We start from the raw sequence: 1,044,722 nt of genomic DNA, 5'->3' as shown, positions 1-1,044,722 counted from the left end.
TTCCTTCCTTCCTTCCTTCCTTCCTTCCTTCCTTCCTTCCTTCCTTTCCTTCCTTCCTTCCTTCCTTCCTTCCTTCCTTCCTTCCTTCCTTCCTTCCTTCCTTCCTTCCTTCCTTCCTTCCTTCCTTCCTTCCTTCCTTCCTTCCTCCTTCCTTCCTTCCTTCCCTTCCTTCCTTCCTTCCTTCCTTCCTTCCTTCCTTCCTTCCTTCCTTCCTTCCTTCCTTCCTTCCTTCCTTCCTTCCTTCCTTCCTTCCTTCCTTCCTTCCTTCCTTCCTTCCTTCTTTCCTTTTCTTTCTTTTTTCCTTCTCTTCCTTTCTCCCTCCTTTTTCTTTTCCTCCCTCCCTCCCTCCCTGTTTTTTTTTTTTTTTTAATGGGAATCAGGATCGCTTTAGTGCCTTTTTTTCATAGGCTTAGTTTGAGACTTCTGAGATCCCTGAGTTCTAGATATATGACTAATAATCCTAAGTGATTTGCAAACTTTAAAGAACTCTGTTCATTGTCTCTTATTCGAGGCAGAGTACTCTCATAGGGCGAGGGTGGATATTTTTCTTTCTGGAACCAACCTATACAGTCAAGAACCAAACGTAGGTCATATACTCGAGCAGCAGTCCTCCCCAGTTTAGGAATAAAAACTCGGGAGTCCTTTTCCAAGGTCAGCTCTTTGTAGAAGAAACCACTGAGACAACTTAATTGTTGAATACAGCCAGTGCTACGTTCCCAGCCCCATGTGACTGAAGACAACCCTGTGCCTGAAGTAATTACTACCTTGTAAATTAAACAGGATCCAGCACCTGGGTATAATTGCTAGAGCAGGTGTAGCGCCCGTCAGCTGCAGGGCACTTGGTCTCTGGAGCCACGCTACCCTGGGCTGCCGAGGACCCCAATGTGAAGATGTGCCATCTTTCTGCTTGTCTATGCAGTAATCAGACGGGGAAAATGAGCCGGCATCCATCCGCCCCAGCCGGGCGTTTGCTCTGCAGGCTCCCTCTCCACCCTGAGGGAAGGGGGAGGGAGTGATGGAGGGAGTTTGCACTGATGGAGGACATTAGGACGGACCCATCCATCTTCATTCTGAATCTCTAGGGACTCCAGGCTGACATGTGTGCCCTCTTACCTGAAAAGATCTTGGTGAAACCATTGTGGCGAGCAGTTTTCTAAAGGAAATCGAATGAACTCTTTGTATTTCAATAACCCCTCTGTGGGACTTAAATAGACCCAAACCCACCAGCTATTTAGGGAATTGGTTAAGTCTCCTCTGCTGCCCTTGAGAGCTCCAAGAATCAAGAGGAGAGTTTTTAATATGCTCTCTCAGCAAGGCCTTTGTTTCTGCTCACAAGGCAGTGTTGGAGGTGGGGGAGGAGGGGGAAAGAAGTGGAGGACAGATCTGCGTGTGCCCCAAACCCCAAATCATTCAAAAACTTGGGAAGTGAGTCAAGAAAGTTCCATTTTTATTTTTTAATTGGCTAAATTAAAGGGATAGGGACTGGACCTATGATTTAATTGGCATAGGGAACTTCCAGGTGAGATTTGTCTCTTTATCAGTTCAGGTGGGCATCTGCCCTACAATTTAGAGTGTCTGAAAGCACTGAGAGACCAAGGGATTTGCCTATAGCCATATACCCAATTTGCATCAGAAACAAGATTTTAACCCAGATTTTCCTGACTTATTTTATATACCATGTTGTCTCTCAGAGAGAATTAAAAAAAAACAACAAACCAACAACTATAATTATTGTACCTTGTTCCTTCAGGGATATATAATTAAGTCAAATGGCTTCTTGAACTACTCCAAAGAGATAGAAAGAAATAAGCAACTCGGTTGGCTCTTAAAGACTACTTTTAGTTAACACAAGAAAGTACCTTATTCCTGTTTACCACCTTTGGGGTATTGGACCAGTCTGAGTGATGAAACATCCCTCACCTTGTAACTAATATTAGCCCTGTTGGCTGATTGTGCTTTAGGCAATAACTTCATCCAAATAAGGAAGATAGGTGGAATGGCTGCAAAGATCAGTCTGTGAGCATTTATTAAGTGCTTAGTATGTACCTTGGAAAACCTGGATTCAAATCCTGACTTGCACATACTAACTGTGAGTTGCTGAGCTTTTTGGTTCTCTAGGACTGACACAACACTCCTTATAGGGATCAACTAGACAGTTCTCTAAAACCATGAGTTACAGAGAATGGGCCCACCCATGTTGATACAGAGATTTTTCTTCATCACTAAAATTCCCTGTACCAGGATCATGGGTCCAGTTCCTACCTCTCGAAGTCAGCCAGCTAAGAGATGGAGCTAATGGCAATAACTACAAAGTCTTTGAATTTAGAGTTTATTTTTAAAGTGAACAGCACTTTAAACAGCACTGTCCTAGACATTAGATGAAGTAGTATTGGAATCAACAATTAAAAGGCATATATTAAGCCACTGTGCTAAGTTCAGGTAAACACCATCCCCTCCCTAAAAGAGCTCACATTCTAATGGGAGAAACAACATATATAATTGGGATATATAGGCTAAATGCAGAATAAATGGAAGGTAATTTTGGAGGAGATAGCAGTAGTAGCCAGAAGGACCAAGAAAGGCCTCTTAGAGGTGACACTTTAGCTGATTTTGAAAGGAAATCAAAGATTCTAAAAGTTGGAGATTAAAAAGTAGAGCATTCTAATGCAAAAGCATGGAGATGGGAGACAGAGTCCATACACAAAATGGGTCAGGATGACTGGATTGTAGCCTACATGGTTCAGAGAGGACTATAAGAAAATTGTAAATATAAGATGGGGCCAGATTGTAAAGAGTTTTCAATGACAAAAAGGCCTTTATATTTCATCCTGGAGGTAATGAGAAGCCACCAGAGTTTATTGAAGGGGAGAGGTGCATGACATAGAAATCCCTACATTTTCAGAATATCCCTTTGTGGAAAATGGATAGAGAGGGGAGAGACAAAGTAGGGAAGTTAATACAATAGTTTAAACCTGAGGGGATGAGGACATATATGAGAGTAGCATTTGAGTAAGTAGAGAGAAAGAGATGTATAAGAGAGACCACATAGAGAAAGAAATTACTAGATTTGGTAATATTCCAATTAGAGAGTAGATATCAATAAATAAATATTGATTAAGTATCTACTCTGTTCCAGACACTGTGTTAAGTGATGGAATGAGTAAGACCCACAGGAGGTAAGGATGACAACAAGAGCACAAAACGGGATAAATGAAAGAATGTTGATTCCCTCAACTAGGGAAGTTCAAAGAGAAGAAGAGTTTTGGAGAAAAGATAACAAACTCTATTTTATACGTGTTTGAGTTTGATATACCTAGAGGTAATTGATGATGCACAACAAGGTTCAGGAGAAAAACTAGGACTAAAAAGCATATTTGGGAATCAGTCAATAAACGCATATAAAGTATCTATTATGTACTAAGCAATGGGGAAACAAATAAAGCAAAAATTATCTCTGAATTCAAGGAAGTCAGTCTAATGGGGAGACAACATGCAAATAACTATGTACTAATATGACATATGTAGAATAAATTGGAAATGATTAACAGATGGAAGGCACTAGAATTAATGGGGATTGGGAAAGTTAATCAGGGAAACCAGGAAATGAAGATAAGGATGGAGAATCTACCAAGTATGTGGATAGCCATTGAAGGTACACATAGTCCGGAAATGGAGCATTTTACAGGAGAAAAAATGACTCTGTCACAGAATCACAAAGTACATTGGGAGTTAGGGGAGGGGAAGTATGATGTGTAAAAAGACTGGAAAAGCAGGGGGTATGCTCTATATACAGTAAAGGACTTCGAACGACTTTAGAACTTTGATCAACACAATGGACCATGCTACCCATTTCCTGAAAGAGAGGTAATGGACTCAGAATGCAGATTAAGAATTTTTTGGATATGACCATTGGGGTATATTAGTTTTGCTTGACTATATAAGTTTGTAACAGGTTTTTTTTTTCTTTCTTTGTCAAATAGGGGACAAGAGTTGGATGAGGTAGCAGAGAAAGAAGGTGAGTTTTCATAATAAAAATCTAGTTAAAAATAAAGAAAAATCATAGCTAAAACTATAATAGTGGGAGATCTCAACCTTGCACTCTCAGATTTAGACAAATCAAACCACAAAACAAACAAGAAAGAAATTAAAAAAGTAAATAGAACATTAGAAAAACTAGGTATGATAGACCTTTGGAGAAAACTGAATGGCAATAGGAAGGAATATACTTTCTTCTCAGCAGTTCATGGATCCTATACAAAAATAGACCATATATTAGGACATAAAGATCTCAAAATTAAATGTAGGAAGGCAGAAATAATAAATGCCTTCTTCTCAGATCACAATGCAATAAAAGCTACATTCAGTAAAAAGTTAGGGGTAAATAGACCAAAAAGTAATTGGAAACTGAATAATCTCATCTTAAAGAATGACTGGGTGAAAGAGCAAATTATAGAAACAATTAATAATTTCACCCAAGATAATGACAATGATGAGACATCATACCAAAATCTTTGGGATGCAGCTAAAGCAGTAATAAGGGGAAATTTTATATCTTTAGAGGCTTATTTGAAGAAAATAGAGAAAGAGAAGATTAACGAATTGGGCTTACAACTTAAAAGGCTAGAAAAAGTCCAAATTATAAACCCCCAACCAAAAATTAAACTTGAAATACAAAAATTAAAAGGAGAAATCAATAATATTGAAAGTAAAAAAACTATTGAATTAATAAATAAAACCAAGAGTTGGTTTTATGAAAAAGCCAATAAAATAGATAAACCTTTGGTAAATTTGATCAGAAAAAAGAAAGAGGAAAATCAAATTGTTAGTCTTACAAATGAAAAGGGGGATCTTTCCACCAATGAAGAGGAAATTAGAGAAATAATAAGGAGTTACTTTGCCCAACTTTATGCCAATAAATTTGATAACTTAAGTGAAATGGATGACTTCCTCCAAAAATATAGGCTCCCTAGATTAACAGAGGAGGAGATAAATTGCTTAAATAGTCCCATTGCAGAAAAAGAAATAGAACAAGCTATTAATCAACTCCCCAGGAAAAAATCCCCAGGGCCAGATGGATTTACATGTGAATTTTACCAAACATTTAAAGAACAATTAGCCCCAATATTATATAAATTATTTGAAAAAATAGGGGATGAAGGAGTCCTACCAAACTCCTTTTATGACACAGACATGGTACTGATACCTAAACCAGGTAGATAGAAAACTGAGAAAGAAAACTATAGACCAATTTCCTTAATGAATATTGATGCTAAAATCTTAAATAAGATATTAGCAAAAAGACTTCAGAAAATCATCTCCAGGATAATACACTATGATCAAGTAGGATTTATTCCAGGAATGCAGGGCTGGTTTAATATTAGGAAAACTATTAATATAATTGACCATATTAATAATCAAATTAATAAGAACCATATGATCATCTCAATAGATGCAGAAAAAGCATTTGACAAAATCCAACATCCATTCCTACTAAAAACTCTTGAGAGTATAGGAACAACTCTGAGATACCACTACACACCTGTCAGATTGGCTAAGATGACAGGAACAAATAATGATGATTGTTGGAGGGGATGTGGGGAAACTGGGACACTAATGCATTGTTGGTGGAGTTGTGAAAGAATCCAGCCATTCTGGAGAGCAATTTGGAACTATGCCCAAAAAACTATCAAACTGTGCATACCCTTTGACCCAGCAGTGCTACTACTGGGCTTATATCCCAAAGAAATACTAAAGAGTGGAGAGACATATATGTGCCAAAATGTTTGTGGCAGCTCTTTTTGTTGTAGCTAGAAACTGGAAGATGAATGGATGTCCATCAGTTGTAGAATGGTTGGGTAAATTATGGTATATGAAGGTTATGGAATATTATTGTTCTGTAAGAAATGACCAGCAGGAGGAATACAGAGAGGCTTGGAGAGACTTACATCAACTGATGCTGAGTGAAATGAGCAGAACCAGAAGATCACTGTACACTTCAACAACAATACTGTATGAGGATGTATTCTGATGGAAGTGGAAATCTTCAACATAAAGAAGATCCAACTCACTTCCAGTTGATCAATGATGGACAGAGGTAGCTACACCCAGAGAAGAAACACTGGGAAGTGAATGTAAATTGTTAGCACTAATATCTGTCTGCCCAGGTTACATGTACCTTCGGAATCTAATGCTTATTATGCAACAAGAAAATGATATTCACACACATGTATTGTATCTAGGTTATATTGTAACACATGTAAAATGTATGGGATTGCCTGTCATCGGGGGGAGGGAATAGAGGGAGGGGGGGGATAATTTGGAAAAATGAATACAAGGGATAATATTATAAATATATATATATAATAAAAAAAGAAAAATCATAGCTATGAAAGAAAAAAATTGGAAGGAGAATTAATAGCTTACCAAAAGAAATAATCAGAGATACAAAATATTATTCAAACAGGGTCCTTGAAAATTAGAAGGGAGTTAATAGAAATGAATACTTCTATGGGGCCAAAAAAGAAATTAAAAATTACTTCTGGGAACCAGGATGGCAGAGGAAATAATAAATCACTGTATTTCTCTTATATTTGCCTTCAAATAATCATAAAATAGTTCCCCCAAACAAAATCTGGAACAGCAGAACCAGCAAAAGGAATGAGTAAGACAATCTTTTAGCCCAAGAAATTTAGCAGATCAGCAGGAAAGGTCTCTCTCATTCAAGTAAAAGGAAAATGCAATTCAGGACATGAAGCACCCCAGAAAGATCCACTTCAGCAAGCCATGAGTAGATCCTGAGCTCCAATGTGTTGGAGGAGGCAAATGCCAATAGTAGGACCCCCCACATGCCTCAACTTAGTCAAGGAAATAATCAAACTCTAGCTCCAAGAACTACAAAATAATCCAAAGGAGGACCTGAACAGCATCTTTTAAGAAATTATCAAGGAAAACTGCCCTGATATTGTGGAATCAGGGAGCATAATAGGTTTTGAAAGAATCTACTGATCACCACAGGAAAAAGATTCCCCCCCAAAAAAAAACAACTACAAGGACATTACAGAACTCAAATTATAGTAAAAAAAAAATATTGGAAATGGCCAGAAAGAAGCAAATCAAATATCAGGGAACTGCAATCAGGATTACAGAGGACTTAGTAGCTACAACATCAAAGGAACATAAATCATGAAACATGATATTCCAGAAAGCAAAAAAAACAACAACATAGGATTAAAAGCAAGAATCATCTATTAGGTGAAATTAAACATAATACAGCCAGGGGAAAACTGTTCATTCAATGAAATAGAAGGATTTCAAGCTTTCATAAGAAGATAAGCATTGTACAAAATTTTTTTAATTATTAAATTTATTTGTTTTTATTACACATTGCTTTATGAATCATGTTGGGAGAGAAAAATCAGAGCAAAATGGAAAAAAAAAACATGGGAAATTTAAAAAAAAAAAACAGAAAAAAGAAGTGAATATAGCATGTGTTGATTTACATTGGGTCTTCATAGTTCTTTCTTTTTCTGGAAGGAGATGGCATTTCTTGTCCAAAATGTATTGGGATTGCTTTGGTTCACTGAGTTATTGAGAAGAACCAACTCTTTCATAGTTGATCATTGCACATTCTTGCTGTTATTTTATACAATATATTCCTGGTATTGCTTCTTTCATTCAGCATCAGTTCATGTAAATCTTTCCAGGTCTTTCTAAAATCAGCTTGTTCATCATTTTTATAGAACAATAATATTCCATTATCTTCCTATACCACAACTTGTTCAGCCATTACCCAATTGATGAGCATCTACTCATTTTCCAATTCTTTGCTACCACAAAAAGAGCTGCTACAAACATTTTTGCACATGTGGGTCCTTTTCCTTCCTTTAGGATTTCCTTGGAATACAAACCCAGTAATGGCACTGCTGGGACAAAGGGTATGCACAGTTTTATAGCCCTTTGGTCATAGTTCCTGATTGTTCTCCAGAACAGTTGGGGATTATTTCACAACTCCACCAACAATGCTGAACAAAAATTTTGATAGTCAATATCAAGACCCAAGTATAACCTAAAAAGGGAAAAAGGGAAAAGATAACATCAGGGATTCAATGGAACTAAATTATTTACATCCATACATAGGAAGAAATACACAGATAGTAATCATAACTGTAAATGTAAATGGAATGAACTCACCCATAAAACAGAAGCAAATAGCAGAGTGGATCAAAAATCCTACAATATGTTGTTTACAAGAAGCATATTTGAAGAGAGAAATACACATAGAGTAAAGGTTAGGGACTGAAGCATAATTTATTGTGTTTTATTTGAAGTAATTATATATGTATATATATATATATATATATATATATATATATATATACATATATATACATACACACACACACACACACACACACACACACACACACACACACACACACACCAAGTCATATAGGCATCCAAATTCTTAAAAAGTTATGTGAATTGTGGGTTTATGGCCAAACAAGAGATAGGAAGCATTATGAAATGTAAAATAGATAATTTTGATTATATTAAATATTTTTGCACAAACAAAAGCATTGTAAACAAAATTAGAAGTAAAGCAGAAAACTAAGAATCTTTATAGCAAATATCTCTGATAAAGACCTTATTTCTCAAATATAATACTTCAAATAATAATAATAATAATAATACTTCAAAAAAAATAGAACCAGCTATTAATCAACTCCCTAAGAAAAAATCCCCAGAGCCAAATGGATTTACATGTGAATTATACCAAAGATTTAAAGAACAATTAACTCCAATACTATATAAACTATTTGAAAAAATAGGGAATGAAGGACCAAATTCCTTTTATGACACAGATATGTTACTGATACCTAAACCAGGTAGGTTGAAAACAAAGAAAGAAAATTATAGACTAATCTCCCTAATGAATATTGATGCAAAAATCTTAAATAAAATATTAGCAAAGAGATTATAGAAAATCATCCCCAGGATAATATACCATGACAAAGTCGGATTTATACCAGGAATGCAGGGCTGGTTCAATATTAAGAAAACTATTAGCATAATTGACTATATCAATAACCAAATGAACAAAAATCATATAATTATCTCAATAGAAACAGAAAAAAACATTTGATAAAATCCAACAGCTATTCCTAATAAAAACACTTGAGAATATAGGAATAAATGGACTTTTCCTTAAAACAGTCAGTAGCATCTATTTAAAACCATTAGCAAGCATCATATGTAATGGGGATATACTGGAACCATTCCCAATAAGATCAGGGGAGAAACAAGGTTGTCCACTATCATCATTACTATTCAATATTGTATTAGAAATGCTAGCTTTGGCAATAAGAAAAATAGATTAAAGGAATTAGATTAGGCAATAAGGAAATCAAATTATCACTCTTTGCAGATGAAGTGCTCTTGGATAGACCGAGTAAATATAATAAAGATGATAATACTACCTAAACTAATCTATTTATTTAGTTCAATACCAATGAAACTCCCAAGAAATTATTTTACTGAACTAGAAAAAATTATAGCAAAATTTATCTGGAAGAACAAAAGGTCAAGAATTTCAAAGGAATTAATGAAGAGAAAAGCAAATGAAGGTGGACTAGCTGTGCCAGATCTAAAACTATATTATAAAGCAGCAGCCATCAAAACCATTTAGTACTGGCTAAGAAATAGAGAAGTTAATCAGTAGAATAGGTGAGGTTCAGTAATAGAGACCACTTGTTTATTCTCTTTCCCCTTAATTTTTCTCATTCCTAAAAAAAAATAAAATAAAACTTTTTTCTCATTCCTTCTTGAGGATCATCAACACAATTTCCATATTTAGATGCTAGTAATGGAGGATATAGAAGAAATTTAGAATACAAGTGAAAAAAAGGATATGAGTGTTTATCTTTGAGTTCAGAAAGGTCTAGGGGAAAACTGAGTAACTCCTAAACTGGAGAAACTGCTTAATTCAGCTAAAAAAACATCAGAGATCTTTTATTGAGAAGGCTAACTAAGAATCATTACAATTTCTTGAGTAGTGTTAGCTATAAGGAGCTTTAAGATTGAGCAATAATAAATGCAGGTTGAATAGCCCAGGGACATGCTGGCCAGCATGATCTCATTCCAAAGAGAAATAACACTTCTCTGAAAAAGTTGTAATGACACATTGGTGAATAATAAGCAATGAAGCAGAAGGCAGAGAGCTTTAGTAGATGATAACTACTGAAGTAGTAGTGATAAGGGGATTTCATGATCATTCTAAGGCATGGTAGTAAGTAGAGGCAACAATAGCAATGAAATACATCTGGGTGTCAGAAGACAGTTAGTAGAGAGAAGAGGGCTTTTTAAAAATTAGTGGGATTTGTTTTTGTTTTTGTTTTTTTCCTCCTAGCTGTGCACACGGCAGATAGCATTCAAGTCCTTTCTTAGCTCAGAGCTTAAATTTTCTGGGCACTTTTAAAAATCTTTCCCCTCAGAGTATTGTATCAATAGAATATTGTATTCATTTGTGAAGAGGAGCTGAAAATGGCGCTGCTTTATGATTTTTTCCCCAGAGATTTCTTTTTCTATTCAGTTCTAATTAAATACTCTGTATTTGGCATATGGTTTTTGACTGATGTATTAGGAAAGCAGACACAGGATGAAGACTTGAACTATATGGTTCTTCCATATGGAAGCCACATAATTCTAGCAATGAGTAAGTTAGCTGTCACATTTCTATACTTATACTCCATGAATAGGGTGCATTAGACCTATGCTATATTCTAGAACATTTTTTTAAATTTAATTGTATTTTATTTTTCCAAATACATTCAATATTCATCTTTGTAAAACCTTGCGGTCCAAAATTTTATATCTCTTCCCCTCTAGGTCCCCTTCCCAATATAGCAATCTGATATAGGTTAAACATGTGCAATTCTTCTAAATGTATTTCCATATTCATCATGTAAATGTATTTCCATATTCATCATTCATCAACCCTAACCCAAAAAATTAGATCAAAAGGAAAAAAAAATTGAGAAAGAAAGAAAAAAGAAGTAAACAAACAACAAGAAGATAAAAATTCTATGCTTTAATCCATATTAAATGTCCATAGTTCTCTCTCTGATACAGATGACTCTTTTCAACACGCCTTTTATTCCAGAATACTTTAAAGCTATATTGTTGAGACACATTACTTAATGTATCCATACATTTCTTCCACTGGGGGCAATAGAGCATTTGTAGTCCTAAAGGATTGATCATCATCTCAAAATTATCTTTCATTCAACAAATAATTATATAATTCTATACTTGAGTAGATCGATCATTTTATCATTCTGGGCTTTAGTTTGTTCATTTGCAAAACGAAAGGTTTAAACCAGAGAGGTGATTTCTAAATTCCTTTCCACGTTTATAATTTTATAAAGACAAATATGGCTCCACACTACTCTAAGTAGTTCTATGATTCTATTATTCAATTCTCAGGGATTCAGTTTGTATATTCAGTCCTTTGATGCTGTATTAGACCTTTCTGGGAAGAATTTCTATGCTAGCAATCCCTTATGTCATCTCCATCAGCTGCCAGTAATTATTTAATTAAGTATAATCTTGGTTTTTAGACCATAATGATAAAATATACTTTCACATTCTTCTATGAAAGTCATGATGATCAGCTTGTTTTTCTTCAGAACCTTATTACTTTGCTTTGGCAGCCTGTGGAGGAAACAGACTACTGTACTACTCATCAGCCTTGTCAGTATTGGGAATTAAGCCTTTTGGATCTGACTGTAGTCTTGGCCCCTTTCACTCTCATGACAGCTCCAGTACAAAAAATAAGTGAGTGTCTATTGATGGAAAATTGTCATCAATTGTCCTATCAGAGGGACGGGGGGCTTATTTTCTCTGATAGCCCCAGTCTGGCTGGGTTTTCTGCAGCTGTGTTGGCTCTCACCTCTTGGCACACAAGGAGATTGCTGGTATTTTCTACCCCTTCTCCTTCACACAGAATGCCGATTGATATGGCAGGATCCTGAGAGTTGATTAATCAACAGTTTTAGTACAGAGACCTCAAGAAATAAATTAAATTTCATCACACCAAAACATTATTTTCATAGGAGAATCCCTTTTTAAAAGTTCTGCCATAATATGAAGATTCTCCTCCGATGGATATTTGCGTCATTTAGCTCACTTTATGGTTTGGGGGATTTCATAAGCATATAAGAAATTCTAAATGATTATTAACCCACTTCCCATTTATTCATCAAATTTTTAAAATCTAAATTCTATTACAACTTCCATTGACAATGGAATTGAAATAGTTATTTAAATATGAATGAGAACAAAAGAAAATTAGCAAAGTAAGCAAGCTGAGAAAATAACAATAAAAGACCATGTGATTATGAATGTGTCTGACTGCTATATTTTCTGATGACTAACTTCCCCCATTCCTGTAAGACACAGTGTGGAGTTGTGGATAAAGGGGTTTATGTAAGCTGGAAAGGCTTAGATTCAAGAACTACCACATGCTGCCAATGTGGGCAAGACACTTAACCTCTCACTGCTACAAGCAGTTCTCTAACACTATAAGTTATAAATGAGTTGTACATAAGTGTAAATTTATATGAATATATATATAATATATATGTATATATGTGTGTGTGTGTGTGCCGGTATACTTCCATATGTATGTCTATCTATATCTACATTTATTTATCTATATCAAAGGAAAAGGGATTTCCACACTGGAAGTTCTATATACCACTGAAATTATGATCTCAACCAAGATAATACTACATATCTTCCACAAGATGTCTGTTTTTTGGCTTTAACACAATATTATCTACACTTTCCTTGCTTTCCTGTTCTTATTGACTTTTAAAATACTCTGTATGTATGTTTGTATGTACATACATATATGTGTATATATACATGTGTGTACTTTACATAAATGTGAATTTTTTGCTTTAATTTATTAACATACTATATATATATATATTATTCATTTAGTTCTTCTTTCATTACTACAACAAATCACAGGACTCTTCCCAGGTTTCTTTAAGTTCTTTATATTTATTGTTTCTTAAAGATATTTGTATACCATCATTTGTTTAGTCATTCCCTATTTAATTGAAATCTAATTTATTTCTAGTTTTATTTTATTAATAGTTCTGCTACAAATATTTTTGCCAAGATAGGCCTTTATTCCTTTTACATTCTCTATGGTGATAATAGCTCCAGAGTGGGATATAGTTCTGTAGTGAGACCACTAGTTTATCTATTGTTTCTATGATTTGTTTCACTTATTACTTTTTTTCTTTTAAACTGGGTCGCCCTGTCTCATTCAGGCTAAAAGTTCGGTGTCCATTCATGGTCCTACTCACAATATTGGGTCAGAATAGAAACTTTTAACTTGCTCATTTTTCTAACCTGGCTTACTTACCCTTCCTTAAGCAGCCTACTGTATTTCTTCTCCTAAGACCTCATAATACAATTCTGGACTTAGTGCAGATATCAAATTTGTTTTACCCTGTTGCAGCTCAGAATTCTCATATCCAAGTTATCTATCAGACTCAGTCTTTCCAATAGCAGGGACTACATCATTCACCACCATACTTAGTTCACAAAATCTTTAGAATTATTTAGTTTATAATTTTAAATTATTTCCTGAAGGCTTTTTATTATTAATAATTTTTATTTCATTGTGATCAGAAATAAGGGCTTATTTTGTGAAGGCATTCATGAAATTCTTATAATGTATGTTCTATGTTGTCAGTTTTTGTAATGGATCCTTGTACAATTGAGAATTATATATGCTTCTTTGTATTTGCATTCAGCAATCTATTATACCTAGCTTTTCTAAAATTTTATTCTTGTTTTTACCTTTTTTTCTTCTTGACCTTTTTATTAGATTAATTATATATAGACCTAAAAGAAGAATATTGAGATTTCTGACTAAAATTCTGCCATCTATTTCTTTCTGTATGTTCCTTGTGAGTAGAGACAGTTTCATTCTTTGAATTTGTATCCCAAATGCCTACCACAGTGCCTCGATCAGAGTAGAAGATTCAAAAATACCTATAGATTGATTGATTAACTTTTCCATTGAGGATGTAAATGCTCTGCCATTTATTACATCCACATGCATATATATGTGTGTGTGTGAGAGAGAGAGACAGACAAACTTAGATATATCTCTGTGAGTCTATAAAAGACTCCTGATGTTTAGCTTTATTAATGTTTTTATTGCTCCTCTTTCATTTTCTATATAATATTTTCTGAATTATTTAAACTTTTTATCAATGTGTATTCCTTTAATTTCTTGCTGTCAAGGCTAGTGTTTCTATGACAAATAATAGTGAGTGTGGAAGCCTTATTAATTTCAACTGTAAATGGACATGGCTTTAAAGTTTCATTGCATACTCTAGATATTTTACTACATTTCATACAGACATTCTATTAAATACAATGCTTCCTTTTTGGTTAAATTAAATAATTTATATTATGCAAATATCTATTAAACACCTATTTTAAATGTCTGTTATATCTTATTTCTGTCCCTGGGCGGGTTCTAACCATTAAACTTTCAGTTAATAGCCTAATGCTGGCTATGCCTATAATTATAATAATAATAGCTTAGAGTTGTATAGGGCTTTTAATTCATTTTCAAACACTTTCATAGCTATTATGTCATTTGATCTTTGGAATATCCCTGCAAGGTATGCAGATAGGACACACACATATTTACACAATACACATATACTAAAGAATTTCATGGGTTAGAACAAAATTAAACAAATGGAGATTATATATAAGTCTCTGTGTGTATTTATATACATTATCTATGTATATACATATATTTGACAGATAAGGAGACTGAGGTTCATAAAATTTGAATTGCCTAAAGTAACAGTGATTCAATGACAGAGCAGGCAATAGAACTTAGATCTCCCCACTTTTTGTCCAAAGCTATTCCTTAAAACCCATATTACCCTATGTTTTTCCCTGGCCATATAAACTGTAGGGTAACAGGAAAAATCAATTATTTCAGAGATAACTACAAAATTAGGTTATTTTAGTTTCCACTGAAATAACCCATCATTCTTTGTTCAGGAGGATTTAGAGGAAGTTATTTTATTATCCATTAAGTCATAGCTCTATGGTAGTCTTTCATAGGATTTTCCCATGAGATTCTTCCATAGTTAGAGTCTTTCCTTTACTTACTGTACTGCTGCCTCAGGGGCACTAGTTGTGTGGGTGGGTGAGCCATGCTAGGCTTTCCTTTACCCCTTCCACCACCTTGAATTACAATCATCCCTGTTAATTACAACCTTAATCACTGCCTCCTTCTCCAGCTTTTATAATTGAACTTGTTTGACAAAAGGAAGAATCCATACTTTTTCCACACTTGTCTGAGTGAACACAATGAGCAGGAATGCATTAACCTAAACTTAGAATTTCTTTGAGTGTCTTGATTAAATCTCAGCCATCTTGGTTGGCTAAGTCTTTGAAAGAAATTTCCATTTGTGGATTTCTGCTGAGGACTATTGAGCTCTTTCTATGGTGGTAGAATTCTGTGGAAATATAAAGAAAGGAAGAAATGATCATTGTTAAAGAGATGAACTTCAGAAATAATGGCATAGGATGAGAAGAAAAATTAGCTAGAGTTTGGCAATTCAAGAGCATCGATTGCCATTCTGGAGAATGAACGGGGCAGCCACATACCTTCCCCTTCTGCCTCCTCAACTCATTCTTGGAAACAAGGGGGATTTAGGATCCCAACATTTCAAAGCTCAGAAGCTCAGGGTCATAATAGTGCCCACCGTGCTCCAGTGAAATGGGTAACTACGTTTTATGATGAGTGTGAGAGAAAGTAGGGAGACACTTCTCTGAGTGGTGGGGCTCTGAAAATTAAGTCCCATTCTGCCTGCTCAACTGTGAAGTTGATTTTGATCCAGATGAGACAAAGGCAACCAAAGCCAAAGCTGAGTCAGTGAACTAAGAGCAAAGCTCAAGAGCTTTCAAGTTCTTCAACTCAGTCATACTTATTTAACAAAGTCAAGCCAACAAACAGTTTTTTTAATTAAAGTTTTTTATTTCCAAATCATATACATGGATAATTCTTCAACGTTGACCCTTGCAAAACCTTGTGTTCCAAATGCCCCCTTTTCTCTTCTCCCTCTCCCCTGGATGTCAAGTAATCCGATATATTTTAAATATGGTAAAATATATGTTAAATCCAATATGTGCATTCATATTTATACAATTATCTTGCTGCACAAGAAAAATCAGATCAAAAAGGGGAAAAATGAGAAAGGTAATAAAATGCAAGCAGACAATAATAAAGAGTGAGAATGTTATGTTGTGATCTACCTTCAGTTCTCACGGTCCTCTCTCTGACTGTAGATTATTCTCTTCTTCACAAGATCATTGGAAATGACCTCAATCATCTCATTATTCCATCAGAATTGATCATCATATAATCTTGCTCTTGCCATGTACAGTTATCTCCTGATTCTGCTCATTTCACTCAGCATCAGTTCATGTAAGTCTCTCCAGGCCTTTCTGAAATTATTCTGTTTGTCATTTCTTACAGAACAATAATATTTCATAACATTCATATAACATAACTTATTCAGCCATTCTCCTTCTGATGGTCATCCTCTAAGTTTCCAGTTTCTTGTTACTACAAAAGGGCTGCCACAAACATTTTTTTGCACAGGTGGGTCCTTTTCCCTCCTTTATGAATCTACTATTTTTAAAACTTAAAATATAATGTAAATGTATACTATTATTTATTTTTGTCAGCTTAGAGAATTCCCAGTAAGGAATCCTTTTTTCCCACAATAATTAAGTGCTCTAATAAGTGCTTTACAATTATTATCTCATTTGCTCTCACAACAACTCTGGTACATGCTTTTAGTATCTCAATTTTACAGTTGAGGAAACTAAGGCAAACTAAGGTTAATGATCACATAGCAAGTAAGTGCTGAGGCTGGATTTGAACTTAGATTTTCCTTACTGCAGGACCAGCTCTCTATCTCCTATATTTATTAGCTGCAAGTTTATAACTGATCTACAATTTATTAGAGTTTGCTATAGCACTGAAGGATTATGTGACTTTTTTTAAAATTACAAATGCTTGCATCAGAAATTATCTTGAGCCCAGGTCTTTCTGAAGAAGGCTAACTCTCTATCCTTCAATACATGATCTCTTTCTCAGGAGTTAGTTGTTGTTATTATTGGCTATGAGAGCTAATTATCAGTGCCTCAGACATCTCTTCCTATGACTAAGTAATAACATAGGTTCCCATCTACATAAGAGTAGAGAGAATTTTCTCACCATAAGTTTCCAATACTATTGAAATCACAGGTATGATTTTCTTCTATATCTCCTCAAAAAAAGTTGTAGAGAACTTGAATTTTTTTGTTTTGATTTTAGCCCAAAAATTCTGCCTGAAAATACTTTTGCATCACAGGAAAAACTATTCTCTTACAAAGGCTCATTAATCAAATCCAGTCCAGACCAACTCATCATACAATTAATTACACATTGGGGAAAAATAGTTCTGATTTCACAAAATTGGGAGGTTAACAATAATAATACTAAATTTTTTTAAAAAGGTCAATAGAATCATTTTAAAAATATGAATGAGGGCATAAAGAAGTTTAGAAGGAAGTACAAACAAGATATTTTTGAAAAGTGATGTGTAGAATTGAATGTATTCTTTAAAAAAAAATAGCAAGCAGTATGAAAAACAGATTCAGGATGTGTGTTCTGCTATGTAAATTTAAAATGTTCTCTTTTTTGATGTTTAAATTCAAAATATGAAAAAACAAACTGATTTTTAAAGTCAAAATTAAAAAAAAACACACAAAATCTCAGTGTTCTGATATTTGTACTCCCAGTACTTTTGTGAGTCAGCAGAACAACCATATAAATATAGGGAAGGATTCTTCTCACTGGCACATTTTAAAATATATGAATGAAGGTAAAAGGAAGCAAGACAGTTTTGAAAAATAATGTATATATCTGAATGTATTCTTTTTAAAAAATAGAAAGCATAGATTTAATTTAATTAAGTAAAATAATAAAATTTAATTTAAAATATAATTATTTTGTGCATGTTCTGCTATGTAAATTTAAAAAGTTCTTTTCTTGTGTTTAAGTTCAAAATATGAAAACAACAAATTGATTTTAATATATATTTTATATATATGATTTATTTTAAAAAATTAAAAAAAAAAAACAAGCTCAGTGCCCTGATATCAGTGCTCCAGGTACTTTCATGAATCATCAGAAGAACCCAGAGTATGTAAATACAAGGAGGACTTCTCCCTGGCTTTATAGGAAAGAGAATTAGAGAAATCTAGAAGATAGTGTGTATAGAGCAGTGGATCTGGAGTCAAGAACACTTGAGTTCAAATTTAACAGACACCAGCTGTGTATTCATGGATGAGTAGTTACCCTCGGTTTGCCTTATTTCACAGAGAAAAGAAATGATACTTGATTCTTTTCTAAGAAAACCTCATGGATAGTATGGACCACAGGATCACGGAGAGTCAGATACTGACATGAGGAAGAGGGAAGGAGTGAATAGTAAGTGATATCTCCCTTGTGTTGAGCACAAGACTCAGAAGGAGGGATGTTTCCTTCACAAATTCTCCATCACCAGCCTTCTCTCTGGGTGCCTCATTCCCAAACTCAGGTATAAGCAGTTTGATCAGAAATACCTTGACACAGGTATCAGTAAGGGAGGAGGGTCCATATGAGGATCCACAGGGGAGCTCAAAGAGAGGAAGGGAAGGACATCACGCCTGATGGAACAAAGCTGCTTAGCAACATTAGTGTCGGCTCCAAAAGACAGCTTTACAGCAGCCTGACAGTTTCTCCCAGATTAATTTTTTGAAACTAAAGTCTTGGCTTCCAGTTCCCATCTGACCTAGCTACAGCCCCCTTTTGGAATGAGGTCAGCTTGCAAGTTTGCTCTGCCAAACAACTTCCTGGGTAAAGAATTCAATAATAATAAATCCTCCTCTTCCCACCACATCAGGGCTCGGCCGGCTTTTATTTATACAGGTTTAAGTACTTGACAAGCCTTATCTCACTTGAGGCTTGCAATAACATAGGGGGCTAGGTACTAATGGGAAATCAGGGACAAGACAGGCTAAGTGAGTTCATTGGCTTGGAGACAACCTGATCCAAGCTTGGCATTTACAAAGGACCTGAGCGATAAGGTGATTTTTCCTTGCTTACAAGGGAGTAGTCATCAGAACAAAGAGTTAAACTTGGGTTTTCTGATTCTTGATTTCCATTACAACGTAGGATTGAATTGTCCAAAAAACCTCAAAATTGGGGAATTTAAGTCACTTTCCCTCACTCATAAATTCTTTTGAAGGAAAAAAAAAATCTCTATGAATTTTTCAGGTAGGAATGGAGAACCTTTGCAGGTTCTGAGCCTAGAAGGCAGTTGACTTATGTCAGGGACTAAGCGTAGGCAGAGACAGCTCCTGCTTCCCCCCTGTAGAATTCAGCACATGGGAGGATTCCATCCATACTTGAACTGCATTGGGTGATGGGCGTGGGAGTGGGGAGCAAGCTTTGGGCTCAAGGTTCCTCTGCTAGCACAATCAGCTTTCCAGCTTCTTTTGAAGGATAAGAAGGAAATAATGACTAAAAAAAAAAAAAAATGAAAGAAGGGCAAAAAAGCTTTTGTCACATCCCCACTCACCCTGCCAAAGTTTAGTTGTTTCAGCTTCCAAGGCTGCAGGGGCAAACATACTGAGCCAGTCACAGGGAGCCATGACCTATAAAAGAAAGCCATCAATAAAAGCTTTGTAAGAAGCCAGCAAATTCACTGAGAGAGAAGGAAGGTGGGAGGTTCTGGGTTTTTAACTGCGAGTTTGTAACTGTTAGGAAGAATTTACCCCTCCCTGTGCCATTTACATCTGGTAGCAGTTCTATCTAGTGTTTGCAAAGTGACATAATATCAATTCAGTTGCTTTTTTTTTACTTGAATCCCATAAACTCTTGTGATTGTTCCTTTGTACTATAGTAATCTTACATTTATATGATGATGATCTCTTATTATCATATGTTATTAAAGCATTTTTATATAATGCTTTAAGATTTGCAAATATTCTCTTATTTGACCCTCATGACAATCCTGAAAGGTAGCTGCTATGATTATCCCCATCTTACAGATAAGGAAATTGAGGCAGAAATTAATTGAGGTCCACAGTCACACAGTTAGTAAATGGTTGATTTTTTCATGGATCTCGGTGACTGTACTCAAGATGTCTAGTGAGAGAAAACACCTCCATGAAAGGGCCTAAGTCCACAGCCCCTTCATTGTTCTTTGAACTTTGTGAATTTTAAGGGGTCCAGAGGGTAACTCTGCATCCTAGCATTCTGGAGAGTGTAAACCGCATAGTGTTGATGCCATGAGAAGCAGGAAATAACCATGGAGTGACATTTAAGACCCTGACTACTAGTAGGAACTATGGACTGATCCAGTTATGTGTTTATGGACTCGAACTTGTGGGACCAGTCTTATGCAGGAACTGAACTAAGCTGAGCTTTCTCTCCCAGAGACTGAGATGATATATAAAGGAGAAGCCCCTATAATGGTGGAGTAAAAATATTTGAACTTTGTAATTGCTATACCTTTGAAGACAATATTAATTTATTTTAAAAAGTTTAATAGCTGTTATTTTTCTCTAATTACATACCAAAACAATTTTAACACTTATAAATAAATTTTTGAGCTCTGAATTATATCCCTGCCTCTTCCCCTTCTCAGTAAGAGACAGTAAGTAATCAGATTTAGGTTATATATGTTCAATCATATAAAACGTTTCCATATAAGTCAGAAAATATTTATGAAAGTGACCTACTATTATATAATCAAATAAAAAATGAAGTGCTGTTCATTGAGCCCCTGACAATGGGAGAAACCCAGCAAATATGGACTATGAATGTACTGCTCATATACAAAAATATCTTCAATACAAGTCACTAATTTGTTCTCTGGGTGGGTCTCAATTTCCGCAACTTTGAAAAAGAAATTGAGCCAGATGGCCTCTTAGATTTCTTCCATCTCTAACAATTAATTATCCTATAATGATAGATACCATATGGTTAGTGCAACAAAGTACTATAGGAGTTCAGGGGAGGGAGCAAGGGATCACTTTTGGCCTTTGGTGGTCAGGAAAGAATTATAGAGGGAGAGAGCATTTTGGTCACTGGACCCTGCTATACGACTACATATAAATTAGAGTCATTGAAGCAGTTGGAAAGAAGACTCCTTTGCCTGTCTGGGAAGGTTTTGCTTTTTGCTTTATGTTTGTTTGTTTAGTGTAGAAAGGATCACTTTCTCTCATTCCTTTCAATTCCTACATTTGGTGGCAAATGCCTCTCCAAATAAAACAATTGTGGTAACTCATCATCTGTCCTCTTGCAAAGAAAAGGAAGAAAAGTGTTTGCAAGACTTATATGCCTCAAAAGACATTTAATTAGAGAATATTCTTTAAAAGTGTTTGGAGATGATGGTAGGAAACAAGCCACACAAATCTGCATCCAAATTGGGATAATGAATGGTATTATTGATCTTGATGGTGAAAAAAATTGGAAGAAAGTCTCCAGGAGGTTGGATAGGTATTGTGTAAAAATTTTTAAAAGAAATTTTATTTATTTAAACTAAATACAAAATAAGGAAAAAAATAGAAAAAGACAGAAAAGAAAAATAAAAACAAAAAACCCACAAAATATTGTCATATGCCCAACTAGAACATCAGGAAGGATTCAAAATATATAATGATAAATTTTCATTTCAAGAAATCATTGCTTCTTTGTAGGTTTTGTAGGGGTTTTTTGTAGCTTTTGTTCTCTGCTGTGTGCTTTTACTTTATTCTTTTTTCCCCCTTTCATCCTCTTTACTTCCCCCAAGCAAAGGACAGTAATTTATTCCCACACACACACATACACACACACACACACACACACACACACACACACACACACACACACACATAGCCAAATGCATATATTTATATATTCAATTATATATCCATGCATACAAAGGCCCATACATATATAATATACATTATATCTATGCAGACATTCATCTAAACAATATTAATATGGCTGACATGTAATGTAGATTTCTTTTTTGATGAAATTTTTAAGTTTGACTTTGTCTGGGATCAATGATTACTAATGCAACTTTTTTTTCCCTAATAAATTCTACGCCTGATCCTTCTTGTAGTGTTTCTAGATGTTTATCTATTCTGGTTAAATTTTCTCTTTTAATTCTACTCCTTTACTTGCTTCATTATTACTTAATCTCCTTCCCACTCATGGATCCCTCCCTTATCTTCTCCTGCCATTTTTTCTTTCCCTCTTTACCCCTTTAATATAATCTACACACTTTGTCCCATTGCCATAAATCTACATAGCCTGCTATACCTCACCCTTCCTTATTTATTCCCTCCCTCCTTATTTATAGATATATGAAGAATGTTATACCCTGTATAGTATATGTACATATCGTTCCCTATTAAGCCTCTTCCCAAAGTGGTTTTCAGAACTTCCTGAAGTTGTCAGGATCACCAGCCCCTTTTCTCCCATTTTTGTAGCATAATTGCTACTTTTACCTTTCCCTAGACAATGTTTCTTCTTAGAGTCAGATTATATTCATTTCTGCCCTAGTCCTTCTTTTAAACTATCTAACTACTGATGACATGTACCTAATTTTTAGCAGAAATGGACAATATAGGTACCATGAAAAGGTTGTCAACAGAGGGTCCTTTGACATGGGTTGCATGACTATCTTTTCTGAGGAACCAGATCCATATCTTCCATATCTATGTTTTGAGATCTTTGAGAACAGTAATTAATTGAGGGGTATAAGTGTATGGGGCCAAAATTCTTCCTTATTGGTTCAAGATTGGATAACAGATGGGATGTGGTTGATCCTAAGATTCCAAGTGTTTGGGGGATATTTGGAACCATACGAGCTTTTAATTTTGTAGGAAACAGGGGGCGATCTTTTAATCTTTTTTAGACGTGAAAGCAAAATAATAAGCAAGCAAAACTTTGTAGGTATATAGAAGAATAGCCAATTAATATAGATATGGGTAGTGATGCATTGGTATCCTGTTGTACACAAAAAATTAGATCAAAAAGGTAAAAAATGAGAAAGAAAACAAAATGAAAATATAACAAAAATGTGAAAATATTAATTTGCGATCTATATTCAATTCCCACAATTCTCTCTCTGGATGCAGATGGCTCTCTCCATCACAAGACCGTTGGAACTGGCTTGAATCATCCATCTCATTGTTGAAAAAAGTCACATCCATCAGAATTGATAATCATATAATCTTGATGTTGCTATGTACAATGTTCTCCTGATTCTACTCAGCATGTTCATGTAAGTTTCTGCAGGCCTTTATTGACATCATCCTGTTGATCATTTCTTATAGAATAATAATATTCTATAATATTTATATACTATAACTTATTCAGCTATTCTTCAACTTCATTTTCAATGTCATTGCTATTCCTTTGCCAGTACAATAATGCAGTTATGTTACTGGTTAAATAAACTTTTGTGGACTAGCCTGGAAATACTACCATATTTTATGACATTGTTTATATGAGAAAAATCATTCTAAGTTCCAGATAGATTTAAAATCAAATTTTTGGAATCCAATCTCTTTGTAATTTATGGGCTAATGATATACTTCATATGTTCTTTTATCTTTCTTATAAAAACTTTTTCTTATGTAGTCCAGGGCTGGACTGCCCTAGAAAATAACCAGAATTTATCATTCCTATGATACTCCACCTAATGTTTTCTACTTCCCTAATGAGAAGAGTTCACCACTTCTCTCTAGTTCTGATTGATTAAAAAAAAATAATATTCCAGGGCAATTGGAGATTGTCGAGATGCCCCCTCCTTCAAACATAGGTATCCAATCCAGTCCTATCCAGTCCAATCAATCTAATCCAATCCAATCCAAGAAGCAATCAATACCACGATAAGTGCTGGAGATACAAAGATTAACAAAAAGACATACCTACCTTTATTTTTTGCTTTGTTTGCTTATATTTAATTTTTTTGGAAAGTTCCTCAATTGTACTTTAATGCACAGATAGATAGATACAGGAACTTCCTAATTCTAATCTTGATTCTGCTACTGGCTAACTGAGTACCCTTGAATAAATTATAGATTCCTTGTTTTAAAAAATTAGAAGTTTAGACTACAAGATCTAAGTCAACATATATATATATATATATATATATATATATATATATATATATATATATATCTTCATCTGAAGATTCAATTGCTTTCTGATTTCAGAATAAAGTATCTCATCTCTAGGAAGTGACATCCAGGCCAATCAGAGCTTGGGCTCACTCTGATTGACTCTTTAAACTCTATGCTTAGGGTGGTTTAGGACATTTTGCCAAACAGATTTCAGAGACAAGCACATTTTGTCCATGCCTTGAAATGATGATATCACCAGTGCTCAACAGTGGAGCTATTCTGCATGGTTATATAACTGCAAAGACAGGGAAGCCATTAAATGAAAAATGAAAAGTCAGCCATCTACATTGTGGGAGAAATAGATCACAGTATAAACTGGCAAAAAACTATTTCTTAGGGTCACCACCACTACTAAATTCTCATTTCCTAATCCATGTTTCACTCTTCTATTGCTCTGTTGCAAGAATTACCAATCGCTACACCCATCAGGAGCCTACAATTTCCTGACCAAGTTGTAGTACAAAACAGACTCTTTGCAAGTCTTTTTAAATCTTATTTTTGGTAGTTTTTGCTATTATATCATCTTCGTTTCTGAACCTATTTCTACTCTTTTTCCTGACTAGTAAACCATCCTTATAACAAAGATTTTAAAAGACAGAAGGGAAGAAAACAATTTAGTAAAACCAACCAACATAATAATTGTGGCTGACAATATAGACAACATTCAACATCTTCACAAAAAGGGAGGAGAAGTGTGCTTTTTAAATTCTTTTCTGAATTAAATTGTTTGGTTTCTTTATTTTGTTCTTCTAATTTACATTGTTATAATTACTGTATTCATTGTTTTCCTGATTTTTTTTATTTTGCTTTGTATCAGTTCATAAAATTTCCCATGAATCCAAATTTTCATGTTTTTCATTTCTTCCAGTTCAATAATATTCTTTTACATTTATGTACTACATTTCCCAATCAATGATCATCCATTTCATTTTCAGTTCTTTACTACTGCATCAGTTGTTATCATAAATCTTTTTATGCGAGGGAGATCTTTCTTTTTAATCTTTAATCTCCTTGGATATATTCTGGATATATCCAGAAGTTTCCTGGATCCAAAAGTATGAATAATTTGCTCCTCTTCTCTTCTTGGTCCAAAATATATTTTGCTCCTCTCCTCTTCTCTCCCATCCTGTTTCTGCTTTTTTTTTTAAAGCATAATTCCAAATTGCTTCCCAGAAAGCATAGAGTCATATCTCTACCAACATAGTGACAACGATGTATGAACTATATACCAGTTTGTCCCCTTAGCCAGTGCTTAGAGTTTTGTCAAATATCCAAGATGTCAAGGTCATCCACTGCATCCAGTCATTTCCAGTCCATCTTTCCATTGGACTTTAATGATTCAGAGAGTGAGGCTGACAACTTTTTGCAACTTTTTCTCTCTTGAGCCCAAATCATTCATAAGTCAATACATCACCCTCATGGTGTTATTGATCCTCTTTGAAAATGAAGGACAAACAACAACACAATAAAAGTTTAAGACCTTTTAGTAGCATCCTGATTATCGGGGAAAAGAGAGTTGTTCATCAGGGAAGCTGTTAACACTAAAGAGAATCAAGTCAAAGATAACATAAAAATGTTCATTTGGGCTAGCTATAAATTAGTAAGAAGAGAGGGGAAAAAAAAGTCTGGTAACATGATCTACTAAATTTAGCACCACAAGGTTGGGAAAGCAATGGTTTGGACCTTTTCAGTCTTCATTTGGGACTGATAAAGTGGGAGATAGCATGAATTAGAAGAGAGTCCAGTCTCTAAGATCAACTAATTGTGTAACTTTAGGCTAATCATTCACTCTCTTTGAGTTTCAGAGGATAAAAATATTGTCTTCCTTTAATTCCAAGCTAAAATTCCACCTTCTTCATGGAACCTTTCCCAACCTCTCTTAATTCTATTACCTTCCCTCTCTTAATAATTTTCTGTTTATCCTTTATACAGCTTGTTTTATGTATTTATTTACTCATGTCCCCTATTAGATTCTGTCTTTTGTCTTTCTTTGGATTACTAGGGCTTAGCACATAGTAGGTACATAATAAATGTTTAATAACTGCCCTGTCTCTCTTAGCTTTGAGAGTCTGTAATTAGATTTGCCTGCCACAGGATACATGGGAAACATCTATGCTTAACAATACTTTTGATTATGATGATACTTTAAGGTTTTCAAAGGTCTTTGCATGCTTTATATCATTTGAATTTCACAACAAAACTGGGATATAGATACAACAAATTCCTTTATCCTGATTTTACAAATAAGGAAACTAAGGCTTTAAGAGAAAAAAAAATGTCCTACAGATAGTTACACAATTCATTAATGTTGAAGATGGAATTTGGAACAAGGTCTTCTCTCTGACTTCAAAATTAGTACCATACTGCTTATTAGGGAAGTAAAGGGATGGAAAAGAAGAAAATTCTCTGTCTCAGTATTTCCTTTCACAACAGGACTTGCCTAAGAGGAGAGTTAACACTGGTGATATCTCATTCTAGGGGAAATATTTGTTCCTTCTAACATCCACATTGCTCAGCATTTGTACCACCCTTCTTAGTGTCGAGCTAGGAATTCCTGCACAAATGTCCTTTGGGCCTATTTACTCTTTATGTATTCCACTTCATCCCTAGCGCAGGTCTGCCATGGTTCAGAGCAGATGATCAGGGAACAAATGCATACATACTTACATATATATATATATATCTATATCTATATATATATATGATATCATTTGCCATTAATTAATGGGATAATGCATGAAGCTCTGATAATTTTCTTAGACTGTGTTCTAATTACAGACTCATCTGATGGTAACTTTGGCAGATCAGCCATGTACATATTGGGCCAGACAGACCTGTTGATCCACCCCAAACCATTAATCCTGGTTTATTTATCATGTGCAGGGAGATTATAGCAACCCAGCTAAGTTGTGAAACTGTAGCCCTTATAAAAGACAGCAAAGATAAAATGATAGTGCTCCAAAATACCTGTTTCTTAAAATTTTCAGCATTTTGTATTTTGATTGTCAAGCCTCCATGGTTGCAATAGTATACCAATTTATACTTTTGATAAAAGTATTAATAGGACATTTTTAGCTTAGGGGCATCTAGATAACAGTCACTTTTTGTCATTCCAATTAGTAGCACTAAAAAGTTGAAGGATGAAAACTTTGGATCTCAATCGTTTTCTTTCTTCCTATGGCCTATAGTAGTAGCTGGTCACTTCTTATATATATAGTAACATTAAAGCTTTTCCATCAAGTGCTCAAATTTATACAGTAAATTAAGGGCAACTAAGTTTTGGCTCTTTTTATTTAATATTTGCATAAATCACTTGGATAAAGTTATAAATTAATCATTTAATATTATATGATTATAAGTTATATAGATTATATAATTACAAATAATAATAAATCAAGAATTTATTAAGAACTCATTATATTCAGGAGTTTTCCTCAATGAGATTACACTTAGTACAGGAAGATATAGTCACAAAATATAAAAAGCTAGGATAATTAACTAATACACAAGAGGTGGAATTTGAAAAGTTCTTACTACATTAGACCATTGGACTGCATAAAATAAAATGGAATTTAATAGGGACAAATATAATCTTTCATTTTGATTTTTTAAAAATTCACTTCAAAAATATAAGATAAGGTATAATTAGATAACTGTTTGGAAAAATATCTGGGGTTTTAGTGTAATTATGTTATTGAGCCAATAAATCAATAAACATTAGGGAGGACTAAAACCTTTATAGTGACAGGTTTTTGAGTCTTTTTCAGAGCTCTTCAGACCTCTTTGCTGTCCAACTGTTCCCCAATCCTTACTTGTAACTCTAAGAAGCTGAAGTATGTGGAGTGACCACATATCAAGTAAAACCATAACTATTGGTACGTTAGTCTAGTCCAAGCATGTGAAGACTTTCCCTGGAGGAACGGATAAATGAGAAAAATTTGTGCCAGTGGACACAAAGATGACTGAAACTGGAACCCTTAGACTTTGGTCAGATACCAAAGAACCAACGTCATCTCTTGTATACCGAACCATCATGAATTGTCCTGACTTTGTTTTGCCACTGGACTTCTGTAACTGTTGCAGAGAGAGGCTGACAACTTTGTGTACCTTTGCCTCCTTTAAATCCACTTAAGTCAAGATGTCATTGGTTGTTTGAAAGACAAACAACATTAAGCATCTACTATGTTTTAGTCATTCTTTTAGGCATTGTAGATACAAATTCAAAATTGAAATGGTCTCTGACCTCAAGAAACTTCTTTTTTACTGAGGGGATTTTCTTAAATAAATAAAGGCAAAATAGACACAAAACAAATTTCAAATGATTTCAGGGGAGTGGCAGTAGGAACTGGAAAATTGATCCAATAAAAATATGAAAATATTGAAAATATGAAAAATATGATCCTGATGGAATAAGAAATGAGTGGGCAGATTTCAGAAAAAACCTAGAAAACTTGAACAAATGCACAGTGAAGTAAACAGAACAATAGAACAATGTATATAGTAACAACATATTATATGATAAAGAACTGTGCAACTTACCTATTCTCAACAATACAACAATCTAAGACAATTCCAAAAATCTCATGATAGAAAATGCCATCTGCTTCCAGTCAAAGAACTGGTAAAATATGAATGTAGATTGATACATACTATTTTCATTTTCTTTATTGTTCATGCTTTTTTCTTCCTTTTGTTTTATTTCTTCTTTCACAACATGACTAATAAGGAGATATGTTTCACATGATTGCCCATTCTATTTTAATCTATTTTAATTTGCCTACCTCTAAGGAAGGGGGAAAAGGGAGGAAGAGAAAAAATTTGGAACTCAAAATTTTATTTTAAAATAAATATTAGAGATTTTCTTTACATGTAACTGGAAAAAAATAAAATATTATTTAAAAGGAAGGGAATGAAAATGGAAAACCAATGAAATTTCTTGGTAAGGGTAGTGCTTTAAGAATATCAATTTGGAGATGGGAAGGAGCCTGGAAAAGTCCTCCTGAATAATATGAGATTTAATCTGAATTTTGAAGGAAGCCAAGGAACCTAGGATGCAGAGGTAAGAAAGGAGAAAATTCTAGGTATGAGGATAGTGAGTGAAAAGACAGAAACTGGGGAGATGAAGGAATAAAGCAAAGCCCACTGTAGTTGAAGAAGTGTAAGGTATGAAACTGGAGAAGATTAGAAAAGTAGGAAGGTTGTGAAGGGCTTTTAATGACCAAGAGAAGATTTTGTATCAGATATTAGAGGTCATAGGAAGCCATTAGAGTTTATTGAGGAAGAGAGTGATATGGTCATACCTGCCATTAGGAAAATCACTTTGATGGTTGAATGGAAGATTAATTAGGGTGGGGAGAAACTTGAGAGTGGAAGACCAGTTAGAAGACTATAATAGTAGTTCAGGCAAGAGGATAATGACTGTGTGAGTGGAAAGAAAGGGAGAAATGTAAGAGATGAGGAGGATGGAAAATTGATAGAACTTAGGAATTGATTAGATGCAGAGAATAAATGCCAATGAAGCATCAAAAATAACCTCTAGGTTGTAGATTTGGCTAACTAAAAGAATGGAGGGAATCTAAACTGAAATAGGAGCAGTTGAAACAGGGATATATATATATATATATATATATATATATATATATATATATATATATATATATATATATATATATATATATATATATATATATACACATATATATATATGTATATTAAGAAAGATAATGAGTTTGCATTTGAGATGCCCATGGGATATCTAGTTGGAAATATCTAAAAGATAGTTGGAGATGTGGGATTACAGTTTAGGACAAAGATAAGGAAGATAGGATATGAAGATTTGAAAATAATGGAAATAAGAAAGATAATTAAAGCCATTGTGCTGATAAGAACTCCAGGAGAAGGTATAAAGTAGATATTCTTCATCTGGGATCCATGGACTTTTAAGAGTCTGTGGATAAACCTCAGGGAGAATGTAAACTCGGCTGGGGAAGAAAGAAACCATATATCTTTATTTTCACTAACCTCTAACTGAAATTTAGCATTTTTTATTGTGAATGGAACTATAATGCATTGAAGGCATTGTTCCCAATGCTAGTAGTGATGTTGACTTGATTATTATACTATGAATGAAAGGTGAAAAGTGGGGATGAGGGGGGAGGTCTGTGAGTAGAGCAAATGGGAAGATGTTAAAGGCTATGGGATTTTGTCTTTTGATGTAACTTTCAAGTTTTGATGATAGAATAATAGCTTCATATATGAGAATTTTAGTTAGAAGTTGAATTCATAAGGGATTCCATCTGCTCCTATTAGTAGTAGAAGGCTACATTTTCTTTAGGATCCAATCTGACCACTTTATAATTGGGTGATTTAAGACTTTCCCATAACTATACCTCCTCTAAATTAGAGCATCCTCATCTAAAAAATGGACATAATAAATCTTGTAGTATGGACCATATGGTATTGTTCTCAATAAGGTTCAAATTAGATAATATACAGGGTGTACCAAAAGTCTTAATGTAGATTTAAGCCAAATAAGTATATATAAATCACTTTGTAAACTTTTAAGCAGCATACACATCTATCATCATCATCATCATAATATTGTACAGTTAAAAGAATGTCTCTAAAGTCAAACTGAGTTCAAATCCTGATTTTGCTACCTATTAGTTATTTGACTTTGTATGAGTGGTCCTGCAAAATGAGGGGATTAGATACCATTTTAGGCTACTTCTTGATACAGAGTTATGGTCCCATGTTCATCATGATCATTTCTATAAAAATCATAGCCAATTAGAGGTCCTTGGTTTATGTGCTCACTCTACCACTTTCTAGCGATATTAACTTAAGCAAGTCACTTTTCCCTTCTAGATCTTTCTGTTTCATTATTTGTGGAATAAGGATGGTAATGCTTGTGTTGTCTGATTTGTGATATTGTGAGAAAAAGATCTTGATGGATTGTAATATACTTTATAAATGTGAAATATTAAGAATAATAATATTGATAAGAATATGATAAATGAGTAATGAAAAAAATGAGCAGATTAAATAAGCCATTTTGGACATTTTACTATCACCTATCACCCAAACTTCTATCTTTTAGGAAAAATTGGAAGCATGTGTAAGGAAAAGATCAGAAGAAACAATATTAAGAAAAATTGAAAGATTAATTTAGGGCAAGGAAGGGAAACCATTTTCCTGCCAAGGGACATTTGGATCTTTATAACATCATTCCTGGACCATATAAAATTATCAATTTAAAAATTAACCTGCCACATTTGGTCAAACATTTAATTAACTCATCTTAATGTGCCGACTGTAACGGCTTCTCTTTGGGGAGGCATGTAATGTTAACTAGTATTGATGTTGTTGCTACTCACAACTGATTTTTCAGGTTTGCATTGGTCAGTCTGGAGTACAAGCGACTTTTGAAGTGTTAAGTTTTGAAAAGAACTGCTCTCAGCAATAAGTTGTTCCAAACACAGATGCATATTTCAATGCATGTCTCCCAAAGTGGGAAATTCATTATTACTTATGTAACATTTATAAAACTCAAGCAATGGGAGGTTGTTGTATTTAGCTTTCAGCTCATCATTGCTTTGCAGCTGAATGATTTCATTTTGTAGGTTATCAGGCATATCAGCTACTTCCACATTGAACAGTGTAGCAAAGATGTTCAATTCCATTTGTTTACTTTCCATGTCCTTGATTTTTTCATTAAATGCTTCAATTAGGTTTTGCAATTCATCAGAAAATTCAAGTGTTGTAGAAAGGTTTTGTCTTCCAGAGTGGGGAAATGCACTATTTTATTCCTTTTGAGCTGCACTTTCCACAACTTTAATTTAGCTTCAAATGATTTCATGTTTGAAATCAGGGAGCCGGGAAGCTGCAGTTGATGTCCAGCTCTGTTAGGATTACCAGGTGAGAATTCAGGTTGTCTGGACAGTGACAAGGTGAGAACTCAGGTTGTCTGGACAGTGACAAGGTTGAGGGGTTGTCTTTAGCTAACATCTGCCCCATTTGAGCTATAAGAGATTGCTGGTTTAGCCCTTAACAAGTTAAGTTCCTTATTTGTCTATTAGAACACTCACTTAATCTTTAACAAAGTTTCCTTGTTACTCACGGTTATTTCTGTGTCAGAAATTTTCCACTGGAATCTGAATCGGAGGTTTTTCCACTGGAATCAGGATCGTGTCTGTCCCTGTTCGGGCGCCAAATTGCGATGGTCCAGTCTAGCTCCTCTGAAGGGCTCAGAATAAGTCCTTAAATGTGAAGGTCTGGGCTAGCTCCTCTGAAGGGCTCAGAATAAGTCCTTGTCAAGATAAGCAAAAGTCCTTGCCCCACGCTGTGGACGTCAATATGTAATGTTCTTGAATTGTGAGGGTCCGGTCATCTGCTCAATTATAATCCTTCTCTGGGAGGAGATCTGTAAAATCTTTTCCTTCTGTGTGCAGGTTTCTTGGGAGCTCTGAATCTCCTCCTGCTCTTGTCCTTTCAGCCCAGAGTCAATTCTCTCAGACCCAATGCTACCCTTCTTTTATCCTCCCAGAGAATGGGCATGGGATAATGCAAGGGCTTCTGGGAAACATTACTTCAACCAATGAACTTGCTTATCTTAGAATTCCTAAGGTGTAAACTCCCTTTAAAGGCCCGAACCAAAGGTCTGAGCCAGAGAACTGTCAAGTCAACCTGAGTTCTCACCTTGTAATTGTCCAGACAACCTGAATTCTCACCTTGTCACTGTCCAGAAAATCTGAGTTCTCACCTTGTCACTGTCCAGACAACCTGAATTCTCACCTTGTCACTGTCCAGACAATCTGCGTTCTCACCTTGTCACTGTCCAGACAACCTGAATTCTCACCTTGTCACTGTCCAGACAATCTGCGTTCTCACCTTGTCACTGTCCAGACAACCTGAATTCTCACCTTGTCACTGTCCAGAAAATCTGAGTTCTCACCTTGTCACTGTCCAGACAACCTGAATTCTCACCTTGTCACTGTCCAGACAATCTGCGTTCTCACCTTGTCACTGTCCAGACAACCTGAATTCTCACCTTGTCACTGTCCAGACAATCTGCGTTCTCACCTTGTCACTGTCCAGACAACCTGAATTCTCACCTTGTCACTGTCCAGACAATCTGCGTTCTCACCTTGTCACTGTCCAGACAACCTGAATTCTCACCTTGTCACTCTCCAGACAATCTGAGTTCTCACCTTGTCACTGTCCAGACAACCTGAATTCTCACCTTGTCACTGTCCAGACAATCTGCGTTCTCACCTTGTCACTGTCCAGACAACCTGAATTCTCACCTGGTAATCCTAACACAGCTCTGAGAGGTAATGTCCACCATGCATGTTAGATCATATAGCCACTTGCTATCACTGAGTTCCCCGATGGGTTTTCCCTTCACCTTCATGAATTTCTTCTGCAGTTCATAGAACGTCAAGAGCATGTTCCCACTATTGAGCTACTGCACTTCCCAATGATAATGATCATTATACTCAGAGTCAATATCATTCTGTAACTCCTTAAACTGGTGACTGTCAAATCCCCTGCTTTTGACAAAATTTATGCTAGAACTACTATTGACATAACATTGATGAGCTGTAACAATTGTGCACAAAGGCTTTCTTGGTGTATGATGCAATGACATATAATTAAATTACTTGGATAGAGACTGAGACAATTGAACTCCTCATCTCATCATCATTGGATTAGTATAGTTTTGCCACAGTGTGTGAATACTTTTGCAACATACACTGGCAATATCTTCTGAGTCACCACAATACAAGCATCTGGCATGAAACATACGCGTCTTTCCTGTCAGGTACTCATCTTGCCCTGTTTATCCTATAATGGACATTCCTTATTTGTTCCTCAAAACATATTATTGTTATGATTATCTTAATATAAATTTATATTGCTATGAAAAAAGCTCTCAGATTTATTGAATGTTGAGTCCTGCTTATGTTGCATTGACTTAGCCAGACCAAATAATTCTCTGAGTCTTATAAGGTTCACAGATTGGACATTCCTCACTCCCAATTTAGGAGATGAGGGAAGCTCCAAAGTACCTTAGCAGGATTTAATTTTCTTTCCCTTATCTTCAAGTCCCTTTTTAGAGTTTCACATGTGTGTTCTGCTTTGCATAACCAATCTAGCTAGAGAAAAACACAATCAACACTCTATTCAGCCTTCCATCAAGCACTCTATTGTTGGCCATCTCCTTATGTACACCATCAAACACACAGTTTGATTTTTAGATGCTAGGGCAAGCTTGCTGTGCTAACAGTCAGAATATAACCTGTAAATTAGATACATTTAGTATGGAAGTCACTGTGAGATGTGATAGAGAGACAGAGACAGGCAATAGAGAGCAAGAAAGAGAGAGAAGGAGAGATAAAGAGAGAGACAGAGAGAGAAAGACTGAGAAAGACAGAAATAGACTCAGAGAGATAGAGACAGGTTCCCTCCAATTACTAGACTGACATTTAGTCTATATTTGGGAGGGTCTTACCATAGATGAAAGCAGGTGAAGTTATCCAGAGATGCCATAATATCAGACCGTCGGCATATATATATATATACACGTGTGTACATACACACACATATATACACATGTTTATATCTACCACAATAGATATCATAAATAGAGTTAGTTAGAAAATGGAAAGAATAGCGATAGAGAGATCTGTTACTTCACAAAACAATATGGAAAAAAAGAATATGACAAAAAGACAACTTTAGATGTCTCTACCCAAGTGGATGTTGTATAGGAGATGTATATAGTAAGCTAGAGAACATAATGCAAGGAGGCAAATTAGATCTTATGGAGATGACTCCTACATGCATTATGGCTTTGTAAGGGTACACTTTATTAAAATGGGGCAAAATAGTGGATAAGAAGCATGTATATGTTAAAATATGATTGTATATACTTCATTGAGAAAATGCTATTTAAGGAAATCTAGGAATCAACAGACAAAGCATTTGGATGAAGTTCAACATAAAAAAGCAGATAACACTATCATTGTGAGAATTTTACTATAGACTTCTAGTTCTAAAGAAAGAGATGGGGAGACTGGAAAATACATGTATCACAGAGGCACGATACCATAGCTATGTGCTACTTCAATTAGCTGAAGTTTTTCTCTGCCAAAAAATAGAAAAGTTAATAATATCTTCATCTGAGTTTCAAAGTCATGTTATGTTTGTTTTGAGGTTATAGCACTCATATATTTGCATTGTTACCATCTTTGTTTCTTTTCTTAGATTTATTGATTCAATTATATATTTGTTAGCACTGAGAAGCAATGATGTACTGTGTTGGAATGGAAAAAAAATATTAACTTGTATTCAGGAAAGACCTATGTTTAAACATCTTACCCTTGACATCATTTAATAGCCATGTGACTATGGAGAGGTCATTGGATCTATTGAGCCTTAATGTTTTCTTCTATAAAATGTGCATAATAATACCTGTAGTGTTCAATTTATCTTGCTGGTGGTAAGAACAAATGAGATGTATATAAAAGTACTCTGTAAACCTTAAAGCATTATATAAGTGTCTAAGATGATAATAATAATCATAATACTTTGAGATAGAAATGCAAATGGCTTTAATTTGGAATCTTTATAATAAAATAATAATAATCCAAATAATAATTCATATTTATGGAGCCATAAAGATTTTCAAAATGGCTTCCCATTCTAATCCTCTAGGTTATACATCTATGTTTTTTAACCACATGCTCATATATTGTTATAATACATTATAAGTTTCTTGAGTGACAGGGCTATTATTTTGTCATTTCTATATTTTTAATCACTACAATGTACATACAGGGTTGGTGATTGGATCTGGAATCTCATTAGTTTTGGTTACTAATGGGTGAAAAAACTCTGTCAATGCTGGTCAGTAACATAAACTTAGAGGGTTGTTAGGGCTCTGAGATGAAATGTTTTGCTCAGGGTTATATAGGCAGTATAAGTCAGAAATGAGCCTTAAACTGGAGTCATGATAGTTTTGAGATCAGTTGTGTTTTCACCAGAGATGACTCTAGCTTGTATATATGTATATATGCATGTGTGTATGTATGTGTATGTATATGCATACATACTATATATGTATGTGTGTATGTTTTCCATATCTCTCTATATATATGCACACATACATATATGGACATTCAGTGCATATTTGTTGAACTGTTGTTTTGTATGAATTGGATTGTGCCTTTGTACTTTCTCTCCCCCCCCCCCCATTTAATGGCAAAATCCTTGAATCCAGGGACCAAACTTTATCTTCCTTTTTCCTATTTACACAATCCTTTAGTACAGTGATTCACACATAGAGATGACTCAATAAATATTGTTCGTTGATTTTTATCTTTTTGAGGGTGATCAGATGGTGGATGGTTGGCCAGACCCATAAACATTTCTAGGAACTTCAATTAAGGATGTGATCTTTACCTGTTAGAGGTGTTGCTTATGCCAGCTGGTGGACCTCATGGACACTGATAAATCTCTGCTGCCTTAAGTTGCTGAGTTTAGTACATTTTTCTAATAGAGAAAAAGCTGCTAAGTATCTGACCCTCCTATGGCCTTTGCTTTCTCCTAGAACAGCTCAAAGAGGACACTATTTATCTCCTAGAAAAAGGCTAGTAAACTATTCCATAAGATAATAAATTATAGAATCAGGTGGCTTCATTGGAATAGACCACATCCAAACACGTGATCAAATTGTTATCTCCCAATTACCCTTTATTCCACAAACCCAAATTCAGCTCTGAACTCTTAATTGAAATTTGGCTTCAGATAGACGTGATTTCATAATAATTGCTGTTGTTGAAAATAAAGGATTCTGGACTTTGTTAACATTTGAATGCTATTGATAAAGTACCAAGAGATGTGGTGCACACAGCCAGAAAATAAGGTTTCCATTGTAATATATAAGAATAGCCCCTACCTCTGAAGGTAGTAAATCTGAGACTTGGAGAACTCTCAAAAGCTGATAGGGTTCTCTGTATTTCCATAGCTTTTTTTTTTTTTTAATTTGTTTCTCCTTTGTGTTTTACTATTAAGAATTGCTTGTGAGTTACATAAATGCATTATGTAAATTTGGACAAAATGCAAAATGAGCTGATAAAATTTTGGAAGCCCTAAGAAGTTCTTTTCTTTGCCACAGTAGGAGGCAATGCTCTAAAGCAAAGAAAAACTTGAGTTCTAGGGGGTCTGTGGCACCTTTGTTCTATGTCACTGAGCCAAGTCAGTGCAGGTTCATATAAACCAGTCACAAAGTTTAGAATAAGACTGAAATTCTTTCAATTCTCCTTGTGATGCTCCTTATCACCCAGGTGAAGACCAGGGTGCTAGTGGAACTGAGGAGACTTTCTTTTAACATCCCTTGGGCAAATGAATAAAAATGGTATGGGGCAGACCTGGGGTAATTCTTGTTAATTTTCCCCTAGGTGAATTGATCTGGAACCTAATTGTCTCCTTTAGTCAAAAAAAATATAAAAGTGGTTTTTAAGACTTTAGCAAGATGCTCTTGAGACCTCTGGGAACCTCTTTGCCAAGTGTGTTTAATCTTCCTTCTGGTGACCCTCATCTATTTTTATGTTTGTGAATTATTATATTAACTGACTTGGGAATTATTTTTAACTAGGAGGATTGGATCTGAATACAAGGTAATGAGGCATCCTGTTACAATAAAAAGAACTCTGAATTCTGATGTTGTGATTTAACACTTGTATTACCTTGGCCAAATGATTTTTAACCTCTCAACTTTAGTTTCCTCATTTGTAAGATGAGAAATTGAATGAGATGGCTTCTTATACCATAAATCTATGATCTTGTGATTTGTCACAAGAGAAAGAACAATCTATCTAAATCATACAGGGTCTGCTTGATCTTCCCCAAGTTGAGAGAAAGTTGTCCAAAACTGGGGACACTGACCTATGTGTACCAAAGGATTTCTGTTTGAATTGTTAAATAAAGCAAGGGGTTAACTAGAGGGGAAATGAGGGACAAAGTATTTAGTTGAATCCAAAGTCAATCTGAGTCAATGAGGACATAAAATAAACAAATGGGATTTGGTGTGGCACCTATTGGTGGCCCATTAGAATCAGATTGGTTTTGTTTTAAAACCTGCTCCTTAAAAAAGAAATCTAGCCAGTAAATCCCAAAATATCTTGGGAGGGTTCAGCAAAAGACAAAAAATGCTTTTAAGAGCATCTCTAGATAATAATTCTGAGGCCAGATTTTAATTCAGAAAGATGAATCTTCCTGACTCCAAGTTTGATACTCTGTGCACTATAGCATCACTTAGCTACCCACCTGCCCACTATGTCTGACATATAGTAGACACTTAATATTTGTTGATTTAGTTTGACAGGCCTATTATCCAAAACACAAGTGGAAAGGGAGTTCTGTAACTGAATGTTAACTTCTTGAAGGTAGAGGAATGTTATTTTTTTTGTCTTTGTATTCCCCGTGCTTAACAAAAGATCTCAGCTCATAGTGGATATCTCTTCCACTTCACAACTTTTGCTATCATGATTTTGATTTATCATGGGTTAGCATAAGAAAATGTTTTTTATTGTTCAGGGTATATTTCTCCTCCCCAAATGATGACTCCATAATTAAACAAATATTATATACACAGCATGGGAAGAAGGGGCACAAGCTCAGATTACAATAGACATGAGGTATATGTAAAGAAAACATATGGCCATGGCAAGTATTGTCTCCAGTAGTGGAGGGGATTAATGTCCTTTATATTGTGTCATATTTATGTAGCTACCACCTCAAAACAGAATCTCTAATAGGCAAGTTGCTGAAATGGTCTGGGAAGAAGCATCCCAAAATATTTTTCTTAACCACAAGCCTATTTGTCTTTTAAATTCTAAGTTGGCTTTCCTCTTCTGATAAAAATTTTTATCCTTGGATTTATTTCTTGCCCTCATTTTTTAATTTATTTAGGTATAAAAATTAAATGGGAATTTTGTGGAAGCCACAGAAGATGCAAGAAGGCCTGTAGATGACAAGAAAAAGTTTAGAAACTCAGAAATTCATAAGAGACATATATATATATATATATACACACACACATAGCATTGTATAATATCAATATATTTTATCTTTTAATACCATAATACCATATTAATTCATACTTCTTCTCTGGTACCAAGGTAAGACCAAGAAATTTTACATGGATTTTCCACATTGCAAAGAGTGCTGTGCTCCTAACCCCCAAAATGTGGAAGGGATAATTGTAGGCTCCTTATGAAAACTTGTCAAATGAGTGACTGTCCCAATGATTTCTACTTTGCAACCAACTACCTGCCAGCACATTGCCATTTTGCTCTGATGTGATATAATCCTAAAAGGAAACACTTTTGAGAGGCAATAAAGCAGGAAAGACATGGCATAACAAACAGTGCCCTTTTCTCCTCTCTCAGGGTATGTGTACAAAGCCTCCCCTATCCATACATCTTGTACAAAAACATAAGTCCATCCAGGATCACCCAAAGATCACCTGGAATTTCTTCAGCCACAAACAGTTTGCTGCTGAAGAAAAGATAGAAAATGATGAGAGACAGTAGATAACAAAACCTGCCGAAGTGGAAATAAAAGCTTCCATATCATTTCCATCTGATAAATCCCTGCATTGAGGTATATGGGCATGGAACAGAAAAAAAAAGAAGGAAACCCCCCCTCCCATATATTTAATATTCTTACCAGTGTGCAACAATTCCAAAGCTAACATCTTTGCACAAAGCTTGAGCCAAATGACTTTATTTATTTTTTCTTTTTATTCCTTTCTTGAAACCTGGGAAAGACACTGTTCTTCGGGCATTTGGTGGGTATTTCCCACCCCACAAGGGTTCTTGTTTAACATGCAGGAAAGATGCCAGATTCCAAGGTGGACAGATCTGGAGTGTGTGACAAATGGAGTAATCTAACGCTATTATTAACAGCAGGCATGTTGCTTCTAGGCCATTTTGTGGCTTGTTTTCAATTCGCCATCACCACCCAAAGTAGGGAAATTGTATTTCTCATGTCTAGAGCAATTACATTGGTCTACAATGAACAGGCTTCTTCTGACAAAGCAATCAACTTTTCGTGGTTGGCAGATGAGTAAATTGGGTTTTACTGGAAGTTATTAAAAAATGGTTTTTGACTGATTTACTACCTGCTGGGTTTCCATGGAAGTTGAGTGTATAAATACAGCAAGCCAAAGGCATTAATCTTTCACTCTTAATTCATTATGATTTCCAACAGCCCAGGCATGGAGCTGCATGGTCTATCAGATAAGGAAACTAAGTGTCTATATCTACTTTGTTAAGGTTGACAAGAATAAGTGGCTATTAGCATATTTATTCATTCATTCCTTTATTCAACAAGAATTCATTAACTACCTACCTACTATGTGTCTGGGAATACAAAGATAGAAATCTTCATGGGGAAGTCATTGGATTGGTAACTAAGAACAACTCCACACACAGTTCAATATCCTCATCTGTAAAACAAAGATTAGGGCTAAATCCAAGGATCCTAGATTTGGAACTTGGAGGGACATTTTCATACGCAAAAATAAAAGTGTGGAATAAAATATAGATTTAAGTCCATCTTAATTTATAGATGAAGAAGCTGAGGGTCCAAGGTGGAAATGTGACTTATTCAAGACCACACAGTTAATAAGTGGAAACAGAGATGGGTTTCAACTTCAGCTCCTGTGACTCTGAACCCAGAGCTATATATCATTCTCATCTCTAAGATCCCTTCAGTCCTAATGTTCTACAGTTCTGCAATTCCCAGGGTCCTCATTGAGGCTCATCTAGCTTCAGGTTTAGCATCTGCAAGCAATTGCTATTGAAGATGATGGCTCATTAATATGAATAGGCTGTTCCCAAGAGGCAAGACTCTTTCTAGGTCTGTAATCTGGGTGAAATGATCTTACACAACTTTCACAGACAGGATTATTTCTTTCTTTAGTATTTCAGATTACCAAGAAATGTTAACTTGATGATTGCAAGTTTCTGAAAGCCAGATTTCTGGTTCTTGGTCATTGGTGTGTGAATAGCCTTGGTAGCAAGAGGAAAGGTCATTTGGAGTGAAATAAGCCTGACAAAAAAATTAAAGGAAATCTTGAAAAGCAAGAGACTTATGGAAGGGAGGTAAGTTCTAACTGGGAGAAAGGGAGAAAGAGAAAAGTCTAGAACTAGTCTCTAAATTACCACGCAGTTTTTGTTTTTATTTTGACTTACAATGTCCCCCTTTAATCCCATTCCTGGCTTTGGAAACTTAATTCTTCATTCCATGGCTCCATACTTAGTGCACAAAATTAGCATTTGGCCCCAAATAGGAATGGAGTGGCAAGGTTTTGAAATGATTCATTTAATGTCATTCGTACCTGGTTAACTTCCTGAGGCTTTGGTATCCCTGTCTTGACTAAAAAAAAAATGTAGGGAATCATAAATCCCTAAGCCTTTTTTTGGGTTGGACAGTCTTTTCTCTTAAGTTCTTCCGGCGCCTGGAATGTCTGCTTGAGCCTTTCCATAGAAAGGCTGCCAAAGGCTTTGATTTTCTCCATATCTCAGGCTATGCTGTCCCCACCCAAGCTATCATGTCCACTTCTTTCCCACTGGGAAATGCTTCTGTGTCCTGAAGCACCAAGCTTTGATAGCCCATTTTGGGGTCTCGCTGAGTTACAGAGCTCCTTAGCACTTTCTGGACATCTTTAGTCATATCATGGGGCATAGCTTCCCCACCCCTTTCAACTTCCTTCATTAGCTATCTTTTCCTATTGAATGTGAGTTTTTTTTAAGGACAGAGACTATCTTGCTTGCTTTTATTTATACTCCCAGTGATTATAGATCCTTGCACATACTAAATGCTTATTAAAAGATTCCTCCCTAGCATTTGCAGATTGTTATGGAGTTTAAGGTTGACAAGATCCCTAGAAACCAATGGTTCTCAACTAGAAATAGTGATGTGGTAATCTTACTAATGAATAACCAGGTAGCATGGGCCTGGAGTTAGGAAGAACTACACAAGCTACTTGGTTTGCCTCAGTTTCCTTATCTGTAAAATGAACTGGAGATGGAAATGGCAAACACTCCAGTTATCTTTGGCCAGAAAACTCCAAATGGGATCAAGAAGACAAGACTGAAACCACTCAACAATAACAACCTCACTAAATTAGACCAATAAGGATAAGGAGCAAAAAGCATGAACTTCACATTTCTTTCTCTCTTCTTCCCTTTCTTTCTTCTTTCCTTTCCTTCTCTCTCTCTCTTTTTTTTTTTTTTTTTTTTTTTTTTTTTTTTTTTTTTTGTGAGGCAAGTGGGGCTAAGTGACTTGCTCAGGATCATTTTACAGCTAGTAAAGGTTATATGTCTGTGATCAGATTTGAATTCACATTCTCCTGACTCCAGGGCTCCCTCTTCCATAGAGCTGCCCCGAGGTCATTTATTCTTGGTGGTGGTCAGTTATTTCAGTTGGATTTGACTGAAATGACAAAACAACAACAAAGATCTTTAGGAGAAGTACTTCAAGTAGCAAGTAAGGATAATTGGTTATTAGACTGTCAGCTGTTTATACTTGGGAACAAGCATTTCTCTCAAGCATTTTAACCTTCTGTCCTTCCTTCCCCCTCCTTTATCTTATTAACCCTACTGATCTGCATTCACTATGAAGATAGAACTTACTAAGAAAAAGCAAATTCACATCTATGTCTAGTAACTAAGTGTTGTGCTTGCATTTTGCAACGAAATAAATTCTGCACTTGAAGGAAGAAGAGCTGGATTCCACCAGTGGGTAACCACAAGTACTTCTCTGGTCCAAGGTCCATTAAAACTCCCAAATTCTTTAACTGTGTAATAAAAAAATCTAAATTTGTGTTCCAGTTGTCCTGAGAAAATCAGATTATTTCCCTATGTCTAGAATAATCGGAACATGGCCCAGTGTAACTAATTGGACACTCTCCCTGGCTGATCCTTTGGGTTTGGGGAGCCTAGCTTTTGACAATCACTTTAAGCATCACACCCTTTAGTCCAACCTAAGCACTTTGTAAAATGATAAGAAATCAGTCTGGGAAAGAATGGAAGGCTTTATTCCCCAGGTAGAGAAACAAGTTATTGTCTTCAGGAGTGAAAACACAGTAATCACTCTTCTCCAGCCCAGGCTATTCAGACCCTCATCAAACTCATTTTGTTGAAGAGGAACTGACAGTGATTACTCAGGAGGCAATGCTGCAGCTTACAATTAGACAGCCTTCCTACCTCCAAGCTACATACAAGTAGAGAGAAAATGATACCTTTGACAGGAAGTTACTCTTATCATTTCCCTCCCTAAGTGTCCTGCACAAAATAAAAGGTCTAGCATGACTTCAGACAGAAGACTGACCATGAGAGACACTGTGATATAGTGAGGGGAAAAAACCAGAAGACAGAGCCAGGAAATCCTTAATTCCTATCCTGATGTGAACACTTAGTATTTATGTGACTTTGAGCCTCTGTCAAGTCTTCTGTAAAATGGGCTTAATGGTGACTCAGCCTTACCTCACAGAGATGCTCAGATTAAATATGCATTTGTTTATGCAAGGAATTTGAAGGATATTCTCATGGGTGCTGCACTAGCTACCTTTAAAACCTCACCATTATGTACCAGGATGATGACTAGATAAATTAAATATTTATTAAGTGCTTCCTATGATAGATCATGTAGAAGGAATCCTAGAAGTTATCTAGTCTAATAATTTTACACATGAAGAAACTGAGAGATTAAATGATTTGTTTCAGGCCACACATGTAGTAAATAGCAGAGAGAAGATTTAAATTCAGGTCCTTTGATTCTAGAATCAGTGCTTTTCTTATTATACTGTGCTAGCTCCCTAACATGAGTTATTATCATGATAGCTCCAAATGTATCAGAAGTATTGATGCTGGCCATCTGTCTTCTGACTCCCAACATTCTCTAGAAGATTACACAGAGCTATTTCAGAGAACTAGAACAAGGTGATTGGGATTTTGGTCTACAGCACTAAAATGTAAGTGGCTCAGTGGATAGAGCACCGGGCCAGGGGTCAAGAAGACCTACATTCAATCTGGGCTCAAACACTTGCTAACTAGGTGATTCTGGGCAAGTCATTTAACTTCTCTTTGCCTCAATCCTCTGGACAAAGAAAGGACAAACTATTCCATAACCATTTAAAATAAAATTCCAATTACATGTAAAAGTCATTTCTAACATTTATTTTTTCAAAAGAATTAGAGTTCTAAAATATTTCTCCCTCCTTTTCTCCCCATCCCCCTCATTGAGAAGACAAGTAATTTGATTTATGTTATACATGTGCAATCATATGAAACATGCCTCCATGTTAGTCATAGAAAATATACCTCCCCCCAAAAAAAACACAAAAAAACAAAAACCAAGCCCTAAGAAAAATAAAGTAAATGCCCAAAAGAATATCAAACTGTGGATACCCTTTGACGCAGCAGTATTTCTACTGGATCTGTATCCCAAAGAGATCGTAAAAAAGGAAAAAGAATCCACATGAACCAAAACGTTTATAGCAGCTCTTTTTGTGGCAAGGAACTGGAAACTGAGTGGATGTGCATCAGTTAGAGAATAATTGAATGTATTATGGTATATGGATGTTATAGAGCATTATTGTTATATCAGAAATGATGAGCAGGATGGTTTCAGAGAGGCTTGGAGAAAGTTACAGGAACTGATGCTAAGTGAAGTCAGTAGAAGCAAGATAACATTGTATACAGAAACAGCAATGTTTTGTAACAGTAAACTAAGAGGGACTTGACTTCAATAGTGAGGTGTTTCAGGCCAATTTCTATAGACTTGTGATGGAGAGACCCATCTGCTATGGGGATTGAATGTGGATCACAACACAGTATTTCCACATTTTGTTGTTGTTTGCTTGCTTTTTTTCCCTTTCTCATTTTCCCTCTTTTGATCTGATTTTTCTTATACAGCATGATGAATGTGGGAATATGTTTAGAAGAATTGCACATGTTTAACCTATATTGGATTACTTGTTGTCTAGGGAAGGTGAGGAGAGAGGGAGAGAACCAAAAATAGAACACAAAATTTTGCAAGGATGAATGTTCAAAACTATCTTTGCATGTATTTTGAAAAACAAAAAGTTGTTATTATAAAAAACTTAAAAATATGACCATTAGTTTCTTTAACTGGAAGTAAATAGTAATTTTCATCATAAATCCTTCAGAATTGCCTTGGATCACTGAGTTGCTGAGAACAGCTTAGTCACTCACAGATGATCATGCTACAGTATTGCTGTTACCATGTACAATGTTCTCCTGCTTATTTCATCCACCATCAGTTTTTGTAAATATAGGTTTTTCTGAAAGCATCCTATTTATCATTTCTTATAGCACAATAGTACTTCCTCACAGTAATAACTAAAACCTTTTTTCAGTCATTCCCCAGTTGATGTACATTCCCTCAATTTCCATTCTTTGCCACAACAAAGAGTTGCTATAAATATTTTTGTGCATATAGATTCTTTTTCTTTTCTTTTTCCTTTTATAAAACATCTCTGGGATATAGACCTAGAAGTAATATTGCTGGGTCAAAGGATAGTCATGGTTTTATAGCCCTTGGGCATAGTTCTAAATTGCTCTTCAAAATGGTTGGATCAATTCACAACTCCAATAGATTTTTAGTGTTCCAGTTTTCTCATATCCCCTTCAGCATATGTCATTTTTCCTTTTTATCATATTACTTAATCTGATAGGTATGATGTGGTATCTCAGAGTTGCTATAATTTGTATATCTCCAATCAGTAGTGATTTAGAACATTTAAAAATAATTATTGATAGCCTTGATTTCTTTGTGTGAATATTGCCTATTTATATCCTTTGATCATTTGTCAATTGAGGAATGACCTGAATTTTTATAAAGTTGATTCTCTATATGTTTTCAAAATGAGACCTTTATCAAAGTAACCTCCTTTTCATGCTTTTCTTTGACAATTTAATTTTCTATTTAGTTCTGGAGTCTTTTCATCAGGAATACTTGAAAGTCCTCTATTTCATTAAATATCCATCCCCCCACAACTACTCCTCTGAAGGATTATACTTAGTTTTGCTGAGTAGATGATTCTTGGTTATAATATTAAATCTTTTGCCCTATGGCTGCTTGCAAAATTTTCTCCTTGACTTGGGAACTCTGGAATTTGATTATAATATTCCTGGGAGTTTCCATTTAGGGTCTCTTTCTCACTGAATTCTTTCCATTTTTATTTTACCCTCTGGCTTTAGGATATCTGAGAAGTCTTCCTTAATAATTTCATGAAATAAAAAATGCTTTTTTGGCTGGTTTTCAGGTAATTTAATAATTGTTATCTCTACTTGATCTGTTTTCCAGGTGACTTGTTTTTTCAATGAGATATTTTGAATTTTCTCTTTTTTTTTCCTTCTTGATTTTGTTTATTATTTTTATTTGATGTCCTATGGAGTCATTAGCTTCCACTTGCCCAATTCTAATTTTGAGGAATGATTTTCTTTAGTGAGCTTTTGTATATGCTTTTCATTTTCATTTCAACCTTTCAATGAGCCCTTCGCTTCAGGAATTTTTGTGCCTCTTTTTACCATTTGGCCTAATTTTAAATTTCTTTTGTGCTTCTTTTACCAAACTATTGACTCTTTTTCTTGCATCACTTTTTTTCTTTTCCCAGTTTTCTCCCACTTATATTCTTTGATTTAAAAAAAATTCTTTTTTGAGCTCTTTGAAGAATTCTTTTTTGGGGATCTGAGACCAATTCCTATTTTTTAATTTAAAGCTGTTTTTTCATGTAGCTCTCTGGACATTGTTGTCTTCTTCTAAGTTTGTGTTTTGATCTTTTTTGTCAACATAGTAACTTTCTATTATCAGGCTTTTTCTCTCTCTCTCACTTCCTTAACCTATTTCTTGACTTTTAAGTTTATGTTAAAGTTGGATTCTGCTTTCATGGTTTAACAGGCACTGTCTGAATCTTCGTGTTTTTGTGCTGCTATTTTTGGAGCAAGTTCTGGGAATGTGTTAGTTTTAAATTGTTCTGAGGGGTTATGATCTAAGGAGAGGTGTAGTAGTTGCTCTTCCAGCACATGCTCTAGACTTTAAGTGACCACAAATATTCTTTTCTACTTTGGGATTATGACTAGGATCTCAACTCCTGTTCATTCTGGGACTGTAACCTTAATGTATAGGCAATGTAACTTAGCTCTGTACCTAGTGCCAACAAAGGGTTCCCTGTAATATTCTGACCATTTGTCTGACCCCTTTATCATCTATGGGTTAAAAGCTCCAAAAGCTATGGCTGCCAATTCACTTTCCAACATGGTCTGATGCAAGCTTGCTGAAACTTGGCTTATGCTGGATTACACTCTACTTTCACCCCTGTAAGACAAACCTTTCTCTCCAACATTCTAAGTTGTCCTGGTCTGGAAAATTCTTTCACCCCAGCATTTTGTTTGTTCTGCCACCTCAAAATTCATCTTGAGTTATTATCTTAAAACTGTTTGGAGGGGACTTTTCTAGTTGAATACCCTCTTTCCTATATCATTTAGCATTTTTTGAGGATGGAAGAAAACATTCATATGCTCCTTCAGTTGCCTTTCTGTCTGCCAGCATCATTCCAGAATTAGATTCTCAGGGCCTTTTTGTACATATTACCCTGAGTCTTAGAGAAACATTAAGAAAGTCCTGGAAGTACCCAAATGTAAGAGGTAGAACAGGACTCTATCTTGCTAAAATACCTCAGTTTTCATTTCCATATTACACTGTACTACTTGAGGCAAGAATGAGGGCCAGAACAAGAATAATCCAGAAGGAACTGAGAGAAGAGGATAGATGTTACGTTTGTGTTGTACATCTTTGATCTTAAGCTCTTGCGTGGCAAAAACTAGTTAACTCTATAGAGTTGTGGCATAAAAGTATATGCAAATGCAGGCTTAATCCGAGGGGTAGACTACATGCTGAGATATATGGGTGCCAAATTTTGTGGAACAAATCTCTGGCTGTGTTGACTTGGCTAAAATGGCTACATATCCCTGAGTCTTAGCTTCTAAAGCTGTTTATAAGATGATTTTTTTAACATCTCTTTTACTTTTAGCACAAAAACCTCCAAGACAAGCACAGTGACTGGCATATCATTGTCATTTAATGAATAACTGTTGATTGACTAGGAGATATCTATATTTATTCTTTTTTTTGATATCTATATTTCTAAGAGGAACAGAAGTTAAGATTTGTACTTAGAGGAAATACTTCTAGGAAAAACCAAAAGAGCCACATGATCACAAGAGTTGAATGACAATTACATCCCAGAGTTGGCAAGCATAGACTTGAATCTTTTTTCTTAGAAATGGCCACACAAGGGAGAAAATGTGTTTACAAATTGAATTACATTCCAAAGACAATTATCAATCTGTACTTTTGAAAGATATCCATTGTCCATAGATCAAAGGTACGCCTGAAAAACTTGTTTAGTGGTATTCAAAGTCAAGTACTGGACAATTTCAGTGCAAATGAGTTCTAATTGCTATGGAGAAGCTTCTTTTAGGAATGTCACAAAGCTTGACAGAAGCTTCTATTAACGCCTTGATATCTTTTCCCAGCATCTCCTCTACTCTCCTTCCCACAGGAACATTCTTTTCAAGATATCCCACTAGTGTCAGATTTGACCTTACAGTAGACTCTCTCATTTATTTTATTTTATTTAGGTCTTGACCTTGACAGTGCTGTGGTGTCAAAGTCAAATAGAAATGGAGGCCACCTAACCTACATAAGGATCTCTGTAACTCATATTGACTGGGGAAAACATAATAATATTATCCATGCTTTATTATTGTATTTTATTAAATATTTTCTAATTACATTTTAATCTAGTTTCAGCAGCACTCAGGAGTATTGCTGGATGCCTTCTCTCCAAGTCTGAGACCTCTAATATAAAGAACTCCCAGTGAGGAAATTGCTTTCCATTAATGAGTTACCCTTTTCCATTTCTAATTCCTTTTTATGTGTAGCGTCCCCCCATTAGGATGTAATCTACTTTAGAGCAGAGGACTGTCTTACTTTTGTTTATATAGGCATATGTGCCTATACATACAAAAATATGTATATACCTATAGAGATTGATAGGAGAGGTAGATGTATGTTATAGATATAGAAATCAATATAGATAGCATCTAGGTGGCACAGTGGATGGGTCTGAAGTCAGGACAACTCATCATCCTGAGTTCAGATCTGGCCTCAGACTTTTACTAGCTGTTTGACTCTGGGCAAGTCACGTCACTTTATTTTCTTAGTTTCCTCATCTATTAAATGAACCAAAGAAGGAAATGGAGAACCACTCTAGTATCTTTGCTAAGAAAAGCCCAAATAGGATCCTAAAGAGTGAACATGACTGGAGTGACTGAACAACAATAAGGAACATAGAACATTGATTATATCATTTATGTTTTTTTTTTACTCCTTTGTGTGTCTGTGTGTGTGCATTTTCTTTTTAAAATAATCATCTCATAAATTGTAATGGACTTGACTTTTTCAACTATGTGGTGATTCAAGGAAATTTCAATAGACTTATGATGAAAGTGCTATCCACATCCAGAAAGAGAACGGGGGAGACTGAGTATGCATCAAAACATAGTATTTTTACTTTAACAATAAATAAACAAATAAATGAATAATTAAATCATAGCATTTATATATAGCTCTCATTTCATCTTCACAACTATTCTGAGTTATTATGATTATTTTATAGATAAATAAATGAAGGCTGAGGAAAATTAAATAAATACCCAAGTATATATTTAGAATCTTGAAGAAAATTCTTTTTTTCTTCCATTTTACTTTATTTTCAGCTTCAAATTCTCTTCCTCACCCTTCCATTGTGGAGGCAAGAAATGCCCTACCTAATGTATATGTGAAGTCATGTAAAACTATTTCTAAATTAGTCTTGTTCAGAGGTGGAAGGGAAAGAAGGAAAGAAGGGAATAAAAAAAAGAGAGAAAAAATTCTTAAATCCATACTGTGAATACAACAGTCCTATATCTGGAGGGGATAATATGTTTTATCATGAGTCTATTGGAAATGTTGTGAGTCATTGTGTTGATCAGAGTTATTAAGTTGTTCACAATTGATTATATTTACATTTTTTTACTGTTTCTATGTAAATTTCTCTAATTCTGCTCACTTATTTTGTAACAGTTCAATATCTCTCTAAGATTTTCTAAAACCATTCCCTTCATTATTTCTTACCAAATAAGAATATACCACCATATTCCCATACCTTAATTTGTGCAGCCAAATGATTGTCATTCCCTCAGTTTCTATTTTTTGCTATTACAAAAAGTGCTGCTATAAATATTTTGGTAGATATGTGTCCTTTGATATTTAATCTCTTAGGTATATAGAATTGTATACCACTAAAAGGTGTGTATAACTTTATAGCTTTTTGGTGATGTTTCAAGTTGCTTTCCATAGTGATCAGACTAACAGTGATTTAATAATGCCTCTAACATTTGTCATTTCCTTTTCTGTCATATTTAACCAATCTGATGGGTATGAATTTAAATTAGCATTTTTCTAATTATTAGTGATTTAGAGCATTTTTTGATATTATTATAGTTAGCTTTCACTTTTTCCTCTGAAAATCGCCTGTACATATCCCTTGAACATTTATATGTGTTTTTTGATATTCTATCATTGTCCTAGACTATGAATGCCTTTAGATGAGGTGTCACATCCCATTTATCAGGGTATTCCCTTTAGTGCCTAGCACAGTCTTGAGCACAGTAGGCAGGTAAGACACTTCTGAAATGAATTAAATTGAACAACTGACCTTCCTGAGCTTCTGTCCTGTATCTGGCTTAAGTCTCAAAGAGAGGGCTGACTAGGATTTTCTCTTTCATTTCTCACTTTACTTCAGAGAGAATCATATTCTGGGAGGAATAGCTTATATTATGATCCACAATTTTGTAGATGGTCCAAAGCAATGGAACAGATCTCTGACAGAAGTAGAGTGAGTAGAGTAGATAGAGAAAGGTTGTCAGCTCTTGCTTCTGGCAATGAGAAAGAGACCTCTCTGTGTGCCCCTTGGTGGGGGCCTTCCTACTTCTTGGCAATGTTAGCACAATTTTCTTACTCCATGTCCATCAATATCTCTCCATTCCGCCATTTTTACTTTAGCCATTTCATGATCATTTCCTCCCTCAATCATTGCTGGCTCCTATTCTCTGGGAAACTCCTTTCTTAACATCCATATGTCTTTCACATTTCTTGATGATCAATAAGCACTAGGTAAGCCAGTGGGCCTTCTCCAGCCAGCGCCTTTTTTTTGGCCAGGAGGGAGGGATTAAGCCATGTGGCAGCTGTCTAAGTTTTTCAGGCAGCTGCTTCAGTCCAATTCCTGGGAAGCAGGTTTCAATGTCATTGCCACCTCCTCTCTGGCTGGCACAAACTAGATCCCCTGTTGCTTCCTTTGGCAGAAAATATAAGAATGAAATAGGCAAAATGATATGGATAACTGCAAAGCAATTTGGGGGAGAAAACATAATGTAAAGCATCATGAAAGAAAAACAAATATCCTTAAATTCCCTCATAGGTAGAGCCATCTTGATTTTGATATTAAACCTATTAATCATTTATGCTCAGCTGGAGTTTCCTTAATATTTTCCTGTCCTATGCCTTATTTATGAATGACCTTTTTATAGGCATAAGAAATGACCAACACAATACTGTAAAGTCTGTAACTTTGCTGTTTCTGGCTTTCGAAATTAAATACTCAGTACTCATACCTTTTTTTAGATTTTCAATAATGTAAGGTTAAGCACTGGGGAATTTCAAGGGCAAAGAGGTGGGGAGTGATGGCAGGAGAATAAAAGATTTGGAGTTGACAAGTATATCCTGGACTCTTCTCTCAGAGCCACAGTGCCTCAGAGAACCATTTTCAGGTTTGAGCTCAGAGAAGGACACATCCAGGGTAATCAAAGTATATTATTTTCCACCCATTGAAAAAGAAACACAAAAATTGTCTTGTTAGAAATTAAGGTTAGTTCATGGAACACACTTTGGAAGTTAGAAGATATTTTGTTATTCTATTTCTTTGCAGAAGTGAGGAACATATCATCCTGATTTTTCCACTTTTAAACCATTTATTTTGCACTTGGGAGATATGAAACAATAGAGAAATAGAAACCATCATTTCAGGAATGCCTATGTTAAATGAACGCACCTTTGGATCCAAAGTTGCTAGGTTGTGTGTGTATTTCACTGAGGTTATTTTCTCATCAAATACTCCATATTACAACCAAATTTGACTCTTTCTGTTTCTTCATTTTCTTTTCTTCTTTTTCAGTGCCTTTTTGAGTCAATACCATGCATGGGAAAGTTATTTCTCATGCTCACTTAGTCCATCCTTGCTTGTACACAACTCAGCCAAAAGTCTCCTCAACTTACCTTGAACGTCTCCTTAATGCTTCTCACACTTCAGATTCCTCTCTTAGAGGATAAAGATTACAATATTATCTACCCACCTCATAGGGAAGCAACTGAAACAACGAGTTGATAGCATATTATCTAATATTAATAGTAATGATGGGCAGTTAGGTAGTATTATAGGGCCCAGAGTGCTAGGGCAAGAATCTGGAAAACTCATCCCCCTTAGTCCTAATCTGCCCTCAGACACCTAACAATTGGTTGTTCCTAGGGAAAGTCTTTAATTTTACTGATCTCAGTTTCCTCATCTGTAAAATGGGCTGGAGAAGGAAATGGCAAACCGCTCCAGTATCTTTGCCAAGAAAACTCCAAATGGAGCCATGGAGAGTCAGACATGACTCAAATGACTGAATATCGATAACCTCACAGGATTGTTGTGAAGATCAAATGCAATAATATCTTAAGTGTTCATCAGTGTTTGCTATTTTATTATAGTTACTTGTGTCCTAGTCTTTTTATATTCTCCCTATTAATTGGAAAGTTTCCTGAATGAAAGAACTGTGATTTTTTTCCATTTTTGTCTCCCCAGTGTTTCTCAAGGCATCTGGATATAGGATTATAGATTTATAGCTGGAAGAAAGGATGTGAGCTGTCATTTATCTAGTTCAAACTCCCCATATTTTGTAGATGACAGAATGAAAGAATCGAGAGGTTAAGTGACTTCTCTCACATGGCTACTGAAAAAAATATATATATAGGACTTAAATCCATGTCCTCTGACTCCAGAGGCAGTCTTTTTTTCCACTATAGCATGCTACCTTGCTAAATAGGTACTTAATAAATGTTTATTGAATTTAATCAATTTCCCTCTAAAATTTGTTTAGTTGTTAAGGGCAACGGGATGATAGATTTAGATTTAGAGCTGGAAAGGGAACTCAGAGGATTTCTAGTCAAACCATTGCATTTTATAGATGGGGAAACCAAGAAAGTATAGTCCTAAAGATGCTAGTAGAAATACCAGAAAAAGGATGGCAGTTTTCTCTCTAGTTCTGCTCAAGAGAGAACATTAAAACGTGGTCAAATTATAATTTAAAAATGCAAAAAACATTTTCAGTTTCAGCATATAGGGTAGATAGACCCCTCAATCTGTAGAAAGAATTGGATGCTAATTTGTATCAGTCGGCTTGCTCAGGAGAGAACAAATAATGCAAGGGTCCTCAGATCTGAGACTCTCTGTCCCATGTTACAGCTGGCCCAGATTCATAAGGATCCACCCCTTTTGGATTTGTAGCTGATCTTTCTTTCCCTTGGTTCTTTTTTTCTGCACAGAAATGCAGAGAAAAGGACAAGTAAGGCTGGAACTCATCCAATGTGGAGACAGTGGGGAGAAGAGGAATTATAAAAAGCAGACCTATTCCCTTAGCATGGCTTCCATATCAGCCTCATTTGCACCATGTTTTGCCACTGGTGCTTGGTTTCCAGTTCATCAGCACTACCGCAGATGGTGTTATCCACTGGGACTTCAGTTGGTTTAATAACCAGTGCCACTGTTCTCATCAGGGGAAGCATTTGAGCTAATTTGGACTTTCAATGAGACGTCCACCATTCACTAAATATATCCTCCATGGCACTTCTCCCTTCCTAGTTCTGAAGGAAGTAGGCATCTCCCCCAACTCAAAATATCCCAAACTAATGCTTCCCCTTCTGCTAGAAGTTCTGGACCTTGGAAAAGTAAACTGTGCTATTTCAAAGGCTCAGCAGGGGCTTGTCTATGGAGTGGAGAAGGAGGCAGCTGGCTCTGCTTTTCTGATGCTTTCTCCTTCCTGGCTCCTCCCACCTGTTCCCTTCTCACTCCCCATACTCAATGAGGAGCAGCTATATGTCAGTGGTGGTGTTATAGCTCAGCTCTACTGTCATACACAATATAACATTAATTAAACTCAACTGCCTTGGGATTGGCAGCTGTGAGTGAGGAGGTAGGCAGTCTAAGCCTGCAGACAAGTGGCCCATCACAAAGAACCCTACCTGTCCTTGGTATCCTTCTCCCTCCCTCCCTCCTTTCTCAAAGAGACTGACAAAAATACAGAGAGCAGGCCGCCTCCTTGATTCCTGGCACTCAATGTCATATGAATTAGGACCTTTGTAACAGATAATTGTAAAGCTCTAATAAAGATTTTCTTTCCTTAAAATATATTTAGGTGAAACAAACATTGTCTTCTCCCCCCCAAAAAAAAACCCAAAGTGGGTATAACAAAGATAGATTTCAGGCAAAATAATAAAAAGTTATATTTATACAGTACTTAATGTTAGCAAAATTCTTTTTATACATCATCACAAGTCTCAAAAACTCAGGGAGATAGGTATTATAAATATCCCCATTTTACAGAGAATGAGAAAACTGAATTCACAGAAGTGTTGACTTGCTCATAGATCATGGGATCATACATTTAAAAGGACCTAGGAAGGATCTTAGTTTCAAAGTTACACATATACACTCACATCTATGTGAGTACACACACATACATTTTATTCACTTGTATTTAAATCACATACAACTCTTTGTAATGCCATTTGGGATTTTCTTGGCAAAGATACGGGAGTGGTTTGCCATTTCCTTCTCCAATTCATTTTACACATAAGGAACTAAGGCTTCCAGGGTTAAGTGACTTGCCTAGGGTCGTACAGCTGTTAAGGGTCTGAGGTCAAATTTGAATTCAGGAAAATGAATTTTCCTGTTTCTAGTCTTGGTACTTTAACTGCCACACACATGCTAATGTGTATGCATGTGTGTGTGTTTGTATAGATAGATATGTATACATGTACGTATATATATACAGATACATGTATACATGAGTATATATGTGTACATATATGTATATAGAGGTATGTGCCTTTATGTATATATTCATATAGATAGATATAAATATATATTTAGATAGGTAAATAGATAAATTATCCCTCACAGTAGACATATGAGAGGGATTGTAATATATTATTATCCTAGTTTACAGGTGAAGAAACAGAGTCACATAGATAATAAGAATCAGAGGCCAGACTCAAACCAGAATCTTCTTTATCTACCACACAACCTTGCCTCTCAAGGTTCACATTCAATTGTTGCTTACATGACTTGAATTCTACCTCTAACTGTACCTCTTGTTAATTGTGTGACCTTCTCTGACATTCACTTTTGTGCTCTGTAACAGGAAGGTGGTTTTTAATAAAGCCCAAAGTTGCTTTCATCTTAATTCTATGATCCTATGACTGGAGGATCTCTATGATCTACTAAATTCTGTCTTCTCAACAAATCCTTCCTAAACAATTTGAGTGCAGTGATGTCACCATATACTGACTCTAGCATTAATTATTTGTAACACTTGTTTTGACATCTTGGAGCATAAGCTCACAGGTTCAAGTCTTGGAAGAACCTCAGAGCTCATCTACTTCAAGACTTTTATTGTGTGGGTAGGGGAAACTAAAGCCAGAGAAGAAAGGGAAAATGTATTTATTAAGCACCTACTAAGGCATTGCATAAGCACTTTATAAATATTACCTCATCTGAGTCTCACAATAACCCTTGGAAGAAGGTGCTATTATTTATCCTCATTTTACAAATGAGGAAACTGGAACAATCCAAGATTAATTGACTTTTTTTTTTTTTTTGTCACAAAGATATGTAAGGATGTGAGGCTGTATTTGAATCTAGATCTTCCTGACTCAGTATACTATCCTCAGTGTCACCTAGCTACCTAGGTGAGAAATATAATAACTAACCTAAGATCATATGATAATGCATGCAGAGCATAAGTTTGAACCAAAGATATCATCCCCAAATACAAAGCAATATGATGTGTGATCTAGAGTTGGGGTCTAGGTGATGGGTAGGAGGCAGAAGAAAACATTGAGAATGAGGATGAATAGAATTTTTTCTGTTTTTCTCTTTTTTGGACTGGACCCATGATTTCACTAGCATGAGAAATTACCATGAAGAAACTCCAAACCAATGCAGGATGGTACTTTTTCTTCAACTCATAGAGTTGCTTGAGTTACTAAGAGGTTAAATGACTTGCCTGGTGTCATATAATCAGTATATCAGGATAGGACTAGAACATAGGGATTCCTGACTCTGAAAAAGACACTATTTCTACTATACTAGACTGCCACTGGGCAAAGTAAGAGATGCTGTCTCTCTTTGCCTGCCAATTGGTCTGTCTCCATTCACACTCCTTGACTGCTGCAAGAAGCATTTATTCTAGCAGCACATGGAATAAGGGACAAAGTCAGAACCCATAACAAAACATTCTCGTTTGATTTTATATCTTTCTTCAAATCCCTTTCTTTGGGACCTTGTCTTTTGCAAGATGGTCCTTTATCTCTATAGGAAGAAGAATGTTAATACTGTAAAGACATTTGAATTTGGCTGGAAAACACTACTGAAGGACAGAGCAAGTAACCTAATCCAAAATGTTTTGCAAAAAGAGGAGGAAAGGTTTATTCTGGCAGAGTGAAAAAAATAATTTAAAAATTAAATTGCTATAGAATACAACTGTCATAGCCCTAAGGCATTTTGGATGTTAAAAAATTGTTTTTTAAGTATTCCAATGATTATTCCTCCTCCTTCTCACAACATCTGTCCCATTGACTGCTTAGCATCTGGCACATAGCTCTTGATGCCAAGCTGGCCTTGATCTCTCATTCAGGCAGTTAGGGTAGCTTGGGGACTAGCCATATTCATGAAGGAGACTTTTGCCAAGGGAGCTCTTTTAATTGAACAGGTCATTTCTTTGACTCTTTGTAGATAATCCTACTATTACCAAGTACTAATGAAAGCCACTGAGTACTCAAGATGCTTTCTAGTTAAAAGCCGTCTTCACCTACCATATGGTACACTTCCATAAGCTCAGACCTGTTATACATAATCTGTACACAGCAGAATCTCTGTCTCCAGAGCAGGAGAAAAAGAAGATAATCATATATGTTTTATAACTGGAGAAATAAGAGAGTTGGATGCCTCATCCCAGAGGTTGAAGACTATTGGGAGAAAGGGGGAAGAAGAAGAAATTATATCATTTCAGGGACTGATGAAAAGAAAGATGGAGCTTCTTGTCTCATCCTTGTTCCCCAAATTCAAACACTAAAAAAAAGTAACTTTGAAAATACATGATGGATTTGTAATAGCTTCTATCTATGGAATTTATTATTACGTGAAAAGTCCTTTGCTTTAATAGCATCTTCTTGATAGGAAGAAAAAATCAGGAAGGCCCTAGCAAATAGTGCTTCTCAGCTTTGGTAAATGTAAACTGATAGTATTTTTAGTTATTCTTTCACATATTGTGAGTTTCTCCATTATGGTTTTGACATACTATGTGCCAGCATAAGAAATTAAATGAGAATTTTGTTGGGGAAGTTTTGTAATTGCCACAAATGACACAGAAAAACCTTAGAAACTCAGTATCGTATAATATTAATCCAAATTTTATAATAAGATATTGTAAACATCACATAAAAGAAAAACAAAAGCCATGTAGGCTTAAAACTTCATGAAGACTTTTGGGACACATTGCATAAATATGCTGTGATAAGTAATGCTTATCATGCATAGTTTACCTTTGTAAAGCACTTTATAGTCGTCAGTCTGTATTCTCATGCACTATGCTGTTGAACAACCCCATGAAACGGGTAGGGAGGGCAGTAGTATAATTAACAATTACAGTTTAAAAAATGAAGATGAGAAACGGAGTGATGCATTGTGTCCAGTCCAACAGCTAGTAGTGGAAGAATCCAAGACTTGAATCCAGATTTTAGTATTTTGATTACTGCTTTGTAAGTACTGGAAGGCTGAATTTATCCTCAGTTCTTTGGCTAATTTGTTTTATTTTGTTTTGTTTGGAAGGAGACATTTGTTAAGTGCCTACTATGTGCCAGCACTGTGTATTTCTCATTTGATCTTCATGATAACTTAATATAATCCTATTATTATCCCCATTTTATATTTGAGGAAACTGAGGCAGAGAGGTAAAGTGACTTGCCTATGGCAACAAAGTTAATAGATGTTTGAGGTCAGATTTGAATGCAGATTTTTCTGACTCCAGGCTCAGTGATCTATCTGCTTATATTGTTTTAGCCACATTTGACTTTTTGTGACTCTATTTGGAGTTTTCTGGGCTGAGATACCAGAGAGGTTTTCCATGTCCTTCTCCAGCTCATTTTACAGATACGGAAGCTGAGGCAAACAGGGTTAAATGACTTGCCCAGAATTATAGAGCCCATACGTGTCTGAGGCAGGATTTTAAGTCAGATCTTCCTGACTCAAGACAAGGTACTCTATCCTGTGCCAATCTATCTGCCAAATCACCTAAATCCATCTCTCTGAGTTTAAAAAATTTCTGATCACAAACTCTGCATTACATAAAAATACACTGTATACATGTTTTTTTTCTAAGTAACTCATAGAACCTCATGTATCTCCTAGGATGTCCTTGAAAAGTAGGTAGTAAGCAGTTATATTAAAGTATACTTTATAGTTGAAGATACCTTATTTAGAAGGCTTAAGTGACTGGTTAAAATTCACAGAAGAAATTAATGACAAGAAGAGAATCTGAATCTCTCCTCCCTTTATTTTGTATAATCCTCTTGACCAAGGCTTGATTAGCTTCCTCCCATGAAATTCATAGAATTCTATCAGATATATCTTGGGATTTCCTTGAAAACAGATAAATTTTGTTGAGTTTAAAAAATAAGTGCCTGAAGTCTTTCTCAAAGTCCCTTTTTTTTGGTAAGAATGTTGGGAGATGCTTATGTGTGTATGGGAGCCATTCAATAAAATAGTGAGTAAAAGCTTATGCTAGATGTGGATCTTGCTTCCACAATTGAAATATTCTAAAAGGTCCAATTCTCTCTTCCCCCCTTCCTCCTTTAGGCAATCTGGGTTAAGTGACTTCCATGGGGCATACAACTAGTAAATTGTCTGAGGTAATATTTGAGCTCAAGTCTTCCTAATTCCAAGACTGGTATTTTATCACCTAGCTACCCCTAAAAGATTCAATTCTACAGACATCTATTAAATATATGTATGTATGCATGTATGTATGTGTATCTGTCTATCTATCTAATCTATCTTTCTACCTACCTACTTATCTATCCATCCATCCATCTATCTAACATCTATCTCTCTATCTCTCTGATCTATTTATCTTTAAATCTCCAAGAGTCCCCTTTAATACCCTTTAATTCTCCTTTTGAGAATTCTTCTCCTTTTGAGGAATTCAGGGACCCTTTAAATACCCTTTAAAAAATTAAACAATTCCTTTGATTTCTAGTCTTTTGTTTTTGTGTCTTACGGAGGGGAAAAGCAATGAATAGAGAGTAGCATCAGACTCAAAGGGACCTGGGTTCAAGTCCCACTTTTGACACAATTTGGCAGTGTGACTGTGGACAAGTCACTTAATTCCTTTGTGCCAACCCAGGAAACTTTCTAAGATTGTAAATGTCTGATCAGCTGAGTTGAATCAGAAGAAGACATTGCTTCAATACAAAATCCCTTGAAATCAAAGGTTAGGGGAAAAAAAATAAAGCAAGGTGAACAGCACAGTCCTTGCTCTCAAGAAAATGACTGTTTTTGTTTTACTTTTTGGTGGAGTGTGTATGGAGCAAGAGTGGACAAAATCATGTGCTTATCCTTAAAAATATAGAATATCTAGCATAAACAAAGACAGAAAAAGGATCTGAGGATTTAGGCAGAAAAGATCACTCTCTGCTGGACAAATTAGAGAAGACTTCCTATAAGAGGTGGTCCCTGAATTCCTCAAAAGGAGAAGAATTCTCCTAAAGAGAAATGCAAAAGAACTTGCAGGGAAGTCTTAATGAGACCAATCAATCAGTATGAGCTTTTATGAATGTCTACTATGTGCCAGCACTCTCACTGGCATTAGGGAAACAAAGATAAACATAAGACTTGGGTATAGTTTAGTTGAAATGGATACCCATTATCTATTTGAAGCTAGCTTAAGAAGCAATTATTAAATTTTCAGTGTGAATACTTATACTGTCCAAATTAGCAAAAAGAACAAAGTTGGCTTGTTTTATTTTTTTTATTAATTGTCTATACTTTAAAAAGTGATGGGGAAAATATTAATAATGTAAATTAAATAAAAATGTGTCATATATACTTTTTTGAGGGGGGAGAAAGTCTTTTAATCATTAAAAACCTTGGGGGAAAAGATTATGTAAAAGGAAATAGAATAAAATAAAGTTTGAAAGATAGGTTGGAACTGTGTTAAATGCTAGACTGAGGAATTTTTGTTCTTTATCCTAAAAGCACTACTGAGTAAATGAGGGTCTTTTCCCTCTACCCCCTAGATAATTAGGAATATTATTTTGGCAGTGTGTGGAAAAGGATAGTTTGGAAAGCAGAGAGATTAGAGAAGCAGGGAGACCAGTTAGGAGACTAGGTGATCAGAATCTAAACTAGGGTGTGAATATAAGGAGAAAATAGAAGCTTGAGATAATTTTGGAGAAGCAATTAATGGAATTAAGCAGTAGACTGGGTGTTGATGGGGACAGGAAAGGGAAAATCCAAGAAAACTGGGACTGGGGGGATTAGGAGAATGGTATTCCATCAAGATGAATTTTCTTAAAGTTAAAGAAAAAAACTACAAAGCTCTCTATAATGTAGTTCTTTATGGAATATCAGAGTCACATTTGACCATCCCTGTCTTTGATGGCCAGTTTTTTGTCCCCTACAATGTCTATAGTCAGCAAAGTATAAGAGAAGAAATGGTATCATCCACAGTTCAGGACACAGTAATTCTTGCTGTGTGCTTCTCAATAGGATATCATCTAGCTAGCTGGAGGCTTGAGTTCAGTTTTATTATTTCCCCCCTTCTTCCTAATATCAACATGGTTGACATAGAGATGATGCCTTTTAAGTTATAACAGTAGGAGGCAGAGTGAGAGAAGGAACCTTTTATCTTTAGCCTACTTGGGTCTATGCCTAATAGTAGCATCGCTGGATCTAAAGGAATATATATTTAAACAGCCTTTTGCCACTTTGTTTGAAGAATGGTTAGACTATTTTCTTGATCTTTTTTTAAAAAATTAATGTTTGTATTCATTGGTGACTATTAATTTGATAATAAAAAGAACATTAAAAAAAGAAATAGCTAAAAATCCTAGTTTTAAATTCCAGTTCTCTATTTTCTACTGTGTGATATTAGGTAAATCATTTAATACCTTGAAACCTCAGTTTACTCATATTTGTGTGTGTGTATATATACCCACATATGTGTATATACATATACACATATGTGTGTATATATCTGCACATCCATATATACATACATACACATATAGTTTTACTTCTGACCTACCAGAGTAAGCAAGTACAATGTAAACTGTTAAGCACTATATAAACATGATTTTATTATTATTAGATGTTTATGTTCATGTTCATGACCATGTCAGATGTGATTCATTAAGCAGCTCAGGAAGTTGGACTCCCTGGGTGATGTCTGTCTTGCCCGACTTAAATGAGAAATGTCCCCTTCTTTCACCCCCATCAAGAGATAAGCATTCAGACAGCTGTAAACACAAGGCCTTCCAAATGTTAACTTGCCAGTTTTTTTTCTTTGAAATAGAAATTGTAATACCCCCAATTATTTAATCTGAGCTCTATGTGGTCATTTTGTAAAATGAGAGATACACGTACGATGAGATTCATCATCCAAATTTCTTTCTTATGTTTTCTATAATTATTCCTACCAGAGTTATGGGTGAGGTTGCTTGGCCTGCTGAATATTCCTGAATCCAGACACACTGATGTAATGGGAGCCAGGCCAATGAGTCTTGGGAGCATGGGAAGTTTGGTAAAGTTTCTTTATAGAAGTGACTGATGAAGTGGATTGAAGGGTCTGGATTTCTCCACTTCAGAGCATGAGTAGGAGTACTATGATTGTTTCCAGATCTATTTCTGCCTGCCTTTCTGATGTGTTGCTGAGCCAAAACTTGTTGTATGTATAGAAGACTCCCTGGACTACTGAGTCTTCTTAATTGCCTGGGTGCACATAACCCTACTGTTTTCAGTCAACTAGCATTTATCAAGAGCCTACTATGTGCCAAGCATTGTACTAAGTTCTGGGAATTTAAAGAAAAGCAAAGGACAATTAAGTCCTTCTCTCAAGGAGTTTCAAGGAATCTATCCTTCCTTTCTTGCCTTAAGAAAAGGATTATTAGACATAAAATAGACTAGGTGATCTAATGAGATCTCAAAGGTCCAGAGACTGGAGTCGGAATCTGTTTGCCTCCAGAAGACCCCTGAAGAATCAGACCTTTGGAATCCAGCCCCAGCAGTAAATCTGGCTTAAAGGTCTAGTGTTCCGCCAAATAGGGGTTGGACAGCTGGAACAGAACCAGAACTCAGTTCCATTCAATTCAGGCCAAGTCAATTCATTGAGTATTTATCAAGCACTTACCCTTGTCCAGGCACTGCATCAGACCCTGAGGATAGAGAAAACAAGTCCTTGTTCTCAAGGGAATTAATGTTCTACTGAGGGAATCAAGTCCCATGACAAAGCATTGGTTTGTTATGATCATTAATTTTCACACTGGATCTGTTATTTCTTTCTTTCTTTTCCTCCCTCCTTCCCTCCCTCCCTCTCTCCTTCCCTCCCCCCCTCCCTCCTTCCCTCCCTCCCTCCCTCCTTGCCTCCCTCCTTCCCTCCCTCCCTCCCTCCTTCCCTCCCTCCCTCCTTCCTTCCCTCCCTCCCTCCCCTCCTTCCCTCCCTCCCTCCCTCCTTCCCTCCCTCTGTCCTTCCTTCCCTCCCTCCCTCCCTCCTTCCCTCCTTCCTTCCCTCCCTCCTTCCTTCCTTCCCTCCCTCCCTCCTACCTTCCCTCCTTCCCTCCCTCCTTCCTTTCTTCCTTCCTTTCTTCCCTTCCTTCCTTCCCTCCCTCCCTCCTACCTTCCCTCCTTCCCTCCCTCCTTCCTTTCTTCCTTCCTTTCTTCCCTTCCTTCCTTCCTTCCCTCCTTCCTTCCCTCCCTCTTTCCTCATCCTTCCCTCCCTCCCTCCCTCCTTCCCTCCTTCCTTCCCTCCTCCTTCCCTTCCTTCCCTCCCTCCCTCCTTCCTTCCTCCCCTCCCTCCTACACTTCCCTCCTTCCCTCCCTCCCTTCCTTCTTCCTTCCTTTCTCCCTTCCTTCCTTCCCTCCTTCCTTCCCCTCCCTCTTTCCTCCTTCCCTCCCTCCCTCCTTCCTTCCCTCCCTCCCTCCCTCCTTCCCTCCTTCCTTCCCTCCCTCCTTCCTTCCCTTCCCTCCCTCCCTCCTACCTTCCCTCCTTCCCCTCCTCCTTCCTTTCTTCCTTCCTTTCTTCCCTTCCTTCCTTCCTTCCCTCCTTCCTCTCTTCCTTCCCTCCTTCCCTCCTTCCTCTCTTCCTTCCTTCCTTCCCTCCTTCCTCTCTTCCTTCCCTCCTCCCTCCTTCCTTCCCTCCCTCCCTCCCTCCTTCCTTCCTTCCCTCCTTCCTTCCCTCCCTCCTTCCTCTCTTCCTTCCTTCCTTCCCTCCCTCCTTCCCTCTTCCTTCCCTCCTTCCCTCTTTCCTTCCTTCCTTCCTTCCTTCCCTCCTTCCTTCCCTTCCTTCCTTCCTTCCTCCTTCCTCTCTCCTTCCTTCCTTCCCTCCCTCCTTCCCTCCTTCCTTCCCTCCTTCCTTCCCTCCCTCCTTCCTCCTTCCTTCCCTTCCCTCCCTTCCTTCTCCTTCTTCCTTCCTTCCTTCCTTCCTCCTTCCTTCCTTCCTTCCTTCCTTCCCTTCCTTCCTTCCTTCCCTCCTTCCTCTCTTCCTTCCTTCCTTCCTCCTTCCTCTCTTCCTTCCTTCCTTCCCTCTTCCTCTCTTCCTTCCTTCCTTCCTCTCTTCCTTCCTTCCTTCCCCTCCTTCCTCTCTTCCTTCCTTCCTTCCTCCTTCCTCTCTTCCTTCTTCCTTCCCTCCTTCCTCTCTTCCTTCCTTCCTTCCTTCCTTCCTCTCTTCCTTCCTTCCTTCCCTCCCTCCTACCTTCCCTCCTTCCCTCCCTCCTTCCTTTCTTCCTTCCTTTCTTCCCTTCCTTCCTTCCTTCCCTCCCTCCTCCTACCTTCCCTCCTTCCCTCCCTCCTTCCTTTCTTCCTTCCTTTCTTCCCTTCCTTCCTTCCTTCCCTCCTTCCTTCCCTCCCTCTTTCCCTCCTTCCCTCCTCCCTCCCTTCCTTCCTCCCTCCTCCCTCCCTCCTTCCCTCCTTCCTTCCCTCCCTCCTTCCTTCCTTCCCTCCCTCCCTCCTACCTTCCCTCCTTCCCTCCCTCCTTCCTTTCTTCTTCCTTTCTTCCTTCCTTCCTTCCTTCCCTCCTTCCTCTCTTCCTTCCTTCCTTCCCTCCCTCCTTCCTCCTTCTTTCCCTCCTTCCTTCCCTCCCTCCCTTCCCTCCTTCCTTCCCTCCCTCCCTTCCTTTCTTCCTTCCTTCCTTCCTTCCTTCCTTCCTTCCTTCCTTCCTTCCTTCTTCCTTCCTTCCTTCCTTCCTTCCTTCCTTCCTTCCCTTCCTTCCTTCCTTCCCTCCTTCCTCTCTTCCTTCCTTCCTTCCCTCCTTCCTCTCTTCCTTCCCTCCTTCCCTCCTTCCTCTCTTCCTTCCTTCCTTCCCTCCTTCCTCTCTTCCTTCCCTCCCTCCCTCCTTCCTTCCCTCCCTCCCTCCCTCCTTCCTTCCTTCCCTCCTTCCTTCCCTCCCTCCTTCCTCTCTTCCTTCCTTCCTTCCCTCCCTCCTTCCCTTCTTCCTTCCCTCCTTCCCTCTTTCCTTCCTTCCTTCCTTCCTTCCTTCCTTCCTTCCTTCCTTCCTTCCCTCTTTCCTTCCTTCCTTCCTTCCTTCCCTTCCTTCCTTCCTTCCCTCCTTCCTCTCTTCCTTCCTTCCTTCCCTCCCTCCTTCCCTCCTTCCTTCCCTCCTTCCTTCCCTCCCTCCCTTCCTTCCTTCCTCCCTTCCCTCCCTCCCTTCCTTCCTTCCTTCCTTCCTTCCTTCCTTCCTTCCCTTCCTTCCTTCCTTCCCTCCTTCCTCTCTTCCTTCCTTCCTTCCCTCCTTCCTCTCTTCCTTCCTTCCTTCCCTCCTTCCTCTCTTCCTTCCTTCCTTCCTTCCTTCCTTCCTCTCTTCCTTCCTTCCTTCCCTCCTTCCTCTCTTCCTTCCTTCCTTCCCTCCTTCCTCTCTTCCTTCCTTCCTTCCCTCCTTCCTCTCTTCCTTCCCTTCCTCCCTCCTTCCTTCCCTCCCTCCCTCCCTCCTTCCTTCCTTCCCTCCTTCCTTCCCTCCCTCCTTCCTCTCTTCCTTCCTTCCTTCCCTCCCTCCTTCCCTTCTTCCTTCCCTCCTTCCCTCTTTCCTTCCTTCCTTCCTTCCTTCCTCTCTTCCTTCCTTCCTTCCCTCCTTCCTCTCTTCCTTCCTTCCTTCCCTCCCTCCTTCCCTCCTTCCTTCCCTCCTTCCTTCCCTCTCTCCCTTCCCTCCTTCCTTCCCTCCCTCCCTTCCTTCCTTCCTTCCTTCCTTCCTTCCTTCCTTCCTTCCTTCCTTCCCTCCCTCCTTCCCTCCTTCCTTCCCTCCTTCCTTCCCTCTCTCCCTTCCCTCCTTCCTTCCCTCCCTCCCTTCCTTCCTTCCTTCCTTCCTTCCTTCCTTCCTTCCTTCCTTCCTTCCCTCCTTCCTCTCTTCCTTCCTTCCCTCCTTCCTCTCTTCCTTCCTTCCTTCCCTCCTTCCTCTCTTCCTTCCTTCCTTCCTTTCTTCCTTCCTTCCTTCCTTCCTTCCTTCCTTCCTTCCTTCCTTCCTTCCTTCCTTCCTTCCTTCCTTCCTTCCTTCCTTCCTTCCTTCCTTCCTTCCCTCTTTCCTTCCTTCCTTCCTTCCATCCTTCCTTCCTTCCTCTTTTTCTCTCCTTCCTTCTTTCATTTCTTTCTCTCTAGAAAAGTTCTGATGAAGAAGTTCCCTCTACCACTAAAGACTTAAACTTATGTAACAAAAATCTTAAAGAATGGTGTAGGAGGGACACTGAAAGGGAAAATATTTGTCCTGGCTCACAAAGTCAGTATGTTTAAGGGACCAAGCCTGAGCTCAAGCCTTACTGACTCTTCCTGTATTTTCATGTCATACTCATTTTCATGGATTTTTTTACAGATTAAAAAAATGCTTCAATTGCAACCAACCCTATGTAAAAACCAATGCCATGTACACCTGAAAAAAATGTTTTAAAATTATAGCATGTCTGACAGTAATTTTTAAAACTAACAATGCTAACTCATAGGAATATGATTTAAATTCAGGAAATATAGGCTTCTAAAAATCAAATAATATTAACTTCCTAGACAAAGTTTTAGGAATGAGACAAAACAACATTACCATAATTACACATACACACACACAAACTCCACACATACACACTCATACATATATTTAATTTACAGATTATAATAGCTAACATTTATCTAGCATTTATTATGAACCAGGAACTGTTTAGTGTTTTTGTAATTATTATCTTATTTGGTTTTCACAACAACCTCAGGAAGTAGATATTATTAATATCTCCATTTTACAGATGAGTAAACTGAGATGAACATGTTAAATGACTTTCCCAGAGTCACACAGTTAGAAAGTATCTGAAGTTGGAGGTGAATGCAATTTTTCCTGACTGTAGACACAGAATTCTATGCCTTTAGCTTTCATGACATCTCACATTAGTGTGCATGGCTCAAACTGTTGTTTTGTTTTATTTTTACATATGTGGTTTTTTTATGTGGTTCAGTGTCTTATTTCAGATTTAGATAACTACCATCCTGGAATCTGTAATTCAGAAGGACAAGCCCCCCCTCAGAGCTACAAGTCCCAAGAAACAAGTCAATTCTCAAATTCTTTAGGGATTTCAAATATAATTTCTGTTATATCCCAATAAATGCTTTTGATAGAGATGAGCTGAGTTTGTAGGCAAGACCACCTCTGATAAAGGATGGGCGACACCCAAATGTGCCCTCAGAAAGTATACTAAAAAACAAAAAGACCCAAATCTTAAATGTGAATAACTTGGTTTGTTACAAATCTATGTAATATACAGATAGATAGATAGATATAGATATAGATAGATATAGATATATATTAAAAGATGTTTTGGGGCATCTTGGTGGACAAAGGGGATAGAGTAAAGGGAATGGAGTCAGAAGGAATCATCTTCTTGAGTTTAAATCTGGCCTCAGACCCAGGCAAAAATTTAACCCTGTTTGCCTCAGTTTCTTCATCTATAAAATGAGCTGGAGAAGGAAATGGCCAAACATTCCCAGTATCTTTGCCAAGAAAACCCCAAGGAGAGTCACAAAGAGCCTGACATGACTGAAATGACTGAACAACAAGAAAGAGATATTTTGGCTGTGGCTTATCTTCTGCCATCTTGGGATAAAAACTCCAATACTTAAAAAATGTTAGAAAATAGAGTAGCTAGATAGCACAGTAGATGGAATTCTGGGATCTGGTGTTAATAAGAATTGAATTCAAACCTAACTTTAGAACCTTACTAGCTTTGTGACCTTGGACAAGTCCTTTTGTCTCAGTTTCTCATCTTTATAATTATCTAGAGAAGGAATGGCAAATCAATTTAGCATTTTTGTCAAGAAAACCCCAAATTTCATCATGAAGGATGGTACATAACACAAACATCTAAATAACAACTCTCTATTTATAGTGAATCAAAATTGCCTCCTAGAGCCCCCCAATTCTACCTTTCCCCAACTTCTTTTTTTCTTCTGATTTTGCCTATAGAATTCTACTTTGATCATAAACAAACTTTCTCTCATATTTAATTTCTTTTCCCTTATTTCCCCCACATTCTTTCTATCTGAGCTCAGAGAAAGCTGCCTTTTCCTAGTGACACTGCAGCCTTATCCACCCTCCCCAGTCTCAGTCCCAGGTTGCTCATTCTTTTCTGGTCACTGATATGGCATGCTGGAAGAAATGGCCATACTTTTTGTTTCCTAATGCCACTTTCTAGCCTTCATTCTGATAACATCATTCAAGAGCCTCTTTTCCTCTTCGGTTCTCTTGTTTATATTATCCAGTCCAGATTCTGGTGGTTATGAACCAGCTTTTGAATCATCTTCTTTTCTTAAGGAATTCAGTACTTAATCTCCAGTTTTTCTTTTCAATTTATCCCTAGCATAATTCGAAACATCAGTAAATGTTGATCTTTCCTTAAACATGTAAATGCCCCATTCAAGTTTACTCACCTCCTTAGTTTCCCCTCTGACAGCCATCCATAGTGACCCATAGTGGTGAGATTTAAAATCCCCATAGCTCTGTTGCCTCTATAAGATGTAGAGGTAGAAGGAACCTTGGAGATCACATAGCCTAGCCCCTTCATTTTTGACAAACAGAAGCATGAGGTAAATTACACAATGTCATAGAGGAAAATGGAAGAGGAAATATTTGAATGCAACTCTTTTAACTCAAATTCAGCATTCTTTACACACAGTGTCACTCAATATTTCTTATTTGTGTACATTTTTGCATATATAGTAGAATGTAACTGCCTTGAGGGCAGGGATTTTTTTCTTTGTATCTTTGTTTCCAATACCCAGCACAATATCTTGTACATAGGACATGCCTAATGTTTGTTGAATTGAATTGGAATAATCCTTATTTTCAAAAGGTTTCACAAGTCCTCCTAATGGCAAATATTACTTTAGGATCTCAGGTTCTGGGAGAGATTTTGACCTTCTCCAAGGTCACAAATACACCAGGAGAATAGTTTTAGAGCAGAAGTATAAACTAGAAGAACAAACACTGATCTACTAGGCAAGAACCTTGGGTTTTAGTCTTGGCTTTGCCACCATATGATCTTGAAAAAATGACTTCAGCTATTGGAACCTTTCCTGCCTCATCTGTAAAATAAATATGTTGGACTAATAGATCACTGAGGTTCTTCAAACTCTACCAGTCTAAGATTTATCCTTTCATTCCTATCAAAAAAGGATGCAATTAACAGATGTCAAGACAAGATGCTAAATTTGAGAGCAGGGATCATTTAATTTTGGTCTTTGCATCCCACCACTTAGTACAATTCATGATGTATAGTAGGTGTTTAATAAAGGCTTGTTGAACCACATTTGGTTTTCCTAGCTGAACTGAAAACTCCCAGAAAGTAAAAGCATAATTCTCCTTCTAGCTATGCATAGCTATGTGACCAAGGGCAAGTGAATACATGTCTGTTAATGACTTATTTCTCCTCACCTAAATCTCTCTGTATAGAAACAATTACAGACTACCTCTCTGGCCTTGTATAAGTTGATATTTGAGCGATCTGCCCAAAGAAAATGCTGACTTCTTCTTTATATTGACCAAATGTTCTCCTATTCCTGATAGCCTTTTCAGGTAGAGGTATCAGAATTGTAACATATACAAATAAGGCAGAACAAAGCCTTCTAGGCAAAAATCAATTCCAGGATATATTTTTCTTAGATCTACCAAATTCCTACAACAATTAAGAGCTATTGGAAACTCACTGACAACTTATACCTTGTGATAGAATAGGAACAAGACTGAACTCCATTTCTGATTCAGATCACTTGTAGGATCTAGAATATTAGGTTTTAGAACTGAAAAGGGCCTTAATGATAACCTAATAAACTTTTTTTTTGATAAATACATTTCAATAAACTTGGTTTCCTTTGCAATCTTATGTATTTTATTTTTGTACATTTAAAATAATGTAATTCTGAAAAGAAATTCATAGGCTTTACTAGACTAGCAATGAAGTCCAGGACAGAAAAAAAATGAAGAACCCTGCTCTAGTCTAATCACATTGTTGTAGAGGTAAAGAAACTGAGATATAGAGGGCATGATGGGAGGAGGGATAGTGACTTGATAAATATCATTAAATAATGATAATTAAGATTTAAACCCAAACCCCTGAGACTCTCTAATATCCTAAATGCCAATTTACCAGAAGAAAATTTCTTTCTTATTTATAGTTTGGATTTCCACTACATAAAAATAGGAATATCCTCTTTCCTAGGGAAGATGTGAGGAATGATTAAGGCTAACTAGACCAGATGTCTCAAGATCTGAAGCTTATGACATTTCTTCACTTGAGAAGTCAGATGATGGTCCCAGCTTTGGGAATGATTAAATGAATTTGGCACCAAACCAAGAGGCACCATATAAACAAGAATGAACTGCACTCAGATTATTCATCTAAGAACCTCAGGTGTTGCCAGCCCTGTGTTTATGTTTCCATTGAGAAAGCCACATGTGTTTCAGAAACAGTGTCCTTCATTGACCAGTTCAAGGACAGAGTCAAAGTTATAATGTCATCTTTACTTTGAGATGTGAAACTCTAAAATATAGCTCTTGCTGCTCAGACACTTGGGGATAGATCTAAAGAATCCTGTGACTGTGCACTAGCCCAATGCCATCTCCTCTGTGAAGCTGGATCCCTTCCTCTCACCTCCTATCAGAAGGGTTTTCCCTCCTTTTTTTTTTTTTTTTTTTTTTTTTAAAGGGCTCTGGCTCTTTGCAGCTAAATGCTGGAGTGCATAAACCAATGGTCTCAGTCAGGAAGATTTGAATTAAAATCCAACCTCAAGCACTTGATAATTATTTGATTCTGGGCAAATCTTTACTGTATCAACTGCAAAATAGGATAGTAATAGTACCTACCTCCTAGGATTATTGGGAGGAACAAATGAGATACAATTTTAAATCCTTAAGACAGGGCCTGGAATACAGAAGATTCTGCAAAAAGCATAAAGACTACTTCCCTTCTTATTAGTCATTTTTTTTCACTCATGTCTGACTCTTGGTGGCCCCTTTTGGAGTATTCTGGGCAAAGACACTGGAGTGGTTTGCCATTTCCTTAGCCTTTAGAATCAACCTGGATCCATCCCTAGGATGAGAGAATCTTGAAAAGGACCTCCTTATTGTTGTTAAGTTGTTTTCAGGGTTTTTTTTTTTTTTTTTTTTTTCTCTGACTCTGTGGTCCCATTTGGAGTTTCTTGGCAAAGATACAGGAAAGGTTTGCCATTCCTCCTCCAGTTCATTTTAAAGATGGAAAAAATTGAGGGAAATAGGGTTAAGTGACTTGTCCAGTATCTCATAGCTAGTAAATACCTGGGGCTGGATTTAAACTGAGGAAGAGGAGTTTTTCTGACTCTAGACCTTTCCCTTATTGCATTTTTATTTTCTGATTTGGAAGCTTCACAAGGATAGGGCCTATGTCTTATTCTTCTTTACATCTCCCTGTAATTCTGAGGATGGTGCTCTGAACATAGAAGGCACTCAACAAATATTTAGGAAATTGAAATAAGATAAAGGCAACTTGGTGTAGGAAAAAAAATGCTTATTATCTATTTGACTTTGTCCCTTAATGTGACTAGGTGGTACAATGGTTACAGCACTGGGCTTGGAATCAGGAAGACTAATTTTCCTGAGGTTAAATCTGGCCTTAGGCACTCTAGTATCTTTGCTATAAAAAATCCCCAAATGAACCCAAATGAAGAGTTCAATACAAGTGAAATGCCTAAAGAATAAGAAGTCCCTTAATCTCATCAATGGGTCTTTATTTCCTAATTAGAAAATGAAGCGTTGTGCTTCCATTGACAAACTATAAGCTCTTTATTTCCCAAAGCATAGGTGACTTTGGAATTGGATGATCCTGAGGTCTCTTAAAACTCTCCATTTTGTGATTCTGTGACTTTATGGAAAGGACAAAGTGAATGAGGTTCTCCTGGAGGAATGTTGAAGCTGGGAACAGAGAAAATAGAGCATGCTTCCTGGGAATATGTTTCTGCAACTTCCACTATTAGAAAATAGCTCCAGAACTGCAGGCAAGTAGAAAAGAAAAGGAGAGGACGAGTAATAGAAAATAAATTGAAAAAGAAAAAGAATGAGAGAGAAAGGATTGGAACAGGGCTCAGTGAGAAAGAAACCATATTCCATTTCTGAGGACGTACTAGATGAAACAAGTAATCAACATTTTAAACCCTCCTATCTACAGAAGGTTATCTAGTTCTTTTATCTGCTTACTTTATCACTCATTTTTTTTTTTTTTCTTCTATGCAGGATATGGATTCAATCCAATTCCCCTCAGAGAAAGGAAAAGGTTCTTGAATCAAATCTCACTTTCCTGTCTTGGTGGAATACAGGCAATCTTTGTTCTATAATCCCTTCCTATTGTCAGAAAGCTCACATAAAAGACCTGTTTTTCACCATGGCCAACAAATTGTGAATCAAAATCACATTCTTAATTTTTTTTTTTTTTTTTTACTCTGCCCTTTTCTGGTCATAACTGACTGATGGATGATTGTGGTTCAATTCTAGAAGAGTTTTAATACCAAACTGTCACTGTACATTAAATATGTAACACCTCCTCTGTAATTTGCATTTTAATGTTCCAAGCTAACAATCATGTAGCCTTGTGTGAAAATGCAAAATAAAGCAGGATTTGGAGAAATTTGGGCTAATTCTAAACCTTTCTGAATGATACCTAACTATAGCAGCTTAGTGATGAGGATGAGGGCCTCTTCAGTGATTTTACTGCTTGTGAAAGGTTCCAGATGGATCCCACATTAGAGATGGATGGTTTTTCGAAATGTAGCCATTGAGGCAAAAGAATATACTGAGTAGTTCAATTTGATTCAAGTCGATTCAACAAACATTTATTAAACATATGTCATGTGCAAAGCACAATGACAAGGTATTGGGACATGAAGACAAAAAACAAAGCAGCTTTTGCCCTCAAAGATATTCCACTTGGGGGAAGAAGGAGGAAGATTGGACAGAGGATGCCACATGTATATAAGTAAGTATATTGCATGTGTTGTTGGTTAGTTTTACTGAATTACATTTTTTTCCTCTTTTTTTATCATTTATCTACAGGGGATGGGAGGAGGCTCTTTCTATGTGCCAGGCATTGTACTAAGTGCTTTACAAATATTATCTCATTTGATCTGCACAATAATTCTGGGGGACAAGGACTATTATCATCTTTATTATATTGAGTTAACTGAGGCAGACAGTAGTTGTAATGTATCCAAGGTAATATAGTAAGTATCTGAAGCCAGATTTGAAATCAAATCTTCTTGATTTCAGGTTCAGGTTTTTATCTTCTGAATTACCAAGTTTCCTACCTGGCCATCCATCCCCAGGTAAAGAAGAGAAGAGGGATGTCATGATGATAATGATGATGATGATGATGATGGCATTGATGATTTATAAGTTGTTTTAAGTCTTGCATAGTGCTTTATAAATATTAGCTCATTTGCTAGTGAAAATATTGAAAATTGAAAGATATTGATAATTAAAAATAAAGTAAAGCATTAATTTCAAAAGAAAGAGAGAATATTAAGATCATTGGGATAAGGAAAGGCCTTAACTGTGCTTTTAAGGAACATAAGGATTCTAAGCAAGGAGGGAACCCGCAAATTGTATGTGTAAATGTAGTTGTAGGATAGTTTTTCATGTTTTTTTGGTGTGAAGATTAGTAACAGCCCTGAATTGGAGATCATTTGAGATCTGTTTATCTTAGGGAGAGTGGTATGTAATCTTACTTCCTGAAGCACAGTGTCAGTCCTGCCTGATCACCCAAGCCAGACACTAAATGTTCCAAAGTGAGAGCTAGCACAATGGCTTGAGAGGAGGTATCTGGTGTTTGTATTAATAGTGGTAGCTTCTGGGATGCAGACTTGGTTTCCCCCGTTCTAGGAAACCTTATAGGTACTGCTGGCTATAAATTACTCTGGCTACCCGGATTATTTCGGGTGAAGGTATGTGTGCTGTTAGTTGTTACAGACACCACTGCCGTTGGTAACAAATGTTGGGGAGCTTGTCCCAGAGCAGATGAACTTGGATACAAGCAGAGACCCTTGAATGGAGAACCTTGTAGAGGGAGAAGCTTCTCTGAGGAGCATATAATGGGGCTGCTCCTTCACCAGCTCAAGAGGCCCCTGGACTTGCCAAATGGAGCATATGGATTGCTTTTCCCAAGGGCTATTGATCTTACCTTTTCAGGTAAGGGTGCAAGGAACAATGCTTAAAGTGTATCTTTGTATCTTAGTAAAATTAACTATCTAATTCAAAACCTGTGGCCTTGAGTCTTCCATGTGAGCTAAATCAGAATGAACTAAGACACACACTAGCAAAAAGAACATGAAGTGCTTCCAAATTGAAGCTTCCAGATGGGAGCTATTTCTTTGTTTTGTTTTATACATTGCATCTAGCACAATGCCTTGAATCTGGTAGGCACTTAATATATGTTTATTAAACTGAATTAAATGACTACTTCATAGAATGGTGTGAAGAGATATTACTTATTATGTAATCTCTCCTAAAGACAAATATGAAGCCATGCCATGAATTTGCCCTCCCTACACAAGCCATGCTTTATGCCTATTGTGGAATTAGAAAAATTTAGGGAAATAATAATGGTTTTTTCAATTTGGGATTAGAAAATCTACTTTTATTGTAATTTTCCCTGTGACATTTTATCCTTCCCACAAAATAAACTGCATTAGTCTTTGGTGAGTCTTCCTCCAAAAGCAATCTTTTTTGAGATTGGCCATAGATTGATTTGATTTGTTCTCCCTCAGGATCATCATTGTAAAATTGTCCACTGTGACTCTCATGAGGAAAAGAGATGAGACATTAACTTTACTGAATTCTAATCTGCAAGTCTGAGCTATTGCAGCTAAGTGTGAAATATCCAAGTCTGCTGGATGATCAACCCGTTTGAGTACATCAGGTTAGGACTCTCTCCTGCCTGTAAACTTTTGGCTGAGAAAGAGAGAGCTGTTACATCTCCAGGCTAAACTTCCTCCAGAGTCAGGTTGTGATTAGGCTTCCATCATCAACTGGTATGAAATCTTCCAAAGGAAACAACTCAGTGGGGGAAGGGATTGAATCTGGAGCTCCCCTTACAAAGAGAGACACCTGGCTTGGAATACAAATCACCAGTACACACCCTCCAACACGAAACTGCCCACACAAATCTGCAATGTACACAGATGGATTCATTTGGCAGACACCACTTGCAAATGGAAGTTGATTATTTATCCAGGAGCACATCAACAAGGAAGATTCAACTTAAGATAATTTTTTTTTAACTACATACTTCCATGGCTTGCATTTCAAGAAAAGGAAAAAAAGGGGGGAAAAGGGGGGGGCTAGATTTTCAATTTAACTTGATTAATGCTTTTCCATAGTCCTCTTTTAATATATCTTTGGAACTTGGAGGCAACCCTCAGTCTTGAAGATGATACCAATGGAATACAATTTCTGGCAGGTCCTACAAAGATGCAGCTGATCAAAGATTCATTTGAGTAAACAACCAGACTGGCAGAGGACATTGGAAGCCATGTCATATTGGTAACATTGAAGTAGCAGGATATATTAAACATGGAGAAACTCGCTGGTGATCTGTATCTGTAATTTAATGATTAACCTGTTCAAGTTTGAAGAGACCATCACCAACAGATGACCAACAGTTAATGTTATTTGGCCAGGGGAATTTCAGAATAAATCATGGAAAAGTGGTTATCTGTGTTGTCACCCATATTAACAAGTCCTGCATCTATAAAGTAAATCTATGCTATTATGGAATTCTCCAGACCTTGCCTCTTGGAGTTCCTCTGGTCCCTTTCTCCCCAGAAAAATAGGTCGTTCACCTATGTTTTGGCAACCATAAGTATTACAAGCATGATTGATTCAATTTCAAGCATTGATTGCATATTAAAGGATCATAAAAACACAGATTTAAAGCTGGGAAGGACCTTAGCAATTATATAATCTAATTCCTTCATTTTATAGCTGACAAAACTGAGACACAGAAAAACCAGTTTGTGCAAAGTTATAAATGAGACATTTATGACATGACATAAATGTGTCAAAATTTGAACCCAAGTTTTCTTATTTCAGCTCTTTCTATAGCATCATACTTCCTTATATTACAAGAGATTTTGAAAAATGGGCATAGAATGTCCTGGTTAGGCAGTGTATTCTGTATTTGTAATAAGCTAAGCCTTGGTATTTGGGAATCAGCCACTCCTTCCAAAATAGCTCCAAGGATTTTCAGGTCAGTCTATGTATTGGCTTCCTGAAGACAGAAGAATCCACTTAAGGGACCCTTTTGTAATAAAGCAGAGAGCTATTGAGCTTGTTAGTTTGTGTGGCAAATGGGATATACTCTCAGATCTAAGAAGCAGTTACTAGCCACATGTCTATTTGAAACCAAAGAGAAGGTCATCTCCCCTGGGAACAGGGAGGAGAGACCATCTTCTCAGTCCTTTAGCATGGAGTCTGGGAAAGGTCTACTAATCTAGGAATGGGGCTTTGGTTCACACAGACTAGAAACATTCCCTTCATTTGATTGACTGTGCTGACATTTAAAAGCCCCAGAGTGAGCCTTAACAACCTTATCACATTCAGGGCCTAATGATTTATATTTAAAAAAAAAAATCATCTTGTGAGCTCTGACTGCGTATTTGCAGACAGAGGATAATTAAGTGAGAAAAGGGGGGGAAGAAAAGCTGCTTGAATGGCTTCTCCATTTATCATGGGTTACATGTGGTCACTCCTCAGGCTGTTTACTGGAGAAGTTTAGGGTCTGCTTCTTTACTGAGGACTTCTAGGGAGGGTGGGCTTGAAAATTATTAACTGATATCATCTGCTGGATGGGGCCAAAGGGACCTAGCTTACCAGGTACACTTACATACAGCAGAAAGTTCGGGACTTGCTTAATGAAGCGGTCAGACCTCTTAGCCCTGGGCTCCCTTGATAAAGCCACGTACAAAAAAAGTCAGCTCCCTTCCATTTAGTGCTCAGGAGGAACATCTCTCTGATAAGTCCTTTAATGCATATTTACAACGTGACTCCAAGATGAAAGGAGCCCATAGATGTGGGTCACCAAGAGCCCATTAGCCTCTTGCTGACCACAAAGTAACCATTGGTCTCTTAAGTCATGTCAATACACCTGATACTACCTTTTGCAGAGCATCTAATTTCCATTTAGTTGACAAAGATGATTTTTTTTATAGTCTTGTCTAAAAGGCTTAGGAATTCTAATTGTTTCTAAGCTTAACAAGACGGTCAATAATGAATAATGAATAGAAAATTGGTCTTATTTCAGAGAGACCTGGAGAGACTTACATGAACTGATGCTAAATAAAATGAGCAGAACCAGGAGATGATTATACACAGGAAAAGCAAGAATATACAATAACCAATTCCTATGGACGTGGATCTCATCAAAATGAGGTGATTCAGGCCAGTTCCAATGGGGTTGTGATGAAGAAAGCTATCTGCACCCAGTGAGAGGACAGTGGGACCTGAATGTGGACCACTAGATATATTTTCATTCTTTTTTTTTGTTGTTGTTGCTTGCTTGCATTTTGTTTTTTTCTTATTTTTTATCTGATTTTTCTTGTGCAGCATGATATTTATGGAAATATGTATAGAGGAATTGCATATGTTTAACATATATTGGATCACTTGCCACTATGAGAGGGAATGGGGGGAAGACAGGGAAAAAATTAGAATGCAGGGTTTTGTAGCGGTGAATGTTGAAAATTATTCATGTATATATTTTGCAAATAAAAAAGCTTTAATTAAAAAAAATAAAAACGACCAAAAAGAAAAAAAAGAAAATTGATCTTAAAGTTAAGAGGTTTGGTTCAAGCTTTGCCTCTGACTTATACTTTCTGTGTAAACCTGGGTAAGTCACAACTTCTCATTGTCCCCAGACAATTCCCCAAAACTTTCTTATAGATCAACACATAACACAATCTTGGCACACAATAGGTGCTTGTCAAATGATGATTGATTGATTTTGAACTGTCTGTAGAGGGGTGTTCTATAGGGAGTTCCCTAAAGGATGAAAACATAGGTCTAAACCCTCCCCGAAAAATCCATAGATAAAAAGTGTGTCAATGTAATGAGGAAGATGTCAGTTCCCCTGCAAGATCATTTTCCATTCAGCTGGACTACATAATAGGAAATACTATGGAAATACCATGGATAGCAGTTTAGACCATATCCAGCCATGGGGCAAGGAAACCCTGTCAATGGGGTAACATTGAAGCAATAAGAGATAGTAAGCATGAAAGACAGTAGAATAATACTTTTTTTTTTTTTTTAACATATTTGAAATTTCAATAAGTTGAAATTTATCCAACTGGTCCTGGTTATATGGAAGAGGGACATTATTTACTCTGCCTTGATCCAGAAATCAGAACCAAGACCTCTAAATGAAAGTTTTGGGGAAGCAGGTTTGAGGACAATTTAAGGGAAAGCACCAAGTAGGTGTACAAAAATGAAATGGGTTGCTTCATGAAGGAGGGAGCTCCTCATTTCTAGAGCTATTCAATTAGATAAGGGACGATTTCAGCAGTGTTGTAGAGGAATTCAGAGGAATTGGAATAGTCGGTATCTGAAGTTCCTTCCTTAGGGCAGTTGGGTAGTGCTACAAAGCACCAGGTCTGGAGTTAGAATGACTCCTCTTCCTGAGTCAAATTTGGCTTCAGATACTTATTGTGTGACCCTGGACAAGTTAGTTAATCCTAACTGCCCCAGTTTCCTCATTTGTAAAACATGCTGGAAAAAATTGGCAAACCATTCTGACATTTTTGCCAAGAAAATCGCAAATGAAATCACATAGAGTTGAATACAAAAATAAAATAAAATAAAATAATAAAATAAAATCCTTTCCAAGATTCTGTGTTTCTAGAGATCAATTCAAGTTTATTCTAAAGGGTAAGCATGTTAAAATATAGCTGCCATTATTTTTCATTAAGTGTATTTATTATCAAGGAAAGGAAGATGGGAATAGTTGAGCTGATCTGGAAACCCAAAGCTACTCCCAATACGTCTGATGAGGGCATTAGCCTCTCTCACTTTTAGGAGGTGAATATTATCAGCTCATAATAGGCTGCAAACACAAGCTTCCTCAAATGGTATTTTAGCCCCAGAAGATGGCCATAGCTAGTGTCTGTGAGCATCAAGAGCTTATAATGCTAGGAATGTCTATTCCAACCAAAAGAACTAGTTGTCTTATTGATTTTTTGTGTCTAGTATTTCTCTTTTCTAAACTAAACTAACTAAAAGGAGAATTTTTCTTTTCTAAAAGATGAAACTCAGCTGTTTTCTCTTAGTGGGCTATTACTGTCTTAATGGGCTCTTCAACCAAATGTGTGACTTTTGGTGAGTTACTTCAGTCATCTGGATCTTCTTTTCCTCATCTGTAAAAGAATCAGGTGTATTTTCTAAGGTCCTTTCTATCCATAAACTATAATTTTGCTCACAGATTAGGATGTGAGGTTTTAGTAACATAAAAGACTAGCCCCCTTTGTGTCTGTGTCAAAGAGAAGGCATTAGTACCAACTCTATCATCATCATTCTCTTGTTCCTATAGGTCTTCTTGCTTTCTAAGTATACAAGACCACAAAAATAAAACTTGATTGAGACATTCCTGGTTCAGGATTTATCCAACTGGTCCTAGAACTTCCAACTAGTTACTGAAAGAAAATTAATGTGTACTTATAATTTAAGTATACATGCTCAGCAGCTATAGAATCTAGAGGCTACCTCTCACCTCCTAATGATTCTATGATCTGGTCTCCATTTGCTCATACTTTCTTTTTGGAGTACCGCTGCCAAAAGACCTTCGGCATAAGAGATTGCAAGTTTCAACAGGACTTTTCCAAGCTTGTTCTTAGATGAGCTCAGATCTCCACCTTAACTCAGTGGTTCTTGAAAGATTTTGCCAAGTGATGCTGTCATAATACAGATGGCTATTTATCCATAAAATGTCAACCCCTGAATGAAAAAAAAAAAAAAAAGATTTGCTGGAAATTGGACCTCCCTAGCTTTTTTTCTCCTTTTGGCCTCTAGGTTTAGTTGTGGCTCATTCATTTTCCCCATGTCCAATGGCTTACATTCCTCACTTTCAACTTTAAAGTGCAAAAAACTCATTAAAAAATCACACTGGTAATTAGCTCATCTGATCGGTCCAGCCTGACCTGAAGTACAAGTTTTCTCATACTCACAAATTATACCAGTGGTAGCCCATGCCCCGGAAGTCTGAAGGGCAAGGAGGACAGTCTGAATGGAAAAGAAACTGAGAGCTTCCTTCTCTCAGTGCTTATGGTTAAATGGCTATGTGAGCAGAATTGCTGATAGCTTCTGGAATAATCTGCTCCTATTGTCTCTGGGGGCCAGACTAAATTCTTAAAGTAGTGCCAGTTTCAGTTATACCTGGGTTTTGGGACAAGTATGCAACCCTTTGTATAAGAAACATTCAAGGGGATAGAAGTCAGGAGTAGACACACAATAACTCCTTAAGATCTTGAGATTGGTTTGTTGCAAATCCTGGTTAGGGGAAGGCCATTACATCCCATGCAATGGTGGTTGAAGTTAAAACTGTTGATCCTGGAACACTCATAAGAGCCTTTGCAATTATCAAAGATTAAATTAAAATCAGGATTCCTTTAGTGGTAAAGCGATTTTATTATATTCTAATTCTTTGAAAATCAGTCATGTCTATTTGGTAACTGCCTGTTAGCTGAAATATTTAATTAACTGCAACACTCTGGATCTAAATAAAAGAGACATTTTTGGTATTATGAAAGTGAAAGCTTAGCCAAATGGAATAATAGCCAAAACTTTAGGTAGAAGCCCAGCTTTCCTGTTTGTGATTCTGGAAAAAGAATTTGATAGATGGGATCTCAACTACCTGTACTGCCAATAAGTCAGCCTTTCATACAACATGCCCTAAGCTCTGTCTATTCACTGCTAATCCTTAGAATGCCTAGCTTTTTTCAAAGCTCATCTCAAATATTACCTTCTACCAGATACCTATCCTTATCTCTTCAACTCCACCCATTCCCACAACTGGATATGTTTTTAATTACTTATATGTGTCCATGCTGATTTCCCATAAAATTGTAAGCTCCTTAAGGGCAGGGACTACCCCCTTCCTTCCTTCCTTCCTTCCTTCCTTCCTTCCTTCCTTCCTTCCTTCCTTCCTTCCTTCCTTCCTTCCTTCCTTCCTTCCTTCCTTCCTTCCTTCCTTCCTTCCTTCCTTCCCTCCTTCCTTCCTTCCCTCCTTCCCTCCCTCCTTCCTTCCTTCCTTCCCTCCTTCCCTCCTTCCTTCCTTCCCTCCTTCCCTCCTTCCTTCCTTCCCTCCTTCCCTCCTTCCTTCCCTCCTTCCTTCCTTCCTTCCTTCCCTCCTTCCTTCCCTCCCTCCTTCCTTCCCTCCCTCCTTCCTTCCTTCCTTCCTTCCTTCCTTCCTTCCTTCCTTCCTTCCTTCCTTCCTTCCTTCCTTCCTTCCTTCCTTCCCTCCTTCCCTCCCTCCTTCCTTCCTTCCTTCCCTCCTTCCCTCCTTCCTTCCTTCCCTCCTTCCCTCCTTCCTTCCCTCCTTCCTTCCTTCTTTCCTTCCCTCCTTCCTTCCTTCCTTCCCTCCTTCCTTCCCTCCTTCCTTCCTTCCTTCCTTCCTTCCTTCCTTCCTTCCTTCCTTCCTTCCTTCCTTCCTTCCTTCCTTCCTTCCTTCCTTCCTTCCTTCCTTCCTTCCTTCCTTCCTTCCTATCTCTTTCTCCTTCTCCATCTCCCTTTTCCCTTTTTTATCTTTCTTTTTCTACCTCTTCTTTCCTTTCTTTGTTTTCCTTTGTTTCTTCTTTCTTCCTTTTCCTCCCTCCCTCCCTCCTTCCTTCCTTTTTTAAATTTTATTTTGGCACAGTCATTTGTCACATTACAGTTGCTTAATAAATGCCTGTAGGCTGATTGATACAGCAGATAATTGATAGACATAGATGTAGAAGAGTAGGGGAGGTAAGAACAAACTTGGAGAATTATCCATCTCTTTTCCTGGTCAGTCATTTAGAAGGGCAGCCCCCAAAATATTGGTATAATAAGACATAGTGAAGCTATCTCCCTTCTTCATTTGCTTCTCTATCTTGACTTCAGTTTGTAGATCAGATCTTAATCTGCCTTGCCCTAATCCAACCTAGATGTTTGTGACTGTTTTGAAAAATATTGACATTAGTCCTACAAGAGCAAACCTCTTAGCTTCAGTCCTGTAAGTCATTTTGCACTGTCCCCACCCTTGCCACAATATTCTCTGCATTCACTTAGTGATCCTAGCCATTCTCTCACTTAAACAGGATCAACTCTTCCCTTTCAGCTCCTGTTCTTAGATCTGAATATGCTGCAGAATATATCCAGTTTTCACAAAAGATAAACCATGTCATAGTTTAAAAATTGGTCATCTGATTAACAAATTAAAATAGTCCTCCAAAGTTTAGGATTCATTAACTCTTCTTAGGGAAAGATTTCCTTCAAAATCACCCACTGATTGAGAATAATCTCATGAGAATCACTTCTACACAATCTTTGGAGGGTCACAAATTCTGGACTCAAGCCAACTTCACAGAATCATAAAAATTGAGATGCATATAATGAGTCCTGATCTCTGAGATTAATATAGGCCAGTAGGTCCCCAAAGAAGCTATAGAGAAAGAGTTCTAATCTAGGATCTATTCCTATTCCTCAGAAAAACATGGTAAACCATCATTTGAGGGAATGTGTATTTCAGAATACACCTTTGGAAAAGAGATAATTATAATGCATGATGTCATTCTGTAGACAGCTGTCAATAGTTCCAGTGTTCTGTTTCAGTCTCTGGGACCAATTCAGGCTCACACTATTAGGTAGGGTATTTGGACAGAAACTTGAGCTTGCATAGCACAGGGTCCATTTCCCTTAGATGTCCTTCTTAGGGTTTAGTGTATAATTCAGTGCCTCCTTAATGAGACCATTCAGTCAATGTAGGATCATAAGTTTATCTAAGGCCAAAAAGTGAGCATTTTATTACTTTGCAATTTGGAAAGGACACCTCTTGTCAAAGCCCCAGGCATTTGTAAGTAATACAACAACCCATTAAATTTATAATGGAATTGGTTGTGACAAAATTGCCCCTAGGCCCAAAGTCTGACCAAAAAACAAAACAAAGCAAAACAAAATGGGGAGGGGGGAGAGTAGGTTTTTTTTTTATTGTGTTTTGAAATTTAGTTTAGTCAGGCTGCTAATACCATTAGAAATAGGGGATATGAAGACAAAGACAATACCCTGCTTTGGACTCTTACTAAGGCTGTCCCTTTTGCAATCAACTTTTCTTTCCCATATTGCTCAGGGCCAGATTTCAATGTAGAGCTTTACATTGGGGGGGAGGGCATTCAGATCCTTTTGATCCTATACCCTTTGTCCTTTGTAGCATCTTATCCCCTTTAGCTCTAATCTTATTCCCCATGAGATGGAGGTGGAGGAGGAGTAGAGATCCAATGACCCATCCTTTCTGTAAATGTCATCTTTAAAAGCAATCTCCATTTTGAATCCCCAGATGGCCTTTGTGGCCAGCCCACCCATGTATTTCTGCCTTGGTGTTTTTAATAAAATCATTTTCAATTTTTTTTTCTGAGTTTTTCCTCTTTAATCAGTTAGAAGGCCTGAATATAGAATTTCCCTTTTAATACTGCCATTCAATTATCCTCCATCCTCCATATTGTAGGAAATATCAAAATTCTGGTAATAAAACAGATATAACACTTCATAATAAGTAGAAGGTGTTGGGAATGATCAGTTGGTGCCAGTAATTTTCTGTCATCATTCTGATATTCTGCTGAGGGCAATTCTCCCTAGGTCTGCTAGTCCCTTCAACTTATTCCAAACATTACTGTTTGTCTATCATTTGTCACTAATAATGCTGGTAGAATTTAATTTATTTAATCTTCGAATATGTATCACACAAGCCCTTCAACAAGCCTGAAGCTCTTGCACCAAAAGTTTTCTTATGTCTGCCATGTGCTGTCTAATGAGACAAAGACAGAGTGGATAGTGGGGTATGTGTGTGTGTGTGTGTGTGTGTGTGTGTGTGTGTGTGTGTGTGTGTGAAATCTGTAGAATCACAGCAGTCATTGTTGAACATATTTATTCACTAATAATTCAGAGCACACGGAGGGAGCAATTGAGCTGGAAGAACAGATTAGGCTTTAATAAGTAAGTTTGAGGATGAAGGGAAGGAAGGTTCCATCTCTTTTTTTACACAAGAGTTCAACATTCATTTCCTTAATTTTTTTCTTTCCATTAACTTGGGAAAGGTCCCGCCCAAAAGGTAGAGGTGCTGTTAGATTCAATTGAGGGTGGGTTTTCCACCAGGAATATGCCATTTTCTTGATGGATTTGCAAAAGGCAACATCTTTATTTTCTAGCAAATTGCCATTATGAATAATTTACCAATGCAAATGAGCAGGCTGTGTGACCTGATTCATTCGAAAATCATAGTCCAAAGTATGATAGGGCAAAAGAGACCAATATTCTATTCCAATAAAAATGCTGGCATAATGCATTGTCTACTAAGATGCCAAAGCATTTAGATTGAACATTTTACTCTTGTCATTTGTTGTCACAGTAATCATAAGATCCTAGTATAAGATACGTGCTACCCATGTTAGTTGTATAAATCCACATGGATTGTTTAAATATGTTTAATGGAGGCAGTGGTAAGTACAATCTGAGGTCTGGACCAACTGTGAGGAAATGAGAATCAGCATAATAGCTGAGTTTGGGAGAGGAGGTAAAGAGGGGGAGCAATGGTTTACAACTCCTGGGGGAGGAATACTATTAGTCTGGTTCCTATCCCCAAGAGGTTATTGAACTGGAATAATATCTATATGCTCCTTTAAATATAGCTAGTATAGAAGAACAAATTTTAGGCTCAAAACAAAGTCACTAGTTTCCCTAGTCACCATCCCTTAAAAGGAAGAAAATAAATCTTAGCTTACATTTACCAGTTTGACTCCTTACAAAATGCTCCTTTTTAGAAGACCATCACACATAAGAAATAGTGAGTAAACTCATTTCTTCCAACTAGATAACATAAAGAAATTGGGATAGTTATTCAGATTAGTATATACTAGAAAATATAAAAGAGTGGATGAATTCTTAAGATGGGAGAGAGATGAGATCTCCCTCAACTAAGAGATAAGTCCTTATCTCACTCAAGGGGACATTCCCTAAAATATTTAAGGAGTCAAATTGTAAATCAGCAACATGTTGGTTGAGGAGCTAACTTCCCCTACATGTTTACTGCATTTAAAGTCTATATGTCTCTCTACCTGTCTATAGTCAGTTCAGGATAGTTTGAAATCACACCAGTCCTTTCACAAAACTCTTACACTAATTCCTCTTCTTTCATTCTGCATAATTTCACCTTTCTTAGCTAGGCTGTCAGTGAAAGCTTTTTGTCACTGGCTTGAAAGCTCCTTTTTGTCACACTCTTTTCCCTCTCCCCTTCCCCACCAAGATATTTCCTTTCTAGTGGTACAGATCCATTCTTTTGACTCACTGCCTCTTTTTCCTTTATTTTTTTCCCCTAGCTTCTCTCTCCTAATACTTGGTAGATCCAACAACCCCTCTGATAGTTGTAGATTTTACTATTCTGTTGTAGCCTACCTCCCACTCTACATTTCAGGCCATCATGGTTTTCCATTATTTCTTAGAGCAACTGCAACTGCTACTGAGTCCTTAAGCTTTATAGACTTTCTAGATAAGTTACTCACTTAACACTACTAAGTATGACCAGAATATTCTTTCTCTCTTCTTTGTCATGTGGTAAATGAAAAGCCCTGAGAAATTTATTTGATCAATTTATAAATTAGACTATTTAATAATCAATAAATTGATGGTCAATGATTTCGCTCAGTTACAAAAGACAAAAACATGGAGATGCTGAGAGTGCTAAATATTTTTTTGAAAGGGAATTTCTCTGATGAGTGAAAATCAGTCCTGGTTGGTGAACATTTAATGAGGAAATGGGCTAATTAAGATTCAGGTGCCTCCAGCAATCTGGACAGGATAATCTATCTGTATGCAAACTTCTCTGATTGGTTTTCTCCTTCATGAGCGGTATCACCCTAAACTTTAATGGAGTAGTCCTGCTTGGGTAAGAAATCACCTAGATAGTATTCTGTTTACATGCGAAACAAAAACAAGGTTTTCTATTTTGATTGGGTCCTGCCCAAGATTGAAGAGATGTATATTTTTTTTAACACTTTCTTTTTTTTTTGAAGAGATGTATCTTGTGGGCTAGAAAAGTTTCATCAATCAGTTATGTCCTTCAGAAACTGACTTCTAGGAACTGGACCTTAAATTCACATTTGGTTATTAATATAATAATAAAATATTTTTTCTTAGTCTGTTGAGGTCCAATGCACCATCATAAAGTCCAAATGAAATGGCATCTCTTACTGTTTTGTAATCATCATCCCCTACGCTTCACAAAGTATTTTTTCTATAACTTATTAACGCATTTATCATGTTGGGATTTTATCCTCCCACCAGATTGAAAGAAAGTTGAAGGCAAGGACTGTATCTTATGTAAATTTTGTTTCTCCCTAACACCTAGCACAATGTTCTATGTGTGGTAGACATTTAAAAGTTATTTATTGCTGTTATTGGTTCCAGTAACATTACCTTTATGGATCAAGTATATACTCACTCAAGATGACCACTAGTTTATACATTACAAAACCATAAATGTATAAATGTAGTGGTTTTTGTCATTCCCCACCAGTCCTTTATATGGATTGTTTATTGCTTCCCTTGAATATTCTGAAAGGTTGCTTTAAATCTGATTTCTTCAAATTCTAATTCAGTGATTTTCATCACCTTGTGTTTTGATAATTCCTTTCAAAAATATCATCAATTTGTTGTGAATTCCCAAGATAATTTAATGTAGTACTAATAATTGTCTTTAAAATGTATTCATCAATATGCTTATAGTAACTACAATGATAACTTTTGCCCCCAAAACTATCCATTAAAATTTATAGTATAAAATTTAATCTATCTGTAATTATTAAAATATATATATATATATATATATATACATATATATATAATTATAAAACTCTAGTTAATACATAATTATGAACATTCTGTATAGGACATTCTATGAGAATTAAAAATAATTTAAGATATCCTATATTTACTATTATCTATTCATAATATAATTATTTGCTTTCCAAGAATAATTAAACAAGTTTCCTCACAAACCACTTAGATCCTGGTGGTGAACTCATAAGGAGTTCTTCAAGTGCTAAATAGAAACCACTGTTCTAATCCAACCATATTTAACACTTGATTCTCTGTAGTGACTTCACACCCTATTTACTGGAAATACAGAGATTATCCAAATTAGTTACCACTCCCCATGCCCACCCAGGTGTTATTCAGGAGGCCTGGAGTGGTTGGAGCTGCTCCTCTTTCAGCAGATTAGGAAAGTGGATTTACTCTCCTACAGTATGCTCAAAGGGATGAAAGGGAGCTCTCCCTCATCCAGTATTTTAATTGAGAACTTTTTGATGAAGCTCAGATCTTTCCTTTGCCTGTTTATAGTTTTGCTGCCCCTAGCTTTGGCCTTAGAATATTGATTCTCCATGTTCATTGGGATTCCAGTGAATCACAAAATTACCAAATTGCAAAGTTGGAAGGGATATTAGAGGCATTTAAGTTCAATCCATACTTGAGCAAGAATCTTCTCCACAACATGCCTGCTAAGTAATCATATAGCCGTTGCTTAAATATCTTAATTAAGGAGGAACTCTCTATCTCTTGACACCAATTCCTTTTTCTCATGAGCCCTCATGGAATCACACTAATTCACAAGGATATTTGTTCCCCTTTGTTGTTGTCCCATCATTTCAGTCAAGTTCAGCAAAGATATTGGAGTAGTATGTCACTTCCTTCTTCCTCATTTTACAAATGAGGAAACTAAGACAAACACTTAAGTGATTTTCATAGGGACACAGAGCTGGTAAATGTTTGAGACCAGATTTTTTGAACTTGAGTCTTCTTGAATCCAGTCCCAGCACTATATCTACTGTGCTACCTAGCTATATTCCATTATTCCCCTTGGATTACTAATTATCAGTAAGTTTTCCTTGTATCAATCCAAAACCAGACTCTTTGCAACATCTACCAATTGCTCCTGATTTTGTCCTCTGGGGTTAGATAGAACAAGTGGAATCTTTCTTCCCCAGGCTAGCTCCTCCCACAGTTGTAGACTCTGTATTGCCTTTTTGCTTCTGGCTCTTCCCAGACTTTTACCACCTCATCTTAAATCTCATCTAGTTAGTGGAAAGTGTTGATCAAGGGAGTTCCCTGATTTGATGAGCTTACCAGACCGCATCTTTGGGGTGGGACTTTTGATGGTATTTATGAATGTAGGATATAAATCATGCATGTATTTACATATATAGGGCTTCCAGAGGTTCTGGATAGATTTCTTAATGACTCCTAAAAGATGAATGTTATTAATAATGTGGGGACTGGGGAGGTGAGAAGTAGTTTTGAGTTTGATTGGTTGGCTCTGTGCTTTTGTATAAGCTGTTCACCTTGTCTAGAATGCACTCTCTCCTTATTGTTAAGTAATGGAATCCCAAATTTCCTTCAGAGCTCAGGTCAGATATTTCCTCCTACATAATGCCTTATTCTGCCATCCATTAGTATCTCTTCCACACTAAATTACTTTGTGCTTATTTTGTATAGGAGAAGGAGGGGAAGAGGGAGGAAGGGAGAGAGGGAGGGAGGGAGAGGATGAGGGAGAGGAAGGGAAGGAGCAGGACAAGGGAGGGGGGAGGGAGGGGAAATGGAGGGAAGTGGAAGGGGAGGAAAGGGGAAGGAAGGGGAGGGAGAGAGATGGGAAGGAAGAGGGAGAGATAGGGAAAAGGGAAGAGGGAGGGAAGGGAGAAAGAGGGAGAGATAGGAAAAGGGAAGAGGGAGGGAAGGGAGTAAGAGGGAGAGGGAGAGATGGAGAAGGAGAAGGAGAGGAAGGGAGAGATTGGTCCAAACCAATGATTTTAGTTATTAAGTGCCATTATGGAAAATTTCTCGATGCAGATACATCTCTTTGTCATATATAGCTTTAGAAAGCTACCCAAGACATTGAAAAATTAAACAACTTTCCACAACCAGCTAAGACAGTATATGTCAGAGATATGACTTGAACCCAGGTATTCCTAACTTCAAGGTTGTTCCTGTATCCATTATTTAATTCTGCTTATCACATAGAAGATGCTTCACAAATGCTTTTTAGATTACATTTAATCAAAATGAATTGTTCCAGTTCACTTTATGTTCTGTATAAATCATTTTGGTATGATAGGAACTTGAGAACATTGAATAATAATAGATTTATAGCTAGAAGAGACTCTGGAGAACATCTACCAAACCTACTCATGATTATAGGGGAGGAAACTGAATACCAGAGAGGTTAGATGGACATACCCATGGTCATGGAGACAGTCAATGGTAGAACAAAGATTTGAACTCAATGCTTCTGATTCCATTATATCCTTTCAATTGCCTTTCAATTGTCTTGTTCACCTAGACTATATAGCCAAGCCCCTGCTTTTTTAAAGAGGGGAAACCAAGACCCAAAGGTGAAATAACTTGCTCAAAGTCACTCAGTTGACAAATTTTCAGATCCAGTAGAAGGAAAATTTTAAAGAGTGTTTTCCTCATCCATCATTTTGTTTTGTCTTGAATACTTCTTTGTGTTGTCATTTTATTTCAGGAGCCAGTGTGGAAAGAACATTGGATCCCAAATTATAGTTATATATTATTAATATGTGAAATGCATTGCCTCAAAAATCTTGCCTCAGTGAAGTTTAAAGCTTTTATAACTTCTGATGTATAAATGCTATAAACTTACAGAAAGCCAAATTAATTAAAATTTTGAAATACTGACATGCTTCTTATTAAAATTCCACCTAGTCACCATTTTGTGCTTTCCATCATTCTAGTCAACTTTCAGACTTGGTAAAAACTTCTATCAATGGTTACTAGTAACCAAAGAGATTACGTGGGTTATTCTAATTTTAAGAGAACCAAAGAACAAGGTTTCGGTGTGTACATGATAGTCTTGTTATCACAAGAAAAATCTAATGGAGATAGTTCATGTGACTGAACTGTTCATGCCAAAGGACCTTTTCTATTAGTCCAGTGGGTCTGTGAAAGTGTTATCCAGAAATTGTTACCCAAGCAATGTGTAATAACAGAATGTTCTGTTTTGTTTGTTCGTGTACTTTAAAATTAAAATTTCATTCTTTTTTTGCCTTTGTATTCAAGTTCAAAATAAATAAAAATTAAGAAATTAAATTTTTATCATTAAATATTCATAAAGTTAAAATATAAAAGAAATTAAATAAAATTTCAAATGATGTTATTTATACATTTCTATTATTTACACTTTTGGTGTTACTAAAACTTAAAATTGCTCTAAGATTTTTGGAATACCTTATATATGTGTAATTATGCAGATATGTATGTGTATATTATATATATATATATATATATATATATATATATATATATATCATGCATATTTTATACTTTGTGCTTTGTAAACTCTAAAGCCATTTTTATTGTCATATTTTCCCAGTTATAAAATCAGTTCATGTGTTTAAAGTTTATTTTTATATCCCTTGCCTTATCTTAAATTTTTAAGATAATATTTTATTTTTCCAAATACAAGTAAATTTAGTTTTCAACATTCATTTTCTAAGACTTTGTATTCCAAATTTTTCTACTTCCTTTCCTTGCCTTCCCCCAAGACAGAAAGTAATCTGATGCATTTTAAAAATATGCAATTCTTTTAAACATATTTCCATATTTGTCATGTAGTACAAGAAAAATCAGCTGAAAAAAGAAAAACAAAACACAAGAAAGAAAGAAACAAACAAAAAATGCTATGCTTTTCTCTCATTCATTCTCTATAGTTCTTTCTGGATGTGAATCCTTGCCCTATCTTTTATTGCTATGTGTTGGAACATGTTATTTATTATAAGTGCTTAATAAATATTTGCGAAATCATTAGTAAGCCAAAGACATTTATAAAAACAAGGGTGATGCTGACTCACATTTATATGTACATTAAGATTTGCAAATCACATATCTTGACCTTAACAACCACCCTATGAAGTATTTGTTGTATTTGTTTTTTATAAGTGAGATTGGGTGACTGGTAGCAAAACTAAAGTCATGTAGCCATTTTGTATCTGAGGTAAGATACAAATGCAGATCTTTCTGACTCCACACCCATAGGTTTATTTGCTCTGCTGTATTGCCTTTCATAGCTGTTAGACAAACTTCATTAAATGTCTTCATATTTTTCTTTCTTAAAGGAGTAAATAATTTCAAACTCCATAAGATCATAGAGCTAGAGCTCAAAGAAGTCACAAATTCTATAAATGCCTTTATTTTTCAGATGAGCAAAGATCAAAGAGATTGACTGGTTCAAGGTCACAAGGCAGTGCCAGGAAGAAAATTTGAACTCAAGACCCCTGACTACAGAGCCAGTATTCTTTCTATTTTGTGGCTCATTTTCTTATTATATTAAGACTTTGGGAGAGTGGTTCTCAAATTTTTCAATTTGAAGACTCCATCAGCTCAAGCGATTATACATGATAAGGACTTTACCCCTGCAAATTGATGTTTTTCAGTTGAGTGCAAAGAATGTGATTTTGCTGTTGATTAAATGTCAGTGATGTAATGTCTGATTCTTTACTAAAAGCTAAAAGCAAATTTTGTATCCCTTCATAGAAACAAAAGTAAGACAGTGTCATGAAAACAGTATCATGACAAAGATAACTGCTAATAGATGATGAGTGATCTCTAGATCATACTTTGAGGACTTCTGCTTAGAAGACCACCATAAGCCTGTAAAAGGACCTGAAATTATATAGCCTGGGGGAAAGAAGTCCTTGAAGAAGTCTCATAGAAATATCAATCCACATAAGTTTAAATCCATTCCTTCAAAGATGGTACACTGCCCACTAATTGATGCTACACTTGAGGCAACAATATGAAAAACATTTCATGTAACAGTGATATTAATAGCAACAAAATAATAACAAAAACCATATCTCAAATTTGCTTAACACCTTTCATTATTTTTTAATTTTCTAAAGGTTTCCCATGAGTAATTTAATTTTTATTATCACCATAATCTTTTGACAAGGGTTAAGCAGGGGTTAGTATCTACATTTCACAGATGGAACTAAAACAAAGAATAACTGAATCCCAGCTCAAATGAAGTTTTCCTAACTGAAAACGAACAATTCTTTCTTGATTATCGGAGGATTTTGTTTATACATCCATGCATTCATAACATTCTTTGTTGGTCTTCCTGATTTGTCTTCCTGACTATACTGCAAACACTCTGAGGGTAGGGGCTCTTAATTATTTTTATACTTTCTTCATTGCTGACTTGCCTTATACTTGATAACAGTTTATTGAAGACTGTTGAATGGTGGAGCAGTACAGAATATTGAAATTAAGGTTTCTGAGAGAGGCCTTGGATTCTCCTTTACTAATTGCATTTTACATTAGAACAGATGCCCATCCATGTGGGATAGCTTAGTTGCAATTCTGCCAAGAGGTAGGATGTTGGCTCACAACCTCTACATGATCCTTGGGTTACCCTTCCATTCCTATGATTTCTAAACCAGAACTTAAAATCCCCAGATTTTCTGGAAGCTAATTCAGAATATTATGTCTGTTCTCTTCCATGGACTATTTGTTTAAAACACTGGGACAAGTCTATTAGCAGGAAGTTTCTGGAATTCTGGACAATGGGTTTAGTCACTTGATGCTTAATGATTGTTAAGATGGCCTCAAATACCCTGGTGGCTGACTTGGTCACTGTTTGCAGGAACAGCCAGGATTCCTAACAAGGAGCCCTTGTTCCTGAACAAAGAGCTATTGTATTTGAAAAAACTGGGAGAGAGCTAATTCTGAATCCAGATTTTCTAGGTACTTATTTTGTTTATCATTAAGTGACTCTTGTAAATCATTTCTTAGCTCCTCTCTCTATTTTATTTATTTATGGTTTGTAAATAACTATTTCCAAATAGTATTTTAAATGAAAAGCTTCTCTCTGGATTATACTATGAAGTTGTGTTCTTAGCCATTACCATGGCTAAAGGTCTTATACAAAGTGATAGGAATTTAGGGAAAAATCAAAAGAATCTCAGATGAGACCAGGTGTGAATTTAAGAGCTATGAATAGAGCCAGAGCCAGGAGGGGAATAAAGCATGGCTAGCCTGAGCCTCTCCTCTAAATGAAAGGCTCGAGGAATAGATCAACAGGAGAAAAGAGCTAGAGGACTAAGGAAAGGCTTCAGAGTAAAAAGGCCACAAGCATTGATTACAGAGTAAAAAGGCATCTGTGCCTTGTCTTTCAAATGTATCATTAAATGCAATGGTAGAATTTGACGACCTAAAGTTCTAAAGAGGAATTATCTGCCATAGATGAGTCTCTATGACTTCTATATCACCTTCATGAGCTTCCCGAATCTTAACATTTTTCTCTCCTGAAAGGTAGATGTGCCCCTCCGAAGTTTTCTAGATTTAGTGCTATAAATCAATTAGGTAATTCCCTTGCAACTCTGATGGTTGGTTAACAAAAATCATTCTCTGTTCCAAGCAGAAAAAAACTAATTTAGCCCTGCTTTGTGATGTATATGACATTTTGGGTTCTAGCAGCAATTGATGTTTTGGAATGGAGACTTCTGAAACAAAGATACTGGAAAAATAAGGAGTAAAGAGACAGGGTTCATATATTCAACTTCTGAACTGTATTTTGGCACCATGTCAGGAAGTTCCTATGCTCAGGCTTGTCTACCTCCACTCTTCTCCACCCTCAGTTCTTTTCTTCAAAGAGTTTAGGAACTAAGAGATAGGAAACTCTTCAAAGAGTTTCCGTAGCAACTTGTTGAATTGCTGTTGTGAAGATGGGGTCAAGATTGGGATTGAGATCAGGGTGGTCATTTAGGGTTGTTATGGTATTCTAGGATAATGGTACATGGCTGTGATGAATATGACAAGATCAGTGAGATTTCTTTCAGAGACATTCTCTTTTTTCTAGGTTGTGTTAATTTTCCTCTCTCTGAAACCTAATCAACAAAAGTCAATTCTTACCTGCATAGTCAGTAATACTGACTATTTTCTGATATATAAACTACTTTTCCCCTCCACTTAAAATTGTTTATTACCACTGATTTATATGTATATGCATATATACCTATATATGTATTTATATATTCAAATTTATATAAATTTATCTATATCTACATATTTATTTATATTCATATATACATATTCAAATACACTTGTGTATATACATCATTATACATACATATAAATATACATAAATATGGCAAGTAGTACAGTGAATAGAGGACCAACCCTGGAATCAGAAGGACCTGATTGCAAATCTGGTCTCAGACACTTGTTAGCTGTGTATCCCTGGATAAATCAATCTTACTTGCCTCAGTTTCTACATCTGTAAAATGAGCTGGAGAAGGAATGACAAACCACTCCAGTATCTTTGCCAAGAAAACCCCAAACAGGGTCACAAAGAGTCAGACATTACTGAAATGACTCAACAACCAAATCAATTATGAGGTATATACATATACATATTTATGTGTATGTGTATACAAACCAAAGTTCATGATCAAATAATATTATATCTATATTTAATTATATGGATATTAGTGGCTACTATCTTTGTTTTTTGTGCTTGATGCTACTTGTATCAAAAGTTAGGAAAAATTATAATTTGAGAAATTGGTAGATGTTTCTATTTCCTGTATCACCCTCCTCTTCCTCAAGAATGAAGAAACAGCTGAATAATTGTGCCTTTGCATGGGAAATCACTAACACAATGATGCTGCCTATAATAGTTTTCCTTAGCTAGCCTAAAGTGATAAGTAGGAGAATTTTTTTTCTTAAATAGCAAGAGATTGAGAAATTGATAAGAATGACATAAATTTCTTTTAGACTAGTAAAGGAGATATTTTGAGAGAGATATGCCCTTGGGGAATCCCTTAGTGGCACATTTCTGGATTCCTTCACTCAATATTGCTTCCTCTATCTTATTTTATGTAACATTTTAAAAAATTAAATTTAGTGACTATTGATTACATACATGGATGAATTATTATTACACTAGTAACATCTCAATTTGCCTTAATGATATTTTCATTCTTATAAAGGGGGAAGAACTGATTTGCTGAAGATTTGGAGTATTTTGGGTTTGATTTTTGTTAATAAGGATAAATTATTTTTGGAAGTAGAAATGATGGAAACCTTGGCAAAAAAAAGTTACTCTTCCATCTTAGAATTTGTAATAGAGAAGAAGAGAGAAGCTGAGCACAATCTGACATGTACCCTAGAATTTAGGCTTCAAAAAAAATTCAGAAAGAGAACAGGTAGCATCTCATGAAATTTTGGAGGGGAAGTTAACCCAGAAGAAATTAATAGCTTTTAAAAATGAATAGAAAACAGATTGGAAGAATTTTAACGCTGAGGAAATGGAGCTATTTAAAGATACCATTTCCTGTGCACAAAGACCTCAATCAAGTCAGACTTTAGAAGATATGGATGGAAGAGAGAAGTAAGAGCAGGGAATGAAGGACTAATACAAAAGAATAATCTTTTCCAAATAGTAATTAGTATTCATATAGAACTTTAAATATTCAATATAAAAATTTAAATATTCATATAGAACTTGCAAATCATTTTGCAAATATTATATAATTTTATTCTCACAACTCTGGGAAGTAGATATTATTATTATAGCCCCTTCACAGATGAGAAAAACTAAAGCAGAAAGAAGTTAAGTGACTGGCCGAGATGTCACATGGGTAGTAAGTTGGATTTGAACTCATGTCCTCCTCACTGTCCAGTGTTCTATCCACTTCAAACAATTTAGACAATACAAAGGCTGTGTGTGTATGATTTTGTGTGTGTGTGTTTATGTGGGTGTGAAACATAAGAAGAAGATATTTTATGAAAAAAGGAGAATATCAAACAACTTCTGCTTATGTCAGATGAGACAAATATAATGAATAATAGAAAGAAACAGATACTTAAATATAAATTTAGTTCCATTTCTTCTGTCACCAGGAATATTCTTTAGGCTGCATAGGATAGAGGTAGCTAAAGTGGAGTAGAAACCCAACATAAATAAGGAGATAGTTAAAAATCACTTGGAAATCTAACTGATTACAAATCTCCAAAGTAAATAAACTAAGAACTAGTAAGCTAAGGCACAATGGATGGAGAGCTAGGCTTAGAGTCAGGAAGACCTGAGTTCAAATGTGACCTCAGCTACTTACTAGCTGTGTGACTGTGGATAAGTTACTTAACTCAGCCTCAGTTTTCACATCTGTAAAATAAACTAAAAAGGGAAATGGGAAACCACTCCAGTATCTTTGCCAGGAAAGTCCCAATGGGGTCATGAAGAGTCAGACATGTTTGGAATAACTGAACAACAGTAGGAGTAAGCTGACAAATGTTTTGATTAGTGTACCAGTGACCTCTGAAAAAGTGGAGAATAAGATAGTTACTGCAACATGGGAGAAGGTCAGAATTTTTATATCAGGATGAGAAGAGAGCCAACTCTCAGCCAATGAGCTGTACTTTGATTCCTGGCAAGATTCTGGAACTTACAATGAAAGAAAATAGTGAACATTTAGGAAAAAACAAAATCAAAACAAAACAGAAGTTGTGATCACAAAGTATCAGAATTATTTCATTAAAAAAAAAACCTGATCATGTCAGACTAATCTCATTTTTTAAAAATAGAGTTTCTATGCTGGAGACTTTCTGAATCAGGAGAATGATATAGATAACTGAGATATTAGCAAAGCATTTGACAAATGTTCTCACTCTTCTGTTATGTAGAAAATGAAGAGAAGTAGAACAAACATTACCATTAGATAAGTTCAAAAATATTTGAATGACCACACCAAAGAAGTGGTCATTAATGCTTGGCCTTGTATTGTTAAAATTTTTCTTAATGACTTGGATAAAGCACAGAGTGGAATGCTATTCAAATTTTCAATTGACAAGATGCTGAGAGGTACAGCTAACATCCTGGATGACAGAATCAGGATTCAAAAACCTTGACAGACTAGAACAATCATCTGAATATGATTAAATATAATAGAGATATATGTTATGGAGGGTTTTTGCCATGAGTCCAATGTTGAATTCCCAAGTATAGGATAGAGATAGCTAAATGGTAGTGTATTTGAAAAGTATTTGGCAGATTTAATACTAATAGCTAGCATGTATATATTTTTAAGATTCATAAAGTACTTTATATATGTTAAGTGTGACAATAAAGGTGTAGAAAGGTATAGTTTAGGAAAAGTGGAGAAACTTTCATCACCTATTCCACCCTATGCTTGGTATCCCTGATGTTACTGTTACTGTTACTGTTTGTCCTTCATTCTCAAAAAGCACCATGACATTAGGGAGGTGATAGGATGATATGCAAGTGAATTGGATTTAATGGGGCTGCGTACCTGCTTCATTTTCCCCTCCAGAGTTATTTGGGTTTAGTGGCCAGTTATAGATCAGGATGACTGGAGATGGTTCTGAATGTAGAGGGAGATCATAGCCTTTTTTAAGATAAAGTCTTCAACAGGTCTCAATATGACTGAGGTTGCACCCATTTAAGTGATTAAGGCTGGGTAGCAATTGAGTTAAAGAATCTCCTTTTTCACCTAGTCAAAAAAAAAAAAAAAAAAGCAATTAAGTGATGTGTCTTTCCAATAGGATCTTCACAGGAACCCTGTAAGAAATAATGTTATTATCTTCATTTTATAAATGAGAAAATTGAAGTTAAGTGATTTGAGTTAAGTGATTTGCTTAGAGTCATATAGTTGAGGGAGTATCTGAGGTCTTCCTTCTTCCAAATGCGACATTCTATCCACTACATTATCTAGTTCCCTAAAGCTTTAGTATACATCAAGTTCAATTTGAGTCAATTAATGATAAATGACAACCAAGAAAGCAATGAGACTTTAGGCAATGTTAACAGAAGCCTAGTAATCCCCCAAACCCATTACTTCTATGTGTCCATTCATATTTTCCCTACTTCATTTATGAATTCTATATTCTTATCAAACTCAATGATCAGTTTCCCAAACTTTATATCTGATCTCCCTTTTCTTTTATAAATACATCTTTTTTTTTTACCTATTTAGTATTTTATTTTATCCAGTTACATGTAAAAACAATTTTTAATATTAAGTTTTAAAACTTTGAGTACCGAATTCTCTGCCTTCATCCCATCCCCATTGAGAATGCAAACAATTTAATATAGGTTACACATGTGTAGTCATGCAAGACATTTCCATAATAATCATTTTACGAAAGAAAATAGATCCCAAAAAACCCATCAAGAAAAATAAAAGAAAAGTATGCTTCAATCTACATTCAGACACCATCAGTTCTTTCTCTGGATATGGATAGCATTTTTCATTAGAACACCTTCATAACTGTCTTGGATCATTGTACTTTTGAGATTAGTTGTGTCATTCACAAGTAATCATCTCACAGTATTGCTGTATAACTTTGTACACAATACATTTTACTTTGGTCAACTCATTGAAGTTTAAGTTTTTCTGAGAGCACCATGGTGTTCATTATCGTTTTTATAGCAGAACAGTATTCCATCATAATCACATATCATGGCTTATTTAGCCACTCCACAATTAATGGGCATCCCCTCATTTTCTAATTATTTGTCCCCAGCAGAAATGCTATGAATATTTTTGTACTTATAGACCCTTTTTCTTTTTAAAAAAGGATTGCATACCTTTATATTTTTGGTGATTTCTCAATTCTATGTGAATTTTTAGAATCTTTTCTAAGTGTTCCCTCCTCATCTCTGCACCTAGATTCTAGGGCTTTATTCAACCTTATTTTTTTGTATTATAATTAATTGTATGTATGTTCTGTCTCTCCAGGAACTATAAAATCCTAAAAGATTGTGCTTTTTTTTCTCTGTATCCCCAGAAGCTATCACTATATTTTACTCAAAGTAGGAACTCAATAAATGTTGATTGAATTTTAATTTGTACTCTGCTGTAATTAGAGCACTATTATAATAACAATAATAATAGTAATATAGGATGGGAGGGAAACTCTACTGTGTCAGACTTTTTTTAGGAATTAAAAACAATAACAAATAACAAATACAGCACTTGAAGGTTTGCAAAATACAAATATCTCATTTAACTTTTTTATTTAAAAAAAGTTTATTTAAAAAAATAATTTCATGATTCTTAGATTCTGCAACAATGCTGCTCTGATCCTGAACCAGGGTTGGAAGTCAACAGAGAGGGTACTGATTGGGATATATTCTAGATCACAAAGCTCTATATAACTTATAGTATATTGATGCAAACTACTCCTGAAGTCTTTGAAGAACACAATGCTATTATTCAGATCAGGACCAAAGAAGGTCTCTCTACAAAGTCTCAATGTAGGAAGCAAAGCTGGAAAAATGTGAAACAGAATAAGAATCAAATGTTAAAAGAAATATTATGAAACTAGGGGACACTCAAGACAAAGACTCAGAGAAAGGGAATAACTCCACACCCCCCTCCAAGCAAAGCTTTAAAGAAAATCATAAATTTGACACAAAGCTCTACTGGAATTCTAGAAAGAAATGTGATTATAGTTTAAAACTTAAAAATGAAATGAGAGTTCTAAAGGGAAAAATGGAAAAAGAATAGAGAAAGAAGTAGAGATGGTATACAACTTCATTGAAATAAAGACTTAAAAATTCACTGACATCACTGACTTCTTCAGACAACAATAAATATAAGAAAAAAGTTGAAAGAAATATAAAATGTGAAAAATTGTTTTCCAAAAAGTTGGTCTTCAGTGAGTTGAAGTCATTCGACCTAGATTTAACTGTAATATAGACTCATAGATAAACTAGTATATATGGTTATGTAGCCATTCTTGGAAATATTTAAAAATCATTAACAGGTGAGGTAACGCAATAATTTTTAAAGGAAGAAGGTACAGTCTGCAGAGTATACATTGATTAACTTGACTTTGATATTTGACATTAACCTAAAAAATATACGTACATATTTAACATATTTGAATGCTTATAAATAGAGCTGGGGATCACTAAGAATCAACCTTGTTTCACTTGGAAGACCTTCCAATCTGATAAACACAATGACCAATCATGACTCCAGAGGACTTAGGATGAAACATGCTCCCCACCCTCAGACAAGTGATGGACTAAAAGTGCCGATTGATTCTTTTATTTTTTTTTCCAAAATGACCAATGTCAGTTGTTTAATTTTTTTTAATTGTTTGATTCTACATACTTGTAGCAGAACTTTGCTTTTTCTTGCTTTCTCAATGATAAAGGGAGAAGAGATGGGAGAAGAGAAGATAGATCTTCATTTTTTTTTAAAAAAAGGGACCAAATCATTACTTTTGATGATTATAATTGCTCATGCTTCCTCATAGACAAGAGAGAATTTTATAATCAAACTACTATACTAAACACTTTTTTATTATAGCTTTTTATTGACAAAACATATGCATGAGTAATTTTTCAATATTGACACTTGCAAAAACTTCTGTTCCAACTTTTCCCCTCCTTCCCTCCACCCTCTCCCCTAGATATCAGGTAGTCCCATACATGTTAAATATGTTAAAGTATATGTTAAATACAATATATGTATACATATTTATACAGTTAGCTTGTTGCACAAGAAAAACCGGATTTATAAAGAAGGTAAAAATAACCTGGGAAGAAAAACAAAAATTCAAGCAAACAATAATAGAAAGAGTGTAAATGTTATGTTGTGGTCCACACTCATTTCCCAGTGTTCTTTTGCTGGGTGTATAGCTGGTTCTGTTCATTACTGATCAATTGAAACTGATTTGGATCCTCTCATTGTTGAAAAGAGCCACTTATATCAGAATTGATCCTCATATAGTTGAAGTGTTGAAGTGTATAATGATCTCCTGGTTCTGTTCATTTAACTTTGCATTAGTTCATGTACGTCTCTCCAAGCCTCTCTGTATTCATCCTGCTGGTCATTTCTTACAGAATAATAATATTCCATAACATTCATATATTTCATGTAACATATTTACTCAGCCATTCTCCAATTGATGGACATCCATTCAATTTCCAGTTTCTAGCCACTACAAAAAGGGCTGCCACAAACATTTTGGCACATACAGGTCCCTTTCTCTTCTTTAGTATCTCTTTGTTTTATAAGCCCAGTAGTAGCACTGTTGGATCAAAGGGTATGCACAGTTTGATAACTTTTTGGGCATAATTCCAAATTGCTCTCCAAAATAGTTGGATTCATTCACAGTTCCACCAACAATGCATCAGTGTCCCAGTTTTCTTGCATCCCTTCCAACATCATCATTATCTTTTCCTGTCATCTTAGCCAATCTGAGAGGTGTGTAGTGGTATCTCAGAGTGGTCTTAATTTTCATTTCTCTGATCAATAATATTTTGGAGCATCTTTTCATATGACTAGAAATAATTTCAATTTCTTCATCTGAAAATTGTCTGTTCATATCCTTTGACTATCAATTGGAGAATGGCTTGATTTCTTTTAAAGTAGAGTCAATTCTCTATATATTTTGGAACTGAGGCCTTTATCAGAACCTTTAACTGTAAAAACATTTTCCCATTTATTACTTCCCTACTAATCTTGTCTGCATTAGTTTCATTTGTATAAACACTTTTATACTTAGATGGATATAATATTATTTGAATGCTTCCAACCAAAGTAGAGTCATAAATACATCAGATCATGCTGGAAGAAAGTCTTTAGTTTAGTGCCCCAGTGTACTGTCCTCAGACTGATTCTATTCAATATGTATCTATTTTTAAAATCAAGGGTATAGATGGAGAAGTAGACATCATGATTTTGAGGTTTGCAGATGTTATAAAGATGGAAGGCATGGAGAGTTGGAATCGACAGAGTTTTATCAGTGTGGAAAGGTGAGTCAAATCTAAAATTTAAAAGAGACAAATTTTAAATTTTACAAATGGGCTCAAAAATCAACTGTATAAGTTTAAGATAGTGGAGGAATAGGAAACTGTTATAATGGAAATATCTGGAGACATTAATAGACTGCAACTTTAATAGTTAAAATATCTAATTTAATCACAGAATATATTAGGTGAATCATGGTATTCAATGAAAATTTTCCAGCGGTATTATGGAGAACAGAATGTAACAAACTTTGAAGAATTAAAATTGAAGGTTACCCAAAAAACAATGGAGAGGTTCATAGTAGTATGAGTAGATTTTAACATATTACCTACATTTAATTATATAAGAGAACTGGTTTAAAAGATAACATGAGAGAGATATGTATGACCAGAGAAGAAAATGTGCCAGCAATGGTACAAGACTGAAAGACAGCTTATGGATAACTCACAATGTCAAAAGATAAAGAAATGCTTCCAGAATATTGAGGTTCATCATGTTGAAGATTTATAAAGATCCACATGACCAAATGTTGAGTAAAGTAAGGGATATGGATAGGTTGTGATTAGCTTGGTTTGAAAAAGTACACATATTAGTGAATGAACACAGATACAATTAACTACTAAAGTTATGTAAATACTCAACATAAAAGAGGTGACAAAACTATCATATTCTGCCTGGTCAGATATTTGCTGTATAAACCCTAGTTACAATAAAACATTGAGTGTATGTGCTTAGTTTTGGGCACCTGATATTAGAAATGAAATGACAACCTGTATCATATTTAGAAGAAGGCAACCAGGATAGTGATGTTACTATAGATATTTCCATAGGATTATCACTTGAAAGCACTGGAGGTATATAGGGGTGGGTGGGGAAATATTTAACCTTGCAAAGAGAAGACTTATGTGAGAAGGTAATTGATGGTATATTATATATATACACACAAGTACATATACATGCACATATGTGTATATAAGTATATGTGCACATACATAAAGACACATGTGTATATGTATACATTATAAACACACACATTAGGCTAGAGTCTTATATTCCATAGGCTATATATACATATATATGTACACACATATGTGTGTATGTATGTATATATGTATATGTGTGTATATATACACACATAATTTAAAATGGGCCATTTCAGAAGATAACAGGTTCTCTAGCATTGGAGGTCTTTTCAGGCTAAATATCCACTAATAAGGGATATTGTCGTATTAGTCTTCCTTTTCATGGAAGGAGGTTCTTGGATGATCTCTGAGGTCCTTTTCAATTCTGAATTCCTGTGACTCTTCGAGTGTTTTTGCCTAGACAAGTGGAGACGTGATGGTTATCTAAATGTCTGTGAAAAGCAGTTGTGCAGAAGAGAAACTATGTGATTTATTTCACTTTATTATATAGGACAGGGCTCAAAACAATGGTAGTAGCCATAAAGAGCCTAATTTTGGCTTGAGATAAAAATGATATTCTTATATAGAACTACCCTAAAGTAGAACAGGCTGCTTAGGTGCTTAATATGTTCCCCATCTTTGAAGGTCTTCTAGTAGACTCTGGATGAATATGTGTTGGGGATTAAACAGATGTGGTTTCTGCCCCACTGAGGGATGACTAGAAGACCCCTGTGGTCTTCTGTAACAGAGGTTCTGTGGTTCTTTGATTCAATGAACTAAGGAGATGGGGAGTTGTCAAGTTCCTCCATCAAATTTCATTGAAATAAGCTCCCAGTATGAAATTACTAAGGAGGAACATATGTGACAGAAAGAATGATTTCACAATCCTTTGTTCACAGATTTAAAGTACTTTCAATAGTGTCAAAAGCTTCTAAAAGTAGAAAGATTAAAGACACAGCTTACAAAGATTTAGAGCCAAACAAATGGTGAATGTGGTTAATAACAGATATATAGGCCCTGAATGATATTAACATAAATAAAAATTCATCATGAAAAATAATTAAATTCACCATTGTGACCCAAACTCCAATTCACTTGGGTATTGAAAAATAATGGGAAGGTTAACACATTTCTCACATTTCTAAGCATGTAATTAATTCTTGCTTATACAAAAATTACATAAAAGCAATCATTTGGAATCTGGGTATAGATGGCACATTGGATGCCAGCCTCACTGAAATAGAAAAGCAATCTGGCATTGCTGACAATGTTGTCACAAAAATATTGCATTTTTTAGGAAGGGAAATTTCTCAGAATTCAATAACCACATGTTTAACAACTAAATCATTTGTTTGCATATTGTGGGAAATCAAAAATACAATCACTTCATTTTTGCTGGCTAAAAGAGTCTCTTAGGACTGACTGCATGGAAACCTGTTTCCTATACTTTCCCCCATTTCTCTCTCTTTTCCTGTCTTCTTCCTTCCTTTGTCCCTTTTCTCCTTTTCTGCTCTATCATAGATGTCTGCATTTGGCTTTTTCTTTGTTTGTTATTCTTCCCCCAACTCTTTTTCTTTCTGTTTTTTACTTGCTAAAAGCTACTTTAGAGTCTAAAGACTCTTTCCAAGTTTTGGCAGAAAAATCAGGTTATCACTCAGTATTACATTAAAGAATTATGGTTCCTACAATCTGTCTTTAATGGTGTTTTCACAGGTTGTCTTCACAGTTAAAAGAGAACTACAGCAGTTATAACATGGTATTCAATAATTCAGAAGAAAAGTGTAAGTTTGGTATTTGTAATTTGAATACAGTGGCTAGAGGTGATAGGAAATATATATATAGTCGAGAATTACTTTATGATTTCCATAATGGATTCCAGACAATGGAATTCCATGGTTATTCATGATAAATGTTCCATTACTCAATGATTTCCATGTAATTGGAGTTCTATTGTATATTCCATTCATTTTTTGGTTTAGATAAGAAAAAAAATCACACAGCAAAGTCATATAGCTGCAAATCATAGAATACTACAATTTCAAAAAAATGCACATAAGCCACAGAGAATGGTGGGTGTTGGTAGGTTTCAGCCTATTGTCAACAGTGACTTATGATCACAGGAACATAGAGTGAAAATTAGAAGAGACCTTAAAGTCAATCTAAAAGCATTTATTAAGTGTCTGCTATATATTGGGCACTCTGCTAAGTACTGAACTACAAATAAAGGCAAAAATACAGCCTACAAAGCCTTTAAGGAATTCACAGTCCTGTGGAAAAGCTAACATACAAATTGTGAATATTTACAAACAAATTATACATGATATAATTTTGAAGCAATCAGAGATTGAAGGCACCGACATTAAAGGGGATTGAGAATCACCTCTTTTGGAAGTAGTAGGGATTTTACCTGGGATTTGATGGAAGCCAGGTATGAAAGTCTTACAACTACTACCTTATCTGATCTGTACTACAACCATGTGAGCTAAGTGTTATTATTATTCCCATTTTACAATTGAGGAGACACCTAGTAAGTATCTGAGGCAAGATTTAGAGATGACCAGAGGGAAGCATGTGAGATAGATGGCATATTCTTTGCAGTATTTATGGAAAGATATGGATAATATTTGCACAGAAAGAGAAAGCATGGAGGATTGTTGTCCTGAAAGATGGCATATTTTCTCCTTTAGGAGCCATCTAAATGTCTAAGTAAGTTTTTTATCTATATCATGTTACATTTAGGTAGCAAGAGCCTATTCTTGAATTTAAATGAAAGTAAACACACTTTTAAATCAATAAACATTGTATTTTTAAAAATCATCCATGTAGTATCATGCCCTGGAGGAAGGAATATCTGAATTTATAGGATCCATCCAAATCTCCAAATAAGTCTTATATCTGTAGATTATGTTACAATCAGATAAGAAATGCCTCCTCATATTTCAATGAAAATAAACATATTTTAAAATCAATAAATACTATTTTAGAAAATTATCCTCAAACACTATAAAAGACAAGACTTAATGGAAACTATACAGACTTCATCTACTCTCAGAATAATTCTCACCTGTCTACATGTGACTTCCATAGCTATACCTCTAAACTTACTTACCTGACATTTTTATGAGCCTCAGTGTTGCATTTCTGATAATTGTTGGACTTAGATTATAATTTTTTTTTTCAGTAACTTTCAATCGTGTCTAACTCTTTGTGTTCCATTTAGGGTATATGTATGCATGGCTTTATTGGTGGACTAAGTAAAAGAAGAGATCCTTTGCCTCAGTTACTAACTAGTCTTTATCCCTTAATGGTACAGCCTCAGTCAAACTGAGACCTGTTGAAGACCTTAGCCTAAAAAGGGCAAAATCTCCCACTGCATCCAGGATCATCTCCAGTTGTCTTGATCTATTTCTGGCTACTGGACCCAGATGGCTCTGGAGGTGATCTTGCACAGCCCTCTCTCACTTTAATTCAATTCACTTGCAAGTCATGGCATCCCCTCCCTGATATCATAGTCTTCTTTGAAAATAAAACACAAACAACAATCTCTGTGACTCTGTCCAAATAACTGAACTTTATTTGCCTCCGTTTCCTCATCTGTAAAATGATTTACAAAAGGGAATGACAAACCATTTCAGTATTTTTCCTAAGAAAACACCAGATAGGGTCATGAAGAGTTGGACATAACTGAAAAAACAACTGAATAAAATGTAATTTGCTTTACTAGCATTACATCACTTTTATAAATGGCAGTGAATATCATTACTTAATTTGTATTGTCCCCCAACTCACACAGTAGTATCAGATCCCTTCAATTCCAGCATCTAAATATACCTGAAAATAACAAGGATATATAGTATCATTTGTTTTTATTGACATTTGAATTATTTAAAATATTTGGGTTATAAAGGACAGGGTTTACTAAATAAGTCAGGAAAGTAATAATGCACTAACATAAATGGATATTTTAAAATACAACCACTAGCATAATGGTGATGGAAAGCTTGGTAAGGTATTTTACTGCATATATCGGTAAATATGATGTACCAGTACTAAAATGAAAAGCCAGTTTTAAAACATCTTATATTTTATATATAGCTACATTATATTAGCAGTGAAAATAAATTAGAAACCATAGCATAAATGTGTAGTATATTCACCCTCTTTTTTTATCTCTTTGTGTTTGATCCTCTTAAAAATGTATTTCTGTGGAAGAAGAGAGTGTATTTATTGTGGGCAGATGCTTGAATTCTCCTTGTCTAGCAACATAGAAATATCAATGAAAGAAATGGAGGCTAGCTAGCTGAGGGAAGAAGTGGCCTCTCTAATTGGTTTAAGTGTGTTTTTTCTCTTCTTCACAAAGCTGTAACCTCTTTACACCATCCTTGTATTTCCTAAAATACGTACATCTTTCTGGGGAATCTACTTTGTAAGCTCACAGAAAATGAGGGCCATGCCTTTTACTTTTTTTGAAGGCATCAATTTTTTAGAATGATTCTCAAACTTTTTTTGAGTGATAGAATCAGTCCTTAGAATCAGAACTTAGATGTTCAAAAGTCAAGCCAACAAGCATTTGTTAAGCGCTTACTATATGCCAGATACTGTTTATTGATGGCTTTTGTCTGTACATAAATTATTTCCCATCCAGCTCCCAGTTAACATGTTTCCTATGACAAAGAAGAAAAAAAAATATTGTGACAAAGAACAAACAAGAACATTTTACTTAACAATGTATATAATATTCTGTTTTGATATTCCCCCTCTTCTCTGTTATGAGGGGAAAAAACAAAGAATGAGGTGATAGACTGACAACTGATATTACATGCCTTTTACTAAGACAAACTGACAGTCAACCTATTTTTCATTCACTACTTCTAAATCTATGAGACTATTTTGGGTCATGGGATAAAAGTATTTTAGGGCAGTTAGTTACGGGACCTGGAGTAAAGAAGACACAGCTTCCCAAGTTTGAATTTTGTCTCAGATACTTGACCCTGCAAAGTAACCTGGAAAGTCACTTAATCCTCTTTGCCTCCATATCCTCATTTGTAAAATGAGCTGGAGAAGGAAATGTGGCAAACTACTCTAAAACTTTGCCTAGAAAACCCCCAAAGAAGGCCATGATAATTTGGATATGTTTGAAAGGAACAAACTACCAGATTGAGCTAGTTACTTTATCTATAAAATGAAAGTTTTGGATTAAATGATCTTTGAGATCCCTTCCAATTGTCAATTCTGTGATCCGATAATTCTATGGTTTCTAGCATTCTCTGATAATTTTCTGAGTTAGCTGTGTACCCAGAGTGCTTGTTACCAATATGAATAATGCAAACAGGTTTTCTGTGTGTGCTTGTATATAATGACATTACTTTTTTTTTTTTTACATTACAACATTAATTTTTTTTTCTTCATCACACCTGAGGCTTGCATGGAACAGCTTGAGAAATGTTGCTCTATTATTTTGAGAAACATAGAATCAATGTAGTGGGGGTAGAGAACTCTTTTTTCCTTCCTTTTGGGACAAACAAAAAAAAAAGTAGTATGAAGGGATAGAGAATAGCACATACATTTCACATTGCACATGTTTATAGCACCTGAGAAATGGATGAAAATTTAGATATCATATCTTCCTATTCCTGCCTAATACATTTTTTCTTGTCTATCTTTTATGCTCCATCAATGTTTTCTGCTCCTCTTTGGGATTATTCCATTTTTCTCACCAGGACTAAAGCTAGAAAACATCAAGTACCTGTCAAAGTTTAAGAAGAGGGACCTTTAAGATATGAAATGGCAGATAGGAATGGAGTAAGAAGACATTTGGCATCCTTTGGTCTTTGAGGTTGAGAACAAGGTTCTCTGGAAACCATTGTATTCAGCCTGAAATTTGCATAAATATAAAGACATGGCAAAGTTTCAGGGCAGATTCATGTGAATTATTTCCATGCAGGAAAGGTGTTTGGCCTCATTTGTTATTCATTTCTCAAGGAAAAAAATATAAATTAGGCTCAATGAAGAGGAATGTCTCCACTTCTCTGAAATGGTGCAAAAATGTGTGGGCTGACAGCCAACTCTTGATTTTTCCAAGGAGGATTATCTTTTTTGTGGATTGGTGGCAAACCTAGCTTTCAGGTTCTATTGACATAATTAAGCAGACAAAAAGTTATAAAGTTATTTGTTGACACAATTAACTATCTCTTATTTACTTGTACTTTCACCTTCACCCTGGCATCCATCAGGAAGTCTTTTATGTCAAAACACACAATTAATTCCAACCCAGGAAGGGTGTGAAGAACAAGAACAACAAAACAATAAGTCAGATTACCAACAGCTCATTTTAGTCTGGTGTTTAGTCTGGATGAAGCCCTAGTGTATTTTTGAAAGGTGGAGAAAGGGGAGTACTGAGCAGAACTTTTTTTTTTTTTTTTTTTTTTTTTTAGTAACTCCTACCTTTACAGTATGGATCTGGTATCTCATTTTATGTGTTATAAAATCATAGGCCTTTGAAGACATATTTAAACTTAAGTAGAGAGGGGGAAAATCCCACAACCACTGTAATTGTTATGTATGCGTATATACATTGTAATCAGTAATTTGATATTTTGTTGTAGCCATGATTTCACTAGTGTAGGCACTTTCTCTACCAATACAATAATCTCTTTGTGTCTCTCTATTCTGTATAGATCTTTTTATACTTAATAAAATAATAATAGGTAGCATTTATGTAGTACCTTTCTATTCTGTATAGTTCTTTTTATATTCAGTAAAATAATAATAGCTAGAATTTATATAGTACTTTTAAGGTTTGCAAAGGTTATTACAAATATTATCTCATTTGATTCATACAACAACCCTGGGAGGTGGACATTTTTATTATTCCTAGTTTACAGATGTGGAAACTGAGGTAGATAATGATTGATGACTTGGTCAGAGTCACAGAGCCAGATTCTTTAAAAGGCTAAAATTTAACTCAGTTTTTTTTTTTTTTCTGACTAGGGATCTAGCTCTCTATTCACTGTTTCCACCTAGCTGCCCATTTTCCCATAAGTCCCTCAGAAAGACTCACTCAACACTGAAAGATTATAGCTTTAGAATGATTATTGACTTCGAAGGTAATCTTTCTTCTTTATTTCATGTATGAAGTAACTGCGATCTAAAAGAAGTTACACAGGCAATAAAGCAACAAACCATGCTTTCTGACTAGCGTTCTTTCTGCTTTATTTATTATGTTGTCATCTAAGAATTATAGATTTAGAGTTGGAAGAGCCATCTAGTCCAATTCCTCTCATTCTACCAATGAGAAAATTGGGACCAGGAGATGTTAGACCCAAGATTCCACAGGTTGCAAGTGACAGAAAAAGAATTTGAACCCATCTCTTTGGTCTTCAAAGCCATCACCTCACTCCCTTTAATTTTTCCCAACAAACTTCTGACACAGAGTTGCTATTATTATTCCCACATTACAGATCAGGAAACTGAGTCTCATATAGTCTTGTCTAGGCTCACATACTTATAAAATGTCTCAAGTAGAAAATGAAGCCACATCTTTCTGACCAAAAATCTAGTGTTCTATCCAACCTGTCACACTATTTCTTGGTAATTACAACTTTCAGCTCTTGAAGATCTTCCCTTCCTTCAGGGAGTGACTCAGATCTCTTCCATAAACTCTTCTCTATCCCCCAAGCTAGCTCTTTACCCTTTCTCTGTCTCCTGATTGCAAATGTTCCCCAAGAAATTGTCCCCTGGAAACTCAACTTTCTGTCTCTACAATCTCTTTATAAGTGTTCTATTCTATTCCCATGAGTTTAATACTTACGTCAATGTAGATGACTCATACATACACATACATGTGTACATCTATCACACACAAACTTATACACATATATGTGAATGCATATCTCTCTGTGTGCATCTCCTACCCTAATCTTTACTTGGAAGTCATTTCCATTTAGATTTCCCATCAGCACCTCTGATATGTGCCTCAAATTAAACTTATCATTAGTCCTCCCATCTTCTCTCAGTTTCCTTATTTCTGTCAATTTCAATAGCAACGTTTGTATCCCTCAGATTAAAAATCTTTTATTCATCTTCAAATCTTTGTTCTCTCACACTACTTACTTCTAAGCAATTATCAAGTCCTGTTGCTTGTATCAGCTATAACTTCCCCCTCCCCATTTATTTGGCTTTCTCTATTCACATTATCACTATTACTTCTGATGTGGATTGTTGAAATAGCTTCCTAACTAATCTCTGCCTCAGTCTTCTTCTCTACTGTTTGCTTTATTCTTCACACAGCTGCCAAATGTAATGTAAAAATTTTTTGTACGAGTTTGATCATGGAAAACACCTATTCTAAAATCTCCCTATTCTCTTGAGGATAAAATACATACTCCATAGTCTATCTCTTCACAATTTGTCTCAACCCTATCCATCAATCCTGATTTCATTTCATTATTTTTTATATACTCTAAAGTAAAATCAAATTGAACTTTCTTTCTTGAACTTGCATTTCTTCTCCTACTTCTGTGAATTTCCCCTGGTTAGCCTCCACACCTGGTATCTACTCTTTACTTTGACATTTCAAAATTTTCTCTGTCCAGTTCAAATACTATCTCCTCTTTGAAGTCTCCAAATTACCCTCAACTGAGATCAACTTTTATCTTTCTTTACTCAAATTTTCCTGGAAGAGAATGGCATAATAAATAGAAAGGTACCCTTAAAGAAGGAATTTTGGCTTCCTCTGTCTGTGACTCACAGCAAATCACTTTAACTTCTAAATATTCTGGACAACATTCCACAACTAACTTAGTGGCTTGAGCTAGTAGAGGAATATCTTATGACAGTAAAATCACAAAAGCAGTTCCTATGTTTAATTTACCTGGATCTCTACATTCTCCTCATGATTCCTCATCATGTTGTGTATTCCTTCATGTTCTTGCCACATCTTCCCCAGTAAGATTTATGCCCCATGATGACAGGGATAATATTTTTTTCAAAAATAATTTGAATGTAATACATTCAAATACAATGTATTTCAAATTATACATGTTGAAAAAAGTTTGTTGGATAAAATAATGTTTATTATTTTATTTTATTTTATTTTATTACCCATAAAACTTTGTCTGGACCTATCTTTTGTATTTAAAAAGATATTTATATTATATTACCATATTATGTTATATTATTCTTACTTGAGCACAAATCTTACAGAAGCATTAGAACTAGAGGGGACCTCAGCACTCATTTTGTCCATCTCATACCTAAAAAACAATCCTTTTTAAAACATACCTGAAGAGTGGTCATCCAGACTTTGCTTCAAGGACTCCAATGAGAGGCAGTCTGTTCTACTTCTAGATAATTGTAACAATTAGCAAGTTGTTTTTTTTTTTCTCACACCAGTCCTAAATCGGTTTTTCAAGTCTCTTTTCCATATTGCTCCCAGTTATTCCCTCTGTAAGCAATCAAAATAAGACTAATTCTTCTTCCTCATGACAACCTTTCAAGTACTTGAAGACAACTACCATATCCTTTTTTTTTTTTTTTTTTGAATTTTCTAGGCTAAGCATCCCTACTTCTTTCAACTTTTTATCATCTGGCATGGATTTAAGGTCCTTCATTCATCTTTTTGCTCTATTTGGAACACTTTCCAGCTTATCAGTGTCATTTCTACAATATGGTGCACAGAACAGAACACAGTATTTTGCATAGCCTGTTCAAGGCAGAATTCATTTGCTTTATAATCTTTTAAGTTCCAGGAGCTATGTCTCTTAATCCAAGGCAGCTGGGTGGCATAGTGGATGGATTGCCAGGCCTGAAGTCAGGAGTACTCATTTTGCTGAGTTCAAATCCTGGCTTAGGCACTTGATAGTTATGCTTGCCTCATTTTTTTTTTAATCTATAAAATAAAGTAGAGAAGGAAATTGCAAACCACTCCAGTATCTTTGCAAAGAAAAGCCCAAATGGGGTCATGAAGTGAGATGAAGGAATAACAACAAGAAAAATGCCTCTCAATTCAGCATAAGATTTCATTAGCTTTTGGGATTATAATTTCAAACTATTGACTCAATATGTGTGAAATGATCTATGTGACTCTGGGTAAGTCACTTAACCTTGTTTGCTTCAGTTTCCTTATTTTAAAAATGAGTTAGAGAAGGAAATAAAAATCAATCCAGTATCTTTTCTAATAAAACCTTAAAAGGATTATGAAGTGAGATAACAAAATTTAAAAAAAATGTCTCAATTCAACATAGGATTTATTAGCTTTTTAGGATTATCATATCACACTATTGACTCACATTGACCTAAAAGTACTCTGAAATTTCATATATTTTAGTTTTTTGAGAGCAAGAACTATCTTTTTCCTCTTTTTGCATTCCCAGCACTTAGCACAATGTCTGGAACATAGTAGGCATTTAAAAATGTTTATTGATTAATCTTTCTAGTCATGCTTCATCCATCTTCTATTTGTGAGGGCAGTATCTTAAAACAAAATGAAAGCCTTTATATTTTCCTGAATTAAATTTTACCTTATTTGATTTAGCCCAATTTTCTAGGTGGTCAATATGTTTGGATCTTGACTAATATCCAGTGTATCATCTGGCCTTCTAATCTTTGTGTCATCTCCAAATTTGATATATATGCCTTTTCTACTTTTATCTAAATTATTGACTTAAAAAAGGCTAACTAAATAGCATAGGACCCTCACAGATCCCTGTAGTACTTGTCTGAATCATCTTTCCAAATTAATTTGAAGCAACTAATCATTACTCTTGAGTTTTATGATTCAACTAGTCTTAACCAATCTAAATTGTGCTGTTACCTATATCCCATTTCTCCATTTTTTCTCTCAAGAATTTGATGAAATAGTTTAATGCTTTTCTAATGTCTATTAGATTGTGCTACCTTAACCAGAAAGAGCAAAAACAGAGAAAGAAAAACTATAGACCAATTTTCCTAATGAATATTGATGTAAAAATTTTAAATAAAACGCAAGCAAGGAGATTACAGTAATATATCACAAAGATCATACACTACAATCAGTTGGGATTTATAGTAGGAATGCAAGACTGGTTCAAATTTAGAAAACTATCAGTATAATTGATTATATCAATAATAAAACCACAGAAATAATATGATTATCACAATAGATGCAGAAAAAGCTTTATACAAAATACAAGACCAATTCCTTAAAAAATAGAGAATAGATTAATAAATGAAGCTTTTTAAAAAAATGATGAATAGGATCCATGTAAAACCATCAGCAAGCATTATCAGTAATGAGGATAAGCTAGAAGACTTCCCAGTTAGATCAGGCACAAACAGGGATACCCATTATCATTATTCTACCAAAAATATTAACTATAGCAATAGGAGAAAAAAAAAACTGAAGGATTTGAAGGAGTTGTGCTCTCCCCTTTCCACTACACATTTATGGGAGACTGTCAGTGAAAACTAAAGCAATAAGATTGAAATATCAGAGACAGCAGAAGTGCCCCCAAAGGCATATTTGAACAGTGGTTGAAGAAGTATTTGTGGTACAAGCCAATGAGGAACTGGAAGCATATGGGTCATCAGCAGTGTTGGGAGCTAAAATGGCAGCTAAAAGTGGTGGTTAAAGAAATGTGAGGAGAGGTTAAAGATTCTTCCCTATGAGTTGAGGACTTGAAACTCCTTTCCTACATCCTGTATATAATTTCAATAATGGAAATGAAATATCTGATACTAAAAGGTGTCATGGAATCACATGTTTTCGATGAATTGAAGAATACCTATATTATTGAGCACAACCCTGTTTTATAAAATCTTATATCACATTGATTAGCTCTCTAGTAATTGACTCTGGGTACACAGTCACATAAAATAGATACATGAACCAAACATTTATTGATAATAAATAATAATTTTGCAACCCCCACATTCAGTTACAAGATGCAACTCAGTTTAAGAAGCTTTGCCTAAAGATACCTCAGGAGCATATCCTATGAATTATTCTTGTTCTCCATGGAGAGGGGGGAAAGATAAAGAAAAATTACTACTACTACATTTTTTAAAATTTAGAAATATGAAACATGTACCAATATTTACAGATCAGAATTATTAGAAATCCCATAGAGTGTGCATCTTTGCTCATGTCTGCTCAGAAAATGGGAACCAGTTTAGATTTTCAGGTACTTTAAAGGAACCAATCAGGAGGTAGAAAATGCTAAGATTTCAGAGACAATAAGCTTTCTTTTTTTTTTTTATTATTATTTTTTTATTATATATATATATATATTTTATAATATTATCCCTTGTATTCATTTTTCCAAATTACCCCCCCTCCCTCTATTCCCTCCCCCCGACGACAGGCAATACCATACATTTTACATGTGTTACAATATAGTCTAAGTACAATACATGTGTGTGAATATCATTTTCTTGTTGCACAATAAACATTAGAATCCGAAGGTACATGCAACCTGGGCAGACAGATTGTAGTGCTAACAATTTACATTCCCCTCCCAGTGTTTCTTCTCTGGGTGTATCTACCTCTGTCCATCATTGATCAACTGGAAGTGAGTTGGATCTTCTTTATGTTGAAGATTTCCACTTCCATCAGAATACATCCTCATACAGTATTGTTGTTGAAGTATACAGTGATCTTCTGGTTCTGCTCATTTCACTCAGCATCAGTTGATTTAAGTCTCTCCAATCCTCTCTGTATTCCTCCTGCTGGTCATTTCTTACCGAGCAATAATATTCCATAACTTTCATATACCACAATTTACCCAACCATTCTCCAACTGATGGACATCCATTCATCTTCCAGTTTCTAGCTACAACAAAAAGAGCTGCCACAAACATTTTGGCACATATATGTCTCTTTCCGCTCTTTAGTATTTCTTTGGGATATAATCCCAGTAGTAGCGCTGCTGGGTCAAAGGGTATGCACAGTTTGATAACTTTTTGGGCATAATTCCAGATTGCTCTCCAGAATGGCTGGATTCTTTCACAACTCCACCAGCAATGTATGTGTCCCAATTTCCCCACATCCCCTCCAACATTTGTCATTATTTGTTCCTGTCATCTTAGCCAATCTGACAGGTGTGTAGTGGTATCTCAGAGTGGTCTTAATTTGCATTTCTCTGATCAGTAGTGATTTGGAACACTCTTTCATGTGAGTGGATATAGTTTCAATTTCTTCCTCTGAGAATTGTCTGTTCATATCCTTTGACCATTTATCAATTGGAGAATGGTTCGGTTTCTTATAAATTATGGTCAGTTCTCTATATATTTTGGAAATGAGACCTTTGTCAGAACCTTTGTTTTTAAAAATATTTTCCCAATTTGTTACTTCCCTTCTAATCTTGTTTGCATTAGTATTATTTGTACAGAAACTTTTTAGTTTGATGTAATCAAAATCTTCTATTTTGTGATCAATAATGATCTCTAGTTCTCCTCTGGTCATAAATTCCTTCCTCCTCCACAAGTCTGAGAGGTAGATTATCCTCTGTTCCTCCAATCTATTTATTATCTCCCTCTTTATGCCTAAATCATGGACCCATTTTGATCTTATCTTGGTATATGGTGTTAAGTGTGGATCCATATCTAATTTCTGCCATACTAATTTCCAGTTTTCCCAACAGTTTTTTCCGAATAATGAATTTTTATCCCTAATGTTGGAATCTTTGGGTTTGTCAAAGATTAGATTGCTATAGATGTACCCTTTTTTGTCCTTTGTATCTAATCTGTTCCACTGATCTACCGGTCTATTTCTTAGCCAATACCAAATGGTTTTGGTGACTGCTGCTATATAATATAGCTTTAGATCAGGTACACTTAGACCACCTTCCTCTGAGTTTTTTTTCATTAGTTCCCTTGCAATTCTTGACCTTTTATTCTTCCATATGAATTTTGTTGTTATTTTTTCTAGGTCATTAAAATAGTTTCTTGGGAGTCTGATTGGTATAGCACTAAATAAATAGATTAGTTTGGGGAGTATTGTCATCTTTATTATATTTGCTCGGCCTATCCAAGAGCACTGAATGTCTTTCCAATTATTTAAATCTGATTTTATTTTTGTGGCAAGTGTTTTGTAATTTTTTTCATATAATTCCTGACTTTTCTTTGGTAGATGGATTCCCAAATATTTTATACTCTCAACATTTGTTTGGAATGGAATTTCTCTTTGTATCTCTTGCTGTTGCATTTTGTTAGTGATATATAAAAATGCCGAGGATTTATGTGGATTTATTTTGTATCCTGCCACTTTGCTGAAATTTTGAATTATTTCTAGTAGCTTTTTAGCAGAGTCTTTGGGGTTCTCTAAGTATACCATCATGTCATCTGCAAAAAGTGATAGTTTAATTTCCTCATTTCCTACTCTAATTCCTTGAATCTCTTTCTCGGCTCTTATTGCCGAGGCTAGCGTTTCTAGTACTATATTGAATAGTAATGGTGATAGTGGGCAACCTTGTTTCACTCCTGATCTTACTGGGAAAGGTTGCAGTTTATTTCTATTGCATATTATGCTTACTGACGGTCTTAAATATATACTCCTGATTATTCTAAGGAATAATCCATTTATTCCTATACTCTCAAGAGTTTTTAGTAGGAATGGATGTTGGATTTTGTCAAATGCTTTTTCTGCATCTATTGAGATGATCATATGGTTCTTATTAATTTGATTATTAATATGGTCAATTATATTAATAGTTTTCCTAATATTAAACCAGCCCTGCATTCCTGGAATAAATCCTACTTGATCATAGTGTATTATCTTGGAGATGATTTTCTGAAGTCTTTTTGCTAATATCTTATTTAAGATTTTAGCATCAATATTCATTAAGGAGATTGGTCTATAATTTTCTTTCTCAGTTTTCGATCTACCAGGTTTAGGTATCAGTACCATGTCTGTGTCATAAAAGGAATTTGGTAGGACTCCTTCATCCCCTATTTTTTCAAATAATTTATATAACATTGGGGCTAATTGTTCTTTAAATGTTTGGTAGAATTCACATGTGAATCCATCTGGCCCTGGGGATTTTTTCCTGGGGAGTTGATTAATAGCTTGTTCTATTTCTTTTTCTGAAATGGGACTATTTAAGCAATTTATCTCCTCCTCTGTTAATCTAGGGAGCCTATATTTTTGGAGGAAGTCATCCATTTCATTTAAGTTATCAAATTTATTGGCATAAAGTTGGGCAAAGTAACTCCTTATTATTTCTCTAATTTCCTCTTCATTGGTGGAAAGATCCCCCTTTTCATTTGTAAGACTATCAATTTGATTTTCCTCTTTCTTTTTTTTGATCAAATTTACCAAAGGTTTATCTATTTTATTGGCTTTTTCATAAAACCAACTCTTGGTTTTATTTATTAATTCAATAGTTTTTTTACTTTCAATTTTATTGATTTCTCCTTTTAATTTTTGTATTTTGAGTTTAATTTTTGGTTGGGGGTTTATAATTTGGTCTTTTTCTAGCCTTTTAAGTTGTAAGCCCAATTCGTTAATCTTCTCTTTCTCAATTTTCTTCAAATAAGCCTCTAAAGATATAAAATTTCCCCTTATTACTGCTTTAGCTGCATCCCAAAGATTTTGATATGATGTCTCATCATTATCATTATCTTGGGTGAAATTGTTAATTGTTTCTATAATTTGCTCTTTCACCCAGTCATTCTTTAAGATGAGATTATTCAGTTTCCAATTACTTTTTGGTCTATTTACCCCTAACTTTTTACTGAATGTAGCTTTTATTGCATTGTGATCTGAGAAGAAGGCATTTATTATTTCTGCCTTCCTACATTTAATTTTGAGATCTTTATGTCCTAGTATATGGTCAATTTTTGTATAGGATCCATGAACTGCTGAGAAGAAAGTATATTCCTTCCTATTGCCATTCAGTTTTCTCCAAAGGTCTATCATACCTAGTTTTTCTAATGTTCTATTTACTTTTTTAATTTCTTTCTTGTTTGTTTTGTGGTTTGATTTGTCTAAATCTGAGAGTGCAAGGTTGAGATCTCCCACTATTATAGTTTTACTGTCTATTTCTTCTTGCAGTTCTCTTAACTTTTCCTTTAGAAAGTTAGATGCTATACCACTTGGTGCATATATGTTTAGTATTGATATGGCTTCATTATTTATGCTACCTTTCAGCAGGATATAGTTTCCTTCCTTATCTTTTTTAACGAGATCTACTTCTGCTTTTGCTTGATCTGAGATAAGGATAGCTACCCCTGCTTTTTTGGCTTTACCTGAAGCATAATAGGCTCTGTTCCAACCTTTTACCTTTACTCTGTATGTATCTCCCTGCTTTAAGTGTGTTTCCTGTAGGCAACATATTGTAGGGTTCTGCTTTTTGATCCAATCTACTATCCGTCTCCGTTTGATGGGATCGTTCATCCCATTTACATTTACAGTTAAAATTACTAATTCTGTATTTCCTGCCATCGTATTATCCCCAGATTATGCTTTTTTCCCTTGACCCCCCTGATCCCCCTCCCCGATATTTAATTTACAGACCCCCCTTGTGACGCGCAACCCTCCCTCTTTTTTTTTTTTTTTTTTTAGGATCCCTCCCCCCTCCCTCCAAGTCCCTTCACTTATTCTCCTTTTCCTTTTCCCTTTTCCTCTCCCCCCTTTTAATGAGGCGAGAGAAAATTCTCTGAAAAACAAATATGTTAATTATTTACTCTTTGAGCCTCTTCTGATGAGAGTAAGATTCACACAATGATTCTCCCCCTCACTAAGTTCCCTCAGATATGGTGTATTTTCTATGTCTCTTCCTGGGATGTAGTTTCCCTCTTTTTATCACTCCTTCCCTTTACTACACCCCCCCTTTTTTTCTTTTATATCAGTAAAATCAAATTATCCTTGAGTATTTTTTATATACCCACAACAGAGTTACAGTTCTCAAGGGTTCTGTGTACCTTTTTCTGTTTCTCTTCAGTCTTGTGGATGTAGATCAAATTTTTTGTTTAAGTCTGGTTTTTTTCTTAGAAACATATAGAATTCCTCTGTTTCATTGAATGACCATCTTCTTCCATGGAAAAAGATGCTAAACTTAGCTGGGTAGTTCATTCTTGGTTGCAGTCCTTGATCTTTTGCCTTACGGAATATCAGGTTCCAGGCCCTTCTATCTTTTAATGTGGAGGCAGCCAGATCTTGGGTGACCCTTATTGTGGCACCTTGGTATTTAAATTGTTTTTTTCTAGCTGCTTGCAGGATTTTCTCCTTTGTGTGGTAATTCTGCAGCTTAGCCACAATATTCCGTGGTGTTCTTTTTTTAGGGTCTATTTCAGAAGGAGTTCGATGAATTCTTTCCACATCTACTTTCCCTTCTGTTTCTATTATCTCTGGACAGTTCTCTTTGATAATTTCCTGTAAAATAGAATCTAGGCTCTTTTTTTGGTCATAGTTTTCTGGAAGTCCAATAATCCGCAGATTATCTCTCCTAGATCTATTTTCCAGGTCTATAGATTTTCCCAGTAAGTATTTGACGTTGTTCTCCAGCTTCTCATTTTTTTTGTTTTGTTTGACTGATTCTTGGGTTCTCTGTGAATCATTCATTTCTATTTGTTCCATCCTGACTTTTAAGGAGTTATTTTCTTCTTTCACAGTTTTTAGTTCTTTTTGTAAACGCCCAATTTCGTTTTTAAATGAATTATTTTGCTCTATTGAATTTTTTTCCATTTCCCTAATTTTTTTTTTTGAGAATTATTTTCTTTTTCCAATTCAGAAATTCTATTTTCTTGAGACTTTTTTATCTTTTCCAATTCAGAAATCCTACTTTCCTGTGTTTTTTTAACCTTTTCTAATTCACTAATTTTGTTTCCCTGCATCTCCTGTGAACTCTTTATTTTTCCAACTCCAATTTCAGGACGTTGTTATTCTCTGTCATAACTTCCCTTTCTTTTGCCCATTTTTCTTCAATCTCCCTCAATTTTTTAAGAGCTTCTTCTAGGAGAGAGTTATGTGATGGGGGGCAGGAATCGTTCCCCTTTAGGTTGTTATCTTCTGAATCTTTGCTGTTAACTTCCTCGGGGTTGGATACCCGCTCTTTCTCTGTATAGAAGGAATCTATAGTTTTTCTAGCTTTTTTGCTCATACTTAAAAAATGTTTTGGGGTCTGTCCCTGGGGTAGGAAATTATTTACTTCTTTACCAGCTTCCTCCCAGACTGGATGGATGCAGCAGCCCCTGCGCCTGAGCTAAGAGAGAGCTCTGGGAGAGAGTTCCCCACCCCCTCCCTGGAAGTGCCTCAGAGGTGATTAGCACTGCTGTGCTTCGAGGGCGTAGAATAGTGAAGACTGCAGGAAGCCCAGCCTATGTGTCCGGGTGGGGAGTGAATGTCTGCAGCAGGTGACGTGAGAAGCCCCTGCGCTCAAACTGGAAGTGTTTGCCAGAAACCGCGGTCCCTAGTTCAAAGGTTCCGCTTCTCTGGGACTTCCTGGAGCTGAGTTCCACTCCCTCCAGCTAAGCTAGGCAGTGTGTGTTGCCTTGGGCCGTATCCACCCACTTGTCAGTCTCTTAACTATTCTCAGGAGGTAGCTGTGGCCACACCCCCTGGTGCCAAGAGATTTGCTGAGTCACCCCCCAGGATCGGGGAAAATCTAATCTGAGTTTTAAAATATTTTGGCTTTCTCTTCTGAACTGCTAAATAATTAGCAGAGAAGAGCTAATAGCCTGTGCCAGATTCCTTTACCTCAGTGGCTTCTCTGATCCCAGAGCCCTTCCCAGCGCAATGGGCGCAGTGTGCCCCTACCCCACCGTCTGTGCTGGTCTTTCTTATTCCTCCCCTGAGAACTGACCTTTCCTGTTGAAACTCCAGATTCTCTTCAGCTGGTAAGTCGTGCTTCCAGTCCTTGTGGTATCTATCAGTCCTGAGCTAATTTTGAGACTTAATTTATCTAATTGGTTGTGAGGGAGTGAGGACGTTCACTGAGTCGTGTGTTTCTTCTCCGCCATCTTGGCTCCGCCCAATAAGCTTTCTTTTTGAAAATGATCCAGATTGAGAACCAGAGCCAGATGATGATGATGATGATGATAACAACTTTATATAGTGTTTCTATGTGCCAGGTACTGTGCTAAATGCTTTACAATTATCTCTTATGATCCTCATGACAACCCCGGGAAGTAAATCGCATTATTATTTCCTTTCTACAGTTAAAGTAACTGAAGCAAATAAAGCCAGTAACTGTCTGGGGCTGAATCTGAACTTTTGTTGTTCTGACCTCAGACCTGGTGTTCCACCTACTGTGGTACCTAGTTAGGCCATGACATCATTGACTCTTAGTAAATGCTTGTGGAATGAATGAATAACTGGGTAGACAAAATCTGATGTAAAAAAAGAAATTCCAAGAATCCTATGAGTTCTCAAGAACAAAGAGCTTTTAGCTCATAGAAAAAAAATCCCAACCAAAGTCCATTAAAAGTTAAAATAGGAGCATCACTGATCTCCTAGTCAAAACATTTCATTAGATTTTTGTGACCACCCACTAAGATCTACCATATCTCCCTTGAGAGTGAAAAGTTACATCATCTTTAAGGTATGGGGAAACTAATTTACTAAAGATAATATTATTGAAAAATCTATCAAAGAGAAACTAATGACTCATTTATTTGTTCTTTCCCCCTAAATATCTTCACCCATGAATGCAGCAGACAAGCTTGACAACAAACCTCTCCATATGAGAAGTTGTAGATTATGCACACTCTTAGAGAGAGCTGGTGAAGGCTCAAAATGATAAATCATGTCAAGATAAGGAAATCATTTGATTCTTTAAAGTTGAAAGGAAAATGTGATTAAATATGTCATCCTTTGGATAAATGAGCAGGTTTCCTATAATCAGTGGCCCAAAATAAACCATATTATTCAGTGGGGGTTTGCAGGGAGAAAAGCTAACAGATGTTTAAGACAATGAAGGAAGGCTGAAAATATCTCCAAAGATCTAAATGGCTTTTTTAATGTCTATTGATCTGGAGAAGAGGGGAGTGAGAGGCTCATGTTTATTTTGCAAAATAATGTCCTGATCAAATCCCAATGCTCCTATGGGACAGATGAGTCCTATGACATGAATATATTAGTACTGGGAATCTTTATGTAGCCTGTCCTGGAAGAGAAAATATGAGCTATAAACATAAAATGTTCAGGACTTTGATCTAAAAAGAGTAGAAGGGAATTTCATTACATAGCTTTGCAATAAGAGACTGAAAATCCCAGAGAAACCAAAGACAAGAAAATTGAAGAGATTGAGCACATTTGGATTCCAAGCATATTCTCTAGCCATTCACTTTGGGATATTAGATGGAAGGTTCTGTTAGGGATGGAAGCAGTTAACTTTTCCATCTTCAACTGTTTCCCTGTTGGAATAACTTTTCTTTCATATTTGCTGAAGGACTTTTAGTTTCTAACTATCTCTTTTGTACTCTGCTTGGAGCCTGGAAGGAGCTCACACTCATACTGATATGCACATGCTCTCAATCCATCTCTTCTCCTCCACCCTAGAGTAAATCCAAATGCAGAGCCTATGGGTGAGAAATTCAGTGATCTCCCTTTTAGTAGCAATTGGGAAGGAGAGTGACTAAAGGGCTAGAGGAGCTGAACAAATGGTAACACCGCAAGTAGTCATGGTAAAATAATATGACAGGATCTAGGACCCCGCAGACAGGAATTCAGAATTACTCTCTCATACATCTATCATTCTGAAGACTGGAGATAGAAATGGACATTTGAGTCATGACTTGGAAATCACAGCTGAGCCCTCTGATGCCTGTGCCCTCTGTTGGATCCTATTCACTGCCATAAGTTCTATGAACTCTGTCCTTTGGGCAGATTTTATAAGGATTCCTTTCTGTTCCTTTCTTCTGAACCAAGCTGAGAGAGATTGATGGAGAGAAGTTTTTGCAGAAACACAAAAGAGGGGCTTCTTCTTCCTGCTCTAGATGGGCTTTCTCCAAACAATTTCCAACATTGAAGAAAGAGATAAGGCTTTGAAAGAAACTGCAATTCCTCCAAGTGAGAGGCAAACTTTGCAGCTTCCCTGGGAGGTATCTCATGATGTTCTCAATGTCAAGCCTGGGGACCTTTCTTTGTAAGAAGGGAGATCACAGAATGGGAGCTAGAGAGAAACGATTGAATTCTTTCATTAGCTTTAGTTCTGTTCCCCTATTTCTACTCAAATTTACACTGCTCTTGAGGGTCTTAGTTACCTTATCCTCTTCCTTTAGACAGCTGAGTGAGTGGTTAGTGTGGAGTAGTTAAAATGTTGACTTAGAATCCTAGCCTAGTCACTTACTAGCTGTGTGACCCGAGGTAGGTCACATAGTCCTGTTTTATTCAATTCCTCATCTGTAAAATAAGCTGGAGAAGGAAATGGAAAACTATTCCAGCATCCTGCCAAGAAAATTCCATATAGAATCACAAAGAATAGGATATGATTGAAACAACTGGACAATAAGAAAACAACAGTGTGCCAGGCATTGTGCTAAACACTGAGGATACAAAAGGAGATTTAAAAAATAACACATCCCTTCCCTCAAGGTGCTCCCAATCTACTAAAAAAATAAGATATAAACAAACAAATTTATACAAACAAGCTGTATGCAGAAGAAATAGAAAATAATCACAGAAGGGAAGGCACTAGGGTTGAGAGTCTGGGCAAGGCTTCCTATACAAGATGAAATTTTAGTCGATACTTAAGGGAAGACTGGTAAGTCAGTAGCAGAGTTGATGGGGGAGAACATAAAAGCATAAGAGATGACCAGATAAATTGCCCAGAGACAAAGATGGAGTGTCTTGTTTGTGAAATAGCCAGGAGAATAGTTTTCCTGAATCTAAGAGAATGTGCTAGAGAACAAGCTATAAAAAGCCTGGAAATGTAGATGGATGCTAGATTATGAAAAAAAAATTGAGTGTCAAAGAGTAGATTTTTATAGGGATCCACTGAAATTTGTCAAATATGGGGATGAATGATTAGGATTGTTTAAAATGTGTTGGGCCTTAAATTCTTCATCGCCTTCACTCTTGGGCCCCCATGGTTTCATCTATATAGTTAATGACATCACCACCAAATAGAGTTATATCTCTTCTCATTTCATCCTCCTGGTTCCACTACACTATTTCAAGTCTCAGTTAAAGTCTCATTTTCTGTAGGAATCGTTTCCCATTCTTTTTTGACTTTCTTGATTTGCCTTCCCTTTTGAGATTGGAGCTGGTAAGTGCTTAATATGCTTGATGACTCATTAAATGACCTCCATTAAATTTCTTAGTCCTTAATATCCCTCATATTGAGTGTTTAACTGATCAACTTGTGGCCCAATAATTGTTCATCAAACATCTTCCTAGAAAAATAATTGAACATAGAATCTGATGGGGTCCTTCAGTCATTTAGATAATGGTTGATTATTGTCTTTTGTGCTTGAAAAGAATCAGAATGACATCACTATGTTGGGGTCAAGGTACAGTGTGTCTGAATGTGTCTGTTCAATTCAAACAAGCTTGGAAAGTTCTACCACAACTCAAGCACAAATAGTGTACATGAATATTTGGTGTAGATAAGTCTTAAAATTTGTTAATATTTCATATTTCTTTTGAGCTATTATAATTATTCTTTGTTCAAAGAATACAGAGCCTTTTTTGATGAGGGTATCATGCTGAACAGTCTTGTGCAGTGTCTTTCATCTTTCACAATAAATCCCAAAATTCATCAGAGAGATGGTGAGAGTATCCCTCTTTGGGTCTGACTTCCATATGAGTGCTTGCCACATCTCCATAAAAATATCTTTTTGATAAATGTACATTTGACATTCAGACAAGACGGCTAGCATATTGGAGTTGTATTTATTTTTTGTGCACATCCTTTGACCCAGCCATACTACTACTGGGCTTATAACCCAAGGAAATACTAACGAAGGGAAGGGGACCTGTATGTGCCAAAATGTTTGTGGCAGCTCTTTTTGTAGTGGCTAGAAACTGGAAAATGAATGGATGTCCATCAATTGGAGAATGGTTGGGTAAATTATGGTATATGAAGGTTATGGAATATTATTATTCTGTAAGAAATGACCAGCAGGAGGAATACAGAGAGGCCTGGAGAGACTTAAATCAACTGATGCTGAGTGAAATGAGCAGAACCAGAAGATCACTGTACACTTCAACAACAATACTGTATGAGGATGTATTCTGATGGAAGTGGATATCTTCAACATAGAGAAGAGCTAATCCAATTCCAATTGATCAATGATGGACAGAATCAGCTACACCCAGAAAAGGAACATTGGGAAATGGGTGTAAACTGAGAGCATTTTTTGTTTTTCTCCCCAGATTATTTTTACCTTCCAAATACAATCTTCCTTTGCAACAACAACAACAACAAAATTCGGTTCTGCACATATATATATATATATATATATATATATATATATATATATATATATATATATATATATATATTGTACCTAGGATATACTATAAGATATTTAATATATATGGGAATGCCTACCATCTAGGGGAGAGGGTGGAGGGAAGGAGGAAAAAATTTGGAACAGAAGGGAGTACAAGGGATAATGTTGTAAAAAAAAATTACCTATGCATATGTACTGTCAAAAAATGTTATAATTATAAAATTAATTAAAAAATAACATCCCTATACACAAAAAAATTTAAAAAAATTTTTAAAAAAGAATTAAATAATCAAATGAAATTGAAAATCATTAAAAAAAGTTATGAACCAACTTTCCCTCTACTTTCATCTTGGCTTGTAGACTTTCAAGTAAAATAATTAACTATCAGTGTAGTAGCTGACCTTGGTTTTTATTTCCTTGAGTGTGTCCAACAACATTGCTAAAAACATCATGCTAAAAAGCAAAGGAGCAAGATTACAACCCTGCATTGATGACTGAGAAAGTATAAGAGAATTATCTATTATTCAGAACCCATACAAGCATACCATCAAAAAATTAATGTACAATACTCATGAACTTCTACAGGTAACCAAATTCTGCAATTTTCTTTCATGAGATCTCATGACTGGCAGTATCAAAGGTCTTGTTTAAATCAATGAGCATTGTGTACAGACCTGTGTTCTGCTCCTGGTATTTCTCCTAGAGTTGTTGGGCAGCCAATAGCACATCAAACAATCCTCAACCCTTCCTGAAGCTTCATTGGCTTTTGTATAGATGACCATCTTCCAGGTGAAGAATCAGCTTATTAAGGAAGATTTTGGCAAGATTTTTGATGATTAATGACTAAGAGAGACACCCCCTCCCCCCACACAAACACACACTGCCCTTGTAATTGTTATATGACAACTTATGTCCCCTTAATATATAGAAATGGTTAATGGAGGCAACCTTGGATTCCTGGGAAATGACCAGCTCTTGCTATATTACCCTGAAATATTTCAGGCAGCTTTTGTATTACAAAGGACCCTTCATCTTATAAATACAAATATAAATATAAAAATATAAGAATCAGCATCAGGTGCACATGAGAAGAGCCTGATGATAGTCAAAATTTCCTCTTTGGTTGGAAGTTTAGCTTCAACCTAACCTTCAGCCTTTCTGTGTCTTAAAAGTCTTCTTACTTCCCTCCAATTTATCTTGAATATACTTTGTTTCTACATATTGTTTGTATATTTTCTCTATTGGACTATGAGCTACTAGAGAGCAAGGACAGCTCCTCCTTTGTATTTCTAATGCTACATTGGATGTTTAATAAATGCTAACCAGCCACCACTGTTGCTCATTCCCTAAAGATCTGAATTAAATTGTCCAGGAAAACCAAATTATAGCCAAAGAATGAATCCTTCTAAAAGCTATTAGCATTAGAAGTACATTGTTTGCTGTAAAATTATCCATGCATATATCTGGTAAATAAAAACTATAATTAATAAAAAAAAGATGTACATTGTTTAAAAAGTGGCAGGTAGAGCTCAGAACATCTTTGGACTAGGGAAAGTGGTCATATGAGTATATTCGTTCCACAAGAACGAACTCCTATCTCTAACCAATAGATTTATCTGCCTGTGTACTATACCAAAGCCTACCAAATATAGTTGTAACTGAAGGCAGTCCCAAGGATGCATTTAATAGTATAACTTTCATGATGACTGAGGGATGTATACTCCAAGGCTAGAAAGGGTTCTTTAAATAAATTCAAGGATCTGTATAATGTTGACAAAGTTTCAAAAAGTAGAGACAAAAGAGATCTATGTTCTGAACTGAAGGATTAAGATTGCTTAAAATGTGCTGGAAAAAGGGGGTAACCTAAATTTCTTAAAAAACAATTTAAGAAGTTCCTAGTGAATGGAATGAAGACTCGGTCTTAAGGAAGGTAGGAAGAGAAGCATCTGAATTCTTAGATATCTCAACAATAGTTACTCTAGTCTGGTGTGGGCTAAAGAGTTTTCATTCTCATATTCATAAAAAGTTAAACAATTGTTTTACATACTAGTGACAGAGACAAAACCCATGCATTCCAGTGAAGGACAAAACATTTGGCAGTTTGGTAGTACAGATGTCTGGTCTCTGATCCTCTCCCCATTTCTCCTTTATTTTCCGGATGCTTGGATACCCAGTCAGGCTTTGTCTGAAAAGGGTTTTATACTCCAACATCCTTTCCAAAGAATATGCTTTATGAAAAAATTACTGGAGTTACAAATTGACCAGTTATGAATCTTGCAGGTGTTGATTATAAGGGACTGAGAAAATGAACAGAGATCATTCAGTGAGCCAATAAGCACTTTTTAAAAAGCACTTACTATATATCAGGTATTCTGCTAAACTTTGGTGATAAAAAGAAAGTTAAAAACATGATTTCCATGTACATTTTTATGGAGAAGACTCTATGTAATTAAATATATATAAATAAGATATATATGCAATAGATGGAAGGTAATATAAATCTAAACTAATTTATTCTAGAGGGTTATTTAAAGGCAGAAAGCATTAGCAACTGGGAGTACCTAGGAGATTGAGCAGAAGATAGGCTTTAAGCTGAGACATGAATGTAAAAAAATATATTTTGAGTAGTGAAGAAAGCCACATATAGCAAGAGTAATTACAAGGTATAGTTGTTGTGGTATACATTGGATGAAATGTCAAATAAAATAGAGACATAATAAATTTCTAGGAGCACTTATACTTTATAAGAAATAAAGTATTTGTCTTGACATCAGGAAGAAGTTAGTTTGAAAACTATCTCTGACACTCACTAGTTATGAGATGTTGTGGAAGCCATTTAACTTCGGTCTCAAATATTACCCTACAAGGTATTTTTAGCTAAGATCTGCCTCATTGAAGGGAAATGAGACATTTGGGAGGGAATTTCCTAACCCTGAGGAAATCAAAGATCCCCAACCTATATTTTCGAACTCCAGCATCAAACACTTAAACTATGTGACCTCGAGAAGTTACTTAACCTCTGCCTCAGTTTCCCCATCTACAAAATGGATATAACAATGGCAGCTACCTACTTGGATTATTGTGAAAACAAAATCAGATATTAATAAAGTACTTGTCAAAATTTCAAGTGAAATATAAATATTAGTTATCATTATTTCCCATTTATCATCTTTGAATTATTGGCTATCTTTCATGCTTGGGATACTCTTCTTCCTCCCTTCTATCTCTTAAAATCTCTGGTCTCCAATTCACAACTCAAGAACCATCTAGTGCCTAAAGCTTTTTGTAGTTACTCCAGTTGCTAGGCTTTTTCCCACCAGGGTTACCTTGAATTTGCTTTGTATGTGTTATAAATGATGCATATGATTACATTGAAGCAGCCTGGCAAAGCAAAGAACAAACTGACTTTAAAGTCAGGAGAATCTGGTGGCAAGTTCATTCCTTGACATCTTCTCAGTAACCTAAACAGAAGCCCCACTGCTCTGGGAAACTTTTTAAGTGCTGACCTGCACTGTTCAAAGGATCTCCCAATGCCAGTGAAATCCTAGCTTCAATCTCTACATAGATCATACCTGCACATACATTCATATGTATCTTATATTGGGTGTATATATAGGCATGCATGTCTACATATGTGCAAGTATATATATATATATATATATACTTATATATATATATATATATATAGTTGTATTTATATGTTACTGCATATATATGTGTCTACAGTCAAATATTGGGCTGTATATGTATTACATACATACATATATATAATTGCATCGTGCCCTATGCAATATGTTTCTATGCATTTTCATGTTTTATTGCATATATATGTAAGTATATCCATAAATCCCTATACATATATGTAGATTTATATATGGGACCATGTACATATATATATATATATATATATATATATATATTTATACATGTTGTCTCTCCCATTTAAATCTATGTTTTTGAGGAGAAAGACTCTTTTACTTTTGTCTTCATTCCCCCAAGGCACCTAGCACAGTGCCTGTGTTCAATAAATGCTTGCTTGCCCAGTGGATTGGTTGACCTTTGTGCATTACATTTCTGTTTTGAATTCCTTTATAATTGAATTGAAGCTATGCAATAATGCATTTCTTTACGCCTTTTCCATTGACCAACTAAATGCACTTGATGTGAAGTCTAATAGAAACCAGCTTGAAGATCCCACACAATTAAAACCATGTTTCCACTCATTGTCTTGTCCTTTTCTGGTTGGCAGAAATAGGAGTTCTGCCTTACTGGAGGGAGAATCAGAGTCAGAATGAAGAGTCAGCAGCATGAAATAGTCTATGTTGTATCTTAATCTGTATTCCAGTGAAGACTGTGGTTGTGCTGGGGAAAACAGAAATAAAACAAAAGTAATCTAAATATAGGATTTATAACTTGAATGGACCTTAGAGCTCATCTATTATAGCTGCCTCATTTTACAGAGAAGGAAACTGAGACTCAGAGAAATTAAATGACTGTCCTATGGTCAGCACACCAGCACCCCCACAACTCAATTGTATTTTGTACTTTACAATTTATAAAATACTCTCCTTGTGACAAGCCTACAAGCATTCCTCTTATTTTACAAATGAAAGCAGTGAAGTTCTGAAGGAGTCTAAGGTCTCACAATTCATGACAGCCCAGAACCAGGCAGGGGTTTTAAGGTCAGAGATAAAAGGGACCTGTCTTCAGGTTAGAGGGACACTGGGACCACTTTCTAGGATTTTCTTTTATCTTTGTCTTAAGGTAGGACGTTAGAGACCATTTAATTCAAACCTTCCTTTTTATAGAGTTTGAAAGCTACACTTAAAATAATGTAGGGTCAAGGCAAAGCTGATCTCCTCAACAGAATCATCAGCCTGGAGGTTCCAGCTCCCTGAATTTACTTCTGCACATCGTCACCAGAAGTGCCTTTTCCTAAAAAGATGAAAATTACAAATGGGCTTGTAGGAAATAATAAAATAAATACTTTTTAAAAATATTTTCATTATACAAAGGAAAATATTTTCTCTTAAAAATAGGGAAAAATAAGAGGACAGATGTGATTACTTGAAATGAGTCAATATGAAAAACAAAGATATTATAACTATTAATTTTATGATTATTATTAATTTGTCATATCAATGGGACTAAGAAAGTTTTTCTCCAAATGATGGACTAAACCAAAAAAATATTTTCTCTTAAAAATAGGGAAAAAAGAAGAGGACAGATGTGACTACTTGACATGAGTCAAGATGGAAAGCTCAATATGCAAAAACAATATTGTTATTATTAATTATATTATTTTTATCATCATTAATTCATCATATCAATGGGACCACAAAGGTTTTTCTCCAAAAGATGGACTAAACCTTTTGCATTTTTACACTAGACCTTTCCATATGCTATTCTGAGACACACACAATTCATGTTCTAACTTTTGTCCTGGAGAGCAAGAATGACCTTTGAAATGCTATTGAAATGTTGTTGTTGTGTCTTCATCGAAAGAACTGTAACCCAGCAGTCCGGCAGCTTCAATCTCATGAACATTTTCTCCATGAAGAAAAACTCAAGAGGACATTGACAAAGAGAATAAAAGAGAATAAAAGAGAAACCTAGTGATCTCAGTAATATTTATTGACTTGGATGGATTTAGAATTAAGAAACCTTTGTCTTCCATTATAACGGAAACTAGATGCAAATCCTTCCATAATATGTTGTCTATGCACTGTATATAACGAGAAATTCACTAGTTTTGGGTATTCACGCTCATTAGTCATTAATCTAACATTAGGAGGCTCCATGATGATATATAATTTGTGCCTCCCATGATGAGAAAGTAAGACTCCACCATACATATTTCATCCAATGGCAGATAAGCCCCAGGTGACTTCATCAGTTTTAGGTGGAGACACTAGAGATCCATGAAAAGCATCTAGTACAACTTTTCCATGTTGAACGTGTCACCTCTGATGGCTCAAAGTCCTTATTTCCATAGCACTAGACTTAGTGCTCTCCCAGGTCATTTTTTTTTTACATTGGGTCAAGCCTATTATGATACAAGTAGCCATAGTGCCCATGAGGTGCCCTATCAAGGTTAATTCTCCCAGCCAACACCTGCTTTGGAACAAGCAAACTTTCCCTCTTATGTAACCTATTTCCTTTTTTCTGCTCAGCTACTGTTTTCTAAACTAATCTGATAAAGATATTTAGTGCTAATCTTTAGTGGGCACTAATGACTTTATGGCTCATCTCTCCCAGATAATGTATTTGGAAATTTAATGAGGGTCTCTGGAGAAATTGCCTTTACTTCAAAGAATAACACAAATGCTGGGAATTTTAGACACTGAGCTGGCTGTTGAAGGAGATATTTTAGGGCAGGCAGGCCTTTGGGTATCCTTCAAATTAATCAATCAACCAATGAGGATATATTAGTTAAAATCCCACTCCACAGGTGGTCAACCATTCAATTTACTAACAGGGCCAAATATGATCAGTGGGGATTGACGGAAATTTTTAGCTCATGTAGATGACAGTCAATCTAATTCATTCCAAAAACATTTATTAAGAAACTGCTATGTGTTAGATGCTTGGGGTGAGGAAAAGTTTGTAAAGATGTGAAAGAGTGAGGAACAGCCAAAAACATTAGATGGTACAGTTAGGAAACAAAAAATGCCCTAATAATTATAATGACAAATCCAAGCTAGCAAGGTAAAATTTATTAGGATGAATCTAAAGTTTTACATGTCTACTTAGAACAATCTGAGGATGGGAAAGATCTTAAGATGTTACTCTTGTGTGAAATGAGGCAGAAATCTTGGTGCATTTTCCCCAGGATGCCACAAGGCCATTTTAAAAGAAGCTACCATGAAATGGGAGGAGCAATACCAGTAAATTACAAAAAAATCCCACTTTAGCGTGCAGCCTCAGCAAGAGAGGATGTAAATCACCTGGTAACTCCTAATATGATTTAAATAGTGTTTCTGGCTTGATGCTAAACTTAATCCTTTCTATACTGCAGGAAGAATACAAGGCTTTCAGTACCCTTTAAATTTTGGCACCCTGCTGCAAAACTCCAATCATCCCACCCAAGGTTTAATTCTAAATTTAGTTCACTATAAGTTCAATATGATGTGCTGACCAAAAAGAGAGAGAGAGAGAGAGAGAGAGAGAGAGAGAGAGAGAGAGAGAGAGAGAGAGAGAGAGAGAGAGAGAGAGAGAGAATTCCATTTTAAACTTTACTGTTATATATTTACTAGCCAGAATAAGACAAGTTAAAAAGATTGACTCTTTAGGTATGAATAATAATAGATAACATTTATATAGCTCTTCAAAGTTTACTAAACATTTTATTTCTGTCATTTGATCTTCACCATAATTGCTGTTACTTTCTATCTTTTATTGATGATGAAACTAAGCCTGGGAGAGGTTTCAGTCACACTGCAAGTAAATGGCTGTGTTAGGATTTGAAACTCTGACTCCAAATATATAACACTCTATCAGTTTCATAAATATTGGAATTATTGATTCAAATTACCTTCCATGTATTTAGAGAGAGAGTCATGCAAGTTAGTATAAAAATGTAAAAGAAAGTTTCCTTTTTGTAAGCAGAGTAATTCTATTTTGAGTCATCCATTTATATGACTCACAGAATAGATGACTTCTAATTCTTTTTGGCTTTTGTATACAAATATCCTCCAAGAGACATCTATACCCACTAACTATTATCTCATATCTCTCCTCCCTTTTGTGGTTAAACTCCTTGAAAAGGTCACCTATAATTGACGCTTCAGCTATTTTTCCTCTCACTATCTTCTAGATATTTTGAAATTTGGTTTCTAATATCACTATTTAACCAAAACTACCATTTCTAATTTTACTGATAACCCCTTAAATGGACAGATCCAAAGAACTTTTATCAGACTTCATCCTTCTCAACTTCCCTGCTTTTGACATCATTGATCACTCTCTTCTCCTTAATATCCTCTTATCTTGGGTTTCTGATTCATTTACTTATCTAACTACTTCTCAGTCTCCTTTGGAGAGCTTTATTCAGGTCATTTCCATTAGGAGTCACCTAGATCTCAGTCCTGAGCATTATACTTTCTAATCCATTTCACTTAGTGATTTCACTAGTTCCCACAGATTCATTTCTATACTCATGATTCCTTCAGACTTACTTTTCTTAACTTCTCCTATTTTAACCTCAAAAATCCCTTATTCCATTGACAAACAATTCAATCTAGATGTCCTACAGACATCTTAAATTCAGTTTACCCAAAACTGTATCCATTATTTTTTACTCTAAACCACCCCCTTTCTGAACTTCCATATTATTGTGGAAACCTTCCAGTCATCTGGGAGGATTACAACATCCTGGACTCCTTACTCTCTTTCACCCCCCACATGCAATCTACTGCCAAGACATATTGATTTTATTTTTGTCATGCCTTTTCAGTTTGACCCATATGCCCCATTATCTTTTCTGACACCATAACACCTTAGTGGAGACCCTCATCACCTCATGTCCAAACTATTGCAACAATCTGATGGTCTATCCTTCTCCTATAAATCTCTCTTCATTCTATTCATTTATCAAACTAGTTTTCTTAAAATGCAGCTCTGACTATGTAAATCCTATTCAATAAAATAAAAATTCTTCCCTATTGACTCTAGGGTCAAATATAAAATTATCTGGTGTTTAAAGACTTCATCCCCTATTGTGTTCCCCCTTTTTCCTTTACAATATTCTTAGACTCTACATCCTTCTGTGTATACTGAGATCCAGTGACACTGGCCTCTATGCCATTCCTCACACAAGACTCTAATTATTTTCACTGGATGTTCCTCATTCCTGGACTTCTCTCCTTCATCATTTTCATTCCTGGCTTCTTTGACCTTCAAATCCCAGGTAAAATATACACTTTAATCCTAGTCCATTCTCTGTTGAATTTTTTTTATATTTATCCTATACATAGCTTATTGGTCGTTAGTTAATTCCTATGTTGTTTGCACCTTTAGATTGTGAATTCTTTGAAAGAAGAGATCATATTTCTTCCTTTTTTGTATCCTTGATGCTTAGCACACCAGCCACTTAATGTTATTGAGTGATAGATCACATATCCTTTTTCATATTTATGACCCTATTTGGGTCTTTCTTGGCAAAGACACTGGCATAGTTTGTCATTTCCTTTTCCAGCTCATTTTACAAATGAAGAAACTGAGGCAAAAAGGATTAAGTCATACAATGTCTGAGGCCTGATTTGAACTTGATGAGATGAGTTTTCCTGACTTCAGCTTGACACTATCTTGGGTACAACCCAGTTACCCCTAATAGATTATAACTCCTCTTTGTCCAATTTTTCTGTCTTCTTTTTGCTTTTAATTATTGGGATCTAAGTGTGGCTAGACTGTGGATACTCGTGTCAGTATGATCCAATGAGATTCAGAAAAGGTTTCAACATAAAAATCCATCTACAAATTTATAGCTATAAATAAACACATGAATTAATTTTTAGATTTTAGTATTAAAAAGTAAAATCTTCTCAAATAACAAAACTGTTTGGCTAGAATTGCAGAAGTTCTGGCAGGTCCTACTTAGGGTAGTTTAATGATTCAAGGCTGAGATTGGAACAAAGTAAAGTACTTACAGATCAGGAAACTCAGTAAAAATAAATTTCCATACAATAAGAGATTAAAACATATGCAATTCATAATTAAAATAGACACTGCTATCCTCTACTACTAGATTTATTAAGGCAGCAGCTGTAGGTCTGGGAGAAGTCCTACAGGCTAGCAGGAATTTCATCAAACCTCAAGAGCAGTAGCTCTCCATTAGGCTAAGCTTTTTATGCCTCAGTTAATAAGGAAGTAATGTCTTAGTTCCCTAGACCAACCAAATCTCAAGAATATACTCTTTGCTGCCTTATAGAGAAATCAACCAAGGCTACTTAAAACAGATGCTCTGACCACTGCATATCTGTGTTGTATTTCAGTTTCATTTGTACATTAGCTACATACCTTCAGAAGAAGACTTATTTATCTGCATAAAATACACCAATATGAAGTGGTTTGCAGTGATTTGCATTTCTTTTAAAGCAATATATTGTTCACATCACCACCGTTTCTAAATATATCCTTCTTTATTTCCCTTCAAAGAGCCTTTCCTTGTAACAAAGAAAAAAAAAAGAATTAGAAAAAGGCAGTACAGTAAAATTAAAAGATCAGTTGAATCTCAAGGTATACCAATTCTCCATGTCCTTAGTCTCCCATCTTTATAAAAAAAGAGAGGGAAAAATATTCACAATGAATATAACAATGTAATTGGAAAGAATAGTAGCTCCCAAAATAATGAAGTAAACATTGCAAAAATTAAAAAGAACAAGTTTTATTTTAAAAAAGAAATGGACATTTTCTCCTTTCTTCTCAATATCTTCTGTTTTTCTTTTTAAATAAAGAATCAAAAGGTAAACAGAGATTTACTTTTTAAAATTCTAGTTTTATTGATGTCCAACTGGGATTGAAAACACAAATATGATGCTGTTAAAAATAGCACCACTAAGTTGTTTTCTTAGAATAAATGAGCTATAAGCTATTCTCCATAGCCAGCTATAGTCATGGATTGACTTAAAAATGAAGTCATATTTTGCCAACTTTAGGCTTCTTGGTGAGCTTCTGTGACTATAAAGTAGAAAGAAATTGCTGTTTTACTCTTTTAAGGATTTTATAGTTTAGCTTGAAGAAGGCAGGATGACATGCTCAAAGAAACTGCTTAATATTAAAGTACTTCAGTAACTAATTCATAGTTTCTTGATTTCTTTCATAGCAATCTCATCTGTAAAAGGGTTTGAGCAAAAATGACCTTCTAACTTTTATTCTGTAATCCTATGAATCTTTGGCTTTTCATTCTGCTACAATCTTGATCCTGTTTCATTGTTTTTTCTTCTTAGACTCTTTGGAAGCTCTCTTGTCCAATGGGAAAGGAGCCATTTTCTTCCTCATATCTCCTGAGGGGCAATGAGCTCCTCCCAGAAACTAATCATTACATAATAGGCTCCAGCAAAATATGGGGAGACTATCATAAGCTTTTGTATAAGGTAAGGAGATAAGGACAGCCCAATCCTGGCCCTTTCCCAGTGTAGCAACTTGGATTTCAGATAAAGCCTCATACTTACTATAAAAGGGTAAGTTAACTATCTAATGAGACAACTTTTGGAATCCCCTTATTTTATTAAGAAAAATGTCTTATTCTCAATCACAAAATCCAAATAGTAGCATTTGAATACCTATATTATAAAACAAAGACAGGATTCTATAAGAAACTGCAAATCTCCAGTTCACATTGTTGATTTACACACACACACACACACACACACACACACACACACACACACACACACACATATACATATCATTTGAATTTATTTTATTCTTTTCTTTTATTTTCTTCCATGCATCTTAAAACATGTTAGAATAGTGTCCCCTGCTTTTTGCCATCATTGCAAGAACTTCCTCATCAACACCATCATTCCCCTAAACTCATTAATTAAGAAAAAGTACTTTAAACAAATAAACATAGTAATCAAACAAAATATAGCTTCACAGTGACCATGCCCCCAAAATTGTGTTCCTATGCCTTGTGTTCATTACCTCTCTGTTAGGAGGTAGGTAACATGCTTTATTTTAGATCGTCAAAGGACACGACTGATTTATCAGAATCCTTCAGTCTTTAAAAAGTGTTTTTCTTTATAATTGTAACCCTAATTCACTGTGTCATGTTTATTGATAAGGCAATTTTAAAGTGATCCAATTTCATAATTTTTTTGCCCTTAGAAGTTTAGTTATAAAATTGTTGTTGTTCAGTCATATCCAACTCTTCATAACCCATTGAGGGTTTTTTTTTTTTTTTTTTTTTTTTTTTTTGGCAAAGATACTGAAGTAGTTTGACATTTCATTTTCTGGCTCATTTTGCAGATGAAAAAACTGAGGAAAACAGATTTAAGTCAATTGTTCAGGGCCACATATCTAGTAAGTTTCTGAGACTTTTCTAAAATGATCTAGAGTTGAGATTCCATTCCTACTCTAGGAAAGTCACTCTTTATTATGTCTTTCAGAGCTATCTCACATCCTCAATTTAGGAACAAAAATTTTACAACTTGGAAAAGTAAAGACAGTGTATTTATGACAAATTAGACCTGAATAAAAAAAGGGCACAATCATTAACGGGTTTAAATTATACCTAGATAAAATAAAGCAAGAGATGAGGTAAAGACCATTAGTTCTTTTTGCTCTTAGCATTTCAACTGAGTACCTGAGTAGCAGGAATATATATGTTAAACACACACACCTCCACACCCCACCCCCACACTAATTATGTACCCCTGCATTATTTGTTTAGAGGGTACCTCTGCTGGTATTTTCTGGAGTTTTGGGTTGGAAGAAGGTGACTATAAGTATTGTTTCCATGAGTCACCAAGGTCACTCTGGTGTTCCATGTTTCTTATTGGGAGGAGGAAGATGGGAGAAGTACTCCATTAATTCCCTCTTTTCTCTTATTCTCTCTCTTCTCCTCCTGAGACACTTAAAATTAATACTGCACAGGAACATAAACTATACCATCCTCTCCTTATTTTGGGTTAGCTTTCTTCACAATCTGGGCAGAAATACAATTCACAGGGTCCTTGAAGGTTAGCCTATGACTTGCAGAAGCACTGTTATATAATGTCATTGCCCTTATATCAATTATGCCCAATGTCTCCGTTGCTTCTTACTGCTCACTCCATATCAGCTCGTAATACCTAGAATTCTCTGAAATTGTCTGATGCATCATGGCTTATGACATGAAAATATTCCATCATATTCACATATCACAGTTTGTTCAATCTTTCTTTAATAGTCTAAGAAGCAATCTAAGACATCCTTTTGTTCTAATCCTCCTATTCCTAATCATCTTTTCAAAATTAGGAAATATTTTTTGGCTTGTGAGTATTCCTTCTCCAATAACGTGTTTTATCACCTCCCTCCAGTCACCACCTGTTTGTTAGTTGAGTTTCATCTGTTTCTACACCAAAATATGCATATATTTGTGTGTGTATGTGTGTGTGTGTGTTTAGTACTCCTTTGTTAATTTTAGATAGGAGCAAGGTTTATCTGATGCATACTTGACCTACCCCTTCCTTCATATTTATATATCTTCTCATGTATCTCGATTATGAGGAAATCAAGTTTCCTCTCTATCTTTCTTCTTTTTATATTAGTATGTTCATTCTTTCATATACCCTTTTATTTCCTCCTCTAAAAATTTCAGAGCATAACCAAGCCATTCCCAATTGTTCCTATGCAATAAGCATTTACCCCGATATATATACCCCAATTATATCTCCTTCAAGTTCCTCAAATAAAAATCTGTCTAGATTTCTCTGAACTCTTTGTTTCTATTTTTAAAATTCCTACTCTATTATGTTTCCTTAGACAGAATTACTTAATTCTTAAAGGCCTTTATTTCATCAAAGATTCATTTTTTCCCCATGGTAAATTATTTTTGTTTGTAAGATTATAATTTTTGCCTTTTAGAAAATTGTATTTTAAGTTCTCCAGTTTTTAGTAGAAGTTTCAAGCTTTGTGTGCTCCTAACTAAACCTAACTCTATAGTATGTTAATTGCTTTTTTTTTCTGGATACTTCTAGTATCTTTTCTTTGACGTGTTAACTCTAGCTTTTGGCTATCCTTCCAGGTACTTTTCCTTTTGGAATTGCTTTTAAAAGATCTTAACTTTGCCTTCTAAGAGATCTGGGTAGTTATCACATGTTATTTTTTGAACTATATTGTCCAAGCTATTTTAGTTATATTTCTATATCTATATAGCTTTTAGGAAATCCAATTATTTTCTTCTTCTTCTTCTTCTTCTTCTTCTTCTTCTTCTTCTTCTTCTTCTTCTTCTTCTTCTTCTTCTTCTTCTTCTTCTTCTTCTTCTTCTTCCTTTCTTTCTTCTTCTTCTTTTTCTTTCTTTCTTTCTTTCTTTCTTTCTTTCTTTCTTTCTTTCTTTCTTTCTTTCTTTCTTTCTTTCTTCTTCTTCTTCTTCTTCTTCTTCTTCTTCTTCTTCTTCTTCTTCTTCTTCTTCTTCTTCTTCTTCTTCTTCTTCTTCTTCTTCTTCTTCTTCTTCTTCTTCTTCTTCTTCTTCTTCCTTCTTTTTTCTTTTTTTTTCCTGAGGCAATTGGGGTTAATTGTCTGAAACCACATTTGAACTCTGGTCCTCCTGATTTCAGGTCTGGTGCTCTATTCACTGCATCACCTAGCTGCCCTCAATTATTTTATTCTTAAATTATCTTTCTTTTAGCTATTTTCTAGACTTACCATTTTTGATTTCTGATATCTTAAGGCTCTATATTATTACCATATTTATTTAATTTATATGAATGATATATAATGTGAAATGTCAGGCTAGATGACTCAAGTACTGGAATTAAAGTTGGCAGGAGAAACATCAACAATATCAGATATGCAGATGATACTACCCTGATAACAGATAATAAAGAAGCTTCTTGATGAGGATGAAATAGGAGAATATAAAAGCTGTCTTGAAGCTTAACATTAAAAAAGCAAAACAAAAACACAATAAAAGCATAGCAACTAGTTCTATATTTCCTGGCAAATAAATAGAGAAGAAATGGAAGCAGTGTCAGATTGTATATTGTTGGTCTCAGAGATCACTGGAGTTGGTGACTGTTGACATGAGATTAAACATCTCTTTCTCCTTGGAAGGAAAACTATATCAAATCTGGAAATGTACTAAATAGCAGATATATCCTACTTTCAATAAATGTCCATATAGTCAAAATCATGTGTTTTTTCCCTCCAGTAGCAATGTAAAGCTATGAGCTTTGGACTATATGGAAAACTGAGTGCCACATAATCAATGCTTTTGAATTGTGGTGTTGAAGAAGACTTTGAAAGTCCCTTAATCAGCAAGGCAATCAAATCAATCAATAAGTATTCAAAATAATTATTGAAAAGACAAAAACTGAAATTGACACAAACACTTTGGCCACATAATGAGAAAATTCATTGGAAAAACCCTTGATATTGGGAAAGATTGAAGGCAAAATCAGAAGAGAGTTGGAAAGAATAAGATGAGTAGATAGTATCCTGGAAGCAATGAACATGAGGTTGAACAGACTAATAGAGGAGGATAGAAAGCCCTGGTGTGCTGAGGTCCAGAGAGTCACAAACAATCAGATATGACTGAAGGATTAATCTTATATTTTGTTTACATTTTGGTCTCATGCTGTTATTGATTTGCTTGGTTTATTTTAATTTTAAGTTATTCTGCTACAAACATAAGGTTTACTTCTTTGTTTTCTAAGCTTCCATAATTTCAATCCTCTCCTCAAAAACATTTTCCCTTTTTTTTTTTTTCATTCATATCTTCTAGGTATTCATGAACTTTCCAAGAAAATATTTTTTCTTCAAGTCTTTGCTTTCTTTTTTATGGATTTAGACTTGTTTTTTTTTATATTTGGATATTTTCTTTGATATACTCATCTCTGTGGCTTTAGTTTCAGTGCCATGGCTAACCTCTGCTCCTCAGATTCTGTTTGATGTTCTCAAGGGTCTCTTGTATACTTGAGTTGACCTCTTTACCTTCTGGGGTTAGCCCCATTTCAATGGATTTTTGAATTTCAGGATCCTGGACTTCAGGCACTTTTTTACTACTTCAGGACAGAATATTAAGATCTTAGAGTTTCTGGATCTGGACTGTCATAGGGTGAGAAGCACCTTACTTCCTGATGTTTCTTCTTGCCCCTTAAGCCTTAAGTCTCTGGGACTTTCTGACTTTTCTTGAGGTTTCTCTGAGGAGCTCTTCTCTCTTACTTCCACTAGACAGAACTTTGTATTACCTCCGTAATCCAATGGATAGAAAATTAAATCTAGCATCAGGAAGACCTGAGATGGAGTGCTGGGGCTGGAGTCAGGAAGACACACTTTGTTGAATTCCAATACAGCTTCACACATTTTATAGCTATTTGGTAACTCAGGGCCAGTCACTTAACTTCTACCTACCATAATTTTCCAGGCTTTAGAATAATAGCACAATAGGATCAAATGAGATATTATTTGTAAAATGCTTAGCATAGTATATGACAAATAACAGGTACTTCATAATTCTTTGTTCCTTTTCCCCTTTTCCCCACAGATATTCTGGTGAATCTGGCATTCTCTGGTGTACCTAGAAGGCTATTCTGTCCTGACACTAACTTGGTTTGAAGTCAGGGAAGGAGAGAAGTAGTTAACTTTTTGTGAAGTTCTGGGGTGAAATAATTTACCTCCTGTGCTTTCTTGTTGGATTTCTTGATTATTATTTGGTAAACTTCAGGGTCTTGCTTGAGCAGATATATGGAATTGGGAAATCTGTCCTGGTTCCGGTGATCATTTGATATTGATTACAGTGTTGGATGTTGAGTGTGATATTTATGAAACATCATGGATAAGAATCACTCAGGATGAGAAACCATAGAGGGAATATGATTTTCAATCATGAGAAGAGTAAGCCTATTGAGTAAATCACAAATTCATCACAGTATTTAATTTTGTACCTAGCATCATGTCTAGTATATAGTAGGTACATGATAAATACTGGTTGGTTGATTGGTCTTCAATTAGACGTAATATTTATTATGCAATATTTTCATATATTGATATATCTACATGCAAATATTAGGTGTATATGTACAGATTAAATATATATATACATATATATGTATATACATACTTTTATATTTAATGTATTAAGGAGCAAGGAAGAGAAGGAAGAAAAACCTATTAAAGAATTCTATTTTAAGTTACCCTAGATGCCAGAGCTTGTAAAACTAGCTCCAAAATAAAAGTTGATTTATAACTTAATAACCTGAGGATATAATGAGTTTCCTAATATCTATTTTATTGTTTTTTCCCCCATAAAACAAGCTTTTGTTTTATTTATTCAACTTTTTTTCTTTTAAATTCATTGATCTCTCTTTTGATTTTCAGGATTTCTAATTTTGTGGGAATTTTAGACATGTCTAACTATCATGTAATTCTATTCATATCCTTAAATTATTTCCTGTTTAGTTTATGGTTAGCTTTATGTAGGACTTAAATGGGTAAATCATGTTCTTAACTTAATAGTTTTATTGTCTAATAAAATATTGTCCATTTCCTCCTGTAATTCATTTAACTTTTTAACTTTTCTTTCGATAATTTGGATTTCATGACAATTGGTGCTATGTTCCATATTTGATATTGCTTTATTGGCTATATCACCTTTCAGTAAAATGTGCTTTTCCTGAATATCTCTTTTAATTAGATACTTTTTGCTTTTGCTTTGTCTCAGATCATGACTGTAACTCCTGATATTTTTACTTCATCTGGAGCATAATAGATTTACCTCCTGATTCTTATTTTAACTCTGTGTGTTTGTTTCAAGAATATCAACATATTGTTGGATTCTGGGTTCTAATCCACTTTGCTATCTACTTCCATTTTGTGAATGACCTAATCCCATTTATATTCAAAGATACAATTGCTAACTGTGTTTTTTACTCCATTCCATTCTCTTTTTATTCCTCAAAAATCTATTTAGCTTTTAATCCCTGCCTTGCTTAATTTATCCTTACAATTCACTCTTACCATCTCTGTGTTTTTGTTAGCCCCTTCTCCTCCCACTTCTTTGTGGGTAAGATGAATTTCTCTATTCAACTGTATGTGTGTTTATGAATATAGATATTCATATATATGTTTATGTATGTAAGACGATTAATTTTATCCTCTTTGAACCTGTTCAAATGAAAGTAAGATTCAAACATTACCCACTCTTCCTTTCCTCCAAAATTGTTAAAACTTTTCCTTGTGTACCTATTTTATGTAAAATAAAATTTTCTTCTTCCTTTTTCCAAAACTCTCTTCATTCTCAAACTTCCATTCTTTTGAGATCATCTCAATATAACAGACTTACAGCCATGTCTTCTGACTATAGTCTTCTAACTGCTATGAAATTGAAATAAAAAGTTTTTAGGAGTTAAATATATCATCTTCTCATATAGGAATATACAATTTAAGCTAATTTAATCCTTTATCATTTCTTTTTTATGTTTACTTTTCTATGATTCTCGAGTCTGGTGTTTGAATATCAATTTTTTTTTAACTCTGGGCTTTTCATCAGAAATAATTGAAAGTTTACTCTTTCATTAAATATGCATTATTTCATCTTATATAGGATTATATTGTTATACTAAGTAGGAAATAATCCTTTGCTTTCTGGAATACTATATATCCTAAGTTCTCTGTTCTTTTTCTATGATAATGGCTAAATCTTGTATGGTTTTGATAAATCACACAAGCATCAGGGTCAGATTTGAACTCAGATCTTCCTGACCCTGACCCAGAACTCATCTATTGAGACTCTTATCTTCCTCTAGGCATGAGACTGTTAGGATTACTAGGTGAGAACTCAGGTTGTCTGGACAATTACAAGGTGAGAACTCAGGTTGACTTGACAGTTCTCTGGCTCAGACCTGTAAAGGGAGTTTACACCTTAGAAATCCTAGAAGGAGCAAGCTCATTGGCTGAAGTGGTTCTTCCCAGAAGCCCTTGCATTATCCCATGCCCATTCTCTGGGAGGATAAAAAGAGGCAACATTGAGCTTGGAAAGCATTCTGGACTGGGGAAGAAGAAGGGCTGAAGGACAGCACTCCAGGAAGAGGAGAAGTCTCTGCATTACATCAGGCCTGACGGGGCTCTCTGCAGGAAGGGAAGTCACTTCTCTGGACAAGAGTTAACGGCAACTGCCTGGAGACAACGGTTCTCTACAGGAAGAAGAATCTGTCCGAGAGATTTGAATAGACACAGCAGATCTCTTCCCAGAGAGCGATCTGGCAGCTTCTGGAGACGACAGCTCGCTACATGAGACTAAAGTTCTTTGATCAGTTGTGAATGGCTATGAGCACAGCATAGCAGAAGTGGCATTGGTTATGGACCTGGAGGCAGCAGCAGTGATACCAGGAACATTTGGTACCCAAAGGGCAGTAAAAGGACTGAACATCTGATCAGAAATATATTACTTGGGACTCCTGTACTAGTAGAGGGCACAGACTCCAGTACTATTTGGCAGCACCTTTGCTCTTTATGGAGTCTTAGATTTTGGTTTCAAGGTGGAGAGACACATTATAGTACATGATTATAATATAGCACAGTCCCTACCCAAGTAGGACCCAGAATATATCCAGAAATAGTGATCAGAACCTACTAGATTACAACAACTTAGAAGCACCCCAAACTGCAGATCCCTAGATCTAGCCACAGAAATCCAGGTCAGTCATCCCCCAACTCCCAGAAGTGAGCAAAATCCAATTCTAACATAAACTCCAAAATCAAGTAATAAGCTGAAAAATGAACAAACAAGAAAAAACAAAGACTCATTGAAAGACTTGATTCAATTTCCTTATCAGACAGGACAAGAGGGATGATATACATTTCACCCTCCTCTCACTTGCTTTTAGTTCCTTATCTAGTTGTTTATATTTTGGAAGTATTTCATTTCATATAACTTGAAAATAGTGAGTATTTAGAAATTTATTTAAATGTTGATTTTATGAAACAATGACTCAACAATTTGTTGACTGATTTCTCCAAAATATTTTGAACTCTCTATTTGTAGTATGGGGATTTGTTGTCTCTAAGTCCATGAAAAGTAGTACACGTTTGATAGTCAATTCTAATTTTGAGGTTAGGCTTTTAATGGGTGTTATTTTTTTCAGTAAACTGTTGAATGGTTTTCATTATTTCCTTGTGAAGACTCCTTTTGAGTCACCAGAAAGCTTAATGTAGATTTGTGTTGGCTTTTTCCTTGTCTTTTGATTAAAGCCTAGGACAATATGCTTCCTGGATTCATATCTGCCTTTCCCCTCTACTATTTCAGGGAACTAGTTGTGGAGAATATTCATGGAATTCAATAACCCATGAGCCCCCAGACTAGGGAAGAAGTCTTTTTATTTTCCTAACCATTAAGCAAAGATTGGGCCTTCTATCCTACAATACACAATGAAAAATATCTACACCGGTCATTGTTTCTCTGTTTTACCCATTGCTGTATAGCATACACTTCCTCGGAATCCTGTAAAAGTCAGCATATTTTATCTGAAGACAAAACCTATTGTGAAAGTGCAGACAGCAAATAAACAAGACTTAAGAGAACAGGAAACTCCAAAAAAGTCATGCTAGTTCACAAGGCAGTGTGATAAGGTAGAAGGAAGTAGGGAAGGAAAGTGGATATTTTCATGTCCTAGAAGTAATTCCAGGTAGTTGGTGAAGTCAGCCAATCTGTGATTTCTTTCCTAAGTGGTCATTCCCTATGCACTTCGGCAAGCTAGACAGGAATTCAGGTGCTCACAATTCTAGTCTGTTGGATTGGTATTACTCATTTTCTTGTGATTAAAAGCCACTGCTAATGCCTATAAGTCTAGTCCCAGCTACAGTGAGACCAGCTGTTCTACCCTACCGAATTGTAAATGTTGTTGCTGCTGTGTGGTGAAACAGTTAAATAAGCAAGCAAACAGATAGATAGATGATGGGGAGGGAGACAGATAGATAGATAGTAAATAATAATATAGACAAAGACAGAAAGAAGGACAGAGAGAGACACATAGGGAGAAACACACGGAGAGCGACAGAGCAGAGAGACAAACATAGAGAGAGAGAGAAAATCAAAGAAAGAGAGAGAGAGAGAGAGAGAGAGAGAGAGAGAGAGAGAGAGAGAGAGAGAGAGAGAGAGAGAGAGAGAATCTGGCAAACAAATAAAATTTTGAAAATAGGCATTCTACTGATACTGATTCTACTTAATAAGCCAGTTCTTCCCTTCAGGATACCATGTGCCCATGGCCTCACTTCAGGGGCTCTCCAAATCCCCCTCTTATTTAGAACACCCACAATGTCTAGCTAGAGTCCAAACTCTTTGACCTGTGAAGTCAGCAATGTGTCCCTCATGCCCCATAAAGTGGGGGGTACCATGTCTATAATCTATGTTGACTGCTAAATCTGAGCTATCCAAGTATAACCCTTCTGAAGTTTTTGATATACTCTTGAATTTCCATCATAAGTCCTTTCAATTCTTCACTTATCTGTTGTTTGAAACCTCTTTGTTGGCTTTTTATATCTGAATTTGGAAGGGCCTTTTTATTCTACTTCTTTTGTTGTTATTGTTCAGTTGTTTTAGACAGTGTCTGACTCTTCATGACACCATTTGGGGTCTTCTTGGCAATTACTAGTTTGCCTTTTCTTCTTCCAGCTCATTTTACAGATGAAGAAACTGAGTCAAACAGGATGAAGTGAGTTGCCTAAGGTAAGATAGCCATCAAGTGTCCTAGATAGGATTTGAACTCAGGAAGATCCATCTTCTGACTTCATCACCACCTAACCTCCCAGAAGTCCTGTGTAGGAAAGAAAAATAATGGAAAAAGATTTCCTCAATTTCCTCACTTGAAAATGAGGACAGCTCCCTTGTATTTCATTTACCTCAAAGGGATCCTGGAAAGATTTACTATAATATATGTGGAATAGATGTAGCTTCCTAGCATAAAATCTTTATAAGCTGAACTTATTACAAGGAATTAAAAGAAGGTATAATCACTCAGAGAGAAATCACACTTATCTAATGGTTAGTTGAGCAGGATGAATTAAAGCAAGAAGCTGGCATTAGGAAGATTTAAAATTGGATCTTTTATTTTATTTCAAAATATGTGTTTTGATGTACATTTCCTGTTTTGTTTAACACTGAAATGGAGGGGGGAGTGAAAAAAATTAAGCCTTTGGCAAAGATCATGTGAGATATGCTCATAAATTATTAAAATCATATTTATTTTCTTAGTGCTTGGTGACGTCTTTGATACCAGAGGTATTATCCACTGTGTCCAGAAAATCCAGGGATAAGTGAGCATTGCAGATAGACTGGGCAGCTGGAATTTTATGAGTTTGTTTTTACAGTACCAGAGGCACTTGTTCACATTACTGACTAATGGCTTGCATAACATCTCAGTTTTTCCAGTCCTAATTCTCTCACAACCCTTAGTGGGGGAAAGGTCATTACCCTCTCCATTGGAGGGGAAAGGGACCTGCAGGTGCATCCATTGGATGCCTGCTGCTTTCTACCTGATTTAGTTCTTCTTTTATTATGGAAGAAAGACTGGAGAAACTGTGGAACATCGCCAAAGCTGTCATTTAGGAATGTGACTATCATAGTACTGATAGGAGGTGACAGTGGGTTAGTTGGTGCTAGTGATATTCGCTACTCAAGTGGAATGATCAGGCTATCCATGAAAATAAATGACCCACCCAGAGTACTGCTTGATGATGAACATGGCTCTTATAAAAAAGGAATAAATATTAATTAAGGGAAGAAAAGACTCCAGAATTTTACTGTATCCTCGCACTTAACTAGCAAGGAAAGCTCTACAGTCAGAACCATATGAAGGTATTTGATAATAATACAAAGAAGGAAGGAAGGAAGGAAGGAAAGAAGGAAGGAAAGAAGGAAGGAAGGAAGGAAGGAAGGAAGGAAGGAAGGAAGGAAGGAAGGAAGGAAGGAAGGAAGGAAGGAAGGAAGGAAGGAAGGAAGGAAGGAAGGAAGGAAGGAAGGAAGGAAGGAAGGAAGGAAGGAAAAAAGAGAAGGAGAGAGGGAGGGAAGAAACAAGGCTTTATTAAGCACTTGCTATATGCTAGGTACTATATGCTAGGTGCTAAGTCCTTTATGATATTTCCTCATTTGATCTTCTCAACAGCCCTGAGAAGCAAGTACCATTAACCCCTTAGAACTGAGAAAACTAAGGTTAAGTCACTTGCTCAGGATCACATACCTAGTAATCGTCAAATTTGAACTCAAGTCTCCCTGACTCAAGGCCCAGCATCCTATCTATTGTATCCAATACCCTGTGCTGTCATTTAGCTTCTGATTTTTCTTGCACAGCATAAAGAATATGGCAATATGTTTAGGAGAACTGAACTTATTTAACCATTATTGGATTGCTTTCTGCTTTCAAGAGGGAAGAGGGGAGGAATGAGGAATTTGGAATGCAAGGATTTGCAAAGATGAATGTTGAAAACAATCTTTGCATATATTTGGAAAAATAAAACAAAAGAAACAAAATTGAAATAACTTTAGTGATTAAAGGGACAAAGAAATGTTCAGCTGAAGTCATTGTTGAAGACAACCAATTCCCCTTATTCTGATGGAGTTAAGATTTTGCTGTTAATCAGAATTCTTTGGCATTTATGATCGCTATTCATTCTTGGTTCTTTCAAGAACTGTTCTTATGTGTTTATAGCAGGAGTCTAATCTGACATTGACTCTTTTGGAGCTACTTTTCTGTGATTCTGTGGTGAGGTGGCTCTCACTCTCCTGATTTAGCTTAACTTAGAGCTTCTAGTCCAGGTTTTTTTTTTTTTTTAATCTAGGATTAAGCTTTTATCTTGGAGTAACTCCCATTTAATAATTAGCCTCCAAGACCCCTCAGTGGTACTTGGTGTTTGAAATGTTGGCCACCTAAATTAAAAGAAAATTATTTGTCCTTGATTTCTATCTTATATGAAATCCTTACCTAGTTTCTTGGTCCATAGACTGACAATGTAGACCTCAGAAACCAGTACCTAAAATAACTTGGATTTACTGCCACAAATGTAAAGTTTAGAACCTGTCAATTTCCACTGAAGTCCCTATTTGATCTTGATCTATGTGGATGGAGAATTGATTATGGTCACACATGCAAGACACAAGTAACAACAATAACACAAATAATTGTTTTAGCATGTAAAAAATATTGGTAAATTTCATAAAATTACCGAGATGGAAAAGGCCTTAGAAATTGTACAGTTTGTATGCAGGAACAGCAATATTGTACTATGATCAACTGTGAATGACTTAAGTTATACTCAGCACTACAAAGACCCAAGACAGTTTCTAAGGATTTATGAAGAAAAATGCTGTCTACTTTCAGAGAAAGAACTGTTGGAGTCTAAATGCAGATCTAAGCATATTATTTTTACTTCGTTTTTTTCATTTTTTTTTGGGGTTGAAAATTTTTTCACAGCACCACTAATTTAGAAATATGTTTTGCATGAGTGCACATATATTACCTAGATCAAATTGCTTGCCTTCTCAGTGAGAGGGGAGAGAAAAGGAGGGAGAAAGAAACTTATTGAAATTTAAAAAATAAATATTTAAAATTGTTTTATATGTAATTGGAAAATAGAACATTTAATGACCTAAAAAAAATTGTACATTCCATTCCACTATTTTCATCTTACATTTAAGGAGAGTAAGACTTATGGAAATGATTTGAGTACAAGGTAACACTGCTATTACATAGCAGAGCAAAGACCAAAATTTAGGTATTTGTATTCATTCAATCAATAAGCATTAATTAAGCTCCTATTGTTCCATTAAGATTCAAAGACCAGTGTTCTTCTTGGATAGCTACTTTATTTTGCTTACGACTAACTCATAATAAAAAGATGAAAAGAAGATTTCACATCATGCTTATTTAATTCTGTTATTGATAAAACCTGATCAGACTAGACCCTTGCCATAGAGGGAAGAAGAAGGAATGGGGAGCCCTCATTGATTGAGAGAGAATGTTCCTAAATGCATGACCTGAATATCAAAGGAAAACTATTAATATATCTGGATTCCTTTTCCAACTTGCTCTTGTGCTAGCTCCCCAGAGGGCAGCTTCTACTCTTCTCATAGTTTGAGAGATAACAATGAAAGGTCAGGGTTTTTAACGCTATACCTACTGAGTTCCCATCTGATATGCTCACTATTATCAACAAACCAAAAGAATTTTATTAAATTTTTAGAAAAAAGATTTCTGAAAAATCACAGCACAAGGACAATAGTTATAAAACAGCCCCTCTAAACTAAGGGCATGGTGTCCCCTTGAACATGTAAAATCCCTAGGAAAATAAAATAAAAATGCAAAGGCAGTAAAGGTCATAGGTATATGACAAGGGTTATATCCCAACTTTTGGACTTGGAAATCCTTTTCTTCCTTTTCCTGGCGTTTCCATTAGTGTTAGTTCTCTGCTAGACTTTGAATCTATGCATTTTATAGGGCGCATAGCCATCACTTGATATGTCACAGAATACTCGGGCACTGGGGTAAAGGTGGGAGGAGATTTTACTACCTATAAAAAACCACTGCCATCCTCAAGTATCTCTCTCTCTGTAACCATCTTTAGGTAATTCTCTCCTTCTCTCTGTCCCTCTCCCTCTCTCTTTCTCCCCCTCTCTTTCTGTCTCTCTCTGTTTCTGTCTTTCTCTGTCTCTATCTCTCTCTCTCTGCCTCTTCCTTCCTCTCTCTCTCTTTCCCTCCCTCCTTTCTCCCTGTCTTCCTCCCTCCTTCTCTTTGTCTCTGTCCCTCTTTCTCTTTGTCTCTCTCTGTCTCTCTGTCTGTCTCAGTCTCTCTCTTTCTCTCTCTGTCTTTGTCTCTCTGTCTCTCTGTCTCTGTCTCTCTGTGTTTCTGTCTCTCTCTGTCTCTCTCTCTGTCTCTCTCTCTCTATCTCTATGAGCTTCTAGTGGGAACCTCTGATGACACCTTTGACTATTCAGAGTTCAGAAGATCTAAGTCAAGTCGATTCCTTTTTTGTTTACCTAGTTGGGTAAGATTAGAGAATAACAAACACAGAAGTAATAGAGGTACTATGTACTATGTGCAGTCATATGGTGCCTGAATAAGAGAATGAAGCTTGCTGCCACTGTCCCCTCCAGCAACTCATAGTAGCCCTTGTTTCACTTTCTTCAGGAAGGCAAAGACTAAAAGCTTGACACAGGTAATAGATCACTTTTTTGGCATCACATTCTGTTCCAGCTCAGCAGTTCATGCATATATACATATATAAAAATATTTACAAAGAAACAAGGTAATTTTAGTTTCGAGAGAGGAAAGAGGCACTAGCATCCAGAAATATCAGGGAAAGTCACATGTAGGTGGTATCTGAATTAATCTTTGAAGGAAGCGAGGGATTCTAAGAGGCAGATGTGACAGTATTCCTGCTCTCACTGGGCCTCAAATATCTAATAGGAGTAAGTGATACACATTTATACCAAAGAAAGATTGAGATTCAGGGAGAAGGTGAAGTGATGAGTTTTTTATCCTTTTTTTGTTCATGAATGTATCATTAGATGCTTCTCATTCATTAAACCTAATAATTAGCAGAGGAGTGTGGAAAAATATTTCTTTCTTGAGAGTCTACCCTGGATAGCCCCAATCTTCTGATTGTAAGCTCTTCTGAGCTCTGTGTTTGTGTGACTTTCATCAAATTACTTCCTGATTCTTTTAGTTTGTATTCTCCTGGGTAGAAGTAGAGAACTGGTAATATTAAAGATGCTAACACTGAGTTGAGAATTAAGTGATTTCAAAGTCACACAAAGCACTCTACCAATATAAAGTGCTGTTGAAACAGGTAATATTGGTCAATTAAAATAAAATCAGCTAAGCAAAGAACCTGTTCCTCATATTTCAAAGAGTCATTGAAATTAGGTTTAAAAAAGCATTTCATTATCTCCTCCTTGTCAATTTACCTACCTTAACCTAACATAATTTCATTGACTCTAGGGAGAAATTCTCACTACTTCTCTCTGGAGGTCATTTCACAGACTAATAGGCCTTACTCTTTAAATATTTTTCCTCCACTAAGTAGCCTATATTTTTCTACTGACCAGAGTAATAATAATCTAATAATAGAGATAAGCTTGTCTGTGAAATCTTACCATAATGGCTTATGATGGGAGACCCCATCTTCTGTAGCATCAGCAACAAAAACCATATTTTATCTGGAGCTTGGGGATTAGTTCTGGGCTCATCAAAGTTTTCTGGTAAAGTCAGCTTGTGATAACAATATCTTATATTTATACAGGACTTGATGTCTATCATGTGCTTATCAGCTATTTAGAACTAGAAAAGATCTTAAAGGCTACGTAATCCATCCCATCTTTTTACAGGTGGGGGAAACCAGGTCCAGCCAAGTTATTTAACTCTTACCAAATGGCTCCAAGAAGCTGTAGCATGTACAGTGGTCACACCTCGTAAAATCTGACAAGACAGATTAAACCAGATTGAGAGTACCTGACGAGCCTTTAAACCATTGGAAAGCACATGAAGAATTTCTCAGGTGCAATGGGTAGATGAGAACAATTTGCTTCAAAGGTCATGAAGGGAACATGAAACAAGCTTGGTCAGTCATGAAAGACTGACCTGCATCCTGGGCCATCACCTGTCATTCTGACTTCTGTCCTGTCACTGGACTTACTCAATTCTGCCTCACCTAAATCCAATTCATGGGCAAGTCAGCTCATCAACCTATAATGTTGTTGAACTTCTTGAAAATGAAAGAGAAACAACAATGATACCAGGAGTAAATTGTAAATCCAAATGAGATTATATCTTCCTTCTACTTTTAAATCCAGCATCCTTTCCATCCACTGTGCCTCAATAGGAAAGTATAAAGAGAAATAAAGCAACTTAAGTTTGGAGATCAAATAACTTGTCCAATATTATACATTTAGTAAGTAAATTTTGGTATTCTGATTACAAATGTAGTGGGTTTTTTTTTTCTTTATTCACCATTCAGAATTTTGTTGTCTTGAGATACCAAGCAAATGGAATGCTTAATGCTATAAACCAAGAAGAACCCCGAGAGATCATTTGATCTAAATCTTTTAGCTTAAAGATGAGGAAACTGTGTCCCAAGTTGTGGAGAAACTTAATCATTAAGCTGCAATTGAATGAAATCATAAGTTTTTTGTTTGAGATAATATGACACAAAGACACAAACATTGGCTTGGGAATCAGAGGATCTGAATTCATTTAGTTTATACAATGATTTTACATATGTGTGTATACACATACACACATACATACATATTTGTGTCTAATGGAAGCCATCTCTAAGGCAGAGTTGGGACAGGGGAGAAAAAATAAATAAATTTACATAGTAACTTTATTATATATTTACTACAATAGCAATTGCACATGATACATTTTCAGTTTCATGTAATCATCTTTATTATTATACTGTTATGAAAATACTTGTTTTATTCCATCAATGAAAAAATTCCACCTTTGATACTTTCTTCTTTTTGACCTTGGCAAATCACTTTATTTCCCTTGTCCTTAGTAACCTCATATGTAAATTAAGATGATTGGACCTGATCATCTCAGAACCCCTTTCCAACTTTAAATCTTTGATCCTGAAAGTTTTATTTTTATATTACCTTTTTATGGGCAGCAGGGGATCCCTTTTATTTCCCCCTGCATTGACATCTTTTTAAATATAGACCCTGGGAATTGTGCCATGCTATTTTACCTTTTGCTTTTAAGATTACATTAGCTGGTTTCTAAAAGTCCTGCTAAGATACTTTTCTAAGAGTCAGCTTTACTGTGTGCTCTATTTTTGAAGAATTACTAAGACTGGTAGAGGGAAGCAATACATTATGTAAACATGACCAAATAATTTTTTTTGGTCAGAAATTATGCTATCAATTCTTTTTCCTCCCCATGGGAATGAGGAGAGGAGTTGCATGATGTAAGTACCTCCTTTGAAGGTCAATTTGTGTAGTGCCAGAATCTGTTCAATGATGAGAGTATCAACCATTTCTTATAGTCACAAAAGTAATAATACACATTCATCATTATTATTGACAAATGTCATACCTTATTCTCTCTGCTTCAACTAATGTGGATATAAATGACAAAGTTAAAAACCCTTTGCTGCAAAGAATGGCCAGATTAGGTATGGGGACTATGGTAAGAAGTTTATTGTAGTGGTTAGAATGTTTTCCCTAGATTCAGAAAAATTGGAGTTGGAACACTGCTTCATATTGAGACATTGAGACAATTATTAATGATGGAACCCTAGGCAAATCAGAAGATCCAAAGGAGAACATGAACATTAATTGTACAAGATAAAAAAGTATCAATGAGTTGCAAACTAGAGCAATGAGGGAAGTATCCACACTTTAGAGCTCTGAGTCCTCTCTCACTTAAAACTGGATTATTTTTTCCCTCCATATTTAAATAAGTGGTTTTTCTATTTCTTTTTTTAAATTAAACCTTTTCATTTACAAAGCATATACATGGGTAATTTTTCCAACATTGACCCTTGCAATGATTTTTGTTCCAAATTTTCCCTCCGTACCCTCCCCCCCTCCCCAGCTGGCAGGTAGTCCAATACATGCTAAATACATTGAAATACATGTTAGATCCAATATATGTATACATTTTTATATAGCTATCTTGTTACACAAGAAAAATCAGATAAAGAAGGAAGAAAAAAACTGAGAAAGAAAACAAAATGCAAGCACACAACAATAGAGAGAGCGTGCTATGTTGTGGCTCACACTTCCTTGCCACGGTCCTCTCTCGGGGTGTAGATGGCTCTCTTCATCACTGAACAACTGGAACTGCTTTGAATCATCTCCTTGTTGAAGAGAGCCAAGTCGGTCAGAATTAACTGTCTTATAGTCTTCTTGTTTCCTTGTATACTGATCTCTAGGTGCTGCTCATTTCACTCAGCATTAGTTCTTGTCAGTCTCTCCAGGCCTCTCTGGAATCATCCTGCTGGTCGTTTCTTACATAACAATAATATTCTGTAACATTCATAGACCATAATGTATTCAGCCATTCTCCAATTGATGGGCAACTCCTCAGTTTCCAGTTTCTTGCCACTATAAAGAGGGCTACCACGAACATTTTTGCACAGGTGGGTCTCTTTCCTTCCTTTAAGATCTCTTTGGGATATCAGGCCAATTGAAACATTACTAGGTCAAAGAGTATGCTCAGTTGGATAACTTTTGGAGCATAGGTAGTTCCAAGTTGCTCTCCAGAATGGTGGGATCCATTCACAGTTCCACCTACAATGTCTCAGTGTCCCAGTTTTCCCACATCCCCTCCAACATTAGTCATTATCTTTTCCTCTCAGCCAATCTGAGAGGTGTGTAGTGGTATCTCAGAGTTGTCTTAATTTGCATTTCTCTGATCAATAGTGATTTGCTAAAACTGGATTCTTACAGTATTATTTTATCATTGCTTTATTTATAGGAATAAAAATATTATTGATTATCAAAAAACAAGGAAAATACAAGGTTCTTCTTTATTTCAAAAGCATATAAAGAGGTCATTCTCAACTTTGTAAAAAGAGAGCCAGAAAATAGTAAACAAACACAGAGAACAAAAGAAATGTTTTGCAGGGAGTGCTAATTGAGGAAGAATTTACTTAGGAGGATTATGTAAGGGTTATATCACAGGGGAGAAGGAGGGCTAGAGACACTGTTAAAGAAAACACTCTTGTTTGGCTAAATATAGCATCAATTGATAGACTGTGTGTTTATTTCCTTCTAAAAGTATCTCTGGAGATGAGGTCCCTAAGGGAGAAAAATATGATTTGGGGGGACTTTATGCAGTGAAAAGCAGAGCAGGATCCACTGCAAATTTAAGATGAGTCAATGAAGGAGCTGAGAGAAGGGAATCTATGCATCCTGGAGCCTCAGTTTCAAGAGACAAATTGACCTAGGAGGAAGTGGATTTAGTCAGAGATGTATAATGTTCCTTAGAGAGGACCACGTGTAAAGCAAAGAGCTTGTTTGCCTCTTTTCAAGACTCAGCTCTGAATTCTGGAGAATATGATGTGGGGGCAATCCTATAAGTCTGGGCATCTCATCTTGAATGATACACATACATATGCACATATACAGACATATATATATATATATATATGTTTGTACACACACATATACAGATCTACATATAGATATATCTGTATATAGAGCAGAGAGAGACAGATGGAAAAAGATATGGAAACAAAGACAGAGTGACAGAGAGACAGTAACACAGAGAGACTTAAAAAAATATATATATATATACTGCCATTGTTTCAGAGAAAATGATCTCCAGCTTCATAAAATTGCCCCCTTCCCAACTACATTCTCTTAGATTGTTGCTGAGTGCTAGAAAAAGATGAAAAACTTCCTTGCTCCATCCAAACAACATTTTACACTTAAAAAAATGATAAATTCACTTCTTCCCAGTTGCCAGTTTGATTTGTCTTATTGAAATTAGAGGTAAAAGTTTGGGATAGGATTTTTTGGCAATCCTCCCCCCAAAGAATTAATATGAAAAATGAGACTAAGGAAGAAGGGAAAGGGAAAAATGTCACCTGTTCTTTTCCCCCTTTTACCTAGAGACTTCCTTTCAACAGAGCTTCAGCTAAGAATTCTAGTTGCTGGGTCACATTAATTTAAAGAGGATGAGAGTGGCTAAGGTAAGACATAAATCTGAGCTTATCACTTCCGTGTTCAAAAGAGTACTTACTGTCCTCTGGGCTAAAAACACAAACTCAGCTTAACATTTAAGGCCTTCCACAATTCTTCCTTTTTTAATTTTATTTTCTATGACTATCCTTTGTGTACTGCAAGTTTCAGCTAAACTTCACTCAATTTACTAGCTCCTAGGAATCCTGTGACCATTTCTTGCTGTTGTGCTTTTCGCTATTCTTGGAATGCACATGATCTTATCTTTTTCTTTCAGAACTCTTCTCTTCCATTATGGCTTGGTTTAGGTGCCATCTCTTCCTTGAAGTCTTTCCTTGATTTTTCTTTCAAGTAGCTACAACTTTTCCCCTTTTAAAATTACTTTATGTTGGCTTATCTGTGCATTTGCTGTGTGCCCCTAGAAGAATATAAGCACCATTCTGTCAGCTTCTAGAACTTTTTCCCTTACCTGAGCTGCTTAAAGCCCTGAGAGGATTCTACCCTGAAACCAAAACTTTATTGAAAAATAAAAAAAAAGAAACTATTTGAATTCATTCATTAATGAGTTCATCAAACTCCCCCTGGTCATACTTTCCCTATCTTAGTGATTCTGAACCTCCAACTTAAAGTTATTCTCTGCTTCCCTCTTTTATTCCCTTTTCCACAACATTAAACCTGTTCATTTTTCCCATTGTGCCCTCTGGAATACTGACTCTGTAGATAACTTCCTTTCTTCTTAAGTCTTTTCCTTTCCCACTCCTTTGATCTGTTTCCTCTCACTAAATTCTGACTTTCTTGGAATGATAGATAGCTTCTCTATTTTCCTTTTCCAGCATTGGTTGCATTTTCCCTAATTCACCCCCTGCTCCCAATATATTGGTTCAGGTGGAGGAGTTATAATATTTCTTGCTCCTCATTGCCACATCCAGGTTCTCTTTCCATCATTGACTTTGGCTCTTTTGAGAGTCATTCAATCCAGGTTAATTACCCAGTCAAAATTCTGGTAGTTATTGTTTACTAACCTCCAGGATGTTTTTTCAGTGAATTTAGTGCTTGCTTAATTTTCTCTTCCTTTTGCTCTTGCCTTCATACAAGGAAGCTTCAACATATTCTCTCAAAGACCCTAATTGTACTTTAACTTACTCATTTCATACGACCAATTCAATTGTTAAATTAATCTTCCTGAAGTTTCAAGTGACCATGTCCTTCTATTATCACCCCCATATCCCTAACTCAGTAAACTGCTATGATCATATCCAACAACAAATATAAAATTCTCTGCCATTCAAAGCCCTTCACAACCTGATACCCCTCTAAATTTTCCAGTCTTCTAACCCTATCCCACCTCCACTCCAAATCCTTTCCCTAACAAAATTTGTGACATGTTTCCTTCCTCTTCCTATCACAAATATTTTCTTTCTCAACTGTGTATCTTCACTGACTATCCTTCATGCTAAGAATATTCTCCATATTCATCTCTTTCTCTTGATTTCTTTTATATATACCAGATGATGTTCTCCCTTCTATAATGTTTTTTTTTTTTTTTTTTTATTTCCCTTGATGCTAATGGATTCCCTCTAACGATTATTTCTGATTTATATGTATTTTCTTTGGACATACTTCTTTTCATGTGGTATCCCTTATTACACTGTGAGCTCCTGGGAGACAGGGGCTTTTTTCTTTCTTTGTATCCCTATCTTTATATATTGCTTGACACATAGTAAGTGCTTCATGTATGCTTATTGGTTGACCAAGGAGGACATTGTTTCATTTTTGTTTTTGTAATTTAGTGGCCTGCATTTAGGTATTTGTTATGTACTGAATAATAATCAAGCATTGAATTTATAATTAGATAAAAGATGTATTAAATATTAATTTATTGTTTGTCAGGCTCTGTGCCAAGCAACCAAGACAATTTCTATCTTAATGAAGCTTATATTCTAAAAGGAGAAGATACATATTAAGGGTCGAGGTAGGGCAGGACTAGGCTAATAGTGAGGAGACAGAATAATATGGAGAATGGTTGTACTGAGAGCGATTCCCCCATAACTCTATAGTCAGTAATAAGGGATTACTAGTTTTACTTTTTACAGATAAAAAAGGCTCAGGGAGATCAGACAATTTTGTCCAAGAACAAAGCTAAGTAATTTGACTAGGACAAAATTTCAGGTTTTCTAAATTGCCGTGTTTTTTCATAATCCTACCTTCTAAATAATTGGGAAGTGAGTGTGGGAATAAATGACCGAACCATGAATTAGCCGTTTTTAGTTTAAAGAGACAGGAAAAAGCAGATTACCCTACAGATGGGCCAAGTGAGAGACAGCAGATGGCTGCCACCTGAAGATAAAAGTATTTATTTGATAGTGTAGTATATCCTTTCATTTTGTGTTTAGTAATGATTTTGATTTAAATATCCAAGAGGGAAGGGAATTTGGTATCTACTAGTTCATCAAAATTTTTCTCATGACCATCACAAATTTGTTTTAACTGTACAGTTACAATAAATGAATTTAACAACATATTGTGAAATTGGTAGAATTGTTTTGAGATTATTGTTGATGGGAATGAGGTGAGGAGGCATTGGGGGGGGGGAAATAAACTGGAAGCCTAGATTTAGCTCAACATAACAATATTATTTTAATTCCAACATTGCTATTAATAGCTTTATCTTGGTATCACTGACACATAATCTTTATCTTTACTTGAATATGAATATATAGAGTTGAAAATTAACCCCCAAGAAGAGGTGTGATTTTGTGGCCCAAAATAGATGGGTAGGTAGATAGAAAGATTAGATGGATGGATAGGTAAATAGATAGATGGATAGATAGATGGATGCTATAGTATTTATCAGATGCTTATTGTATGTGTCAGGCACTAGGTTAATCTTTAAGGATAGAAATATAAAGAAACAAGGCAGTCCTGGCTCTCAAGGTTCTTACCTTCTAATGAGGGAAACTTCGGGGGATCTAAATGGTTCAATGATAGTATTGGGCCTGCAGTCAAGAAGACTCATCTCCCTGAGTTCAAATCTGTCCTCAGACACTTAATGGTTGTGTGACCCTGTGCCAGTCACTTCATTATCATTTGTAAAATGAGCTGGAGAAGGAAACCATTTCAGTATCTTTGTCATGAAAACCCTAAATGAGCTCACTTAAACTCAGGCACAACTTAAATGATTGAACCAGCCCAAAAACACTTCTGACCCAAAGCCAGTGTTTTCCACTTGCAGCATGCTGTCTCAAAAGCAGTGGTACCCTTTTTAATCTTGACATTTACAATAACTAGGGGTAATGGATATACAGCACAAATGTCAAAGAATGAACATAGTCTGAAAAGCCTGAGGGACTGCCATCTCTCTCTCCCCACTTCTTTTTAAACATCCAGACTCAACAGCCAGCTCATGATCTGAAGTCTCTTTTCCACTTTGAAGACTTAGGAGTCAAAACACTAACAAACCCTTCTTCCTTGTTCCCCCACCTTGCTCATTAAGTATAGCTAGACAGGCATTGGCATATGTGCTGCCTGCATGGGGAACACACACACACACACACACACACACACACACACCTCATCCTAGAGGGAAGAAAAAGACAGAATATTGACATCATTTTTGAAGGAATATGAATTCCTAACCCAGATATGCCATCAGATATTCAGAGCTGTCTCCAATTGGTAGGCAGGTGAATTGAGTCAAGAAAATATTACAGATATTGCAAAGACATCAGCTTATCCATTGTTTTCAAAAGTGCTATTCTGTTGCTGAAACATTGATCTAATCTGTTCCTTTCCTCCATGGCAACAGTGAAATTTGAACACAGACACACAAACAGGTTGGACTGTCTTAACAAGTTGAATTATGTCATTTCTACTGACTTGGCAATTCATCTTGGATTGTCTTACAGCACCTTTTTTTAAACCTAGTCTTAAATTGCTATTTAAATCTTATACATTGGTTATTTCTGTCTGTCTCCCTATAGAGATTTTAAGTTCTTATAAAGTGGGGACTGAATTTGATGTTTACTTATATCCCACACAAGGTTAACACAATAACTTGCATATGGTAGATGTTGAATAAATGCCCAATTATCAATTGATTATTTATCCAAACATTGAGGAATTCTAAATAGGTCCTGTCCCCCCCTCCCCAAATAAACAAACAAATAAATACAATTCACACAGATGTGGAGGAGAAATCCTGACCTCTATTTCCTTTTCTTTTTCTTCTAGGTTAAATGTCCAATTTTTCTAAATATGTTTCCATATTCATCATGCTACACAAGAAAAATCAGATCAAAAGGGAAAAACATCATAAAGAAAAAAATGAAAGAGGTAAACAAACAGATAAAATAAAAATGAAAATACTATACTTCAATCCATATTCATTCCTCATAGTTCTCTCTGCATGAAGATGTGACTTTCCATCACAAGTCTATTAGAATATTGCCTTGAATTATCTCATTATTGAAGAGTTAAGTCCATCACAGTTGATCATCACATAATTTTCTTGTTACTGTGTACAATGTTCTCTTGGTTCTACTCACTTCACTTAGCATCAGTTCATGTATGTCTTTCCAGGTTTTTCTGAAATCATTCTGCTGGTCATTTATAATATAATAAATAACATCGGATACCACAACTTATTCAGTCATTCCCCAACTGATGGTTATCCAGTCAATTATTAGTTCCTTATCACTACTAAAAGGGCTGCTACAAATATTTTTGCATATGTTGGTTCTTTCCCCTACAGACCCAGTAGAGACACTGCTGGATCAAAAGAAATACATAGTTTTATAGCCCTTTGGTCATAATTCCAAATTTCTCTCCATTATAATTGGATCATTTCACAACTCAACCAACAATGTATTAGTGTCCCAGTTTTCTCACATCCCCTTTCACTTTTATCATTATTTTTTCCTGTCACTTAGCCAAACGGAGAGGTGTAAAATGTTGACCTCTGTTTCTCACAATGCTTAAGATCTAAAGACACTCTCTCAGTAAAGAATATTCTCTAGACTACATATCCCAGACGACCATGTATGAATCCAATATTGTATATGATAGTATTTCCTAGTGTGTAGTCTAATGGGATAAAGAGAATCTGCGGCATGGGTGATTGAAAGACAATATTTAGAGTATAGTGAACTAAATTATTATTGAAATGGAAGTGTTAGGAAAGGACACACAGAGACATGTAGACATTGCTGTCACATTTTGAAAACCTGATTTTCTATTAGGTTTCTGAGGACTGATTTCACTGCTAAGTAAGATAATTCACTAAACTGTTGCCCTGAAATTAAGAGGGAGTGATTAAGTGATTAAGCAGAGGAGCTTTGAACTCTAACCTTCAAGCAGTGCCATGAACAATCTGTGTGACCTATTTCTGCCATGTTAAGAGTAATGGTGAGCCAGCAGTTTCAGTTGGGTGGTTAATTAGTGTTTCCCTGGAAATATAAGAGTTGGTAGCTCTTTGGTATAAGTGCTAAGGACATTTTCTGCCTGATCCAATTCTGTGTTATTATTTCTCTTGCTATCCTATTTCACTAAATGACTTTTGTGCTGAATTCATGTGGCACCTTGCATGGTCTAGAATATATAAGGATTGGTGAGAGCTTGAAAGTGTGGATTTGAATAATGACAGAATGACAGAAACAATATTTTGTACTTGGGTGTAGCTAAAAGGGATACTGTACATATAAGTAGGTATTTGATTTTCTGACCTTTTTTGCCCGTTTGTTCTCTTTTTCTTTAGTTACCAGCATCTGTTCCCCTCTGATATCTGTAACTTCTTTAGTATTTCCCTAGGGCCAGACTGGTGTCTCCTCCCCACTACTCCTTCTTCCCATCCTCACCCATTAACTTTTTAAAATATCTGGGAGATAAGTCCTGTTTTCATATTTTTCAGTAGTAGCAATCCCTGAACAATTTCCCAATCTCTTTAGACTTTGCTGTGCTTGGAGACCACATGACTATGTTAGAGTCAAGTTGATGAATATCTCACTGTGGTAGATGGAACAATATTAGCTCAGATTATCCTGCCACAGGTCCTACACAAATAGTTTTTATGAACATTTGGGCTAGCTTCTCTAACTTTGCACATATTGTGTTTCTTCTGAACAAATTCAATTCTGCTTTGTTCATAAAGCACCTTCTCTGAGGAATGTGTGCCATGTTGGATGGCTTTGTACCAGCATCTCCTATATCATATAGCAAATTTTAAAGTTCTTAAGAGAGACCTTGAGGGTGTCCTTGTATTATTTTTTTCTAACCACCTTGTGAGCTTTTTGCACTGGATGTGTTCTTGATAAAATAGCCTTTTTGGCAAGTGTACATTTGACAGTGTGGTCAGCCCAATGAAATTATGTTGTCTGCAGCAGTCTGACTTTTTTACAGATGGAGAAACTGAGAAAAGTTAAATGATTTGCTCAAGATCACATTTCTAGAAAGTATTTGTGGCCAGATTTAAACTCAGGTCTTCTTAACTCGAATTCTACTACCCCACTTATTTGCATTGTTGTGTGGCGAGACCTAAGTAGTCTCAGAAAGTTCCTAAGGAATCAAGGAAATGAACTGGGTTGGAAACTGATTTATTATGTTACAAGAGCAGGATAGGAAACACATTTTGTGTGTAAGAGATAGGAAGAAAATAGTTGGAGGTATTGAGGTTAATGGGTCTTCTTCCAAATAGATTCTATCTAGGCAAGTCTGACAGTTATTTCTAGGCTCACTCCAACTTGGAATTAGATGGTTTAATCAAGGGCAGTTGGTTGTGCCCTGGAAGTTTTTAAGAAAGATGGTATAAATGAGTTTTCTCCACATTATAAGTATTCGTCTGTCTGATGTCTCATTATCCTTGTAGAAATCATAAAATTAACACAGGAGACAAGCACCTACATTAGCAATATTTAAGAGGGCGATTAGATATAATTTTATTCTAATACACCTGCCAGATAAGAACAGAGTGGCCAGACATTTCTTACTATCTTGAAGTCTGAATCACAATTTCTCTTCGAGAGGGATAGACAAGATTCCAGAAGTATTTATATAATGTCCTTCTTTACCACCTGTCTATGTATTTAGACATGTGAATATATACAAATTATATTGACATCTTACAAACATTCCATAGAGCACAAAGCCCTCTAAAATATGGAGATTGATGTTACATTGTGGTTAGGGCAAGGGAAGTCAGAAGACTTCCGTTCAAATACTGGCTCTATTTTTTTTTTCATCACTTGTGTTATCTTGAACAAGTCATTTAACCTTTGGGTGCTCTATAAAGTGAAGAGATAGAGCAAATGCTTTATAAAGCTCTTTCCAATTCTCTGACCCTGTGAATCCTTACCTTTATCACTCACTAGCTATGCAACATTAGACATATGACTAAGATAGAAAGTAGGTTTCTACAACTGTAAAATGGGGATAATCTTGTGCAGCACCACCAACTTCACAGAGCTATTGAGAAGAACTGATGTAATGGAATTTGGGAAGTGTTTTTGAAATAAAAATGTGCTTTATAATGTAAACTAAATGAAATAATATATATTAATATATATTAATTTCTTTACAAGCTTTACACTGCTATATAAGTGCCAGCTATTATTATTAATGAGAATAGTATTATAAGACTTCATTAAGAGTAAAGTGAATATGTTGTCCTGAACAAGGAAGGAATGCAATATTTGTACAATTGGTCAGGTCACATCTGGAATATTTTGTCCATTCCTGGACAGATATTTTAAAAGGGAAATTGATAAGCTGAAACATGCCTATAACAGGGCAACTAGAATGGTGAAAGGAATGCCATATGTGCAAAATTTGCAGGAAGTAGAAATGTTTAGCTTATAGACTACTTGAATCAATTAACTCTGTAAGAGATCAATTACACAGTAATGGGAATGGATTTAGGGGGTCATAAGTCTGTCTGGGAAGCCTGCTGCCATTGCCTAGGAAGGGAACAACACCTAAATACTGGATATTTTAAGGCAACTTCCATATCTTTGGGGTAACATTGCAAGGTGGTTGCTCTTATTCTCGTAATTTTCCTTCCATGTGATACACATCCATTCCTCTATATTTTGCAACCTGCCTCACACTGATGGATTGAAAAAACAGTAACTGCTAGCTCACTCAAGTCATGAAGTACTCTACCTCCCACTTCTTTGATGCTCCCTTGGATCTAAAGGAGATCCATAAAAATTTTAAGATGAAGAAGTGTCTTTTGGGCCAGAGACACATCATTTAGTACTCCAGGGTAGCTTTTTTTTTGGTCAACTACTCATGTCTAACTTTTCATTACCCTATTTTTATTTTTTTGCAAAGATACTAGAATGGTTTGTCATTTCCTTCTCCAGCTCATTTTATAGATGAGGAAGCTGAGGCAAACAGGGTTAAGTTACTTGCCTAGTATTACACAGCCACTAAATGTCTGAGACTAGATTTGAAATCAAGTTTGACTCCAGGGCTATTGAGCCATCAAGACTTCTAGGTGCCTCAGCATATATGTGTGTGTATATATACACATATGCTGTATATGTATATATATGTATGTATGTGTGTATGTGTATGTTTAATCTTTTCTGATGACACTCACTGATACCAACTAAGTCCTTCATAAACACTGTTTAGGTCCATTTCTCATCATACTTTGATGAGCTACCTATTAATTAATTTTGCTTAGAACTTAAAAGAACCACAGTCATCTATGATATTTATACTATGTTCCATGGAGAGTTCAAGGATAAAAGAGAAATATCCAGGTTCCATTAAGATTTGTTCTAATGATAATTTTCAATTCCAGGAAACTTTGAACAATGTACAAAACAAGGGTGCTGTTACTACCTAAAATGACTGGAAAGAGTTCCAAAATAACAGATAAACAGGTAGAAGATATGCCTGTCCTTTTAATTGTTAAATATTTCTCATAGAAAGACCCTAAGCATTCTTGAACTTTCCAAATACCATCACCACACCGTCTTCTCCCACAAGGAGTAGAATAGAAGAATATTATCAGGAAACCCTTCTTAGCAAAGCATGCTGGGAGGGGGAGGAGTGTTGCAAGGAGAATTATATTGTAAGGTAATGGACTTGCATTTCTGTCCATTCCAAGTTCCACTGGTCCAGCATATTTAAGAACAGAAAATAATCATGACATTACTGGAAGACTTGGACTAGTCATTCTGTGAGTGCAGGAAATTTTACTGAGAAGCGAAGGCTAGAAAGCATTTAATATTATAATCAAATTATAGTATTCATGCTCCTTCAGTATACATCCCATTTTGTATCCTTTGTGTATGTCTGTGTGTGTGTATACACATATGCACATCCTACTGATATATTGAACATCACAGTAAGGCAAAGTGGGAGGGCAGAAAGTATATATTTCCCCCAAGGTTTCATTTATACTATGGCTATACATTGTCCCATATCCTGTGACATATTAATTTAGAATAACCCTGTTTGGTAAAAGTGGAACATCTCATAAATCTTGGCACAGAGTCAACTGAAGTTATGTACAATAGGAGCTAAGGGTATGATAAAGTCTTAATTATAGGGCTAAATTCTTGGGCATAAGGTAACAAACTCATAACCACTGACTATTAATTTTTCCTACATAGCTGTATAATACATGGTCTAAAACTGTACTAAAGTCTTTGGGTTATCTTATTTTTTTAGATTTGTTTTTAATCTTTATTCTCTATTTCTGTTCTATCTTTCTCTCTAACACATGTTGTTCTATGTTGCCTCTGACCTGAACTAAGCAAAACAAATTTAAAACCACTTCATAAATATTTTGCATGACATACAGGCTTTGACATACAAATTTTGAGAAATCACTGAGTTTCAAAGGTAAGAGGAATGCATCTAAAAATAATTGCTGTTTATAAAAGAATTTGTTTATTCAACTTTGCCTTTCCTTAAATTAGAGATAAAAGTATTTGTAACACAAGTCCCCTTTTCAAAGTATGTGGTTTTGAATGATTCCAAGTTGATCTCTTTCTCTATCACATTCTTTCCTCATCAAAACTTTCAATTTAAGCAAAATAGGACTTCTTGGTCCTTCAGGGGGTTGAGTGATTATGAATTTGTTAATCAATGCCTCCCTGATTTTCCTTTTCCTTTTCCTTTCCCCTCCTATTTCTTCTGCCCCATAAAATAATAGAGACTGGAAAAAAGGTATCATAGCAAAGATCTTATTTTTTATTTTTCATCAGACAACTTGGTTAATTTTCATTATTTATTTAATCATTGAATTAAGATGATTATTTGAAAAATAAATTTGTTGGATGTGTAGTGCTAAAATGGCAGAAAAAAAGCCAGTAACTTGCTTGAGCTCTTTCCAGTTTTCTTCTGAAATAACATTAAGTGTAGCCCCCAAATGGATTTTGGAGCAATGGAATCTACAAAAAGAGAGGATGAAACAATTTTCCAGCTTAAGACAATTTAGAAGGACTTCAGAAAAGTCTTGTCTTTCTTGGGTAAAAGATGAGCATAACACTGTGCAGACACTGGTCAGGCATGGTAGCAGAACAATACAGATCAGCAATTGAGACCCTTTGATCCTTAATCAGTAGGTCAATGGCAACAGCAGGCCAGCTATGAGGTCTCTAGTCTCAACACACAAGGCAAATTGCCAGTCTTAGAAGCCAGGGCAATATAGGCTCAATTAAGCTGGGCCACTTCAATGCAATAAGTAAACCACCAATACCTGAGATGCTGCCAAAAGTCAATGATTCCATCAGGTCTTTATCCCCTTGCAAAAGAAGCTTGGGATAGTGCCCCTGTGCCTCAGGAGCAGAGCTCAACTTTAAAAATTACAAAATAGGCTAAAAATAACTAGAATAGAATAAATAGAATAAAAACACTAGAAAAGAGCCCTGACTACAGAAAGTTACGGTGGTGGCAGGGAAAATCAAAATATAAACTAAGAAGGAAATAACAATTTTAAAATCCCTATATGCAAAGCCTTAAAGAATAACATGGATTAGTCTCAAGCCCCCAAAGCTTTTTTTTTTTTTTTTAACTCAAAATGGATTTTAAAAATCAAATAAAAGTTAGAAGAAAAGTTGTGGAAAGAAATGAGACATGTATGAGTGAGTTAACAGTTTGGGAAAACAAGGAATTGACTACAGAATATAATTCCTTAAAATATACAAATGGCCAAATGGAAAACAAAAACAAAAACAATTCCTTAAAAATAGACTTGGCCAAGTAGAAAGAGGGGCAAAAGTTAATTGAAAAAAAATAATTCCTTAAAAATTAGAATTAAACAAGTGGAAGCTAATGACTCTATGAGACATCAAAAATCAATCTAACAAAATCAAAAATGAAAAAAAATAGAAGAAAATATAAAATTCCTTATTGGAAAAAGAAGTGACCTGGAAAATAAATAACAGGAAAATAATTTAAGAAATTGTTCATATACCTCAAAGTCATCATTAACAACTGTAATGTTCTGTTGTCTTCAGAGACTGCAGATTGCTTTCTGGGAGGAGATCTGCTGTCTCAACTCAATCTCTGGCCAGACTCTGACCTAGAGTTGATTTTTCTCCCTTGCTCAATGTTGCTTCTTTTATCCTCCCAGAGAATAGGCATGGAATAACTCAGGGGCTTCTGGGAAAAAAATACTTCAACCAATGAACTTGATCCTCTTAAACATGTAAGCTCCTCCCTAGAAGTTCAAAGGGGTAAAACTCCCCTTGAAGGCCAGAACTAGAGAATTGTTAAGTACCGATTTAGCCCTTAGTAAGAACCTAACCTAAGATAATCTCATTATCTCATTAGCACTTAGTAAGAACTTAACAAACAACAAAAGATCCTGGACAGCATCCTTCAAGAAATTATCAAGGAAAGCTGTCCTGGTATCCTAGAACCAGAGGGTGAAATAGTCATTGAAACAATCCACCGATTAATTTCACAAGATATCACAAAATGAAAACTCCAAGAAATATTGTACCCAATTCCAGTATTATAAGGTCATGGAGAAAGTACTGCAAACAGCCAGAATGAAACAATTGAAATATTGAGGTGCTACTGTCAGGATTACACAAGACTTAGTAGCTTCTGCATTAAAAGACAGAAAGTTTGAAATATGATATTTCAGAAGGCAAAGGAGTTTGGATTGCAATCAAGAATCAAATAACCAGCAAAACTGAGCATAATCTTTCAAAGGAAAAGATGATTATTCAATGAAATAGGGGACTTTCAAACTTTCCTGATGAAAATACCATAGCTAACCAGAAAATTGATCTTTAAATACAAGACTCAAATGAAGCATAAAAAGGTAAACAATAAAGAAAAGAAATGCTATTCAATAAGATTAAACTGTTTACAACTCTACATTTCAATTGTATCTGCATCTTTATTGTAGCAATTAGAAGGAATATACATAAACAGAGAGTTTGAGTACTAAATGATTTTGAAATGATGATATAGAAATTAATATGTTAAAAAAAGTATTGTTCTGGGAGAAGGAGAAAAGGGGAGGCAGAATGGAATAAATTACACAACACAGGAAAAGGCACAAAAGACCTATTATATAGTAAAGCAAAAGAAGGAAAGTGTTGAGCAATATCTGAATGTTATTCTCATTTGATTTGACTCAAAGAGAGAATAACATACATGCTAAGTTGGGTAGAGAATATTTCTCACCCTTTAAGGAATTAAGTAAGAAGGGAAAGGGAAAGAAAAAGGAGAAGGGTGAAGCTGATAAACAGGGAGGGAAGAGAAGTAGGAGGGGAAAAGAGAAAGGGGAAAGAAAAAAGAGGGCTATTATTAGAGAGGAGGTAGAGGGAAAGGGTAGTCAGAAGCAAAACATTGATGAGAAACTAAAGGGTGAATACAGAGAGAAAAACAAAATGGGGAAAATAGGATAGAGGGAAATACATAGTAAGTAATCATAATTGTATTGTAAATGGAATAAACTCATCCATAAAATGGAAGTTGGTAGCAGAATGGATTAAAAAACAGAATCTTACAACATATTTACAAAAAACCCATTTGAAGCAAAGAGATATATAGTAAAGCTAAAAGGCTCAGGTGAAATATATTATGCTTCAGTTGAAGCAAAAAAAAAAAAAAAAAAAAAAAAAAAAGCAGAGGCATCAATCCTTATCTCAGACAAAGCAATAGCTTTGAGTTAAAAGAGATAAAGAAGGAAACTTTATATTGCCATAAGATAAAATAAACAACGAAGTAATCTCAATACTAAACATATATGCACCAAATAGTACATCCAGATTCTTAGAGGTGAAATTAAGTGAATTTCAGGAAGAAAAAAATAACAAATCTACACTAGTGGGGTATCTCAATTTCTCTCTCTCAAAACTAAATAAATCTAAACAGATACTAAACAAGAAAGAAGTTAATGAGGTGAATAAAATATTAGAATAGTTAGATATGATAAACCTCTGGAGAAAACTGAATAGGGATAGAGTGGAATATATTTTCCTTTTTCAGTGATACATAGAATATAGACAAAATTGTTTATTAGATCATAAAAACCTTACAATTAAAAGCTGAAAGGCAGAAATATTAAATACATCCTTTTCAGATCATGATGCAATAAAAATTATATGCAATAAAGGACCATTGAAGGAAAGATGGAAGCTAAATAATCTAATCCTAAAGAATGAGTGGGTCAAAGAATGAATTATTTAAATATAATTTCATTAAAGATAATGACAATAATGAGATAATATATTAAAATTTATGGAATACAGCCAGAGAGTGATTGGAGAAATTTAGAAGAAATTTTCTATCACTAACTCAGGGAAAAATTTCTATCTCTAAATATACACATTAGTAAAATAGAAAAAGAGGAAACCAATGAATTGGACATGGAACTAAAAATTTAGAAAAAAAAGAGAAATTAAAACCCCCTAACTAAATTCCAAATTAGAAATTTTGAAAATCAAAGGGAAAATTAATAAATTGAAAATAAGAAAATTATTGAATTAATAAAATTAATAGCTGGTTTTGTGTAAAAACCCAAATAATAGATAAACCTTTGGTTAATTTGATTTAAAATGATATAGAAGAAAATCAAATTACCAATATTATAAAGGGAAAGGGTGATTTTTCCACCTCTTCCTTAAAGAGGAAATTAAAACAATAATTAGAAGCTATCTGGCCCAACAGTATGCCCATAAATCTGTCAATATAAGTGAAATGGATGAATGTTTAAAATATGAATTGCTCAGATTAAGAGAAGAGGAAATAAAATGCTTAAATAATTCCATTTTAGAAAAAGAAATTGAATAAGCCATCAATGAACTCCTGAAGAAAATAATCTTCAGGGCTACATGGATTTATAGAGGAATTCTACCAAACATTTAAAGAACAAATAATTCTAATACTATTAAAAATATTTGGAAAATAGGAGAAAAAGGAGTCCTACCAAATTCCTTTTATGATACAAACATAGTATTAATATTTAAACCAAAATAAAAGAGACCAATTTCCCTGATAAATGTTGATGCAATATTTTAAAATTAAATATTAGCAAAGAGATTACAATTTATCTTTTTTTTAAGTTTTTTTATTAATTTTTATAATTATAACATTTTTTTTGACAGTACATATGCATAGGTAATTTTTTTTTTTACAACATTATCCCTTGTACTCCCTTCTGTTCCGAATTTTTCCCCTCCTTCCCTCCACCCCCTCCCCTAGATGGCAGGCATTCCCATACATATTAAATATCTTATAGTATATCCTAGGTACAATATATATGTGCAGAACCGAATTTTGTTGTTACAACAATTTATCTTGAGAATAATACCCTACCTATGACCAGGTAGGATTTATATCCAGAATACAGAGCTGTTTCAATATTATAAAAACTATCATCAGCTTCTATAGTTTCCAATCTATTATGGCATGCATACTTTTATCATAATTCTTATTATCTGCATTCATATAGTCACTATTTCCTGAAATATTGAAATTTCTAGGGCAGTTTTATTGATTTAACAAAATGACAATCCAGGATATTTGACTTTAGGAACATCCCAGAAAATCTAGGCTATATAGTTCCCATAGTTATTAAAATGTTTACATAAATAAATAATGCAATATATCTATATAACAATAATATAAACCAAGAGAACTAACAATTCTTTTATCTATAATACTTAAAGATTTACAAAATGTTTTCCTTACAATAATGATGCCCACTTTTTGGATTGGATTAAAGTTTAGTAGCACAAGTAGGAAGCACAGTGAATTGATTGACCTAGAATAACAAAGGCTTGAGTTTTAATCCCATTATATATACCGGCTGTGACACTATCCAACTCCCTTGGTTTCTTTGCTTTCATTTCTTCAAGCTTAAGCTTGAATGCTGAAGCTTAAAATGTGGATAATAACAGCACCTACTTCTCATATTTTTAGAATTCAATGTTGTGTTTAGCACTTAACAGAAACTGTGTAATTGCTTCTTACTTTTTCTTCCCCACCCCCAATTTCCAGATGGGAAAATGGAAGTTGAGAGAGTTTAAAGGACTTGCCCATTGTACCATGGCTAGAATATCATAGTATATTGTAAGACTCAAATCCAGATTCCCCTACATCAAACTAAGAATTATTTGTACTGCACCACATTGTGAAACGGTGTTGTTATTATGACAAGAGTAAATGACATAGAAACAAAGCATGTGATATTGGAGTTAATCTAGTCCAAACTTTCCATTTTTTAAGAGAAGGATATTGACTCCCAGGAAGTACCCTTGGACAAACATCTACTATTAGTTAAGACTAGAAGTTCAGTCTCTTTATCCTTTGACCCATTGTTCTTCTGTTATGCCTGGAAATCTATAATAATTCTGGCTAAAACTAAGTTGTAAGGCCTTCTGTACTTCGAGCCTAGAATATTGATTTGTGGAGATGAGTTATTACAGCACAATGTTTGCATCTTGATACAGTCCAGAGATAAGAAGAATTCACAGGGATCTGTGTGATTATAGCAGAAGCAAGCAAAGAAGATTGAAATGGAAATGAGGAATGCTTGAATCTCAGAAAGCTGGTATGGAGAGGAAAAAAAAGCTTTTTTTTTTTTTTTTTTTTTTTTAATCAGTCTTAAAAGAAACACTAATAATAACAACAAAAAGACAGGGATAATCTTGGGAACTTGTACAATTAAATATTTTCTGAAAAAAAAAATTAGACTGTATCAGCAGGCTGACTCAAAATCCTCTTGAAAGATGATGAGAGAAAATCCCTGGAAACAAAAGCAACGGCTCCCCAAAAGGAATGACAAATGGCAACAATAGAAGATGACACAGGGAAACCCAAAGTCTTACAGGAACACAAACAAAATTAATATCAAAGGATCCATAGTACCTAGAAAGCCAAAGAAAAGAAGGGTGGCTTCCCAGCTCCCACAGAAGCCCATCTATGACAAAGTGCATACTAATGAGCTCTCTCCAAATGCCATCTTGGTTTTCCTATCCATTATTCATGGTTTCAGTTAAAAGACCATAATTTGGAGAGAAATGATATCTGGAGTCTGGATCCTGGAGGATTTTTTGTTTTTCTTAATGGATGCATTCAATACTTTTCCATTCATATAGCAAATATTCACTAAGTGCCTACTATCTATATCTATGCAAATATCGATATAGATATCTATATCGATATTTGCATAGATATAGATATAGATATATGGGAGACAGTTACCTAGTGAGATCTTAGACCCTTAGAAGTCAGCTAGGTACATGTTCCAGAAAAATAAGAAACAGATAGGAAACTTCTGGAGGATTTCTAGCAGAGATGAATTTTAAATTGGAGAAAAAAGTAGTAACAGAAGTGATGGTCTTGATGAAACTAATTTACATTTGTATGTTCATAAAGCAATTAGAAGAGCATTGTCTCAGGAGTCAAAGGAACAGAATTTAAATTTCCCCTTTGAAGCTTAATATTCTTGTGACCTTGGACAAATTCCCTGGCCTCCATTTCATGATATACAATGACAATGTTTGCTTGTTGGCTTCTGAGGTCCCATCAAATAGTAGAATATAATTCTATGATCTTTGAATCCTAGAGTTGTAGAACTGAAAGTTCATAGAACTCATCCAATTAATTTCTGTATGATGAGCAAATCTCCTCAGAAGATTACTAGTTATTGGCTATGTTAACTGCAATCCTATGAGATTATTTATCTTTGTTTTCAAATAAATTAAGTTCAGGTTTGACCTCAAAATTTTCCATGCTGAGACTGGTAAATAAGTAAAAAAGATACAGGGGAAAACATATATGATAGGAAACATGGTATGAATGCTCTATGAGGAATAGGAAATTATATCAGTCAATACACATTTATTAAGTGTCTTCTAAGTTCCAGGAACTTTGCGGAACACCAGGGATATATAGAAAGGCAAAAGATAGTCCCTGCTCTCAAACACTCCCCAATCTAATGAGAGAGACAACATGCAAATACTATGAAGAGCAAGCTATACATATGGGATATATTGGAATTATTCAATGAAGGGAGGCAACAAAAGTAAGAGATCAGGAAAGGCTTCCTGTAAAATATGATGGAAGCAATGGAAACCAAGCCATAAGATGAGGAAGGAGAGAATTTTTAAGTAGGGGAAAATTCCTGGAGTTAGCATACAGAAGGTTTTGATTGAGGTACAGCTAGGAAGTCAGTGTCATAGGATCTCAGAATACATGGTTTGGAGGAGGTATAAGGTGTAAGACTCAAAAGGTATATGTATAAGTGAGTTATAAAGGACTCAGGACACCAAGAAGAAAATTTTATATTTTATCCCAGAGATGATGGAGAGTCACTAAATTTAGTTAACAAAATGATGTTGATAAGGTCAAACATATGCTTGGATAGCTGAGTGGAGGATAGATAGGAGTGAGGAGAGACTTGTGGCAGGAAGACTAATAAGAAGGCTATTGTAATAGTTAAGCTATAAAGTGCTAAGGGCCTGCACCAAGGTTGTGGCAGAAGAGACAAGGGGACATATGTGAAAGATGTTCCAAAAGGTAAAACTGCTTTGGCAACAGATAATAGATTACATATGTGGGATAGTGTAGTGAGAGTTAGGAGTTGTCTGTGATACCTGCTTTGAGCCTGAATTACTGGGAGGATATGGGTACCCTCAAAAGTAATAGGAAAGTTTGGAAAGGGGGAGGGTTTGGGGGGAAGTATTATGACTTCAGTTTTGCACATATTTAATTTAGTATGTCTATCAGAAATCTATGTCCAATATGCAGTTGGAGATATGAGACTGTAGGTTAGGGCTGAATAAATAAATCTAAGACTCATCAACATAGAGATTAAAATTGATTATATGGGACCTAATGAGATCATCAATGAAAAAATTATATATAATTTTTGGAACTTGATTGACCCTTACTTAAAATCTGATCCAAGCTACTAATTTTATAAATGAATATTAGGGTTGGAATCATGGAATCAACCAATCACTCCACTGCACTTAAATAAACTAACTAAATACTGAAGTTCTGATACATATTTTAGAAGAGAACATCCCAATTAAACTGAGGTATGAACTTTGTATAAACAGGTCCTAGATGCCTCCACTATACCAATCAACCAAGGACATTAGAACATTTGTGAAACATACTTCATCACTGTGGAAAGAGAGAAAACCTGGAAAAAAAGAACCTATATTTGGACTGGCTGAAGAAACATCATCACTTTTTATGGTTTTCATACAAAATAGAATAGTTTGGATCCTAAGATTCTGGTTGTGTAGAGGAGAGAGGAGTTTTAGCCAAGTCTATGACAGTGAATCACATGAAGAGAGGGAGGAATCTTCTGCCTTTTGACCTGAGGATAGATTTGTAAACTTTAAGAGGTTGTTGGATTCAGGCACCTTTTCAGTATCCTGATCTGGTACCTGGAACACCAGTGGCTGACAAGTATCTACATCAAGACATGAGGATAAACTATTTACTGTGAGGAAAGTGTGTCTCTTCAAGATACTTTAAAAAAAATTTCATTTACATGATAAAATTTTTTTAACATTTTTTTTTTTAAATTTTGAGTTTCAAATTTTCTTCTTCATTTTTCTCCCCATTTCTTGAGAAAGCAAGCAACCTGATATAGATTATTCATGTGCAGTCATGCAAAACATTTCCATATTACCTATGTTGCCTATGTACCTAAAACTCAAAATTAATTAAATAAAAGAGAAAAGTATGTTTCAATCTTCATTCATATGCCATCAATTATTTCTTTGGTGATATATAGCATTTTCCCTCTTAAGTGCTTTGAAATTGTTGTTCATCATATGATGTTGCTATTACTTTGTACAATGTTTTCCTCATTTTGCTCATTTCACTTTGTATCAGTTCATGTAAGTCTTTGAAAATTTTTCTGAGAGCATCCTATCTGTCATTTCTTATAACAATAATATCCCATCACAATTACATACAACTTGTTCAACCATTCTCTCTTTGATAGATATTTCCTCAATTTCTAATTTTTTTGCCACCACCGAAGGGCTACTTAGAGAGATAGTACACAGATAGATAGATGATAGGCAAATAAAGAGAGAGAGAGAGACAGACAGAAAGACAGACAGACTGATAGATAGATAGATGGATAGATAGATAGACAGCCAGCCAGATAGATAGATAGATAAGATAAGATAAGATACTACATATGGCTCTTTCCCTCTTTTTGATTTCTTTAGGATATAGCAATTTGGCATTACTAGGTGAAAGGTATATTCCATAAATAATAGGATGGATGTTATAAATACTTTAGTATTTCAAGACATATATTGGCTTTTCAAAAATAAATCAGCAGAAAGTTATACCTTGCCTGAGGAGAATTTCATGAAAACCCCATAAATTGGGGGAAAAAAAACTTCCATCAACTAGAAGATATATTAACCTCTTTACCTCATGTACTTTCTAAGCTTTAGTCCACTTTCCTCTGGACTTTATATGTTCTTGCATGATATATAGTATTATCAGTTTAGAAGGAATAAAAATTTTATACCAAGTGTTCTTACTATTGTTGCTATTGGTCAGTTGTTTCCAACTCTTTGTGACCCCATTTAGAATTTTATTAGCAAAGATACTAGAATAATTTGTTATTTCCTGCTTCACTCATTTTATAGAGGAGGAACTAAGGCAAACAGGTTAAATGACTTGCCTGGGGTCACACAACTACTAATGTTTGAGACTAGATTTGAAGATGTCTTCTTGATTCTAATCATTGCACTGCTTAATTGCTGGTTCTTGCTATACCACCTTCATAAATATGCCAAGCCATTTTAGTAAATACTCCTTTCTATAATCTAATCAAGTCTGGATGATTATTTGATGTGAACTGATAAAAATAGGAATGGGGGAAGTACATGGTGGGGGATCATGCTCTTTAGCATTGGAAAACCACTTAGAACTCCTCAAACTAGCTCTAATATTCTGACAAGTAGTAGTTGCCCTCTGGGGACCCAGTATGCCAGCATGAACCCGGGGTGAGGGTTAAAGTAGGATGGTTTAGAAAATAACCACAGAGCATATATTTTAGAAAACTGGGATTCAGATGTGTTGGTTAATTTATCTTAGTGTCCCTTCCTCTTTAAAAATTCTTTGTTAAAAGGCTTTCTGAAATATAGGCAGTATTTTGGGTAAAATGGGTGATATAAAAAAACAAAAAATAATAATTTTTTATAAAGGAAATGGAAAAGCATTAGTTAATTTCTTTCTCTGTTTGACTTCTTAATTGTCTAGGGTGCTAACAAGATAATTCTGATCATAAAAAACTGACAGAGACTCAAGGAAAAAATGCAAAGGAAATGACAAATTAGCAAAGGACTCTTTTGAGAAATCTAAAAGAATTTATTTATTTTATAATTTATAATGAAAAAACTTACTCTATAAGATGCTTGGCTATGCTATCAAAATTCCCATGTAAATCGAGATCTTTAAATACCCTGTTAATTTTAATTCCTCACCTCAACCAATTTTTAATTGGAATTGTAAATAGGTAATAACTCACCTATTTTCCTTTCCCAGATCAAAAAACAACCTAACAGAATCCTCAACCTTTCCTGATATGTCTAATTTTCCAACCTTTCCATCATTTTCATTGCCTTCTCTCTTGCATTTTCCCACAATGACTTGGCATGTGACACTGTTCTGTATTCCCATTACTTTGGGAAGAGTTGGGCAGTGTCTGGCTGCTCCTAATTTTGTCTTAGCTGGCTAGAATGTAAACAGCTGGAACCTGCTCCAGTGAATGGGCCAATCCTGTAGCATGTGAGAGGGTGCAGCCTCCATCCCTGGGGGTTACCACACTGACCACAAAATTGTGGGCTCCGCTTTCCACTCTCCAAATGAACACAGATGTTTCTTGTAATCCCTTTGCCTGTTTTACATAGAAATAGCATTGGAATTATAGTCTCCCAGATCAATTCCTTCTACCAGTCATGTCTCCTAAAATGATTAGCATTTGAGCACTAACAATTGTATGTGATGAAATATACAGCCAGTAAGGTGGAGTAGAATCCATTTGCTTATCTGTATTCAAGATAAACCAATATTAGTAATCTCCTAACAAGGATGCCCACACAGAATATATGCACTCAGTTCTGTAGCTGGGCAGATAAGCATATATTTGTCATATAGCTGCAATGTTATACACAATCATCTTGAAGTTTGCTGGTATTTAACTCTAACTTCCTTCAAAGCTCAGCTAAAATGTCATTTCATACATGAGGTGACATTTCACCATCAATCAGAGAGCATTTATCAGGTTACTACTATATGCCAGATATTGTTCTTTCCCAAATGCTCAAAAAACACCCAAATTGCCTCTTATATACTTTGCTTATTTATTTATTTATTTATTATTATTTTTTTTTTCACATTGTCTTCTCTGATGGAATTTAAGATTCTTAAAAACAAGGCATTTTGTTTTGTCTTTCTATGCCCAAAACCTAGTTTAGTTCCTGGTGCATAGAAGTCACTTGAATGATACTGATTGATTGGTGTTGGAGAAGGACAACATCTATATTGTAAATGGTGTCATAGTTACACTCTATTTCAGAGGACATGAGGCAATGTGAGAACAGTGAAAAAATTCTGGCTTGGATTTGGAGGATCTGGAATTAAACTCTGCCATTTATCGCTTATGTGACCTTGTCAATGAATATTTGTTAACCTCAGTTTTCACATATATAAAATAAAGGAACTGAAATAGAAGACTCATGATGTATATTTTTGATCTAAATCTGTGATCCTATGATGTATCCAGGATGCGTCTAAATTTATATAATCTGGAAAAATTTTAAATAAGTTTTTGTTGTTGTTTTTCAGGCATGTCTGATTCTTTGCAACCCTATTTGGGGTTTTCTTGGTAAAAATACTGTAGTGGTTTGCCATTTTTTGGTCCAGTTTATTTTACATATGGGGAAACTGAGGCAAACGGTGTAAGTAACTTCCTTAGGGCTGCATAGGTAGTAAATTTCTGAGGCCAGATTTTAAACTCAGATCCTTCTGACTCCAGGCCCAGCATCCTATTCATTGGACCATTTAGTTGCTCACATAAGTTCTAGTAAATTAAAAATGATGCTAACAATTGAAATATTTTAGCAATGATATTTTAATTTTATCATTGATCACATTAAGTCCTCTCCCCTCTTTTGTCTTTTCTTGTTCTCTATTTTCTTTTCTTTTTCTTTTTCTCCCTTTCCCTCACTGTCTCAAGGGAGAAAGAAAAGAGAAAGATCTTGGTTCAGTCACATCAGCTCACTAAGATTCAGTTTCATCATCTGTAAAATAATGAAGTTGGATCAAGATCCTTTCTAGCACAAAATTCTAAAATCCTGTGATATGAATAACAAGTAAATATATATTAGAAGAATGATAAAAGAAGTCTGTAAACTTCTGTTTTACAGAGGTTTTACTTTGTGATTACAGAAGTCTGTAAAAAAAAGTCTGGGCCTGCCTCAGGCATTTGTCCAAAATATATGGAATAATAGTAATAGCAAATATTTTAATAAATCTGTAAGGTTTGCAAAACACTTGACATATTTTCTCATTTGAAACTTATAGTTCTGTGAATTTGGTACTGTTATTTCACAAATAAGGAACCTCAAATAAGGACTGAGAGCAGTCCTGTGACATATCCAAAAATCACATAGCTAGTAAATATCTGAAATAAGTTTTGAACTCTGGTCCTTGTTACTCTAGATCCTTCACCCTCATACCACCTATGTGTCAACATACCAATGGATTTGCTCAATGGAGTATCAATTCAATTGTATATCATATTAGTCTAGAAATAGATACTTTTCTTCTTCTTGATTTTTCCTCTGTATATCGTTAGCTGTATATTGTTTCTGAAATTATCACAGATTTTGTTGTGAAGATCTTGTAATTAATGTGATAGTTTAATGGAGTCAGATCTGTGCCACCTGAAAACAGGAACACCTGTTTTAACTCACAAACAAAGAATCCCTCTTCCTTCTGAATTGTGACAGTATTCAACTCAATTCTTCCTTCAGATCCTGGTTGCCTTTCTTCCAAGATTTAACCTGCTTCATTACTGTTTAAATTAGGAACACATGGAATTCTGTAGATGCTGTTCTGTAACTGGCTTATGGCCACTCTCTTAACAAATCCTCACAAGTTTGAGCATCATGGCAGAAATACAAGCACAGGTGTCTATTGTAGCTTCTGTTGGGTCTTTACAATTATAAAGAGCTTCCCAATCCAGTTGCTTATTCTTTAGAATACTCATTATTTCATCTTCGTTCCATAGTTTTCTATTTATTCTATATATTCAGGCTTAAAAACAACAAAGCATATGGCTCTTCACATACCAAAGCATATTTCTCTCACTCTACAAGGTGTATAGTTGTCCAGATAAGTTCACCAGTAAAGGAAGACAATTTCATAATGGCATGCTTGCCTGGAATTGGGACAATGAATGATGCTCTTGAGTTTTCCCAGTCTTCAGTGGAATAAAACAAAGCTATGTGTTTGCTCCCATACATTTTAGCATGATGTTTTCATTTATGTCCTCAAAAGCTTTCTGTGGTTACAAAAATGGCACTAAAGTCAGCCACTGCACTGATGATAAATTCCTTGACTTTGAAAAGGCTACAAGTCAAAACTAAAATGGAGGGAGTATCAGTGTATTATTTTTTTTCTGTTTGCACATGACTGTGTATTCATTGCAGCCTCTGAAGCTGAGGTACAACAAAATATGAATCAATTCTCTGATGTTTAAACTAATTTTGGGCTACCAATTAGGACCAAGAAAACCCAAGTACTCCATCAACCAGCAAAGCACCATTTATATGTGGAACCATCATTTATAACAAATGGAGAAATTTTGAAAGCTGTGGATAAGTTCACTTACCTTGGCAATGTACTTTTCAGTGATGTCCATATAGATAATGAAATTAGCACATGAATTGCCAGAGCTAGTTCAGTGTTTGGGAAGCTGTAAAGAAAAGTGTGGGAAAGGAGAGATATTGCACTGACTACCAAACTAAAGTCTACAGAACTGTTGTGCAAATGTCATTGTTGTATGCTTGAGAAACCTGATAGTATATCCGTACCATGTCAGGACACTGAATTGCTTTCATTTGAATTGTCTTAAGAAGATTCTGAAGATCACCTGGAAGGATAAAATACCAGACACTGAAGTCCTATCTTGAGCTAAACTGCCAGGCATTCAAACTATATTGCAGAAGATGTAACGCTATTAGACTGGCCACATTGTCTGAATGCCAAATGTATACTTGCCAAAAAAGATTATTTTAAGGAAAACTCATACAGGGAAAGCACTCATAAGGTGATCAGAAAAACAGACTCTCAAGAGGAAGGAGATTCTCAAAGTCTCTCTTAAGAACTTTAGAACTGATTGTATGACATGGGAGACACTGGCATAGGACCACCCACATGGCATGCCCTCATCAGAGAAGATTCTGTGCTCTTTGAGCAAAGCAAATTGAATTAGCTGAAAAGAAATGAGACGTGAAAAGTTAGAGATTCAGCCCCAAGTATTCATATGGACTATTTTTTTCTGACCCGTGGCAAAGTGTTCTGAGCTCACTTTGGTTTGATCAGCCATAGTCAGACATACCAACTTGATTCAACATAGTGATGTCATTTTGGTCCTCTGAGAACAAAGGACAACAATCCATGTCTGGCAGAAACTGATGCATTCATTTCCATATGTGTATTCACTGCTTCAGAAGAAACATCCACATAAACAACATCCCATCTCTGTCCTTGATGTACTTACCTAAAGACTCACAACCACACATTACCCAAACTTGAAGAGACCCTTTGAAAAATTGTTGGAATTTATGCCATTTAAGGACAGATACCTGGTTTAAATATAGCTTTAAACCTAATTAATCTCATATGTTTCCAAGTTTTTCTAAAATTTATATTCAAAATACACATTATAAGCAGCTCTCAATTATCCATGCATTAATTTATCAATTTAGGGATTATCTGTGGCTAATCGTTTTGATTCTAAATCAGCTTCCCAGCCACCCAGGACATTCCCAGTTGTTTTCATCCCCTACTAAAGCTACTTTGTGCTCTAGAATGTAAAGTAATTTTAATATTATCAGCAGCACAATATCATTAGAAAGTTAAGTGCTCTACTTATTTATCATTCCATAATCTTCTACATTAAAAAAACTACCTTTCATCTTTCTACAGAGAAATTATGAGACATATAGACATAGAGGAAGGAGAGAAAGACAATTAAGCAGAGAAAGAAAAATAGAGAGATGAGACAAAACAAAGTGACACAGAGAGAATAAGGGATGTATACATATACATATATTTTTTCATATCTATATCTATATTCTCTTAATAAAAATCTGTCCTCTGACACATATTGGCTGTGTGACTCTAAGCAAATCACCTATACTGGTGAAATCATGGACTTACACACTGTCTCTGCCTCTCTATTAGCAGAGAGGCTGAGAAGATAGGACAGAAACCAAAAATATCTTTCTCAATCTAAACAATTCCATCACAGAATTTTTCTTAACCTATAATCTTTCCCCCACAATTTGCTCCTTTTTGACAGTTGACCTTTGGAAGTGCCCTTCCTCAGCCTAATAAGCTCATCTAAGATGGTAACTTAAAATTGCATTTGTCCTTTGAGAAAGTCCTATAACCAACCTTTAATAATGTAATATAACAGGCTTAGGGGAATCCCATATAACACCTGAGCTGCAGTACAGATGTTTTATGCTAAATGGATCGATAATATTACCTATTTCAAGGTTCCATGATGTTCTTCCATTTGGAATAAAATCTGTCTTATTAAATCTCTCCATTCCCTGGATGAGTTAAGAGTGGAGCAAGGCTACATTTTTATTTTCAGCAGACATTGATTTGGACAAGTGGAAAGGTAGTATTAGAAACTTTTCTGCCAACAGTAAGTGTTTTGTAAACAGGAAGTTTTCATTCCCAAGATTTAGGCATAGCTAATAATAGCAAGAGTAATACTAATATGTTTGTATTGTGCTTTATTCTTTGAAAAATGTCATCTTTGGTTGTTACATTACCTTGTTTTTCAAATATACTCCTCCTCCTTCACAAGCCATTTATTTTGCTAAAAAAAAGGGAGGGATAGTTTTTTTTCTTTTTGCAAAAATAACCAATAAATTGAGTTTGACACAAAATGCAATATTCCATATGCATAGGTCCTCAACTCTGCAAGAAGGGAAAGAGTTTATCTTCTCATTTCTTAGAGACTCAGTATGAATCATTATAACTTCAAGCAGCTGACATTGTTGTAACCATCATATGTCATCTCCTCATGTTTTGCTTTATCCTTCTTATTCATAATTTTTTAAAAAGCTCAACAATACTGTTTTCCATTTATGTCTACATACCACAATTGTTTCATGTTAGGAATTTGTTTGTTTTCAGTTCTTTGCTATTACAAAACTACTCGATATTTTCCAGAATGCTTTCATATAACATTACTAATTTGAACCTCACAAAACCTTTGGAAGTAAGGAAGGTCCTTCCTCCAGCTGTTGAATTCTTTCCCAGAGCATCCATTTATAGAAGTATCCAGGATCAGCATATTCAATTCTAACCTCATTCTTTACCTGATTTTATGGATTTGTAATATCTTGCTTCTTCATGTGTATCTTCCCAACTCCTCTTCTGCTATGAGTTGTGTTCCTCTATTATAATACAAACTCCTTGAAGTTAGGGATTGCCACTTAGCTTGTATTTGTATTCCAAAGATTTAGCACAGACTTAATAAAAGATTAATCTAATACAATTTAAGATCTGTCTTTTAGATGCAGAAACAGAACCGTGAAGGGATTCGGTTAATTGTAAATATCACACAAGCAAGGTTAGAAGAGAATAGAAGAGAAGGTAGAGTCCAGGTCTTGTGACTATTCATTCTAGCCTTATTGTCTCTTAAGCTCCCAAGGTTTTCTCCCAAGACATAAGAGGGAACATGGCAGAAGGAATGTTTTCTCTTCTCTGAGGCTGAGAAGACTAACACTTTTTGGTGCAGAAGGTAAAAACAGTGCCTAAACATTATTTTATATTTCCCCAAAAGTGCTTAGGATGACTTCTGGTAACATTTGCATCACCTCTTGAGCTTTCTAGAGGAAATATTAATAATTGGTTGAAATTATGCATACATGTCTTAGAACTTCAGAGGACTTTGTGATTAGTTTATATATCCAAATTCCGCAATATCTCCATGAGGAAAGTATAAAAAAAGAACTGGTTCTCCATTTTATAGATGAGGAAACTGAGGTTTGGAAGCATAAGCCCAATTACTCAAAACAGCAGAGCAAGACAATAGCAGAGCCAGAAAAAGTGTAGATAGCCTGTCTACTAGCCTCATGTTCCCTCCTAGGATCTATGCTTGGCTATGCATACTATATATTGCAAACTGCTTTCTGTTATTGTCCATTGTATGTTGGAGAGAATGAACCCAGCAGAGAGGACATGTATTAAATTCTGTACAAGTAGGAAGGAATAAAATAATTCATTCAACATAGTAAACCATTTTGGACAACTGTTCTTAGGTCGACGTGTGTTTACAGGAATTGCAGAGAGGCATTAGAGATGGTGCAATGATGAAAGAGAGAGCAGTGTGAGCTTGATGAAAGAGTCCTAGGAAGTCTTAAAGCTAATTTTGAAAAATGACTTGGAAAAGCTTATATAATTATAGTAGTCAGTATCTCCATAGTGTGTGAGAGAATGAGAGAATTGTTTATATGTTATAGCCTTTCCAAATAAAGCCATAGTGTATGAGGCACAGAAGGTGGGCTCTTTAAAGACTGATTTCTCTATCTAGTTGATCTTAGGAAATTCCTGAACAAAAATGGCTCTTTTTACAGAATCCCGGGACCTGAGAGATGGAGTAGATCTCAACCACTTAATGTTAACCATCTAGTTTATTTTTACCTAAAAGAAAACCCGACTATAATATAATCAAAAAGAACCCAAATAACTTCTATTTGAAGGAATCTAAGGTGGGGGAACCCATCACCTCCCAAAGTAGGTTATTTCACATTCAGACAGCTCTCATTATTAGGAAGTTTGTTTTTTTCCTCTTCTGACTTTAATGCTAAAATTGCCCCTTTGGAGCTTCAACTCGTTACTCCTAGTTTGGACCTTTGGGTCAAACTGAAGAAGAATAATCCATTTTATATATAATAAATCTTCAAATAATTATAAAGTTGTCTGCTGCCCACAAGTTTTCTCCAGAATCTTCAACTCAACTCATATAACAAGGTGTTAAGGACCTTCACTATTCTGAGTTCCCTCCTCTGGACATCCTCAAACATATAATGATCTTAAATTGTGCGCATTATTCCACATAAAGGCCTATGACCTAGAAACATGACTTCATTAGCTTTTCCCCCTCTTTCTTCTTCTCTTTTCCCTTTATTTCCAAATATGGATTATGAAAAAATAACTTCAAGTTGGAAAAGCAACCAATTGTTTTTGAACATAGGAACCAAGGCTCACTTTCATTTTCATGGCGTTAACTCTATGTAAAATTAGAGACTAGAGTCTAAAAGGAAAGTTTAAATCTTGATAGGTGATTATATCCTAACACATTTGTTCTGTGTTATCAGTTTAGTCCTTAGCAAAGATTGGAGTGATTTGCCATTTCTTTCTCCAGCTTATCTTCAGAATGAGGAATTGAGGAAGAGTTAAATGATTAGCTCAGGGTCACTCAGCTAGCAAATTTCTGAAGCCAGATTTGAACTCAGGAAAATTAGTCTTCATCATTCCAGGTTCTTCTTTCTATCTACTGTGCCCTTTAGTTACCTCTAATATATTTTGCCTGGAAGAAAAATGATATAGCCTTTAGTATTTTCTATGCATTATCTTATTTTCTTTTAACAAAAATCCTGTGAATAAAAGCAGTTGATTTTGCAAAAGAAGAGGCTCTGAGAATGGAAACTATTTTCATAAAGTACATAAGTATTCAGTTGCAGGGATTCAAATCCAATTTTATGTTTTTTTTTTTTTTTTTGTAGTACTATCAGTGCCACATAATTTTATACTTGTTACATTGTTTTGTGTCATTCCATGTAGCAAAGAAGTATAGTGGTTAGGTCTGGCCCTCAAATCAAAAAGACCTAGGTTCAAATTCTGCTTCTTGTTTTTTTTTTTTTTTTTTTTTTTTAACTCTCTGCAATTCACATTAAACTTCTTAGTACTCTAGGCAATTCTCTAAGACTAAAAATTGAAGCAAAGGTGCCAGGGCTGACCTTCATTGATAGGAAGAATTTCTTCTTTAATTGCCTATAACAATTAAAACACAAATCCAGGTTAAAAATTCATTTTATGCATATTATTTTTATCTCTTCAACTAGAATGGAAGCTCCCTTAGTGCTTTATCACTTAGAACAGCTAGTAAAATGTTGACCCTAGGGACAGCTAGGTGGCACAGTGGATAGAGCACTAGCCCTGAAGTCAGGAGGACCTAAGTCACTTAATACGTCCTAGCTGTGTGACCCTGGGCAAGTCACTTAACCCCAAATTGCCTCAGAAATAAATAAATAAAATGTTGATTCCATTCAATATTCGAGATGAATCCTAATAGATTGAGATAACCATCTAGAAAGATTAAGATGTGCCAAGTTTTGTGAATCTTTCTTTCTATTGGCACAACCAATCAATCAACAAACATTTAACAGCCTCCTATGTAGCAGAGAGATGAAATAACTTGTCAAAATCATTTGGTTATGCCTGGTAACTCAGCTCCTATTTGTGAAAATGGGAAGCAAAACCCCCAGGCAACCGAGAGTAAAGCAAAAGACTAGGAAACATCATTTGCTAATGAAGTTTTAAAAAACCAGTCAGTGCCAATCTCAGTTATATCCTTTGTGTTTCTAGCTATTGACTCTTCTGCAAGTTCTTTGGAGTCTTGTGAAAGCAAAATAGAATGAGGGTGAGCAATATCTTTGTTGAATACTTTCCCGGAAGAAGGTTGTATAAACTTAAATTCCTAAACAAAGATGTTGAGAACTGGAAGATTATTTCACCAAAGACCATTGTCATTGTAAATATTTTTCTCGGTTTTGAATTGATTTAAAAATCACTGCCACAAGGTACTTTGGACTTAAAAGGCATTACAAATTTGTACTTATCACAAGGTGAGCAAATATAACCTCCATTTGATCAGAAAATAAAACCAATTAGAGACTAAGGAGTTGCGTTTTTTTGTTTTTTTTCAAGTTGCATTCTTTACAGAAATGTAATGAGAGTTCATGTCTTTGGACTTTCAATTAGTTATTCTTTCCATTAAGTTATGTTTTTGAATTGAAGTTTCCAATGTATTATAGAATATACAACTAATATATTTAGTTGACATCCTTTCCTTTAAAAATATTTGTTATCTAATTATCTTAGGCATTCTTTTCTTTTTAAATCTAAAACTTTTAAATTCTTTTTAAAATTTAAATTTAATTTTTAAAAATCACATCTTTCTCTATCCATTGAGAAGGCTAGCAATGTGATATCAGTTATACATATGAAATTATGCAAAATATATTTCCATATTAGTCATAATTTTTAAAAATAAGAAATTATATCTCACTTTGCACTCAGCATTCATCAGTTTTCTCTCTGGAAGTGGATGGTATTTTTTCATTATGAATTCATTGAAATTGTCTTAGATTAATGTATTGATCAAAGGAACCGTGAGTTTCTTTTTTTATTATTAATTTTTATAATTATAACATTTTTTCTGACAGTACATATGCATAGGTAATTTTTTTTTTTTTACAACATTATCCCTTGTACTCCCTTCTGTTTGGAATTTTTCTCCTCCTTCCCTCCATCCCCTCCCCTAGATGGCAGGCATTCCCATACATATTAAATATCTTATAGTATATCCTAGGTACAATATATATGTGCAGAAATGAATTTTGTTGTTGTTGTTGCAAAGGAAGAATTGTATTCAGAAGGTAAAAATAATCTGGGAAGAAAAACAAAAAAAAAACAATGATCACAGTTTACACTCATTTCCCAGTGTTCCTTTTCTGGATGTAGCTGATTCTGTCCATCATTGATCAATTGGAACTGAATTAGCTCTTCTCTATGTTGAAGATATCCACTTCCATCAGAATACATCCTCATACAGTATCATTGTTGAAGTGTATAATGATCCCCGAGTTCTACTCGCTTCACTCAGCATCAGTTGATATAAGTCTCTCCAAGCCTCTCTGTATTCCTCCTGTTGGTCATTTCTTACAGAACAATAATATTCCATAACATTCACATACCACAATTTGCCCAACCATTCTCCAACTGATGGACATCCATTCATTTTCCAGTTTCTAGCCACTACAAAAAGGGCTGCCACAAACATTTTGGGAGCCATGACTTTCAAAGTTGATCATCGTTACAACATTGCTCTTGATATTATTTCACCATCTACAGTGCCTTTTAGTATAATGTAGTTCTGTCTGAGATCATATGACTTTTTTTTTTGCTTCAGCTAAAGCATATTAAATTCTGCTCCAGCCCTTTTATTTTAATTCTGTGTCTTTTTTGTTTGTTTTTTTTTAAACGATGTATTATAAGATTTTTATTTCTAATGTGCTCTACTGTTTTCTTCTGTTTTGTAGGTGAACTCATTCCATTCATGTTCATAGTTATGATTACTATGTATTTTCCTCTATTCCATTTTCTTCTATTTCTTCTCCTCTCTCTTTATCCTGGCTCTCCTCAAAAATGTGCGTTGTTTCCAACTACTGCCTCTCTTAACTTATACTCCCTCTATCATCTTCTCTCTTTCTTTTATCCTTTTTTTCCTTCTATCTTCCTTTGGAGTAAATTGAATTTCTATATAGAACTGAATGTGTTTTTTCTTCTTTGAATTTTGAATGAAGTTCAAGCATTGCTCACTATTCTCTTGTCCCAGTTTCCTTTCCATTGTAATAACCCTGTTTTGTATGCTTCTTTTATGGGAAACTCTGGAATTTGACATTAATATTTCTGGAAATTTTCATTTTGGGATCTCTCTCAAGAGGAGATTGGTAAATTGTTTTAAAGTCTATTTGATCCTCTGGATCTAAGATGTCCAGGCAGTTTTCCTTGATGATTTCTTGAAATATGTTCTTCAGGCTCTTTCTTTGGTCATGACTTTCAGGTGGTATAAGAATTATGAAATTATTTTTCCTCAATCTATTTTAGATCAATTATTTTTCCAATTATATATTTCACATTTTATTTCATTTTTTATATTCATTTAAATTTAAGTTATTATTTCTTGATGTCTTCTATTTGCCCAATTCTAATTTTTAAGGAATTATTTTCTTCAGTGAGTTTTTGTACCTCTTTCTATTTGGTCAGTTCTGCTTTTTAAGGATTTCTTTTTGTGAATGATTTCTGTGTCTTTATTTTTTTCTATTTAGCCAGTTTTGTTTTATAAGGTCTTATTTTCTTCAGTACTTTTTTGTGCCTTAAAAAAAACAAACTATTAATTCTCTCTTCAAATTTTTTTCATCACTGTCATTTCTTTTCCCAATTTTTCTACTACATTTATCTCTTTCTCTTTTTCTTATTTTCCTCAATAATATTTTATTTTCCCAATACGTGTAAAGATAGTTTTCAACATTTATTTTTGTAAGACTTTGTGTTCCAAATTTTTCTCCTTCCCTTCCTTAGCTCCTCCCCCCAAAAAACCAGCAAGCAATCTGATATAGTTTAATATGTGCAATCATTTTAAACACATTCCATATTTGTCATCAACATCATTTGAGTAATATTTTGAGTTCCAAATTTTTCTCCTTCTTTTCCTTCTTTCTTCCCTCCTCAAGACACCAAGCAATCTGATATAGCTCATACATGTACAATCATGTTAAAACATATTTCCATATTGGTCATGTTGTGAAAGAAGAATAAGAGCAACAGGAAAAAAACTATGAGAAAGAAAATTCTAAAAAAGTGAAAACAGTATGCTTCAATCTATATTCAGACTTTATAATTCTTTCTCTTGATGTCAATGGCATTTCTTTCACAAATCTTTTGGAATTGTTTTGGATCACTACATTACTGAAAAGAAGTAAGCCTATCATAGTTGATCACAATGCTGTTATTACTGCAAATAATGGTCTTCTGGCTCAACTCACTTCATTCAACATCAGTTCATGTGAGTCCAGGTTTTTCTGAAATCCACTTGTGCATCATTTCTTATAGAACAATAGTAGTCCATTTATATTCACATACCACCACTTGCCCACCCATTCCCAAATTATTGGGTATCCCTTCACTATCAAATTTTTTATTGCTTGTGGCTATGTTTTGAGGATGGACGATGGTAGCACATCCTCTTGCCAGATTGCTCAGCTAGCTTTTCAGTGCTGACCAACTTAGAACATTAGAGTTGCCATCTTTACCTTCAGGATGAGGCATTTTATTTAAAGTATATACATCAAAGTCTATCTACAAAAGTCTTATTCTGGTCTCTCACTGTAGCAGAAGTTCTCAAAAACTATGATCATCAAGTCAAGTCAAGAAGCATTTAAGAGGTTATTATGTGCCAGGAACTTTGCTAAATGCTGGGAATGCAAAGAAGGATAAAAGATAGTTCCTTCTCTCAAGGTGCTCACAGACTAATGAGGGAGACATTATGAAAAGAGATATATACAAATAAGATGTATGGGTGTGTATAACATAGATAAAATAAATTGGAACTATTTTCTGAGCTTAAGGAGGAACACAAAAAGCTTCTTTCAGAAGGTGGGAAAATTTAGGAAGATTCTACCAATTTGGAAAAGTTCTAATACTGGCAGCTCTGATCTGCTTTCAGAGGACTGGCTTAGAGGCTCATTCCTACTGAACTGGTCATTTGGTGCTTTCTTTAACTTTTCCAGAAATTCTTGTTGGGTTTGAATTCAGTTGGCATTTTTACTTGATGCTTTTTTGATAGCTGTTTTCACATTGTTATCTTCTTCTGAGTTTATGTTTTGGTCTTCCCTTCCCTGCAGCCAGAGCAACATTTTTGGTCAGTTCTTCTTTGTTGTTTTGTTTTTGTTTGCTCATTTTCCTAGCCTATTTCTTGATTTAGAATTCTATGTTAAAGTTGGTCTCTGTTCACCTAGGTTTGGTGAAACACAGTTCCTAGCTTCAGACTTTTTTATGCTAGTGCTTTCAGAGGTAGTTCTGAGTGTCTACAAGTTTTCAGTTTCCTCAAGATGGCGTTATCCTAGAAGAAGTGTGGCCATTGTTCTTATCTCTATTTTGGTCCTTACCAAGGAAGGACCTCTGGACTCCTGCAGTTGCATATGGTATTGTTTTTCTCTGCTTAAATACTCTGACAAGGGTCCTTGTTCCCTTGAGACTGACCACTAGAACTGCTCTTCATCCTGGAACAGTTTCCCAGAAGTGTGTTTGGGCAATAGAATTCCTATCAGCATCAGCTGCATGCTCTGCCAGCAAAGGATGCTTTGTATATGTTTAAACAATGCTTTTAAAGTATTTAAGTTCTATTCTTTGAACAAGGCTCACACTAAAGTCATCTCCTCCATTAACTGATCCCTGTCCAACTCCCTATCTCACTTTCTCTTGAATTACTATAGAACTTATTATCTATATTCTTTATTAGGTATTTGTATGCTACTTTTAAAATTATTATTTTATATATTTTACTCTGGATAGATTTTCAACTTTTTGAAAGCACAGGCTGTTGTTTTCTTTCTATTAAAAACTGTCCTATTGAGGAAACACTCAATAATGTTATTTCTTTTCCTTCGATATAACTTTCTACCTAAGTCACAGTCAATTAGATCAAGGTATAGTTTTGTCTTGGAAAATCCATTTTCCTTCACACTATGTTCTGGTTAAATTAGCCTACTTGCTATTCACTACTTATGAGATTCTATTTTTCATTTCTGTGCATTTGTCCATGCTGACAATGTTCTCACTCATCACTGCTCTCTTGGAATGTTTAGGTCCCTTCAAGGACTAATTCAGGTGTCACATCTTACACAAAGTCTTTTCTGATCCAGAAAGTCATTAGAACTCTCTCCACCCTGAAATTGTTTTTATTTACCTTGGATATATTAGCTCTTTCTTTATCTGTAAACAAGCTGTAATGACTCAGTCTATTGTGTTTTGTCTGTGTCTACAATGCCTAGAATATTGGCTGGCATGGAATATGTATTTAATAAATGCTTATTGAATTGCATATTGAGTTGACTGGATTTTTTTTTAAAGTTTCTGTTATTGCAATCCTGAGAACAAACAGTTTCTTTCTTTCCTTTTCTTCTAAGTTAGAACAATTGCTTTATATTCCAATGGACTTGTAATAGAAAGTTCCATTTATATCCAGAGAGAGAACTGTGGAGACTGAATGTGGATCAAAGTACAGTATTTTAACCTGTTTTGTTGTGATTGTTGTTTGTTTGCTTGATTTTTTTCATCATGTTTTCCCCCTTTTGATCTTATTTTTCTTGTGCAACATGATAAAAATGAATTAGAAGAATTGCACATGTTTAATCTAATTGAATTGCTTGCTATTTTGGGGGGGGGAAGAAGAGGCAGAGAGAAAAAAAATTGGATCACAGAGTTTTGCAAAGTTGAATATAGAAAACTATTTTATATGTATTTGGAAAAGTAAAATACTATTAAAAAGAAGAAGAAGAACTGTCTTAAGAAGTCTGGCCAAACAGAGCAACAGCTTATAGACCTTATGTATTTCACAGAGCTTGGTTTTTGCTGATTCCTTAGGGGAAAAAAATAAAAGGACAGTGTCAAGCATGAAAGCGAAAATATCTTTCCTGCTTCCCTTTTTATTTTCTCAGCCTTGAGCTTCTGAAGGGAGTCAGACATGCAGTATATGCTCCCGTGAGAGACTGACCACATAACATGGGAAAAGCTAAAAAGGCATGTGCTCATCAGGGGTTAAGGGGTGAGAAAGTAAGAAGTCAACCTAGATTCCTTTACATTCTCACAATTAAAGCCTGTATTAGAAGGCATCTGTCACATATCCTTTATCTGGCAGGTGATAGGGAGAGTTCAGGATTTTCTTTGGGGGCTCTAGGGACAGGTGGGACATGGGAATGATTGTCCCTTTGGCTTTGTTTTAAACTTTTCATGCTTCAACTCTTGTTTGAAAAAAAAAAAGGACAATAGTTTTGTGAGGCTACATTTCAAGTGTTTTTGTTTGTTTGTTTGTTTTTTAAGAGAAACTGGTTTTGGAATGAGAGGGTTTGGATTCAAATTCCAGTTTTGTGCTCATTGTATCAGAAGATTTTGCCAAATCACTAGATTTCCACGGACCTCAATTTCTCCCCTTATAAAGTGAAGTGGTTAGAATAGATATCTTTGGAGATCCATTCTAGTTCTTTATCCATAAGCTTATGATTGTATTTTTATGGTGAAGAATCCATTCCTCAAAGCATGCACAATATTCCCTTCCTGTTTCCAACAAGCATGGAGAATGTGGAAACTGATTCTGTGCATGAACAACAGAGAAGCTTCCCCGTTTACATAATGGAACATGGAAGGATTCTTTTGGTTCTTTCCTGAGGCTTATAACATGGTGATGAAAATTCTTTTAATTGGATGTTATCTAGAACTGAGTGTGCATATATAAGATTTAAGTGGATAATCTCTCCTTTCTCTTCTATGTTAGATTTTTGAGGAAGAAAAAAATGACAACTGAGCTTCTGGAGAGCGATTTTAGGGGTTGAGAGGGTCACTAGCTTTCACTGCATTTGTGTTTTATCTGCTTTCCATGTGCCAGTGGATACATTGTGCTTCTGTTTTTTACTGTATTTTTATTTCTGAATCTTAGGTATATGATTATCCTCAGATTGAAATAACCCAGGTGACTAGTGAGCCTGGGAGATCAATCAGAGTCATTCAAGATCCTTTTGATAACAGATTACTGGAGTTTGTGGCAGCAGCAAAAGGAATCCAGTGATGAAACATTAGTATCCCTGAGGAACAACCTACTTGATCCAATCCAGCAAGAACCAAGCCTAGCTAAGCAAAGGGATGCATATTCCTATGCATCCATATGCATTACAACAACCATTTTAAGTATGAGAACATTAGTGGGCAAGGTACTTATTTTGTTAGTTACATAGCATCTATATAGTCCCTCACTTCCTAAGAAGGGAATAGTTATGTAGAAGGGGTGAATGTTCTTCCAGTTTTTTGGGGGGGGATTTTATTGTCCTTCACTGTTATTCTTTCTAAGTAAATATCCCTTTGTAAAATTAGGTGCAGCTGCATGGCACAGTGAATAGAACACTAATCCTGAAGTCAGGAGGACTTGTGTGTGACCCTGGCCAAGTCACTTAACCCCAATTGCCTCAGCCAAAAATAAAAGTTAATTATTATTAATTTGTAATTTATATCAGGGAGATATTACCTGACTAAGTAACATCATAGAGAGAGATATGAGTCCATGAGCTTTTTAGAGGCTATAACCCATCAGGGTTAACATACAACTCTGGGGGAAACAAGCCAATTAGCACCTACAAACTGGCCCTACTTGTACTTGTGAGAATTGGGATAAGATTGAGAATAACGGATAAGAGCCAGAGCTAACTATAAATCTGTAATTTCACTGGTTTCTAGCATCCACCACAGCAGATAGGTATTTGTTCTACAACTTATAATCTTAGATACTAAGAACTTCATCAGAGTTATGATATAGATTCTCTATCTCTGATGCTACATTTTCTATGATTTTCTGCCCAATACAAGTTGACAATTTATGTGTTAGGTGGAAGAGAAGACACTCTTTCCTCTCCTATTTAACAAAACAGCAGAAGATTATTGTTAACATCAAAATATACCATAAGATGTGTTAAGTTATTAATTTCCTGGATTTCCAATAGGACTATGGTTCCATTTCTGCCAACTTCTACAATTAAGACATGTTTCTTCAAATCACTCCTTGAGGAAGTTTACGGGAAAGTTTAAGGAAGGCAGATCCCAAAGGAAACGACCATACAACATACAAGTTTCTGTGAGTGCCCACATTGAATTCCCCAAATCCTCAGCCTTGAATATTTCCTGTAAAAGTTGCCTGGAGGATTTGTCCCAAGATGAAACGGGGCATTGATTACCTTTTTAGGAGGACTTAATAACATGCATAATACAATTTTTACCTGTTCTTGAATGCCCATGGGCAAACGAGCATTTAGCAAGCATGTGTACATATGTTTAGTACCAGGCCCTTCTAGTTGTGGGCGCCCCAGGAAGCAGAAGACAGTGCCAATTATCAAGCCTGGGACATGTTCTGAGCATTGTCAGTTCCCATTTGATGAGAGCTTGTGATGGGCTTGGCACAAATATGAAGCAGATATACTCCCAAGGCGATCAGGAGCATTCTCCTTAGAACAGCAAGGTAGACACATGAAAGGAAAAGTGTGGGAGAGAGAGAAGCCAGAAATATGAAAGAGCAAAGTGATAGCCAAATGTCAGAATAAATTATCTTCTTATCATTTAATTTTGATGGCAGGCTAAATGTGTATTAGGCACTGCTCTAAATGTATACACATTCATCACATATATCAACATTTGTATATATTCATATATTATGTAAATATTATGCATTATAACATATAATACATAATATATAGTATAACAATAGTAGTTAATAATATAATATATTGTATATTATTAACATAATATATTAATAGTATATATAATACATAATATATAGTATAATAATACATACTTTTATAACATTTTTATAATATATTATACAGTATAATAATAGTAAGATGCATTTATCTTTTGTGGGAAATTGGTTTGAAACTTGGTGTGTGTTCTAAAATGCAGTCTTCTTTTCATAAATGCTTCATGTCTTTGAGGTGGCTGTCTAAATAGCAAGATTTGATTACTACAACACATGGTTATCTAATGTAGTCAGGTCCTCTTTGCTGGATCTCCTCCACCCCAAGCTCCCAGGCTCATGGATTGAAAAAAAAAAAAAAAAAAAAGCTCTTGGGAGAAGTAGGAGTCTCTTTGAACTGTAGCTTTATGGCTGGAGAGGACTTTAGAGGTCATTTAATTGAAAAACCTGAGAGCTAGAAAGAAGACATTATTTGACCAAAATCACAGAAATAATAAGCCTCCAAAATGGAATTTGAACTCAGTCCTTTGTCTTTTCCATTGTACCACACAATGGAGTTTTTTCATGTTTTCACTTCAAATCTTAGTACATCTGTTTTGAGTGCTTTCTAGACTGATACTTATATTCGTGGTTGTTGCCCCATCTGAAGATAAATGTTAGTGGTTGTTAACAACTTTTTTTTTTCATGTAAATGCCTTATATTATTGAGATGTGAAAAGCAATTTTTCTTAAACTATGTTCTAGTCCTTAGTGAAATTGGGAAATATGCTGACTGTCTTTCCCTTTCATTCCAGAAATTCTTTCCCTCCCTTCTCATGTATCTCTTAGTTTCATGTGACTCTTCTTATTAAAGTCTGATCTCAAGAAAGGATCTGATCTTCATTCTTATTAAGATGGAGATGACCAACACCAGCTGAAAGTTTTTATATCATAGAGCAGAGGACAGTCCTGTGTGTTCATGTGAATATTTCTCTCTGCCATTGAGTCTGTGAGTCTGGTGCTCTTTGCAGCCTTGTCTTCTGGACTGGACAAAAGCTTTTTATCAAGTCAAATCACTTTCTTCTTTGTTGTTTCTAGGGCCATCTGTTGCAACTGCTTTTGTTTCCCAGCATCTCACACATGCTGCTGATTAGAGAATGGACAATGGCTCCATCAGGAGAGAGAAGTTGAGGTTGTTTAGCTTCAAGAAAAGAAATTTAAGGGCTACTTCATAGTAATTGATTTTAAGTATTTGAAAGGTTCCTTCTAATAAGGAGGATGTTTGATTGTTCCCCTACTTCTATGGAGTCCCACAAATGAAAAAATATGGAAATAAGTTTTAGGAAGAGAGAGTTTGATAATACTACAGGGAAAATACCTCAACTGTAAGGGTGATTTCACAGGGAAACTGAGTCTCCCAGGGCAGATCAGACAATCTCTTTCCCTGGGGTCTTTTAGTCATGGAAAAGACAATCATTTCTCTTTGAATGCTTTATTTTTGATCCACTTGGAAATAGAGATTAGGCCAGATGACTTCCTGTGATTACTCCAGTTTCTCCAGATCTTTGATTATAAATGGACAATATGCTAAAACAGTTCTGAATAACAACATATTCTAAAGGACTAAAAGACATAAGTACAGACATAAAGCATAAAGACAGACTGAGAGCCTATATAAAATTTATTTTAGTCTGCATATCTTGTTTTTATATTCATGGTATGTTGTAAAGTAGACTTGAATTGGTCGGCCAATCAATATATGTTAAGCACTTACAAGCTAACACTGTGCTAAGTTCTGGTGATACAAAAGAAAAAAAAATGACAAAAGACAGTCCCTGGATAACTATGGGTAAGTCATTTAATTTCTCAGTGTTTTTTGCAACTTTCTAAGTTTCAAGGCATGTTGGTTGTGAAAATTTGCTCATCTTAGAATTTCCTATGCCAGGTCTTGTTCCCTTTGTTACCTTTGCTACTTTCTTTTTCCTTGCTTCTCTTTTGTGATTAGTTACAAAATACTGTTAATTCTACCTTTGCAATATCTCTTAATTATGTCTCCTGTTTTCTAATACAATGGCTACCTTCTTAAGACAGTCTTTTTACTACCAGCCTGAATTATAATAATAGTCATAGGATTATAGGATCAGGTTTAGAGCAGGAATGGACTTCAGACATCATCTCCTAAATATTTTTTTAAAAAAATCTTTGCTATCAGCCAGAAAGAAATAATTCAAATACCAAGGAGCCACAATAAGGATTACTTAGGTCTTAGCTGCTTCCACTTTAAAGGACTGAAAGGCCTGGAATCTGATATTCTGAAAGGTGAAGGAACTTGGAATGCAGCCAAGAATAAATTACCCTGCTAAACTGAGCATTTTCTTTCAGGGAAGAAGATGGACATTCAATGAAACTGGTGAATTCCATTTATTTTTGATGAAAACACTAGAACTAAATTTAAAAAAAAATGACCTCCAAATATAAAATTCAAGAGAAGCATAAAAAATGTAAAAAGAAAAAATAACTCTTGAGAATTGTATTTCTGTTATGGGTATACATGGGTACATGTATAATCTGATTTTACTGTTATAATATAAAAAAGAAAGTAGAGATGGCAAGGGGAACAGAAAAAAAGGGAAAGTGGAGGCAAAATGAGGGAAATTACAACTGAGGAATAGGCAAAGAAAACACATTATAATTGAGGGAAAGAAAGGAGGGTAATGAATATTGTGTGAATCTTACTCTCATCAGATTAGGCCCAAAGAAAGAATAGTAGAAGTATTTGGCTTCACTAAGACACATCTCTCATCTTATAGAAAAGTGGGAGGGGAGAGGAGAAAAGGGAAGGGGTAGACTAAATAGAAGGGAAAAGAGAAATAGTAGGGAAAGGTATGAGAAAGGGGGAGGATTTCTAAAGAGGGAGGACTGCTTCAGGCAAGTAGTGTTCATAAGTAAAATACTGGAGAGGTAGAAAATGGGAAAAGGAAAGAGAAAAGTATAATTTTGGGTTAATAAAATGGCAGGAAATGCAGAATTAGAAGTTTTAACTGTAAATGTGAATGGGGTGAACTCTCCCATAAAATGTAAGCAGATAACAGACTGGATTAAAAGTCAGAATCCTACAATATGTTATTTATAAGAAACACATTTAAAGCAAAGTGATACATATAGGGTAAAGGTAAAAGGCTAGAGCAGAATCAATTATGCTTCAGGTGAAGTAAAAAAAGCAGGGGTAGACATCCTGATTTCAGATCAAGCAATAGCAAAAATTAATCTAATTAAAAGAGATAAGGAAGGAAACTATATCTTGCTAAAGGGTACCATAGATAATGAAGCAATATCAATACTAAACATATATGCACAAAGTGGTGTAGCATCTAAACTCCTTTTTTTAATTATTATTTTTTATTAATTTTATAATTATACATTTTTGACAGTATATATGCATGAGTAATTTTTTTTATAAAATTATCCCTTGTATTCATTTTTTTTCAGATTTTCCCCTCTCTCCCTCTACTCCCTCCCCTAGATGACAGGCAATCTCATACATTTTTACATGGGTTACAGTATAACCTAGATATAATATATGTGTGTAAATCCAATTTTCTTGTTGCATGTTAAGTATTGGATTCTGAAGGTATAAGTAACCTGGGTAGATAGACAGTTGTGTTAATATTTTACATTCAATTCCCAGTGTTCCTTCTCTGGGTATAGTTGTTTCTGTCCATCATTGATCAGCTGGAAGTGAGTTGGATCTTCTTTATGTTGAAGATATCCACTTCCATCAGAATACATCTTCATACAGTATTGTTGTTGAAGTGCATAGTGATCTTCTGGTTCTGCTCATTTCATTCAGCATCAGTTCATGCAAGTCTCTCCAAGCCTTTCTGAATTCATTCTGCTGGTCATTTCTTACAGAGCAATAGTATTCCATAACCTTCATATACCATAATTTACCCAACCATTCTCCAATTGATGGACAACATTCATCTTCCAGTTTCTAGTCACTACGAAAAGAGCTGCTACAAACATTTTGGCACACACAGGTCCCTTTCCCCTCTGCTGGATCAAAGGGTATGCACAGTTTGATAACTTTTTGGGCATAATTCCAGATTGCTCTCCAAAATGGCCGAATTCTTTCACAACTGCACCAACAATGTATTAGTGTCCCAGTTTTCCCACATCCCCTCCAACATTCATCATAATTTGTTCCTGTCTATCTTAGCCAATCTGACAAGTATGTAATGACATCTCAGAGTTGTCTTAATTTGCATTTCTCTGATAAGTAGTGATTTGGAACACTCTTTCATATGAGTGGATATAGTTTCAATTTCATTATCTGAGAATTGTCTGTTCATATCCTTTGACCATTTATCAATTGAAGAATGGTTTGATTTCTTATAAATTAGGATCAATTCTCTATATATTTTGGAAATGAGACCTTTATCAGAACCTTTAATTATAAAAATATTTTCCCAATTTGTTACTTCCCTTCTAATCATGTTTGAATTAGTATTGTTGTAGCATCTAAATTCCTAAAGAAATTAATAGAGTTGCAAGAAGAAATAGACAGCAAAACTATAATAGTGGGAGATCTTAACCTTGCTTTCTCAGACCTAGATAAATCAAACTAGATAAATCAAACCACAAAATAAATAAGAAACAAGTTAAAGAGGTAAATAGAATACTATAAAAGTTAGATATGATAGATTTTTGGAGAAAATTAAATGGAGACAGAAATGAATACACTTTTTTCTTGGCAGTTCATAGAACCTATACAAAAATTGACCTTATATTAGGACATAAAGTCATAAAGGCAGAAATAGTAAATTTTTTTTCAGATCACAATGCAATAAAAATTACATTCAATAAAGGGCCAGGGGAAAACTAGACTAAAAATAAATTAGAAACTAAATAATCTCATCCTAATGAATGAATGGATGAAATAGCAAATCATAGAAACAATCAATAATTTCATCCTACTAAAGAAGGGAAAGCGACCTGTATGTGCCAAAATGTTTGTGGCAGTCCTTTTTTGTAGTGGCTAGAAACTGGAAAATGAATGGATGCCCATCAATTGGAGAATGACTGGGTAAATTATGGTATATGAATGTTATGGAATATTACTGTTCTGTAAGAAATGACCAGCAGGATCAATACAGAGAGGCTTGGAGAGAATTACAACAACTGATGCTGAGTGAAATGAGCAGAACTAGGAGATCATTATACACTTCAACAATACTATATAAGGATGTATTCTGATGGAAGTGGATATCTCCAACATAGAGAAGATCTAATCCAGTTCCAATTGATCAATGATGGACAGAATCAATTATACCCAGAGAAGGAACACTGGGAAATGAGTATAAACTTTTTGCATTTTTTTGTTTTTCTTCCCAGGTTATTTTTACCTTCTGAATCCAATTCTTCCTTTGCAACAACCACAACAACAACAAAATTCAGTTCTGTACATATATATATATTGTATCTAGGATATACTATAACATATTTAATATGTATGGCAATGCCTGCATCTAGGGGAGAGGGAGGAGAGAAGGAAGGGAAAATTCAGAACAGAAGGGAGTACAAGGGATAATGTTGTAAAAAATTACCTATGCATATGTACTGTCAAAATGTTATAATTATAAAATTAATAAAAAAAGATTAAATAAAAAAATAATTTCATCCAAGAGAATGACAACAATGAGATAATATACCAAAATTTGTGGGATGCAGCCAAATTGGTAATAAAGGGAAATTTTATATCTCTATATGCTTATTTGCATAAAATAGAGAAAGCAAAGATCAATAAATTGGGCTTGCAACTAAAAAAGTTAGAAGGACAAATTAAAACCCCCTAATCAAATACCAAATTTGAAATTCTAAAAATAAAAGGAGAGATCAATAAAATTGAAACTAAAAAAACTATTGAATTAATAAATAAATATAAAAGTTGGTTTTATAAAAAAAAAACCAATGAAATAGATAAACTTTTAGGTAATTTGATTAGAAAGAGGTAAGAGGAAAATCAAGTTGTTAAATCTCAAAAATGAAAAGGAAGAACTATTCACCCATGAAGAGGAAAGTAGAGCAAATATCAGGAGTTACTTTACCCAACTTTATGCCAGTAAATTTGACAACTAAGTGAAATGGAGGAATACCTACAAAAATACAGATTGCCCAGATTAACAGAAGAGGAAATAAATTACTTAAATAGTCTCATTTCAGAAAAATAAATAGAACAAGCTATTAATCAACTCCCTAAGAAAAAAATCCCCAGAGCCAGATGGATTTTCATGTGAATTCTACCAAACATTTAAAGAACAATTAACTCTAATACTATGTAAACTATTGGAAAAAATAGGGAATGAAGTAGTCCTACCAAATTCCTTTTATGACATAGATATGGTACTGATACCTAAACCAGGTAGGATGAAAACAGAGAAAGAAAATTATAGACCAATCTCCCTAATAAATATTGATGCAAAAATGTTAAATGAAATATTAGCAAAAACATTACAGATAATTATCCCCAGGATAATTCACTATGGCCAGGAATGCAGGGCTGGTTCAATATTAGGAAAACTATTAGCATAATTGACTATATCAATAACCAAGTTAACAAAAACATATGATTATCTCCATAGATGCAGAAAAAACATTTAATAAAACCCAACACCCATTCCTATTAAAATACTAGAGAGTATAGGAAAAAATGGACTTTTCCTTAAAATAGTCAGTAGCATCTATTTAAAACCATCAGCAAGCATCATATGTAATGGAGATAAACTAGAACCATTTACAAATAATATCAAGGGCGAAACAAGGTTGGCCACTATCATTATTGCTATTCAGAATTGTATTAGAAATGCTAGCCTTGGCAATAAGAGAAGAAAAAGAGGTTAATGGAATTAGAGTGGGTAATAAGGAAACCAAATCATCACTCTTTGCAGATGATACAATGGTATACTTAGAGAACCCCAGAGAATCAACTAAAAAGCTATTAGAAATAATCCACAACTTTAGCAAAATTGTAGGATACAAAATAAATCCACATAATTCATCAGCATTCTTATACATCACTCTTATCACAGTAAGAGATACAAAGAGAAATTATATTTAAAATAACTATTGATAATATAAAATATTTGGGAATTTATCTGACAAAGGAAAGTCAGGAAGTGCATAAGCAAAACTACAAAATACTTTCCACACAAATAAAGTCAGATCTAAGCAATTGGAAAAATATCAAGTGCTTTTGGATAGGTTGAGTGAATATAACAAAGATGACAATATTCCCTAAACTAATCTATTTATTTAGTGCTATACCAATCAAATTCCCAAGAAACTATTTTACTGACCTAGAAAAAATAACAACAAAATCCATCTGGAAGAACAAAAGGTCAAGAATTTCAAAGGAATTTATGAAGAGAAAAGCAAATGAAGGTGGCTTAGCTATATTAGATCTATAACTATATTATAAAGCAACGATCATCAACAGCATTTAATATTGGCTAAGAATTCACTATTTGACAAAAACTGCTGGGAAAATTGGAAACTGGTATGGCAGAAGGTAGGCATAGACCCACACCTCACACTGTATACCAAGACAAGGTCTAAATAGGTTCACAATCTAGACATTAAGAATGATATTATAAACAATTTAGAAGAACATATGATAGTTTACCTCTCAGATTTGTGGAGGAGGAAGGAATTTGTGACTAAAGAAGAACTAGAGATTATTATTAATAATAAAATAGACAATTTCGATTATGTTAAATTAAAAAGTTTTTGAACAAACAAAATGAATATAGGCAAGATTAGAAGGGGAAGCAATGAACTGGGAAAACATTTTTATATCCAAAGAATCTGATAAAGGCCTCATTTCTAAAATATATAGAGAATTTATTCAAATTTATAATAGTTCAAGTCATTCTCCAATTGATAAACGGTCAAAGGATATGAACAGACAATTTTCACCTGAAGACATTCAAACTATTTGTAGCCACATGGGAAGATGCTCCAAATCACTAATGCTCAGAGAAATACAAATTAAGACAACTCTGAGTTACCACTACACACCTCTGACATTGGCTAAGATGACAAGAAAAGATAACAACAAATGTTGGAGGGGATGTGGAACAACTGGGACACTGAGACATTGTAGGTGGAACTGTGAATGGATCCAACCATTCTGGAGAGCAATTTGGAACTATGCTCAAAAAGCTGCCAAACTGTGCATACCTTTTGATCCAGCATTGCTTCTACTGGGATTATATCCCAAAGAAATACTAAAGGAGGAGAAGGGACCTACATGTGCAAAAGTGTTTGTGGCAGCCCTTCTTGTAGTGGCAAAAAACTGGAAACTGAGTGGATGCCCATCATTTGGAGAATGGCTGAATAAATTATGGTATATGAATGTTATGGAATATTATTGTTTTGTAAGAAATGACCAGCAGGATGATTTTAGAGAGGCCTGGAGAGTCCTATATGAACTGATGCTAAATAAAATGAGAAGCACCAGGAGATCATTGTACACAATTACAACAAGACTATATGATGGTGAATTCTGATGGACGTGGCTCTCTCCAACATTGAAATGATTCAAACCAGTTCCACTTGTACAGTGATGAAGAGAGCCATCTATACCCAGAGAGAGGATTGTGGGAACTGAGTGTAGAACAAAACATAGCATTTTCACTCTCTCTGTTGTTATTTGCTTGCATTTTGTTTTCTTTCTTCTCAGTTTTTCTTTTTCTTCCTTCCTGATCTGATTTTTCTTGTGCAACAAGATAACTGTATAAATATGTATACGCATATTAGATCTAACATGTATTTCAACATATTTAACATGTATTCAATTCCTTGCCAGCTAGGGGAGGAAGGGACGGAAGGAGAGGAAAGGTTATGTAAGGGTGAATGTTGGAAAAATTACCCATGCATATGCTTTGTAAATAAAATCTTTAATAAAAAAATCTTTTACTGTCTTCTCTCTAAGTCACTCTTCCTCTGCTGTCTGAACAGTTTTCCTAATGCAGAGATTTGGTCAGGTCAATCAATACTTTTCTGTTGCCTACTGAGTACATTTCAGCCCAATATTCAAGGTCTGGAATCACCTTATTTTTCAGCCTCTTATAGAATTCAAGTTCCTAAATTTTAGAATTTAGCCATACTTGAGCACGCTGACCCCTGTGTCTTGCTTACACTCTTCCCTCTCCCTACAATGTTCCCTTTCCCTTTTTCATGTGACTTGTTGAATTCTTGTCTATTAAAAACAAAACAAAACAAAACAAAACAAAACAAAAGCCCCTCAAAATAAGCTTTTCTCTGAAGTTTTCCCTTATCCTCATGGTTATAGTCAATATTGTTTTTCCCCCCCGGGACCTTATACATTTAATCAATTTGGGTTTTCCTGATTTCAAGCTTAATGCTCTAGCCATTGTGTTGCCCAGCTGTCCTACTCAACACGTAATAGGTGTTTATAAGAAATATTTGATAGGCTAAGCCTAGAATCAAATACTAGCTATGAGAACCTGGACAAGTTATTTAATCTCTGTCTCCCTCAATATCTTCTTTTGTAAAATTAGAATATTAATACCTACTTCCCAGGACAGTTTTCAGAATCAAATTAAATCGAATCAAATGAAATAATAATTGTAAATTGCTTAACACAGTAAATAAAAAAATTGAGCACATAGTAAATGCTATATAAATTTTACTTATATTTTTATTAATTGATTGATTAAACTGCTAAGGGAGTATTTTACTCAGGTCCTGGGACTCCAGTGCTAGTGTTCTTTCATACTGTCATGCTTCCAGATGACTCTGGTATGATATTCAGGAAACAGAACAACAGTACTGTTTATAAATCTTCGAGTCTACTAATTTTGGAGGCTTGGCTTCTCTCTACAGATGCACTACTGAAAGCATGTGAAGTAGGAAACATTGGATATTCCATAAGGAAAATCTCAGAAATACAGAAATCAAGGCCTTTTATGACTTTCCCTTCTGTTCTTTGATGTTAAAACCTCCTGTTCTTAACCATCTGTACTAGAGTTCATCTGAAATGCCTTTCCTAGCAATACTTAGAGGATCTTAATTTCTATTCAAGTTGCACATGAATTAAAAAACACAACAAAACAACAATATCTATAGATATTTATTTTGATACTCTCAGAAAGGTTAGCTTGACCCTTGAGATATGTTGGTATTGCTGAACTTATACCAAAACCTCTGGCCTGGAATAAGTGAAAGACAGACAGAATAAAATCTTCCTTAAGAAGAAAAACCCTCAATAAGGTAAGGTCTGACGAAGGTCCCAGGGAAAGATTGCCTCTTTCAAGCATACCAGTAGGATCCTAAGGTCTTGAAACAATTCATTCACTTCAGTTGGGTTTATACTTGTTCCATGAAAGAAAATTATACTGGGTCAGAACAATTGGATGTGCTATTTTGAGAAGCAAAATATTTGTATTTGTGATTGCCACTATTTTTCTGTGTGACAGAGTTCCAGGCAGGTTTTATTACAGTTTATCTTTAAAAGAAAATAGTGATGGGATATCTATGGGAAAATCAGGTTGCTCTAGAGAGAGTATCTCAAATTTTGCCTTGAAAATGTAGATATCTGAAGAACAAGTTGTTTGGACAGACTTTTGCCTTCTTTTCCAAATAGGAATAACATTCCATAAATAAATGTTCCTTAACCCACACGATTATCTAGGTAGAGATTTCTGGCAGCTGTTTGTAGGGACTTTCTGTTAATGCCAACTTGACAATATATTTTTTTCAAATTTTTAGGTTGTGCATTGTTGATTTAGAGGAAACAAAAGGGGCAGGAAGGGAAGTCCTTGAAAGATTTGGGGCATATGTATAATTTTGAAATTTCTGTCTCTGTCATGTTTACAGTCAATAATTCAATTATCTACTTGTTTTCTTGTTTTTTAGGTATAATGAATTGACCTGTGGTCAGATCCTACTTTTTCTATTTATTAGCTGTTTCCACTCTGAGCAAATTATCTAATTTTTCTAGGACTTATTTTCCTTATAGGCAAAAGAAAAGGATTAAACTAGATGATCTCTAAAATCCCTTTTATATATAAATCTATTATAATGCGATCATTGTATGTTGTGGACATGTATCATCTGTAGGCTACAAATGGTGGGAAAAAATAGAAACAATTTCTCCTTCCCTCATAAGAACCAAAGGCATGCAACCAATCTTTTCTGGTACTTATTATAAAAGGTCACATGTCTAACATTCTCAAGAGACCCCATCTATGTCAAAGGATTATAGTTGGAAGGGAAAACTAGTGTACTTCTTGAGTAATGACAGTGTCCTGCCAAGTATATTCAGGTTGATTTGACAGCATATATGTTTTCTTCTAGCTGCTTTCCTTCAGGCCCTATTTCCCCCTATTCATATTTCACCCTTTCCTTCTGTCTTACAATTCCTTCTCCTGTATTGTCTTTTTAGCCCAGGGCCTCTTAAGCCCATAAGGATGTAAGAGCCACCTGGTTACTGGAGCAATAAGTGAGCACCGGTTCATTAGTACCTTTAACCTCCCACTCATCTCTTCCAGAAGCAAAAATAATTTTCTGTTTTGTAAAATGCACAAGGGTCAAAATAATAAGCACTCTATCAATAATAAATGGAATGGAAAATAGGAGCAAACAAATCAAAAGAAAATGAGGTGAAACACAAGCAAGTCAATTTTCATTTAATTGCTCTCATATTTGTAAATGTCAAAGGAGCATAACCCTGGAAATTTCATATTTAAAGAGTAAGAAAAAAAGACCGTATCGGGAGAATCTCTAATAAAACTAAGCCTGCTTATGCCATTCAAAGAATAAAAGACTCCTTGTTATTGACATAAGTTCACATCACTAGGGTCATGTTTATATAAAGATCAGTTTGAAAGCACTTGGCAACCCACTTAAATTCAATCAAACTGTAGAATGTAAGCTCCTTGAGATCAGGTACTGTATTACCCCCCCTCCTCCCAAAAAATTAGTATAATGCTTGACATAGATTATATGATTAACAAATATTTGCTCAATTAATCTAGGAAAAACAACTTTTGGATTTACATGAGCTGATGCTAAGTGAAGTGAGCAGATCTAGGAGAATATTTTATACAGTAACAGCAAAATTATGTAGTAGTCAACTATGATGGACTTAACTTTTCTCAGCAATACCATGATCCAATAGATGTGGGATGGAAAATGTGATTTACATCCAGAGAGAGAACTACAGAAACTGAATGTGGAATAGCATACTATTTTCACCTTTTTTTTTGTTTGTTTGCTTTTTCTTTTTTGCATTTTTTCATTTTTATTATGATTTTTCTTTTATGGCAATGGATTAATATGAAAATTTGTCAAAAATATACATGTACTTGTGTAATCTAGCTAAAGGAGGGAAGGAGAAAAATTTGAAATTCAAAATCTTACAAAAATGAATGTAGAGAACTATCTTTACATGTAATTAATTGGGAAGGTAAAATACTATTGAGAAAAAACAAACAAACAAACAAACAAAAAAACAACTTTTGCACAAAACTTGAATTTAGGCAAACTGGTTTGAACCAGTTATGAAAATTATTCATCAAAACTAGTTTTTAAATTAATCTATCATCTGGATAACCATGACCTTTTCGTTTCCTTCCTTCCTTCCTTTCTTCTGTCTTCTTCCTTCCTTCTCTTCTCTCTGCCTCTTTACTCTCTCTTCTCTGTCTCTGTCTCTGTTTCTGTCTCTTATTCTCTCTGTCTCTATCTTTGTCTCTCTCTCTCTCTCTCTCTCTCTCTCTCTCTCTCTCTCTCTCTCTCTCTCTCTCTCTCTTTCTCTGTGTGTCTGTTTCTGTGTCTGTCTTTCTCCTTTCTCTCTGTTCTTCCCTATTTTGTCTCTGTGTCTCCCCTTAGGGGATATAAGGGAGAAAAAAAAAGTCTGATAAATTCACCTATTTGTACCAAGTTCCTCTTGGCTCGTTGATAGAATAATAATTTCAGGAGTGCAGCATTGTTAAATGGGGCAAACACTGTACTGATTGATGGCTGTGGATGACTTCCAGATTCATCTCTGCCATTGATTCACTTTATGGACGAAGACACATTGTCTTACTATAAAATAAATAGTTGAATAAAATTATCTCTAAGGTTCCTTCTGTTAATCTATATTTCTAAGCAGTGTTGATCTTGAATTTATTATTAAATGGGTTTTTTTTCCAGTGAATTTTTGTACCTTTTTTCTGCTTGAGCAATTATGCTTTTTAAGGAGTTCTCTTCAGTAAATTTTTGATTATCCTTTTCCATTTGGCCAATTCTCCTTTTCAAGGCATTTTTCTCCTTATTGGATTTTGGTACTTTTTTTTTTTAACCATTTGGCCTATCCTTCTTTTTAAAGTGTAAATATTATTATTATCTTCAGTGGTTTTTGTGCCTGCTTTTGATTATTTTTTTCATGTTTTTATTGCTCTCTCATTTTTTTGCAATCATTTTTCTTCTCAATTTTTCGTCTACTTCTCTTACTTGATTTTTAAAAGGGTTTTTGAGCTCTTGCATAGCATGAGACCAATGCATATTTTTCTTGGAGGCTTTAGATGTAGGAATTTTTCCTACTCTTCTGAGCATGTTTTGATTTTCCTTGTCACCACAGTAACTTTCTATGACCAGAATATTTTCCTGTTGTTTGCTTATTTCCCCAGCCTATTTCTTGACTTTTAATTCTTTGTTAAAGGGTAGAGGGTAAACTATTCCAAGCTTCAAGGGTACTTGAAGATTTTAGAGATATTTCTAAGGACATGTAAGTTTTCAGTTCTTCCAAAGTGATATGTTTTAAAGAGAGATATGGTTACTACTCCTGACCTGTGCACTGGTTCTTGAGCAACAGTAGAATTCTTTCCTACCCTGGAAGTATGATGAGGGCACTGCAGCCACAACTTCTGATATGCCAGTACTCCTCCTTGTCCTTGGATTGCCACCAATTGCAACCTAAATAGGAGTATGACCAAAGTCACAATTCTGTCCCCAGTGCCAGCAAAGAGACCCCTGTAATCTCCTTTTGACAAGTTGTTCAATCATTTTGCCTTTTTTTGTATTGAGAGCTCCAAAACAGCTATTACAGTTGCTGATCCATTCACTCTCAAGGACTGCTCCTGGTTTGGGGATCCTGGTCTACACTGCCTGTAGTGGACTGTATTCCACTTTTACCCCAGTGCAATATAGTTTTCCTGCCAAACTTTTAAGTTGTCTTGGACAGGAAAATTATTTCATTCTGTACTTTTGTGGGTTCTGCTACTCCAGGATTTATTCTAAGGCAGTATTTAAAAGTTTTTTGTGGGATTTTGGGGAAAGCTCAGGTAAATCTCTGCCTTCTCTCAGCTATTATGGTTCTTTCCTCTCCCCCCTACCTGTTAGTTTATTTTTGAACTTCAAGTTGAATTGAACTGGATTATAACCTAAATAAATCTACTGTTAGAATAATGCATTTTTTTTCTACCCCATGTCTCTATCCCTTGGGCTATAAAAATAATCAATTCTGACATTTGTATTATGGGTTTCTGAGAAATATGTAATATCATTTTCATTTTTTCCAATTTCTATGTATCAATTGGTCATAGTTTTGAAAGCACTGTATATCTTTTAATTCTTTATTATAATTTGATCTACTGCTCACTATGAGTCATGTTTCTTTATAACATAATCAGTATGTGGTTGAAAATCTCTACCCTAAATCAAAGGCAAAAGTCTAGTGCTATTGTTTTTAAGAATTTCACTGATATGCACATATAAACATGTAGAATATTAAAATTATTTATCTTAGTAATATTTCAGATGAATGTGCAGTGTTATAATTGCCAGGTTATACTATTGACAGAATGCTGGATCTGGAATCAGGAAGATGAGTTCAAATCTACTTTTAGACATTTATTACCTGCAGAACAAGTCACTTAATCTTTATCTGCCTCAGTTTCTCTATCTGTAAAAGTGGGATAATTATGGCACTCACTCCTCCTCAGGGCTGTTGCCAGGATCAAATAAGTTAATATTTGTAAAGTGCTTAAAAATCTTAAAGCGCTATATCAATTTTTATGGCAATGATGATAATGATTGTAATTGTGATAGATGATGATGATGATGATGATGATGATGATGAAACATGATTGATGATGATGAAGGTTAAAGTGTAAGTTTGAAATTCATGGTCTGATAGTAGTAGAAAGAATAAAGGACTGGGACCCAAACATCCAGGTTCATCTTGGCTCTGTCATTAGTTAACTATTTCAGTTTTTAACTTTTTTCTTTTTCTTTCTTTCTTTCTTTCTTTCTTTCTTTCTTTCTTTCTTTCTTTCTTTCTTTCTTTCTTTCTTTCTTTCTTTCTTTCTTTCTTTCTTTCTTTCTTTCTTTCTTTCTTTCTTTCTTTCTTTCTTTCTTTCTTTCTTTCTTTCTCTTTCTTTCCTTTTTTTTTTTTCTGAATCATTTGGGGTTAAGTGACTTGTCCAGGATCACACAACTAGGAAGTGATAAGTGTCTGAGACCAAATTTAAACTCAGATTCTTTTGACTCCAGGGCTGGTGCTCTGTCCACTGTACCATCTAGCTGTCCTGAATTTTATTTTCTTATCTGTAAAATGCTGAGATTGAACTGGAGGATCATAAAGATGTTACCCAGATCCAAGATTCAATGTTTACTTTAAGGGATGCTATGATAACATTTTGCAATTTTTAATTCATTGTGAATTTTTTGTTTCCTGTTTTGCTTTTTGGATCAGTTTCTATATTATGTAATAATTTTAGAGTGGTGCTTTCCCAGAGCTTCTACACTAATAAAGAATTGTCATTGTTACAGGTCTATTTCACTGAACCATCATACCATCTTTTCAACTTATAAAGGTAGAATTTTTTTTTCCTAACTTCTACTCTTAAGCATGAGTTTCAGTGGGGCAAATTAGTGGGAAGAGAAACAGAAGGATGGTAAAAAAAATAAAGAGCAGAAAAAAAAATTAGGGATTAATCTCCACTGCTATGGATCTCAGGCAGATTGGTGACATAATAGGTAGAGTGCTGGGCCTGGACTCAAGAAGACTCATCTTCCTGAGTTCAGAGCTATTTGGGACATAATGAGACAAAGATTTAACCTTATTTATCTCAGTTTCCTTATCTATAAAATGAGCTGGAGAAAGTAATGGCAAACCACTCCAGTATTTTTGCCAACAAAACCCTAAATGGGGTCAATTTAATGCAATTGAAAACAACAATTATAGTTATCTAAATAATAAAACTTAAGTTATATTTTAGAAGCCTTTACCTTCTCTCCCTCTGCCCCCCCATTAATTCCCACTAGACAGTTATTATTCACATACTTTTATCTCTAATCCATTATATTTCCAACTATTGCTTTGTTTTTGGAATATTTGTAGAATAAACATCAGGAAACCTTTGTTGAATGGAATGAATTGATGTGGTCATATAAAAAAGGGACATTAGAAATTTTCTGTACTCTCATTTATCTACCTAAAAATTAAAAATATTATAGGGCTTCCTAATTTTTAAAAAATTTAATCCTTAGTTGATCCTATAATCAGGAAATAGTAAAAATATTACACTAATTGACAAGAGTATGTATTAAAACAAGGCAATGCTCGCATTAAAAGTTTTTCTCTAATTTATAAAACATGGTGATAAACTTACTGGTAAAAACTTTGGAGTCATTATAAAAATCAAATATGAATGAAGTGGCAACATCACATAATTATTTATATATGTTTAACTATCCATAGGTGAATCCTATGGCTTCTAAAAATGACAGTTGTCTTCATGTCCCTATTTCTCATCTATCTATTGATACTTTGAAGCTTCCAAACACTATCTTGATGCTTAGATTGATAGATTTGTAGTTTCATGGACTTAAAGTCTAAAGGGAAAGACAACATGCTTTGGTTGTTGATATAAGTTCATCCTGAAACTCAAGTATATACATTAAGAGCCTTGAAGAACATGACCTATGACATTGGTCCTATTCACTACTGCTGGCATTAAAAAGGAATTCTACTTGAAAAAGAACTGATACCATCTGAGAACAGACTAAAGTCTGCTACTTTTCACTTTTTTTCTTTCATTCTTTTTTAAAATTTAAATCTTCTTGTACAACATGATTAATCTGGAAATGTGTTACATGATTGCATGGGTATAAACTATATCAGATTGTTTATATTTCAAAGAAAGGGGAGAGGATTAAAAAAGGTATAGAATATGGAACTCAAAATTTCAAAAAACATTAAAACTTGGCTTATAATAATTGAGGAGAAAATGAAACACATTTAAAATTTTTTAAATCCAAAAATATTGGAGAGTCAAAGAATAACAATTTTTATTATTATTATTATTAGTAGTAGTAGTGGGAATTCTACTGTACTGAATAATATTTGCTGATTAAATTTTTACTTTTTGAATGCAGTTTGAAGTATCACCTACACATTTCACCTGAGGAAGTTCCTAAAGGTCAGATAAGATATTCCTTTTTCCCTCTTTCTCTCTGAAAGAAAAAGTAGGATTAGAGATATTTTAGTCATCTATTCCAACTTCAGGATAAATCATCATACACATCCCAGTGTGTGTTAACATGTGAGAATAACTGAATAAAAAAACTAACCTATTGCTTGCTTTGAGAGTTACATTATTAAGTAGTACCCCCAACAATGTGTTTTTGCTAAAAAGTAATAATTCAGCATTAGGGGGCTGCCCAGGGGTATTAAGCTGCCATGGAAACCATCTTGTAATAAAAGGAAATCTTTCATTTTTCCCTCTAAGGTGACTTTCCTGCGGCTATTTTCCACCATTTGGATGGAAAAAAAGAAAAAAAATAGAACAAGCCATTTATTTAATATATTATCCATACTCGATAAATTGCCAGTTACTCAAGTGCAAGTGCAGCTCTTAAGGCAGCTTCTGGCTTCCATCTCTCCATGATGACAGACTCATCATCAGGCACACCACCACAGGCTCGATTAGAATGATAAGACTGACTCCACACCCAGGAAACCAACAGATGCGGGTTTTCCCGGACTTAAAAAGGAAAAGGAATTCCAAAGCTGTGGGCTCCACCCTGACCTCCAGCTCTCTGGAATTCTTCTTCAAGAACCTGGGATTTCAGGGTAAAGCTCAGCTGTTACTGAGCCTGAGGTCGGGAGAGGTGATTTAGGAAATAAATAGGCTCCACTCAGACCTGAAGCATGTGCATTTGTATAGAATTAAGGAGAGAGGGAAGGAGAGAAGGTGTTAAAAGTGTTTCCAAAAAGGGATCAAAACTCAACTAAAAAAGGATCATATGGACCAAGGGAGTGAGACCTGAGATAGGGGTTTCTGTTTCTAAACAACTAATATGGAAATAGAATGATAAGCTTGAATCAAAATGTCTGTATTTTTATTTATTAATTCCCAAGACCAAATTTCATCCTAGAAACACAGACCTTCTAGTATTTCAGAAAAAAGATTGCATAATAAACTTTTCAGAACTGAGGTGTAAAGAATTAGTAGAAAGAGCACAGATTTGAGAACTAAGAGACCAGACTCAAATTAACAAGCATTTATTAAGCACCTGGCACTGTGCTAAATATTGGAGAGTCAGAGAATAGTAAATCATGTTAGTAGTGCTACTTACTAATTGGTAGTACTAATAGTACTAGTCACTACTTTTAAGGAGCTCACAGTCTACTAAATCATAGGACAGGAATGTCTGATTGTGTTGTTAGTTTCTTACCTACCAAATAAGCATGTTGATACCTGTCCTACAGACCAGAAGGTTTCTGTGAATATTAAATGAAAATACTTTGGAAAGTAAATAACACTATACAAATGAAAAATGTCCCATTATTTCTCAATTTTGAATTGTGAGATTGTGAATATAAGGTAGTTGTTCAGCTTTAAAACTGACTACTTCAGTACCAGCTATTATTATTATTATTATTACTATTTTTTTTTTTTTTTTAGTAAATATGTCATTGCATAGAGAGGATTTAACCTCCTAGGTCTCAGTTTTCTCTTCTGTGAAATGAAGGTGTTAACAGGGCATGGTATTTTGGTGAATAGAGCACTGGACTAAGGGTCAGGAAGACCTGGGACCAAAACCCACCTTGGGCACTTATTAGTTGTGAAATATAGGACAAGTAATTAATCTCTTTGTGATTTGGTTTCCTCATCTATTCTATTAAGACTCTAAGGCTTCTGACTTTCCTTCAGTCATGAAATCTGTTATCTTAGCATTCTATGACTTTCAGTTTTAGATATATGAACAACTCAAGTGTGTAAAAAAGTCGGATCAGGTGCATAGAGAGTTTTCACATTTTCCTCATCACCAATTTTCATACCAATAAAATCCCAAGTCTAGTTCCATTGCCTAAACCAAAAATTATTATTGTTTTTTCTTAGTTGTTTTGAAAGTTTCATAATTTTGCCATAATTATCCTCATTGCCATATTAAAGCTTTCATTCCTTCTCCACAAATTAGATCCAAAAGAAGATATGCTAGCCTCTTAAAAGAATATGACCTATCTTCCTTGCAAAAGTCAACTAACAGAAACTTTTGGAAGTGTTAATGATAAGAAGTAGGCTGATATAACTTACAAAATTCTAGTATATTCCTTAGTTGACTAACACTGGAAGAAGCCATTCTTGCTCTACACTGGCTCTCTCCCACGCTTGAAATGCTCTCTTATCTCACCTATGTTTCATGGGATTTCTGGTTCTCATCAAGATTCCCATCAGGTGATACTTCATGCTAGAGCCATATCTGAATCTCTCAAATCCTTCTTCAAATAATCCTATCACAAAATCACAAAATCTGAGAGTTGAAATAGAACTTGGTAACATAATCAGTACATAAAAGGAATCCTCACTCTAAGATTTGTCCAGACTCTGTTCAATCTATTCCACATTTCCTAGAAGAGACTGCTTTGTTTTTGCCCTTGGATTGATCTTCCACACCTAACATAGGCTCTTCAATAATGCTTTTTGTATAACTCTATCTTCTTCAATCATACCTGAAATGACTGAATACAAAGGATAGAAGTTCACAATGAAAACATAAAAGCAGCATTAAAAAATCCCTGTGGAATAAAGGAATGATTTTGTTAATTAAGATGCCAATCAATGATATCATAATAACTGACTTTTTCTAGTTCTTAAGGCTACACATATCTCATTTGAGTCTCACAACAACATTGCAACATGGAACCAATAGGTATTATTATCCCTATTTTGCAGATGAGAAAACTGAGCCTCAATGAGATTAAGCAACTCACCCATAAGCTATTAAATTTCAAAAGAAGGATGTGAATCCAGATCTTCTTGACTAGAGAGTTCAGCACTCTAGTTTGGAAACCATAATGTCCCTGTGTCATACTGTACTGATAATATACTCATGGATTATATGTTGAAGAAAATGAAATGCAAAAAAGGACTCCACTCCCTTCTTTTTCCTACCTTCCTCTCATTAAATCTTCCCTTCAAATACTCACACCATAATTTGTTTAGAATTTGGCTCAGAGCTAAATGTTAAATATTTTATTAAGCGCTTTGCATTGAGTAACAATCCACCAACTGCACATGTTGAACAACTATTTACATAAAATTAATTAATTCCATCATATTAATTATTGTTAACATTTTTTCAGTCACTTTCTCTAAATCCTAATGAGGATTCTTGATCTTTTTGTTCACATTCATATATATATATATATGGTCATGTTAGTATGTTCTCCCTTTTTCAGAATCAACTTTTTTCCTTTTATAATTCATATTTTAAAGTCATTTCCAGATTTCCCTGTATCTCTCATATTTGTCAAACTGAATTATTTTATAATGGTTCATCATATTCTGGGTTTTAGTGTTTTCATCTATAAAATGACATGATTTCTATTTTTTTCAGTTTTAGTATCTTCAGCTAATAAAATAGGCATCCTTTCCAGTGCTAGCATTCTTAATTCAAACATGATGAAGTTAGTGGGCATTGTTAAATTACTTCAGGAGATCCCCAACAAAATCCACTAATGAGTTAATTGCTCTTTGGGGTGGAGGGAGTGCTAGGCTCTCACAGGGAAAAATCTGATCTCACTTGTCAGCACCAAGAGCTGGCCACAGAAGCTACTTTGAAACTCCTTCATTACCATAGCACCCAATTGGGGCCACTCTCTTGGTCACCCTAATTGCTATGCCATCCTTCAATCTTTCTGGATGTCATGTTATCTATAAATTATTCAATGTCAACACCTTTATCCGTAAATGGCCCTTAAAAGAATAGTTTCAATAGGACTGGAGTAATGAAGGGAACAACACTGAACACCTTCATTGTGTAGATTATAAAAGCATCACACCTCGGCCTTTTTAGCATTTTTAAAAAACACTACACCCAGCAATTACACACTTTTGTGATCCATATGTACTTCTTAATTAAGCAAGTATATCAAACCTAAAAAGGCACTAGGTCAAAAACAGACAAACCATATGAGCCTTCTTGGGATAGAAATGGTTTTAATTGTTGCAATTTGCAGCCATTTAAATGTTTCATATTTGGTTATTAACACTGCAGGAAGGGATCCTGTGTTTCAAGCTGACATGCTGGCTTGAAAGCAACTGCTGGGTTGGAGTTTTTTGTTTGTTTGTTTGGTTTTTGTTGTTGTTGTTGTTGTTGTTGTTTGTTTTTTTTTTTTTTTTTTTTTTTTTTTTTTCATGCTTAGGTTAAATTTGCCCTGGAGTTTGCAAAAATTTGTTTGGGTCCAGGGTCACCACGAAAGACAAAGTTCTTAAGCACTGATATTTTGTTTTCAAATTTATTCTTTAAAAGAGCAGTAATTAGAAAAAAAAACAACAGTAGATTGGGGGAGAAAGACAATTGAGAGGTATGGTTTCAGACACAAGGGAAAATCAGAGTTCTGTTAGCAAAATGAGTCCTTTTTAATATTATTTTAAAAATGTTTTCTCTCAGGGCATTATATAGTATGGGACTTGCATTTCATAATTAGAAAATATGTACTAAATCAATTCTTCAATTAGAATGTCCTAGCCAGCAGAGAAAGAGAGACTAGCTTGGGCAAAGTATTTTCTAATTCTATTTTCTAGTCTCCAGCCACTATTGTGTTTCTTGGAGTTTTTTTTTTTTTTTCTTTTCTTTTCTTTCTTTCTTTCTTTTTCTTTTTTCTTTTCTTTTTTTTTCTTTCTTTCTTTTTTTTTTTAATCTGCATCAGTCTAGATTTTGCCTTTGGGGTTTGAGAGTGAAATGCAAGATGTTATGCAGCGTGGCACAGGGCATACAGAATTGATTATTCAACTGTTCAGATCCCCTAAGGACAGAAAGAGAGAAAATCAGTCAGAATTACAGTTGGGGAGATTCAGGTTGGATATGAGAATGAACTTCCAAACAGCAAAAGTGATTAGTCACTAGCTATCATTCTCAGAAGAAACTTTGAGACTTTATGATACTGATCTCTCCCCAGTGATCTGCATGAATTAATCCTGCCCAAAATGGGAGGGTGGATTAAATCACTATGAAACACTTCCTTCTCTAGTCTTGAAGTTCATTTTTGAAAATTATTAGACAGCAATTATTTATGTAATTAGGAAATATTGGTATTGGAAGGCTCATAGGGTGATGGGCTTACAGATAACCAACCTCCTTATTTTACAGATAGGGAGACTGAGGCACAGAGACGTTAAGTGATTTGCTGAGGGTCACACAGCTAGTAAGTATTTGAGGAAGGATTCAAACACAGATCTTCCTGACTCAAAGTCTCACACTTTGCTTACATGGCTACCTACGTATATCACAGGATCTTACAGGTCTAATCTCATAATTACAAGAAGTCTCTGTTATAGAGAGACTCTCTTTAACATACCTAATCAAGGACTATCTACCTTCTGCGTAGATACTTCCAGAGAGGGGGAGTTCATTTCATAAGGAAAAGTCCTTTCCTCTAGTTCAATACATAGTCAATAGACATTTATTAAGCACCTACTATGTATAACAGGAATCCCACTCACCTACAGAATCATACTACTACTAAAGTTCACTGTACGATCTCATATTCATCTCAAGCCTCCATTTGATGAACTTGATCTACCACCCTTAAAACATTGGAATATTTCCCTGTTTGCTCTTATTTCTTCTAATGGGTCATTTCCTTCCAAAATCTCCATTTTAAAGAAAGTGCCAAGAGAGCTACTCTCTCTCTGCTATTCTTCTCTGGGTTCTAATTCTAACTCTCTTGACTTATTTTTCCACCAAAATCTGGCAGCCTGCTTATTCTGGAAGATCATCATCTTCTTGGAGTTCATTCTTCTGACTGGTTGGTTCCTTTTGGAACTTCCATTTTAAGGAAAATGTTACCCCTGATTTTCCAGACATTCTCTCCTACCCTTCACCACTCCACCACTTGCTTTTCTCTTCCTTTTATGTGTGTTCTTCCCTCATAAGAATGTAATCTCTTTGAGGATTTGGATTACCATTTTTTTTTGTTTGTATTTATATTGCTAGTACTTAGCACAATGCCTGTCATGTGGGTTAAATTAGTTAATAGTGATTAATAAATTCATGTTGACTTGGACTGGTTGGCTTTAAACTAATAGTCCAGGTACCAAAAAAAAGGAAACACTGGATTAATTCATAGTAACAAAGTAAACAAAACAAAACAAACAAAACAAAAACACAAATTCAAGGAATAGAATCATTGTCATTCCTTCTCATACCCTGTCCCCTCTTCACAAATGAGCACAATCTCCTCCATATTCCTACTCCAAAGGGGAAAGAAACATTTCCAGGAAACCCATACTATTAGGTGAGAAAATATTACATAATGGCTGGAACACCCCTCTGGCTAGTATTCTCATAACTCTGTCTCTTTCCATAGTCATTTTTCTATTTTATAGATTGGCTATTCAATTCTTCTCTGAGGTAGAGTTAGATAATTGAACTAGAATTGTGTGTGTGTGTGTGTGTGTGTGTGTGTGTGTGTGTGTATTGTATTTATTTATCTCTCTATCTACATACATTTACGTATATATAGATATACACACATTCATGTGCGCACACACACACCCACACATATCTTCCCTACTCTAAGCATTTCTTGCCTATGGCATGATTTTCATGTTCAGAAGCTTTAGATTTCCTGGTCACTATTCCTTAAGGAAAAATGGTTTAATAATAATAATAGTAATAATAATAGCTAGTATATATCAATATAGTACTTTAAACTTTGCAAAGTGCTTTACAAGTAGTTTCTCAATCCTTATAATCAAGGTAGGTGTTATTATTTACATTTTACAAATGTAGAAAACAGGCTGAGTAATTGAGTTAGTCTGTGCTGAAGGGCTAGCACATATCTGAAGAAAGATTCAGGTTTTCCTAATTTCATGTCACACACAAACTACTAAGGTACCAAGTTATCTGTAGTTATAAGAATTCCCAAGTTTTAATAGGTTTCAATAGGTTTAATTTCTTCCCAACAAATAGTAGTTAAACCAGAGACTATCACAAGTAGTAAATATTGAGTAAAAAGCAGTTATACAAATCAATGACAACTAGAAATTTGGAAACTTCTATAGTTTGGAGTATACCAGAAATTTCATAAGAGTAAATTGGTTCTTTAGTTTGGAACAATTTCAGTCAAAAGAAAACTTTCTGAAGCTCTAGAAAGGCCAATTAGAAATCAAGGACACATTGAGGAACTGACTTTCCCTTATATGTTTACAAAAAACTTTCTCTTTCTTCTCCTTGGAGTGCTGAAAAGAGTTTGAAACCACTAGTATAACTTCTTAAAGCAGGAATGAAGAAAGGGTTTCCTTTCTAAAAGTCTGACAGCCTATTCCTCATACTTACATGCAGTATTGAGTTATCACTCTCTCCACAGATAAAGAGTATCTTATGTAAACTGCTCCAACGTTGTCTGGAAACGCAGGTTGAGAAAGAAATTTTGTTCCTTTTAAGTATTCCATGCTTTAGTCTAAATATCCCCAATGTCTTCAACTCTTCCTCAAAAGGTAGTTTTGAATTCTTTTGCCATCGTGTCTACTTCTTCTGTATGTTCTCTGGTACAGTTTTGTGGCACAAGAATTAAAAATATGCTGTGGTCAGGTTGTGGGACCGGATGATCAGATAGGTAAATTCATGATGGAGCATCTCTATAAAAATGTTGACTAGGATGGTGATAAAGTCTATCTTGCCATGAGAGAAATCCCTTTATTCCTCCACTTAATTATATTTTTATTTAAGATGCATTTGTTCATTTCATAATAAAGTTATGGATGATTGACATATATTAGGTGCTTAAAATGGTTCTTGACTGACTGATTTAGTCCAAATCTTTGTTGAAAGTCATATAAACCATATCAGTTCCATTCCTATTATCTATAATTCAAAAAAGGAAATGAAATTAATTTGGAATGACTTGATTTTAGTGAATCATTCTAGCTCTTGGTCTCTTGAACCTCCAAAAATTTTTTACCACACCACTTCTAATATTTACCTTTCCCTATGATCTATTATCCTTCATATCACTATGCTTAATGAACTATTTTTCCACAAACATATTTTCATAAAATTATTCACACAGAAAATAAAGAAAAGAAGCAGAGGGTATTACATTTTTCATTAGGCCCTGGGCATGTAGATCAGAGATTTAGTTTCTGGTTTCGTTAAGAGTTAGATGCAGAATTTTGGATTTCCTTCACAGGCTAATTGTACACTATTTCAAAGTCCAATTCTTTTTATACAGCAAAACAACTGTTTGGACATGTATACATATATTGCATTTAATTTATACTCTAACATATTTAGCATATATTGGTCAACTTGCCATCTGGGGGGAAAAGGAGGGGAAAATTAGAACAAAAGGTTTGGCAATTGTTCATGTTGTAAAATTACCTATGCATATATCTGGTAAATAAAAACAATTAAAATTTTAAAAAATTTTAAAAAAAGAGTTAGATGCAGAATGCTTAACATCTAGTAACTGTTAACAATGGGTCATCTGGAACAAAAGGCAATTCCCTGTTCCATAAGGCTTTTGTTTCTATTCCATCTTTAGGAGTCTCAGTGGACTCCAATTTCCTCCATTTAATGGGTATTAATTGGCTGCTTGGACTCTCATAGAAAACTATATTCTCAGCTGGTACTCTTTTGTAGAATTCAACAGTTAAAGACTTCAGGGGACAAATCAAAAAAGGACACTTGGGTTTTATTGCTTCCCAGCTAAGAAGGAAAGTTATTTCTTGAGTGAATAAGAAAACAGTGCTCTGGGGCATAGGAAGATAGCTTCTTTCCTCACACTGCCCTTTGAATCCATGGAGAAAGCAGCCCAACTCTTCTGTGAGTTCTTCATGCCCAGCTTTTTCAAATAGTTTATAACCTGGGGTCACTCTTGCATTAACTTCTAGTCTCTCTACAGGATTTAGCTCCAATTTCCCCAGTATAAATGTTATGCTATGCGTCAGACTCAGGGCAGACCCTTTGGGAAGCAAACTACATGCACGGAATACCTAGAATCTTTCCCTTTATAGCTGTGACATGGTCCAGCTCCTCAATCTGGTAACTAGAGGCTTGCTTCTGCGGCTTGTGCTAAATCATTTGCTCAATTTTTATTTCTTCTGATGATTTTAATAAACACTTGAAGGCAGGTGTTGGCTTTGTTGTTTTTGCTTTTTTGTCTTTTTTAATTAAGGCACTGAGAAATAGGTTGTGAGTTTGTTTGTTTTAAAACTGCCTAATTTCCACCTTGTCATAGATAAGATTTTTTTTCATTTTTTTTTTCCGTTTCCATTGAGGGAGCATAAAAGAAACTGAAATGTTTGGGGAAGTGGGATTTGTTTGGACTATTTTTGGACTATGGTTTGGACTATAAAGGTTTGAACTATTTTTTTAGCACTTGCTGAATAGAATCCTAAGCATACTGTTGGATGCTCTGTTAAAAGTTTGGTCCAAATATACAAAGTGTGATAATCAGAGAACACCTGGAGCTGAGTAGTCATAATTCATTCCAGCAAAGGTTGTAGATATTTAGAAGCATTTTTTTCACTGGGTTACTTAGAATTCGAGTACAAAATTCTATGCTTTTCAGGTTCTGAAGTGATAAGAACTACTTCTTCAGGAAAAAGGAGAGGAGATGATTGAAAAAGGAGAATGAATTCCTTGTAAAAACAAAGATTATATGTGTCTGTTATTGAGAATGTACTTCAAAGGCTGTACTCTCTCTGGACACCCATTAAAAGGTTGTTTGTCAGCCAAAGAAATGTATTGCTCATAGAGTATGGATCTGCTGAGAGATCTAGCCTTTCCTGTTTGCTTTAAGCAATAATTGCTCTAAGTGACCACCAACTGAACTCTAGAAAGCTAGGAGAAAGGATGGTCAAAGACAGAGGTGTCAAAGATATGCTGGCAGCAGACCCACCACCCTCCCAAGTGAAGCTTGAACCAGAACAAAGTAAAATTGCATTATATTTAACAAATAAAAATACAATAAAACATAGATAACACTAATATATGTTTGTGTAAGACAATATGCATCCATAGGGAACTTTATATATGGTTTAGTGGACACTATTTCGATTTGAGTTTGACACGACTGATCTAGGGCAATGTTTCCATAACTAGGAGCTAAAAGCTTTTTCTAGTTGGCTGCTGACTTAGAGTTTACCCTCCTCATTGAATTTAACTCAATTCAATTCAGTGAGTATTATTTGAGTAACTACTTTGGGCACTGTGCAGGGATTTAAGGGAAGAAAAGGCTGAATTTTTGACTTCCCTGGTATCTGATGGGTTCATGGTACATGAGGAAACATTTAAAGGTCATTGTTAAGGTACATTAATTTAGGCTCTTAGTATTAAGAGTCATTTCATTTTGCAATTGAAAAAAAAATCAAGGCCCAGAGAAATTACTGACTGACTCTTAAATTGAGTTCTCTTTCCAGTGCATCATGGAACTTTTTCTTGATCAAAATACTATGGAGTCTCTATTAGGCAGTAACTTAAACTAGATAAATGGTACTTTATTGTAAGGTGTGAAAATAGGGAGATCTTCTGTGAGGTACAGCTTTCCTCTCCTGTAGTGTACCCCATATCCAAAGTCCCTTAAATGAAGTGAAGGTCTAATTACCTCCAGATTTAACTTCTCCAGATTTGACTGTGACCATGGACAGGGTGGATTTTATGTCTTTGCTCCTCCATCCTAATTTCTACCAACAGTAATTTTGACCCTAAGAGAAAATATTCCTAGTTAAACCTCTGCTACAACTCTATTCTGAAAGATTTGAAACTTTTGTGACTTGGACTTCCTTCCTGTTCAGCATTTAATAGCAAATTAGGAAGATCTAATGGGTGAGAAGATAATTAGTTGGTCTGCAACCAATATTTGGGGGTGGGGAGAAGCATTATGATTCAAGTCTAGACAACATCAGAAGAGTCAAGTAGAAAACTAGACACACACCCACACCCACACACACACCCACACACACACACACTATTACTGAAGTAACCAGTGAATGAAAGCAGAGCAACTAAAACCTGAATTATTAATTTTTTAAATTTTGTTTTGGCCAGTATTGACCAATTTCTTTTAAATATCCATATCTGGGAAGTAGGAATAACATTTTTCCATTTTTTTCTTCTCTAAATTTAGTATTAGAAATTTAGAACTGTAAGTAATTTTAGAAACTCTGAGAGGCCAGGATTTTCCTGATTAGGTGAAGCTAATTCTTCCCCAGCTGGGCATCCAGGTGGTGCAGTAGATAGAGTGTTAGGCCTGGAGTCGGGAAGACTCATCTTCCTGAGTTAAAAATCTGACTTCAAAAACTTTCTAGTTGTGTGACCCTGAGTAAATCACTTAATCCTGTTTGCCTCAGTTTTCCCATGTGTAAAATGAACTAGATATAGACAAGGCAAATCATTCCAGTATCTTTACCAAATGGATCACAAAGAGTTGGACCTTATTGAACATTTCCCCCCAAAATCCAAGAAAGTTATCCCCAGGACATCAGTGACCCAGACTCAAGCCGCCAAGCTGTTGACACAGTAGCTAATTGCCTCAGATCATGTTTAAGTGGTTTCCTGTTCACCTAAAGGCATAAAAGGGCTACCCACAGGAAATCAAGGATCCTCAGACTTGGAGGGTAATACTGAGACCTCATGCACCACATTAGGGCCTTTGGCTTATCCTTGTTTCCATATGGAGACAAGGAGGACTGGGTCCATTTAAGCTGAGAACTATACCTTTATTGAATATCCTTTTTATATTATAGCTAAGAAAATGTTTTGTTAACTGTTGGTTGCTGTACATTTCATTCTAATTCTAACTTAACTACCAGGGGATCAGCAAGAGTCAGGCCCAGCCTACCAATGGCACAGCTGGTAATTGGAACATTATTGCATTGTAGTCTTTGAAACAAAAGAAGGTCGTGCAAAGAGAGAAGATAGGATGATCAGATGGCCAGCTATGACTATGTGCATGTTGTGAAGAGGGCCTTTCTGTTAGTATATGGAGCCCTCTCAATGAAACAGAGAGTAAGTCCTCAATGAAGTGGAATGATTAGCTTAGTGTGGGACTAATGGATGGTGACAGAGGAAAGCAAAGCAAAGACCAGCTCCAGAATTTCCTGGCTGTTTGCCGTTCTCTCCAGGTTGAACACCTGACTCTCCTCAGGACATTTTCTAATGTGTCATTGGAACCTCTTCACTATGGAAGCCCACTCCATTTCTAGACTACTTTTATCATAGGAGGTACTTTCTACTCTTACCTCCTCTCCCTTTGATTAATGGATCCCTCTAGAATCTCCATTTTAAGGAGGAGACCCAGACTCATCTCCAGACTATACTTCTGACTCCCCCAGGATTTTCTCTATTATATTCTAATGTTGAGAAACTTCTCCTTCCCTGTTCCTCCTTTTCAGTGCCTTTTTGTGTACTGTCTTCCTTACATTACCAGCGGTTTTAATATATCTCTGGAATATCAGAGCCATAAAGAATGGTCGAGATTTGGAATCCTCCCTGTTGGTTTTAACCTTGTCTTATTTAATATGAATCAACTCAATTTCACAGAGTTTAAGCCAGGATGCAGGAATTCTGGGTGCTTCCAAGTGCAGGAATGTTATTCAGATTGATAATATATGATCTGGCAATCTGAAGGAGACTGGTTTTCACCTTAGAATATAAGAATTGTCACAACCAGGTTGCAATGTCTAGAGTGTCAGACCTATAGTCAGGAAGTCTCATTTTTATAAGTTTGAATTTGCTCTCAGATACTTACTAGTTTGTGAGTTAGCTTTCTCCTGCCCAGACTAATGTCCTAATAAGTGTTACACAAAAGTCAGTTACAGTTAGTTAGCAAACAGCTTTTTAATTCTCTTAAATCAACAGGAATACATGTTAATATATGACCTAAGACTTTCAGGAAGCTATATCAATAATTAAGCAATTTGACCCTTGGCACAATACCAATCAAGTCTTGGATATAACTTTCTTGGACATTAGGAAAAGAACTAGCTTACTTAGCCTTTATAATGATGGGACAGTAGAAAACTGGGATAAGGGATAACATCCATTCTTTTACTTTAAGGTTAATACTGGACACTAATTGCTTCCTTTTAGTGTTCCCTAGCCCACCGGCCAGGATATGCTCTTCCATGAGAACTCTATCAAGGAAAGAATATTTTAAAAATCTGACATTTTAAGGACTTTGCAAAAAAGTTGTAGCATTCTTTCTCAGCAGTTCGATAAAGACTCACCAGTAGTTTCATCCAAGAATTAAACATTTACTACCAAAACAGTTAGATAATCACCTTTCTTTCATGGGATTATCACCATCAATCAATCATCAATCAATCAAAATGTGTCTTTGTTTGCAGCACCTGCTCCTCTAAAGATTTTTTACATTTCCAATGAGATCAATCTTTCCTTGGTTGAGCTGAAATTGTATTTCAATTCTAAGTCAAAGTTTCATTTCCTGTTATGTATACTATTGTCTATACCACAATTTTAATTTTACTATTTGCATGGTTAAATATGTTTGCTATTGTTGTTATTGCTGGACCATTTTCAGTCATATCTGACTTTTTGTAACCCCATTTGGGATTTTCTTGGAGAAGATGCTGAAGTGGTTTTTGCATTTCTCTCTCCAACTTATTTTTATAGATGAGAAAATTAAGGCAAACGCAGTTAAGTGACTGGCCTAGTGTCACATTAACTAGTAAATATCTGAAGTCAGATTTGAACCCAGGACCAGCACTATAGGACCAGTGCTCAATGTTTTCCCCATCTAGCTGTATTTTCATCTCAAATATCCACAAACATCACAAATCTGTACTTGATATTTGCTTTGTGGATTGTCTAAGTTTAAAGTGATAGAGAAAATGTTATTAACACAGATTAAACCTAAAAGTATTCTGTTTCCTTTTCTCTTTTGAGATCTGGTCATTAAGCACTTAACAACACTAGACTGTAAACTGGACTGGAAAATTGACTGGACTCAAGGCCAAGACTAACACAACTTCTTGAAAAAGGAGATATATGACTTGGGGCAGACCTTGAAAGAGTTATGATTTAGATCAAAGCTTCTCAAACTGTGGGTCACAACCCTGTATGGGGTCTTGTAACTGAATGTGGGAGGTTGCAAAATTACGATTTATTATCAGTAAATGTTTGGTTTATATACATATTTTATATATCTATATATCTAGGGTCATGTAAAAACTTTTTTTTCAGATGGAAAGGTAATTATGAGTGGAAAAACGTTTAAGAAGCCTTGATTTAGCTAGGTAGAGAAAGGAGAGAATACCCAGAAGCCCAGGATAGCTGGAGAAGCTACAAACTATAGGGTGAATACAAGTCATTGCAAGAGCATTTCAGTCAAGAAGACTCTGGTGAATAGAAGTTAATTTTAACTAAGAATAAGCCTGAAGTTATATTATATGCACTCGGAATAATTTATTCATTCTATGAACTGTTAGGGAGGAAACCAATCCTTTGGAGACCTATGAGAGCGTAGACTGGGGCATCCAAGCCCTTGCATGTGGAATTCTGTAGCAGAGAGATTATAAGTGCTATTGTATCCATTTAAGAGGCAGAGATTCAGGAATGTGGCCTGAAGACATGGTGAAAAACTGATCAAAATAATGTGATACTTCCATTTTAATTATAATTTTACAGTAACTAACTTCTAAGTGGTTCCTTGATCCCTCTCTATATAATGGAGGGGTTGAAAGAGAATGCTTTAATTAAGATAAAGATTCTATACAGCAGGCTTCTAGAAGGTAGTTAGTGCACATGAGACCTAACTTAGTTGCCAGCATTTACACACATCTTGAAGTACCAGAGGTCCCAATAGGAAGGGGTCCAATTAGTCTACCCCAGAAAACCTAAATAATAAAAAAAATTGCTTAGAAACTAGAAGAATGAAGGAATGAAAAGAAAAGCAGTGAGAGAGAGGTATTTGTGACCCAGAAAGCAAGATAATCCAATGGGAACAAGTTCAAGATTTGAAAGTCATGGCTTTGATTTAGGTTTACATTTGCTAAGTAGATCTGGACAATAACTTACCCTGCACTGGGTAGATTGCTTAACTCTGAAAAGCTTCCATCTTTTGTACTTATTAGTCATGTTACTCTGGGTCAGTTACTTAAGTCTCCCTGAGCCTTAGTTCTCTCATCTTTAAAATGAAGATAATAATACTACAGCACCAACTTCCCAGGGCTATTTTGTAATTCAAATGAGAACATGCACATAAAACATTTTCACAAACTTTAGATAATTATATTAATGCCTATGATTATTATCTATCTAGTATAAAACAGCATTAGGGTTCATAGCGGACATGGCAGAGTGCTATCAATATACTTTTCAGTAAAGCCTTTTTATAAATTAATAAAACCATGGAAAAAATTTATCTTCTTCCCACCCCTCTTATTCAATACTTTGAGCATTGCTTATGGTGATATAATTCAATTCAACATGTTATTTCGTACCTACTCTATAGAAAGCACTATGCCAAGTTCTGGAAGACAAAACCTGAAATGGTCCTGACTTGAAGAAGTTTGCATCTTGGGGGACTGAATGGGGTAGGGGAATCAACATGTATATAAGTAAGCATAAGGGGAATGTAATATGTTGTAATAAAGGGAGAGAGAGAGAGAGAGAGAGAGAGAGAGAGAGAGAGAGAGAGAGAGAGAGAGAGAGAGAGGAGAGACAGAGACAAAGGAGGGACAGAGACAGAAACAGAGAGACAGAGAGAGGAGAGAGAGACAGAGACAGAGAGATAGAGAGATTATAAAGGTATAGAGGTCAATGGGTCAAATAGAGCCAAATTATAAAGTGATTTAAATATTAGGCTGAGGGATTTTATATCTTAGAATCAATAAGAAGTTATTGAACATTTTTGAATAGGATATGACAGGGTCATATATATATTTTAAAATGTCAATTTGGCAGCTATACAGAGCAGAATGCCAAACTCAAATAGAAACAGATCTCTGCAGAAGGAGTTAGAAAAATAAAAATTAACATTTAACACAAATTAATAATATAACATCATCCATGTTGTATTACATTTTATTTGTTTTGTTAAAATTTCCCCAATTATATTTTAATCTTGTTCAAGCCCACTTGGAGCATTTGACACCTCTGTTATGGAGGACAGAAAGAAGAGATGAGAAAGACTAGAGTTAGAGAGAATAATTAGGAAGTTATTAAGAAGATCAAATAAGATAATGCATAATGGACGTACTCTTCCAAAGTTAAAAGAGAACAATGCAAAAAATCAACTATTGGAGGATGTTTGAATGAGAGAGAGTTCGATTCAGTAGCTTGTAAACCCCTTGGATGCTCACAATGTTGATTAGGGAGTTTGTCCTAAAAATTTTAATGGCACCTTAAGCGGTAAATAATTGGCCAAATATGTTGCAAATATATTTTGCCCTATGACAAATGTTTGAAGCATTGTATGTTTGAAACTGTTATAATCATATGCAAAACAACTTTGACATTCATTCAGTTATTACATCAAATATCTAAGGGCAAAAATCTGAATTACTGGAATCCAAGCATCAAATTGTTTCCAAACTGCACAAAAGGTTCAACATCAAGTGCAAATTGATTCCCAGGGGATAGCTTGATTATTGTACATGCCCTCATTTGTATTTTATACATAGCACTACAGTAACTCCCTAGTTCTCTAATTACCCTGTAGTTGTACCTCATTAATTCATGTAAGTATCTCCAGACCTCTCTAAAATCATCCTGCTGATCATTTCTTATAGAACAATAATATTCCATCACGTTCATATACTATAACTTATGCAGCATTCCCCAACTGATGGGCATCCACTCAATTTCCACGTTCTTGACACTATGAAAAGTGCTACCACAAACATTTTTGCATGTGGATCATTTCCCTCTTTTAAGATCTCTTTGGGATCCAGTAGAAAATTACTAGATCCAAAGGTATGCACAGTTTGAGCATAGTTCCAAATTGCTCTCCAGAATGGTTGGATTTGTTAACAGTTCCACTAATATATTAGTTCCCAGTTTTACCATATTCCCTCCAACATTCATCATTATCTTTTCCTGTCATCTTAGCCAATCTGAGAGGTATGTAGTGATATCTCAGAGTTGTCTTAATTTGCAGTCCATTGATCAATAGTGATCTAGTGATTTAGAGTACCTTTTCATATCATTAGAAATATATACTTACATGAACCTAAATTTTCTGTTCATATCTTTTGACCATTTATCAATATATACAAAAAGGGCTGCCACAAACATTTTTGCACATGTAGATCCCTTTCCCTCATTTAGGATTTTTTTGGGATATAAGTCCAGTAGAAACACTGCTGGGTCAAAGAGTATGCACAGTTTGATAACTTTTTGAGCATAGTTCCAAATTGTTCTCCATTGGATCCATTCACAGTTCCACCAACAATATATTAGTGTCCCCTCCAACATTCATTATCTTTTCCTGTTATCTTAGCCAATCTGGCAGGTGTGTAGTGGTATCTCAGAGTTGTCTTAATTTGCATTCCTCTGATCAAGGGTGATTTGGAGCATCTTTTTATGTGACTACAAATAGTTTCAATTTCTCCATTTGAAAATTGTATGTCCATATCCTTTGACCATTTATCAATTGGAGAATGGCTTGAACTATTATAAATTTGAGTCAATTCTGTATATATTTTAGAAATGGGGCCTTTATAAGATCCTTTGGATATAAAAATGCTTTCTCAGTTTATTGCTTCCCTTCTAATCTTGTCTGCATTAATTTTGTTTGTACAAAAACTTTTTAATATAATCAAAATCACCTATTTTATGATCAGTAATGATCTCTAGTTCTTCTTTGGTCACAAATTCCTTCTTCCTCCACAAATCTGAGAGGTAAACGATCCTATGGCTTTCTAATTTGTTTATAATATCATTCTTTATGCCTAGATCATGAACACATTTTGACCTTATCTTGATATACAGTGTTAGGTGTGGATCTATGCCTACTTTCTAGTTTCCAATACTATTTCCAATTTTCCCAGCAGTTTTTGTTAAATAGTGAATTATTATCCCAAAAGCTGGGGCCTTTGAGTTTGTCAAATACTAGATTTTTATAGTTATTGAGTCTTTTGTTCTGTGAACCTAACCTATTCCACTGATTAACTTCTCTATTTCTTAGCCAGTACCAAATGGTTTTAATGACTGCTGATTTATAGTATAGTTTTAGGTCTGGTACAGCTATAGCCATTCATTTTCAAAGATTGATTAATTTGTTAAAGTTTAAAAATGAATTTCCATCTTAGTAAGAAAATGTAAAATTTTTACCATTTCCTGCCACATATTTGCTCGAGTAAACAGTTTCACTTTAAATCAAAATGTAGAAATAAATTTGATAGCATTGATAGAAAGAAATAGGACTGAATTTTACAACATTAGAACTAAAATATATTTGATAGAAATAGAAATGACAGAGTAGAATCAATAGAAGCCCTATGTCTAAGCCCTTACTTGGGATCATAAATCTGAATCTAAATTTAAATCTTTATTTAATTTAAATTTAAATCTAGATTAAATCTTAAACTAGATTTAAGATGGTGCTTGTCTGGCATTGAGCCAAATATTGCAGTCTTTTGTTCAAATAAAAAAGTCAAACATTAAAATTGTTTTATATACTATTATAGTATATTATACACCTTCCATGTTTTAAGTTATTTCATTTCAAATGTTATTTATAAAATAAAGAAATTTAATATAAAGTTTTATAGATAATCAAATAAGATTTTTTAGTATTTTATTTATTTTTTACAGAATAATCCACACAAAAATTTGAAATTATGTTATGCATTGTTTTATATTATTATATTTGGAGTTTTCATAATTATAGTTAGAATCAAAATTTATATTTTATAATTATATAAGCATATATGTATGTGTATATAAACTTTAATTTGGGGTTATTCAGGTAAAACTTGTAATTATTGGAAGTAATGAATATATTTAAAAGATAATTGTGATTAGTATATTACATCAAATCTAAAAGTAAATTATAAGCATATATTTAATTTCTATGGGGAGTTTACCACACTTTTTCTTGTTGGGAAAATGTGCATATGCCAAAAACTCTGGGAAACACTATTCTAAGTAACCCTGTTTTCTCCACCTCTTAATAGTATAGATAAGAAGTGATAAGAGCCTGAACTTTGGAAGAGGCTGTGTGAATAGAGTAATGGACAAATTTTCCTTAAGTTTGGATTTGACTATGTCATTCTCCTAGTCAATAAACTCCAGTGATTTCCTACTATATGTAGAATTAAACCCCCCTCTTTAGCTTTTTAGAGGCTTCACAATCCAGCTCATTATCCATTTTTTCCAACCTACTTTTAACTATTCTTTATCTTCAGCACAGTCAAACTGACCTTTCTGGTTCTGTGATTGCGGTGAAATATTCTAAGTAACTAGTTGTCTTACTAGTCTAAATTGTAGAGAAAAGTACTAACTTGCACAAAGCCTTCCCTTTTTTCTTTTAAGTCCTAGAGTTCTTTCTTAACTACTTTATACATGACTGAATTATATGCATTTATATTTATTTTGTATATGCATACATATAAGTACATTGTACGTATGTCTACATGTGTATATATCTGTATTTTGTGTGTGCTTGTACACGTGTGTACACACAATATGTGTATTTGTACATATGTGAACATATGCATATGTGTATATGTGTTCTATGTGTATTTATGCATGTTTTCTTTCATGTTTGAATTTATGGTCCGTGAGAGAAGGAATCATTTCATTCTTTACACATACAAACACAAAAACACATCTATATATACATATATCTATGTATCTTTATGTATATGTATATGTAAGCATGTGCTTATGTCTATACACAGACATACACAAGGGATAGAACAGGGTCTAATATATAATAGGTGCTTATTATATATATATATGTTGATTGAATGCTATATGCAAAATATATCATTAGGGTAAAATTGATAGGAATCCAATCTCTTGGGTTCTATCTGGAATTTTGATTATAGTGGTGCTTGCTTTGGCAGCACATATACTAAAATCAGAGATGTACAAGGATGACACCTAAATTTGTGAAGCATTCAATATTTTTAAGAGCTAAAAGGAGAGTAATAGGTTCGGAAAATCAGGAGAAAACAAAAAGAAAGTTTCTGACCATTGAATATGGTCCTGCTTCTATGACTCAGCTTTGTCCCTCCTCAATTGTTTCATTTTTTTCTGTCTTCACATCAACATTTTTCTGTCCTATGTCCCAACCCCTTAATACTTTGCTATCTGCAATGTGATAGAAACGAAAATGTATTTCTATGCTTCTGTGGACATCCAAGACTAAAGAAAGTCACATTACTGTGCCAACTGAATCAATGACCACTTCCTATTTTTAAATTATAGCCATGTTCTCCTGGCTACTTGACAGGCCTTTTAGTTGTCCTTAGTTGATGGCCTATGCCCTCAACCCCATATAACAGTCCCAAACCCTTTACCTTCTTTCTGAGTGTGTAGCTCATCCTATTCAAGCTTCATCAGATGCCTCTTCTTCACATTTTGCTGAAAAGCAACCTTTACAAAAATTTTCCTCCTTTTCAATGATAAAAACTGCAATTATCTTAAAATGTCTTTGTAGATTCACTTCCATATCACCTGCATATAATATGCATTTAATTTTTCACTCAAATTAGGCATCATTGAGGAAATTACTTTTCATATTCCTTTATTTTCTATAATGATACTTAAAACTGTCATTCCTCTTTGAAACATTATTCCTTGTCTTCTGTGATATTATCTTGTCCTCTTTTCCCTTCTCTCTTTTGAAACATTCCTTCTATCTTTTAGCTTTCTATTTTCTTCTCTGGTTCTATTTCCTTCTGCCCAAAAATAAAGGAGTAATTCAAGGCTCACTTCTGAGTTTCCTTTCTCTAATTCCTTCAGAGATCTCACAAACTCTAATTTCAGCTATTATTTTTCCTCATCTACATTGATGCTATTAACACTGACCTCTCTTCTGAGTTTCAGTCCCAAATACATGTTTCTGACAATTTGGGGACCTTTCTAATATTGTCACAAAAGGCAGATGTCTATGCTTACAGTACCTAGGTTTGGTCTTGATGTTGGGAATGAGGGAATAGGTGGGAAAGGAACAGGAAGTGTGATTTAAGCAAAACAGGGGAAATCCAGACAAGAGAATTCCTTCTCCCACAGCAGGTCAGTATCTTTTCTGCAACAAGATTCTTAGAACATTTGTTCAGTCATAGAGCCAGTATGTTTTAGAGGCAGGATCTGAACCCAGGTTTTGCTTCCTCTGAGGCTAGTTCTTGATCCACTATTGGATTTTGTGTCTGGAATCTGGAGAGGATGAGAGTCGCTCAGATTTCTTTTGCCCTCTTCTCCCTTAAAGTATAGAATAGTAATATTTGTTAACTTGCTGAGAGGATTAAAGTAATAACAATTACTGAATGTTTTGACCCCCCCCCCAAATAAAAGAGAAAAGAAAAGAAAAGAAAAAAAGAAGGTATTATTGAAGTAGAAACAGTGTCCAATTAATCCCTCTCTCCAGTGGCTGTATACATTCCACAGCACAATGTGGAACTCAGCTTTTATAAACACTCATATAGTGAGTTTATTGTGACACCTGGAGTATCATAAAGGCAGGTCTTATTAGACTTTGAATGCTGAGAATTAAGCTCATGTCTTGCATGGATGGAACCATGCGGCCCTAGTGAATGCAGGCTTATAAATTTTACAACATTCATGAAATCATGCTTTTGCAACAGAAACATTACTAAAATGATTAAACCAGATCCCCTCCCCCTAAATCCCTTGAGGGAGATTCTGATGCCCATTTATCTTAGAGTCAGGCACTATTTACAGCTGTAGTAGCTATCTATATGCAGGTGTATTCCTACATAAATTCAAGCAGCATGAAACACACAGCTTATTTAGAAACAATTAAGCAGACTCTACCTATGGTTATATGTTCCTAGGAGAGAGGAGCCAGTTTACTCATTAGGAAAACATCACTTTCCTCAAAAAATGGTTCTCTCCAGAATAATTGTTACTTTCTTAAATTTGCAAAGAATATTTTTTAAAAGCAATTGCAAATTCCCTAGGGCTGAAAATAACTGATTCTATAACATGCTAGGAAGTCAACACATCATGATGGCTAAGACAAATGCCTTCACTTCCTTTTTTGTGCCTGAAGATATAGTCCAATAGAACTCATCTCTCTAGCACCTAAGGGAGTTTATATATGACAGTTCAATGTAAAATAAAATGTTACGGTGTATATTCTACCTCATTTAGATTTTCTTTTCCTTATAAAAGTTTATTGACCCCTTCAGGGTCTGATAAATGTTGCAAATTCTCACACTCCCTTTCCTGTAATGGAAACATGTTTCTACAATTTAAAGTTTCTATTCTTTTGATTGTTGTCTCAGTCTTCTCTGTTTAATTGGGGGCATTTTCTGTTTTCATAAAAGTTAAATTCCAGCAGTATTTTAAAATTTGTTTTGAGAATCAGACGTGGTATTGTACATAGGAGATACTCAATAAATATTTCTCAAAAGATGAATAGTATTTTATATTTTCTCTTCTATTCCTCAAATCAAAGTAGTGGAAAGACAAAAGGACTTAGATTAAGAAATCTGAACTGAGATCCCAGCTCTCGTATTTACTGACTTTGTGACTATAAGTCATTTTATTTCTCCAAGCCTCAATTTATTCATTTGTGAAATGGTAATAATATGTATAGCAACTACTTCATATGACTGAGAGAAAAGTGTTTTGTTAAATTTCAGTTAGTAAATAAAAATGTTTAAAGGACCTATATGTGTCAGACACAGTGCTAAGCCAGGGCTTTTTAATTTTCTTCTACTCATGACCCCTTTTTTGTCTGAGAAATTTTTACATGACCTGGGTATACAGATATATAAAATAGATAAATATACAAATCAAATATTTACTGCTAATGAAGCATAATTTTGCTAACCTCCTCCCCCCATATAGGGTTACAAACCACAATTTAAGAAGCTGGGTGCTAAGCACTGGGGATACAAATAAAAAAAAATGGAATCTATCCTCAAGGAGATTAATAAAGGAAGACAATCCACAAAAGGCCAAAGAAGGCTGAAAAGGGGTACTAGGTTTTGGGAAGCAACTCAAGGCAGAAACATCATAGAAAAGTCAAAGAAATCCCAGAACACTGCAGTCAGGTGAGAAATGATATGTTCTGCGATAAACTCCTTTCTAAAATTCATTCAATGAATAATAAGTAAATGAAAAATCTGTGTTCAGAGGCAGATCTTTAAGCTCCTAATTCTAGGAGGATTAGTTTTGATTTTTGGTTTTACCAGTTAAGAGTTGGTAGTGTGCTACAATGGTAAAGGTCAGGAGAAACAGAAGACAAGCATTCAATTTCTTCTGTCACTCATTACCTGTGTGGTACATATGTGTAAATCACTGAACCCCTCCAGACCTCAGATTCTTTATCATTAAAATGATAGTTAGGTTGCTAGATGATCTCTATGGACCCTCCAGCTTGAAATCCATGATTCTATTATTACTTGTTTCTCTCTCATCCAATGTTAATTAGAATGAAATTATGATGCAAACATTCTTCAGCTTCTGTTCCAGATGTGAATATTAAAATGTTTATACAGCAGCAAAAACAATTACTTAAAATAACATTAGGTTTAAGGTTTGGAAAATGTTTTATGTATATTATCTCATTTGATAAAGAAACCCTTTGAAGTAGGTGCTATTGTACACAATGAGACTCAGAACTTAAGTGATTTGATCAGTCACACATTAAGTGACAGAAATACTGTTGAAACCCAGGTCTTCCTGATTTCATGTTCAATGCTCTAAGGGACACCAGCTTAAAGCAGAAGGAAATGTTCCAACTTGCTTCAGTTAGTCTATTGTACATATTTTAAATCTGTTAGTGAGTAAAATGATTTCCTCCTCTCAGAAGACTATGGAAAGTTTCTCTTTGCCCCATTTTAAGAACATTGACAATTCCTTAATTAGAAGATTTAACTTGCTGACTAGTTGACCTTACACACACATTCTCTCTCTCTCTCTCTCTCTCTCTCTCTCTCTCTCTCTCTCTCTCTCTCTCTCTCTCTCTATCGTCTCTCTATCTCTCTGTCTCTCCTGAAGTAATTGGGTTAAATGACTTACCTAGAATCACATAGCTAGGAAGTATTAAGTATCTGAAGTCAAATTTGAACTCAGATCCTCCTGACTTCAGGACTGGTACTCTATCACTGCATCATCTAGCTACCCTAGAACTTTGTCTTTTGATCCATTTTTGGTGTTTAGGCATAGGCAACCTTTTTTGACATTACATACATAAGCCATTATCCCTACCCCTCCATATATGAACAGCCCACTTTTTAAGTCCTTGAGTCTTTCAAAATTGTTTATTTTTATAATATTGTTATAGTACAAATTGTACTCTTGGTCTGTTCATTTTGTTCTATTTTAGTTCAGAGTGGTATTCAAGTGAAGCTCACTTTCACCTCCCCCTCTTAGTTTGTACAGACTTCTCCTTGTGCCAGGATTGTGTAAGATAAATCCTTACCCTCCCATTTCCTTCCTTTTGTTTTCCCTTACTTTCCATTCTCTTTTTAAAATAATCAAGGCATAATAAAAATCACTCCCAGATCCATTATTATGGATCTTGACTTGGACATCATAGTTCTTATGGGACACTTGTATCATCTTCTTACATCTGCATTAGAATGAAAGCACCTTGTCCTTATAAAGGATGATTACTCATTCATATTTAATTTAATTTGATTTAATTTTTTTTTTTTTTGGTGAGGCAATTGAGGTTAAGTGACTTGCTCAGGGTCATACATCTAAGAAATGCTAAATGTTTGAGACTAGAATTGAAGTCAAGTTCTCCTGATTCTACGGCCAGAGTTATCCATATATTATCTTTACTTTCTCTTTACTCCTATATTTGCACTCCAAAGTTTTTGCTAAAAAGTCCAATCCTTCTTTTTGGAATATTTATCATTTCTCTCTCTCATTAAAGATTTACTTTCTCCTTGTAGAATAATGCTGATTTTTGCTGGCTAAGTTTTTCTTGATTTTAAAACTGCATCTTTTGCCTTTTGAAATAGCATTTCCCCTCCTCTCCAACCTTTCAAAGTGACAGCTCCAAAATCTTGTGTAATCATGACCATCTTTCCTAGGGTTAACTTCCTCACTTAACTTCTGTCTTTTTGGCAATATGCAGTATTTTTTATTTTGACTAGGAAGTATTGGATTTTGACCATGATGTTCTTAGGATTTTTCATTTGGGAATTTGACACAGGAAATGACAGTGGATTCTTTTGATTTTTTTTTTTTCATTTTGCTCTTTGATTCAAAGAAATATGGAAAGTTTTCCATTATGATTTCTTGAAATATTACATATATCCAGGCTCTTTGGAATGGGGGTGGAGGGTAGAGAATATAGGTCATGGTTTTCAATTAATTTTATGAGTCTTAAGCTATCTCTCCTTTATCTATTTTCCAGATCAGTTCTTTATGATGTGAAATTTGTTTTTAATATGTCTTGTTTTTTTCAGGGAGCCTTTAGTTTCTATTCGGTTCATCCTAATTTTCAGGGAGTCTGTTACTTCAGTAAGGTTTTATACTTCTTGTGTCAAGCTATCAATTCTCTTTCCAAGCTGTTAATTCTCCCCTATATCTGTCATTTTTCCTAATTCTTTCCTCTAGCATTCTCATTTCATTTGTACTATAGTTAATTTTTGCATAATTTAATAAAAATAAGAAATAGCTAATACTAGCTAGCATTTACTTTTTGCTAGGAAGTGTATTAAGTGCTTTATAATAATTATCTCATTTGATTCTCACAATAATCCTAAAGGTAGGTGCTATTCTCATTGTACAGACAAGGAAACCAATGAAAAAAAGAGATTAAATGACTTTCCCAGAGTCATACAGTTAATAAGTAAATGACAGCCTGAATTTAAAACTGTCTTCCTGACTCTAGGCTTAGCTCTCTATCCATTGCGCCACCTAGCTGCTTCGAAGAAAGAAATGATTTATTCTAAGAATATGGATTTATACTTCTCTTCTGGGCTTATGTTTTGGGTATCTCTGGTCTCATAATGACTCTTTACTCTCTGTCTCAGTTTCTGTTTCTGTCTCTGTCTCTCTATCTCTGATTCTGTATGTCTTTATCTCTGCTTCTGTGTCTATCTGTCTCTGCCTGTCTGTTTGGCTGTCTGTCTCTTGTCATTCTTTAATAATGTGAGCAGCCTGGCAATCCTGAATTCTTTGAGGGCTGAGTCTGTAACCCTATCCCTTGTGGGATATTCCCCTGAACTGCCTTCCTGGTCATGGGACAGAGTTTAAGATCTGCCCTTCAGGTTTTGAGAGCTTCCTAGCCCCTTTAAATTATTTTCCCTTTTAGCATCTCAGGCAATGAGATCATACCCATACTTCCTTTTAACAAAAATCAAATAAAAACCAAATGCAGCCTTTGTTTTCAAAGGGAGTTTGAGACACAAGCACTACATTTCAAACTGTGTCCCTAAGTCTGCTTGAGTAGTGACATATGAACATTTAAGATGATAGATGGTATACTTGGCAAATTTGCAAATGACACACAGCTGAGGGAATAGGTTGTGGGAGTAGGGACAGCTAATACACTGAAATATGACAAGTAAAGCTGCAAAATAAAATCTTGACAGGGTCAAAAAGTGGGCTGAATTTAAAAAGAGAAGCAAATCTTTAATTGTATGGTTGGATTTAAAAAAATCTTCATAAATATAATATATATGAGATATGACTAGACAACAGTTTGTGTTAAAGAGATTTGGGAGTTTAGTAATTACAAATTTAACATGTATCAACACTAGAAAACAGAATCCAAAAATAGTTAAATTTTTTTCAGGATGAATTAAGAGAAGCATAATGTCAAATGTACAAGAAGTGACAATTGTGTTGCATTTTGTCCTGGGAAAGACAGCTAGGTGGTGCAATGTATAGAGCACTGGTATTGGAATCAGGAACTCTCATCTTTATGAATTTAAATTTAACCTCAGACACTTACTAGCTATGTGATTCTGAATAAGTCACTTCACTCTGTTTGCCTTAGTTTTCTCATATGTAAAAGGAGCTGGAGAAAAAAAATGGCAAACCACTCCAGTATTTTTGCCCTCAAATGGGGTCACAGGTTGTACAAAACTGAACAACAATTATCCTGGTCAGACCATATCTAGAATAACTGTGCTCTGTTCTTGATACTCATTTTAGGAGGGGGCATTGATCCCCTCCCCAAAAAAGAGTGTATTCAGAAGAGGAGATTTAGAACATATCATACAAGAAGCAGATGAAAGAACTGAAGATGTTTAGCCTGGAAAAGAGAAACTAGTGGTGTAAGAGAGTAGGACATGATAGCTGTTCAAATATCAAGAGGTATTAAACTTGGTTTTTATGGGCTTTCTTCTAAGTCCTAGTGGTAGGACTTACAAAAAAGGGATTTTCAGCTTGATGTAATTAAAATAATCCTAAGAATTAAAGATATTTCAAAATAATGTCAACTGCCTTGGAGATGGTGAGGTTCCTAGTTACTAGAGTTCCTCAAGTAGGAGTACATTCATCAAGGTTATAGAGAAGATTCTCTTATGTATGATTTATCCTGCTTGGTTTCTTTCATCCATTCCAACACTGAAACTCTGAGGAATTCATGATTCTGTAATTCACAATGAACAAAATCTCTCAGTTTTGTAAATAAAACCCATAATTCCACAAGCAAACCTAGAGTCATAAGTAAGCTATCTATTTTAAGGAATAGATTCTCATAATAGTTTGAAAATTTTTTTAGTCTATATGTATTGGTACTATGGTTATTGTTGTACTTACTTCTCAAAAGGGACCAAAAATGACATGCATGTTAAAATCAAGTTACAGTGTATCTAACTCCAAAAATTTCTTTTAAATGACACTTCAAAAATAGAAAATTATAAGTCAACTGGTGCCCAAATTTGCATCACAGGAATTTTTAAATAGTATGATTTTTAGATTTTTGTTTTTATAAAAAAATTGTTTTATTCAAGTAAATTTGTATTGTTTCTTTTTGTAACACAGGCTTGCCCAATTCACCTGATGTGGAGACATCTTGAGGGTCCTTGGAACATGTCTGTCCAGACTTCCTAACATGGAGATCTCTGTGTCTCCCGCCACCTGAATGTATATAGGCTCCTTTAATTGGCTACTTTTTTAAACTGGCAAGATTAAGCCATTCACTTTTTTGCTGTCCTCTTTTCTTCCACTTTCTTTTTGGCCACCTTTACAGACTCTGTCCACAGAGTAGTGATGACTGAGAATGAGAAAGGAAGGACTTCCTTCTCCTTCTCTACTCTCAGAAGAAGTAGATGCTGGAAAGTCTATTTTTGTTCTGTATTGTTTGTCCTCCTCAGTTTCAGATGCCAGACATGATCCCCATGGGGCTAGGGAGTTTGATCTATGATGATTTGGAATTCAGAATTCTCCATAGTATAATGCAGTGAACTTGTCTGGCATGGAAGCCTAAGAAAGCAGTGTACCTAGAACTTGAGCCTAATAAGAATTTTTGACTTGGAACTGGAATTTTATAGGAACCAAGCTAGGGTAAACTATGAAGTTAACCCCCTTTCTGAGAGACTGAGGTAGTGCAAAGGTGGGAGGGGAGAGGAGGATTTATAATTGTTATGTATTGGGCAAGTTTGTATATTTGTGGTAATAGCTTTTGAAGCTATAACTAACAATCATATTGTTAGTAAATAAATAGAACTAAGGAATAGGGGACTATATCCTATACTCTGTGTGTGTGTGTGTGTATGTATATGTATATATATATATATATATATATATATAATATTAACTGAGGCTGGAACCATTTGCAGACAGCCTAGATAACAGCACATCCCCTACTCCAGTGTCCTTAAGGATGCCAGAGAATCCTGGGGGAATGGTGAAATGAAACATATGTGGCCTTTAGACAGTTGGGGCCATGATCAGCAGTTGCAATTGTCTGTTTAAATATCAGGTTCAGCAATTCTCTTCTCCATCACATCTTTTATATTTTGATCTGAATGTAAGAACACTTGTAAATTGAAATTATTTGGATCACGGTTACATGTTGGCTTTCTTTGTTCCTCTCCTCTCATAAGCTAACAAGAGGCTTTTCAGAAAAGGAATTAGGAGAAAGAAAACTAAGCTCTGAATTTTAGTATATAGGAAAAGAGCTTATTAAAAACACAGTATTATGGATCTGGGACCAAAGCCTGCTCCCCTCACAGCAAAGAGATTAATCTCTCCCTTTGAGGGTTCTTAAGAATCATTTGCAGAAGAGGCATTTGAAATGCTTCAGAAATCAGGAGAAATTTCATCCAACAATGCATTGGCCCAGGAGCTCCAATTAGGCATATATTTCATCTGTACCCACTGATGTAAATTCCAATCTGACAGGCTGGTATCAGGCCACTGAGTTGTAAGCACTCTTAATCTAATGAAGAACTCACTGGTTTTTTTTTCCAAGATACTAGAATTCCATCATTTATATTAATCTCATTCTTAGACTGAAAGCTCCTTGAGGACAATTTTTAGGATTTCTATTATATACCCTATGAATTGTAGAAGCTAAGTATTCAAGTAACTTAATAGCTGCATTAACAATGGGTCTGTCCAATCTGGTTGAAGATTTTTAATTTGGTTTGAAATTATACCAATTTTATTTAATTAGCATCCCAGGATACCCACCAGTGGCAGAGAAAATATTGTAGCTTAAACCTCTTAGCAAAGCAGTAAAAGTTGAATATAGAAACCCTATTCAAAGAATTCAGATGAAAATGTTTGATCCTGCTTGCCTATTTTTTGGAATTATACTGATAATCACCTCAATTCCTTTCTTCTATTTACTGACTTAGATCTTCCCTCATATTCAGGATCCTGAAGACTTCATCCTTAAAGGCATATGCAGGCCTGATTATTTTTTAAAATTATGTTGAAGAGGAAGAAGTATGGATGTGTATGTGTGCAGTGGTGGAGATGGTGTGGATTAGGTAACCACTCATTGGACAGCATCCATCAGGAAATCAAAGTGATATTTGGGTTCACTGATTTAGATGGGAGCCAAAGCTCTCAAACTTGGCTCTCTCATAAAGAGGAGCTGAAGGAAGGGTGAAGAGGGGAACCTGCCCACTTCTGAGGCTCTCTTCCTTCTACCACATAATTTACAGAAAGCCAGCTAACCCTGACCAGCACTGCCATAGTGGTTCCCAGGCTGCTGCTTAAAAAACATGCCTTAGTGCACAGATGTGTGATAGCTTTTGAAATTGGTGCAGTCTCTTCCCACCTGCTGTGCTTCATTTCGGAATCTGTGCTTTCATTTAAAAGACAAAGCCTGATTAGCTTTTCATCTGTGAACCTTATTGCATCAATTGCCACCCAGAATTGCAAGTGTTTTGGATTAGATGGGGAGTGGGAGGCATAGAGAGACAAGAGGGAAAAAAAGCTTCCTGCTTTTCCTAGAAGGCCTTCTCTTTTAGCTGTGTTCAGTGATGATGGCCAGTGGGGAAGCACTGGGTAGCCAAGCCCACCCTCCAGCTTTGTTAAACTCTCTCAACCCAAATAACCCCAGCAAACAAGTCTCTGATGGAAAGCCCAGAGGATTCAACAACAAAGACTGTGTTATGGCCATGAGACAAATGACTGGGGAGGAAATTCAAGGCTATCAAGAATTCAGCAGGGTTTAAATGGATATTCAATGAGGTGGTTGGAAGGAATATACACACATGCAGAAGAGAATACTGAACAGTTTTTAAAATGAAAAAGTCAAGCAGATCAGGAGGCAAAAATGCTAATAGGATCATGTCACTACCTTGGAAGTAGCCAGATGCTGTAAAGCCTGAGGAGTTAGGACTGCAAAGGAAGGCAACCTCTTCCAGACTAAAAAATCCAAGCACCATCCAAAAATGAGGGCTAAACAAATCAAATACTGCACCACTGCTTCTGTCTACTATTGCTCAAAGCTATATTGGAGGGGGAATGAGGCAGGGAATATTAGATTGGGATTACCAGAGAGAGGATGCATATATAAAGTAACTAGGTCAAGCAAAGAATGGTCCTAAAAATTCAAAACAGAATTAAGGAGACTAGGAACAAGATCCAAAAGTCCAGGAGAAGATGTGGAGGGCATGTTAAAGATTAGGATAATAGATTTAGTACTGGAAAGGATTTTACATATTTTCTGATCCAACTTCTTTTTACTGGTAAGGAAATTGAGACCAAGAAGGGCTACTATGTTAACTCCCCAATATTCCATAGGTAGCAAGTAAAATAACTTGTATTCAAACTCCAATACTCTAATTTAAAAATCTATTTCATTTGCAACTAGACAATAGTTAGCTCCCCTTCTTGGTTACTTGTAAATAGATAGCTATGGCTAAAATAGGCCTTGAGTTTTTTCAGGACTAGGCTTATAATTATGCTAGTTGCTATTAGGTAGAGGGTGTTACAATTAAATTAAGGATACATGGCATAGAGTCATGACATCATCAAATACTCATTACACAATATGGGATTAAGTAAAAATGGGTGTTGATAATATTTCAGTGTTGTATACATCCTCTGTTTTGCTTTGTTCTATTCTGAATGGTGAAGACTCCTCAGTTTAGTCTGCCTCAGTCAAGAGTCTGTGGGCTCAGCTTCATTACAGTGCACCAGCACCTGAGTGGTGTGGTACTACAGTACCTAGATCATGGCACAAAGACCAGCCAACCCTGATAATATAGAGTGTACTCCCTTTTCTAGGAAACATGAATAAGACAAACTTATTCTGATTTAGCTGAAGCTCCTGGCCATAGGGAGGACATAGAAACCCACAAGGGATGAAGAATAAGGATAGGCTGTCAACCACTGCAAGGATGCTGTCAGGTAAGTTATTTTAGCTCTTGAGGCCTTAGGTTCACCATCTGTTGAATTAGATGGATTCTAAGGTCCCTTTTCTGACTTTAATCTATAACTCTATTGTTCTCTATAGAACTATCCAGTTTTGGTTCTTATGCAACGGAAACTCTCAGTGAACTGCAGTCCAGAAATGCAAGGATGAGAGCCAGCAGAGGAAGAATCACAGTGCTTGCTGTCATGAGTGGGCAGCCTCCATTCTCCCTCTCCCTGTTGATAGCCAAAGATAACCTACCAAGGCAAGAAGCATATTCTGCTTCTTTGTGTAGCTGCTGGAACCATCTATTCATTCATAAATTCATTCAATTACTCATATTCTTGCTACATGGGTGGTCTCTTGTTCCTAGATAAGCATATAGGATCATAAAAGTCTCTCTCTCTCTCTCTTTTTTTTCTCTCCCACTCCTCCTCTTCTTCCCCTTCTCCCATGGCTTGTACCAATATGAATCTGCCAAATTTGCTTGACCTGCAACAACTAGTAATAACACAAGAGAAAGAAAAGTTCCAAAAATATTATAAGAAGTACTAAGCAAAGAAAAGGACAAGAAAGGGAAAGGAAAACAAATTAAACTCCTAAGGAATTTGAAAGCTTAAAATTTTAGTCATTTTCTTTCTTCATTCTTGATTTAATAAAAAGAAAGATTATTTTTCCCACTTTAGAGTCTTAGAGACACTGACAGCTATAGTATACTTATACTTTAAGTACTCTTAAAGATTTTAAACAGCAGAATCATAGAATCTGATAAATAAAAGGTACCTTTAATCATTGTATTTCAAAGCCCTCTTTTACAAAAGATGAAACATGCTAAGAGAGGCTGATTTATGAAACAGCTGGGTGGCCCAGGGGATAGAGCACAGACCCTGGAGTTAGAAGGACCTGACTTCAAATCCATCTCAGACACCTAATACTTACCAGCTTTGTGACTCTGGACAAGTCACTTAACCCCAATTTCCTCACCAAAAATAAAAATAAAAAAGGAGAAGTCGATGTATGCAAGGTCACACAACTTATGTTAAAGAAACTAAAGGACAGACCCAGTAAGAGACTCCAGGTACTGGTATTCTGCTGGCTTCATTCATTCATTCCTCAAATATCTATCAAGTACCTATTCTGAACAAGGCATTTATTCCTTTGCCTGTGTGGCTCCTTTACTCCAGGCTAACATTTGGCAGGTGGCTGGTGCCTGCTGCTCATTCCTATGTCCTTTCCAGTGACTGGCATCTTTCTCTCCCTTCTTGGCAGCTTTGTTTCTCCCTGGCTGACTCTGCCTGCTGTCTGCCTTGTGTGGCTAGTTGAGGTCATGACTGAAAAGCTTTGGGTAGTAGCTTCTGGGATGGTTATGTTGGCTGACTCTTCCATGAAATCTGACAGTCCCAATCTCATAACTATCTTCACACAGGAGTCATGGTCACCTCATAAGTCATAATCATCAGTAAAACATGCTCTGGCTTAACCAGAAACAAATTCTTGAATCATCATTCACTTTTACTGTAATATTTTTATTCTAAAGATTTCTCATTGGTCTTTCATGGTATAACAGAAAGAACAGTGTGCTGAAGAAAAAAGGGAAAGAAAGGGAAAGGAAGGAAAGAGAAGAGAAAGAAAGAGAAGGAATAAAAGGGGAAAGGGAAGAAATAAAGGGGAAAGGAGAAAGGAGAAAGGAAAGGACAGGAAATGGAAGGGAAGGGAAGTGACTGGCATGTCTGCACATATCAGTTTCTTAGTAAATCATTGTGTATTAATTTGGGGGGGGCTGGGACTATTTTTCTCTGATATAGGGAATTCTTTCTGATGAAAAAGACTCCCTCAATGAACACATGTGAGAAATACTGTACAACCTATCTTAGAATATTACCTGATGGCACTGAGATGTCTACTAACACAGTTAGTATGTGTTCGAGGTAAGATTTAGACCCAAGACTTAACTGTCTTAAAGTCTTACTCTCTATTCACTTCTACAGACTGTCTCTCAGTTCAGTGGTAGTTGGGATATTATGTATTATTCTTCCAAGTTGATTTTTACTCTGTGGAAGTTTAGATGATACTCTTTTGAGTAATCACAGAACTCATTTAGAAGACTCTGAAATACTCCAGACATAGTTAAAACTTCTAGATCTAGTCTATCAGTACATATGTCCTAAGTAGAGATATTGCATGGATGGGCAATGATAGCTAATATTTGGGAACTGGCATAGTGCTTTTAATGGGCTTAAGCTTCTCCTTGAAACTATAGTCTATTTTTTTTAAATCATCATTCTTCCAGTTGTGTCATGAGGCTATGAATAATAGACAATCTTCAAAGATTTAGAATTTTAAGACAATCAAAAGGCAGAGAAGAGTCATGTGGTGGGCAGGAATAGGCAATAATATATTATCAAGAAATTATTGTTGTGGAGAAATACAGTGATTTGCATATCAATATTTTAAATGAATTGGATATAATCAAATAGAAAATGACAGTGAAAAACTTTAAATATAAATAAAAAGGTAAAACAAAGATAATAAGGAGTCAACTTGGTTAGAGGAGACTTTGTGAAGCAGTATTTTGAGCTGAATATTGAAGAATAAAGAACCAATTTTCTATGTTTTGAGGCAGACTTTGTTGTGTCATGGACTCCTTTGGGCAGTTTGGTCTAAATAATTATTTTAGGGACAAGTTTGAAGTATTTCAGACATGTATCCTACTTATACCTGGTTGTCCATCTGTTATTATTTAGACATTTCAGTCATAATCAACTTTGCATGATCTCATTTGGAGTTTTCTTGGCAGAGATACTGGAACATTTTACCATTTTCTTCTTCAGCTCAATAAACAAAGAAACAGAGGCAAACAGGATGAAGTGACTTGCCCAGGATCACACAGTCAGGAAGTGTCTGAGGCTGCATTTGACTCCAGGCGTGGCACTCTATCCACTGTGCCTTCTAGCTGTACCTTCTCCATCTATAAGGAGATACTAAGACTTGATCCCTGGCTCCCTCATCAAGATATGATGAAATAAGCATGAAACACAAAACCTTTTCTAAAATGAGTTTTATGGATAGGATGATACCTCCATAAGCAGGCAGGATAAAATCCTATGCAAGTGACTGCTGTTATCCTCAGTCCACTTGTACTTAGTGTTTATAAAATTATTCCTATTGTTTTGTTACAATGGAAAGAACACTGACTTAGAAGTCAAAGGACTGTGTTAAAATATTGCTCGTACTTTTTCTATCCATGTGACTTTAGGCAAACCATTATCTTCTTAGATCTCAATTTCATCAATGGCACAAAGAGAATGACTTAGGTAGTCTCTGGTGTCCTTTCCAGTTATATATTTATGATTCTAAGCAACTGAATAAATTTCCAATTGGAGTATAGCGCAATTCTGCCTAGGGAGGTGTTAAAATCAGGATGTTCACACATTTCTGATTTCTTTCTTTTTTCTTATTAGGACCAATTAGAGACTCTAGTAGAAGAAATGATTCTTTCTTTTGAATATTTGCATAATATCTACACCTTGTTAGCAATCACACATAAAAGAATGACATAATAGAAGGATAAATGAAAGTAACTATACTATAGGTAAAGTAACATTCTATAAGTGAAAGTTTAAAAATAAAACCTTTTGTTACAAACTGAATACTAATCTCAAAAAATAATAAAATAAGAATTAAAAATAAAAATAATAGTCTTACCTAAAATGATAAATAACAAATATTTTACAATTTGATAAAGAAATAAGTATATATATATGTATATGTATATAGGCATATATAATGTGTGTGTGTGTGTGTATACACACATACGCAAATTTAAATAACATCTTATTTCCTTGGTGTACCATTTTGAACTCTTTTCCATCTGTATGTTTTTTGAAAATTATTTTCAATGTTTATACTGTTTTTGCAAACCTGAAAGTGATACATAAATGTGAGCAATTGTTGCTCTGTTGTATATTCTTGACTCTGTATTAATAGATCATATTGTGGTAATCTGTAGTGTTCTACAATTAGAGAGCATTCTGAGGGGTCATTTGGTCCAGTCCAAACTTCTAAGGTAACTGGAACAGATGACTGCCTATCAATAAAACAATCAGAGGTTTTCAAGTTCTTTTGGATGAAAATTGTATTTAGCATAAAGCACAACAATCCCACATATAAGGAAAAGGATGTAGATATCACCATGCAACCACCAATTCCTATCTTCCTACAGGCGAGAATTCCAACATGGAGAACCATTAGTTAGAACCTTTGAAATTCAAGATGGCAACAAAATCTAAGATACATAAAGAATTGACACAAATTTGTAAGACTAGTAACCAATACCAATAATAAATGGCCAAAGGATATTAATAGGAAAAAGTCCAAACTATCAAGTAGCATATTTTTAAAAATTCTGTAAATCACTAATAATTAGAGAGATGAAAATTTGAGGTTTTTATCTCACACCCATCTGAGAAACAAAAAAAGCAAAGAAGAATGAAGTGGAAAATGAGATATACTAGTATGCTGTGGATGGAGTTCTGAATTAGTGTAGTCCTTTTGGTAAGCAATTTGGTAAGCAAATCTATGCTCCAAAATTCACTAAGTTATGGTCTTGTTGTATCACTACTAGGTCTAATTCCCCAAAGAGATCAAAGAAAAATGAAAAGGGGATATATATATATATATTTTTTTTTTTTTTCACAGTAGCAAAAAAAAGCTGGAATCCAAGGTCCTGTCCTCCTGTTGGCGAATAGATAAACAAATTTTGGTATCTGAATGTATAGTGTTATAAGAAAATTTGAAATAAACAATTTCAGAGGAAATAGAAAACTTCTAGGAACTGATGGCAAGAGAAATAAATGAACAAAAAATATGAGATCAATTTATACAATGACAACAATATTATGTAAAAGGAAAATTTACAATAGCCATATAATGAACTGTAATTAAATATTTGGAGTTGTAGACACCAGGATTTCTTAAGGTCTAACCCTGAACATAAATGTATCTCAAAAAAAACACAAGTGCACCTCCATCTAGTAGTAACCAAGATAGTGCTTAATTTTAGTTTTACATTTGCAAAGGAAGAATTGAATAAACAGATCCATTAAGAAGGACAGTTTCCCCCACACAAGTGAAAAGACAATGTTGTTCAAGTCTCCCCCATCTGAGGTATTACCAGATAAATCTCGAGGTCCTGACAAGTACATGCTCCTTCTGAATGAGCTCTAGTGAATGACTACCTCCCAACAATGTTAGACCTTGCATGTAAAGCAGCATGGTGGAGTGAAACTGCCGATGGAAGCAGATTTGCTCAAATTTTCAGCAGCAGAATTTCTTAAGGTTTGCCGGCTCAGAATATGAGGGATGCATGCAAAATATTTCACTTGTGTCAGCAACCCTAGCCATGTCTCATTGCAGAAGCAATTAATGGACTGTGCCTTTAACCCTTCTCTTTCCCATGGCTGAGTAAGCTGTCTTTTGTCCACTTGTATACACACATTATATGTACATACATGTGTACATATATGTTTTTAAAACTTATTTTATGTATATGGAGTATTTATCCTAGGAACATATGAACATAGCCTTTACAGTCTTATCTCCTCACTTTCAGTAATTTGCTTAGTAATCCTTTTGAAAAACATTGCAAGTGGGTTTTGCTGTTACTAAATGCACCTCAGGATACTTGTAATCACCATGACCCAGAATTTTTGTTTATGTTTATATGTTTAAAAAAACAATAGTTAAAATTGGCCTGGATTTATCCTCTAACCCAGAAGCTTTTTATATTCATCTCCAAGCCTATGATTATTCCTCATCAGGTTTGCCTGTATAGAAAAAACATAAACTACACTGCCATTAATAGATTATCATAACAGATTTCCATTACAAATATGCTCTGAAGGAGAATGATGCAATATTCTGCTCTTTATCAATTCAGACAAATCGAAGTTTTTATAATTTTTTCATATTTTTTTGTTTCTTATACCTTAATAATATTCCATTAAATTTGTATGTTCTAAATAATCTAGTTATTACCATATCCATTGGGCACTAACTTTATTTCCATTTTTTAAATCTAATAGTAGATTATGTTGGTATATGTGAAATCCTTTCTTCTGTCTTTGAAATAGGTATTATAAAGCAGTGGAATTTCTGGGTCAAAGAGTATCAGTGCTTTATTTATTTTTTTCACATAACTTCCATATTACGATCCAAAATGGTTGAACAAATTCACAGCTTCACCAAAGTATATTGTTATGCTAGATGTCTGTCTAGCATTGACCATTTTCCTATTTTTTTATCCTTGACAATTTGCTGGGTTCAGCAGTGTGTTAAAACTCAACTGATTGTTATATTTTTGGTGTAAACAATGATTCATTAGAAATTAGTAAATGCTACAAATAATTGGTAGTGTTTTTATTGATTATCTAGAAAAGAAAATCTTTATAATACAAGTTAAAAGTTTGGTATGTGACTTTTCCTTCAAAGAGCCAGTTAAGCATTAACCAGCACAACTGTAGATGGGGTCATTAGTTGAGTCCTTAAAGTTTTAAAATACTTTATGTAACATTTGGTGATTTGGAGCAATATTTCATATGATTGCAATCTTTCTTTTGAAAACTTAGGGAAAGGTTATGTTTTTTTCCTCTCAGTAAATTTTGTTTATCTATCTGTATAAATCTTTGGTAGTTTAGCAGAGCACTAAATTTGTAAATTAATTTAAATACTATCATCCTTTTTTATTACATTACTGTTGTTTAAATATGAACAATAATCATTTCTCCAATTATTTGATCTACTTTATTTTTGTGAAGACTATTTCAGAATGGTATTTCTTTATTTTATATTTATGTTAGTAGATAGAATCTCAGATTTTTTTTTTTTTTTTTTTTTTTGCATCAGATGGGATAGAGCAACAACCTGAAATCATGAAGACCTGTGTTTAAATCTGCTCTTAGACACTTACAAGTTACGCCTGGGCAAGTCATTTTAATCTCTATTTGCCTCAGTTTCCTCATCTGTAAAATAGGGAAAATAACAGTGCCTACCTCTCAGGGTTGTCATGACCTATTTATCTTTTCATCATTTCTTCTTTTGTTGTTGTTATTATCATATATAACATGCTATTGATTTATGCATTTATTTTGTATTCTGGTCTTTACCAAAATCTATTTATTTTCTCAATTATTTTATTTGCTTAATTCTTGTATGAGCTCCATTTTTCTGGCAATGTTGGTCCAACATAGTGTTATGTTCTAAAAACAAATTGTCTATTGAGTCAGAGGATACATTTTTCAAATGTCTTAGTCATTGGGAATCATGGACTGGAAGGGCTTTAGAAATCACTTAAGCCAATCACTTCATTTTAAAAATGAAGACACTTATCCCTGTAGAGGTCAACTGATTTGAAAGGATTTAGACTGTATATCCAGTCTAAATACTCAGCCATCACTTTCTTTTAAAAAAAAGCCCTTATTTTTCTGAATCTATTTGCTAATTTTGGCCATAGTCTACATCTTTCATATTATTCTAGAAGCTAATTAGAGACCTTGTTCCCTTTTCTCAACATCCTCAAAATTCATTTCACAAATCTTAATCAACTTAAAATTGATTTATGATACCTATTGACTCCAAATAGCACCATAGTGATGGAGATAAGAAATCTGGTTGTATGATACTGGACCACTTTTCTCAGTAGCATTTTCCTCATCTGTAAAATAAGAATAATAATAACATTTTCTCACAAGATTGTGACAATAAAAGTGTAAATCACTCTGCAAATCTTAAAGTCTTACATAAATAAATTCCTATTTAAATGTTAGCAATTATAATTAGCTAATATAATGATAGGTTAATGGATAATGTTGGTGTTCTTTTTGTTTGTGGTTGGTTTTCTTTAAATTCATATTGGTAGTTTAAAAAGATTAAAACATGTAAAGTATTGTTCCTATGTTCATTTAACTACTCATAAATTACCTTTTTGTGAAGAGGCCTTGGATCTTACAGCCATTTCCTTGGTCTGAAACATCTTATGGATCTTCTTCAGCCTGGCAATATTGAATAATATATCACAGTGAGCTCATATCCAAAAAATGACCCATACAAAAATGTTCTCACTTATCAGCATGGTAGTTTGAAATATGACCATTAAGTGCCATGACTGGGAGACTTACTTTTTTCTCAGATACCTCTTTCTCAAAAGGGAAATGCCTTGGAACTTTCAGAGCTGTTTATCATTTGGAATGGATTGTATTGATTAATATTTATAATATAACAAACTTCCCTAGCCTCAGTTTCCTCATCTGTAAATTGGAATTGTTAGTCTTTCAGTTCAGGCTGCTCCATATTCATAAGGAAGGTATTATTGCTAATTAGGTATAAACCAAAACTAACCTTTTTGTACCTATATAAGTCACAAATGTATATATCCTAAACTGGCTTATTCTTTATAGCTAGAAAGTATTACTTCAAGGCATTAATTAATGGTGAAATTAATAGTTGTCCTAGACTGGAGGTTAAGGATTATTGATCACACCTACCACATATCTCTTCAGATCCAAATTTTAATGATAAAATTCTTTCAGAATAATTAGTCTCTAAGAAATATTTCCCATTGTCCAAGTTCATAATTCAATTTGAGAACAAATGTTAAAGAATATCTATCTATTTATAAATAAATACAGATAAAATATATCCAAACAACCAATATTTGAGATAAATTGGTGATAATCGATAGAAGAAGATAACAGCATTAAGAGGAAAGGTTTCCTATAGAAGATATGATTTTAATAGGAACTTGAAGGAACCCAGGAGACATAGAAGGCAGATATGAGGAAGGAGAACATTGAATATATTGAGAATAGTCAGTAAAAATGCCTGAAGTGTTTTGTTTGAGAAATATTAAGGTAACAAATGTCACTTACATAGTACATGATGGCGAGTAAGATGTAAAAAAGTAGAGAAGGTAAGGGTTAGCTTATACAGTGCTGCAAATGCTGGAGGATTTTATATCTGGACCTGGTGCTTTGGAAAATAACTTTGACAATTAAGTGGAGGATGGCCTGTGGTAGGGAGAGACTTGAGGCGGGGTGACTAACTACCAGGCTACTGCAACAGTCCATGCATGAAATGATGAGGTTAACATTGTTAACATTGGCTTAGTTTTTAAATAAGCCTTGTTCAAAGTTTGGGATATGATTCATTCCCCAATGAAGGTACCATTGTAATTTTACTATTTATTTAAGGCAATGTTTCCAGGAAAAACCTGAAATTCATAATCATAAAACAGTTATCAAGCATGGTGGACTGATAAGCTCACTACAAATCTCATCTAATCAGGAGTTCTCAGTGAGGAGTGACAAAGGGAAACAAGAGTGGGAAGTCAGATGTAATTAAGTTGCTTCTTTTGCTGGTCCTCTGTGTTTTCCTGGGAGATTTCAAAACCTTTTTCTCTTCATCTGGTTATGATAGGGTGTGGTAATCAATACTCTAAACAAAATCAAAGGGAAGAAAAAGAAAATCCAGGATAGGGGAGATCAACAATCAATCTAAAATTTAGAGAAATAAAAATAAATGATCAGAGTGTAAATATCATAAAATCACAGAATCTGAGAGTTGAAAGGGACAAGGGCCACGAAGTCCAACTCATATATAGAATGAATCCCCACTATAATGAACCTGACAAATGGTCATCTAGTCTTTACTTGTAGATGTCCAAGGTAAGGGCATTTTATCATTTCTTAAAGCAGCACTTTCGAACATCTCTGTATATACATTGTTACGTCTTCTACAGAAACTTCATAAGCAAGCACTTGTCTCTTTACATTGTGTCTACATTAGACCATACTAAAAGTAGCAGTTAAAGTGGCTTTGGGCCAATTGTAATTTATTGAACACTTTTGTCCTCCCTGAATCATCTGACTCACCGTAGTGTCCACTCTCTTAGTTTTGTTTTGTTTTGTTTTGTTTTGTTTTTGAGAAGAAACTCAACCCTAACTCCTTAGTTTCCCAAGAGACTGAAAGAAAAGGGGAAAATAGTCTTTGCTTTTTGTCTTCCATTTCTAATAGATTTTGGGCAGCAACATGAAAAGACATATGCTTTCACATGCTTTTCATTTTCAGTGCTTCTTCTTTGCCCTTCTATGTCTTCCTTCAACCTGTTTTGTACCTTGTCCAGAACTCTTTATGTATAGAGTTTTCAATATCTTCCCTCCATTCACTCCAAACCAGTGATTGTGAGTAGAATGGCAGATGTCCACCCTGGATTGATAGTAAAGAAGTGGGTGGAGAATAATGATTCCTGAGCATGAGCGTGCATGTGTGTGGGGGCATGTTTATTTCACAGTGAGTTACAATTTTCTTTTGAAGGAGGAATGAGGTGTATAAATTAGGTACTCCAGGGAACTTTGCCTGGGATAGTAGTCCTCATAAAGTGCCATAAATTATGGAAGCTTGATCCATAAAGCATGTGTAACTAAGTAACTAAGTACTTATTATAAGATTAGTAACTAAGTACTTATAACAACTCACTTCACAATGCCTTCCTTGTAATCCCATTAGCTCTATGGTATGTTTTATTATTATTTTGGAATGAACCAGGTTAAAAAGATTCCCCTTCCCCAGAGATAATTGTTAAACATTTACCAGAAAACCTATCTTTCTTCAAAATCACTGACTAAGGTCAAATAGTTTGCTATTTTTCATTAACTTATCACTGAACCAAAGAAATTCAGCTCCCACAGGACCCACTCAAAAGAATTTGGGATGTGGAAAGAACCACTTATCCAACCAGTGAATCACTCCAACTAGTTAGGATTAGGATGGAAAGAAAATAAAAAATGAACAGATGATTCAAAGGAAGAATTTGTGTGCAAGATTTTGCCAAATTGGGAAAGGAGTACATAGTTGTTACCTTCTAAGACTGAAGTGTTTTAATAAAGACTGCATGGGAGAAATTAAAAAAGAAAAAAAAAAGCCTTGATATTTTTTAATAAATCAGTCAACAAGTACCTACTATATGCCAGGCACTCTGTTAAGTATTTTGATAGGGACTTTGATAAATACAAGGGACAAAACAATTCCCTACTCATAGGGAGCCTACATTCTATTTAATTAAATTAATTAATTAATTAATTTTTTGTTGAGGCAATTGGGGTTAAGTGACTGCCCAGGGTCACACAGCCAGGAAGTGTTAAGTGTCTGAGTCCAGATTTGAACTCAGGTATTTCTGACTTCAGAGCTGGTGCTCTATCTAGTGTGCCACCTAAGTGCCCCCAGGGAGGAAACATAGAAGGTAAGAAAGGTTTTCTCTTTCTCTGTCACCAATTAGTGTATCAGATCATAAAGCCTTTTGTTCTCTTATACCAAGTGATCTCTAATTATACTAGCAAAAAGGGAATAAAAAATGGTATTTTCATTACTAAAAACTGCTCTGCTAACATTTCTCAACCCTTTATATTTCTTCTCTCTTTTGCATGTGTCAGAACTCTTATTGGATTGAAGGAACTTGCTTTTGTCCTTTTCTGCTTATTCCCTCTATTTGCTTCTTCCTAGTTTTTGGTCTTTCTTTACTGCTCTGTCAGAACTAGGCCATCAGGATTTATGAGTAGTTGGGGCATGACATGCAAATGCTATTTGCCTGCCTTCCTATAGATATACCTATGAAAGGATTTTTAACATGTTCTTTAATAAAATTTCCCATGATTGTACAGATTTAGGTATAAACTGACATCCCCTGAAAATGAACAATTACTTAATGACTACTACAATATGCAAATCCTGTCTTCCAATTCCTGTCTCATGAAAGGCTTCCCTTGCCTTTCCATTGAGTCATCATAATGACCAAAACACAGGTCCATTTTAGTTCTTTCTATTTAAATTTTAGATCTTATCATTTCTTCCTTACTGAACTTTATAAAATTGGGGGAAAGGAAGATTGACTACTGTCTTTTAGAGTGTGATAGAAGTGTCAACTATCTCCCCACCCAAAATCTGTGCCTGGCATTTGATAGTCTCTTAGTATGAAGGTGTTGAACTCATAATGAGTTCATTCATAATGAATCTAATTGGCTTGTCCAAGGACAGAGAAGTACAGTGGGAATAAAATACCCCTCTCAGAACCCAAACTTTGCATTTAAGGACATAATCCCACTATTAGGATTTATAGCAGTATTTCTAAAGCAAGATGATTGGACCAGGGGAGGGAATTTGGTGGCCTGCCTTGTTTCAAAACAAGGAAGCCTTAATGAACACCATGGCAGGGATTATGCTGAGGTAGAAGTGTTTCTATCTTCCTAATTGGAATAAAGCTGCTGCTATTAGCAGATTTTCTCCTCCACGGTTAAGAGATTATTTACTTATGAGGGAGAGACAGAGCTGCAGGTCTTTCTTAATAACACCATTTACTTCCCCAGGCCCAGTAAGGAAAAAGAAAGAGAGATGAAAGCTAAAGACCTCCGTGACCTCTTCAAACTATATGACAATCTCAAGAATGATCACACAGCCTTAAGGACTGGAGGGAGATAGAGAGGTCATGTAGTCTCCTCTCTTACAGAGCAGGTGAGAATGAGTTCTTCCCTGACAGCTCTGCAGACAAGGAAATTCATCTACTCATTCCAAGATGGAGATCAAAAGTAAGATGCTATATTCGTTTCAAAGGAATAGATGATGGGGAATACTCACTAGAATAAGAATTGATCTTTGGAGAAGTCAACTGGTCTGGAACTCTAAGAGAAAAAGTAAATGAGGATGGAAGAATATATCCAGAAAAGCTTTTCCTCACTCTGAGAAGAATATTGTTTATCCCCATTAAAAAGGGCCACAGTGGTACAGTGGAAAATATTCTGAATCTTCAATTAGGGGACTTTTGTTCAAATCTGGCTTCTGGCATTTATTGGATCTATGACTTTGGAGAACTCACCATTTTTAGGCTTTAATTACCTCATCTATAAAATGGGGATGAGGTGGTGTAAAGGGCTGAAACTCTGAGTTGATGCACTGAGGTCAGACAACTGAGCACTTAAGGCTAATTATTGATTAACAATATTCTATTATCATAAGCTTGGAAAATGGATCTTCCCACTATTTTGTGTTGGTTCAATCTTTTGGTGTATACAGAGAATTGTGGGAAGTATTAGGGGGTGGAGTAAAACCAGACAGAATCACCTTGGGTGGTGAAAGAGAGGAGAGGTAATGAAGATCCTGCATCCATCCAATTTCACTTCTACCTCTAAGACCAAGAATAAAGACCAAGGATTTTTGCTTATCCTGATTCTGGCTGATTCTAAGGTATCCAGGGTGCTAACTCGGTCTTCACAAGGTGGGATGGTAAATTTGACATGATCTAATATCCTTGGAACTCTAAATTTATGAATCAATGAATAAAGGAAATCCTTTCTGTGAAAAGCATCCAACAGGGAAAATAAAGACTCTCAGTAGATTTCTCACAAAAATCTTATGATAAATGTTTTCTTGTTCTGGGGATTAATCTAATTAGAAGGCTCACCTAACCATTGATTTCACATCTGTATATTATAACTCATAAGTAGTGCCTTAGAAAAGCCTGAAAAATCAAAAAACAAACTCAGATTCTTAAAAAGGATATTTCATTATCCACTTAAGGCAGAAAGATAAGAAATATCCACATGAAACCAACTATCCTGTCCACTAGTTTCCTTTCATCCTTCTGCATTCGTTGTTCCCCATTTTTTCTTTTTCTTGAAATAGCTAGTAAATTTATGCATTTACTTATGATAATAGAGTCACATTTGATAAAGTTCTCAAGAAGTCATCTAGTCCAAATTCCCTATATAGATGAGGAAATTGGATTCCAGAAACATTAAGCGATTTATCCAAAGTTACAATTGATCAATCAACAAACAATTATTAAACACCTATTATGTACCAGGCATTGTGCTCAGTCATGGTATACAAAGACAAAAAATTAAATAACCCTTTTTTGATTTTAAAGAATTTGCCAAAATAACAAGGGACACAGAAGAAATATGAACTCAACCCCTATGCCTCCAAATCTAGCACACCTTCTATACTGTTTTATATAAAGAGATATTTATAGGATTGCAGCTCAAAGCTCTAAGGTAAATTTGGGACCTTAGGGTCCAACTGTCTAATATTATAGATTAAAAAAAAATGAAACACAGATAGGTTCAATAATTTATCCATGGTGACATAACTAATAAGATTGCAAAGCAGATTTTGAATCCAGGTTATCCTGATTATAAGTCCATTACTCTATCCAGTCTACAATGCTGCTATTCATTTGTTCCCACTGAAATAGGAAATAGGTAGTTAGGGCTCTTATTTTTAAGATATTGTTTAAATTCAGAAGATAAAGTTAAATCAAGTTTTAAATTTCACATAAAGGATATGACCACTTCTGAATAGTTTACAATATAAATTTACCATATTCTTTCAAAAAAACAAAACAAAATAAAAACAACTTTATAGGATGTAACCCACAAGGACAGTCCATAACTAAATAAACTTGTCAGAAATTCAAATATAAACCCTTCACTTCTACCCTTCAGCATATTATAGCAATGAGTCATTTTCATAGTTTAACTACATTATTTGTTTATATATATGTATGTAATACACACACACACACACACACACACACACATATATATATATATATATATATATATATATATATATGTATATATATATATTTCAATTTAATTCAATTCATTGGATTAGACCTGGACTGAATCAGTTTTAGATCTAGAAGGAATTTTGAGGACTGGGTAGAATCCCGTATTTTACAGAGGCACTTTAATTTTCAGAGAGAAAATATGTTTTGTCAAAAGTTATAAAAAGAAGTGTGTCAGGGTCAAGATTTGAACCCTTATCCTACTCCAAAACAAGCACCTTTTCAATTTAATTCAAAGATGAAAATCACTAAGTACCCACTATCAGCAAAGCAGCATAGGATGCTGGTTAGAGATCTGACCTCAGAATTAGACCAACCCTAGGTTCATGTCTCACCTCTGATAAATAGAGGCTATATAACCTGTCAGTGTCCCTAAAACTGTAAGGTGTAGAGCTGTCACTGATCTATATTAGGAGAGGAAGTTTCTTTATCCATCGTTTTCTATATAAATGAAATTAAAGTTAGGGAGGCAACTAGATGGTGCATTGGATAGAGCACTATCCTGTAATCAGGTGTACTTACTTGCCTTCAAATTTGACCTCAGATATTTAACACTTACTAACTGTGTGACCCTTCCCTCAAAAAAAAAAAAAAAAAAAAAAAAAAAAAAAAACCACACACACCAGCAAGTCATTTAACCCTGATTTCTTTGCAAAAAAAAAAAAAATAATAATAATAAAGTTTAGGAATGCTCAAAGAACAATAAATGTACAAGGCAATATGTTGGCTACTAGGGAATCAAATACAAACAATACACTTCCCTAGAACCTAAATGGGGATAATGTAGTGGTTGTTAAAAAATGGATATAGCATGACTACAAATAGATGATACAAGTTACAATTATCCAGTTGAAACCAACCTTTCCTCTTCCTCACAATTACCATTTCATCTCCCTGTACAGAGGAATACATGTCTGGAATATACTCTCTTCTCACTTCTGCCTCATTTCTTACTTGAAGATACAGTTTAAATACCACTTTCTACATAAAGTCTTCCAGATTTACTTCCTTTCCCCAAGTGTTAGTGACCTCCAACTCTATTTATTTGAATTTTATTCATTCTCTCTATATTTATATGTGTACCTAATGTCTTTCAATAGAATGGGAGCTCCAAGAAGGCAGGGACATTTTCATTTTTAAGTGAACCAGATCTGTTAAAAGGGTATTATTTATTTTGGGCATATCAGGCATATCAGGAGAGATTCCTGAATCCACAATGCAATGTAAGATCATTGGAAGAGTTGGCACCTAGAATATTTAGTGGCTAAAGCACTTAATTTGGTTTTACTGCTGAGACACTTAGCAGAGATATGATCTTGGAATAGTCACTTGATGTTTCTTGGTTTCCTGGACTATGAAATAAGGATAATAATAATATCATCAGTTTAACAAGTTATTGTGAAGACCAAATGAAATAATATTTGGGTTCTGAAAACTGTATTTATGGCCTGAAAATTGTCAGTTCTCCTTTAAAACATCATTTGCCTTCCTAAAAAGATCATTGCAGTTTGCAAAATCTTGAAGTAAAAATGACTGGCCTTATGCGGAAAATGGAGTTTGGGACAAAAATCTTAAAAATTTTATTGGTGACATGTAAGAAAAGATAGGAACTTAATAAAAATAGTAGCATTCCCATACATGTTACATGATTAAGAGATACAAAAATACTACAATTAATAGAGATGTCTGTTCATTGCAAGTGGCAAAAGGGTAATGGCAAGAGAGCAGTGGCAGTGGCCATGGAAGAAGGGAGAGTATGGGTAGATTGCTTTTGAAATACAAAACAGCTCTTCTCAAACTTCCTACTACTATACCAGAAGAAGTACAATAAATATGGTACTTTGCCTTGAAAAAAAAAGACCTGAAGTTTGACTGTGAAAGTCAGGGTTGTGTGTTGTTGTGTTACTATGAAATGGTATGTTTTCTTTTTTCTTTCTTGTGATTTTGCTAGGGCAAAATCTTCAATAACCAAAGTTTAAACTTGATTTATGTTCAAATTATTCTCTAAGATAATAAACATTTTGGAGCAAAGTCTCATTTTCAAAAATAGTGTTATAGCAGAACTGACTGCATAAATGTTAACTATTTGTATTATATTATTGCTTAAAAAGATACTTTGAAATTCAAACAAGGATGCTCAGTTAAATTCGAATCAAATCAAAAGCCAATAATTAAGTCCCTATAATGTGCCAAGCATTGTTCTAAGTGCTGGGGAGAGAAAGAAAACAAATAAGGAACTCAAAATATAATGGGAAAGAGGGGAGACAACATGCAAACAACTATATACAAGCAAGATATATTCAGAATAAATTGGGGATAATCAAAAGAGGTAAAGTATTAGAATTAAAGAGGATCATTAAAGGTATCCTGTAGAAAATAGGGGTTTTCCTGAGAGTTAGTTGCTAAAAGGAACAGTTTTGATCATCAACAATGCAATGTAATTTCCTAAATGTATCCCCTTTTGCTCTTCCTTTTCAGTGGGGGTCCAACTTACTGTCAGTCAGCTGAAGTTATCCTAGATGAACATTTTTCATCTTGCCACTGGATCCAGATGACTCTGGAGGGAAAAGTGAGGCACAAGTGCACAACCCTCTCTCACTCAAATTCAGTTCATTTGCATATCATGGCAACATCTCCTTAATGTCATGGTCATCTTGAAGAATGAAGGACAAAGAATAACAACAACATATTAATAGAGTAACTAAATGAGCTGCTGATCCAAATGCTTGTGATAATCTAAGCAATATGCATTTGGCATTCATTTGGTTTTATTCATATAAATATTGTACAATATAAACATTGTATTTGAAATGTTAGCTTTAGCAATAAGAGAAGAAAAAGAAAGTAAAGGAATTAGAGTAGGTAATGAGGTAACAAAATTATCACTCTTTGAAGATGACATGATAGTATATTTAGAGCATCCTAGGGAATCAATTAAAGAATTACTAGAAACAATTAGAGCTGCAGAATACAAAATAAACCCACAGAAATTATCAGCATTTCTATATGTTACCAACAAAGCCCAACAGCAAGAGATACAAAGAGAAATTTCATTTAAAATTACTGTAGATAATATAAAGAATTTGGAAGTCTTCCTGCGAGGCAAAGTCAGGAATTATATGAATATTATTACAATACACTTTCCTCACAAATAAAGTCAGATCTAATGAACTGGAAATGTATCATGTGCTCATGGGTAGGCAAGGCTAATATAATAAAAAAAATTAATCTACTAATTAATTAATCTACTTATTCAGTGCCAAACTAATCAAACTTACAAGAAATTTTACAGGGTTAAATAATAATAATAAAGTTCATCTGGAAGAATAAATGATCTAGAATTTCTTTTTTTAATTTAATTTTTATTTTATTTTATAATTATAACTTTTTTTGACAGTACATATGCATGGGTAATTTTTTACAACATTATCCCTTGCACTTACTTCTATTCAGATTTTTTCCCTTCCTCCTCCAATCCCCTCCCCCAGATGGCAGGCAGTTTTATACATGTTAAATATATTACAGTATGTTCTAGATACAATATATGTGTGTAGAACCGAATTTCTTGTAGCACAGGAAGAACTGGATTCAGAAGGTAAAAATAACAGTTTACACTCATTTCCCAGTATTCCTTTTCTGGATGTAGCTGATTCTGTCCATCATTAATCAATTGGAATTGGATTAGCTCTTCCCTATGTTGAAGATATCCACTTCCATCAGAATACATCCTCATACAGTATCATTGTTGAAGTGTATAATGATCTTCTGGTTCTGCTTGTTTCACTTAGCATCAATTGATGTAAGTCTCTCCAAGCCTCTCTGTATTGTTCTTGTTGGTCATTTCTTACAGAACAATAATATTCCATAACCTTCATATACCATAATTTACCCAACCATTCTCCAATTGATGGACATCCATTCATCTTCCAGCTTCTAGCCACTATGAAAAGGGCTGCCACAAACATTTTGGCACATACAGGTCCCTTTCCCTTCTTTAGTATTTCCTTGGGATATAAGCCCAGTAGTAGTATGGCTGGGTCAAAGGGTATGCACATTTTGATAACTTTTTGGGCATGATTCCAGATTGCTCTCCAGAATGGTTGAATTCTTTCACAACTCCACCAACAATGCATCAGTGTCCCAGTTTTCCCACAGCCCCTCCAACATTCATCGTTATTTGTTCCTGTCATCTTAGCCAATCTGACAGGTATGTAATGATATCTCAGAGTTGTCTTAATTTGCATTTCTCTGATCAATAGTGATTTGGAACACTCTTTCATATGAGTGGAAATAGTTTTAATTTCATCATCTGAAAATTGTCTGTTCATATCCTTTGACCATTTGTCAATTGGAGAATGGCTTGATTTCTTATAAATTAAAGTCAATTCTCTGTATATTTTGGAGATGAGGCCTTTATCAGAACTTTTAACTGTAAAAATGTTTTCCCAATTTGTTACTTCCCTTCTAATCTTGTTTGCATTAGTTTTGTTTGTGCAGAAACTTTTTAATTTGGTGTAATCAAAATGTTCTATTTTGTGATCACTAATGGTCTCTAGTTCTCCCTTGGACACAAACTCCTTCCTCCTCCACAAGTCTGAGAGGTAAACCATCCCATGTTCCTCCAATTTATTTATGATTTCGTTCTTTATGCCTAAATCTTGGACCCATTTTGATCTAATCTTACTATGTGGTGTTAAATGTGGGTCCATGCCTAGTTTCTGCCATACTAATTTCCAGTTTTCCCAGCAGTTTTTGTCAAATAATGATTTCTTATCCAAAAAGTTGGGATCTTTGGGTTTGTCAAACACTAGATTGCTATTTTTATTCACTATCTTGCCCTGTGAACCTAACCTATGCCACTGATCAACTAGTCTATTTCTTAGCCAATACCAAATGGTTTGGGTGACTGTTGCTTTATAATATAGTTTTAGATCAGGTACAGCTAGACCACCTTCACTCAATTTTTTTTTCATTACTTCCCTTGAAATTCTCGACCTTTTGTTGTTCCATATGAATTCTGTTGTTATTTTTTCTAGGTTATTTAAATAGTTTCTTGGAAGTCTGATTGGTATAGCACTAAATAAATAGATTAGTTTAGGGAGTATTGTCATCTTAATTATATTCGCTCGGCCTATCCAAGAGCACTGAATGTCTTTCCAATTATTTAAATCTGACTTTATTTTTGTGGCAAGTGTTTCATAATTTTGCTCATATAATTCCTGACTCTCCTTTGGTAGATATATTCCCAAATATTTTATACTATCGACCGTTATTTTGAATGGAATTTCTCTTTGTATCTCTTGCTGTTGGATTGTGTTGTTAATGTATAAAAATGCTGAGGATTTATGTGGATTTATTTTGTATCCTGCAACTTTTCTAAAATTCTGAATTATTTCTAATAGAAATAATTAGCAGAGTCTTTGGGGTTCTCTAAGTATACCATCATGTCATCTGTGAAAAGTGATAATTTGCTTTCCTCATTTCCTACTCTAATTCCTTGAATCTCTTTCTCGGCTCTTATTGCCGAGGCTAGAGTTTCTAGTACTATATTGAAAAGTAATGGTGATAGTGGGCAACCTTGTTTCACTCCTGATCTTATAGGGAAAGGTTCTAGTTTATCGCCATTACATATGATGTTTACTGAAGGTTTTAAATATATGCTCCTGATTATTTTAAAGAATAGTCCATTTATTCCTATACTCTCAAGCGTTTTTAATAGGAATGGATGTTGGATTTTATCAAATGCTTTTTCTGCATCTATTGAGATGATCATATGGTTTTTATTAATTTGATTATTAATATGGTCAATTATACTAGTAGTTTTCCTAATATTAAGCCAGCCCTGCATTCCTGGTATAAATCCCACTTGGTCATAGTGTATTATCCTGGGGATGATTTTCTGAAGTCTATTTGCTAATATCTTATTTAAAATTTTAGCATCAATATTCATTAAGGAAATTGGTCTATAGTTTTCAATCTATCTGGTTTAGGTATCAGTACCATGTCTGTGTCATAGAAGGAATTTGGTAGGACTCCTTCAATCCCTATTTTTTCAAATATTTACATAGCATTGGAGTTAGTTGTTCTTTAAATGTTTGGTAGAATTCACATGTATATCCATCTGGTCCTGGGGACTTTTTCTTAGGAAGTTGGTTAATAGCTTGGTCTATTTCTTTTTCTGAGATGGGACTATTTAGACTACTTACTTCTTCCTCTGTTAATCTGGGCAAGCTATATTTTTGAAGGTATTCTTCCATTTCATTTAAGTTATCGAATTTATCGGCATAAAATTGAGCAAAGTAGCTCTTAACTATTGTTCTAATTTCCTCTTCATTAGTGGTGAGTTCACCCTTTTCATTTTCAAGACTAACAATTTGCTTTTTCTCTTTCCTTTTTTAAATCAGGTGTACTAAGGGTTTGTCTATTTTCTTGGTTTTTTCATAGAACCAACTCTTAGTTTTATTAATTAATTCAATAGTTTTTTTACTTTCAATTTTATTAATCTCACTTTTTATTTTTTGAATTTCAAGTTTTATGTTTGTTGGGGGTTTTTAATTTGTTCCTTTTCTAGCAATTTTAGTTGTAAGCCCAATTCGTTGCCTTTTCTTTCTCTATTTTATGCAAGTAGGCCTGTAGAGATATAAAGCTTCCCCTTATTCCTGCTTTGGCTGTATCCCACACATTTTGGTATGATGTCTCATTATTGTCATTTTCTTGGGTGAAGTTATTAATTATGTCTATGATTTGCTGTTTTACCCAATCATTCTTTAGTATAAGATTATTTAGTTTCAAATTATTTTTTGGTCTATTTTCCCCTGGCTTTTTATTAAATGTGATTTTGATTGCATTATGGTCTGAAAAGGATGCATTTACTATTTCTGCCTTACTGCATTTGATTTTGAGGTTTTTATGCCCTAGTATATGATCACTTTTTGTATAGGTTCCATGAACTGCTGAGAAGAAAGTATATTCCTTTCTGTCTCCATTTAGCTTTCGCCAAAGATCTATCATATCAAACTTTTCTAGTATTCTATTTACCTCTTTTACTTCTTTCTTATTTATTTTGTGGTTTGATTTATCTAATTCTGAGAGTGCAAGGTTGGGATCTCCCGCTATTATAGTTTTGTTATCTATTTCCTCTTGCAGCTCTCTTAATTTCTCTTTTAAGAATTTAGATGCTGCACCACTTGGTGCATATATGTTTAATATTGATCATATATGTTTAATATTGATACTGCTTCATTATTGATGCTGCCTTTTAGTAGGATATAATGCCCTTCCTTATCTCTTTTAATTAGATCAATTTTTGTTTTTGTTTGATCTGAGATGAGGATGGCTACTCCAGCTTTTTTGGTTTTGCCTGAAGCATAATAGATTCTGCTCCACCCTTTTACTTTCTGTTTGAATGTCTCACCCTGTTTCAGGTGTGTTTCCTGTAAACAACATATAGTAGGATTTTGACTTTTAATCCAGTCTGCTAACTGCTTCTTCTTTATGAGGCAGTTTGCCCCATTCACATTTATGGTTAGAAGGACTAATTCTATATTGCTTGCCATCCTATTAACCCCTGCTTATGCTTTTCCCCTTTCCTTCCCTCTTACCCCCCTACCCAGTATTAAACTGGTGAACACCACTTGCTTTTCACAGCCCTCCCTCCCTTTTTAGGATCCCTCCCCCACCTTAAAGATCCTCCCCTTATTTTACCCCTTTTCCTCGAAATTACTGTATTCCCTTCCCCTTAGCTTACTCCTTCCCTTTCACTTTTCAATGAAGTGGAAGAAGTTTCACCATAAATCGAATATGTCTATTGATACACACTATGTTCATCTCCCTCCTTTCTTTCTCTCAGATATAATAGGTTACCTTTGCCTCTTCATGAGATGTAGTACCATCACTTTACACTTTTTTATGATATAATTTCCTTTCCACCCCTAGTTTCTAAGACAAATTGTACATATGTTCTTTACATATTTTTTTGGCAGAAGTATAGTTCTCAAGATTTCTTTTTACCTTTTTAGAAATCTCTCGAGTTCTGTATTTGAAGATCAAACCTTTTATGTAGGTCTGGTTTTTTCATCAAACATAGATGAAATTCATTTATTTCATTAAATGTCCATCTTCTTCCCTGGAAAACGATGCTCATTCTTGCTGGGGTAAGTTATTCTTGGCTGCACACCAAGTCCCTTAGCTTTTCGGAATATCATGTTCCAGGCCCTTCGTTCTTTTAATGTGGACGCTGCTAGATCCTGGGTTATCCTTATTGTGGATCCTCCATATCTCAATTGCTTTTTTCTAGCAGCTTCTAATATCTTTTCCTTTGTCTGATGGTTCTTGAACTTGGCCACTATATTTCTTGGCGTTTTGATTTTAGGGTCCCTTTCAGTAGGTGATCGATGAATTTTTTCAATGTCTATTTTACCCTCTGTTTCCAGAACGTCTGGGCAGTTCTCTTTGATAATTTCCTTGAAAATGGTGTCCAAGCTCTTTTTTTCCTCACATTTTTCAGGGAGTCCGATTATTCTCAAATTGTCTCTCCTGGATCTCTTTTCCACGAGTGTTGTCTTTCTTTTTTTTTTTTTTTTTTTTTTTTTTTTTTTTTTTTTTAATTTATTTTTATTTTATTTTATAATTATAACATTTTTTGACAGTACATATGCATGGGTAATTTTTTACAACATTATCCCTTGCACTTACTTCTATTCAGATTTTTTCCCTTCCTCCCCCAAACCCCTCCCCCAGATGGCAAGCAGTCTTATATATGTTAAATATATTACAGTATAATTTAGATACAATATATGTGTGTAGAACCGAATTTTTTGTTGCACAGGAAGAATTGGATTCAGAAGGTACAAATAACAGTTTACATTCATTTCCCATTGTTCCTTTTCTGGATGTAGCTGGTTCTTTCCATCATTAATCAATTGGAATTGGATTAGCTCTTCTCTATGTTGAAGAAATCCACTTCCATCAGCATACATCCTCGTACAGTATCATTGTTGAAGTGTATAATGATCTTCTGGTTCTGCTCGTTTCACTTAGCATCAGTTGATGTAAGTCTCTCCAAGCCTCTCTATATTTCTCCTGTTGGTCATTTCTTATAGAACAATAATATTCCATAACATTCATATACCATAGTTTACCCAACCATTCTCCAATTGATGGACATCCATTCATCTTCCAGCTTCTAGCCACTATGAAAAGGGCTGCCACAAACATTTTGGCACATACAGGACCCTTTCCCTTCTCTAGTAGTTCCTTGGGGTATAAGCCCAGTAGTAGTATGGCTGGGTCAAAGGATATGCACATTTTGATAGCTTTTTGGGCATAATTCCAGATTGCTCTCCAGAATGGTTGGATTCTTTCACAACTCCACCAACAATGCATCAGTGTCCCAGTTTTCCCACAGCCCCTCCAACATTCATCGTTATTTGTTCCTGTCATCTTAGCCAATCTGACAGGTGTGTAATGATACCTCAGAGTTGTCTTAATTTGCATTTCTCTGATCAATAGTGATTTGGAACACTCTTTCATATGAGTGGAAATAGTTTTAATTTCATCATCTGAAAAATGTCTGTTCATATCCTTTGACCATTTATCAATTGGAGAATGGCTTGATTTCTTATAGATTAAAGTCAATTCTCTGTATATTTTGGAGATGAGGCCTTTATCAGAACCTTTAACTGTAAAAATTTTTTCCCAATTTGTTACTTCCCTTCTAATCTTGTTTGCATTAGTTTTGTTTGTGCAGAAACTTTTTAATTTGGTGTAATCAAAATGTTCTATTTTGTGATCACTAATGGTCTCTAGTTCTCCCTTGGACACAAACTCCTTCCTCCTCCACAAGTCTGAGAGGTAAACCATCCCATGTTCCTCCAATTTATTTATGATTTCGTTCTTTATGCCTAAATCTTGGACCCATTTTGATCTAATCTTAGTATGTGGTGTTAAATGTGGGTCCATGCCTAGTTTCTGCCATACTAATTTCCAGTTTTCCCAGCAGTTTTTGTCAAATAATGAATTCTTATCCCAAAATTTGGGATCTTTGGGTTTGTCAAAGATTAGATTGCTATTTTTATTCACTATCTTGTCCTGTGAACCTAACCTATGCCACTGATCAACTAGTCTATTTCTTAGCCAATACCAAATGGTTTTGGTGACTGTTGCTTTATAATATAGCTTTAAATCAGGTACACTTAGACCACCTTCCTCTGACTTTTTTTTCATTAGTTCCCTTGCAATTCTCGACCTTTTATTCTTCCATATGAATTTTGTTGTTATTTTTTCTAGGTCATTAAAATAGTTTCTTGGGAGTCTGATTGGTATAGCACTAAATAAATAGATTAGTTTGGGGAGTATTGTCATCTTTATTATATTCGCTCGGCCTATCCAAGAACATTGAATGTCTTTCCAATTATTTAAATCTGACTTTATTTTTGTGGCAAGTGTTTTGTAATTTTGCTCATATAATTCCTGACTCTCCTTTGGTAGATATATTCCCAAATATTTGATACTATCGACTGTTATTTTGAATGGAATTTCTCTTTGTATCTCTTGCTGTTGGATTGTGTTGGTAATGTATAAAAATCCTGAGGATTTATGTGGATTTATTTTGTATCCTGCGACTTTGCTAAAATTCTGAATTATTTCTAATAGCTTTTTAGCAGAGTCTTTGGGGTTCTCTAAGTATACCATCATGTCATCTGCGAAAAGTGACAATTTGATTTCTTCATTTCCTACTCTAATTCCTTGGATCTCTTTCTCGGCTCTTATTGCCAAGGCTAGAGTTTCTAGTACTATATTGAATAGTAATGGTGATAGTGGGCAACCTTGTTTCACTCCTGATCTAACAGGGAAAGGTTCTAGTTTATCACCATTACATATGATGTTTACTGAAGGTTTTAAATATATGCTCCTTATTATTTTAAGGAATAGTCCATTTATTCCTATACTCTCAAGCGTTTTTAGTAGGAATGGATGTTGGATTTTATCAAATGCCTTTTCTGCATCTATTGAGATGATCATATGGTTTTTATTAATTTGATTATTAATATGGTCAATTATACTAATAGTTTTCCTAATATTAAACCAGCCCTGCATTCCTGGTATAAATCCCACTTGGTCATAGTGTATTATCCTGGGGATGATTTTCTGAAGTCTATTTGCTAATATCTTATTTAAGATTTTAGCATCAATATTCATTAAGGAAATTGGTCTATAGTTTTCTTTCTCAGTTTTCGATCTACCTGGTTTAGGTATCAGTACCATGTCTGTGTCATAGAAGGAATTTGGTAGGACTCCTTCAATCCCTATTTTTTCAAATAGTTTACATAGCATTGGAGTTAGTTGTTCTTTAAATGTTTGGTAGAATTCACCTGTAAATCCATCTGGTCCTGGGGACTTTTTCTTAGGAAGTTGGTTAATAGCTTGGTCTATTTCTTTTTCTGAGATGGGACTATTTAGACTACTTACTTCTTCCTCTGTTAATCTGGGCAAGCTATATTTTTGAAGGTATTCTTCCATTTCATTTAAGTTATCAAATTTATCGGCATAAAGTTGAGCAAAGTAGCTCTTAACTATTGTTCTAATTTCCTCTTCATTAGTGGTGAGTTCACCCTTTTCATTTTCAAGACTATCAATTTGCTTTTTCTCTTTCCTTTTTTTAATCAGGTTTACTAAGGGTTTGTCTATTTTGTTGGTTTTTTCATAAAACCAACTCTTAGTTTTATTAATTAATTCAATAGTTTTTTTACTTTCAATTTTATCAATCTCACCTTTTATTTTTTGAATTTCAAGTTTTGTGTTTGTCTGGGGGTTTTTAATTTGTTCCTTTTCTAGCAATTTTAGTTGTAAACCCAATTCGTTGGCCCTCTCTTTCTCTATTTTATGCAAGTAGGCCTGTAGAGATATAAAACTTCCCCTAATTACTGCTTTGGCTGTATCCCACACATTTTGGTATGATGTCTCATTATTGTCATTTTCTTGGGTGAAGTTATTAATTATGTCTATGATTTGCTGTTTTACCCAATCATTCTTTAGTATAAGATTATTTAGTTTCAAATTATTTTTTGGTCTATTTTCCCCTGGCTTTTTATTAAATGTTATTTTGATTGCATTATGGTCTGAAAAGGATGCATTTACTATTTCTGCCTTACTGCATTTGATTTTGAGGTTTTTATGCCCTAGTATATGATCAATTTTTGTATAGGTTCCATGAACTGCTGAGAAGAAAGTATATTCCTTTCTGTCTCCATTTAGCTTTCGCCAAAGATCTATCATATCAAACTTTTCTAGTATTCTATTTACCTCTTTGACTTCTTTCTTATTTATTTTGTGGTTTGATTTATCTAATTCTGATAGTGCAAGGTTGAGATCTCCCGCTATTATAGTTTTGCTATCTATTTCCTCTTGCAGCTCTCTTAATTTCTCTTTTAAGAATTTAGATGCTGCACCACTTGGTGCATACATGTTTAATATTGATACGGCTTCACTATTGATGCTTCCCTTTAGCAGGATATAATGCCCTTCCTTATCTCTTTTAATTAGATCAATTTTTGTTTTTGCTTGATCTGAGATGAGGATGGCTACTCCTGCTTTTTTGGTTTTGCCTGAAGCATAATAGATTCTGCTCCACCCTTTTACTTTTAGTTTGAATGTCTCATCCTGTTTCAGGTGTGTTTCCTGTAAACAACATATAGTAGGATTCTGACTTTTAATCCAGTCTGCTAACTGCTTCCTCTTTATGAGGCAGTTTGCCCCATTCACATTTATGGTTAGAAGGACTAATTCTATATTGCTTGCCATCCTATTAACCCCTGCTTATGCTTTTCCCCTTTCCTTCCCTTTTACCCTCCTATCCAGTATTAAACTGGTAAACACCACTTGCTTTTCACAGCCCTCCCTTTTTAGGATCCCTCCCCCACCTTAAAGATCCTCCCCTTATTTTATCCCTTTTCCTCGAAATTACTGTATTCCCTTCCCCTTAGCTTACTCCTTCCCTTTCACTTTTCAATGAAGTGGAAGAAGTTTCACCATAAATCGAATATGTCTATTGATACACGCTATGTTCATCTCCCTCCTTTCTTTCTCTCAGATATAATAGGTTACCTTTGCCTCTTCATGAGATGTAGTACCACCACTTTATACTTTTTTATGATATAATCTCCTTTCCACCTCTAGTTTCTAAGACAAATTGTACATATGTTCTTTACATATTTTTTTGACAGAAGTATAGTTCTCAAGATTTCTTTTTACCTTTTTTAGAAGTCTCTTGAGTTCTGTATTTGAAGATCAAACCTTTTATGTAGGTCTGGTTTTTTCATCAAAAATAGATGGAATTCATTTATTTCGTTAAATGTCCATCTTCTTCCCTGGAAAATGATGCTCATTCTTGCTGGGTAAGTTATTCTTGGCTGCATACCAAGTTCCTTAGCCTTTCGGAATATCATGTTCCAGGCCCTGCGTTCTTTTAATGTGGACGCTGCTAGATCCTGTGTTATCCTTATTGTGGATCCTCCATATCTGAATTGTTTTTTTCTAGCAGCTTCCAATATCTTTTCCTTTGTCTGATGGTTCTTGAACTTGGCCACTATATTTCTTGGCGTTTTGATTTTAGGGTCCCTTTCAGTAGGTGATCGATGAATTTTCTCAATGTCTATTTTACCCTCTGTTTCCAAAACGTCTGGGCAGTTCTCTTTGATAATTTCCTCGAAAATGGTGTCCAAGCTCTTTTTTTCCTCCCATTTTTCAGGGAGTCCGATTATTCTCAAATTGTCTCTCCTGGATCTGTTTTCCAGGTCTGTTGTCTTTCTGGTAAGGTACTTGACAGTCTTTTCAATTGTCTCATTTCTCTGGTTTTGCTTGACTCCCTCTTGGTTTCTCCTTGAGTCATTCATTTCTACTTGTTCCAGTCTAATTTTCAATGATGTATTTTCTTCACTCACTTTTTTTATATCTCTTTGTAATTGTCCAATTGAGTTTTTATCTTCTATGGAATTTTTTTCCATTGTATTTTTTAGAGAGCTGATTTCTTTTTCCAGCTCTCTAATCCTGTTTTCCTTGGAGTTGTTTACCTTTTCCAGCTCACTAATCTTGTTTCTCAATGATTTGATTTCTTTATCCATTCTGTCTTTGAATGCATGGGATGACTTCTCCAGGCTCTCTTGCCAAGCTTCCCTTTCCTTTTCCCATTTCTCTTCCAGCTCTCTTGTGAGAGCCTTTTTGATTTCCTCTATGAGGTTCTTTTGTATTGAGGAGCAGCTTATATCCCTCCCAGGGGATACATCTGGGGACATTCTGTTCCTAGTCTCCTCAGCATTTGAAGTCTGCTCCCTCTCCACACAGAAGCTGTCAATGGTTAGAGTCCTTTTGAATTTTTTGTTCATCTTGTCAGAGTAGGAATCAAAGAAAACAAACTGACAAGAGAAACAATTGGTCTGTTTTGCGGGGGATAGGGCTGGATGGTATTAATGGGCTTCCTCTACAGACTGGGGGTAGGGCAGCAGAGAGCCACTAACAGAACAGCAATGACTGTACTGAGTCTGCGCTCTGAGGCTCCGAGAACGCACCGAGTCAGTCCAGGTGGGGGTTGGGGGTGGCCGGGCTCTGAGAGACGCTGGCTTTCTGGGGTTTTAATCTTCACCTCCAGTGTTTACACCCTCTCCACCGCTCCTGGCTTGCTGCCAAGACGGAGCATCCACACTGGGGCAAAAGCCCTTTCACAGAAACGACAGAGATCACACCCCTCCCCCTCCGGTCTGAGCTGTGTGAGCTGCCTGTCTTGCTCTGGCTGTCTGCCCTCAGTCTGCGCCCAGTCTGATTGACCCTCCCCCGAACAAACACAGACCTTTTCTGGCGACTTTCAAGGATGTCTTCTCTTGGTGATAATTTGTGGATTTCTTTCTGGGTCAAGCATTAAGTCAGAGGCTTGTCATGAAGTAAGTTCTGAGAGAAAACGAGGAGCTCAAGCAGCTGTCTGCCTCCACGTCGCCATCTTGGCCGGAAGTCAAGTGTTGTCTTTCTAATAAGGTACTTGACATTCTTTTCAATTGTTTCATTTCTCTGGTTTTGCTTGACTACCTCTTGGTTTCTCCTTGAGTCATTCATTTCTACTTGTTCCAGTCTAATTTTCAATGATGTATTTTCTTCACTCACTTTTTTTATATCTCTTTGTAATTGTCCAATTGAGTTTTTATCTTCTATGGAATTTTTTTTCCATTTTATCCATTTTATTTTTTAGAGAGCTGTTTTCTTTTTCCAGCTCACTAATCCTGTTTTCCTTGGAGTTGTTTACCTTTTCCAGCTCACTAATCTTGTTTCTCAATGATTTGATTTCTTTATCCACTCTGTCTTTGAATGCATGGGATGACTTCTCCAGGCTCTCTTGCCAAGCTTCCCTTTCCTTTTCCCATTTCTCTTCCAGTTCTCTTGTGAGAGCCTTTTTGATTTCCTCTAGGAGATTATTTTGTATTGAGGAGCAGCTCATATCCCTCTTAGGGGATTCATCTGGAAACAGTCTGTTTTTAGTCTCCTCAGTGTTTGAAGTCTGCTCTCTCTCCATTCAAAAGCTGTCAATGGTTAGAGCCCTTTTGAATTTTTTGTTCATTTAGTCAGAGTAGGAATCAAAGAAAACAAACTGACAAGAGAAACAATTGGTCTGTTTTGTGGGGGATGGGGATGGATGGTATTAATGGGCTTCCTCTACAGACTGGGGGTAGGGCAGCAGAGAGGCACTAACAGGACAGCGATGACTGTACTGAGTCTGTGCTCTGAGCCTCTGAGAACGCACTGAGTCAGTCCAGGTGGGGGTTGGGGATGGCCGGGTTCTGAGAGATGCTGGCTTTCTGGGGTTTTAATCTTCACCTCCGGTGTTTACACCCTCTCTGATGCTCCTGGCTTGCTGCCAAGACAGAGCATCCACACTGGGGAAAAAGTCTTTTCGCAGAAACGGCAGAGATCGTACCCCTCCCCCTCCAATCTGAGCTGTGTGAGCTGCCTGTCTCGCTCTGGCTTGCCTGCCCTCAGTCTGCGCCCAGTCTGATTGACCCTCCCCCGAGCAAACACAGACCTTTTCTGGCGACTTTCAAGGATGTCTTCTCTTGGTGATTATCTGTGGATTTCTTTCTGGGTCAAGCATTAAGTCTGAGGCTTGTCATGAAGTAAGTTCTGAGAGAAAACGAGGAGCTCAAGCAGCTGTCTGCCTCCAGGCAGCCATCTTGGCCGGAAGTCTGCAAATGATCTAGAATTTCAAGGGAATTAATGAAAAAATGCAATTGAAGGTAGCCTTGCTGTACCAGATCTAAAATTATATTATAAAGCATCAGTCATCAAAATCATTTGGTACTGGGTAAGAAATATAGTAGTTGATCAGTGGAATAGGTTAGGTACATGACTACAGTAATCTAATGTTTGATAACTGGGTAAGAAATATAGTAGTTGATCAGTGGAATAGGTTAGGTACATGACTACAGTAATCTAATGTTTGATAAATCCAGAACACACTATTTGACAAAAATTGCTTGGAAAATTGGAAAATCAGAAATTAGGTATTGACTAATACCAACACCAACACTCAATATGAGTTCATGATTTAAATATAAAGAGTGATTATATAAGCAAGTTAGTAGAACAAAGGATAGTTTGCCTCTCAAATCTGTGAAGAGGAAAGGGATTTAAGTCAAAGGAGAACCAGAGTAAATTATGAAATACAAAATGGATAATTCTGATTATATTAAATTCAAAAGTTTTTGTACAAAAACAATGTGGACAAGATTAGAAGAGAAGCAGAAAAGTGGGAAAAATTTTATATCCAAGAGTTCTGATAAAAGTCTCCTTTCTAAATATATAGAGTATCAGCTCAAATGTAAAAGAATACAAATTATTCTCCAACTGAAAAATGATAAAAGGATATAAACATACAATTTTTATACAAAGAAATTATCATCTCTAGTTATATGAAAAAATGCTCTAAATCATTACTGATTAGAGAAGTAAAAATTAAAACAACTCTGAAGTACCACTACACATCTCTCAGATTGGCTAAGATGAGAGGAAAAATAAATAATAAATATTAAAGAGGATGTGGAAAAACTGGAAAACTAGTACATTGTTGGTGGAGTTGTGGACTGAACTAACCATCCTAGAGAGCAATTTGGAACTATGCCCAAAGAGCTATCAAACTGTGAATACTATTTGATCAGCAGTGTCTCTACTAGGTCTGTATCTCAGAGAGATCATAGAAAAGGAAAAGGACCCACATATGCAAAAAATCTTTGTAGCAGCCCTTTTTCAAGCGGCAATGAATGGATGTTCATCACTTGGGTAATAGCTGAATAAGTTATGGTATATTAATGTTATGGGATATTATTTATTGTTCTATAAGAAATGATCAACAGGTTGATTTCAGAAAGGCCTGGAGAGACTTTCTCTCTCCAATAGAGAACTGATGCTAAGTGAAGTGAGTAGAACTAAAAGAACATTGTACACAATAACAACAAGATGATTCAATGATCATTTAAATGGACTTGGCTCTTTTCAACAATGAGGTGATTCAGCTCAATTTTAATAAACTTGTGATGAAGAGAGCCATCTGCATTCAAAAGAGATCTGTGGAGATTGAATGTGGACACAATATAGTTTTGTTTTGTTTGCTTGTTTTTTTCTTATTTTTTTCTTTTTGTTCTGATTTTTCTTGTGCAGCATGATAAATATGGAAATATGTGTAGAAGAACTGGACACATCTAACATGTATTAAATTACTTGCTGTGTAGTGGTGGAGATATGGGTAAGGGAGAGAAAAATATGGACTACAAGGTTTTGTAAGGTGAATTGTGAAACTATCTTTGAATATTTTGAAAATAAAAGTCTATTAGAGAAGGAAGGAAGAAGAAAGAAAGAAAGAAAGAAAGAAAGAAAGAAAGAAAGAAAGAAAGAAAGAAAGAAAGAAAGAAAGAAGAAAGAAAGAAAGAAAGAAAGAAAGAAAAGAAAGAAAGAAAGAAAGAAAGAAAGAAAGAAAGAAAGAAAGAAGGAAGGAAGGAAGGAAGGAAGGAAGGAAGGAAGGAAGGAAGGAAGGAAGGAAGGAAGGAAGGAAGGAAGGAAGGAAGGAAGGAAGGAAGGAAGGAAGGAAAGAAAGAAAGAAAGAAAGAAAGAAGAAAGAAAGAAAGAAAGAAAGAAAGGAAGGAAGGAAGGAAGGAAGGAAGGAAGGAAGAGGAAGGAAGGAAGGAAGGAAGGAAGGGAGGGAGGGAGGGAGGGAGGAGGGAGGAAGGAAGGAAGGAAGGAAGGAAGGAAGGAAGGAAGGAAGGAAGGAAGGAAGGAAGGAAGGAAGAAAGGAAAAGAAAGGAAGGAAGGAAGGAAGGAAGGAAGGAAGGAAGGAAGGAAGGAAGGAAGGAAGGAAGGAAGGAAGGAAGGAAGGAAGGAAGGAAGGAAGGAAGGAAGGAAAGGAGGGAGGGAGAGAGGGAGGGAGGGAAGGAGGGAGGGAGGGAAGGAGGGGAGGGAGGGAGGAGAGGAGGAAGGAAGGAAGGAAGGAAGGAAGGAAGGAAGGAGGAAGGAAGGAAGGAAGGAAGGAAAAGATGAAAGAAGGCAAGGAAGAAAAAAAAGATGATTTTTTTAGCCAATATTTGAAGGTCAAGAGACAAAGAGAGCCTTCTAAACATGAGGAATGGAAGTTTTATGACTTCTGTAGAAGTGTTTCTAACTTTAAAATCTTCTATTTTGTTTGGGAAAAAGAGACATAACATCAAAGATTTAGAGCATTATCTGGTCCACCCTTTTCTTTGTACAGATGAGTAAATAAGACCCACAAAGGTGAAAAAAAACAACAACCTGCCCAAGGTCAGGCAGAGTTATGTGTTATAAATGGCATTTACATTTCTCACTGAAGCATGAGCTCTGCTATTCATCCATTAAAGGAAAGTCACACTGTTAGCATTCTTTCAGGATCAAACCCAGGCTGACTCCAAGTTCAGGGCTTTTTCCACAACACTGCTTAAATACAAGATGTGCTTGCCATAAGCACGGTCATAGCTTACATTTCAGTTATATAAGCCTTCCCCAGCTAAATTAGTTTACCTATAGATTACAGAACTGGTATAAAACTGCTCATGTACTAGAAAATGGACACAGAGGCCTCAGAACAGCATCACCAACAAGTGCTGGTTCTTATCTGGGGTTGATATTTTGCATTTCAATTTCTGATTTAGCTGATGGGTTTCAGCAATCTCCTAGAGCAGCCAGAGCTATCCCTACAAATTTGCATCTGCGGAAGTTCAGGACAGCAAATTCTTCTAGCTTAGGTTGTCATAAGTGGAGCTCAAATATTTCCTTCACATCCACCTGTTTCAGAGAGAAACATAAATAAATGCTATTGTTGTTACTTCCACCCACTTCAGTTCACATTCCCTTTCGGGGATTTGCTGTCACAGAGTGGAAGACATGCACATTATCACTGGAGCACGAACACTGTTGTTCACCCAATAAAAGAAAGCCACAAGGCTTGTTTGCATTCTTTAGTAATCTAAGTGAATAAATGTGAGAAAAGAATAAGTGCACACATCTGAGGTGAGCAAAGTGGAGGAGAATGTGATGTGAACAGAAGAAGAATGAGGAAAGGGTATGTCCTAAGCAAAAGTTGAAATAGGTTGTTATCTTTATAATGTAAGGCAGTTTCAGAGGAAAAAAAAACAAAAACAAGGAGAGATAAAGAAATCTGGGAGAGGCAGGAACAGTTATGAAGAAATGCTTCATGAAGGCTGATTTATTCTAGTAATAATAATGATTAAAATACTAATAGCTAGCATTTATGCAGCATTTTAAACTGTGAAACTATTTACATACTTGAAAATTAAAGGGGTAAAATTTTTATTAATCCTAAATTATCATCTAATTGGCTAACTAGAATTTTTCTGATTCCAAAGTCAAATTATTTAATAGTTTACCAGTTCATCTTAATGGCCTCCAAGATTTTGGAAGCACACCAATAACAAAATATTACCTTCTAAGTGTAATTGAGCTCATTGGTATAAAAATGCTGAATTTTGAAAGCTGATGGAGGCTTTTTGAATCCTTTTGATATTTTGAGCTAGTTATTGTTTATAATTTGTAATATACTATTTGTAAGATACTCTATCTATTGATTTTTCTGAGTTAGACAAATTTAACTTATGCTAAGAAAAAAATAAGAGTAAATTGGTTCCCTCTTGCATTTCCATACCAAACTTCTCCAACATGGTAGGACTTGGCAAAGATAGCCTTTGAGAATTTAGGGTTACTTCCACATCATGATGTTGCATCAATACAAACCCTTCATGTAGAGAAGATTTATTATATATGAACTTTTAAATAATGCACAATATATTTTCTGTAAAAAAGGTGTGAGGGGAAAAAAGGAAAGCTGTAGTAAACATTTTATGGCAGTGATTGGGCAGAAAGAGGACCCAAAGCTTCCTAAAATAAACTTCACCTCCTTCAGCATTGTGTCTAAAACTGACCCTGAAGGTGGGAGATGTATTTATTAGTGCATAAGCCTATGCATATCTACATAAAGGAGTAAAATGCTTTCTTTCTGACCGTAAGAAGTATATATTCTAATAGAGACAACATACAAATAACTAAATATATTTAAAACATATATGGGGAAGATAAAAGGTAATATGAAAGTAGAAGGCATTCTTTATTGGAGAAATTAGGAATAGCTTCCTGCAGAAAGTGAGCTTTGAGCTGAGGCTTCTACAAGGGTAGAAAAGAGGTAGAGGTGAGAAAACATCAAATGTGAAGCATGAGAGACAGTGAGTGTAAGGGGCCTCCAAATGGGAAATGGAGTGTTCAGTCTCAGTAATCACAAGTAGTTAAAAATAAGGGGAAAATAAGAAGATTGGGAAGATTGAAAGCATGAAGTTAGGAAGAATTTAAAAAGCCAAGCAGAGGATTTTGCATTTGGTCATTTGAGTCATTCTCAACTACTGTTAGCTTTGACTTTCATTTCTTTTTTTTAGGATATAGCAGTCCATGGAGATATGAATCTGATTCTGCTGTTATTACTTGCTTATTTATTTCATTGTGGTGAATCATATTGAGTATTTCAGATTTCATGTATTAACATTTATTTTTTTAAAAACCATTAGTATTCTGCCATGATAATATATACATTTTAGTATATGTACATACAAATTTATATCTTATTTAGTTTTGGAAAGTGTGATTTCATTCATTTGTATGACAAATTCCTATTATACAAAATTCCTTCAACAATGCCAAATGCTACCTATGGTCTGAGAGATTGGCCTGGTGCATTGGAAGATTAAGTGAGTTTTTAAAGTTGTATTGAAATGTTTTATTTTTACATTTTAAGCATTTATAGATCTCACACATTTAATGAGAAGTGGCTTGCATCAAAGTAAAATAATTTGCTACAACTAACAATACAAAGACCTCATCTTAAAGAGCATATAACATCAATATTGTAACATTACCTCCAAATTCTTTGTTTTAATTTTTTCAACTACGGGAAATCTATTTTTATTTCTCTACATGACCCCATTAAGAAAAAATAAGAAAGGAAAAAAATTCCTTGTAATATATATATTTATATATATAACTAAAAAACCATAAGGTTTTATATATACATGCACACATACATACACACATACATACCCATATTAGCATTCCAAATCTATGACCTGTCAGGAAGTGGACAGTATGTTTCATCATGGATTGACCAACCTTCACATATTTCAAAAGCTGTTATTCTTTATAATGTTGTGGCACAAATCTTTTTTCCTACTGCTCATTTCATTCATTAGTATAATTAAGTATTTAAAGATTTTTTATAATGTTGAAGTTTACTTAAACTGTTTATTTTATTCTGTATCAGTTTATGGAAATTTTTTCTATGTTTCTTTGAAACCATCATCTATTTCCTCATTTCTTATAGCACAATAGCATTCTATCAATTGATGGGCCTCCCTTTGCTTTCCAGTTTTTGTTCATTGGTACCAAGCTAATATGTGTCATGGGCAGGACTTGAGCCTCTTTATTCCTGATTCCTCAAGATACTATGTCAGACTGCCTCTGAAAAAGCATGCATTAAATGCATTAGTGTAATGTAATACATTAATATAATACATCCAGCCATTCTCCAGTTGTTCTGCCTCCACTTTTGGTATGCAATCAAGTATAGTTTTCCTCATTTAAGGGTGATAAAATAACACATAACTGTGTCCAGTGGTTTCTCTAATTTGTTTCAATTATGAATTAAAACACACCATGTGAGCATTACAGTATGAAAATTGAACATATGAGAAGGGAGAATAATCATAACCCAATGAAATTGCCACAAAACTAATCTAACAAAAGCTTAATGAGATGCAAAACTGTATTGCATTTCTTGGTAATTGGGCATAACTGGTAAACAGTTCATGTAAATAATATAACTTGTTTTACCTTTACATAGAAAAATCAGACATCTGATTGGGGCAGGATTAAGTGGAGGAGAGGAGAAATGTGGTAGAGCAGAAAGCTGCTTTAAGACCCCTCTGGAGACAGCTGGATCATCAAACCATGGATGCCCATAATCCAGTTGCTATCATCATACGGGATATAAAAGGGGTTCCAAAAGTCTTAATGCAGTTTAAGCTTTTATAGCTTAGAATTGCATACAAAATTTAAACCATTCTATATATGGAAACTGGCACAAGAAGTAAACCAAGATCCCCAATGATACTTAGATTAAAACAAGGCATGCTGATTTGAGGAAGCTGGGATCCATATATTTTTCTTTTCTTCCCTTGCTGTCTTCCAAACCTCTCACTTTTAAGACCGGCCTTACATAGATGATGTGATTTAAGTAAGAGAAGGCTCTTTCTCCCTTGTCATCTCCATCTTTCTTCTCCTTCCCCTATTTTCCCACCCAACCAAATGCTAGTAAAGGGAACTTTTCACCCACTAACAAGCAAAAAACCATTGCTAGAATTATGGCATGTAAGGTCCGGGAGAGATCGGAAAGGTGTTAATCAGTCTAGTTGGGTCAATCCTACAGGGAATTAAAGAGTACAATAAACTCATATCCCTCCTCTAGCTCTTCCTAAGTCCTATGCAGGCAAATTCAGGTTAGAATGAATATTTTGAAGGGGAAAAAGATACCTTACAAGGGTAAGTTAAAAAGAATATGGAAAAGAAAAGAGATTCAAAATCTAGCCTTAATAATAGGTTGAAAGAGAAAATAGGCAACAGATAGAGCCTGAAGTCAGTAAGATCTGAATTCAAATATTACCTCAGACATTCACTAGCTATGTGACCCCAGCCAAATCATTCCATCCTGTTTGCCTCAGTTTCCTAATCTATAAAATGACCTGGAAAAGGAAATGCCAAACTACTCCAATATCTTTGCCAAGAAAACCTCAAATGGGGTTCCAAAGAATCAGACATGACTGAAATTATTGAACAATAAAAATAATAAGTGTTGGGATAAAAAGATAAAAATGATTCTCCTTGCCACAGAGAAGCTTCTATTCAATGAAGTGACCTGCCAGAGGTAGTGTGGTGCTGTAACTCATGAACTATACACGAAGTCAGAAGAATTGGTTTTCAGTCTTGCTGTTTCTACTTACTAATTGTGTTCTATTGGTCATGTAGGTTTTTTTCCCTCTTTGATCTTTAGCTTCCTCATTTAGAAAATGGGCAATGATATTGACATCATGAGGCTGCCATAGGGATATAATATTCTGTATGTAATATTCTTTTCAAACCTTAAAAAGCTATATAAGAATTATAACAGGAAGTTCCTCTCTAACATCCCTAGAATAGGACATTCAGTTGTTACTGAAGGGCTTCCAATAAGAGGTATATCCTGATATTTCAGTGCTATTTATTTCACTTTGTAATAGTTCTTACTCTTAAGAAGTTTTCCTTTGTTGTTGCTGTTGTTCAGTCATTACAGCCTTGACCCCAACCTGCCCCAGTCCCAGTCCAGTCTTGGCTTGACCCCAGCATCAGTGAGGTGAGTGCTCTAAATCAGGAGAAGTGATAGAGGCTCTCGACCTCTCAGCCTAGGAAAACCAGGGAGGACTCAGAAGGTTAGTGGAGAGGTCTATTGCAACAGGGTGGAAGTCTGGCGTGCAGTCCCAGTTCAGGGCCCTCAGTTCCAGGGCCCAAGCTTCAACAAATCAGAACTCTGATGATTCAGCACACTAGATCTTATAGCTACAATGAGGCAGAGACATTCCTAACAGCTCCACTGGATGCACTAGAAACCGACCCCTACTTTAACAAAGAGATAAAAGCCATGTAATAAATTAGAAAAATGAATAGACAACAAAAACGTTTCTGGCCATTAAAAATTATTTTGGTGAGAAGGAAGATCAAATCACACATTCAGAATATAACGGAATTAAAGCTGCTACATCCAAAGCTTTCAAGAAAAATAAAAAATGGACTTAGACCATGAATGAGTTTAAAAGGGATTTTGAAAATCAAAAAAAGAGAGATAGAGGAAACAATTAGGGGAAAAAATGAGAGAGGAGCACAAGGAAATGCAAAAAGCTAATGAGGAGAAGAATAATTAAAAAACAAAATTGGCTGATTCGGAAAGGAGGAAAACAATTCCTTAAAAAATAGAATTGAAAAAATGGAAGCTAATGACTTTATGAGAAATCAAGATACGATAAAGACAAACTAAAGAAAGCAAGTGAAATACCTCATTGGATAAACAACTTACCTGATAAATAGCTCCAGGAGAAAGAATTTAAAAATTATTGGTCTGCCTGAAAGTTATGATAAAAAAAAGAACCTGATGCCCACAGGCTATCAAACTGTGTATACCCTTTGATCCAGCAGTGTTTCTACTGGGCTTGGATCCTAAAGAGATCATAAAGAGGGGAATGGGACCCACATATGCAAAAATGTTTGTGGCAGCCCTTTTTGTAGTGACAAGAAACTGGAAACTGAATGGATGCCCATCAGTTGGAGAATGGCTGAATAAGTTATGAATTGTTATTGAATGTTATTGAATATTATTGCAACAGGAGGATGATTCCAGAGAGGCCTGAAGACCAAGAACTGATAAGTGCAATAAGCAGAACCAGGAGATCATGACAATTGTAATATTATGTATGCATATATTGAATTTAACATATATTTTTACCATGTTTAACATATATTGGATTACTTGCCACTTAGGGGGAGGGTGGGGGAAAAGGAGGGAAAAATTTGGAATACAAGGTTTTGCAAAGGTCAATGTTTTTTATTACAGATTTTTATTTTCAGAATATATACATGGATAATTTTCAACATCCACCCCTAAAAAACCTTGCGTTCTAATTTTTCCATCCTTTTTTTCCCAATCCCTCCCCTAATTGGTGAGTAATCCAATATATGTTAAACATGTGCAATCCCTCTATACATATTTTCAAAATATCATGCTATACAATAAAAATCAGATCAAAAAGAAATAAAACAAAATGCAAGCAAACAACAATAAAAAGAATGAAAATCCTATGTTGTGGTCCACATTCAATTTCTCTGTCTTCTATCTGGGTGCAGAAGACTTTCATCATCTCAAGACCATTGGTACTGGTTTGAATCATCTCATTGTTGACAAAAGCCATATCCATCAGAATTGATCATGGTATAATATTGATGTTGCCATCTATACTGATCTCCTGGTTCTGCTCACTTCACTCAGCATCAGTCTCTCCAAGCCTTTCTGAAATCATCCTGCTAATCATTTCTTATAGAACAATAATAGTCCATGACGTTCATATACCATAACTTGTTCAACCATTCTCCAATTGATGGGTATCCACAGTTTCTTGCCTCTACAAAAAGGGCTGCCACAAACATGTTTGCACATGTGGGTTCCTTTCCTTCCTTTAAGATCTCTTTAGGATTCAAGCCCAGTAGAAATACTACTGGCTTTGCACCATTTGATAGCTCACTAGGTAAAGTTCCCAATTACTTTCCAGAATGGTTGGATCCATTCACAACTCCACCAACAATGTATGTGTCCCACTTTTTCCACATCCCCTCCAATATTTGTTATTATCTTTTCCTGTCATTTTAGCCAATCTGAGAGGTATATAGTGGTATCTCAGAATTGTCTTAATTTGCATTTCTCTGATCAATATTATAAGGGGCAATGTAAGGATCAGTTATCCATGCATATGTTTTGAAAATAAAAAAAAACTTTAATAAACCAAATTTGTAACAGAACCTAGATATCAGCTTTCAAGAAATTATCCTGATAATCTAAAACCAGAGGTAAAATAAAATTGAAAGAATCCACCAATCACCTTCTGAAAGAGATACCAACATGAAAACTCCCAGGAATATCATAGCCTAGGTCAAGGAGAAAATATTGCAAGCATCCAGAAAGAAAAAAATCAAGCATAGTGGAGCCACAGTCAGTATAACACAAGATTTAGTTCCTTCTACATTAAAGGACCAGAGGGTTTGGAATATGATATTCCGGAGAACAAAGTTGCTATTATTATAACCATGAATGACCTATGCAGCAAAACTGAGAATAATCCTTCAGAGGAAAATGTAATCATTCAATGAAATAGAGGAATTTTAAATAGTTGTGATGAAAAGACTACAGCTGATTTGAAAATCTTATTTTCAAATAAAGGACATAAGGAGATAATCTGGAAAGTTATATCATAAGGAACTTAATAAGGTTTATCTGTTTATATCCCTACTTGGGAAGATAATACTTGTAACTCATTAGAACTTTCTCATCATTATGGCAGTTGGAAGCAGTATATATAGACAGAGGGCACAGGTGTAAGTTGAATATGAAAGTATAATATTTTTTATAAGAGAGGAATGTACTGGGAGAAAAGGAAAAGAATAAGTGGAATGGTGCAAATTATCTGCCATAAAAAAGGCAAAAGAAATTTTTACACTGGAGTGGTAGAGGGGGAAGAGATGGTGAGAAAGTGAGCCTTGCTCTCATAAGAATTGGCTCAAAGAGGAAATAACATGCATACTCAATAGAGTATAGAATTATTTCTATATCTTATCCTACAGGAAAATAGGAGGGGAATGGGATATAGGAAGGGGGAGGTAGGATGATAAAAGAGAGGGCATATTTGGGGAGGGAGTGATCAGTATCAAAACACTTTTGAGGAGAGACAGGGTGAAAGGATAAAATAAATGTGGAGAAATGCAGTCAGAAACAGTCATTGTAAAAATAATTTAGAAGCAAGTTTCTCTAATCAGGCCTCATTTTTCAATATAGAGGAAGTCAATTTTATAAAAAAAAAAAAAGCCATGCCCCAAATGATAATCAAAAGATGTGATCTGTGCCCAAAGGGCTATAAATTCATGCATATTTTTTGACCTAACTACACAACTACTTGGCATGAATACCAAAAGAGATTTGGACAAAAAAAAGGAAAATGGCTTATATATACAAAAAATATTAATGGTAGCTCTCTTCTCAGGGCAAAAACAATTGGAGATTGAGTGGGTTCTCATCGATTGGAGATGGTTCAATAAACTGTGGTGTGTGTTTATGATGGGATATTATTATTCTATGGGAAATGATAAGCATGATTTTCTCAGGAGGAAAAAAAACACATGCAAAGTCCTCCATAAACTCAAGCAAAGTGAATTGTACTGCATACAAAGTAATAGCATTGTTCTGGGATGACTAATCCTGGATGACTACTTTGCTATTTTCAGTAGTAGAATCATCCGCAAGTACTCTGAAAGACTTATGATGAAAAATCCTCTCCATAACCAGAGAAAGAATTGATTGTATCTGAATACAGACTGAAACATTCTCTCTTTCTCTTTCTTTTATTCCTGCAGAGTACATTGAACAGACACAGTATATCACAGAGTCTCAACACCAGTAAGACAGATTCAAACATGACTTCTGATACATATTGGCTGTTGAAAATTGGACAATCTAAGTTTAATCACTCTATGCTGTAGCCCTAGATTGAAGAATTCCAAGAAGATGTTAATAATCTGCTTTAGTAGAAGGAATGTCTTCATCTGGGAGTTCCCTATAGTCAAATAAATTCAAGAAGCATTAATTAAACATTATGTGCCAGGTATTGTGGTAAGTCATATGCTAAATTCATATTAATAAATCACTGATCCTGTACTATCCCTAGATTATTTAAGACTTTGGATGCAAAAATCCCTGAGCTCCTTTCCAGGCTTGAGATTTTCTGATATCTATTCAGTCTAAGCTGCTTATTTCACATCTTTGCTTTAGGAAGTCACATATTCTCTAGGGTAAATGGCTCCAATTCCTTTAATGGGTCTTCTTAGGGACTGATTTTAAGTTCCTTCCCTATCCTTGTTTCCCTTTTCTGCATAATGTCTGGCTTATTAATATCCTCAGACATTCTGTGTGTTTAGAACTGGGCACAAAATTTCCAGATTGGTCCAACTTTGGAAGAATATAGGACTTTCACTTCCTTCGATTTACTTCTCTTAATGAAACCAAAGATAAAATTTGCTTTCATAGCTATTATATCACATTGTTGATTCATATTGAATTTTTCTGTCCTACAAAATCTCCATATCATTTTCAGCTAGACTGCTATCTAGACACATCTTCTTCATTTTGTATTTGTATACCTTAATCTGTCTTCACACTTTTTTCTATTAAATTTAATGAAAAATTCTTCTCCATAGAATTGTTTTTTTTAAACTCTCAAGAGTTTCACATCCCTCATGGGTTAACCTACCCTATCAAATAGGGATTTTAGTATACACTATAAAACTAAGGATCTTTTACTGTGTCTGTGTATGTATGTGTGTATATATGTGTATGTTTATGTGTAAGAGAGACAGACAGAAACAGAGAAACAGAGGCAAAGTGAGATAGAAATAGACAGAGACAGATTCAGAGAGACAAAAGTGCCAAAGATACCTTTGGCAATTTGATAAAGTGTAAGGAGTCCCTTCTCAGAATAATGTTTTTAAATGCATATAACATATAGGATTACAAAGGATACAAATTATTTGAAATAAAAATGTATTATTTTTCCTGTTCATGTTTGTGAATCAAAGTCCTAGGACTTGAGTACTTAATTAACACTAAGGAAACTAGGCAAATCAATTAAGTAAAAATATGCTTGGTCCTTAGAGGTATTCTTGAAATCTAGACCTTTTAGAACCCCTATTTTAGAATTTTGGGGATGAGATACTGCCTATCCTTTTTCTGAATTCTCAGAAATTTGCTATTCTAAAAACTAATGGTATTTGTCAGATGATGTCTGGCTTTCTTAACCTCTTTCATCATATTTAAAATAGTGTAGAAATTTCCCACTATACTTTTCCTTATTTCTACCCTAACAACAACTCCTTTTTGGTAGGGGTCAAATTCAAACCCAAACCTCTTGATTATGAGACAATTTAAAAGATGAAAAATTATTTTCCAGGCAAAGGTAAAAAAGGATTGTTATTTGTTTTGTTTTTGTTCAAGAACTCTCTAGTAAATGTCAAGATAATTGATTATTTTAGGGACATAGATTATCTTTGGGGGCAGCCTATGTTCAAATCCATACAATATTTAAATTCTGGGCTGTTCAAAAGGAATGGCTATCCTCAGGGATAATATTTTTCAAAGGAGATTATAATTCTGCTAAAACTTAAACAAGCTGAAAACATTCAGTGTCATCTTATGAAAGATTTCATGAAGATTTGCTAATAAAGAAATATATTTAGAAATGAGAGGAAGGAAAAGGCTATAGCACAGAAATGGACTAAATTAGTTAAAGCTCATAGTGAAGGAGCTAGGATGCAACGAGCACAAAGAGATAAAGCCAGCAAAAGGGGTTAAGGAGAATAAGCAGGGCTTTTTACTAATGTATCAGGGGAAAGGAGATATTGGAGAGAAAATAAGCCCACTAATAAATCAGGACGGGCATGAAATTAATGGTGACTCTGGAATAGCCAAGATATTGAACTCGTTCTTCAAACCCGTCTTTCACAATAGAGATGGAAAAAAAGAGAGAGAGAGAAATACAGACAATGAGGAAGTAATGAAGACCTTGTAAAAAGTAGCTATTGACAAAAAAAAATAAAATAAAAAAATAAAAAAGAGCAAAGACGCTCTGGCATCTCTGAGCATGCAGCTAAGAGTGAGTAGGGTCAGTGGACATCTGAGTGACTGCTGGGTGAGGATAAAATAGTTGATGGAAAGATTGAAACACTCAGGATTGTCTTTTAAATAGGAAGAAGCTGGAAGAATGACAGAGAGGTCAGCAGAAATACAAGACATCTGGCTGGGTGGATAAAAGAAGAAAAAAGGAAAGGTGAAGAGGCAGAAAGAAAGGAAAATAAGAGGGAAATGGTCCTGATTAAGTTCCATGTTAAATATTAGTCAAAATGATGGAATATATAATGGGATAAATCCAAGCAACAAAAAGATAAAGTAAGCAATATGTTTATGAAAATCAAATTATACCAGAAATGAGCTTTTATTACCCAGTAAAACTGCCAAACTATTGTTGCAAGACATTGATCATGTCTCTTTGGATTTATAATATGTATTTATGGCAAAACACTGAAAGGACATATTAGTTCATTAGTTTTAAAAGTTTCTAATTTCTCACATCTGTCTTTTGAGGTATAGAATATTTTGTATTAGCTCTACTTTAAAGGAGGACATAAAATTTTATTTACTCAGATCTTGAAGTAGCTAAGGTCATATTTTGAGGTAGACCTTTCCTAGCCTTTATTCAGTTCAATTCAGCAATTTTATTAGGGGCCTAATGTTTACAAGGCACTAAATGCAGGCTATACAAGGCTATCACTTGAAGCAACCTGCACTTACATGTAGGTCTCTTAGGAAAACTACTAGAGATTCAGGGTGTTTTAAATTTCCATATCCATTCAAAATTGTAGATTAGGAGCCCCCATTGGTATATTCACCCTTATCAGATAGCCAGAGTACAAAACTGATTCAAATGGCAAACCTTTAATGAAATAATATTATAAGAAAAATAACAAAGCAACACCCTCCCTAGCAAATCTGGAACACACATCAATATATAAAAGAAACCTACAAAGAGAACTTGTAAGAAGGCATACATCCAGTCAGTTAATATGCATTTATTAAATACTTACAGTGGACCAGGAACATGTATGAAGGGGCAAATTCTCTAAATATTTTCCTTTTCCAACCCTCAGATAAACAAGACTTGCAAGATCTCCCCAGGAACTTTCACTTTCCTATACTGTTTACAAGAAGGATATTGTGAATAATAAGGGAGCAACATCTCTGTAGGATGTGGTCTCAAGTATGTTTATTAGTTCAGTTTTCAAAATCATTGCTTTTAAAGAGTACACAAATAATACTTTCACATATTTTGTCTCAGCAAAATTATAGTAGCTAAGCTACAAATCGCCAGTGCTAATGTATTGTTAGTGATGCTTTATAGTCTTTATTATTATTTCTCCTGCAGGTAAAATGGTGAAAAACATCTCCTCATGTCTATGTCCTCTTCCCTTCATTGAAAGTCCCCATATTAATTCAAGGGTGTGTGCTTGGTCCTGTCTCCAGAGGCAATTAAAGGATATATTTTAGGGTATATAAGCTTTTGCATTTTCCATAAGTCACACCTTGGAGGCAGCTCTCTTTGAGAAGTCATCCTTCAAGGTTGTAAAGAATTATTACCTAACACAGTATTAATAGCAAAGAGTGGCTATATCATATTTGTATTATAACCTTGTTTAAGTAAATTAGATTTTATATCCTGTTGGAGAAAATTTTGGTGATAGAAGAATTTCACCTGTTTTTTTAATTGATAGAAAGATTAGAAGTTGAAAGAGTTAATAAATGTAGTACTTTTTTGACTATAACCTTTATTAGATTTGTTGCAGCACATAAATGAAATTGGGCATATGTTCATTATTTATCTCAACAACCATTTATTAAACACTATGTCTTAGTCACTGGGAATACAAAGACAAAAAAGAACCTTGCCTAAAAGGAAATTACATTTTTTCCAGCAATAAATTTATCTTCTGTTTTTTCTTAATCTAACTAGTCCTAAATTTAAAAAGTTTCTCAGAATCATAACTAAGAATTCTTACATGTGAGACAAATTTATCTGAGTGTCAAGACAGCATTGCCACACAGAGTAATTCTGATTGTGAAATTTGGAAAAGTAGGAAGTAAAGTAGGGCCTAAGAGAAGGAGCCCAGCCCAGAGCTCTCAGAAGACTTTAAGGCAAAGCTTGAGGACAATGGTTGCTGCCCACCCTTCACCTCATCATTTCATATTAGTTATGCTCCAACCCAAGGGCAATGTAGATTACTCATTAACTCTGAATGTAAAGCTTTATGTGGGATTTGTGCCAATATGTACTCCTATTAAAAGATATCCCTTGCAACTTGCATAGATTATCATTATAAGGTATTAATATTTTCTGGGTACAAAATCTGTACCCAACCCAAAATCCCAATACAGGAAACCTCACCTGGCCTGGACACAGAAAGGATTGACAGATTGATAGCTCTTTCTCGATTCTCTTCTCTTGATCCCTTCTCCTGTATGAAAATTGCTTGCTTCATTTTGCTTGTATTTATGTCTAGAATCAGGAGAAACACTAAACTACCAACCTCTGAGATCTATATTTATTTCAGTTAAACTAAGCAAGGTGAGGACTGATAATCTCACAGATTTAGCTATTTCTTGCCCTGCATCCTAACAGTATCCTTTAGAGTCTTCCTTTGACCCAACTGATCTATAATTCAATAACAACGGAGAATTCTGACATTTCATCATATTTGCCATTTTTAAATCTACTTATTGATTCTTCTGTAATGCACACTCCTCATATTTTGTGGGCAGCTCTAATTATATACAAGCATTTGCCCATAAACACAGGTACAAGAGCATAAATAATATATCTTGTTTTTCAATAGGTACTCTCTCAAAGAGACACTAGGGAGCATATATTAAAATGGAAGACAATAGCAGATGAATCATAGAGATAGAGAATCCCAAAAAAGGGAGAGGAAGAGATGGAGAATGGCATTATTAAAATGAATAATCATATTTCATAGTAAACTACCACATTATCCTTCTGTGAAATTAAAATTCATAATATAACTGGACTTTATTAATTCAAGAATATATGATTTTGGTCAAGATGGTTTAGTCTTTCTCTTACAGACTATCAGTATCTCTTCTCTACTGCAGATTACAACATCTTTAGGAACTGGGCCATCTTTGAGAGTTGTGACCAAAAATTTCATCCCATAAAAGAAGGCTTAGTTGACAGAGTTCTGGATCTATTGTCAGAAAGACCTGAGTTTAAATCTGCCCTTATAAAATGATCTCTGCCTCAGTTTCCTCAAATGTAAAATAAAAAGAATTATAGAACTACCTCCCACAGTTGTTGTGAGGATTAAATGAGATGATATTTGTAAAGTGCTCATCACAGTTCTTGAAACATAGTAAGTGCTTAATGTTTCCTTTCTTTTTTCCTCTCGACTATCTAATAAAACTTTTCCAAATTAAGTGAGACTAATCTCTGGGTGACAGACATTTAGTTTATTCCCCATTTCAGACTTAGAGTCTGTCTAGCTTTTCAGAGTTACCAGAGCTTATGTTCCTTTGACATAAACCTTTGTCACCTAGGGTCATCTTCACAGTATCCCATCACATTGTAAATACTTAATAAATGCTTGTTGATTGACTGGTGCTACTATATCATCAGTAATGTATGTACTATGAGCTGTTTTGATGAGGGGTAATAGCTTTGCATTAATCTACTTATCCAGTCCCTTTACCAAGGCTTCACATTGTTTAAACAATACAGGGAAAGCAACTGATCCTTATAAGAGAAGGAACCCCAGACTCCGCTTTCATCAACTAGCTAATCTAAAGTTTTTCAAAATATTTGGGCATTTAAGAATCTGTGTTTCAGTTAGAAATGTTAATTCTTCTCTATCTTGGTGTGAACTGCCCCTTTCTGCTCTAAAAATCTGTTCTAAACTATTTGCTGTCTGAGCTTTTTTAGCCAATAAATTCTCTTCTTTCTCAACTAGATCTTTCTCCTCAGTATGGCAGTATGCAAACCAATTCCTAGATGCAGCTTCCTACTTTTGCTGGATTTGAATAATTCTATAGCTCAAATGAGTGGTCTCCCTAGCTCGATTTTGCTATGACATGTTTTGCAATCTCATAATTATTTTACTCATTCTTTTATTATCCTTATGGGGTCTTTATTTTTATTCTCTAGATCTTCTCATAAAATTAAGAGACCTTCCCCCCATGTGTTTTGAATTGAAAAACATCACAATGTTTTTCAAGCAATTTATACTCTTCTCTGGTCAATAGATTGATACATAATGGCTATATTCTACAAACCCATAATAGAGATGTAAAGTGGACATGCAATATTATAACACGATTAATATAAGAAGCAGATGCTCTAAGTAAGTGGCACTTAGCAAATAAGAGTAAAGCAATTATGCAAATTAGCAGTGATGACAGCATTCCATTTGCACACCAACAGACAACTAAATAATGTTTAATGTTGTAATTGGCATCATGAAACTTATGCTTTCATATGTAAATTCAGCATAGGAAAGTAAAGATGCAATGGACTTAACCACAAGGAGACTAAAAAATTAAATACAAAATGAAAATAAAAACTAAACTAAAACCAAAAAGAGAAGTAGAATTCACAACAAAAATTGAACACTTCAGTGAAAGAGAAAAGAAAATAATATAAAAGAAAACAAAATTATACTTCCAAAAAATTTAATTTTGCATCCAGATTTTAAAATCAAAAAAGAAATGAACCAAAATTATATAAGATTCAACAAATGAGAAAAACCTTCCCACTATTAGCAGAAGTGATGGGGTGTTTAGTTGGAAAAAATGTTGAAAGAAATTATTCCTAAAGGACAAGCTTCTATTTTTAGCAGCGGCAATGGATAGATAGATTGCTGAGCTAGTTAGGAAGGTGAATTCCAATCTGGCCTCAGACTGTCTGCGTGATTCCAGACAAGTCACTTTATTTCTGGCTGCCTCAGTTTTCTTATGTGTAAAATAGTATCTACCTCCCAAAGTTGTCGTGAAGTTCAATCGAGATAATTATTGTAAAGAACTTAGCACAGTGTCTGGCATAATATAGTAGGTATTATATATGTGTTAGCTGTTATTATTGAATGACATAATTTCTGTAAAATAAGTTCTCAACTTAAAAGAAGCTATCTAAAAGTTAGCTAATATTCAGTTCTAAAACCAAACCATTAAATGGGAAAATGAAATAGCATAAAGAGCATGTGAAATGAAAATTCTAAAGAAAAAAAATCTAATATATATATATATGGAAACATATATATATATATATATATATATATATATATATATATATATATATATATATATATATATATATATATATATATATATATATATATATATATATAATGTAGTAAATTTTTAATTTCCATAGCAATAATTATGGGAAATTCTCCTTAAAAGAAAGAATTGAAGTAGTATATAAATTCTCAAGCAAAGCAAAAAAAAAGTTTGGGAAAAAATGTTGAAAAAAATTATTCCTAAAGGACAAGCTTCTATTTTTAACCGTGGCTGGGATAGGAGTTGTTTGGCTATAAAATAGTAACTACTCCTTTTGTCTGGCCTTGACCCTCAGTATAGATACAGCTATTCTTTCCCAGAAACTCCCTTTGGGAATTTCCTTGAGTGTGACATTCTCTTTCTTATCTTCTTTTTTCTCTCATTTCTGGAAAATTGGGTGGATGGGCTCTTTAACCAGATAGTATATGAGGAGGAGGGAATGGGATTATATCAGGAGGCCACTGTCTCAGGTTGCTTCCCTCAGTTTCTAATTTGTCAAGCCTCCTCCCCTCAGAATAAAGCTTACTTTTTGTGAGTACAGGGGAATCCAATATAGTCCAGAAATTTATTCTCTGCTGTTGTAGAACTATTATATAATAATGTGTAGCAATTAAATTTCTGGTTCATCTAGAATCTATTGTGTATTTTGGTGGGACCAGTTTTACTCAAACAGGCAAACAATGAGCAATATCTTAGTCTAGCTTCTTAAAATGTAGTTTAAAAACACTTATGGGATCTTATAACTGAATGTGGAGGTGCCAAATTATCATTTGTTACCAGTAGTTTATAACTATTTTATATACCAATATACCTGAGGTCACATAGAAACTTCTCAATAAAAAGGGGTCATGAATGGAAAAAGATTAAGAAATCCTGCCTTAGAGAAAATTATTTCTTTCAAGTACATATTGTGGTTTAGAAAGGAAGAAATTTTTGGATGGTAAATAAAAATAAAACAGAAGTTCTCACTCTTGAATATATTGATTAGTAAACTGAAAGGAAACAGAGAAATAGAATAAAGATTAGCTATTAAATTTTCAGTTGCCAAATCGGTATATTTCTATGCATCAGGTCTGTCTGCTTCCTTTCTCCTTAACATTGCATGATATTTTAAATAATATTTGTTCAATTGTTAATATTTTATCAGGATGATATTTGTTATATCACTGTATCTCAGCATTCTAATTATGTCATTCCATGTCTTCCAAACCTATAATAAGCTTCTAGAGCCCACAGAAAGAAAGGTCAAACTGCTTAGGACAGTACCTAAAGTCCTTCATACTCTAGCCCTGACCTATCTTTTTTTTTTCTTCATTAGTTCCTTTTATTTCTTTTTGAACATAGTATATTTTAATCAATCAGGATAACATTTCATCTCCCAAATATATTCTGTGGTTTTCTACTGCTAATATTTTGGTCACACTCTTATATTCACCTGGAATGTCTTTACCTTTATCTCTGCTGAAAGCTTAATCAACATTTAGTCCCACCTCAAACAGAATTTACTCTATAAAGACTACCCCGATTCTTTTTTCTTTTCGATCTCCCCATCCCTAAACAATGGGAAATTTCTTTCCCCCTTCTTGTAGGTCCCCTTATTGGTTTCATGATATCTATTTTAAACCATCCTGCTTAATTTTTTTCTTCATTGTTTTCTCTCTTCTGCTATAGTAGAATCCTTTCAGGATGCAGTAGAATACCTAGATCTCTGAATTTCACATAATGCTTCACACATACTAAGAACTGAATTAATATTTATTGTATTAAAATTGAGTCAATCAAGAGGATTCAAACTAAAAAAGATCTAGAATCCTAAACAAATCATTTCAGTGTTATGTTTACCAATTGCCCTTCCTTTTCCTCTTTGATTTTCTCTCACCATAGCCAATTGTGATTATTGTCAATCTTCCTTAATTTTACATTACCCCAGTGCTGCTGTGAATAAAAATAAGCAACATTTTTTTGGCCTCAAGAACTAAATAATAAATTATAGTTAAGAGACCTTTGTGTTTTTTCCCCTTATCATCATAAAAGCATTGGACAGATTTAGTTACCTAGTACATTGTTCCGAGCAATGGTATAGTTAATACAGTCAAAATTAGTAGTCAGGAATCTGCTCTGTCACTGATCTATTGTACAACCTTGAGGAACCTATGAGCCTCTATGAGATTGGATTTCTTTCTCTGTAAAATGGGGCTAATAATGTCTATCTTTTCTAAATCTCAGGTTGGTTGTAAGGATCAAATATGATTCTTGAAATAAAAGTTCTTCAAATATGTATGCACACACATACATATGTCTGTAATATAGTACAGATTTGATAATAACATTTTGATAGTATTAAAATACCTCTTTAAATCAGATTAGTATTGGAACAATACCACAAATACTATCAGTTTGTCCTATGGGGAAAAGGGAGGATTAGCATAATAAAGGCACAGGCTATGACTAAATTCATTCCTTTACTATTGACTAATGGTATTCTTGTGATGTGCTTATATTTTTCTATATGGGAATTGCATCACTCTGTGGGTGATAGGGGATGACCTCTACCTAAACTTAGACATCCAAAAATAGAGTAAAATAATAACAATTTACATTTACATGGCACTTTCTCTATATATTATTCCATTTAAACCTCATCACAAAACCTGTGAAATAATCAGGACCAGTTGTCATTTCTATTTTACAGATAAACACTTTTAGGTTAATGACTTACCCATAGTCACACAGGTAATAAGCATCACTGAAATATACCTTGGACAATCACATGATAGAAAGAGCCTCAGACTTCAATTCAAGAGACCTGGATTATGAGTACTGGATTTAGAATCTAGAGACTGGTTTTAATTCTCATCTCTGTTTTTGTTACTTACTGTTTGACATTGGATTAAATTACTTCATCTCAATGGATCCCCATTTCCTCTTCTATAAAATAAGGCAATTGAGTGAAATAATATATATATTTCTAATTCTAAAAGCTCTGATTAATTTGTGTCTTGTATGAATATGTGCCATCGTGGTGCTATCTTGGACATTTAAGTAGACAGTGTGAATTCAAGTTTGAGGTTTGGGAAAGTATTATTGCTATAGATTTCTATATATTACTTCCCTGTGGTACATAGGTAGATTGGACTATATGTATTCTTCTTTGGACCATGTATAAATATATGATCTGCTTGGTTCTAGTATATACAATCTAATAGAGATTTGAAAAAAAAAACTAGTTTCCAGTGTTACTGATATATGATTTCTGTGTGATAAGGAAAAATTCTAAATGGCTGTGGAGCCAGAAGAACTCATATAGGTTACGGAACCAAAGCCTAGTATAAATACAAAAGGGGTATTAATCTTTGTTCATTCCACTAATGATTTGAGTGAGACAGGATGATTTGAGGTGCTTCAAGAAAATTAGGACTGTGAACTGGTGATGTCTGTATTTTAGTTGAACAATTATACCATAAGAAAAGTGTTTAGGTGAGTTCAGAAAAGCCAGAATTTCCATTAGGGTTGGATTTGAAATACATTAATTTCAATAGACACTGGAGGAAGAAGCCAATATCAATATAATTAAAATAGATTCAGAAAGATAGTGACAGTAATTTTTTAGGAATTGTGACCTCTAATGATGTAAGAAATTCCATCTATGGATTCAAGAGAGGCACCGATCTTTGGAGCCCATGTCTCCAAGTAATTATTTGATCTGGAACCAATATTTGGACTAATCCCTGTGGGTTACCCCATTTATATTACGCCTCATTTTCTGATGACAAAAAGGCAGCTTGAGATACAGGGTTTTGCATCTGCATTTTTCCTTCTTCAATATTTCTTGCATTCTGTGGTAATGCTTTGTCTAGTTATCTGTGGCTAAAGAGTTAAGTTTACAGCAGAGGATGAGCCTGTGATGATAAGAACAATCTGAGAAAAGCTGGACTACATCTATGATAAAACTATTATTGTCTGAAACTTTGTCTCAACATGCCAAGGGCATGTTTGAAAAGTCTTCTATATAATGACAGATGGGTGATGAGAGGTCCAATCTTCTTATTCCCGATTCTGCGTTTGTGCCCCTATATAATATTGCTTCTCTTCAAAGAATAATTATCAGAAGTCGTATCTGGAAAAAAAGAAAATAATAAAAGGATTTGAAAACATGAGTATAAATCTCCTTTTTTCTTTTGCTCTCATCAGGCAAGGTGAGATTATGCTGGAAACTATGTACCAGGTTGTCTTTTCACTCACCATTTAGTTTCGGTTAGACCCAGTTCAACATCTCAATCACAAGTCATCTTGCAGCCACTTAGTGTTGCTGGTAGATTAGATGGTTTGCCTTGTGGGGAAAGCCCCCAAATAATTTCCTTCAGAAGGACTCTGAAGATTGTTAACAGACTGCACTTCTAGCCTGGTTTTGAATGAATCCGTGAAGACTGGTGTTATCCCCCCACAGCTGCTTCCATTTCAGAATGATCAGAATTGACTTGTGGGTTATTTGGTTGCCTAAAATCCACCCACCATTAACACAGGATAAAAACCAGATTGGCTGCCCCATCCACTACTGACACATGCTATTTAAGTGAAAGATGTTGTCAATTCATACTATTGGGTTTCTGCTATTGCTTCTGTGGCTCAAGGGTTCCTCCATCAAACCCCCTTTCCCATCCATGAAGTAGAATATAACTAGTGGTTGATAACAATAAGAAAAAAGGTCCATGCAGGCTTTTTTTTATATCATTCCCTGTTCATTGCATTCATGATAGACTCTAGAATTCTGTACCTTGAGTTCCAAGTCCTTCTTTCCAGACTTATGGCCTACTATTCTCTAATAATGAATCTTTCACTTCAGTTCAAGGTGATTTATTCATGGCTTCATGTAAAAACCTAGTTTTTTCCCATCTCTTTAACTGTGCTCATATTGTTTTTTTCTTGCCTGAGATACTATCTTCCCTCTTCTTTACCTATCCAAATCTTCCCCAGACTTCAAGCCTCAGCTCACCTCTGGACTCTTCCTGGAGACCTTCAGATCCAAGTCCTGTTTCCTTGCTATGAAATAGCATAGTCCTTCTCATTTATTATTACTCTTGTCTAATGGATGTTTGCTAAATCAAAACAATTAACTTTAACCTTAATATATACTGCTTTATATGATTTATTAGTTATCTTTTCATGTTTTTCTGTCTTCTTTTTTCATTTAAGCAATGTATTCTTAAGGGGCAGGGACCACATCAGTGTTCTTACATCCCCCAAAGTATAGCACAGTGACTCACAAATGATTAGCACTCAAAAAAGTCTTATGCTCCATTCTTGAGGTCATGAACTGTCTTTTGCCTCTTTTTGCATCCACAGTGCTTAGCATAGTGCCTAATACATAAGATGAGCTTAATATGTTTGTTATTTGATTGATTGATGTATACACATAATTGAATTGTTAGGCAAATATATGTATCTCAACCATTGTTATCTATGCATGCATAAGGATATATAATGCATACTCACATAACAATAGTTGGGATACATGTATGTTCATATACATACCTATATATAAATATTTATACATATTGACATGTATATTTGTATATCAATAGTTGACATACACACATATACAAACATGTATATGATTAACATAGCAATGGTTGATTGGTTACCAACTTTTTTTAGTGCTATTTATGAATTACTGTGCTATACTATGGGAGATGTAAGAATATAAATGTGTTTCATAATCTTTGGAACATACTATCTAATTGTCAAGATTATATATGTGTATTATTAGGTGTATACACACACACACACACATATATATATATATATATATACCAAAAAGATGTGTGTAATATGTCTTATACTGTGTATTATCAACACCCACCACCATATAACAGTGCTTGCAAATTCAGTTCAATAAATATCTAGTAAGTATTTACTATATGTGAGGCACTAGTTTAAAGTATTGGGGGTACAACTAATGAGCCAAATAAATAAAAAGAAAGACAATACCTGCTTTCGAGGAACTTAAAATCTAATGGGAAATGTCAAAAGATTAAATGAAGTTGACAGGAGGTTAGCTGATATATTGGCCTAATTATCCAGTGACTAGAAGCTAAGCAGAGCTGATGATGGACAATGGAGAGTTACCTACAAATTTCTAAGATTTTAGGAGGAGTTTATTTCTTTACCTTTTAACCTTCTATCAGAAGTGAGAGGCATCTCAGGTCATTTAGAAGGTATTATACCCTGGATTCACTTTCTCAGAATAAGATTGGCTATTTCCTTCAGGGTTCTATGGATGAACACTCTGAAGAGTGTGTATATATGTATGTCTCTGTGTGTAGGGTTTTATATATCCTCATGCTATTACCTACAATTTCCATTGCACTGTGTCTTTCTTACATTTAACCATTAGTGATTAATAGTTTCTCCCAGTTTCACCTGTCCAATTAACATTAATAAGAAATTATTATTATTTTAACAATAATAGCATTTTTTTCACATGGACTATTTTTATAATAGCACTTTATTTTTCAAAATACATGGATAGTTTTCATTATTCATTCTTGCAAAATCTTATGTTCAAAATCTTCTTCCCTCTCTCCCTATCTTCCTTCTGCCCTAGTAACAAGCAATCCAATAGAGGTTGCAACATGTGCAATTCTTCTACATATATTTCCAAATCTATCATGCTGCACAAGAAAAATCAGATGAAAAAGAGAGAAAAAACATCACAAAGGTGAAAACACTATGTTTTAATCCACATTCAGTCCTCATAGTCCTCTCTTGGGATGCTGAGGGCTCTCTCCATCACAAATCCAAAGGAATTGACCCCAATCATCTCATTGTTGAAAAAAGTAACACATTACAGTTGCTCATTCCATAATCTTCTTGTTGCTGTGTACAGTGTTTTCTTGGTTCCACTCTTAGCAACAGTTTATGTAAGTCTCTTCAGGCCTTTCTGAAATTATCCTGCTGATCACATCCTCTAGAACAACAATATTCCATTACATTTATATACCATTACTTATTTGGACATTCTGCAACTGATGAGCATCCACTTGAGTTCCAGTTCCTTACCACTACAAAAAGGGTTGACACAAACATTTTTTTTGCATGTGTGGGTCCTTTTCCTTTTTTTGAATGATTTCTTTGGAATATAGACTCAGTAGAAATATTTGGAATGCAGACTCAGTAGAAACATTTGAATGAAATAGTATGCATAGTTATAGCTCTTTGGTCATAGTTCCAAATTGCTCTCACCAATATTGTATTAGTATATGAGTTTTTCCACATCCGTTCCAGTATTTATCACTACCTTTCCTGTCATGTTATCCAATCTGAGAGGTGTGTAGTATGAACCTTAGAGTTGTCTTAATTTTTATTTTTCTAGTCAATTGTGATTTAATGCATTTTTCATGTGACTAGAAATAGCTTTAATTTCATCATCTGAAAATTGTCTGTTCATGTCTTTTGACCACTGGTCTTTATCAGAACCCTTGGATGCAAAAATTTCCCCAGTTTTCTGTTTACCTTCTAATCTTGCTACTTTGGTTTTGTTTGTACAAAAACTTTTTAAAATCAAAATTACTCATTTTGCATTTCATAATGTATGTCTTCTTTGGCTATAAATTCCTTCCTTCTTCACAGAGCTGAGAAGTAAACTATCTCTTATATTCCTAATTTGTTTGTAGAATCACCCTTTATGATTAAATCATGACCATGTTTCATCCTTATTTTGGTATAGGCTATTAGGTGTTGGTCAAAGCCTAGTTTCTGCCATACTGTTTTACAATTTTCCCAGAAATTTCTGTCAAATAGTGAATCTTTATCCTAGAAGCTGGGGTCTTTGGGTTTATCAAAAACAGTAGATTACCATAGTCATTGACTATTGTATCTTGTGAACCTAACCTATTCTACTGATCCATTACTCTATTTCTTAGCCAGTATCAGATAGTTTTGATGACCCCTGCTTTATAATATAATTTTAGGACTGGTAAAGCTTGTCACTTTCATTTGCATTTTTAATTTCCTCTTAATTGGTGGAAAGTTCACCCTTTTCATTTTTTGATACTGGCAATTTGACTTTCTTATTTCCTTTTTCTAATCAAATGAACTAAAGGTTTATCTATTTTGTTGGTTTTTTCATAAAACCAACTCTTAGTTTTGTATATTAATTCAATAACTTTCTTACTTATAATTTTATTAATCTCTCCTTTTATTTTCAGAATTTCAAATTTGGTGTTTAATTAGGGATTTTTTTCCCCAGCATTAGTTGTATATCCAGAGAGTTGAGTTTATCTTTTTCCATTTTATTCAAGCAAATATCTAGAGATATAAAATTTCCCCTAAGAATTGTTTTGGCTGCATCCCATATATTTTGGTGTTTTGTCTCATTATTGTCATTCTCTTTTTCTATGATTTTTTTTTTTTGTTTCACCCATTCATTGTTTAGAATTAGATTAATTTAATTTGCAATTAATTTTTATCCTATTCTCTCCTGGTTCATTATTACATGTAATTTTTGTTGCATCTGAAAATAGGATCTGGAAAGATTGCATAATTTCTATTTCTGCTTTTCTGCATTTAATTGTGAGACTTTTATGCCCTAATACATGGTCAGTTTTTTTGTGTAGGTTCCATGTATTGCCAAGAAAAAAATGTATATTCCTTTCTGTTCCCATTCAATTTTCTACAAAGATGTATCATACCTAACTTTTCTAAAATTCTATTTACCTCCTTAACTTCTTTCTTGTTTATTTTGTGGTTTAACTTACCTATCTCTGATAGAGGGAGGTTGAGATCCCCCAATAGTATAGTTTTGCTATTTATTTCTTCTTGCAACTCTCAGCCTGAAATTACAATTATCATGCTTATCAGTAAGAAAACTATTCAGTCTCTGCCATGAATTTTGCTCATTTATATTCCTCCCCAATTCTTCACACATTAAAAAACTGTCCCTTCCTCTGCAAATTAACTGGAATATATTTTGACTGTATTATCCATGTTTCCAACATAGAGCTCTTCTTAGGAGCTTCTGGGAGTCATAAGCATTGTACTTTCACTTGTTTCCAATAGATTATAAACTTTTGAAGACAAGGGCTGTCTTTTGCCTCTTTTAAATCTCCTGTCTTTAGCTAAGGCCTGATACTTTTAAAAGCACTTAATAAATGTTGATTGATTGTATCCCCAGTAACATAAAGGAAAGAGTCTTAAAACAGTCAAGTGACAATTATATTTGTCTCCAAATTCAAAGATTATGCAGATTAAACAAAGTAACATTTTACAAAGATCCCTAAAGATTATTGCTTGTTTGGTATTTACTAAGTACTTATCTTGATCTCAAAATGATCCAACTATTCAAAGACAATAAAGAGGAAAGCATCTATCTTAAAAGGAAATTTTGTTGCTTTGGATCTTTCCAGATAATATGGAAATCTTCCCATGGGATCAGAAACTTGAGATTGACTGGAAATTATTCTTCAACCTCAGATGAGAAACCAAACTATCTTGAGTGACAACACCACTCTCATACTAACCTCAGCACATATGACCACTGGCGGATGTCTGGACAAAAATCTTTATATGTCCCCTTCTATATTGGGTGCAACAAAATGTTTACAATACTTCCTAAACCACAAGTCATACATATCTCTTGAAGTCCAGTCAAATTTCCTCTGGATCCTTATACCAAACTGCACCTGAAATTTACCCCGAATTCATTCTGTTATTGCAAGAGGGTACTATTATTAGAATTTCAGACCGGTAGGTTCAGTCAGAGACAATAGATGACCAGTTCAAATGAGTCCCAAACAAAAGTGAGTCTCCTAAAAAAAGAGATTCAGATTGATGCTTGGAGTTTCTGGGCTAATAAGAAAATCTTACCCTACATGTTAGCATAGTGTATGACTTCAAAATAAGGAAAAGCATAAATGTTAAAAAAAAAAAAAAAAAAAGAACATTACTCAACTAGGCACCAGTATTTTAGTGATATGCAGTTCATATTTCTCTTACTAGTTTCAAATCAATACTGTTTTTTACAAGATTAATACAGCACATGTTTTTTCTCAAAAATTGATGAATCAAAAATTGCAAAGCCAATCTCAAAAGGAGCTGATGACTTGGAAAATCATGCAGGAAAAAGATGATTGCACAATTAAAACCTAAAACAAAGGGAATTAAAAAATATATTTTTGTAGTGATTCCCCCAAATCAGAATATCTAATAATCACAGTATTAGGAGGAAATATTTCTCCAGAATCTCATCAAGAATTCAAAGGGCCCAATTATATCCCAGATGACATTCTGTGTTTAGCAATAAACTGGTCTCATTCTCTCAGAGCAATGCTGGACAAATCGACTAGCTCAATAATCCTAGCAAAATTATTTAATATTCTTAATAATCATTTTTCTTCATTGTAAAATGAAGATTAGATTAGAAAGGTTTTGAATTCCCTACTATTTAGATATTATAAAAGTTTCCCCCCCCCCCTATCTGATGTAAGATCCTTAAGGAAATGCACTGTTTCACTTTTTTTTTTTAATTTTTTATTTTATTTTATAATTATAACATTTTTTGACAGTACATATGCATGGGTAATTTTTTACAACATTATCCCTTGCACTTACTTCTATTCAGATTTTTTCCCTTCCTCCACCAACCCCCTCCCCCAGATGGCAAGCCGTCTTATATATGTTAAATATATTACAGTATAATTTAGATACAATATATGTGTGTAGAACCGAATTTTTTGTTGCACAGGAAGAATTGGATTCAGAAGGCAAAAATAACAGTTTACATTCATTTCCCAGTGTTCCTTTTCTGGATGTAGCTGGTTCTGTCCATCATTAATCAATTGGAATTGGATTAGTTCTTCTCTATGTTGAAGAAATCCACTTCCATCAGCATACATCCTCATACAGTATCATTGTTGAAGTGTATAATGATCTTCTGGTTCTGCTCGTTTCACTCAGCATCAGTTGATGTAAGTCTCTCCAAGCCTCTCTGTATTTCTCCTGTTGGTCATTTCTTATAGAACAATAATATTCCATAACATTCATATACCATAGTTTACCCAACCATTCTCCAATTGATGGACATCCATTCATCTTCCAGCTTCTAGCCACTATGAAAAGGGCTGCCACAAACATTTTGGCACATACAGGACCCTTTCCCTTCTCTAGTAGTTCCTTGGGGTATAAGCCCAGTAGTAGTATGGCTGGGTCAAAGGATATGCACATTTTGATAGCTTTTTGGGCATAATTCCAGATTGCTCTCCAGAATGGTTGGATTCTTTCACAACTCCACCAACAATGCATCAGTGTCCCAGTTTTCCCACAGCCCCTCCAACATTCATCGTTATTTGTTCCTGTCATCTTAGCCAATCTGACAGGTGTGTAATGATACCTCAGAGTTGTCTTAATTTGCATTTCTCTGATCAATAGTGATTTGGAACACTCTTTCATATGAGTGGAAATAGTTTTAATTTCATCATCTGAAAATTGTCTGTTCATATCCTTTGACCATTTATCAATTGGAGAATGGCTTGATTTCTTATAAATTAAAGTCAATTCTCTGTATATTTTGGAGATGAGGCCTTTATCAGAACCTTTAACTGTAAAAATTTTTTCCCAATTTGTTCCTTCCCTTCTAATCTTGTTTGCATTACTTTTGTTTGTGCAGAAACTTTTTAATTTGGTGTAATCAAAATGTTCTATTTTATGATCAATAATGGTCTCTAGTTCTCCCTTGGACACAAACTCCTTCCTCCTCCACAAGTCTGAGAGGTAAACCATCCCATGTTCCTCCAATTTATTTATGATTTCGTTCTTTATGCCTAAATCTTGGACCCATTTTGATCTAATCTTAGTATGTGGTGTTAAATGTGGGTCCATGCCTAGTTTCTGCCATACTAATTTCCAGTTTTCCCAGCAGTTTTTGTCAAATAATGAATTCTTATCCCAAAATTTGGGATCTTTGGGTTTGTCAAACACTAGATTGCTATTTTTATTCACTATCTTGTCCTGTGAACCTAACCTATGCTACTGATCAACTAGTCTATTTCTTAGCCAATACCAAATGGTTTTGGTGACTGTTGCTTTATAATATAGTTTTAAATCAGGTACACTTAGACCACCTTCCTCTGACTTTTTTTTTCATTAGTTCCCTTGCAATTCTCGACCTTTTATTCTTCCATATGAATTTTGTTGTTATTTTTTCTAGGTCATTAAAATAGTTTCTTGGGAGTCTGATTGGTATAGCACTAAATAAATAGATTAGTTTGGGGAGTATTGTCATCTTTATTATATTCACTCGGCCTATCCAAGAACATTGAATGTCTTTCCAATTATTTAAATCTGACTTTATTTTTGTGGCAAGTGTTTTGTAATTTTGCTCATATAATTCCTGACTCTCCTTTGGTAGATATATTCCCAAATATTTGATACTATCGACTGTTATTTTGAATGGAATTTCTCTTTGTATCTCTTGCTGTTGGATTGTGTTGGTAATGTATAAAAATCCTGAGGATTTATGTGGATTTATTTTGTATCCTGCGACTTTTCTAAAATTCTGAATTATTTCTAATAGCTTTTTAGCAGAGTCTTTGGGGTTGTCTAAGTATACCATCATGTCATCTGCGAAAAGTGACAATTTGATTTCTTCATTTCCTACTCTAATTCCTTGGATCTCTTTCTCGGCTCTTATTGCCAAGGCTAGAGTTTCTAGTACTATATTGAATAGTAATGGTGATAGTGGGCAACCTTGTTTCACTCCTGAATGGCTTGATTTCTTATAAATTAAAGTCAATTCTCTGTATATTTTGGAGATGAGGCCTTTATCAGAACCTATAACTGTAAAAATGTTTTCCCAATTTGTTACTTCCCTTCTAATCTTGTTTGCATTAGTTTTGTTTGTGCAGAAACTTTTTAATTTGGTGTAATCAAAATGTTCTATTTTGTGATCAATAATGGTCTCTAGTTCTCCCTTGGACACAAACTCCTTCCTCCTCCACAAGTCTGAGAGGTAAGCCATCCCATGTTCCTCCAATTTATTTATGATTTCGTTCTTTATGCCTAAATCTTGGACCCATTTTGATCTAATCTTACTATGTGGTGTTAAATGTGGGTCCATGCCTAGTTTCTGCCATACTAATTTCCAGTTTTCCCAGCAGTTTTTGTCAAATAATGAATTCTTATCCCAAAATTTGGGATCTTTGGGTTTGTCAAAGATTAGATTGCTATTTTTATTCACTATCTTGTCCTGTGAACCTAACCTATGCCACTGATCAACTAGTCTATTTCTTAGCCAATACCAAATGGTTTTGGTGACTGTTGCTTTATAATATAGCTTTAAATCAGGTACACTTAGACCACCTTCCTCTGACTTTTTTTTCATTAGTTCCCTTGCAATTCTCGACCTTTTATTCTTCCATATGAATTCTGTTGTTATTTTTTCTAGGTCATTAAAATAGTTTCTTGGGAGTCTGATTGGTATAGCACTAAATAAATAGATTAGTTTGGGGAGTATTGTCATCTTTATTATATTCGCTCGGCCTATCCAAGAACATTGAATGTCTTTCCAATTATTTAAATCTGACTTTATTTTTGTGGCAAGTGTTTTGTAATTTTGCTCATATAATTCCTGACTCTCCTTTGGTAGATATATTCCCAAATATTTGATAATATCGACTGTTATTTTGAATGGAATTTCTCTTTGTATCTCTTGCTGTTGGATTGTGTTGGTAATGTATAAAAATCCTGAGGATTTATGTGGATTTATTTTGTATCCTGCGACTTTTCTAAAATTCTGAATTATTTCTAATAGCTTTTTAGCAGAGTCTTTGGGGTTCTCTAAGTATACCATCATGTCATATGCAAAAAGTGACAATTTGATTTCTTCATTTCCTACTCTAATTCCTTGGATCTCTTTCTCGGCTCTTATTGCCAAGGCTAGAGTTTCTAGTACTATATTGAATAGTAATGGTGATAGTGGGCAACCTTGTTTCACTCCTGATCTTACAGGGAAAGATTCTAGTTTATCACCATTACATATGATGTTTACTGAAGGTTTTAAATATATGCTCCTTATTATTTTAAGGAATAGTCCATTTATTCCTATACTCTCAAGCGTTTTTAGTAGGAATGGATGTTGGATTTTATCAAATGCCTTTTCTGCATCTATTGAGATGATCATATGGTTTTTATTAATTTGATTATTAATATGGTCAATTATACTAATAGTTTTCCTAATATTAAACCAGCCCTGCATTCCTGGTATAAATCCCACTTGGTCATAGTGTATTATCCTGGGGATGATTTTCTGAAGTCTATTTGCTAATATCTTATTTAAGATTTTAGCATCAATATTCATTAAGGAAATTGGTTTATAGTTTTCTTTCTCAGTTTTCGATCTACCTGGTTTAGGTATCAGTACCATGTCTGTGTCATAGAAGGAATTTGGTAGGACTCCTTCAATCCCTATTTTTTCAAATAGTTTACATAGCATTGGAGTTAGTTGTTCTTTAAATGTTTGGTAGAATTCACCTGTAACACTGTTTCACTTTTACTTTTGTATCACCAGTGCTTGAAACATAGTAGGTGCTTCATAAATACTTCTTGATTGCTTGATTTAATGAAGTTCTTTTTAAAATATTTTATTTTTAATTTATGGAATAAAACAAAAATTTCCAAAACATATTATGACAAAAAGGAGATAGTATATGAAACTGAAAATCTATTATTTACAACTTGCTATTCCATTTAACAGTTTTTATTGTTTTTTTCTTCCCCCCCTTGAATTTGGAAATAGTATCAAATTTCAATCTGAGTAATGAAAAACAATGGCTTTATTGGCAACATGAACAAGAAAGAAGAAAAAAAGAGAAATTTCATTTAAATCAACTATAAACAATGTATAAACTACCTGTTTAAACAAATTAAGGAATCAAATGATTCCTTACACTTACAAAATATTTTTCACACAAATAAAGATAGAACTAAACAATTGTAGAAATATTGACTTCTCATAGGAAGGCCAAGGAAAATAATAAAAACATGAAAATTATATCTGTTAATTTACTTATTTAGTTTTATACCAGTTAAAATGCAAAAATTATTTTTAGATCATTATTATTTTAGGTCATTATTATTTAGAACATTATGTTTTTCCTTTGATCCAGCAATGCCACTATTTGATCTGTATTCCAAAGAGAACAAAGAAAAGGAGAAAAGATCTATATATTGAAAAATATTTATGGAACCTTTTTTGTGGTGGCAAAGAATTGGAAATTGAAGGGCTATCTATTAATTGGGAAATGGCTAAAGAAGTTGTGGTATATGATTGTAATGTAATGCTATTGTGCTATAAGAAATAATGAAAAAATGATTTTAGAAAAACCTGGAAAGACTTTATGAACTCACAAAAAGTGAAGTGAACCGAATCAGGAGAACACTGTGTAAAATAATAGCAAAAGTTTAAGGAATGTCAATTTGTAATGCACTTTCATCAAGAAAACAATCCAAGAAAATTTCATAAAATTTATAATGAAAAATGTTTTTCAAATTCAAAGAGAGAACTGATACATTCTGAATGCAGATTGAAGCATATTTTAAAAATATTGATCTTTATTGTTTATTTTGCTTGTTTTCTTTTACAACGTGACTAACATGGAAATATGTTTTTCATAACTTCTCACATATAATCAAAATAGAATTCCATGTCTTCTCAAGGAAGGGGGAAGGATGGGAAAGAATTTGGAATTTTATAATTTTAAAAAATGATTGGTCACTTCTGGCCAAGATGGCGGCGTGGAGGCAGACAGCTGCTTGAGCTCTTCGTTTTCTCTCAGGTCTTACTTCATGACAAGCCTCAGAGTTAATGCTTGAGCGTAAAAGAAACCCACAAATAATCACTAAGAGACGACATCCTTGAAATTCACCAGAGAAGGTCTGTGTTTGCTCGGGGGAGGGTCTAACAGACTGGGCTCAGACTGAGGGCAGGCAGCCAGAGCAAGACAGGCAGCTCACACAGCTAGAACTGGAGGGGGGAGGGGTACGATATCTGCCATTTCTGCAAAAAGACTTTTACCCCAGTGTGGATGTTCCATCTTGGCAGCAAGCCAGGAACAGTGGAGAGGGTACACAGGAGGTGAAGAATAAAATCCGGGAAAGCTATCTATCTGAACCCAGCCACCCCCACCCCCACCCAGAATGACTCAGCACGTTCTCAGAGCCTCAGAGCACAAATGCAGCACAGCCATCGCTGTCCTGTTAGTGCCTCTTACTGATTCCCTCAGTCTAGAGGAAGCTCAGTAACAACATCGAGCCCCATGCCCCAAAAAAACAGACCAATTGTTTTTCTTGTCAATTTGTTTTCTTCAATTCACACTCTGACAAAATGTACAAAAAATTCAAAAGGGCTCTAACCATTGACAGCTTCTGTATGGAGAGAGAGCAGACTTCAAATACTGAGGAGACCAAAAGCAGATTGTCTCCAGAGGAATCCCCTAAGAGGGATATGAGCTGCTCCTCAATACCTAAGACTCTCATAGAGAGTCAAAAAGGCTCTCACAAGAGAGCTAGAAGAGAAATGGGAAAAGCAAAGGGAAGCTTGGAAAGAGAGCCTGGAGAAGTCATCCAGAGTGGATAAAGAGATCAAATAATTGAGAAATAAAATTAGTGAGCTGGATAAAGAAAAACAGCTCTCTAAAAAATAAAATGCATGAAATGGAAAAAAATTCCATAGAAGAAAAAACTCACTTAAAAACTCAATTGGACAATTGTAAAAAGATATAAAAAAAGTGAGTGAAGAAAATACATCATTGAAAATTAGACTCGAACAAGTAGAAATGAATGACTCAAGGAGAAACCAAGACGTAGTCAAGCAAAAAAAGAAAAATGAAACAATTGAAAACAATGTCAAGTACCTTATTGGAAAGACAACAGACCTGGAAAACAGATCCAGGAGAAACAATGTGAGAATAATCTGACTCCCTGAAAAATGTGAGGAAAAAAAGAGCCTGGATGTTATTTTCTTTCTTTCTTTCTTTCTTTCTTTCTTTCTTTCTTTCTTTCTTTCTTTCTTTCTTTCTTTCTTTCTTTCTTTCTTTCTTTCTTTCTTTTGAGTTTTGGATCTGCACTTTATTAGGTTTGTGTTATCTTGTGCAAGTCATTTCACTTTTTTGAGATTTATTTTTTTTAAATTTTATTTATAATTTTTTGACAGTATATATGCATGAGTAATTTTTTTTTTATAACATTATCCCTTGTATTCATTTTTCCAAATTATCCCCTCCTTTCCTCTACTCCCTCCCCTTGATGACAGGCAATCCCATACATTTTACATCTGTTACAATATAACCTAAATACAATATATGTGTGTAAATACCATTTTCTTGTTGCACATTAAGCATTAGATTCCAAAGGTAAAAGTAACCTGGGTAGATAGACAGTAATGCTAACAATTTACATTCACTTCCCAGTGTTCCTTCTCTGGGTATAGTTGTTTCTGTCCATCATTGATCAACTGGAAGTGAGTTGGATCTTCTTTATGTTGAAGATATCCACTCTGGACGTTATTTTCCAGGAAATTATCAAAGAGAACTGTCCAAATATTTTGGAAACAGAGGGTAAAATAGACATTGAAAAAATTAATCAATCACCTACTGGAAGGGACCCTAAAATTAAAACGCCAAGAAATATATTGGCCAAGTTCAAGAACCATCAGACAAAGGAAAAAATACTGGAAGCTGCAAGAAAAAAGCAATTCAGATATGGAGGATCCACAATAAGGATAACCCAGGATCTAGCAGCGTCCACATTAAAAGAACGAAGGGCCTGGAACATGATATTCCAAAAGGCTAAGGAACTTGGTATGCAGCCAAGAATAACTTACCCAGCAAAAATGAGCATCATTTTCCAGGGAAGAAGATGGACATTTAATGAAATAAATGAATTCCATCTATTCTTGATGAAAAAAATAGACCTACACAAAATATTTGATCTTCAAATACAGAACTCAAGAGATTTCTAAAAAGGTAAAAAGAAATCTTGAGAATTATATTTCTACCATAAAGATATGTAAAGAACACGTGTATAATTTGTCCTAGAAACTAGAGATGGAAAGGAAATTATATCATAAAAAAAGGGTAAAGTGGTGTTACTACATCTCATGAAGAGGCAAAGGTAACCTATTACATCTGAGAGAAAGAAAGGAGGGAGATGAACATAGTATGTATCAATAGACATATTTGATTTATGGTGAAACTTCTTAGACTTCATTGAAAAGTGAGAGGGAAGGAGTAAGCTAAGGGGAAGGCAATACAGAAATTGTGAGAAAAAGGGGTAAAATAGGGGGAGGAACTTTAAGGTGGGGGAGGGATACTAAAAAGGGAGGGCTGTGAAAAGCAAGTGGTGTTCACAAATTTAATACTGGGTTGGGGGGTAAGAGGGAAGGAAAGGAGAAAAGCATAAGCAGGGGTTAACAGGATGGCAAACAATATAGAATTAGTCATTGTAACCATAAATGTGAATGGGGTAAACTCCCTCATAAAGAGGAAGCAGTTAGCAGACTGGATTAAAAGTCAGAATCCTACTATATGTTGTTTACAGGAAACACACCTGAAATGGGGTGATACATTCAAACTAAAAGTAAAAGGGTGGAGCAGAATCTATTATGCTTCAGGTGAAGCCAAAAAGGCAGGGGTAGCCATCCTCATCTCAGATAAAGCAAAAACAAAAATTGATCTAATTAAAAGAGATAAGGAAGGGCATTATATCCTGCTAAAGAGTAGCATAGATAATGAAGCAGTGTCAATATTAAACATATATACAACAAGTGGTGCAGCATCTAAATTCTTAAAAGAGAAATTAAGAGAGCTGCAAAAAGAAATAGACAGCAAAACTATAATACTGGGAGATCTCAACCTTGTATTCTCAGAATTAGATAAATCAAACCACAAAATAAATAAGAAAGAAGTAAAAGAGGTAAATAGAATACTAGAAAAGTTTGATATGATAGATCTTTGGCAAAAGCTAAATGGAGACAGACAGGAGTACACTTTCTTCTCAGTAGTTCATGGAACCTATACAAAAATTGATCATATACTAGGGCATAAAAACCTCAAAATCAAATGCAGTAAGGCAGAAATAGTAAATGCATCCTTTTCAGACCACAATGTAATTAAAATTACATTTAATAAAAAGCCAGGGGAAAAGGCCAAAAATAATTGGAAACTAAATAATCTTATACTAAAGAATGATTGGGTGAAACAGCAAATCATAGACATAATTAAAAACTTTACCCAAGAAAATGACAATAATGAGATATCATACCAAAATGTGTGGGATACAGCCAAAGCAGTAATAAGGGGAAGTTTTATATCTCTACAAGCCTACTTGCATAAAATAGAGAAAGAGAGGGTCAATGAATTGGGCTTACAACTCAAATTGCTAGAAAAGGAAAAAAGTAAAAACCCCCAGACAAACACGAAACTTGAAATTCTAAAAATAAAAGGTGAAATTAATAAAATTGAAAATAAAAAACTATTGAATTAATTAATAAAACTAAGAGATGGTTTTATGAAAATACCAACAAAATAGACAAACCCTTAGTAAATCTGATTATAAAAGGAAAGAGAAAAAGCAAATTGTTAGTCTTGAAAGTAAAAAAAACTACCACTAATGAAGAGGAAATTAGAAGAATAGTTAGGAGCTACTTTGCTCAACTTTATGCTGATAAATTCGATAACTTAAATGAAATGGAAGAATACATTCAAAAATATAGCTTGCCCAGATTAAGAGAGGAAAAAGTAAGTAGCCTAAATAGTCCCATCTCAGAAAAAGAAATAGAACAAGCTATTAACCAACTCCCTAAGAAAAAATCCCCAGGACCAGATGGATTTACATGTGAATTCTACCAAACATTTAAAGAACAACTAACTCCAGTGCTATATAAACTATTTGAAAAAATAGGGATTGAAGGAATCCTTCCAAACTCCTTTTATGACACAGACATGATACTGATACCTAAACCAGGTAGATTGAAAACTGAGAAAGAAAACTATAGATCAATCTCCTTAATGAATATTGATGCTAAAATCTTAAAGAAGATATTAGCAAAAAGACTTCAGAAAATCATCCCCAGGACAATACACTATGATCAAGTAGGATTTATTCCAGGAATGGAGGGCTGGTTTAATATTAGGAAAACTGTTAGTATAATTGACCATATTAATAATCAAATTAATAAAAACCATATGATCATCTCAATAGATGCAGAAAAAGCATTTGACAAAATCCAACATCCATTCCTACTAAAAACACTTGAGAGTATAGGAATAAATGGACTATTCCTTAAAATAATAAGGAGCATATATTTAAAACTGTCAGTAAACATCATATGTAATGGCGATAAACTGGAACCTTTCCCTCTAACATCAGGAGTGAAACAAGGTTGCCCACTATCACCATTACTATTCAATATAATACTAGAAACACTAGCCTCAGCAATAAGAGCCAAGAAAGAGATTCAAGGAATTAGAGTAGGAAATGAGGAAATCAAACTATCACTCTTTGCAGATGACATGATGGTATACTTAGAGAACCCCAAAGACTCTGCTAAAAAGCTATTAGAAATAATTCAGAACTTTAGCAAAGTTTCAGGATACAAAATAAATCCACATAAATCCTCAGCATTTTTATACATTACCAACATAATCCAAGAGCAAGAGATACAAAGAGAAATTCCATTCAAAATAACTGTCGATAGTATAAAATATTTGGGAATATATCTACCAAAGGAAAGTCAGGGAATTATATGAGCAAAATTATGAAACACTCGCCACAAAAATAAAGTCAGATTTAAATAATTGGAAAGACATTGAGTGTTCTTGGATAGGCTGAGCGAATATAATTAAGATGACAGTACTCCCCAAACTAATCTATTTATTTAGTGCTATACCAATCAGACTCCCAAGAAATTATTTTAATGACCTAGAAAAAATAACAACAGAATTCATATAGAACAACAAAAGGTCAAGAATTTCAAAGGAATTAATGAAAAAAAATTAAATGAAGGTGGTCTAGCTGTACCTGATCTAGAACTATATTATAAAGCAACAGTCACCCAAACCATTTGGTATTGGCTAAGAAATAGACTGTTTGATCAGTGGAATAGGTTAGGTTCACAGGGCAAGATAGTGAATAAAAATAGCAATCTAGTGTTTAACAAACTCAAACATCCCAACTTTTGGGATAAGAATTCATTATTTGACAAAAACTTCTGGGAAAACTGGAATTTAGTATGGAAGAAACTAGGCATGGAGCCACATTTAACACCACATAGTAAGATTAGATCAAAATGGGTCCAAGATTTAGGCATAAAGAACGAAATCATAAATAAATTGGAGGAACATGGGATGGTTTACCTCTCAGACTTGTGGAGGAGGAAGGAGTTTGTGTCCAAGGGAGAACTAGAGAACATTATTGATCACAAAATAGAAAATTTTGATTACATCAAATTAAAAAGCTTTTGTACTAACAAAACTAATGTAAACAAGATTAGAAGGGAAGTAACAAATTGGGAAAACATTTTTACAGTTAAAAGTTCTGATAAAGGCCTCATCTCCAAAATATACAGAGAATTGACTTTAATTTATAAGAAATCAAGCCATTCTCCAATTGATAAATGGTCAAAGGATATGAACAGACCATTTTCAGATATTGAAATTAAAACTATTTCCACTCATATGAAAGAGTGTTCTAAATCACTATTGATCAGACAAATGCAAAGTAAGACAACTCTAAGATACCACTACACACCTGTCAGATTGGCTAAGATGACAGGAACAAATAATGATGAATGTTGGAGGGGCTGTGGGAAAACTGGGACACTGATGCATTGTTGGTGGAATTGTGAAAGAATCCAACCATTCTGGAGATCAATTTGGAACTATGCCCAAAAAGTTATCAAACTGTACATACCCTTTGATCTAGCAGTGCTACTACTGGGCCTATATCCCAAAGAAATACTAAAGAAGGGAAAGGGATCTGTATGTGCCAATATGTTTATGGCAGCCCTTTTTGTAGTGGCTAGAAACTGGAAAATGAATGGATGTCTATCAATTGGAAAATGGTTGGGTAAATTATGGTATATGAATGCTATGGAATATTATTGTTGTGTAAGAAATGACCAACAGGAGGAATACAGAGAGGCTTGGAGACACATCAACTGATGCTGAGTGAAATGAGCAGAACCAGGAGATCATTATACACTTCAACAATGATACTGTATGAGGATGTATTCTGATGGAAGTGGATATCTTCAACATAGATGAGAACTAATCCAATTCCAATTGAACAATGATGGACAGAATCATCTACACCCAGAAAAGGAACACTGGGAAATGAGTGTAAACTTTGAGCATTTTTTTTCTTTTTCTCCCCAGATTATTTTTGCCTTCTGAATACAATTCTTCCTTTGCAACAACAATAACAACAAAATTCGGTTCTGCACATATATATTGTACCTAGGGTATACTATAAGATATTTAATATGTATGGGATTGCCTACCATCTAGGGGAGAGGGTGGAGGGAAGGAGGGGAAAAATTTGGAACAGAAGGGAGTACAAGGGATAATGTAAAAAAATTACCTATGCATATATACTGTCAAAAACTGTTATAATTATAAAATTAATAAAAAAGTGGAAAAAAAAAAGAAATAGGAGAAAAACTTCTTGGGATAAATTTCACAGTGTATTTTTTCCCACACATATACAGCTTCAATGCAGAGAGAAACTCAAACATGACTTTATTTCTCTGTGACTGTGTGTTTATAATAAAAATAATAAAAATTATGTATAATCTTTTTAAAATAAAAGATTGGTAAAAAGTTTTACATGTAATTTATAAATATTTAACAATATAAAAATAAAAACATTGGTTATCTCTATTTCTATTTTTTACATGCTATATAAGGAACCTTCTCCATACTTTAGCTTTCAACCAGAATGGGGGGGGTTGTACATTTTCTAAAGCTACTGCAGTATATTAATATATACGTTCTTCATAAATATTTTCTGAATGTATGAATTCCATGAATTTTCTTATAGCAGAATTGCATGGAAATATATTGTCCTTGGGGAAAAATGCCTTAAAATAGAATGAATCCTGATTTACCCCACCAGTCGACCAGAATGGAATGAATTACACCTCTGTTTTGCCTGGGCTAGTAGTAATTTCATAGACAAGATAACAAGAAGATATACTCCTGCCACTGCTTTTTTTTTTCCCCAGAAGCTCGTAATTATTTGCCAGATTTATTAAACTCACCTCAAAGCAATTCGGAAAGCAAAAACTACCTGCTTGCAGGTGGCCATGCAGCATCTTTGCAGAAAAATCAGGCTGGCATAGTTAATTTTCTTTCCTTTCTGTAAAATAAACATTAATGTCCTTGCTATTTATGTTTGTATAAATGGGTGCCACATTATATCACATGAACTATAAAACAAATGCATTTACCTGTAATAAAGCATTTGTTTAATTTAGGTGCTAAATACAAAGTAAATTATAGTACAAACATGGAACAGAATTATGAAAATGAATACTTAATTTCTTGCAATTGTTCAAGAAGGGAAACATAGGAAAATATTAATGCCTTTTATAATAGCCACTTCTCTTGAGATAATTTAAAAAAATGTATTTCCTCTCATGAAAACATTTCCTCCCCAAATCTACTTAAGGAATTCAATTAAAGACAATTGTGATCATCCTCTTACAACATCACCACTCAGATTTATGGCACATAGACAATGTTTCTCAACTGTCACAAAAATAGAGTCATTGACTTTTAGAGTTGGGTGGGTTTACTCTCATATTTAAACCCTTCATCCTCCTGAAGGACCAGAAACAAAGAGTTGAAAGTAAGGAAATAAACATTTTTAAAAAGGTAAAAAGTACTAGCACACACACACATGTATATATCAGACACAAAAAAATTTAATTAAAGAACTAGGGGAAAAGTTGATAATCAAAAGAAAAAATACAAAACCAAAAAGAAATATCAGTAGCCAGACATCTAAATGACCATAAAGGTGTATAAATAAATATTCTAGGAAAAGAGAAATTTAAACAACCCCTTAAGAAGACACAGAAGATCCAAGGATTCAAGAGAGCATGGAACTTCAGGGAGATGTTCCTAAATGGTACAAAAGAGAAATCAGAATCTTGAAAGAAACTAAAAGGAAATAAAAGGTAGAAATTGTGGCTTATACAAAATAAATATTTAGAACAGGAAAACCTGAATACAAAGCAACAAGTTTGTCCAAACAATTAAAAGAGAAAAAGATTGGGAATACAAATATTATGACATGAAGGATAATCTGAAAGAAGAAAAACAAAATTAAATAATATTTTCAAAACATATGATCTTTGTACATAGAAAACATATTGATCTCTAAGACAGGATATCTTGGACAATATAGGATTATAGGCCTCCCAGGAGAACATGACAAGTAAAAAAAAAAAACCTGAACATTATATTGAAAAACTAAACAAGAAAATAAAACAAAAGAATGTTTTTTTAAAGGGCAAATAAACAGCATAATTAAGTGAATAAACTTCTGCATATGCATAAATTTATAAAAGAAGAAAATTACATACAATTTCTGAATACCAAAAATAAAGCACGCATTACAAGAATTTATAGGTTGCCTCCAGAAACACAAAAGCAAAAACCACAAAAATCCCTGTCATAAACTCCAAGACACATAGTTAATGACTAAAATTACAGTTCCAATAACAAACAATGCATTGTTAGTGATGAGAAAAAAGATCTTCAAATCTAAAGAAAAGCAAATTCAAGTAATACTTACCTAATAGTGACATCTATATGATGCTGTGGGTAGCATGCTGAATGTAAAGCCAGCAAGATATTTTCCTGAGTTCAAAACTAGCTTCAGAAATTTACTAGCTGTGTTGCCATATTTGTTTAGTTTCCTCCTCTCTAAAATGAGTTGATTAAAGAAATGGTGAGTCATTTTGCCAAGAAAACTCTCCTTTCCCTATGAGTTAGACAAGACTGAAATGATTAACAATAAATCCTGCACTATTAAAATATTTCAGAACAAAGAAGCTCAAGATGGAACCCAAAATAGTGTACCTTGGAAATCTGTACCTAATCATGAATGAAAAAAGGTCATTTAATAAAACAATTGCATTTGAAACATTGCTAAATGAGCTGCCAATTTGTGAGCATATTATTCATATTGTAAATACATCAAATAGAAGAATAATGAGAATTAAATAAATACAGCTACCAAGTAACAAAATAAATTTCCTCATCTGTAGAAATAGTTTAAAAAAAGAAATCAAAGAAAAAGCAACACATATATTCGGTTAAAAATAAACAGATTTATTAACCAATTTCTTTCTCAAAGTGCACAAGGGAACAAAGATAATATCCTAATTTAAAGAAAGAAAAGAAATGTTTATGAAGGAGCTCTCAGATGCACTCTAGATTAAACCTCATGATTCTTCTATTCCCACCTCCCTGAAAAGGGGATAAATTTGTGGAACTAAACTACAGAAAGAGAAGAAGCATCAAAAAGAGAAAGGTAAAAATATAGAGGAAAATATATGATATAACTTATCCAAGAAATGGCAAAAAATGAAGAGAAACAACCTCTAAGGTAGTAGTGAGAGTACTGTAGTTTGCATTTACTTCGAAGTTTACAAATATTATCCCATCTGATCCTCACAACAATCCCTTTTTATAGTTGAGGAAACTGAGGCAGAGGTAAAGTGTCTTGCCAAGATTTACTTATCTAGTAACTGTGTGAAACAGAATTTTAACTCAGGTTTTACAAACTGCTGATCAAGCACTCTATTCACTGAGCCATGCAATTTTCTAAACGTAAGATGGGAAAGGGAGGGATTGAAAGAGAGGAAAATAAAAGGGAAGTTTCAATTTAATGGTAAGAAAAGGTCCCAAGAACACTTCTATGGAGCAAGAAATATATTCTGTTTTGGGAAATGAAAATTTAACAATGGATTTAATCTGCAGGGATGTGATGATTAAAGACCACTACTTCTGAAATAAAGGTGTGCCTCATTGGACAAAGTCCTTGGGAGCAACAACCATCCAGAAGAATGGGAGAGTATGGATGCAAAAAGATTCCAAGGCAAATGGGAAAGGAAATTATCATTTTCTGTATATTTGACCAGGAAATGATCAAATATACAGGATTGATCATTGTATAATCTTATTGTTGCTGCATTCATTGTTCTCCTGGACAACCTGATTTTTAAAAAAAAGATAGAAAAATCATCAACAAAATAGTAAATGAACATGGTGAAATCAAAATAAAACTAATAGTAATAAAAATAATCATCACAGCCTTCTATGTGTAGTTATGTGCTAACAAAATTGAAAGTACAAAAGAAATATATTATCTTAAAAAATCCAAACTAACAAAAATTAAGAGATCACAGCTAACCCAATTTCCAGTCTTAAAAAAGGATTTAATTATTTCTATCAAGGAATTACCATAAGAATGGGCAAAGGGAAAACTATTTTGCTCCTGTTAAATGCACAGGAAAATTCAATTAAATTTTTTGACTAACAGTTAATACCAATAATGTAGAAATTATTCTCAAAAACTAAGAGAAAAAGCACTCTACTAATAATATTTGCATGAGAAAAATATAGTTTTAATGCCTATAACAGGAAAGAATAAATTGAAAAACCATGAGCCAATATTATCAATAAAATTAATGTTAAATATTAATCAAAATAGAATAAAAAGCTAAAGAAATTCATTAAAAATAATTTGCTATAACAAAGTTAGATGTGATTTTCTAGGGATACAATAGTGTTTCAATAGATGATTATCCCAATAGATAAAGAAAAAAAAATTTTTAATAAACCACACAACTTTTGTGCCAAAATTTTAAAGATCACAAATATCTTCCTATAATCAAAGCAAGTATCCTATGCATATTAGAAGCTTTGCTGATCAAAATTAAATAAAACAAGAATACCCACTCTCTTTGCAATTATATTTTTATCTTAGAAATGTTAGCAATATAAATAAAATTTCTATCCTAAAAAATCTAGTAATATAAAAGGAGAAAAATTAATGGATGAAAATAGATAAATAAGATGAAAATTATCTCCACTCACTAATGAAATCTTGCTTTACTTTTAAAAAACTTTAGTGAACCCACAAAATTACAAATTGAGAGACAATGAGTAACTTCAGCAGAGTCATGGACTACAAAAATAAGTTCAAATCTCAAAATACAATCAGACAAAAAAAAAATTCCAGGAGAAGTTATAAAAAAGAAAATCCCATTTTAAGGAACTATAAAAATGCATAAAATATTTGGAAATCAATTCTTGAGTAAATTTGATTATAAAGTCCTCCTTAGAACCATGAAGGACACCTTTAATAGGTGAAGGAATATTCAATACTATTGGCTTGAGCATGCCAATGTAGTTGTAAGATTGTTTACACTTTAAATGCTGTTAGTCAATAAACATTTAATAAGTACCTCCTGTGCCTCAGGCACTACATAATAAAAGTATCAAAGGGATACTTTATTGAATTTAATAAAATAATAATTCCTTTGAAGGAATAGAATACTAGAATACCTAAAGAAATAATACAAGAAGTATAAATAAAAAAGATGGTAGGATTTCTAAACCTCAAATTATATAATAAGGCAGAAGCCATCAAAACCATTTCGTATTAGCTAAAATAGTAGAACATTAGAGCAGTGGAAGAGAATGAATGAAGTATATAGAGTCAAGAAATATAATATATGCAACTACTAAATGCAAATTGCAATTAGTAAATGCAAAGGAAAAGAACAACCATGAAATTATTAAAGGTGTTATGAAATGATGATGAATGATCATGGAATGAAAAGTGAGATATCAGAAGACATTTCTACTTTGACTTTGAAATATTGCATATACTTTGAGATATTTTAAATGTATCATTTGTTTTTACTGATTATTTTTCTCTTCACTATGTTGACTTTGAAATAGTGCATATATTTTTAGATACTTTAAATTATACATTAAAAAAAATTGTTTTGAACGCAAACAGGTTTAAGTGACTTGCCCAGAGTTACACAGCTAGCAAATGTTTGAGGCCGGATTTGAATTTCAATTTTCCTGACTCCAAGGCTGGTACTCTATCCACTATGTCACCTACTTGCCCTATTTTATTAGTTTTTGCTGATTATTTTTACATTCTTCATTTTTAAAGTGATTTTATTTTTGTGAGCAAGAATGGCAATGGAAAGAGCACACATGTGAAATATAAAAGCAAATTTAGTGATATATAAACAAAAATATCAATAAAATATATTTAAGCAAAGAACATATCAAATAGTTATGTTCTATAATGGTGAGAAGAAAAATCATCCTTGCTTAACCACACACACACACACACACACACACACTTACTCTCACTATCACATATATTGATGTCGTCAGTTTAATCAGAGAGTTAAGAACCCTCCTATAGCCAAATTTTTCATTAGTATTTTGTTTTTCCAAGTACTTGTGAAGACAATTTTTGACATTCACTTTTGCAAAATCTTGTGGTTCAATTTTTTTTCTCTTCCCCAAGATAGCAAGCAATTCAATATAGGTTAAATATGTGCAGTTTTATAAATATATTTGCATATTAGTCTTGTATTAAAAAATCAGATCAAAATGAAAAATAAAACATGAGAAAAATTAGCAAACAAACCACAAAAAGGTGAAAATACTCAACTCTGATCCACATTCAATTTCCATATTCCTGTCTCTGAATGCAGATGGAACTTTCCATCCTAAGTCTATTGGAATTGTATGGCTATATTTTAAGGGTTTTTCAAATATATGAGTGCTATTTTTTGTCAAAGGTCTTTTCTGAATCTATTCCTATAATCTTATAGGCTTTTGTATTTTCATTATGTTAATTATTTTCCTGATATTGGACGATCTTCACATTTCTTTATAAATTCATAGTAAGGTGTGTGTGTGTGTATGCATTGTTAGAGTTCTTTGTTAAGATACATTATAGATTGTTCCATGAATAATAATTAGCTTTTTCTGAGTTGCTTCCCTTTTAATTTTAGTTTTATTAGATTTACTTATGCAAAGCCTTTTAAATTGTATTTAATAAAAATTATTCATTTTATCTTCTGTGATTGTCTTTATTCCTTTTTTGGAATTTTCTCCGACCCATAGATATGACAGGTAATTTTTTCATGTTTATATAATTTATTTATAATGTAATCTTTTAGATCAAAATCACATAACTACATTGAGCTTATCTTTTACAAACTGTGAGGTGTTCATCTAAATCTAATTTCTTTCATGCTGCTTTCCAATTTTCCCAGCAGTTTTTCTCAAATAGTGAGTTCTTATCCCAGTTGTTGGAATTTGTATTTATAAAAAGCCAGGGTATTAAATACAATTTATTCTGCATGTTTCATACCCTGATCAGTTCCACTGATTGATTTCTAATTTCTAATTGGCACCAAGTTATTTTAATTTAACAAATAAAAGCAGTATTATAATTTTTATTATATTGTCTTATTCTATCCATAAGCAAATATATATATCCATAAGCAATACTATTTTTTTCCTATTTGGGTCTGTATTTACATAAATAGGAGTTCATGTTTGTATTGTGCAATTAGGTAGCATAGTAAATAGAGCACCAGGTCTGGAGTCAGGAAGACCTGAGTTCAAATATGACCTCAGCTAGCTAGCTCTGTGATCTTGGACAAGTCAGCTAAGCCTATTTGCCTCATTTCCTCATCTGAAAAGTGAACTGAAAAAAGAAATAGCAACCCCCTGCAGTATATTTGCCAGGAAAACTCCAATTCAGATTACAAAGAGTCAGACATGACTGAAGAACACCATTTTGTATTCATATGATTTTTCCATGTACTTAAAATGTATGTTCCCAAAGATTGTATATATTTTGTAGAAATTTTAAATGTTATTGCTCTATGTCTTCCTGCTAAGTTTTTTTTGCTATTATATTGAAATACTGATGGTTTTTCTTGTTTTAATTTATATCCTTAAAGTTTCACTGAACGTATTAGTTATTTGAAATATTTTATGTGATTCTATAGATTTCTCTACTATATTAACTTTGCATCAGATTTCTCTGATAAAATTCTTATTTCCACATTATATAAAAAAATAAGTGAAATGTATACATAAAAAAGGTATCCTTCAATTGATAATTGGTATAGAGACATACATGAATAGTCAATTTTCAAGGAAAGAGCCCAAAGCAATTTTATAGTCATATGGATAAAAGTTCCAAATTATTACTAATTAGAGAAATGCAAATTAAAGCAATTCTGAGATTTCATCTCATACCCATCAGAGTAACAATGTTGACAAAAATAAAGGAGAATGATAAATGTTGGAGGGGCTATGGGGGGAAAAGGCATACTGATGTATTATTAGTCAACCTGAAGGATTTAGGGTTCAAAATGAAACATACATGCATTTTTATATAACCAATGAGGGTATTTGTTTTATTTGATTATGAATTATTTGTTTTTTCTTTACTGTTTTTAAAACATTTCCAATGGATTGCTGCAGCAGGTGTGGAGGGGATTAGGATAGAGAAAAATACATTTTTAAAACGTTTTTTTTTTTAAATTGGTGCTATAGGAGTGCTCTGAAATGCACCTTCAGAGAGAGGCATTGTTTTTCTAATTTAACTTCCGGTGCTTTTCTTTTTAGAAGAGAACCTTCATGAAAAGGGTAATCTGTAAATGTTTATAATATAAAAACAAAACATAACAATTAAACTTACAAACAATATTAATTAGAGAAATTAACTATAGTTCTTTTTCTCTCCCATATTCCTCCATGGCTTGGATACAAGACCATTTTTTTTTTTTTTGTCTCATAAAAGCTATTTAATAGAATACCTTCTTTTTCAATTATTGAGAATAATTTTCTTGGAAAGATACTAATTGCTCATTAAATATTTAATAGAATTCCCTTGAAAACCTATCAGGACTATCTTTTCTTTAGTACTTCATTAATGACTTTCTTAATTTTTCTTTCTGAGCTGGGATTGCTTACTGTCTTTTTTCTTTTTTAAATTAATTTGTATATTTTTGTATTCTGTAGATAATCTATTTTTAATCTGTTTTTCTTTATATAGTTTTATTTATTATTTTCTGATTACTCTTTTAAATGCCTTTCTCTTCACTGTGAATTCACCTTATAAAGTTTTGATGTGGATAATTTTGTTTTCTTGACCATTTTTAATGAAATTAGCTAATAGTCTATTGATTTTGATAGCCTTTTAAAAATTGTTACTTATTTTTTTTGTTCTTATATTACCTCCCCTTAAAAATGTACTGCTTATCCAGTACAAAGTATCTCTTGTAACAAAGAATTAAAAAGAAAAAAATGTAGTTAAGCAAAATCAGTCAGCATATTAATTGAGTCTGATAATATGACATTCCACTTGCATGGGTTCCTCAACTCTACAAAGATAAGAAGGCAATGCATTGATTTAGCTCTTTTCCAGGACAGATTTTCTTGGTCATTATAATTATTTGACATTAAATTGAATTTTGATCAAGGAGTGTGATGTTTTATTCCATTTACACTGCTATAATTATGTATATCTTATATTGTTTTCTGCTTACTTCATTCTGCATAAATTCTTCTAATTCTTCCTAAGCTTCTTTAAATTCTTTACTTTCATTCATGTAAAATAATCTTTTTTGATATATATTAATCTTTTTCCTCTCCTCTTCGTAATAAAGAACAAGAAAATGGGAGATGGGGCAGATAAAGCAGTTCAGCAAAATAACCAATATATTAACCTAATATAAGGTTCTTCTGCTCCACATCCATAGTTCGCTAACTGCAAAGAATGGAGAAAGGTCTATTTTGTCAAATTTTCTCTAAAGTTAGCTTGACTATAGTCATTACACAGAGGTGATGGTGATGATGATGATGATGATAGATGATGATGATGATGATGATGATGATGATAGAAATTATGGTGATTGCAGCTAATTACACAGAGCTTAATTATTTCATCCTCTCTATTTATATTTTGGTAGTCATGTGCAAAGTTCTGTCATCTCTCAGTTGTAATCCTTCTCTGGGAGGAGGATTCTTTTCTCTGGGAAAAGCCAGAGCGAAGGTAAAATCTTGAATCCTCCTTCCTGAATCCTCACTCTGAATCTCCAATACATACTGCCATCCCAACTCAATGTCCCAGTCTAGACTGCTCTTCAGACTCAATGTTGCCTTCTTTTAACCTCACAGAGAATGGGCTTGTGAGAACTCCTGCAGCCATGGTGTAAACTCATTTTCAGAAGTCTAAAGGTATAAACTCCTTTTAAAGGTTTTAATTAAAGGTGTGAATTCTTAGCTAGAGAATTGTTTAGACAACCTGAGTTAGCACCTTGTAATCCTAACAGTCATGTACAATGCTTTCCTGATTCTTCTAATTTCACTACAGAGAACTCATCTATTCCTTGTATTGGTTTAAATTTATAGTTTCTTATGGCATGATAAAAGTACCATTCCACCTATGTACTGTAAAATTCTCTTTTTTTCTTTTTTCTTTCTTTATTTTTATTGAAAGCTTTTTATTTTCAAAACATATGCATAGATAATTTGCCAACATTGATCCTTGCATAGCCTTGTGTTCCAAATTTTCCCCCTTTTCCCCCCAAGCCATCCCCTAAATGGCAAGTAATTCAATATATGTTATCCATGTTAAAATATATGTTAAATCCAATATATGTAAACATATTTATACAATTATCTTGCTGCGGGGGCGGAGCCAAGATGGCGGAGAGGATACATGCAATTCTGTGAGCTCCCTTCTTCCCTCAATACCAATTAGTTAAATCAGCCTCAAAAATAGCGCTGGACTGATAGGAACCACAAGGACTGGAAGCACGACTTACCAGCTGAAGAGAATCTGGAGTTTCAACAGAAAAGGTCAGTTCCAAGGGGAGGAAGAAGAAAGGCCAGCACAGACGATTGGGTGGTGGCACACTGCGCCAATCGTGCTGGGGAGGTCTCTGGGATCAGAGAAGCCACTGAGATAGAAGAATCTGGCACAGGCTGTTAGCTCTTCTCTGCATATAAAACAGCAGATCAGAAGGAAAATCAAGCCACTTTAAAATATAAACCAGATACTAGAACCACCCCAATCTGAAAGTGACTCAACAGATCTCGGCACTGTGGGTGTGGCCGACTTAGGCTGTCTGGGCTTTCACCTGGGGTTAGTTAAGAGATTGAAAAGTGGGGGGACACGGCCCAAGGTAACACACAGTGCCTTGCTCGGCTGGAGGCTGTGGAACTCAGCCCCGGAAGTCCCAGGGAAGTGGAACCTTTGAACTAGGGACTGCGGTTTCTGGGCAGACACTTCCAGTTTGAGCGCAGGGGCTTTTCACTTCAGCTGCTGACATCCACGTCCCACTGGGACGCATTGGCTGGGCTTTGTGTCGCCTTTACTGTTCTGTCTCAAACCTCAGGAAAGTCACTAGGATACACAGCGCCCTCAAAGCGCAGCCCTGCTAATCACCTCTGAGGCACTTCCAGGGAGGGGGTGGGGAACTCTCTCCCAGAGCTCTCTCTCAGCTCAGATGCAGGAGCCGCTGCATCCATCTGGTGTGGGAGGAAGCTGGCAAAGAAATAAATAAATAATTTCCTACCCCAGGGACAGACCCCAAAAGATTTTTTAAATATGAGCAAAAAGCCAAGAAAAATGATTGAGTCTTTCTACACAGAGAAAGAGCGGGTATCCAACCCCGAGGAAGTTAACAGCAGAGAGTCAGCAGATAACAGCCTAAATGGGAACAATTCCTGCCCCCCATCACATAACTCTCTCATAGAAGAAACTATTAAAAAATTAAGAGAGTTTGAAGAAAAATGGGGAAAGGAAAGAGAAGCTATGATAGAGAATAACAATGTTCTGAAATTGAAGTTGGAAAAAATAAAGAATTCACAGGAGATTCAGGGAAACAAAATTTGTGAATTAGAAAAGGTTAAAAACCACAGGAGAGTAGGATTTCTGAACTGGAAAAGATAAAAAAGTCTCAAGATAATAGGATTTCTGAATTGGAAAAAGAAAATAATTCTCTAAAAAAATTAGGGAAATGAAAAAAAATTCAATAGAGCAAAATAATTCATTTAAAAACGAAATTGGGCATTTATAAAAAGAACTAAAAACTGTGAATGAAGAAAATAACTCCTTAAAATTCAGGATGGAACAAATACAAATGAATGATTCATTGAGAACCCAAGAATCAGTCAAACAAAACAAAAAAAAAAAAAAAAAAAAATGAAAAGCTGAAGAATAAGGTCAAATACTTACTAGGAAAATCTACAGACCTGGAAAATAGATCTAGGAGAGATAATCTGCAGATCATTGGACTTCCCGAAAACTATGACCAAAAAAAGACCCTAGATTCTATTTTACAGGAAATCATCAAAGAGAACTGTCCAGGGATAATAGAAACAGAAGGGAAAATAGGCGTCAAAAGAATTCATCGAACTCCTTCTGAAATAGACCCTAAAAAAAGAACACCATGGAATATTGTGGCTAAGCTGAAGAATTACCACACAAAGGAGAAAATCTTGCAAGCAGCTAGAAAAAAACAATTTAAATACCAAGGTGCCACAATAAGGGTCACACAAGATCTGGCTGCCTCCACATTAAAAGATAGAAGGGCCTGGAACCTGATATTCTGAAAGGCAAAAGATCAAGGATTGCAACCAAGAATAAACTACCCAGCTAAGTTTAGCATTTTTTTCCATGGAAGAAGATGGTCATTCAATGAAATAGAGGAATTCCATATGTTTCTAAGAAAAAAACCAGACTTAAACAAAAAATTTGATCTACATCCACAAGACTGAAGAGAAACAGAAAAAGGTACACAGAACCCTTGAGAACTGTATCTCTGTTGTGGATATATAGAAAGTACGCATGGATAATTTTATTTTATTGATATAAAAAAGGGAGGTGTAGTAAAGGGAAGGGGGTAGTATCAGAAAAAGGGGAAGGAGTGAAAAAAAGAAGGAAGCTACATCCCAGGAAGAGGCATAGAAAATACACCATATCTGAGGTAATTTAGAGTGGCAGAAACATTGTGTGAATCTTACTCTCATCAGAAGAGGCTCAAAGAGTAAATAATTGACATATTTGTTTTTCAGAGAATTCTCTCTCACCTCATTAAAAGGGAGGAGGGGAAAAGGGAAAAGGAAAAGGAGAATAAGGGAAGGGACTTGGAGGGAGGGGGGAGGGATACTAAAAAACGGGAGGGCTGCACATCATAAGTGGGGTCTATAAATTAAATATCAGGGAAGGGGTTCGGGGGGTCAAGGGGAAAAGCATAATCTGGGGATAATATGATGGCAGGAAATACAGAATTAGTAATTTTAACTGTAAATGTGAATGGGATGAATGATCCCATCAAATGGAGATGGATAGCAGACTGGATCAAAAATCAGAACCCTACAATATGTTGTTTACAGGAAACACACTTGAAACAGGGAGATACATACAGAGTAAAGGTAAAAGGTTGGAGCAGAATCTATTATGCTTCAGGTAAAGCCAAAAAAGCAGGAGTAACTATCCTTATCTCAGATCAAGCAAAAGCAGAAGTTGATCTAGTTAAAAGAGATAAGGAAGGAAACTATATCCTGCTGAAAGGTAGAATAAATAATGAAGCCATATCAATACTAAACATATATGCACCAAGTGGTATAGCATCTAACTTTCTAAAGGAAAAGTTAGGAGAATTGCAAGAAGAAATAGACAGTAAAACTATAATAGTGGGAGATCTCAACCTTGCATTCTCAGATTTAGACAAATCAAACCACAAAACAAATAAGAAAGAAATTAAAAAAGTAAATAGAACATTAGAAAAACTAGGCATGATAGACCTTTGGAGAAAACTGAATGGCAATAGAAAGGAATATACTTTCTTCTCAGCAGTTCATGGATCCTATACAAAAATAGACCATATATTAGGACATAAAGATTTCAAAATTAAATGTAGGAAGGCAGAAATAATAAATGCCTTCTTCTCAGGTCACAATGCAATAAAAGTTACATTCAGTAAAAAGTTAGGGGTAAATAGACCAAAAAGTAATTGGAAAATGAACAATCTCATCTTAAAGAATGACTGGGTAAAACAGCAAATTATAGAAACAATTAATAATTTCACCCAAGATAATGACAATGATGAGACATCATATCAAAATCTGTGGGATACAGTTAAAGCAGTAATAAGGGGAAGTTTTATATCTTTAGAGGCTTATTTGAACAAAATAGAGAAAGAGAAGATTAACGAATTGGGCCTGCAACTTAAAAAGCTAGAAAAAGACCAAATTAAAAACCCCCAACCAAAAATTAAACTTGAAATACAAAAATTAAAAGGAGAAATCAATAATACTGAAAGTAAAAAAACTATTGAATTAATAAATAAAACGAAGAGTTGGTTTTATGAAAAAGCCAATAAAATAGATAAACCTTTGGCAAATCTGATCAGAAAAAAGAAAGAGTAAAATCAAATTGTTAGTCTTATAAATGAAAAGGGGGATCTTTCCACCAATGAAGAGGAAATTAGAGAAATAATAAGGAGTTACTTTGCCCAACTTTATGCCAATAAATTTGATAACTTAAGTGAAATGGATGACTTCCTCCAAAAATATAGGCTTCCTAGATTAACAGAGGAGGAGATAAATTACTTAAATAGTCCCATTTCAGAAAAAGAAATAGAACAAGCTATTAATCAACTCCCCAGGAAAAAATCCCCAGGACCAGATGGATTTACATGTGAATTCTACCAAACATTTAAAGAACAACTAACTCCAGTGCTATATAAACTATTTGAAAAAAATAGGGGATGAAGGAGTCCTACCAAACTCCTTTTATGACACAGACATGGTACTGATACCTGAACCAGGTAGAGCAAAAACTGAGAAAGAAAATTATAGACCAATTTCCTTAATGAATATTGATGCTAAAATCTTAAATAAGATATTAGCAAAAAGACTTCAAAAAATCATCTCCAGGATAATACACTATGATCAAGTAGGATTTATACCAGGAATGCAGGGCTGGTTTAATATTAGGAAAACTATTAGTATAATTGACCATATTAATAATCAAATTAATAAAAACCATATGATCACCTCAATAGATGCAGAAAAAGCATTTGACAAAATCCAACATCCATTCCTACTAAAAACTCTTGAGAGTATAGGAATAAACGGACTATTCCTTAGAATAAACAGGAGCATATATTCAAAATTGTCAGTAAGCATAATATGCAATAGTGATAAACTGCAACCTTTCCCAGTAAGATCTGGAGTGAAAAAGGTTGCCCACTATCACCATTACTATTCAATATAGTACTAAAAACACTAGCCTCGGCAATAAGAGCCGAGAAAGAGATTCAAGGAATTAGAGTAGGAAATGAGGAAATCAAACTATCACTCTTTGCAGATGACATGATGGTATACTTAGAGAACCCCAAAGACTCTGCTAAAAAGCTATTAGAAATAATTCAGAATTTTAGCAATGTGGCAGGATACAAAATAAATCCACATAAATCCTCAGCATTTTTATATATCACCAACAAAATGCAATAGCAAGAGATACAAAGAGAAATTCCATTCCAAACAAATGTTGAGAGTATAAAGTATTTGGGAATCCATCTACCAAAGAAGAGTCAGGAATGATATGAGAAAAATTACAAAACACTTGCCACAAAAATAAAGTCAGATTTAAATAATTGGAAAGACATTCAGTGCTCTTGGATAGGCCAAGCGAATATAATAAAGATGACAATACTCCCCAAACTAATCTATTTATTTAGTGCTATACCAATCAGCCTGCCAAGAAACTATTTTAATGACCTAGAAAAAATAACAACAAAATTCATATGGAAGAATAAAAGGTCGAGAATTGCAAGGGAACTAATGAAAAAAAAAAAAAAGCCAGAGGAAGGTGGTCTAAGTGTACCTGATCTAAAGCTATATTATACAGCAGCAGTCACCAAAACCATTTGGTATTGGCTAAAAAATAGACCGGTAGATCAGTGGAACAGATTAGATACAAAGGATAAAAAAGGGTACATCTATAGCAATCTACAAACCCAAAGATACCAACATTAGGGATAAAAATTCATTATTTGGAAAAAAACTGTTGGGAAAACTGGAAATTAGTATGGCAAAAATTAGATATGGATCCACACTTAACACCATATACCAAGATAAGATCAAAATGCATCCATGATTTAGGCATAAAGAATGAGATAATAAATAGATTAGAGAAACAGAAAATAGTCTACCTCTCAGATCTGTGGAGGAGGAAGGTATTTATGACCAGAGGAGAACTAGAGATCATTATTGATCACAAAATAGAAGATTTTGATTACATCAAACTAAAAAGTTTCTGTATAAACAATACTAATGCAAACAAGATTAGAAGGGAAGTAACAAATTGGGAAAATATTTTTAAAGTTAAAGGTTTTGACAAAGGTCTCATTTCCAAAATATATAGAGAACTGACCCTAATTTATAAGAAATCAAACCATTCTCCAATTGATAAATGGTCAAAAGATATGAACAGACAATTTTCAGATAATGAAATTGAAACTATATCTACTCATATGAAAGTGTGTTCCAAATCACTACTGATCAGAGAAATGCAAATTAAGACAACTCTGAGATACCACTACACACTGGTCAGATTGGCTAAGATGACAGGAACAAATAATGATGAGTGTTGGAGGGGATGTGGGAAAACTGGGACACTGATACATTGTTGGTGGAGTTGTAAAAGAATCCAGCCATTCTGGAGAGCAATTTGGAACTATGCCCAAAAAGTTATCAAACTGTGCATACCCTTTGATCCAGCAGTGCTGCTATTGGGCTTATATCCCAAAGAAATACTAAAGAGTGGAAAGGGATCTGTATGTGCCAAAATGTTTGTGGCAGCTCTTTTTGTTGTAGCTAGAAACTGGAAGTTGAATGGATGTCCATCAATTGGAGAATGGTTGGGTAAATTGTGGTATATGAAGGTTATGGAATATTATTGCTCTGTAAGAAATGACCAGCAGGAGGAATACAGAGAGGCTTGGAGAGACTTACATCAACTGATGCTGAGTGAAATGAAGAGAACCAGAAGATCGCTGTACACTTCAATGCTGTATGAAGATGTATTCTGATAGAAGTGGATATCTTCAATATAAAGAAGATCCAACTCACTTCCAGTTGATCAGTGATGGACAGAAATAACTACACCCAGAGAAGGAACACTGGGAAGTGAATGTAAATTGTTAGCACTACTGTCTATCTACCCAGGTTACTTATACCTTTGGAATCTAATACTTAATGTGCAACAAGAAAATGGTATTTACACACATATATTGTATCTAGGTTATATTGTAACACATGTAAAATGTGTGGGATTGCCTGTCATCGGGGGGAGGGAGTGGAGGGAGGAGGGGGATAATTTGGAAAAATGAATACAAGGGATAATATTATAAAAATTACTCATGCATATATACTGTGGAAAAAATTCTAAATAAAAAAAACAAAACAATTATCTTGCTGCACAAGAAAGATCAGAACAAAAAAGGAAAGAAAATGAATAAGAAAACAAAATGCAAATGAACAACAAAAAGAGTGAGAATGTTATGTTGTGATCCACACTTGATTCCCATAGTCCTCTCTCTGGATGTAGTTGGCTCTTTTCATCATGAAATCATTGAAACTGGACTAAGTCATCTCATTTTTGGAAGGAGTCACATTCATCAGAATTGATTATTGCATAGTATTGTTGCTACACATAAGGATTTCTTGGTTCTGCTCTATTCACTTAAAAATCAATTCATGTAAGTTTCCCCAGACTTCTCTAAAATCATCCTTATCATTTCTAATGGAACAATAATATCCCATAACATTCATATACCATAATTTATTCAGCCATTCTCCAATTGATGGGTATCCACTCAGTTTCTAGTTTCTAGCCACTACAAAAAGGACTGCCAAAAACATTTTTTATACATGTGGGTCCCTTTCCCTCCTTTAAGATTTCTTTGGGATATAAGCCCAGGAGAAACACTGTTGGATCAAAGGGTATACACAGTTTGAAAATCTTTTGAGCGTAGTTCCAAAATACTCTCCAGAATGGTGGGATCCATTCACAGTTTCACCAAAAATGTATCAGTGTTCCAGTTTTCCCACATCTCCTCCAACATTCATCATTATCTTTTCCTGTCATTTTAGCCAATCTGAGAGGTGTGTACTGGTATCTCAGAGTTGTCTTAATTCTCTGATCAATAGTGATTTAGAGCACCTTTTTATATGACTAGAAATGCTTTTAATTTCTTCATCTGAGAATTGTCTGTTCATATCCATTGATCATTTATTAATTGGAGAATGGCTTTATCAGAACCCTTAAATGTAAAAATCTTTTCCCAATTTATTGCTTCCCTTCTAATCTTGTCTGTATTAGTTTGTTTCTACAAAAACTTTTTAGCTTAATATAATCAAAATTATCTATTTGTTGTTCAATTTGGATTCCTTTTCTTCTTTGGTCACAAATTCCTTCTTTCTCTAGAGGTATGAAAGTTAAACTATCCTATGTTCTTCTAATTTGCTTATAACATCACTCTGTGTCTAAATCATGAACCCATGTTGACCTTATCTTTGTATATGGTTTTAGGTTTGGGTCAATGCCTAGTTTCTGCCAAACTAGTTTCCAATTTTCCTAGAAGATTTTTGTCAAATATGTACTATAATATTTTTAGTTCTTTGCTATCACATATTTGCACACACCTACACACACAACCCAGCTATGAATATTTTGGTGTGCATGTCATCTTTCTGTCTTTGGCCTTCTAGAGGCAAACTATCAATGGCATTTCTGGGTCAAACAGTATGGATATATTAGTCTAATTCCCCTCTCTTTGGAGTTATTCTCATTTGAACCTCACAACAGCCATGTGAGTTAGATGCTATCTGTTGCATACATTTTACAGATGAAAAAATTGAAGCTAATAAAAATTAAATTACTTATCTAGAGTTACATAGCTAGACAGTTTGCATAGCTGGATAAGTAATAATAAAAGTAGCTAACATTTATATAGCACTTACTATGGGCCAAGTTCTATAAGAAGTGTTTTACCTTTATTATCTCACTTGATCCTCACAACAACTGCTGGGGAAATTTGAAATTAATATGGCAGAAACTAAATATTTACCCACACTTAACTGCATACCAAGATAAAGTCAAAATGGGTTCAGTTATAAAAAGTTATATTATAAGCAAATTAGAAGAACAAAGGATTGCATACCTCTCAGATCTGTGGAGAAAGAAGGAATTTGTGGCCAAAGAACTGGAGTATATTATTGAAAACAAAATAGATAATTTTGATTATATTAAGCTAATTTTTTGTACTAACAAAATCAATGCAGACAAGATTAGAAGGGAAGCAATAAACTGAGAAAAATTACATTCAAGGGTTCTAATAAAGACCTCATTTCTATAATAAATAAAGAATTGACTCACATGTAGAAGTCAAGGTACTCTCCAATTGATAAATGGTCAAAGAATATGAACAAACAATTTTTAGAGGAAGAAATTGAAACCATATCTAGTTATATAAAAAGGTGCTCTAAATCACTATTGATCAGAGAAATACAAATTAAGACAACTCTGAGGTACCACTACACATCTCTCAGATTGGCTAATATGACAGAAAAATTCAATGAAGAATGTTGGATCGAATGGGAAAACTGGAACATTAATACATTGTTGGTAGAGTTGTGAAATGATCCAACCATTCTGGAAAGCAATTTGGAACTATGTCCAAAGGGCTATCAAAATGTGCATAACCTGTGATTGAACAGTGACTCTATTGGGTCTGTATCCCAAAGAGATCATAAAGGAGAAAAAAGGGTCCCACCTGTGCAAAAATATTTGTGGCAGCCCCTTTCGTAATATTAAGAACTGGAAACTAAGTGGATGCCCATTAATTGGAGAATTGTTAAATAAGTTACAATATGAATGTTATGGAATATTATTGTTCTATAAGAAACGATCAGCAGGATGATTTCAGAAGGCATGGAGAGATTTACATGAACTGATGCTAAGTGAAATGAGCATAATCAGGAAATTCTTATGCATGGCAACAATAATACTATACAATGATCAATTTTAATGGATTTATCTCTTTCCAATAATGAGATGATTGAGGCCAGTTTCAATGATCTTGTGATGAGGAGAACCATCTACTGCCAGAGGAATGATTATGGGAATTGAGTCTGGATCACAACACAGCATTTTCATTCTTTTTGTTATTTGCTTGCATTTTGTTTTGTTTCTTTTTTTTTCCTTTTTGATTTAATTTTTTTTCTTGTGCAGCATGATAATTTTTTTGAAATCTTTTTTTATTAATTTTTATACTTATAACATTTTCTTTGACAGTACATATTCATAGGTAACTTTTTTTACATTATCCGTTGTACTCCCTTCTGTTCCAAAATTTTCCCCTCCTTCCCTCCACCCCCTCCCCTACATGGCAGGCATTCCCATATATATTTAATATTTTATAGTATATCTTAGGTACAATATATATGTGCAGAACCGAATTTTGTTGTTGTTGTTGTTGCAAAGGAAGAATTGTATTCGGAAGCTAAAAATAATCTGGGAAGAAAAACAAAACAAAACAAAACAAAACAGTGCTCACAGTTTATACTCATTTCCCAGTGTTCCTTTTCTGGATGTAGCTGATTCTGTCCATCATTGATCAATTGGAATTGGATTAGCTCTCATCTATGTTGAAGATAACCACTTCATTAGAATACATCCTCATACAGTATCACTGTTGAAGTGTATAATGATCTCCTGGTTCTGCTCATTTCACTCAGCATCAGTTGATGTAAGTGTCTCCAAGCCTCTCTGTATTCCTCCTGTTGGTCATTTCTTACAGAACAATAATATTCCATAGCATTCATATACCATAATTTACCCAACCATTCTCCAATTGATAGACATCCATTCATTTTCCAGTTTCTAGCTACTATGAAAAGGGCTGCCACAAACATTTTGGCACATACAGGTCCCTTTCCCTTCTTTAGTATTTCCTTGGGATATAAGCCCAGGAGTAGCACTGCTAGATCAAAGGGTATGCACATTTTGATAACTTTTTGGGCATAATTCCAGATTGCTCTCCAGAATGGTTGGATTCTTTCATAACTCCACCAACAATGTATTAGTGTCCCAGTTTTCCCACATCCCCTCCAACATTCATCATTATTTGTTCCTGTCATCTTAGCCAATCTGACAGGTGTGTAATGATATCTCAGAGTTGTCTTAATTTGCATTTGTCTGATCAATAGTGATTTAGAACATTCTTTCATATGAGTGGAAATAGTTTCAATTTCATCATCTGAAAATTGTTCATATCCTTTGACCATTTATTAATTGGAGAATGGCTTGATTTCTTATAAATTAAAGTCAATTCTCTGTATATTTTGGAGATGAGGCCTTTATCAGAACCTTTAACTGTAAAAATGTTTTCCCAATTTGTTCCTTCCCTTCTAATCTTGTTTGCATTAGTTTTGTTTGTGCAGAAACTTTTTAATTTGATGTAATCAAAATGTTCTATTTTGTGATCAGTAATGGTCTCTAGTTCTCCCTTGGACACAAACTCCTTTCTCCTCCACAAGTCTGAGAGGTTGACTATTCCATATTCCTCCAATTTATTTATTATTTCATTCTTTATGCCTAAATCTTGGACCCATTTTGATCTTATCTTAGTATGTGATGTTAAATGTGAGTCCATGCCTAGTTTCTGCCATACTAATTTCCAGTTTTCCCAGCAGTTTTTGTCAAATAATGAATTCTTATCCCAAAAGTTGGGATGTTTGGGTTTGTCAAACACTAGATTGCTATTTTTATTCACTATCTTGCCCTGTGAACCTAACCTATGACACTGATCAAACAGTCTATTTCTTAGCCAATACCAAATGGTTTGGGTGACTGTTACTTTATAATATAGTTCTAGATCAGGTACAGCTAGACCACTTTCATTTATTTTTTTTTCCATTACTTCCCTTGAAATTCTCGACCTTTTGTTGTTCTATATGAATTCTGTTGTTATCTTTTCTAGGTCATTAAAATAGTTTCTTGGGAGTCTGGATTGGTATAGCACTAAATAAATAGATTAATTTAGGGAGTATTGTCATCTTGATTATATTCTCTCGGCGTATCCAAGAGCACTTAATGTCTTTCCAATTATTTAAATGTGACTTTATTTTTGTGGCAAGTGTTTTGTAGTTTTGCTCATATAATTCCTGACTCTCCTTTGGTAGATATATTCCCAAATATTTTATACTATCGACCGTTATTTTGAATGGAATTTCTCTTTGTATCTCTTGCTCTTGGATTATGTTGGTAATGTATAAAAATGCTGAGGATTTATGTGGATTTATTTTGTATCCTGCAACTTTGCTAAAGTTCTGAATTATTTCTAATAACTTTTTAGCAGAGTCTTTGGGGTTCTCTAAGTATACCATCATGTCATCTGCAAAGAGTCATAGTTTGATTTCCTCATTTCCTACTCTAATTCCTTGAATCTCTTTCTCGGCTCTTATTGCTGAAGCTAGTGTTTCTAGTACTATATTGAATAGTAATGGTGATAGTGGGCAACCTTGTTTCACTCCTGATCTTACAGGGAAAGGTTCCAGTTTATCGCCATTACATATGATGTTTACTGACGGTTTTAAATATATGCTCGTTATTATTTGAAGAAATAGTCCATTTATTCCTATACTCTCAAGTGTTTTTAGTAGGAATGGATGTTGGATTTTATCAAATGCTTTTTTTGCATCTATTGAGATGATCATATGGTTTTTATTAATTTGAATATTAATATGGTCAATTACACTAACAGTTTTCCTAATATTAAACCAGCCCTCCATTCCTGGTATAAATCCTACTTGATCATAGTGTATTATTCTAGGGATGATTTTCTGAAGTCTTTTTGCTAATATCTTATTTAAGATATTAAATCTTAAATTAAGTTTTCTTTCTCAATTTTCGATCTACCTGGTTTAGGTATCAGTACCATGTCTGTGTCATAAAAGGAATTTGGTAGGACTCCTTCATCCCCTGTTTTTTCAAATAGTTTATATAGCATTGCAGTTAGTTGTTCTTTAAGTGTTTGGTAGAATTCACATGTAAATCCATCTGGTCCTGGGGATTTTTTCTTAGGGAGTTGGTTAATAGCTTGTTCTATTTCTTTTTCTGAGATGGGACTATTTAGACTACTTACTTCTTCCTCTGTTAATCTGGGCAAGCTATATTTCTGAAGGTATTCTTCCATTTCATTTAAGTTATCGAATTTATCGGCATAAAGTTGAGCAAAGTAGCTCCTAACTATTGTTCTAATTTCCTCTTCATTAGTGGTGAGTTCTCCCTTTTCATTTTCAAGACTAACAATTTGCTTTTTATCTTTCCTTTTTTAAATCAGGTTTACTAAGGGTTTGTCTATTTTGTTGGTTTTTTCATAGAACCAACTCTTAGTTTTATTAATTAATTCAATAGTTTTTTTACTTTCAATTTTATTAATCTCACCTTTTACTTTTAGAATTTCAAGTTTTGTGTTTGTCAGGGGTTTTTAATTTGTTCCTTTTCTAGCAATTTGAGTTGTAAGCCCAATTCATTGACCCTCTCTTTCTCTATTTTATGCAAGTAGGCTTGTAGAGATATAAAGCTTCCCCTTATTACTGCTTTGGCTGTATCCCACACATTTTGGTATGATGTCTCATTATTGTCATTTTCTTGGGTGAAGTTATTAATTATGTCTATGATTTGCTGTTTTACCCAATCATTCTTTAGTATAAGATTGTTTAGTTTCCAATTATTTTTTGGTCTATTTTCACCTGGCTTTTTATTAAATGTGATTTTAATTGCATTGTGGTCTGAAAAGGATGCATTTACTATTTCTGCCTTACTGCATTTGATTTTGAGGTTTTTATGCCCTAGTATATGGTCAATTTTTGTATAGGTTCCATGAACTGCTGAGAAGAAAGTATACTCCTTTCTGTCTCCATTTAGCTTTTGCCAAAGATCTATCATATCAAACTTTTCTAGTATTCTATTTACCTCTTTGACTTCTTTCTTATTTATTTTGTGGTTTGATTTATCTAATTCTGAGAGTGCAAGGTTGAGATCTCCCACTATTATAGTTTTGCTGTCTATTTCTTCTTGCAGCTCTCTTAATTTCTCTTTTAAGGATTTAGATGCTGCACCACTTGGTGCGTATATGTTTAATATTGATACTGCTTCATTATTGATGCTACCCTTTAGCAGGATATAATGCCCTTATCTCTTTTAATTAGATTAATTTTTGTTTTTGCTTGATCTGAGAAGAGGATGGCTACCCCTGCTTTTTTGGCTTTGCTTGAAACATAGTAGATTCGCAGCATGATAATTGTATAAATATGTATACATATTTTGAATTCAACATTTTTAAACATATTTAACAAATATTGGATTACTTGCCAGCTAGGGGAGGGAGTGGGGGGAAGGGAAGGAAAATTTGGAAACCAAGGTTTTGCAAGGATCAATGCTGAAAAATTATTCATGCATAAGCTTTAAAAATAAAAAGCTGTAATAAAAATAATTAAATTTTTAAAAAGTAAATTAAATTTTTAAAAAGACATGAAAACAATAAAACTATTAGTGTTTCTTTAAACTATTGGTACTTCTTTTTTTCTCCCTTGTTCCTTTTTTTCATTCTGTGGTATGAATGATCATGGACAGAACAAGCTGGGAGAGGTTTAATGAGACACCTAATTAATCCATGTGGTTCTGAATATCATAGGATCATAGATTTTTATTTGAAATGACATTTCTTGGCTATTGTATACAAATCTCCTTATTTAACAGATGATGGAACTGAGGTCTGGAAGAGTTAAGATATTTATCCAAGATCATATAGGTGGTGACAGAACTTTGGTTTAAAATCTTCCTTCTAAATCTCAATCTTGAATTTTTCCCCAAAGTATCATGATGCCTCTAGATATTATTGTTTGAAGCAAGCAAGATCAAAGACAGTGGTTTAGTTAATAATATATGGATATCTTGGAATGCTTATGAAAGTAGAATGTAACAGGAAGTTGCCATGAATCAAAATAAACTAGAACAGCTTATCATCTGCAGGCTGTGATATTAGGAAGGAAAAGGTGGATACTGTGCAACCTAGCAGATAAACAAAATCTATGAGCCAAGAAGGTTAATAAATGCATGACAAATCAAATAGATTAAGAAAAGCAATGCTAAGGAATAAGATTGTGCTATCTAATGTAAAGACAGGTGCTATTTCTTTTCAGTTTTGTTAGACTGTCCCTGTTGTATATGTGTATGCATATAGGTAATGGAACAAAGGAATATATTTGCAGACAGGATCGCTCAAATGCTGAAAAATCTTGATTGGAGCAAAGTAAGAAGATTAGGAATCCCAGGAGTTCATTTGCCATATAAGACACTATGAAAAAAATCAGCACATTATCAGTAAATACCAAATGTTTATTGAATTGAATAAATTTGTATTGAGTAGAAGAAAATGATTTTAAGGGAAATGTAATAGCCCAGACTGTTATTAACAATGATAGAAGTAGGAATAGAGAGAAGACAGATAATTGCAATCAATGTGACACAGCAATTAGTATCTTATTTTACATTTCATAAAGGATAGAGAAGAACCCTGAGGTTTAAAAAATGGTGCAATGGGGTGAATAGTTTTGGACTATGGGTTATGATGTGAGAAAGTTTAGATAGCAACATGATGAATATGAGCTGACAATATCTAGACTTCTGAATGAAGCTATAACTTCAGTACTTGGAGACTCAGATCTGTAGCTTAGTAGAGAGAACATGACAAAAGAAATTTGATAATCATTTCTACAGAGGCAGATGAAACTCTAAGACTGAACAAGATTGCCAAGGGATTGAGTATCCAAAAGAAGGAAATTGGCCAAGGGGGAAGCCTTAAGGAATACTTGATTTAATATGTCAAGAAGAGGAGGAGGAAGCAGTATAGAAGCCAGAGATGTGAGAAGAGAACCAGGACAGCATGATTTCTATGATGCCAAGGGAAGAGAGAATATCCAATAGAATAAAATGATAAATGCTGCAGGGAAGTTCTCTATGAAACCTTCCCTGAAACGCTGATTGATGAGGATCTCTCCTTGAAGTCAAGGAAACTTCCTTGACTTATTTCCACAAAGTGGGCACAGTACCAAGCATATGACAGATATTTAATAAATGTTAGATGATTGATCAACTACGTTCTATATTATGCATTTCCCTCAAGATTATATTGTTTCCTATTTTTCTTAATTTTATTTAGAATTTTAATTCTATTTATTTAGAATTTATTTATTTATTTAGAATTTAATTTTATTTATTGTCTCTCCAACTAGAGGGAGGAAAGGCAGGACCTCTATCTTCTGTTTGTCTCCCACATAGCATTTAAAACAGAACCAAGTACACAAAGTATTTCCTCAGAAGGACTTATTGAATTTAATTTTGAAATATTTTGCAAATACTAGCTCCTTCTTAGATTTTTTTAATCATAGGATCTTACTGATGGAATAAAAAAAGAAATTTTATATGTCTATCCAGTCCAACCTCTATCCAATAAATGAGCTGCTCTATAAGATATTTAATAGGGGGTCACCCAGCTTTGACAGCCTATCCTACTATTGGGAAGTTTGAGTTTTAACCTCCCCCTTTATTGAAACAAAAAAGGACTTTTAGTTATTTCTATCCACTTCAATATGAAATAAATGAATGACAACATCTAACACATTTTATAGATTATAATCCCTCATTAATTTGAAGATAGGTACCATTCCCAAATCATGGTGGTGGTGGTGGTGGTTTTTATGTTGCCAAACAAATTGTGGTAAATAATTATTATAGAATACTACTGTACTATAAGAAGTGATGAGCTCAATGATTTTAAAGAGAAAAAAAAAAACAGAGAAAGACTTTCATGAAATAAGGAAGCATGAAATGAATGGAACCAAGAGAACATTGTACATATTAACAGCAATACTGCTTTAAGAATGACTTTGAACAAGTAAGTTCTTTTGACTATTATTAATACCCAAATTAACTTTAAAGAACATATGGAGAAAGACACTATCTGCATCCAGAGGAAGAACTGATAAATAGAAGTATGTACATAATTTTGTGTGTGTGTGTGTGTGTGTGTGTATATATATATATATATATATATATATATATATATATATGGCATGATATATGGCATCTTCTTCAAAATATACTTTAGCTTGTCATTGTCTTAAATTGTGACACTCAGATCAGCTCTACAATTCTGGGCATTGTATTTCTGTTAATGTAGCTTAAATTTTAATTTTTTAATTATCACTTTTAAGGAAGCCACTCCACTCTAGTGGTGCATATTGAGTTTACAATAATCTAAGATCCATGGCCTTTTTTGTATTGAGTGAAGCTAAATCAAATCCTCCATATTCTATGTTTTTCAGGCAATTTTTTAACCTAATTTTGTTCCTTGAAAGTAAGAACAATAAATAGAATGATCCTAGATTTATCCCAGTGAGATAGCATAGTAGATAGAGTGTCAGGCCTGAAAATTGAATTCAAATCTGGCCTCAGATACTTATTAGCTGTGTGACCCTGAGCAAGCCACTTACATTTGCTTACCTCAAATTCTCAGATGCAAAATAAGCTGGAGATTAAAATGTCAAATTATTCCATTATCTTTGCCAAGAAACCTAAATAAGTCACAAAGAGTTGGGCACAACTGAAACAATTGAACAACAACCAAGATTTATCCCATCATTCCAGACTATCCATTTCTGTTTAGATCCTAATTCTCTCATACTACATATTATTTATCACTTATTTTTATTGTTATCCAAAGTTATAGTAATCATGTTATTTGTCTTATGAATCAATGTTGCCCAGATCAGAGACTAGATAAAGCCTTGAGGTAATCTCTGTTTTGATAGTAATTTTTCAAAGAATTAACATCTGAGTGTTGACAAACATCATTCAATTACACATTTGAAAATTCTAAACCTGACTCTCCACAAAAGAACTCTGTGATTGAATGACACTGGATTCCTTATAGTTCTTCACACAATATGTTACATTTCCCTTCTTTTGACACATTTACTGCCTATCCCCCTTGCCTGGAATTTCATTCTTTCTCATCTCTTCCTCTTGGCTTCCCTGGATTTCATCAAGTCCCAGTTAAAATTCTTTTTTTAAAAGTGTTTTCTCAATTCTCCTTAGTGTTTAATGTTTTTCTTCTGAAATTATTTCCAATTTATCCTATAGGTATCTTATTTGTACATAGATTTTGCCTCTTGTCTGCCTCATGTGAGCTCCCAGAACGGGATCATGATTTTGCCTTTCCTTATATCCTATGTACTTAGGGTACAATCTTTACTTAACATACCCTAAGTATTGAATTAATGCTGAGCAATTGACTTGTTAATTCTTGTTCCATGTGAGATCAATATCCTATTTTGTTATCCAGGATGTCACCCTAGGACCTGATCTTGCTTTCCAATTTGGAAATTTATTTTTTTCTGACTTCTGAACACTCTCAAAGTTTCTTCCACTTCAATGACCTCTCCCTGAACTTTGCTAGTGCAAGTAAAGGTTTTAGACTTGGTATTTCCCCAGAATATCCAAATAGACAGAGGCCATCATTTGTTACCATGTGTTAAGGGGAGAGTGGTTGGAAAAAGGACTCTTCTGCTAAATAGCAGTATGCCAAATAGAGGTTGATAGTTAAGTACTAATCCATATAGTATACACAGGATGTACAAGATAACTTTTGTATATGCATATACAATGTAGGTTTATTCAAATGATACATGTAAATTATGCATGCACTAAGTATGTTTACACATATTTAACTATGAATAAAGATTCTGCACTGTTGCATAAACAGAGGAGACATTTTAATTCATTATACAGAGCATTAGCCAAATAACAAGAGCTGTCATCAAAAAAAGCTAAAAAACCCCAAGTACATTTGTTCTAACCAATGTGTACAGGGCCTGGGAGTGACAAATATGTTTGATATATTTTAGGGTCTTTGCAATTTGAATGCTACTTCCCTTTTCAATTTTATTACATGTTACTCCTCTTTCCAGTAAAAAGCAAAACAAAAACAATAACAACAAACCTACTGGATGTCATATTCTTGCCATTATACTTTGTGTGTGGGGTTGTCCCCCATGTCTTCAATTCCTTTCTTTCACAACCCTATCTTTTATAAATTTTGCCTAGCTTGCCTCAAAGCATAGCTCTAAATTTCTGTAGTTCTCTCCTTTGAAATTACCTTATACTTACATTATAGCTACTTATCTATCTATCTATTTATATATGTTGTGTCTGCCTCCCTTCCCCAAGTAGAATGGATATAGGAATGTTTCTTGAGGGAAATAATGAAGTTTTAGAAAGCACTTCATGGAATAGAATTTGTGGAGGAAGGAATTAGAAATCCAAATAAGCAGTAAGCATTTATTAAGAACTTATTGTACATCCATTATTAGCAAAATGCTCTTCTTACTGTTCCTCATGCAGGACACCTCTGTGCTTTTGCAATGTCTACTTTCCATTATTGTAATGCACTTCCTCCTCATTTTTGCTTCCTTTGTTGCTGTTGTCCATCCTTCATTCTCCAAGAGGACCAAAGATTTTACAAGGTTGCTGCCTTCACTTATGCATGTATGGATTTAAGTGAGTCAGAGCTGTGATAAATGTCAGCATAAAGAGTCACTAAAGACCAAGACAAAGGTCAGGGTAACATGTTATGGACCAAGATGCAGTGGTTGATCTTGGCTTAAGAGGCAGCTTATGTATCACCTTCCATGTGAAGCTTTTCCTATTCTCCCCCAGTCATGTTAATATCCTCTCTGAAACTTCCTTAAATTTAACTACTTTAAAGTTGTATTTACTTTTATTCTAAATATATTTCTACATGTACTTTTTGTCTTGACCATTACAATGTAAGTTCCTTGTTTCATTTATTGTATTTGTATCTATACTACCTATCACAGTCTCTGTCACATAGAAGATGAACTGTATCTGGAAAAAAACTAGCAATTTTGAGAGGAAAAGAAAGGAGAGAGAACATTACAGGCATGGGAAATGGCCAGTGCCAAGGCTATTCAGTACCATTAATCTTTCTGGAAAAGACATGCCACTTGACTTCTATGGCTATTCAGCACCTCTATAATTTACCACAGAACAGCTAGAGGATGCAGTGGAGACATAAGAGTGCCAGAACTGGAGTCAGAAAGACCTGAGTTCAAATCTGGTCTCAGAAACTTACTAGTCATGTGATCCTGGGCACAAAGCCTTGTTTGCCTTAGCTTCCTCATCTATAAAATGAACTACAGAAGAAACTGGCAAACCACTCCAGTATTTTTGCTAAGAAAATCCCAACTAGGGTCAGAAAGAGTCGGACATAACTGAAAAAATAACTGAAAAACAGGTAATACTATATTCATCATTATTTATTTTATGAAATTTTAACGAGAGAAAAGAATAAGCATTTGTGTGGTACCTACTATATGCTGTGCACTTTGTTAAGCATTTTACAGGTATTATCCCATTTGTTCCTCACAACAATCCTTCAAGGTAGGTTTTGCTTTTACCCTAATTTTATAATTGAGGAAATAAAAACTAATAAGAAATGAAGTAGCTTGCCCAGAATCACAAAGCTTGTAAGTGTTTGGCAAAATTTGAACTCAAATCTTCCTGACTACACGTTCTATTTACTGTATCACTTAGCTGCCGCAAATAAAAAAATGGAAATTTCAAAAAGAATGATATACTAATGAAATAATATTTGATCCCAGAATTTATAATTTATAGGAAGTTTTTTATTGAATAGCAGTTACATGAAAATCATTTTGGCAGCAATTTGGAGGATAGCTTGATGAAGTAAGAGACATGAAAACAGAATACCAATTAGGGAGTTATTGCAATAGTTTAGGCAAGAAAGTATGAAGGCATCCATTAACCTTTCTCTTTTCCATCAGGTCCCAATCCTATGGAATGCTCTATGCATATCTATTGTTCTATGTGATGAAATAGTGGATAAGAGTGTGTAGATGACAAAACTAGGAAAATGCTATTGAATCTAAGAACTTATTTTATGGAGGAGAAATACCATTCTTTCTCACTAAGCAGCCATTCCCTTCATAGTGGTAATAGAAAATTTATTCAAGAATATAAACAATGGAGAAAATGGCTGAGGCACTTTCCATTTAGGGGCTTCCCTTGTAGTTAGGGAGAACCAAGGAGAGATGATTGTCCATTTTATCACAGTTAAATATACAAGAAGTTCTTGGTTAAGGTAGAAAGAGAGGATGATTGAAGAGATTGAGGCACCACTGAAACATTACTTGAGCCACTCCAGCCATAGATCTCTTAAAAAAACCAAAACTTAACAGCCTCCAGAGATTAAGAGAGCATCTTTGCTGAAAGATCAACATTCTTTTAATGTTAGGATGTAAGCAAACAAAAAAGGCATCCTGGGAACTACAGAGCAAAATTGTAGTTTATAAGTCAAATATTCAGCCTAAACCAGTCTGGATTTTACATATTACACACATAGAGCAAACAGTCTGGATAAAGGATATCAAGGTACTCACAGATAATGCTGTAAAGATGGCCTCTAGGGCAATTGTTTGCAATTAATAAATTGGCGAATTACAGACACACAGTTTGTGAGTGCATAGCTCATCTTTCCATAGTAATGGCCTAAGTATTTTTATGACTCTGCTACAACATAAGGCACATTGTCACATTGAGTAGGAAGAGATTAGTAATATTGAAAGAATAACTTCACTTAGCTATAATTATTCTTTACAAAATTTTTGCTGAATAATCAATATAAAGCATTAGACATCAACAAAACAATAATGGATCAATAATGGACTTGGAAGTTCTAAAAATCTATTATTCTCATAAATCAAAGAATCTTAACATTACAAGAGATTTAGAGGTCACCAAGTTCCCTATTTTCCTAGAGTAGCATTGTGTTTCATAACATACTTATTCCCTATCCTCTATTTGAACTTCTAGCACAAGCCACATCTTGACCCAGAGTCTTACAATGTGAATTAAATTACTATGCTGGATAGGGCTTCAGCAGAATGTGGTCAGGGTTTGATCCTTCTATCCAGCTCTTCTGTCTGCATAGCAATGCCTTTATCTCAGCAGATTTCATCTCCCATTAGTCATCCCAATCATTACTCCCTTAAGCTGTCATTGCTCTCCAGAAGTTTTCTTTCTTTTTTTCTCATCTGATTACCCTTTTCTGGCTAGCTCTTTCACCATCTGCCTCATTTCTGCCTTTATTAGCATCCAAAACATGGCAGCTATTCCATTTATCAGGGAAGCAGCCAGGTTTTGAACACTTACCCTGGTTACACCTCAAACATAAAGTTTCATTATTCTTAATCTTCTTTTATACAAATCTCAGATTTGAGAAATCTCCTATAGGAGCATCCAAAATAACTCTGGATACTTACTCTTAGGAGAGTTTTGATAATACTGTTTTCTCTTGTTACTCCTCCTACTTATCTGACAGCTCCTTCTCAGTCTCCAATGCTGGATTTTCATCTGTAGTATGTGTCCTAACTATGAATATATGTATCATGCTGTTAGTATAAACAATGTTCTACACCTCATTTTGCTCATAATTATTTTTGTGCAAGTCTTTCCATGTTTTTTTTCTAAAATTATTGAGCTCACCTTTTCTCATAGCACAGTAGAATTTCATCACAATCATATACCACAACTTGTTCAATTGTTCTCCAATTATGGACATCTTTGCAATTTCCAGTTCTTTTCCACCACAGAGATAAGATATACATTCTAAAACATTTAATATACTTTTTAATATTTCTGCTTTTAATTATAAAATTTTAGCTATAAAACTACAAAATTAACTGCCAAAACTACAAAATGTACAGCATATGGTCAATATTTTTAAAGGCACTATGAGCCACTAAGAAAAAGGTATATATATTCCTTTCTACTTCTATTCAATTTTCTCCATATATAGTTTATCTAAAATTCTATTCATTTCCTTAACTTCTTTTGTATTTTTTTTTTGCTTAGATTTATCTAATTCTGAGAGGGGAAGATTAAACTCTCCTATTATTATAGTATTCCACTGTAATTTATTTAAATTTTCTTTTCAAAATTTAAATGTCATAGTATATATATATATATATATATATATATATATATATATATATATATATATATATATATATATATATATATACACACACACTACATATAGGTTAAGTATATTGTTTCATTGTCTATTGTAGAGAGCTAGAACTGAGCAGATGCACTTGGATATTAGAGCACATGAGCTAATTACCAATTGGACAGTTTTCTATTAACATCTTTGGGGGATGACCCTCTTCAACTCTTTGCTGGCTTGATCAGTGGGTGTGGAGAAGGAAGGAAAAGTGATATCAGTGGGTGGAGTAGGAGGAGGAGGATCTAGTCTCTTGGCTGTGGAGAGAGGAAGGAGATATGGAGATTGCTAGATCTAATCCCCTGACCTTCACCACAAAAGACCAAGAATAAAGACTTTTAATTATCCTAACTCCTGCTGATTCTAAGGGGTCCAGGGCTTCAACAGTCTATGAAATGTATCAAAATGTAATTATCCTGTTTAATCTCTTTTAACTATATCTATTTTAGCCATTACTTTGTCTGAGATTATAATTGTTACTCCTGCCTTTTTTGTGCTTCAGAGGAGGCATAATAAATTTTATTCAAACCCACAATTTTAACTCTCTATCTTTAATTTTTAAATGTGTTTCTTATAAACAGCACATTTTTAGATTATGATTTTTAATCCATTTTGCTATCTGTTTCCATTTCATAGGTGAGTTCATTCCATTCACATTTAAAGGTATAATTGCTATTTCTGAATTTCCCTCCATTTTGTCTTTCTCATTTATTCACTTCTTTGCCTCTTTTTTCACCTTCTTGCTGTTACTTTATCTTCTCCTCTTAACATCTTGTTCCTTAATTTGCCTTTCCTTCCAAAAAGTCCCTCTCTTATCTATTCATTCCACCCTCCTACTCTGAATCAATATACCCTTCTAAAAGTCCCATCCTCACCACACTCCCTAATTTCCTCCCTCCCTAAAAGTTCAGAAGATTTTTAAAACTTTTCAGATAAGTATGCTATTTTCTCTTTAACCAAAAAGAGAGTATGATTCCAATACTATCAGCCCTTCACCTTCACCTGCTTCCTCTTATTGGTTTCTTTCATGCCCTGTTTAGAGATAATTTCTCCTTTTATTTTTTTCCTATCCAAGTTAGATTTTTTTAGAATCATCTCATCAACTGATGCTGAGTTAAATGAGCAGGATCAGGAGATCATTGTATACTTCAACAACAATACTATATGATGATCAGTTCTGATGGATGTGGCCATTTTCAACAATGAGATGAACTAAATCAGTTCCAATAGAGCAATAATGAACTGAATCAGCTACACCCAGCAAAAGAACTCCAGGGGATTGTAATGTTCTGTTGTCTCCAGAAACTGCCAATCACTCTCTGGGAGGAGATCTGCTGTCTCTACTCAATCCCAGACTCGACCATTCTTCCTCCAGAGTGCAGTCCCAACTCTGACCTTGAGTAGACTCCTCCTCCTCCAGAGTGCCGCCCTCTTTTATCCTCCCAGAGAATGGGCATGGAATAATGCAAGGGCTTATGGGAAAATTACTTCTACCAATGAACTTGCTCCTTTTAAACATGTAAGCTTCTCCCCAGAAGTTCAAAGGGGTAAAACTCCCCTTGTAGGCTGGTACTAGAGAGTAAGTACTGACTTAGCACTTAGTAAGAACCTATCATCTCATTATCTCATTAGCACTTAGTAAGAACCTAACATCTCCCCCTTTCTTTTGATTTAGAACATAGGGTAGTCATGACCTTGAAACATAAATCCATCAATATGGGAGGTATTACACATAATTATATAGATTACATAAACACATAGTAACATAGTAGCATAATACATGCTAGAAGTATGTAACAAATAACATGATCAAATAATCATAAATTGAGAATTTATAAATGTCCATAAGTCCATAGTTCATTAGTCTCATCTTGTGTTAGGAAATCCAATGATTCCTGCTGATTTTAAAGTTATTTAACAGTCTTTTTCATTAGCCATGCTCTTTCAGTGTCAGATGTTTCTTAGATCTTCTCCTTTGTCTTAAGGTCCTTCTCTTTTTCTGTCTCCATCTGAAGAAATACAAGCAGACCCTCTCTCCCAGGCAGTTTACCTATTTAATTTCCTTCTATTTACCACTTTCTAAATCTCTTCTCATCATCTGGCAATTATATTGGAGTTCTTTGCACTGGACACAGCCTTGTTGATTTAAAAGGCTGTATTCTCTCCAAGTGTAATACATTTTTGCAATCTGATTGCCTTTTGACTGACTGATCAGGTAATCCCTTTCTTCCATGTGATTGCTTTTCAGTTGATAGATCACATCAGAGTCTTGACCTTCTAAAGGCTCTTTGGGTATAACCTCAGTTGCAATCATGCCCCAAGTCTTTTTTTGCTTGGGGCCCTGGACCTGGGCCCCTCATCCCGTTTCCCTGAATTAGTCTACACTCTGATGCTCAATGGAGTCCTCTGTTGCATTTTGGACATGGGGTATTGGGTCTTGTTCTCCCACCTTGTCTTCTCACTCAATCTCCATAACTACACTGAGCTCTTAGATGTCTAATTTTTCCACATTGGAAACATCGACAGATTTCTCTAGAAGTCCTTTGCCAGGAGGGACCTTGTCTTTCCATGTTCATCATAGTCTGGGTGTAAAAAGCATTTGTTCCTACTGTAGCACAGCATCTTATGATCTCCTCTAAAGAAGCATCTTTGTCTAGTCCCCATATAATTTTTTTGCAAATCTCATTGGCATTTTCCTTAGCCAGATGTCTAGTCATTATTTCTGTAGCTACATTTTCTCCAATAGTTCTTCTGACAGCAGTTTGCAAACATCCCACAAAATCCGCAAAAGGTTCATTGGGACCTTGCTCTATTTTAGTGAAAGCCTCCCCCCGATCTTTCTGTCCAGGGAGGGAACCCCAAGCTCTTATTGCAGCCTTAGCAATTTGCTCATACACTGTCATGGGATAATTAATCTGTTCTGAATTCTCTCCATGCTGACCTTTACCAGCTAAGTGTTCAAAAGTGAATTGTGTGTTAACTCCTATTTCCAAATTGCATCTGACTTGGATTTTACATAATTCATGAAATTCCGCAAGCCACAACAGATTTTGTCCAGTCTCTAAACATGTCCTTGCTATGGATTTCCAGTCATTTGGGGTTAGGACTTCATAAGACAAACCATCTAGTAACATTTTAACATAAGCTGATGTAGCCCCATAAAGGATACAACCTTTTTTTCAAATCTTTAATTTTATTCAAATCTAAAGGTGTATATCTTCTCCTTTTTTGACTTACAGAGTCAATATCTTCAATCACAGGATATGCATGTATAAAATCACTTATATCCTGTCCTTCTCTCTTAGTTTTAACCAATGCTTTTTCTAATCTTGTCATAGGCTGCTTCACAGGCGATTCTGTGTGTGTTTCTGCCTCTTCCCCTCCTCCTTCTTGCTCCACCCCTGAAGGATTAATTGAGGGAGGAGATGGGAAATGTTCCTGTTGCTCAGAATTGTACTTAGCTTCATTGTTATCTGATTCACCTAGTTTCTTTTCACCTAGTTTAGTTGACACCTCCCCACTTTGCTCCTTCTTTTCCTTTAGAATAACAATTTTTAAAGCCATTTGGATTAAATTGTAGGTATGAAGTGTATCTTTGGAAATTGAGTTTGGTTTGGAATTGTAGTGTTCACTTAATTGCAATCCTATTAATTTCCACTCATCTGGATCCAATTCTTTTTCAGAGAAAAACAAGGACATATGACCTGCAGTTTTTAAAAGTTCAGTAATCTCCTCCAAAATTATAATCAATCCTTGGCTTTTCATAACCTTGATAATGCTCTCTAAACATTTTTCTTCAACAGAAGGCATTTACCCCATTTCACTGAAATTCTACTTTAGCTCTTTAACAAAGTTTAACAAAAGTTTAAAAAAGTTTCCTTGTTACTCATGCTTCTGGGTCAGAGAGACTTTTCCACTGAGATCTGGATCAGAGGCTTTTCCACTGGAATCAAGATCTTGTCAGTCTGAGTGTCCCTGTTTGAGCACCAAAATGTGAAGGCCTGGGCTAGTTCCTCTGAAGGGCTCAGAATCAGTCCTTGTCAGGATAAGCAAAAGTCCTCACCCCACGTTGTGGGCACCAAATTGTAAAGTGCTGATCATCTCTCAGTTGTAATCCTTCTCTAGGAGAAGGTTTCTTTTCTCTGTGAATCTTTTTCTCTGTCCTTTTCACTTGTGAATCCATGGGACGTCTTCTCCTTGATCCAATCCAGAACTCCCTTTCCAGACTCTAACTTCTTCTTTTATCCTCCCAGAGAATGGGCATGGAATAACTCAGGGGCTTGTGGGAGAAATACTTCAACCAATGAACTTGCTCCTTTTAAACATGTAAGCTCCTCCCCAGAAATTCAAAGGGGTAAAACCCCCTTTAAAGGCAGGAACTAGAGATTTGTTAAGTACCAACTTAGCACTTAGTAACAACCTATCATCTCATTATCTCATTAGCACTTAGTAAGAACCTAACAGGGGATGACTATGAACCACTACATAGAATTCCCAATCCCTCTAATTTTATCCACCTGCATTTTGGATTTCCTTCACATGCTAATTGTACACTATTTTAAAATCTTATTCTTTTTGTACAGCAAAACAACTGTTTGGACTTGTATACATATATTGTATTTAATTTATACTTTAACATATTTAACATGTATTGGTCAACCTGCCATGCAAGGGAGAGGGGGGAGAAGGAGGGGAAAAATTAGAACAAAAGGTTTGGCAATTGTCAAATTTACCCTTGCATATATCTGGTAAATAAAAACTATTAACATAATAGTAAAAAAAAGAAAAAAAAAAGAATCATCTTATCATACACAAATCAGCTCCAATCTTTCTTTCAAACTATCTCAATAATGACAATTCAAGAATATTATTACTAATAATAATAACTAATATTAATAACATTCATACATCCTAAGTAAACAGTTTGACTTCAATGTGTTATTTGTAGTGATTCTTTAATGATTTCCTTATATTTCTTCTGGATTTTTTATATTGAATTTTTCATTGAGTTCTGGGTTTTTTGTTTTGTTTTGTTTTGTTTTTGGTTATAAATGCCTGACAGTCTTTGAATTCATCAAATATACTTTTGTTTTTCCATTCAGAATTATACTCAACTTTGCTGGATAAGTTAGCCTTCAATGTAATTCTGCTCTTTTTTGATTCAAAATATAATGTTCAAAGAAACTTGTTGTCTCTCCTCATTTTGTTGTCCAAATCATTTGTTTTTCTAATGAGATGTGTCATATTCTCTTCTATTTTTTTTCCTAGTTATAGTATGTATTCCTGCCTTATAAGTGATTCCACTTATCCAATCTTAGTTTTCAAGGACTAATTTCCTTAATATTTTGTTTTTCTTCATTTTTTTCTCTTTATTCAATTTTCTTAGATGACTTTTTAAAATGTTTTCCTTGTTCTCTGATTTTTTTAAAAATTCCTTTTAAGTTCTTTAAAGACTTTTTTTTGGTGACCATCTGACATTACTTTTAAGGGCACTATCTTCCTCTGAATATGAACCTAAATCTTCTTTTACATAAAGTAATTATCAATTGTCAAGTTCTTTCCTTTGCTTACTAATTTTTATTTTTATTTTGTTTTATTTTATTTTCGCTGCTTAATATTATTATAATGAAGTTTTAATCCTGAGTTGTGGGTAATGTTGCCCTAGTTCTCAACTCCTCCTTACTGTTGTTTGATGAATTTTATCTGGAAGATCAACCTCAAGGGTTCCTCTTTTTCTCCCCTAAGTCCCAATCATACTGTTCCAAAAATGTTCTTCCCTGTGGGTATCAAATTCACAAGAACTGTGTTTACTCCTCCTGGCCCACAGCATAGTCAGGGATCATGTCTGGTCTGCACCACTAGGGCTGACTTCCAGAAGCAGTAAGGGCCCTTCAACCTTCACCCACTCAATATATGCTGTTCTTTAGGTAAAAGATTGTGAGATAAAAATTTGTGATGTGAAATTTCTTGAGCTCATGAGTGATATGAAAGTTGAAGTGAAATTTCTTGAGACATAGTCTGCTTCTCTCAGGGCCTACTGTGTGTTGATTCTGTGGAGTCAACATAGAGATGTTTATACTTCAGCTCAAACCTCAGCCCCTGAAGTCCTCTCTGAGGTCTTTTCAAATTGTCCTCCTGAGACAACTACTTTACCCCTTTTATTTTTGCTGCTTTACATTCATTTCATGGCAAATTGATGTCTGTTTGTGGAGGAAATCTGGAGAATCTAGAAATTTCCAGCCTACTCTAACATCTTCCCAAATTGCATCTCTTTCCAATTTCTTTTAAGGACACTAATTCTATTTCAGTTTCCTAGATTCACATCATCTCTGCAACCATCACCCAAAATCTAATCACCTTTTGTCTGGAAGATATCAATAGCCTTTCAATTGCTTTATTTTTCTCAAGACTCCTATCTTAATTATATACAACTGTTGAAATAATTTCTCTCAAGCAGCGATCTGATTATGCCACTCTCCTATTCAATAAATTTCAAGGATTTCTTATTATTTCTAGCATCAAATATTAAGTCCTTATTTTGCATGAAAAATTTGTTAACAATCTGGTTCTAACTGGGTCTCGTCAATCTACCTTACTAACTGTGTCCTGTACATGTAGTCCCTATGCCTATGTCTAGAATACACTCTCTCCTCACTTATGTTTGATATTGACTTGGACAAAGTCATTACTTTATATCATGTAATTTTGTGTAACTGGCATTTGGTTGGAAAGGATTTAACTTTTGAAAGTAAAGCTTGGAAAAGATCTTACTCATGAAAAGATTGCCATAAGGAGTATGTCCTGAACCTAAAGATTATTTCAATTAGATTAACAATATTTAGAGAATTTTTTTTTCCTGAGGTGCAGAATAGTGGGCCTCTAGCACCAATCTCTTGTTTTCCCTGTTGGCAAGTATCAAAGTCTCTTTTGTAGATGAGGAAACTCTATAGAAATACATCTTCTTGTTTTTTTGAAAGCAACATTTAGAGAGACCCACGGGGACACATATAACATACATAATTAACACACACACTCATATACAGCCCCATACATGAAAGTTCTCTATAGCAGTTACTCACTTCTGGACTTGCCTTAATGACAATTTTATATTTTAAAAGATAGAGGAAACACCAAGGAGAAATTATATTCCTTATATAATTCTCCCTAAGCAGGGAAAATTATTTGCTTGAGTAGAAATGATGTAAACTTTTGAGGAAATGTTCATTCTTCCTTGAGTTTGTGATAAAATAGAAGGAAACTAGGACTATTCTGACCTGCACGCTAGTTTTAACAAAACTTATTTCAAATGGTTCAGAGAAATAATGAGTAATCTTATTGATTAAAATGCAATAAGAGAAATTATTTTGGGAGATATTTAAGAACACAATTCTGAAGGCACAAAAGGAAACAATTATAATAAGAAAGAAAATGGTATTTGTCTAAAGGAATTGGTGTTCACTACAGGAAATTCACCAAATAACTTACATTTTAAAAAGAAATGTTTGGATGATTGAAGCATGACCAAAAAACAGAGAATGAATATGGGAATGTGACATGGACCTATAAAAATGACATCAGAAATAGAAAGGCTCACAATAAGCTGAGATTGGTAAGTGAAATTTGTGATTATGACAAAATAAAGCATTTGGTTCTGGTTTTTTGTTGTGTGTGTTTTTTCTTTCTTTCTTTCTTTTTTTGCTAGTTTTTTTTAATAGTTATATTGAAAAAAAGGAGAATGAAGAAGGGATGGGATGTTCTTTGGAGTGGATGAGACAAAAATAATTCACAACAGAAAGAAGGAGAGTCATTCACCACTGGAATATATATGAAACAGCTTAGTAAAGCTTTTACACATCTATTTCTCACAATTTTTTTGTTTCTTGTTTTTCTGCTTCTGAATTTCTTTAATCCTATAATCATGATGTCATTCAATATTTAGCAATAGTGGCAGATTTTTTAAAAATTTATTTTCAATAGTAATTGCTCAAATTGAAAAAATCCCCAAATCTCAAAGGTTCTTTGTGGCCAAATCAAGAGAGCTTTTATCTTCTCTGACTCTCTGTTCAAACTTTATTGTGATACATTGTGACCTACATACTAGATAGTGGTTCTACAAAGCTGGTACTTGAAAGTTTGTTTTCCTCTGGCTGAGGCAACACTTTCATCAGTCTCTCTTCATGTTCCTCTAGAAGCTTTCCCAAAACAAATATTATCAAGATATACCAGTATTTGAAGATACTCTTTGTCTCCCAACTATTTTCTCCATCAATTTTTGAAAAGTGGTAAGTGCCCCTGAGATGCCTTGAAAACATGGTAAATTAATTGAGATGGTTGAAAACTCTCCTTTTTATCTTCCTCCTATCTTTATTTCCACATGGCTCTAGTAATAGCCACTACACATATTCAACATAGAAAACCAATAGTTACCTACTGGGAAATTCTAGGTACAAGTCATGTCTCTGATATACATTGACTATGTGATTCAAGGGAAGTTATTGAATCTCTCATGGTCCTCGACAATCTCCTGAATTAGTAGAAGGAGTTTTCTCATTTATGAGTTCTCTTTACTAGTGAAACCATAGAACAGTCTCTATTCCAATCCACCTTTCATTTGTTCGTTTATGTGAATCTTTCTTAGGATTTCATAAAAGCCCTTTTGTTCATTTCTTCACAAACATTTTTGAGCACTCATTATGTAAATGGCATTGGTTGAGATACAAAGGAACTTAAGGCATTTTTGAGACTCATGAAATTTATTTTCTGTGTTGCTGCTGTTCTCAAAGGTACAGATTCACATTCCATTATCACAGATTAATAATGTTTTACCGAGCTTTTAGTGAGGAGTTTCTTTTCCTTTTCCTTTTCCTCTATGTCATGTTCTTCCATTCACCAGTCTCTTGAAGCTGGCTTTGATTTCCCCCTGTCCATTTAGAGTCATTTCCTTTCTGGCTTCCAAGTTTCATTTGTTCTTCTATGCTGTCCTGAAACCCTTTATATTATCTAATATACTAGAGGTTAGAGAGACTTTATGATACTCTTTCATTTTCTAACAATGGAGATAACCTTACATTTATAGTACATGTGATTAATGACCATCTTACATTAAAAAATTTAAAGAACATAAAAATAATAATAATAATAATAGTGGTAGTAGTTAGTATAGTACTTTGAAGTTCACAAACATAACAAAATGCTAAACAAATGATACACAAAGTGCTATACAAATATTACATCATTTCATTCTCACAACAACTTTTGAAATTTCATTCTCACAACAACCTTTGGAGTTGGTATTGTTATTTTACTCATTTTTAGATGAGGAAATTGGTGCAGATAGAGTGTGACTTGCCCATGTTAATACATGTCTGAGACTAGATGTGAACTCCAGGTCCTATAGATTGGCTTCTGGCTAAGCTATGTTATTTAAATCTGTTGTCTCATTTATTCTTTATGACAATCTTTGTAATAGAAACTATTATTTTCCCAATTTTGCAGATGAAAAGAAATTGAAGTTAAAGGTGATTAAGTGACTTATCCAGGGTCATGTAGGTATTAAGTGACTTAAGTAGGATTAGCACTCTGATCTTCCTAAACCTAAGTTCAGAGCTCTATACATTATGCCACCCAGCTACCTCATATAAGAAAATTAATATGAAATGTGAATTTCATGATACTAATTGTATTTGTAACTCAAACCATAAAATATAGAGCTGGAAAGGATTTTAATATGATTTAAAGTTAAAGGCTCTTAACCTGATTTTTAACCTAATTTCTGAACATAGTTTTTAAAATGAATTTGCATATAATAAAAATGACAATTTTGCCTGAATTGATCTACTTGTTCAGTGCCACACACCAGTTAAACTACCAAAAGATTATTTTATAAAACTAGAAAAAATAATAACAAAATTCATGTGGAAGAACAAAGGTCAAAATATCAAGGGAATTAATGGAAAAAAATGCAAAGAATGGTGGCTTAACAGTACCAAACCTAAAACTATGCTGTAAAGCAGCAGCAATCAAAACCATTTACTGATTAAGAAATAGAATGGTGGGTCAGTGTAAGAGATTAGATACACACAACATAATAATCAAGGCCTATAGCCATCTAGTATTTGATAAATCCCCAAACTCTAGCTTCTTGAATAAGAACTCACTATTGACAAAAATTTCTGGGAAAACTGGAGAATAATGTGTCAAAAAAAATCTCACACTATCTATCAAAATAAGATAAAAATGGATACATGATTTGGGCATAAAGGAGGATACCATAAAGAAATTGAGAGAACAAGGGATAATTTATCTATCAGATCTTTGGAGAAGTGAGAAATTTATGACCAAAGAATAACTAGAGAACATTATGAAATGTGAAATGGATAACTTTGTTGCATTAAGTTAAAATATTTTTGCACAAAAAAACCAACAGAAATAAATTAAAGGGAAAATACAAAGCTGGAAAAATCTTTACAGTCAGTACTTCTGATATTTCTAAAATATATAAATTACTGTGTCAAATTTATAAGAATACAAGTCATTACTCAATTGATAAATGGTCAAAGGATATGAACAGACAATTTTTAGATGATGAAATTAAAGCCATTTATAGTTATATGAAAAAATGCTCTGAATCACTATTGTTTAGAGAAATTCATACTAAAACAACTCTGAGGTACCACCTTATACCTCTCATATTGACAAAGATGAAAGGAAAAAATGATAAATGTTGGAGGGGACGTGGGAAAACTGGGACACTAATACATTTTTGGTGGAATTATGAAAAGATCCAACCATTCTAGAGAGCAATCTGGAACTATGCCCAAAGAGCTATAAAACTTTGCATTTGATTTTGACTCAACAGGTCATTATTGGATCTGTATCCCAAGGAAATCATGACAGTGGGAAAAGGACCCACATGTGCAAAAAATGTTTCTGGCAGTTCTTTTTGTGGTAGCAAAGAATTGGAAAAGGAGTGGAAGCCCATCAGGTGGGGAATGGCTGAACAAATTGTGGTATATAAAGATAATGAAATAATATTGTTCCATTAAAAATGATGAACAAGCTGGTTATAGAAAGCCCTGGAAAGATTTACATGAACTAATGCTGAGCAAAACAAGCAGAACCAGGAATACATTGTGCACAGTAACAGCAAGAATGTATGATGATCAACTATGAAAGACTTGGTTCTTCTCAGTTCAGTGATCCAAGGCAATCCCAATAGTCTTTGTTTTTGTTTTTATTTTTATTTGTTTGTTGTTTTGTTTTTGCTGAGGCAATTGGGGTTAAGTGACATGCCCAGGATCATACAGCTAGGAAGTGTTAAATGTCTGAGATCACATTTGAACTCAGGTTCTCCTGACTTCAGGGCTGGTGTTCTATCCACTGTGCCACCTAGCAGTCTGCCCCCTCCTCCCCAAACAATCTTTGGACAGAAAATGTCACCTATATCCAGAAAAAGAACTAAGAGACTGAATGTAAATCAACACATGCTATGTCCACTTCTTTCCCCCCTCTTTTTTTTAATCTTTCCCATGTTTTTCCCTTTTGCTCTATTTTTTCTCTCCCACCATGATTCATAAAACAACCTGTATTAAACATAAATAAAATTACAATAGAAAAAATATGAATTTATATGACTGCATTTCTCTATAATTGGTTTCCACTTTAATCCTGTGTATTTTATTTTAGGTATTTATAAACATTATTCAGAGAAGGAGTCCATAACATAAAAGATTAAGCATCTCTAATCTAGTTCAATCCTCTCATTTTAAAAAGAAGGAAACAGTCTCAGAGGGACGTAATAATTTGCCCAAGTTCTCACAAGTAGCAAGTAGCAGAATTAAGGTTTAGTTCAGGGTCTTCTGACTTTGTCTCTACTATATCATACTGCTCACAAGGTATCTCTATTTTCCTCTTTAAAAAACGAAATCAAAACAAACAAACAAACAAAAACTAGAAGAGTGTTCTTGTAGCATGCACTGACATCTCAGGTTATTAGTAGCTCTCCAAATGTAAATGCCTTTTTGTGAAGAAAAAAAAAAAGAATATTTTTATAAAAAAGTTCTCAAAATCTAATCCTGAAGTTGTTTTTGAGTTGTTTTAAATAGATTCTATGTGACCACATTCAGGGTTTTCTTGGCAAAAATACTGGAGTCATTTGTTATTCCCTTCTCCAATTCATTTAGCAGATGAAGAACTGAGACAAACAGGGTTAAGTGACTTACAACACTAGTCACTACCTAGCTCCCTCAATTGAAGATGGCAATGATTTAATATTCCAAGTGTAGCCACACACACAAAAAAATTAAGCATGCCCATTTTCAAGGTCCCTTAAAAATGTGCAATTAGTATGTAAATACCATGATGGGAAGAAGAACTTTATTCTTCAAGAAAAGCAGAATACTTAAATCATACTTTTGGTTATCTGCAAGATTAGAATCATAGAGTATCAGAATCAGAAAAACCCTAGAAGTACTCTAGTTCCAACTCCCTCCAGAAATCTCTGAAGACAACTATAAGATATAGACTAGAATACTTATTCCTATAAAAGAGAAAGGAATTTTTTTTTTCAAAAGATCAAGAGATTTCACAGGGTAGAAGATAGGTTATTGCAAAGGAAGCCAATTTTAACTTGATTCCATCTCATTTATTTAGTAGTTCTGCAACCTGGACCAAGTTGTTTAACTTCTCAATTTCCCAGTTTCCTCATCATGTAAAGTGAGAGAGTTAGATTTAATAGTCTCTAGAGTCCCTTCAAGGTGTAAAACTATGATCCAAATTTGGAGTTGGAAAGAAACTTTGAAATCTTCAGATCCAGTTCCATTTATTTTCTTTGCATTACAAAAAATTAATAGTTTCAATATAAATTGCCAATCAGTCTTAGCAATTCAATCAATTAGGAAGAGCCTAAATGAAGACTAGTAATTTAAGAGAGTAGGGAGGACTTCTGGCCAAGATGGTGTCATGGAGGCAGACAGCTGCTTGAGCTCCCTGTTTACTCTCAGGACTTACTTCATGACAAGCCTCAGAATTAATGCTTGACTAGAAAAGAAACCCATAAATAATCACCAACAGAAGCCATCCTTGAAATTTGCCAGAGAAGGTCTGTGTTTGCTCAGGGGAGGGTCGAACAGACTGGGTGCAGACTGAGGGCAGGCAGCCAGAGGTAGATAGGCATCTCACACAACCTGAACCGGATCGGGGAGGGGTATGATAGCTTCCTTTTCTGCAAAAAGACTTTTACCCAGTATAGATACTCTGTCTTGGCAGCAAGCCAGGAGCAGCAGAGAGGGTGTAAACACTGGAGGTGAACAATAAAACCCCAGAAAGCCAGCGTCTCTCTGGACCCGGCCACCCCCACCCCCATCTGGAGTAACTCAGCACTTTCTCAAAGCCTCAGAGTACAGACGCAGCTCAGCCATCACAGTCCTGTTAGTACCTCGCCTCTGTCTCCCTTAATCTGTGGAGGAAGCCCAATAACACCATCCAACCCCATCCTCCTCCCCCCCAGAAACAGACCAATAGTTTCTCTTGTCAATTAGTTTTCTTCAATTCCCGCTCTAACAAAATGAACAAAAAATTTAAAAGAGCTCTAACCATTGACAGCTTCTGTATGGAGAGAGAGCAGACTTCAAATACTGAGGACAATAAAAGCAGATTGTCCCCAGAGGAATCCCCTAAGGGGGATATAAACTGCTCCTCAATACCTAAGACTCTCATAGAGGAAATCACAAAGGCTTTCACAAGAGAGCTAGAAGAGAAATGGGGAAAGGAAAGGGAAGCTTGGCAAGAGAGTCTGGAGAAGTTATCCAGAGTGGAGAAATTGAGAAATAAAATTAGTGAATTAGAAAAGGTAAAGAACTCCAAGAAAAATAGGATTAGTGAGCTAGAAAAAGAAAATAGCTCTCTAAAAAATAAAATGGATGAAATGGAAAAAAAATTCCATAGAAGAAAAAAACTCACTTAAAAACTCAATTGGACAATTACAAAAAGATATTAAAAAAAGTGAGTGAAGAAAAAACATCATTGAAAATTAGACTCGAACAAGTAGAAATGAATGACTCAAGGAGAAACCAAGAAGTAGTCAAGCAAAACCAGAAAAATGAAACAATTGAAAAGAATGTCAAGTTCCTTATTAGAAAGACAACAGACCTGGAAAACAGATCCAGGAGAGACAATTTAAGAATAATTGGATTCCCTGAAAAATGTGAGGAAAAAAAGAGCCTGGACACTATTTTCCAGGAAATTATCAAAGAGAACTGCCCAGACGTTTTGGAAACAGAGGAAAAAATAGACATTGAAAAAATTCATTGATCACCTACTGAAAGGGACCCTAAAATCAAAATGCCAAGAAATATATTGGCCAAGTTCAAGAACCATCAGACAAAGGAAAAAATACTGGAAGCTGCTAGAAAAAAAAAAAAAATTCAGATATGGAGGAGCCACAATAAGGATAACCCAGGATCTAGCAGCGTCCACATTAAAAGAACGAAAGGCCTGGAACATGATATAGCCAAAAGGCTAAGGAACTTGGTATGCAGCCAAGAATAACTTACCCAGCAAAAATGAGCATAGTTTTCCAGGGAAGAAGATGAACATTTAGCAAAATAAATGAATTCCAGCTATTCTTGATGAACATGATAGCCAAAAGGCTAAGGAACTTGGTATGCAGCCAAGAATAACTTACCCAGCAAAAATGAGCATAGTTTTCCAGGGAAGAAGATGAACATTTAGCAAAATAAATGAATTCCAGCTATTCTTGATGAAAAAAACCAGACCTACATAAAATGTTTGATTTTCAAATACAGAACTCAAGAGATTTCTAAAAAGCTAAAAAGAAATCTTGAGAACTATATTTTGGCCATAAAGATATGTAAAGAACACATGTATAATTTGTCCTAGAAACTAGAGGTGGAAAGGAAATTATATCATAAAAAAGGGTAACGTGGTGGTACTACATCTCATGAAGAGGCAAAGGTAACCTATTATATCTGAGAGAAAGAAAGGAGGGAGATGAACATAGTGTGTATCAATAGACATATTTCATTTATGGTGAAACTTCTACTTCATTGAAAAGTAAGAGGGAAGGAGTAAGCTAAGGGGAAGGTAATACAGAAATTGTGAGGAAAAGGGGTAAAATAAGGGGAGGAACTTTAAGGTGGGGGAGGGATACTAAAAAGGAATGGCTGTGAAAAGCAAGTGGTGCTCACAAGTTTAATAGTGGGTAGGAGGGGTAAGAGGGAAGGAAAGGGGAAAAGCATAAGCAGGGGTTAACAGGATGGCAAGCAATATAGAATTAGTCATTGTAACCATAAATGTGAATGGGGTTAACTCCCTCATAAAGAGGAAGCAGTTAGCAGACTGGATTAAAAGTCAGAATCCTACTATATGTTGTTTACAGGAAACACATGTGAAACAGGGTGATACATTTAAACTAAAAGTAAAAGGGTGGAGCAGAATCTACTATGCTTCAGGTAAAGCCAAAAAAGCAGGGGTAGCCATCCTCATCTCAGATCAAGTAAAAACAAAAATTGATCTAATTAAAAGAGATAAGGAAGGGCATTATATCCTACTAAAGGGTAGCATCAATAATGAAGCAGTATCAACATTAAACATATACACACCAATTGGTGCAGCATCTAAATTCTTGAAAGAGAAATTAAGAGAGCTGCAAGAAGAAATAGACAGCAAAACTATAATAGTGGGAGATCTCAACCTTGTACTCTCAGAATTAGATAAATCAAACCACAGAATAAATAAGAAAGAAGTCAAAGAGGTAAATAGAATACTAGAAAAGTTTGATATGATAGATCTTTGGCGAAAGCTAAATGGAAACAGAAAGGAGTATACTTTCTTCTCAGCAGTTCATGGAACCTATACAAAAATTGATCGTATACTAGGGCATAAAAAACTCAAAATCAAATGCAGCAAGGCAGAAATAATAGAAAATCATCCCCAGGATAATACACAATGACCAAGTGGGATTTATACCAGGAATGCAGGGCTGGCTTAATATTAGGAAAACTATTAGTATAATTGACCATATTAATAATCAAATTAATAAAAACCATATGATCATCTCAATAGATGCAGAAAAAGCATTTGATAAAATCCAACATCCATTCCTACTAAAAACGCTTGAGAGTATAGGAATAAATGGACTATTCCTTAAAATAATAAGGAGCATATATTTAAAACTGTCAGTAAACATCATATGTAATGGCGATAAACTGGAACCTTTTCCTGTAAGATCAGGAGTGAAACAAGGTTGCCCACTATCACCATTGCTATTCAATATAGTACTGGAAATGCTAGCCTCGGCAAAAAGAGCCAAGAAAGAGATTCAAGGAATTAGAGTAAGAAATGAGGAAATCAAACTATCACTCTTTGCAGATGAAATGATGGTATACTTAGAGAACCCCAAAGACTCTGCTAAAAAGCTATTAGAAATAATTCAGAACTTTAGCAAAGTTGCAGGATACAAAATAAATCCACATAAATCCTCAGCATTTTTATACATTACCAACATAATCCAAGAGCAAGAGATACAAAGAGAAATTCCATTCAAAAAAACTATCCATAGTATAAAATATTTGGGAATATATCTACCAAAGGAAAGTAAGGAATTATATGAGCAAAATTATGAAACACTTGCCACAAAAATAAAGTCAGATTTAAATAATTGGAAAGACATTCAGTGCTCTTGAATAGGCTGAGCGAATATAATTAAGATGACAGTACTCCCTAAACTAATCTATTTATATTAGTGCTATACCAATCAGACTCCCAAGAAACTATTTTAATGACCTAGAAAAAATAACAACAGAATTCATATGTAACAACAAAAGCTCAAGAATTTCAAAGGAATTAATGAAAAAAAATTAAATGAAGGTGGTCTAGCTATACCTGATCTAGAACTATATTATAAAGCAACAGTCACCCAAATCATTTGGTTTTGGTTAAGAAATAGACTAATTGATCAGTGGAATAGGTTATGTTCACAGGGCAAGATAGTGAATAAAAATAGCAATCTAGTGTTTGACAAACCCTAAGATCCCAACTTTTGGGATAAGAATTCATTATTTGACAAAAACTGCTGGGAAAACTAGAAATTAGTGGCATGGAGCCACATTTAACACCACATAGTAAGATAAGATCAAAATGGGTCCAAGATTTAGGCATAAAGAATGAAATCATAAATAAATTAGAGGAACATAGAATAGTTTACCTCTCAAACTTGTGGAGGAGGAAGGAATTTGTGTCCAAAGGAGAACTAGAGACCATTGATTATACCAAATTAAAAAGTTTCTGCACAAACAAAAATAATGCAAACAAGATTAGAAGTGAAGTAACAAATTGGGAAAACATTTTTACAGGTAAAGGTTCTGATAAAGGCCTCATCTCCAAAATACACAGAGAATTGACTTTAATTTATAAGAAATCAAGCCATTCTCCAATTGATAAATGGTCAAAGGATATGAACAGACAATTTTCAGATGATGAAATTAAAACTATTTCTACTCATATGAAAGAGTGTTCCAAATCACTATTGATCAGAGAAATGCAAATTAAGACAACTCTGAGATGTCATTACACACCTGTCAGATTGGCTAAGATGACAGGATCAAATAACGATGAATGTTGGAAAGGCTGTGGGAAAACTGGGACACTGAGGCATTGTTGGTGGAATTGTGAAAGAATCCAACTTTTCTGGAGAGCAATCTGGACTTATGCCCAAAAAGTTATCAAAATGTGCATACCCTTTGACCCAGCAGTGCTACTACTGGGCTTATATCCCAAGGAAATACTAAAGAAGGGAAAGGGACTTGTATGTGCCAAAATGTTTGTGGCAGCCCTTTTCATAGTGGCTAGAAACTGGAAAATGAATGGATGTCCATCAATTGGAGAATGGTTGGGTAAATTATGGTATATGGATGTTATGGAATATTATTGTTCTGTAAGAAATGACCAACAGGAGGAATACAGAGAGGCTTGGAGAGACTTACATCAACTGATGCTGACTGAAGCGAGCAGAACTATGGGATCATTCAAGCTTCAACAATGATACTGTATGAGGATGTATTCTGATGGAAGTGGATATCTTCAACATAGAGAAGAGCTAATCCAATTCCAATTGATCAATGATGGACAGAATCAGCTACATCCAGAAAAGGAACACTGGGAAATGAGTGTAAACTGTGAGCATTTTTTTGTTTGTTTGTTTTTTTGTTTTTCTTCCCAGATTATTTTTACCTCCCGAATACAATTCTTCCTTTGCAACAACAACAACAAAATTCGGTTCTGCACAAATATATTGTACCTAGGATATACTATAAGATATTTAATATGTATGGGAATGCCTCCCATCTAGGGGAGGGGGTGGAGAGAAGGAGGGGAAAAATTTGGAACAGAAAGGAGTACAAGGGATAATTTGTAAAAAAAAAAAAAATTACCTATGCTTATGTACTGTCAAAAATGTTATAATTATAAAAATTAATAAAAAAAATTAAAAATTAAAAATAAAAGAGAGTAGGGTAGTGGGGAGTGAAAGACTGGAGGGGGGTAAATGGAAGGAGACAATGTTAATAATGATGGCTAACGAAATTCTCATAAGCACTTGATATTTATAAACAAATCAAATATGACTTTTATGTCATAGAAGTGGTGGTGGTACTGTTTAAAATCTGTACTCTTTAAACATCTGGAACGACTTGAATATTTTAGTGTAAGAGTTTGTACAATAAGATACTAACATTCCAGGAAACCTCTCTGGTGTATCTGGAATCATTACAAGTCTTGTTCCAACCAAAAATTCTTTTGATGAGGTATATCCCTGAAAATGTGACTTCAGCATATAGTGCATGAGAATTCATGGACAGTCTGGCTTTAAATCTTCCAGCACCAAAATTTTCTTTGTTGTATCATAGGATTTTAGATTTATAACTGGTCCTTATGGTCCCCCTAATCCGATTCCTTATTTTTTACAGATAAGGAAACTGAGGTCCAAAGTCTTCCAGACTCTATGTCCAAAACATTATCTGCCATGCAATACTGCATCATGCTTGTTAGGCAATATCTGATTATCATTCATATAGTGCTTTTAGGTTTAAAGGCTATTTTATAAATATTATTTCATTTGAGTCTCACAATCATGATGATGTAGTCGCTATTATCTACATTTTATAGCTGAGGAAACTGAAGTCGCCAGAGCTTAAGTCATTTGTTCAAATATATGCATGTATTATGTTTCTGAGTGTGAATTTGAACACAAGATTTCTTGACTCAGGGCTTCTTCAGATAGTGTGGTTGTCATTTACTCCAAATATTACATCATTCCCTCTTACAGGAAGTTCTCTAAGCCTATAATCTTCCCATATTTTCTGGACCATAAGTTTTCTTCCCTGTGTCAAAGGTGAAAGACAGTATGCCTTGAAATGTTTTTGTTCAGAAATGAATGACCCTTCAGATGTTCTGCTCAGTCTGGAGAAGTCAGCATCTAAGGTGGAGAAATCTTATATTTCTTTATTTATTTATATTGTCATTCTTCAGAATGAGGATTTCTAATATTTTACCTTTCTCTATCCCTCATTTTGCCACTCCACCCAAGATAGATAGGTTATCTAGGGAAACAAGTTCCATCCTTCCTCAACAAGATAAAATTAAGTCTCCTCTTTTCAATGTCTGATAAGGTGAGTCCTCATGGGGGCTGGGATATGGAATGATTAAAGAGAAAAAATAGAACTTCTGACTAGAATTAAAGCTGACTTCCAAACAAGAGTCTGTTGTTATTGTTCAGCTATATCTCACTCTTCGTGTCCCCATCTGGGGTTTTCTTGGAGTGGTTTCCCATTTTCTTCTGCAGCTAATTTTACAAATGAGGAAACTGAGGCAAACAAGGTTAAGTGACTTGCACCTGATTACATAATTTATAAATGCCTGAGGCTAGATTTAAACTCAGGTATTCTCCTTCCTGCTCTCCCTCTCTTCTCCTTCTCTTCCTTTCTCTCTTTTCTCTCTCTCCCTCTTTCTCCTTCTCCCTCTTCCCTTCTCTCTCCATCTTCCTCTCCCTTCCTCCCTCTTTTCCCTCCCTCCTTCTCTCCCTCCCTGTTTCTCTCCCTCCCTCTCTCTTTTCCTCCTTCTGTCCCTCCTTCTCTCTCTCTCTCTCTCTCTCTCTCTCTCTCTCTCTCTCTCTCTCTCTCTCTCTCTCTCTCTCTCTCACACACACACACACACACACACACACAAACACACTCCATATTAACATTTCTATAGTCCTACTGATTAATAACTAGGAGACAAGACAGGAATTTACAAAGCTTCCTCAAACTATATAGATCTAACTCCATTTAAATTTCGTGAGCCATTAGTCATTTCTATTTCTCTTATGCAAACTATTTTCTTTTATTATACTCTCATATTCTTATCAAATGCCTATCCAAATAGATACCTCATAGATGTCTCAAACTCAAAAAGTCTGAAAGATACCATATTAGATATTCCCCAAGTTCACTCTTATGCAAAACTTACCTATTTCTATCAAAGGCACCATCATATTTCTAATCTCCCATATTCATAATTTCATTGTTATCCTCAACTCTTCATTTATCTTCACCTCACATAATTAGTTAGTTATTAAATCTTGTTGGTACTTCCTCCATGACACTTCTAATATATAAAACCCCTTCTTAATACATATCTCATATGGCCATCACCTTCATTCAGATCCTCACCATTTATCTCCTGGACTACTGAAATAGCCCCTTAATTAAACTACCTGACTGGGTCTCTCTCCAATCTACCATCCATAAAGCTATCAAAATGATTTTCTTTAAATTCACATCTGATCATGTTACTCCTTTACTCAAAAACCTGCAATGCTTGACTATTACTTTAGTATCAAATATAAACTCTGCTTGGCATTTAAAGTCCTTTACAAAGTGATTTATATTTCAGTCTTAAATATTTTAATATTTTCTCTCTCTCTCTCTCTCTCTCTCTCTCTCTCTCTCTCTCTCTCTCTCTCTCTCTCTCTCTCTCTCTCTCTCTCTGTTTTCTTGTTTTTCTTGTTTTTGTTTTTGTTTTTGTTTTTTTGTAATTGAGAGCCTTCCACCCAGTCCTCACTGTCCATTCCCCATGCCTATAAGTAAAACATTCCCTCCTTACTTTGTTTCCTTTAAAACTCAAGTACTATTCTCTTCTACTGCTGACCTGTAAAATGTTATCACATCTATAAAGTACTTTGCAAAATTTAAAGTGCTATGTAAATGTCAACCACAATTATACATACATTTTGTATACCCAATATAAAAGAGAGTGTATTTTATAGATTATAAACTGAATAAGAATAGGGAGTATTTCAATTTGTCTTTGTAGTCCCAGCTCCTAGCATGGGCTCTGGCCTATAATAAATGATTAATTAATGCTTCTTGCATATTGTACTTTAGTTTCAGATTTCAAAATAGAACCCTGATCTTTATTTAAATCCCAACCAAGAAAAATGCCTAACTTGACATGTTTCTTTTGTGAAACACCTTCTAATGAATATATACATTAACAGAAATATTGATCAATGTTTTTGTAGACTTCTGTAAGTAGTAAAATCTCTTATTTAAATAAAACACTGAGATCTTTTTGAGGTCTTCTTCCCTCCACTGTTCGTTCATTCATTCATTCATTCATTCATCATTTGGTTCAGGTATCTAGAGTAGTTATTTTCAGCTTGCATCTTAGAGATAATATTAAAGAAAATGAAGGAAAAAATGTCAATGTATTAATGACTTCAAAGGAACTAGAAATTAGACCATCCTTGATGTAATCATCCAATGTATATCCTAGGACAATGCTTTACAAGAAACTCAACGAAAATCTCAAAGAGGCAATTAATACAATCAAATTAGCTTCACATGTGTCTTATCTGGAAAATTATTGAGTCATTAATCTTAGCAATGTCAAGACATTGTCATCATTGAATCTTTAACTAAATTAGTGCCAGAAGGTAATATATAAGAACAGGAGTTACACAAAAGGAGAATAAACTATTAGTGAGGAACATTGCAGCAATGCGCATGCATTGTTGGGAAATTTAGCAATGTAGCAAACTAGCTTAGCAAGCTAGTCCAATTTAGAATTCTTTACAATAACTCTTTACAGTAAATTATTTACAGTAAATCTGGGATATTTTATCATTTAAAATGTTTTGACTATACTATTGTTGAAGAAGGAAGGGCTAGAAAGGCAGCATGATCAAAAGAAAGGGTACTGAAATTTAATTTATTAGACTAGAGACCTTAAGGTTAAGCTCCATCATTGTATAAACTGCAGAGAGCAGGACCAATATTTTTCAGTGCTTGAACTTATAATTGTGTCTACTCTCATAACCAGATATCAATTACTTAAATCTTCAGCAGTAATAACTATTTTTTCTTTTAGTTTCTTTGCCCCCTTTCCTCCCTCTCTCCTTTTTTCCCTCCCTCCCTCCAGATCTTCCTTCCTTCTTTCCTTCCTTCTTTCCTTCCCTCCTCTCCTTCCTTCCTTCCTTCCTTCCTTCCTTCCTTCCTTCCTTCCTTCCTTCCTTCCTTCCTTCCTTCCTTCCTTCCTTCCTTCCTTCCTTCCTTCCTTCCTTCCTTCCTTCCTTCCTTCCTTCCTTCCTTCCTTCCTTCCTTCTTCCTTCCTTTTATGTGTTAGGCATTATGTACTAAATTCAACAAGCAGCAATTAACCGTCCATTATCCCATATATTAGGATTTTATAGAAGTCAATGAGAGAGAGGAAAGTCAAATAAATTCTGAAGACCTAAAGATAAAGCATTCAAATAAAAAGAAAAATGAGACATTTCCCTAAAAAAAAGCTAAATGGTCTTAAGTAATTTAAATTTTAAAATGACACCTTCTAAAAATGGAAGTAAAAGCAGTTAATGGGATAAACACAAAAGCTTGGAAGAAACATTGAAGGAAACAGGGGAATCATAGAAAGATTCAGGACAGCTGCTCAGATTAAATAGGATGGTAATAACTGATAACAGAAAAAATGCAGGACTGCTCTTACATTTAGCCTTTCCTTTCCCTGTCAAAACTTTTGGATTGCAAGGAATAGAACAAAATGGTTGTACTAAAACAAGAAAGAAGATAAAAGGGCGTACTTAGTTGCCTTTTATAAGTTTTAGTACTGGGCACAGGAACTATGTCCTCAATACGAAAATAACCATGTGATCAATGAGCGATAGAAGTGATATTTGAAAGAAAATAAGAGGGGTAGAGTGGGTCTTAAGAAAGGTTAAAAACCCTGATGTTCAATAAGGGAAGAGAGAACAATGTAAACACTGAAGAATAATAGGCTTTAATCTGATTCCTGGAAAACTCTAGAATGTATTATCATTGATTTTCTTGCTAACTTTATTATTTGTTATATTTTATTTTCCAAGCTTATATGAGAATTAGTATGTATGTGTATGCATAGTATATGTGTATACAAATATTAGATGACACTTATATTTTCCTAATATTTTCCCATGAACTATTCTTTTTAAAAAATTAGTGACTTTTGTTTTTACAGCACATTCATTTCTCATTTCTCTTCAATCATTGACCCAATCTATTTTTTTCAACAAAGTTTATAAAAGAAAGAGAATTCCAGATTTTATGACACCAATTCCAATGTTCTTTCTATTACATCACACTACTTCTGAGTTAAAGGGAAAGAAAGGAAGGAGAAATTTATTTCTTCTTCCTCTTAAACTAAAGATATCACTAGAAGCTAGTAGAGGATAGATTCATGGACCCAGAATCTAAATGCATATTCATATTGTATACTTAATATAATATAGATTCCACAAGGAATGAAGTATGAATACTTCACCTAAGTTATCTCCAGTTCAAAGTACGATAGGACTATCTCCTGGACATAACACTGCGTTGCACAGATGGTGTTCCCATCTGACAAGGAGGGTTTTCTTGGATCTGTTGGCATTGTGCCCAATGAGATGGAAAATATGAGCAGAACAGATTCAGGGCACTTTTGTCTTCCTAAAATAAGCAGTTCATTTTGAAGGAAGGAAAGCTCATTTTACTAGCATCAATTACTTGGCAGCTATTTCCAACATGGCTGCCACAATTCTGAGAATCTATGATTCATCCTTTTGACCTTGATAGGGTCCCTTGGTCCATGGAATTTCCAATGGGAGTTATAAATGTCACTTTTCATACTCAAAGCTTTCCAAAGTTCTATGCAAATTCACAAGTCAAAGCATGAAAATTCCATTACAATGGAACACAAGAGTTATTATTCATTTAGAATCTGGTCAAACACTCCTGTCTAATCTAGACAGGGTACTGCAGAAATAAAATTAGAGAAACAAATTAGGTCACTCAGGCTCTTCTCTGTGACCTAAATGGAATTTTTTTATCATAGATTTTTCCCTTTTTCATTTATTTTTAATTACTTCCAAGTGGTAATTTTTCTAATACTTGCTGGTCTGGTAGAGAAGAGAGTACCTTTTGGAAAGTACACACAAACATGTGTGTAACCATTTTATAAAGAATTGCTCCCTACTACGCATGCCTGACATTACACTCCTGTGTAATAGAGATAGAGATAACAAAATATCTCTTATTTGACTTTAAATAACAAAGATGAGTACTTTTCAGAACTTTAAGGTCTGATCTCTATGTTACATGATGGTTACAGTATGTAAGAATTAAGTAACAATAGTAAGGGAAGATAAAGCCAAAGCATGTCTAAAGATATCATTGTAAAGGATTCAGATCAACAAGTACATATGGAGTATCTATTACATGCATAGCAGTGTGCCATGTTGTTGCTTTGGGGAATACAATGAAATCAATAAGTGAAATGCATTTAAGTATATCATAAACATAGCCAATTTCAGAAGAATTAGTGTAGCATAATAGAGAAAAGGTTATCATAGAATCCAGAATACGAAGTCATGCCCCTGAAACATGCTAGCTATGAGACAAAGAATAAGTCATTGTTTAGAGACATCTAGGAGCTACAATAAATTCAATGCTAAAGCTGAAGTCAAGAAGATCTGAGTTCAAATCCTGCCTCATATGTTTATTTACTGTATGACTACACAGCAACATCAGCAACACAGCACATCAGCAACAAGTGTTTATATGGCATTATATATATATTATATCATTTGATTCTCTTTCATAAACACTGACATTTTAAGAATAAGATTTGTAAGTAGACTTCACTTGTGTCACAAGGCTCAGTTTTTAAAGTTAACTCAATCCTTTAAAGTCATCTGTTTTAAAGTCATCCAGTCATTTCAGTAAAGTTTGACTCTTTGTGATCCTATTTGGGGTTTTCTTGGCAGAGATACTGTAGTAATTTGCTATTTCCTTCTCCACTCATTTTATAGATGAAGAAGCTGAGGCAAGTAGAATTAAATGGCATGCCAAGGTCATACAAATAGTAAGTGTCTGAGGCTGGATTTGAACCCAATTCTTTGTGACTCCAGGCTTGGTGTTTCATCTACTGCACCATCTAGCTGCCCTGTCATTCATAATTAGTATCAATCATGTATATTGGGAATGAATTATATGGTCCTATGAATACATAAGACTGGTGATTTCTAGGGTGGTTACTTTTTATAGACTCATTTTGTTGCAGAAACTAAAGAAATTTATTGAAAAGATCTGTAATAAAAATCTAAGCCATATCTCTTTGCTCAGTTGGAAATTGTGGTTATGTGGTATTTGAAGATTTTGTCATGGTTGCTTTTGGAATCTAGTGATCTGAGTCAAAATTCTTGTGGGATTTGGTCTGAATAACTTGGATTAATTTTTTTAAAGAATGTTTTTCCCTGCCATAATCATGTTTTCTATCCTTTTTTTACCTGAAGAGATTTTACAATTTTATCTTTAGCTTAGACAATTGAGATCCTATGGTCAGATTAATAAAGATCTAAAGCAAGGTTCTTAACTGAAGAGGTCTGTGGATAGATTTTTTTTTGGGGGGGGGGGGATATTTCTTTCTTTTTTTTTAATTTTTTTTAATTTTTTTTATTTTTCTTTTTAAATTTTAGTTTTATTTTATAATTATAACATTTTTTGGACAGTACATATGCATGGGTAATTTTTTACAACATTATCCCTTGCACTTACTTCTATCCAGATTTTTTCCTTTCCTCCCCCAACCCCCTCCCCCAGATGGCAAGCAGTCTTATATATGTTAAATATATTACAGTATATTCTAGATACAATATATGTGTGTAGAACCAAATTTTTTGTTGCACAGGAAGAATTGGATTCAGAAGGTAAAAATAACAGTTTACATTCATTTCCCAGTGTTCCTTTTCTGGATGTAGCTGGTTCTGTCCATCATTAATCAATTGGAATTGGATTAGCTCTTCTCTATGTTGAAGAAATTCTGTGGGTAGATTTTAACCCCAGCCTCAGAAAAAGGAAAAAAAAAATAAATATATTACTTTATTTACTATGCTGATTAGTTTAAAAGAAACAGAAATGTAAAAATAAAATAGTATCCAAATTCCCAAATTGAAGAAAAATTATTTTTAAAAATTATTTAAATCTCCTCTTAAATAAATGTAAGTTCTTTGTGGGCAAAATGTGTTTCATTTCCATCTTGGTATCCTTAAAGTCTATCACTGTACATGACAGATACTGGCTTACTGACTAAAGGATACAAAAATTGTTTTACACATAACCACCAAAATCATATATGTTAATTGTCTTCAATTCCAAGTCTCTTCTTTTAATACTGGACATAGAATGGCATTCTGATTCTGAGAAATGGACACATACAACACAATATTTTCTCCCTTAGAGTCAAGTAATTAGAGTAAGAAAGAACTTAAAAGTTCATATGGATGAAAACTTTTCTTGACTGAGAGTTTATGACCCAATTAGTGTTCATCTGGATTTTCCTTGAAAATCTTTATTCAAGTAGGAACACAATAATACCCTCTGAATTAGCCCATTTTACTTTTAGACAATTCTACTTGTTAGGAAATTTCCTTCTAGTAAGTGTAAATTTGTCTCTTCAATTTATATCTGCTATTACTAGTTATTGTTTTTCTGTTTTGTTTTGCTTTGGTTTTTTTTTTTTTTTTTTTTTTGAAGCTTTTTATTTTCCAAAACATATGCATGGATAATTCTTCGACATTAACCCTTGGAAAACCTTGTACTCCAATTTCCCCCCTTTTCCCACACCCCTTCCCCTGAATGGCAAGTAATCCAATATATGTTAAAGATAGTAGAAATATATATTAAATCTAATATATGCATACATATTTGTACAATTATCTTGCTGCACCAGAAAAAAATGAACAGATGTTATTTTAAAAAGGCAAAGAATAGTAGGACCATCTTCTTCTTTCTGGTTGCTACTTCTCTCTTTCTTCCATACTAAGGTTGTAATTGCTTCTTTGTACATCAGCAGCCTTCATATCCTGGAGATACCTGTCTCCTAAGAACTGCTCTCAGGAATGGTAAGTAGTGGCAGCTTGTACTGTTATTTCATGAAGCAGCTAAGTCAGTCATTTCATTTGACTCAAATGGATGGACTTCACTTCCTCACCAGGAGATCACCACTTGCCCCTTTCCTCCCCCATCTAGTGCTATCCACGTTCTTTTTCAGTGTTGTCTTCTTCCATAAGGGGTAGGACTCTTGTGTTATTTTGGTTGTTTTTGTTGTATCCCAAGCATTTAAGACAGTTCCAAGTATGTAGGAAGTACTTAATAAATCATTTATCAACTTATCTCATACTATTGGTTCATGTCTGCTGAAACCCTAGATATATATTTTTTTCAAACAAACTGCCATATACCCTTATATAAACCATTTGCTTAATAAAGTATATTGAATTGAACCCATATCTAGCCTGTCAAGACCTCTTTTTCTTGTTATTAAACAGGCATGAAATAAAATTAACAGAACAAATTGAAATATATGACTAGTTAACAGTCATGGGGGAAAAGGAAGAAGAGAAGTATTAGAACATGAGCGTGCATGCACACATACACACACTTACATACACACACACACACACACACACACACACAAAGATGGAGACAGAGAGAGACAAAGAGAGATACACACAGAGACAGACTGACAGAATGACACATGTTTACTTGAAACTTCCAGTGTAAATATGCCTATTTAAAAATGAATACTATAAAATAGGGAAATGAACACTAGCTAGTTCTATATACTCTCTTACACCTGGCTTTCTAAAATTGAAGATTGTTGGGAAGAAGACTGTACAGAAAAAAGTATGGCTAGTTTAGAATCAGTGGATTTGGGCTCAAATTTTGGATCTGCTATTTGTGTACTTGAACAAATTACTTCATTTCTCTGGGTCTCAGTTTCCTCCTTTGTAAAAGAGAGGTTAGAATGGATCATCTCTAAATTCTCTTCCATGTTCAATTGTATGATCATGTGATCATATGGCAAAATATCATAGTCATTTTCCTCTCACAATTCCTGATCAGATGTATGAGAGCCAGATAAAAGAGAGTCTCTCATATAGCTGGTGTTACACATTCCAAACAGAAACCAAAAATAAAAGTAGGGGGAGTTTGAGGGAAGCTAATTTTATAAGGGACTATTCACCCTCAGGCAGTTTGTGTGGCAGTGGAGTGAAGGACCAGCCAGCTGATCTTTGGTGGCACTCTTACCATTACCATGGCAACAGAAGAAAAGGGAACTAGAAAAGATACAGCCAATTCCTGTACCAATTTCATTGTGTTTCCATTTCCAGGGAATAAATATTTTCCTCAGAAGAAAGTGGGCCATTAAAAGGCAGTTTTGATTAATTGCTTCTATAGACTTAGTTTGGTTTATGTTAAATCATGGATAAATTATCATATCATTGAAAAGAGACACCTAAGGGGAAGACGCTTAACTTCCTTTATCTTGATGGTAGAATAGAATAAGATAGAAGACCACATTTGGGGAAATATCTTAGATTATTCATGATACATAGATTTTGAAGGCAGAAAGGCTAAGTAAACCCCAATACATGGTGAGAAAGAGAGAGAGAAAGAGAGAGACATTGAGAGGGGGGAGAGGGAGGAAAAGGGGGGGGAGAGAGAGAGAGAGAGAGAGAGAGAGAGAGAGAGAGAGAGAGAGAGAAACAGAGACAGAGATTTGGTGTTCTAGTAATGTGGGTTTTTTGTTTTCTTTTGAAGTCTCCTACACCATGCTATTTTTTAACCCTCTTTTCATCATTAGCCCCAAGTTCAGAGTATGTGCATAGCAGGAGACAGGGAAACAACTGGGCTCAACAAAGCATCATAAAAAGCCTTCCAGGCCTTCCAGTCCAAAGTAAAATAAATATTACAACACTTCCAAGAAACTAATGATCAAAACATAGTGATTAGATACTGGTCATAATGGCCACCACTGAAAATAATAGGTTCAAAAGAAACAAGTCTAGACAATAGCAACATAGGTAATATGAAATGTGTATAGGGTTCATAACCATAGCTAGAAAAATTAAAGCTATGTTTCTAGAAGAAATGTGACTAATCTAGATTGCCTATATAACATAATGCCCCCCCTCCACTAATACACAAACACAGAAGGAAATCATTCTAGAGTCTCTGGGAAATTCTACTGAGTAAATAAGAAGCTCCATTCTTGGTTGCCATTTGTTAGTCAAATGTTAGTCAAACCAAATGTGAGGGGATACATACAGGGGGTACAAGCCAAGATACTTTAGGAATTTCAATGTGTACCAAATGCTTGAATTATGTGATTTGTTGAACTGAATACATTAGGATCCTTGCCTTTATGAATTTTACAATATTAAGGTCCCTATCTCCCTCTTACAGAAGCAATAAATATATGTGTCAACACTTGACACCTCACAAAGATAGTATTGGTGTGTGTGTGTGTGTGTGTTTATGTATGTGTATGTGTTGTGTTTTCATTTAAATTTCATTTTTGAAACCTGGAAAAAAAAGATTTACTCTAGAATTTCCCTTAAAGATTCCAATTAAAGTTAAAAGGAACAGTCAGAACCATTAGCTCTTTTTTAGTTTATTTTATTCTGAATGTAAATTTAGTTTATTTTTAATTTGTATAATATACAATATTTATATAACAAAACAACATAATATAGTACAGTCAAAAATATGATTGCTTATGAAACTGCAAATCTACATACAATTTGCTATTCCTTTTAAATATATAATAAATCTATCATGTCAATTTCTTCCTCCCCTTTTTTCTTCCCTTTCCCTCCTCTCTATAAAGACACCTCCATTAGACATAAATATGTATATATATATATGTAAATTTATCCCATACATACTCCTATTTATCAGTTCTTTCTGGATAGAGAATAGTATCTTTTTTTTCTATGTCATTTATTTTTAATTTGTATATTTGTAATAGTTAAAATGATTTAATTGCTCAATATTCCTATTACTGTATACAAAGTTTTCTTAAGAACCTAAGCTTAAATTGAGGGTCTCATACAACAAATTTTTAAAGAAAATTTTAAAGAGGTTTCTGAAATTCTAATAATTACAAAATTATTCTATGAAATTTCCTCTTCTCTGAGAAGTTAAGTAGGATCATATGCTTCCATGATGTTTGCCATCAGTTTGGAGGCTGACATTTGCAAGACCCCAAGGATCTTCTTCTTTCTCCTAGGGATTATGCTGGTCAAAATCAGGTAACTACTACTAGGTGAATGTACTGATTTGGCTTTTGAGGCCATATTTTTAGATTTACTGCATCTAGGTAGGATAATTGAAGAAACTAGAATATATTCACTCCAATTGTAATACATGTACATACATATGTGTTTATATATCTATATTTTGACCATCACATGCATATATCCATATAACACTTTGTCAAAATAGAAAAGAATTATTAGCAAATTTCTAATTATCCATTGTTTTCAGGTTATTCATTTGTTTTATATACAAAAATGTGGATTTAAGAAATAAAATATATGGGGTCATTTAGATGGGATAGGGGACAAAGCATCTGCCCTAAGTCACGAGGACCTGAGTTCAAATGTGACCTCAGACACATAATATTTATTAGCTGTGTGATCCTGGGCAAGCCACTTAACCCCAATTGCCTTGCCAAAGAGAAAAAAGAAAGAAAGAAAGAAAACACCTAAAGAGACAGCTGAAGTAGTATTAATCATTTCTTAAATCAATCCAGGCTTTCCTTTCTTTCTACTCTGGGGAGTGTGTAAAATAACTTAGAGATTATTTGGATGGTTGGTTTTTTGTTGTTGTTGTTTTGCTTTTGCTGCCAAAATGCTGGGTTCTTATGTTTGTATACAAATGTTGGAGTCACATCACTTCTGTCTGTTCCTTGATTCTCTGTTCAATGTTCCTTTGACTTCTTTCACTATTTTGAAACTTCAGAGTGATGGTCAATCCTCTTTGTGTTCATGGTTTATGAAAGAAAAAAAAAAATCTAATGTGTTACCTATTGCCAGGTCTAATGTAACATAGTGTTTCCAAGACAAAAATCAACTTTTAACTATATAGCTTTTTCTGTTTATGATTGAGTTCTTCAATTCGTCCCCTACACTTTCTAGTTTACTATTGTCTTCAAGATCAAAAAGAAAAAGAAAGTAAATATTGATTACAAAGTGACATTGTGCCAAATCCTTGATTCCTTTCAGAAAAAAATTATTTTGTATGCAATGCCAATATATGATAAATTGCCACATTTACATGCTCTTATAGAGTGTCTTTTAATTTTTTAGGATGCTATCACATTCTACCTTAATTTTTTTCATTGTAAGCCTGAGAGGCAGTCGGTGTGGATAGAGAGCTGACTCAGTTACAAGTCTCCTCTTTAACATTTAATCATTGTATGACACTTAAACTTTCAGAGTCCCAGAAATCATTACATTCCCCCTCTAACATGTGGTTGATCATATTCTAATAGAGAACAAAGAAGGGAAAACAGACACCCACCCACAAAAAAAAGAGACAAAGAGGCAGAGACACAGAGACATACAAGAAAAGACAGGCAGGAAGACAGATAGAAAGAGATAGACAAATAGGCAGGTATATGGATAGATAAACAGACAGACAATTTATTAAGCCTTTTTTAAGCGTCAGGCACCATACTAAATCCTTGAGGCAGGATTTATTTCAAGGGATGACCAAGTAAATCACTTAATTTCAATTGCCTTACCAAAAAGAAACAAAACAGAAATAAAACACCTAAAAACACAGCTTAAGTCATATTGATTACTATTTAATGAGAAGGGGAAGTAGTGAAGAGTGAAGTAATGCTTGTGATAGGATGATAAGGAAACAATGAAGTTCTGACTCTGGGCAATTAAAGGTGAAAATAACCTATCAGAGTCCCATATCCCTGATGCAGAGTCCAAGATTCTAATGAAAATAAAATAAGAATGATGTTATGAGTATAAGTAATATGGTTTAGAAATGATGACTGACGTTTTTGGTGGATTTGTTGCAAATTGATCCAGCCAGTAATTTGGAGTTATACTCAAAAATCTATAAAACTGTGAATAGCTTTTGATCCATCAGTGCCAGTATTGGGCATATATTACAAAGAGACCCACATGTGCAAAAAAAAAAAAAAAATGGTAGCAGCTCTTCTTGTTATAGCAAGAAATTGAAAAATGGGGGGGGGGGGGCTGGAGCAGAGCCAGGATGGCAGAGAGTAGACAAGTCTTTGTCTGAGCTCTTCCTGGCTTCCTCAGATCCCCATCAGATGAAGCCCCTGAATGAGTTTTGGAGTGATAAAACCCACAAATATTTGGAATATAACGAACTTCCAGCAGAAGATATTTTGGAAGAATTTAAGAAAAGATCTGTCTCAATTGGACAGTGAGAGGAGGTTGTAGGCCAGCACAGGTGTAGTTCAGTGCAGTACTTCCTCAAACTGGAGGAATCTAGTGGGAGGTTTGTAGCCAAAATATAGCAGTGTTTGCTACTCTTTCCTGGTTCAGAAGCCAGTAGATAAGCAGACTAGCTGAGATACATCCAATGCAACTACAGAAGGCAAATAGTGAGGCCTTGAACCCCAGCATAATGCTGGTACTTGGTCAAGTCCACCTAGTGCAAAAAAGAAGTCAGTAGCACCCACCCCAGGGAGCATGAAGATACTGTTATCTGTAGAGGAATCTTGGAACAATCTCCCTTGTGCCCTGAAAGCAGACCTCAACTTTTTAAAATGAGCAAAAAATCAAAAAGAGTACTGACTATAGACAGCTTTAATGGAGACAGAGAAAAACAGATATCAAACCCTGAAAACACTAAAGGCAAAACATCTCCAGATGAAGCCTCAAAGAATGATATAAATTGGTCTCCTTATCACAAGACCCTCTTGAAAATATTCCAAAAGAATCTTAAAAGAGAGAGGAAAGGAAATGAGAGCTCTGGGAAAGGAAACAGAAATTATCTGAAGAAAATCATTCCTTAAAGAATAATTTTGGTGAAATGGAAAAATAAAACAATTCCTTGAAAAACAACAGCAACAACAAAAAAAAAACGGATTTCTGAAATGGAAAAAAATCCAAGGAACAAAACAACTCATTTTAAAGTTTAATTGGTCAAATGCAAAATGAGATAAAAAAGCTAACTGAAGAAAGTAATTCATTAAAAAGTATTATTGAACAAATGGAAGCAAATGATTCAATGAAACATCAAGAATTAGTCAGACAAAAAGCAAAAAAAAAAAAAAAAAATGAAAAAAGAAGAAAATGTAAAATACCTCATCAGAAAAACAACTGACATGGAAAATAGATCCAGGAGAGACAATCAAGAATTATTGTGCTACTTCAAAACCACAATGAACAAAGGAGCCCAGAAAACATATTATAAGAAATCATCAAGGAAAACTGCCCTGATGTCCTAGAACCAGAGGGTAAAATATCATTGAAAGAATCCACAAATCAACACCTAAAAAAGGTCCCAAAATGAAAATTCCAAACAATATTGTTGCTAAATTCTAGAATTTTCAGATCAAGGAGATCTGACTGCTTGCAGCCAGAAAGAAACAATTCAAATAGCACAGCAATACAATCAGAAATAACCAAGACTTAGCAGCTTCCACTTTAAAGGATGGATGAATTTGGCACATGATATTCCGGAGGGCAAAAGAACTTGGATTGCCACCAAGAAACAATTATCCAGCAAAATTAAGCATTATCTTTCAGGAGGAAAGATGGGCATTAAATGAAATAGGGGTTTTTCATTTATTTTTGATGAAAATACAGAGCTGCAAGGAAAATTTGATCTTCAAATACAGAACTCATGAGAAGCATAAAAAGGTAAAAAGGAAAGGAAAAAACTATGTCTTTTAAATGTTAAATGTTTACATGCCTGCATGGGAAGATGCCAATTTTAACTCTCAAGAACTGCATCTTTGTTTGGAGTATACTTAGAGGGTATAGGTATAATTTGATTTTACTGTGATAACATAAAAAAGAAACTATAGGTGGAAAAGAGATTGTACTGCAAGAAGAGGGAAGGGGAGGTAAAGGGGGTAAATTATATCACATGAAGAGGCAAAAAACAACCTATTACAGTTAAGGGAAGGGAAGAGGATGAGCATTAGATGAACCTTAATCTAATCAGATTTAGCTCAGAGAGAATATCAGACATATTTAAATGTAGAAACTTGTCTCAATGGGAGGAGGAAGGGGAAAGGAAAGTGGAAAGTAATAAAAGAAATTAGAGAAAGCGTGGATGTGCAATCATTGAATAGCAGAAAAAACTATGGTATATGAATCTAATGAAATACTATTGTTCTGTAAGAAAAAAATGATTAGGCTGATTTCAGAAAAGCCTGAGAAAAAAATTGCATGAACTGATGCTGAGTGAAGTGAGCAGAATCAAGAGAACACTGTACACAATAATAACAAGATTGTTTGTTGATCAACTATGATAGACTCGGTTTTTCTCAATAAGGCAGTAATCCAAGACAATTACAACAGACTTTGGATGGGAAAAGTCATACACATCCAGAGAAAGAACTATGAAGACAATGTGGATCAAAGCATACTTTTTTCATTTTTTCTTTTTGTTTTTTTTTTCCTCTTTGTTTTCTGTTTTTGTGATCTCATTAATATTGCTTTGTACTCAGTAAAATAATGTAGATTGTTACTCACTCATTACTGTCCATCCTGTGAAACTCTTATTTATGCCCTGCTATAAATGTGTTGGGAAGAAGGACACATGTAACATGCTTTGAACCTTCCCCTAAATCTCTTCACATTGCATGGATATCAATAGAATCTGCAAGTCATCCATTCATTATATTTTACTGTCCATTTGTATGTGACTCTCCCATCTTTTTTGCTGGTCACATATTTCTCAAATGATATTATCTATCTTACTTCTCTTGGACAAATCCCTATTTGGAATAACCAAGATACTCCTTAAAAAAATAGAAATGATGCTTTTTATTATATAAAAATTCTTTCATTTTTTTCATGTATAATTCTTATAATGAAGTAACTATTCCCTAGTTACTTAAAATGCCCACAAAATAATTAATTATCTTTTCCCTCAAAGCCCATTCCTCTATCTAACTTCCTTGTTTCTGTTGAGGCTGTAATTTTTCCAGCCATGCAGGTTTATAACATGGGAATCCACCTTGACTCTTCCCTCTCCTTTAGCTCCCCATTCCCCTATATCCAATTAATTGCAAATTCCTATTGAATCTATCCAAACAGTTCTTGTCACTTACTTGACCACCGTTCTAATTTAGGACAGATGACTTCTCCCTTGGACTATTGCAATAATAACCTTTTCATTTGACTCCCTGCCTATAATCTCTTCATGCTTTACACAGTAGTCAAAGTGATCCTCATAAAGCACAGAATAGACAATATCACCAATCTGCTCACTATTGCCCCTTGGAAATATAATATAAATTCTTCTGTCGGTTATTTGAAACCCTTGAAAATCTGGCTCCCATTTACCCTTCCTAATTCATTACTTTCTATTCCCCATTACAAATTCTACATTACAGACAAACAAGTCTGCTTGATGTTCTCTAAAAAAGACTTTCCACCTACCACCTCTGTCTTTGCATACACTATTTTCTTTTACCCTCCATATACACCTTCTTACCTTTACCTATTAAAATCCATTTTGTTGTTATTTGACTCTTCATCACCTCATGTGAGATTTTCTTGGCTAAGATACTGATGTTGATTGCCATTTCCTTCTCCAGTTCTTTTTACATATGAAGAAACTGAGACAAATGGGGTTAAGTGACTCGCCCAGAGTTACAAAGCTTTATTATCATGCATACAAAGTGCATGATAATACATTTGAACTTAGGTCTTTCTAATTCCAGGACTAGTGCTCTCTCCACTGTACCACCTAGGAGCCTGAATGGGATGGTAGTAGATTTTGTATTGGTGAGTTGTTTTAATTATGCCTGACTTTCTCTGACCCCATTTGAGGTTCTCTTGGCAGAAATATGAAAATGGTTTGCTATTTCCATTTCCTGCTCTTTTTACAAATAGAGAAACTGAGGCAAACAGGTTTAAGTCACTTGTCCATGATGACACAACTAGTGTCTCAGACCAGATTTGAACTCAGAAAAATAAATCTTCCTGACTCTGGACCTGTAATTCTATCCACCTATTCACCACATTAATCCTTCAAAGTTCAGTTCAAGTGCTAACTCATTTTTTAAATTGTTCAGTCATTCACTCTTGTTTTATTCTTCTATCTGACTCCTTTTCTGATCTCCTAAGCAATACACACACACAGGTATGTGTTATTTCAGTCAATAGACTATAATCTCTTATAAGGATAACAATGATTTTTTAAATGTTTATATCCTCAGAGCTAAATAAAGTGCCTGAAATACAGTGAGAATTTAATAAATATTTGTTGATTAATTAATTGATCCTCCATTATAATGTCTTATTATAATGTGGATGTTACCTGCATTTTGACAATTAGTGTAACATCAAGTCTTATAGATTCTGATGATTGTGAGTTTCTCATCTAAAGACCCAACTGGCTAAATTCAGATGGTTGGTTGGCTACCACCACAAGCTATGTTTTGTTTTGATTTGTTTGATCAAACAAAAGACAGCTATAATAGTGAAGAGACATTAATATTAAGGATAAAAGATTTGGGTCTAGATCACAATGAAATGAGTCAATCCATCAGTCAACAAACATCTATTAATCATTTACTATGTACTAGGCACTATGCTTAGCCAAAATATTTTAGGGAGCTCAATCTAATGGGGAAGAAATAAAAGACAAACAAATATGGATTTTTAAAAAGCTATTTATAAGTTACATGGGAAATAATTGAGAGTAAAAATACTAGAATCAAGAGGAATTGAGAGACGTTTGCTGAAAAAAGATCGAATTTTAGCTGGGACTTAAAAGAAGCCAAGGAAGTCAGAGATGAGGAAAGGCAGCATTCCAAGTGTGGGAGATGGCCCAAGAGAATACCCGGAGTGAAGAGATAGAGTTTCTTATTTGTGGGACAGGAAAAAGGCCAGTATGACTGAAGAGTTTTAACTAGATGATCTTTAAAGTATATGACTCTATGAACTCATTAAACCATCTAGGATGATGGATGCAGGTCAGACTTTGCATTAGTAGAGGGTACATCAACAAGAACAAAAATAGCATAAACAAAGTATTAAACTGTCATAAAATAATATAAGATCCAATAAAGGTTTAAAGAAATTTAAATAATTGGGTACAATTTCCCATTAATTCATATCTGATAAGAATTATTGCTTAACTTAAAAGTAGTTTCCCCTAAAATTTAATAGAACATTTTTGGGGAAAGTTACCCTGAATATTTTCCTCCTTCCCCTCAAAAGAATATTTCATATTCCTTTTTAGAGGAAGCTATGAAGAAAGGTGGATAGAGTGCTGGATGCAGAACCAAGAATACCTGAGTTATATTCTTGCCTCAGAAATTTACTATCTGTAGGATGCTGGATAAGAACCTTAACTTTTCTCAGCTTCAGTTTCCTCATCTGTAAAATGGGGATGATAATAGTACCTATCTTATAGAGTTATTGTGAGGATCAAATGACATAAAACATATAAAACATTTTGATCATCTTTAAGCTAACAAATATCATCTATCTTTATTATTAATTTTTGTCTGTGAAATAGCTTTCTGTTCAAAAGCTGGTATTAACTGACCACGCATAATCTTTTCAGGGAAAGGTCCCCCATTCAGGGAAAGGAACCCCCATAGTTCTTCCATGTTTAATCCTTGTTTCTTCTCTCATCTTTGGGTCAAATAAAAAAAAAATGATGTGGGAAAAAGATTATATAGCAAGGTGATAGCACAAATATGGATGACATCCATTTCTCTTAATTCCTAACTTAGCACAACTGCTGTTTTCATGAACCTATATTCTCTCCCCATGAGCTAGGGTTAGACTCATGTTCTAGAATGTAGAGACTGCTATTGTGTTCCTGTTATTGCACACCTTTGCAAATTTGACTTATGCATTTTCCCCTTTGTATACATAAGCTGGCCTTTTGAGCATGGATGTATGTTTTTACTATTTCTTGTCATTGGATCTCAAGCAATAAAAAACTCCAGGGGCTCATTTGAGGGAGGACCCCTCTCTGTGAAAAGAAGACTGGAGATTTTGGCTTTATATGACCTCTCTCTGAACTCGTCATAAACTCAACTATTCCTGTTGAGAAATAAACTTAACTCTCTCACCAAGCAAAGCATAAATTAGATCCTGCTTAATGCTTACTCTTTAATCTTTTTATGAAACAGCTGCTCCCAGCTAATTGTTTCCTTAATCGATGTAATAATCAAATTCAGGACAATAGAGGGAAAACTGACCATCTTGCAGTGTTTGAATCCAATCCTAGTATGTCAGATTTCTGCTGGTTGGCCAAGGATTCTGTCTACAGTGACAAATTTTCCAAGGAGAACATGGAAAGTAAAATACCACTATGAAAGACTAAACCCCATCTGGAGGACATACCATCACCTACAGATAACTGGGAGCATGGGGTCCTAGGTAAAACAGGACTCAAGCTCTTATATTAGAAAATTAATCTAGTTTTAATTGGCTTCAACTCTTTAAAACTAAGCAGATTTTGCTTCAGAAATGGAGCTAGTTGTAAATTTAGACCTTTAATGTTTCCAGATTAAACAAACAAGTAAATCAAGGTAAAGTAAACATGCTTTCTTCAAGATTATCAGTCTTACTAGCCTGTATTGAACACGTTTTACAGCTCTTTCTCATACAATAGAAACATCTTGTATTACTCTTACAGAGAAAATGAAGGAATATGGACTTGACTAGAGATGTCAACATTTGGTCCATATGCTGCTGAAACAGATTATACTGTAATTGGGAAATATTTAACAAAATTAACTTTTGGAGGGAATTTATTTTGCTTGACTATGTATATTTGTCACAATAAATATCCTTCTCCATTTCCCTTTTTCATTGTGGCAGAATATAGCTTAGAGAGAAAACATTTCTATTAATCTTATTTTTTAATAGAGGAAGGTGCTGAAGGTGTGACATTTGCATATACTTTCAGTTGAAATCACTATATCATTTACTTTCTTTAACTGTTTTACTTTGTTATAAAAGACCTCTCATAAGCTAGAATTAATCTATAAATGTTTATAATTTTAGAATGAATTATTAATAAATTTGGTATAAAACAAAAATTTTTAATGTAATGAGATGAATGTTATAAGAATAAATGGAAATTCTTGCAGTTAATACAAACAATCAACTTCACAAACACAATGCTAGATAAGAAATACATAGATACATATGAGTTATCTTTTGAGAATGGTGGGGGAGGACATTAGAGAGTTCAATATGACTGAGGAATGTGCTGCAGAAATAAAATAATAAAAACAGTGTGATCTTGGGCTGCTTTAAACAAGGCAGAATTACGAGGTGATAATCACATTCTATTCTATCTTTTTCAAAATTTATTGGGATATTGTGTTTAGCTTACAGTTTAAGGATAATATTGATAAGCTGGAAAGTATACAGAAGAGAACAACCAGGATGATGAAGGACTATGCAAATCTATTAAAGAACCTGGAATGTTGAGACTAGAGAAAAGAAAACTCATTAAAAGAAGTTGTTTTTCAAGTATTTTAAGAGCTGTTTATAGAGATTGGATTAAACTTGGCCCTTAGCATAGGATCAGTGAGCAATGAGTAGAGTTGCAAAAGGGCAAATTTATAGTTTGAATGTTTGGAAAAATTTCCTAACAAGCCAATCTAAAAGTAGTATGAGCTAATTGGAAAGGTGGTAGGTTTCCCCTCCATGGACGTTTTCAAATAAAAACTAGGCAATTTATTAACATGTGTATTATATTGGTATTCTTTTTTGTGTATATGATTATCCCTTTCACATCTTGACTTTACTCATCTGGATTTCAATATATCACAGGTTGGTATAGGAAACTAAATGGAAATTTTTAGGGAGTTTTGCAGAAGCTGCAGATGACACAGAAAATGTATTATTACTTAATATTGTCCTATAAATAGCTTATGACCAAATACTTAACCAAATTTTTGAAATAATGTACTGTAAATACCCCATAAAGAAGAAGAAAAAATTCAGACTTTTCTGATACAAAGGGAAGACCAAAAACATTAAAAAGATTTTTCAGATTATAGGAGTACCATGCCACAGTACCCATGTTGAAGAGATAATTGTATGTGTATATGGGTTGGATTCAGTGACTACTAGGTCCTTTCCATTTCTGAAATTCTGTGATTCTCTGACCCCTCAACAGAGTTTTCATTCTGCCTTGATGACTAATGCCTATCCTACTCCATGAACTTATATTTTAGCACCAACTTCACCACACAGATCAAATCATACATGAAATTGTAGCTGGCAGAAGTCCCAATTCTATCATCAACCTGCTTGTCACACTTTTAACCTTGACCAAGGACATATTAAGCATAAGAGTTATATCAAGCTTTAACAAATAATAATAGTTGAAATTAGTGTAATGTTTTTGCATTTTATATAAATTTATGATAATTTAATCTGATTATTATCATAATCTCATCTCAATAACCTTAGGAAGGAGGCATTACAGATATCATCATTTCAGGTTTAATGGGGTTAAAATTCTTGCCCATGATTATACAGTTAAATATCAGAGATGAGATACGAATCTAACACAAGTTCATCACAAACTTTTCTTGGGTGGAATTAACAATCTGGACCATATAACATATCAACCATACCCACAGGCAGATGAGACCCTCAAAGGGCACCATAAGCAACACACTCTCTCCTAACTGGCTTGGTATATATGGGAAGAAAAAGAGAGCTAATCACTGACAGGACTAAGCAGGTTTTTGTTGTTAAATGTTTAAAAACTTGTTCTTCATATGGGGGGAAGGGAAAAAAGGGATATACATAAGACACACATTTAAGTTTAATCTCTATTATCAATACCTTCCTAACTCTAGACAATCTGGAAAACAATATATCAAGCATCGATTTTTATCCTTTGCTAATTTCCAGATGTAAATGCTAACACTGGGTATTTGACAATTGATTCTTATTAGATAGTTTGAACTATGTCCAGCCATCCCCTGAGCCAGGACAACCAATTTCTTTGGGTTACTTGTAAATTAAGTCACATCTGATTTTCTTCTCTCTCCATTCTGTATTGCTCTTAATCAATATAAATGTATAATTCACACAATAAAATTGTAAAATTGTTAGTGGATGCATTAATTTTCCTACTCAAAGCCACCTGTTGAAAGCCATCTAGTTAGAGGTTCAAATGTTGAAGCATTCTTCTTACCCAAATGGCCATATAACTCTGGAAGCATCTAATATTGATCTCAGAAACTAAGCAAGGTCAGACTCAATAGTGTTTGGAGAGAAAGCCATCCATGAAAAACAGATATTGAGAGACTTTACTTAATTAGATTTTTGTGGATGTTAGCTTAGTGCTATAGACATAGCATTACATTACATAGACATATATTAATTTAGAAAAAAAAAACTTGATGAAGTCTTAAATCCTATCTTGGGAGTAAAAGATTTCTGGGATAAATACATTTGGATATGCAGCTGGTTAATTGAACAGAGATATCATTAATGAGTCAATGCCAGCTTGGTGGGTGGTCTATAATATAGTATCCCAAGCTCTTGTCCTTGTCCTTGTACAGTTTTTATTTTTTTATCTGTGATCTAGACAGAGGCAGAATCAGCATGCTTATTAAATTTATAAACAATGTGAAGCTAACAGAGAAATAATGTATTGCATAAATCAAGATCCTAAAAGATCTTGACAAATTCTAATAATAAGAATCATATTATATTAAATTTAATAAGACTTAGTGTCTAGTTTCACACTTGGGATAAAAAAAATCAACTGCGGAAGGTCAAGATGGAGGAACAATTGATAAATTTCATTGTATGGCACTGAAAGTTCAATATCATTCAATGTAACATGATAAATTCAAAGCAAAGTAATCCACCTATACTGGAGATCATAGTGTTCAGAAAAAGGAAAGTGATAGTTTTGCCATATTCTGTCCTTGTCAAATCATGTTTGGAATGCTAAATTCTGTTCTGGGTACCATATTTAAGGAAAAGTATTGAAAAGATGGAATGCCTAGAAGAGGAAGACCAGGATAGTGAAAAGACTAAAGATTATATCATAAGCTCATTTTAAGGAATTAATAATGTTGTTTTAATGTGATGATTAAGGGAAAAGTGATAGTTGTCTTTAAACATTTGAAAGATTGTTTGTGGGAAAAGTTTTAAGTGATTTCCTTTAGCATCATTTTGCAGGACAAGAAATAGTGCTCACTTTGGAGACAGAGGAGCTGTTTACAATTTACTGCCCAGGAAATGTCACTTACTCTTTCAAGGCTTCAGTTTCCTAATTTGTTAAATAAGAGAGTTGCATTAGATGACTGAGTACCCTTCCAACTCTATCTCTGTGATTCTAAAAGTCAGCCTATAAAGTATTTCCTATTTATTTTGTATATAATTTGTTTATATGTATATAAATATATGTATAAACATATATATGTATATATGTACATATATATGTTTGTCGCATGTTGTCTCCCCCATTAGATTTTAAGCTCCTTGAGGGCACTAACTACTTATTACTTCTTTATGTATCCCTAGAGCTTAGCACAATGCCTAGTACATAGTAGGAACTTCATAAATATTTATTGATTGCTTGATTAATCAATCACCTATTGATTGTGCTGTGTTAAGTGTTAGGGATACAAACCTTTAAATTGGAGAGACAGATTAGGTTTGATATAAGGGGAAAATCAGTAGCAAATAGAAATATTTCAAAGCAAAAAGAGGTACTTGAGGAAATAGTTCTCTTTCATTGTAAGCTCTTAAAGCAGATGTTAGATGAATGTTTGTAAGCAAAGCTATACTGGGGTAATGCAGTCTGATGAGAATGGGCTCCTCTTTCCTACTCCTGAAAGAAACAAAAGTTAACAAGAGAGACAGAAAGAACAAGAATGACATAGGACCACAAATGCTGCCCTTGATACAAAAGACATCTTACCAGTCCCTTACTCATCTCTATCTAGGTTACTCATGACTGTTGTATTCAAAGATGTTTGGAGGCTATTGGTTCAAGGTTCTTATGTTTATAAAAGGTTCCAGTTCCCTTCATCTACCTCAGCTGTTCTGAAAACAGTCTACTTAAAGCCATATAGTTGTTCTAGGCCATGCTATTACATCTTTTTTTTACATTTTTTATTATAGATTTTTATATATAAAACATATGCATGGGTAATTTTTCAACATTGACCCTAGCAAAAACTTCTATTTCAACTTTTCCCCTCCTTCACTCTACCCCCTCCCCTAGATGGCAGGTAGTCCCATACATGTTAAATGTGTCAAAGTATATGTTAAATACTATATATATATTTATACAATTATCTTGTTGCACAAGAAAAACTGGATTTAGAAAGAAGGTAAAAAGAACATGCGAAGAAAAAACAAAAATTCAAGCAAACAATTACAGAAAGAGTTTAAATGCTATATTGTGATCCATACTTATTTCCCAGTGTTCTTTCTCTGGGTGTAGCTGATTTTGTTCATTACAGATCAGTTGGAACTGATTTGGATCCTCTCATTGCTGAAGAGAGCCACGTCCATCAGAATTGATCATCATAGAGTTGTTGTTGAAGTGTATAATGATCTCCTGGTTCTGCTCATTCCATTTAGTATCAGTTCATGTAATTCTCTCCAAGCCTCTCTCTGCTGGTCATTTCTTATAGAACAATAATATTGCATAAAATTCATGTACCACAATTTATTCAGCCATTCTCCAATTGGTGGGCATTCTTCAATTTCCAGTTTCTAGACACTATAAAAAGGGCTGCCAACAAACATTTTTGCCTATACAGGTCCCTTTCCCTTCTTTAAGATCTCTGGGATATAAGCCCAGTAGTAACATCAAAGGGCATGCAGAGTTTGATAACTTTTTGAGTATAGTACCAAATTGCTCTCAAGAATGGTTGGATCCATTCACAACTCCACCAACAATGCATCAGTGTCTCAGTTTTCTCACATTCCCTCCAACATTTCATTATTATCTTTTCCTGTCATCTTAGCCAATCTGAGAGGTATGTAGTGGTATCTCAGAATCTTCTTTCTTTGCATTTCTCTGATCAAAAATGATTTGGAACACCTTTTCATATGGCTAGAAATAGTTTCAATTTCTTCATCTGAAAATTGTTTGTTCATGTTCATATCCTTTGACCATTTATCAATTGGAGAATGGCTTGATTTCTTATGAATTAGAGTCAGTCAATTCTCTATATATTTTGAAGATGAGGCCTTTTTTCAGAACTGTGAGCTGTAAAATGTTTTCCCAATTTATTGTTTCCCTTCTGATTCTGTTCCCATTATTTTTGTTTGTACAAATGCTTTTTAACTTAATATAATCAAAATTTTATATTTTGTGATCAATATGATCTCTAGTTCTTCTTTGGTCATGAATTCCTTTCTCTTCCACAAGTCTAAGAGGTAAACAATCCTATGTTCTTTTAATTTATTTATTATCTCATTCTTTATGCCTGGATCATGAACTATTTTGATCTTATTTTGGTATACAGTGTTAAGTGTGGATCAATGCTTAGTTTCTGCCATACTAATTTCCAATTTTCCCAGTAGTTTTCATCACATAATGAATTCTTATCCCAAAAGCTGGGATCTTTGGGTTTGTGAAACACTAGATTGCTATAGTTATTGACTATCTTGTCCTGTGAACCTAACCTATTCCATTGATAAAGTAGTCTATTTCTTAGCCAATACCAAATGATTTTGGTGACCGCTAATTTGTAATATAATTTTAGATCATGTACAGCTAGGCTACCTTCATTTGATTTTTTTTCATTAGTTTCCCTGAAATTTTTGACCTTTTGTTGTTACTTTTTCTAGGTCATTAAAATAGTTTCTTGGGAGTCTAATTGGTATAGTATTAAATAGATTCATTTAGGTAGTATTTTCATTATTATTATATTCACTCGACCTATCTAGGGGAACTTAATATTCTTCCAATAGTTTATATTTGACTTCATTTGTTTGGAAAGTATTTTGTAGTCTTGCTCATATAGTTCCTGACTTTCCCTGGGCAGATAGAATCACAACTATTTTATCCTATCGGCAATTATTTTAAATGGAATTTCTCTTTGTATCTCTTGCTATTGGATTTTGTTAGTGGTGTATAAAAATGCTGATGATTTATGTGGATTTACTTTGTATCCTGTAAATTTGCTAAAGTTGTAGATTATTTCTAATATCTTTTTAGTAGAATCTCTGGGGTTCTCTTAAGTATATCATTATATCATCTGCAAAGATCTTTTAGTTTCCTCATAGTTACCTACTCTAATTCCTTTAATTTCTTTTTCACATCTTACTGCCAAAGCTAGCATTTCTAATACAATACTGAATAGTAATGGTAATAGTGAGCAACATTGTTTCACTCCTGATTTTATTGGAAATGGCTCCAGTTTATCATCATTACATATGATGCTTACTGATGATTTTTAAATAGATGCTACTGACTATTTTAAGGAAAAGTCCATTTATTTCTATACTCTCTAGTGTTTTAATAGGATTGGGTGTTGGATTTTATCAAATGCTTTTTCTGCATCATTGAGATGATTATAATTTTTTTGTTAATTTGGTTATTGATATAGCCAATTATGAGAATAATTTTCCAAATGTTGAACCATCCTTGCATTCCTGGTATAAATCCTACTTGGTCATGGTGTATTATCCTGGACATGATTTTCTGTAATCTTTTTGCTAATATTTTATTTAAGATTTGAGAATCAATATTCATTAGGAAGATTGATCTATAATTTTCTTTCTCTGTTTTTAATCTACCTGGCTTATGTATCAGTACCATGTCTGTGTCATAAAAGGTATTTGGTAGTACTCTTTCAATCCCTATTTTTTCAAATAGTTTATTTAGCATTGGAGTTAATTATTCTTTAAATTTTTGGTAGAATTCACATGTAAATACATCTGGTCCTGGGGATTTTTTCTTAGGGAGTTGATTAATAGCTTGTTCTATATCTTTTTCTAAAATGGGACTGACTGTTTAACCAATTTAATTCTTCCTCTGTTATCTGGGCAACCTATATATTTGAAGGTATTCATCCATTTCATTTATAAAATTTATTGGCATAAAGTTGGGCAAAGTAACTCCTAATTATTGCTCTAATTTCATCTTCATTAGTGGAAATTAAACCCTTATCATCTTTAAGACAATTTGATTTTACTCTATCCTTTTTCTAACCAAATTTACCAAGGATTTATCTATTTTGTTGGCTTTTTCATAAAACTGACTCAGGTTTATTTATTAATTCAATAGTTTTTTACTTTCAATTTTATTAATCTCTTCTTTTATTTTTTAGAATTTCAAGTTTAGTGTTTGATTGGAGGGTTTTAATTTGCTCTTTTTCCAGCTTTTTTAGTTGAAAGCCTAATTCACTGATTTTTTCTTTCTCTATTTTATGCAAGTAAGACTCTAAAGATATAAAATTTCCCCTTATTACCACCTTGGCTGTATCTCACACATTTTGCTATGATATCTCATTATTGTCATTTTCTTGGGTGAAATTATTAATTGTGTCTATGATTTGCTGTTTCACTCATTCATTCTTTAGGATAAGATTATTTAGTTTCCAGTTACTTTTGGTCTATTTTCCCCTGGCTTTTTCCTTGAATGTAATTTTTTGTTGCATTGTGATCTGAAAAGGATGCATTTACTATTTCTGCCTTTCTGCATTTGGATTTGAGATCTTTATGTCCTAATATATGGCCAATTTTTGTATAGGTTCAATGAACTGCTGAGAAGAAAGTATACTCCTTTCTGTCTCCATTTAGTTTTCTCCAAAGATCTATCATATCTAACTTTTTTCATATTCTATTTACCTATTTAACTTCTTTCTTATTTATTTTGTGGTTTGATTTATCTAGTTCTGTGAGTGCAAGATTGAGCTCTCCCACTATTATAGTTTTGCTGTCTATTTCTTCTTGCAACTCTCTTAAGTACTCCTTTAGGAATTTAGATGCTATGCCACTTGGTGCATATATGTTTAGTATTGATATTGCTTCATTATCTATGCTACTCTTTAGCAAGATATAGTGACCTTCCTTATCTTTTTTAATTAGATCATTTTTTGCTTTTGCTTGATCTGAGATCAGGATGGCTACCCCTCCTTTTTTTACTTCACCTGAAGAATAATAGCTTCTGTTCCAGCCTTTTACCTTTATACTATATGTACCACACTGCTTCAAGTGTGTTTCCTGTAAACAACATATAGTAGGATTCTGACTTTCAATCCAGTCTGCTAATTGCTTCCTCTTTATGAGGCAGTTTGCCCCATTCACACTTATGGTTAAAACTACTAATTCTGTATTTCCTGCCATCTTCTTATCCCCAAATTATGCTTTTCTCTTTCATTTACCCCTTGCCCCCTCTCCAGTATTAAACTTATGAGCACCATTTGCCTCATGAAGCCCTCCCTCTTTAGAATCCGTCCCTCCCCCTTAAACTCCCTTCCCTTTTCTTAAACTGTTCCTTTACTATTTCTGCATTCCCTTCTTTTTAGCCTACTCCTTCCCTTTTTGCTTTTTCCTTCCCACTTTTCAATGAGGTGGGAGAAGTTTCTATGTAAACCAAATATGTCTAATATTTTCTCTTTAAGCCAATTCTGATGAGAGTAAGATTCACACTATGTTCATCCCTGTTCCTTCTTTCGCTCAGATATAATAGGTTTCTTTTGCCTCTTTGCAAGATGTAGTTTCCCTCTTTTTACCTCCACTTTTCCTTTTTTCTGGTAAAATTTCCTTTCCACGTTTAGTTCATTTTTTATATTATAATAGTAAAACCAAATTATACATGTACTCTTTATATATACCCACAACATAAATACAGTTCTCAAGAGATCCTTTTACTTTTTTATGCTTCTCTTGAGTCCTATATTTGGAAATCAAACTTTTTCTCTAGCTCTGTTTTTTTCATCAGAAATAAGTGGAATTCACATATTTCATTGAATGTCCATCTTCTACCTTGGAAGAAAATATTCAGTTTGTCTGGGTAAGTTATTCTTGGTTGCATACCAAGTTCCTTTCCTTTCAGAATATTAGATTCCAGGCCCTTCAATCATTTAATGTGAATGCTGCTAGATTCTGAGTGAACTTTTGTGTGGCTCCTCGGTATTTGATTTTTTTTCCCTGGCTGCTTGTAGTATTTTTCTGATAGTTCTGGAATTTAGCCACAATATATCTTTGGAGTTTTTATTTTGGGATCTCTTTAAGTAGGTGATCAAAAAATTCTTTCAATGTCTATTTTACCCTCTGTTTCTATAACATCTGGGCAGTTGTCTTTGATGATTTCCTGAAAAATAGTGTCTAAGCTCTTTTTTTTTTTCATTATGACTTTCAGGGAGTCCAATAATCCATATATTATCTCTCCTAGATCTATTTTCCAGGTCAGTTGTTTTCCCAAGTAGGTATTTTACATTTTTTCTATTTTTTTCATTTTTTTGGTTTTGCTTTACTGATTCCTGATGTCTCATGGAGTCATTCATTTTTATTTGTTCATGTCTGATTTTTAATGAATTATTTTCTTCAGTTACCTTTTTATTTCTTTTTTTGTATTTGTCCAATTGAGTATTTAAATGAGTTGTTTTGTTCTATGGAATTTTTTTTTTCTATTTCGCCAATTTTTTTTAAAGAATTATTTTCTTTTTTCCAGCTTGCAAATTCTGTTTTTCAAGGAGTTGTTTTCTTTTTCCACTCTATCTTTTAATGAGTTATATGCCTCATCCTGACCCTCTTGCAAAGATTCCCTCTCCTTTCCCCATTTTTCTTCTAGCTCTCTTTTAAGATCATTTTTAATTTCTTCTATGAGAGCCTTGTGTTGTGGGAACCAGATCATATCTACCTTTGGATCTAGAGACAAAGTGGTTTTAGTCTCCTCACGGTTTGAAGTCTGCTCTCAGTATAGAAGCTATCTCTAGTTAGAGCTGCTTTGTCTTTTTGCTCATTAAAAAAAAAAAAAAAAGCTACAGTCTACTTATGGGGGGGCAGTAGAGTATTTCCAAGATTCCTCTACATCTATAGGATGTGGCTGTGAAGGAGCAGTGGAACAGCACTCACTGGCTGCATTGGTATTAGCAGTTATGCTGAAATCAGCAGCAGTGGAAAGGCAGCAACTGTAGCTATGCTGGGAACAGAAACTGCAGCTGCACTTGGATTACACTCCTGGTGCTGGATGGATGTGGCCAGGTCTTGAGAGACTCTAGCTTTTTGGGGTCACAGTCTCTACCCCCTATTCTGCTAATCTTGTTTGCTGCCAGCACAGAGTAGATGACACTGGTAAAGTTTTCCTCACAGATTTTCCACCAGCACAGACCACACCCCGCCTCACTCCAGTCTGCTCAGCATGCTCTCATTGTCTGCCTGAGTCTGCACCTGGCCTACCCTTGTTCTGTCCTGTGCATGAGCAAATCAGACCTTTTCTGGTGAATTTTGAGATTATCTTTGGTTGGGAATGTGTTGTACTCCCAATATTCATGGGTCTGATAGTCAAGCAATAATTCCTAGGCTGAATTTCATTAAAATAGCTTGAGGGTAAAGGAGAAGTCAGAAAGAAGGGGTGTGTCCTCTTGGCCATCTTGACTCCACCCCCCCATGCTATTACATCTTGAAAGACCACAACCAACTTGGGTGGTGATGATGCTGATTAGTTCACATTTTCTTTATTTCTTTTTATGTGCATTTGCATTCTCAGTAATGTATAAAATATCATAAATTCCTTGAATTTCCAGATTAGACCTATAGAGAGAATAATGGCATGGTCAAATATGGGTTGGATTAGACCAGGCGTTCTTAATCTACAGTCTTTGAAATTGTTATGTAAATATTTTGGAAACTTTCAACAAAATTAATTTCCTGTGTATCCTCTTGCATTTTATTTCATGAAGTTAAAAACATGATTCTGAGGGGGGATCCATATTTTCCCAGATCTTCCAAGATGTCCATGTCATACAAAAAGATGGAGAACCCTAGACTAAACAGTATTTGAAATCCCTTCCTCTGCTAAAATTCTGTAATATGTATCTATCATTCTGCTACTTTGCCCTTCCTTTCTACGTTCTAAGACTGTTTAAGGAACAAATCAATCTTTGGGTAATATCATATGTACTCAAATCCTATTCAATGGTTATGAGAACTTCCTAGCTGAATTAAATTGAGTTTGAGTAACTAAAATGAAGGAGACCACCAATCCATAATCTTGGAAAAGATCATCTAATGTAGCCATTCTTGTTTCAAAGTTAAGGAATTTACTCCATTGGTAGAAGAAACCATTGATAGGTACCTCTCTGTTTCTGACCTCATGATCTACAAGATGCACAATTTAAGAGTATTGACTAATAGGCGGAGATTTCCTTGAATATGACTTGGTCCCCAACATTTTTTTTATGACTTGAGCAATCCAGTTGCTAAGCCAAAGCAGTTCTTTTGATAATTTGCTATTCTTAGGCTTAGAAGTCAACTAGCCAATTAATTCCAAAAATTGTCATCAGTATTGATAACTTCCCTGTTTCCAAATAGCTACTATGCTGCATCCATAGTCAAGTTTTTTTTTCTCATATTCCCTTATAAAGATTGCATAGGCAATCTAATAATAGCTACCTATATTCTAATAAGGCAATTTTCTTACTAATCATAAAAATATAACTATGAGAGAAGTTATGAAAAAAGAACATTTAACAAATGTTCATTCTATTGATGACTAGAATTTAATTTTCTTCTAGAAGAGGAAGAGAAATACTTCCTGCCATGAAATGCACTAATCTGTCCCCTCCCTAATACATTATTGTCTAAATAATTTTCCTAGGTGAAAGTCTGACTCTATAATTCCCTTTATAAACTACAGTGACTTACCACTATCTTGGGATCAAATGCTGTTTAATCTGTTTTGCTTGGAAATCCCTCCACAAGTTGGACCTGGTTTACTTCCTAACCTTATGATACATTACTCCCCTTCCTGAACTTTTTGGTCCAGTAAAACCGGTCTTGCTATTCCTTATACAAGACTTTATTATCCCTATTGAGAAGTTATGCTAACTACAAAGGTTGGGAAAAAGCCAGACCCTGATTGAGTTTGCTAGCTCCAGGGCATCAGTAGTACAGATGTCTAGCCTAGATGAATACGTAACTCCTCATCTCTATCTCTTTTCCTTCAAAATTCTGCTCCATCTTCTATAGACACTTTTATTGATCCTGCTGGACATTATCAAGCTCATTATTGTCCTTCTTAAAACATGGTGTCCAGAGCTTAATATAATACTTTAGATGCAGTTTGGCCAAGGAAGAAGATCTTAGGACTAATTCTTCCTAAGTATAATAAACTATGCCTCATTTAGGCAAAGAGGACATTTATGAGGTGTTAGGACATAGCCTATACATTTTATGGGTCACATGGAATTATTATATACTTGTGACCATAACATATCCCAAAGACAGTCTTCCAAGTATCAGCTTGAAAATATCCAGCAGGATACAGCCAGGATGGTAAAAGGCCTTAAATTCAAGTAATAAGAGCATTGATTAAAGAAACTAGCACTAGTTAGTCTGAACAAGAGAAAGTTTACAGAGAACATGATAGCTCCCTTCAACTATATGAAAGATTTTCATGTGAAAGAGAAATTAGAATCATATAACTTAGACTCCTCCTACTTTTCCAATCTTCTTCAATTTTACTCCCTTCCATATATTCTGCTAAGCAGTGACATTGACTTCTTTTCAGTTCCTCACAGACTCTAAATCTGGGTATTTTTGCTGGCTGTCTCCCATGACTGGAATACTCTCATTATACATCACTTCCTCCTAGATTTTCTGGCTGCCTTCTCTTCCTTCAAGTCTCAGTTAAAATTCTGTCTTTTATAAGAAATCTTTCCCAATATTATGCCTTCTAATTTATCTTGTGTATAACATGTTGGTACATAATTATTTATATAATCCCTCTACCCTTGAGAACTTTCCTTTATATTTTAAGTGTTTAGGCCATTTGCCTGGCTCATAATAGGCATTTAATAAGTTTTTTTGTTGATTTGATTTAACGTATATGTACTTAGAAAGCAATAAGAATAATTTTTGCAAAGACATATATTTTAACCTTTATGTAAATAAAAAACATCTTAATAGTCAGAGGCATGTCAAAATAGAGCAGACTGCCTTGGGAGGAGTATATTTCCTCCACTTCAATGAAGGTCTTCAAGCTTAGGATTGTTAAGTAAGTTATAGAAGTTGTTAAAAAAAACTTTTTTGATTTAATTAGCTGACCACTGAGTTGCCTTTCAAGTCTGTTACTCAATGATTCCTCCAAGAGAGTCCTGAAAGATTAATTAGATGGATAGGTCTACCAGGACCATAGTACATAGTGATCATTATCTGCTCCCAAAGTGAAAAATGGAAATGGCTTTGGTTTATTCCAAAAGTATGGAATAGCAGATGGGCAGATCACTAGAACTCACTAAAATGTAAAAATATTTAAAGGAAGTTCTCTATATTGGGTAGATTCTTTGGAGAGAAGGAAAAGAATTCTCTATACATCTTTACTCACTTTTCATCTTTTCATTGTTTCTCCACTCAGTTGACTTCAGTTGGTTTGATCTTACCCGTCCATGAGATCAAGAAGGGATGAATAGAATTCCTAGCAACTAGAAGGATATCAACATGAATGAGAAGGGATAAATCCTTTACATTCTACTTCTTCCAAAAGAATGGAAATAAGCATTTTCCCAACAAGAAACTACTATTATTTTTGGATAGTCCTTTGTTTTTAAAATTCTAGTTGGGCCATGCCTATTTATTGCTTTGGAATCTCTCAAGTTGAGAATGTACTTTTCACTGAGATCATCCTCTTCCCAGCCCACTTTCTTTAAAAATTCCCATCTGTATTGAATTTGAACTTGAGCAGGATCTTTTTCTGAGATCATCTCGTCATGGTCTACAATGCTCTTACCCTCATTTTCTCTCTCGCTCTCTCTTTCTTTGAGTTGCTGGTTGCTTTGGTGGGCTGAGGGGAAGCTTTTTTACATCTTGAATTCTATCCTTTTCATCTTGGGCATATTCTGGTCATGGAAACTAGGGTGGGGGATTAAAAAAGAAAACAACAGGCCATTCATCTCAATATGCTTAGCCCAATGTAATGCGATAAATATATTTTTTTAGGGAAAAAAGTAGTTGCACTATAAACAGAAACATTTCAACCATCTGTTCCAAACCACTTCCAACATAATTACACAACACTGAGACTGATGGCTTGCTGTTTTATCCAAATATTTGGTGGGGAGGGTGACACTCTCCAGGGATGTCATAGCCTAACCACTGCTTCCTGCCTCATTAATTCATTTATCAGTTTCTTACAGCCAATTAGGAGCAGTAAAATATCAGGGCTCTATCACCTCAGCACAAATCTTTCACTGAGACAAGCTTCATTTGATTTTGTGAGCTAAATCACTAATTCGATAAATCTCTTCATTTAGCATCTTCCATATCTAATTTTTATATTGCAGGGTAGGTGACAAGGACACACTAGAGTTTATCTTGACTGAATGCCCACAAAGAGATTAAGAGAAGAATTCTCCCAGCCATCTTACAAAATCATTCATCAGACTCAAGTGCTTACATACCTCACTTCTCACTCTGCCCCTCTGGTTTGTAAACATTTGAAAGGTTTTGTTTCCAGGCTGCCAGCCAGCAAGAAGAAGAGATGTACAATTTAACCTGTATGTTTACTTCAGTGGGTAAAGCTGCCAGAGGAGCACACCCATTCATTTCTGCCCTGGTTGAGGGACATTTGCCCATTGAAGCCTCTTACCACTTTTCTCTATCTGAGAGACCACTGGATGAAACATCTATTCAATTTAGATTTCATCCTAGGCTAGGTTCCAGGTAGCAAAGACAATGGCATCAAGTTCTGAACATCCCCCACTTCTCTGACCTTAGAATAATTATTAGCTCAGAACCAGTCTCCTGTCAATACAGACAAACTTAGTTATCTGGTTGATTTTACCTGGTTATTTGATATTTTTAAAAAGATATTGTTACAAGTGTTTTGCTTATTGCAGGGGACAGAACAGAAAAGGTGATCAAAATCCAGTTCTTTCTGAAGTCCTTAAGATTGAAAACCAAGTCTCACAAAATACCACAGACCAGTCATCTTCTCTCTCCAACACAGAAAAAACAGGGTATGGAATTATTTTAAAGGCCTTTCTTTATCCCCCTTCCCCCTCCTCCCAAAATGTGTCCATTGCTTTTCAGCCAATGCTGCTATGAGGGAGACAAGCCTGAGTCAAAACAGCTAGCTTGAGGATGCAAATTGTTCTGACAGTAAAGAGGGGGAAAGGTCACTCTAACATCTGTGCAATATTCACAGACATTACTCTATTACTTCCCACCCCATCCCTCCTGTCCTCCTCCCAGCCCTGTCATCCCCATAAGCTCCTGGGAATTAAAGTGAATCACAACAATCATGCAAGGCTAGGCCATTGCACTGCCATGGAGAGACAGTCTGATTCAGAGCTGACCTCTAGGACACAACTGCATTTTTGGAAACCAAGGGCAGGAGAGACAGCTGAATGGAATTCAGGGTGAAGGCTATTGGCATTCCCATGTCAGTGAGGCAAGGTTATGGCACACACATCTGAGGAAAAATGTTTGAAGCTGCTGGGCCTTGCATCCCACGCCCAAACTAATAGCTGCAGTAGTGATGGGAAAAGGGAAAGTTGCTTTGAACACAGTCCAAACCCAAACCAGAAGTTATTTCTGTTGTTGCAATTCATGCTGCTGAAACTTCTCTTCAACCATCACCCTTTCTGCCCATGTGGGGTCCAGATGGATCTTCTGTTTTAGACTCTACTGAAAGATAGAAAAGTAATGTGAATTCTCATCACAGTGGTAGCGACAGCTGACATTGATAGAGGATTGACACATATTCTATTATTTGGTTCTCTCTGAGACCATATGAAGTAGGTCATGTTAGTATTATTAGTCCCATTTTGAGGATGAGAAAACAGAAGCTCAGAGAGAAGAGGTTTTCTGATGCCCCACAGCTAACAAGTAATAGGGGCAGGGAATAAGGAAGGGAAGGGAAGGGAAGGGAAGGGAAGGGAAGGGAAAGGAAGGGAAGGGAAGGGAAGGGAAGGGAAGGGAAGGGAAGGGAAGGGAAGGGAAGGGAAGGGAAGGGAAGGGAAGGGAAGGGAAGGGAAGGGAAGGGAAGGGAAGGGAAGGGAAGGGAAAGGAAGGGAAGGGAAGGGAAAGGAAGGGAAGGGAAAGGAAGGGAAGGGAAAGGAAGGGAAGTAATTTTCAAACCATCTCTGATAATAAATACCTTTGTGCCCCTGGTGGAGTCTCAGCTTCCTTGTGTGTAAAATTAGAGGGCGGGAATAAATGACCTCTAAGGATACTTTCATTTCCAGATTCACAGGGTTATGATGATCCTATAAACAGTATCCTCATGAATTCACAAGTTAGCTTTAGCTCTGTACTAATGTAGTCATTGTACTAAGATTTGGGAAGCTGAGATGATATCATTTGGAGAATGGAGAAAAAGGATTGGAGTAAGAAATAGCTGACAAAAATAAAACTGGGGCAAATGGGAAGACACAGAGAAATGAGTTTGGCAAGGCACCATTAATCTGTAACCACAAAGTGGAGATTTATTTAAAGGCAGAACAGATATAATTAACTGACTGAAAATCACATAGAAGGAAGGGAAACAAGCATTTATTAAGCACTTATCATGTCTTTACATATTAAAAAAATTGAAAAAGACAAAGGTGAAATAACTTAGAGTCACTCAGCTAATAAATGTCCAAGGTCAGATTTGAATTCGGACTTTCCTAATTCCAGGCCCTGTGTCTTATCTATACATTGTGCTACCTAGATGTCTCCCAAAACTAATAACTTCCCTCATGTTCTGCATAATAATACATTAGAATTCTAATAACAACTCCACTTTCCCTATATTTTTTATGTTTCCCTACATTTCTTTTTTAATGAATTACATCTGTACACACTTAACATTTGCATATATTTTTCAAAGTGATTTCATCCCATTTTCTCATTGTCAACTTCATGCTCTCTCCACAAAGGTCAACTATTTTTATTATCATTTTACAGATGGGTGAGCTAACACTTAACTGATGTTAACAAGACTGCTTCCCCAAGCATTCATTCCACATTGCATCCTGAGATCTATTGTCTCCATATCTATTATTAGAAGCACAAAGTGATCAGAATTAATCCTATTTCACACAAATAGAATGCTGCTTTGAAATGAAATCTGATCACTTTACAAGAAGGGAAAAGCAGTCAATAATAATCAACATTTATTGAGCATCTATTAGCTATAAGACTCTGCTGCTGAGTTCTGTGAGGATAAACATACATGCAAGAGGAAATTTCTGCCTTTAAGGAATTTAGACTCAAGCAGAGGAAATAATATATTATGCCCAGAAAATGATAATCATTCAGGGAAATAAATGGCAAATGGCAAATGAGTGAAACAAAAATGTTATAGAATTTCAGAAGAGGGAGAGCTCACTTTGGGCTTGGGAGGTCTCTCTTCAATTATTTTCTGCCAAGAAGAATAGTTTTTAGACTAAAAAGGACAAAAAACAAATATGGGGAATAGGAAAGTGACACCCAGATAATTAAGGAAATAATAAGACTACATACTGGTATACTGAAAGAACTCACAGATGTTATTGCTTATAGTCATTGATCATTGATCTTTGCAATATTGTAGAGAATAGAGAAGATATTATATGGTTGGAAAAGGCTAACTGTAATGGTTTTTAAAAGGGAAAATAATAGATCTTGCCAAGTATGGGCCAGTTAGGTTGAATTCAATTCCTAGAAAAATTAAAAAAATATATTACTAAAAGGATAGTTAGTGAAAATGCTTAGATGTTTTATATTTTGTTATATGCCATTTATGGTGTGTTGCTGAATTAAATCTCCTCAGATGTCTAAAAATAATAGTAAATCTGAGAGACAATTGATGAAAGTTAAGTTTAACTTAGAATTAGAGAGAAGCAATAACTGATTTTTAATGTGATAAAATGTTATGTACTTAAAAAATAGGCCACAAGAACTTTCTGTAAAATTAAGGAACAAAAAATTATATTTTCATAGAGAAAAGATGGAAATTTTATTCTAATTTGTAAATTAAGCTAGGGTATTCACAAATAGTGTTCCAGAGTTTGCATCTAAACAATTAAAATAAGAGAGAAAAGAAGAATGCAGACTTAATATCTGTATGAGGCAAGTTTGAAGCAGCAAGTTATGGGTTACTACAAAGCTGAGAATGGAAACCTCTTGGAAACAGAATCAGAAAAGTCATCCTTTGGGTGACAAGCTTAAGTGTGATGTGCCTAGTGCAATATTATTTATCTATTCATTTATGTTTATTCATTTCTTCATTTGTTTAGTTATTTTTAATACCCATTATTTTATGAATTATGATGGGAGAGAAAAATCAGAACAAAAGGGAAAAACTATGGGAGAAAGAAAACAAAACAGAAAAAAGAAGTGAACATAGCATGTATTGATTTACATTCAGTGTATCTACTCCTTTTCCAATTCTTTGCTTTCCAGTTCTCACAAAAAGAGTGCTACAAACATTTTTGCAATGTGGGTCCTTTTCCCTCCTTTATTATTTCCTTGGGATACAGATCCAATAATGGCACTACGGGTCAATGAGTATGCAGTGCTGTATAGACCTTTGGTCATAGTTCCAGATTGCTCTCCAGAATGGTTGGATCATTTCATAACTCCACCAACAATGAATTACTGCCTCAGTTTTCCCACATCTCCTCCAACATTTATCATTTTCTTTTCCTGTCATCTTAGCCAATCTGAGAGGTGTAAGGTGGTACCTCAGAGTTGTTTTAATTTTCATTTATGTAATCAATAGTGATTTATAATATTTTTTCATATAACTATAAATGGGTTTAATTTTATCATCTGAAAATTGTCTGTTCATATCATTTGACCATTTATCATTTGGGGAATGATACATATTCTTGTAAATTTGACATAGTTCTTTATATATTTTAGAAATGAGACCTTTATAAGAAATACTATAGAGATTTTTTTCCCAGTTTTGCATTTTCTTTTTAATCTTGTTTCTATTGGTTTTGTTTGTGCAAAAACTTCTTTTTTGAAAAATTAAGCCTGGATTTACTTTTATTGAAAATAAAATTGAAAAGTAATTTAATAGCCTTAAAAAACTTTCCTTGAACAATTAAGTTTAAGATAAAAACAAATTAGATACATTAGGAAAACAACAATATATAACTTATTTGGGAGACACTGAAAAAGGGCATCTTTTCCTGCTTCAATGCCAGTACTCATACATTGTGACCTTACTTGCATGCAGACAGAAAGTTATCTACTTTATTCCTTTGATTAGTGAAACCATATTAGACTTATTAGTAAGACACAGGAAAGCAATGGACAATTGAGAGAAAGTTTCCTTTCTTAAAAATCATCTTGTATTACTTTTATATCAGCTTCATTTTTCAAGATCTCTTTCCTTAGCCTTCTAGTGAAACATCCCTAATTAATACACCACTATTGTGGTGTTCCATGTAGTGTTCCATATTGAAAGTCTTCCACCCTATATAAATAGGAGGTGATACCCTTTCATCTGGACTAAGCTTTGACATTATAATTTCACAGCATTAAATTGCAGTTATTTTATTGTCCTCAATAATAACATTATTATAGTCAAAATTTATATTGTTGTCCTGTTGTCCTTATTTCATTTTGCATTAATTCATATAAATATTCTTATGCTTTTATATAAGTATGATTTCTAACCATACACAATGACCATGCATCCATCAACAAAACACAATTTGCTTAGCCATTCCCAGTTATTTGCTGCTACAAAAAGTGGTTGCTGTGAATATTTTGTTTTTTTTTTTTATGTTGAAATGGACACTTATATTTTTATAATATTATCCCTTGTATTCATTTTTCCAAATTATCCCCCCCTCCCTCTACTCCCTCCCCCCGATGACAGGCAGTCCCATACATTTTACATGTGTTACAATATAACCTAGATACAATACATGTGTGTAAATACCATTTTCTTGTTTGTGCAAAAACTTTGTAACATAATGCAATCAAAGTTGTCCATTTTGCCTTTGATAATGTTCTCTAGTTCTTTGGTCATAAATTCCTTCCTTCTCCAAAGATCTGATAAGTAAATTATCCCTTGTTCTCCTAATTTGTGCAATATTATTTAAGTGGAATTTATATCTAATCAGCTTATCAGTAGAAGCATTGACTCAACATAAAATCTGCATTTCTCCAGGAATTTTTATGAATAATTTTTGAGACAGAAAAAAAAAAAAAACAAAGAAGTTTTAGAAGTCTAGAATTCTAAGTTACCTTAAGCACATGCATTTTCTTCATTGATGTACTTCTTTGGAAGATTTCTTTAAGTGTATACTCACTCTTCCTCACAAATACCAAATTTAATGCTGAATTTATGTGTAGCTTGTGTTGCATTTCATTTTTGATTAAATTACTTTAGTATAAAAGTGTCCATATTATTATTTCTTTTCTTTTATTTCCAAGTAAACTGTTAGGTTTAAGATTTAAAAGGGTTGCTACTGTAATAAATAGAAATGGATTGGTGAAGCTCAAGAAGCATATTCCCTCAAGAGACTTTCTCCTAAAATTCTGAGAGAATTTGAGTGTATCTGTGTAGCAGTGATTCTCCTTCTGAAGTCACTGGTAGCCAGCATGTTGGAGGCAGTGAAACAACCTAAAGAATTAGTTGTTTAAATGTTCATTTGAACTACTTATAAGATGTGAGGACCTAGTGAAGGAACTTGGAGAAGGAAAGTGTCAGAAGATAACTTCCTGAACTAAAAGGACTATCACATGAAAAACGAATTACATACTTTTTGGCTTGGTCCTAGAAGACTAAGTAAGTAGTACTAGGTGGATATTGCAGAGGTAAATTTATGATTAACTTAGGGAAACACTTCATGACAATTAGCTATCAAAAAGTGGAATTAGCTGATTTGGGAAGCAATGGGTTTTTTTATCCTCAGATGTCTTCTAGCCAAGCTTAGATGATTGCTTGTTAGGTACATTGTAGAAGAGAATCTTTTTCAGCTATAGATTGGACTAGTGACCACTGAAGCTCCCTTTAATTTTAGGATTTTTTTAAAATTCTGTGACCTTTAGAATTATAAAAAGCATTTCTCAAAGTTGAAGCTACAACTTTGATCTCCTGACTCCTGGTCAAATGCTTTCTTCATCTCATAGATACATTTCAAATGGCAAAAGCACAAAATCGGGAGAGCATAAAAGATTATTAGTATGTTAGCATGACTAAAAGAAGGGGAGACAATGAGAGAGTAGGCTGTGAGAACAGATTGGTGCTATGCCATGGAGATTCTTGATTGCTAAATTAAAAAGTCAAGATTTTATTCTGCAAGCCATGGATAGAACATTGAAAACTTTTGAAAAGGAGAGAAATTCCAGTGGCCTGGAAATTTGTCCAAGTCCCAGGTGGCTCTTAATTCCTCCTAATATATTCCATATTATGATCATATCTTCAGAAGATGTACACATTTTATAAAGAGACTAAAAAATAAGGTGGCCTCATTCTTTTAATGCTGGAAAATATTTCATTCTTTGTATTTCAATCTCCTTTGTACCTCAGTCTTCTCATCTGTAAAAATGTAGATTACACCCAAAAGTCTTGACCAGTCTTAAAATTCTATATGTTGAAAATTCTTTCGAACAGAAAGAAATCCAAATTGATTTAAAAAACCCTATTCCCTTTCCCAACATAACAGATCTCACAGTTATTTTAGTAAATTCACTCCAATGATACATTATACACAATAACATCAAGAAAGTGTGATGATCAACTATGAAAGGCTGGGTTCTTCTCAATAGTTCATTGATCCAAACCAAGACAAATAGACTTTGGACAGAAAATGTCATCTGCATCCAGAAAAATATCTTTTTTCTTTCTCCTATGGTTTTTCCCTTTTGCTCTGATTTTTCCCTCCCAAAATGATTCATAAAGCAATGTATATTAAAAATAAAATTACTATAATAAAAATTAATTCTAATGGATAGCAATCCACATTATCCAGAACATCTTTCATCTTTTTTTTTACACTTTCTTGCTGTTTCCTGAATAGAGTTCCTTCCTAAAACTCCAAGTGAATGTAACATTCTGGACATTAGTGTATTCATTACATCCCACCAAACCAAATGGAAAATGTAAAGGGCTGAAACTCTGAGCAGATGTACTTGGACAACGGAGCACTTAAGGCTAATTACCAATTGGCCAATACTCTATTAGCATATGCTTAGAGAATTCTGTGCTGGCTTGATCTGTTGTTGTATACAGAGAATTGTAAGAGGGATGAGAGGGTGGAGTAAGACAAGGGAGAATTACTTTTTGGCAATAGAGAGAGAGAGAAAGAAGGTGTGGAGATTCCTGTGTCCATTCCCCTGACTGCTACCCCAAAAGACCAAGAATAAAGATCAAGGACTTTTGCTTATCCTGACTCCGGCTGATTCTAACATATCCAGGGTACTAACTGGGTCTTTTGCAGGAAAATGTTACAGGCTGCAAAAGCTTTCCTCAGTTGACATATACCTCAGTTTCTCATGCTTTAAATTTATAAACAGCAAAGCACAGTCATAATCAGAGTACAGACATTGTATTTTCTATTGAATTTAATCAACAAATATTCATAAAGCAACAAATCTTCTATTCAATCAACAAATATGACAAGGCAGTGGAGTGGATTACAGGAAAGCAGATAAGAGTATGGAATTTACAATCTAGTAGGGCAGGTGAGACAAAAACAAAAATATAACATAAAAAGAAAATACTTAACACATGTGCCACCTATTATCTTCTAGGCTTATTCTAATTATTTTCAGGGTTTAGGTTCAGTAACATGGTTTTATTTATATGACTAATGGGACCTTATAGACTTTATATCCTATGAGAGGCTGTTGCTTTCAAATGTTTCACAAAAAGGAAAATATTGTATATTTAAAATGATAGGATTTAGAGCTGCAAGGACCTTAGAAATTATCTAGTATAATCCCTTCATTTTACACATTCAAATGAGGCAGGGGAATCCAGCCAACTCACCTTAATTAAATGTAGGCCAACTTTTTCAATCAATCTATAAAACCAGATCCGAACAAGTCCTTAATCAATTTCCAAGCAATAAAATACAAGAATAGCTGGATACAGGAAATATTTTATGATTGGCTGAAAGAATCAAGCATTCTTCTAGGCCAATATATAATACTTCAAGCCAATAAAAAAGCTGGAATTCTAGAAATTGTTTGGGGAACTTTTAGGCTTATGAATGTCTTAAAAAGTATCCTGCACACCAGGGCAAGAATGGAAAGGAAGGATGAGCCCTTCCACACATTCTACACTACAATTAATCAAATGACCTTGTAAACTTGAAAAGATTGGAAGTTAGAGCCCCATGATTATTGTCAATAATTTTAGGGAATTGTTAACTCACTAACTCAAAGTCTAGTAGATAATTTATGCATAAAAGGAAGTTCATTAAGATTCCACAAGGGGAGATTTCCCTATAATCAGAAGCTATGAATTCACCCTTTCCCTAAATGACTGCTTATAAGCTTGAACTCACTTTTCCTAAAGGACTCCCCATGTAAACATGAGGAGAATGTGTCTCCCAAAGGGGAACATGTAATAACTATTCTTACTAGTCCCTAGTAATAAATATTCTTTCTTTAAAAGCTAATTAAGGATGGTGACTGATAATGAATAGAGGTCACACTGGATGGATGCTCACTATTATAATAAAATCAACAACCTCAAGCTTTCCTTTAAAAGCCAGAGAGAAGAAATAATCACGCTTTGGGGATCTTACCTACTAATGTGAATGGGAATTAGAGAAGTAGCTCCAAAGAAGATTCTACCTATATTATAAGGAAATTAAAATCTACAATGACCTTACTAAAGTCAATCAGTGATTTTCTGATTCCAAATCTAGTGTCCTTGCCAAAGCACTGATTTGTTGCCTAATATGTAATATGATGTCCATCTGGGCACCAGGTCACAATAATTAAGATGAATGGCTTTGGGTTTTGGAGAAAATTAGCCATGAATTCCACCTCTTATAGTTATATCTCTCAGCTTTAGTGTAACGGGACTAATGATATCTGCACTATATAAAGCACTTTGCAGACCTTAAAATTATCTGTGATATTATCATTGCACCTTAAATAAATTGATGTACTGAGATTTATCTGCCTGGTTGGCCTATTGAGACTCACTGCTCTTAAAGGAACAGCCAGTGGAAAACATCAAAATGGGAATTTTATGGATGAAAGAGAAAAGAAGGGGAAAAACTGGTACCTTCTTAATGGAACCTAGTATCTTTTCTTCTTAGACACCCCAGCAGAACTGATATATTCAGGCAGAACATCCCATCCCTTTACAATTACCCAGAAAGGAATCAAGGCATAATTAAGGAGAATGCCTAAGAAAATGGATCAGAGTTACTACCTCAAGGAATGTGACTGGATATAGAATAGCAAAGAGATAGCTTATACCTGAGCCATGGAGAGCTTACTTTGAGTAATGAGTTAGAGATCTAACTTTAGGTGTTAAAATCATGTGAGTGAAAGTAATTCTTTTATTTCAGCTTTCCTGCCTGCCTGCCACAGGAGGGTTGGAATGGGGAGAGAATTGCTCCTGAAGGATGAGTTGATACTTCCAATACTTTGATTAAAGGAGATGCTTACAACTTATGCCTATATAGCTTGTTGATCTGATTGGATGATCCATATATCATTCCTCAGACTAATATAGGAAATCACAAGAAGGTGGAGGTGAGGGGATATACTGCCATCTCTCAGAGGGTCCAAGAGGCAAGAGGACCTGGGCTAATGTCTCTGATGTTGGGTAGAGTACAGAATAAGTGAAATGGCTGCTTGATTGACAGTCTATGTTTTGATCTTTACCATTGAGGAGTATCAGGAACTGGTCAGAGTCTTCCTGTCATCCTATATTATTAGCTAAAAATGAAGGGGAAAAAATCTGCCAATCTTCATCTCCTCAAGGCCAAGTAACTGGTTTGATTGATTTTCTTTCTATGGAACTGACCAAATCAATAAGTTCCTTTGGCATCATGTGACATAGACTGTTGATTCAATCAATTCTGTTTGGGGACAAAGGGAGAAAGGGAAGCAAGAGTCAAATGCATCATTCTACTGAACTACATATCACTTTAATCAAAATGGTTTCCCAAGTATACAGATGCTCTGAATTCTTCTCTCTGTGCCATCACATTTGTGTACCCCCAGATTCTTTTAGCTCACAAAGTTACACAAAGACTCACACTATCTTTTATATGGTGCCCTCTGGATTAGCTTGTTCAATGTTACTTAGGTAAAATATTGTCCCAAAGCCTTGGATCCTGACCCTGTTGTGCTTCCTGGATGTGGGTGAGTGGGTGGTGAATGGGAAGCACCCACTCCATTGCCTCTGGCATACAACTTTGGGGATCCCATCATTAGCTAGAGTGGATTTGTTTCCCTGTCTTAGGGTTTTCCTTTTGGAATGAGCGACAGAAGAAAATCCAATGGGAGACACAAACAAAGAAAACACTGCGTTTTCTTTATGTTTGAGCCCTTTGAAAAGGGGGTTGGGGGATGGGCTTGAAGCTTAAAGCCTTGAAAAAAGTTGCTCTGCTGGATTCCTCCTCACCCACATCAATCTTGGGCTGATTTGTGTGTTTGGAGATATTTATTTTCTTGCCTGTGTCAGATTCATTTCAGCCCCTTGTGCTTTGTACTTGAAAGACCCTTCAAAGGTTGACATCCTTTCAGAAGTTTGAGCTTAAAGCTCTTTTCTCTCTCTCCCTCTCCCTGGTTGCTTAACATCATGGTGGGTTTAGGTGGATTATCTGTTTTCCCACTGTGGACTAACATTTCTTACAGCCCTAGATGATCTTAGGGTTTCAAGCAGGGTTCAGCTTAATTCATCGCCATCTTGGAGATGCCTTGCTGGAAGGTTGGGGAGGGGGAACCAATGACGCTGCTACGTTTTTAAATCTGAGCTATTTTTTTTAAAGCATTTCATTCATATGTCATTTTTATTTTCTAAGTAGGTGGAGAAACCATATAAGGAATAAATTCTTCCTCAGTCTAATTTTTCTCCTTGCCATTTCTTTAGTTCCCCATTCTATTAAACATATTAGAAATGAGAAAAGAAAACAACTACAGAAGTGAAAGAAAACAGAATTTCTACCAAGGCATTTAATTACCTCCCTATATGCCTTTTTAATGGCTGAAGACAGTTATCATAATAATTATATAGTTGTTTAACAATTTTCAGAAAGAATTTTCTAACCATCATTTTATCCCACCCTGGACACTTACTTACTAGCTACTAATATTAATCTACTAATAGGTACTAGAATACAGTGAGGGCATAGAACCAAGAAAAGTTCAAATCCTACCTCAGATACTTCTAAAAATTGTGACCTTAGACCAGGTCTTTTACCTCTCTGTCTTAGTTTGTTATCTGCAAAACAGGGATAAAAATATAACTAAATCTGCCTCCCAGGGTTATTGTGAGGATGAAATAAATATATCTATCTATCTATGTAGAAAAAAAGATAGATAGATAGATAGATAGATAGATACATAGATAGATACATAGATAGATAGATACACATGCACATACACACACACATATATATACACACACACATACACACACATATATATATATACACACACACATATATATATAACATATATATATATAACACTTTATAAACTTTAAAGCACTTTATAAGTATTAATATTAGTAGATATTATCTAAATTTTGCAATTAAGTAAATTAAGTCCTTGGGGAATTAATCAACTCATCTAACTTTATACAGTTGGCAAACAATCATACAAAAAACATGTTTTCCAATTCTATCATGAAGCTTTAGAGCCACATTATGAGATGAAATTGGGAGAGAAGAAAGGAAATAATCCTTGAAGAGTTGAGAAAAAGTTGAAATTAAGAAATCCTTGATAGAAGTAAATAACAAGAAAATAAGAGGGCATCTGTGTCACTTAAAAAGCTAATACCATTTTATTATCAATAACAAACACAAATCCTATTTTGTAATACCTCAGTCAGATCATCATATAGCTAGGTATAGCAAGGAATGGGTAGCAATCAGAGAATGACAATTATAGAGTGACAAGATACTTCAAGAACAATTTTATTCATTCTATATCTGACTAAGCATCCTCTATAAAGTGGCCTCAACAAGTGGTCACAAAACCACTATTTAAAGACTTTTAATGAAAGGGAATTCACTATAATTATCTCTTCTATGTCATGGGGGTTAGGGGAATGGGTACCCCAGTGATCTGGAAAGTCCATGTAAAATTTTTTGGCCCTCCCTTCATACCAAAGAAGAAATCTGAATTTTTTTATTTTTTTCTTTGATTGAGGTTTTTAACCATACCTTATTGTAAAATTTGATTTGATATTATATAATACTATATACATATCTTATGCATTTCTGAGTTTCTAAATGTGTGACAAAGAGATAGAGACAGAGACAGAGAGACAGACAGAGACAGAGAGAGACACATACAGAGAGACAGAGAGAGACAGAGACAGAGAGAGACAGAAACAGAGAGACAGAAAGACAGACAGAGACAGAGACAGAGAGAGAGAGACAGAGAGAGAGACAGAGAGAGAGAGAGAGAGAGAGAGAGAGAGAGAGAGAGAGAGAGAGAGAGAGAGAGAGAGGAAGGGAGGGAGGGAAGAAGGAAAACAGAGACAGAGATAGAGACAGACACAGAGAGAGACAGAGAGACAGAGTTACACAGAGATGGAGACAGAGAGACAGAGACAGATAGAGAGAGACAAAGGCAGAGACAGAGAGACAAAGAGAGACAGAGGGGAGAAACCTGCACAATAAATATATGAGTTGCCTGATTAAGAAATTCATTCTTTCCAGTACCCCACATGTGCCCTGGGAATGTGGCAAATATTCTCTAATAACTATAAAAGGTTCATTTTTTTCAGTTGCTAGCACACTAGAAGCTCTAGGCCCTGTGTTATATTCAGGTTACTGGGCCTACTGAAAAGCCATTTTTGTCCTTCTGCTTGGTACCAGAACTACTCTATCCCTTTTCTCTGGGCTCTGATGGTGTCACAGCCCTCATTTCAATCATTGTAGATGTGTCATGGAAAAATAGCAAGTGATAGAACTGTATAAAGGAGTGAAATCAGAAGTCAGAGACCACTGGAAGGGTATAGTTAATAAACATTTTCACACGCAGAGCATCAGCTTTGTAATGGGCATTAATTGGCTTTATGGAGGGTGATCTGAGCTGATTGGCCAAAGCATAAAATCCTCTTCCAAAGTGAAAACCTGATAAAATCACACACACACACACACACACACACACACACACACACACACACACACACACACACCTAAATTTAAAAAAAAATTCCATTCATAGGATGGAAATCTCTTTGTGCAGTAGAATGATCCTTGACTGTGGAGTCAGAGAATATGCACTAAAATCCCAGCTCTGAAGCTTGCTCTTTGTGGCCCTGGCCAAGTCATTTAACTCTTTTTGTCACATCTTTAAAATAAACAAGACTAAGTGATCTTTAAAGTCCCCTTCAACTATGTCCTTTGGCCCCTCCATCCCTTCTCCCCCAAGGGGCTAGCAACATTTCTTCCACCTGGATAAAAGATGCGGATCAATTCCTGCCCTTATCTTATATCCTCTCATCTTCCAGACTCTGAACACAATTATCTATCAAAGTTTTGTTCCTTGAACCAGATACATTGTGAATTCTCCTAGACCTCTACCAAGTGGAAATTCTCCCTAGTGATCAGGCATGATGAGAATTTTCCTATTCAGTTTACCGGATGTCATCCATTATATCCTTTTGTCTTGTAACAAATTAAATTATGTTAGCTATATGTAGAGCGTTGACACAAAGGGGAAAGATAAAGAGACCTCTAGCCCCTCTGGGTAGTGGTAAAACATCTGCTAATGTTCACAGTCATTGGAAAGTTATTGATAAAATATACATAGGCTACTTTTAAACCATTACTTTTTCCCATTTTTCCATTTAACATGGAAGACATAATGAAATTAGTTCTTTCTCACCTAGCAGACATTGAAAGTCCAACCTGAAGGATTTGGGTCATAGAACTAATAGCTATAGCACAAATCATAATATCCTTTACACTTACTCCTTTACCAATCTTCCTTCTATCCAACTTGGCAACTGCCATGGCTGCTTTGTAACCCCTGCATTTCCAACAGCCTCAGCAACTGAAGTTATAGAAAAGATCCCTTAATCTTCATCCTTGGCACTGACAAATGATTGGACACCAGGAATGGATGGTGTTCTCATCAGTGGAAATGATGTTAAAGATTATCTGCTTTGTTCTTGCTCCCAAAGGACCCCTGGGGCTCTCCACCTGAATTTCTCCATGAAGTGTGGCTTAACATTAGAGACAGAATGTGAGGCTCCTGAAGGCAGGCAGTTTCTTAATTTTGTGTCCCAAAATTTTGCATTCCGGAATTGTCAGCACTTAAATGCTTTATTCATTCATTCATTGTCACATCTTGTCTCCATTACCGTTTTCTGTGCTAAAACCTGCTCATTCCCCTATACTATTTCTACTCTGACTTCAGCAAAAATGAGAATTTTATTTGCTCTGATTCAAAGGAAAATTTCTGAGTTCATTGTAGTTTGCCAATGTGCTATTGGCTCAGCCAACAAAAGCTTACCAGCCTAAGTCTATTGACTCCCAACAGCATTTCTAAATTGGTAGAAACTCACAACACTACCCCATTTTCTATAAATAAATCAATCCTGTTTTAATTCAGTGACACAAAGACTGAACTCTGGATCAATGTGCACGAAACTCACACAACAAAGAAAGTAAAGGCAGCTTCCATGGACCTTGTTCTCAGACCCTCTACCTCTGCCAGAAAAAAATGCACTGCCAGAATAATCCAAAATCACTTACAGCATACTGAACAACCTTAATACACTGAAGAGTCAGAAATGATGAAATGATAACTAGTCATGGGTTGATATTATTTTCAGGTTATCATTACACCTACTTTAAGGGGAATGGGATGGTGCTCCTCTACCAGGTCTATGCAGATATTTGACAGCACCTTTTTTTTCACATTGGTTAGCTATTTTCCAATGCATGGTATATGGCTGGAGTCATATCTATTACCAAAGAAATATATATTGCCTCAGGAAGTTGGCATGGGCTAAGGCTGCTTTCTATTCAGACAGAAAGGCAGATTTCTTCCCTCTAACTACTAGGACTGTCCTCTGTGTCTCCATTATACCTCTCTATCCTCTAAGTCAACAAAAATTTCCTCAGATTCAATTGTTTCAGCTCATTTTGGCTCTGAACATAAAGTTAACAAAGGTTTGTTGAATTGCATTAAATCAGATGATTAGAACCTCTCTTAGAGATGTTACTTCCCTCTTCTTTTTTCTCCTTCACTTCTTACTCCTATTCCAAGAAGGAAGCAAGCAAGTAAGCATTTCTTAAGTACTTATGTGCCAAACATTATGGTAAATCCAGGGGATATAAATGAATGCAAAAAAAGAATAACAGTTTCTGCTCTTCAGGGGCTTCCATTCTACTGGGGAATAATAAATACACAAGAGGGCAAAATAGCATTTCGGAATTATGCTATTGTAAAAAAAGATTGTAGCAAGGAATCTGTATCTAGTACTTGGTTCCTGTCTCTAGCTACTTATTAGAGTAATATTTAACTGGACTACCTGGATCTCCCGGGTTTGGCCATATCAAATTCCAGGTTGTTGTTCAGTCATTTCTCAGTCATGTCCAACAGTTTGTGACCTCATTTGAAGTTTTCTTGGCAAAGATGCTGGAGTAATTTGTCATTTCTTTTTTCCAGCTAATTTTTCAGATTAGGAAACTGAGGCAAACAGTTAAGTGACTAATTCACAACTAGTCTGAAGCCCTATATGAACTCATGAAGATGAATCTTCCTGATTCCAAGTTCTGTACCCTACCTACTGCACCATCTTACTAACCAACAAAGGTCATACTGAGGCTTTATAATGCTTCAGTAATCAATAACTTGAGTCATGTAGCATCAAAAGAATGTTTTACTCATGTGGTACCATACACGCATATAATAAAAATTAAATACAGAAAATATAAAGAAGAAGTACAGAATTTAAGTACAAGGTTAACATCCCTTAGCAACAATCTGAAAACCTTATGCAGTCTTCTATTTCTCTTTCTTTTTTTCCCCATTTTCCCCCTTCCCCCCCCCCATTTCCCTTTCTTTGATCTTTTCAGTGACAGATCTCCAGAGCTACATCTTATTCTCCATATTGATAATTTAGAGACTGACAATTCTATTCTTTGCAGAATCTGTCCATATCATAGGTTAGTTTTTAATCTCCCAGTGTTCCCATATCTTAGGAACTATTCTCCTACTCATTCAAAGTAGAAAAGAAATATAAATATAATGTTGGCATTAGATACCATAAGAAAAAAATCTTTGGAATCTATATCCTTAAAGTTTTTCATAGAATTTCAAGAACTCAAATAAGCAGTGGGGAGCTACTGGGGCTGTTAGAGAGATAGAGAGTTTCCTTAAGCTGCATCTATGTGCTTTTAGTAATTATTAGGTGGTCTTTGAGATTCACTGAAACACTCTACACATTTTCCAAGGGAAGAATGTTGGTCTAAGGAACCTCTCTACGCTTGTAAATCCTAAAATCTGAAGTCCTAAAGCCTGAAATCTTGGAGTGGTACAACAAAAGGGTGATGGGGAAATTGCATCAAGAAGTTATGGAAATTCCTGAAGCATGAAAAACATTTAAACCCAGCTTACTAGCAATTACACTTTTTACAATAGCCCACTCTAGCTGGCCTGCTTCTAATTCAAATCAAACCAATGTATATTCAACACCTATTATATGTTGTCCCAGCTTTCCTCCTATCTCTCCAGACTCCTTTGCTTCATCTGGAGATACTTCTGTCTTGCTTCCTATTGGTGAGATCCTGCCTGGAAGCACCATTAGAAACCCCATTTGAGAAGGGCCAGCCATTGGTTCCACTACTAACTATCCACAGTTTTCTACCTCACCTTCTCCACTCTCTTTTCAGCTCTCATTTATATGATGTCTTCCATTCTATTTGTATTTGTATATCCATCACCTAGCACAGTGCTTGGAACATAGTAAGGGAGTGATAAAAGCTTTATCTATCTATCTATCTATCTATCTATCTATCTATCTATCTATCTATCTATCTATTTAAAGGACACTCTGGGTAATGAACCATCCAAGAAATACCTGGATAATGTTATTCAGTTCTGTGTCAAGGGCAGGATTATTGGATTGTTTTCCAAGGACACTAAAATATAATGGTGCGAATGTTAAAACATACTTCTTCAATATGGAAGTCATTAAAGCAATTAATTCCCTCTCATCTCAACAATTTTGTCTTGATTCTTATATTATACTCATGAAAGGCAGACTAGCATAATAGGGTCAGGAAGATCAAGGTCCAAGTCCCAACTCTGTACATACTGTCTATGTGACCTTGTAACTAACCTATCATTTTTCTGGGTACCTTTCTTTTTTTCTTTTTCTTTTTCTTTTTCTTTTTCTTTTTTTTTTTTTTTTTTTTTTTTTTTGCTGAGGCAATTGGGGTTGTGACTTGCCCAGGGTCACACAGCTAGGAAGGGTTAAGCATCTGATGGTAGATTTGAATTCAGGTCTTCCTGACTTTGGGTCTAGTGCTCTATCCACTGTGCCACCTAGCTGCCCCTGGGTGCCTTTCTAACACTACCTGCAGATGTTGAAAAGTATTAATAGATGGAAATTTTTTTTCTGGAAGATCCCTATTCCCATGAAATTACAGGTTCAATACATACACATACACACACGTATGTTTATTCATATGTATGTCTCTCTATTTTTTATATTCACAAGAGAAGAAAGAATGGCCTATTGCATTGATAGCAGGTCTGCTACCTGCTTACCAAGAAAAACTGGGTTCACAATATGCATAAAATTTATACCAATTTTGCTTATAAGAGGAAAGAGAGAGAGAGAGAGACAGAAAGACAACTAGAGACAATGGCAGAGACAGAGACACAAAGGCAGACAGACAGACAGCAAGACACACACAAAGGGAAACTCATACATAGAGATATAGAGACAGACAGAGAAACACAGAGGGAGCCAGAGAGAAAAAGACAGAAACAGAGACAGAAAGAAAGAGAAATAGGGAGAGAGTCAGAGAGAGACAGAGACAGAGAAAGAAAGAGAGACAGAAAGAAAGAGAAGCAGGGCATGTTAGAGAGATGGAGAGACAAAGACAGATAGAAACAAAGACAGAGACAAAGACAGAGAGAGATAGAGAGACAGACAGAAAGAGTGTGCAAGAGAAAGCCAAAGAGAGAGAATGAGAGAGAGAGAGAAAATCATCAGCAGTTGACAGTAACCAAGTCCTTTTTCAGAATATATCTCATGTTAAAAGTGAAACATGGCAGCATTTCCTGTTACTATGTATTTCTTAGTGCCTTTAAATGGAATTGTGATGGTCCATCAGATAAATCCCTTTGAATTAGAAGTATATTGAGCTAAAGGACTGCAGTATCTCACATCCACAGAGGTCTTTCAGGAAACAGTCACCCTAGGCATTAGAAACAATCTGATATTTTCACATTTAGAGAGTCTTTCAATTAGTAACAGGAATTACACTGCAGCTATTGAGAACCATGACCAGAGTATGGAGATGACAATTTAGTGGATGTCCCTTAAAGCCATCTGATATGCTTTTTTTTTCAGATGTCAGCTTCAGGGAAAATGACAACAGATAACAGAGGATTCTAGTTAATGACAAAACTGTGTTGAAAAATCCTGAGGAAAACTTCCTCTGGAGTACAGGAAAGAGGTAGGAGGAGAAACCACATGTGCAGAAGAGCTGATATAAAAAAAATCATAATATTGATTGCTTCCAGCTCAAATTTAATTTTTTTACCCTTGTTAAAGTACAGAGAGATTACACTATGCTGTGAAGCCATCCTTCAGCAAACTTGAATTTTTAATGTGCTGTTTGCTTTGAATGAGGCAGGACAAGAGTTGAGAACCACTGCATTTCTTCTCAATGATTCTTTTTTTGAAATACTGTAGTTCATAAATTATCAAAATGACCATTTAAAATGTGCCTAAGTATAGTCATCTTCTACCCCAAAACAGCTAAATATAATACTTCTTCTGGCTTTATTAAAAATGAAATTCATAATTATAAAATCACTTTTGGAAAGAAAGAACATTTAGTCCCATTTTACATAAAACAAAAGAGGCCTCATTGGCCAAATGGAATCAGCTTTATTTATATATGGTCAAAAACAATCCCCCTGTAAGTCCATGTAATTGGTAGATACTGTCATGGCTATGGTGTCTAGAGTCCCGAATTTATCAATGGAAATTCTTGTAACAGAAGAAAGAAGGGGTGACAATCTTTATGTGTGCTACATCTGTTAACCTCTGTGTCAAATGATGACTAAAGCATCTGTCTTGTCCTATAGTGTATAATTACCACAAAGAAAAAAAGAGAATTTTTAGTTACACATATTTTTGCAGAAATAGGTTTTGTCAGTAAAAATAATCAACCAGGATTTGAATTTGCCTTCTTCTAAAAATCAGCATTTTTTTTTTATCACACCATGTTGCCCCTTGAATAATGAGTTTGGCTTGTGTGATAAGTCTTGACCAATGAACAAAAAAGTGTAAATCACAGCCAACATCCATTTCACAAGATTTTTATCAAGATTAGAGATTAATTGAGAAAAATTGGGGCCTAAGATCACACAAAGCAAGGATGTCAACTAAGATTCTCTGACTGCAGTCAATGATTCTGCTACAACATCCATCTTCCCTCAGTAAGTCATAAAGTAGACTTTGTTCAGTGCCTGGAATCTCCAGGAGAAAGTTAACAAGATGGCAGGGGAAAAGGTAACCTGATGGAAAGAGAAAGTTCCTAGGTTGGTATTCATGGAGACAATCCTTCTTTGCAAGTGCCCATTTGATATGTGACAATCACCTATTGGAAATTTCGATTGGTTATTTCAATGATTCATGACAACTTGACCAATAAATCTTTAAGTCAAAAAGATCTGGGAAAAAGCCATATTTGAAGGGCTGTTTAGTGCTATAGACTCTCTCCTTCCTCCTTCACATTTTCTCAGTATACCTTCCAGTTCTTAGAATGAATAAATGTAAGCCCAAAGAAAAAAAAAGTAACAAAAGTGGATAGCTATTATTTGATACTAGAATTTACATCAGTTGAAATAAATGTAAGGGAAGCCACCAAAAACACTGAACTATTTCCTAGCAGCAGATTTTCACAAAGATAAGAACAAGAATTGCACATGATGAGCAGAGGTGGATGAACTGAATTCTGTAGCAGTGTGGGGAATACCTTCTTTGATGAGATTAGAAATCCATTTTTTAAAGTACCTTCAGTTATATCGAGAAATATATAAGCAGTGAACTGGGGTTGTAGCAGCCGCCTAGTCTTTATTTTTCCCTCAGACCTAAAGTCCTTAAGCCCTAAATCTGAACCTTGGAAGGAAAATAAATCTGAACCGTAAATGTCACCTTTCAAATACTGGGCAGGTAATTTCCATTTTCCTTTCTCTCTTTTCTATCTGCCTGTCTCTCAAATACACAGCTGTCCTTTAGCTTCATTTAAAAACACTCTTTTGCTTTAAGTGACACTGAAAGAAGAATATTAGCAGACCTGGAAGCTAATTAGTGTTGTCACCAATTGTTGTACAACCCTAAGTAAATGGGGTGAGTGTCTCAAAAGGTTAATGGATATGAACGAGGGTGACAGTGGATCAGAACCCTTATGCTTGTCTAATTTTCTACCTCACTTTTACTTAACATAAAGACAGGGCAAAAATGAAGGATTTTATATATGTGTATATATATATATATGTATATATATATATATAAATAGATGATATTTCCATTGATTAAGGCAAAGTTAAATAAATTATGGCTCATGGATATAATGGGATATTGTTGCATTATAAGAAAAAAAGTGAATATGAAAAATTTCAGGGAAGCTTGGGAAGACTTCTGTGAAGTGATATGATAGAATAAAGAATCCACATAATGATTACAGCAATAATGAAATAAGAAAAACTATTCTATGTAATTCTAAGAACCAAATTTGATTCCAAAGTAGAGTTGAGAAAACACACTCTCTTTTTTCTTTACTGAGGTGGAGAATGTTGGGTGTGAAATATTGTATTGCCAGAACTTAGCATGGAGTCTGTCAATTAGAAGGTGCTTAATAAATGCTTGTTGATTGATTTATTGATTGGTAATATCAGACTCTATCAATGTGTTGCTCTATCTTATAGAACTCATTTGTTTCTTCCCCTCCTACTCATTTTTTGGTCCAAGGGATAGTTCCTGATCCCTGAGAATTGAAGCAAGCTACATCAAAAAATAAAGGTAATATAACAACAAAGAACATAAAGGAAAGTTTAAAATATTTCTAAAAATAAACTTTCCTAGAAAATTAAAAATAAAGTAAATGGTCACTGAGATCTTTTACGAATCTGGGATTCTAGGATTCTGCAAAATTTAACATTATAATATAGATGTATGTGTATGCATGTATGTGTGTATGTGTATATGTATATGGTTTTTCTATATGTGTATCCTTGTGCATATACATACATGTTTAGTAAAGAAATATGTTGTACATAATATGTGTATATATTGTTTTACTATATAATATAAACATATTATGTAGTATATATACACATGTGGTGTATGTATGAAAATACATGTGTATACACATGTAGAAACTATAAACATGTGTACACACATTGTGATGACTTCTGGAGCTGAATTAAAACTATGGCTAAAAGAGATTCTATTTTTCTAGAATTTATCACACAACTAAAATTCAAATTGCTTCAAATAGGAGAAGGGAGGGTGACTAATAAGTAAAGGATGTTATGTTTTCTAGGTAATATCCATTAAAAAAATCATTCTAATGTAGAAACCTGAGAGAGATTGACAAGATTTATGCCATGGAAAGTAGACAAAGGTCATCATCTTTCCATTCTTTTCCAACCATTTCTGCCGTTGTGATTTGCATAGAAAAGAGAAGCATGATGAAATGAGGTTCCTCACATATTTTCCCCTAATTCTTTTTCTTTTTAATAGATGTCTTTTGATGTATTAAAAAGCAAATCATTCCTTATCTCTGAATAGAAACTTCTACTATTACAAAAATAAAAAGAGTAAAATAAAGAAATAAAAAATAACAAAGCCAACATGGTGGCCTGAGTCTTAGCCAAGGATTTGTTATCAGCTAGCTATGGCCACTCTGGATTTGTCTGACTATTTGTCAAGTGAGATTAAATGATCTTTAAAAAACCTCTCCGTTTCCACTTGTGTTCAGAATACACAGGTTCCAGGCTAAACCAAAACTAACACAACAAACATTTATGATTATAATTCTTTTATTGAAGTTTTTTTTTTAAAAAGCCTCATGCAAAATCCATGCATAGAGAAAAGTTCTCTCTTCAAGAAGGAACACAAACTGGATTCAAGGAGTAGTTCTGAGATAAACTAATTCCTTTCATTGTACCATTTCATTCATTATGGGTCCACTTCAGGGTATGTCTTGTAACATAGATATAATGTAATAAGGTTTTGTTTTTTATAAAAAAAATTAATAGTGAGATAGTATATAAATTGAAATTTGTAATTTTACTAAAAGGTTTTTTCATGAGTGCAGGAAGTAGTTTAAAGAGAATATCAGCTTTGGGTGTAAATGTCTTTTGATGGGAGTAAATAATTAAACAGGTAAATGTCTTAAAGAGAGCTTAGAAATTTAGGGTCTCCTCCAAAAGTATAGATAAGTTCTATCCTAGACAAGTTACATACTTGCAAATAGATAATCACTTCTGATGTCATTGCTCGTCACCCAGAAGGAAATACCTCAATAACTCAGTGTACAAAATAGTCAATGCCATGTGTTATAGGAACTAAACCTATGATTTCATTGACAGAAAATTCTTGGGGGTAATTCCAATGTACCAATAGTACCAATATATACCAATGTATGTCAGTGTACCAGTGTACATCAGCAACATTTCTCCTAGTTAGAGTCAGAGAGAATAGCCTAGATCAATGAGCATTTAAGTTCTTTGTCCAGGATCACATAGACAATTATTTGACAAGGGCAAAACTTGAAGTCAGGTTCAGTCCTGACTACTGAGATCAGCTTTCTTTCTATTACTTCACATTGCTTCTTTGCATTTTCTCCATCACAAAGAATTATTGAAAACAAACCAACAAAAAAGACTCAAATGGTACACAAATATTTAGCCATTTTTTTTTTTTACTCTTTTGGAAAATAAAGCCTCTTGTGCTGGCTTAACAGACTTATCACTCTCACCTCTGACCTGTACTGTCTGTGAAACTTAAAAGCCCCTATTTCCTGGGCTAGTGCTTTCATATGCAGTATCATACGGTTTCTTCTTTTATAAACTTATTTTGTTCTCTCTCTGTCTCTCTTTCTTTCTGTATGTGTGTATCTGTCTCTCTCTGCCTCTGTCTCTCTTTCTTTCTGTCTCCCTGTCTCTCTGCCTCTCTGTCTGTCTCTATCTCTCTTTGTGTGTCTCTGTCTTGCTCTGTCTTTGATTGTCTCTCTCTCCTTCTCTCTGTCACTCTCTCTCTCTCTGTCACTCTCTCTCTCTCTCTCTCTCTCTCTCTCTCTCTCTCTCTCTCTCTCTCTCTCTCTCTCTCTCTCTGTAGATCACATCCTTCTGAGTCACCAGCATCTAACCCAAAGGAAGTCCCATAATCTGCAGCTCATGAGATTTCTTCCAAGGCTACAAAGAGCTCTTTTGAGAACTGTTTAATCATTTACTCCCATCAAAAGAAATACAAAGCAAACTAACCATCCAATGTCTTGAGAATCAGTCTCAGGTTTTTCTAGGCAAATACTTATGCTCTACTACATGTTCTCTACATACAGATACAGTCACCATTGTTGCCTTGAGGGCTAAGATGGGGGAGAAGAGGAGAAAGATAATTTATTCCTTCACAGGAAATCCAAGGTAGATGTTGTCTGATTCCCAAAGAAAGGAAGAGATAGAGGGCTAAGATTGTCCTTTCCTTTTACAAATATACAAATGGAAGGCCCTTTTTGAGTCAACCTACAAAGCTCTTTGGCTAGCAACTTCCACCACATTGAGAGAACTAAGAGACCAATTAGGAGACTTTCTTTAATTGAGTCTTGCTTTTAGCAAGAGGACAGAGAATATGGTTAATCCCATAAAACAAATTACACCTACAAGGAACCTCAAAATCAATTAACTATTCACTCAGCTGTGCTACACAATGGGAGTAGGGATAGAGGATGTATATCAAAGATTCAATTCAAATATTTTAAATTTATTAAACAGATACTATGTGCCTGGTACTGTGCTAGATATTGAGGACAAAAATGAAGGAATTAAAATTTTACAAAAAGTTTAAAATTTATTAAAAGCTTATTGTGTACTAAGCACTATGCTAAGTATTGAGGATATACATTAAAAAAGAAGACAGCATGTTTATTCGAGGGATTTATCCTCTAACTGGGGAAGACAATAGATTTAGAATAATTTAGTTGTAGTTTAAATGAAAAGGTCTAGTGTTCCTATAATTAAGAACTAGAAGCACTAAAGATAAATCAGAGTGTCTTGGAGGGTAATGGTCTATTACCAGTAGGAAGGTCTAAACTAGGCCTAAAGATTGAATTGGAATAGGAATTATGGATTCCCTCTAACCCAAATGGGGGTGAAGTGTTAGTCTCTAGTCAGAAGAGGAAGAAGAAATGGTGTCCTTTGGCAAAACTATTAGGGAGTAGAGTCTGTGATGACCTGGAAATGAGAAGATTGTTCCTACTTATTGATAGCTACCTAGTTCTAGCTGATACACTCCAGGTACCATGTATAAAGAAAAAACTAAAACAATTGTTATCTATCTCATCTGTCTTATCTATCTATTAATATTTATTTAGTTTCCATATAAAATGATAAGTTTAAGAAAAGTTGTGAGTTGGGGAGGTGGGGTAAGAATAATTAGTTCTCTTTCAGCCAAGCTGAATTTACGATATCCATAAGAAATTAAAATCATGATATTCAGCACAATGGATAGCATATTACTGAAGCTCATAAGAAATTTGGGAGTTATTTGGGAGTTCATAGAGAGAAGTCAAACATTTTATTCAATTATAAAAAGGAACTAGATGGATTCTGAGGTCCCTTCTAGCTTTTATATTTCTGTCCTGGCAACCCGTGGATGCTGAGACCAACAAGAGAAAATGTAGAGAAAGAAGAGGCCCAAGGATAGAGTTTTGAGGTTAAACTCAGGAAAGATCATGGCTGAAAATCCAGCAAAGGAGCTTAAGGATAAGCAGTCATATTAGTATCTAGCAATCAAACAAGTATTTATTAAGCACTTGCTATATATTGATCACTTTGTTAGGCATTGGAGATGCAACAAAATTGAAACATTCTATTTTCAAGAAACTTGCATTCTATTGGGTCAAACAAAATGTATAACATTTCCCTGATCACACTTTCCCCCTAAAAGAAGAAACAAGGAAAGATAGAGTTAAAAAAAATTTCAGAAAGGAGATGTGATCTTCTCCTTGAAAGAGGATGATCCCCATTGTCAAATATCAGAGGTGAGGAATAAGGCTAGAAAAAAAGGCCATTAGATTTAGAAATAAATAGGTCACCAATGACTGTGTACAAAACTGTTTCAATATGAGTGTTGATGTTGAAAGCCAGACTGTTCAGGATTAAGGAATAAATAGCTGGTGAGGAAGTGAAGTCAATAAGTATAAAATACTTTTTCTCCTAAAAATTTGACAGTGAAAGAGTGGAAAAATATTGTATAATATCATGAAGAAATAAAAGAGTAAAGAAAAGGGGTGTGTGTGTGTGTGTGTGTGTGTGTGTGTGTGTGTGTGTGTGTGTGTTTCTAAGGGGAAAAGAAGGACAGAGGGAGGGAAGGAGATGGAGAGATATACAGAGAGATATGGAGAGGAAGAGTAGTGGACAGAAAAAAGAGGGGAGAGACCGACAGATAACAGAAAGAGAGAGAGAAACAGACACACAGAGACAGAGACATACTCTGTGTGTGTCTCTGTGAAAGACAGAGAAACAAGAAGAAGAAGAAAGAAGAAGAAAGAAGAAGAAGGAGGAGGAGAGGAGGAGGGGAAGGGGGAGAAGGGGGAGGAGAAAGAGGAGGAGGGAGAGAAAGAGGGGGGGAGGAGGGGAAGGAAGAGGAGGAGGGGAAGGAGGAGAAGGGGGAGAAGAAGAAGAAGAAGAAGAAGAAGAAGAAGAAGAAGAAGAAGAAGAAGAAGAAGAAGAAGAAGAAGAAGAAGAAGAAGAAGAAGAAGAAGAAGAAGAAGAAGAAGAAGAAGAAGAAGAAGAAGAAGAAGAAGAAGAAGAAGAAGAAGAAGAAGAAGAAGAAGAAGAAGAAGAAGAAGAAGAAGAAGAAGAAGAAGAAGAAGAAGAAGAAGAAGAAGAAGAAGAAGAAAAAGAAGAAGAAAGAAGAAGATAGGAGATGGGAATGCGGGAAACATAAAAGATCTAACAAAATTTGTATTCTAAAGGGAAGTGGAAGAAGAGGAGAAATATGGGACAATATCAGGGAGTGGATGAGTAAAGAGAAGGGTTTTGGAAGAGAGGGACAGAATGAAGGAGAGACAGAGAGGTAGAGAAAGATGGAGGGCAAAGAGATATACAAACCACAGAGAGGGAAATAAAAATGGAGATATTAAGAAAGAGGAAGAGACATAGAGGGATTCAGAGGAAGGGAGTGGGGGAAGAGACAGAGAGACAGAAAAGAAGAGAGAAGGTGGGGATGGGAAATCTAAGAGATCTAATAACATTTGCAGTCTAAGGTGAACTGGAAGGAGAAGGGGAGGCAAGGGGAGGAGCTGTTAGGGTAGGAGAGAAATAGAAGGCAAATGGGAGGGGGAGAAAGGGAGGAGAGGAGAATGATTGATAAAAAAAAAAAAAAGAGGGTGGTTGCTGAAGAGATGAAAGGGATTACATTAAAAGCAGAGAAGTTTACTTTTAAAATTGGGGAAAAGAAAATAATGATGGGAAAGAACAGTGAAAGATTTAGAAGAATACACTTAGAAGATTCATACTGGCCAGAATGAAACTTCTCAGCAAAGAAGAAAACATAGTTTTCTGCTAAGAGAAAGGAAGGGGTCATGGATTTGGTGACTTGAAAAGAGAAAGGGAAGCTTTGGAACAGCAATTACAGAGGATATGATTGAGTGCTCACAAGAAGCAAATTAAAAGATTGTGCTGCAATCAAGATCCATTTGAGTTAAATAGCATAAATTTGTAGTGGACTTAATCAGCACATGATTTTTTCTAGCATTATTCAACAGCATGAGATGGTAGGACAGATGGTAGGAATTACCAGATTTAAGGATTAGTAGTACAGGAATGCTAAGATGCTATAGTTAAGTCAATGTTTTATTCTTAATGATTGTACTCCTACTGCCTATAAAGTGTCTAACACATAATAGGGGTTAATAAATATTTATGGATTGAATAACAGATTGGGGTGTGGAATTCAAGGGTAGAAGAGAGATGATTATTGAAATAGATGCCCACCATCAAAACTCCTTGGGAAGGACAGTGAAAATAGAGAGAATTAAAATATGAGAAGTCAAGATGAGCCAGAAGAAAGAGAGATGAAAGGATAATAAGTCGCAGACAAAAAAGAAAGTGACAGAGTTCAGAATCTTGGTGATGGAGTACTTTTGAGTGCTCACTCATGCTGGAGTCTGAAGTAAAATGGAAATCCAGGTCATAAAGGAAATATGTAAACAAAGCATAGAAAGGTTATGGAAGTCATCTTAAAGGGTCTCTAGAAGTCTTGTCAGACATGTGTCCTGTGGGCTACATGCTGCTTACAACCCAATTGAAAATAACCCAAACCCAATGAAACTATAATTAGAAAAAAATTAAAGACAGGTAATATTCTGTTTCAAAATTAAGTTACTATGCCACCAACAGTGGATTTACATATGAATCAGTGGCCCTGCTTCTATTTGAATGTGACACCATTGTTCTAGTCCACCCTTTGCATTATACAAATTGAGTATAGTTCCCTTGGGCTTTAGTCATATGATGTTAGCATAATTGGGTCAGCATCTCACATAGGCATGTTTGATTACTTTGTTCATAATTTTACTCTTTTTACATAGAATTATTTAGGGGAAGAAATAATGCATAATAGGACATCTATTTCATGGGTATGTGCTCACAGCTTCTCACGGACCCAAGTTATCTCCAATCAACATAGGTACATTCTAAACCAAGGAATTTTAAAGGTAAAATTCAATTTTTTCATGTTCAACACAGTTATTTCTGAAAGCAGATAAAGGAGTATAGAAAATATGGTTGTTGTCTTTCAACCTCGAAGATGACTGATATGATATCACTATGTTAGAGTTGAATTATAGTAGATCCGTATAAACTTGAAGTACTTTGCCACAGGTTGGACACAAATAGTCCATATAAATATTTGGGGTAGCTTCTCTAATTTTGCACATCTTGAACTTCTTCTGTTTTTTTGCTCATGATGAGCATCTTCTCTACTGAGGGCACACCATGCTGGGTGGTCCTGGGCCAGTATCTTCTATATCATATAATCAATTATAAAATTCTTAAGCGATACCTTGAGAGTGTCCTTGTGTGGCTTTTTCTGATCACTTTGTGAGCAGTTTCCCTGGATGAGTTCTCCACAAAATATTTTTTTTTTTTTTTTGGTGAGCATATGTTTAGCATTTGAACAATGTGGCCAGCCCAATTAAGTTGTGCTCTCTACAGAGTTGGAATGCTTGGCATTTTAATACAAGAGAAAGGATTTTAGTATCTGGTACCTTATCCTGTCAGGTGATATTCAGAATTTTCTAAGACAATTCAAATGGAAGTGATTCAGTTTCCTTGCATGCCTTTGGTATAGTGTCCAGGTTTCCCAAACACACAACAATGAAATCAGTACAATGTCTGAGGACCCTCAGTTGGGTCATCAGTTTAATACCTTTCCTCTCACACACTTTCCTTTGGAGCCTCTCAAACACTGAGCCAGCTCTGACAATGCAAGTGTCAACATTATTAATGTGTACATCCCTGGAAAGTATACTGCCAAGGCAAGAGAACTTATTCACAGTATTCAAAACTTCCTCATTTACTGTAACTGATGATGTGGTGCTGGCTGATGGAAGACCTATGTGACACAGAAAAATGAGATCAAGAGAAGTTCTAGATCAGATGGAAACTTCTCTAGCTGGGGATTTCCCCTTGTCTTGTTTGATCATTGGTAGGGGTTTCAACTTTAATTAAGCCAGATGCTTTTGGAGCAGGGAGAGTGGATTCAAAGGTAATCCTTGAGGAGAGTCTGCCATTCTTCTTGCCTCTTTTGTCTGACCTCCAAATCCTTTCACATCTCCACCTTGACTACCTTGACTCACAATTTTCATTGGAATGCTCACTTTTGCTTCCAACATAGCTGCTGACATTCAGTTCACTCCCCAAAGAAGGAGATGGGCCAAGATCAAAAGTGAGGCTACAGAAGATAGGAATTAGGGTGTTACAGGTGGAAGAGATTTTACATAAGTCTTACTATGTTATTTCCCTGCTCATGATTTCCAGTGAATTCCAGAGGCTTCTTTATAACTTCTAAGACCAAATAAAAAGCCCTTTCTTTTGGTGAGGAGGAGAGTATTTAAAGCCCTTCCTACCTTTCAATTTTTTACAAACTTTCTTCCTTCTATACACTCTGTTATTCAGCTAGGTTGGTATATTTTTAGTTTATTGGACAGTACTTTCCATCTCTTTTCTCTGGGTATTTGCTCTGGCTGTACTCCAAGAATGAAATTAGCTGCCTCTTTACTTCCTTTTCCTAGTTTCCTCAATTTCCTTTGATCTCAGTTCAAAACTCCACCTTCTTTTCTTGTCCCACCAGCTGCTAATACCTCCCCTATTTAAGATTATCTTCTCTATTATGCATACATACATATAAATATAAATATATATATATATATATATATAAATATATATATATATATATATATATATATATATATATATATATATATATATATATATATATATAACATGTGTCACATCTATCAGAATATCCTTTCCTTGAGAGCAAGGCTTAGTTTTTATTGTCTTTTATTTTTCTGTTTATTTTTTTCTCTTTATTTATATCCCTGATTTATTTGACAGCCAGCATAGAGTAAATACTTACCAAGTGCCTGTTGACTCATTGATTTAGGAATCAGTCTAACTTTCTCTTTTTACAAGTAGAAAAATTAGGTCCTAGAGAAGTAAAATGATGGATCCAAAGTCAAAAAACATCCTATGGCAGACCTGGAGGTAAAACCCTGTGCTTTTACTTTTTTTTCATTCAACATTTTATGATCAAATTTGGAAATAGAATGAATAAAATTAAATAGAATGAATTTGGAAATAGAATGATAATTTGGAGTCGATGAAATCCTACATGCCATCTAGTCCATCTTCCTCATTTAATAGATGAAGCAATTGAGGTCCAAAGAAAGAAAAGGAATTGTTCAAAGCTGATAACTGTTTGGGCAATTGTCTCTTTTGTCTCTTGTATAGGTCTGATCCTAGTTTTTAATACAAGCTCCACTTCTACTGAAGCAGTGATATCATCCTTCCACGGAGCTCAGTTTGATATTATTGTGAGATCAGAAAAACCTCTCATTCTGGATGTGCCTGAAGGTTTGCCCCTTCCTTCCAATTGTTGAAATATGTCCCCTGAAGCAACATTGCCTGATTTTCTCAAATGCTGCAGACTTCAGGAAAGATAAGAAGGACAGCCCAAGGGACCACTCTAGAGTCTTATAAGTAATCAATCTGCCTGCTCAGAAACCCTTAGGAAAACTTCCCTCTGGGAAGAGGAAAGGTTGGGGGATAAGGAGAGCCATATGTGCAGAGGAGATGGTGGAATAGTACTGGGACAGCTGGACTGAGCAAACACAGATGGAGTTTGGTCCTGCCCAGCAGGGGTTAAGTAGGAAGAAAGTCCAGATTCAAGAGGGGTTTGATTTTTCTCTCTAAGAACAATTAACCACCCAGAGCAAAGCCCTCCAGGGGGCTCACAAGATTCTGTCCTCAGCTCTCTAACACCTGCTCTACCCCTGAGTGTTGAGGTCAAACTCCTGACCTTTCTCCTCTTTATTCATGCTTCTTCTAGGGACTACTCTAGTAAAAGGCACTGAAGGTGACATTCCCAGGGGCCACAAAATGATCCAAACATCATGCTTCCATGAACCTGACTGCCATCAGGCTAACAGCAGTGGACTTGTCCATTGCTTCTGTGATAGACAGGTCTGGGGAAAGGGAACCTCATTTTTAAAGCAAATTAACCTGCCCTGTTAAGAAAAAGTCTTGGTTTGACCTCTCTCCTCTCTTTCCTTGCACTTTTCTCCTTTTTTCTCTTTATTTTCCATCTTTCACATCTCTTCTCTTTAATACAGAAGAGCCTAATTTAATTTGCAAGCACATATAAAAAGGGTTAAATTTATCAGTAAGTAATTATAGGGAGTTACATTTTTTTTATTATAGAGCTAGCTTTCCACCCTACCATTCATATACTTTTGCTTAGTGAGCTTCTGATAGTATTTAACTATGTGTTATTTAACCTCTACTTTCTTTCATAAATGATGATGGCATACAGATATTAAATAATTAAATAATTAAAACTAGGGAATTACAATTCAAAATAGAATAAAACCCAGGGAAAAAATGACAAAGAAATGATCTTACTTGGAACACTGGATGCGTTCATTACCATAGTTAAGCACTGACTTTAATGAATTAAGATGAGAAGGTAATGTTATATTATACATTTATTATTTCTTGATTTTTAAAGGAAGCATATAAGTCTGTCTGGAAAGATCAAGTTTTTCCTGGGACTGAATTCTTAGATGAATTATCAGTAACTACCAAGATTTACATAGCACTTTAAAGTTTGCAAAACATTTTGCAATCAATTATCTCATGTGAACCTCCAAAAAGAATATGAAAAGTGATTGTTGGTACTATTAATCCCATTTTACAATCACTTTACCCATGGTCACTCAGATAGTAAGTATAAGAGTAGGATCTGAATACCAGTAGTCCTGACCCAAAATCCATTGTTTAACTATCATATAATGTCCTGTTTAAGTCATTTTTAAGGAACCTTAGGGGTTTATTGGATTATGTCTTCCCCTAGGATTTTTATGAACTACAGAAACCTTTTTCAAAAGGATGTAATGATAATGTTGCATATGTAAATATTAAGTACAAACTTTTAGAAATGTACTAGAATACATTTAAAGCAACAACACAAGAATCCTTTTCATGAAGAATAAAGCTAAATAGCTCTTTGATGTTTAATTCTGATTTTTCACTTTACCATGAGGCTAGGCAGAAAGTAATTCTCTGGAGATATACTATTAGGGAAGTCAATTTTATTTTACTTTATTTTTCAACAGTTAACCCACTTCGAAGTTTTCCAGATGCCTCAAGGAGACTACAAAGTTTTATCTACTGAGAGAACAAAAGTTGGTTCATAACCAGCCAATTCTAATAATATTACAAAAAAAAATATATATATATATATTTATTAATTGTTCATATTGGATATTAGTTGGCTTTTCTTTTTTATTAAAGCCTTTTATTTTCAAAATATATTCATGTGTAATTTTCAACATCCACCCTTATAAAACCTTCTGTTCTAATTATTTCCCTCTCTTCCCCCACTTCCTCCCCTAGATGGCAAGTGGCCCAATATATGTTAAACATGTGCAATTCTTCCATACATTTTCCCACAAATATCATGCTGCACAAGAAAAATCAGATCAAAAAGGAAAAAAAATGCTAAAGAAAACAAAATGCAAGCAAACAGCAATAAAAAGAGTGAAAATACTATTTTGTGATCCACATTTAGTCCCCACTGTCTTCTCTCTGGGAGTAGATGGCTTTCTTCATCACAAGATCATTGGAATTGGCCTGAATCATCTTATTGTTGACAAGAGTCATGTCCATTAGAATTGATCATTATATAATTTTGTTGTTACCGAATATAATGTTATCCTGGTTTTGCTCATTTCACTTAGCATTAATTCATGTAAGTCTCTCCAGGCTTTTCTGTAATCATCCTGCTGATCATTTCTTATAGAACAATAATATTCCATAACATTCATATACTATAACTTATTCAGTCATTTTCCAGTTGATGGACATCCACTCAGTTTCTAGTTTCTCACCACTACAAAAAGGGCTGCCACAAAATTGTTTGTATATGTGGGTCCCTTTCCCTCCTTTATGATCACTTCAAGATATAAGCACAGTAGAAACATTGCTGTATCACAGGGTATGCACAGTTTGGAAATAGTTCCAAATTGATTTCCAGAATGGTTGAATCAGTTCACAACTTCACCAACAATATATTAGTTCCCAGTTTTTCCACATGCCCTCCATCATTCATCATTTTCTTTTTCTGTCATCTTAGCCAATGTGAGAGGTATATAATGGAGCCTCAGAGTTGTCTTAAGTTGTATTTCTCTGATCAGTAATGATTTAGAGCATCTTTTTATATGACTAGAAATGGTTTTGATTTTATCATCTGAAACTTGCCTGTTCACAATTGGAGAATGGCTTGAATTCTTATAAATTTAAGTCAATTCTCTATATGTTTTAGAAATGAGGACTTTATCAAATGTAATTGAATGTAATTTTCCCAGTTTATTGCTTCACTTATAATCTTGTCTGCATTCATTTTGTTTACATAAAAACCTTTTTAATTTAATATAATAAAAATTATCTATTTTGTGTTCAACAATGAACTCCAGTTCTTTGGCCACCAATTCCTTCCTTATCTACACATCTATCTGGGAGATAAACTATCCTTTATTCTTTTAATTTGCTTATAACATCTTTATGTCTAAATCATGAACCAATTTTGACATTATCTTGGTATCAGGTATTAGGTGTGGGTTAATGCCTAGTTTTTGCCATACTAATTTCAAATTTTCCCAGCAGTTTTTGTCAAATAGTGAATACTTATCCCAAAAGCTGGGGTCTTTGGGTTTGTCAAACACTAGATTACTATAGTCATTGATTATTTTATTCTGTGAACCTAATATAATCAATGCTTAATTTCTTAGCCAGTATTGTTTTTATGACTGCTATTTTATAATATAGTATTAGCTCTGGTACAGCAGGGCTACCTTCATTTGCATTTTGTTTTATTTATTTCCTTGAAGTTCTTGACTTTTTGTTCTTCTAGATGAATGTTTTTATTTTTTCTAGCCCTGTAAAGTAATTTCTTGGGGGGCGGAGCCAAGATGGCGGAGAGGAAACACACGACTCAGTGAACGTCCTCACTCCCTCACAACCAATTAGATAAATTAAGTCTCAAAATTAGCTCAGGACTGATAGATACCACAAGGACTGGAAGCACGACTTACCAGCTGAAGAGAATCTGGAGTTTCAACAGGAAAGGTCAGTTCTCAGGGGAGGAATAAGAAAGACCAGCACAGACGGTGGGGTAGGGGCACACTGCGCCCATTGCGCTGGGAGGGGCTCTGGGATCAGAGAAGCCACTGAGGTAAAGGAATCTGGCACAGGCTGTTAGCTCTTCTCTGCTAATTATTTAGCAGTTCAGAAGAGAAAGCCAAAATATTTTAAAACTCAGATTAGATTTTCCCCGGACCCTGGGGGTGACTCAGGCACCAGGGGGTGTGGCCTCAGCTACCTCCTGAGAATAGTTAAGAGACTGACAAGTGGGCTGATACGGCCCAAGGCAACACACACTGCCTAGCTTAGCTGGAGGGAGTGGAACTCAGCTCCAGGAAGTCCCAGAGAAGCGGAACCTTTGAACTAGGGACCGCGGTTTCTGGCAGACACTTCCAGTTTGAGCGCAGGGGCTTCTTACGTCACCTGCTGCAGACACCCACTCCCCACCCGGACACATAGGCTGGGCTTCTTGCTGTCTTCACTATTCTACGCCCTCGAAGCACAGTAGTGCTAATCACCTCTGAGGCACTCCCAGGGAGAGGGTGGGGAACTCTCTCCCAGAGCTCTATCTTAGCTCCGGCGCAGGAGCCGCTGCATCCATCCGGTCTGGGAGGAAGCTGGTAAAGAAGTAAATAATTTCCTACCCCAGAGACAGACCCCAAAAGATTTTTTTTAAGTATGAGCAAAAAAGCTAGAAAAACCATAGATTCCTTCTATACAGAGAAAGAGCGGGTGTCCAACCCCGAGGAAGTTGACAGCAGAGAATCAGATAACAACCTAAAGGGGAACGATTCCTGCCCCCCATCACATAACTCTCTCCTAGAAGAAGCTCTTAAGAAATTGAGGGAGATCGAAGAAAAATGGGGAAAAGAAAGGGAAGTTATGATAGAGAATAACAATGTCCTGAAATTGGAGTTGGAAAAAATAAAGAATTCACAGGAGATGCAGGGAAACAAAATTAGTGAATTAGAAAAGGTTAAAAAAACACAGGAAAGTAGGATTTCTGAATTGGAAAAGATAAAAAAGTCTCAAGAAAATAGAATTTCTGAATTGGAAAAAGAAAATAATTCTCAAAAAAAAAAATTAGGGAAATGGAAAAAAACTCAATAGAGCAAAATAATTCATTTAAAAACGAAATTGGGCATTTACAAAAAGAACTAAAAACTGTGAAAGAAGAAAATAACTCCTTAAAAGTCAGGATGGAACAAATAGAAATGAATGATTCACAGAGAACCCAAGAATCAGTCAAACAAAACAAAAAAAATGAGAAGCTGGAGAACAACGTCAAATACTTACTGGGAAAATCTATAGACCTGGAAAATAGATCTAGGAGAGATAATCTGCAGATTATTGGACTTCCAGAAAACTATGACCAAAAAAAGAGCCTAGATTCTATTTTACAGGAAATTATCAAAGAGAACTGTCCAGAGATAATAGAAACAGAAGGGAAAGTAGATGTGGAAAGAATTCATCGAACTCCTTCTGAAATAGACCCTAAAAAAAGAACACCACGGAATATTGTGGCTAAGCTGCAGAATTACCACACAAAGGAGAAAATCCTGCAAGCAGCTAGAAAAAAACAATTTAAATACCAAGGTGCCACAATAAGGGTCACCCAAGATCTGGCTGCCTCCACATTAAAAGATAGAAGGGCCTGGAACCTGATATTCCGAAAGGCAAAAGATCAAGGACTGCAACCAAGAATGAACTACCCAGCTAAGTTTAGCATCTTTTTCCATGGAAGAAGATGGTCATTCAATGAAACAGAGGAATTCTATATGTTTCTAAGAAAAAAACCAGACTTAAACAAAAAATTTGATCTACATCCACAAGACTGAAGAGAAACAGAAAAAGGTTCTGACAAAGGTCTCATTTCCAAAATATATAGAGAACTGACCCTAATTTATAAGAAACCGAACCATTCTCCAATTGATAAATGGTCAAAGGATATGAACAGACAATTCTCAGAGGAAGAAATTGAAACTATATCCACTCACATGAAAGAGTGTTCCAAATCACTACTGATCAGAGAAATGCAAATTAAGACCACTCTGAGATACCACTACACACCTGTCAGATTGGCTAAGATGACAGGAACAAATAATGACAAATGTTGGAGGGGATGTGGGGAAACTGGGACACTAATACATTGCTGGTGGAGTTGTGAAAGAATCCAGCCATTCTGGAGAGCAATCTGGAATTATGCCCAAAAAGTTATCAAACTGTGCATACCCTTTGACCCAGCAGCGCTACTACTGGGATTATATCCCAAAGAAATACTAAAGAGCGGAAAGAGACATATATGTGCCAAAATGTTTGTGGCAGCTCTTTTTGTTGTAGCTAGAAACTGGAGGATGAATGGATGTCCATCAGTTGGAGAATGGTTGGGTAAATTGTGGTATATGAAGGTTATGGAATATTATTGCTCGGTAAGAAATGACCAGCAGGAGGAATATAGAGAGGCCTGAAGAGACTTAAATCAACTGATGCTGAGTGAAATGAGCAGAACCAGAAGATCACTGTACACTTCAACAACAATACTGTATGAGGATGTATTCTGATGGAAGTGGAAATCTTCAGCATAAAGAAGGTCCAACTCACTTCCAGTTGATCAATGATGGACAGAGGTAGCTGCACCCAGAGAAGAAACACTGGGAGGGGAATGAAAATTGTTAGCACTAATATCTGTCTGCCCAGGTTGCATGTACCTTCGGATTCTAATGTTTATTGTGCAACAAGAAAATGATATTCGCACACATGTATTGTACCTAGACTATATTGTAACACATGTAAAATGTATGGTATTGCCTGTCGTCGGGGGGAGGGAATAGAGGGAGGGGGGGTAAATTGGAAAAATGAATACAAGGGATAATATTATAAAATATATATATATATATATATAATAAAAAAAAATAAAAAAAAAAAAAGTAATTTCTTGGGACTTTGTTTAGTATGGCATTGAATATGTAGATTAATTTAGGTAATATTGTCATTTTTATTATATAAGCTTGGCCCATCCATGAACACTTGATATTTTACCAAGAGATTATATCTGACTTTGTGTGGAAAGTATTTTGTAATTGTGTCCACATGGTTCCTGACTTTGCCTTGGCAGGTAAACTTCCAAATATTTTATATTATCTACAGTTATTTTAAATGGAATTTCTCTTTGTATCTCTTGCTGCTGGACTTTGTTGGTAATATATAAAAATGCTTATGATTTATGTGGATTTATTTTGTATCCTGCAACTCTGCTAAGTTTGTGAATTGTTTCTAGTATTTTAGTTGATTCTTTAGGATTCTCTAAGAATACCATCATATCATCACAAAGAGTGATAATTTGATTTCCTCATTACCTAGTCTAAGTTCTTTGAGTTCTTTTTCATCTCTTATTGCCAAAGCTAGCATTTCTAATACAATGTTGTATAGTAATGGTGATAGAGGGTAACCTTTTTTCATCCCTGATCTTATTGGGAATGATTCTAGTTTATCTCTGTTACATCTGACACTTCATTAGCTGACTTTTCTAGGTAGATCTGATATAGCCTTTAGACCTTTCACATATCCTTACTTCTTCCATTTAATTACTTTCCATTGATGAGAGATGCAGTTCCATAAGCAGTTTTTGAATGATTTGGAAGAACATTGTTCCCTTTTCCCTCATTGCCCAATTGTTCCACAGATATTGCTGTAATTCTATTTTCCCTAATTCCTGTGGCCTTTAAAAGCAAAAGGAAGAGGCATCTAGGTGATGTAGTGAATAGAACACTGGCCCTGGAGTCAAGTGACAAAATAATCTGAGTTCAAATCTAAACTTAGAAAATCACCAGATGTGAGATCCTGGGCAAGTCAGTTAATACCAATTGCTCCCAAAAAAAAGTGAAGGAAAGAAGTGAAGCAGAGGCGTGCATAAATGTGGAATACTATTTCCCCAGTTCTGGCTTTCCTGCTGTACGTTTAAATAGTTAGAAACATTTAGGTAGTAAACAAGTTCTAAAGTCAATACAAGCATTTATTATTAATATTAAATGCTCACTATTATGCTAAACACTGGGCTAAAAAGTGGGGATACAAGGAAAGGCAAAAATAGTCCCTGTTTTCAAGGAACTCTCCATCTAATGGGCGGGGGGGGGTAACAACATGCAAACAACTACATATGTATATATCTATGTCTGTGTGTCTATCTCTTTCTCTCTGCCTCTCTGTGTGTCTATCTGTCTAAATCTCTGTCTGTGTCTCTATTTCTATCTCTATCTCTGTATGTATTTATCTGTCTCTTTCTAAATCTCTCTGTCTCTCTTTTTCTATATTATATATGTGTGTATAGTGTGTATACATATATATATATAATTTGTATACATATATGCAAATGTATTTATCAATAGATAGATAAGCAAACAGGATAATTGGAGATAATCTCAAGAATGAAAGGCTTCTTGTAGAGGATATTTATCTGGGATTTTAAGATAAAAAAGGCAGGACATGTATCTCCAAATGTGCTTACATTGTTAGTTGTTCAGTTGTGTCCAACTTTGTGACTCCATTTGAGGTTTTCTTGGCAAAGCCAGTGGTTTGCCATTTCCTTCTAGGAAGCAGAGGCAAATCTTGCCCAAGGTGACAAATTAGCAAGTGTTTGAGGCTAGATTTGAAGTCAGGTCTTCTTGACTCCAGGACTGGCATTGTACCCACTGTACCACTTAGCTGTCTGTGACTCAAATATTGGCTTACATACACTAGGTGAAGGCAAGGAGGGAGAAATAGGCTTCTCAACATTGAAAAAATAAATCTAAAGCAATTTTATCTGATTCAATTTTCATCTTGACTTAGTTTTAGTTTAGTTTTATTTTGTTATGCCTTTTTCTAGGGCCATGAAACTGCTGAGAGCCCTACTCCTTCCTAGCCACATGAATAAGCATAAGTCATTCAAACTTTCCTACTGCCACATGAAGAGCACATTGGAATTGAAGTCATCAAAGAGAGGCTCAAATCCTTGCCCTGCTACTTGCTACTTGTCTCTGACCTTGGACAAGTCACCTGATCTCTCATCTATAAAAATGAGGGGATTGGATTAAATCACTTCTAAAATCCCTTCCAGTTCAAAATATATGATCCTATCAAAGTATGAATTAAATGGCAATCCTCAAAGTATAAACTAATCTTTCTACTTCTTGACTCTCTCTTTTTAAAGTCACCATTTATTAATATAGTTGTCACCCTACTCCTTTACCCTCCTCACAAAATGAAAGATCTTTTAGGAAATACATTATTTCATTTTTTCTTTGTATTTGTATTCCAAGATGTTTCTAGAATAGTGTCTTACATATAGCAGATGCTTAATAAATGTTTGTTGAATTAAATTGAATTTTCTCTCACTTTTCAAAAGTAAAAATGGACTATGGACTATCTTATGGACTAAAATCTTTCAGGGGCTATCAGGATGGAAGAGATAAAATTCTGAAGATTCAATGGGGCGTAATTCTGATAGGGAGACAATTAAAAAAGAAATAGGAATTTATGCAGCATCTACTATGTGACATTACATTAAACATTTTCCAACTACTATCTTATTTGATTCTCATGGAAACCCTATAAGGTAAATGCTATTATTATTCCTATTTTATAACTGAGGAAACTGAGGATTTGGATTCAGGTCTTCCTAATTCCAGACCCAATGTTTCATTATATCACTTAGCTGATTTTATAAGAGAAAAAGGGAAATGTATGAAGACACAAAAGTGGAAGCATAGGAAACTTATTATCCAAATTAGATATGGGGGAAAAATGTAGAGAAAATGAAAGCAAGAGTAAGTAATAAAGGATGATGCAAAAGGATTACATGGAACTATAATAATTGTATTAAGAATGCTTGTGCTCAGAATATGTTGAAGTTGACAAGGAAACTAAGGACAAACAAAAGTAGGAAAGAGAAGAAAAAATGAGAAATAGCACCACTCTTTAGGAGTGAATAGTAAAATGATGAAGATAATTGACAATATATAGAAAACATTGTTGCTTGATATTATGATGCTTTTGTTTGTTTCTCTGCCTTTGCACTGGAAATTTTAGGTGGGAAAATTCTTAGTAAGGAGTTGACAAACAACATAAGTAAGAAGATAAATGAATTCCTTATTGCCCACTTAAGTTAAAGTCATCTGGCAAAGATGAGATATATCCCCTATAAATAGAAATTAGTTAGAGATACTTGCTGAGCTACCATCAAAAATACTTTTTAAATGATCAAGAACCATTTTAGGGAATAAGAACTTACTATTTCACAAAATTAGGCAAAAACTAGAAAAGAGTATGGAGGAAACTAGGTATAGACTCATATCTTACACTACATACCAAGACAGGTTCAAAATGGGTACATGACTTAGACATAAAAGATAACATCATAAGCAAATTAGGAGAACAAGCAATAGTTTATATGTCAGATCTATAGAGAAGAGAAAATGTTTGACTACAAGGGATATATATAGCATTATGAGATGTAAAATAGATAATTTTGATTATACTAAATCAAAAAGGTTTTGCACAAATAAAACTAATGCAACCAAGATTAGAAAAAAAGCAAAAAGCTAGATAATGATTTTTACAGCAAATGTCTCACATAAAAGTTTCATTTTTTCAAATATTTATAGAAGTGAATCAAATTTATGAGAATTTGATAAATGGTCAAAAATATGAATAGGCAGTTCTCAGACAAAGAAATCAAAACTACCCATAGTCATATGGAAAAAATGCTTTAAATCATTATTGGTTAGAGAAATACAAGTTAAAACAACTCTTAGATACCACCTCCCACAAATCAGATTATCTAATATGAAGGAAAAAAAATCATATATACTTTAAGTCATGTGGGAATTGGGATACTGAATACACTATTGATGAAGTTGTGGACTGATCCAATCATTCTGGAAAGAAATTTGGAACTATGGCCAAAAGACTATAAACTGTGCATACTCTTTGATACACAAATATAATTTGCTAAGTCTGTATCTGAAAGATATTTTAAAAAGGAAAAGGGCCTTTATGGACAAAATATTTATAGTAACTCTTTTTGTTGTAGCAAAGAACTGGAAATTTGGGGATGCCAATCAATTGGGGAATGGTTAAACAATGTTATATGAATGTAAGGAAATACTATTATGCTATAAGAAATGACAAAGAGGATGCTTTCAGAAAAACCTGGAAAGATTCACATGAGCTGATACAAAGTGAAGTAAACAGAACTAAGAGAACATTGTATACAATAAAAGCAGCACTGCAATGAACAATTATGAAAGACAATTCCTCTCAGCAATGATTCAAAACAATCTGAAAGACTCATGATAAAGAATGCTATCCACAGAGGAAAAAAAAAACACCTGATATAGTCCAAATGAAGATCAAAGAATACTATTTTCATTTTCTTTTTCTTTGTGTGTGTATTTTATTATGGTCTATTTCTTCTTTCAAATATGACTAATATGGAAATATGTATAACACAAATTCATAAATATATATATATACATATATACATATATATATATGTATAAAACAGCTTTATCAAATTGTTTTCTGTCTTAGGGAAAAAGAGAGAATAATATTTAAACTCACAATTTTTAAAATAAATATTAAAATTGTCTTTATAAGTAATTGGGAAAATACTATTTTCAAAAGGGAAAACATTTTGGAGAAGAGAAAAGTATCACAAGACTGGAGAAAAGCAACTGCTGTCCTAATTTTCAAGAAAAGAAAAGGAAGAGTTTCTCCAATGAGCTTAACTTTGATTATTGGTAAAGTTCTAGACTACTTTATTAAAGGTATGGATAGTGACCTTCTAGAAAAGGAAGAGATCACATTTTCATGATACCTTCTTTGTTTTGATTTTTAGTTTTAGGTAAGCCTGCAAGCCTTCTGCCTTTGCCTCTGAGATAATTTATTACTCAAAGTACCAGGATTTTGCTGTTTTTCTTTTTCCTATATAAAATGGAACAGATCTCTGAAATAGCTTCATTGTACTTGTAAAAGCTTTTTTTTTTTTAGCCCTTCCACTGGCAAAAAGTCTGTTCTTATCACTTCTTTCACTGAAGTCTTTGTCCTTTGATCTTGATTCACCTACCTCTTGAATAGCCCGTTTTGAATTGTCTTTAAACATGGTTTAAAATACATTTATTAAGTGTCCATAATGTGCCAGACACCATGCTAGGTGCAGGAAGAAATATTTAAAATAAACAAAGAAAATGAATGTGCCTGTGCTTAGCCAATAACACTTCCTACCACTCCCCAGTCCCTCCCCCAGCCTCTGGTCTTTGGCATTCATTGTTTTCAGAACTCTATCATTGTCCCTATCCTGTGAAGTTTTTCATTTCCTTCCTATATACTCTAAACACTAGATTCTTGATGCTGCCAAAACTTTTGGTTTTGCTACCTATTACAAAACCATCTTCTTCAATGTTGAATTCATAGATATGCTAATTTAATTCTTGTGTATTCTCTGAGATGTTTTAAATATGGTCCCTGAGTTAGACATTTAAGGATCAACCTAGTTAAGTATGAAAAACTTATCACGAAAAAGTTAGTGACTAGGTGATAAATAGTCTGACCCATAGTAAATAATGAAACAAAGAAAAATTTGGAAAATTTAGCTCAGTCCTAACATGGCACCCTTCTGTTCCCATAATAATGGTGGTGGAATGATGGAAAGGGGAGTAGAAGGTAATTCGAATCACAGAGCTTTTGAACCACCTATAAATATTTATCTAAATATAAGTATTCCAAATGTTACATTTTTGGGTTGATTTGTATATTTCACATGGAGGAATGAGACATTAGAATTGAAAAGTGTTGGTTGCACTGACAATGAAAAATATTGCCAATTTGCCAGTGTGATCTGTGAATTCTTCTTGACATAATATAATTTAGTTTGGTTTCTTTCCAAGCTTTTTGAAGATTTTTATCTATCTTAATTTTTGCTGTTTTATGTTATTATCCTACAAGTTAGATTGTATTGTAAACTGCTTTTGCTTTTTGGTGCCATATCTATCTCTTTAGAAAAGAGATCAAATTTTTTTTGGATTATTGGCATTTGGTATTTTGGGACTTTTTTCCATGAGTGCTACTGTATAATAATTAACGTCTATATAAAATTTAGATAATCAGGTCAATATTTCTGACTTTTTATGCTTCCCACTTCTCATCAATTTATTTGAATATTTCAGGTTGAAGCTGACACAACATTTAGATGCATGCCATCTCTTTTAATCTTTACTCTTTTTTTCTAATCTGATGTTAATTTTAACCTTTGCTCTATCAAGCTGATAGTTTAACTACAAATAGTTGATTCTGATATGATTCTCATGTTATTAACTGGTTGTTTCCTCTTAAATATCAGTCATTTTTGTTTTAATGATATTCAGTGCTCTTAAATTTTCTCTTCTCTTCCTTTCCCTTTCCTTTTTTCTTCCCATGCAAGTTCCAGACTCTGAAATCTATTCAAGGAGGTCTTAGATATCTTTGCCCTCAAGAGAAGGGACCTTACATTGGAACCTTCTGCTTTTTGCCTGGATGCAAATTTTAAGTCCCATGTAAATAGTATTTCCTGCATATCACTAAAGTGAGTTTATCACTGTAATGTTTCTTTAAACTGCATTAAATACAATTCATCTTAAAAATTCAACGACTTAAAATTTTTATTGAAGAAAGAAGGTATATACATGAGATACAGTAATCATCAGGGAAGAATATGTTGAGGAGCACTAAAAAGGTAAAGACTCAACTGGTACATTTGAGAATTGGCAGGGTGAATCTGAGATAGTTTTTAAAAGATGAAGCTTTTATAAAAATCCTGCTTTATACTCTATTGAGAAAAGTTAGTCATCATGAAGTTCCTTTTTTCCCCTTTCTCTACTTCCCATAGCACTTTGACATCATTACCCACTCTCTTCTTTATGCCAGTCTGATGAAGAAGAGGTGGCCCTTCTCATGATGGCTAACTCCTCTACACATTCACTTTATCCTACACACTCCTGTCTCCTTAGTAGAAGCTTCTCTCAACCATTCCCTCTCTCTGCTTTCCCTATCTTTGGACTCCTTCATTGTTGACTGGAAATACATCAGATTCTCTTCATTCTAGTAAGACCTTTACAAATAAGATGTGGTCCATAATTCCCTTTTTATTTCAGTGGAATGAGTTGGAAAGCCCTCATAACATTTCTGATGGCTCATTTGGGAAGTGGAACATACAAGAAAACACCATCTAACCATAAGAAAAGAAATATGGCAAAGGGGAAGGTAAATCATGCAATGGGCAAAACCAAACCAGCCAACAGGAAGCTAACCTTGCTTACCTGATTAACTGATGTTAGGAATTGAAGAACTTTTGGAAATCTGCCCATCACTCAAGAGCATATTAGTCACAAATCTGGTTAAAATGGTGTCACTTTCTACTCTTTCTCCAGCCCACATACCTCTAGGGTAACTCTGAGTGTCACCTTGATTTGGACAGCTGGCTACCTCTCTTGCAAAAGAGCCAAAAAGAGAGTACAGCAGATGCTATCCACAGGAAAAAACACAGCAGAAAGGAAAGGCATTTTGATAGTGATATCACAGTCATCCAGTAATAACTGAGTCATATGTGTGCAGTAATTTCATCCAAAGATCTAAGAGGAATTATTAGACAAAGTTGCAGCTTCAGCTTATCTATGGGAAAATGTTGGTGGGAAAAGCTGAAGTGACAAAGGCAATCAATGTCACAGTCAAGAGGAGAGACTAAGGCTTTTGCCTCCTTATGCATTAGACTTGTTAGAAACAATTAAGATCAAAAATGTATTGAACCATTCTGAAGTCCCCTCAACCTAACACCTTTATTTACTCTACTCTTCTACAATTTGCTCTTTTCTTTGATTGAAGATTTGATGTCCAGAGAAGGAAAGTCTCTAGTGGGATTCTTTAGCTCCCCTCTCTCCATCCCTCCCTCTCCCTCTCCCTCCCTCCCTCCCTCCCTCCCTCCCTCCCTCCCTCCCTCCCTCCCTCCCTCTCTCTCTCTCTCTCTCTCTCTCTCTCTCTCTCTCTCTCTCTCTCTCTCTCTCTCTCCCCTCCCCAGTTCTGCACCCCCTATGATCTCTCAGCAATTTAAATAAGACATCATCCAGTGCTATTCTAGTCATTCTGATCTTGTATCTGGCCACTGAATTCCTATATGACTCTAGAGGGAAAACTGAGGGCAAGATGACCTTGCACAGCCCTTCAATTCCCTTGCCTCCCTGATGTCATGGTACTCTTAGAGAATGAAGGACACACAACAACAATAACAAATAAGACATAGGTATCACATTTCTCCAGTTTGTGAATGACAAAAGAGGAGTGATAGCTACTCTCTTAGATGACAAAATCAAGATTCCAAAAGATCTTAACTGGCAGGAATGAAAAGTGGAACTAACAGGATGAAATTCAGACTATCTGTAAAGGTCAAAACATTAATTGCATTAAACTCAAGGTAGGGGAGAGTTTGTTTCCTATATAAAAGCCCTGGGGGTTTTGAGTTGACCATAATTCAGAATAAGATAAAATTCAATCAGTTGTGAGCATTTTAAAAGCATCTACTTTATGCTAAAAGCTGTGACACTAGTAATACAAAATTAAGTAATCCCTGCCCTCCCTCAATTTTATATTTGATGAGGAAAGATACCATGTACATAAGTGAATATGTGTGTATCTGTGTGTGTGTGTGTGTGTGTGTGTGTGTGTGTGTATGATACAAATAAAATAAATAAAAGATAGTTGGGGGTAGGGAGAAATGAGGCAATAGAAGTGGGAAGGATTGGAAAAAGCTTCATGTATAGCAATACTTTGAGCTAAGCTTTGAAAGAAACTTGGGATTCTAAGAGGGACAGGTCAAGAATAGTACATTCTATGAATGGTAGCAGGGCAGTAGTATATGCAAAGACATGAGAATAAGAGACAAAATGTCACGCAGGAGGAACAACAAAAAGGACAGTTTGGACAGACAGTAAAATATGAAAGGGAGAAAAGGTATGCTAAGGTAGAAATAAAAATTGAGGCCAGGTTGTAAAGGGCTTAAAGCCAAATAAAGGTGTTTATATCTGACTCTAGAGGTAAAATGGAGCCATTGGAGTTTTTTGAACAAGGAAATAACATGGTCAGACCTATATTTTAGGAATATCACTTTGACATGTTAATATTATAACTGCAAAAATGAGAGAACACACACACAGCAAGATAGGGTCATTGCTCTAGTCAGACTGCACATATCTGCAGTACTGTGTCTATATTTGAAACATGGAGACCATATTTTAAGAGAGACAATGATGGATCATACTATATGTAGAAAAAATGACTAGGAGTATGAAGGGTCTGCCAACAATGTCACATAAGGAAAAATTGAAGGCAACAATGATGCTCAGCTTGGAAAAGGGCAAATATAAATAGACTTTGATTATTGTCTTCATACATATGAGGAGCTACCAAGTTTTTTTGTTTTGTTTGTTTGTTTGTTTGTTTTTGCTCAGAGAACAAAATCAAAAACATTTGGTTCAGAATAAGGAGCAACTTTGGATCAATTAGATCTATCCCCAAATAGATTAGGCTGTCATGTGAGGTAATGAGCTGCCTATTACTGAATGACTGATCATCTGTCAGAGACATGATGGAGCAAGTTTCTACATTAAATCTAACTTGGTGACTAAAGTAGCTACCAACTCTCAAGTTCCTTGATTCTAGCTTTTCCCCTTCCTTCATACATACATACTCAGTATGTTCTCCATTTTTGCTCAACACCAGAGAAATCATTGATTGTTCTGAATCACCGGTGACCTTTCTATCCTCTTCCCTTACAAGGCATAGTTCTCACAAGTGCTGATCATAAGAAGCTAATTCTGTACCATCTGCAGAGCACACATTTCCCTCCCCAGTATGTGGTTTCAAGGATGCATACGCAGGCAGCCCCAAGGCTAGTGGTGCTGTGTCCCAATAAGTTTTGCACATGGTGGAGCCCAGAAGCTATTGGGAAATTTCAGAGGAGCATATGGCAAAGGGAAACCACCCGTGGAGATCACAGAAAGGAACAGAAAGCACAAGGGGACTTCAATTTTCTACTAACTTGGACTGCAAACACAAGGTTCCTGTCAGATAAGGAGAGTTGGTAAAAAAAAAAAAATAAAAATAAGTGGCACTATTCCATCTTCTGCTCATGAAGAGTAAGACCACTATTGAATGAGGAAAATGGACGGCCCAATTGTAAATCCCAGTGAGGGTAGAGGGCAAGGGAGAAGGGAATAAACAATTATTAAGCATCTGTTATATTACAGCTTAGGGAGCACAATGGATAAAATGCTCACTCTGGAATCAAGAAGACTCATTCTTTGGAGTTCAAATCTGACCTCACATATTTCAGCTATGTGACCCTGGGCAAGTCACTTAACAAGGTTTACCTCAGTTTCCTCATCTGCAAAATAAGCCAAAGAAGGAAATGGCAAACCACTCCTGTATCTCTGCCAAGAAAAGCCCAAATGGTATCACAAAGAATTAGACATGACTAGAAACAACTGAATAGTAACAAAAACATTACAGAACATTTTTATCTTGATTTTGTCGTTGAATAACCTGAGGCTGACAGAGGTTAAATAATTTGCCCAGAGCCATACAGTTGGAACCCATCTGAGTCTAGACTTGAACTGGGGTCTTTCTGGCTCCAGGTGCAGTGCTCTATCTATTGTATCACCTAGATACCTAGTAAAATTTTGTCTTCCATGTCTTCTATACTCCCATACCTACAATTGTCAATGTTATCCTTCACCTTTGCCCAACCACCCTCTTCTCCACCACCATCACTACCATCATCACCATCAACATCATTCGTAGCATTTATATAATGTTTAAAGTTTTGCAAAGCACTAATGAAATAATGTTATTTCATTTCATTAGTTCAGCAGCCCTGTGAAGTTAATGTTGCTTAATAATTTTTCAGTTGTGCCTAATTCTTTATACTTCATTTGGAGTTTTCTTGATGAAGATGGTTGCTATTTTTAACTTCAGCTTTTTTGCAGATGAGTAAAATGAGGCAAACAGGATCAAGGGATTTGCCCAGGGTCACAGCTAGTGTCTGAGGACAGATTTAAGTTTAAGATGAGTCCTGACTTTATCCACTGTACCACTCATCTTCTTACTCCTATTTTATTCTTAAAGAAATCAAAAGATTGACTGAATTATTCAAAGTCAAACAAATAGTTTGTAGTTGAAACAGAATTTAGGTCTTTCTGATTACAAGTCCCACACTCCTTCCTAGTTACTAACATAGACATTTTGTTCTATTGCTAAAATAACATTCTCAATTGACATTCTGCTAAGGGATTAACTGAATAACTCAGGTATTAGCTGATAAAGTAGATGGCTTTGAGGCATATTTGTATTTCCTAAATTTCCCCCAAGACAAGAAAGCTCAAAGTCCAAGGGGATGAAGCTGTAATGGTGAAATAATAGTTAGTGGGGCAGAGCTCTTATGGATCATCCCCTCAAGTCACATCACCAAGCCAGTATGCTACTCCTAAGCAATAAGCTACTCCTGAGAAGGATTTTCATTTCAGTGAGCTGCTGTTGGTAACATAAGTGAGCTCTGCATTTTTTTTGGGCAAATGACTGTTTTATATTATTAACAAATTCTCCTCTGACAGCCCAGCAACCAAAAAAAAAAAAAAAAGAAAGAAAGAAAAGAAAAGATCCTTAAATAAAAAACTGAAGTTCATCACTCTTCTTTTTTTTTTTTTGACAATTTATTAATTTTATAATTACAATTCTTCTTTGACAGTACATATGCATGGGCAATCTTTTTTACAACATTATCCCTTGTATTCACTTTTCCAAATTTTCCCCTCCCTCCCTCCACCCCCTCCCTTAGATGACAGGCAATTCCATATATATTAAATGTGTTACAGTATATCCTAGATACAATATATGTCATCACTCTTCTTTGATGACTGATAAATGAAATTTCTGGCCAGCAAATATGGAAAGCTAATGTTGAACTCATTGAATAATCAGGGACTTTGACCTACAACTGCCTTAAGTGGAACTCCCTTCTGGAGAGGATGTTCATTAAGAATATGCTCTGATTAATTCTCTTTCTAGCAGTGAATGTTAGATCAATGTTTTTTTTTTTCCTTGGGCCAGAAATTGTACCTGTAAATTAATGGGATTATTGAGCTTTCTATTATAGACCTGGGGATTTAATATTAAACTTCAATTTGTGATAAAGGTCACATGAAAAGTTCAGAGATACACTGTGTAAAGAAACATGCTTTGGGTATTCCCTCAGAGCTGACAGGACATTGATGCATACTCTAGTAGGTTGGTGACTTTGAAAGAAGATGACAATAACTGTGACCAACTTTGGGCAAAAATGTGGAGGAATCAGAACCTTGTGGTTTCTCCTGCTGTCTCAATAATACTAATAGTTCTGCTAAGATTTTAACTGGTAATTTAGTTATTAGGTGAAATTAGTGCTTTTCATTATTAGATGGTTCCCTTTAACATTGGTACTAAGAGAGAAATATATATGTATATATATATATATATATATGGATATATGCATATACATATATTGAGGGAATATAGATATTCTGGATTGGAAGTAGGGGTGACAGTGTGGGAGGGGAATCTACTATGTAATGGAAAAATTTATAGACTTGGACTCAAGTGACCTGGACTCACATTCTGGTTTTAACATTAGCTGAACAACCATGACTAACTCATTTAATTTATATTAGCATCAGTCTTCTCATCTGTAAAATGGGTATAGTAGTTGCACTAATAGTTTTAAGTGGGTATGGTACTTGCACTATTTAATAGTTCATGAATATGAGAAGAAAATTCCATGAAGCTTTAAGTGCTCTCTATATATGGACATTTATTAATATTATTTTTATTGTTGTTAAAAAAGCTTTGAGAGACTGAGGTCTAGTCCTAACTCAAAGCATAACTTTAGGTAAGTATTTTTTTTTTCCTGTGGACTCAGACAAGTAAGATGAAAAGTGAGGTTTGACTTCTTAGGTTCTTCCACCTTGACAACACTGTGCTCCTTTACTTATGTAATTGATATGTCCCCTTCACTTTTGTGTCTGGGTAAAAGTATATATGTGTGTGTGTGTGTGTGTGTGTGTGTGTGTGTGTGTGTGTGTGTGTGTGTATGGATGGATGCCTGGATTGCGGTTGTGCCCGATAGAAAAATAGAAACAAATTGGTTTCTATATGGTGGGTCTTGAAAAGTTCTCAAAAGGAAAACAATGGAAGACAGGAAAAAGAGATGGAGAGAGACAGAGACAGATAGAGGGGGAAGAAAAAAGAGGGGGAAAAAGAACATGGAGGAGAGGAGAAGAAAAAATGACACAGAGCAAGAGAGACTGAAATAGACAAAGACAAAGAAACAGAGAAAGATAGAGAGAATAAAAAAGAAAAAATCAAGGAAGGAGAGGAAAGAGGGGGGAAGGGAAAGAGAAAGATGGAGAGAGAGAGACAAAGAAACACTCAGAAAGACAGAGAGCAAGAGAAAGAATCAGAGAAATAGAGTGGAGAGAGGGAGGAAGAAGCATGGGAATTTTTTCTCCAGCTGAATGGGTGGGCAAGAACAATTTTTTCTAATGGCCATAAAAACATCTGAAGCAGGGCTATGGAGGGCTTAGAGATTGATCAGGCATCAAAGACCAAGATTATCCACTGCCTCCACTGGCCATCTTGACTTTTGTCTTGCAATTGGACTTCGATGACTTTAGAAAAGAGCTTGACATTGTGTAGATCTGTCTCACTTAAATCCAATTCAGGAGCAAATCAAGATATCACTTGTGATGTCATTATTCTTCCAAAATGAAGGATGAAGAACAACAATCTGGGTTGATGTTTTATTTCTCTAGTAGTTTGGGATGTGCTGAAAGCAGCTCATGAAATCCTATTGTTAAACTTCCGAATGAGTTTTTATGCCTCAGAAATCAGAAAAAAACTATGAATCAGACCTTCATTTATTGTTTTATTGACAGTTTAGACTTAAGAAAGTGATGGGAAAATATTAGTAGTGGAGATTGTGGTGATATATTTTCAGAGAGATTGTTTAACAGCTCTCTAGCATACCAATGCGGTAGACCATACACTCCATGGGAAGGAGAATTTATCTTCTCTGTATTTGTATTGACCCAAAATTAAACAAAGACCACTGAAGTATACATGATAGGAAATGTTTCTTTTCATTATTCTTATTATCATTAGTAAGCTTCATTAAATATGTTTTACTATTTAAACACTGTCCTCTTATTGCCTGTTAAACACTCTAGTAAAAGCTCATGAGCTGTGTTTTGGAGGATATTCTTACCCACTGAGTACCTTGAACCTAGGAGAACATCATCAGGGGGTCCATGTGTGATGAGAGCAATATTTGAACTTTGAATCTCCCTTCAATGCTTCACAGTGCTCTATAGATGACAGTTGTTTAATAACCATTTGTTTTATTATATGATAATCATAGAATTCCAAGAATCAAACTTCAGAATTACTAAGGAATCGGATTGTGACTTAGCTGAGTGAGCCTTAGGTGACATATTTGAGCGTCAAACAAGGGAAATAGAAGTAGCAATCTATAGTGAAGGTTCAAATCTGCCAGAACATTCTCCACCCCCCTTAAACTCAATGGCACTAATTATAGGCCATTAGAATCAGTAGACACTGATAAGAGTATTATTATTCCTTCAAATGGCTTGGGTCCTATTTTTAGCCAAGTGGGGGTAGGGAAGAAGGAAGACACTTTTCAGGGTGGCTTGTCACTCTGGTTTGGTTCATCTCAAAATGGTCCTTCTCAAAGCAATCAAAGCAATGTCTTTCCTCTGCAATTGATGAAGGCAACATGGTTTCTTAATCCATATTAAAAGCTGCTCAATAAGAAAAAAAATCATCAAGATGTTATTTTGTTTTTAAAGAACACCAATATTTATTTAACATAATGGAAAAGAAATGAGATATGAACATTTGCATTTTTACAATAGTCACTTTATATTCTTGTATTGCATGTGCTCATTTCAAAGCATATAAACAACAAACATAATTACATTTTTACTCAAACTAAATACTGGAATTAGAAATCTTATTGTTTTATATACCTGTTCCAAAAAAATAAAAGCTTAGTACCTCAAAATACTTCCCAACTGTCTTATTTGGTTTTTGCTAGCAGTCAGGGGTTTCATTAATGTCAGTGATCCATTCCATAACAGGGATTATAAATGCATTGTATGTGACTCTCACACATTTACCATGAGGGATATACAGAACATACTGGAGGACTTTCTCTCTTTTTCTTGACATTATGAGACTATCAGTGGAGCAGACACCATTCCAACCTTTATCTTTTGCTTTCTCAACAAAATTTGTCCATGTTCTTTTTTGGATCATACATTTCTTTGCTGATATCCTTTATTCTGGTTCTTCATCATAACTCCTCGTTTGTTCTGTGTTATAGTCTCCTCACATCTGCCGTGTATCCTGCCATTATGAATTTATATTAATTTTTAATTCTTCATGGATTGTTAGGAGCCAGAACTCACAAAACATACAACCACTAGCATAAAAAGTTATATTTTATAAATGGATCTTTGTTCCTGGGGAAACTCAAGGGATATTAAAAGGATTCTGAAATTTCTGATGGTCCTGACCTATGTCTTACACTGAGCTCCAGTGTCTCTGGAGGAATGAGTAAGACCAATGACTGAACAGCTCTGCCTCGTTCAATTCCAATTCACTTGTAAGTCAATGCATCACCCTCCTGATGTCATTGATCTTCTTGGAGAATTGAAGACAAACAACAATAGGAACTACACCTGCCACACTGTTTATATTGCCAAAAGTGGCTGTTCTGTTGTTTGATTTAGCTGAACTGTTTTTCTTTGTTACAAGATAGAGTTTGATAGGAAAGGGATATTAGTGAAATAACTACAAGATAAAGGCAAAATGTAGTAAGCGAACTTAGTAGGAGGAAAACCCCATAATCCATGAGCCCAAGAATGTTAAGAAGACTTACCTGAGAAGATTAATAGAAAAACTTGGAAAAGAATCACACAGAATAAATAGGTGTAAAAGGGTTGCAATCATCTGTGGAGAGAGCATTTACAGCTTTGAAATCATAGGTCCATCAAAGTATCAAAATAAGAGTATCTAGGAAGAAAAAAAGTTCGGGGAGCCAAATGAGGAGGCATTTGTTTTAAGCATGAATTTGGTAGTACACCTTTGCTACCATATGTGTTTCAATGGCTAATAATTAGTGTGGGGATGGGGAGGAAGAGTGAGGCAGAAACTTAGATTTCCCCAATATTTGACCTAAGAAAAGAATTAATTTCAAAATATTGGAGACTTTTCATTCTCTTCCTTTCTTATGTCATTCATGATTAAAAAAAAAAAAACAAAACTGTCACTTTACCTATAAAGTCACCTACCTATAAAAGATGGGTATTAAAATGAAGTTCTCTGCTAACTTACCTAAGGAGATCATATGTTTGTAGCTCCTAATTAGATTTAATATACTTAAGGTACTATGTTGCTTTCTAAATTGCATACTGGGTAATTTGTGAAAAATTATATCAGCTATGCTTTAAAATTTTGTCAACTCTGCTGGACATGTGGTATAAAGTTTGTGAAATTTGGTCCAAAGTTATTTAAATTTTATCTTTTGAAGATGTTATAAGTTATTTCCTAATTTTATTAAATATCACAAAATTTTCATCAGAAATATTTTATGCAATGTTGCCTAATCCTTAATGATAGAGGAAATCATTCTAGACCACTCTTTTTCCTTTGAATATACCTTGGACTAGTTGAATTTTAAAAACTGTTCTGTGCACTCTGAGGGTCTTCCTTCCCCAGATTCATTCATTTATTTAGATTTTTTGGACTAGATGAAAGAGGAGATTCTTTGCCTTAATAGCTACTTAACCTTAATTACTGAATGGGCACTGCCTTAGTCAAACTGAGACCTGTTGAAGATCTTAACTTAAAAAGGCCAAGGGCTCCCATTAGATCCAGGGCCATCTCCAATAGTTGTTTTGATGTATATGTTGCCACTGGTTCCACATGGCTTGGGAGGGAAAAGTGAAGCAGGTGACCTGGCACAGCCTAACTCACTTTTATTTCATGGCAGTACCTCATTGATGTCATGAACTTCTTGGAGAACAAAGGACAAACAGCAACTGGTTTTCTTTGATATAAAACAAAAAATCTGTGTCAAAGTTCCTGTTTGTCCATTTAATTAAATATGTTTAATTTTCTTTAACCCAAAGGGATTCAATACATGTCTCTATGATATTTTAATTTGTAACCCATAAAGTGGCAAGCCACCATTAGCACTGGCCCTCTGGAAAATGATGAAGAAAGTGGCTTTTGCCTTCTGTGATTTTCACCCTTTATACTCAAATATTTGTTCTGCCATATCTCTCACTCCTCATGTCTTTACATGTTATAATCCCCTTTTCTTTCAAATCACTCCCAAATATAATTTGGTAGTCAAAGAGAGCTGCTTATTAAAACATGTTCTTAATAGGTAATTGGTTAGGATTTCTTCTAGGACTGACATTATATGAATCTACATAAGGGTTTTGAAAAATGTTTTAATAGATAATAAAAAAGGAACAAGGACCCACTTGTGTAAAAATGTTTGTAGCAGCCCTTTTGCATTGGCAAAGAAACTGAGTAGATGCTCCTCAGGTGAAGAATAGCTGAATGCTATGGTATATGAATGCTCATGGATTATTGTTCTATAAGAAATGATCAGCAGCATGATTTCATAAAATCCTGGAAAAACTTACATGAACTGATAAGTGAAATGAATATAAGTAAGAGAACATTGCATACAGTAACAAGATTGTGTGATGATCAACTGTAATGGACTTGGCTTTTTTCAATAATGAGGTGATTCAAGGCAATTCTAATAGACTTGTGACAGAAAGACCCATTGGCGGCATCCAGAGAGACAACAATGAAGACTGTTGTTTGTTTGCTTGCTTTTTTTTTTTCTATCACATCTTTTCTTTCACTTTTTGATCTTTTTTTTTTAATGAAGCATGACAAGTACAGAAATAAGTTTAAAAGAACTGCACATATTTCAACTATATTGGGTTACTTGTTTATGAGAGGGAAGAGGAGGTAGGGAGGGGGGAAATTTGGAACACAAGGTTTTGCATAGCTGAATGTTGAAAGCTATCTCTGAATGTGTTTGGAAAAATTTTTAAAAAAGCTATATTAAAAAAAGAAAAGTGCTTTGAGCAGTCACTTTGTCAATCAGTACACAACTTATTCAGTATCTATTATGTGCCAAGTACAGAAGATACAAAAAGAGACAAAAGTTAGTTCCTACTCTCAAGGAGTTTACATTTTAATGAGAGAGATAAGAAAATAAATGTGTACAAAGAAGGGTAAATAGGAAATAATTAAGAGAACAGAGGAAACATTGTTGGAATAAGTTTTTAACTTTCCAAGGAAATAACATAGAATGGAACAAAACTCATTGGAGTGTGTCATCTTTATAATTAACAATCAATCATATCACTTTTCAACCATATTTTGTATATGCTCAAGACATAACCCTTCACAAAAGAAAATTAGTTATTACTTTGAGAGAGTTGCATAGAGAACTGAAATATGAGTAAGAGAAAACTAAAAAGTAGGTCAGCTTATCCAACAGAACAATAGTGGGGAGCTAATAATTTTAGGACTAAAAAAATCATCAAAGCAAAAAAAAAAAAAAAAAAAAAGGAATGAATTAAGTGCAACTTTCAGAAACATAAAAGGAAAAAGAAATACATCTTCCAATACATTAGGCTCAAGAAGAGGATAAAGGGGGAAGATTTACCTTTATCAAAAGAGAAGTGAAAGCACTTAAGAAAAGATGGTACTGAAAAGGCTGAGGTTGTTTTTCAAAAAACTTCCACCAATACTCTTCATCCCTCACACAAAGAGCATCAAAGCAAAGAACTGTGATCTTGCTCAATCAAGCAGGTAGCACCTAGTATGTCAAACAATAATTTTATTGAACCTGTAAAGTATTTAAGGATAGATTTTTTCCCATACCTGTATGACATGTTGAAAAACACAGACCTAATAACTTTCATATATATTATATATATATGAACTATATATATATAAATATATGTATTTCATATATATATACTTAAGAAGTTGGGATGTAATAATAGATCCACTGGAAATTATTTTCAGTAAATTATGGATGAGTAATACAGAAAATGAGGGACAAATAGACCTTGTACCTGTTTTAAAATGGGAGGAAAAGATGAATAACTGGAATTTCATTTATTCCTTGGGTAGAAATTTATTAAATGTAGCAACAGAATTGAGAGTGGTTCCCACGTGTGTAGAAAGGTTCATCTATCAAGGGCCTGTATGATTCTAAGAGTGGCAGAATAGACCTTTCTAAACTTGTCTCCCCCAACAAGGGATACTTTCATTCCAGAAGTGGGAAGTTGGAGCCAGAAGTCACTCTACTCTCCACAGAAGGAAGGGGTCTCAGACTAGAATTATATCTATCTGCTCCCTTAAATATTGTCCATTTAAGAGACATGATCAAATTTGAGTAACTTTTGATCACTTGTGCTTGTATTTTTTTGGAGAAGGAAGAATATAAGTTCTTATATCCGTAACTTAATCCTTTCCCACCAAATACCAATCTTATAATGAACACACAGCAAATAGCAAAGAACCTCATTTATCCATATCATAACAAAATAGAAATCAGAGAAGCTATACATAGGATAATATATATAAACAATAAAGAATGAAGCAGTTCTCCCAATGGAAGCAAGGTAACTCAACCAAGACACAGGATTTCACTTAAAGGGAAATTCCCCTAGACTCTGATACAGCAAGAGGGGATAAGGATGTGATATGCTCCTTTCAAGTCTTCCCAGAGTCTTTTTCTTCAGCAAGGTGAAGAGAGATTGATCTTTTTCATCTCCTGTCTTGAATCTGGAAGTACATGAAGATTTTCTCTTGGTTAGGACTCCCTCTTGAAGAATCCTTGAAAAGAACTAAAATCCCCACTTCTCACCAACTGTCTCACCCTTCATGTAAGGAAGGGCCTTCATTTCTACCAATAAGAAGAGAATCCTATACCAATAGGGCGGGAATTACATAAATATCTACCATGTGCCAGATACTATATTAGGAACAAGGAATACAAAACAATCCTGCCCTCACATTGTGCTGGGGAAAATCTTGTACACAAATACATCAATCTGTGTAACTTTTACAAATTATCTAAAGAGTAATAAAAATTATGGAGGCATAGGAATGAGCCCTGAAAATTCTTTGGTGAGGAACTTTCTCTCCTGAAGCAGTTTGGCACTATCTATATCCAGACAAAGAACTCTTCTTTCTTGTAATTTTCTCTTTTTTTCTAATTTTTCTTTTAAAATATGACTAATTTGAAACATGTTTAACATGATTGTACATATGTAGCCTATAATATTAGACTTCTTGCTATCTTGGAGAAAGTGGAAAGAAGGGGAAAAGGGAACAAGAAAAATTTGCAACTCAAAATCTTACAAAATGAATGGTGAAAGCTATCTTTATATGTAATTGGGAAAAAATACTAGCAAGTGGGTGAGTATTGAAGACTGGCTAAATTTGAATACACTCTTTCCTGTAGTGATCCTGCTATAATGTAATTAAGAAATGAATGAATTTGAGAATTGTTTGAAGCTATTTTCTATACTGTATATTTTTCCTATAAAGGTTCTCCAAATAAATAAATATAAAATTGAAAATAAAACAGGAGAGTAAATGAGGAAGATACTCCAGAATTATGAAACTCCAAATGACCAAAATATATACCTTTAGAGCAAAAGACATAAAAGTATCAATATCCATAGAGAATTATAACTTTTGACCTAGAAGGCATATTCTTAGAGATTGTTTAGTCTACTTTGTTCATTTCACAGATGAGAAAAATGATATCATGAAAGAAGAATTGATATGGGAAAGTTTATGTGGGGAAATGTTGAGAATTGAAACAGACCTACTGAGTGTTAATTCAGTGTTTTTTCCCAGTATACCCCAAAACTCCTAAAAATCTTAGACACAGCTAGGAATTCTGAAACTTAAGAGAAAGCACATTAGTGACTAGAAATAAGAGGTTAAACCCCAAAATAGGAACAATTTTGCACATGATTCAAGTAAATAGTAAATGAAGTTGTGGGAATTGAGGAAGTTGAGAAGTCAAGAGACCAGGAGAAGGAAAGAGGCAAGAGTTAGCAGACTGTGTAAATTTTTAGGAGAGAAGAATTACTTAGAAATTCATAAATGACAGAATAAGGATGGGTCCTTGCCAGATTAGGTGAACTTTAAATGAGAAGCAGAACTTGACATAGTAGATAGAGCATTGGGCTTAGAATCAGAATAACTCATGTATATGAGTTCAAACTCTAGCTATGTGATCACATTCAAGTCATTAACTGTATGCCTCAGTTTCCTCATCTGTAAAATGAATTTGCAAAATAAATTGTAAACTCCTTCATCATCTTTGCAAAAAACAAAACAAAACATCAAATAGGGTCACAAAGAATCCAATATGACTGACTCAATAATGAAGAAATTGCTGAGTGATTATAACAAAGGAAGTGCCAGTGAAGAACAATGATTTTAATTCCTCTTCCTGTGTTGCTCATGGTGGGGAATTTTGCTTTCTTCTTATCAAGTAGGAAGGTATATGGGGCATAGGGCTCAAGCTTCAAGAGGTGTAACATTTCAGAAACAAATGAAAGAACCAGTGATGTTAATGCTTTGTGGTAGGTTGGGTAATGGAAACACATCTCAGAATTTAATAATTGGCATATGCAAGATAGCCCCACTTGTACTAAGCTAATTTCAGCCCTATCAAGGATTCTCACGAGTCATCTGAATTTGAATGAAAATATTCAAGAATCTTATCTGGGACACATACCTTTAAAATGAAAATTTCAACCTGTAATATCACATGACATCTCATGTTCACCCTCTCTTTGATGATAAGTCTTTTTTGATTAGCTCACACTCCTTTTGAGTCTAACCCTGTCTTTACTGAAGAAAAACTTTTTTTTATCTGATTTAGAACATGACTATTATGACAAAAGGGCAAAACTGTAGGCAGAATCATAGGATCACAGTTATATAGCTGGAGTAGACCTTAGTTATTTAGTACAACCCCATTGTTTTACATATGAAGAGACTGAGGTCCAGAGAATTGAATGTTTTGTTCCCAGTATTACAATAAGTGAGAGAGTAGGGATTCCAACTAAGATCCCCTGACTCTATGCAATTATCATTAGCCATTTCAAAAAATGCTCTAAATCAGAAGACTCAAACACATGACCCTTGAACTATATGTAGCCTACAACACTCCCAAGTGTGACTCAAAATAGATTAAAATGGAAAGGGAAAGAAAATCTCCAGATTTCTCTTGCAAATAGAATAAATCTGCACTTTAGGGTGAATTTAGACCAGTGAAAAATAAAGGAGACTTAGGGCAGACCAGAAGTCCTCCTGGTACAATTCAAGAAGACTTCCAAAAAAGACTCAAGGCCCAGGATTTATTAGGTGAAGTGCAAACACTTCCAGGCTAGCTCCTCAGAAACACCAAGTAGTGAGCCCTGAGGGTGGCTGGGTTTGGCTGAAGACTTTAGACATGAGGAGTTGGAGTCTGAGTCTGGGAAGACTGAGAAAATCTTGGCTGATCAGGAATACCAGGCCTGACTGTGGTGCAGAGACCAGCCCTGGGCTACAAGGAACTAGCAAACCTGGTGGCTGCAGAAGCAGTGGAGCAGGGACACTACTGACTGAGGACACTTGCAGGAGGGTGGAGCTCTTGAAATTCCAGGTCAGAGGGGAGATGAAGTAAAGCTAGAGGCACCATCACCCCATCCCAGGATTAAGGTGCTAACTCTAACAGCTCTTTTTTTTTTTTTTTTTTAAATTAACCAACAAGAAAGAACCTCATCACAGAAATTTACTATGGGAATAGAGAAGACTACATTTTACCTTCAGAGGAGGAGGACACTGAAGTAAAAAAAGATTTTTTTTAACCCCAATGACTAATGTTAAATAGCTCCCTTCCCAAAAAGAATTTATAGAAGAACTCAAAAAAAAAAAAAAAACTTTTTAAAAAAAACAAATAAAAGACACTGAGAAAAACTAAAAAAAAAAAAAAAAAGAAAAATCATCTAACAAAAACAAGAAGACTAGGGCAGGGGGAGAGGTAACCAACTGGAAAAGGAGATGTAGAGTTTTAAAGAAGAACATAATTCTATGAAAATTAGAATTGGGCAAGAAAAAGCCAATGAAACTACGAGATCAAGAAATAACAAAACAAAATGTAAAGAATGAAAAAATAGAACAGAATGTGAAATATCCTCTAAGAAAAACAACAGACCTGGAGAACATATCAAGAAGAGAAAATGTACCATGAAGGATACAGAATCCTTCAAAAATCTATAAATAAGTAGGGAAGGAATAGGATAAAGTGGGGTATAGAAGGATGGTAGATTTATGGCAGTGGGACAAGGTAAGTAGATTGATGATCAAGGGAAAAAGGATAAGATAGGGTATAGAAGGGTTGTAGAATCACAGTAGTAGGATGAGATATGTAAATTAATGGGAAAGAAATAAAGAGGGGAAAGAAACAGTGGCATAGGATAAGGTGAGATACAGGTGTTTATAGATTAATAGGAATGGAATAAACTGTGTAAATTAAAAGGAATGGGATAAAAAGGAAAGAGTTAGGGAAAAACATAAGAGAGGGATCTATAGGTAGAAGGAGGTTAATTAATAGCAAGACAAGTTAAAGTGTAGAATAAAGTAGAAGACTTAGCAGGGATATGAAATAAAAGACATACTACACTATAACAAGGATCAGGAGTAGAATTTATTAGAAAAATATGTAGGGCCAGCAATCATTGATCTTAAAGTCAAAGTTAAAGATCAAACGAAAGAGAAATCTACATTATATCTATATATAAATATATCTGTGCTTAACTGTCACCTGCTTGACAGAGGTGAAAGGGATGAAAGGGAGGAAAAGAATAATATTAAAAGTGCACAGCAGAGAACAAAAGAATAACCTACAAGGAAGCAAAGAAAAGCCAAGCAGTCTCTTCTATGTGGATATATCTTCTATTATATATAAATATATTTTCTTGAAATGGAAATTTATTTTTATATATTTTGAATCCTCTCTGATGTTCTGCTGCTTACATGACAATATTTAATTTTCTTTTTCTTTTTTTCTTTATTTATTTTCCTATTCTGTTTTTTATTTTTTTATTCAGTTCAATAAGCACAGAAAAATATAAATGGAATATATTTGACAAAATATGTATATCAGTTCTTTTGTCTCTATGGCAGGAACCAGGAAATGCTTATCAATTGGAGAATAACTGAATAAGTTATGATATGGGAAGATAATCAGAGGAAGGTTCTAAATAATTTGGAAATACTTGTGTGATCTGATACAAAATGAAATGAGCAGAACAAGGAGAATAATCTATACAAAAAGAAAAATATCATGAACAACTTTAAAAGACTTAAAAACTATGATCATTACAAGACCAACCACATATCCAAAGGACTCTCAGAAATACATTAATCATTCCATTGTTGTTGTTAGTTCTTCCTACTCAAAGAGGACGAATAACATCACGGTGTTAGGGTCAAGCATAATGTGGTCAGCTGTGGCTGATCAGTCCAATATGAACTCAGAAAGCTCTACCACTGGCTGGATACAAATAGCCTGATCATTAGGGATGTAAATAACAGTACATATGCACATCTCATGGTCCTTTGTGTGACTTTGATTCTTCTTTGCTTATAAAGCACAGTGCCTTCTTTGAAAGGGCACTCCATGCAGGGCAATCCTGTGCCAACATCTCCCATGTCTACTATCCATCATATGCTTTCTCCAGATAGAGAAAGAATGGATTTGGCATATAATTTGAAGTTTGTTTTATCTTCCCTACTTCCTTCTTTCTTTCATTCTTTCTTTCTCTTCTTTCTTTTTTTGGACATGGTTAATGAAGGAATTTGTTTTGCTTGTGTATATCTACATATACATAAATTATATGTAGATTTGTAATGGGTTTTGTTTTTCTTGCAAAGTGCTTTGCAAACCTAAAATGCTCTCTAATCCCCTTAAAAAGGGGAGATAAATTAGAAAATAAAAATAATGTTATTTAAATATTGGGCATATGTTAAAGGCAGAAATAATTCATTCCTGACACAACTGGTTTCATCTGTCTTGAACATTTTGGTTGATAATGTGCAACATCACAATATCTTTCAGGTAATTCTTACACAATCAATGGCATTCCCAATAAAAAAATTAAAGATGTGATCACTGATCACATCACTGTGATCTATTATCTCCACTAAAGCTGAATTGGATTTTGAACATATCATTGTACCAGTTAAAACTCTAATTCTAGATAGCCAAATGATTTCTAGTATAAGCTAAAGAACAAGGAGTCATAAGTTTAAACATTAAAATGTTTTCAGTTGCTTGTTGGGTGATTTTGGTTAAGTTACTGAATGTTTCTATTCATTTCTCAGTTTTTCAACTTAGAAGAAACATATTTTTAGCTGTTGAAATTAGTTGTCTTTTAGACTGTATTTACAATGGGCAAACCTATGCTTTCTCTGAAGCAATTACCTCTTATCCCTATAAATGTTGCCTCAAAATTATTATCTTTTGAGAATTATTTAGAAAATACCATGTATTCTACAATAAGTGAGAGTGGATTTGAAAGAATCTAGAACTTAAAAGTTTCACAAACAAATGTTTAAAAAATTGTTTGAAGTGTAACTAAGGAAAATATTAAATGAAATTTTTTAAAAAGAAAGGGATTCTCATTTTTCCCCTTTTTGATCTCATTTTTTCTGGTGCAGCATGGTAATTGTATAAATATGTGTACATGTGTTGGATTTAACATATTTTAACATGTTTAACATATATTGAATTACTTGCCATCTAGGAGAAGCAGTTGGGGGAAGTAGAAGAAAATTTGGAACACAAGGTTTTGCAAAGGCCAGTGTTGAAAGATTATCCATTAATATGCTTTGAAAATTAAAAAATAAAAAAGAAAGGGAATTTGAAAGTATTGTATAGAGAGTATATTATTTTGCATAAGAATTTCTGAGCCAAAGTTTTTTAAGGGAATTATATACTTCAACAGACCCATCATTTCACTGTAATGAATACTCTCTGTATAGATTCAATTATGCCTTTCCATCCTAAATGATTCTTACACATGTGCTCATGTTCTGTCTCCACAGAGACTCTATCTTATGTAGTGGAGACCTTTGGTTCCATCTCTTGACATTTTGTAGCTACTGGTGAAGCACATGGGCGGTCCATCTGTCATTTTGGTTTCACTCAACCAGTCAAAAAGCATTTATTAAGTGTTCACTATGTTCTAGGCACTATGGTAAGCCCTAGGAATATAAAGAAAGGCAAAAGCAAGGTTCCTGCCCTCACAGAGCTCACATCCTAATGGAGGAAACAATATGCCAATAACTATCTATGTACAAGACAGATGTAAATGGAAGGCAATCTCAGAGGGATGGCAGGGGTTAAGTGGGAGACCAGCAACAGCCTTCTGTAGAAGGTGATTTTTTTAATAATACATTTCCTGAATTCCATCTCCCATTTTATTATACATCTTAAGCTAATTAATTAGAGCACTGCCAGATAAAAGCAAAAATAGATTTTTTAAAAATATTGGTTTTTTGAAAACATTTTCATGATAGAGTATTATTATTTCAATCCCTTAGATGACAGTTACATGAAAACCATAGAGCACCTGCAATGCAGAAAATGAAAAAAATTACAGAAATACATCAAGCTCTCATATCAGTTTTTATTTCATTTGATTAAAAAGTGAATTTAATGGAGTAATAAATTATAAAATAAAATTCTCAGAACAAATCAAATGTGAATAATTAAAAAATAAAATTATTAAAAATACATGGACATAAAATTATTAACAGATGAGCATATTGAATCTCTTCTTCACTTTAGAGCTATGATTACAATGTTCATATACATCCTTTTACTGGAAAATGTCATCAAGACTGTGAATACTGAAGTTGTCGACTACAAGATAAAGTTTATTTTTCTGTGGAAGGACTTGGTTTCATCATTCTAAGTACCAAGGCTCCAAGTCCTAGAGTATGTGACTGATAACCCTCCCAAAAGGGAACCTGTATTTTTAGTTCTGTCTCTTCTTGATATGACTTACTTGTGGCAATTTAGGATTCAGTATGTACCTCCTTCTTGTATAGATTACATAATCCAAGGCTTGAGAATGTAGAATTATGGTCTATAGATCAAGAAGGGAACCTTAGAAAGCCCAGATGCCTTATTTTATACATAAGTAAACTGAGGTCAAAGAAGAGATTTGAAAATCATACTAATAGAAAATAACAGATCCAGAGTACAAAGAATCATGATAACACTAATCATCATTTATATAGCTTTTTTTAGGTTTCCAAAGCAATTTACAAATATTATTTCATTTATCCTTATAACAATTATTTCACTTATCTTTATAACAACCCTCAGAGGTAGATGCTGATATTATCCTCATTTTTCAGATGAGGAAAATGAGACAGAGATTAAATGGCTTGCCCAGGGTCACACAGGTAGTCTTAAGAACTTAAGTCTTCCTAGTTCTAGCTGTAGTGTTCTATCCCTGGTACCTAGAATTTTCTAATTAGGAAAGGATTGAAGTGGTCATCCCAGTTCAACCCCAATCTGAGAAAGAACTACTATGCATATATTCAAGTAGAGATCAAACCTCCATTTGAAGATTTCTAACAGAGGGAGAATCATTTTACTTATGGGCAACTCAGAAATTTTTCTTAATATCAAGATTAAATTTACTTTTTGCAACTTCTATCCAATGATCATGGCAATGCCCTTCTTGGCCAAATACAGCACACATGAAACTGTATTTCTATGAAAGTCTTTTAAATACCACAAAATTTGGTCCTCTAATTAAAGGTAACAATGGTATCTCTCTCATATCCCAGAATCAAAGAACCTGGGTTACAATCCTTCCAACTGTGTAACTTGGAGCAAGTCATTTAAGTTCCTTATGCCTCAGTACCCTCATCTATAAAACAAAAGGATAGATTTAGATGTCTGCAATTCTATCTGCTTAAGATCTTGACTTGTGGTTCTGAAGCTAGGGTCATCATTGTGTCATTCTCTGTGCCTTATTTGGATGAAGTATCCATATTCCCAGAGGTTGCTAATGTCATTGTATAAATCCTAAGAAGTAAAAGCCACATCCTTTCTTTGAAGAGAGCAGTCTCTAACATAACATAGCAGGGGGATTCCAGGAATGATTAATATATTAATGACATTTGGAGAGAAGACAGTAGGAACTGGTCTAAAAACTAGGAATCTATTACTTCTTTATAATACTAACCCCCATATATCTATGGGTGGACCAGGTGTGCATTGCAAAACCCCAACTTTTCAGTATGTCCTCTACTTGAGAGAGACAAAGTGGTTTGTTCACTCCTTGTATCACTGCGCATAATCACTTACTGCATTGACTTTGGCTTGTGACTGAAGCCATAACAAATTCTTTTAACCTGAAAATTGAGTTCTACCTGTTTCCTGGCCATTTTTCAGTTGCGCTGTCTATAGCCTGGAGACATATGATCCTGAACCCATCAGGATCAAAGAGGAAAGGGAGGTATTTTTAAACCCACCAGATTCTTGAACACATCAGCTACAGAGTAGTTAGGGAGATGTAACCTGAGGGATGTTGTCTGTTTAAAAGGGAAATAGGTTTAGGTAGAGGCTCTTGAACAAGTCAAATATCAAATCCAGATGAGCTGTAATATAAAATATATGATTGAATCAGCTCTGGAGTACCTCTAGACTAAAATATTCTTAAAAGCTGATCCATGATTTTGAGGAAGATGGTAGTAGGCATTAAGGAAAAAGAGAAATAGTTAAATGGAACTGTTGACCCATAGAGAGTTCCATGTGACTTGGACAATTTAATAGTTATTTTCAACTACATCCTAATTGTTTTATTGTGCTTAATCAGGTAGATTGATTTTTTTTTCCTCGATGACTTATAGACCCAGTTCACACAGATAACTAACTTTGTCAGTATCCATAAACAAAAGTCTAATTTCGTTTTGTAAAAATCATGTTTTAGATATGTGTGTTTTAATTATCCAAATTAAGAATTCATACTTGGAAATTAGAAAATATAAGGTTTCCTTTTTAAGGTTTCCTTTAATTTGAATAAAAATAAGATCAAAAGTCATAACATTTTATAGAGATATTAGTGAATAACTGTAGTACTGACCCTTTCACTATAAACTGCCCAAATGTTCAATAAAAGAAATAATTTAGTTATTAAAATGACTTTACATAAAAAGGTATATACATATGACTAAATATTAAATGCTAGTTATCATCTGCTGGGGGATGAAAGAGGAGTTTTTGTTGCTCAGTCACAACTATGTGACCCCATTTGCGATTTTCCTGACAAAGATAATGGGGTGTTTTGCCATTTTCTTGCCCAGCTCATTTTATAGATGAGAGAACTAGCATTAAATAAATAACTTAGCCAGCTAGTAAGTAAACTAGTAACTCATACAACTAGTAAGTGTCCAAAGCCATACTTTAAATTCAGGTTTTCCTAACTCCAGTCCTGGTGCTCTATCCACTGTGCCACCTATCTTCTCAGGAGGAGGAGGAAAAGCAGAAATAATCAAATTCAGGTATTATTCTTTCTATTTGCCTTCTATTCTCAGATGCTAATTGTTAATTTAAGTAATGTCATTTTTTCTGGATTAAAATAGAAGTCTTTTCATGTGTTAATGCTTCCAAATCAATCCAAACCATTGCTAAAAACCAAAACAGAATAAAATCAATTTACAGATTATCCTTGCTTCAGAATGTCATCAGGCCCATGATGAACTCAGGACAATGTCTAGCTTCAAAATTATGGGGGAGCACATGGTCTTTAACCATAGTCAATAGATAAAAATTTCTTCTTACATATGTTCTACAGTCAGTGTTTAAGGGTCTCATTTTTGTTTCAGTTAGAGGATTGGGGATGAAAAATAACCAAAGTGGGTCAGTGTGATAGAAATCTCTTCTACATAGCTATTTTATCAAGAGTTTAACACTATCTTGATTTTGCCAAAAGGAAGAGCACTGGGCTTGTAATGCAAAAAGCTATTATTGAATACTGTATCATCTATGGATAGGTTTTTCACTTCCATTTCCTGTCTGACAAATCAGTAAAAAAGATCAGGGGAGAAAATAAGACTTTTGTAAAAGCCAGCTCACATATCAACTAATCCCTCCAATGCATATAGACTTTAGAGTTGAGTTTCAGAATATAGCAAAAGCAGTCAAAAGCATGAAAAAACAAAGGACTTAGCACGAAATCATCTCTTTAAAAGATAATTAGTCATTTACACAATAGAGGCTGCTGTCGTTTAAAAAATATGTTTTAGGTTTCTGGTATTAAATTCTTGTGAGTCATTGGTAAGTCACAGATGAAATAAGATGAAAAGCTACTCAACATTCTGAGGTTAATTATCTCTGTTATATAATGTGTCTCCAGGAAAATGTAATCCAAGCACAGGTGAGGAAAAATTGACTGTTGTTTAGATTTCTCTTTTATGAGAAAATATTTTTAGTTTGGTACAAAGCAAGAAAATTCAGTCAGTGGGAGGAGGAGAAACCATTTGTCTGTCAGGATTCCTGTCTCCAATGAGGGCTGGAAGGAAAACACTTGAACATCATTGTTATGAAAGAAGGAAAAAAAACTTTCAAAATTGTGAGCAGGGAAACCATGGTTAATAACATATTTGAAGCATCCCTCAAAATGAATGGTGCTGCCATTCAAAATCAGCATCTCTTCTTCACCCCTGCCATATTAATTTACAATCTCCCCAATTCTAATCGCCACACATGTTTCATAGAAACCTGTTTTTGTGGTCTGTGCCAGTCTTTGAGAAACAGAATAATCTTCTCTCGATGGTGAATGACCTTTAGGCTCTAGTTTCCATAAGTTCTCCTAGAGAATTTATGAAGTAGAGTGCAAAGAGGTGTATCCAGTTTAGTGTGTGAGAGGGTTCAGTTACCCAAAGCAGCCCACTGGGAATTGGGATTTATGAAACTGTAAAACCGTCTTCTCTCCCACCTCCCCCATCACTTGTCCAGCCTGGATTTTCTGGACACCAGCTGTCACACAGGAAGTCCCCGGCCTCTGCTGGCTGGAGCTGCACAATCATGGCCTGCAGAGTTTCCTTCACCATCTGGATCTCCCTCTTGAGAGCCTGTGCACACTTTGTTAAGGAATAAATCTAAAGGTGATTGGCAGCCCTCTTCACCCTCCAAGTTATTTAATAGACTGTTGTTCAACTGCTTGGAGCAGATGGGCTCTGCCATCTAATTGCAGTTTTAAGTTCTTCCAAATCATAGGGATTAAATATTAATACATACTTTATGCTTTTTTTAAAAAAAAGAAAGATATTACAATTTCCATAAGGCCTGGGGTCATTAACCATCTTAACTGAGTTTTTTTTTTTAAGCTATGAAAAAATTAACATTTGAAAAGAGAGACATAGATTCAGAGTTGAAAGGAACTTTAGAAAGTCTTTTTTTTTTTTTTTTTTTTTTTTTTTTAAACAGATGAAGACACTGAGCCACAGAGATGTTAAGGTAAATATCTGAGGCAGGATTTGATCCTGTTTCTTTCTGATTCCAAGCCTTGTGCCTGATTCCTTATACCATGCTGAGTCTCTTTAAAAGATATATTTAGCTTTCTAAAAATGACAGCCTAAGGTACTCCTTAGGGAAAAGAGTCTATCATGATAGCCTTTCTGAAAACACCTGAAGTTTGATGAGCCAAATAGCTTGCTAAGGAACCCAGAGTCATTGACTCACTTTTAACTACTCCTTTCCACTTCAGATTCTTTCTCTAGAAAGTGTAAGAAAAGATCATAAATTCAGCTCCCAATTGGTGAGGAAAAATTCATGAAAACAATCAAAAAGCACCCAGCAATTGTGGAGTGAGCAAAGGAAGCTGAATGGTCCTCCAAGGAAAGGCCCTCCTCTTGGCATCTGAAGCAGGTAAACCTGAAGTATTTCATTTCTAGAATGTATTTTATCTGCTGGCTACTAATCACCACCTTCCCTTTGCTTCCTTGGTTCTTTATGGGAAGAAAGACTAGAATGCCAGTAGGACATGTGTAGGATGAGAACCTGATTCAATGCTTTCTGAATCTAACTCACAAGGGACTAAAGGAAAACCAGAATAAGGAGTTTACACAAGTGAGGCATTTATTAAGACTAAGGGCAAATTAAGGAAGCAGCCTGGTATTATGGAAAAAGCAGTGGGTTTGAAACAGAAAATACAGGTTCTGTTTTTGTTCCAGATACAAGCTATATGAATATATTTATATCATTACTCTCTCTGAGCCCTCATTTCCCAACCTGCAAAACGAGAAAATGACAAGTGGTATAGAGAATGGAGTGCCAGGCTTAGAATCAGAAAGATTCATCTTCCAGAGTTCAAATCCAGCCTCAGACACTTAATATCTTCTGCATATTTAACCCTAGTTAAATCAGTTAAATCACTTTTCTCATCTGTAAAAGGAACTGGAGAAGGAAATGGGAAACTATTCCAAGAATCTTTGCCAAAAAAACTTTAACTGGCTCATGAATAGTTGGACCCAACTGAAAAATGACAAACAAGAATAAATTCAATAAGGTTGTTGTAACAGGTTTCTGCAGACTGAAAGGACTATATATTATTGTTATGATTTCAAGGAGATCTAAAAAGATCTTTTGAGCCTGTTACTTATGTACTGCTGTTTAACTTAGCTACAATGTCAGACCAACTTCTGGACAAAGACGCCTTTAAGTTGTGACTATGGAAGCTTTCAATTTCTCTTTGTAAAACTCATCTCCAAAGGATCATGGGAAATTATGCAAATGATTCCCTTTCAGGCAGTCACCCCTTACCATCCTGAAAAGCCTTTTGGCAGCCCTACACGTCATTTCTGTAATTTACATACATTTCTTTCCTTGCCTAAGAAGTTAAGAGGATTTGATGAGGAATATGGGGAATGAAAAGATACAGTGGGGAGGAAAAAATTGCCTTTGAGAATGTTGATAATTCTATTTCCCCTAGACCACTACTTTTTAATAGATGCACTCAAGACTTTTTGCAAAGGAAAGAATAAGTAGCCTCAGCTTGAATACCAAGTTATAATTTCATCACAAAGTTCTGCTACATTTATAAATGGTAGGTCCTGAGCTTAGACAGTTCATGAATCCTGACAAATCTCTGAGATTTAATTACCTTTGATAAACAGTCTGGGGACTACATGCTGCTATTTGTAATATGTGCAATGATCACAGAGGGTTTAGGGAGAGAGAAAATGATGCAAAATGTAAGCTTTTTTTTTTTTTTTTTTTTTTTTTTTTTTTTTGTTAAAGCTTGTAATATCTACAATTGGCAAAGTGAAACTAAAATGTAAGAAATATGAAAGAGAACCCAATTTACATTTGGGGCACAACTAAAGTAAATATGTATTCCTAGACCATGGTGATAAGCACAGTAATAATAGGAACTAGTTGAGAAAATATTGATGTGGAAATTATTGTTCCCTCTGAAAAATTCAATTTGAAGTTCTAGGATTGAGAGATATGAAGGATCTCAGAAATCATGTTGAACTCCATCATTTTTTTCAGATGGGGAAACTGAGATTTCAACAGTTAAATTACTTGCCCAAGGTCACAGAGGTGGTATTTCACAGAAGAACATAATCTCATATTTGAAAAGGACTAGGTCATAAGTTTCAGTCATATCTGGCTCTTCATGACCCCATTTGGGGTTTTCTTGGTAAAGATATTGGAATGGTTAGCCATTTCCTCCTCCAGCTCATTTTACAGATAAGGAAACTGAGGCAAACAAGGTTAAACGTCTTTAGAATCACACAGCTAGTAAGAATCTGAAGCTAAATTTGAACTCATGAAGAATTTTCCTAATTCCAAGCCCAATGCTTTATTCTCTGTGCCACCTTAGATTCCATACTTATTTAGGGTATCAACTTTCCACTGTCTATTTTTTGTTCTAAATCCCCAAAGTAAATTGTTTATTCTTTTCTTATGGTGTTATCATTTTCTGCCCACTATTTCAGTCATTTGATTACTTTTCTCTTCTCCCCTTAGGATGCAAAACTTGAAGATCTGTTTCTCACTTCATATCTACTTATCTACCCCCCTATTCATTTTACCAATGTATGTAGGTATTTTTTGGGCCATACTTTGGTAACCTCTGAGCTAGTTTCTTGCAACTATCAAAAAAAGCCACTTCCCAAGAAGGAAAAACTCAATTGTTGAATTGCATGTTAGAGGTAAAAATAATAATAATGATGATAGCAATCCCCTTTTGTATTTTAGCTTTTAATGGCATGAATACATTAAGAGTTGGTTAAGTCTAAAAATACAACAACAAAAATACCACTCACTTATCTAATGAAGATAAAGCTTCCTACAATGCATTTCTATTACAGCGTCCTTAAAATATATCTATTTAACACAGAATGCTGCATTTATTTTGAAGCTGGATAAATATTAATTATTATACAGCCTTAGGTATATGTCATAACCTGTCACTCCAACCCATACATTGATATAGTACAAATTCTCTAATTTACGGCCAAGGACTGTCACTTTTCAACTTTATTTCTACAATGTCTAACACACTATTATTTAATGAATAATTCAACTTAATTGAACTGATTGAAACAATGAAATGGGATAGCTAACCAGAAACCATTCACTCTTTCAAAAGGTAATTAATTAGAAGGAGTAATCAAAGGTGAGTTTTCCATTCATCCAGCCTAATTAAGTTCATACTGACCAATGGGAAACCCCTTATTTACTGAACTACTTCTTAAATCAACAGATGGTTTCTTAGGAACTATTGTTGCCTTGAGGAATGAGATACAAGGTCAGGTCCACAAAGATTTACAATTCACACACACAATGGAAAGTCAAATTCCCTCAAAAGCAAGCTGAGATTCCTTTCTCCAAGCACCAGAATCACTTTTTAAAAACTCACTGGTTATATAATAAACACTGTTTGAACTTCAATTGCTCAGTAGGGATTAAAATTCCACACATGTCCCTGAGCAAAGGCAGGACGGGCCCTGCCTGGCCAAGTCAATCTCACACCCTAGTTATCCACTCTTTCCTATCCTGAGAGGATAGCCCTCCTCTTCTCAGATCCTGGCCTTCTGAGTCCTGGATATGTTTACCACACCCTGAGGCAGGGCTTTGCTCTCAGTTCTTATAAATATGTTCCAGTTTCAAAAAAATACTGGAGATCCTTTCAACATTCTGTAAGTATACACAGGGTTTTTTGTTTATTTGTTTTATATACTGTACAAATACAACTTTGTCCCTAGCCTTACATATCAGCATTATTTTATATTTTCAAGAGACAACTTCCATTTTTAAATTTTACTACATTCTCATTGTTTTTGTTTGTTTGTTTGTTTGTTTGTTTTTTGAAAAAGAAAGTGAATAAGGTGTCGACCAAAAAATAAATGTCATCTACTAAATAAAGCAGATAACTTGAAGGTGATGCTAAAGGAAAAGTGGTGTGTATGTGTGTGTGTGTACATGAACACACTTACTACATTAATCTTGAATGTCTTCAATCTCCACCCAAATTAAATAACTAGGTGTCACAAAGCTAAATAAAGTATTCTGATTCTTTGAATTTCTAGCTTCCTTTAAAGGTCAACTAAAATGGCACCTTTTTCAAAGGTCAGCATAAATGAAGTCTCTCCTGATTCACCTCACTACTTCCAACCTCTGCTAACTCAATCTATCTCTCACTTTGTATTTTTTTAACATGTGTTTTGGATACTTTCTATGAGTTACATGTTGTCTCCTCCGATACAATATAATCTTACTGAGGGCAAGGACTATTTCACTTTTGTTTCTGTGTTTCCAGTAGTCATCTGAGTTCTGGATAGGAGACATTTATACTAAATACTTGTTTCGTGATTAGAGAGTGGGAATTTTACTAAGGTTCCAATTCTTGATAATAATAAGAAAATAATGGAAGATATTTGTCCTGACTTGCTCCCATTCTATGGAATCAGAGTAATCACTTTTTGGGGGGAGGAAGGAGTGGTTAGGGAGAGAAGCCCAGGTCTGTGACTAGCAAGAACTCCTGGGATAGGAATTTCTTCCATCGCCAAAGATGAGAAATTTATTTATAATTAAAAATCTACTATCACTAAGTGGTGCAATGGAGTAAGTACTGGCCCTGGAATCTAAAGGACCTGAGTTCAAACTCAACCTCAGATACTTAGTAGTTATATGACTAAAGGCAAGTCACTTATACCTGATTCTCTCAAAAAAAAAACAAACAAAAAAAAACAAAAAAAAAACTCAATTGAAGCACTAAGAGATTAAGTGATTTATTTTTTGCTACCAGTAATATTTGAAGTCTGAAGTTAGCCCTCCAACCTTTATATTCTTCTGCCTTTCCATAACAACATTAATTAAATCCAAATCAAATGAGATAAATTATTTCAAAGAAAAAGTATGTTGACTCAGAAGAAGATTTAAATCATACACCAACAGTTTACTTCAGATGACTGTAAACAATTCACTTTTCCTCAGTGCTTTATCTGTAAAATGAGGTAGTAAGACCATTTAGTTTCTTTAGGGTCATGATTCAAGGATCCCATACTTCAATAATGTTTATTTATTTATCATATAAAAATAGAGAAACAGCTGACCAAAAATCTCTCCCTCTCCACCATGAAAATTCTTCTAACCTAGATTCTTTTCCATTGAAGCATTTTCATTTTGAAGGTCAGAGGTTTGGGAAGAGGGAAGGCAATGACTTAATAATAATATACTCAAAATGTCAATCAAAAAATAACTGTTAATTGGGAAGCCAAATGGTTGTGAAATAGCAAATTTCAGCTCAGTCTATTGTTGCTGAGACTGATGAGCTTTGTCTGTCAGAATAGTATCACCTCTTATCATAGCATGATTTTTCCCAATGAGTATGGTGGGCTGTTTTCATACATTTGCTGCTGGTTTTCTGTTGCTGGCTGTGTGATGATGTTACACTACCCATTACTTAATCACGCACTCCACAGAAGAGGGCTCTTTCCCCTTCTGTGGATATAGTTGGATGTTTATCTTTATAAAACTAAGTTATCACACTGGCTGTAAATAACTTCAATTAAGTGCATTGAGCATCTACTGACCATATATGCAGTGCTCTGTATTTGGAACTGAGGGAAACAAGAAGATAAGGAAAAAGATACAGTTAAGTACAGATCTCAATGGTACCATGAACACAGAGGTTATGTGGTATATGGAGGAAATACAGATCTAAATATCTGGATTAGAGTCAAGTACCAAGAATGGAGTAAGGAAGACTGAAATTATTATTAATAACCCATTATGGAGAAGTTCTAGGCCCATTTCCTGACTTATTTCCTTGTTTAAAGCCCAGGCTTTGAAGGGCACTACTTACCTATGTCAAAAATATATGCTACTTAGATCTAGGTGAATTCCTGCCCACTCTGTTCTGTTCAGGATTGGGTAAAGATAAATTCTTTGATTAAATTTCTCAGGGCAGGTGAATGATTTGAAAGTAAGTGACAAGATCAAAGTCCTCCATCCTCTTATTAGAATAGGCCTACTTTCCATTATAATATTAAGTCTCTCTCATTACTTCTTAACCAGAGTATATTGTTACCTTTAGGAACACCTATTCTCCTAAGGGCATATAAGTGTTGACTGCATTCAATGAGGCATCTTTGACATTTGAGAGTGTCACTGACCCACTTTTTTAAAGAAAATGTTGGCTAGATTAACAAAATGATTAATTGCCCAGAAATTGTCTCTTGAACTTTTTTTTTTTTTTAATGTTATACTACTCATCTTCCTGAGTTCAAATCTAGCCTCAGACATTTACTAGCTTATGTAACCATGGACAAGTTTACTTAATACTGTTTACTTCAGTTTCCTTATGTATAAAATGAGCTGGAATAGGAAATGGCAAATTATTCCAGCCAAAATGAAGTCACAAAGAGTCAGACATACCAACTATACGAGAAAGACAACATTCTTAACTTTTCTAAGTTTCAGTCTCCTCATGTGCAGAATGGGAATACTTGTACCTCTTCATGTTGTCAATAGCTAGAATTTATATAGGTCTTTAGGGATTACAAAGTGCTTTACTTATGTTATATCATTTTGTCCATAGAACAACCCTGGGAGGTAAGTGCTATTATCCCCATTTTACAGATAAGAAAACAGAGACACAAAGAGGTTAAAGTGACAACTAGTAATTATATGAGGCAGGATTTTAACTCAGGTCCTCCTGATGCAGTCTCATACTCTACTCCTTCACTTAACTGTTTCCTAGATTTGTAATTTCACTGGGATAGAGAATTCCTGAGTAGTAGAAATTCCTTTTATTCATGCAGCCTTTAGTCTTGGGAAATTGTTAATAGTAATGGGAGGTTAAGTTATCTAAAGAGCTTGCCTAAGGTCACACAGTCAGTGTGGCAGGGACAGTGGCGGGACTCCCTATCTAAGAGGCTGCCTCTCTATCCACTGCCTTTCACTTCCCATAGTTGCTCTAAAAAAGAAAAATGCACTTTGTAAAATATAAAGCATTCTATGAATGTGTTGTTATTTGTCAGAGTATAATCAAAGTCTGGAGAAAAGAGAGATCACTTCCAGTTAAAAGAAGGGCAAGGGGGAAGTTGTGGTAGAGAAAGTACCATTTAAGCTGGTCCTTAGAGAAAACTTCAAATTTTAGCAATTGGAGATAAAGAAGAGGACATTCCAGGGATAAGAAAGGATAGAGCATGTTCTGGAACAGTGAATGGTTTAGTTTGGCTAAAGTATAGGGTATGGTAAGGATGAAATTAGATAGGAAGTTATTGTAATAGATTTTTTAAGTGCAAGGATGAGGAATTTTGAAGGAACTGGAAATGGAGTGACAAACAGGATATTCATCAGAAAAGCGAGAAAGGCCTGAGGCAGAGACACAAGTTAGGAGGCTACAGCAAGAACATTGGATAAGAGATGGAAATAGCAATCAAACAAATGAAAAGGAACAATGTATGCAGGAGATGCTGGGAAAGTAGAATCAATAGAACATGGCAGCTTACAGACAAAGAAAGAAGAATCAAAGATTCGAGGTTTTGACCCGGGGTTTTTAGGAGTCTCATCATTAAATGAGAAAGCCACATGGTCCTGTGTAGATAAATGTCTAATCTCTACAACAATCATTTGCTCATATTATTATTGAAATCACAGGCAGTTTTTATCAAGCACTGGTGATAAAAAAAAAAAAATGATGAAATATAGTAGATACAATGCTGGGTTTGGTATAAAGAAGATAAAAAAAAAAAAAATGCTTCCCATCCTGACACCTACTACTGGCATTATACTGGACGAGATATTTAACATCAATATGCCTCCAGCAGATCACTGATATCCTGGGAAAGTATATTAGCTCTAAAGTCAGAGATTCTGGATTTAAATCCCATTCCTGATAACTATAACTTGTCATAGACTAGTTATATAGTCAGTATGGAGAACTCCTATACTAGGACTTCCCAGAGGAGATCAAAGATCCTGCTGATTAGAGAACTTTTCAGGTACTCTCACTATAGAAAATGAAAAACAATGGCATTCAGTACTTAAATCTCCTACTATGCATTTTTAATGAATCAAAACCACAATGCACTGTGGTTTAGATAAACTTGCTTAATGAAATCAAAGGAAAAGTAATAATCCCCAAGCAATCCTTCAGTCTTTTTTTTTTCTTTCTTTCAAGCAAACTCACAATTCTAAACTCTTGATCTAAAAGAAAAAAGGAGACAAATCCAGAATTTGACTTGAAGGGTTTGGCAGCTTTTTGGAATTTCCAGCTAAGTTTTAATTTGAAATAAGAGCTTTTGTTTTCTCTAAGAAACCTCTATAAAGTCATGGAAATATGCCTTTCCATTTTAGAGGCACCATATCCCCCTTGAATACAAATGCCCCATTGGAAGAATTCAAAGATGCCTCCTGTGTGTATTTACTTCATCTCAGTGACACAGAACAAAAGCCTGAACTTCAGAGAATGGTCTGGATTGAAATGAATTTTTGCTGACTTCTCAGCACTCAAGCCCAGATTTCCAACCCTGCTTTTGCAGTATCCCTGGGGCATTTCCAGGAATCTCAACAGGTGTTAATAAAATTCCCTGGGAAAAGAGGAATTTATCATAAACAGTTTTTCACTAAAATTTTAAAAATAAATATTCTTTCATCTGGCAAACTAGCCCATCTGCAAATAGATGCATCTGTCTGCTAAGCTAATGAACCCTACCCAAACCAGAAAAGCATTTAAGGACTATTGCAGAGTAATTGAATCCACAGACTTTGAAAAAAGACTGATTAGCTGCAACTGTGAAGTTTCAGGATCTTGTGATAAATACAATAAACAACACAGTGCAACACATTAGAAAGTACTTGTGAGACATTATTAAAACTGATAATTTGTCTTTGAGAAAGGCCAGAGAACTAATTCCTATTTAGGAATATTCCTATATATTCCTAATTCCTATTAACAATAAGAGACAGAGATATGTTTATATTACTTATATGTAATAATGGTCAACAATCCTGATTATTTTGAATAAGCTTCAAAGTTTCTAATAGCTCCATGGGCAAGATACAAATATCAATTTGTAGATATTTATGTATTTAAATGTAAATGGAAATATGATCCTGGACAAATCATGCCTTTTCAATGCCTCTACAAAGTTTATTAAGATTATAAATTGCAGAGAAAGTGCCAACCCATGTTGGTAGAGAGTTTCTTTAAGGCAAAGTTCCTTATTCCAAAGAAATCACAAATTTAGTCCTTATCACTTTTCCCTATGTGCTAACATGTGATTTTCCAGAAAAGGACTGAAGTGCAAAATCATAATTTTTAAGAGGGTGATTTGAATGTTAAAAGTCAATGTTAAAAAATACTGTACATTAAGACATTTCACACAACTGGGAAACTTTGACTTAAGACTTACTAAAATGCAAGCTTATAAAGAGCATGGACAAATAAACCTTGCTTGTTCATCCTCACTGTGGTGGAAAAGGTCATATATTAATTTCACTTGGAATAGGAATTAAAAAAAAATCTCATAAATATGAGTCCTAAAAATGGTTTTCTGTATCCCTAGTGGCAGCTGGAATCCAAGCTGGTTCGTGGAACACTATAAAGAGTGTGTGACCTGAGGTAAGAATGACCTGAGTTCAAATCTAGTTTTAGATAGTTACCAACAAGTCACCTAACTTCTGTCTGCTTCAGTATAATAATCTATAAAATGGGTATAATGACAATATCATCCTCTCAGGTTAGTTGTGAAGATAAAATGAAATAATTATAATTACAAACTATAAAGGGCTATATACATGAGCATTGTTATTATGAGTTAGATCAAGATGCAAGGGATCTCAAAGGTCATCTAATGTAACTCACATTTTACAAAAACAAAAAACAAACAAACAAACAAACAAACAACAACAACAACAACAATAACAACAAAAAACCAAGGCCCAAAGATACAAAATTACTTGGCTAAGGTTACACAGCTATTAAATGATACATAAGCATTGAACTCAGGATCATCTGACTTCAAATCCAGCTCTTCCTGGCCAATCCTCATTCTCTCTGAAGCCCATGACATGGAAAATCATCCTCTGTTTTGGAGGCATTTTGGATTGAGTGGCTTGTTCAGAGTCACATAGCTAGTCAAGTGTTTGATGTCATATTTGAACTCAGGTTTTCCTAACTCCAGGGCTGGTGTTCTAGCCATTGAGCCACCTAGTTGCTCCTAAAAATTACCCTCTTCTTGATAAATGATCTTCTCTCAAAGTTTTCAGGATACCATTTTTCTCCAGAGTCATCTTCTATATACTCTTCTCCCTATCCCACTCCCTCTCCTTCTTCCTCCTTTTTCTCCTTCTCTTTTTCCTTCTCCTTCTCCTCTTTCTCTTCCTTCTTTTTTCTTTTCCTTCTCCTCTTCCTCCTCCTCCTGCTTCTCTTTCTCCTCTTTGTTCTTCTCTTCCTCCTCCCTCTCTTCCTTTTTCTGTTTCTCCTCTTTTCCTCATTCTCTTTCTCCTCCTCTAATTGTTCCTACTACTGGCAAAGTCACCTGCCCATGAATTAGGGTTTACATTACTTTTATTATCCCTTACTTTCAGGGAGCTACGGAATCATAGGATTAGGACTGCGTGGTGGAAAGAGCACTCAATTTAAAATCTGACTTTAAATCTTGACTTTGCCATTTGCCAAATGTGTGACGTTGGACAAGTCATCAACATATCTGCCTCTTAGTTTCCTCATATATAAAGTGAAAGATTAAACAAAAGGATGAATCAGGCCAACTAAAAATAAAATAGATCAGGCCACAGAAAGCATCCAGCTCAATCTCCTTATTTTGCCTAGGAGGAACCTGAAACTCAGAGAAATTAGCAAAATAAAATCATATTTTAAGCAAGTTGGCAGGGACAGGATTTGAACCCAAGTACCTTGATTCCAAATGCAACATTCTCTTCCTTCTAATACCTCTACTGTCATTCCTTTCTTTCCTTTTGTCCTAGGCACCTTGCTGCTTCATTCAAAGCTCCGTAAGTAACTCTACAAGAAATAGTCAAGTGCAGAAGGTCTGGCCTCATAATTACCTTGGGCAGAGGGAAAACCATCTCTGATTAAAATGATGAAAATATACTCTTCTGCTTAAGATACATGGTCAATAGATTGTGGTTAAAATGGAAGAAGGAAATGTGGTACTCTCTTATCAAGCTTGTCTCCAATATTGAGCTGTGGCTTTGAAGACGGATGACTTTGATTAATCTAAGACCTTTTAACCATTGTTGGTTTAAAATCTTTTTAACTCTTAAAAGGCAAAGTCTTGAGTGAAATGTATTTTTAAAATATTGAAGAGATGGACAAAATAGCTTCCTAGAAAAATATTGCCCTCACACTATCCAATTTAAGAAAAATAATAGGCAATATTACAATCAAAAACAAAATTTTAAAAATTTCAGCAAAAATACCTCAGTGTGGGTGATTAAGGTAAGGTCACCTGGAAGGATAACAATCAATACTAAAGCAATTACCCATCTATGCAATGATCCTTCTATCCTCAAAAGAGCTGATCCTTGAGAAGCTAGCAGTTTCCAAAATGTCTCAGATAATAATAGTGCACGCACACACACACACACACACACACACACACACACACACACACACACACACAAAACACTTCTTTAAGGTATTTTAAGTATTTTATACATATGATTTTACTTGCTACTCAACAATCCTAGGAGGTGGGTGCTATGATTATTTCCATTTTACAGATGAGGAAAAAGATACAAATATAGGCTAAGTGATTTGCACAAAGGTGATAATGTTCATAACTATCTGAGTAAAGCAGGATTCCAAATCAGATTTTCCTAACTCCAAATTCTTCCATATAGTTGCTGATACTCATTTCAAGCACCATTTTATATTTGTAGGCTCATAAAGGCTTGACACTTTCCTCATATTGCAATCAACGACTCTGAGTTTAAGTAATATTGTACTTATGTTAGAGAGGAAAAAAACTGAAGTTTTAGAGAGGAAAAATGAAAAGAAAAGCCAATAGCTACATGGCATCAGAAGAGGGCTCTGAAATAGAAGCTCCTGGAGCCTTTTACATGCAATTGCTAAATTGAATGAGCTAGTATGATTAAGTGACTCAGGAAAATCACTCCTGAGGCATTCATTCTAATGGTCAATACATTTTCTTGCCTTTCCTGAACACTTTTCACACTAAGAAAGATGATAATCAAGAGAACATTGTACACAATAACAACAAGATTATGTGATGATTAACTGTGATGGATTTGCCTCTTCTCAATAGTTGGTTTAAGGCAGTTCTAGTAGACTTGGGATGGAAAATGCCATCTGCATCCAGAGAGAGAACTATGGAGACTTAATATAGATTGAAGTATAGCATTTTCACTTTTTTGTTTGGTTGGCTTTTTCTTTTTCATGTTTTTCCATTTCCATGTACAACATGACAAATATGGAAATATGTTTAAAAGAATTGAATATGGGGCAACTAGGACAGTGGATAGAGCACCAGCCTGAAGACAGGAGGACCTGAGTTCAAATCCGACCTCAGACACGTAACACCTGCTGTGTGACCCTGGGCCAGTCACTTAACCCCAATTGCCTCAGCCCTTCCCCCCCCCCAAAAAGGAACTGCACATATTTAACTTATTTTGCTGTCTTTCATATTACTTGCTGTCTTAGGCAGTGCAGAGGTAAGGGAAAGAGGGAGAAAAAATTGAAATAGAGAGTTTTACAAAAGCAAGTGTTGAAAACTGTCTAAATGTACTTGGAAAATAAAATGCTATTGGATTTAAAAAAAATACAGCTGAATATTATTATTGAATGACCTTGGAATTTGGCTCTGGGTTAAATATTCATTGGGGTTGGGGGTAGGGAGTGGGAAAGAGAAGAAGGTATGAATAGAAGACTGTTTTTCCTATTGACATAGACCAATGTCAATAGTCCAATAATTAAGAGGCCAACATGATTTTTCTTTCCAATTTGGACAAATCATATTGTATTTCTTTGCTATCGACCTATCTCCAATTTATATGTGATATGCAAGAAAGTTAGCAAAAATTTCTCAGATAAAGTTTGAAAAGAAAAATGTAATTCTAAGCTTGAATTGATTCCTGGAAAACTCAGTAGCATTTGAATTATGTTTACTATTCTTAATAGTATGGTAACTTATCATTTATGAGACATGGTTGGCTGGCCCAATCATATAGTAAACTATATTGTAGTCTTCAATCTTCTACCAGCAATTGCTAATGGGGCATAGAGGTACCAGTGGAAAGGTAAATCTTGATGTAATACATCATGTGCAGGAGGCCTCTAATTCTGTGTTACGTTCAAAGAAAAACTTTTTACGTTTTCAACATCACAAAGCTCTTACATATTATATTGGATCATAATTTCAACTCACAGGAATGATTTCTGGAGATAAAATGATAAGGTGCGAAAAATCCATTCTTTGTCAGGGCAGTCAGGGATTGTGTTCTGGAAAGAGAAACACCTGCTCATAAGCCTTTTTTTTTTTTTTTTCTGTTGTTAAAAACAGGTGTGGGAGTCAGAACTCTATTGGGTCTGCATACCACAGATGAACTCCAAAGGCTCTGCTTACATCTGAGTTTGACAGGTGAGAGTATTAGGTGGGATCAAGACTGCAGAACAGCACTGATATAATGACATCCCAACTGCTGAACTGTGATCATAGTCATTGCACACAATTGGTGGGAGAATGGATAGAGTAAAGAGCCAGATAAGGGCCTGTGGAGCACTGTCATGGTCTATCTGTAGCAGTCGGATGATCTTTTGTGTTCCCAGAAATTCTCTATTTGTTCTCTATGACCCTGATTTCTTACCCTTTGAAAGAGGGAGTTAGGAGCTTATATGGCAAGGCTGCATTCCTGTAGTATAAACGTGAAAGTCTTGCTTCACTGCTTATTTTTCAGCATGGCCTGGATTTGCTCCAGAGCCCAAGCACAGACTGCACCTAAAAAAGGCATATCAGTGATGGAGATGAGAATGATAATATCTGTCACAGATTCAGACTAGGGATATATCATTTTCTTGATGACTGCATTCAATCCTCTATCTCTAAGAAAGGAGCTGTTCTAATAGGAGCCAATGAATAAAAACAAATGTTATAGGTGTTCATTTTTGCTTAGAAGAGAGTTTTCTATACAAAAACTTTCTAGCTGATTATCAAGATAGAACTCTATTGACTGGCAGCAAGGTCCTACAGCTGCCCATCCTTGAGTGACCAGAATATAACAATATGACATGGACCAAAAAAAAAAAAAATCCCACAACAAATTGGAGCATACATTATGATACTGTCAGGACTCATTGTAGATGCATGCTCACTTAAGAATGGATAGGAATGATTTTTAGTCTTTTAATATTATCATTGTGATTTTAATATTTTTAATTGCCTTAATTACTATTATTAAAGTTGGAGGAAAGGACGATTTAACAATTCAGCTGCAAAGGTGACATCAAAATGAGCTCAATATAGTTTTCAATTTGATATGCAAAAAAAAGCATTACAATAATAAAAGGTATCCTCACTTCTTTTGGCTCTTTGAGGTTCATTATTTGGTAATAATTAGTTTATTTTCAACTATCCTTCATCTTCAAGCTTCACATTTTTTTAAAGTTAAAGGATGAAGCAAGAGTAAAACATTAGTCCTAAGAAATGATTCGACCTCCAATATCTGTCAGTGGAAGACACAAAGGCAGTGTCAAGGTGATACAGTCAGTCAAGGGTTGGACTTGGAAACATGAAGATGTGAGTTTGAATCCTACCTCAAATACTTATAAGCTATGTGAGCAAGTCACTTAACATTTCTAACCCTTCATTTTCCCATTTGTAAAATAGGAATAATAATAACACAGGATTGTGAAGATCAATTAATATGTATCAAATGCTTTGTAGACTTTGAATGCTACTGATGATGATGACAAAGAGAATTCTCAAAGACTTTTTATAGTATTCCAAGAAGGAATTGAGAATGCTACATATTGAACTAAAGTGTATAAAAGAAAATATTTGTATCCCCTCCCATTATTTAATAGGCATTTTTAAGCACCTACTATGTGTTAGCAACTGGGAATACAAATTTGAAAAGTGAGACAGTCCCTGCCCTCTAAAAGGTTATATTCTACATCTAATTCTTGTGCAGAATTGACACCAAAACATGAGGTACTATACCATGAAATTACATAGAAAAGAGTAAAAGACCAATATCACAGAATCTCAGAATTGGAAGGGACCTCAGAGTCCATTTATTCAATTTATGTCTGAACCAGAAGATCTCTTTTGATCAGCATGCCTGACAAGTACTCAACCAGCCTTCATTTGAAGTGAAGAACAATATACCAACTACTAGGATATTCCATTGCACATTAGGACAGATCCAATCATTTTAAAGGTTTGTCTTATATCAAATCAAAACCTACCTCTCTTTTTCTTCTTCCATTAGTTTTAGTTTCATTTCCAACTAAAGTCAAGAAGAATAAATTTAATACAAAACTGGTGACTCACTGGACAGAAATGGACCTGGAATCAGGAACAACTTAATTCAAATCCAGTGTCAGACATTTATTAGCTGTGTGAACTTGAGCAAGTCACCTAATCACCTTAATCTCAGTTCCCTCATCTGTAAAATGGAAATAATATACTTACCTCCCACAATTGTTGTGAGTATAAAATGATCAACAATTAACATATATAAAATGCTTTGTAATCCTTAAAACACTATGTAATATTGTTCTCATTATGATGATGAGCTCTTCCATATGATAGCCCTTCAAATACTTGGTGAGAAGTCCCATGCTCTTTCTTCTGACCTACTCTACCAAACCTTCTGTTCTTCAGGCTAAACATCTTTCAACTGATCCTTGTGCAACATAATTTTAAATTCCCCCATTATCCTGGCTCTTCAGCTTTTCAATTCTCTGCTTAGAATTTAGACATTTTCTCTCTATTATGTAGCCTAATATATCATAAATTTTTCTGGGGAGGGAGCGGGGCAGTGAGCTGTCCTGTTATACTATTAATTCATGTTACTTAGAATCCATTATGATCCCCGTCTTTTTAACAGAAAAAAGTAATAGTATTCTCCCCATCTATTCATGTGCATTTAAATTTTTGACTTACATGGAGTACTTTCCCTATTTGTTCCCATTGACTTTGACTCAAACTAAGGAAAAATTTCTTAACAATTAGAATTTTGCCAAAATGGCATACTGTTTTGTTGGTGACAAAAGGAGAGGAAATAAGTTACCAAGCAGTGGATGTACAAGTAATAGATAGATGGAAATGAATCATTTATGACAAAACAGATGAGATTCTAGTTCAGATATGTGTTGGATAGAATGACCTCTGAGTTCCTGAAGAATCTACGATTCTACAATTCCAAATTCCTATTATTTCCATACCTGGAACAAGAGGGAACTTATTTTGTCTGCTGTGATGGATTTGTGATTGATTTCCAAGATTTTAGAGATACCTCCCATAGAAAATAATAGAAAAATCTATTTGTTTCCAACTCCTGTATTACTCATTGATCATGATTCCTTTTTTGTTGTTTTCTTTTTTTTTTTTTTTTTAATCTGGAGTTAGAACTTGGCAGGTGTTAAATCTATACAAGATTAAAAGGATATGAACAAGACCTTCATCATGGCTATAGATTGCAGCATGAAGTTGATCTTCCAAATACAATAACTTTTCACTTATCGCTTCACATTTTTCTTTCAGTTCTAGAGACATAATGTAAGATTCCTGTCAAAAGAAAAAAAGAGAAAGGTCACTTATTCATTATTTATTGCACTGAGGGAAGCACCTACTGAAAATGTTTCAGTATGTGGCATATTATGGGACACTTTCCAATAGAATCAACTTTTATACTTCATCTTGATCTTATATTCATTTAGTCTATCAATAAACATTTACCGAGGGTCTACTATGTGCCAGGCACCACACTATGTGCCAGGATAAGTGTTGAAAATTCAATGCCAGGTAAAAGAAAATCCTTGTTTTAAAAAAATGCACAGTCTTTTCCCCCTTATATGCAAACAATTATATAAATAAGCTATACACAAGAGAAATTGATGATCATCAACAGAGGGAAGATACTAGATTAACAAACTTAAAGAATATCAGGGCAAAATAGGAATTTAGACATCATCTAGTCTTAAATTCTAATTCTTTTTCATAGATTTAATATTCTTTTCCAGGTATTTTTCCATATTAATTTCAACATTTTTATTTAATTCATTGAAGAAACCAATTAGTATTTTGATTAGAATTATGTTAAGTCTTTAAATAGTTTGTGAAGTTTTGATATTTTAAAATAAATATTCTTGACCTAACCTCAAACAGGGTATATTCCTTCATTTGTTCAGTTCTTTGATTTCTGTAAAATTTTGAAATTGGCTTTGTATAGGTCTCTTATATGTCTCAATAAGTTAATGTCCAAATAATTGACATAATTTATCATTTCCAGAAGGGGCATTTCTCCTCATAACTCTTTATGTGGATTGATGGTTATGGCATATAGAAATGCAGATGCTTTTGTGTTTGTATCTCCTTTTTCGCTTAATGACACGGTCAAACTTATGCTTTAAGAAACTCCATGGAAAATGCACCGAAAGGAAAAGCAAGGAAGAAACTTGAGGCAGGAATACTAATTAGAAAGCTGTTATAGATGTGGCTCCAGCTGAGAGGTGAGGAGAGCCTGATCTAGAATAGTAGTTGTTCGAGAGAAGAATAGGAAATGACTTGAGGCATATACTGTAGAAGTAGTATAGTGGAAGTTGATAAGACTTGTCATCTCATTAGATATGTGAGACAAGAATAAAAGTGAGAAGTTGTAGATGACTCCAAGATCATGCAAATTCATGACTAGAATGACATAGCAACCATGTGAGAAATAGGAAAATCTGGAAGACGGATGAGTTTTAGAGGAAAGATGTTTTTTCTTTGCATATAATGAGTTTGAGATATTTCTAGGTCTTCCAGTTCAAAAAATCCAGCTGATATTGTAGGATTTGAATTCAGGAAGAAGTTTAGACTGGGTCTATAAAGGTAAGAGCCACCTGCAGAGAGATGATAATTTAATCTATGGGAGCAGATGAGATCACCAAGGAGGAGTATAGAGAGAAAAGAGCCTTGAGGTAATTAGGGAGAGTAAGAGGACAACAGTCAGCAAATGATATTGAGGAGCAGTTTGATAGGAAGTAGGAGGAATAAGAGAGAATAGTATCACATAGGAGGAAAGAGTAGTCATCAGTCAAATGCTCAGAGAAGTTAAAAAAAAAAGGATGAATTGAGAAAAGTACATCATATTTGCCATTTCAAAGATCATTGGTAATAAGAAATAATTTCAGTTCAGTTTCAAAGATATAATAAAGTTCATAAGGGGTTAAGAACTGAGGAAGAAGAGAATCAATTGAAACAATGTAAGTTGATAGAATTTTCTAAGAACTTTACTACAAAATGGAGGAGAAATGTAGAAAAAATAGTTTGAATGGATAGAAGAGGATAATAAGGATTTTTTAAGATGGGGAGAGCTGCGTATATTTGCAGATAGCCAATAAGGAGTCAATAGATTATGAGAGATGGACATTTAGGAAAGGGGTAGAGGATAGGGTGACAAGTGTAAGTAGAACCCTTTTGCGATGAGGACCACTTCCTCATCAAAGGCAGAAGTTAAGAAGGAATGAGTTGGAGATGACACCAAGGAGTTGATAGAGTAGTGGAGAAGATAGAATTTTTGATTTATAACCTGCATCTTCTTAATAAAGTATGAGGTAAGGTCTTCTGTTGATAAATAATAGAAGCAAGGAATATACAAAGGTTTGAAGAGAGAAGAAAGTTTGGAAAAATTTTATTGATGAAGTAGAAATATTTCTAAGAGCCAAGCCATGTGCTTTGTTTCTATTGGCCAAGGCATATGATTTCAAAACTTTTTTAAATCACAAATTTAGCCTCAACTTATCAAATTATCCTTCAATGCATTTGGTAACTTTTTAGGTACCTCTAAGGTCAAAAATAATCTTTTGATGAGAAGCTAGGGGGAAAAAACTCAACAGAGATTTTAAAAATTTGCATACCTAATCCATAAACTTATTTTTAAATAATTATGTTACTTAGTCCTTATGTAGCTAGATATTCTCCTTGAAAGAATTTTGGTCACTTAGCAATAGCATCATTTATTTGAATGTTTGAAAATATGTGAATGATTTGATTACTGTAGTCCTGTGCAATAGAAAAAAGACACATGTATTAAACTTATTTGAAAATAATGAGGGAGAAAAAAATATATCATCTTAATAATTATAAAAGCATTTTTCTCCAAACTCTATGAAAGATGATTGTGAACAAATTGATAATCAAATCACCAAGATAGTTTTTCAATGCATAGATAATATATTTAAATATTTTTGAAAGAGGAGAAAAGGAAGGGTCAGGAAATCACATTTAAACAGAGCTTATTATGTGCTAGGTACTTTACAAATATTCTCTCTTTTGATCCTGACAACAGCTCTGTGAAGTAGGTTTTCCCACTTTAAAGATGAAGAAACTAAAACTGTGGTTCAGTGATGTGCCCAGGTTCACATAGTTAATAAGTGTCTGATTGGATTTAAGTCAGATCTTTCTGACTTTAAGCCAAATGCTCTATGCATTAAGCAACCCAACTAAAGCTATGACTCTAATGAACTCCCAAGAGAATGACAATATTTCAAGTGAACAAATAATAGAAGCATATCACAACAAATAAACAAGAAATGCTATACCATCCATATTTGCCATTCAAAGGAAACTCTTTAAAATTAGAATTACTTTGTGAAAGCTCCAAACCAGTTCCAAATGCCAATTTTCCAATACATGGACTACTAATTTATGAGGGAAAAATAGTTATTTGTATTGAGCCATAAGCTTAAGCTTATATTTACTTCTCCTTCCTAGTTCACATACCAAAAGAAACAAATACATTGGCTCTTGAAGGTAGTTGCTTTGATGGGTAAAAGCTACATGCATACACACACACATACATAATTATTTCTTTTTAATTTTCCCACTAAGCTTCATAAAAGTAGTTTGTATTTTCTAGTCAAGAAGATGGAAAAATATTCAAAGGGAGCTAGGTTCTTCATATAGCCCTTAAGAAGAAAGAACTATACCAAAGAACAGACAAATGGTTAAAATTCCCCAAAAGAAAATAAAAATCAACTCATTGAAATTAATAAAATGACAATACTATTTTTAAACACAGTACAGAGAGCAACTAAATTAACTATAGTTCCAGAAGTGACACAGAGAGAAAAAGAAATAATACAAGATTATCCTAAGAGAGATGTAGTAGACAAAATAGAACAAACTTCTCTTTTTTAACTTTTAAAGTCTTTCACCTCCTGGCTCCAGACTATCTTTCCGGTATCAGTGTACATAACTCCTCTGACATTTTGTGATCCAGGCAAACTAAACTATTCTCTTTCACAAACATGACACCCTAGCTCCTATTTCTCTCTTTTTACTGACTGTCCCTCATTCTTGGCTTTTGATTTATTTCCACCTCACTTTTCCCTCATGGAATCCCCTTCTTTTCTTCAAGACACAAAATAACTAAAGTAACACCTTGTATATGAAGTCACGAAGCCTTTGCTAATCCTTGCCATTGCTAGGGTCTTACCTCCCAAATTAATTTCTATCAAAATTTGTATTTATGTATATTTTTCTCTCTAAATACATACATACATACATACATATACATATATACATACATATATATATATGTGTGTGTGTGTGTGTGTATAGGTAGTTGTTGTCTCCTCCATTAGAATGTAAGTTCCTCGAAAGAAAAGACTCTATAATTCTCTGTACTTATATTCCTAGTTCTGGCACTTAACAAATATCTAAGCAATGATTATTGCTTGATAAAATATATTAAATGCTTAAGTAAATTAATAATTAGTAACAATAAGAAAATCACAAGACCTAGAAAAAAGAGAATTTCAAAGGAGGAAAAATAATCCATAAGAAAGTAAATTTAAAATACTATGACAAAAAAAAAAAGATGGAGGGGAACAAGTAACAAATATGTCCATGTGGGGAATATAATAGAAAACTTGAAAAAAGTACTATAGGAATAATCAATAATCAATTTATTATACCATTATAAGCAACAAAGAACTTAAGGAAATGGAGACATGAAAAAAAAAAAAAAGATTACTGAATTATCCAATTAGATAATATATAGCATCAAGCAATAAACAAAAAGACAAGTCAAGATAAATCTCAGGATAAATGAAATCCCAGAAATTTTAGAAAAACAAAAGAAGCTGGACATGATATCAGAGGCAAGCAGTCATCAGAGAACACCCCAGAATTAGCGAGGCAAATCTTTGATATACAAATGGAATTCAAATGATCCCCAATAACGATTGTATTGTAATGACAAGGGGGAAATAATTCAAATTTCCATGAGAGAGAAATTATTTTTGAAAGATATATTAATATAAATAAAATTATAGGAGACAATTCAACCAAGATTAGAAGGAAGGCAGAAAGATGTGAAATAATTTTTACAGCAAATGCTTCTAATAGAGGCCTCATTTCTCAAATACATAGAGACATGAGTGAAATTTATTAAAACACAAAATGGTCAAAAGATATGAACAGGCAGTTTTCAGATAAAGAAATTAAAGCTATCTATAATCATATAAAAATGTTCTAAATTACTATTGATCAGAGAAATTCAAAGTAAAACAACTCTAAGTTACTAGATCATATCTATCAGAATGACTATGGTGACAAAAAAAGGAAACTGATAAATGTTGGAGAAGATATAGTAGCTGCGGACTGAGCCAACCATTCTGGAGAGCAATTTAGAACCGTGTATAAAGGGCAATCAAACTGGGCATACCCTTTGATCCAACAATACTCCTCCAATAATAACCCTACTAGGTCTATATCACAAAGAAATCATACATGTACAAAAATCTTTGTGGCAGTTCTTTTTGCAATGGCCAGGAATTGGAAATGGAGGACATACCTGAAAAATACATAAGAGAATACTATTATGCTATAAGAAATAATTAGCAGCCAAGATTTCAGAAAAACCTGGAAAACTTACATGAAGTGATACTAAGGGAAATGAACAGAACCTGGGGAACAGCGTACACAGTAACAGCAACATATGATTGACTTAGCTCTTCTCAGCAATAATGTCCAAGACAAGTCCAAAATACTCATGATGGAAAACACTCAAAAGAAACTCAAAAGACACTCAAAGAAAGAACTATGGAGTCTGAATGCTGATTAAAGCATCATATTTTTTATTTTTGGTATTTTTTGTGGGGGTTTTTGTGGCTTTTCCCTTTTGTTCTATTCTTCTTTCACAACATGACTGATGTGGAAATATATTTATATTATTGTAAATGTATAGCCCCTATCATGTTGCTTGCTGCCTTGGGGAGCTGGTTGGGAGAGGAAAAAATTGAAACAAAATCTTATTAAAATAAATGTTGAAAACTATCTTTACATGTAATTGGAAAAAATAAAATACTATTTACCAAAAAAAAATTATAGTAAACTGATCAAGACAAAGTCTGATTGGAGAAATTATAAGTATTAGTTATACAAAATTAAGAGGCATATACCTTGAATCAATAATTAACTACCCAAAAAAACTCAGTATAACATTTTAATGGAGATAATCTTAGGATAAAAGTTTTAGAGACTGGAGAATATCTTAGAGATAATTAAAATTATCATGCTGTCATATTACAGATGAGGAAACTGAGTCCCAGGGAGTTTGACTTGTTCTAGGTAACATAGGTCAGAAATATCAGAGGCAGGATTGGAACTCATGGTTTCTGACTACAAAGCCAGCACTTTTTCTATTCAACTATGAATTCTGAAAAAAACAATCAGACTGAAAATTTTGTAGAATGCTATAGGGACTTAAGTTTTCATACATGGGCAGAAATAAAAATAATATTAATAATACTAAATATAGCTAACAATGCTCTAACACTTACTATGTGCCAAGTACCATACTAAGCACTTCACAATTATTATCTCATTGGATGCCCTCAATAACCCTGGGAAGAAGGTGCTATTAAATAACTCACCTTGCTCAAATTGAAAGTTACAAGGGACTTCAAAGACCATTTGATTTGGCCCATAACTGAACAAAAAACTTTTCTATAGTATACCTGCCAAGTGGTCACCCAGCCTTTGATTGATGATCACCAATGGAAGGATTCACATTCCCCTTTGAACTACCTCTAATTATTAGGGAGCTTTTCCTTTCATCAAGACTGAATTTGCCTCTTTGCAAATTTCACTCTTTGTTCCTACAAGTTAATAAAAATGTGAGAACTCTGAGGGAAGAAAAGTCAGCAAAGAAAGGAGATGGGAAGATGATCTGCAAAATTGCTTTGATAAAGGCAAAGTCCAAATGAAAGAAACTTAATGATCAAAATACCAGAAGTGCATCATATAGAATATTTTTCTTACGTTTGGGTTAATAACAGAAATAATCAGACTAAGGAAGTATGTTTTCCCCTCCAAGAAAATGATTGAATAGAAGACAAACATAGCAATTGTAAATTAAATGCAAATATAACAAACTTGTTAATAAAAACTAAAATAATAATAATGATATTTGTCCTTTCTTGAGAGAAGGGGATTTTAATAAAAGAAATGGGAGGGAACTATTAGATGAAATTATGTAAGATCATATAATAATATGATAAAAAAAGAAAAAAGTTTTGGGCAACAAAAAATGTATGTTAATATAATTAAAAGGAAAATAATAGATTAGGGGAAAAATATGTGTAATAAATCTTTTTAGATTTTGTACATTTTAAGACCCTTACTGTACTCTAAGATCCAATATTGTTCTCCTTGAAGTTCCTCCAGCAAGCATGTCTCCCATTGTGGAGAAGTTTTCTTCCTCAGCTTTGCCCCCCGTCTTCCTGAAGTTGTAGCTGTTTAGTAATTTTTCAGTTGTGTCTGACTCCTTTAGAGCATATTTTATGTTTTTGTTTTGTTTTGCAAAGATACTGGAGTGATCTGCTATTTCCTTCAACTCATTTTACAGATAAGAAACTTGGGGCAAATGGGGTTGTGTCTTGTCCAGGGTCATACAGGTAGAAGTATTTGAGGTCATATTTGAATTTGGGTCTTCCCGACTCCAGGCCACAGAGGAATCTAGATGTCCTTGCTTCCTTAAATTCCTAGCTAAAACCCCTTCTACGGGAAGAACTTTCTGAGATTTGAATGTTTCCCTCCTATCTCTAAATAGCCTTAAAGTGGTTCTGATCCTAAAATAACCTGGATCTAGAGATCCTCCCAGGAAACTGAGGTAGTTAAGGTACCAACCTAGGATGTGCGCATTTACTTAAGACCAATGTCACAATACTTTTTGATATCCCAGGATACAGCCCCAAATCTGTTCTGGAAAAGATCTAAACTCTCAAGCAAGTCTCAGAACTTCACTTTTATCTCTCGGCAGTTTCTTGGTATAACAAGTAAGCAGGACTAGATAAGTCTGTACACTTGTAATGGGAACACAATAACCATCATGAAATACAAACACATATAAATAATAATGCTCTTTCCTTATAGCCAAGAGAAAAGAAGATTAGCATAAGGTGTCCAAGAAGCATAGCCATAGGTACTATAGGTAGAAAAAAATGGAGGTGATTATATATTTAATCCAGTAATTATCTTTTTGGTGCCTTTTCTAGGGCAGGGTAAACTCTACATAACCAAAGTCTTCCATCTAGTGTATGTCTGTCTCCCTTTTATAAAGGAAGCAAGGAGTTTGGGTCTAGTTTATAGTTTCATGACTTATCCATAATTAACATTATGTAGAACAGTACTTGTCCTTGTCCCATACGACCTCTATGGGACTCAATTTCCTCATCTATAAAATGAAGGGTGGGAATTGATGGCCTATAGGGTCCAATCCAACTCCAAACCTGTGACCCAGTTATCTTTCTCTCAGGTCTCCAGAGAATTATCTGACTTCCCTCCTCACTATTTGTCCTCCATAGATTTTGTTGTGGTAGTTGTAGTCTCTATAATTCACTGTTTTACCCAATTTGTGAATGTGTTAAGTGCTCAATAAATACTTTTATATTCATTTACTTAGTTAGACCTCTTCCCAAGGCTGGAAGATTGAAGTGACCAGGTATTGTGTTCGATGCTGAGATTGCAGGCTCTCCCCTGAAAGTGGTTCCATTCTACTGGAATAATTGGAACAACCAAAAGGTAACACAGTTAAATGGATTTTTTATGTAGGAGGTATCATCAGGCTAGAAGGTATTACTCTAGCAGTGCTTTAAAAGGGTTTTTAATGGGGAGTGGGGATAAAGTAAAGAAAATGGAAAATGAGGAGAGAAACAAATTAAATTTGCAATTAGGGTGGCATTAAATAACTATGCTCTTTATGAATTCAAATTTCTAAATTCAAACATTGTCTTTTTCCTTGTACCTCTTTCTTTCTAGTTTGGGGTGATCAGAGGAAAAGTAACTGAGAAAGTCTTTTTAGATAACTCAGTAAGGAAAGAGTTCTAATACATTTACTTTAAGCACTGAAATTTCATTTTCTTTGACAAAATCATTAGACTAATATGTCAATAGAATATCACAGACATAGTATGCTTGAAAAAGTCTCTTATGCTACTGTTCTAGATCAGGTAGAAAACTGTACTGTATTCCTTCTACCCTAATCTAAGTTTCAAAGAAAAAATTGATTTAATAGTCTAGTAATACTGTCAAAAAAGAAAACAAATTGTCTGACATGACCTCTTCTTGAAAAAGACATGCTGGTTCTTAATGACCACAAAAATCCTGCATGCCACATTTTAAGAAATCATAAAAGATGATTTCTAAGGAATATGGGAACGCAAAGTAAAAATTTGGATTGACTAAATCCATAGTCATTGCCATCAGAGAATCTTAGTGAGACACAAACAGAAACATGATTTTCAAACTGCTAAATTCTTAAATCAAAGGAAAATGTATTGCAAGAAGCTAGAGCTACATTGAATGCCAAAGAACCCAGTTAGCATTGATACAGGCTGTAATCGAGTATAAGAAATGAAATAAAAGAAAATTTGGAATATGATATATGGAAGGATAAAGGAAAATTGCTAGCACCAATATTTATTTAGAAGAGTTGAACATGATTGTTCAGGAGAAAGATAGTTTTTAACAGCTTTGATTATTTTCAAGTATCCCTGTTCAGAAAACTAGGACAGAACTATCTTTAAAAAAAAGCTATCTTATGAAAAAAAAAACAACAACAACTTACAAAAGGTAAACAAAAATGAATAACTTAAAAGAGCCAAGTACTCTGAGAACAAGGGAGAGAAGAGATGATTGTCCCTTTATAGTTCTACTGATTCTAAAGGTGTCAAGGAAACAGAGAGTTTGGGTGATGAAGAAGCAAATAAAATAAAGACTGAGGGATATCATAGAAAAGATGAAAGGAGAAACTAACCCTTTCTTCAAATTAAAGGACAACATAAGATTATTAAAGCTTATAGGTGGAAATGGTAGTAGAAGGAACAGGGATCTAATAAATCTCACTTTTTTTTCCATGCAAAACATGGGAGGGTTTAAAATAACCACTTTAGAATATTTCCACAAATAAAAGTCAAGCTCACTGGTCTCAAATTAAGCCCCTAATCTTTTAAAGTAAAAAATAATAATGCCCTCTGACATTTACATAGCACCTGAAAATTTGCAAAGAGCTTTACATACCTTGTACATGTAAAGTGCTTTACATATTTTTACATATATTATATTTGAATCTCACAATCGCTCTTATGATACAGGTCCTACAAGTATTATTATTCCCATTTCATAGATAAGGAAACTGAGAATAAGCAGTTGAAAGTCTCTAAACTAATGTAACATATTTGGAATTTGATACCAATTTCTAAGACTCTCTTGGAGTTCACAACCTAAAGTGTTAAGATTAAACTTTTTGGATGACTTGAAGCCTTAATACCTGAAATTGGGCACTGCTTTCTAAAAGCAGCTCATCCTAAGCTAAGGCTTAGGCAGCAGCTCTTAAAATAAAGTCTTCATTCTACTAACAGCTATCCAAAAGCTAAATCAGTTCTTCTAAGCCCCTGGTTTTCTGGATTCTTTGCTTCTCTGCATTTAATCTTTGAGGCCTGAATGTTCCTTATCTACTTAAGAGATGCAAAATGGCATAATGGAGAGACTGAGAGATTTAAATCAAAGTAACTTGGGTTCAAATGCTGAATCTGAATCTGCCTTATTGTATTTTCATTTATTGATTGATTAAATATTTCCCAATTATATTTTGATCTGATATAAGCCATAGTTGCAGGACATTTGACAAGTCTGATCTTCACTCAAATGATGACAGAAGGGCTTCTAAACCTTAGTCATCTGTTACTTTCACACCCTATGAAGTGGAGTCTTTTCAAATATGTTGTTAATTTTCCTATAGTCACCCATTCTATATTTTCTGGGGTTCCTGAACGTGAATAAAAAACTGCTGGTTTCATTCATTTGTGAAAATGAATGACATTTCACAGGGCAATTTTGGTAGGAACTTGATGTGAAAGGGAAAAAAAAATTGCATTCTTTTCAAGATTAAGTTTATAGCAAATTAAAACAACTCTAAGACACCACCTAATGCCTATCAAATTGGCTGATATGACAGAAAAGTAAAATGATGAATGTTGAAGAAGAGATATTAAAATTAGGATACTAATGGCACTATTGGTAGAATCGTGAACGAATCCAACAATTCTGGAGAGCAATTTGGCATTATGCTATTAATCTATAAATCTGTATATTATCCAGTAATACCCCTATTAGGTCTGTATCCCAAAGAGATAAAAACAAAGGACAAAGAACCCAGTTGTACAAGAGTATTTATAGCAGCTCTTTTCATGGTAGCTAAGAATTGAAAATTAAGGGAATAGCCATTAATTGGGGAATGTCTAAACAAATTGTGTAATGGATGATTTCAGAAAAATCTGAAAAGACTTGAATTGATGCTGAAAAAATTGAGTAGAATCAGGAGAAAATGATACACAATAACAACAGTCTTGTACAATAAAAAGCTATTTTCAGCAATACAATAATCTAAAACAATCCCAAAGAATTCATGATGAAAAATGCTATATATCTCCAGAGAAAGAATTGAAGGAGTCTACATATAAACTGAAGTATATTATTTTTCTGTCTCTGTCCCTGTTTCTCTGTCTCCGTCTTTGGCTTTCTCTCTTTTAGTCTTTGTCTTTCTGTTTCTGTCTCCCTGTGTGTCTCTCAGTTTCTCTCTATTTCTGTCTGTCTCTATCTCTGTCTCTGTTTCTCTCTCTGTGTGTGTCTCTCTGTCTCCTTGTCTCTGTCTCTCTGTCTCTGTCTCTTTATTCAAGTTTTCTTCCACAAAATGATTTAATATGGAAATATGTTCTCTATGCTACATGTGTATAACCTAAATCAGATTGTTTACTATCTCATGGAGGGGAGAATAAAGGGAAAGAGAAAAAGAGATTAGAACTCAATTTAAAAAATGTTAAGAATTATTTTTACATGCAATTGAGTAAAAAATAAAATTATATTCTTTTAAAAAGATTAACAATACAGAGAAACTAGTGAGGTTTAGTTGACTAGAAATATAAACAAATCCTAGCAATTTTGTTGCAATCAAGTAAGCATAATAAAGTAAAAAAATTAGAACAAAAGATCTAGGATAATGGCTAATGACCCTACCACTTCCCCTTTCTCTTTTGCTTTTGGGCGTTTTGATTTGTAGGGTTAATGAGAGTTATACAGCCAGGATTCAAGGTATTCAACTTTAATCCTATCTAATTCCTTTGTTGTTGTTTTGGGTACAGCCTCCAAAATGACTTTGGGGTCTCAGAATGACAATCAGATATTTGATGGGAGTTTAAAATAAGTTTCATACCCAGAAAAAAACTAATAGTTAGAGCTATAGATTTCAAGTTGTAGTGATAGAAAAGCAGAAAAAAGAAATCTAGTTTTTTTTAAAAAATTAACTTTCCTGAGGACTTCTACTGGAATTGTTAGGTACCTGATTGTCAATGACTAGTATAATCCCTACCCAGAGAGTAGGAGGACTATAAGAGTATAAACATTCCCCTTTTAAAAGACATCTAGACCAGTAGCTATATCACCTCCCTCCCCATCAGTAGATCACAGAGAATCACAGATAATTGGGTAAGGAAACTGAACACTAACATGTTGCAGCAGAGAAAAGTTGAGTGAACACCTTAGTTAGAAACCAGCAAAGATGATGAACAGCCATTATGTGGCATGCTATAGACAGCAACTCTGGCATCAGAGGTAGGAGCTTTCTGGGTCACAAATTTTCTTTGGCCACACATGATCTTTTATACTCACTTTTTCAAATATCTTCCTATCTTCAGGTGCCTTTTGAATGTATTCCCTGACCATATGTGTTACCATATGGGTACCACTCTAAATATGATATATGGTAAAAATTGTTCTATGTATATGATAATTGCTCCACTACTGATTTGTGGTAATTTGTGAGATAGTACAGAAACACTGTCTGATCTTATATTCTTGGGCTCAGAAATAACTGTAAACAGTTCATTGCAGCCATAAAGTTAAAAGACACTTGGTCCCTGGAAGGAAAGCTATGGCAAATCTGGAGAGCATAAAAAAGCAGGGATATCATCTTTCCAATAAAGATCCATATACTGAAGGCTGTGGTTTTTCCAGTAGCAATGTATGGCTATGAGAGTTGGACTATAGGAAAGCTGAACACTGCAGAATCAACAATTTTAAATTATAAGGCTAGAGATTTTTGAGAGTTCCTTAGACCGCAAAATCAACAAATTAGTAAATATTTAAAGAAATTAATCCAGATTATTTATTGAAAGGACAGAAAGGGTAAAATAATTTGGCCATATAATGAAAAGACAGAATTCATTAGAAAAGACTTTGATTCTGGGAAAGATTGAAAACAGAAAGAAAAGGAGATAGCAGAAGATGAGGTATAGTGCCATGGAAGCAACAAATATAAGTAATTTCAGGAGATCATAGAGAACAAAGGGCCTGACATGCTATGGCCCTCAGAGTCACAAAGAGTTGGATATGACTGAATGACTACACAATACCCTATGTATATGGGTATGTTACTTCATTTGATAATATTGTTGGATTAGATGTCTTTTGCTTTGGACTACTGTGTTATTTACAATTGCCTTAGTTAAAAAAAAAAAAAAGACATTTAGAGTATATAAACTATGGTTTTGAGTAGTTATTCACCCAAAAAGAGACTTGGAGCTAGGGTAACTATCTAGAGATCAACATGAGGATAATAAGAAGTGGGGAGAAATAAATGTTCCTAAACTATCTTGATTATAGTTTCTCTCTCCTCACAGGTTTGTCACATTTTTTTTACCACTTTTTTATACCACTTTTATCTTCAAGCATGCCTTATTCAGAATTTACACATTTAACCTCAATTTTATATTGTTTTCTTTTCTTTTTTTCTATGTTCTTTCAATAAGTCTTTCCCATTTTATGGTGTCTTTCAACTATAAGAATAAGAATCCTTTCAAGAATAAAGCAGAAAAGAAAACTATGACCCTATGCTTATCTCTTAGTATGCAACTGTATGTGCTTTTTAAAGGTAGGTGCCTATACATACACACATAAATATATACATACAGGCTTTCCTTAACATGCCCAGTGCTACATATTTCTTCTTAATGCTTTGCAAAATAGTTATATTTGCAAAGTTTTGTTGATAAGTGTTCCTAAAGTTTAGAATTGAAGGGGTCCTGAGACAAAACAAACATTAATTAAGCTATGCTAAGTATTTCATAAATGTATTGTAATCTCATTTGATCCTTACAAAAACTCTGGAAAGTAGATGCTACTATTATACCACTTTACAGATGAGTAAACTGAGGCAGTAGAAAGATGATTTTTGTTGTTGTGTTTGTTAAATTACTTGCCCAGGATCACACAACCAGTCAGGCTGTAAGGAAGAATTTGAACCCAATTCTTTCTGTCTGTAGGTCCAAAATTCTCTATACTGTGCTACTTAACTGCTTCATTTTATGAATGAGCAAACTGAGACCTGAGACTTCTTCAAAGCCATAAAAACAGTTAAGTAGGAAAAAGAATTAGCACTCAGTTCCTCTGACTTCAAGTCCAGTGTTTTCTCCAAGGTGATATTTCCATATTGGCCCTCCACACCAGTGCAATTCAGTAGCGCCAAATCAGCTAGGCAATCTTTCAAATATAATTTGCCTAACTCAGCTCATGATCAAAACCTGTGGACTTGGACATTTAGTCAGAGATTTTTCAGCTGTGCTGAATTAAAGCTGATGTCAAATTTCTCTATTGCCTGCCAAAAGGCAGACAGAGTGATTTAAATAGAAAATGGGATTTCCTTTCTTAGACAGCCTTTTTTCATTAGAATCCTTTTTGAAAAACATTTATCTGTAAAAGTTTATCCTCAGACCAACATGTACACTCATAGAGTCTATTGCTGGCCTGAACAAGTGCCTAAACCATAAAGACTGTGGTGAATCAACATGGTTCCTCATCATATTATCAGAGTAACAAGAGATTTATCATCCAGTCAGAGTTCTCATAACAAGGGCTATATATTCTTGCTTAGTTTTAACTAAGGAAGGCTTTGTTCTAACTAGTTTGGTAAATATCAGTATTTAAAATTTAAAAATTACAACATATTCAGATGTTACCTTCTGTTAATAATGGGATAAGAATGTAATTTGTTGTGCTAAAAACAATTATTTTGAAAAGTAGGTGGTAAATGTTAGTATTTCGTATGTATACATTTATGATAAGAATATTATAGATTTATGATTCTTCTTCTAAATAGAAAATGAATTTGGATTGTGTTAACCATTTTGATGAAAATGTAATAGAATAGAATAGATAAAAATGTAATAGAATAGAATGCCCTTTGAGGGCAAGACACAGAGCAGACACTTAATAAAGCCTATGGACTGACTGGCTGCTATTACTGATAGTTTCATTTGTGCCAAGTTTACATGCCCAAAACATCACATAAACCTTCAAGAAACTTCCTGAGACCTGGAATACATGGTGTATCACAGAGATTAATAGAAATTTCAAGGAGTCTATAAATTCAGTTGAAGAAAAAAAATACTCCTTTATTTTCACTAAAATTTAAATAATATTTGGCATTTTCTTCAATTATTTAATATTATTCTGGGAAGAGGTCCATAGGCTTCACTAGTCTGCCAAGGCAGACTATGATACCAAAAAGTGATTAAGAACCTTTGACTAGCAGAAATTAAATAATTGGAGTGTTGTACCTAATTGAAAATAGTTGCAGAAGATTCAAATAATCTAGAACACTAGCTCCAAAGAGACAAACTAAATCGATTGAGGTAAGGTCTCCCAGTCTGACAACAAAATATAACTTTGTTTATTTTAATCTAAATCACAAAAAGTCAATAAATATTTATTTCTGGTTCTATTAGAAGTCAATCTTCTCTAATATCTCAAAGATTTGTGATTTTAACACTGTGGATGCTCATACCATCCAGACCTTTCCATGCCTTAGAATATGTGAGGATGAACAAATGATCATGTTCTATAGTATCAAAGTGACCTGATAGTCATCCTTATAACAACTCACATCCCAATTTTTATTTTCATAAAGTAGCTGTTAGTTGGGTAAAAAGCTTTACAAAATAGGAAATAGTGGGTAGTTACCCATAAGGGCTTTCAACCACACTCACACATGAATAAAAATTAACACTATGAATATTCTTTTCAGTATGACAAATACACATACACACACACACAAACACATGCATTCAAATACAAAAATTTCACTTGAAGCTTGGGATTTTCTGTTCACTTTTTAAGTCTCTTGTACTTTATTGTAGTTGAGATAAACCAGATGTAATTACTTACAACCATATGCTTCTCATGCATAAAAGAAAAATTTTTTAGACATCAGTGTGGGGCAAATAGATCTAACTTTACATTTGCCTTTTTAAAATAATTGCTATGTGGTATAATTTTTAGAAACATACTATTAAAAAAATAAGATGATCCATCTAGCATATTAAGTGCATTCTACAGATGCTCATGTGTTTTCCCCACTCCTTCATATTGTCCAGAACCTCGTTTCTTAAACTGTCATTTGCAACCACATATGACTGAATGTGAAAGTCACAAAATTATGATTTATTATCAGTAAATGTTTGATTTGTGTACCTATTTGATATACCTATATAACTAGGGTCACAAGAAAAATTCTTGGGCAGAAAGGGGTCAGAAGTAGAAAAAGTTTAAGAAGCCCTCGTCTAGAAAACATTTTATTCAGCTAAATGATCATCTGCACTAAGTAATACATCTTTAACAACCTGTTTGAATATATTTCAGAATAAATGTTAGACATCTCACAATAGACTCTATCATGAATCCATTATGTGTATAAATGCACAGACTTGTAAGGAATTCATCTTCACTTTCTCTTTAGTCTAGGTAAAGATTTGGGGCTCCCCTCATGGGAAGGGAGACTCACAGTGAAGCTATATTTGTTCCAAACTGCTACTGCTGAGATTGTGGATCTGCCAAAGTTTTAAAGTATCTGTATATGTAACATGTAAATTAACTATTTGCATATTTCATTCGTACATAATTTCTTAAGTAAATAAGTAAGAAAATTCTGAATCATTTTGACTTTCTTTGGCTATTATGAACATTGAATTATCTTTCAGTCCTTGCATGGTGCTAAAAAATCATTTTCTCTCACAGAAGATGAAACGTAAGATACTAGCCCAAAATTTCAGAAAGATTAATTTTAAATGGACATAAATAACTTCCTGCTGAGGTGTGAATGCTATTTAGTCTGGGGATTCTAATTTTTTTGAACCACCATTTTAATGGAAATTGCTGTCTAGTGAGGAAACATCTGGAAAGCCAAACTGTAGAGTAGGAATACAATGGGCTTCAGATTCATTTGACAACCCTACTTGTGTGGGTCAGTCATAGACATAAATGCCTTTCTCTTTGGTATACTTTACTTTGATTGCCAAGAGTAAACCAGCCAAAGGGATTTCTTAGTCTTCTTTGTCAGCTGAAGAGGAAAAAGCTGTAAAGTAGACACCTCAATTCACAATGTGGCCAACAGTCAAATTTTCTGTTGATAATATAAGAAGAAACCAGATTTTTGGAGGAACAGAGTAATCATAATGTTGGAGCCTTTAATACCCGGGTGGGGATAAAAGGGGTGGATATTTCAATTGTGAGAAGTATTTTGTTTCTTGAGAATATGCCATCCAAATGACCCATTGCTAAGAAATAGCTGCCACACTGATGAAAGGGAAATTGTGAAAGCAGAATCAAACAATGACCTTCAATGACGGTCATTTCTGGAATTTAAGACAGAAATAAAATTTGTGTCTGCAAATGGTTTTGGAAAGAGTACATATGAGATTTAAGAAGATAGTGCACTTTGTTCTTTTGAAAAGACATGTCCTACTTTACTCATAGTTCAGTAAACTCTGTTGTTGAATATCAATATTTACTATTTGCATCACACATTTTTTGAACTAAGATGACATGTTTTAGAGGGACTATATTTTGCCTTACTACAGGGAGAGAGACAGGGAATTTTCCTGCAATTATGGAATTGACTTTTTCAATTAATGGCTAGCAGTCACAAACATGATCAATTTTGAGAACCATATTAGGCAGTTTAAGGAGGCAGGATTATCTAACGACCAGTAAAATGAGAAGTGTCTGTTTCTGGTTTTCTGAAACCTGGACTGACACCCTTCCAAATTCTCTCACCTTAGATTAATAAACAGAGTAGATATGATATAGATCGTTGGTATGATATAGAGAGTTTATTCCCTGAGGAATATCCAGACCAAAATGAGTATGTCTCAGCTTATCCTGGGAAGGAGACCTTGATACTTTTCACAGTAATTATCTTGGAGAGTTGGATTTAGAGTCAGGAATATGAGTTCAAACTAATCCTCAAACACTTATTAGCTTTGTGACTTTGTGACATTTAAGTGCTCTGCCTCAGTTTTTTTTTATCTGTAAAATGAGTATAATAATAGCATTTATACTCCAGGATTGTTGCAAGATAAAATGAGACAATATTTATAAAGTGATTTGCAAATCTTAAAGCACTGTATAAATGCCATTTATTATTGTCATCACTGAATTAATTGGTTTCTAAACATTTTCGTTTTCTCCTAGATGAAAATTATCTTTCCCTTTCTCAAAATTTATTGTTTTGTCTAGACTTTTCCTTTGCCCCCATCATATTCTAACCAATAGTATATTTTCAAATACTTACTCTTCCCTTTTCTTCCCTTGCTCAATACATTGTAAACTTCTAGCAGAAGACTTTGAATTCTCCCTAAGTGAATGAATATATTCTGTTGGGGTGAGATGCAGCATTGTTGTAATAGAGAAATCAATTGATTTGGGATCAGAGGAACTATGATAATATTTGGAGTCTCTCATTTTAAAATCCCTATGTATAGGGGCAGCTAGATGGTGCAGTGGATAGATCATTGGCCCTAGAGTCAGGAGGACTTGAGTTCAAACTTGGTCTCAAATACTGAACACATCTTTAATTCCAATTGCCTCCAAAAAAAAGAAATTAAAATCCCTTCATCAGCTTGGACCCTACTTTTCTACATTGTAAAACAAGGAATACTTTAAATTTATGGCCCTATGACTACATAATTTTTATCTTTGTATCCAACACAGTGCCAAACTAGGAAAAGATTCTTTATAATGAAAATTTGTTGAATTGAATTGGGTTAATATATGATTACTGATGCATATATTGTCTCCATCAATAAAATCTAAGCTCTTGGGAAGCTTTCCCTATGCTGTACTTCTTACCTAATCCATGGCTACCCTGTCATGGATTACTGAAAATGATCCATAGAATCTGGCCAGTCAAAATTTCTTTCAGTGGTAAAAGTAGTCACTAAGAATTCCCTCCTCCTCCTGCCCTGTCCACTTTCATCAGAAATGTTAAACTATTTTTAAACTATAGAAATGCCACAGTTATTCACGGTGCTACATGGTTTAAGGACCATAAAAGTGGTTCCAGGCTCCTGGAGGAGGCATGCCAGTAGATCAGAGGAGTTCACTTCCTTCCCTTATTCCAGGCAAAGGAAACAGCAGCAAATTATTACCATGACTTTAGTATGGGAACAGAGAGGCTAACCAAACATTTTCCATCTAGAGTCTGCCCATTGGGGTTGCCTTTTGACTTCTCTTTCTTCCCCAAGATAGGAGATAGAAAAAAATGAATCAATCCATAGGTAAGTTGGAATTTACCCTGTGGTTAAACTCCAAAATGTAAATATGTGACTTAGGAGAAATGACAAGAAATCATTTGGCCCAGCCTCCTGTCTTTAGACTTGCAACAATCCTATTTTGTAGATGAGACATCCAATGCCCTGAAAAAACTTTGCCAAAGCCATATACTTGGAATTGTCCCCATATACAGAATTTACTCCCACTTTACCTCTATATCTTAACATCTCTGTTTCCTAATTCTGCTATGGGTATTGCTTCTACATGAAACCTTTTTTAATCTTTCTAGCTATGTGAGTAATTATCTTATATTTATATTTTAAGTCATCCTGTATATTTTTTGTACATGCATATTTTATATACATGATGTCTCCTCCAATAGAATATAAGCTCCTTTAGGTCAGGGACTGTTTAATGTTTATTTTCTTTTTATATCCCAGTGCTTGGCACAAAGTTAATGTTTATTAAATGTTTAATGATTGATTGATTGATAGCTAGTAAGTGAACTGGAGACTAGACCCCAGGTCTGCATTTGTCAGAAAGAAATATTTTGTGGTTTGGAAGCCTTGTCTCTGACATGAGAGACATTCTTCTTTTGATGACTTCAGCCATTCATACTGGGGAAAAGAAGCAAACTATGATCACTGCCATTATCTCCTCTATCTCCCCCCACCAAATACAAAATAAAACAAGCTTGAGTAGTCCAGAATCTGTAAGTAAAACCTGCTTGTTTATGCATGCTTTGTTTTTAATTTATTTAAAAATCCAGTCACACAGAGGATATCCTTCACAATGCAGGCTCCTTGAAGATCAGGCTCCAATGACTACTCCTATCTCTTCCCAGGATGTCTTTGGTCTAGATAAGAAGGTCTCTTTGCTGGGAATTCCTGGCTATGAGTGGTGTGAGAATGGGGCAGGGCTAGGAAGGACAGAAGGAATAAAGAATGAGTGCTACTGTCCCTAAAACACAATGTGAATTTAGTTCATTCTGTATCCAAAGGATAAGGCAAGGCAGGCAGGAGACAGGAAAGAAAGAATTAAGTAGATATTGTGACCAGAAGGACCACAAATAAAAAGGAGAGGTTTTATATCAGAGAAACTTGGCTTTCTAATTCCCTCAGCTCCATCCTAGCCCCATGCAATTTCTGTAATGTCTATAAACCTGACCTAACAGTATCTGATTGTTTCCACAGTCTTTTGAGATACTTAGAAGAAAGGTGCAAGGAAACTACAAGACATCTATCCTCTGTGAGGGGGGAAATGGAGGATTTGTCCAAGCATAGAGGCAATAGAGCTCACTCCAGAATCCAAACCAAGCTCTTGTACCATAATATACAACAGCTAGCTCACTTGCCTCAGTATACCAAACTATAAAATGGGGGGAAAATATTAAACAAGCAAGCAAAGATATTAAGAGAAAAACATTTTAAAAGATGTCAAAGTAAAAACAAACAACAATAGAAAATCATTTTTAAAAAATTCTTACTGGTCATAGAAAAGTAAACTCATAGATACATGGAAGATGACCTGGTAGAGAAACTGTTTAATAACAGCACAAAAAAAGGAGGGAATAAGGGAATGGATGAGGGAATGGGTTATTTCAGTCCCTTCCATGTTGAATAATCTATAATTATACTTTTTATGGCCAGTAGGGATTTTAAAAATGACTTTGTTTTATTGCTTTGTCTTCTTTTAATTGTATAAATTTATATTAATATATGTATATTTATATAAAATATTACATACCAAACAGAAAATCTTAGTGTGTTTTAAGTTATTTTGGGACATGTATAATTATAGGTAGCCATTGTATGCATATATGGGTATACACATGTATACCCATCTTTTTTTTTTTTTTTTTTTTTTTGTAATTCCATTAATTCAGGGAGTTCCTGGCAAGGACTTCTATCAATTCAAATGTGTACCTGCTTAGCAACTTTGGGTCTTAAAAAATTAAAAAGCCATTACAAAACTAACCCAGGTTCACAGATCCTATGAGAGAGATGAAAAACCTGAATCTGAATCTTCTTGCAAGCACAACCCCTTTTCACCACTGCTGAAGCTTATCCTCTTTACTTTAAACTCTCTGAGAAAATTATAGATATAGCACTAAGGTGAGGCCCCAAAATGTTTAGTGGATGTCCCAGGCCACACAGAAAGGAAATGGCCAAGGCAGCTGGGATTCAGACCAAATGCTCTGCCAGATTCCAACTACATCAAGCTGCCTCCCAAAGTAGTTAGCCCAGGGAAGCTTAGTTCCCTTAGGAAAATCCATAAAAAGAATCAACTTATTTCCTGGAAGGTTTGAGACAAGCTGTGGCTGATTGCTTTCCAGATACAACCTTTTGAAAAGAAAATTGGGGTGTCTTACCCACCACGGAGCTGCCAAACTTGAGCTTTACTTAAGTAGAAAACTTCACAGACATTTTTTAGCCATAAGGCAACTTAAGTACCCAGCCTTCATTGACCAAATGCTTACTTTGAAATATTTAAATGAAGAGTAAGAACAGCTTTAGAAAGAGACCCCTGGCTGTCATTTCCCTTCCTTTGCTTGAGTCTTTTCAAAATCCATGAGCCAAACACAAATTGAATTTTCCATTATTCAATGTTTCTCTTATTTGGCATTTCCCTTTCTCCAGTATTTAGTTCTGCTGGTCTTAGAAGGAAACAAGCCGTAGAGAATAGGAAAGCTTCTGAGAGGCTTATAACCACTAAAATCTTCTTGAGCCAATGAATTCTGTTTCAATGTTTCTTAGGTCTTGATTATTATGGTTTGTGAGAAGGAAAAAATAGTTCCGATCTCCTCTATTAGAAAAAGCTTTCCCCTTCTCCTCTTCATGCAAACGTTGTGCTTCATCAAGGAAGGGAGCCTTTCTGTTACTTTCACCAGAACTATAGGTAACAGTTATAATGGTACATCATTTCACATCTAAATGCCTTCCAGAGGACTTCTTCATCAGACCCCCCCCAAGAATCTCATCACCCTGTGAGGTTCAGCCTTGGTACTCACATCTCATCAATGCCCTCTGGCTGTCTGATTGGAAGGCAGAACAAAGAACTTTTCCCCAAATTTAGATTGCTTCAGCCCTTCATTTCCCACCAGGCTTTGAACTTCTCTTTATACAACTGATATGGGTGCCTCCTTCATTACCCAATTTTCAGCTTCCTTTTGTGAACTATCTTTCCTCATTAGACCATAAGCTCCTTGAAGGCAAGGCCATTCCTTTGCTTATTTGTATTCCCAAGCTCTTAGCACACAAGGTAAAGAAATGCTAGATAAATGTTTATAGACTGTAAGTTTCTTGAGAGCAGGAACTGTCTTTTCTTTCCATCCCAGCACCAAGCACAATGCCTGAAACATAGAATTTACTCAATAAGAGCCTAAGCCAATTCCAATGTTCTTTTGATTATATTATTCTATTCTATTCTATTCTATTCTATTCTATTCTATTCTATTCTATTCTATTCTATTCTATTCTATTCTATTCTTTATAGAATAAAATGAAACTCCAGAGACTTGACTTCCTATTTTTAACTGAACAATGCTGTGGCTTCCCATGGTCACAGACTCAATATTGCAATCCCCTCAGATTTTGCTCTCCATCAATCTTTGGTGCTTTTGATGGGTTCCTAATAAATGTTCCTTTCAAAGTTAACCCTTCCATTAAACATTTCTTTCTTTAGGGTGCTTCTTTTCCTTGAATAATGACTTTCTTTTCATTAAAAAGGCTCACTTTAATCTGTAACAATAGCCATAGATGCCTTCTGCCAAGAAAATGAGGCAAACACTGAAAAGGTGACTGGGGCCTTCAATGTGGTGGACATCTTTTAGAGGTGGACATCTCTGTAATATAACTCAAGAAACAAACAAAAATGAAACCATCTATAAATCAATTAAGTCATCAGGGATTGCAGAGTGTGATAATAGTTGACTTTCTTACAAAATCAATCACTTCAAATGCACCTTCAAGTATCCATTCCATTACAAGAAGTGAGGGACTAGAGGTGCTGAATGGGACATATATTTTCAGTTCTATTTGTTCTATTTACACAAAATGTTGAAGGAAAAGACTGGGAAGGAATGGGGAATAATGGAGAAAAGTTGCAAAAGGAAGAAATAGGGAATGATAGTGATTCAAAAAGACAGTAAAGATCAGTGAAACATTAAGGAAACTATACAAAAGAGAGCCAAAACAATTCAGGAGAGGTCATAGATAAAGCAGAATATGTTAAATTTAAAATATACTTTAAAAGCAAGCTGTACACTATAGAGATTCATAGTTTCACATACATTATTTTTTCTTTTTCTGTTCTTTGTTTAAGTAGAGCCTTAGGACTGTTGAGATGGATAGTATTCTTTTTTAAAAAAAGATATGACCAGACCACTTCCCATACTCAATTAATCAACGACTCCCTATTTCCTCTAGGATAAAATATCAACTCATCCAATTTGCTTTTATAACCCTTCAGAATTTAGTCTAAACCTATCTTTTCAGCTTCAGTGGATATTAATCTTTGCTCTTCTCCAAAAACAAAGTCATCTTTTTTCTGTTTCTTTTTTTTGGCGTGGGGTGGATAAAGGCAGTGGGGGTTAAATGACTTGCCCAGAGTCACATAGCAAATAAATATCTAAAGCTGTATTTGAACTCAGGTCTTTCTGACTCCAGGGCTGTTGCTTTATCAACTATATTTTTTGTACATGATACAGAGAAAGAGAGAGCTCAGAGATACTAAATACTGGTCCTTGGTTCTAGATGCTATACATGGACAAACAACTCTCCATTTTCACCTCTCTTCTTTCAAGGAATAGCTGAAATACAACCTCCCAGATGGAGCCTTTTCTGATCTTCTCAAATGCTAGTGTCCTCTCTCTTTAACTAACTTATATTTAATTACCTTGAATTTATATGTGTGTGTGTATATATATATATATATATATATATATATATATATATATATATATATATATATATATATATATATTCATATATGCATATGTATACATGTTTGTGTACATACATATGCATACATACTCCTGTGTTTTTGGATATACACATATGTGTGTTTTTATGCATATATATTTATTGTGTATGTCCTTCTTGTCTCCCTGATTATAATATAGACACCTGGAGAAATTTCATTTCTATTTATTTAAATTTCTAGCACCTTGCACAGTTTGCCATACAGTAGATATTTAATAAATGCTTGGTGAATAATTGATCTTTGTTATATAATAAATAAATTTTAATTCAAGAAAAAGATGCTCCTGAATCAGATTTTTAGGGCCCAGTGTAGAATCTACCTTTCACTTGGTGCATTGATTTATTTACTCTTGGGGAAACCACATCCTGGGAGAACTAGCTGGGTAAAATCCTTAGAAAAACGTGGGTACCTCTTTCTGTTCCCAGCCAAAGCACTGAATGGTGGGGTACAGGACTGCTTGCCACTCCTCCTCCGGCTGACAAAAGGGCTTCTGTTCATCCTCTGAAGTGGGCCTTGGTAGGACAGATGCAGCAAGGGCATGAGCAGGGTTGGCCATCTCTAAGTTGTCTATCCGAATCTCCTCTCCTCCTGAAACACAGCTGCTGACCTCTTGAAGCTGGAAGCCCTGGATCAAAAGCTGACAAGCTTCCAAATCAGCTTCCCACACTCTCTCTAGAAGCTGACTTCTAGAGCTGAAACAATGACAATGTAAAAACATACACACACAGATTAGCATGGTAGAGTGGGTATGAAATAACGTCCATCCCCAGAGCTCCTTCACCCCACAAAAAGAACTTTGGCTACCCAATCATCCCCAAGAGTGGGATTTTATATTCTACTTATGACACTTCATACTTATGTATTAAAAATCACTTATAACCTTATAACGCAGTTATCTCATCTAAAATTAGGGGGATGGATGAGATGGCCTCCCAGGTTCCTTCCAAGTACTTCTAATGACTTATCAGTATGCATGTATATGTGCATATGTATACATATGTGCATGCATAAGTGTGCATACATACAAACATGTATGTTTGTATATGTGCCTTGTTTGTGCGTGTGTACCTCACATGCCTGTGATCTATGTATATATGTGTACAAACATATGTATTAGTTGCCCTCAAATAGTCAAGAATGACCCTCAAAGATTAAAGACATCATATTATTATAAGCAGAAAAAGTGACAGGTTAAGTCTTAGGATCTAATTTTAAATATTGGTTCTCCTTTTTGCTAGCTATATATGATCTTGAAAAAATCAAGGACTTAAGTTCCTGACCTATTGAAAAAAGGGATAGGTTAAATGATCTCTAAAGACTCTTCCTCTCTGATCCTAAGAGGAGATTTGGGCCCAAACTCCTATTGTAATTGCCATCTGTCACACATGGTGCACCACTTGATTATGTGACATTTTTATTGCTCTCTGTACATTCAGGTTTTCACCCAACAATAGATTATATGATAAGGATGGTGACTTTCACTCTCTAATAACCTTCACAATACACAGTGACACATGGCAGGAATTTATTGGTACTAATTGGATTGGATTGATCTTATTCCTGAAGAGATATAACTATGTTTTTCAACAACTTTTTTCCAAAGATAAAAATATGTTCCTTTTGTAAATAATTTGCTATTAATCACTTAATTACATGAACTTTATGCCTTGAAAACAGATTATTTTGAGAGCAGGGAAATCAGAAGAGACCTGGGCTGTTATTAGCAGAATTTGGGGATACATGCAGTTATTTGAACAAAAGCTAAGGTTAAGCCTCCAAAATTGTCTTGTGCTGCACCAAGCCAAGGTTTTGCAAACTAATTGGGAGGTTGGGAGGGTACTGTGTGTTTTATGGTGAGAGAAACACAGAGGCAGAAAATTACAAAATTACAGTCCTGTATGATGGCCTTCTCAATACTTTCTTCAGACTGTGGTTTTTTAAAAATTTCAACTTGTTGCATCTGTTTCTGTTCAACTAAATAGTGGTTGATTTTACATTCTTTAGAAACTTTGCTCTTCATGCATAGGACAGTAATTGTGTTGTTAGTAATAAATCCCTCAAATGAGTGATTCACTGCTACTTGGGGCTAAGAGAGCAGTGGAGGGAATTTTCAATGCTCTATATTCTGCTGGCAAGAGCTGAAGCTTCAAGCTACAATGTTTGGGGTGGGGATAGGTAATTGAGATTTAAGCACTTGGCCTGCTCACTGGATTATAACTGCCTGTCCAAGGTGAAATATGCCATGAGATCTCCTGACTGTGGCTTGAATCCCAGTGGGGAATTATGTTAACAAGAGGCAAAAGAGCCAAAGCAGATGCTTTTGTAAAAGACTATATTCCAACCCACCAAAAAAACCAAATAAAAATTATCTCCCTAAAAGATGATTCTTGCTAGATACTGCTCAGGACACAAACCAATGGGCAACAGGCCTAAGTAAGGCAATATAGTATCATAGAAAAGGTATTGAGTTTGAAGTCAGAGGCTCTGGAACCAAATTGAAACTCTGCTCCATGCTACCTGTTAAACTTTGGGTAAATCACTCATACTGTTGGGATGTTAGATTTGTTATCTATAAAATGAGGCTTTTGGACCAGATGACATCCATCTTTTTCTAGTCTAGAAAATAAGTTTCTTAAAAAATATAGACCTAAAACTGTATTATAAAGCACTGGTCACCAAAACTATTTGGTACTTGCTAAGAAATAAGAGTAGTGGATCAGTGGATTAGGTTAGGTTCAAAGACAAAATAGTCAATGATTATAATAATCTAGTATTTGATACAACCAAAGTAAGTTCTGGCATAAGAGTCCACTATTTTTCAAAAATCATTGGGAAAAATTGGAAAATGGTATGGGAGAAACTAGGCATTGACCAATGTCTAACACTCTCTATCAAGATAAGATTGAAATAGTTTCATGATTTACCAGAAAGGGTGATACTATAAGCAAATTAGAAGAAGGGATAATATATAGTATCTCAGATCTGTGGAGAAGGAAGAAATTTGTAACCAAAGAAGAACTAGGAAACATTATGAAATGCAAAGTTTCATATTTTAGTTAGAAATTTACAGAGCCCATAGTTTTTCCTATGAGTTATTTCTCCCAACAAACCTGGGGAAACATCAAATACATAAACCTTCACTGCCCTATATTCAGGTCTTTCTATTTGGGCAGGGCAAATTACTAGATAAGTAACCAGTATGAGTGACCAGAATGTTTCCTATACTGGAAAGCCTTGATTAATGTAGTCAAGCAGATGATAGGTAAATGTTTCTCAGCATTGTGAAAAGATATCTTTCAAATATATGAAAGAACTTTTCTAGTGTGTTATGGTGGAAAGAACACTAAATTTGGAATCCATAGACCTGAATCTATTACCAAGTTACTAAACATTGTTGGACCTTGCTTTTATAAAATGTTGATCTTTGAGGGCCCTTCCAATTACTGATGGTGAGGTTCTCCATATACGGTGTCATGAAGAACTGGGTTTGAGTCCCTCCTCTGAAATTTACTTGCTGTGTTAACGTTGGCTATATTGCTTAAATTCTCCAGACCTTAGCTTCTATATCTGAAAAATCAGAATTAAACCTTTAGCAACTTCTTTGTTATGAAAATTTATTAGAAAATACTTAATAAATGTGAACCACCTAGTACTATGATAAGGGAGCACAGTGTAATTTAGGTGCATACAGCACTGAGCCTAGAGCCAGAATGACTCACCTTTATGAGTTCAAATCTGGTCTCAGACACTCCTAGCTATGTGATCCTGAGAAAATAACTTAAGCTTGCATACCTCAGTTTCCTCATCTATAAGATGAGAGGAAAAAGGAAATGACAAAACCATCCCAATGTCTTTTGCCAAGGAAACACCCAATGGGGTCATGAAGAATTGGGCAAAATTGAAAATGACTGAACAACAACAAAAGCATGATTTAATGTTCTAGGTTCAAGTTCTAGCTCATACATATACTGGCTGTTTGACAGCAGGCAAGTGATTTAATTTCTCAATATTACAGGAAACTCTCTAAGACTATATATTGCAGAAGAGTTCCTGATACATGTTGGAGATAATGATATAACTTTCTCCCAGATTTTCCCTGCACCAATGAAATCATAGGACTGATTCTAAAGCACCTCCCCCCAGAAGTTACTGTGATGGTCTTAAGACTTGCATTAAATCTTAGAACATGACAGAACTTCTAAATCCACAATAACACAAAAGTAACTGGTCTGGGGCACTAACAGGTCAAATGATACTAAATGAAAGAAAGAAAGACCCAGTGTCACACAAATAAGTATGATACAAGCTACAAGTAATGTCTGAGACTCCAAACCAAGCATTCTAGAGAAAAAAATCCAAACTACCAAGACTATGACATATAATTGCCTGGTGGACCCATTATAAAGTAATTCTAGTACATCTTGGACAAGTTCTGAAGATAGAAAATAAGTGAGATGAGATAAGGTTTGCATCTGGGAAAGCACCAAAGCACTTTAATGGATACTAACCTGTTCCTGCAAAAGCCAATGTCTTTCAACTCTGATATTCCACCTCATACCTCTCAGATTGGCTAAGATGACAGGAACAAATAATGATGAATGTTGGAGAGGGTGTGGGAAAACTAGGACACTGATACATTGTTGGTGGAATTGTGAATGGATCCAACCATTCTGGAGAGCAATCTGGAATTATGCTCAAAAAGTTGTCAAACTGTGCAGTATTACTACTGGGCTTATATCCCAAAGAGATCTTAAAAAGGGAAAGGGACCTGTATGTGCAAGAATGTTTGTGGCAGCCTTTTTGTAGTGGCCAGAAACCGGAAACTGAGTGGATGCCCATCAATTGGAGAATGGCTAAATAAATTGTGGTATATAAATATTATGGAATATTATTGCTCTGTAAGAAACGACCAGCAGGATGACTCCAGAGAAGCCTGGAGAGACTGACAAGAACTGATGCTGAGTGAAGTGAGCAGAACCAGGAGAACATTGTACACAGTAATAGCAAGATTATGTAATGATCAATAACAATTGCTATTACTGTGTACAATGTATAGCTCTTCTCAGCAATAGAATGATCCAAGACAATCCCAATGGAAAATATCTTCGTATCCACAGACAGCACTATAAAGACTCAATGAGGATTGAAGCACAGTATTTTCACCTCTTTGTCTATTTGTATGCTTTTTCTTTCTCATGTTTTTTTTTTTTCCTTTTGGTCTGGTTTTTCTTACACAACACAACATACGGAAATATGTTTAAAATGATTGCATATGTTTATATCAGATTGCTTGCTATCTTGGGAAAGGGGAGATAAGAGAGGAAGGGAGAAAAAATTGGAACACAAAGTTTTACAATAATGAATGCGGAATTCAGTCTAATTCCAATGGACTTGTGAGGGAGAGAGCCATCTCCAGCCAAAAAGAAGACTGTGTGGAATAAATATGGATCACAATATAGTATCTGTACCTATTTGTTGACTTTTTTCTCTTTTTTTTTCCTTTTTGATCTGATTTTGGGGGAGGGGTAGAGGGAATTGAGGGAAAAAAAACTTAGAACACAGGATTTTGCAAAGCTAAATGTTGAAAACTACTCTAGCATGTGTATTGAAAATAAAAAGCTTATTATTTTTTTTAATGAATGTGAAATTTACATGTTTGGGGAAAAATAAAATGCTATTGAGAAACAAACTAATGTCTTCAAAATCAATATTCCCTGAATGACAGAGATGTTTTATGAACTATGATTTTACTGGGCAGCTAGGTGGCACAGTGGATAGAGTGCCCAGCATGAAGTCAGAAAGACTCATCTTCTTGAGTTCAAATTAGTCCTCAGCCACTTAATAGCTATATGACCCTGGGCAAGATACTTAACTCTGTTTGCCTTAGTTCCCTCATCTATATAATGAGCTGGAGAAGGAAATAAACTATTCCAATCTATCTGCCAAGAAAACCCCAGATGGGCTCATGAAGACTCAGACATACCTGAAACAAATGAATAATATTAATAATTTTATTGGTACAGGGGAATCTACTTGAGGAAACTCCTCTGTACCAACATGGATCTGTAATTGTTCTGCAATTTATAATTTAGGGCACTGAGAGGGTAAGTAGACTGCCAAGAGCCAGTGTACTAGTGTTGATCAGACACAAGTTATGAAACGAGTACTTACTGACTATAAAGCTAGCTTTCTCTCCACTATACCATTTTGCTGAATGGCATTATATGATTGCAAATAGTATACTAACACATTTCTAAAGCTACAAAACATTCATTGGATAATGGAAAATGTAATGTAACTGTGGGGAAAAAAAAAAAAAAAAAAACAACTACAAATACTTAACCAACAACCTAGCCTATCCATGCATTATTGTTGGTTAATATTAACAGTGTGTTGTGAAATTACTTAAGAGAGTCATAATAAACAATATTGAAGAGGTGGTAGACCCATTACCCATTATACTCTGTTCTGGCCAGACTAGTCAGGGTACAGTGTTATTTTGCTTTGTTCAATCATTTCTATTGTGTTTGATTTTTTTTGAACCCACTTGGATGGTTTACTTGGCAAAGATACTGGAATGGTTTGCTATTTCCTTCTCTAGCTCATTTTACAGATGAGGAAACTGAGACAAACATGGACAAGTGATCCCCATAAGTGATCCTGGCTTTGAACTTGAATCTTTCTGACTGCAAGCTCTGTATTCAAAGGACTGCACCACTATTCATGGCACCACATTTTAGTAAACACCAGCAGACTGGAAGTAAATGCATAAGACCACTATCAGAATGGTGAGATGACTAAATACTAAGTAACATGAGAATCGCTTGAAGAAACTAATGGTAGTTAGCTGGAGAAGAGGAGATTTGGGAGTAAGGGGGCATAAGAGATGTCTTCAAGTATTTGAAAACTTGCCACTTGGAACAAGGATTAGACTTATAATGCCCTCAAGAGCCATGCAGAAATTTCAACTTCCAACTGTGTAATTCAAACTCTTCCACAATGAGACTCTATCTTATCTGCCCAGCTTTCCCCCCTTTCATATGGTGTATGGTCTAATAAAATGAACTATTTAAAATTTTCCTACTCTCACCTTTAGGGCCTTGCTTATATACTTTATCATGCTCAGAATAATATTTTATCTCTGACACTTACTATGCCTGAGCATCTTACCTCTCTCCCAAGACTACAGTTTCTCATCTGTAAAAAGAGAAAGTTGAACTATGACCTTTAATGTCCCTATCAGCTCTATGATATCCTTGTCTTCCCTTAAGTACCCAATCAGATACTTCCTCCTCAATCAAGATTTCCCTAACTCCATCTCCAAGTAGACATGACCTCTCCTTTTTTCAAATCTCTCTAAGCACCATCTGATTCCTTTCTTGTTCAGTCGTTTTGATGTCTATTTTGGTTTTTCTTAGCAAAGATAGGGGAGTGATTTGCCAATTTCTTCTGCAGCTCATTTTACAGATGAAGAAACTGAGGCAAACAAGATTAAGGGACTTGACCAGTGTCTAAGCTTGCAAGTGTCTAAGGCCAGATTTAAACTCAGGAAGATGAGTCTTCCTGATTCTGAGGCTGACACTCTACACATTCCACCACCTAGATGCTCTGATTCTTTCACCCTTGTGTTATAATAATGATGTTGATAACTATAACCACCATAAAATAATAATTATTAAGAAACTAAAAGTGAATATCTAGAAAAATATGATCTAGAGACAAATATATATATATATATATATGTATGCCAGAAGCTGATTAATAGATAATAAATCCCTGCAATATAAATAGTAACCCCAAGTACCTTAAAATTAAAAAAAAAAACTTTATTGGAATTGAAGCATCAAAACAAATAAAACTGCTCCACATAATCACACAGATATAAAGTTGCCCCAAAACTTTAAGACTGGTAGATGTTACCATACCTAATACCCTGAACTTGAACCCTAAATCCATGGATTTAAAAAACTCTCAAAATACAGAGACCTAAGAGTCTGTTGTCCAGTCAGTTATTGGACTTGTCCTAAAGATGTGTTCAGTGAGCCTATAGAAGAAAATGGCTACTCAATAACTCAATCATCTTTTATTCAATTACAAAAATCTATTTCCTGATATTGAAGATTAAAGAATAATAGTTGTAGAGAAACTTGGCCCTGGGATTATTTCTAGCTCAACTCCACCAATGATAACAATAGAGCTCAACCAACAAATTGACCTGAAACCACATAATCGCCACACACTAAACTGTTGTTCATAAAAACTTGAACACAACACCAATCCATAAAAATACCAGGGCAGCATTTTTAATGGATAATGCCATCCAAAATACTCAACTTTTTCAAGCTAAATAGTAGTAAAATTTTTTCAGAGAAAATGAATAAATATCATGGGGGAACATACATGAGGTATGTATAGGTTTTGTCTTTTGCTGGAATTGTGCCAAGGATACTATTGGTGAGTCTACAAAGCATAAGTATAAATCCTAATACTTTTTTATTGGTAAGAAATCAATATATATCATTGTGTAATAGTGTATAGGATATTTTATATAAATGAGACTACTTATCTCAGGACCATTTCTATTCTGAACCCCATTAATAAAGATGAAAAGGTTGGAATAACAATTATAATAATAACTGAACTCCATAGTAAAGATGAGAAGAATTAGAATATAAAATGTCATTTAGAGAGGGTTTGACTACTTATCTCAGGACCATTTCTATTCTGAACCCCATTAATAAAGATAAAAAGGTTGGAATAACAATTATAATAATAACTGAACTCCATAGTAAAGATGAGAAGAATTAGAATATAAAATGTCATTTAGAGAGGGTTTTAATGATTTATAGGACATTATACATTTGTTCCTCACCACAACTCTGTGAGAAAGATACCATTATTATTATATTTTGCACATGAGAAAATTGGGGCCCAGGTGGCAAGTATTTGGTACAAGATTTAAACGTACTCTTTATAACCCAAAGCCCCTTATTATCTACTATGTCAAACTTTCTCCACTTATTTGTGTGTCTTCTATCCACATTGCATTCAAATTTTCTGAAGATAGGAGTTATAATTTTTCATCTTTATGCCTCACACAATGCCTTGTATACTAAAAGTATTAAATACACATTTATTAGATTTAATTGCTCTACTCTAGAAAAATATGAAGAAGTTTCAGAAATGCAGTTAGTTGTTTGATAAAATGAGAAAATGTCCAATGATCTAGTCCTTTCCCAAAGTGGAACAGGAGCCTACTCAAATGGTTGACCAGTTAGAAATTCTGGAGAAAGCATTCCTGTTCCAGCACAGATGGGCTTTGATGGTTTCTGAGGTTCTTTCCAAGTAGTTAAAGCTAGGGATGTTACAGCAGTCCCAAGTAAATCAATTCTAAAGCAAAGTCCTAGAGAAGAAAAGGTAGAGGAACCTTAAAAAAACCAAAGACCTATTGAATGAATTGGAAATCTCTTCAAAGGATTATAGAAGGTGGTACTGATAGGGATCTTGCTAGTAATAGATAGTTTTGATTATATTAAGTTAAAAAGTTTTTGCACAAACAAAACTAATGAAGACAAAGATTAGAAGGGAAGCAATAAATTGGGAAAAAAAATTTTACATTTAAGGGTTCTGATAAAGGCCTCATTTATAAAATATAGAAAGAATTGACAAAAAATTATGAGTTTAAGCCATTCTCCAATTGATAAATGGTCAAAACATATGAACAAGTTTCATATGAAGAAAATGAAACTATTTCTAGTTATATGAAAAGGTGCTCTAAATCACTATTGATCAGAAAAATGAAAATTAAAACAACTCTTCAGATACCACTACACACCTCTCAGATTGGCTAAAATGACAGAAAAAAGATAATGACGAATGTGGGAGGGGATGAGGGACAAGTGGGACAAGGAGACTTCTTAGGTGGAACTGTGAACGGATCCCACCCTTCTGGAGAGCAACTTGGAACTAACTATGCTCCAGAAGTTATCCAACTGAGCATACCCTTTGACCCAGCAATGTTTCTACTGGGATTATGTCCCAACGAGATCTTGAAAGAGGGAAAGGGACCGACATGTGCAAAAATGTTTGAGGCGGCCCTTTTGCAAGAAACTGGAAACAGAGGGGTTGCCCATCAATTGGAGAATGGCTGAATACATTATGGTCTATGAATGTTACGGAACATGATTGTTGTGTAGGGAACGACCAGCAGGATGATTCCAGAGAGGCCTGGAGAGTGACAAGAACTGATGCTGAGTGAAATGAGCAGCTCTGGGAGATCAGTATACAAGGAAACAACAAGACTATAGGACAGTTAATTCTGACGGACATGGCTCTCTTCACCAATGAGATGATTCAAAGCAGTTTCAGCTGTTCAGTGATGCAGAGAGCCATCTACACCCTAAGAGAGGACCATGGCAAGGGAGTGTGAGCCACAACATAGCACACTCTCTCTTTTTGTTGTTGTTCACTTGCATTTTGTTTTCTTGCTCATTTTCTCACCATTTTGATCTGATTTTTCTTATGCAGCAAGATAATTGTGTAAATATATTTACATATATTGGATTTAACATATATTTTAACATATTGGATTGCTTGCCATCTAGGAGAGGAGGTAGGGGAAGGAGGAGAAAATGAGGGTTTTTTTTTGTTGTTTTTTTTTTTAATTTTTTTTATTTGCTGAGGTAGTTGGGGTTAAGTGACAATACTTCCTAGCTGTGTGACCCTGGGTGATAAGTGTCTGAGACCAGATTTGAACTCAGGTCCTTCTGACTCCAGGGCTGGTGCTCTATCCACTGCACCACCTAACTGCCCCCAGGAGAGAAAATTTGGAACACAAGGCTATGCAAGGGTCAGTGTTGAAAAATTATCTATCTCTGCATATGTTTTGAAAATAAAAAGCTTCAAAAAAAATAAATTATCTTAAGAGAACTTTCTCATCTACTACAGAATTAACATGAACTTATTCCATACTTACATCTAACTCATGCCAAACAAATGTTGCAAGCAACTATACCTATGATATTAAGTTGGGGAAATAACTTTTTTTCTGATGAATAACTCATATAGGTTTGTCTACATCAATTAAATTCCTTAGATATAAAATTAATAGAGGCTTCTCTTGGCTAATGTGTTTGTTCTGCCTTACAAGGGTCAGTTGGCAATATTTGTGGGAAAGATAGTCTTCCCATGGAAGCTTCTTTCTAGGTTTAACAACTTTGCTTACATATAGTCAGTCTTTGACCAATGGACTGAATTTCCCTGGTTCACATAAAGTCCCTAATGTAGTCAAATGTGGCTCACTACCTTGTCCCAGGGTAAGCTGGAAGTCAGAGAAACAGATTTCCTATTAGAAGTATTGCAGACATACAAAAGTTACATTTAGCTTTTGATAAATGAAAACATATGCTTAAGTAAGTGCAGCCAAAGAATTTTAAAGGGAAACAGCAGCAAGACAAGAAGACAAGCATTTCTCATAAATCGCATCACAGCCTTCTCATGGATAACTTCCAGTAGTTCCAATGGGAAGAAAAAAGAAACTGGCCACTCATTGTGGATGAAATAGATAGTTCTTTTTTGTCTGCCCCTAAAAGTGTGGCTTCCCAGGCAAAGCTTCACTGAAATGAAAGCCAGGAAAATAAGATGGAAAATGAACCTGTACATAATAAAAGCTTGTCTCTTCCTGACATGCTGTCCAAATAGTTATAAGAGAAGGAATTACTGCTAAATGGAAACACGCGTCTCCATATAGAACTGACTAGGGGAGGATGATGAGAGAAGAATGTTAAAAATTACTTATAAATTCTAGGTTCTTCTCTGTGATGTTCTCTTTCTCTAGATTGTAATCCTTCTCTTGGGGACAGGTTTCTTGGGGAGCTTCTGGAGGCAGCCTTGACTTTAGTTCAGTTCAATAATCCCAAAATTGTAGCCAGGAGTTAAAGTCCTTTACCATCTCTTTCCAAATCTTATCTCCAGATCCTTTATTTTCTCCTTCAAGTCTCATCTCCTTCACTTGGGGCTCAGCTAGCTTTCTTAGAGGCTTCTCTCTCTCTTTGGTTCCCAAGAGCTCTTGTCCGAGTGTCTCCAGCCAGCAGAACAGTGGAATTTGGAATGAAATCTTGACTCCTCCTCCCAGAGAGTGGGCTTTTATATGCTCTCTAAAGGTGTGAATCTAATGTGTGGACCAATGAGCGAACTCCTTTAGAGGTGTAAACTCCTTTAAAGGTTTGAACTCCTTTAAAGATGTGAACTAAGTGCACAACTAAGTACCTTGTAAGAATCCTAACACTTCTCCAAGTAAGAGATGTTGAAATGAACTCTCCCTTCTCTTCTTTGCAGAAGTGGGGAACTATGGACATAAGACACTATAATGGCAGACTTGGTTGCTATGTTAATTTTGCTGAATTTTTTTCTTTTTTTTTAAATTGAATTGAAGTTTATTAGAAAAAGGAGAAAAATTGAGGAAATGATATCTTGGGAAATATAGATGATTAAAAACAAGTTGAAATTAAAAAAAACCTGCTTTACATATTGATTTTCTATAAAAAGGATGAGCTTGAAAGCTAGAAAGAAACCTCATTTTATCTTCAAGGCCAACTCATTCAGTCATCTCATTTTACAATTAAGGAAAATAAGACCAGATTCCAAGGGACTTGATCAAGCACCAGAGTCATGATTTTGAACTCAGACCTCAGATTTAAGAGTTAAGGTTCTTTCTGCTCTATTCTCTTCCTTCCTAATGTGTAATTATTACTCTTTAATCTTTCTCCCTGCCTTATACAAAAGAAAGTCACCCAATCAAGTCTATAAACCCAGAAGACACCTCTGTGACAAAGGGAGAAAACATGAGTTCCTGATGGCTGGAGGCAGAAGCAGTGAACATACAGCTTTTGGTGGTATCCTATTTATAGTATGAATGCAGAATATGGAACAAAGCAAAGAAATTACTAGTCTTCAAAAACAAAAGGCCCCCAAAATGCCCAGCTCCTGATAAAGGAAGACCTGAACTAAATTGAGAAAAGAAAAGGGGAAAAAGAGTAAATTCTGCATCTGACAGGCTGTCAGCCTGCACCTCCATGAACAGAGGCGTTAAAGCAGATAGACAGCACCTGCAGAAGAATGTGACAATATTACAAGCCACATATGGTTTCTTCCCAAATAGCCTTTTCATTAATTTATTTTCCTGTATTCCTCCCAAATCAATGCTATATGGGATTGAGATAGGTGGGTTGGTGTGCTGGAGCAAGGGGCATGTTCCATCCCCGAGTGGAAGAAGACAAGGTTGTAACATTACCACGTGTATGTTCTTGTCTGCTGTCATTGATGGCACTGAGATGAATGACCATGGTCCTTCTCCTCTGGGATTGTGTGTGGCCATCCTTCTCAAATATGTATTAAACATTCTGCGTTTGTGACATTGTGTTTCTCTAAGAAAAGCAAGTTAAACCAGTACAGTTCTGTATATTCTGAAGTTTTTTAGGAAATGAACCAAAACCAAAAGGAAACATAGTGGTTTCCTTATGCCCCCATCAATAGGCCGTTCTCAAATTTTAGAGGGATCTAAAAAAAGAGAGATATTGGGTGGTTTCTGGGGAAAGCCATTTAGCACTATCACATGTACATTTTTTTTAATTTAGGAAGATTTGGAAGAAACAAGGGGATAGATGAAGCTATAGATGATATAGTTGAATAGAATGTATACTCCTTGAAGACAGGACTCATTCCAGTTTTGACTTTGTATGTTCGGTACCTCAGTAAACATCTGGTGCATAGTAGCAATTGTTTTTAACTTCATTAGTAGGATCCATAACTTGGAAACCAGAGAACCTACAAGTAGTTCAATTTTTTAAGCCACAGAAAGGAAATGCTTGTGAGGAGCATCTGGGCTGTTGTAATGTGCTAAATATTTTCTCTTAGTTATTCCTGATCACTTTTCTTACCATTGGCTAGCTGCATTTTTTTTTACCTTATTTCCATGACTTGTATAATGTACATAATGTGAGTTAACTACTTATTATAGCACTTTATCACCATTGGGCTGGATCCCATAAAGCAAGACAGATATATTGAGTAGGTCCTCAGAATTCGTCTTAGCTCTTTTCTTTTAGAAGCTGATGTCAAGGACTAAATAAAGATAAGCTTTAAGAAGGAACTTTACCCTAATCACCAGTCAATCCATGCACAAGAAATAATGAAAAGATCTGACTAGATATCAGGATATTAGAGGATACTACTAGTTGGGATGAATCCACATGGCTACTATGTATTCTCCCTCTAGAAAACACTCTTCTCTAGATCTTCAGTCTAGAAAAGATTACCCTATGGAGTATTTTCTAGATTTCTAATAGAGAAAGAAGTCTTTTCTAGATTTTTTTCTGGATTCTTCCTCTAGAAAAAACCCTCTTTCCTATATTCTTTTCTAGATTCACCCTCTAGAAAACTCTCTTTACAGATGAGGAAACTGAGAAGAACAACAGTAACTTGCCCTGAGTCATTTAGCTAGTTTCTGGGTTTGGACATAAACTCAGGTTTTCCTAATTCCAGATCCAGCACCCTGTACTTTATGCCAGTATTACAGTAGAAGATGAGTTCCTGAATGACCTCATTCTTAAATTGCCATATAAGTACAATTATTGCACAACATATAATCCCCCTAAGAGGGCCATACCATTCTGGTGTTGGGTGGGAAAATTTAAGATGAAGGCAAGCTAGAGAAATTCTATTAAGACATTGGTGAATCAGAGCTTTGAGAATTAAAGCTCTAAATTAGAGAAAACAATTGAAACTATCAAAAGTTGTACCCGTCAAGCAAGCAGCAAGGGCTTTCTATGTGCCAGACATTGTGCAATTATTCAGGATACAAAGGCAAAATAGACCCTAATCTCAGGGATTTTATACTCTAATGGGGGAAGACAATATGTATAACTATAGCTATACAATATGTATACATTGCAACGCATATGGTATATATGCAAAACAAATAAAGAGACCCTAGCAAAGCTTTGTGCAGATGGGTACACTTGAAGCTTGAAGGAAGCCATGGATTTGAAGAGCTAAAGAGGAGGAGGAAGAGCATCTAGGTATGGGGGATAGCCAGAGAAATGGAAGCACTGGTGTAAGGAACGATGAGGCAGTCGGTTTAGCTGGTTCAAAAAGTATGTGAAGAGGAATAATATGTAAAAATGCTGGAAAAGTAGGTTAGAACTAGGTTGGAGTTAATCAAAAAAGAATAACTGAAATTGAGTGATTGATTAATTGAGTAGGACATTCCAGGAGGAAGCCATGAATTAACATCACTTGAATGAGCTAGTCTTTCAATTTTCTTCAGCCATCACCTCCACCACCTAACATCTTAATTTTATTATTATAGCTTTTTATTGACAAAACATATGCATGGGTAATTTTTCAACATTAACCCTTGCAAATACTTCTGTCCCAACTTTTCCCCTCCTTCCCTTCACCCCCCTCCCCTAGATGGCAGGCAGTCTCACATGTTATACCCATATGTTAAATGCAATATATGTATACATATTTATATAATTATCTTGTTGCAAAAGAAAAATCAGATTTAGAAAGAAGGTAAAAATAAACCTGAGAGGGAAAACAAAAATACAAGCAAACAACAACAGAAAGAGTGCAAATGCTATAGTGGTCCACACTCATTTCCCAGTGTTCTTTCTCTGGGTATAGCTAGTTCTGTTTATCACTGATCAACTGGAACTGAATTAGATCCTCTCATTGCCAAATAGAGCCATGTCCATCAGAACTGATGTTCATATAGTATTGCTGTTGAAGTCTATTATGATTTCCTGGTTCTGCTCATTTCACTCAGCAGTAGTTCATGTAAGTCTCTCCAGGCCTTTCTGAAATCATCCTTCTGGTTATTTCTTACAGAGCAATGATGTTCCATAACATTCATATACCATAACTTATTCAGCCATTCTCCAAATGATGGACATCCACTCAGTTTCCAGTTTCTGGCCATTACAAGAAGGGCTGCCTCAAACGTTTTTGCTCATGTGGGTCCCTTTCCCTCCATTAAGATCGATGTCTTTGGGATAAGATCCCAGTAGAAACACTGCTGGGTCAAAGGATGTGCTCAGTTGGATAACTTCTGGAGCATAATTAGTTCCAAATCACTCTCCAGAATGGTTGGATCACTTCACAACTCCACCAACAATGTATCAATGTCTCAGTTTTCCCATATCCCCTCCAGCATTCATCATTATCTTTTACTGTCATCTTAGCCAACCTGACAGGTGTGTAGTACCACCTAACATCTTAATACCAAAACAACAACTAAAACATGCCTAAGATCAGGTTGTTGTTTGTTTCTGTTTTGTTTTATCATGAATCTAGTTAAGAATCTCATAAAACCTGCAGACAATTTCTGGAAATAATGGTTTTAAATGTGTAAGATAAAATAATAGGATTACAAAAGAAACTTATCTTTAAAATAAAATTATCAAAACACAAAAAAAGTGGAGTTCACAAATCTCAAGTTAAGAATCCCTCAAGGAATATCTGACTCTGGATCCCCTTCTCCTGCCTGATCTCTCCAAGACTACACATCTAAGAAAGCCCCAGACATGCTTCACTTACACCCTCTTTATGCTCCCCTATTCCTTCCTACTCCTTTAATCCTAGTACCAAAAATCAAAATCAAATTAATTGACACTGTTCCTGGATGGTGCATGTAATCTGCTTCCTTACAATCCTACTTAACATCCCTGTGATTTTCAAAACGAAAGTGCTACTTTCAGGCTACCACTCATGTGTTGTCTCCCCCTTTAGATTATAAACTCCCTGAAGAGAGGGACTGTCTCACTAGCTTGCATTTATTTTCCTAGCACTTAGCACAATGCTTGGCATAAAATGCTTATTGTTTATCAATTCACTCAGTGAGATGAAGTAAGTCACATCTTAAATGATTACAGCAGGTCTAGATCCTAATATCTAAAAGTTTATGCAAAACACACATATACACATGGACCCAGTGCAAAACTAACTAGTCTTCTCTTTTCTTATTTACACTCATGTAGGTATATCACAGATAACACTATTAAACAGGTATAGCTAGACATCTATAAGATACCCTTTAAGTAAGTTATTATTAATATCTAAAAACCATGAAAATAGCAATAAAGACCCTATTTTATTAAGAAATATCCTAATGTTTATTTTTATGACATAATCTTGAAAAATTTCTCTTAAAAACATCAATGTAACAAAGAAGTTACCTTGGGAAACATCTATATTGGTTTTGTTTCTATCTTTCCACTTTACAAATGACAAAGTTTAAATAAACATTTGAATGTAATGCATATCTGTTACAAATGGAACCCTAATTACAATTTGTAATGATACTCTAATATCCAAGTCCCAATAAGTGACTGGAGAATGGATACAGGTAGTCTCCTCTTACTTCTCAAATGTTCACTCATATTCCTCACTTGCATTCCCAATACCAATAAGAGAATCTCAATAACACCTGGGAAACACATAAGTCGTATCTCTTTCAGGCTAGTTTCTCTAAGAGTCCTATGGACTCACATGCTTGGGCACACTTCTGTGGTATATACCTATTATCCATAGCTCCCAATCCTTGCATCCATGGCCACTATACACTAATCAGTAAATTGCAGTGACTTCTCTGGTTTCCTCATTTAGAAACTTTCCCAACAGCTATCTCCTTTCCTTATTACTATAATAACTTGGGCATACCTGATACTACTCTATGTGACTTGACCTTTTTTTCTCTCAGAAATCCATTTTCTTATTCCAAAAATTGTCTGGACTTCCTGACATTATGGGAAAATCAAGTCCTTTCCTATTATGTCTGATATATCTAACCTGGACTTCTACTACTATGAAAAACAAGAAACCCACATGCTTGAATTCTCATTCTTTTCCAAGAAGTGTCCCCATACTCCATGTTCCAGAGACTGCATCATTTTTAAGCCCTAGAATTCATACTTCAATAGTACCCAAACTCATGTTCCTCCCTCTTATTGGATGGCTTCTTCTTCTAAAACTTCCAAGTTAAGAGGATGCCCAAGCCATCCAGACCACAATTTTGAGAGCTGAGTACTATTGTCCTCCTCTGCCCTTTTCTAGCTTCTTTTTATGCAGAATGCAAGCTCCTTGAGGTCAGGGACTCTTTTTTTGCTTGTATTTTTTATTTCAGGGTTTTTAGCACAGATAACTGTGGATAGAATGAGTGGCAGGCACCTGTTAAATGCTTGTTGACTGTTGTGGACTGATTGACAAAGAGGTGACTGAATGATGTTCTTGTGCAAGAAATGAACAAAAGAAGATTTTCTTCTCTCTTGTCACTCATCATCTTGGGGAAATTAGATTTGGCAATGGAAAGTGTGACAAAAAAGTATAAATGCTTAAATGGAATAACTTTTCATAAAGAAATGTGAGAGATAAAGGATTTATTCATATGCAGAAATAATCAGCTTAAAGTTTTAGACAGTTTGAAAATTTTACAATTTATTTCAACAAATTTTATTGCCAAAAAATTAAATAAAATATAACTCTTAAACCCTTGCTCTCAGTAGTGAGGAAAGTATGAATGGATAGCTAGTTATGCATCTTTTGTGGATCTGATGCTAAAAAGTTGAAACATCATTAGAAATTGGAATTCTCACAGCAGAGATATGCATCAACAACTCTATCCTCAGTACACAAAGTATTATAAGGGCAGAGATCTAAATTGAAGTCTAAAAATAGCCTGATAAAATTATTTTCTTCTTTCCCTTCATGAGAGAGGGAGCAAGCTGACATCAATATCTTGAGGGCACAACTGACTTCTGGGATATTATGTGAAAGTGCCGATTATATAACTGCTCTTTCTGTGCTCAAAGTGACTGCCCCAGAAAATGAGGAGGGAAGAGCAATTACACTGTTGCCTGAAAACCAATAATGGATATTTGATTATGATTATTCATAGAAAAAAGATGATAGACTGCTGTGTTAGAAGCAACCACTAAGTGAATTTGGATAAGACTCTGAGAGGGGAATTATATATTTTTTTGTTACTTGCTTTTCATCCTCCAACCAGTCATTTGAACATGACACCAAACTTTAAGCATAGACTGTCACATTCCTATCAATATTCAGTGTCACTGCACTAGTTAAATTATCTCTACTGGATACACTAAATGACAGGCTTCTTGCTGTGGGGGATTATCTGCACTTTGATTCTAAATGTGAGCTAGATGAAGAGAGGGAACTGGCATGTCGAATGCAGGAAATTAACTAATTTTCAAGAAAATCAGAAAGACATTTTGCAGCAAATATTTACTTCTCTGTTTATTTCTTACAGCTACAGGACACACATTACCTAATCTGCAGCTTGTTGAATTTATTGACTCCATCAACAAAAGGAGAGTAGTTTTCATTCTAAAGAAAACAATGGGACATGCTTTTTTTGATATACACTGATGAAATATACTACTGTGTCTCTTAAGTCGATCTGCCTTGAAGGGATATATTTAACCTTGATGGATGAGAAAAAAGACGGCATAAAAATTTTCTCTTATCATAGAATTCACATCTAAAGCCAGTTTCCCTAGATCCTTTGCATTTCTGATTTCACAGAATGCCTTCAAATTTAACACAGAGACAATGACTATCTATAAGCTAATAGTTATCTTCTTTAGAATAAATTTCACATATAATAAGCCAGTAGAAGAATTCTGAGAAACCTAGATTGTAAAAATGTGCTCATGTCCCATGAGGGGGTTTATTAATTACCTTATAGGATAATTGATCATGGTTCCAAATCAGTTTATGAGAAGTATTTCAGAATCTTTATCTCTCCCAAATCTGGCAGGGGAGGATTTCAGGGTTTCTGGCCAAAGCAGAAATGATTGACATTTATATTCAATCTGTGTCATTTATTTATTTGTTTATCTATCTAGATCTTTTTTGGACGAGGTAAAAAGGGAGATTCTTTGCTACCTTGCCTTATTCACCAAATGAGTGTAGCTCAGTCAAAGTGAGACCTATGGAAGACTTTAAATTAAAAAGACCAAGGCCTCCCTCTGCATCCAATGGGACCTTGATCTATAACTGGCCACTGGACCCAGATGACTCTAGAGGGGAAAATGAAGCAGGTGACCTTGCACAGTCACTTACATCCAATTCACTTGCATGTCATGGCATCTCTTCCCCAATGTCCTGGCCCTCTTCAAGAATGGACAAACAACAACATCAATCAGGACCCAAACAAATGGGACTTGATCTGGGTCCTGTTTGGTAGCTAATCAATGAGAATTAGAGTGCCTTCACTCGCCATATCTCTCAATTTGGAGAGGATATCTAGTTTCTGCTGGATGAGATGGTTTCTAGGATTTATCACCATCTGGCATTTAGTAGGTATTTTGGTAAATGTTTGTTGCTATTGATTGAATGTGATGGTAATGAGGATAAAGGGTATTCATGTTAGTCAAGGTTCATGGCTGCTCTGGTGTCCCTTCCAGAGTTTATAACAGTAGGAGATCAAGCAATAACGAGAGTTGTAAGATCATTTTTAGTTTATTTCTACTTACAAGAGTAGCAATGGTATCCCAAAAGACCCATTCACATGTGTAATTATATCACGGCATTGGTCTTGAGTTCCCAAAGGCAAGGACCATATAGCACACACTCTAGTAGACTGACCAATAAGTCACCATCATAGACTCTAAAGCTTAGAGCTGAAAGAGACCTTAGAGACTAATGGAAGAACTGAATCATATTAATATTGACTGTCTCTATAAAAATGAAACAAGTATAAGTAAGGAAGTTCCAGCTAACTCTAAAAGTTCATAGATTTTCCTCATAGATACAATAAGTTCCTTAAGGGCAAGAACTGTCTTTTTCCCTTATGTGTTTTGTTTTGTTGTCAGGTCTTTTTTGTTTGTTTGTTTTGTATCTCCAGCAGAATAATCAGCACTTAGGTATTTAACAATTATTTACTGACTGAAATAAAGGTGGTTACTTTATTATGCATCAGAATATAGTAAGAAATTTATTTTGTGGAATATTTGTGATCATCTTGTAAGCCAGCACTCCTGATGTAGAAAGCCCACCCTGATAAGTCAGACTTATATCATATTTATTGCAGAGAATGATGAGATAACTTGGCATAAACCTTCATTCTTAATGGCTTCAAACCAAATGTAGGCACAGGGGAGGATGCAATTCATGTCCTCTTTATTCTGTTTCTACATCTATAAAATGATGGGGCTGGACTTGAAGGTCTTTACGGCCCCTTGCAGCTTTAAATTTATGATTCTAAGAGCCTGTAAGTATGAAAGAAATTATGGTTCAGTATCAAGAAATGAAAAAGACCAAACACTGCACAAGAGATCAAATGTGTCTATATCTTGAGCACTTTCTTCAAGAAGAAAGGGATAAGGTACTGAGCATAAAGAGCACCAAAGATAGCCACAAAAATGAAATAGTCTATATCCTAAAAGAAAATTAGTCATTATCAATAGGGGAGTCATTCCTGAATCATTAGTCTTGGTGCAATAAGAACATTGACTACTTGTTCAATCATTTCAGATGTGTCCAACTCTTCCTGACCCTATTTGTTTTTTGGGGTTTTTTGCTTCTTTTTGGCAAAGGTACTAGAGTGATCTGCCATTCTTTCTCTATTTCATTTTTACAGAGAAACCTAAAATTGAGATAGGTGGGATTAAGTGACTCACTCAGGTCATTGAGTCAGTAAGTATCTGAAAACAGATTTGAATTTAAATCTTCCTGACTCCAGGTCAGGCACTCTATCCACTGTGCCATCTAGCTTCTAGTTCATTACTTAGAAAAAATATTAAAATTGGTATCAAATTTGAAAAATAAAAATGAAAATATATGGTGTGAAATTAAAATAGTTCCAAAACAACATAGTTTTTAAAAATCTAGGATGAGCAAAAGCTAAGTATTTTTGCCAAATAGAGAGACATGGCAACCAAAGACAACACTAGTTTAGAATATCACTTCTAAAACCTTAGGGATCAGGATGGAAAAATGTCACCTTATTGGCCCTCTATCAGCAAGATACCTTTCATATAAACACAAAAAATATTGATAGTATTTCTTCATAAAATGTTGAAGATAAATAGAAAGAAAAAGAAGTTTACAAAAAATCTGGCATGAAATACAATTAAAACAGATGAATTCAAGAAAACTTAAGAATGAAATTGGGTGGAAGAAAACAAGATGAAAAATAGAAATGATTTTTATAAAGAACTCTTTTTCTCATTATAGTAAAGCTAACATGCTTGTATTCTATTATCACAGTTCCTAATACGCTGTCTCACAAAACTAAAATGGCCAAAAAAAAAAAAAAAAAAAAAAAAAAAAAAAAAGGAAAAACTAGCTGGGCCAGACAAAATATGCACAAAAGAGGCTTGTAATTTTGAGCATATTGAAATATACATTCTTAAGACATCTAGAAAAGGAAGAGAAAAGGAGAAAAAAATAATTATTATTACTATAGAAAAAACACAATTGAGAAGGTATATATATACATATATAAAATGTATATATATATATATTAAACTATTAACTCATGCCTATTTTCTTCTCTCTATAATAATCTTTGAGAATAATTTATACATGAATTGAAGGCATATTTAATGAAAATATAAGAATGGGAATAGACAGCATTTTTCAAATAATATTGTTATAGCATAACATATTTTACAATATAGCCTCACAATGACTAAAAGAAAAAGAGAACATTGATAATTTGTTGGCAAGGAAAGGACAACTTATTGGATTTAAAAGATAGTGTAGTTTTAAATGCTCTTCTCTAACAAGATATTGCCACATTATAAAAGTATAATAGAGTCATTGAAAACTGGAGCAATAGAGTTAATTTGTTACATAATTCTGTGGTTGCTAATATTAAGACATAGAATACATCTGCTTCTGGATGAAATGCCACCAATAATTTCTTCCCTCAGAGATCTTACATTCAATCAGGGGCATAAAATATACAGATATCAAAAAAATGCAAAATAATTTCTAGAGGGAGACAGAGAGCTGAGGCGATATCACTGAACATTTTTTGACTAGGAGGACAATGCATTAACCTATGATTAGCAGTTGGGTACTACAAGATAAAATAGAGGGATAAGAGTAGTCTTTCTTTAGTGATAATAGTGATATTTAAATAGAACTTTGAAAGAGACTGGGCATTCTATAAAGTATAGATGATGAGGGAAAACCTCTGAGGGCTGGAAGACAACCTGTGTAAAGAACTAAGATAGAAATGAAATCATTCATCTGGAGAGTAGCAAGCAAACCAGATGGACCAGAAAGCTTAATGTGTGAAGGAGAGTGATTTTCAAATCTCTAGGAAGGTAGGCTGGAACCTTGCTGTGAAAGGTTTTAAAAACCATACAGGAAAAATTGCATTGTATCCTCAGAGCAGGAGGTAACTATTTTGAGAATACCAATTGGCAAGGCAGAGCCAAGACAGAGGAGTCAACGCAGAAATTCACCTGTGCTTTCCCCCAACCACCTCCAAATATTTTAAAATAATAACTCTAAATAAATTCTAGAGGAGCAGAACACAAAAAGATGGAATAAAACAATTTTCCAGCCTAGAAGTTTGAAATGAAAGGTCTTGCACCAGGGTGAGAAAGTAGTATAGTTCAGTGTAGGTACCAGCATAGACTAGACCCCACCCAATCAGGTACAGATTTCTGAGGAATTGAATCAGTGGCAGCAGACTGTAAGCCTACAGACAGTAAAGGAATAGGACAATGGGTCAGAATGAGATTTACATGAGTCCCTCTGCTGAGGGGCAGGATTCAGTTGCATTGCCTGTACTTGGATATGGGTCACAGTCCTGGGTATTAGTCCCAGTGGGAGGAGAAGTACTAGCATTGTAGAGCTTGTAGCTAAAGGGGAGCAGGGACCCTGGTCACAGTCCCAGGACAGAAAAAAGTGCTTATGGTAGTTCACAAACCAATGTACAGTATAGGAGATTGGTAAACACATCTCTCCCTAGATCATACCACCTTGGAAGAATCAGAAACTTACAGGTTTCCAGAATTACCTCTGAAAACAGCTATTAAAAAAAAAACAAACCTGGAGCTTGGGACAATGCCCTTTCTATTTGGGAAACAGATTCCTATTTTAGCATAGATTTAAAAGTCAAGAAATAGATTGAAAAATGAGAAAACAATAGAAAAAAAATCTGACCACAAAAAGTTACTTTAGTGACAAGGAAGATCAAAACACATACTTAGAAAAAGATAACAAAGTGAAAATTTTCTGTACCCAAATCCTCAGGGGGAAATATGAATTGATTTCATGTAATGGAAGAGCTCAAAAATAGTTTAAATCATATAAGAAAGGTAGAGGAAAAATTGGGGAAAGAAAAGAGAGTAATATAAGAAAATCATGGAAAAAACCCAACAGTTTCATAAAGTAGATACAAAAAATACTAAAGAAATTACATCTTAAAAACTGAATAGGCCAAATAGTATAAGAAGCACAAAATTCCAATAAAGAAGAATGTCTCAAAGAGCAGAATTGATCAAATGGAAAAAGAAGTACAAAAGTTCATTGAAGGAAATAATCCCTTAAAAAGTTAGAATTGGGCAAGTGAAAACTAATGACTTTATGAAACATCAAGACACAATCAAGCAAAATCAAAATAATAAAAAATAGGGGGGAAAAGTAAATACCTCATTGGAAAAACAATTGACCTAGAAAATATATCCCAGGAGATAATTTGAGAATCATTATACTATCTGAAAGCCGTGATTAAAAAAAGAGCTTAGATAAATCTTTAAGAAATTATTAAGAAAACTGCCCTATTATAGAATCAAAAGGTAAAATAGAAATTAAAAGAATCTATCAATCACCTCCTGAAAGAGATCTCAAAATGAAAACTCTCAGAAAAAATTATAGTCAAATTCCTAGAGCTCCCAGGTCAAGAAAAAAATACTGCATGACATCAAAAAGAAATGATTGAAATAGCAAGGGACCACAGTCAGGAAAGGACGAGATTTAAAAACTTCTACATTAAAGGATTGGAAGGTTTGGAAATGATAATTTAGAGGGCAAAAAACCTAGATATACAAGCAAGAATAATCTGCTCAGCAAAACTGAGTATAATTCTTCAGGAAAAAATGAATATTCAATGAAATAGAGGACCTGTAAGCATTCCTGATAAAAAGACCAGAGCTGAATAGAAAATCTGAGTTTCAAGTTCAAAATTCAAAAGAAGCATAAAAAGATAAAAAGAAAAGAAAAGCCGTAAGGGATTCAATAAGGTCAAAATATTTATATTCCCACATAGGGAAATGATATTTGTAACTCCTAAAATTTTTCTCATTATCAGGACAGCTAGGAAGAGTATACCTAGACAGAAAGCAGATGTGAGTTGAATGTGGTGGACTGATTATCTAAAAAAAAATCAAGGGATGAGAAATAAGAATGCACTGGGAAAAGAGGAAAGGGAGAAGTAGAATATGATAAATTATCTGATATAAAAGAAATCTAAATGAGATTTTACATTGGAGGGAAAAATGGGGAAAGTAGGGAGGGGAACACATGAGCTTTACTCTCATTAGAATTGGCACAAAAAAAGCAATAATATACACACTCAGTTGGGTATAGAAATGCATCTAATCATATAGGAAAGTAGGAAGAGGAGGAAAAAGAGAAAAGAGGGGGGAATTGATAGAAAGAAGGGCATTTCGGGGTGGTAAAAGTCAAAAACAAAACACTTTTGAAAATTGATGAGGCAAAAGGAGGGGGGGGAAGAGGGAGGAACAGAGAAAGAAAGGAAAGGGAAAAAAGGAAGGAGGGAGGGAGGAAGGGGGAAAGAGATAGAATGATAAACAGTGGGAAAATAGGATGGATATAAATACATAGTTGGTAATTATTACTGTGAAAAAAAAAATTACAGTGAGTTTCCCTGATAAAAACTTTGTATCTCAAACTTATAGAAAATGGAGTCAAATTTATAAAAATAAAAGTCATATCTTACCTGATAAATAGTCAAAGGATATTAACAACCAGTTTTCAGACAAAATAATTCAAAGCTATCTATTTAGTTACATAAAATCATTATTGATGAGAAAAATGCAAACTAAAATAACTCTGAGCTGCTACCTCACACCTGTCAGATTGGCTAATATGATGAAAAAAGAAAAATGACAAATGCTGGAGGGAATGTTGGAAAATTTAAATACTAATGTACTATTGGTGAAGTTGTTTAACGATTCTGGAAAGCAATTTGGAACTATGTCCAAAGACTATAAAACCATTCAAGCCCTTTGACTAAGAACTACCACTGCTAGGTCTGTATCCCAAAAAAGATTTAAATTTTTTAAAAAAGGAAAAGGATCTATGTGGATAAAATATTTATAGCAGATCTTTTAGTGGTGGCAAAGAATTGAAAAATGAGGGGATGTCCATCCAGAATGGCTGAACAAATTATTGTATATCATTGTGATGGAAAACTACTGTGTGTTAAGAAACAATGAGCAGAATGCTCTTCAGAAACATGGGAAGACTTACATAAGCTGATGCAAAGTAAAATGAACAGAACCAGGATAACATTATACATAGTAATAGCAATATTGTATGATGATCTAGTTTCAGCAGTACAATGATCCAAAATAATTCTGTAGGACTTAATGATGAAAGAGACTGTCCATCTCCAGGTGAAGAACTGGTAAATCCTGAATGCAGATTAAAGATACTTTTTCTTTATTTTTCTTGAGTTTTTTTTTTTAAATCTGTTTTCTTTCACAGACTGACACATAGAAATGTGTTTTGCATGACTACATATGTATAACATGTCAAATTGTTTGTCTTCTCAATGAGGGGGGAGATGACAGGTAGGGAGAAAATGTGAAAAAATGTCAAAATGATTTTTACATGAAATTGGGAAAAATAAAATATTAAATAAGAAAAAATAAATCCAATAGGCAATTATATGGAAAAGGAACTAGAGACACTTCTAAACATGATTTAATGAAGTGATAGAAATGAAAAGAGACAATGGCAGTATATATTATAAAGGAAAAATTGAAAAAAAAATTTGGACAATATTTGAAATGCAAAAGAAGAGAGAAGAATTTAATTTCATCAAGCATTTATTTAATACTTAGTATATAGTCAATACCAGAAAAACGAAGAGAAAGATAAAACTATCCCTGCTGTTAAGGAACTTAGATTGTAGGGGCTTGGAAAACAGGAAGAAGATACATTTAAAGAAGTACAAAACTTTGAAAAGATAAGTAGAGAAAGGGATGACTAAAATTTTGAGATTAGAAAAAATGGCATCATCAAAAGAAACAGCAAGGGTTGGAGGCAGAATGGACTCTGGGGAAAAAAATTAACTTTCTAAGATCAGACAAGTTATGAGCCTCAACTTCCATATCTTGCAATGTAGAGATGAAAATAAAGGCCCTACCAAACTCTCAGGCAGTCATAAGGATCAAATGAGAGAATATCATATGTAATATATAAAGTTCTATGCAAATATAATTATTATTACTACATACCTACTGAAATCTCCAAGGAGATCCAGTAGTAGAGAAAGATAACTGGTCCTATTCAGTTGAAAGGATGCAATCATTTTTAAAAGGTTAATATGGAGAAATGATGAGAAGAAAAATAGACAGAAATTATAATGAATCATGGTCAATCTACCATAATTAATGGGACTACAACAGCAGGCCAAGGATCACATCCCAGCCTTTCTTCCCCACTTCACCCAAACTCCTAAAAGTTATCAGTCTTATTAATGGTATGGTAAATTCCCGCAGTTGATCCTGAAATCCCTTCTTCCTACATCTTTTTTAACATGATCCTTTAAGATTTCCATAAGATCTCCCATTGGTTGACTGTCCTGAAGTGGTGGGAATCAATTAAGGACCATTCTTGAACATCAACACGGGTGAAGTTCCTTCAGATATGAGGTCTTCATTACTATTTTGGCTAAAGGTACTTCCAGAGGAATATAGGAGAGTTCAGAATGGAAGTGGATAGGGACAGGGTTCCAAGACAAGAAGGGAGATTCCTGCTCCACACCATCTCCAACAACAAAATATTCATGAATCTTTATATCTTTATAATATTTTATAGTTTGCAAACACTTCATATTAGGAACCTAGGAGACAAAGTGGATAGAGCCAGGAAGACCTGAGTTAAATCCTACCTCTAATATTTGTTAGCTATGTCACCATAGGCAAGTCATATAATCTCTGTCTGCCACGATTTCTTTAACACTTATCTCTCAGAGTTTCTGTAAGGATAAAGCAACATTATATTTGAAAAGTACTTAATACAGTGAATTATATTAAGTACTTAATAAAAATTTGTTTCTTCCCCTCCCTATAGCTTGTCTCATTTGATCTATTCTATGAAGACATCTGGGCAAGTATCTTATCCCCACTTTACAGAATAGAATCAAAGAATGTTGGATTTAGAAGGCATTCAGTCTAACTTGTACCCAAATGAAATCTTTTCCAACATAACCAGAAAGAGATCACCCAAACTTTATTTGAAGATTTCCATTAAGAACTCCCTCCCTCCCAAGAAAGCTTAATTCATTTATTTGCTGTTGTGGTGGTGTTGGTTCAGTCATTTTCAGGCATGTCTGATTCTCCATGAACTTATTTGGAATTTTCTTAGCAAACATACTGGGATGATGTAAAATTTTCTCCTTCAGCTCATTTTACAGATAAGAAAACTGAGGCAAAAGGGGTTAAGTGACTTGACTAGCATCAGACAGGTAGTGTCAGAGGCCAGATTTGGACCAGATGAGTCTTCCCCACTCTAAGCCAAGCATTCTATCTAACTGCACCACCTAGCTGCCCCAATCCATTTATGGTTAGCTCTAATGGTTAAGAAGTTTTCCTTATGTCAGATTTAAATATTCACAGCAGTTTCATAGGTTCATAGAGTTAGAACTAAAATTAAACTCAACTCTTTCATTTTAGTTGAGGTGAGGTCCAAGTTAAGTGACTTACCCGAAATCTTAAATACAGGACTTCTAACCCTAAAGCCAATGTCCTTTACACTGTACTATTCTGCCTTATTACTCCTATATCTGCCCTCTGATATCTCTATTTTTTTATTTTATTTTTAATATTCTTTTTATTAAAGCTTTTTTTATTTTCAAAACATATGCATGGATAATTTTCATCATTCACCCTTGAAAAAAATTTTTTCTCTCCTTCCCCTCTTCCTCTAGACAGCAAGTAGTCCAATATATGTTAAACATGTGCAATTCTTGTATACGTATTTCCACAAATAATCATGCTGCACAAGAAAAATCAAATCAAAAAGGAAAAAATGAGAAAGAAAACAAAATGTAAGCAAATAACAACAAAAAGTGGAAATGCTATGTTGTGATCCAAGATAAGATTTTGAGACATCTCGTTAATAGTCAACTACTCTTTGAGTCTGGATATTCAATCAAATTTTGAATCTTAGTAATGGTACTATTAGTAAATTTGCAACTTACCATCTTCTTGGAAGGAAAGGATGAGATTTCAAATATTTAAATTGTTATTTTCAAATTACTAAAATCTAAATAAATCACACCAATAATTTTCCTCTGATCTAGTCTAATAACCTTGTCAAAAAAGACAATAAAGTATGACTTATTTTTTATAAAAACCTGTGATCATTGCTTCTTTTTCTACATATTCACTAACAATCCTTTTGATAAGAATTTGGAGAATTTTGCCAAAAAGTAAAGAGAAAATCATTCAGTATAGTTTGTAGTAGTGTCTCTTTTTTCTCTCCTCTCCCACTTTTTTTTTTTCCTAAATAAGAACATAGAGACTTTTCCAGTTCTGATTTATTTCTCCTATCCTACATAATCTTTCAAAATCATTGACAATGACTCAGCAATCTCATTTATCTGCATGTGGTAGGGAGAAGGATTCATGTGCATATTGTGTATGTATTTGTGTATGTGTTTGACCAGTTCCCTGTGAAATTAAGTGCTTTCTCACTATCTCTCAATCTTGAATATCAACTTTCCTTTGTGATTTTTTGTTTTGTCCTATCCAAACCAAAATATCATTCTCTTTGGCATAGACAGCAAGTAAAGTAAGAGATGAGCAATTATAATTGTATTCCCTTAAATTATCATTTCATCCCATCCTAATCCTTCTCTGTCATTCTTCTCCTAAATATATCCAAAATAATCCCTTTGTCCTCTTTAGCTTTTTTTTTTAACCAACCTTCGTCAACTCTCTGCTCTTACAGAACAAGCCCATATTATTGCATTCATCTTATGCCATCCATCCTTTCAATCTTCTATATATGTATTTTTGATATTTAATTTGGTCGATGAGTTACTGGTGTATCCATCTCAGAATTGGGGATATTTTTTTCCTTCTATTTTCTCCTTTAGTAATAGTTTCTATTTGGGACTTCAGAATTTCATTCTTGAGAGTTCCCCTTTCCTCATGCATTGACTGTCCTAATAAAATTTTAATCTATAAATTTTATTATTTCTTTGAACCTTTTGACATATCTCCTCTAAACTTCTAGATTGTATATTATATTATTTCTTAATTTTCTTTCTCTCCCTTTCACAGATTTTAAGAGAGAATAGTTTCTTCCCCCAAAGTTTCCATTATTTATTATCACTTTAGAAATATGTTCTTCCTTGTTGATGATAATCAATACAGAATAAAAGTTTCCTTTCCTTTTTGAAGGATAAAATTATCATTAAGGCAAGGCAAGTTGAGAAAGTTGTTAGTTACTTATCACATATTATGTAATTAAAAAATAATAAAACTGGGACACAAACCCAGGTATTCTAATTTTCAATCTAAGTCCTTTCTACAACACCAGATTACTTTCAAACGTCAGTTTCTTTTTTGTTTGTTTGTTTGTTTCTTCATTTTTTTTTCCCACATGGCTTCTTGATGTCAAAAAATTTCAATATGTTCATGCTAAATGATTTATGATATATTATCACTGATTCTGGTCCCTGGCTTTTTAACAAACAGTTGTGTCAGCTGAGCAAGTTCCACTTTAAAGGTGAAAATGAAGTTTATTGTTAATTTCATCACCATTATTAATAACTATCACCATGTAAAAAGCTAATTGAAATGATAATACAACAAATATTTAATTCAAGTCTAAATTTTAAAAACTATTTCTTTTGTAGACTTGAATGATTTATGACAGACAGTAAGCCCCCCAAATCGCCAGAGACATTTAAACCACGGTTTACATTGATAAAGAGATTGAACTAGGGCAACAAAGAACCATGGATAGAGCACTGGTCTTGGAGTTCTGAAAATCCAAGGTTGAAATTCTACCTAAGATATTTAGTAGCTATGAGATCCTGAGCAAGTCATTTTATTGCTGTGACTCAGTTTCTTCATCTTCAAAATGAAGAATTCAGATTTGATGACTACTAGCAGCCATTTGAGATCAAAATCTTGATTCTGTAGTCCCATGGAGTCTGTGATCCTCTGCTCATTTTACTATCAAAATATCATTTCGCTCATCATTACATTTTCTGTTGGTTGTTTTTGTTCAACTGTTTTAGTCATATATTACTCTTAATAATCCCATTTAGGGTTTTCTTAGCAGAGCTATTGGACATATCTGCCATTTTCTTCTCCAGTCCATTTTGCAGATGAGGAAACTGAGGCAAACAGGGCGAAGTTACTTGTACAGAGTGTCTGAGGCTGAATTTGAACTCAGTTTTCCTGACTCCAGGCCTGATGCTTTATCTACATACCCCCACTTCAATTTATCCTAACTCAATTGCATAAATATTATATTTGCATTTATCATTCATGTCTTTTTCCTTGTAAAAACTGTAGAGTAAAGGAACCTAGTTATTGTATTTAAACTTTTGCAATAACTTTCTCTATTCCCAGAGCCAAAAGCACAAATGTTATACTAACAGAGGTCCAGAAATAGTTATGAGTCACATAAAATGTTGATAACTCAGTGCAAGAGGGAAGAGAAGGCAAGGGCCTGGCCATGTCTTCCAAGAGCTCAGTGGTATCTTCTTTTCAGGAGCCATATGCTATAATAAGGTTTACTTCTCAGAATTCACCAATCTCCATAGAATATCAAGAGCAGATGCCTTAAGGCACTGAGCATTTGGGTCAAGGTGGTAGCCCAGAAGCTATTATATAATAAGCATTTTGAAAAACCAGTCTCTATAAGTAAAGCTATAATGCCTCAAGCTAATTTAAAGCCCTGTGGTTATAAGCATCTTGATTATGCATAACACTATTATTAATAAATAGTTAATAATAATAATAATAATAACAACCATCTCACAGGTTCACTATAAGGATCAAATTAGATGATATAGGTAAAGGAGCACTATTTAAATACTAGCTATTATCATTACTATTAAGTGCATAACCTGAAAAATCCAGATCCCATTAGAAGTGGTGAGGAAACCAATTTTATAACTAATTTATGTAGTGATTGCAATAGAATTATTTCAGAAACAATAGGGTTGAGAAACAATTTGAAAGGAGCAAAAGCAATGCTCATTTCATCATTTCATGGCATACTGTGGAGCCAGAAAAGACATCTCATTCTTAAAGGAACATTATAATTTGAGTCTTGAAATCAGTCAGCTCTGAAAAGTGAGACAAGATGCACTGGTTGCTTTCCTTCCTTCACTGTTGCTTATTAGACTGCCTGCTTTGAGCCCTTCTAATTTTGGTAACATTTAAGAATAAAATAAAATTTTCTTGAAAACATGTGATTCTTACCATGATATCCCATATACAATCATCACCAAAATACTTATATTATGTTCAATTTCCTTTGCAAAGAATCTGCATTATTTTTGTCATTAAAACTGGAAATATAATCTAGTCTAACTCACTCATTTTACAGATTAGAAAACTGAGGTTTACAAAGAAGTGGTTTGCCCAAAATTACATAGTTACTAGACAGTAGAGCTTTGGTTAATTAGAATTGATTAAAGATCCTCTGACTCATGTTCCATTGTTACTTCTAATGCACGCACACACTTGCTGGCTTATTTCCTCATCCTCTTCATCTACATCCTTGTCACTTAAAAATCCAGTTTCCCAGCTATCATTATATTATCACACACTATATATTATTAACACCATTTGCACAACATGAATGATGCTATTATGGATTTGTATGCTGATGAGCAGGACAATATTATAAAGAAGCTTTTATTATATTTCGCACTCTTTGGAGTAAAGTATCACATACATTTATAATATTATTGGTTGACAAGTTTGACCTTGGACAGAATGGAAAAAATGTCTCTCTTTTTACAAAAGTGAGAAACTAGAGTGATGGAATACTGCATAGATTGTTAGACATGATTCATGCACTGATTAATTTTGCTGAACTGCCTTTAATCCCTTCTATCTTTTTATTCTTTATTAGAAAGAATTGCTCTATGGATTCCAGAGTAGAGGAGATATTTAGAAATTAAGGTGATGCAAAAACAAAATGTATCAGTGAAAATAAAATATAAAAGATATCATTGGTTTAGTTTATGACAACAATAGCCCAGCCTTGAAACCCACTGAAAAAAATCAGTTCAAATTGAATGGAACTTATAAAAGACATATTTGGTTCCATAATAACTACTAATATCAACCTCTTCTATTTCTACATCTATAGGGTTTCCCAGATCACTAAGCTAAAAAGGATAGAAGCATCTGCAGCATTAGACTAAATTCCCCTCCCCCATGCTACATATAATCCTATAAAATCAAATGGAAATAGAAGAGGGGAAAAAGGCAAATATGTAAATTTTTTTCTAGGTTCATTGCCCGATTTTCATTAGATCCACCCTGATTTCTTTTAGGCTGAGGACACTTGAGCCAGCATTCATTTCCATTCAAATTCAACGAAATTACCAACAGCCTCAATTATCACAGCTCAAGGTCCATATTGCACTTGATGTCATCATCCCGGGTAACTATTTTTTTCTTTCAATCTAGCACAAATTCCAAAGTGATTTGGAGGTTAAACACCCAGAAAGCATCCTGCATTTCCCACACTAAGCTCCTAGACAAGGGCTGCCCTGCCTACAGAAACCCATCCAGCCCTTCCAATGGACTCCCCACATGTCGGTGCCAGACACGTTGCAGATCATGGTTTCCCATTGCTCTCCTGGCTCAGCTTGACCCCTGCTTCATTTATGAGATGTGAGGAAATCACAGCTTGAAGTGCTAAGATTGTGGGTAGTGTAATTTGATAGCCATATACACTTAAGCCAGGAAAAATATCCTCCCACCACAAATGGCTGCAGTTTTAGAAAGCTCCCTGTGGTTCTAGTGCCAGGCACACAGAGTCAGAATTCAGGCAAGAGCAGTTGGTGGGCTCATTTGCCTGTTTATAATTGGCAGCCTGCTTTTCCAGCTTGCGCCTGTTACTGGTGACCTGTTGAGTCCTAGCAACGACCTCGGGACTTATTTTTTCTTACGAGAATTACCTAATGCCTATCTTATAGATTCCTTCCAAAAATAAGTGCCTTGTAATCCCTACTGGACGGAAAATATTCCCTTCACCGTGGATGTGGAGGTCCGTAACCATGGGTGACTAGCCCATCGATTCTCAGTGAGAGGAGCCAGACATGAACATCGTACTTCAGAGTTGTTTAAAGAAGTAAAAAAAAAATAAAAATCCATTGCCCAAACTTAAAGAAAGCCTCTTGGGTGTGTGTATTTTAACTAGATCTGAATTTCTTTAATACTGGAGGTCTCAGTGAGATGCTTCCTCTATCAATGTAGAGCAACACCTTCTCTGAAACTTTAAGTCTTAAGAAAATTGTCGAAACTAAGGGGGAAAGTCATTTGTCCAGGGTCACATAGTCGGTGTGTAAAGGGCAGACTTGAACATAGATCTTCCAGAGTCCAAGAGCAGCTTTCTATGTACAGTTCCCAGCATCTTTTAAAAAATATATTATTGCTATCATTTTAGCATTTCCTGCTCTTTGGAGAGGGAAAGGAGGTAGCTACCAGTGTGCTGAAATTTGAGGAGCACCTGGAGAATCTCCCGACCAAAAAAGGTCCCTAACAGTAGTCAAGCCAGACTTGCTGCCGAGAATTGCTACCATTATACATTTGGATAAAGAATTTATCTCCTTAAATAAATATTTAAATGAAATCACAAATAACATGATCATATATTTAAAGCAAAGACAGAAAGAGCTGAAAGAGACTTCATAGACAATTTTGTCTAGAGATTCGCTTAACATTTTTATATGTGCAGGATCCCTTGCAGATTAATGAAGCCTATGGACCTTTAGAGTCTTTCTCAGAATGTTTTTAAATGCCTATAATTTAAAACACATAAGAAGAAGAAGGAAACCAATAACTTTGACATAAAGATATGCTTTTCCCATTCAAGTATTATTATTCCTGAAATGTATCCATGGATAAAAAGGGTCTGGGGACCCTAAGTTATAAACTCTAATCCAACCTAACCAAAAATCCCTTTTCCAACAACTCCAACAAAAATTGTTGTCTAGCTTCAGTCTGAAGGCTCTCAGAGAAGGATTTACTATATGACCTGAAGCAGTCTATCTACTTGGGGAAAAATCTAATTACTACAAAATGTTTCCTTACATCAAACTTCTGCTTTTTGTAATGTCTATTTATTGTTCCTGATTCTATCCTCTAAAGGCAAGGAGAATACATCTAATTCCTTGAGAGCTTACAAATACTTGAAAATGCTTATCATTATCTGTATCTAGAGAAAGAACTGATAAACAGAAACATATATACACATACACATATACATTTACTATATAAACACTTATTATATACATACCATATATACATATATATGTAAAATTATTTTTCTCTGTGTGTGTGTCTAGGGATAGCCATCACTAGAATGGAAGAGGAAAGAAATGAAAAAAATAAAATATCACTAGAGGCAGTTAGGTAGTACTGTGGACAGTGTCAGGAAGATCTGAGTTCAAATCCTCATAACACTCTTGGGAGGATCAAATGAGATAATTTATGTAAAAAGCTGGAAGGTGCTTTATAAAAGTAAATGCTTATTCTGGGGCAACTAGGTGGAACAAAAGATAGAACACTGAGCTGGAGTCTGGAAGATCTGAGTTCAAATTAGCCTCAGGCTTACTAGCTGTATGACTCTGGGTGAGTCACTTAATCTGTTTCTCTCCATTTCCTCAAATATAAAATGGGTGTGATAACAGCACTTAACTTGCAGGATTGTTGTCCAGATCAAAAGATAAAATAATTGTAAAGTGCTTAGCAAAGTGGCTGTTGTTTGGTCACTTGTCCTATATAACTCTTCATGACCCCATTTGGGATTTTCTTGGTAAAGACACTGCAGTATCACACAGCTAGTAATATCTTTGGCTGGATTTGAACTCAGACTTTCCTAACCAGGTCTAGAGCTTTAGACACCATGCTATATAGCTACCCCAAACTGAAATGTAGTCAAGTAAAAATATATAACTCAAAAGACAGAATAACTCAGGCAATGCTCTAATTCCAAAATCCATACTCTGTGTTTTATCTACCTGCCTCTTGGGAAAGGCAACAAATTGACCTGTTAACTCCACAGATTGTGAAAAGGAGAAAGTGTATATTAGTCCATTAGATTAGTTGTCAGAGAACAGAGGCTCCAGAAGAATGGGCTAGATGTCAGATAAGTATTGATGGAGTATGGGGAGGCTCAGGAAAGCATGAGGTAAACTGCAACTGGGGACCCAGGGCAATAAAGACACAGCATGAAGACACTGGGTACCTGAGGAAGAAGATGCTGAAAGGGAAAGACAAATGGGTTTACATTTATCTTATGAATATTTTGAATGTACAAATGGATCTCTAGGCTCTAAGCATTTTCTCTGATTATCTCCCATACTCTCTCCCTCCTCCACTCCAACTACTGATCTCTCTGACTTCTTTTAATTCTCTTCTAAAATCTCATCTTTTACTAAAAGTCTTCTCCAACTCCTTAACTCCAATGGCTTCTCTGTGTTAATTTCCCATTTATTCTGTATATACTTTGCACTGTATATTTTTGTTTGCTGCTGTCTCTCCCATGAGACTATCAGCTCCTTGAAGGCAGAGACTGCTTTTTGCCTTTTTGTATCCACAGTATTTATCATAGTGCCTGACATACAGCAGGCATTTAATAAAAGTTTACTGATTGACTAACCTACTTGTTTATATCTGTATCATCTCTGCTAGAGATTCTTGAGGACAGGAACTGTATCACTTTTTTCTTTATATCTTGAGCAACTAGCATAGGGCTTGACATATAGAGGATGGTTAACTAGTACTTCATTGATTAAGATAGGGCAGAGCCAGAGTCAAGAAATCAGATGCTTTACAACTTTGCCCGGGGCTAGTCTTATGCGCTAACATTATCTCCTACTAAGAACATGTGGAGACCAGCCTGAAGATTATTTTCTTTTCATATTAAAGTTTCTACACATATTTGTCCCTCATGTGGTGAATATGGCTCAGGGGATGTTCTTTTATGTAGAGAAAATGTTTCTCTTTCATATACTTCTATGCCCCACTACAAGGGCAAGGCATCTGAGTTTTTAAGAGCAGCAGCAAGATGAGGAATGCATTTGAAAATACTAAGGTCATCAATTTTGCTAATACTGACAGCTTGAGACCTTATTTGTTGTTGTTGTTGTTGCTGTTGTATTTTAGGGGGAAGGGTCTGGGTCTATGATTTCATCTGTATAGAGAATTCTAGCTGTGAAAGCTGAATCTATGGAAGGTGGCAAGTCATTTGCAATTTAGAAACTTAGATAATTGTCTGAGTGAAAGGTGCCTGGATTAGGAACCAAATTTGGAGTCAGGAAGACTTGAGTTCAAATTTTGTGTCCTGTAGCAAGTCATTTAAAAGCTCTCAGTCTCAGTTCTCTCATCTGTAAAACAGGAATAATAATAGTCTCTACCAAATAGAGTTGTTGTGAGGATTCGTTTAAAGTATGAAAAATGATTTGCAAACCTTAAAGCACAATTTGACTATTTGTTATTATTATTAATTATTGCTATTATCAATCAACATAACTAGTACAAATCAGAGACAAAAATTGACTCCAAAAGAAATGTTTCTCACAACTTACATCAATTGATGCTGAGTGAAATGAATAGAACCAGAAGATCGCTGTACACTTCAATGTTGTATGAAGATGTATTCTGATGGAAGTGGATATCTTCAACATTAAGAAGATCCAACTCACTTCCAGTTGATCAATGATGGACAGAAACAACTACACCCAGAGAAGGAACACTGGGAAGTGAATGTAAAATATTAGCGCTACTGTCTATCTACCCAGGTTACTTATACCTTCGGAATCTAATACTTAATGTGCAACAAGAAAATGGGATTTACACACATATATTGTATCTAGGTTATAATGTAACATATGTAAAATGTATGGGATTACCTGTCATCTAGGGGAAGGAGTAGAGGGAGGGAGGGGATAATTTGGAAAAATGAATACAAGGGATAATGTTATAAAAAAAATTACTCATGCATTATATACTGTCAAAAAAATTATATATAAAAAAAAAGAAATGTTTCTCACTATGGCACCCTGCCTCTTGAGATAAGAAAGAAGATTGGAGATAAAGCCAGAAGACGAAAATTTAAATACTAGCTCTAGAATTTACTATCTTTGTGATTTTTGTCAAGTTGCTTAACTTCCCTATTTTTTTTTTCCATCTTTAGAATGCAGCAGTTGGACTCAAAAGCCTTTGAAGTTCCTTTCCTTACTAGACTCATGGTTCTACAGACATTATTAAGAGACCTTCCATTGCCATTTTCATTCCAGGAAGTCTCTGTTATTTAGGAGCCAAATTCTCATTTCTAGTAACCATGGCTGTTGCCCAGGAGAACCTATTCTGAGGACAATTCTCCATTAGAATGTAATCTAAGACACCAGAAGCTAGACATCATTATCATCCCTATTACATAAGCAAATGAGCACTGACAGCCTTGGAGGTGGGGAGGAGAGAAGGGATAAGGAGGGAAGAAGCAACTAAAGCCAAATTTCCCAGGAAGTTGGTTTCAGTTGAATAAGCTTCTATGAAGGAAGCCATTTATAGATATGTGAAATCAGGTGATACATGCTCCAGGTTAGAGGTACAGAGCTTTTGGAAAACAGGACAGTAAAAGATCTCCAACAAAAGTCTCTCCCCTTCATGGTCTAGTAAGCAGGCAACTGCCCAAATCAGCACACCTCATGTCAAAGCCAGGCTGTTCACTTCTGAACATTCTCTTTTCAGTAGCTACAAAAAACTGACAAATGCCATCCTCAGAGCAAAAACAAACATTGCTAAGTAGCAATAAATCAAGGGAAATGTGGAGACTAAGAGTCAATTAAGAGGGACTGGTCGGTGTTCATTTGCAAAGTGAGATGGCCCTGCCTCATTACCAGTCTGCACAGGGAGAATCTATCCAACCCAATACCACAGCTTGTGAGAACCAGGGGGTGTTCATTTATTTTCTCATTTCCAGAATAATAAAGGAAATAACTCAATCAAATAGCTTTGTGTAATTGTCACAAGTCATCATCTTTGTTATTTCCTTCTCCTCCCTAGTCCCCTAAATAATTTTATGATTTCTATCAAGGAGAATTAAGGAGAAAGGGGAAAAAAAGCACAACTCAAAGGCCCCATTTTTGTGATGAATGGAAGTGACAGAATTATCTTCTGAGGCTTAGAGTACAGTACAATCACATTAAATTCCCTCAGCTCAAGAAATGTCATCTTTACATCGGCTGTTACAGGGGGAGAAAAAAATGTTTTCCGCCTGAGGCAGTTATGATAAGGGATTTAAAGCCCAGTGCTGTGTGGGCCAAGAGATATAATGGGAAGCTTCCCAGCATCTAAAATGTCTGTAGCTCCCTACTTTGTAACTAATGTTCTCACACTTGTTGTGTGACTCCAGGCAACTGTGGAGGGGGGTTGTACAAGCAAGCAGGAGAGGGCAGCTGGGGAAGAAAGTCACTAAATGAGTAACTGGAAATATTTTGTCTACATTTACCAGGCTGTTAGAGAACTGTCTTCAGTAAAGTGGGGGGGGGGGGGGGCGGAGGGAAATGTGCATTAACAAGATGCTTTTTAAAATGACCCCACATGAGAAATGGGTCCACAAAATGTTCCATGAGGATTTTTACTTTTATTAATCATGTGGCTGGAGTTAACAGGTTCATCACCCATTGGCAAATTAAACTATCATGCAATCTTGACAAGTCTTCCTTGAATCATTAAAAAGCCTTGTCATTTAATTAATGATAAATTGGTTCTCTACCTACTGGGGTTCCCACTGACACCACGATTAATTTTTCCTTTAGATTTTCTCAACTTTTCAGCTTGATTGCAAGAACAAAAAACAAATAATTAAATGAATATCTTAAGTTTTCTGGTTCCCCCTCCCCCTTGAAATCTTCTGATTTAGTCCATTTTTCAATTAAATGAGATTTACTGGAACAAACCAATCTTGTTTGCTCCTGTATTTTCTGTTAATACCCTTCTAAAATTGATTAGTATACTATGAAAATATTTCATATCTATTCTGTGTACCTGAGTGCCTCTCAACCCCAAGAAAATGAGCTCCTTCAGGGTAGGATCTATTGTGTTTCTGCCCTCATAGCCTTACAAAGTACTATTCCTGGCACAAAATAGGCAATTAATAAAATCTTCTTAAAAGAATGTTGAATTTTAAAATAAGATGGATGTAATAAAATGTGTCCATTATGACATATTCTAGTATAGAGACATAAATAATATGGAATCATGGAAAAAGAAAATATAAACACAATCCTAACTAAACATTTTTCTTAGTACAATTGAGTGAAATACAGCATCTATAAGAACTGATACATCTCAGAGACAGAGTTACTTATCTTTGTTCCCTAGTAATCATTCACTTTTAGCATTGGAAGTCAATAAATAAATCTATTAACTGATTTCAGTGGGCAGTATCATCATTTCAATCATCTTCCAGGCCAGGAAGTCTCAATTCCCAACACTCTTTCCTTCCCCCCACCCCTCTACCATTCAATATTAAAAAAAAAAAAAAAATCTTTCCACTTTCAGTTTTATTCTCCTCTCCTCAGAGAATCCATCTTCCCTTCTTCTGTCTTCAGCTTTAGTGATGAGGATTTCTTCTTTTTATAGCAACATATACAATCCTCTTCCATCTAATATTCTCTCCATGAAACTTTCAATAGCACCTTTTACCTCATCATATCCCATTGTGGATTATATTTACTAAATAATTATTGCAAATGTTCATGTCTTCCTCTTACCCCAAAGATTATGAGCTCCATGAAGCCAAGGATTCACTCTTGATTTACATAGCTAGAGTTCAATAAAAAGTGTTGAATAGGGGAATAAATACATAAATGATTAAGGGATAAAGTTTTGGTAATAACAATGGCTGCTAAGACCAGTAAATCATTAGCTCTGGTATTGATCATATAGTAAATTTAAATGAAAATGAAAGGTAGATTTTCAAGTTGTCATTTTAGGCCCTGATCTTAGAATCCCAGAGTAACTTTCCACTTGACAAATATTTTCTAACCCAATCCTGGATTACTCCTACCATCTACCTTAGTCACTCACTATTAAATGAAACTGAAGATAATCATGTAACTAAGCTATCTAGAAGTAATACAAATCTATTCTATCTGATGTCAATTAGGACTTCAGTATAGCAAAGACAAACTTTTACTCATCTGTAATCGATTTGCTATACCTGATACTTCTAAAGACAATTCCAAGCCTCTCCTTGAGACTCCCTTACCTTCCCTTTCTCACAACTTCTCCCTTTTCTTGGTAACTTACCTCATATTTGATTGAGAAAAGAGACTATTATGGAGTTCCTCTCTTCTACATCACTATATCCCAAAGTCTCTTGAAATCATCTCTCACTCATTCTCTCCACTATTGTAGTTCCTAACTAAAAAGTGATCCTTCTTCTCACCTCAGCCAAACCTTTAAATGAACCTTTCATTTCTTTTCCAGCAGATTACTCCCCATATCATCCGTTTATTCTCTCTAATCTTCAGTCTCTTCATTTCTACAGGCTCCTTCCCAATAAACACTCTCAAATCTCTCCTACCCTAAGAACTCCTTATGAACACTTACTATTCCCTCAGACTATTCTCCTATGTGTCTTCTCACTTTGCAGCCAAAATCTTTTGAGTAAAGGGATATCTGTATCCTTTATCTTTTTATCCCTTCTCACTCACTTTGAGAACCTTCACAATTTGGTATCCTTCCTTCTCATGCAGCTGAAACGATTCACTACTTTCATCAAAGTTACCAAGGATCTCTGAATTGTCAACTCCAATGCCCTTTCCTCAATCTATATTCTATTTAATCTCTTTGTAGAAAAGGACAATAGATAAAGTGAACAGAATATTGAAAATTCCTTTAGGAGGAGTTGTTCTTTACTTACTGTGACCCCAGCAGGTCACTTAACTTAAGCCTCACTTTTCTCAATTGTAAAAAGGGAATAATAATAGCACCTACCTGGTAGAGTTGTTGTGAGGATCAAATGAGATGCTTAAATAAATGTTTGTTCCCTTTCCCTTTCCTTTCTTCCATTCCTCTTGAACTCTTTCTCCTTTCTTTGATTTTTTTTTTTCTCTATGCTGTTTTCCATTTCTCTTATACATGACCAGTCCTCTGTTTCCTTTGCTAGTTCGTCATCTATATCATGCTCCTTAACTATAAATGTTCTTCAAGGCTGCCCAGGCCTCTCTTCTTTCTATATCTTCTTATTTACTGACATCATGAGCTCCATATGATTTGTCTTTATTCAGATTATTCTAAATTCTACATAGCCATCCCTTGTCTTTTTTAGACTGAATCTCCCTTAACATCCTTGTAGCCTTAGATAAGGTCATATGATCTCACAAAAAATGTTTCAGAGGGTAATAAGTAGCATGGAGTGAATGTAAACCAATGTAAACCAAATCTAAAAGTTAATAGGAAAACAACTTGCACCGTGTTTGAAGATTTCCAGGTATTTTATATTATCTGATTCCTATATCAAATCTTTGAAGTAGGTAGCCCCATGCTATAATGCCATCAATACATAAGGAAGGTAAAATTCAGAGGTGAAATGATTTGCTCAATATGAAATCTTTTTTTTTTTTTTTCTTCACCTAAAAACAGTAGGGGTTGTCCTTCCTTTTCCCATTCTGTGGCCATAACTTCTTGGGCTTTCGAATTCTGATGTATGAATTAGTTAAGACCAGAAGCCCAAATACATGATAGATATGAATAACACATAGAGTCAAAAGTACTATCCTCAAATGCCACTATAGTTAAAAGCTGGAATCTGAGGTGGATACAAGTTGAAAAAGTCCCAAGTCATGTTATACAGCCCTTTGTCTCTTTATTTAGATTTAATATTAAAAAAATCATAAGCAGCAAAAAAAAAAAAAAAAAAAAAATTTAGATAGTAGTGGTAGAAATCGAATATCCAGTCATATGTACCTAAAACAAATCACCATTTGGACTTAAGATCTTTTTATGAAAAGAAAAGGGAATCAAGTATGAGAAACAATTCTTTTGGACAACCTAGACTGATTTTTAGTTTGAAGAAATAAAAGGGAAGGGATGTGTGTGTGTGTGTGTGTGTGTGTGTGTGTGTGTGTGTGTGTGTGTGTGTGTATCTTTTGGATTATGCATGAAGAAGGTTTTAAGTGCTGTAAATTGCATTGGTAATAACAAGAGGAAAACTCTTAAAAGAAAGCCTCTCCTTTCTTTTTTCCTGCTTCCCTTCTTTCTCCTTCCCTCCCTTCTTTTCTTACTCTCTTCCTTCCCTCCTTCCATCCATCCTTCCTTCCTTCCTCTTGTTTCTCTCTCTTTCTCCAAGAACAAGGTATGTGAAATAGAAATTTGCTTGTCTCTTTTTACCCTAAAGGAAAAGCTTTCAGAAAGGGAATTTTTTGGGGAAATTCAGGGCTAAAAATAAAAATAACTTTGTTTTCTTTTTTTTTTTTTCTCTAAGCAACTGTATTTAGTTTTTGAATGATACATAATTTAAACGTTTTAGGGAAAAAAGCTTCTGAGTAAAAGAGTATTAAATCACTCAGAGATCTGAAAATAAATTAGGAAAATATAGAAATACAAAATTATTACTAATTATAATGTCATTTCTTATTTAATTTTCTCTTAATAATATTACCTAAATATTTTTAATATAATGTCCTAATATTATCTCAATGCCTATGTAAGTTATTTTAACCATCCTTCCCTTCTCAACCTCTTTTATATAATGACTTCCCTTCTTAAACTATAAGCTCCTTGAGAACAGGAACTATATTTTTTGCTGATTGTTTTATCTTCAGTATTTAGAACAATATTTGTATAAAGAGAGACCGCCCACTGTGTTGTTTCCAAAATGTTTTGTTGTTTATGAAGTAGAGAAACAGAACCAAGTAAGAAACCACAAAAGGACCACATGAGGACCACAAAATCAATCCAAAGTCTACATTCTGCTCATGACATGTTATTAGCATCTCCTCACAAGGATATCAGTTTATCTGTCATCAGTCTTTGAGGGCATCTTGGATTGGGTATGAGGAGAAGGGAATGTGATTTATTTATTATCTACCAGATTCCAGGAGCTATGTTAAACAAATTACAAATCTATCTCCTATGATCCTCATAACAATCCTGTGAGATAGGTGCTATAATTATTCCATTTTATGGAAACTGAAGCTGAAAAAAGTTAATTGATTTATTCTAGTTCCTACAGATAAGGGCCTGAGGATGCTGGATTTGAACTCAGGTTTTCCCCAAGTCCTTAGCTTCCCAAATTATCTCATTTTCATAGTACTTTTTTTTTTTCAATTTAAAATTCTTTCCCTCCCTCCAACCTCTATCCCACTCATTGAGAAGGCAAGCAATATGATTCCTATTATACAAGTGAAGTCATGCAAAACATTTCCACAGTGATTATGTTGCAAAAAAAAGCAAGACAAATAAAGTGGAAAAAAAGATTCTTCATTCTGCACTCATGTCAGTTCTCTCTCTCTCAAGGTAGAAAGCATTTTTCATCATCTCATGTGATTTTTCACAATAACCCTGGGAAGCTACTAATATTATCTACATTCTATGACTGAGGAACCTGGGGCTGACAGAGAATAAGTGACTTAACCCAGGTTCACATAGCTAGTAAGTATCTAAACCAATTCTACATTAGGGGAAAAATGTTGCATCTAAAGACCAAAGCTAACTAGTAGTTTCAAATCAGGAATGGATTTCTTACTGTATAGAAATTCTGAGGAAGGAAAGACAACTCTCGGCTGGATAACAGAAATCCTGGGTGAATAAATAACTTGTTGATAGTCATACAATTAGTATGCGACAGAAATGGGATTTGAATCCAGATCAGAGAAGGATTCAAAGACATGGAGATTTAAACTGAGTTTTGAATGATGGGAACAATTTTTATAGTAAAGACAGGCAGGAGGACAGCATGTAGCACAGAGAACACAATACTTGCATTTAGGTGATTTAGATGTGAAAACTAATATAGTTTTTCATTGGACACTGTACTTGGAGTAAGGAAGACCTGCATTCAATCTCAGACACTTACTAGCTGAGTGACTTTGTACAAATCATTTCCTCAGTTCCCTCTTCTATAAAATGAGGATAATATTAGAACTTTCCTTATAATGTTATTACAAATAGCAAGAATATATATATATATATAGTACCTTGAAAAGATTAAAGCTATAGAAATATAGGTTGTTATTAATATTATCCACCTTTTTGTCATTCTGAACCTCCATTTTAATACATTAAGTAGGGATGATAACAATAACACCACATTTACTTTAAGGTTTAAAACTATTTTCCTTCCAATAAGTTTATAAAGTAGAAAGCACATATATTAAATCTCCATTTTGTACACCAGAAAATAAATTGGAAGAATTAAAGGATTTGTATATCATTATTATTTAAATACCTGCCTAGCTAGGTTATTTTGAGAAAAGTACTTAGTTATGTAAGCTATTATCACATAGGGGGAAGATTCACAAGCTAAGATGAAAGTGGATGGCTGCCCTGGAAGAGCATGAGAAAAACGTACAGATAAAGAAAGGCCAGTAAACTCTAGCAAAATAAAATAGACTTTTGTAGTTTCACAAATAAACCAATTGATAAGCATTTTTATGTCTTCATTTTCTATATGCCAAGTGGTAGGGAAGCACTAGAGATGCAAACATAATAGGAAAGCAAACTGGCCAATAAGAGCCAGATCCTTCGAGAATACTTGAATTTGCCCTTCATGGTGGGTTAGAGCGAGAATGTGCCAGGTATTCTTTGGTTGGTTCCAATCCAACACATGAAACTTTGGGTAGGCAGTTTCCAATTATGAGTGATTGAGAGTTTGGAGTCCTGCGACCAAAATCTTTCTAATTTGATCTGGAGGCTGAGGGGATGATGACTCAGGAGAGGCTGAGCCAGAACTATGTGTGTATGCAAAAGGTTTGAGCAAATGATCTCCCTCTCGCTTCCCTGGAGACCTTCAAGTGACGAGAGTTGCTTTGAGCTGCTGTGTATGTTTTTCTATTGGGAAAAGAAAAAGTGAAGAGAGGGAGAGTTAGTTGCTTTCTGACCCACCCCACTCTCAGTCTGTCACCTCTCATTCTTTTGTGAGTTCTCGGAGTTCAGGTGGTCCATAGAGTCATCAGAAGTCCCACTAACAAGATGATTAGTAAAGGTCAGTCAAGAAGTGTCTGCAGAGGGAGATGATTGATAGTTCCCCAAGGATGAAGAAGAATCTCTTGTGAGGGAGAGTACTGCTGGCTAAGGATTCTAGAAAAGCACCAATTCTCCAAGTCCATAATACAGCCATCCTTATAGGATAATATTCTATAGTGAGAAAAGACTTTCTAGAGACAGGAGGAAGTAGGTATCCCTTAGCCCTATGAATGTCATCATATTGTAAGTTTGAGATCACTTTTACTGGAGACCTAGTATTCTTGTGCAAAGGAAGAGTTTGCCTCCAAGATGGGAGAAATGTTGTATAATTATTATTTTTGCTCTACCTTCTCAGTAATATTCTTTTCTAGAAGCTAATTGATATCAACAACTACATTGAAATTGGAGGGGTTCAGGAGCATCATATCATAAGCCATAAACCCTCAGGATTATACTTAGCATATACTATCAACAGAATGTAAGTTTCTTGCTGACAAGAACTATATTTTATATAGTACTTTATAATGCAATGTGAATTGGGAGGTATACTATACAAAAAAGTAATTCCTGATATCAAGAAACATTCTATTGGTGAGAAAACATGTATATATTAAGCATATATGAAATACACATATTTAATGTAAAGGTGACAAGTCAAAGAAACCCCATAAAGGAAATGGATTTTGAAATGATCTTTGAGAATCTAAAAAGAAAAGGTAAGGAATTTTTTTTTCCAGAAATGGGGATACCTTGTAAAGGAAAAGATTCACAGGATAGAATGCCATATGCAAAGAACAGGAAGGACATTAGTTTACTTGAACTATAGAATAATTGAAGGAGAATAATGCTTAAGTCTACAAATGTAATCTAGAGCCCAATTGTTAAGTACCAAGAGGATTTATTTTCAACAAATTAAAGTTTATTGCATAGGGAGATGCTGTGGTCAGATTCATGGTTTAGGAAAATCAGCTGTGTAAAGGAAGATGGATTGAAAAAAGCAGATACCTGAATCAAGAAAACCATTTAGGAGGCTACTGCAATAGTTCAGGAAAGAGGAACTAAGTTAGAGTAACGGTTATATGAGAGGAGAGAAAGGAATGGATATGTGAGAGGTCCTGTGTAGATAGAATCAACAAAACCTGTTGATATGAGGGGAGGGAAGCAGGAATCAGAGAGAACAAAGAGTCAAGGACGACTCCAAGCTTGCTTGTTTGGGCACTTGGATGAAGGTTCCCTCTACAGAAATAGGGAAATTTGGAAGAGGAATAATATGGGGAAGGAGTTAAGTCTTATGGGGTATGCAGTCTCAAGTATCCTCTAGATAGTTGGTGACATGGGACAGGAACTCAAACTATCAGGACAGTGGGCAATAATGTGAGAAATGTAGTTTTAAGTCAGATCATGGAAGTTTTTAATGACAAGGGTCTATAATTTGTCCAATAAAAAATAGAGAGCCATCAAAGGTTTTTAAATAAAGACAAAATTTGATGAAATTGTTTTTGGGGAGATTAATCTGGCAGTGATTTTCTGGGAAAAGTGTTAGATGTCCAAAACATTCTAGGAATGAGATAAATCAAACAATTTCTACATATCAAGGGAGCAAGTGTTTTGGGTTTTGTTTATTTGTTTTTGTTTTTTAAAGACAGGGACTTTTTATCCTGCTTAGGCTAGATTTACAATGCTAATCAGAGGCTAGAGTCCACCATTAATTGGTATAGAAGCTTTGACTTACTCCATTTTCCTACACTGAACTTGCCCCCTACCTTCTCAGAGAAGAAGCTCCACCATATTAGCTTAGCACATTGCAGTGAAAAACTGACAAACACAAAAAACCCATCCACCTCAGCCTCCCTAGGAGTGGAGATTATATGGGTAAATCATAAGGCCTAATAGGAACCACCTTAGGGGAGGCTCAAGTAAAACTAATATGCAAATTAGTTGAACCTAAGTCACTGGGCCCACTCCCTTTTTATCCCATTAATCTATTCATTTGACCCTTCTTTGGGGGGGTGACCCAATTCAAACATCCTGAGACTTCTCCTGATGTAAATGGTTCTGTTTGGCCAAGGTTCTGCCTGTCTATGTATACCCTCCTTTTTCCTCTCTTTCACAAACTCTCCCTCACTTTTTAGCCAGAGTTTGCAATAGGAGCCTGAATACATATTCTTCCTTAATTTTTGAACCTCAAGAGGGCTGCCTCTTGAACCTGGGACACCTTGTTCTAATCTCAGGAACTCCCAGACTCATTTTAATGTATGATGCCATTGAAAATGGATGAAGTAAGAATATAAGAAATTTTGTAATCTCTCCATCCTTTTTCTTTTAATCATGTCTAGGATCTTTGAACATCTCATTCATTTCTAAGCCTTGCCTGTGAATTGAGTCAAAAGTTCAAAATTCATTGCAAGGACTAGTTAGTGAAGATTAGTAGCAACATATCTAGAATAAGAATTTTATGATGCCTTCAACTGTCATGTTTAAAAAGAAAAACCCAAACCTCAAAAATGATTATATGGTATTTATTTCTGTTTGAAGATCTTAACGTAAATCCCAGGATACTAAACTCATTTTTTTCTTCACTCCTTCCTATACTCTCATCTGTCTTCTCTAAACATAGCCCTTTTTTTTCACTTTTATTATAAACTACCCAAGTTTAAGCTCTTATCTCTTCTCCTCTCTTAAAATAGCCTCCAAATCCTCTAGTCTATTCTCTCTACTTTTTTATAAACCACTACTTGAATTATTGTCCTAACGTTACTCTGATCACATCACTCAAAAACCTTAGTGGGTCCATAATGCTTACTGAAAAAAGCCTAAATTCCTGATCCTGGCATTCAAGGCTGTCAGTGATCTAGTCCCAACCTTACTTTTACTTGTTTTATATTATTCCCCTTCTTGTCAAACTGAATTACTCACCATCTGTATTATTGTCCTGCCCTCTCCTATCTCTGTGTTCCTGCCATCTGCTCTTTTTGGAATGATCTCCATCTGTTTTAGTCCCATTCTTCCTTTTAGGTCCTAATCACGTGCTACATCCTATGGGTTATTTTCCCTGATTCTTCCTCCTCCAGTCCAGCTAAAAATTTCCCCATTCTCTTCAGGTTTCTCCTAGTACTTTTGGGGGTTCCTTCTTTAAAATTTAAGATGAAGATAGAATGTCATGAGAGGAAGAGGCATATATGTAATACCATATAATATCCTCTCCCTGTTTGGGAAATATCATTTGTATATGTATAATTATGCCCACTGAAACATCCAGTTCAAGTAGCTAAAAAAGAGCTAGAGGTATTAGAGTTGGCCATAGTTGCCATTACTAATAATAATAAAGCCTGGCCAGAAACCCCAATGACCCCTCTACTTATTTTACATCTAATTAACAAGATAAAAGTAATTTCTAAGATTTCAAGTTAATTTATAATAAGATTTTTAAAAATCTTCATTATCTTTATGACATTAAAAGTACCTTTGACCTGGTATTTACTAGCTTCATGATAATATAGATTACATTCGAATGTGTATTTTGTATGTAGGTTATGATCTCAAAGAGCAAATGGAAATACTATTGAGAAATGGAAAGAAAGAGGGAGAGAAAAGGAAATGTATCATATGTACATGTGCATGTATATATGTTTGTATATATGAAAACATCTGCCACAGTAGAAGAGACTTGGCCACTGATACCTGAAGACATGAGATATATTTGATAGTAATTCATTTTCTCCCAGATACTTTTGATAGGTTGGAAATAAAATCTATAGGAAAACTCAACCCATCTATGAACCTAAGAAATGCCTCTATGAATTGTAGACTTAATGAAGATAAAACCAGATTTGATTATGAGAGCCAAGAAGCTTAAATTTAAAGTTTTGATGACTCTAAACCTCAAAGAAAAGGAAGGGCCAGAGCCTCCACTGTCAAAGCAGAAAGTTTTAACTTTCCTGGCTCAGTTGCATGACAGTAAGATTAGAGAACAAGGAAAACAGACTACAGGATACCCCATCATTTCATGCAGGCTCAGCTTCTGCCTCCTTGGCAGACCACTCTCTATGTTTCACAGGGCAAGATTTAGCCACTGACTCTGGAAGGCTGCACAGAAAAAGGCCTTCCAGCTGCTCTCCTCACCTAAGTTTTTTTTTTTTTTTTTTTCTGATGGCTTGATAAAGAACAGGCAGCCTGGAGCATATGGAAATGATAACAAACACAAATGAGACCTCTCCATAGGTAAAAACTTAGATATTAAATTAGGGAAAAGGAGAAGCACATTTAGGGAACCTCCCCATAATTCCTGATACCCCAAAGCAAATCCCATTGTGAATAAATTCTAAGAGTCAATCTAAGGCCCTGAAATATGCAGATTGGCTGTTTATATAATTCATATCCATGAAATAAATGTCAACAGTACCCTTTATTTAACATTAAGCAAATTCCATTTAATGAGATATGGGATTTTATATATCAGGGCATGAGGAACCTCCATTTTCAGCAGCCTATTCTCCCAACTTGACTCTCTTCCCCTCACTTCCATGCCCTGAATTCCTTCAGTTCCCTTTTATATATGTTTTTCCTTCTTTAAAATATAATCTCATGTTTTCCCCTTGCAGACTGATTTTTTTTAAGTGAGCAGAACAAAAACTCTATACACAGTAACACTGTATAGATGATCAAATTTGATAGACTTTGCACTTCTCAGAAATACAATGATCTACAACAGACTAATGATGAAAAATACTATGTACATCCAGAGAAACAACTATAGAATCTGAATACATATTAAAGCATACAATTGTCATTTTGTTATTGTTGTGAGTTTTTTTTAATTTTTAAATTTTTTATTTTAATAGTATTGTTATTTTTATAAAATTTTGAGTTCCAACTTTTTTCTTTCTCCCTTTCTTTTTTATTTTTTTTCACATGTGTTATTTCTTTTTTTAAAGATTTTTATTTTCAAAACATATGCATGGATAATTTTTCAACATTGACCCTTTCAAGACCTTATGTTCCAAATTTTCCCTTCAAAGAATATGCACAATTTGATAACTGTTTGATCATAGTTCCAAACTGCTCTCCAGAATGGCTGGATCCCTTCACAATTCCTTCAACAATGTATCAGTGGCCCAGTTTTCCCACATCCCCTCCAACATTTGTCATTATCTTTTCCTGTCATCTTAGCCAATCTGAGAGGTGTGTAGTGGTACCAGATTGAATTTTTTTAAGAGGCCATTCTCTGCTTCCTTTCTTATGTAACTTTAATCACTGAATGGGTGTTGCTTCAGCCAAACTAATACTTATTAAAGACCTTAGCTTAAAAAGTCAGGAGCTCCCACTAAATCTAGAGCAATCTGTACTCTTCCTGATTTACATCTGGCCACTGGATCCAGATGGCTCTGGAGGAGAAAGTCATATTTCTTTTCCAATGATTCTAATAATGTCTTGAATACACTAAGTGTATTAATATTATTAATATTACACTAAGTGTATTAATAAATGTTCTATCAATCAATCTATATATTGATCAATCAGTCTATCTATCCAGAAAATTTCTTTCCTATAAAAGAACTAAGTAAGGACTTCAAGCAGACCTCCATTTTTGTCCTGCCATCCTGGTCATCTATCTTTGCATAGCTTTAAACACTTCAAAATAGGGAAAAAAAATTGTAAAGCCACCTCATATGAGTTGGTTTGTTTGTTTTCAAAATAGCAAATGATTTTAAATATAACTCTGGCACCTAGACACAAGCTTATGAGAGGTTCTTCTGTTAAATCCTAGGGGAGAAACAGTCCATTCAGTTCACAAGTATTCTCAACTTGTGATTTCCAAACCTAATTTCCCTCAAAGAGGGTTAGCTTGAATTTTATTCTATTTCCTCATGGATTTTTGACTATCTAATTTTTAAGTTGAAAAAAATATATCTTTATTTCCCCTGGCTTATCTGTCTTTAACAGGGAATGTGCAAAACCTACTGAGACAGGCTATTCAACTTTTGGATGGCTCAAAATATTGGAAAAAAACTTTTTTTTTTTTTCTAACATTAAACTCAAATACATTTCTTTTTTTTGCTTGTACCAGTGGACAAAGTTGAGAAAACCTTCCACACGCCAACCCTTAAAACACTTACACAACATTTACTCTTCTAGGTAAATATGTTCTCAGGTTAAATTTCCCTAATTTTTTCAATGGATCTCTGTTCTGGTCACTTTCACTTAGAAAATTTCCATTTCATCTTTGTTAAAAATGAGACACCCAGATTGGCTAGAATGACAGGGAAAGATAATGCGGAAAGTTGGAGGGGATGTTGGAAAACTGGGATACTGATACATTGTTGGTGGAATTGTGAATACATCAAGCCATTCTGGAGAGCGATTTGGAACTATGCTCAAAAAGTTATCAAACTGTGCATACTCTTTGATCCAGCAGTGTTGCTACTGGGAAAGGGACCTGTATGTGCAAGAATGTTTGTGATAGCCCTCTTTGTGGTGGCCAGAAATTGGAAACTACTTGGATGCCCATCAATTGGAGAATGGCTAAATAAATTGTGGTATATGAATGTTATGGAATATTATTGTTCTGTAAGAAATGACCAGCAGGATGATTTCAGAAAGGCCTGGAGAGACTTACATGAACGAACTGATGCTAAGTGAAATGAGCAGGACCAAGAGATCATTATATACTTCAACAACAATACTAGATGATGATCAATTCTGATGGACGTGGGGATGGACAATGAGATGAACCAAATCAGTTCCAATAGTGCAGTAATGAATAGAACCAGCTACACCCAGTGAAAGAACTCTGGGAAATGAGTGTGAATCACTACATAGAATTCCCAGTGCCTCTATTTTTGTCCATCTACATTCTGGATTTCCTTCACAGGTTAATTGTACATTATTTCAAAGTCCAATTCTTCTTGTACAGCAAAACAATTGTATGGACATGTATACATATATTGTATTTAACATATACTTTAACATATACTTTGTATTGGAATACCTGCCATCTGGGGGAGGGGGTTGGGGGGGAAGGAGGAGAAAAGTTGGAACAAAAAGTTTTACAATTATCAATGCTGAAAAATTAGCCATGCATATATCTTGTAAATAAAAAGCTATAACAAAAAAAAAAAAAAAAGAAACACCTCTATAAACTAGCTAAGGATCACCAGATCAGAATAGAATATCTTAGAACTACTCTTTGTATATTATAATTATAATACTCTTTGGATATTATAATTCTTGCTATAATTTTTGAGTGCATGAGCTTTTTGACTCATAATGAATTTGCAATCCACTGAATTCATCAAACTTTTTCAGGCCACTGTTAATCCATCACTTGTTTATAAAATTTGTTTTAACTGAAATATAAGACTTTACCTTTATTCCTATTAAAATCATCTTGCTGGACTTAGTCTCACATTCTAGTTTGTCAAGATAATAATAGCTAACACTTATATAACACTCAAAATGTTCCAGGCACTATGCTAAATACTTTACAATTATTATCTCGTTTGATTCATAGAACAACCCACAGTGATATACTTAATTATTATTTCCATTCAACAAATGAAAAGACTGAGACAGAGATTAAATTATTTACCCAGGATCATATAACTAGTAATATCTAAGATTGGATTTGAACTGAAATCTACCTGACTCTGGGCCCAGACAGAGATCTACCTATTTAGCTATCCTTAAGATCTTATGGCAGTTATATGTTCCAAATTTGAAAAATATGCTACTTCTGCCCTTGATTGATGAATGAAAATGATGAAATTGGTGAAAATTGTGAAAAAAATTGCACATGGTCTATCAAATAGAGATATTCCAAAGGATGACAAGATGAAACAATATATTTCCATTTTCTTAGTAAAGCATGGATGGCTATGAATTTGAAGTACAATATGTTATTAAATGTAATTACTATATTGGAGCCTGTGTTGATTTTGCTTTTTTTTTTTTTTTTTTTTTTTTTTTTTTTTTTTTTTTTTTTTGTTACAAGGGAAGATTTGGTGGGAAAAGGGATTATATATGGATAATGTAATGAGAGCCTAAAAACAAGAGGCAATAATGAAGTATTTTAAAGTTAAATTGAATCATAAATGACTAATCTTTGCTTCTGGCCTTCAACTAGTTTCCAAGCCCAACTAACGCCTAGACTACAGTTCTTCTTTTCCACAGAAATAGCTTGAGACTATTGATATAAAAGTTAGATTGTCAGTCCATATTGGGTCAATAAGCCAAAAATTTTGAATGTCTAAAATCCAATTTCCTAAGATTTAAGGGGCTAGGCTCTTTGTTAACCATTGTTGACTGGATTTGAACTGAAATCTACCTGACTGAGCCCAGAGATCTATCTACTTAACTGCTCTTAAGATCCTATGCAACATTTAGTTAACTTATATGTTCCAAATTTGATAAATATGCTATTTCTGCCCTTGATTGAAGAATTAAAATGGTGAAATTGTTGAAAATTCAAAAAAAAAAAAAAAAGATACTGAAAAAATTACAAATGAGCAATCAACTAGAGAGATATTCCAAAATCTTTAACTTAACTCAAATAAATTAAGAGAAAATTAGTTCTAGATAATTGTTTCTGATACCTAGTAATTACCATTAGGTCACTAGCAATTACTAAGAAGATATCAAAAGAAAAGACTCCTGTTTAAATAGCATAATTTTGTTGATATACATATCTTTTTCATGCACATAAACATATGTGTGTATTTGAATGTCAGATAAGCCATGTTTTGGTTAATTTGGAAATAAGGAAGAAAGACTGATGTGCTACTAAATCTAGCAGGAAAATTAATCATGGCATGTGTGTGGCATTTTCTCCTCATTTTGAAAAGGTTGCAGAAGGTTACAAAGAGAGGCTTTCAAGAAAATGATCAAAAGAAGACAACCAGGAAAATATTTTGTCTCGGTATCTCCAAACTGGGGAAGGAGATAAGTCAACATTATTGTAAGGTACCTTATATTAGCATAGGTCCTAGAAATAGGAGATACTTCTCATATACTCTTTGCTGTCTCAATGTCATACTGATTCCAGTTTCTCCCATCTTTCTGGTATCCAAAATTTCTCATGTGGAAGCAAATGATAAGTCAATGATTTTTTAAAAGTTGCTTGCACACTGTTAGACACAAATATGACCTTATTAAGATTTCAGAGTACACCTCAGGAATCTGACTCCTCTTACAAACTCTTAAGGGAAAGATGTCCCTACTGCCATAGTATCTATTTTAGTAGGCAATGCTTTGAGAAATAGCCTAGGTTATTTAACAATTTCCAAAATAGTAGCAAACTGTCTCGGCAAAAATAAATATCTAGGAAGAAGGTCTTTATTATGTTTCAGAACTTGCTTTCTTAATTAGGAGCAGATCTTAGTAGCTGTGATTTATTTGGTTGCTTTTTTTTTTAAAGGACGTGTCTTCAAGAACTGAAAATTTCTTGATATGTTATAACAACATGTATATTTTTCAAATATGCATTCCTACTGAAGTAATAAAAAAAATGAACCAGGAATTTTCATGCTAGTTTTGATTTAGGATTCAAAACAGAACCTACAATGTGCATTTTTTCATTGTTCCAAAACATGCATGAACTGGTATAAAATCCACAGGACTCCCTCATCCATGACAATAAAAAGAAAGCAGATTGAGATACAAATTCAAGTTTTAGCAACATCAACAAGATTTTCGTTATTATTCTAAAACATGAAATTCACGGAATTTCTTCCTAGCCTCAAAATTTAGGTTCCTCCAAAATGTGGGTTCTCCCAAAAAAGTAAAGTATTAAAAAAGGGATGGGGAATAACTATACATGATACTTGTTCTCCCCATGTATTCGAAGCTCATCTGATAGCTTGTTTACTTATTATAGAAAGAGACTGTACTTACTGAATTACATTTTCAAGATTCCTAAAACTTGGATTGACATCATGAGGATATTATTGATTTTAAGTAAATTCAACTATAAGAAAACTATTTGGGAAGCCTTTCATAATCTAACTCTTTCCTACTTTTTCAATATTTTCATATCTGTAAAACATGTGACTATTCCACAAACAAAACACTCCATCTCTCAGCTGTAGACATCCTAGCTATCTTCCATGCCGAGAAAGCTCTTCCTCTTCTACTCCACCAACTCACCTGCATGCTTTCTTTATGTCCCAATTAATTTTCCAGGAAAACTTCTCCAACTCTTCATAATTCCAGTTCCTTCTCTTCATTAATTATTTTCTGTTTATGCTGAACATAACTTACTCTTTATATACGTGTTTGCATGTTGTAGACTGTGAGTTCCTTGAGGTCAGGATTGTCTTGTGTCTCCTTTTGTGCCTCTATTACTTAGTTAAGTACATGGCACATTGTAAGCAGTTTAAAATGTTTGATTGAATTCATTAATAGAATTTTATCTGTGTATTATCCTTACCTGTGCAATTTATCTTCCAGTATTTCCATGTACTTCACAATATTTTCCTTCACACTTTTCTCTGTTGGGAGGAGGAAAAAAGTAAGGTTAATGTAAGAAGACATATAAATTGACCTAGTTCACTCAAAAATGGATATAAAAAGTAAAGATGTCTTATTCTATGAAGAGTCCAGGCCCTTCAACTTACAGATATGAACTGAAACTCAGAATGATTAATTGACTTGCTTAGTATCTTCACATATCTTCCTACATATAAGATCTCATCTTTGTGCCTTGTCTGGGAGCCAAAAAAATAAGGTTGGTGATTGTCAGAAGACAGAAAATAATGGAAGAAATCAGTAGCCAAGAATAAATAGCCATTTTACTGAGAAAATACTCATGAGACTATCAGCAAAGAATCCAATTCAATAAAACATTGTTGGTCTTATTCTACTGCTCAGAGTTTAAAGGTGCATGAGTTCCTTTTGCAATTCAATTCACCAAAGATGAATCTGTGCTTGGCAGGTCATAATTTCTGGGTATCTTGTTTTTGCATAAGATACACACCTCTACTTTCTATTAAATATACCTTGAATCTGCTCAGCTTGTTGATCCTGTGATTGCCAAACTTTACTACATCTTCTGGGTTTCTGCTTTTCAGGATAATCTTTAGGGGACTGTCAATTCTCTGAAATAGGGCAGTAACTAAAAAGCTTCACCCTAAAAAGCCTCTACACTAATAAGGGTAGATTAACAATTCTTTTATTTTATATCTGAGGCTAGGAGCTGATACAATTAGCCATGATCAACAAAGCACAGCTGGGATGCCATGCCATTGAGATTTATTTTATTCTTTTGACTATTTTGGGTATTAATTTACTATGTATGCTACCTCCCCTCAAAAAATTGTATGAAGTAAAGTTAGGAAATTCCCTTTAATTCCTGTTAGATCCCTAATAAAGGTTCTCTGTTCCCAATACACATTTTGGGGACTCTGCACAAAAGATTTCCACAGGAGCTGTGTAGATGTCAAGACTACCAAGTCTATCCTGCCTATCAATACCCTTCTTGATTGTCATGAAAAAAAAAAAAAAAAAAAAAGTTGAGCAAGAACAAAATATAAGGGAAGTAGGCCAAACAATTGCCTCCCCTGCCATCTTATTCACACTCCTTCTTTATTACATATATCTGCCAACCACAACAAATTTCTGAATTTCCTCTATATTCTGATTAGCACAAAACCTCAGTTTCCCAAAAGGTAATTCCTAAGTGAAATAGCAATTGACCTGAGTGGCTGGTTTTGTTTGTTTTTGCTTTTGCTTCTTTGGGGGTGGGGGATGAGGAATGGAGGGTGGTTGTTGTTATTGGGTTGTTTTTGTTTTGTTTTTAATTTAAGATTGCATCCTCAAGGTCACTTTGAAAATACATTGCTGAAGACAAATCTATTTCTCATTCAACTCAAGTTCACAGGAAGATACTGAGCTCCAAAGACCTAAATCTTTGGTATCACTTTCACTAACTAATATAAAAGTACCATAACTTTGTGTGCCAAGAGCCTACCTTCCTATAAGTCAAAACACATTGAAAATGTGTTCTATTTCATTAAGGCAGCACAATAGTGTTGCTTCATTTTAGCTGCACAGAATTAGACATCTTGTTCCAAAGTCAATGTTTTTTGATTGATTAACTGCTCATGAATAATGACTTAGAACTCCTGAAAGCCTGATCTTTTTCTTCTTTTTTTTTCCCTTCCTCTTTATCTCGCAAATACTTTCATCATTCAACCTGATCAGACACCTATAAGACAGTAGATCCAGGATTATGTATGTCACAGGCATAAATTTTAGGGCTCAATAGAATGAGTAGCAGTCATTTTGGTCAAGTTCATGTAGCTACCATCTTTAAATTACTCACCCTAACCAGTACTATAGGAGTGTGTGACATAGGAGAGAGTTTGCTTTAGAATTGGGAAGAAGGGTTCAATCCTGACATCTAAAACCTAGTAGTCCTGTGATTTTGGTCAACTGAACCTCTCATTGCCCCGGGCAGCCAAGAGATGCATTGAATAGAACTGGATATAGAGTCAAGATTTGGATTTCAAATCCAACTTCAAACACTTATTAGCAAATCATTCAACCAGTCCCTCAGCAGTAACATGGAAATAATAACAGTATCTATTTCACAGCTTTGTTATAAATATCAAATGAGGTAATATCTACAGGTGTCTAGCAAAATAACTGGCACATCAAAAGCACTATGCAAATGATTATTCTTCTCTTTTCTTCTGAGACTATAAATTTCACAAGAGTGGATAATATATATATTAGTTCAAGTAGTCTCCTTATTTGGAATTCCCTATACTAATGAAACTACAGTTCAAATTAAAGCAAACAAAAACAAACCATTCCTAATAATGCAAAATAACCAGATTTAGGAATAGAAATTTAGAAATTAAATTCAATTTCCTTATTTTACAGATAAGGACACTGAGGGTTAGAGAGATTAGGTTATTCATAATTGGTGTCCTTGACTGAAGTCTCTTGCTTGAGTAATCCATTATCCATTAAACTTTCAAAATAATATTCTTAAATTACAAGTCTGACTATATCCTGCTCTTGTTCAGTAAACTCTAGCAACTCCCTCTAGAATTAAAATACAAAATTCATCATCATGAAATGAATGTCAAAGAACTTAAACAATAGATGACAACACATGTGGTTGCCTTGGAAGGGCCAGACTAAATAATTTCACAAGTCTTATATGGTCCACAGGTCAAATGTTCAACACCCCTGCCCTCGATTATGCCACATGGGGGATCCTTAAAGCTTAAAGGCTTCCAGTCAGAGCTGTGAAAGGAACAGAAAAATATAAAAGGAATCAGATCAGATACACCCACTGACTCCCAGAAGTGTGCAGAATGCAATCCTAATATGGAGTCTAAAGTTAAGAAGGTGAAAGAATGAGCAAACAACAGCAACAAAAAAGAATGTGACTACAAAGAGCTAGAATGGTGACAGGTGAGCTCAAGATATAAACACAAAAGAAGAGAATTTGTTAAAACAACAACAACAACAACAACAACAACAACCACCACAATCAAAGCCTTAAAGAAAAATGTGGTTGGACATAATCCAACAAGAATTCTTAGGAGAGGGAAAGAAGAAGCTAAAAACTATTTTAAAAACCAAAGAGAACAGTAGAGGAACTACTGGGGAAAGAGATAAGAACAAAGAAAGAAAGACAAAAGTTAAGAGTTTGAAAAGAGGTATAATACTGCTGAGGACAATAACTCTGAAAATTAGAATTGGTTAAATGGAAGCTAATGATTCCATGAGACAAAGAAAATTTTTTAAAAGTTAAAAAAAACTTCAGGAGGTAGGGTAGAAGAAAATCTGAAATATCTCATAGGAAAAAAAATGACCTAAAATAGTTTAAGGTGAGGTTATTTTAGGGTTACTGGATTATCTGAAAACCATGAATAGATAAAAACCTGTACAGCATATTTCAAGAAATCATAAAAGAAAACTGTTCAGTTATCTTTCAGATACCATATATTAATATTTGCATATCAGGAACCAAAGGACAAAGTAAAATTGGAAAATATTCACTGATCATATTCTGAGAGAAACTTCAAAATAAAAACTCCCAGGAATCTTATACCCTAAATTCATAATTCTCAGATCAAGGAAAAAAAATATGACAAGCAGCAAGAAAGAAAGATTGTAAGTACTCAGGAGCCACAATCAGGATCATGCAAGATTTAGTACTTGCCACTAGGAAGGAATAAAGGGTTTAAAATATGATAATCTAAAAGGCAAAGAATCTAGACTTATATCCAAGAATAACCCATATAGAAAAAAAAAACTGAATATAATATTACATGAGGAAATAGGCATTTAGTGCAATAAAGGACTTCCAAGCATTCTTAGATGAATGAGACCAGAGCTGAATAGAAAATTTGACATAAAAACATAAGAATCAAGAGAAAGTATAAATAGATAAACACAAGTGATAAATCAAAAGGACTAAAAAAGGGAAAACTGTTTATATTCTTATATAAGGAAATGTAGCCTCTCAAAATGTTATCATCACCAAGGATAATAGCATCTAAATGCAAACATGCCCTATGTTTGTTTTGTTATGTCTAGATGATACAAAAAATAAAAAATGTAATGGGTGGGGAAGAGAAGTGCACCAAGAAGAAAAGGTAGAGAAGGAATGAGGATCACAAAAATGAAGTGCACAAAGTTTATACAACAAGATTAAGGTAGTATGAACAGTGAACAATACAAATTTCACTGTCAGCTGAACTGATCAAAGGAGAGGAAAATATATGTTTATTTACACACAGAGAGAGACACAGACATACACATACACACACACCTACGTAGTTAGATATAAACATGTATCTTATCCAATGGCGAAAAAAGAAAGAACTAGGTTAAGAGATAATGTGGGAAATTGGGGGAAGGTCAAGTCAGAAGCAAAACAGAATCTTAAAAGGAGGTGTGTGTGGGGGGGTGGGAAATTGGTTGAAAGAAAATTGGTTGTTTGGTTACTGAACTTTGTTCTCAAAGAGGACCAAAATGACATAACTACATTAGAGTCAAGTTACTGTGTGTCTGACAGACTAATGTGAGCTCAGAATGCTTAGACACAAATAGTCCCTATGAACATTCTCTAATGTTGTACATCTCACTTTTTTTTTTTCTGACTAATTCAATTCCACTTTCCTCAAAGAACACAGCATCTTCTCTAATGATGGCACATCATTCTGGGTGATCTTGTACCAGTGTCTCTCATGTCATATAATCAATTTTAAAGAAGTACAAGAGAAATGGGTTAGGGAAATACACAGTAATAATAACTATGAATGAGAATGAAATGAACTAATATAAAATATAAGAGGATACCAGAATAGATTGATTAGAAACCAGATCCCAATAATATGCTATTCAAAAGAAATCTACTTGAAACATAAAGAACATGGCAAATTAAAATAAGGAGGCGAAGCATAATCTATTATGCTCCAGCTGAAGCAAGAAAATGGATAAAAATCATGATCTAAGACAAAGCAAAACAAAAATTGACTTAATTAAATGAGATAATATGCAAGGAAATAACATTTTGCTAAAAGATACCATATATAATGAATCAATATCAATATTAAGCATATATGCACCAAAATGGTATGGCATTTAAATTCTTAAGTGAAAAGTTGTGAGTTATAGTGAGAAATAGATATTAAAGCTGCAAAAGTAGGGGGCCTCAGTATATCCCATTTAGAACTTGATAAAGTGAAAAAATAAAAAGAAAATTAACAAGAAGCAGTTAAGGACCCAATAGGAAGAGTATATCTGCTTCTCAGCTATGCATGTCATATTCATGTAAAAGGCAATACAAACTTTACAAACATGCAGAAAGCAGAAATATTAAAATATCTTTCATTGACCATACTGTCATAAAAATTGCATTTAATAAAGGACCTTTGAAACAAAGATTAAAATTTAATTAGAAACTAAATAACTTAATCCTAAAGAATGGGTAGGTTAAAGAAAATATTATAGAAATAATCAATATTTAAATAAAATAGAGAACAATGAGACCACATACCAATACTTATATGATGCAATCAAAACAGTACTTGAGAAAAAATTTTGTCTCTAAACTCTCTCATTAATAATAGAGAAAAAGAACAGATCAATAAATAAGTATACCATTAAAAAAACTAAAAAAAAAAAATTTTATCCTCAACTAAACACTAGAGTAGAAATTTTAAAAATCAAAGGAGAAATAAACAAAATTGAAATTTTTAAAAATTAAATAATAAATAAAATTATTTTAAAAAGCAACAAAGTAGAAATTCATTAACTAATTTGATTTTTATGTTTTTAGTAGTAGCATTTATTTTAGCACATAAGGCAAGCAAAGAATTGTAGTTTTGATTTTCACAGCAGTTGTGGGAAAGTACGTACTATAATTTCTCCCCTTTTACTGGTGAGCTGAAGCTGAAAATTATTGACTTTCCCAGAATTATTCATCTAGTAAGGGTGTGGGACAGGATGAAAACTCAAATCTTCCTGCCTTTAAGTATAAAACTTTATCTACTGGAAGCCTAGTAATCATGCAACCATTAACAAGGAGCCAATAAACAGGAAATAAAACACAGATAAAAATAATATAAATTGAACATCCTAAGTGCCTCCATAAGTCAGATATCAATGGTATTGAGAATTCCTAAGAAGGAAAGATAATCTCTTACTTGTGGGACTTAGAAAGGTTGCATGGTGGAAGAGTAGCTTTGGAACAGGGTATAGAAGAATAAGTAGGATTTCCACAAGAAGAAATGGTGGTAAAGATAATGGTGGTGCTGAGGGTCTGGAAAGGATAGTGCATGCAGAGAAAAAAGTGGAAGCAAAAGTATAGAGGAAAGTACATGATATGCTTCAAAAACTAATTTGATTTTTAAAAAAGAAACACAAAGTGCCTAAATCAAAAAATTGAAGAAAAAAAAAAAAAAAGGTAAATTCACAACCAATGAGGAAAAAACTAAAAGGAACTATTAAAAAATATTTCACTTAATTGTTTGCCAATTAAAGTGACAATCTAAATGAGGTATATGAATATTTACAAAAATATAAACTGGCCAGATGAGCAAAATGGAAAATAAAATAATTAAATAATTGTCTTAGAAAAAGAAACTGAATAGGTCATAAATGAATTCCCATGGGAAGAAAACAAAAGATAAGATAGATTTACAAGTGATTACCAAATATTAAAAGAACAATTTATTTCAATACTGCATAAGTTGTTTGAAGAAATAAACAAAGAAGGGATTCAAGTAATTCCTTTTATGACATAAATGTAGTCTGGATACCTAAACCAGAGAAAGTCAAAACAAAGAAGAAAAAAAACTACACCCAAATTTCTCTAAAGAATATTGATGCAAAATTTTAAAACAAAATGTTAGACTATAGAAATATATCACAAAGATCATATTTAATGATGATATTGGATTTTATCAGGAATATAGAATTGATTCACCATTAGAAAAAAAATCTATAAGTATTATTGGACTATATCAATAACAAAATAAAGAAAACTCTTGTGATTACTTTAATAGATGCCAAAAAGCTTTTAATATAATTATAACACATTCCTGTTTAAAAAAAAAATACTAGCAGGGGTGGGGCCAAGATGGTGGAGAAGATACACGCAAATTTGCAAACTCCCATCTTCCCTCAATACCAACTAGTTAAATCAGCCTCAAAAATAACACTGGACTGATAAAAACCACAAGGATTAGAAGCACAATTTACCAGCTGAAGAGAATCTGGAATTTCAACAGAAAAGGTCAGTTCTGAGGGGAGGAAAAAAAAAGATCAGCACTCAGGGTTGGACTAGGTGCTAGCACACTGTGCCAAAGAGGCTGGGGAGAACTCTGGGATCAGAGAAGCCACTGAGATAGAAGAATCTGGCACAGGCTGATAGCTCTATTCTGCTTATAAAACAGCAGATCAGAAGAGAAATCAAGCTATTTTAAAATATAAAGCCAGATCAGCAGGATTCCTCACTGGGCACTCCTCACAGTGCAGCCGTGCTAACTATCTATGAGGCATTTCCGGGGAGGGGGGAAAGGAACTCTTTCCCAGAGCTCTCGCTTAGCCCAGTCATAAGATTGCTGCATCCTATCCCCAGTCTGAGAGGAAGTTGATAAATAAATTTCTTACCCAAGAGCAGACCCCCCATAGAGTGTTAACAATGAGTAAGAAGCTGAAGAGAATGATTGACACCTTCTATACAGAGAAAGAGCAGGTATCCAACCCCAAGGAGGCTAAAAGCAGAAAGTCTCCAGATAACACACTAAAGGGGAATGATACTTGCCCCCCATCGCATAACTCTCTCTAGAAGAGACTATTAAAAAGTTAAGAGAGTTTGAAGAAAAAAAGGGGAAAGGAAAGAGAAACTATGATAGAGAATAACAACGTCCTGAAATTTGAGTTGGGAAAAATAAAGAATTCACAGGAGGTTCAGGGAAACAAAATTTGTGAATTAGAAAAAGTTAAAAAATCACAGGAAAGTAGGATTTCTGAATTGGAAAAGATAAAAAATTCCCAAGAAAGTAGGATTTGTGATTTGGAAAAAGAAAATAATTCACTAAAAAAAATATAGAAATGGAAATGGCAAAAAATTCAATAGAGCAAAATAATTCATTTTAAAACTCAATTGGACATATACAAAAAGAACTAAAAAATGTGAATGAAGAAAACTCATTAAAAATCAGGACTGAACAAATAGAAATGAATGATTCATTGAGAAACCAAGAATCAGTCAAACAAAAAAAAAAAAAAATGAAAAGCTGGGAATAATGTCAAAAAGTTACTGGGAAAATCTATAGACCTGGAAAATAGATCTAGGAGAGAAAATCTGAGGATCATTGGACTTCCTGAAAATTATGATGAAAAAAAGAGCCTAGATTGTCCAGAGATAATAGAAACAGAAGGGAAAATAGGGGTTGAAAGAATTCATAGAACACCCTCTGAAAAAGACCCTAAAAAAAGAACTCCACGGAAAATAGTGGCTAAGCTGCAGAACTACCAAACCAAGGAAAAAAATATTGCAAGCAGCTAGGAAAAAACAATTGAAATATCAAGGTGCCACAATAAGGGTCATGCAAGATCTGGCTGGCTCCACATTAAAGGATTGAAGGGACATTCCAAAAGGCAAAAGAACAAGGATTGCAACCAAGAATAAACTACCCAGCTAAGTTTAGCATTTTCTTCCATTGAAGAAGATGGTCATTTAATGAAACAGAGGAATTCCATTTGTTTCTAAGAAAAAAACCAGACTTAAACAAAAAAATTGATCTACATCCACAAGACTGAAGAGAAGCAGAAAAAAGGTAAAAAGAACTCTTTAGAACTGTATCTCTGTTGTGGATATACAGAAAGTCCACATGGATAATTCGATTTTACTTATATAACATAAAAAAGGGAAGTAGTAAAGGAAAGGGGATAATATTAGAAAAGGGAAAGGAGAGATAAAAGGAGGGAAACTACATGCGAGGAAGAGGCATAGAAAATCTACCACATCTGAGGGAATTTAGAGAGGGAGGGAGAGAAACAGTGTGTGAATCTTATTCTCACCAGAGTAGGCTCAAAGAGTAAATAATTTGACATATTTGTTTTTCAGAGAATTCTCTCTCACCTCATTATAAGGGGGGAGAGGAAAAGGGAAAAGGAAAAAGAGGAATAAGGGAAGGGTATGAGAAAGGAGAAGGGACTTAAAAGGAGGGGGGAGGAATACTAAAAAGGGAGGGCTGTGTGTCATAAGTGGGGTCCATAAATTCAATGCTGGGCAAGGGGTTCAGGGGGGACAAGGGGAAAAAAAGAATAATCAGGAGATAATATGATGGCAGGAAATACAGAATTAGTAATTTTAACTATAAATGTGAATGGGATGAACTCTCCCATTAAATGGAGGCAGATAGCAGACTGGATCAAAAGTCAGAACCCTACAATATGTTATTTACAGGAAACACACTTAAAGCAGGGAGATACATACAGAGTAAAGGTAAAAGGCTGAAGCAGAATCTATTATGCTTCAGGTGAAGCCAAAAAAGCAGGGGTAGCCATCCTTATCTCAGATCAGGCAAAAGCAGAAATTGATCTAATTAAAAGAGATAAGGAAGGAAACTATATCCTGCTAACAGGTAGCATAGACAATGAAGCCATATCAATACTAAACATATATGCACAAAGTGGTATAGTATTTAACTTCCTAAAGGAAAAGTTAAGAGAGTTGCAAGAAGAAATAGAAAGCAAAACTATAATAGTGGGAGATCTCAACCTTGCACTCTCAGAATTAGATAAATCAAATCACAAAACAAATAAGAAAGAAATTAAAGAGGAAAATAGAACATTAGAAAAACTAGGTATGATAGATCTTTGGAGAAAACTGAATGGTGATAGAAAGGAGTATACTTTCTTCTCAACAGTTCATGGAACCTGTACAAAAATTGACCATATATTGGGACATAAAGAGCTCAAAATTATATGCAGGAAGACAGAAATAGTAAATGCCTTCTTCTCAGATCACAATGCAATAAAAACTACATTCAATAAGAAGTTAGGGGTAAATAGACCAAAAAGTAATTGGAAACTAAATAATCTCATCTTAAAGAATGACAGGGTGAAACAGCAAATTATAGAAACAATTAATAATTTCACCCAAGATAATGACAACGATGAGACATCATACCAAAATTTGTGGGATATAGCTAAAGTGGTAATAAGGGGAAATTTTACATCTTTAGAGGCTTACTTGGAAAAAATAGAGAAAGAGAAGATTAATGAATTGGGCCTGCAACTTAAAAAGCTAGAAAAAGACCAAATTAAAAACCCCCAACCAAAAACTAAACTTGAAATTCTAAAATTAAAAGGAGAAATCAATAATGTTGAAAGTAAAAAAAAAAAAAAAATTGAATTGATCAATCAATAAAACCAAGAGTTGGTTTTATGAAAAAGCCAATAAATAGATAAACTTTTGGTAAATCTTATCAGAAAAAGGAAAGAGGAAAATCAAATTGTTAGTCCTAAAAATGAAAAGGAGGATCTTTCCACCAATGAAGAGGAAATTAGAGAAATAACAAGGAGTTACTTTGCCCAACTTTATGCCAAGAAATGTGATAACTTGAGTGAAATGGATGACTACCTCCAAAAATATAGGCTTCCTAGATTAACAGAAGAGGAGGTAAACTGCTTAAATAGTCCCATTTCAGAAAAAGAAATAGAACAAGCTATTAATCAACTCCCCAGGAAAAAAAATCACTAGGACAAGATGGATTTACATGTGAATTCTACCAAACATTTAAAGAACAAGTAGCCCCAATGTTATATAAACTATTTGAAAAAATAGGGGATGAAGGAGTCCTATCACACTCCTTTTATGACACAGACATGGTACTGATACCTAAAACAGGTAGGTGGAAAATGGAGAAAGAAAACTATAGACCAATCTCATTAATGAATATGGATGCTAAAATCTTAAATAAGATATTAGCAAAAAGACTTCAGAAAATCATCTCCAGGATAATACACTATGATCAAGTAGGATTTATTCCAGGAATGCAGGGCTGGTTTAATATTAGGAAAACTATTAGTATAATTGACTATATTAATAATCAAATTAATAAAAACCATATGATCATCTCAATAGATGCAGAAAAAGCATTTGATAAAATCCAACATCCATTCCTACTAAAAATGCTTGAGAGTATAGGAATAAATGGACTATTCCTCAAAATCATGAGGAGCATATATTTAAGACAGTCAGTAAGCATAATATGTAATGGAGATAAACTGGACCTTTCCCAGTAAGATCAGGAGTGAAACAAGGTTGCCCACTATCACCATTACTATTCAATATTGTATTAGAAATGCTAACCTTGCCAATAAGAATCAAGAAAGAGATTAAAGGAATAAGAGTAGGTAATGAGGAAATCAAACTGTCACTCTTTGCAGATGATATGATGGTATACTTAGAGAACCCCAGAGATTCCAATAAAAAGTTATTAGAAATAATTCACGATTTTAGCAAAGTTGTTGGATAAAAAATAAATCCACATAAATCCTCAGCATTTTTATACATCACCAACAAAATGCAACAGCAAGAGATACAAAGAGAAATTCCCTTCAAAACAAATGTCAAGAGTATAAAATATTTGGGAATCCATCTACCAAAGAAAAGTCAGGAATTATATGAGCAAAATTACAAAACACTTGCTACAAAAATAGTCAGATTTAGATAATTGGAAAGACATTTAGTGTTCGTGGATAGGCCCAGCGAATATAATAAAGATGACAATACTCCCCAAACTAATCTATTTATTTAGTGCTATACCAATCAAGAAACTATTTTAATGATCTAGAAAAAATAACAACAAAATTCATACAGAAGAATAAAAGGTCGAGAATTTCAAGGGAATTAATGAAAAAATGCCAGATGAAGGTGGTCTAGCTGTACCTGATCTAAAGCTATATTATAAAGCAGCAGTCACCAAAACCATTTGGTATTGGCTAAGAAATAGACTAGTCAATCACTGGAACAGATTAGGTACACAGGACAAAATAGCAATCTAGTGTTTGACAAACCCAAAGACACCAACATTTGGGATAAGAATTCATTTTTTGAAAAAAATTGTTGGGAAAACTGGAAATTAGTATGGCAGAAATTAGATATGGACCCATACTTAACATCATATACCAAGATAAGATCAAAATGGGTCCATGATTTAGGCATAAAGAATGAGATTATAAATAGATTAAAGGAACAGAGGATAGTCTACCTCTCTGACCTGTGGAGGAGGAAGGGGTTTATGACCAAAGGAGAACTAGAGATCATTATTGATCACAAAATAGAAGATTTTGATTACATCAAATTAAAAAGCTTTTGTTCAAACAAAACTAATGCAAACAAGATTAGAAGGGAAGTAACAAATTGGGAAAATATTTTTACAGTTAAAGGTTCTGATAAAGGCCTCATTTCCAAAATATATAGAGGACTGATCCTAATTTATAAGGAATCAAACCATTCTAAAATTGATAAATGATCAAAGGATATGAACAGACAATGTTCCGGTGATGAAATTGAAACTATTTCCACTCATATGAAAGAGTGTTCCAAATCTCTACTGCTCAGATAAATGCAAATTAAGACAACTCTGAGATACCGCTACACACCTGTCAGATTGGCTAAAATGACAGGAACTAATAATGATGAATGTTGGAGGGGCTGTGGGAAAACTGGGACACTGATGCATTGTTGTTGGAGTTGTGAAAGAATCCAGCCATTCTGGAGAGCAATTTGGAACTATGCCCAAAAAGTTATCAAACTATACATATCCTTTTATCCAGCAATGCTACTACTGGGCTTATATCCCAAAGAAATACTAAAGAAGGGAAAGAGACCTGTATGTGCCAAAATGTTTGTGGCAGCTCTTTTTGTAGTGACTAGAAACTGGAAAGTGAATGGATGTCCATCAATTGGAGAATGGTTGGGTAAATCATGGTATATGATGTTATGGAATAAAAGAAATGACCAGCAGAATGAATACAGAAAGGTTTGGAGAGACTTACATGAACTGATGCTGAGTGAAATGAGCAGAACCAGAAGATCACTATACACTTCAACAACAATACTGTATGAAAATATATTCTGATGGAAGTGGATATCTTCAATATAAAGAAGATTTAACTCACTTCCAGTTGATCAATGATGGACAGAAATAGCTACACCCAGAGAAGGAACACTGGGAATTGAATGTAAACTGTTAGCACTACTGTCTTTCTACCCAAGTTACTTATACCTTCGTAATCCAACTCTTAACATGCAACAAGAAAATTGGATTTACACATACATATTGTATCTAGGTTATATTGTAACACATTTAATATGTATAGGATTTTGTTTACAGATAAGGAAATGAAGCCTTGATAAAAAATAAAGTAATTTGAGCAAGTCCATACAATGCAAGCTGTAGAGATAGGATTTGAATATAATTCTCTTTACTCCTAGTCAAGAATTCTGTGTAAAGCACCAGTAGCGATCTAACTCATTTCTTTGGCTGTCCACTATCCATTTTATTGATTTATTTATTGTTGGGTAATTGTTGTGAAGTGACTTGCCTAGGGTCACACAGCTAGGAAGTGTTAAGGGTCTGAGGTCAGATTTGAACTCCTCCTGACTTTAGGGCTGGTGCTCACTGCATCACTAAGATGCCCCAAATTCCAGGCCTTTATCCACTACACCATCCAGCTGCCTCCCCCTTCCATATCCATATGAATGAAAAGGAATAAAAACATAAATCATTTAAAAGATTCAAAAATCACCATATTTTTGGTAGTGGTTGTTGTTTCTGATTCTTTGTTGGCAATAATAGATATCTTCTCAATTGCATGTCCCTTTGCTTATCTTTAAATATGTTCTTGTCACACAAGCACACCTATGGCTTACTGGAACACTACAATAACTCTGGAATCAGAGGATTGACAATGCTATTTACAACCAGTATGACCTCAGCTAGAGTCATACTGGGGATCCATGATCTTATTTTTAAAGCAAGGCCTAAAGATATCTAAGGTTATTTCTACTTCTAAATCTTATAATAGCATGCCAGGGAAAGGCAATCCTAAAGCATGTTAGGTGTGTAAGAGGAAAAATGCCTGGGGTTAAATAATGCTCTGGATAATCCATAAACCAGATACTTGAGGATTTACTATAGAGGGTGGGTAGCTTTCCCTGTCCAGTTTTTCCTGTGAATTTTATGAGTACATCTATCAATTTACAACTCTCTCTTTCTTGACAGGGCTTTTCACATAGCCTCCAAACAAGAGAAAAATACCACATCTCAATATAAAACACTTAATCCTCTTATTACAGATTTCTATAAACATTTTTTAGCATCCAAAACAAATAATCTTGATAAACTTTGAAGCTCACATTTATCCATCAGCAGCAAAATGTTTTCATCTATTTGATAAAATTTTATTGAATAGCAGATCATTTGATAGAATCAGAATGCAAATTGAAGAATGCTATTTTCATTTTCTTTAGAGTATGTGTCTGTGTGTATGCATTTCCCTTTTGGTCTTTCACAACATGACTAAAATGGGAGTATGCTTTACATGATTGTACACACATAATCCATGTCAAATTGCTTACTGCTTTAGGAAAAAGAGAAAGGGAGAAAAAAATTGGAACTCAGTTTTTTAAATGAATGTTAAAAATTGTCTATACATGTAATTGGAAAAAGATACTATTTTAAATGAAAAAATGAAATATTAAAATATTTCTTTAAATGTTTTAAAAATTATATTACAATTAAAAAATTGATCACAAGCAGTGTTCTTCAACTCAACATCATTGCCACAAGACCCTTGAACATTAGATATTACCTCTCAAACATTTATTATTTCTGATAAAAATTTCAAATTAAAAAAAAAAAGATTCTTTTTGTGGTAGGGAGTGACACAAAAAAGGAGGCAGAGGGAGGGGATGCTCTGAAAGACCAAACCTGCTTTAAACTTCCTTGCCAGCTGATAGATAGTGAGTGCTTATGTTACATAAAAGATAAACCCCAAGTTCCAATTTCACCTGCTGTGCCTGTCACAATTTAATTGGATATGATCTGATACAGTAATTCTCACTTTCCCAGCTCAGTCCTGCCCCTACATGTAATCTCACAATGCCCTTGAAACACACGGCTTAATAAATCAGCACTATTCAATGACAAAAAAAATAAAATACAAGCATACCAGTTAGAGAAAACAGGTCAGTGGAAAGCTAACACAATCCGTTCAAAGCAGCTTCTTACCAGCAGGCTCCCCACACATAGGCCCTTACCAAATGTTTTAGCTAAATGCAAAGACACAATAACTTTCAGCAGCCCTCCCTGCTGATAGCAGTAAGCTGTGACTAGATTCTTGCTTTCTAATGCATGTAACTGATAGTTATTGCTTGGAGTTTTATCTAATTTTTTTCTTGTTTAATTGTTTTAATTTTCTATTTATTTCACTAGACCAAGAGTAAATATTGAAAGTTTACTATTTCTATAATATTCCCTAAGTCAGGTACCTATATCCACATGTATAGGAAAACACATGTGTGTGTATGCTCACATACTATATTGAACAGAGTTGTAGAAGGAAGATTGGATTTGGAATCAGAAACTGGAATTCAGATAATGATTTTGACAATACCGAGACTGGACAAGTTACTGGGCCTCATTTTGGCCATCTGTAAAATAAGGGCATTGGACTAGATTTCTAAAACGCTCCCTTTCAGCCTTAAATCCTATACCCTCTAATTAGTTTTTGTAAGCTGCCATTTATTCTGCTTGACTACAGAGTAAGGACCAAATGTTAGATTTTGTTTTAAGAACAGAATAGCAATTTTCTAACTGGTATATGGAAATCACATCAAGTTCCATTACTAATCCTTTTAATGTGGTGGAGTTGCAAAAGTACTGAATTCAAAGACCAGATTTTGATCCTGAGCTCTATTATGTATTAGTTGTGTGTCCTTGTGAAAGATTAATTTCTCTGAGTCTCAGTTTCTTATGTAATTTTTGTTTTATGGACTGTTTAAGAGTAAAGAGATTTTTAAAAAAAATTATCATTATTCCCTACTTCATAAGATTATCCTAAGGGAAGTTCTTTATAAACTGAAAAAGGACTAGGCAAATGTAAAAATAAATTTATCAATATCATTTCATTATTTTTTATAAACATAAAATTTATGCATTTATGTACCATTATTATTATTTTACAGTAAGAAAACTTTGTCTAACATTAGAAAAAATGAGTGGCTATATTAACATTATCTAAGGCTATATTTTATTGAAAAACAAGGGCTTCTTTTCCATCTACTATAATGGATTACCCTGGATTGTTGTTAAAGGTATCAAACCAGCATGGTCCCATCAACTCCCAGAGCATACTGGGTCTAAAGTGTGTTAGTCTGAGCTATTGCCCTTGAAAGATAAATATTGGCACACTCAGCAGGAAGGCCCTGATGGTGCTCCTACTGCAGAGGTAAGGGGGGCTCTTTCTGGGCTTGAGAGGGTCCTCACCATATGGAGCTTCAGGAGCTGAAGTCGACACCTTGGCCTGCCTTTGCAAGGAAGCAAACAGTCAGCACATGTGGCAGAATGGGAATCACAGATGCAACCTGCTCCATGAGACCAATAGATTTCAACATAGGAGGTAGGGCTGGAAAAGCTTCTAACAACAACCTGAGAAATTACATGACCTCCAGGTGTGGACTTTGATACTGTGCTACTTCAGTCTGAGATTTAAAAAAATACAAAAAGGAGGGGAAAGTAAAAATCAAAAGAAGAGAAAGAAGTTTTTAAATTGTTTTAAAACTGTTTAATTTTTTTTTTTTTATCCATAAACACCATGGGCTTCAAATCAATGAATCATCATTAATTTACAATAGAGATTCTTAACCTGAGACCTATATTTTAAAAAATCGATAAATCTTTCAATATAATTGGTTTACTTTGTAATACTAAATATTTTGATTGGAGAAAGGGTCCACAGGTTTCACCGGACTAACAAAGGGGTGTGCCTTACCCACAGACACATAGCCATGTACAGACTAAGAACCTCTAGACTAAAGATGACTATTCACTTCCTTTTTATAAGCCCTTTGTTAGATCGGTGATTCCTATAGTGAATACACTTCCCCTTCCAATGCAAGCTGTAATTCCTCTCTAACTTATTAACCCAAGAATATCTCATATAAATATAACCATAAATTCTCTCAAAAGGATCTACCCATATCTAGAAATAATCTTTCTCTTTTAGTATTTCAGAGATAATTACACAATACTTGCATTATACATTTGTTAACCACTATATTTATTATATGGTAGTAGATAATTCAGTGCAGTCAGGAAACTGGAGTTCAATCTAACCTCAGACACTTACCAGCTGTATGACTCTGGACAGGTCATTTACCCTAAGTTTCTCATCTATAAAATGGGCTAGAGAAGGAACTGGCCAACCACTTTATTATCTCTGCCAAGAAAGCCCTAAATGGGATCAAAAAGAGTCTGACATGTAGAGACTGTATGGTGTAGTGGAGAGTGCTTTGGACAACGTCAGATGATCTCTATCTACCATTCATATTTGTATAACTATGGCAAGTTATTTACTTTCACTAATCCTGTTTGCTCACTTTGAAAGATGGGAAATACAGTACATGCAGTCTTCATTAAAGTGTTCTGAGGTTCTAAAAGCTTACCTTTCATAGAATGTCTGGAATGGTTAAGCACTATAAAAATACCAGCTCCATGAGGGGAAAGATTGTTTCATTTTTGGTTGTCTTTGTATCTTGGTGTTTATCACATAGTAGATACTAAATTGAATTGTGCTTAATTTTGCATGTAAAGGCACAGATATTATGCTTATCAAGTTTGCATAAAACACAAATTCAGGAGAGATTTCAAACATATTGGATAAAGAATATGCAAGACTCAAAGGGATATCACTGGTCTAAAACATTGAGCTAAATCTAATAAGATGAAATCCAATAGGGATAAATATCAAGTCTTACACTTGTGTGCAAAAAAAAAAAAAAAAATCACAAGAAAATACAAGATGGGAAAGGCATCAGATAGAAAATATCTGCTCCAAAATAAAACATCTGAGAAGGAATTAAACTGCATAAAAGTATAGAGGGAATAATCATTGTGATGGCATAGCTAAAAAAAAAGATTAATGTGATTTGGGGTTTCATTAAGAGAAGAAGAGTTTCTGGAAATAATATGTTCATAGTATTACCCTCCTTGGGAGTATAGTGTTCAGTTTAGGATATCATAGTAGAAGAGGAGAATTGAAAAACTTAAGACTATTCAGAAGAAGACCTTGGATCTATGACACATCAGGATTAGTTGAAGAAACTGTGCATGTTTTTCCAGGAGAAGAGAAGACTTTAAGTTCAACCATTTAAAGAGTTGCCCTTTGGAGAAGGAAATAAACTTGTTCTTTTATGCCACAGAAGGCAGAACCAGCAGTGATAGGTGGACCTCAATTTTGCTTTGATATCAGGAAAATCTTTCTGATAATTTGAGTTGTAAAGAAAAAGAAAGGATTGGCTGGAAAAATGATGGACTTTTCTCACTTGGAGATTTTCAAGTAGAGGCTGAATGACCATTTGTCAATTGTCCTTATATTTACAGGGGCAAATAGGTGGTAAAGTGGGTAGAGCTCAAGTCAGGAAGAATTAAATTAAAATCTGAACTCAGACACTTATTAGCTGTGTGGCCTTAGACAAGTCACTTAACCCTATTTGCTTCATTTTTCTCATTTGTAAAATGAGCTAGAGAAGAAAATGACAAAGTATTCCAATAATATCTTTGCCAAGAAAATCCCAAATGGAATCACTAAGAGTTGAACATGACTGAAATGACTGAACAACAACAGACAGATTATATACTGATAAATCCTTTCATGTATGAATTGAATTGGATGGCTGTTGCAATACCTCATAATTCTCAAAACCTATGCTGATTCTGTCACTATTATCTGGAGTTTGTCATAGCAATTGGTGAGTCAGGAAAAATAAAAAAAAAGTTTTCCCTTCATCTACAACAGTGACAGAAAGGGGGAAAGAACATGCTAAAATCATATGATTCTTAGATGGACTAAGCAATGATTTAATTGCTAGTTCTCTCAAAGTAGAATATTTATCTAATTGTTTGAAACTGAGACACATTATTACAGATATTCTTGTTATATGTGAAGGCAGAAATAATCAGGATATTGCAGTTTAATGGAAATATGGGTCACAAGGTCTTCTAAAAAAATCAAATAAAGGAATTGGAGTTGAGTTTATTAGATATCCAACCCATATGTCTGCTGACAAGGATAAAGAACTACAGAGGTTCTATAATGAACTCAATGGGATCCCAAATTAAGTCAACATTTGCCCTGATACTTAGGGACGTCAACACAAAAGTGGCCAAAGAGAAGGAGAAAACTCCATTAGGACATTTTGTTTAAGTAACATATAAAAGAGCCCAAAATTTTGTGGATAACTTGATATTTTGATTTCTGCAAAGTAAGAATACTTTCTCTATTTTAAACTTGCAGTAAATACAATTTTTTGTATATTTGTGGGGGTATCTTATTTTCATAAATTTTATTCTTTTATCTGTATACTTGATTTATTTTGAATATCCTAAATTTGAAAGTCAGGTCCTTGTAATTCAAATTCTTTTATGAGTATTTCACACTGTTTATACAAACACAGTCTAAAGCATTATAGGAAAGACTATTTTTCTAAAGACAGATGGAGGGACTACTTCAGTGGATCCAAATATTTCCTTTCTGTAGTAATGGAGCCTAGTTGTACCTAGCCACAAGAATGCCATTTATTGGTATAATGGACCCCTGATTATCAAATTAACCATTATAACAGTACAGACTTCACAGCTTAGATCACCTAAACTCAAAGGTAAACTTACAGTTTTATAAGTTAAATAGATTAACAAAAATGGGAGAACACCATAAGTAAAGTTGGTGTTATGTGAGCATGTGTCACATTTAAGACATGTCAGGAAAAAAATACCAACTATTTGCTGTCAGACCACAAAAAGCTGTATTTATTCCAACATATGTTAATCCAGTCATAAGTAGATTCTGATCTGATTCTGGAAGTTGTTTCGTTTTTCTGATTATGATTTCATTTATTCTTATTCTTTGATCTCTTAGAAGAGACAGACAGAGACAGAAAAATAGAAACAACACTGAAAAGGAGGAAAAAAAGGAGAGGAAGGAGGAGAGATGGAGAGGTAAAAAGAGTAAGAGAGGCAGGGAGAAAAAGAAGGGAAGTGGGGAGGAAGAGATCCATTCCTATATCAGCTATTGACAAAAAATTAACTGATTAGAAGAGAGGCCAATAAATCTTAATCAACCCTCATTATTTCAAAACTATTATGTGCTAGAAACTGTATTTCAAATAAGTAGAACACTAGAATTGTAATAATGAAGATTTGAGTGATAATATTGTTTCAGAGATTTACTACCTGTACTACCCTGGAGAAGAAGGTTTACCTGTTTCCTTATGTAAAATAGGGGTAAAAATATCACCTGTCTTATGGTTGTACTGTGAGCATCAAATGAAACAATATATCTAGAGATTGCTTTGCATGCCTTAAATTATTACATAAACATTAGTTCTTATTATTATTACTAAAAATAGAAATAATAAGGTAAGAATCCCTATCAAAAGATAAAGATGAAAAGATTTCATGAAATTACTAGATATCCAAGCTGACTTGTTGAAACAATTGTTAAAGGTAAAAGCATTCACTCTATCCATTATAACATTTCTTAGAGAAAATTAAGAGATCTGAAGAAATTGGCAAAGAGGAAGTTTGAAAAAGCAGGAGAGAGGAAGAAGGGATAGACAAGAAATTGCCTCAGCTGACAAATACTTGATCTCTTTGCCAGCTAGAGACAGAAAAACTATGTAAAATCATCTGCAAAATAATATCGAGTAAGATTATGGAAGATTACAATAAATATTGTTCCCATGGCAAACAGGAAGAGATGGAGAAAAAAAGGATAATGGGAATGGAAAAGAGGTTTGGTTGATGAAGGAAGAAAGAGATGGGGAGAAAGAAGAGAAGAAAGAAGAGAGATTGAGAAGAGGATAAGGGAGAAGGTGAGAGAGAGTAAGGGAAGGAGAAGGAAAAGAAGGGGAAAATGTTAGGGAAATAAGGAAGGTGAGAGAGAGAGAGAGAGAGAGAGAGAGAAACAATTCTGGGGAAATCTGAGTAATTATTATCAAAACACAAAGTATCAGGTAAGAATAAATAACAAAGTCACAAAGTCTTGTAGGAAAATGTCACTTGAAATGAGAAATCCTTTCATTTCCCACTAAAACATGAATTCCCAAATACTTTTCTACCAGCAATTTGCAAGTTATTTTTAAAAGTGCAAAGAAGAAGGAAAAAGTAACTCTTATCAGCTGTGAACATGACATTACAAACAGCAGAATTTTAGCTTTATCAAAACATTGGCCAGGGAACATAACATTTGGTTTTCCACAGAACTAGGAAATGATGTGTAGAATGTGACATACCAACAGCTTGCTGCTGGGAGAAACACCAATAACTCGCCAACAGCCACTCATAGAAGAGTCAAGGGTCCCACAACTAGCCATACTTTTGATTTAGAAATTTTGTGAAAAGATGTGATGGATTCAAAGAAATGTTTTCATTATGTCCCTATAGTATGAAAAGTAAAGCAATCTATTCATTAAATCTCTATTGTGTGCAAAGTAAACTATATTCACTAAATTCCTACTGTGTGCAAAATATACTCATTAAGTTCCAACAGTGCTGGGGAATACGAAGTTTAGATAATACAATTACTATGGCCTTACGAAACTTAAATAGAATAATTTAAAATAAAACAGGATTAAGGAGGAAATACTGTAAAGAGCACTGAGTGTAGAAGTTCTAAGATAAAATTCTGGTTTAATTATGTATTATTTATATGACTTTGGGCAAGCAATTCATATTTCTGGGGCATAGTTTCAACATTTGTAAAACTTAAGGTTTAAATTGGATTATCTCTAAAGTTTAATCTAGTTCAAAATTTATGAATCATAGCTACATTGTTATTGCTTCTTTATTAGTTCAGCAAAATGTTGGAAAACCATAATTATAATAAAAATACTTTCTATGTTCCAGGCACTGTGCTAAGCCGTTAGCATTTATTGCCTCATTTCATCTTCACCACAACTTTGGGAAATAGATATGTAATATTTTTCCCATTTTACAGATGAGGAAACTGAGGGAAGTAGTTATTAAGTGACTTGCCCAGGATCACTTGGCAAATAAACATCTGAGGTTACTTTTGAACTCAAATCTCCTTGACTCTAGACCCAATTCTCTATCCATTTGCCACCTGTCTGTCCCCTAAAAAGGAAGCATAAGAAATGGGAAGAGCAGGTTTTTATATAGTAATTTCATCTTTTTTAATTTTTTTATATATAAGGTTACTAAGACAGATCAGGAAACTGTCATAAACACAGAGAGAGTATGTAAGGCATTAGATTAAGTTATATCCTTGTGGACAAGACTGTGGGATGTGGGCTAAAGTAATATGATTAGGTGGCTTTGGAACTGATTATTAGTAAATGGAATGACAGCATTCTGAAGGAAAATTGCAGCAAAATGTTCTAGAGATTTGTTCTGTGTTTAACAATTTTATCAGTGATTTGAATGAAAGTAGATATAGAAGGCATGTTCCTTAAATGCAGGTGACACAAAGCTGGAAGATGCAATTAAGATACTGGATAAAAGAGTTAAGATCCAAAAAACCCCAAAACAAAAACATTTCACTGAGTTGGGACAATGGATAAAATATTGATAGAATTTGCTTTAATCTCACTGTATCTTATTGGTATGGGTTTGCCCTCTGATGTTGCAGATCTCTAGTGATCTGTACCTTCTTGTCCTATGTGCCTCTTGCCCAAAAAAGATATCCATACAATAACTTTCCTCCCAGGTCTCTCTTGATATTGCATAAATACCAATGGTGCACACAGACTGTCCATCTACTATCTTCAATCTTATTACATGATCAATCCTTCTATTCCTTTTCTTTCTAATGATACATTTCTAATGATATATGCTTTACATTTCTTTCCTTGCATAATCCTTCCTTTATACATTGTACATTGTAAATATTGTAGCCTATGCATACTTACTATGTACCTCTCTTATTTGTTTTCTTATTTTGGTTTCTTATTTGAATCACACCATAAATCCTTCAAAAATTGTGGAATTTTAAAATTCACAGAATTTTAGCATTGTCAGAAGAAGAATAGTGTTAGGTCTTTGATTTCATTTATGAACTCAGATCATTAAAAGATTGCTTTCCTCTTTCTTTTCAGTTTTGGGCCCAACATCAACAAAGCAGATATAATCTAGTTGGAAGTCAATGTGAAGCTCTTTCAACATGGTAAAATCTCCCACAAATTGTTCTCCATGAGCATAGACTCAACTACAATGGAAAAGAACATTGATTTAGAGTTGGAGGATCTGGGTTCAAATCCCAGCTTAGAGACACAATCTTTGGTGACCTTGAGAAAATTCATCAACATCTCTGGAACTCTGCTTCCTGTGTAGATGAGGGAGTTAGATTAGATGATCTCTAAGGTTCCTTCCAGTTTTAAATCTATGATCTCATGACTTGAGTTCAAATTCCAGTTCTACTATTTTCTGTCTTTGTCTAGGGTAAGAATTAATGAGGTCATACAATAAAACAGGCACACAAAATGCTCCATAAGAGACCCAAAGAATACTCAAGGTAGTGTTCCTTAGGACTCATGGCACCTGAATTTGGAGAAAAAGGAATGCCTCATCTCTGCTTGTTATTTTTGTCATGGAGTCACAGTGAATTTAACTTAGAATGTACTCCGGATATAATCTAACTCCGTCATTTTATAGATAAGAAATTCCTTTCACCTCCCTTTGCCTCAGTTCCCTTATTTGTAAAATGATTGGTCAATGAATGACTGAATAGTGACTCCAAAAAGGACCTAACCCCTGATCCACTATCCTAATTGATACATCCTTCCCACAGGGATAGGCTAAATAGAAGGGAAAACAGAAATAGTAAGTAAAATATATAAAAAAGTGGTAGGGCAGCTTGGGGCAACTGGTACTCATAAGTAAAATACTGGGGAAGAGGGAAAGGGGAAAAAGAAAGAGAAAAAAATAATTCAGGGTTAATAAGATAGCAGGAAATACAGAATTAGTAGTTTTAACTGTAAATGTGAATGGGATGAACTCTCCTATAAAGCAGAAGCAGATAGCAGACTGGATTAAAAGCCAGAATCCTTGTTTAAAGGATTTAAAGCATTTAAAGCGGGGCAATACAGAGTAAAAGTAAAAGGTTGGAGCAGAATCTACTATATTTCAGGTGAAGTAAAAAAAAGCAGAAGTAGCCATCCTGATCTCAGATCAAGCAATAACAAAAATTGACCTAATTAAAAGAGAGAAGGAAGGAAACTATATCTTGCTAATAATGAAAGCAATATCAATACTAAACATATATGCACCAAGTAGTATAGCATGGAAATTCCTAAGAGATCTGCAAGAAGAAATAGACAACAAAACTATAGTAGTGGGAGATCTCAACCTTGCTCTCAGAACTAGATAAATCAAACCACAAAACAAATAAGAAAGAAGTTGAAGAGGTAAAAAAAAAAATACTAGAAAACTTAGGTATGATAGGTCTTTGGAAACAATTGAATGGAGATAGAAAGGGGTACACTTTCTTCTCAGCAGTTCATGGAACCTATGCAAAAATTGACCATATATTAGGACATAAAGATCTCAAAATTAAATGCAGGAAGGCAGAAATAGTAAATGCATTTTTTTCAGATCATAATGCAATAAAAATTACATTCACTAAAAAGTCAAGGGAAAATAAATAAAAAAGTAATTGGAAACTAAATAATCTCATCCTAAAGAGTGAATGGGTGAAACAACAAATATCATAGGTGCAATTAATTATTTCATCCAAGAGAATGACAATAATGAAACGACATACCAAAATTTGTGGGATACAGCCAAAATGGTAATACAGGGAAATTTTGTATCTCTAGATGCTTATTTGCATAAAATAGAGAAAGAGAAGATCAATGAATTGGACTTGCAACTGAAAAAGAACAAATTAAAAACCCCCAATCAAATTTCAAACTTGAAATTCTAAAAATGAAAGGAGAGATCAATAAAATTGAAACTAAAAAACTATTGAATTAACAAATAAAACTACGAGTTGGTTTTATGAAAAAGCCAATAAAATAGATAAACATTTACTTAATTTGATTAGAAAAAAAGAAAGAGGAAAATCAAATTGTTAGTTTCAAAAATGAAAAGGGAGAACTTTCCACCAATGAAAAGGAAATTAGAGCAATAATTAGGAGTTATTTTGCCCAACTTTATATCAATAAATTTGAAAACTTAAGGGAAATGGAGGAATATTGACAAAAACATAGTTTTCCCAGATTAACAAAAGAGGAAATATATTACTTAAATTGTCCCATTTTAGAAAAAGAAATAGAACAAACTATTAATCAACTCCCTAAGAAAACAATCCCCAGGACCAGATGGATTTACATGTGAATTCTACCAAAATTTAAAGAGCAATCAACTCCAATACTACATAAACTATTTGAGTGAAGTACTCCTATTAAATTCCTTTTATGATACAGACATGATCTTGATACCTAAACCAGGTAGAATGAAAACAGAGAAAGAAAATTACAGACCAATCTCCCTAATGAATATTGATACAAAAATCTTAAATAAAATATTAGCAAAGAAATTATAGAAAATCATCTCCAGAATAATACACCATGACCAAGTAGGATTTATACCAGGAATGCTGGGCTGGTTCAACATTAAGAAAACTATTAGCATAATTGACTATATCAATAATGAAGTAAACAAAAACCACATGATTATCTCAATAGCTGCAGAAAAAGCATTTGATAAAATCCAACATCCATTCCTATTAAAAAACACTAGAGAGTAAGGAATAAATGGAGTTTTCCTTAAAATTATTAGTAACATCTATTTAAAACTATCAGCAACCATCATATATAATGGGAATAAACTAGAACCATTCCCAATAAGATCACAAGTGAAACAAGGTTGCCCACTGTCACCATTATTATTCAATATTGTATTAGAAATGTGTAGCTTTGGCAATAAGAGAAGAAAAAAAGATTAAAGGAATTACAGTAGGTAATGAGAAACCAAATTATCTTTCTTTGCAGATGGTATGATGGTATACTTAGAGAACCCCAGAGATTCTACTAAAAAGCTATTAGAAATAATTTGCAATTTTAGCAGAATTGCAGGATTAAAAATAAATCCACATAAATCATCAGCATTTTTATACATTACTAACAAAATTCAACAGTAAGAGATACAAAGAGAAATTCCATTTAAAATAACTGTCCATAGTATAAAATATTTGGGAATCTATCTGCCAAGCAAGGAAAAGTTAGGGACCATATAAGCAAACCTACCAAACACATCCCATGTAAATAAAGTCAGATCTAAACAACTGGAAAAATATTGAGTGTTCTTGGATAGGTCAGGTGAATATAATAAAGATGACAATACTCCCTAAACTAATCTATTTATTTAGTGCTATACCAATCAAACTCCCAAGAAACTATTTTACTGACCTAGAAAAAATAACAACAAAATTCATCTGGAAGAACATAAGATCAAGAATTTCAAGGGAATCAATTAAAAAAAAAAGTAAATGAAGGTAGCCTAAGTATACCAGATCTAAAACTATATTATAAAGCATTTGGCTAAGAAATAGAGTAGTCAATCAGTGGCATAGTTAGATTCACAGGGCAAAATAGTCAATGGCTATAGTTATCTAGTATTTGACAAATGCAAAGATCCCTGCTTTTGGGATAAGAAATCAGTATTTGACAAAATCTATTGAAAAACTGGAAACTACGATGGTAGAAACTAGACATTGACTCACATCTAATACCATATACTAAGATAAGGTCTAAATGGGTTCATGATCTAGATATAAAAATGATATTATAAACAAATCAGAAGAACATAGGATAGTTTACCTCTCAGATATGTGGAGGAAGAAGGAATTTATGATCAAAGAAGAACTAGAGAACATTACTGATCACAAAAAATATATTAAGTTAAATGTTTTTGTACAAACAAAACAAATTAAGACAAGATTAGAAGGGAAGCAATAAACTGGGAAAATATTTTTACAGTTAAAGAATTTGATAAATGCCTCATTTCCAAAATATAGAGAGAATCAACTCAAATTTATAAGAATTCAAGCCACTGTCCAATTGATAAAAAGTCAAAGGATATTAACAATTTTCAGATGAAAAAAATTGAAACTATTTCTAGTCATATGAAAAGGTGCTCCAAATCACTATTGATCAGAGAAATGCAAATTAAGATAACTCTGACATTCCACTATACATCTCTCAGATTGGCTAAGATGACATGAAAAGATTTTTTTTTATTTTTTATTTTTTTTTAATGATGAATGTTGGAGATGATGTGGGAAAACTGGGACACTGAGACATTGTTGGTGGAACTGTGAACAGATCCAACCATTCTGGAGAGCAATTTGGAACTATGCTCAAAAAGTTATCAAACTGTGCATACCCTTTGACCCAGCAATGTTTCTACTGGGATATTCCAAGAGATCTTAAAGGAGGGAAAGGGACCCAAATGTGCAAAAATGTTTGTGGCAGCCCTTTTTGTAGTGGCAAGAAACTGGAAACTGAATGGATGCCCATCAATTGGAGAATGGCTGAATAAATCATGGTATATGAATGTTATGGAATATTATTGTTGTGTAAGAAACAACCAACAGGATGGTTTCAGAGAGGCCTGGAGAGATTTACATGAATTGATACTGAGTGAAATGAGCAGAACCAAGAGATCATACAATAATCAATTCTGATCAATGGGACTCTCTTCAACAATGAGATGATTCAAAACAGTTCCAATTATTCAGTGATAAAGATAGCCATATACACCCAGAGAGAGCTGGGGGAACTAAATGTGGACCACAACATAGCATTTTCACTTTTTCTGTTGTTGTTTGCTTGCATTTTGTTTTCTTTCTCAGTTTTTTTTTTCCTTCTTGATCTGATTTTTCTTGTGCAACAAGATAACTATAACTATGTTTACATATATTGGATTTAATATATATTTTAACATATTTAACATGTATTGGACTACCTTCTATCTAGGGGAGGGGGTGGGAAGAGGAGGGGAAAATTTTCAACAGAAAGGGTTTCACAAGAGTCAATGCTGAAAAATTACCCATGTATATGTTTTGTAAATAAAAAACTTTAAAAAGGGAGGGGCAGCGAGGTGGTGCAGTGGATAGAGCACCAACCCTGAATTCAGGAGGACCTGAGTTCAAATCTGGTTTCAGACATTTAATACTTCCTACCATGTGACCTTGGGCAAGTCACTTAACCCCAATTGCTTCAGCAAAAAGAAGAGAAAAGAAAAGAAAAGAAATAAAAGAAAAAAAAAATAAGATCTATCCTTTCCACTCCCTCAAAGGTACTGAACATTTAATAACAAAGAACAATGGAGATAGAAATGCCATCATCTTGTCACTAATGTAAGTGGTAAGTCTTATTTTCTGCACAAAAAAAGAAAATAAAAGGAATAATACCACAGAGAAATCTTTTTAATGCTAGGAAAATCACCTCTTTTTGAGACAAAAATTTTGGATCAGGAATGATAATCATTACTAAGTAGACTATTCCAATACTCACCAAGGAAAAAGCAGTCAAAAAAATTTTAAGTGGTATATATTTCCTGCCACCATTAATTCATAAACATATTCCTAACAAGTGAATTCAATCTGCATTGATCAATTCTTTTGCATATTTCAAACTGTGGACATGTTATAATTGAATTACGAGTATTGCCAACTTACAAATGGCTCTGCTCCAAAAGTTCATTGCTTGGAATTTGGGATACATTTTCTCATAGTAATAATATTATCCATGGTGGTTAGATTCCTAGGCTAGACCACAAAAGCCTTTTTAACCTTTTAGAGAGAGAGAGGAAGATAGAAGAGGGTGGATGACAGGCAAGGCTTAAACTTTACTCTTATCAATATTGGCTCAAAGAGGGAAAAACTGTCCATAAACACTCAGTTGGATATAGAAATCTATCTTAATCTGTAATCAAGCAATCAGTGATAATGGAAGGCAGGAGGACTGATAAAAGAAGAGGTATATTGGGGAAGGTGTTGGTAAGGGAGGGAGTAAGAGAAAGGAAGGGATAAGCAAGAGAAAAATAGCATGGAGGGTAATGTGAAGTTAGTTATTCTAAGTATAAATATGAATGGATTGAAATCACCCATAAAAGAGAAGCAGGTTGCAGAATAGATTAAAAACCAGAATCCTACAAGATGCTATTTACCAAAAAATATATTTGAAGCAAATATATTTGAAGGAGATAAAAGTAAGGAGCTGGGCAAAATCTATTATGATTCAACTGAAGCAAAGAAAGTGTGGGTAGCAATCATGATCTCAGATAAAACAAAAGCAAAAATAGATCTAATTAAAAGAGACAAAGAAGGAAATTATATCTTGTTGAAAGTTACCACAGACATTGAAGTTATATCAATACTAAACATATATGCACCAAATAAAAAAGCACCTAAATTTCTGAAAAAAAAAGATGAATGAATTACATAAGCAAATAGATAATAAAATTATACTAGTGAATGACTTCAACTTTCCTCTCTCAGAATTAGATAGATCTAAGCAAAAAATAAAAATAAACAAGAAAGAAACTTAGTAGATGAATACAGTTCTGGAAAATTTACATATGATAGAACTCAGGAGAAAATTGAATGGAAATAGAAAGAAATGTGCCTTTTTTCTCAGCATACATGGTACCTACACACACACACCAAAAAAAAAAAAAAATTATCATGTATTAGGATAAAAAACCTCACGACTAAATGCACAAAGGCAGAAATAGTAAATGCATCCTTTTCAGATCATAATGCAATAAAAGTTATATTCAATAATGGACAGTGTAAAGAGAGATTAAGATTTAATTGAAAATCAAATAATTTTTTATCATAGTCTTTTATTTACAAGATATGGCTAATTTTTCAGCACTGACAATTACAAAACCTTTTGTTCCAATTTTTCCTCTCCTTTCCACTATCACTCCCCCAGATGGCAGGTAGACTAATACATGTTAAATATGTTAAAGTATTTGATAAATACAATATATGTATACATATTCATACATTATTTTGCTGCACAAGAAGAATCTGACTTTGAAATAATATACAATTAACTTGTGAAGGAAATAAAAAATGCAGGTGGACAAAAATAGAGGGATTGGGAATGCTATGTAGTGGTTCACACTCATTTTCCAGAGTTCTTTCGCTGAGTGTATCTGGTTCGATTCAGTATTGAACAAATGGAGCTAATTTGGTTCATCTCATTGTTGAAGAGAGCCTCCATCAGAATTGATCATCATATAGTATTGTTGTTGAAGTATATAATGATTTCCTGGTCCTGCTCGTTTCACTCAGTATCTTTCATGTAGTTCTCTCCAGGCCTTTCTGAAATCATCCTGCTGGTCATTTCTTACAGAACAATAATATTCCATAACATTCATATACCACAATTTATTCAGGCATTCTCCAATTGATGGGCATCCACTCAGTTTCCAGGGAAATCAACCTAATCCTAAAAAACAAGTGAGTCAAAGAGAAAATCACAGGAACATCGATAATTTCATTAAGAAAATGACAACAATGACACAAAATAGCAAAATTTATGAGATGACAAAGTGGTTACTTAGGGAGAAATTGATTATATCCATAAAACAGAGGAGATTCAGAAATATAAAGCACGCAACTTAAAAAAAAACTCAAAAAAGAACAAATTCAAAATCCTCAATTAAATACCAAATTGAAAATGCTGAAAAATCAAAAGATTTAAAAAATTGAAAATAAGAAAACCATTGATAAACTAATAAATAAAAATAGAATCTGGCTTTGTGAAAAAAAAGAAAATAGACAAAATATTGGTTAATTGATTTTTAAAAAGAGAACCAAAATAGTACTATCAAAAATTAAAAGGGTGAACTTACCACCAATGAAGAAGAAATTAAAGCAATAAGCAGGAGTTATTTTGCCAAATTACATCCCAATAAGTTTGATAATCTAATTGAAGTGAATGAATATTTACAAAATTATAAATTACACAGATTAATAGGAGAAGGAATAAAATGCTTAAATAAACCAATCTTAGAAAAAGGAATTGAACTGGTTGTCAATGAAATGCTTAAGAAAATTTCCCCAGTACCACATGGACTCTATCAAACATTTAAAGAAGAATTCATTTCAATTCGATATAGTATTTGGAAAAATATGCAAATAAAAAGTCCTAATGAATTCCTTTTACAATATAATTATCATGCTGATATCCAAACAAGGAAGAGCCAAAACAGAGAAGTACAAAAGGTCACTGAAGAAAATAATTCCTTAAATTGAGCAAGGAGAAACTAATGACTCCAGAAGATATCAAGATATGATTTAAAAAATCAAAAAAGTTTTTTTTTTGTTTTGTTTTGTTTTGTTTTTAAATAGAAGAAAAATATGAAATTTCTCACTAGAGAAACAACAGACCTAGAAAATAGACCCAGGATAGATAACATAAAAAATTACTGTAGTACCTGAAAGCCATGATTAAGGAGCAAAAAAGTACAGACAATATATTTCAAAAAATTATCAAAGCAAATTGCACTGTTATAATAGAACCAGAGGACAAAAAATATAAATGGGAAGAAACCCCCAAACACTACCTAAAAGATATCTCAAAATGAAAATTTCCAAGAACTTCACAATCAAATTTCAGAGTTCATAGATTAAAAAAAAAGTATTGCAAACAAGTCAAAAAGAAACAATTCAAATATCCTGGAGCTATAGTCAATATTATACAGGGTTTGGCATATTAAAACAGCACAAACTCATTTGTCTTTCAGATTTATGGATAAGAGAATAATTTAAGACCAAAGAAGACATAGAGCAAGACAAAGTATAAAACACATAATTTTGATCATATAAAATTTAAAAGGTTTTGCACAAACAAAACCAATGCAACAAAAATTATAAGGGAAGCAGAAAACTGGGGAATTTTTTTCAGAAAGTATTTCTTATAAAAGTGTAATTTTCAAATATATAGAGAACTGAGTCAAAATTCAAGCAAAACATTCAAAACTTCTGGGGAAATGGATGCAAGATGGCAAAGTGAAGAACTCAAGCTCTCCCAGTTGCCATGAAACTACATGAAACTAATCCTCTGAACATAGCCTCACAGAATAAAACTACTCCCAAGCTTCATAGATTGGAAAAATTTCAGAAATGATCAGTCTCACTAGGGTGAAAAGGGTGTTCAGCCCAGCTGAAAAGACTCTGGGAAAGCTGGTAAGAAGGTCTTAATCATAGCAAATCAGCAACTGAGGCCTTCAGTCCTGGCTTACTAGAAGAGTTTATCAGTGGGGCAGTCTGCAATCCCAGCTCAGAAGAAAGACTCTGGAAAACTAGGGTGTTTCTAAAAAGAGCAGGCAAAGCTACCCCTTGCAAACACAAGGGACCCCTGTGCTAAAAGCCAAGACTGAGAGCTACACAGGAAGCTTGGGATAGTGTCCCCTTTATTCCAGGAACAGAGCTCAACCTTAAAAGTTAAAAAAAAAAAAAAAGAAAGAGAGAGAGAGGAAATACCAAAACAAAAATAAAGAATATGAGCAAGAAACAGAAAAGAACCTTGATTATAGAATGATGATGGGGAAGATCAAAATACCAACTCAGATGAAGACAGAATGTCCACAGAAATGTCACAGAATGATATGAATTGGTCTGAAACTCAAAGAGGCTTCTTGGAAGTTCTCATAAAAGATTTTAAAAGACTAAGAGAAATAGAAGAAAAAAATGAGAGAAGAAGTGAGAGGTATGTAAGAGAAACTCAACAGCTTGGAATGCAGTTCCTTAAAAAAATATAATTGGCCAAATGCAAAAAAAAAAAAAAAAAAATCCACTGAAGAAAGCAACACCTTCAAAAGTAGAATTAAACCAAATGGAAAAAAGAGATACAAAAGCCAACTGAAGAAAATCAAACATTAAAAATTAGAATGGGGCAAATGGAAGCTAATGACTATGAGACATAAAGAATCAGTCAAACAAACTAAAAAGAATGAAAAAAATACAAGAAAATGTTAAATGTCTCATTAGAAAAACAGCCAACCTGAAAAACAGATCCAAAAGAGACAATATAAAAATAATTGGCCTACCCAAAGGCTACGACCAAAAAAAGAGCTTGGATAGCATTCTTCAAGATATCATCAAGGAAAAGTTACCTGGTGTTCTAGCAACAGAGGGGAAATACTCATTGAAAGAATCCATTGATCATCTGAGGAAAACCCCAAAAGGAACATAGGAGATAAGGTAGTTGGTGGGGATGGATAAAAAAAAGAACACTACTAAGAATAGGGTGGAAAGAGAATACAAAAGTATATACAGGGGAGAAAATAGAATGGAGGGAAACAGAATAAAGGAGCTGGTAATCATAACTGTAATAAAACATAAAATTTAAAACAGAACTGAATAGCAGAGTGGATTAAAAAACAAAATTCTACAATATGTTTTTGTTTGATTTTTTTTTTTTGTTGTTGTTGATAGTGTTTTTTTGTTTCTTTGTTTTGTTTTGTTTTTTTCATGAGGCAATTGAGATTAAGTGACTTGCCCAGGGTCACACAGCTAGGAAGTATTAAGTATCTGAGGCCAGATTTGAACTCAGGTCTTCCTGACTTCAGGGCTGGTACTTTATCCACTGAGTCACCTAGCTGTCCCTTATAATATGCTGTTAACAAGAAACACATTTGACATAGAAGAGACACATACAGAGTAAAGATAAAAGGCTGGAACAGAATTAATTATGTTTCAACTGAAGTAAAAAAAAAAAAAAGCACAGATAGCAATTCTGATCTCAGATAAAGCAAGAGTAAAATAGATTTTATTAAAAGATATAAGGAAGGAAAGTACTTTTGATAAAGGCTGCCATAAACAATGAAGTAGTAATGAGTATTAGTAGTAAATGTATATGTATCAAATGGTAGATCATTCAAATTTCTAGAGAATATATTATGTTAGTAGCAGAAAGAAATAGACAGCAAAATTATATTAATGGGGGGGCCTCAATCTTCCCCTTTCAGAATCAAACAAATCTAACCACAAAATAAAGAAAGAAACTAGGGAGGTTAAGAGAATCCTAGAAAAATTAGATATGATAGACCTCTGGAGAAAAATGAATAGAGACAAAAAGAAATATACCATTTCCTCAGCTTTACATTTTACAAAAAAATTGACTTTGCATTATGGCATAAAAAAATCTCATAATCAAATACAGAAAGGCAGAAATAGTAAATATTTCCTTTTCAGACAACAATGCAATAAAAATAATATTCCATAAAGGGTCAGGGAAAGATAGCCTAAAAACCAATTGAAAATGAAATAATCTAAATTCTAAAAACTATGTGGATCAACCGATAAATCACAGAAACAATCAATAATTTCATCTAAAAGAATGACAATAATGAGACAATATACCATAACCTATCGGACATAACCAAAGCAGTTACAAGAGGAAATTTTATATCTCTAAAAAGCTACATGAATAACATAGAGAAAAAAGAGATCAGTGAATCAGGCATGTAATTAAAAGAGCTAGAAAAAGAGCAAATTTAACCCCCCAATTAAATACCAAATTAGAAATTCTGAAACTCAAAGGAAAGATTAATAAAATTGAAACTTAAAAAAAAAAACAACTATTGAACTAATTCATAAAGTTAAGAGGTGGTTTTATGAAAAAAAATAGATAAACCTTTGGTTAACCTGATTAAAAGAAGGAATTTTTAAAAATCACCAGCATTAAAATTGTAAAAATTAAATATATGACCAATAAAAAAGAAATTTAAACAGTAATTAAGTGCTATTTGGCCCAACTGTATGGCAGCAAATTTGTCAATTTAACTGAAATGGATAAATATTTGCACAAATATAAATTATCTAGAGTAATAGAAGAGGAAATAAAATACTTAAATAGTCCCATTTTAGAAAAAGAAATTGAATAAGCCATTAATGAACTCCCTAAGAAAAAATCTCCAGGGCCAGATGGATTTACAAGTGAATTCTACCTAACATTTAAAGAACAATTCATCCCAAAATTATGCATACTATTTGGAAAAATAAGTAAATAAGGACCCCTGCCAAAATCCTTCCATGACATAAATGTGCTACTTATATCTAAACCAGAAAGAGCCAAAACAGAGAAAGAAAATTATAGACCAATCTCCCTAATGAATATTGATGCAAAAAATTTTAAACAAAATATTAGCAAGGAGATTACAGCAACTTATCATCAGGATAATACAGTATGACCAGATGGGATTTATACCAGGAATGCAGGACTGGTTCAATATCAAGAAAATTATTACCATAATTGACCATATCAATAACAAAACCAACGGCAAGCATGATAATCTCAATAGATCCATAAGAAACTTTTGACAAAATACAGCACCCACTCCTATTAAAAACACTAAAGAACATAGGAAAAAAGGGAGTTTTCCTTAAAATAATAAGCAGTATCTATCTAAAACCAACAACAAGCATTATTTGTAATGGAGAGAAACTGGATGCATTCCCAAAAAGATCAGGTGTGAAACAAAGATGCCCATTATCACCACTATTATTCAACATTGTACTAGAAATGGTGACTTTAGCAATAAGAAAAGAAAAATAAATTAAAGGAATTTGAATAAGCAATAAGGAAATAAAACTATCACTCTTTGCAAATGGCATGATAATACACTTAGGGAATCCTATAAAGTCATCCAAAAACCTACTGGAAATAATTAACAGCTTTAGCAAAGGTCCAAGATAGAAAATGAACCCACACAAATCATCAACATTTCTATATATTATTGAAAAATTGCATAAGCATGAGATAGAAAGAGAATTTCCATTTAAAATAACTATAGACAAAATAAACTATTTGGATGTCTACCTGGAAAAACAAACACAAGATCTATTTGAACACATTTACAAAACATTTCTCATAAAAATAATGCCATGTCTATAAATAGTTGGAAAAATATCCATTGCTCATGGGTAGGCTGAGTTTATACATAAAAATGACAATTCTGCCCAAATTGTCTACTTGTTCAGTTCCATGCCAACCAAACTGCCAGAAAAATTATTTTATATAACTGGGAAATAGTAATAAGAAAATTCATCTGGAAGAAAAAAATGTCAAGAACATCAAGGGAATTAATGAAAAAAATTACAAAGAGTGGTGACTTAGCAGTACCAAACCTAAAACTATATTATATAGCAACAGTCATCAAAACCATTTGGTATTGGCTAAGAAATAGAATGGTGGACCAGTAGAACAGATTAAATACACATAACACAATAATCAAAGCCTACAGTAATCTAGTATTTGGAGAACCACCAAACTCCACTTCTAGAATAAGAACACACTATTTGACAAAAAATGCTGGGAAAATTGGAAAATAATATATCAGAAACTTGGCATAGACCTACACCTCACACCACATAACAAAATATGGTGAAAATGGATACATGTTTGGGCATAAAGGATGAGACCATAAACAAATTAGGAAAGCAAGGGATTTCAGATCTTTGGAGAAGGGAGAAATTTATGACTAAAGAACTAGAGAACATTATAAAAGGCAAAATGGATAACTTTGATTACATTAAATTAAAAAGGTTTTGCACAAATGAAATTAACAGAAACAAGATTAAAAGGGAAGTACAAAGCCAGAGGAAAAAAAAATCTTTTTTTCCTGTGTTTTATAAAGCTCTCATTTATAAAATATATAAAGAACTGTGTCAAATTTATAAGAGTACCAGCCATTCCCCAAGTGATAAATGGTCAAAGGATATGAACAATTTTCAGAGGAAGAAATTGAAACCATTTCTAGTCATATGAAAAAAATGCTCCAATTCACTATTGATGAGAGAAATGCAAATGAGGTACTATCTCACATCTGTTAGATTGGCTGAAATGACAGGAAAAGATAATGATAAATGTTGGAGGGGATGTGGAAAAACTGGGACATTAAGGCATTGTTGGTGGAGTTGTGAAATAATCTAACCATTCTGGAGAGCAATCTGGCACTATTTCCAAAGAACTATAAAACTGTGCATACCCTTTGTCCAGCAGTGTTATTAATGGGTTTATATCAATCACAAGGAAAACATAAAGGAGGAGAAAAGACTCACATATGCAAAAATGTTTGTAGCAGTTCTTTTTATGGTAACAAAGAGGTACCCATCAATTGGAGAATGGCTGAATAAACTGAATGGAATATTATTGTTGTATAAAAATAATAAGCAGATTTTAGAAAGGCCTGGAAAGATTTACACAAACTGATACTGAGGAAAACAAGCAGACCAGGAATAAGTTGTACACAATAACAGCAAGAATATGCGATGATCAACTATGTAAGACTTGGTTCTTCTCAGTGGTTCAGTGATTCAAAGCAATCCCAATAGACTTTGGATAGAAAATGACATCTGCATCCAGGAAAAAAAAAAAAAAAAACTATGGAGAATGAATGTAAATCAACACATGCTATTTTCACTTCTTTTTTTCTAGTATTTTTCCTTCCATGGTTTTCCCCCCTTTCCTAATTTTTCTCTCCCAACATGATTCATAAAGCAATGTGTATTAAAAACAAATTTAAAAAATCATAAAAATATATGAAGAGGTAATTTCAGACAGGGATATCAAAACTATAGTCAAATGAAAAATGCTTTAAATAACTACTGATGAGAAAAATCTAAATTAAAACAATTCTGAGGTACCACCTCATATTCATCAGAATAACTAATATGAAAAAAAAAAGAAAATTATTTGGTGTTGGAGGGGTTATAGAGAAGCTGAGACACTAATGCATTGCTGATGCACACAACTGATCCAATCATTCTGGAGAACAATTTGAAACTATGCATAATAGACTATGAAACTATGCATGCCCTTTGATCTAATAATACCACTGTCTATATCCCAAAGATATTTTTAAAAGGGAGGAAAGAACTATTTGTATAAAAATATTTCTAACAGCTCTGTTGTGGTAAGAATTAGAAATCAAAAGAATGTTCATCAACATCAGTGTTGGAAAAATTACCCATGTGTATGCTTTGTAAATACATAAATAAAAAAGAAGAATGTTCATCAATTGGGAAATGGTTAAATAAAAATGTAGCATATTATTCTAATGCAATATTATTGTATTGTAAGAAATTACAAGCAGGATATTTTCAGAAAAACTTGGAAAGATTTACATGAACTGGCACTGAATGAAGTAACACAAAAGAAGAAGCTGTACACTATAACAGAATGCTGTTCAATGAAGAACTGTGAATGACTTAGCTCTTCTCAGCAATGCAAAACCAAGACAGTCCCAAAGGGCTAATGACAAAGAATCCTATCCACTTCCAGAGAAGCAACTGATACTGATTGAATACAGTCTAAAGTATACTATTTTTCACTTTCTCTGTTTTCTTCTTTATTCAAATCTTCTCAAACAAAATGATTAATGTGGAAATTATTTATATAATTTCACAGTTATAATCTATAACTGATTGCTTAACACTTTAGGGAGGTGAAAAGAGACGGAGAGATCGAATTTAGAAATCAAAATTTTAAATAAAAATGTTTTCAAAAATTAATTAAAAAAGAAAATGAGAAAGTACCATATCATCTTTAATAACCTACTAAAAATCTCTTTTCCCCTCTCAACATATACTAAAGAGCACAATGTAACTTGCATATACAGGATACTAAGTGAGAACAATTTTCTTTACCTCATACAAATTATACATTAAATGTCTGGATTCCTAAGCCATAAATGAGAGGAAGAGGACATTTAAAATCCAATTTTCAGAATGTAGGTCCTAAGGCACAGCAGTTAGAAATGCATTTATACATATAATTGTACCTAAAAATACTTAGTGGCAGAATCTAGTGCCTGTTGGCTATTCCATTCCTTTGACTTGTCACACACAGAGCTTCCCTCAGACTAGATCTCCTTTCCTTGAACTTCTTCCTCTTTCTCTTCATTCTTCTACCCATCCCCCCCCCTTTTTTTTGGACTTCAACTCCGCCTTTCCTTCTTAAAAATTCTTCCTTAATTTATTCCATGGGCAATTGTTTGAAAATGCATTTAGAGCTATAAGAACAGATTGAGAAGCTATCATAACAACTGAATGGATAGATTGTTGGGTTGAAGTCATGAAGACCTGAGTTCAAATGCTACCAAGATACTTCCTACCTAGCTTATGATCTTAAGCAAATAATTTTGTTCAAATTCAATTTTATTTTATTTTAGGTTCTGAATTTTCTACTTCCTATCCCATTTGTTTCAATCATTCAGAAGGTCAGAAAAACAAAACCTATTATAATTAGGGGCAAGTCATTTAGTTTCTCATAACCTCACTTTTTCATTTCATTTCAGTTGTGTCTGACTTTTCATAACCCCATTTGAAGTTTTCTTGGCAAGATGCTGAAACGGTTTGCCATTTCCTTCCCATTTCACTTTATAGACTAGGGTTAATTGACTTGCTCAGAATCATACAGTATCTGAGGACAGATTTAAACTCAAGTTTTCTTGACAAAGTCCAATTCTCTGTTCACTGTACCACCTAGCTATCCCAGTTACCTCAGTTACCTCATCTGTAAAATGTTGATAATAATAGCACTATAGCATTGCTGAGTGTATCAAATAATATAGTGTATATAAAATTATTTTCAACCCTTAATTCATATGAATGTCAGTTATTGTTATTAGCCTAATCACTCCATTCTTCAGTTAAGGATAATAGGTTAAATAACTTGTTCAAAATAACAGTAAGAGACCTGGATTTGAAATATAGCATTTTGGTACTAAATTCAGTATTCCCCTCCACTATATTCTTCGTCTTTTGTCTAATTTTCTGCAATAAAGCAAAATCACCTTCTAAATTGCAGGTCTTTGGAGTTAAAAGAAGAAACTTTTTTAAAAGTAAAGGGAGATAAACGGCGTCTAGGTGTCTGGAATAAATTTTTGAGAAGGGATATTGAAGTCAGATTCTAATTAAGTGTTCTTAATCTTTTTTTCGGGTCATGTTGATACCTTTGACTCTCTGGTAAAGCCCATGGATCTCTTCTCAAAATAATGTTTTAATACACAAAATAAAATGCAGACATTACAAAGGAAATAAATTATATTGAAAGGTAATTATCAAATGTTTTAAAAATAAGCTCATAGACCACAAGTTTAGAACCCCTATACACATTCCACTACTAAACATATACTTCAAAGAAGTGATTGATAAGAAGAAAGTCCCTATCTATGCCAAAATATTTATAGCAGTGCATTTTGTGGTAACAATGAACTGGAAAGAAAAATAGATGCCCACTGGGAATGACTAAACAAATTGTAACACATGAATGTAATGAAATATTACTGTTCTGCAAACAAAAATGAATATGATGAATGCAGAGAAGATGGGAAGACTTAACATGAAATGATATAGAGGGAAGTAAACAGGGCAAAGAAAACAATATACAAAGTGACTACAATAATATAAATGGAAAGCACAACCATAAAACAATTTTAAATGGATATTATAGAATTACAATGACAAATCATGGCCCCAAATAAGATATATGAGAAAATATTTCCCCCACTTCTTTCCAGAGAGTGGAGGTCAATATGTTTCAAAAATGCTGCATATATTTTCAGATTTTTTTTTTACTGCATTGATCAGTTTTGCTTATTTTTTTTTCTTCTTCCAGTTTTTCATTAAGCAATAATTTTTGTTATATGGCATGGATGTTTGGGAAGGAAGAAGGAGAAAGATACTGTGAGAAATTTGGGTAATATAAAAACAAAGGAGATCAATAAAAAAAGTTGTTATTGTTGTTGTTGTTTTAAAGAGCCCCTAATAAAAAGGGAAAAGTTTCTATACTGAGCAATATTGGGGGTTAACAGTAGCTTTCTCTGCTTCAGAATATTTTTGGCATGTATGGACAAGATTAAAGCCTTCTGTAATATTTTAAACAATTATATCTGTAAAGTGACCTATTCACTATGCTTATATACTCATAATATTAAAGTTAGAAGGTATCTTGGTAATCACCTACTTCAACCCTCTCAGTTTACACAGGTAGAAATACCTTGTCCAGGGTAACTCACATTTAGCAAGTGATAGCGACACGACTCAAGCCCATGTCTCCCAATCTTGTGCTCTTTTCCCTGAGCTCCCTATTCCCATCAATAGGTCCTTCCAAAATTACTATTTGACCTTGATGTTAATAACATAAGATATAGAAAACCCATTATGAAAAAATAAATAGTTCTAATTTTTATCTTCAGAGTCAAACACTACAAAAGTATTTGTATTATTTGTTATTCATTCCAAGGATACTGAACTCTAGAGAAAGTCACAAAATCAAATTGATTTCATCCACTACAATTTGTAGTATACAATCTCAGTTAGGCCCTTCACAATGTTTGACAATCCTATTCTATCTTTAAAGATTCCTTGTCTCATTCTTCCCAATCAATGCTTCAAATACTTTCATCCCCCTCCTCATTTCAAATGCATTTTCCCTGTTCTTATACACAACAATCTCACTTCCTAGTTCCTTGGTGAGACTTGATGATATCACATGTGTATTCCCTAAGGTTCTCTATTTCCAGTATTGAAAATTTTTTGATATTTTCTATTTTCTTATAATCATTAATAATTCAATTCACAAGAACTTACTAAATATCTACTATAGACCAAGTATTTAAGTCCTAGGGATACCAAGACAAATGTGAAACTGCTTACCCTCAAGAAGCTTACATTCCAATGAGGTAAGACAACAGATAAATATATAATGTATTATAATATAATTATAAATTATAAACTAAATAAATATATCATGTTTATATATGATATATTATAAATGGGTATATTTATAATTCTGTCATGTATATATTATGAATAGGTATATTTATATCTCTAGTTATGTTTATAATTCTACCATATTTATATACTATATATTGTCATGTTTATATAATATTACATTATAAATTTGTTTTTATAATTATGTGTATATTATAAATATGTATGTTTATAATTGTGTTTATATTATAAATATATGTTTATAATTATATTTTGAATAATTTTTAAATGTATATATCTGTAATATAATGATATATATTTACATGAAACATAGAATATATACATATAGACATTTATATAAAATGTTCATAATGTATTGTACATTTTACATATATACACACACATAAAGTTGTACCAAACATATACACAAACCAGAACACTGAGTGAGAAAGGAAAATATTACAGAGAAGGATAAAGTGTGTGTTGGGGGATGAAAACCAGAAAAGACATGATATTAGTCACACACAAAGGTAGGACATCCAAGAAAAGTTATCTTTCCTGCTCATTATAGTGAATTCTGCTGTCCTGGCTGCTTCTCTACTCTATCTCCCCCAGCGGTGGTTTTAGTAAGGCTTCAGGGGGTATGACTCTATCTATAGCATAAAGCAGAATATTACTAGAAAAGAAATAGGGGACAGACAGAGAGCTTTTGGACAGACAGAGCTCTAAATCTGATGCTTAGGGCAGGTAGCGTAATCTCTCCTTTGGCCTTGGTTTTCTCAAATATAAAACAGGAAGGTTAGACTTCTGGTAAGCCCTTTTAGATCCTTAAATCTCGTTACCTTGTATTCAAGTGGATATTAAATATCTTTCTCCTTGAAATTGCTGGTATCTTCTAAGAAATCTGAGCCAGAGTTTTCTGAAATTATTCAAAGGCCCAAACAGTGCCTTCATGACATTAATTTGACAGAAGCAAACTTCATCAAGTCAATCACGCCCCACTGTTACAGAGGATTCTTCATTTAAAAAACAGGGTTTTCCTTCCATTTTTCCTGTCCTTCCTGCTTAGTTACCTAACTTCAGTTACCTGAGGATACCTCAGCTGCTTGACTATCTTACTGTTTGTCTCCATTGCCTACGCGTGCTATGTCACAGGGGGCAATGCTTCAATGCTGTTGGACTGGCTATCTTCCAGGACCTCGTCAGTTAAATACACATGAGTTTGATTTTGAAATAATCAGCTTGACTTTCATCTCCACATGCATATTTTCCCTCCTGTTGAGTCCAACAAAAGACAGAAGATAAAACCCTTTCATAACTGAACCACTGAGAGATTAGTCCTCCTGACATCTGTATGCAGGAAATATCTGTTGAACACAGGATACTTAATTTCTTGTTATTTGTTTTAGGTATTTGTAACATGTTAGGTTTCTATTATGTTTCATAAGTTAATGTCCTACATATTCAGGGAGAGCTCAGTTTGAAAGTATTGGCTTAAGATGATCCCAGAGAAACTCTCTTTTCTAACAACATCAGAAAATGCATTTTTTTCTCCAGCAAGTTATATATATATATAACCTGTTCAGCAGTATGATAAAAGGGGGATATAATGTTAATGGAAGACAGAACCTGTTAGACTGCAGATTAAAGTGTAATTTTCATCTTACATTACTGTGTGCATGAGGGATTGTAGTATCTTTCTTTCCAATACCCTTTTCTGTCATCAGGCTCAGAGATAAGTATGCTGTTTTTTCTTATCATAGGGATACATTATAAAGAATGTGAGCTTACTGGTGACCTTTTTGACCAAAAAAAGAGATGAAATTTAATATCTGTTTTGGATTATACAGATAGTAAAGAAAAAAAATCACCATTACTATTTCAGAATCTCATTTTTGCTTTTTAAAAGAAGTTAGTCTTGAATGGTTTTGAAGGCTAATTATTTTGGAGTTATATCCAAGAAACATCTCATATTAGACTTATTTCCTCACCTTTCCTTAAAATATGATACAACACATTCTGGAATCCAGGTAGCCATAGGCCCTAGAAATTCATTTTGGTGGCAAATTTTCAGTGTAATCTTACCTTCAAACTAGAGAAGTATATTTCATTCTAGCTTATATGCATTCATGTTTTACTACTATGATTCTCAAAGGATAAGCCACAGCTGTGAGTTTTGTTAGGCGTACTACAGAATTTTGGATTTTTGAGATAAAAGAAAATTTGTAGTAACTTTGTCCTGACTTTTACTTCCCTGTCATATGCAGCATGATAAGCATAGCTTGTACAGAATAAATAAAGTTTGCCTGTTACACATGCAACACTAACCTCCAAATAACATCAGATCTTGAATTCTCAAAGAAGGCAACAAAAATAGCTATACTTCCTGAAGGCGTGCTGAACATATGCAAGTCTCTCTACTTTCTTATATTGTTTCTTGATTAAATGTTATTGAAGTAGAAGGAATACAAAGAATATTAGGAAAAGAAAAGGGAGAATCACAGGCTTACTATAACTTGAAAAGAAAAGGAAATATAAAGCACTCATCAGTACTGCTTGGCTCAGGCAATGGGAGGGATGCACCTGGCTTCTCAAGAATTACCAGGTCTTGGCCAATTCAACAAACATTTATTAAATGACTACTGTGAACTGAGCTAGGACTGGAAATACAAAGAGAAAAACAAAACTAATCAGTTCCTACCTTCAAGGAATTTACATTCTACTAAAGCTACCAAGGGCTTATAATTTAATTGCCAATGAACTAGTTCAGTCTTTCTAGTCTTGCCCAACTCTTCATGATCTCATTTGAGGTTTTTTGTGGCAAATACACTAGGATGGTTTGCCATTTTATTTTCCAACTCATTTTACAGATGAAAAACTGAGGCAAATAGGCAAACAACTGGTAAATGTTAGAGATTGAATTTGAACTCAAGACTTCTTGACTCCTGTACTCTATCCACTGCTCCATCACACTTCCTCGTGACTCCTAGAGAGGTAAGAGGTTGACCAAAGCTCAGAAAAATCTGGCTACCAGAATTTCTCCCTGTCCAAGGTCAAATGTGCTCATTTTCTTTGAGTATACTCTGGGCCTTCAATAACGGTTCTGAAATGTGTTGCCTTTTTTTTTTTTTTTTTTTTTTTTTTTGGTTCTTTCCTTAAAAATAAGATTCTTCTGATTCCTAAATTGGGTAGCCTTAAGATCCAAAGAAAATTTGTTGAATTTCCTAGTGTAACACAATGCATAGCTAGCTGGCCTAGATCTAGAAAAACAGGAATTCAAATCCTGCCTCTGACAGATACCAAACTTGTGACCAGGGCAAGTTATGTCACTTGTTATGGCCCTAGTCAGTCTGTAAGAATATTATTTGCAGAGAGGGTGCTGACATGCAGGGGTAGGGCCAATTTCTTTATCAGGCTATACAATGCAATCACACAGCTAGTCAATACTTCTACTCCGATCTAAGCTTTAAATGCAGATAATAACTAGTATACTAAGCATGACTTAAACAGGGCTGAATGAGACTAAATGGACTCATCTATATGCATACAAGTTCTTCCTTTTTTTAGATTTAGATTCAGAAACTGGTACATGTGTGTGTGTGTGTGTGTGTGTGTGTGTGTGTGTGTGTGTGGAGCAGACATATCAAACATTCTCCAGTGCTGCTGGATCAGATTAAAGTGTAATTTGAGAATGTTTCATTTAAAAATATAAAATACATCATAGATAATGTTATTTATGAGGTGAGGGGGGTTGAGTCAGCAGTGATTGCTTTTTAAGTTTGATAATACTGATATAAAGAAGAGAATTATACTTGATATCTACTGATTGGGCACTAAGATGATAATTAATTGGCTCAAGCAATTGCAAAGCTATACAAAATGGAGTGATATATAGTTAATTCACTATTAATTTTTCTTATAGAAAAAATCAAAATATAAAAACAAGGTCACAATTACAGTGGGGGGAAGCAACTTTGTCTCAGGGTGCTGAAAATTAAAGGATGCTCACATTTGAACTTATTACTAAATGAGGAAGCTATTTAGGTGGCCTGACTTCTCAGTCACACTTCTGAACTCAAGCAAGCTTCTATCCCTCACCCTTTCAATCTTTATTCATGCTATTTTTTTCATTTACCTCCCTCTTCCCCAAGGATTTGTCTTAAAGTTGTTTTTAAGGACGATTACATATTATTTATCCTGGCACATGTCTTCTGAAGCTTATCCTATGAGGCAAAAAAAAAAAATTATCCTGAAATCATGGTAATTGGGTTTTGCAATGAAGTCAGAGATAATTACATACACACATACAGAGAAAGAGAGAGAGAGAGAGAGAGAGAGAGAGAGAGAGAGAGAGAGAGAGAGAGAGAGAGAGAGAGAGAGAGAGAGAGAGAGAGAGAAAGGGAGGGATAGAAGGAGGGAGGAAAGGAGTCCTCCTTCCTGCACCTTTTTCCTGTATGTTCTAATCTTAAATTTTAATGAATTGTTAGCAATTTTTAGACAGAACAGAGGTGGAGTATGGGAAATACAAGTAATCTCCAAAGCAAAAAAAGGACTCAACCAATGGTTTACTTTATTAAGGTTACATATTCATTGCCATGCTTAAAGAAGAATGGAAGCCAGAGGTTGTGTCAGCCCATGGCAATGCCCAAGTTGTTTTCCTGGAATAGGAAACCACCTTTAATAGAAATATTATTCAAAAAGAAAGAAAACTTACATAGAAGAGTTTGCTTCTGTATCTATTCTGCTAGATCATTCATTGTTATAGATCCTTGTGGTACAATGCTGTGTATATGTGAAATATTTCCAGCCTTAACCCTTTTAAGTTTCTTGCTTTTGTTGACTGGTAAGACTTTTAATAGCCATCTTACCTACCTATTACCCACCTGTTGGAGGGTTGTAGAATTTTCCTCTTGAGGATTAATTTCCTTTGTTTTCACAAGGTTGTTGGAAAAAAATATTCTCTTTTTCCAAAAAAAACAAAAACAAAACCACCCAATAATTCTCCCCAGTGGCTCCATTCTCTATTAGATCTCACTTATACATTGAGTATTCAGAATGTTTGATGCATCTCTGTGGGCTAAACTCCATTTCATGGGCCTTCCAATAGAGTAGACTCTGTAATATGAAGATGTTATTAACTCACTTTGACATGATCCCACTTTGCTCCATGTTGGCAGGATGGCTCTAATGAATGTAAGCACAATGGACTGTGTCATTTATCTCTTTGGCTCTTACTCAATCACAAGTTAATCCCTGCAGGCTGTTCAAACAACAGTAGGAAGAAGAAACAATCCCTGTATATCCTTTTAACCAAGTCTTCTGGCTAGTTTCTTGAATAGAAACCCTGAGTACCAAAATGTAGCTCTCCCCTGACATGGAAAGACTCTGTGGACCAATAAGGTACATTCATGACAAGTGGAGCATATTCATATTTCATCAGTCATTATTTTGAAAATATAGGCTCTGTACAGGGAAATGAATTATTTTTTGCTCATTCAGAAAAAATGTTTAAACTTTTCCCTAATTTGTCCAACAAATTGAGCATTGAGACAAAAGAAAAGTTAACAAATTTCATAGAGTAGTAATTTTTCCATCTACAATTAGGTATCAACACTTATACCTTCTCGCAGCTGTATAGAAACTTACACTTAACACAAATTAGAACTACAAAGATTTCATCTTAGTAGAGATAATGTTTCTACTGGGGTTTGTGTCACCATTTTGTTTAATTATTTCCCTTTCCCCCCACTTAACTACACCATTAAATGACAAAAAGAATGAGCTAAACTGATCCCAGAAACCTCAACAGTACTTATTCACAGTTAGCTAATAGAGCATTATATCTGCACATGGAATATATATGTACACTGGATAAATTAGCTTGGCGGTTGGTGAAGAAGAAAGGAGAGCATCATTACTATAACACAGTGCTGAATTTTTGGTAAATTGGATTGTAGCTCAGCTTTGGTGACAAAAAAAGAATTTTCAAAGAATTAAATAGCTACTAACCAATCAGCATTGAAGAACAAGTATGTGGAGATGAAACAGAAAGAGAAAAACAGAAGGATGGAAATCAGAGTGTTTCCTCTAAACCAAAGACAGACTACTGAGTTACATGTATGTGACAATTGTTTTGGGAATTTAAGAAGTCGTTTTCCCTGTTTATCTCCCTTTTATTCATCTTTACTTCATTCCATTTATGCTTTTCTTTCCCTTTTCCTTCCTTTTCTAAATGATTAAATAACATAACATTTCTGAATTTCAATTGTATTTATTAAATGGGTGTAAGATTACCTGCACTATTTATATCACAAAGTTGTCATAGGTAAAACACTTTATAAATCTTATAACCTGATTTTTGCCTTTTATCCCACTTCACACACATTATGGTCTAGATAAATTGGCCTTCTTACCATTCTTCATACATGACACTCCATATCTTATATTATATTTCAGCTAAGAATGATAAGATATATGTCCTCAGAACTTCCGGCCAAGATGGCGGCATGGAGGCAGACAGCTGCTTGAGCTCCTCGTTTTCTCTCAGAACTTACTTCATGACAAGCCTCTGACTTAATGCTTGACCCAGAAAGAAATCCACAAATAATCACCAAGAGAAGACATCCTTGAAAGTCGCCAGAAAAGGTCTGTGTTTGCTCGGGGGAGGGTCAATGAGAATGGGCACAGCCTGAGGGCAGGCAGCCAGAGCAAGACAGGCAGCTCACACAACTCAGACAGGAGGGGGAGGGGTGTGATCCCTGCCGTTTCTGTGAAAGGGCTTTTGCCCCAGTGTGGATGCTCCGTCTTGGCAGCAAGCCAGGAGCAGCGGAGAGGGTGTAAACACCAGAGGTGAAGATTAAAACCCCAGAAAGCCAGCGTCTCTCAGAGCCCGGCCACCCCCAACCCCCACCTGGACTGACTCTGTGCGTTCTCAGAGCCTCAGAGCACAGACTCAGTACAGTCACTGCTGTTCTGTTAGTGGCTCTCTGCTGCCCTACCCCCAGTCTGTAGAGGAAGCCCATTAACACCATCCAGCCCCATCCCCCGCAAAACAGACCAATTGTTTCTCTTGTCAGTTTGTTTTCTTTGATTCCTACTCTGACAAAATGAACAAAAAATTCAAAAGGACTCTAACCATTGACAGCTTCTGTGTGGAGAGGGAGCAGACTTCAAATGCTGAGGAGACTAGGAACAGACTGTCCCCAGATGTATCCCCTGGGAGGGATATGAGCTGCTCCTCAATACAAAAGAACCTCATGGAGGAAATCAGAAAGGCTCTCACAAGAGAGCTGGAAGAGAAATGGGAAAAGGAAAGGGAAGCTTTGCAAGAGAGCCTGGAGAAGTCATCCCATGCATTCAAAGACAGAGTGGATATGGAAATCAAATCATTGAGAAACAAGATTAGTGAGCTGGAAAAGGTAAACAACTCCAAGGAAAACAGGATTAGTGAGCTGGAAAAGGTAAACAACTCCAAGGAAAACAGGATTAGTGAGCTGGAAAAAGAAATCATCTCTCTAAAAAATAAAATGGATAAAATGGAAAAAAATTCCATAGAAGATAAAAACTCAATTGGACAATTACAAAAAGATATAAAAAAAGTGAGTGAAGAAAATACATCATTGAAAATTAGACTGGAACAAGTAGAAATGAATGACTCAAGGAGAAACCAAGAGGTAGTCAAGCAAAACCAGAGAAATGAAACAATTGAAAAGAATGTCAACTACCTTCCCAGAAAGACAACAGACCTGGAAAACAGATCAAGGAGAGACAATTTGAGAATAATCGGACTCCCTGAAAAATGGGAGGAAAAAAAGAGCTTGGACACCATTTTCGAGGAAATTATCAAAGAGAACTGCCCAGACATTCTGGAAACAGAGGGTAAAATAGACACTGAAAAAAATTCATCGCTCACCTACTGAAAGGGACCCTAAAATCAAAACGCCAAGAAATATAGTGGCCAAGTTCAAGAACCATCAGACAAAGGAAAAGATATTGGAAGCTGCTAGAAAAAAGCAATTCAGATATGGAGGATCCACAATAAGGATAACCCAGGATCTAGCAGCCTCCACATTAAAAGAACAAAGGGCCTGGAACATGATATTCCAAAAGGCTAAGGAACTTGGTATGCAGCCAAGAATAACTTACCCAGCAAGAATGAGCATCGTTTTCCAGGGAAGAAGATGGACATTTAACGAAATAAATGAATTCCATCTATTTTTGATGAAAAAACCAGACCTACATAAAAGGTTTGATCTTCAAATACAGAACTCAAGAGATTTCTAAAAAGGTAAAAAGAAATCTTGAGAACTATACTTCTGTCAAAAAATTATGTAAAGAATATATGTACAAATTGTCTTAGAAACTAGAGGTGGAAAGGACATTATATCATAAAAAAGTGTAAAGTGGTGGTACTACATCTCATGAAGAGGCAAAGGTAACCTATTATATCTGAGAGAAAGAAAGGAGGGAGATGAACATAGTGTGTATCAATAGACATATTCGATTTATGGTGAAACTTCTTCCACTTCATTGAAAAGTGAAAGGGAAGGAGTAAGCTAAGGGGAATGGAATACAGTAATTTTGAGGAAAAGGGGTAAAATAAGGGGAGGATCTTTAAGGTGGGGGAGGGATCCTAAAAAGGGAGGGCTGTGAAAAGCAAGTGGTGTTCACCAGTTTAATACTGGATAGGAGGGTAAAAGGGAAGGAAAGGGGAAAAGCATAAGCAGGGGTTAATAGGATGGCAAGCAATATAGAATTAGTCCTTCTAACCATAAATGTGAATGGGGCAAACTACCTCATAAAGAGGAAGCAGTTAGCAGACTGGATTAAAAGTCAGAATCCTACTATATGTTGTTTACAGGAAACACACCTGAAACAGGGTGAGACATTCAAACTAAAAGTAAAAAGGTGGAGCAGAATCTATTATGCTTCAGGCAAAATCAAAAAAGCAGGAGTAGCCATCCTCATCTCAGATCAAGCAAAAACAAAAATGGATCTAATTAAAAGAGATAAGGAAGGGCATTATATCCTGCTAAAGGGCAGCATCAATAATGAAGCAGTATCAATATTAAACATATATGCACCAAGTGGTGCAGCATCTAAATTCTTAAAAGAGAAATTAAGAGAGCTGCAAGAGGAAATAGATAGCAAAACTATAATAGCGGGAGATCTCAACCTTGCACTCTCAGAATTAGATAAATCAAACCACAAAATAAATAAGAAAGAAGTCAAAGAGGTAAATAGAATACTAGAAAAGTTTGATATGATAGATCTTTGGCGAAAGCTAAATGGAGACAGAAAGGAATATACTTTCTTCTCAGCAGTTCATGGAACCTATACAAAAATTGATCATATACTAGGGCATAAAAACCTCAAAATCAAATGCAGTAAGGCAGAAATAGTAAATGCATCCTTTTCAGACCATAATGCAATCAAAATAACATTTAATAAAAAGCCAGGGGAAAATAGACCAAAAAATAATTGGAAACTAAATAATCTTATACTAAAGAATTATTGGGTAAAACAGCAAATCATAGACATAATTAATAACTTCACCCAAGAAAATGACAATAATGAGACATCATACCAAAATGTGTGGGATACAGCCAAAGCAGTACTAAGGGGAAGTTTTATATCTCTACAGGCCTACTTGCATAAAATAGAGAAAGAGAGGGCCAATGAATTGGGCTTACAACTCAAATTGCTAGAAAAGGAACAAATTAAAAACCCCCAGACAAACACTAAACTTGAAATTCAAAAAATAAAAGGTGAGATTAATAAAATTGAAAGTAAAAAAACTATTGAATTAATTAATAAAACTAAGAGTTGGTTTTATGAAAAAACCAACAAAATAGACAAACCCTTAGTAAACCTGATTAAAAAAAGGAAAGAGAAAAAGCAAATTGATAGTCTTGAAAATGAAAAGGGTGAACTCACCACTAATGAAGAGGAAATTAGGACAATAGTTAGGAGCTACTTTGCTCAACTTTATGCCGATAAATTCGATAACTTAAATGAAATGGAAGAATACCTTCAAAAATATAGCTTGCCCAGATTAACAGAGGAAGAAGTAAGTAGTCTAAATAGTCCCATCTCAGAAAAAGAAATAGACCAAGCTATTAACTAACTTGCTAAGAAAAAGTCTCCAGGACCAGATGGATTTACAGGTGAATTCTACCAAACATTTAAAGAACAACTAACTCCAATGCTATGTAAACTATTTGAAAAAATAGGGATTGAAGGAGTCCTACCAAATTCCTTCTATGACACAGACATGGTACTGATACCTAAACCAGGTAGATCGAAAACTGAGAAAGAAAACTATAGACCAATTTCCTTAATGAATATTGATGCTAAAATCTTAAATAAGATATTAGCAAATAGACTTCAGAAAATCATCCCCAGGATAATACACTATGACCAAGTGGGATTTATACCAGGAATGCAGGGCTGGCTTAATATTAGGAAAACTATTAGTATAATTGACTATAGTAATAATCAAATTAATAAAAACCATATGATCATCTCAATAGATGCAGAAAAAGCATTTGATAAAATCCAACATCCATTCCTACTAAAAATGCTTGAGAGTATAGGAATAAATGGACTATTCCTTAAAATAATGAGCATATATTTAAAACCTTCAGTAAACATCATGTGTAATGGTGATAAACTAGAACCTTTCCCTGTAAGATCAGGAGTGAAACAAGGTTGCCCACTATCACCATTACTATTCAATATAGTACTAGAAACTCTAGCCTCGGCAATAAGAGCTGAGAAAGAGATTCAAGGAATTAGAGTAGGAAATGAAGAAATCAAATTGTCACTTTTTGCAGATGACATGATGGTATACTTAGAGAACCCCAAAGACTCTGCTAAAAAGCTATTAGAAATAATTCAGAATTTTAGCAAAGTCGCAGGATACAAAATAAATCCACATAAATCCTCAGGATTTTTATACATTACCAACACAACCCAAGAGCAAGAGATACAAAGAGAAATTCCATTCAAAATAACGGTCGATAGTATAAAATATTTGGGAATATATCTACCAAAGGAGAGTCAGGAATTATATGAGCAAAATTACAAAACACTTGCCACAAAAATAAAGTCAGATTTAAATAATTGGAAAGACATTCAGTGTTCTTGGATAGGCCGAGCGAATATAATAAAGATGACAATACTCCCCAAACTAATCTATTTATTTAGTGCTATACCAATCAGACTCCCAAGAAACTATTTTAATGACCTAGAAAAAATAACAAAATTCATATGGAAGAATAAATGGTCGAGAATTGCAAGGGAACTAATGAAAAAAAAGTCAGAGGAATGTGGTCTAAGTGTACCTGATTTAAAGCTATATTATAAAGCAACAGTCACCAAAATCATTTGGTATTGGCTAAGAAATAGACTAGTTGATCAGTGGCATAGGTTAGGTTCACAGGGCAAGATAGTGAATAAAAATAGCAATCTAATCTTTGACAAACCCAAAGATCCCAAATTTGGGGATAAGAATTCATTATTTGACAAAAACTGCTGGGAAAACTGGAAATTAGTATGGCAGAAACTAGGCATGGACCCACATTTAACACCACATACTAAGATTAGATCAAAATGGGTCCAAGATTTAGGCATAAAGAACGAAATCATAAATAAATTGGAGGAACATGGGATGGTTTACCTCTCAGACTTGTGGAGGAGGAAGGAGTTTGTGTCCAAGGAAGAACTAGAGACCATTATTGATCACAAAATAGAACATTTTGATTACACCAAATTAAAAAGTTTCTGCACAAACAAAACTAATGCAAACAAGATTAGAAGGGAAGTAACAAATTGGGAAAAAAATTTTTACAGTTAAAGGTTCTGATAAAGGCCTCATCTCCAAAATATACAGAGAATTGACTTTAATTTATAAGAAATCAAGCCATTCTCCAATTGATAAATGGTCAAAGGATATGAACAGACAATTTTCAGATGATGAAATTAAAACTATTTCCACTCATATGAAAGAGTGTTCCAAATCACTATTGATCAGAGAAATGCAAATTAAGACAACTCTGAGGTATCATTACACGCCTGTCAGATTGGCTAAGATAACAGGAACAAATAACGATGAATGTTGGAGGGGCTGTGGGAAAACTGGGACACTGATGAATTGTTGGTGGAGTTGTGAAAGAATCCAACCATTCTGGAGAGCAATCTGGAATTATGCCCAAAAAGTTATCAAAATGTGCATACCCTTTGACCCAGCCATACTACTAGTGGGCTTATACCCCAAGGAACTACTAAAGAAGGGAAAGGGACCTGTATGTGCCAAAATGTTTGTGGCAGCCCTTTTCATAGTGGCTAGAAGCTGGAAGATGAATGGATGTCCATCAATTGGAGAATGGTTGGGTAAACTATGGTATATGAATGTTATGGAATATTATTGTTCTATAAGAAATGACCAACAGGAGAAATACAGAGAGGCTTGGAGAGACTTACATCAACTGATGCTGAGTGAAACGAGCAGAACCAGAAGATCATTATACACTTCAACAATGATACTGTACAAGGATGTATGCTGATGGAAGTGGATTTCTTCAACATAGAGAAGAGCTAATCCAATTCCAATTGATTAATGATGGACAGAACCAGCTACATCCAGAAAAGGAACACTGGGAAATGAGTGTAAACTGTTATTTTTACCTTCTGAATCCAATTCTTCCTGTGCAACAAAAAATTCAGTTCTACACACATATATTGTATCTAAATTATACTGTAATATATTTAACATATATAAGACTGCTTGCCATCTGGGGGAGGGGGTTGGGGGAGGAAGGGAAAAAATCTGAATAGAAGTAAGTGCAAGGGATAATGTTGTAAAAAATTACCCATGCATATGTACTGTCAAAAAATGTTATAATTATAAAATAAAATAAAAATTTAAAAAAAAGATATATGTCCTCATTAAGTAAGAGTCTTAGTGATGTTCTTTGGAGTCTATATTAAAACACAGAGCTTATTTAGAATAGACAACATTGAGAAATCTAACAGGAATGAATGAGTGTACTGGCTAAACCTGTAAGAAGGAATTAACTAAGAGATAGGGAGAAGTAAAGCTTCAAATTATGGCCTCAGTCTCAGTATCCTTCCTCTACCATGACAGGAGGAGAAACTTGTGACTTTCAGAGATCTGAAGGATCCCCACAGAATCCCTAGAAGTCTGCAATAAGAGCCAAAGAAACAAACTGTTATGCATAGAGTTCATCAGAAAAAGTTACACTGATCAGTGAAATAGGTTAGGTTCACAGGGCAAGATAGTGAATAAAAATAGCAATCTAGCATTTGACAAACCCAAAGATCCCAATTTTTGGGATAAGAATTCATTATTTGACAAAAATTGCTGGGAAAACTGGAAATTAGCATGGCAGAAACTAGGCATGGACCCACATTTAACATCACATATTAAGATAAGATCAAAATGGGTCCAAGATTTAGGCATAAAGGATGAAATCATAAATAAATTGGAGGAACATGGGATGGTTTACCTCTCAGAGTTTTGGAGGAGGAAGGAATTTGTGTCCAAAGGAGAAATAGAGATCATTATTGATCACAGAATAGAACATTTTGATTACATCAAATTAAAAAGTTTTTGCACAAACAAAACTAATGCAAACAAGATTAGAAGGGAAGTAACAAATTGGGAAAACATTTTTACAGTTAAAGGTTCCAATAAAGGCTTCATCTCCAAAATATACAGAGAATTGACTTTAATTTATAAGAAATCAAGCCATTCTCCAATTGATAAATGGCCAAAGAATATGAACAATTTTCAGATGATGAAATTAAAACTATTTCCACTCATATGAAAGAGTGTTCCAAATCACTATTGATCAGAGAAATGCAAATTAAGACAACTCTGAGATACCACTACACACCTGTCAGATTGGCTAAGATGACAGGAACAAATAATGTGGGCTGTGGGAAAACTTGGACACTGATGCATTGTTGGTGTAGTTGTGAAAGAATCCAACCATTCTGGAGAGCAATCTGGAATTATGCCCAAAAAGTTATCAAAATGTGCATACCCTTTGACCCAGCCATACTACTACTGGGCTTATATCCCAAGGAAATACTAAAAAAGGAAAAGGGAGTTGTATGTGCCAAAATGTTTGTGGCAGCCCTTTTTGTAGTGGCTAGAAACTGGAAAATGAATGGATGCCCATCAATTGGAGAATGGTTGGGTCAATTATGGTATATGAAGGTTATGCAATATTATTGTTCTGTAAGAAATGACCAGCAGGATGAATACAGAGAGGTTTGGAGAGACTTACATCAACTGATGCTGAGTGAAACGAGTAGAACTAGGGGATCATTATACACTTCAACAACAATACTGTATGCGGATGTATTCTGATGGAAGTGGATATCTTTAAACTAGAGAAGAGCTAATCCAATTCCAATTGATCAATGATGGACAGAATCAGCTACATCCAGAAAAGGAATACTGGGAAATGAGTGTAAACTGTGAGCATTTTTTTTCTTCCCAGATTTTCCCAGATTATTTTTACCTTCCGAATACAATTCTTCCTTTGCAATAACAACAAAATTAATTTCTGCACATATATATATTGTACCTAGGATATACTATAAGATATTTAATATGTATGGGAATGCCTACCATCTAGGTGAGGGGGTGGAGGGAAGGAGGGGAAAAATTCAGAACAGAAGGGAGTACAAGGGATGGGATAATGTTGTAAAAAAAATCACCTATGCATATGTACTGTCAAAAAATGTTATAATTATAAAATTAATTAAAAAAAAGTTATACTGGATGGTAGTCTATAAGGAAAACAGCTTGGGACCTCACAAAATACTTCCAGGATGTATGAATTATCTCTTTTGAAACATTTGCACTAAGCATGAATCCCCTTTCCCTTTGAATCTATATGTATTGATGGGAGCATATGCATAGACTTTTGGGAAACATTTGTACCATTTTCTACCAATTATAAACTGTAGTAAAAAATAATAATCTTGTCTACAAATTAATTAAATCTGGTTCACTGTTATCAACTAATTGTTGCTATTCATCTTTCATTTTAAACAGAGGATAAATAACATCATAGGTGATGTCATGACTTTAGCCAATTTTGCCTCACTTCAATTCATCAAGCAATAGTAACAGTAGGAAGCACTCAAGTAGGAGAAGAGATGGTAGTGCATTATGAGTTATAGGGAGTGAGCAACTCCTAACCCCTCAAGGCTATTCCTAGTCTCTAAAGGGATAAGTTTTCATTTCTATCCTAAGGGCAACATCTGACAATGTCAGTAAAAACCTAAAGAATAGCTTCAAAGCACTTGCTATAAATATTATATATGAAGATAAGTGATTTCCCTGGAGAAAATAAAAAGCATCTTGTGATCAGGAATTGCTTCCCTTTTAGCTTTTTATCATTTCTATCCTATATAGTTCAGTATCTGGTATATAGTAGACAATTATTGATTGATTGAAGGTGCTATATAAAAGTGAATGATTATTATTTCTTCTCTATTTTCTATTCCTGTCCTCACTTTAATCTTACCCCACTGGTATAAGTAAGAGTTAAAAATGTTTCTGATTTCTGGTGTGGACTCATAAAGGGAACAAGTGGGAGAGTAACTAAATCCAGTGGAGTTTCTTATTGGTCCCTGTAAATTTTGTGGAAGAATGGAACTTCATTTAATTCATTTTCAGCGGCTTTTCCTGCTAATGACAAAACTGCAAAGGTGGGCTTCCAAGGTATCATCTCCCTAATCTTTTCATTTTAAAGCTCAATGTCTTTTAAAATCTAATATTTTTCAGTGTTTAACTTCTATTTCTCTCTTCTATAGCTCCCTCAAGAAATACTTTTACAAATATAAATTTAGAATTGCATTTTATATGCTATTAAATTAGGTTGTTTAAAAAGAATTAAAGATCTTAAATTTAATTTTGTGCCCATCAATGCTTTGGAAAGATGGAATTAATCTGGGAATGATGAGAAAGTGGAGATTCTGATAAACCACTTTCTTCAATGATAACTGTAATAATTTCTAATACTTTGGAATATTTATAATGAGTGATTTTTTTCATATAATTATTTAAAGTAGCTATTTTTGTAGGAAGAAAAATTGGAAGCTAAAGACATGGTCATCAATTAGGGAATAACTGGATATTATAGTATATAAATGTAATAGGATATTGTTGTATTATAAAAAATTATGAATGGGCTAGTTTCAGAAAAACCTTGGAAGACTTGAATGAACAAATACAGAGTAAAATGAACAGAAGCAGAGAATAAATTATACAATCATGACATTGTAATGATAAAGATGTAAGCAATTTTGCCAGTGCAACTAGGCTTTTCTGTGGAGGGCAATGTTGTAACTTTAAAATGATATTAGAGACCAGAATTGCTACTGTATGACATAGAGGTAAGCTACAGATCATAATGGCTTATGAGAGTTGATTGTTAAATTTTCAGTGTGAGCGTTCATACCATGGAAGTAAGCAAATGATACAAATAATGGCCTAACTTATTATTTTGCTGATTGTGTATACATTTTAAAAAGTGGCGAAGATATTCATAAAAAAATTAAACTTACAAGAATATCAAGAATACATTCTTTCCAGAGTTTTTTCTTTAGGCATCCAGTGATCTGTTGAATAAACTTTATGGTTTTGTTGATTAGCCAATCAGTCATATCTGGTTCCTTATGACCCCATTTCTGGTTTTCTTAAGAAGGATACTGGAGTAGTTTGCAATTTCTTTCTCAAACTCATTTTACAAATTAAGTGACTTGACCAGGATGAGAGTATCTGACATTGGGTTTGAACTCACATCCTCCTGACTTTAGGCATGGTATCCACTTAATGCAGCCTAGTTGCCCTATACTACAAGGCACATCCTTCAAAATAAAATGAGACTTGGTTTATTATCTCAGACACTGAATAATTTCCAAACTGTCAGTGTGCAAATGGCCTCCATGTTTTGTCCCTTGGCCAGATTTCTGCCATTGGCATCAGATACAGAAAGAAGCTAATTGCTACTTCAAATACTTCTTATTTGGGAGGTTAACAACTCATCTGTTTCATTTTTTGCTTTGGGCTGACACACTTGGCAAAAACACTCCTTTCCCAGAAGAATTTCATTCAAAAATGCTACAGAGTATTTACTCCCTATTTTCAGCACAACCCACAATATCTCTGCAGTGCTTGGCCTCTGAAAATACAGAACCCCCTTTCTAAATAACTCACTTATGAACACTTATCTATGTGAAGGAATAGCCAGATACTATCCTAGGGCAGCAAAGGGCTAAGTATTGCTCACCATGGTAATGGGGGAAGATATGTTCCTAGGAAATTCAAATTCACTTCTCACAGGAAGTCTCAGAATTATTTTTTCTTCATAGAAACAATATTATAAATGATAGGTAGTATCTTTCTAATATGATAGAGTAGCTTTCTAAACATAGTCCATTTTTAAGGTACAGCAGAAATAGAAAAAATTAAATGGCAATGTCTACTCTCAAAGAGCTTCCAATTTAATTGGGGTGAAGGGAATATAAAAAACCCTGTAATACACTTTGTTATATGGTTAAATACACACTAAAGTGGCATGAAAAATTCAAAGAGATCAAGGCTTCAAGGAGAAACTGGTATTTGATCTGGGCTTTGAGGCCAGAGAAGAATTTCAAGATGTGAAGTAAGGAAATTGAAAAATAGCAAATAGTCTAGTTTGGGAGGAATATAAAGTAAATAAAGCAGAATAGTATGGAAAGGTAAACTGGAGCAAGACTCTGGTGGATGCCAGAATAAGGAGCTTACATTGCATTCAACATACCATTATGGGAAGTCATTGAATTCTTTTGATCAAGAAAGTGAGCAAACCTGTGCAATAGCAAGATTATCTTGGTAACCTGGTCTAAAAGGAAAAATAGTGTACAAATAGGGTCCTCTTCTATTTTCTCTCTGCTATCTTGATTGGTGATAACATCAATTTTCATCTCTAGATAGATGATCCAATATTTATAGTATATATTCATCCCTAATGTCTTCTCTGACATCAGCATCTTCTTCTTGGACATCTACAACTGGATAACCCATAGACATTTCAAATTCAACATGTTCAAAAATATTTTATCATCAAAATGCCATCTGCATCCAGAAAAAGAACTATGGAGACTGAATGCAAATCAACACATGCTATCTTCACTTCTTTTTCCTGTTTTTTCTCCTTTTCCATGTTTTTTCCCCTTTTGTTATATTTTTCTCTCCCAATATGATTCATAAGGCATATTTAAAAATAAATAGAATAAAATTTATTATCATTATCTTTAAACTTTCCCCTTCTTCCAAATTTTCCTTTGACTGTCAAGAATACCACTTCCTTCTAGTTATCCAGCCTTGTAATATTAGTATCACCTCCAATTCCTCTTCCCCACCCACCATACACATCCAATCTGTTGCTGTCTTATAATTTCTAACTTCAATAACACTTCTGATTTATGTTCCTTTCTTTTTATTCACATAGCCACTATTTTGATGTGGACTCTCAAGAATATCATAAATGGACTTTTGGTTTTTCAAAAGAGGATTTTGTATTTAATCTTAGAAGATACTGGAGTTTATTAGAGTGGGAAAGGTGAAAAGGTCATACTGTGCTTTAGGAAAGTGACTTTGGCAAGTGGGTGGAGGATAGAGTAGAATGCGAAGGAACTCAAGACAAGAAAAACAACCAAATTGCCAAGATCCATCATGAATTGATGAGACCCTATACCAACATGGTGGTCATATAAGTGGAAAAAGGAAACATAAATCAGAAGTGTTTTTGAATTTAGAAATAAGACTCATCAACATAATATAATGCCAATATTACTAGCCCAAATAAGTGAAAAAGGGTAGTATCCCTGTAAGTCACAGGAAAATTTGGAAGAATTTTAAAGCTTAATTACTAAATAAAATAAAATATTTTAAAACTTCATTATATTCCATTCTTTGGATTCTAAACTATGAAGTAAACCTGAAGACATACCTGCATTTATGCTGAGTAATATAACTAGTGTAGTATCTTCAAACGCTAAGGAAATGAGAGCATGAGTAACCTAAACGTACATACTTGGTTACTCATGTTGGTTCCTCTACCCATATACAAAATACACTGAAGTATTTTCTCAACCACAAAGAAGCCAGAAATGAGAATATTACAGTGGACAAACAATTATCTATAGAATGTTGGGCAACAGTCTACTTGTCTTAAAGGAGAGTAATGGAAAGCATTTTCCTGTCCAATATCCCAAAGACATATCTTTCTGTGTCTTGTTGAACCACAAGATCAAAAAATTTCAGTGGTTCCCTATTGCTTCTAAGAGAAAATATGAAGTCTTCCACCTGACATTTAAGTTCCTCTATAATTTGTCTCCCACATAGCTTTCTAGTTTTATTTCCTATCAGTCTCCATATAATCTCTATTTCAATCAATCTGGTCTATTAGCTTTTCTCTGTAAATAGAATTCCATCTCTAGTTTCCATGGCTTTCTATAAAATGTCAGGAATGAATTCCTCCTTATTTATGCTTCATAAAATCCTTAACTTCCTTCAGAGTTGGTACATGAGACCTTTCCTGATATCTCAAATGGTTAGCATAATCTCCCTCTTGACAATTCTTTGTATTATTTTGTTCATCTTTCTTATTTGCTTCTTATTTGCTTCTTATTTACTAGTGTTTTGTCCTGAAAATAGAATATAAGTTCCTAAAGGATAGACTTTATTCCATTTTTTTTTGTTTGTATCTCTGGTGCCTTGAATGTAGCAAATGCTTAATATGTGTTTATTGATTGAATCAATTCAAGTACATGCACTCCTCTCTTTCTAACTTTATTGTTGAGGGGAAGGAAAAAAGAATAAGAATTCATATAGTACCTACTAAAGCACCTTATACACACCTCATTTGATCTTACCAGCAGCCCTATGATACTAGTACTGTTATTATTTCCATTTTGTAGTTGGAAAATGAGACAATAGAGATTAAGTGATTTGCTCAGTAGACTGATGTCAGAAAAATCTGGAAATGATATTAAGTGAAATGAGTAGAACCAAGAGAACATTGAGCACAGCAACAAGAGTATGTGACAATCAATTGTTTTAGACTTGGCTCTTTTCCACAATGAAGTGATTCAAGGCATTTCCAATTGACTTGTTATGGAAAGAGCTATTCGCACCCAGAGAGAGAATTATGGAGACTGAATGTGGATCAAAGTATAGTATTTCACCTTTTTTGGTGGTGGTTGTTATTGTTTATTTTCTTTCTCATGTTTTTTTCTCCTTCTGATCTGATTTTTCTTGCCTAACATGATGAATATGGAAATATGTTTAGAAGAATTGCACATATTTAACCTATATTGCATTGCTTGCTGTCTGTGAGAGGGGGTAGAGAAGAGGGAGGGAGAAAAATATGGAACACAAAATTTTGCAAAGATGAATCATAAAAACTATCTTTACATGTATTTGGAATAATAAAAAGCTATTAAAATTTTAAAAACTGTTGAGGAAGCATTTTTTAAAATAACTTGCTCAGAGCCACATAGCTAATAAGTATGTGAGCCAAATTTGAATTCAGGTCTGCCTGACTCCAGGTACAGCACTCTATCCAGGGATGATGGCTGAAGAGAAATGAACACATGCTTGATGTGGATCTTTCCCTAAAAATGGAAGTTTTGGGAAATCTAGTGCAACCTTAATCCTACTCCATTTTGCCTTAAAATGATTTTTAAAAACTCTTCTCTTGTCAATTACATAGACAATATTGGTCTTCCTCAATTCAAATCAACTGAAAAACAGTTGATACATTTCTTTAATTTATCTATGTTAAATGTCTCCCCTGTAGCAATTTTGGTTTTAAAAAAAAAGACACTCGTACATTTTAATAATGGACATGTCTTTTCCTTGAATCTAATCTCCTGCTTCATAGAAGCTTTTAAATTTTTCATTAAACAGGAGATATAAAAAATAACAATATTCAGGCAGACTAAGAGATGACAGAATGGGTAATTCAATTTATTTGTGATGTCTTATAGTTAAAAATATCTTCATTTGGCTGAGAGTTGCAGTATTGTGATTGAGGCTACTTGGGGACAGGATTTCCATTTTTTTTTTTTTTTTTGGTCAGAAGTGTAGAGAGGAAAGGAAGGACAAAGAACACAAAAACATTAACTAATATTGGCTCATTTACAATATGATCCATTTCAAACAAAAGAGACTCTATTCTCCCGTGTTAAGGGTACACATGGGAAGGAGAAAAAAAAAAAAAAAAAAAAACAACTTCCCACTGAACGGTATTGTCCTCTGCTAAATACCATTATCTGCCTCCCAATGGTGAGAGCTATATTTTAAAGAAAGTGCAAAAAGACAGAAACAGGTCATATAAATTAGCATAGTTGAGCAGTATTGTGCTACCAGGAGATTGTAAACAAGGGACTAGAATTCTGGATCATAGCAACAATGTACTGTGCTTCTCATACAAATATGATGCACATGAGATAGTCAGAAGAGCTTGAGCTGACTTATCAATGAAGCCATGAGAATTTATAAGGCATCTTCCTTATGCCAAGTACAGTATTAAGCACAGTGTTAAGGACAGAGACAAAAAAAAATCAAATAGCTCCTGAATACAAAGAGTTTTCATTCATGGGGCAGGGATACATTATATGCACATGTACACATATATTATATTATGTATATTATATATGTGTGTGTGTGTATAAACACATACACACATAATTTGGTGGGCAAAGGCTCTAGTAGCATAGGAAAGGGAAGGAGCAGTACAGGTTTCAGAAATACAGGTAGAACGAGATGATGCTAGCTTGGGAATACATAATCATTCATACGGACTGACCCTTTTATCAGGCACCTCACATCAATCTACCAGAGCCTTCATATAGAAACTAGTTTTTAATCTGAATCTAGAAGTAAACATAACATTCTAATAAACAGGAAAAAGGAATCATTATGTTCCAGGAAAGGGGGTAATCAATGCAAAGGAAGCAGGAAAGGATTTATTTACAATCTCTTCCCCAGTCATAACTGATTATGTCCAGTGAGACATGGGTAGGTAGGTGGAATGGTGGTGGTGTGTGTAGTTATACACATATACATTATATGCTATATTACATTGTATAATATGCATTATATTGCATGTAATATATGCTCAGATGGACATTGTAAATATATATATATATATATAGTTGTGTATGTTTTACATTATAAAACCCATAGTCTATATAAACACATAGAGATAGTCCTTGAGACTAACAACCCTCCCAATTCCATCTTTGTAAGGGAGCTCCAGACAGTCCAGTAGTCAGTCACGAGCTAACCAGTGCTAAGCATAATAGAAGAATGATCTTCTTGTCCCTGCATACTATGCTGTTGCTTTTCTTTGTGTGTATTTTAGCACAATGAGATACACCTAATGAAGCCACTGTAATGAGTTTGACTTCTGGAGAGGGCAATTGACCCAGCTTCTTCTGGTTCTTTGACTATAAATGGCAATGTTAATTTAGCTATCTTAAGAAATATATGTGTATGTACATATGTGTTTAATATTTATTAGATCTAGCCATCAAAATTAAAATATATATGTCTATATAAATATAATATAGATAAATTATACAAGTATAAATATATACATAATACATATTGTACATATGTAAAAGTTAGTATATAAATGTTATATAATAATGTACATATAGATACATTATTATGTAATATTTATATACTTTAAGATTGGATATCTATGTTAGATATCTATATATTATTAAACATATACAAACACACATATGTATGTTATATTTAAATACACACATATATCCAAATGTACATATACACATTTTGTTCTTTATCAATGTGATGGTATTATGCACTATTTGTCTTATGCTCTTTCTTCTATTGTTTCTTTTCTATTATTTTCTATATCTCCATTTCTTGGAAAACCTGATTCCTTCAAGAATTAACTCAAATATAGTCATTCATCAATAAAGTGGCTAAATAAACTGCTGCCCATGTATAAATTGAAATATCACTATAAAACAAGAAACTATTAAAATAATAAATACAGAGAAATGCAGAAACTTAAATGAACTGGTGCAAAGTAGAGCAAACAAAGCCAAGATCATTAATACTCACAATAACAATAAACAATATGATAGACCAAATAACCAAAGATATTCTTTTTTAAAAAAGTCAAATGTTAGAAAATTAGAAAGAGCAAGAAAGATTCTAAGAAAAAAATATAAAAAGACATCTCCCCTCATTTATTTGCAGTGATAAGGAAACCATAGGTTTGAAGTATTGTATGTGTTATCAGATTTGTCAAAATCAACTATTTTCTTTTCTTCCTCCTTTTTTTCTTTTTTCTTTAAAATTTCATTTTATGGAATGAATCTCCGAGAAGGAGGCAGTCCAGATTTCTATGGAAGTAGAAATTTGGAGCATATGAAAAATGCCAATAATATTAATAAAATTATTTTAATGAAAAAGTTATCTGAAATGACATCTTCAACAGGGCTCTTTTCTATCTTCCTAAGCCCTAACTATTAGTAATTTCCTATTCCTGATTATATTATATCTATTCTACGTGTCTTCCATATAACTGTGTACAGATATTACCTCTCCCATTAGAATGTAAGATCTTTGTAATCACAGATTCTTTTACTATTATCTTTATATCCCCTTCCTACTATAAACACACATATACATATATACACACATAAACATATATAGTGTTTAGAACAGTATCTGGTATATGCTTAATAAAAGAGTGTCAATTGATTCTTAAATTTTTGTTTCCATCTTCTATTATTATACAGCTTTTCCTGTAATTCTGTTTTGTATCTTCACTTGGAAAGTCCTTTAAAAGACAAGCATTTTCTAATTCTTATAACCTCTTTCCATAACACCTAATAGATAAGAATAGGTATCCAATATTTTTTACTAATTTGATAAAAAAAATTTAAAAAAAGACCTGTAAGGGAATGTCAAGGATGTATGAAGTATCTCTTCCTGAAAAACTTATGGGACAGCTCACTTCTCTTCCTAGATGATTTGGGATCATGATTTGACTGAAAGAGATCCAACTTGTAAGTCTCTGATTTCTATAACTCAGGCAGAAATTGCTATGCTTGTTGCCCTGCCCCAGATAATAAAAGATCTTCTTTCTTCCTGTTCATTCTTGGGCTAATAATCCAAACACTATTAGCCATCCCCCGAGGCTATCTGGAAATTAGGTTATGAAAATTCACACATGCAACATGACTCGGTATTAACACTGTTAGCAAAAATTGCAGTGCATGAAAATTATTGCTGGGATAGCTGAAATTCTTAAAGGAAATTCCAGAAAGTCATGAGACTTCTAGGCAGTACCAATGGAAAATGATATATTCCATCTTCTAAGAAAGTCTCTATTTTCTTAAGCTGATTTTTTAAAAAAACGAGATCCCAAAGGGGAAGAGGAGTCATATTAAAATCCTGCTGAAATGATAGCACTTCTGTCTGCCTATCTTCTCTGGAGCCATAACAATACACAATTCTATAACTTAGGAATTTACAAAGATCTTTTCTTATAATAGTGCTGAGATATACTTTTCTTATTTAAAGATGTGGACACTATATCTCACAGGGGTAGAGTTATGTCAATAAGTAAGGGTCAAAGCAAAATTTAAGCCCACATCTAACAAGTAGAGAATGTCATCCACTGTTATTGTGGTTGGAAATCTTCTGTCCTCTTCCACAGAACTCTTAGGCACCTTCTGTGTTTTGATTGTTTTTCCCTAGTTGCATTACCAATAGAAATACATTCCCCTTTCTGTCTTCATTTGATGTCTGAGCTCTTAACATGAGAACATTTGATCATTCACAACTGACTGGTCCCCTCCTTCCATTTCAAGTCAGTTAAGGTGCCCTACAGCGACCACAATTTAATCTCATTAAACTACTTTTCCCAATACTATAACTGTAAGATGATTTCAGTATTTATAATTGGTTAAGTTCTTAAAAATTCTTGTTTTAAAATTTTGGATACTTGATTCATAATATGAATTTTTTAGTGTTTTTAGGTTTTTGATTTTAGGTTGTTAGGTTGTTAAGGATATTTTTTAATATTTTGAATTCTATGCAGTTGTGTAATTAAACTGCTAGCACTTCTTATTGATTCATATTTGAGGTTGTCTTTACAAAGAGTTGTTAAACAATAAAAGAGAATTTATTTGGTTGTTACATAATGTATTTTCTCTTTTCCCCATTTTTTCTTACTCTTCCCCAACTTCATCTGGAAATAGAAAAATTATATGACTTTTGTTATTGCAACAAGTTAATTTGCAACACTACTTTTTACTTGGAGGCAAGACAAACTTAGACTGCAAATCCCTAATCCTAGCCTTTGATTTTCCTTTGACAAGTGGAAAGGGAAATTTTGAACACTTAATGACATTTCCTATCTTCATGGTTACAAAGTGCAAATTATATTTGTTTTATGGAGGGAGACAAACTGCTGGAAAGACTAAAAGTCAGGTGATTTTAGTCTCACACCCATGCTCAGTTTATCAAAAGAAAGAAACCAGAAGAATCATGTGAATTAGGTCATTACTCTAATTTCCTTGGGTATAAGGACAAATGTTGAAATGACTGGAAGTTGTCTGAGAATCTGAGCCAAAAAAAAACCCATAAAAGCATTAATGTTCATGTTTGCAAATGTCCCTGCATTTGTTACCACAAGCAATAGCTTCACAACTCAACTGGGAGGACCAATTCTGATGGTGTGCTTTTATTTGATTTATGAGATTAACCAGGCTTACCAATTCCATTGCCTTCTTTCTTCCCCTGGGAGCCTTGAAGTGACCATATTATCCTCATTTCACATACTCAGACATACATTCTCTTCCACCCAAGGATACGTATTCTGCTCAACATGACACAGAAATACTTGGGTAAATTTTTCAACTGAAATATTTTTGTTTTGTAACTATGGTATTGGCTATGTCCTTAATTCAACAATAATGCTCCTTTAGATTCTAGCATGCTGAGTAAATACAAAGTCAATCTTTGTATGCACAGCTGTATGTGTTTGCTCGACAGCTAATATATCAGGAATAAGGGCATGGGCTATTCTCCCAAGAACAGATGGGATCCAGCAGAAGGACAAGTTGTCACAGGTCAATCCTTTCTTCCTTTTTCTTCCTTTATTTTTAATATTTCTCTTCAGTTTACTTATTCTTGTCTTTATTCCCTTGAGAAAATTCTTAATTTTCCCTGTATTTCTTCTTTAAACATATATATGTATGTATATATATATATGTGTATATGTATACACATATATATATGTATATATATATATATATATATATATATATATAATAAGCTTTTCAATATCCAAGATTAAATTATTGCACTTACAGGAGAAATAAAGAGACATTGGAATAGGTGGCACTTGAGCACATAACATAGAAGAGAAAGACAAATAAAAGAAACATATGACCTGTCAAAGGAATATAAACACATATTTAGTTGTTCAAGTTCAGAAGTCCAAACTATGTATTTTCAAAATTCCCTATACTACTTTCTCTCATTTAAATAAGGTTTCGTTGTGATGTTAACTGTTTATACCAACAGATCTTGGATTGCCATCTTCCAGTTCATTCCCAATTCCCAGTCAATATCAAATTTAATTTACAAGTCTAGGGGCATCACAACATGATAACTATATACACATATTTCTGCACCTTTTTCTTAGACTACGAATGCTAATTTATTAATATAGTACTTATCCTTACAGGATAAATATTAAATTATAGAATTATGGGACTGAAAGAGATTTTCAAATTATTCAACACATTCAAAATAGATATCTCATCTATAATATCTCTAACAAATAGTCAATCATTCAATGACTGATCACCTTTAATGGTAAAGAACTCCCCCTGCCTCATGCAGCTTAAGTTATAGAGTAAATAAGTGGCCTAACGGAAAGAGTGTCAGTCCTGGAGTCATGAAATTTCATTTTCCTGAGTTCAAATCTAGCCTCAGCCACTTACTAGTTGTGAGATCCTGGGCAAATCATTTAAATCTGCCTCAGTTTCCTCACCAGTAAAAATGAGCTGGAGGAAGAAATGGCAAGCCACTCTAATATATTTACCAAGAAAATCCCAAATGGGGTCATGAAGAGTCAGACATGACTAAAATGACAGAATAACAATAGCACATACTATGTTTGGTTAGTTGAGGTTGCAAATTTTCTCCTGCCTTAAGCCAAATTCTTTCTCCCGGTAATTTCTACACTTTAGTCCTACTCTTGACTTCCAGGATAAATCCCATCTTTATTTGCTAACTCTTCAAATATTTGAAGACAAGTTTCATATCATCCTAAATTTTATTTTCTCTCAAAAAGGGCTAAGCCTTCCTTGTTTTTTCAAGCAATTCTTATGTGACATGGTTTTGACTCTCCTAAACATTCTACAACTTAGTTGAGTCAGAAACTGTGAAATATTACACAAGCATATGACATAAAAATAACTGCTGTCCACATAACTCCTGTACTTTAAGACTAGTAAAAGGAAGACACACATTATAAGGTATTCCTGGGGTAAAGAAGGGAAGGGGCAGTGGGCTGGAACAGGAAGTTATGAAAAGTTGTATATTGATATTTAGAACTTATATTTAGGCTTTTTACTGCAACAGAAAGATATCACTGGGCGTTAAAAATGAATTATAGAATTCTAAAATTATTTTAGCCAGTTTGAATACTATTTTTATACACAAAAGTCTGCTTTTTTTGTGAGGGAGACTGCAAAGAGGTATAACATATGGCCAAAAATAGTTGCCACAACTATAGTTCCTTTTCAGTTCAACCTCATCTTTAAAACCTATCAAAAATGTTCTTCCCTTTAAGTTTCATCATTAATATTCTCAATGTTGAATATAAGCTACAATAAAATTATGAAATTAGCTAAGATAACTTTAAACTAAATTCCCATGGCAAAGTTACTTGCACTAACCAAAAATCAGACATTTATGTTGTTATATAAAAGCCAATCTGTAAAATGGTTGTTCTTGAAGAGACATGAATTTATCCCCATTTTACCTTAAAATTCATGGCTGGAGTTTAAAAATGTAAATCAAAAAATAAAATTTTCAGTTATCTGAGAATATGTAAGTCTATTTTCTATATGTTAGCATATATATATATATATATATATATATATATATATATATATATATATATATATATATATCCCCCCCCCCCTGAGGCTGGGGTTAAGTGACAAGCCCAGGGTCACACAGCTAGAAAGTGTTAAGTGTCTGAGACCAGATTTGAACTCGGGTCCTCCTGAATTCAGGGCTGGTGCTCTATCCACTGCACCACCTAGCTGCCCACTATGTTAGCATATTTTTAAAGTTTTATTGAATAAGTGATAATACTGATAATGTGCTAATATTAAGTATCAAACAAAAGTAAAAGACAACTGAAAAAATAGGCTTTAAGAAAAGAAAGTGGGGTAGGGACAGAGTAGAAAGGACTTTGCTTGAGCTCTTCCTGGTTTCCCTCAGAGTCAATACTAGATCAAGCCTTTGAAGAGGTTTTGGAGTGATAAAACCCATAAATATTTTGAGGGTAACAAATTTCCAGCAGAAAACATCTTGGAAAGACTTCAGGAAAGGTCTGTCTCAATTAGGTAGGTGGACATAAGGCCCAGTGCCTGCACAAGGAGGAATAGGATAGAAAAGCTTCACATGAGGAATATAGTGGGAGGCTCTTAGCCAAAATGCAGCAATGGTTTACAAGAGCAGTGGATCAGCATACTAGCTATGAGACCTCCAACATAACTATAGAAAACAAATAATGAGCCGCTGAACCCCAGACATAACAGGCAGGACTTAGCCAGATCTACCCAGAGCAGAGAGGAAACCTGCAGCACCATTGACCCCGGAACAGTGTGAAGTCCTTGTCACCTTGTAGAAGAAACTCAGGATAATCTCTCCTGTGCCTAAGGGACAGCCCTCAACCTTTAAAAATAAACAAACAAATTTTAAAAAAGGCAAACAGAGTTCTAACCATAGATTACTATTTTGGAGATAGGGAAGAATGGAACTTAAACTCTAAACACTAAAGACCAAACACTTCCAGATTAAGCCTTCAAAGGGGATATGAACTGGTCTCCAACTCAGAAGGCCCTCTTGGAAGAATTCAAAAAGAATCTTAAAAGAGAGTGAGAAGGAAAGTGTGGAAAGGAAATGAGAGTTTTGTAGGAAATTTTGGAAAAGGAAAAACAGAAACTGAATGAAGAAAATAACTCCTTAGAAATATATTTGGTCAAATGGGGGAGGGAGGAAATTCAATTAACAAAACAACATCTATAAAAGTGCAATTGGCCAAATGCAAAAGTAGGTTAAAAAAAAAAAAAAGGCTAACTGAAGAAACTAATTCACTAAAAATTAGAATTGGACAAATGGAAACAAATAACTTAATAAGCCATTAAGAATCAATCAAACAAAACCAAAAAAGGGAAAAAATAGAAGAAAATATAAAATATCTTATTGGAAAAAATAATTGATCTGAAAAATAGAGAGACAATCTAATAATTATTGGACTGCCACGAAAACTATTTGAAAAAAACAAAACAAAACAAACAAAAATAGAGCCTGGACAACATCTTTCAGAAATCATCAAGGAAAATTGCTCTGGTATCCTAGAACCAGAGGTAAAATAACCATTGAAAGAATCCACTGAACACCCTCTGAAAGAGACCCCAAAATTAACATTCCAAGGAATATTGTAGCTAAATTCCAGAATTATCAGATCAAGGACAAAATAATGCAACCAGCCAGAAAGAAATCATTTCAAATATCAAGAAGCCACAGCCCACTGCCTGAGTAGAAGTTGAAACACTTTGAAAAACATAGGACACTACAAGAATTTAAGATGTATTATATTAAATAATGTAATGATAATCTTTAGTCATAAAGAAAATATTAAATTATGTTTAGGATATTTGTAGAAAGGCAAAGAAGCATAAAATACAGTTTAGAAATATTTCTACCAAAAATGGTTGCAACAAAAAATATTTGGGGCTTAAAAATATTAATCACTGGAAGCAAAAGGCCAACTGCCACTACAAAAAGAACTGCTGAAAACATTTTTGTACATATTTCCTTTTTTAATGATCTCTTTGGGATACAGACCTAGTAGAGATACTGTTGGATTAAAGGGTACACTTTGATTATTAATCATTTCTCTCAATGGGACTCTTCAGCCTTGAAGTCAAGTTGCTTTTTTGTTTTGTTTTGTTTTTTGGTGGAAGAGTTTCACTAACGTGGTAAATCTTATTTGCCTGCATACTTGAATACTTATCTTTCTAACATTTTTGTAGTAAAATTTTCTGATGTCTGATAAACATTCAGGCCAATTCTAGCCACATCTATGATATAATCTGTGTTATAGGAACTCCTATAGGAATTATCACAATGATAAAATAAAATCAGAAGACTATGTTGTTGAATATTATAAATGAAGATCAGCATCTTCAGAGATGATCATTGTTTGTATGTTTCTTTTCCTGTTGTAGTCTTTGTTAAACTCCTGAATGACACACCCCTATCCTTCAGTTACTTAACCAAGAATAGTTTGGGTTCTCTGCAGAAGAGTAATAATAACTTGTCACTTTTGAAGAAAGTACTGTTTAGTGAGAGAGGGAAGAAATGATGAAATAAAGTAGATATGTAAGGAAGGAAGAGTTCCATATTTTTAATGGTAGGGAAGCCATATGTTTCTTATAGTCTAAGACTTAATATGGAAAATCTTGAGGGAGAGTGGGAAGAAACTTCCTTTTAGGCTAAGAAATGGAAGAAGATAAAGAAAATATTTTAATACCTACTTCACTGGAAGAAAAGAAAGAAATGTATATTATTATTAAGTTTTTACTGGGCAGGTGGATAGTTCAGTAAAGAGATTGGAGTCATGGAAACAAGTATATATCCTGCTTCAAACACTTATGATCCAGAGCAAGTCACTTAATCTCTATATGCCTCATTTTCCTCAGGATTCTTCCTTTTCCTAAAGTCTACATTTTAAAGTTTAGTAGTAAATTAACTTTCTCTTCAATCTGGTCAGTTCTCCATCCCATGTTTGGGATGTCCATTGTAGTCTACTCAGGCTTGGATGGGTTAAATGCTTTTAGGAAAGCTGGAGGTAATTTAGAAGTAAATGATGTAATCAAAGTTCATTAGACTATATCTAGTCCTTTGTACTAATAGTCATTACTTGTTAACCAATCAGAATGGATTGCCACCCTCTGGAACACCCACTTTTCATATTTTCATATATATATATATATATATATATATATATATACCATGAGTCTGCTACTATGAGGATCTTTGGTAATCAAGAGTGCCTTTTTTATCAAAATTCTTTATTAATTATTATTATTAATAAAATGACAACCTGGAAATTATGTCTTTTAAACTTTTTAAACATTATGCCATTTTACCATTACATTGATGATTCCATGAAACAAAAGGAGAGAGTGAGGAACAAGAGCCAATAAACAAGTATATATCGAGTACCTAATACTACGTCTTTTATCATTCAAGGCATTAAAAATGGCCTCCATGAACTTTTTTTTTGCTTTTATGTGTAATATTTGGATAACTATATTTCAATATCATTGCTTTACTTTGTAATTATAAATGTTTTACTTTATGCATTCACAAATATTATGATAATAAATACTCCATTCACTTCAAAAGACTAAAGAGGACCATGATATATGATCCAAATCTAGGAGATAATTTCCCAGCTGGATGAATCTATAGCTATACAGTTACCCATTTATCCAGAGCACCTGGATACACTTTTCTTGGTGTTCTTGCCCCTAGTTTCTTCAAAGCTCAGTTCCAATGCTGCCTCCTATATGAATTTCCCCTAGGAATTAGTGCTTCATCACTAAAATCATCTTATATTTTGACTTTCAAGTAGCTTAGAATTTATCAGGTAAGACAATATGTATGGAATTATATAAAAATATAAAAATGCATCTATAAAAACAAAGCAGACTTTTAAAAAGCCCATTGCAATTCAAATGGAAGTATTTAACTATGGCAAGAACACCTAGAAAGGGAGTGGTGATTACAGAGAACCAGAAAGGCTTCATCAAGAACTGGTCATGTCAGCCTGACCTCATTTCTTCTATTGACAGGATTACTAAAGTACTAGATGACAGGAATTCTGTGAATATAGTTTATCTAAATATAGATTTCTTATATAGTTTCTTAGTTTGTCAAGAAGATAAAAAATTATGGACTAGATCAAAATAGAGTCAGGTGGATTCTGAGCTAGTTGGATGGCTGGTCAGAGTAAATGAAAGTGGCTGAATGTCAACATGGCAAGATATCTCCAGTAAAGTGCATCAGAGATTTCTGCTTGATCTTTTGCTATTTAGCATGTTCACAAATTATCATATGAAAGACACAGTGGTCTTCAGTAGCGCAGATGACACAAAGCTGGATGAGAGAGTTAACATAGAGAACATGGGAATGAATCTGCTAAGATTAAATATAGTAATGATAAATGTTTATGAGTCATTCACTTGGGTAGAAAAAAAAATGTTTACATATATAAGATGGAGGAAGCATGTAGACAGAATTGGTGTTCTGAAAAAAAGATTTGGATGTTTAGTGATCTACAAGATCAATGTGCGTTAGCAATATAATATGGCATCCAAAAAAACTAAGGAGATGTTAGGCATAGCACCAAGGAACAGGAAAGCAAAAACATTCACAGCCCCTTACTACCTCTCAAGTCTTCTTACACCTTATTTCCCAATCTATACTCTGAATGACTGTTCCACTAATAAGACACTTCATCTCTTGGTTTCTATCAGTTTCTCTGATTATCCCCCCAGCTAGGAGTGCTCTCCCTCCTCTGTGCTGACTGTAGGTCCTCCTGGCTTCCTTCAAGACTCAACTAAAATCTCCCTTTCTACAACAAACCTTCCCTAACCTCTCTTAATTCCAATGCTTTTCCTCACTCAATTAATTCCTATTTAATCCTGTCATTGGAAAAAAAGCACTGGAATTAAAAGTCTTAGGGAAAACTCCCTGTAGAATATAGGATTTTAGTTGGGATTTAAAGGGAATGAAGGGAAAGTCTTCACATGCTTGGGACAGAGTCAAGTCAATGATGGATTTGAGACCTTTCAATTACCCTCAATCTGGTTTCGTCTGTCTGCCCACATGGTTTACTGGGGTGCGATTGCTGGGCATGCTATAATCTTCTCAGAGCCACAGGTGAGAATGGTGTAAGAGATGAACAAAGGTAGAAAAGCAATCCTGAAAAGTATTCAGCAAGTTCTCATACCAGAAGTGAAGGCAACTGAAGCAGGAGCTGTGAAGCTCTAAGAATCTCATCAAACATTGAAATTGCCAAGGTACATCCCCTGAATCACCAGTAATCCTGACATTTGTCTTGCCCCTGGACTTCAATGACTCTGGAAGATAGAGTTTGTGCAAGTCTGCCTCACTAAAATCCAATGCATGTGCAAGTCAAAGCATCACCCTGTGATATCATTTGTCCCCTTCAAAAATGAAGGATGGAATTTTGGAGTGGAATTTGGAGCCATGCCCAACTGACTACAAACCTTGCATGCCCTTTGATCCAGCAGTATCACTACTGGGTCTGTATCCCAAAGAAATCATAAAAAGAGGAGAAAGAACCAACATATGCAAAAAATGTTTATAGCAGCTCTTTTTGTGGTGGCAAGGAACTGGAAAATGAATAAATGCCCATCAATAGGGGAATGACTGAATGTGTTATGGATATGAAAGTAATTGATATTTCTGTTCTATAAAAATGATGAACAAGCTGATTTTTGAAAGGCCTGGAAAGATTTACATGAACTGGCTGAGTGAAGCAAGCAGAACCAGGAAAACACTGTATACAGCAGCAGCAGAAGATGCTCAACTATGATAGACTTGGTTCTTCTCCAGTGCCTCAGTGATCCAAGGCAATCCCTACAAACTTTGGATATAAAATGCCATCTTCATCCAGAGAGAGAACAATGGAGACACTGGATGTAGACCAACATATACTATTTCCACCTTTTTTTCCATGGTTTTTCCTTTTTGTTCTGATTGTTCTCTTCCAACATGAAGCATGTGAAAAAATATTTTTAAAAAAAGGAATGTACATGTATAACAAAAATAAGTTTTTACATTTAACTGGGGAAAATAAAAATAACAAACATCCCCCCAAAATATAAAAAATAGTGAATAAAAATGAAGAATAAAAAAAATGAAGTTCTCCAAATTTCCTCCATATATATGCAAAAAGGCAGAACACCATCCCAAAGCAGCAGAAATAAAAGTGGAACAAAGCAATAGTCTTCCTAAGCCAAACTGAGAAGACCCCAGATAAGATCCAATCTCTAGAGCTTGAGATCTGACCTGAATCAAGTGAAAATACCTCCAGGCCAACTCTACAGATTCAACAAACAACAAGGGGCGGGGGGCGGGGGAAGGTGAGGCAGCTGGGTTGAGATGCAGCCTCAGCCTTAGAAACTTTGATCTCAGAAGTTTATTGAAGAATTTTCCACTGTCAAAAGATATCAAGCATATCTGTGCTGACTAGACACATCCCTGGTTGTGATTGTGGGGAGAAGCCAGCACATACCAGGTAGGTGCAGTTATCTAGGAGCAGGAACCCTGTTGGCTATGGGCACTGGCAGGAGGACAGAATCCCTGGTTTCAGTTCCATGTCAGAGAGGATAATTATAGTTCGTAAGTATCAGAGGAGATCAGAGGGAGAAAAATCATTTGTTTATACAGATAGACATAGATATCTATATCTATATATATATATAGATACATAAATATATTTCTTGATAGATATATATTTATTTACATGTATTAATATTTATTTATTTGCATAGTTTTATATATATGTGTGTGTGTGCATGTATTATAATTTTTTTCTAAATAAAGCAAGCAATAGGACTGCAAGGGGATAGGATGGCAGAGGAGTATAAGGGAAGGATTCTTAGAGGGGTGCATAAGTTAAAGAATAGGAACACAAGGTAATGAATAGGTAGAAGCTAAGCGGAGGAGTGAGGAGTGAATAAATAAATAGACAATAATGAAGAAAAATAGAAAAGAGATAGATATACAAATAATTATTGCTAAGAATGTAAGTGGGATGAATTCATCCACAAAAATGAATATGAATCTAGATTAAATGTTTTAGTTCAACAATATGTTGCTTTCAGGAAACATTATAAAAATGACAGCTACACATGAAATAAAAACAAAGGGCATGAAAAGAATTTAGTATGAAAAAAGCAGGAAAAGTAATCATAATCTCAAAGTGAAAAGAGATTTAATCAAAAGTGAAAAATAGAGAAACTACATTGTACCAGCAATTTTTATTCAATATTGTTTTAGATTATTGGAAATAACTAGACAATATAAAATTCCTGAGTATATACTTGCAAAAACAGACACAGGAACTATGTGAATATAAACATAAAACACTATTTATACAAATAAACTCAGATCTAAATAACTGAAGTAATATTTATAGTTAATGAGTACATAAAGCCAATATAATTTTGAAATGACAGTTCTGCCTGATTAATCTATTTATTCAATGTCATCCCAATTAAATTACTAAAATTATTTTAATGAGTTAGAAAAAAGTAATCACAAAGTTCATTTGGAAGAATAAAAGGTCAGGAACTTCAAACACACCAGGGGAAAAAGATGTAAAGGAAGTAGATGCTGAGAGGATTCTGGAAAGATAGCAGAGTAGGTTAGTAAATTTCAAGCTCTCCCTATTTCCCCCACAAATAGAACATAAGTGGAAAAAATCAAGAAAACTTGGGACAGAACAAGAATCCTCTTGATAAAGCCCAAGAAGATTTGAAAAAAGGCTCTGGGTTGAGGATTAACTTGTCTGAAGTGCAAACACCTCCAGCTAATTCCACAGAAACATCAAGTGGGGACCCCTTAGGCTAACTAAGTGTAAGTGGAGCCTCAGCAGAAACCACAGAGACTTCCATAGTCTGTACTGTTTGTAGAGTTGAGGTGGGATTCCGGGAGGACTGAGTGAACCTTGGTTTATTAGAAATACTAGTCCCAGCTGTGCTGTGAAGCCAGTCCGAGGAGAGAAGGAGTAAGTGCAGAAACAGCAGGAATCATTATCTACTGAAAATCAAAAGAGCTAGACCTGCAGCCAAAAGTATAATATCCAGAAAAATTATCTATAATCCTGAATGAGAAAAAATGGGCATTCATCCATGCATATGTTTTGAAAATGAAAAGCTTTAATTAAAAAATGTTTAAATGGACATTCAATGAACTTGCAGATTTTCAGGAATTTTTATCAACCAAACCTGAATTTAACAGAAAATTTAACATGTAAGAGCCAATATGAAAGACCAATTTTAAAGGATTTGACATGGACAAACTGCCCATGAGAGCTTTTAGTTCTGAAAATCCACTCACATTGGGAATGGATTCAATAGGCAACACTAATATATAGTATGAAGAGTGTAGTACCTCCAAAATCTCTAAAGAAATAAGGTGGAATGGAGGGGCACATGCGGAAGCAAAGGGTGAGGCAAGAAGACAAGGGCGGGATCCTGGAATGGGGGGAGGTTAAGTAATAGCAAGGCAAGTTATAGAACAGAATTTAATTAAAGAGTCAGTAGGGATAGGGAAACCGTGTGTATGTGTGTGTTTATCAACATATGTAAACATATATATTTTTAAATTAATTAATTTAAATACTTAATTTTTAAAAAAATATTATGCATAGATAATTTTCCAGCATTGACAATTGCAAAAGCTTTTGTTTCAACTTTTCCCCTTCTTCCCCTCCACCCCTTCCCCCAGATAGCAGGTTGACCAATACATGTTACATATGTTAAAGTATAAATTAAATACAATATATGTATACATGTCCAGTTATTTTGCTGTACAAAAAGAATTGGACTTTGAAACAGTGTACAATTAGCCTGCGAAAAAAAATAAAAAATGCAGGCGGACAAAAACAGAGGAATAGGGAATTCTGTGTAGTGATTCATAGTCATCTCCCAGAGTTCTTTAGCTGGTTCAGTTCATTACTGCTCTATTGAAACTGATTTGGTTCATCTCATTGTTGGAGAGGGTCTCATCCATCAGAATTGGTCATCATAGAGTATTGTTGTTGAAGTATATAATGATCTCCTGGTTCTGCTCATTTCACTCAGCATCAGTTCGTGTAAGTCTCTCCAGGCCTTTCTTAAATCATCCTGTTGGTCATTTCTTACAGAACAATAATATTCCATAACATTCATATACCACAATTTATTCAGCCATTCTCCAATTGATGGGAATCCACTCAGTTTCCAGTTTCTGGACACTACAAAGAGGGCTACCATAAAACACTCTTGCCCATACAGGTCCCTTTCCCTTCTTTAAAATCTCTTTGGGATAAATGCATAACAGAAAACAAAAGAAAATCAACAAGGAAGCAAAATTGGGCACCTTTGAAAATAACATGCAGTATTTACTATATAGGTTTTCTTGAAATGGAAACTTATTGCTTTATATTGAATTTTCTCTTATTCTCTTCTGTGTACATGATAATTTTTTTCTAATTTTGTATTTCTTTTAAAATTAAAAAAAAAGAAAATGAAAGATGAATATTTATCCTGTAAACAGTATGCTTTGTATATATTTGCTTGCTTAATGTCTCCCCCATTAAATTGTGAGCTTCTTGCAAACAGGAGATGTCTTTTGCCTCTTTTTGTAGCCCTAGCACTTAACACAATGCCTATTAGACATTGAATAAATGTTTATTGATTGATTAAAGATTATATTCAGAATTTAATTCTTGAACATCTCTCACCTCTCCAGGGCAAACTTCCCCAGTAGCATTTTAAGTTATGGGATCCTATTCTTTCTCTGAACAATTTGAAATCTGTTTTCAAGTGCAAGTCAGACTGTATATTGATTTCCTCTCCTCTATCATAAACTCTAAGTGGCAGTGATCACTTTTTATCAGGATTTCCATCACTTTCACCCTAGCAACCAGTTCCTCCTTGTTAGTGAGAATCAGACTCAGAATAAAATTTCCAGTTGTGGGCTCATCCAGCTTTTGAGGGAAAAAAATTATTTGGGCAATCCTTTGAGATTCTGGGGAAATGGGAATGACCATATAAAGTTGCAACAGATACTTTAATGCGAACTCAGAAAGTCTTGCTTCTTTCCCCAGGAACAATGTGATGATTAAAAGGGACATAGCTCTTGAAGCAAAATAAGGCATCTCTATACTAGAGTTCCTACGTTGACCCCTTCAGTAATGTCTCCTTGGAAAAGTCATTCATTCAGTCCTTCCTTGCTTTCTATGTGCTCTATGTGTTTCTGTTTCTGAGAAACATGGTAGAAAGGATTTTTATCTGTGAAATGGTTAAGCCAATTAAAAAGATTGTTTGTAATGTACTCTCAGTTCTTTATCTAACTGAACCCACTGGTGCTTGGGATCTAATGTTTTTTCCAGTAGACCAGATGTGACTCCAATCTCTGACAATGGCATTTTCCCAGAGCGGAGAATGTAATCCAGCCTGGCTCTGGTCACAAATGGCCTGAGCTCAGATTTTGCCTCACTTCAGTCAGTTGATAACAGCCCTCTTTTCCTGAGGGGCAATGAGGAAGAGGAAGATTAAACCACAAGGCTTGAAGGACATAGAAGGACATAGAAATTAAAGGCAGGGAAGAGGAGAGGCTAGGAACAGATGAGATTTAAAGCCAAAGTGCAGGCCAGCCCAATTTAGAAGAATAGACTTTACAGTAGTGTTCTAATACATTTAAAAAAAATTTTCCCTCCTAATCACACAGCTTTAGAAGCTATTTCTCAAAGAACAAAACCTTCAACCTAAACACTAAGATAGTTTATACCTTTCTCTTTGTATCAGAGAAATTAAATAAATATTATGTGCATCTGGAAAGTATTGCAAGAATTATAAAATTAATATGCTAAAGAGAACAAAAGAGCAGAATATTAATATCAAAAGTTTCGTCACTCCCAATAAAGCCATTTGGCACCACATTTTCACAAGTACATTTACTTTTTATTGGCAATGACAAGAATGACAGACATGCCCCAAAACAATAATCAAGAGCTCATATTTAGATGCTAAAAATATACTTTGGCATAATTTTTTTAATCTCTAATTTTGTTGCTAATGATAATGATCATTTAAAAAGATGTATAAGGAAATCAAATCTCATGGTTCAATAGGGGAGAGAATAAAACTCCAAATATATACTTATTGCTGAGGCCATTTCCATCCTTAAAATTAGTCAGTGATCCTTGGCCATATGAAACCAGAGGCAGCACTTTAATTAGTTAAATACTCACTAAAGGCTAAAAGGGGACAAGACAGGATACACTGCTAGAAAAAGGATGTAGAGTGTAAAATGTATGGGATTGCCTGTCATCGGGGGGAGGGAGTAGAGAGGGGGGGGATAATTTGGAAAAATGAATACAAGGGATAATATTATAAAATATATATATATATATATATATATATATATATATATATATAATAAATGAAAATTAGAATTAAAAAAAAAAGAAAGAAAATATCTGTGGTACTAAATAAAGTCATTAATGATCCTTAAAAAAAGAAAAAAAGAAAAAGGATGTAGATTCTACTAAGCCTTTCCTACAGGGGCTGGCTCTCCACCCATGAGGAAAAGGATACATTAACAGAATCTTAATTCATGCCCAAATTTCTGACTTATAGCTTAGAGAACAAATAAATATTGTTTTCAGCAGAAAAACAAAATAAAACAATATCCTATCTGAACACTTCTAGGGAGATTCCTTTTGCAAAAATAACCTGTTTGTTGCTCTCCAATCCATTCACTCATTAGTTTGGAACCATTAAAAACTATAGCCAATTTAATCAACTTCTTTTGTAGTTCTCATGGCCAAGACATTACTTTTCCCAAGGTTGTTTGGATTTCTGATGGAGTTATTCTTTTGGGTTTCTCTCAGTCTATTTCTTCATTGTAAGTTTGTTGTCATTTCTCCCTCCTTTAAGAGGACCATGACATCAGGGAGCTAATATCATGACAGGCAAGTGAATTGGATTTAAGTGAGGGAGGACAGTGCAAAGTTACCAGTCTCACTTTTTCCTCTAGAGCCATCTGCAGTAGCCAGATATAATTCAGGATGGTTGGAGATGGCCCCAGATGCAGTGGATTCCTTTGGCCCCCTTAAGCTAAGATCTTTACAGAAGAACAGAGGAATTCTATCTTGTCAATCAATGTAATGGTTTGTTCTATTTACTTATAGTTCTACCCCCACCCTCAGGTTCTGTATTGAGAATTTGTGCTTAGATCCTACTCTGCTCCCTTCCATATTTTTGGATAGTATAAGAGTATTCTGCACATGTTTGTGGTGGTTAAGATTAAAGTGTGCTTTTCTTCAGGAGATGTCTTCCCTTGACTTACTGTCATCCAGGTACAGGATACTAGGACACTGCATCAGGCCTGATCTGTCTAGGTGTTGGAGGACTGCGGGTCATTCTGCTCAAGATCTTGGACTGGCCCTCCCTACTGCTGGGGCTCCAGACTCCCTATATTCTATGAGCTTTTCTGACTATATTTCCAGCTGTGGGTAAGCCCGTAGGGTCAATCAACACTAGATATTATTATAAGTTTGTCTGCTAATTTACAACTGAGCTATTAAGCAGGCTTCATCCTAGATTTTCTCCCTCCCCCCAGGTAGGATAATGGCTATATCTATATCTACACATAGATAATTATATCTAGATGGATAGATAAATGATGGAGAGAGAGAGATAAATAGAGGAATGGATAGAGAGACAGATATACAGAGGATAGAAAGGAAGAAAGAGAGAGAGAGAAAGAGAATGAGAGAAAGAGAGAGAGAGGAAGGAAGAGAGAGGAAGGAAGGAAGAAAAAACCCTTAAAATTCATCTTTCATATTGGCTTTTATATGTTAAATTTTCTGTTAAGTTTGGATTTGGTTGATAGAAAGTCCTGAAAATCTGAAAGTTTATTGAATGACCATTTTTCCTCATTTAGGATTATAGATAATTTTGCTGGATATGATATTTTTGTTCCCAGACCTAGTTCTTTGTATTGTTGGTAGATATAGTAATACAATCCTCTAAGACTTAAAATATAGCCATTATTCTACAATTTATCATTGCAGATTTGTCATCATTATCATGTATGTCAAACAAAATATATACCTAAATACACAAATTTGCACTAAAATTATACATCCTAAGAGATAGCACAATGAAATGAATACAGTATTGGGGTTAAAGTCAGGATAACCTGGGTTACAAACCTACTTCAGATACTTACTAGTTCTTTGGGCCTCCATTTCCTCATCTTAATCTATGACTTTTGAAGCAACTACAATTATTCCTGGATAAGAAGAATATGTCATCTTACTAGTTAAGAGAACTTTCTTTCAAGATAACCATCAGTTAAAATAATTCATAAACAAATATCAATGAAGAAAAAGAATAGGGGAGAGAAAAAAGAGGATAAGGGAGAATCTTATGATATGGGAGCCACTTGCCAGTGGCTGCTGGAGGTCTAACTTAGACCTGTAGAATGGATTTATTCATGTGAGAGGAGGAGACTGAGAGGCAAGTGCTGTTCTCTAACCTTTCTCCTCTTCCCTCTTGCCTCCAATTTATTTCATTCCCAATTCACAAGGAACATCTTGGCTGCTTTGCGATCCCTTTAAGTGTTATGATCCACAGCTGTGGAGGCTCTTGGAGAATTGACCTGTCCCTTCACTTAGGTATGGTCCTTAAAAGGAGAGTAAGAGAGAGAAAAAGACAATGAAAGAGAGAGACAGAGAGAGACAAAGGAGAAAAATAGAGAAGGGGGAAAAGAGAGAAAGAGAAAGAGAGAGGGAGAAAGGAAGAAAAAGGGAAGCAAATGGGAGAAGAAGGGATAAGGGAGAAGAAGGGAGAGGGAAAAGGAGAAATAAATTATTTCAAAAAGAAGTAGAAAAACTTTTGGAATCTGGAATTATGATGAGATATACTACAGAGAGATGATGGATTTAGGATACAGATTGAGACATACATAAGTATATGAATATATTTGTATATATGTATGTGTATGTATATATGTGTGCATCTATATCCATTTAGAAAATTAGTTTCACTTAACTGAATATCAATTACAAGAAATTTGTTTTTCATTTAACATTTTCTTAATGGGGTAAGGCATGAAAGGAAAACAGTGCTAAGACAATATCCTAACATTCTTTAACTACCCTCCTCCTATCCCCCAAGGAAACTGTCCCTGTGTCTCTTCATGATCCAATATTAATTGAACCTATTATCACAAGATGTCAAGGGACAATGGGTATTACAGTGGGAAATTGTCAAAAACTAAAATTTAGCCAAGTGCTTTAGTATTCTAACAGCAGTCAAAAGTTAGAGATTACACAATGAATGGGGCTATAAAATGTCATTTTCAAGGAAGTTTCTCAGATGGTACAAATATTCTGAGACTCTTACACACACACACACACACACACACACACACACACACACACACACACACACACACGAAAGAAGATAATTGACTCAGCACAATATGAGTGAAAGAAATGGTCTGGTTTTATTCCATATGATAACTGAAACACTATCTGAACCAGACAGTTCATCCAGGAAAAAAACACCCCTAAAACCCAGAGAATGGTGGAAATAAGGATAAAAGATGAAAAGGTACCATTTGCTCAAAGAAAAAGAATGACGAGGGAACCGCAATGCTCTGATCCAAGTTCTCATATTCTGATGGAAGGAACTCACCCACTATTCAGTCTTTTTAAGTCTGGCTGTAGCATGCCCTGGAGTCAGCAATTTGATTCCCATCCCTGAAAATTGCATTTGTAACATCTTACAGTATATCAGGTAGGAATAACTTGATCCCAAATGAAACTATATACACAGTGATACAAGATTTTTCATGAGTCAATTTTTGCTTTCTACCCAACTGCTCAGTCAGTCAATCAGAAAATTATATAACTGCTGTAGTCCCAGTCCTCTTCTATGATGCTGGAATGATAGAATTCTATCATTTTATCATCATTATTATTCCATAGGACTATACATTTGAAGCTAAAAGGTATATGAAAAATTATTGCTTAATCTTCATTTCAAAGATGAGGAAACAGAAGCCCAGTGAGGGTAAGGTGACTTGCCCAACATCACACAGGTAGCATGGGGCAGAAACAATATTTTAACACTCCTTTAGAGAAATACCAAAATCATTTGGGTGGAGGGACGATTTTTTGGTAAATGTCAAGGTATTTTGGAGCAAAAGTCTTTCTTCTAAAAAGATTTGTTACAGACTAATTTGCTATGCTTCTTTAGCAGGTTTGCAAAATGTTAGCAACCCACCTAGTAAGAAAGAGGTCACTGAATGAATTTCAAGAAATGATGGTGGGTGTTAAGCATCCCCATTTGGCACACTGAAAATTACTGAGGAGAGTTAACAGACTGGGAGAATCACAGAAGATTACACGGACACGCAAAATCAGAAAATCTTGAGTTGGAAGGGATCTCATAGATATTTAGTCATACACACAAAGACACACACACCACAAAGTAATCTCCTCTATAACAGCCCCACCAATTAGTCACCCAGTGTCAATCTAGAGAATTCCAGTAGTGAGAACACATTAATTCCCACGGCAACCTTTTTTACTTTAAACAACTCTCAACTGTTAAAATTTTGTTTTGGTTTTTATTTGTTTGTATCGGCTTCTCTTCCCTGTCCCATCATCCTCAAATCTTCTCTAGATTAAATATCTTCTGTTCCTTCAATCAATCCACACTTGGAATGGCATTAAGATCCTCTGGATTCTCTCCAATTTATAATTGTTTCCTAAAATACAGTACTAAAAACAAAATGTAATATTTCAGATGTGATTTGGCTTGTATGAAATATTACTCTATATACAATACTTATCTTAATATAACCTAAGATCATGCAAACTTTTTTTGGCTAATATGTCAGCATTAGTTGATTCTTTTCTTGATTCACATGAATCTAAGAAGGCTTTTGGGCTCCTTACGTACAAATATTAACCCATAACATGGAAATCAAAGAAAACCAAAGGAGATTTAATATGATTCTTTACCTTCCTCCTTGGAAGCCATAGTAGTCAGAAGCAGAAACCTATTGAGGTTTCCTTTCAACTAAAGAAACAAATTCTGCCAGTCCAATTTAGATGAATTTACTCCATAAATAATGTGGGGGTGGGGAGGAATTAGGGTCACATAAACAAGGATTTTCTTTAAATATTATATGCTTCCATTATTAAATTACTATAATTAATCACATGAAAACAATGTTAAAAGTTTCCAATTATCCAGTCCAATTTCCACCCATTCTCTCAATGACAATCTTATCTGTCCAACAAAAATGCTTTCACACTATCAATGATAGGGGATATGCTTTCTAATGAGTCATCCCATTTCATTTTGCTTCACTGGGTATTCCTATTTAGAAAAATCATCTTTTCCTTTATTTAAAATCTATCCCCCTGTAATATCTATTCATTGGTCTTTTTCTGCCTCTCAGGTCACATAATATATTTAAACCTCCTTTATGTATTAGCCCTTAAGTTATTCAGCACATAATATATTTAATCCTCCTTTATATAGTAGCCCTTAAGTTATTCAGAGACAAGTATCAAACTCGATTCTTTTCTCCTGTCCAATTTCTCTTTGAAGCTATATATTCCTATTACCTTTACCTGTCCTTTTAAAAAAAATTATAGCTTTTTATTTACAAGATATATGCATGGGTAATTTTTCATCATTGGCCATTGCAAAACCTTCTGTTCCAACTTTTCCCCTCCTTCTCCTCACCCCACCCCTAAATGCCAGGTAGTCCAATACATATTAAATATGTTTAACTGTCCTTCTTAAGGCATGATTCCCCTCTTACCCTCATGATCAACCTCCACAGAACCTTTCAATATATGATATTTTAGACTGAATAGAGGATTTCAAATGTGATCTAACTAGGATAAAGGAATTCTATTCCTTGATCTGTGCACTAGATGTCCATCAATTCAATATGTTTTCAGTAAAGAATTTAGTAGTCAGATCAGTTTATTGGCTTCAAATGAATTTATAGCCAATTAAAATGACAGAGCATTTTCCCCATATAGTTCTATTAAGTTACTTCTTCCTGACCTCACACTTGTGCAATTGATTTTCTGAACCTAATGTAAGACTTTATCTGATCCATATAAAATTTCTGTAGACCTCTAATCTTACATCTCCAAATGCTTATAGAATTCCTGTAACTGGATGTGTCCTAGACATCTTTATGTCAACAAATCCAAAATTGAATTCAATAGCTCCCCATTCTTTCTAGCTTCCATTGCTAGTGTCAAGGGTATGATCATCATCCCATCATCCAGGCTCACAACATGACCTTACACCATATCATATGCCATTAAAAGTTAAGAAATGTTTCCAAGAAATGGAAATAAATATGCTTTAGTAGCCTGGGAGCTTGCCTGACTTAAATGTCATTGAAAAATCTATGGGCTATAATCAAAACTAGACTCAGAAAAATGAACTTACTAAAAGCTATGATTGATAGCTAACATGATAAAAGTGTTATTTCATAAAGAATTAAAGAACATGTGTCAAAATCTTGTGAACTCAATGTTAAATCATGTAAAACAAATGACTGCCAAAGAGGACATATTGCATATTAAAAGGACTTTTTTTTGAAGATGCAAAAAGGTTTATTGTAGGGCAATACATTTTCCTTTGTTCCAGTTAATTTACACCATGGTAGATGAGGTCAGCACAGCTTTACAGTCACAACTGAATCTCTAGATTATTTTTGTGACAGCAGGTGGTGATCATTTTGTACTTAGAATGACTGGTGAAAATAGATTGCACAGTCACTGGTCAAGAAGTAGACTACACAGTCACTAGGCTAGAAAATTATAACTGATAAGAAAATTCACTGTAGGAGCATCCCTACCCAATAATTTCCACAAAGATTCAGTGAAGCTTTCAAAACAGATGGTCAGAATCTACAGACAGCACTTTGTCCCACTCACTAAATGCATCAGTTGTCATGAGATAAGAATTGCAAATGGAGCTTGACTGGGGAAAGAAAATGCTGAACATAGCACGTGCAAATAGAGGAAAATATATTTGGTGTGAAGATATCATGTGTAGCATAACCTGATCATTAGGACATAAGAATATGTATACAGAACAAAAATCATTGGCCTTATTAAACTATTCTACATGAAAGGCACTTAAAATATTCATTGACTAATTGACAAAACTTTAATAAATCATGGGAAAGAAAACTACACTACATGTAAAGACTAAGTCTAATAGGGTGAGTACTAAAATGGAAGCTAGGCAGAGTAATAAATTGTATACTGAATGTGGTCAGGAAGATCCAAATTTAAATACATTTTGAGATAATGATTAGCTATGTGGCTTTGAACAATTAACTTAATTTCAAATTACCTCATTTTCCTCATCTGTGAAATGGAAGGGAAGGGAAAGGAGGGTAATAAAAGCACCCAGGGTCATTGTGAGTATTAATGTTTATAAAATGCTTTATAATTCTTAAGGCACCATATACATCAAAATGAAAGTTAATGAAAGGTAATTCCAAGCCATATCTGTAAATAGCTTTCTATCATTTAAAATTAATAGCCAAAAGTTACCCCCTAGGGTCTAGGTTAGAATAGAATAGTGGAAAGAAATTTATCTGTGATGCATCCTATAAGACAACAAATCTTAAAACTGAAAGAGCAGATCAATGTGGTGACTAAATCCCAATCCAAATCAACTTCCACAATCTAAAGCAATATATGGAATGAATTTTCTAGCAAATTTCATGATAATTGTTGTAAAGCAATGAGCTTTTTTGTTTGCTTTCACAGGTAATGATAACCTAAAGGCAAAGTATTTTCTCTTCCTACTTTAATTACTAATATGGACTTTTCTCCCTTTATTCAATATAAGTCATTTAGGTTTTATTTATTTTTTTCAATAATTTCTGACTCTTCATAACTTCATTTGGGGTGTACTTGGTAATGTTACTAGAGTAGTTTCACATTTCCTTCTCCAGCCCATTTTACAGATGAAGAATTGACACAAATTTACATTTATTTAACTTGCCCATGGTCACACAGCGAGTAAGTGTATGCGTTTGGATTTGAACTCAGGAAGATGAATCCTCCTGACTTTAGACATAGCACTCTGCAGCATCACTGCCCCAAATTTTACTGAACTGAAAGAATTCCTCAATAACTGAAGAATGAAACAAATCCTTCAAATCGCAAAGATCGTGAAACCAGAATAGGCCAGAGAGCAATATGTAATATTGGTTACATATTCTAGGGCCACCAAAAATATCTTGGTCTTGATAGATGGTTGTTATGGCTTTAGAAAAGGAACTATCTGCCAGTGATTTACTAAGACTTTTCATTTTAAAAACATTTCCACAAAGTCCACAAAAATTTATGTAACATCAAAGAAAAAGGAAGTGAATTATGTTTAGTTATGGTCAAAGGAAGATTGAAGCTTTTCACTGAAAATTGCAGGGATGTATCTTCTATATTGAAAGAAGGCATAAGGGAGGACAGATCCTTTGATATTTCATTGATCCTGCAATAACAACAGAACACTGAAAAGGAAGAGAGAAAAGTGATCTTCTCATAACATTTTCTTTTTCTTCCACAAGTGGTCTTCAAACTGTCACATTCAGTTCCAAACTTTCAGAAATGAGACTCATGAAGACTGGAGAATTTCAGGATCTCCCCAAATCCTAAATGATTGGTTCAAGCTGGGAGATCTTTATTTAGTTCATACATGCAGCTTGAACTAATCTGGTTGCCTTAAAAACCTATTAGTCATTTTCAATCATCAGTGGTTCTGCCCTTTATAATGAGCTACTTCCATCTGTGGGGATGGAATGGGGAGGGAGGTAGAGCAGAGAACAGTAGACCATTACTTTCTTATCCTAAAGAAGGGAACCCTTTCTATAAATAGAGCAAAACCATCTGCCACCAAATAAAAGATGCACATACTTCCCTCAGTTGAATAATGGGGAGGAAAGAAGTCAGGCTTAGATCATAGAACAGTCCCAAAAACCTTCCTGGTGCCAGAAAGAACAGAGATTGGAGAGGGTGAGGAGCATGGAAAAATAGGCAAGGCAGAAAAAGAAAGTCGGCAGGTATAGAAGAAGCCACTACTTTGATGCTACTCACAGGTTGTGTGTTTGTCTGTGCTTCCTTGAGTAGGAAGAACCAGCTGGAAATGACTAAATATGAATTTATATCATAAATCAAGAATTAAATGACAAAACCTCATTTTTATTTAATTTAGGTTTTTGTTTTCATTTTCCTCACATTACATCTAACATCTTTATCATATTTTATTACATTTAAAATCCTAGTATTTTAAACCATTTTTTAAAACTTAGGTCAGAAGTGATAAAAATTACAAGTGAATTTAAGTACTCCAAACTTGAGTTTGTGTTTAATAATAAGTATTGCAATTTGGAAGATTTGAAAAGAATGTCTGCCACCTGGTAAGGAGGGGAGCAAAGGTTATTTCAATTGCCTTCCCATATTTCTTTTTACTGAAAATGCAGAAACATATTTTCCTTATGGATAATTCTTCCTTAATCACTCATTTCACTTATTATATCAAAGTGTACAGAAAGTAACCAAAACCTTTGAAGGATTGAAGCAGACCACAGAGAGAGGAAACCTTGCCAGCAATATTTAATCAGTAATTCATTCAGAGGTTATCACTCACTGTTTTAAAAAGAACTCTCATAATCTCTGCAAGGATGGTTAGACTTTGAACTTAAGCTTCCTCGTGTTTATAAACAAACCCTTCACACATTGAATCTCTTTTTCCTTCTCATTACTCATTCCCTTTTTCCTTACCACCCAAAGCTAAAGTCTTTTTTTAAAAGACTCAATCAATAAACATTTATTAAGTGTTTTATGATGTGCCAGACACTAAGCCAAGCTCTGGGGATACATACACACACACACACACACACACACACACACACACACACAAAGTGATAACAGTCCTTGTCATCAATGAGCTTGCATGTTAGTATGACATTTGCATGTACATACACATATGTATATGTACATATATAGATATATACATCTGTAACTGTGTTACCTGGCCAAGTCACAGTAGCCTCTGTCTGCTACAGTTTTCACAAGTGAAAAATGGAAATCATAAAAGCACCTATCCCACAAGGTGATTATGAGGTTCAGATGAGAATATTGTAAATCACTTAGTATGGTACCAGGTGCACCACAGACCCTTAATAGATGATTGGTCCTTTCCCTCTATCCCTTTGTGCTTGAATCAAACTCCCCCAATCAAGTGAACAAGTAAATGTTTATATGCGTATGTATGTATATATGAACAAATATAAAACAGAGTAGATATCGAGTAATTTTAGAGCAAGAATTCTTTACCTTTTTTCTGACCCTTTTAGTGATCATATTAAAAAAATTGTGGACTGCTTCTCAAAATATTTTAAAATTACAAAGGAAAATTAATTATAGTAAGATGGATTATATTCAATATATAATTATTTAAACAGGTAAATTATATATATTTATAAAATCTGTTTATATGCATATACATATATATATACATAAATGCATATTATATGTATGTATATATTACATATAAATACATATACATATATTTTTAAGTGCCCAAACACAGGTTAAGAATCTCTGACAAAGTAGAAGTCAAGAGAAACCGAAACAGCTAGTAATACAAAGGTGGAGATTGAAGTAAACAATTCCTAGATATCATTGTTCACAAAACAGTAATCATTTGTTCACTTGCCTAGGAGAGTATAGCATAGAGGAAGAAATGGATTATAATCAATAATAAAGGGTCCAGGTATGTATCTTAGAATATAGATTCCAAAATTTCATTTGCTTCCCTTTTTTGTAGAGGTGGAAGACTTTGGGTTTACAATATTGCCTATATTGCCAAACCTGGTTATTGTTTTGATGTATTTTGTAAAACTATTTTACTTTCTCTTTTTTTATTCTTTGTGACAAGGACTGACTCAATGAATGGGAGAAGGGATATATTCTGAAATAAATGTAAATGTAAAATAAATGAATTCTTTAAAAACAAAAGATATCAACAAATATTTTAAAAGCAAAGAATTGAATTTTATAAAAATCCTTATCCAGAGATGTTAAGGAGACCATTGCCTCTGAGCAGTGATGAGTAACAAGTATCAGATATAGATTCTGGTCCTAAGACTGTCTCATCTTGAGGTTGCTTAAAACTTCTAGTCATTCAGTCAACAAGCATTTACTAAGAGTTTACTATGTATGAGACACTGCTAAATGCTGGATATTTATTTATTTATTTATTTATGTTTTTCCTGGTCATGTCAACATTTTATTTTTTATTTATTTATTTTTTTTATTAAAACTTTTTATTTTCAAAAAATATGCATGCATTATTTTTTAACATTGACAGTTGCATAGCCTTGTGTTCCAAATTTTCCCCTCCTCCCCCCATCCTCTCTCCTAGATAGTAAGCAATCCAATATATGCTATATACAATATTCAATATATGTAAACATGTTTATACAATTATCTTTTTTTTTTTAATAACATTATCCCTTGTATTCATTTTTCCCAATTATCCCCTCCCTTCCTCCACTCCCTCCCCCCATGACAGGTAATCCCATACATTTTACATGTGTAAAATATAAGCTAGATACAATATATGTGTGTAAATACCATTTTCTTGTTGCACATTAAGTATTAAATGCTGGATATTTAAACAGAAGCATAAAGAAAGACAAGGCATTTCCTCAAGGAGCTTATTACATTTTAATACAGAAAGGCAATACATAAAAAAGAGCTGAAAAGGGAGATGAGGGAAGAGGGGAGAGAGGAAGCCTAATAGAGTAAGTCTTATGGAGATGAGTCAGCAGTACAACCTAGAAAAGGATAAAGATATCTTTGGCTTAGGCCTTCTTAAACTGAAGGTTCTGGGAAGAATCAGTCAATCAAAAAGTGAAGTGTCAAAGTATTTCTAGTATTTGTATTCCAAGAGTGAAATGAGCTTCTAGGGAGAAAATATTTCTATAACTTGGCAGAGAAAGTACTGTAAGACTGAATCAGTAGCTCAGTCTGGAGAGGAATCAAGACGGTAGATAAAGGTAGGGGAAAACAGAATCTCTGGACTTGTACTTTAGACTCACCCATTTACATGCTGCTTGTAGAACTGTTCATCCAGGAAATCAAAAGAGAGATCTAAATAAGCCTACTTTACAACAGAGTTCTGTGGTGTCTGCTATTCCCAAGTGGATCATCCCTCTCTCTACTCCTCCAGATTATACAGTTTTAGGATAGTCCTTGCTATAACGTACCTGAGTTCTTGGGTACATTAAAGGCAGAAGGGTTTGGATAGTGACAATCAGAGTCAATGGAAGGGGATTCATTAATAATGGCTCTTAGGCCTTTCCTTATGATGTTCCCTGTGATTTTTTGAACCAATCAACCAAGTTTGACAATCAGCTTGGTGGAGGAAGCAAGGAGGTAGAATAATGTCCAAGAGACGTACTCCTGAGTTTAATCTCCATCACTAACATTTTCTCCATTACTTTATCAAGTCTAGAAATCAACAAAACAATAAATCAAGTCCTGATTTCCAGCATTTGCCAGTTTCTAAAATATATATGTCACACTGAAAATATAGCAATTGGCTTTGCTATGCTGCTATAAACCAGTTCCATCATACCACCATCATACTTACTTAAGTAAGCCACCACCTTACTTAAAATAATTAACAAGGCACAGGACTTGAATATCATTAACATCACAAATGACATCACAGCTACGGAATCAATCAAAGACAGTCAAATAGGTGCAAACAATCAATTTGAAACAATTAAAAATTTCTCAGTCATGGAATGAAATGAAATAAAGCTACATAAGAAGTATGCTAGGACTGGTTAAAACATCAGTAATGATTTTTTTGAATGAAAAAAGTTTGAATAAAATTTTGAATAAAAATTAATAATAAAGAAATGGGTTAAATAATAAAGAAATTAAAAATAAATTGAATAATAATTTGATTTTTTAAAAAATATATATATAGGTTAAAATTGAGCACTCTAGACAAAACAGTCTAATCATGGAAGCAGTTCCAGCCAAGTCCCTGCAAAGAAACTATTTGGAGATTAGGAGAACAGAAAGGAAAAAGCCTCTTTTTCTCCCAACTTCTTTGACAAAGAAGATCATCTTGTGACCCTGAAAAGGTCAGAAAATGTAGAATATCCCATGAATGTCCCTATAATAGTAGTGACTGACAGTAACATCTGCATTGTGAGCTTAGGAGAAACAAGAAACACTATGAAGAAATGCTGCCTCAAGAATTTTTAAAGATCCCAGCAGAAAGCTACAACATGCAAAATAAGAAGTGTTTGATGAGCTCACAAAGAAGAAATAAGACTTGTATTTTAGTAGCCCTTTTTATAGTGGTAAGAAACTAGAAACTGAGTGGATGCCCATCAGCTGGAGAATGGCTGAATAAGTTATGGGATATGAATGTTATGGAATATTATTGTTCTATAAGAAAAGACTAGCAGGATGATTTTAGAGAGAGACCTGAAGAGACTTACATGAACTATGCTAATAGTGAATATAACAAGGAAAACTTTGTACATAGCAATAGCAAGGTCATATGATGATTGATTCTAACAAACATGGCCCTTTTTAACATTGAAATGATTCAGGCCAATTCCAATAATCTTGTGATGAAGAGAGCTATCTGTACCCAGAGAGAGAAATGTGGGAACTGAATGTGGTCCACAACATAGTATTTTCACTTTTTTATTGTTGTTTGCTTGCATTTTGTTTTCTTTCTCATTTTTTCCTTTTTGATCTGATTTTTCTTGTGCAGCATAATAATAGTGGAAATATATATAGAAGAATTGCACATGTTTAACATACATTGAATTACTTGCCATTTAGATGGGGGAAAAGAAGGGGGAAATTTTGGAACACAAGGTTTTGCAAAGGTGACTGTTGCAAAATACCTATGTATATATTTTGAAAATAAAAAGCTTAAAAAAGACTTGTGATAATGGGAAGCTCTGAGCTCTCTAAGCTTGAGCCTACTTTCTCCTGGAATTTTATGGAAAATTGCTGTAAACTCTTGTGAAAACTATTTGTATCAATTCATACTATCTTAATAAATATATATTTCTAAATGCTAATTGATTTTGGCTGGCAAATTTATACAAACTGATAATTCACAGGGTATTTACAAGTGGGAACTCATCAGTTGGAGTACTCGGGAAGTCTCCCCATCCCCAAGTTCTCAGGATTACTCTTATAACTCTGAGGGGAGAAGTAGTAGCCACACAGCAGATCCAAACCCAAGTGCAAATGGAAATTAGAACAGTGAGTTCCAGAGCGATGCTAGATTTGCATCACAAGTCTGGGTGCCCTAACACCTTAAAATAAAGGTTATTAGAATTAATCTTTCCCTTCTATTACATATCTAATAACTGTAATCTGGAATTCCTTCCTGACTTGCTCCTTGGACATATAAATCAGATCTAAATCTGGATGCATAATTTCTAATCTAACACTAAGAATTGCAGGAGCTTTGTGGCTATTTGTTTCTCTCCTTTCATCTTCAGTCTCAAACACAGTACACAAATACATACACTTAAAAATATAAACTATGATTCAGCTTTTAAAACTTCTGTGATTGTGTCATAATAACAGAGGGTGAGTAACTTGGGGGCAAGATAGAAAATCCAATTAATTTCTTGCCGGTGGGCAAACCTTATCAGATATTTTCTTTCAGCCCCAGCAGAAGTTTTGCAAGATAGATCCCACCTGTCAGTTATTCATATGTGTTTCTATACAAAATCTCTGAGGCAGCATTTTTTCTTTTTACTCCAAGCTAAGTTTTATTAAAATGCTGGTTACTGCCAGCTGGTGTCAAAGCATAACTTTGCTAACTAGGCATCAATTGAAAGGGACTATAATTCCCTTTGTTTCATAAAGACGAGAACTGCTAGCTATTAATAACAATTTCTAAAACTTGCTGAGTTAAGAGGCAACTGACCAGGTGGAATACAGAAGGGCAGGAAATCCTAGGAGTAGAAGTATAGGAGTAGGAGACAAGGAACCTCCCTGTTATATTCAGTCACAGCTCAATTATTCTTTACTTAAATACATCCTTTCCCCACCTCCAGAAGGTTTCCTTCAGTAAAACAGTAGAAATTTATAAATCCTTAGTGCCAGAAGGAACCTCAGTACAATCCTGTCATTTTACAAAGAAAGGAACTAGGATTTGGAGAATGAATGAAAAGTATTTATGAAAATTGTATACCCATAATTCCCCAAGGTCACATGGTGATAGAACCCAGTTACTCTTAATTCTTTCTGTTATACAATCCTTATCTCTAGGTGTCAAAAATCTGTTAAACCATAATAGTTAAGATTAGCTAAATATCAACAATGTTTAATAAAAGCCAGACAAATCACAAAAGACTTGCATCTTGCTATTTTGAGTCCCATATCAGCTAATGCCTTCCCCCAAATTATTGTATCTTTTGCATATATTTGATATATGAATATATGTATGAATGTCTACACTGATGGAATATAAGCTTCTTGAAGAACAAAGACTTATTTTGGTCTTTCTATCACCAGCACTTAATATCATGCCAAGAATATGAGACATTTGATAAATGCTTATTAATTAATAAGAAATAATTAGAAATACTCAATATTGGAAGGAGCCTAATAATTTTCATGATTGAACAAGAATATATACTCTTTGATATATGATAATAAAAGATCCTTCACATTTGTTTGTCTATTACTGAATCCAAGCAAAATGTCCCCAGAATATTTGCAATGAAGAAAATAAACAGATACTGAAAGGTGTGATCATTGGCTTTTAAGTATTCGAAGGCCTGTCTTGAGGAATAATTAAACTTTTTAATACTTAGACCATAGGCCATGAAACTATAGGTAGACATTTTATAACAGCATATTTCACCTCAACAGGTAAAGAAGGAGAAAAAAAAGAACTATATATTTAGCACTTTATGGGTTATGAAATTCCTATATTAAAAGAAATGATATATGTAAAGAAAAACCTTCCTAATTAGAAATATCTAAATTTAGAATAAATTTCTTCAAAGGTAGAGGGATCTAGAATTATATGCAGACACTGAATGCCTTTAAGATTTTTCCTGAACACAGGATTTCTGTATTTGTGTTCCTATCATGATTGGATTATTGGATTAATTTGTTTCTGAGATCCTTTTCATCCCTGATATATTATGTTTCTGGAACATCCCTCAGCAGATGGGTCAGCCACAACCAAGGATTAATCTTTCCTTTCTTGGAGCAGTATTAAATGTCCACTCTTTTGGAAGAACATTCAAGCCAACACTGAAGTTTGAAACATGGGAAGTTATTTTTCCTCTATTGAAAGAGCCTGACTTCTATAAAAGAGTCCCGATAGTTCAGTTAGTCATCTGTTTTCCTTCTTATTCTGTATCTATCACATTCTTCCACTTTCCAGACATAGGTTTGGATTTCCCTCTGTACCTTCAGTTTCTTTTTCTTTCTTTTTTTATAATTAAATTTTATTTTTTTTTAATTTTTATAATTATAACATTTTCTTTGACAGTACATATGTATAGGTAGTTTTGTTGGGTTTTTTTTTTTTTAAAACAACATTATCCCTTGTACTCCCTTCTGTTCCGAGTTTTTCCCCTCCTTCCCTCCACCCCTTCCCCTAGATGGCAGGCTTTCCCATACATATTAAATATCTTATGGTATATCCAAGGTACAATATATATGTGCAGAACCGAATTTTGTTGTTGCAAAGGAAGGATTGTATTCGCAAGGTAAAAATAATCTGGGAAGAGAAACAAAACAAAACAAAACAAACAAAAACAAAACAAAACAAAACAAAAAAAACAATGCTCTCAGTTTACACTCATTTCCCAGCATCCCTTTTCTGGGTATAGATGATTCTGTCCATCATTGGTCTATTAGAATTGGATTAGCTCTTCTCTATGTTGAAGATATCCACTTCCATCAGAATACATCCTCATGCAGTATCATTGTTGAAGTGTATAATGATCCCCTAGTTCTACTCGTTTCACTCAGCATCAGTTGATATAAGTCTCTCCAAGCCTCTCTGTATTCCTCCAGTTGGTCATTTCTTACTGAACAATAATATTCCATAACATTCATATACCATAATTTACCCAACCATTCTCCAATTGATGGACATCCATTAATTTTCCAGTTTCTAGCCACTAAAAATATGAGCTGCCCCAAGCATTTTGGCACAGACAGGTCCCTTTCCCTTCTTTAGTATTTCCTTGGGGTATAAGCCCACTAGTAGCACTGCTAGGTCAAAGGGTATGCACATTTTGATAACTTTTTGGGCATAATTCCAGATTGCTCTCCAGAATGGTTGGATTCTTTCACAACTCCACCAACAATGCATCAGTGTCCCAGTTTTCCCACAGCCCCTCCAACATTCATCGTTATTAGTTCATCTTAGCCAATCTGACAGGTGTGTAATGATATCTCAGAGTTGTCTTAATTTGCATTTCTCTGATCAATAGTGATTTGGAACACTCTTTCATATGCGTGGAAATAATTTTAATTTCATCATCTGAAAATTGTCTGTTCATATCCTTTGACCATTTATCAATTGGAGAATGGCTTGATTTCTTATAAATTAAAGTTAATTCTCCGTATATTTTGGAGAGGAGGACTTTATCAGAACCTTTAACTGTAAAAATGTTTTCCCAATGTGTTACTTCCCTTCTAATCTTGTTTGCATTAGTTTTGTTTGTGCAGAAACTTTTTAATTTGGCATAATCAAAATTTTCTATTTTGTGATCAATAATGGTCTCTAGTTCTTCCTTGGACACAAACTCCTTCCTCCTCCACAAGTCTGAGAGGTAAACCATCCCATGTTCCTCCAATTTATTTATGATTTCATTCTTTATGCCTAAATCTTGGACCCATTTTGATCTAATCTTAGTATGTGGTGTTAAATGTGGGTCCATGCCTAGTTTCTGCCATACTAATTTCCAGTTTTCCCAGCAGTTTTTGTCAAATAATGAATTCTTATCCCAAGATTTGGGATCTTTGGGTTTATCAAACACTAGATTGCTATTTTTATTCACTATCTTGCCCTGTGAACCTAACCTGTGCCACTGATAAACTAGTCTATTTCTTAGCCAATACCAAATGGTTTTGGTGACTGTTGCTTTATAATACAGTTCTAGATCAGGTACAGCTAGACCACCTTCATTTATTTTTTTTTTTCATTACTTCCCTTGAAATTCTTAACCTTTTGTTCTTCCATATGAATTCTGTTGTTATTTTTTCTAGGTCATTAAAATAGTTTCTTGGGAGTCTGATTGGTATAGCACTAAATAGATAGATTAGTTTAGGGAGTATTGTCATTTTAATTATATTCGCTCGTCCTATCCAAGAGCACTGAATGTCTTTCCAATTATTTAAATCTGACTTTATTTTTGTAGCAAGTGTTTTGTAATTTTGCTCATATAATTCCTGACTCTCCTTTGGTAGATATATTCCCAAATATTTTATACTATCGACCGTTATTTTGAATGGAATTTCTCTTTGTATCTCTTGCTCTTGGGTTGTGTCGGTAATGTATAAAAATGCTGAGGATTTGTGTGGATTTATTTTGTATCCTGCAACTTTGCCAAAACTCTGAATTATTTCTAATAGCTTTTTAGCAGAGTCTTTGTGGTTCTCTAAGTATACCATCATTTCATCTGAGAAGAGTGATAATTTGATTTGCTCTTTTCCTACTCTAATTCCTTGAATCTCTTTCTTGGCTCTTATTGCCGAGGCTAGAGTTTCTAGTACTATATTGAATAGTAATGGTGATAGTGGGCAATCTTGTTTCACTCCTGATCTTACAGGGAAAGGTTCTAGTTTATCGCCATTACATATGATGTTTACTGAAGGTTTTTAATATAGCTTGTTATTATTTTAAGGAATAGTCCATTTATTCCTATACTCTCAAGCGTTTTTAGTAGGAATGGATGTTGGATTTTATCAAATGCTTTTTCTGCATCTATTGAGATGATCATATGGTTTTTATTAATTTGATTATTAATATGGTCAATTATACTAATCTTAAACTAGCCCTGCATTCCTGGTATAAATCCCACTTGGTCATAGTGTATTATCCTGGGGGAGATTTTCTGAAGTCTATTTGCTAATATCTTATTTAAGATTTTAGCATCAATATTCATTAAGGAAATTGGTCTATAGTTTTCTTTCTCAGTTTTCGATCTACCTGGTTTAGGTATCAGTACCATGTCTGTGTCATAAAAGGAATTTGGTAGGACTCCTTCAATCCCTATTTTTTCAAATAGTTTATATAGCATTGGAGTTAGTTCTTTAAATGTTTGGTAGAATTCACATGTAAATCCATCTGGTCCTGGGGATTTTTTCTTAGGAAGTTGGTTAATAGCTTGGTCTATTCCTTTTTCTGAGATGGGACTATTTAGGCTACTTACTTCTTCCTCTGTTAATCTGGGCAAGCTATATTTTTTAAGGTACTCTTCCATTTCATTTAAGTTATCGAATTGATTGGCATAAAGTTGAGCAAAGTAGCTCCTAACTATTGTTCTAATTTCCTCTTCATTAGTGGTGAGTTCTCCCTTTTCATTTACAAGACTATCAATTTGCTTTTTCTCTTTCCTTTTTTTAATCAGGTTTACTAAGGGTTTGTCTATTTTGTTGGTTTTTTCATAGAACCAACTCTTAGTTTTATTAATTAATTCAATAGTTTTTTTTACTTTCAATTTTATTAATCTCACCTTTTATTTTTTGAATTTCAAGTTTTGTGTTTGTCTGGGGGTTTTTAATTTGTTCCTTTTCTAGCAATTTTAGTTGTAAGCCCAATTTGTTGGCCCTCTCTTTCTCTATTTTATGCAAGTAGGCCTGTAGAGATATAAAACTTCCCCTTATTACTGCTTTGGCTGTATCCCACACATTTTGGTATGATGTCTCATCATTGTCATTATCTTGGGTGAAGTTATTAATTATGTCTATGATTTGCTGTTTTACCCAATCATTCTTTAGTATAAGATTATTTAGTTTCCAATTATTTTTTGGTCTATTTTCCCCTGGCTTTTTGTTAAATGTAATTTTGATTGCATTGTGGTCTGAAAAGGATGCATTTACTATTTCTGCCTTACTGCATTTGATTTTGAGGTTTTTATGCCCTAGTATATGATCAATTTTTGTATAGGTTCCATGACCTGCTGAGAAGAAAGTATACTCCTTTCTGTCTGCATTTAGGTTTCGCCAAAGATCTATCATATCAAACTTTTCTAGTATTCTATTTACCTCTTTGACTTCTTTCTTATTTATTTTGTGGTTTGATTTATCTAATTCTGAGAGTGCAAGGTTGAGATCTCCCACTATTATAGTTTTGCTGTCTATTTCTTCTTGCAGCTCTCTCAATTTCTCTTTTAAGAATTTAGATGCTGCATTACTTGGTGCATATATATTTAATATTGATACTGCTTCATTATTGATGCTACCCTTTAGCAGGATATAATGCCCTTCCTCATCTCTTTTAATTAGATCAATTTTTGTTTTTGCTTGATCTGAGATGAGGATGGCTACTCCTGCTTTTTTGGCTTTGCCTGAAGCATAATAGATTCTGCTCCACCCTTTTACTTTCAGTTTGAATGTATCACCCTGTTTCAGGTGTGTTTCCTGTAAACAACATATAGTAGGATTTTGACTTTTAATCCAGTCTGCTAACTGCTTCCTCTTTATGAGGCAGTTTGCTCCATTCACATTTATGGTTAGAAGGACTAATTCTATATTGTTTGCCATCCTATTAATCCCTGCTTATGCTTTTCCCCTTTCCTTCCCTCTTACCCGCCTACCCAGTATTAAACTTGTGAACACCACTTGCTTTTCACAGCCCTCCCTTTTTAGGATCCCTCCCCCACCTTAAAGATCCTCCCCTTATTTTATCCCTTTTCCTCGAAATTACTGTATTCCCTTCCCCTTAGCTTACTCCTTCCCTTTCACTTTTCAATGAAGTGGAAGAAGTTTCACCATAAATCGAATATGTCTATTGATACACACTATGTTCATCTCCCTCCTTTCTTTCTCTAAGATATAATAGGTTACCTTTGCCTCTTCATGAGATGTAGTACCACCACTTTATACTTTTTTATGATATAATTTCCTTTCGACCTCTAGTTTCTAGGACAAATTATACATATGTTCTTTACATATTTTTATGGCAGAAGTATAGTTCTCAAGATTTCTTTTTACCTTTTTAGAAATCTCTTGAGTTCTGTATTTGAAGATCAAACCTTTTATGTAGGTCTGGTTTTTTCATCAAAAATAGATGGAATTCATTTATTTCGTTAAATGTCCATCTTCTTCCCTGGAAAACAATGCTGATTTTTGCTGGGTAAGTTATTCTTGGCTGCATACCAAGTTCCTTAGCCTTTTGGAATATCACATTCCAGGCCCTTCTTTCCTTTACTGTGGACACTGCTAGATCCTGGATTATCCTTATTGTGGCTCCTCCATATCTGAATTGCTTTTTTCTAGCAGCTTACAATATCTTTTCCTTTGTCTGATGGTTCTTGAACTTGGCCACTGTATTTCTTGGCGTTTTGATTTTAGGGTCCCTTTCAGGAGGTGATCGATGAATTTTTTCAATGTCTTTTTTACCCTCTGTTTCCAAAACGTCTGGGCAGTTTTCTTTGATAATTTCCTCGAAAATAGTGTCCAAGCTCTTTTTTTCCTCCCTTTTTTCAGGGAGTCCGATTATTCTCAAATTGTCTCTCCTGAATCTGTTTTCCAGGTCTGTTGTCTTTCTAATAAGGTACTTGACATTCTTTTCAATTGTTTGATTTCTCTGGTTTTGCTTGACTACCTCTTGGTTTCTCCTTGAGTCATTCATTTCTACTTGTTCCAGTCTAATTTTCAATGATGTATTTTCTTCACTCACCTTTTTTATATCTTTTTGTAACTGTCCAATTGTGTTTTTATCTTCTATGGAGTTTTTTTCCATTTTGGGGGACCTCCAGCCAAGATGGCGGCGTGGAGGCAGACAGCTGCTTGAGCTCTGTGTTTTCTCTCAGGACTTACTTCATGACAAGCCTCAGAGGAGACTAAAAACAGACTGTCCCCAGAGGAATCCCTTAAAGGGGATGTGATCTGCTCCTCAATACAAAAGAACCTCATAGAGGAAATCAAAAAGGCTCTCACAAGAGAGCTAGAAGAGAAATGGGAAAAGGAAAGGGAAGCTTGGAAAGAGAGCCTGGAGAAGTCATCCAGAGTAGATAAAGAGATCAAATCATTGAGAAACAAAATTAGTGAATTAGAAAAGGCAAACAACTCCAAGGAAAACAGTTTCTTTTTCTTCTTTGTTTCCCAATTGTAACACTTATTCAATATTTTTCAAGGAATGCTTTCATTGCCTAGAGTAATACACTGAGTAAAGAGAAAGTTCTTGTGCCTTCATCCTTTCCTGTATCAGGATTGTAAATCTGAATTTTACACATATATAGTTAATCCCTAGCTCTGGAAGAAATATAAATATAACATAAACCTCAGATTACCAATATTCTGTTTATTCATTATTCAGTATTCATATTGCAGAAATAGATCCTTGTTTTTTGTGGTTTTTGCCGCTAAACTATACATAATTGGTATGGCAAATTCCACCTATTCTAGGCATAAGAAGTACCCAAATAAGCCTTTTTAAAACAATTTTTCCTTATTTTTCTCTGTCCTTTTTCTTGGTAACTGGTATTTGTCTAAGTGCAGATTCCCATCAATATTATAGTGGCAATCGTAGCTGCCCTCAACTTTTTTGTCTATTCCTTTCTCTTCTCTCATTACAGATCTGATACTGTCTCTATATCTTGCCCCTTTATTGTGACATTGCAGAAATGCATTGGAGTAATTCTTCAGGACTCTTTAGCTACTTCCCATGTTTTTCTTTCAACCAGAGTGGCAGACATTCTGCTTTATAATCAAAAATAAGGATAGAAGAGGGGACTTACAAAACTAACAGTACATAGTATTAGAGTCTTAAGTATAAAAAAGCAGCTCCGGAACCTGCCAAACACATACTATGGCCCAAAATTATCTGTTGATATGTTCATATCTCCCTGCTCTATCCCCATGGAGCTAAGGTTAAGTTCTGAAACTCAGTTGTTCACAACATTTTCTGGACCTTTGACTCCAGTGTACCCCAGTTCCAAAGATACTACCTATTGACCTGGTTATTTATGAGATTGCCTTGGGATTAAGATCAAGGGCTCATTAATATAAGGCATCATTCATAGAAAAAAGTTGCTATGGGGTGATAAGCCCTTTCTCACCTACAAGACAAAATCTCAATTATAATATATGGATACTATATATATAGATTCTATATTACATAACAAACTTTATCTATTCAAACCTTGAAGGTTATTTATAAACAGAAAGCAGACAGACTGACTAGTTAAATAAGAAATGAAATGCTTTCAAAGGAGCTAAAAAAAATCAAACATATCAAGTTTTGCCTTAAATAACATACAAGTGTAATTCCAAGGAAGCCAGCTTTTTTTCTTTTTTCTTTCTGTTTCTTACTTCTTTCCTCCATCCCTTCTTCTTTTCCTTCTTTCTTTCTCTCTTCCTTTTCCCTCTCTTCCTATCTTCCTTCCTTCTTCTTTCCTTTCTTTCAAAATGAGACAAACATGATTGGACTGGAAGGAAAGAAAGGGCAGAGGAGGAAGAATCTCAGAAATTACTTCCCATATGATGGCTAGAAACCACAGAGTATGCAAGGCCAAAAGAATGATTCTTTTTTCCCCAAAAAAGTTTCTCATGACTTTAGCTATTCTTAATTATTATTTCTTTTCCCAGACAGATATTGGATCAATGCCCTGGAAAAGTCTAGTTTGACATGGGATAAACAACACACTCAAAGGAAATGTGAGCTTAAAATTTTTTTTTCTGACACTTGATCTCAACAATTCAATTACAATTTTCAAGAATGCTAACAGGAAAAAAAAAGAATGTTAGAGAACAAAGTCCTGCTTATAGTCATTATTTCTTGAAACTGAGGCTCAATTGGTCTTAGACTTTGTAAATTTTGATTTCCAGCTTCTCAGACATAAATAGAAATTTGTGGCTGAGTAGGCCTGCCAATATTTTACCAGATTATTCAGTTCTCAGAACATAATGGTCAGTCTCCATGTTGATCTCTGACTATGTGATAAGAGAACAGAAAACTACTTTATCTATCAGGGAATATTGTGGTATAGTGTTAATGCATCTTTAAAGTTATAGATTTACGGTAGCTAGATGCCTCAGTATGCAAAGTATTGGATTTGAAGCCAGGAAGATTTGAGTTAAAATATTAAAGTTTCCATTTCCTTAGCTGTAAAGTGGGGGAAATAATAGCACCTACTTTGTTGTTAGAACCAAAAGAGAATATTATAAAGTACTAGATAAACCTTTAAAGTTTTATATAATGCTAGCTGTTATTAGAAATCATGGAATTTATTTTACAAATAAGGAAAATGAGCCAGAAATAAGTTATATGTAGTCTTTCCAAATTCACAAAACTAATAAATATCAGAAATGGGTTTTGAACTGAAACTTTTTTGATTTCAAATCAACTGTGCCATGCACTGTACTATACTACCTTTCATAACTTTTTTTTTTGTCCTATAAGTGTGTCAGTCTTTTAGAGTTCCCATAATTGTTGAAGTAATTTCAAGGGCAAAGTAAACCCTAAATTGTTCTTTTCACCAATGAAGTACTTGAATGGTTGAATATCTGCTTGTTCCTTCCATGTTTTTCAATCCCAACATAATACAATTTCCTATCAATAAAATAGTAGAGGAATTAGTCACTTTGCTACCTTCACAGACAATTTTTTGATTCTTAGAAATTGTCATTTGTTTTTTGACTACAAACTATGTAGATCTTTCATTTCCTCAATATAAATTACCAAATTATAAAGTGCCAGGCCTTGTAGAGATTCACCAAATAATTGTCTTAATGTCCTGTAAGTTTCTGTTAAGTGGCTATAAAAATGGAAAATAACTGCTCAATGAGAGCATCCAAAGTCTAGAACAATAGTTATTATCTTAGTATGTATAGACCCTTGAAGTTCATGAATAATTTCACAAATCCAAGAAGTTATATTAAAAATTTATATGCTAATAACTGTGGAAATATGTATAGAAGAACTGCATGTTTAACATATATTGGATTACTTATTGTCTAAGGGGGCAGGAAGGAAGGGAGAAAAAAATTGGAAGACAAGGTTTTGTAAGGGTGAATGTTGAAAACTAAGCTATATTTTGAAAATAAAAAAGCTGAAAAAAGAAATTTATATGCTACAAATAGAGCCATCTCTATCAATATAGCTAAAATTTGGTGTTTTTTCAATTATGAATCTAGACAACAGACATTCTGAGGAGAATAGCTTCACCAGGTCTATAAAAAGTTAAGATCGTCTGGTCTAGAGAGAGCTTATAGAAGACATTCAATATATACATTGTAGCTTCCATGAAAAAAGAACCTAAATCCTCCCTAAAAGCTCTCCTATTCTTTATAATCAAAAAGTACTCATTAAGCACCTCCTGATACCACACATCACACTAAATACTAGGTTTACATATATAATGAATATAATAATCTCTATTCACATTCTAATGGGAATATAATAAGTACAAGTATATACAAAATAAATGCAAAAAGAATAAATATAAATATTTGCAAAGTAGCAAAATGCATAGTGACTAAGAAGGAAGAGCATTAGCAGATGGTAAAAATCAGTCTTTATCTGGAACATGGTGCTTGAGGAAGGAATACATTCCAGAAATGGGAAAAGGTCGGTGCAAAAGTATAAAGTTGGGAGATATACAGAGAACTAATTTAGAATAGATTACTGAGTATGGAAGAAAAAGTAAAGTATAATAATGATAGAAAAATAAGCTGGAGTCAGGTTGAAAGGGGCTCTTAAAGATAAACAAAGGAGTTTATATTTGACTCTAGAGAAAATAGGGAGCCAATGGAAATTTTGAGTAAGGAAGTGAAATGGTCAATTCTGTACTTAAGAAAAATCACTTTGGCAGCAATATAAAGAATGGACTCAAGGGAGGAGAGAACAATTAGGAGGTCATGGCTATAAATAATAAATGAGGTGAGGAATCACTAGGACCTGAACTGTGGCTGAGTGAGTTGAAAAGATTGATTTCTGAGAAATATTATATAAGTAGAAATGGCAAGATATGACAATTGATTGGATTATGGGGCAGGAGAAATTTAAGAATGAAGTGTGATACCAATGTTACAGAACTAGGAAACTGGAAAGATGGTGGTGCTTCGGACAGAATTTGGGAAGTTTAGGAAAGGAATAGTTTGGGAGATGAAAACAATAAGCTCTATTTTATTCGTGCTAGATTTGAATTGCCTCTAAGAAAACAATTTGAAATATCTAAAAGGTAATTCGAAATGGGAGATTAATGTTTAGGGAAGAGACTGGGGAATGAATATGCTATCTGCCTAAAGATATTAAACTCATGATAACTGATGGGAGGAAAAGAAAAGAAGGAAAGGAGAAGGTTGAGGAAAAGAAAGAGAGATAAAAGAGGAGTAACAGGAAGGAAGAGGAGGAGGAGGAGGACAAAAACAAGAAGAACAAGAAGAGGGTGATGATGATGATAATGACCATTATTTTATTTTAATCATAGATGGTCATTTTATTGATTATAGTTCTTACGTCTTTCAAAGTTGTTCATCTTTCTATGTAGATATTGTATAACTTGTTCTCCTAATTCTGTTCATCTCATTCTTCATAATTTTATTATAATCCTCAAAATTGTTGCAATGTGTTATAGAAAACAGGAAAGGAAGGAGCAAAAGGGATCACATAAAGAGATGGTCCTTGACATGAAAGTCTAGGGAAATATAGGCAAGAAGAGGGATAACTTCAAGAGGTTTTGAAATAAAGAGAAGACAGAACTCATAGGAAATGGCTTCATTTTCTTAATAAATAAGAGGTGAAGTCCTGTAGTAAAATGAGAATCAATTGTTACTGTGAGGGGTCAGCTATATAAGATGAACTTATAGAATATTTATCAACACTATTGTGTGACTTCCTCCAACACTGTTCAGTAGCACATGAAGACCCAAAAGAAGTAGTCAGTTGGAGGAAGTGAACCACATTGTAGACACAGAATTGCCTAGGATTGCTATCATTCTCTAACAATAAGAGTCTTATGGTGAGGATTAATAAATAATATGAGACAGTAGGACAATGAGACAAGGAATTCAAGAGTGGATAGCACAGTAGAATTGAAATGGTTCATGATAATAGTGTGCATATTATTCAGAACAATATATTATCCTATTTATTAATTCCCACAATAAAATTTAAATTTTTACATTAGTAAAGTGTGTTTCCCATGTAGCATATATGTGTCCACATGGGTCTAAGTATAGCTCACAGGGAAGTGTGACTACATATAGAGTGTCCTTTATCCATCATTCTTCAAAGCTGACTGATTCCTGCCAGATGGGAAGCAAGAGACTGGTTAAACAAGACTGGCTGCTCTGATATCCTCAGAAAGGGGTTGCCAGGCTAGACTATGTGTGTGTATATACACATGTATAGAAATATATATTATATACATATATATGTTGTAAATGTATACATGTATATTTATATACATGTGTATGTACACACATTATTACCCACTAAATACTATTAATCTAGAAGAAATAACATTTAGATTGAAATTATACTCTTAGTCACTATCCTTTTAATGGGAGACTACTACAAGTTAAGGTTCAAGTCTCTTCCTATCAAATATCAGTTACACAAAAACTACCACACAGTGAAAAGCAAATAAACCCATTTATCCTGAGAGCAAAAAGATATGAGAAATTATGTATATTAAAATTTATCAAGTAATATAGACTGAATGATTTCTCCCCCACTGGAAAAAATTATCTCAGTTGAACATAGAGTCCTTCTCTCATTCAAGGGGAAATTCCTTCAAGTCTTTGGTGTAATAAACTGGAAAGTGAGACATGATCAAGAATCTGTTTCTTCAATATGTTGATATCTTTCCAGAGTCTTTCTTTCCCTTTAGTGACCCTTTACTAAAGAGCCTAGAATCATGGTGTTTTCTCTTTAATCAGAAAGCCAAAAGAACCAAGATCTCTCTTCTCCCAAGCTCTCACCAATTCTGTCCCTCATATAGGAACCGGGCATCAAATTATCTTTCTCTGCTAATGAGAAGATTCTTATGCAAATGGTCTTAAGCTCTGAGTTATATGATCTTTACAAAAAACTATTTAGGAGACACTATGTTCTTTTGCTGGGATGATTTGTTTTACATGATTTGGGATTGAGTTCACAAGATTTTGATATAATTTTGACATTTTTTTATTTCAGTGATTCAGTCTCAGAACCCTTTTATGCCATTAAAAAGTATTGTGCATTCTCCAAAGAAGACACCTGTGTATTCTTGTTGACAAGAGATTTGCATAACAAAATCCCTATACATCAGACCTTATGTGTCCTTTTCCCAGTGGGAGAACTTGGACCCTTTGGCTCAATGCTTCATCCTTTACTAAAAAGTGAGATAACTTGTATGTCAGAGGAAAATATTTGCCTTGCCTACTTTTTCTTAAAGTGACAAAGGAGCAGATGCCTCCACACTGTGTAGTAGAAAAAAATAAAAGATTAGGAATCAGGAGACCTAAGCTAAGGACACAACTCTACTCTAATTAGGTTCATGACCTTGTTTCACATCACTCAGCCCATTCAGTCCTAATTTTACTCACTTGAAAAATGGAGAGGAGGAACTAGTTGATTTATTAATGTTGTCATTGTTATCAATATTTACTGTATTAGAAAACAAAATGTTTTAGTATTAAGAAAATGGTTTTGGCTTCATGAACTCCCTAAAAGAGTCTCAGGGCATCCCAAGACCATACTTTTAGAACCACAGCTGTAATTCATCATAAAACCATACTTTTATCACATTAAATATTAATCATGCTTTTGATTAGCAGCCCATTTTCCCCAAGCTTAACCTTCATTATAGCCCATAAGTTTTTCACTGGTCTTAAATTGAACAAGTGACCAGGCCATTAAGCATGTTTATGTCCATGTCTGGGATGCATTTCTTGACCTTTCATAATTATATATGCCATGGTACAAGGATGTATTCTATTTCCACTTGATAATTTTTGTAATTCTATATCTTTATGTAAATATAGATATTCTTCTACAGGAATAAGATGCTCCAAATCTACTGGAAATGAAAAACCACCACAATATTGTGTGTGAATGTTTTATATTAGATACAAGTTTACTTGGAATTATTATGACAATGGTTTTGATATAACCTTAAGCAAAGTTAATTTCATCAATAAAAATTATTTTTCCAATCTTCAATACTGCAGTTTATATTGTTTTATCTATGACAATATTTTTTCTCCCTAACAATGGTTAGCGGGTGGTTTTTGTTGTTATTTGTTTTAGCTGATATTCTTTCTGTACTTCCAACTTCACTGTACAGGAAACCATCCAGCATACGAGTCCCTCTGAAGGTTTTCATTTATTTTCTGCAAGATGGCTCTTAAGCCATTTTACAGCAATTGTTTGTTAGTTCTTTGTGGAGTTTTTAGCTTGTTTTCAACTGCACTTTTCATTGTGCTTCACTGTCACTGATCCTGTCTCATTGTGAGCTACAATATCCTTAAAATTCTTGACTTCTTCACACCTACAGTCACTGCAATATCTCGTATAGTCATTGTGATATGCTTTTTAAGAGCCACAATGATGGTGAATAACAGGCTAAGAGGGGGAGACCAAAAAAGAGAAATAAAATGATAATACAGAGAAAAAGAGATTATCTACTAAATTCCTAAAAAATGGACTTATGAAATAATTGGTTATTTTTGATTCGAATCCTTTTCACTATAATTTAAAATCATGATTTTAGGTCTTTTTCCTTAATGAAAATAGAACAGAAATTACTCTTCAAGCTAAATGAGTTATCAAATCATCCTGAACATAATATTTTCAAAAGAAACACCCCCAATTGATGAAGAATTATTAAGTCCAATTCTATAATAATATATTAAAACAATGTGAGCTTAACCATGCAGAAGCATATGGGTCAAAAGTGTTGTGAGCATACATAAATTACCACTGCATTCTAGTTGACAAGAGATTTGCATAACAAAATCCTATACAATGGACCTTATGTGCCCTTTTCCCAATGGAAGGGCGAGGACCCTTTGGCATTATGCTTCATTCTCCACTAACAAGTGAGATGTGCAACTTGAATGTCAGAAGAAAACATTTACATTGCCTAATTTTCTTAAAGTTATAAATATTAATATCATCATCATTAGTTAGTATTTATATAGCATGCTGAGGTTTATAAAGTGCTTTAGAATGATCTTTAAGCTCTGTTCCCTGTTCTGATAATCTATAGATCTCTGGGTTAAGCTGTAACCATGAATCAGTCTTGATTCAGATGTTAAATTCACTCTAATTCATTAGTGGAACCTGATGCCCAGAGCTACCACATAGCTTGTCAATAGCCTAGAAACAAGGAAATTAGAAATGAAAAAGCCATCTCAGGTCATCTAATTCATCCTCCTGGGGTCAAGATAAGCTTCTGTACCACAAAATACTCAGCAGCTGTGGAACCAGCCTCATTTTACAAATCCCATGTGATGGTAGAAGAGTTCTCTATGTTTAATAGATCTTGTCATCAGTAAGAGCCCCTTGACATTTAAACTAAATGTTCACTTTTTTTCATTTCATCTCATTACTCTTAAGGGAAATTTACTAAAGGCCACTGATTTGACCCTATGTTCAGACAACTTCTACCAGCTAATTCACTAGTGGTCCTGTCTCTCTTGGGTATAAAATTAGACCAGTCTCTGAATTGGGGATAGTCCTATTAACTATTGTTTAGCACTTAGAGGTGCCCATCAGGGCAAGAGGTCCCAGTAACTAATTTGCCACATTCTCAAACTTAGTACACTAGAAGGTCAAGCTTCAGATCCTTCCTGGAAACCCCACTTTCCTCAGCTATAAAATAGGAATACAAACAGCATCAATCCCACACAGCTGTTTGGAGGGTGATATTTATAAAATGTTTTGACTAACTTTATTTTTTTAACTTTATTTAGAATTTTTTTCCACAGTATATATGCATGAGTAATTTTTTAATAATATTATCCCTTGTATTCATTTTCCCAAATTATCCCCCCTTCCCTCCACACCCTCCCCCCAATGACAGGCAATCCCATACACTTTACATATGTTACAATATAACCCAGATACAATATATGTGTGTAAATACCATTTTCATATTGCACATTAAGTATTAGATTCCGAAGGTATAAGTAACCTGGGTAGATAGACAGTAGTGCTAACAATTTACATTCACTTCCCAGTGTTCCTTCTCTGGGTATAGTTATTTCTGTCCATCATTGATCAACTGGAAGTGAGTTGGATCTTCTTTATGTTGAAGATTTCCACTTCCATCAGAATACATCTTCATACAACATTGAAGTGTACAGAGATCTTCTGGTTCTGCTCATCTCACTCAGCATCAGTTGATGTAAGTCTCTCCAAACCTCTCTGTATTCCTCCTGCTGGTCATTTCTTACAGAGCAATAATATTCCATAACCTTCATATACCATAATTTACCCAGCCATTCTCCAACTGATGGACATCCATTCATCTTCCAGTTTTTAGCTACTACAAAAAGAGCTGCCACAAACATTTTGTCACATACAGGTCCCTTTCCGCTCTTTAGTATTTCTTTGGGATATAAGCCCAATAACAGCACTGCTGGGTCAAAGGGTATGCACAGTTTGATAACTTTTTGGGCATATTGACTAACTTTAAAATGACGCTTAACTGTTCATTATCATCCACATCACTTCTTTTTAGCTTTCTCTGAAGTTGCCAATGCTCTCTTAGTTGCCAAATCAAAAGGATTTTTCTCAAATCATCCTTGTTGACTTCTGGGCAGCTTTTAAGAATTTCCATAATTGTCTTGTCTGATATTTTATTCTCTTATGGCATCATATTCTATCTTTCTGGGGTATATGGGATATTCAAGGAGGACCAGCACCTTTAGTCTGAGGATATGACGAGCTCTTTTCAAAGTTGCTCATCCATCTTTGGTTTCCAACTCTCACCTGTGACTCTAAGAAACTATAGCACATGCAGCACCCACACCCCTATAAAATGTCTCTGCACATGGGATAAACCAGATAAACCAAGAGACCTCAAACTTATAAGTGAGTTAAGGGGATGTCTATCACAAATATGAGAAGACTCCCTGTTAGAATGGGTGGATGAGAAAAAATGATTTCCTACAACGATGAAGATGGTTGAAACAAGAATTGTGAAGCATTTAGAGCTTGATTGTGCCTTAATAATCCAAGATCATCCACTGTATCCTGGGCCATTGTCAGTCACCTGGACTTTTGTCCTAGCACTGGACTTCAATGACTCTGGAAAAGATAGCAAGGTTGACAACTTTGTGCAACTCAGTCTCACTTTAATGCAATTCACAAGCAAGTCAAAACATCACCCATATTACCACTAGTCCTTTTTGAAAATGAAGTAACATAAATCTCTCCTGCTTTTCTTGGATTTCCATCCAGATCATTCCCTCTAATAGTAAATGTCCCCCAGGTCTCTATCCTGGTCCTTTTTTGCTTCACTGCTCCAGTGTCTTTACCATAGTCAAATATGACTGGAAAATGCTAATCAACTGAACTCCTTGACCCAGATCTCTCCACATTCCACGTCATTCATCACTCAGCCTTTCTAAAAGCTCAGGTCTGATCCCGTATTCAATAATTTTTTTGTAGTTTTCTATAATCTCCAGGATCAACTATAAAACCTTTTTTTGTTATTCAAAGCCCTTGTAAAATAATCTCTGCAGCCTGGTCCCTACCTATGTTTTCAGTCTTCTTACAACTTACACCCCCTATCACATATTCTGCTATGGTGACTCCCTTGCTGTTCCTTGAACAAGATCTTCCATTTTCACTAGATGTCCTCCAATCATAAACTATTTTCCTTCCACATCTCCATCTCTGATTTCCTTGGATTTCTTCAAGCCCTACATTAAACCCTTCTTTCTACAGGAAGCCTTTCCTAATCCCATTTAGTGTCAGTATGTTCATTTTGTTGATTATTTCCAAATTTTTATCTATACACATAGATACACATACACACACACACACACACACACACACACACACACACACCTTTTTTGTATATAACTGTTTGCATGCCGTTTCCTCCATTATATTGTGACGAAGCTTAAGAAGTATTTTTTTTGCTTTTCTTTTTATCTCCAGCACTTAGAATAATGTAAATAATAGCTCTTAAATTATTTAATTAATTATTATAAAGTAAATAATAGCTCTTAATAAATGCTTATTGACTGATTGCCTGACTCTGCCAATAAGAATAGAAATAGTCACAATACTATATAATGAGGGAGTCAAGAAAAGTCGAGCAATCGGAAAGCCATCGGAGAAGTGGAGGAAACAGAACCATGGAGAGCAGACACCAAGGAAGACCAATTTTGGGACTAGTAGTAAGCACCAACACTATAACCACAGCAGCATTATGATCTCATTGTAGCCTAGCCTTTTAGGATTCCTATGTTCTGGAGCTAAGAAACCAAAGTAACAATGGAGCCATGATCACAAGCTTTGGAAATGAGTTTATAACCTCTATTGATGGTTCAGATCCACCTCCTGAAACCCCTGATGTTCTCAGCACATAGTGGACTTGTTCCTTTTGGTCTCCTATATAGCACACTGCTGCTATGGCTTATTGCTTGCCTATCAAATCCTAAAAGAAGAAGGGAAGAAAAGAGGTCCAAAATAATAGCTGTAATGGCCTCTGGTGACCACTTCACTGATTGGGGACCACATTACTCATCAATTTCAGTCATGCAAACTCACCAGGAAAAGCCTAGCTAATAAGAATTTTTCCCCAGCGGTCAAATTAGATTTTTAGAGCTAGAAGGGAGCTTAGATTAAATGATGATAAAGGTAATAATAATAACAACAACAAACATCATCACCACAACATTGGCTGTAAAGTTTACAAAGCACTTCCCATATATTAGCTTACTTAAGTCTCAAAACAATCATGTGAAGAAGATGCTATTATTATACTCATTTTACAGGTTATATGGCACAGGGTCACACCCAGTAAGTTTCTGAATTAGGATTCACACTCACATCTTTCTGACTCAGAGTTGATTAGTCTATTAGACTATACCACCTGTGAGATCATTTAGTTCAACCTTTCCATCTTGAAGGTGAGCAAGCTGGTATCCCCAAAGGTTAAGTAGTTTGCCAAAGAAACCTAGATGATTATCAACATAGCCAGACTAGAACCCAGACTATCTGAATATCAATCAAGATCCATTATTGTTGTTCAGTTGTTCAACCCTTCACTGATCCCCATTTGGAGTTTTCTTGGCAAAGGTACAGGAGTGGTTTTCCATTTCCTTCTCCAGCTCATTTGACAGATGGGGAAACAAGAGTTTCTGAGTCTGGATTTAAACTCAGGAAAATGAATCTTTTCTATATACCTGGCAGCACCTTTCTGGTCCCTTCATTCATTATACCATGCAGTACTTCTTGTCTGAGGAACTAGACTTGCTTTAAGAAAGTACAGAAACCAATGGCCAAGGATCTCAACTTAGGGCATGAAAGTTGTGTGACTTGCCTTAGTTTACCAAAAAGCATAATGGGTCAGGTCAAAATATATATATATATATATATATATATATATATATATATATATATATATATATGTATATATATATATATATATATCTGGCTCTGCAGATTTTCTCTCTGGTTAGAAGTCAGGGTAAATTCTAATGGGATCAATCTCAATTATCATTCAATCAACAATTATTAAAAAACATATATAAAATATATATGTATATATTTACACATATACATAAGCATACAAATATCAAATACTTATTAAAAATCATAAATACCCAAGTGTTCTAATACTTTGCAAAGCATTTTTCACACAATAATTATGTGAAGCAGGTAATTCAAACACTCAAAAGGAATTTTCATCTCACTGACTCAAGAGTTCCCTCTTGTAGATTGCAAGTCATTCATACCTGCCCATCTTGCATGACTTTTATCTATGTCAACACAAATGTTTGCTATAAGGAGTCAACCCAACCTGAAAGAGGCCACCTTTGTTCATCAGAATGCCCTCTAGCATCAACCTGACACACCTTCCTCTCAGCAGCAAATCTTCTCTTTCTGTCAAGTCAAGATGCATCAACAAGTTCCAATGCACTTTGTGCCAGATACTATGTCACACAATTTCATGATGACATTCTTTATTCCTGTTCTATTTTATTTATTTCATATATTCCATCCTTCTCACACATACCCTGGTCTTTCTCAATAGTTTTCTGTGTGATGATGCTCATCTTTATTTCTTTAATGGAAGTATTGTTCCAGGTTGATAGATTAAGAACAACATATTCTAAGTACATTAATTAAATTCTGCTCTAAGTAAATTAGGGAAGTTTTATTAGCACTGTTTTAAAGATGAATAAACTGAAGTTGGGAAAGAAGCAGAGACAGAGACTGAAGAAAGGCAGAGATAGAAAGGAAGAGAGGGAAAGAGGGAAAGAGAAAGGCAAAGAGGGAGGAAGGAGGACAGAGGAACAGAGAGGGAAGAAAATGGATCAACAGAGAGAATTTGCCCAAGATCAAGTAGTAAGGGAAAAAGTGAATTCTTGAACACAAGTCTTGTGCTTAGAATCTTTCACTCCTCTCATTATGTTACACTTCAAGAGATCATCCATAGGACTCCTGAAAGTGATTTCATAGTTAACTCTCTCAAAATTTATTATGTAATAATGTATTTAATTTTGTTTCTAATAGAAATAATAATTTACTTCTGGTCCCCTTGTTAATGTCTTTTCAAAAATAATCCCCATTTTTATTAACTAGAATAATTTGATATTTATTAATTAGTTTGTTTTACAAGAGAAAATAGATTAGGCAATATTTTGTTCTGCCAAAAACTGTATATATCTGAATGCCATTCTTTTGAGATTATACAAATACTGAAGTTGTATGAAAAATTTTATAAAAATAACACTCATACATAACAAAACCCTTTGGGAAAGACACACACACACACACACACACACACACACACACACACACACACACACACACACACACATATATATATACGCTGAAGGTCCCTTTCTTTCACAAACCTTTCCCTCATTCTCTTCTTGCCTCCACTCCTCAAGGCTTGCCAGAGCTTTCTGGGCAATGGTTATGAATTGGTCCCATATTCTTTGATAGCTAACTCTCTATTAAATCTTGCAATTTCCAAGTTGAATCTCATTTTGTTGCTCCTTCTTAATATTCCTAACCTCCCTAGGTGCTTTTTGCATAATCTTTTCATTCTTATCATCATTTTCAATTCCTCTCAATATAATACACTATAAAAATTTCATTAGAGGACTGTTTACTCCCTATTTCAAATCATTAATGGAGCTGTGATACAAAACCAGACCTATGACATCTCTCTCCCATCCTCTTCTCCTAGATAGAAGCATTCTCATGTATTATTGTTATTGTCCTCCTCAAGTTACTGCCCTTTGAGGTTCTTTTTGATTCACAGAACAGGTACCACAGGCTTATAGGTGCTTGATATATTGTACTAAACTGTGTATATAAAATGAGACTGAAAGATCAAAGGTGAGATGTTTTCTACACATCAGCATATGTCCAGGAAGCTTTTTCATATGCCATGAATGCAACCTCTCAGCAGTATGAGAAGTACAGATGAAAAACATAGAAGCATGACTTTGATCCTGGCTGTCATTCAGTGAATGTGTAGATATTCTACAGCATGGGTGTTTTTCCTTTTTCTCATTCCTAAAATGCTCTCCCTGCTCATATTTACCCTTGGACACCTAGCTTTCTTCATGGATCATCTCAATCCTCCTTAATCATGCCAGTTGGTAATACCAAACCCCTACCAGATATAATTTTATGATTATTTCATTCATATTTGTATTTACTCTGTGCATGTTCTCTCTCCCAATATAATGAAAGCTCTATGAGGGACTGTTTCTGCCTTTGTATTTCTTCTGCCCAGCACAGGGTTAGACATGCTTCACTCTGGAACTAAGAAGCATGACTAACATTTATGACCATATGAATTATACTTTGGAAGAGCGATGAGATCAAGTGCCATGACCGGGTACCCACTGACACATATACATGAATGTATGAAAAAAATGTAAATGCTTAGTAAGAAATTAAGGGCAGAATAAGTATGGCAAGTACTGTGAGGTATAAATTGAATATGCTGAGATATAAATGGAAAGTTAAGACTGTTCTCCTCTTAAGAGTTTACATTCCAATAGAGGGAAACAACATAAAAAGGAAGTAGAGGTACATGGCAACCCAATGAACCAAGAAAAGGGATTTCAAACACTGGAAGTGATGACAAAGGAGTAAGTAGAGAAAGTTATATGTAAAGTACACTATGAAATTAGAACTTCCTCCCATCTTATGCCATAGATTTTTCAAAGCTTGAATAGATTTCTTTGAAATTAGATTTGAGAAGAGGAAAGGAGATTTAAATTCTGATTGTGATATATATTTATTATTTATATATTACATATTATAATATTATATAATATGTATATATATTTGTATATTTATCATCTTGAACAAATCATTTTATTTTTAGACTACAGATCTGTCATCTAATAACATATACATCGATATGTATACAAATATGCACATACATATATTTATATATAATTAACAAATATGCGCACTACTGCATGAATATTGTGTTATGTTTATATACATATAGATGTTTGTGTATACATGCATACACACAGTATGCTGAGATTTGCCCAGTATTTTCCTGACAGTAACCCTATGAAGAAAAATCTACATATTATTACCACCATCTAACAGAAAAGGAAAATGGCCCCAATAGGTGAAATAACTTGCTCATGAGCCCATAGTGAAGTAGTGTGAGGTACAATTAAAATCTAATGATTCAGTATCCCATATACTAAATACGTGTTTCTATAAACTCAAAAATAGTGGGAGCAGACTAGAGTTCCTCACTCAGCTTCATAGGACTTAGAGCTAGGAGATACTTTAAGAATCACTAAATCCAATCCTCTCTTTATACAGATGAGACAACTGAGGCCCATAAACAGTAAATAAATTCCCAGGACTAGGTTCCAAGGAATCCTGGAGTTGACTCATAAGGCTGAATTCAACTGTAAAATGCATTGAAATTTTCCATGGTAATTTGAAATTGGTGTTATATCTCAATCTCTAAAAGTCTGTTAGGAATAGTTATATAGTATTAACCCTCATCAAACACTAGGAAAAAAGCAACCATCAAATTTCTAGATGATTCCCTATGGACCTAAAACTGTATGTATCCTTATCTGGCCTTTCATGTGAATGATATAAGGAATTCTCATGTGTTTCATTTCCCAACTATCCTTATATAGGAAATAAACTGAAATTCATAAGAGAGAATCTGGAATGAATGTTTATATGCAGTAATGGGGAATAACATGGAGTGGGAGATTACTCTTGATAGGTAAAAGAAAATATTAAAATAGAAAGCACATGTCAAAACCAATTTTCTAAATAATTGCTTATCTAGGGTACAAGAAACCTGTCTCTGAAACATTCACTTATCTTGAAAATATACACTAACTCCAAACAATAAACTCCACACTGAAAATGAGTTTAGTGGATGAGTAATTTAATGAGAATTTTCTTCTACTAGATTTGAAAGTATTGTCAGGATACTGTTTCTGTCATCTGGAATGGTTGAAAATAAAATGAATTTTTAAAAAAGAACAAACAGAAAGAAGTACACAAAGATGAAGAGTATGCAAACAACAACAAGATTTTTAGTGGTGGCAGGCAAAAAAAAAAAAATAGAAAAGAGCAAATTTCAGAAAATGGTTGCCAATGGGATTCAGAAAGTCTGACTGCCCAAATATGTAGGTATTCTCATTTCTGAAGGTAAAAAAAAAATGTGTGAACAAAGCTTTCCTCAATATCTTATTAGACTCTTGGGCAAGCTGCAACAACAACAAAAAAAATGATTCTAAGTGACCTTGGAACACTGGACTAGTCTGTATCTCAGGATCAATGGCCGACATTCACAGCCTTTGGCACAGTTAAATCAATAAAGTGATCTGGGAGAAATAAAAAAGGAGTTTGCAAACAAATTGGAAGAAATAAGATTAAGATAAAAATGAATGTGACACACACTTTTTTTTCATTACAGAGTGAAGAGAAGAAAGTCAATGTTAACAGAGAAGTTAGCTGTAGACTGTGCAATGTAAAAGAACCAATAAAGTCTAAAACTCTCCTCCAAGACAGCAGTATTGATCATCCAAAACCATAATATTTTCATCTACAACATCTGTCATTTTGCCTTTATGATGCTCATCAGGAGTGTTTTTTGAACTTAAGTCTCCTGAATGTCAATGACACTCAGTCACTGTATGAACAACCAAAAAGAGATGGGAGTTTTCCCAGTCATTAAGAGATGCAGAGTGCAAGTCACATCTCAAACATGGAAAAAGGTTATGTGACTTCTCTGCCCAGAGCTTATTCTAAGACAATAAGTTGCAGCACATTAAAAGTTTTGGTAGAAGTTTTGTCACTGAGAGTTCCCCGTACAAATTTATATTTTAGGATTGGTCAATTAAAAGAAAGAAAAAAAAAAGAAAATATGATGCCCCCAAACTCTGGCAAACTCTGAAAATTAATTTATTCCAGATAATGCTTCTGATTAAGATAGATGGTACTGACAAAAAGGAACAAAAGGAAAAAAAAAGACCTCAAACTAATGAAAAGTTTACTCACCTCTGGCACCAAATTATATATGAGGCCTTGCTCAAGTTACTCTACCACACCAAGCATCCATTTCCTCAATTGTAGAGAACAAGGATTAAGCTACATTAAAGCTTCTTAAACTGTGGGTAACTGAATAAGGAAATCACCAAAAAGCTAAAATTTGGCAACTAAAATTGTATCAAATATCCCATAAAGATTTAATTCTTTACACAAAAATAAACAAACATATCCATCTCAGTATACAAATTTGCTTCATTTTTAATAAATGGCAAAATATATGCATAACAAAGACTTGTTTTAAAATAAATTTCTTTATGATTTATTCTCAGTAAATATTTGATTTGTATCCTAGGGTCAAATAAAAATTTCTTAGGCCAAAATGGGATCACAAGTGGAAAAAGATGCCCCAAATTAAATGATCTCTAAGATCATTTCAATCTCTAATAATTAAATTTGATTCTTAAATGTCCTGAACAATTTATCATATGAATACCAGAGAAAGGCCCTGAAGAAAATCATTGGGGACACTGTGCCACTATCAATCACAAGACATTACTTCTCTCTTTTCCCCTCTTCTTTTTCTCTCTATCTTTTATTCCTCAAATTCATATATTTTCTCACCTTTCCCAATTATGTTTTAAGACTTGCCAGTAGCATGACCAGGTATTACTTATGCTTTATAGAGGTGACTAACACCTGGTCCAGAAACTGGGATGTGATGGAAGGACTAAGTTTGGGACTAAGAGGAAATAAAGTCTATGGGCCATATGGTGGGCCTACCATTTACCACAAATGCTCAGCTATTTACGTGCTGATTATCCAACTGGGCTGTATAAGAATCTTCTTTCTGAAGAAAGGAAGACAATTCCAGATGGTCAATTTTGCCACATTAGCAGTACTGATTTAAGAGGTTGGTGGAAGATGGTATGTGAACTAAAGCTTAAATTGAAATATTGGAATAATCTATAAATTCTGGTATGGACATTCTAAAAAGCAATTTGGAAATGCCCCCAAGGCCACTAAATTATGTATGCTCTTTGACTCAGCCATACCACTACTATGCCTTATCCTCCCAATGAGATCAAAGAAAGAGGAAAAAAATACATGTACAAAAATATTTATAGAAGCTTTTTATGTTATAGCAAAAAACTAGAAACCAAGGGAATTCCCATTATTTGAGGGGAGAATTAATGAACAGAGGAATTGATGAACAGATTACTATGTTAGAAAATAATTTAATTTTACTATACTTAAGGAAGGGCTAAAAAAGATAGTTTCAGATAAACTTGGGAAGATAATAGAGATACAGAGTTTCATAATTAAACAATTTATTTTACTTTTTCTACTTCGATGTGTATATGGAAGGATTTAATATTTGATATTTGTTGAATTCAGAGGGTTTAAAAATTTTTTTAAAGCAATCTAGAGATTCCAATTACAAACTTCTTCCTGTCCCCAATTAGCAAAGATAATCAAGAGCTGGCCATGAGGGGACTGCTGTCCTGAGAAAAGAGGGACAAAGAATCCAATACATATTTTACAATGACCCTCTATCTGGAATTATATGAGAAAGTTGCAGAAATTGATGATCAAATACGTTTTGAATCATCTGAGAAATTCTTTAATCTAAATAAGATGCAAGTGACAACAAAAAGTCCTTGATGTAGTATAAAGATCATTTCTCTTGAAGCACATGCAGAAATAACATGAATTATTTTGCCAATTAAACAAACCTATTAAATCCATACAGACCTATTATGTGCAATCTCAGACAAATCACATCATCTCTAAGAGACTCAGTTTCTTCAATTGTAAAATGGGGATAATATCTATACTACACACTTCATAGAGCTATTATGGGAATCAAATATTAAATATATGTGTGTGTGTGTAAAACACAAAAACACATTGGGGCCATAGAGAATGAATCATACAGATTTAAGATGTTATTATTTTTAGAGGATTGTCCATTCTAAAACAGACTGGTAAAATTAAAAAAAAAAAAAAAAAAAAAAAAACCAAAAACAAAAACAAGCAAACAAACAAACCAAAAAAAAAAAAAAAACAACTAGTGACTTTGAAGTCAAAAGACCTGGGTTCAAATCTTGCCAATGATACTTCCTACCTGTGTCATCTTGGACAAGTTATTTGACCACCTTGGGTCTTGGTTTCTTCATTCATTCTTTGTTAATGAGTTGAGCTAGCTGCATTTGGTCTACTTTCTAGATCTATGTATCATTCTATGACTAGAAAAACTTATGGGTTATTAGATTTGCTTTCCCTATACAGGATTGAAATTTTTCATGGAATTTTGCTACCTAGTAAATAATTTATCCATTGATGCTCTGATAAACAAGGAACTCAGAAACAAAATCCACAAAGCTGAAGAGAGTCTACTTCTATAAATGAAGTCAGAGAGCAGTATGAATAATATACATATGATAATAATTATATATATACATTTTATATGTGTATAAAGTGTATATATATGTGTGTGTGTATACATGTGTATATATGTATATATATATACATATATATACACATACATACACACAGAGAATACCTATATCCAGAATATATTTTATTCAGTTGTTTTCATTCATGTCTAACTCTTCATGACTCCATTTGGGATTTTCTTAACAAAGATACTAGAATGGTATTTCCTTCTGCAGTTCATTTAACAAATTAGAAAACTGATGCAAGCAGGGTTAAGTACTTGCCCAAGGTCACACAGTGACTAAGTGTCTGAAGACAGATTTTAACTCAGGTCTTCCTAACTCCAGGCCAAGAAGTTCTAACTACTACATCATTGATCTATCAATGATAGTGATGTATAGCTCTATACATATACTTATGTATATTCATTTTCCTAGAACATCCCATAGCTAATTAGGAGTGAGTTACTTACTTGATAGTCCAGAGAAAATAACTGAATCCACCTGAGAAATGCCCTGATTTGGCTCACAGCCATGTTTGAGTATGAAAGTATTCTATAAACTCAAAAGTGCTTTATAAATGTCAACTATCATTACTATTTTTCTTTTGTAAATTTCAGAACTTGAATTTAAGGAAATTGGGTTAACAGCTTAAAATAAGGGTCTTCATTTTGGTTGTTTGAGTTATTTTTAAGTAAAGTCAGAGTTTGGTAGTCAAGATAATCAAAAAATCAATTTAAAAGTGTTTAAGTATACCCTAAATTCTTACATACATACACACAACACACACACACACACACACACACACACACACACACACACAAAATAAACCAATTCACTACTTGGAAGGCCACAGCAATAGAGTGGTTTGTGAAGAATCTAAAATGACTTCATATGAAGGAAAATATGCACTTAATTACTAACATCTGAAAAATAAGAATTCGTGACAAGCATTCCCATAAAATAAAGCTATCTGCCACTTCTGGAGCATCCTTCCTAAGAATACTCCACTGGTCTTTTTAGAATGTGTAAACCACATTAGGCTTCTCTTTGGTTTCTCTCAATTATCCTTTCTAATCCTCTGCAGTAGTGTTGGCTCTGCCATATGCAAGACTAGTGTATTATCTCTAGGGGAAGAAAAAGGCTCTTCTAGAGATGGACTCTGGGAAAGTCCATTCTTCCAACATTGTTCCTGCCATAGATGTTGAAGGAAAAAAAAAAAACACAGGTCATTTCTCCATCACACCTCCCCTATAAAAAAGAGTATTTGCCCTGGGGATCATAGTGTCTGGGTTCAAATCTTAGCTCCACTGCTTCCTACCTTATTGAACTATATAATCAATCCAACAATAAGCAATTAAGAAACTACTATTAAACACTGCAATAAACATTACAGAGAGAAGGTAACAGAGTGGAATATCAGGTCTGTAATCAAGAAGACCTGAGTTCAAATCCAGGTCTGTGACCCTAGGTTAGTCATTTAACGCCTAGATGCCAGTTTCCTCATCTGTAAAATGGGAGTGATAATAATTGTAGCCCCTGTCTCACAGAATTGTTATGAAGATGAAATGAGATAATTAAGTACTTAGCACAGTGTTATATAAGTGTGAATTATTGCAATTATTGTAGCAGCTAAGTGGTGTAATAGATAGAATGCTAGCCCTGGAGGCAGAGAGATCTGAGTTCAAATACAGCCTTAGAAATATTTATTACCTGCATGACCCTGGAGAAGTTACTTAACTGTTTGCCTCAGAGTAAAATGATCTGGAGAAGGAAATAGCAAATCGCTCCAGTATCTTTGCCAAGAAAACCTCAAACAGGGTATTGAATAGTAAGGTATGACTAAAAATGACTAAACAGCAAGAAAATCATGATTATTACAAAGGCAGTATGGTGTACCGAATAAAGATCCTTTGGAGATAGAGAGGGAGGGTGATTTGGATTGTTTCCACTCTGATAAATAAAAATCACATACTCAGAGATCTAGAGATGATAGAAATGTGAGACACCATGAAGTTCAGCTCTCTTTTCATTTTATAGAGAAGAAAACTGAATCTTAGATTAAATGATTTGCTCAACGTCACCATTGGAGAAAGCATCAAAAGGACTCCTAATAAGTTACTTAGGTTTTCAGTGTCCCAGATAACTGAATTCATGAATCTGGATACACACTGACAACAACTACAAACAGGCAAACAAACAAAAACCAAGGTAGCTTGGAAGAGGAAGTCATTATTAGATATAGATACCACCAGTAAAGGCATGAAGAAGGCAGCATTTGAGCCAAGCTTTGAAAGAAGCTAGTCCTGGGCCAAAAGGAGGATGTTCCTAAGAACAGCCTGCACAAGTCAACTCAACTAGCATTTATTAAGAGTAAGACCCTACTATGTACTAGGGACTCTGCTAAGCACAGGCAGACAGAATATGGACTGTCATGTGTCAGGAAAAGAAAGAAGAATTATATAATGTATAAAAGGGAATAATCCGAAAACATGGGCTAGAGCCTTATTGTTAAGGGCTTTAAATACCAAACTCAGGAGTTAGTGTTCAGTCCTTTAGGCTACTGAGTAGATCTCACTTTAGAAATAATATTTGACTTATCCTTTTCTGAGAGAGCCCTTTTTACTTCTTTTGGCTTCAGTTTCCTCGCTGGTAAAATGAAGTGATTGAATTAGTTGATCTTAAAATTCCCTTTCAATTTCAAATTTCAATACTTCACTACTAAACAGCTCAAACCTCACTACCGTTGACTCAGGGTAGCATGTTAAATAAGAATTAAATCTGTCCTGACACATTTTTACCTATCTTCCCTCTCAAAAAAAAAAAAAAAAAAGAAGAAGAAAGAGAGAAAAAATAACCATCCATATTATATTGACTCACAGTCCCCAAAAGAGTCATGGTTATAAAGAATATGTACAGGTTAGGAAATTACCTAGCACCTGTGCTAAAAACAGACACCACATGGTTCTAACACATTGAAAACTGTGAAGGTTCTATTTAAGCAGATGTTTTGTTGGGTGGGGGAATGGGAGGAGGAGATTAGAATTAAACCTTTTATTGAGTATAAAAATGACTCAAAAATTACACCTACTTATAGATGTTTGTTCTGATTACTGAATTAGATACCTTCTAATCAGCAAGTAGACAGTGCCTCTTGTCACCTGACAGACTATATAACCTTTTAAGAAAAAAAAGTCACAAATGACACTCTTGTCCTTGTAAGGCAGAACTGGCTCCTCTAAAAAAAAAAATTGGTTGTTGTGTTTTTATCATACTGGCCCCTTTCCCTAGATGTCACCTTCTAATCTCAAGAGCATCCCAAAGGATCAGGTACAGAATGTAGGTCGTTAGAGCTATAAGGTGTTTAGAAATCCTTCAAGTTCAAGCCCTTCTTGAACTGAAGCACAGAAAAGTGAAATGGCTTATTTGCTCAAGGTCGTCTAGTTAACAAATGTCAGAGTTGGCAATATTAAACAGGGCAAGCATTTTTCCCTTAAAAACAAAAATATTTAAGAAAATTGAGATGGGAGTGGGGAGAGGCCAAAAAGTGGGTCCTGGGAAAGAGTATACTGCAAAGATAGGGAAGCCTAGGTGACCTATTGTGCAAAGGAGTGGGCATAATCTAGTGAATAATCTAGTTCAGAGGTAGGAAAGATTTTGAGATACAAGATCCAGTAGATCAGTCAGTCAAAAAACATTTATGAAGCTTCAAGCACTGTGCTAAGTGCTTAGAGATACAAAGTAAAATAAAAGATAAATACTGCCTTCAAGATACTCACAGTCTAATGGAAGGGGGAAAAGGCAAAATTTTTTGTACTAATAAGATAGGATAAATCAACAAAGAGAAGACACTTGAATTAAGGGGGACTAGCAAAGGCTTCCTGTAGAAAGTGAGATTTCAGCTAAGTCTTGAAGGAAAGAAGAAAAAGCAGGAGGCAGTGATAAGAGCATTCACGGCATGGGATATAAGTGGTGAAAATGGTGGGAGTTGTGAGTTGAAGTATCTTGGTGAGAAACAGCAAGAATCCAGTCTCACTGAAATGCAGAACACTGGAGGTTATGAAGTATAAGAAGATTGGAAAGGTTGGGGTGGGAAGACAGATTAAAAATGTCTTTGAATACCAAATAGATGGTTTTGCATTTGATCCCAGAGGTGATCACTGTGATTTATAGAGTAGAAAGGAGTGATGTGGTCAGACTTGCTTTTTAGGAAAATCACTTCAACAGCTGAGTGGAGGATGAACTGAAAACTGAAGAGATTTGTGGCAGACAGACCAACTAGTAGGTCATACCTACCAAGGGAAAAATGTGCCCTTTGTCATTGACCCTAAACCTTGATCACTCCACTCTAGTTGTAGCCCTAAGAACTAGATGATTATTCAAGATTTCCTGAATTTGAAGACTGTTTTCTTATTCCCAAACACAAATTCAACTCCAACATTCCAATCAAGATCTCCTGAATAAGTTAAACAGTTATTAGAATGGTACTATAAATATACATTAAATATTATTGTTAATACGTATTAAATGTTATATATTTATTTTAAAGCAACTATAACTTTCTGGAAAAATCTGTTTCATGCATTAACCCAATCTAAGAGGCAAAGTGCTGACTGATGGATAGCACAATGATAACATATGGGACAAATGGAGATCTGCTGTGAACCATTTCTTGTTCAAGGCTTGTAAAATTAATACCTCCTGCCTGCAAACTTTAAAGGAGTTCTGCTACCAATCTAATTAATAAAAAGTGTCTGTACTGTCTTTCTGGCACTCATTGATGGACTTAAATGAGAAACTTGGTGAATAGGCTGAAGCTGATCCTACTGAGTCTCTTGCTGAGCTTTTTTTTATTTCCTACTCATTCTCAAATCCAACATTTCCAGACCTCCACTGTTGCACCATAGGGAAACTTACATCTTTATGCAATCTTAACTCTTTTGTGCTACCTTAATGAATGTATTTTTATATCTTTTCCCATCTGAAAAAAGTACTAGCTAAATAATAATTTAAAAATTTTTTTCATTGAAAAAGCATGGGATGATAGTATGATAATCAACCACACATGAGCATTAGTAATGAAACTTAAGTATATATATATATATATATATATATATATATATATATATATATATATATATATATATATATATATATTTAAATAAAATATCCCTCATTATGATGCTTAATTCTTATCTTTTGCTAAGAATGCAGCCATCTGGAGTCTTATGAGAAGGTAGGTATTTAAAAAGCACCTACATAATATGCAGATAATATAACGCAAAATCTATGGAACGCATTCTCAAAGCAGCTCTGAAGAAGAAAGGTCTTATTATTGAAGAAGAATTCAATTGCTGTGATTTATCTGTTATTTTTTTATTCTGCATTTTACTGCAATCAAGACTGGTTACCTGAAGTTGATAAATGAAGTCTTGGAAGTAACAGATTTCTTTTGAAGTTCCGCTCCATAAATCGTACCCCTATAAGGCACCAAAGTAGCTCAAACACATGTTGTTACATCGCCCTCTTGTGCCCAAAGAAAGGCAAAAAAATTTGGGTAAGAAAACCTATTATTACTTTAATTACTGATTAATTAGACAATTTCTTCAAGGTCAAAAGAAACCAACCAGAGCATAAAGGCTACAAAATGGAAGATGTACCTTTCTTTTTTCTTTTTAATGTTCTATGAATGTGACTTTAAAAAAAAACCAAACTATTCAACTAATTCAGACTAATCCAGAACTTGGAGATCTCACTACAGAGAGTTTTAGGATCAGAAGAAAACTGAGAGCTCAGTTGTTCCACACAGCTCACTATTCTCTTTCATTTCAGAGATAAGGAAATAGCCCCAAAGATGTCAGGTGGTTCAAAGCTCACTTCTGCCTTAATAGTGATGTGATCGTGGCAATTTAAGTTTCTCTGAGTCTCAGATTTCTCATCCTGAAATATCTGTGTAATAGGTTAAGATAGTTGAATAAAAGCAGATTTTTGTCCAAATTCACCTCCAAACAACATTAATACCTTAAAATGAACTTTGGAGTGGCAGATTTAGTGCCAGTCAGGATTAAAATCCACGTCTCCTGACCTCTTATTTCTCTACTCTTCCCATATATCATTCTTCCTTAACAAAAACAAAAACAAAAACAAAAACAAAAACAACAAAAAAAAAAGGTTTCAAAGGGAATATATAGGGGTAGCTAGGTGAAGCAGTAGATAGAGCACCAGCCCTGAAGTCAGGAGGACCTGAGTTCAAATTTGACCTCAGATACTTAACCCTTCCTAGCTGTGTGACCCTGGGCAAGTCACTTATCCCCAATTGCCTCAGCAAAAAGCCAAAACAAAGGTGGAGTAGTATATAAAGTTTTAGAATCATAGTCAGAAATAGTGAATTCAAATTCTGCCTTAAAATCTAGGGTAAGCCATTCAATCTTTCTAGGACTCAATTTTTTCATCTATAAAATAGGATTAATAACATCTGCCTCACAGGAATGTTGTGAAGATAAACTAATATGAGTAAAAACACTTGAGAAAACCTAGAGCTAATATTACTGGAAAAGTTCATCTTACATATTTCATGAGAATGTTAGGTAGACATCATGTTTAGTTAGTGATAGATGACATATAATTGAATGATATATTACATAAATAATAGGTCACAAATTAAATATAATATATGATACAATGCATATCTCTATATCATATAGAAACTTTGTGGTCATAATGTCCAGTATTAGGCCCTTGAGGAACAGCCTTCAAGATCCAGGAAACCTGTAAATGAGTCTCAAAATCATTCTAGTGGCTATGATCACACACGTGCACATGCATGCACAGACATAGGCATATACATGTATGTATATGGAGTATATAAATGTATGTTGTGTATCTGTGTATGTATATGTTTGTATTACATATATATATATATGTTCCTAGAAAACATATATTTTATTTACTGTAAATAGACTTATTGAAGGGATGCCATAGAATAGTATACAGAGTACTAGACCTAGAATTGGAAAGACAGGTTAAAAGACTGACTTAATAGTGATGTGATCATGAATATTTGTTAAGATTCTCTGAGCCTCAAGTTTCAGATCTTGAAATATCTGTGTGATAGGCAAAGCTAAGGTGGCAGAAGAAGGGCATAAATTCATCTGAGCTCTCCAAAATTCACCTCATAACAACATTAATGCCTAAAAATGAACTTTGGAGTGGTAGAACCAATAAAATGATGGAGTGAAATAGCTTTCCAGGACAAGAAAATTTGGAAAGTTGGCAGGAAAAATCTATATTACTGGAGTAAGAATAGAGCACAGAAAAAGGTCCTACCCTGCAAGCAAGTAGCAGTTGGTGGTGGTAACTGGGCTGGCTGCAGTGGTTTCCAGAGCTCTAAACCTATAAACCATAAGAGGTTTGGACAACCTACCACAATGAGATTATAGGGGACCCTTTACTGGCACTAGGAGGAGGGCTCTGTTGCATTATGCCATATCCAGTTCCTGGACACAATCTCAGAAGGAGCACCAGAAGGAACCAGAATACCCATTCCAAGGCATTAAAGAGTAATTATAATCACTCAGATCAGAGCACAGGTCAGGAGAAAAATGACTACATCTCTCCTTACAGCATATCACCCTGGAAGAACTGAAAATTTACAGACTCCCAGAACCAGCTCTGAAAACAGCAGCATGAAAAACCTAAAACTTGGAAGAGTGGCCCCTCCACTCTAGAACAGAGCTCAACTTGAACATAAAGTTAAAAGTAAAGAAATAAGCTGGTAAAATGCGCAAACAACAACAACAACAAAAGAACCAGAAAATCATTGTAGAAACAGGGAAGATCAAAACACAAACTCAGAAGAAAAAAATAAATAAATCAAAGCTACTATATGCAAAGTCTCAAAGAAATGTGTGAATTGGTCTTAGGTCCTTTAAGAGCTCCAAAAGGACTTTAAAAAATCAAATAAGAAAAGAAGAAGAAAAATTACAAAAAGAAATGAGAATGCCCTCCTAAAATGAAAGAGTCAGCAGGTTGGTAAAGAAGGCACAAAAACAGACTGAAGAAAATAATACTTTAAAGATAGAATAGGTCAAAAAAGATAAAAAAATGCACAAAACATTCATAGAAGGGAAGATCTCTTTAAAAAGTTAAGTTGGTCAAGTGGAAAAGGAGGTAAAAAAGCCTACTGAAGAAGAATAATTTTTAAAAATTAGAGTTGGGCAAGTGGAAGTTAATTATTCAAGATATCAAGAAACAATAAAACAAAAGAATGAAAAAATAGAATAAAATGTGAAAAAATTACTGACCTGGAAAATAAATAAAGGAAAATAATTTCAGAATTATTGGACTACATGAAATCCAGGATCAAAAAATGAAGATCCTAGATAACATTTAAGAAATTATCAAGGAGAACTGCCCCAATATCCTAGACCTAAAGGGTAAAATAGAAATTAAAAGAATCTACCAATCACATCCTAAAAAAGATTCTAAAATGAAAATTACCATGAATATAATAGCCAAAATCCAGGGCTCCCAGGAGGAGAAAATATTGTAAGTAGCCAGGAAAAAAATTAAATATTATGGAGCTATAGACATGATAACACAAAATTAAGCAGTTTCTGCATTAAAATATAATAAGGCTTAGAATATGATATTCTAGAAGGCAAAGAAAATAGGATTACAATCAAGAATCATTTACTCAGTTGAAACAATTAACAACTTCAACTAAGTTGTAGAATATAAAATAAACCCACATAGAACATCAGCATTTCTATATATTATCAACAAAGTCAGCAGCAAAAAATAAAAAGAGAAATTGGGACACTATTTACCTGTTAATAAAGTTGCAAAATGATCCAACCATTATAGAGAGCAACTGGGTTCTATGCCCCAAAGGCATATAACCCTTTGATTCAGCAATAGCACTACTAGATCTATATCCCAAAGATATTGCGGGGGGAAGGAAAAGAAATTACATGTACAAAAAAGATTAATAGCAGCTCTTTTTGTTGTGACAAATAATTTGTCCCATCAATTGGGGAATGGCTGAACAAGTTATGGTATATAACTGTGAACTAATGTACCACATAAGAACGGATGAGAAGAACCAGGATAACATTCCATTCAACAACAGCAATACTGTATGATGATCACCTCTAAATATCTTATAGCTATTCTCAGCAATACAATGATATAAGGTAATTATAAAGGATTCATGATGAAAAATGCTATTTACTTCTAGAAAAAGAACTAGTGAAGTCTCAATAAAGATTGAAGCATGCTTTTTTAAAATATTTTATTTTTCTTGGTTTTGTTTGGGTATTTTGGGGGGTCTATGTTCTATTTTACAATATGACTAATATAGAAAAATATTTTACATGACTGAACATGTATAACCTATATCTAATTGCTTGCTTTCTCAAGAAAGGAAGACACAAGGGAGAGAAAGAAAAAATTTGAAATTCAAAACTTAAAAAAATGAATGATAAATACATATAATTGGGAAAATATTTGAAAATAAGTATCTCTGTATACATAACACAAATATATTAGTATATACAAATATATTTACAATATATGCAACTTTATTATGTTGGCTATATAAGATGTACCAGAAGTCTTAGTAAAATTTTAAGCTGCTTAAGCTCTATGGCCTGCTTTGAGTACCTCTGAAAAGTTTTAGTATCATTCTGCACTATTAAATATCTTTGATAAAGTTATTTTAAATAATTTTTAAAAAGCACTAATACTTCTGAAATATATATATGTATATAGATAGATAGATAGATATAGATAGATATAGACATATATATATATGTGTGTGTGTGTGTGTGTGTGTGTGTGTGTGTGTGTGCCCTGTGTATGTCAGGTGATAGTCATCAGCCACTAAGGATATAAAAGAAAGCATGTAAGCTGAGATAGACAGAGGTTAAGTGAGTTGTCCATGGTGTTAAAGCTACTATATATGACCTTTGTAACTCCAGGTATTTGAGCTCTGTTTTAATGAAATATAATATTCTGTAGGGCAGATATGAGAAGGCATATTCAAGACATGGAGGTTAAGGCAATGACATAAAGACAGAGCATAGAGTTATCATGTGGGAGGAACCAAAGAGAAGACTAATTTGTTTCAAGAGATTGAAAAATAGTTTAGGGCCAGGTTGTAAAGGGTTTTAAAAAGAAACATAAGAGTTTATATTTGATACTAAAAGCAAAAGTATGTCACTAAAGTTTATTTAGTATTTACTAAGTTACTGAGGAGAAACATTGTCAGACTTTCACTTAAACAAAATTGCTTTGGTAGCAACATGGAAAATAGATAATATTGAAAAGAGACTTAAGGCAGAGAAACCAAGTAAGAGACTTGCAATAATATAAGCAAGAGATAAGGGTTTAAACTAATGTAGTCATTGTATAAGTATAGAGAAGGAACCATATTGGAAACATATTGAGGTAGAAATGGCAAGATTTGGCAACTGATTGGATTATGGGGAAAAGAGAATGAGCAGTCAAGATTAAAACCTGGGAGATTGAAAGAATTGTGGTACCTTTAACAGAAATTGGGGAGTTTAGAAGAGATCTAGGTTGGGGAGAATGGGGCTATAATGAATTCTGTATTGGGCATGATAAGTTTAAGGTATCTTTAAGACATCTAGTTTGAAATATCCAACTGATAATATGAGATTCACAGAAGGGAGCTGGATATATAGATCTGTGAGTCATCTGCAAAAGTAAAATAATCAAGTCTATGAAATGTGATGAGGTTACCAAAAGATAGATTTTTGAGAGAAAGGAATAGGAGACACAGGATAAAGCTTTAGGGAATACCCACACTTCATGGTTATGATATGAATGATGGATTAACGAAAGGAACTGAGGAGCAATAAAATTTAGTAATAATAATTATTATTATTATATAATAAATAATATATAATATTACATATTATATATTATATAATAGTATATATTATATAACAAATAATAAAAATAATCAATAAAATTTAATAAAATAAAATAAGAGAAGAACCGTGAGAATAATAAGAATCATAATTATTAAATAAACTTAAAGACAAAATGAGCTGAATTATTTTATTCCAGAAGTACTGACCCTGAAATTTTTAAGGAAGAATACCTCAAAACCAGTAAATTAGCTAATGTTTTCATACTTCTTTTCATTGTACTGTAACCTGAATGCTTCCTGTGCTATGTGAAGCAAGATCCAAGGCTCACTCACTGTAACTGGTCCAAAGGTCCCTGTCAGCCTAGTAGGCTAATAAAGATCCTTTTGAAAACTGCCTTATATAAGCCTTTCACCTAAATTGACCGAAATAGTTCTGTCTGCTTTGATTTCAAAAAGAGCAAAAAATAGTAGCAGAAACTGAAAATTTTCATAATGTTTGGAATTTTCAATGGTATTTTCTTGAAATGTTTTATTTACCCTGGAAGCAACAGCAGTGACCCCCACAATAGTAATAACAACACCACCACCACAAAGATTCTGCAGAGGATTAACATACAAACATTGTATCTAACTGGGACAAAACTCTCCTATATTCACTTCCCTTTACAGAGTTATTCTTAGATGGCCAGATGTCTATTCAAGTTTTGTTAGTATCAACTTCATAATGGAAGAAGCTCATAGAGCTGCCCCACAGAACTTATCCCTGCTGTGGGTATTTTAGTAATTCAGTAAGAGTTATAACCAGAGCCACTTTTTGCCATGACCTCTTTCTAGAAATTCCCCAGCTCCTAATTTTGTTCACTTCTTAAAGTGATATCTAACATTTTCTGAAGTATGTCAAAGGTAGAGAGCTTTACCATGAGATCAAGATAAAAAAAGATAAGAAATTGAAAAAAGAGAATAAGTTAACATTTTGCATCAGTTGGTTATAAAAAACTGTTAAACAGCAAATAACTAAATTTTTGTACTGCTTTACTACTCACAACCCATTTTCTTCCCACCTCCTAAAAGAAATGGAATATATAGAACCACAGGTATAGAAAAAGGTTTTATGGATGGTTTTTTTCAGTCTTGTTTTTTTCTTGGATAAAAGATGGTTAATGTCTATCAACCAGCTAATGCATGTGTTAATTAATAAATCAATCCTGTCTTCACACTTTTAAATTAAATTAAATGCAACAAACATTTCTTTAACATCCTCTATGCAAGATTCCATATTAAGTACTAGAGATACAAAACTAGGGGGGGAAATAACAATTGCCCCCAACCTTGAAAACTGGAGGAGAGATGACATAATATGATAAAATATAGGGAGCAATTGAGTCAATAAAAAAAAATTCTACACAGTTTTCTAGAAGTATTTTAGGTGGAAAAGAATACATTTATCTGAAGACTTCTCCCAAAAGAAATTATTCCAGAGCTGATCTGTGAAGAAAGATACAGATTCTGAGAAGAAGAAAAATAATAAGGAAATAACAATCCAGCCACAAAAAACAAGTCTATAGAATCAATTTAAATGTAATTTTGTCTGAGGCATTATGTCTTTACTGAGGGTTTGTGTAATAAAAATTACATTAGTTGAACTTATCACAAGGATACATTTTTTTTATTTATGGTTATACTCATTTCCATGACTAGTTGCCCAGATCATGTTTTAATCTTCTTGTTATTACTATTGTTTGCAAATATCTTTTTGGTATATGCCCCACTATACTACCCACTTTGGAAAATTCGTTACACTATGACTACTTTCTTGCCATCCACACTAATCCTGAATCTTCTAGACCTTCAGAGACTATAACCTAGTATCTTTTGGAACTATAACCCTAGAGCCCATGAAATGCTCACTAGTGAGTATGTCCATGCAAACTCAATGATCCACCATAGTTAGGTGGCTCCAACTGTTTCATATTCCACACTAACCATTTCTTTGAATTCCCCATTTTGTTCCATCATAGCTCTACCATCACCATTACCAGATCCTCTGTTACTGGTAGAAAGAGAGTGTCAATCAATTCCCTTATGACTTCATCTACTATCTCTATGACTTCCCAAATCCCTACCTAACCATCATGCCTCTCATCATGTTGTCTCTCTCCATTCCTTGAGAGTAAGCATGATTTTCCTTTTCTTATCTATGTTCCCAGAACTCAATGGCACATAGTTAAGTATTTAGTGAACACTTTATTTTCATTCATGAGGTTGACAACAGAAATATCCATGAACATTTAAATGCGAATTTGTTGATCATAGATATATATTAGTCAATTCTTGCTCTCTAGTTATAGTATAACAGATACATATGTAGGCTTGCATAAGCACAATCTTAACAATTTACAAAGCAAAATATAATGTTTAACATAAGATAAAGAAGGATTGCCAAAAACTCAATTTCAGAGGAATAGCAAAGCACAGTATAAATAATACTGAACAAATACTGAAGCACAACCATGGGCAAAGCATTTAATATCTATGGTTCTCAGTTTCTTGGTTTAAAAAATGATAAAATTACATTATATGATCTTCTTGAATCCCTTTTAGTTCTAAAATTCTATGATATAGGTAAGAAATCCATAAGAATTTTCTAAAAATAGCTGTGACCACATGGTTTATGTAAAAATTATTTAATTTACCCATGAAAAAGTCTAGACCATGAGTGATACTAAAACTTTAATTGAATTGAACAGTATGGACAATAATATTAGAAAATCGATTGTCCAAATCTGACATTCTATCTCCCATCTCCCATGCCTTTTCATGACAAATGGTCATATAAATCTTCTATGCACTCACCCTTTGTCTTAAAATTCACAATTTCCTTTAAGCCAAGTCAACAATCATGTAATAAGCATTTACTATGTACTAGGCACTGTTCTAAGTGCTAAAATATGAATCCAACAAGCAAATAGAAAAATAATCCTGTCCTTCAAGGAGCTTATATTCTAAAGGAGGACGACAACAAGAAGATATCCACATTAGAGCATAGTGGAAAAGTCCAACGAGTCAAAAGCAGAGCTAGGGAAAAAGTAATAGAGTAATCAAAGATGGCTTGGGCACATAAAATGGAGTTTCTGGAAGGAACTCACCAATAGAAGGAGAGAGTGTGAAGAGATCAGAAAACAAATGAGGCTTGGTAGAGAAGCCCCAAAGAGCGTGGAGGCATCATTTCCTATCAGAAATATTTTTAGATATCCTTAGTTACATGGAAAGGCTCTCCTTCTTCTTACATTATCATATCTATTTATCAGTTACCACCACTATCTACCATTTCACTTTAAATAAAGAGACCATTTTTCTTTGTCTAGCTTTATGTCCATAGTGTCTTGCATGTAAGTGAAGAATAAATATTTGATGAAGGAAGAAAGAAAAGAGAGAAGGAAGAAAAAGCGTAAGGAAAGAAGGAAGGAAGGGAGGAAGGGAGGAAGGAAGGGAGGAAGAGAGGAAGGGAAGGAGGGAGGGAGGAGGGAAGAAGGGAGGGAGAGAGGGAAGGAGGAAGGGAGGAAGAAAGGGAGGTCTTTCTATAGAAAGACCCAATAATAAAAATGGAAAAAATAAGGAGAAATATTTTCCCCAAAGGTGTCTTCAACTTGCTCCTCTCCTACTCTGTTGCAAAATCAGATTTAAATAATTGAAAATTTGAGAATATTTTTTAAATTAGAACAAACAGATAATCATCTTTATAGCTCCAACATATACATATAAAATATATCCCTATCGAAAGTATTTATATAGTTCTATTCCTCCAAAATTTTTTCTTAAAACTATATGTTAGGGAAATTTTCTAGTAAAATTATGTGCACTATCAGCTCATTAAAAGTCTTCTCTTTTCAGGGGCAGCTAGGTGGTGCAGTGGATAGAGTACCAGCCTTGAATTCAGAAGGACCCGAGTTCAAATATGGTCTCAGGGTGCGCCTTCCAATATCTTAATAGTGTTAAAATTGGAAGAACATGAAAAATCTATTCCTTCTTCCTGATCCTGTGACTTTGACCTCCATGGATTAAGGAGAAGAAAAACAAAATCTCATTTATTGAAAGGTAAGAATTTAAATGAAGTCAGCCTGTCCAATTATATTTGAATTACATTGGCATATTTTCACATATAATTATGTAAATCATAATTGAATTCGTGCTAATCCTGTGTTTTGTAGCAAAGGCATCTAGTAAACCATAGCAGAGATAGAAGAGACATGGGACTGGAGAGTTGTTTGCATTTATCTCCATCTTGTATTTAAATTTGGCTTACATATAATATTTTACTCACTATTCTCCATTTCCACTTAAGCATACTAAGAAGATCAACTCCAAGAACATGGAAACTGTTTTTTGCTGCAGATTATTCAGAGGCAAGAAATGTGAATTATAAATACTAGTAAATCAAATACACATTTCCAAAATACATACTAGAATATTTTTTTAAAAAGTGTTGTAGACAGTGAAAATTCTTTCTGTGTATAAATTAGGTAAATTTTATATATAAATTATTATAAAAATTAAGTAAGAAAAGGGCTACAAGAAAGGCTTCTGCTTATATGACAATAGCATTATCCCCAATGGTTTATTTTAATCAGCATCCTCAAGGAACCAAATACTGAAAGCAAGTGTGTGTATGTACACACACATATACACACAGGCATACATATATGTAAATGATTTCATAGACTCTCAGAGTTGGAAGAGACCTCAAAAGCCAATCTTTTTAAGAAGTACATTCACAAATATGTATATATTCACACATATATTTAGTTGTATATTTGATATATGCCTTTCTTGTTCCCTGTAAACTCCTTGAAAGTAGAGATTGTTTTGTATTGTATTTCTATTGTATTGTATTTGTAGTCTTCAGCCCCTAGCACAGTTTCTGACACATAATCAGAGCTTAATATATTTATTATATATGTTTATTGTTGGGTTGATTGCTATGATTTATTCTTTATAAAGTTATGCTGGCTTTATGATCACCAGATATTTTTCTAAATGGTTCACTTAATGTCCCTTTAAAAATGCATTCTAGAATTTCTCCAGGAATTAGGACTCCTCAAAGGATCAAACATGGAATCTTCTGTTTGGCTTCTAGAGGCCTTTCCTACCTTCCCAGTCTTCTTACGTCTTACTTATTTTCCTCCACTTACTCTTCCAATCAGTTACTAACTTTGTCATCTGCAATTTATTCTATGTGTGTGTGTAAGTATCTTGTTTGTACATATTTATTTCTATCCTATCTCCCCTTTGAGATTGTGAGTTCCTTGAGATCAGGGACTGATTTTTTGTGTGTCTTATTTTGTATCCCCAATATTTAATTCCTGGCACATTTTTGTTACTGTTTAGTCATTTGCAGTCATGTCTGCCTATTTGTGACTCCTTTGGGGTTCAGTGTAATGAAGTGATTTGTCCTTTTCTTCTCTAACTCATCTTATGTATGAAGAAATTAAAGCAAACAGGATGAAGTGACTTTCCCAGAGTCAAATAGCTAGTATCTTTGGTCATACCTGAATTCAGTTCATTCTTTCTCCAGGCCTGGGACTCTTTTCACTGTTCAACCAAGTCACTCCTTCTCATACACAATAAGCATTTAATAAATTCTTATTGTCTAATTAACTATAGGACAGTGAAAAACATTACAAAGTATGTAAAAGATAACAAAAGTGCAGTTGCTCTCTTCAATAAAAAGTATAAAAATAATTTAAAATTTTTAAAAACACAAACTCTATAATAAAACTGCATAATGTATAAATGTAATGCTCTTTACACATTTTCCACAGTTTAAAAACTTTTCAGATATTTCAATGATCCAGAGAAAATTGCCAAATATTACTCTTTAAGTGTCCCACTCTCACCTACCTAATCCAATCTTTTCTTAGGAATATGATTCATTGGAAAGAATGCAAGTACAAAGGCTTGAATTCTGATTCTGCTGATGACAATCTTGACTTTGGACCACATTCTTCACCTTGCTTTCCCTATCTATAAAGTGAGGAAGTGGGACTGTATTATCTATATCTCCTCTATATCTCCTCCATATGTCAATTGTATGATCCTGAAAGATTGAAGTCCATGCTCTCATATAGCCACACTGGACTCTCTGACTAAAGTCCTGACATACACTATAAAGGCCAAAAGGTGGACAGAAGGAGGGAGGAGCTGGGACTTGGGCCTTAGCTAATCCGCCATCTGGGTATTCAGCCTCTGAACAATTCTAAGTTGGAGGAAAATCCTAGGGTTTCTGAGTGAACCTTCCTACTATCCCATGGTGTCTCATTTCCTTTTGACGAAAAGCTTTGTAAAGGTGTAATGGGGTGAACAAAAGTGCAGGCCAAAACTTATAAAAAATATACCTAGAAAAAGACCCTAAGAAAGATTGAAATGCAATAAAAATGTTTTAAACCCAAGATAGAGAAATTAAGGTCAGAAATCACACAATGGAATGGAATGGCTTAGAAATTTTTTATGACAAAAATAAAGGAAAATATTGGGGATGTGGGTTTAGAATAGAGGCAGGATAATGAAAGCAAATATAGAGAGAAATGTTTCAAAGGAAATGGAGATTTTGAATAGGCTGAACTCACCTTGTGACTGGGCTAATTCCCAAAAGAGGTAAGAGAAGCAGGGAGGAGAGATTCAGGTCTTACTTTTTACATCATTTACTGAGGTATAATGGATACATCAGTATGATGTCCTAGATGATTCTACAGAGACAGAAATGAGCTCATGAAGCCTCCCCTAGGAGTTTCCAATGAGAGTGAGCACTGTGTATTATTTTGTGTGTATTCTAATATAGAAATGCCTTCTGGGATTTTGGATACTCTTTCTGGAATAGAAGAAATTTGTTCCCATTCAATATCATTTTTCAAGGTCATATTGGTGGCTCACAAAATCTGTATACACCCAAGTTCTGGTTTTTCTAACATTCTTATTTTCCCCAGACAATTAATTCAAGTACTGCAAAAGTAACATAACAGGGGTTATTAAGAGCACCAAATGCCAGAAGCATGAGAATAAGGTAACACCTACAGACTACTCCTCAGAGGATTTGAACATGTGGAGAAGATTTGGGATTTGTAACATCTTTTATGAAAGTGAAGAGAAAAACAGAAAAGTTAGAAGGAATTCCAAAGCTGTCGCCTTCAGCTATACAAGGGAAAAAGTATCCTGTAAAAATGAATTCCTAGTTCCCTTGAAAGACCATCTCAAGTCCCACGTCCTACAAAAGATCTTTCCTGAATCCCCTTATTAATGCCCTCCTTACCCCCACACATAATACTTTGCACATATATCATATATACTTAGATGTACACATGTTATTCCATTACAAGAGAAAGAAAGATCCCCAAGAGCAAGGATTGTTTTATTTGCATTTATGTGTCCCCAGACCCTAGTATTCAGTCCTCCATACAGTAGGCACTTAATGAAAGTTTGCTAATTTGAATGGAAGACAGTACAGTGGATAGAGAGCTGGACCTGATGTCAGGAAGATTCATTTTCCTACTCTCAGACATTTACTAGCTATATAACTCTGCATGAATCGCTTAACCCTGTTTGACTCAGTTTCCTCATCTGTAAAATGAGCTCGAAATATCAAGTCACTCCAATATCTTTGCAAAGAGAAAATTCCAAAGGATTGGACATGATTAAAACAACTGAACAACAACATAATAAATTTGAATAAATGTTAGGGGGAAAAGCAGAAAAATTATTGGAAAGAACCACGAGACTAAAATGGAAGAGATATCTAATTGCCATCATCAGAAAGTATGGTTTTTCTAACAAAAGCAACAAGAGACATTTACATCCTATTCATTCTTTGGTAGTTATAATGAGTAGGAGGGAGATATACTGGAAAGAGGCCTGGCCTTGGAGTCAGGATTCAACTACTGCCTCTTACTCATGTTAGCTCAATGTGAGACCATGAGTAACTTAAATTCTTAGAACCCAAGCTAAGATTCTAGATTACAAAGCTGATACTGTCTATTGCTACTACATAATTTCTCTAGTCATGAAATCATAGGTGCTGAATAAAAGTAAAAAGAAGAGCCTAAGAAAACTTGTAAGCTCTATAAATGCAGAAAGAATATTAATAATCAATTCTGAAATAAATAAATTGGAGCATTAAAACACACAGCAAAATAGTCTATCTGAGGGAAAGATGATCAAATATTTTAATTATTTGATTGGGTTTGAATAATTATTGCTATTATTATTGTTTCTGTTGCTAATATTATTATTGAATTGTTAAGGTCAGCTGAACTGACCAAAGTGTTATATTCTATTTCAGATTACCTAGAACTGTGGACTAGTAGAATGAATTCTTTTTGTTCTTCCAATTGGATAGTAGATAGAGCCCTGGGCCTAAAATCAAAAATATCTCAGTTCAAATTTAGAAAAAGTCACATATTAACTCTGTAATTCTGGGGAAATCACTTAACCTCCTAAACTTGCCAAATAAGGATAATAACATTATCTACCTCTAAGGATCACTATGAAATTCCAATGAGATTGGATCTGTAAACCTTTTATCATAGTACATGACACACAGAAGATGCTTAATTTCTTGTTCCCTTCCTCTTACTAGTTCCTTATCTCCCAAAATGGTTCTTATTTTGTATATATTTGCATATACTTACATCTGTATATGTTGTCTCTATTCAACAGAATTTAAGTTCCTTGAGGGTAAGAGCTGTTTCATTTTTGCCTTTGTATAGCAAATGCTTGGAACACTCTAGGTAATTAATAAGTGCTTATAGATGCAGTGATTTCTAATTCCAGGGATTTGATGTGGGCATTCAATTAACATTTTTCCCTGTTCAAGTTCCATAAAAAAATTTGACTCAAGCAATATTTATCCCATCATATTTTGATTTACAGTATTTCAAAGGTTCCTAATCTAGAATCTGTGAACTTCAAAAATAATTTATTGATAATTGTATTTCAATATTATTGGTTTCCTTTGTTATCCTATTTTACTTTATGCATTTAAAAACATAATTTTGAAAAATCTATAGCCTTCACCAGATTGCAAAAGGGTGCCATCTCACATATACATACAAACACATAAAGAGTCTCAGTATATAAATTAGGGAAAGTTTCAAAAAATCTATTACCTACTCTTTCATTATTAAAAGCAAAAACAAAACAAACAAAAAAGAGCTCCTTTTCACCTTAAACACTCATATCTAAGATTCTTAATATGTCATATATATATGGTAAAATGAGAATTGAATCTAAAGTTCAAATTCTGGCTCTGGCAGATATATGACCCTAGGAAAGCCTCTTAACTTCTCCCTTCTTGAAAATGAAGGTGGTGGGCTGAACTAGTTCTAGATCTATGATCTTAAAATTAAGTACAAATCACTCCTATCACTCCAATCATGTCCTTTTTCAGACATAACAAAAATCAATGCCAGATACCTCCAAGGTTCTATCAGACAATCCCAGGGCACTGATTCCCTGGGTTATATAAAAATAGATGCACCTTGCCTTAATCATAAAATGTTTTCTATTGAAATAGCTTAGCTAATGAAAGATAAATGTTATAAATAAGTCTCTATATTCAAATACTTCTGTGATCTTAATGATTAGTTATTACCCAGAGCTGTGACTTCTGAGTACTGATCATGAAATTTTCAGTAGGAACACTAGCACCTTGAAAATCAACAAACACTGCAAATCAGAGCTTGAATTATCTTTTTTTTTCTGATTGCCTAGACTTTTAAAAAATCATAGAGAAAAAGTTAACAATGCAGATTATTATTAAAAGAGCATCTGATCTTTTGGGGGGAGAAGAGAGGGAAAATCTGGTTATTAAATGTTTATCAACACACTTATGGTCTTATCCAAAATATTGCAAATGATAATCAATCCATGTCTATCCATCATAGACTCTTATCTATGTCCTGACTTGAGTTTACTGAAGTTAACCCTAAAATGCTAGGGACTTTTCTTAATTCTTCTTTACATGAACAAATAAGTAATTGAGATAGATTAAAGACACTAAACTTAGAATCTTTTAAAATCAAAGGCATTTTAAATATTGGCTTGAGAAAATGGGGAGAAGAGAATCTACTTGTAAATCTGAGGCTGAATTCTATAGATCAATAATGAGATGCCATGAAAGAAATGTAGGAAGAAAATATCCATACAGATCAATTCTTTGCTACTGAAAATCTACTGTGTATTCTTTACTACAAGGTATGCAAGTTTCTCTGGCTGTCTCCAGATAATTAAAATAAACTATCATCTTTGTATGACAGGTTTCCAACCTGAAGTCTAAGCCTTAGGCTTATGAAATTAAATTTCAAAGGAATAATGGGAGCAAATCAACAGATGTGAACTAATTGTGCTCACCATTAGTTAACTGAAGGTTATAACTGAACATGTGCTTCATTGAAATAACAAGAGAAAACATCACAAACGCAGATTTTATTTCCAAAAGGCTTTTATATAAATTATATTATTATTTTTACTTTAACTTTTCACATTTTCACTTCCTCTGCACCCTCTTAATCAATTACTGGATGGCCATTTGTTTTACCAAAACAATCCTTTCCACCTCTAAATAGATTATTAATATTATTATTATTACTATTATTATTATTATTTTGTAGATGTAAGAGTGAGGCTTTATGCATGAGGAAGACTGAACTAAATTACCTCTAATATGCCTTCCAATTCTAGAATTTTGTGACTGTGCTGTATTCCTATGAAGGAAAAAGGAATAGATATTTATATACCAATTTTACAAGTGGGGACTTAGATGTACAATGATGGCAAATAATGAAGTTCAGAAGAACTCCCCCCGCCCCAGGCTGGGGTTAAGTGACTTGCCCAGGGTCACACAGCTAGGAAGTGTTAAGTGTCTGATACCAGATTTGAACTCGGATCCTCCTGAATTCAAAGCTGGTGCTCTATCAACTACGCCACCTAGCTGAGAAGAATTTTCTTTTCCCACTTGAAGGAGAATTCATAAGTCCATCAATATGACTTGGAAGCTCCCAAATCATTATAGGAAGTTGTTATTTGAAAAGAATACACTTCAAAGTAGATTTCATCAATACAATTTGGAAATCTCAAGTTGATACTTCAGATACTAGATCATCATCTTCAGTTTAGAGAGAAGCATTATTAGGAGCTTAGCTGTTTAACTAACTTTGGCAATATGATAATTAATTATTGATACCAAGAAACCATCTGACCATTGGAATATTGGGGTAGTGACTTGTCTTTCCCCACTCAACTCCAGACAGAATAACAGGCTACAGAAAGTCGATGCCAAATTATAAGCTTTGATCAAGAAGGAAGTTTTCTGTTCTTGACAGTGAAGAACATTTTTGATTCAAATCTAACAACAAATTGTAATCACAAAAAGTGAGGAAGAAACTGTACCATAAAAGTAGCAAAATAAACACTTCTTAAAAACATTTTCAAATCTTCAACTCTTTAAAGAAAAATAATTACACATCAGTTGTCAAATAATTATAGCGAATTATACAAAAGAATCAAGAAGATATAATACTGGAGAATTCTAAAATACCCAAAAGAAACTCATCCAACATACATTCCCCTCCTCCATCAGCCACCATGTGCATTCAACAAAAGCTCAAGGGTCACTCAAAATGATGTGCCTGGAGTCCCAGCTTAGGGCTCCTATCTGCAGTAAGTTTGCCAGAATATGTTTACCTTATCTCATACTGCAAGAAGCCACAGTGACTGATCATAATCAACCATGCGAAGGATAGGAGAACAGAGGGAGAAATTGTATGGGGTACCAGTATTGGTGGCTGCACCAGACTTGAAGGAAAAAGGACTGAAATCCAACTAGGAAGGAATTAGGAAAGAAGCTTAATTCTCAAAAGTCCTAGTCTTCAGAGAGGAGGGACCCAGATTGGAAAACTATATATGTCCCAAGCCAAGGATACTGAGGCATTGCAGCACAGGTTTGGGATAAGCTTATTGGGAAAAGGGGAGAGACCAGAAAGTGAATAATAAGAGAACTCCACCTTCCCGCCCCCCAAAAAATCCTGAAAAATTAGAGAGAAGAGAAATGGTCTTAATAAAAGTCCACTACTCTGACAAATGAATCAACAAAGTACCCAAAAATCAGAATGAAGAATGAGTGAAGACTCAAAGGAAATATAAAGTTCTCTTAACAAGCAATATAATATGAAGCAAAATAAACTAATACCACCTAAAGAAAGATTATGGACTCTCCAAAAAACATATAACAATAAGAAATCCAAAGAATGGTTCAAAAAAGAAAAAAATGATCTGTGGAATTAGGAATAAATATATCAAAATGTATAAATTAGAACTCTCAAAAGAGAAGTAAAAAATACAGTTATCAAATTTAAAAAAAAATTGAACCCAAAATGGAGAACCTCTCAAAAGAAGTAAGAAATTAACAGATCAAGAAGATTGAAGAGGAGAAGCTTTTGCTTCAAGAAGCAAAAGACATTTTTAAAAATCCCATTAATTCTATACACATAAAAAACCTTAAAGACAGGATGTGAACAGAAAATAGGTTGTCCAGGAAAGAGTCCCAGGGGGAAAATTTAAAACTAATATCTCTTGAGAATGTGGGAAACATCCCCAATAGCCCTCAGTTTAGCACAGAGCTTGGAATACAGAAAATATGATGTGATGATTTCCAACCCTTAGGGCCACTGAAGGCTAGGCTTAAATTCTAGCAAGATAAAATCTGATTAGAAACCTATAACCTAATTAGACTGGAAATAATAGTCATGGCTTAGTGACACAGAGTTCTTTTAAGAAACATTTTTCTTCCTTCTCTTTTGGAGAACAAAGAGTCAGGGAGCACCAAAGATCTGGCATCCCAGACAGAGGCAGTAATGTTACTATTCATTATTCCTCATAGCTGGACAGAAAAATAAATAACAGCCTCTGTCTCTCACTTCATCTTCTTCTCTCTCTCCATTTGTCTGTCATTCCCCACTCTTTCTCTATCACTTTCTGTTTCTTTGTCTCTGTCTGTCTGTCTTTCTCTCTCTCTCCTTCTCCTCCTCACTGTCCCAGAAGTTGGAACGTCTATAAGGCCTTGTGTCCACATGCCCCTAACTAAGTCCTAGGAGAGGTGAAATCCAATTCTATCTTACTTAAAATAATGGCAGTATCTGATATTTTTAAATCGCTTTAAATAAATATTAGGAATTATATTTACAATTTACAGAAATCATTTAGATGAATTTGTATATTTATACTAAACTAATCATTCACTCTCTTCTCTTTTGCCCTCTCTTAAAATTCTCTCTTTAATCAGTGGGTCTGAATTATCTATTGATATGAAAAATAACATTATCTATTACCAATAAAATGGGCATTTGACAAATGTATTTGATAGAGAGTAGGGCATAGTATTTTTTAAAATCTATAAAGAGGAAAAACATGGGCAGTGTTTCCCTCACAAAAATCTATGTATTCAAAAGCATTTGTTGTTAACTGCCCTTCTTATATGTTAAATACATAATTCATACATTGAGTAGTTCAAAGAGTAAAGAAAGATTGACAAATTATAATCTGCTATATCACATTTTACTATACTTTTTTGATACCTATAAAGCATCATGATTTGATCTGATGCACATCAAAAGTTCTATAATTAGAGTTGGTACTATAACTGGGCCCTCTTGAACTTGGAAATATAAGGTGGCCATTCAGAAAAACATAGTAGGAAAGGGAATAGTTGCCATATCCCTGGATGTACTGTCTTTTCCTTCTTTATATCTAGTTGTATGTTCTCATCTATCCCACATTTCACTTGATTCATTGCATTTCATGTACTCCAACACATAGATGTACAATCCAGCCAAGACAACAGAGAGGTTACAGTCAAAATGGGGCAACCCATCTCCTGCTCAATAATTCTAGGAGTTAATGAACTGTTTAATCTCATACAGCTTGGCAAACATCTGTCTATATTTATCTTCACCCAAGTCTTTAGCTTATGCATTAGGCCAAATCTCCTGGCTAGAAGGACATAATTCAGTTATTTATTCATGGAGCCTCAATATGATTGACATGATTTTTATGGACTAAAACAAAACAAAATAAAATTCATTTCATGCCCTTCCTCCCTCTACCTGCTCTGCAAAAAACAAACACACAACCAAACAAAAAATGATAACCAGGATTTGGACACTGGAAAGAATTCATAAAAGAATTCCCTTTCCATTTGAATATTGTCACTAAAAATAGGGGATTATTGTAATATGGCCCAGTTAGCAAAGGTAAGTTTAAAAAGTTTCATTTTTGAATCAATTAGCAGTTGAGAGAAGGAAGATGCCAGAATCTCTTGAATCATGAAAATGAATAAATTGAAGGGGATCAGGATAGAAACGGAACTATCCATTTGGACAGAATGAGCCAAGAAACCAATCTTAAGGCTAACCAAAGAAACTTTCCTTGAAAAAAAAAGTATTTTAATGAATATCTATATAAAACTATGTATTAAACTAGATGTTCAAGGGAGAGCGTCCCTTCCCATGAATGAATAAAAAATATTTATTACATATTGATCATTACCTATGTCAAGTGTTGGGGATGCTAATACAAAACAGTAATTCTTGTCCTTAAGGAGTATATATTTTAATAAGAGAAGACAACACACATACAGAAACAGTGATTAGAGAGTGTGTTGGTGAAGATGTCCAAAGGGTGGAGGATTGATTCTGAGCATTATTAATTGCTATGCCCTTATAGAAGCAATGATACTATTATAATAATAATAATAGCATTAATTTAATAATTTTCTATATTTTGTTTCATTATCTTTCTTGATTACTGTGCCTATAGCAAGAGTTAGAAAATGGTAAGGAAGGTGAGGCAAAGGAAGAAAAAAACAGATGGGGATAAGAAGGCAAGAGTTTTCACATTATAGAAGGCAAATGGCAAATTAGCTTGGATATGAAGATAAAGCATGCTCTGGGCTCAACTACTACACATAATTAGTTAAATACTTAGTACTTTATTTAGTTAGATATAATATAGTTTAGCACCATGCTAAGCACTGGGGATATAAACATGAAAAAAGAAAGAAGGTTTTTTTCCATATTTTTCTAAAATCATTGAGCTCATTATTTCTTATAGCACAGTAGTAGTCTATCTCAATCACATACTACAACTAATTCAACCATTTCCTACTTGATGAGCATTCCTATTTTTCCAAAGATAAATATAATAATAGAAATAAATAATAAATATTATATAATAAAATAATAGAAATAATAGAAAGCCAAATGAGCAGAACAAAGAGAATATTGTATACAGTAACAGCAATATTGCTTTGAGAACAACTTTGAGCAAGTAAGTTATTTCGTCTGTAATAAATACCCAGATTAATTATAAAAACATATGAATTAAGATGCTATCTATATCCAGAGAAAGAACTGATAAATAGAATAATTTGTCATGTATGTACCTATTTGAGTGTAATGTAGCCATCTCTGAGAGAGGGAGGAGGGAAAGGAAGAAAAAAAGAAAAAAGAAATTTACCTGATAATTTTGTTGTCTATTTGAAAGGAATAGCAAGTCGTGCATAGTAGATTTGGAGTTTCATATACAAATTTTTTTTCATTGTACTATGTCATGGAAATGCTTCTTAGTCTACAAAATTAAAAAAAAAACAATCTAATAAGAGAAAACAACACACAAAACACAGTTAAATTGGGATAGAGGGTAGATACCTGGCATGGAGGTATGATAGAGAAATGAAAAAATCCAAAAATGAGTGCAGCCAGGAAATCTAAAGAATTCTAAAATGAGTACAGCCAGTTAAGAAATTAGGAGATGTCTGAGAAGATATAAGATACCAGTGGGAGTGGCAATTCATTTTTATTTTTTGTTTTGATTAACTTTCTATTTCTGTTTGCAAAGATTGCATGATTTTATTAAGGAAATCCAAATATCTCCAGAAATCATATTTTCTATCTAATCCTAACAATGATATCAAGAGTTTTTGATGTATTATAAAATTCTTCAGAGCTGAAGGTGATAGAACTGGATTTTGTTTGTTTCTTTGTTCTTAAAATATCACATCTAAAAATTATGTTCCAACAAATCACAGTATAAGCTTTTAAAGTGGCTGGAAGCTAAAAAATTGAACTCACAGCTATACCTGTCAGGCAGAAATCTTACCCTTTTAACTAGGGATTTATTCGTACAAAGAAATTTAAATCTAATTGTAAGTCTATTTCCCTTTCACTAAAAAAAAAAAAAAAAAAAGTTTTGTGTTTCTACTCATTATCATCTATATTCTGACAAATGCATTCTCCTTTATAATCCTCTCTCCTGACCCTATCTCATAGAGGAAACTGAATTGGAGGTTATCTTAATTATTTCCCAGCCCAATGGACTAAATTCAGGGCTATAATTCAGTGCAAGACTCAGCAAAAACATGGAATAGAAAACAGCAAAAATTTAAACAGAACTTAAATGTGATTGTTAAAAGCTGCTATCTGAGGACCAAAGTCCTATTTCCAGCTCTACCAATGACTACTGAAAATGATCAAATACCTCCATTCTCTATGGCCTGTTTTTCCATTTTTTCAAACCAAGTATCAAATAACACATTTTGACACCTTAGAATATGTTAGGGAAATAAATTAAATCATGAAACTAGTTCTCCAATATAGGGCAAAAAGCCATGGAGGACAATCATGGGCAGACAGGAAACAAAAGTCACCCTGTCTATATTATTCTTTTGGCAGCTAGCCTCCTGCAATATGAGAAAGGTTGGAATGAGCCTATGTCTTCAGATCTTTCATAATGAAAAATCAGGGTGTTACCACACAGACTTAGACTCAGGGAGAAAAGAGATAAGTTGAGAACAATGAAATAAATACTGGTTACGAACACTCCCTGGGCTAACTCTGTGCATTTCCCCTGAAGTGTCCCCATGCCTGGAATGCTCTCCCTCTTCACTTCTACTTCTTGGTTTCCATGGCTTCCTTCAAGTTCCAGCTAATATCCTGTCTTCTCCAAGAAGCATCCTTTGATCCTCCTTAATTCTTTGGCTGTTCCCCTGTTGATTATTTCAATTTTACCTTGCATTCATTTTGTTTATACACAGTTGTTTGCATTTTGTCTTTCTTATTAGCCTTATATTAGGGAGTATCTTTTGTGCTTCATAACCCCAATTCTTAGCACAGTACCTAACACATAGTAGGCACTTAAGAAATGCTTGTTGACTTGACCTGATTGGAGAAAATGGAAATTAAGAATAGATAAGCATTTTGCAAATGCTAAAGTACTAATAAAAGCTATTATTACTAATAAAAGCTAAATCATTCTGCTTTAAAAACATTTGTGTATATTAATACTGGCATCTACTCCTATGGAATTATATACATATATATATATATATATTTGTGTGTGTATTTTTTTAAATTAAAGTGTTTAATTAAAGTGTTTTTAATTAGAGTTTAATTAAACCTAAGAACGGTTCTTGGTAAATACACTGGCAATCAGAATCAGAAATACTACATAAGGTTAAAAATAATAATAATGGCACTGATTTAAATAATACTTCTGGGTTTGCAAACTATTTTTTCATTCATTTTCTAATTTAACCCTCAGATCCTGGAGAGAAGAATCACAGTTATTAAACCTGTTTACAGGTATGGAAACTGAGGGACAAAGAAAGTATGACTTGCTTAGGATCACATGGATAATAAGTATCAGAGGTAAGATTAAGTCATCTACATGATATATTCTCCCGAACAGGCAAGTTATCTTTCTAAGGATAGAAACCACTTTTCTTTTTGCCTTTCTTTCCCCAAAACTTAGCATGATAAATGGTTTTGAGGTTGAATTTGATCAATGATATCTTCAGCTTTACTATCTTCCAGAATCATTAAAGTCCAGGTCAATAAAGTCAGGATAATTGGAGATGGTCCAAGAATGGTCCAAGCTACTACTATGTGTTCATTTTTTATTTAATATTTTGGGGGAGGAGTGTATCTATTCTTTGTTTCCATTTTCTCCAATCACGTCAAGTCAACAAGCATTTCTTAAGTGCCTACTATGTGTTAGGTACTGTATTAAGAATTGGGGTTATGAAGGACAAAAGATAGTCCCTAATATAAGGCTAATAGGGAAGACAAAATGCAAACAACAATGTACAAACAAAATGAATGCAAGGTAAAATTGAAATAATCATCAAGGGAAAAGCCAAAGAATTAAGGAGGATCAGAGGGTGCTTCTTGATCGATTTGTGTTTGGAGAAGCTTTATTCAACCAGCTGATAATAAGCTGAACAGAGCAAAAAACTAGAGCTTCTGGTTTTCCCCATAAAGTATTACAGTAACCACCTCCCAGGGTAGTTGTGAGCATAAAATGAAAATATTTGTAAAATTTATTACAAATGTGTTTTAAACACTACATAAATGTTAGTTGTGGTTATTATTGTTTTTATTATTATTTCAAAGTCCAAGATATGAAAATCAAAATTATCAAATGTGGTATTTCATTCACAGTTAAGGGAGTGCCTATTCTCTTAAAAGGAAATTTTCTCTTTTATGTACATTTGTATATTAATTCAGACATTACGCTTTTAAATCTCAAAATCTTCTGAACAGAGCAAATTCTTCTATGTGATATACATTCTATGGCATGGAAAAATAAAAATGCATTTTGTAACAGACTGACAACTTGCATTATATTCATCCAGAGCTAGCATCCCTCAGGTTTCTTTTTCTCAGTTTTCATACTCAAAACAGTTATTTTTGAATATTCCTTGTTGATGTCAAAGCAAAGATGATATTTGTTGTTTCAGACAACTATGTGGGAAGAATTTTTGTTCATTTAAGTAAGAGGTTTATGCAATCAGGGAAACTGAATTTTGCTTTCAATAATTTCCTCTCTAAAAAGTCTATTGGGGTAGAGGGGTACTGTTTTGGTCATGCATTTCACTGACAGACAAGTCTTCAGAAATGCAACATATTTAAATAAAGTAGAAGCTTGGAGGTCACTAGTGGTCCCTTATGGGATGGATAAAAAGTGATTACAGCCTTTCCTGATCCTTGCCGTACCATGAAACCACTGGTGTTATTAGATGTGATGACATCAGAGAGAAGTAATTACAGGAGTTTTCATTGCTATAGAACAGTTAAAATTTGTTTTTGTGACCTTCCATCTTCTTTTCTATGGCTATCTTCCCAAGATAGCTTGATCTCAGCTTATTAACAAAATTCATCCTAAAGAATAAATCCTTAACTAGCAAAGTATTAACCCTTCCAAAAATATACTCATTTTAATAAGAAACATCATTGGAAAAAATTTTAGAAATAATCCAAGAAATTTTATCTCTAATCAAGATATTTGAGGCATTGTGACAATAGTGTCACAGCTATATCAGAGCAGGTCTGCTTCTTCACCCATCAACTCATAATATTATTAAAAATAGTTGAGTTGGATACTTCTAGGGCTTTACAGTGAGTTCACACCAAGGACATCTACTTTTCCAGTTTAAGTACTCAAAGGGTTAATTCTCTTGAGAGTCAATGTGTTATAATTACAATTATAATAACTAACATTTAAATAGTTCTTACTATGTCTCTGGAACTGTGCTAAGCACTTTATAATGATCATCTCATTTGATCTTCACAATAACTCTGGGAGCTAGATGCTATTATTATTCCCAGGAAATAAATTGAGATTAAATCACTTGCCTAATATCACCTAGTTAACAGGCATCTGAGGCTGAATTCAAACACAGGTTTTTCTGACTCCAGTCCTGGCTCTCTAACTACTTCATCACCTAACTATCTAGTTAAATTATATTAGAGAAAGGCCCAAATCAAGAATTCAGGAGACCTAATTCAAATTGTAACTGAAACACTTAAAATTATATGACTATGGACAAGTCATTTAATTTCTTAGAGCCTTAGTTTCCTTTTCTATAAAATGACAATAATAATGCTTCTACAACCTACCTTTTTGGTTATTGTAAGAAAAATACTTTGCAAACCTAAAAGCACCATACAAATATGAAGACTTATTATTCCTAAAAATTTGGGCATAAGCCTTGGGTCACAATATGGTGATAAGGATGATTATACATAGTTCTGCTTTATGGGTTATAAATTTTGAACATGTTTAAATGAGAAAAGAAATTTCAAATTATTTTTTCCAAGCAAAACTTTGTTCTAAAAGTCTGTTGTCAGCAAGGTGATTCAGGCTAATTTCAATGGATTGTTATGGAGAGAACCATCTACACCCAGAAGGAGGACTGTGGGGATCGAGTATAAATCACAACATAGTATTTTCACTTTTTTATTATTGTTGTTTGTATCTTGTTTGTTTTTTTCTCATTTTTTCTTTCTGATCTTATTTTTCTTGTGCAGCAAGATAATTGTAGAAGTATATATAGAATAATTACACATGTTTAACATATATTGAATTACTTGCCATCTAAAGGAGGGAATAAGGAAAGTGAGGGAGAAAAACATTTGGAACATAAAATTTTGCAGGGGTGAATGTTGAAAACTATGCATATATTTAGGAAATAAAAAACTTTTTAAAAATCTATTGTCTAGAATAATCAAGTATGTAAGAAAGGATGCAGAACTCTATCAGACTGGAAAGCAAAGTTCCAGAGTCAGCTCTTAAACAGTTGTCTGTAAACATCCAAATGTGACCCAGGCAAGTGACCCAGGCTTCACAGGGTTAACTGTAATAATCAAGTCCCTTGTAGCAGCAGCAGGGGAGAAGCGGGTCAATCTTGTTAAAGATGCAAGGTCTTTCATTGCACAGCATTCTGTAGTGAGGTGGGAAATTAATTTTTAGCTTCAACTATAGATCACCTTATCATTACTCTTTTTCACCCCACCCACTCAACTCGACTCAATTCAGTCAGTGGGGTTTCTGAGAAGGAGAAAAACAAAACTATAATAGTTTAAGGGTGAAGAAAATAGCATCCTGCTGCTAGAAGAATAGCCAAAGGAAGCTGCTGTTAAAATCCTGAGAGCTCAGAGAAAACCATATCTCTAATATAAGATACATAATGCAACCTGGGACTGAAGGAGACTGAAGAGATTAGGGGCAGGGTTGCTGTTCAAGAGAAAGCTTTCTTGCTGAAATAGGTGATTCATCTCCCAGTGTTTTCTCTCCTTAAGATAATACTGAGCCCATAAAGCCTAGAGACATTATCCACCCAACCATATTTCTTTAGCCTTCATCAGGCCCCTGCCTAGTACTTTCCATTTCCACTCCACTGTCACCCTTAACTCCCTTTTTAATGTTGTCTTCTTGGATTAGATGGTAAATTTCTTGGGGTCAGTAACTTGCTTTTTCTTATTTGTATCCTAAACACAGATCTGAGTTCCTGGCTCAGAGCAGGTACTTAATGAATGCTTAATTGTCTATTGATTGATATCTATTGATTGATCCAGTATTAATCAACCAACATAAACATTTATTAATGCCTACTACAAGCCAGGAATACTGATAAATACTAGGTACACCAAAAGCAGTGGAATCCCTGATCTCAGGAAGCTCCCAATCTAATGAGAAAGACAGCATTTAATATAGATATAGATATAGAGAGATTTAGATATATGTATGTATATGTATATATAATAAGTTATATATAAAGTAAATGAGAAATAATTGACAGAGGCAAGGCACTAGAATTAAAAGGGGTTAGGTTCTATAGAAAGAGGATTTTAAGTGAGACTTGAAGCAAGCCCAGAAAGTCAGAAAGCAGAGATAAAAAGGGAAAGCATTTCAGGCATGGGGAAAAGAAAATATCCAGAGCCATGTCTGGTTACTAAAAGGAGATCAGAGTGTAACTGGATCAAAATTACATACTAGATAATATGGTATAAGAAGACTGGAAGGTGGGAGAGGGCTTTGAATGCCAACCTAAAAAGCAATAGAAAGCCACTTCAGTTCCTAGAGTAGGAGAGTGACACGATCAGACCTAAGATTTAGGATAATCACTTTGGTGGCAGAATGAAGAATGAAGTAAAGAGGAATGACTCTCCAATGTTTCTGCTTCCCTAAAGCATGTTACTATATGAAAATTTATGTGTATCATATTATAGCAACCAGGAAGCTTATCATCTATTCTACAGTAATGGAATATCACCTCTACTCCTGTCCCTTTGTGTGAGTCAGTAAGGCTCTCTTAAGGACTCCCAATTCAAGTCTGTATGGAGGAGCAGTATCAGATCTGAATGTTTTTGGAAGGGTCCAAGTCTATCAATGAGCAAAAGGAGGGACCTAGCCATTTGAGACAGTAAATTGGATTCACAGAATTAATTTAGCACAATCATACATAGTGAGGGGAAGATGTCACTAATAAAACTTGGCTTTAGGTGAAGTCAACTTTATTTTATATTAAAAGCATAAATAAACTATATATATACATACATATACATATATATATATATATATGTTAATTGTTACATCTTTTATGTGACAATTGTTTAAAACAAAAGAATCCCTACCATAAGGTATAAGTGTGGACATATTTGGGGAAATTCATGAAATTAAAAACCATTTTGGGGAATGAGAAATCAAGCCATAAGAAGAGAGTTATCAGAGCCATTGAAGGTGAGAGACAAGTCCAAAGAAGTGAGAAAGGATAAGTAGGATTGGAAGTTTGTACAATGAAAAATGGAACCAGTCAGAGACAATGGGCACTGACCCATATCTTTGCTGTCATAGCCTTATGTTTCAGGTCCCTAGCCACTCCTGTAACCTGCCTAACATAGAGAAATGATTGTTTCATTCTTATATTAATAACTAATTATTGAATCTTTTATACTTCCTCATTCAGAAATCAACCAGTGTGGGAAATCTTTCTCAAAGACTTACTCACCCAAGATGGCTAAGATCTAATCAAAGACAGTAAAAAAAAATTCCAAGGTTAGGCTAATGAATAGATTACTGCTCATTGGGTCCTACTGAAACTTAAACAAGTAGATTCTCTTTTTGATAGACAGATGATATGGAAATTGATAAGTCTCTTTGACCAGACTTGGGTGATCCAAGTCACATACTTCAAGCCTCTCATTGGAATATAACCTACCTCTCATTATAATATTCATTCTCTCATTAATTGCTAACCAGAGTTGATTGCCATTCTCAGGAATACCCACTCTTCCAAGAGCCTATAAATTGTGAGCCCACTGTCATGAGGGATCTTTGGCATTAGAAAGTGCCACTGACCTCTTTTATTAATAACATGCTAGTCTTATTAATAAAGAGATTAAATTACCCAGAAACATTGTCTCTCAAACTTTTTAAATGTCACACTATCAGCACTAAATCATGAAGGAGCACAAATGTCAGAGATGAAGGGTAGAGGACAATCTTGAGCAAGTCACTCACCTACTTTATGTCCTCTCCTAAAAATATGAAGAAGATGGGCAAAATTACTTTTAAGAATGTCTCCAGCATTAATATTTTGAATTTTAAAACTTAGGGATGTTTGCCTTCAGAGCAAACATATAACTCATTGATTAGGAAAAAATATTTTGAGAATCAAAATTCTGAAAAAAAATTTTTCCAATCAGTGAGTTATTGCATGAGACTCTTATCTTAATTTCTTATTATGATTTTAATTTATTGTGTTTTTTTATGTCTCTACCTCTGGATTACTTTTTCTTCTATTTCTGAGTTTTCAATGGAGAGCTGGTCAGCAAGCTTCCTAAATTTCCCTCAAAGCCAAAGGTTCTTAACTTTATTTGTATCATGGACTTTTTTTATATATAAAGAAAATAAGGTACACAACAAACCAATTATATTGAAATACCATCACTTATTAAAATAGTCAAGAAAAAGTTCACAGATTTTAGGTTAAGAAATATTGCAAATTCTAGATGTCATTATCAGGTCCTTAATCTCTTTCCACCCCTCAACTTCCCCTATCCAATCTTTTGGCAAGTCCTGTAGATTCTCCTTTCATAAGATCTCTCTTATCTCTATCCTCTTTTCTCTGAGATTGCTATCACCTTGCTGGTCAGTCTCCCTCTGGCTAGTCAAATCTTTTTCACTCCAGTTCATTTCCCACTCAACTATCAAACTCTTGTGACTTCCTATCACCTGGAACATCAAATAAAAAAGTCTTCTTGTGACTTTTAAAGCTTTTCATTACCTACCCCTTCTTCTGCTTTCCACTCTTCTTATACCTTATTCCCTTCACATTCTCTATTACCTAACAACATTGACATATTCACACAAAACATTCCATCTCCCAATTCTAGCCATCTTGACTATCCCCAATCCCTGACATCATTTCCCTCATCACCTCCACCTCTTGAATTTCTTGACTTCCTTCAATCTCAGTTAAAATCCCCTCTTCTATAAGAGGCTTTTCCCAATCCTCCTTAATGCTGGAATCTTTAGCTGACTTCTGAGCTTGCTTTCAATATACCATTTGTGTACATATTTCATTGTTCCCACAACCAGCAGCAGCAGCATGGACTGTTTGCCTTTATTTGTTTTCCCAGTGAATTGTCAAATCAAAAAACATTTATGATAAAGAAAAAAAAATAAAAGACAAAAAAAAACCCTCATCTCAAATTGCTCACAGTTTAACAGGGAGACAACATGCAAACAATTATTAACATACAAAGTATATGCAAAATAAATTGGAGAACATACACCGATTATTATTAATGCACAGAAAGCATTAAGAAGGATTAGGAGAGGTTCCTCACTAATGCCTGGCCCAAGTAGGCACTTTAAAAAAGACTGTTAACAACTTGTCTAATATAAGAAATTCTTGGCCTGTCTCTCTATGCCTTTTGTTTTTGTTTAGTCATTTTTCAGTCATGTCTGACTTTTCATGACCCCTTTTGGGTTTCTTTGGCAAAAATACTGAAGTGTTGTGCCATTTCCTTCTCCAGCTCATTTTATACATGAGGAAATTAAAGCAAACAGTATTAAATGATTTGCCCAGGATCACATAGCTAGGAAGTGTTTGAGGCCACATTTGAACTCAGGTCTTTAGGACTCCAGGCCTTGGTCCTCCATCTACTTCACCACCTAGCTGCTCTCTTTATTCACTCTCAGCTAAAACTTTTTCTTGCAAGTGGCTCATTTTAAGCTAACACTTTAATTCTTATCCATCACTAACAATGGGGGAAAAAAAACTTGCCTGTGAAAGGAAGGTTCAGCTAGAACTTCTAGAGTTTCTCAAGATTCAGATTTATATAAAATAACTAAATTTCTTCCAGGGCTAGGATTTTGCCTCTCACTTATTATACTTTTTTTCCCCCTTTTCTCAGAGGGGTTACCCAGGACCTTTCCATCTAGTGTTTAACTTAATCTGTTTACAATGACTTCCCAGAAAACTGACAGTCCTGCTTAGCTTCAGAACAGGCTTATGTTACAAGCAGAAGGATTTTTAAAGAAACAAAACTAAAACGTAGAACAGAAGTCAAACAATGTTTTAATGGGTTTCATGACAAGGTCCCTCTAGGGCCCAGATTGGTTACCCAAAACTCCTTAAGTAGATATGAGGCAGCTCTCTTAGCCAAAATAAACACATGAATCTGTACCTCAGTGTTGACTCATCTCATTAACACTCATGCATTACACAGGGCAGCCTTACCCTAAGAGGTACTTTATTCCCCGGAGTACTTTATTCCCAACTCTCCCCTAACCCAGTCTCCTACCCCACATACAACCCTACACTAGAGAGCTCTAACTGGACTTCCTGTCCTTAATCATTGCTGCTGTTCATTAGTTACCCTCCTACCATTTTTCTTCAGGGTCTCTGTTCCCAGGCCTCCCTCCTCCAATCTTACTTTCTTCTGAGCCCTTCAGACAAGTTGTTTCTAAAGCCAAAATAAAGTTTGGCTAATCAGTTGATCCATTCTACTAATGGAACCTCCTTCCAGTGTCAAGATATATCCTGGTCATTCAGGAGAAAATTTGCATTCATTGGTCTTAAGATCATAGATTAAGAGTAACAAAACATCTGAAGTCAACCAGGCCAGACTGTTTTTTTATACACGAGAAATATGAATCTTCTAGAGTAGGGGTTCTCAAACTATGGCTGCAGGTCAGATGCAGCAGGCTGAAGACATTTATGTGGCCCGCCGGGTTATGGCAAATGGGCTGAGGGGTGGAGACAGAGTGTGAGCTTTTGTTTTTACTGTAGTCCGGCCCTCCAACAGTCTGAGGGACAATGAACTGGCCCCCTATTTAAAAAGTTTGAGGACGACTGTTCTAGAGGTTAAATAAATTACCCAAAATCACATAGCTACTAAGTATGTCAAGGAGTATGAATCAAGATCTTGCAGTTTCTAAGTCTAAGTCTCTATTCACCAATTGATAGAGAAGATGAACATAAATTCTCTCTTGTATGAATCAAATACATATGTATGAGTAGGCCCACCTAGATGCTTCATCTAGGAATGAAGGGCACTCTGACTTATAGAAAGATCTATACATTTAGGTTAATTTTTAGCATACTTTAAGCAAGTTTTGGAAGGAAGGAAGGAAGGAAGGAAGGAAGGAAGGAAGGAAGGAAGGAAGGAAGGAAGGAAGGAAGGAAGGAAGGAAGGAAGGAAGGAAGGAAGGAAGGGAGGGAGGGAGGGAGGGAGGGAGGGAGGGAGGGAGGAAGGAAGGGAGGGAGGGAGGAAGGGAGGGAGGGAGGGAGGGAGGGAGGGAGGGAGGGAGGGAGGGAGGGAGGGAGGGAGAGAGAGAGAGAGAGAGAGAGAGAGAGAGAGAGAGAGAGAGAGAGAGAGAGAGAGAGAGAGAGAGAGAGAGAGAGAAGGAGGGAGGGGGGAGGAAGGGAAAGAGAGAGGGAGGGAGGGCAAAAATCTTAAATAAAATATTAGCAAAAAGATTAAAGAAAGTCATCCCATGATAATATACCATGACTAAGTAGGCTTTATACTAGGAATGCAGGTCTAGCTCAATATTGGAAAACTATTACCATAACTTTTACCAACTAAAATCATATGATTATCTCAATAGATGCAGAAAAAGCTTTTGACAAAATCTACCACCCATTCCTATTAAAAATACTAGAGAGCATAGGAATAAATGGAATTTTCCTTAAAATGATCAATAGTATCTATTTAAAGCCATTAGCAAGTATCAAATGTAATGGGAATAAACTAGAATCATAAGATCAGGAATGAAGCAAGGTTGCCCACTGTCACTATCATTCAATATTGTATTAGAAATGTTAGCTTTGGCAGTAAGAGAAGAAAAAGAGATTAAAGGAATTAGAATAGGTAAGGAGGAAACCAAATTATTCTTTGCAGATGAAGATGACGGTATATTTAGAAAGAGCTAGAGAATAAACTAAAATTTTACTAGAAACAATTTACAACTTTAGCAAAGATGCAGGATACAAAATAAATCCACATAAATTACCAGCATTTTTATATATTACCAACAAAGTCCAACAGCAAGAGATATAAAGAGAAATTCCACTTAAAATATCTGTAAATAATATAAAATATTTGGGAGTCTACCTGCCAATGAACACACTTACAAAACCCTTTCCATACAAATAAAGTCAGATTTAATCTCTTGGAAAATATCAAGTGCTCACAGGAAGGCCAAGATAATATAATAAATCAATCTACTTATTCAATGCCATAGCAATCAAACTGCAAAGAAATTACTTCACAGAGCTAAAAAAAAAAAAAAAAAAACATCTGGAAGAACAAAAGGTCAAGAATTTCAAGGTAATTAATGAAAAAATTCAAATAAAGGTGGCCTACCTGTACCAGACCTAAAACTATATTATAAAGCAGTGGTCATCAAAAACATTTGGTACTGACTAAGAAGTAGAGTAGCTGATTAGTGGAATAAGTTAGGTTGGACAGTCAACAACTATAGTAATCTAGTGTTTGACAAGTCCAAAGACCCCAGATTTTGGGATAAAAACTCATTATTAGACAAAAACTTGGAAAATTAGAAATTAAAAATGAGAAAACAGTTTTCTGTAAAGATAAATGTCAAAAATTATCCATGTATATATTTTGATAAAGCTATAATTAAAAAAATAATAATAAATTGGGTGAAATGGAAAAAGAAAACAATTTTTAAAAAATAAAACTGGCAAATGGGGTGGAAATTCGCTAACAAAACAATTTTCAAAAGTACAATTGGCCAAATACAAAAGGAAGTTTAAAAAAAAAAAACAGCTAACTGAAGAAAATGATTCACTAAAAATTTCAATTGGACAAATGGTAGTGAATGACTCAATGAGCCATCAAAAATCAGTAAAACAAAAAATTTTTAAATGAAAAAAAATTAAAGAAAATGTAAAATACCTCATTGGAAGAACAACTGACCTGGAAAATAAATCCAGGAAAGACAAACTAAAAATTATTACACTTCCTGAAATCACAATGAAAAAAAAAAAAAAAAAAAAAAACCTGGACAACATCTTTCAAGAAATAATCAAGGAAAACTGTCCTGATATCCTAGAACCAGACAATAAAATAGTTATCAAAAGAATTCACCAATCACCTCCTGAAAACTCCAAAATATGAAAATTCTAAGGAATATAGTAGCTAAATTCCAGATTATCGATCAAGAGGAAAATAAAGCAAACATCCATAAAGAAACAATTCAAATGTCAAGGAGCCACAATCAGGTGTATCTAGAAGGGTCAAAGGTACTGAAATATGTTATTATTGACCTGAAAGGAGCTTGGACTACAAATAATCATCAATTACGCAGCAAAATTAAACATGATCTTTCAGGAGAAAAGATATATATTCCATGGGACCAGGGATTTTCAATGATTTCTGATAAAGAAAAACAGAGCTTGACAGAAAATTTGATCTTGAAATACAAGACTCAAGAGAAGCATAAAAAGTTAAATGGAAGAAAAATAATATTTTTAAAGGTTAAAATGTTTATATCCCTACATAGGAACTTTTGAGAACTGTATCTTTGTCAACATAGTTAGAAGGGGTATACTTAAAAGATGTAGGTATAAGTTGACTTTAATGTGATGATATAAAAAAAAAAGAAATTACAGACCAATTTCCACAATAAATATTGATATAAAACTATTTAATAAAATATTAGCAAAGAGAGTACAGCAATATATCACCAGAATGGGATTTATATAAAGAATGCAGGGCTGATTCAATATCAGAAAAACTATTGGCATAATTGATCAGTTCAATTACCAAACTTTCTGAAATCTTATGATTATCTAAATAGATGCAGAAAAGCAATGGACAAAATTCAACACTAATTCCTATTAAAAAAAAAAAAATAGAGAGCATAGGAACAAATGGAGTTTTCCTTAAAACAATAAGTAGCATCTATCTAAAATCATCAGCAAGCATTATATGTATTAGGGGTAAACTAGAAGCATTCCCAATAAGATCAGGGAAGGAACAAGTTTGCCCTTTTTCACCACTATTTTATTCAACATTGTACTATTATTTAGCAAAAGGAAAAATTAAAAGAATCATGGTAGTTAATGAGGAAACAAAACTCACCCTTTGCAGATGAGATAATAGTAAATTTAGAGAATCCTGGAGAATTAATAAAAAAAACCACTAGAAATAATTAACAAGTTTAGCATAGTTGCAGAATATAAAATAAACCTACATAAATCATCAGAACTTCTATATGTTAACAAAAAACCCCATAGCAAAAGGTAGAAAGAGAAATCCCATTTAAAATAACTATAGATAATATAAAATATTTGGGCATCTATCTGCCAGGAACTATATGAACACAATTACAATTACAAAATATTTTTCACACAAATAAAATTAGATCTAAACAACTGAAAGGATATCCAGTGCTCATGAGTAGGCTGAACTAATATAATAAAAATAACAATTCTACTAAAATTAATCTACTTATTTAGTGACATACCAATCAAGTTGCCAAGAAATTACTTTATAGAGTTTGAAAAAATATTAACAAAATTTATCTGGAAGAACAAAAGGTCAAGAATTTCAAGAGAATTAATGAAAAAAAATGCAAAGGAAGGTAACCTATCTGTACCACATATAAAACTATATTATAAAGCAGCGATCATCAAAACCATTTGCTATTGTCTAAGAAATAGAGCAGTGATTCAAGGGAATAGGTTAGGTTCACAAGACACAATAGTCTATTACTATAGTAATCTAGTCTTTGATAAACTCAAAGACTCCAGCTTCTGGGATAAGAACTTATTGTTTGACAAAAATTGATGGTAAAACTGAAAGATAGTATGGTAGAAACTAGGCAGTAACTTCCCTATAAGCTCCACAACAAACCCTATAAAGTAAAAAACACAAATTAGAAAAAGACTTAAGGTCCCATCCTTGGTCGTCTCTATGAGCTGTGCCCTTGCCATATCCAACAGTGCATTATAATTCGAACTGTACATGCTTTTTAAAATAGAATGAAGGGAAATGAATAGTTAATAATAATAATAACTGTGAATAGCATTGAATTTACCCATAAAATAGAAGCAAATAGCATGATGGATAACAAACTAGGATCCAACAATAAATGTTATTTACAAGAAACATACTTGAAATACACAGTTAAAATAAGGAGCTGGAGTAGAACCTATTATGCTCCTGTTAAAGTAAAAAAAAAAAGAAAGAAAGAAAGATAGGGTGGCAATCATAATTTCAGACAAAGCAAAAGCAAAAATAGACCTAAGTAAAAGGAATAATAGAAATTACAACATCTTGCTAAAAAGTATCATAGAAAAAGAGATAACATCAATACTAAACATGCATGTACCAGATAGCATCCTGATTCTTAAGGAAAAAGTTAAATCAATTGCAGGAAGAAATAGCAAAACTGCCTAATCATAAAATAAATAGAAAAGAAATCAAGGAAATGAATAGCATTTTAGAAAAGTTAGATGTGATAGACCTCTGGGAAAAAAATGAAAAAAAAATAAAAAGGAGTATACCTTTTTTCAGATGTATGTGGCCTATTCACACACACACACACACACACACACACACACACACACACACACACACAAAATGGCAAAAGACATTAAAACCTCACTATACAGAGGAATAAAAATATTAATGTGCCCCCTTTTTAGACCCAACAATGCAATAATGTTATGGAGGTATAGATTAAAAATTATTTGGAATCTAAATAATTTAATCCTAAAGAATGAGTAGATCAAAGACAAAAATCATAGAAGTGATAAGTAAGTAATTTTATTAAAGAGAATTATAACAATAAGATAGTATTCCAAAATTTGTGAGATGCAGTCAAAGCAGTAAAGGAAAATTTATATCTCTAAATGTATGTATTAAGAAAAAGAGCATATTATGAAGAAGCTGGGATTCTTGAACTAGGATATCCCCCACATCCGATGCATGAATAGCACATTGTTGCCACTTATGATTCTACTTTGATGTAGTAGATGGTGCCAGATAGTGGAGAGTATGTATATGTTGTCACTCCTGAAAACCAATCACAGATATAGCAAATGTCATGGCAGTCAACTTGGGAGACAGTCAGGGAAGAGTACAATAAGTGTTTTGGTAGAAATTAACAGGGCAGAGCTCTCTAAACTGCCCATCCAATATTTTCTAAAAACTTAACTGTACTATTTTTCTGAAGATAAACTCCTTCATGATAGCTAGAGCGATTTTTAAGCACATGTTTTAGTAATACAAAAGATATTTTTACAAAAACAAAATTCAATCATTAAAAATTTGTGAGTATATATTTTTAAACATTAATCAAACATATATAATTTTTAAAATAGATTCATCTATTGAAATTCATATCAAACTGAAACTTGCAAGAAACATTCTTTAAAGGTTAACATCTCTAAGACAAGAAGGAAGAAGTTATTTTTTTCAAGAAAATACACCATGCAAGTTCTAGCCAACTAGATTCAATAGGCATTTACTATATGCAAGAAATATACTATGCATTGGAGTATAGGGACAGAGGATTTCAAAGATAAGGCATGATCCCCACCCTCAAGGAATTTACAATCAAGATGTCTTTCTTTTGTTTCTAAGTCTCTTGTGTCATTCAGTACTTTAAGAATTTCAGTTGATAACTAGATAGATACATAGATAGATATTGTGTATGTATACATCTTCCTCATAATAGAGGAAAATAATAAGGTCATTAGACTGGAATGTATTTTATAAGATTATCTAGTCATCCCTTCCAGCAGATATTCATGTTAGCTATTCCAGACAGATTATTATCACTGACTGAGGAAATGAAATAATTATGAACAAAAATTATGACAACATGCTGTCTTATAAATGTTCTATCAATATTTGTTAAATGAACAGAAAACACTTTTCTTCTTTGAAGGAATGTAGTAGAATACAATAAGCCTGTTTCTTATAAAACAAATAATTTTATTATTCATCTAAATGAGATTTCAAAACTATTAGAACCCACAATTGCTGCAGACTGATCCTATATAAATTGAATCCACTTCAAACAAAATCTTATCCAACAGTTAAGTCATTCAAATTTTAAAGAGTAGGAAATAAAAGTTTTCTACAAGTAAAAAAAAAAAAAAAGTTTTCCCCAAAATGGGTAGGCAGCAAGGTAATATAGGTAACAAAAGCCTAAAATGCTGGAAAATTCAGAGAAAATTGTAATTTAATATTTATTCATAAAAATTTAAGTTTTTTATTCATAAAAGTAAATAGCTGCCCATTCTTATTATATTCTTTCCAAAGCCATTATATTCCTTAGAATTCCATTTCTTGCTAAGTCAGATATGAATTGAATGGTCACACATATCACATGCACACATAACATCACCAAGATCTTGTCCCAGATTTTTAGAAATCTTACTTTTTGTAGAATTTGGTTCTGCAGTATTTGTGCACCTACCACTCAGCTTAAAGAAAATTCTAAAGGAAATTATTGTAAGGAGACAGATTATATTTGATGCAATAAAGCAAGATCAAATTCCTAATCCATCTCACTGACTCCCATCCTTGATGAAGAAAGAAACAATGTTCCCTTCTCCTCCTCCCAACCCTCATAATCCCCCAAAGCAAAATATTTTACTGGGGATATTCAATTTCTTCAGTCAACACATTTTGAGAAAATAGAGGATTACTGTTGTTGTTTGCCCCTTGTTCTTCAAGAGGACTATGAGATCAGGGAGATGATACTGTGAATGAGAACTAGATTAAAGTGAGGGTGGACTTACTCCTGCAGAGCCATTTGGGTTCAGTGGCAAGATAAAATTAAGGATGACTAGACATGATCCTGGATGCAATTGGGAGACCTTGCCTTTTTATTTTTTTAAATAGTTTTTATTTACCAGATATATGCATGGGTAATTTCACAACATTGACAATTGCCAAACCCCCTGCTCCACTTTTTCCCCTCCTTCCCCCCGCCCCCAGATGGCAGGTTAACCAATACATGTTCAATATGTTAAAGTATAAATTAAATACAATATATGTATACTGACCAAACATGCTGTCCAACAGGAATTGGACTTTGAAATAGTGTACATTTAGCCTGTGAGGAAATCCAAAATGCAGGAGGACAAAAATAGGGGTATTGGGAATTCTATGTAGTGGTTCATACTCATCTCCCAAAGTTCTTTCCCTGGGTGTAGCTGGTTCACTTCATTACTGCTCTATTGGAACTGATTTGGTTCATCTCTTTGTTGAAGATGGCCACGTCCATCAGAATTGATCATCATACAGTATTGTTGTTGAAGTATATAATAATCTCCTGATCCCACCCATCTCAGACCTTGCCTTTTTAAACTAAAATCTTTAGCAACTCTCAGTTTGACTGAGGCAAAGCTCACTCAGTGATTAAGGTTAGGTAAGAATTGAAGCAAAGAATAGCTTCTTTCACTTAGTCCAAAAAAAAGTTAATCTGGGAGGAGAAAAGCCTCAGGGTATCTGGCTGAAACAGAAATTATTGCTATTTACATTCTCTGAGTCAATTACATAACTTTGGGCAAAGCATTTACAGGTAAGGATATGATATCCTAGGTGGACAGGAGGAAGATGGAGAAAGGAAAAGAAAGGGAAAAAAAGGAAAGAAAGGGAAAGGGAAAGAAAAAGGGAGAGGGAGGGAAAGGGAAAGAGAAAAAAAGGGGGAGAAAGGGAGGGAAAGGAAAAGGAAAAGGAAAAGGAAAAGGAAAAGGAAAAGGAAAAGGAAAAGGAAAAGGAAAAGGAAAAGGAAAAGGAAAAGGAAAAGGAAAAGGAAAAGGAAAGGAAAGGAAAGGAAAGGAAAGGAAAGGAAAGGAAAGGAAAGGAAAGGAAAGGAAAGGAAAGGAAAAAGGAGGGAGGAAGGAAGGAAAGAGAAATAAAGAAAGAAAAAAGAAAGAGAAAGAAAGAAAAGAGGAAAGAAAAACAGAAAGAAAGGAAAGGAAAGGAAAGGAAGAAGGAAGAAAGAAAAATAGAAAAAGAAAAAGAAAGGAAAGGAGAAAGGAAGGAAGAAAACAGAAAGAATAAAAAAGAATTGTGTGGCCAACTGACCAATTCCAATTGAGTGGGAGGATAGAGGATTGAATGAGATACTAAAGTACTATTTCACACAATAATGTTCAGCCGAAGTAATCTTTTTCTATCTTAGGCCAATTTGATGCTATGGGGACCCCCTAGCACATCATTCTTCAAACATGTCCATATCTATAAATAACTATAAGTAACTATGGATGAACTAACAGAATGCATATTGGTAATTAGGTGTAAACATCTATGCTTTGGGATTTGAAATATTAAAATGACTCCTTTTATTTGCACATAAGTATCCTAATATATTTTAGAAAGACAGCCATGAACTAGTTTATATATCTAATGGAGCCTAGTAAGACAAGATGACCTTTTTAATTGTCATTATGAGAAACACAATTGCTAGTGACTTTGAAACATATGGTAAACTTCATTATGCTCATATATAATAGCTTCTACTTCGGGGCTCATAATGAATATTAATGTCAGGACTCTGGAGGAAAAAATCCCCACTAAATTTTATATTATGTGAAACTTCCTATAAATACCAAAGATCAGGGTTATTTATAGTCCTCAGACTTTTTTCATGGGTGATAATAAATATTCCATTAAAATGACAAACTTATGAATAATCATTGAATTTTAAGTCTCAAATAATAATTACCTCCAGTATATAGCACTAGGTCAAGTGCTAGAGAACAAAAAGACCTTGCCTGTAAATTTAGCATAAAGAGAACAAGATAATATACCAAAAGCAAAATCAGTGGGGCCTGTTATGATAGAGTTTCATGGAGTAAAGTGTGTTTTGGAACTTCTGGCTGAATATGTGGGAGGTAGCTTTTAATGATATTTATTAAGAAATATTCTGAAGTTGTGGGAAGTTGGGAAAAGTCCAGAAAGATGAAAGATACTGTCAGGATTGAAGGCAGGATAGAATGTAGGGAGTTGGGGAAGTTGAATGGTAGCATAAGGGGCACAGGATATTGCAAAGGTAGAAAGGTACAGGGGAAGCTCTGTCTATGGCAGACAAGGAAACAGCGGGAGGAGGAGATCAGAATGGTGGGAAAGAAATATAACCAATAGCTGCCTCAATAAAGAATGTGCTTTCCTAATGCCAAAATCCTAGTAATTTAATATGATTGTATCCTCAATGAAAGTAAAATCTTTGACTTAATACCAAGCGCTGTTCATTATCCATGGGGAAAAGAGGAAAAGACTATTATAAACTGTACTCAACAATTCTTAATTAAAAAAACAACAAAAAAAAAAACAACAACAACTAGGTAATGGTTTAAAAGGTCATCTTGTCTGGCATTGTTCCAAGATTTCCTTTTATGGATAATTTCCATTAACCCCTTTCTCTTTAATTTCCAGTTTCAGTGACAAAGTACACTGTAAGAAATGCCCACCTTTCATTAAAATGTAAACCTTCGCTTCCTTTCTAAAAATGTGGGTTTGAATCCTGTTGTATGATTTGAAGCTTGTTTCTAGCTTATCCAGTAAAGAAAATTACAAGTTACTGAAGAATCAGGGGGAAATTCCTGAAGATTTTTGCTATATCACATGGGAAAGGGAAGGTAATGGCCTGATGGTCTATGGTGCTTTCACACAGGTATGTTTAGCAGCTTGTAAAAACGTGGAGTATTCCAAGAAAACAGAATTTGAGTATTAGAAGAGATCTTGAAGCATATGTAGTCCAAGCCCTATTTGAAAGAAATCCATAAAATAACATGCCTGATAAGTGATTATCTAGCTTCTGCTTAGTCTCTAAATCCAATCCATTCATGCTTATATTTGCTTTGACACTTTGATGTATAATTCATTTCAGTAATATGAATTCTCCCTCCCCTTGGCTTCTCATCCTGTGAGATTGATTCTTGACTCTACCATTTTATAAATACCCCATGGTAGGGGTGGGGATGGGGGAGAGGATAATGGGGGAATAAAGGAATAAGTATTTATTTGGTGCCTACTATATATGCCAAGAAGTACATTGAACACTTTTTACAAATACAAACTCATCTGAATTATTTTAAAATAACCCTGAAAGATTGATATTATTTTCTTCATTTAATATCTGAGTAAACTGAGCAGACAGAGAGGTTAAGTGACTTGTCTAGATTTACAGAGCCAGTAAGTATCTGAGGCTAGATTTGAACTTGGGTCTTACTGACTCTAAGCCCAGTGCTCTATTCACTGCACCATCATTAGCCTCAGTGGGTGAAGGTCAACAGCCCCAGTATCCAATGTCATAAAGACTTTTTTCTAGATTTCTTGACATAGTATGAATATCACTGCAGAATGTTATTGAGGGAACTATATGGTCTTGCCCAACTCTAGCCTTGGATTACTCCCACCATTCACTGATATTCTACTGAACTGAGCAGAAGGAAATCATGAAATCATGAAATCATGCTGATTAAATTCACCAATAATTTACAATACATAATCTCATATGCATCCTCACTGCAATAAGACATAGTTCCTTCCTAATCAATTCATTTTTAAACTCTCAACAGCATTTGTTCTAAACTTTCACATCTCTCCTCAAGGTTCCCACAGCATACTTTTCCTCCTCCCTCTCAAAAGAAGTAAGGTGATTTGTTAAGAGCTTTCTCTTTTCTTCTCCCCTTCATCCAACACCATTCTGATATCTTCCCCACCATCATCTTCTTCAATACAGTCCCAGATGAAGAAGTGGCCTTTCTCCATGACTTGTGCACCCATGATCTCCTGTTCTCACAACTTCTCTAGCAAATTACCCCCCATTTTCATCCTCTCAATCTCTCCCTAATTACTGGCTCTTTTCTCATTGCCTACAAACTTGCTTATATTTTCCCCCATTCTTAAAAAATCTTAACTTTATCTTAACATCTTTCCTAGCTCTCATTCTCTCTCTTCCCTTCCCCTTCACCCCTAAATTTAAGAAAGCCATCTCCATTCAATGCTTCCACTTCCTCTCCTCTCACTTCTAAATCCTTTAGCATAACTGTATAACTGAAAGTACACTCAGTAAAGTTATCAGTGATCTCCTAATTACCAATTACCAAATTGAAAGTCCCTTCTCCTGGAAACTCTCCTCTAACTTCCCAGATTGCATCTCCTTATATTTTTGAGGGTTTCTCACCGATTTCACCTCTGCTAATCTTGGTTATTACCTGGGACTTTATTTTTCTATCTCTACTCTCTTACTTGGTGACCTCATCGATTCCTATAAATTCAATTTCCTTCTCTCTGCAGGTGATTCCTAAATCTATATATCTAACCTTTGCCTCCGTTCTGAGTCATAATCTCACAGTAATTAATTGTTCAACTCCAACTAGATGTCCCATAGGTATCTCAAACTCAAAACATTTGAACAAAAGCTCATTCTCTTTTCTTTTTTTTATAGGAAGATCAGTTTTTTTTAATTATAGTTTTTTATTTTCAAAATATATAAATGGATAATTTTGACATTCACCCCTACAATTTTCCCCCTCTCCCAGTCGGCAAGTAACCCAATATATGTTAAATATTACTATTCCTTTTTATATATTTCCACAAATATCATGCTGCACAAGAAAAATCATATCCATAAGAAAAAAAAAGAAAAGAAAACAAACTGTAAGCAAACAACCACAAAAAAAAGTGTGAAAATACTATGTTTTGCTCTACATTCAGTTCCCACTGTTCTCTTTCTGGATGCAGATGGCTTTCTTCATCACAGAACCACTGTGGTTGAGAGCTATATCTATCATAATTGATTATCACATACACTTATTGTTTCCTTGTATAATGATCTCTTGGTTCTGTTCATTTCATTTAGCATCAATTCATATAAGTTTCTCTAGGCCTCTCTGGAATCATTCTACTGGTTGTTTCTTATAGAACAATAACCTTCCATAATATTCATATACCACAATTTATTCAGCCAATTGATGGGCATCCACTCAGTTTCCAGTTTTGTTGCCACTACAAAGAGAGCTGCCACAAATATTTTTGCACATGTGGGTCCCTTCTCTTCCTTTAAGATCTCTTTAGGATACAAGTCTAGTGGAAACACTGCTGGGTCAAAGGCTATGCACAGTTTGATAGCCCTTTGGGCATATGTAGTTCCAAATTGCTCTCTAGAATGGTTGAATCAGTTCACAACTCTACCAACAATGTATCAGTGTCCCAATTTTCCCACATCCCCTCCAACATTCATCATTATTTTTTCCTGTCATTTTAGCCAATCTGAAAGGTGTGTAGTGGTATCTCAGAGTTGTTTTAATTTGCATTTCTCTGATCAAGAATGATTTAGAGCACCTCTTCATATGACTAAAAATGGTTTTACTTTGACTAACAGACCAATTAGCTACATAACTGGCCCACCTCTTTTTCCAGTCATATATTTCTCTGTCCTTTTATACTCTGGTATAATCGAAATTCTCTGCTGCTAATGTGCAGCAGCCACCAAGGGTTTCTTCATTGCCTTTGGTGTTGCCTTCAAATTTAATTACCTTTGAAAGACTGAAAGTCATTCTAATAAATATGTGTTAAGTTAAATCAAATGGTCCAACTTTCAAAGTCCCTTTATATACTAAATTTATCATTCAAAAGCTCCAGACTAATGAATATAAATGTATCCACTCAATAGCTATGAAAAGTGAGAGAATGAGAATTTAACTGCAATACAGACTGGTTACTCAAAGTAAATAAAGTATCTGCCTAGTGATTGACTAAAAGTCCCAGAACTCATAGAATTTAATAAACATTTATTAAGCACCTACTGCATTTGCAAGATGCTATTTTCATTTCTGAGAATATAAAAATGGAACTTTGCAACAGTGATATTAGCAACATGGGGATTAAATAAAATTATGTTCTATAAATATGTTGGCATTTAAAATATGAGATAATTCTTTATCACAAATATTTGATTATATAAAATGATTATTTAAGTAACAATTGATGGTTCCATATTTCTCCGTAAATACTAAATTGGAGTGCCTCTCTGAAATCATCTGCTGATCATATCTTACAGAACAATAGTATTCCATAACATTTATATACCATAACTTATTTAGCCATTCTCCAATTGATGGGCATCCACTCAGTTTCCAGTTTCTTGACACTACGAAAAGGGCTGCCACAAATATATGTGCACATGTGGATCCCTTTCCCTCCATTAAGATCTCTTTGGGATATAAGCCCAGTAGAAAAATTGATGGGTCAAAGTTTTATATCCCTTTGAGCATAGTTCCAAATTGCTTTCCAGAATGATTGGATCCCTTCACAACTTCAGCAACAATGTATCAATGTCCCAGTTTTCCCACATTCCCTCCAATATTTATCATTATCTTTTCCTATCATCTTAGCCAATTTAAGAGGTATATAGTTGTGTACCTCAGAGTTGTCTTTATTTGCTTATCTCTAATCAATAATATGAATAGAAATAGCTCTAATTTCTTAGTCTAAAAATTGTCTATTTGTATCCTTTGACCATTTATCAGTTGGAGAATGGCTTATATTTTTATAAATTTGAGTCAATTCTGTATATATTTTAGAAATGAGGCCTTTATCAGAGCCCTTGGATGTAAAAATTGCCTCTATGTTCTGAAAGAGCCTCTCTTGTAAAGGGACACAGGCCTTTGATAGAATAGGGCAGAGGAAGACAATTCTAAAGACAGGCCGGAGGGGAAAAACTACTGGCAGACAGACAGAAATACAATTGTCAGCACCCCATCCCTTTCTCCCTTCAAAAGTTATTTGTTTATTTTAGATTCAATGGCAAACAGGAATGTTGCTTACTTTAGCACTTATTCCTTTCTAAGCATAAGACAGCTTCAGGGAAGAGAAACTATGAGGCTAAAAGGAATAAGTTATGACTGAAAACTAAAATTTAAGACAAAAGAGAATAAAGAGGAATGAAGGGAGAAATCTTTTCACACAAGCACTGAAAACTATGACAGTCAAGGCAAAAATTCCAGTGACAAATAGTAGGATTTATTGGGATTAATTCAACTCAACAAAACTTTACCAAACAGCCTATCTTGCCTAGAACACTGTGCTAAGTAGTGAGAGAGTTATTGGTAGGGGTGGGGAGGAAGAAGAAAGGGGGGTTAGCTAATACTTTATCCCTTCCTTCATAGTATAGGAGATGCAAAAGACAAAAACAGAAAAATTCAATATACAACATAACATAAATTCATCTTGTTTAATCATTTTCAATCATGTTTCATTTTCTATGACCCCATTTTGGGGTTTTCTTGACAAAAGACACTAAAGTGGTTTTCCATTTCCTTCTCCAGCTAATTTGACAGATAAAAAAAACTGAAGCAAACTGAGTTAAGTAATTGTCTCAGGGTCACACAGCTAGGAAGTATCTCAGGCCAGATTTGAAATCAGGAAGATGAGACATCTTGATTTTAGGTCCACCACTCTATTCATTGAGCCACCTAGCTGTTTTGTATCTCATCAAAGAGATACAAAACAAAGAACTACCAGAAAGTAGAAGGATGTCATTAATGATGGGAAATGAAGGCAACAATGGCATTTGAACTGATCTTTGAAGAATGTGTGAGAATTCAACAAGCAAAAGTAGTATTTTTTAGACTGAGGAAATAACGTGTAGAAAAACATTGAGTCAAAGCATGTTTGGGGGGACTAAAGCCAAGCTTGTTTGCTCATACTTATGTGTTTTTATATATAAGTGACTGGAAGTGAATTCATGTTTCCAAATTCATAATCCAAATATAAGTTTCAAAAACCCAAGAAATATACTCATCCCTGCTTTCCTCAGGACTCTTAGTTCTCTTCTAGTCCAATTTCTGGAAAGAAATGATTTCTTTTTTGCTGAGGCAATTGGGGTTGAGTGACTTGCCCAGGGTCACACAGCTAGGAAGTGTTAAGTGTTTGAGGCCAGATTTGAACTCAGGTCCTCCTGACTTCAGGGCTGGTGCTCTATCCACTGCACCACCTAGCTGCCCTGAGGAATTCAAGTTTTAATAGAAAATGTACAATCCATCATGAAAGTGGTACATAGTATCCTTAACTGAGAATACAAATATTACAAATAATACAAATCTTTTTTAAAATGCTATCTGTTTTGCAATATAGTAAAAGCATAGGTTTCAGGCAATTTATTTTGGGCATGAATAATTGAAGGTATACACACACACACACACATACATATGAAGAAACACACAAAATCCACTGTCTTTTTTCATTGTGCTTAATGTATAAATGAACACTTTCCAAAGTGACTGCAATAAGCTTTTGTTTCTTAACCAAGAAGTTATGAGGACATTGCAAAGGGAAAGAAAACTAGGCTTAGGATGAATGTCTTAAGCAATTAAAGCACTGTCACTGATAAAGAAAAGATATGATATCAAGGAGCAAACTTTTCACAATGAAATATTATAAGAGGTTTTTCACATTCTGCCTTTTGGAGAATGAGTAAGAATACTTGAATCTGTTACATCTATAACAAATCTCTATGTGCCTAGTGGAAGCTCCAATAAAATACTTTTTAAATGGGTGAAATAAAGAATCATGAAGAAAATTACAAATAACTCCTTCCTATTACAGCGGTCAGAATAATTAATAAGCTATTAGTGAAATTGTCTATGCAAATTTTTTGGGGGGTATACATAAGTTATAAATGTAAATCCAATTAATTTTGTTGTTTAAATTTAAATTTAAGAGAAGTTTTTCCCCTAGGAGAATTTCTGGGGCATTAAAACTCAAGTACACGAATTGTGCTACCTGCCACTCTGGGGAAAATACATCCCAATACAATGCCAGCACAATATACCAAAGTAGAGGTAGATGGTGCTTTAATTTTATAAAGCTGTTTATTGGTGATGACAATGTAGTCTACTCCATTTCCAGCTAGGCTGGCATTTTTTCAAATTATAAGATATTCCACAAATTTGTTCAGGAATACCATTTACTGGCTGTTGTCCAGAAAATACAGCAATTGCCTGCAGGAACTTTGTTATCTGGCAAGTGTGAAGGGACAAGATGATAGATTTCTATGGAAAATCTATAAAATGGAATATTATTTTACAGATTACCAAGTATGCTAAGATGAATTTTGGGTACTATCCATCACTTTTTATGATATAGGAGTTGCCATATCAAGGCACCATTCATTGCAATGAATTCTACAAAAAAATAGTTCAAACTATCAGAGGATATTTCACAGGAGACCTCTAAATGATATTCTAAATGAAGATAGGGGACAGAGTTTGGGTAGTTGTATCAATGTGAGAAATTAAGAACAAAAGGAAATATGGGAAGCAGTCTGCTGAGACGTCATCTCATCAAAACTCCTTTTACAAATGAGAAAACCAGATGCAGAAAAGTTTTTAATTTCACAAAGATAGTTAAGGAAACCTCATGGCTAAGAACCTGTTTCATATCACGATTTCTCTAGTTTAACTGTAATACCTGAAATCATTCAATTTGGTTCAATGTATATTTATTAAATCTACTCCATTCAAAGCACCTGTAATAGGCCCTGAGTAGAAAAAGAAAGATAAATAATACCATGCCCCTATTCTCCCAGATTTTTATCAACCTCAAAAAATAAAAAACCCACAACTCAATGTAGTGAGTGATTATCAGACTTTTGACTCCAACTGTGGTGGCTTTGCAGTGTTGACATGTCCATGGTTTCTTATTTCAATACTCCAAAGCTCAGAAGTCATATCATATGTGCATATAACTACATATGATGCAATCAATTCAGATTTGGGCAGAAATTTTTCTTTATTTCTCATTTTCAGATAAAGATAAATTGTATAACACATGGGGAAGATAAATGAATGACTTGACTTTCAAAATGCCTATTTCTATATTTTCTTAGTTTCAAATTAATATTAGGGCTTCTTTTTGAAATTCCATTTTTTAATTTTAAAACAGACACATAATTTCACTGGTATAGGGAATGTTCAATAAGGACACTCAATCTACCAAACCAAATCAGCAAACCATTCTGTAATTGAGACTCAGGGAACTTGGAAGTTAAGTGACTTGTCCAGGATCACAAGATCAGTATGTGTCAGAAACAGGATTTGAATACAGATCTTTCTGGCTCTGAGACTAGCTGTCTTTATCCACTATCCCAGATTGCCTCTCATGAATTATAATTAGTAAAACTAAAATCAAATATTGTTCTTCTCATTCTCTACATTTCAGTCAAATTCAATTTTCCCCTCAGTTCATTGAGGGCGATATTTCATTTCCCATTTTGATGCTTTTTCATAGGCTGTCCTTCATACTTATAAAGCACTCCTTCTCATCTCTGACTTTTAGAAGCTCTCCCCTGACTTCTAGTCAGAACTTTAGTGCTACTTTTTATGGGATGTCTTTTCTGAGAGTACCATACCTAGGTATAAGTGGCACCTCCACCCATTCATCCCACACTTTATTATGCATTTACTTATAAGCACACCTGAGCTGTTTCATTTGTATTTTTTGCACTCCGACCATCTAATTCAATAAATATTTATTAAGTACCTACTATGTGCTAGGCATTGTACTAAGTTCTGGAGATGCAAAAAGAGGCAAAACACAGTTCTTGCCTCAAAGAGCTTGCTACTTAATGGGAAAGATAAATAACTAACAAAAATATATAAATTATGTGTGTGTGTGTGTGTGTGTGTGTGTGTGTGTGTGTGTGTATCCTAGAGAGAAAGAGAGAGACAGAGAGAAGGAGGGAGGGACAAAGAGACACTATATATATATATATATACATACACACACACACACACACAAGCAAGGCTAAATGGGAGATAATTGAAAAAGGAAAGCACTAGAATTAAGAGAGATTAGGGAAAGCTTCCTAAAGAAGCTAAAATTTATGTACATATTTAACCTACATCAGATTGCTTGCTGTCTTGGAGAGGGGGAGGGAGAAGAGAGGGGGAACACAAAATTTTATAACAATCAATGTTGAAAACTATCTTTACATGTATTTGGAAAAATAAAATACTATTGGATGAAAAAGGTGGGAAGTGGAATTTAAATGAGAATTCAAAGGAAGCTGGAAAGGTGGGTGTATAGTTGGAGCAGAGGAAGAAAAGAATTTCAAACATGGAGAACAGCCAGAGAAAATGTCCAGAGTTGAAAGATAAAATGTCTTGGATGAGCTGGGAGACCGGTGTCTTGGGATCAAAAATTATGTTTGGGGAGTATGGTATAAGAAGACAAGAAAGGAAAAAAAAGAAGACTGGAAAGACAGGAGGAGGTAGGTTCTGAAATTATTGGAATGTTAAACAGAATATTTTGAATTTGTTCTGAGAGGTAATGGGAGATACTGCAGTTTATTAAATGGGGATGACATCCTTAGACTTTAGGAAAATCACTTTAATGGTTGAAGAATATATTAGAGGAGGAAAACCCTTGAGAAAGGCAGCCCCACCTACAGATAATATATCCCAGGGTATAGATTTAGGTTTAATAAACATAATGTTGAATATCAGAAACCTATGCCCACAAGGGCTCTTCTATCTTTATGACCCTAAGGGGTAGAGGTAACATCAGTGATAATCTAACTCCTTATTTTACAAATGGTACAAGAGGTATGGGGATACTGGCAAAGTACTCACATAAAGAGCTGGTAACACATTAGAAGAATTTAAGCAATAAAGGTAATGGAAATAGATTGTGAGCCTCTTGAGAACAAGGACTGTCTTGTACTTTGCTATGTATACTCTGCACTTAGCACAGTTCTTGACACATGAAAGGCAGTTAACAAATGCTAACTGACTGACACTACAAAGTGAAATTTTCTATGGAAGAGAAAAGATGGTTTTACAGGAATGGAGAAAGTGGGGAAAGAGAAGATGGAACACTTATTAGCCTGAACTAAAAGCTCAGTGCCAGAAAAACATAAAGAAGACCTGCTGAGTATAGAACAAAGCTTCCAAAGAGAGAAGAAATGGGGGAAAAGTGACTCAAAGATAAAGTTTTTCTAAAAAGTTGATGTGCTACCACCCTCAACCTCCACAAAAAAGGGGTGAATAATTCATGGAAGAATAAACATTCATGCTGAGAACAGGGTTTTTTAGTGAAAAAATAAACTTTTCTCCAAATCTTTTGTTTTTGTTCTTCACATTTCCAAATATACTAAAACATGATACTTTTATGATTTATACATAATACATTTTTTGTTCCTAAACTAACAGATTGTAAAGGAAACTAAGAAATGATTATATATTCTTCAAGCTCCCCTCAAATTCCTATTTTTTCTCCTCCCTTAAAATGAGGATAGTTCTACATCACTCTCTCCTATGATTTTAAACTTTATGGAAATCATACTTCTCCAGTCATGTACAATAACATTCATTTCATGGCCATTTTCTCTAGTATTTCAATCTCATAAAAAGTGAGAAAAATATTGTTAATTTTGTGTAGGCAGAGCACCCAGAATCCTGTATAATATATGTGTGTGTGTGTGTGTGTGTGTGTGTGTGTGTGTGTGTGTATATATATATATATATATATATATATATATATATATATATATATACATATACATATAAACATCTATAGCTATATATTTTCTTTATAAGCATTTTTATAATTTATTTGTGCCCATGCAGAGCAACAGCTATAGAGAAAAAAATATAGCTATAGATGTTTACATATATGTATAAGAATATAAATATATATAATTTCTATAAGTAAAGAAGCAGGCAAAGAAATATTAAATGATTTGCCCAGGATCACACAGCAAGTGTTTGAGGGTGCATTTGAACTCTGGTCTTCCTAACTCCACATTCAGCATTTCTATCCACTTCACCACCCTAGAGATCCTGTATCTAGTGAAGGAGGTTTTTTTCTCCTCTTTATGATCTTTTTTTTTTTTCATTCAAAATGAGGTCATTAGAAAAAGGAAGCTTTTTAACCTAAAGGCAAGATTTCCAACTCCAAACATTTAATCCAAAATAGTCCTCCTTGTCAAGTTCAGCACCTCCCCAGATCCTTTTCCACACTCCCCAAAGCAAACAAATGGAAGTTACTAAATGAGATTTCATTCATGCACAGCAAAGCAAAATATTGCCATTGGATATTCTCTTTTAGAATCCTTTGATATTGGGAAAGTTCCGCTGTATCCAGCTCTGCTGGTTCACCAAGGCAGATTTTTGCACTACATCTGCAGTATCTTTTATACTTGGGCAGCTGGCACAAAGTGAGAAAATTCATTAACATGCTAATGATGTCCTATTTAAAATTCCAGCTCTGATTATTCTGTGATTAAATCTCTCCCCTTAACGTCTGCTTCCTTATATCTGCCTTATAGTGCGAAATCAACAATATTAATAAAGTACAATAGAGATTACCAATTTATACACAAGGGATGGAAAAACACTTATGTAAATCTTAATGTTTAATTTTTTTTCCTGAAAAGCATATGCACCAGACAGCAAAAAGTATAATAATTTTGTGTGACCCCCCAAACAATAATTAAAGGCATACAGTTCATTTCCATAAGTATTTAGGGGCTAAAAGATAAATTAATCTTTTCATTTAATTTCCCTGCACTTAAAACTTGAGTGAAATTCAAATATTCTCTCTTGAAGTCTAAAGAATAGTTATTTCTCTCCCTAGAATTCCTCTTTGTTACAGATACCTTTAAATCAGCAAAATAATTACATTGACTCTCCATTCTTGCTTTTAAAGTATATCTAAACACTTTATTTCACCTTCTTATTCCAAAACTCTATTCTACTATTTCATTTCTCTGGGCTGCCCCAATTTGCATATTTTATTAATACAACTAAGGCAAAATGTCTTATAGAACCTGAATTTTAAGTTAATGCCATCAAATACTCATAATTTCATCAAAATGAGAAAGCTACGTGAGCAAGTAGGTTAACATTAAAAACAAAACTTAGAAGTTGGCAACTGGCCCCATCACTCCCTAGTAGATAAAGGGAAAAGAAATGGAAGCTGTCATGTTTTATATTCTTGAGCTTAGACATCACTGTAGACATTGACTACAGCCATGAAATTAAAAGGCATTTATTCCTAGAAAGGAAAGCTTTGTCAAATCTGGACCGCATATTCAAGATCACCTTGCTGACAAAGGTCCATATAGTCAAAAATACAACTTTTTTAGTAGCAACTTATGCATAGGAGAGTAATAATCTAAGAAAAGCTGAGCCCTGTGGAACTGACACTTTCAAATTATGCAGCTAGTAAAGACTGAGAGTCCTTTGGACAGCAAGGAGATCTAAGTAGTCAATATTTAAAGAAATTAATTCAAGCTATTCATTTTAAGATCAACTATTAAAAGTGAAAAATATTGTGGCCACAAAGAGAAGATGAGTTTCACTGGAAAAAAACAAAACAAAACAAAAACAAAAACAAAACAAACAAAAAGGAAAAAAACCCTGATGTTGGGAAAGATTGAAGGCAAAAGGAAAGGGGGACAACCAAAAATTAGATGGGTAGATAATACCATGGAATCCAGAACAATAAACAAGGACAGACTTCAGGAGATAATGGAGGATAGAAGGGCTTTGCATGCTAAGGTCTAAAGTATAATGAAAAGCCATAATTGAATGACTGAAAAAAACATTTCTTTAATTAAAAGTATCCAAATTGTGCTTTTAATTTGAAAATCTAAACAAAAAATTAAGTTTCACAACAATTTACCAAACTTCTATTAGACACAGGGCACAATGTTAATCACTATAGATAATACAAAGAATGATAATGTAGTCCCCAAACTCAAGACATTGGGGGCCCCTGGTTGGGGTCGTTCCATTTGCCCAGTTACAAGGTACAAGGATGGGTAAAATCAGCACACAAGCTCTCCTTCAAAAGTAGAATAACACTCCTTACCAAGTGATGATAAAAAATAGTATCAAATGTACTTTAAGGGTTGCAAAATATTTTGCATTTATTATTTAACTGCATTATTAAACTAGCATGGGAGAAAGGTACTACAGGTATCATTCATTATCCCTTTTTTAAGGATGAGGCTCAGAGACTGTTTGCTATGATCACAAAGCTATTAAGCATCAGAGAAAGTTTTTGAATACCAAACTTCTGGGGTCTAAATGACAAACTAATATAATAATAATAGCATTTATATAATACATACTACGTAGAGGGAATATTGCTTTGCAATTATTATCTCATTTGATACTCATAACAATCCTGCAAGGTGGGTGCCCCATTTTTATAGATGAGAAAACTGAGGCAAAAAGATTATGACTTGCCCAAAGTTGTACATTTAATAAATGTCTGGGGCCAGATTTGACTCCTATTGTAGCTTATTCTTTTCTTGATTGTGAATAGCATGCTTCATAGTGTAGTAGCTTTCTAATTATTTCCTACCTGAAATTACTATTTTACTATTGCTAATAATAATTTGTTGGCTTTTTTTGTTGATATATGTGATTTCAGTGATGTGGGAAACTAACAATAGGTATATTCCCTCCATTTTGGACACCAACATCTCCTCTCTAACTTGTAATAATCTTGTAGTATGGGCTGAGACAATGAAAGGCCTACAACTTGTCACTTGCCCACAACTACTATATGTGAGAGGCAGGCCTTGGGCTCTGGTCTTTCTGGCCCAAAGTCCACCCCACTCTATCCATTCTGCCAAGACTCTTCTCATTAATAATAGAGATTAATAAAATATAGTTAATAAAACATTTATGTCACCCCTTAAAATTCACAAAGCACTTTCATCAGAACAATCCTGTAAGATAGGTAGTGCATATATTATTTATAATTCCCATTGTCAGAGGAAGAAACTGAAGTTCAGAGAAAATAATGTAATATACCCATGATCATGAATCTAGTGTTACATCTCCTGATTCAAGATCTAACACATTTTCTAATGTGCTTTCTAATTTCATTTTCTGTATTCTATTCACTTTGAAATGCTTCTACCAATATCCAGTCTGACCTAGCAAGTGCTTGGTTTCTGCTTCAGTTTGTTTTTTGCTTCAGTCTGTTCTCCCAATTTCTAGAATCCCTCTCCCTTCTATGGATCAATAAGGAATCAATTGTTGAGTACTCCTGCTTCAGTCTGACCCCCAGGATGTTACCACTGGTGATTAATCCCTTTTCTTGTGCTACTCAGTGTTGGTGGTCTCAACAAGGAATGCCAGACAAAACTCCAAGTACTGAAGAGGATACGAAATACATATCTATAAAGATAAACAAGGATATAAATTGTATGTCTTTGACTCAAGTTTTTAATCTTATTGCATATTACACCTCGTTATACAATTTCTATTTCAGTCAAATTGTCCTGCCAAATGTTATATGTATAAAATATTCTATCCTCATGTCTACGTCTTTGTGATTAAAGGCGGTTCCCTATGTCTGGAATGCAAGTAAAAAATGAACAAGTATTTCTTAAATACCTACTATGTATTGGGGATGCAGGAAAGGCAAAAGATAATTCCTGCTCTCAAAGTACAGCACGGAGTCTAAGGGGGGAGACAAAATACAAATAGCTGTGTATAAATAAGCTATGAACCTGATGAAAAGAACATAACATACATGGAGGAGATGCTAAAATTAGGGCAGATTGAGAAAGATTTCCTGTACAAAATGGGCTTTTAGCTGGAACTGATGGAAGCCAGTAGGCAACAGTGGAAAATGAAAGACTTTTAGGCATGTAAGCAACCAGTGAAAATTGCTGGGATCTAAAGATGGAGTGTCTTATTTAAGGAGTAGTAAAGTAGTCAGTGGATCACAGAGTATGTAATAGAAAGGGGGTAAAAGGATGGCAGCTTATGAAGGAATTATTTTAGATTTAATCCCAGGAGTGATGGGAAGATATTGGAATTTAATGAGGGGGAAAGGAGGGATATGACATGGACAGCTCTAGACTTTACGAAGCTCCCTTGGATACTGAGTGGAGGATGGACTAGAGAGGGAAAACATTCATGGTGGGCTGACCATCCATCAGTTTAATGCAATGCTCAGGTGTGAGTGCTGAGGGCTTGGATCAGGATGGTGACAGAAGCGTCAGAAGAGAGAGGACCCCCATCTCACTGAATTTCTATATCTCTTCCAAGCACAAGAGTGGTTTGATATCACAGGCCCCATGTTGTTAGGTCCTACATCCTCCAAAGAACAAGTTGCTTCTGACCCAGTAGAAAATAAGCCCTGTGAGGCTCATTATAAGCAAGGGCTGTTTTGTTTTTATCTTTGTATGTTCAACATTTAGCATATTGCCCTGCCCACACTAGGGGTTTAATAAATATTTCTTGAATTGAATCAGGGCAAAATTGAGGGTATAAAATTGGGGTCAAATTTGAATGTTTTTTTTTTTAAGTTCATCATATATGTACTGAATAAAAAAACCAACATACCAAAAGCTGGCAATTCCATATTTTCTAAATATACACACATTAAGGTTTTATCAAAAATTAAATTCATATTGTAATACAGCCCTCAATTGACTCCAAATGTAAATTTCTACAAGTAATGTAAACTATAAGCTTCTGATGAAAAGGAAGTGGTATACACCTGCCAGAGGGGAAGGGAAGGGAAGGAAAAAAAAAAGAAATTTACATAACTTTATCATATATTTAAAAGGAATAGCAAGTTTTATAGAAGAGATTTACAGTCCCATGTGCAATCATCTTTTGTATTATACTATGTTATAGAAATGTTTTATTTCCATAAATTAGAAATAAAATAATTTTTAAAAATTAAAAGGAACTGTTTCATATTTGTCTACATTCTCAATAACACCTGACACATAATAGGTACCTAATAAATCTTTAGTCATCAATTGATTTATCAATTGATATATTATGTTCAATGTTCTTAGAAGAATGAGATACTATGGGATGGGGAGGAAAACAAGAAAGAGTTTTGCAAATTTGCAAAAATGGGAGACTCCCCTGGAATGAGTCTCCAATGCTAGGACTCTGAGAAACAGCCAAATGAAGAGATTGTCTTCCTTCAAATTCTACCTACATTTTTCAAAAAAGATTTTCCTTTAATGCTAGTGCCTTCTCTTTGATGATTATTTTCATTTAATCATGAATATATCTCATTTTACATAGTTATCTTTCCTAGATTATGAACTCTTCGAGGACAAAGACTGTCTTTTGCCATTCTTTGATTGCATAGCACTTATCACAGTGCTTGGAACTTATATAGTAGTTACTTAATAAATGCTTATTTACCGTAAGACTGAAATGTCCATCATGTCAGTCCTGGGAATGTATGCTAATGAGTAGGGCATGTGGTGAGAATAAATAGTGTGAGAGTAGGGGAAGAGATGAATAGAATCTGGGAGGAGCAGAAAAGCTAGAGATTCCTATCTTGATGCCTGAGTCATCCTCCTCTTGTGTTTTCATGGTGGTACATGAGAATATTAATAATTATTTATGTTGACAACATAGGGCATAGCAAATAAAATATTGGCCTTGGAATCAGAACAACCTGAATTCAAACCCTTCATCAAACATATATACTGATCGTATGATCTTGGACAAGTAACTTTAGCTCTCATTTCTCCAAGCCACCCTCCGAGACTATAAATTTCAGAGAAGATCCTGATCTACATTCTCTTTGTGGGATTACTTAAACCAATAAAATCATACTCTATCCCTATCCTTGGGTGGATCCAAGGTGGAGATTTATTCTGTACAAGAAGTCACACTCAAAATTCTTGAGAAATGGAGAAATAAATCATTTATGTTTCTGTTGTAACCTGGAAAAAGCTAGCTGTCAGCTAAGCTTACTCATCCCCAATCCTTAGAGGAAAGGGTGACCAAGTACAGACATCAGAACATAATTCATATCTGTATACAGCATATTTCCCTTTCACCTATTCCAAATTTATAAATACACATAACATAGCCTTTGCAAAATATATTTTCTTGAATTACAAATCCAACAATTGGTAGAATGTGGAATGTGGTTTATTTTGTCTCAGTTGGGAATTCCTCTTTTTTTCCCCTCCAAGATTATTCATTTTATTTAGTAGTATCCAACAAATTGTAGATCCAGAAAAAACCCCAAAGACTATATAGTTCACCTCAGATCTGACCAAGAAATTCTTTTACATCATCTTTGTTAGACTATTATCTGAAGGAAATCCAATGAGAGTGAAGTTATTGCTTCTGAAATCCTTTCTTCTTTTGGTCATCTTGAATTACTAAGAAGTTTTTCTTTACATTGATACTAAATCTGACTCTGCAAGTCTTACTCAGCACTATTTTTTCCATCTAGGTCAAAGCTGAAAAAGCCTAATCCTTCTTTCAAATATCAGCCCTTCAAATTCTTGAAAGCCACAATCATTTTTCTCTAAATCTCTTTTCCAGATTAAGAAACTCTAATTCTTTTAACTGATTCTTATATGGGTTCATTCCCTTCATGGTCACCTTCTTCTGGAAAAATTCCAATTTGTCTGTCTTTCCAAAAAGGTGATATCTGAGTGTGAAAACATTATTCCAGATGTAGCCTAGCAAGAACAGGGCAGGACAGGACCAGCTCCCTCATCTTGTAAAGTCGCTTTGCAGGCTAAAAGGTCACTTATCGCTTTCTTGAAGTTCCATTCAGCCCAAAGTACTTCAAATCTATTTATCTCTCAATAGGTTCTGGGAGTGGATTTAGGAGAATGAGGAAGAGATACAGTAAAAAGCTAGTGCAAGTCCCAGAGAAGGCCTTCATGATGGTAATGAGCCATCTGCAATTTGGAATCCTCTATGGTAACAAATTCTCATTCCATTTGTTTATGTTTTATTCATCACATATAAAGTACTTTATGAAATGACAATGATGAACTCCTCAAAATACTGTACGCTCTTTTCTTTGAAAAAAAAATATGGGGGCTATTAATGGATTTCAATAGCACAACAGTTCCACTGAAAATATCTCTACACTAAATTTGTCCATCCCTGTCACAACTCCCACATTCTTAAATGCAACAGGATTCCCATTTTGTGCCAAAAATAAGGTGCTTGAAGGAAATCATAGATTTTAATTTTTATTCAGTTAAAACAACTTGTAAGCCAAAATATATTAAAAAGTATTCATGATGATAATTTACACTGCTTATAAAAATCAAGTCAAAAGAAATCACACTTCATTTTGTAGTGTGTGTGTGGGCTGGGGAATGATATGAATTCTTAGCAACCTAATTATTAATTATAGACTGATGTTATGCTGTATAATGGATTATGGTGTGGGAAAAAAACTTGTAACTAAATTCAGAAAACTTGGGTTAGAATTCTGACTCTTTCACTTATACTCATCGTATGACCCTAAATAAATTCTTCAACTTTCCATAAATTTAGCTTTCTACATCTGTAAAATGTGTACAATATGTGCACTTAGTATACAATATTTATATAATTAGTGCAAAGAAAAATACTTTGTAAAATATACAATGGTATATAAATGGGACCTATTATTATTATTCAAGGAAATGCACATATCCCAATGTCACCCTCCCAAAGCATTTTATCAGTGGAAATGAAAAGCAAATATAGCATAAAGGGGATCTAGATTGGTGAATCAACTGGGAACTATACATTAATGGGAGGGCATATTGACAATAGATATTACTCTCATTGACTTATGGGACCCCATGAAAAAGAAGGAATAATTCAAACACTTCCAAAGGTTTTCATATTGTAGCATATGCTCTGGTACTACTTTTCCAATTCCCACCCAACTTGGTGGGTGCAATTCCCAGACTTGGCTGCCGTGTTCTTTCAGAGTCCTAAGAGTAGCACTGAGAGGTAGGGAGAGTAAATGACTTTCTAATTCTATAACTCATTAGCTCCCACTGATTTAGTTCCTTCCATTATCAATTATATCAATTGGACAAATTACTTTTAGTTCAGGATAGTAACTAAGATGGTATAGAAGGAATAGATGGTATAAAACCATATCCCAAAAGTCTGTGACACATTCTCCCACCAATATATACAGGATCTAAGGGAAAATGAGCTCAAACTTAGAGTACAAATATAGCTTAGGGTCACAGTTTCAGATTACTAAAAGTCTTTTTTTGCCCTCATTGATATACTCCTAAAGTTCTTTAAGAATGGGGAAAGTCTCTGCTCAGTTTCTTATAGATTCTTAAAGCTGTCTTTCTTCAATATGATTAGTTTGTCCTTGTCCTCCAATACAAATGTTTTTTTCTTCTGTAATGGAGATGCTGCTAAGATTAGGACACTGATGGAAAATCCAAAATTCTCTAAACCTCTGAAGTTCATAAAGTCTTTCTCTAACCAAAGGGTGGAAGAAAACAAGGAAGACACTTTTTTCCCCAAATTGATTCCTTCTCAGAGACTTGACTAGGAGGTTTCTGCACCTAAACTTCTGGATATTTAAATCTACAGGTTCCAAACTTGGCATGCTATTTTTATCTAAAACTCAAAGAGCAATACCAGTTTCCAATAAATCAAAAAATACTTATCGTGAAGCATCATTTCACTTCATGAAATGCATTTTAAAGATTTCTGAATATCAAGGATTTTTCAAGTGATTGATACAAGAGAATTACCTGGACTTAGTTCACATTTCAGGGTATGTCATCTAATCACTTATTCTAAGTGGGAGAAGTGGTAACTGGGCGATTAACTCAACTGATTCCAAATCCTCCTATAAAACCCAGCTTCTTAAACTTTGGATCATAATGCCATATGGAGTCTTGTAATTGAATGTGGGGGTCATGAAACTGTAATTGACTGTCAGTAAATATTTGATTTGTATACCTATTTTATATACTTGTAAACCCAGGGTCATGTAAAAATTTCTCAGGTGAAAAGGGGTTGTAAGTAGAAAAAGTTTAAGAAGCCCTGCTAAAAAGTAATAGAATTTTAGCAACATATAATCATTGATTTAGAATATGAACAATCTTAGAGATTATATAGTATAACCTACTTCTTTTACAGATAATAAAATGAAGTCTCAGAGAATTTAAATGATTTGCCCCAAGATCAACCAAAGCCCCCATTCCTCATATTTTCTACCAACCCAACGGACTTTATTTATTTTTTTTATTAATTTTTATAATTATAACATTTTCTTTGACAGTACATATGCATAGGTAATTTTTTTTTACAACATTATCCCTTGTACTCCCTTCTGTTCTGAATTTTTCCCCTCCTTCCCTCTACCCCTCCCCTAGATGGCAGGCATTCCCACACATATTAAATATGTTATAGTATATCCTAGGTACAATATATATGTGCAGAACTGAATTTTGTTGTTGTTATTGCAAAGGAAGAATTGGATTCGGAAGGTAAAAATAATCTGGGAAGAAAAACAAAACAAAACAAAACAAAAAAACAATGCTCACAGTTTACACTCATTTCCCAGTGTTCCTTTTCTGGATATAGCTGATTCTGTCCATCCCAACGCACTTTAAAGGTCATTAATCTTAGAAATATAAATTTGATCTCCTCTACCTAAAAAATAAACTACTGAATGAATCATGTATTTGTTTATTTGTTTTCAAATTTTAGTATTCATTCAAAATAGTCTGTTATATATTCTTCAAAAGTTTCACCACTATTTGAAGCAAATAACTTCCCAATTATTTTGTAATTTTTCTGTTTTTCCCATTAAACTAATTATTTCTTTAGGGACAAAAATGCCTTCCAGAGCTGTCCCATTAAAAAGTATTGGATTTTAAACCTAGTTTTGCTCTTTGTGGTCAACTTAGGACTATAACTCAAGATCCCTTTAATTTTGCCTGATATGAAAGGAACTTCAAAGAGAAACATGTATGTATCTCACTTGTGATGTTTTATAAAGAAAGAAGCTTTAGCAGGACCTGATAAACTGAACTTGCTACCTTGAGCCTGTCTCTTTCTGCAACATACCAATTTAAGATAGAACTGGCTATTCCATAATTTAATTTCTAACTACAAGCTTTCCTACTTTTCTTCATTCATAACAACCTAGAATTAATACCTTAGGATCTTTATCATGTAGAATTTTGGAAGGGACAAGAGAAACTATCTAATTTCCTCATTTTAAAGATCAGGAACCAGCCACAGAGACATTATATAACCTAAGATCACACAAGTAATTAAAAAAAAAAAAAAGTCAGAATTTGAATCTAAGTACTATGTTACCAGATTCATTCCTTTTTTTCATCATATCATGTCTTTCAAGTGACTCTTCTTTTAAAAAGTAAATAATTTTGTATATATTGATTGCCTTCCTCCAAGTTTTAAGATGTCAATTCTCTAAAAAATAAGGCTATCCCTATTTATTACATATTAATTCATTCTCTCAAATATTTAATTTTTTTTCTTCTTCATATCCCTACCTTCTAGCATTATATTTGGTATATAGTAGACATTTAATAAATATTTATTAAATGAATAAGCATATAATTCATTATGCTAGATGGGCCTTGCTCTCAAAAGCTGCAATAACTTATTAAACTAGTCTTTGTAAAAGGAATACTTTATAGTTGCTTCATAATTTTATCCCGCAGATTGTTTCAGCTTGTAGCTGACCAAAATAGATTTAAGAAAAATGGATGTCAGATTGGCTAAGATGACAAGAACAAATAACGATGAATGTTGGAGGGGCTGTGGGAAGACTGGGACACTGATGCATTGTTGGTGGAGTTGTGAAAGAATCCAACCATTCTGGAGAGCAATCTGGAATTATGCCCAAAAAGTTATCAAAATGTGCATACCCTTTGACCCAGCTTATACCCCAAGGAACTACTAAAGAAGGGAAAGGGACCTGTATGTGCCAAAATGTTTGTGGCAGCCCTTTTCATAGTGGCTAGAAGCTGGAAGATGAATGGATGTCCATCAATTGGAGAATGGTTGGGTAAATTATGGTATATGAATGTTATGGAATATTATTGTTCTATAAGAAATGACCAACAGGAGAAATACAGAGAGTCTTGGAGAGACTTACATCAACTGATGCTGAGTGAAACGAGCAGAACCAGAAGATCATTATACAGTTCAACAATGATACTGTACGAGGATGTATGCTGATGGAAGTGGATTTCTTCAACATAGAGAAGAGCTAATCCAATTCCAATTGATTAATGATGGACAGAACCAGCTACATCCAGAAAAGGAACACTGGGAAATGAATGTAAACTGCTATTTTTACCTTCTGAATCCAATTCTTCCTGTGCAACAAAAAATTCGGTTCTACACACATATATTGTATCTAGAATATACTGTAATATATTTAACATATATAAGACTGCTTGCCATCTGGGGGAGGGGGTTGGGGGAGGAAGGGAAAAAATCTGAATAGAAGTAAGTGCAAGGGATAATGTTGTAAAAAATTACCCATGCATATGTACTGTCAAAAAATGTTATAATTATAAAATAAAATTAAAATTAAAAAAAAAGAAATAGAGAGGAGATCTTCACTGAGAAAGAAATTTTTTATTTGGCCAGAGACAGACTTTATAAATACCAACTCAGGATTCAAGGAGAACTTCAGGGATCTTGGACTTATATTGTGTGTCTATAAACCCCCTGGAATAAGTAATGCTGGAGTGAGAGGCATTAGCACTGGAGAAAGAGATGTCTAGGGTAGCAAAAGTGAGATGAGAAAGGGAAATCAAAGAAAAAACAATCCCAACATATCAGCAGGATGATAAGTGTGACAACTGTCACAAAGTTGTCACTGAGTAAGAAGAGGGAAGGAGATAGGAAACAATGAATGAAGAAGAAAAGAAAAAAATTGCATCTCAAGGAGGCACAAAATGAATCGATAAGGACTATTTTGCAGAATATGTCTGGTGGGATAGGAAATCCTGAAGGTCTCCATAGAGAAGCAGAGGCAGAGAGTGGAGGTGGGATGGGGGGCACTTTAAAATGACTGATAAGCATTGGAAAAAAATGTCTCAAAAAGAACACTTAAGGCAGGAAGATCATTCACATTCACAAGCTCCCAGATGTGGGGACCAGGGAGTGAGAACTGACAAAACATACAATAGGACAGACTAGGAAAGTCTGAGGCAAAGGAAAAACAAGCAAGAGAACAAAAATATCTGAAGCTAGAAGATGAAATAACTGCAGTAGTCTAGGGAGGATACATTGAGTTCCATGGGCCAAAATTTAAATGATACAAATTGAAGCATATCTAGAGAAGAGGGACCAGTATGGTGAGGTGCTGGAGACCATGTCATGAAGAATGTTTGAAATAGCTGAGACTGCTTACCCTAAGGAAGAAAAAACCTGGGGAAAACAGAAAAGCTGTTTTCAAATATTTGAGGAGGTATCATAGAAAAGAGTGAGAATAGGAGAGTGAGCACAAATCACAAAAAAAATTTGGTTCTGAGAGAAATTATTATTAATAACTAATGGTTTGGGGAGGCTCAAAAATTCAATCTCTTGAAGGATATTATTGATAATAATATTGAACTAACACTCCACTCAGGTGAGGAAATCATTGTGTTCTACTCAAGTTTAAGTAGGGATAAATTATTGAATAGATTGCCCAAGGCTGAGGGTAACATAAATAAATAATGTGATCAAAGTTCATAGGTTCAATCCCTCATTATAATATTTATTCTTTCATTGTTACTCAGATTGTTAACAATCAGATTATTAACCCTTGGGAATACTACTCTTCCAAAGTCATGAGCCTGCTACCATGACTCTCTCTGGTATAAAAGAAAGATAGTCAAATGACCATCCTTTCATTAATAAACATGCTAGAATTATTGATATAATGATTAAATTACTCCAAAATTATGTCTCTCAAACATTGTACATAAAGACAAATTTCCCAACAAATACAATTATAGAAAAATGGATAAATGTCCCCATAACTGGTGATCTGTAGACTTTGGCTGGGTATATTGTTGGAGCAGCTAGGTGGTAAAGTGAATAGAGTACTGGGCTGAAATAAGGAAAACTAGTCTTCTTGAGTTCAAATTTAGCCTCAGATACTAACTGTGTGACCCTGGGCCAGTCACTTAATCCTGTTTGCTTCAGTTCTTCATCTGAAAATGAGTTGGAGAAGGAAATGGTAACCTATTACAGTATTATTGCCAAGAAAACACCAAATGGATTTCACGGTCAGACGCTATTGAACCCTGAAATGATTTGAAGATATTATAGATTTCTGTTCAAGTTAAAGGTGGAATAGAAGATATTTTAAGTTATAGAGTCCTCAAATTATAGACTCAGAAGTCACTAGTTCAACTACTTCATTTTGCACATGTAGAAACTGAGACCCAAAGAAGTCAGGTGACTTGCCTATAACACAGGCAAGTAAGCATGAAGGGTGGGGTCTCTTCCCACTCTGAAATTCAGGGATTCTCAAAGCCATAAACAACTATGAAATTTAGACCTCAATCTCCTCTTATTTCCAAAAGGGCAACTTTCCCCACCTACCTCCCCCATATATACATAGCACTTTTTTTTGGTTTTGATATGCACTTTTGAAACTACCTGTATCTGAAATCCAATATGGTAGAAGCTATTTTTATCAACCTTTTCATTTTATTTAAATATATTTTTGATTTTATTTCACTATTATTTCTGAATATATCTCACCTCCATCCTCACTCAAGCCCCAGAATAGAATCTTGTGACAAAAAAAGCAAATAAACAAAAACAAAACATTGAACACCTTTGACAATGTAGGCAGTATTTTGCCTCATAGCTCCCCATCTCTCTGTGGAGAGCAGGGAGGTGTATTTCATTATCTATTATCTGTTATCTAGAACCATTATTAGATTTTCAGTGACTCAGAGTTTGACTTCTTTTAGTGATTTTTCATTTATAGTGTTGTAATAAGTGTGCATACTATTCTCATGTTGTTTCTTTCACTCCACATCTTTTGTAAAGGTTTTTTTTCTATTGTACTTCAACAATATCTCATCATTCTCAAGCTGCCAACACAGCATTACCAACCTTTACACACAGATGCAATTTGTTAAGTTTTAAAATACCAAAATAAGTATCAACCAAAGAAATAGCTCAGACATCCCTGCCAACAGAAAGATTGTGCTAAATGATCAAAAGACCATTAGCAAACTCAGAGGGGAAGGAGAAAAAAAATGTCACTCATAAATAACAAGACAAAAACTGACAACAGATCCAGCCTCCTCCTGTTAGTCAGCTGCCTGCCAAAAATCCTAACCCACCCCCAGCTCCCAACTGAGAAAGTGTTCTCTCTGTCACCCTTCACAGTAGTATTCCCATGAAGCAGTGTTGTTCTACCCCTGACACAGTCATAGCAAGCTCTCTTGTCAGCCAACAGTTGGTGAACTACTTACCATAGGCAGTCTCCCCCTGCTCCATTTCTTGTCTCAATCTGTTGTAATCTTCTTTAATTCTCTCCAATTTCCTGATGTTCCTGGCAACAGGCACCAGCAGCTTGTTGATCAGGCCCTCCAGCCCTTCTTTCTCAGATGTTAACGACCTAATCTCCTCCACGAGATCCTTGGCTGTAGAGAAATTATTCCCTGCAGCACAATGAAAGAAAGAGCACAGGAAAGTAAGATTGGTGACATTGGGAGGTTAGGCAGAAAACCTAAGCAAGCTGGCACGTGGGCACCACAATAATAGTGGCAGAATGGGAAGTATTGTTTGGAACTGAACTCTGAAAAATCAGTGACTCCTTAACCATCCACCATTATAGAAAAGGAGAAAACACCAGAGGGTGTTTTATAAATGGAAAGGACTTCTTGCTTTGTGAGCAGTTCTATTTCATATTGCTCCCCTTCTTATACCCCTTCATTGTCTTCCTAGATGTTCTCCAACTCAATGTTCCATCCTCCATCTCTGTGGATGGTGTGCATCATCCATCAAGCCAAAAACTGGCTCTTTTCTCTACCTCTTAGAAATCCTGGCTTCCTTCAAAGCTCAGTTCAGATGCTTTCTTCTATCGGAAGTCCCTTCTGATTCCTCTAGTTGTTAGTTCTCGCCCTACTCAAATTATCCCATATTTTTTAAACATATGGTCTCCTCCTTGCTCCCAAGCAGAATATAAATTTCTTAAAAGAAGGAGATTTGTTTGTTCTTACCTTCAGCCTCTAGCTAATTAGGGCTTTGCACATTACAGAAAGGACTAAACCTCTGATTTTATTTTTACATGTCCAATAAAAGTTTGTTAAGTGCATATTATGTTCCAGAAACTGTGCTAAGCTTTTACAATTAATTAAATACATTTAATTACAAATAATATGATTAATTTTATAATTAATTGTATATAATTATTACAAATAATAAAAAGATTATTACATACAATTAATACAAAGAAAGACAGCCTCTGGCCTCAAGGTTCTTATAATCTAAAGGGGGGAAATGACATACAAAAGGAGACAAGGAGGGGGAGATTATGAAGTATTGGGTGTAGGGGCATTTTGTTCTGTGGTTCTAAAACCAGGCATAGAAGCAAAGAGTAGAGGAAGCCAAAAAATCTAGTTTCTGCCCTCTCCAGAGGAAGGAAGAATTTGGTATTCCATCCTCCAATCTCAAAAAAAAAAAAAAAAAAAGAGGAAAAAATGAGGCTGAGGGAAATGGTGTCAATGATCAAAGGAGGCCAAAATTTGAAAATTGGCAGGGCAGTAAGTGGTCCAGTAGATAGAGTGCTGATCCAAGACTATGGAAAAACCTGAATTCTAATCTGGACTCAGACACTTAGCTGGATGACTTTGAACAAGTCACTTAACTCAGTTCATCTCAATTTTCTTCATCTATAAAATGAGCTGCAGAAGGAAATAACAAATCACTCCAGTATCTTTGCCAGAAAACCCCAAATGAGATCACAAAAAGTCAAGAAGAGCAGAATGTAATGTTGAGGAAACTCCCTTTACAAATACAAATGGGCTCTGCAACTTCTATAGAGTTGCCTAGGAAATTGAGGGCTTAAGTGGCTTGTCTGGAATCATACATACAGTCAGTATGTTTCAGAAGCAGAATTTAAGCAAAAGTAGTGCTGATTGCACAGAGTAATTCCTTATTAAATGATTGTTGAGTCATATTCAGTATACTATGGTCCATTAGTACTCAGATTAAGATATAACAACTCCCAAATCATGTTAGTAATTTCACAAATTTATAAGGTTTGTAAGTATGCATTAGTTCATTTCTCCCCAACATCAGACTTATAAAGATAATTTTCCTGCATTTTCAAATATTTCTTTTTTGTTTAATTCAGTGGACAGATTTCCTGCTAATATCAAAGCTGGAAATGTTTCTCCAAGATAAATATCATAGAATTCATTGCATTGTGCTATTTTAAAATCATACTATAATAAAAAGTGTGTGATCTGACAATATAAAGCATCAATCCATGATGTTTCTATCATGATTATCACAATAGTAATAAATAAGAAATCACATGGTCCTTCCAAGTTAATTCAACCAATATATATAACACAATTTGCAAGGCATTATCCAAGGCAATGAGAAAGACAGAAACAGAGATGATGGATTCTGTTTTTAAAGTGCTCATAATCTAACAAGTAAAAAGAAAGTCACATTTTTTATCTAAGAGAGAGTGAGATAGGTACAAAAGACAAATATAGACAAAATAGTATATGAAGTATGAGGAAGAAGAGATCAAAGGGAATCAAGATTGGTGACATTGGGATCTGATTTCCTTTGGGAAAATGGATTTGAGCAGATGGCACTCAAGTTGGGTGAATGAAAGAACTTGATGGGATGAAAATGAAAGAATGGAGAGACTTTAACAGATGGAAGTTGGGGAGGGAGTCTTTCTTCCATCTTTTGCCAAGACTTTACTTGGACAAAATCTGGGGAATATTAACTGATATGAGAACTGAAGAAAAGTAATTTAGGAAGTCCCCAAACAATATCTCCTTCATTCAGTTACTAAAGTTTGTATCAACAAAGAAAAAATCAGATGTTTAGGAGTATTAATAGAAAGTCAAATGCAATGCCCAAACACCTAAAAAAAAAAAAACCTAACTGACATTTTCTATGGTTAATACACACAGTTGCACATGCCCACCTCTCTCTGAATACTCACTATTTAAAAGAATTAGAAAGATCAAAGAAAATATAGTCCAGAAACACAGGTCAGAGTTTCTTTTTTTTTTAAACTTTTAAATGCTTTTTTAAATATCACACTCATTTGAAAACATTCCCCTCCTAATCTTATTTACCTAATAAGCCTTCTCTTGAAAAAAAAAAAAAAACAAGCAAAACAAACATTATATCCACCAAATCTGACAGTATATGCATCATTTCAGTCACTCCCCTACCCTATCCACCACCCACCTTAGTCTCACACAATTATTCCCTGGTCCAACCACACGTGGAATATTATATTCACTTTTGGGACCCATACTTTAGTAAAGACATTGATTAGCTAGAGATCTAGAGAAGACTGAACAAGAATGATAAGGAACCCTCTCATAACATCATGTGATGATTAACTGAAGAAACTACAGATATTCCTTCCACATAGCAACTTTCCTCATTGTGGTTTCAATATAACACAAGTCACCATAAGAAATTAGTGGGGATTTGGGGGAGTTTTACAATAGCTGCAGACAACACACCCAGGCCTGCAGACACACAGAAAAAAGTTTAGACACCCAGAAATCCATAAAATATATGTACAGTATTTTATTATGTTAACTTTTTTATCTTTTAATAACATAATAATTGAAACTTTTTAGTACAAAGGTGGGGGTCAAAACATTTACATAGATTTTCTAAATTGCTGATCCTCTAACCCCTACCCATATGGAAAGGATAAATGTAGGTTGTCAGTCTTGAAAATAGAAGAGTTAAAAAGATATGACAGTTGTTTTCAAGTATTCAAAGAAACAGGTTTCCTTTGATTTTGTTGAATGGTTTGCTTAAATCTTTCTAGCTTTCTACTCTTAAATGTCCTAAGCTATTTAATTATCTGATCTATTGTCTATATTCATCATTTTTAAAATGAGACTACCACATACTGATCAATTCCTGAGATGGTAGTAAGGTGACTGATTAAAATAATTGCAAAGCACTTAGAAGATAGAGTGTGACAGAAATATGAAGATAGGCCAGGAATAATGGGTGAAATTTGGGTGGTGCCAGACAAACTTAATGTAAAGAAAAAATGAGTTACTTTGAAAGAGAAAATGGAAAGTAGGAGGGAGGAAGGGAGAGAGGGAGGAAAGGAGGAAGGAAGGGAGGAAGGAAAGAAGGGAGGAAGGGAGGAAGGAAGGGAGGAAGGGAGGAAGGGAGGAAGGGAGGAAGGGAGGAAGGAAGGAAGGAAGGAAGGAAGGAAGGAAGGAAGGAAGGAAGGAAGGAAGGAAGGAAGGAAGGAAGGAAGGAAGGAAGGAAGGAAGGAAGGAAGGAAGGAAGGAAGGAAGGAAGGAAGGAAGGAAGGAAGGAAGGAAGGAAGGAAGGAAGGAAGGAAGGAAAGAAGGAAGGAAGGAAGGGAAGGAGGGAGGGAGGAAGGGAGGGAGGGAGGGAGGAAGGGAGGGAGGGAGGGAGGGAGTGAGGAAGGGAGGGAGGGAGGGAGGGAGAGAGGGAGGGAGGAAGGGAGGGAGAGAGGGAGGGAGGGAGGGAGGGAGAGAGGGAGGGAGGGAGGGAGGGAGAGAGGGAGGGAGGAAGGAAGGGAGGGAAGAAAAGAAGGAAAAAGGAAAAAAGAGGGAAGAAAGAAGGAAAGGAAGAAACAAGTGAGAGACATGAAGACAAGAAAGGTGAAGAAGGGGAAAAGGAGGAAAATAAAAAGAAGAAAGGCATTTCCGGAGTAAATGTATCTGAAATAAGCAACTGGCAACAAAGCCATAGAACTCTGGGCTCCCCAGCAAATGGAACTCATTACCAGCACTGGAGCCCAGAGTCCTTAATAAACCATGAGGAAGGAGAGATGATTAATTACAATCTGGTGCCACTTTTTTTATCCTGTGGAAGATGGCTTGGGAAAAAGTATAGCACTATATATGAAAGTTTCATCTCTACAAAATGATTCCAAATTCCCAAAAGGAAAGCTTATATCAAAACCCAAGCTGTAGTGAAGTGGCACTCCATCCCCCACCATGGAATTAATATTTCATAAGCATTTTGGCCTCAGATCTATGCCCATAAGGCAAACCTTGTCTGATGTAGGTCTTCACAGCAGCTAGAAGTTGTCTATAGCTCTGGGATAAAAATTCAGATAAGTAGATACAGATCTGTGCACGAACTACAGAAAATGCTATCAGTGAACTCCTGCCCTCAATCATGGTAACTAAAATGGGCATTTTTTCCAAATGACACATGAGTATTAACTCCAGGAGGAAAAAAAAAATTGCTGCCCTGACTAGCAATGCTACAAACACATCTGCTTGCTTTTTAGCATACAAAAGGTACTTGGGGATTTGCATGCATTTTAAAAGCATCTGTCAAAATATTTTATTTTGCAAATATCATAATTAAAATTCTCCAGGTTGACACCCAGGCTGCTGTTCATCTTACCTGCATTCTCTGTACATTCACATTTCTATCACACCCCATTTTCTGGATGCTTTGTAATTATTTTGATCAGTCATCTTTTGCTACAACCCCAGGAATTGATCAGTTCCTGGTCGGCTCATTGCAAAGATGATGACTATAGAAAACAAACTGAGTAACTGACTGGCTTAGGACATGGGAGAACGAAAAGCTAGAAGGTTTCAGCAAATCATCCAACCCATTTAACTTAGACCTGAAATTCTTTTATCATCATCCTTATTAGAACTTATATGTGTACTATGTTTGGAAAGTTGTTGAGGGATTTCAGTGATCATAAAAGTCAACAGTACAAAACCCATATTTTTAATATTCTCCAGTGATGTTACATGACAAAAAAATAATGGAATAGTAAGATATCAGAAAGATTGAAGTTGCAGGTGATAGAGGCAACCATAATATGTAACAATATAGTTAAACCCTAAGGATCTGTCCTGGGCCTGTTTTTCTCTCCCTCACCCTCACTCTCTCCCTCTCCCTTTCTTTCTTCTTCTCCCTCTCCCTCTCTCTCTTAAAAACCATCTCTTTGCAGATGATTCCCAGATCTATGGACCCAGCCCCAGTTTTCCAGACTACCTTCACTGACCACTTAGAATTGTATTGTTTATAGATATCTCAAACTCAAGGTGTATTACACAGAATTCATTATTTCCTCAAAACCTTCCTCCTTTCTAACCTTTTTTATTTCTCTAGAAAATACAATTCTTTTATTCACTCAGATTCTCTATCTCAGTCTTCCTTAACATATTCTCTCAAACCTCACATATCTAATTGATTGGCAAGTCTTGTCAATTCTACCTCCCTAGTATCTTTCTCATTCATCCTTTTCTTTCTGATCACAAGACCCCCACACTAGTGGCCTTTCTGCCTCCAGTCTTTCCAATCCATCTTCCATACAGCTGCCAAAGTGATTTTCCTGTGGGTTATCACAATGTCACTCCTCTGATCAATCAATTCCAATAGTTTTCTCTTCTAGAATAAAATTCAGGCAACTGATTGACATCTGAAGTCCTTCAAAACCTGGCTCCAATCTACATTCCCAGTCTTATTTTACATTACTTTCCTTCACACACCATGTGGTCTAGCCAACTGGCCTTTTTGCTGTTCCTCACCTAAAATGTTCTATCTCTTGTTTCATTAATGTTGCTTAGACTATCAATTTTAAATGTATTTCCACCTCATTGCCACATCTTACAATCCATAGTGTCCTTCAAAACTAAGTTCAAAAATCATCTTTTATTTCATGTAAAAGAAATGAGAAAATAATTCTTGAAAGACTCGACTTTCAAAATAAATAAGTAAATGATAAATAAATAAATCAGCTTTTACATGAAACCCTTTTTATCTTTTTTGTTGTTCTTCCTGAGGCAGTTGGGGTTAAGTGACTTGCACAGGGTCACATAGCTAGTAAGTATTAAGTGTTTGAGGTCAGATTTGACAGTCCTCTTGACTTCAGGGCTGGTGCTCTATCCACTGCATCACCTAGCTGCCCCAAAGCCTTCTTTATCTTGAGTACTTAATGTCTCCTCCTTTTAAAAAAAAAGTTATTTTATCCAGCAAGGGTTTTAAAGACATTCATACTATACTCAGCCTACAAGAGATGAACTTTCTTCAACCTACTAAGTGAATCATTACCATGATCATTTTCATCAAGCTTCTAAAGTAATCCATGATTGTCATTGGATATTTCTTTTTTTATGCATGGATAATTTTTTTACATTGTCCCTTGTATTCACTTTTCCAAATTTTCCCCTCCCTCCCTCTACTCCCTCCCATACATGTTAAATTGTTATAGTATATCCTAGATATAATATGTCTGTAAAACCAAATTTCTTGTTGCACAAAAAGAATTGGATTCATTGGATATTTCTTAATTTAAAAAAAATAGAAATGCTTTTTCATTAATTTATCAACTAGCACTGAGCCATTAGGCTCCATTTTTGGTTATTAAATACGAAATAAATGGTAAAAAAAACAAACAAACAACTTTTCCCCCATAAATAATCGCTGCTTCCTCTCAGTCTTCTCTATCTCTCTGTCACTCTTTCCCTCTCTCTCTCTGTTTATCTATGTATGTCTCTTTCTTTTTTTCTCTCCTCTTTCTCTCCCTCCTAGTTAGGGATATCTCAAAACTGCTAATCAAACTTATGGAAACATCAAAGTTAATGATTATAAAATTTATTAATAAGTTAAGAAATAATGACACAATGATAAGTTATTATTATTAAACTATGAGAAAGATTAAAGATATAGTTATCACTAACCCTCTTTTCTGTTTTTAATTTCTCACTTCTGCAACACAGTCCTACCATTCAGTTTCTCCATATAATAGTCAAGTCTTTCAAGAATTCTCTTTTCATTTCTTCACAATATATTTTAAGGTAATTTCTCTTAAGGGACAAATTCTTTCTCTCAAACATCTCAGGATATCTTTCTCTGTCTCTCTATCTCTCTGCCCCCCCCCTCTCTCTTTCTCCTCTCTGTCTTGCTCTGTCCTTCTCTTCAGATTTGATTCCTCAGGCAATTTCCTTTTGTTAAGTTTCTTTATAAGAAATGGTTAAACAGTTCTATTAGGAGAGAAATTTTCATGCTTTTTTTTCATTGCATGACTTGGTCTCTTTTCAGTCATTAACTCAAATAACTTCTTTAGAATGACTTTAAATTGCCAGTCTCCCACCTACTTATCATATATATTAATTAAACTATAACTTTTTAAGATTCCAAAGACTCTTTAAAGTAGTATAATAGTTTCTCTAGTCTCTGAGAAGAGGCCATTGAAATAATGATAGCATTTCTATTTATTTTGTAAATACTTTTATATGTAAATATTTTTCCCATTATTAGAACTGGAGAAACTTTTTTTTCCCCATGAGCAGTTGCTCCTTCTCTGTCTTTGTCTCTGTCTCTATCACTCTCTTTTTTCTTTCTTCACACCCCTTTTTCTCCCACCCTAGACGCAGATAGATATCACAAAACTGTCAATTCCTAGGTTTATATAGTTGGTTGGTTGGTTGATTGTTTTCCTTCATTCTCAAAGAGGACCAAAATGACATCACTATGTTAAAATTGAGTAACAGTGTGTCCGACTGTGGCTGAGCAGACCAATACAAGCTTAGAATGCTCCACCACAGACACAAATATTTGATTTGGTTTCTCTAACTTTGCACATCTTGTGTTTCTTCTGAACTAATTCAATTCTGCTTTGCCCGTAGAATATAGGACCTTCTCTGATGAGGGAACACCATGTTAGGTGGTCCTATACCAATGTCTTATATAAACATCAAAATTAATAGTTATACAATGTATTTAAAAGTTAAAAAATAATAAATTAATTATATAATAAATAATATGTTAAAAATAATAATAGTAATTTCCTGGAGTAGAAGATGGTTTCATTTCTTTGTATTCTCAGTGTCTAACATAGTGCCCAGCACATTTAAGTGCTTGATTAAATGTTTATCAATTGATTGGGGGGATATAAGTTGGTTGTAACACATTAGAATAAAAAATTGCAAAAAATGGCATAAAATATATCATCAAGGACACGTATGACCAAAAAGAGGGAGAAGAAATGGGATGGTCAAACAACAACACTAGCCCAACCACTGCTCTATTATCCACTCAGTATGTTTTATAAATACCAGATTAAAGCTTCATCTCCATTAAATTGGGTAAATCCTATACAGAATCTATAAATATTCTTCCAAGTAATGGAATCTTTTCTTGAGAAATCTTTTCTTCTTCATACTAAATGTCCCTAGTTCTTTCAATTGATCTTCATAATTAAAATTAATATTCTCAAGGACCTTCATCAGACTCAATACTGTTCTCTGAAGTATTCCCCAGTTTATCAAAGTCCTCAGTTTCCTCACTCATAAAATGTAAATAACAGAATCTACTTTACTGGATTGTTGTGATGAATCAAATAAAATAACATGAAAAGTACTTTGCAAAATTTAAATTGCTATTAAAATATTAGCTTTAACTAAATGAGAAAGGTTAACTAATTTGGACATCTATACAGCTAGGTCTGAAAATTTGTGATTATTAAGGGCAATTAAGTCAACTGTTACCTTTCTTCTGATCAATGGGACTTCAATTCCATATTTGCCATTCGTGTCTATCCTTTCAAGATCAGAGATCACTCTATGTTTGGGGGAATGATGGGGAAAGGAAGCAAAATAAATCTTAGGTAATTATACCTCTTCTGTCATGTTATAATAAGACGACTCCTCAATTCATTGCTGATTGGTAATCTGGTCAGTAATAATCTGGTCTATGAGAACCAAATTCCTTCCTACCTATGAGCCACAAAATTAGCATATCTATGATTGAAAGCTGGATAAATGTCTCTCCTTGCTTCTGTTTCTCTGTAGAGTTCCCTTAGAATTCTAGCCTGCTTTTGTAATGGTGTTACAATTACTATTACAATAAAACTTTGCCCCTTGAGTAGGAGATGGATCCAAGACTGCAAATTCTTTTGAAACACCTTGTGACACTGGTCTGTGACCCCCAAACTTTTGGGATCCCTCTTTCTCAACTTCAACATCTGGTGATCCATAAAGGGAGAGTCAGGTCTCCTCTGGCTTGATTCTCTCCTTGTCAAGGTAAACCCACCATTTTTTTCTCCCACAGTCCTATAGCTGGGATACCCCCAACATCTAGGATCGTCCAAGTCATCATGACTCCACACTCAGCAAGTTTTCTTGGACTGGGGACACCCAGACTGGGAAATTCTTGCAATTTTCAGCAAAGTTCCTAGGGAACCTTTACACCCTTTCACCTTCTCTGGGACTCCAGAGAAGACAGAAGTGTTATTGGACAGATTTTTGCAAAATTTTACATCTTTTTGGCAAATATGGGACATTCTTCTTTCATGTCATTCTATGTATGTCTGCATCTCTGTGTAGAATATCTGTGTCACGTTTGTTCTGTAATCTAGATTAAAATAGCAAAAAAAATTCTGGAAACATCTCAGTTGGGGTGATTGTTAGCAAGATAAATATAGCCCAAGTCTCTGTTTGCCAACTCTTCTCATCTCAGAACTGTAGGGAAATTCATTCTGCCTCATCTTCAGAAATAAGGGAAGCAAAACCATGGGGACCTCACATAATCTTGCCCAAATGCCTCCCCAAAATCTGCTTGGGGTAATGGGGACGGAATGGGGGTCATGCTCTGTGGTCAGTATTCCATGAGCTCTGGCACCTGAAATCAAAGGGATATTCTGGCACCCCAGCTTTCATCAGTTTCTGTCCAGGAACTTCCTAGGAAGAATGTGGGTACCATGGCAGTATCCAGAAAGTCAGTCAGCCTCTACATTTGGTAAGACCACCATTCTCTGTCTAATTATGGATATATATTAGCTGTGAAATTTATGGCAAATTATTTTATGTCTGCCCAGTTTATTAATTTGTCAAGAGAAATAATAAATGTTGTGAAGTGCTTAACATAAAACATGCATTATGAATGTTAACTGCTTTATTGGATATAATTGCTTCAAACTTGATAACTTTATGAGGTTTTTTTTTTTATGTGACCAACAGATAAATGATTTCTATGCATGTATAAAATAATTTAGAAATTTGTTTGAGATGATAGTAAAAGTAATTTTAAATGAAAGCCCACTATTTGCACTGATAGTGTTAATAGAAGAGTTCTGCAACTTTAGGAAAACAGAAAAGCAGTTTATCACTACTTTAGGAACTCTAGTTATCCAGAGTCAGACTTCTGAAGGCCCTGTCAGTAAAAACTGATACCTTTTCCTGGCTCACAAAAGAGAAATGAAAACCAAATTTCGATTCAGTTTGTCTAGGTTCATTAACTAAAATTAAGTCTATTTTAAAATCTGTTTTATCTTAATTTTAAGAATTGTCTTGTTTGAACCAGAAGATAGCTGTACACTTCAATGCTGTATGAAGAGGTATTCTGATGGAAGTGGATATCTTCAACATAAAGAAGATCCAACTCACTTCCAGTTGATCAATGATAGACAGAAATAACTACACCCAGAGAAGGAACACTGGGAAGTGAATGTAAACTGTTAGCACTACTGTCTATCTACCCAGGTTACTTATACCTTCGGAAGCTAATACTTAATGTGTAACAAGAAAATGGTATTTACACACATATATTGTATCTAGGTTATATTGTAACACATGTAAAATGTATGGGATTATCTGTCATCGGGGGGAGGGAGAGGAGAGAGGGAGGGAGAATTTGGAAAAATGAATACAAGGGATAATATTATAAAAAAAGATAATTGTATAAATATGTTTACATATATTGAATATTGTATAGCATATATTGGATTGCTTACTATCTAGGAGAGAGGGTGGGGGAGGAGGGGAAAATTTGGAACACAAGGCTATGCAACTGTCAATGTTAAAAAATAATGCATGTATATTTTTTGAAAATAAAAAGTTAAAAAAAAAAGAATTGTCTTGTTTTCTCCCTAAAACAAAAGGGAAACTTATTTAAGGGAATAGAATCTACAGTTAAAACTATTTAGCTATTACTTAGGAAAATTCTAAAATTGTTAACTAATTGATTGGAGTTATTTCATCATATTAAGTCTTATCAGTTTACCTTTAAGTATGAAGTGTGAACTTCTTTCCCTCTTCACAGAGTGGGGAAGGTGCCAAACAGAACAGCCCAGGAAAGCACTAAGAATAATTGGGATGGGAAATTTAGTAAGCTCAACCCCTTCTCTAGAGTCTCTATGAACTCTCCTTAATTTATAAGCTTCTGAGGTGTTTGGTTTTTTTTTTTTTTTGGAAACCATCAGGGTAAGCATCAATGGCCCTGAGAAATAAGCCTGTTTAGGATTTATAGTTTCTATCAAGAAATGTATTTACTAAGAATTTATAAGCCTGTATCATGATTGATCCTTTGCACCAGGATAAGTTTAAATATATAAAACAAGATAAACAAAAATCTCTTATGAGTTTAAGTCCTGGCAAACTTTTAAAATAATGTATCTAGCCCTAAGCTACAAATGGTAGAATTTACTATTAGAGAAAAAAAATATTTTCAAACTGTAAATGATATTCCTGAGTTCTGAATTAATTCAGTCAGTAGTCCACCACTTGAGAGGGAGAAAGCTGCAGGAGTTAGTCTTGGGTCCTCAAACTTCCCAAACTCAGCTGTTAGAAAATTCTTTGGAGTCTTTAATAAGAGATCAAAACAAGAACAGGCTCAATTTTTAGCTGCTGCAGTAATGGGGAACCATGAGGGTTTATGCTTTAGGCATCATGGACAGGGCCCCTGGGCCTGAAACTGTCCTTGCAGGAGACTCCCACGTCCTTGCCCCAAGTGCAATCAGGAGGGGCACTGGAAAAGACTGCCCCCAAGGTCCAAGTCCCCCCCAATATCCTGCCCTCTGGAAGGGGTTTGGGACTTGGTCAGGTACCCACTCACTCCATCATGGTGGTCAAATCTATTATGGCACAGTTTCTTTTAATTGTCCTGACTCGGTTTCCCTGAATTGTTCAGCCTCAATGGCAACCCCCTTCCCAACCATTAGAACTGATATAAATTAGGACAGAGATAACTAGCTCTGACTACTAGCATTCTATAGAGCGGAACCCTCTGAACCAGACATCCTGGCTCCTAGCCTTCCAACTTATCAGGATTTATGATCCTTACCCCAACCTGTCAGAAGCAAATTATGGTCTGTTCCTGGAAGTTCCCACTCACCAGTGCTCTACCCCAATCCTGCTTTTTTTTCGCTGATTGCTGGAGCCCTATAAGAATCCTTAGAATTCTTCACTCTCTGCTGGATGCTTTGAGACATGAATCCAATCCAGCCCTGGGGACCACATGGATCCTGTTTTGCCCCCAGCACAATCTCTCCCTCTCAAATAAAATATTAAAAATTCTCTAATCTCTATCTTATCTCAGTTTCTATAACATTACAGAACCCAGGGTAACTTTGGATGTGATTGGTAAGACCATCAAATTCCCTTTTGATATGGAATTTCTGTATCTGTTTCTGTCTTGTTCCAGCACTCTGATGTCACCCACCCCTCCCCCCAGAGAGTAGTGGGGATTGAAGGGAAACTTAAGAACTGTTTTTATACCTTCCCTCTACCTAGACAGTTTGGTGGGCTGTCATCTAAATACTTCCTTCCTATTATTCTCTCCTGTTCTCCTCCCTTGTTGGGGCATGACTAAATGCTGACATTGGTGACCCAGTTTTCCCTTCTCGGACCTCCAGGTGAACTTTTTGTGCTTCTCTCAAAGACTTTCCATATTCCCTCTGAAACCTGGGAGGAAGGAGATCCCTCTGTCTAGGACCCAGGAATCCCTGGGAGAGTCATCATGCCCTAGCTTTAGTGGCCTAATCCCTATACTGTCCCCACTCAGATCCCAGGGGACACAATGGTTCTCCACTCTAAATCTTAAAGATGCTTTCCTTTGCATTTCATTGCATAAAGACTCTTTTTTTTTTTTTTTTTTTGCTCTCTAAGGGGAACATAACTTCCCACCAATGCACATGGCCAGTAGGGATTAGATGATATCTTGATCTGCAGCCCCAGCTTCTCTGACTTCAACCATACAAACCCTTAACTCCCAGTCCCCTCAACCCCACACTGGGCTATGGAGTTCTTTGTTAAAAGACCCACACAGTCTTATCAGTCTGTTAAGATCCTGAAAGCTAAAGTAATCTCTTGTCTAGCCTTGGTCCTCCCTAATGAAAGATAGGGCCCAGCTCAGACCTGCTTACTTCTCAAAGAAACTTGCTGTCTTTGGGGTGACCTTCCTGCCTTAGCTAACTCCCAGGAGAATAACTTTTAACCTGACTATCCCTTGTTTTCTAGCCAGAAAGGATCTCTTACCCGCATAATAATAGTAGGTTATATATTCCAAAATAATTCTGGCTTTAAGTGCCCCTAATGCTTCCACACCACCTTCCTTGAAGCTTTTTCATGAACTCCTGAGAAATAACATTCCGAATCCCGAAGCCAGCCAGTAAGAACTTCTCTATGGCCTAACTAAGATACTCACTTGAAATAAAATGCTCTCCAATCCCTTGTGTAACCTATTTCTACTGGTCACAAGCTGGGAGAAACAAACAGATCTATCAATATGCGCAGTTTGTGAAAGGGCTGCTAAACCCCCCATCCTGCAACCTCTTTGGAGGAGGGGTACACACCCAGGGAAGAACTGACAGATGGTTTTTACACATATATCCCCTCTTAGGGGATGACTTCTTTTTGGTTTTTGTTGTCACCTTTACTAATTGGGTAAAAGCCTTCCTTGAAGGCTCAGGTTTTTTTCTGAAAGAGATTACATTTATTTAAAATTAATCATTATCTTCACTCTGCATGCCATCCTCTCTACCCAATGCTTACCACCTCTTAAATATTATGGTGTTTGCAACCCACGTCATCTGAGTGCTCCTTTCCCTGTGTATAAGGCCCCTGCTTCAGACATTGCCCCCACCTCTTCAAGGAGACAAAATTGGGGATTTGGGGGAAACCATTCCTTGGTATTTATTCTAGGAAAAGCTGTCTGGACAATGGACATTCATGATAGCCTCATCCCACCCCCTCACCCTCCCACCCCCCCACCCAGCCCCAGTCTTCCTCTGGGTGGAGTTCCTAGCTATTGTCCCTACTAACTCCACTTTTGGTTATTCTTTTTGCTCATATTTAGCCCCTGCATTTTAACCTATATGTGATTCCAGGCTCCAAGCTATGAACTTCCAAGAACTTGTTCACCCTGACTAGCATTGGCTAGCATCCCTCTGAATGTGGCTGCCACCATCTTGCCTCCTTTCCTCAGTCTGGACCCCAGTAGGTATGAACAGCTCTCCACCCCTTATCAGCATGAAGCAGCTCCAGAAAATGAGATCTCTGTCCCTTTATCCCAAATGAATTTGGGGATGACTGTATGAGGGGGGAAAAAGATGCGATATAGGCTCTAGGAAAATATAGCAGTGGTTTGGGGTGACCTTGGGGTCTTCTGTTCTAACAATAAGTCAGCTTTGAAAACTCCCATGCCCAATCTGTTTGATTCTTAGTCAGATAGCTTCTGTCCTCAGGAAATCCCCACAGAGAATAAGACCACTCCTCAATTCATTGCTGACCAGTAATCTGGTCAGTAATAATCTGGTCAATGAGAACCAAACTCCTTCCTACCTATGAACTTATCGATGATTGAACTATCTATTTGATCCAATTAAAATTAAATATCTATTAGCATATATATGATTGAAAGCTGAATAAATGTCTCTCCTTGCTCCTGTTTCTCTGCGGAATTCCCTTAGAATTCCAGCCTACTTTTGTGATTACTATTGCAATAAAACTTTGCCCCTTAACATCTCACAACACCTGTCTGGGACCCCAAAGTTTTGATATCTCCCTTTCCCAACCTCAAAGGACTAATTAACCTGAAACTTAAACCTAAGTAACCTGGAAATAGAATTGAATTCTCAGCTATACTCTGCTTCTAATTCACTTCATGCCCTTGGACAAATCAATTCATCAAAAGAATTTATGCTACAATTCATGGTTATAAAGTGCTTCTATATATAAATCAGATCAATGAAACTCCTAAGGAAAAACCCCAGCTTCATGTCTGGTCTCTACTTCTCTCACTTACTTGCCCTCTTTCTCTCTGGCTTTTGGCCTTACCACTCAACCAAAATTGCTCTCTCCAAGGTTACTAATAACCTTCTGTTTATTAAAATAGATGTTGGATCTTTTTTTTTTCTCAATCTTCATTCTTCTTAACTTCTCAAATTATTGACAATTTTCCACTCAAAGGATTTTGTGATCAATCAGACTTCCATAACAGTATATAACATTTATCAATCTATAGGATTCCACAACTTCCCAGTAAGGTCACATTAAAAAAAAAAAAAAAAAAAAAAAAAAAAAAAAGCATTTTCTATTCCTCACCACATCAGTTAGATGGTGTACTGGCCGTAGAGCCAGGAAGACTCCATTTCAAATGTGGCCTCAGATACTAGCTGTGATACTGGGCAAGTCACTTACCCCTGTTTGCCTCAGTTTCCTCATCTGTCAAATGGGTTGGAAAAGGAAATGTCAGAGTATTCTAGTATCTTTACCAAGAAGACCTCAAAAGAAGTCACAAAAATTTAGGGCACAACTGAAAATAAGTAAATAATTCCTCATCTAGAGAAAATATTGACTTAATCATGTGACCAATGAAATAAGTGGCCACAGGAAGGGCTAATGTTACTTTTACTTTGTGCCTAATAGTGTGTGGAATGTTTCCTTACATAAGAGAATTCAAACTTTTGGAAGTTTTTGTTATGTAATTTGACTTTGAAATGTTTTATTTTCTGAAATTGTCTTCCTGTCTCTGACAGATAAAAATTATTCAATTACAACTCCTTCTGCTTTTATTAATAATAATAATATAGTGTTTATATTGCATTTTAAGATACTTTACAAATAATATTTCATTTTCTCTTCACATTAATAACCTCCTATTATTGTCTCCATTTTACAAATGAGGAAACTGAGGTTGAAAAAAATTAAATGTCTTGTCCAGGGTTGTACAACTAAAAATGATGATGATGGTGGTGGTGGTGGTAGCATTTAATACTTATATAGTACTTTAAAGTTTGCAAAGAATTATACATATATTTAACTAGCCTGATCTTCGCAAATACCAGGAGAAGCAACTGCTATTGTTATTCTTATTTAATTTAGGACTAAAAATTGTTAAGAGGCTTGCTAAGGTCATACAGCTAGCAACTGTCAAGGGCAAGATTTGACCTCAGTTCTTCCTGATTCCAATTCCTGTGCTCTATCCTCAATACTACCCTACTACAATGAATTAAGATTAATTTGGTCAATCACTGGAAAAGAAAAATTTTCTTGTCCTGAGAGGATAATGATACTTTACTAATGGATCCTGAGTTTTGTACAATCCATTGAAACCTACACAATCTAAGGGACTCAAGGGACTTCTCTATATTATATTATATTTCACTGGGAACAGAAGCACAGGTCACTTTGGCCAAATTGTTAGAGCATGGAAAAGTCAAGGAAATGTGATAAAATAGGGACTGGTAGGGCCTACACCTGGAGAATTTAATAAAAGTCTAAAGACTCCTCTGTATGAAGCTATATGGTTACCAAAAAATATGTGTCAAGAACAGATTTCAAGTAACTCAGAACAGAATGTGCAGGAAATTACAGTCAGGACTCAATAACAGAAATCCCTCAGTGTCTACAGGGAAAGTTGGTATTTAAAGGCAGATATACTCCATTCGCCATTTTAGAAAAAAGTCCAAAAAGCTTCTGATTGAACTCAGGCCTGCTCTTAACATCTGGAATAGCATTTTCCCCTATTTATAATTTTTCTTAAAAAGTCTTTCCTTAGTTTTATAGGCTACCAAAGATTAACCTTCATCTCTAGCCAACAGAGCAACACTGTTCATTTAGCTTTAGATATGCAAAACAATGATAGAAAAAGGTCAAAAAGGGGGGGCCAGTATCTGTCATATATAGCAGGGTACAGTTTCCCAGACTGACTGCTCCAGATTATCCAGATGGAATCTGCATTCAGAAAAACATGAAGCACCCAGCACCAAAAGAGAGTTGTTGGAAGAGTTTGTTGGCTCTTATGTTGAGTGAGACATTTCCAAGATATCAGTGTCTGCATTTCTTACATTAGGTTTTTGTGATAACAGACTATGAAGTCAGCAATAATGATCAAAGACATATTTCTATTTAAGAATAAATCTATTTTATACAGACTAGAAATGAGGAAGAAAAATTGGGGCTTCAGATTATTTAGAGATGTAAGGGATATTGGCTGAAGAATGACAAGAAAGAATAAAATTATACATAGTTAATGGAGAGTGAAAATTAAGTTGCAAAGAAAAAGGTGGGAGATTGTTGCTTTTAATGGATTATCACTATCTGGCACTTTTTCTGAATGTGCTCTGAGCAGAACTGCTCTTGTGTTATGTCAAATCCCAATAATGTCATATGAAATGAATTCTTTCCCACACCACCACATACAATCATGCAGTCTCAGACTTGGAAGGGGCCCTCATAGGTCATTCAACTTCACCCCAAGCAGTCTTATAATTGCCACTCCTTCAGTGAGAGGGAACTCACAACTCCTCAAAATATTGCATTATATTTTTAGATAGATCTAATTACCAGGAAGTAATTGTTTTTGTAAAGCCAAAATCTGCTTCTCTGTGTCTTTTACTCATTAATCTTGGCTGTGGTTTTTTGTTGGAGGCTGTTTATTTTTTACAGATCTTATTGATATTTTTTTAATATCACCTACTTTTCTCTGTGAAACCTTTCAAAGAAATTCATCTCTTTTTTAAAATGTTTTTAAAGAGCTAGAAGAAAAAGATTTAGTAAAACCAATAAACATGTTGAAAAGTCTAATATTATATACAATGTTATGAACCCTGATCTCTGCAAAGAAGTGAAAAAATATATCTTCTTATGGCTCTTCTTTGGGACTGTTTGATTATTATAATGTTATAACTTCGATTGCAATTGTTTTCTTTTCATTCTTTCCATTTAAGTTGTTATAGTCATTACAGATAGTTTTCTTTGTGTTACTGATTATAATTTATATAAAATTTCATCTTTCTCTGTAATAAGCATATTTGACATTTCTTATAGTACAATAAGGAATTAATCTCAATTGATGAATATCTATTCTGTTTCTAGCTTTTTTGCTTCCACAAAGTGTTGTTACAAATATTTTTGCATATATAGGGCTTTTATTTCTATCATTGACCTTTTTGGAAGTCATATGCTTAACAGTGGAATCTCTGAGCATGGACATATTTCTCTCATGTTTCCAAATTTCTTCTCAGAGGAGCTTTTCTAATCTACAGCTATGTCAACAATATATTGGTGTACTCCTCTTTCCACAAATACAACAAAAATTTGTTTTGAGGAAAGGGAATTTTTTTAAAGTTTAATATCTTTTATTTTTATGTCACCTTTATTTTTGAATGTCTCACCTCACCTACATATCAAGCCATATCTTCTACAAATATTTTAAGAAGAAAAAGCTCATCTATGCAAGATTAACATATTGCATCAACTGAATGATAGAATATACAATGTCCCACATCCATAGTTCCCTTAGCATTGTAAAGAAGGGAGAGAGGCTCACTTTTTCCTCTTTTCTGGGGGGCAAAGATTGGTAACTTAAACTTCTTTTTTGTTCCTTCCATTTACATTGTCATAAATAACATAAGTCATTGTTATTTTCCTGGATCTTACTATCTTCTGTATCAGTTCAGCTATAGTCTCCCTGTGGTTCTTTGGTTTCTTTTTCCATCATTCCTCATTTTGCCCTCCAAAATGAAATACAACAATAGAAGATCTCTCAACATAACTACCCTTCAGGCATTGAAAAATATAATAATTCCCCCCGCCATGAGTAAGCAAGTTTTAGTAAGCAATTATTATGTGCTAGGCACTGTAGTAAGTGCTAGGGATATAAATTCAAAAAAGAAATAGTATCTGTCCTCAAGTATCTTACATTCTAATAAGGAGAGGAAAGCACACATGTGAAATAAGGACTAGGAAAGAGAATTTGGGTCTGAAAACACCTGGGAATGGGAAGGAAAGGTACAGGGCAATTCAATTGACATGACTTTTACAAAACCAATGGTACTATTGATTTGATTATTGTTCTTGGAGTAAGAAGGGGATAATATACTCCCACAGAGGTAATAACCAGAAGACACCTGTGAAGCACTATTGACTGGCTTAAGAATAAACTATATGTATATGACGAGTTCTCATAAATCAGAACAGCATAATCTTAAGACAGCATCTAGAGGTCCAGTTAACTCTCAGTAATTGTCCAGTGGTTACTCACATGGTGCCCTTCAACATATAGCAGTACTACCTTAGATCCCATCCAGTTTGCCCATGGGTATTCTAATATGTGGTACATGGAACAGAATACCGTATTTTTTAGATGTAGTTTGAGCAGAGTCAAGAACAGTGGAGAAATACACTTCTAACATGTCTATAAATACAGAATAAAAATCACAATAGCTCTTTTTGGCTACTATACTCCAATATCAATTTACAATTGGTTTGATGTCCAATAACCCCCTGAACTTTTTTTATTTGAATTTGTTATTTTATATTATTTTATTTTATTATTCTATCCATGTCACCCCTATCTTGTACTTTTTAATTTAAGTGAGGCAACTTACATTTATCCATATCAAATTTTATCTTGGTAGTGTAAGCCAACCATTTCAGCCTGTCCAGATCTTTTTGGATCCCAATTTTATCATTCAATCTGTTAGTCATATCCTTCCAAAATTTGTCTATCAACTACAAATTTGATAAATAAGCCATTATGCCTTCCTTTGAATCATTAATAAGAATGTTAAGCAGAACATGGCCAAAAACAACTCCCTGAGGTACATCAATAGACATGTCTCTCTCCAGCTTTAAACTGATCCTGTAATATTTGTTTGTAATAAATTCATCAGTTCCAAATCTACCTAATTGCTCCACTATCTACCTCACATTTATCTGCCTTATCCAGAACATATACACAATGTTTTGATGTCTGAGAGTGAAAGAGAGTGAGATATTGTACCAAGAGTTATAAATTTGGCAACAAAAATCATTCGTTTGAATTCCATCTTTATTGGCTGAATGATCTTGGTCACTTCAATTCTCTGGCCTCAGTTTTCTCATTACTTGGTTGGACTAAATGATCTTTACAAATCTGAACCTATAATCTCATGCTCGATTATCCTATAAAATGCTTACAGCATTCTACTGAATGAGTTCAGTATGTATGATAATTCTTAATGAAACCATGTGAGCTTATAGTCATAAATATTTCCTTTCCTAAATATTCATAAAGAATCCCCTTTATGCATTCCAGAATTTTATAAGAATTCAAGATCAAATACACCAGACTATAATTTAAAATAGAAAAGTTGACCAATGGAACATATTTAGCAGACAAAATCCAGAAGCAAGTGAACATAGTTGTATGATATTTGATAAACCCAAGAACTACAACTACTGCATTTAGGACTTTCTATCATACAAACTTCTGAGAAATTGGAAATCAGTTTGGCAGAAGTTAGATTAACATTTCATATCATATCACAATAAGCTCCAAATATCTTCAAATAGACTGGATTTAAAGGATATCATAAACAAATTCAAGAAATAGGTATAAATTACATTATAGCAAGTCACCGAACCCTGTTTGCCTCAGTTTCCTCATCCATAAAATGAGCTGAAGAAGGAAATGGCAAACTATTTCAATATATTTGCCAAGAAAATCCCAAATGGGGCAAGAAGAGTTAAACATGACTGAAAAATAATTGGAGTAGATGAAAGAGAGACACACACCCCTACAAAATAAATAAGCATGAAAACTATTAGAGGAGACATAATAGAAAGTTTTAATTACATAAAATGTAAAAGTTTTATTTTTTTTTCTACATACAAAATCAATGCACTTATAATTATATGAGAAACTGATTGGAGGAAAACCCTTGATGAAATTTCTCTGCTAAAGGCTTCATGTCCAAGATATATGATGAACAAATTTAAATATATAGGAAATAAGAACCATTCCCCAAGAGATAAATCTTCAAAAAATATAAACAGGAAGTTTTCAAATTCAAATTATTAAATTCAAAATATCAAATTCAAAGTATTAAAAATTTTAATTGCTTCAAATTACTATTAAAACAAGAAGAAATTTAAAACAACTCAGCTTCTCTTTAACACATATAAGACTGACAAAGGTAGAAAAAAAAGGAAAATTATATTCAAATGTCAGCTCTGACTTACTACATGTATGTGAGCTTGTGCTTTATTTTCTTATCTGTAAAGTAATTTTTTCTTAATGTCCTATGACTAAATCACAAACTAGGGATGATTATTAGTGTCAGTAAAGGGAGCTCTCACACTGAAAGTTCCCTAAGCAGAGGAGATCAAAAATCCTCATGATATTTTCATCATGAAAATGAAAAACAATGATATTCAGTACTTAAATCTCCTACTTTGCATTTTTAATAAATCAAATACAATGCACCGTGGCTTAGATAGAATTACTCAATGAAATCAAAGGGAAAATAACAATCACCATGTAATCTTTCAGTGTTTTGTTTTGTTTTGAGTTTTTTTTTCACAATGACTATAGTAATCTACTGTTTGATTAATCCAAAGGCTCCAACATATGGGATGAGAATTCAATATTTGACAAAAATTGCTGAGAAAATTGGAAAATAGTATGGCAGAAACTAGACATTGACTAATATGTAAAGTCTTATACCAAGATAAGATAAAAATAGGTTTATTATTTAGACATAAGGATTGATACTATAAGCAGATTAGAAGAACAAGGGATAATCTACCTCTCAGATCTATGGAGAAGAGAGGACATTATGGCCAAAGAAAAACTAAAGAACACTGTGAAATGCGAAATGAATAATTTTGATTACATTAAAAAAGATTTTGCACAAATAAAATCAATGCAGCCAAGATTAGAAGGAAAGTAGAAAGTTAGGAAACAATTTTTACAGCCAATGTTTCTGATGAGAGCCTGATTTCTAAAATATATAGAGAACTAGCTGAAATTTATACATATAAATTTATTTATATAATATAATATAAATTTAAACATATAAATCATTCCCCAATTGATAAAGATCAAAGAATACGAACAGATTAGTTATTTCTAAAATGCTCTAAAGCATTATCAATTAAATAAATGCAAACTAAGACAACTCGGAGGTACCACTTCATACTTCTCAAACTGCCTAAGTTTACAGGAAAAGATAATCTGTATCCAAAAATAATCATTAAAAAAAGAGAAAGGACCAATGTGTGGGGGTAAAAAATAAAAGGTTTGCAGCAGTCTTTTTGTATAGTGGTGAGGAATTGGAAATTGAGGGGATGCACCTAAATTGGGGAATGGCTGAATAAGTTATATTATATGAATATAATGGAATATTATTATTCCATAAGAAATGGTAGAAATGATAGATGGGCTGATTTCAGAAAAAACTTGGGAAGATTTGTATGAACTGAGGCTGAGTAAAGTGAGTGGAGCCAGAGAATATTATACACAGTATCAGCAAGATCAATTGTGATGGACTTGGCTCTTAGCAATGTTGTGATTCAAGACAATTCAAATAGAATTGGGATGAAAAATACCATCTATATCCAGAAAGATAATTATGGAGACTGAATGTGGATCAATACATAATATTTTCACATTTTGTGTCTTTTTTCTTTCTCATTGTTTTCTCCCTTCTATTACATTCATAATAAAAAATGAAGTTTGAATTTTTAAAAATACATACCTTATCTCATATTTCTTATCTTATTAACGAGAGAGAGAATAAAATTAAATAGAAAAAAAATACCTTTTTTTTTTCCTTTTTGAACATTCAAATATAGATATATAGATATATATTCCTAGATGTGTGACCTTGGGCAAGTCACTTAACCCCAATGCCTCAGAGGGAAAAAAACCTCAAGAATATCAAGGAAATTAATGAGAAAATGCAAAGAAAAGTAACCTAATTTACCAGACCTAAAATTATATTATAAAGTGTCAGTCATTAAAACCATTTGGTACTGACTAAAAAACAGAGTTGTGGATCAGTGGGATAATCATAATAGTCAATGATTATCATAATTTAGCATTTGATAAACCCAAAAACTCCAGCTTCTAGGATGAGAATTCTCTATTTGACAAAAATTGCTGGGAAAACTGGAAAATAGTATGGCAGAAAATTGGCACTGACTAATATCTAACATCCTATACCAAGATGAAGTCAAAAGGGGTTCATGATTCAGACATAAGACCTCATACTATAAAACAGATCAGGAGAACAAGGGATAGTCTACCTCTCAGATCTAAGGAAGAGAAGAATTTATGGACAAAGAAGAACTAGAGAACATTATGAAATGCAAAATGGAGAACTTTGATTACATTAAATTAAAAGGTTTTGCATAAACAAAACCAATCAACCAAGATTAGAAGGGAAGCAGAAAGTTGAGAAACAATTTTACAACCCATGTTTTTTTATAAAGGCCTCATTTCTAAAACATATAGAGAACTGACTCACATCTATAAGAATGTCATTCCCCAATTGACAAATAGTCAAAAGATATGAAGAGGCAATCTTTAGATAAAGAAATCAAAGCCTTTTATAATCATATTAAAAATGCTCTAAATCACTATTGATTAGAAAAATGCAAAGTAAAACAACTCTAAAGTAGTGCTTCACATTTCTCAGAGTAGCTAAGATTGCAAGAAAAGATAATGACAGATATTGGAGGGAATGTGGAAAAAATGGGACACTAATACATTGTTGGTAGAGATATGAAATAACCCAACCATTCTGGAGAGCAATTTAGAACTATGCCTGAAGGGCTATAAAAGTGTGCATATCCATTGGTCCAGTAGACTCTATTGAGTCTGTATCCCAAAGTGATCATAAAAGAGAGAAAAGGACCTATATATGAAAAATGTTTGTAGTAACCCTTTTTTGTAGTGGCAAAAAACTGGAAATTGAATGGATGTGTCTCAGTTGGGGAATGGCTGAATAAGTTATGGTATATGAATGTAATGGAATGTTATTGTTCTATAAGAAATGATGAGCAGGATGATTTCAGAAAAGTCTGGAAAGTTACATGAATTAGTATCAAATAATGAAGTGAGAACAAAGAAAGCATTGTACACACTAACAATGAGATTAGGTGATGATCAACTCTGATGGACTTGGGTCTTTTCAATAATGAGGTGATTCAAGGCAATTCCAATAGACTGGTGATGGAGAGAGCCATCTGTATCCAGAGAGAGAACTATGAAGACTAAAAGTGGATCACTTTTATTGTTGTTTCTTTGCTTGTTTTTTTTTCTTTCTCATTTTTTGTTTGGATCTGATTTTTTTTTCTCAGCATGACAAATATGGAAATATATTTAGAGGGATTGCACACATTTAACCCATGTTAGATTGCTTGCTGTTATGGGGAGAGAGAAGGGGAAAGGAGAGGGAGAAAAATCTGGAATCCACAAAGCTATCTTTGCATGTATTTTGAAAATCAAAACACCATTTAAAAGGTGGGGGGAAAGACAAGTTTTTCTTTCAAACATAGTCACAATTCTTTGATTCTCTCTGTTTAAATGTTTTGGCTAAATGTTATACTAGAATAGATAAATGTTCAATACAGTCTCTTAAGCTATTACTTGAGGCCCAGAAAGATCAATAAGTCATTGAATAAATATGTATTAAATATCTACCATCTAAGTACTAGGGATACAAAAAAGCCAAAGGATAGTCCTTGTCCTCAAGTAGCTCACAATCTAATGAGATAAAGAGATTTTCCCAAAGTCTTACTATTAATAACAAAGAGAGGAATGATTTAAACCCAAGTATTCTGATATCAGTTTCATCAATTCTCCACTGTACCAGACTACTTCTTTTCTTTAAAAAGTATGAGCATGAATTTCTTACTCCTTAGGGACATTTGCCATCATCTTCAATTTGTGGGACCTTCCATATCAGCTCCAGCACTTTCTTCTGGCCTGGTTTTCCAAAATCATAATAAAGTACTTTCATATCTATGGGTTGGTACTTCTGGTAGAGTATTACCTTGCATAGTTTTCATAATTTTTCAGATGTGTCTAGATAAGAACAATTGGTAACTTTTCAAGGTCAATATTGCCACATAGTTAACAGAAGCTCTAGAGAAATAGTCCTTTTCTGAATTAACATTACTAGACAATGTTGTTATGTTATTAGTCAATGCGGTGTCATAGAACCATAGAATTAGAAAAGACTTTGTGAATGGTTTAGCACAATTCCTCTTATTTTATTGATGAGGAAACAGAGGCCTAGAAGATTGAACTGAGGCAGAGCCAATATTAAAACCCAGGCTTCTTTCCTCCCTTTCCTTGAAAAAAACTGGATTTTGTCCACAGCTCCATTATGAAAAAGGCATCTAAAACTAACGCATTGGAAATATAAAGTACAACACTGAATTCATTCATGCTGAGATCAAGAATAAGAATAAAAATAGAACCTTTTGTACTCTTGGGGACTTTTTGCACTATATTCATCCTCAGACGTTTAGTCTATCGCATAACTGTAGAAAGAATGGCAGGTGCAGAGCACATGAGAACTAAAGGGAGCTCTCTTTCCTTAGATACTCTATATCCAAGTCAAAGGATTATAGCTCCTTAAATATTATATCTCAATTTTTCTTTCCCCTTTTCAGGCACAAATACTCCAAGGCAGTGGTCCTCAAACTTTTTAAATTGTCCCTCAGACTGTTGGAGGGCCGAAATATAATAAAAACAAAAACTCACACTCTGTCTCCAGCCCTCAGCCCATTTGCCATAACACGGCAGGCCGCATAAACGTCCTCAGCCCTCAGCATGTAGTCCATGGGCCATAGTTTGAGATCCCCTGATCCAAGGGAATAAACTCAGAACATGGGTGGCCCTGTGTTCTTTCCTAAGACAAATGCAAATGTAATCAGATAATGGGGCTCTAGCTTTCTTAGCATAAAGAGGTCCTAACTTAGAAACGGGTTTTTTAAAAGGAAGTTTTTCTAGTGAGTTTTGCAACTCTGTTGCCTTAAACACAGAATAATTTCCCCAGAGAAACAATGTTTGAAGAAATCATTATTTTCCAGTCTACAAAAGCCAATTCAACCTATGATTAAACTGAAGCATAGTGTTGGTAGAACTCTAGAATTTATTGTCTATAGCACTGTTTCTATTGGAAAGTGTAATCTATGTTCCACTTGGGGATGCCCAGTTGGATATCTAGCCCAGGCAGGGCTTCAGTGACAGAAGTCTCCCCCATCCTTGCACTGGGGACATTCCCAAATTATACAGCCCTCTCTCTGAAGGATCTAGTGAGGAAGTATAGAGGTAGAGAAGGATAGCTCTGGTGGCAGGACTCAGTAAAGAAGGAAGAAGAAAAGTAAACTAATTAAAGGGAAGAATAACCCTTTAATCCTGTCCTGTGAAAATGCCTTAAAAGAAAAATAATAATAATAATGATGTGATCCTAAAGGATAACAACTGCCTCCAGCAAACAATGGCAGGGAGTCATGTTCCAAAATGCACTGCTACAACTAACATAGGACTGAAAGCAAGTGATTTACTAGAGCATTTCAAAGTGTGACTGGCAAATACTAACCCAGTTGTGTGAGCCTGGGAAAGTCACTTAATCTGTGTCTGCCTCAATTTCCTCATCTATAAAAATGGGGTAATAATAGCATCTACTTCCCAGGGATATTGTGAAGATAAAAGGAGACAATATTCATAAAGTGCACAGTATATATCCATTTCCTGGATATTTGGAAAAAATACTATTCCCACCCGAACAAGGTACACCTACACCTCTACTGCCTCCTTCTGTTAATGGAGAAGCATCCACCTGGGCTGTATTCCTGGAGCAAACTGACTGATTAACAAAGACAAGTAGTCTAACCCAGAATCAAAATTGTGTTCAATCTTGTTCCCCCTCCTTGTAAATGGGGCAGTAATTTCAAGTAAATGACATGGAAAGCTGTTACAAGCCGGCCCCACGTTCACATTTCACTGTTTCTCTAGTTGTAAATAACATGCATGACTGCGCCAGGGACCAAATTGCTCTTTAGCTGCCAACATTAGTTGTTTAATGATCTGAAGAGCAGAAGCTGCCAATTACTGTATTCCATTTTCAAATGTCATTTAAAACCCATACATGTAATTATTATACCTTTTTGTTAAATTTTTATGATTCTTCTGAAGTTAATAGGCTTTTGGGTTCATCCAACCTATAAAACTCAGCAAATATTCAATGCCTTTATTGTAGAACTAAACTAGTTTCCCATGATCCCATGTAATCTTTCACGAAGCTGGACACTAGTAAAGATGACAAGAGCGTAGGTTTAGGGTTAAAAGGGATCTTAGAAGCCTTTAGGCTTGGAACTCCTCCTGAAAAAAACTGAAAGCCAGAAATATGACATGACTTTTCTAGCATCACACAGTAAGTAAACATCTAAGGAAGAATTTGAAATCAGATCTTTCTAGCCCTAAGTCCAACTCTCCATCCACTGTACCAAGGGTTTTGGTTAGGGTGGCTTCCATAATCTTAGGGGATGAGATATTAATCTTTTTTTGTATGTCATGGATCCCTTCTCAGAATAATATTACATATATATATATATATATCATATATATAGTAACATAATATTAATATTATATGATATTATAATATAGAATCAAGTATATATTACAAAGGAAATCAATCATCAAAAAAAAAAATTAAACAAGTTCACAGATCTCAAATTAAGAATCCCGAATCATTAGCGTTATCAAAAAGTTAAGTTAAAAGACCTAAGTTCAGATATCACTAATTAGCTGGCTCATGTCAGGCAAGTTACTTAACATATCTGTGACTCAGTTTTCTCATCTGTCAAATATAATAGGATACCTAAGTGGAATAGTGGATAGAGCACTGGACCTGAAGTCAGTTAGATTCTTCCTGAGTTCAGATCTGGCATCAGACACTAGCTGTGTGACCCTGGCCAAGTCACTTAACCTTGTTTGCTTCAGTTCCTCATGTGTAAAACAAGCTGGAAAAGGAAATAGCAAATCATTCAGTATCTCTGCCAAGAAAACTCCAGATGGGGTCAAAGAGTTGGAAACAACTGAAAGAATACAATATGGCCCTGTGATTGATCCTAATGAATGACAAAGCTCAAATGATAGCTACCTATTTCACAGAGCTTTTGTGAGGATCAAATAAATAATGTGTGAAAACATATTGTGAAGCCTTATGCAAATGGAAAGTAGCTTATTGTTTTCAGAATGCCTGGCTTGTGGATATTTTGAAATATATTGACTCGTAATTACCAAGAGAAGAGTGTGTAGTTTCTGGATATTTAGAATGGACGTACAATTCTAAGAACTTCTCCCACCTCCATGAATGGCCTTCTTATGTCCATACATATATCTTTTAATTTATGATGCCTTCACTTTTCCACAGGAATGATATCATCATATTAATTAAGATGTATGATAGCAATCTAAGAGTGGCAAGGATAATGCAAAATGCAAAAGAAATACAGGTCCTCTATCTTGAAAAAGGTTGAGTTATATACAAAGAACAAACCAAAGAGTGAATGAGTGAATAAATGAATAAACAAATAAATAAAATTAAAAACAACTTTGTGTATGCACACACACTCATAGTACATAGTTATATTTTGATAAGATGTGCTATTTCTACATTTCTCTACAGGGTTAATACTATGTAAATGTAAGATTCCATTAAAAGTGCTCTGAGATCTTCAAGTCAATAGCAGCCTGTAAACAAATTCCATTCAGAACAGAAAATAAAAACAAGTTGTTGAAAAAGCCTAAAATACAACCTTGAAATTTGTCCAACATATGTTTTTTAAATGAATCCCCTTAAATATTCCCTTTGAATTTCCCTTTAATTTTAATGTCCCAGTCACTTTACCTGAAACAGCAAGCATTTTGGCTTCAAGCAGAGCTGGTAGTTGGGTTTCAATTTCATTCACTTTCCTCCTCAAAGTGCTGCACAGTTTCTGACTTGTACAAACCTAAATGGAGACAGACAGCCAGGATTCATAATTCACTCTAGGAAGTCAAGAGCAATCCACTGAAAACTCTAGAGAGTCTCTGAGTTGACAAAAGAAACTCCACATTCTATTGCCAAGGGACCCCAGTGGGAGCTACTCAAAAACATACACTGGGCTAGCCCATAACTCAACCACATATCCCAATAACCAAGTTATAAAATCAGGCAGCAGACCTCTACCAGACCTCCAATGGCTACACTGAATTTTGATGGGTTTTAGTTGATGCTATCTCATATCATACATACCCCTTTCCCAAAAAAATATGTATTTTACAAACAGATCAAAAAATCTCAGTAAAATGTGTAGTTTTCATCAGAATTTTCGGTACTATTCTACACATTGCTTCTATTGTTTCTTTGATTTTTAACAAAACAATAAAAACTTTACATCCCAGGTATCTTTTTCTGAGTTCTCTTCACTTAGTCTTTTTTTTTTTTTTTTTTTTAACATAAGGAGAAAGTCCCATTTTCAATCTGCATGTATCCAGGTTGTAAGGAGCCAAATAGGCAAACAAACACGCCTTCAAGTGCACACAATACTGATTGAATAACAATAAATGAGCCAATTGGGGTGTTTTCTCACTGCAAAAAAGACATTGGTCTAATGAGAAGCCTTGAAATTAGCAACTATGCTCTCTCATTAGAAATCTGAGATGTGTTCAAGAGCTAAAATTAATCCAATTGGGAATGAAAAGCCCAAAATAAATACTCAGTTCTATTGCATAAAAGAACCTAGATTTCTCCAGACACAAATATCTTCCATTGTTTTGATTCTTATGAAAAGAAATTGATATCTTTTTTAGTGGGCAAAACTTCAACAATCTTGACTAATATCACTCATCACTTCCCCCTATAAACTCATGCTCTTCTTTGCTAATTTTTAGGGAGCCCAAGGACCTTTGGTAGCCTTTTCTCCAAACTAAAGTCAGTTCTGGCAGTGTTAAAGTACTCATGTGTCCAAAACAATAGATTTCACTAACTTTCTCCGGCCCTGAGATTTTTCTGTGTTCCACTCCCTGGAATTACAATGCAGGTGTCCTAGATACATTTGCACCTCCTGCCCTCTCTCCTGGGGATCATGCAGAGCCCAGCTGAATTACATTTTACAGTCACTCAACTAAGAATGTTACTAGGGCAGTTAAGAACATTTCTGCTAATTCTAAAACACTGGCCATAATTCTTATGTCTCATCTAATTTATGTACACTCTTTCTTATTTTAGTTAACAGCCTCTGTTAATCATAATTGGGTCAGCCACTCCTTTGTTGAACAAATCTATCTTTCAAGCTGTCACTGTTAATATAAAATGAGATTTATAAATCTCCTTATTAAATTGCAGTTGTACATACTTTCAGTTGCTGCTGGATTAATCTAATCTTCCCCAATATCCCGAAAGTCTATTTTCAACTCTTTCTCCCACCTCATTCATCCCATAATGACCTCAGCTTTGGGCAGGTCACACAATAGGTAGATAAATATACTGAAAGGGATGCTTAAACTGTCTAGCAGAAAAGAAATCAGTTATCTTTCACCCAAAATAACTATCTCTAGGGGAACTTAAAATTACCTAAGATCTTGAAGAATGGAAGATGTAAGATCCAATTGTCCAGGAACATTATGGTTTTGAGTTGCCAGGTTTTCTCTGAGCTGAAGTAGCCATTTTTATAAATGTACTTATCCAAGAATGGAAAAAGGGTGGGGCCAAAATATCAGAATAAAGGGAGGAATTCACCCAATTTCTTACCACAAAAAATGGAAGAGATTCATATATATAAAGAGCCTTAGGCCTCTGAGTTGCCAGATCTTCTCTGGCCTAAAGAAAGAAGGACTGGGTTGTTATCTGTTTCATGAGTGTCCTATGACCCTCAAAAGAAAGTAATGAGTTACATTCAATGCTCATTCCAAGACAAAAATCAGGACCCAAAACCAAGTTATTGTCAATGCCCAAATTGGATCTAATATCCTACTGGCATTTTCAATCCAAAATGGACTCTGAAGAACATTTGTTCATTTACATTCTTATATTTACATTTCTCAGAGTCTGAAGGAGACTCAGAAAAAAATGGTTTTATTTTCCCCATAAATTCACAGTAAGTTTTAGTTAAGCTAGGAGCAGGTAACAGTGTGTGTGTGTGTGTGTATGTTAAGCCAAATGTAAGTAAATTCCTTTATCTTCCTATATTCCAAACTGATTTTAGTAGGCTAAACCCATCTAAATGAGAAAAGTTAATATTATACTATTATACTAATAATTCATTTGAGATCCATTCTTTCCCTCCTATTTTTGTTAAAGCTCTTGAAAAGATCAGTCAATTTTTGAAGGGTATCTGAATAAGGTAATTTCCCAAACCCAAGCCATCTACCTGGGCAAAGACCCTTTCTTTTTCTTTACTCTATAAACAAGTCAACCTCAGCTAAACCTCTTCCCCACTACATGTCTCTTTGCCCTTGGTCCTTTCCATTATAGCTTAGGGAGACCCAGCTTATAAAAGAGAAAACTAGCCAGAGAGGTCCAAAAAAAGTGGCTTCTCCCAGATGCCTCAAATAAGCTGAAAATTATGATCAAGCTGTGTTCTTTGCAGGAGGAGCTGAAGATTTTTAGCCTAACTCCTCATGTAATGTCCACCTATTTAATGTTCACTTGTCAAGGGAGTTCTCTGTCAGAAAATTCACCTGATTTAAAATATTTCAGAGTCTACTGGCATCTTTAGTAACTGAGAAAAAAACACTGATCATCAATTTATTGATTAATGACTAGTCTAATTAATAAATTGATTATTAATTACTAGAAACTGTCATTTGGGATTTTCATTTGCTACATATAATTGACAGTCTAGTCAAGACAAGAAATAGATTAAAAGAGATACATAAAAAATGTATGTATATATTTATTGCATGAATGCATGTATATACTCACACACATTTATTTTTAAATATTTTAAGAAATCACTTCTTCATTTTTTTATATGTGGATGGTTAACAAAAAAGGATAGTTTGGAAGGATTTACCTTTGATGTAATTTCTTTAATGGCCAAGCTGAGTGACTGCTCCCTCTCTTGAAGGCTAGAAGAATGGAAACAAAATAGAGTGGGAAATGGTCTTCTTAATTAGTGGCAGTTAAACATTACCATACAGAGAAATATAATTAAAATATTCAACAAGAAAACCTTTGGCCCAGGACTTAAGATAGAATAAGACTTAACATAGGAGTTAAGTCAGGAAGATACAGTCTCAATTTCTCCTAATACATATCTGCTGTATAACCATGGGCAAATTTCTTAATCTCTCAGAGATATCAAATGACTCTAAAACTTTATTACTGAACAACTGCTGAATGCATGGCAGAAGACTGAGAGTTCCCTACATTGATCAAATCATAGGTCTAAAATAATAATCATCATGATAATAATATAATAAGTCAATACTCAATTATCTTTCTTGCTATGTAGAAACAGTAACATCTATATACCAAAAATGATTTCTACTTGATTTTATAAGGAATGTTATGGTTTCTATTATTCATACAGATTTACATTTATAGTTTAATTAGGCTAATGTTTAAATTAATTTTCATTTTCTGAGCATAGATCTATTGAGGAAGAAAGGAAGCAGCACTTGATGACAAGAGATTAAAACTGAGCTGCATTTCATCTTCAGAATAAGAATGGATAATAATAGCTACCACTTAGATAGCATCTGTTACATTCCAGAGACTTGCTGTGAAGTGTTTCATAAATATTATTTCATTTGATTTTCAAACAATGCTGGGAAGTAAGTGCTACTATTATCCCCATTTTTCCATTGAAAGAACTGAGGCAAGCAGAAGTTCAATAATTTCAGAGAGGCTTGGAGAATCTTACATGAACTGATGCTAAGTGAAATGAGCAGAATCAGGAGATTATTATACAAGGAAATAGCAAGATAATAACAATGATCAATTCTGATGCACATGTCTCTTACCAATAATAAGATGATTCAGTTCCAATGACCTTGTGATGAAGAGAGCCAACTACACTCAGAGAGAGGATTGTGGGGACTGTTTGTGGACCACAACATAGCATTTTCACATTTGTTGTTGTTTTCTTGCATTTTATTTTCTTTCTCATTTTTCCTTTTTGATTTGATTTTTCTTGTTCAGCAAGGTAATTGTATAAATATGTGTGCAAAATTGGATTTAACATATATTTTTGCCATGAATTTAACTATGATTGGATTACTTGCTACCTAGGGGACAAGATGGGGGAAAGAGGGGGAAATTGGAGCACAAGCTTTTGCAAAGGTTAATGTTGAAAAATTATCCATGTATGTCTTTTGAAAATTAAATTTAATAAAAAAAATTTTTAAAGAAGTTCAATAATTTGCTCAGAGCTCCAGAGCTGGTAAGTATCAGAGGCTGATTCTGAACTCAATTCTTCCTGACTACAGGCAGCATTGTGCCAACTGGCTTCCTTAAGTTGTCCACATATCACAAATAGGCAATATCAGTGTTGTCAAGAATTAACAATTTTCATCCTTTCTTTGAGGAAGCACTTATGGTTACTACGTACCAATATTTGAGCCAGGTCTTGTAAAATATACCAAATATTATGGAATTATATTAACGATTAAATAAGTAATATGTGTAAAAGTACATTATAAATTGTAATGTGCTTTATAAAATATGATTTGTGATAATCTAATTATATGCTACTTTACAGTTTTTAAGGGGAAACTGGTGACTCAATGGATAGAGCACTGAGCCTGTAGTCAGAGGACCTGAGTTCAAATTTAGCCTCAGAAACTTCCTAGCTATATGACCCTAAAGAAGGCACTTAATCTCTGATTTCCTATCAAAATAATCCATTAAATCCAGTCAAAAAAAAATGACAAACTGCTCCAGTATCTTCGCCAAGAAAACCACAATTGAGGTCTTGAAAGGTTGACAGGAACAACTACAATTTCAGCTTTCAAAGGGCTCCCTTCCAACTACTCTGGCAAGGTAAATAATGCAGCTACTAATATTTGTATTTTATAGATGGAACTGAGGTTCAAAAAGATTATGACACATCAAAGTCACAGTGATAGCAAGTGACTTGAACTTGAACCCAGCACTTAACATCAAATCTTATGACTCCAAATATGTTCTTCTCTTCATCACAGCATATGTAAATATAAGACTTTTCTCCCCTTATCAAACCACCATCATCACAATACAAGGTCCCTTTCTTTAAGGAGATCACAATCTAGCTGGGAAGGCAGCTGCATGTAAAAGTGAAATCACAAAAAAGTGTGATGAACACCCTTCAGCAGTTCTCTGACAATAGCTCAGAGAAACTCAGCCACAGTGAAATCTGTGCAACCAGTTTGTGGACTCCCTGCACTATTTACTCTGTGACTTTTTATCAAAAGTTTTAGAAAGGAAGAAAGCAACATTTAAATCTAAATCCAAGTACTAGCATAACTTAGAACAGGGAGAAGGTTAAAGCTATTGACTAAAGTCACCTCTGGGGATTATCATTTATTCCTATTTCTCTTGCAATCAATAGTCATCTGTCCTGAAAAGTCTCTTGAAAACAAATTTGCATGCAGTGATTCAGTAGTAGCATTTTACAATAGCAAGTGCAAAATGTTAGTCACAAAGCACCGAGGTCATGTAGCCTATCCTATACTTTGCAAAAATAAGTCTATTCCTTTCCTTCCTCCTGATAGCCCTTTGATTTTTGATGTCACTTATCATTTATACCTCCTCCTCCTCCCCCCCAAATTGATGTTAATGACCTTCATTGCTTTTATCACATTTTGATGCTCTAACACATCTATGTAGTTATCACTGTTGATACTTCATCTACTCATACAGACTGAAACTTTTTATCATATATGATTCTTATGTATGACTTCTACTTTAGTCTTTCCTTTATGCTAGAGTGTTTATTTAATTAATTATATACTTTCTCCCATATACTTATCATGTACTGTTGTACATTTTATTTAGCCATTTTTGTGTCTTATTTCCAGTTTTAGGCCTTGAGTTCCATAATGGCTGAGACTAAGTGTTTTCCATCAAAATTATTTTCCTAAAGCACTGATTATATCTGTGCTATCTGTTTCCTTGCTATTAATAAAAAAGCAGAGGCAACAGCTAGCTAAATAAATTAATAAGCAAAAACCTCTAGTACATAAATGCCTATTTTCAATAAGATAAAATAAAATTTCCTTGGCTTAATATTTAAGCCTTTCCACAATCTGGTTCCAGACTATTTTTCCAGGTTTATTTTCCTTCATGAATTCTATATTCCAATGAAACTACTCATATAGCTATTGTCTAAACTGAACCTTCCTTTTTCCAAACTCTGCATTCTTATTGGCTGTCCCTCATGCCTGGAATGTACTCTCTCTCACTTTTACCTATTAAAACCCTTACCTTTGGTCAAGGCTCAGTGCAGATGCCACTTTGGAATGGCCTTTCCTGATGTCTTAATGCTGAAAGAATTCTCTCTCCTTGAGTATTTTGTCTGGGTCTCTCATTGGCCCCCATTGCTCCCTATTTTAAATTACCTATTATATCCTTCAAAATACAAATAAGCTCTTCAAATGCAGGGAGACTGTGTGATACTTTGTCTTGGTATCCATGACCTAGCATAGTTCCTAGAGTATAGTAAGCATTTAATAAATGGTTGCTGAATTGAATTGCTTCTGAATAGAACACCTTTTCAAGTAATTTATTTTTAACTGAGGTGACCTAAAATAAGCACTTAACATATAACTGTAAATAGCCTTTCACAGGAAACCACAAAGAATAACTCATGCATTAAAAACAGAAACAGCTAAATAATGGACCTATCTGTTTAAAAGCACTTGAGTGAGGGAAGTATTCATTGTACTGAAGATTTCACTGACCAAAATGGTATCTTTAACATAGCTGCACACTAAAAACAACATCACACCCAACTATTCTTTGCCCTATACTTTATCCGTAGTGGAGAGATATGTTACATATATTTGTAGGCAGAAGGATGGAGTTGAGGGGAGCAGAGTCCCATTCCAAGTCTTGAAAAGCAATCACTGATGAGAACTGTTATCAATCTGCTTAAACCCATTCTCAAGCATTTAACATGACTCTACTGGATAGTGAAAATTGCCAGAGAATGATGGCACCCTTTTAAGTATTTCACCCTTGAGATCTGATGGTCAGAAGATCAAACCTTGACAATTATTGTTGTTGTTACTATTGTTGTTGCTGCTGCTGTTGTTGTTGAGTCATTTTAGTCATGTCTAAATTCATGATGTCATGTGTGGTTTTCTTGGCAAAGATGCTAAAGATGCTAGAGTGGCTGGCCATTTCCTTCTCCAGTTCATTTTACAGATGAGGAAACTGAGGCAAACAGGGTTAAGTTACTTGCCCAGGGTCATATAGTTAGTACATGGGAGATCATCAAGAAGATGATCACAGTAGATGACAACAACCAAATGAGCTTTTATTTGTTGGAAGAATTGAGGAATAGGATAGATCACATACCAACACAAAGAACTAAAAATAAATCCAGAAAATGATGAACTTCATTTTAAATATTTTCTTTTGTATAATAGTGAAATATTCCACCACACAAACACAAAAGCTATCATCTTATAGGGACAGTAATCACTAATGAGAACAATTATCAAATAAGGCTGCCTAGATTCAAATCTAAAAGGATGATGATAGTCTCTCAGGTGTTCCTTTTTCCCTCTTTGTCCCTATTTCTATTGCAGACTGGGCAATTCTCAAATTGACATGGTCATGGAGGAGATATTGATACAAATAAGCCAGAAATTTGTTTTACATTAGATTCTAAACTACTGTCCAAACTTTAGAGTCCTACAAAATTAGGAGTTATTTTGGTTATAATTGGTTGGTTGTCAAGATATTTGATTACTACAATGCTACTTTTAGCAGGTTTCCTTTGCTAAGTTTACTTAGCCTAACATTTACATTAGGTTACATTTCTTCTGTTCACACTAATTGAAAGCAACAGGAGGTAGTCACAAAATATGAGGTAGATTGTCTACAAACTGAATAATCCCCAAGTGGCTAACCTAGATTTGAATGTTTCAATTATGTCAAAAAAATCTTTGGGCACCTTCTAAACTTAAGACAAAAAGTAGAGTGTGCTATCTTATCACCTTCTCCAATTGGGTGTTGTAATAGAAATGTCCATATGAGGTTGGATTCCAAAATTTTGAGATTTACTTGCTTTTAACCAGGAACTATACATTTAAATAGGTTTTTCTTTCAAAATTGTCATTGGGGAAGTTACACATTCATTTTAACAGTCCAAAATTATTCACACAATTTTGGAGACATCTCTTTGACTTTGTGTTAAGACCTGTTTACAAGCCACATTAAATTAATTTTTAAGTCACACATCATTTTTAACACAAGGTAATACTTGTAACGTGCTCTCCTGGCAGTTACAATTACTAGTCTGTCCTAGACCCACCAGAGTACTTTTGACCACTGTGCTTAGCAGTGTGAACTCTACCAGGCTCACCTCCTCTGAGGCCTTCAAAGGTCTCTGGCCACAATCTCTTGAATCTATAGTTTAATAACCTGTAGCATGCTCAAGAACAGCCATGTGTAATCTTAAAAGCCTTTATTATACCTACTCACATAATGCCCTGACTGATGCCCTGACTTGTTGGTTCCCGAGTGAACACCTGGTCAGAAGACCCACGTGTTCACTACCAAACTCCTTACCTCTTTTGGCTACCCATCTTGGCTTGGCCACCCAGGCTAGGGAGCCAGGGTGAAGAGCGCCAGGTTAAAGAGAGCTACTTCTGCCCGCAGTGGGCTTACATAGGGCCTGTGAGGTCACACACACAGCCAATCAGTGAGAGAGTCACCCATTACGAAGCTATCTCAAAATGGACAGGATCCCACCTACAAGGCAGTCCTAATATCCATAGAAATTACTTCTAGACCACTCAAATCTCCCGATGCACTGTGGCGCCCATTTAAAGGGCTCTTACAAATACTCTCTCACTTGATCAAAGACTTTGTTCATAGATTTGTATCCACGTGCCTCTTGTTAGTTATTGAACTTTAAGACCATTGCCAAAAGGCAAGGATTTACTACTAACCAGAATAGTAACAGGAATGTGTCTATGTTTTTGCCTCCAAGAGGAGGCAACATTGTTGAAATAGGTATATAATATGAAGTATCTTAAAGAGGACAGTTTTTATTTGGAAATTTAAGTTCTATAATGTCTGATTTTTTAAAAAATCTATAATTTTAAATTATTGCCAAACTTCTTATTTATCAATAAAGAATTGAGTTGTTTATGTACAAGAGACTATGCCATATGTTATCAAATCAGGAGAGGTCACAGGGGCTCACACTTCCTTAAGAAACTTTGGAAATTAAACCTCTAAGAAATAAACTAGCACTGAATATCTAATATTTTTTTATAGCTCTCCTCTAGGTAAGGGTACTTTAGTGGAGCTATGATTTAATCAGTGTGTGAACTCTTCTTTTTACTGTGGAAATGTCTACAGTGAATTGTAGTGGCTTTTTTTTTCCTTCATCTCCCTTCCATCTCCCTATTTTTTTTAATTTACAGAAATCTATATTCTCTTTCTCCTATGCCCTACCACACTTTGGAGGAGGAGGGCAGCTAGATGACAGTGGATAGAGCACCACTCAGGAGGACCTGAGTTCAAATCTAGACTTAGACATTTAATACTCTTTAGCTGTGTGACTCTGGGCAAATCACTTAATCCCAATTGCCTCAGGGGAAAAAGAGAGAGAGAAGAGCAAAATAAATTCTTGGTCACAAATATACAAGCAAAATAAATTCTTTTATTGGTTGCATATAAAATATTTCACTCTGTACTTTAGATCCATCACTTCTCTGTCTGGATGGAGATAATATATTTTAGCATCAGTCCTCTAGAATCTCAAATGGTCAGTTATAATTCTTATAGCTTTCAAAATAGGTTTTTCTTTATAGTGCTGCTACTTTTAGATAATTCATTCTCCTGGTTCTGCTTGTTTCATTTATTAGTTTATAAAAGTCTTCAATTTTTTTCCATTTATAAAATATTTATGTTACAGTACAATTTTTTTTCTGGTTCTGTTTCCTTCTCCCTATATTAAATCTTATATGTCTTTGAAATCATTTATTTCCTCATTTCTTACAAAACAGTAGTAGTCTATCACTAACTTATTCAGATATAAATAATCAAGGGTCTCTCAGCTGTATAATGACATTATTGTGAGGAGAAAAGATTCTAGTCAATAGCACTAGGGTTGGTATTTTTGGTGTCTAGCTTTTTAAAATTTTACAATTAATTACAAATATTATTAAGCTTATGCATATGCATGCTTACAAGAGAAAGAAAAAATAGAACTCTATATGATAGGTTCTATGCAGCAAAAAAACCTAAATGGTCCTTTTGTACTTCAGATCTACAGATGATTAAGTTTTTCTCTCTGCTAAGTCAAAAACTGCAAGTTACTGCAATAGGAGATGCATATAGAATATAAACTATTTTATCCAGAGTTAAAAAAAAAAAAAATTAAGCAGTATTGACTGTGGCCAGCAAAGAAAATTCTGTGTGAATATGTTTTTGCTAGCAAACTAATTAAAGGCCTCTTGGGTGGGCACAGGAACTCACAAAACAAGTTGTTTTTTGGTTTTTTTGTTTTGTTTTGTTTTGTTTTTTTTCTTTTCCAATTGCTTTAGTTTCAGGTTTGGAACAAAAGAGGAAATTTCAGGTTCTTGTAGCTTATTTGGGGATTTACATAAGAAAAGAATGTTATGGGTGGTGTCAGAAATGCAAGTAACAATAATACAGCTTTGTTTTTTGTCTAAGAGAACTGGGTTTCAGACCTCCAAACAATTCATTTAGTACAAACCAAGACAAAGATCAGTGTTGTACATAATGTTTATGCAAGGGACATTTTTAGAGATTAGAAAAGCTTTTACAGAGATGAAGTGTTGAATGAGCCATACTAAGAACTACTCTAAATCAAGATACAGCATAGCAAAATAGATAGAGAGCTGGTCTCAAAATCAAAAAGACTTGAGTTCCATTTTTGCTTCTGAAACTACTTGATGTGGCAAATCACTTAATCTCTGAGTGTTCTAAGCAATTCTCTAAAACTCAAAGTTGAAGAGAAGGTATTAACCAGTGTTAGAATTGGAATTGTATAAAGGTACCTAGGAGAGCTCCATGATATCATTAAACAACACTAGTAAAGGAATTCTCTGTACCGATGAAATTACAAATCTACTCACTTTTCTATGCCAAGTTTCAGTCCAGAAGTAGAAATGTATTATCTTTAATGATATGTAAATATGATCTAAGTCCAGTTGAATTATTTTAATTTTGAGGTGATGAAATCTACAGTATCCACTTTATTTTTCACTATTTTCCCTTGACTTGAGCAGGAAAATGGAAAAGGGACTGTTTTAGCACTACCCTGGTACATAGTAGTTACTTAATAAATACTTATTTCAGGCCAAAACCCAGAACAGAACTACTCACATTACTTGGAAAGGGAGCAAAGGTCACCATTTACAATCTTCCCCACCCCATTCACCTCCAGTGCTTGGTATGGAACATGAAGGGCATTAAGTACAGCTGAGGGAGCAGTTTGAAAGAAATACCCTTATCACATTGAACTAGTAGTTTTAAACATTTGCTAAACAGACTATGGGGAAATAATCTTCAGGGACAATGGATATGATAGAAATCATAGGGATCCTTCCCACTTAAACACACACACACACACACACACATACATACACACATACACACACATACACACACACAATGAAATTAAGAGTCAAAGGAGAAAATGAGAAGAAATACAAGTTCATATAACAGATATAAAGCTGCCTAAGGGTTTCTCCTGCAGCCTGAAGTTTTTGCCACAAATGAGTTAAATCTGGTATCCAGTGCTATTAAGCTAAAGAGCTGACAGATCCCTCCTTCTGAGGAGAAAAGGTCATGCAGTCACTGAAGGTCAGCAGAGAGCAGCACAGCAGAGTAGTTTGGATGTTCATCAGAAAAAAGAGATGCTGAGAATAGAGTTCAAAGGAGCTGTCCAGCAGCAAGAAGTAGGGCAGAGAGAATAAAGCAGCAAAAGACTCCAACTCACAAATCAGCAGAGGACATACGTGGTTCTGCAGCCTCAAATGTAGGAGTTAACCCTGATATGTGTGCTCAAGGGAAGTGTGTCTCTTAGTGACAGGTTTCCCCTATGTATGACCCCTCCCCAACTGGTGCTATGAAACCCTGTATGATACATAGCATGTACCACTTTATACATGAAAGAAATCTTTCTTGTCATTCATCTTGCTTTACAATTTAAACATCTTTTGAGTTCTCTGGCTATCTAGTAACATACACACACACACACACACACACACACACACACACGATTTCCAGAAAGCCAGTTAAAAGTAATTAACATGATTTTTATATACAAGAAAAATAAGGTAAATAGCATGTGACTTGCTTTATAGAAGCTAGAGAGAGACATATATCCAAAGTCTCTGATGGCCATCTAATGAATCTAGGCACACACAGCCTTAGTACTGAAGGGGATTGTGTGGGACCTATATTCTCAATTTTGGCACTTAGATATCCATCTTCCTTCCTGCCTGCATGCATACTTTTTCCAAACTTGTGCTTTAGGATGAAACAATCAGGTTGAGAAAAACATCATTCTTTGTCTTAAAACAGATCTCTCTCTCCTCCACATCCCCCTGCCCCATTTTCTCCCCGCTCTGTATAATGAAAACCAACTCAGAGATTGAAAGATTGTTACAAAAAAGGTTGGCAATACCTGCCTTTATGACAGAAAGAGGAAAATGACAGCTGTCCTAGAACAAGACTCACTTTGGTACTTGTTAAGGGCAAGAAAAAAAGCTAGGAATCACTTGACATTAACAACCTTACCAATTACAGCTAGGTCCTTTAACCTTTCTTTCAGCTGGCAGGTGACTAAAAGTAGCGGTTGAATGTTACGATAGGAAATATGAGTTTTCATCTTTTACTTGGCCCTTTTTTCTTCTTGGGTCCTTCTAACTTGGCTGCTAACATTGTCACACTTCACAAATGGGATGTATTAAACAACATGATCTAAAAGAAAGATGATGATTTCAATTTGAAGAATTCTAGACCTTTGAGGATTCTGTTAAGCAAGACAGAAGACATGTCCAGTCCAGGAGGTGAAAGGAACTTCCTATATTGAGTTAACTGATATAGAGAGAAAGAAACTCATCTACCAATGCAAGATGAGCACCTTCTCTTCAACTTAGAGTCTTAGAGAAATTGTTCTTAATCTAGAGGTTTTTTTAATATTTGATTAACTATTTCATTATGATTGATTTCCTTTGTAATTCTGTTTTTTATTTTATGCCCTTAAAAGCATTATTTTGAAAAGCAGTCCATAGGCTTCACCAGAGTGCCAAAGAATCCATGGCCAAAAAAATAATAATGGTTAATATTATTCTATCTTAGAGAGTTCCCTAGGACAATGGGACATTAAGTAGTTAATCTTTATATGTGTCTTTATGGATGAATAATTGAGCACCAGCTAAACTAACCCACTATATTTAGTCAGCTCCAGACCATGGTTCATATCCCATCTAACCATCTTCCCACATGCCTGCATACAACTTTTCCTTAAAATTGTGCTTTGGAATGAAACAATCAAGTGAGGAAGAACATAATTCTTTGCTTAAAACACATTTCTTCCCAGACCCATATTTCACATCCTGTCCATCCATCCTTGCCATCTTTCTATCTATCCAGCTGCAATAATACCTACCCCCTTATTTTCCACTTTTTCTAGGCAGGGTGATCAAGTCAATGACACCACTGTTCCTGGAAAAGAGATTTTAACTGATTGCACTATAGATCAAATCATCATTCCCATGATAACTTCCATGCCTATACCAATAAATGTGTTGTCTCTCCCTATTAATAACTACTACTTCATTAAAGCAAGTAAAGATTCTGATGCGAAATATGGTTAGTGTTCCTTATTCAATTAAAAAAAAAGTTTTATTAGGAATCCCATGTACTCAAGATTGAAAAAGCAACCAAGAAGGGTTTTTAGCAAAGCTTACTCTCATCAGATCCCATCTGAGGAATACGTCTTAAAAATTATTGTGTAAAAATCTTCCAGGATCTCAAAGGGGCATTGATTTAATTAAGCAAACATTTATTAAGCACTTATGTGTAAAGCATTATACTACGCACTAGGGACCATAAAAATATAAATAACATGTGGGCCACATCCTCAAGGAGTTTATAGTCTAGTAGGAGAATATAAGATATTGATGATCGTTCAGCTATAGAATATAGGATTATTATGGAAAACTACTAAAATTGAATATGAGAAAGTATAAGCAATGTAACAAGTGCTATGAAAACTCTGGCGAATGGACTCAGGCTTGGACATTCACTAATTGTGAGTCCTCTGAGTAATGGTTTCCTTATTTGTGAGATGAAAGGTTCAGACCAAGTCACCTTGAAGGTTCCTTCCAAATCTCATAGTCTGATATCCATAGAATCCTTGGGCTTTCTCCTTGGCTCTGCCTCCCGGATTTCTTCAAGTCTCAGCTAAAATTTCACTTTTCTTAAGGCACATTTCCCAATCTCTTGATTCTGGTGCCAAATTTTTTATCCTGTATATGGCTTGTGTGAATATAGTTGTTTGCATATTATTTCCCCTATTGGATTATAAACTCCTATAGAGCAAGAGACTATCATTTGTGCTTCATTGCATTACAAGTGCAAGCAAATAGTAGATGTTTCATAAATGTTTACTTACTGACAGATTGAGTAGAATCAAACCCTTGAGGGACAATATTTAAAATGTACCCTTGATTTTTTAATTAAGAGTAAAAACCTCTAAGAATTATGCACCCAAAAGATGTTCTGAATTAGTGCTTCCCAATCAATAGGCCAAACATGCAGACATACGCCACATAGACACAGTTGTCCCAACATCAGACAATAGAGATTAGTCTTGACTAGAAGAACAGAAAGGAAAGCAGCCAGATGTAAAGCATCCTTACAGGTGTACCACAGGATTTAGATTGTTTCTAAACTCTTGTTTAAAGCATATTCTCCTGGCTCACTAAAGAGACTGCATGTCTTGTTAAGTTTAGTCATTTTTTAGTCATATCCAACCCTTTGTGACCCCATTTGGGTTTTTCTTGGTAAAGATACTAAAATGATATGACATTTTCTTCTCCAGCTCATTTTACAGATGAGGAAACTGAGGCAAACATAGTTAAGGTTGCCTTTAATGCCCAAATAGACTGTCCGGAGATACACAGTTAAAGTCTGAGGTCAGATTTGAACTTAGGAAGATGAATCTTCCTAACTCAAGACTTGGCATTCTGTTCACTAAGCCACCTAGCTGTCCCTATCAAATATCTTAATGAATTCCAAACAGACTTTATCTCTATATTCTACCACTTTTACAAACTACTTTCACTGGTATGTCACAATTTGTTCCTGAAAAAATCATGGTGGACCTTTCCCAATAACTGTCCCCTGTTAGCTAGACACAAATTGACTTCAGATATATTCTAATAAGTTCACAAATATCAAATACATTGAATATATTTCAATGAAATAGATAAGCAGGAGAAGATAGGATGGAGTAGAAAGAATCACAGAGTTGGAGTCAGAAAAAACAGATTTCAATGCCAGGCTCAACTATTTACTCCCAGTATCAACTTAGGAAAGTTATTTCTGTGAGCTTCTGTTTTCTCTTTTTTTAATACAGAGATACCTCTAGTCCCTATCTCTAATAGATAAATTTTGTAAAGTATTTTACATGGTTGAAACCACTAAACAAATGTCAGCTATTATTAAATTTTACTACCTGGGCAACCAGACAAGTAACATGCTTTCTCAGCCTCAGTTTACTCAGTCGTATCATAAAGAGGGATCAGTCAGGCAACAACTATGCACTATGAGAAGTGCAGGGAATACACAACAACAACAACAACAACAAAAAGCCAAAAACAGATCTTGTCTTTAAAAAGGCCCTTAAAAAGCTCCAATTTTGATAGGGAAGACAATGTGAAAACAACTATCCATGTACAGTATAAATGGAAGATTATCTTAAGAGGAAAATCTAAATCTTTGTAACTCCATCTGGGGTTTTCTTGGCAAAGGTAAGAGAATGGTTTGCCATTTTCTTCTCGAATTCCTTTTAAAGATAAGGAAACTGAAACAGAGTTAAATGACTTGCTCAGGATCACTCAGTATCTGAAACCAGAATTGAACTCAAGAAGAGGAGTCTTCTTGACTTTAAGTTCAACACTTGCCACTAAATCAAAAAAAAAAAGCTGTTTTAAGCAGGGTTTTTTTTTTTTTTGAGACTGAAGGAAACCAGGAAGGTTAGGAAACAAAGGTAAGGAGGAAGTACATTCCCAGGCAAGGAGTACAACCTGTGAAAATTCATGGGATCAGAAGATGGACTGTCTTGTGAAAGGAATAGCAAGAAAGACATGTCATTCTACTTTAGAGAGCATGTGAGGAATGGACTAATAGGCAGAAGAAAATGAGAAAATAAAAGGACCTGATTCCAAATTCTGTCTCTTTCACTACAAACTCTGGTCATTCATCTCTTTGGACTTGAATTTTCTCTTCTACAAAATAAGTATGTGATAATAGATTAATTCTAGGGACCAGTTTTGAATTTTATGATTCTCTCCCATTTTACATGCAGGAAAAACAAGAGATGGTCTACAACTTTTCCATAGTCACAAAATAAGCTAACAATCGAATCAAAGTTAGATTCCTATTCACTAATTTTTTTTCTTTATATATTTCTTAGAGTGCTTCCACTTACTAATACCAACAATCTTTGAAGGAATGGAATATCCCAGTACCCCCCTCTAAATGTTGAGAGAATGAACTATTGTTCCTTTTTCTGCCAGCAGACTCAGGAGATGGGGTACATATGGAAGACTGGAACTCCCCTTAAATTTTGAACAGCATACCTGTCACATTAGGCCAAGGAGAGGAATCCTACTATATAACTCCTCAGATCTGGAACATCACAGAAAAAACCCAACCTCTCTTCCCTACCAAAATTGTGGCTGACAGAAATAGCTAATACAGATTTTATTCTAACAGTTTTTGCAATCTCACTTCAGCTGACCTCTACCAAGATTAAATAAGTGGTAGGGTTTTTTAAAACTTTTTCAATAAAGAGGGCAAGAGAAATCAAGACTGCTACCCAAGAGGATTTGGTTTTGTCTCTGTTGCAGACTACATCAATGGCAAAAAAAAAGAACAGAACTCACCCCAAAGCCTGCATTGGAGAAACTTTCCTAGTTTTCAGCAAAAGAAATGGATATGTCATACAGATCAATCAAATGATCAATAAGTACACTTATATAGTTCACTTTCTCACTGAAACTCTGATGCTTTCCAAATCACAAAACAAGGTTAGAAAAAAAAATCACTTTAAAAGATAAGATTAAATCTAAAACATATTCATGAAAGGTGGTTTAAAAGAAGATTTAGTAATGGGGGAATAAAAGAACAACCTTGGAGAAGCAGAAATAGTTTTTCTAATCGGTCTCCCTGCTTCAAGTCTTTCCATACTTTATAAGCCTTCCTTTACTCTGCTGCCAGCAATTTTCCTTAAATGTAGGTCTGCCATGTCACTTTCCACTCAACAAACTTTAGTGACTTTGTAATCTCTAACACCTGACTGGCATTTAAAGCTCCTCACAATCTGATCCTTTCTTTTCTTTCCATTCCTTTTACAGTGGACTTAGTTCCAGTTTCTAATCTAGCCACACTGATCTATTCCCTGTTCCTCACTATCCCCCATCTCTGGAATATTCTCTATTCCAGGGCTTCTTAAACTTTTTCCACAACCTCCTTTTGCCCAAGAAAATTTTACATGTTCTATACTGTCTTTACCTGTTCATTTTCCCTGGCTTCTTTTAAGCTCAGGTCAAATGCTTCTTTCTACAGTAGACTTTTAAGGTAGCTAGCTACTTTTAGGGAAGTAATTAAAGCACTAGACCTGAAATAAGAAAGATGAATCTTCCTAATTTAAAATCTGGCCATAGGCACTTAGTAGCCATCTTGGCCTGGGTAAGTTACTTCCTCATCCATAATGTGATCTGGAAAAGGAAATGGCAAAGCATTCCAGTATCTTCGCCAAGAAAATCCCAAATGGGATCACAAAGAGTTTGACACAATTGAAAAATGAGTGAACAAGAACAAAAACAGTTGCTTTTTTAAAAATTTCCCCAGTGGCTAATACCTTACTATTTACTCTAAGATTATTTCCCATTTATTTTTCCCTCTCCTTCTCCCTCCCTCTTTCACTCTCTTCCCCCCCCCCACTTCTCTCTCTGTCTTCTCCCCCCATTTGTATTTTCTTGGAAGCCATGGGCATAAGCAAAGACATGACCACTGGCCACAAAAAAAGGAATGATTGGATAAGTCTTCAAGGTCTAGTACATTTAATGAAATAAATGAATTCCATCTATTTTTGATGAAAAAACCAGACCTACATAAAAGGTTTGATCTTCAAATACAGAACTCAAGAGATTTCTAAAAAGGTAAAAAGAAATCTTGAGAACTATACTTCTGCCAAAAAAATATGTAAAGAACATATGTACAATTTGTCTTAGAAACTAGAGGTGGAAAGGAAATTATATCATAAAAAAAGTGTAAAGTGGTGGTACTACATCTCATGAAGAGGCAAAGGTAACCTATTATATCTGAGAGAAAGAAAAGATTTATTTGATTTATGGTGAAACTTCTTCCACTTTATTGAAAAGTGAAAGGGAAGGAGTAAGCTAAGGGGAAGGGAATACAGAAATTTCGAGGAAAAGGGGTAAAATAAGGGGAGGATCTTTAAGGTTTGAATGTCTCACCCTGTTTCAGGTGTGTTTCCTGTAAACAACATATAGTAGGATTCTGACTTTTAATCCAGTCTGTTAACTGCTTCCTCTTTATGAGGCAGTTTGCCCCATTCACATTTATGGTTAGAAGAACTAATTCTATATTGCTTGCCATCCTATTAACCCCTGCTTATGCTTTTCCCTTTCCTTCCCTCTTACCCCCCTACCCAGTATTAAGCTTGTGAACATCACTTGCTTTTCACAGCCCTCCCTTTTTAGGATCCCTCCCCCACCTTAAAGTTCCTCCCCTTATTTTACCCCTTTTCCTTGAAATTTCTGTATTCCCTTCCCATTAGCTTACTCCTTCCCTTTCACTTTTCAATAAAGTGGAAGAAGTTTCACCATAAATCAGATATGTCTATTGATACACACTATGTTCATCTCCCTCCTTTCTTTCTCTCAGATATAATAGGTTACCTTTGCCTCTTCATTAGAGGTAGTACCACCACTTTACACTTTTTTATGATATAATTTCCTTTCCACCTCTAGTTTCTAAGACAAATTGTACATATGTTCCTTACATATTTTTTTGGCAGAAGTATAGTTCTCAAGATTTCTTTTTACCTTTTTAGAAATCTCTCGAGTTCTGTATTTGAAGATCAAACCTTTTATGTAGGTCTGGTTTTTTCTTTTTTTTTTTTTTTTTTTTTTATTCATTTTTCCAAATTATCCCCTCCCTCCCTCCACTCCCTCCCCCCGATGGTAGGTAATCCCATACATTTTACATGTGTTACAATATAATCTAGATACAATATATGTGTGTAAATACCTTTTTCTTGTTGCACATTAATTATTAGCTTCCAAAGGTATAAGTAACCTGGGTAGATAGACAGTAGTGCTAACAATTTACATTCGCTTCCCAGTGTTCCTTCTCTGGGTATAGTTATTTCTGTCCATCATTGATCAACTGGAAGTGAGTTGGATCTTCTTTATGTTGCAGAGTTCCACTTCCATCAGAATACATCCTCATACAGTATTGTTGAAGTGTATAGTGATCTTCTGGTTCTGCTCATTTCACTCAGCAACAGTTGATTTAAGTCTCTCCAAGCCTCTCTGTATTCCTCCTGCTGATCATTTCTTACAGAGCAATAATATTCCATAACCTTCATATACCACAATTTACCCAACCATTCTCCAATTGATGGACATCCATTCAACTTCCAGTTTCTAGCTACAACAAAAAGAGCTGCCACAAACATTTTGGCACATACAGGTCCCTTTCCACTCTTTAGTATTTCTTTGGGATATAATCCCAATAACAGCAATGCTGGGTCAAAGGGTATGCACAGTTTGACAACTTTTTGGGCATAGTTCCAAATTGCTCTCCAGAATGGCTGGATTCTTTCACAACTCCATCAACAATGCATCAGTGTCCCAGTTTTCCCACATCCCTGTAGGTCTGGTTTTTTCATCAAAAATAGATGGAATTTATTTATTTCGTTAAATGTCCATCTTCTTCCCTGGAAAACAATGCTCATTCTTGCTGGGTAAGTTATTCTTGGCTGCATACCAAGTTCCTTAGCCTTTCAGAATATCACGTTCCAGGCCCTTCATTCCTTTAATGTGGACGCTGCTAGATCCTGGGTTATCCTTATTGTGGATCCTCCATATCTGAATTGCTTTTTTCTAGCAGCTTCCAATATCTTTTCCTTTGTCTGATGGTTCTTGAACTTGGCCACTATATTTCTTGGCGTTTTGATTTTAGGGTCCCTTTCAGTAGGTGACTGATGAATTTTTTCAATGTCTATTTTACTCTCTGTTTCCAGAACGTCTGGGCAGTTCTCTTTAATAATTTCCTCGAAAATGGTGTCCAAGCTCTTTTTTTCCTCCCATTTTTCAGGGAGTCCGATTATTCTCAAATTGTCTCTCCTGGATCTGTTTTCCAGGTCTGTTGTCTTTCTAGTAAGGTACTTGACATTCTTTTCAATTGTTTCATTTCTCTGGTTTTGCTTGACTACCTCTTGGTTTCTCCTTGAATCATTCATTTCTACTTGTTCCAGTCTAATTTTCAATGATGTATTTTCTTCACTCACTTTTTTTATATCTCTTTGTAATTGTCCAATTGAGTTTTTATCTTCTATGGAACTTTTTTCCAATTTTATCCATTTTACTTTTTAGAGAGCTGTTTTCTTTTTCCAGCTCACTAATCCTGTTTTCCTTGGAGTTGTTTACCTTTTCCAGCTCACTAATCTTGTTTCCCAATGATTTGATTTCCTTATCCACTCTGTCTTTGAATGCATGGCATGACTTCTCCAGGCTCTCTTGCCAAGCTTCCCTTTCCTTTTCCCATTTCTCTTCCAGCTCTCTTGTGAGAGCCTTTTTGATTTCCTCTAGGAGATTCTTTTGTATTGAGGAGCAGCTCATATCCCTCTTAGGGGATTCATCTGGGGACAGTCTGTTTTTAGTCTCCTCAGTGTTTGAAGTCTGCTCTCTCTCCATACAAAAGCTGTCAATGGTTAGAGCCCTTTTGAATTTTTTGTTCATTTTGTCAGAGTAGGAATCGAAGAAAACAAACTGACAAGAGAAACAATTGGTCTGTTTTGTGGGGGATGGGGCTGGATGGTATTAATGGGCTTCCTCTACAGACTGGGGGTAGGGCAGCAGAGAGGCACTAACAGGACAGCGATGACTGTACTGAGTCTGCACTCTGAGGCTCTGAGAACGCACTGAGTCAGTCCAGGTGGGGGTTGGGGGTGGCTGGGTTCTGAGAGATGCTGGCTTTCTGGGGTTTTAATCTTCACCTCCAGTGTTTACACCCTCTCCGCTGCTCCTGCCTTGCTGCCAAGACTGAGTATCCACACTGGGGAAAAAGTCTTTTCGCAGAAACAACAGAGATCGTACCCCTCTCCCTCAGGTCTAAGCTGTGTGAGCTGCCTGTCTCGCTCTAGCTTGCCTGCCCTCAGTCTGCACCCAGTCTGATTGACCCTCCCCCGAGCAAACACAGACCTTTTCTGGCGACTTTCAAGGTCTTCTCTTGGTGATTATCTGTGGATTTCTTTCTGGGTCAAGCATTAAGTCTGAGGCTTGTCATGAAGTAAGTTCTGAGAAAAAACGAGGAGCTCAAGCCATCTTGGCCGGAAGTCACCATTACTTTTCAATGTAGTACTAGAAACTCTAGCCTCGGCATTAAGAGCCGAGAAAGAGATTCAAGGAATAAGAGTAGGAAATGAGGAAATCAAATTATCACTTTTCACAGATGACATGATGGTATACTTAGAGAACCCCAAAGACTCTGCTAAAAAGCTATTAGAAATAATTCAGAATTTTAACAAAGTTGCAGGATACAAAATAAATCCACATAAATCCTCAGCATTTTTATACATTACCAACACAATCCAACAGCAAGAGATACAAAGAGAAATTCCATTCAAAATAACGGTCGATAGTATAAAATATTTGGGAATATATCTATCAAAGGAGAGTCAGGAATTATATGAGCAAAATTACAAAACACTTGCCACAAAAATAAAGTCAGATTTAAATAATTGGAAAGACATCCAGTGCTCTTGGATAGGCCGAGCGAATATAATTAAAATGACAATACTCCCTAAACTAATCTATTTATTTAGTGCTGTACCAATCAGTCTTCCAAGAAACTATTTTAATAACCTAGAAAAAATAACAACAGAATTCATATGGAACAACAAAAGGTTGAGAATTTCAAGGGAAGTAATGAAAAAAAAATTAAGTGAAGGTGGTCTAGCTGTACCTGATCTAGAACTATTTTATAAAGCAACAGTCACCAAAATCATTTGGTATTGGCTAAGAAATAGACTAGTTGATCAGTGGCATAGGTTAGGTTCAAAGGGCAAGATAGTGAATAAAAGTAATCTAGTGTTTGACAAACCCAAAGATCCCAAATTTTGGGATAAGAATTCATTATTTGACAAAAACTGCTGGGAAAACTGGAAATTAGTATGGCAGAAACTAGGCATGGACCCACATTTAGCACCACATACTAAGATTAGATCAAAATGGGTCCAAGATTTAGGTATAAAGAACGAAATCATAAATAAATTGGAGGAACATGGGATGGTTTACCTCTCAGACTTGTGGAGGAGGAAGGAGTTTGTGTCCAAGGGAGAACTAGAGACCATTATTGATCACAAAATAGAACATTTTGATTACACCAAATTAAAAAGTTTCTGCACAAACAAAACTAATGCAAACAAGATTAGAAGGGAAGTAACAAATTAGGAAAACATTTTTACAGTTAAAGGTTCTGATAAAGGCCTCATCTCCAAAATATACAGAGAATTGACTTTAATTTATAAGAACTCAAGCCATTCTCCAATTGATAAATGGTCAAAGGATATGAACAGACAATTTTCAGATGATGAAATTAAAACTATTTCCGCTCATATGAAAGAGTGTTCCAAATCACTATTGATCAGAGAAATGCAAATTAAGACAACTCTAAGATATCATTACACACCTGTCAGATTGGCTAAGATGACAGGAACAAATAACGATAAATGTTGGAGGGGCTGTGGGAAAACTGGGACACTGATGCATTGTTGGTGAAGTTGTGAAAGAATCCAACCATTCTGGAGAGCAATCTGGAATTATGCCCAAAAAGTTATCAAAATGTGCATAACCTTTGACCCAGCCATACTACTACTGGGCTTATATCCCAAGGAAATACTAAAGAAGGGAAAGGGACCTGTATGTGCCAAAATGTTTGTGACAGCCCTTTTCATAGTGGCTAGAAGCTGGAAGATGAATGGATGTCCATCAATTGTAGAATGGTTGGGTAAATTATGGTATATGAATGTTATGGAATATTATTGTTCTGTAAGAAATGACCAACAGGAGAAATACAGAGAGGCTTGGAGAGACTTACATCAATTGATGCTAAGTGAAATGAGCAGAACCAGAAGATCATTATACACTTCAACAATGATACTGTATGAGGATGTATTCTGATGGAAGTGGATATCTTCAACATAGAGAAGAGCTAATCCAATTCCAATTGATTAATGATGGACAGAATCAGCTACATCCAGAAAAGGTACACTGGGAAATGAGTGTAAACTGTTATTTTTACCTTCTGAATCCAATTCTTCCAGTGCAACAAGAAATTCAGTTCTACACACATATATTGTATCTAGAACATATTGTAATATATTTAACATGTATAAGACTGCCTGCCATCTGGGGGAGGGGGTTGGGGGAGGAAGGGAAAAAATCTGAACAGAAGTAAGTGCAAGGGCTAATGTTGTAAAAAATTACCCATGCATATGTACTGTCAAAAAAAAGTTATAATTATAAAATAAAATTTAAAAAAAAAAAAAAAAAAAAAAAAAAAGAATGGTCTGACCATTTCGGAAAAAAAATAAAAAAAAAAAAGATGAGTCTTGACTGCTAGCCTTTTGATCTATTCACTGTGCTATTGAATGACATTCTCATGGTTATAGTGCCATATATATTCAAACTACTTCCCTTGGTCAGAAGCCTTGCATACGTATCTGCCCAATACCCCTCCTTCCACCTGCATCACTGGTATGAACTACATCACAAACTATAACCTCCCTTTCTAATTAACTAATTAACTACTTAGCTCATCCAAATGGACTTTCCTAGATACTGTAATAAAACTTTTCTCCTCTGCTACTACTCAGAATTAGTTTCAAACAACTAAAAGTCACAAGCCAAGAAGATAATGACTTTGTTTCCTCTTCCTATTCCCATGACATCTCTTCCAGGGAAGCAGATTTGGGACAGCAGCCAAAACTATGGGATGCCTCAAATTAATCTGTGATCTCTGTCCTTCCCTGGATCTCCATTTAAGGATTCCTTTTTCAGTTGTATGGGAAAGCTAGTCTTGATTCTGCCATTTGCTATAATGTATGAGCTCTACAGCCTTGTTTTCCCCATTCATGAAACTAACAGCTTGGAATAGGTGATTTCCAAGGTTCCTTTCAATTCTAAAATTCTGTGAAAGGACCACGAAATTAGTTTTTTTTAATTATGTCTACTTCTTGTAAAGCTTCTGAGAAAAATTTGCCAATGAACAACCAAATTGGCTTTTTAGCAATAGGAAACTTGTCACCTTTTTCCTATAACAGAAATCTATTTAAACACCCTTGGAACATTTAGCAGCAATAGAACAACAGAAGCTATCATTTATATAGTTCTTAAAGCTTTATGATATACTTTCTTCACAATGGTGCTGTGATGTGGGCAGTTGGAGAATTTACAGCTGAAGAAAGAGGAAAGAATTCAAGAAACTAGTGAAACATGGAATAAATGTCAGAGCTGGGATTCAACCCAAGACCTCTCTAGACTATGTGTCTACAACTTTTTCTACAATGCCATTTTGTATTCTCAGCAACATAGTTTCCTCCACAAATCCATTTACTTGTCATTTCTCAAGAATCTTTGACACTTTCTGCTTTCTAATTCTGTACTTTCAAAATATAGAAATTACAATTTTGAAGTGAATAGAGGAAATAGTACAACCTCTCTGTTGATTCTGCAAGATATGTGATCTAGAGGTAACTCCCGGTTTACATTTCAATCACTGCCCCTCTAAGTCTGATTACATTAAGAAGTAATTTTTGCTACATTTTTAAAAGAAAATTTCAGTTTTTCTGATAATTAAACTGTTTTGTGGAGCATGTCTTTTTTGTGGAGCAAATACATGAGAGGTATAAAGGCTATGGAGAGTAAACTTGTAGATGATTTATATTTCCAAGATCCAAGATTTCATTCCTCTCTCTATTCCTTTCCATGTTAGAATAGATGCTTTCTTGAGTTGCTACAGACAAAATAGTTTCTCACAAAGTAGCCAAACTTCCAGAACAGAACAATTTGGAGCATGTGGAGCTTTCTAAACATTTCTGCCTTTATGTGAAATCTTAGAAGAAAGATTTTATTTTTCTCTCTGCATTTATTCTTAGAAACAACTTTACCTTCACAATATTTAACAAGTTCCTTTCCAAATAAATTCTAGTAGCTGTTGCCTGGTTAATGGATTTAAGGTGCATATTAGAGGCTATGGTTTATAAAACCTTCTAACTGGTTAAAAAAATATTACTTTAGTCAATCAGCAAGCATTTATTCAGTACTTATATATCTACTATCTCCATTTCTAAAGTATTAAGAATACAAAGACAAAAGCAAAACACTCCCTGCCCTCAAGGATCTTGTAATCTAGAGAACAGAGACAATACATATATGTGAAATAGTTGCAAGATAATTTGAAGGAGACATTTAGTATCAGTGGGTAATACAGAAGGTCCCATGTAGAATGTGGCCCTTGAGCATAACCTTGAAAGAATTTAGGGATTCTAAGAAGCAAAATTGGAGGATGGAGCACTTACTTGGCAATTGTGGGCAAGACTACCCGTGAATAAAATAGATGATGAAAAATCCTTTTAGAAACTCAGGTGGCTAAAAGCATCACAAGACAGGGATTTAGAACTTAAGTAATAATGGAATTCAAAGAGGAAGTTGCAGGGGAGGGAGGTAGTGGGGGGGGGGGGGGAGAGTCTGACAAGCAGGAGAGCAAATTATAATCCATAGTAGGAATAGACAGATTAAGATTTAGCCCTGCCATTTAAGGCATAAAATTACACTTCTAGCACTAGATGTTATCATCCCACTTGCGATACTTCCTTACTGAGAGCCAGGCTAATGCAATCTGGTAAATTAATATTAGATACCCTAGTCCAAAACTCTAACCTCTAAAGTAACTTGAATAAGAGCCCTCCCCTGATTAAATTTACCATTAATAAGTATTGCATTTCGGAGACTTCCAGTGTTTCCCTCAGCTATTTGAGAAGGGTCTCATTGGCAGAAAAAATCTGTTCTTTTTTGCTCTCAAGGGCCTTATTGTTATTCAGTCATTTTCAGTCCTGTCTGACTCTGTGACCCCATCTGGGCTTATCTTGGCAAAGATACTGAAGTGGTTTGCCATTTCCTTCGCATAGTTCAAGAGCCTAGACAACTGATAAATTTGTAAAAGTTAGGAAGAGCAACAACTCAAGTAGTTTTAATTAATCTAGTCCTGAATTAAGATTAGGAATGAAATTGGAAAATAAAATGCTACCAGCACCTTTCTGCTCCCCACTCTACCCCAAATTAGTTTAAAATATCAAGAATGAGCAAGGAATGAAACAACATTGTACACAGTAACAGCAGTACTGTGCAATTATCAACAGTGAATGTCAGCTATTCTGAGCAATACAATGATCCAAGATATTTCTGTAAGACTTATGATGAAAAATGTTATCTATCTCTAGAGAAAGAATTGATGGAGTCTGAATGCAGATCCAAGAATACTTTTTTTTTAAACTTTATTTTTCTTGGGGGGGAGAGCTTGGGGAAGGTCTGTATTTTCTTTTAAAACATGACTAATACAGAAATATATTTTACATTACTGCACATCTATAATATATAACAAAGTGCTTACCTTCTTAAGGGAGAGAGAAGGGAAGGAAGGAGGAAAAATTTGGAATTCAAGATTTAAATATATATATAATTGTTTTATATGTAATTAGAGGAAAATAAAATTAAATTATCAAAAATGAGAATAGGTTTTTTTCCGGCTTGAACACGTAGAAAGCTGAAAGGAAAAGAAGGCATCAAAGTTGGTAGGTAATTAGAAGGGCAACAATATAAAGGGTGGGAAACAAAACTGGTAGAGATATAGTGAAAGATATTTTGAATAGTCTGTGGGTATTCAAATCTGCAGTGATGTTATCCATATCCCAAGTTACTAGGAAAATTGGCCAAAATTACTTTAAGAATACTATCTTTTATAAAATTCACAGAGCCCTGGAACAGATCCTGAAGAATGGAAAAGAAATAATCACATGCCTTTATCTAATAGAAAAAAATGAATCAAGCAAGAAAGAAATTACTTTATTAAGCAATTACTTCATATCAGGTACTGTGCTGAATACTAAGAATACAAAAGAAAATCAGGAATAGCCACCTTCCTCAAAAAACATATAATACAATGAGGGAGACAACATATAAAGAAATAAGCAAATACATGAGAGGTATAAAGGCTATGGAGAGTAAACTTGTAGATGATTTATATTTCCAAGATCCAAGGTTTCATCCCTCTCCCTATTCTTTTCCATGTTAGAATAGATGCTTTCTTGAGTTACTACAGACAAAATAGTTTCTCACAAAGTAGCCATACTTCTGGAATAGAACAAGCCTCTCTCCACTAGGCTGGTCCCTACACAGTCTTCACACAGTCTTACTTACTCTCTAAGCTTTGAAATCCTCATCAATGAAATAAGGGAATTGAATTTCATCAGTGGATTCAAACTCAAATAGAACTGGTCAATAAATGATACATAAGGATTCCAATAAGCTCCACTGAAATAGTCTTTTAGAATCCAGGGTCATTCCCACGCCTCACAGAGTCATGAGAATAATCTAGTGAAAAAAAGAACATTCATTGCTGGGTTTCTTCAAGTCTCGGAAAAAATTTTCTTCTTCAGGATATTTCCTCTGTTGATTATTTCTCTTCACATTGTCTATAGCTCATTCATATAAAATCTCATCCCTATTATACCATGAGCTCCTAAAACTTGGGACTGTCTTTTGCAATTTTTAAAAATCCCCAGCACTAAGTACTTTGCCTAGAATATAATATATTTATGCTTTTTGACTGATAATCACAAAACACTGCAAAGAGTCATTGTAGTGTGGAGTTGAGATGTGAAGATATCTTAAAGAGGATAGACCATAGGGAAGCAACTAGAATGGAATCATCACCCAAACTCAGAACCATAGAATGTTATAGCTGGAAAAGATATCTGAGATTGTCTGGCCCAGAAGGGCACATGAACTCACTATACTCCTGAATAGATTGGACCAGATTAAAATGTAAGAGGGAAATATTTAACTAAATAAATAAAATTGCAATGGTATATAGACAACATTAATATGTGATTTTCCAAGTCAATATGCAGCTTATTGGAATCCTTATATATCATTTATTGACCAGCTCTATTTGAGTTTGAATCCACTAATCAAATTCAATTCCCTTATTTTATTGATTAGGATTTCAAAGATTAGAGAGTAAGTAAATTTTCTAAAGTCACACAGCAAATTAGACATAAAACCTAATCTGGTCCTCTGTCTCTCCCTTAGCCACTTTGAACACTTTCTGTGGCAATCCTGGCCTTAAGTGTTGAAAGAAAATCACAGCATAGGGATTTATTTTGTTTTTTTTTTTTTTCCTTCTAAAACATCTATCCACCACTAAAGTTGCACTCTAGTGCCTCCTTGTGACACAGAGATGGTCTTGGGGTCTGGAAAGCCAATACCAATAGAATATAAGCTCTAATGGATCCCATACCAAGCCAGAAAGGTATTGATTATGAATTCAATGTCAAACTGACTATCTCTTGTTTACCATCAACTACATAAATGCAAACAAGTCCTCTCAACAGTAGATCATTATCATTTTTTCCCTTTAGCTATAGGAACCCAAGAAGAACACATGCTTAGATATGGAGGGATTATGACCTGAGTCCATGAAGGGCTCAAACAGATAAAATCAAAGTTCTTTTGAAGAAAGAGAAATAGTTCACCTAGGACTTTGAGGTCTTCAAAATATTTTTTCTTGTGAAAGTCTGATAGATTAGGTAGCAAAATTTGGTTATCTCTATTTTACAAATGAGGAAAAAGTCTCTCTAAAATTCAATGAATTCCCTATGATCATATAGAAAGTGTCAGAGCTGGGTATCAATTCATTGTCTAATTGCAAGCCCAGAATGGAGGACACCACACTACATTGTCTCCCCAAAGTCAAAGAATACAGCTACCCTCCCATTCAATTCGGTGCAATTCAATTCAATCTAATATGTACTGGGCAATGTGCTTCTCCATAAGGGAATACAAAGAACATAAGCATATTCCAATAGATACACACATATTTGACAAATATAATCATTCATCCAGTTCAGCTTCTCTAAAAAAATTGCATTTTTTTAAAACACAAAAGGAAATATTTTAACTCCTATAGACCAAAGTGGATTCTATTTTTCCTAAGTCAATTGTCCTGATGAATAGAAGATATTCCCAGATTTCCAGAGAGGGAGGAAATAAGTATTTGTAGTGTATCTACCATGGGCCAGGACAACAACTCTATGAGGTGGGTACTGTTGTTATCCTCATTTTACTTTTGAAAAAACTGAGACACACAGATATTAAGTGACCTGGCCAGAATCTTGCTGCTAGTAATTAGAAAGATTTGGACTTTTCTTTCTGCATCCAGATACAATACCCCAAATCATCACTCCATTCAAATGCCATTTTCCTGACCAGCTTTCTGACCTCAGACCCTTACAAGCTAGAAATTACATTGAACTAAAATTTGCCTCCTTACAGGTTATATTAACTTCTCATCACTTTCCCACCCCACCCCACTGAAACCATCAGAGAACAAAATAGTGTGTTTTCAAATTATTTCCACTGCTTCAGATATAGTGATTGAGATATCTAGGTAGCATAATAGAGAAAAAATGCTGGACTTTGAGTCTCAAAAACCTAAATTTGAATCTTGTCTTAGAACTTAACTGGCTGTGTGACTCAGGACAAGATAATCAACTTTTCTGTTCCTACTTTTTTCCCCTATAGAATGGGAATAATCTTAGCACCTATCACCTAGATTGTTGTAAAGGGTAAATAAATTAAAGTGAGACTGATAACTTTGTACAATCTACCCTTATTTCAATCCAATTCATTTGCATGCCATGGTACCACTTTCCTGAAATCATGGTCCTCTTGGAGAAGAAAAAGCAACAATAAATGAGTTAACATGGATGATAAACTTTGCAAAACTTAAAGTGCTATGTGTTGTTATTATTATGTCTCCACTGGATATTTGGTTTCATTCTGTGGTACTTGGGGATGGGAAGGAAAGGAACATGAGACTGATGAATGATCCCTACACTTACCTGTCTCAGCCTGCTAGTGGAGAAGCCTGAGATGCTTTTGGCAAAGTTTTTCTTCTCCACAAAGACTGTGGAAACTCATCATAAAAACTGATTCGTGGTGTCCTAGGATAGGTGGTTCTGCAGCCAAGATAGCCTCCAACATAATGGAGAACTCTGGGACCACTCTCTTAGAGAACAGTTCTTCTATGTGTCCCCACCCCACTCAACACACATGATCATGAACTCTTGAGAGTTAAGTCTTTTGTCTTTCTGTACAAATGTCAAAAGATAACTTGGCTTAAAAGCAAATCAATCTCCAGCACATGCTAGCTGTCGTACCAAAGACAAATCCCTTAAGTTCTCAGGACTCTAGTGCTATTCCAAGTGTTTTGACAGTATGTCTCATCAGAAAAAATTTCTATTTATTTATAAATTATGTATTATAAGCAATAGTATGAATCATACTACTATATATTACTATGAAACAGAGAAGATGTTTTAAATAACCAATACTTTAAAATATTGATATTAATGCTACAAAAACTTTTTATCAATAAAATGTTTTTTATCTTTAAATATTAACAGCATACTATCTACACTCTGAGAAGTTAATGACCTATATTTTTTTCTTTTAGTCCCTTTCCTATCATGTATTTACTATTTTAAAATTCTGGGCACTTAACCTAAATTCTTAATTATCCACAAAATAAGCTACAATTTTTTGAATCTGTTTAGAAATGTCATAATCATTTATGTTATAATTATAACTATAATCAACTTAAACTAAAATTCTCTTATCCAAAGAAAGGGCAGATTGATAGTTGACATTAAAGTATATATTTGCTTCAGCTCATCACATTTTGTAGGACAGCGTCTTCTATTGCACAGCATTACATTAAAGGCTATTTTAATTTCACGGTTTTTGTGTTAGTATGTGTTTAAGCTTTTGTAAACAACAGTGAAGAAAAATTAAATGTGCAATTCTGAATATGAAAATATTGTTAGAAGTTTGTATCAAGAATTGAAACTTGTTTTACTTGAATTTTCTTAAAATTATAATTCTGATGTATTTGGTATATTTGATAGATAATATTAATTATATTATATATATAATATGTTTTTTCAGTAGCAAAATATTATGAATTTCAACTTGTGATGAGGAAGACAGAGATGGAATGAAGATAGTAGGTGTACAAAATACTAAAAATATGGATTTTCCCAGACTGAAAGATTATGGAAGAAAAAAGCTTTACCTGATAAGAAAGCCCAGGAATTTTTGCTTTTCACAAAAGGAGAGATGATATGGTATTACATTGGTGGCAATAAAGATAAAGCCTACTGAGTGTAAGTGACTCACTTAGAGAGTGATCTTTCAACAAAGTATTTGTTATTTGGATAGATGTATCAGTTAGTTATACTATGGGATCTGGTAAAGGTATTTCATCTTCATTCTCTTCTTTGTTAATTACTTGCTGATTAACTGGCATCTTTACCTTTGAGGATTTCCAGCTCTATTTAAATTCTGCTTATTTTGTATATTTTATAAATAGTTTTGTCTCTATGTAAAAATGTGATTTTTATTTATTTTTTTATTTTTTTTGCCTTCCAGGCTACTGTTAACTATAATGGACTAAATCTACATGAGGAAAAAAAAAAGGTCAGAAGAGAACTTGTAGTCAATTGCCTTGGATTTAACGATAAGATTGTATCAAATTCCTTCACTGACTGCATAAAAAGGGGGTTTCATAAGAATAGGAAATGGTGAAATTAAATAGACAACTTGTGAAATGAAACAGTTAAATGAAAACAATTTGTAGAATAAATCTCTCCAGGCAAAACTGAAATACTTAAAACAGCCTCCTTCACTTCATTAAGGAAACAAAAACAAAAACAGTGACAGAACTATAGTTGTTATCAAGAAAAATAACCAATAAGTAAAAGCAACATATCAGGTAGCAAATGGAAGAAGATTAAACATATCTTCCACCTGGCTGGTTTAAAAAATCTAATTAAAAAAAAATAAAAGACAAGAAAAAATATATAATGCATGCTGAAGAAAGAACAGATCCTCAATCTGTCATCCAACACATTAGATAGTATATAGACAACAAAGCTTTCCAATGAAAACCTATCAATCTTCCCCCTTGCCTTACTATTACCTACCACACACTGTGTTAATTGTGTGTAAATATTTATCCAAAAAAACCAGCAGGTCTGTTTAAAAAAGGTAAAGCTTGTTACATACAGAAAAGCTAGAAATCGTATGAGCATCTACAGCAAACTAAAGCCCAGCTCTTTCATTGGATTATTTTTAAAATACTATCAGCTCTTTTCTCTTATAAAATAATTTTTAAGAATCTAAATGGAGAAAAAAGAGAAATATTAGCTAGTGAGGATTACAAAATTACAAAATGCAAGATTTTCTAATATGTTAAAGAGGGAGTCTGAATTTCACCCAGTTTAGTAGCATTTCGTTTACCTCAGGCCACAATCCTGCTCTATTAATGAGACATTAAGCCTAGCACACAGCCTGCACACAGAAATATTCCTTGGGCTTCTCTACGGTGCTTAGGGATTTGCCTCATCTCTCGAAAGCCCTCTTTATTGTTTCCCCGTCTCTTCTGCCTTTAATAAGATATGTATCTGAGGAAAAGAGAAAGGCTATTGATTTTTTCAGTCAATTGTGAGCTGCTGAATTTCATTACTTCAAATCTCATTTGAAGAAAGACCTGACATCGCCCTTTGGATTATTCATTCTACAGGGAAGTGTGTGGTATGTGAAGACAATGAACAGGGGAAGTGAGAAACAGTCTCTGTATCTTCCTAGTGTACACATGGAGTTAACCTAATAGACCTACAACAATGGTTACCCACTTTGCAGCCTACTGCCCTCAATAGTCCAGCTGCCCAGAATGAGACTCAATTCTCTGTACCATTATTCCCCAAAACATAGAATGTCTGCTCAGGCAGAGTGCATCCAGAGGTAATGTTTGATTCATAGTTTGTATGGGTGGTTCATAAGGAAATATAACATGTTTCCTCTAAGTACACAACCAGAAACAATGCTTCCATGAGCTTCAGAATATTTTATGCTTAGCATGAAAAATTCTAGGAGCTGAGAAATGAAGAATCCAGGCACAATCTAAATGGATTGTAAGGGAAAATGCTCAGACTTCCACATGAGCATCATCATGATGGTAATTATTGCAATCACTTTATTATTTCTAAGGCACACATTTGTTAGACATTGTCACAAATATATTTATATATAGTTTTCAAGAAACATATAGTCAATAAGCCACTAACAGTGAAAGACAAGAAAACTGCACTGGAGGGCAATGTTGGACACCCCAACCATCCTCTTTGTGCTTCAAACTATATCATAAATGAATAGTATCCATATTCATGGAAGAGATTCTGAAACTGAATGTTATCTCCCTTTTTTCTATCTAAAAAGGGAGAATAGGGTGAGACAGGAACAGATACCAACTTTCTTTGACAAGGAAATGAGTAGGATTAACATAACCAGTGATGGGAACCAGGCTCACAGCTACAAAGCAGTCATTAAATTTAATTTTTTCAGAGACTTCCGACCAATATGGCAGTAAGGAGGCACACAGCTGCTTAAGTTCCATATTTTCTCTCAGGACTTACTTCATGACAAGCCTTGGGAATTAATGCTTGACCGGAAAAGAAACCCACAAATAATCACCAACAGAAGACATCCTTGAAATTCATCAGAAAAGGTCTGTGTTTGCTCAGTAGAGGGGACTAACAGACTGGGCACAGACTGAGGGCAAGCAGAGAGAGCAAAGCAGGAAGCTTAGACTGCTCAGACCAGAGGGGGGAGGGGGGCAATCTCTTCCATTTCTGTGAAAAGACTTTTACCCCAGTGTGGATGTTCCATCTTGGCAGCAAGCCAGGAGGAGCAGAGAAGGTGTAAATACTGGAGGTGAAGAATAAAACCCTGGAAAGCTAGTGTCTCTTGGGACCCGGCCACCCCACCCCTACCCAGAGTGACTCAGCCTGTTCTTAGAGCCTCAGAGCGCAGACGCTGGGCAGCCATCACTGTCCTGCTAGTGCCTCACTGCTATCTGCCGCAGTCTGTAGAGAAAGCCTAGTAATACCATCCAGCCCCATCCCCCGCCCAGAAACAGACCAATTGTTTCTCTTGTAAATTTGTTTTCTTCTATTCCCGCTCTGACAAAAAAATTTAAAAGGGCTCTAACCATTGACAGCTTCTGTATGGAGAGAGAGCAGACTTCAAACAATGAGGAGACTAAAAGCAGATTGTCTCCAGAGGAATCCTCTAAGGGAGATATGATCTGCTCCTCAATACATAAGACGCTCATAGAGGAAATCAAAAAGGCTCTCACAAGAGAGCTAGAAGAGAAATGGGAAAAGGAAAGGGAAGCTTGCCAAGAGAATATGGAGAAGTCATCCCAGGCATTTAAAGACAGAGTGGATAAAGAAAACAAATCATTGAGAAATAAAATTAGTGAGTTGGAAAAAGAAAACAGCTCTCTAAAAAATAAAATGGATGAAATGAAAAAAAAAAAACTCCATAGAAGAAAAAAACTCACTTAAAAACTTAATTGGACAATTATAAAAAGATATAAAAAAGTGAGTGAAGAAAATATATCATTGAAAATTAGACTCGAAAAAGTAGAAATGAATGACTCAAGGAGAAACCAAGAAGTAGTCAAGCAAAACCAGAAAAACGAAACAATTGAAAAGAATGTCAGGCACCTTATTAAAAAGACAACAGACCTGGAAAACAGATCCATCATCAATCACCTACTGAAAGGGACCCTAAAATCAAAACGCCAAGAAATATAGTGGCCAAGTTCAAGAACCATCAGACAAAGGAAAAGATATTGGAAGCTGCTAGAAAAAAACAATTCAGATATGGAGGATCCACAATAAGGATAACACAGGATCTAGCAGCATCCACATTAAAAGAACGCAGGGCCTGGAACATGATATTCCGAAAGGCTAAGGAACTTGGTATACAGCCAAGAATAACTTACCCAGCAAGAATGAGCATCGTTTTCCAGGGAAGAAGATGGACATTTAACGAAATAAATGAATTCCATCTATTTTTGATGAAAAAACCAGACCTACATAAGAGGTTTGATCTTCAAATACAGAACTCAAGAGACTTCTAAAAAAGGTAAAAAGAAATCTTGAGAACTATACTTATGTCAAAAAAATATGTAAAGAACATATGTACAATTTGTCTTAGAAACTAGAGGTAGAAAGGAGAATATATCATAAAAAAGTATAAAGTGGTGGTACTACATCTCATGAAGAGGCAAAGGTAACCTATTATATCTGAGAGAAAGAAAGGAGGGAGATGAACATAGCGTGTATCAATAGACATATTCGATTTATGGTGAAACTTCTTCCACTTCATTGAAAAGTGAAAGGGAAGGAGTAAGCTAAGGGGAAGGGAATACAGTAATTTCGAGGAAAAGGGGTAAAATAAGGGGAGGATCTTTAAGGAGGGGGAGGGATCCTAAAAAGGGAGGGCTGTGAAAAGCAAGTGGTGTTTACCAGTTTAATACTGGATAGGAGGGTAAAAGGGAAGGAAAGGGGAAAAGCATAAGCAGGGGTTAATAGGATGGCAAGCAATATAGAATTAGTCCTTCTAACCATAAATGTGAATGGGGCAAACTGCCTCATAAAGAGGAAGCAGTTAGCAGACTGGATTAAAAGTCAGAATCCTACTATATGTTGTTTACAGGAAACACACCTGAAACAGGATGAGACATTCAAACTAAAAGTAAAAGGGTGGAGCAGAATCTATTATGCTTCAGGCAAAACCAAAAAAGCAGGAGTAGCCATCCTCATCTCAGATCAAGCAAAAACAAAAATTGATCTAATTAAAAGAGATAAGGAAGGGCATTATATCCTGCTAAAGGGAAGCATCAATAGTGAAGCAGTATCAATATTAAACATGTATGCACCAAGTGGTGCAGCATCTAAATTCTTAAAAGAGAAATTAAGAGAACTGCAAGAGGAAATAGATAGCAAAACTATAATAGCGGGAGATCTCAACCTTGCACTATCAGAATTAGATAAATCAAACCACAAAATAAATAAGAAAGAAGTCAAAGAGGTAAATAGAATACTAGAAAAGTTTGATATGATAGATCTTTGGCGAAAGCTAAATGGAGACAGAAAGGAATATACTTTCTTCTCAGCAGTTCATGGAACCTATACAAAAATTGATCATATACTAGGGCATAAAAACCTCAAAATCAAATGCAGTAAGGCAGAAATAGTAAATGCATCCTTTTCAGACCATAATGCAATCAAAATAACATTTAATAAAAAGCCAGGGGAAAATAGACCAAAAAATAATTGGAAACTAAATAATCTTATACTAAAGAATGATTGGGTAAAACAGCAAATCATAGACATAATTAATAACTTCACCCAAGAAAATGACAATAATGAGACTTCATACCAAAATGTGTGGGATACAGCCAAAGCAGTAATTAGGGGAAGTTTTATATCTCTACAGGCCTACCTGCATAAAAGAGAGAAAGAGAGGGCCAACGAATTAGGTTTACAACTAAAATTGCTAGAAAAGGAACAAATTAAAAACCCCCAGACAAACACAAAACTTGAAATTCAAAAAATAAAAGGTGAGATTAATAAAATTGAAAGTAAAAAAACTATTGAATTAATTAATAAAACTAAGAGTTGGTTTTATGAAAAAACCAACAAAATAGACAAACCCTTAGTAAACCTGATTAAAAAAAGGAAAGAGAAAAAGCAAATTGATAGTCTTGAAAATGAAAAGGGTGAACTCACCACTAATGAAGAGGAAATTAGAACAATAGTTAGGAGCTACTTTGCTGAACTTTATGCCGATAAATTCGATAACTTAAATGAAATGGAAGAATACCTTCAAAAATATAGCTTGCCCAGATTAACAGAGGAAGAAGTAAGTAGTCTAAATAGTCCCATCTCAGAAAAAGAAATAGACCAAGCTATTAACCAACTTCCTAAGAAAAAGTCCCCAGGACCAGATGGATTTACAGGTGAATTCTACCAAACATTTAAAGAACAACTAACTCCAATGCTATGTAAACTATTTGGAAAAATAGGGATTGAAGGAGTCCTACCAAATTCCTTCTATGACACAGACATGGTACTGATACCTAAACCAGGTAGATTGAAAACTGAGAAAGAAAACTATAGACCAATTTCCTTAATGAATATTGATGCTAAAATCTTAAATAAGATATTAGCAAATAGACTTCAGAAAATCATCCCCAGGATTATACACTACGACCAAGTGGGATTTATACCAGGAATGCAGGGCTGGTTTAATATTAGGAAAACTATTAGTATAATTGACCATATTAATAATCAAATTAATAAAAACCATATGATCATCTCAATAGATGCAGAAAAAGCATTTGATAAAATCCAACATCCATTCCTACTAAAAATGCTTGAAAGTATAGGAATAAATGGACTATTCCTTAAAATAATAAGGAGCATATATTTAAAACCTTCAGTAAACATCATATGTAATGGTGATAAACTAGAACCTTTCCCTGTAAGATCAGGAGTGAAACAAGATTGCCCACTATCACCATTACTATTCAATATAGTACTAGAAACTCTAGCCTTGGCAATAAGAGCCGAGAAAGAGATCCAAGGAATTAGAGTAGGAAATGAAGAAATCAAATTGTCACTTTTCGCAGATGACATGATGGTATACTTAGAGAACCCCAAAGACTCTGCTAAAAAGCTATTAGAAATAATTCAGAATTTTAGCAAAGTCGCAGGATACAAAATAAATCCACATAAATCCTCAGGATTTTTAGACATTACCAACACAATCCAACAGCAAGAGATACAAAGAGAAATTCCATTCAAAATAACAGTCGATAGTATCAAATATTTGGGAATATATCTACCAAAGGAGAGTCAGGAATTATATGAGCAAAATTACAAAACACTTGCCACAAAAATAAAGTCAGATTTAAATAATTGGAAAGACATTCAATGTTCTTGGATAGGCCGAGCGAATATAATAAAGATGACAATACTCCCCAAACTAATCTATTTATTTAGTGCTATACCAATCAGACTCCCAAGAAACTATTTTAATGACCTAGAAAAAATAACAACAAAATTCATATGGAAGAATAAAAGGTCGAGAATTGCAAGGGAACTAATGAAAAAAAAGTCAGAGGAAGGTGGTCTAAGTGTACCTGATTTAAAGCTATATTATAAAGCAACAGTCACCAAAACCATTTGGTATTGGCTAAGAAATAGACTAGTTGATCAGTGGCATAGGTTAGGTTCACAGGGCAAGATAGTGAATAAAAATAGCAATCTAATCTTTGACAAACCCAAAGATCCCAACTTTTGGGATAAGAATTCATTATTTGACAAAAACTGCTGGGAAAACTGGAAATTAGTATGGCAGAAACTAGGCATGGACCCACATTTAACACCACATACTAAGATTAGATCAAAATGGGTCCATGATTTAGGCATAAAGAACGAAATCATAAATAAATTGGAGGAACAGGGGATGGTTTACCTCTCAGACTTGTGGAGGAGGAAGGAGTTTGTGTCCAAGGGAGAACTAGAGACCATTATTGATCACAAAATAGAAAATTTTGATTACACCAAATTAAAAAGTTTCTGCACAAACAAAACTAATGCAAACAAGATTAGAAGGGAAGTAACAAATTGGGAAAACATTTTTACAGTTAAAGGTTCTGATAAAGGCCTCATCTCCAAAATATACAGAGAATTGACTTTAATTTATAAGAAATCAAGCCATTCTCCAATTGATAAATGGTCAAAGGATATGAACAGACAATTTTCAGATGATGAAATTAAAACTATTTCCACTCATATGAAAGAGTGTTCCAAATCACTATTGATCAGAGAAATGCAAATTAAGACAACTCTGAGATACCACCACACACCTGTCAGATTGGCTAAGATGACAGGAACAAATAACGATGAATGTTGGAGGGGCTGTGGGAAAACTGGGACACTGATGCATTGTTGGTGGAGTTGTGAAAGAATCCAACCATTCTGGAGAGCAATCTGGAATTATGCCCAAAAAGTTATCAAAATGTGCATACCCTTTGACCCAGCCATACTATTACTGGGCTTTTACCCCAAGGAACTACTAGAGAAGGGAAAGGGTCCTGTATGTGCCAAAATGTTTGTGGCAGCCCTTTTCATAGTGGCTAGAAGCTGGAAGGTGAATGGATGTCCATCAATTGGAGAATGGTTGGGTAAACTATGGTATATGAATGTTATGGAATATTATTGTTCTATAAGAAATGACCAACAGGAGAAATACAGAGAGGCTTGGAGAGACTTACATCAACTGATGCTGAGTGAAACGAGCAGAACCAGAAGATCATTATACACTTCAACAATGATACTGTATGAGGATGTATGCTGATGGAAGTGGATTTCTTCAACATAGAGAAGAGCTAATCCAATTCCAATTGATTAATGATGGACAGAAACAGCTACATCCAGAAAAGGAACACTGGGAAATGAATGTAAACTGTTATTTTTACCTTCTGAATCCAATTCTTCCTGTGCAACAAAAAATTCGGTTCTACACACATATATTGTATCTAAATTATACTGTAATATATTTAACATATATAGGACTGCCTGCCATCTGGGGGAGGGGGTTGGGGGAGGAAGGGAAAAAATCTGAATAGAAGTAAGTGCAAGGGATAATGTTGTAAAAAATTACCCATGCATATGTACTGTCAAAAAATGTTATAATTATAAAATAAAATAAAAAAATTAAAAAAAATAATAATAATAATTGGAAAGACATTAAGTGCTCTTGGATAGGGCGAGTGAATATAATCAAGATGACAATACTCCCTAAACTAATCTATTTATTTAGTGCTATACCAATCAGACTCCCAAGAAACTATTTTAATGGCCTAGAAAAAAATTCATATGGAAGAACCAAAGATCGAGAATTTCAAGGGAAGTAATGAAAAAAAAAAAAAAAATCAAATGAAGGTGGCCTAGGTGTACCTGATGTAGAGCTATATTATAAAGCAGCAGTCACCAAAACCATTTGGTATTGGCTAAGAAATAGACTAGATGATCAGTGGAATAGGTTAGGTTCAAAGGGCAAGATAGTGAATAAAAATAGCAATCTAGTGTTTGACAAACCCAAACTTTTGAGATAAGAATTCATTATTTGACAAAAACTGCTGGGAAAACTGGAAATTAGTATGGCAGAAACTAGGCATGGACCCACATTTAACACCACATACTAAGATAAGATCAAAATGGGTCCAAGATTTAGGCATAAAGAACGAAATCATAAATAAATTGGAGGAACATGGGATGGTTTACCTCTCAGACTTGTGGAAGAGGAAGGAGTTTGTGTCCAAGGAAGAACTAGAGACCATTATTGATCACAAAATAGAACATTTTGATTACACCAAATTAAAAAGTTTCTGCACAAACAAAACTAATGCAAACAAGATTAGAAGAGAAGTAACAAATTGGGAAACATTTTTACAGTTAAAGGTTCTGATAAAGGCCTCATCTCCAAAATATACAGAGAATTGACTCTAATTTATAAGAAACCAAGCCATTCTCCAATTGATAAAAGGTCAAAGGATTTGAACAGACAATTTTCAGATGATGAAATTGAAACTATTTCCACTCATATGAAAGAGTATTCCAAATCTCTACTGATCAGAGAAATGCAAATTAAGACAACTCTGAGATATCATTACACACCTGTCAGATTGGCTAAGATGACAGGAACAAATAATGATGAATGTTGGAGGGAATGTGGGAAAACTGGGACACTGATGCATTGTTGGTGAAGTTGTGAAAGAATCCAACCATTCTGGAAAGCAATCTGGAATTATGCCCAAAAAAGTCATCAAACTATGCATACCCTTTGACCCAGCAGTGCTACTACTGGGCTTATATCCCAAAGAAATACTAAAGAAGGGAAAGGGACCTGAATATACCAAAATGTTTGTGGCAGCCACTTTCTAGTGGCTAGAAACTAGAAAATGAACGGATATCCATCAATCGGAGAATGGTTGGGTAAATTATGGTATATGAATATTATGGAATATTATTGTTCTGTAAGAAATGACTAACAGGAGGAATACAGAAAGGGTTGGAGAGACTTACATCAACTGATGCTGAGTGAAATGAGCAGAACTACGAGATCATTACACACTTCAACAACAATACTATATGAGGATGTATTCTGATGGAAGTGGATATCTTCAACATAGAGAAGAGCTAATCCAATTCCAATTGATCAATGATGGACAGAATCAGCTACACCCAGAGAAGGAACACTGGGAAATGAGTATAAACTGTTAGCATTATTTTTGTTTTTCTCCCCAGGTTATTTTTACCTTCCGAATCCAATTCTTTCTTTGCAACAACAGCAACAACAAAATTCGGTTCTGCACATATATGTTGTACCTAGGATATACTATAAGATATTTAATATGTATGGGAATGCCTGCCATCTAGGGGAGGGGGTGGAGGGAAGGAGGGAAAAATTTGGAACAGAAGGAGTAAAAGGAATAATGTTGTAAAAAATTACCTATACATATGTACTGTCAAAAAATGTTATAATTATAAAATTAATAAAAAAAGACTACCTGGGTAGACTTAGGAAAAAAAATTAATTTTTTCAGTCTTTCTTAATACTTTGTACTCCATATATTGGTCCAGTAGAAGGAGCATTGGCTCTTGAAATCAGATAACCTAAATTCAAATGCTATCTCTTATACTTATAGCTTTGTGACTTTGGGCAAGATGATTTACTTCCCTCAAATGTAAAAGTTGAACAATATGATTTTCTAGGTCTAAGATCTAAGATCTTATCATCTTTCTCTCCCAAAGCTACTCCATCATGGTGGGGAAGGTAACAACTGGTTTGGGATACATTTAAGGTGAAATTCAAGTGGAGATATTTTGTAGGCAGACCCAGGATTTTCTTATTTCTCTTGTTCTGTCAACCCACCATGCTTATGCATACTGGATTCTATATAACAAAACACTTTGCCCTTTGCATATTGAAAAAAAAAAATCCCTCTCAGCAACCAAGGTCAAACAGCAGCTTTCTTTGTCATAAGCAGGCAACATTCAATTCCCATTCCTTTATCTCCAAGCTGCATGTCCAAACAAATCACTAGAATTGCAAAACTTCTGATTTCATTTCTAATACCTAAGTGGAAAGCAAATGGAGAAAGGGAGGAGTGAAGTTTTCCAAGCCTATACCTCACACATCCAGAGGATTGATTCTCGGTATACCAAGGTCACCAATGATGTCCTTCATGCAATCAGACACCCTGCCACCAATAATAGGCTCAGAAATGCCAAATGCAATTAGGAAATTTATTGTCAAGCTCAAGACACAATTTATCCAGAGCAAGAAATATATTATTCCTTTTGAACTTCCACACTGCTACTAGGAAGAGTCGATCAGAGTCTACTTCTCCATAGACAGCATAAAATATCTCTGAACAACAAGGAATAACTACTTTTATTGGTTTAAAAAAGTAATTATAGCATTGTTTCTGCAGATGTTTTATAATCATATGAGTCTTTGAAAATTATCTTTATGAGAACATATTTCGTGATTTTTCCATTTCATATTTTCCATTTTCAATGTCATCCAGACATTCCAAATCTTGGACAGGTCAAAAACAAGAAAACATCAATGTTCAAGAGACCATAGTCAATATTCCCAAATACACAAAGACTAGAAGACAGAACCCCCAACTCAGCATTGTTCAGAAGAGAGGAAACTATGAGATAATAATAATAATAATGATCTTGTGGCAACAGCTCCAAACTCTTCCCAGAATCTTGTTCTTGAGCTGGTTGGTTCATTGCCTTCCTGTACTCACTTTGCCAGGTCAAGGTGGATATTCTCAGACAGGGAACCAAGTTTACAATGATATAGCTACTTGAGAGATCTTAACTCTTTCCAGTTCCTAGAGGTAACTTTAGGATGACATAGAAATGTATTCTCTCACTCCTATGACTTGTCAGTATTGATCCTGAATTCTCACCAGTATATTTCCCATTTATACAAAATAGCTCACAGTCATACTACTGGCTCTTAAACATGAATAACTCTATATATGGTGAACATTTAGTAAATATTATTAACTGTCACAGAAAAACTAAAAAGTATCTACTCCATAATATGAGAAAATAATTTCATTACTTAATCTCTTATTTGTTCTCATCTCTGTCCACCCTCTCACCATGCCCTAAACCCCTAGGTTACATAGTCAGCTAATACCTGTGACAGAAAAAATCCTCATTTTTTTGCCTACTATTATAGTCACCATAGTACAGAGAAATAAATTTTCAATAGAAGTACATCTGACGGAAAGTGATCATCTTTCCCAAAATGTATTTTTTTTTGTTAAAAAAACAAACATTCACTGAAATACTCTCCCAGAATCCTATTCACCCATCAGATGCCATACTTATGGTACTTGGTGATTACATCATGGAGACAATAAATGGAAGATTAGAAAAAAGAGGAAAAGTCAGGATGTGTATTTCAATTAGGGCATTCGAAACTAAGATGAATTATTCGACAACCCCTGAGTCTTATCATTCCCCCAAATATGGAAAAAAATACTATGAAGTAGAGAGATACACCAGAATATCATACTTCCTACTTATTTTAAGAAAGGATTCTTTCACTTAGGCCTCTACTTGTCCATTTTCCAGGAATCATGACTAACAGAAAAATTATTTTTAGGCTGCTTTGTTGGGAATCAAAGATGAAGTTCAACTCATTTATACTGAGTGTTGAGATATGTTTTCTTTCCTCTATTTCTTTACAATTCTGCCCCAATTAAATATTTTACAATTTCAACATATGGTTCCTGACTATTCTGATAATAAAATTCAAGTTTAATTAAACATACAAATGTTTTAAGGAAACTAGGTTGGGGTTCAAGCCTAGTAAAATAAATCATAATCATCTAAAATATCCCCAAATAAAATCTTAATCCATGAGATTCCAGAATATAATGGAAAATAGATGATACATCTATTAATCTGTGCCTAGAATATCACTCAGAAAAAAGATTTGAAGTCTTAGATTTGAGACTAAAGTATAACTCTCAAAAATAATGTCCACATATCACAATTTACTGCTCAAAGAATATGTTATCAAGAGTTCTTCAAAGCAAACTTCACTTGATAGGACGCAGGTGGAGGATTTCCCTAAAACAAGAAGATTTTTCTATAGGTGATTTCCACTTCCATTAAACATTTCAAGGTGGGAAATTTTCATAAATTACTTCAATCACATAAATCTCATAGATTTATTATTGAGCTGAAAGAGAATTAGAGATGATCTAATCCAACTTCCTCACTTTATAAATGAGGAAACGAAATCCAGGAGTTTTTTACTCAAGGCCACAGGAATGACTAATAAAAGAGTCACTCTGAGTTCAGAGTTCTCCTCCTCATCCTCAAGACAACAAAGCTCAAAATTTCTTAATTCTTCTTAGCCTGATAAATAGTAGTCAATCAATAAGGGCAACCAGTCTGATTCTGCTGAGGTGTGGGTAATTTAAATTAATCTTGTAAATAAGCATTAAGGAGCAGCTAAGTAACACTAGCCCTGAAATCAGGAGGACCTGAGATCAAAATCGGCCTCAGAAATTTAATACTTACTAGCTCTTAAACTGGGTGAGTCACCTAACCCAATTGCTTCACCAAAACAAACAAACAAACAAACATTTAAGGAAAAAAATACAATACTCAAAATCAACAATACATACAAAAAGACCTAGAGAGCCAAGATTTCTTCCTAATAAAATTAAAGCAGAATATCATTCTTTACCATTCTCTCAGCTTAAAGCTCACTGGCCACAGGTTTATGGCAAATGATTATTGATAAATTAGCTGTACAACCCTTTCTAACTAGTTTTTGTAACTGAGGATGCCACAAAAAAGGCAAACTAGCCAGTGAAAGCTATAGCCCTAAGCATTTATTTGGAATATTTAAAAATCACACAATGGAAAAAAGCTTATTAATTAACCTGAGGCATAGAAGGTCTTGTGGAAGGGGAAAAGGGAAAGAGGGAGCAAGAATAAATCTGAGGTATAGTCTCCAAAGAGACAAGGATACAATTATTTCTCCAAAGGGACAGGATACATCTAAGACCCAAACAGAAGAATTGGCTGCATCTTCAGTAAAAATGAGTTTATCCCTCACCAGGAATAGGAAATGGATCAATGTCCCAGCAAGAGACAGCCTTTCTCACCTGCTACCCACATCGTGCCAAACTTTCTTCACTTTTCCAAGTTTGGTACAAGTAATCTTGGGCTCCATCCCACACAACAGTGCTGCTCAGTCCAAGGATACAGGTGACATATTTTCTAGGGAGAGGCAAAGTCTCTAACAGTCATGTTTGGTGGGTTTTCCAAAGAAACCAATCCTATTTAATTTCCCTGAGACTTTGATGTCACAGGGAAGAAGGTGTCTATTAGCAAGTTTGCTCCAAGCATAAAAGATCCCAGAAAGGGGTTGAAGAGGAACTGGGATAACATGAAGGCAGAAGGAAAGTTTCTCCCACAGAAATGGTATTTTTTTTGAAAAGCTAAGGTTCCCAAAAGCTAGAGATTTTTTGGAGGACAGTGGTGTTATATTCACAAGTAAACTTTAAGTACATTAGCTTAGAGTTCAATTGTTTCTATTACATAATGTCTAAGTAGATTAATTAATTTTACTATAGCAGATGGTGGCTTTAATTCAAGGCTTCTCTCCAACATAATAATGTACTTTGTTTTTATATACAAAAATGCTGCTGCTAACATAACATCAGTAGGGTATTATGAACTTCTATACCATATGTTCTCTATGGTGCTCCCTTTGATACTTTTTTCCATAACTGTTCTCCATTTAACATCTATATCTATATATATCTATATATCACTTATGGGAATTATAATTTCTGGGAGGGCACTCATCTTTTGTATCTTTCACAGCTCTAAGTATAGAAGGGACATTTTTTTCAATGATTCCATTGTTCTTTCAGCATTGTTAACAGACATATCAGTACATTTTATCTAATCCCTCTTGCGACCAGCCATGTCCACTTGCAAAATGATTGACTGAGACCCTTTTTCAGTCTTCATACAGCTCCTTTGTACAGTTCATGCTTTTGTCATGTTCTTCTTGTTGTTATTTAATCATGTCAAATTCTTCAAGATCCCATTTGGGGTTTTCTTGGCAAAGATACTGGAGTGGTTTGCCATTTCCTTCTCATTTTATGGATGAGGAAACCGAAGCAAACAAGTGACTTGCCCAGACTCACAGATATTAGTAAATATCTGAAGCTAGATTTTAATTTAAAGATGAGCCTTCTTGACTCCAAGTCTGGTACTCTATCCACAGCACCACCTACTTGACACTTTCTAAAAAAAATCTACTTTACACTATCGCATTTTTAATTGGTTTAACAGTCTATTTTCCTTTATTGTTGATATATTTTTATATTAAGGCATCATAGATAGTAGATAGAGCATTAGATCTGGAATCAGGAAGACCTGAGTTCAAATGCTCCCTCAGAAACTAACTAAATATGTGACCCTAATCAAGGCATTTAACATCTCTTAGATTCAGTTTCCTTGTCTGTAAAATGGGAACAACAGGAATAGCATCTACCCCACTAAGACTGCTGTAAGGATCTTCTGAGTTCCACATATATAAAATAACTTGGAAACTTTAAAGCACTAGATAAATATTAGTCATTATTATTCTTATATAACATTTATTGTATATTTATGGATTACTGTATATTTGTACCTAAGGCACCTTGTCTACTATACTAAAAGCTCCAAGAGTAGGGGAAAATCATATTTTAATTAGCTTTCTTTGAATTTTCCCCAGTACCGAAATGTGATTTTTAGGTAGTAAGTGCTTAATAAATGTTAAATGAATGAATAGCTATGAAATTGAGCAAATCTTAGTCTTAGCGCTAGCCATCTGAGCTATTTGCCCTGACTTGAAAGAGTTTATGTACTAATGAGCTGATGAAACAATTCAGTAACTGGAGGGTGCCATCACTTAGCACAAGAAAGAACTAGAAAATAATTAAAGAAGAAAAAAAATACCTCTTCATAGTTGCAGGGAGTTCCAGATTAAATGGGATCTGATAGGCTAAGGCTAGTGTATCATCCAAGGCCTTCCTGACCTCCTGCAGTTCTCCCAGGGGCACAGAGACCAGCAGGGAAGTCAGCTCACAGTCCTGAAATTGGATGAACCTCTCTTGCTCTTCTATATCCCGTCTTAATTGTTGATCTTTTGCTTCTAGCACAGACATTCTTGCTTGGAGGCCTTCGATTTCCTTCTGTAGGGGACAGGCAGAACAGATTTTACAGATTAACCCTGCTAACAGCAAACTGCTCACTGATAATGAGTCATTTAAATGAGAGTTAACTGTATGCACCAGAGCAGTGACTGATGCTTCTCCTTCTGAGACAGGCAGATTTTCTGAGGTTTGCTGAACTGGAAAAATCATGCTGGCTTTACATTTCTGATTAGTTGGCATAAGGAGAAAGAGTCCTCCCCAAGCATGAAATAACTGCTGGGGGCATCCAAAAATTTGACTTGGAAAAATGTCATAAATATACAAATTACTTCCATCATAGTGGATATAATTATGAGATGCCAGGACAAGGAGCATTATCCAATGCAGTCACTTATGAAGTACATAATACCACTCAGCAGGCCCTCCAAACCCACCCCTTCTGTCCATCTGAATCCAAATGTAGGAATTACTTGTGTATGAGTGTATGTGTGTGAATAAAGACCATAGAAGCACGTCATGGCTATTGACAAACAGGAGACAAATCTTCCTGAGACTTATTTCAGTCGGGTTTGTGAGCTAAGAAAGGTTTTAACATTTTTAAGTACAATGAAATTTTACTTAAAAATTTAAAATGTATTTAAAATATATTTAAATTTTAAAAATATAAAAACTATTCCTGGCTCTGAAATGTGGCTGGATTTGGCCATTAATTTGCCTGATCTATTAAGTACAAGCAGAGTATTGCTCTTATCATATAAAGTGACATTGATAGCAAGTTCTCTAGCTGTGTCATGGCCTCAAAAATTGAATTTCTATGGCCTTGGAATTCACTTTCAGTACAACGAATGCAAAGGATCACCTCGAGATCAGTCAATCAGTAAGTCAACATTTAACTTGGATTGGTAGGAGAGGCTAGGGCTAATTCCCAAGTGTTGCAGTAGTTTGTCATTTCCAATCCAGCAAGAATTTATTATTATTATACTATAATATCATATTATAACTATATATAATTTATATATGTTATGTATAACATTATTTATTAAGTTATAATATTATTATTATGTGAATGGTACTGGACCAGATGCTTCCGGGTACAAAGCTGTATCCTGCAACCTCTTCTATGTGTAAATTCTCTGTCTTGATGATCTCAACCACTCCCATGAGTTCAAACTGTAAAATGATGCTTATAATAGCACCTACCTGCCAGGATTATCATGAGGATCAACTGAGATAAATTAGTAAAACATTCAGAACACTAAAGCATTCAATAAATGTCTATTTCTTCCCTTTCTTCTACCCTTCCAGAGACCAGTGGAATTATGGTGATGAACTAAAGATACTGCTATAACTTTAAACTGAAAGAAACCCCTTAATTCTTCTCAAAAGTCCATCCACCCCGTCTCCACCCTGGTAAATTCATTGTCTTTTGACAACAGGCCCATTAAAATTAAATTCCATCTTTAATATTGTTAATATATTAACTTTCTCATTATTTACCTTTTCTTGTTCATTCTTTTCAGTTATGTCTGAAATTTGGGGTTGTCTTGGCAAAGATACCAGAATGATTTACTTTTTCCTTCTCTAGCTCATTTAACATATGAGAAAACTGAGGCAAACAGACTGGATTTGAACTCAGGAAGATGAATCTTCTTGACTCCAGGCCCAGCCCTCTAGTCATTGTGCCCCCTTGCTGCCTTCACCTACTGAAGGTAAATAATGACAAGTGAAAAAGCTGTATAGTTTAGTGAACCAAAAGCCAGTCTTAAAATCAAGAAGATCTGGGTTCAAATTCTGCCCATTCTGAACACATACTGAGCATGTTACTTAATTTTTGGTATGGAACTGACAACTATAATTTACATATAATCCATCAATCCTACACCAGGATTTTTACTGACTTCAGGGCTGGTCACCTAGCTACCCCCATTCCAGGAATTCCTTAGAACTGATCTAAAAAAGAAAGAAAATAGACCCAAACAAAAAGAAAAACACAGAAATCAGAGCTCAAAAGCAACTTCAAGTTTTAAAAATCATTCAAAAATTCATAAGAGTCCTACTAGACATCCTTCCTAGCTTAGAAATGGTAATTTATCAAATCAAAGCAAGAAAAGATGAGTAGAAAGGGACTAAGTATATAAGTATCTCACTCTCTACTCAGTTCTTGCCAAGGGAACCATGGAACCAGTCTAGAGGATTTATATTCACTTTAGGAATACTTCATCATCTCATTCCAAGACCAAATACTTTCTGTCAGCATGGTCAAACACTTCACACTACTCCCCAAAGCAACATTTCTCTAGATGTCCATACTGGTCCATGAGTGACCTCCCCACCAGCAAGCAGCTTGATAGTATAGTAGATAGAGAGCTTGGTCTAGAATCAAGAAGACCTGACTCTAAATCCAAACTCAGGAACTTACTAGCTATGGACCCTGGAAAACTCATATAACTTTTGTTTACCTCCATTTCCTCCCAAAGTTATGATGAAAATCAACTGAGATAATGTTTCAAAGCACTTTATATAGTGTCTGGCACACAGTAGGTGCTTAATGAATATTTATTCTTACCCTCAGTTCTTTTGAACTCATAACCCTATGGCTAGAGTAATATTTAAGGTTAAATACAAAAACTCTGTGATAATTCATGTCTACTTCTACAAATCTTAAATGTTTTATCTGGCTTTAACCCATTATTTTATTATGACTTCAAATTTGGGAGAGCCAGAAGTCTTGAAGAAAAGATGGACTAGTTAATTACTTACTGGACATACTGAAGATGGGTCAATGACCACATCATCTTGAAGGTCTGTTCTAATAGTTAAGATTCTGCAAGTCTGTATGATTGCTAACCTTGGACTTACTGCCTCATACTGACTTCTAGCTGCAATCCCTTCCCTGTATTGAGCCATTCCAATGACTGGTTTTTATCTATTATTTCCATTACCTCTCCCAGCATTGGTTTATATCTCCCTGGTCTACCACTGCCCACAGTTTGATGCAACAACAAAAGATTTCCATATGGGCTTGTGTTTTGCAAAATTCTTTTTCACTTCCAAAAAAAATCTCTTCAAAGGTTAGAATGATCAAAAATGACAAATGAGCCTGGAAAACACAAAGTGCACATTTAAAAGATAATGAGGTATGTCAAAAAAAATATGCACAAAAGCCACTGTTTTCAGCCTCTCATTTGTAATGAGATTCATACAGCCCCTGTGACACTCCCCTACCAATCGCTGCTTAGAGAATCTTAATGGATTCCAGCCAAAGCTCTAATTGCTACATTGAAGTAAAGAAAAGATTTCCAATTTATCCCATTTGCCTCAAATGGCTGCAAAATCACTTTACCAATACTCCATTTTTTTCTTACAACTTTATCATCCCTTTACCTGCAACTGCTGCTTCTCTTGAAGGAGCCAGTCTCTCCTGGTGATAGAAACCTGGAGTCTTTCCTGAGCTGCAGATCCTGAGAAGTTGGTCTCCATTTTGAGCTGAGTTTGGGTTTCTTTGCTGCTATCCCTTAGGATATAAAAGAGGAAAAAAAACTTCATATTGTAGAGGCTTTGTAAATAAATTTTGGAAATCTTAACATCAGCAAAATGCCTTCATTGGTTTATAAAATGGTCATGAAGTCTTAAAATTTTAAACCACGGAAAACACAAGACAGTAGGTAAAGAATGAAAAGGAATCATGATGATCTTCTACTCTAAACTCATTTAACAGAAGAGGAAACTTGGGACCACAAAGGTTAAACACAAGCTTTAAGGGAGAGAGACAGGATTTGAACCAAGGTGCTCTGGCTCCTACCCAGGGCTCTTTGCATAGTGCCAAAGGGCTTCTAAAAAAATAAGAAGCCTAACCTGAATTGATAAAACAAATGCTAATATCTTCCCTCCTCTCAAGATTATCTTCTAACTACCTTGGATATTAATTGTGTATGTACCTGGTTATTTACATGTTATGTCATCCATTAAAAGGTGTGCTTCTAGAGAGAACAGACTATGTTGTGTCTTTCTTTTTATCCTCAGACTTAACACACAGTAAACAATAAATGTAGATAGGTTGGTTGATTGATCTAAGGGTTTTGCAGTTTTTTAAGTGTGACAAATTCACAAATGTTGGATCAGAGATCAGCAGAAAAGCTCTATTAAGGAGCTTTTAATATATTAAGAGATTTATAAGAACGTTCTTTTTTAATCTCTACCACAATCCTTCAATTTTTATTTGAAGGTAAATTCTACTTAGCTAAAACATTAGGAAATGTTTTAGCTAAAGATAAGGGAAGTCAAGGATACCCTTTAAATTAATTTTATCATTTAGTAACAATTAAATCTTACTACATCTCTGTGACATGTCAGTCTGAGGTGTAAACTCTATGTCCTAAAAATGTCAAGTTAAGCTTTCCATCTTTAGTAAATGATTCAGTTTCTCCTACTACACTAATTTCGAAATTTATCTAATAGAAAAATGAGACTTCCTTTTTGCTACAAATTACCAGAGAACATTTGTTACTCTATATCTTAGTAAGTAAAATACACAATTCTGATTCTAAATCCAATTATGTCTTCTAACTCCTCAATAAAAACTCAATAAAATCTCCTCTCTCTTCTTCCATGCATTTCATTTCTTTAAATCCTGACAAGTTATCTATAAAATAAGTGAGCCGGGTATATACTGTATTATAACTTACCTGGTATTTATAGGAAAAATAATAATCATCATCATATTCATGTTGGATGACGCCTCATTCTATTCCCAAATCATTTCATTCATTTTTGAATGTCTCTGCCCATTTGTTATATAAATAGAGTTTAGATATTTTATATAGGCCCTGTAATCTAATTTTTTCACAATTTGACTTCAAAACCTAAGGATAAGAAATGCAACAATAATAAACATTCTCCCTAAGAAGTCTGCAGATTTCTTTTGTTTCTCTCACAGAGCCCAGTGTATATATGGATCAATAGATATACATTGATATATTTAGTGCCCATAACTTTCATTTTTCACAATTTTTACAAAAGTGGAATACTGATCCTATACCAACATACAGAGTACTACATTGTTGTTGATTCAGTCAATTCAGTCATGTCCAATTGTGACTCTCTGGACCACCCTATCTATAGGGTTTTCCCAAAAAAGATATTAGAGTAATTTCCTTCTCTGGTGTATTAAGGCAAAAAAGAGATTAAATGACTTGTCTGGGATTATACAGCTAATAAATGTCTGAGGTTAGATTTGAATTTAGGTATTCCTGACTCCAGGCCCAGCTTACTAATCCACCTGGCTGTATCATGTACGGCATTATAAGTATGCAAATTAATATAGCATTCCAAGAATGGGGGGAAAGAGGGAAGAGTAGGAGGTTAAAGGCAAAAGAAAAGGCTTTCGTCCTGCCCTAATTATCTATGGAAATGGAGGGTTACAGTGACACAGATGATGGCTGTGCAAGAATTTTTGCATCAAATTTACTGCTTTGATTAATTTAGTATTAAGATTTTCTGAATTTCCTAAACACATACCATCTGGATAGGATTGAGGAAAGGGTGCTTGTCTGAAATTTTTCTACAAGATAGGTATTCCATGGATAGAAATTGGAAACTGGCCATATTATAATTTGTCATATTTGTTACACAATCCAAATGACAGCTCCCTGTGAAATGCCAGCATTCTGAGATTAGAAATAAAGTCACGGGGAGTTGCTGTGATCTACTCCAGACCACAGTGTGAGCTAGTAATGAAGCAAAGTCTGGCTTTGGCCATGTGTCTCTGCCTAGATCCATCTCCCTTCACGTGGTCAATCACTACTACTTTCTGACTGCGTTTGCTCTCTTTATGTGTAATAATTCTCAACGTCTCCCTCATCAATGCAAATTAGAACAACTCTGCTATAAACTAATCAGTATATGAAAAAGAACAAATCACCAAGTATGAAAATATAGGTGGCTAGGAGTGGCACTCAGGCAAAGGATGTGTGAACCAGTTGAAGCTCTATGTGTATTTATGGTCTTACACACTCCAGTGAAAATTAGGCAGATTCCAGCTGAGTTCTTTTGCTTTAAAAAAAAAAAAAAAAAAAAAAAAGCAAACAACTTTGACTCTTCATTGACAACAGCAGTATAATCTGTATTCCATCAATTACACTTACCACATGATCATTATGTGTGAATATATGTCACATTAAAAAAAAAAGGAAAATAGACAGCCATCTGTGTATCAACTATTGGAGTGCCAGACTATTAATGCGTATGTGCCTTATGATGATTACACATCATTGCCTCCTCACCAGCCAAACAACATTCAAACTTTCCCAATCCTTTCAATGGCTCTTTGCTTTGCTAAGAGAGCCACTTCTCAAAGTCTTCATAAAGAGAGGAAATCCTGATTAGTCTGTGGCTATCCACTTTCAAACATATTTTATTAAACAAAGCATTCATTTTAAAAAAATGCATGCACTAGTTTCTAAGAAATTTGTGCATACCACTGGGGATTCGTTGTCAGTCAATCTTTATACTGAGGATATCAGAAGATATTCTGTGTCACAGCTAGAATCAATGAATTTTAGAGTTGAAAAGGGATTTGAAATTATTGATCCAAAGCTAGAAGAGATTTCCAAGGTCACTTAGCCCAAGTCTTATTTTAGATGAGGAAACTAAGGCCCAGAGAGATTAAGTGACAAATGACTTGATTAAGTTTATGTAAAAAATAAGTATCAGAAGTGGGATAATATGAATACCAAAACCAAGGCTCTTTTCACTGAACCAAACGCTGCCTCCTAAGAAATTCTATGGTTCTAATCCCTTAACTTGAAGGTGAGGTTCATGTAAGCAATTATATTATGAATTCTTTTATGATAATGTTACACATCTTTTTTTTTTATTACCCAAGTACCTCACGGCATATTACACATAGCAAGTATTTAATACATATTTTGAAAATGAACAGACAAATTAACATGAAAATTATTCTTAAGTGACTTGCCCAAAATTACAAAAATAGTTGATGGCAAAATTAAGATAAAAATTAAGTCTACAGAATCCCAGATCTGGGATCTTTTCATTATGTTCCATTCATATCTGATTTTCTTTAATTTTATTTATTTTATTCTGAACTTAAAAAATAAAACAAGCATTTCTACCTACATATATATGTTGCTGCCTCTACTGGAATGTAAATTACTTGAGGGCAGGGTCTTTTTTTGCTTTTGTCTTTGTAGTTATAGATCCTGGAATATAGTAGACATCTAATAATTGAATCAAAATGAATATAGCATATTATTCTAGTCAATTATGCTTTCAATAAAAATAGAATTATTACAATGATAAAAATAGGAGTAGAAATTAATCACTAATTGCTAATACAAAAGTCCACATGTAATTTACAGCAAGTCTAAAAGTTTAGCTCTCTCTTTTAAACTAATAAGATCAACAGAGTAGCAAATAAAAGAAGGACTTTTTAATCAGGTACAACCTTTGTGTACAAATATAACCGTGTAAAGAACTGGAGATTAAAAACAAAAAATTTTCACATAACTCCTTTACTTTATAGTAAGGGTATATATATGATATCCAGCTTCATATACAAGATATTGTACAAACCTACACTTACAAAATGGCAGTCAGTACTCCAAATTATAAACAATAACTAGAACTTTCTTAAGATCATAAGCTGAAAGATTTGGAAGGGACCCTGGAGATTTTCTAGTCCAAGTCCCTTGAAGAAGCTAAGTATACAACAGGTACTATGATATGCTTAAGAAAAGTTAGAACTAGAAGAATCTAGAAGAATATAGAAGAATTCTTATTCTTGGGGATAGAGAGAGAAAAATGTTTCCATTATATCACCCATGTATTTATAACTCACTGAATAAAGCCAATAACAGAAAAAAAAAAAAAAAAGGTTAAAGAGGATTTGGTCCCTGTTGAAATTACTGAAGTCTTTAAGTACAATGGGATAGGCACTCATAAATTGGACGTATTTTTACTCTTAGATATAAGCTTGAAGACATTTAGATTCTCATAACAAGCAGCCTTTTATCACTGCCCCCCCATCTGAATCACAGCAATATCTATAATTCAATGGTGCCCTCTACTTCAGGATCAAATACAAATTCGTTTACTTAATTTTAAAGCCCTTCCTACCTTTCCAGTCTTTTTATATCTTATTCCCCTCCACATACTGTTATACAGTGCCATGGGTTTTCTTCCTGTCCATCACATAAAACACTCCATCTACTATCTTCAAGCATTTTTCCCAACTAATACCACATGAATAGAACTCTTTACTTCTTCAATTCTGTCTCATGGCTTCCCTGGCTTCCTTCAAGTCCCAGCTGCAGCTCTGAAACTGCCCCAATTTATCCAGTATTGATCCAATTTGTATAAAATGGTTTGAATGTTGTATTCTCCATTAGTCTGTGAGTTCCATGAGAGCAAGTACTATTTTTTTTTCCTTTTTATTTCTTCAGTACTTAGCAGAATAGGCACTTAATAAATGCTTACTAACTGACTGAGATAGAGATTGACAGTAGTTAACCAGTGAGCTGCCCAACTGTACCTTTTTATATTTCTCTTTTTTGCTTTATGTTACATATTATCCATTTAAATCATGCTTATGCCAATAGTAAAACATCACACTTAGCTATTTAATAAAGTTCTATTTTTCACAGAAAAAGGACCATAACTGAGTGGAAAAGCATTTCACTCTCCTATCAGTTGATCACACTCATTAGATACATAAGCACTATCTACTCATGAATACTTTCAGTTAAAAAATCAGATCATAGCTTCATTTAGAAAGCAGTCCCTCAGCTGGATCTTAGAGCTTCTTCTGAATCAACTAATCCTCCAATCTGCCCAAAATAAGGATTCTAAAAGATAGAATTGAGGAAAGAGGAGACTACGTGAAAACAAGAATCCAGGAAGGAAATAAACAATATGGAAAATGTTATCCTTGCAAAACCAAACCTATAGAGCAGTACTAAATGAAATGAGTACTTACCCATGTGTAGCCCAATGCAGAGCAGATTGGACTTGGGCTCCAAAATGGTCCAAAAATGAACTAATGGATGGATGTCTTGAAGGAAGCTGAAACTTTAGGGTGCTCTTTTCTTTCTCTAAGTCTTCTATTTTTTGTTTTAATTCTTCAGCTAAATGCACAGGAGAGAAATGGGAAAAAAAGAAACTAAGAAATTCAGAATGTATATTTCCTTTCAGTGCTTCTCATTTTTTTGGTTCTAAACCTACGACATTAGTATAAGAAACTCCCAAACCTACAACTCCTCTCTCTACAATTTATAATCTTAGAGAGTTACCTACAGTACTGAGAGGTTTCATAACTTTCTCAAGGTTATACAAGTAGTCCATATCAGAATAGAATTTAAACCCAGGTTTTCCTGATTACAAGGCAGGCTCTCTATCTAGGATACCTCTTCTTCACCTTGCACATAGTAGGAATTTAACAAATGTTAGTTAAATGGAAACTTAGAGCCAAATAAGTTTTATTCTAATATCATAATACACATGTTATTTGGACCTGAGGTTTTTTATTTCTTTTTTTCAACTAGCCCTTACAAAGTCTCTACTCATATACATACATATATACACATATAGTGTATGTCTATGGATGTATGTGTATTTGTGTATGGATGTATGAATATGTATTTATATACATACTCTACTATTTTTATTGGTATTCCAATAAATTTGGTAATTCTCAAAAGGCTACTTGTTAAGGACCATGCCTAGGTGAAGGGGCTGGTCAGTTCTCTGAGAGCCTCCACAGCTGTGAATCATAGCACTTGACGGAGTTGCAAAGCAGCCTTTGCTGACAAAGATGTTCCTTGTGGTTTGGGAATGAAATAAATCGGAGACAAAGGGAAGAGGAGAGAGGTCAGAGAACAGTAAATGTCTCTCAGTCTCCTTGTATCGCCATCATCCTCTCACATGAAGAGATCCATTCTCTTCTGAGTTAGACCTCCAGCAGCCACTGGCAGATGGCTCCCATATCACTATAGCTACTACCATCCAAACTCTATTCACTTCAACAAACATTTATTAAATGCCTCTCATTCTCAAGGCATTGTACTAAATGAGAATGAGACAAAGATAAGCCCTACCTTCAAGATGTTTACATTTTTCTGGGATGGGGGTTGGGCAGGTTTAAACAAGATGGCTCCCAAACAGGTAAACATAATGCACATCAGAATATGATATGATCAAAGGAGAAAACCAGAAAAACCCTTTAAGAAAATTTAAGGAGGGAGAAAATATTTAAGGTTTCATGGAAGAAATAGTATCTGAGATAATTCTTGAAGGTAAAGATTCTGAAAAGTAAACCTGAGGAAGGAATTCATTCCAGGCACAGAGATAAATTACATAAATACAGGGAAATAATAAGAGCTATCATATTAAGTTAAAGCATGAATTCAATCTCATGACACAAAAAGAGAGTACATGGAATAGAATAAACTATAAGAAGAGTGGAAAAGTAGAAAAGGACCAGAAAACAATTCACATGATAAATCTTATTAATAACAAAACAAAAAACGCATGATTATAGCAATAGAGAAAATATCATCAATAAAACAGCACTCATTTATGTTTAAAAAAAAAAACTCTAAAAAAGCCTTTCCTTAAGGTAATCAAAAACATTTATCTAAAACTAATAATTAGCATTATTTTTAATGGAGAAATATTAGAAGTTTTCCCAATAAGCTCAGGAATGAAGTAGCAATATATCTGCTATCGCTATTAATATTTGGCAGACTACTAGAAATGCCAGCTATAGCAATATGGCCCCCTAAAAAAGAAATTTAAAAAGTAAGCATTGGCAAGAAAGAGGCAAACTTAATTCCATATGCTGATAGTATTTCATTCAGAACAGTCTAGCTAATTACCCCCAAAATTAATCAAGGCAATAACCTAAGTAATATAGTAGGATACAAAATATCTCCATAAAAATAATCTTACTAACAAAAAAACCTATACACACCAAAAAAGGAGATGAAAAGAAAAATATCTTTTAAAACAATTAAAGGCATTAAGTATTTGGCCTATAACCTACCAAGAGACAGAGAACTTATGTAAGTAAAATGTAAGAAAATTTCCAGAGAAATAAAGGCAAATCTCAACAAATAGAGAAGTCATCGATTTCATGGCTAGCTACTTTAACATAATAAAAATGGAAATATTTTCCAAATTAATTTACAAGATATGAACAAACACTAGTGAAAAGGAGAATTGTAAATATGAGTTAACCATAAGAAAGAATGTACCAAATCACTAATTTAAAAAACCTAAATCTAAACAAATCTACCTCTTATTCAACAAATTAGCAAAGATAACAAAAGATATGAAGTCACTTGTAGAAGGACTGTGGCACATCAAACTATTGGTAGAATTGTATATTAGTATAACCATTCTCAAAAGCAATTTGTAATTATGTAAAGATCAGGTACCTCTATACCTAAATTACTGGTGACCTGTATCATAAGGCAGTAATTATCAAAACTATCTTATACTAGCTAAAAAACAGTTGAGTAGACCTAGAATTTATAGCAGCAAATAAACATGATAATATTGTATTTGAAAGTGTAAAGACTTAAGATTTGGAGATAAGAATTGATTATTTGGTAAAAATGGTTAGGAAAAATATAAAACAATATGGCAGAAACTGGACATGGATCAGTATCTCACACATTTACTAAAACAAGTTCAAAATCACTACATGACTAGATATAAAGATAAATTTTACAAAAAAATTAGAATGGAAAAAATTACTTATCACACTTATGGAAAGGTGAGCAATTTGTGAATAAACAAGAGATAGCAAGCAGAATAAGTTATAAAACGGATGAATTTTGATTATATTAAAGTTTTTGTACAAATAAAATGAATATAGTCAAAATTAGAAGGCAAATAGATAACTAGGGGAAATTTTTAATGGGTAATTTGTCAGATAAAGGTCTCATTTAAAATATTTAAAGAATTTTGTCAAATATATAAAATGAGTCATTCCCCAGTTGATATGTGGTCTAAAGATAGGAAAACATAGCCTTCAAATGAAAGAAACTAAAACAATTTTAATCATATAAAATGCTCTACATCATTATTGATTAGACAGATACAGATTAAAACAACCTTGAAGAATCATTTTATACCTTCCATAATTTTATCCCCCTTTCCTTAAACCCTTTCCCCTACTATTTATACATAAGCATCTTAAAATAGGAAGGAAGTCAGTGGGGAAGAAGGAAGGAAAGAGAGGAAGAAAGAAAGAGAAGAAGTAAAGAAGGGAGAGAGGAAAGGAAGAATATGTATTTTAAGTCTGACCAACAATAAGAAGAAATGACAAATATAACAAATACAGAGAATTATGAGAAGCTGTATAGTAATTGATACAAAGTGAAATAAGGAGAAATAGAAAAATAATATACCCAATTATTACAACCACATAAAAGGATGTAATATTCTGCATATTAAATCAATCACCTCTTTTCCTGGAGTAAAGTAGCATTCTTCATCAATGGTCTTTTGGAATCATAGTTGGTTGTTGCATTGATCAGAGATCTTAAACTTTCAAAGTTGCTCATTTTTATGTTTTTATTTTATAAATTGTGGTCCTGGTCCTGCTCACTTCACTCTGCATAAGTTCATACATCTTTCCCCATGTTTTTCTGAAATCATTGCATTATTTCTTCTAGTACAAGAATTATTCCATTACACTCATATACCATAATTTGCTCGTCATTCAACAATCAATAAGCATGTGGGAATTTGTTTTGCTTGCCATATGCATACAAATATTTTTTCTTTTTTTCTCCTTATTTGGAGGAGGTTAGAAGGGATAAAGAAAATAAGAAGTGTTTATTAATTTAAAAATTTTTTTTAAAAAAAGCAATATTCAAAATTGAATGCTATGGAATCACAATGACTAAGATTGGTCCTATAGAAAAGATATAAGAAGGCACTTCCATTTCTTTGAAAATAAAGGATGGAGGTTTCTACCCTCCACTTCCAATTAATGTTGTCAAAGAAGCTCCAGAAATTTCAATTGAAATAAGTCAATCAATAGTAAGTTAGGTTTAACTAGTTCTTAATCAATGAGAAAGGATCATAAAGGCCTTTGAGGGTCATTGGATGAAATTAAATGATACTATGAAGGAAATATCTTGTGATTTATTGAAAAAATTAGATATATTTTTGAACCTCTGTACAATACAACAGACCAGTTTGAATTCACACATTTTAATTACAGTTTAGTCAAGTAGTCACCCAGTTCAGAGGTTTAAAATCCTGAAAGGAAATTTTCCTTGGAGAAAAGAGTTCTTTCTATCCCTTTTCCCCCATCACCACTGAGCAAGTGATAATTGTAAATTTTGAAAAGCTGAAAGATCTAGAGTTCCTATAAGCATTGTTAAGTGTTCAGACAAGCAGCAGTAGCTGACAATAGCATCTGCATTGGGAGCTAAGAGACATACAAAAGTTAAATTAGACATACTAAGGAATGCCAGCTTCGGTACTATTCAAAGGTAATAATCAGGGGGCATGCAGAGAACTTAAAATTTATTTCATGAATATTCCACAGGGGAGAAAAGGACTTTATTATTCAGGAGTTCTGGGGTATTTCTGACCATATGTGCTTTCTAAGTCTACAACTCCATAAAGTCTTATTCAAATGTCTCGTCATCATCTGAAATATTAGAAACAAGTTTTTAGACTAGGAGAATAGACCATAGATTCTCCTTAAGGATATTAATATAATTTAAACATCAAAATTATGACAGAAACAATATTTTCACACCACACTCAATACATTAATATATATGGATGAGATAAATATAAAGCAGAAAACATGGAAATAAGCTCATTAAAAATATATCACAACTGCTGTGGGAGGAGTTTCTGGGGCCAAAGTGAAGAAAGATTCTCTATGGATGGCAAACATTCTCTATAGACTTCTTATTTGTATGTGATTACAACACATCCTAGCACACTGTAGAGTCTTCGGACTCAAAGATATGAGCACTAAAAAAGGTTTGACTGAATGTTTTTAAGCTGGAGAAAACAAAAAGATCAAGAATACCTATTATCCAAACTGTATCATATACTTAGATGGATAGCCTATAGAATTTATCTACCAGTTTAAGACATTTGAACAGACACTGCAAATGAATTGGACAACACAATGAACTGGATTATCGTAGGGAAATTGTGGAGCTCCTTTTATGGCCCTAATCTCCTTTAAAAATGAATGAGTTCACTGATCAGAGAAATGCAAATTAAGACCACTCTGAGATACCACTACACACCTGTCAGATTGGCTAAGATGACAGGAACAAATAATGATAAATGTTGGAGGGGATGTGGGGAAACTGGGACACTAATACATTGCTGGTGGAGTTGCGAAAGAATCCAGCCATTCTGGAGAGCAATCTGGAATTATGCCCAAAAAGTTATCAAACTGTGCATACCCTTTGACCCAGCAGCGCTACTACTGGGATTATATCCCAAAGAAATACTAAAGAGCGGAAAGAGACATATATGTGCCAAAATGTTTGTGGCAGCTCTTTTTGTTGTAGCTAGAAACTGGAAGATGAATGGATGTCCATCAGTTGGAGAATGGTTGGGTAAATTGTGGTATATGAAGGTTATGGAATATTATTGCTCTGTAAGAAATGACCAGCAGGAGGAATACAGAGAGGCCTGGAGAGACTTAAATCAACTGATGCTAAGTGAAATGAGCAGAACCAGAAGATCACTGTACACTTCAACAACAATACTGTATGAGGATGTATTCTGATGGAAGTGGAAATCTTCAACATAAAGAAGATCCAACTCACTTCCAGTTGATCAATGATGGACAGAGGTAGCTACACCCAGAGAAGAAACACTGGGAAGTGAATGTAAATTGTTAGCACTAATATCTGTCTGCCCAGGTTGCATGTACCTTCGGATTCTAATGTTTATTGTGCAACAAGAAAATGATATTCACACACATGTATTGTACCTAGACTATATTGTAACACATGTAAAATGTATGGGATTGCCTGTCATCGGGGGGAGGGAATAGAGGGAGGGGGGGTAATTTGGAAAAATGAATACAAGGGATAATATTATTAAAAATATATATATAATAAAAAAAATTTAAAAAAATGAATGAGTTCAATCTTTTTTATATGAATATTTTACTGATATTACTATATAGCTGTGAGATATGGAACTTTTTATTTTCCAAAGAATTAAAATTGAATATCAATCTAGAGGACAATAGGGAAGTAAAAAGTAGGTTGTATAGGCTAGAACTTTTAGTAAAGTACATCATTAAAGAAATATGTAATCAAAATAAATTATGTAAAGAGCAAGTAAGAAAGATTCCCAGCACAATGGATAAACTCTCTAGCAAACTTATGGGGGCACATGGAAAAGCTTCACAGAAGATGGGTAGGTGTGGAAGTTTGCAATATGCATAACTGGAAGGAATATCTATATATGGGAGATGAATTAATTCTATTATTTTGGAATTTGGACACCATTGCCTTTTGTTTTTAATACCATAGCAATTTCCAATTATAACTTCCCCAACAAATTCTATATCAAATTTGATAGCATATGTAGCAAAATATGGGGCAGTCATATGGTACAATGGATAGAGTGCTGGGTCTAGAGTCAGGAAGACATCTTCTTGAATTCGAATGTGATCTCAGACATTATCTGTGAGACCTTGGGAAATTCACTTAACTGTGTTTGTCTCAATTTCCTCATTTGTAAAATAAGCTGGAAAAGGAAATGGCAAACCACTCCACTATATCTGGCCAAGAAAATCCCAAATGGGGTCATCAAGAGTTGGACATGACTGAAATAAATGAAAAAAAAAAAAAACAGCCCCTCCACCTCTATACTGAAAAGAAGGAAAAATTTATTTCACTACATTTGAGAACTATAATTAATCTGAGCTCAGAAATCTTTTACTGACATTTTTCATTTAGGTTAAATGTAGTCACCATGAATACTGTTCTTATTCTATTTCACTCTGCATAAGTTTATGCGACTTGTTCCATTTCTGCCATTTCTTAAGATATAATAATATCAATATGTTCATATGCCACAATTTGCTCAACTATTGCCCAATTGATGGGCATTTATTTTATTTCTGGGTTGGTTTTTTTTGCCACAGTAGATACAACTGAAAATACTGTAGCATATGTGGGATTTTTTTTATCTCTTTATAGTATATTCCCAGTCAAGGAAGTTAGATCAAAAGATATAAACCGTTAGAAAGCTTTATGATTTTATAGCATAATTCCACATTTCTATGCCCAGGTTGCTGGGAATGGGGGGATCAAAGTTCTGGGATCAGAATGAAAAAGAATTGGGTTTGAGGTTTGTGTTCTTGGTTAATTAAATGCTTCACTAGAACATTAGGTTGAATCACTAAGTAATTCTAATAATAATAAGTATCTAACAATAATAAGTTTCCACAGCCCCTCAAACATTAATTATCTTCATTTTATCATCAATTTGAAGGGTATGAGGCAAAGTCCCACAGTTGCTTTATTTTTATTCTTTTTATTTTTTAATTAAGCCTTTTATTTTCAAAATAGATCCATAGATAATTTTCAATATTCATGCTTATAAAACCTTGTGTTCTAATTTTTCCTTCTCTTCCTCCCATCCCCTTCTCTAGATGTCAAGTGATCCAATATATGCCATACATGTGCAGTTCTATACATATTTCCACAAATACCATGCTGCACAAGAAAGATCATAACAAAAAGAAAAGAAAAAAACAAAATGCAAGCAAACAACAATAAAAAGGGTAAAAATATTATGTTATGGTCCACATTCACTTCCCAGTATTTTCTCTGGGTGCAGATGGCTTTCTTCATCACAAGGTTATTGGAATGGCCTGAATCATTTCATTGTTCATGAGAGCCATGTCCATCAGAATTGATCATTGTATAATCTTGCTTTTTGCTGTGTATATGTTGGCTCTACTCATTTCACTTAGGATCAGTTTATGTAAGTCTCTCCAGACCTTTCTGAAATCATATGCTGATTTCTTATAGAACAATAATATTCCATAACATTCATACACCATAACTTATTCAGCCATTCTCCAACTGATGGGCATGCACTCAGCTTCTGCTTTCTTGCCACTATGAAAAGGGCTGCCACAAACATTTTTGCACATGTGGGTCCCTTTCTCTCCTTTATGATCTTTTTTAGGATACAAACCCAGTAGAAACATTGCTGGATCAAAGTGTATACACAATTTGACAGTCCTTTGGGCACAGTTCCAAATTGTACCAGAATGATTGAATCAGTTCACAACTCTACCACAATGTATTAGTGTCCTGGTTTTGCCACATACTCCCCAACATTCATCATTATCTTTTCCTGTCATCTTAGCCAATCTGACAGGTGTATAATGGTACTTTAGAGTTGTCTTAATTTGCAATTCTCTGATCAATAGAGATTTAGAGCATTTTTTTCATATGACTAGAAAGGGTTTTAATTTCTTCATCTGAAAATTCCCTGTTCATATTCTTTGATTATCAATTGGAGAATGGCTTGAATTCTTATAAATTTGAGTCAATTCTCAATTTTAGAAATGAGGGCTTTATCAGAACTCTTGGATGTAAATTTTTTCAGCTTATTGCTTCCTTTCTAATCTTGTCTGTATTGGTTTTGTATATTCAAAAACTTTTTAACTTAATATGATCAAAATTATCCATTTTGCATTCAATAATGTACTCAAGTTCTTCTTTGGCCACAAATTCCTTCCCTACTCCCCAGATCTGAGAGGTAAACTATACTTTGTTTTTTTAATTTGCTTATAATATCACTATGTCTAAATCATGAACTCATTTCAATCTTATCTTGGAATAAGGTATTAGGTGTAGGTCATTGCTTAGTTTCTACTACATTAATTTTCCATTTTCCTAGTAGTTTTTGTCAAATAATGAGCTTTTATTCTCAAAGATGGGATCATTGGGTTTGTCAAACACTGGATTACTATTATCATTGATTATTTTGTCCTGTGCACCTAACCTATTCCACTGATTGACTACTTTATTTCTTAGCCAATACCAATTGGTTTTGATGACTGCTGCTTTATAATATAGTTTTAGGTCTGGTACAGCTAAGCCATCTTCATTTACATTTTTTTTCACTAATTCCCTTTAGCTTTTGTTCTTCCAGATGAATGTAGTTATTTTTATTCTAGCTCTGTAAAATAATTTCTTGGGTTTGATTGGTATGACACTGAATAAGTAGATTAATTTAGTAAGTATTGTCTTTTTTATTATATTTTATATATTTTTATTATATTTGCTCGGCCTACCCATGAGCACTTAATATTTTCCCAAAAGGGAATTGGTATTGGCTAAGAAATAAAGTAGTCAATCAGTGGAATAGGTTAGGTGCACAGGACAAAATAGTCAATGATAATAGTAATCCAGTGTTATCTGATAGGGAAATTGGTCTATAATTTTCTTTCTCTGTTTTGATCATACCTGGCTTAGCTATCAGCGCCATGTCTGTGTCATAAAAGAATTTGGTAGGATTTCTTCTTTCTTTATTTTCCCAAATAGTTTTAATAACATGGCATTAATTGTTTCACAAATGTTTGGTAGAATTCATGTGTAACCTTCTGAATCCAATTTTTCTCGTGCAACAACAGAACTGTATGATTCTCACACATCTATTGTATTTAGGACATACTATAATATATTTAACATGTATAATACTGCCTGCCGTCTAGGGAAGGTGGTGGAGAAAGAAGTGGGTACAAGGGATAATATTGTAAAAAAATTACCAAGCATAAGTTCTGTCAATAAAAAAGTTATAATAAAAAAAAAAAAAAGAATTCACATGTAAATCCATCTAGCCCTGGAGATTTTTTTCTTAGGGAGTTGATTAATAGCTTGTTCTATTTCTTTTTATAAAATGGGATTATTTAAATAACCTATTTCCTCCTGTGTTAATCTGGGCAATCTATATCTTTGTAAATATTCATCCATTTCACTTAGATTATCATATTTATTGGCATACAGTTGGGCAAAATAGTTTCTAATTATTGCTCCAATTTCCTTTTCATTGATGGAAATTTTACCCTTTTCATTTTTGATACTATCAATTTGGTTTTTTCTTACCTTTTTCTGATCAAATTAACTAAAGGTTTGTCTATTTTGTTGGTTTTTTCATAAAACCAGCTCTTAGTTTCTTTTTTGTTTTCATTTTCATTATTTTTTGCTGAGGCAATTGAGGTTAAGTAGCTTGCCCAAGATCACACAGCTAGAAAGTGTTAAGTTTCTGAGGCCAGATTTGAACTCAGGTCCTCCTGATTTCAGGGCTGGTGCTCTATCCACTGTACCACCCAGCTGCCTTCGGCTCTTACTTTTGTTTATTAGTTTAATAATTTATGTATTTTATGTTCAATTTTATTAATCTCCTTTTTATTTCAGAATTTCAAATTTGGTATTTACTTGGGGGTTTTCAATTTGTTGTTTTTCTAGATTTTTAAATTACATGCCCAGTTCATTGGATCTTCTCTTTCTCTATTTTATGCAAATAAGTACATAGACACATAAAACTTCCCCTTAGAACTGCTTTGTCTATATCCCATAAATTTTGGTATGTTGTCTCATTATTGTCATTCTCTTGGATGAAATTATTGATTGTGTCTATGATTTGTTGTTTCACACACTCATTCTTTAGAATCAGATTACACCCTTTAAGTATACCCATATCAGAGCTATAGTTCTCAGAGTTCTTTCTTTCTACCTTTTTATACTTTTTTTGCTTTCTGCATTTGGAGATCAAATTTTCTGTTAGGCTCTTGTCTTTTTATAAGAAATAAATGAAATTCACCTGTATCATTGAGTCCATCTTCTTCCCTGAAAAATAATTTTGCTGAATAGTTGATTCTTGACTGCAATCCAAATTCATTTGCCTTTTGAAATATCAGATCCTAGGCCATTTGATCCTTTAAAACAGAAGCTGCTAGGTTCTGGGTAATCATGATTGTGCCTCCTTGATATTCAAATTGTTTCTTTCTAGCTGCTTGCCATATTTTCCCCTTGATCCAATAATTCTAAAATTTAGCTACAATATTCCTTGGAGTTTTCATTTGGGGGCCTTTTTCAGGTGGTGATTGGTGAATTCTTTCAATGACTGTTTTACCCTCTGGTTCTAGGACATCAGGGCAGTTTTCCTTGATGATTTCCTGAAAAATGATGTCTTATTTTCAATCATGATTTTCAGAAAGTCCAATAATCCTTAGATTGTCTCTCCTAGATCTATTTTCCAGTTTTTCCAACAAGGTATTTTATGTTTTCTCATTTTTTTTCATTTTTTTATTTTGTTTGTCCGATTCATGATGTCTCATTGAGTCATTCATTCCCATTTGTTCAATTCTAATTTTTAGTGAATTATTTTCTTCAGCTACTTTTTTAGCTCCTTTTGCATATGGCCAATTAAATTTCTAAATGAATTGTTTTGCTTAATGGATTTTTTCCATTTTATAAATTTTGTTTTTCAAGAAGTTTTCTTTTTCCATTTTGTAAAATCTATTTTGTAAGAAGTGATATTTTTTTCCATTTTACTAAATCTATTTTGCAAAGAATATTCTTCATCTAATATCTGTGTTTCCTTTTCTAAATTCTCCTGCAATGTTCTCATTTCCTTTCCCCATTTTTCTTCTAACTCTCTTTTTAAAATCCTTTTTTAATTCTTCCTAGAAAGAGTCTTGTGAGATGGGAACTAATTCACATCACCCTTTGGGTCTTCATCTGGAAATAATTTGCTTTTAGTGTCCTTAGGGTCTGAGGTCTGTTCTTCTTTTCTCCATAAAAGCTATCTATAATCAGAGTTGGTTTTGCTGTTTTGCTCATTTTTTAAAAGGTTGATGTCTGCTTTTAGGGCAAAGAGAATGTTGTCCAAGCTTCCTCTACAGGTGACAGTGGCTGTGCAGAGTTGGTGCTGCTGACTTCCAGTGCTGGGTATGTGTGGCCAAATCCCACATTATTATGGGTTCAAAGGCTCACTATTTGCTTTTTGTTTTGTGTTGGATGTCTCACAGCTAATCTGTTGATTCATTGGCTTGCAACCAGAACAGAGTAGCCAACAGTGCTGTAGATTCCTTCCAGTAGATTCCCTAGCACATGGATCCTGCATCTCTGCCCTGCGTCTCTGCACTGCACCTGTAGTCAGCTCTTTCCTCCTCCCTTACCCCATGCCATTGAAACTGACCTTTTCTGAAGTTTTTCCAAAATATGTTATGCTGGAAATTTATTAAACTCCAAATATTTGTGGAATATTTCAGTTCACATACTTGATTTGGTGTTGATCTGAGACATTGAGCTCAGGAAGAACTCATATAAAAAACATGTCTCCTCTCTGCCATTTTGGTCCCATCCTACTTTTATTCTTACTAATTTCAAACTTATATTTGTTGACACATAATGCCATATATACACATATATATGTATATATATATATATATATATATATATATATATATATATATATGTATATATATATATATATATATATATATATATATACATATATATATATATATATACATATGTCACTATATAACTATATAATTGCTGATAGTTTATATTTCTTCCTTTGAAAATTGTATATTTTGACAATTTACTTATTGGAGATTGTCTCAGCCTTATATTAACTTCTTATATATCTTGAATATTTTACCATAGCTGTTTGATATACAAAGGTTTCTGAGCATAAAAGGTACAGTGCCACATTTAGAATAAGGAAGAATTTAGTTCAAATACTATTTATGGCACTTACTAGGAATGAGATCTTGAGCAAGTTACTTAACTGTCATTCTTAGATACATATTGAATTGATAGAAGTTTCCTATACTAATGCCTTCAGAAAGTATTCCTATATTTGATACAAAGATTTTTTCCTACCCACTCAGTAGTTTTTCTTCTTATTCTAATTGCATTAAAAAAAAAAACTTCTTAATTCTGTGAAATCAAAGTTGCTATTTTGTCTTTTATAAAAGAGCTAAGCTCTTTTATTCCATTTTTGGTTACAAATTATCCTTTTAACCATAGATCTAAAGAAAGCCAATTCCATCCATTCCCTTTTAGTTTTGTTCTGATATGACATTTTACGCCTGTTTCTTATATCTTTGGATTTTATTGTAGTTTATGAGTGAGAAGCTAGTTTACACATATATTCTGCTACATTGTTTTCCATTTTGCCAGGCTCATTAAATAGATAACTTTGTCCACAGTCTGTGGTTTATGTTCTTGGATTTACTTAATACTTCATTACAATATTAAGTAATTTCTAGCCTATTCTACTGCTTTACTTTTTTATTTTTAAAATACTAGCAAATAATTTTGGTAATATATATTTTGTTGCATTAGTTAGTATGAGATCTGATATTAAAGGTCTATTTATTCTTATTGTTCTTCATTATTTCCCTTAACACTTGAAATCTTTTATTTTTCCCACATGAAAGTTTTTAATGTATTTGTAAAAATGTAACCTTTTCCATAGCTCTTCCAAAATCAACAATGTAAGACTGTCCTATGTTCTGGTTTGGGTTTTTTCTTTAATTTGTAAAACTTAATAAGTACATTCAAATATTCAAGCAAGAATTACAAAAATAATTATGGATGGAATTTTAAACATTTTTTGCAATTTGATTATTTACATGTCAATAGTTAAGAGATAACAAAGCCATATTGTTTATTTTAATGTCTTTTGAACTTTTTTCTATATTATTTGCATAGTTTGTTGTAACTAACTATAGACTGATTATTTTAGACAAAAATTGCTTCAAGTATTCAATTAAAGACATCAAAGAATTGATCTTTCTTTTCTTCTACTCATACAAGATAAGGCATGCTAGGATAGAGAAAAGAACTTGCTTCTATTTAGGAGAGATCCGAGGTTGATCAGAGCCTTGGATGCTTTCTTATTAACTAAATGATCATAGGCAAGTCACTCATTCAGCAAGTCAATTTTTTCATCTGTAACCCAGCTGTCTCATAAGGATGTTTGTTGAAAGGAAAACATTTTGCCAACTCATATTGATTTTGTAATACTCAAAAATCCTCAGCTTTCTTCTTAAGAATTGCTTCCCCTATTCTATACTTGTAAAGTTGATTTTTTTTTCAACCCAAGTATATGCTGTCACAATTAACCCAGTTGAATTCAATCTTTGTAGATTCAGAATACCAAAAGTTTTTGGGATTCTTACTATTAGCCAACATGTTATCAAGAGGAGCTAGGTGGAATACTCGATAGTGTTGGAATTAAAATAAAAAAAGAGAGCATAGGAGATAGCCAGTAAAAGCACAGAGATGGTAGATATAAGATATTGAGATAATTGCCTCTTTTTGTACCCCTAAAACTTAGCATAGTGCCTGGCACACAGGAGGTGCTTAATAAATCTTTACTGATCGCTATTTGAAAAGGTTTCTTTAAAGAGAAGCATAGGGACTATGAACTATACATAATGATAGTATATCCCTTTCCTCATCTCCTTTTGGAAATTATTCTCTCATAATATTAAAATGATTGGATGGTTAAATTAACCATAATAATAATAAATAATCCTTTCTTCACTAAAGCTAAAATAAAAAAAAATTGGTTGTCCTTCATTTTATCAGTCTCACCTCATTCTAAGGCTGTGTCACAAAATGATACCATTTTTACAGGCTCTTGCCATACTATAGTATTCAACCTGCAGTAACTGCCTATTCTGCCATGTTCTACATATAACTTTTTAAAATGTAAAAAGGTCGAAATATATATCCATCTTGGTCTCTTTAGGCAGCTTCCCTCTCCTTATCAGAATTTTTTTCCTCTTTGTGAACTCAAGAGTATAATTCTTGACAGCTCCCCCTTTTCATTAACTCTCTAAGAGAATTTAAATCCAGGCAATATAGTCTATCCTTTTTCTGATCTCTTTAAACTGTGTTCCCCAAAATCTAGGATGCAAAAAAGATTATAACCTATTTTCTTTTACTTCTCTATTACAAAATCAAATGATATTTACTTTATCAGTTTAAAAATGCAAAACTCATTATATTTGATATAGTATAATGACATAGATCTTATGAATAAATTCTTTACATCCTATCATTTGAGTTTATATCATGACCACCCATACCAAGGTAGGGGTCACACACAAAGACATGTATCCTTGAAATTACTGAGCCAGCAATATGAACATGTAACTGTTATATGACCTGATTCCATAAACTGTATAAATTTTCTTAGGTATATTTAATCTGTAAGGAAAAAAAAGAACAAACCCCCAAAATTAACAGATTGATTGTAAAGTATCCCACACAGTTTAACAACAAGGAAATGATAAATTAATACATAGATCTAAAAACTATTATAAGTGAAGTCATCCATTTAACATTAATGTTGCCATATAAAATGAAGGTAGCCATTACAATCAAAGACCAAATGGATTTTCATTGAGTTTTTGGTACTGGGATACTTTTAACTTTCTATGTACACATGAAAGTTAAGTGGATAATCTAATGGGTTGATTTTAAGTCTTTGGGTCATGTTAATAGCACTGAAGCTATTTGGGGGAAGTAATATAGATGAATGCATTCTAATGCCAATTTATTATTTCTCTTACTTAATTCTTGATTGCACTCCATTTTTTATAACAAACCATACCTGGCATCTAATTAGTCCTATGAATAGATTTTTTCATCAGCAATATGTTCTGTATGTATTTTTATAAAAATTTAACTGGTGTATTTAACTGGTGTGCTTGCAAACTGTCCACAAAAAAAACCCCCAAACACATATCTTTTATCCTTTCTATGTTAATCCCTGTCAATCTCCATCTTATGAAAATTGACTATTTTGAGAGAAGCCTCTCAACATGCAGAAGTGTTGAAACATATAAGCAGGTTGGGAGGATTCAACAACTACTATCCATAATAATAACTCCACTTTACATAACCCTTTTAAGGTTAACAAACTACTGTCCTCACTATAGACCTGTGAGGTAGGTCAAGCAAGTATGGTTTACATTCTGTAAATTAATTAAATTAAAAATTTTAAAAAGCAAGTTCAGGCTACCCAGCTGGGTGGTGACAAACCAAGGATTTGGACTCAAAGCTCCTAACAGAAAGGTCTAATGCACTTTCAATTATTCAGGGTTGCCTTCATATAAACCAGTAAGTCAGAAAGTAAGCATTTATTAAGTGCCTACCATATGCCATGAACTGTGCTAAATGATAAGGATAAAAAGAAAGGAAAAAGGCAGTCCTTGCTTTCAAGAAAGTGATAGTCTAAAGGAGAAGAATATGCAAACAACAGCTATGAAACAATTTGGAAACAATCACCAGAGTTACTCTCTAGTATTAATATGGATTGGGAACAACTTCTTGAAGAAGGTCGAATTTTAGCTGAGAAACAAAGGAAATCTGGAAGTTAGGGAATGGAGGTGAGAATGGAAAAAATGCAGGCAAGTGGAAAACAGGTGCAATTGCCAACAATTGAGAGATGGAGTGTCTAGTTTGAGGAATAATATGGAGACTAGTGTCACATGGCGCAAAATATGGGGGGAGGTAGATTAAAGTATAAGAAGGCTGGAAAGGTAAGAAGAGATTAGGTTATGAAGAGTTTTAAAAGCCAAAAGATTTTATATTTGATCCTGGAAGTGACAGACAGCTAATGGAACTGACTGAATAAGTGAATGGCATGGTTCAAATCTTCCCTAGTTGTGTGACCCTAGGAAAGTCACTTATACCTGCTTGCCTCAGTTGCCTCATCTATAAAATTAATTTTACAAAGGAGAAAACAGAGGGCCAGTGAACTTAAATTGACTTGTCCATGGTCACCAGGTAGAGGCAGAGGAGGCAGGATTTGAACACAAGTTTTCTAACTCCCAGTACTTTTTCCTTTGTTCCATGTTGTCTCCACCATCTGTGTGGAAATTAATACCATTCATCACTCCTAGGAGTAAAGGACAAATAAAAATGCCCAATATCACCCTCAGGACCAATGGATATTGTTCTATAATAGTTCAAACTAATGATCAGCTTAGACTCTCCATGCAGCAGGAAAGTTGTTGGATTCAATTGCATGGTCCAGAAAAAATAAAGAAGATTAAACAAATTATTTCCGCTAACCTAAGCTATTCCAGTTAGGATGAAATCCAATCAAGAAAAATGATGCAGGCTAGGACATTAGTTCCTTGGAACAAAGTTGAATTAATCTGTTTTCTATTTAGCTGGAGAACTACCATACAAACAAAACAGTGACCTTCAAATCAAGAACAATTCCTATAGAAAAAAGTAAAGCTACAAAATGGCTACTAATAGAAGAAAAGCCTTCGAGCTACCTTTAATATGCTTGGAATCTGCAAATGTACAAGTTTTATGGGAAGTACTTATAAACAGCAAACAGAATCTGAGGGCCATATGAAGTTTTTGTATGACTTGTTGAAGAAACACCTACCATAGTCAATTCAGATGTCATTCAAATTTAGAAAACAAAATAGAATTAATGGGAATATTTTTCCAAAGCAACATTCAAGTGATATTTAAAAACAAGTGATTGAGAATCTTATAGGCCTTTTGTATTCAAATAAATTCTTTCTATCTGTATGCAAGGTCAAGGGAAAATGACATATTCCCATGGAAATATAGTTGTTACAGTGGTTGGAAATAGCAACAATTTCTTACTTGTTCTGTTCTGCCTTTCCCCAAAAATTCTAGGGGTTTGCTTCTTAAAAGAAATCCTGAAATATTTATGGATGGGAGGGAGAAGAATGAGGTTTAGATCTGCAAACTCCTGGTGTGGAAACTTCCTCCACCTGATAAATATTGTGAAGTTGAACTTTAATAGATTGGCTTTTACTTTATACTATCCAAAATCAAGCTGCAACATTATTTTTAGCCATTTCAATATCATTGCACTCTACCCACTGAAAATACCATCAACATGAGTTAAAGCCAAGACTTATTCAGTATAATAAGCATTATTTTTAAATAAAATACAATTTAAAATACATCAATGAAAATGAGGAAAGTAAAATTATCTTGCCATTAATTATACTTAATAAACATTTGTTAAATTGAATAATCTCTAGTTCTGTATCCAATTCATTAATAATATGGGAAATTTACAGTAAAATCCTAGGTTTAATGTCATAAACTCTTGATCCTGTTTTCAAGACTGATTAGCTGTGTAATCTTAAGAAAAATATTTAATCACCATAATCTCAGTCTAGTCATCTGTTAAATGGGCAAACAAATACAACTTATTATTCTCAGTAGTTATGTTCTATAACTTTGAACACCAAATTAGCAAATACTGAACCATTGCTCCTAAGAGAAATATTGGCTTAGGTTTCTAAAAGCATGTAGTCACATTATTTACTTTAGCACTTTCCAGGAAAGCCTCTGAATACAAATCAGGAAATTTCCTCTTTTTTGGAATGATTCGTTAACATTGAACTCCCAGTCAATATTACTATATAACTCATGAGTAAATAAAAGTTTACCTAACATAAATGTTTTCTCCACAATGCATATCACAGTCTTCTTGTACTTAGCATACTACACAGCTCTTCAGTACCATACATAGTAAAATCATCAACAAAAAGGATAAAAATGTGGAAATCATGGTACTAAATAGAATGCAAAAAAGAAGACTTGTTCACGATATGAGAGTCTGACAAAAAGGGGACAAAGTGTCACCTTCATCCAACTAAGTGAGGATATTCCCATGACCACTGGGCTAACTCACATTTATCACCACTCCACAGGCATGTCAGTGAATGACCATGAAAATGTCACACATACTGATTTGAAGGTTACAAATAAACTTTAGTGAGTAGATGATTTGGCAAAAAATGGAATAGATGAATAGTGAGGACCAAATATACTTACATTCACACTCTTGTTTAAAAACATAATGAAATAACAGATTTTAGACCTCTAAAATGTGTACAGAAGAGTCGATTTAACCCAACCAATTTTAATTAAGCACTTATAAGGTCAAACACTAGAAACTCAAAGACAAAAGTAAAAACATATTCTACAATAAAAACTTATATTTTTCTTGGGGAATTTCAACATGTAAACAAATAAATACAAAATAATCTGAGGAGAAAGAAAAAGAACTAATAAGTTAATGGGGGATGGAGAATCAGGAAAGGTTTTAGAAGGGCCTATTGCACCTTCTGAAGTCAAGAAGAGAGTGTATTGCAGACCAGGGAAGATGAGGAAAAAAGAGAAATGATCAGATTTGGGAAGGAAAAGTCAAGTGTGGAATTATCCAAGCATGGAGGCTAGGATCTTCTTGCCTTTACAATTTATAGCACAATAATAGATATATTGTTGTTTATATATTTACTGATTCACATTTTACTCAATTCAAACTACATCCATCTGTATCATGAAGTAGAAAATATGTTGGATTTAAAGTTAGATGGTCTTAACTGAAATCCTGGCTTCTCTGCTACTTATCACCTGTTTAAATAGACAAATCTCTTAACTTCTCAAGAACTCAATTTCCTCATCTGTACAATTAGATGACCTCTAAAGCAAAGCTATCAAAAGCAAATAGAGTTGGGAGCTATACTAAACCATATGTCCCTGGGGTTCATATGTTTAATTAGAAGATCACATATTAACATTATCCATGCTTTATTGTATTTTAATTTATTAAATTTTTTCTGATTACTTTTTTAATCTGGGTAGGGAAGCATTTGGTAGTATGGTGGGCATCATATGGTCAGAAATTGCTTGTTTGAGCTCTAAATAAATGATCTTACAAACCAAGGAAACAATCTAAAACATGACTCAATCCCCACATGGTTTTCATCTGGCAAATAATATGAACTAGTTTTTTATAGTTTTGTTGTTGTTGTTTAAATAGCCCTTGGTTTTTTTCCATGACATTAGAGATGTGAATACTTTCTACTTCTCACTCACACATCCAATTTTTTCCATGCTGCTCTTCCAAAATCACATAATCATAGGATCATGGATTTAAAACAAGAAGGAACGTTATTGGTCATCAAATCCAATTCCATCTTTAATCAGATTAGAAAATAGAGTCTGGGAAAAAAAATTAAATAACTTACCTAGAGCCACATATCTAGTAAGAAATGTGCAATTTGAAGTTGGGTCTTCCTGACATAAAGTTCAACACTCTACCCACTGCACTACCTTGTGGTCTCTACCAGAGTTTCCGCCTGCAAGGACTCATTCCTGCACTTTCTCAGAACTTTCACCTTCTTCCTTTGCTAATAATTGCTAATAAATACAGACTCTTGAATTTTTAGGAAGGTCAAGAAAACCTCTGTAATTTAGGTGCCATGTTTGGCATTTATTGTCACTTCCCAAGTTTAAGTTCCCAAGGTTAACATTCCATAAGCTGTTATATGCCTCTAGGCACTCCTGCAATTAGCATATGCTCCAACAAATAGGTAGTGGCCACAATTAGGGACTGATTAGTAAGAACAACTTCACTTTTAAAGGCATAAATAACTGAGTCAGATTTAGAGCATGCTTTGCCACTCAGTTAAGTTTTTTTCTTATAAAAACAGAGCTCTGTATTAAAAGAATTATGCACAAACATTTTGAGTGATTTGTTTACATAGTGTCATAAGGCTGGATCTGAGAAAGCTATGGGAGAAATTTGAGGATAGAAGAAGTGCCAATTGTTCTTTCTCAGGTCTATGACCAGCATCTAAACAGCTACCATCCTTCTCCATCAAATAAAAAAAAAAAAAATCCAAGATGCTACCCAGCATCAGAAGGGACCAAATATTTCCAAATACAATAGCTTCTTAAAGAAGATACTCCTGTATTCTTTTAATTTGGAGCTGTCATGATTAGGATTTGGTCCAGAATAGTGAGTGGTGTCTGGTAATTATTTGTGGCTGTCATTACCAAAGCAATTATTTGTGCCAGGAAGGGAATGAAAAACTTTAAGTGAAATGGACTCAAAATAACAACCACCCTGACTAGTACTAACAGTGTCAAAAGCACTATGATCATTTGTACTGGGAAACAAGGCTCATAAAGCCAATCAGAAGCACTTATGTCAATGTGAGTAACTAGAAAGATTAATTTCACATGAGAAAACACTGGGTAATCCTTGTTCCAAAGGCTCATATGAAGAACCAGAACCCATCTCACTTTCTAATACTCAAAGTCTAGAGAACATGTGCCTTTAGAAAGAAACTTACACAATCCTATTTGTACTTCCAAATAAAGTTTCATTCTCCTTTGTAAAGAAGAAATTGGATTAGATGACAAGCAGTTTTTTGCTAGCTGAGAATCCTATGGTCTTTTATTTTAAGGTTTACAAAAGCCATTTAACAATAATAATAATTTGCATTTATATAACATCTATGGTTTGCAAAGCACTTTACAAATATTATCTCTTTGTGCTCACAAAAACTCTGGGAGTTAAATGCTATTATTATCCTCATTTTATATATAAGGAATCTGAGGTAGGTTAAATAACTTGCCTAAAATCACATATCAAATACCTGAGGGAGGATTTTAATCCATCTCCCTGACTCCAGTTCCAGCACTCCACCTATTACATCTAATAATATTTAATAATACTGATACCATAAGACAATCAACATTACAAATATTTGTACTGCTCCCCTTTACAAAACTATTGTTGTTATGAAGAATATACTAAGTAAATCTTAAAACAACAGAAAATGTTCTTCATTTAGACTGAGTCTCACTGCATTAATGTATACAAAGTTAGTCATTTGCAAGTAAATTGATGATTATTTTAAAACTTTTAAAAAATGTTATATTTGGCAGAAATATATAAAAACGTTCATTTTAATGTTTTGCGGTAGGAAAGTAGGTCAAATCCTCAAGCTTGGCAACTATAATAATATCTTATATTTCTTCAGCACTTTCAACTTTTCAAAGGACGTTTTTACAGAAGATGTTTTAGGAGAAGAGCTTTGAGGTAATATAGTCAGGTCCCCCTCCTTTTACAGGAAGAGAATCATAAGAACAAAGTATAATTGAGATGGAACTCAGAGGTCTCTTTCTCTTCATTTTACAAATAAATAAACTGAGGCCTAAAAGTAGTGGTTTGTTCATAAGATATCATGGCATTTGATTTTTTTTAATTTTTCTTTATTTCATTAAATAGTTTCCAATTACATATAAAAAAAATTCAGCAATCTTTTTTTTTAATTTTGCATTCCAAATTCTTTTCCTCTCTTCCATCTCTATTCCTTGAGCAGGCAAAAAAATTTTTATATTGATTAAATATGTGAAGCCAATGGCATTTGAATTTCACAGTAACTCTGACGTTTAATAGGTAGTTCAAGAGAACTGTGTTAGGTACAGCTAGGTAGCACAGAGGAGCAGCTAAGCGGCACAATGGATAGAGTACCATGCCTAGAGTTGGAAAGAAATCTTACTGAGTTCAAATCTGGCCTCAAATACTAATTTATTCAACTCTGGGCAAGTCACTTAATCTTATTTGTCTCAATTTCCTCATTTGTGAAATGAACTAAAGAAGTAAATGGCAAACTATCTCAATATCTTTGCCAAGAAAACCCTAAATGGTATCACAAAGAGCTGGACACAACTGATCTTGAAATTAAAATAATAATCATTTTGTATCAAATATACCATATACATTAAAATTATAATTTAAAAAATGAAATAAAAAAGAAAAAAGAAAAGAAATTTTAAAAAATGAAATCAAGTAAAACGTTTCAATTATCAATACAAACCTATAACAATATTTTCATATTCAAAAATTGCACATTTGATTTTTCTTCACTTGTTTTAAAAAGTTTAAACATACACAAGGAACTGGAATCTGACTTAGTATCTGTCTCTTATGTACCATGTGACTTTGGACAAGGTTTTTGATCCCTCTAGGCCTGCTTCCTCATCTATAAAATGAAAGAATTGGAAAAAGTGACTGCTACAGTTTCTTTTACTAAATATGTGATTCACAATGTGTTATGTAAATATGCAGGTTATTACGATTTTCCTCATTTAATATATAAAGCAACTGAGACTCAAAACATTTAAATATCATTTCTAAGGTCACATGCAATAATTTGGTGTCAGAAGTGGAATGAGAACCCAGGAGTTAGGATTCTCAGGTCATGCTTTTTCCCTTTAAAATTTGTAAAACACATTACACATTTCATATCATATGAACCTTCCACAAAGACCTAGTGAGGAACATGACTAAAGTAGGAAAATACCCACTTTATTTATGATGAAAACTGAAAATTAGATAAGTTAAATTATTTGCCCAGTCACACAACTAGTAAATATTTTGTGTGAGGTGTTATTAATATAATAGCTTTTTATTTTTCCAAATACATACAAAGATAGTTTTCAACATTTGCCTTACAAAACTTTAATGTTCGAAATTTTTCTCCCTCCCACCCCCTATATACAGCAAACAATCCAACATAAGTTAAGCACATGCAATTCTTCTAAACATTTCCATATTCATCATACTGTGCAAAAAAAAATCAGATCAAAGGAAGAAAAAATACAAGAAAGTAAAAAAAAATAATAATAAGCAAACAAACAGTAACAACAAAAAAGGGAAAATGCTGTGCTTAGATCCACATTCAGTCGCCATAGTTCTCTCTTGGGATATGGATGTCTCTATTGCAAGTCTATTGGAATTGCCTTTGAATCACCTCATTGTTGAAAAGAGCCAAGCGCATCACAGTTTATCATCATATAATCTTGTTGCTGTGTACTGTGTTCTCTTGGTTTTACTTACTTCACTTAGCATCAGTTCCAATAAGTCTTTCTAGGTTTTTCTAAAATCTGCCTGCTCACCATTTCTTATAGAACAATAATATTCCATTGCATATATACTGTAACTTTCAGACATTCCTGCACTGAGGGGCATCCATTCAATTCCTTGCTATTATAAAAAGGGCTGCTATAAACATTTTTGCATATGTGGGTCCTTTCCCCTATTTTATGATCTCTTTAGAATACGAACTCATAGCTAGAAAGTATTAAAGCTAAAATTTGAATCCACATCTTCCTTTTTCTCTGATTTGGCTACAATCCACGAAATCAAGCATGGATTTGACATTTCAAAAGTTAAAGCCAAAGCTTATTCTACTACAGGTTTATGGAAGCAGGCAAATTGTCATAATCCTGTGTCTGCAGAAAAAGAAGTAAATAATTGTTGAATTCTACTTTTACCATATATCCCACAATTCCCCCAGATCAGGGATTCTAAATCTGGCATCTGTGAATTTACTTCTTAAGAAACAATTTTCAATTACTCTCAATATAATTACTTTCCTATATAACCACGTGTCTTTTATTCATCTAAAAATACTATTCATAACTCCATGTCTTATATTCACTTTAAAATGTCATCCACAGACTTCACCAGATAGCCACAGGATTCCAGGGCACACACAAAATCAAGAATTCCCCAACCTGAAGGTTGAGGAAAATCACCAGATGGCAAAACATGTCAGGAGTAGAAAAAGTCTAAGGAAAGGAGAGAATTTCAAGAAGCAGTGAATAGCAGAAGAAACTAGAAGACACAGAAAAGAGAGCATCCAATAAAGAAAGCAATCAAAAAAAGAAAAGTACTAAGAAAATCTCATGATCATTTTGGAACTGAAGATATCTCCAGGCAAGGAGATTTCATGAAATCACCAATTTTATTTAAGATGAAAATCCCAGAGGAGTTAATTATAATAAAGTTTCCTACTGTGACTTAGGTTCTCAAGGTCTGATAGTTACATGGAAAGTCCCCATGTTTTATAGCTACAGGGGGCATATTTCAAGGGCTATCTCCTTCCAAACAATACACTTCTGTCAAGTTAGCGTTCTATCAAGTCTGTCAATTGAGACTCATTTTGTATTAAGAGACAAAGCTGGTATGTTGTAAAAAGGTCAAGTGGAAAACCATCCCCCTTCTTCCCCATCATTGTCATCAACTGCTAAAGGTCATTCCACTCAATCCATTTCTGTGATCAAAAAAAAAAAATCAACTTCATCTAAAGAAATTTAAAAAAAAATCCTTCTCTCTTTCTCTACTCTGATTTTTGGGATGTCTCTCAACTATGTTTATCCAACAAAGGAGACATAGATCTACTACTTCCTATTTATAATCCTATATCCCATTCTACAAAAGTGTTAGGGATGTTATCTACAGAGTCACAGTTTGCCCTAAAATAATAACATATTTTAACTTGTTTGCAAAAAGAAAGAAAACTTAAAGGGATGTTTGCCTCATTATATGGCATTAATAATAAGAGCAAACATTTATATGGAGTTTTAAGATTTACATAGCATTTTATGCACTTTGTTTCACTTGATCTGAATAAGTCTACAAGGAGTTGGTGCTGTTATCCCCATTTTATCTATGAGGAAATTATGAATAAGATAAATTAAAAGGCTTACCCAGGGGTAATATTGCTTATACATGCCTTAGGCGGGATTTGAACATAAATCTTCATGATTCCAAGTCCAGTATTCAACCTATTATGCTACTCCAGTTAACTAGGAACCAAAAGACCCAGTCTCAGCTGCACATGTATGAAATGGGGCAATTTACTTTACCTCATACGAAAATGAAAGTCATGAGAATTAATACTTGAGGATCAAATGAAAAAGAAACATATAAAATGCACTACAACTATGAAGCAATATATAAATATGAATTATAATTACAATTTCCTTTCAAAGCATTGGGTTGTTCCATTCCACCTTAACCCAATGTTGTGTCCAATAAAATAATCCAGTCTCTCAGATTTTTATTCCATTGCTATTATTAAAACCATAACAGAAATGATCATTCACAAAAATATGTTCATCGGTGTATAAGGTATAAATAACATTGGTGTTTATCCTATGAATGAGGAAGAGACATTTTTGTTATGGTTGCAAAAAATGCCATGTACTTGTGTGTTGGGTATCCTGCCTGGTGTCTCTGGAAAGTAACACAATGCCAGAAAATGTACACTGTTCATTAATGGAGAGAGGACTTCAATGAAAGCAAAACTCAATGAGCTCCTCATATTTTTGATCATGCTTTTCCAACAAATGTTCGTGAACTCTGAACTTTCTATATCTAATCAAAATCAGTTGTCTTTCCACCACTACTTCTCCAAATTGTTCTTTGTCAGCACCATAACCTCGAGTTCCTTAATTACTCTGTCCTTTCTTGGTCTATCACCCTTGCATTGCCTATATTCCCCTCCCTTCCCCATCTTGACCTCTTGATAAATCAGATAATTCTACATTTCCCTCTTTTCTTGAGACCCTTGCCCTGTTAGCCTAACAAGGATCTTGCTCCAACAAACCTTAATCTTGAATTAGTCCCACCATTTGCTATCTTAAATTCTACGTCCTGCTGAATGGAGCTAAAGAAAATTACAAAGCCATGCTCACTTGGTCCACTACAAGTTAACATTATATTACAGAATTTAAAGGGCTTCTATTTGGTGCAGTAAATATAGCACTGGGCCTGGAGCCAGGAAGACTCATCTTGAATTCAAATATGTCCTCTAACTCTTACTAACTGTGTGACCCTGGTTTGCTCTAGTTTCCTCATATGTAAAATGAGCTGGAGAAGGAAATGGCAGACTGCTCCAGTATCTTTGCCAAGAAAACTTAAAATGGGGCCATGAAGAGTTAGAGACTACTGAAACTTGTCTTGCACTGGAGTAAGGGGAACTTTTTACACTTCATTCATCAGTTCATTATTTTACTCATTATAGTAACTTCAGAAAATCTTTTTGCTTCTCCTCAAGCCTATTACAATTCCCTTCATCAACCCATTCATCTGAAAAATTTACCTCATATTTTGCTGTGGGAAAAATTTTAAATTTTTACAGTATAGTACTGTAACTATAAAAAAAACAATCTGAATATTTAAAGAGTTCATATTTTTTCCTCTCTCTTGGTTCACATCACTCAGATGCCTTCTGCTGACCATGACCCATTGATGAGGTGACATGAAAAGGTGACCCTTATCCTTACAGAGAGAAATTCCCTTATATGCACAAGTGATCCCATTTCATCCAGTCTTATGAAGCAGATCATTCATTTTATCATTCCTAGTCTCTCACTAATCTTCAATTGTATTTTACCTAGCATCTATTTCCTAGAAATATGCCTGTGTATCAATCCATCATTAAAAACTCTCACTTGATCATTCCATTCTCACTAGCTATCATCTCTATTTCTCCTCCTTTTTGTGTCTAAATCCTGAGAAGAGCGTCTACACTTTATACTTCCTTTCCTCTCACTCTGTTCTTAATTTTCTACATTATGACCTCCAATTCTATCATTAATTTAAAATTGTTCTCTCCAAAGTTACCAATGATTTCCTAATTGTCCAATATAATGACCTATCTCAATATTCATCCCTTTTCATTTTTTGTCACCCTCTTTGATATTGAAACAAAGATTTAAATTTCCAAACATATTGATTTATTAGGCAATGTATGCAAAGGCATAACATCTCCTCAACTTTGGCACTAGACACCAAATCCAGAAGACAGCTTTTTATGCATTAAAAACAATTAATCAAAAGAAAACAATTAATAGGGTACAAACCAGGCTGCAAAATTATGTAATTTGATTTCTAATTAGAGGAAAGATTAGGGATTTTCCAAATTAGAATAGGGAGAGAAAACAGGCACAATTCCCTGAGATCAGAAAAAGAAGTATTATATCCACACTGTCCCAAAGTATCTGTATTCAATCAAAGGAAGATGAAAACAATAACTAATAAACTGTTAGGGGGCTAGTTTTTGATAAGATATTGGTTTCTTGAGATATATAATTGTGACAACATTTCTTGTATCAATATTCAAATATAACTGGGTTTCTGGTCAACAAAACCTAGATCCTTAGTTTAGGGTCTCTAAGTAGCAGAGAGAGGTAGTTCAGTTTTCCAGACACACAGGGATGGGTGGGAAAATATACTAAAGTTTTGAATTCAAGAATATAGTCCCAAGATGGAGTCAATATAGTTCACTCAATTTCCATTACCATTTGCTATTTTAATTCCCCCAAGCAGAAGATGGCCCCTAAGCTTCATCTTAAAAGAAAAGAGACTCTAAAAGGCAGAAATAAAAACTAAAAAAGCAGAAATAGTCTAATACAGTGACATGAAGTCAAGAATCCAGTGGCATATATGTGGAACAAAGAGAAAGCTACTTTGATTGGATCTCAGAGTACAGGATAAAAAGTAATGTCCAATGAGCATGGAAAGACATATTGGAGCAAGTTTGTATAGGGTTTTTAAAACTAACCAGTAAAGTTTATATTTAATACTAGAAGGAATAGGAACCTGATCAGTTCTGCACTTAAAAGAAGATTACCTTGATGATAGTGCAGTAGTGTATAAGATGGAATGGAGAAGGAAATAACTTGAGGTAGATGAGAAGTGACATGAGGCTGAATTAATTTTATAATTAAGTGGGGAAAAGAGTTGAATATGAATATATAAACGGCAAGATTTGGCAACTGGCTAAAAATGTATATACTTGTTTATTTGCATGTTGTCTCCAACATTTGAATGTAAATTCCTTGAAGATGGGACATTGAGTTGTTTTGTTTTGTTTTTTCATTTCTTAGTATATCCAGCATTCAAATCATGTCTGATACATAAATGCTGCTTATTGTATCTAGGCAAACTAGACCTAACTGAACAGTTTTGATAAAAGTATTTATTGCATAATAAAAAACAGATAAAAGTATCTATTGCATTGGTTTTGCTGGCTTCATAATCTAATTTCACTATCTTAAGTGTGAATAGTGTTTTTGACTCAACATACTGTATCCTGTTTTACCTATCACCCAGAACATCCCACTGAACCTTCTATTAATTGCAAATTTCCCTCTATTCTTGAACTTTTCAAGAAAGTTTCCTTCCTCTTCTTCCCTTTAATGGGAAAATGACTCTTTGAGAATGCTATATCTTCCTTATAATTGTTGGGCTATTAGAAAGTCCATGAGTATTTGCTTCTACTCCGCTCAACCCACAGAGCCTGAGAAAGACTGAGCTTATTCTTTGTTCCACCACTACCACTTCTTACAGATCATTGCTCTACCTTCCCACATTGACTTTTCCTCTTTTAAAGTCCATCTTCTGTGCTTATATCACCTTTTCCACATCCTTGTTGCTAAAATCTAATAACTCCAGGGCATTCACCTAATTTTTTCTATGATTTTTAACATCTCATGAACTTTTTCATTGTACCTCCTTCCATTGTCCTCAAGACAATAACATTCATGTAGAAAATTGAACTATATGATATCCCAACACTTTTCAAATCCATTGATCTTCTCTACTTCTTTTTTGCCACACAGCAACATGGCCTCACCTTAGACTTCACTACCTCTCTGAATTAAATCCCTCTTCAAAATAAATAGATAGATAAATGAAATTTAAAAATCCCTCTTCAACAACTGGAGCACTGACTTCTACTCTGATCATACTCCTACCCTGATTTCTCACACTCACACTTAATTTTCTCTTCATATGCCATCCCAATTTTCTCAGGATATCTCCCCAATTTTGGTTTTCTTTTCTTCCATACTCTTTCCCTCCTAGACTCTAGTTTTCTATTCTAATTTCTCCCTAGTTACTAATTTCAACAGCTGCCTATCTTATGTCATTCCCACATGCAAATCTTTATTTCAAGATAGCATCCCAAAGATTACTCAGCAACTGAAAAGTTGCTGAGTAAGAATAAAGTCACAAAACTGAGCTGATTTCACCCATTGTAAATTTATGATTTACATATGTGAATGAAAATGAACTAATTAAGAATTTACTACACATCAAGAACTATGCTAAGCACTGGGAATGTAACTAAAAAAAAAGGAAATCATCCGTGCTCTTAAGGAACTTGAGTTGATTGAGGGAGACAACATATGAAACAAAGTTAAGTTACAGTGAGGATGGAAAGTCCCCAAAGTCCTAATAATGCTGCAGCAGTACACATGGAAGGGCTCAATGATCCTTAAGTTGTACCAGCAAGTTACTTATTAAAAGTAGCTCACAATTTAAACTGTTAATCCATCAATATACTTATCTGCTTTTACTCTCCTACTTTAAGCATGGGGTAGGGAGGAGGGGAAGTGGTTAATAGAAGGCAAGATTTAATTAAGTGACTGAAAAGTTTATAAAAACAAATTAATTGCCCCTACAGGGCCATCACCCACAACTGGTGGCAGGCAAGCAGTCAGAGAAAGAAACCAAAGCACCGTGTCATTACCATTAGACAGGGGGAAATGAATGCCATGTCTTAAAATAACCATTTTAAATGAAGAAATTAAATAATTAGGAGGCAATTTCAGCTCTTATCTCTGGCAACATAAAGACAGATAACCATCATATAGTAAAAGTTCAGTAGGATTGTGTGTCTCATCCCTTTTTCTTTTCTAGTCTCATCTTGGTTTTTTGCTACCTTCATAGTTTCTCCTTTCCCTTTTTTTTCTCTCCCTCTGCCCTCAGAGACTGAGTTGACCCTATACTTATAAATCAACAAGCTTCCTAAACAGGGTTCAATTCAATTTCCTCAATGTCACCCAATGTCACTCAACATAGCATTCCACAAAGCTACACAGGATAAGAGAATCTAGGTCGTGAAATTAAGCCTTCAGAGGCGGAAAATAGGCAGAGATGATGAAGAGTAAATCTTTTAAATGCTGAATTACAATTTGCATGACTTAAAAATAGGTTGCTTGCTGGCTTTCCAACTTTTTTTTTTTAATTTGGAAGACAAGCTTTACACAAGCAAAATTTTTGACACCAGAGTGACTTTCAAATCATTAGATGATTATTTTCTGCCAGTTGCCAACCCTTGCTACCAACAAACATATCAGTGGTAGGTGGGTTTGGGTACACGTAATCAAAATTGGGGGAGCTCCTAAATAATATTCAGTTTTTGACCTTTCCAGGTAGATAACATGTTGATTGTCATTTTTTGTAGCAAAGGAAAATAGAAACATATTGATATATGAAAAATCTAAGTCTCTCCTCCTGAGAGCTCAGTTTCTGGCTCTTCCAAACAGCTGGTTTATATTCAGTGTATCCTAGAGAAAATTCACTCAATTTTCTTCATTTCTGATTTCAGCAAAATAATGAGGAGATGCAACCAGTGCTCAGGAAATCAACTACAATGCAAATGGACATAATTAGTAAGTCATCCAAGGCAAATCCAAACACAAATCTGAAACAAAAATATTGCACAGTCATCATCATTCTTGTTTTTAATATCTTTTGGCAGATGGCATTTGGTTTTCATTGCACTGAAATTATTCGCTGCAAATCCTCCCAAAGAAAAAGGATATAATGTTTGTAATGCAGACTCAAACTGTGGTTTGGTCTCCATTACTAATATTTTTATTAAGAGGTAGAAAAACGTTGTGGTCTAGTGGCTCTCCACTCTTAAGAACTAGTCTTAGAGTAAGGAGGCATGAATTCAAGTTCTGATTGACATATACTGTGTGATTTTGAGGAAGGACATTTCTTAACTCCTCTGGATTCTCTAAGGCTTTCAGAAAAGTAGTTGGTCTGAGTCAATGGAGGGAGTTTCAATCAAGAGTTTCCCACACCAATTAAATCATAGAGCTTGACCAACAATCAAGAACAAATAAATGAAAACAAAGAAGTAAGAGGACCCATTCTGGAATGAGTTATGAAATGAAGCAAGAATAACTTGAGGATAAAGAGAATAAAAACTAGCAAAAAGATTATGAGGAACCAGAGGGTAAATCAGTCAATCACTTCTATTAGTTCAATCAATTGATTTGGTGAATTCAATTTAGTCATACCAGATTTTGTAAAAATAATATAAACAAAACAACCAACTGATTTATATGGAGATAAGAACAGATAAAATAGATAAGATCACATTATGCAGACATTTACTAAAATAATTAAAGAACTTCTTTAATCTAGATGTGGCTCATAGTCTTCTGAACCATCCTTTTAAATAAAAGCAGACAAATGTTTATGTAAGAGATAAAGTTCATACTAGAAAAGAACCAGACTTGAGGACCTGATTCTGTTTTTGGCTCTACCCTTGCTTGCTACTTAACCTTGGACAGTTCCAATATCCATCACTAGCTTTTTTCCCTTGTTTCTAAGGACCTTGGTCCTTCTATACTTCGTGCAGATCTCTGAAAGGAACAAGAAAGGATAATAGTAAAAATCCACATGCCCCTTCCAGAAAAGCAGTTGAGAAACACAAGGTGGGATGGTGATTATTCAGTATTGTAAGGCCTGCCTCCTTTTCCTACTTGCCAGTTCTTTTGGGAGCCTTCACTTTGTGAAGTGGTCGAAGCCTGCATTCATTGTCCTTCTGGAACTTATCCTGGTTCCAATTTCTCAACTTTTTTGTGTACTGTCTTCCCTCATTAGAATGTAAACTTCTTGAGAGCAAGAACTTGTTTTGCTTGGATTATATCCTCATAATTGATAGTAGTTACTGCCACATAGCAAATAATAAATGCTTGTTTCCTTCCTTCTTTTTTCTTCCTACAGATAAGCTGATCCAGGCAGTATAAATTATTGCTCTATTCTGTTAAGCCATCTGCTCCAAAAGAGCTGAATTCCTGAGGAATATAATAGCCTTATCACTTCCCTCAGGTTAGACCTCTCTCCTAAACTCTGGGAACATATCTAATCCATAAGAAAAGCAACAAAATAAAAAATTTGTCTCTTTCTTTTAAAGTATCAAAGGAACAAATATTAGTTAGCTAGGTCTTGCCATTCTGTTCTGGATCCCCATGAAAGGCAGAAAAAAAAATTAGTTTGTTTCTTAGCCTAGAAAGAAAGTATGTTCAAGCTTCTCCCCCCCCAAAAAAAAAAATAGGGCTTGGGAAAATGGAGTTAGAGATTTTTTTGTCATTGTAGTTCCATTTAATAAATGGCCCAAGGATATGAAGTTAACAACAAACAAGGAAAAAATGCCCCCAAATCACTAGTCACTAAAGAAATGTCTATGAAAACGATTCTGAGGTTCTACCTCACTGCCATTAGATTGGCCAAAATGGCCTAAGAAGGAAATTGACAATTGTTGGAAGGACTGTATGATGACAGGCATACATCGTTGTTGAAGTTTTAAATTGGCCCAGTAATTTTATGAAATAATTTGGATGTCCTCAAAGTCCCTAAACTGAGTGTATCCTTTGACCCAATGATACTACTCATAGGCCCTAAAGAAATCAAAAAACACAAAAAAGTCTAAACAATTGGAAAAATATTAAGTGCTCCTGGATAGGTCGAGCAAATATAATAACTGTATAAATATGTGTGTGTATTATATTTAACATAGTTAACATGTATGGGAATACCTGCCATCTAGGGGAAGGGGTGGGGAGGGGTAAAGTTGTAACAGAAGGTTTTGCATACAGAAGGATCAATGTTGAAAAATTACCCATATATATGTTTTATATATAAAAAGCTATAACAAAAAATAAAATGTAATATAAAAAACACAGAAAAGGACCGATAAGTACAAAAAATATTTAATGTAGCAGCAAAGAACTAGAAACTAAACAGGGTGCTCATCCATTGGGAAATAGCTGAACAAACCATGTTATATGCATGTAATGAAATATTACTATTCTAATGGTAAAGGAAACAAAACTGGAAAGACTTGTATGAACCAAAGCAATGAGCAGAACCAAGAGAACAATTTTTATAGTAAGATTGCTGTAAAGAAAAACAACTAAGACTTCAGAACTTTGATAAATGCAGTGACCAATCTTGATTCCAGAGGGACAAATGATGAAATTTGTTACCTCCTGACACAGTTGAATTAAGGATTCAGAATGAAAGATATATTCTCAGACAAGACCAATGGAGGGCTTGTTTTGTTTGATTACCCATGGTCATTATAAGAGTTTTGTTTTTCTTTCTATTGGGGGAAGAGAATAGGTGAGGGAAAGGAGAAGGGCTGTATAGAAGAATTACCAATATGAAAAATTAAAAGGAAAAGTGTTAGAAAAGAAATATTTTTAAAATGTATAAAAGAGAATAGAAGAAAGGTCAGTTCAAAACAAGCGGACAGCTTTGAAAATAACATTGAATTTATCATATGTTTTAAAAGAAAAACGAGCTGTACATAATACAGATTTGCAGCTTCAAGTACAAACCTTTTCTGTCCTATTTCATATATGCAAATGATCATCTTATTGGGTGGTTAAGTTCACAATTTAAATTTTGTTTTGTTTTCTTTAACTGCATTCAGCAACACGCTTAACCTTGCTGCTGTCAGGTTTCCGCATGAATAATGAGCTGCCTCAACAATGGTCCAGATGATGCTAAAAAAAAAAAAATAAAAATAAAAAAAAAACAATTCTACAGTAGAAGGCAGGCAAATGTTACTTTTTTAGTGGATGAAGTACCTACCTAGGATATGAGAACCTTAGCAAGGTAGCCACAAAGAAGGGATTGGAAATAATGTGCCAAAAAATATATATATGATTGTGTTTCTGCCAAAGGTTTAAAACATCTAACAAGTACTAACTTCAATAGTTGAAAGTCTAGAGAACTAAATGTGTTATCTGAATGCCAGGGGAGAAAAGAACTGTACATAAAACCTATTTTGGTCTATGAAAGAAAAATATACAGCACCTTGTTGAAAAACTTTAGTTCTTGAGGGGGAGGATTCTGGGAAGACTGAAGACTGGGTTGGTAAATTTCAAGCTCTTCCGATTTCCCCCACAAATAAAACAAATTAGCTCCTGAAGGCAAACATAGACTGGTGAAAAACCAAGAAAGCTTGGGGCAGAATTGGGGTTCTCCAGAAAAACCTGAGAAGACCTGAAGAAAGACCCCAGGTTGGGGATTAACCCTGAAGTACAAACACCTCCAGATAACTCCACAGAAACATTAAGTGAGGAGCCCTAGGGTCAGCTGGGTGTAGGTGGAGCCTCAGCTAGAACCACAGAGATTTGGTTGGGATTTGAATCCAGGAAGACAGAGGGAATCTTGGCTGATTAGGAATAGACCCACCTGTGCTGCTAAGATTTTCTGTACCCCAGAAAGAAGGAATCAGCTAGTACAGAACAATGAGGCAGGGGCACTGCTGACTGTTGGCACTTGCAGGAGGATTGAGTTCTTGGTTTGGGGTTCCTGGTCAGAGTGGAGAGCTGAAGGAAAGCTTGAGGCACCATACCACCACCCCACAATTAGATGTGCTTACACTAATACCTCTTATTTTTAAAAAATGAACCAGTAAAGATAGAACCCCACCATTGAAACATATTATGGGAACAGGGAAGACCAGGGTTCATCTTCAGAGGAGGACACACAAAAAAATTTTTTTTCTACCCAAAGAGTAATATGAAATGGCTCCATGCCCAGAAAGAATTTATAGAAGAACTCAAATAAGAATTCAAAAATTAAATGAGAGGCATTGAGGAGAAACTAAAGGAAAAAATTAAAACCATCAAAAAATAGTATTATGGAAAAAAAAGTTAACTAATAAGAAAAGGAGGTACAGAGTCTCAAAAATGAAAATAACTCTTTCAAAACTAGACTTGGACAAGGAGAAGCCAGTCAAGCTGTAAGAGTCTGAGAAATAACAAAACAAATTATAAAGAATGATAAAATAGAACAGATTATGAAACATCCTATAAGAAAAATGACAGATCTGAAGAACAGATCTAGAAAAGAAAATATAAGAATAATTTGACTGCCAGAAAGTTGTGACCAAAAAGAGAACCTTGACACAATAATGCAGAAAATAATCCTAGAAAATTGTCCTGAAGTGATAGAATATGAGGGGAAAGTAGAAATAGAAAAATACTATTCTTTTTTATCCTATTTCCAATGTGAGTAGGTTTTCAGAACTATGAGTCTTCCTTCCTCCTCTAATGCCTCTGTGTCTATTCTTCCTCTGCACCTCATTTGCATAACATTACTATTTTTACCTTTACTTTGCCAATCTTTCTTTTGAGCTTACCCTATTGTTGATATAAATCTTAAGCATAAATTTAAAATAAATAAATGTTTTTAAAATGTTAAAAAAAATAAACAATTTGTTCATGTTTAAACAGTTTGTCCATGTTGAGTTCCTTAAAATTGATCTATGATATTGACTTTCATATGTTAAATTTTCTGTTAAGTTCAGGTTTGGTTGATAGAAAAAATCTACCAATCACCACTTCAAAGAGATCCTGTGTGGAAAACACATAGGAATATTATTGCCAAATTTTGAAACTACCAGATCAAAGAGAAAATTTTATAAGATACAAGAAAAAACATTCAAATACACTGGAGCTGCAATTAGAATTGTACAAGACTTATCAACATCTACAATAAAAGACTACAAGTCTTGGAATCATATCTACAGACAAGCAAAAGAACTAGGCTAATAGCCAAAAATCATATCCAGCAAAATTATGTATAATTTTGAATTAGAAAAAATGACATTCAATGAGCTTTCAGATTTAGAGAACTTTCTATCAATGACAGGTGACATCATTGGTGGCAAAGCCAGTTCTGAATTAGAGTACACATCCCTAAATTCAACTATCTCCTAATTCTTCAACCCTAATTCTGAGCTAATGACTTTCTCTAATCTCACCATTACCATCATTTCCAAATGCCTAGATTTCAACATCCACCATTTCTTTTCTCATCTACCCATAGTATTTCTAATAGAATAATGATGATGATGATGATTATGAGAATAACTAACATTCATGCTACACCTACTATGTGCCAGTTATTTTTATCTCATTTGATCCTCATTTATTTAGCATTATCTCATCATTAGTGAAATGTTTCTCTCATTATTATTTTAATATTTAAATATTAATATTTAATGATTAATATTTAACTTAATTTCATATTATTTCATTGATTATACACCCAGTGCCTACCATATAATAGGTGTTTAATGAATGCTTGTTTCCCCCTCTTTCCTTTCTCCCTCTGTCAACATACTTTTGATTATATGTTGGGGTTTTTATGGAGAAATTTTATTCACAATAATAGGGAATGCAAAAGTAAATGTAAATATAATAACATTAAAAAGATGTAGTTTGGAAGCACGTCTAGAGATCCAGTCTCGAAGTCAGGAAGACCAGGATTAAAGTCTTTCTTTAGACATATACTGGTTCAGTGCACCAGACAACAAAGATTAAAAATCATGGCTGAGTTGATGATCTGCAATGGCAGAAAAAACTTCAATTTGGAAGTTCCCCACACAAATGAAATCACAAGCCCAGATCTAACATTATTACTGCTATTACCACTAGCACTGGTAATAGTACTAGTACAAATAAATGTACCAGAAATCAGTATTCAGAAAAAGGAATTTATCCAGAATAACTTTTGCGTTTCCACAATTTACTCACCTATCCTAATCTAGTGTCTTCTCAGTCCCTACTTAAGGTAGGTCAGTGTTTTATAGTACTATCTTAACTGTTGGGCAGTCACTATCTATGATACCCTTATGCACAATAGACTCCCTTAAGATACCATGGACAGGTGAAGAAAGTAAATATTTAGCAGCACTACCACCAGGGTATTTATTTGTCCTGCAAATGGGAAGGGAGCTGTATTATCTTAGATCAGAATGACTTGATTGATATGTAATGGTGATAACAATAATAGTAGCATTTTTATATAGCATTTACTATATGCTAGTTATTATGTTCTAAGTGCTTTATAAACACCTCATTTGATCCTCACAACAACACTGTGAGATAGATGCCATTATTATTCCCATAGTACAGATGAGCAGACTGAAGCAGAGATTAAATAAGCACAGTACAGCACAGTTTCTAGCTGATGTTCATCTCAAGCCATCTAATATTGCTGGTCATTAAAGACTCAGAATCCTAGATCCTGGTCTCGTTTGATCCCAGAAACTAAGAGCATGTACTCTAGGATGAGTTCAAGATGCAGATCATACTCCCAGGGCTTTTTTATCTAGGCTTCTATTGCTGATAGAAATCTACAACTGCCTTTTCCCATGGTCAATTCAGTGAAATTAGAAAAATGGATTCAATGACATGACCCAAAAGGGGAAGACTTCCATGGTTGTTCTGCCCTGGAATTCCCATGACTTTGAGATCAGTTCCAGTCATCTAATGGCCAGGAGGAACATCATATTCTCCCATTCCCTCTGACTTTGGTCCATAGCAATTGTCTCTTGGTTGCCATATCTTATCACTTCTCTTTTTCTCCTTAACAAGCAGAGAAAACCCAAGTATTCATTGGAGAGAGGAAGGGGCTGAAGAGCTAGAGTGACTCCACAGTGTTGTGTCTACTAAGCTCATAGAAATACCACACATTTTGAGATACTTGTTCTACTAGACAGAGATGGATTGGGGGTGTCTTTCTCTACACATATACAAACATAAATGAAGTGTAATCTGTATCATTGGGAGGAAAAAATACATTGATGAAACCACAGCTCCAATGAAAAATTGATAGACAAAGAGTAAATATAATTTCTTGTGTTGGACACTTTGCCTTGACCTGTTGACAATCAAGAAATTATAATTGTAATACAGGACTCATATGTAGTGCTTTGAAGTCCTCAGAAGAATAATATAGGATATTCAAGTATTACTAGTTGGAATCTACTCAAAGATCCATCAAGACTCCTCATTTTGGGGAGAATAGAGGACAGAGAAGACAGAGGAAGTCATGGGAAAGAGAAGAAATAAGAAAGGGGTAAGAGGAAGCATTTACCTTTATCATAATTATCTTCTTCAACTGCTTTTTCCTGAAGTTTCAGAAGCTTCAACATCAAGGATTTTATCTATATCAGTTTGGGAGAAAAGGAAAATTGAAATTACAATACCATCCAGACATTCATTTTCTCTCCCCCCGCTTTTTAAGCTGGAACAATTTGAAAACTGTGCTCTTCTCCTTTTAAAAATAACCAGACTACATTTTTCACGTGCCAACTGTAAAATGCATGAGCTTTCCCAGAAAAAAAAATAATGCAAAGAGAAAGTGTAACTTGAGTATAAAATCCACAGAAAGAGTTAGAAAGTTATTTTAAACAAAAACATCACATTGAAGCCTTATCTGAAAAGGAAAAATTGCATAATGAAAAAGAATGCTAATTTCCTGACCAAATGTTCTCTGTTCTAAAAATCACATTAAAGTTATGAATGTAAATACACCAAAAACACAAAAGCAGAGGCTCTTATTTATACTTAAACTGAGGCACAGAAGGTTGCCTTGAAGATAGGATAGGAGCTCACTAAAAGACCTTGCACAGACTTTTATCATCTATATAATGTTTTTGCAAATCTTACCTCCAAAAAAGTTTAATTATGTCCTATTCAATATCCAGAGACAAAATGATAATGATCTAAACATTTATTTCTAATTAACTTTTTTCTCAACATATGACAAAATGGTTTCACTAAGGAGCTAGAAATGAGGCTTCTAGTTGGTCTTAATTCCACCAATGGATGGGCTTGGGCTTAATACTTGACCTCTTTGTCTCTCAGATCTATCACCTCATACGTGTGTGTGTGTTTGTTCTATAAAAATAAATGATACATGAGCTGTGTATGTTCTTCAAGTCCCAAGGAAACCCAAGGTATTATCATCATTATTATCCCTATATGTTCATGTTCTAAAAACATGCAGAAACATCTAAGGAAATTCAATTAGAAAAATTGGGCAATTTCCCCAATTCTATTCAGATTCATTTTTTCACTGCAAGAACATACACCTTTAACTTTGTTAGTAAGAATCTATACAATAAAAGACCACTAAAAGGAAATCCTGAATATAATTACACAGAAAGCAGATAATGAAATAGTCTTCCTCTATAGAAAAATGGGAGATTGCTATGAATTGTCAGGAAACTACATGTGGATCATCCTCATTTTTACCATTCTGCCATCATAAGTGACAGAATGTTATATACAAAGCCAGATTAAGTTGTTGTGCATTGGCAGTTTTTACTTAGGATTTTTTGTGGGGAGAGGGGGAGGAGAGAGGGAGGGGTTGTTATTGTTGCTGTTGTTGTTTTTAAGGTGGATTCAATATCAAGAAGCAAGGATTATATCCAGAAATAACTGTCATGTAAAAATAAATTATATTGGTAAGTTTTGTAACATGCTCTCCTGGCAGTTACAATTACTAGTCTGTCCTAGACCCACCAGAGTACCTTTGACCACTGTCCTTTGCAGTGTGAGCTCTACCCGGCTCTCCTCCTCTGAGGCCTTCAATGGTCTCTGGCCATAATCTCTTGAATCTATAGCTTAATAACCGGTAGCTCACTCAAGAACAACCACGTGTAATCTTAAAAGCCTTTATTATACCTACTCACATAATGCCCTGACTGATGCCCTGACTTGTTGGTTCCCGAGTGAACACCTGGTCAGAAGACCCACGTGTTCACTACCAAAATCCTTACCTCTTTTGGCTATCCATCTCGGCTTGGCTACCCAGGCTAGGGAGCCAGGGTGAAGAGCGCCAGGTTAAAGTATTCTCTGACCCTTGTCTGTATTTGGATTTTTATCTCTTTTTGTAAGGTAGAACTATCAATAGAGGTTCCCTAATCATTAATGGACAGGAGAGAGGAGAAAGGAAGAAGAGAGGGAGGGGAAAAGGAGAAGGAAAAGAAGAGGAGAGGAGCATAGAGGAGGGAGAGGGAGAAAGGAAAAGCAGAGAAACATGGAAGAAAGGGAGAGGGAGAAGGAAAAGAGAAAAGGAGAGACAGAGAGGAAGAGGGAGAAAGGAAGATGTAAAGGAGAAATGGAGAAGAAGAGGGAAAGGGAGGAAAAGAAGGAGAGGGAAGAGGAGGAGAGGGAGTGGAAGCACACATAATGCCTTCCACATTTCTTTAAGACTCCATAGTCCAATAGAGATGAGTTGAATTTGAGATAGAGGGTTCTTCCTCCAATCTTCATCCTTCTTCCTCCATCGGCCATTTCTCAATATTTCTTTTTTTTTTTTTTTCTTTTGCTGAGACAATTGGGGTTAAGTAATTTGCCCAATGTGACACAGTTAGGAAGTATTAAATGTCTGAGGTCAGATTTGATACCCCTAGCTGCCCCCTCAATATTTCTTTTAACCTATTTACTCTCTGAATGGAATTCCTGCCAACGACCCCAGGAAGACATCTGTATCCAGCAGGTAGTATAATTTGACTTACGGTCAAACAAATCCAGCCTCTGACACTTATTACCTATGTAATCCTGGGCAAGCTAATTACCTACTCTGAACCTCCTTTTCTTCATCCATCAAAATATGAATAATTTTTCTAGTAGCATGGCAACAACATCTCTATGTTGCTGTGAAGTCTCTCAAATGAGATCGTGAATGTAAAGTGCTTTGTTAACCTTCAAGTGCTTGGATCAAGGGCAACTATTATTACCCATATACCCCTATATAGTATTGGATATTACTTAATATTATTTTCCCAAAATAAATATACCTATCCAAGAAGAAGGATAGGGAGGATTTAATAATTGAGAAGAGATTATGAAAAAAGTCACTGCCTCCATATGATACTAAGATATTACTTAATATTATATTCTCAAGACAAATAGACCTATCCAACAGAAAGGATGATGAGGATTTAACAATTAGAAGAGGCCATAAGGGGAAAAGTCACTGCTTTTTGCAAAAACTATTACAAAGAACATAAGTCACCATTTCAATCCAAAGGAAACTTGTATGCATCACAGGATAAAATAAAGATCAAATTAGCTGGAGAAGAAGGATGGGATGATTTTTTAAAGACAAATTCTGAATCTCAAAAAGCTCTCTCTAAACTTTTTTAAGAGAAGGGCATTGAGACAAACATAGCAGTTTACCACTTCTGCCAACTCTGGCAAGCGTCCTGGTACCTCGGGCATTTGTCTGACAAGAATGCTTGGTAGATACTGTAAATGAGACAAAGAAGGGTAATAAAGTAGCTCTGTCTCTCTTCCTTGTCTTTCTACCAATGTTCTCAATGGAGTCAAACAAAGGCAAAGGACAAGCTTCAAAGGACAGGAGCAGGAAATGCTCAATCTAGTTCTGCCATGCTTGCTGTGTGCTGAAAATGATTTCTGGGTCTCAGCTCAGCTCTAAATAGGGAGAGGAAGAATTCATCATAGAACTGTGAAATATAAAAATCAGATAAAGTCTCTTTGCAAATAATTACTACAGAAAGACACATTATAAAATCCTAATAGCAAACAAGCAAGAAAAGAGGATTTCCCAGTAACCTAAAAGGATTTGAGGGGAGGGGTATTAATTGGAAGAGAGGACAGTCTCACCTGTGGTTTATTCACCTGTGGACTCCCAACATGGACATTCATTCTATCAATGTAGACTAACAATTTTGTAACGTAGGATCTTTGGGAGAGTTATCTGAGCCATGGAGGTTAAATGACTTGTCTATATATTGAACATAGATATCCTGACTCCAAGACCAACTCTTTAACCATGACTCTACACTGTGTGCTATTATTATTTCTGTTTACTCTTTGTCTCTTTTGAATGAATTTCCTTCCTCCCACTATAAAAACATAAAATCAAGATCATGTTGGCAGAGTTTGAGCCTTCCTAACTCCAGGCTAACTGACTCTATCTATCCATTCTCCTCTGCAAACTTCCAAAAAGTCTAACTCCTTTCCTGGAGGTTAAGTTATATTTGGCCATTTAAATTATAATCTATTCATTTTAAAGTTTACATCTGAAAGGTGAAAGATATTGTAAGGGCAGAGGAGAAGTATGACCATGCATTGTACTAATCTTACATATATTTATAAATAATTAAATTGTCAAAGTGATGTGAGAATAGAAAAGAAGGGGAAATCTGGCTAACGTTGTCAGCCTTTTTCATGCCAGATCTCAATCTTGAACAGAGTAGTTGCCAAGGTAAGTTTTTTTTGTTTGTTTTGTTTATTTGGTGTTGAACAGAAGGAACAAGAGAGGAGGGAGGGAAAAGGAAATGAAGGCCGAGGAAAAGAGCTGTCAGAAACAATGGAAAAATTCTTACTTTTACCTCACTTCATCCTTAAACTGGCAGCACTTTTTTTTTAATCAGTCTCTAATCTTTAAAAACAGTGTTGTTTTTTGATTGGCATTATTTTAAGAATGGAAAATCAAGCTAACAATCAGTCGAGATTTCATTTATTTGTATAATTGGCTCCCAAATCAAACTCTTAATACCTATGTATTCAACTCAAATGTCTATCAAATCAATACCTGTGGCACATTTTGAAAGTTATAAAATCACAAATCACAACCAAGATTTTCCCTCTTGAGGCAATGAGGCTTCAGGCTCTCTGACCATGGAGATTAAAGCAATCAGGTACTAGGACAAAGATGTTGGGGGTTAAGCTAGACAGCAAAAAGCAGAATAAGAAGGACTTTTTAGGAATATCAACAACCATCCTCCCCTACTTTTCCTCCATTCAATAAACATTTATTAAGCACCTACTATGTATAAAACACTATTTTGAGACTCTTTGACTTAATATATAAGTACAGTCAAAGAAACTGAGTTCAGGAATTGATTATATCACTTCCTATCATTGACCATTAGAAAGTCATTTAGAATCTCTGGGTCTAAGTTTCTTCATCTGTAATGCTAGAGTTGGCTAGATCAAGGGTTCTCAATCTAGAGTATGAATTTATTTGTTTAATATCTTGATAATTGTATATAAATATAATTTTCTTTTGTAATCCTATGTATTTTACTGTGTGCTTTTAAAAGCATTATTCTGAGAAGGGAACCATAGATCTCAACAAAATGCCAAAGAAATTCATGATACAAAAACTACTAAGAACCCTTTGGACTATAGGATTCCTAAGGTCCCTTCCACCTTCACAGCCTGATTCAAATCCAATGCAATGGATAATATGCATAAGTACATACAAAAAACACACACATTTACTTTTCTCATAACTTAAATACATAATTCTCCAAAAGGGACAGGTCCCTCATCTCACTAGGTGATTTCTCCCCAATTAAGAGATATTTATCCCTAGTCTCTGAAAGATATATCATCCAAGCACATTAAATCTTATGCCATCCAAAACTGCCAATATCATAACTATACACCTTCCCAATATTATGAAAATAATGTTGTTACAGTAATATTTTCATACAATTCTGACCATGCTTCATGGATACTCTCTTACTTAATATATTCAAATGACCTTCTTATTTCCCCTAAGACCAAATATAAACAGTTTGGCTTTGAAAGCCCTGTAAACCTACCCACAATTTACTTTCTTGAGGCTTTATGCATTAAATATTCTATAGCCTAGCAAAGTGACTGCCTTACTGCTCCTCATGCTCAATACTCCATCTCCTATTTTGGTTCATTCATCCTTCACTTTTTTCAAGAGGAACAATGACATCTCAGTTGATATCTTGACTCACTTGTGAAAAGGATTTAAGTGAGGTAGAGTTGCACAAAGTTATGAATCTCACTCTCTCTTCCAGAGTCATCTAAGTCCAGAGGGAAGACAAAAAATCAAGAAAAATGGTTTGGGACAAAGTGGATGCCCTTAGAATTTTTCAGTGTCTAAGTCTAAGGGCCCATGGTACCTCCTTCATGGTTGTTGGAACAAATTGTTTTCATCCATCCACTCCACCCAGGGAACTCTCCTTATGCTTGGGGTAGACAATCTCTAATTCATCAATGAGGTTTGAGGACTATCAGTTAATCTGGTTTAATCCATTACTGAGACTTTAATCAGGGTGTGGCCAAGCTATATGCTACAACTTGTTGGAGCCATAAGAGAGAGATGGAAGAAGCAGTTCTGAAGAGGATTCAGCAAGTCTCACTAGTGTAGGCACTAGTCCTCCCTAAACATCCCATATTCTCCATCCTATCTGGGTACCTTTGCATTAACTACTCTTTGTCCCTTGAATGCACTCCTTTTATATACTTCTTTATTCACATGTGGTCTCCCCCAAGACAATATTTATGACTTAAGAACAGAAATATTTTGGTTTTGTATTTGTATCTCTAGTGCCTGTTGCATAGAAATAGGGACTGGAACTGTGACACCTGAGTCTATCACTCTTCAAGCAGATTTAATACAATGCTCTGTTCATTAAATATGTGGGGAAAAAATAGATTTGAAGATCCCTAGAAAAAATTAAGTAGTTACATCTGCATAAGATATTGTCATCATCATCATCATCACCTTTATTGTTAATTACTACTATCATGATTATCTCATCTTTTTTTCTAATGGAGTTCAGATAACAGTCCTGGGACAAGTCTCTACCCTAGTATTATTTTTTTATATTTAATATTTAGTTTAAAAAAGGAGGGGAGGAACTGTTTTATAGTTTGATAAAAGTAGTAGAATGTAAACTCATGTCATTGGATTAATGAAAAAATCTTCACTGTGTCTACAGGACAGTAAGGATGATATGTGCACAATTCTTTTCCTACCCAAGATGATCTCCTCTGCTAATTCTCTATATTTTAAAATATAGTCATTTTTTGTAGCTTGGAAATTATGAGTAGTTAGTCTGTTAAGATCTATTTAAATTCTTTTTTTTTAAGTTTTTATAGGTCAATACTATCTATACAACAGTTTGGTCTGTGATAGTAGTTCAGTTCATAGTTCAAGTTCTCTAGAATATTTTAAGACACTGATGGGATAAAGATTCATTTTCTGTCATTCCAAAAAGGAGAATGGTCTTCAGAGTATAATTCTGGTCATGATAAGTTTTTATATTCTTGCTTGTTTTCTACCATTTCTGAACATAATCTACATCAATCACTAAATTTCTCTCTCTCTCTCTCTCCATATATATGTATGTGTATATATATATGTGTGTGTGTGTATGTGTATATATATATATATTTATATATACATATATTATACATACATATAGGTGAATATATACAAAGACATGTATGTATATAATTTAAATAGAAATATGTTAATATAGAAATAAAATTACTCTCATTTGTATAAGTTCTTACATATATCTTATATGTAATATACCAAGATATGTTAAGATATATTATATAAAAGATGTTACATAGATTATATATAATATTATATTTGTTAGATAGAATAAGATCATATGTGTGTCTTATGTATAATTATATGTGCTCATAATGAACTGAACCAGCTACACTCAGCAAAAGAACTCTGGGAGATGACTATGAACCACTACATAGAATTCCCAATCCCTCTAATTTTGTCCTCCTGCATTTTGGATTTCCTTCATAGGCTAATTGTACACTATTTCAAAGTCTGATTCTTTTTGTACAGCAAAACAGCTGTTTGGACATGTATGCATATATTCTATTTAATTTATACTTTAACATATTGAACGTGTATTGGTCAACCTGCCATCTGGGGGAGGGGGGAAGGAAGGGAGGGATTGGAATAGAGGGTTTGGCAATTGTCAATGTTGTAAAATTACCCATGCATATATCCGGTAAATAAAAACTATTAAATAAAAAAAAATATTTGTGCTCTTAAATAAAGTATAAAATTACTCAGTAAAATTGGTCTGTTAGTTACATGTCAAATTCAAAAAGGGCTTTTAAAATTTCAATATATCTCCTATTTAAAATCATTTGAGACATTGGTATTGTTTCATTATTAACTAGACTTTCTGGAGTTGGCATTTAATACACATTTTCTTTGACCTTGGATTTTTTAATTTTTCCCTTTTCAGATATTTTTAAGCTCTTTAATTTCACCTCTCATTTTATTCAATCAAGGCTTAATTATTCTTTATAATTGCTGTTTTTTTAACCAGTAGCACTTTCTTGTATGACTTAGAGCAGAAGACATTGATAGAAAAGAGTATGAAGCCCCTCCCTAGAACTGGTAAGATAAAATTATGACATAATATATTTTCATAATAAAAGAATCCATATCTTCAGTCCATTAATGCACATTTATGACTTGTCTATTATAACAATCAAGACAATATGCACTAAGGTATTTTCAGCAAGTGAATATTGACATTTTTGATAAGTTCCATTATACTCTTTCCTTCCTGTCATACCAAACTATGAAGGAATATTATCTACTTTACCATTCTCCATGTCAAATTGATTATCGCAACAGTTGTAAGACCAGACTACAACCCAATGTCAACCTGTCTATTTCTTTGGCACTTGGGAACCGTTTCACCACATTAAATCAAGTAGTCCAAATTGTCAGTATTTCCAAGTTCTAGTCAGGGCCTGACTCAGTTCAGTCTCTTGACAGTGTAGGTTAGATACTGGATACTGGAACAAAACAAGGCATGTGAAGATCATTCGACAGTTAATAATAGGAGATTTACTTAGCCATAAGAGAAAAGAGACCTTCAACAAGAATAGTCATTGAGGATATTTTGAGCCGATTTTTCAGTGATATTCCATTTCTTGATTTGCCCATTATTTTTTCACTAGTAAATTATCAGAACAGGTATCTAGAGCTCTCTGTGAGTGTTTTGTATTCAGTCCAATAAGAAAGTGAAGTCAACATCCTGAACCTTGAGGCCCCTGAGCCAACCAAGTCTCCAAACCGACCTCCTTTTAAGGAAAAACTAGCCTAATCTGAATGAGGGGAGTGGTAGGATATTGTTCCTACCATTCTCTAGTCTTTGGAGGTATGGTCTTCTAAGGTTGCATATTGACATAGAAAACTATAAATAAACAACTACAATTTTTATTTATTTTACTAAACATTTCCAAATAACATTTTATTGTTTCAGGCAGCAGAAGTCGTTGGCAGGGCTCAATCATGAAACCTTTGTCTCGAGGACCTTCCACTACTTAAATGACTTTAGGACCATATTGGTCAGTACAGACTTCTAATATTCAAGAAGCCTAATTAAAAAGCATTCCAAAAGGAGAAAAGAGGGGAAAAAAACAAAGTAGCAATTCCCTGAAGGAATGACTGAATCTGAGAGAATTCCAAGAAGGAAAGAATCACAGTCTAAATGGTCAGGTCCATGTATTGGGTAATACCAAATTTTTTCAGTTCATAGTGGGTCTCTCAATATAAAAGATGACCAAGCAGAAGCAGAATTGGAAATATCAGTATTACAAAAAAGATGATAATACTTCCTTCAATATCACTGACTCATCATGGACCTCTTCCCTCCTGGGAGTCCCATAGTAAGGGAAGAAATCATACAAAACCTTCACCTCACAATAGGACTCTGGGAATGCTGCCTTTTGTGTGTAGGTACTGGGTAGATACGTTCCATTATTGCTTGTTGTCCAAAAAGCAAACTCCATCTCAACAATGCTACACAAAATGATCACTAGATGTTGTTCAAAGCAATATGAAGGAACCAATCAGTTTTACATTATGGTAAGCAAAAGGCCACCATGGACTTACTTTTTACCATGAGCTGCTCAGCCTCGAGCCTGTATCTCCACCCACTGGTCCCTGGCTAACTCTTCTGAAGCTCTCATCTGTGTTGTTTCAATGCCCACTCTGCCAGAATCAACTGCCAATCTCCTGTGCCAGGGCATATCAACTGCTTCCACTGGGACCTGAGCCCTTCAGCCCTAGGCTGAGACAGCATTGCAGTAGAAACAGACTTTTTCTGTAAACCTTCCATCTCTAAATCTATGACATACTACAGTGTGGAGACTTTGATCCAGACCATTGGAGGGTATATCTATAACAATTTAACCTTAGATCTATCATATTAATAAAGCATTATACAGGATGTCCCCAAAGTCTTTGTGCTACTTTAATCTCTTCACTTATTATAGGAGTTTCAGGAGACATCCTATATAATATTGAAGTTATCTGATAAATCTAACATTAAATAGGTATAAGTATTCCCTCCAATATTATTTAATAGCTTGGACTACTTCTAAGTCATTAAAGCTTAAAACATCACACTAAGACTTTGGGGACATCCTGTGTTATCGAGTTGGCTCATCTTACTCCAGTATCAATCAGCCCTGCCTCTCCTCCCCGCTTCCATTTTCCAAGATGAGCTGGACCCGTATAATATCCTACACCAGAGCAGGAAAGGAAAACTAGACAAGAGTTCAATTACAAGCATAAATATAAAATAAATGCAGAAAGCTATTTTATTTTAAAAGGGCAAGAAAGAGGACAGAGGGAAAGTTAAGAAATAGAAAAGCAGTCATTCCTCTCTCTTGTAATTAGTCACACAGGGAGCTCCTGAAATCTCTCATTCAGCCACAGCATCCAATCCTCTCCCATCCTTTGCCCCTGTTTCTGCCCGGTCCCTCCTCCGCCCCAACGTCTTCCACAGACACAGCCAAGGAAACACCAACCTTCAGCACGGCCCGGTTACTCAGAAGGCAGTCCGTCAGCACCGGCTCATATTTCCTGACCAGGGTGTCCCAACTGTGATCACTTGCCATGCTGCTGCTCTGGTAGCCTGAAGTAACTGAGGAGATGACGGAGGAGGCGTCCGGGGAACAGGAGATGGCTGCATTGGTATTCGTGAAAGAAAAAACCTCCTTCTCGGGCTGGATGTTGTGGGCCAGAGGTGTACCCACAAGGTCCTGGGCAGGCCTGCAACAGCAGGGCTGAGAAATGCCCCTCGGGCCCTCACAGGATCCTGAACCACCTTGCTTGGTGAGAGACTCGTTCCCTGCGGTGTTCTCTGCTCGTCCCTCCTGGGGACTTTGACAAGGGGGCTCTCTCTCCTTTGTGGGGAGGCAACCTTCAGCCTCTCCTCGCTCCCCAGCAGATTGGAGGGAGAGCCGTATAAAACTGAAGCTCGAGTTAAAAACGTCTTGAGGGCTGGGAGGGGGCAGAGGGGTCTGCTGGTGGCTTACTTGGTCACAGGAGCTGTTTGCTTCCTTCTGTACCATAGGGCATGTGGGGCCCTGAGTTCTGAGACCCCCAGCTACCTCCCTGGAGGCCTCAGGTCTACCTGAGGGTGGGAAATTGTCCAAACCAACAGAAGCAGAGGGATCAATAACATCAGTTACACTGTCTGTCAATTCAGTATCTGATCCTGGCGGAGGCCAGAAATTTCCTGATTTACTGTGCCCTATGACCCTATTACTCTTAAGGACGAAATTCCCGTTTGAAGAGTTAAAACCCTTTCTCCTCAAGTCAGAGTCTCCCAGTCTGGCCATGGTGGAGGTCTTGAGCTCAGTCCTTCTGTCCTTGCCATGGCCCAGCTCCTTCAGGTTGAATAATGGGTGGGTTGTAGGAGGAAGGCATTCTATCCGGGGCCTGGTGTCTGTCCTCATGTAGCCCGGCCTTCTTGTCAACCTCTTCTTCTGAAAGGAGCCAGCGGACAATAGCTGGTCCTGCTTACCTGAGGAAATGAAAGAAAATGACACTGTCAATCCACTGCTTTTAGCTAAAACACTCTGGGGGAGAGAGGGATTCCTTAAGCTTTGGGGAAGATGTCGCAGAGGACAATCCCTTGCATCCCCTTAATTCCTCTGCCATAGATTAGACACTAGGCTGTACAAATGATCGATGTGACCCAATATGATCATCCTTTTTTTTTTTTCCCTGAGGCAATTGGGGTTAAGTAACTTGCTAGGAAATGTTAAATGTCTGAGGTCAGATTTAAACTCAGGTTCTCCTGACTTCAGGGCTGGTGCTCTATCTACTGCACTATCTAGCTGTCCCAATATGATCATTCTTACATTTTTATGCTCCTATATAAACTCTACTCATAACATGCAAAAATATCTATGTTTTTAAAAAGTTCCTGTGCCTAGAAGAACAAATGAGAACACTGTTAGTTATGCCTTCAGCTCACACAGGAATTCCAGCTGCCTGTGATCCTTTCTAGGTTAAAATGAAAATGGCAAGTGATAGAAATCAACTCATCTAAAGCTGAAAAGTTAACACGCTTATGAAATGAAACTCAGACCATTCCCATGTTATCTAAGGGAAATGAAAGGATTTCAATTATTCAAACTCCAGATTTTTCCCCTATTTTAGTTCTGAAATAACATAGTGATGGTGATAATGGCGATAGAACAGGATGGTGATGGCAAAGCTGATGGTTGTGTTTATACTAATCCATGTTATTATCTCAAGGCTGATCTTTGAGCCCCTAGGTTTTCTTTTAGTATAGTTTAAAAACTGTTAGACCAATAATTTTTAACCTTATTAGAATTTTGTTTGACTTTATCAAAAATTTAAGAAAAAATTCATGTGATATATTTATTTTTGTCATTAAAGAGAAAAAAACAATATTTTTTTATCTGAAAAAATTCTTAATGTGCAGAAACATTCTAAGAATTTAGAGGGAAAAAAATTGTAACAGTCAGGAATCATTTCATCCAAGTAAGAAAAGCAATGAGATTTTCTTGGAAACAAATACTTTTTGCTTTTTTTTTACTAAAATATTAATTTCATGTTTAATTTATAGACAAGCATTTTCATTACAGTATAGTTTAAAAGATAATTGTACATGAAACTGCAAACATGCTATAACACAATTTGTTAATTCTTTCAAATATAAAACAAAATGACCATGTATATTTTTTCTTCCCTCCCCAACCCTAGAGATGGTTACTATTAGACACAAATAAGTATATATGTAAAAGCATTCTAAACATACTTCTATTTACCACTTCTTTCTTTAGCCTCTTTCTTCGTAGGCCCTTTATAGTTAACTTGGGTATTTATAATAGACAAAATAACTTATCTGCTCAATGTCATACTTAAACCAATATTGAAACATATTTTCTTTTGTCATATTTCATAATGGCATGCAGAAAAGTGCATCAACCAGTTCTGCACCAAAAGTTTTCCCTGGTCAAGTATCTTCTCTCTGCCCCTAGATTAAAATGGGAAGGAGGGTCTTAACTTTTATGTCAGGAGGAGTGAGGATAAACATGGTCTCCACAGTGCTCGTGTTCAGGATGCTGACCCTGGCCCGCAGATGGGCAGATGGGGCCTATTTGGCAGCATTGCTACTTGCTATTTGTGAGATGCTGAAGAAAGAGCCAGACTAGTGATTAATCTGAGAGGAAAAATGAAATGGAACTCGATCCACTACTTACTTAAAGAACTTCTCTCTTCCCTGTGAAAGCTAAATATCAGCAATGAACAATTTTTGAATGTTATGCTTAAGCATGTTGCTAAGCACAGGGGGTTAAAAAGAAGTAAAAACATAGTCTCTGCTTTTGAAAAGAAATATAGGAGAATAGAAAGAGCATTAACTTTAAGATCTATTAAAGACCTGAATCTGAATCCTCGGTCTTCTGCTACAAGCTCTGTAAACTGAGCAAGTCACTTAACTTCTTTATGCCTCAGTTTCCTCAAAAGGAATATCAACTATTATATCAACAATGCAGGATTGTGAGGAAAGAGCATTGTGAATTGCAAAATAAATATATTATTTTACATGAAAGAATAAAACAAGAAATATCATGACCAGTTTTAAGAACCACATTTTAGAAAGACATTGACAAATTAGAGTATATCCAGAAGAAGATTGCCAGATGATAAAGGAATATTTTAAAACAAAGATCAGGTGAAGAAAATCAGAATGAGGGAAAAAAGATGTCAAGAGACATGATAGCTGAATTCCATTATCTCACAGAATCACACTAAATAACAGAATCTCAGGGTTGGAAGGTACTTCAGAAGTAATCTAATAAATTTCATACCTGAACAAAAATATAATCTGTGATACACCTTTTAGCCATTGCTGGAAGACCACCAATGTGTGGAAACCCACTATGCTCTGAGGTAACCCATTCCACCTTTCAATAGGCTTATAGATTCATAGGTTCATTTAGAGATACAAAAAATTTAAAGTTGATCTAATCCAGTCTTTTCCTTTTACAAATTATGAATTAAAACCTAAAGAAGAAGCTGAATGACTTGTCCAAACTCAGTAGGCAGAACTAGAATTTGAACTCAGATCTTGTGATCCCAAATATATCACTTTCCACTGTTCCCAAACTTTACACAGTTTTAAGGAAGCTTTTTTTTTTTTTTTTTTTTTTTTTACAAAAATTCGTCTCTTTGCAACTTTCACCCATTGCTTCTACCTCTCTGGGACAAAACAAAATTAACATAATCCCTCTTCCACAAAGCTGCTCTTCAAATATTTGAATCATTTGCTATAAATCTAACTAAAAAATCCTCATACAGCATGTTTCTAAGGACCCTCATCATTCCAGCTGTTTTCCTATGGATTTTCTACTGTTAATGTCTTCCTTGCAATCTAGTGCCAAGATCTCAATACATTTCAGAATTGGTCTGATCAGGGCATGCATGATAATCTGACCAGAACCCTGTATGTTATGATTTGATTAGAGAAAAGGACTATCTACTTCTGGACATTATTCTCCTCTTAATTCAACCTATGAAAAACAAGAAGAATAGATAGAGAGCTACCACATAACATAGTCAGGAGGACTTGGGTTCAAATTTCATCTCCGATACATATGTGACCTTGGCAAGTCTTTAATCTTCCCATGCCCTCAGGCAACACGGCTAAGACTGAAAAATACAGAGCAAGTATCAATCTACATTAGTAGAGAAATTCCCTCATATCAATGAAAGCATATATCTAGTACAAAATTTTAATCCACATAATACTTTTTGGCTGTCATAAAAATGGCAAACTACTCCAGTATCTTTGCCAAGAAAATCCCAAATGAGGTCCCAAAGAGTTGGACATGACTGAAATGGTTCAATAATCACAAACATCACATTCTTAATTCTTATTAATTTACAATCCTCTAAAGCTCCCAGTTTTTTTAAAGGGGCAACACTCTAGTTATGTCACCTCAATCTTATATTGATAGTGTTGCTTTGAAGAGTCATTCCTCAAAAAAAAAAGTAGAATTATTATGAATTCCTCTAGAAGTCAGAGTTAGTATCCATGAATGTTTAGAAAATATAGGCAAGCAGATATGAGATCAATAGAAGAAATATGTTTCCAATAATTTAGAGCTATCCAGCAATGGAATGGGCTGTTTTGGTGAGTTCCTTGTCAATGAAAGTCTTCAGACAAAAGCTAGATGACCAGCTACAGGAAATGTTTGTATGGAGAAAACCTGCAAGAGATTTATAAGGCTACATGACAGGACCTCTCCAGATGATCCAACTCAAAAATTCTAATTCTGTGAAATGACACCATAAAAGAATATGCTACCTTCCCAGGACAGTAAATACTATAGGATTTCCAAAGAGAAATGAGCATTGAGGAGTCGGCACATTTCAAAGAAGTCTTTATAGAAGAGATGGGATTAAACCTGAGCCTTGTAGGAAGGGTAGAATTTTGATAGAGGAGTTAAAAGGACCTTCTAATTAATCAATAATTTATCAAGTATTTACTATGTAAAGCAAGGATGATTTCGTGAGCAAAGACACAAAAAATCATATGATGTATCCACATGGCTCCATTCATAGGGCATATTTTGGGAAAATGGGAAGAGCAGTTTGACTGAAGCAGAGAATGTGACTTAAAAGTATCATGAAATAAATCTGGAAAGGTAGGTAGAGGCCAAATTGTGGAAAGTCTTAAATACTGGAATAATTTGTACTTTATCCTCAGAAAAAAGGATATAATGAGGATTTTTTTTAATGTAGGGGGAGTGACATTTGCAAAATAGTATTTTAAGATTATTAATTTGAAGATGGAGTGTTAGACTGGGATAAAGAAGGTTTGGGGAAAGATCTCAGGAGGAAATCAACTTGTTAGTCCAGAGCACAGCCAGGGCTGAATGCAAAGAATCTTCCAAAATTGGAACTAGAAAGAAAATTAGAAATTGTCTATTTTAAAATCCTCATATTACATCTGGAGAAACTGAAGATCTAGTAAGTGAAATGACTAACCTAAGAACACACAGCTAGTTAGAAGCAGAGCTGAGATAAACAGTAGTTACAGTCAGGCAGTGCCTTACAGATCAGATGGGCAATTAGTATAAAGGTTAGCCAAGGCAGAGTAGAAATGGACTCCGAAGAAATGAGCTAGGTGGAAAATCCCAAAGAAGACAGAGACAGCAAATAAAATGCTGAGCGAGGATTGTGGTCTGCTCAGTTTAAGGGAACTTCTGATAAAGTCTCCCAGAAACCAGGAGAACTCTGTACAAAGAGAATTGTTTGGAGATTATCTGAAGTTATTTTAAAATCGTTTGCCCTCAGAGGATAAAATATGTTCGACTGGCCCCTATCTATAGAATCCTCTTATTGTTAAGGTTTGCTAGGTTTTCTTCTTAAATTGGGGATTGTATCAATAGCCCAAGAGAATAGCTTTCAATATGATGGAGGTCTCCAGCAGAGACTCTTGACAGGGACAGGAGGAGACAGATCCAAGTGGGGGGATCGAAGATCATCTTGCCCTTTACATTGGGAAGTTTTTTTCTCTCCTGGGATTGCCTGACACTATAACAATGTCATAGAAACCTGATTAAAAATACTATTTTAACACTCCAGGCTTGAATTAACAAAAGCCTAAACTAAAGTGATAATTTTAATCTTTTAACCATATTTTACCTCCCCTCAAAAAAAGAGGGAGGGAGAAAAAGAAAAAAAAACCTTGGGACAATATCTTTAAAAATAATGAATCCAAGAGAAAAGGAAAATTGGACTCTGGGTTTAATTATGAAAGGAATTGCTGAGCTGTTTTGCTTATCCTATAAAAAGCAATCCAATGAAATCTATATGGTCCTTTGGCTTATCATTTTTAAAAATTTACCAAAGTGTCAGCACATACACAGATTTATTGAGGTTAAAAGAATAATTCCATATAGAAAATAATTCACTGAAGTAATTTTAATTCTCCATAGGTCGTCAAAGAAGGAGTTCTAAAAACTTCTTTAAAATCACTGTTAACTATAATTTATTCACACTAGAGCCTGAAGGGGCACAAAAAGTCCCTCAAAATCTTTTGGATTGCAAATAACTAACTATGTGACTATGTCACAAACTATGAAGACTGAACTTATGTGACCAGGATTTGGTGGTGGATAGGGTAGTTTTGGGTTACAGCCCAGTTTCTTCAGCCTATTCCAGTTTTCAAAAGTCAAACTCCTGAGCAGGCAGGTTCACCAGGGTAAGATCTGAAACAGCAAAGCCCTGAGGACAAAATTTTCTAGTGAGTGAAAATTCAAACCTGAATTTGGAATAGAGAACAAGAGAGCAGGGAACAAAGAGAGCTGGGATAGAGACTAATAGTTGCATTAAACTGCCTGAATCATAGAGGAGATAAATGGAATAGAAAGCCATTCATACTCATTTCTCAACTTCCATATCCCTGAAACCTGGGGGAATAAAAACATTCAGGTCCCCTATTTCTCTAAGGAAAGCAGCTTCCCTACACTTGTCTGAAATTGTGCTTTCACTCTTAAATTCAGATCCACTTTATATTATATTGGAGAATCAACTCAATCTGCATTCTTGTCTTTCTGTTACAAATTACATAATGTTCAGTTGGGTTTAATTTGCTTTTTTTGTTTTGTTTTGTTTTAAAATATCTTCATTACCTTCTGTTGTTTTTTTAATCATATAATCATTTCCTGATCTGCAATTCCCCTTTTCCCCTAAAGAGAGTCCTTGCAACAAGGAAAAACACTTAAGTAAAACCCAGGGATCAAAGATTTGATCTTTCAACACTTCACACCCAACTGTATAGTTTTAAATAAACCAGTATCTCAATGTTCCTTCACTCTATTTGTAACTTGTTCTGATGACAATCATTACCAATCTTTACCTATCCAATACTGGAATACAGGATGGCTGTTTACTTATTTTAAAAGATCATACAATAGTCTGATCCTCATTAGATATTGTGTGTACATCTCAGGAGTAAATGAATGTACTGATTCTTCTGTCTCCTGTTGGTGGTAGTAGTGGTGATGGTGTTCAATAATTTTCAGTCTTTTCCAGCTCTTTGTAACCCCATTTGAGGTTTTGGTTTGTTTTTTTTTGTTTTGGTTTTTTTTTTTTTTGGCCAAATTCCTGAAGTGATTTGCCATTTCTTTTTCCAGATATTTTATAGATGAGGAAACTCAAACAAGGTTAAGTAACTTGCCCAGGGTGACACATCTAGGAAGTGTCTGAGGCCAGATTTGAACTCAAGAAAATGAATCTACTACATTGCATCACCTGGCTACCCTGTTTATTTCTCCAGTGTTTACTTCTAATCTTACTCACATAGGCATCCCCCAAAATTCTGTTACAGAGTGCCAGAAACTCAGAATTGAAAGAAACCCCCCAAAAATAAAATAAATAATAAAAAACAAATAAAAAATAAAAAGCAAAAACAAAAAAAATTTAAAAAAAAAAAGATTGGGCAGCTATCTCTATCAGTTGCCACCTCTGGGGCAGGCAAGAAAACTTCACTAAAGCAGCAAGGCACCCTGAGGGAGAGGAATGAGACAGTGTATTCCAGTCAAAGCCAACCATTGCTATTACCTTGACTACCTCCCCTCAGCAAGCCAGCCTACCAGCAAATGTGTCCTAAATGAGAAATTGAAACCAGAAAAATGGAATCAACACCACCTCACTTCAAGCCTCAGTGAAAATAGCACATAACCCTGAATGCAACAGGAGCCCACCCTTCTTGGTATCCCCAATACCAGCTATTAACCAGTGAGCTGGTAAACTAAAGAACTCTGGGAGTGATCCCTCCAGCTCTGCTCTGGCTCAGCCTCCAAGGACGTCATTCTAGGATCTAGCCTCTATGGAGATTAAACCTGGCAAATGTTTCTCAGGGTGTTGGAACCCTGCCTCCTTAGCAGCTGTGGCTTCTAGAAATCCATAACATGACACTGTGAGCATCTTTGTACCATAAAATGGTTCAACATCAGAAACAGATTATCATGAGAAATGACATTAAAAATGTATATTATAATCTTCTTTTCCACTGTACCCTAAGGAGAATGGGACTTTCTCATGTGACCTGCAGCTAAAACCTCCATGTGTTGCTCCTTGCATGAGGAGATAAATTCTTCTTGAGAACAAGGTTCGTGGGGGCTTCAAGGATAAGTTTCATCCCCTCTCAGTTCATCTTTGTGACATAGCTCCTAATTAAGAACCAGATGAGATATAGAAAGGTAGGTGGATGGATAAATGCGTAAATAATGCATTTATTAAATGCTCCTAATGCCAGGCACTATGCTGAGAGTCGCTGCTTCTTAATACATTTCCTTCTAGGGAAGGAATCAATGGTGAATTTCTTGGGTTGACCTCCCTTGGATGAATGTATTCCACTCAATGAGGGGTCCCACAAATTCTCCCCAACAGTCTCCAGACTGACTCCATATGAAAGAATATCTCTCTATCTCTCTCTATCTCTATCTCTCTCTCTCTTCTCTCTCTCTCTTCTCTCTCTCTCTTTCTCTTCTCTCTCTCTTCTCTCTCTTCTCTTTCTTCTCTCTCTCTTCTCTTTCTTCTCTCTCTCTCCTCTCTCTTCTCTTTCTTCTCTCTCTCTCTCTCTCTCTCTCTCTCTCTCTCTCTCTCTCTCTCTCTCTCTCTCTCTCTCTCTCTCTCTCTCTCTCTCTCTCTCTCTCTCTCTCTCTATTTCTCTCTCCCCCCTTCTTCCCTCATCTGCCATCAGAAACTGCTTCTATAGAAAAGCAGACAAGAGCCCAAATAGGCTTCCAGGGATGAGCTTAGGATCAGCCATAATTAGGATCAGTGGCTAGAGACTCAAAATGGAAACTGGAGAACGTGCAAGTATTACTGACGTTTGCCACTGTGCTTTAGAATGGCACATTTGAAAGAACACTAAATTTGTAGTAGAAGGACTTGTGTTCAAATGCTGTGCCCGTTGCTATGTGTGTCACCTTGGGCAACTCAATTCTCTAGGTTTCTGTTTTCTCCGTGTGGGAGCTAGGATCCCAGCGTAAGTATCATATTCTATGTGGGTAAATTCTACCCACATGAGGCATCCCTAGCCCCAGCAACCCAAACATTAATCTTACAGAAAATAGAAAATTCACCGTGAAAAACAACTACAATAACACCTTAGAGTGAGAAGAACAAGGGTTAAATGACCGCTGGGAGCTCACAGCCCCTATTTCCTTTCAGGTCTACCTTTCTGGTTGGTCCACAAGGGAATTGTCACAGATCTTGCCCTTGGCTTCCCATTATCTCTGATTCACAAATATGATACTACCCATCCCTTTAAAAGACGGATTGCTTTACTAGAGCACAAGTATTCACCAGCTGTTCTTGATGAGAGGGGCTATTTTATACAGCTCTAATGTTTCAGCCTTCTTCAAAAGCTAAATAGACTGTGAATAAAGACACAGGCACGTCTACATATCATGGCCATCTCAGGAGCCCAAAGTTCACTGATGAACAAAAACTCAGCCTCTCTGGTTTCCAAAAAGCCACTGGGGATAAACTAATGTGATCTTTGTCTCAAAGGGCTTCGAGGATATGGATACCACTTTGCTGTATCAGCATGGCAACTGGAAACGGGAAATTCCACAGTGAAGCATAACTTTACAGGTGTGTTTGTAACCAACTGCACAGACAGTCCCCAATTAATGAAAGCAGTGGAATTTTTCAGTCTACAAAAAAAGAAAATAGCACTTGAGAGATTATTTTCTGGTCTTTGAGGCCATATTCAAGTTTCATGAATATTTTTAGGTCATTTTAGGAAATAAAAACAGATTCGACTTGAATCTCATTGTTTGCAGAGTTTCATACCATGAGATTGCTTTATGGATGAAACAGTATAATAATAAGGTCCTTTGACATATCAGTCACTACTCCTTGCTCCCTGTCAAAAGATAGAAGCAGAGTTTGCTTTATGCTGAATTTCACTTTTTTAGGGAAGAATATTATATCACAGCCATAACAAAACAATAGCTCACATACATATAAAGCACTTTTAAATTTGCAAAATAATTTATATCTAAAATATATTTATAATATTATATAATCACATTTGATTTTTACAACATTTGGAGATTGCTAATATTACACCCATTTTACAGTTCCCAAGATGAAGCTTAAGGAAATGTAATGATTTGCCCAAAGATCACTTAGATTCAAACTCAGATCTTCCTGACTATTAGGGTTGAACATAGAAGAATTACAAATTAAAAGATAATTAAAAGCAAAAAAAAAAAAAAAAAGTTTTAACAATGCCGTATTTGCCTACTTCCTATAATGCTTTAATAAGGCTACAACTCAGAGGTTACAGTATCTATCATATCAAGGAATTTGAAATTTTAGATTTATAAAAGACTTCTTCCAGTCCCTTTATTTAAACAGTATGAAAGCTATATCTCAGTTTGGCTATTAATGCTAAACCAAGTTTATATTGCTTCTTAAGATTTACAAGGCACCTCGTCATATTTAATATTCATCTTAAGGGTGATATTCCACATGAAGCCTTTCCTATGCCTCTCAATGGCTAGTATCTTCCTCCCAAAATTGTTGTTTCCAAGCATGCTGGAGCCAGTTCTGTGACTTATCTAATCTTTCTCAGCCTCAGTCTTCTCCTACGTAAAAGAGGGCTAATAATAGTACCAACCTTACAAGATTGTTATGATGCTCAAATGAGATAAGTATAAAGTACTTTGCAATCTCTCTCCTGGCTCAGTGTCAGAAGAATTGCCAGAACTGACTGGTATTACCAAAAATCTCTCTCCTTCCTCAGTATAGGAGAGTGGTCCCTCACAGACTTTGCTATGATAGAGCTAATATCTGAGCTAAATCCTGATCTGTACCCACAACATGACCCAAAACTAATGCTAAAGACTATGAATGGGAGGCTTTTGCAAAGGCACATCTTTTTGTTTCCTCGACAATATTTTTATATTCCTGTCTCTTATTCTTGATCCTCACACTTAAAAACCATCAATCTTGTGACGGGCCTTAAAACAGAATCTAAAAGTCATCTAGAACTGAATTTAACCACATATAACTCATATAATTCTTTATAGAATCTTTATATAATCAACTGAATCTGATGCAGTTTTTTTTTCGTTTTGTTTCTCAAGATTGAATCTTTTGTTAATAAGGTATCACATACAACCATTATATGGCTAATGTTTTAATTAGGCCTTTAGGTGACGAATGTTGTCCATTCTATTCTAATCATTTCCATGTCATGCTCTAGCTTGAAGAATAGAAGTCTGAGGATCCCAGGATGGCAGATTTAGAACTGGAAAGAATCTTGAAGGCTATTTAATTATAATCAACTTGCTTTGTACATGAGGAAATTGAGCACCTTTTGAGATTAAACCACCTGCCAAGATCACACAGGTAGTAAGGGACAAAAATGGGATTTGAATTCACACCATCTGATTCCAATATATTTTTATATATCTTTCAGATATATCACAGAGGCATCAAAAATCCCTTAACAAGATAACCAGACACAATTTTCTGTCTCATTTTTTTATCTCTAAGGAAAACTGACTAAAAAATGAGTAATAATTAAAGAGCTGAAATGAGTTTAAGCTGATACTGGCTGTTAAAAATGTATGGATTCCAAAACTGATTTCAGAAGGGCATGTTGAATAATAATATTAAGCATATAACATTAATAATAATAGCATACATCATTGTTGTTATATATTATTATTTTGTTGTTTAGTATATGCATATACGCATATACATATATATGTACGTATATATTATATATTAAGGTGTGAAAAGTGTTTTACTTAAATTATCTCATTTTATGCTCACAAAATCCTTATGAAATGAGTATTATCCCCATTTTGCAGATAAGGACATTGAAGCAAAACCTGGTTAAGTGACTTACCCAGAGACACACAACTAGTAAGTCTGATGCATGTCTTCCCTGTGATACCTGGCTGCTGTTGAGGCAGATGTTAAGTCCCAGATGAATTATTCAGACACTTCTCAATTCATTCATCATTCAAACAATTATGTTTGAGTGTCTAAAGTGTTATGATAATACAAAGATTAGCAAGACAGTCTCCGACTATAGAAAATTCAGCCCCTACTGTAAAGTGCTCTGTTATTCTAGATTTGATTCCTTCAGGACAAGGTCTGTTTCTATTTGCTTATATGGATATATAAATGTATGCTACACTCTGCCATGCTCCCTGTTATCAATCAATTTATAATCCTTGCTGCCTGATTGATGTCTGACCCTCTGACGTACTTGCTCACATCTTTTATACCTGGACCATCCCCTTGACTGCAGAGGGCTTGAGAAATAAACACAGAGCTATGTAGAAGGGTATGGAACCTAAATCCCCAATCCCTTCATCTTTTTCATCTTTCTCATGCCGTTAATTCTTGTAAATAATTGTCTTTTCCATTTCATGTAAAGTGCCACTCAAAACATCTTATCACCATCTGAAACCCCCTCAAGAGGGCTGTTTGCTACAGATGGGTTTCTCTAATGAATTTTTTAATGGTTGCCCTAATAAAAAATAGATGAACCAGAAGGAGCCCTCTTTATAGTTGTTATTTCAAAACAACTAAACAACTTAAATTCCTGCTCTCATTTTGTGTAGCAAAGACTAGGAAGCTCTTCTATCCAACTGTAGCTGAGGATGGCATTTTTCATCCTAATGCCATCTGTAAAGTTCACAGTTACCTTTTTAATACCATATTTTATGCACAGTCTTATTTCCATGGCTTTTTAAATGCCTTGCTTAACATGCCAAGTTTGAAAATGTGTTTATTAATATGATAGCAAACTGTCATCGCTTTGTACAGCAGAACAATTAATTCTCTTGCATCTTCTTTGATGAATGCTTCCCTTGTATATAGATTTTTCATACTACTCAGGATGTGAACCTATATCAAAGGTTTTTGCCACTCAAACATTTCACTTCAGACTGATACAACACTGTTGCTCTTCAAATTGTCTTCCTTGTGGGGCAGGACTAAAAGGATTTTCCAATTACCATAGAGCCCTGTTGTAATACAGGTATTGAGGGACCAGGATAGTGCCAACTTTTCATTTCATTTCCATACTCAACAAACGCTGGGACAGCCAGGTGATATGGTGGATAGAATACTTGAAGACTTATCTTCCTTGTTTATAGCTGACCTCAAATACGTCCTAACTGTGTGACCCTGGGCAAGTCATTTAATCCTGTTTGCCTCAGTTCCTCATCTATAAAATGAGCTGGAGAAGAAAATGGCAATCCATTCTAATATCATTGTCAAGAAAAACCTAAATGGAGTCACTGGCTGAACATGAACTATAAATATCCCTCAACATAATCAAGTCTGAGATCATACTTCGATATCATAGACTTAAGAGTTGGATGGCACTTTAGAGTCATCTATACAAGTTCCTTATTTTGCAGATGAAGAGACTGAGGCTCAATGAGCCCCATAGTCACAAAGTTAGTAATTATCCAAGGCACAATTTGAATTCAGATTCTCACAGTCCATAACCCATGTTCTTTGCATTAAGAGGCATTCTATCATAGGGTTTTATTATCTTCCTTCCACTTCAGGATTTAAAAAGGTAGAATGAAAAGTTTCAAAAAGACAAAATTGAAGTACCACCTTAAAGAAAAATCTTGAATTATTAGAATTATTAAAAAGTAGAATGGACTGCTTCAGAAAGTAATGGATATTTTACAATCCCCATCCTTTAAAAGTCTTCAAAAAGAAGTTGGAGGATCACTTACTGAATACTTTGTAGAAGATATTCCTTTTTATTCAATTACTCAACAAGCTTTATTAAGCACCTTTTTTTTGCCTATATTGTGTTAGACACTGGAAACCTAAAGACAATAAATGAAGCTTTCCTACCCTCCTTTGCAAGTATACAATCTTCAGAAAACACAATTTGGACTACAGAGGATCTGAAGTTTTTTTACCCTCTTTATTTCTCCTGTAATTCTTAAAATTTTAAGCACTTAGTTGAAGTGCTATACTAAGAATTTCAATTTGGTTCTAGATTGGATAAGATGACCTCTGAGTTTACTTTTCCTTCTGAAATTCTATTATTCTTCCTTCATACATATTCCCAGAGGCTAAGATAACATTCATACTAGAGTGTAGCACCCAGTTTTAAAGAAGCAAATGACTATGTCTAATAATTGAGACTCCACTTAATTTGGATCTAGGAATGACTAGACTGGGGCTAGTTAACCTTTATTCCATCTATGAAAAAAGGATTTGCTAATGAAATTAATAAAGAAAGGAAAAAGATTACTGTGGGGTCTATTTAGACAACATAAGAGAAGAAACTCTTTTCAAGTATCCATTTATATTCAAATGGTACAGAGTAATTACAAACTATTCTGACTCTTCTTGCTTTTATAGTGCCTCTTCACTATAAAATTATCTCCAGAAAAGTGCTACTTTGGAGGGCACAGGATAAATCTACTTATTAAATAACCCAAGTGTGTGTTTCTGTTTAATCAACATGTTTCTGTTTTTTCAAACAATTAAACACTCTAAGCAAACTTTTCTCTCAACACCACTGTCAAGCATTCTGTATCAAGATCTTGCCTCTCTTCCAGCATAGAGTCTTAAACTACTGAGGATTATCAACAGGAGGAAGCCCAAGAAGGTACCAAAGCTATCTCCAGAATTGTTGCTGCTGTTGTTGTTTGTACTTCATTCTTAAAGGAGCATCAGGGAGGGATGCCATGACATGCATTGTGAACTGGATTTAAGTGAAAGAGGTCACCTGCCTCACTTTCCCCTCCAGAACCATCTGGGTCCAGTGGGCTGATACCAGTCAGGATGATTAGAGATGGACAATTAATGGTAGGATACAGACGGCAGTAAGGACTTTCTTAAAAGACACAGCTTGCTCAACACAGAGACAATCAACATGTGGGAAACTTTCCGGGTAAAATCACCTCAGTCATCTTAATATCATCCTTCTGAATGAACCTGAAAATGGAATAAAGTTAATATTGGCAAAAGAGTCCTCCAAGTGGGAAAATTCTTCTTCATATCCAGAGAGATGATGTTAGCTAAGACTGTTACAAGTTTGCAAAATGCTTTACAAAGAATAACAACAATAATAATGATAGCTAACAATTATATAGTGTCTGCTATGTATGAGAAGGGCACTCAGGTGGTATAAAGCAGAAAGCCTAGAGTAAGGAAGATTCATCTCTGAATTCAAATCCAGCCTCATACAGTTACTAGTTGTGTGACTCTGGACAATTCACATAACCCTTTTTCCCTCAGTTTTCTCCTCTGTAAAAATGAGAAGGAAATGGCAAAACACCCCAGTATCTTTGCCCAAAAAAATCCTAAATAGGGACATAAAGCAACAGACACCACAGAAAAATAACCAAACAACAAAATGTGCGTGGCCCAGTGCTAAGTACCATTTCAGTCTTATAACAATCTTGGGAGTCAGGGGCTATTATTACTTCCACTTTACAGGTAAGAAAACTAAAGTAGACAGACATTGTAAGTTAGCTAAATACCTGAGGTCACATTTGGACTTGGGCTTTCCTGACTCCAACTCAAACTTTCCATCCATTTTGACTCCAAACTTCTAGTGTGGAAGAGTAGAAAGAATGCTGGCTGGTAGTCAGGACGGACCTGGCTCTGCTTCTTACTACCTGTGTGACTTCAGGTATGTAATAGACCTTCTCAAACCTCTGTTCTTCGTCTATAAAATAGGAATAAAATATTTCTCTGACTATCTCCCTCTCATGGTTGTTGTAAGAATCTAATGAAATCACATCTGTAAATAGCTTTGCAAACCTCAAAGCATTATGTCTATTTATGCATGCATGTATCATCCATCAATATTTCTTGTATATTTGTGTTCACATATATTCAAATATGCTAAAATCCCATCTTACTCCATAAGAGGCAATGATATAACTAGTCTTTGTTCCCACCTCTCTACATCTGAGCAGACAAAACAAGAACTCTTGAGACCTATAGAGAGAGGTTAATTCATAGAATCATGGGATAATAGATTGAGGCTGGAAGGCCATTTTTTTTCTAACTTGATCATTTTATAAATGAGGAAACTGAGTGCCAGGAAAGTTAAATAGGCTGCTAATGTCGCACAGGTAGTCAGTAGCAGAATCAGGACTTGAGTGAGGTCCTCCGACTTAAGTGGCAATGCTCTTTTTACTACAACTCTGCTGGCTCTACTAACTTCTTTATTTTTTTTAATTTTGCTCTGCTTCCCCAAAAAAAAAATCTTTTTATAAAAAATAAATAATCTGTGACTCATACATTTATTCTAAAAAACCAAAGCAGATTACAATATCTTCACTTTTTCAAATTATTATTCCATGGCAGCCCTTGAGGTTTCTGAGGACAATTGAAGATTTCATTAAAAAAAAATAAGCACTTAGGAAATTACTGGTACAGAAATTTAAATCGGCTCCTGTCTAGCTTTTCCATATGTGGGAACAGAGGAAGCTGATGAAGGTGCAAGCCAGAGCAAATCCAGCTCCTCCTCACCCATCCATCAGCATTTCCCTGGCACAAAGTATGGCGCTGAAGAGATAAGAATTAATACTGGATTTCAGGAGTCCTGCAATACTTTTGATAAAGACCTTAGAGTAAATCCAAATTGTAAACAGTAGCAAATAATTCCTGTAAGCACAGCCCAAGTTCACTGTGCTAGAATGGGAAAGAGACCATTCCAGTCACCAACCCTCTGATGAGACAGAAGAGTCCCACAGAAGTTAGGTTATTTGATCAATATCATACAAATAATAAGTGGTACAGGAGGAACCTAATCTAAAATTAATCTTTAATCCCGAAGTCAGCCATTTTTTCTGCTGTACCACACTATATTAAAGTCTACCCCAAGAGCTTAGATATCAAGGAAATCAAATCAGACAATACTTAAGGAAATTAATTCACACTATTCACTGAAAGGTCAAATACTAAAGCCAAAGTTTAAATACTTTGTCTATATAATGAGATGAGACTCATTGGAAAAGATTGAAGGGAAAAGGAAAAGGGAACAGCAGAGAATGAGATGGATCAATAGCATCATGGACATAGCAAACTGAGGTTGGACGGACTTCAAGGGATAATAGAGAATAGAAGAACCTTATTGTTGTGGTCCATGAGTCACAAACATTCGGCATGAGGGAACAACCAACAACAGCCCCAATAAAATAATAAAGTTCACCATTACCCTATGAAGGAGGACGAACAAATGTTCCTGACTCCATGTTATAGATAAGGAAAGAGAGACTCACAAGATTAGGAGCCATGTCCACAGCTGTGTGGTAGCAGAAACAAACTGACCAGAACCAGAACTCAAACCCAGGTCTCTTGTACTGAGAATCAGACACCAAGAACTATTAAGAGGAGCATTATCAGTGATGATGAGTGATGTTGGCCCTGAGAAAGATTACCTAAGTATTCTGCCTACAGAAAATGGGCATCAGAATCTAACAAATAGAGACTCGGGGAAAGTAACAATGAGTTTGCCAAATACTTTACATACATCATCTTATCTCATCCTCATTAAGAACCCTCTCAGGTACATGCTGTTACTGCTACTTTAAGCCCTCACTTTTCAAATGAGGTAAGTAGACTCAGGGAATTAAGATTTATTTTACTAATGAGGGCAGCTGGTTGGGATTGGAGACAAGAATACTAAATATGGCCTCAGATACTTCCCAGCTACGTGACCCTGGATAAGTCACATAATTCTGTCTGCCTCAGTTTCCTCATCTGTAAAATGAGCTGGAGAAGGACTTAGTAAACCACTCTAGCCTCTTTGCCAAGAAAATGCCAAATAGGATCAAAATGCTAAATAGGATCACAAAGTGTCGGACAGCACTGAAACAAATGAACAATTGAAAAGTCAAAGTTCTTAAGAATTTAGGATATATCTAGAGCTGAAAGAGAACTTATATAGCAATGTAGTCTCACTTTCTCACTTATAGATGAGGAAACTGAGGTCCAGAGGGAAGCTAAATAATTTGCCCAAAATCACAGAAGAATTAAAAAAAAAAAACACCAAGATTTAAAAAAAAAATACAGCTTCTTTCTGCTGTATCACACAAGTGAGATTCAAAAATCAGATTGCCAGATTATTGATTCAGAGATCTCTCCACTGTGCCATGCTGCCTTTTACCATTGTAGCAGTGCCTAAAATAAGGAAAATGGTGAGAATATTGCTGACCTAAAAAGATCACACATTCTCTGTTTTATAGAAACTTGGAAAATTCCAACTTATAAAACTGATGAATTTAGATAATTATTTTGAAAGAACACCAGGATCCTTAAAATAAGTTGCTTTCCTGGAGCATTCTAAATGATTTTCGTTATGAAAATTTAGTCTATTCTCATAAATATATTTATTGCATAAATACAATCATATTTTAGATCACAGATTTAGAGCTGAAAATGTTCTTAGAGGTATTTAGCTCATCTGTTTTATAAATATGAAAACTGAGACCCAAAAGGTAAATTTGCCCAAAATTAAGTAAGTAATAAGGAACAAAGTTATGGTTTGAACTTAGCACAATAAATAGAGTGCTTGGCCTAGAGTCAGGAAGATTCATGAGTTCAAATCTGGCCTCAGATACTTACTAGCTGTATGACCCTAGGCAAGTCACTTAACACTGTTTGCCTCAGTTTCCTTATCTTTCAAATGATCTGGAGAAGGAAATAGCAAACCAGCCAAGTATTTTACCAAGAAAACCACAAATGAGGTCACAAAGAGAAATACATAAGTGAAAAACACTTAAACAACAGCAACCTCTTATTCCAAATCTAATATTCACTTAACTGTGTTGTTACTTGATCAAGAATACTTCTTTAGAGATTCCTAGTGGAGTTTTCTCCCATTGTACATCTATATACCCAGAAAAAGAAGGACTAGACTTCACCTAAGCTGACAATACTATTTCCCTAAAGTCATGGTCTCAGCAGAATGGCTGGAGTCCTGGGAAATGAAACTTTTCCATTGAACAGTTTCATCCTAAAAGGTGCCACTGTTCATTATATCTGAAGATCATATTACTGACCCACAGTCAGTCAGACTTGGATTGGAGGATTTGGTTCCCGAGTAGTCAGGATGGATTTATACATATCCATCCACAATTCCTCATTTTCTTCTTTAAGAAGGAAATGAAGAATGAAATTGAAATTTGAAACAAATAAAAAATAAAAATGTGTCCTGCACTCAGAAACCTGTTTATTGCAAAAGGAGAAGTGACTAAATGTGTTTTGAATCATAGATTTAGAAAGGTCCCTTTGAGATATAGCAATGGAAGGCACTATGCAGAGAGAAAAGAGAGGGTCAGATAGAGATCCATGGAGAAATTTCAAAATCCTATATGGCTTATTTGTTTATCTTATTTACTAAAGGCTCTCAGGAGTTAGCTCTATAGTCTAATACTATAAAACAGAGCAAAACTGACTAATTCACAGCAACATCAAGCCCATCAATTTGGCTGAGATATTCCACATGTGGAAATGGACTTGATAATACCTTCTCTTCCAGCTTTAAGGTAGAGTGATCGTAAATCACCCTTCTCCAAGCACTAAAGGGCATTATGTAGAGGGAGAATGAGAAGGGCAAGTAGAGGTCCACAGACAGATTTCTGTCTCAATGTATATAATTTACTACATCTCCCCCCAATATACATATATACATTGCTTTACCTTCTCTCTCCCAAGCCATCACAATACCATTTCAATGGGCAATTATTTCCTAAGAGCTTCCACTGTCAGGAGCAGGCAGTGCTTCTCATATTGCATGTGAGGTCTTGTAGTAGCCCTGGGAGGACTTTTTCTTGTTCCTTTCCTTTGAGAGGCAGAAAAATAGAGTGAGAAGTAACAAGGTTGGAGGATGTGGCTTCAAATCCAGCCCTGCTATTTACTTGTTGTGTGACCTGAAGGAAAGAGATATAGATGAAGTATAAAACGGGACCCCACAAGAAGCCTATAATCTAGTTGAGTGATAAGAGACTAACAAATACATTTAATAATAAGTGACCTCTGGGTCACTAGAGAATAATATCAGATAGTACCTAAGTAAATTCTGTGGTACATATTCTAATAATGCTATTATAAGTAGGGTAAGAAATTGAGAAAAGGACAATCAATATGGGCTGGCTCAGAGTTCAAAGCATTTATTTCAACAACCAGCAGTCAAACAAAGCTACTTAATCAGGGAAGGTTTCACAAACAAAGAATAATGGTAGTAAGAGCTTGAAGAATGCACAGAATTTGACTAGATGGGAGTAGAAAGGCAAAGATGTGTCTTTTACTTATTTAACAGCACAGGTCCCCATGGAAAGCAAATAAGTAATCTCCTAGAATAAATAGCAAGTCAGTCAACAAGTTCCATCTTAGAGATAATCCCCATGTCTTCTGCAAAATTGAAATTACTCCCAAAATTGTGAATCTTGGGTCTTCCTTTGCAAAAACCATGAAAACCAACCTTGCTCTTGACAATGGTTATAAATCACTATACCCATTCTCCCCATCTCTAACCCACCCCACCTCACCCCATCTCCCCAAGACAGTGATAGTGTTTTCTAGTTAAATCTGCTAAAATAAAAGAGAAAACTGCACAGAACCCTGAAATCAAAGTTGCCATTATGACATGGAGAAGAAATTTCAACCCCTCCTCCCTTATCATTCTCTACTGGCTTTTTTTCCCTGTGGTTAGGATGTTAATTTGCTTTAGAGATCTGGGTTCCTTCTCACTTCTTTTCTGGGAAAAAATCTTGTTAATTTATTACACTAAAAGTCAATGAGCATTCTGCCTCAGACTCATATCCTTTTTTCTCTCCCCAGGGCCAGGAATGGGATCGAGGGTTGGGGAGAGAAGGAGGGAGGGGGGGAAAGGTATGACTAAAATGTGGAGGCAAAGGAAAGCAGAAAGACAATGAGGCTTTTTAAAAGAAACAAGAAATCTGATGACCAGCTAGCAATCCCCTAGCAAATATAAAGGCACTCCAGCTGATGCTGGCTATTCACAGACCTATACTTCCACCTAGAGTTCCAAAACTCCCCTACGCATGGATTTTCTGCCTAGCAACTCTGTTTCAGTGTGGTTTTCACCATCTCATACTCCAAAGCCTTCTTAAGGAAGAAGTTAAGATGGGAAAGATGGAGAAGAGATCACTCACTGCTTACTCTAAAGGCTTAAACCAATTCCTTTCTCTTCAAATTAGTTTTTTTCTTCTTTTAGCTATTATTCCCACCTTTCTGTAGCATCCAGGTCTTTTTATAAAAAGCTATATGGTAGTTTAAATAAAGCAAGCCTGTTTTCTCCAGAATGCACTATGAAACCTCCAAGCCCCGGGAACTAAGCGGTCAGTTCTCCTCTTCACATCTTTCTGGTCCCACCCACTTTGAAACAAAACTATTAGCTAAAAGTTGAGTTGTATTTTATACTTTTCAAAGGGATTTTCCCACATCAATCCTGAGAAGTAAATCCCCACACAACAATATTGTGTGTAGCTCAATTAGCTTCATCACCTAGTAGTCCTCCCCACTCATTCCTCTCAATCATCCTCCATATGCAAGAAGTTACCAAATCTTTTCAATTTTATCTTTTCAACATTTTTCCCATCTGTCTCTCACATAGTCACCATAATCCCTAGTTTAAGGCTCCTATCATCTCTTATTTAAACCATCACAATAGCATCCTAACCAATCTTTCCCCTACTCCAATTCATCCTCTACACAGTTGTCAACATGATTTTCCTAATGCACAGATATGGCTACATCATTCACTTAATAAAAAAAAAAAACTTATTACTTCTAGTATCAAGTATACACTCCCCTATTTAACATTTAAATCCTTTCACAACCTGTCAACACCCTATCTCTGAAGCCTTATTACATATTACTCCCTTTTAGGAACAGCATTGTTCAGGCAAATTAGCTTTCTTTCTGCTCCTGTCTCTGACTTTGCACTGGCTTTCACTTCCAACCTAACTTCTAAAATCCCCAATTTCCTTCAAGTTACACCTTCTCTATGAAACAGTATCTTCCTCCTATTATCTTTTATGTATTTTTTAAATTTTTTAATGTATTTACCTATTATCACTGTCTCTATAGATACATTTAGATCCTTCTAGATCTGTAGAGATCCATAACTATAAATCTAAATCCATCTATAGAGAGATGATAGGTAGACAGACAGATAAATATTGTCTCCCTACTAGTTCATAAAATTGGGGCAGCTAGATAGCACAGTAGATACAACACCCCTGTAGTCAGAAAGACCCGAGTTCAAATCCTTCTGCAGGCACTTAAAATTTATTAGCTATGTGATCCTGTATGATGACCTAACTCCAATTGCCTGGGAGGAACAGGGGGAAAACTAGTTCATAAAATTAGGTACTATTTCACTTGTCTTTGAATCCTCAGCACCTACCATAGTAACCAGCATTTAGTAGGAGTTTAATACTGATTGACTGACTAAATCAACACTTTTGTACTTGGTTTCTGCTTCCAGTCTCTCCCCTCTCTTTGGCATCCTTTAAATACTTATCAAAATAACTCCCTAAGGAATAAATCCCTAAAGGACAAATCCTGTATCACTTTACTACTAAAAGCCTTCAGTGGCTTCCCATTGACAGAAGGATAAAGTCACATCAACAAGTCAAATAGCATCCCCTTCAACACCTCAATATGGATGAAAGAACTGTCTCTGTCCCACCACTAGTGAGTTCTTCCTGAAACCCTCCATGTTATGGAAGTGCCCAGGTTGATCTGTCTTTATTCCCCTCCCAATTTTGTTCCTCTGGATTTCAAAATCATGCTTCCCTAAAACCTTCCTTATCCAGCTTTTTTATGCTGTCTTTTTCCCTTACTGGATTATAAATTCCTTAAAGACAGGAGCTTTCTATCTTCTTGCTTCTATTTGTATCACTACTTATCACAAAGCTTAAGAGACTTGTGCAAAATCACACAGATAGTAGCAAAACTGGCTTCATACCCAAACATTCTGACTCTAAGCCAACCTTTTTCTCACTACATAAAACTTGTCTGTATACATGTTATATCTCCTACCAACATAAGATCCTTGAGGGCAGGATCTGTTTCATTTTTATCTTCGGATCTTTAGCAGGTAACACATTATAGATTTTCAGAATTTAATTAAGAAATTTATAGTTAAATGTAAAAAAAAATATCACTTTAGCTTCCTATGTTTAGTTAATCACTTACCAGATCTCAGGTCACCCACTTGATCTCTTTAGATTTCAGTTTCCTCATGAAAAAGTTAGATTTAGTGGCCTTTGCCATCCCTTCCCATTAAACAATGATGCTATAATTTTTCCAATACATAGTTGATGCAATAAACATTGTATAAAAAGTGCATAAGTTATGATACAGCTAAAAGAGTGTAAGATCTGAAATGAGATGACCTGGATTAATTCACCCAGGAAACATTTTTACATAAGAAAGTTCCTGCCCTCAAGAAGCTTTAATCTAATGAGGGGAAACAACATATAAATCAATATATACAAAGCAAACTATATCCAAGATAAATAGGAAATAATTAGCAGAAGGAAGACACTGGAATTGAGACATCAGGGAAGGGTTCCTGTAAAAGTTAGGGTTTTAAAAGAAGCCATGAAGGTCATCAATCAGAGCAGAGGAAGGACATTATTCCAGGTGTGAAGCACCAATAGAAAAAATGTCCAGAGCCAAGTAATATATTGTCTTTTTCATGGAAAAGTAAGAACACCAGAATGCTCAATCAAAGAATATATGTCAGGGAGTAGGGTGTAATAAGACTGGGAAAATAGAAAGGGCTGTTAAGAATAGCTTTGAATGCCAAACAGAGCATTTTATATTTTTTGTCTCTTCCTATTATTCCCTATGAGACACTGGGCAATTCATTTGACTTCTCCAAGCCTCAGTTATCTTAATTATAAAATAAAGGGACTGGACTAGATGATCTCTAAGACATTGGAAGTAATGACAGTCAAAACTGATCCACACAATTCTAGAAGTACCAAAGGAAGACAAGCAAAAATAAGCAGGCATGAAAGAAGCACCCACATTGATGAGATCACAGACCCACTGGAATAATGGAGTGTAGAGCATTAGTGGAAGTATACAGTATAAACTGTTTATATATGTATATATATATATATATATATATATATATATATATATATATATATATATATATATATATATATATATATATAATATAAGTGTATACTATAGGCAGCAGAGAATTTCTTGGAGATTTGCCCACTCACTATTCTCACTAGTGTTTGCAGCTAGGAGACCCTGAGGACTCTTGTAACATTATCACAGTGGTTGCTATCAATTTTATTTAATCTCATCAGCTTCATGCAGAGCCTAGATGACTTGGCTGCTACTCTACAACACATTGGGTACGTAGCTAGTGAGACTTGGCATATATTGGGTAATACTTATTGCAAGACTTGGTACCTCAAATAACCACTATAATTTTAACATATTTCAGATTCCACTGACAGATAATAAACACCATCTTGCAATTTAGATCATCTACATAGCCACAAAAAAATCTTCCTTTTTTATTGCATAATGTTGGTAATAATAAAGTTATATATGGGAAAAATAAATAGGGTGATGACTACAAGCAATGCCCAATTTTAAAACAGGCTGTGTGCTAAAAGTCACTTGTAAATCTTGTTGGAATTTGCATTTTCCCACAGAAACAACATGGGAAATGATGATTGGGTTCACAAGTCAACCCATAAATACTTAGCTAACTCATAATATGCCTGAAATATAGTATTAACACCATGCTTTCAACTATACCTGACAGCTCTTTGTAATTTCTTTTTGGAAAAATACAATCTAAGTTTCAGTTCTGAATGATAAAAATGTATTTCCTCCTTGTCTAAGCAATGGAAAGTAAAGATTTGAAGAGAAAGAGATGGAGATAAGGAGAGAAGGAAAAGGTAAATTCCTAGAAGTCTGAAACCTATTAACTTTTTGCATTAAAAAGTACCTCTTTTGGTTTATAAATTACAAATCACTAGGATAGAATCATTACTTAAATATAACTTCAAAGAAAGTGACAGATATGGAACATTTAGGAAATAAAGTCACAGAGAATGGAAGAATCAGAAATTAGGTGGTCCTTATAGGGAAAAGGGGTTCAAGGGTTTAGGCACTAAAAAAGTCACAACACTGATAAACTTTTTTTGATGGTTCTGGATTCTATCCAGAATAAGTTTTCATAGGTACTAAAGAGAAAGGACACAAAGTCCACTTAGTACAGCAGCAATCCTTTTAACTCTTCTCTGATCAGTAATAAGCCTGACACCTGCTAAAAAGACCCACAGATGGAATTGAGCTTGACACCATTAACTCCTCCTTGTGAATCTTCCAACATATGATGATGGATTGCTCACAATGATAGCTAATGATCAAAGAAACAGCGTCTCACAGTGTTAAGACACAAAACAATTGATCAATGATGCTGCAAAGAGTCTAGTTGCAATAAACATCACTAATACTTTTGATACCAAGTGCATGACTGGCTGTAGATTTGATGATAAAGTTGTACAGTCAGACACAAAACATTGGCCTTTCAAGTGGGGCAGGATGCAGTCAGGGCTAAAGTCCAAATGAAACACCAATAAGAGACCAAAAGCTTCTCTCCAGAAGTCTCTTCTCTGATTCTGTTTGATATGAAAAATATTGCAGAAGTTTATGTTGAATGACAAATCTTATGGTCAAAGTTTGAAAATACTTTAGCGATTCCTTAATCCAGCAACAAAGATGCTGGGACTATCACAAGGTGCTCAGAATTTTCAGGGAACTTCTATTTTGTTGTTGTTGTTCATTCTTTCAGTTGTACCTGACTCCTCGTGATCCCATGGACCATAGCACACCATGTATTCATTCTATCCTCTCATCTCCCAAAATCTGTTGACTATCTTGTTTGTAGTTTCCATGAAACTGTCTCTATTTCTATCTCCTCTGCTGTGCCATTCTCCTTTTGCATATAATCTTTCCCAACATCAGGATTTTTTCCAATGTGTCCTGTCTTTTCATGATGTGGACAAAATATTTAAACTTCAGCTTCAATATTCTTTCTCTTGAGTAGACTGAATTAATTTCTTTAAGTATTGACTGATTTTATCTCTTTTATCATCTAAGAGACTCTCAAAAGTCTTTTCCAAGACCATAATTCAAAAGCACTCATTCTGTGGTGCTCAGCTTTTTTATAGTACAACTCTCACAATCATATATTGCTACTGGAAAAACCATAGCTTTGACTAAATAGATCTTTTTCAACAAGATGATGTCTGCTTTTTATCATGCTGTCCCAATTTTCCATAGCTTTTCTTCCAAGGAGCAAGCATCTTTTAAATTTCATGGTTGCAATCACAAGCTGCAGTAATCTTTGAACCCAACAATAAAAAATCTGACACTGCTTCCATTTCTTTTCCCTTATTTTTCAAGAAATTATGGGATCAATCACCATGATCTCAGCTTGTTCATTTTTAATTTTAACTTTCAAGCTCACTTTTACACTCTCTTCTTTCATTTTCATCAAGAGGTTTCTTAATTCTTCTTTACTTTCTGTATCAGAGAAATATCATATGCATAACTGCAATTGTTGGTCTTTTTTCCAGCAACCTTAATTCCAGCTTTTGATTTCTGCAGCCTGACATTTCCCATGATATATTCTGCTTATGAGTTAAATAAATAAGATGACAATATATACTTTGTAGTTCTCCTTTCCCAACATTAAATTAATCAGTTGTTCCTTATTTGGTTCTAACTTGCTTCTTGATTTGTATATGGGTTCTTCAGGAGACAAATAAGATGATCTGGTACTCCCATCTCTTTGAGGACTTGCCACATTTTATTGTGATCCACACAGTCAAAGGTTTTAGTGTAGTCAATGAAATAAAAATGGATGTTTTGGGGTGGAATTCTTTTGCTCATTCTATAATCCAATAAATGAAGACAATTTGGTCTCTGGCTCCTCTTCAAAAACCAGCCTGCATTTATGATAATTCTAGAGCTAACCCTTTGCTGAAGACTAGCTTGCAGAAGAATCTTATGCATAGCCTTGCTGGTGTGTGGAGTTCAACTGTTTGGTAATTTGAACATTCTTTATCCTTGCCCTTTTTTAGGACTGGGGCATAAACTGATCTTTTTTGTCCAGTACTGTTGAATTTTCTAAATTTGCTGGCATATTGAGGTTAATCTTTAACAGCATTATATTTTAGAGTTTTAAATAACTCAACTGGAATTTTACCAATTCCAACAACCTTATTGTTATCAATGCTTCTGTTATTAGCTATAAAAGTTGCTGCTATTATTTCTGGTTTGTACAAGTAGGTTGGGCACCAAGAGAAATCTACATTTGGATCTTTGACATCCAAAATAGCATTTTCAAGAATTCCATTTTCAACATTTAGTATGGCACCTTTGAAATCAAATCCATATCTAGGAACATCAAGCGGAGAGAATTTTGACAACCACGTGGTCAATCATTTCATTGCTGAATTCAAACAATTGCATAAGATGACATTAGTAAGAAAAAGACAACTTGCTGGCTTCACATTACTTTGTGAACATGTAAAATATATCCTCTCTTGAATACCCAGGTCAGTACTAAGACTGACTTTCAATGACAAATCAACTTTTATACCTTTAACATCCATATCTATTTCGGGGATCTGAATACTGACTTCTCCTGTGGCACATGAAAACTGATAGAAAAGACCGTAAGGAATACCAAAATATATGTCACAGATCCATGACAGTGTCCTGGTGAGTGGGCCCAATCCCAATGTAAAACATGCTGATGTTATAAACTTGTTGCCGAGCCCTAAGAACAGGTCAATCTTGAAACCTGATTTCTCTGCATAATTGCTTGGTATCCAAGTCCACAAGATGCACTGACTGAAAGAGAATTCTTCTTTCTACAGAAGTCATTTATTTCTGTAGATATCCTTAGAGTGACATTCTGAAATTCTTGGATGAAGGTCAGGAAGTAGAAAATAAAGGAAAAAGCCACAGTCCACTCAGATTGCACTTACTACATGATATATGTAATCCTTGTCTTCTGGGTTCCACAGCAATTTTGTTATGGAAATTAGTGAGGTACAAGTAATCATAGGAATTACAGCAGCACATGGCAGGGCAGAGATGGCCTTCCTTATGGGGCAGATTGAAAGTCTATTCCACTGTGGGCATGACTTGTGAGAGATGACAGACTGAAGTAGGACATACATAACATCACAGACAAAAGCCAACAGGGTACCTCCATCATTCAGCTCACGATCCTAAGGCCCAGAAGCTTCTGCAGAAATTCTTCAGTGGCAAGGCACTAAATAAGCATATAAGCCCCGCTGAAGTTGTCTATGATGTATATTCAGGCTGTTGTCCTGAGTGGTGATAAATCTGAGCACATTCAGGACTTGCTGCTCTTTCTCAAGGCATTGAGACTGACAGGGGCATGATGACCATTCTAATTAAATACACTACACCACCATCCCCGTCCAGCAGACACAGACCTTTACCACTAACTCAGACAACTTGCTTGCTAGGCTTATTCATGTTCATGAAAGTGAGAGAACACAATGACAAAGGAAAGCTGCCGACCTGGCAAGTTTGAATTCATAGAAATCCCCTCTATCCTCCAAAGTATTCCTCAGATTTGATTCTGACATTGATGCAATGCATTTGCTGTTGATAAGAATAAGGGCAAGGATAGTAAAAATAATCATAACCAATGACAAAGGGTACCTAAGCAAAGAAGGGCATGTGGTTGAAGAAACTTAGAAATACCAAGCTGAACATTTTGTTGTAGCATGAAACTGGAAATTGAGTAGATGCCCATCACCTGGGGAATGCTTGTATAAGTTATAATATATAAATGTAGTAGAATATCATTGTTCCATAAAAATGATAAGCAGGCTGATTTCAGAAAAGCCTGGAAAGATTTATATGAACTGATGCTGAGTAAAGCAAGCAGAACCAGATCATTGTACACAATAACAAGATTACATGATGATCAACTGTGATGGGCTTGGCTCTTTGCAAAAATGAGGTGATTCAAGGCAATTCTATAAGACTTGTGATGGGAAGTGCCATTTACATTCAGAGAGAACAACAGAGCTGAATATGGACCAAAGCATTTTCACCATTTGTTGTTTGTTTGCTTGGGGTTTTTTTTCCTCTCATGGGTTTTTCCCATTTGTTCTGATTTTTCTTAAACAACATGGAAATATATTAAGAAGAATTGCTTGCTGTCTTGGGGAAAGAAGTAGGGTGGAAGGAAGAAAAAATTGGAACACATGGTTTTGCAAAGGTGACTGTTGAGAACTATCTTTGCATGTATTTGGAACAATAATAAAATAGTGGGATGAATATGAGAAGTAGAGGGAATAAGTATCTTCCAAAACCCAACCATTAATAGATCTGACCATGCATTTGCTCCCTATCGTTTCTAGGATCAGATACAAAATCCTCTGTTTAATGTTCATAATTTAGGAAACACACACACACAATTCCATTCCCTGATTTCTTTCTCCTCTGCCATATACTCTTGATCCATCGGCATTGGCCTCCTGTTCTATGAACAATACACTTCATCTCTCAGCTCCAGGCATTTCCACCGTCTGTCCCCTATGACTAGAATGTTCTCTCACATCATCTCTGCCTCCTGGTTTCCATTAAATCCCAACTTTAAAAACTCATCTTCTTGATGAAATTAAAACTATTTCCACTCATATGAAAGAGTGCTCCAAATCACTATTGATCAGAGAAATTCAAATTAAGACAACTCTGAGATATCATTATACACCTGTCAGATTGGCTAAGATGATAGGAACTAATAACGATGAATGTTGGAGAGGCTGTGGGAAAACTGGGACACTAATACATTGTTGGTGGAGTTGTGAAAGAATCCAGCCATTCTGGAGAGCAATCTGGAATTATGCCCAAAAAGTTATCAAAATGTGCATATCCTTTGACCCAGCAGTACTACTACTGGGCTTATATCCCAAAAGAAATACTAAAGAAGGGAAAGGGACCTGTATGTGCCAGAATGTTTGTGGCAGCTCTTTTTGTAGTGGCTAGAAACTGGAAAATGAATGGATGTCCATCAATTGGAGAGTGGTTGGGTAAATTATGGTATATGATTGTTATGGAATATTATTGTTCTGTAAGAAATGACCAACAGGAGGAATACACAGAGGCCTGGAGAGACTTACATCAACTGATGCTAAGTGAAACGAGCAGAACCAGGAGATCATTATACACTTCAACAATGATACTGTACGAGGATGTATGCTGATGGAAGTGGATATCTTCAACATAGAGAAGCGCTAATCCAATTCCAATTGATCAATGATGGACAGAATCAGCTACATCCAGAAAAGGAACACAGGGAAATGAGTGTAAACTGAGAGCACTGGTTTTTTTTTTTTTTTGTTTTGTTTTGTTTCTCTTCCCAGATTATTTTTACCTTCCAAATACAATTCTTCCTTTGCAACAACAACAACAAAAAATAAAAAAAAAAACTCATCTACAGGAAACATTCCCAACCACTCTCAATTCTAATACTTCCCTCTTATAATTATTTTCTATTTCTTTCATATATAGCTTGTTTGTATATGTGTTGGTTTTTCTCTTCCATTAAATTGTAAGCTCATTGAAGGCAGGAAATGCCCAGTACAATACTGTGTACATCATGGGGTGCTTAGTAAATGCTTGTTGACTGACTGAACTCACTTGAATCTTGTGCTATCAACAGGAAGGCTACTGGAGGATAAGAAACTCAAAAACAAAATTGGTGATGAAGACAAATAGAAGATCCTCAAAAAATGTAAAAAAGTAATCAACTGACTTGAGGAGAACCAGACTGCTAAGAAGGAAGAATTGGAGAATTATCAGAAGGACTTGGTAAAGGTGTGCAACTAATCCCTCTGACAAGAGTAGAGAGGGACTAGCAGAAAGCTCCTTCCAGATTTTCTATTTCAGAATGGCATCAAAGATGGATACTTTTTAATTTCCACCTGGCTATACTTCCATGGATGGCAAGATTTCAACATGCATGTTCAGGTATTCTATTCCTCTTTCAGTTCCTTTTTTATGCTTAATCTTCTCTCATTAGATTGTACACCTTTTGCCATTCTTTGTATCTATGTGCCTGACACATGGTTGATGGTGAATAGATGTTTACTGACTCACCAATTGATCATTATTACTAATTTATATAAGAATTACAGGGAAGCCAATGAACATGCCAGGTGTATTCCCAAATGTTAGAGCAGCTCTAATTAAAGGTACTTGTTTTAGACGCACCATTGAATATATCAACTAAATGTACCCAAAGAGAAAGCATTCCATACAGCTTTTCAAAAGTTGGAGGACACAAATTTGTAGTCAATGAGGTCAAACCTTAGTACAACAGCAGTTGAAAAATAATATTTGAGCTACTGTTTAAATTCCAGGCATTCTGAATGTTTCAATGTGTTGCAGAGGGAAAGAAATGAACAACTATTCACTTTATCAGCATTGTAAACAAGAATTGCAATTCTAGTCCTAGAGAATAAAAAAAATGACAAGAATTGTTCATTTCATAGTATCTTCAATTACAAAGGACAAGGAGGAAAGGGTTATATACCAGATAGTATTCAGAGAAGGGCAAACAGAATAGTGGAGGACCTGAAGTCCATACTATATCAACTGAAAGAATAGGGGACAGTTGGCCTGAAAAGAGAAAACATAGAAAGAATACAATAGCTATCTTCAAATATATGAAGGGCTGTTATGTGGGAAAAGGTTTAAACTTAGTTTTGTTTAATTCTAGAGGGCAGAACTATTGGCAATTTATAGAAATTGCAAAAGGGCAAATTAAGGCTTAATATCAAGAAAAAACTTTAGGTACATAACAATTAAATAAAGCCTAGATGAACCTGTTAAATATGAAGTAGAGAGATTATTACTCAAGTATTGGTTAAACTAGATAAAAGTAAGTAGTAGTCTTATGTGGTTGCATAATGCATGAATATGCCTTAAGAAAATTTTCAGTAGCCCTGAGACACCTGGCTGAAAAGATTTTGAATAAAAGTTAAGAGAAAAAAACAGATTTATAAAAATTTTTAAAGAGATGATGCATTTGCTTCTGGAAGTAGGCAACTGAATGTGAATTTGTGTCTCATGATCCAAGTTGCAGGTTCCATTTCCAGAGAATTATCCTCTACATTAACTTATTGCCTCACATTTGGGTCATAAAAAGAAAGTCCATCTCTAAGTTTTAGTGGCTGTCCAAGGGGTACTGAGTCACTGTTTCAAAAAGTTAAATTAAAGGAATTTTCTCTCAGCAACTCTATTTGTTATGGTAAAGAACTAAAAATTAAACAAGCATCCATCAATTAGGAATGGTTGAACAAATTATTTTATGATATGCAAACATGAGAGGATATTGTACCATAAGAAATGATTTTAAAAATTGGTTTCAGGAAAACCTATAAAAACTTATATGGCCCATGACTTTTTCCAAGATAAACCAAGAATTTGATGGATGGATGAATTACCTTGGAGTATAAATTACAGTTCTGCTTATTAGTTGTATAACCTTGGAAAGGTTATTTACATTTAGCTTCAGTTGTTCATTTGTTGACTAGTGAAGTTGAACTAAATAACATCTGAGGGTCTGTCCAGACTAAAATCTGTGCTTCTTTGATCTATTTTTGGATCTATGATGTCATCAGTGATACTATTGCCTCCAAAAATACAGAAGCTAACCTTTTTATTTCTGCTTCTCCTGTGCAACTTTGGGTGGATATTCTCCCATAGATTTGCCCCCAAGGGTCCACCAAACTACTAGTGACTTTCTTACTTTCTCTTGATACAAAGCAAAAACCAATAGATCAATGGGTTTTGATCACAATTCTATCAACTGATCTTAAGCCAGTCAATTAACTCCTTTGGATCTCAGTTCCTCATCTATCAAATGAGGAGCTTGTTCTAGAGGTATCAAACATGCAACACATGTAACCCACAATTCCCAAGTGAGGTCCAAGCCAGATTAAAATGTAAGGAGGGAAATTTAACAAAATCAATAAAAATACTATACAAGATAGTGGTTTTCTAAATCAATATACAGCCCATAGGGATCCTTATATATGGCTTAGTGATACCCATTTTTATTTAAACTTAATACTATTGGTCTAAATGGTACCTACAAAGTTTTTCCAAGCTCTAAATCTGTGGTATAAATATTTTTTTCTTATGTTCTCAAAATCTTAGATAATAAAATATCCTAGAATCAGGACCAAGGGTAAAATGTGTATATATACTATATTATTTAAATATAGAAAATATTAATTTTCCCCTCCAAAAACTGTCTTGTATAAAAAACTTAAGAGCATCGGCAGTCAAGGCACCTGGTATTCCAGCAGACTAAGTCTCATTGGTTTCCCCATAAGCAAGAGAATCAGTAGTATTCCCTTCCAGCCTGGATATAAGCAAAGAAACATGTGTTTCCCACCCCTACAAGGTAAGTAAGGCAGATATTTGCTATGTCTAACTTTTGTAAGTCCTCTAGGCTCTGAAATAAGGATCTCAATGCAAAGTCCTTAAATGCTTCTCCATTCTTTCCTTCCTTCCTCCCTCCCTCACTGAATGAGGAGAAGAAGAGGAAGAGGAGGAAAAAAAAGAAAGAGGAAAGGGAGGAGAAAGAGAAGGAGGAAGAGAAGGAGAAAGAGGAAGAAAAGAAGGAGAATGACAAAAAAGAAGGAAAAAAAGAAAAAGGAAGAGGAGGAGGAGGAGGAGGAGAAAAAAGTATTGTATAGTACTTTATGATTTGCAAAGGATTTTACATATATCATATGATTCTCACAACTACCTTATAAAACAGGTGCCGTTTTAGAGAGGAGGATCCTAAGACTGAAAAATGTTAAATGGCTTGCTCAGGGTGATAAGAGACAGTATGGGCTTGAGACAAGGCTTGGATTCCCTTCTTCTATCTAAAGCCTGACCTCTCTGCACTTTCTCCTATATGTTTACAAAGAACTACATTCAACATTAGAAGAAAACTCATCTGAAAGTCTTCTTAGCCCTTCTAAAAAGTATAACTTTTAGTGTGTGTTAGCCATCTTAAATTTTCCCATTTTAAAGGGTTCCCTTATTTTACTATTTATCATATTTGTGACAGAAGGTATTTGTTTTTAGAAAAAAAGATGTATTAGGCACATGTTTCTACTTTGAAATTGTGTTATTAATTTTCAATGTATGCTCCTATATTTGTTTCCCTTCAAAAATATTTTATTTAAGGACTGTGACCCATATCTGAGTTAAGCCTATATATTTGGAACAGCACAGTCTGCATGAATCTGCATACAGTACACAAACACATATCACTTGCAAAGTATCCAGGTTCTTAGCTTTTCATGATCAGCAGTACCTAAAAGGAAAAGAGATATCATTTCTGCACATTCTCAGCTGGAAAGCCCTAATCAGCTTTATTTTAAATCCATCAGTTCAGTGGTTTTGCTTGTGGGCACATTTTCAATTATCCAACTAATCTCAGGAGAGAGCCAGAGGGAAGCGGATGCCTGCCAGCATGCCCTGCAAACAAGTCAGCACAGGGCTTGGCATTTTCTCTATGGAGAGATATTGGGCAAACCTTTGCTCCATTTGAATGAAGCACTAGTTAAAAGATGGATTTCCAAATAGATCTTTGAAAGGTTTCTTTCCATTTGCTAGAAAATACTAAGAATTAATTTCAATCTTTAATTTAAAGATCTATTTATATTACTCATAAAGAGACCCTTAGCATTTTCAGTTTTCTTTCATTCTCACTTAAATTAAAAGTAGGGCTGGATGACTGGTGCATTACCCATGAGGGACTAAATTTAGATATAACATCCCTGTCCCAACCACAAAGCTTTAGAATGAGGCAATAATCAAAAAAGCCTGGAACATGGGTTATTTAGAAGACAAAGTGAGGTGAATGTGAATAAAAAGAAAGACTGAGGGTATCATCAGTCCACCAGAAGAAGAAGATACATTCTTTCTCTGTGGTCACTTTTACATAATAAGACACCAAGAGATCCAAGTAAGAATGCCCTGTTGGGAGGAAATGCATACATACATACACATACACACATCTGTTGATGTGAAAGGGCAGAAAGGTGCAAACTGAGCACAACTTTTTAAAGTATTGTTTTGCATGATTGCATATGTATAATCTATATCAAATTGCTTGCCTTGTCAAGGAAGGATAGGGTGAAGAAAGATGGAGAGAATTTAAAACTCAATTTTTTTAAATGATGCTAAAATTTTGGGCTTATTTGTAATTGAGAAAAACATGTGACTTCTGTTTACATGTAATTGAGAAAAATAAAATAACCATTAAATGTTAAAAAAAAAAAAAAAAAGTAGAGGTAGAAGAGCAAAAATGGATATCTGAAGGAAACTTCAGTGATACATGCAGAGTTAGCCTTCCAGAGCAGGAGTACCTTGCTAAAACCTTAGCAGAAGTTTCTGTATTATACCATGAGGAGTCATGAGTGGAAAAGATCTGGGGTGAATTCCTTGCCAGAGATTTGTGAGAATAACTAAGGCAGGAACCTGTCAGCATCTGTGGTTTTTTGGACTATTTCCAGATTATTCATTTCTACCTGGTCTGAGAATTATATGGATTGGAGGAATTCAATGCACTTATTTCTAATATTCTAATGAAAGCTTTTATGTTCTATATCTTAGCAAGTGAATTCATGAAGCATACAGCCAGATATGTAATGAAGAAGAAAGTTTTCTGGAAAGAGGCAAGAAGAGGCCGAGCAAAAGTATGACTGAATAATCTATCATAAAATCCCTAGCCTAAAAAAAGACTGAACTAAGAGAAAAAAGTCTAAGAATTATGTGTAACAAAAGCTGGCATTTACCTCCAAACTGTCTCCTGGTATTGATGGGGCTCATATTAGACAGAAATGAAGATTTGTTTAATGGCTAATACTAAATAAAGTAAGGTACTGAGCTCTACACTCTTAGCTGTTGAACAGATAATGTTCAATAGCAATTACTTTCTTTCGGAGCTAAGCATAATCAATCAGCTGAAAGTTGGAAAGGACCTCAATGGCCATCTGTGGAATTAACAAACATTTATTAAGCAGCTACTATATGTGAAGTTGTTAAAATACAAAGTCCAATATATAACATAATTATATGTATATATATCATATATAACATAATTATATGTATATATATATATATATCATATATACTCATACATATGTGTGTGTGAAAAGTTCCTTGTTTTCAGGGACCAAGTTACAAAAATTAGTTAAAAGAGAAATTATAAGATGATTCCTTCCCACTTCACACACCTTCTAGTGTGACCTCTAGTCTTTGAACCACTGTCCAATAGGTCTCTCTCTTCTAACAAAGAAATGCCTAACCACGTCACCTCCTAAAATGAGAGAACTTCAAGCAAGGTTCTCAGTATTTGTCCCAGATATAAAATATTCTAAATAAAGCTCTTACCTTCCAGAGGTCTAGCAAAATTCTGAGCACATGGTAAACACTCAGTAAATACCTAGTGAATATGTTGAGCAGAATGAAAAAAATACAAATTCTTATAGCCACACAGGGCATATCTGAGACCAGAGGTCTTATGTCAGATCCAAACTTAAAATGGAAAGTGAATAATATTCCATGTTATTCTATGTTTCAGCTATACTACTTACTTTTTTAATGAGGATCATGGAATGAGGTTCAAATACTATTTCAACATTAAATTATTACAACATAAATTTTAAAACAAAATCCCTGTAGAGCAAAAGCATTTCTAAAACAATCAGTCTACTTAATTCATGTGTTTCAAATATTAGGCAGTAAAATAAATTTAAATTAATTAAATAAAAGAATTTGGACAACTCTTGAGAATATGATCCCTGAGGTGTATCTGTTAATTGAAAATAAACAACTATCTAAGCTGAATGAGATGTATATTTCTTAAATTATGATTTTCTGAGAGCATTTTTCACATTGGCTAATAAAACCACCCTAGACATAACAGAGATACATGTTGTAGAAAAAATATGCTACCCCTTCCCCCAACCACCTTCATTCAAATTGGGTTAGTTTTTCTATAAAGTTACCTTAACCATCCTTGAGAGTAGGTTGGCTCAGGGGACTAGAACTTTAGTCTGTTGATATCACTTCCTTGTTGTCTCATTATATAAGCAGCTACAAGGAGTTCCAGGTACTCTATGACACTGTACCGAATGTCATGATAGACTACTTTAAGTAAAGCTCATCTGAATCAACTCAAAGTGTCTCCAGTGTCTGTCTTAGCTGAATATTCTTCTCCTTCTACAGCTAAGTAAATCTCTCTTTAGTAATTGTTGAATGGCCTATGAGTATCTTGTCTCATTCTAATTTGAACTTAAAACTATGAAAGGACTGACTAACTCTTGTCCAGCCAAACTCAAGAAGGCAAAACAGGAATAACAAGAGCTGATGCCTCATATAGGACCAGCTCTACAAAAGAGAGGTTCCAGTCACAGCAGAAAGTCACTAAGCAATAGTCATTGAAAGGTCCACAACAGATTACCTGCTATCTTAGGAAGGGAGAAGGGAAGGAAGAAATGGTTAAAAAATTTTGGAACTCAAAATCTTATAAAAAGTGAATGTTGAAATCTATCTTTAATATCACACAAAAGAATCTAGAATAAAGCTTCTTAAACTGTGAATCACAACTCCAAAGGGGATGGTATGACTGAATGTAGAAGTCATAAAATTATGATTTGTCATAGTAAATGTTTGATTTGTATGCCTATTTTATATACCTATATACCTGGGGTCATTTAAAAAATTTTCAGGGGAAAAGGTGTCACAGGTGAAAAAAGTTTAAGAAACCCTGCTCTAGTATCTAGGATCCTGTCATAGAGTCCCAATATAAACAATCAGCTACTTTCCTAAGGAATCATAGTGGTCTGGCTTTAATCTTTTGTTAGCACCACGTATTGCTTCCTGAAATACATCCACCCAGTAGTATTCACTGTCTAAGAAATATTCCAAATCTTCAGAGTAAATACATTACCAAAAATCAGATAAGCCAATATGACACTGCACAGAAATAGCATCTTGGCTGAAATATTTAATACTTATTCTAGATGAATTTTCAGATTCAGAAGCAAGTGTCTTTAAGAGATCAACCTCCTATTAGCCACTGAGGAAAGAGGAATTCCAACTGTCAGCTCAAGAGGTGTATGCGACCCTCACAAGCCCAGTATGAATATAGTCAAATAGGTCAAATAAGTTTCTGTAACTTTTTTTTGATAATACAAACAACCTTTTCCTGGATACATAGGCCCAGGTCAAATAAAAAGTGATATAATAGAATGAGTATTGAATCTAGAGTCAGAATACCTGGGTTCAAATGCCAGTTCTATTCTCTTATTCACATAGACATATTACCTAATCTCTCTGGGCCTTAATTTTCCCATCTGTAATAAGAGGAGGTTAGAATAAATGGCGTCTGAGGACCTTTCCTGATCTAAATTTCTGAATCCTAAAATTTGATTTGGTCTCTTTGCCAAAGATAGGGATTCAATTAATCCAGCAATAAATATAAGTTTCATAATTTCATCCTTACACTAGAAATTTCCTAGAAATATTGATTTCCAAAAACTAAGTTGAACCTCTTCCTAAGAATATATGGTCCTATATCTTTATTAGTTTTTCTTTTTTCTTTTTAAAGAAACTAATTCTAGTTTGTTCTTTCTCTGCATACACTCATCTACAAATAATTATTATACACTCACCAACTGAGATTGCCCCTAGCAATCAGCATATTACAAATTGCCCCCTGACATAAACTGTCATTTTTTCGAGGTTCCAGTTTCAAATGCTAGATACTGCCAGACCATTACAGATCATAGATTTAAAGTGGAAAGGAATGGAACAGTGTTTTTATCTTACATATAAAATAAATGATTGAAGACAGCAATGATCCTAGATCATACAGAGAATGAATAGTAATGTGAGCATTCAAACACAGCACCTTGTTTGGTCCAGGAAACTTTCCACTACACATTTTAGAACTTGTAAAACTTGTAAAAAAATTTTTTTCCAATTTTTGTAAATTGTAGAAAAGTATCAAAAGCTAGTTTTAGAAGTTTCATTAAAAAAAAATTCAATGATAAGTAACACAATGGATAGAAGATTGGCCCTGGAGTTAGAAAGATGAGTTTTCCTGAGTTCAAATCCAGCCTTATTCACTTACTAGCTATGTGATCTTGGACAAGTCACTTAATCCTGATTGCCTCAATTTCCTCATCTATAAACATTAGCTAGAGAATGAAATGGTAAATCATTCCAGCATCTCCCTCAAGAAAGCCCCAAATGGGGTCACAAACCATCAGACACACCTGAAAACAAATGAACAACAAAACAACAAAATCTCTGATGGTCCTATGTATGGCACCAAAGTCAGATATGGGAGAAGAATTTTTTAAGCTTTAGAGCTGGAGTTTTCCTCAGGAGTCCATTTATTCTTTTTTTTTTAATAATTTTTATTTACCAGATATATGCATGGGTAATTTTACAGCATTAACAACTGCCAAATCCTTTGTTCTAATTTTCCCCTCCTTCCCCCCCCCCGCAGATATCAAGTTGACCAATACATATTAAATATGTTAAAGTATAAGTTAAATACAAAATAGGTATACATGTCCAAACAGTTATTTTGCTGTACAAAAAGAATCAGACTTTGAAATAGTGTACAATGAGCCTGTGAAGGAAATCCAAAATGCAGGTGGACAAAAATAGAGGAATTGGGAATTCTATGTAGTGCTTCACAGTCATCTCCCTGAGTTCTTTCTCTGGGTGTAGCTGGTTCAGTTCATTACTGCTCTATTGGAACTGATTTGGTTCATCTCATTGTTGAAGATGGCCACGTCCATCAGAATTGATCATCATATAGTATTGTTGTTGAAGAATATAATGATCTTCTGGTCCTGCTCATTTCTCTCAGCATCAGTTCATGTTAGTCTGGGAGAAGAAATTTTTATCAGGTACTCATCATATTACACAAAGAAGACATCTCAACTTTCTCCTAAGTCCAGATTTGATCCCTCTGCTAGACTCTCACCCATATAGGTAATAAACTATATAATCTGATGCTAGAGAGAACAAAAATGTAACATACAAAGCAAAATCACAGGGAAGGACACTCTCAGTAATTTTCTTGAAAAAATATCAAGAAAGCATATGTAACTTTAGATGTATATAAAACAGTGTCCAAAACTGTAAGTAAAAGTAGGACCAGGACCAAACATGGAAGGGCCTTGAAGGGCATACTTCATTTAACCATCTCGTTTTAATGATAAGAAAACTGAAAGCCAGAAGGGGTTAAATGACTTTTCCAAAGTCACACAGCTAGTGACCAGCAAAGAAAATATAGAGTCATGCCTTGTAACTCCAAATTTAAGTTTCTTTTCATTACACCACACTAAACCTAAAATTAAAGTAATACATTTTAGATAATCACAATTTTTTCAGAAGAGAATGTTTACAAAATCAACATCACAGAGACTTGGTCAAATGAGAAGGATGACTTAATAAGATAAAGAAAGTGAAAAAAGGAGTGGAAAAGGGACAAAAGAGAAAAACAGAGAGAAAGAGACAGACACACAAAGACAGACAGAGACAGAGAGACGTAGACCAAAGGCAGGAAACAAACTCAGGTTTCCTGACTCTGAGTCTAATATGAAGCAACCCTCAATACTTTCAGGGGCTGCCTAAACCAGATTTCAAAAATTCAATAAAACATAGATATTACATTTTTAAACTATGTCAATATGTAGCCCACAGGGATCCTTATGTTCAGATTAGAGACTCCTGTTTCTATTTCAGTTTGACAGCACTGTAGTACATGATCTCTACTACGTCATAACAAATCCTAGTAACAAAGAAAACATTGAAGGAAATCAATGTAGTTACACAAGGCTCAGATTTTTAAACAACCAAAAATTAAAGAAGACACATCCAAAGAAGAATCTAGATGAGTAACAAAAATCTAAACCCAAGGATGTAACTACAATAGGGCGTAGGGGGATGCCTTGACCAAGTGATAAGTCCCTTTCCCCATGGCTATTTATGTGTCCCATAATTATTTCTGAAACTTCATTAAGAATAGTCCAAATCTATGTAATATTACAAGGTTGACCACTTTGTACATAGTACTGTGAATTTTGGCAGTATAGGATCATTTGATAGTACAAAGAAATTGAGACACAAAGTGATTTCCCCAGTCACATAGCCATTAAATGTTGGCTTCAAACTCAAGTCTGCTCATTTAAGGATAAGAATATTTTCAACGATATCAACTAGTGATCTGATAAAATATCCCATTGCCAATACATCATATCACCCTTATAATACAATATCCCTGTTTATGACACTAAAAAATGTCAAGAATTTAAGGAAAGATAGTAGCCTGTAAATGTCAGCTAGGTGGCTCAGTGAATAGAACACCAGGTCTAAAGTCAGGAGTTCAAATCTGGCCTCATTCAGTTACTAGCTGCATGACCCTAGCCAAGTCACTTAACCCTGTTTGCCTCAGTTTCCTTCTCTGCAAAATGAATTAGAGAAGGAAATAGCTAACCACTTCAATATCTTTGCCAAGAAAGCTCCAAAATGAATCATAAAGAGTCAGACATGACTGAAAAATAATCTCACATGCAATCTTCCCAGTTTTTGTGAGGATCAAATAAGATGATATTTGAAAAACATTTAACAGTGTTTCTGGTATATAGTAGGCTCTTAATAAATATTTAATTCCTTCTTTCTTTCCTTTACTGGTCAAACTACATCTGAGATAATATGCCTTTTCCTGGGCATCACACTTTTTATAGTGTAAGGCGTTTTATTTTTTTTATTTTAAATAGTTTTCTATTTTTCCAAATCCATGCAAAGGTAATTTTCAGCATTAATCTTTACAAAACCTTGTGCTCCAGTTTTTCTCTCTTTCCTTCCTCCCCCATTCCCATGATAGCAAGCAATCCATTAAACATTTTTAATTCTTCTAAACATATTTCCATATTATCATACTGCACAAAAAAAGCATAGGGGAAAAACATAAGAAAGAAAACAAACAAACAAACAACAACAACAAAAAGTGAAAATACTATGCTTTGATCCACAGTCTCCATAGTTCTCTCTCTGGATGCAGATAGAACTTTCCATCACAAATTTATTGTAATTGTTGGGCATCAATATTTTAAAAGGCACACTGACAAAACAGAATGAACAAAAAAAGTGTGAACAGAATCACGTGGTTCTGAAAACCATGTTGTGAGAAACAATTGAAGGAAATGGCAATGTGTGATCTAGAAGAGATTTGGGGGAAATTATAGTAACAGTCTTCATATATTTCAAAAACAATTACCTAGAAGAGAATCCACATTTGCCCTGCCTATATCAAAGAGCTGTCATTGGGAATGTCCTTTGCAAGTCTTAAAACAAAATAGCAATGTCACTATTTGTAATCCTTGCTGTGGTTGATCTATCTCCAGAAGTAGGCAGATTTCAGCTCAATATAAAAGGAATTTTCTAATAATTGGAGTTGTCTAACAATGGAAAAAGCAGCCTTGTGAAGTAGTGAGCACCCTAGGAGTTCAAATGTTTGAGCAAAGCTTATTTGTCAGAATACTTATTGTAAAATAGATTCCCACCTGGACTAAGTAACCTTGAAATCCCCTTTCTACTCCAAGCATCTATGATTCTATGAAATCTAGACAGTTCCAAAACCTCTGCCATTTAAATTGCTAATTTTTCCAAGGAAAAGGGTTTCAAATTAAAAACTTGGCCCAGGGTCAATAAGGATTCTGAATTGGATTTACTGAAGCAAAATACAATTTGATCTTAACAACTGAACCAAGATCAAGCAAAAGTCCATGTGAAATAAAATAGCAATTGAGCCATGTGAATTAATAAGCCAATATATCACACAGGCAGAATAACTTCTCTGCCATTCATCACAGGTATAAAAAGGGCTCATGAAATATCATCCAGGTTGAGGAGATATTTAAGCCATAACTCTTATAATTTAAAAAGAGCCAAATATCAAAGAGGTCAAGGAGAGTGCAAAAAAATGAAGTAGAAATTTTTTTTCACATATCTCTTAGAGTCCTTCCAATGATCGCACATCTTACCACACTCAAAAGATCAAGGACTCTGACAACAGGTCTGGAGATGGAAGTTCAAAGACAATACCCATAGGGAAAGATGATGTGGTCCAAGTAGTTGCCACATAAAAAATCGGAGGTCAGAGTAGGTAAAACCAAAGTATGCCAAACTACCAAATCTAATGGGTCCTGGAAAGAAAGAGGGGAAAAAACAGTGAAATTAGTACAGAATTTGTCAGAACAATTTACCTACAGAGGAAAGAACATTATTAAAAAATTGGTTTATCTTATAGGGCTTCCCTACCCTAGAGAACATTCTTTTATGGTAGCCACAAGGCAGCTACTCTTCACTCTAATATTGATATATTATTAACCAAACTGAGGTTCTTTCATAGCTTAAAGAAAACACATTGGGTTTTTTTCTCACTGATATCAGAGAGCAAAACAATATCTATCATCTTAGAAATTATTTCTTATAAATTGAAAAATAGAAAATATTTTGTGTTTCCATTTTTAAATTTATCCAAGTGGATAATGATAAGTGAAAAAGTTATATATATATATATATATATATATATATATATATATATATATATATATATATATATATATATATATATATATAGTTGTAAAAATCCCACCAGGGCTATTGTGTGTGAGAAAGGAGGAGAAAGGTAGAGAGAGAGAGAGAAGGAGAGAGAGGGAAAGAGAGGGAGAGATGGAGAGAGGGAGGGAGGGAGGGAGGGAGGGAGGGAGGGAGAGAGAGAGAGAGAGAGAGAGAGAGAGAGAGAGAGAGAGAGAGAGAGAGAGAGAAGCTGTTAATAAGATTCTAAAAAATATTGCTGGAATACCTGTAATTCTTTAATATTTAAAAGAAGCTTATAAAAAGTATATGTGAAATTTAAAAAGACTTAATCCATCTTTGGAAAACCACAGTTGTCTTAACCAAGCCAATTAATAAAGGACCAGAGAACCAGGGAGCTAATCTTAAGAACATCCCTCTCTCTCCCAGATTCTCTTTATTTCCTATCTTTCACTGTAATACACAAACATTTTTTAACACAAAAGGTAGGAAATACTCTTCCCCTGTCTTTGTTGAATTATTAGACAAAATTTCCATTTCCATAACTTCATACTAACAAGCTTATAGATGTTCCTAACTGGCAAAGGTTGAGAAGAACCAAGCTATCTATTTATTTTCTGTTTCCTAATAAGAGTTGCATATGTATACATACAGACATTATAAATATGCAAGATTTAATAAATTTATAACATGAATATTATAGATAATTATATACACACATATAATTATGTGGATAATTATATGTATATATATGCACATTCACTCTCCTGTCCTTCCTCTCTCCTCTTTCTCTCCCTTTATATCTCTGTCTTTCTCTCCTCTCTCTCCTTTATGTTCCTCTATCTCTCCCTCTCGTTATTTCAGTTGTATTTTAACAAATGAATTTTGCTGTATATATAATACTTTACTGTTCTAGGAATGAGATTGGATTTATATACCTAGAACATATTTCTATGGCCCTTTAATTAGATTAGCTATGGAATTTGCCATATCTTTCTCAAAATTCCAACTGCCTTCCCCAGTAGCCTGATCTTTAAATATTTTCCTGAAGAGATAAATATGGCACACTGTTTTTTCTCTGCTACTTGCTAAGAAGTTAGACATATGAGCCAAATAGACATGATACAAGGTAATAGAAATGAGTAACAGTTAATAATGAATTTATTTTAATTTAAGAAACCACTAGGGAAGCAACACTATCCTTACCTAACCTTCAGAAATAGAAATTCTGTCTCTAAATTTAGCCATCCAGGAAAGTATACATAAGGAAGGGATATTTCTTTTATTTCACAATATTATTTTATTTTTCCAAATATATGTAAAGATAGTTTTCAACATTCATTTCTGTAAGATTTTATGTTCTAAAATTTTTCTCCCTGCCTCCCCCAATTTCCTCTTCTCTAAGATGGGAAGCAATTTTATATAAGTGAAACATATACAATCCTTCTAAACATATTTCCACATTTATCATGTCATGCAAGAAAAATCAAACCAAAAGGGGAAAACCACAAGAAAGAAAAAGCAAAGAACATCAACAAAAAAGATGAAAATACTATGCTTCAATCCACATTCTGTTTTCATAGTTTTCTCTCTGGCTGCAGATGGAATTTTCCATCCCATATTTATTGGAATTGTCTTGGATCACATTGCTGATAAGAGCTAAGTCTATCATAGTTGAGCATAATGCTATCTTGCTGCTGCTGAGTACAATGTTTTCCTGATTCTGTTCATTTCACTCAGCATCAGTGCGTGTTCATCATTTGTTTAGAACAATATTCTATCACATTCATATACCATAACTCATTCAGCCATTCCCCAACAGTAGTGACACTACTGGATCAAAGGGTTTGCACAGTTGCATAGCCCTTTGGGCATAGTTCAAAAATGCTCTCTAGAATGATTGGATCAGTTCACAACTCCACCTATAATACACAGTAATAATAGTATGTATACATAAATAGTAATAATAGTCCAAAAAATCCACAAATGATTTGATTCTCTGAAAGTGATTCTTGTAGTTTTTGGTGGTAAGGCTTACAATTACACCACTGTTGGGATTTTCCCTCATCCAGAAGTGTTTTCATAGAGAACAAATTTCCAATCACATCCCTGCTTGACTGAGGTGAAATAAATCAATCTTTGGTAAGATTTCTAATGTCCCTCTAACTCCAGTCATCAAGGATTCATCTTAGATATGCAGGAAATGCCATCTGCAAAACTGGTTTGATTTGGAGCAGATCAATAGTCAGGAAGACCTGAATTCAAATTTAGCCACAGACACTAGCAGTGTGCTAGCAATGTGACCCTGAATAAATTACTTAATCTCAGTTTGCCTTTATCTCTAAAATGAAAATAACAAATAGCCCCTAACCTCTTAGAGTTGTTTTAAAGTCAAATGAGATAATGATTGTAAAGTGCTTAGAACAGTTCTTAACACATGGTAAGCACTAAGAAAATGTTAGCTATTGGTATTATGATTTTATTGGGATTTGTACAAGTAATTAGGTACTAGTTTATCTCTTCTTTTTCATTCCTGGATATATAAATCACAGCAAAGATGGAATTTTAAATGGCTATCCAATATCAACTCATGTTTGGACCTTCATTAGGTCCAAATTGGACCTCACAATTGAATGGAGCTCACAAAGCCCAATTTCCTCCACTCACAGAAAAGTATCCCAGGAAATGTTTCCTCAGGAGGAAAGGAAAGGGAGAAGACAGGGACCTGTTTAAGTGGACCAAGGGAGGGAAAAGAAACAGAAGATATCAATAAAACCTTATTTTCAAAAACAAAATAAAATAGATGGACCTAGGGCAGACATCTAAAGGCTTCTAAAATAGAGCAACTTAAGAACTAATAAAAATTTGTTGATGATAAGAGTTGTAACAATAATAGCAACTTCAAAAGAGGCTCTTTTCTGAAACATAGTTTTCCCAAAAAAATCTGCATGTGTTGCCAAAGTGAGCATTTTCTCCCAAATCTGTGTGAAACATCCTACATTACTAGAACAGCATCTTCTGCATACCTGAGATGAATCCTTAATAATTAGAGCTAGAAAGACCTTAGAAATCTAGATGCAATGGAATTATGAGAAGGAATAAAACCTATAGAAACATTGAGAGAAGGAAAAAGAAGGAAAGAAGTACCTGCAGGTAGGAGTGACAGTCTACAACTGATATTTGATATATAATGAATATTTGCAGTTGACTTCCTCAAGACAGTATGAGATGGCAGAAAGAGTAATAGATTTGGAATCAAGACTTAAGGTACAAATTCTAGCTTTTCTGCCAATTAACGAGTTGTGTGACTATATAAGTCACTTCATCTCTCTGGGCCTCCCTTTCTTTCTATAAAATGAGGGTTTTTGCCTAAAGTCCCTTTGAGCATTCAGTCCTCTTACCCATGATAAGATTGCTGTAACCATTCTGCAGTATCCCACTTCCACCACATCTTATACAATATAACCCATCCATTGTCACCCAGTTAGAGCACAAAGTCATTTCTGTGCTGTGTGTGTAATTTCAGGGTAATAAATCATGTATAGGTAATAAATAAAAGGTATAGCCTTAATCTATACTTTAGCTCAGTGCAGGTTAACAAAACAATCAAATTTTTCACGATCTTTTCTAGTTCACTTTCTATTATCATCTCCAGGCTGGCTAAGTCTTTCTTTGGGGCCCTCAAGAGTCTGCCTTACTCTGTTCCTTCTTTGATCATTGTCCTTTCCCTCATTCCAGTTTCAGACCTACTTCTCTTAGCTCTCTTGGTTCCTGATAAATTAAAATATTTCTATCTATATTCAAGTTCTCTCAAAAACTGCCTAAACCCCAATTCAGCAAATTCCATTATTCCATCTGTCATAAAAAGACCTGTATCATCAGCAAAGTTAACACATGCTCTAAAAACATATAGGTCACCTAACCCAGACATACATTTCCTAGCTATGATCATTATTTTCAATATAAATATATGAATATTAAAAGGACAATCATTTCAGTTACTCTCATCCCTGCTGGGTTTCTCCGATGAATCCCCTTGATTCATATTCTCTACCAAAATCAAGTGTCCCTTCAGCTCTGCTGTGACATATAATAATAGAAAAACCATCAGATCTGAAATTGGAAAGCCTGGGTATCTCATAGATCTAAAGTTACAAGAGATCTTGGAAGTCGTCTTGTGCAAACTCTTTAACTGAGGTCTGAAAAAGTTGGGAATGTTTATTCCCCCTCCACTGAAGAATATGAGGTAGTATTAATCACAGTGTAAAATCACAGGGGAAAAGCTCATGGCAACATAAGTAAGTAAGCATTAAAAGCAAGATTGGAAACCAAATCCTCTTACTCTAGAGTCTTTGTCTCACTATTTGGAAGCCATATAACTATGAGTAACTCACTTAACTCTTCTGAGCTTATTTCCTTATTAGAATCACTGACTATAGCTGGGAGACCAAAAGCTGCATGTAAATCTGAGGAGGTTTATAAATATGAAGGACTTGGGTTACTAAAGAGCTAGAAGCTAAGGAAAGTGCTAGATATTTGGAGAATGGCTAAACAAATTATGGCACATGAATGTGATGGAGTACTGTTGTGCTCTAAGAAATGAGAAAAGTGATAGTTTCATAAGCACCTGGGAAAACTTATTTAAACTGATACAAAGTAAAGTGAGCAGAACTTGGTAAACAATTTATATACTACCAACAATATCATAAATACAAACAACTTTGAGAGGTTTAAGAACTGTAGTCAACACAATGACCAAACCTGATTCAGAAGATTCATAATGAAATATGTTACCTGAGAGAGGCAATGAGCTCAGGATAGACACGAGACATTTTTTGGTGGACATACATAACCCATGAGAATTTGTTTTATTTGACTATGCATGTTTGTTCCAATTATTTTGTTTTCTTTCTCTTTCAAGTGTGGCAGTAGGAAGGTACGTGGGAGAGAAGGTGGATTTTCAAAACACTTTAATGAAAATTTGTCAGTTCCTAGTACCAAATTCAATTATTAATTTGATAGCAAATACTCCCTCCAAATACATGATTGTGTAAAAATTCAGCATCTAAACCAGGACAGACATATAAATGTTGAAATGAAATCTTTTAAGAGTACATTCCTTATAGTCAGCTAGAGATAGAGGTAAGAAAATTAAGGTATGTTGTGATATGTGATGAAATACAAGTTTTTTCCAAAACAGCTTTCAGCTTTCCCTAGAAAAGTCTCATCTCTGAATATGTTATTGGTATTTCCCCCCCTCTTTGGGGGGGATGCATTCTAAAATAGAAATTATGGAGAATAAAGTGTTATCTAAAATCTCCACTTCTAAATCTGCCTTGGTTTCTTTGAGCACAATAATTGATTGAGGGGAGCAAGAATATAGGACTGGAATGTTTCCCAATTCACTGAAGGTTAACAAACAAGGGGAATGTGGAGGATATTATCTATAATCCCAGGTGCTATGGGTCTGTTTGGGCCTAGCCATGTGACCTGGACAAGTCATTTATCCCTGTTTGCCCTGGTTTCCTTATCTTTAAAATGAGTTGGACAACAATTTTATATGATAATCAATTCTGATGGACGAGGACATCTTCAACAATGAGATGAACCAAATCAGCTCCAACAGAGCAGTAATGAACTGAACCAGCTACACCCAGGGAAAGAACTCTGGGAGATGACTATGAACCACCACAGAGAATTCCCAATTCCTCTAATTTTGTCCGCCTGCATTTTGGATTTCCTTCACAAGATAATTGTACACAATTTCAAAGTCCGATTCTTTTTGTATAGCAAAATAACTGTTTGGACATGTATACATATATTGTATTCAATTTATACTTTAACATATTTAACATGTATTGGTCAACCTGCCATCTGGGGGAAGGGGTGGGGGGAAGGAGGGGAAAAATTAGAACAAAAGGTTTGGCAATTGTCGATGCTGAAAAATTACCCATGCATATATCTGGTAAATAAAAACTATAATAAATAAATTAAAAAACAATGAAAAAAAAATGAAATGATGATCTCCTTTCGTATCTTTGCCATGAAGTCCCATGTGGTTTTCATTGAGGAAGGAAGACCTTCTCAATTGCTTTCCAAGATGAAAGGGAAAAAAAGGCATAAGCAACTAACAAGAGGTCAATATATAGGTATATAAAATAGTCAATTAATACAGACATAGTACTTTCCAGGGAAGTCTGCTTGGATAATTCTGGGGAAAATGACTCTAGATTATACTCTCAAATGATGACTTCTTTTCAGAAATTCTATCCAGTAATACTAACCCATAGTCTATTGGGGAGGAGGAATAAACAGAGGAAAACAGGTTTAATTATTAACATAGCTTTTTATAAATATGTATGTGCATATAGTTATTCTGTAGAATGCAGCATTCATTTATTTAGAGAGCTAGGTAAAAGAACACCGGACCTAAAATCAGAAAGACCTCAGTTCAATCGCTACCTCAACAACTTCCTAAATGTGTGATTTTGGAAAAGCCATTTAACAACTTTCTACCTTAGTTTCCTCAACTATAAAATGGGAATAATAATAGAATCCACCTCCCAGAATTGTAAAGATAAAATGAGACATCTGTAAAGTGTTCTACAAATGGCTGGTTGTTACTCAGTTGTTTTTAGTTATGTCTAATTCTCTGTGACCCATTTGGGGTTTTCATGGCAAAGATACTCAAGTAGATCGCCATCTTATTCTCCAATTCATTTTGAAGATAAGGACACCAGGGCAAATAGGGATAAATGACTTGTATAGGATCTAGTAAATATTCAGTTCAGTCTTCCTAACTTCTGATGCAGCAGAAGTCTATTAGATCAACTAGCTGTCCTTTTACAAACTTCAAAGAGATTATGAATGCTATGTATTATTTGTTATGTATTATACACATATATGTGTGTGTGTGTGTGTGTGCTATATATTATCATTTACAATAACAGAGAGGAATTTTAAAAGTACCAGGAAGAAAATTTATCCTCATTTACATCATAAAAAGGGTCACAGAAATCACAAATTAAGCCCCATCGGGACTTCCGGCCAAGATGGCGGCGTGGAGGCAGACAGCTGCTTGAGCTCCTCGTATTCTCTCAGAACTTACTTCATGACAAGCCTCTGACTTAATGCTTGACCCAGAAAGAAATCCACAAATTATCACCAAGAGAAGACATCCTTGAAAGTCGCCAGAAAAGGTCTGTGTTTGTTCGGGGGAGGGTCAATCAGACTGGGCGCAGACTGAGGGCAGACAGCCAGAGCAAGACAGGCAGCTCACACAGTTCAGACCTGAGGGGGAGGGGTGTGATCTCTGCCGTTTCTGTGAAAGGGCTTTTGCCCCAGTGTGGATGCTCCGTTTTGGCAGCAAGCCAGGAGCGGTGGAGAGGGTGTAAACACCGGAGGTGAAGATTAAAACCCCAGAAAGCCAGCGTCTCTCAGAGCCCGGCCACCCCCAACCCCCACCTGGACTGACTCAGTGCGTTCTCAGAGCCTCAGAGCGCAGACTCAGTACAGTCATTGCTGTTCTGTTAGTGGCTCTCTGCTGCCCTACCCCCAGTCTGTAGAGGAAGCCCATTAATAACATCCAGCCCTATCCCCCGCAAAACAGACCAATTGTTTCTCTTGTCAGTTTGTTTTCTTTGATTCCTACTCTGACAAAATGAACAAAAAATTCAAAAGGGCTCTAACCATTGACAGCTTCTGTGTGGAGAGAGAGCAGACTTCAAATGCTGAGGAGACTAGGAACAGAATGTCCCCAGATGTATCCCCTGGGAGGGATATAAGCTGCTCCTCAATACAAAAGAACCTCATAGAGGAAATCAAAAAGGCTCTCACAAGAGAGCTGGAAGAGAGATGGGAAAAAGAAAGGGAAGCTTGGCAAGAGAGCCTGGAGAAGTCATCCCATGCATTCAAAGACAGAATGGATAAAGAAATCAAATCATTGAGAAACAAGATTAGTGAGCTGGAAAAGGTAAACAACTCCAAGGAAAACAGGATTAGTGAGCTGGAAAAGGTAAACAACTCCAAGGAAAAAAGGATTAGAGAGCTGGAAAAAGAAATCAGCTCTCAAAAAAATAAAATGGATAAAATGGAAAAAAATTCCATAGAAGATAAAAACTCAATTGGACAATTACAAAGAGATATAAAAAAAGTGAGTGAAGAAAATACATCATTGAAAATTAGACTGGAACAAGTAGAAATGAATGACTCAAGGAGAAACCAAGAGGGAGTCAAGCAAAACCAGAGAAATGAAACAATTGAAAAGACTGTCAAGTACCTTACCAGAAAGACAACAGACCTGGAAAACAGATCCAGGAGAGACAATTTGAGAATAATCGGACTCCCTGAAAAATGGGAGGAAAAAAAGAGCTTGGACACCATTTTCGAGGAAATTATCAAAGAGAACTGCCCAGACGTTTTGGAAACAGAGGGTAAAATAGACATTGAGAAAATTCATCGATCACCTACTGAAAGGGACCCTAAAATCAAAACGCCAAGAAATATAGTGGCCAAGTTCAAGAACCATCAGACAAAGGAAAAGATATTGGAAGCTGCTAGAAAAAAACAATTCAGATATGGAGGATCCACAATAAGGATAACACAGGATCTAGCAGCATCCACATTAAAAGAACGCAGGGCCTGGAACATGATATTCCGAAAGGCTAAGGAACTTGGTATGCAGCCAAGAATAACTTACCCAGCAAGAATGAGCATCGTTTTCCAGGGAAGAAGATGGACATTTAACGAAATAAATGAATTCCATCTATTTTTGATGAAAAAACCAGACCTACATAAGAGGTTTGATCTTCAAATACAGAACTCAAGAGACTTCTAAAAAAGGTAAAAAGAAATCTTGAGAACTATACTTCTGTCAAAAAATATGTAAAGAACATATGTACAATTTGTCTTAGAAACTAGAGGTGGAAAGGAGATTATATCATAAAAAAGTATAAAGTGGTGGTACTACATCTCATGAAGAGGCAAAGGTAACCTATTATATCTGAGAGAAAGAAAGGAGGGAGATGAACATAGCGTGTATCAATAGACATATTCGATTTATGGTGAAACTTCTTCCACTTCATTGAAAAGTGAAAGGGAAGGAGTAAGCTAAGGGGAAGGGAATACAGTAATTTCGAGGAAAAGGGGTAAAATAAGGGGAGGATCTTTAAGGTGGGGGAGGGATCCTAAAAAGGGAGGGCTGTGAAAAGCAAGTGGTGTTTACCAGTTTAATACTGGATAGGAGGGTAAAAGGGAAGGAAAGGGGAAAAGCATAAGCAGGGGTCAATAGGATGGCAAGCAATATAGAATTAGTCCTTCTAACCATAAATGTGAATGGGGCAAACTGCCTCATAAAGAGGAAGCAGATAGCAGACTGGATTAAAAGTCAGAATCCTACTATATGTTGTTTACAGGAAACACACCTGAAACAGGATGAGACATTCAAACTAAAAGTAAAAGGGTGGAGCAGAATCTATTATGCTTCAGGCAAAACCAAAAAAGCAGGAGTAGCCATCCTCATCTCAGATCAAGCAAAAACAAAAATTGATCTAATTAAAAGAGATAAGGAAGGGCATTATATCCTGCTAAAGGGAAGCATCAATAGTGAAGCAGTATCAATATTAAACATGTATGCACCAAGTGGTGCAGCATCTAAATTCTTAAAAGAGAAATTAAGAGAGCTGCAAGAGGAAATAGATAGCAAAACTATAATAGCGGGAGATCTCAACCTTGCACTATCAGAATTAGATAAATCAAACCACAAAATAAATAAGAAAGAAGTCAAAGAGGTAAATAGAATACTAGAAAAGTTTGATATGATAGATCTTTGGCGAAAGCTAAATGGAGACAGAAAGGAATATACTTTCTTCTCAGCAGTTCATGGAACCTATACAAAAATTGATCATATACTAGGGCATAAAAACCTCAAAATCAAATGCAGTAAGGCAGAAATAGTAAATGCATCCTTTTCAGACCATAATGCAATCAAAATAACATTTAATAAAAAGCCAGGGGAAAATAGACCAAAAAATAATTGGAAACTAAATAATCTTATACTAAAGAATGATTGGGTAAAACAGCAAATCATAGACATAATTAATAACTTCACCCAAGAAAATGACAATAATGAGACATCATACCAAAATGTGTGGGATACAGCCAAAGCAGTAATTAGGGGAAGTTTTATATCTCTACAGGCCTACTTGCATAAAATAGAGAAAGAGAGGGCCAACGAATTGGGTTTACAACTAAAATTGCTAGAAAAGGAACAAATTAAAAACCCTCAGACAAACACAAAACTTGAAATTCAAAAAATAAAAGGTGAGATTAATAAAATTGAAAGTAAAAAAACTATTGAATTAATTAATAAAACTAAGAGTTGGTTTTATGAAAAAACCAACAAAATAGACAAACCCTTAGTAAACCTGATTAAAAAAAGGAAAGAGAAAAAGCAAATTGATAGTCTTGAAAATGAAAAGGGTGAACTCACCACTAATGAAGAGGAAATTAGAACAATAGTTAGGAGCTATTTCGCTCAACTTTATGCCGATAAATTCGATAACTTAAATGAAATGGAAGAATACCTTCAAAAATATAGCTTGCCCAGATTAACAGAGGAAGAAGTAAGTAGTCTAAATAGTCCCATCTCAGAAAAAGAAATAGACCAAGCTATTAACCAACTTCCTAAGAAAAAGTCCCCAGGACCAGATGGATTTACAGGTGAATTCTACCAAACATTTAAAGAACAACTAACTCCAATGCTATGTAAACTATTTGAAAAAATAGGGATTGAAGGAGTCCTACCAAATTCCTTCTATGACACAGACATGGTACTGATACCTAAACCAGGTAGATCGAAAACTGAGAAAGAAAACTATAGACCAATTTCCTTAATGAATATTGATGCTAAAATCTTAAATAAGATATTAGCAAATAGACTTCAGAAAATCATCCCCAGGATAATACACTATGACCAAGTGGGATTTATACCAGGAATGCAGGGCTGGTTTAATATTAGGAAAACTATTAGTATAATTGACCATATTAATAATCAAATTAATAAAAACCATATGATCATCTCAATAGATGCAGAAAAGGCATTTGATAAAATCCAACATCCATTCCTACTAAAAACGCTTGAGAGTATAGGAATAAATGGACTATTCCTTAAAATAATAAGGAGCATATATTTAAAACCTTCAGTAAACATCATATGTAATGGTGATAAACTAGAACCTTTCCCTGTAAGATCAGGAGTGAAACAAGGTTGCCCACTATCACCATTACTATTCAATATAGTACTAGAAACTCTAGCCTTGGCAATAAGAGCCGAGAAAGAGATCCAAGGAATTAGAGTAGGAAATGAAGAAATCAAATTGTCACTTTTCGCAGATGACATGATGGTATACTTAGAGAACCCCAAAGACTCTGCTAAAAAGCTATTAGAAATAATTCAGAATTTTAGCAAAGTCGCAGGATACAAAATAAATCCACATAAATCCTCAGGATTTTTATACATTACCAACACAATCCAACAGCAAGAGATACAAAGAGAAATTCCATTCAAAATAACAGTCGATAGTATCAAATATTTGGGAATATATCTACCAAAGGAGAGTCAGGAATTATATGAGCAAAATTACAAAACACTTGCCACAAAAATAAAGTCAGATTTAAATAATTGGAAAGACATTCAATGTTCTTGGATAGGCCGAGCGAATATAATAAAGATGACAATACTCCCCAAACTAATCTATTTATTTAGTGCTATACCAATCAGACTCCCAAGAAACTATTTTAATGACCTAGAAAAAATAACAACAAAATTCATATGGAAGAATAAAAGGTCGAGAATTGCAAGGGAACTAATGAAAAAAAAGTCAGAGGAAGGTGGTCTAAGTGTACCTGATTTAAAGCTATATTATAAAGCAACAGTCACCAAAACCATTTGGTATTGGCTAAGAAATAGACTAGTTGATCAGTGGCATAGGTTAGGTTCACAGGACAAGATAGTGAATAAAAATAGCAATCTAATCTTTGACAAACCCAAAGATCCCAAATTTTGGGATAAGAATTCATTATTTGACAAAAACTGCTGGGAAAACTGGAAATTAGTATGGCAGAAACTAGGAATGGACCCACATTTAACACCACATACTAAGATTAGATCAAAATGGGTCCAAGATTTAGGCATAAAGAACGAAATCATAAATAAATTGGAGGAACATGGGATGGTTTACCTCTCAGACTTGTGGAGGAGGAAGGAGTTTGTGTCCAAGGGAGAACTAGAGACCATTATTGATCACAAAATAGAACATTTTGATTACACCAAATTAAAAAGTTTCTGCACAAACAAAACTAATGCAAACAAGATTAGAAGGGAAGTAACAAATTGGGAAAAAATTTTTACAGTTAAAGGTTCTGATAAAGGCCTCATCTCCAAAATATACAGAGAATTGACTTTAATTTATAAGAAATCAAGCCATTCTCCAATTGATAAATGGTCAAAGGATATGAACAGACAATTTTCAGATGATGAAATTAAAACTATTTCCACTCATATGAAAGAGTGTTCCAAATCACTATTGATCAGAGAAATGCAAATTAAGACAACTCTGAGATATCATTACACACCTGTCAGATTGGCTAAGATGACAGGAACAAATAACGATGAATGTTGGAGGGGCTGTGGGAAAACTGGGACACTGATGCATTGTTGGTGGAGTTGTGAAAGAATCCAACCATTCTGGAGAGCAATCTGGAATTATGCCCAAAAAGTTATCAAAATGTGCATACCCTTTGACCCAGCCATACTACTACTGGGCTTATACCCCAAGGAACTACTAGAGAAGGGAAAGGGTCCTGTATGTGCCAAAATGTTTGTGGCAGCCCTTTTCATAGTGGCTAGAAGCTGGAAAATGAATGGATGTCCATCAATTGGAGAATGGTTGGGTAAACTATGGTATATGAATGTTATGGAATATTATTGTTCTATAAGAAATGACCAACAGGAGAAATACAGAGAGGCTTGGAGAGACTTACATCAACTGATGCTGAGTGAAACGAGCAGAACCAGAAGATCATTATACACTTCAACAATGATACTGTATGAGGATGTATGCTGATGGAAGTGGATTTCTTCAACATAGAGAAGAGCTAATCCAATTCCAACTTATTAATGATGGACAGAACCAGCTACATCCAGAAAAGGAACACTGGGAAATGAATGTAAACTGTTATTTTTACCTTCTGAATCCAATTCTTCCTGTGCAACAAAAAATTCGGTTCTACACACATATATTGTATCTAGAATATACTGTAATATATTTAACATATATAAGACTGCTTGCCATCTGGGGGAGGGGGTTGGGGGAGGAAGGGAAAAAAATCTGAATAGAAGTAAGTGCAAGGGATAATGTTGTAAAAAATTACCCATGCATATGTACTGTCAAAAAATGTTATAATTATAAAATAAAATAAAAAATTAAAAATTAAAAAAAAAAAAAAAAAAAAAAAAAAAGAATACATTTGATGCCCTCTCTGGCTGCTGGGAATAATAAAAATCTACATTCATAAAAAAAAAAAAAAAAAAAAAAAAAAAAAAAAAAAAAAAAAAAAAAATTAAGCCCCATCAAATGAACAGTAACTATCATGGCATTCTAACAACTTTGCCCCATATAACTCAAAGAATTGTGCTTTGTTAATTCTTAAGATCATATAAGATCATAAAAATGATTCTTGTATCTTGGATATGTTTCTAATTTTTGGCTAATGTAAGTACTCCTTCTCTCCCCCATCAACATCACAGATCCCAATCTGTCTATATCATTTCATTATGTACAACCTTTTTCCCTGCCCTCCCATGTGTCCTCCAAAGAGGAGGACAATATGTGTAGGGCATCCACTAATCTCTTGATATTTTTCAGATACTTCAGGAGCACAGGAGCTGCCCATCAGTTATATCTCACTCTTGTGACAAGAGCAGTCCACCTCTATTTCTAGTCACATAACTAGTTGATGACATCCCTTACATCAAGCTTCTTAAACTGTGATGAATATAGGATCCATAAAAAAATTTGGCCACAGTAAAAGGTTTCTGAATGCTCTACATGCTGAAGTATTAAATATTCCACCAAGATTTAATTATTTATGTAAAATTGTCCATCATATTAGTATGCAAGTTTGCTTTCATTTTTAATAAATGATAAAATTATTATTATTATAAATAGTAAATAAAAAAGAATTGTTTTAAAATAAATTTCTTTATGATTTATTATAAGTAAATGTTTGATTTGTATACCTATTTTATATACTTATATATCCAGGGTTGCATAAACATTTCTTAGGTGAAAATGGGTCACAAGTGGAAAAAGTTTAAGAAGCCCTGCTCTATACCACTTCTAAAATAAAATTCTTCTTTGGTACCATGTTATATCCTGTGCTTTATATACTTCTCTTCATATTAATTACTCTCTCCTGACTCTATCTCCCCAGTAGAAGATGTCAAGTACCATAACCAACATGCATCTGATTCACTTGTATTTATCCTGGCCCATTATAGAATAATTCTCAACTTGGTGGAAAATGTAGACCATGAATCTCTTTTTCTTTGTCCCTCTCTTCATTGTCCCCAATTCTCACTAGCACTCCTACTCCTGCCTCTTAAGAATGCTGACTTAGAAATTTCCACTTTTCTAAGACTTCCCTTTTTTTTTTTCACTAGGCTTGCTTTTTCTATGCTGTTACAATACCCCAGCCTCCTTGGAAAAGCTAGCCTGTGAAGCTTAAGACCTCTATACAGCAGGCAGGCTAAGAAAAGTCTTAAAACCCCTAGTGATAGCATCCCTCTTTCCCCTGCAGATATAGATTTTGTTTCCTTCATGTCCACCAGATGCTCAAGATACTGTACAGTCTCAGTTAGGATCTGATTAGACAATGAGACTAAATGAGGATATCTGAATCTGGGATTTCCTGTGTTTTTTCCCTACTGAAACAAAAAGCTCTATTGACTCTGGCTTCTTTAATTCCAAATGAAACAACATGAGCATTATCTTTAGACTGAAAGTTCTTTGACGCCTACGTTTTTCTGTGAACAATGCTGAAAAGAGAACACCCAAAGGAATAATGAAATCTTCCGCCAAGGCCCTACTGCTTACCAAATTCCTTGCTCAGTGAGAATGGCTTGCTGGGAACATCTTGAAAATGTTTTAAAGGGGACTTATAAGTTTCCTAATTTCACTGGGAAAACAGCAGCAAAATCCTACCTTAGATATGGACTATTTTTATTGCTTAAATCCTCATTCATAATGGTTTTATTAAATATATTTAACTCTGATAGTTTCCTGAGTTAAAACATCTGAGAAGTCAAGAAATATGAAAAACTATCAGTTCCAAAGGGAAAAGGCATTAGAAATAACTCTGTCCAGCTAGAGATATTTTAAGGTTAGAATGCCCTCTTTGGGTATGAAATTATATTAGCAGTGATTTCTCTAAGAAGCCAGAGACAAATTGTCATGAAAATCAGGAGAAGGAAAAAAATCCAAACTGGGCACAAAGGAGAATTTTAGACTGTACTTATTTGACAAAAATAAAGTCTACAATCCAGGGAAATGTTGAAATGACAAAAAAAAAAAAATGATAAAGATTCAGCTTATTCTATTAATGACCAGGAAAGTTACAGGAACTCTCATTTCCCCTGTTAAACTTAATTATTCTTCCACAGTACATCATTTGTTCATATTCTCACTAAACACTGAAGTAACAAGTCTTTGGAGGAGTCTCCTTACTTTGATTACCAGTCATTATAACAATAATAATAACTCTTCATGTTTTAAAGAATTGTAGAATTTGAAAGGTGGAAGGGACCTTTGTGGCCATTTGGTCTAACTCATACATGAAAGTTATCTCCATTAAGGCATAATCAACAAGTGGTTAACCAGCCTCTACTTGAAAAACTTGCCAAATGAAGAGGGAACTCACCACCACTCAAAGTAGTCTATTCTACTTTTAGACAGCTCTGATTGTTAGGAAGTTTTTCCTAATATTGAGCCTTAAATTAGCCCATTTACAATTTCCAATGATTATTCCTGGTTCTAATCTCTGGGATCAAACAAAATAAGTCCTCCACATGACAATCATTCAAATACTTGGAAATAACTATCATGTCCCTCATTCCCCTGAATCTTCTTTCCTTTGGGTTAAATATGTCCAGTTCCTCCAACTCATTGTCACATGTCATAGACTCAAGACCCTCCTTGGGACTCTGACTGATCTTCTCTCCACACTTTAGTTTATCACTGTCCTTAAATTATTTTGCTCATAATCAATATAAAAGTCTAGATGAGATCTGAATAGGGCAGAGTACCTATTTCTATCATATTCCTATGTCTAGATGCTATAGAGAGAGCTTCTTATTCTATACCTTCTTAGGTATGGGCCAAAATCATCTTAGTTTTTTTTTTTTTTTTTTGCTTCCTCATTACATAGTTGACTCATTATGAGCTTAAAATTTACTTTAAAAAAACTATTTTTAAACAATTTCTATCAAGAACTCTTCTATTATATGCTTGTAAAGTGAATTTTCTTGTACCCACATGAAAGACTTTATATTTTCAACCTGTATCCCACAGAGCAAGGGTGATTAAACTGGAATCTATAAGTTTGTTTGTTTTTAAATTGAAAATGTTTCTTTCTCTTCTTCAGTCTCACAATTGTCTACCATTATTATTAAGTCTCTGCATTATATCTTTTACCATAGTATCATGATTTTTTTGTGCACCTATCCTATCTCTATTAGGCTATAAATTTCCTGAAGGCAATTATAGTATCTTACTCCAAGAGATATTTCTCAAGTAATTAGAACAACAGTAACTTAGCCCAGTTTGCTTGCTGAATGAATGAATATACCAAAGCAAGCCATACCAATAACATAAACAATCAAGAAAATTAAGAACTCTTAAGCATCAGAAATAAACAAAAGAATTATGAACATAAATTTAGAAGCTATATTACCACTGTTTTTTTTTACAGATGAGGAAATGGAGGTCCATGCCACAGATCATACGGATCATACTGCTATTTGGTTATCAGATAAAACAGAAATCATTTGGGGAAGTAAAAGTCAAAAGATATGAGTGAAGAGTTCTGTGGTATGACCTAGGATAAATTGCTTTAACCCTGTGGGTCTCAGTTTTCTCATCTATAAAACTGTATGTAAAACTGTATGCTATATTAGATTACTAATAAAATGAGATTATAAAAGAAGAGGGTCAAAGTCCGATTCTTTTTGTACAGCAAAACAACTGTTTGGACATGTATGCATATATTGTATTTAATTTATACTTTAGCATATTTAACATGTATTGGTCAACCTGCCATCTGAGGGGAGAGGGGAAAAATTAGAACAAAAGGTTTGGTAATTGTCAATGTTGTAAAATTACCCATGCATATATCTGATAAATAAAAACTATTAAAAAATAAAATAATAAAATTAAAATAACTAAATGGAATATTAGGAAGAAAGAAAAGAGGATTAGATTAAAGATTCTTCTATAATCTTACATGTCACAAGAATGATATCACTTGCGATCTTCACAATATCAATTTAATTGTATTCAGGATTAATTTGATATGTATTTCAAATAATATCTGAATCTTTTTAAAATTATCTTCCACCATCTACTATCCACATTAATACAGAGTAAACTAAAACTTACTCATATGGCTAATAACCAAAAATTCATGGAAAATTTGATAAAAATCATTGCTATTTTGCTTTGGAATATATCCCTGTGCTTACTATTGAGTTTATCTAATATTCTAGGAATTCACAATATGTTAGCTAAGTAGTGAGACCATTCTATGCATATCTGATTTAGATTTCTGGCTTGCCTGTCCAGCCTCCTCCCTCAATTCTGCCTCCTTGATCCTGAATATAAATAATGTCAAGAAAGGTTTTGATAAAGCACAATACTCATTTATGCTAAAAAAAAAAAAAAAAAAAAACTAGACAAAATATATACACAGGAACATTTTCATAAGTTTATAAAATCATTTATCTAAAACCAAACAGAAACAATCAGATGCATTTAGGAAAGACTAAAATCTTTCTAATAAATACAGAAATAAACCAAGAATGTTCATTATTTTTTATATAAATCTGGAAATTCTAGCAGAAGCAGTAAGATGGGAGACAAAATCAAAAACATAAAGATAAAGAAAAGAAAGAAAAGAAAAAATCCCTATTTGCTAATTACATGATGGTTTACTTTAAAAATTCCAAGGAATCAATGAACATTCTAAATGAGATACTAAGAGCTCCAAAGTTTCAGACGATAAAATAAATCTTCAAAATTAACAGCATTTCTACAGAAGAGTAACAAAATCTACAATACTATAAATGGAAATCTAATTAAAATAATTTCAAAATATATACAATAAGATCAATCTACCAAAAGTATGCAAAAAGATTTAATTATAAAGCGCTTCTTTAAGAATTTTAAAATTAAAAACAATTTAAACAGCTGAGGAAATATTCAATACTCAAAACAGGCAGGTAGTACAGTGGGTAGCATTCTAGGCCTGAAGTCAAAAAGACCTGAATTCATATCTTGCATCAGACCCTTATTACCTAAGCAAGGCACTTAACCTTGTTTGCCTTAGCTACCTCATCTGTAAAATTAACTAGAGATACACCACTCCTGTATCTTTGTTAAGAAAACCCCAAATGGGGTTCAAAGAGTCAGGCATAATTGAAATAAATGAACAACAAAAAAGGTCATGCCAATATTACAAAAATGACAATATTACCCAAAGTTAAATAGTACTATCCAAAAGACAAGAGAATGAAGGATAAAAATAAATAGTTCTTAAAAGAATTACAAGCTATTTACAATCACAAGAATATATCAAATCAATAACAATAAATAGAAATTCAATCAAGATACCTGAGGTTTCATTTCCATCTTGTAAATTGATAAAGTTCACAAAAAGATAGAAATAGTCCTTGCTGGAGGGATTGTAGGAAGATAGGTACACTGGTACATGTTGGTAGAGATCAATAAAACCATTTGAGAAAGCAATTTGGAATTATGCAAATGAAGTGACTACACTTCCTATATTTTGACTTGAAGTTTCCATTACTAAGGTTATACGCTAAGTTGGCTTTGATTTAAAAAAAAAAAAGGTTTTATATGTATATAAATATTTATATACATATATATGCTATAAATATAGCAGCACTTTTTGTGATAGCAAAGAATTAGAAACAAAGTAGAAGCACATTGACTGGGGAAATGGCAAAGAAATTGTAGTACATGAATGTAATAGAATATTACCATGCTATAATAAGTGACAAATATGATGAATACAGAGAAGCATGGAAAGATCTATATAAACTGATGCAGAATAAAGTAAGAAGAATTCCAAAATAAATGACTCCAAAAGTGAAAGTGCAAAAATTAGTAAGAGCAAACATAGAACAAGAGAAAAGATATGAGAAGATAGTATCACTCCATCCCTTTGCAAAGATGGGAGGTCCACAATTTTTTTTAGATTTTTCTGATGAATTGATCAGTAATACTGGGTTTTTTTTCCTTTTCTAATTATTTGTTATATAGGATGGCTCTTTAGGAGGGATAGTAAGAGAAAAGATCATGAGGAAATCATGATTGATATTTAAAAAAAAAGACAAATGCTTAGTTAAAAAAAATAGCACCACATTCCCACATAATACAAAGATCTTTTCCAAATAGTTGGATGTTTTTCTACCACAAAAACAAATACAAAACAAACAACAATAAAAATTAGTATCCACTCTCAAGAGGCTCACAATTTTAAAAGGGAGACAACATGCAAACAAATACAGACAAACGAAATACATTGAGGTATATTAAGGCTACATAAATTGTACTTAATCTCAGAGGGAAGTCACTTAGTTTAAAGGAAGACTAGGAAATGCTTCTTGTAGAAGAGAAGTTTTAGGTAAGACCTGAAGGAAGTCAATGGAAAGAAATAAGGAGAGAAAATATTCAGCAAATAGAAGCAACCAGTGAAAATCAGGATATGGAGTTTCAAGTAGGAATAATGGCAAGGAGTTCAGTGTCACTGGATCATGAAGAACAGAGAGGGCAATAATATATAAGATGATTAGAAAGGTAAGTAGAAAGGTGTCAGGTTGTAAAGGGCTTTAAAAGCTAAAGAGAGGATTTTATAGCTGATCCTGAAAGTAATAGGGTTTACTTACTACTACATTCTATGTATGTAGAGGGATGAGAGATGAAATAGTCAGTATGAAGGCCATTTATTGCTTGAAAATCCCACCTTAAAAAAATCATTGCAACATATATCTAGAAGATATCAACCAAAACTAATAGGAATTCAGAGGAATAAAAATACTAACATTTTATCACAGTGCCCCTCTACCAAACCTATAGAATAGTCCCTCCTCTTTGGCTCGTGTAGTCTTCTCTCTAATCCCTACAGAATAAACAACTGCTCTTCTATATGTAAACAAGTTAATTAAGTAGAACAGGTGACAATATCAATAAGCATTTGAAAACAAGATCTCCTGGGGATTAGCCAAAATTGATCCTCAGTTAATCAACCACCTTGATCCACTTTACTTTATATGAAACAATATTCTGCCTGAAGGAAAAAGGAGAATGTAGAATACTCATGACATCCAACATTTGTTAATATACATATATGTATATATATATATATGTACATATATATATATATGTACATATATATATATATATATATATATATGTATCACATTGCCCAGACTCACATAGCTAGTGTTAAATGCAGAATTTAAACTCAGATCTTCCTTTCTCCAAATTCAGCACCCTTTTCATTGTACCATGTAATTGCTTCACATTTAAGACAAAAGTGCTAGATACACTAAGACATGGAAAGAACCTTACTTATACTGAATATTCATCCACATCACTGGCAAAAATGTTTACCAGATCAGATTCAAAGAAAAATTTCTGGAGAAATTCATCAAAGACTTGTTACTATTTGATTCAAGTGATTATGAACCTATGCAACTGTATCATCAAATAATCCATAACATTCTATCTTGTCCAAAAGAATACTATTTAAATAATGTTGTTCATTTTTTTTGCTCTCATTTTGATTCTTCATAACCCCATTTGGGCTTTTCTTGGCAAAGATTTTAGAATAGTTTGCTATTTCCTTCTTCAGCTCATTTTACAGATGAGATAACTGAGGTAAGCAGGATTAAATGACTTGCCTATGATCACACAGCTTATAAATATTGACCCAGATTTGAACTAAAAAAGAAGAGTCTTCCTGACTGGAAGCCCAGCATCCCATACACTTTACCACCTAGCTACCTCATAGGAGATAGGATAGCTGCCATCAAATTCCTCAGGAAATTACAAAGTGGCACAGGATCTGCTCAAGAATAGAAGGAATATTTAATTTCTTTCTAGTGTCATTGAAAGAGGAACTATGATGCATGCAGTTTTCCAGATTTAATAAGTTATTCTCATTAATGCAAAAGGTATTACATCAACCATCAGGCAAGATACAATTAGACTTTCATTTACTAATCTCCTTATTAATTATATATATGTATATATGTAGTTGGAACCTATGATTTCATCAGTGTGAACTCTTTGATGAAAACTTCCTCTACTAATGAAGCTTATCAACTCATCTGTACCTTAATCTTTTTATAAAGCTTCTTGTGTAGTGAGAGGTGAGGTGACGATGATAGTACTGGTGTAGAGGTGGTATTTTTCATCTATTAAATATTAGGCACTTCAAGGTTTCCACCTCAGAAGGTGAACATAGGTGTTTCTACTAGCCTTTAATCTACTACACCATGTTGCCTTTCATAAATAATAAAATACAAAAGAAATAAAACACTAACCTCAAATGAGTAAAAAGAAGTCCACAAGCATTTTTCTCCAATATACTTACATAATACTACTAAAGAGCTGAAGCTTTTGTTATATACCTATGTGTTCTTCAAAACACATGGCATAGTATTTCAAACTTGTTTGACAGTCAATAACTATTACTTGAATGAATGAATATATGCTAAGTTTATGAAATACAACATGACAGGAAAATAATAAGAAGTTAAAAATAATTAACTGATTAACTTGGCTTTTGTAGACATATGATCTAAATCTGTTAAGTCTATATTATCTATTTTTTAAAATGTAACTGATCCTAATTCTCTCTCTACACTGTCTAATACAGGGTCTAAAATACCAAAGAAATAAAATACTAATTCCAACTCAAAGGAGTAAAAAAAAAATCCACTAGTATTTTCCTTCAACATACTTACACAGTACTACTAGAGATCTAAAGCTTTATTTTATATACCTTTGTAGTCTTCAAAACACATTCTCTCTCTACACTGTCTAATACAGGGATTCTAAATCTTTTATGTGGATCACGGACTCTTGGCAATTCAGGGAAACCAATAGATTTCTTCTCAGAGAAATGTTTTCAAATGCATAAAAAGCATTTCACAAAGGAAATAATTATATTGAAATAATTATCAAAATATTTTCCTTAAATAAGCTCAGGAACTCCAGGCTAAGAACCCCTGGTCTGACAGAACAATTATTCAAAACCTCACTTTCACTTTCAGTTTGATGGCCTATAAGTATAATGAGAGGCAGTGAGTAACATTTCAAATTATGCTGAAATGTAAATATACTTTTACTTCATAGAATTTGGAATTTTGTGGTCATTATGGAACTTTCACAAGGAATGTTTATTGTAGGTTTCTAATTTATTAGAACCAAGTAGCTTCTTTTTAATCTACTTATTATTTTTCTCCAATTCGACCACTATAAAAAAATTCCCTCCTTTTTCAACTGACAGCTTAAGATTTGAGTTATAAGGGAAATGTTTATAATATATGTAAATTGCATACATTCCTCTGTGTTAAAAATAAAGTACAATAATTATATCAAATCATCTTATCCATCAACTCATATATCAATAAGTGACAAATAACAAAAGAAGAAAAGCCAAGTTGTTGATGTATGTCATAAGACTTTAGATTTAAACACACACACATACCGACACACACACACACACCATTCAAACATAATGTGCTCATTAATTTCTTAGACAACTTTGGATATTCCACCTTCCAACCTGTGAAAGCAATTAGTTTTCATGCAGTGCCACCTGTCAAATGTGCATTCTTCTATTTCTGTTATAATTCTATGAATGGGTGAACATGATCATTTTCATGATTAAAATCAATCTGAAATACATGTAGCCATAGGGAGTCAAAGTACCCACTAGATTCCATCAACTAACTGAGAAAGAAATCCAGACACCCCTATATACCAGCCACCTGCTCAGAGAAAATGTGACAGCTCTATTAACAGGTCAAGAGAACTGTATACAACAGCTTGAAACTGGTGTAGAATAATCCAGCAGAGGGAAAAATGTTCCTAAAAAGACTGCAATGAATAGCTATGATATCTGATAGTTACAATATATTTTTAAAAATATTTTCAAGGTCTATTCCCCAACAGATAAGTGGTCAAAAGATATGAACGGTTTCAGAAGAAAAGTAAATTATCAATAACCATGTGAAAGATTGTTCCAAATTGTTTATAATAAGAAATTGCATGTTCATAGAGTTGTAAACTGATCCAGCCATTTTGGAGAGCAATTGGGAACTATGCCCAACGGACTTTAAAACTGTGCATATCTTTTGATCCAGCAATATCTCTATTGAATCTGTATCCCAAAGAGATCAAAAAAGAGGGGAAAGGACCTAAATATGCAAAAATGTAGCAGCTCATCATCTGGGGAATGGCTGAACACAATGAAGTAACTGAATATAATGGAATACTAATGATGATCAGGCTGATTTCAGAAAACCTTAACCTACATGAACTGATGCTGAATGAAATCAACAGAACCAAGAACACTGTACATGGTAAGAGCAAAATAATATGATGATTCACCATGATAAACTTAGCAGAAATACAGTGATCCAAGACAATTCCAATAAACTTGGAATGGATGGTACAATGGAGACTGAATGCAGATTGATGCATACTATTTTCACCTTTTTTTGTGAAAATTTCTTTCTAGTGATTTTTTCATTTGTTTTTATCTTTCTTTCACAACATGACTATTATGAAATATTTTAAAGTCATTATACATACATAAATTTTATCAAGTGAGGGAGAAGGGGAGGGAGGAGGGAAAGAAGGGAGAAAAAATGGAACTCAATATCTTACAAAAGTGAATTTTGAAAATTATCTTTACATGTAATTGGAAAAATAAAATAGTACTAAGTGAGGGGGGAAGAAAATGTATATTTTAACAATTCTGAGATCTTACTTCATATGCATCAAATTGACAAAGTTGATAAAAAGTAGAAATAGTCTACTGGCATCCAGTTGGTGTGCTATAGTAATAAAGACTCATCTTCCTGAGTTTAAATATTGTTTTAAATACCTACCAGCTGGGTGACTCTGGTCAAGTCTTAACCCTGTTTGCCTCAGTTTCTTCATTTGTAAAATGAGCTGGAGAAGGAAATGGCAAACCATTCTAGTTTCTCTGCAAATAAAAAACCTCAGATGGGGTCATAAACACAACTGAAGCTGAACAACAATAACAAGAGATGAGAAGTTAGAGGAAGATAGGTCATTGGAGCTGGAAATTAATTCATCCATGATGGAAAACAATTTGGAATTATTTCAGAAAAGTCATTCAACTGTTTTATATCCTTTGACCTAATGATTCCAGTACCAGGGCACATATCTCTACAAAATCAAATATAAGAAGAAATAAAGAATATAGAATAGAAAGAAAGTAAATTCTGGTATATATCCAAAATTTTATAGTGGTGCTTTATGTAGTCACAAAAAACAATAACAAAGTGAATGTCTATAAATTGGAGAACATATTTTAAATGTAACATATGAATATGATAAAATATCATTGTGCAATAAGAAATGACAAACATAACAAATTCAAAATGTAAGAAAATTTATACAAATTTATACAGAGCAAAGTAAGCAGAGCCAGGAGAAAAATATATATGAGATCTATAATAATATAAATGAAAAAATTCTAAAAAGGCAAATAAACTCAGATTTTTTTTTGGTAAGGCAATTGGGACAAAGTGACTTGTCTAAAGTTACATATCTAGTGTTAAGTATCTGAGGCTGGATTTGAATTCAGCTCCTCCTGACTTCAGGGTCACTATTCTATCCACTATATCACCTAGTTTCCCCCTAAATTCAGATTAATAGTTTAAAAAAACTAATATTTATACAACAGATTATAAAACAATCATATTTCATTAATCTTCATAAAGAAGTTAAAGACTATAAGAGTAGAATATGTACATGCTGACAGAGGAAAGAATTTTATCTATCATTTTTTATCAATATTGTTTTCCTTGGTTAAAAGGGAAGATTCAATGGGAAAAATCAGGAAATGAGAATAATATTTTTAAAGTATCCATTTTTTTAAATTATTGTTCATAAGGTACCTATAGATTCTGTTATGGGCCAGAACTCTGAAACAAGGATGCTTACAAGGTGTTAAGTCAGTGGAATTGATAGATAGAATGGTTATCTAGTTTAGCATGGTGCTTAACAGTTCTCCAGTTCAGTTTGATTGATTTAATCTTACAACAAATAATGGTTTCCTAGTGATATGATTGGTTTATACTCAGTGTAGAGCATATAAGCTGGGAGCTCAAACTCTTGAAGCAAGTCAGAGACAGATTCATTCCATCGTCCACCTTTGTGGTGGCTGGAGGCTGAAGCACAATCCCTTGAACTCAGACTCACTTCATCTCACACCACCATGTGGTGGCCTATCCCTTTGCATTTTCTCCATGGAAACCAAGTCCCCTTTGAAGGTCACGAGAAAGTTAGCTGGGCATCAGGCAAAGGAGACAATGAAGAAACTGAGACTAAAGTGATTTGCCAGTGTTTATGCAAGTAGTAAGCATCAAAAGCAAAAAGAATTGTGATTTTATTCTAGATCCAAAGCTCTTATCTATGACCTAATAAAATGTAGCACTTCCTCTCAAATTTATATTACTCTGGAGTTGTCAGGAGGGTTTAAAGAAAACACGTCTCATAGTACATTCCAGGTAGGAAACTGAAGCAGAGAAAGAACACAGCATGAATTAACAATCCAAAAATCACATTATCCACTAGAAAGAGTACTGCATTATTTTTACAAATGTCTCCTTTGACTTTCTGTTCTAATTTGTCTCAATTCTCTTCTTTCCATTCCACATCTCCCTGAGAATAAAGTATGTATGAAACTGAAGGCTTCCTTGAAACATGTAAAAGATCGCATCTTATAGTCACATGGCTTCAAGCATCATAGAAAATCTAAGATCTCACTTTCTTTATGGCTGTAAGAATTATAGGTAACTTAAGATCTTATTGTACTGATTTTAATAATATATTTGACACAGCACAGCAAATTGTAGCCTTGTAGTTTCTCTTAAGACAAGTTTTGATCTATGCAAATACCAAAAATTGCCTAAGAATCTGTGATAGTTTTCTATAAATTACTTAGTTCAACCAGTGAGATATTTATTATTATTAAGAGTTGTGTGTTTGTCAAATGTAAGCACTAGTAATATAGAACATATCCTCCATAATGTCCAAATGAAAGAATTTTGTTTTGAAGGCAAGATTCTCTAAATGCTCCCCTGACTTCTAGAACACTATACAGTCTCCTAAGTAAATTATACATTAATGTGAAAAGAGATTGGTATAATCACACATATAGGAAAACAAAGCAAATGAAAGTGAAGTGTCCAAAGTACAGCATGCAAATAAACACATTGACTCACATTAGCAACAATGACATATTCAAGAAGATGGAAAAGTTACCACAGAAGGCATGTATAACACAAAAGCTGAAGGGAGTGGGGAAACAAGCATTGGGAGGAAAGGATCTTGTGGCAAGAAAGGACAAACAAATAGAAAACCAAAGTGGCACAAAAGGGGATACAAAAAGAATAAGGAGATGGGTCTCCAAGGTGCTCAATGGGTCGTCTATGGAGGGTTCAATATATAAGCAAAAGTCTTGGAGGGTGGAAAGGCACAGAGAAGCTACAATCTGTATCACTGAAGGGAGTACTCACACCAGTGAAATCACAAATCATTCACAAAGTCATGTGTATATATATTTCAAGCCAAAAGGGACCTAGAAAATCATGCAGATCAATTCCATTCATTTTATACGTGAGATCTAGTTGGAAAATCAGATCAGAGGACCTATCAAGTGATGAGGAAGAAGAATAGAAATGATGGGAAGGTAAATAAACATCCCAGATCCCACTGCTTGGTTACCTTAAGGCCATGATTGAAAAAGCAGATGAGAGAAATATCCTAGTTCCTGCAATAGGAAGGTTTGCTGATAGAAAAGTTTTCATCTAAGCAGCTAATGTTTGTTTCTGGAATTCTTGGTTTTGGAATACAGACTTATTTTGGCACCCTAAGTTTGCCCTAATAGTTTTACATATAGATATGTGTGTGTATACAAAGATAGAGACATATTTTGTGTCAATATATTTTTGTAGATAAGTAAAAGTTAGAGTCAATGATGTTTATGCAATCACTTTCATCATTTGTTGTTGTTGTTCAGTCATATCCACACTTTATAACCCCGTGAACACTATGAGTCCGTGGGGTTTTCTTGACAAAGAAACTAGGGTAATTTGGGTTTGCCCTTTCCTTCTCCAATGGACAAAGGCAAACAGAAATTGTGACTTGTTCAGGGTCACACAATTAGTAATCCTCTGATATCAAATGATGTCCAGTCCCAGAACTTTATCACTTAACCATCTCTAGCTTCCTCATATATCATGTTCATATTACTGGGGCCCACTGAAATGCAGCATAAGAAGGCAAGGGAAATTTTTCCTACTTTGATTCATAATAGCCCATAAACCCAGGCTAGTGATAGATACCAGCACTATTTCTGCAAAAATAAAAGAAGCTGGGGAATCTAGATTGTCAAATCTCTGGGAATCTTAGACAACTTGGTATTTTCACCCAAAGTATCTCTTATGTTGAGTAGAACACATAACTGCCTTGATGAGCATGGGATTGTTTAGCTCCTGGTCTTCATTATTAATTTAGATCAGGCTAGTAGCCAGCAGAATATAGTGATAGGTTAAGTAGTTAATACAGGTAACTAAACAGCACCTACCATCACTTTTACATGAGAAAAACCTAATGGAATAAGATATAGGACATATAAGTTTTATAGAGCTATATAGAGAGAAGGGACAAGATATTTCCAGGCATCCATGGGGTTATCTGAGCAGTCAGAACATCAGGAATAAGGGTACTTGATCCTTTTAAGGAGATATGGTAGCAGAAATATAGGATGAATAAGAAATTATCAACTTTGCTCAAGATAAAAGATGATCTAATAAGTTTTCTAAACCAAGGAGATTCAAGTGAAGCCCATGATTCTTTAATTCATGTAAATCCACGTAAACCATGGGGAGAAATACAGCTACAAGATGGCCATGGATAAACTGTATGGACACATACAAGAAATCAGACAGAATTTCTTATCTAACAATTTTTACAAGTGATAATAAGCAGAGGAAATCTGTTAAAGATTGGGCTAGGTGATCTCTAAGGTCTTTGGCAACTCTCTGATTCTATTATTTTACTAAATAAGCCATCAGTTCACAGATGTGGCAGATACTGGTTCAGTGTTACTGATTTCATAGGAAATCAGAGATTATAAAATTAGAGCTGTAAATATTAAATAGTTTAAACTATCAAAGCTTATTTCAATGTAACTATTTTCTATATTTCTATGTTACTTCAATATAACTTTCTCAGAATTACCATCCCATTATTTCTTCACTGGTTAATTTTTCATGACTGAAGTGCATCAATAACATTGGCTTAACATTGGCAGAATCTATTTAGATTCTATTCTATTAACCTGTTCTTGGCAAGAACAAAGGAATTACAGAAGCCCACTCCCTAAAACTGTGCTGTTACCGCTTTATTTTCACTTACCCTTATAATAACTAATGACTAATCTCAAAATTAGAAAAGTTCTCAAAAACATCTAGTTCAACTCATTCTTGAACAAAAATGCTCCTAAAACATTCTTCACAAGTGGTCATCAGGCCTCTATTTGAGGATTCCCAATTGAAAGGAAATTCACTAGCCGTTTAAGGGAGTCTTCCCTACTTTCAGACACTTCTAATTGTTAAGGAGACTATCCTTCTAGTTGGCAAAAACTTTCTATGATGGGAACAATGTCTACTAAAGTCTCTGTCACATAGTCTGGGTTGGTTTTTCTTAAAACCCTATCCCATGTCAGTTAGGCTAGGTTTTTTTTTTCTTAAAAGATAGCAAAATGACCCTTGAAACTTAATTTTTCCAGTGTTTGAACTATTGATAAAGTGGACTAAGTAAAAAAAAAAAAAAAAGCCAGTACACAAGATATCAAGAATTCAACTTTGATGAACTCTTCTGATTTATGTGGCACCATAGCAAAAATGCAGAGGCCAAAAAAAAAAAAAAAAATACCCACCTAAAACAATAGTATATCTATTGTGGTAGGCATTTAATGAGAGTTAATGATTTATTCATTGTTATTCCACCCATACCTCTGAATATTTTCCAATATTTCAATATCCTTTCTAAAATATGGTGACCTAAACTGAATATAAAAAACAAGATTTGGATTGACCTGAGCAGATCTGGTACTGTAGCCTTATCACTACTATTTTTGTGGACACCTAGTTTCTATTAATGTATTAGACTAAGGTAATATTAGCTACAAATCCTTAATTGTACCAGCCTCTATTCTAAGGGTATCAAACTAAAGCAGTTACAGCAAAACTCTGGACCAAGTAAGAAAGAACAAGATTACAATATAGTTGGGAATTTTTTAAAAAAATAACAATACAATAGAACTTATGCAATTTTTAAAATATGGTTTTCTAAATCCATTTAAACTTGACACCATTGTGGTAACCTACATCCTGCTATCCTATCCACAAGGATGAATGAAGGGGAAAGTGTTTATTAAATGATTACTATGTGATTACTACAGGCACTGTATCAACTACATATATATTTTAACAAATGATCAAATGCCTTGTTGAAATTCAGGTTAAAAAAAAAAGAAAGAAAGAAATTCAGGTATATATACACAGATCATTGTTTTAAAAATACTTAACCTAGAATAATAAAAAGAGGGGAAGAAGAAGGGAAAAAGAAATGAGGGGGACAAAGGAGAGAAACAGAGAGAAAGGAGGAGAAAGAAAGAAAAAGGAAGGGAAGGGAAGATAAGTAAATAAGGAAGGGAAGGAGAAAAGAAAGGGAAGGAGGAAGATAAAGGAAGAGAAGGGAAAGGAAGGGAAAGGAAAAAGGAAGGGGAAGGGAAGGGAAAGGAAGGAGAAAAGGAAGAGAAGGAGGAAGGGAAGAAGAAAGGGAAAGAAAGGGAAAGGAAGGGGAATAGGAAAGAGAATGGGGAAGAAAGGGGAAGGGAAGGGGAAAAGGAAGGGGAAGGGAAGGAGAAGGAAGGAAGGAAGGAAGGAAGGAAGGAAGGAAGGAAGGAAGGAAGGAAGGAAGGAAGGAAGGAAGGAAGGAAGGAAGGAAGGAAGGAAGGAAGGAAAAGAAATGGTTTTCTGTCCTAGATTCTGTCCTAGTATGGCTAATAATAATAATATCTCCCATATCTATAGTGCTTTGAGGCTTACAAGATGCTTTCTCCACAAAAATTCTGTAAGGATTTTATATATATATATATATATATATATGTATATATATATATACGTATATATATATATGTATATATATATATACATATATATATATGTATATACATATATACATATATATATATACATACATATATATATATAATTGAGAAATATTTAACAAAGTAATAAGAAATGCCCACATAAATAATGTTAATTTGTGGTTTTCTAAATCAATGTGCAGCCCACAAGGATCTATTTCGATACACTACAGGCATAAAGGGAAGTCTGACTGCAAATGTATTTTCTAAAAGGGATAAAGCAACCATTTCCCCAGGTCTATTGAAAGGAGGCATTTCCCAAGAGAGGGACGCCACAACAAGGAAGTCCTAAATATGAGGCTAGATGAGAGATCCTGGTTGTACATGGAGTACAATCAGGAGCATGCCAAGCGTTTTACACAGATACAGCAGGAAAAGAAAAGAAAGGGGAAAAAAACAAAAATAAAACCAAAAAAATGTCAAATCAATACCCTGAGGCAAAACTCAGGGTCTCAATTCTAGTTATAATTCAATGCACTTAGATTGTATTAAATCCTGATTAGATTTGGAGATAGAAGAGACCTCAAAGATCAAGTCTAATCCTGTCATATTAAAAAATGATGAACCTGAGGCTCAAAATTTAGGAGACTTGCTCAAATCTCACAAGTAGTAAGTGATTTAATTCCTCTGACTCTAAATCTAGCATGGTTTCACTGTCACACTGATTATGGTCAGCTGGAGGCCGCTTTGGGGATCAGCGCAGGTCCTCACCAAAGTTTTGCTTAGGAACCTAGAATGCAAATTGCCTGTTTATAATCACAACAAAAATAATGGTCTGATGCATCCTTTCATGAAAGCAACTCTGAAATGATAGCTATTTTTGCACTCAGAAATTTGAACTTTATTCTGTTTGACTTTTGTAATATTTTAAAGATCATATTGTATCTAGCTTCTCCTTTGTAAGCTTTTGACCCAAAAGTCATAAAATAAAATTCTGGAATGGATCAATAGATTTCATCTATTTGTCAAACAAAACAAAAGTCTACTAAATAATCTCAAGCATAATGGAGGAAAACAGCCTAAAAGATTACAGTTAACTTGTTTCTTTCTTTTCTAAATTTGTCTTTTGAGAATTACTTCTCCAAACCAAACCAGGAACTGTCATTTCCTCTGTCCTAAGCACAGTCATAATTGTAGTGCCTTACTGTCCTATCAGTTTCTAATTATTCACTAAGCCATAGATTTTTACAGCCTGTAATATATTGCACAACTTTTACCATTAATTTATTTAATCAATATTAATCATTAAGATCAGGTTCCTAATTCTCATTTGTGACTAAGATTTAGATCTCTCTTAGTTTAGAGGCATAATTGGACAAGTAAACTGTTCTGAATTCAAATACTATCAAGTCACTTTTCTGAATCTCAAGATCGAGATTTATGAAAATAATATGGCACTATCTTCAGAAGATTTTTGTGAAGTCAAAGGAGAAAATATAGGTGAAATGTTTACCAAATGTTAAAGTGATTGCTATTTCCAATAGTTTATCATCTAGGTTTTTCAATAAATTGAACTAGCTTTGCATCATTTATCCTATGTCAATCAACTAGCATTTACGTTCCTATCACGTGCCAGGCACTAAGTAAAACTCTGAGGATAAAAAGGAAAACAAAAATCAGTCCCTGCTCTCAAGGAGCTCACACTCTAATGACAGACACAATATGTATACAACAGTGTGCAAAAAAAAAAAAAAAAAAAAAATAGACGGATAGAGAGACACGTGTGTGTATGATAAATTGGGAATAGTCAATCACTAAGATTAAGGAAATCACTAGAAAGGGCTTCTTGCAAAAGGGGGGACGTAAAAGAAACCAGAGAAGCCGGCGGTGAGCAGTGGGACATTCCAGGTAAGAGGAACAGCCAGAGAAAACATTCAGAGTCGAAAATGAAGGGTTTGTTGTAATGTAATATAACCAGAACCATTTAGTATCATCTCAGTTTTGTTTCCCTTTGCAGACACTTTCAGAAGGACTGAAGTGAGTTACTAGAATTAATGCGCTACTTTAATGCATGTTATCATCAATTGTGTTAACAATTGTCACCTGTTCACAGTACCATTCTTACCACCTGGGGCGGGGGGGAGGGGGGATTCCTGCCGTGAATCCTGCAAGCAATAAGTAGTGCTATTAGATCTGATGTGGCCCCAGGGTTAATGGTTTGCTCGGGACTGGGGTCGGTGTCAGGACTACATTCGCTCAGTTTTCTCCTCCATCCTAGCCTTCCCTCTCCCGGTTTCCTCATTTCCTTAGCTTGACTTTATGGTCAGTCAGTAGAGATGGCCCCCAGAATGATTAAGAGCTGCTCTTGCTGATTGGGCAGAATTTGGGAATCTCCTACCTCCTTCCTAGTCCTAAATCCGGAGTGCCCTGCTCTCCCAACAGCTGCTGCTGACATCGGGAAATTGGGGAGGGGGAAAGGAGGGCGGTTCACTGCACAGAGAAGGGCTCTCGTCCCGTCTGTTTCCTGCAATTGAACTAAACCAAAACAAACCCAGAAGCGGTTCCCGGGTTAGAGAAAAGCCTCACACACCCACTGGAGGACTGCGAGCTGTGGGCAGGCACTGCGTCCAGTCCGGATCCCGAACCACGCTGATTTACAAAATAGCCTACCAGAGCGCAGGCTGAGAGTTCCCTCCTTCTCTTGTTCCTAAACCAAATAAATAAATAACTCGTACCAGTCGGGGAAAGGAGCTTTGGTCCGGCGCACGGACAGATGAGGCACTCTCAGTTTTGCCCCTATTTGTCTTTAGGCACACCCTCACCCGCTCTGTGCCTCAGTTTCTCCCACTGTAACGGGGTACTGTAAGTTGCGGTTGTTAATCTTTGCTACTTCGCGGACATCACGATTTCTCCACACCCACCCCAGCCCCAAACCTATTAGCCAGTTTCAGTTCTCTGCTCCGCTCGAATCCCTCTCAGAAGAGGGAAAGTCTCTACCCCGACCCCCCTCGCCCCCGCCCGTGGGAGGAGGGGAGGGGGCGGGAGAAGCTGGAGGGACCCTGTTCGAAGTCCTGTCCTGAGTGACTGTGGAATCTCTTACCAGGGCTATGACCCCCGCTGTGGCTTCTGCTGCTGCCCCTCAGTTGCTCGGGGAGCTCACCCCAGGAGTCCGGGGCACCCCGCTGCCCCTTGCCCAGCATCGATCCTCCCTTCCAGCTCTGCTACCCGCGCTGTTTCCTCTCCACCCCCGCCCGAGCTCGGACTGGGAGAGAGGGGGGCGGGGGTCCTGCCGCGCCGGGCTCCTCCTCCTCTTCCCTCTCTCTGTGGCTCCGGCAGGGAGACCCAGGCCTGGCCCTTCAGCTTGGGAAGCATAAAACCAGAGCTAGGAGGAAGTGGTGAAAAGAAGGGCACGCGGGATAGATAGTGAGGAGACTTTTTCCTTTTCCTTCTCCTTCTCCCAGGACCACGATTTCCGTGTCAGTCTGGAGTCTTCCCCCACTGGGGGTGGGGGCGGGACACATTGCTTCCTTCTGGGTTTCCGAAAGTTTGGTTTCTGCTTTCCCTCAATCTCCGCGCTTTGATCCTAGGAAGAGAAGATGTTGGATAAGAGAACTATGATGTAGAATTCAAGGGTGAAGGATTGTGAAGAGTCTATGGCATGGAGAATAAAAGGAAATCCTTCAATTTCCAAATTTGGGGAAGGGTAAAAACATTGGTGTGTGAGATGAAGTCGAAAGGGAAGAAATTTCCGGGAAAAGAATAACTAATTGAATGGGGTGGGGGAAAAAACAAACAAACAACTTTAGATTAAGCACCCTCAGTGTGCCAGTGATGGCATAGCAAGGTACTGTCGAATAGTGGAAGTGATAGATCACCAGGTCTAGAGTCGACTCATCTTCCTGAGTTCCAATCCAGCCTCCAACACTTATTGGCTGTGTGACCCAGGGCAAATCAAATAACCCTATTTGCCTCAGTTTCCTCATCTGTAAATTCAACTGGAGAAGGAAATGGCAAACCACTCTAGTATCTTTACAAAAAAGCAAAAACAAAAAAAACACCTCCAAATGGGGTCACAAATTGCCGACAGGTCTGAACAGTGTTGAATTCCTGGACCAGAAGATAGGAAGACTAATTCAGGTTCTGACTCTGACACATACTGGTTAGGAGACCTGGGCAAGTCACAATCTTTCAGTATTTTAGGCAACTGCCTAAGATAGCAAATGGGAAAAAAGTGTTGACTTGCATAGGTAGAACTTTTCCTCACCTTTCTCACTTGTTCATTAGAGGTCTCATCCCCATCCTTAGGTGCTAAATACTGGTGATTACAATACAAAAGTAGCACTCTACCCTCAAAAAGCATACTTTATAATGGTGGAGAGCAATACATAGGGGAGTCACAGCCATAGGCAAGATTTTTTGTCTGAGAAGTCACAAAAACAATGAAAGGACTAATGATGAAGAATGCTATCTACTTCCAGAGAAAGAACTGATGAAATATTTTTCATTTTATTTTTCTTTGTATGTTTTCTTTTGTAACATAAATAACATGGAAATGTGTTTTGCATAATTTCATATGTATAATCAATATATTGTTTGCCTTTTCAGGGAGTGAGGAAGAGACCAGAGGGAAGGAGAAAATTTAGAACTCAATTTGAAAAAAAGTAATGTCAAACTTCTCAGATTGGCTGAGATGAAAGGAAAAGATAATGCTAAATATTGGAGGGGATGTGAGACACTAATACATTGTTGGTGGAGTTGTGAACTGATCCAACCATTCTGGAGAGAGCAATTGGGACCTGTACTCAAAGGCCTATCACAATGTGCATGCCCTTTGATCCAGCAGTGTCTCTACTGAGTCTGTATCTCAAAAAGATCATATAAAAGGGAAAAGGACCCATATGTGCAAAAAATGTTTGTGGCAGCCCTTTTTGTAATAGCCAGAAAGTGAAAACTGAGTGGATGCCCATCAGTTGGAGAATGGCTGAATAAGTTATGGCATATGAATGTTATGAACTATGAGCAGGATGATTTCAGAAAGACCTGGAGAGACTTACATGAACTGATGCTGAGTAAGTAAGTAGAATCAAGAGAACATTGTATACAACAAGAAGATTATGTGATGATCAACTGTGATGGATTTGGCTTTCAATAAGCTAATTCAGGCCAGTTCCAAAAGACTTGTGATGGAAAGGGCCATCAGCATCCTATGGAGACTGAATGTAGATCACAATATTCTATTTTTACTTTTGTTGTTGCTTGCTTGCTTGCTTATTTTTTCCTTTCTCATTTTTCCCCATTTGATCTGATTTTTCTTGTGCAGCATAATAAATGTGGAAATATGTTTAGAAGAATTGTACATGTTTAACCTACATTGGATTACTTGCTGTCTAGGGGAGAGGGGAGATGGGAGGGAAGGAAAACCTTGTGTTCCAAATTATTTTCCTTGTTGTATTCTTTGTATGTATGTTGAAAAATAAAAAGTTATTATTTTTTTTAAAAATGAAGTGATTCAACAATTCCAATAGAACTATTTTCACTTTTTATTATTGTTATTTGCTTGCTTACTTACTTGTGTTTTTTTTTCTCAAGAAGAAGGGAGAAAAATTTGGAACACAAAGTCTCATAAAAATGAATCTTAAAACTATCTACATGTATTTGGAAAAAATAAAATACTATTTGAAAAAAAGAGAAAAAAGCAAATAGTCACAAAGCTAATAAATCTCTAAGACTATATTTGGACTCAGGTCTTCCTAACTCCAGGTCCAATGTCTATCTAAGACATTGGACCTCTTAAGAACATTTACCCAGCCAGTAGTTCTGCCCAGAAGACCCAGCTAGGGTCTTCCTAGCTATCTCTTGACATCACAGTGGAATATAATCAATTAATCAATAAACATGTATTAATGAATTTCCAAGTGTACCTGACATGTAGTAGTTAAATTTTTTGGTTAAACATCTCAAATTATATTTTATATATTTATTAATAATAATTCCTTGTTTGTAGTCTGTTCTACTCACACTCACAATGTATCTTGCCTGTGTATCACCCTCAATTTCTTTGGACACTTCATTGCTCTGTCACTTGCATTATACAACAATACTAGAAGGATGTTAGTATTTTAAAAGGCAGGTCTTTGTTTCAAAGAGAAGCCTTGGGTCATTAAAAGAACTTTCCAGTTTCCTGAAGATAATCCATCCTGATCTCCTCCTTCTGTTCATTTCTGGCCTCATTTCATTATCTATTTCCTGAGTCTGTCTGAGATTCATATATTGATAAGAAAAACTCTATAGGTTATCCATCCTGCTCTGTATCACTGCCTGGACAATAGGCATTCTTCATCTATTTGTTTTTTCCTATGTCAAAAATGAGGTTATTTATAGTAGATCTTTTTGTGGTGGCAAAAAGAGGAGGTGCCCAAGAACTGGAGAATGTCTATATTATGATATGTATATATGTGTGTGTTGTTATGATATATGTTTGTATATGTTATGATACATAATTATAATGGAATTATTATAATATATGTTTGTATGTGTTATGATATATGATTGTAATGGAATACTATTGTGCTATAAGAAAAGCAGGATGCTTTAAAAACCTAGCAGGACTTCCATGAACTGATCCAAAGTGAAGTGAACAGAACCAGGAGAACATTACACACAGCAATAGTAATATTGTATAATGATTGTGAATGACTTAACTATTTTCATCAATACTATGATCTAATACAATCCCAAAGGACTCATTATGAAAAATTATATCCACCTCTAAAGAAAGAACACATAGAATCTAAATGCAGGCTAAAGTATACTATTATTCACCTAATTTTTTTCATGTTTTTTTCTTGGTCTGTGTTTCTTTCACATTATTGATATGGAAATATGTTTTGCATGATTGTCCATGTATAACCTATATCAAATTGCTTACTGTCTCAGGGAGAATAGGGAAGGAAGGAAAAGGAGAGAGAATTTAGAATTCAAATTTTAAAAGATAAGTGTAAAAAATTGCTTTTATACATAATTGGGGATTAAAAATAAAATATTATAAAATTTAAGAAGTGTAAAGGGAGGAGAGTAAAGCTGAACTTTTTTTATTAATTTTATAATTATACATTTTTGACAGTATATATGCATGAGTAATATTTTTATAACATTATCCCTTGTATTCATTTTTCCAGATTTTCCCCTCCCTCCCACTACTCCCTCCCCTAGATGACAGGCAATCCCATACATTTTACATGTGTTACAGTATAACCTAGATACAATATATGTGTGTAAATCCAATTTTCTTGTTGCACGTTAAGTATTGGATTCTGAAGGTGTAAGTAACCTGGGTAGATAGACAGTAGTGCTAATATTTTACATTCAATTCCCAGTGTTCCTTCTCTGGGTGTAGTTATTTCTGTCCATCATTGATCAGCTGGAAGTGAGTTGGATCTTCTTTATGTTGAAGATATCCACTTGCATCAGAATACATCTTCATACAGTATTGTTGTTGAAGTGTATAGTGATCTTCTGGTTCTGCTCATTTCACTCAGCATCAGTTGATGTAAGTCTCTCCAAACCTTTCTGATTCCTCCTGCTGGTCATTTCTTACAGAACAATAATATTCCATAACATTCATATACCATAATTTACCCAACCATTCTCCAATCGATGGACATCCATTCATTTTCCAGTTTCTAGCCACTACAAAAAGGGCTGCCACAAACATTTTGGCACATACAGGTCCCTTTCCGCTCTTTAGTATTTCTTTGGGATATAAGCCCAATAGCAGAAATGCTGGGTCAAAGGGTATGCACAGTTTGATAACTTTTTGGGCATAGTTCCAGATTGCTCTCCAAAACGGCCGGATTTTTTCACAACTCCACCAACAATGCATCAGTGTCCCAGTTTTCCCACATTCCCTCCAACATTCATCATTATTTGTTCCTGTCATCTTAGCCAATCTGACAGGTGTGTAGTGGTATCTCAGAGTTGTCTTAATTTGCATTTCTCTGATCAGTAGTGATTTGGAACACTTTTTCACATGAGTGGAAATAGTTTCAATTTCATTATCTGAGAATTGTCTGTTCATATCCTTTGACCATTTATCAATTGGAGAATGGTTTGATTTTTTATAAATTAGGATCAATTCTCTATATATTTTGGAAATGAGACCTTTATCAGAACCTTTTTTCCCCCTGAGGCTGGGGTTAAGTGATTTGCCCAGGGTCACACAGCTAGGAATGTTAAGTGTCTGAGACCATATTTGAACTCGGGTCCTCCTGAATTCAAAGCTGGTGCTCTTCTACTATGCCACCTAGCTGCCCCCAGAACCTTTAACTATAGAAATATCTTCCCAATTTGTTACTTTCCTTCTAATCTTGTTTGAATTAGTTTTGTTTGTACAGAAACTTTTTAGTTTGTTGTAATCAAAATCTTCTATTTTGTGATCAATAATGATCTCTAGTTCTCCTCTGGTCATAAATTCCTTCCTCCTCCACAAGTCTGAGAGGTAGACTATCCTCTGTTCCTCTAATCTATTTATTATCTCCCTCTTTATGCCTAAATCATGGACCCATTTTGATCTTATCTTGGTATATGGTGTTAAGTGTGGATCCATATCTAATTTCTGCCATACTAATTTCCAGTTTTCCCAACAGTTTTTTTTCAAATAATGAATTTTTATCCCAAATGTTGGTACCTTTGGGTTTATCAAACACTAGATTGCTATAGATGTACCCTTTTTTGTCCTTTATACTTATACAGCTGAACTTTTAAGATCTTTTTTTAATAGGCTCTACAATTGGTTTGATCAACCAAACAGCATGTATTAAGCACCTATGCTGTGCTATGCACTATTGTGATAGGAACTGAAGAAAGAATCAGAGGAAACAACATATACACATACAGAGAATAAATACAAGGTAGTTTAGGAAAGTAAAATCCTAATGGTTTGGGAGAATCAAGAGAAGCATGCATCATATAGAAAATGGTGTTTAACTCTTTTTTGAAGAAAAGAGGAATCTTCTGAAGGCTAGATAAGTACAAAGTGAATTCTTTGCCATAGAATCTAATCTATGTATACTTCCTTAGCCTTTGTTCTCAGCCCCAGTCCTGATTCATCAATTGACTATATTGGTATATGCCTTATAATCATCAAAAATTCAACATGTATAGAACATAGCTCATTCTCTTCCCACCTCTCCCTCAAATGATCCTCTCTTCCAAACTTCACTGTTTCTGCTAAGAGTACCACCAGCATCTCAATAACCCAGTCTTGGTAGAATAACTACCTCCTTACCCTATCTCACCTCAAATATCCAGTCAGTTATCAACTCTCATCATTTCTATATCCTTAGCATCTTTCATATTTGACTCATTCTCATGACTCTCACAGCCACCATTCTATTTCCGGTCCTTATGACCTGGACTATAATAATGGCCTCCTAATTGGTCTCCCTAGTTGAAGTCTTTTCACCTTCTATTCCATTCTCTGAACATTTGCCAAATGGTTTTTCCTAAATACAATTATCTGATCATTTGATTTCTTTATTTTAGAAATTTCAGTGGCTCCCTTTGTTATAATAGTTGTTCAGTCACTGTTAGTCCAGTCTGACTCTTCACCGACCCATTTGGGGTTTTCTTGGCAAAAATATCATAGGGATTTGCCATTTCCTTCTCCAGTTCATTTTAAAGAAGGCTAATGTGCCTGAAGACAAATATGAACTCAGGAAGACTCATCTTCCTGATTCCAGGTCAAACATTCTATTTACTATACCATCTAGCTGCCCAATGATTCCTTATTTTTACTAAAATCAAATGCAAATATTCTATTTGGCATTTTAAACTCTTCACTGGATATCATCTACCTTTCCAGCTTTATTATACACTATCACCCATTCACACATATTAGAGTAAAGTTGACCTTTTTTACTATTTCTTACATATAGCTCTTACCTCTGCAATGACCATCTTCCATGGCATATATTACTACCTCCTTTTTGACATTAGAACCTCTAGTTTACTTCAAGGTTAAGTCCAAACATTGTTTTTGACATTAAGATTATCCTGATTCTCTCAGATGCTCACACCTCTGTCTCTCCACACCCCCTCCACAAAAAAAAAAAAATTATCTTATCCACTTTGTAACCATTTTCATATACTCTAAATATGTACAATTTGTCAGACCCAGATAGATTTAAAACTTCATTAGAGTATTTGTTATGTAAAAACAAAGCATCAATAAAATGATTTCTTTAAAATTATCCTCATAAAAATTCTTTGCAATTGAAAAAGTGGATATAGGGATCAGTAGTTATTGATCTTCCCTGAGTCCCCTTTTTATGGTTATAATCAAGTCAGTGTTTTTAGAGGAGTTTTCCCTATACTTTTAGTACTTTCTCCATGGTACAATGAAAAGAGCCTGGGTTTTTACTATCAGAGAACCTTGTTTTAAACCCTATCCATGATTGTCATTTACTGTTTGAACTTAGACAAATCATTTAATTCTGTGAGCATCAATTTCCTTATTCTAAAATGAAAGAATTATACTAAATGGCCTGATAACTCAAAAATCAGTTCCTCAATAAACTCAGCATTGTGCCATCTCCAGCTGCGAGATATACCTTCCATAATTATTTTGAGGCTCAAATAAGGTAATATCATAAATAAAGGGATTTTCAAACTTTAAAATCCTATATAACTGGAAATCATTGTTACTGTCATCACAAAATTCTGTTGTGCTTGACCTACCTGAAAAAGCCTGAGGTTAAGTCTCAAATGCAGTTCTTACTGGACAGTGAAAGCTAGGATGTATTCTTAATACTCATGAAAGATGAGCAGTGATACCAGAGGCTCAGATGAGAGTCAGGCTGCTAAAATTAGCTGCACCAGGGGAAGAGCCTATGATGAATTGGACACTTTCAAAGAGCTCAGGTGGTCACAATCTGAAAATCTTGAAACTTCTCCTTCCCCAAGGCTATGACCAACTTGTACCAAGCCCCCTCCAGAATAATCAGGGAAGACCCTATACAGGAATAAAGGCAGTGAATGTTAGAAATCACCTAATTCCTCTGTCTTATTTTATGGATGAGGAACCTGAGGCACACAGAGAGTAGAGGAGATTTGCCTGAAATTGCTTAAGAACCCAGGGAGCAGAAAGGGTCTAGAACATAATTCTTGTCCTTTGATCTCCTAATACTTGCAGTACACACAGCTGAAGAGAAGAAATGGAAATTAGGGGAAAGATCCCTGATTCTGATGAGATCAGAGAGTGATACAGAACAGAGAATCCATTGTGCTGGGTTTTTTACTTGCTAGCAGAGTCTCTCTCAAAAGATGAGGCTATTGAAGATGGTGTTTGTTTTTGCTAGAGTTACACTTTACTGCCAGGACCTGGAAGGTCCACACATGCCTATTCTAGATTCTCAGTATTGATTAGAACTTCAGGGTATATTTTTGTTAGCAAGTATAAGTATATGTTTGAGGTGGGAGGGGTCGAAGGGTAATCAGTTTATGGTCAGTCCCCTTCTTTCTATAAGAAAGTATTAGCATAGCCTCTTTTCTCCCTAAATGTTCTGATTCCCAAAACTTCCAAGGCAACCCCAAAGAATAGAACTTTCCTCCCCAATGGAGTGAATATATGCATGTCTGCTTCTATAGGAAATTTCTCACTACTTCAAATGCCAACATTTCTTTGAGATGATTAAACTTGATATAAACTGAGATCTTTTGGGGGAAAAGATCTCAGTTTACTTCAAACTCATTCAGGACTTTTTTCCTCAAACTAAAGGCAAGTCTATTAATCTCCTAGATAGGCATTTCCTTTTCCTAAAGGAAAGTGACAATGCAATCTGGGGATCACTGATCTATCTTTTGAATAGAGGGGAAAAAAGAAGGAAGGAGGAAGGAAGGAAGGAAGGAAGGAAGGAAGGAAGGAAGGAAGGAAGGAAGGAAGGAAGGAAGGAAGGAAGGAAGGAAGGAAGGAAGGAAGGAAGGAAGGAAGGAAGGAAGGAAGGAAGGAAGGAAGGAAGGAAGGAAGGAAGGAAGGAAGGGAGGAAAGAAGGGAGGGAGGGAGGAAGGGAGGGAGGGAGGGAGGAAGAGAGGGAGGGAGGGAGGGAGGGAGGAAGAGAGGGAGGGAGGGAGGGAGGGAGGGAGGAAGGAAAGTAGAGGAAGGGAAATAAGGAAGAAGGAAGGGAGGGAAGGAGGGAAGCAAAAAGCAAATAAACAAGTGCTTATGACAAGCCAGACACAGTGTAAAGCACTGAGAATACAATTACAACAAAAAGATAGTACCTGCCCTCAAGGAGTTTACATTTTAAATGGGGAAAAGAGAACTGGAAAGAAGGGGTAAGGGGAGGAGAGAAGGAAAGGAAAGTATCTAGTGTAGGAATATAATTTTGAAGTCCAGAAAAAAAAAAGGCTAGGACATAAATGAAGGGATTCAGAATGGTCTATAGCCCTTCACAAAATAGAAGCTTCTGGAGGAACTTACCAATGAATGAAAACTGAGGGGGAAGTAAGGGGGTAAGGAAGGCAAGGGAGGGGGGAGTATAGGGAGATAATTCATGGTGAGCATCCTACTGTTCCATGAATGATAGAATATTACAGGGTGAGAACTAAGGCACTGAGGGAAGCTTCAGGATTAAATAGCAAGAGAGGTATGATTTTGAGGTCAGAAGATCATCAACTTCTTATTTTATTTTTGAGAGTATTAATTAAAAGAATGTTTACTATAAAGGCTTAATGAAGCACCTGAACTCCACATTTCACAACTATTAGGACATTCTAGCGAGTAGGGAAAGAAATGGCTATTATCTGCTCATACCAGCTGCTCACCTAAGACCTTTATTTTCCTGCTAGAGCATTTGTTTGTACACACATGAATCCACTTTTCTCCCACCAAAGACTTCAAGGTATTTTGAGTATTATAGACTCAAACAATAGTGCTTTTTAAGAGCTCCTAGGAGCAGAGATAATTATCAGATAAGCAATAGCAACCTGCCCCCTAATTCCTTCAGGAAAAATTATTCACACTACATAAAGGAATAAAAAGGCTTATTCATGTCTTTCCACACTTTATGTAGCACACTAACACTTCATTTCTTTGTTCCCCCTCCTAAGATTTCATCAAGTGAACAGAAGTAAAAAAAAAAAAAAAAAAAAAAAAATTAACTAGTAGGGACCAATTCCCATGCACCTATATATAGATGAGATAATACACCTACCAAAAAATCATAACAAATGCAGACAATTTTCTTTTCTTTAAAAGTAAAGCCTACATTCTATCCTGGTATCTTATTGGTATGGGCATACTATCTATGACTTTCTATTCTCTATAACCTTATAAATCTTCCTCTAGGGACCTTCTTTAAAATTTGTGCCATTTTATAGATCTAGTTTGTCTCAGGATTGTCCATCAATCCACTCACAGCTAGATATTGGAGTGGATAGAGGTCTGGTCCTGAAGTTCAAATCTGACCTCAGATACTTACTTGCTGTGTTACCTTTGGCAACTTACCTAACCCTGTTTATCGCAGTTTCCTTTTCTATAAAATGAGTTCGAGAAGAACTTACCAAATAAGTGCAGTATCTTTGCCAAGAAAATACACAATGGGGTCACAAAGAGTTGGGCACTCCAAAAAAAAAAATGAAAAGAAGCCAGAGAATCTAGAAAATACAAATAAGGAGGAGGGGGAAAGTTTCAGGCATGGAGGAAAGAAGGTAAAATCACTTAAAGTTGAAGACAGAGTGTGTGTATTTTTAAGGGCCACTAAGAGCAGAGATAATGTAACAATAGGGGTAACAGGTAATTACAAGGTATAACAACAGAGTGTGGGGTGTGAGCAAGTTGGCCAGTGTTACACTTGTACAAGAAGATACAAGAAGACAAGAACAATATGAAGAGGTTATGCTACCGAGGGCTTTAAAAAAAAGCCAAATAGAGGATTTTATGTTTGATCCTGGAAACAATAAAGAGCCACCTGATTTGATTAAATGGGGTGTGGGGTGAAGCAGGAGGGACACGTTCAGATTTGTTAATAAGAAAGATTAATTTGACCACTGAATAAAGATCAGACTGCAATGGGGAGAGACTTGGGACAGATAGACCAACCAGCAGGTTATTGTTATAGTCTGAGAACCTTAAAAGTGAGATTAAAGCAGTTAGGGGTGATGGCATAAGAGAATCTTGAAGGATGGAGAGATCAGAGATACTGGAAATAGGTTCCCAAGGAGTAAAGCATGGATAGAGGAAGATGGAATGATCCAATAAAAGATTTGGAGAACTTTGGAGTCTTAAAGTAGAACCTTTGTGAATGATCAAGACTATGACCTTTCCAACATGTGACTGAGGTAAAGTGAAGGAGTAATTGATGTGACTGAAAGAAATTGGGGGATTTGAAAGTTGGGGTATTTGAGAGGACATCAGCATTTATGTTGAAGCCCCTTAGAATAAATAGGAATTGGAGTGAAGGAAGATAAAGACCATGAACCAGGTACTATACTTCCTGAGAAAAAAGGAAGAATATTGTGGATTAGTTAACTACAATTAGATCTTGATAAGATAAATTTGAATGGGATGAACTTCAAAGGAAGAGAGGTTCTAAGTGCTCACCAGAGGAGAATTTGAACATGGCAGCAGAATACAAGAATTCTTATTGACTCCTCATCCTTGACTAGTACATGATGTGGAGAGAGTGCTATGAGAAAAAATACAGCTGGTGTTGGACAGCTGGCTGGGGACTCTGTCATCTAGGAGAAGCCGGGTCTTTGTGTAGAGTAAAAGTAAAGAAATCTAAAAGGCCAGGATTCTCCAATGTCCACCAATTAAAAAGTAGAAGTAAATGCATTTGTTGGCACCTAGGAGCTATATTGTTTTGTTTGCTTTAATGGGTAAGGCTCCATGGTGTACTTTTATACTAAGGGAGCCTGTATAGGGGCCCCACATTCTATGGAAGGAAGTTAGATGGAGATGGAAATAATGATTGAAAGATAAAGCTACAGACAGAAAGAGAGTGGGAGAGGGAAAGGGAGAGAAGCAATTCCTGATCTTCCTCCTGGGCTCCAATTTTCCTTTTCAAAATACCTTTTGGATATCTTCACCTCAATATCCTGCTAACACTATAAATTTAATATGCCCCTCTCTCTATCTTCTACATTTGATCATTTGCCAAGTACGGTCATTTCTATCTCAGTCATATCTCTTGCATCTGTTTCCTCTTTTGCACTCTCACTGCTAGTATCTTACTTAAAGCTCATTAACTCTTACACAGACCACTAGCCTTCTAAAAAAAAATTCCTACATTTAGCATCTCCTCAGTCTAATTCACTCTTCATACAGTTGCCCAATTAATCTTTCTAATACAATAGTCTAACCTTGTGACTTCCCTGCTCAAACATATTTAAGTTCTGTTGGTTACCTATATTGGAACAAATACAAACTTTTTAGCCTAATATTTCATGCCTCTAACAAATGTTTTCCAACCTTATTTCATATTACTCTTTATCATACACTACCTTCTAATCAAATCAATTTTTCCTGATCTCCTTTTACATTTTCTTTCTTCTACACCTTAATTAGAGTTCTCCCAGGCCTAGAAATACTTCTGAATTTTTTACTCCTGGAATCCTTCTTACGATTTGAGGGCCTGCTTAACTGCTGCTTCCTCCATGAAGCCTTTCTTGGTCTACCACTAATAAAAGGGCTATCTCCCTCCTCAAATGTTCTCCTGCCACTTTTCCTGGATTTCTTTGCACTTATCACACTCTGTGTTATACCATGCTTGGTTTTATTTATGTCTTATTTATATTATAAGCATGGTGCAGGCAAATACAGTATCTAATTAAATCTTTCTCTCCCTAGGCCCAATCCAGTGCCTCACAAAATAAATGTATGTTAAATCGAATCACATCAAATTGAATTGAATTGAATTGTTTATTGTCTCTTTGATCTTCCCTCTTTGGAAATCCTTTAAATATTACACTAATGGGAATTTGAGAAATCCTCTTCCAGTTATATCATAAATTGGGCCCTTACAGAGTTAGTGTTAAATAGGAAATATTCTTGTTAGTGGAAATAACAAAGCTTAAACAATTCTGGGAAATTTAATTGTCTAAAGGAGACATTTTCTTCAAAATAATAAACTGAATGAACTGGAAGAAAAAAATCTAGTCTTAAACTCAGGAAATAACAACAGACAACATGAAGATTGTTATTTGTTAATGCCTGGAAATAGGAAGCAGGATCAGTTTCAAACATCATCAGATAATGCCAAAGCCAAAGGATGTTATTACACTTTTAAGCTAAACATATAATATAAATAACCTTCCTTCTTCAGTACAAATTGTCTATAAGCAAGTATTGTGAAGTCATACATGGACATTTGCCAATTAGGCCATAGATTCCCATTTTAACACAGGATTAATTTTAACATGTAGTACATTTTTATCTTTCTCCCAGTTATCCATCCTTTCCATACTTAATTTGCAAATATTCAAGGTCCCATATGAATAGCACAATTTATATGACCAATTGGCTACAATATTATATAAGGATTAAGGCCTGGATTTTATTCCTAAATGAGGATTTGTCCCTGTATCTTTTTAGTGTGGTGTAACAGAAAGAGTAATGATCTTAGAGTTAGAGACAGGTCCTAATCATAACATTTCTGAAACTTTAACAGCATTTGAGTAGATAAGTCGCTTAAATTCACTAAACCTCAGTTCCCTTCTCTATAAAATGAGGAAATAATCTTTACACTATTTAGTTCACAGAGTTGTCATAAGAAAAATTATTTTAATTCTTAAAGTCATAGAACCCTTAATCATAACCCTTAACAAATGGTTACTTTCTGACTATACCTATGAAAGAGAAAAAATAAATTTTTTTTGTATACATAACACTCCAGTATTCAGAGACTCAAAACTGTATAGTAATACAAAGAGGACTGAGAGTCCCATTATTTCCTCTCTTGTCATTATATTTCCATAGAAGTTTAAAGATGTTATAGACAGAACTCATTATAGTGGTCCCATATAAGTAATCAGCCTTGGTTTCTAATAGAATAACAGTGTAAAGCATATCATGGTTCATTTTATTTCTTTTTTTGTTGTGTTCTTGCACAAAATGACTAATGTGGAAATATTCTATATAAATATAAATGTATAAGCTATATCAGATTACTGACCATCTCAGGGATGGGAGAAAAGATAGAGAGAAAGAAGGAATAGAATTTGGAATTCAAAACTTTTTTAAAATGTTAAAAATCATTTTACATATTATTGGGTGAAAATAAAATAATGTTTAAACTAAAAAAAAAAAGAAAAATAGTGTAAAGTCTTAGACTTTAATTGAAAAGATCAACTTCACATGTATAAAATGGTGAAGACATGATTAAACAATTAATTGGCATTCTAGAGGATTTTAAGTAAAACATGAATCAACACTTTGATATGTCAATCAATCACAAAAGTTAGTGAGATTTTTGGTTACCTTAAAAGAAGTATAGTTTGTGGGATAAGAGCAATATCATAATCTCTAAACACATTCAAGTTAGGCTAATTTTTCACTTCCTGGTTTTCTGAATATAAAGTATCCACAAAGTTCTCCTATGCTTAACTTGTGGGAGACAATGGCCAACTCAGGCAGGGAAACTTTACTCATCAGAATCGATTCAAGGTGTCTTCAAGGTCTATTTTTGTACAATATCCTCTTCCTTGGCTACATAAATCTTTTTATTAACTGTTGAATGATCAATATTGAACCAGATGACTAGTCTATACATATACAAAATACTCAGACTAGTAAATCCACACACATACACACTCTCAGAAACATACATACATACACATATAAAAATTATATATAGCACAGTTATATATTCCCTGCTTTACTGTACAGTTAACATGTAACTCATATCCCATTAAGTGAATAACAATGAAACACAATAATCTTAAAGTTACTGGGAGCAATGAAGTCTCAAAGTATCTATTTTGACATTCAATTTCTCCTAGCTCCATAGTGATAAAGAAATGACATCATTTTACTTCCTAGACTCTGAATCAGGATAGTTGTTGGGTTTTTTTTTTCCTTGTTTGATCTATTGTAGTGAAAAGAACACTTGGGCCAGAAGACCTGGGTTTGCTTCTGGTTCCCATACTTATTAGTTGCATATGATGTTGGGCAAGTACTTCTTATGATTTTCTTCCTTCAGACAATTACTGATAACTATATTCCTGAATTTTCTTGATCTTGAAAGATATATGAACCCTGTTTCCAAATTTTAAAACTTCATTAATGTTAATGATCTTGAAAATGGGAATATAGATAAGTATAATCTAGAGGTTGGAGCAAAGAGAGGTACATGCTTATTTCCAAATATAAATGAAGACAAATGGTGATTTCCTTTGAGGTCTTTAAATAGAAAGTTTGTTGTTGCCTGCTGCTCTCTAACTTTTTAAAGGCCAATTTTACCAATTCCCATTTACAAGGTTCAGAATTATTCATATAAATTCCTATTGTGTAAGATTTAATTTATTTTCCTGCATAGCTATTTGGGAATTTACCCAGAGATTTTCAGGTTCTGGTCCATCAAAATTCCCAATCTTCATCTTCAATCATGTATAAGGTGTGATTCATTTCCTCTGTCATTCTTAGGAATGGTCCTTGAAATATTTATGGCTTTACCACATAGCAATGAGATAGCAAATTTTCCCCCAAACCATTTCCTATTCATGACTTCTTTATTTATTTTAATAGTACCATAATTCTCCTAGACTCCAGGCTTAAAATCTCAGTCAACCTTGACTCCTCCATCTCTTTCAGCAGAGTAATTTTAAATATCTAATTCATTACTAAATATAGAATGATGAGTTCAAGTCCTGCCACTAGAATGACTATGACACTAGAATGACTGTAGTAAAGTCACCATATCTCTCTCAACCTCAATCTCCTCATCTGAAAAATAGTAATAATAATAATAGTACCTTCCTTACAGTGTTGTTGTAAGAATCAAGTGGAACTTATATAAAATAACACATTGCTAACTTTAAAGCATTATATAAATCTTAGTAATTAGTAAGCCCTGTTTATCATGTCACATAACAACTTTCAGTTCCTTAGGGGTCAATTAGCAGCCTTTTCATTATAATTCTTTTTTTTTCCCCTGAGGTAATTGGGGTTAAGTGACTTGCCCAGGATCACTCAGCTAGGAAGTATCTGAGATTAGATTTTAACTCAAATCCTCCTGACTTCAGGGATGGTGCTCTATCCACTGCACTACCTAGCTGCCCCCATCAGGGGAATTTTCAAAGTGGAGGGGAAAGAAAGGGGTTTCAATAGTGGAGAAATCTCTTAGTGAAGAATTTTCTCTAGCAGTGCAAATCACCACATTCTCTGATCACCTGAGACACACCTCTCTAAGGCTCAGTGACCACATAGGGTCATATATGTGAGGGGCAGTACTCAGATCTTTCTTTCCCACTCCAAGGTTAATTCTCCCTCTCTCAGATACCATGCTGCTTTTCTGGGAGATTATTGGTGATCAAAAAGATGACTTCCATCAACTGGAAAAATAAATTATGGAATATGATTAGAATGGAATATTATTATGCTATAAGAAATAATGAAACAGTAAAAGGAACAATTTCAGAGAAAGCTGGGAAGACATTTTTGAAATGATGCAGAGTGAAGTGAACAGAACTAGGAGAGCAATTTATACAAAAACATTGTTTGGGGCAATGGGGAGAGAAACTTTCAAAAAAAACTTTAAAAATCCAATCAATTAAATGACCAACCATTGTTTCTAGAGAATCAATGAAAAAGCAAGGTATCCTGGTCCTGACAAGATGAGATAGTTTCAAGGTACAAAAGGAGATATACATTTTTTTCAATATGCAAGCAATGAAATAGCTTTATTTAATGATCCTGATTGATGTTATAATAGGCAAAAAACACACAGAGAAATGCATACCAATCAAAGTGTTTGCCATTATTGTGGAGAATGAGATTTTCAGAGTTAGTTGTTTTTGTCCTCTATTTTTTTATTAAAGCTTTTAATTTTCAAAACATATGCATGAATCATTTTTCAACATTAACCCTTGCAAAATCTTGTGTTCTAATTTTCTCTCCCCTTCCCAAATGGCAAGTAATCCAATATATGTTAAACATGGTAGAAATATATGTTAAATCCAATATATGCATACATATTTATACAATTATCTTGTTGCACAAGAAAAATCAGATCAAAAAGGAAAAAAATGAGAAAGAAAAGAAAATTCAGGCAAACAACAACTATGTTATGTTATAAGCCACACTCAGTCCCTACAATCCTCTCTCTGGGTGTAGATGGCTCTCTCTTCACCATAAGATTATTGGAGTTGGTCTGAATCATGTCATAGCGGTTATACATTTTTCGACATAGACAATGTAGGAATTTGTTTTGCTTGACTTTGAATATTTCTTAAAAGGATCCTAGTACTGTTGTTGTTTTTAATTTTGAGATACAGGTGGGAAGAAAAGGGAAGCTAGGAAGAAAGTTTCCCTCCCCACCTCATAAAAAAAAAGGAATAAGAAAAGATAAAGCTTAGTCATTGAAACATTTTTTTTCAAATACATGTAAAAGGAAAGAAGAAAAGCCAAAAAGGAAACACAAACTAGATAGTTTTGAAAATAACATGTTGAATTCATTACATGCTTAAAAGAAAAGTGAACTTTGACATTTATTCCCAGTTTCAAGTAAATCCTCTCTTTCTATTGTGCTTTGTATACAGAAATCTTCACTACAATTGGTGATTGTTTAATTCTGGATAAAAAAAAATAAAACTTTTAAAATTAATATTATGTTCATTTTAAAGATAAGAAAATGGAGGTTCAGGAGATGATTTGTGAAGATTATAAAATGGTTAAGTATAGCAGGTGTAGGATTCAAATTCAGGTCTCTTAGTTGCAAGTCTAGCCCTTTTCCCAGGATATCATCCTGCTCTGCCTCTCCTGTCTTCTTTAAGGCATATTTCACTAACTTCGCAATTTTCTTTGGAGTGGACCTACTTCTGAGTGATGACTCCCCTCTACTATTTGTTGGTGCATATTCAGGAAAAGATGATATACTAGCATCCTAGATATGCCTTAATTAAAAGCAAAAATTTATTATATTCCCTTAAAAAGTAACAATCAAATTAAGTTCGATGTCAAAGAGAAATGATTGGGGTTTGTGTTTTATTTGTTTGTTTTTTATCTTTGCAAATGACTCTTCCACTCATGCAGATAACAAAGAAGTTATTTCCCTTCCAGGACCTTAACCTTACCTCAATTAAAAGGCAAGATGGCCGAAAATTAATGCTGCTTGATGCTCAGCTAGCAATTTTCCCACAAGAGCAGTGAGAAAACCCCATCTGTTCACTCTTTAGAGGATTCTTTTTTTTTTTCCTCCCAAAATCAAACTTGTATCCTCTTTTCTTTCCTTTCTCCCATCTTGCCAACTAGTGAAGTGATTCCATAAAACCTTTTGCTAATTGGAGGCAGCTCCCAGATTTCTTCTTTTTCCTCCTATCAGAGGGCTCCCTTGTCCCTCTGGCAGCCCATGTCTGAAGCTGCCTCCTGGGGTTCCATCTGCACTTGCTAAAGTGCTTGCTGGAAGTGCAGGCTCAGTGACAGCTCCAGCTGCCCTATCTTAGGATTCCTTGCCAGGCACACATCTGGCTTATTTTCTGAGGGCTACTTATTTTTCCCTTGGAAAAGCAAAAAGCACACCAAGTTTATATTACGGGGCTCTCCATAAGATGCTGGCCAACACATTATCACTTAAGTGACTTGTCTAGATTCTCACAAACTGCTATTTGTAGAAGACTTGTTCTAGAAAGAAAGAAAGAAAGAAAGAAAGAAAGAAAGAAAGAAAGAAAGAAAGAAAGAAAGAAAGAAAGAAAGAAAGAAAGAAAGAAAGAAAGAAAGAAAGAAAGAAAGAAAGAAAGAAAGAAAGAAAGAAAGAAAGAAAGAAAGAAAGAAAGGAAAGGAAGGAAGAAAGGAAGGAAGGAAGGAAGGAAGGAAGGAAGGAAGGAAGGAAGGAAGGAAGGAAGGAAGGAAGGAAGAAAGAAAGAAAGAAAGAAAGAAAGAAAGAAAGAAAGAAAGAAAAAAGGAAAGAAAGAAAGAAAGAAAGAAAGAAAGAAAGAAAGAAAGAAAGAAAGAAAGAAAGAAAGAAAGAAAGAAAGAAAGAAAGAAAGAAAGAAAGAAAGAAAGAAAGAAAGAAAGAAAGGAAAGAAAGAAAGAAATTACTCCATTGGCAGAAAATCATGGTTTTACATAATGTTATCCACTATATCTATTTCTCCATAGGTCCCTCTCACACTCCCTCACTAACTTGGAACAGTATATCAATATAGAGGGCAAAAGGGAAGTTTCAACAAGTTTTCTGTCACTGTAATCAATCCCTGAATCAATACATATTAAGTATCTAGAAGGCAACCAATCTAATCATTAGCGAATATCCTTCCACTCCTCAAGATACTCACCCCTGCCCCAACCCTTTCTCTCCAGGAAGCCCATCCACTAAATCCCTCTCCTTTTTCTCTCTCTTCCTTTTCCAAGGTCTTCTGTAAAAGCATTCACCTTTGCTTTGTCAGTCCATGCTTAATATTTTACAGGGGAAAAAAAAATTTGAGGTCATTTGACATGCTCTCTTTTCCCAGCTTCTTCTACTCATATTCCTCAGATGCCTTCTGCCATCCTTGTTTTGCCTTATCTCACAAGCAGAAACAGCCTTATTCCTTACAAAGACAAACCCCTCCATTTGCACAAGCTATCTCATCCCATCTCGTCTCCTTCAGCAGATTACTCAGTCTGTCATCCCCACTCTATCACTTACTTCCATCTCTTCGCATCTACTCGTTCCTTTCTTACTAACTACAAAAATGCTCATATTTTCCCCATCTTTAAAAATCCTCACTTGGTCCTTCCATTCTTGGACTACTATTTTCCTATATTTTCCCCTTGTAACTAAAATCCTTAAAAAAGCAATCTATAATAGGTGCCTCCACTTCCTTTTCGTTAGTTCTCTTTTAAACCCCTTACAATCTGCCTTCTTACCTCAACATTTCACTGAAATTGCTATCTCCAAAGTTATCACTGATATCTTACCTGCTAAATCCAATGGCCTTTTCCCAATCCTCATTGTCCTGGACCTCTCTGCAACCTTTGACATGGTTAATCAACCTCTTCTCTCTAATATTCTCTTTTCTCTAAGTTTCTAGGACAACACTCTTTTCGGGTCTCCTCCTACCTTTGAGACCTTTCCTTCTTAAGCTTCCTTGTCAGATGCCCATTCAGGTCACATATTCTAACAATACCTGGGCATTTTATCTTCTCATTTGTACTCATCAGCTTCCATGGATTTAATTAATGCTGATGATTCTCAAATCTACCCATCCTGCCTCTCTATTCACCTCCTATCTCATATCTCCTACGGCCTTTGAGACATCTAAAACTAGGTATCTAGTAGACATCTTAAACTTTACATATCCCAAAACCAACTCATTAATTTTCCCCCAGATCCACTCCATTCCTCTAAACTTCCTATTACTGAGTAAAGCATTATCATCCTTCTAGTCCCTTAAGTTCACAAACTAGGTCATCTGTGTCACTCTACTATCTCTCATCAGCACCCCTACATGCAATATGTGGATAAAAAGCCTGTGGATTTCACCTTGGCAAACATCTCTCAAATTTAGGAATTCATCCCCTTCTCTCCTTTCATATTGTGACCACTCTAGTTCAAGTCCTTACTACCTCATATTAGACAACTACAACAGTCTACCAGTGGGTGTCCCTGACTCAAATCTCTCCAGTCCAATTCATCTTCCATCCAGCTACCAAATCAATTTTCTTAAAGAACACATCTTTCCCTATCACACACTCCCAACTCCAGTGGGTCCTTCAAGCTTGCAGGATTAAATTGAAAATCCTCTCTGATGTTCAAAACCTAGCCCTATCTCCCACCTTTCCAGTCTTACTCTCTTCCACATGTTCTTCAATCCAGTAATAACAGCCTTGTTTCTGTTTCACAAACAAACAAGATGCTTTATCTCTCAGCTCTAGGCACTTTCCCTGGCTCTCTTTTATGTCTGCTATGGTCTCCTATCTTATCTCTGCCTCCTAACTTCCCTACTTTGCTTCAAGTCCCAAATAAAGTCCCATCTTCTACAAGGAGACTTTCCCAAGTCCTCTTAATGTTAGTGCTTTCCCTCTGCTCATGTCCTATTTATCCTATACACTGCCTGTTTGTAGTTGTACCCTCAGCTCTTAGCACAATATCACAGAATAAGTACATATCGACTCAGATTTGAACTAGACTCAAACACTTACTAGCTGTGTGACCATGGGCAACTCACTTACTCCTATATGCCTCAGCTTCCTCATCTATAAAATGAGCTGGAGAAGAAAATGGTAAACCACTCTAGTACTTTGCCAAGAAAACCCAGATAGGGTTACAAAGAATTGAACAGCTACCTATCTGTTATCTCATATTTTAAAACATTTTGCTCCACTACCTCTATCAATACAACGTAAGCATCTTGAGTGAAGCTCTATTTTGTCTTTGTATTCCTATTCCTTAGTATAAAGACTTGCATCTAGTATATTTAATAATCATTTGAGAGAATGAATTGGGTATTGTAGTGGCTAGACTATTCGACTTAGGAATCAAGAAGACCTGAGTTCAAATTCTGCCTCTTACTCTCAATGTGTGAGCATAAGCAAGTCATTTAATTCCTCCAAGCCTCTCAGTTTTTCTCCCTTTGGAAAGTGAGGTGGTTGAACGAGATGACCTCAGTGGAAACTATCTGTGGGGCAAAGTACAAATGCTTGGATATGAGATAAGAGCCACTGAAAGCCTTGGGGGACATTCCAGTCTAGAAAGGACAAGTAGGTAAAACACAAGACATAAGAATATAAAGCAGCATATGCTAAGTGCTAGAAATTTAACTTTTATTAAGCCCCTGTTAGGGGTTCAGAGCTGCAATAAACATTGGAGATGTAAAGATTTTTTAAAAAGAAAAAATAATCTTCAAGGAACTTACATTCAAATGGGGAGGGAAGGCTGGAAAGTACAGAGAGAAGTAAACTTCTAAAAAAAAAATTCAAAATTAAAAAAAAAAAAAAAAAAAGGATTTTGAGGAGAAGATATACAAGAAAAGAAAGGAAAGTTGTTGTTAGCCTGGAAGAGTATAACCACCTTGCCCCTGGGCTCTGTGGTTTTTTCTCTTCCCCATCTCTTACTCCTCCTTACAAGTGAAAATTGTAGAATCAAATAATTATGGACCTAGGACTGTAAAGGGACCTTAGAGGTCATCTACTCTAGTCCACTTCCTTCTCCTCTTAATTTTATTTATAAGGAAATTAAGTCCCAGAGAGAGTAAGAGATTTTGTCCAAATTAACACAAGTAGTAGGTAGCGATCCAGACACTATACTTCTTATACTGTACCAACCATTGGATATGTCCCCAGTCCTTAGCAGTTTATTGGAAAGGCAGCATTTATACTGGAAGCTAGGTAAGAAATTAAATTACTGGAAGATAAGCAAAGAAATAAAAGGAATTCCTAGTACAGAGTGAGATATCTAAAGGAGAAGCAAACAAATCCAATAACCAGGAAATCATATTGGGAAAAAATAGAAATTATACCTAGAATCAGTTCAGCCAGGTAGTCCAGAGTTTGTTGCCCACAACAAGGACTCTCCAGGAAGGACAAAAAAGGTCTTCCTAGCCAAGGCTGTGAAAAATTTAACACTCCTTAGAGGAGTCTCCTTCCTTCTCCTCTATTTAGTCCACTGGTTAAATCTCTAAAGGAGAGAAAGGGGAAAGCCTAAGTACTCTAGAAAGGACCCTGTTCCTTATAAAACTGCCCTTCATTCACTTTTCTTATGGATGGTTTGCGTATTTGAGGGAAACAATGACCCAGGTTTATGGTTTTATTACTTCTTAGAGATTCTCCCTCTTTGGAAATCTTCCAGCAGTAGATGAATAGATGCATTATAAAATAACATATCCATATAATGTTTTTCTATGTGGATTAGATTAGATGGTTACTGAGGTCTCTTCCAGATCTGAGACTCTATGACCCTGCAAGTCCCTTGAAAGTTTTTGATTAAGAGATTGACATATTTAGACATGTGCTTTAGGAAGATTATTTATCAGCTATGAAAAAAAAAAGTAGTCTAGAGGGAGGAGACTAATTGGAAAGCAATTGCATTAGCAATTTATTTTTTTCTAAAACAGATTTTTTTTCAATTATAGAGTGCAAAAATCAAAACTACAAACATTTGTGAGAAAGAAGGAAATTACCCCCAACCCCCCAAAAAAATTAAATTTCAGGTGCTTTAGTATTAAAGTCTAGATTTTGAATATCAAAATGTAAAAACTTTTTTAACAATTTGGGTTTTAAAATTGTTGTCTTTTGTTCTTATGTTATTTCCTCTTAACCTATACTACCAATTAACTACCAATTAATCCTTTTTTTATAACAAAGAAAAACTCACTGTAATTCTAAGCATATGTGCCACATTCCACATAGAGAGACCACATAGCTATTAAGTGTTTCATTAACAGTTCTATAGGACCAAAGCAATTAATTATATTCATTAATTATTGTTCTTGTACATATTATTATTTTGAGTCCTTTGGCTCAGTTTTTTTTAGTTGCCTCTTAGGGTTATTGTGAGGATCAAATTTGACATAATATGGGTCAGGTGCTTGACACATAGTAGGTACTTAATAAATGTTTATTGACTGACTGTCCCTTGCTCTCTCCTTTCTTTCTTTAGTCCACTACTTCATACATGTTTTCTCACATTTCTATGAATTTCTCATATTTACTCCTTTTTTCACAATGCTAATTTTATTCTGTCAATATTTCATAGTCTACAAGTTATATAGTTACTCCCTATTCTAGTTTTTTTGCTGTCACAGTGATTGATATTCTGAATATTTTATTCCCCATATTGGACTTTCTGACATTGATTTCTCTAAAGTAAACCTACAGTAGTAAGAATGATGACTCAAAGGATATGAATAACTTAGCAACATTTCTTTCATAATTCCACATTGTTTTTTGGAATAAATGAACCAAATCCATTACTTCATACATGTTTTCTCACATTTCTATGAATTTCTCATATTTGCTCCCTTTTTTACAATACTAATTTTATTCTGTCAATATTTCATAGTCCATAAGTTGTATGGTTATTCCCTATTGTAGTTTTTTTGGGTTTTTTTTTTGTTTGTTTGTTTTGTTTTTTTACTGTCATGGTGATTGATACTCTGAATATTTTATTTTCCATGTCAGACTTTCTGAATTGATTTCTCTAAAGTAAACCTATCATGGTAAGAATGACGAATCAAAGGATATGAATAACAGCAACATTTCTTTCATAATTCCAAATTGTTTTCTGGAATAAATGAACCAAATAACAGCTTCACCAATAATGTATTAGTACATCTCTCTTCCCATAGCATCTCTATCATTAACTTTCCATTTTTTATCACCTTTGCCAATTTTCATTGTTGTGAGGCAAATCTTGTTATTTTTTAAATTGATATGTCAAAAACAGTTTTAAATTTATTTCTAATTCCAAAATTTACAAATGTATAGGCAAGTAAATCAATAGGATAGAAAGAATTAAAAAGGAAACAAATTGTACTAAAAGTCCATAAAAACCCCTGGTAAGATGGATAGCTAGATAGGATGTGAAAGTGACACATAGAAGGAAAAAAGGAAGCATCTACTACCATCACTTAGCACCCATCTAAGTGGCTGCAACATGCTTGTTTTCACAGATGAATTTCACACTTCCTGCCATCTGATAAACTATGAAATGGTTTCTGTGATATGTCACAGAATTGTACAGAATCTGATAGTCAGAAGGAGCCTTGGAGGCATCTGATCCAATCAATACCTGTTCAAGGAGCCCCTTTAAAACACACCTTTTGGATAATCATTCAACTGTATGAAGGTTTCCACTGAGGGAGAATCCATTATTTCCCAGAGCAATCCATTACACTTCTGGATAGCTCTAATTGTAAGAAATTTTGCTTTAAATTTAAATGTACTTCTTTATAATATCTAATTATTATTCCTTTGGAGTCAAACACAAGTCTAATGTTTGATGATGATGGTGGTGGTGGTTGCAGTAGCATTTATATAGCACTTTGAGATTTACAAAGCTTTTTACAAATATCTCATTTGACCTTCACAATAACTGTGGCAGACTTTCAAATACTTGGAATCAGTTTTTGTGTCCTTCTTGACTTTCAGTCCCCAAATCTTCTCTTTTCCGGGATAACCATCCAAATTCCTTTAAGTAAGCCTCAGATAACAGGCAGATAGCCTTTCACCATCCTGATCACTCTTCTCTTGATATAGCTTACTGAACTCAAAACTGCACACACTAATCCAGATATGACCTGGCCAGAGCAAAGTGCAGCAAATCTGTCATGTCTCTGGCTTTTCATAATTCAGACTAAGATATCATTAACTTTTTTGGCTGCCACATCACATTGTTGATTCATATTGAACCTACTATCCACTATCCAAATTTGTCTATTTGCATCATCTCTCACTTTTCAAATTCAACCTTCACTAAGTTGCCATCCTTATTTTTCTAATATTTACGTTTGATCACGTTACCATCATGCTCAAAGAACTCCACTGATTCTAAACTACCTTTGGCATTTTAACCTCTTCATAATCTGCTTTCTTCCTACCTTTTCAGTCTCCCCTCCATACTCTGTGATACAGCTGTACTTAACCTACATGCATCAAACATGATACTCCATTTCTAGTCTGTCTGCCTTTGCATTATTAACTATACCATGTCTTCAGTAATCTCATCTTCTGGGGGAAGCTTTTCTAATAAGGTGAAAAGAATTATAGAATGTAAAATTTTATATTTGACTTAAAAATCAATTTCAAAAGCACAAGATGATGTCAGTTAAACAAGGCAATAGTTTTTTCAAAAAAATATTTTGTACAAATATGTAGAAAAGATCAGAAGGAAAGCAGAAATTTGGGGGGGGAGGATTGATAGTTCTCAGATAAAGGTCTTATCTCAAATATGTAAAGAGCTTTGTAAAATCTCTAAAAATAAAAATCATTCCCCAATTGATAAATGGTTAAGGGATATGAATAGGCAGTTTTTAGATAAATAAATTAAAATAATTTATTGTCATATAAAATGTTCTAAATCATTATTGCTTAGAGAAATGTGAATTCAAACAAACTTGAGAAAATGTTTTACACCTATTAGGCTAAAATGATTGAAGGGGAGAGTGACAAATGTTAGAAGGGATGTGCAAAAATTGGGACACCAATACATTGTTAGAATTGTGAACTGATTTAACTATTTTAGAGAACAATCTGGAATTATGTCTAAAGAATTATTAAACTACCTATGCCCTTTGACCCAGCAATACCACCTATAGGTCTATTTTCAAAGATAATTAGATCAAAAGAAAAAGAACCTATATGTTCTAAAATGTTTATAGCAAGTCTCTTTGTTGGGACAAAAAAAACCTGGAAATTGAGGAGATGCCCATCAATTGGGGAATGGCTGATTAAATTGTGTTATATGATTGTGATGGAATATTTCTGTGTTAAAAGAAATTATGAGCTAAATTATTTTAGAAAAACATGGATAGAATTACATGAAAAAATGAAGAATGAAATGAGAATATTGTATATAGTTAATAACAATATTACCTTAAGAAGAACTTTGGGCAAATGAATCATTTTGACCCTTATTAATATCCAAATTAACAACAAAAAACATGAAGGAAGACACTATCTAGGAAAACATTAATAACAGGAGTGTGTATAGAATGGTGTATATTATATATATATATATATATATATATATATATTTACATTTATACACATATTTTTTCTAATGGTAGCCATTTTTAGACCAGAAGGAAGAGAAAAAAGGGGAAAATAAATTTATATAATAACTTTGTTGTATTTAAAAGGAATAGCCAATTGTACATAATAGAAATGCAGTTTTCTGTGGAATCCTGATCTGATGCTAAGCCTTTTACAATGACATATTCCTTAATCTTTCCCACTATACACTAATATTATTCTGATCCCCACACAACAAAGAATTTTAAAATTACGTTATTAGTTGGAAAGTAGACTATAGGAATTGACAAAGAAAACAATCTCAACAATTTAAGGCTAAACAATAAAGGAACTGTGAGCCTACTCAAAACTGGACACTAGGTTGGCAGACTCTGACAACATCTCAAATAAAACATTGGTAAAGTTAGGTTACAATGTTTTTTCCTTCTAATTCAGAAATACAACATGAGAAAATATGGGTTCTCTGCTGTATTCTACTGATATATCCAATATGCTGATATTGTTTTAGCTGCTCTAACTCCAGGTTCCTGTTCTTCACATGCTTTCTAGTTGTACCAAACTACACAATCTAATGAACTAACTTGCAGCTCAGACTAGGATACAATTTCCCATCCTGGGGAATGAATGGACAAATGAAAGACTAATTCCTTTTTTAAGGTCTTAGGATAATTTGGTCCTCCCTATAGATAACCTGGATAAGATACCGCAGCCTCACTCAGTTTTAATGAATTATTGGAACAATATCCCTTTCAACTGATGATGCAATCCAGGACTATCAATGGTCTAAGGAAAGGAGGAAAAAAAAAAAAAAAAAAAAAAAACCTAAACAATGGTTCTACTTGTGTTGATAAGTAGAGAACAAATTGTTTGCCCTTTAGGACAATTCCTTAACCCTCCCTGGCTCCAGTCCAAATCTGGGAGAATATCTTTTTCTGCCTGGTATTTGATGCAAGGCCTTGAAGAAAGTAAGCCCTCAATGAATATTAGCTAATTTGATTTTGTTTCGAAATTATATTGCCCAAACTTTCGATGAGTAACTTTTTTCCCATTAGAGCAGTAATTCTCAAGCTTTTTTGATGAACGAATAAGTTAGTGAAAATATTTATCAAGTTAACTATGTATTAAACATCATGCTAAGAAAAAGGAAAACAAATATAAAAGCAAGACAATTTCTTCTCTTAAGAAACTTATATTCTAATTGCGAAGACAAGATATTTAGGAGAACTTGCTTGGAAAAGCTATAGGGATGATGGGGCAGCTAGTTGGCGCAGTGGATAGAGCACCAGCCCTGAAATCAAGAGAACCTGAGTTCAAATCTGTCCTCAGACATTTAACACTTCTAGCTGTGTGACCCTGGGCAAGTTACTTAACCCCAAATTCCTCAGCAAAAAAAGAAAAAAAAAAAACTTTAAAAAAGAAAATCTATAGGGATGGAGGCTGCTTTGACATATCTTATCCAGGAGCCAGGACAGAAGTGATTTATATTTCCAAAACTTGAGAATATAGAAATGACCAACAATGGAGTATTCATTATGCTGTTTGCTGGTGAGACCAGGGAATTAACATAACTAGATGTGGTAGATGACTTAGCTGAGCATCAATGAGCACAGCATTGGTCCTCTGTGAAATGTGGTCCACTTACCCCATCTACTCCCATTAAATTCAACATAATTCACTGAGTGCCCTTCTCAATAAAAAAATACTTATTAATAAATGAGAATAGTGCTGCTTTTGATAGTACTCTAGAGAGAGGGATATTATAAATAATGTGTATGTGGGATAGGGTATAGAACCAAGCCACAGACCACTGGATATCCAAGTGTAATCAGTGGTCATCAAACCATATGTAGAGAACAACCATTATATTAGAGTGCCTGTTATTTACTGATAGCGTCATTATAAAAATGATAATTCTAGAAACTTTAAATATTAGTTATTTGCTTTTTATTAGAATGAAAAAAAAAATTTATCAAGAATTTACCTGGGCACTATGGTAGATGCTAAAGTATAAGAGAAAAACAGAGATAATCTCTTCTTCAAGGAGCTTACATTATTTTTTTATTGATTTTAATTTTTATTCTGAACTTAAAAACCAAGCAGAATGAGCATTTGTTCATGCACAGCAGGAAAGAAAAAGAAGATTGTCCATAAGATAACTTGCTTTTCTTTTTTAAGCATATAAAAGTAAACTATAGCTTTTAAAGCTATTCTGCTTATATGGCTTTAGTTCTGGTTTTCCCTTTATTCTTTTCCCTGAATTTCTGTTAAGTGCCTCAATGACCCTTTTTTTCTTTCTTTCTTTCTTTCTTTCTTTCTTTCTTTCTTTCTTTCTTTCTTTCTTTCTTTCTTTCTTTCTTTCTTTCTTTCTTTCTTTCTTTCTTTCTTTTTTCTTTTTTTCTTTCTTTCTTTCTTTCCTTCCTTCCCTCCCTTTTTCTTTCCTTTCTTTCCATCTTTTTTTTCTTCTTTCTTTTCTTGAGATCCTTTATCATCCTTCACCCTCTAGATTCCTCCCCAGTGGAAAAAAAAGAATAAAAGTCCTTGTAACATGGATAATCCAATTTATACATTGGCTGTGTCCAAAAACCTATTATGTCTCATTCTGTATCTTGAGTCTATCACTTCTCTGACAGGGAATGAGAAATCTTAATAATTTTCTAAAAAATTATCAGTCATCTATAAGACAAATTTTTTTCAATCGGAATGAGGTTTAATGAAACACAAGGAAGGACTTAATCACAAGATTTAGATTTAATCCTAGCTCTGTTGTTTTCTGATTGTGTGGTATTTCTGATTGTGTGGTATTGAGCAAGTCACAAACATTCTGTGCCTCAGCTTTCTCCTCTGTAAATGAGGAAGGAGGTGGGGGCTGGCTGGGCTTGCAGTCCTTTCAACTTTAAATCTAGGATTTAGTAAAAAGCAGATGTGGAAAATGTAAAAGCATAGAGTTAGATAAGCTATCGATGCAAATGAAAGCATGGGAACATTAGTCTTAGCCCTAATTCTGATACATTTTGCTAAAAGAGTGAAGTAACCCCCTCCTTATTTTCATTCACAGAGATTTTTGGCAGGAAAACTGAGCTTCCTTGGTATGAATCCAAAAAGTGAAATCCCAGGGACCTCCACACAAACCAAGAGGCAGCAGAGGTTGATTAAGGATAGCAAGTACAGCTCTGCTTCCTGACATTGCATGTGCCTGTCCTCAGTAACCAAATTCCTCCTCCTCAGTCACACAAGGGCATCTATATGTGAGAGACAGCCTTCACCAGCTGGGGGAGGAAAGGGCAAGGCCTTGTTTGGATTTGGTTCATTTGAATGAAGAGGCAGGAGAAGGAAGAGATGTTCCCTTTTCCTCTTCCCTAGAAGCCCAGAGACTGAAATGAAATGCACACTTGCTAGGATGAGCTCCTGGATTGTGAGGGAGCATTTGAATCTCCCCCTTTTTTTCCCACATCCTTTCCTCCTGACATATAAAGGAGGCTGTCTCCTGGGATAGGAATTGGATCTTTTGAGATTCCCTAATTTTAGGAGAGTATTAATGATTGAATGAAAAAATAAAAAGCATTCATCAATCAGAAGCAAAATAACAATGGCAGAATCAAGAAGAGGACCATGACATTAGGGAGGTTATGTTATGACATGCAAGTGAGTTGGATTTAAGTGAGGGGAGGGCTGTGCAAAGTCACCTGCCTCACTTTCTTGCCAGAGCCATCAGGGTCCAGTAGCCAAATGTAGATCAGACCCCTGGATGCTGAGAGAGACCTCGACCCTTTTTAAAAGGCCACACCCATTCAGGGATTAAGGGGTAGGTAGCAATTGAGGCAAAAACCTAATCCCTCCAGTCTAAATAAATAAATCTGGGAGGGGAAGACCCTCAGGGTTTCTGGCAAAAGCAGAAATGATATTTCTATTTAATCTGAATCAATCTGGATTGACCAAATGGGGCTTGGTGTGAGAACTACCAGTGGCCAATTAGAATCAGATTGGTTTGGGCTTAAAGTCTGATCCTTAAGAAAGAAATCTAGCCAGTAAGCCCCAAGATATCTTGGGAGGGTTAGAAGTGCAAAAGAGGGGGGAAAGTGCTTTTAAGAGCATGTGTAGGTAAGGATATAATACTGTATCTGGACAGAGGGTGGGAAGGAGACATGGAGGGACTGAAGAAGGGAGGGAGGGTGGGAGGAAGAAAGGAAACAGAAAAAGGAAGGAAGGAAGGAAGAAGGAAGGAAGGAAGGAAGGAAGGAAGGAAGGAAGGAAGGAAGGAAGGAAAGGAAGGAAGGAAGGAAGGAAGGAAGGAAGGAAGGAAGGAAGGAAGGAAGGAAGGAAGGAAGGAAGGAAGGAAGGAAGGAAGGAAGGAAGGAAAGAAGGGAGGGAGGGAGGGAGGGAGGGGAGGGGAAAGAGGGAAAGAAAAGAAAGAAAGAAAGAAAGAAAGAAAGAAAGAAAAGAAAGAAAGAAAGAAGAAAGAAAGAAAGAAGAAGAAAGAAAGAAAGAAAGAAAGAAAGAAAAGAAAGAAAGAAAGAAAGAAAGAAAGAAAGAAAGAAGAAAGAAAGAAAGAAAGAAAGAAAGAAAGAAAGAAGAAAGAAGAAGGAAGGAAGGAAGGAAGGAAGAAGGAAGGAGGAAGGAAGGAAGGAAGGAAGGAAGGAAGGAAGAAGAAAGAAGGAAGGAAGAAGGAAGGAAGGAAGGAAGGAAGGAAGGAAGGAAGGAAGAAGGAAGGAAGGAAGGAAGGAAGGAAGGAAGGAAGGAAGGAAGGAAGGAAGGAAGGAAGGAAGAGAAGGAAGTTTGTTTGTCCTTTATTCAGGGAGGTGATGCCGTGAGGGAGGGCTGTGCAAGGTTAGTTGCTTCACTTTCCCCTCTGGTTCAGTGACCAGATAAAAATCAGGACAATGGAGATAGCCCTGGGTGCACTTAAGCTCGCTGGAGAAGAATTGATGTTTGGATCTGATGTCAGACTCCAGCACCATATGTAAACAGATTTTGCTGGCCTGGATTTGTTGAAAGAGTGAAAGTTCTGGTGGTCTTAACCTTCCTACCTTCAATCTCCAATAGATATGCCTATAATCTCTCCCTTAGCCTCCATACCTATGGGGCCAATTTGCTGCCTATAAATTGAGCATAAATTGAAATAAAGTTCCACTTAACTCCACGTTATTAGTGTGGAGTGCTCTGCCCATCCCCAGACTCTTTTTGCAGGCTGGGTCCCTTTGTCTATTATACTTTCCTATTTACTTATGACTTTTAGGACTCCTAACTAATTCCCTTCAAGGCTCACCTTAAATTTCCAGCTCATTCTGGAATCTAAGGTTGGCCCTCTATCCACTCAACTACACTTTATCTCTTTCCAGTCAAAGGTTTCACTAAATAAATCAGAGTAAATCAAGTCTTAGACACTTACTAGACATGGACAAGTAACTACTTAACCATTGAACCACTGTCTGCCTCAGTTTCCTCATCTGTACAATGGGGAGAATAATGATACCTATCTCCCAAGGTTGTTGTGAGTTTAAAATGAGATAACATTCTTGAAGGAGTTTTTTGAATCTTGAAGAGCTATGTAAATGCTACTGTTGTTATCATCATCTTCATTATCATCATTGCTTTGATATATAAGAAGCATCAATCCATAAAAAAGCCATATACAGATGATTTAATACCAGCTACCCCATATTGAATTGGAGCAATTTTAAAAAATTAATCAATTATAATGCATTAGTCTTTTATAAGGATATGAAGATCTAGAACCTAATTCTTTCTTGATATGACATTTGCTTTGAAAAGATAATTAGAAGCCAGGTATTTGTCGTGAGATTGAGTTTTCTGTATTGAAAAGACAAAGAACCTCTATGTAAATAAATAATTACTCCATACTAAATATTATGGTAAAAAGCTGAATTGGCAGTGAAAACGAAACAAAACAAAAATCATCAAGATTTTTTGGCCCTTCTTTCTTAAAGTAAATTTGGAGCTAATTAGTTTTCAAGCCTTTTCCTGGATTTTTTTTTCCATAGTGACAAGACAAAAGGATATACTTGAGCTAAAAAACAGATGTTGGAGCTTACTGGACGTATGGGGTGTGGATATTATATATTTATATATCCCTGTTAAAGATGGGTTAGCTTGGCAGAAGTTCTAATAAATCAGGTGAAAGGATTTTGTCAATGGGAGGAAGGGGTAATTTAAAAAAAATTTTTTTTTGGAAAGCATAATTTTTTAACATGAAATCTCCAATAGTATTATAGGTTGAATTTTACTTTTTGCGCATCTTCTATATATGACTGGAATTCCCACTGGTGTGAAATTTAAGTTGGTATCATCTTAGCAGAAGTTCATCAATGTAAGTACCTTTGTCACATCTAGAATATACGTCAATGTACATTTGCAAAAGATGTCCCAAAATGCCAAGGTCTGTAAAAATCCTTTGAGGATACGGACTAGGCTTTTAAAATAACATTAGGCTCACTCAGGTTTAACAATATTATCCTTTCCCCTCTTGCTTTCATTTCACTATACCATGCTGCTACAGAGTTAGGAAACTCTTTCCTAGGAAAGAAAAGGGACTTGGAGATCACTGATAGTTCACAGACTATTTTTGTGACTCACATGCATCAGGTCTCTTTCCTGGGTCCAAATATCTTCATTTCTGAAATGAGGAGATTGAATTAGATCAGAACCCAGCAAACTACCACTTGAGGGCCAAATCTAGTCCACTATTTTGTTTTTATACAGCATAGAAGCTAAGAATTTTTTTATATTTTTAAATACAATAAAACTTTATTTTAAAATACAAAATTTAATGCAATAAAACTTTATTTTTAAATGTAAAAACAATTCTAAACTAGCTGATCATAGAAAAAGCAGACAGTGGGTAAGATTTGGCTTCAACTAGGTTCTGTGTTAACAGAACACTAGAGAATTATAGAATCTTGGAAATCAAGAAATGTCAGAGGTAGTAGAATAAGAATTTGATCTTACAACATTCCCAACAAGTGATCACTCAGGTTATGCTTAAACACGTCCAATTATGAGGAATCCCTACCTTCTAAGAAAGCCATTTAATTCTTTTTCTTACACTGACTGAGCTGAAATAAATCTCTGTGAAATTTTCAAGTTGCTCCTATTTTTGTCTTTTGGAACCTAGCAAGAAGTTTTATCTTCTCTACTCTGCTCTATCCATCTTTTTCCTCTGAATTTACCTTATATTTATACTGTAAATGCCTTATATGTATCTATACTTCTTTGCATAGTGTTAATATGTAGGGAATATAACTGCACAGTGCTTAGCACACAGTAAATGCTTAATAAATGCCCTTCAAATTCTTGAAGACGGTTAATATGCTCCATCTCCTACTCTCTTTTTCTTTAGGCTAAACTAATTTCCTTCTCATTGAATCTCGAATGTCATAATTTCCATTCTCCTCATTATGCAAGTCTTCCTTCTCTGGAGTGTTCTCATTTGTCACTGTCCTTTTAAAAATGCAACACCCAGAACTGAGGTCAATATTCTAGATATAGTCCTTCTAAGGCTGGATGCAGTAAGACTACTGTCTTACACATTCTGGATCTTTTTCAGCTGCCCCATCACATTGTTGACTTATTTTGAGATTGTAGCTCACTGATCATTATATACTTCCAACAACAATACTATATGATCAACTCTGATGGACGTGGCTCTCTTCAACAATGAGATGAACCAAATCAGAACCAGCTATGAACCTACATAGAATTCCCAGTCCCTCTGTTTTTGTCCGCCTGCATTTTTTATTTCCTCCACAGGCTAATTGTACACTATCTCAAAGTCCAAGTCTTTTTGTACAGCAAAACAACTGTTTGGACATGTATACATATATTGTATTTAATTTATACTTTAAAATATTTAACATGTATTGGTCAACCTGCCATCTGAGGGAGGGGGTGGGGAGGAAGGAGGGGAAAAGTTGGAACAAAAGATTTTGCAATTGTCAATGCTGAAAAATTACCCAAGCATATATCTTGTAAATAAAAAGCTATAATTTTAAAGAGAGAGAGAGAGAGAGAGAGAGAGAGAGAGAGAGAGAGAGAGAGAGAGAGAGAGAGAGAGAGAGATTGTAGCTCACTAAATCCCAACCCATTTCAAGGACTTTTTCATATGGACTACTATTTAGATATTTCCCTGATCCATACTTGTGCATTAACCTCACTCAGTGTTTCCCTACAGACTTTCAATTTTGGGTTTTTTTTGTTTATTTGTTTTAAACTGAGACAATTAAGTATTTTATCTTGTGTAGTTTTCATTTATGATTTCTTGAAATATAACTTTGAAAATCCAGTTTTTGGTTTCAAATGGAGCTCCCAAACTAGATCCTCCTAAGTCCAAGTCTAACACACTATTCATGCTTCTCCAATATCCATTCAGTCAATAAGCATTGATTAATTATCGGATACTACTGGAAAGATCAACTAGGTGGTGTAATGGATAGTCAGAGTTCCAGGCTTGAAGTCAGGAAGAACTGAGTTCAAATCCAGTCTCAGACACTTACTAAGTGTGTGACTGGGCATATCATTTTAACCCTGTTTATTTCAGTTTCTTCACTGTAAAATGACCTGGAGAAAGAAATAACAAACCACTTAGTTTCTTTCCCAAGAAAATCCCAAATGGGGTCAGGAAGAGTCAGAAATGATTGAAATGACTGAACAATCACAAACAAAAGTTTTTTGATTGGAAAACAAAAATTAAATGGTTTTCTTCTTGCTCAAGGGCTTACATTCTAAGATAGGAAAGAATAAGAAACCAAAATAATGAAAGGAAAAAAATTCTAAAAACTCTCCTCTCAGAGATTTAGAGTTGTGAGCTCTGTAAAGGAAGCTTGGAAGCTAAAGGTGGAATATAGGAGACCTCTTGCTTTGAAATTCTATCCTTTCCCTTCTGTGGGTTCTTTGTATTTATGTACAAATGTTTCCAACTCCAGTAACTAATTAGGATTCAAAGTGGTTGGCTACAAGGATATGGTACTAGTCATGATATTCTTTAATGAGAATCATGAGATTACAAGGGATGCTGAGAGAAAATCTATTTTAACGCTACCTCAATAGGAAGGCAATCTGCTCTTATGAAAGTTACCATCCTATTCAAGGAAAAGAATCAAGAACTTGCTACCTCTGAGTGGTTTCAGTAACAGGAATCTGCAGAACTCCCTGGAGTTCACTGAAAGAAGAGATGACAATGATGATCATAATTACAATAACGATGTGTTCATCATAGTGAAGAACTTGAAGACCCTAGTACAATTTAAAGATTTTTGATTTTGGAGTCAGACGACCCGAATTCAAATCCCTTGTACATACAGCACTTCCTCACTCAAATCAATTCACTTGCATGCCATGGTATCATCTCCCTGATGTAATGATCATCTTCTAGAAGGAAGAACAACAACAACATCTGTGAGCTGGAGCTGCCCCACTGAGGACCACACAACACAGCTGTGTTTTTTTTTTCCTCCCTTTCTTCCTTCCTTCTTTCTCTACTCCCTCCCTCCCTCCCTTCCTTCCTCCCTGCTTCCTTATCTTCCTTCCTTCTTTCATATCTTGAGGTTCAAAGACTAGATTTTTTTTCTTAAGGATCATTGCTTTAAACTCAAATTCCTCTGGCTCTCATTGACTGGTCAACAAAAAGTCCCAGGTCAAGCCCCTGGTCTTTATTTTAGCCCAGATTGCCTCAGAGTGAATGTAAATAGCAATTGTTGACCAGAAATCCTGAGAGTCTTCCCCTCCCAGACTTGTTCCTTTTTTTTTCTTGCTAGGAAAAAAAAAGCCATTCTTTGGTTCATGTTTTTCTTACCTAGTTTTAATCATTGAATGAGCAACATAGAACTGTTAAAGACCTTAGCTTTAAAAAGATCACAAAGGATAGAATAGGAGATCAGAAAATTTCAAGCTTTCCAGATTTTCCCCATGATCAATACAAAATTGCACCTCAAGATGAATGTAGAGTGGTTAAAAACAAATGAGAGTTGGGGCAGAACTGTGGTTCTAGGGGGACAATCTAAGAAGATATGTGAACAAAGATAATTGGCCTGTGGGAAATATAAACCCCTCTAAGCAATGAAACAGTAAGAATTGAGTCCTGAAGCTTGCTGGACAGGGAGGTAACCTCTACCCCAGGCCCGGGAATTTTCACTTCCAGACTGGGAGTGGAGTATCTGAGTTGGGGAAGATTGAGGAAACCTCCGCTATTAAGGAAAGGTGGGCCCAGTTGTGCTGCTAAGATGTGGCCCTAGGTGAGAAAGATTGAAACACAACCTGGTAAATGCAGAGGCAATGGAACAGAAATGCTAGCTGCAGACACTTGCAGGAAGATGGAGTTCTTGGTTTGGGGTTCCAGTCCAGAGTAGAAAATTGAAGGAGGATCTGAAATTTTAAAAACCTCTCCTATTCTAAAGTGTTGTGTTAAATGGCCACCGGGCCAAAAAGAATTCATAGAAAAACTTTAACAAGACTTTAAAAATCAAATCAGAGATGGAAGAAAAACTAAAAAAGAAAAAAATTAATTAAAAAAAAGAACAATCCAAGAAAAATTAGAAAATTATGTAAAGAAAGTCAACTAACTAGAAAAGGAGAACCAGAATCTTAAGAAAGAAAACGACACCTTGAAAACTAAAATTGGATAAGGGGAAGGCAGTGAAATTATGAGACTAAGAAATAATAAAAACAAAGTATAAAAAAAATGAAAAAATAGAACTACATGTGAGACATCTCATAAGAAAAACAATACATCTGGAGAAAAGATCATGAAGAGAAGAATAACAGATTTACTTGACAGCTACCACGAAAAAAAAAGAATCTTGATGTAAGAAATAACTAAATAAAGTTGTTTCAAATTTAGAACAAAAAGGGAAGATTGATAGAGAAAAAAAAAATCCACCATTACCAAAGAATAATCTTAAAAGAAATCCTGCAAAGAAATTCTATAAGGATATATTAATTAATTTCCAAAACTTCCAGATCAAAAAGAAAATATTACAAACAACAAGGGAAAAAATTTAAATGTGATAGAACTACAATTAGAATCACACAAGATCTAGCAGCAATTGCATTAAAAGAACATAGATCTTAGAACAATATATATTGAAGAGCCAAATAACTAGGCTTGTGGCCAAAAATATATCTAGAAAAGTTAAGTATAATCCCGAATGAAAAAAAATGGATATTCAATAAATTACCAGACTTTCAGGATTTTGTTGCAAAAAAATCTGAACTTAATAGAAAATCTGACATATAAGATCCAAGAGAAATGCTAGATAAACATCAAAGATTAACTTCAAAGGATTCAATAAGGACAAACTGTTTATGCTTTATATGTGGAAATGTAAACCATATGTCTGATTATCATTAGTAAGTGTGTAGCTTGAAAGAAAGATTGCAGTAGAGTTCAGGATGATGTGATTTTAAAAAGCAAAACCATGTAGGAAAAGTCAAAAAGAGTAATTAGGTTAGGTGAATAGTGTGAGAGTAAAACTGACACAGAAAAATTAAATGGGGAAAAAGGGTTGGTAGTTCTGGAATTCTACTCATACCAGGAATGTGTTAAAGAGAAAACAATACATATATGTCAAGAAGGGTATAAAAGTCTTCTCAATGTATTAATAAATAAGAGTGAGGAATGATATAAGGAGGAGACATAAATATATATATATTGATTAATAGGAATGGGATATGATGTGAAGATTAATGAAAATAGAATAAAGTGAAAGAGAAAAGGTAGGGGGAAGGGTGGGAGAAAAAGTGGTAGGGAAGAGGAGAAGGGATGGAATCCTTGGAGGGAGGGAGGTTAAATAATATCAAGTTAAGATATCATGTAGAAGTAAAGTAGAGGAGTCAGCAGCGATAGGAAACAAGAGATACAAACAATAATGATCAGGAGTAGCATTTATTTAGGGAAAAAAAGCAGTGGTACTAATCCTTGATCTCAAAGTTAAAGTTAAAATACATTCCATCAAAAGAGAAAAACAGGGAAACTGGACAATATGTCAGTCATAGAAATCAATGTTTTATACTATTTAAAAGAACTAGATAGCATAAGATGGAATATTGCTGTGGTATAGGAAATGATGAGTTGGTAGATTTAGAAAAATATGGAAAATTGGACTTAAGAAGGATGATGTTATTCACCTTCAAAGAAACAGGACAAAGCACATAAATGTAAATGTCTATATGTGTCTGATCATAGCTGGCTATGTATATGTAGGTGTATGTATGTATATATAAATATATCTGTACTTATCGTAGCCTGCTTAGGTGAAAAGGAGGGCTGGGGAGGAAAGAAAATCGGGGGTGGGGGAGAATACAGTAAAAAATCTACAGCAGAAAACAAAAGAAAACCTACAAGGAAGCAAAAATGGACAGCTCTGAGTACAATGTGTAGTATTTATATAAATGCTTTCTTGAAATAGAAATTTGTTGTTTCATATTTTAGATCCTCTCTTACATTCTACTGTACACATGACAATGTTCTTTTTTTTTTTCTTGTTAAACATGCCTTCTATTATGGGCCAAGCTTGACTAAGTCTAGCCTGGTGATTCAGGCTAAGAAATGGAACAAAATGATACCCTTGTAGACCATCTTACATTGGGAGAAAAGAAATTTACTTAACAATAGTAAGGGAAGGATATTCCACCAGGACAGAATTGATTCAGTTAGGTATAGCTCCCATTACATCCAAATATATCACAGATGGCGAACCAGGGCAGAAGAGGATGTTAAACCTGAGGAATGCTGGTGCTGGGCTTCTTGTATTCTAAACAGGAAGCTCCAAAGGGCTTGAACTTTAGTCCCTGGAATAATCAAGTCTCAATCTCAAGAATTGTTTCATTGCCTTTTAAAGAAAAAAAAAAAAAAAAAAGCAACCTGACCTATATAGATATTGCTCTACCCTATAACCAACAAAACTTGGGGCCTATTTACTTTTGTCCTGCCTTAGTCAGTCAGTCAGTAAACATGTGTTAAGACTCTACTATTTGTCAAGCACTGTGCTAAGCACTGGGGATAAAAATAAGAAAAATAGTCCATTCAATTGAATGGAGGAAAACAATCACAAAAGGAAGATGAAAATGGAAAGAGGGGTATAATGTTCCTAAAGCTAAAACCAGGCAGAATATCTGATAGGAAGTGAAGATGAAAAAAATTTGTTCACCACCACTAAATAATTATCTTCCATATTTATTAATGACTAATTACAATTTATTTCAGAAAAGCAAGATGGCATAAAATCCAAAAAGCTATCTTTGAAGTCCACTCCACCTCTGAACCCTACTAGCCCAGGATCTCCTCTCAAGCCAGTGCTCTATGTTCAACCAAATGTATATCGAACCATTGCCCCTGCTTCCCTTTCTTATTCAGAAATACATAGCCATTTTGAATGCTTTTAAGCTACACGCCAGTGCCCCTGGCTTCCATGTGACATTGTTCTCAGGTTATTTGTTATGATAAAACTTGCCTGGTCCTTACAGGAATACCAGATGAAGTGTGAGCAGTCTAGCAGATGAAGCTGGGCTGTTGGGTACTGCACGTAGCAGTTTAACCTGACTGAGCAGCTGTTATTCTAGACAAGCATCTATCATCACAGCATCTGGCAGCAGTCACAGTCCCACAGCAGTCACCCAACCCAGAGATGTCCGGTCATCCCAGTCCAATCCTTACGTTTAAATCCCCAAGCAGCCTACAGTAAGATTAAAGCTGAGTTAACTGGCAGGGTGTGTGTAGTGTCATTAGAGAAATGTTCTAGAGGAAGGAAGGAAGGACCAAAAGGTTAAACAAAGGAGAAGCATTTAAAGTAGCTTTCTGGAAGAGAGGGCAGTGTGTGGGTGTGATCTTTAAATAGATCTGGACTTTTTTTTAAATGATCATTTAATCTCCCCCCAATATCTTCTTCAATCACCTTGGAACTTCTTCCATCCCAATAATTCTTATCTATTTACCTAATTTATCAATAGCAATAATCTTAATTCTGTGAGAGTTAAAAGGGACCTCAAAGATCATACAGTCCAACTTCTACTTCTTAAGATATTAAATAGTTATTGTGTGACTAGCAACTTTAAGTTATAATTTTTACCTCAGAGCTAAAGTATACATTATACATTATAGGACACTGAATAAACATTATTCAAATTAAATTGAATTGAATTATAGAATTTCACCAAGATCATAAACAAGGAAAAAGCCAGATGTGTTAGTATCTGAATGATTGGTACAGAAAAAATACTTAAGTGGGATAGAGTAGAACATACTCTGAATACTCATGTGAGATGGTTCAGGAACCGGAGCAGAGAGGCAAGGGGGGAAAGTATTTAGAGGAAGATCAAGAGAGGGAAAAACAAAAGCAAATTTGTCATCAGAGTATACTATAGAATTCAGTGGTCCTCAAACGTTTTAAATAGGAGCCAGCTCACTGTCCCTCAGACTGTGGGAGGGCCGGACTGTAGTAAAAACAAAACCGCACACTCTGTCTCTGCCCCTGAGCCCATTTGCCATAACCCATCTGGCCCGAGGGCTGTACTTTGAGAACCCCTGCGATAGATCATCTGGAAAGAAAAAGGAAATAGTTATTTCAAAAGCAGATCACAAGCCTGGCAAAGAGACATGATATAACATAACAGTGATGAAGAACTTAAATTTTTCAGACATCTGTTGAGTATATAGTGAGGGGAAAGAGAGGATGAAGGGGTGAATGTTGTTAGAGCGGGGTAAGTGACTGCAGAGGAGGTGTTTGAAAATACAGTAACCAAAACATCAAGACCTCCCTCAATGATAAATTCATCCTTCATAAGGTGATGGAAACCACAAAACGGGATTCCATGCTGTAGATGATTCTCACTAACAGACAGGGATTGGTTTCTAGGATGAAAATGATGGGAACCCTGGGGAGAGAGATAACAGCTACCTCTTAAAGATTGAAATAGAAGGATCAAAAAGTCATAATTTGTAAGTATGTGAGACATTTGAGACTGGAGCATGAGGCAGAGCTTGAGTCACAGAGAAATTTAGGATACCGAACTTGAGATTCACATTTGTATGGATATGAAGTTATGTGAACTTAAGCACACTGGAGAAGGTAACAGAAGGTTAACAGAATCTGAAAGAGATGAGAGGTAGGAAGGACAAGAAAGGGTCAGAGGATAACTAGGACAGCAACGCATTACAGAAGCCAAGGAAGGGAGTAGTCTAATGTCAGATGTTACAGGGATCAGGAAAAGGACTGAGGAAACCTACTGCAAATGGCAATTCTGTCCTTTGCAAACCTCTTTTAAAAATTTGTTATTAATATTTTTTTGTTTTTCCATTACATTCATTTCCTGATAAACCCTCATACCCCGCTCCACCCAGACAGCCATCCTTTACATAATAAAGAAGAAAAAAGGGAGAGGAAAGTTCAGCAAAACAACCCAACACAAATCAAGCCTAGCAGCAGTCTCCCATCACCACTACCCTACCATCACCATCCCTGCAAAGAAAAGAGACAGGCACCTCTTCATATCTCATTTCTGATGCTAAAATTGGTCATTATAATCATCTAGCATTCACTCATTGTGTGTTGCTCCTTGGTGAGCTTCTTGTTGTTAGTGTTATTGTTTAGTCATTTTTCAGTCAAGACTCACTCTTTGTGACATTTGGGAGGAGGAGAGGAAGAGGTTTAGCAAAAATACCGGAGTGGTTTGCCATTTTCTTCTCTCTTTTTGCTTATGAGGAAACTGAGAGAGAGAGAGAGAGAGACAGGGTTCAGTGACAGACTCAGGGGCACATAGGTAGTAAATGGTCATATTTTATGTTGGGTTTCCTTATTTTAAGCCTGACACTCTATTCACTGTGTCATCTACCTGTTCTGTCTTACTTCTACCCAACAGTTTAAATGATGGGGGTAGAGGAGGATTATAGAATGAGTGGGAACGATAAAGTGGATCAGTGGCTGTATATTATATACGTCAATACCAGGTTCAAGGCAACCTGGTATTGAACTAGGGGACACCTTTTAGGAAGTACATCAATCAACTGAAGAAGGTATAAAGGAAAGTGATGAGCACAACAAGGAAACTGGAGATATGATATGAGAATCCAATGAAGAAATTCAGGATACTCTAAGGAAGCAAACATTTATCAGGGCACAATCATTCCAGTATCTGAATAGTTATATAATGGAAGAGGGGTTATTAGACTGGTTCTACTTAGCACTAGAAGGTAGAAGTCATAGTTGGAAGTTGTAGAAAGGCAGAATTTTTCCCTTGATATGAGGAAAAAAATCTGAAAATTGGAGTTACCTAAAAATAGAATGAGTTGTTTTAAGAATTACTAGGTTCCTTCTCCTTACTCATTATTCATTATCCAAAGACTAGATTACTATTTATTAAGAGTGATTTAGAGTGAATTGTTGGTCATGTAGGTTGAATTAGACAGTGTTTAAGAGCAAGCACTGGGAAGGGGAGCTCCTTTCCTTCCAACTTTGAAATCCAACCAGGCATAGTTGGATAAGCAGACTTCAAAAACTTCAAAAGAAAGGTAAATGTACAGGAGAAATAGAAAACTCTCAAAAACCGAATTCTAAAGACAAAAGGAAATCATTAAAATGAGTAGGAAAATTTATAGTTGCCCAAAGTAGAGCTATGCAGAGCATTTACCAACCAATACTGATTTTATTTTTTTCTTTTATACTTCTTTTTTAAAATCTTATTTAATATTTCCCCAATTACATTTTTTTTAACTTTTGAGTTCCAGATTTTCTTCCTTATCCCCATTCCTAGGTCTCATTAAGAAACCACACATGAAGTTTGCAAAACATTTTCAAAAAAGAAAGTCATGTTGTAAAAGAAAACAAAAAACATCCTAATAAAAAATCCCTCAAGAAAAATAAAGTTAAAGAGGGAGGAGAGGGAGAGAGAGAGGAGAGGGAGACAGAGACAGAGACAGAGACAGACAGAAAAAGAGAGGGGGAAGGAAGGCAGGGAGAAAGGGAGACAGATACAGATACAGAAAGAGACAGAGAGAGTATCTTTCCATCTGTATTCAGACAGAAACTGACACAATCAAAAACTTCTCTGGGTATGGATAGGATTTTTCATCATAAGTCCGTCAGAATAGTCCTGGATCATTGTACTGTTGAGAATAGCAAAGTCCTTTTATAGCTAATCATCCCAGAACATTCCTATTACTTTATATACAATACATTTCACTTCACTTGAGTTCATGGAAGACTTTTTTTTTTCTCCAAGAGCATTCTGCTCATCACTTCAAACAGAATAATATTCCATGATAATCATATACCACAATTTATTCAGCCATTCCCCAATTGCCAATGCTGATTTTTAAAAAGATAAGTTACATATGCTCAGATAAGTAAAGAACTGTGCATACATACCCTTTGATCCAGAATTGTTACTACTGGGCTTATATCTCAAAGAGATATTAAAGGAGGGAAACACGTGCAAAAATGTTTGTGGAAGCCCTTTTTGTAGTGGCAAGAAACTGGAAACTGAGTGGATGCCCATCAATTGGAGAATGGTATGAATGTTATGGAATATTACTGTTCTGTAAGAAATGATCAGCAGGATGATTCCAGAGAGGCCTTACGTGAAGTGATGAAGAGTGAAGTGAGCAGAACCAGGAGATCATTGCACAAAGTAACAAGATTATATGATGATCAACTGTGATGCAGTTGGCTTTTTTCAATAATGAGGTGATCCAACACAATTCCAATGGACCTGTGATAGAAAGAACCATCCTCTATCAGAGAGAGAACTATAGACATCAAATGTGGATCAAACCATAGTATTTTCACTTTGTTATCGTTCTTTGTTTGCTTGGGTTTTTTTCCTTTTTCATTTTTTTTCTCTTTTAATCTAATATTTTTGTGCAGCATAATGAATATGGAAATATATTTAGAAGAACTGCACATGTTTAACCTATATCAGATTGCTTATCTTGGGAAAGGTAGAGGGGAAAGAAGAGAGGGAAAATTTGGGACACAAAGTTTTATAATGGATGTTGAAAACTATCTTTGTATGTAAAAAAAAATACTTTTTTTTTTTAAAAAAGGGAAAAGAAGTAACTATTCTTCTTGCCAAGGTAAGACCTTATACATGTCTCCGTGAAACAATCCCCTACTAATTTCTCCAACAAATTTTTCTCATTATTATCATCATTATGTCTCTTATCTTTGATCTTATCCTATCTACTGGCTCTTTCCCTTCTGTCTACAAACATGCTCATGTCTCCCCAATCTTTAAAAAAGCTCTTACTTCATTACCTAAATGGGAATGTTGGAAACTAACTTTGCATATATTTGAAAAAAACAAAATACTATTTAAAATGAAAGTGAAAATGAGTAAACAAAAAAAAAAAAAAGATAAGGAACAGAGAATGGAAGTAAAAGCAGGTAGCAGTAAATATAAAAGCATGATAGTATTTTTAAAATAGTGCTAAATATTCAAGAAGATTTATATTTAATATTTAAGAATAGTGTAAAATTCAGAATGAGTGAAGGGATTTAGTTGTACTGGGAGAAAGGGAGCTTTAAAGAAGGAACCAATACATAGGGTGGATTAGGCAAAAATGATTCTATTATAACTAGAGAAATTTCCAGTGAGGTTCCTTAGGGTTCTATATTTAATCCTGTATTGCTTAACATTTATATCTTGGAATTTGAGCAAAGGTCTGGGTGGAATATTAATCATATTTTCAGGTGATACTTGGCTGAAAGGGATAGCTCACAAACTAGATGCTAAAGACTTATAAAAGGCTAGAACATTGGGTGAAATCTAATGATATTAAATTCAAATTGAATAACAGAAAAGTCTTATACTTGGGCTAAAAAGTGGACTGCCCAGTACAAAATGTGTGAGTTTCAGTAAGATTATAGTCTGAAAAAAAAACCTGAGAGTTTTTGGTGAACTGCAAATTTAACAGTAATATATAGGGGACAGAAAAGTTAATTCAGTCTTGGGCTGCAATTAGGAAAGGCACAGCTTCCTGTAATAAAGAGGTTTTAGTCCTAATGTGTGTTATTCTGGTCAAATTACAGCTAGAATAATGTGCTCAGTTCTGGATATCACAGTTTAAGAAGAACAATGGTAAACTGGATAGTATCCAGAGGAAGATAACCCAATCAGTAAATCAGCCTTAAGGTCATGATATATATTGTTTGGAATAACTGACAATAATTAGCCTAGAGAAAGGAATAATAATAGCTAACATTTTTAAAGTGCTTAACATATGCCAATCACTGTGCTAGGCATTTTACAATTATTATCTCATTTGATTCTTATAACAACAAGTACAATAGTAGGTACTATTATTCCCATTTTACAGATGAGGAAACTGAGACCAAAGAAAGTTAAATGGGCTTACCCAGGTCACTCAGCTAAAAATAACTAAAGGGAGAAAGTAATAGTTATCGTCAAGTCCTTGAAGGTTCAGGTTAAAATAGAATTGTTCTTTTTAGTCCTAGAGTACAGAGTTGAGAGTGAAGGAGATATTGTAAAGAAGCAAATCTAGAATTGAAATCATGAAAAAATGCCTACAAGTCAGAGCTGTCCAAAAGTGCAATGGGCAACCCGTGAAGGAAATGTCTTCTCCTTCATTGGAGGTCTTCAATCAGAAGCTAAGTGACTATTTTGTCAGATGTGTTACAATGGAAATTCTTCTTGCAGATCTTGATTAAAGTAGATGGCAGCTGAGGTCTCATAAAACTCTGAAGTGCTGTGTTTCTGTGAGTTTGCTGAATTGAGATGAATTGAAAATTTAATCTTTCTGATCTTCTCCAAAGTTACAGTCATTTTGGGGGCATGGAGAATGTGAGAAATGGATGGACATTTATTTGGTTTCCAAGTTATTAAAATTAAATTGGAGAAATGAAACAAATTAGAAAACCAAAGCCCACAAGGACATCAAAGAATAGTTAAGGATGCTGCTTACCTTCCCCCCAAAAGAATGTAAACTCTTTTGGGGGCAGAGACTGACTTTTGTAATCAAGGTTGGTATCTGAGATTTGAAAAGAATCTTCTGTTCTTTGCCCTTAGCCCCTCTGTTACCTTTCCCCTTATTAAATGTAAGCTCTTTTGGGGCAGGGTTTGGCTATGCAATGGGGAGTGGAGATTTATGTAGTGTTACTTCTATAACATCTAATTAATGGGGAATCTGGGGAGGGAGTTGTGCTTCAGGATAGGAAATAAAATGCTGCCTTTAGGGTTCCAAAGGTGTGTTTACTAACCTAGGCATCCATTCTCTCAAGAATGTAAAATAATCTTTCCTGCATTCATCAGAGAGTCAGTGGGGTTCTTGGTAAGATATTTTGTTTCTTACAAATGGGGGCTCATCTGGGATCCAGACATCATGAGTTGAGAGTGGCTCCTGTAGAAGCACAAAATGACGCATCCCATTGATACTTGATTTCAACAGCCTCATATCTTGGCTCCAGCATTACTCATAGACTTCCCAAAATCTCAGGACCACATTGGTAAGTAAGGTCACTGATGAATCTAGGAAATAGCAAAGGGAAATTAATTATGTTCTGTACATAGACCAAGGGTAATAATACATGGACTGTCTAGTACTGCCTTTGGTGGCTAGGGCATCTTACAAACTCTGAGGTGTCAGACAGATTGGTAATATGGGGAATTTAATAGTACCAAGAAGAGACTTACATGAACTGATGCTAAGTGAAATGAACAGAACCAGGAAATCATTGTACACGGCAACAAGATTATGGGATGATCAATTTTTGTGATGAAGAGAGTCTCTATACCCAGAGAGAGGACTGTGGTAACTAAATATAGATTAATAACATAGCATTTTAATTCCTTTTGCTGTTTGCTTGCATTTTATTTTCTTTCTTATTTTTCTTCTTTTTGATCTGATTTTTCTTGTGCAGCAAGATAATTGTATAAATATGCAAACCTATGTTGGATTTAACATATATTTTAACATGTTTAACATATATTGGATTCTTTGCCATCTAGGAGAAGAGGTGGAGAGAAAAATTTGGAAGGTTTTTCAAGGGTCAATGTTGAAAAATTATCCATTTATATGTTTTGAAAATAGAAATCTTTAATTTAAAAAAAAAAGGAAATAAAAGTTTTCTGGTAACTTACTTAAAGAGGTCACATGTTTGTATCTCCTAATTAGATAAAATATATTTAAGGCACTATAGTTGTTTTCTAAATTGTATATTGGGCAATTTGTAAAAACTATATGAACTATACTTTTAAATTCTGTCAGTTTTGCTGGACATAAAGTGTAAATTTTGTGAAATTTTGCTTGTCTTGTTTTTTCTCTTTAACAAAGAAATATATTTAAAGGGTAGAGTTTATAAAATTTTATAGAAAGTTTTTAAAGAGGGTTTTAAAAATAAGGGACAAGAAAAGTTAGTTGTAAAAGCAATTGATAAAATTAAGAAAATGCCAAGTTTATTTATTTCATCAGCCTTGCTAACCCTGTTTTATAAATGTGAGTTAGAGAATTGGATATTTCTACCCTTGCTAAAATACTAAGAGGAAATTATAGCTAAGATTAATTGGCTATTACTTGTGAAAATTCTAAGACTGCCAACCAAGTTAGTGGAGTTATTTTCATCATAATAAACCTAAAATTGGTAATTTCTGTGTGTGCAACAAGAAGCTTTCTAAGTTCAACTTCAAGTAGGAGGATGTGCAGCACCCTTTTTCACCTTTTACAGAATAGGGGGAGATATCAAACAGCACAGCCCACAGAAGCCAATAGTTGAGGTGGGCAACATTAAGCTCTTCTCTGGGGTTTCTGTCAATATCCCTTAATTTGTAAGTTTGCCAATTTTCTTTAACTATCATTGCAGGCAAGTCATCAGCCCTGAGAAATTAGTTTGTTTGGGATATATAGTTCTCAAATAAAGAATGTGTTTACTAAAACTCTACAAGCTTGTTTATTATATAGAAATGTTTTCTAATAATTGGTCCTTCTGCTAAGATGGGTTTAAACTCAAGAAGAAGAAAATTAAAATGTGCTAAATATATTAAATAAAATCTTCTATATGTGTAAGTCCTGGTAAACTTATGCTTATTACAACTTAATGAGAATAAAATAAGCTAATGATTGGTAGAATTTGCTATTAGAGATAAATTCTCTTGGAACTATAACTGATATTCCTTTGAGTTTTGAATTTGGGTATGATTGTTTGATGGATCATTAAGTCAGTAACCCAATATTATTGAGAAATGCCATAAGTTATTCAGGGATGCCATCCTGAACTGTCACAGATGGATGTCTATCTGGGCAAGCACTGGGAGGACAGCTTTGACCTCTTTTCAAGTGAATCCTTCTGACTCAGTTTCTCAGTTCTGTTTCTTTATTTCCCACCTGATTTTTCCTGAGTCTGGCTATGAGATAGAATTATTTACGGCATAATTGGTTGTTAATTGTGAAACAGAGCTAAGCATCCTTTACCCTTACATACTCTCAGAATAAAGCCTAAAAGACCTGTTTTTATGCAATCAGAGAAAGTGGTCAGTAGAAGCCATGAACACAATATAAGTATATCAAATCTTGCTGTTTTCAATCTGAAAATATGCAGTCATTATATCCTAAATAGGCAAATGACTGTTTGGCTTGATTGTCTGCCTGTTACCAGATATATACCTCCTATATGAAATTAGGTCCCTAAATTGAAGCACTGTCTATAGGAGCTATCATTTTATTGATTATTGAAACTAAAGTTGAAACATCTTTAGTATGGTTTAGAGAAGAGGATTTTAATGTATTCTTAGAAGGTTGTAATTTATGGAATATTGTTACATCAATGGGAAAGTAAATTTATGGAATATTGTTACATCAATGGGAAAGTTAATTTGGGCTATAAGTAAGTCTCTTTTAAAAGAGATGATGACTAACTAGCTATTTACAGAATCTTCAGGGAAGGTATAAGCACATTCCTGAGAATGAGAGGTCTGCTTTTAGTTCTTTCTCTCTCTCTCTCTCTCTCTCTCTCTCTCTCTCTCTCTCTCTCTCTCTCTCTCTCTCTCTCTCTCTCCTCTCTCTGTCTCTCTCTGTCTCTGTCTCTCTCTCTCTCTCACTCTCTCTCTGTCTGTCTCTTCTCACTCTGTCTCTCTCTCTCTCTCTCTCTCTCTCTCTCTCTCTCTCTCTCTCTCTCTCTCTCTCTCTCTCTCTCCTCTCTCTCTCTCTCTCTGTCTCTGTCTCTCTCCTCTCTCTCTCTCTCTTTCTCTCTGTCTCTCTCCTCTCTCTCTCTCTCTCTGTCTCTGTCTCTCTCCTCTCTCTCTCTCTTCTCTCTCTTTCTCTCTCTCTCTTTCTCTCTCTCTCTTTCTTTCTCTCTCTCTTTCTCTTTCTTTCTCTCTCTCTCTCTCTCTCTCTCTCTCTCTCTCTCTCTCTCTCTCTCTCTCTCTCTCTCTCTCTCTCACTAATTTTCTTACATGTGTTTTCCTCTAGGCTTTAAGCAATTCACCTTAAAATGCACTGTTGCATTGACCAGCTTCATGGCTTGACTCAACTTACTGGATCTTCAGATAGTTCAAATGCCTCCAAATGGGATCCTGTAGAATGACACAGACTTTTATGAAGTGGGATGTAAAAAGTTTTAGCCAAATTGAGAGGTTAGAAAAGGATGTAGAAACTAAATTACTAAAAAAGAAAAAGGGGTAAATTATGAGAAATGGTTTCCACAATTCTGAAAATTAAATTGGAGAAAAGAAACTTAAATTAGAAAACTGAAACCCATAAGGATATCAGAGAATAGTCAAAGGTGGAGGTTACCTTCCCCCCAAAAAATGTAAGCTCTTTGGGGTAAGCTCCTTGTAATCAGGGCTGATGGCTTGAGATTTGAAAATAATTTTTTGTTCTTTGTCCTTAGCCCTCTTCTGTCACCTTCTTCCTTCTAGAATGTAAGGTCTTTTGGGGCAGGGACTTGTTATGTAATGGAGAGTGGAGATTTATGCAATATAACTTCTGTAACAGTATAAATTAATGGGGAATCAGGGGGAGAGACTTGTACTTCAGGATAGGAAATAACATGCTGCCTTTGGAGTTCCAAAGGTGTGTCTATTAACTTAGGCACCCATTCTTACAAGAATGTAAAATAAATCTTTTCTGCATTCATCAGTGAATCTAGTGGAATTCTTGGTAAGATATTTTCTTTCTTACAAAGAGGAAGGCAGGGAAATTGTAGTAAGTAACAAAGGGTTTGGATCTGGGAGCTATATATTTATGGATTTCAGCATTTATATTTTTAAAAAAATATTTTAATGGTATTTTATTTTTCTAAATACATGCAAAGATAGTTTTCGATGTCTACCTTCGCAAAACCTTGTGTTCCAGATTTTTTTCCCTCTTCTCCCCTCACTCCCCTCCAAGACAGCAAGCAATCTGATAAGGGTTAGATGTGGGAGAGAAGAAGGAGAAACAAGAGAAAAGTAATAGTTGCCCTATGTGATTGTTGTTGAACTGTTTTTGGTCACTCTTTATGACCATTTTTGGGGTGTTCTTGGCAATGATACTGGGGTGGTTTGTCATTTCCTTGTCCATTTCATGTACAGGTGAAGAAACTGAGGTAAACAGGAGTATGTGACTTGGCCAGGGTCACACAGTTTTCAAGTATCTGAAGCTGGATTTAAACTCAGGTCTTTCTGATTCCAGACCCAACACTAAACACTGCACCACCTAGCCGCCCTGTATAATAAGGGTTGACTTATTTATTATATTTTTCTCACAGATTCTTCCATCAATATCTATAGATAAATCTGGTATTTATCTACTATATTCATTTCCAATTACTGCCTGCACACACAGAGAGACATATACATATATATACACATATATGTATGCCTATAGACCTATATATATATATAATATTTATGTAAATTTGAGCATTAACAACTACATTTATAGATAGGACTAATATGGACAAGTAACTTCTCTAGAGATCTTAGTTCCCTCGTCTATAAAATAACAGGGTTGGAATAAATGATTGCTAAGATGTCTTCTACCTCTAAATCTTTGATTCTGTTTGTTTTGAAGGAGAAAGGGGTGAAAGGAGAGGAATGCAGTTATCACATCTCTAGTGCTTGGCACTAGATGGCAGAAGCACCTAGGAAATCCTTTCTCCTTCAGCAGATCATTCTCAATTTTACCCAAGGATGGAAAAACTGTTTAACTAGTTACAAGCACAACCGCTAAATCTAATGGCATGCAGAATTAGCAGGCTGTCCTTTGGCCAATGTATTATCTCACAGTCATAAAAAGCATTTTTAAACTACTTATCCAATTCAATTTTTAAACATATTAAATACTTGCTGTATTCAAGGAAGGCAATCAGTTTTGAATCCTAGAAAGCCACAATTTCTGAAGAATACAAATATCAGGTGACCCAAAGGGTAATGGAAAAATTTATGAAATAGACTACAGAATGTTGTCAATAAATAGTTGTGTATAATTGATAAAAAAAGAATTTTCAGTGACATGAAACAATAACAATAATGGTAATAAACATTTATATTGCACTTAGCACTATGTGCCAGTCTCTCTTTTAAGTGCTTTACAAATATTACAAATTTTACAATATTTACAAATATTATCTTATTTGATTCTTGCAACAACTCTGGGCAGTAGGTGCAATTATTAAGACCATTTGGTTTTGTCTGGTTCTTTGTTTTTCTGCAGGTTAAGGTCTCTATAACGTATAGTTGGAAAGTATTGAGTGAAGGTCAAGGATACATCCAAAATATGAGGAACTAAGGTATAAAGAAAAGAAACTTACTTGTTCCTGATCTTCTCCTTGATGCTTATTCCTGAACCCCTGAAATACAGTGGCAGTTGTTTGCTCATATATTTTAAGGGAAGTCTACTATCTTCATGGAATTGCTTTCAGATTGATTTTATCGCTTTGTCCATTTTCTTTATATATATTCTTCTGTCCTCTTTTCACATTTGGTCAATGTTTACCATTTTGATTTAATACTAATTAGGCTCCTCTCCTAAAGGTAATGAAGAGTTCCTACAGCACTGGACCAGTGCAATGTCTATCAATATTTCAAAAGTCATCTTCCAAAATGAATGTCTAGAAAATCAGTGTTGTTTTTGTCAGATTAATGTCATTCTACAAAGTGACACCTTAAGATATGTTACCAAGTTAATATAATATATAATTCCATAAAAATTTGATAATAGTAAAACAGAAAAAGTGGAAGGAAATATGCCTTGCTGCTGTTTCTTCAAATCTTGCAGATCTGATCCTTTGCAAAATAATAAAAAGCAGTTGGAACACCTGAGAATGCAGAAGAAAATAATGTATATGAGGTCCATTTCCTCAACCCTAAAATGATGGAGTTGAACAAAATTATTTCTAAGGTTCTTTTCAACTACAAAGGCCTACAATGCTATTATAGTAAATGGAGAAATGAACTTGAGGAATATTTCTCATCAAAATGCCATATATTATATTCCTCTATTCAAGTTGGCACAGGGAAGTTAGCTACTTCCAGCCTAACCACCTATGGTAACTAGAACAACATGTTTCACTTGAACACTAGTATTTGTCAATAGAATTTAAATAATATCTGATAATTAATTTTAAATATTTAATGATATATTTTATTTTTCTATCACCTTGATTCCCAAATGTATTTTTCTCCCCTATTCAATCAGTCATCCTTGTAACAAAGGATAAAAAAGGAGACTAAAGCAGTTCAACAAAAATAATCAACATATTAGCTGATAATATATGGAATAATCCAATGTTCTACATATGTGCAAAAGAGAGAAGTTTTCTTAACTCCTCTTGAGGGCCAAATTTAGTCTTGAAAATTATATAGAATTTGGTATAATTTTTTCATTTCCATTTATACTGCTGTAATTATATATATATATATAGTTTTTGTGGTTCTGCTTATTTCACTCTCAGTTTATATCTCTTTATAGATTTTTCTGAATTCTTCATATTCATCAGTTCTCATGGCATAGTAATATTCAACTATACTATTTGTTCAGTCACTCTCCGGTTAATGAGTTATCTACTTTGTTTCCAGTTCTCTGCAATCACAAAAAGAACTATTGTGAATAATTTTGGGTAAATAGCACATTTTTTTCTGTCTTTGATCTTCAATCAAACAACATTTATTAAATACCTAATATGCACCAGGCACTGTTAAATGATAGAGATACAAATAGAAAGAATGAAATAATGCCTACTCCCAAAGAGCTTGCATTCTAATGTTGAAAACAAGTATAACATAAATGTACCCAGAATAAATATAAGAGAATAAACAAGGATATGTTATTTCAAAATACATGAATGATTTTCAAAAAAGAATTACAAACTATTGGTACCTTTAAGAAAAAAAAAGGTTCAAGTTATAAACTGATCCATCCAGTCTGGAAAGCAATTTAAAACTATGCCTCTTCTTTGACCCAGTAATACCAGTACTTGATTTATACCCTAAAATGATCAAAGGAAAAGGAAAAAGACCGACATGTACAAAAATATTTATTGCAGCTTTTTTTGTGGTGTCAAAGAATTGGAAATTGAAGAGATACCCTTCAATTGGGGAATGGCTGAACAAGTTGTATATAATAAGAATGAAATACTATTGTGCTATAAGAAATGATGAACAGGATGCTTTCAGAAAAACTTGTGAAGACGTATAATTGTTGCAAAATGAAATGAGCAGAACCAGAATATTGTACACAGTAACATGACTATGGTACAATGATCAATTGTGAATGACTTAGCTATTCTCAGCAACGCAATGATCCAAGATAAATCTAAAGGAACTATGATGAAAAGTGCCATCCACTGCAGAAAAAGAGCTGAAGAAGTCTGAATGCAGATCGAAGCATATTTTTTCTAAGTGGCACTAGCCAGGAGGTGATCATTTATTCATTAGGGAATGGCTCTTGGTCTTTTATGTTTGTGTTAGTGTCTTGGATAGCTTGGATTGCAGACTCTTAAGAAAAATACTTGTTGCAAAGTTATTGATCTTTTCCCCCTGGCAATGGATGGTTTCTCTTATCCTAAGTACAATAATTTCATCAAAGCTAAAACTGTTTTATTTCACATAATCAAAATTGTTATCTTTTCTAATTGTCTCAATCTCTGGTTAATATTACTATGAAAGTTAAGTGATCAGGGGCAGCTAGGTGGTGTAGTGATAGAGCACCAGCCCTAAAGTCAGGAGGACCCGAGATCAAATCTGGTCTCAGACACTTAACACTTCCTGGCTATGTGACCCTAGGCAAGTCACTCTATCCCAATTGCCTTAGCAAGAAAGAAAGAAAGTCAGTTAACTGATCAAATTCTCCTTTAATTTTTTTTATTAATTTTTATAATTATAACTTTTTTTTGACAGTACATATGCATAGGTAGATTTTTTTTTACATTATCCCTTGTACTCCTTTAATTTTTTTGACAATATAAACTTTAATAGTCATGTTGAAAAACCCATTTGAGTTTATTGTGGTATGTATTATAAAATATTGGTCTAAATTTAATTTCTACTAAACTCCTTTCTAGTTTTCCCAGCAGTTATTGTCAGATTGGGAATTTTTCCCTTAAGAAATCATGTTTTGGGGTTTATAGAATCATATGCTACTGAATTACAATGTTTCTTATTTTTCATTCTTTGTTCCACTTAACTACTTTTTAAAATCAGTACCAAATAGTTTTTAATGATTATTAACTAAAATTTAAAAGAATGTGTATGAATATGTATATTAAGATATAACACTAAATAAAGTAACAATAAAAAATAACTGGATCTGCTAATTATATTGTGACAGGACTGTTTTGCCCCAACAAACTTGTAGAGAATCTTACATAAATCCTATTAAATCTCTATCCTGCGCATTCTTCCTTCTCTGTACCCTCTATTTCAATTATCTTAACAACTCTCATTGGTTCAATTATATTATTATTTATTTAAAATTAATAAATAAAAATCACTGATAAAAGTTCATACAGTATAAAGAATAACTTCCCAGGATTTAAAATACTATACCTATCCAAATCTATCACTTTACCATCAAATTAAGACAAAACAAGTTTTCGCTAGTGGACTCCACTTCTCTAACAGTCAAGAACAGTAACTTTCCAAAAACAGAGATTTTTTTCACAGCTAAGGACTTTACTGAGATGAGCAAATAGAGATGCTAATTCATTAATGTGATATATTACATTCAGCTCAAAAACCATCAAGCACTTACTAAACTGTCAAATGACCCTACTTCCAATTCTAAGGTTCTGAATTCATTCAAAACTGGGCCCATTTTTTCATGAAGTAGATAGAGTTTATACCACTAGATGTCATCCAGGAGTTAACACTCCTAAAGATCTAATGTATTTGTAGCTTTTCCCGTTTATATTAGTTTCTTTTTAAGATCTATTTCTCCTAGAAGATTCAACAAATCAGTTGTATCTGGTTTGGGGCTTGAGAGGTTTTCACAAGAGGCAGATCATAATGCTATAAGCAATAAGATTTCATTATAAGTGTTTCATCCCAAATAATAAAAAGCAAAATTCTGGGAGTTGACCAGGGAAATAAGATTTATTAATAAGAGGGAAATAAACACTTAAGATTTATTAATTATTTATTAATAAACACTTAAGATTTATTACTAAGAGGGAAATAAACACTTAAGGTTTAGTGGGAAAAGGGAAGAAGAGACAGTCAAGGATAGGAAAGGAGAGATGGTCTTATCAGAACCTCCCACCTGAGAGCTCTAGGCCACAGCAGGAAGAAGGAAGTCTATAGAGGTCTGCAAGAGAGTGTAAAATTCAAATATAAAAACAATATTGATTCTTCTGGATTCATCTTCACTTCACACATCAGAGTAGCTCATCTATATGGAGAGAGACATAGCTTTTATTTGTTGTTGTTATTGTTGTTTAGTTATTCATGTCTAGTGTCTGAAGCTAGATTTGAATTCCTGTCTTCTTGCCTCCAGGTTTGACACTCTATCCATCATATCATCTATAACTCTATATATATACATATATATATAGATAGATAGATATAGATATATACATATATATATATATATTCTACATGTAGACAGAAAGAGAGATGGATAGATGGATGATGGATAAATAGATGATAAATGGGTGGATGCATAGATAGATAATAATGGCCAATCAAGGATTCTGTTTTGTTTGACTATATATGTTTGTAACAAATATTTTATTTTTCTTTCACTCTCAAGGGGTAAATGAGAAAAGACTTGCTAATTCAAAAAAATTAATAAAAAAGTGGGGAAATGTCCACATTTCAAGGTGAAGTGTTGAAAATAAATGTATACATGAGAGAAATGTGAAATACTTATTCTGTGGATTCTCAATATGAATGTGCTGAATAGTGTGGAATAGTGTGGAAAGGAGCTAAGGAAAACAAAACTCAAGAAGTCTAGTGCTAATGGTTATGAAGATCCTCAGTTTTAGCCCCTTAGTAAGTCACTGTTGTACTCTCTCAACAGGGACTGTTTGCACACTATTTATCAAAGACTTCCTTTGGTCTTGCTATGCTATGCCTCCTGCCTGGCACACATTAGGGACTTTAAAAAATGATTGTGGATTGGGTTCACTTAAAGTTCACAAAACACTCTATTTAAAGATATACTTCAAATAAACTCATAAAAACTTGAAATATTAAAAATTTATCAGAGGGATAATTACTCATATGGATTGTTTGATTTATTTTTCATGAAAAAGATCTAAGATTCCTAATTATTTTTTCTTCAAATGGCAAACATATCACCCAATTCCTGGAAAGTTATTTATTTCAAAGTAAACAAAGAGCAAAGGTTACCCTTCACCCCAGTGACTTCTCCCTCTAATTGACTGATTCCTCCCACTGCTTCCATTTTTAGGAGAATGTCTAAACCAGCCTTATCTTCATTCCTCTTTAGTCTAGACTCTGCATTCCCAGGACTTTCTATAATTCCCCAAATTTCTTTTTCAACTTCTTTTTACAAACTGTCTTTCCTTATAAACATGTACACTCATTGAAGGCAGGAACTGTCTTTCTTTCTGCCTTTATGCTAATATTTGCATTTCTAGCATCCAGCACAATTTCTGCCACATAATAAGTATTCTTATTGACTTAAAAATATGTTTTTATTTATGCAACCTCCTCAGCAAATATATACTTAATACTCCTAGGAAATTCAAAGAATACTTAGGAAGAAGATAGTTTTTTGGAATTATTTTGCAGTGGTTTTGCCAATTGTCACTAACATGTTTTACATTTGAAATCAGGTTAAAATTTCCCATCTTTGTTCACAGCTCCTTTGTACAATGACTTTCCTCAAAATGTAAATTGTAGAGGAGTGAGAAAGCCTAAAAATAGAGCATACATTATATTATCATACAAATGTATGATAAATAGTTGGGATTTTATCTAATAAAATACAGAAAAACAAATGTATAATAATAATTCCTTGCTGTTCTGTAATTCTATATGATTTATAAAATATTTTTCAGATAATATTTCATTTGATCTTCACAAAAATCCTTTGAGGTACATTTTACTATTTGCTATCCTTATTTAATACATTTGCTACCCTCATATAATACAGTCTTATTAGGAAAGTCAGGATGAGAGGTTGAGTGCCTTAAGAGGTATCACAAAAATATCTAAGGTTTTTCTGATTCCAAGTTTAATGTTCCAATGACTACCCCTTACTGTCTCTTTAAGTGACATGTTGTTGCCCTTGCCTCTTCTAAAGTAGATTTGATGTTTGTAATAGTCCTTTTTGTAGTGGCAAGGAACCAGAAACTGAGTGGATTCCCATTAGAGGGAATAAGTTATGATCTATGAATATTATGGAATATTATTTTTCTATAAGAAATGATCATAAGGATGATTTCAGAGAAGCCTGGAAAGACTTAAATGAACTGATGCTGAGTGAAATAAGTAAAACCAAAAGTGCATTGTACACAGTAACAAAATTATGTGATGATCAATTTTGGTGAATGTAGCTCTCTTCAACAATGAGATGATTCAGCAAATCCCAATGCTCTTGTAATGAAGAGAGCCATCTATAAGAAAAGAATATAGAAACTGAATGTAGATCACAATATAATATTTTCACTCTTTTTGTTGTTGTTTGCTTGCATTTTGTTTTCTTTCTCATTTTTTTTTCCTGTTTCATCTGATTTTTTTTCTTGTGCAGTATATTTGTGGAAATATGTATAGAAGAATTTTACATGTTAAACATATATTGGATTGCTTTCTGTCTAGGGAATGGAGTTGAGAGAAGGAAGAAAAAATTTAGAACACAGATTTTGTAAGGATAAATGATGAAAATTATTTATGTATATATTTTGAAAATAAAAAATTTTAATTAAAAAAATGAGATAATTCAGGCCTATTGTGATGAAGAGAGCCACCTGCATTCAGAGAGGACTGTGGAGACTGAATGTGGATCACAACATATTTTTCATTGTTGTTTGCTTGCTTTTTTCTCATTTTTCCCTTTTTGATCTGATTTTTCTTATGCAATATGATGTGTGGAAATAAGTGTACAAAAATTGCATGTGTTTAACATATATTGGATTTCTTGCTGTCTAGGGAAAGGGAAGGACAAAGATGTGATACATAATTTTGCAGGGTTGAATGTTGAAGAGTATCTTCTTGTACATTTTGAAAATAAAAAGCTATTATTTAAACATAGATAAAGGACATTTGAGTTGAGGTTGGAGGAAAGAAGCTTTAGCGAAGCCAGAAACTTTATGCTTTGAAACAACAGGATGATAACATAAGGTCCTGATGAGGTCCTGGGCAGCTGGGTAGGCATTGGCAGAGAGAGCATAAAATATTATAAACAGTTTGGAAACCTATGTAGCACTTGAGGCAAACAAGGAGGAACATTGAGGGCATTTATTTGTGTGCTTATTATATAGTAGGCATTGTGCTAGATGCTGTCTGACAAAGCATGCTGAAAACTGGACCACTCAGTCCATTACAGCTGATAGCATCTTTGGTAAACCCAAAGTGCTTCTTCTGTAAACCACTTTTTTCTGTTTCTTTTTTTTCTGTTCTCATTCTCCACAAAACCCCAAATTTCTTATTACAAATTAAGAAGAGGGACTTCTTTATAGTTGCAAGCATCAGACTGATTTAGTACTGAAGCTGTCATTCTTGACCTTCTCCACTCTCTCCAGCCACTATTAATCTGAACTGCATCTGTTGGCACTTACTCTGAAGTTACCAGTACGTGCACAAGAGGAGAGAAGGTCCACTATAATGACTTTTCAGCATGAGAGGCAGTGGATCATTCTTCACCTTTATGTATACTCTCCCTGACTCTGGCTCCCCAGAGGGTAATAAGATTCACAGATGTTATACTAATAATCTTCATGAGTGCTATCAGGTAATAAACATAACTAATATTTTTGTACCACTTTCAGCTTTACAGAGTATTTTCTTCACAACCTTGTCTCTCGATACAGAATTAGTAACTGTCAGGTTCAGGATACCAGTAGTTGAGGTCAAGGAAACAGAAAACACAATAAGATAGTAAATCAAGCCAGCTTTACTGAGGGAACATATTTACAAGAAAGAAGGGCAGTCAAGGTGAATGGAAAACAGGTAAGATCTTCTAAGAA

General features: G+C 34.7%; 1 protein-coding gene and 1 pseudogene across 1 annotated transcript; both read right to left on the bottom strand.

Moving 5' to 3' along the window:
- Positions 1–492,781: 492,781 nt before the first annotated feature.
- DISC1 (DISC1 scaffold protein) lies at positions 492,782–984,758 on the bottom strand. Its single transcript, XM_074262397.1, has 12 exons — positions 984,355–984,758; positions 906,212–907,212; positions 895,695–895,764; positions 856,975–857,122; positions 851,364–851,493; positions 847,783–848,018; positions 802,789–802,843; positions 799,641–799,743; positions 769,963–770,151; positions 574,679–574,739; positions 517,962–518,244; positions 492,782–492,985 (listed from the first exon to the last, which is right to left on the bottom strand). Exons 1-12 carry the CDS (start codon positions 984,452–984,454, stop codon positions 492,812–492,814), a joined length of 2,550 nt encoding a protein of 849 aa, XP_074118498.1. The 5' UTR covers positions 984,455–984,758; the 3' UTR covers positions 492,782–492,811.
- LOC141538695 (transmembrane protein 126A pseudogene) lies at positions 594,365–596,392 on the bottom strand (annotated as a pseudogene).
- Positions 984,759–1,044,722: the final 59,964 nt, after the last annotated feature.

This window comes from Sminthopsis crassicaudata, chromosome 4 (assembly GCF_048593235.1).
Source record: "Sminthopsis crassicaudata isolate SCR6 chromosome 4, ASM4859323v1, whole genome shotgun sequence".
NCBI classification, from domain to species: Eukaryota; Metazoa; Chordata; class Mammalia; order Dasyuromorphia; family Dasyuridae; genus Sminthopsis; species Sminthopsis crassicaudata.
Note: the sequence above shows the minus strand (reverse complement) of the source record. Positions and strands in the feature narration are given on the sequence as shown.

Bases quoted from the DNA above. Each gene is read 5' to 3' on its own strand.
- DISC1 (XM_074262397.1), bottom strand. From the start codon at position 984,454: ATGCTGGGCAAGGGGCAGCGGGGTGCCCCGGACTCCTGGGGTGAGCTC. The intron at 907,213-984,354 runs GTAAGAGATTCC...TCATTTCCTCAG, and splicing joins CAGCGGGGGTCATAGCCCTG to GTAAGCAGGACCAGCTATTG. The intron at 851,494-856,974 runs GTAAGTACTCAT...TTATATCCTAAG, and splicing joins CTGCATTGGGCTACACATGG to GGATAGCAGCAAAGAAACCC.